The sequence below is a fragment of the Magnolia sinica genome, chromosome 11 (assembly GCF_029962835.1).
Source record: "Magnolia sinica isolate HGM2019 chromosome 11, MsV1, whole genome shotgun sequence".
In the NCBI taxonomy this organism is placed as follows: Eukaryota; Viridiplantae; Streptophyta; class Magnoliopsida; order Magnoliales; family Magnoliaceae; genus Magnolia; species Magnolia sinica.
This window is the reverse complement of record NC_080583.1, coordinates 53,707,869-54,861,301: the sequence shown is the minus strand read 5'-3', so window position 1 is coordinate 54,861,301 and position 1,153,433 is coordinate 53,707,869. Positions and strand designations below refer to the sequence as shown.

The following is a 1,153,433-nucleotide window of genomic DNA, read 5'->3' as shown; positions in this document are numbered from 1 at the left end:
CATACAAAATAATACATGATGCAGTCTTACTATATGCATGGATGCATGAATGCATCATCAACCCGGGGATGCTTATCCGTTCGGCAGTTGGGCTCGTCACCCATGCAAAGGCTGGCTATTAGCGAAGCACATCACGTGCATACATCACGTACCGCATAATGACTTCCTATTGTACATCACGTAAATCGATAGTTGATGGTCTTACAATTAGCAAAACAATATCCCAATAACTCGGAGGCACGTGCTATAGCATCCAGAAATATCCACCCGTCATCATAAATATGTCATGTATGCATGATTAGCCAAACCATTATTAGTCCATTTACAACCAGCCAGTTTAATAAAGCTCAAAGGTCACTACGGGGGGTTCATAACCCAACATAGGCCGATAGCTCGGGCATAGGTCCCATACCACCATCCCTAGCCCATGAGGCTACTACCTCAGGATATTTAATGGAAACCCATCAACTAGTGGCCAATCATTTTTTGATTTATGGGGCTTACCATCGCATGGTTGCACAAAATAATACCTCGGACCTATATAGGACAAATACCAAAACAACACCGCATATGGCAAATATCAAAAATAAGCCACATAGGCCAAATATTAAAACCAAGCCACATAAGGCAAATATCAAGACTAAGCCCCATAGGGCAAATGTCAAAACCATGCGATAAAAGACCATCCTTAAAACCATTTAGACACGGCAACCCCTGGATGACAGGTACACATCAATAATCAATTTTAACCACCATTCAATAACCACTAAGTTGAAGGTCCATTAAAATCACAATCAATCGAGTTACTTCCCAAGTATGGGTGTACATTTATAAGTGGGGGTTTCCCACTGATGTACCAGTTTAAGTTCCATAAGAAATGCATAAGTAATCCACAAGCATAAGAAAATATGCAGGATAAATATTAAGCATGTAATCTCGCAATTCAGTTCCAATAGTTAATACATGTGATTATAAAATGAAGATATCAATTATCAATCAAAATTAAAATAAAAACTATCACTTAAGCTAATGGGAAAATGGAAAGCTCAAGGGGAAGAGATCGTCACTTGATAAACCGAATCGCCTTCTAGCATCGATAAGTGTTTACACCCTTAGAATTGAATCCTACCACAAATCATGAACTTGTACAATTAGATCCAAGTTCTATGCACTACCTAGGTTTAAGATCATAGCCTAGGGTTTGAATTATTTATGTTAGGATTTTTAATGTAAAATTAGGATTTTCATCCTAGGGTTTAGTCCTAAACTTAGATTCTAGGATTTGAACACTAGTTTGTGTATTAGTTACAATTTAATCTTAATAATTACAAGATAACTATTAGCATTAGTGTTATAATTTATATTAGTTAACATATTAATAATGATGGTTCAGAAGTTCATATTTAAATATACCGACATTATCTATTATTCTTATAATGACTACTAATCTCTTAAATAATGTAAGTAATAATAATAAGATTTTTTTACTAACAATAATATAATAAGGACTAATACTAATAATCATATTAATAAGAATTATACTAATCTCATAAGGAAAATGACAATGTTTTCTAATGATAATAGTCATAACTATCCATAATGACTTTAGTAATGATAATCGATACTATGATCTACCATAAATCATGAAATTCTACAATTAGATCCAAACCTAACACACCAATTATGTTTAGGGTATTGACCTAGAGTTTAGACTACTTAGGTCTTTGGATTTCATCATAGAGTTTATATCTAGGTTCAGATTTTTTGGATTGAATTTCTAATTGATGTACAACACTAATATTATTAATAATCACAAAATCACCATTGATACTTAGCGATATATAATTATTATTAACCAATATGACCCCACTCGTTATGATAATAAATGTTACGATATACTATTAATGATAATATTTAAGAGCGGTAAGTAAAATACAACTATTTACTAATTGTAATTTCATTTATAATAACTAGTTCTAGCATAAATTATCCATTAATGGATACTCATATATAATGATTGCAATCCTAATAATAAGAGCGTAACAATGATATTAATACAATGAGACATGTCTAGTTTGGAAAGAAAACATTGACTCATTGAGTCAACTCAGTTGATTTGGATTTAGTTGGAAAGGTTACCCGACGACGATGCATAGCACTAGGACCGGGACTGGGAGCCCCAACATTGTTGATGTACTGACTGAGTATGGTCTCCGAATAGCATGGGATTCGGGTCAGCCCCGACTTGGTGAGTTGACTCTGTTTGAAATCGAGTTGACTCGATCTCCTCTCTCTCTCCTCTCTTACTTCTTCCCTTCTTTCTTCTCTTTCCTTCCCTTCTTACTAGGATGTCCACCAAGAATCTGGATTGAACCAGACCTGATGGCTCAACCAAGTCGAGTCCAATTGACTCGGCAGTGTGTAGTGCAGCCCACGCTCACACTCACTCTCTCTTTCTTCTTCTTCTTCCTATATCTTTCTTTTCTCTCACTCTCCCTCTCATTTCTCTCCTTGTTGTACCAGATGGTGTCTGGGCTCGACCAGACTGCGCCCAACTCGGTCCAGACCCAGCTCAGGCCCGAGAATAGCTTGGTGCGGCAACAGACATGAAGAGGAATGAGGACATCATTCTCAGTCTCTTTCTCTCTATCATTTTCTTCATTCTCCCTTCATTCTTCCTACTTCATATGATCTAACAGGCCGCACCTTGATCATTTCAGATTTGAAATCCGCTGCCTCACAAGCACCTATAATGGTGCAAGTTCAACTGGGAAGATAACACAACTTTAATGGCGGATCACGAATCGATGGGTTTTTCTTCGAGCTAACTGTTTTAGGTGGTGCGTATAGGCTCAGAGGAGCTTGGAGGATGATCAGAGTGGAGCTCCAACGGCGTTTTCTCGGTAGGTTCGAAGGAATGAAGAAAATGGTCGTTTCTTTCATTTCGAACTGTTGTTAGTAATGGAGAGCCCTTAGCATAAGAATACCTTCCTTTTATGGCTTACCCTAACGTTGCTAAACCGTTAGATGGTGATGAATGGTCTGAATAAGGTTTTACCATGAGCTTTGAATACTGCTAGTATAGGGAAACCAACTATCAGTTTTCTTTCTCTGGTATTGAGGGAGACCTAAACCCCGCGGAATGGAGGGCTGGGATTCGCCGAATGGATGACCAAGATGTAGGGAGAGAGAGCTCACGTGGATTGCCAAGATGGCCTCATTAAGGCAGTTTTTGTTTTTGGGAATTTTTGTGCGCAAGTCCTATTTGGGTCGAGAATTGTGTGCCCACCCGTGTAGGAAAATCCATGAGATCAGTTGGGTTTTGGTTGGGCCCACTGCCTGAATCAGATGGACAGCTTGGATTCGCCCTAAGTGACCCTCCTAGGTCACAATGGAGTGGTTTTAGGGCGGCCAGAAACACAGTTTTGCTTGTACGCCAGCCTCCTCGCGACTGATGCCATTTGTGCTCATGGGCTTTCTAGTATTTGAAAAACCTGGGTTTTGGTCAGATTTTCGTGGGCTTTATGATGGACGATTCTGATCATCCTAACTAGCCCTAATGGTGGGCCCCACCATGATTAGATGGACGGTTACTCGTGAAAAGGCCGAGCTAAGAGTCCTAGAGGGAGGGGGGTGAATAGGACTATGCCAAATTAAAAACTTAAATGCGGAATAAAGAAAGAAATAAATAAAGATAGCATTTATCAATTGGAAATAACAGAAATGAATAGCAACCTCAAATGCACAAGTATTGAGAGGTTAATACAGATGTTGTTCTAAGGACAACTTTACACTAAAAACCAATGGCATATGGTAGGATAACCTGGTTTCTAGAATGGTCTGTGTATCAAAATCCCCAACCAATAAAGAGGAATAAAGAATAAAATAGAAATAAATATCTACTGTTATTACAACATTCACCATATGTGCAGAAAATAAATTAAATCATTCACCACATGTGCAGAAAATAAATTACAACATTCACACACTTAGGCACATTCAACCATCCACCACAACTCCAACAATTATAGTGGTTCGCTTGTGTGTACACCAATTGTTAGAAAACAACCACACAACTACTCCACTCCCAATATCCTCACCCACGGGATATTAGCTTTTACTATGAAATAGGTTTTCCAAGGTTCACCTAAAACCTTCACAATTATGTTTTCAAAGGGCTACCAAAATTAAAAACCCCACTCACTGAGATTTTCTGGCTATCTCAGTCAAAACCAAAAATGAAAGATTTTATGGCAAACTTACAAACAAAATACAAAAAATTGAAATATACTTATCTGAGGATTCTTCTTTTGATGAGGCCCGGTAGAACCAATTCGATGTAGATGTTTAATGTCCAATCTCACATGTGAACGGGTTCTCAGGTCTAAATGATTTTTAGAATAAATTAACCTAGGCTAGCTTGATTTGATTTTGATCTCAAAAAGGGTAAAATCAATATTCCCTTTTCAAAAGAAATAGAATTAAATAAAGATCATAAAATCAAATGCAAAAAAGCTATTAAAAGAATCTTAAATACTAACCAATTAACTGCTCGAATATGGGGACAAGTTTTCTCAGAGTTGTGACTTGAAGATCTTGGAATGAATTGAAAAACTCTGAAAATCGTCCTCAATTTATAGGTAAAAATACTGTTCACTCGACTGGCCCAGTGGTTGGTTCGACTGGTCGAAGGACCAACAATAATTCAAAATTTCAGGCGCGTTAGTATGAGATCGTTACTCGAGTGGTCGAGTGGCCTGCTCGACTAGTCGAGCCCTGTATTCGACTGTTCGAGTGGGACCCAGAAATGTTGCTGGACTTTGAGTCGAGCCTGCTCGACTGGTCGAGCACTGTTCACTTGACTAGTCGAGCAATCTCTAGGATTGCTCGAGGGTCCAACAGAAATTCTGAAAATTCACAACAAACCTTGGACTGGTCGAGAAAAGTCTTAGACTGGTCGAGCCAATGTCTAGAGTAGTCAAACCATGACTAGGACTAGTCGAAATATGACCTATAAAATTATTAAATGACCTATGATATAAATGTAAATTGTATGACCTATCCTAAGGTCTTTTTAAGGTCAAAAAACCTTATTTGTGAGATGGAATCATCATATATTTTTCTTTTGATGTAGTTGAAGCTTGAAGACTTGAACTATTACTTGAACTTCTTGATGTAGTTGAAGCTTAAAGACTTGAACTAGTACTTGAACTTCTTGATGTTGTTCTTGAGTCTCTTGATATTGTACTTAAACTTCTTGAACTTGTATTTGAACTTCTTGAACTTGTACTTGAATGTAGGCAAGGATGAAGTTGATCTTATAGCAACAGCTACACAAGATACAGATTCCAAGAGGTTTTGGCACTACAAAAGATACAGATTCCAAGAGATTTTAGCACTATAAAATTTGACAAACCTAGGAGCTAGATAAGATAGCATTTACAATCTCCCCCTTTGTCACAAAACCAAATAAATAAAAATATGCATAATACGCACAGTAAAGAATCATGTATCATACATGCACAACAAAGAATCATGCACTAGTTAAAAACTGGTCAGCAAACTAATACTCCCCCTTAATACATTACTCCACAGAATCCAAGAGGAGAAGAAATTAAAAATATTTCTACCTACCACTTCTCCACATTATTAACATCCACTCTATAGAATCCAATATCATTATGAAATAGGCATATCAACACAAATTCTCCCCCTTTTTGTCACAATATGACAAAGGAAAGAACCTAAGAATGATGATGAAAAAAAGAGCAAGGAGTAATGAAATAACAAATAAGTTCAAGATAATGAAATTGCAGTAATGACTACTTTAGTCAAAGTGGGAATACACCAAGATGTCCTAGAGGGGCTGAATAGGACTTTTTAAAATTTTAAGATGATTTAAAACCTATCAACCCTATCCTGAATTAATATGTAGATAGCAGGATTGCTTCAATGTAACTCTAATGGCTTCCAAGCTAAATAGAGGATCTAATCATAAGACTATTCAAAACATAAACAAGATGTATAACATAGTTCATGATGGATGTGACTGTGTGTGAGATGTGATTCTTATTAGTTCTAGGTAATCATGTAAATATGCATTATGAGAACATTCAGAGAATTCACACAAGCAGTAAAGTAAATAGCAATCCTAAATACAGTCATTTTATAGTGGTTTGACTACATGTCTATTCCACTTCTGGTGGACGCACTCAACCCTTGAGTCTACCGGATCTCACTAACGGAGGTTTTAAATCAGGTTCACCTTAAACCAGTACAACCTATACAAGGCTGACTCTAGGACCTACACAAGGTACCTAACATGTCTCTATGAGACACAAGTTTATGCCCCACACATGAGCAAGGGTCAACACACAACACCCAGATTTTAGGCCACACAGGCCAAGGATCCACACAAGGAACCTAACAATTTATGCCCTACACAAGAGCAAAGGTCAACCCACAACACCTAGGTTTTAGACCACACAGGTCAAGGACCTACACAAGGACCTAAGTTTATGCTCTCCACAGAGTAAGGGTCAACACACAGCACCCCCACGTACTCTCCCATCGGAGGCCTCCTATGAGGACTTGAAAGGGGTGAGAATCACCTATGACCCAATCCTACACAACGAATGATCAGCAGAGTCTCTGGACTCTAATGACTTACAGATTAGCAGATGAGCCCCATTTAACACATTATGAAGATCTCCTCCTTTGATGATGAAGAATCTTTAGCTCCCTTGAACTGCAACACAAATGATGCTCTAATGTATAGCGATGGGTTAGGTCAAGGTTATGTTGGAATCCTACTCTATTAAATGTTTTCCTATTTTAGAAATAGAGTGATTCCAATCATCTATGCATTCAAGGTATCCCAGCTCAATGATTTGCTATTAAGGTGGTAGTTGGAGGATCCTTGAATGCGGAAGTTCATTCCCCAATCCACTCTATTGAATAGCAATGATGAGGGTGGATTGGAGGATGAACTCCCACAAGAGAAAAAGGCTTAGGGTATATGATCTGGATTAAACACTCAAAAGTTCTATCTATTTTCTCTATGAACAACCTTAGGCAAGCTCTCATTAAATAGTTAAAAAGTTCTAATGGAAATAAAACAGTCATATTTTTGACAGAGTTCGATATCATCGAGCAGGCTTTGATATCATCGAGCGTATACTCTCGATAGCATCAAATTGCCACTCGATGACACGAACTCAATCTGTCAAATGCTTTTGAACCTTTTTGCCAACTGGTCAAGGATATCGAATATTCTTCAATGTCATCGGATTTTGAACTTCGATTTCATCAACGCATAGTTCGATTCCTCAACATTTGAAAAATGTGAGACCAAACTTACATTTGAAACTTAACAGGTATTGATATGATCGAGCATCCCTCGATACCAACTGGTCAAGGATATCGAACATTCTTCAATATCATCGGATTTCGAACTTCGATTTCATCAACGCATAGTTCGATTCCTCAACATTTGAAAAATGTGAGACCAAACTTATATTTGAAACTTAACAGGTATTGATATGATCGAGCATCCCTCGATATCATCTGAATTTGAATGTCGATGATATCGATACCAGTGTCGATTCATCAATCTTTTCAAGAAATTTTCTAAAAGCTTGCTGGATAGTTTGTGTCCAATTTCGATGACACGACCTGGTCTCGATATGATCGATATTTGAATATTAATTTTATAGACTGATCGTCAATATTTGAAAGAATTTATCTGACGGCTTGCTGGCCAGATTTGTGTCCCAATCCAATATCATCGAAGGTCCGTCGATATCTTCAAGGTTTAAATTTCAAGGACTTCGAGGCTCTCTTCGAGATATCAAAAATCACATGATTTTCCTTAATTGTATATTGGACACAACTAACCAGTTATTGATTTTATCGAGACGTCTTGATGAACTCGAGATTCGAAAGTCGATGATATCGAACAGGCCATCGATTCATCGATAATTCACTTTAAGATTCTTTGTGGTTGCTGGACATCTGAAGTCCTCATTTCAATAATATCGAGTGGGTTTCGAGGACATCGATAACAGAGTTCAATTTCATTGGACCACTTATCAATAAATCAACAAAGGTAGAAAACATAGAGATTTTCCTAATTTTACAAAATAGTTATCTCACCTTAAACTTTAAGTTGTTCTATCCATTTTTTAGGGTTTTATATACCTGGTGTTTTGGGACATGGGATGTGAGGCTAGGTTTTACTTTTTACGAGATCGGGCACACATCCTATTGAGGCAGACGCTTGAATGATCTTCCTATGGAGCTTACTTATCTCGCTGACTCAACACTCACGCTAATTGACAACCAGAGCACTTTCAGATAACATAAATATTATCGAGATAACCATTCAAGCATGTCCATAATAACAAGAAAACATGTCCAAGTATATAGAGTCAGGAGAAATCCAAGAATAAAAGTTATTACAGATTAGAAATTCAACACTAATCTGAACCAGAGGAAGGAGCAGGTATGGAAGGATTGATTTGATGTAGTCCCTTGTTATTGTGCCTCAGATATTTACTCATGTATTTAAATTGAGTTTCTTGGGACATGCATACCCTCTACCTTTTCCTCAAGGGAACACAAACGTTCATCAAAATCAGACGGCTGAAAATCAGGATCAGCAATAGAGTCTGATTCAATCTCATTAAAAATATCATCCATATTGACATCATCTGGAGGCAAAGCATCCTCCTCTTCATTTACTTTAGCTGCTCCTCCAGCACTCACATCAACTTGGCCTGGAGCCAACCTCAAATTCATCTTATTTATGTTTGAGTTGTTGAATGAAAGATGGTGAATAGGAGCTTCTCCAACAGGCATAGCCACAAGACTATGGGTGGCTAAGACAGTCATAAGATAGACAAATGGTATATCACTATGAGCAGGATGGAGACAGAACTGAATCATGATATAACAGATAAGTGAAGGAGGACACACTGAGACACAAGTAACAATTGAGTGTAGAATGCAGACCATGAAAGTAGTGAGCTTAGTTTTGTTACCAGATCTAGGATAGACATTAGAAATAAAAATTCGATGAAGAACCCTATATCTGGGTAACATAAACTTAGAAGTGAGCGCATTCCCAGAACTCCATTCTGCATTAATGTTGCATAGATCTCTTATGAGCAATCTTTTCTTAGATTCAGACGGTTTTGCTACAAGGGTATTAATGAGAATACCGTCATTATTGATTGGAAGATCCATTAATCTAGAAATTAGGTGATGGTCCACATCAATTGGACTTTCTCTAGTAGTAATTGTAATCGTAAGATTCTCAGAAGAGAAGTCAGTTATGCAAGCATACATGGCCTGCGCAATGGAACGGTATGTCGGACCGCCTCAACATAAAATGTTATCCCATCCTATAGATTGAAGGAGATGAACGATTTCAAAAGGTGCCAAATGATCAGTGTTAACTGTCCGTTCAACTATCACGTTGCGTAAGCGAATATCCCGCACATACTCGGGATCTTCTTTAGGTGACCGAAGATGACGCACTATGATAGGAGCGAAACGAGAGAAAGAGGGACCATGAGATCCTTTCTTCTTATTTCTACTCTCCATTGCAACAAGAAAAACAAGGAATGCAAGAGAGGAAAGAAGGGTTTCAAGAATATCACATTTTTAGCTAGAAAACCCAACAAACTACCATAAACCTTGAAATAAACAATAAAATCAAGGAAATGGAAGATCAAAGAACTCAAATCTACAAGGAAATTGAAAATGAAGCACTAACTGAAGAGGAATCGAAGATGGTTTGACTGGTCGTGGTAGGGCTTGTTGGAGAAGAAGAACAAAGTGAAGAAAAATGTATTTTTCCCCAAATAAAAGGCAAAACCCAAGTTCCACGACTGGTCGTGTACATACTCGACCAGTCGAGCCACGACTGGTCGAGTGTGTACTCGACTGGTCTTGCACCACTGAAAATTTACAATTTTGCATCTATTTGAATTAAAAAAATTTTAAAATAATAAATATATATATTATGATACAAATAGGTATAAATCATCAATTCATATTGCACATGCCAAGATTAAATTTCAATTTTGCAAACCTTTTTTTGTCGAGCAGTTTTGTGAATATGTCTGCAAGTTGATTCTCGGTCTGAATATATTCCAATGAAATTGTCTTATTTTCCACCAATTCACAAATATAATGATATCTAATGTCAATATGCTTGGTTCGTGAATGCTGAATTATATTTTTAGAAAATTATGCTAGAATTATCACAATATAAAACCATGGATTCTTGCGCAATTCCGTAATCACTTAGCATTCTCTTCATCCACACAAGCTGAGTTCAAGCATTACCAATAGCAATATATTTAGCCTCAGCTATGGAGAGCGATACGGAACTTTGTTTCTTACTTAGCTAAGAAACTAAACAGTTTCTGACATAAAAACAACCACTGCTGGTCGATTTACGATCATCAATATTACCAGCTTAATCAGCATCCGTGTAACCAGCTAATTGTATACTAGTATCATGTGGATATCAGAGACCAAGATTAGCTTAACTAGCGACATATCGCAAAATGTGCTTAACAGCAATCAGGTGTGACTCTTTAGGGTCCAATTAATATCTAGAAAAAATTCCTACACTAAAAGCAATATTAGGTCAGCTCGTAGTTAAATAAAGTAAAGTATCTATCATATTGCAATATAACTTAGGATCCACACTCTTACCTGTTGAATCCTTAGAGAGTTTTAGAGTAGTACGCATTGGAGTATCAAAAATTTTCCCACTCTCAAATCCAAAATTTTTAACTAAGTTCAGAGCATATTTGGTTTGAGAGATAAAGAAACCATCAGGTAGCTATTTGACTTACAACCCTAGGAAATAGTTTAGTTCTCCACCATACTCATTTCAAATTTAGATTTCATAAGATCTACAAACTCAACAGACATGTTAGCACAAGTAGATCCATAGATAATGTCATCAACATAGATTTGTACTATTAGTATATGATCATTATTTTTCTTAACAAACAGTGTCTATCAGCACTCCCCATTACAAAGTTATGACTTAGTAAAAACTTAGTAAACTTTTCGTACCATGCCCTGGGAGTTTGTTTCAAACCATAAAGTGCCTTTTTCAGGTGATAGACATGATTAGCATGCTTAGGGTCTTCAAAACCCTTTGGTTGTTCAACATACACTTCTTCATGCAAATTACCATTCAAGAACACACTCTTTACATCCATTTGATATATTTTGAATTTTTTAAAGCACACAATAGATATAAATAGTCTGATGGATTTAAGACGAGCTACTAGGGCAAAGGTCTCATCATAATCAATGCCTTCAATTTGAGTGTACCCTTATACAACCAGCCTAGCCTTGTTTCTAATAATATTACCAAGTTCATCAGACTTATTTTTGAAAATCTATTTTGTTTCGATAATGTGTTTATCTTTTGGTCTTGGAACTAAGTACCAAACATCATTTCTAACAAATTGATTGAGCTCTTCTTGTATTGCTACAATCCAGTTTTCGTCAGTAAGGGCTTCTTTTACGTTAGCCGATTTTATTTGAGATGTAAAGCACACGTAGTTATACATATTCTCTAGTTGTTTACGAGTGCGCACACCAGTGAGAGGGTTTTCAAGAATTTGATCAGATAGATGGTCTTTAACCGTTCGCAGTTTAATGTTATTTTGACTAGAAGAAGAGTCTAGTTTATCAAATAAAAGGACTTCATCATTTTCTAAACTTAAGACAGGTGTATTCAAGTGATCATCTATGGACTCTTGAATTACACCAGTCCTCTTGTTAAGAACCCGATACACTCGACTATTTAGAGTATACCTTAAAAATATCCCTTCATCACTTTTGGTGTCAAATTTACCCAGATTTTCTCGGTTATGCAAGATGTAGCACTTGCTGCCGAAAACTCGAAAGTATTTGACAGGAGGCTTCTTATCAAACCACATTTCATAAGCTATTTTACTATTTGATTTTCTAGTATAAACGCGGTTAATTATATAACAAGCAGTATTTACGGCTTTAACCCAAAGATTTTTAGGAAGCTTCATACTATTTAGCATTACATTTGCCATTTCTTGAAGCACTCTATTTTTTCTTTTCACTACCCCATTTTATTGTGGTTTTATAGTACACAGAATATTCATGTGATATTCCCTGGTCACAATAAAATTTCTCAAAACTGCTATTTTCAAACTCAGAACCATGATCACTACGGATCTTAGTGACTTGTGATTCTTTTTCAGTTTGGATACGTTTAAGTACCCTTTTTTACTTTGTCGAGAGTTTCTGATTTCTCTCTTAAGAAGACTACCCAAGTATACCTGGTAAAGTCATCTATAATTACCAGAATATACTTCTTACCACCTCGACTCTCCGTTCTAGTTGGTCTAATGAGATCCATGTGGAGAAGTTCGAGTGGTTTAGATGTGGCTTTGAAGTTCACCTTTTTGTGAGCACTCCTAGTTTATTTACCAATCTGGCACTAACCACATATTTTATCCACTTTCTTTACTTTGGGTAGACCTCTTACCAATTCTCTTTTGCTCAATCTATATAAGTTGTGGTAGTGTGCATGTCATAGGCGCTTATGCCATAATTCGGTCTCATCGGTTTGGACCATGTAACACGATGCTTAGATGAGCTTGAATCACTATGTAGCAGTTCTCAGAAGTTCTGCAACCAATTAATATTACAGAACCATTCTTATTTAAAATTTCACACCTTGGTAAATTTTACACTATGATTATTATTGCATATTTGAGAGATGCTTAATAAATTATGTTTTAAACCTTCTACATATAAAACATTCTCAAATAGAGGGAGGTTAAAGAGTTGTACCATACCTTGGCTAACAATTCTGCAGCTCTACCATCATTGATTGTAACTGAACCATCAGTCATGTCTTTAAGACTGGTGAGCAGACCTTTGTCACCTGTCATATGTCTGGAGTAACCACTATCTAGGTACCACTTTGAATGGCTCAAAGCCTTGAAAGTGGTGTGGGCAACCAAACAAGCAACCTTAGGGACTCATTTCATTACAGTTTGGGTTTAGGAGTATAGTTGGTCTTCTTATGTTTATAGTTGTTATAAGTCCTACCCACTGAGTTAGATTTTAAGAGCTCCTTAAGCAAGTCAACAATTTTCTCAGCTAAAGGATAGCGATTCTAATTTTAATAGTTGATATGGTTTCTTTTAGGTTTTAAGGTCTGAAAAGTTTTAGTATTTTTAGAATTATTTTGATTCAGACTTTTCCCTTTTGAGTTAGAAGACTCCCCTTTAATAAATTTAGGTGGAGTATTCTTATATTTGGAAGGAATACTTTTATTATAGCCCAATCCAGATCGATTGCCACATTTTCTGGATCCGGATAAAAGTTTTTCTAATTTAGGATCACCTTGGGCATACCTTCATGTGTCCTTCAAACTTAAAAGCAAAGAGACTTCTAGTTTTAGCTTTTCATTTTCAGATTTTAAGTTTTCAACTTGGGACGTTTTGAAATCTAAGTCGCACTTAGTTTTTTCAAAGCAATCTGAAAAGTGTGACCAAAATTATCTTTTAGTTTTGATAACTTTTCTTTCTGAAGTTTTAACTTTACAACAATTTTGTAACTTTCCCCGTATAGGGTATCATAAGCATCTTGAAGGTCTTCTTCATTTTCATGGTCACTACCTAGTAAATAGCAATCCCAAATATAGTCATTTTTATAGTGGTTTGACTATATGTCTACTCCACTTTCGGCAGACGCACTCAACCCTTTAGTGTACCGGATCTCACTAACAGAGGTTTCAAATCAGGTTCACCTCAAACCAGTACAACCTACATAAGGCTGACTCTAGGACTTACATAAGGTACCTAACATGTCTTCATGAGACACAAGTTTATGCCCCACATAGGAGCAAGGATCAATACACAACACCCAGATTTTAGGCCACACAAGCCAAGGATCCACATAAGGAACCTAACAGTTTATGCCCTACATAAGAGTAAAGCTTAACACATAACACCTAGGTTTTAGACAACATAGGCCAACGATCCACACAAGGAACCTAGCAGTTTATGCCCTACACAAGAGCAAATGTCAACACACAACACTTAGGTTTTAGACCACACAGGTCAATGACCTATACAAGGACCTAAGTTTATACTCTCCACAGAGCAAGGGTCAACATACAACACCCCCACGTACTCTCCCGTCGGAGTCCTCCTATGAGGACTTGAAAGGGGTGAGAATCACCTATGACCCAATCCTACACAAAGGAATGATCAGCAGGGTCTTTGAACTCTAATGACTTACAAATAAGTAGATGAGCCCCTTTTAGTACGTTGATGAAGATCTCCTCCTTTGATGATGAAGAATCTTCAGCTCCCTTGATCCACAACACTTATGATGCTCCAATGTAAGGTGACGGGTTGGGTCAAGGTTATCCTGAAATCCTACTCTATTTAATGTTTTCCTATATTAGAAATAGAGTGATTCCAAGCATCTATGCATTTAAGGTATCCCAGCTCAATGATTTGCCATTAAGGTGGTAGATGGAGGATCTTTGAATGCGGAAGTTCATTCACCAATCCACTCTATTGAATATCAATGATGAGGGTGGATTGAGGAATGAACTCCCATAAGAGAAAAAGGCTTAGGGTATGTGATATGGATTAAACACTCAATAGCTCTACCTATTTTCTCTCCAAACAACCAAAGACAAGCTCTCATTAAATAGGCAAAAAGTTCCAACAAAAATAAAATAATCATATTTTTGACAGAGTTCAATATCATCGAGCAGGTTTCGATATTATCGAGCGTATACTCTCAATAACATCGAATGGCCGCTCGATGGCACGAACTTAATCTGTCAAATGCTTTTGAACCTTTTTATCAACTGGTCGAGGATATCGAACATGCTTCGATGTCATTGGATTTCAAATTCCGATTTCATTGACGCATGGTTCGATTCCTCGACATTTGAAAAACATGAGAGCAGACATGCCTTAAAAACTTAACAGGTATTGATATGATCGAGCATCCCTCGATATCATTTGATTTTGAATATTGATGATGTCGATAACAGTGTCGATTCATCGATCTTTTCGGGGAATTTTCCCAAAGCTTGTTGGACAGTTTATGTCCTATTTCGATGACATCGACCTGGTCTCGATATGATCGATATTTGAATATCGATATCATCGAGTGCTCCTCGATACTTAAATGAATTTACCTGAAAGCTTGCTGGTTAGATTTATGTCCTAATCCGATATCATCGAAGGTCCGTCGATATCATCGAGGTTTGAATTTTGAGGATATCGAGGCTCTCTTCGAGATATCAAAAATCACATGATTTTCCTTAACTGCATATTGGACACAAACTGATTAGATGTCGATTTTATTGAGCCATCACGATGAACTCGAGATTTGAAAGTTGATGATATTGAACATGCCATTGATTCATCGATAATTCAATCCAGGATTCATTGTGGTTGTTGGATATCTGAAGTTCTCATTTTGATAATATTGAGTGAGTTTCGAGGACATCAATAACAAAGTTCGATTTCATCGAACCATTTATCGATAAATCGACAAAAGGCAGAAAACTTAGAGATTTTCCTGATTTTACAAAATAGGTTTCTCACCTTAAACCCTAAGTTGTTCTATCCATTTTTAAGGGTTTTATATAGCTAGTGATTTGGGACATGGGATGTGAGGCTAAGTTTACCTTTTACGAGTTCGGGCACACATCCTGTTGAGGCAGACGCTTGAATGATCTTCCTATGGGGCTCACTTGTCTTGCTAACTCAACACTCATACTAATTGACAAACTAGGGCATAACTCTTCTGTTGGCTTTGAGATGTGCGCATCCTCTGCCTAATGATATCAATGGCCTCTGATGTCCTCTACACAAGATCGGGACCTAGGAGATGATGCTCTCTAACCTCGGTCGAGCATCTCGGATATCTGCACGGCCTGCCATATAACGCTTTGAAGGGAGCCATGCCAATAGTCGCCTGGTAGCTATTGTTATACACAAACTCAACCAAACGTAGGAGCTCATCCTAGCTACCAGAGAAATTGATCATGCAAGCCCAAAGCATATCCTCAAAGATCTAGTTGACCCTCTCGGTCTGCCCATCAATCTGTGGATGATATGCGGTGTTGAACTATAAGGCAGACCCCATCGCCTTTTGAAAGCTCCTCCAAAACTGAGACATGAACCATGGATCTCAGTCAGAAACGATCGAAAATGGAACACCGTGCAGTCTCACAATCTCATCAATGAATAACCAGCAAGATAGTCCAAAGGCCAGGTCACATGAATCGTAGGAAAGTACGCCGACTTCATCAAATGATCGATGATAACCCAGATGGCGTTATGATCGCGCTAAGTCCTCCACAAGCCCATAATAAAATCTATGGATACGTGCTTCCACTTATACAACGGGACGTTCAATGGCTGTAAGGGACTTGGGGGGTCTCAGATGATCGGCCTTGACAAGCTAGCACGTGTCACACTCGGCCACAAAACTAGCAATCTGGCGCTTCATCCCTGTCCAAAAATACTGCCTCCTCATGTTGCGATACATCTTCATGGAGCCAGGGTAGATAGTAAACCTCGATTGATGTGCCTTGGTCATCAGATCTCTGTGCAACTTTGGAACATCCAGGATGCACAATCGGCCTTTAAAACGAAGTCTACCATCGGACCCAACCTGCCAATCCGACTACTCCTCATATGCGGCCTCTGCTCGGCAATCCTGCAATGACTGATCTGACTACTAAGCCTCGATTACCCTTACGACAAGAGAGGGTTGAATTGGCAAGCTCGATAACTAAACGATGGAAAACTACAGACCAAAATCGAAGTCGTACTCAGCTATATCCTCGAGCATCCTCCACTCCTAGACCATCATATGCGCCATAAGGCCCCGTGGCTGACGGTTAAGGGCATCCGCCACCATGTTCGCCTTACCAGGGTGGTACTGAAGATCGAAATCATAGTCCTTCAAGAGCTCCATCTAGCGTCTCTGCCTCATGTTCAACTCTGACTGCGAGAAGAGATACTTCAAGCTCTTATGGTTAGAGAAGAGCTCGAGCCTAACCCCATAAAGATAATGCCTCCACACCTTCAGTGCGAAGACAAATGCAGTCAACTCTAGATCATGCATGGGGTAGTTCTGCTCATGGACCTTAAGCTTTCGAGATGCGAAGGCCATGGAGTCCTCGTGCTGCATCAAGACAGCACCCAAGCCAATATACGAACATTGGTAAAAACCATGAATCCTTCACTCCCAGAGGGAAGAGTTAGGACTGGTCCGGATGTAAGATGGTCCTTTAGCTCTGTGAATACTCAGTCACATGCGTCACTCTAAATGAACTCAGCGCCCTTCTCGGTCAACCTGGTCAATGGGGCTGCAATATAGGAGAATCCCTCAATGAAACGTCGGTAGTAGCCCACTAAACTAAGGATACTGCGAATCTCGGACATGTTCCTGGGTTGACCCTACTAACGCACGACATCAATCTTCAAAGGTCCACTGCGTCGCCCTGCTTTGTCACCATGTGACTGAGGAACTTCACCTCCTCCTGTCAGAACTCGCACTTCTCCAACTTCGCATAAAGCTAATGTATACGGAGGGTCTGCAGGGTAATCTCTAAATGTTGCTCATGCTCCTCTTGGGTCCTCGAATATACCAGGATGTCATCGATGAATACCACAACAAACTGATCAAGATACGGATGAAAGACCTCGTTCACCAACTACATAAACACTGCAGGTGTATTGGTCAGTTCGAAGGACATAACTTAAAACGCAAAATGACCGTAGCGTATCCTTAATACTGTCTTCGGGATATCCTCCTCTCGGACACAAACCTGATGATAACAGGACTACAGGTCTATCTTCGAAAAGAACTGCACCTCCTATAGCTGATCAAACAAATCATCAATCCTCGGAAGTGGGTACTTGTTCTTAATCATGACCTTGTTGATCTCGCTGTAATCCACGTAAAGACTCAATGAGCCATCCTTCTTCTTTATGAAGAGTACCGGCGCTCCCCACGGCGAATTGTTTGGACGGATAAAGCCCAACTCGCGCAACTTGTCCAACTGCTTCTGCAGTTCCCTTAACTCTAACGGTGCCATACGATACGAGACCTTAAAAATAGGTGCGGTACCGGGCACGAGATCGATCTGAAACTCAGTGTACCGGTGAGGTGGTAACCTCGAAATCTCTTGAAACACATTAGGAAAACCATAGACACCTGGTAGCTAATTGATACACAAGGAGACTAACTCCTCTACGACACAAGACATGAGGCTATTGACGGTCAAATATTGCATATTAGACCCCAGTTATTACTTGGTTTTACATACATGAGAATGATTAAACGTTCTATTTTAATCATGTTTTTATTGCAAGGTGAATTTAAGAGCTTGGACTGAAAAGAGTACTAAAAGCATAGATTTGTTGCTAAAAAATTACCAAGGCAAGGGACGGATCTTAGGAGACCGAGATCAAAGATTTCATACACCAAAGATTCAAGAAAATCAAATGATTAAAGATAAAGAAGCTTGAAAATCGTCCTGAATGCAAGATCACATGGTTCCCACCATCCGTTTAACACGAAACTTTATGCCTGGCCTGAGGATCATAAAGTAACCATACATATAAAATTTCAGCCCTCGAATCTTTGTGGAAGTGGTCCAACGGGAAAGATCAGTCACAAAATCATCGATTTGAGGCCCTCCTAATCTCTGGATATGCCTCAATTTTGGACTCAACCCTTTAAATAAGATGGAAAGGTAGATAGATGATGTGGATTCATCAGAAACATCACAGTGGGCCCCACTGGCAGTTGCCAGTGCATAGTCCACAAGTGCACTCGTGGTGCACTAGACCAGAATTCCTGGTCAAAGTCAGTTTGACTGACTAAAAGAGAAAATTTTCTCTTCTCTCTCGCCAGCATTCACATGTATGGACACTGTGGAGTGTTGTGGCCCACCACCGTTGATCAGACGAGTGATCCAAATAGTCCATTTGAACCGGACAGTGGGGCCGACCAGAACCATGATGTTCATCTACCCTCATGCATGTATTAGCAAGAATATCACTTCAAACGCAGGATGAACGACAGGAAGATTTGATCCCTTGAGCCGCACCAAACTCGAGCAAAAGCGTCCATTCCAGACTGAAATTTTGCCACGAGTCTAATGGATAGAGTGGATTTTGCTGCTAACGTCGATCAGGGGCCCCACTGACGCCACCAACCCCGAATTCGCATGAGTTACGCACGGACGTGCGTCTGGATGCTGTCGGACAACATGAGCCATTGTATGATCTCTATCTCGGTCAAATGAGTGATCCGGACCATCCAAACTCCTCCCAAGGGGCGTCCGACCAATGCCAAGAAGACTGAATGGAACAGATCCCGTGACAGGATCTTCCTCGTCCCAAAACTCATTCCAATGCAAGGAGTTCCCTTTTTCACTTCGCAAAACAGACCGACTTCACTGTTGCTGCGAAAGCTTTACGCACTCCACTCAACCGACCTCCTTGTTGTTATAAAAGGAGAGGGAGAGAGCATGGAGAGGCATCACCAGACGTGTGGAGGAAGAGAGAGAGAGAGAGAGAGAGAGAGAGAGTGTGTGTGTGTGTGTGCGTGTACGGCCGACAGAAACAAGTTCATCTTCTACTTCGTCCTTGTTTTTCCTTTGATGTTTTTCTGAGATTTTAGTTCAATCATGTCTGTGATTGGCTAAAACTCTTAGCTAGGGCTAAGAGGTGAAGCTTATAGCGTGATGGGATCATTTCTATGGCTTTGATTCATGTTAAATTGAACTCTCTTTGATTTTGGTTTGATTACAAGGAATATTCATAGTGTTTAATGGTTTGTTGTGACTTAAATTACAATAGATCTGCGATAGCTTTAAGTATGTTCTTTTCATTTTAGAGATTATGAACTTGGGAACCATGTTATTCACCATTGTCTCATGGACATGGTTGGATGATGAAATCCTTCCTAACATTCATAATTCTCTTAGATTGGTTGAGGACTGGTTAAATTTTGTTGTTTACTTTGTCTCATGGGCATGGTTTAGTGATGGAATCACTTCTAATTCTCATACCTATCATTCATTGAAAATTAGATCAAAGGAAGTTCAGAATTGAATTTTAATGAATTATCTTCCAATTGGATGAAGATGGGACTCTGATTCTAGTTGCATTCTTGAATTAAGCATAGATCTCCTTGATCTCTACAAGTAGATCCTTGAAAACCCTAGTTTTCCACCTTTGAATTCATTAGTTTTAATTACTTCAATTTCAATTACTTTCTCAAATTCTCCAGATTTAGATTACATCTTCTTCTAGTTTTAGTTCTAGTTACTTTTAGAATACGTACAAGGTTCAGTCCATGTGGATTCAACCTTGGTATAATCGAGATTATTACTACATCGCGACCCTATACATGGGGTTGTGAACAAGTTTTTAGCGTCGTTGCTGGGGATTGACGGTTGCGTTTTTCAGAGATTAACTCGTTTTAGAATTATGTTAAGATTAGGGTTTTTTAATTTTAGGTTTAGGGTTTTTCTGTTTGATTTTTAGAAACTAACCTATCTTTCCTGTTTTATAGGATTCTAATATAGACTTTCTAAATTGGTAATCTCTTTCTGATTTTTTTATTTTTTTATTTTTAGGATTAGGATTTATTTTCTGTTTTTAGAAACTTTCTAATTCTAGAATTTCTTTTATTTCTAGAAACGAGTTTACTTTCTATTTTTATTTTTAGAAACTTACTAATTTTATAATTCCTATTTTAGAAACTGACTTGTTTTGTTTTGTTTTGTAGGATTTTAATTAGGAACGTCTAATTTGGTAACTTCTCTCCAAACTCTCTCTTTCTTTCTATTTCTAAATTTCTATTTCCTTTCTTCATTTTTAAGTTTAGGTTAGTGTAAGACCCGACCCAAGTTCATATGTGTGCATGTATGCGTGTGAGTATGCATTTCGTTCACCTTGGTCCCGCAGTCCAATCGGTCGAATTCCGGCGACCCACGACTTTCGATTAGTGTTTGTGGTCTTCCTTGAGTTTGGTTAAGTTGACTCGGATCGGATCAGCCTGAGACCCATGCCATCTTGTCCGTATCCCGGCCGCATTTCCAACGCCGCGTCTTGTGCGTTAATCCGATATGTACATCTCATGTTATGAGCATCAATCGATGTAGGCCATTAATTGCATGATTGGTGTACCCCACCATGGTTTACACATTTTTACATGCACATGATGTCACCCTAGGCTGAAATTTTTAAAAGGCTACTACCCTACAACCTTGTTTGTATCTCCCTACTACAATCATCACTTTCTCTACCCTGGGTAAGAGAGGTAACGATTACTTCCCTTAAAAGCCTTTTTCCCTCTCTTTCCCTCTCATTTCTCTCTCTCCCTCTCTCTCTCTCTCTCTCTCTCTCTCTCTCTCTCTCTTCTCCTCTTCCCTAGCAACTCCGAACCATCCTACCTCCCTCCATTATTCCAGCCCCTTCTCCCTTTAATCCCCTCCTAACTAGCCCTTATCACTTCATCTCATCCATTGATTTCTCTTCCTTGGAGCTAGAGGAGTTAGAAGATATAGATTTTGTGAAGAATCCAAGGTGGGTGCTCCCCGTTTCGTGTACATTTCTTCTTTATGGTGTAGATCCCTTCTTTTCTCTCATTTGGGATGTGCAGGAGCCACCAATCAATGGTGGAGATCCTACACAACCTTCTAGATGTGGCTAATGGGCCTATCTTGTGCATGCATGTCCATGCATGGGATTCTTCCCTTGATGGACCCCTTGCATGGGGATTTCTCCTATTTCTATAGGTATGATGGGTCATCTAGAACCTTGCATATGGCTGGGATGGCATCCCAACCATTCATCTCAAAGATCTAGGCCATGCATCACAAGATCTATGTTGTACATGTGTTTATATTGTTATTTGTGGTTATGATTGTATGGGGATGGCTCAATAGTGGTGGAGCCCTCCCCTGATGGCCGGATGCTTCTCCTTTTCTTGCTGAGAGTGCTGATCATGAGTGTGTAGCCCACCTTGTGGACCAACAAGATCCCAACCATCCATAGAGAGGGGACGTTTTCACAAGTCCCTCCCATTGAACGTGTGGCCCCTAAATGCACAAAAAGGGGTGCATGCAAGCTTGTTTTTGGTGATGGAATGGTTTGGATATTTGTGGGGCTCACTTGAGTGGACCACACAATAATTTCCAGGGGTTGAATATTCATTTAATGTATGTTTGCAATTTACTTTTGTGAAGTATATGTTGTTGTCCAGTCTGTCTGGACAGATTCTGGACCATTTTGAGGCTTGATTGTTTATCTTTTGGTGGGGACTTTGACACCATCCAATACTTGATTCTTGAAGAACTATATCCCACCTATAAGCCTACCAAATTTTAGCCCCATCTGATCCTGATTGAGGTCCCAAAGGTGTGGCCCAATTGAGGTAGTTAGTCTGTAATTTCTACACTGTTCGAGCAACATATCAGTGTGGAATTCCTTAAATATAAAATAATTTTTTCATTGGTGGGCCATATCCATGGACCTCAATTTTTAATACACATATGATGGGACACAAACTATTTTTTCCCAATTTTTAGAGGCCTCTAATCCACCCCATTGGAAGCTTAAATCAGGGCCTGTCTGAAATCTGCACTAAACAGATTTTGGGGATAGTATGTCTTCTTTAAATAAATTAAAATACTTTTGATATTTCAAAAATTCTAAAATTTTACAAAGAGGTGACCCACCCATGGTAGGACCTACCTGCAAATTTTTGGGGCCAGCGGATCCTTGTGTACATTGTGACAAGGTCCGGACCGGCCCACCTGGCTGGGACACACAGGTTAAACAGATTTTCTGGATAGTCTATTTTCTTTAAATTAATTAAAATACTTTTGCTATCCTAAAAATTTTGAAATTTTACAAAGAGGTGTCCCACCCATGTTCAAACCCACCTACTAATTTTTGGGGCCAACGGACCCCTGTGCATTTGGTGGCTAGGGCTGGACCGGCCCACTAGGCTGGGCCATCCACCCCCTTTGTTAGCCCATCTTGATGTATTTGTTACCTCGCCATCCATCCATCTATGGTCCACGTGGGACGTGGCCCACCTTCTTGAGAATTTTCCATTTTTAGGACCTAGTTTAATGTGTTTTGGGGCCAATTACCCAGGCCCATAGGACCCTTCACCTTGGGACGCCCAGGCCCATTAGATTGTTGCTGGACTTCCAGTCCAGAAGCATGGTCCACTTGCTTTATGTGTGTAATCCAGTCCTCCCATCTGGTGGGACCCACAGAGTTATATGTGGGCCACCAGGGAACATATACCTAATTTATATTATTTATTGTTGGGCTCCATTAGGCCTAGAAATAAGTGGGCTAGAAATTCAGCAATGGGCCCAAACTGGTTGCTCTTAATAGCCTATTTTGGGGCAGCATGTCCCACCAGATTAAGGATGAATTATGCACATAATATTATCATTCTCTGAGATGTCTTTGGGCTTCATTTATGTTTACTTAGAGGCCCACCTCCATTGGATTTTATTTTAGATCTATGCTCATAGTTTTGGTTGGCCTTGGTAGGCCCATTCATCTTGGATCTTCTAGTTAGGTCTCTTGACCTTTGGGCCTGTATTTCACTACTTATTGTGATGGGTTTGTGGGCCATAATATGTAAGTAGTTGGGCCCTTGGTTGCCCACCAAAATAACCTTGTACTTGGGCCAAGTTGTGAGGACCTACTCAATGGATAAAGCATAGAAATTGCCCATAAGGTTGGATTACCAGGCTGCCCACTAGGCCCACCATAATATGTGGGTTTATGACCTTTATGGTTGGGCCCAAACCTTGCTTAAGGGCCAACCAGATTGCTTATGAGTTGGGCTATGTGTAATTGCCCACTAGGCCCATGATTGGTTTAGGGCCTGGTCCTTGCTCTGTATTTGGTTAGAGGCAGGCTACCTATTGGGAACTAGTTGAGGTTGAATGTCCTCCTGGGTGATCCTAGGGTAGGCTCATGGGTTTCTCTATGGGTGGTTAAAGGCCCACCATAGGCCCTAGGACATTTATTGGAGGCCCAATATGAATGTATGTTATGTGGAGCCTATTTTAACGTATGTTTGGTCCAGGCCATCCAAGCCTTGGATCGCCCAATTATGGGGACACTCTCTGTCTTAGGCTGCTGATGGACTCACAATCCAGTAGCGGACCCACTTGATCTTTTATGATGTATACACAACCTCCATCTGGTGGGGCCCCCTGTGAGTATTGTTGGCCTTCATGAGATTATTCCCACATAGTTGACTAATTTCTAGGCTTTAACAGTCCCAAGAAGTTGAGTGGACCGAAAGTTTATCAAGAGGCCTTAAATGTACATTGTTATGGCTGAAACTTTATTAGATGTGGGGCCCACCATATTGAGAACTTGTGTACGTATTGCATGCTTATATTTTATAATCTTTGGGCTTAATTAGTGCATTCTTTTGGGTCACCTTTAGTGATCATATGAGGACCCCATCTTAGATCAGATTTTTAGGACATCTAATGGACCCAGAGTGGACAAGGACGTCCCAGCTTGGCCCAACCACACATTGGGCCGACTTCCACCATTTTGATGGACTTGTGGGCTGAAATAAGGATGGTATTAGGCCCTTGGTTGCCCGCTTAAATTGCTAGTTATTGGGCTGATGTAGTGAGGCCCATTTCATTGAAATTTAAACTTATTTTTAGACCATTCATTGTGTACACAGGTTACCCACCAAGTCCAACTTAATGTATGGAATTCTATGGCCATTGGGAATTGGGCCTTGAGCCTTAATTCCCCTCTTAGGGGCCCATGTTGTTGAAGGTAGCATTAGGCCCTTTTTCTTATGGCCCATTATGAGGGATATATGTATGTGGCCACCTATTTTTATCATGATTGTAGGCCTTGGGCCTTCTATCCATATAGTTCATGGTTGATATACCTTTTGGGGAATAGTGGTTAAATGTCCCCATTATGGACCCCTCTAGGCCTGGTAATATCTAAGTATGATTGGATGCCCATCTTAGACTCTTGTTAGGGCCATTTCTGTAGTATTTAATCCTGTAGCTTATATGCTTAGTCTCGTGGACTATCCCAGGTAAATGGGCCTCCATTGGAGGTTGGTTCCTTATGGATATTGTCTAAATACCTAGTCTTGGTCCCTTCTTAGATAGGATGAGTGTACTGCATTGTATATCGCCACATAGCACGTCTAGATTCATCTTCATGGCCCATGTACATCATTGTATGCTTGATTAGCACTGTGTGTGTGGTTATGGATATGCCATTGGGCATTGCTTGTTACCTTCTCCAAGGGACGTAGTATCCCCTCTTGAGCACGTTGGATGCTTGGAATTGATGCCTGATTGATTGTGTGATTCATGCATCTGGCATTGCATAGCATGTGGATATTCACCCTTGCTTCATCAGGGTCGTAGCCTCCACAGGTATATCGTGGATGGCCATGATTGGACACCAGAAATGTTACCTGAGCATATGGGGTGCATAGGATGTCCTTGGGTGAAAACCCCAAAACTTTCATGGTACCAAGGATCTGCCCCAGCGTCGTGACCGAGTGGAACCATGAGCGCACAAGAGCCTTACACCGTTAGGTGTAGTCAGTTGGGTTGGGGTGTGGCCTTACCCGCCTGAGAGAAAGAGGGCAATAGCTAGGCTTAGTTTGACCAGCTTGTGAATGGGTCCACTATCGTTGAGCCTTGCTAGTGATTGGCTGACCACTAGCGAGTAGTGAGGTCTCTTACACTCGTTTGACTATGCGAGTCTAGAGAGCGGCAGTCATCCTGCAGTGTACTTGACCCCAGTGATTTCCTTATGATGGAAATGTACTTGATATGTGGATTGTATATGAGCACAGGCATTACTTCGTATTACATTAGCATCGGCTATATAAGCCTTATATTGCAACGCCTTGGCATGACACTCAGTACTCATTGCATTACAGTACTCATTGCATTTTATAGCCTTGGCATGGCTTCCTGCATTATTGTACGGCTTTGGTATAACTTCTTGTGCTCATGGCAGCCTTGGTAAGGCTAGTGGAGTTGGCCTTGATCATGTTTCCTTCTTGTATCCCTTATTATTCTTCTACCACTATTGTCACACACTTTCACCACCCTCTAAGCTTTTTATAAGCTTATGCACGATTGATGCGTACAGGAGATCCTAGGTCGGCATCGTAGCGGCAAAGCTTGGATAGGAGTTGAGCCGAGGTCCCAGTGTTGCAGATCTTCTTCCTTCTTCCCTTTGTCATCAGATGTATCTCCCTTTAGCAGTGTTTTAAAGCTTAAATTTATAGTGAATTTTGTGATGTGTGCCTTTGTTATTTCTGAGATGTACTTACTGTGATCTTGGGTATGCTCGTATTGGAAATCGTTATGTGTTTATGAAAATCCTCCTTGTAGGATCCAGGATCGGAACCTGCCTTAAGAGCCGAGAATGGGGTACTATAGAGGCTGTTGCGATCAAAACCGGCTATCAAGTTCCTTGTGAGTCCGGTGACTGAGTCTGGGGCGTGATAGGAGTTGGTATAAGAGCATAACAAGTAATTTTGGAATAACTTAGGATTACATCACATATCTGCTGCAAGCCTGGGACAAGTAGTGTCCCGAGGACCTTCCTTTCATTTTAGCCTGTAATATTTTAACATTATGTGTCATCATCCTTGTTTATTGTAGATGATGCCACCTAAGCGGGGCGCCCGTGGTCGTGGTGCCCCTGGTCGTGGTTCTCATTTTGCTCCAGCGACCTGAGTGACTTTTGCTCCACCATCTAAGATTCTTGTTCCTCCTCTTGAGCCTGCCAGACCTATTCCTGAGGCTCCTGCCACACCCATGCCTCCGCCAGAGGCCAGTGCCGCCCCCATTTATCTGTTGATTCCTATAGGAGCTGAGCATCTCCAGCAGTTGATGCAGGTCATCATTGCTATTCTATAGACCCGTTAGCCCATTCCTAAGATGCGTGGACAGGTGGAACAGGAGCATGCGAGCCCCCTTTTGAGAGATTCAACTCTGCAGCGAGCCCCGTTGGCGGTATTTTGACTTTAGGGAGGAGACCAGAAGAGGCAGGCCCTCTTCGGTAGCTCCCGACAGCGTCGACAGCGGCAGAGGTGTGTAGCCCATCGAGCTACCAGAGCATTAGTAGCACGTGCAGCACAACTAGTGCCATATTCTTCCCAGTTAGCTTCATCATTGGCGTAGCCAGCAGCTCCTTCTTCTAGACCATTTTTTGGTATTTTCTATGGATGTAGGTAGATAGGGCATCGGAGGTGCGAGTGCCCTTTTCTTTTTCAACAGCGACAGTGGCTTCTGCTACCAAGACCCCGACAGTAGCCAAGACAACAATATAGACTGTCATAGCAACAACAGTAGCAGTAGAGACCGCTGAGGGGACAGACATCTCCCCGGCCAGCTCAGGCTTGACTTATTTTGCGCAACTCAGTAGAACCCTTAGTTATCGTTGAGGGTATTCTCCCTATCTCCGTGTGTAAGTCTTGTGTTCTGGTGTATCACACCTTTTTGTATCCAAGGGCTTTTGTTTGATCAGATTGCTATTAGAGTCTGCCGTAAGGGATTGTCAGTATCAACACTTTTTGGGAAGACCGCTTTGTTAGAGCGATGTTGTTTATCATGTTTTGTCTTGGTTGTTGAGATGTTCCTACCCGTTGATTTGTTTGTATTGCCGACGTTGAGTTTGTTAGCTTGTTTAATTGTCAAGGCAATATTTCTGGTTAGGGATAGGTATGCCAGATTGCTAGCTTCGTGGCTGAGTGTGATACATGCCAGCGTGTCAAGGCCGATCACTAGAGACCCCCTGGTCCCTTGCAGCCGTTGAGAGTTCCAGTGTGGAAGTGGGAGCATGTGTCGACGGATTTCATCGCGGGTTTGCCGAGGACTCAGTGCAGTCACGATACTATTTGGGTTGTCGTCGATCGTCTAATGAAGTCGGTTCATTTCATTCCGATGCATGCTTCCTGGACTATGGACAGGCTTACAAAGGTATTCATTGAGGAGATAGTGAGACTGCATCACATTCCAGTTTCTATCATTTTTGACCGAGATTCTAGATTTATGTATCACTTTTGGAGAAGTTTCTAGCAGGTAATGGGGACCACTTTGCATCTTAGAACCGCTTATCATTCGTAGACAGACGGGCAGATCGAAAGGGGTCAACTAGACACTTGAGGATATGCTCAGAGCCTGTGTGATTGACTTTGCGGGTAGTTAGGACGAGCATTTATGCCTCGCCGAGTTCGCGTACAACAATAGTTGGTAGGTGACTATCGGCATAGCTCCTTTTGAGACACTTTATGGCAGATCGTGCAGATCTCATAGCTGTTGGACCGAGGTTGGAGAGCATCGTCTCTTAGGTCCCGAGCTTGTGTAGCAGACGTCGGAGGTTATTGATGTTATCAGGAAGAGGATGCGCATAGTTCAGAGCCGACAGAAGAGTTTTGCTAATTGTTGGCGTCGACCCCTCGAGTTTGCAGTTGGGGACATGGTATATCTTAAGACCTCGCCTATGAAAGGCGTGGTTCGATTTGGTATGAAGGGCAAGCTTGCCTTGAGATTCATTGGACCTTTTGAGATTACTAATCGCGTGGGCGCTGTGGCCTACAGGCTTACCTTACCTCCTAAGTTGTCCGCGATCCACGATGTGTTCCATGTTTCTATATTGCGAAAGTGTGGGTCGGATAACATTCCTGTGATTGATTGGCAGCCACTCGAGGTCCGTGAGGATGCTTCCTACATCGAGCAGCCGATCTGTATTCTTGATTGGAAGGAGCAGGTCCTTAGGACCAAGGTCATTCCCTTGGTGAAGGTGCAATGGGGTCATCATTTAGAGGTTGAGGCATCTTGGGAATGCGAGGCCGAGATTAGAGAGCACTATCCTCATTTGTTTGATGGTTGATATATGATTATTTGTATTGCATTCCTTATATGATGATTGTTATATAATGGTGGTGTTTTGCCTTTTATTTTGTCCTGGATTAGTCAATTTTAAGGATGAATTTTTTTTATTAGTGGGAGGATTGTAAGACCCGACACGAGTTCATATGTGTGCATGTGTGCGTGTGAATATGCATTTCGTTTATCTTGGTCCCATGGTCTAACCGATCGAATTTCGGTGACCCGCGACTTTCAGTTAGTATTTGCGGTCTTCCTCGAGTTCGGTCACATTGACCTAACTTAGATCAGCTCAAGACCCATGCATCTTGTCCGTATCGACGCCGCGGTTCCAACGCCGTGTCCCATGCGTTAAACCGATATGTACATCTCAAGTTATGAGCATCGATCGATATGAGCCATTGATTGCATGATTGGTGGACCCCACCATGGTTTACACATTTTTCCATGCACATGATGTCACCCTAGGCTGAAATTTCTAAAAGGCTACTACCCTACAACCTTGTTTGTATCTCCCTATTACAATCATCACTTTCTCTACCCTGGGTAAGACAGGTAATGATTACTTCCCTTAAAAGCCTTTTTCCCTCTCTTTCGCTCTCATTTCTCTCTCTCTCTCTCTCTCTCTCTCTCTCTCTCTCTCTCTCTCTTCTCTTCTTCCCTACAACTCCAAACCATCCCACCTCCCTCCATTATTCCAGCCCCTTCTCCCTCTAATCCCCTCCCATCTAGCCCTTATCACTTTATCTCATCCATTGATTTCTCTTCCTTGGAGCTAGAGGAGCTAGAAGATATAGGTTTTGTGAAGAATCTAAGGTGGGTGCTCCCCATTTCATGTACATTCCTTCTTCATGGTGTAGATCCCTTCTTTTCTCTCATTTGGGATGTGTAGGAGCCACCAATCAATGGTGGAGATCCTACACAACCTTCTAGATGTGGCCAATGGGCCCATCTTGTGCATACATGGGATTCTTCCCTTGATGGACCTCTTGCATGGGGATTTCCCCTATTTGTCTAGGTATGATGGGTCATCTAGACCCTTTCATGTGGTTGGGATGTCAGCTGGGATGGCATCCCAACCATTCATCTCAAAGATCTAGGCCATGCATCACAAGATCTATGTTCTACATGTGTTTATATTGTTGTTTGTGGTTATGATTGTGTGGGGACGGCTCAATAGTGGTGGAGCCCTCCCCTGATGGCCGGATGCTTCTCCTTTTCTTGCTGAGCGTGTTGATCATGAGTGTGTAGCCCACCTTGTGGACCAACAAGATCCCAACCATCCATAGAGAGGAGACGTTTTCACAAGTCCCTCCCATTGAACGTGTGGCCCCTAAATGCACAAAAAGGGGTGCATGTAAGCTTGTTTTTGGTGATGAGATGGTTTGGATATTTGTGGGGCCCACTTGGGTGGACCACACAATAATTTCCAGGGGTTAAATCCCCATTTAATGTATGTTTGCAATTTACTTTTGTGAAGTATATGTTGTTGTCCAGTCTGTCTGGATAGATTCTGGACCATTTTGAGGCTTGATTGTTTATCTTTTGGTGGGGACTTTGACAGCATCCAATGCTTGATTCTTAAAGACCTATGTCCCACCTATAAGCTTACCAAATTTTAGCCCCATCTGATCCTGATTGAGGTCCTAAAGGTGTGGCTCAATTGAGGTGGTTAGTCTATAATTTCTACACTGTTCGAGCAACATATCAGTGTGGAATTCCTTAAATATAAAATACATTTTCCATTGGTGGGCCATATAAATGGACCCCACTTTGTAGTACACATATGAGGGGACACAAAAACTATTTTTCCCCAATTTTTAAAGGCCACTAATCCACCCCATTAGAAGCTCAAATCAGGGCTTGTCTAAAATCTACACTAAACAGATTTTGGGCATAGTCTATTTTCTTTAAATTAATTAAAATACTTTTACTATTTCAAAAGTTCTGAAATTTTATAAAGAGGTGGGCCACCCATGGTAGGACCTACCTGCTAATTTTTAGGGCCAACGAATCCCTGTGCACACCGTGGCAAGGGTTGGACCTGCCCACCAGGCTGGGACACCCAGGTTAAACATATTTTCTGGACAGTCTATTTTCTTTAAATTAATTTAAATACTTCTCTTATTCCAAAAATTTTAACATTTTACAAGGAGGTTTCCCACCCATGGTAGGACCCACCTACTAATTTTCAGGGCCAACGGACCCCTATCTATTTGGTGGCCAGGGCTGGACCGGCCCACTAGGCTGGGACACCAAGGCTGGGACGTCCAGCCATAGATGGGCTGTCCACCCCCTTGTTGGCCCATCTTGATGTATTTGTTACCCTACCATCCATCCATCTGTGGTCCACATGGGACGTGGCCCTCCTCCCTGAGAATTTTTCATTTTTGGACCTAATTTAATGTGTTTTTGGGCCAATTGCCTAGGCCCACAGGACCCTTCACCTTGGGATGCCCTGACCCATTGGATTGTTGCTGGACTTCCAGTCCAGCAGCATGATCCACCTGTTTTATATGTGTAATCCAGTCCTCCCATCTGGTGGGACCCACAGAGTTATATGTGGGCCACCAGGGAACATATACCTAATTTACATTATTTATTGTTAGGCTCCATCAGGCCCGAAAATAGGTGGGTGAAAATTCAGCAATGGGCCCGAACTGGTTGCCCCTAATAGCCTGTTTTGGGGCAGCATGGCCCACCAGATTAAGGATGGATTATGCACATAAGATTGTCATTCTCTGAGATGTCTTTAGGCTTCATTTATGTTTACTTGGAGGCCCACCTCCATTGGATTTTATTTTGTATCCATGCTCATAGTTTTGGTTGGCCTTGGTAGGCCCATTCATCTTGGATCTTCTAGTTAGGGCCCTTGACCTTTGGGCCTATATTTCACTACTTATTGTGATGGGTTTGTGGGCCATAATGTGCAAGTAGTTGGGCCCTTGGTTGCCCACCAAAATAACCTTGTACTTGGGCCAAGTTGTGAGGACCAACTGACTTAGATAAAGCATAAAAATTGCCCATAAGGTTGGATTATGGGGCTGCCCAGTAGGCCCACCACAATATTTGGGTTTATGACCTTGATGGTTGGGCCCAAACCTTGCTTAAGGGCCCACCATATTGCTTATGAGTTAGGCTTTGTGTAATTACCCATTAGGCCCATGATTGGTTTAGGCCCTGGGCCTTGATTTGTATTTGGTTAGAGGCGAGCTACCTCTTGGGAACCAGTTGAGGTTGGATGTCCTCCTGGGTGATCCTAGGGTAGGCTCATGGGTTTCTTTATGGGTGGTTAAAGGCCCACCATAGCCCTAGGACATTTATTGGAAACCCAATATGAATGTATGTTATGTGGAGCCTATCTTAACGTATGTTTGGTCCAGACTGTCTAAGCCTTGGATCACCCGATTATGGGGACACTCTCTGTCTTGGGTTGCTGCTGGACTCACAATCTAGTAGCGGGCCCACTTCATCTTTTATGTATACATGCCCTCCATCTCGTGGGGCCCCCTGTGAGTATTATTGGCCTTCATGAGATTATTCCCACATAATTGACTAATTTCTGGGCTTTAGCAGGCCCAAGAAGTTGAGTGCGCCGAAAGTTTATCAAGGGGCCTTAAATGTACATTGTTATGACTGAAACTTTATTAGATGTGGGGCCCACCACATTGAGAACTTGTGTACGTGTTGATGCTTATATTTTATAATCCTTGGGCTTAATTAGTACATTCTTTTGGGTCACCTTTAGTGATCATATGAGGACCCCATCTTAAATCAAATTTTTGGGACATCTAGTAGGCCCAGAGTGGGCAGGGACGTCCCATCTTAGCCCAGCCATACATTGGGCCGACTTCCACTATTTTGATGGACTTATGGGTTGAGATAAGGATGGTATTGGGTCTTAAATTTCTAGTTATTGGGCTGATGTAGTGGGGCCCATTTCATCCAAACTTAAACTTATTTTTGGACCATATATTGTGTACGCAGGCTGCTCACCAAGTCCAACTTAATGTATGGAATTCTATGGCCATTGGGAATTGGGCCTTGAGCCTTAATTCCCCTCTTGGGGCCCCATGTTGTTGATGGTAGCATTAGACCCTTTTTCTTATGGCCCATTATGAGGGATATATATATGCGAACACCTATTTTTATCTTTATTGTGGGCCTTGGTCCTTCTATCCATATAGTTCATGGTTGATATGTCTTTTGGGGAATGGTGGTTAAATGTCCCCATTATGGACCCCTCTAGGCCCGGTAATATCTAAGTGTGATTGGATGCCCCTCTTAGACTCTTGTTAAGGCCAGTTCTGTAGTATTTAGTCTTGTAGCTTATATTCTTAGTCTCGTGGACTACCCCTAGTAAATGGGCCTCCACTGGAGGTTGGTTCCTTATAGATATTGTCTAAATTCTTAGTCTTGGTCCCTTCTTGGATAGGAGGAGTGTACTGCATTGTATATCATCGCATAGCGTGTTTAGATTCATCTTCATGGCCCATGTACATCATTGTATGCTTGGTTGACATTTTGTGTGTGTGGTTATGGTTATGCCATTGGGCATTACATATTACCTTCTTCGAGGGACATAGTATCCCCTCTTGAGCACGTTGGATCTTGAAATTGATGCCTGATTGATTGTGTGATTCATGCATCTGGCATTGCATAGCATGTGGATATTCGCCCTTGCTTCATCAGGGTCGTAGCCTCCACAGGTATACCGTGGATGGCCATGATTGGACACTAGAAATATTACCTAAGCATATGGGGTGCATAGGACGCCCTTGGGTGAAAACTCCAAAACTTCCATGGTACCAAGGATCTGCCCCAGTGCCGTGACCGGGTGGAACCATGAGTGTACAAGGACCTTACATCGTTAGGCCGCGACTCCCACTATCGTGTAGTCGGTTGGGTTGGGGTGTGGCCTTACCTGCATGAGAGAAAGAGGGCAATAGCTAGGCTGAGTTTGACCAGCTTGTGAATGGGTCCGCTACTGTCGAGCCTTACTGGTGATTGGCTGACCACTGGTGGATAGTGAGGTCTCTTATACTCGTTTGACTATGCAAGTCTAGAGAGCGGCAATCATCCTGCAGTGTACTTGACCCCGGTGATTTCCTTATGATGGAAATGTACTTGATATGTGAATTATATATGAGCACTGACATTACTTCGCATTATATTTGCATCGGTTGTATAAGCCTTATATTGCATCGCCTTGTCATTGCGCCTAGTATTCATTGCATTACAATACTCATTGTAATATATAGCCTTGGTATGGCTTCCTGCGTTATTGTACTGCCTTGGTATAGCTTCTTGCATTCATGGCAGCCTTGGTAAGGCTAGTAGAGTTGGCCTTGATCATGTTTCCTTCCTGTATCCCTTATTATTCTTCTGTGCACTATTGTCACACACTTTCACCACCCTCTAAGATTTCTATAAGCTTATGCATGATTGATGTGTGCTGGAGATCCTAGGTCAGCGTTGTAATAGCAGAGCTTGGATAGGAGTTGAGCAAAGGACACAGTGTTGCAGATCTTCTTCCTTCTTCCCTTTGTTATCAGATGTATTTGCCTTCAGCAGTGTATTAAAGCTCAAATTTTATAATGGATTTGTTGAAGTGTGCCTTTGTTATTTCTAAGATGTACTCGCTGTGATCTTGGGTATGTTCGTATTGAAAATGATTATATGTTTTTGAAAATCCTCTTTGTAGGATCCCAAGATCGGAACCTGCCTTAGGAGCCGAGAATGGGGTACTACGGAGGCTGTTGCGATCAGAACCGGCTATCAGGTTCCTTGTGTGTCTGGTGACCAAGTCTGGGGCGTGATAGTTAGAATCTGAGATTGAGGGCTGAGAGTGTTTCATGCCCAAGTGGGTCCGTGACAACACTCGATGTCTTTTCAGTGAGGGAGGATTGGTTGAGGGGTATCTATCTATCACAGGATTAGACACCACTCGAGATTCTCAGAGTTAATTGAAGTGATGGCTACAAATCAACCGGTCAATCAATCAGGAAGACAACCTTAACCTCGGATATGAATGAGGTGCATCAAGCACCCCCGCCTCGTACTTTGTGAGATTGTTTACAACCGACGGATGTGGCCTATACGAATTCAGATTAAACAAATTTTCAGCGTAGAATTGGTCCTGGATCATTTTTCTAGTCTCATTTGTGATCACATGGGCTCATTCCTATCAAAGGAAAAATGTAATTTGGTAGCCTTATATATGGGATTCAAAACCCACAAGGTGTCCCTCCTTAATCATGCATATACAATTGTTTACGAAGGCTCAAACATGGGTGCTTTGAAAGAGTTGTGTAGAAGAAAAAGAACAATTCAGAATTGGTTTTTGGCCATTTTTGGATGCCTCCCATGATCAAATGGAGTCATATTCCGGTGTACTGTTATGTGTATTGGTAGAATTATATATGGACTTCAAAACCCATAAGGTATGGCCTACTAAATGCATACATACAATTTTTGGCACAAGGATAAACATTGGTGCTTGGAATTTCTGCACAGAAATATCCTGCACAACTCTGCTCGTCCCATTTTAGGACCTAATTCCTAATCAAGTGGGGTCTATTTGGGTCTAAGTAACATTATTTCTCCATACATAGGTACAAGCTAGGAGTTCCCAGTGGTGGTCCCTACATATCGTGCACGTGGGACCGACCACATGCGTCCAAAGTTAGCCGAAAACTCATAAAATCAGATAGTTCTGTAATGGATAGCAAGTATAAATGAAGATGTGTACAATATGTAGATCAAGGTGGGTTCCATCTAGGTTCATGTGACCTTATGAACTAGTTAGATGGCTAACAAATATTCTAGTGGGGCCCATTATTAATGGGTCCCACACAACTTCCAAATTGTGTTGTTATTTATGTTCTTAAGCCATCTACACCATTGGATGGGTCATCATATTCACTTGGGGGTCCACTCTTTTGTGGGTCCTCACACCTACACTACATGGGAAAGAAATCAAGGAAATAAGAGAAGAGAAATGTGAGGGAGTGTACTCACCTTAATGATTAAGATAGATGGTTGAAATGGATGGAATTGGTGGCCCATCAAGATCACTCCCCTCTCTCTCTCTCTCTCTCTCTCTCTCTCTCTCTCTCTCTCTCTCTCTTAGTAGCAAAATGTTGAAAATGTTGAGGATCGAAGGGGTATTTATAGAGAATTTGCTAAATTTGTGGTTAGGTTAGATTAATGTGGTTATGATTTGCTTAGGCAAGGATTATGGAAAATAATGCATGATTAGGACTTAATAGTAGATTAAATGAGACATAGGGTGACATGGCATGATGACATCATCCATAAGGTGTTGTATAGAGAAGGGTTGACTTTGGGGTACACATGAGAGAGGGATGGTATGGGTGTGTGACATCACACACATGGGTAGAGATTCTCTCACCCATGTGTGGCATGGTGCATGTGTGCATAGCATGTGTTGTGCACATGTGTGGAATGAAATATATGGTGCCATACACACATGATACACCAACAATTCTTCGTAGCGTATCTCACCAATGGAGCGTCGTTCAAATGCATGGGTGGTACCTCCGTAATCGCGATGATGGGGCGGTCGATAGGAAATAGGTTTCGAGGCCTTGGGGTTCCGGTCAGTCGAGTGTGCACTATGCATGGCTAGATGTGTACTATGTACGGCTAGTTCAGGTCTCGCCAAGGGTGTTAATCATCGTGCACATAGGCATTGAAAATGGTACAAAATGGACGGGGTCTTACAAATGAACTTTTGAATTAAGGTATTTTCTTGATGACATCGAATCTCCTTTGATGGCATCGAACACTCATTTAAGGGTGCATGAATATGTCCAGTAATAAAATCAGATTTTTATGATTTTTGTGATGGGATCGAGGATGGCTTCAATGTCATCGACAATCACTTCGATGGCATCGAAGTGTCAATTTCTGCACTTTCAATTTTGTATAATTTTAATCTTCATTTTTCTTCTTTCCTTGCTTGATTTCCTTGTATCTTGGACTCACGAATTCTTTAATCTTAACCTCCATAGATCTAATCCTCCACTTGGTCATTTGCTGAGCATTAAATCATCGCTTTAAGCGTGCTTTTCTCCTTAGCTCTCAAAATCACCTCGCATGAGAAAACATGCGTAATTAGATCAATTAAACAAATCAATGTTCATAAAACCAAAGTATAATAAGGGAGGAATATACAATATTTCACACTCAACAGTTTAAAGATTTATATACCAGTTAAAGGCAGCTCTTGCTAAGGAATTTGTGAATAACCTGAGCTTCAAGAAGTTCTTGTGGAAGCTTCACTGCATTACATGATGAAGTGGCTTATATGTTCAATGGTGAAGGCCTCATTGTCTCTTAAAAATAAAGTAAACTCAGGGAACCTGAAACCTCTTGGGAACTCAAAATTTCAATCGATTGACTTAGGGTATGGTTTTCTATAAGTCGGTTGAGCAACTCGTTGACCGTTTGGTTGCATTCTTACTCCTGGATAAGCCTTATGACATCATCCCGGCTGAGCAGGCGTTTCTATCCTGGTGGATTTTCTTAGCCAAGGTATCTATGTGGCTGTTTAAGGTTTGGGTACCGTGTCATATAAGGAATTGTCATTGGGTAAGGTACAGCCAACAATTGCACCCCAAGCACCTCCACCCTTTGGTAGTAGTTATGGATAGGAGGTGAAGTCAATGGTTGCCCCTAGAGCGCCTTATTCTTATGTTGTCCTTGATAGTGTGGAGTCTCGGCCAGTAGTTTCCCTACTGGTGGCTCCATCCTTTAATAGTTGTCATGGTAGGGAAGTGCAGCCAGTGGGTACGCCTTAGGCGCCTTAACCTTGTGATCGTTGATATGTGGTTGATATTGCTTAGGGTTTCCCCCCAAGGTATTTGGCCCTCTGAATTCCACCATGGTTGACCAAGCCACCAAGAGGTTGTGCCTCGAGTGGTTTAGCTTTGTGGCCATAAGATATTGGTTGGGTAGTCAGCTGCCCTTGAGTTACTTGGATCGGCTGAGTATTGACTCTCGATAGGGTAATAACTCTATGATTCATGGTAATCTGGGTGGTTATAAAATTAATCATTTTGGTTATGACAAGGATGGCATTGAGGTTCGAACTGACTAGCTCTGGTTGGGGGCTTAGTAATTCGCTCTTCCTCATGTCCGCTAGGGTGAAGTAAGGGAGAGTATTTATCAATGGCCTCAAGTCTCACAAGACTTTGGCTAATTTTTTTTTCTTATCTCAAGTTGTGACTTACACAATCTAGCAACAATTTTGCATGCATCTAACAAATTGATCGAAGAAGGCAACAAAGTCACTAGAGATTTAATGGGAAGATGATCCTACTTCAATGTCGATAATGGGTCATAATGCTAGCCCAAGTCTTTTTCTTCTTCCACAATATCTGTAATGACCTGGAAAATTTTGTGCCAAGACCCGAGTACTACCTCTATTTTCCTTAGAAGTTATTTGTGGGTTATTTAGTGCTAAACTCTATTGCTTGTGAAATTAGCATCAATCACTTTAAATTTGATTTGCATGACTCAAAACCTGTAGATTAGTTAGTGCTATGTTACTCTGAAATCTGGGATTCATCGCTAAATCCAGTTGTTCTTGGGAATTTTTAGAAACTTTGGATCGGACCTGGACCGCGCGTCGAAAGTTCGATAGCGATGATCTTAGACAGTTATGGTCACCATGTTGGACTTGGCCATCACCTCAAAAATCAAGTCCAGATGATGTCCTGGGTCGATTTGATTGAGCTCGGAGTGAAGAGTGTGAGAACGGTGAGAAATTAAAAGTGATTTTATGAAATCTGAGTTGTGTCACTTGCGCGACGATTTTAAGCAATCTGACCGTTGGATTCTGACCCAATTTCACCCTCTGATCAGGGAAGATGGCCCAGGCATGTCATAGTGCTTGTGGACCTGATCGAGTTTCGGTGACCGTTGAATTGAGTGTGGTCTGCCACGTCTGATCTGTAAAGCCGATCGGTACGAAAACTCAGTCTGACCTAGATCCATGGTCAGTGAGCTTAAGTCCGACTGCACGTGGAAAAAGGCCCACCAGAAGTATTTCGTTGGATCGAGAGAGGCCTGTTTTGGTTATAACCTAAGTATACCTTGGCCCTGGGGTTATTTTCATCAATATTAGGCCTATATATAGACCTTAAAACCCTAGCTCTCTTTTCCATACGAATTTCCTAACCCTAGCTAAGAAAGAGAGGGAAAAGAGAGAGAAAGTGAGAGAGAAGTTAGTGAATCATCTTAGATTCTTTCCTGTTACTCTACATCCTTGAACCATCACTTTTGAATCGTTATTCCGACGATTCTAAGTTCATCCTTGGGTAAGTTAACCTAACCCTAATCTGTTTTGAGAGCTTAGAATAATTTATGTGTTGTTGTAGCTCATTTCTATTCTTGCCTTAGGTTATCTTGTCGCCGTTGACGAAGACATATCGTCTGAATTAGTTCGGTGCTCTATTTCTGGTTTAAGGTGCGGACTTTAATCGTATAGGTTATGGTTTTCAAGGCTGTCAATGCCAGTGAATGGTTTATTCTTGTTATGGATGAGATTTCACATGCTAAATGTTATGTTTATTTTGCATTCCTAATATGCATGTGTTATATTGAGATTTGTGTATTCTATGTATATGTAGAAAGTACCGTATACGTATAAAATATGAACATGTACTTGCCATGATTATTTGTCGTGTACTTGTGCTAATTGTATGTGTGACAACTCCTTGGCAAAAGGAATTGTTCAAAGGCATGTATTTCAACATACGTCATGTATGTTGCACTATGTAGTCTAAGTATTTGTAGAAATGTCTAAATGATCTAAAGTGTAATATATTATCCTATTTGCAGGCATTGAGGAGCGATTCTCAACACTCTTATTGATGTGTATGATTTCCCACATGCAAGTTACATTCCTTGTTGTTTAATTTCAAGTATTATTTATGTTTAAATCCATGTTAAGTTGATATTCTGCAAATGCTCACATACTACATGATTTGAATTGTTGTTCCATTACTATTCTAAATTGTTGATATGAATATCTGTTATAATGGAATATGTTTGGGACTATGAATAGTCCAGGAAATCGGTAATCGACCTTGAGTTCGTGGCTGAGGTTGCTTTCGCCACAAAGGACGTAATTTGACGAACCCGAGTCATATTAGAGTTATCGGCAGTGGTTTGGCCACACGGAGTGTTTGTGCACTCTATGTCGTTCAACCCAACGTGCACTCGTGCTAGTCGAGTTCGTCAAGTAACCCGATTGTCTGATGTATGTTCACCATGTATGGACACTATTGTTTGAATTTAGGGTATCAAACTTATCGATAAAATCCTATTAACCTTGGTACCTTGATCCGCTAAGACTCATGAGCAGGACATGGTGGTATGGGACACCGTGGTCTAGCTGTCGGCCTACGCTGGGGTGACGAGCCTCCCCGTAGTGACTAGTGAGCAACCAAACTCGTGAGCTGATTATGGTGGTATGGGACACTATATTTGTGTTGTCGGCCTACATTGATTGGTGACGAACCCTTTATAGTGACCTCGAGCATACCTGGATACCGCATTGAGGTGACGAGCCTTATTGTAGTAATGAAGGTATGATAGGCGTGCATTGATTGGTGACAAGCCCTTTGTAACTACCTAAAATCATATGATCGTATGAGATTGTCTAGGACTGACGACCCTAGAATGGATCACTATTTGGAAATTGATATGAGGAAGGTACCTTAGCTTCCCAATCCTGCTGTATGAAAAGGACTAATAATAACTTGGTAATCATGTCCATGTACCGCATTACATGTGCTTGGAATAGGTGGAGCACTTGAGGTGGTGTCATACGTAACGTAAGATGAAGACACCGAGGGTGTACGCGCGAGGGCACGCATCATTCTACATATATCCTTGCACTAACAAGAGTACTTAGGACATGTTTGATTGTTCTGCTTTATCATTACTGCTTGATTGAATTGATAACATGTTAACCTTTACTTTATTGTTCCATTGAGTTGATCACTCACTCCCACGTTCTGGGGCGGTGTTTAAACACTTACCATACTCTGTCTTAGTTGCAGATGTTGATGCGACCCCTGAGGCAGAGCAGGAGTTCGAGGATGATGAGGCTTCATTTTCTTTCACGCAGTTTTCAGGCGGGTTCTTGTGAGCCATGTACTGATGCGCTGGATATTCTGGGATTTCTTTTTGGGAATAGATGATGTCATTTGATACTTGTAATTTTGATAGTAACACTTGTAAATATGACCTGGTATGTATATGTATTTCAGGGACTTACACATGTACACTTATGTTTCTTTAAGTCTTCCGCTTGCATCTATTACTTATCCCTGAATTATGTTTGCAGTTTGGATTAATCTATTCCATGTTTTATGTACTCATACAGACAACATACATCTATCATCACATATGTTGCATAAGTGATGTTTTGAAACTCGCGAACTGAGTTATGCTCGACCCCCGAATTTCAGGGCATTACAATATCTATCAGAGATTTAGTCTTTTTTATTTAGGATGCATTTTTTCTAATAAGAAATATAAAACCTGTTGGGTCCCACTAGGCATGCCAAAAGAGTATTATTGCAAATTCAATCAAATAAAGCCATAAGTTTGAACGAGGGCTATATTCAATTTTCATTTGTGGGTATGATGCACGAGCATACCAGATTCTACTCAGCTCAAGGTTTGATTGAACTGAGGGTATTCTCTCAATGAGATGGACAAATTGGACACTGGACATAGGATCCAATTATCCTCGCAACCACCAGTTGCGCTTGATGTTCAAACAATTTGTGAAAGGGTAAGGGTTATCCCTTCTGAATGGATTCTTTTTACCTTATGACAATAGACATAAATCTACGGACTTAAGGATTTTTTCTTTCACCAATACTTTCAAGTCAATATTTCTCAAAGGAACAAGAATGTACAGATAAATAAAAGAAGGTTAAACAATGTCAATTTTATTAATATTTAAATGTATGACCCATTACAATTAATATAGTATTAAAAAACCAAAGAAATAAAAAAAAAATAATACCTGATTCTTCTATCAAAACAGACGATCGAGGTGGGTGGTTATCAAGATGTAACTTGATGAGTATGATCAGCTAAATCAAAACTTATTTAATCATGATCCTACAACTTAAGGTTGCATATATTTAATCTACTCATAAGTTATTGTAGAGGAAGACTGAAAAGGGGCGAGCTTAACAGTCTTAGAGGAGGGGGTGAATAGGACTATGCCAAATAAAAATTAAAGTTCTAAAATAATAAATAAATTTGAAAACTCAATCGTACTAGTATTGAAAAATTGATTCAAACTAGTTCGTAGGACAACCTACACCTAAAACAAGGTTTATGTAGGACAACCTTATTTCACGAACAATTATAAGAATCAAGATCTCAAACCAAGCAAGAGAAAATAAAGCTATCTATTACAAACATTCACCACTTTTGCATAAATAAAATTATAACCATTCTCCACAAATGCAAAAATGTAAACATTCACCACAACACCAAGAGTTATAGTGGTTCGGTGTGTACAACAACTGTTCTCAAATACCCACACCTACTCCACTCCCAATAATCACTATCCATGTGATATTGGCTTTTATTATAAACAAGGTTTTCACAGGGTCACCTTAAAACCTAATATAGTTGTGATTTTAAAGGGCTATCACAAACAAAAAACCCCTCACTGAGATTTTCTGGTTATCTCAGAAAAACTAACAAATGAGACTTTCTCGCTGTCTTAGTAAAACCAAAAACGAAAGATAGAATATACTTATCTTAACCTTAAAGACGTATCTGTTGATGTAGCCTGTAGAACCGCTTCTCTTGTAGTAGATTATTCAATGTTCAATCATATAAACAAGGGTTTTAGGTTCTATATTGATTTTAAATAGATTCAAACCAATGGCTACTTATTTAAATTCCTCAAGATCTCTAAGAAGAGTATTTACTCTCTTTATATAATAAGATTCATAAAATAGGAGATTAAGGAATCGAAACAAAAAAGTTATTAAAAGAATATTAAATATAACATGCAATATCTTAACAATAATGAGGACTTCTCTCTCTCTCTCTCTCTCTCTTTCTCTCTCTCCCCCTCTTAATGAAGGCTTTTATCAACTTGAAATGGTAATCTCGGATTAAAAGAAGACCTCTATTTATAGGTAGAAAAGTTGTTGCTTCGACTCGTATAAGGCATTTTTTGACTCGTCTAAGAACTAATAAATTTTTAAATTTCGAGTGCAATCAGATAAAACAGAACTTCGACTGGTCTTAGGCCCTACTCGACTGGTCGAGCATGGGCTTCGACTGGTCGAGGGTGCCAAGGTCAGTTGCTGGACTTCGAGTCGAGCAACCCTTGACTGGTTGAAGGCCTCTCTTCGACTGGTTGAGCAGTCTGTTCGACTAGTCGAAGAAGGAATGGAAAATTTCATTTTTCTGAGTTTAAATTAGGACTGGTCGAAGAATCTTTAGACTAGTTGAACTTTAGTCGAACATAAGTATAAAAACCCATTTAAGTTTATATCTTGAAAGAACCTTAGCCTAAGGTCTTTCTAGGGTCTATTATACCTGAAAAGACTGAACATTGAAGTAGATGAGAAGTTTAAAATTCATAGAACTTGTTCTTCTACTTGATTCTTCAATAGAGCTTATAGTTGAAGATGAGCTTGCTCTTTTAGTCGAAATGTAATAGAACTTGAACTCAATCATCTTAAACTTAATAAAGCATGAACTTTCCATCTTAATCCACTTCTTGACTTGAACATTAGTAGTGTCTTGAACTTAGTAGATTTTGAACTTTCTTGACTTGAAGTAAAGACTTGAAATTTTCATTTTGATCCACATTAGATGTTCACAACCCCAAGTGTAGGGTCGCGATGTAGTAATAATCTCGGTGAGACCGAGGTTGAATCCACAGGGACTAATCTTGTGAGTAATTCTGAAAGCAACTATAAGTAGAAATAAAGGAAGTAATTGTGAGAGATTTAATGAAAACTAGGGTTTCTAAGGATCCACTTGTAGTGATTAGGGAGATCTATGCTTGATTCAAGGACACAACTGGAATCAGAGTCCTATCTTATCCAATTGGAAGATATCTCAGTAAAACCAATTTAAATGTCCGTTGACCTAATTCTCAATGGATGAGAGGTGTGAGAACTGGAAGTGATTCCATAATAAAACCATGCCCAGGAGACAATGGCTCACAATAGGATATACCAATCTGATAACCAAACATAAGAGAATCATGAAGATTAGAAGGGATTCCATCATCCAACCATGCCCAAGGGATGATGGTGAACAACAAGATTTCCTAATTTCACAATCTCAATACATAAAAAGAACATACTCAGAGTTGTCGCAGATCTATTGTAATTTGAGTCACAATAAACCATTAAAAACTGAAAGTATTTCTTAAATATCAAACTGGAATCAAAGAGAGTTCAACATAAACATGAATCAAAGCAATAAAAAATATCCCATCATGCTACAAGCTTCACCTCTTAGTCCTAGCTAAGAGGTCTAGCCAACCATAGTCATGATCAGAACTAAAACCCTAGAAGAAAGGATAAAAAATAAGGAAGAAGAAGAACGCTTGACGATAGCTCTTTCCACTTTTGTTCTACTCCTCCAACCCAAGATAATGCCTAGGGATGCCTTGGGCACTCCTATTTATAGTTGTGCAACACCTCCTTTCGCACCTCTATGGAAAAATCTGAAAACTGCCTCAAATTTATGCACTCCGCGTAACTCTACGTAACTTTCTATGATCCGTTCGATGACGTCAAACAGACTTTGATGTCATCGAAGGTATCTTTTGTATGTGCTTTTTCCATGCTTTTATAAGATTTTGAAAAACCTAGAACCAAATCGCATAAGCAACCAATCAAATAAGTTTTGTCTATTAAATCGAAGCATAATTTGTATATGAAGTTTTTCAATGTGCTTAGTGAAAGTCAACTTACTTCCTGTATGAATACTATCAATTCATCATGTTAGCCATGCTCATCACTTCAAGATCAGTTTGAACCTCAAGTACTGATTCCAAACTTATCCCCTTTCCTTCTTGTTCCAGTTTTTGATTTTATATCGACGGTTAATTTTTATTCATTCTTTTTAGTTTTACATCTTTTTCTAGTCTTTTCATTCTTTTTCATGACCTCTTTATCGATTTCCTATTTTTTTAACTGGTTCTTTTCTTCTTTTAAGGTGGATAAAATTCTCCAGAGTCGATTCTCTCCATCTATCAATGATTCACGTACTAATAATCAGAAATTCTAGCACATCTTACAGAAAACAAATTGAATGTGTTTTGTAATTTAGATTAACATGATATTCAAACTACCTCTTAATCAATTGAATGCAAGAACTTAAGTGATAAATTACTTAGATGATTAACTCTAACAATCCAAAATTCAATCTCTATCTTATCATACTCAAAGCATTCTTAAGTATACTATTCATTGCTTTCCAATCAAATTTCTACTTGAATCATTGAAAATTTTTAAAATTTTGCTCAAAACTGAGAAAATACTGATTAGATTACCTAATACCCCATCCCCAACCGAAAAATCTACATTATCCTCAATGTAAAAGGATTAAGCATGTAATGCAAAAGAGGCAATGAAAAAAAGAGGGAAGTAATGGAAAGGTAATACATGAAGAAGGAATTCTGAGGCTTTTCCAATGATCTAAGTGTAAAGATGGGTTAGCATAAAACAAAACTCAACAGAATATAAGCAAACTATCCTAAAATAGCAGAAGCAAACTACCCTAGTCCTATGAAAGTGATAAACCTACCTATACCTCCATTAGACTAGGAGATCAATCCTGGTACATAGGATCAGTTAGAAGTATGGACATGTCCTCTAAATCAAATTTCTCAAAAATAGCTTTAATCAATGTCCATTCACTTTGAATTCATTGCCATTGTTTGGATTTCGAATCTCGACAGCCCCATGAGGATAAACATTAGTAATAGTGAAGGGACTGGTCCAACGAGATCGGAGCTTACCTGAAATGATATGTAACCGAGAATTGTACAAGAGGACTTTCTGACCTGGTATGAATGATTTTTGAAGAATATGTTGGTCATGAAACACCTTCAACATGTCCTTGTAAATTCTCAAGTTCTCGTACGCATCATTCCGGATTTCTTCAAGTTTATTTAACTGAAGTTTGAGTAGCTAGTCAGCATTGTCCAAGTTGAAGTTTAGATTTTTAATAGCCTAGTAAGCTCTATATTCCAACTCAACAGGCAAGTGGTAGGCCTTCCCATAAACAAGTTTAAAGTGCGACATTCCAATAGGGGTTTTGAATGCAGTACAGTAAGCCCATAAGGCATCGGTCAATTGGATTGACCAATCCTTACAGTTAGGGTTAACCATCTTTTCCAAGATATGTTTAATTTTCCTATTGGATATCTCAACTTGCCCACTTGTTTGAGGATGGTATGAAGTGATCACTTTGCGGGAGATGCCATATTTCTTCATTAAGTTCGCAAATGGCCTATTACAAAAATGTGAACGTCCATCACTAATGATGGCTCGAGGTGTTCCAAACTGGGAAAGGATGTTCTCTTTTAAGAATTTAATGACTGTTTGATGATTATTATTCCGGCATGGAATTGCTTCAACCCATTTAGTGACATAGTCTACGACAAGCAAAATATATAAATTTCCAAAAGATTTGGGGAATGACCCTATGAAATTGATGCCCCAACAATCAAATACTTCAATGATCAGAATGAGGTTCAAGGGCATCATATTTCGACGGGACAATACTCCAAATTTCTGACAATGCTTACAAGCTTTGCAAAACTCATAAGTGTCCTTGAACATAGTTGGCCAGTAAAAGCCGCACTGCAGAGTTTTAGCTATGGTTTTTTTAGCAGAAAAGTGACCACCACTGGCCTGAGAATGATAGAAGGAGATGACACTTTGCTGTTCATTATCCGATACACATCTCCTTAAGATTTGGTTTGAATAATATTTAAACAGATATGGATCATTCCATAAGAATTTGCATACTTCGGTAAAAAATTTCTTCTTATCTTCCACAGTCCAATGTGTCGGCGTGAAACCTGTAGCAAGATAATTAGTAATATCTGCAAACCAAGGTGAGTGGGAGACTTTTAACAATTGTTCATTAGGGAACATATCATTTATATGTGTCGTCTCAAGGGAATCAAAGAGATCAAAGTGAGAAAGATGGTCAGCCACTACGTTCTTTACTCCCTTTTTATCTTTTATTTCCAAATCAAATTATTAAAGTAGGAGGATTCATCTTATCAGGCGAGGCTTAGCATCATTATTAGAAAGAAGATACTTAAGTATCGCATGATCTATGAAAATGATGATCTTGGATCCGATCAAGTAGGACCTAAATTTGTCCAAAGTGAACACCACAACTAAGAGTTCCTTTTCTGTAGTAAAGTAGTTCACTTGGGTAAGATTTAGAGTTCTACTTGCGTACTGAATAACGTAGGGCTTCTTTTCTTTTCTCTATCCTAAAACCACCCCAAGAGCATAATCAGACGTGCCGCACATAAATTTAAAAGGAAGGCTCCAGTCGAGTGCCTGCATAATAGATGCAGTGGTTAACATGCCCTTGAGCTTAGTAAAAGCTTCCTGGCATTGCTCAGTCTACTCGTATAGTGCATCCTTTTGAAGTAGATTGCATAAAGGACGAGCTAGGTGATTAAAGTCCTTTATGACTTTTCTGTAAAATCCCGCGTGTCTTAAAAAGATCGCACGTCTCATATGTTCTTAGGTGAAGGTAAGTTAGAGATAAGATCAATTTTAGCCTTATCTACCTCAATTCCCTTGGACGAGATGATATGTCCAAGGACAATTCCCTTGCGAACCATTTAATAGCACTTCTCCCAATTCAGTACCAAATTTTTTTCCTCACATTGCTTCAGCACATTTTTCAAATTTTCCAAGCATTCAATGAAGGATGGATCAAAAACCAAGAAATCGTCCATGAAGACCTCTAAATATTGCCCCACCATATCAGAAAAAAATACTCAACATACATCTCTGAAAAGTGGTGGGGGCATTACACAGTCCGAATGGCATCCTTCGGTAAGCAAATGTGCCAAAGGGACATGTGAACGTGGTCTTTTCTTGGTCTTCAAGGGCTATCTCGATCTGATTGTAATTCGAATATCCATCAAGGAAACAGTAATAGGAATGACCAGCTAGCTTTTTCAAAATTTGATCGATAAAGGGCAAAGGAAAGTGGTCCTTCCTCATGATGGTATTCAACTACCTGTAGTTAATGCACATTCTCCAACTAGTAGTGATTCTAGTCGGCACGAGTTCATTGTCAGCATTGGTTATGATGGTGATTCCTGACTTCTTAGGAACCACTTGAGTTGGACTCATCCATTGACTATCGGATATAAAGTATATGATACCCACATCCAATAGCCTAAGAACCTTGGCCTTAACCACTTCCTTTATGTTTGGATTTAATCTATGTTGTGGTTGCCGAGAGGTCTTCGCATTATCCTATAGATAAATGTGGTGAGTACAAATCAAATGGTCAATTCCCTTGAGGTCCGTAATTGACCATCCTAGGGCTCCCTTATGCTCAATGAGAGTAGAGATAAGTATACTCTCTTGTTCTTGCTCAAGGTGGGAAGAAATCACCACTTTGTATGTCTCATCTTGACCTAAATAGACATATTTTAAATTAAAGGGCAAAGGTTTTAGGTCAAGCTTCGGTGCCTTGAGGTTAGACGGTAGAGGAACTACATCAGTTTGGGGTAATTCTTCAAATTGTGGACTCCACCGGTTAACTTCAAGTACCGGCACGGTATCCAGTATAGTCCCCATCTCCCTAATCATATCATCATCACAATCATGAGAGTGGGTTAGGCACGTCTCTAAAGGGTCAGAAGATAAGGTTAAAAGTGTTTTATCTTCCATGAAAGAGTCAATCATGTTAATGTCATGGGAATCGTCATCATCCTCTAACTGTTTGCCCACATTGAAAAAGATATTCAACTCTAATGTCATATTTCTAAAAGACAAACTCATGATTCCATTCCTGCAATTAATGATTGCATTTGATGTGGAAAGGAATGGGCGACCAAGAAAGACAAGAATTTGAGTGCTCAAGTCCACGGTGGGTTGAGTATCTAGGGCGATAAAATCTATCGGATAGTAGAATTTGTCAACTTGGACCAACACATCCTCAATTATCCCTCTCGGTACACAAACTGAGCGATTAGCAAGTTGTAATGTGGTTCGGGTGGGTTTCAATTCACCCAAACCTACCTGTTCATAGACTGAGTAAGAAATCAGATTTACGCTCGCTCCTACGTCAAAAAGTGCGTGTTTAATGCGGTAATTCCCAATTACACAAGCAATGGTTGGGCTACCGGGATCTTGGTATTTCTGTGTCACATCTTGCTTGAGGATGACACTCACTTTTTATGTCAAAAATTTTTCTTTTTGATACTTTGCCGCATCTTAGTCGAGCCCAAGTCTTTTAGAAATTTGACATATGAAGGTATTTGTTTAATCGCATCCAGTAAAGGAATATTGACCTTCACTTGTTTCAACACCTCTGAAATGTCTTTGGTAGTTGTTCACGGCGTTCGATTGCTCATTCAGTGCCTCTTATAAAGCAGGTATCGTTGGGCAATTTTCAGTTGTATGTATGTTGAAAGCACAAATACCGTAAACAACTTTCTTAACCTTATCCTTCTTAAGTTCCATGGCCTTGACCTTCCTTGCGAGACTGGCCACTTTAGCATTTATATTATCATCATCTTTCAGCAAGTATATCCCATCTCTCTCCCTTGCTTGAGTAAGCTTAGATGTGGTGATAGATTTAGGGGAGATGTCCCATAATTGTGCAGTTTCAGCGAGTTTGTCAAAATAGTTCCACACCTCATCGACATTTTTTTTCATGAACTCCCCATTGCACATCGTCTCGACAAATTGGCGCATGAAAGATGTCAATCCATCGTGGAAGAAAGTTGTTATGTGCCATGTTTCAAAACCGTGTTATGGGCATGAACTGACGAGATTCTTAAACCGCTCCCAACATTGGAAGAATGTTTCATCTTCCCTTTGGGCGAAGTTCATGATCGACTTTCTGATGGTGTTCGTCTTATGATATGGAAAGAATTTTTTTATGAACTCCTTCATCATGTCATTCCATGTGCCAATAGATCGTGGATGTAGTGAGTGCAACCACGTCTTATCTTTTTCTTTCAAGGAGAAAGGAAAGAGTTTCAGCTTGACCATGTCCTCAGCCATGTTAGGAAAGTATAAAGTGGCTATAACCCCGTTAAATTCATGCAAGTGTATTCAGATTCAAGTCCAAGGAACTTTGGAAGGAGTTGGATCACTCCAGGTTTGATATCCATATTTCCCGTGTTTCCTAGAAAAATCATACAAGAAGGGGTGCTCACACCCGCCAGTTGTAAGTAATCTCGTAAAGTATGAGGCTGGGGTGCATGCTGCACCTCATTCTCATCCTGAACTTCCGCAACTCGAGATTGCAGCTGATTCATCGGTTGATTTACAGGTTGATTTGCTGTCATAACCTCAATTAATTCTGAGGATCTTAAGTGGTGTCTAATCCTGTGATGGATAGATAACCCCTCAACTAGTCCTCTTTCACTAAAAAGACATCGAGTGTTGTCACAAACCCACTTGGGCATGAAACACTCTCAGCCCTCAATTTCAGAATGTACCCTTAAACCTAAAAAGTAAAAGGAAATAGAAATCTATAAATATAAAGAGAGAGAATTAGAAAGAAGTTACTAAATTAGAAGGTTCTATATTAGGATCTTGCGAAAGAAAAAGGAAAGTGAGTTTTTAAAAAGGAAATAAAGAAAGCAACCTGGTTTCTAAAAAAAAAAAAAATCAAAAAGGAAAGTTTCTAAAAACAGAAAATAGAAAGTTTCTAAAAAAAAATTAATTTCTAAAAAAAAACAAAAAAACAAAGTACGAAAGTCTCTATCTAAGAATTAGAAAGCAAAGTTAGTTTCTAAAATAATTAAGAAAACCCTAATCCTAAAAATAGAAAATAGAAAAACCCTAATCTTAAACTAATTCCAAAACTAGTCAATCTCAGAAAAATGCAACCGTTAATCCCCGACAATGGCACCAAAAACTTGTTCACAACCCCAAGTGTAGGGTCATGATGTAGTAATAATCCTGGTGAGACCGAGGTCGAATCCACAGGGACTAATCTTGTGAATAATTCTAAAAGCAACTAGAAGTAGAACTAGAAAAAGATGCAAATCTAAATATGAAAATAAATGAAGTAATTGTGAGAGATTCAATGCAAAACCTGAGAAATTAAAGGTGGGAACTAGGGTTTCCAAGGATCCACTTGTAGTGATCAGGGAGATCTATGCTTGATTCAAGGACACAACTGGAATCAGAGTCCTATCTTATCCAATTGGAAGATATCTCAATAAAACCAAATCTGAACTTCTGTTGACCTAATTCTCAATGGATGAGAAGTGTGAGAACTAGAAGTGATTCTATCACAAAACCATGCCCAGGAGACAATGGCTCACAATGGGATATACCAATCTCATAGCCAAACATAAGAGAATCATGAAGATTAGAAGAGATTCTATCATCCAACCATGCCCAAGGGACGATGGTGAACAACAGGATTTCCTAATTTCACAATCTTAATACATGAAAAAAACATGCTCAAAGCTATCGCAGATTTATTATAATTCTAGTCACAACAAACCATTAAAAACTGAAAGTATTTCTTACATATCAAACTAGAATAAAAGAGAGTTCAACATAAACATGAATCAAAGCAATAAAATATCCCATCATGCTACAAGCTTCACCTCTTAGCTCTAGCTAAGAGGTTTATCAACCGTAGTCATGATTGAAACTAAAACCCTAGAAGACAGCATGAAAAACTAAGGAAGGAAGAAGAAGAACGCTTGGTGACGGCTCTCCACGCTTGTGCTCCACTCCTCCAACCCTAGATAATGCCCGGGGATGCCCTGAGGACTCCTATTTATAGTTGTGGAACACCTCCTTTTGCACCTCTTTCAAGAAATCTGGAAACTGCCTCAAATTTACGCACTTTGCGTAACTTTGCGCGATCCGTTCGATGACATCAAACAAACTTTGATGTCATTGAATGTGTCTTTTGTATGTGCTTTTTCCGTGCTTTTATAACTTCATCTAGACTCTGCGACCTTCTATGTCATCAAACATATCTTCAATGTCATCAAAGAGGCCTTCAATGTCATCGAAGATTGTTCGAGGAATCGATAATGTGTCCAAAATAGTACAGAGAGTTATTCCAATTTCTTCAGTAAATTCGATGTCATCGAAGAGACCTTCGATGTCATTGAGGAGTTCTTTGAGTAATCGAAAATGGTGCCCAATATGTCCAGCGAGTTTTGCCGAAATTCTACAGAAAATTCGATGTCATCGAGCAGGTTTTTGATATTATCGAGTAGAGCTTCGAGTCATCGAACAAGTTCTCGAGTCATCGAAAAACGTCTTTAATTTTTCCAGCGACCAACTCGATTTTCCCTCATAAATTCGATGTCATCGACCTATGTTTGATGTCATCGAATGTGCCCTCAATGTCATCGAACGGTTACTCGATGACACATTCAATGTGTATTCTACACTTGTTCTTTCGGCTTCATTCTTTCTCCACTTGGTTTTCTTGAATTCCTCAATCTTTGTCTCCTAAGATCCATTTTTCATCTTGGTGATCTTTGGGCGTCAAATCTATGCTTTTAGCACCTTTTCTAATCCAAGCTCTCAAATTCACCTTAGAACACAACACATGAGTAAAATATGACATTAAGCAGTATTATGTTAATAACACCAAGATATAAATGGGGTCAACACATCGTAGCCTTTCATTGGTCCACATCCGGACACCAAATATGAGTGTAAACAGTGGGCATTCAATCACAATTGTTTCCTATTGTATGGTTCACGTGAGAATTAGGACGTCGAAATGGGTGTAAACAGTCGGCAGTCAATCATGACTGTTTCCTGTTGTGTGGTCCACCTGAAATTTGGTTCTGCTTCATGTTTGGGCTCATGCAGTAGAATGAGCTAACAAAACAGACGGAAATCAAGGATATACAATACACACATTAAGGTGGGGGCCATGGTTAGGGCCGGACCGTGTTGGGTAAGGCCGGACCGCACCTGATCCGCTCACAACGCTTTCAAACATTATCTGCGGCCCATCTCTCTTAGCCCATCGCCCAATCAAATCTCCTTACGTCAGAGCGTAGTCCTATTGTTTGAGGCCCTGGCCTTAATTCTTCCACTGCGAAGAAATGCCTTTCCATTTGAGGACAGGCCCAATGCAACCATTTCAACTATGAGTTCAGTGTATAAAGTGATGTCTGGGGCCACCTTAATATTTTAATTACATCCAGCCCATCCATCATGTGCCCCCCCTCCTGTTGTCCCCAGTCCCAAAACTATGGTGGGCAGCACGATATAAAATCACGCCTAAAATCTCTGAAATCACGTGTTGTGAGCAACCTGACCTTTGAATGGCCTGAATATTTTAGGCGTCCATTCATCCAGATCGCGTGCATCTTTTGAATTGATCAATGGGCATATAACAAAGATACTTTTGGCCCTCACAATTTGAAAGATTTTAATGATGATTGTCCCATCCCAACTGTTCCCTGTATTGAGGCCCACCTGAGTTTGGAATTGGCTGGATTTTTATTAGGCGGAAGAGCATCAAGGGGTGTGCTTTAATTTGAATGTCATTAAAACATCAAGGCGACCCCCAAACATTATTCCACCCATGTGGATTGCCTGAGAATGGAAGCTAGGTGGGTCCACCACGATGCTTGTGAGAAATCCACCCCATCCGTCCGTTTAGACAGATCATGTTAATACATGGGCCAAAAAATGATGCAGATCCAAATCTCAAGTAAGCTGCGCGGTAGGAAAAAGTGGGTGGGGGACATGTCTACTGTTGAAATGATCATTCCTACGACCGAAAACACAAATATTAGCCTGATTCAAAACTTCTGTGGATCAGTAAATTTTCATTGTTGGATGTTCAGCCCTTCCCGTTGGCCATGGTGCATGCCACTTAACTTTTGAATTTTCCTCATTTTTTGGCCCATGTGCAAACATGATCTAGAAAAAGCGATGGATGGAGTAAATTTCCCACAAACATCATGGTGGGCCCATCTATTTTTACAGATCATGTTAGGACATGAGCCCAAAAGTGAGGCAGATCCAAAGCTAAGTGAGCAGCACACCAGGAAAAAATGGTCGAGAAATGACCTCGGTTGAGACCTCCCTGAGTCTATGATGATGTTGATATGCCATACATATCATTTATAAGGTCATTGTTATGGGGTGAACTTGAAACACAAATTTATTAGCCTGATCCAAAACTTGTTAGGCCCCTACGAATGTTTCAACACTTGTCGTGTCATGCAACACACTTGAGTTTTCCATTTAGAATAAATTTTTACTCATACCATAAGATGGCCCAGCAAAATGGATGGACGGGGTGAATTTCTCAAAGACATTACAGGGGCCCTGCTTGACTTCCTATTGCAGGAAATTCCTAGGAAAGATTGTCATTGGCAATCCGTGTCCATATCCCACCATCTTATTCTACAACCGTTTGTATTGAATCCCGCCTTTTCCATATTGCACTATTTTCTTATATCTAATAGCCAGTTGGATCTCAGCTACGTTATTGGCACCGCTTCATTCCGTGAAAAACGTTCTTTCGCAGTGCCACGTGCTAGCCCCATTAAGACTTTATATATGAAAGCGGGGTGTCCAGAGTGGGAATCGAGGCATCTTTCCACTCAGCATCATTTCGTTGAAATTTTAAATTGCCGTACTCCTTTCTTGTAAATTACTTTTTAATTTCTTTTCAAAAGGGAGACGCGGCGGAGCCTTATCCATATGTTGAGTGGAGTTACGTGGTATCGCATGCATGCAACGGGGTCTATAAAGCTAGCGATCCCGGGTCGATAAGATGGTTTTTGGGTAAATCTCCACTTGCTCTTCCGTTGAAAATGGAATCAAATCCGAGTACAAACAAAGAATATATGAAAAAATAAAACCTTTTATCAAGCGGGTTGCAGGATGCTCGAGGACGGATCGTGACGCTTCAATTAACTTTTGAGTAGGGAATCGATGCACGGGTGTTTTTACCCAAAAAATTTTCGAGAGTATATCATATTTTCATAACATTCTTTGACTCTTTATATTTACCAAAACATTCCTATGAAAAGTCCGAATTACTCTCGTTCGGGAGATTTAATAACTCTCTGTGGGGAGCTTTATGCAAAACTGGAAGCTCCCTCTTTTCGCCCGGTACGAAGGGAATTATGCTTCCAAAATCTAGAAGCTATGTTGGCCCTTACTGTGTTTCTAAAAATACAATCCCATCGCTAGTTGAGTACCTAATTTTAAAATATGTGTAAAAAACGAACCTCATATGTGATTCAAGTAGACCATGCAACTGGAAATAATGTAAATGGTGGTGCCTACCTTCCAATCTATTTCCCTCAGTGTGACCCACCTAAATCTTGGATTATCCCAATTCTTGAGCCGTATGCCTAAATATTTTTGTGAAATCTAATGGTTGAAGTGGATTTCTTATAATCATCATGTATGGGCCTTGTAAAATATCAATGTTGGATGTCACCCCCGTTTCCTTTGGTTTGGACATTCCTAATCACAAGTCAACTCATTTTTATTTATTTATTTATTTATTTGCCGTGGTCCTAGTGTGGGATTACATAACTAATGGTTAGAGTGGATTTCACATAGACAATACAGTGTGCCCTGCTGAAAATTGGCAATAACATCCTTTGCTTGAAGAGATTAAGCTTTACTATTTAATAAAAGGAAAAATTTTAAAAAAATAAATAAATTATGAGAGGTACACCCAAGTCCCTAAAATGTATATGTGAAAGTCATTAGTTGTGTAATCCCACAATAGACCTAAGGTGGAAAAAACATGCGTGACCTATGATTTAGATGGCCCACACTTAAGGAAATAGCTGGGAGAGATGTCCAACATTAATCTTTTAAAGGGCCCACCATGATGATTATAAGAAATCCACTTTAATCATTAGATTCCTCAAATATATTTAGGCCTATGGCCAAACAATCCATGATTGAGGTGGGTCAAACCTAGGGAAATAGTTTTAAGGGTGGGCATTACCATGTACACTATTTCCAATCGCATGGTCCACTTGAATCACATATGGAGTTGGTTTTTGACATTTATACTTAAATTAGGTCATGTAACTAGCAATCAAATTGGAGTTTCGAAACACAGTATGGTAGGTCCCACACTATGTGACTGACCACTTTCACTGGGACATGGGTTGCCTGCAAAAGGCTTTTGTAGGAAGTTCCTATGTTGTGAAGCTAGGTGGGGCCCTCCGTGATGTTTGTGAGAAATGCACCCCGTCCACCCATTTTTCCAACTCATTTTAGGACGTGAGATAAAAACGAAGCAGATCTAAAGCTCAAGTGGGTCAGACAAGGAGAAAGATGAAATTGCACATGGTGGTCAGCCACAGGCTATGTGCAGAAGCTTGGCAGGGCTATGGAATGAAAGCTATGTCCTAGAGAGAGGGTGATTAGGACCAAATAAAATTTGTGTCAATTTAAACACAATTGCTTACTAAACTAATTTTTAATTAAAGCTAAGAAAATCAACTAACTTTAGGGCTTCCAAGCCACTAGAGGGTTCAATCACATAGACTACAAAAGATGTAGCAATTAAGCAACTTGTTTATAAACATGATAGTGTATATGTGTGTGTGAGATGTCTACCTATCAACTCTTAGCATTCTTCTAATCATGCATACATATAATTAAACATTCAATCACATAAGCATAATTAAACAAGTACTCAAAGACAATCTGAAATACAAGTATGTATAGTGGTTCAATTTTCTTACTCCACATCCGGCGGATGCACTCAACCCAAGAATATATTGGATTTCAATATCGTAGGCTGTATATCAGGTTCATCTCTAACCTTTATAGCCTTACACAAGAACTTTAGCATACACTCCCATAGGAGGCTCTTGCAAGAGACTTGAGTTGGTTTTCTATTGACTATCCAACAACCTCGGTCCTAATCCAAGGACCTATGTGTACTCCCGTCGGAGGTTCCTTCAAGGACTAACACGTATACACCTATGTCTGGTGGCCTACACAAGCACTTTAATTTAGGTCCTACAAAATATCCTAATTAATTTTGGTAATCAAACTTGTAAGTATTGTGCACACTTTCATTTGTCAAATTTCAATGAGACAAAACATCTTAAGTGATGGAAAGTTCACCTTCAAATGAACCTTCAAATGGACCTTCAAATGATCCTTTAAGTGAATCTTCAAGAGAAGTAAGATGGAAAGTTTACCTTCAAGAAAGATGGAAATTTCACCTTCAAGAACAAACCATGAAGTTGGATCGTACAAGCACAAGTTCAAGTCATGGAAAATTCAAGCCAAAGAGTATTCAAGTTCTACTACTTTTCTACTAGAAGATCAAGCTCCACCTTCAAGTAGAAGATTCATCTTATACACTTCAATGTCCAGTTTTCTCAAGTATAAATGACCCTAGAAAGACCTTAGACTTAGGTGCTTTCAAATGTTAAACTTATATGAGTTTTTATACTTTGGTTAAGCTTTAGTTCGACCAGTTTAAGCCTTGGTTCGACTAGTCTAAGCTATGGCTCGACCAGTCTAAGTATATCTTCAACTAGTCTAAGATTCAAACTAAAAAATGGACATTTCTGGTGGTTTCTCGACCAGTCAAGCAGGTTGCTCGACCAATCGAAAAGACACCTTCGACCAGTCGAAAGGTGCTCGACTCGAAGTCCAGCAACTAAATTTTAGCACCCTTAACCAGTCGAAGGCTGTGCTCAACTAGTTGAACAGGGCCCTCGACCAGTCGAGCAGGGCCTTCGACTAGTCGAAGAACTGTTTTTCCGATCACGCCCAAAATTTAAAATTTGGTTGGATCTTAGATGAGTCGAATGAGACTTTAGATGAGTCGAAGCAACAACATTTCAGCGTATAAATAGAGGCCTTCTCTCATTCTGAAATTACTAATTCAAGCTAAGAAAAGCCTTCATTTAGAAAGAGAGAAGTCCCCACTATCATCAAGCTATTGCATGGTATTTTATATTTCTGTTTATATAACTTTTGTTTTGATTCTTTGATATCTCGTTTATGAATCTTACTTTTTAAAAAGGAAGTAATCACTCTTCTTTTGAGATCTAAAGGATTTAAACAAGTAGCTTAAGGTTTGAATTAATTTAAAATCAAATTAGAACCTAGAACCCTTAATTGTATTACTGGACATTGAACATTCTACATCAAATGAAATGGTTCTACAAGCTACATCAAGAACGTCTTTAAGAAGAAGATAAGTATCATTCTGTACTTTTATTTTTTGGTTTCTTCGAGATATCCAAAAAATCTTATATATTGGTTTTGGCTGAGATAGCTAGAAAATCTCAACGTGGGGTTTTGTTTGTGATAGCCCATCTAAAAACATAACTGTATAGGTTTTAAGGTGAACCTATGAAAATCTTGTTTATTAGTGAACGCCAATATCATGTAGGTTATGATTATTGGGAGTGGAGTAGGTATGGCTGTTTGAAAACAATTGGTGTACACACCGAACCACTATAACTCCTAGTGATTGTGGTGAATGGTTTAAGTTGTGTATCTGTGGTGAATGATTGTAATTTATTTATGCTTATGTGGTGAATACTTGTAATAGATAGCTCTCTCTTGTCTCTTGCTTAGTTTGTGATCTTGATCCTTACTACATTCATGAAATCAGGTTGTCCTACTTAAAACTTTGTTTTTGGTGTAAGGTTGTCCTATGAACAAAGTTTGAATCAATTTCTCAATACTACTGCTATTGAGATTAGTGATTTATTTTGATTTATTTATTATTTCAGTACTTTGAAATTTTTATTTGGCATAGTCCTATTCACCCCCCCTCTCCCTTTAGGACTGTTAGCTCGCCTCTTTCAAGTGGTATCAAAGCTAAGTTGTTCATTTATGTGGATTAAGTTCCTTGAGTTTAAAGATCTAGAGCTTTCATTATGTCAAATTTCGATAGCTTATCTATTACTTGACCACCACCTTTTGATGGTTTTAACTATGCTTATTAGAAAACCAGAATGAGAATTTTCTTAAAATTCTTAGATGAAAGCGTGTGGTAAGCCACGTTAACCAAATGGAAACCACTTGAGTCTGAAGTTCTAGGAAGTGATGGAACCAAGTCCATGAAAGAAACTCCATTTTATTTATGGACTACACCTCAAAAAAATGAAAGCAATGCAAATGCTATGGCCTTAAATGCCATTACTTGTGCTCTATTACCTAATAAATTCAAAAGAATAATTTCATGTGATATAACTAAACATGCCTGGGATATTCTTGAAATGACATATGAAGGAATTACTATAGTCAAGAAATCTAAAGTTCAAATCCTCACAACAAAATTTGAGGAAATTCATATGGAAGAAAATGAAACCTTCATGGACTTCTATACAAAATTAAATGATATAGTAAATTCCATGTGGGGTCTAGGAGATGAAATCTCAGAAAGCAAGGTCTGTGTTAAAATACTGCGATCTCTTCCTGAGAGATTTAATTCCAAAGTAACTGCCATTCATAAACTGAGAGACACTAATTTAATGAAGGTTGAGGAGTTAGTTAGTTCTCTTCAAACATATGAGTTAAATTTTAAAGCTCTTAAAGGTAAGTCTATCACATCCTAAACTCGGAAACCGGGCTCACAAAATTCCCGATCGCCGAATCCAGCGCCGACAGCCTCCATAGTACCCTATTCTCGGCTTCCAGTACCCATTCGCCAAGTTGCGATCCTGGGATGCTACGAGGAGGATTTTCAACATCAGTTTAATTCGTAATAAGCATAACCAAAGGCATAACCTACAAACAACAACCAAAAACTCCATTGCATTTCCACTATGATCAAAAACTTTACAAGCACAATGAGCATAAAGGGAAATACAATGAAAATGAATAAAAAGCTCCAAGATGATCTGTAAAGCACTTCTGCCTCAGCTCTGCTGCGCTCCAACGTCACTTGCACGCAACGGTCGTGCATAAGCTTATGAAAATCTTAGAGGGTAGTGAAAGTGTGTGCAAAAGGTAGTAATATAATTATGCAGTATCAGAGTAATGCAAAATATGCTGATGAATCCATGAATACCATTAGCCGTACCAAGTCTATGCGATGCAAGACATGAATGATGTCGGCCATACCAAGGCCATGCAATGCGAGATGCAACTTAAGCATACGAATCCTCATCTAAGTCCACATATCAATACAGCTCAACTCTGGAATATCACTGGGGTCTAGTACACTCCAACCAGATTGTCTCCCCATTACGTGCAATAAGGTGAGTGGAAGAGACTTCACTATCCGCCTGCCAATATCAGGCTCGGCTCGTCAATAGCAGACACATTCCTCGAGCTGGTCAGACTCAGCCTAGCTTTGCCCCCTCCTCTCGGGCGGGTAAGGCCGCGACCCTTCCAACCGACCACGACACAGTGGAAAGCGCGACCGTCTGGTAATCGGCACTCGATGCTCACACACCCACTCGGTTTAGACGTTGGAGCAACCTCTTGGTACCATAAGGGTTCAGGGACTTTCACCCACAGATATCTATAGCACCCCATGTAGAATAATATTTTTAATATCCAATCCTGCCAACCACGATATGCCTGTGGAGGCTACGACCCTGATGTCGCTAGGGCATATAGTAACCATATCACCCAATGCAAAATGCATGAATCACGCTATCCAATCATGTGACAATCCTACACGTATCGTGTGCTCATGTAGGGCAGCACCGCCTATCTGGGAGCCCATAAACAACCTGCCCGAAGGCATATGCTATGATCAACTACTCCTCATATCCAGTATACATATGATGCGTATGAGCATGAATCATGGGACTATACTAAGCATGTTATATGGCGATGAATTCTGTTCGCAACGAAGATGGGCCTAGACAGCCTACACATTACATGTACGGGCCTATCAATGGGCCCTAGGGAGAGTCATAATGCGGACATTTAACCAACACTATACTTGCAATGTGGACGTCAAACCACCATTGCTCCTAAGGCATAGCCTGTCGTAAACATCATTACATAAACCATGTTGGGATCACACATTGCAAAGGGCCTTAGGTACATCCCATTAGGCCTTCAATACATCAAATGGGCCGTATCACATGAGCCTTACATTCATTAAATGGGCCACATTAATGGGCCTCACCAACGGGCCTTATGTACATTGCAATGGGCCATAGCCCATGGGCCTTAGAATACATCACAATGGGCCTAATCACATGGGCCTTATGTATATCAAATGGGCCACACTAATTAGGCCCCATGCACATCCAATGGGCCACACCCAACATAAGTGGTGGTGATGATTTCCACCATTAAAATTTCTAAGGCCCACCATGAAATATGTTTCCCATCCAACCCCTTTCATAATTTACATAGTGATAGATGGAGTGGGAACAATATCAACTTGATGGGAAACTACTATGGCCCTTGGAAATTTTGAACGGTGGGCGTCATTGACCACTACTTTGAATGGTGGGGTCCACTTGAATTTTAGATCTGGCTCATTCCTTAACTCCTAACATAAAATGAGCTTTTGAAATGGTTGGGTGGATGGGATGCAGCACATGCATCGTGGTGGGTCCCACTGTCATTGGACAGTGAACAGAACACATATCATGGGTTCCATCGTCCGTGGATGGTGTGCATAAAGCACATACATCGTTGTGGGATTCCACCATCCACCTGGACGGTGTGAATAAAACACATACATCAATGTGGGTCCCACATGGGGCCCACCGTAACGTTTGCTTTCCATCCAACCTGTTGTTAAGGTCGCACGGACTTGGACGGCAGGAAAAACAACCCAAAAAAAGGGTTTCAATGCTAAACGTTCAATCTCACTATTCCTACGGTGTGGGCCACCTGAGCACTAGATCAGGCTAATTTTTGGAGTGGGTCCACTTCAGGGAGTGGCCCACCTGATGAACGGTGTGGATATCAAATATACATCATGGTGGGGCCCACAGCAGGGGCCGTGGGTCCTTGTCTTTCGCCCGCCCGCCTACGGCGTAGGCACTACCTGCGCCTCTGGCAGCAGTAGCGGCTGCTGCTTGTTTTATTATTTTTTTTTAAAAAGAAAGCTATTTTTCCACGGTTTGTCACATGTAGGGCCCACATCGAATGAATCCAACCCGCCCATTGGTTCCCATATCTCAAGACAAGCCAAACAAGCCCAATATTCAATATCTTTTGGTGTATTAAAACATTAGGTGAACTTTTAACCGTAAAAACCACTATTTGCTATGTTATGGCCCACCAGACCATCGGATTGAGTCCAGTTTTCAGCTGAATGTCTAAAATGAGCTAGGGAAAGGAATGGACGGTATAGATTAAAAACATACATCGAGATGAGGCCTATATGAGTGGACTACCCCATGAGCTTGGAAACAAGCTAATATTTGTGTTTGCCCAGTGACGTCCAGCGTCCGGGGACGCTGGACGGGTCCCACAGTACATGCATGGAGGTGGGCTTTCCTCCAGTGGGCCACCTCATGATGGATGGTGTGGGTACAACACATATAAGGTGGGCCCTACTTCTAGATGTTTTGGATAAAATACATACCTCGTGGTGGGGTCCATCCGGGTGGGCCACACAACCACATCATCATCACATTAAAAAAATAGAAAAAGAGGGAGAGAGAGAGAAGGAAGGAGAGTTGGACACGCATGTGATGGAGGGACCCCGACACTACGGGCCCTCCGTTGCAATCAATCATACATCAAGTGGGTCCCATAACACATGGGCCCAACAAATCAAAGATCAACGGTGGAGATCCCTTCTCCACTAAAATAGAAGGTCTAGATGACCTCTAGCCATGTAAAGAAAATAAACATCATGATGGGGTCCATGGAGAATGGCCCCATCATGGAATGATCATGTGGATCAAGGTGGGCCATCGGCCACACCTAGGGTCCAAAGTGAGATCCATACCATCAATCGGTAGGTCTCACTTGGCCCTTCATAAAAAAAAAGAAATCTAGGCCTAATAGAAGCACCCGATCTTCTTGCTCCCTTGGTTTCCTTCGCTCCTTAGCTTTGATCCCAACGGAGGAGATGGGGTTTGGATGGTTGAGATGGGAGATGAGAGGGTAGGAAAGTGGGCCACACTTATTACTTGGGAGGGCTTGGAGAGGCTTGGATGTGTGAATTTTCTCTTGCTTGGGAAAGTGAGTTTGAGAATGAGAGAAAAAGTGTTGTAAAGAGAGGTGATGTGTGATGGAGTGATGGATGAGAGAGAGAGGGATGGGTGTATAAGGCCTTTTTTGACTTTTGTGGTTGCTTGGTGTAAGAAAGGCATAGGTGGTTTAAGAACTTTTTGACCTGGGGTTGCTTAGGGAATGGTGAGAGGTGATGGTGTCCTGGACATGATGGGATGGATTGATTGATTGTTTGAGGTGACATCTCGTAGAGATTCTCTCTTAATTCACACACGCGGCGTTTTCCTAGCACCGAACGCTGGCCCACATCTCCTGGCCAGAGTATCACTTCAGTGTGGGAGACGCGGCATCGGTATCGTGACAACGGTGCTGTCACTAGGATACAAGTCTCGGGTTGAGTCAACTCGGGTTGACGGCATGTGACTTAGGGTCACCCCTAAATACTAATTAAGGGTCGAAGGTTGTCAAAATTCGACCAGGACGACCGCGGAAGTCTACGGAATGGTACGATCTAGGATACGGGTCTTCTAGCTCTCCCCTCCAAATAAAAATTTCGTCCTCAAAATTTATACAATCATCGCAACTAGTCATAACTCAAGAGGAAGAAGAAACATAGCATCACTATATAAAATCAGAGATAATATACAAAATACAACACAATCAATCATAAAAAAGATGAGGATAACGCTCTCGAATCTCAGCCTCGCGCTCCCAAGAAGCCTCTTCGACAGAATGTTGACCCCACCGAACCTTCTCCAACGGAATGACCTTGGTCCGTAGGACCTGCTCCTTCCGATCAAGGATACGGACTAACTGCTCAACATAGGAAGCGTCCTCACGAACCTCTAACGGCTGCCAATCAATAATAGGAACGATATCTGACCTACACTTCCTTAACATGGAGACATGGAAAATGTTGTGGACGCTAGACAACTGAGATGACAAGGCAAGCTGATAGGCCACGGCGCCAACGCACCCAGTAATCTCAAAGGTCTTATGAATCTCGGGGCAAGCTTTCCCTTCATTCCAAATCAAACTACGCCCTTCATGGGCGAGACCTTAAGATACACATGGTCCCCTACATCAAACTCCAAGGGACGACGCCGACGATCAACAAAAATCTTCTGCCGGCTCTGAGCTGTGTGTATCCTTTGTCTGATGATATCAATAGCCTCTGACGTCTCCTGCACAAGCTCGGGACCTAGGAGACGGCGCTCTCCAATCTCGGTCCAACAACTCGGTGATCTGCATAGTCTGCCATATAGTACCTTAGAAGGAGTCATGCCGATGGTCGCCTGATAGCTGTTATTGTATGCGAACTCAGCCAATCGTAGATGCTCATCCCAGCTACCCCCGAAATCAATCGCGCAGGCCCGAAGCATATCCTCAAGGATCTGGTTGATCCTCTTGGTCTGGCCATCGATCTACGGATGGTACCCGGTGGTGAGCTGCAAATCAGTCCCCATCGCTCTCTGGAAGCTCCCCCAAAACTGAGACGTGAACCTCGGATCTCGGTCAGAAACGATCGAGACTAGAACACCATGTAGTCTCACAATATCCTCGATGAATAATCTCGTAAGCCGGTCCAAAGGCCAAGTCGCACGAATCGTAATAAAATGTGCCGACTTCGTCAGACGATCCACAACAACCCAGATGGCGTCATAACCGCGCTGAGTCCTCGGCAAGCCCATAATGAAATCTGTCGACACGTGCTCCCACTTCCACATCGGGACACTCAACGGCTGCAATAAACTAGGGGGTCTCTGATGATCGGCCTTGACACACTGGCATGTGTCACACTCGACCACAAAACTGGCGATCTGACACTTCATCCCCACCTAAAAATACTGTCACCTCATATCGTGGTACATCTTCATCAAGCCAGGATGGATAGAAAACCACAATCGATGTGCCTCGGTCATAAGATCTCTACGTAACTTAGGAATATTCGGGACATACAATCGGCCTCTGAAGTGAAGTCCACCGTCAGAACAAATCTGTCAATCTGCTTGACTCTCTGATGCTGCCTCTGCTCGGTAATCTTGTAATGACTCGTCTGTCTACTGAGCCTTGATTACCCTTGCGATAAGAGAGGGTTGAATCGACAGGCTCAATAACTATACGATAGAAGACTGCAGACTAAACTCAAAGTCATACTCTGCTATATCCTCGAGCATCCTCCACTCCTGAATCATCATATGCACCACCAGGCCTTGTGGCTGACGGCTGAGGGCATCCGCCACCACGTTCGCCTTACCCGGGTGGTACTGGAGATCAAAATCATAATCCTTCAGGAGCTCCATCTAGTGTCTCTGCCTCATGTTCAACTCAAACTGCGAGAAGAGGTACTTCAAGCTCTTCTAGTCAAAAAGAGCTCGAACCTAACCCCGTAGAGATAGTGTCTTCACACCTTTAGTGCGAAGATAACTGCAGCCAGCTCTAAATCATGCGTGGGGTAGTTCAGCTTATGGACCTTGAGCTGACGAGACGCGAAGGCCACTGGTCTCCCATGCTGCATCAGGATAGCACCCAAACCAATATGCGAGGCATCGGTGAATACAATAAATCCATCACTCCCAGAGGGAAGAGTGAGGATAGGAGCGGATGTGAGGCGGTCCTTCAACTCCATAAATGCTTGCTCACAGGCGTTGCTCTAAATAAACTCTGCGCCCTTCCGGGTCAACCTGGTCAACGGGGCCGCAATACGAGAGAAGCCTTCAATGAAATGCCAGTAGTAGCCCACCAAACTAAGGAAACTGCGGATCTCGGACGGAGTCGTGGGCTGGCCCCACTGACACACTGCCTCAACCTTCGAGGGGTCCACTGCAATACCCTCCTTAGTCACCTCATGACCAAGGAACTTCACCTCATCCTGCCAGAACTCACACTTCTCCAGCTTCGCATAGAGCTGATGTGCGCAGAGGGTCTACAACGTAACCTCCAGATGCTGCTCGTGCTCCTCACGGGTCCTCGAATAAATCAGAATGTTGTTGATGAAGACTACAATAAACTGATCGAGATAAGGGCGGAAGACCTCGTTCATCAACTGCATGAACACTGCGGGCGCATTGGTCAGTCCGAAGGACATGACTTGGAACTCAAAATGACCATAACGCCTCCTAAAAGCCGTCTTCGGAATGTCCTCCTCTCAGACTCGAATCTGTTGATAACCGGAACGCAAGTCAATTTCGAAAAGAACTGTGCACCCTGCAGCTGATCAAACAAATCATCAATTCTCGGCAGCGGGTACTTGTTCTTAATCGTGACCTTGTTGAGCTCGCGGTAATCTACGCAGAGCCTCAACGAGCCATCCTTCTTCTTCATGAAGAGTACCAGTGCTCTCCATGGTGAACTGCTCGGAAGGATAAAGCCCAACTTGCGCAACTCGTCCAACTGCTTCTATAGTTCCTATAACTCCAACGATGCCATACGATACGGGGCCTTCGAAATAGGTGCAGTACCGGGCACGAGATTAATCTAAAACTCGGTGAGTCGGTGAGGTGGTAATCCTAGAATCTCCTGGAACACGTCGGGAAAATTACAAACCACAGGCAACTGGTCGATACAAGCGACAATAGGCTTCTCAACGGTGCAGGACATCAAGTAAGACAATGGCTCTCCCTGGGGCTCTGCAACGAACTGAAACTGCGGTAAGCCGGGTATACAAAACGTGACTGTCCTCACGGAGCAATCCAATATGGCGTGGTACTTGACAAGCCAATTCATGTTTGGGATGACATCAAACTCGGACATCGGCAATGCGATCAGATCGATAGGCAAAAAGGTATCCCCAACCAGCACAGGGCAAGACGAACAAAATCGGCCCAATACTGCAGTCTTCCCCAAAGGAGTCGATACTAACAAACCCTCTCGAGCAGACTCTAATAGTAAACCAGTCAATCGGCAGAAACTCTCAGCCACAAAAGAATGTGATGCACCAGAATCAAACAACACACGTGCAATGCATGCAAATATTAAAAGTATACCCTCGACGACTCCTCCGGATGACTGCGGGTCCTATTGAGCCGTATAAAACCTAGCCTGAGCAAGCTGGGGAGGTGCTTGTCCCCTCTGAGCGTGTTGTTGCTGCTGCTGTCTCTGAGGCGGTCGAAACTGCTGCCTCTGCTGCTGCGATCTCGGAGGCTGGTGCTGATGCTGCTGTTGAGGTGGCCTCGATGGTGGGGGCAGCTGTCGCTACTGCTGTGGGGCTCTCTGCTACCGCTGTGGTGGACCTCTCTGCTGCTGCTACTCCTGGGGGCGAGGACACTCCCACATACGGTGCCCTGTCGCACCGCACCTAAAACAAGAGCTGGTGAACTGCCTCGGAGGTGGTGCTGGAGGTGCTACTGGCGCTCGGAAGGCTGGGTGACCTGTGAGCCTCTGCTGAGGTCGACCCTGCTAGGAATCACTGGAAGGAGCCTGCCTCTTCCGGTCTCTCCTCTGACCGTGATCAGACTGAGAACCGGCCCACTCAGCCTAAAAAATCTGGGCCTTCCGTACCACTCCCTCGAAAGTCGGGAGCTCATGCCTAATAACACGGCCTCGAAGATCGTATCGCAAGCCGTCCTCAAATCGGCGGGCTCTCCGCTCCTCATCATCCACCAAGTATGGTGCAAATTTAGACAGTGCTATAAAACGAGCCACGTACTGAGCCACTGTCATATCACCCTGCACCAAGGCCTCGAACTCCAATGCCCGCTGTCATTGGATGTGATCAGGAAAATACTGTCGGTCAAACCGATCTACAAAATCCTCCCAGGTCCATATAAAATCAGCGCCCGCTGCTCGGGAGACTAACGTCCACCAATGCTCAGCCTCACTATGGAGGAGAAATACAGCTAATTGAACTCGCCGCTCGGTTGTACATCACATCGTATCGAATATCTTCTCCACATCGGCGCGCCATCTCTCAGCTACCGTCAGGTCTGGCTCACCCTGGAAACGTGGGGGATTGAGTCGTCAAAACTCTTAAAGGAGGGCACTCGCGCGCTCCTGCTCGGCCTGGGCCGGTGAAACAACGGGGTGTCTGCTCTGCCTCTGAAGTGCGGCCGTCACAACCTGCAACATCTGCTGTAATTGGGAGGTACTCACGGATATGGTCGGATCTGCACCGGTCTCTGGTGGAGGAGCTGCATCCATAGGCTGGGAAGTAGGAATCTCTAGTGGTGGCGTGGGGATCGTAGGTGGTAGTGGGAATCCCAGGTGGTGGAGCTGGAGTCTCAGGTGATGGTGCGGGAGTCGATCGGGTTACTCTCCTGCACGGCATGTCCTACAGGAAAGAGCGAAGGCGCCTATAAACTTTGAAAACTCTCGAAGGTACGCTTGTTAGGGGCCTATAACAGAAGATCACTAAACTATTCGAACTTCGGGACTTAGTCATTCTAAACTAATAGCAGATATGTAATGTTGTTCTTGGTTATTCCTGAGTTATGCTTTGATACCAACTTCTATCACGTCTCCAAACTCAGAAACCGAGCTCGTAAAATTTCCGATCGCCGAATCCAGCGTCGACAGCCTCCGTAGTACCCCATTCTCGGCTCCCAGCGCCCATTCGCCAGGTTCCGATCCTGGAATGCTACGAGGAGGATTTTCAACATTAGTTTGATTCATAATAAGCAAAACTAAAGGCATAACCCACAAACAACAACCAAAAACTCCATTACATTTTCACTATGATAAAAAACTTTACAAGCACAATGAGCATAAAGAGAAATACAATGATAATGAATAAAAAGCTCCAAGATTATCTGCAAAGCGCTCCTACCTCAGCGCTGCTGTGCTCCAACGTCACCTGCACGCAACGGTAGTACATAAGTTTATGGAAAGCTTAGAGGGTGGTGAAAATGTGTGCGAAAAGGTAGTAATATAATTATGTAGTATCAGAGTAATGCGGAATATGCTGATGAATCCATGAATATCATTAGCCGTACCAAGGCTATGCGATGCAAAATATGAATGATGTCGGCCATACCAAGGCTATGCAATGCGAGATGCAACTCAAGCATACGAATCCTCATCTAAGTCTACATATCAATACAACTCAACTTCGGAATATCACTAGGGTCTAGTACACTCCAACCAGATTGTCGCCCCATCACGCGTAATAAGGTGAGTGGAAGAGACCTCACTATCCGCCTGCCAATATCGGGCTCTGCTCGTCAATAGTGGACACATTCCTCGAGCTGGTCAGACTCAACCTACTTTGCCCCCTCCTCTCGGGCGGGTAAGGCCGCAACCCCCTTCCAACCGACCACGACACAGTGGAAAGCATGACCGTTTGGTAATCAGCACTCGATGCTCATGCACCCACTCGGTCTAGACGTTAAAGTAACCTCTTGGTACCATAAGGGTTTAGGGACTTTCACTCAGGGATATCTATAGCACCCCATGTAGAACAAGATTTTCGGTATTCAATCTTGCCATCCATGATATGCCTGTGGAGGCTACGACCCTGATGTCGCTAGGGCATACAGTAACCATATAACCCAATGCAAAATGCATGAATCACGCTATCCAATCATGCGAGAATCCTACACGTATCGTGTGCTCATGTAGGGCAGCACCGCCTATCTGGGAGCCCATAAACAACTTGCCCGAAGGCATATGCTATGATCAATCACTCCTCATATCCAGCATACATATGATGTGTATGAACATGAATCATGGAACTATACTAAGCATGTTATATGGCGATGAATTCTGTTCGCAACGAAGATGGGCCTAGACAGCCTACACATTACATGTGGACATTTAACCAACACTATACTTGCAATGTGGACGTCAAACCACCATTGCTCCCAAGGCATAGCCTGTTATAAACATCATTACATAAACCATGTTGGGATCACACATTGCAAAGGGCCTTAGGTACATCCCATTAGGTCTTCAATACATCAAATGGGCCATATCACATGAGCCTTACATTCATCAAATGGGCCGCATTAATGGGCCTCACCAACGGGCCTTATGTACATTGCAATGGGCTATAGCCCATGGGTCTTAGAATACATCACAATGGGCCTAATCACATGGGCCTTATGTATATCAAATGGGCCACACCAATTAGGCCTTATGCACATCCAATGGGCCACACCCAACATAAGTGGTGGTGATGATTTCCACCATTAAAATTCCTAAGGCCCACCATGAGATATGTTTCCCATCCAACCCCTTTCATAATTTACATAGTGATAGATGGAGTGGGAACAATATCAACTTGATGGGAAACTGCTATAGCCCTTGGAAATTTTGAATGGTGGGCGTCATTGACCACTACTTTGAATGGTGGGGTCCACTTGAATTTTAGATCTGGCTCATTCCTTAACTCCTGACATAAAATGAGCTTTTGAAATGGTTGGGTGGATGGGATGCAGCACATGCATCATGGTGGGTCCCACTGTCATTGGACAGTGAACAAAACACATATATCTTGGGTTCCACCATCCGTGGATGGTGTGCATAAAGCACATACATCGCTGTGGGATTCCACCGTCCACCTGGACAGTGTGAATAAAACACATACATCAATGTGGGTCCCACGTGGGGCCCACTGTAACGTTTGCTTTCCATCCAACCTGTTGCTAAGGTCGCATGGACCTAGACGACAGGAAAAACAACCCAAAAAAAGGGTTTCAATGCTAAACGTTCAATCTCACTATTCCTACGGTGTGGGCCACCTGAGCACTAGATCAGGCTGATTTTTGGAGTGGGTCCACTTCAGGAAGTGGCCCACCTGATGAACGGTGTGGATATCAAATATACATCATGGTGGGGCCCACAGCAGGGGCCGTGGGTCCCTGCCTTTCACCCTCCCACCTACAGCGCAGGCCTGCGCCTCTGGCAGCAGCAGCAGCTACTGCTTGTTTTATTATTTTTTAAAAGAATGTTGTTTTTCCGTGGTTTTTCACGCGTAGGGCACGCATCGAATGAATCCAACTTGCCCATTGGTTCCTATATCTCAAGACAAGCCAAACAAGCCCAATATTCAATATCTTTTGGTGTATTAAAACATCAGGTGAACTTTTAACGGTAAAAACCACCGTTTGCTATGCTATGGCCCGCTAGACCATCGGATTGTGTCCAGTTTTCAGCTCAACGTCTAAAATGAGCTAGGGAAAGGAATGGACGGTATAGATTAAAAACATACATCGAGATGGGGCCTATATGAATGGGCTACCCCATGAGCTTGGAAACAAGCTAATATTTGTGTTCGCTTAGTGACGTCCAGCGTCCAGGAATGCTGGATGGGTCCTCACAGTACATGCATGGAGGTGGGCTTTGCTCAAGTGGGCCACCTCATGATGGATGGTGTGGGTACAACACATATAAGGTGGGCCCTACTTCTAGATGTTTTGGATAAAATACATATCTCGTGGTGGGGTTCATCCGGGTGGGCCACACAACCACATCATCATCACATTAAAAAAATAGAAAAAGAGGGAGAGAGAGAGGGAAGGAGAGTGGGACACACATGTGATGGAGGGACCCCGACACTATGGGCCCTCCGTTGCAATCAATCATACATCAAGTGGGTCTCATAACACATGGGCCCAACAAATCAAAGATCAACGGTGGAGATGCCTTCTCCACCAAAATGGAAGGTCTAGATGACCTCTAAGCATGCAAAGAAAATAAACATCATGATGGGGTCCATGGAGAATGGCCCCATCATGGAATGATCATGTGGATCAAGGTGGGCCATCAGCACACCTAGGGTCCAAAGTGAGATCCATACCATCAATCGGTAGGTCTCACTTGGCCCTTCATAAAAAAAAAAAGAAATCTAGGCCTAATAGAAGCACCCACCATTCGATCTTCTTGCTCCCTTGACTTTCTTTACTCCCTAGCTTTGATCCCAACAGAGGAGATGGGGTTTGGATGGTTGAGATGGGAGATGAGAGGTTAGGAAAGTGGGCCACACTTATTGCTTAGGAGGGCTTGGAGAGGCTTGGACGTGTGAATTTTCTCTTGCTTGGGAAAGTGAGTTTGAGAATGATAGAAAGAGTGTTGTAAAGAGAGGTGATGTGTGATGGAGTGATGGATGGGAGAGAGTGGGATGGGTGTGTAAGGCCTTTTTTGACTTTTGTGGTTGCTTGGTGTAAGAAAGGCATGAGAGGTGTAAGAACTTTTTGACTTTGGGGTTGCTTAGGGAACGGTGAGAGGTGATGGTGTACTTGACATGATGGGATGGATTGTGTAACGACCTTGGAATTTTGTGCTAATCTTTCCTTAAGTAGTTGTTTTTGGGGTAATTAGCGCTCTACTTGATTGCTTGTGAAATTCGCATCAATCACTTTAAATTGTATCTGCATGGCTCTAAACGTGCAGATTAGTGAGCGCTACGTTACTCTGAAATCTGGGATCCATCGCTAAATCCAGTCGTTCTGGGGATTTTTTGGAAGATCTGGATCGGACCTAGACCGCGCATCGAAAGTCCGATGGCGATGATCTTAGGCTGTTGCGGTCACTGAGTTGGGCTTGGTCTTCACCTCAAAAATCAAGTCGATCTGATGTTCTGGGTCGATTTGATTGAGTTCGGAGTGAAGAGTGTGAGAACGGTTGGAATTTAATAAGCTTTTTATGAAATCTGAGTCGCTCGCGCGACGATTTTAAGCTATCGACCGTTGGATTCTGACCCAATTTCACCCTATGATCAGGATGGTTGGCCCATGCATATCCTAGTGCTTGTGGACACGATCGAGTTTCCGTGACCGTTGAATTGAGTGTGGTCCGCCACGGCCGATCTGAAGAGCCGATCAGAGCGAAAACTCAGCTGACCTAGATCCATGGTCGGTGAGCTTAAGTCCGACCTTTCGTGGTTATAGGCCCACCGAAGTGCTTCGTTGGATCGAGAAAGGCGTACTTTGGTTATTACCTAAGTATACCTTGACCGGGGTTATTTCCATCATTTTAAGGCCTATATATAGTCCTTAAACCCTAGCTCTCATTTCCATACGAATTTTCTCTAACCCTAGCTTGGAGAGAGAGTGGAAAAGAGAGAGTTAGTGAGAGAGATTGGTTGGTGAATCATCTTGATTCTTCCTTGTTCTTCTTCACCTTTGAATCTTCACTTTGAATCGTTCCTCTGACGATTCTGAGTTCTTTTGGGGTAAGTTAACCTAACCCTAACCCGTGTTAGAGCTTAGATTAGACTTGGTGTTGTTGTATCTCATTTCTATCCTTATTTTAGGGTATTCTTGCGCCGTTGACGAAGACAACTCGTCTAAATCAGTTCGGCGGTTCTTTCTTTGCTTAAGGTGCGGACTTTAAGTGTATAGGTTATGGTTTTCAAGGCTTTCATCCCAATTAGTGATTTATTCTTGTTATGGATGAGATTTCACATGTCAAATGTTATGTTTACATTGCTTTCCGATATGCATGTGCTATATTGAGATTTGTGTATTCTAAGTGTATTTATAAAGTACCGTATACGTATAAAATACGCACTTGTGCTTGCCATGATTATTGGTCATGTATGTATGCTAGATGCATGTATGACAACTCCTTGGTAAAGGAATTGTCTAAGTGCATGTATTCCAACATACGTCATGTATGTTATTCCATGTATGCTAAGTGTTTGTAGAAATGCATGAATGACCTAAGTGTAACTGATTACACTAAATGCAGGCGTTGAGAAGTGATTCTCAATACTCCTATGGATGCGCATGATTTCCTTATGCATTTACATTCCAAGTTATTTAAATTCAAGCATTCCTATGCTTACATTTATGTTAAGTTGATATTCTTCGATGTGTATGCACCATGATTTGAGTGGTTGTTCCATTCTTGTTTTACATTCCATATGAATATCTCTGTAGAGTAGGATGTTTGGGACTATGCCTTAGTCCAGAAATCGGTAATTGACCCTATATTCGTGGTTGAGATTGCTTTCGCCACGTGAGACGTATTAGACGAACCCGAGTCGTATAAGAGTTGGCGCCAGTGGTATGGACACCCGCAGGCTATGCGCACTCTATGACGTTCAATTCACCGTGCGCTCGTGCTAGTCGAGTTCGTCAACACACCCGAGAGTCCAGAGTAGGATAACCATGTATGGACGCTACTGCTTGAATCTAGGGTACCGAACTTACAAGTGAAATCCTAATAACCATGGTACCTGATCCGCTAAGACTCATGAGCCGGACATGGTGGTATGGGACACAGTGGTCGAGCTGTCGGCCTACGCTGGGGTGACGAGCCTCCCGTAGTGACCAAAGGTGAGCAACTAAACTCGTGAGCCGATTATGGTGGTATGGGACACTATATTCGTCTTTGTCGGCCTACATTGATTGGTGACGAGCCCTTTGTAGTGACATCGAGCATACCTGTATACCGCAAGGAGGTGACGAGCCGATATGTGGTAGTAATGGCATGAAAGGCGTGCATTGATTGGTGACGAGCCCTTTTCTACGACCTCAACTATATGATCGTATGAGATGTCTAGGATTGACGACCCTAGTATGGATCACTGTTTGGATGGTGATATGAGGAAGGTATCTTAGCTTCCCAATCTGTGTATGAATTGGACTAATAACAACTTGGTAATCATATCCATGCACCGCATTTGCATTTGCTTTGTAGATGTGGCGCACTTTGAGGCGATGTCATGCGTAACGTAAGATGAAGTCGCTGAGGGTGTACGCGTGAGGGCACTCATCATATTGCATTCATACTTGCATTAACAAGAGTACTTAGGATTTATTTAATTGTCCTGCTTTATCATTACTGTTTGATTGAACTGATATCATGTTAACCAGTGCCTTATTGTTCCACTGAGTTGATCACTCACTCCCACGTTTCTGGGGCGGTGTTACACACCCACCAGACTCTGTCTTAGGCCCCGATGTTGCAGATGTGGATGCGACGTCCGAGGCAGAGCGGGAGCCGGATGACGACGAGGCCGCCTTCTCCTATATGCAGTTGAGACGGGTTCTAGCGAGCCTCGATCTGCGCGGGATCTATGGGATTACTATTTTGGGAACTCGAAATGATGTAACTTGTACTTATAAATTTTGATAAATAACACTTTTACACGATCCGGTTGTATATGTAATTCAGGACTTACACTTGTACACATATTTTACTATAAGTCTTCCGCTTGCTTTATTCACTTATCCCTGAATCATATCTGCGTTTTGGCTTAATCTATCCCATGTTTATGTGCTAATACGGTCAACATACATCATTCATTAATTATGTAGCATAAGTGATGTTTTGGAACTCGGGAGCAGAGTAATGCTCGACCCCCGAATTTCAGGGCGTTACAAGTTGGTATCAGAGCATGATCTGGATTAAACCGGACCTGGGTTATGGTCACACACCGCACGTTGTCACCACTATAGTGTAATTGGGTGCGGGTCTATCATCGCTTTGTGTTTGTGCTCCGTAGTTTCTATCGGCGAAAGTTTCCTGAAAACCTTTACCGAGATCGAGTCTGTACCCTTACCTGATCACACACAGCGACCCGAAACCTGTTCTAGACCCTCTATTAATGAGTGTAGATGGTCTACCCTCCCATTATTCATTTTTAAACCTTCCAGAAATCGCTGTTTGTATCAGATTTCTGTCAGAATGACCCGATAAACTTCAAATTACACAAGGGGCCAATCGGGGCATTTTCTGTGGGCCCAGGGGGGGAACAACATCATAAGGACCAAGGAGGACCAGTAGGAACTCGACAAATCGGCGAGGCATCGCCTATATGTCCAGTGACCGGCGTTGCAATGGCCGGTTCGGCGAGGATCAGCGGGCTTGGCGGGCCGGGCCGACGCCGGCCGATCGTCCATGGGGCTTGTGTGGCCCACCCCTCCACGGTTTTCATTTTAAAACCCTTCCTTTCATCTATTTCCTTCACAAAACCCTCTTCCAAGCTCTCCTTTTCTTCAACAACCTCTCCAAACTCTCTCAAATCTCTCCCAAATCTTCATCTTCCTTCCATTTTCGTGCAAACCCATCACCCCATTCTCAAATCTTCCATTCCATTGCTGATTTCTCCATCTTTCCCTCTCATTTGAGCCCTTTCATTCCCTTTTGGCTCATAGTTGTGTGGAAGCTTCACCATCTTCCTATTTCTCTCTTTCTCTCATTTCTCATGGCCCTCTTTGAGATTGTGACGGCCATCTTTTCCATTTCTTCCCTTCTTTCCTTGATGGGGAAGAAGAGAGCGCCCGTGGATGAAGCCGGGCCGAGCCGCCCAACCCGTGCACGGAGGCCGAGAGGTGCCGCCGCTAGCACGTCCGCCACGCGCGAGTTCCAGACGAAGCGGGACCTCGATCCTCGAGCTCCCGGGGACCTTGTTGGCGGAATTGTCGCATGGAGTCTATGAGGGGCGTAGAGTCCTTTTTGAGGCTCATGTTGATCCGCGGCTCTTTGGTAAGTTCCTTTTGTTGGAGCGCCTAGAAGGAGCCGGTTGGGGTCCCTTGTTCGAAGGCGAGTATCGCGCGAATGCTAGCACTATTCGGGCCTTCTATGCCAACATTCTGGAGCCTTCGCTGGATCCTCTGCAGTTCATGATTCCCTGTGGTAGCGGTCGAGTTGGTATTGTCAATGTTGCTTTGATATCCCGACTCTTGAAGGTTCCACTTGGGGAAGTGCATGCCAGCGAGAAGAATGTGGACAGTGTGCGCGAGAAGGATCGTCGCACCCGATCCTTGTGTGGTCGTCTGGTTGAATGGCAGCCGAATAAGAGTCTTTTGGCTTCTCACATGACGGACGACTTCCGTTTGCTTCACCACATCTTTACGTTCAATGTGTATCCCAGGTGGAGCAATCGCAGCGAGTGTACGCGCTGATGGTAGATTTTCTATATCGATGGGGCAGGATGCGAAGTTGTGTGTGCCGACGTACGTCCCGCGCCGATTATTCTCATCGCTCGTTCGAGTAGACGGACCGAGTCTCTTCCTTTGGCCGCCTCATTTGCAAGATTGCACATGAGTTTGGCTATAGGCTTGAGGCAGAAACCGGTCCCTGTTCGTCATCTCAACTTGAGGACCCTTAAGCTGATGGAGGTTGGTTCTGGTCGGCTTGCCTCTGAGGGTGAGGCCGGGTCTGAGAGTGATGATGAGAGTTATGCTGAAGGTGGTGCGGAGTCTGAGGAAGAAGCAGAGCAAGACGAGGAAGAGAGTGGGGCACAGGATTCGAGTGATCGCTCTCCTCCTGTGGTGCCAGAGCAGGGCGCAGAGCAGGTTGCCAGAGATGCCCGTCTTACACGGCTTGAAGAAGGGCAAGCTGCTTTACGCCAGGAGATGGTGGATCTTCGAGGCTTGGTTAAGCACAAGTTCAAGAAGATGTCCCGGACTTTGAAGTCTATCCTGTGTTGCTTGCAGGATAAGGGTGCTCCGCCTCCGTCCCCTGACTCCGACGAGTAGCATCGTCGTGGCCGTCTTTGCTTTGTTTGGTGTTTCTTTCTGTGTGTAGCCGTTGTTGGCTTGTAGTTGGAGTTGTTGTAGTGTGGTAGCTGTTAGTGGTTGTAGTAGTTGTGGTTGTTTGTAGTGTTAGATGTTGTTGTTTTCATGCTTTCCTAGTCGTGATTCATGTATTGCTGCACTACTTGTATTGCGACGATTTTGATTAATGGAATGCATGTGGTTTGTTTTGGTGTTGTGCTGTGTTGTTGTTGTTGTGTGGATGGATTATGTGACTTAGAATCGACAGGTTGCATCCTTTGATTTAATGTAGGGATGCCTCCTAAGGGTTCAAGGCTTCGGCCCGTCTTTCTCTGATTGTCGCTTGTCGGGGTTCCTCCCTCGAGCGATAGCCATACGATCCGCAAGCGGGTCCATCTCGTGCCGGTGTTGGGTCGACACCTATGGCTCCTCCATCACACCCTCGGTTCCCGAGCCGAGCCATGCACCTTCTTCTCCTTCACCCGTTGATAGGTTTGAGCAGATGATGTTGTTGATGCAGCAGCAGCCAGCAGCAGCGGCAGCAGCAGCGGCAGCAGGAGTTCCTCTCCTCCATGGCCGGCATCTTTGCTCAGCAGTCGGTAGGGGCGACTCCACCTGCTTCACCTATGCCTCCATCCGGGAGTGCCAGTGCCAGTGTTAGTGCCAGCGGCACATTCGAGCGATTCCAGCGCTTGAGACCTCCTACTTTGCGGGTTCTCATGACCCGAGGAGGCCGAGTATTGGATTGACCGCATCTCTAAGATGCCGAGGCCGCTACACGCTCTGAGGTCGAGCAGTTGAGCTTGCCACCTTCATGTTTGAGAAGGAGGCCGCTTGTGGTGGGACAAAGAAGTGTGCTTCGACCGTCGAGGAGGACTCGTGTGGTCGTGGCAGGGCGTTTGAGGCGCGCTTCCACGAGAAGTATTTCCTGATCTAACGACATGAGAAGGAGAGTGAGTTCCTTCGCCTCCGCCAGGGAGGGTTGTCGGTTACGGAGTATGAGAACCGGTTTACTGAGTTGGGGCGGTATGTTCCTTTGATCCTAGGTGATCAGCCGATGAGGATGCGGCGTTTTTCTGAGGGGCTACGACCTGAGATCCGATCAAAGATTTGCTGTGCCAGCATTTCTTCATATGCGGAGCTAGTGAGCATGTCCTTGCGAGCAGAGCAGGACGGAGATAGAGCGTCCCGCATGCGAGCACCGATGCCTCCTAGGCCGAGACCGGATTTCCAGTGGTGCACCTTTCCTTGGCAAGAGGCCGCGTGTTGATTCTCCTCCTTGGCGTTCGCCGCCCGCTCAGCAGATGAGAGCCGATCTTGAGATGTTCTTATTGTGGGAAGGTTGGGCACTTGGACCGTTTCGCTTTTCCCGTATGCGAGCAGTGTGGTTTTACTCCACCGCAGAGGGTTAGCCGTCCGATGCCTCGGTTATTTCTCCTCCTCCTCTTCGATCGGCGCCAGCTCATCCATCCTCCTGCACTTCGATTTAGGCTGCCTCAGCGGCCCATGGTTCCTCCGCAGAATCGTTAGCAGCAGCTCGTGTTCATGCGCTTTCAGCTGAGCCGATGTCTGACTTGGTGCCGAGGTCCTTTGAGGTGACAGCGCATATGGAAGGTATTCCCGTTTCTGTGCTAGTGGATACAGGGTCCACTACTTCTCTTATTTCTTATGCGGCGGTTAGGCGTTTGGGTTTGAGATCTGTTCCTATGCAAGGAGTGACGCTTACTACCGCTACGGGGATGTCCTCTGCCTTGGGCAAGCGTTGTATGGATTGTTTGGTCGATCTGGGAAGTGGATCGATCCGTGTTGATTTGCTAGTCGCACCGCTTTATCACTACGATGTTATTATGGGTATGGATTGGCTCACGAGGATGCGAGCCGAGATTGATTGTGAAGCGAGATCAGTGACGATCCATGGACCTGAGGGCGAGATTGTTACTTTCCCAGTTCATGTCAGTTACCCTATTCGTATTGATTTTTATTCTTCTCTGTTGGAGAGTTCGGCCGAGTCGGCGTTGGTTAGTACGCCGTTAGTTCAGGAGTTTGAAGATGTGTTTGAGTCGATTCCTGGATTACCTCCTCAGCGTGAGATTGATTTTGCCATTGATCTTATGCCCGGTGCGGCGCCCATTTCTTTACCCACCTATCGGATGCCTCCGAGTGAAATGGAGGAGTTGAGGAAGCAGATAGATGGTTTGCTAGAATTGGGTTTTATTCGCCCAGTGTGTCTCCTTGGGGAGCACTGTCTCTTTGTGAAGAAGAAGGATGGTTCCTTGCGATTGTGTATTGATTATCGCAGTTGAACTTCTGGTAATCGTGAAGAATAAGTACCCTTGCCCAAGATTGATGATCTGTTTGATCGGTTGAAGGGGGCACGGTACTTTTCAAGGTTGATCCGCAATGTGGTATCATCGATTGCTCGCCAAGGATGGGGACGTGCGTAAGACCGCTTCGTGAGGCCGGCCATTATGAGTTCCTTGTGATGTCGTCGGTCTACTAACGCACCGGCCGTGTTCATGGATCCGATGAACAGGGTATTTCGGCTTTCCTGTTTCGATTCGTCATTGTATTTATCGATGACATCTTGATTTATTCGGCGAGCCGGCAGAGCACGAGGAGCACTTAAGAGCGGTTTTGGGTACTCTTAGGGAGCATCGGCTTTTCGCACAAGAAGTGTGATTTCCGGAAAGAGGAAGTCAAGTTCCCGGGACATGTGGTGTCCAAGGAAGGTATAGCCGTCGACCTTGCCAAGGTAGGTGCAGTGCAGGAAGCAACCTGGTTCGGTTATCGAGGTGAGGAGTTTTCTTGGCCTTGCAGGTATTATCGACGCTTTATTCAGGACTTCTCGAAGATTGCCGGACCGTGTCGTAGGTGACACGGAAGGATTTGAAGTTTGCTTGGAGTGAGCAGCGGAGTTAGCTTTTCGGGAGTGAAGGACAAGTTGACGTCCGCCCTGTGCTAGTATTGCGAGCAAGGGGTTAAGTATATTATATATACCGACGCCTCTCGCGTTGGTCTAGGTTGTGTCTTATGCAGAATGACAGGGTGATTGCTTATGCTTCGCGCCACTTAAGGAAACACGAAGAGAATTACCCTACGCACGACTTGGAATAGCAACCGTCATCTTCGCATTAAAGCTTTGGAGACATTACCTTTATGGTGAGGAGTTCGAGCTCTTTTGCGACCACAAGAGCCTTAAGTATATTTTCACGCAGCGTGATTTGAATATGAGGCAACGCAGATGGATGGAAACATTGAAGGACTTCAAGTTCGATGTTTCTTACCATCCTGGTAAGGCGAACCTTGTGGCGGATGCGTTGAGTCGCAAGAAGGCTTTGAAGTTTGCGGCTCGCTGATGATAGCAGAGTGGGAGATGTTGGAGTTCGTGCGCGATTTTGAGCGAAGCTTACGGTGGTTGAGCCGTATGAGGTTATCGCACACATTCGTGTACGGCCGTCATCGACGAGAGGATCGTTGCCTCAGGTAGGTGATGAGCTCTTGGTGAAGATGAGGCGGCGGGTTGGTACAGATGAGAGCTCCGACCGGAGTGTTAGTTCTGATGGGGGCCTACGCTGGTGGCCGGTTATGTGTTCCTGACATCCCCGACTTGAGACGTGAGGTTCTCGAGTTAGCCCATAGTTCTAAGCTTGCGATGCATCCAGTAGCACGAAGATGTATCAGGATATGAGGAGATCATATTGGTGGGATAATATGAAGGTCCAGATTGCTTTGTTTCACGTGCCAGCAGGTCAAGGCAGAGCATCGCCGACCTCCTGGGTTGTTGCAGCCCATGCCCATAGCCGAATGGAAGTGGGATTTCATCTCTATGGATTTTATTTCTCGGGTTGCCGAGGACGAGAAAGGGATTTGACTCTATTTGGGTGATCGTCGATCGATTAACGAAGTCGGCGCATTTCTTACCGATCGAGTCACTTACTCGCAGACGAGTTGGCTAGGTTGTATATCAAGGAGATAGTGCGTCCGCATGGAGTTCCCCCGGAGATTGTGTCCGATAGAGACACGCGTTTTACATCTATCTTCCGGACTCGTATCCAGTGGAAGCGATGGGTGTGAAATCGAAGTTCAAGACCGCGTTTCATCCGCAAAGCAGATGGGCAGACGGAGCGCGTGAATCAAGTCCTGGAAGATATGTTGCGAGCTTGTGTTTTGGATTTCAAAGAGAGTTGGGATGTGTCTTCAGTATGCAGAGTTCACGTATAATAATAGTTTCCATGCGAGTATCGGTATGGCTCCCTTCGAGGCGTTGTATGGTCGCCGTGCAGAGCACCACATGTTGGGCATAAATTGGTGAGCGTAGTTTGCTTGGCCCGAAGTTGTGCAGGTGACTTGAGAGAAGGTTGACATCATTCGACGTCGACTTCTAGCAGCACAGACATAAGAGTTATGCCGATACGAGGCGTCGACCGCTTGAGTTCGTAGTGGGAGATCATGTTTTTCTCGAAGGTCTCTCCTATGAAGGGAGTTTTGCGGTTCGGTAAGAAGGGGAAGCCGACGCCGAGATTTATTGGTCCATTTCAAGTTCGGATCGAGTGGGAGCGGTAGCTTACCGCCTTGCTTTGCCCACACCTCTTGCGGGCGTGCATAACGTATTTCATATCTCTATGCTGAAGAAGTACGTTCCTGATCCTTCGCATATTATCAGTTGGGAGCAAGTGCAGTTAAGTGAGGATGCCACTTATGTACTGCGACCGACGCGTATTCTGGATAGAAAGGAGCAGGTACTGTGTAGCAAGGTTATCCCTCTCGTGAAGGTGTTATGGTCGCATCATGGCGTAGAAGAGGCTACTTGGGAGTCTGAAGCTGAGGTCAGGAAGACCTACCCTCTGATCCTTGAGGCTTATACGAAGGTATGAATTTCGAGGACGAAATTTTCTTTAAGGGGGTAGATTGTAACGACCTTGGAATTTTGTGCTAATCTTTCCTTAAGTAGTTGTTTTTGGGGTAATTAGCGCTTACTTGATTGCTTGTGAAATTCGCATCAATCACTTTAAATTGTATCTCGCATGGCTCTAAACGTGCAGATTAGTGAGCGCTACGTTACTCGAAATGGGATCCATCGCTAAATCCAGCTGTTGGGGAATTTTTGGAAGATCCGGATCGGACCTATGGACCGCGCATCGAAAGTCCGATGGCGATGATCTTAGCCTGGTCACCGAGTTGGGCTTGGTCTTCACCTCAAAATCAAGTCGATCCGATGTTCGGGTCGATTTGATTGAGTTCGGAGTGAAGAGTGTGAGAACGGTTGGAATTTAATAAGCTTTTATGAAATTGAGTCGTGTCGCTTGCGCGACGATTTTAAGCTATCTCACCGTTGGATTTCGACCCAATTTCACCCTCGAATCAGGGAGGTTGGCCCATGCATATCCTAGTGCTTGTGGACTGATCGAGTTTCCGTGACCGTTGAATTGAGTGTGGTCCGCCACTACTGATCTCAAGAGCCGGTCGGCACGAAAACTCACCTGACCTAGATCCATGGTCGGTGAGCTTACGTCCGACCTTTCGTGGTTATAGGCCCACCAAGTGCTTCGTTGGATCGAGAAAGGCGTACTTTGGTTATTACCTAAGTATACCTTGACCCCGGGGTTATTTCCATCATTTTAAGGCCTATATATAGTCCTTAAACCCTAGCTCTCATTTCCATACGAATTTTCTCTAACCCTAGCTTGGAGAGAGAGTGGAAAAGAGAGAGTTAGTGAGAGAGATTGGTTGGTGAATCATCTTGATTCTTCCTTGTTCTTCTTCACCTTTGAATCTTCACTTTGAATCGTTCCTCTGACGATTCTGAGTTCTTTTGGGGTAAGTTAACTTAACCCTAACCTGTGTTAGAGCTTAGATTAGACTTGGTGTTGTTGTATCTCATTTCTATCCTTATTTTAGGGTATTCTTGCGCCGTTGACGAAGACAACTCGTCTAAATCAGTTCGGCGGTTCTTTCTTTGCTTAAGGTGCGGACTTTAAGTGTATAGGTTATGGTTTTCAAGGCTTTCAATCCCGGTTAGTGATTTATTCTTGTTATGGATGAGATTTCACATGTCAAATGTTATGTTTACATTGCTTTCCGATATGCATGTGCTATATTGAGATTTGTGTATTCTAAGTGTATTTATAAAGTACCGTATACGTATAAAATACGCACTTGTGCTTGCCATGATTATTGGTCATGTATGTATGCTAGATGCATGTATGACAACTCCTTGGTAAAGGAATTGTCTAAGTGCATGTATTCCAACATACGTCATGTATGTTGTTCCATGTATGCTAAGTGTTTGTAGAAATGCATGAATGACCTAAGTGTAACTGATTACATGAATTGTGGGCGTTGAGAAGTGATTCTCAATACTCCTATGGATGCGCATGATTTCCTTATGCATTTACATTCCAAGTTATTTAAATTCAAGCATTCCTATGCTTACATTTATGTTAAGTTAATATTCTTCGATGTGTATGCACCATGATTTGAGTGGTTGTTCCATTCTTGTTTTACATTCCATATGAATATCTCGTCGTAGTGTAGGATGTTTGGGACTATGCCTTAGTCCAGAAATCGGTAATTGACCCTTGGTCGTGGTTGAGATTGCTTTCGCCACGTGAGACGATTAGACGAACCCGAGTCGTATTAGAGTTGGCGGCGGTGGTTTGGCCACGCGGAGTGTTTGCGCACTCTATGTCGCTCAATTCAACGTGCGCTCGTGCTAGTCGAGTTCGTCAACTAACCCGATTGTCCGGTGTATGTTAACCATGTATGGACGCTCTTGCTTGAATCTAGGGTACCGAACTTACCAGTGAAATCCTAATAACCATGGTACCGATCCGCTAAGACTCATGAGCCGGACATGGTGGTATGGGACACCGTGGTCGAGCCGTCGGCCTACGCTGGGGTGACGAGCCTCCCCGTAGTGACCGGTGAGCAACTAAACTCGTGAGCCGATTATGGTGGTATGGGACACTATATTCGTTTTTGTCGGCCTACATTGATTGGTGACGAGCCCTTTGTAGTGACCTCGAGCATACATGGAAACCGCAAGGAGGTGACGAGCCGATCGGTGGTAGTAAGGGCATGAAAGGCGTGCATTGATTGGTGACGAGCCCTTTGCTACGACCTCAACTATATGATCGTATGAGATTTCTAGGATTGACGACCCTAGTATGGATCACTGTTGGATGGTGATATGAGGAAGGTATCTTAGCTTCCCAATCTGCTGTATGAATTGGACTAATAACAACTTGGTAATCATATCCATGCACCACATTTGCATGTGCTTTGTAGATGTGGCGCACTTTGAGGCGATGTCATGCGTAACGTAAGATGAAGACGCTGAGGGTGTACGCGTGAGGGCACGCATCATATTGCATTCATACTTGCATTAACAAGAGTACTTAGGATTTATATAATTGTCCTGCTTTATCATTCTTGTTTGATTGAATCGATAGCATGTTAACCAAAGGCCTTATTGTTCCACCGAGTTGATCACTCACTCCCACGTTTCGGGCGGTGTTTCACACCCACCGGACTGCCTTAGGCCCCGATGTTGCGAGATGTGGATGTGACGTCGAGGCAGAGCGAGCCGGATGACGACGAGGCCGCTTCTCCTATATGCAGTTTTCAGACGGGTTCTAGCGAGCCTCGGTCTGTTGCGCGGGATCTATGGGATTACTATTTTTGGGAACTGAAATGATGTAACTTGTACTTATAAATTTTGATAAGTAACACTTTTACACGATCTGGTTGTATATGTAATTCAGGGACTTACACTTGTACACATATTTTACTATAAGTCTTCCGCTTGCTTTATTCACTTACCCCTGAATCATATCTGCGTTTTGGCTTAATCTATCCCGTGTTTATGTGCTAATACAGTCAACATACATCATTCATTAATTATGTTGCATAAGTGATGTTTTGGAACTCGGGAGCTGAGTTATGCTCGACCCCCGAATTTCAGGGCGTTACAGATTGATTGATTGTTTGAGGTGACATCTTGTAGAGATTCTCTCGTAATTCACACACGCGGCGTTTTCCTCGCACCAAATGCTGGCTCACATCTCCTGGCCAGAGTATCGCCTCAGCGCGCGAGACGCGGCATCGGTACCGTGGCGACGGTGTGGTCGCTAAGGTACAAGTCTTGAGTTGAGTCGACTCGGGTTGATGGCATGTGACTTAGAGTCGCGCGTAAATACTAGTTAAGGGTCGAAGGTTACCGAAATTCGACCGAGAGGACCACGAAAGTCTACGGAATGGTACGGTCTAGGATACGGGTCTTACAAAGTCCATTGCTCTTAAGTCATCCAAATCTATTTTAAAAGATAACTGTGTTAATTTTGATGTTGAGGATACAAAAGATGATATGGCTTTACTCGCTAAGAAATTTTATAGGATTTTCAAAAATAAGAAATGAATTGGTTTTCAAAAACCATCTGATAAAAGAAAAGGAAGTTCTAAAACCTGAAAATCTGTAAAAGACAGTCAATGTTTCGACTGCCATGAATACGGGCATTTGGAAAATAAATGTCCTAAAAGGGATAAATGAAAAAGAAAGGGCGTGATTGCTACTTGGGATGAATCATTCTGCTCTGAAAGTTCTTCTGAGTCAGATGATTCAGAACAATAAATTTCAAATAAAGTAAAAGCCCTGATGACTATAGCCAGAGTCACCTCCTCAGACAGCTGTAATTTATCTGATTATGATAATCTCAGGAGTGACCTTGAAGATGAAAATGAAGATGATCTTCAAGACGCCTACAATGCCCTATACAGGGAAAGTTGTAAAATTGCTGTCAAACTAAAAATTCTAAAAGAAAAATGTTTTAAGATAAAAGAAGAACTTGAAAACAATATTTTGGAACATTCTCATCCTTTTTATTGTTTTGAAAAAGCAAAACTTGATTTAAATTTCAAAACCTCTGAATTAGAAAAAATCAGAATTGAAAATGAGAATCTAAAACTCAAAGTTTCTTCTCTTTTGAGTTCTAAGGATACTTGGAGATATGCCCATGGAGATCCTAAGTTGGAAAATTTATTAATCGCATCCAGAAAATGTAGCGATAAATTGGGTCTTAGTTATATCAAAGATAGTTCAATGAAAAATAAAAATGTATCTCTTATATTTGTAAAAGGAGAATCCTCAAACTCAAAAGGTAAGAATTTGAGAAATTATAACCAAAACGATTTCAAAAATACAAAATCTTTTTAAACTTCTAAAATTAATTCTAATAACATCAGTTATAAAAATCAAAGATATAATCTTTTAACTGAAAAAATAGTGGATTTACTCAAAGAGCTTCTTAAATCTAACTTAAATGAAATCAGAGTTAATAGACAGAGAAATTCCAACTCTTATAAAAAGAGAAAAACTAATGGAACTCCTAAACTTAGAACTATAATGAAATGGGTTCCAAAAGTTACTTGTCTTGTTGCCCACAATGCCTTCAAAGCTTCTAGTTATTCAAAATGGTACCTAGACAGTGGATGTTCAAGACATATGGCAGGTGACAAAGAAATATTCACCAACTTCAAAGAAATGAATGACTGTTCGGTTACTTTTAGTGATGGAAGCAACTACAGAATTATAGGCCAAGGTACTGTTCAACTTTTTAACCTTCCTCCTTTTGAAAATGTTTTATATGTTGAGGGACTTAAACACAATCTTCTAAGTATATCTAAAATCTACGATAACAAATAAAACGTAAAACTTACTAACCACGGATGCGAGATTACAAATGAGAAAGGTTGTGTGATATTAAATGGTCGTAGGACTTCTAAAAATTGTTATATTATCAATGAGTCATGCTCTTCTAACTTTTCATGTTACATGGTCCAAATAGACGAAATGGAACTATGACATAAACATCTTAGACATGTTTGTCATGCCCCAAACCCGGAGATCGGACTCACAGGAATCCCGATAGCCAAATCCAGTGCCGACAGCCTCCATAGTACCCCATTCTCAGCTTTCGGCACTTATACGCCAGAATCCGATCCTGAGATCCTACAAGGAGGATTTTCAACATGAATTTATTTCATAAGAAGCAAAACCACAAGTTTACCCAAAACCTAAGAACAACATCATCACCACATATCCACTAATATAATCATTTGAGTACAAGACTGAAAAGAAAATACATGCATATAATAAAATCTCCAGAAGCTCTGCCGCATGCTCCTGCCCCAGTTCAACTGCGTCATATCATCACCTGCACGCATCTATCGTGCATAAGCTTATAGAAAGCTTAGAGGGTGGTGTAAGTATGTGTACAAGATAAGTGCCAAGTATTCAATGCAATACCATAATCATACACTGTCAGAAATATTGGCAAGATCATGAATCATACGATAACAGAGTAAGCGAAAATACTGACAAGCTCATAATTCATACAATATCATATACTGATGAAGTAATGTAGATCAGCTATGCAATGCGAAGACAGTAAGCTAAACATCAGATACCGATGATGCAATGCAATATGCAAATCCTGATGAGTCCATGAATACCGTCAATCGTATCTAGGCCGTATAAATGTAGAAACATAGTAACCCAAAATGCTGTATTTTGCGGATGTAATGCGATATGCGGTGCAAATGGAATGACCATGCTGGAGTGTGAAGTCAGGATGATAGTACGTAGTATCACAAGCTATAGGGCCCATCACAAGGGACTTCTATCCAAAATAGTCCCATACCTAAATTTGGATAGTCAAACTCAATATGGTAAACTCCTAATCTCAGGTTAGTCGCACGCCCCAACTGAAATCCTGGTCATTGCGAAGGTACATGTAACAAATAATTGCGCAGCACCAGCTCGAGTGGATAATGAATGAATAAATGAATGAGTATGCAACTCCTGCCCAATAAGTCCACATAACTATACTGTACATCTCTGGGATCATCACCAGGGTCTAGTACACTCCAAACTGGCTGCCGCCCCTGTAGGCTGCGTAGCCCAGCAAGTGAAAAAGACCTCACTACCCACCTGCCAGCAGTATACCAATGCCTACCCGTCTCATCGTTAGTGGACCCATTTAGGACTCAGCTTAGCTATGCCTACTCCCTTAGGCGGGTAAGGCCACACCCCCTCCTAACCGACCATGACACAATGGGAGACGCTACCTACAGGTATACGACTCTCATGCTCTCATGTATATATACATATATATATATATATATCTACTCGGTCTCGACGTTGGTGCGTCCTCTGGTACCAAGAGGGCTTAGGGATTTTCACTCAGGGCCATCTATGCAACTCGATGCTAGAACAAATTTCTGGTGTTCCATCTGGCCATCCACGATATGCCTGTGGAGGCTACGGCTCTGATGTCGCTAGGGCGTACAATAATCACAATGCAAGATGCATGAGTCATACAATCCAGTCATACATCAATCCTGCGCATACTATGCACTCATGTGAGATAACCTCTGTCTATCAAGGAGTCTCATAACAACCTGCCCAAGGACATATGCAATGATCAACCACATCTCATAACAAACATATAGATGATGCGTATGGGCATGCATCATGATGGTATGCTATCACATACTCATAATCGGTATCAATAACCGACATCAACAATCTGCCTCGACAATGTGGACATTTAACCAACATTGCCCCCAAGGGATGGCCCACATAGGGCCTAACGTATAGTGGACGCATGGCCTCACTCAAGGACCTAATATACAACACCATGGGCCTCACTCAAGAGCTTAACACATCACGATGGCCTTTTACATGGGCTTAACATACATCACAATGGACTACATCGCCTGGCCCTCAAATACATCGTAATGGGCCTCATCACGTAGGCCTCAAACACGGATGAATACACATCACAACGGGCCTTAAATACGGGCCGCATATACATCACATTGGGCCTCAAACATAGCCAAATGCACTTCACAATGGGCCTCAAATATGGGCCGCATCTATATCACATTGGGCCTCGTTAATCGGCCTTGACAATCGGAATCAGCCTTGATAATTAGCCTCGACAATCAGAATCTGAATCAATAATCGAAATCTGTATCGACAATCAGAACTGGCCTCAACAATCAGAATCGAAATCGGCCTCAACAATCGACCTTGGCAATCAGAGTCGGAATTAACAATCGAAATCGGCCTCGACAATCAGAATCAATCAATAATCGAAATCAACAAATTAGTCACGCTAATCGAAATCGGTAATCAGTCATGACAATCAGAATCGATCGATAATCAAAATTAATAAATCGATCACGTCAATGGAATCGACAATCGGTCATGATAATCGGCCTCGATCGCTAATCGACAATTGGCCACGGCAATCGGAATCGATGGATAATCAAAATCGGCAAATCAGTCACGACAATCGAAATCGATCGATAATCAAAATCGGTAAATCGGTCACGACAATCAAAATAAAAAAATTGATCATGACAATCAGAATTAATCGATAATTGAAATCAATAAATCAGTCACATCAATCAGAATCGGCAATTGGTCATAATAATCGGCCTCGATCGCTAATCGGTAATTGGCCATGGCAATTGGAATCGATCGATAATCGGAATCGACAAATCGGTCACGATAATTGGAATTGGCCTTTACAATCGGCCTCGAAAAATCAGAATCGGCCTTTATAGTCAGCCTCAACAAATCGAAATCAGCCGAATAAGGCCTAAGGGAAGGTTACAATGTGTACATTAAACCATCATTACTCATCAATGTGGACATTTAACCAACATCGCTCCCAAGCAGTGGCCCACATAGAGCCAAACATATAATGGGCCCACGGCCTCACACAAAGGTCTAATATACAACACAATGGGCCTTACTCAAGGGTCAAATATACACAACAGGTGGGCCCTGCACATGGGCCTCAGATACATTATACGGGCCACAACCCATGGGCCTCAAATATAATAAGTGGGCCGCATTAATGGGCCACATCAATGGGCCGCACTAATGGGCCACAAGTACATCACGGTAGGCCTCATGGATGAGCCATAAACACATCAAAGGTGGGCCTCATATATGCCAAGTGGCCCACATCAACTGGCCGCGCCAATGGGCCTATATACATCAAGTGGGACGTATCATGTGGGCCACACTAATGGGCCGTATATCCATCACAGGTGGGCCCTCACAGTAAATGGGCCTCACCAGATGGTCGGCGTGGATATATAATGTATACATCAAAGGTGGGTCACATGTCCCACAGACAGAGTGGATAAAACATACATCATAGTGGTTCCCCCGTCCTTAGACGGTGTGGATGAAATCATATATCAAGGTGGACCACACGTCCATCAAAATGGACAGACAGTGCGAATACAACACATCATCAAGATAGGTCCACCGTCCTGGATAGATGGACGGAGCTGATAAAATTCATAAAATATGGTGGGCCATGATGCACGGCCTGGATGATCAGATGAACGGCGCGGAGAACACATACATCACGGCTGTCCTACATAGCTAGCTGGCGTGGTGTGGTGGTAGACCATCCAATCCACTTCCATCAAGTGGGTCCTACATAGGGCCCACCAAATATTATATTAATATATTAATATTATATATATATATATATATACACATAGAGGTGGGTCACATACAATCTGGACGGCCCATATAAAGTACATAAATCATGGTAGATCCCACAAACCTTTCACTAAACGGTGGTGGATTAAAGCACATGTCAGGTGGCCCTACAGCTGCTGGACGACACTCCAGCAGCATGCACAAGTAAATGGTCATGGATAAAACATACATCAGTGGTGGGCCTGCTGTCCGCTGACCTGCACACTGGCCGTTGGTCCCAGCCCTAAAATGATTTGGAAAACTGGATGGGCGGTGTGGATGCATCCCACAATGGTGTGGGGCCCGCACACGTGGACCAGATGGCATGAATAAAACACTTACATAATGGTGGGTCCCACATCCATACCATGGACGACGAGGACAAAACAGATACATCAAGGTAGGTCCCACCGTCCTAGAATGGACGGTGGATGAAAGACATAAATCATGGTGGGTCCACGTGGAAGTGGCCCACCCAATTATATATTATATTAATAATATATATATATATATATTACATATATAATATTTATAATATAATATATAACATGTATAATATTTATAATATAATATTACACCATCCAGTCCAGCGTCCAGATCTTCTGGATGTGCTGGACTAATGGTGGATGAAGGCATGTACATTTAAGGTGGGTCCCACGCATATGTTGGCCACACGTGCCATCAAGGTCAGCCCACAGCTGCTGTGGTGCACTAGCCAATCCACTTCAGGCTGGTGGGTCCCACGTGTTGATGCAACACGTCAAGATGGTGGGCCCCAAGTTGGATCAAGCTGCAATTTGTGTTTTCTTTTCGTCCAGGGCTGCTGGATGGTACCAGCAGTGCTGGACCATCCAACCAACCACTGGACACCAGTAAGGTGGGATCCACGGGTAGATGGTCTGGATCAAATATTAGGTGGGCCATAGGCCATCACAAAAGAGAGAGATAGAGAGAGATGGAGAGAGAGAGATTGAGATCGGAGTAGCGGAGGGACCCCGCCACATTAGTCCCTCTTGATACAACACATACATCAAGATGGGTCCCACATATGTGGGTTCTTAAATCACAAATCAAGAAAATAAATCACCCACCTTTGATCTTCTTAGACCTCTTCTTCTATCAATGCATCCTAGAGCTCTGAGGGATGCATTTCAACGGTGGAGATGATCATTGGATGGTGGAGATGGGAGGTAGAAAGGTGGACTACACTAGCTCTCTCATGGGAGCCATGGATGTTGGACCCTCATGGAGTTGCTTGAAATGGAGAGAGAGAGAGGTGATGAGAGAGAGGGATGGTAAGTGATAGGAGGGTTTACTTTGTTGTAAGCAAAAGTTGACTTTAGGGATGGGTGTTGGTACTTGGGGATGGGATGTTGTACTTAACATGTGAAGTGATTGATGGGACATTAGGTAGAGATTCTCTTGAATTTTACAACGTGCGGCGTTTTCCTCGAACTGAACATGGGCCCACATCTCCTGGCCCCAGTATTGCCTCGGCACGTGAGACGCGACGTCGGAACCTTGGCAACGATGCAGTCGCAAGGGTACAAGTCTCGGGTTGAACTGACTCTGCAATGCCGATAACAGATTGTGGGTTGCCAGAATTCGACTGGGAGGACTGAGGAAGCCTACGGAACGGTACGGGCAAGGATATGGGTCTTACAATGTTAACTATCGAATTCTTTATAGACTGAGCAAAATAGATCTAATTCGAGGTCTACCCAAATTAAAAAAAGGTTGATAAAATATGTGGTGCATACCAAATTGGCAAACAAATGAGGAGTAGTCACAAGAAAGTGATCTCTTTAGCCACAACCATACCTCTTGAACTTCTCCATATGGATTTGGTTGGACCAACAAGAACAGAAAGTGGGGGTGAAAAGAAGTACTTTCTGGTTATCGTTGATGATTTTACCAGATTTACTTGCGTAGCCTTCATGAGAGAAAAATCTAAGACTCTTGATGAAGTCAAAAGAATATTTAAATGAATTCATACTGAAAAGGAAGTAAATATAATTAAGATCAGAAGTGATCATGGTACAAAATTCGAAAATAGCAATTTTGAAAAATTCTATACAGATCATGGCATATCACATGAGTTCTCTACTCCGAAAACACCTCAATAGAATGGGGTGTTGAAAGGAAGAATAGAGTGTTATAGGAGATGGCGAATGTTATGTTAAATAACATGAATTTACCAAAAAACTTATGGGCTGAAGCTGTTAATACTGCATGCTATATTATAAATTGTGTATATTAGAAAATTAAAAGATAAAACAACCTATGAGTTATGGTTCAATAAGAAACCAACTGTCAAGTACTTTCAAATTTTTAGAAGTAAGTGTTTCATATTACGTGACCTGGAAAATTTAGGAAAGTTTGAAGCTAAGAGTGATGAGGAATATTCTTGGGTTATGCTCTGAATAGTTGAGCATATCGTGTTTTTAATAAAAGAACAGGAGTGATACAGGAATCCATTAACGTTGTAATTGACGACCACCTGATCACACCCTCACCAAATCTAGATGATGATGAAGTCAACTTTATTGAGAAAACTGACTTTCTTCTAATTTAATTAATGTTGAACTGAGATTAGTCAAAGATCATCCTACTGATATGATATTAGGTAATCCTCTTACTGGTGTGCGAACAAGAAAACAGTTCGAAAATATCTGTAATTACATTTGCTTCACTTCTCAAATTGAACCAACTAATGTAAAAGAAGCACTTACTGATGAAAATTGGATAGTAGCCATGCAAGAAGAGTTAAATTAATTTATAAGAAATGATGTTTGGTATTTGGTTCCCAGACCATCTAATAAACATATAATTGCAACTAAATAGATTTTCAAGAACAAATCTGATGAAATAGAAAATATAATTAGAAATAAGGCTAGACTAGTTGTACACGGATACACTCAGATAGAAGGAATCAATTATTATGAAACCTTTACACCAGTTGCTCACCTTGAATCCATTAGATTGTTTATATCAATTGCATGCTTTAAAAAATTTAAGATATATCAAATGGATGTTAAAAGTGCATTTTTAAATGGTGATTTATATGAAGAGGTTTATATTAAACAACCTAAGGGTTTTGAGGACTCTAAACTCTCAGATCATGTATATAGTCTTAAAAAGGCACTTTATGATTTAAAACAAGCTCCCAGGGCATGGTATAAGAAATTGACTAAGTTCTTACTCAATCACAACTTTATCCTGGGAAGCGTTGATAAAACTTTATTTGTCAAAAAAATATAATGAACACATATTGATTATACAGATCTATGTTGATGATATTATCTATGGATCTACAAGCACTAACTTGTCCATTGAGTTTGCAGAGCTTATGAAATCCAAGTTCGAAATGAGTATGGTTGGAGAATTGAATTACTTTGTAGGTTTACACGTAAAATAATAGGAAGATAGTATTTTCATTTCTCAAACCAAATATGCTTTAAACTTAGTAAAGAAATTTGGATTCAAGAACGTTAAAAAGTTTGATACTCCTATGAGTACAACTCTCAAAAATTCAAAGAATGAAACAGGTAAAAGTATAGACTCTCGCTTATATTATAGTATGATTAGAAGTCGCTTATACTTATCTGCCAATAGACCTGATATTGCATTTAGTGTTGGAATCTGTGCTAAATATCAATCTGATCCAAAAGAATCTCATCTTATTGCTATTAAACGTATAGTCAGATATGTTGCAAGTACTGCTAATTTCGGTCTATGGTATCCTCATGATACAAATTTATAACTTGCTGGATATACCAATGCTGACTAGGCAGGAAGCATTGATGATAGAAAATCTATCAGCGGTGGATGTTTCTATGTTGGAAATTACTTACTTTCCTGTCACAGTAAGAAAAAGAGTTCTGTATCTTTATCTACAGCTGAAGCTGACTACATCGCAGCTGGTAATGCTTGTACCCAGCTGGTTTGGATGAAAAGAATGTTAACTGATTATGGAATTGTGAAAGATGCAATGATCATGTATTGTGATAATTCTCATGTAATCAATATTTCAAACAATCCTATTCAACATTCTCGTACAAAACATATAGACATTAGATATTATTATATTCGAGAATTGGTTGAGGATAAAAGCATTTCATTGGAATATATCCAGACTGAAAATCAACTTGCTGACATTATGATTAAACCGCTTGATACGAATAGATATTTCAAATTAAAACATGATATTGGTATGTGTATTTCTAATTAATTAAATCATGTTATATATTTATTATTTTATTGTAAATAAATAAAAATTACAAAATATTTTTGTAAAATAAAAATGAGAACTTTTTCCATTTGCTCGATGGGGCGAGTATGTCCTCGACCAGTTGACCCTCGACCAGTCGAGGACAGCACTCGACTGATCGTAGACCGCGGTCTGACCCATTAAAAGAAGGAAAAATCTCTTTTTCATGCCATTTCTTTCATCTTCCTCAACTAGTCGTGACTCCACTCGACAAAACCCATCTCCATAGAAGTAACACCCTGAAAATCAGGGGTCGAGCATAGACTCAGCTCCCGAGTTCCAATGCATCACTTATGCAACATAGATAATGATGCTTAAATGTTGTCCATATTAGTGCCTTAAACATGAATGGGGTTATACCAAAACAGCATATCATACTCCAGAGGCAATTAAAGTATGCTAGCGGAAGACTGTGATATGAATATAAACTGTACAATAGTAATAGCAAGCCCTCAGAGTATGAATGTCACTAGGTTAAATAATTACAAGTTTAATTCAAAAATGTACAAAATCAGAAAGTGTAATGTTCTCTATCCAAAACCCTGTAGCCCTGTCAACGCAACTCTAGGTCTATATAGACCCGCCAGAGAGTTGCATATAGGAGAACTCCTCGCCATCATAATAGTCTGGCTCTGTCTCATAAGCATTACCATCACTTGCAGCTAAGATAGAGTCTGGTTGGTGTTTAAAACACTGTCCCAGAATATGGGAGTGAGTGATCAACTCAGTGGAGCTATAAGGCAAAGGTTAACGTGTTAACAATTCAATCAAGCAGTAATGATAAAGCAATACAATCAAGCATCCTTAAGTACTCTAGTTAATGCAAAAATGATATGTATTAATGATGCATGCCCTCGCCTACACTCCCTCTATGATCTTCCTCTTACGGTCGCGGTATGCACCCCTTCCTCTATGCTCAACACCAACGCCAAAGGCACATGCAATGCGGTGCATAAGCATGATTACCAAGTTCTTAATTAGACATATTCATACATCAAAATTGGGAAGCTAACGCACCTCCCTTTATATCATAACCCAAACATTGATCCATCTAGGGTCGTCAATCCTAGTAGTCACATACGATAGATGGTTTCCAGGTCGCTACGGAGAGGCTCGTCACCGTCAGCGTAGGCCTAGTTTATACTCTAGTTTACTACGGAAAGGCTCATCACCTCAACATAGTTTCTAGTATATGCTTGAGGTCACTACGGGCTCGTCACCTGATCGTAGGCCGACAGCTCGAATACAGTGTCCCATATCACCATATTTGGCTCACGAGTCTGGGTTGTTCACTGGTCACTACGGGGAGGCTCGTCGCCCCAGCGTAGGCCGACAGCTTGACCACGATGTCCCATACCACCATGCCTGGCTCATGAGTCTTAGTGGATTGAGGTACCAAGGTTAAACGGGTTTGACACTGGTAAGTTGGTACCTTATATTCAAATAGTAGCGTCCATACATGATGAACATACATTGGGTCAACCGGGTTGCTTGATAAGCTCGACTGGTATGAGCATACATCAAGTCAATCGCTCTGGAGCATGTAAGCACTCCGCGTGGCCTAATTACTGCCGACAAGCAGCGTACGACTCAGATTCATCGGATGTGTCTATCGTGGTTAAGCAGTTCAACCACCGTTCACAGACAATTATCGATTGCCTGGGCTACATCGTAGCCCCAATCACATTCCAAATAATAACATTTACATATAGTAATCCAAAACAACATGTGACAGCTGAAATCAGATATAAATCCAACTTGAGCAATTTAACAAACACATACTACACACATACACAGACATTTCATCCATACAACACATAATAGTAAGATATGTTATATAAAGGATACTATAACCATAGTTAAGGGGATTGAGAATCCTATCTCAACACCTTCATTACATACATTTAAACCAGCATTTTCTCATTCAGGCATTTTATCAAACACTTAGTCTACACATATTACATACATATAATAAATCAGTTAAAACACGTGTTATAGCAAATCCTCTTACATAGGAGTTTCCACACACACAATGATCATGTATTAGCAATCGGTAATCATAGCAAGCACAAATCATAATTCCATATTCATTCAAACATTTTAACAAACACTTAGAATGCATTCGAAATAGCCTAACTTATATAAATGTGTAATATATTAAAACATCCTAACTACGCATATGTGATAGCACTCAAGTTAGTCATAAATCATTGACTGATAAGGAGTTTCGGTGTGCTCCCAAGAGCAAACGGGTTTAAAGATTGATCCTAAGTTTCTAGGTAATGTAGCGTTAACGGTTCTACTCATTTTGGGTCTTACAGAATGTATTTAAAGTAATTAGTGCTAATTTCACAGGTAACCTAGTTTGGCACTTAGTTAATTCTCATCTAATTTTTAAAGGATTTGGTCCTTAGTGATATCTGCCTGAGTTGGTACTCGGTCTTTGTACGAATTTTTTCGAGACATTACAATAGAGTCATTGTAAGTGCTTTATTTTTTATTTCTTTCTAGATTTGGGTTCTTGTATGATTGTTAATCTTCATTTTATAATTGACTTGAGATTTGCATCCTTTCCATAGAGGGTTTTTAGGCAAAAATCTGATTTAAGCCAAACCCATTATATACATCTTCTTTTGCAAACTCTACATGGAGCATCAGTCTAAGAGGATGGCTTCTCACAAGGGCCCTAATGGCTCCTCCTAGACGACTCCTGTTAGGGTGAGAACCCTGAGAGCTCTCAGAGAAGATTCGGAGCATGTAAGCGATCTCCGCACTAGAGATATAACATAGAAAAGACTGTGAATCTTGATCACATTGATCCATTCAAACTCTTGCCCATCTTGTCTACCGTCGGTTGGGAAAATATTCTAGGTTGGGGCGGAATGGCTTATCGCTCCATCGCTCAAGGAATGTATGCATAAATAGGGGAATTGTCTCTTGAAAACCTTACATTCTCTATTAATTTTAGAGAAGGGACATTTCCAGTTGACAGGCAACTGATCTCAGGATTGCTTGATGTGAATGTAAATGATGAAGGCATACCCATTCCTCCACTTGTAGATAGAATGTATGAGTCTGAGCATCGGGAGATTACCCGAAAACTATGTCGGTTTGATGATGAATGGAGTTCTGGTAATGTTCTTCATGCCACCCAGATGATTCCTAGATTCAGAGTACTTCATCATATTTTTACTTCAAATGTGTATCATCGCTTTGGGAATAAGTTTAAACTTACTCCCTTTATGTCTCGTGTTCTTTATGCCGTTGCATCTGGCGTACCTATCTGTCTTCCATCTTTAATATGTTATTTAATCATTCAATTTCATATACATCTGGGTCATGGTTCCATCCCATTTGTATATCTCATGACAACTCTTGCTATCCATTACAATGTTGTTATTCCTTCGACTAAGGCACCTGAGGCAGTTCTACCTTTTGATAACACAAATATTAACAAGATGAACGTGGAGTACCTCCTCGGTCAGCGAGATGAGGATGATATAGAAGAAGAGGAAGCACCTTTGCCTATAGACACAACTATGGATGACATATTTGCTGAGATAGAATTAGATGATGAAGCTGATCTTGATTTTTAGCCTTCTCAGGTTGATGATCGACTTCGATCCTTAGAGGAGAAGGTTGTTGAATTGAAGGTATGCCAGGACAATCTGGCTAAAAGTCATAGATCCTCAATAAAGTATATGCGTAAATACTTTCATCACATTACTAAAGGACTTCACCAGATTGACCCATCCATACCTCCTCCATCCTCCTCTAGTTTTGATTAGGTTGATATGATTTTCTTTCATGTTGGGTTGTATAACTTTTAACTATGTGTGTTTAACTTGTTAACCTCATGAGACATACTCTATCTTTTTACTCTCTTAATGCTTTACTCCTTGCTGAACTTAATTATAATGTTTATCTCGTGGTTCAGTTATGATTATCTAATTCTTATTCTGATGATTCAGACCTATATATGTTCACATTGATACTCTTTCCTTTGTCAATTTGTGACAAAAGGGGGAGAAAATAGTATTATGGTTGATCTGTTAATTAGAATAATGAATGGCCAGATACTTGTTGGAATTGTGCATTGGGAGTATATGTTATAATACAGATAATACAGGTGAAATAGAAGGGTATAAAGCAGAGAGAAGCTCGAAGCTCTGATTGAGGGGGAGTGGCAGCATAGGAAGAAATTTCAAGAAATTTCAGCTACATTATTTTGTGATTATTGTACTAAGTGTTTTGTCACGAAGATAAAGGGGGAGATTGTAAGTGTTGTGCACACTTTTGTTTGTTAAATTTCGATGAGATAAAACATCTTAAGTGATGGAAAGTTCATCTCCAAATGAACCTGCAAATAAACCTTCAAATGGACCTCAAATGATCCTTTAAGTGAATCTTCAAGAGAAGCAAGATGGAAAGTTTACCTTCAAGAAAGATCGAAAGTTCACCTTCAAGAAGAAACCATGAAGTTAGATAGTGCAAGCACAAGTTCAAGTCATGGAAAATTTAAGCCAAACAGTATTCAAGTTCTACTTCTTTTCTAGTAGAACATCAAGCTCTAGAAGATTCATCTTATACACTTTAATGTCCAGTTTTCTTAGGTATAAATGACTCTAGAAAGACCTTAGACTTAGGTGCTTACAAATGTTAAACTTATACAGATTTTTATACTTTGGTTAGGCTTTAGTTCGACTAGTCTAAGCCTTGGTTCAACTAATCTAATCTATGGCTTGACCAGTTTAAGTATATCTTCGACTAGTCCAAGATTTAAATTCAAAAAATGGATATTTCTGGTGGTTTCTCGACCAGTCAAGCAAGCTGATCGACCAGTCGAAGAGACACCTTCGACTAGTCGAAGGGTGCTCGACTCAAAGTCTAGCGACTAAATTTTAGTACCCTCGACCAGTCGAAGGCTGTGCTCGACTAGTCGAACTGGGCCCTCGACTAGTCGAGCAGGGCTTTCGATCAGTCGAAGAACTGTTTTATCCGATCGTGTCCAAAATTTAAAATTTGGTTGGATCTTAGACGAGTCGAAGGAGACCTTAGATGAGTCAAAGTAATAACATTTCAGCCTATAAATAGAGGCATTCTCTCATTCCGAAATTACCAATCCAAGCTAAGAAAAGCCTTCATTTAGAAAGATAGAAGTTCCCACTATCATCAAGCTATTGCATTGTATTTTATATCTCTGTTTATATAGCTTTTGTTTTGATTCTTTGATCTCTCATTTATGAATCTTACCTTTTAAAAAAGTGAGTAATCACTCTTCTTTTGAGATATAAAGGATTCAAACAAGTAGCCTGAGGTTTGAATTAATTTAAAATCAATTTAGAACCTAGAACCCTTGATTATATTGTTGGACATTGAATATTTTATATCAAACGAAGTAGTTCTATGGGCTACATTAAGAACGTCCTCAAGAAGAAGATAAGTATCATTCTGTACTTTTATTTTTTGGTTTCTTTGAGATATCCAGAAAATATCATGTATTAGTTTTGACTAAGATAGCCAGAAAATATCAGCGTGGGGTTTTGTTTATGATAGCCCATCTAAAAACACAACTGTATAGGTTTTAAGGTGAACCAAAACCTTGTTTATTAGTGAACGCCAATATCATGTGGGTTGTGATTATTGGGAGTGGAGTATGTGCTACTGTTTGAGAACAGTTGGTGTAAACACCGAACCACTATAACTCCTAGTGTTTATGGTGAATGGTTTAAGTTGTGTATCTGTGGTGAATGATTGTGATTTGTTTATGCTTATGTGGTGAATGCTTGTAATACATAGCTCTCTCTTGTCTCTTACTTAGTTTGTGATCTTGATCCTTACTACGTTCATGAAATCAAGTTGTCCTACTTAAAACTTTGTTTTTTGGTGTAAGGTTGTCCTATGAACAAAGTTTGAATCAATTTCTCAATACTACTGCTATTAAGATTAGTGATTTAATTTGATTTATTTATTATTTCAGTACATTGAAAATTTTATTTGGCATATTCCTATTCACCCCCCCTAGGACTGTTAGCTCTCCTCTTTCAAAACTCTTATACTTAATCATACACAAAGAATGAGCATATGTGGACTCACTAAATGATAACTCAGTTGTCGGATTGAGCCCCATTAATGCACCGTCTTAGCTTGCTTGATCAATGTTGTCTCGTGCTTCATTCATCTCCCCTTTACTCCCTCGATCATGATGTTGATCATTGCCAATGCTTCGGCTCCAAGATAAACTACCTTACATGTAATGCTCCTTTCAGTGACCAATGTGATTGGAGGTTGGTGACTTCTCTAACAACTAGTGTGATAGTTGTAATCCCAGGGGATTCACCTAGATAGGTGTAACACCCTGAACTTTTCAATACCTAAGTATTGAATGTACTTGAGTGTTACCATGAAATTTAACTTAGTATGTACATGTGTAAGATACCAATTTAGCCAATTCTAACCTTACATCTAAATGACTATTAGGAATAATATTCATTTATAGATCAAGTCATCCGACCGTTGATTTTTAGAACAAGATCATCATATATCTAAGTATTCTCATTTGTTTATCATAACCAACCATTCAATCAACTATTCACCACTAGGTAAAGATATCTAATCCACTTTGAGTTTGGACCACCCTATCATAGTAAACTAACTACCTGATATCTACATATGCTCGTACACGTATCGAATAGAGATGTTGATCCATTCATCTTGTTTACCCCTTATTAATATGCTTAACCCACCATCATAATTACAATTTAAGGAACTTATACATGTGAACAAGTCACTTGAATCTAACGGTATATATGTTCTACCTCTTGATCACTCCAAAAGCCCATTTGGTTTCATCTGTTTGCAAAACTAACCATACATCCACCTACATACATGGTCAAAGTAATAAACATAAAGTTTTCTTATTTTTAGCAAGTCATCTGACCATCCATCAAGTTTTGATCTGCCAAATGGGTCATCTAAATTTTAGGATAAATCGGTCATTATGAAGATCTTAAAGTATATGACCAAACTACTAGGTAAGGTTTCAACTAGATGTGTACAACCATTGTCCTAAAGGATGAAGTGTGTTAGCCATTAAAGGGCATCTTGGGCATCCTTGAGAGATCATGGCCCAAACTGAACCAAATGAGAGATTATGAAAAATAATGATTAGTGGTGAAGTTTCATCTCTTTTGGACGATAAAGTTGCGAATTACAGATGGCAGGAGTCCAAACAAAGGAAAAGGGTAGATTTGGAATTTTAAACCCATATAGTCATATGTACAACAACAATCTGTTATGTAAGTGGTTTTTACGGTAAAGTATCAACCACACATTGTTACAATGTGTCCACCTAAGACTTAGATTTGTCCCATATTTAGGGCCATAGATAAGCATGATCTTGCAAAGATGATGAATGGAGTGGATTGCTCAAACAAACATCATGATTGGACCCACTTGGCCGTGACAAGGCCAAAACCGGAAGCTGGTTGTTACAACCAACGTGAAAGAAAAAAAAGGAAATCCTAGATTCTTCTCCCTCCATTTTGGCCATGGATTCATCGATGAATCTAGTGAGGAAACTCCCTCCTCAATCCCAGCCAGGCAAACGATCCCAACTGTCTAATAACAGTGGGCCCTATCCGATCATAAAGACTAGCAAATAAAAATGGAAGTTCAGCCGCTACAACAACATCTGATGAATTCATGTCCATGAGAAGTTCTCTCATGGGAACTCTTTTGCTCAACTCCTCTGTTTGATCTAGACTGTCCAATCTTCAAATAAGAAAATTCCAACTCCAACTAGAATTCAAGGAAGGACAGGATAATCCCACGCCACTGGGATTTACCGACTTTCATGGACTCGAACTATAACAATGTATAGAAAATGCCGCAATAAGGATTTGAGGAACCCACAGGGAAAACTGATTTGAACCTTCAATCAGATGGCCCAACAACCATTAGAGGGTCAATCCAGATCGTCCGGAGGAGACAACATGAAGAAATATGAGCTAGAGCGAAATCTACAATTAAAATGGAAGTCATGTTACTCGAGAAAGTGTAAACTATTATCATTGAGATCAACACCATTCTAAGATCCAAGTCGTCCATCTAATGTCCCATTCAGATACACACCAATGCCTTGAAATATGGGAGATGATCTAGATTTCTAGCATAATGGACATGCACTATAAAAATTCGTGTGTGGCATAGTTCATTCTCGCATGGAACAATCTACATATGAGTTACGCAGGAAGGTTCAACAAACCCTCCACTTATAAATCCTCCTCTCCTTGATGTTGGAGGATGTACACAATAAAATGATAGAAAGAGAGAAAAAATGAGAGAGAGAGAGAGAAGAGGAGATCAAGCGCAGGAGACAACATCAGTCCCGATGGAAGTTAGGGCTTGTCGGAGTGAATCTAGTAAACCACAACAAAGGAGAGAGAGAGAGAGAGAGAGAGAGAGAGAGAGAGAGGAAGAGGAAGAGACTGAATAGTAGGATCATTGAGTCATGACTCACCAAGTCAAGGGCAACAACTAGTCCGAAATCCAAGTTTAGGACAGACTTCCCAATGCGAAAGGCTGTTCATAATCGAGTTAAGATGAGTCGCCTCAACACCGAGTGTTGCTGAAGTCCAAGCTATTGGGCTAGGAATTTTCTAAACAGGGTAAGTTATTCTAACTTTATTTGAGCTCCTAGTTAAATCACTATTTAGTATAAACCCAGATCTACAAAATCTAGTATTTAATCTTAACCGCATAATATTAAAATCTAACCATAGGAACCAAACTAAAATCCGATCCTACGCCATATGTGACGAGTACTAACAACCTCAGAAAGCAATCCCCTTCTAAAGGTGAGGGTTTCTCCTTTAAATTTTGCAATAATTTAATTTGATTATCTTATTCTTACATGTTTCAGTTTTATTATTGAGAATCATCACTTTATGAATGACTATTACACAATTTAAATTATCACATTATTACCTTGTCATGCAAGTATCGTGTTGGAAATCCCACCCTAGCAGTCCATATATCATCATGGACGTAATACGTTTCGGGTAGTGACCCTCTTGGTCGACATGTAATTTCATGGATTATGGGTAGTGGTGCATAAATCGATGCAAGTAATCCACAATGCGTGTTACTTCACTTCCAGGATTGAATGTCGTAAATAGTCACTCCATGAACAAATCATGTCACGTAATTTATTCGATTTATGTGTTATGTTGCCTTGATATATTCACAAAAATCCACGTTAATGTTGGACACGCCGACGAATCTCCGTAGTATGGGATGCGGGGTGAGCTGGGTATTTTTGATTTTTTTTCCACATTGTGATGATCCCTGAGTGTGATGGACTACACATTGTTATGCATGCATTACATGTAGAATTCGAGTATACTGATACCACTTGTATTTGTGGAGTATGAGATGTATCGGGACCCTTTTATTATTCTTATGAACCACTTGAATCATTGTAAACTTTAAAGGACAACAACCACTATGAATAGGGCATTAAACCTCTCCAACCATACAGATGTTGCAAGTAAATTATAAGTTTGATGATATGGACAACGATCGTTCTGTGGAAGATGTGTTCGAATAGAGTAGAAGAATATTGCATGATTAGTTTTATTTATTTTCCGCTGCAAACTTTGATAATGTAATAAGCTCCTACTGAGAGGGCATTTAATGATTTCTTAAACTCTTTTTACTCTAATGGAATAATAAATATAGTTGATTTTACTCTCATGAATGGTTACCTTCGTGAATGTAACTTGATGTGATCTAAACAAAAAAAAGGCGTAATTTTTTAAGCACTCACTTTTTATATTATTAACACCCTAAATTCTCGAGTATGAGTATGTACTCGGGCCGCAAAAACTTGGGGTGTTACAATAGGTCTTCTAGAGAATTTAGACAAGGGTATACTTATAGAGGTTAAGTCTAATCTCTAAAAATTATGTAGTTCAAGCACAAGTTAAACGTTTGAATCCTCACTAAAGTGTTAATCTCAAAGAAGATTACTTAGAACTCATTAGTTTTGAGGCTTAGGATGAGGAATTCATAATCTTAAGAAAGCAATAAATTTAACTACACCTTGTCAGACTAGAAGGTTAATCTTGATAAATAGGATAAATTCGAAGGATGGACTTATCCTCTAAATTAAAATTTTCAACGAATAGTTTGAGTCGATGACCGTTCACTTTAAAAACATTACCATTAATTGGATTTTCAATCTCAACAACCCCATAATAAGGATAGACCGTTTTAACTATGAAAGGGTTGGTCCAACGAGATCTCAGTTTTCTCGAAAATAAATGAAGTTTAGAATTGTACAGAAAGACTTTTTGATTTGGCTTGAATGTTTTTCAAAGAATGTTCCAATCAACTTCTTAATCTTGTCCTTGTAAATTTTAGAACTGTCGTAAGCATCGTTCTGTATTTCTTCAAGTTCACTGAGTTATAATTTGTGTAGCATGCCGACGTTGTCCAAATTGAAATTAAAATTTTTAATTGTCCATTATGCCTTATGCTCCAGCTCCACAGGCAAGTGGCAAGCCTTCCCATAGACGAGTTTAAAGGGAGACATTCCTATAAGGGTTTTATAAGTGGTACAGTATGCCCATAATGCACCGGTCAATAGAATTGACCAATATTTATGATCGAGGTTTACCGTTTTCTCCAAAATTTTCTTGAGTTCCCTATTAAAAATCTCAGCCTGACCTCTTGTCTACGGATGATAGGGGGTACTCACTTTTGCTAGATGTCGTATTTCTTCATTAATGATTCAAATGGCTTGTTACAAAAGTGGGTTCCACCATCACTGATAATGACTCGAGGTGTTCCGAACCGAGAAAGGATGTTTTCTTTTAGTAACTTAATGATCGTACGATAGTCATTATTTTGGCACGGGATCACATCAACCCATTTAGTAACATAATCTACTATAGGCAATATATAGAGATTTTCGAATGATTTGGGGAATGGTCCATGAAATCGATGCCCCAACAATCAAATGCGTCAATGGTAAGAATGGGGTTAAAGGTATCATACTTTGACGGGATAATCCTCCCAATTTTTTACAATGATCGCAAGCTTTGCAAAAATTGTTAAAGCCCTTGAACAAAGTGGGCCAATAAAAGCTACACTGCAGAATTTTTGTCGTGGTCTTCTTAGCCAAAGAATGGCCACCACAGGCTTGTGAATGACAGAAGGAGATTATGCTTTGATGTTCATCATCGAGAACGCATCTCCTTATATTTGATGTGGGCAACACTTGAATAAGTATGGCTCATCCCAAATGTACTTACGCACCTTGGTGAAGAATTTCTTTTTATCTTACGTTATCCAATATGTCGGTGTGATACATATGACAAGATAATTTGCAATGTCAGGAAACCAAGGTTGATGGGAGACTTTGCAAATTTTTTCATCAGGGAACATGTCATTGATATGAGTCGTGTCGATGGAATTGGATAGGAATAGCCCGAAAAGATGGTCAGCTATTACATTATATACTCATTTCTTGTCATGAATTTCTATGTCAAATTCCTAGAGTAGGAGGATCCATCACAACAAACGGGGCTTGTCATCCTTCTTAGAAAGAAGGTAATTCAATGTCGAGTGGTTCATAAATACTATGATCTTAGATCCGATCAAGTAGGACCTAAACTTGTCTAGTGCAAAGACTGTGGTTATGAGTTCCTATTCCATAGTGGAATAATTCATCTAGGCAGAGTTTAGAGTTCTACTTGTGTAGTAGATCACATAAGGCTTCCTCTCTTTTCTCTGGCCCAACACCACCCCAATAGCATAGTTGCTTGCATCGCACATTATTTCAAAAGGCAAACTCCAGTCAAGTGGTTGCATGATCAAAGTGCTAGTCAACCTCTCCTTAAGCTTAGAGAAAGATTTTTGGCATTCTTCATACCAGTAAAACGGAATATCCTTTTGAAGAAGATTGCAGAAAGGATGGGATATGTGACTGAAGTCCTTGATAGATCTTCTATAAAAGCCGACGTGTCCTAAAAAGGAATGCGCGCCGCGTATGCTTTGGGTGGAGGTAGGTTAGAGATAAGATCAATTTTTTCTTGGTCCACCTCAATTTTGTTGGATGATATAATATGTCCAAGCACTATTTCCTTGTAAATAATAAAGTGACACTTCTCCCAATTGAGCACAAGGTTCTTTTCATCATATCTTTTCAGTACATGTTTAAGATTTTCAATGCAATTGTTAAAAGATGAACCAAAAACAGAGAAGTCATCCATAAAGAATTTTAAAAATAGCCTTACCATGTATGAGAAGATACTCAACATGCATCGCTAGTATGTGGCAGGAGCATTACATAGCCTGAACGACATTATTCAGTATGCGAAACTATCGAAGGGACATGTGAAAGTTGTCTTTCCTTGGTCTTCAAGGGCTATATCTATTTGGTTATAGCCCGAATAACCATTTAAAAAGCAATAATAGGAATGACTAGCTAACCATTCTAAAATTTGGTCAACAAAAGGTAAATGAAAGTGGTCTTTCCTAGTGATAATATTCAATTTTCGGTAGTCAATGTACATTCTCCAGCCAGTCGTGACTCTAGTTGGCACGAGTTCATTTTTTGCATTGGTTATGATGGTGATCTCAAACTTCTTGGGAACCACCTGAGTTGGACTCACCCATTGGCTAACGGATATTGGGTATATAATACCCATATCCATCAATTTAAGCACCTCGACTTTAACCACCTCTCTCATATTTAGATTTAATCGACGTTGTGGTTATCTATAAGTTTTCACATTATCCTCAAGGTGAATGCGGTGAGTACAAATCAAAGGATCAATCCCCTTAAGGTCCTCGATGGTCCATCCAAGGGCTCCTTTGTGTTCTTTCAGAGTAGCAATGAGCATGCTCTCTTGTTCTTTATCTATGTGGGAAGAAATTACCACCGGGTATGTCTTATCTTGACCTATGTAAGCATATTTAAGATCATCTGGCAACGGTTTTAGGTCAAGCTTTGGTGTCTTGATCCTTGACGGTAGAGGGTTTATCTCATTAAGGGACAACCATTTAAATTGTGGCCTCCATCGGTCAATTTCAAGTACCGGTGCTGCATCAAGAAAGGCATCCATCTCCCTAGTCATGTCATCATCCAAATCAGGGGAGTGGGCTAAGCACGTCTCTAGAGCGTCAGAGTAAAGAGTCAAGATGGCTCTTTCTTTCACGAATAAATCAATCAAGTTAATTTCGTGGGCATCGTCAACTTCCTCGGGTTGTTTGCACATGTTAAAGATATTCAACTCTAATGTCATGTTCCCGAAAGTCAATTTCATGATTCCATTCCTGCAATTGATTATAGTGTTTGATGTAGCTAGGAATGGATGGCCTAATATAACTGGAATCTAAGTGCTTGTGTCTATGATGGGTTGTGTATCCAATACGATAAAATCTACTGGATAGTAGAATTTATCGACTTGGACTAGCATGTCCTCGATCATTCCTCTCAGTATACGAACCGAATGATTAGCGAGTTGCAGTGTAGTCCGAGTGGGTTTTAATTCACCTAGACTAAGCTGCTCGTAAACTGAATAAGGAATCAAATTTACGCTCGCTCCTAAGTCAAGAAGTGTGTGCTCAATCCGATAGTCCCCAATTACATAAGAGATAGTTGGGCTACCCGGATCCTTGTACTTTTGTGGCACATCTTCCTTTAGGATAGCACTTACTTTTTCAGTTAGAAAAATTTTCTTTTAGATACTTTATCATCTTTTGGCCATGCAAAGGTCTTTTAAGAACTTGGCATATGATGTTATTTATTTGATAACATCCAAAAGTAGAATGTTGACCTTCATCTATTTTAAGACCTCCAAAATATCCTGAGTGTTAAAGAGAGGTTTTGGTGCAATCAACCGTTAGGGGAATGACACAACCGGCTTGTATGTTTTTTCTAGTTATTTCTCTCGTGGAGTAATGCTAGGTCTATCATCTCTCTCAGCTTCTTCCGAGTCCTTAGGCTTTTTAGCCCTCGTCGGGATAGTCTTATCAATTGTCTTTCTACTTCTAAGAGTGGTGATAGACTAAGCTTGCTCCATGCCGTTCAAAGAGCTTGGGTCACTTATCTCGCGTTGTTATTTTGGGTTAGGAAGAGGTTGCACTGGAAGTGTCCCTTTCTCCCTAATGGCTAGTTGTGACTCAATTCTTTAAATGGATGATGTAAATATTCCCGAAGTTGTTTTGATATCCTGGAATGCTTGTAGTGTATTCTAGTTGAATTTCTCTTGATTTGGCATAAATTTCTGAACCGTGTTCTCTTGAGGCCTCCTCTAATTTAGGAGTTGAGAAAGGGCCTCTGGAGGGGTAGCTGTTTGTCTGTTCCTCCAATTGAAGTTCGGATGGTTCCTCCAGTTGGGAGAATATATATTTAAGATGGTCGTTGGTAGTTGTTTACGGTGTTTAATTGCTCATACAATAACTCATAAAACGGAATTGTGGGACATTCATGTGTTAAGTGTACGTTGCTAGCATAAATACCCCCAAGCAACTTCCACGGTCTCTTTGAGTTTGACCATCTCTACCTTCTTAAGTTCTATGGCCTCGACTTTCCTTGTGAGATTGGCCACCCTAGTGCTCATCTCAGCTTCTCTTAAGACATATATCCCTCCCTTCTCTCTTAATTGAGTTGGCTTGGAAGTGATGGGGTTTGAGGAGGTGTCCATGATTATGTGTTTCCAGTGAGTAGATCAAAATAATCCCACACATCATCAGCCTCCTTGTTCATGAATTCATTGTTACAATCATTTCTACGAACTAGCGCATGGGTGAAGTCAATCCATCATTTAAAAAAAAACTTATTGCTCACCATGTTTCATAGTCGTGATGTGGACACGAATTCAAGACATCCTTGAATCTCTTCCAACATTGAAAGAAAGTCTCTTCCTCCTAGGTGAAATTCATGATCGCCCTCCTTAAGGTGTTTATCTTATGAACAGGGAAGAACTTTTTAAGGAACTCCCGGATCATCTCAGCCTATGTTCCAAATGATCAGGGCCTTAATGAGTGGAGCCACAACTTAGCCTTCTCTTTCAGGAAAAAAGGAAATAATTTCAATCTTAGAGTGTCTTTAAAAATATTTTTAAACTATAGGGTAACGACAATCTCGTCAAATTCTTTTAAATGCAAGTATGGACTTTCAGAGTCTAGCCCATGAAACTTGGGAAGGAGTTGTATCACTCCTAGCTTGAAATCCATGTTTCTTGCACTGTGTGAAAACACCATGCAATAAGGTGTACTCGCCCTCTCAGGTTATAGGTATTCTTGTAGTGTTCTAGGTGAGGGAGCATGATGCACCTCATTCTCATCTTGAAGTTCCTCAGCTAGATGGTGAGGTTGATTTGTAGCCATAACTTCTACTAACTCAAAGGATCTCAGGTGATGTTTAATCTGGTGATGGAGACAACCATTTGACTGATCCTCCTTTGCTCAAAAGACGTAGTGTTATCACGTACCCACTTGGGCATGAAACACTCTAGATCCCTCTAGTTCTAAACAAACTACTCCTAAAATAAAATTTTAAAAACTAGAAAATCGGAGAAAAAGAAAAGTTAGAAGGATCTTACCAAAGAAGAATCGCTAAGTTAGATGTTACAAAGAAGAAAAATCATATTAGTAACAAAGAATGAAACAATGTTAATCTAGGAAAATCATAATTAAAATAAAAAAATGTAAAAAAATTAGTCATAATCCTAAACTAATTCTAAAACTAGAATAATCCAAGAAATACAGCATGGTCCTTGGCAATGGCGCTAAAAACTTGTTTGCTTTCCCTAAGTGCATGGGTACGAAGTAGTAATAACTTGATGAGACCAAGGTCAAACCCATAAGGACTGAATGTGTTGTGATTTTTTGAACTACTTTAGAATTAGAACTAGTTGTAATCTAAATCTAGAATTTAAGAAGAAAGTTGTAGTGAAGGAAAACTATCAATGTAATGGAAACTATAGCATCAAGGATCCACTTGCAGTAATCTTAATGCCATCTTATTTGATTCAACATAGATTACTCAACTGGAATCAAAGTCTTAATCTATCCAGTCGGATGATAGAGCGGTTAAAAAATTATAAACAATTCATAACAAATTCTGAACATTCATTGCAACAGTTAAGCATATAACAGTTTTATTGTATTGATTGTAGAAAGTTTAAAGCATGTACCATGCCCTTAGTAAATGGTAGATCAAAGTAAATTAAAAAAATACCTCTTTATTTAAGCCATAAACTATAAATTATCCAATATGAAGATCATAAACTTGAATCAAAATAAGAAAAATATTAAAACAAACTACAAGCTTCACGGCCTCTTCACTCTAGCTAAGAAATTAGCCAACTAAAAGCATGATTGAGCTAAAAATATTAAAGAAAAAACATGAAAAACTAACTAGAATGGATGGATTGAAGAAGATGGAAGACTCTTTGAAGTTCTCCAACACCTTTCTCTACTCTTCCTACCCTAATTCATGCTTAGAAATCCCTAAAAGATTCCTATTTATAGGTTTTGATCGGACCAACTTTGAAACCGCCTTAAATTTATGTAGCTTACGCAACTTCAATGGGAGCTTCAATGAGATCAAAGTCATGAAACGAGGTTTAAGTCGGGGTCCAGTGCGCATCATTCAAGTCTGTTTAAGTTCTTAATGTCATTGTCCATCCTTTGATGGCATTAAACTATCCTTCAATGGGATTGAGAATTGTAAAAAACTGTCCAGTGAACAAACTTCAAAATTCAGGATTTTTCCAATGTCATCGAATTGGCCTCGATGGCATCGAGTGCATCTTCAATGGGATCGAACCTTCCCTCAATAACATCGAAGAGGTCCCAATTTTGTCCAGCTAGCAAATTAGATTTTTAGGGTTTTTGTGATGAAATCGAGCCACCTTCGATGGCATCGAACAATTACTTTGATAACATTGAACACTTACTTCGATGGCATCAAAGGGGTCTTCAATGATATCGAAGTGACATTTTATGCACTTCCGATTTCTATACTGCGATTTCTTCAGATTTCTTCATTCTTCACTTAGTTTCCTTAGATCTTAGACTCTTGAAATCTTCATCCTTGACCACCAAAGATCCATTCCTTATCTTGGTAATCTTTTGAGTGTTAATTCTCCACGTTAAGCATCCTTTTCTCCGAAGCTCTTAAAATTACCTCGCAAGAGAAAACAAGCATAATTAGATCTTTTAACTACATTAATTCTCATAAAACCAAAGTCTTGTAAGGGAAAAATATGCAATATTTCACACTCAATAGGCAGCAATCGAGAGAGTAATTTGATGTGAGCAAATTAAAATTCGGTGCGACCAAAGCATACAGTCGGTGTGACCAAAGCATAACAAAAGTGTGTAAATTTGAACTTGGTTCAAAGTCGGTGTGGATTTTCCCTTTTTAAAGGAGTGTTTTAGACTTTCCTAGGTACAAATCAGGGTAGAAGAGATAGAATAAGGAGTTGTGGAGCTTCTAAGGAGTCATCCCATCATTCGGTTCTTCTTTAGTTATGTTAATTTTCTTTTGAGTTTTAGTTCAATCATGTTTATGATTGACTAATCTCTTAAGTAAGGCTAAGAGGTGAAGCTTGTAGTTATTCTTAATTTTTAGTTTACTTTGATTTAAGTAATTGGTTTAATGTTGAATAATTCATTGATATTTGGTTTGAATAAAGATATATTTCTAGTTTACTTTGATATATTGTCAACTCTAAGCATATTGGATGCTTAGGAAACTAATAGTAATTGCTTATCTATTTTGCAAGGGATTAATCTATGAAATTCATTCATCTATCGTAGACTAAGGGCACAATAGACGCTTTAAATTACCTGCTATCAATACTTTGATACTTAATGTGGGAGCCAATTCAATTGAAGTTTAAATTTGTTTGTTTATGAATGATAAATTAACTGCTCTATGATCCAGTTAGATAGGATAGGACTTAGATTTTAGTTGAGTTATATGATTGAATCAAGTGAATGAAATATAAAGAATGGCTATAAATGTACCCTTGGCGCTCTAGTATTTTAACTCTATTGATTTCTCTCGCAATTACATCATTATTTGTTAATTCGTATTCTATAAGTTAGCCTATATCTAGTTATAGTTCTGAATTGTTTCAAAAATCGCACAATCATAAGTCCCTGTAGGTATGACCTCGGTCTTACCAAGTTATTAATACATCATATCCTTGCACTTGGGGTTTACATCAAACAATTACACCAGTCAATGAAGTCTTTGATGATATGGGGAGCAACATACCATGGTTTCTGATTGCATTTCCCTCTTCTAACCACTAATCCAACAATGGAAATCCATAACGATGATTGATTTCATATTTCACTATCTGAAAACAGAGAGTGAAAATTGTAGGGGTGATATTGAAGAGTAGGTCGCAGACAGTTTCATGGCAAAGATGGACCAGAGAAGGCCCAATCGGAGGCAAAAACGATTTAGACCATCAAGATAATAAATCAGTTGTATCTCGCAAACCTGGATGAGTTTTTCGACATATTATATATGGTTTTAGGGTAGGATAACCTACTTTAGCCAACCAACCCTACTACGTTGTGTTCCCCATGCCGGATTTGCAAGATTCAATCAAATTGACAGTTAAAAGTCTATTTAATTTCATTTTTACTATAAATAGTAAGTTTTAGTTTGATTATAACTTTTGATCCTGTGAGTTGTAGAAGCCGTGCCCAACATGAAAAGGGCTTAGAAAAGTTAGGAGAATAACATGGTTGGGCCAAATTGAACACTTACTATTTTTGGCTGAAAACCATGAAGTCTAATGGGAATAGAGGTCGTCTATAAATAGTAAGATTTCTATTTATAGTAAGTCATGTTTTTAGGGTGTTTGATTTAAATTCTAAGTCTAAAACTTCATCATAGGTTTGGTAATTTCATTTTTAAAAAATCATGAATCAAGTTATTTCAAATTTATTAGGAATTATTTTTGCTTTTATCCCTCGTAAATTCGAGGAAGCTTTATGAGGACTCCAAAGAGCTTCATGGATTTTGAGTACTTATCCCCTGAGGAAGATGGTGATCGACCTCATCACATCCATACCTGCGCTAAGTGGTATTAAAACGAGGACTCCCTTCGGACCGATGACAACTAATGACGGAATGGACCAAAATCCTATGGATGGTGATCCAAGGATTCAGTATCTATCGGAAAGAAAAAAAGCTTTCCGCCATGAGAGTCAGTTGACCATGCAAGGACTACAGGCAACCCTTGACCGTATTATAAATGCATTAATTCTGCCCCAAGCCTAAGATGATGATCAACTGCTCGTGATCATTGTACGGCACAACCACTTTTTCGTAGAGCTTTTTCGAAGGCAAATCGTAGGGCTATCCCAAATGAGTCAAGCTCCAGCAATGAGAACGTTTGTGGCGTTGTTGCTTGATGGCTGGTCCATTGAAAAAATTAACTAGATTGTGTTGAAATAGACTATCGAGGTAAGATCGAACATCCTAGTTTTAATGGCTTATTGCGTATATAAGACTTCCTCGATTGATTAGCCAAAGAAGAGTGATATTTTAATTACATGGACGTGTTGGAAGAAAAGAAAGTGAAGTTGTGTTCAAATTTATATATGATGCTTTCGCATGATGGGAGCAATTGCAATGCTCATATGTCCGACAAAACATGGTGCCCATTCGATCATGGTCGTGGATGAGATGCCTTCTTCAATCATGATTCCTCCCCAGTGATTACGAGCAGGTGTTTTTCTAGTAATACTAAAATTAGCATTAAGGGAATCAGACCATCATAAATTACACTAAAGAATTCCAGTGCTTGGCAACACAGAATGATTTGTTAGAGATCGAATCACTGAAGGTAACACGGTTGATGACAGACAATTCAGGACCGAGTTCAGATGCACCTGGTCAGGACCATTCATGAAGCGGTTCAGTTGGTAATAGGGAGGAAACACAGCTTGCAAGAGTCCCTACTCGGCCTTATCCTTCGACTCATGCCCCCATGATGAGTCTCACACATGATTCAATGCTGACTAGAGGAAAGAAACCAGTAAGAGGGCGTCCTCAACCTCCTACAACCACAAACTATGACACAGGGAGTGGTCCATCTACGCTTTAACATACAACGGCCATAGCAGCAGGTCTGAGCAGGATTTCAAATTCTTATGGTTGACCATGGTTATTGTTATTGTTGAGGCTAAATGGGCCACTTATCAAACACCTTCCCTTAACACCCCACAACCCACTTGGCCATTAATGAAGGGGGCGCTGAATGTGAGGTAGTGGAAGATGGTCTTGGACTTGATGAGGATGAACAAACCGCTAAAGGAGCTAGTGATGAAGAATAGTTGGCTAAGGATCATGGAAAATCCTTGGTCGTGAGGCAGTTATTGTACTCTCCAAGGAAGGATGTGCACCCGCAGCGGCACAATATATTCCACATGCGATGTACCATTAATGGCAAGGTTTGTGATGTCATAATAGACAGTGGTAGTAGTGAGAATATCTTCTCAAAGGTGATGGTCGACAAGTTGCTTCTACCTATGAAAAAACGTCATTTCCCTTACTTGATTGGCTAGATAAAAAAGGTGAACGAGATCGTGGTAACTGAACAATGAAGTGTCTCCTTTTCAATTGGTAGGAATTATTTAGATCAAGTACCATGTGACGTGGTTAACATGGAAGCATGTCATATGTTTCTCGGTTGACCATGTCAATTGGACTGTGGTACGACCCACAGAGGATGAGGCAATATCTACGTCTTCATCAAGGATGATCATAAGATGATCCCTGCCCCTATAGTAGCAGAGAACCACCCCAAAGCTTCTAAAGTGGAGGGGAGCTCCCTACTGAGCATTTGAGATTTTGTGGAGGAATCAAAGAAAACCGGCGAGGTGTACACCATGGTGGTAAATGGTGAGGAACCGGAGGCCTTAAACATTCTTCCAAGTCTAAGGCTATTGTTGAACAAATGCAAAGAAATCTAGCCGAAAGAGTTACTCGATGAATTTCCCCCCATGCGGGACATTTAACATCACATAGTCCTCGCCCCTAAGGCGAGCTTGCCCAACCACCCTCATTATTGGATGTGTCCGAGAGAGTGTGAGATACTTCAAGGGAAAGTAGAGGAATTGATCCATAAGGGTCTTCTGAGAAAGCATGAGCCCATGTGTTGTGCTAGCTTTATTAACGCCAAAGAAAGATGAGTGCTAGTGCATGTGTGTCAACAGTCGGGCAATTAATAAAATTACCATTAAAAATCGTTTCTTAATACTATGGTTGGATAACATGCTTGGTATGCTAGCAGTTACCAAGGTGTTCTCTAAATTATATCTAAGGAGTGGGTACCATTAGATTCGTATCCGGCCCAGTGATGAGTGGAAACTGACATTCAAGACCAATGAAGGGTTGTATGAGTGACTGGTCATGCCCTTTTGTCTATTGAACACACCGAGTACTTTTATACATTCCATGAATCAAGTGATGAAGCCATTCATTAGTTATTTTGTGGTAGTATATTTTTATGATATCTTGATATATATCTAGAGTGAGCTGGAGCACATGGAACAATTGAAGCAGGTGTTACAGGTCCTGACAGTTAACAAGTTGTACCTTAAATTGAAGAAATGTAGTTTTTTAAAGGATAACTTATTGTTCTTAAGATTTGCTGTGATGTCCATGGGCATTTGTGTGGATGATAAAAAGGTGCGAGCCATTAAGGAATGGCCAATTCCAATGAACATTCATGAAGAAAGGAGTTTCTACAGGTTGACAATATTCTATTGTCGATTCATGTGGAATTTCAACACTATAGTCACACCCACTACATATTACATGAAAAAGGATCATTTCATTGGACCGATGAGGCTGATAAGAGCTTTGCTGAAATCAAGCATCGATTGTCTATAACACTAATCTTCATTTTTTTCTAGTTTCGACAAGCTATTTCAGGCTAAGTGTAGTGCCTCATATGTCGAAATTGGAGGAATCTTATCATAGGAAGGCAGCCCAATAGCCTTCTTCAGTGAGAAGCTCAACGAATCCTGAAAGAAATGGTCAACATGTGAACTTCAGTTATACGAAGTGGTTCAAGCATTGCGACATTAGTGGCATTATCTAATTCAAAGAGAGTTTGTTCTCTACACTGACCATTAAGCCTTAAAATTATTAATAGTGAGGCTAACATGAACCATGTGCATGCTAGATGGGTCACATTTTTACAGGAATTCACGTTCATTCTAAAGCACAAATCAGGGTAGTAGAACAAGGTGGGTGATGCACTTAGTTGTCATGCATCACTACTGGCTATGATGAGCAATGAGGTGGTTGGCTTTGACTGTCTCAAGGATCTATATGCGAAGATGAGGACTTCAAGGATGCATGGATGAGGTGCCAAGAGGGTCATTCCAATGACCTATATATGCAAGACGGTTTCCTATTCAAAGAGAATCAATTGTGCATCCTAAAAATTCCTCTGAGGGAGTAGATTATCCAAGTGTTCCATGCAAGTGGCCTTAGTGATGCACGACATGGGTAAAGTGGTGCAGCACCATCATATTTGTTAGACCTCCAAGGGGTAGTCTTAGAATACAGTTAGCCACACCTCGTTACTTGTGCTAGATGACCCTTAAGAGGACTTCTCTATGGACTTCGTACTTGGTCTCTCACAAATATATTGTGGCATGGATTCAGTGTTTGTGGTGGTAGAACATTTCTCAAAGATGGTGCATTTTATCCCCATGTAAGAAGACCCTCAATGTAACACATGTGTAAAATCTATTCTTTAGAAAGGTCATGTGGCTACACGGGATTCCGAAGACCATTATTTCTGATTGTGGCACGAAGTTTGCTGATGAAAAAATTTGGTCGTCTCGACTAGACCTTCGTGTACCTACAAAACCAAACCATAACGGGGACCCTGACTGCTGCAGGGGACCCTCCGATGCTAAAGTTAGAATAAGCACTTGAGGTCTAGTAGAACTAGTATTTTTTTTTTTTGCCTACTTTCTATCATGGGTGGGGCTCTTATTTATAACCCTGTGGTGCTAGTTGTGTATACGACAATAAATCTATTGTATAGTCACATATCATGCAAGGAATCATCCTCGGGATCCAAGGCATTATCCACGGCACGGTTCTCGGTGAAGATCTTGGAGAGGTAACCCTCTTTGTACATGATAGAGTTGACTCCTAATGGTTGGCATCTGAGGAGGTTATGGCCGGTAGCTGATGCCGACCTCTAAGTCATATTAGTCGAGGTCTTGCAGACCAAGCCTAATAGTCAATCGTTGTCAGGGTGTATTGTTAAGGTCGGGTCAGCACCTAAAGTCGTTCGTTAGTCGCGATAACAAGATGCCAAGGCCAAGATACTGCTGGCAGTCTATGTTCGAGCTATTCATGGAGGTCGTGTTCAGCAATCGGGGCGATCTCATCTCATTTTCTCAGCTTTGTGTTCTCTCTCAATTGGGTTACTTGATTAGTCCGATTTTACCCATAACAAAGTTCGTTAGCCACTTCTAGCAGACTTTGTGGAATTGGTTTAGTACGCGACTTCAGTTCAGTAGTGCCTACCACCCACAGACCAATGTGCACACTGAAGTTATAAATCACACATTGGGAAACCTCCTCCAATGTATTTTAGATACCAAGCCGAAGTAATGGGATTTGGCCTTATCTCAAGTGGTGTTTGCATTAACAATGTGGTGAACCATTTAACAGGGAAGTTCTCATTCTAGATTGTTTATGGTCGAGTGCCCTGCCAGACACTTGACTTGGTCCCTTTGCCCAAGCTCCCATGCATGAGAATTACTGCAGAACATATGGCAGACCAAATCGTGGGCATTCATACGAATGTGCAAGAAAAGTTACAAACTTTTGAACAACAAGTACAAGGAGCAAGCCGACAAACAATGGCGGTAGAAGGTGTTTGAGATGGGAGATAATGTTATGGTTCATTTACACAAAAAAAGATTTCTAATTAGAACCTACAACAAGTTGAAGAATAAAAAGATTGTACTGGTATTGATCCTCCGAAAGATCAATGACAACTCTTAAGTTATTGATCTTCTGAATGACATAGAGATCATGCATACTTTCGACGTTGCAGACATGAACAAGTATCATGAACCCAAGCTGGATGTGAACTCGAAGTCGAGTTATTTTGAGGTGGAGGGGATGGATACAGAGCGGGTTTCATGGAAAAGATGGACCAAAGAAGGCTCGATCAGAGGAAAAAATGATCCAAACCGTCAGGACCTTAAATCAGTCGTATCTTGCAAACCTGGATGTGTTTCTCGACTTATTATATTTGATTATGAGGTAGGAGAACCTACTTAATCCAGCCAACCTTGCTATGTTGGGTTGCCTATGCCGGATTTGCGAGATTCCATCAGATCGACTGTCAAAAGTCCTATTTAATTTCATTTTTACTATAAATAATAAGTTTTAGTTTGAGTATAACTTTTGATCCTTTGAGTTGTAGAAGTCATTCCCAACATGAAAAGAGCTTAGAAAAGTTAAGAGAATAACAAGGTTAGGACAAATTAGACACTTACTATTTTTGGTTGAAAACCATGAAGTCTAGTTGGAATAGAGGCAGTCTATAAATAGTATCAGGTTTCAAAGTTGTTTGAGTTAGAGTCTAAGTTTAAAACTCCATCCTATGTTTGAGTTTCTTTAAAAAAGATTTGCGATTTCATTTTTTAACATCAATCAAATTATTTATAATTTATTTAAAATTATTTTTTACTTTTCTCCCATGGATTCAAGGAAGCTCTGTAGGGAGTCCATAGAGCTCTATAGATTCGAAGTAGTTATCCCGTTAGAAAGACAGGTGGTCGACCTCATCACGTCCCTACCTACATGAGGTGAAATGGTGAAAATACTCACCATTTACATGGGTAATTAATGATTATTCATTTGCATGCAATGTAAATGTAAAACAACCAGGCCTTAATACATATAGCCAACGACCTGTTATGTATTAATTTGGATGTTCATCCGGTGGAGATAAGCACATGACAAATTGATGCTTTCATAGTGGAATTTTGTTGCTTTGTGTCGTGGTTTTTTTCCGAACGGGTTTTCCACGTTAAATCTGTGTGTTCTCTTGTGTTTGCTTGGTGCCATTGTATTTCTATCCTAGATCTAGATCTGTGTGATTTCGCAGGAAAATCCTAACAAGTGGTATCAAAGCAATCGTTGGGGCACATATCTGAATCTGAAGGATTAGCATCAATGGGAAGCACTAGGTATGAAGTTGAGAAGTACTCAAGGAAAAATAATTTTGAGTTATGAAAGATCAAGATGATGAGTTCCTTAATCAAGTAAGGCGAAGATGGTACTCTTAATGAGCGAAAGTCTACTATGATTGATGATGAATGGAATACTCTTGATAAGAAAGCTTTATCATCGATCCATTTATGTCTCACGGATGAGGTTCTCTACAACGTCATGAGGGAGAAAACTGCAGCTAAGTTATGGGCGAAATTAGAGGATGTTTATGCAAAAAAATCCTCGAAAAATTACCTACACTTGAAGCGGCAGTGGTATAACTTCAAGATGACAAAGGGTGGAGATCTAGAGGATCACATTAGCAACTTTAATAAATTATTTTGGAAATTGCTGGATATGGAGGAAGTGATGAAAAATGAAGAACAAGCATGTATGTTGTTGAATTCTCTTCTGACGTCATATGAGTCATTCAAGGACACTATGTGCAGCACGAATAAAACCCTAAGTGTCGACACTGTTGTCTCAGCCCTTCAAGGGAAGGCTATGAGAAAGTTAAACTACGACATGGGGACATCTTCTGATGCACTATTTACAGGGGGTAGTAATTCTGAACAAGGTACGGGTTCTTCAGGTTCTAGATCTAAATCCAAGGATAAGGGCAAATGAAAGGTAAAGCGCTGGAACTGTGGGAAGGAAGGACATGTGAAGAAGGATTGTGAAAATCCTAAATTGAAGAGAGAAGATTTTGAGGCTTCATATAGGGAGGTAAATGCTGCCACATCTGATGGATCGAGTGGATGTGATGGTAATGTTTTGTCTGTGTTTACTATTAGTCGGCCATACGATGATCGTAAGGACGAGTGGATGCTAGACACAGGGACATCTTTTCATATGATTACTCATCGGAGTTAGTTCACCAGTTACAGGGAGTGCGATGGTGGATAGGTATTTATGTGCAATAATATTGCCTCTAATGTTGTGGCTGTTGGTTCGGTGCGCATCAAGATGTTTGATGGGGTGGAGCGTACCTTGATTGATGTCAAGCACGTTCTTGATTTGAAGCATAATCTGATTTCTCTTGGTGTGCTTGAGGTAAAAGGATGCAAGTACACAAGTATTAATGGTGCTCTTAAGGTATCTAAGGGGGCACGGGTAATCATAAAAGTGCAATGACTCGGTAACACGTATAGGTTGATCAGGAGCACTTCAAAAGGTGGAGTTGCAGTGGATGTAGCAGATTCTACCTCTACATGTGTGCGGCATGCTGGGCGTAGCCACATGAGCGGGCAGGACAGGAAGGCTAAGACGTGCAGACAGGGATATAGAGCAGGCGGAGCAGCCACCTGTGAGAAGAATCGCGCAGCATGATCACAGGATATCGGCGAGGTACATGGACGACTCCAATATCGCAGGGGATTCATCTTCTACTCAGATGGCTCTAGGTGAGCCTGGTGCTAAGAAGTGAAAGGTGACTATATGCGATGTGATGGATTCGTTGTACCAGACCGACATATGGGAGCGGGTGGAGCTTCTAGTGGGCCGGAGAGTGGTTGGATGCAGATGGATCTTCAGGAGGATAAAGCATAGGGCGAGGTTGGTAGCGAAAGGTTATGCTCAAAGAGAAGGGATCGGCTTCTCAGTGATATTCGCGCCGACGGTATAGCAGGTGTCTATTAGATCCGTAATTGGCGCTGGTTGGCAATGTGATCTTGAGCTGGAAGGATGGATGTAGAGTTTACACTTCTACAAGGGAAAGTGAAGAGCAGATCTACATGAAGCAACCAGAGCGGTTTGAAGTTATAGGGGCTGAGAAAAGACTTTGCAGGAGGTCGTGATTCGACCTGTCGCTTAGGTAGTAGTTTGATTCCTTCATGGTGAGTCAAGAAGTGATGACATGTAGATCGCTAATTATGACATGTCTGAAATCAATGTACTGAAGACTCGGTTAATTGGGACATTCAGGTGAAAGATCAGGGGGCAGCAAAGATGGTTCTTGGCGTTGAGACTGAAAGAGAAGTAGGCTTTGGTACTCACAGGAGGAATACCTTGTGTGTAGGTATTGATAAATGATATGATGGGACAGATAAAGCCGAAGAGCGTTCCCTACGCGTCTCTCCTCAAGTTTTCCTCAGCACATGTCCCAAAATAGATGAGGAAAAGCAGAATATCTCATGAGCCTTATTCGAATGCGTTTGGCAGTGTATGTCATGGTTTGAATTAGACCGGTTATTTTACAGGCTATTAGTATTGTGAGCAAGTACCCCAGTATGCAATATTGGGTAGCAGTGAGATGGTAAGAAGACTACGTCTTTCCTTTTGAGAAGATAGGAGCAAATGTGGTTGAGCACGTGGATTTTGATCCGCCAGACATGCTCACCTAGATCATTCCTATAGAGAAGTTCAACTTCTGTGTAACTTCTATGGGCTTGACGATGGCAGAAAAGAAGGACAGAGTGTGAACGAGAAGCTATGATGTAATGTAGAGATAAGAAAATAGGCCAAGGAGCTACATGTTTGAAGATTGAAGACATAGTGGAGATTATTGTCAGAGAAGATGTCTTAAATCTTCTAGGTTGCTCAACTGGTCAAGTGGACTGCTCGACCGGTCGAGCGGGTCACTACGCTAGTCGAGGCCATCTCGATTCGAAGTCCAGTGAGCACAAATTTTTGGTGTCCGAACCGCTCGACCAGTTGAGGACTCGGCTCGACTAGTTGAGGTTACGCAGATTTGATCCGGATCTTGTGCGGACTACGGAAATCTAAGGCGGTTTCGCAATGGTGTGAAAGGGAAGTTTCCTAAACTATAAATAGGGGTCCCTAGGGTTATTCTAAATATTCTAAGGCTTCCTAAAGGTATTCTAAAGGGTTATAGGGTTATCAAAGGGTGTAGCAAGGGTGAGATTCGAGGTTGTTCAAATCGGGTAAGTCCTCTCTCTTTGTAATTGATGCTTTCATAGTGGAATTTTGTTGCTTTGTGCTGTGATTTTTTTCCAAAAGAGTTTTCTACGTTAAATGTATGTGTTCTCTTGTGTTTGCTTGGTGCCATTGTATTGCTATCCTAGATCTAGATCTGTATGATTCTGCAGCGAAATCCCAACAACTTGGTGGGCCAACCGTGGATGCATGTATCTCATCCATGCTGTCCATCTGTTTCTGCATCTCATTTTAAGGCATGACTCCAAAATTGAAGCATATCCAAAGGTAATTTGACCACATCATAGGAAATAGCTAGGATAATGATGTCCACCATTGAAACTTTGCTAGGGCCTAAAGTGATGCTTATTTGTCATCCAACCTGTGGACAAGATAAAAAAAGACATGGATGAAGGGAAAAAACAAATATCAGCTTCATTCAATACTTCTATGGTCCCTAAGAAGTTTTCAATGGTAGGTGTTCAATTCACACTGTTTCCTATGGTGTGGTCCACTTGAGATTTGGATATGATTCAATTTTGGTCTCATGCCCTAAAATGATCTGGTAAAACGAATGGATGGCATGGACAAGACATATACATCATGGTGGCCCACGGAGTTTACTCAGTATGCAAAAGCGTGCTTGGCACCCAATCTTCCGTTGGGCTAGACCTCGACAAAGACACGTGGAAGGGGATCTTCGGTAGGCAATGCGACCGATAAGTTGTCTAATCCTGCTTGGTAGGCAAACGACACAACTCATCCTCCTCTATAGAGAATATTAAGAATTTTGTTATTAAATCCTCAGTAAAGAGGAATTCTCTGCAACAGTGACTGTAACATTCACTGCAATTGCCGGTATGATAAAGGTCATCGTGGCCTATATTATATTAAAAAAAACACTATATCCACTAGTAATGGGCTGTCATGAGCCATTTTTCAAAACAGACGTTAGGGCCCACAGCGTTAACGGTGCCCACCACTGCCATTACCTAACGGCCCTTACATAATTATTTTTTTGCATACCATATGTCATGGACATGCAATTCTCATATTCGGGCACCATATATTGACCATTGATAACAGATCCAGCTACTCTACTCCTTGTCCAGGCCACACATGTACTGTGGTCAGTTGGTCTTTTTCTCTTGCCATCTAGATTTTCTGATGAAACTGTGGCCTTTCCCATAAGCAGACAACTATGTAAGCAGACAAGAACAAATTGCAGTCTTAAGTCTGGCCCAAGTGATGAATGCCTTCCATCTTTCAACTGTGTGGCAAACCGCTATGCTCATGGAGGCCAACGACAGGTGGAAGATGGTCCTGTAGGAGAAAAAATGTATAATACTTTTTAGGAACATATGTTAGGGGACGTGGAAGCACACGGAGATGAATCAAGTAAAGTAATCCAATTACACCAAGCAAGCACAACAAGAACATATCGAATTTAACATGAAAAAGATCTTTCAGATAAATGCCACGGCACAAAGCGACAAATATCACTAAGAGAGAAGAAAATTACAAGAGTTTAGAGAGTATCCGATCTGAACAAGTCTCGAATCAACCCAAGCTACACTCTTGAAACCCTATAACAAATTGGAAAAGCTGTGTAAGACCCTAGGTCCAATTACAATCTATATTTATAACCATTGGAAGAATCCAAAATAAAATCGGAAACAATTTTCCGCATATAAGCAGATCCACCTAAATTTACGACACCTTCGATAGGACTTCAATGTCATCGACAGACCATCGATGCCATCAAACCCCACTTCGATAGAATCGAACAAACACCAAAACAGTCTAGAGACAAATCGTGGAAATCCAGAAATTCTCAATTGCACTTTGATGGGTCTCAATAGCATCGAAGCTAAGCTCAATGGCATCAAGCATGCACTTAATTAGTCCAGGAACCAATTGAAGAAATTTTAGAAAATCTCGATGGGATTGAGTAACTGTTCGATTCTCGATGGCATTGAATGGTCTGTCGATGGCACCGACAGACCCTGTTTCTAAATTAATTTAAGACATAAAAAACAATAGTCTCCACTATGTCTTCAATCTTCAATCATGTAACTTCTTGTCATCTTCTCTCATCTTTGCCTTATATCATAGCTCCATCATTGCTTCTAGTGCACACTTCATCCTTCTTTTATGCCTTTGCCAAGCTTAGAGAAGTTGCACATAACCTGAACTTCTCTATAGGAACCACCTTGATGAGCATGTCTGCTGAATTCATGCTGGTGTGAATCTTCTCTAGAGTAATGTGTCATTCCTCAAGCATCTATCGGATAAAATGGTGACGAACATCAATATGTTTAGTACGTGAGTGATAAACCAAGTTTTTAGCCAAATCAATAGTGATCTCACTGTCGCAATTACCGACACGGCCTCCTACTGAAGCTCCAAAGGATTTATCATCTCTTTCAACTAAACACCCTCCTTGAACACCCCTGTCACTGACATATACTCTGCTTCGATCATGAAAAGAATTATCACAGACTGAAGCTTCGACATCCAACTGATTGCTCCACCCACTAGCACAAATGAGTAACCTGAAGTCGACTTTCTAGAATATACACTGCCTGCGTAATCTGAATCCACATACTCTACTGACTTGACCCATGTTTTCTCAAAAGTTAAGGCGTAGTCCTTCATACCTCGAATGTATTGAAGTAGCCATTTCACCGCTTCATAGTGTTGCTTTCCAAGGTTAGACACGTATCTGCTCACAACACCAACTGCCCGTGAAATATCTGGTCTAATACAGACCATGACATATATCAAATTGTCAACTACATTAGAATAAGGCACACGAGATATATCATGCTTTTCTTCATTGATTTTAGGACATTGTTCTAAAAATAGCTTGAATTGAATCGCGTTGGAAACGCCAATCGGCTTTGCCTCGTACATCTCATACTTAATCAATACATTCTCAAGATATTCTGCCTGAGATAACCAAAGCATGCTCCTCTTCCTATCTTTGTGTATATCAATGCCGAGAACCTTCTTTGCAAACCCCATATCTTTCATCTTGAATGTCCCTAATAACCGAGTTTTCAGTAAATTAATATCAGACATGCTATGACTGACGATCAACATGTCATCAACATACAACATCAGGATAATGAACTTTCCATCATTCAGTGTCTTGTAATAGACACAATGATCATATTCACTCCTAGTAAATTTTTGACTCAAAATGAAAGAATAAAACTTTTTATACCACTGCCTAGGTGACTATTTCAGGTAATACAATGACCTCTTTAACCTGCAAATCTTGCTCTTTGTCCCTCGTACTTTGTAGCCCTCTAGTTGCTTCATGTAAATTTGATCTTCAAATTTCTTGTGCAAGAATGTAGTCTTCACGTCCATCTGTTTCGGCTCGAGATCATATTGGGCAGCTAGTGCCAACATAAATCTAATATATAATCGATTTACAACCGGTACGAATATCTCTGTGAAGTCGATTCTTTCTCTCTGAGCGTAACCCTTCACTACCAACCTTGTTTTATATCTATCACGTTTCTTCTTGAAGATCCACTTACACCTAATTGCTTTTCGGCCTACCGGAAGCTCCACTAGCTCCCACGTGTCGTTCTTGTATAAGGAGTCCATCTCGTCATCCATCTATGCTTTCCACTTTCTTGCATCAGGCTCTTTAAGAACCTCCTGAAGAGTAGACAAGTTCCCCTTATCTGTAACGAGGGCATATGCGATATTTGAATCATCCATATATCTGCCGATAATCTACGATCTTGCGATGGATTCCTTCTAGTGGCTGCTCTACTTTTTCTTGTACCTCTGTCTGCACATCTGTCTCAGCCTGAGTATCACGCATGTCAACCTGAACATCCATAACCAACTTTTCTAGATCTTTTTACTCATCCTGCTCACTCTTAAGGAATAAGGACCCTTTATCGAATTTGACGTCCCTGCTAATGATGATCTTTTATGTGACTTGGTCATACAACCTGTATCCATTCATACCACCACCATACCCAACAACTATGTACTATTTGGCTATTTGGTCTAGCTTATCTCTCTTAATTGACGATACATGGGAGTAAGTTTCACAACTAAGCACACGCAATATTCCTAAGTAGTCTACTTTTTTACTACTTCATACTTCTTTTGGACTTGTGCAATCAATCGCTCTAGAATGAGACCGATTCACTAAATGGTAAGTCGTGTTAAAAACCTCATTCCATAGGTCCTTGCTCAGCCCAGCATTACTAATCATGCATTGGGCCTTTTTTAAAAAGTCTGATTCATCCGTTAGCCACACTGTTTTGTTCAGGTGTGTGGCGATGTGTTGTACCTTATGATCCCTTCATCTTTACAAAATTAATTAAATTCACCCGAAGTAAATTCATTGTCATTATCCATCCTTAATACTTTTACCTTTCACCCTAACTACTTTTCCACCATCATTTTACATTGCTTGAAATTGATGAAAACATTGGATTTAATTTTTATAAAATAAACACATGCTTTTTCAGAGTAATCGTCAATGAATGTAACAAACCATAACAACCCTCCAGCGGAAGCCATGAGCAACAGCTTCCATACATCAGAAGGCACATAATCAAGCATACCCTTATATACACATGTTTTTCAGATTTAAAAAATAACCTAGATTGTTTGCCATATATAGAATGTAAATATATTTAAATCAAAACTTTTAAAAGTTGGAATTAAACAACGATAAAAAAATACTTTCATACCCCACTTGCTCATGTGGCCTAGACATGTATGCCACATACGTACAGACGTGGAATACACTACAGCCGTTGCAGCTCCACCCATTGACGTGCTCTCGATCAATCTGTAAAGTTTTCCATGCCTAAGCGCTTTCATAACTACGAGTGCCCCCTTTGAAACCTTAAGGACACCATTAAAACCAGTGAATCTGTACCCAATCGTCTCGAGCACCAAGAGATATCACTCTCTTCTTCATATTAGGAATGTGCCTCACCTCAGTCAAGGTACGCTCTATCCCATCAAACATTTTGATGTAAATAATACCAACACCAACAACATTACAGGCATTTTCATCCCATAAATACCTAACCACCATCGCACTCTCTGTAACTAGTGAACCAATTCTAATGATGAGTTATGTGATATGAGGCCCCTATATCCAAAATCCACACATCTTTATGATCATCGTATAAGTTTCCAATCATAGACACTAACAACACATCACTTACGCTTGTTCCTTCATCAGATGTGGCAGTGTTGACCTCCATAGAAGAAGTCTCTGAGTTCTCTTTCTTAACTTTAGGATTTGTACAATCATTTTTTATGTGTCCTAACATCCCATAATTCCAGCACTTTAACTTTCCTTTGCCCTTGCCTCTGGGTTTGGATCTCGATTAAGAAAATCAACCGTCTTATTCATAATTGCGCCCCCTTGTAATCAATGCATTAATGGAGGCCCCCATGCTATCGTTTTTGACAGTATCGACACTAAAGGACGATTTACCGATGCACAACATGTCTTTAAAGGACTCATACGAAGCTGAGACTGAATTTAATAAAATGCACACTTGATCTTCATCCTTGACCACTTTTTTCACATCCAATAATTTGCATATAATCTCATTAAAGTTGCTGATGTATGTCTCAACATCTCCTCCATTTGCCATCTTAAAGTTGAACAACTACAACTTCAAGTGTAGTTGATTTTCAAGGCACTTCTTCACATAGATGTCCTCTAACTTCGCTCACAAACTTGCTCCAGTTTTCTCTCGCATGACATTGTATATGACCTCATTCGTTAAGCACAAAAGGATTGAGGTTTTTGCTTTCTTATCCTGTTTGTTCCATTCATCGTCATTGATGGATTCCAATTGTTTCTCAAGGACTTAATCATATCCTTGCTGAACTAATAGGCTAATCATCTTGACCTTCAATAATTCAAAATTATATTTTCTGGAGTACTTCTCAACATCATACTTTTGATTGACAACCATTGATACTTACTTTCATATTTAAGCCTATGCCTCAACGTTATCTCTGATACCACTTATTGGAGGACGGCAGAAGCACACAGAGATGAATCAAGTGAAGTAATCCAATCGCACCAAGCAAGCACAATAAGAACACACCGAATTTAATGTGGAAAAATCCTTTCGGGAAAAAACCATGGCACAAAGCAATAGATATCACTATGAACATGGAAAATTACAAGATTTTAGGGAATACCCGATCCGAACAAGCCTTGAATCAACCCAAAATTACTCCCTTGAAACCCTAGAAATGAATTGGAAAAGTTATGTAATACCTTAGTTCCGATTATAACCTATATTTATAACAATGGGAAGAATCCCAAACAACATCTGAAACAAATTTCCACAGATACGCATATCTGCATAAATTTGCAACACATTCGATGACACCTTTGATGGGACTTCGATGGAATTAAACAAACACCAAAAAAGTCTAGAGACAAATCGTGGAAATCCGTAAATTCTTGATTGCACTTAGATGAGTCTCGATGACATCGAACTTAAGTTTCAATGGCATCGAAACTAAGCTCGATGGCATCGAGCATGCACCCAACTAATCTAGCAACCAACTAGAGAAATTCCAGAAAATCTCGATGGCATAGAATGGTCTGTCGATGGCATCAAACAGTGCTCGATGTCATCGAATGGTCTGTGGATGACATTGATAGACCCTGTTTCTGGAATGATTTCAGACATTAAAAACAACAACATCATGCAGCCTGCTTTATGCGACTTGCATAGATGCCTCTCAAACCCATCTCAGGAATCGCTCATAAATTTTAAACTTTGAATTGAACAAACAAATATACATTAATGGGAGGATAGGGCCGGTCACTTAATCTGATTTTGTGGCCACATTGGGCTTAAAAAAAACCCAACCTGCGTACCAACTCAACCCAAATTCCAAACCGAACCCAACTTAAAATTACCCTGTCCTGGACCTAACTAGAACCAAAAACACATCGTTATCCTCAATATGACCTAATCTAATCAGAATTTACTCAACCTGGAGCCAACTCAATTTTAAATTGGGTTGGCGTTTTCCAACCGACACCCGACCTGTGGACCTGCCCAAGCCAACCCAAACTGGGATTGGCTGGTTAGGTTTGGGTTAATCCAAACTCAAGTTGTTGACATTGTGTGAGGACAGTGTCCGTGGGTAGGGTGAATGGCTGTCATACAAATCCTCTAACACTGCTGAATCTGGTGGGCTCCAAAAACCCAACTCCTAACTCCATGGGGTGCACTGCAGAAGTAAATTATGGTCCCATGAGCACGTAAAGTAATAAGAAGCCCATACAAAGACGATCACAGACGAACACGAGGGCATCTTTCCAGTGTCCCCACCACCACGACCCTTTGCCCAAGTGGCTGATTTGATGATTCGACGGGGGAAAATCAATACTTCCAGCATCACACATGGTCTGCCACAGCACCAGCATCCTGTCCCCAGGAATCATTATTAGTCTCCAACCTCGCTGTTATTATTGCGAAATGCATCCCAAAGTGCATTCCGGCGTGCGAACCTTTTTGGACGGCCACAGCTTATCCCAAGTAACGGGGATGCAGATTGCGTGGTAGTCCTGCCATCCGGTGAACTGAGGTGGAGGAAGTTGATTGGGCCTCATGTGGCTGTTAAAGATGAGCCCAGTAAATACATACTTAACCTAAAAACTTTTAAACATGCTCTGCGTGTCCACCTTGGATGCCTTCACACAGCCTAATCAAATCACGCCACATCAAGTAACTAGGGATGGGGATGTCCGTGGTTCCATCAATGAGGGTACAAGTGGGGTGGGGATTCAATCAGGTGGAAGCTTGACTAAGATTGGTGACGTTGGCCTGAGGGCCTACCTTATTGTATGTCCTGTAGAACCAGGCCGTCCATCCATTTTTCCTGCTCATTTCAGGATGTGAGATCAAAACTAAAGAACATTCAATTTTAACTGAACCGCGCCATGGAAAACAGTGGCCATTGAACTACTACCATTGAAATCTTCTAGAGGTCCAACATAATATTTATTTGACATCTAACCTGTTCATAAGGTCAAACGGACCTGGATGCATGAAAGGAAAATACAAATATCAGCTTTTATCCAAAACTTTTGTGGGCCAAAAGAAGTTTTAAATGGCCAATAACCACTGTTTCCGGTGGTGTGATTAACCGAATCTGCTTCAGTTTTGAGACCGTGTCCTAAAATGAGCTGGGAAAATAGGTGGACGGCGTAGATAGACAACAAATATACAAAGGTGGGTCCCCCGGTCACGTCCTGACCTAACTCGTATTGAATCCGCGACTGGTTTTCATTTTGCACGTGTGAACGGTGATTTCCCCAAAAGAGTGCAATCGTGCAAGGCACTAGTTCATGAAAAATCTCTAGGGAGGCTATTTATATCGAATGGGAGGAGCAGTTCTTGTGCCCTCTCCTCAGGGTTTTCCATCCTTCCATCCGTCCCTCCATATCAATAGACATGGAGAAGAGCAGATCCTTTCCCGAATATTCATCTTCTTACACGGGAGGACGATTTGATTTTGATGAGCAGCCGAACTCCTACAGTTTCAATGGGCCAATCAACAAGGGGAGCGGTTTTGCAAGCTCCAGCGATCCTGAGCTCAAAAGGAAGAAGAGGGTTGCTTCATACAATGTATTTTCCGCTGAAGGTAAGCTCAAATCATCAGTTCGGAGCAGCTTCAAATGGATCAAGACCAAGCTCACCGAAATCCGCCACGGTGCCTGAAGAACTCCAACTTCCATCATCTATACATCCTTCTCTTTCACTCAACTCTTTTTTTTTTTTTTTTTTGAAATTGTTGAGACTTGTAATAATACCCTCCTAACCTCACACCCCATCCCAGAGACAAGAAGCTTTTCTTTCCTTGTTTGGCCTAATATTTTTCTGTTTCTTCTTCTTCCTTTTTTCTCCTCTTCTTTCATTTATCGTTTGATCAACATATAACACGTACCTAAATACATATACATATTAAAGGGTAGGTAATGGTAGGAAGCTAAAAAGGTACGATGTTGCTGTTGGTGATGAGCTTATTTAAATCCAAGGTTGCAACTTGAAATATTGGGGTCCAAGATAATTATGGGACAAATCACAAGGTCCACTAATTTCACGATCCTATTAATTTCTCAAAAAAGTGTACGACTCTTATCGAAAGAAATCTCTGTGGTTTCAAATTCAATAGAAGCCCGTCAATCCAAACGATGGTTTGGATTGTTCTGTGGTTTTCGAACCATCTACTGTGGGTCCCACTTTTTCTGAAGCACGTGTGGTCTGGATCGTGTACATGACACTTCAAGCTTAGAGCTTTACTTGCCAGTAAAACTAATTACCATATACACATTTAGAAGTTAACGGGGATTCTCCATATTATTATAACACAAACACATGCAAAGGATGTTCATTTTTGGGTCATTTTGATGCAGGTACAGTCTTGAGATACACACAGTGTTTACAGTATTTGGTTCTTTTTTTGGAGTTTGGTTGTGCCCATTTTCGCAGAAAATTCATCATGCGATGTTATGGTGTTAATATCAAATCTTGGCAGATTTAATTTTTGCAATTTGATTATGATTTTAACGAAGTAAATATGTAGAAGTTGAAATTAATTTGTACCCATTTTAAAATTTTAAGCTATTTTATTAATTCATAATAATAATTTTTGGTCTTTTATTTTCAGTGAGATTTTGCGGATAATATAGCAAGAAAAAGATCCAGGTCTGAAAATCTCCCAAGATATTGTCATGCCAGAAATTGCCCGGAATGAGATTTGTCACTGTGGTTGTACCCATTTTAAAATATTAACTCTCTTTTTTTTTTGGGTTAGCTTGTTAGTAAACACCCATGTCAGTACACACCGTGTTAGCCACCCCCACTGGGGATCGGTACCAAGACCTCTGATGAAACGAGGTGTCTCCACTCAGTCTGCCAGTTGAGCTATGGATCTGGATGTCACTGTGGCTGTACCTTGACACAAGTCTTCATCTGCTTTCTAACAATTAGAGAAGCTGCACAGAAATGATTTTAAATCCCAATAGCTAATTATTATTATTATTATTTTCTTCTTTCTTTTCAAAATTGGACGCCGATTTCCTGCTAAAGCCTTTTGCAGGAAGTTGCTGCGCAAGGAATCTGGGTGGGCCCACTGCAATGTTTGTGAGAAAGGCACTCCGTCCATCCGTTTTTAGAGATCATTTTAGGACGTGCGGCAAAAAATAAGGTGTATTCAAAACTCGAATGGGCCACACGAGAGGAAATAGTGGGGATTTAGTGACCACTGTTGAAACATTTATATGGCCACAAATGTTTTGTATCGGTCTAATTTTTGATATTTTCATCCTACTGAAATTGACCTTGTAAACGGTTTGGATGGAATATAAACATCAAGGTGGAGCCTAGGAAGTTTTCAACGATAGGCATTCCTTTCCCCATTGTTTCATCTCGTATAGCCCACTTGAGTCTTGTGTCCTCCTCATTTTTACTCATATGTTCTAAAATGAGCTCAAAAAACGGATGAACGGGTTAGATTTCTCATAAACATCACGGTGGCCCCCACCTTGCATCCCAGCGCAGAAACGTCATGTAAAAGTCTTTCACAGGAAATCCTCGTCCTTCAAAATTGTATTGATTCCGTACGCATGCGCACGCGGGCAACTTTATATCATTAACTAGTCGCCCACAATATTTTACATGTAAATTCTTTCCCAATAACCAAAAAAAGGTTCTATCTAGAGGTGGGCATCGGATCGGATTGGGGCTAACCCGATTCAGTCCGAAATTTAACTTAGTTGACCCGAACTCGATCCGATCTGGGACTGGATCCGCGGCATGCGATCCGATCCGATCCAACACACAGTTAGCCTGACCCGAACCGCGACCGACCCGGTCAGGGAAACCGAGTCGGATCGGGTTGGGTGCGATTCGGATCAATTTTTTTGACGGTGAAAAATCATTATCCTCGTTATTATTTTCGGTGTGGGCCATTTGAGCTTTACATATGATCCAATTTTTTTTCCAAATGATCTACAATGATCACCAAAAATTGATAAACGGTATGGATATTCATTGTGGGGCCCATTTAACGTTGATATCATTTGAGCCGTTCGTACAACTCGAAGTTCGAGGGTTACAGCTGGAACGTTACAGTAACATGCTGTTCCAGATACAGCAGTGAACGTTACAGTAATGTGTTGTTCAAGATTTCACATTAGCAAGTTCTGCAGGTGGCTATAAATCATATCATGGGATATTTGTTATATCCAAACCGTCCATCCATTTTGCGAGCCCGTTTTAAGGCTTGAGACAAAAAATAAGATAGATCTAACTATCAAGTGGACCACACTTGAAAAATCTTTCTTAGCTGTTATTTGTGGTGTGGTCCATATGATCTTTGGATATGATTTATTTTTCAAATAATACTATATAATGATCTCTAAAACTATATGAACAGTGTAGATATAATAAATACATCACTGTGGAGCCATATAACTTTGACCTCCTTTGAACCGTTCATACAACTCAGAGCTCGAGGAGCGTCAATGCTTGACTTAGCACGACACGTGCCTAAGCTATAGGCTGGATGTGGATTGCGTACTACCTGCCCCCTTCCCTAGCTCCGAATGGGCAGTTCTGTGGGCGGGCCCATCGTGATGTATCTGTACATCCACATCGTCTATCCCTTTTCTCGTGTTATTTTAAGGCATCAAAATAAAAATGAGGCAGATCCAACGATCAAATGGACCACACTATTTTTTAAAAAATGAAGTTGTAAATACTTAAAAATGGGTAATTATTACCCTTTGTCCCTTTCACTCGTTTGAAAATGCATCAGAGCTTCTAACTTTAAAACTGGTTCAAAAGAGTCCGTTTAAAATTTTGGACTCACGCTGATGTATATGATAAATCCGTTCTGTCCAAACATTTTTTCACAACATTTTGAAACATGAACTAAAAAATGAGCCTGATCCAACATTCAAGTGGTCCACCAAAAGAAAGAGTGGCCCCAAGAAGTTTTTAATGATTAATGTTCGATTCCCTTTTTCAAGTGGCGTGGTCCATTTGAGTTTGGATAAGCCTCATTTTTTGGCTCATATCGTAAATTCACCTGCCATAATGAATGAATGGTGTGGATAAGCGACATACATCACGGTGGGACCCACAAATATCTTACAGCTTTCTTGTTTTTTGTGTCTAAAAGTACCAAATCAAGCCTAGGGAAACACGAGGTAAGAGGAAGTAATTATTACCCTTTCCCAGATATTTACAACTTCTTTGAAAAATCAAACATGCCCTTAATGCTTTGTGCATTTTAATGCAACCAAGAATATTATTTAGTGTAGTTCACTTTAGCGTTGGATATGCCTCATTTTTGTGATCAAACCTTAAAATAATATGAGAAAAGGGATGGACGGTTTGGATGTACAAATACATCACGGTGGGCCCACTCACAGAACTCAGTTTGGAGCTAGGGACTGACGGGGATAATACGCAATCTGCGTATATTGTACATACGGGGGAGGGGTATACATGCAATTCACTGGTTACTACACCCGGTCCGAATCGGATCCAAACGGATCGGTTTTCAGTTCGGTTCGATCGGTTTTGTTATGTACCCGATTCCGATTTGATTACCATTCGGATCTGGCCGATCTTACCCGAACCTGACTGATCCAGGCCATCGGTTCTGTTCGAATCAGGGTGGATCGGGTCGGATCCGCTGGATCGGGTCTATCTTGCCCACTTCTAGTTCTATGTCAACTTTTATCTGTGAAAAATTTCTATTGAAAATTTGCCAACATCCACATAATCCCTTACAAGTGATGGCGCTTCGCTACCTAAGCGAAACTCTTGGGGTTTTCTCAAGGCTTAATTCAATTCAATGCCCATGCTTATGTATATAATCACAAGAATACAAGTATCTGATTGTGCCAATACAAATATCCAAGTTCTGTTTTGAGATATCAAATCGAATTTTCTAAGCTCTTGGAGGAGGATTTGTTCGTTTGTAGGGCCATGGCACTTGGATACGGGATATATCTAGGCACAACCACCACTCCCAAGTTTAACATATCATTGATACTCTTTTGCTGAAACTGTATAAATGTCTTGTAAATGATTGTTTTCCTCTCCTGCATGTAATCAATGTCCACCAACTTAATCTTGTGGAGGTTTGAGTGGCTAGAAGCATCTTTAATCCTAATGGCATGTTTGATTAGTTGGAAAAGAAGGAAAAGAAAAGAAAATGTAATAAATATATAATAATGATTTCTTTGAGCACTGGGCAAAAGAAATTTTGTTTAAATAGTAAGTGAAAATTTCATATTTATGAGACAAGGGTCATCACGTACGTATCTTGTGCAAGAAAATTTGACTTGTGCAAAGACCTTACCCATCCACGGAATGACCAATTGTGCTCGATCATCTAATTATGGAACCACAAGCACCTATCCAAGTTTATGTAAATCCATCTCAAATCATCCACAACCCCATCTAAACCAACCCAAAGTGTAGTCTAAGCCATTTAAACCTCAAAATAATGCCGAATTGATCTCTTCGTAGTAGCAAAAATCCAAAATCTATTGGCACCTTTTTGCATTTATGTAACTACCCGAGTCTTGTTAGTCAGTCATATACATTTATAAATACAAACAACCTTTACGTGAATATAGTGAAGGCTTAGAAACACTACAAATTAAATTGTACTTGTTTCCATTCATGGTAGACGTGTTGAATTTTGAGGACGAAATTATCTTTAAGAGGGTAGATTGTAACACACCTTACTTTTCACTACTCAAGTGTTACTATGGAAACCTAACCTAGTATAAATACAAATTTAGCTTACTTGAATATTCACATTTATTCTAGCTTAAATCTAACTATTGAGAATAATCTTCATCTTTAACTCTAGCCTCCAACCACAAATTTTTAAGATAATCCCGGATACGTTATCAAGGAAACCAACCTAGTATGCGATTTAAGTCTTTACGATCGATCATCAATGAATATGATCCTTAAATCATGATCCTGATATGAAAACAAGTAGTTTGTATGATTGAAATCCAATCCTAACAGTTGGAAGTATGCCATTAAGCATTGCAGGCCTTCCACAATGTATGTGTGCAGATCTAACCATTAATCTTATGCATCATCCATACATCTATGCTTAAATGTGAAAGTGTCCTGGTTTGTCAATATACGTGAGTGTTAAGTTAGTTTGTCAAGTGAGCCACAAATTGAAGATTACAAGACCAAAAACTCAACCAACACTGAAGAAAGTTCGAGCGCTCAACATAAGTAAACAAAGCCTCATTTTCCTAACCAACCCTTGAGGTATATGTTCCCATCTGTAAGAACTTAAACTTACCCACAACTATTTTTAAAAATTCCTTGCTAAGCTTAGTTTATAACACTTTGAGTATTGGAGGAAATATGAACTATACAGGTAAAATTAATGTTCTGATGATTGCATCGATATGCAATTGAGGACAATCTCGATGGCATCGAAAACAAGCCTATATAGTCCAGTAATAAATTGAATAAATGTTGGGTATTGTCGATTACATCGAATAAAGTTCGATGACATAGAAACTTATGTTTCGATGGCATCGAACTTACTTCGATTGAATCGACCTTGGGCTTATTCCCTCCATTTATAAAAAATACTCTAAATGTTCCTCAATGTAATTGAACCTCCTTCGATAGCATCGAAAGTAAGTTATCGATGGCATCAAGTGTGTTCAATTTCATCGATATAAGGACTAGTTTGTCTAGCAAACTTTCTAGGAAAATCTGATAATTTCGATTGCATCAAAGACAGTTCGTTGACATCGAAATTCAAATTTCTATGGAATTGAAGGTCTGATCGATTACATAGAAAAATAGACAAAATTGTCCAACAACTAAAATGTATTTTTTAAAGGAATCCCGATGGCATCGAAACATCACTCGATGACATCGAAGTGCACATTGATGACATCGAAGGGTGCTAGATGAGATCGAACAGAATCTATCCTACACCCAATTGAATATCTTGCCGCAGTAAGTCGATGCAATCGGAAAAGGTTCAATGATATCGAAATTCAAAATTCGATGGCATCGAAAACCCTTTAATGACATCGACAATGTCAGATTTCTACCTGTTTTTTACTGTTGGGATTTGTCTTTATATGCAACTTGTGTTGCTTCTTAGACAAATGAGCTTAAAATTAAGAGAGTTTTGAGAGAGTAAATACCATAGTTAATACCCTCTGAAATTGCGGTGATGACCGCTTTAGTAGAAGTAGGAATAGGTCAAAGTATCCTAGAGGGGGGTGAATAGGACTTTATACAATCTTATGATGATTTAAAATCCTATTATCAGAATCCTGATTTAACATACAAATATCAAGATGACCCCAATTTAACTCTAATAGCTTCCAAGCCAAATAGAGGATCCAATCATAAGATTGTTCAGTATTTAAACGGTTTGCAATCTTAGTCTATGATCAATGAACGATGCAACTGTGTGTGTATGGGATGTTATTCTTCTCAGTTCTAAATAATCATGTTAGCATGCTTTATGAGAACATTCAAAGTAAACACAAATAGTAAGGCAAAAATATCAATCCCAAACACAGTCGTTTATAGTGGTTCGGCTACATGCCTACTCCACTTTCGGCGGACGCACTCAACCCTTGAGTGTACTGGATCTCACCAAAGGAGGTTTTAAATCAGGTTCACCTCTAACCTTCACAACTCACACAAGGTTGACTCTAGGACCTACACAAGGAACGTAACATGTCTCAATAAGACACAAGTTTATGCCCCCACACAGGAGTAAGGGTCAACACACAGCACCAGGGTTTTATGCTCTACACACGAGCAAAGGATCTACACAAGGAACTTAGGGTTTTAGGCCACACAGGCTAATGATCTACATAAGGACCCTAGAGTTTATGCCCTACACAAGAGCAAAGGTCAACACACAACACCTAAGTTTTATGCCTTACACAAGAGCAAAGGATCCACACAAGGAACCTAGATTTTAGGCCACACAGGCCAAGGACCTACCTAAGGACCTAAGTCTATGCTTTATAAGAGTAAGGGTCAACACACAGCACCCACATGTACTTTCTCGTTGGAGGCCTCCTATGAGGACTTGAAAGGGGTGAGAATCACCTGTGACCCAATCCTGCATAAAGGAATGATCAGCAGGGTCTCTGGACTTTAATGACTCATAGATAAGTAGATGAGCCCCATTAAGCACGTTGATGAAGATCTCCTCCTTTAATGACAAAGAATCTTCAGCTACCTTGAACCGCAACACTGATGATGCTCCAATGTATGGCGACGGGTTGGGTCAAGGTTATGTTGGTAATTACTCTATTAAATGATAATCATTGAAGAGACAGTAATTCCAAGATCTTAAGCATTTAAGGGATCCCAGCTCAATAATTTACCATTAAGGTGGTAGCTGGAAGATCCTTGAATGCGAAAGTTCATTCATTAATCTACTTTATTGAATGTCAATGATGAGGGTGGATTGAGGAATAAACTCGCATGAGAAAAAGGAATTTGGTTAGCTGATAGGTAGTTGCTCTCTCAAAGCTCTCTCTCTTTTTCTCAATACAACAGCCAAGAACCAGCTCTCCTTAAATAGTCAAAAAGTTCCAACGGTAATAAGGATGTCAGATTCTGACTGAGTTTGATATCATCAGGCCTGCTTCGATATCATCGATCGTATACTTTCGATGCTACTGAAGCAAGGTTCGATGATACAAACTCCACTGAAGCATATACCTGAAACTTTTTGCCTGAGGATTGATGCTATTGAGCGTGCATCGATGTCATCGGAGTTTGAATTCCGATTTCATCGACAATATGTTCGATACATCGATCATTTCCACATGATTTTCAAAAGAGCTTGTTGGACAATCTTTGATCCATTTCGATGATGTCGAGCATATATCGATTTCATCGAGATTTAAAATATGATCATATCAAGACATCATCGATTCCTCGGTCATTTCTAGAGGATTTTCATATTGAGCTTGCTGGACTAGTTTGTTCCGAAATCGATAACATTGGAGGTCCCTCGGTATCATCAGAATTTGATTTCCGATGGAATTGAGGCTCGCTTCGAGTTATCGATAAATATGAGTTTTGCCTTATCAGTACGCTGGACACAAACTAGCCAAAATTGAATTATATCGAGTTGTCTCGATGTTATCGGTATTTGAATTTCGATGATATCGAAGAGTCCATCGATTCATCTAGAATGTTGTTAAGGATCAAGTTTGTTGTTGGACATAAGATGTCCTCAATTCGATGATATCGAGTACTTTCCGAGGACATCAATAACAGATGTCTGATCACATCGATGTGATATCGATATATCGAGAAAGGTTGAAACTTAAACATTTTCTTATTTTGCAAGATAAATTTTCATAGTCAACACCTATGTTGTTCTACTCATTTTAAGGTTTTTATATACCTGGGTGTTTTTGGGACATGAGATGTGAGGCTTATTTTACCTTTGACGAGTTCATAGCACACATCAAGTTGAGGCAGACACTTGAATGATCCTCTTGTGGGGCTCACTTGACTTGCTAACTCAACACTCACGCTAATTGACAAACCAGGGCACTTTCACCCTCATGCTTGAGCTCTCTTTCCCACAGGAGTTCATCATTCAATCAATTGCTTAAGCATTCATTGATCTATTCAATAGCTTGGATCGAACTATGAACTCCATCATTCATTAATTGTTCACAACCCCAAGTGTAGGGTTACAATGTAGTAATAACTTGGTGAGACCGAGGTCGAATCCATAGGGACTAAGCTTGCACATATTCTGAAAATAAGTAGAACTATAACTAGAACTAAAAAAAGATCTAAACCTAAATCTGGAATAAAAGAGTGTAATTATGAATAATGTTGATTAAAACTATCAATTAAAAGGTAAGAACTAAGGTGCCAAGGATCCACTTGTAGATATTAGGATTATACCTCACTTTGATTCAAGAGACACAATTGTCATTAGAGTTATATCTTATCCAATTGAAAGATGAAGTAATTAAACCAAATCTGAACTTTTCATTGACCTATCTACACATGAAGGATTATTGTGATGATTGGAAGAGATTCCATCATCCTACCATGCCTAGGATACAATGGTGAACAACGGGATTTACCAATCTCACAATCTCAAAACAAGAAAAGAAGATATTCAAAGCCATCGCAACATGTATTGTAATTTGAGTCACAATAAATCATAAAAAACTGAAAATATTTCTTAAATTCAAACTAAAAATCAATGAGGTTTAAGAAAAACAAGAATCAAAGCAAGAAAATCATCCCAACACACTAAGCCGTAGCTAAGAGGTTTAGCTAACTATAAACATGATTGGATCTAAAACCTTAAAAGAAAGCATTAAAAATAAATAAGGAAGGAAGAAAAACTCTTAGGAGGTTGCTCCATCCTTTGGCTCTGCTTCTTAAAACCTAATTAATGTTTAGAACTCCTCAAAGAACCCATATTTATAGCCTTTGTCCGACTGTCTTTGAAAACTACCTTAAATTTACGTACTCTGCGTAACGCTTTTGATGTTATCGAGCATAACTTGAATTTGGAAGTTGCGCCTTTTCGCACTACGTAATGCCTTTCCCACTGCGTAACTCTTCATGACATCGAACATACCTTCGATGGCATCAAAGTGTGTTCGATCAATCGAGAATGTGTCTAGAGTGTTCCAGCGAGTTGCTCCAAAAATTCACAAAAATCTCGATGTCATCGAACTGCCTTCGATGTCATTAAGCGGGTCTTCGAGTAATCGAACAAGGCTTCGATGTCATCGAGAACTGTATCCAATTTGTCTAGCAACCAGACTCGATTTCATGTAATTCTTCAATGCATTGAACATTGTCTTCGATGTCATCGACCGGCGGTCGATGACATAGATAGTGAAGTTCAGATTCTGTGAATTTCTGCACTTTGTACTTTCGACTTCCTTAATTCTTCACTTAGTTTCCTTGAATCTTGGGGTCTTGAAATCTTCAATCTTAGTTTCCTGCGATCCATCCTTTGTCTTGGTGATTCTTGAGCATCAAATCCATGCTTTTAACATTCTTTCAATCAAAGCTCTCAGATTTACCTTGCAATATAAACATGTATAAAATATACCCATTAAGCATTATCATGTTCATAAAACTAAGAAATAAATAAGGAAAAATATGCAAGATTTGACACTCAACATTGATCTTCCATCAACACTCTTTATTATCAAATCATTGTGCTGGGATCATTGAATGTAAGCTCATGGGAATCTTCTCTAGGTATCTATTTCATATCATTCAGTAGAGAAGATTAGACCAAACCCTAAACCTCACAACCTCACATCGTTGATTGAAACATTGACAAGTGGTTGCCCTTCAAGGGAGCTGAAGACTCTTCACCAACAAAGAAGACCACCTTCAGAATGTGCTAAAATGGGGCTCACTCACTTATTTGTAAGTATACAGAGTTCATTGAGTCTGAAGCCCTTTCCTTGGGTAAGATTGAGATTCAGAGTTTGAGTTGACAAACTTGCTAAGACCTTTCATAAGCCTTCGACGGGAGAATACGTTGTGTGTCCTTGTGTAGGACTTGTTGTCCTTCTATAGGACTCATTACCTTGTGTAGGCATATGTTGCCTTGTGTAGGCTCCTAATAGTATCCTTGTGTTGGACTTGTTGCCTTATGTAGGCTCCTTAGTTAACCTTGTGTAGGTTGTGAAGGTTTATGGTTAAACTGATTTAAAATGATTGGATAGTAAAATCCAGTACACTCAAAGAGAGAGTGCGTCTGCTGAGAGTGAAGTAGGCAAGTAGTCGAACCACTATATGATTGTGTTTGAGATTGCTATTTGTATATTGATCTAGTTATGCTTATGTTTCTTAAATGATTATTTATGATGTACAATTAAATGAGTGTCGAAGCATTGATAGGAATCACATCCCACACACTCTCATACACTATCTCTATAGGCTAGTTGCTTTACAAACAAATCATGTGTAGCTTATGTGAATGGACCCTCTATTGGCTTGGAAGCCTTTGAGTTACTTTGCCTTACATAGCTTGATTGATAAATTAATTTAAGGCATTGTATGTTTTAACAAGTAAATATTTTTGAAAAGTCCTATTCACCCTCTTTTAGGACCATTAGACATATTTCCATACTTCAATAGTAGCGGTCCTACCACAATTTTACTTAGTATTAGAGCGGGTTCCTCTTGAAGGGTTTAACAACCTAGAGGGAGATCCTAATTGAAGTTGGAATTATGGTCAAGGAAGAGGGACCATCTGTCTCTCAACCACCCATCTTTGATGGTTCAAACTAAGCATATTAGAAAGCTAGGATGAATGTCTTTTTGCAGTCCTTAGACCATGATTTTGGGAAATTATTGAAAATGAATATGTGCCACCAACTAAACAAGTGGCACTTGATACTAGCACTACTATCTTTAAAACCAAACCAAAAGCCATGTGGATTGACTATGAAAAATAAATGAAAACATGTGAAGTCAAAGCAATGAATGCTATTTACTGTGCAGTTTCATAAGAAGAGTTTAATCAAAGTTGCAATTACGGAACTTCAAAAGAAGCATGGGATTTATTGGAAAATACCCATGAAAGAACAAGCACAGTAAAGAAGTCAAAGTTGTAGCTATTGAAAACTCAATTTGAACATATAAAAATGGAAGGACATGAAACATTTATGGAGTTCTTTACAAAGTTAAATTACATATGCAACTCCATGTGGGGACTTAGAGAGAAAATACAGATACCTAAAGTTTGTAGAAAAATCCTGAGATCCTTATCGGAACGATTCAACTCTAAAGTCACCACCATTGAAGAATGTAGAAACATTGATGAAATGAAAGTAGAGGAACTGGTGGGGTCTCTACAAACCTTTGAGCTACTCTTTAAAACACCCACAAAATTTAAAAACAATGTTTTCAAAGCCTTTAAAACCATAACACTCATAAAGGAAGAAGAAAGTGAGAAGGAAAATAGTGATGAGGACGTGGCTCTTTTGGTTAAACGGTTCAAAAGATTCTTTAACAACAACCGTGGAGGTGAAAAGGGCGAGCTCTAAGTTTTAGAGGGAGGGGTGAATAAGACTATGCCAAATAAAAATAAAATGTAAAAAATAAACTCAAATAACAGAAATTAATAACAACCTCAAATGCACAAGTCTTGAGAGGTTGATACAAATGTTGTTCTAAGGACAACCTAACACCAAAAACCAAGGTCTATGGTAGGAGAACATGATTTCTAGAACTTCGGTAAGTATCAAAAACTCAAACCGATACAGAGGCAAAAGAAATAAATTTGGCTATTACTATAATCACCACAAATGCATAAAATAGATACAAACATTCACACACATAAACCAGATACAACATCCACCACAACACCAAGAATTATAGTGGTTCGGTGTGTACACCAATTGTTCGTAAACAGCCACACCTACTCCACTCCCAATTTCCACAACCCATGTGGTATTGGCTTTCACTAAGAAAGAAGGTTTTCTAAGGTTTACCTTAAAACCTTTATAGATTTGTTTTTCAATTGGGCTTACACAATAAAAAACCCCATGCTGAGATTTTCCTGGCTGATCTCAGTCAAAACCATAAATGGAGAGTTTTTCTAGCTGAATCTCTCAAACCAAATACAGAAAACTGAAAACAATACTTATCTGAAGAATGTTCTTCGATGTAGCCGGTAGAACTGCTTCTTTGTAGATGAAGATGTTCAATGTTCAATCTCATAAATGAAGGGGTTTTAGGTCTAGATGTATTTTAAATTAAATCCAACCTTTAGCTAATTGGATTCAATTTCTTGGATCTTAAAAAGTGTTTTAGGAAAATCACCTTTATATCAAGTAGAATGGAATAACAAGAGATCAAGAAATTAAGAAACCAAAAAGAAATATAAAATAATTTTAAATACCTTACAATAGCTTCACAATAGTGGGGACTAATCTCTTAGAGTGGTGACTTGAATTGGCTTGGAATTGAAGATAAATTTTGAGAAATGTCCTCTATTTATAGGCTGCAATTCGGTTCCCTCGACTGGTCTAAGGTTCAGTTCGCTAGTCCTGGCAGAAGCAATTTTTAAATTTTTTTGTGCAATCGGATAAAACAGACTCTCAACTGGTCGAGTGGGTAAAAATCTCCTTGCTGGAGTTCGAGTCGAGCCAGTCTCCACGACCATTTGAGCAGGGTGCTCGACTGGTCGAGGACCTACCAGACTTATCCGAAATATGAGTTAATTTCTAAACTGGTCGAGAAAAACCCTAGATTGGTCGAGCTAGTACCTAGACTAGTCGAACAATGACTAGGACTAGTCGAAGCACAGCCTAAAATAAGTACTATGACCCAATTTAAATATGCAACATTAATGACCTAAGCCTAATGTCTTTCTAGGGTCACATATACCTTAAATGTGAGCATAGAACTTGTAACATCGGTTGCTTCAATAGATAGTTAACTTTGAAGAACATGACGCTTGACCTCGTATACTTGAACTTGAGCTTGTGTACTTGAGCCTTGAGCATGTGTACTTGAACTTGAGCTTGCGTACTTGAGACTTGAGTACTTAGGCATTTGGACTTGAAGTCATACTTGCACTAGGTGAACTTGAACTTGTTCTAGTAGTTGAACATGCACATTGACTTGAAGTTGTCATAGCTCTTGATGTTGATGTAGATGACTTGAAATGCATCTTCGAATGAAGGTGAACTTTCCATCTATCAAAACAAGTCAATCACTACAAAGTGGTTTGGCACTACAAAATTTGACAATACAGAGTGCTGGATCTACAACATAGCACTTACAATCTCCCCCTTTGTCAAATTTTTGTAACAAAACCAACTTAGAAGATTAACTTATTCATAATACACAGATTCACAAAGTTCAAAAACTTCTTCATGATGAATCCAACATTCACAAACTCCCCCTCAATCTACTCCCCCTCAAGTTGATAGAGAGACTTGTAGAGACCCATATTAACATATACATATCCAAAAAATTTCCACATACATGCCACATGATATGCATTTCCATTTCTCTACATCTACCAATCATACATAAATTAAGCATATTCACAAAATTCTCCCCCTTTTTGTCACAAAATGACAAAGGAAGAAATGATTGAAATATATGATTATGGTTATAAAAATATGTGAAGAGTATGAGAAAGAGAGTGAACTTTAGCAATTTAAAACATACGAATGTAGAGTATCAACATCACACAATTATACATGTCCAAATGTCAAAGTAGTCACTAAGTGAGAGTAAAGTTAAGCATTTATACATGACCAGAATCAAATATAAAGAAAGCTAATCAGAACTAGATAAAGAAGGAGGTGGAATGGAGGGATCAATTTGATGTAATCCCTTTGTGATGCATCTAAAATACTTATGCATATACTTCATTTGATTATCTTGGGATATTTTTAATTCATCCACCTTCTCCTTTAGGGCACAAAGGTGCTCATCAATGTCAGAAGGTCGAAATTCAGGATCAGCCCTAGCATCATCTTCTTCTAATTCATCAAAAATGTCATCCATCATAGTGTTAGTGGGTAGCGCATCTTCCTCTCCAACTTCCTCTGCTTCCCCATCCTTTTGACTAGGAGTAAGCTTCAAATTCATCTTATTGATGTTTGAATTATTGAATGAGAGAAGCATAATAGGAGCTTCACCAGGTGGCATGACCACATTGCAGTGCAAAGCAAGTGTGGTCATCAAATAAGTAAAAGGAATATAATTGACCCGGATGAAGTCTAAATTGGATGATGATATAACAAATTAAAGAGGGAAGACACACAGAATTACCAGACACTACGGAATGAAGAATACAAACCATAAAAGATGTCAACTCGGGTTTATTTCCGAATCAGGGATAAACATTGGAAATAAAGATCCAATGCAAAACTCTGTATTTAGTTAACATTTGGTTGGCCATTCCCCAAATTCCATTCCGAGTCTATGTTGCACAGTTTGCAAGTCAAAAGACTTTTTTCGATTCAGTTATTTTCTTGGCTAAAACTGGTATAGGTATACCGTCGTCATTAATATTAACATCAAGTAAGTCAACAATAATGAATCCATCTACTTTGTATAAGCTTTCTCTAAGTGTGATTATGAAGGTTAATTCCTCAATCGAGACATCACTTATACAAGCGAACATGGCCTGCGCAATGGAGTAGTATACCAGTCCGCCCCAATTCAGGATGTTTTCCCTTCCTACAGTAACAAGGAGAGGAATAATCTGAAATTGAGCAAGATGGTTTGCATTCACCAGCCGCTCAACAATGACCTCACGTTGACAGAAATCCTGCACATATTCGGAGTCATCACCGGGAGGCCGCAAGGTTCTCACCCTAACATAAGTTTTCTGAGAAGATGAAGCTCTAGTTTTCTTTGGACGGCCTTCCATAGTAAGATTAAACAAGAAAATTCAACAAAGAACGCAAGGGTTTCAAACCCAATAGATTTTTCTCAAAAAGACCCAATAAACCACAAGAAAAGATGAAATAAAAGTAAGATTCAAGCAAAGTGAGACTCAAAGAACCTAAATCCAAAAGGAAATTAAAAATGGAGCACTTGCACGAATCGAAGATGGGTTCGACGGGTCGGAGATGGGGCGAGTGAGGAAGATGAGAAATTTGGAGAAAAATGACTTTTTCCTACTAAAAAGGGGTTTTCGCCAATGCACCATGGCTGGTCGAGTACATGCACAACTAGTCGTGCTACGACTGGTCGAGTATGTGCTCGATCGGTTGTGTAAGCACAAAAATTACATAATCTATCAATTTAATTCAAAATAATTTACAGAAAAATATACAAAAATACAAGCATGTAAACATGATATCTCAGTTAGAATTACACATACCAATATCCATTTTTTAATTTAGAAAACCTATTTCTGTCAAGTGGTTTAGTAAATATGTCTGCAAGTTTATTTTCAGTCTGCACATAATCCAATGAAATAATTTTTTCTTCTACTAATTCCTAAATATAATGATATCAAATGTCAATATGTTTGGTACAAGAATGCTGGATGGGATTCTTAGAAATATTGATTGTGTTAGAGTTATCGCAATACAGAATCATTGTATCTTACGCAATACTGTAGTCATTTAGCATTCTTTTCATCCACATTAGTTGAGTACAGGCATTTTCGACTACAATATATTCAGACTCAACTATGGATAGAGACACAAAACTTTATTTCTTGCTATGCCAGGAAATCAAACAGTTCCCAACATAAAAGCATCCACCGCTAGTGGACTTTCTATCATCTATATTCCCAGCCCAGTCAGCATCCGAGTAACCGGCTAATTGAACATTAGTATCATGAGGATACCATAGGCCTAAATTAACTGAACTTGCGACATATCTAATAATTCTCTTGACAACAATCAAGTGAGATTCCTTAGGATCTAATTGATATCTAGCACAGATACCTGCGCTGAATGCTATATCAGGTTGTCTCGCAGTTAAATATAATAAACTTCCAATCATACTGCGATACAACCTAGGATCTACACTCTTACCTGATGCATCTTTAGAAAGCTTACGAGTTGTACTCATAGGAGTATCAAAGTTTTTACCACTCTTAAATCCAAACTTCTTGACCGAGTTTAAGGCATACTTGGTTTGAGAAATGAAAATACCATCTTTAAGTTGTTTCACTTGTAGACCTAGGATGTAATTCAGTTCTCCCCCCATGCTCATTTTAAACTTGGATTTCATCAATTCTGCAAACTCAGTAGATAGGTTAGAACATGTAGAGCCAAAGATAATATCATCAACATATATTTGTACTATAAGTATGTGTTCATTATTTTTCTTAACAAAAAGAGTTTTATCAACACTCCCCATAGTAAAGTCATGACTTAGTAAAAACTTAGTCAGTTTTTTGTACCATGCCCTGGGAGTTTGTTTCAAACCATAGAGTGCCTTTTTCAAGCGATGCACATGATCAGAGTATTTAGGGTCTTCAAAACCCTTAGGTTGTTTAACACAAACCTCTTCATGTAAATCACCATTCAAGAAAGCACTCTTGACATCCATTTGATAAAGTTTAAATTTTTTGAAACATGCAATGGATATGAATAATCTGATGGATTTAAGATGAGCTACTAGGGCAAAGGTTTCATCGTAATCGATTCCTTCTATCTGAGTGTACCCTTGTACAACCAGTCTTGCCTTGTTTTTTATTATATTCCCTAACTCATCAGATTTATTTTTAAAGATCCACTTGGTTCCAATGAAATTTTTATCAGATGGTCTTGGAAACAAATACCATACATCATTCTGAATGAATTGATTCAGTTCATCTTGCATGGTAACTATCCATTTTTCATCAGTAAGTGCCTCTTTTACATTGGCCGGCTCAATTTGGGAAGTAAAACACACATAATTACAAATGTTTTCTAATTATTTTCGAGTACACACACTAGTGAGAGGGTTACCTAAAATTTGATAAGTAGGATGGTCTTTAACTGATCGAAGTTCAGTGTTGATTTGAGAAGATGAGGAGTCAAGTTTTTCTATTATATTGATTTCATCATCTTCTGAACCGGTAGTTGGTGTATTTAGGTGATCATCAATAACCACATTTATGGACTCCTGAATGACACCGGTTCTCTTGTTGAGAACTCGATATGCTCAATTATTTAGATCATACCCTAGGAAGATCCCTTCGTCACTTTTAGTGTTGAACTTCCCTAAATTTTTGTGGTCATGTGAAATATAACACTTACTTCCAAAAACTTAAAAGTATTTAACTGTGGGCTTCTTGTTAAACCACAGTTCATAAGTTGTTTTATCTTTTGATTTTCTGATATAAACTTAGTTTATTATATATCATGCAGTGTTAATGGCTTCAGCCCATAGATTTTTAGGTAACTTCATGCTATTCAACATAACATTAGCCATTTCTTGAAGCACACAGTTTTTCCTTTCAACAACCCCATTTTTTTTGAGGTGTCTTAGGTGCAGAAAACTCATGCGATATTCCGTGATTGCAACAGAACTTCTCAAAATTTCTATTTTCAAACTCCGATCCATGGTCACTTTTGATCTTAGAAATATTCGTTTCTTTTTCAGTTTGGATACACTTAATTATCCTTTTCATTTCATCGAGAGTTTCAGACTTTTCTCTCATGCATGCTACCTATGTAAATCTGGTAAAATCATCCATAATTACTAAAAAATATTTCTTTCCACCTCGACTCTCTGTTCTAGTTGGTCCAACAAGAGCAAAATTTAACACTTATTGTTAAAAACTCTAAGTATTTAACTGTGGGCTTCTTGTTAAACCACAGTTCATAAGTTGTTTTATCTTTTGATTTTCTGATATAAACTTAGTTTATTATATATCATGCAGTGTTAATGGCTTCAGCCCATAGATTTTTAGGTAACTTCATGCTATTCAACATAACATTAGCCATTTCTTGAAGCACACAGTTTTTCCTTTCAACAACCCCATTTTTTTTGAGGTGTCTTAGGTGCAGAAAACTCATGCGATATTCCGTGATTGCAACAGAACTTCTCAAAATTTCTATTTTCAAACTCCGATCCATGTGGAGGAGTTCAAAGGGTTTAGATGTGGCAAAGGGGTTCACTTTGTTGTGACTACTCCTTGTTTATTTCTCGATTTGACATTCACAACAAAATTTATCCATTTTCTTCAATTTGGGTAGACCTCTTATTAGATCGGCCTTGCTCAGTCTATATAAATTCTGGTAGTTTACATGTCCACAGCGTTTGTGCCATAACTCGGTCTCATTGGTTTGGACCATGTAACAAGATAATTTAGACGAGCTAGAATTACTTACAATATAACAATTCTCAGATGTTCTTCGACCATTCAATATCACACAACCTTTCTCATTTAAGATCTCGCATCCTTGATTAGTGAATTTAACACTATGCTTATTATCATAGATTTGAGAAATACTCAAAAGATTGTGCTTAAGACCTTCTACGAATAAAACATTTTCAAAAGGAGAAAGATTGAAAAGTTGAACTGTACCTTGGCCAATTATTTTGCAGTTGCTTTCATCACCAAATGTGACTGACCCATTAGTCAATTCTTTGTAGTTGGTGAACAAATCTCTGTCACCTGTCATGTGTTTAGAGCAACCACTATCTAGGTATCACATTGATTAACTCAAAGCCTTAAAGGTAGTGTGGGCTATCAGACATGTAACCTTAGGGACCCATTTTATTATCATTTTGGGTTTTGGAGCACTGTCGATTTTCCTTCGCTTATAGTTATTATTAACTCTCACATTCGAGTTAGATTTCAGAAGCTCCTTGAGTAAGTCCACAATCTTCTTAGCTAACGAGTTATAATTTTGATTTCTAAGGCTGATATGGTTGGCATTAACTTTGAGAGCTTGAAATTTTTTAGGATTTTTAAAGCTGTTTTGATTCAAGTCCTTTCCTTTTGAGTTAGAGGATTCTCCCTTAACAAACCTAGGAGATACACTCTTATTTTTCAGAGGCATGTTTTTATCATAGCCCAGACCCGATCTATCTCCACGTTTTCTTGATGTGGTTAGTAACTTTTCAAGTTTAGGGTCTCCCTGGGCATACCTCCATGTGTCCTTTGAACTCAAGAGGAAAGAAACTTCAAGTTTTAGTTTCTCATTTTCTAATCTTAGTTTTTCAAGTTCAGATGTTTTAAAATTCAAGTCACATTTAGCCTTTTCAAAACAATTAGAAATATGCGACTTTTCTAAAAGTATGTTTTCAAAATCCTCTTTTAATTTTAGGAGTTTTTCTTTTTGAAGTTCAAGCTTAACAACAATCTTACAACTCTCCCTATATAGGGCATTGTAGGCATCCTGAAGATCATCTTCAATTTCAGGGTCACTCAGATTTTCATATTCAGATGTATCACAACTATCTGTAGAAGTGACTCTGGCTAGAGTCATTAAGGCCTTGACTTCACTTGCAGATTCGGGTTCTGAATCATCTGATTCAGAAGAGGCTTCAGAGTAGGACGATTCATCTCATGTAGCTAACATGCTTTTTCTCTTTGGCTTGTCCCTTTTAGGACACTTATTTTCCAGATGCCCATATTTATGGAAGTTGAAGCACTAACTGTCTTTTAGAGATTTTCAATTTTTAGTTTTACGCTTTTTCGTCTTAGAGGGTTTTTGAAAATCAAATATCTTTTTACTTTTAAAAGTCTTATAAAACTTTTTAGCTAATAAGGCCATATTATCCTCTGAGTTTTCACAATCAGAATTATTACTTAAAAAGGCCGAGCTAAGAGTTCTAGAGGGGGGTGAATAAGACTATGGAAAAATAAAAAAAATTAATGTGAAATAAGAAAAAAATAAATAAAGATAGCACTTATCAATTCCAAATAGTAGAAATGGATAGCAACCTCAAATGCACAAGTATTGAGAGGTTGATACAGATGTTGTTCTAAGGACAACCTTACACCAAAAACGAAAGGCTTATGGTAGGACAACCTAATTTCTAGAACGGTCTATGTATCAGTCCCAAATCAATACAAAGGAATAAAGAATAAAATTGAAATAAATATCTACTGCTATTACAACATTCACCACATGTGCAGAAAATAAATTACAATTATTCACCACATGTGTAGAAAATAAATTACAACATTCACACACTTAGGCACATTCAACCATCCACCACAATTCCATCAATTATAGTGGTTCGCTTGTGTGTACACCAACTGTTAGAAAATAGCCACACAACTACTCCACTCCTAATATCCTCACCCACGGGAAATTGGCTTTCACTATGAAATAGGTTTTCCAAGGTTTACCCATAACCATTACAATTGTGTTTTCAAAGGGCTACCACAATTAAAACCCCACTCACTGAGATTTTCTAGCTATCTCAGTCAAAACCAAAAATGAAAGATTTTCTTGCAATCTTACAAACCAGATACAGAAAATTGAAACATCCTTATCTGAGGATTCTTCTTCTGACGAAGCTCGGTAGAACCAATTCGATGTAGATGTTCAATGTATATGTTCAATGTCCAAACTCACATATGAAGGGTTCTTAGGTCTAAATGATTTTTTGATTAACCTGGGCTAACTTGATTTGATTTTGATCTCAAAAAGGGTAAAATCAATATTTCATTTTCAAAAGAAATAGAATTGAATAGAGATCACAAAATCAAATGCAAAAAAATCTATTAAAAGAATCTTAAATACTAACCAATTAACTTCTCGAATGTGGGGACACGTTTTTCTTAGAGTTGTGACTTGAATATCTTAAAGTGAATTGAAAAACTCTGAAAATCGTCCTCAATTTATAGAAAAAAATATTGTTCACTCGACTGGCCCAGTGGTCGGTTCGACTAGTCGAAGGACCAGCAACAATTCAAAATTTTAGGCGCGATAAGATAAGATCGTTACTCGACCGGTCGAGTGGCCTGCTTCACTGGTCGAGCCCTGCACTCAAATGGTCAAGTGGGACCTAGAAATGTTGCTGGAGTTTCAGTCGAGTGTCACGCCCCAGACTCGGTAACCGGACTCACGAGGAACCCGATGGCCGGTTCTGGCCACAACAACCTCCGTAGTACCCCATTTTCAGCTCCTGAGGCAGGTTTTGATCCTGAGATCCTACAAGGAGGATTTTCATAATAGTATAATCATTTCTGATGCGAGTATGCCTAAGATTTCAATAAGTACATCTGAGAATAATAAAGGCACACATCACAAAATCCACTATAAATTTAAACTTTTACAATCATCCATAAGGTCCAAAAGGACATACATGAGATAAAAAGGAAAAGAGAGAGGTCAGTAACACTGGAGTCCTCAAATGCTCAGCTCTACTCCACGCTCTGCTACTACGACGCCTGCTTAGAATCTCCTACACGCATCAATCGTGCATAAGCTTATAGAAGCTTAGAGGGTGGTGTAAGTGTCTGATAATGGTGCACAGAAGAGTAGTAGGAGATACAAGGAGAGAAGCATGATCAATGAGAATATCACTAGCCTTACCCAGGCTTACCATGAATATGATGCAATGAGTATTGGACACCATACTAAGGCAATGCATGAAGGGGCTTGTACAGCCAATGCTAATGCAATGCAAGTAATGCTAGTGCTCATATCCAAACCACAAGTCAAGTACATTTCCAATCATAAGGAAATCACCAGGGTCCATTACACTGTTGAATGACTGCTGCTCTACAGACCCCGCATAGTCAAACGAGTATAAGAGACCTCACTACCCGCTTATGGATAACCAATCACCAGCAAGGCCTGACGGTAGTGCACCCATTTACGAGCTGGTCAGACTCAGCCTAACAATGCCTCCTCACTCCAGGCAGGTAAGGTCACACTCCTATCCAACCGACCGCACGACAATGGGAGTCGCGGCCTAACGGTATAAGGCCCTCGTGCACTCATGTATTCCACCCGGTCACGGCGTTTGAGCAGATCCTTGGTACCATGGAAGTTTTGGGAATTTCACCCATGGGCATCCTATGATCCAGTATGCTCAACTAATATTTTTGGTGTCCACACATACGGCCATATACAAATATCCCCATGGAGGCAAGGCCCTGATGAAGTAAGGGCAGATATCCACATGCTATACAAATGCTGGATGCATGAATCACACAATCACCCATGCATTAATCCCAAGCATCTATCGTGCTCCAGAGAGAAAAACTCCACCCCTTGGGGAGATACCAACATGTCCTACACAATGACATAACCATGACCAATCATACCTCAACCAAGCATGCATATGATGCGTATGAGAGTGGGCCATGAAGATGATTAGGGGTGCCAATGAGGTAAAGATGAACTCTCTACCTAACTATGAAGGGTCTACCTACTTAACCAATTCCTTATAAGGAATACAACTTCTAATGGGGGCCCATTTACCTGGGGTAGCCCACAAGACTAAGGAGAACAATGGTATGAGCCTAAATAGATAAAACGGGCCTAGCAAGGGTCTATGGTGGGCCTTTAACCACTTATAGAAGCCCACGGACCTACCTTAGGGCCACTAATGTGGACATCCAACCACAATTGGTCCTCAAGAGGTAGCTCATCTCTAATTGATCACAGATCAAGGCCTAAGGCCCACGCAATATTAGAAATAAGAAATGAGTAGCCATAATCATACCACATACACTCATGTTGAGCTTTAGAAAGGTGGCCCAAAGCCTACCCAAAATAGGGGTCCAAGGGAAATACACATAACCCAACCCATATATACCACTATGGGCCCATAGGGGAAAGGTTAGGGCCCAACATAAAGGCCACTAATCCCTTATATTGTGGTGGCTTAGTGGGCAACCCATTGCTCAAACCATATATGCAAATGTCTTGCTCTTAGTCAAGTAATATTGGGCCTACAACCTGGCCCAAGTATAAAGTTGATTTGGTGGGCAACCAATGGCCCATCTGCATGTGTAATCTGGCCCACTAGCCCAACACAATAGTATGGTAAAAATGGCTCAAGAGTTCAATGGGCCTACATTTTTACAATAGTATGGTAAAAATGGCCCAAGTAATATTGGGCCTACAACTTGGCCTAAGTATAAAGTTGATTTGGTGGCCAACCAATGGCCCATCTATATGTGTAATCTGGTCCACTAGCCCAACACAATAGTATGGTAAAAATGGTCTAAGAGTTCAATGGGCCTATCCAGAGAGTTCCAGCCCAACTGGGCCTAAAAAGTTCAACAACTAACTACATTCATGGACCTAATTGAATCCAATTGTGGTGGGCCTCAAAAGTGCATTTATTAAGCCCAAAATTTAAGGGGCTAAAGGTATAAATTATTCCCTCTAAGATCCTCACAATGCGGTAGGATATACAACACATCTAGGTGGGCCTAGAAGGCAGGCTGGAGGGCTAGCCAAGGCTGGAGGCCCCAGCCTGGGAGTCTCTGCCTTGGGGGCCACTCCCAGCCACACCACGGCCAGCTCAAATGTCTGTTGGCTCTGAAATGTTTTTGAATGATACTTCCATGTGTGGGACACATCCCCATAAAATTTCAAGATTTTTGAATTTTCTTAAGTATTTTAATTCATTTAAACAAAACCGTCTGTTTAGAAAAATCGGACAGACCTGGACGTCCCAACATGGTGGGCCAGTTCGGCCCTCGCCATGGTGTGTACAGGGGTCCATTGGACCTGAAATTTGGTATATGGTCTTACCATGAGTGGAACATACTTTCAAAAAATTTCAGAATTTTTTGACATCTATAAATATTTTAATTAATTTAAATAAGACAATCTATCCAGTGTGAAGTATTGCTGGAATGTAACTGGCCTAAATTTGGGCCATCCAATGGGTGGGCTTTTGGGCCTCCAAAATTCCTGAAATTTGGACCCAAGGTCCCTCATCAAGTATAAAACAAGATGGAGTCCATAAAAGTAGCCCACCATCATCAAAATAATTTATGAATTTCAGTTTACAACAGTCTACATTGCTGGATTGCACAACAGAAAATTAAGCTGACCACCCCTCTTGGCCCACCCTTTTGGATAACTAAATGGAGTCATATGAGGCTAAAATTTGGCATGCTTATAGGTGGGGTCCACACCTTGAAGAAACATATATTACATGGGACCAGACACCAGTCCAAATGTCCACAAATCTATCCTTAAGATGACCCAAAAATCTGTCTAGACAGTTTTGGACAACAACATATAACTGAAAACAAATAAATATAAACACTATTTAAAAGGGGATTTAATCTAAGAAAATCATGGTATGGACCACTCCAGTGGGCCCCAAAAATATCAAGACCCTTCCCATTACAAAATACCCCTTGCATGTGCCCCATATAGGTGGATTAGGGGGCTCTAATGTCTAAGGGTGGACTGTCATGGACGTCCACCCTCCATGGATGGTCTGGATATTTGTGGTCCACAAAGTGGGCCACACACTCATGATAAGAAGTTTATCAACAAAGGAAAAATAAGGATTCGGCCACAAGGGAAGGGTCTCCGCCACATTGAGGCCCTTCCCCTCATCACTCATGCACACACATTCCACTATCACAAGATATACAAGACTACGTGATCATAGGATTTTTACTTGAGATCTATGGTGGAGATGCAATCTCTACCAAAGATCAAGGGTCTAGATAACCCAAAGATCCCTGATCAAAGAGAAAAAAAGCTATGTAGGGGTCCATGAAGAATGGCCCCTTGCATGGAACATGCATGCAAGTAAGATAGGCTATGATCCCCACCCATGAAATCTTGGGGGCCACCACCATTAACATGAAAGAAAAAGGGAAGAACAAGTAAAAAAATGGAAGAAATCTGAATTTGTAATTACATGCACACCTACCTACAAAGTCTTTAAGCAAACACTTCCAAGATGGTCTTCAAGCTCCAAGGAAAGAGGTTTAATGGTCAAGATGCTAGATTAAAGGCTGGATTATGAGGTAGAAGGGAGGATGAAGGGCTGAAAATGGGTGAAAAATTACTGGAGAAGAAGAGAAGAGAAGAGAGAGAGAGAGAGAGAGAGAGAGAGAGAGAGAGAGAGAGAGAGAGAGAATGAGAGGTAAAAAGAGAGAAAGGGGATTTCAAGGCAAGCAATCATCTCTCTCTTACCTTGGATAGAGAAGAGCAATCATAGAAATAAGGAGTTAGAAATAATTTTGTAGGGTTAGTAGGCTTTTTAGGTTAGTGGGTGGTGTTTTGAGGATGGGTGGTGTAGGGATAGGGCCTAGATAGTGTGTGTGTGTGTAGTGTGTGTTGGAGAGAGTGCGAAGAGATGAGACCTACCTAAAAATTCATGCACATCACCCCTAAGTGGGCCACACGATCATGATCAAGGGCTAAGAAAATGAAATGCACACAACTTATGATCTACACGCCAGATGGACGCACAAGACACGGCGTCGGAACCGGAACGATGACGCGGTCACAATGGCATAGGTCTCAACTCGATCCGAGTCGGGTCTTCATGACTGGACTTATGAATGACCACAAATACTATCCAAGGGTCATAGGTCACCGGGACTCGACCGGTAGGACCGTGGGACCAAGGTGGACAGAATGCATACTTACCCACACATGCACACATGCGAACTCGGGTCGGGTCTCACATCGAGCCTGCTCGTCTGGTCGAGCATTGTTCACTCGACTGGTTGTGCAGTCTCCAGGACTGGTCGAGGGTCCAACAAAAATTCTGAAAATTCACAACAAATCCTGGATTGGTTGAGAAAATTCTTAAACTGGTCGAGCCAGTACTTGGACTAGTCGAACCATGACTAGGACTAGTCGAAATATGACTTATAAAATTATCAAATGACCTATAATATAAATGGAAATTGTATAACCTATCCTAAGGTCAATCTAAGGTCAAACAAACCTTATTTGTGAGATGGAATCATCACATATCATTCTCTTGATGTAGTTGAAGCTTGAAGACTTGATCTAGTACATGAACTTCTTGATGTAGTTGAAGCTTGAAGACTTGATCTAGTACTTGAACTTCTTGATGTTGTTCTTGAGTCTCTTGATCTTGTACTTGAACTTCTTAAACTTGAATTTGAACTTCTTGCACTTGTATTTGAACTTCTTGATCTTGTACTTGAGTGTAGGCAAGGATGACATGAAGTTGATCTTATAGTAATAATTACACAAGATATAGATTCCAAGAGGTTTTGGCACTAAAAAATTTAACAAACCTAGGAGCTTGATAAGATAACATTTACAATCTCCCCCTTTGTCAAGTTCGTGACAAAACCAAATAAATAATATTATACATAATACGCATAGTAAAGAATCATATATCATACATGCATAATAAAGAATCATGCACCAGTTAAAAACTGGACAGCAAAAAGCAGCAAACCAATACTCCCCCTTAATACATTACTCCATAGAATCCAAGAGGAGAAGAAATTAAAAATTTGCCACCTAACCACTTCTCCACATTATTAACATCCACTCTATAGAATCCAATATCATTATGAAATATTCATATCAACACAAGGTCTCTCCATTTTTGTCACAATATGACAAAGGAAAGAACCTATAAATGATGATGGAAAAAAAGAGCAATGAGTAATGAGAGTAAGAATTAAGTTCAAGATAGCATAAATATTGTCAAGATAACCATTCAAGCATGTCCATAATAATAAGAAAACATGTCCAAACATATACAGTCAAGAGAAATCTAAGAATAAAAGTTATTACAGATCAGAAATTCAACACTAATCTGAACCAGAGGAAGGAGCAGGTATGGAAGGATCGATTTGATGTAGTCCCTTGTTAATGCGCCTCAGATATTTGCGCATGTATTTAAATTGAGTTTCTTGGGACACATACATACCCTCTACCTTTTTCTCAAGGGAACGCAAACGTTCATCAAAATTAGACGGCTAAAATCATGATCAGTTGCAGAGTCTGATTCAATCTTATCAAAAAAATCATCCATATTGACATCATCTAGAGATAAAACATCCTCCTCTTCATTTGCTTCAGGTGCTCCACCATCACCCACATCAACTTGGCCTGGAGCCAACCTTAAATTAATCTTATTAATGTTCGAGTTATTGAATGGAAAATGGTAAATGAAAGCTTCTCCAACAGGAATAGCCACATGACTATGGGTGACAAAGATAGACATAAGATAGGCAAATGGTATATCACAATGACATGGATGGAGACAGAACTGAATCATGATATAACAGATAAGTGAAGGAAGACACGCAGAGACACCAGTAACAATAGAGTGTAGAATGCGGACCATGAAAGTAGTGAGCTCAGTTTTGTTACTAGATCTAGAATAAACATTAGAAATAAAAATTCAATGAAGAACCTTGTATTTGGGTAACATAAACTTGGAAGCGAGTGCATTCCCAGAACTCCATTCCACATTCATGTTACATAGAACTCTAGTGAGCAATCTTTTCTCAGATTCAGATGGTGTTGCTATAAGAGTATTAATGGGAATACCATCATCATTAACTAGAAGGTCCATTAATTTAGAAATTAGGTGACGGTCCACATCAATTGGACCTTCTCTAGTAGTAATTGTAAACGTAAAATTCTCAGAAGAAAATTCACTTATGCAAATATACATGGCTTGCGCAATGGAATGGTATGCTGGACCACCCCAATGTAAAATGTTATCCCATCCTATAGATTGAAGGAGTAGAAGAATATAAAAAGGTGCCAAATGATCAGTGTTAACTGTCCATTCAAATATCACGTTGCGTCAGCGAATATCCCGCACATACTCGAAATCTTTTTCGGGTGACCGAAGATGGCGCACCGTGATAGGAGCAGAACGAGATGAAGAGGGACCACGAGATCTTTTCTTCTTATTTCTACTCTTCATTGCTACAGGAAAAACAAGGAATATAAGGAATGCAAGAGAGGAAAGAAGGGTTTCAAGAAAATCAAATTTTTAGCTAGAAAACCCAACAAACTACTATAAACCTTGAAATAAACAACAAAATCAAGGAAATGGAAGATCAAAGAACTCAAATCTACAAGGAAATTAAAAATGAAGCACTAACCGAAGAGGAATCGAAGATGGGTTCGACCGGTCGTGGTAAGACTTGTTGGAGAAGAAGAACTAAGTGAAGAAAAAAGTATTTTTCCCTAAATAAAAGGCAAAACTCGAATTCCACGACTGGTCGTGTACATACTCGACCGTTCGAGCCATGATTGGTCGAGTGTGTACTCGACTGGTCGTGTACTACTGAAAATTTATAATTTTGCATCTATTTGAATTTTTAAAAAAATTCAAAATAATAAATATATGCACTATGATACAAATAGGCACAAATCATCATTTCATATTACACATACCAAGATCAAATTTCAATTTTACAAACCTATTTTTATTGAGCGGTTTTATGAATATGTCTGCAAGTTGAATCTCGGTCTGAATATATTCCAATGAAATTATCTTGTCTTCCACTAGTTCATGAATATAATGATATCTAATGTCAATATGTTTGGTTTGTGAATGCTGAATTATATTTTTAGAAATATTAATTGTGCTTGAATTGTCACAATATAAAACCATGGATTCTTGCGCAATTCCGTAATCGCTTAGCATTCTCTTCATCCACGCAAGCTGAGTGCAAGCATTACCAGTAGTTATATATTCAGCCTCAGCTGTGGAGAGTAATACGGAACTTTGTTTCTTACTTAACCATGAAACTAAATAGTTCCCGACATAGAAACAACCACCGCTGGTCAATTTACGATCATCAATGTTACTAGCCCAATCAGCATCTGTGTAACCAGCTAATTGCACATTAGTATCATGTGGATACCAGAGACCAAGATTAGCTGAACTAGTGACATATCGCAAAAGTACTTAACAACAATCAAGTGGGACTCTTTAGGATCAGATTGATATCTAACACAAATTTCTACACTAAAAGTAATATCAGGTCGGCTCACAGTTAAATAAAGTAAACTACCTATCATACTCCGATACAGCTTAGGATCCACACTATTACCTGTTGAATCCCTAGGGAGTTTTAGAGTAGTACTCATTAGAGTATCAAAAATTTTCCCACTCTCAAATCAGAACTTTTTAACTAAGTTTAGTATATATTTGGTTTGAGAGACAAAGAAACCATCAGAAAGCTGTTTGACTTGCAACTATATGAAATAGTTTAGTTCTCCAACCATGCTTATTTCAAATTTAGATTTCATAAGATCTGCAAACTCAACAGTCATGTTAGCACAGGTAGATCCATAGATAATGTCATCAACATAGATTTGTACTATTAGTATATGATCATTATGTTTCTTAACAAATAATGTTTTATTTACACTCCCCATTATAAAGTTATGACTTAGCAGAAACTTAGTTAACTTTTCGTACCATGCCCTGCGAGCTTATTTCAAACCATGGAGTGCCTTTTTCAGGCAATAGACATGATTAATATGCTTAGGGTCTTCAAGACCCTTTGGTTGTTCAACATACACTTCTTCATGCAAATCGCCATTTAAGAACGCACTGTTTACATCCATTTAGTATATTTTGAATTTTTTAAAGCACGCAATGGATATAAATAGTCTGATTGATTCAAGATGAGCTACTGGGGCAAAGGTCTCATCATAATCAATGCCTTCACTCAATTTGAGTGTACCCTTGTACAACCAGCCTACCTTTGTTTCTAATAATATTACCAAGTTCATCAGGCTTATTTTTGAAAATCTATTTTATTCCGATAATGTGTTTATATTTTGATCTTGGAACTAAGTACCAAACATAATTTCTAACAAACTAATTGAGCTCTTCTTGCATTGCTACAAAGCAGTTTTCGTCAGTAAGGGCTTCTTTTACGTTAGTCGGTTCTATCTAAGATGTAAAGCACACGTAGTTACACATATCTTCTAATTGTTTACAAGTGCGCACACCAGTGAGAGGGTTTTCAAGGATTTAATTAGATGGATGATCTTTAACTATTCATAGTTCAGTATTATTTTGACTAGATGAAGAGTCTGGTTTATCAAATAAAAGGAGTTCATCATTTTCTGTACTTAAGACAGGTGTATTCAAGTGATCATCTATAACCACATATATGGACTCTTGAATTACACCAGTCCTCTTGTTAAGAACCCGATACGCTCGACTATTCAGAGCATATCCCTTCATCACTTTTGGTGTCAAATTTACCCAGATTTTCTTGATCACGCAAGATGTAGCACTCGCTGCCGAAAACTCGAAAGTATTTGACAGTAGGCTTCTTATCAAACCACATTTCATAAAGTATTTTAGTATTTGATTTTCTAGTGTAAATGCAGTTAATTATATAACAAGTAGTATTTACGGCTTCAACCCAAAGATTTTTAGGAAGCTTTATACTGTTTAGTATTACATTTGTCATTTCTTGAAGCACTCTATTTTTCCTTTCCACTACCCCATTTTGTTGTGGTATTTGAGGTGCAGAATATTCTTGTCATATTCCCAGGTCACTGCAAAATTTCTCAAAACTACTATTTTCAAACTCAGAACCATGATCACTACAGATCTTAGCGACTTATGACTCTTTTTCAGTTTGGATACGTTTAAGTACCCTTTTTACTTCATCGAGAGTTTCTGATTTCTCTCTTAAGAAGACTACCCAAGTATACCTGGTAAAGTCATCTACAATCACCAGAATATACTTTTTGCTGAAATGGCCAAGCTATATGTCCTAGAGGGGGGGTGAATAGGACTATGCCAAATTAAATTTAAATACTGCGGAATATGAAACAAAGAATAGATAGCACTATACACTAATCACAGTATAGGAATGGAAAGCAACCTAAAATAGAGAAATAGAAACAAAAATTGTTCTAAGGACAACCTTACACCAAAAACCAAAGTTTATGGTAGGACAACCTTATTTCTAGAATAAATAGAGAAACTGAAGCTCAACATAATAACGAGATAGCAAAAATATAATGCTGAAATGTAAATCTAAATTATTACAACATTCCCCACTGTGCTTGAAATGTAAAATTTACAACATTCACATCCACACAAACATTCCAGAATTCTGAATGATAAAAGATAGGAAATATAAATCACACATTCACAACACAAAGAATTATAGTGGTTCGCCTGTGTGTTCACCAACTATTAAACAACAGCCTCACAGAATGCTACTCCACTCCTAATATCCTCACACAGGGGATATTAACGTTCACTATTAAATAGGTTTTCACAGGTTTGCCCAAAACCTTCACAATTGTGTCTTTTTCAAAGGGCTTACACAATTCAAAAACCCTCACTTCTGAGTTTTCTGGCTCTCCTCAGATAACCAACAACTTTGAAATTTTTCTGGCTTAACCTCAAATAAAACTAAGCAATGTAAATTACGCAAATTGTAAAATACCTGGTTTTCTCCTTTGTTGTAGTAGCCTAGAAGAACTAAGTCAGAGTAGAGATTTGAATGTCAAAGTTCAATGTCCAATACTCACTTTAAAATGGTTCTAGGTTCTAATAGATTTTAAATTAAAACAAAAGGGCTAGGTCTAATTGATTTTGATTCCAGAAATAGGAAAACAACAATTCCTCTTTTCAGATTAGATTGGAATGCAAGAAACAAAATCAATTAACAAAGCTAAAGAAAGAGAATATTAAATATGCACACTTAGCTTAAATGGAGCACCGACTTATCTCTCAGAAGAGCGAATTAAATTAACTTGAATTGCTTTAATTTTCCGTCTATAATTCTGAGATTCATGCTCTATTTATAGGTGAGCAAATCAGGCCTTCGACTGGTCAAGGACCTCTACGATTGGTCATAAAACCAACAAATATTTGAAAGTACTGGCATGATAAGATTTGGCAGTTTCATGTCAGGTCGTAGGTTTCCTTCGACTGGTCGCGGGTCTCCTTCGACTGGTCATAGGATCCCTTTGACTGGTCATAGGTGACCGAATTTCAACGCTGTTCTTTGAGTCGTAGGTCTATGACTGGTCGAAGATGCTGTTGACACTGTTCCTACGACTGGTCGAACAGTCCCCAGGACTAGTCGAAGCCTAACAAAAAATTTTCAATTTTTGTAACAAACTTACGACTGATCCAGAAAATATTTAGACAGGTCGAAGTAGTGCTAGGACTAGTCAAATAAAGTCCAGGACTAGTCTTAGAATAGACCAAACTTACTTATATAAAACATATGAATTATGTATCGAAAATGGCCTACTCTAAAGGTCAACTTAAGGTCAGTCATACCTCATTAGTGAAGTAAGGACATTAAAACTTTAGAGACAAGTGACCTTTAAAAGTAATGAAGCTTAAAGTCTTGATGTCGTTTAAACTTGAGAGCTTTTTGAAATCTTGAGATTGAACTTGAAAGCTTCTTGAGATCTTGAGGTTAAACTTAAAAGCTTCTTGAGATTCTTGACTTGTGAATAGTGCTTGTCAACCTAAGTTGATCTTGAGTAGAGCATTGTTCTTCACAGATGCAAGCTTCATAACAGTGTCTTTGGCACCACAAATTTGACAACACAAAGGGCTATAAACTATGGCACTTACAATCTCCCCCTTTGTTAAATTAGTGACAAAACACACTTTCAAGATATGTTACATAACACAGAATATCTGATTAAAGAATCATGCACTAGTTGTTTTATCTGATTAAAGAATTATGCACCATTTGTTATCAACTGGCATCCTGCAGACTTGTAAATCAATATTCAGTCCACCTCACACCTTTGCACATACTCCCCCTAAGTAACATACTCATAAAACACCATACAAAACAATGATACTCCCTCCTCATGACAACATCCATATCCATATACATATCATATACACATCCATAACATATCCATACTCCCCCTTTTTGTCACAATAGGACAAAGGAAGCACAGAACATATGGCTGAAGAGAAATAATCAATGAGAAATATGAGAGGTAACTAGTCAAGATATGAGAACATAGCATAAGCAACACACATAATTCATAGACTGAGCTAAGTTAAAGAGAGTGACAAACTCAAAAACTAGTTAGGAGTAATAAAGTTATTACAGACCAATAAACTTAAAAATACTAATCTGACCCAGATGAAGGAGCAGGAATGGAAGGATCAAATTGATGCATGCCTTTGTTCAAGCGCCTAAGATATTTGTGCATATATTTGAACTGTAAATCATGGGCAACAGACATGTTTTTCATCTTAACATTTAAATTCTCAACTTTATCTTCCAATGCACTCAGACGTGCATCAAATGAAAAGGGCTTATAATCTGGATCATTTGTAGAATCGGACTCTAGTTCTCCGAAAATATCATTCATATTAATATCATCAGGAGGAAGATCACCAGCTTCTTCCTCATGTTCAGCTTCAGCACTGCCAACACCATCACCTTGGCTAGGAAGGAAATCCAGCTTCATCTTATTGATATTAGAATTGTTAAATATCAGATGATGGATAGGGGCCTCTCCAACCGGCATGTCGACTGACATATGTGTAGCCAACACAGTCATCAAATATCCAAATAGAATGTCACTGTGACCAGGATGGAGTCAAAACTGAATGATGAAGTGATAAATCAAGGATGGTAAACAAATGTTAACACCACTGACAACAGAATGAAGAATACGAACTATGAAGGACGTCAATTCAGATTTATTACTCGACTGAGGATACAAATTAGACACAAAGATTTTATGAAGAACTCTATATTTGGGTAACAAATATTTTGAAGGAAGTGCATTCCCTTTATACGTCCATTGTACATCCAAATTACATAAGTCCTTAGTCAGAATACGTTTTTCAGTGACAGAGGGTTTATCAGATAAAGTATGGATGGGAATACCCTCATCATTCACTAGAATATCCATAAGGGCTGAAATCAAATGGCGATCAACTTCAAATGGCCCTTCTCTTGTGGAGATAGAAAAAGTTAAATTTTCCAGTGAGAAAGTACATATGCATGCAAACATGGATTGGGCAATGGACGGGTATGCTGGCCCACCCCAAAGCAATAAGTTATTCCAACCTATAGATTGAAACATAGGAAAAATATCAAAAGAAGCAACATGATTAATATCTACTGGATTCTCAACAATAACATTACGCAATCTTATGTCATGAACATAAGATGGATCATCCTCAGGAGCCCTAAGATGACGCTTAGTGATAGGGGCTGATCTGGAAGAAGAAGACGGACCACGAGACGTTAATTTTCTTCCTTTAGAAGCCACATGCAACAAAGATTTCAAGAATATAAAGAGTTGTAAAGGATTGAGAGAAGGGTTTTCTCAAATCAGATTTTTCAAAAGAAAAACCCCAAATCTCAACTAAATTCAAAATAGATAACTCCAAGAGAGAAATTGAAGCAATCTAGACACAAATCTATGAGCATAATGCAAATAGAGTACTAACCTTAAAGATTATGGAAGATGGGTTTGACTAATTGTGTGTTGGCTCGTTGGAGAGTGAAGATGAAATGAAGAAGAAGATGATTTTCCCCAAATTTTAAGTGAATCCACGCGATTCACGACTGGTCGTGGATATACACGACCGGTCGTAGCACGACTGGTCATGGATACTCATGAATGGTCGAGTACAGGCCAAAAAATCTGATTTTTGCATATTTTTTAAGATTTGAAAATTAAAATAGCAAATATATATAATATGATACAAATAGGTATAATTAATCATTTTAAAATGCACATGCCGAGATCAAATTTCATTTTGTTAAACTTGCTTTTGTCGAGCGGTTTAGTGAAAATATCAGCACGTTGATTCTCGGTAGGGTTATATTCCAAAGATATAACCTTTTCTTCAACTAATTCCCGAATATAATGAAATCTAATATCAATGTGCTTAGTACGAGAATGCTGAATTGAATTTTTTGAAATATTTATGGCACTGGAATTATCACAATATAATAACATAGAATCCTGTTTAATTCAATAATCACTTAGCATATGTTTCATCCAAACAAGCTGTGTACACACATTACCAGCTGAGATATATTTAGCTTCAGCTGCTGAAAGTGATATAGAACTTTGCTTCTTGCTAAACCAAGAAACTAAATAGTTTTTGATATAAAAACAACCACCACTGGTTGATTTTTACCAGCCCAGTCAGCATCGGAGTACTCAGCTAATTGAACACTAGTCTCATGAGGATACCAGAGACCGAGATTAATAGTACTTGCAACATATTGTATAATCCGCTTGACAGCAGTCAAGTGCGACTCTTTAGGTTCAGACCGATATCTAGCGCAAATACCAACACATAAAGCAATATCAAGTCTACTAGCAGTTAAATACAATAGACTACCAATCATACTCTGATATAGTTTCAGATCCACATTTTTACCTTCAGAATCTTTTGAGAGTTTCAAGGTTGTACTCATAGGAGTATCAAAGTTTTTACCATTCTCAAATCCAAATCTCTTAATCAAGTTCATAGCATATTTCGATTGAGAAATGAACATTCCATCAGGTTTTTGTTTTACTTGTAACCCAAGGAAATAATTCAATTCCCCAACCAAGCTCATTTCAAACTGAGATTTCATCAAATCTGCAAACTCAATAGTCATGTCAGTATAGGTAGATCCATAAATGATATCATCAACATAGATTTGTACTAATAAGATGTGATCCTTATGTTTTTTAATAAATAGAGTTTTATCAACACATCCCATTTGAAAATTATTGCTTAATAGAAACTTTGTTAGTTTCTCATACTATGCCCTAAGAGTTTGTTTTAAACCGTAAAGTGCCTTTTTAACATGATACACATGATCAGCATTTTTGGGGTCTTCAAAACCCTTTGGTTGTTCAACATAAACTTCCTCATACAGATCGCCATTTAAAAATGCACTTTTCACATCCATTTGGTAAATCTTAAATTTTCTAAAACACGCATTGGATATAAAGAGTCTGATTGATTCAAGATGTGCTACTGGTGCAAAGGTTTCATCATAGTGAATACCTTCAATTTGAGTGTAACCTTGTACCACTAGTCTAGCCTTGTTTCTAATTATATTGCCAAGTTCGTCAGACTTATTTTTGAAAATTCATTTAGTTCCAATGATGTGTTTATCTTTAGGTTTAGGTATGAGATGCCAAACATCATTTCTCATAAATTGGTTAAGTTCTTCTTACATCGCAACAATCCAATTTTCATCAGCAAGACCTTCTTTTATGTTAGATGGTTCTATCTGGAATGTAAAACATATGTAATTGCATACATCCTCAAGTTGTCTACGGGTACGAACACCAGTGAGAGGGTTTCCAAGAATCTGTGTGATTGGATGATCTTTAACAGTCCTCAGTTCAGAATCAGTTTGATTAGATGAAATATCAGATTTATCAATCACTAGTACTTCATCATTATCTGAATTTGAGACTGGTGTGTTTAAGTGATCATCAATGACTACATTGATAGACTCTTGAATCACACTAGTCCTTTTGTTCAAAACTCTATAAGCTCGATTGTTTAAAGAGTATCCTAAAAAGATCCCTTCATCACTCTTCATATCAAACTTTTCCAGATGTTCACAATCTCGTAAAATATAGCGCTTGCTGCTAAAAACTCGAAAGTATTTGACAGTAGGCTTTTTATCGAACCATATTTCGTAAGCCGTTTTATTATTACCTTTACTAGTATAAACCCGGTTAATAATATAGCAAGCTATATTGACTGCTTCAGCCCAAAGATTCTCAGAGAGCTTCATACTATTCAACATGATATTAGCCATTTCTTGAAGCACTTTATTTTTCCTTTCAACTATACCATTTTGTTGTGGAGTTTTGGGCGCTAAAAATTCATGTAATATTCCCTGGTCACTACAGAACTTCTCAAAACCGCTATTCTCAAATTCAGATCCATGATCACTACGAATCTTACTAACTTGAGAACGTTTTCAGTTTGAATCATTTTGAGAACCTTTTTTACTTCTTCAAGGGTTTCTGATTTGTCCCTTAAGAAGACAACCCATGTATATCTAGTAAAGTCATCTACTATTACCAAAATATATCTTTTGCCACCACGACTTTCCGTCCTGGTAGGTCCTACTAGATCTATATGGAGAAGCTCGAGTGCTCTTGATGTGGTATTGGAATTCACCTTTTTATGTGAGTTCTTTGTTTGTTTGCCAGTCTGGCATTCACCACATATTTTATCTAATTTTTATAGTTTGGGTAGACCTCTTATAAGTTCCCATTTGCTCAATCTATGTAAATTTCGGTAATGTACATGTCCAAGACGTTTGTGCCACAAATCAGTCTTATCTGTTTGGACCATGTAACATGATTGATTAGATGAGCTGGATTCGCTAACAATATAGCAGTTTTCAAACGTTCTACGTCCAGTTAACATTACTGAACCCTTACTATTTAGAATCTCACAGCTTTGATTAGAAAACCGTACACTATGGTTATTATCACAAATCTGAGATATGCTTAAAAGATTATGTTTCAGAACTTCAACATACAACACATTTTTAATCAAAGGAAGGTTATAGAGTTGAACCGTACCTTGACCCATAATCTTGCAGTTGCTACCATCTCCAAATGTGACTGAGCTGTCAGTCATGTCTTTGAGATCGGTGAATAAAGCCTTGTCGCCTGTCATATGCCTGGAGCATCCACTATCTAGGTACCACTTAGAATGGCTTATTGCTTTGAAAGTGGTGTGGGCAACCAAGTAAGCAACCTTTGGAACTAATTTCATAACCATTTTGGGTTTAGGAGGATAATAGGTCTTCTTTCGATTGTAAGAGTTATAAGTATGACCTAGTGAGTTAGACTTTAGAAGCTCCTTAAGTAGATTAACTATCTTTTCTGCCAAAGGACTTTGGTTTTGCTTTTTATAGTTGATATGTCTTTTAGGTTTTTGAAAAGATTTAAAGTTTTTAGAAAACATTTGATCTTTCCCTTTTGAGTTTAAGATCTCTCCCTTTACAAACGTGAGAGAAGTATTCTTCGGTTTAGGAGGAACACTCTTGTCATAGCCCAGACCGGATTGATTGCCACATTTTCTTGATCCAAATAAGAGTTTTTCTGATTTAGGATCACCTTGGGCATATTTTCAGGTTTCCTTTAAACTCAAGAGAGAAGAGACTTCATGTTTTAGTTGTCTGTTTTCAGATTTAAGATTTTCAAGTTGGGAGGTTTTTAAATCTAAATCGCATTTTGTCTTTTCAAAACAGTCTAAAATATGAGACTTTTTTAAAACAAGAGATTCATAAATTTCTTTGAGTTTAGAAATTTTCTCTTTTTGAAGTTTCAATTTCATAGCAATTTTACAACTTTCCTTGTATTGGGCATTGTAAGCATCTTGAAGATCATCTTCATTTTCATATTCACTATTCAGATTTTCTTCATTAGTTGAGTTATCATTATCTGAAAAAGTAAATTTGGCTAGAGTCATAAGGGCCTTAACATCACACCCTGACTCAGTTTCAGAATCTTCTGATTCAGAAGAGACTTTAGAATCAGAGGACTCATCCCAAGTAGCCATCATACTTTTCTTTTTTTGACTTGCCCTTATTAGGACATTTGTTAGCCAAATGCCCATACTCATGGCAGTTGTAACATTGACTGTGTTTTAAAGATTTTCTAGTTTTAGGTTTAGGTTTCTTTTTATCAAATGCTTTTTGAAAATCAACCCTCTTTTTACTTTTAAAAGTTTTATAAAATCTCTTTGCCAAAAGAGCCATAGCATCCTTAGATTTTTCTAAATCAGAGTTTAAATCATTTTCATGAAAACCATTTTTAGAAGTTTTTAAAGCAATAGATTTACCTTTTGGAGCTTTAAAGGTTAACTAATAAGTTTGTAATGAGCCAACTAATTCCTCAACCTTCATATTGTCCGTATCACGAAGTTCCTGGATTGCGGTTACTTTAGAATTGAACCGTTCAAGAAGTGAGCGTAGTATTTTAGCACATATCTTGCTTTCAGGAATTTTATCGCCTAGACCCCACATAGAGTTTACAATATCATTTAATCTAGTATAGAAGTCTATGAACATTTCATTTTCTTTCATACGTCTTTCCTCAAATTTAGTTGTGAGGATTTGTATCTTAGATTTCTTGACAATTGAATTACCCTCATGTGTCATTTCCAATATATCCCAAGCATGTTTTGCAGAATCACAAGATATAATTCTTTTGAATTCATCCGGTGATAGTGTATAAGTAATTGCATTTAGTGCTTTAACATTTGCACTACTCTCAGTTTTCTGAAGTGTGGTCCAAGAGAAATACGGTGTAATTTTCATAGATTTTGAACCATTAATCCCGATTACTTCAATGGTAGGAGGGGTCCATTCATTCATTGTGGATAGCCACACACTTTCATCCATGGATTTGAGGAAGATCCTCATCTTAGCTTTCCAATAGGCATAGTTGGAGCCATCAAAGGGTGGAGGCCTAGTAACTGATAGGCTATCAAAATTTGACATCTTATATATAGCTTAGATTGTTAGCTTAGATTGTTAGCTCAAGAATTAAATCCAAATAAAAAGCAATAAGAGCGAGCTATTAGCTCTAATACCACTTGAAATGACCAAGTTATATGTCCTAGGGGGGTGAATAGGACTATGCCAAATTAAATTTAAATACTGCGAAATATGAAACAAAGAATAGATAGCACTATACACTAATCACAATATAGGAATGGAAAGCAACCTAAAATAGAGAAATAGAAACAAAAATTGTTCTAAGGACAACCTTACACCAAAACCAAAGTTTATGGTAGGACAACCTTATTTCTAGAACAAATAAAGAAACTGAAGCTCAACGTAATAACGAGATAACAAAAATATAATGCTAAAATGTAAATCTAAATTATTACAACATTCCCCACTGTGCTTGAAATATAAAATTTACAACATTCACATCCACACAAACATTCCACAATTCTGAATGATAAAAGATAGGAAATATAAATCACACATCCACAACACAAAGAATTATAGTGGTTCGCCTGTGTGTTCACCAACTGTTAAACAACAGCTACATAGAATGCTACTCCACTCCTAATATCCTCACACAGGGGATATTAGCGTTCACTATCAAATAGGTTTTCACAGGTTCACCCAAAACCTTCACAATTGTGTCTTTTTCAAAGGGCTTACACAATTTAAAAACCCTCACTTCTGAGTTTTCTGGCTCTCCTCAGATAACCAACAACTTTGAGATTTTTCTGGCTTAACCTCAAATAAAACCAAGCAATGTAAATTACACAAATTGTAAAATACCTGATTTTCTCCTTCGTTGCAGCAGCCCAAAAGAACTAAGTCGGAGTAGAGATTTGAATGTCAAAGTTCAATGTCCAATACTCACTTTATAATAGTTCTAGGTTCTAATAGATTTTAAATTAAAACAAAAGGGCTAGGTCTAATTGATTTTGATTCCAGAAAAAGGAAAACAATAATTCCTCTTTTCAGATTAGATTGGAATGCAAGAAACAAAATCAATTAACAAAGCTAAAGAAAGAGAATATTAAATATGCACACTTAGCTTAAATGGAGTACTGACTTATCTCTCAGAAGACCGAATTAAATTAACTTGAATTGCTTTAATTTTTCATCTATAATTCTGAGATTCGTGCTCTATTTATAGGTGAGCAAATCGCGCCTTTGACTGGTCTAAGGACCTCTACGACTGGTCATAGAACCAACAGATATTTGAAAATATGGGCGCGATAAGATTTGGCAATGTCACGACTGGTCGTAGGTTTCCTTCGACTGGTCGTGGGTCTCCTTCGACTGGTCGTAGGATCCCTTTGACTGGTTGTAGTGGCTGAATTTCAACATTGTTCTTTGAGTCATAGGTCTACGACTGGTCGAAGATGCAGTTGACACTGTTCCTACGACTGGTCGAACAGTCCCCAGGACTAGTCGAAGCCTAACAAAAAATTTCCAATTTTTGTAACAAACTTACGACTGATCCAGGAAATGTTTAGACAGGTCGAAGCAGTGCTAGGATTAGTCAAACAAAGTCCAGGACTAGTCTTAGAACAGACCAAACTTACTTATATAAAACATATGAATTATGTATCTAAAATGACCTACTCTAAAGGTCAACCTAAGGTCAGTCATACCTCAATAGTGAAGTTAGGACATTGAAACTTTAAAGACGAGTGACCTTTGAAAGTAATGGAGCTTGAAGTCTTGATGTCGTTTAAACTTGAGAGCTTTTTGAGATCTTGAGATTAAACTAAGCTTCTTGAGATCTTGAGGTTGAACTTGAAAGCTTCTTAAGATTCTTGACTTGTGAACAGTGCTTGTCAACCTAAGTTGATCTTGAGTAGAGCATTGTTCTTCACAAATGTAAGCTTCATAATAGTGTCTTTGGCACCACAAATTTGATGACACAAAGGGCTATAAACTATGGCACTTACACTTGCCACCTCGACTCTCTGTTCTAGTTGGCCCAATGAGATCCATGTGGAGAAGTTCGAGTGGTTTAGATGTAGCATTGGAGTTCAACTTTTTATGTGTACTACTGGTTTGTTTACCAATCTGGCACTCGCCACATATTTTATCCACTTTCTTTACTTTAGGTAGACCTCTTACCAATTCTCTTTTACTCAATCTATACAAGTTGCAGTAGTGTACATGTCCCAGGTGCTTATGCCACAATTCGATCTCATCGGTTTGGACCATGTAACACGATAACTTAGATGAGCTTGAATCACTAACTATGTAGCAGTTCTCAGAAGTTCTGTGACTAGTTAATATTACAGAACCATTCTTATTTAAAATTTCATACCCTTAGTTGGTAAATTTTACGCTATAATTATTATCACATATTTGAGATATGCTTAAAAGATTATGTTTTAAACCTTCTACATATAAAACATTCTCAAATAGAGGGAGATTAAAGAGTTGAACCGTACCTTGACCAACAATTCTGCAGTTCCTACCATCACTAAATGTGACTGAACCATCAGTCATGTTTTTAAGACTAGTGAACAGACCTTTGTCACCTGTCATATGTTTGGAGCAACTACTATCTAGGTACCACTTTGAATGGCTTGAAGCCTTGAAAGCGGTGTGGGCAACCAAACAAGCAACCTTAAGGACCCATTTCAATACAGTTTTAAGTTTAAGAGCATAGTTGGTCTTCTTATGTTTATAGTTGTTATAAGTCCAACCCACTGAGTTAGATTTTAAGAGTTCCTTAAGTAAGTCAACAATTTTCTCAGTTAAAGGATAACGATTCTGATTTTTATAGTTGATATGGTTGCTTTTAGGTTTTAAGGTCTAAAAAGTTTTAATGTTTTTAAAATTATTTTGATTCAGACTTTTTCTTTTTGAGTTAGAAGACTTCCCTTTAACAAATTTAGGTGGAGTATTCTTATATTTGGGAGGAATACTTTTATTATAACCCAATCCAGATCCATCGCCACATTTTTTAGATCCGGATAAAAGTTTTTCTAATTTAGGATTACCTTGGGCATACCTCTATGTGTCCTTCAAACTCAAAAGTGAAGAGACTTCTAGTTTTAGCTTTTCATTTTAAGATTTTAAGTTTTCAACTTGGGACATTTTGAAATCTAAGTCACACTTAGTTTTTTCAAAGCAATCTGAAAAGTGTGATTTTTATAAGACTAGAGTATCAAAATTCTCTTTTAGTTTGGAAAACTTTTCTTTCTGAAGTTATAACTTTACAGCAATTTTGCAACTTTCCCTGTACAGGGCATCATAAGCATCTTGAAGGTTTTCTCCATTTTCATGGTCACTACCCAGATTTTCTTCACTAGTTGAATCATTATTATCTGAGAAAGTGAACGTGGTTAGAGTCATTATGGCTTTAACATCATTAGCTGACTCGGTTTCAGAATCTTTTAACTCAGAAGAGACTTCAGAGCAGGGAGATTCATCCTATGTAGCCAACATACCTTTCTTTTTAGACTTGTCCTTCTTAGGACATTTGTTTGCTAGATGTCCATATTCATGGCAATTGTAGCATTGGCTATCTTTTAGAGATTTCCAATTTTTAGATCTTGGTCTTTTCTTTTCAATAGATTTTTACAAATCAACCCTCTTTTTACTTTTGAAAATCTTGTAAACATTTTTGCTAAAAGAGCCATATCATCTTCAAAAGTTTCTAAATTAGAATTATTACTATTTTCTTGAGAAATAATTTTAGAAGACTTGAGGGCGATTGACTTACCTTTAGGGGCCTTAAAATTTAACTCATAGGTTTGAAGAGACCCAACTAACTCTTCTACCTTCATATTATCTGTATCATGAAGTTCTTGGATCGCGGTCACTTTTGAATTGAACCGATCAGGTAACGAGTGTAGTATCTTTGCACAGAATTTACTTTTTGGGATCCTATCACTAAGACCTCACATAAAGTTGACAATGTCATTCAATCTTATATAGAAGTCCATGAAAGTTTCACTTTCTTTCATACGTATTTCCTCAAATTTGGTTGTGAGAATTTGAACTTTAAGTTTCTTGACAATTGTTGTACCCTCGTGTGTCATTTCCAAAATATCTCAGGCTTGTTTTGCAGTATCACATGATATAATTCTCTTGAATTCATTTGGTGATAGTGCACAAGTAATAATATTTAAAGCCTTTGCATTGGCACTGCTCTCACTTTTCTGAAGAGCGGTCTAAGAAAAGTAAGGTGTGACTTTTACAGTTTTAGATCCATCAGTACCAGTCACTTCAGTGGTAGGAGGGGTCCAATCAGTCATTGTGGCTTACCACACGCTCTCATCCATGGACTATAAAAAAATCCTCATTCTTGCTTTCCAATAGGCATAATTGGAGCCATCAAATGGTGGAGGGTTAGTGATTGATAGGCTATCAAAATTTGACATCTTAAAAAGCTCAGATTGATTAGCTCAGGAATTTAATCCAAATAACAAAAATAGAATGAGCAATTAGGCTCTGATACCACTTGAAAAGGCCGAGCTAAGAGTCCTTGGGGGGAGGGGGGGGGGGGGGAGGGGGATGTGAATAGGACTATGCCAAATTAAAAATTTTAAATGCGGAATAAGAAAGAAATAAATAAAGATAACACTTATCAATTCCAAATAGCAGAAATGAATAGCAACGCCCTGAAATTCGGGGGTCGAGCATAACTCGGCTCCCGAGTTCCAAAACATCACTTATGCAACATAATTAATGAATGATGTATGTTGAGTGTATTAGCACATAAACATGGGATAGATTAAGCCAAAACACGGATATGATTCAGGGATAAGTGAATAAAGCAAGCGGAAGACTTATAGTAAAATATGTGTATAAGTGTAAGTCCCCTGAATTACATATACAACCAGATCGTGTAAAAGTGTTATTTATCAAAATTATAAGTACAAGTTACATCATTTTAGATCCCAAAATAGTAATCCCATAGATCCCGCGCAATAGAAGAGCGAGGCTCGCTAGAACCCGTCAAAATGCATATAGGAGAAGGCGGCCTCGTCGTCATCCAGCTGCTCTGCCTCGGGCGTCGCATCATCATTTGCATTTAAGACAGAAGACAGTCTGGTGGGTGTGAAACACCGCCCGAAACGTGGGAGTGAGTGATCAACTCGGTGGAACAATAAGGCACTTTGGTTAACATGCTATCGATTCAATCAAACAAGAATGATAAAGCGAGACAATTAAATAAATCCTAAGTACTCTTGTTAATGCAAGTATGAATGCAATATGATGCGTGCCCTCACGCGTACACCCTCGGCGTCTTCATCTTACGTTACGCATGACATCGCCTCAAAGTGCGCCACATCTACAAAGCACATGCAAATGCGGTGCATGGATATGATTACCAAGTTGTTATTAGTCCAATTCATACATCAGATTGGGAAGCTAAGATACCTTCCTCATATCATCATCCAAACAATGATCCATACTAGGGTCGTCAATACTAGACATCTCATACGATCATATAGTTGAGGTCGTAGCAAAGGGCTCGTCACCAATCAATGCACGCCTTTCATGCCCTTACTACCACAGATCGGCTCGTCACCTCCTTGTGGTATCCAGGTATGCTCGAGGTCACTACAAAGGGCTCGTCACCAATCAATGTAGGCCGACAGCACGAATATAGTGTCCCATACCACCATAATCGGCTCACGAGTTTAGTTGCTCACCGGTCACTACGGGGAGGCTCGTCACCCCAACGTAGGCCGACGGCTCGACCACGGTGTCCCATACCACCATGTCCGGCTCATGAGTCTTAGCGGATCGGTACCATGGTTATTAGGATTCCACTGGTAAGTTCGGTACCCTAGATTCAAGCAGTAGCGTCCATACATGGTTAACATACATCGGACAATCGGGTTATTTGACGAACTCGACTAGCACGAGCGCACGTTGAATTGAACGACATAGAGTGAGCAAACACTCCGCGTGGCCAAACCCCCGCCGCAAACTCTAATACGACTCGGGTTCGTAGTCTGCGTCTCACGGGGCGAAAGCAATCTCAACCACGACCAACGGGTCACTCTCCGAGTTCCTGGACTAAGCCATAGTCCCAAACATCCTACACTACTACAGATAATCATATGGAATGTAAAACAGTAATGGACAAACCACTCAAATCATGGTACATGCACATCCGAAGAATATCAACTTAACATAAATGTAAGCATAGGAGATGCTTGAATTTAAATAACTTGGAATGTAAATGCATAAGGAAATCATGCGCATCCATAGAAGTATTGAGAATCACTTCTCAACGCCCGCATTTAGTGTAATCAGTTACACTTAGGTCATTCATGCATTTCTACAAACACTTAGCATCCATGGAACAACATACATGACGTATGTTGAAATACATGCACTTAGACAATTCCTTTTCCAAGGAGTTGTCATACATGCATCTAGCATACATACATGACAAATAATCATGGCAAACACAAGTGCGTATTTTATACGTATACGGTACTTTATAAATACACATAGAATACACAAATCTCAATATCACGCATGCATATCAAGAAAGCAATGTAAACACAACATTTGGCATGTGAAATCTCATCCATAACAAGAATAAATCACTAATCTGGGATTGAAAGCCTTGAAAACCATAACCTATACACTTAAAGTCCGCACCTTAAGCGAGAAAGAATAGCCGAATTGATTTAGACGAGTTGTCTTCGTCAACGGCGCAAGAATACCCTAAAATAAGGATAGAAATGAGATACAACAACACCAAGTCTAATCTAAGCTCTAACACGGGTTAGGGTTAGGTTAACTTACCCCAAAAGAACTCAAAATCGTCCAGGAACGATTCAAAGTGAAGGTTCAAAGGTGAAGAAGAACAAGGAAGAATCAAGATGATTCACCAACCAATCTCTCTCACTAACTCTCTCTTTTCCACTCTCTTTCCAAGCTAGGGTTAGAGAAAATTCGTATGGAAATGAGAGCTAGGGTTTAAGGACTATATATAGGCCTTAAAATGATGGAAATAACCCTAGGGTCAAGGTATACTTAGGTTATAACCAAAGTACGCCTTTCTCGATCCAACGAAGCACTTCTGGTGGGCCTATAACCACGAAAGGTCGGACTTAAGCTCACCGACCATGGATCTAGGTCAGCCTGAGTTCGCATCGACCGGCTCTTCAGATCGGTGGCGGACCACACTCAATTCAACGGTCACGGAAATCTCGATCAGTCCACAAGCACTAGGATATGCATGGGCCAACCATCCTGATCGGAGGGTGAAATTGGGTCAGAATCCAACGGTGAGATAGCTTAAAATCGTCGCGCAGGTCGACACGACTCAATTTCATAAAAAGCTTATTAAATTCCAACCGTTCTCACACTCTTCACTCCGAACTCAATCAAATCGACCCGGAACATCAGATCGACTTGATTTTCGAGGTGAAGACCAAGCCCAACTCAGTGACCGCAACAACCTAAGATCATCGCCATCGGACTTTCGATGCGCGGTCTAGGTCCGATCCAGATCTTCTAAAAATTCCCCAACAACTGGATTTAGCGATGGATCCCAGATTTCTGAGTAACGTAGCGCTCACTAATCTACACGTTTAGAGCCATGCAGATACAATTTAAAGTGATTGATGCGAATTTCACAAGCAATCAAGTAAAGCGCTAATTACCCCAAAACAACTACTTAAGGAAAGATTAGCACAAAATTTCCAAGGTCGTTACAATCTACCCCCTTAAAGAAAATTTCGTCCTCGAAATTCATACCTTCATATAATCCTCGAGGATCAGAGAGTAGGTCTTCCTGACCTCAGCTTCAGATTCCCAAGTAGCCTCTTCTACGCCATGATGCGTCCATAACACCTTCACGAGAGGGATAACCTTGCTACGCAGTACCTGCTCCTTCCTGTCGAGAATACGCGTCGGTCGCAGTACATAAGTGGCATCCTCACTTCAACTGCACCTGCTCCCAACTGATAATATGCGAAGGATCAGGAACGTACTTCTTCAGATAGAAACATGAAATACGTTATGCACGCCCGCAAGAGGTGTGGGCAAAGCAAGGCGGTATGCTACCGCTCCCACTCGATCCGAACTTGAAATGGACCAATAAATCTCGGCGTCGGCTTCCTTCTTACCGAACCGCAGAACTCCCTTCATAGGAGAGACCTTGAGAAAAACATGATCTCCCACTACGAACTCAAGCGGTCGACGCCTCGTATCGGCATAACTCTTCTGCTCTGTGCTGCTAGAAGTCGACGTCGAATGATGTCAACCTTCTCTCAAGTCACCTGCACCAACTCGGGCCAAGCAAACTACGCTCACCAATTTACGCCCAACAATGTGGTGCTCGCACGGCGACCATACAACGCCTCGAAGGGAGCCATGCCGATACTCGCCGGAAACTATTATTATACGCGAACTCTGCATATTCAAGACAACATCCCAACAGTCTTTGAAATCCAAAACACAAGCTCGCAACATATCTTCCAGGACTTGATTCACGCGCTCCGTCCGCCCATCTGGTTTGCGGATGAAACGCGGTCTGAACTTCAGTTTCACCCATCGCTTCCTGGATACGAGTCCGGAAGATAGATGTAAAACGCGTGTCTCTATCGACACAATCTCCAGGGGGAACTCCATGCGGACGCACTATCTCCTTGATATACAACCTAGCCAACTCGTCTGCAGAGTAAGTGACTCGATCGGTAAGAAATGCGCCGACTTCGTTAATCGATCGACGATCACCCAAATAGAGTCAAATCCCTTTCTCGTCCTCGCCAACCCAGAAATAAAATCCATAGAGATGAAATCCTATTTCCATTCAACTATGGGCATGGGCTGCAACCCAGAGGTCGGCGATGCTCTGCCTTGACCTGCTGGCACGTGAGACAACGAGAAACAAATTCAGAAATCTGGACCTTCATATTGTCCCACCAATAAGACCTCTTCATATCCTGATACATCTTCGTGCTACATGGATGCATCGAAAGCTTAGAACTATGGGCTAACTCGAGAACCTCACGTCTCAAGTCGGGGATGTCAGAACACATAACCGGCCACGAAAACGTAGGCCCCCATCGGAACTACACTCCAATCGGAGTTCCCATCTGTACCAACCCGCCGCCTCATCTTCACCAAAAGCTCATCATCTGCACGAGCTGCAACGATCCTCTCGTCGATAAGGGTGTACACGAATGTGTGCGATAACCTCATACGGCTCAACCACCGTAAGCTTCGCTCAAAATCGCGCACGAACTCCAACATCTCCCACTCTGCTATCATCGCGGAGCCGCAAACTCCAAAGCCTTCTTGCGACTCAACGCATCCGCCACAAGGTTCGCCTTACCAGGATGGTAAGAAACATCGAACTTGAAGTCCTTCAATGTTTCCATCCATCTGCGTTGCCTCATATTCAAATCACGCCTGCGTGAAAATATACTTAAGGCTCTTGTGGTCGCAAAGAGCTCGAACTCCTCACCATAGAGGTAATGTCTCCAAAGCTTTAATGCGAAGATGACGGTTGCTATTCCAAGTCGTGCGTAGGGTAATTCTCTTCGTGTTTCCTTAATCGACGCGAAGCATAAGCAATCACCCCGTCCTTCTGCATAAGGACAACCCAGACCAACGCGAGAGGCATTAGTATATATAATATACTTAACCCCTTGCTCTGGCAATACTAGCACAGGGGCGGACATCAACTTGTCCTTTAGCTCCTGAAAAGCTAACTTCGCCTGCTCACTCCAAGCAAACTTCAAATCCTTCCGTGTCAACTGCGACAACGGTCTGGCAATCTTCGAAAAGTCCTGAATAAAGCGTCGATAATAGCCTGCAAGACCTAGAAAACTCCTCACCTCAGTAACTGAACTAGGCTGCTTCCAGTCCTGCACTGTAGCTACCTTGGCAAGGTCGATGGCTATTCCTTCCTTGGACACCACATGTCCCAGGAACTTGACTTCCTCTTTCCAGAAATCACACTTCTTGAACTGTGCGAAAAGCTGATGCTCCCTAAGAGTATCCAAAACCGCTCTTAAGTGCTCCTCGTGCTCTGCCCGGCTCGCCGAATAAATCAAAATGTCATCAATAAAAACAATGACGAATCGAAACAGGAATGGCTGAAACACCCTGTTCATCGATCCATGAACACGGCCGGTGCGTTCGTCGACCGAACGACATCACAAGGAACTCATAATGACCGGAGCTAGTCCTGAGCGGTCTTCCGCACGTCCCCATCCTTGACGCGCAATTGATGATACCTCGATCGCAGATCAACCTTCGAAAAGTACCGTGCCCCCTTCAACCGATCAAACAGATCATCAATCCGGGCAAGGGGTACTTATTCTTCACGATTACCAGAAGTTCAACTGCGATAATCAATACACAATCGCAAGGAACCATCCTTCTTCTTCACAAAGAAAACAGGTGCTCCCCAAGGAGACACACTGGGCCGAATAAAACCCAATTCCAGCAAACCATCTATCTGCTTCCTCAACTCCTCCATTTCACTCGGAGGCATCCGATAGGTGGGTAAAGAAATGGGCGCCGCACCATGCATAAGATCGATAGCAAAATCAATCTCACGCCGAGGAGGTAATCCAGGAATCGACTCAAACACATCTTCAAACTCCTGAACTACCGGCGTACTAACCAACGCCGACTCGGCCGCACTCTCCAACAGAGAAGAATAAAAATTAATACGAATAGGGTAACTGACCTGAACTGGGAAAGTAACAGTCTCGCCCTCAAGTCCATGGATCGTCACTGATCTCGCTTCACAATCAATCTCAGCTCGCATCCTCGTGAGCCAATCCATACCCATAATAACATCGTAATGATAAAGCGGTGCGACTAGCAAATCAACACGGATCGATCCACTTCCCAGATCGACCAAACAATCCATACAACGCTTGCCCAAGGCAGAGGACATCCCCGTAGCGGTAGTAAGCGTCACTCCAGGCATAGGAACAGATCTCAAACCCAAACGCCTAACTGCCGCATAAGAAATAAGAGAAGTAGTGGACCCTGTATCCACTAGCACAAACGGGAATACCTTCAATATGCGCTGTCACCTCAAAGGACCTCGGCACCAAGTCAGACATAGCCGCTTCAGCTGAAAGCGCATGAACACGAGCCTGCTGCTGACGATTCGGCGGGGAACCATGGGCCGCTGAGGTGGCCTGAAACCAGGAACTGCAGGTCTGAAGGATGGATGAGCTGGCGCCGATCGAAGAGGAGGAGGAGAAATAACCTGAGGCATCGGACGGCTAACCCTCTGCGGTGGAGTAAAACCACCTGCTCGCATACAGGAAAAGCAGAAACGGTCCAAGTGCCCAACCTTCCCACAATAAGAACATCTCAGATCAGCTCTCATCTGCCTGAGCGGGCGGCGCTGAACGCCAAGGAGGAGAATCAACACGCGGCCTCTTGCCAAGGAAAGGTGCACCACTGGAAATCCGGTCTCGGCCTAGGAGGCATCGGTGCTCGCATGCGGGACGCTCTATCTCCGTCTTGCTTCGCTCGCAAGGACATGCTCACTAGCTCCGCATATGAAGAAATGCGCACAAAGAAATCTTCGATCGGATCTCGTGTCGCAGCCCCTCGAAAAACGCCGCATCCTCATCGGTGATCACCCAGGATCAAAGGAACATACCGCCCCAACTCAAGAAACCGGTTCTCATACTCCGTAACCGACAACCCTCCCGGCGGAGGCGAAGGAACTCACTCTCCTTCTCATGTCGATACGTAACCGGAAATACTTCTCGTGGAAGCGCGCCTCAAACGCCCGCCACGACCACACGAAGTCCTCCTCGACAGGCGAAGCACACTGTCCCACCACAAACCGGCCTCCTTCTCAAACATGAAGGTGGCAAGCTCAACCTGCTCGACCTCAGAGCAGTGCAACGGCCTCGGCATCTTAGAGATGCGGTCAATCCAATACTCGGCCTCCTCGGGTCCTATGAGAACCCGCAAAGTAGGAGGTCTCAAGCGCTGGAATCGCTCGAATGTGCCGCCGGCACTCGCCGCACTGGCACTCCCGGATGGAGGCATAGGTGAAACAGGTGGAGTCGCCCTTACCGACTGAGCAAAGATGCCGGCCATGGAGGAGAGGAACTCCTGCTGCTGCTGCTGCTGCCGCTCCTGTTGCATCAACAACATCATCTGCTCAAACCTATCAACAGTGGAGTATAAGAAGGTGCATGGCTCGGCTCAGGAACTGAGGGTGTGACTGGAGGAGCCATAGGTGTCGACCCAACACCAGCACGAGATGGACCCGCCTGTGGATCTGACTGGCTATCGCTCAAGGGAGGAACCCCAACAAGCGACTCAATCAGAGAAAGACGGGCCGAAGTCTTCGAACCCTTAGGAGGCATCCCTACATTAAATCAAAGGATGCAACCTGTCAGATTCTAAGTCACATAATCCATCTACACAACAACAACACAGCACACAACACCAAAACAAACAACATGCATTCCATTAACCAAAATCGTCGCAATACAAGTAGTGCAGCAATACATGAATCACGACTAGGAAAGCATGAAAACAACAACATCTAACACTTCAAACAACCACAACTACTACAACCACTAACAGCTACAACACTACAACAACTCCAACTACAAGCCAACAACGGCCACACACAGAAAGAAAAACACAACAAAGCAAAGACGGCCACGACGATGCTACTCGTCGGAGTCAGGAGACGGAGGCGGAGCACCCTTATCCTGCAAGCAACACAAGATAGACTTCAAAGTCCGGGACATCTTCTTGAACTTGTGCTTAACCAAGCCTCGAAGATCCAACCATCTCCTGGCGTAAAGCGGCTTGCCCTTCTTCAAGCCGTGTAAGACGGGCATCTCGGGCAACCTGCTCTGCGCTGCTCTGGCACCACAAGAGGAGAGCGATCACTCGAATCCCGTGCCTCAATCTCTTCCTCGTCTTTCTCTGCTTCTTCCTCAGACTCCGCACCACCTTCAGCATAACTCTCATCATCACTCTCCGACCCGGCCTCCCCCTCAGAGGCAAGCCGACCAGAACCAACCTCCATCAGCTTAAAGGTCCTCAAGTTGATATCGCGAACAGGGACCGGCTTCTCGGCTCCAAGCCTATAGCCAAACTCATGTGCGATCTTGCAAATGAGGCGGCCAAAGGGAAGAGACTCGGTCCTCTACTCGAACGAGCGATGAGAATAATCGGGCGAGATGTGCGTCGGCACACACAACTTCGCATCTTGCCCCATCGATATAGAAAATCTACCATCGGGCGCGTACACTCATGCGGTTGCTCCACCTTGGATATACATTGAACGTAAAGATGTGGTGAAGCAAAGCGGAAGTCGTCCGTCATGTGAGAAGCCAAAAGACTCCTATTCGGCTTCCAGAAGACCACACAAGGATCGGGTGCGACGATCCCTCTCGCGCACACCGTCCACATTCTTCTCGCCGGCATGCACTTCCCCAAGTGGCACCTTCAAGAGTCGGGATATCAAAGCAACATTGACAATTCCAACTCGACCGCTACCACAGGGAATCTTGAACTGCAGAGGATCCAGCGAAGGCTCCAGAATGTTGGCATAGAAGGCCCGAACAGTGCTAGCATTCGCGCGATACTCGCCTTCGAACAAGGGACCCCAACCAGCCCCTTCTAGGCGCTCCAACAAAAGAACTCACCAAAGAGCCGCGGATCAACATGAGCCTCAAAAAGGACTCTACGCCCCTCATAGACTCCATGCGACAATTCCGCCAACAAGGTCCTACTGACAGGAGCTCGAGGATCGAGGTCCCGCTTTGTCTGGAACTCACGCGTGGCGGACGTGCTGGCGGCGGCACCACTCGGCCTCCGTGCACGGGTTGGGCGGCTCGGCTAGGCTTCATCCACGGGCGCTCTCTTCTTCCCCATCAAGGAAAGAAGGGAAGAAATGGAAAAGATGGCCGTCACAATCTCAAAGAGGGCCATGAGAAATGAGAGAAAGAGAGAAATAGGAAGATGGTGAAGCTTCCACACAACTATGAGCCAAAAAGGGAATGAAAGGGCTCAAATGAGAGGGAAAAATGGAGAAATCAGCAATGGAATAGAAGATTTGAGAATGGGGTGATGGGTTTGCACGAAAATGGAAGGAAGATGAAGATTTGGGAGAGATTTGAGAGAGTTTGGAGAGGTTGTTGAAGAAAAGGAGAGCTTGGAAGAGGGTTTTGTGAAGGAAATAGGTAAAAGGAGTGGTTTTAAAGTGAAACCCGTGGAGGGGTGGGCCAACAAAGCCACAGGGACGATCGGCCCGCGTCGGCCCGGCCCGCCTGGCCCGCCGACCGGCGATCCCTCGCCGAACCGGCGATGGCATCGCCGGTCTCTGGACATATCGGCGATGCCTCGCCGATTTGGCGAGGTCCTCCTGGTCCTCCTTGGTCCAAATGATGTGGTTTCCCCGGGTCCCACAGAAAATGCCCCGATTGGCCCCTTGTGTAATTTGAAGCCTATCGGGTCATTCTGACAGATCAAACAGCGATTTCTGGAAGGTTTAAAAATGAATAATGGGAAGATAGACCATCTACACTCATTAATAGAGGGTCTAGAAAAGATTTCGGGTCGCTGTGTGTGATCAGGTAGGAGTACAGACTCGATCTCGGTAAAGTTTTTCAGGAAACTTTCGCCGATAGAAACTACGGAGCACAAACACAAAGCGATGATAGACCCGCACCCAATTACACTATAGTGGTGACAACGTGCGGTGTGTGACCATAACCCAGGTCCGGTTTAATCCAGATCATGCTTTGAGACCAACTTGTAACGCCCGAAATTCGGGGTCGAGCATAACTCGGCTCCCGAGTTCCAAAACATCACTTATGCAATATATTTAATGATGAATGTATGTTGGCTGTATTAGTGCATAAAACATGCAATAGATTAAGCCAAAACACATATGATTCAAGGATAAGTGAATAAAGCAAGCGGAAGACTTATAGTAAAATATGTGTACAAGTGTAAGTCCTGAATTACATATACAACCAGATCGTGTAAAAGTGTTATTTATCAAAATTATAAGTACAAGTTACATCATTTTAGATCCCAAAATAGTAATCCCATAGATCCCGCGCATGCCGAGGCTCGCTAGAACCCGTCTCAAAACCGCATATAGGAGAAGGCAGCCTCGTCGTCATCCGGCTCGCTCTGCCTCGGGCGTCGCATCCACATCTGCAACATCGGGGCCTAAGAGAGTCCGGTGGGTGTGTAACACCGCCCGAAACGTGGGAGTGAGTGATCAACTCGGTGGAACAATAAGGCACACTGGTTAACATGTTATCAGCTTAATCAAACAGTAATGATAAAGCCGGACAATTAAATAAATCCTAAGTACTCTTGTTAATGCAAGTATGAATGCAATATGATGCGTGCCCTCACGCGTACACCCTCGGCGTCTTCATCTTACGTTACGCATGACATCGCCTCAAAGTGCGCCACATCTACAAAGCACATGCAAATGCGGTGCATGGATATGATTACCAAGTTGTTATTAGTCCAATTCATACATCAAGATTGGGAAGCTAAGATACCTTCCTCATATCACCATCCAAACAGTGATCCATACTAGGGTCGTCAATCCTAGACATCTCATACGATCATATAGTTGAGGTCGTAGCAAAGGGCTCGTCACCAATCAATGCACGCCTTTCATGCCCTTACTACCACGGATCGGCTCGTCACCTCCTTGCGGTATCCGGTATGCTCGAGGTCACTACAAAGGGCTCGTCACCAATCAATGTAGGCCGACAAAGACGAATATAGTGTCCCATACCACCATAATCGGCTCACGAGTTTAGTTGCTCACTTTGGTCACTACGGGAGGCTCGTCACCCCGGCACGACGACTCGACCACGGTGTCCCATACCACCATGTCCGGCTCATGAGTCTTAGCGGATCGGTACCATGGTTATTAGGATTTCACCTGGTAAGTTCGGTACCCTAGATTCAAGCGGTAGCGTCCATACATGGTTAACATACATCGGACAATCGGGTTAGTTGACGAACTCGACTAGCACGAGCGCACGTTGAATTGAACGACATAGAGTGCGCAAACACTCCGCGTGGCCAAACCACCGCCGCCAACTCTAATACGACTCGGGTTCGTCTAATGCGTCTCACGTGGCGAAAGCAATCTCAACCACGACCAAAGGGTCAATTACCGATTTCTTGGACTAAGGCATAGTCCCAAACATCCTACACTACGACAGATATTCATATGGAAAGTAAAACAGTAATGGATCAACAACTCAAATCATGGTACATGCACATCCGAAGAATATCAACTTAACATAAATGTAAGCATAGGAGATGCTTGAATTTAAATAACTTGGAATGTAAATGCGTAAGGAAATCATGCGCATCCATAGAAGTATTGAGAATCACTTCTCAACGCCCACATTTAGTGTAATCAGTTACACTTAGATCATTCATGCATTTCTACAAACACTTAGCATCCATGGAACAACATACATGACGCATGTTGAAATACATGCACTTAGACAATTCCTTCTTCCAAGGAGTTGTCATACATGCATCTAGCATACATACATGACAAATAATCATGGCAAACACAAGTGCGTATTTTATACGTATACGGTACTTTATAAATACACATAGAATACACAAATCTCAACATATCACATGCATATCGGAAAGCAACGTAAACACAACATTTGGCATGTGAAATCTCATCCATAACAAGAATAAATCACTAATCTGGGATTGAAAGCCTTGAAAACCATAACCTATACACTTAAAGTCCGCACCTTAAGCGAGGAAAGAATAGCCGAATTGATTTAGACGAGTTGTCTTCGTCAACGCGCAAGAATACCCTAAAATAAGGATAGAAATGAGATACAACAACACCAAGTCTAATCTAAGCTCTAACACAAATTAGGGTTAGTTTAACTTACCCCAAAAGAACTCAGAATCGTCAGAGGAACGATTCAAAGGAAAGGTTCAAAGGTGAAGAAGAACAAGGAAGAATCAAGATGATTCACCAACCAATCTCTCTCACTAACTCTCTCTTTTCCACTCTCTCTCCAAGCTAGGGTTAGAGAAAATTCGTATGGAAATGAGAGCTAGGGTTTAAGGACTATATATAGGCCTTAAAATGATGGAAATAACCCTAGGGTCAAGGTATACTTAGGTTATAACCAAAGTACGCCTTTCTCGATCCAACGAAGCACTTCCGGTGGGCCTATAACCACGAAAGGTCGGACTTAAGCTCATGACCATGGATCTAGGTCGGCCGAGTGTACCGACCGGCTCTTCAGATCGCCGTGGCGGACCACACTCAATTCAACGGTCACGGAAACTCGATCGTCCACAAGCACTAGGATATGCAGGCCAACCATCCCGATCGTAGGGTGAAATTGGGTCGAATCCAACGGTCGAGAATGCTTAAAATCGTCGCAAGCGACACGACTCAATTTCATAAAAGCTTATTAAATTCCAACCGTTCTCACACTCTTCACTCCGAACTCAATCAAATCGACCCGGAACATCAGATCGACTTGATTTTCGAGGTGAAGACCAAGCCCAACTCAGTGACCGCAACAGCCTAAGATCATCGCCATCGGACTTCGATGCGCGGTCCAGTCCGATCCAGATCTTCCAAAATTTCCCCAGAACAACTGGATTTAGCGATGGATCCCAGATTTCTGAGTAACGTAGCGCTCACTAATCTACACGTTTAGAGCCATGCAGATACAATTTAAAGTGATTGATGCGAATTTCACAAGCAATCAAGTAGAGCACTAATTACCCCAAAACAACTACTTAAGGAAAGATTAGCACAAAATTTCCAAGGTCGTTACATGAATAGCAACCTCAAATGCACAAGTATTGAGAGGTTGATAGAGATGTTCTAAGGACAAACGTACACCAAAAACGAAAGGCTTATGGTAGGACAACCTGATTTCTAAAATGGTTTGTGTATCAAAGTCCCAAATCAATATAGAGGAATAAAGAATAAAACAGAAATAAATATCTACTGCTATTACAATATTCACCACATGTGTAGAAAATAAATTACAATCATTCACCACATGTACAGAAAATAAATTACAACATTCACATACTTTGGCACATTCAACCATCCACCACAACTCCAGCAATTATATTGGTTCGCTTATGTGTACACCATCTGTTAGAAAACAACCATACAACTGCACTCCCAATATCCTCACACACGGGATATTGGCTTTCACTATGAAATAGGTTTTCCAAGGTTCACCCAAAACCTTCACAATTGTGTTTTTAAAGGGCTACCATAATTAAAAACCCCACTCACTGAGATTCTGGCCATCTCAATTAAAATAAAAAATGAATTTTTTTTTGGCAATCTTACAGACCAAATATAGAAAATTGAAATGTACTTATCCGAGGATTCTTCTTCTGATGAAGCTCGGTAGAACCAATTCAATGTAGATGTTCAATGTCCAAACTCACATATGAAAGGGTTCTTAGGTCTAAATGATTTTTTGATTAACCTGGGATAGCTTGATTTGATTTTGATCTCAAAAAGGGTAAAATCAATATTCCCTTTTCAAAAGAAATAGAATTGAATAGAGATCACAAAATCAAATGCAAAAAAATATTAAAAGAATCTTAAATACTAGCCAATTAGCTTATCGAATGTGGGGACAAGTTTTCTTAAAGTTGTGACTTGAATATCTTGGAGTGAATTGAAAAACTCTAAAAATCGTTCTCAATTTATAGGCAAATATACTGTTCACTCGACTGGCCCAGTGGTCAGTTCGACTGGTCGAAGGACCAATAAAAATTTAAAATTTCAGGCACGATAAGATAAGATCGTTACTTAATTGGTCAAGTGGCTTGCTCAACCAGTCGAGTGGCCTGCTCTACTGGTCGAGCCCTGCACTCGACTGGTCGAGTGGGACCTAGAAATGTTGCTAGACTTTGAGTCGAGCCTGCTCCTCTGGTCGAGCACTGTTCACTTGACTGGTCGAGTAGTCTCCAGGACTGGTTGAGGGTCCAACAGAAATTTTAAAAATTCACAACAATCCCTGGATTGGTCGAGAAAATTCTTAGACTGGTCGAGCCAGTACTTGGACTAGTCGAACCATGACTAGGACTAGTCGAAATATGACTTATAAAATTATCAAATGACTTGTGATATAAATGTAAATTGTATGACCTATCCTAAGGTCAATCTAAGGTCAAACAAACCTTATTTGTGAGATGGAATCATCACATATCATTCTCTTGATGTAGTTGAAGCTTGAAGACTTGATGTAGTACTTGAACTTCTTGATGTAGTTGAAGCTTGAAGACTTGATCTAGTACTTGAACTTCTTGATGTTGTTCTTGAGTCTCTTGATCTTGTACTTGAACTTCTTGAACTTGAATTTGAACTTCTTGCACTTGTATTTGAACTTCTTGATCTTGTACTTGAATGTAGGCAAGGATGACATGAAGTTGATCTTATAGTAATAGCTACACAAGATACAGATTCCAAGAGGTTTTGGCACTAAAAATTTTAACAAACCTAGGAGCTAGATAGGATAGCATTTACATTACTTTCTTGAGAAATACATTTGGATGATTTAAGGGCTATAGACTTACCTTTTAGAGCTTTGAAATTTAACTCGTAGGTTTGAAGAGAACCAACAAGTTCTTCCACCTTCATATTATCAGTGTCTCTTAGTTCCTAAATGGCTGTCACCTTGGAATTAAATCTCTCAGGAAGTGATCGCAGTATTTTTACACAAACTTTGCTTTCTGGGATGCTATCTCTAAGACCCCACATTGAGTTGACTATGCCATTCAGTTTCGTATAGAATTCCATGAATGATTTATTTTCTACCATACGTATTTCCTCGAACCTAGTGGTGAGGATCTGCACTTTTGACTTTTTGACAATAGTCATACCCTCGTGTGTCATTTCTAGGATATCCTAGGCTTGTTTTGCAGTGTTACAAGATATAATTCTTTTGAACTCATCTAGTGATAGGGCACAAGTGATTGCATTTAAAGCATTGACATTTACACTGCTCTCATTTTTCTGAAGAGTAGTCCACATATAGTACGGTGTTTCTTTAAGGGGCTTAGTTCCATTAGTGCCTAGAACTTCAAACGTAGGTGGGTTCCATCTAGTCACTGTGGCTTGCCACTGTCATGCCCCAGACTTGGTGATTAGATTCACAAGGAACCTGATAGCCGGTTTAGGCCACAACAGCCTCCGTAGTATCCCATTCTCGGCTCTTGAGGCAGGATTCCGATCCTGGGATCCTACAATGAGGATTTCCATATCATAATTCCAAACCAAATCGAGTATACCCAAGATCATAGAAAGTAAATCTTAGAAACAAACCAAGGAACATACTGCAAAATCCACTATGAATTTAAACTTTATAGGTACAAGGTTCAAAAGGAAATACATAGTGTAGAAAGAGGGAAGGAAAGGTCTGCAACAGGTCCTCAGCTCGCGCCAAACCAAATCCACAGCTCCACTACTGCGCTGACCTAGGATCTCCTGCATGAATCAATGCCACTAGCCGTATTAAGGGTGGCGTAAGGTGTGTGACAATAGTGCTTAGAAGAAGGTAGGGGAGAATGCAGAAGGAATCATGAATGATACTAATGCCACTAGCCGTACTAAGGCTATGCAATGTAATACATGAGTATTGGGCACCATACCAAGGCGATGCAATATAAGGCTTATATAGCTGATGCAAATGCAATGTGAAGTAATGCCAGTCCTCATATCTAATCTACATTTCAAGTAAAGTTCCATCATAAGGAATCTATCGGGGTCAAGTACACTGCAGGGTGGCTGCTGCTCTATAAGACCCGCATAGTCAAATGAGCGTAGGAGACCTCACTATCTGCTTGTGGATAACCAATCACCAGCAAGGCTCGATGGTAGCGAACCCATTCATGAGCTGGTCAAACTCAGCCTAGCTATTGCCCTCTCTCTTAGGCGAGTAAGGCCACACCTCATCTTAACCAACTACATGACAATGGGAGACGCGGCCTAATGGTGTAAGGAACTCGGGCGCTTATGATTTCCACTCAGTCACGACGTTGAGGCCTCTTCTAGGTACCTTGAAGGTTTAGGGGCTTTCACCCAGGTGCATCCTGTGCACCCCAAATGCTCGAATAGTATTTTTGGTATCCACAAACGACCATCCACGATACACCAGTGGAGGCATCGGCCCTGATGAAGCAAGGGCAAAAATATCCATGAGATGCGATGCCAGATGCATGAATCACGCACACCAATTATGCACCAGCTCCAAGCACTCAATGTGCACAGGAGGGGAAACTCCATCCCTCTACCACATCTACCCAATGACCACACATAATGTAAATCCAACCATACAATGATGCATATGGGTCATGAGGATGAACTAGGTGTGTCATACGGCAATGATGTCATAGCATACTCCTCCTTTCCAAGGAGGGACTAAGTCTAGGTACTTAGACAAATTCTCTAAGGAGTCATCCTCTAGTGGGGGCCCAATAGTTTGGGGTAGCCCACAAGACTCAGGAGAATAATGACAAGGGCCTAAATAGATGGACGGTCCTAACAAGGGACTATGGTGGGCCTTTAACCACCCGTATAAACCCATAGGCCTACTTTAGGATCACCAATCTGGACATCTAACCACAACTCGTCCTCAAGTGGTAACCCATCTCTAATCAATCATGGATCAAGGCCCAAGGCCTATACCAACACATGGGCCTAGTGAGCAACACACATAGCCCAACCCATATGTAATATCATGGGCCCATAAGTAGGGTTTGGGCCCGATCATAAGGGTCATTAGTCCACATATTGTGGTGGGCCTAGTGGGCATCTCATTACTCAAACCACATGGGCAATTCACATGTCTAAGTTAAGTGAGTTGGGCTTACAACCCGGCCCAATCATAGAGTTGATTTGGTGGGAAACTAAGGGCCCAACCACTTGTGTAATCCGGCCCATAAACCCATCACAATGATATGGTAAAAATGGCCTAAGGGTCCAAGGGGCCTATCTAGAAAGTTCTAACCCTTTTGGGCCTAAGGAGTCCAACAACTAGTTACATTTACAGACCCATTAAAAGCTCCAACTATAGTGGGTCTGAATGATGCACTAATTAAGCCCAAGAATTAGGAGATTTAAAGCATGATTTATTCCTTCTAAGTACTCACAATGTGGTGGGCCCCATTTCTCAAAATTTTGGCCCGAAGGCCAAGTATAATTATAACACATTACTGAATTTTTAACCTAACAGGTTTATGGGCCTGTTGGAGCCTAGAAAATGATCCATTTGATTAAGACATCAGTCCAAGTAGTCCAGCCATCAAGTCAGAGGGCCCCACTACATAGGATTACATTACATTAATTGGGGAAAAATGTGGGTCACACTATAAGACCCCATTCATTCCGTACCATTTTCTATACTTCAAAACCTATATCATATCGACCGCCCCGTCGCCGCGATCGTGGAGGTACAACCCGTGTGTTTGTACGATACTCCGTTAGTGAGATACACCATGAAGAATCATTAGTGTATCATGTGCGCAAGGCGCCATGTACTCCATTCCACACATGTACACAACACATGTCATACACACATGCACATGCCACACATGAGTGAGAGAATCACTACCCATGTGTGTGATGTCACACACCCATACCTCTCCCTCTCTCATGTACACCTTAAGTTAACTCTTTTTCATGCCACACCTTAAGCATGACATCATCATACCATGCCATCCCATGCTCCTTTAATCCACCATTAATTACTAATCATGAATTAATTGTCATAATCCTAGCTTAAGCTAATATTAATCACATTAGCCTAACTTAACCAATTTTTTATCAATTTCTCTACAAATACCCCTCTATCCCTTAGCATTTCACCATTTTTTCTACACAAGAGAGAGAGAGAGGAGTGATCTTGGTGGGCCATCAACCCCATCCCTTCCATCCATCTCAACCATCCATCTAATTCATCAAGGTGAGTACACCCACTCCACTCTTGGTATGTTTTCTTTTTTATTATTTGGATGATTATAGTGGTGATGATATGATGATAATGATGTGATTAATGGTATGGATTCATGGGAGAATACATATAAAAAAGAATAATAATAATAAAAGGAAGGCTGGACGCTGCTTGCTGTAGCGTCCAGAAGCCCCCTGCCGCTGCTTGAAAGAAAAAGAAGGGAAGAGGGTGTGGGTCCACGACGGGCCCCACCCATGATGTATATATTCAATCCACGCCGTCCACTCAATTTCCTAGCTCATTTTAGGCTTTAAACCAGAAAATGAAGCCAATCCAAATCTCTAGTAGGCCACACCATAAAAAATATTATTTTAACAGTAATAATCTGTTAGGGCCCACTGTGATGTTTATATACATCAAAAAATACTGAATATTGTGCTTCTTAAATCTGTCTCGGGGGATAAAATCCAACAGATGGAGTGGATCACTAGGATATGGGCCCCACATATGAAAAACCATTAAAAAACAATAAAATAAAATAAATAAAATAAACAGCATTGGACGTTGTTGTTGTCAACATCTAACGCTGCAGCAAGCAGCGTCCTACTGCTGATGTTGGAAGGAAGTGGGCCCCACCACAGGCCCCAACTTGATGCTTGTCGAGCATCTACTTTGTGCATTTGATGGGTCCCCTTTAAAAATGGGTCACCCCCAAAAATCAACCATACATGGAATTCAGGTGGCCCACAACATAAAAAAAATAAAATAAAATTAAAAAAAGGAAGTTGCATCAATCTGATCATGACGTATGTGTTATATCCAAACCGTCCATCCATTTGGTGAGCTTGCCTTAAGGCTTGAGAAGAAAAATAAGATAGATCTAACTATCAAGTGGGCCACACTACAAAAGCAGCAGGGATCGAACATCTACCATTGGAACCCTTTTTAGGTCAAAAGTATTGGACCAATATGAAATTTTATTTTTCCCCTTAATTCAGGTCTTTGTGACCTTATGAACAGATTGGATGAAAAATAAACATTATGGTGGGCCCTGTGAATGGTTTAACGGTGAAATCATTATCCTCACTGCTAATTGAGGTGAGGTCCAGATAATCTTTGGTTATGATTCATTTTTGGATAATTTTCTAAAATGATATCTAAAAATAGATGAATGGTGTAGGTATAACAAATACATCACTTTAGGACCCATGTAACTTTGATCTCCTTGAACTGTTCATACAACTCGAAGCTCGAACATGTAAAATCACTTGTTAGGTCTGAGATTGTGGTGAAGACCGCTTTCGTTGAAGGAGTATGCCAATAGTCCTAGAGGGGGTGAATAGGACTTTTTAAATATTTTATGCTTATTAAAAATCCTATTAATCTAATCTTGAGTGAATAAGCATGAAAGGCATCAGGATATCTTCAGAGTAACTCAAATGGCTTCCAAACCAAATTGAGGATCCAATCACAAAACTATTGAATGATAAACATGAAACAATTTAGAGTTTATGATGGATGTGACTGTGTGTGAAGTGTGATCAAGTATGCAAGCATTTAAAGAAATCACACAAATAATAGGAAACAAATAACAATCACAAATACAGTCATTTTTATAGTGGTTCGACTACTTGTCTACTCCACTCCCGGCAGACGCACTCAACCCTTGAGTGTGCCGAATTTCACTAAGGAGGTTTCCCACGGTTCACCCCAAACCCAAGGTTTTAAATCAGGTTCACCTTTAACCTTTACAACCTACACCTAAGCTGATTGTTTATGCTCTCATGAGTAAGGGTCAACACATCGCACCCACTTTTACGCACACTGGCCAAAGATCTTCCATAAGACCCTAATGGAGGTTTCACACGGTTCACCTTGAACCGAAGGTTTTAAATAGGTTCACCTTTAACTGGAAGTTTATGATCTCCATAGAGCAAGGGTCAAAACTACGTACTCACTACGTACACTCCCACCGGAGGCCTCCTAGAGGACTTGCAAGGGTGAGAAACACCTTAGACCCAATCCTACAAAGGAATGATCACAAGGGTCCTCTGGACTCTAATTACTTACAGATAAGTGGATGAGTCCCATTCTAGCTCGTTGATGAAGATCTCCTCCTTTGTTTATGAAGAGTCTTCTGCTTCCTTAAATTGTAACTCAGAAGATATACCGATGCATGGCGACGGGTTGGATCAAGGTTATGATGGAATCATACTCTCAAATATTTTCCTATAAAGGAGATAGAGTGATTCCAATCATCTATGCATTCAAGGCATCCTAGCTTAATGATTCGCTATTAAGGTGGTAGCTGGAGGATCCTTGAATGCGGAAGTTCATTCCCCAATCCACTCTATTGAATTATCAATGATGAGGGTGGATTGGAGGATGAACTCCCTTGAGAGAAAGGGCTTTGGGTAAATGATCTAAGTTTAAACACTCAAAAGCTCTCTCTTCTTTCTCTCACAGCAATTAAAGACAAGCTCTCTATATATAGGCAAAAAGTTCCAACGGATATAAAATGGTCGCATGTATGACAGAGTTCGATATCATCAAGTAGGGTCGATATCATCGAGCGTATACTCTCGATAGCATCGATTGTCCGTTCGATGACACAAACTCAAATGTCATATGCTTTTGAAACTTTTTGCAACTAGTCGAGGGCATCGAAACACGTGTCAATGTCATCGAATTTTGAACTCTGATATTATTGAAACGAGGATCGATTCTTCGATATTTAAAAATTGAGAGAGACTTGCTTCAAAATTTTTCAGGCCAAAAGATGTGATTGAGGTACACTCGATATCATCGGAATTTGAATATCGATGATATTGAAGGTAGTGTCGATGCATCGATAAATCCAAAGAATTTTTCAGTAAGCTTGCTGGACATGTTTATGTCCATTCTCAATGCCAACGATCCTGCCTCGATATCATCGATATTTGAATATCGATTCTATCAAATGAACCTCAATCAGAAATAAAAATCACCTGAAAAATATTGCTAGAAAAACTGTGTCCAAGACCGATATCATCGAAGGACTTCCAATATCATCGATATTTAAATTCCGAGGATATCGAGGGTACTTTGACATATCAAAGGTCTTCATGATTTTCCTATAAAAAATAGGGACACAAATACTCTGCTGTCGATTATATCGATTCTACTTCGATAAACTCGAGATTCAAATATCGATAATATTGATAGGGGTATCGATACATCGATAATTCCATCCAGATGTATATATAGTTGCTGGACACTTTATGTCCTCATTCGATTTTATCGATTGAGCTTTCGAGGACATCGACAGCACATCTCGATTTTATTGAACCTGTTATCGATAAATCGACAAAGTAAGAAAACTTAGAGATTTTCTAATTTTGAAAAAGTTTTCTTAACTTAAAAACCTTATGATGTTCTAATTTGTTTTAAGGGTTTTATTTACCTGGTGTTTTAGGACATGGGATGTGAGGCTTAGATTTACCTGTGGCGAGCTTGTACACATTCGGTTGAGGCAGATGCTTTGAATTGATTTTCCTATGAGGCTCTGCTGTCTAGCTGACTCAACACTCATGTTAATTGATAAACCAGGGCACTTTCAAGATCCACTTGAAATTTGGATGTATCTGAAACTTGGTCTGACCCCTCAACCAAGTGGGAGACACATAATGGATGGGCTGGATTTATGAACCACATCTCTATGGGCCCAACAAATGATTATGAATATTTAATGGAGGGTAAACCTCTCAACTTGTGTGTGGTATGACCCACTTTGATGTAGGTGTTATGCCACTTAATTCACCATGGTTATGACATGATATATATTTAAAATCCTCATCGTTTATCTATTTTATCAACCCTTTTGATGATATGTTACTAAGACTTAGGCCCATCCAATGATTAGATAGTCGTACGTTCTGAAATAATGCGAATTGAACTCTCATCACTGAAAATTTATTATGGGCCATCCTAATGATGTATTAGATATTCAACCCATCTAGCCCATGTATCGGGTCCCCTTTAGGGCATTGTCTCAATGATCAGTCAATCCAATTTGAATTGGACCATACAATACAAGGCTGTGAGAATAAGTACTTAACTATTAAATCCAACCTAAGACCACCATGGTGTATCTATTTAATCCATGCAGACCATCCACTTCCTCATATCATTTTAGGATTTGGACTAAAATCAAAGCAGACCTAAGTCTTAAGTGGGTTACACACAACTCAACCTCATGGGAAATCCCCATGAGCTCCACCACATAAAACCATTGCAAATTCCATTGATGTGTGGGCCCAAGAATGTTAAGGCACATTTTGAGTGAATGCCATGTGGGCCTATCAGTGGTAGCCTTGTTTGGGCCAACCATTGGGCCTCTTCGACAAGAGTTTATAATCTCCATGTGTTGAATGTATCAAAATAGTATTGTAATTTTTGAAGTAATGATGATTAATCCCTTAAATGGGCTGATTGTGGACAACCCTTAATCACTTAGCACTTTGGTTAGAGTGCGGCCCCAAGTAATAGGATCAAGTGACTTGTGTCTAAACCGTTAAACATGTTTAATAAATATGTGACTTTAGTGGCATGAGGATGTGATATACGTGTTTGGCCCCTTAATCATGTGGGCATGTGATGTATGTATGGCCACTTAATCATATGCAATTGTGGAGTATATGTAGTCGTCTAACCATATGATTGCGAAATCCACACAAGGCCAACTAACTACATAAAATCAGGTGGCATTGGTGACCACCTAATGACATGACCACATGCTTATAGGCATAGCCATAGTCACCTAAACCATGAACAATCGGGTTGTACGTGCAGATTTTCTTAGTCATGAAAAGTATGATATGGGTTGGATTATACAACTTGATAATGGAGTACCCCTCAATTCAGTGTCATGCAATATAAATACAACCCTTACATTATGCTCATAGGTGAGGCAGATATGGGGACTACTAAACTATATCAAATGTGATGGAAGCTAGTTCTTAGCCTCTTGATCATGTGACATAGAATCTGAGTCATTCTCCGTGTGAAGTATTGGGCGGTCATAGTTCAAGAGTTAATATAACGTAGTGTAACCAAGTATGGTGGGTATGCTTGTGATTGTGCCTTGGATGCTTTGAGATGTGGTCACTAGACCATGATACTAATTATATTTCCACTCAACCAAGTGAAATTATGGCATCGACAACTTGACCATGTGGGAGCTAAATAAAGTGGTTACCCTTAGATGTATGAGTTATAGTGTAGTAAAAAAAATAAACAACTATGTGACCTTAAATCCTTTATTATGGCAAGTAGAGTAATATTTATGTGGCCACTCAACCATATGGACTTCTGAAAATGGAGTGGCCATAAGACCATGTGGGCATTTGAGAATTGTGTGATTACACAGACTCGTGGACTATGCTGATGGTGTAACCTCTTCTGTATGTGAACTTAGGGCATGTGTCAGATTGATTATGGACCCCACCTTGATGTGAGTATTGCATATTTCACCATTTATCCATTAAGCTAGCTAATTCTAGAATATGATTCCAAAATGACTTAGATCCAATTCCTAAATAAGTCAAACGATATGAAATAGTGTTAATTGAACGTATAACTTTCGAACACTTGTGAACCCACTCAATGTGCGTATTTGATCCGCATTGTTCAATTATTTTGCCAACTAGACGATTTAATGATGGAGCTTGTTGACATGTGCCTTGTGCATCTGAATTATTATTCCTTGTACTACATTAATGTATGTGAATTACCTATACTATCTACTTATTGGGACCCTCCATAATGTATGTGTGTGGACCAATCTGCTTGCGGGACCACTTGGAAGTAGGACCCACTACGCTGTATGAGACAAATGCGCGTCATCCCAACCGTGACTAACCCTTATGTGTATATTAGATACCAAGTCGTTCAACTTAGGGATCAATGTATCTTATGAGGTTTACTTGTTCCTTTCAAACCATTGTAGAATTGCTATGATAACTATTTACAAATCCAACCTACTAACAACCCACCTGAAGGTGAAGCCCATTACATTTTATGAGTTTCACTAGCACCATTCATCTTGTGGCTCATTTACTATATGTTATATCTATGCTTTTTAGCTTATAACCACTTGGTGCATGTACTTTGCATCACTGCCACTCATTAACCATAAGGCCCAGTTAGAGTATAACCATATGGTTCCAATAGAAGAAAATCATGTCGGGCCAATGCCGCTAATGGAATATCCATCTTATGAAGGATATGGTATAATTCTGAATACAATTAATGCCCGTGATTATGATAACTATGGATGATATTAGTGATGTTAGTGATTATAGTTAATAGAAGCATGTGATTTAATATCTTGATTAATGTTGTTCCACTCTCTAGCATATTAAATTCATCTACTTAACCATGTTGATATTGATCATATTCATGTACCATGGAATGATGGTGTGTGCAAGTGTACTTCATTACATTTATTCATGTTATGTCCCCTTCAGTTTAGTCACATGACCATTGATATAATTGATAGTGGCATATAATGATTATATGTCATTTTTGGCTTAAAGGTTAAGCATACCCTAAATTTATGACATTATATACATGCCACATGCACTTGAACGTATGCCTTATCATGGTTGCTTGAATTCATGTATAATCATGACATACATGATAATTGAGATACCACAATCGTGCCATATAACATGAGTTGGATCTTGAGGATGAAATGTATATCTATGATGATGACTTGAGATATCCCTGAAAATGAATGGGACATCAGAAATGTGGAAATAGTAGGGGATGATGTGCCCCTTGGGTTGAAAGTCCCTAAACCCCTATACTAGCTAAGGTTGCCTCACCGTCGGGCCGAGTAAATACATGGGTCATGGATTTGATGCCCACTAACGAGGTCAGGGTGAGAAGAGGTGGGTCCAACTTGCTTAAGGGCTGAGGTGCAAACAGGGACTGGTCTGACTCGCTGGCGAGAAGTGCGAATGAAGTCCGCTACTGGCATGCCGGGTGGAAGTCCATCGCAGGGTGGGTATGCGAGGTCGATTACTGGTGTCTGGTGCATTGGTGTCGACTACGATGTTTTCCATGATATACAGTTGGTGAAAGTCCACCACAGGGTAGGTATGCGAGGTCGATTACTAGTGTCTGATGCATGGTATCGACCACAGTGCTTCCCGAGATATACAGTTATGATATGGTATGACAATATAATGATGATGATGTGATTATGGATGAGTGTAATACATTTATGGCTGTAGTATGGGAGAAATGAAAATATGACTTGGTGATGCTGGTAGCAATGACTTGGAGTATCACTATGATGCATATGCATTGCATTGAGATTGACATCACACCTTACGTGCTACACAGCTTTCACATATATGATTTCCTTACAGCATATTTATCTGGCTTGCATGTAGGACACACTGCACACATGTGTGTACTCACTAGGCTTTTTGCCTAAGCTTCCTATTTTTCATTTTTTTTTTATGGTTGGAGTAGCTTGGAAGACTTAGCTTTCTCAATGCATTGTATCTATTTTTTAATTTGGCAATATTAACTTTATGTACCTTTTGTAAAGCATTATACTTATAACCATTAGGATTTATAATGGAGAGTGTTGCTTGGTATTTTGATCATGGATCTTTATGCTCAGCTATTTTATATATATATATATACACCTAAAAAAATTTTTAGTCAAAAATCTTCCTTGTGGTGCACCGAATTCGGGGCATCACGGAAGCTGTCCGTCCTCAGATTTGGGGCGTGACACACACTGCTGGACAAAGGTCTAGCAGGTAGTCCACATAGGGCGTCCCACATGGGCCTGGACGTCCTAATGGGCTTGACTCCCAGCCTATGTGCTAGCAAAAAGGCAGGTCCCATCACATGTACTCCACTCTCAGATGAACCACACACAAGTGGGCCACACAAAGGAAGGCCAGGGGGGAGAAAACACACTTCATGGTTGGCCACAAAAGGGGTGGACGGCCAGCCCATGCTGGACGTCCCAACCTTGGGCGTCCAGCCTAGTGGACCGGTCTAAGCCTTGCAAAAATTCCTCGATGGTCCGTTGGGCCCGAAATTTAGTAGGTGGGTCTAAAAACGGGTGGGCCATATTCAGATAAAATTTCAAAATTTTCTTAGCTAGGAAAGTATTTTTATGAATTAAAAGCAAATAGAAAATCTAAAAATCTGGTTAGTGCAGAATTTTGGCTGACCCTGTTTTGAGCACCCAATGGGGTGGGCCTAAGGTCTCCAAAAATTGGGAAAAATTAATTTTACATCCCCACATATGTACACTACAAGGTAGGGTCCACCAAAGTGGCCCACCTATTCAAAAGCTATTTTATATTTTAAGTTTTCCAGACTGTAATGTTGCTGGACAGTCCAGATAATCTAGACTGTCCACCCCCCTTGGGCCACACCTTTGGGACCTCAATCGAGGTCAGATGGGGCTGAAGTTTGGGGGACATCTAGGTGAGATCCCCACCTTCCAGAAAATTATATTTGATAGGTAAGAAAGGTCTCCCAATCAGTCCCAAAATCTGGTCAAAAAACAACCAGAAGTTGTCCAGAAATTTTCTGAACAGCAACATATACATGGAATGATCTGAGTATATGAGTCAAATAAAAAGGATATTACCTTACAAACTTGGTGCTATGGTCCACCTTAGTAGGCCCCACAAATATCCAGGCCATAACCCCTCCCAAAAATACATTGCATGCATCACATTTGGGGGAAATGGGGCACCATCTTCCTAAATATGGACAGCAAGGGGCGTCCACAATATTTGGACGGGATGGATATTGCAAGGCCTCTAAGTGGGCCACACACTCAGAGATCAGATAGTGAGGTAAGAAAAAATAAATAAAAAGAAGAAAGAAAGAAAGATCTAGCCACAAGAAAGGGTCTCCACCACCATTGAGGTCCTCCCTTCATTAAAAACATTACACCTTCCACTATGTTCATGTACAAGTTACATCATAGCCATGCATACAAGAAGATTTCAAATCTAAGGTGGGAATGTCATCCCCACCAAGGTCTAGGGTCTAGATGACCCCTCAAGATCATGGATCAAAGGAAAAAAGGCCATGATAGGGTCCATGGAGGATGGCCTCATCAATGGAACATGCATGTAAGATGGTTGGCCATAGGCCTCATCCATGGACACTTGGGGACCTCCACCATCATTTGGTGGGCCCCACAAGCTCCTCAATGTGCAAATGAAAGATCTAAGAAGGTAGAAAATAAACTTCTAACTAAAAACACCCACCTCAATAGTTCTTTACCAAACTTCTACCAATAGGCTCTCTAGGCTTCAAGCTCCAAGGATCAAGGGCGAAGATTAGAGATGGAGGGTTAGATGAGAGGGTTTTAGAGGGTGTAAGGGGCTCGATATGGGGAGAAGGGTGAGATGTCCCAAGGGTAGAGAGGGAGAAGGAGAGATGAGGAGAAGAGAGGAAATGAGAGAAAATAAAGTGAAATGGCTAGCAAGGGAGGGGTTTAGCCAAAGTGATGATTGTTTTTCTAGAAAAGGGGCTCTCTCTCTCACCATAGAGAAGAGAAATTTCAGAAAATTAGGTTTAGGGAAGAGGAAAAAGCCATTTTAGCATGGGAGAGTGAAAAAGGAGCTCTCTTGATAAGAGAACTCATGATTACTTGCTAGCTAGGTGTAGGTGGTGTAGGTAGTGTAGGTAGTATAGGTGGTGTAGGTAGTGTAAGCTAGGGAAAATGTGTAATAGAGTGGGCCACCTTGAGGAACATGCACACCTCCCTAGGTGGGCCCCACAATCATACTAAATGGTCCATCATGGTGTATGCCCCATATCTCATGATCTACAACTCAGATTGCCGCACGAGATGTGGCGTTGGAACCGTGGTGATGATGCGGTCGCTATGGCACTAAATTCGGGTCGATCCGGGTTGGGTATACGTGATCGAACTTAAGGACAACTGAAAACACTACCCGAAGGTCACGGGTCGCCAGAATTCGACTGGTAGGATTGCGTGACCTAAAGAAACGACGTGCATACTTGGGTTAGGGTCTTACAGCCACACACTTTCATCAGTGGACCTCAAAATGATCCTCATCCTGACTTTCCAATAAGCATAATTGGAGCCATCAAATGGTGGTGGCCTAGTGATAGAAATGCCATCAAAATTTGACATATTGAGAGCTCGAGCTCACTTAGCTTAGGAAATAAATCATATGGAATGAGCATTAGTCTTTAATACCACTTGAAAAGGGCAAGCTTAAGTCCTAGAGGGGGGGGGGGGGGGGGGGGGGGAATAGGACTATGCCAAATAAAAATAAAATGCAAAAAATAAACTCAAATAGCAGAAATTAATTATAACCTCAAATGCACAAGTCTTGAGAGGTTGATACAAACGTTGTTCTAAGGACAACCTTACACCAAAAACCAAGGTTTATGGTAGGACAACCTGATTTCTAGAACTTCGGTAAGTATCAAAAGCTTAAACTGATATAGAGGCAAAAGAAATAACTCTAGCTATTACAACAATCACTAAAAATGCATAAAATAGATACAAGCATTCACACACATAAACCAGATACAATATCCACCATAACACTAAGAATTATAGTGGTTCGGTGTGTACACCAACTATTTGCAAACAACCACACCTTCTCTACTCCCAATATCCACAACCCACGTTGTATTGGCTTTCACTAAGAAAGAAGGTTTTTCAAGGTTCACCTTAAAACCTTTATAAATGTGTTTTTCAATTGGGCTTACACAATAAAAAACCCCATGCTGAGATTTTCTTGGCTAATCTCAGTCAAAACCACAAATGGAGATTTTTCTGGCTGAATCTCTCATACCAAATATAGAAAACTAAAAACAATTCTTATCTAAAGAATGTTCTTCGATGTAGTCGGTGGAACTGCTTCTTTATAGATGAAGATGTTCAATGTTCAATCTCATGAATGAAGGGGTTCTAGGTCTAGATGTATTTTAAATTAAATCCAACCTTTGGCTACTTGGATTCAATTTCTTGGATAGGTTAAAGCAAAATCCCCTTTATATCAAGTAGAATGGAATAACAAGAGATCAAGAAATTAAGAAACCAAAAAGCTATATAAAATAATTTTAAATACCTTACAATAGCTTCATAATAGTGGGGAGTAATCTCTTAGAGTGGTGTTTTGAATTGGCTTGGAATTGATGATAAAATCTGAGAAATGTCCTTTATTTATAGGCTGTAATTCGGTTCCCTCGACTGGTCTAAGGTTCAGCTCGAATGGTCTTGGCAAAACCATTTTTTAAATTTTCTAGCGCGATTGGATAAAACAGACTCTCGACTGGTCGAGTGGCTTGCTGATTGGTCGAGTGGCCTGCTCGACTGGTCGAGCATAGTACTCGACTAGTCAAGTGGGTAAAAATCTCCTTGCTGGAGTTTGAGTCAAGCCCTGTTCCACTGGTCGAGTCAGTCTCCTCGACCGGTCGAGCAAGGTGCTCGACTAGTCGAAGACCTACCAGACTTATCTGAAAATATGAGTTAATTTTTGAATAGTCGAGAAATACCCTGGATTGGATGAGCCAGTGCCTAGACTAGTCAAACAATTACTAGAACTAGTCGAAGTAAAGCCTAAAATAAGTACTATGACCCAATTTAACTATGCAATATTAATGAACTAAGCCTAAGGTCTTTCTAGCGTCACATATACCTTAAATGTGAGCATAGAACTTGTAACATCGGTCGCTTCGATAGATAGTTAACTTTGAAGAACATGAAGCTTGACCTCGTATACTTAAACTTGAGCTTGTGTACTTGATCCTTGAGCTTGTGTACTTGAACTTGAGCTTGTGTGCTTGAGACTTGAGTACTTAGGCATTTGGACTTGAAGTCATACTTGTACTATGTGAACTTGAACTTGTCTTAGTAGTTGAACATACACGCTGACTTGAAGTTTTCTTAGCTCTTGATGTTGATGTAGATGACTTGAAATGCATCTTCGAATGAAGGTGAACTTTTCATCTATCAAAACAAGTCAATCACTCCAAAGTGGTTTGGTACTACAAAATTTGACAATACAGGGTGTTAGATCTACAACATAGCACTTACAGTAAGACCATACAATAACAAAGAGAAACTGTCGGACTACAAGCGCCAAATAGACAAACCTTTCAACAAGTCCAAAGAAATCCAATGTTAGAACTTATAGCCTCCACCACTACAGTCATTCCCAATCTAAAGATGAGTTAGATGAGCATAATGTTGAGAATGCCAAGTTTGAAAGAGAAGTTATTGATGATGATCTTACAATTGAAAAACTAATTAAGAAAATTGACCATCTAGAATCAGAAAATGAGAAACTGAAAAGGGAAAATAAAAAATTAAGATTAGATGTAGAAATTTCTAATCTCACAGTAGAACTTAATCATAAATTTACTCAAAGCAATGAAAAGTTAGAAAGACTTCTAGGCTTGGGTAGGAACTGTAAAAATATGAGAGGTCTAGGTTATGAAACAGATAAATCTAACTCCTTCCCTATACCACCTGTGATGATCAAAACAACTACCTTAAGTAGTAAATAGGCAAGGTCATTCTGCCATACATGCGGAGAGATGGGGCACTACAAAATTGAATGTCTTGCACTTAGACAACCCCACTCCACCTTTGGTTTGAGCCATATATGTTAATCCAATTCAATTGGAGAAATGATGTAAAAATCAAGGAATTCTCCAAAACAAGAATATCTGCATTAGTTACCTGGAGAATTCAAAGCACCTATAGATAACCACTCTAAAAAGGAAATCAAAACATCATGCTCAAAGAAAGTGGTTACTAAGTAGGTGATATCAAATAAAAACAATTGCCTTGCGAGTCATGCTAAACTTAACTCGGGCACTTGTAGTGATTGCTACAAGTGAAACAATTGGTGACCATGACCCATTTTTATGATAACTCTTAAATTTGATAATGGGTTAGTCACATCAAAAGGGAGCACCATCAAGAATAAGTGAGAAAGGAACAACTCTTGAGTCTAGATTAACTAAAGATGTTGGTCAAGGGACTAAAACACAATCTATCATCTTACTCAAGGGATTGTGCAAAATTTTAAACTACATAAGTAATTGAATATAAGATATTTGCACAAGTGATTGTCAATATGGTTGTTGATGACCAACCACATGACAAATGGTCCTTCCACTAATATGGAGATTAATGAGAATCATGTTGAGTGTCAAATATTACATATTTTCTCTCATTTATATCTTAGTGTTCACAACGCCAAGTGTAGGGTCATGATGTAGTAATAATCTCTGTAAGACTGAGGTCGAATCCACAAGGACTGAAATTTGTATGTTTCTGAAATTAACTAGAAGTAGAACTAGAAGAAGATGTGAAACTAATTCTGAAATATTTGAGAGAGTAATTGTAAATAGAGTAATTAAAACTAAGAATTTAAAGGTGGGATCTAAGGTGCCAAGGATCCACTTGTAGTGATCAGGAAGCCCTCTTGCTTGATTCAAGTAACACAATTAGAATTGGAGTCCTATCCTATCCAATTGGAAAATATATCAATAAAACCAAATCTGAACTTCTATTGACCTAATTTTTGATGAAGAAGAACTATGATAATTGGCAAGGATTCCATCACCAAACCATTCCCAGGAGACAATGGCAAACAACGGGATTTACCAATCTCATAATCTCAAAGCAAGAGAATTGTGAAGATTAGGAAGCATTCCATCACCCTACCATGACCAAGGGATGATGGTGAACAACAGGACTTACTAATTTCACAATCTTAAATCAGGAAAAGAAGACACTCAAAGCTATTGCGGATCTAATGTAATTTGAGTCACAATAAACCATTAAAAACTAAAAGTATTCCTTAAGTATCAAATTAAAATCTATAAAGTTTAACATAAACATGAATTAAAGTAATAAAAACATCCCATCATGCTACAAGCTTCACCTCTTAGCCTTAGCTAAGAGGTTTAGTCAACCATAGACATGATTAGACAAAAGTCTCTTAAGAAAAATATGAAAACAACTAAGGAAGAAGAAGAAAAGCTCTTGGTGATGGCTTCTCTACCATTTTGCTCTACTCCTTAAGCCCCAGAAGATACCTAGGAACATCCTAGGGAGTCCTATTTATAGTTGTGGAACTCCAACTTTCACACCTAGTTAGAAAACTCGAGAAATCGCCTCAAATTTACTTAGTTTGCTAAAATAGACTTCACTCTACGTAGTTTTCCAAAAAAGACTTCATTCTACCCAATTTCACAAAATGACCTAGAGTTTCAGAATATGCTTTTTTAGGACGATTTCAGGATTCCTTTTCTTCACTTCAAAATTTTGATTCTCTTCATTCTTCACTTGATTTTCTTGAATCTTTGGCATGTGAATTCTTCAATCTTGGTCTCCTAAGATCCATCCCTTACCTTGGTGATTCTTAAGCATCAAATCCTTACTTTTATCACCCTTTTCAATCCAAGCTCTTAAATTCACCTTGCAATATAAACATGAGTACAATAGAATATTAAACATTATCATGATCATAAAACCAAGATATAAATGGGGGATAATATATAATATTTAACCCTCAACACTTGGTTTTATGGACATTATACTACTTAATGGTATACTTTATATATGTTTGTGTTGTAAGGTGAATCTAAGAGCTTGGATTAAAAAGAATGTTAAGAGCATCAATTTAATGCTCAAGAATCACCAAGGCAAGGAATGGATATTTGGAGAACAAGATTAAAGATTTGAAGACCCCAAGATTCAAGAAAACCAAGTGAAGAAGGAAGGAAGTCGAAAGAACAAAGTGCTGAAATTCACTTCACTGACTGAGTCATTGACCACGGTTCGATGACATCGAACCCATTATTCGATGACATCAAATTTTTACATGAAAATCGAGTTGGTCGCTAGACATATTAGGTGTAGTTTTTGATTACTCGAAGCCTCTCGATGACATTAAAGAATTGCTCGATGACATCAAAGTCTATTCGATGGCATCGAATTTATTGAAGAATTTTGAAGCAACTCGCTGGACTGTTTTGGATACTTTTTCGATTACTCGAAGATCATTCGATGACATCAAAGGCAGTTCAATGATATAGAAACTTACATAGTGCGAAAGAAGTTACGCAGTGCGTAAAGGCACCCAACTTCTGGAATTTAACTTACGTTCGATGACATAAAAGGCTGTTCAATGTCATCGAATGCATTATGCAGAGTTATGCGGACTACGTAAATTGAGGCGATTTTGTAAAACCGACCAGACAAGGCTATAAATATAGGTTTCCAATGGACTTTTTGGGATATCTAAGGTTTCAAGGAGTAGAGCCAAAGGGTGGAGGATCCTCCCAAGAGTTTTTCTTCTTTCCTAGTTTATTTTTAATGCTTTCTTCTAAGGTTTTAGATCCAATCATATCTATGGTTAGGTAAATTTATTAGCTAGGGCTAAGGGGTGAAGCTTGTAGCATGTCTTGTTTTGATTCTTGTTCTCGTTGAACTTCTTTGATTCTAATTTGATATTTAAGGAATACTTTTAGTTTTTAATGGTTTGTTGTAACTTAAATTACAATAGATCTACAATAGCTTTGAGTATCTTCTTTGTCTTATTTAGAGATTATGGGATTGGTAAATCCTGTTGTTAGCCATTGTCTCCCGGGCATGGTTTGGTGATGGAATCCCTTCCAACATTGACAATTCTCCTTCATTGAGAATTAAGTCAATGAAAGTTTAGATTTGATTTTATTGATATATCTTCCAATTGGATAGGATATGACTCTAATTCCAATTGTGTTCCTTGAATCAAATAAGAAAACATCTTGATAGTTGTAAGTGGATCCTTTGCGCCCTAGTTCCCACCTTTAATTAATAAGTTTAATCACTTTATTCACAATTACTCCTTTATTTCCAGATTTCTAATTTAGATCTTCCTCTAGTTCTAGTTCTAGTCACTTTTAGAAGACACACAAGATTAGACTTTGTGGATTAGACCTTGGTCTCATCGAGATTATTACTACATCATGATGCTACACTTGGGGTTGTGAATAAATCACGCATTATAGGAAAATTTGATAACCATTCCATTACTCCATTTGAGTCTCATGTGTTTGGTATCATTTTTTTTTGGATAAACACCTATAAGCATTACTAGATAATTTGATACCACTTAAATAAAACTTTTGATCTTCATGAAATAACCAACACTTGATGCATATAGATCTAGAGACCTTCGATCATCTAATGGAAATATGCAATCTAATCTAGTTTGTGGTCCATTTGCACTAACTGTAATATCTGAGGATATATGGCTTCATCTTTTTTAACATATGTGTATGTATTAATTTTTTTAAATTTCTATAAATTTTGATTGGATGTTCAAATGATAATCTATTGATAAAAGTATATGTACATCTCAAAAAATATGTCAATGCATACTGAACTAGTAAATCTTATCTAAAAAGATTGTATTGATGGCATTAAATAGTTATTCAATAGCATCGAATGGTACTCGATGGCATCGAAAGTACCACAATGACATCAAAAATTCACCACACCTCACTGACCTAACTAAACACTTTTTTGATGGTATTGAAAGCGTTTTGATATCATCGAAGTCATTATTCGATGGCATCAAAGATACTTCAATGGTGTCGAAGTATCGAGGGTATATATATAACGCTGGCGGGAATTTTCATTCTCCCTCTCTAACATCCTGAATTTTCATGGCCCGATACATACTCTTGCCTGAGAATTTTAGGTGTTAATAATGTAAAAATTGGATGCTTCAAACTCGCACCTTTTTTTCTTAGATAAATCACATCCAGTTACATTTATGAAGGTAACCATTCACGAGAATAAAAACGACTGTATTTATTATTCCATTAGAGTAAAAAGTGTACAAATAATTCCTTAATACCCTCTCAATGAAAGCTTATTACATTATCAAAGTTTGTAATGGAAAATAAATAAAATAATTCGTGGAATTATCCTTCTTCTTTTCTTTTCGAAAGAATCTTTTATAGAATGATTATTGGCCATATCATCAACTTGTAATTCACTTGCAATATTTGTATGGTTGGAGAGGGTCAATGCCTTACTCATAGTAATGGTTATCCTTTAAGATTAATAATAATTCAAGAGATGTATAAGAATAATGTCAAAGTTTTGATACATCTCGTACTCCACTACTACGAGTGGCATCAGTTTGCGCAACTAATTTACATGAATGCATGCCTAGCATAGTGTGTGCGGTCCATTATATGTAATGGTCATTACAATGTGGAATATAATTCAACCCGGCTTGCCCTGCATCCCATAGTATGGAGATTCGTCGGCGTGTCCAATGTTAACATGGATTTATACGAACATCTCAAGGCGACACAACAACGTGATTGAGAGATTTACGTGACACGATGTATTCATGGTGCAACTATTTGTGACATCCAATCCCGAAAAGTGATGTAACATGCACAACGATTTACTTACATTGATTGTGTACCACTCACCAACCTACGGGATTACATGCTGACCAAGAGGGCCGTTACCCGAAACGCATTATGTCCATGATAATATATATGAACCATTATATATAAGGCTTATAACACATCACTTACATCAATAGAGAAATAAGTCGACCCATGAGGGTTTTGAAATTCTAAGACACATGCCCAAGACATAAAGAGAGGTAGTACAAGGCTGACCTAATAAAGGAGGATAGTATTAATAGGCTAACTTGAGAAAAATAAGGGGAGACGAGCAAAAGGCCAACTCAATATAGAGTGGAAGCACGCGTCGCTCTCAAAATTGGCAAAGATCAAGACTTGTATCAATCACCTCACATAAATTTATAAAAATCATGCATCATTAAAATAGTACCTTAACCATAATTCTCAAAAGGATAAATATTTGATAATGGTAAATTAATCAAGTACATGGAAAATTATAGTAATATGAAAGTATGCAAAAAGAAGATAAATAATATCAACTCAAATTAGTGTAGGCTTAAAAGAATCCCTCACTTTAGCATTAGATCTAAACCCTAAGTGGATATCCATGTGGGAAAGCTTCTATATGAATCACAACATCACTTGAGTAAGAGGGAGACATCACACATGTGAAGAAGGAAGAGGATGATGGCGTCTTGGCTTTATCTCTCTCTCTCTTTCTCTCTCTCTCTCTCTCTCTCTCTCTCTCTCTCTTTCTTTTTTGTTTTCTTTTTCTTTCCATGCACACATGCGAACTCAGGTCGGGTCTCACATGAGTGGAGAGGGGCCGCACACTCCTTTTATAAAGGGGTGGGCATATGATAGGGGTGTGTTTCATATCTCACTAGGATTTGGTTTCTCCAATTTACCCTTTTCTTACGATCTTTCTGTACATCTAATTCGTCCATTATGTCAGGGTCGTCGAATAGAGTTGGGGTATATGATTTTCTTGGTGATCTAAAATTTAGATTGGCTTATCTTGAAAATTCTCCCTATGAGTGCCAAAAAAAATTTAATTTCAATTAATGGTCTACACTTAATGATCAGGGACTAATTTTAGAAGAAACGTGTAGTCAGGATCGAAAAATAGTTGAAAAAAATTTAGTGGTTGATCGATGGTGGAAAAAACTTAAATATAAAATTTCACCTTTTGTACCAAAAGGAAGGAACTGGCTTCAACCTTCAACGGTGTAGGATTATAGATCAGGGTCTAAATTTTGTATAACCCTGTAGTCATATGAGACTAAAGTATGGACTAAATTTGAGTTGCGATAGACGGTAAGAAGTGGTTAAATTGGAAGATCCAGATTTATAAGGAGTTGGTAAGCCTTGAAACGATAACTTTGTGCCTAAGGAAAAGCATACCGAAGTGGGGTCTTAATATTTCACACTTCGTCCATATTATGGGTAATTTAAGTTATTCATATAAAGGGAAATATCTTACTATAACTACCCACGAGGTTTCTTCACTTGATGGACACCAAAATCAACGAGTTAGGGGTTGATTTGTCATTTGGGTCACTTTTACAATGATCTAATGGCTAAAATTTGACATGTATAGTTAATTTATGATACATAGGTATGGTATAAAATTTCATATCAAACGGATCATGGAAACTATATGATCTAGAATTCAAGGGTCTAAGTTAATGGCATTTTCATAATTATTTCTGATATAAGAGTTTTAAGAAATTTAATGGTTCTACATGATTATATGCACATTTCTAAGTAATTCTTACAAAAGAACTTATATCTAAATAATTATGAATAAAGAATTATCCACCAGATTAATTAAGAGAATGTACATAAATCAACCAACATAATGGATGGTTAGATGACATGTTAAAAATAGAAAAACTTGATGGTTAGTACTCTGATCATGTATGTAAGTGGGTGTATGGTCAGTTTTGTAACCGGATGATCACAAGTTAATTTTTGGAATGATCAAGAGGCAGATCATGTATACCATTAGATTCAAGTGACTTGTTCACATGTTTAAGTTTTTCAGATTGTAGTTTTGGTGGTGGGTTAAGCATATTCATAGGTGGTGAACAAGAGGAACGGATCATAATCCCAATTTGATATGTGTACGAGTGGATGTTGATATCAAGTAGTTAGTTTACTATGATCGGTTGGTCCAAACTCAAAGTGGACAGTTAGATATCTTTACCTATCGGTGGATAGTTGGCTGAACGGTTAGTTATGATAGACAAGTGGGAATACTTGGACATATGAAGATCTTATCTTAAAATCAACGGTCGGATGGCTTGATCTATGGATGAAGATCATTCTCAATAGTCAGATTCATGTTGGACAATAGATGTAAGGTTAGGATAGGCTAAATTGTTGTCATAAATATGTATATACTAAATAAAATTTCATGGTAACACTCGAGAACTTTTAATACTCGGGTATTGAAAAGTTCAAGGTGTTACACCATCATTTTCTTGCATCCGTTCGTCTCTCGACTCATTTTAGAGCTCTGGTGATAGCCTTTCACTCATTTTCTCTTCACCATTTTTGCTCTCCAAATTGGTAACACTTCCCATCTGTGTTATCCACTCTCATTCCATTGGATAGTCTTTATAGGGCTTGTTGAAGTCAATTTGGGGGTTTTTGTTGTTTTAGATGTCTTCATCCTAGTTTGTCTTACATTTCCCTCCATTTTGTCCATTTCTCCTATGTATCTCATAATGGCAAAGGACAAAGTAAAAGCATTAGAGGTAGGAGAGTCATCTAGGCCGGTTAGAAAGAAAATACGTAGTTGGCCTAGATCTAAGCAGCCTTTGGTTGATGTAATGATTTCTCCTCCAATATCCCCAGTTACATGATCAGAGAGATCACGACAGGCAGCTCCTGCTTTGGCTCTCGTTCCAACACCTGACTCGGAAACCCTGATTCCACAGGTTCCTCCTCCTAAAAACATATATGAGAAATTTTGAGGAAGGAAGTTGGTATTAGAAAAACCCGTGGACTGAGAATGTATCAAGCCCTATGGGATAGATGTTATATTGGAAAAAGGATGGAGCAAACTACTCAATTTTGGAGGTGTGATTAGAAATGATTAGGTATATCATTTCCTTTCATATTGTCACTCCCTGATCCTCGACCCTACGTCATTTGAAGTCACAATAGGTCAAACTATGACTAGAATCACCCCAGCCATCATCGCTCAACTCACTGGTGTCCTAGGCTCTTCACAGGGCTTGACTGATCATGATTTTGAGTCTATAGATGTTAGGGTCAAAGTTACACATTTCTTCTGTAATGGTGAGAATGTTCCCTGTATCAAGGAAATGCACTTCAGTCCTCCAACATGGAAAATCATTATAGAGTCCTCCATGGCATCTTTTGTTCGAATGTCTATCCACTTGGGACCAACAAGTCGGATTTGACCCCTTTTATGCTTGACATTATCTACAGTGTCTGTCATGGTATCCCCTTATGCCTACCCACCATCATAGTACATCAGATCACGTATTGTATCCAAAGCACTCGAGGCACATTCATCCCATTTACACATCTCATGTCTTGTCCCAATTTGTGGGTTTGTTGCCCACAACTGATCATCCTATGACTTCTACCAAGTTCACCAAACTAAATATCAAAAGGATGCACCTAGATGATAAGGCTGCTTCAACATCACGATCACGACCGCAAGATGAGGACCTACAAGGCAAGACTAAAGCTGAAGGGGCTAAGACTAAAGCAATTGAAACTGAGGCAGCTGACACTGATTATCCGATAGAGGATGAGCATCACGTCGCTCGCGAGCTCCCATGCACCTTGGATAGACGTACTAGACGCCGCATGCCATATCGCAATCATCGGGGTCAATCTTGCAGCGGGGTCTCTTGCGTCTGGAGTAGGCATCCGAGACCATACATAGAGGATTAGGGTGGGTGGAACGAATGATCAAGGACATTATTGCTACAATCATGTGTCATTAAGATGACACCACCCCGCATGAGGGTAGTTCATCCAGTTAGGACAGGGTCAAGAGATGCATAGTTTGGGTTTTTAGCCAACAACATTGAGTATCTTTTTGGATGTCCTGGCCCATCTGATTTCTCTATGATTGATATCAGTAGATTAGATATGTGGTAGAATTTTTTTTGGATACTGTTGTTTTGATGTTTGTGCCCCACTTGGGCTCTTGGGTTGTGAATGATGATAATTTTTTTGAGATATTTATGCCCATAAGGGCTTATGGATTATGTTTCTACCCATGCTTGGGGTAGCTCTTTTGTTGAATGAATGATGATATTCTTTTTGTTTTTACTAATAGATACTGTTACATTCTTTTTGGTATATATATCTTTGGCATTTCCCCATCACATCATGTTACTAATCTGCATTCCATTGTTGTATGAACTTATGTGAACATTATCCCTATCTTCCAATATGACTGTTAAATTCCAACCTTCAGTTCTTTTTAGCATATTTCTTATATTACTAACCCTTTGCCAATGACTTTTAAAACGGAGGAGAACTATACTCCCACCAAATTGTGTGTGATTGCTATTTACTAATCTTAAAATGCAAGAAGTTAGGGGGAGTATGTACAAAGGGGGAGCTGCAAGCAACTCAAGACAACACCACGTTTGTAATCGAGTGATTAATAGGAAATTCTATAATATCTTAAGTTGTATTAAATATCCAGGGTTTGTTAGGTGTTTTATCATATAATTGATAAAGGGAGAGATTTTAAGTGCCCTGGTTTATCAATATATGTGAGTGTTGAGTCAGTCTGTCAAGTGCGCCCCAAGCTGAAGATTACAAGACCAAAAACTCAACCAAGACTGAAGAATGTTTGAATGCTCCACGTAGGTAAACAAAGCCTCACTTCTTTAACCAAACCTTTGAGGTATATGTCCCCATCCATAAGAACTTAAACTGACCCACAGCTATTTTCGAAAATCCCTTGGTAAGCTAGTTTAGAACACTTTGAGTATTGGAGGAAATATGAACTATACAGGTAAAATCAATGTCCTGACATTGCATCGATATGCAATCGAGGACAATCACGATGGCATTGAACATGATTCGATTGCATCTAAAATAAGCCCATATAGTTCAAAAATGAACTGAACAAATGCTGGATATTGTCGATTACATCAAATGAAGTTCGATGACATTGAAACTTATGTTTCGATGGCATCGAACCCACTTTGATTGAATCGACCTTGGGCTTATTCCCTCCATTTCTAAAAAAATACTCTAAGTGTTCCTCAATTTAATTGTTGATGTTAAATATTGCATATTTTTCCCCATTTATATCTTGGTTTTATGAACATGATACTATTTAATATTGTATTTTATGCATGTTTGTGTTGCAAGGTGAATCTGAAAGCTTGGATTGAAAAGAATGCTGAATGGATTTAATGCTCAAGAATCACCAAGGCAAAGGATTGATCTTAGGAGACCAAGAATGGAGAATTCTCATGCCTAAGATCTAAGGAAACAAAGTATAAAGGATGAAGAAAAGATTGGCAAAAGCCCAAGTTGAACAACAGAAAAATAGGACAGTTCGGTGTTACTTAAGCCAACTTCGTTACCACCGAAAGTGTACAAAATAGTCCAGTAAGAAAAGAGCTTAATTTGGTGCCACCTAAACCAACTTTGGTGCCACCGAAATCGCGTAGAGTTGTAACATATGGCCGACGTGGATTGCATAATTTGAGGCGGTTTGCAGAAATTCCAAGTCAGTGCGTAAGAGGAGCATTCACAACTATAAATAGGTGTCCCTAAGACGTTCCTAGGCATCTTCTAGGGTTCAAGGAGTGGAGCAAAAGGGTGGAGTCACCGTCCAAGAGCCTTCTTCTTCATTCTTTAGTTTGTTTTATGCTTTTTTTGAGAGACTTTAATTCAATCATGTTTATGGTTAGCTAAACCTCTTAGCTAGGGCTAAGAGGTGAAGCTTGTAGCGTGATTGGGATGTTTTCTTTACTTTGATTCATGTTTATGTTTGAATTTCATTGAATTCTAGTTGATTCTAAGGAATATTTTTAGTTTTTAATAGTTTGTTGTGACTTAAATTACAATAGATCTGCAATGGCTTTAAATATCTTCTTTTCTATTTGAGATTGTAGATTTGGTAAATCTTGTTGTTTACCATTGCCTCCTGGGCATGGTTGGGTGATGGAATCCCTTCCAATTCACCACAATTCTCCTCCATTGAGACTAGATCAATGAGAAGTTCAGAGATTTGACCATCTCTTCTTCCAACTAAATAGGATAGGACTTTGATTCTAGTTGGATCTCTTTAATTAAGTAAGGTAGCATATCAGTTGCAACAAGTGGATCCTTAGCACCCTAGTTTCCGCCTTTAAATTTATAAGTTACCTTATTCAAAATTAGTCTCTCAAATACTTCAGATTTAGTTTCACATCTTCTTATAGTTCTGATTCTAATTAAATATAAAAACGTACAAGATTAGTCCCTGTGGATTCGACCTCAGTCTCACCGAGATTATTACTACTTCGTGATCCAACAGTTGGGGTTGTGAATAGTAATCGAACCCCCTTCGATAGCATCGAGAGTAAGTTATCGATGGCATCGAAGCACGTTCGATTGCATCGATATAAGGACCAGTTTGTTTAGCAAGCTTTCTAGAAAAATTTGATAATTTTGATTGCATGAAGACATTTCGATGACATCGAAATTTAAATTTCGATGGAATCGAAGGTCTGATCGGTTGCATTGAAAAAGTGACAAAACTATCTAGCAACCAAAGTGTATTTTTCAAAGGAATCCTGGTAGCATCGAAACATCTCTTGATGACATCGAAGTGCACATCGATGACATCAAAGGGTGCTTGATGAGATTGGACAGAATCTGTCTTACACCTAACGGAATATCTTGGTGTTGGAAGTCGATGCAATCATAGAAGGTTCGATGACATCGAAATTCAAAATTTAATGACATCGAAGACCAAACTCTAAACCTCATAACCTCGCATCATTGTTTGAAAAATCTATAAGTGGTTGCAGTTCAAGGGAGCTGAAGACTCTTCACCAACAAAGAAGACCATCTTCAGAATGTGTTAAAATGAGGCTCACTCACTTATTTGTAAGTATACAGAGTTCATTGTGTCTGAAGTCTTTTCCTTGTATAGGATTGGGATTCAGAGTTTGAGTTGACAAACTCACTAAGACTTTTCATAGGCCTCCAATGGGATAATACATTGTGTGTCCTTGTGTAGGACTTATTGTCCTTATGTAGGACTCATTTCCCTGTGTAGGCATAGGTTGCCTTGTGTAGGCTCCTAGTAGTGTCCTTGTGTTGGACTTGTTGCCTTATGTAGGCATCTAAGGTTGCCTTGTGTAGGCTCCTTAGTTAATCTTGTTTAGGTTGTGCATGTTCATGGTTAACCTAATTAAAAATCATTGGATAGTGAAATTTGGTACACTCTAAGAGAGAGTGCGTCTACCGGGAGCGGAGTAGGCAAGTAGCCAAGCCACTATATATGATTGTGTTTGAGAGTGGTATTTGTGCATTGATCTAGTTATGCATATGTTTCTTAAATGATTATTTATGATGCATGATTAAATGAATGTCTAAGCATTGATAGGAATCGCATCCCACACACTCTCATACACTATCTCTATAGGCTAGTTGCTTTACATACAAATCATGTATAGCCTACGTGAATGGACCCTTTATTGGCTTGGAAGCCTTAGTTACTTTGCCTTACTTAGCTTCATTGATAAACTAATTTAAGGCATTGTATGTTTTAACAAGTAAATATTTTTGAAAAGTCTTATTCATCCCCCTCTAAGATAGTTGGGGACATATTTCCATACTTCAATAGTAGCAGTCCTACCGCAATTTCAAAATGTTCTAAGAAAAATTCGTGGGACACCTAAAGTACACTTTTAGAGACAATCTAGTTATTGGGTTGTTAGGATGATCACTGAACAGGTGAGATTTGGGTTCTTAAAATGAAAATCTAAAGCATTTGACCCTTAAATGACCATCAGAACCATCCAATGTGGGCCATGGTAGGCCCTTATCTTAGATCATCTTAAAATCAGGATGCAAATCATTAGGTTCGCCATTTATCCACTCAACAATGAATCATCCATCAATACACAACGAAACTACACCGATTCAATAACTAACCTTTAAAACTCAACTGTAAAGCTTTATTTAAATAGTTACTGGGTCCTTATGTGTAACACCCCATACTTTTTAGTACTCGGGTGTTACCATGAGGACCTAACTTATTATAAATACAAACCTGATTTATGTGAACATCCACACACTCTAGCCTAAATCTAACCATTAGGGGAAATCTTCACAATAGACTAACCCATCCATTCATTAATTTTCAAGGTGGGCCATCATGTTATTCTGAAATCGAATCATACACCATCAATCTTGGGTCCTAAATTGCGAGGTCCATTGTCCACTATGTCCTTGACGACTTGATGATCCACCCACACCTAAAATTGTGTGATCCAATTGATAAATACCTGGGTGACTACCTAATTCCACCTAAGATTCCTATAGGAACCCTAGTGTCACTAATGACCAACTTAAAAATTGATCTGACCATTAGATTGACCCCTAAAGATAAGAGAGTTCAAAATTATCTAAGTGTGACCCACCTAAGCCTTAGATTTGACTCATCCTTTGGGTTGGGTCCTAATTCGAGCTGGCAGAGTGGATGGAGGAGGTGGATTAGCCGAAATAATCAATATTAGGCCCTGGATTGATAGATCCACCGTTCATCTGATCTATAGTTAATATCGAAAGATCCAACACTCTGGTCTACAATTAAATTGCCTGATCAGTAGGAGTACTGTTGAGGTTCATCTAAGCTAGACTAGGAACCCTTATAGCCATTAAGATCAAAATAGAAAGCTATTTGACCATTGGATTGATAGAAACCCATGATTGAAGGACAACATCTATATGTATGACCCAACCGAGCTCTATATCGGCCCCATTTTTGGGCTCATGGCCCTATACGTAGCAAGGGATTGAATGGTCAAAGTGGATGCATCAAAACCATTTGGCGGGCCTCACTTTAGGGGGGTCATGAGTACAAAGCATGTGTACTCCCATGCCGCACCAAAACCAAAGGCCTAGTTAAGTCGGGTTTAAACCGATCGCACCCAAAGAGGAAGTTATCTTCCTCACTTTCATTTTTTGGCCACCAACCAAGCTGCATCTAAAATTTGAATTTAGGCCCACCATTATAGCTCTCACGACTAATCCAAACTGTCTATCTGGTGCGACATCAAGTTTCAACTGAAACCTGAGTTATCTTGCATGAAGGGAGGCATGTGTGTGGGCACAAATCCAGACGCATCTGGACTATGTGCGACCATTTTTCTAAAAATGGAAAGCTCTTTTCCTCCCTCCATGCTAGCGATCTGCGTGCTTTGGCTCATACACCATCTCAGCCCTCCATTTAACAGAATCAGAGCCCTCCAAGTTAGGGCTTTCCTCGGTAGTTACTCGAGCTTTTCTCTCCACTACTGCATTTTATACTCAAGCCCATTAACTGAAAGCACTAATCACCATCCATTTGGAGGGTCCCACTATGATAAGAGGATGAATCCACACCATCCACGACTTATTGATCATTGGATCAACCATCCAATGATGACATGCCATTTATGAGGCAGTCATCTTCCTCATGAAGCTGAAAGACCCACCAGCCTTAGTGGGCCCCATCTTATGATCAAAGTGGTTCATCTAGTGGCCCATAGTGCCATAAGATGATCCATGACTATAAACTCCACCCATACAAGCCAGAATGATGGGTGTGGCTATTGAGAGTCAAATATTGTATATTTAACCCTTCAATTATATTAGCTTTCTTGGCATATTAGTGTTAATTTAATTTAATTATATGTGTTTTTATCATGCGAGGTAATTTGGAAGCTTGTGGTGAATATGCGTTTAAAAGAATGGATTTAGCGCTCAAAAGAAGATAATGTAAAATTAGAGATTTAGAAGTCTTTAATGAAGAATTTACTTGCCAAAGATCCAAGGAAACCAAGTGAGGAATGAAGAGAATCGAAGATTTAAAGTGAAGAAAAGGAATCCTGAAAATTGGCCAGAAAAATTATATTATGAAACTCCGAGTCTAAAAAGAGAATTCCTGAAATACTTTTAAAAAATATACTTCTATGACATCAAAGTCAATTCAATCGCATCAACAATTTAGGAATTTCGAGTTTAACACACTAGACGGTTTTAGACGATTTTCGATGACATCAAAGACATTTTGATGCCATCGAAGGTGCAATCGAAGTTGCCATCGAAGATGTGTAGAGTGCACCAATTTGAGGCAGTTTGCAAACTTTTCCGAGGTGGTGCGAAAGTTTAAGTTGCAAACTATTTAAAGGAGTCCCTAGGCTATTCCAAATCATCTTCTAGGGTTTGAAAAGGGAGACAAGGCCTATGTGGAGGGCCGACAACGTTCTTCCACTTAAATTTCTTCACGGGTTCTAGTTAATCTTTTTATTTTTCTTCTAGGATGTTAGTCTTCTCAGGTTAATCTCTTAACTAAAGCTAAGGGATGAAACATGTAGTTTATTTTGATGTTTAGTTTGCTTTGATTCAAGTATATGTTGAACTTTCATTAAGTTTTAGTTTAAATAAAGGTATATTTCCAGTTTTCTATCATTTATTGTGACTAAAATTATAGTAGATGTGTGAAAGCTTTTGATATGATCTTATTGGCTTTAGAATTGTGTTATTTGTAAAAGTCATTATTCATCATTGTCTATGGGCATGGTGGATGATTGAATTTCCTACGATCATTGCAATTAGACTGATATTTAGGAACTAAACTAATGAAAAGTTTAGAATTCCATTATCTTTTAATGCTCCATCATCTGATTGGATATGATAAGACTTCGATTCCAATCGAGTTATTATTGAATTAAGTAGATTAAATATTGAGATTGCTATAGGTGGATTCCTGGATCCTTAGTCTTTTGTCCTTATCAATTAAAATCTTTTTCTTCATCACTGGATTAAAAACCCATATAACCAAGTTAGATTTAGATTAGTTCTAAACCGTGTTCCCCATTCCCTGTGGATTTGACCTCGGTCTCACCGAGTTATTACTACATCGTGACCATGCACTTGGGGTTGCGAACAATGGCCGTACATCTGAACTGCTTATGGCGTGGAATAAATGGTTGTCGGGCGCAATCGAGAGCCAACCTATGTCTATAAGAGACCCCTTTTGTCTCGGGAATGCCACTGAAAGTCTAGGGAGAAAGAGAGAGAGAGAGAGAGAGAGAGAGAGAGAGAGAGAGAGGAAGGGGGGGTGAGAGTGCGAGTGTCATGCTGAACTCAGGTGTCACACTACACCGAGTTAGCTGAATCATCCAATTCTGGGTTGCGCCTAGGTGAGTCCAGCACCTCTGATAGTCAAAGAAAAAAAAGGAGAGAAGAGAGGAAAACAAATGGGAGAAAGAAGACACGAGTGAGAGGAAATAGTGGGTGTCGCACCACCTTGAGTTGGGACGAGTTCAGGTCGAGTTAGGCCCCTGCACTCCTTCGAGTCATATTGAGTCAGGGACGGGTTTTAGTGTAGATGTTGTTGGTTGGGCTAGGTGTAATAACCCATTTTCTATAGTGGGAACCAACCCCACCGTCCTCTTTCGTGAGGCCCACCTAAGTTTTGGATTGGCCTTATTTTTTTGCCTCATGTCCTTACATGGCCAGGCCAAGCTGATGGACAGAGTGGAGTATAACAACATTAGTGGGACCCACCACGTTTCAAAATAAAAATAAAAAAATTTCGCAGTGACGTACGAAAGCACGTCACGTCCAAACCCATGCCCCCAATTCTCTCTCCATTTTTCCTTCTTCTTCGGGCAGTAATGGGTACCGGACCCACCACCACCTCACAACCTCCAACATGGTGGGACCCTCCCACCAATTTGAACATTCCAATCAATGGGACTGTCCAGTCATATCCTCCCCACTCCTCTTCCATTATGTTTCTCCTTCCCTTAAAAAATAAAAATAAATAAACAAATCAAAAAAATAAAATGAGAAAAATGAGAACTCTGGAGATTGTAAAATAGATAGATTGAGATTGAATCAGGGTCGTGTCAAGTTGGATTAGCATATTATTTTTCAAAGGTAGGTGATCTTATGCAAAACTAAAATTTTTAGATTTTTTTATGCATTTAAATTCAAAATTTATGCATTTTTTTTTAAAATTAATTAATTAAATTTTATATAATAGTTTAGTTGACCTTTTTATTTTAAATAGATTATTTCGTGTGATTGGCTTGGATAGATTAGTTCAAAGAAATTATTAAATTAAATCAAGATAATAAGTTTTAATTTTTTTTGTTATAAATTATGTTCAATTTATTAATAAAAATAATTATAATTGTAATAATAAATATTTGATGTAAATTAATATAATTTTTTAATTAAATACCCCTCGCATCATTTTCTCATTTCGAAACGCCATTCGATTGACATAAAAAACCTCCAAAGACAAAATCCCCAAATTCTCTCTCTCTCTCTCTCTCTCTCTCTCTCTCTCTCTCTATATATATATATATATATATATATATATATATATATATATTTATATATATATATATATATATATAAATGTTGTTAATAGTTCTCACCTATGGAATTTAGATTTATTCAATTTACCTTATGAATATTTTTTTAATGTATTAAATTAACCTTGTCAAAAATTTAATTTTAATTTCTAACTTTAATATTAATTGAATCAGATCAATTTGTATAGTTTAATTATTATGTGGTTATAATTTTTTAAAATTAGGTATTATTGGAATTAAATTTAATTCACTAAATTTAGACCTTTACTATGGGTTAGATTAATTGATTTAAACAAACTTAGTTAGATTAATTGATTTAAATAAATTTTGTTTAGAATAAATATTAATAAGATTTTATTTATGAAATTTGGTAAAAGTTAGCTTCACTTGGTTTAATTTTCTTTTTCTTTCTTTTTGAATTAATTTAAGAACTTTAGAATTAATTAAACTAAATTACTTTATGAAAATTTAAATTTTAATATATGTTTATTATTTAGAATTATGTGATTTAACGCTTAAAACTTTAATCTTAATGGTTAAGATTAATTGGGTCGATTCTTGGTCAAACTTGGAAATTAAAATTTTAGATTTTGTAAATTTGAATATGTATGTATATATTCAATAATAAATTCTTCCAACTTAGTTTCTAAATATTAGGACAACTAATCCATATTGGATGATTTAATTTAAAATTAAATCAAGTGACTTATAAGTGGTTAAATTAAACTTAGATTTATTAATGAAATAAATTGAAAACAAATTGTTATAATTAATTAGTATAATTTAATCACATACAATAGATTATTAGTTTATAAAAATCAAGCAACTTAAGATTCATTTAGTTGAGAATTAAATCAATTTAATAGATTTATTCTTAAACTATTGAATTATTTGGTAATAAGTTTAATTTATTTTGAAATTATTATTGAATGTTATAACTAATTTAAATTTAAAGTAATAGAATTGTAAGGTTAGATATAATTTTAGAGTGATTAAATATAAATTAATAAGTTATATATTAAATTGATTAAAAGTTGTAGTCTTAAGTAACAAAAATAAATAAATAAATAAAAGGGAATAAATAAATTATTTTAAAATTTCATTTGAAATAAAAATTTTAATATTAGTATGTTTAGAGTTTTATTAGTAGATGTAAAATTTTATTTGATTATCTACTTATTAAAAGTATGGTCGTATTCATACAAAATTGGAATCTCAGGCCTGTTTAAGAATTCCATCAAAGTTAGGGGTTGTTGTCACAGACTCCCTAACTATTTCAAAATGTAGCATGTACCTTCCTGGAAATGTAATCTCAGTCTGTTACAGTTAATAACTTAATTTTTAGACAATTTCAGGGACTTATTTCTAACAGCATTAAAATTCTACAAGATTGTTTTAAAAATCATAAATTTATTATATTTTGTTTAAATGAGGTTGCTTGTTGTAAATGTATTCATTGTGCAAAATTTATCACATTTATATCATACATCATTATCATTTGATTTATGTAAAAATAAATAAAATGGAGGAATTGTATGAGCAAGTAGGGCGATTGTGTCCCTTGGGTGAAAGATTTTAAAGCTTGCGAGTAGGGCAACTATGTCCTTTGGGTGAAAGACCCTATAACCCGTTGGATCCTTCAGAGTCTCCTTTGTGTATGGTGTATGAGTACAATCGTGTGTGCGGACATACGTCAGAAGTACAACTGGAGCAGTAGTCTGACCAACTAACATATAAATGGGTCCCTCAACACGAGGTACTGGTGCGTGGGCATTAATGAAATGTGGTCATACACTGAGTACGGTGTTGTAATTAATGATGAACGTTTATTTGATTATTTATGTGGATTCATGGATAGTATCATATGCATATCATTTTTGCATTCCTTGTATTCGATGTTATCATAAACTATATTGTTACGTTTGTTTCAAATATATCACTTTACTTAAAAACATGTGAAATTTAGAACTTCAGATTTGTATATGAGATGATCCTACTGAGTTTTTATACTCATATTAATTTAAACCATACAGGTGCCAAGTTGGAATATTTCGAGCAGGCGGGCCTTTATTATTAGTTTTCATTATTATTAGGCTTAGTTTGAAAACTTCAAATGTTAATGTAATAACTTTAGTGCTTTAGTTTAATTAGCCGCTTAAGTTGTAAATGATATAGTACAATGTCATTCAATTAAGTTTGGAATTTAGTAATTATTCTCCTTTATTTTGAATGTACATAGCCTTGTGGAATTGAGTATTTACTTGTGCATTAATGATGATATATTAATTTTAGCTCACATACTTGGAATTTGGGTATTGAGTAGCCTTACTCGGGTACCCAAATTCTGGAGCGTGACATTGGGAGAAGTTTAGAAAGAAAGAAAAGAGAATAAAGAAATAGAGGAAGAAGAAACATAAAGAAAGAGAGAGTGTGGTTGTTGGTTGCTTGGTTCAATACCGAGTCAACTCTTCGAGTTTGAGCCAAGCTAGGCAGGTTAGGTTTAGTTTGGGTCAAGTCCAGGCCCCGTCTAGTCCAGTAGGAGACTGAAAGAAAGAAAGAAGAGGGAAAAGAGAAACGAGAGAGAGAGAGAGAGAGAGAGAGAGAGAGAGAGAGAGGAGGGAGGGAGGGAGGCTAAGCCTTGGTTGCTGCTGAGTCATCTCGACTGAGACTGAGTCCAACTGGTCTGATTAGACTTGGTTTGGTTTAGGTTGTCTCGAGAAAGAAAAATAGAAAGAAAATAAAAACAGGAAGGAGAAGAAAGAGAGGAGTGAGAGTGGGGTTATCATCATGTTGGCATTAAGTTGACTCAATTCAAACTTGAACTGAGTTTGGTCAAGTCTAGGTTGAATTCGATCGAGTCCAGGGTGATGGATATCACTGCTAGTGGGTTCTAGAAGTTTGAGAGAGAAGAAAGAATGAGGAAAGAGAAAGATGAAGGAAAAGAAAGGAGAGAGATTGAGTGAGGGAGAACCAGTTGTTGACCCGCCCAACATTGTTGGGTCAGCTTAATCGAGTTGAATCAAGTTGGGTCGAGTCCGGGTTGAGCCTAGGTTTGTTAGTCGCATTATAGGAGGAGGATTTGAAGATTCCATTCATGTTACCTCTAACGAGTCAGCTCAGTTGTCCTTCCACCAATTCGGGTTTTATCTGGTTGAAACACAACTGGTTGTCGAGTCAACGAGGTGGACCTAGGTTAGTTCAACTAGGTTTAATCAAGTTTAGCCGAGTTCATCCAAGATCAGTTTAGGTTTAGTTGAGTTCAACTGAGTTCAACCAATATTAGCTGAGCCTAGCCAAGTCGATCTACCAAGCTGACTAATGATTTCATCATAAGGGCACACGCACTTCCTAGCAACAGTGTAGGCAATTCAACACATAAGGTGATGACTTTTCCCCTTGAGCTTTCCTCTTCCATGTTAGCTTAAGTGAAAGTCCAATTTTAATTTCAACTAATAATTAGTATCTGTATTTCATGATTACTTGTGCTAGTTATTGAATCTATTTATCAAATTATATGCTAAACATTTATTTTGTATGAACATCTATATGGTGTACCTGTATATCTTCTTATGCTTGTGGATTGTTCATGGATTTCTTGTGGAACTTGAATTGCTACATCTATCAATGAAAAATCCCACTAATATATGTACATCCAGACTTGGAATGTAACTTGACTGATTGTGATTATAATGGACCCTCAACGCAGTAGTTGTTTGACTGATGGATTAAATAAAATATTGATGTGGTCTTACCATCCATGGATTGTTGTGCCTATGAGGCTTTTGGGGATGATCCTTTTTCGGTACTTGCCCTCTATGGCTCCGATTTGATATTTGCCCGTTGCAGACCTTATTATTGTATATTTGCCCTAATTGTTGATTTTTATTTAAGGTGTTCAACAAGTGTCTTTGGATCAACATTTCATCTCCATAAACAAAACTAGGATCCATTCATGCGTTCGAGTCAAGAATTTGACAAAAATTGGTGCCAGAATCATTCTTCGCACGTTGTCCATATCACCAAACCAAGTCTGACTCAGTTCGGTCGAGTTAAATTGATGATCTATCCAAATCTCGTTGGTGTTTCCAAAAAGAAAGAAAGAAAGAGTAGAGAGAGAGAGAGAGAGAGAGAGAGAGAGTGGGAGAGGAAGAGAGAAAGGTTGCAGAGTCGAGTTCGCGACTCACAGTTACATCTCGTTATTAAGTTGGGGCAAGCCTAGATTGGTCCAGGTCATCCCAAAGAGAGAGAGAGAGAGAGAGAGAGAGAGAGAGAGAGAGAGGAGAAAAGAGTGGGAAAGAAAATGAGAGGAGATAGAGAGGAAGGGAGATCGGGTTATCCGAGTGACTTGTTGTGTTCAGACGTGTTGAGTCGAGTTGACTATAAAGTGAGTCAGTTCAAGTCTATTGAGTCCGAGCCGAGTCTTGAGCGAGTACATATAGTGATGGGCCTGCTTAATAGTAGAAAGAAGGAAAACAATGAGAGAGAGAGACGGATGTCCTCTATGTTTGTCAAGTCACCATGTTGGGTTGAATTGAGTCTTTGCCGAGTCAAATGAATCGTCGACTCACTGATTCTTTGATTCGGTTGGGTCCAACAAGCTGTTGGTCGTAGCTTTGTTGAGGGAAGCAAGAAGGAAGAAAAGAAGGAGAATAAGATGGAGAAAGGAAAGGGTGGGCTAAATTGATAGCAGAGTTTACTCAGGCCGAGTTAGGCTTGGGTTTAAGTTGAGAAGAGTTCCAACCACACCAAGGTTGTTGTTGGATCACGGTTCTCCAACACATCAAGAAATTTTCGGGTTGACACCGAGTATGAATGAGTCGAGCCAAGATCTACCAAGTTAAGCGAGTCCAAGTTTTGTGTTTGAATTGATTCAACTCCTAGTTGAGTTGGGGAAGCTGAATTGATCATGTTAAGGTAATTGGACTGTGTTCGGAATCGGGCCTATCGAATCAAGTTTGCTTGAGGTGAGTTAAACTTTGTTGCTTTGTGAATCTTAATTCTATCTCAATTTTAGATTAATCTAATTAGTCTTCATTTTCATGTAGGAGATCAAACCCCAATTTCCACCCTAAAATTTTCACTTGTTTCTAGTCGAATTAGATGAGAAGGTGAGGTAAGTTGATCTCTTCCAGATTTCTAGTTCAATTTAAGTCTTAAATTGATCCGATTTCATATTTGATATAAAACCCAAAGATCTAATCACTTGTTCAAATCTAATTAGAACAAATAATGTAATATGTTAGTCTTAATCATACCTTTTTGTTAATCTAAGCTAGGACTTATTTCTAGGAGTCGTATTTGCATTTTAGTCACTCAAAAGGTCAATCCAAAATATAAGGTAAGGATCACCCTTCAATATTTTCTACATCATGATAGTTAGCTTCATTCATTTATCTTATTAATTGCTTAATATAGTATTCAGTGAAAATGATGATAAATATTAGTTTTTATTTGAAGAATTCTTCATAAATGATTTATGATTGGATTTAAATTTAAGTATTTGAACATGCTAGGGATCTCAAATATCTCTATTTTAGTTTAAGATGAACGGTTTATATATGTAAGTGTTATCGATATTGTAGGTGTCGCGTGTTATTACTTGATGGAATTTCTGGAGGTCCTTGAACTAGTGGCCATTTCTGTAATGGATTAAATGAAATTATGTACCTGTATGACTTTTGGGATAATCACTTTTTTTTTTTTTCACATCCTTGTATGGACTATTTGCCCTATGTGGCTTTGATAGAATATTTGCCATATGTGGCTTTGATGGACTAATTGCCCTATGTGGCTTTTATGGGCCATTTTCGTATAACTTTGTGATGGTAAGTTCCACTTACTGAACTATGATTGGCCACTAGTTGAAGATGTTACCATTAAACATCCTAGTTGTTGGAGTCTTATGAGCTAGAGGTGGTGGTATGAACATTATGCTCAACCTGTCGACTTATGCTGGGTGACGAGACCCCCATAGTGTAACACTCCAAAAATTCGACACCCAAGTTTAGGAACTCTAATCCCAAATTCGATGGTGTTAGATAAATAGTGAATGAATACTTCATAATTACACATTTTTTTTTCAAATCATAATAATGAAGGTACACATTTACGAGAATAAAACCAACCACACCTTAAATCTTATTCCATTTAAACGTAAAAATTCAACTGAATGTCAAATGCTCATCCAGGTGGGAGCTTATTACAGAAGTTCTTATTTGTTTGCATGAATCGTAATTAAAACTAAACTAAAATTTAAACATCAGTGTCATTATCCCTCATTACTCAGAATAATCCTCTATACGGAGGTCATCACTTGTATCTTCAACCTGTACGTCACCCGCATCATCTGTATGGTTGGAGAGGGTCAATGCCTTACTCATAGTGATGGTTGTCCTTTATGATTAACAATAATTCAAGTGATTCATTATAGTAACAATGTAAGGGTTCCGATACACATCTTATTCCACTATTACAAGTGGCATTGATATGCTCAACCAATCTACATGAATGCATGCCTAGCATAGTATGTGCAACTCATCATACATAGTGACCACCATATTTTGGAATATAATCCATAAAAATTCGGCTTGCTCTACATTTCATAACTATGGTGATTCTTCGGCGTTTCTAATACTACCATGGATTTATATAACACCTCGAGACGATACAACACATAGATTAGAAGAATTACGGAACATAATTTGTTCATGGAGTGACTAATTGCGACACAACTTTAAGGAAAATGATATAATATGCGCTCATGGATTACTTACATCGATGTGTGCACCACTAACTAAATCCCAGGATTTATGCATCGACCAAGAGGGTCACTACCCGGAGTGTATTACGTCCATGATAAATACATACAAATCATTAGTTTTGAGTCTTTCAACACATCACTTGTATCAATAGAGAATTAAATTGAACGGTGAGAGTTTTGGAACTCCAAGACACATGCCCAAGCAATAACATAAGAAAAGTAGTACAAAGCTAACCCAATAAAGGAAAATAGATTAGCAATATGCTAACTCCATAAAAGAAAAGAGTAGCAAATACACTAACTCAACAAAATAAGAGATGAGCAAAAGACAACTCAATCAAAGTGAAAACACACGTCGATCTCAAAATTGGCGAGGGGCAAGGCTTGTATCCATTACTCCTCATAAATTTATAAAAAGTCTAGTGGTGTTTTCATTCACTAATTAATTTAAAATTACAATAAAATAAATCCAATATGATAGAAAATAGTCCATACACTTCAACGTGAATCCATACGTACAACAGTACGATTTCGGGTCAGACGAGTCACTTGATAAGTCTAAATTACTCTAAAAGTGAGTCTTATTGCCCTAAGGTTTAAAATATATATTTTAGGCCAAATTAATATCATTAAAATCATATGGTTTAATAACATAATTATCTGGTCCATTGGATGCGCAAACTATGCACCGTTTGGGACTCGAACATATTTTCACAATTTAAGGCATCGTTTTGTGATCCAACCTACAAAATATGTCCAACATGATTAAAATCATATAATAAACATAATTCTAATATGTATCAACAATTCATAATAATCCAGCAACATATTAGCATAAAAATCATATTAAAAATAAAACTATACACAATTTTAACACGAAAATAAGAGAACTGTGTATAAATTGAACTTAAATTAGAGTAAGATTAAAAAAGTCCCTCACCTTAGCCTTAGATGTAAACCCTAAGTAGATCTTGATGTAGGAGGGCTTGTGCATGAACCACGACATTGCTCGAGCAAGAGGGAGACACCACATGTGTGGAGAAGGAAGAGAAGGGATGAGAATTTAGGATTGGATGTCTCTTTCTCTCTCTCTCTATCCCCTCTCTCTCTTTCTCTCTCTCCCTCTGTCTCTCTCTCTTCCTTGGAGGTGAGAGGGGGTATACCGCATCCCACTTGAATTGGGTTTCTCAAATCTATCTTTTTTTGGTGATGTTTCTTTAAAATCTAGTTCATCCATAGTGTCGGGGTCGTCGAATAGAGCTGGGGTACATAATTTTCTTGGTGATTTAAAATTTAGATTGGCTTATCTTGAAAATTCTCACAACGGGTGTCAAAACATGCTTGATCTCAATTAATAGTCCACACTTAATGATTAGGGCCCAATTTTAGAAAAAAATGTGTAGTCAAGATAGGAAAACGATTGGGCAAAATTTAGTGCTTAATTGATGGTGTGAAAAGCCTAAATATAAAATTTTACCTATCATGTTAAAAACTGGTTTGAAGGTGTTCATCATTCAACAGTGTAGGATCATAAATCAGGATCTAAATTTTGTATTATATCGTAGTCATATGAGAGCAAAGTGTGGTCCAAATCTGAGTTATGATGGACGACAAAAAGTGGTTAAATCGAAAGGTCCAGATTTAGAAAATTTTAATAAGCCTAAAATGACTAACTTCGCACCTAAGGAAATGCCTACCAAGGTAGGGTTCTCAGATTTAATGCTCACTCCATATGATGGACAATCCAAGTCGTTCATATGAAGGGAAATATCTTACTACGACTACCCATAGACTTTCCTTACTTGATGAACACCAAAATCTATGGTTAAGGGGTTGATTTATCCATTGCGCCACTTTTATAGTGATTTAAGGGCTAAAATTTGATGTGTATGGTTAATTTATGATACATAGGCATGGTATAAAATTTTACATCAAATAGATCATGAAAACCATGTGATCTAAAATATAAGGGTATAGGTAAATGACATTTTCGTAATTATGTTGATATGAGAATTTTAGAATTCTAATGATTCTACATGGTTATAGGCACATTTCTAAGAAGTAATTACAAAAAAACTCATATCTAAATCATTATAAATAAATATTCATTCACCAAATAAGTTAAAATTATCATTGATTAAGGGGAGATACATATATCAAAGCACAAGATGAACCTAGGCTAAAAGGGTAATATTTGAGATGTTACATATAGTGACCTTGAGCTTTCTTAAAATAATTATTGTAAATCGAACTAATAACGATTGGTCTAATCATGCATTTCATGGCATGCAGACTTTATCAGGTGGTCGATATAGGACACGTGATTTCTTAGGTCACTATGGGTTATACCATAGAGTATTCTACCGAGTGATTCTAAGTTATCATCACATGCATTTGAACCACTATGAGTTGTCCTTTTCACATAGACTTTTTCGGGTGCCTAGTTCTCATTGGACATATCCTAAAATACTTTTATGGGAGGCTTGTTCGCCTTGGGTGTCCTCGTTACATGGTCTTTTCTAGGTGGCTGGCTCTCCTTGGGCGTACCATTGAGTACTATTTCAGGTTGCTAGTTCTCCTTAGACAACCTTTTTTCCAGCTGGATGAGCATCCCCAGATTTGTGAGCATATACATGCATCTAAGTAAGAGTACCATTGTGAAATTAATGTAATGTATGCTTATCTTATGAACTCTATCTTATTACCATGATGGTCTTGGTGAATGGTTTATTATGCTCTTCCTGACAAACTATGTTTAAACTATTGTAATGGGTTGATAAATCTTGGGGATATACCTCACTTGGGATAGCCATTAACGCTATCAAACCATATTCAATGTTCAAAATACTTGGATGATTTACATGTTGATGTTGGTATGGATCATAAAGAGCTAGATGATCTTGCAGCTCTAAATTTTAATTCCTTTTATTATTTAATTGTTTTAATTTTTAGTCTTGAGACATTGGTTTGTATAAGCCTTCGGGCAACTGATTGAATATTTTGATATGTATATTTAGACCTTCCTATATGCTTGATTTGTTTCTCTTTCGCTGCAATGCTCACTCTTGAAAATTATATATATATATATATATATATATATAAAAATAGGGAAAAGGTTCTATGCAGTCGAGCTCATGGGAACTTCCCATGAGGTCGAGCTGTGTGGGCCACACCACATATAGAAGTTGAGAGGGGTTACCCTCCATTAAAACATTCATAATCATTTCTTAGGCCCATCGAGATGCGTTTCATAAATGCAGCCCATCCATTATGTGTGTCCCACTTGGATGAGAGGTCAGACCAAGTTTCGGAAGCATCTAAATTTCGGTGTGAAATTGCTATGTTGGAAACCCTAAGTTTAGTCAAATTTTAGTGTGCTAAACAAATTCGAGTTTGTGTCATGCTTATGTGTTTTATGTATCAAGCTTGTACTTGTGATTTTCTTTGAATCTTCTACGATTGTGTTGAATCAATCTTGCCGATATCTGCGACAAACTTGCCGAAACCTTCAAGCTAAAAAAAGTGTATGAGTTTCAAGTTTTGGTTGAAGACTTAACTTTCAAGAACCCAATCACAATATTGCAGTTCAAGTTTTGTAATCAGAAACATCCAAGAACTCAAGTCTTAATTGAAGACTAAGTTCGATATGTTGAGTTCAAGCTTTGAATATCGCAAGAATTAAAGCTACTGATGTGATCGATAGTTTGATGGTTCACACGTTCTATCTCATAAGTAAGGTATGAATGACCTAGATTGACCTTAAGGCATGTTACGTTCATTTAATACTTGGTATAGGTCATTTTATAGGTTAATAGGTTGTTTGGTCGACTAGCCCTAGCATTGGCTCGACTAGTCCTAGAATTTTCTCGACCATTCCAGGATTTGTTACAATTTTTCAGAAATTTTCTATTGGTCCTCGACTAGTCGAGTGAACAGTGCTTGACCGGTCGTGCAGGGTTCAACTCGAATTACAACAAGCAATCTGGTCCCACTTGACTAGTCGTGTGTAGTCCATGACCAGTCGAGTAGGCCATTCGACCAGTCGTGGGACCCCACAAGGCCAGTCGAGCACTTGCCAAATCTTATTGTGCTAGAATTTTTGAAAATCTGTTGGACTAAGGCTAGTCGAGTGAATAGATTTTTCACCTATAAATAGCACTCAAATTTCAGAGTTTTCTATTCAATTCTAATTATTTTTAAGCAATCACTCTGAGATAAGTTTGGGTTCAGTCTAAGCTATTTTGTGCATATTTTAAATTCTTTATATAACTCTTGTTATTTGATTTTAGATCTCTATTCCAATCTGATTTTGAAAAGGGACATTTGATTTACCCTTTTTTGAGATCGAAATCAAATCAAGTAAGCCCAGGTTGATTTAAATTAAAAATCATATAGACCTAGAACCCTATACACTTGTGGGACTGAACGTTGAACATCTACGTCATCATCAAGTTGGTTCTACTGGGCTACTTCAGAATCTTCATATAGATAAGTGTTTCCTTTTCTATAATTCCTTTTTGTTTGGTTTATGAGTTAAGCCTGAAAATCTCATTTGGTTTTTTTTTTTTCTGAGATCAACTAGAAAATCTCGGAGTGTGGAGTTGTGATTGTGTGAGCCCATTTATGTGAAGGTTTTAGGTGAACCTTGAAAAACTTATTTGATTACTGAATATCCCGAGGGAGTGGATATTAGGATTGGAGTAGTTACGTGGCTGTTCTCAGATAGTTGATATGCACACAAGAACCACTATAATTCTCACGTGTTTGGTGAATGTTTGATTTATTTCTTTATCATTTTATGGTTTAAGATTGTGGGATGTATTTGTGGATGTGAATGTTATATTCTCTACTTTTCAAGCATTGTGTGGTAAATGTTGTAATAGATTAGTTCTTATTTCTTTCATCTCCATTTGAGTTTGAGTTTTTGATACTCACCCATGTTCTAGTAAGGTTGTCCTACCATAAACCGTCAGTTTTTGGTGTCAAGTTGTCCTTAGAACCAAGTCTGTATCAACCTCTCAATACTTGATTTTAGAGGTTACTTTCTATTGTGCTATCATTTGTTTATTAAGTCTTTATTTCCATGCTTTATTTTTAAATTTGGCATTGTCTTATTCAACCCCCCCTCTAGGACATTTAGCTCGGCATTTTCACGGTGGGCTCCACCAAGTGCTTTTATATGTTTTAGGCATGTGTTCACATGATTTTAGATGGTATGGCCCACCTGAGTTCCGTGTACAGCTGATTTTTGGGATATCCCATAATTTAAAGGGGACCTATCAAATTCACGGTGTTGATGTTTGACACGCATCATGGTGGGGCCCACATAGCTCAACCTCATGGGAAGTTCTCATGAGCTTGACCGCATAGAACCTTTCCCATATATATATATATATATATGCGTGTGTGTGTGAAATTTGGATTATCTTTAAAGGTTAACACTCAGGATTTTGGAAAACGAGTACTAAACTCGGGTTACGAAATTCAAGGTGTTACAATCTATAAGCTACAACATGTCCTTATAATCAACAACTAATTAATCATACATTGGGAATCAAGATGAAGATGGGTAACATGAATAAATTTTAGATACCCACTTTTCTCCTTCGAAAATTGTCATGTGTCCCTACAATCAATAAGAAAGTAGTCATGCTTTGGTATTCAAGCTAGAGAGTAACAGAAATTCTACCCTAATTTTTCACTACCCCACTTTTTCATATTGAAAATGCCATTTGTCCTTATCATCAATAGAAAATCAGATATTCCCATAATTAATGGGCAATTAGTTTGATGTTTGGATTGGGTCAAAGATCACTAGCCAATATTGGATTTTCTGCTTTTGATGACAACCCAATTATGATGTCATTTACCTCGCCCCGTAGAAGATGTCACGTGTCCCAAGGGTTTCTAGTAACCAATCACAACAAGCCATGTGGTATTTTGCCCATAACTTTCATCTAAATCACAAAAATGCCATCATCGTCACCTATAAAAATCCTTCACTCTCTCATTTCAAAAGACACTAACAACAAACCTAACTGCATATTCACACTACACCAAAACTCTCTAATATTGAGCCTAAAAATCTAAAATGAAGATTTCTTTGGGATTAAGTATCGATCTACTCTCACATCTCTTGAACTACCCTCACCATCGGTTCAATGGAGAAAGTATAGACTATTAGTGCCTTAATTTGTCAATGACGTGCACTAGGGAGTCTTAAGTCAGTTGAACCCCCATTTGAAGACATTAGAGATAGAAGACTCAAATACTTAAAGCATCAAGGCTTGAAGATAGTAAAAGCAAGGTGCCTTGGTGATACTAGACATAGACCCCTTTAGTTCCCAAATAACCTACCTTAGATGACTTATTCCATATAGAAAATCCTTTAGTCATTAGTTTTGTGCCGGCTAGATCATATGCAAAGTTCTTTGAAAGAAGGAGACCTGAATTGAACAATTTTTTTTTAATGGATCTTCGATCTGATCGAATGGTCAATAGATCTTGCCTCGATTGATCAAAGGTACCCAAAAATGTCTGGCAAGCTTGCTACCTATAATCAAATTTATTTTGATCGATAAATTATCACTCGATCAATCAATACTAGCCGTTATATATCCGTTGGAGCTTTTTCTTTTCTATAAATCTACCAACCGGATCTTTGTGCATATAATGATTTTTAGTGAATTAGAAGCCCTAGTATATTCCACTCTTCCCCATTACTAATAGCCTCTATCTCAAAGAGATCCATGCCTTCTTACATTGCTTAAATCAGTATTCAAATCTTCATTTCAAGAAGAACATGGCATATTCCATTCTCTAAAGAATAGACACCAATCTTATAAGTAAACTATTTGTCTATCATCCTCTATAATACTCATCTAGGTGAATCCCAAAATTAGAACCAAGTCATTAGTTGTAGGAAATTAAACCAACCTATTTCTCCCATTACCTGGGAACTTCATAGGTACATTCTCAAGATAGTCGATCACTTAAAGCCAAAGAAGATCGATATCAAAGTTTGGGGGATTGAAAGAGAAGTCAATTCAAGTGTGAAGAAGCATCTCTACAAATTCAAATCAGAGGCACTCAATCCAAATAAGGTTTAATTAAAGTCCATTGTATACTCTTTCCTTATGTAAGATTGAGTATAGAGTTTGCAACCCAAATTCAAATAAGTTCTTATGTATGACTGTCACCATACACGGGGTGTGTGTGTGTGTGTGTGTGTGTGTGTGTGTGTGTGTGTGTGTGTGTGTGCGCTTGGTTTGCACACCTTAATGGAAATAATTGTAGTTGTGGTGGGATTTAGCTATGGATTTAGTCCGTCGGAAATTTGCGACATTTAGGTTGGTTCATCACACAATACCACCTAAGGATTTTTTGCCTTTTGCGACGGATCATGGTCCATCGTAAATCCACTTTTGCCCCAAGCCTCTATTTTTTTAATCAATAGTGGAATTTATTATTAATTTTTTGCCTTACAATTGATATTTAAATGCTTTGCAATATCACATTAAAAATCCCACTTTATATCCCTAGTATTTTATTAAAAATCGAGATTTAACGAATCTAAGTTCAGAAAAAAAAATTGAGATTTTGATAAATAATTGATATTTTGAAAAAGAAAATTGAAAAGTTTTAAAAATAATATGATTTTGAAAATAATAGTTGAGAATTAAAAAATAATAATAATTGACAATGTTAGAGAAAAATCCCAATCTACATCTTTATTATTTTGTTAGAAATCGAGATTTTAGAAAATGAAGTTTGAAAAAAATTGAGATAAAAAAATTTGAGATTTTGTTAAATAATTAACATTTTGAAAATGAAAATTGAGAAGTTAAAAAAAAATTATGATTTTGAAAAAAATAGTTGAAGAGTTAAAGAAAAAACAATTAATAATATTTGAGAAAAATTGAGATTTTGAAAAAAAAAAAACTGTTATTTAATAAAAATTTAGATTTTGAAAAAAATCAAGAAGTTTGAAAAAATTGATAAATTTGAAATAAAAATAGATTTTGAAAAAAATGATATATTTTTTTTTTAAAAATTGAATCAGAGGGACATGTGATTTAAAAAAAAAAAAAACAAACAGTGATTTTGAAAAAATAATATTTGAGAAGTTTGAAAAAAAATAAAATTTTTCAAAAAAGTGAGATTAAAAAAATTGAAATTTTAATAAGAAATTGTTATTTTGAAAAAGAAAATTGAGAAGTTTAAAAAAATTGACAATGTTTACAAAAAATTGAGATTTTGAATAAAAAAAATTGAGATTTTAAAAGGCCTTGAGCTTTTGACAAAAAATTAACATTTTGAAAAACAAAATTAAGAAGTTAAAAATTTGAGAAGTTTGAAAAAAAATAGATTTTGAAAAAAAATAAAAAAGAAATCCAGAGTTTATATTTTTTAAAAATTGAAAAGTTTGAAAAAAAAAATGTGATTTTGAATTTTTTTTTTTTTTTTTTGTAAAGTTAAAAAAATAAGCTTGACATTTTGAAGAAGATATGGAGATTTGGAGAAAAAAATTTAATAAAAAAGTGAAAATGTATTATGATATTAAAAAAAGTTGAGAAGTTTGAAAGAAATGAGAAGTCTGATTATAAAAAAAGAGTTTTTGAAAAAAATGTGATTTCAAAAAAATTGAAATCTAAAAAAAGAATGAAGAAGTTCAAAAATAATTGAGATTTTATAAAAATTAAGATTTTGATAGAAAAATGACATTTTGAAAAAGAAAATTGAAAAGTTTTCAAAATATTATGATTTTGAAAAGAAAGAAAAAAGGTTAAAAAGTTTTTAAAAAATTGACAATGTTTGAGAAAATTTGAGGTTTTGCAAAAAAATAAAAATTATAAAAATTATAATTTATTACAAATTTAGGTTTCGAATTTTGTTTTTTTGACATTTTGAAAAAAAGTTAGAAATTTTAAATAAGGTTGATAATTTTAATGAAAAATTAGATTTTGAAAATAAAAATGATATTTTGAAAAAAGATAATTGAGCGCCTCACTCCACAATCCGCGTTCCCGACTTCCTTGTCCATGTCGAGATCATTCCACTTACTGTGTAAAATCAATATATGGCATTTGCATGACTCGCACATAGATACTGAGCACATGGAACTTAAATACCTAAAACCAGCCAGTCCTCATATCCAATCCACATATCAAGTATAGTTTCATCATAAAGAATCCACCGGGGTCAAGTACACTGCTGGATGATTGCCACTCTGCCAAGACCCGTACAGTCAAACGAGGGTGGGAGACCTTACTACCCGCCTGTGGACAGCCAATCACCAACGAGGCTCGACGGTAGTAGACCTATTCACGAGCCGGTCAAACTCGACCTAGCTGTTGCCCTCTCTCTCAGGCGGGTAAGGCCACACCCCATCCCAACAGACTACGTTGTAGTGGGAGACGTGGACTCAAGGTATAAAGGCACTCGTGCACTCATGTTTTCCACTCGGTCTCAGCGTTGAGGCGTCCCCTCGGTACCGTGGAAGTTTATGGGATTTCACCCAAGGATATCCTATGCACCCCAAATGCTCAAGAATCATTTCCGGTGTCCACACATGGTCATCCACAATATATCGGTGAAGGCCACGGCCCTGATGAAGCAAGGGTGAATATCCACATGCTATGCAATGCCAGATGCATGAATCACACAATCATCCATGCATTAATCCCAAGCATCCATCATGCTCAACAAGGTAAACTCCATCCCTCGTGGAGATACCAACATGTCCTACACAATAGCACAACCATGGCCAATCATACCTCAACCAAACATGCATATGATGCATATGGGAGTGGGCCATGTAGATGAATAGAGGTGCCAATGAGGTGAAGATGAACTCTCTACTTAACCATGAAGGGTCTAGGTACTTAATCAATTCCCATAAGGAATATATAACTTCTAGTGGGGGCCCATTTACTTGGGGTAGCCCACGAGACTAAGCATACAAGCTACGGGCCTAAATAATAAAGAGATGGGCCTAGCAAGAGACTAAGGTGGGCATTCAACCACACTTAGATACAATGGGCATAGAGGGGTCCAAATGGGTACATTCAACCACCATTGCCCCAAGGCATCCAACCACAAACTATAAGCTACAAGGCCCAAGGCCCACATCCAATCCATATACATAAGTCCCATATAAAGCATTAAGAACTATGGGTCCAATCCATCCATAACAATCATGGGCCAAAGGAAGGGAATTAAAGCCCAAAGCCTAAGTTCCAATGGCCATAAAATCCATGCATTTAGATGGACTTAATGGGCAGCCCATGTATATAATTACATGGCCCAAAAACACATTTGAGTTGGGTGAAATGGGCCCCACTACATCAGCCCAATAATTAGCAATTGAAGTGGGTATTCAAGGGGCCAAATTCACCTTTCCCTCAGCCCCTAAGTCCAGCAAATAGTGGAAGGTCAGCCCAACACATGGTTGGCTAAGGTGGGACATTCTAGCCCAATCTAGTCCCACTAGAAAGTCCCAAAATCTGGTGTAAGTTTAGGTCCCACAAATGGTTATAAATGGTGGCCCAAAACATGCACCGATTGAGCCCAAAATATTCTAAAGAATAGGTGAGTAACAAGTACCTAAAACCCCTCAATGTGGTGGGCCCCCAATTCCAATAAAAATTCAGCCATATAGTGTATCTTTAAATGACTATGGCTGGACTTTTAGACCACCTAATTTCCTGGGCCTACTGAGGCCCAGAAACTTGCTAAATGAGTGGGAATTTATTTCCAAAAGGGATAGCATTTCTTATAGGGAGCCCCACCAGATGGAGGAGGGAATTAGTCACCCAAAACCAAGTGGGCCTGTTGCTGGAATGCAAGCCCAGCAGTCGCCCCAAGCATGGGCGTCCCAAGGGTGGGATGGCCCAAAGCCATGGACGGCCTGACCACATACATCAAAGGTGGGCTCCACACGTCCAATGAGGTTGGTCTAAGGCCTTCAAAATTCTTGAAATTGAGGGCTAAGGTCCTTATCATGTCTACAATAAGGCGGGACCCAGAAAGGTGGCCCACCATCAGAGAAAATATTTTTAAATTATGGTTTTATGGGACTATTGCTGGACTGCACAGCAGAAATTTCTGGTAGTCTACCATGTTGGCCTACCCTTTTGGAGGCTCAAATGGGGTCAATTGGGGCTAAAATTTGGCATGCTTATAGGTGGGATATACGCCTTCTAGAATCATATATTACATGGTACCAATCTCCCTACCAAATGCCCAAAAATCAGGCCTTAAGATGGCCCAAAAATCTGTCCAAACAGTTCTTGACAACAACATATACCTTAAATGAATAAATTATAAACATTATTTAAAACGAGATTTAATCCTAAAAAATTATGGTGTGGTCCACCCAAGTGGGTGCCACAAACATCCAAACCATCCCATCATCTAAAACCCCGTTACATGTGCCCCATTTAGGTGGAACTTGAGGCCACACATCCAAAGGATGGATTGCCATGGGCGTCCTTCCCCCATGGACGATTTAGACTTTGTTGGTCCATAAGGTGGGCCACACACTCATGATCAGAAACAATAATCCAGAAAGAAGGAAGAAAACGGACATAAGAGATGGGTCTCCACCTCATTGAGGCCCTTCCCTTCATCACACATGCATACACATTCTATAAACTCAATATGTACAAGATTTACATGATCAAGGCTATCTACTTGGAATCTATGGTAGAGATCCAATCTCCATCAAGGATCAAGGGTCTAGATGACCCAAATATCCCTGATCTAAGGAAGAAAAGAGCATGAAGGGATCCATGGAGAATGGTCCCTTGCATACACATGCATGCCATGTAGGATAGGCTACAAGCCATATCCATGGAGTCTTGAGGCCATCATCATCACTTGATGGGTCCCACAAGCTCCATCAATGGAAAAAGAATAAAGAACAAGAAGGGATGAAAAGGAATCTGAAATTTAGACATACAAGCACACCCACCTATGGATCAAGTTTGAAAGTTACACCACAACGCTTTAGAAGCTCCAAGGATCAAGGACCAAACATTGAGTTGAGTTGATGAAGGGTGGATTAGGAGGTGTTAGAGGGAGAAAGGGTGGAAATGGAGGGGAGGTGGGACGGTTTGGGGAGTTGCTAGGGAGAATGAAAAGAGAGAGAGAAATGAGAGGGAAAAAGAGGATTTTTGGGAGTTGTAGAGAAGCAATCATCACTCTCTCTCCTAGATAAGAGAAAAGTCATCATTAGCCTATGGTGATATAAATAATGTTGCTAGGGTCTAGGCTTTCTAGAAAATCCAAGCCTGGGCATGACATCATCACTAAATGGGAAAACGTGCAAGGCCCAGGGGGGGTCCACCAATCACATATCAATGGTCCAAATCTAACATTGCTTATAACTCATGATATATACGTTGGATTCACACACGGGACACGACGTTGGAACCGCGGCGCCGATACGGATAAGATGACATAGGTTTCGGGTCGATCCGAGTAGAGTCCACGTGACCGAACACAAGGACAACCACAAACACTACCCGAAGGTCGCGGGCCACAAGAATTCGATCGGTAGGACCTCGTGACCTAAAGAAACAATGTGCACACTTGGGTTAGGGCCTTACAACTCTCCCCACCAACAAAGAAATTTCGTCCCTTGTAACCGTTGAGCGTTCCAGTGTGGAAGTGGGAGTATTTGTCGATGGATTTCATCGTGAGTTTACCGAGGACTCAATGCGGTCACGATAACATCTGGGTTGTTATCAATCGTCTGACGAAGTTGGCGCATTTTATTCTAATGCGTGCTTCCTAGACTACGGATCGGTTGGTGAGGATCTTCATCAAGAAGATAGTGAGACTGCACGGCATTTCTATTTCGATCATATCTGATCGAGACCCTAGATTTATATCTTAGTTTTGGAGGAGTGTCCAGCAGGCGATGGGGTCTACTTTGCATCTAGCACCACTTATCATCCACAGATGGATGGGCAGACTGAAAGGGTCAACTAGATCCTTGAGGATATGCTCAGAGCCTGTGTGATTGACTTTGTGGGCAATTGGGATGAGCATTTACGCCTTTTCGAGTTTGTGTAAAATAATAGTTATCAAGAGACTATCGGCATGGCTCCTTTTGAGGCACTTTATGGTAGACCGTGCAGATCTCCTAGCTCTTGGACCGAGGTTGGAGACCGTCATCTCCTAGGTCCTGAGCTTGTGCAACAGATGTTAGAGATTGTAGATATTATCAGGCAGAGGATGCGCACAACTCAGAGCCGGCAGAAGAGTTTTGCTGATCATCGATGTCGACCCCTCGAGTTTACGGTTGGGGACATAATATATCTTAAGGTCTCTCTTATGAAGGGCATGGTTCGATTTGGGGTGAAGGGCAAGCTTGCCCTGAGATTCATTAGACCTTTCGAGATTACCAAGCGCCTGGGCATTGTGGCTTACAGGCTTGCCTTACCTTCAGAGTTGTCCAGGATTCACGATGTATTCCATGTGTTTATGTTGAGGAAGTGTGGGTCGAACATCATTCCAGTGATTGATTGACAGCCCCTTGAGGTCTGTGAGGATGCTTCCTATATCGAGCAACCGATTCGTATTCTTGATCAGAAGGAGCAGGTTCTTAGGACCAAGGTCATTCCATTGGTGAAGGTGCAGTGGAGTCATCATTCAGAGGCTGAGGCATCTTGGGAACGCGAGGTCGAGATTAGAGAGTGTTATCCCCATTTGTTTAGTGCTTGATTGACTATATGAATGTATGCATTGCCTTCTGTGTTGATGATTGCTATTTATGATGATGGTGTTTCTGCATTTTCATTTTGTCTTGGATTTGATAAATTTTGAGGATGAAATTTCTTTATTGGTGAGGAGAGCTGTAAGACCCTAACGTGAGTGTGCATGCCATTTCTTTAGGTCACACGGTCCTACCGGTCGAATCCTAGTGGCCCACGACCTTCGGGTAGTATTTACGGTTGTCCTTAAGTTCGGTCACGTTGTCCTGACTCAGATTGACCTAAAACTTATGCCATCTGGTTCGTATTAGTTCCGCAGTTCCAACGCTACGTCCCGTACGTGAATTCGACGTGTACATCATGAGTTATGGGCAATGTTCGATTTGGACCATTAATGTGTGATTGGTGGACCCCCACCATGGCCTTGCACATTTTCCCATATAGTGATGATGTCATGCCTAGGCTTGGATTTTCTAGAAAGCCCAGACTCTAGCAACCTTGTTTGTATCACCATAGGTCAATGATGACTTTTCTCTTATCTAGGAGAGAGAGAGTGATAATTGCACTCCTACAACTCTCACCCGCTCTCTTTCTTCTCATTTTCTCACTTTCTCTTTTCATTCTCTCCCTAGCAACTCCCCAAACCATCCTACCCTCTCCATTTTCCAGCCCCTTCTACCTCAAATCCCGTCCAATCCTACCTTCTTCAACTCATCTCAACCTTAGATTCATGATCCTTAGAACTTCTAGATCATGATGGTGTAACTTTCAAGCTTGATCCATAGGTGGGTGTGCTTGTATGTCTAAATTTCAGATTTTCTTTCATCTCTTCTTGTTCTTCATTCTTCTTCCATTGATGGAGCTTGTGGGACTCATCAAGAGATGATGGTGTCGCTAAGACTCCATAGATATGGCTTGTAGCCTATCCTACATTGCATGCATGTGCATGCAAGGGAACATTCTCCATGGATCCCTTCATGCTCTTTCCTTCCTTAGATTAAGGATCCTTGGGTCATCTAGACCCTTGATCCTTGGTGGATATTGGATCTCTACTATAGATCCCAAGTTAATAGCCTTTGATCATGTAGATTTTGTATGTATCATGTAATAATGGATAGTGTTACTTGTGTGATGAGGGAAAGGGCCTCAATGAGGCGGAGACCCTTCCCTTATGGCAGATCTTCTTCTTTTATTGTTAATAAGTCTCTGATCATGAGTGTGTGGCCCACCTTGTGGACCAACAAGATCCAAACAGTCCAAAGTGGGAGGACTTTTTGGACAGTCCATCCCTTGGACGTGTGGTTCCTAAATGCACCAAAAAAGGGTGCATACAAGGATGTTTTTGTAATGACCCGAAAAATTTCGTGCAAAGACCCGAGTACTACCTCAAATTCTTGAGAAGTTTTATTGTGGGTTAATTAGCGCTAAACTCGATTGCTTGTGAAATCAGCATCAATCACTTTAAATTTGATCTGGAGGACTCAAAACCTGTAGAATCATTAGCGCTGTGTTACTCTGAAATATGGGATTCAACGCTAAATCTAGTTGCTCTCGGAAATATTTGGAATCTTTGGATCGGACTTGGCCCGCGCGTCGAAAGTCTGATAGCGATGATCTTAGACAGTTATGGTCACCTTGTTGGGCTTGACCATTACCTTAAAAATCAACTCCAGCTGATGTCTTAGGTCGATTTGCTTAAGTCCGGAGTGAAGAGTGTGAGAAAGCTGAGAAATTAAATATGATTTTATGAAATCTGAGTTGTGTCGCTTGCGCGACGATTTTAAGCTATCTGACCGTTGGATTCTGACCCAATTTCACCCTTGGATCAGGGAAGATGGCCCAAGCATGTCGTAGTGTTTATGGACCTGATCGAGTTTCGGTGACCGTTGAATTGAGATTGGTCCGCCACGGCTGATCTGTAAATCTGATCGGTACAAAAACTCAGTCTGACCTAGATCTATGGTCAGTGAGCTTAAGTCCGACCGCACGTGGAAAGAGGACCACCGGAAGTGCTCCGTTGGATCGAGAGAGACCTGTTTTGGTTATAACCTAAGTATACCTTGGCCCTAGGGCTATTTTCATCAATGTTAGCCCTATATAAAGACCTTTAAACCCTCACTCTCTTTTCCATACGAATTTCCTAAACCCTAGCTAAGAAAGAGAGAGGAAAAGAGAGAGAAAATAGGAGAGAAGTTGGTGAATCATTTGAGATTCTTTCCTGTTACTCTGCATCCATAAACCTTCACTTCTGAATCGTTATTCCGGCGATTCTAAATTCATTCTTGGGTAAGTTAATCAAACCCTAGTCTGTTTTAGAGCTTAGAATAGTCTATATGTTGATGTAGCTCATTTCTATTCATGCCTTAGGTTATCTAGTCGCCGTTGATGAAGACATATCGTCTGAATCAGTTCTGTGCGTTCTTTCTGGTTTAAGGTGTGGACCATATTCATATAGGTTATAGTTTTCAAGGCTTTCAATGTCGGCTAATGATTTATTATTGTTGTGGGTGTAATTTCACATGCCAAATGCTATGTTTATATTGCGTTCCTGATATATATAAGATGTATTGAGATTTGTGTATGTAAAAAGTATCGTATATGTATAAAATACGAACATGTGTTTGCCATAATTAATTGTCATGTATTTGTGCTAGTTGTATGTGTGTCAACTCCTTGGCAAAAGGAATTGTCCAAATGTGTGTTATCACCAACATACGTCATGTATGTTGGAATATGTAGTCTAAGTGTTTGTAGAAATGTCTGAATGATCTAATGTGTAATATATTATCCTATATTTGGGCGTTGAGAAGAGATTATCAACTCTCCTAATGGTGTGTATGATTTCCTACATGCAATTTACATTCCTTGTTGGTTAAATTCAAGCATGTCTTAGATGTACATTCATGTTAAGTTGATATTCTTCAAACGCTCACATATTGTATGATTTGGATTGTTGTTCCATTACTGTTCTAAATTGTTAATATGAATATCTGTTATAATTGAATGTGTTTGGGACTATGAAATAGTCCAGGAAATCGGTAACAGCCCCTGAGTTCGTGGCTGAGATTATTTTCGCCACGTAGGACATGTTTGACGAACCTGAGTTGTATTAGGGTTGTCGGCAGTGGTTTGGCCACACGAAGTGTTTGCACACTCTATGTCGTTCAACTCAACGTACGCTCGTGCTATCGAGTTCGTCAAGTAACCCAATTGTCCCGATGTATGTTCACCATGTATGGACGTTATTGTTTGAATCTAGGGTACCAAACTTACCGATGAAATCCTGTTAACCGTTGTACCTTGATCCACTAAGACTCATGAGCCAGACATGGTGGTATGGGACACCGTGGTCGAGCTGTCGGCCTACGCTGGGGTGACGAATTTCCCCGTAGTGACCAGTGAGCACACCAAACTCGTGAGCCAATTATGGTGGTATGAGACACTATATTCATGCTGTCGGCCTACATTGATTGGTGACGAGCCCTTTTTAGTGACCTCGAGCATACCTTGATACTGCACTAAGGCGACGAGCCTTAGAGTAGTAACTAAGGTATGATAGGCATGCATTGATTGGTGACGAGCCCTTTGCAGTGACCTAAAACCATATGATCGTATGAGATTGCCTAGGACTGACGACCCTAGAATGGATCACTGTGTTGAAATTGATATAAGGAAGGTACCATAGCTTCCCAATCTTGCTGTATGAAAAGGACTAATAACAACTTGGCAATCATGTTCATGCACCGCATTGCATGTGCGTAGGAGTTGTTGGCACTACAGGAGGTTGTCATGCATACCGTAAGATGAAGACGCTGAGGGAGTGCAGGCGAGGGCATGCATCATTTCTATATACATCCTTGCATTAACAAGAGTACTTTAGACGTGTTTGATTGTATTGCCTTATCATTACTGCTTGATTGATTTGATATCATGTTAACTTTTACTGTGTAGTTCCACTGAGTTGATCACTCACTCCCACATTTTGGGACAGTGTTTCAACACCAACCAGACTCTGTCTTAGATGCAGATGATGACGCGACCCCTGAGGCAGAGCAGGAGTACGAGGATGATGAGGACGCGTTTTCTATTATGCAGTTCTCAGGCGGGTTCATGTGAGCCGTGTCCTGATCTACAGGGATTCTGGGTTTTCTTTTGGACTAGATAATTTCATTTTGATACTTGTATTTTGAAGATAAACACTTATAATTATGACCTGGCAGAGCATACATATTGCAGGGACTTGCACATGTACACATGTATTTCTTTAAGTCTTCCGCTTGCGACTTTCACTTATCCCTGGATTATGTCTGCAGTTTGGCTTAATCTATTCCATGTTTTATGTACTCATACAGACAACATATATCCATCATTACATATGTTGCATAAGTGATGTTTTGGAACTCAGGAGCTGAGTTATGCTCGACCCCTGAATTTCAGGGCGTTATAGTTTTGGATGGTGGGATGGCTTGGATGTTTGTGGGGCCCACTTGGGTGGACCACACCATGAATTTCTGGGGTTAAATCCCCATTTAAATAGTGTTTACAATTTATTTTTATCTGACATATGTTGCTGTCTAAAACTGTCTGGACAGATTTTTGAGCCATCCTGGGGCTTGATTTTTGGGCATTTAGTAGGGATATTGGTACCATGTAATATATGATTCTTAAAAGTGTATCTGCCACCTATAATGATGCCAAATTTCAGCCCCAATTGACAATATTTGAGCCTCTAAAAGGGTGGGCCAACATGGTAGACTACCAGAAATTCCTGATGTGTAGACCAGCAACATTATCCCATAAAACCATAATTTAAAAACAGTTTCTCTGATGGTGGGCCACTATTCTAGGTCCCACCTTGTTATAGACATGATGAGAGACCTTGGCCCTCAATTTCAAGAATTTTAGAGGCCCTAGACCCACCCCATTGGAGTGCCCAAAATCAGGACAGCAACATGTATGTTGCAGAATTTTATTTTTACCTTGCTGTCTTCTTTGTAATTGTGGAACTTATTGGGCCTAGCCCATTGGGGCTTTTATGCATGTTTATGGGGCCCACTTTGTAATGTTTCAGAGGGCCATTGAGGCCATGGTGGTGGGGCCAACTAGTTGGGCCAGCCGTCCATGATGGACGTCCAGCTGGTGGACATCCACCATGGGCTAGCCGTCCTTAGCCAGGCCCACCATGATGTATGTTTTTCATCCACGCCGTCCTTCCCCATTTGGGTGGCCCATGTGGACGTTAGGTCCACCCTGAGTGGACGTGCCATGTGGGGCCCACCTTGGACATGTGGAGCCCACCTTTGATGTATGTGGCCAGGTTGTCCCACCCTTGGGACGCCCATGCTTGGGGCTGTTGCTGGGCTTGCATTCCAGCAGTAGGCCCACTTGGTTTTGGGTGATGAATCCCCTCCTCCATCTAGTGGGGCCCCCTATAAGAAGTGCTAGCCCTTTTAGAAATAAATTCCCACTCATTTTGGTAAGTTTTTGGGCCTTAATAGGCCCAGAAAATTAGGTGGGCTGAAAGTCCAGCCATGGCCATTTAAACATACACTGTATGGCTGAATTCTCATTGGAATTGGCGGCCCACCACATTGAGGGGTTTTGGGTACTTGTTGGTCACCTATTCTTTAGAATATTTTGGGCTCAATTGGTGCATGTTTTGGGCCACCATTTATGACCATTTGTGAGACCCAAATTTATACCAGATTTTGGGACTTTCTAGTGGGCCCAGATTGGGCTAGAATATCCCACCATGGCTAACCATATATTGGACTAACCTTCCACCATTTGCTAGACTTATGGACTAAGGAAAAGGTGAATTTGGGCCCTTAAATACCCACTTAAATTGCTAATTATTGGGTTGATGTAGTGAGGCCAATTTCACCCAACTTAAATGTGTTTTTGGGCCATGTAATTCTATACATGGGCTGCCCATTAAGTCCATCTAAATGCTTGGATTTTATGGCCCTTGGGACTTGGGCTTTGGGCCTGATTTTCCCTCATTGGGCCCATGTGGTTGGAGTTTGTATTGGGCCTATCTCCTATCCCTTTTTGGGACTTATGTGCATATGGTTTGGATGTTGGGCCTTGGGCTTTGTAGCTTATGGTTTGTGGTTAGATGCCTTGGGGAAATGGTGGTTGAAAGTCCCCATTTGGACCCCTATAGGCCCATTTATATCTAAGTGTGGTTGAATGTCCACCTTAGTCTCTTGCTAGGCCCATGTCTATATTATTTAGGCCCGTAGCTTGTACGCTTAGTCTCGTGAGCTACCCCAACTAAATGGGCCCCCACTAGAGGTTGTATTCCTTAAGAGGAATTAGTTAAGTACCTTGACCCTTCATGGTTCGGTTGAGAGTACATCTTCTCATTCACCTCATTGGTACTCTTATTCATCTTCATAGCCCACTCCCATATGCATCATATGCATGCTTGGTTGAGGTATGATTGGCCATGGTTGTGCCATTATGTGTAACGACTCGAAAATCGGGGGTCGAGCAAAGCTCAACTCCCGAGTTCTAACGCATCACTTATGCAACATAGATAATGATGATTAAATGTTGTCCATGTTAGTGCATTAAACATGAGTGAGATTAATCTAAAATAACATATCATACTCCAGGTGCAATTTAATTAAGCAAGCGAAAGACTTAAGTACTTGAATTATAACATGGCAGTGTTTCACCATCCGGAGTATAAATCTGTTCTAGGCTGAATATATACAAGTGTTTGTTCCAAAATTCACAAAATAGCAAAATGTAATTGTCCAACTAGTCCATGTAACCCTGTAAACCCGACGAATTAGAACAACGTCTACAGAGACCCGCCTGATACCTGAAGATAGGAGAATCCATCCTCCCCATCCATGAAGTCCGGCTCCGTCACGTAAGCCACATCATAACCTGCATCTAAATCAGAGTCTAGTTGGTGTTTTAAAACACCGTCCTAGAGTGGGAGTGAGTGATCAACTTAGTAGTACTATAAGGCAAGGGTTAACATGTTATCAATTCAGTCAAGTAGTAATGATAAAGCAATACAACAATGATATCCTAAGTACTCTTATTAATGTAGGAATGATATGCGTAATGATGCATGCCCTCGCCTGCACTCCCTCAGCGACATCATTTCACAATCGCGCATGGCAAAATCCCTAAACGTGCGCTTCCTCGCCAAAGCACATGCAATGCGGTGCATGGTCGAGTTAGCCAAGTAATTTATTAGGCTGATTCACACAGCAGATTCAGGAAGCTAAGGTATCTCCCTTTATATCATATGCCCAAAACAATGATCCATATATGGTCGTCAATCCTAGTTAATTACATATGATAGGCAAGTTGTAGGGCATCACCCCTGATGAAAAGCAGTGGATAGGTAAGTTCACAAGTTTACACTCAAGGTCACTACGGAGAGGCTCGTCACCTCATTGTAGCCTAATTTATATTCGAGGTCACTACGGGATGCTCGTCACCTGAACGTAAGCTGATAACTCGAATACGGTGTCCCATACACCACCATAGTCGGTTCACGAGTTTGGGTTGCTCATTGGTCACTATGGGGAGGCTCGTCACCCCAGCATAGGCGACAGCTCGACCACAGTGTCCCATATACCACCATGTCCGGCTCATGAGTCTTAGAGGATCTTGGTACCATGGTTAAATGGGCTTCACATTGGTAAGTGGTACCTTAGATTTAAACAGTAGTATTCATACATGGTAAACACTCAATAGGCCAATCGGGTTTTTTGACAAGTGTGACTGGTTCGAGCGTACATTGAATTGATCGACATGGAGTGAGTAAGAATTTCGCGTGGCCTAACCACTGTCGACAATCAGCATACGACTCGGATTCATCGAACGTGTCTAATGTGGCGAAACGGATTTATCAAACACTTTCTCATTCAAACATTTTATCAAACACTTAGACTACATAATACCATATACACAAACTAAATTAGTAATAGCATATATTTTGGCAAATCCTTTCATAAAGGAGTTGTCATATACACAACACACATGTATCATAGATTAATAGTCATGGTAACCATAAATCATAATTTCACTTTCATTCAAATATTTCAACAAACAGATGGGATGTATTTTATATTCACATAGTTCACACACATGTATGATTTACGGAATACATCGTAACGAAGATCATATGGCAGCGATCAAGTCAAACATAAATCATTATTGACATTGAAAGCCTTGAAAACCATAACCTAAACATTTATAGTCCGCACCTTTCGTTGGTTTGCTCATTACGAACTCGGTTCGTACATTACGCTTCCGTCTACAGCACAACGGCTACCTAAATCACGAAATAGGTTAGCTATTTCGTCATTTCCTCTATTTGAATCCCTAAAATAGGATTAGGGTTAAGATTTCTTACCTAAATCATATTTGGAATTGACAGTGCAGTGAAACAGGAGAGATGATTCAGCCCGTGGGGTGGTGAGAGTGAATCCCAGCAATGATCCACATATCTCGCTCTCTTCTCCTCACTCTTCTCTCCTCTTTTCTCTCTTCTCTCTCCTAGGGTTAGAGAATTTGTATAGAATGAGAGAGGGGTGGTTTAAAGTCATTATATAGGCCCAGAACTAATGTCAATGGCCCCAGGGTTATGGTATACTTAGGTTATAGCCAAAGGGTGTCTGTTTCACGCAAACGGGACTCATATGAAAGCCCATTACTCACCCTCATCATGGAGTAAGTTTCCTGACCATGTATCTAAGCCAAGTTAAGGTTTTGGTCCGATTGGATTTGTAGATCGACCGTGGAGGACTTGTTTCAGTTCTATGATCATCGTTACTCGATTAGGGCCACAAGTACTGATATGTGGAGAGAAATTTCCCTGATCAATGGGTAAAGTTTGGTCAGAATTTGACCGTCCGTAGTCTTTAATTTCGCCGATAAGTGAATGGTCCAATTCACTTAAGTTTGAGTTCTTTTTCTAAGGATATTCACTTTTCTCACACTCTTTACTTATGGCTCAAGTTGTGCGTTTCTAAATACTATTTGGGCTCAATTCCTGTCATGCTCCAAACTCGGAAACCGGGCTCACAAAATTCTCGATCACCGAATCCAGCACCGACAGTCTCCATAGTACCCCATTCTTGACTCCCCGCACCCATACATTAGGTTTCGATCCTGGAAGCTAGAAAGAGGATTTCTAACATGATTTTGATTCAGTATAAGCATAACCATAAGCATAACCCACGAACAATAACCACAAGAACACCATCACAAAATCCACTATGATAAAAAACTTTTAGTACAGTGCGTATGGAGGGAAATACAAGATAATGATAATAATAAAAACTCTTAAAGCTCGACTGCACACTCCAACTGCGACGAAGCTACGGCTGCGTCTTGGTGTCACCTGCAGGCATCAATAGTGCATAAACTTATAGAAATCTTAGAGGGCAGTGTAAGTGTGTGCGCAATATGAGTGTGCTCAGAATGTAAGGTCAGAGTAATGCAGAATCATGCTGATGGATTCATGAATGCAATCACCCGTACCAAGGCTATGAGGTGCAAGATATGAATGCTATTGGCCATATCAAGATCATGCGATTCGAGATGCAACTCAAGCATACTAATCCTCATCCAAATCCACATATCAATGCAGCCCATTACTAGAGCATCAAATATCAGTACAATTCTCATTTTGGATAATCATTGGGGTTTAGTACACTCCAAATGGCACTACCCCTTTCCCACGTGCATAGTTCAAGTGAGCGTAAGAAACCTCACTATCCGCTTGCCAATAGTCGCCAATATCTATCCGGCACATCGTTAGCGGACCCATTCACGAGCTGGTCAAATTCAACCTAGTAATGCCCCCTACCCTCGAGCGAGTAAGGCCACACCCCTTTCCAACCGACCATGACATAGTGGGAGACGCGGCCTCCTAGTATTCGGCCTTCTTGCACTCATATATCCACTCGGTCTCGATGTTAGAGTCATCCTCTGGTACCATCGGGTTTAGGGATTTTCACCCAGGGACATCTATGACACCCTGATGCTTAGTAACAATATTTTCGATGTCTGATCCTACCATCCATGATCTGCATGTAGAGGTCATAGCCGTGATGTCGCTAGGGCATATAGTAATCATGCCACACAAATGCGAAGTGCATGAATCACACTATCAGTCATGTAACAATCCTGCATGTACCGCGCGCTCATGAAGGGTAACTTCGCCTATTACGGGGCCCATAAACAATCTATCCAAAGGCATATGCTATGATCAGTCACTTCTCATATCAAAGCATACACATGATGCATATGAGCATGAATCATTGAACTATATTAAACATGTTATATGCTGATAGACTCTGTTCATAACGAAGATGGGCCTCGACGGCCTACACACTACAAGTATGGGCCTATCAATAGGCCCTAAGGAGAGTCATAATGCAGATATTTAACCAACATTATCCTTACAATGTGGATGTCAAACCATCATTTCTCCCAGGGCACGATATACCACAGTGAAATCACACATTGCAATGGACCTAAAAACATGCCATTGGGCCTTAAATACATCACAATGGGCCCTCATATGGCAAGTGGGCCACATCACATGGGCCATATATACATCAAATGGGCTACACCAATGGGCCCCATGTATATCAAATGGGCCACACCCAAATATAAGTGGTGATAATGACTTCTACCATTAAAATTTCCAAGGCTCACCATAACATTTATTTCCCATCCAATCTAATCATAAGGTTACACAGACTTGAATTAAGAGGAAAAATAAATATCCTACTAATCCAAAACTTCTACATTCCCAAAGGATTTCAATGGTAGATGTTCAATCCTCACAGTGCAGTGTGGTCCACTTGATAAATAGATCTGTCTTATTTTTAGTCTCAAGCCCTAAAATTATCCTTCAAAATGGTTGGACGGCTTAGATGCAACACATGCATCATGGTGGGTCCCATGTGTGGAACACATACTCCGCCTATCACAGGGCCCATAAACAATCTGCCCGAAGACATATGCTATGATTAGTCACTTCTCATATCAAAGCATACACATGATGCGTATGAGCATGAATCATTGAACTATACTAAACATGTTATATGGTGATGGACTCTGTTCATAACGAAGATGGGCCTAGACGGCCTACACACTATAAGTATGGGCCTATCAATGGGCCCTAGGGAAGTCATAATGCAGACATTTAACAAACGTTATCCTTACAATGTGGACGTCAAACCATCATTGCTCCCAGGGCACGGCCCGTTATAAATATCATTATATATACCACGGTGAAATCACACATTGTAATGGACCTAAATACATCCCATTGGGCCTTAAATATATCACAATGGGCCCTCATATGGCAAGTGGACCACATCACATGGGCCATATATACATCAAATGGGCTACACCAATGGGCCCCATGTATATCAAATGGGCTACACCAATGGGCCCCATGTATATCAAATGGGCCACACCCAAATATAAGTGGTGATAATGATTTCTACCATTAAAATTCCCAAGGCTCACCATAACATTTATTTCCCATCCAATTTGATCATTAGGTCACACGAACCTGAATTAAGAGGAAAAATAAATTTTCTACTAATCCAAAACTTCTACATTCCCAAAGGATTTCAATGGTAGACGTTCAATCCTCACAGTGCAGTATGGTCCACTTAATAAATAGATTTGTCTTATTTTTAGTCTTAAGCACTAAAATTATCCTTCAAAATGGTTGGACGGCTTGGATGCAACACATGCATCATGGTGGGTCCCATAGGGATGGATGGCATAGATAAAGTACATAATCATGGTGGGGGCCACACTGATGGGAGGTGTGGAACACATACATCAGTGGGTCCCACGTGGGGCCCACCATAATGTTTATTTTTCACCCAATCTGTTGAAAAGGTTACACAGACCCGGATTGAAGAGGAAAAATAAATTTCATAATGATCCAAAACTTTTGTGACAAAAAGGGTTTTAATGGCAGACGCTCAATCCTCCCTGTTTCCTGCTGTGTGGGCCACTTGAGCTTCACATACGGCTGATTTTGGGGGGCCCATTGCTTAAAAAAAGGGGGGCCACCAAATGCACAGTGTTGATGTTCCCACACTTCACAGTGGGGCTGACGGCTAGGATCCGTGGTCCCTGCCTGTCCATCAAATGCAGCAGGACGCTACTTCATGGCAGCAGTAGCAGCGCCTGCTGCTTGCTTTTTTTTTGAAAAAATATTTTTTCATGGTTTTTCGTATGTGGGCCCGCATCAGGTGAATCCACTTCGCCCAATGGATTCTACAGCTCAAGATAGTCCAAATGAGCCCAATATTCAATGTGTTTTGGGGTGTAGAAACATCAGAGTGGGCCGTAACGGATTTTAATGGTAAAAATCACTATTTTCAATGCTATGGCCCACTAGAAAATCGGATTAACTTCATTTTTCGAATCAATGCCTAAAATGAGCTGGGGAATGGAATGGATGGCGTGGATTAGACCCATACTTCAAGGTAGGGACTGCATAAGCGGTCCACCCAATTACCTTAAATATATAAATATATTGTTATTATTATTATTATTTATTTTTTTAGTTTGCTTGGTTAGTCGGTCATCACCACACGATCAGTGCACACTTCACTGTGAAGCCACGTCTAGCGTCCCTGGACGCTGGACAGTCGGCATATAACACATATTGGAGGTGGGCCCCACCACAGGCGTGTTACCTAGGTGGGCCACTAAGAGGTTGGATGGTGTGGATAAGACATACATCAAGGTGGGGTCCATCTCAGTGGGCCACACAAGTACATCATCACATAAAAAGAAAAAGAGAGGGAGAGAGAGAAAGAGAGAGGGACACGTGTGATGGAGGGCTCTGCCACTACGAGCCCTCCCTTGCATTCAATCATACATCAAGCGAGTCTCAATACATGTGGGCCCGCCAAATCAAAGATCAATGGTGGAGATTCCTTCTCCACCAAAATGGAAGGTCTAGATGACCTTTATTCATGCAAGAAAAAAAATAAACATCATGATGGGGTCCATGGAGAATGGCCCCATCATGGAATGATTGTGAGAATCAAGGTGGGCCATCGACCACATATAGGGTCCAAAGTGAGATCCATACCATCAATCGGTAGACCTCACTTGACCCATCATAAAAAAAAGAAAATATAGGCCTATAAAAACACCCACCGTTCGATCTTCTTGGTCCGATGGAATGCCGATCTCTTTGTCTTCAATTTTGATGGAGGTAGATGAATGGATGGTTGAGATGGGAGATGAGAAGGTGGGAAAGTGGGCCACACTTGTTGTTTTGGAAGAGAGCTTGGGGAGGCTTGGACGTGGGATATTTTGTTGCCTGGGAGTGAAGAGAGGGAATGAGAGAGAGAGGGAAGTGATGGGTGAAAAGGGATGGGATTATGTGTGATGGGTGATGGGTGGAGTGATGGGTTTATAAGAAAAGGATGGGTGGAGAGAGAGAGAGAGAGAGAGAGAGTTGACTTTGGGAATGGGAAGGGATGGGTTGTTGTACTTGGGGTATGGAGTGTACTTGACTTGTACTTGACATTGATTGATTGATTAATGGGATAGGTCGTAAAGATTCTCTTAGAATTTACAGGCGCGGCATTTTCTCGAAATGAATGCCAGCCCATATCTTCTAGCTTAGATCTCAGATCGGTGTGTGAGTCGCGGCGACGGCCACAAGTTTCGAGTCGAGTCGACTTCGATATGCAGGACTCGTCTTAGGATCGCGCACAAACGTCATATACAGGTCAAGGGTTGTCGGAATTCGACCGGGAGGACTGTGGAAACCTACAGAATGGTACGAACTATGATACAGGCCTTACAGCTCTCCCCTCTAAATAAAAATTTCATCCTTGAAATTTACACAATCATCACAACCAGACATAATTAATGAGGAAGGAGAAACATCGCATCATTATATAAAATCGGAGATAATATACAAGATACAACATATAATCAATCATTAAAGAGATGGGGATAGCGCTCTTAAATCTCGGCCTCACGCTCCCAAGACACCTCATCAACTGAATGGTGACCCCACTGAACCTTCACCAAGGGAATGACCTCGGTCTGGAGGACCTGCTCCTTTTGATCAAGGTTACGGACTAGTTGCTCAATGTAAGAAGCGTCATCACGAACCTCCAACGGCTGCCAATTAATAATAGGAACTACATTTGACCCACACTTCCTCAATATAGAGATGTGGAAAACGTTGTGGATGCCAGAAAACTGAGATGGTAAGGCAAGCTGATAGGCCACGGTGCCAATGCACTTAATGATCTCGAAAGGTCCAATGAATCTTGAGGCAAGATTGCCCTTTGCTCCAAATCGAACTACGCCATTCATGGGGGAGACCTTGAGATACATATGGCCCACTACAACAACTCCAAGGGACGACGTCGGTGATCAGCAAAACTCTTCTGCTGCCTCTGAGTTGTGCGCATCCTCTGCCTGATGAGATGATAGCCTCTGACATCTACTGCACAAGCTTAGGACCTAGAAGACGTCGCTCTTCGACCTCAGTCCAATAACTCAGAGATCTGCACGGTTTGCCATATAATGCCTTAAAAGGAGTCATGCCAATGGTTGCCTGGTAGTTGTTGTTGTAAGCGAACTTAGTCAATCGCAGATGCTCATCCCATCTACCCCTGAAGTCAATCATGCAGGCCCGAAGCATGTCCTCAAGGATCTGATTGACACTCTTGGTTTGGCTATCGGTTTGCGGATGGTACGCAGTGCTGAGCTACAAAATCGACCCCATCGTTCTCTGAAAGCTCCTCCAAAACTGAGACATGAACATCGGGTCTCGGTTAGAAATGATCAAGATTGGAACGTCGTGCAGTCTCACAATCTCCTCAATGAATAACCTCATAAGCCGGTTCAAAGGCCAAGTTGCGTGAATTGCAAGAAAATGTGCCGACTTCATTAGACGATCAACGACGACCCAAATGGTGTCGTGACCGCGCTGAGTCCTCGGCAAACCCATGATAAAATTTGTCTACACGTGCTCCCACTTCCACGTCGGGATGTTCAACGGCTGTAATGGACAAGGGGGTCTCTGATGATTGACCTTGACATGCTGGCATGTGTCACACTCTGCCAAAAAACTAGTGATCCGGCGCTTCATCCCTTCTCAAAAATACTGTCGTCTTATATCACGGTACATCTTTGTCGAGCCAGGGTGGATAGAAAACCGTGATCGATGTGCCTTGGTCATAAGATCTCTGCGCAACTCAAGAATATCCGGGACACATAATTGGCCTCTAAAGTGATGTCACGCCTCAAACTCGAAAACCGGGCTCACAAAATTTTCGATCGCCGAATCCGGTGCCGACAGCCTCCGTAATACCCCATTCTCGACACCCAGCGTCCATACGCCAGATTCCGATCCTGGGATCCTACAAGGAGGATTTTTCAATGTACCTTTAACTCGTATTAAGCATAACCACAAGTATACCCAAATCACAAAGGCAACATCATCATCACATATCCACTAATATAAACATTTGAATACAATGCTGAAAGGAAAATACACATGTCAAAAATCAAAGCTCCACAAGTCTGCTGCACACTCCAAGCTCAATGTTGCTGTAACTTAACGCCACCTGCACGCATCTATTGTGCATAAGCTTATAGAAAGCTTAGTGGGTAGTGAAGCACAAGGTAAGTGTCAAGTAAGCAATATCAGAGTAATCAGAGTAAGCGGAAATACTGACAGACACATAAACCATACAATATCAGAATAATGCGAAAACATACTGATAGATCCATAAATACCATCAGCCTTATTCAGGATATGTGATGCAAAAATGGAATGACCAACATCATATACTGAGGAAGCAATGTGGATCAGCTATGCAATGCGAGACAGTAAGCTAAATATTATGTGTTGAGGATGTAATGCAATATGCGATGTGAATGAAATGACCAAGCTGGAGTGTGAAGTCGGGATGATAGTACGTAGTATCGCAAGCTACGGGGTCCATCACAAGGGACTTCTATCCTAACCAGTCCCATACCTCAATTTGGATAGTCAAACTCAATGTGATAAACTCCTGATCTCAAGTTAGTCGCGCGCCCAACTGAAATCCTGGCCATGCGAAGGTACACGTAACAAATAGTTACGCACCACCAGCCCGAGTGGATAGTGAATGAATGAGTATACAATTCCTACTCAATAAGTCTACAAATAAGTACGGTTCCTCTTTGGAAAATCACCAGGGTCTATTACACTCTAAACCATATTGCCGCCCCATCGCGCGTAATAAGGTGAGTGGAAGTGACCTCACTATCCGCCTGCCAATATTGGGCCCAACTCGTCGATAGCGGACCCATTCCTCGAGCTGGTCAGACTCAGCCTAGCATCGCCCCCTCCTCTAGGGCAGGTAAGGCCACACCCCCTTTCAACCAACCACGACATAGTGGGAGATAAGCCTAATGGTATACGGCCCTCATGCACTCATACATCCACTCGATCTACACGTTGGAGCAACCTCTGCAACCAAGAGGGTTTAGGGACTTTCACCCGAGGATATCTATAGTACCCCATGTAGAACAGATTTCCAGTGTCCCATCTGGCCATCCACAAAATACCTGTGGAGGCTACGGCCCTGATGTCGCTAGAGCGTATAGCAATCACAACGCACGATGCAAGATGCATGAGTCATATAATCCAGCCATACATCAATCTTGCGCATACCGTGTACTCATGTGAGACAATCTCCGCCTATCAGGGAGTCTCATAACAACATGCCCAATGACATATGCAATGGTTAACCACATCTCATAACAAACATGCAGATGATGCGTATGGGCATGTATCGTGATGTTATGTTGTCACATACTCATAATCGGCATCATCAACCGGCATCAACAATCGGCCTCAACAATGTAGACATTTAACCATCATCGCCTCCAAGGAATGGCCCACATAGAGCCAAATATATAATGGGCCCACAACCTCACACAAAGGTCTAATATACAACACAATGAACATTACTCAAAAGCCACATATACGCAATAGGTGAGCCTTGCTCATGGGCCTCAAATACATGACATGTGGGCCCTGCATATGAGTCTCGAATACATCAAATAAGCTATGCATCATGGGCCTAATACACATCACAATGGCCTTGCCCATAGGCCACGGATACATCCCAATGGGCCTTGCCCATAGGCCTTAAATACATCACAATGGGCCTTATTACATATACCTCATATTCACATTAAGCCTTGAACACGGGCTGAATACACATCACAATAGGCCTCAACTATGGGTCGCGTATATATTATATAGGTCTCGACAATCGGCCTCAACATTCGAGATCGCCCTTAACAATCGGAATGGACACTCGGAATCGGCCTCGATACTCGGCCTTATATACATCAAATGGGCTTACAACAATCAGAAATCGGTAAATCGGCCACATCAATTGAAATCGGTAATCAGTCACGACAATCGGGATTGATCGATAATTATAATCGGCAAATCGGCCATGTCAATCGGAATCAGCAATCGGCCAGGATAATTGGGATCGATCGATAATCAGAATCGGCAAATCAGTCATGACAATTGGGATAGATCAATTATTAGAATCAGCAAATCGGTCACGTCAATCGGAATCGGCAATCGGCCACGACAATCGGGATCGATTGATAATCAGAATCGGCAAATCGGTCACGACAATCGGGATAGATCGACTATCAGACTCGGCAAATCGTTCACGTTAATCGGAATCAACAATCGGCCACGACAATCGGGATCAATCGATAATCAAAATCGACAAATCGGTCACGTCAATCGGGATAGATCGATAATCAGAATCGGCAAACCGGTCACGTTAATCAGAATCGACAATCGACCACGACAATCGGGATCGATTGATAATCAAAATCGACAAATCGGTCACGTCAATTGGGATAGATCGATAATCAGAATCGACAAATCGGTCACGTCAATCGAAATCGACAATCGGCCATGACAATCGGGATCGATCGATAATCAAAATCGACAAATCGGTCACGTCAATCGGGATAGATCAATAATCAGAATCGGTAAATCGGTCACGTCAATCGGAATCGGCAATCGGCCACGACAATCGAGATCGATCGATAATCATAATTGGCAAGAATAGGCCTAATAAGGCCAAAGGGAAGGTCATAATGAGGACATCTAACCATCATTGCCCATCAATGTGGACATCTAACCGACATTGCTCTCAAGGAGTGACCCACATAAGAGATTCATACACAACGTAACGGCCACATATACATCACATTGGGCCCTATTCATGGGCCTCTCATATGTCGCGTTGGGCTTCATACAAGGGCCTCAAACGAATCACAATGGGCCATGCCCATGGGCCTTGAATACATCATAGCGGGCCTTGCCCATGACCCTCGAATGCATCGCAATGGGCCCCATTACTTAGGCCGCACCAATATGCCTCGTGGATATCAAATCGGGCCGCATCAATGGTCGACATAGATATACAATACATTCATCACGGCGAGCCACACAAATGGACGGTGTAGATATACAGTACACGCATCAATGGTAGGCCCTTGGACAGTGCAAATATAGAGTACGTACACCAAGGTGGGCCCCATCACATGGGCCTAATATATAACAGGTGGGCCCTGCATACGCAGTGAATGGCCCCCGCCAGATGGGCAGGGTGGGTACATACATTGCAATAGAGCCCACGGTACCGTCCAAACATTTTCCACGGAAATCAACACTGGCTAGACATTGCCCATGTAAAAATAGCACCTTCCATACATTGTCCAGCACCGTCTAAACAATCTGGATGGTGTGGATATGAAACATACATTGAGGTGGGGTCGATAGTACTGCCCAAACACTGTCCAGCACCGTCCAAGCATTCTGGACGCCTGGACGGTGTGGATAAAACACATACAACACAGCGGGGCTCCTTAGCACATCCAAGCATGTCCAGCACCGCCCAGATTGCCTGGACGGCGTGGACGAAACAAATACATCACGGCTGGCCCCATAGCATCAATGGATGGTACAGATACATATACCAACAAGGTGGGCTCTACCGTCAGCAAAATGGACGGACATTTTAGATATGATAAACGCATCACTGTGGTACCCACCGTACAGATGAATGGTGGGGATAAAATACATAAATCACGGTGGGGTCCACAAATCTAGTGGATGGACGGCGTGGCTGCACAGCACCCATATCATGGTGCGCCCCTTCCATAGAAAAACGGATGGACTGTGTGTATAACACATGTACTGAGGCGTGGTCCACATCCCACGTGTGGACATCACACACCAAGTGTGGTCCCACGTCCATAATTGGATAGCACGGATGAGACACGTGCATCACGGTGGATTTCCACCGTCCAGATATCTGGATGGTGTGAATACAACCTATACATTGAGGTGGGGTCCACCTTCTTGGCCAATGGAGGGTGTGGAATATAGCACACGTACATCAAGTGGGTCACACCCCACACGTGTCACACATGTGGGATAGCCCCACGCGTCCAGAAATGGACGGGCGGAGTACATATATAACACAAACATCGTACTGGCCCACAACACTTTCTGTGTTAATACGCCAGCTGTATAGGTGGATTCCACCGTCCTCAAATGGATGGTGGATGAAACACATATCAGGGTGGACTCCACGTACTGCTGAAGGGTGCAAGGATAACACGTATTTCAAGGTGGGGTCCAAAGAACCGCTGGACGGTTCGGATGACATACGTGCCGCATGTGGGTCCCATAGGACCTGATGACGTCATGACAGCAGCTATATTGCTGCTGTCAGCGCATACCATCCATTATGTTGTAAACAAGGTGGGTTCCACGTAGGGCCCACTATATATCTAATATATTGTATTATATAATTACTATTATTATTATATCATTATTATATTTATTTACTTTTATTTTACATGGACCAGCGTCCAGCCAATCACCGTCCAGAGATTGGACGGTGATGGTGTAATACACAAGGTGGGTCCCACCCATCCAAGGTGTTGAACGGCATGGATTCCACATGGTGGGGCCAGAGTTGTATGATTGGCGTGGATACAAAGTGTAAGGTGGGCCCCACCAGCAAATGGATGAACGGTTTGAACAAAATAATGCATCAGGGTGGAGTCCACCGTCCTAGTCAATGACGGCTGGATGAAGCCATACACCTTGGTGGCTACTGAAAGCTCTGCCCGTCCAGTTAAATGAATGGACGGTGTGGGAATAACATAGGCATCGTGGTGGGGTCCAGACACGTGGCCCACCAAATATATAACATATCATATTATAATATATAGATATATATAAAAAAGGGGTGTCCAGAAAACTTGCTGACGTCTCAGCATCAGCAGCTGCAGCTGCGTGTGGCGCTCTAGCCAATCCACTCCCAGGCTGGTGGGTCCTACGTGCAGATGCAGCACGTCAAGATGGTGGGCCCCATGTTGGATCAAGCTGCTATTTGTGTTTTCCTTTGTTTAGGGCTGCTGGACCATCCAACTAACCATTGGATGGTCTAGATCAAATATTAGGTGGGCCATGGGTCATCACAAGGGAGAGGGATAGAGAGAGAGAGAGACGTGATGAAAGGGAGGGACCTCGCCACTATGGGCCCTCCTTATATCATACATACATCAAGATGTGTCCCACATATGTGGGCCCTCAAATCATAAAATCAATAAATAAAACCACCCACCTTTGATCTCTTCTTCCTCCTTCCGCCAATGCATGATACGGTTCCATAGGAACAATTTCAACGGTTGAGATGAAACTTGGATGGTAGAGATGAGATGTAGGAAGGTGGGCCACCCTAGCTCTCCTCTCACATCGAAATTTTTTTGGACGTTGGGTTGCTTGGAGTTTTTTTTGGAAAAGAATGGAGAAAATGCGAGAGATAAAAGAGATGAGAGAGGGATTGTGGGTGATGGGTGATGGGTGAGTGATTTGTACTTGACATGTAAGGGATGGGTAGCTTTGACTTTGGGGTTGCTTAGGGATGGGGTGTGAAGTGATGTGTACTTGACCCTTGATTGATTGATTGATATGACATTGGGTAGAGATTCTCTTGAAATTACAAATGCGCGGCGTTTTCCTCCAATTGAACGCAGGCCCACATCTCCTGGCCTGGGTATCGGGTCGGTGCACGAGTCGCGACATTAGAATCGCGGTGACGACTCAGTCACAATGGTACATGCCTCGAATTAAACCAACTCAGATTTATAGGATACGACTTAGGGTTGCGCACAAATATCAATCATAAGTCGTGAGTTGCCGGAATTCGTCGGGAAGGATCGCGAGAGTCGACGGAACAGTATGGACTATAATACAGGTCTTACAGCTCTCCCCACCTAATAAAAATTTCGTCCTCGAAATTTAAAACACAACACAACCAATACGGAGCTCAACCAAGGGAGGGAAGTCCTATCCGAATACAACAGGCCAATATAATCAAACACCTAAGAGATGGTGACAACACCTGCAAATTTCAGCCTCCCACTCCCAAAATGCCTCATCAACACTACGATGATCCAACTGGACCTCGGATCCTGATAAAAAAAGATCGAAACTGAAATACTATGCAACCTCATAATCTCAACGGTAGGGAGCTATATTAGAAAATCTCTAAGTTATTCGAACATGGGGATCTAACCATTATAAGTTCTCAACAATCATAGAGTGAAAGGATAGCTATCAGTAGATATGTGATGTTATCTTCAGGTATTCCCAAGTTATGCTCTTATACCAACTTCTGCCACGCCCCAAACTCAGAAACCGAGCTCACAAAATTTTCGATCACCGAATCCAGTGCCGACAGCCTCCGTAGTACCCCATTCTCGGCACCCAGCGTCCATACGCCAGATTCCGATCCTAGGATCCTATAAGGAGGATTTTCCAATGTACCTTTAACTCGTATTAAGCATAACCACAAGTATACCCAAATCACAAAGGCAACATCATCATCACATATCCACTAATATAAACATTTGAATATAATGCTGAAAGGAAAATATACATGTCAAAAATCAAAGCTCCACAAGTCCGCTGCACACTCCAAGCTCAATGTTGCTGTAACCTAATGCCACCTGCATGCATCTATCGTGCATAAGCTTATAGAAAGCTTAGTGGATGGTGAAAGTGTATGCACAAGGTAAGTGTCAAGTAAACAATATCAGAGTAATCAGAGTAAGCGGAAATACTAATAGGCACATAAACCATACAATATCAGAATAATGCGAAAACATACTGATAGATCCATAAATACCATCAGCCTTATTCAAGATATGCGATGTAAAAATATAATGACCAATATCATATACTGAGGAAGTAATGTGGATCAGCTATGCAATGCGAGACAGTAAGCTAAATATTATGTGCTGAGGATGCAATGCAATATGCGATGCGAATGAAATGACCAAGCTGGAGTGTGAAGTCTGGATGATAGTACGTAATATCGTAAGCTACGGGGTCCATCACAAGGGACTTCTATCCAAACCAGTCTCATACCTAAATTTGGATAGTCAGACTCAATGTGGTCAACTCCTGATCTCAGGTTAGTTGCGCGCCTAACTGAAATCCTGGCGATGCGAAGGTACACGTAACAAATGGTTGCGCACCACCAGCCTAAGTGGATAATGAATGAATGAGTATGAAATTTCTGCTCAATAAGTCTACATATCAGTACGGTTTCTCTTTGGAAAATCACCGGGGTCTATTACACTTTAAACCATATTGCCGCCCCATCACGCGCAATAAGGCGAGTGGAAGAGACCTCACTATCCGCCTGCCAATATCGGGCCCAGCTCGTCGATAGCGGACCCATTCCTCGAGCCGGTCAGACTCAGCCTAGCATCGCCCCCTCCTCTTAGGCAGGTAAGGCCGCACCCCCTTCTAACCGACCACGACACAGTGAGAGACGCGGCCTAACGGTATACGGCCCTCATGCGCTCATACATCCACTCGGCCTAGACGTTGGAGCAACCTCTGCAACCAAGAAGGTTTAGGGACTTTCACTCAGGGATATCTATAGCACCTCATGTAGAACAGATTTTCGGTGTCCCATCTAATCATCCACGAAATACCTGTGGAGGCTATGGCCCTGATGTCGCTAGGGCGTACAGTAATCACAACACATAATACAAGATGCATGAGTCATACAATCCAGCCATACATCAATCCTGCGCATACCGTGTACTCATGTGAGACAATCTCCGCCTATCAGGGAGTCTCGTAACAACATACCTAATGACATATGCAATGGTCAACCACATCTCATAACAAACATGCAGATGATGCATATGGGCATGTATCGTGATGCCATGCTGTCACATACTCATAATCGGCATCATCAACCGGCATCAACAATCGGCCTCGACAATGTAGACATTTAACCATCATCGCCTCCAAGGAATGGCCCACATAGAGCCAAATATATAATGGGCCCACAACCTTACACAAAGGTCTAATATACAACAAAATGAGCATTACTCAAAGGCCACATATATGCAATAGGTGGGCCTTGCTCATGGGCCTCAAATACATGACATGTGAGCCCTGCATATGAGTCTCGAATACATCAAATAGGTCATGCATCATGGGCCTAATACACATCACAATGGCCTTGCCCATAGGCCACGGATACATCCCAATGGGCCTTGCCCATAGGCCTTAAATACATCACACTGGGCCTTATTACATATACCTCATATTCACATTAGGCCTTGAACACAGGCTGAATACACATCACAATAGGCCTCAACTATGGGTCACGTATATATTATATAAGTCTCGACAATCGGCCTCAACATTCGAGATCGCCCTTAACAATCGGAATGGACACTCGGAATCGGCCTCGATACTCGGCCTCATATACATCAAATGGGCTTACAACAATCGAAAATCGGTAAATCGGCCACATCAATTGAAATCGGTAATCAATCACGATAATCGGGATCGATCGATAATCATAATCGACAAATCGGTCATGTCAATCGGAATCGGCAATCGGCCAGGATAATTGGGATCGATCGATAATCAGAATCGGCAAATCGGTCACGACAATCGGGATAGATCGATTATTAGAATCAATAAATCGGTCACGTCAATCGAAATCGGTAATCGGCCACGACAATCGAGATCGATCGATAATCAGAATCGGCAAATCGGTCACGACAATCGGGATAGATCGATTATCAGACTCGGCAAATCGGTCACGTTAATCGAAATCAACAATCGGCTACGACAATCGGGATCGATCGATAATCAAAATTGGCAAATCGGTCACGTCAATCGAGAATGATCGATAATCAAAATCGGCAAATCGATCACGTTAATCGGAATTGACAATTGGCCATGATAATCGGGATCGATCGATAATCAAAATCGACAAATCGGTCACGTCAATCGGGATAGATCGATAATCAGAATCGGTAAATCGGTCACGTCAATCGGAATCGGCAATCGGCCACGACAATCGAGATCATAATTGGCAAGAATAGGCCTAATAAGGCCAAAGGAAAGGTCACAATGAGGACATCTAACCATCATTGCCCATCAATGTGGACATCTAATCGACATTGCTCTCAAGGAGTGACCCACATAAGAGATTCATACACAACGTAACGGCCACACATACATCACATCGGGCCCTATTCATGGGCCTCTCATATATCGCGTTGGGCTTCATACAAGGGCCTCAAACAAATTACAATGGGCCATGCCTATGGGCCTTGAATACATCACAGCGGGCCTTGCCCATGAGCCTCAAATACATCGCAATGGGCCCCATTACTTGGGCCGCACCAATATGCCTCGTGGATATCAAATCGGGCCGCATCAATGGTCGACATAGAAATACAATACATTCATCACGGCGAGCCGCACAAATGGACGATGTAGATATACAGTACACGCATCAACGGTAGGCCCTTGGACGGTGCGATTATAGAGTACGTACACCAAGGTGGGCCCCATCACATGGGCCTAATATATAACAGGTAGGCCCCGCATATGCAGTGAATGGCCCCCACCAGATGGGCAGGGTGGGTACATACATTGCAGTAGAGCCCACGGTACCGTCCAAACATTTTCAATGTAAATCAGCACGGGCTAGACATTGCCCATGTAAAAATAGCACCTTCCATACATTGTCCAGCACCGTCCAAACACTCTGGATGGTGTGGATATAAAACATACATTGAGGTGGGGTCGACAGTACCGCCTAAACACTGTCCAACACCGTCCAAGCATTCTGGACGGTGTGGATGAAACACATACAACACAGTGGGGCTCCTTAGCACATCCAAGCATGATGAAACAAATACATCACGGCTGGCCCCATAGCATCAATGGATGGTACAGATACAAATACCAGCAAGGTGGGCCCTACCGTCAGCAAAATGGACGGACATTTTAGATATGATAAACGCATCACTGTGGTACCCACCGTACAGATGAATGGTGGGGATAAAATACATAAATCACGGTGGGGTCCACACATCTAGTGGATGGATGGCATGGCTGCACAGCACCCATATCATGGTGCGCCCCTTCCATTGAAAAACGGATGGACAGTGTGTGTATAACACGTGTATTGAGGTGTGGTCCACGTCCCACGTGTGGACATCACACACCAGGTGTGGTCCCACGTCCGTAATTGGACAGCACGGATGAGACACGTGCATCACGGTGGATTTCCACCGCCCAGATATCTGGACGGTGTGAATACAACCTTTACATTGAGGTGGGATCCACCTTCCCGGCCAATGGAGGGTGTGGAATATAGCACACGAACATCAAGTGGGTCACACCCCACACGTGTCACACGTGTGGGATAGCCCCAGGCGTCCAGAAATGGACGGGCGGAGTACATATATAACACATACATCGTACTGGCCCACAGCACTTGCTGTGTTAATACGCTAGCTGTATAGGTGGATTCCACCGTCCTTAAATGGACGGTGAATGAAACACATACCAGGGTGGACCCCACGTACTGGTGAAGGGTGCAAGGACAACACGTATTTCAAGGTGGGGTCCAAAGAACCGCTGGATGGTTCGGATGACATACTTGCCGCATGTGGGTCCCATAGGCCCTGATGACGTCATGACAGCAGCTATATTGCTGCTGTCAGCGCATACCATCCATTACGTTGTAAACAAGGTGGGTTCCACGTAGGGCCCACCATATATCTAATATATTGTATTATATAATTACTATTATTATTATATCATTATTATATTTATTTACTTTTATTTTACATGGACCAGCGTCCAGCCAATCACCGTCCAGAGATTGGACGGTGATGGTGTAATACATAAGGTGGGTCCCACCCATCCAAGGTGTTGAACGACATGGATTCCACATGGTGGGGCCAGAGTTGTATGATTGGCGTGGATACAAAGTGTAAGGTGGCCCCACCAGCAAATGGATGAACGGTTTGAACAAAATAATGCATCAGGGTGGAGTCCACCGTCCTAGTCAATGACGGCTGGATGAAGCCATACGCCTTGGTGGCTACTGAAAGCTCTGCCCGTCCAGTTAAATGAATGGACGGTGTGGGAATAACATAGGCATCGTGGTGGGGTCCAGACACATGGCCCACCAAATATATAACATATCATATTATAATATATAGATATATATAAAAAAGGGGTGTCCATAAAACTTGCTGACGTCTCAGCATCAGCAGCTGCAGCTGCGTGTGGCGCTCTAGCCAATCCACTCCCATGCTGGTGGGTCCTACATGCAGATGCAGCACGTCAAGATGGTGGGCCCCACGTTGGATCAAGCTGCTGTTTGTGTTTTCCTTTGTTTAGGGCTGCTGGACCATCCAACTGACCACTGGATGATCTGGATCAAATTTAGGTGGGCCATGGGTCATCACAAGGGAGAGGGATAGAGAGAGAGAGAGACGTGATGGAAGGGAGGGACCTCGCCACTATGGGCCCTCCTTATATAATACATACATCAAGATGGGTCCCACATATGTGGGCCCTGAAATCATAAAATCAATAAATAAAACCACCCACCTTTGATCTCTTCTTCCTTCTTTCGCCAATGCATGATATGGCTCCATAGGAACAATTTCAACGGTTGAGATGAAACTTGGATGGTAGAGATGAGATGTAGGAAGGTGGGCCACCCTAGCTCTCCTCTCCCATGGAAAATTTTTTGGACGTTGGGTTGCTTGGAGTTTTTTTTTTGGAAAAGAATGGAGAAAATGTGAGAGATAAAAGAGATGAGAGAGGGATTGTGAGTGATGGGTGATGGGTGAGTGATGTGTACTTGACATGTAAGGGATGTGTAGCTTTGACTTTGGGGTTGCTTAGGGATGGGGTGTAAAGTGATGTGTATTTGACTCTTGATTGATTGATTGATGTGACATTGGGTAGAGATTCTCTTGAAATTACAAATGCGTGGCATTTTCCTCGAATTGAACGCAGGCCCACATTTCCTGGCCTGGGTATTGGGTCAGTGCACGAGTCGCGACATTGGAATCACGGCGACGACGCAGTCACAATGGTACACACCTCAAATTAAACCGACTCAGATTTACTGGATACGACTTAGAGTTGTGCGCAAACATCAATCATAGGTCGTGAGTTGTCGGAATTCGTCGAGAAGGATCGCGAGAGTCGACGGAACAGTATGGACTAGAATACAGGTCTTACAAGTGAAGTCTACTATCAGAACCAATCTGCCATTCTGTCTGACTCTTAGATGCTGCCTCTGCTCGGCAATCCTGTAATGACTCGTCTGCCTCGATCACCCTTGCAACAAGAGAGGGTTGAATCGACAGACTCAATAGCTGAACGATAGAAGACTACAGACTAAAATCGAAGTCATACTCTACTATATTTTCAAGCATCTTCCACTCCTGAATCATCATATGTGCCACCAGGTCTCGTGGTTGATGGCTGAGGGCATTTGCCACCACATTCACCTTGCTTGGGTGGTACTGGAGATCAAAATCATAGTTCTTCAAGAGCTCTATCCAACGCCTCTGCCTCATGTTCAGCTCAGACTAAGTGAATAGGCACTTCAAGCTCTTGTGGTCAGAGAAGAGCTCGAACCTAACCCCATAGAGATAGTGTCTCCACACCTTTAGTGTGAAGACGACTGCTGCCAGCTCCAATTCATGTGTGGGGTAGTTCAACTCATGGACCTTGAGCTAGTGAGATGCATAAGCCACTGGTCTCCCGCGTTGTATTAAGACAACACCCAAGCCAATACACGAAGCATTAGTAAATACAACAAATTCATCACTCTTAGAGGGAAGAGTGAGGACAGGAGCGGACGTGAGGCGGTCTTCTTTGCTGGATATTCGCCCTTGCTTCGTTAGGCCATAGCCTTCATAAATATATCATGGATAACCGTGTGTGGATGCCGAAAATGATTCTTAAGCATTTGGGGTGCATAGGATGTCCCTACGTGAAAGCCCCTAAACTTCCACGGTACTGAGGAAACGCCTCAACGCTGAGACCGAGTGGAAATCATGAGTGCCTTAGTGCCTTATACCGTTAGGCCGTGACTCCCACTATTACGAGGTCAGTTGGGATGGGGTTTAGTCTTACCTGCCTGAGTGAGAGGGCAATAGCTAGGCTGAGTTTGACTAGCTCGTGAATGAGTCCGCTACTGTTGAGCCTCGCTGGTGATTAACTATCCACAGGTAGGTAGTGAGGTCTCTTACCCTCATTTGACTGTTCGAGTCTTGCAAGCGGCAGTCATCCTGCAGTGTGCTTGACCCCAGTGGATTCCTTATGATGGGACTGTACTTGACATGTGGATTGGATATGAGGACTGACATTACTTCATATTGCATTGCATCAGCTGTATAAGCCTTTTATTACATCGCCTCGGTATGGCATCCAATACTCACGTATTGCATTGCATAGCCTTGGTACGGCTTACTGCATTCATAGTTTAGCCTCAGTACGGCTAGTAGCATTGGTATCATTCATGGTTCCCTCTGCATCCTCCTATTTCTTTTGAGCACCATCGTCACACACCTTACACCGCCCTCTAAGCTTTCTATAAGCTTATGCACGATTGATGCGTGTAGGTGATCTTAAGTCGGCGCAGTAGTGGTGAAGCATTAGATTGGAGCGTGCTAAGGACCTGTTGTAGACCTATCTCTTCCTTCTTACCTTATGTATTTCCTTTTAGGCCTTATGTACCTGTAAAGTTTAAATTCTTAATGGATTTTGCAATGCGTTCCTTTGGTTACTTTCTGAGATTACCATATTATGATCTTGGGTATTCTCTAACGGATTAGATTTATGCTATAGAAATCCTCATTGTGGGATCTCAGGATTGTAACCTGAGCCAGGAATTGAGAATGGGGTACTACAGAGGTTGTTGTGGCCGGAACCGGCTATCGGGTTCCTTGCGAGTCCGGTCACCGAGTCTGGGGCATGACAGGAGTTGGTATCAATGGCATCCAGTACTCATATATTGTATTGCATTTACATCGGCTATATAAGCCTTCTATTGCTTAACTCTAAACAAATGCAAACTCTCAAATTTCCTGAAGCTGTTGTTGCCTTGGCTCAAGCAGCTGCTAAGGCTAGTGGTGAGCTTGAAAATGTATGTCAAGTGTCACAAGTAGGTATTTCGGGTTGTAGCTAGCCATAGGTTGTCTTCAGATTGAAGTAGTGGGTCTATGTTATTGATTGGCTATCATTTCCTTTGTGCAGCAGGTCTCCCGGGTTGGCCCTTGTTGACCCCTCATAAGGTGCAAAAATGTGATAAGTGCTCCCGAGAATTTTGTTCATCCATTAACTATAGGTGTCACATACGTGTTCATCGATGTTCACTAAATATTGATAAGGTGTTTGTACCTTCTAATTCCATATGATCTCATATAACATTTACTTTTCACCACATATTTTATAGGAAAACGAAGCATGTCTATTTTTTTGGTAGGCTTTTTCTTTGTGGATAAGCAAGGTGTTCAATAACGCTAATGATGGCCACAACAACTTATGGGCATCATGATAGAAGCTATAACGATAAAAATTTAAAAAAAATAAAAAAAATAAAAAAAAATAAAAATTGGGGAAGAAACATTTCGTCCCTGTATCGGACCATTACGGAGTATTGGCCCATGACAAACCCCATATTGGCCCGTTGCACCCCCATATTGGCCTGTTATGGGCTCATTTCTCATAATAGGCATTACAGCCCTGCATGACCTAATGGGTCCCACCATTACTGTTATGTAACCATTTTTTAATACCATGGGAAAGCAAATGTAATTGATGGCCTTCTATAGAATGATGATTCCTTTTATATCATATGTTGAATTTTATTTTTTATTTTTCCCGAATACTAAATTAAAGAGAAGATTGTGAAAGGGTCAGGGAAACTCCCTCAATTACGGAGGGCAGGGATCACCTTTTCCTAGCAAGATCATCAGTTGCCGCTTTCACCACACCAGCCACCATATTGGCTGTTGTAGTGGAAACTATTATTGCACGACTGCAATTAGTGACTGTAATCAAATTATTGGCTCCATTATCATTTCAACCAAAGAAAATTGTTTTTTTGCCAGTTGACTCGAGCTGAAATTTTCTAGCATTTTCAGGCTTTTAGCTATACGAATGGATTAGCAACCTGCTTAGCTTTCATATTATATTAGTCATGTATAATTTGAGCCAACGGTACTAATTTGCAATTTGAACTATAGATGTGTATGTGCCTGTATTTGCAAGTTCGTAAATGTTGGTTCAGAATTCTATTCTAGTCATTTTTACTTGGACATTTTAATTTTTCACTCCTTTTTACTTCGCTAGGTGAATTCACCGACGGGACAGCTGGTTGGATAGTAGACGATCCATGGTGGGGCCTATCTAATGGTTAGTACTCATATCACCACTAGACTGTTGTTGCTGCGACATTTATCCTATGCTTATGCAGCACACAGGCTAGAAAATCTCTCTCTCTCTCTCTCTCTCTCTCTCTCTCTGTCTGGCGCTACATTTTGATACTACCCACTATCCTCTCTCTTTTCCTGCCACTACATTTTGATACTATCCACTATCCGAAAAACTTGGTCTGTTATGTATAGACTGAGATCTGTTCAGTCCACGCGGATTGTAGAGCTTGCCCATTTCTGCAGAAGCTCGTGTGCCAATTTGGCATGCATGTAATACATGTGAGCTTTCCATTTGGTGGGTCACACTGTTGAGGTCTTCTGGTCTAAAATGAAGCCATTTCTGTTGGCTTTACAAAGCCTTAGGAGATGATTCAAACACTTGTACAAGAAGGGAAGAAAAAAAAAACAAAAAAAAACTCTGAATATTAAAAAAGCTTTCTAGCTTGATTTGCTTTTTTTTTTTTTCTTTTTTTTTTTTGAACGTGCAGCACAACACCTCCTTATATAGTCACTGCTACTTATGTGAAATACCTAATATATCCTCATTAACTACATTTATTCTATCAGTTTCAAACATTTGGAAACCCATCGGCCACAACATGTGGAAAATGTGAAAATTCCAACGTTACCATCCATTTGGTTTGGACGTTCCAACACTCCCCTTCAAACCAAAACAGGCTTCATTCCAAGCATCGATCTTAGTCGTCTGAATGTATCCGTCGATAGTGCCTTGGTGAAAATGTCTGCCACCTATTCAGTAGTATGACAATACTCCAATTTCACCATTTTCTGCTTTACTTGATCTCTTAAGAAGTGATACGTAGTATCGATGTGCTTGCTCCTTCCATGCTGCACCAGATTTTTGGGTAGCTCGATTGCTAACTTGTTATCCACATATATGACTGTGGATTCTTCCTGTAGATGCTTCAACTCCTTTAGCAGGTTTCTTAACCAAATCGCCTTACAGACCGTGGATGATACTGCCACGTACTCTACTTCACATGTGGACAAAGCAACAACACTTTTCTTCTTTGAGTTCCATGTGAAAACAGTCAATCCAAGATAGAATACATAGCCAGTGGTGCTCTTTCTTTCATCTTGGTCACCTCCCCAATCACTGTTTGAGTATCCATATAGCATTACTTCATCATTGTATGGATAGAAAAGATTGAATTCCATTGTTCTTTTGACGTACCTGAAGATTCTTTTTACGACTAGCCAATGTGATTCTTTTGGTACTTCCATGTACCTACTTAGAAGCCCAACACTGTAGAAGATATTCGACCTTGTGATTGTGAGATACCTTAGGCTTCCAATCAGACTCTTGAATATAGTCGAGTCAACGCTTTTTCCTTCTCCGTCCTTTGTCAGTTTTAAGCCCGTTGCTACAGGCACATTTACGACATTACAATCAGTCATCTTGAACTTTTCAAGCAATTCCTTGGCATACTTCTTCTAAGATATATAGATGCCACCATGTTGTGCTTCACTTCAATGCCCAGAAAAAAGGACATCAGACCTCCGTCGGTCATCTCGAACTCCTTAAAAATGGCCTTCTTGAATTCATCAAACATCAGCCGGCTGTTTCCTATAAATAGCAAATCATCAACATACAGGCATGCTATAAGCATATCGCCATGAGCATTCTTCTTGATGTAAACTGCATGCTCATATGGACATTGGGCGAAGCTGTTCTCTTGAAGATAGTTGTTGATACATGTATTCCAAGCACGTGGAGCTTGTTTCAACCCATAGAGGGCTTTCTTCAGTCGATACACCTTGTGTTCCTCCCCTTGAATAACAAAACCTTCAGGCTGGTCAACATAGACCTCTTCTTCCAGAATTTCATTCAAGAATGCAGATTTCACATCCAGTTGGTAGATCATTCAACTGTGATGGGCTGTAAGGGAGAGAATCATCCTCACAGTGTTAAGGTGAGCAACAGGAGCGAAGTCTTCTTCTTACTCCACTCCGTATTTCTATTTATAGCCCTTTGCTACGAGCCTTTCCTTGTAGTGATCATTCTCACCATCAGCATTTTGCTTGATCTTGTTCACCCATTTGACATCAACAGTTCTTTGAACTTGAGGAAGTAAAGTCAGATCCCACGTATGGTTCTTCTCAATGGCCTGGATCTCCTCTTCCATAGCCGTCCTCCAATATTCTTCTTCTACAACCTCCTCAAATGTAAGAGGCTCGTGGTCCACATTCAAGCAGAACAAATTTACTTCCTCGGTTTTGACATAGATATCATTGAGGCTCCTCATTTTGATAGGAGCCAAGGGTGAAGGAGAATTAGATGATAAAGTGCTGGCTGAATTTTGATTTGATGGAATACTTCCAGAGGAGATGGAATGTATCGTTGGACTTCTGCGTGCAGATGGTTTGGCGGAAAAGGGTGTTGTAGGTGTCTACTCCTGGTTTCATGCTCCTCTTCTTCATGTTCTTCAATCTCAACTTGATTTTCTTTGGCCGAATCTTCCTCGTTCCATTTCTAGGCTTCTTCCTCGTAGAATACTACATCTCTACTCACCACCACTTTATTAGTTAGTGGGTTGTAGAGTTTGTATGCCTTTGACTCCTCACTGTAGCCGATGAAGATGCACTTCTCGCCACTATCATCAAGTTTTTTCCTTCTCGCTTCTAGAACTTGAGCATAGGCGACGCACTCAAAGATATTAAGGTGTGTCATGCTTGGCTTATATCCACTCCATGCTTCTTGTGGTGCTTTGAATCTTGCACTCTTGGTTAGACACCTATTGAGCAGATAGGCAGTACATGCAATTGCCTCTTCCCAGAAATTCTTCGGTAGACTTTTCTCCTTCAGCATAGTCCTTGTCATGTCGAGAATGCTACGGTTTTTCCGTTCCGTAACATTCTGCTGTGGCATGTAGGATGCAGTGTGTTGTTTCTTAATTCCTAGATCCCTGCAATACTCTCGAAAGGCATTTGAGGAGTACTCTCCACCTCTGTCAGATCTAAGTATTTTGATTTTCAGACCACTTTCTTTTTCAACAAGGGCCTCCAAAATTTTAAAAATAGTAAAAGTAGCAGACTTCTCTTTGATTACACACACCTACAATTTTCTACTGAAATCGTCAATGAAGGTAATAAAATATTTATTACCTCCAAGAGAGATTGGCTCAATGGTCCACAGATGTCAGTGTGAACCAACTGCAACGGTTCTCTTGCTCTTCAGGATACTTCACTCGAAAAGGAATTCCTTTTCTGTTTCTCAAGTGCGCACGCCTCACACACTTGTTCTGAAGCTTTAATGGTAGGTAAGTCATGCACCATGCTTGATGACGACAGAAGTTTTAGGCCACTGAAATTTAGATGGCCAAAACAAATATGCCATGTCTAAGAATCATTCTTTGCTTTTCCATAAAAACACTTCTCAAGTATTGTGTTTATATAGAGCGGAAACATACGATTCTTCGCCATCTGGACTTTCATAATCAAATGTCCAAGAATATCTCTTATGGAAAGAAAAGAATTCTCCATCTATATGACATACCCTTTTTCGAAGAGTTGTCCAAGACTTAGTATATTACTTTTCATATTGGGCATGTAGTATATTACTTTTCATATTGGGCATGTAGTACACATTGGAGATGTAGTTTGGAATACCATTCTTTTGAAATATTTTGATGTTGCCTTTACCTTTCACCGGTGTCTTTAATGAGTTGGCGAATGTCACATCACCATGAACTCCTTCTGTGAGTTCTTCAAATAGGCTTTTGTTTCTGCACATGCGATTGCTCACACCTGTGTCAAGATACCATACATCTGGTCGATCACATCCTTTCTCTTGTGCAAGGAGCACTGTGGAGTCTTCTTGATCATGACTCGATGCTTCAGCATAGTTGGATCGTTCATCGTGATCCACTAGCTTGCTCCAACAATCCGAAGCATAATCGTCGAATTTGTTGCAATTCAGGCACTAAATATTTCTCATATTTCCGCGACTACGTACGGATCGACATCTACCATTCCGTCTTCCATGGAAATTGGTAAATTTCTGTTGATTTTGTGGATGGTTTATATGATATCCACGTGCCCTTCCTCTTGCATTAGTGTTGGTGTCACAACCTCCATGATTTGTATGACCACTACTTTGGTCATTTAGAGTTAGCTTAGAGTCTAAGGCATGTTCTAACGTCGATGCGTTATTTTTCTGCATTCGTTGCTCATGCACTTGCAACAATCCCATCAACTCTTCGACGGACGAGTTTTCTAAGTCCTTCGATTCTTCAAGGGCCACAACCACATGTTCGAATTTGGTTGTGAGAAATCGGAGTATTTTTTCTACTACCCGAATATCTTCAAACTTTTCGCCATTTCTTTTTAAATTGTTAACTATAACAAGTAATTTTGAAAAGTAGTTTGAAATGGACTCACCTTACTTCATATGTGCAGCTTCGAACTCGGCTCTAAGGGTTTGGAGTCGAACCCTCCTGACACGATCAACACCCTTGAATATGGTGCTGAGACTCTCCCATGCTTGCTTGCATGTTGTAGCTTCAGATTCATTCAAAGGTGGAGTCATCCAACCCTTGATATATAAAAAATAAAGCCTTCTTGTCCTTTTTCCTTTGATCTTTGAGAGCCGTCTTTTGTTCGGCAGAATATGAAGCTTCTTGCTCCGTTGTGGGTTCTACATACCCATCACTGACGATATCCCATAGATCCTAAGATCCGAACAAAGCTTTCATCTGGATGCACCAGTTTTCATAGTTATCCTTAGATAACTTTGGAATCTGCGGCTAGATCGAGGATAACATCACTTCTTTACACCACGGATCAACAACGCCTTTTTTCTTGACGTAGCAGTGGCAACACCTTGATCACACGATCTGAACCTTTAAACTTTACCTGGTCCCACAGGATCGTGTCTCTCTGATACCAGTTTGTTGGCTTTACAAAGCCTTAGGAGATGATTCAAACAATTGTACAAGAAGGGAAGAAAAAAAACAAAAAAAACTCTGAATATTAAAAAAGCTTTCTAGCTTGATCTTCTTCTTTTTTTTTTTTTTTTTTTTTTTTTTTTTTAATATATATATATATATATTTATTTAAACGTGCAGCACAACACTTCCTTATATAGTCACTGCTACTTATGTGAAATACCTAATATGCCCTCATTAACTACATTTATTCTATCAGTTTTAAACGTTTGGAAACCCACCAGCCACAACATGTGGAAAATTTGAAAATTCCAACGTAACCATCCATTTGGTTTGGACGTTCCAACAATTTCACTCCTTGGGCATGCCACACTATTTAGATCTTCTGGCTAAAAATCAGGTCATTTCACTCGGGCTACATTTTTACAAAACAAATGGTTGATAGAAAAATTTGTTGTAGCTGCCCGTTTGTTTTACACAGTGTGGCCCAACTGAGTGGTAAAAGTTGAAACAACGTGATATTTTTATTCAGAAAATCTAGGCAGTGTGACCCCAACAGACAGAAAGCTTGGATCTTGCACACATGTAACATATTAGCACGTGTGCTTGCGTGTAGATGGGCAGGGCTCGGAATTCTTAAACGCCAACTCTAGTTGTTTTATAAGTTCCAGAGTCAATCTTGTTCTTGAATATGATGTGATTGAATAGAATACTTTCTGGATGTGCCTGTTTCTAAACTTTTGAAGCCTTTTAACATCATACAGGTTGAAAGGTGGATAAAGAAATTAGAGGAATTTGAAACCAAGCAAAGATTGTCAATTAAAGCTATCATCATGACACTTTCCTTATTGGTGAGCTGCGTGTTCTTATGATGGCTGAATGTGTTAACATTATCATTTTATCTCCAGTATTTGTAGATATTGTTACCTTATTCGTTGATAACATGGAATAGGCTAATCTTTCCAATTCTTGCAGACTGGTTACTTTTGGTATAAACATATTTACAAGTTTTCAATTGGGGACTTATTCATTCTTTTGAGCCCCTTAATATGTAATCAAAACATGGGTGCTCTGTTGAATTTAGAATTCTCAGCAAAACATTACCCCAGCTTCAACCCGATATATGCTTTCCTTTTATCTTCTATATTGGGCCAATGTGACTAAAGGCTTAAAATTTGTTGTCATCCCAAGTTCGTGTCTGATCATGCCATGCCCATAAATCCATATCATATTCAGGCTTCTGCCAATGCCAAGTATTTAAAGTTCCTATTATCTATTGGTTCTCTAACAATTTTTGTCATGTAGTGAGGCCAATTTCCTTAATGAGATTTTTGTTATCTACCGTCTCATAGAATTTGGCTAATGGATTCTTGCAGCTGTCCAATCATGGCTCTTCAGAACACTTGGCAATGAAGGTGGATCTTATGAGCAAAACTGTCTTGTTTGTGAAAATGAATACTCCAATCATATTGCTCACAGTTGTTATTCCTGCAAAACTGTGTTGTTATTTATTTATTTTTTTAAATAAAATAAAATTTAAATATGTATGTTTTCCACAGTTACAGGTTGACAGATCCATTGATTTAAGATCCCAGGTAAGAAGCACTTTTGGTTTTATTAATCTTAGTTGCTGATTTTCTATGTATAACATCTCATAGTAAGCAGTGTGTTTGCACTCAGGACCATACCTGCCTGCATGACTCCACACATGCATACACCTGTACATGCCCACAACCACATGCACATATGGACAGTAAGATCTATACCCCTCACTCTAGATCTGATTTAAAAACTGAAACTTTAACGAATGAGCGTTTTTTGGTTTGGTTATGGTATTATTGTTTTGATGATTAGTAGCTTAATTGAGCTTATTCGTATGAATTTTCTCTGTTTTGGAAATAAAAATGTAGCTTGGTTTTCATTTTTAAAACAAGGGCGATTTTGTGGTTTTAGATAGTTAGGTTTTTTCGGGCATTGGGTTTTAGAGGTGGGTTCTGTTTGGTATTGGTTTTGGAGTTTTCTGGGCAGGGATTGCTTTACATCTGGAGGATTTGGATTCTTCTGGGAAATAGGTTTTCTTCTTTTAATATAAGGATTCTTGTTCTCAACCAGCTACTACATTACTGTTTGATGTAGCAGGGTGCACCTATAGTTTGTTTTAAAAACTCGAATGATTGTATTTGATTGAATAAATGAATGATTATGCATATGTTTATGGATTAAAATGAATGATTTAGCCTTTAGTTGTTGAGAACTGAGGTTAAAATTTGAATTTAGCCTCAGTTGATGCTAACAAAAGTTAAATCCACCTTTAACTTCAGCTCCCTAAGTTGAGAGTACAAATCCCGTGGCTAAAGGCTTTAGCCTCCGTTGTTAAGAACCGAGGTTAAAAATGGATTTAGCTTCTATTAGAGGCAACTGAGGCTAAAATTTGGATTAAATCTCGTTCAGAAACAATGGAGGCTAAAATTTGGATTTAATCTCGTTCGGAAACAATGAAGGCTAAAATTTTGATTTGGCCTCATTTCGAGGCAACTGAAGCTAAAAAGGTTCTTTTAGCTTCACTTGAAGACCTGAGGCTATAAAAGTCTTTTTAGCCTCGGTTGTTAAAACCGAGGTTAAAGCCTTTAGCCACGGAGGTTCCAATCTCTGTTTGGATAACTGAGGCTAAAGGCTTTAGCCTCAATTTTTAACCTTTTTAGCATTACTACTTCCTAACGATTTATATCTATTTTCTTTTTATGGTTCATCTTTTCTTATAAATTTTATAGTCAACATGAATATACATCATATGGATATTTGTAGAACTTGAAAGTATTCGTGCAAATCTACACATACAGATTATGAACTTTTGTTGTTAGATGTGTAAAACAATTATTCCCTTTTATTCTTGCATTGTTGATGTTCAGGTTCCCGCACTTGGGTGTTTGGCATGAATGTACATCGTACTCAACTCTCATGTTCTAAGGAGAATCTTCTACATCTTGGCCACCTTTTCCGTGTTGAAATTGAAGCTTCCGCACCTTGACCACCTTTTCCATGTAGAAATTCAAGGGGCAAGGCTCAATATCCTTAGTAGGCATTGTAAACTATTGTTCTTGATTCACAATTGGACTTTTAAAAGTTAGATCTGACTAAATCATTTACTAGGTTGGGGCTTGGTGTGTAGGTCCTATGGCTTTGACTTAAAATCAAAAACTAATAGATGGTCCTGGTTTTGCAATGAATGCTAAGTACTAACTTTAGTCTTTGAACATTTTTTCTTCTTCTTTTTCCATGTTGTTGTAGAGTTGTGTCTACTTCTGCGAAGGTTTCATTGACTAGTGGTACCTGATTTTAGAGAGACCAAATGTAGAAATTGTTCTTAGCACAACAACTCATTTTTATCTGATCGTTAGGCCATTATATGAAGCTATTAATCCCAATAGTTGGGCTGTTAGGTCAATTACATTGAGTTCATTATGCCATGTAATCAGTTGAACCCTTGGAAGCTAAAGACCGAAGATACAAGTGAAGGTGGAGCATCAATGAGCAAAGAATAGGCATATGAGGTGCCTTGATGACCCTAACCCATGACCCAAAACAACCTAAACCTTTAGATGATTTTAAACCTAATACATAAACCTTTTATTGATCAACCTTTATGGGAATGGAGCAATTGACTTGCACTACTTTTCTGGTTCTTTCTCATGTGTAACGTTGCTAGGCTTATCATCTCTCTCAGATTCTTTTGAAATCTTAGGCTTCTTAGCCCTCATCATGATGTTTTTGTCAATTGTTTTGTCCACTTCTAAGAGTGGTGATGGATTTTGCATGCTCTACATGTTGATTCGAAGAAATCGGCTCACTTTTCACCTATTGTGGTTTTGGGTTAAGCAGAGGTTGGGTCGGAAAAGTCCATTTTTCCATAACAGTAAGTTATGACTTTATTCTTTGAATGGATGATGCGAACACTTCCAAAGACTTTTTAATATTTGGGAATGCTTGTAACATATTTTGATTGAATTGCTCTTGATTATGGATAAATTTTTGAACCGTATCCTGTAAGACCCGTATCCTAGTCCGTACCATTGCTTAGACTTCCACGGTCCTCCCCGTCGAATTCTGGCGGACCACGACCTTTAATCAACATTTGCGTGTGACCACAAGTCGCATCCTGTCAATCAGAGTCAACTCGACCCGAGACTTGTACCATTGCAACCACGTTGTCTCCGCAGTCTTGTGCACCTATGCGATACCCAGGCCAGGAGTTGTGGGCCCGCAATTATTTTGAGAAAACATCGTGCGTTGCAAATCCTAAAAAGAGAATCTCTACAATCTATCAAATCAATCCCATCAATCAATCAAGTACAACACCTATCCCTCTCTTACTAACAAGGCATGGCAACCCATATCTCTCTCATCCAAAGTCAACTCTCTCTCTCTCTCTCAACCCCTCCCTTACACCCATCACCATCCTTCTCTCCCATCCACCACTCCTCTCTCTCTCTCTCTCTCTCTCTCTCTCATTTCTCACTCCATCCCAAGCAATCCAAGGGAGGTGACCATCCAAGCTCTAAGGAGAGCAAGGAGAAGCTAGGTTTGGCCCACTCCCTACCACCCAATCTTCCATCCTAGCCATCCACCTTCATCAACCTCCATCAAAGAGAGAGCTTAGGAGTTTGGCATTCCATCGGACCAAGAAGATCCAACGGTAGGTGTTTTGGTAGGAGTAGATTTATGCTTGATGATGGGCTAAGTGGGGCCTACCGATTGATGGTATGGATCTCACTTTGGATCCTAAGTGTGGTCGATGGCCCACTATGATTCATATGATCATCCCACGATTGGGCCATTCTCCATGGACCCCATCATAATGTTTACTTTCCCATTTATGGAAAGGTCATCTAGACCTTGCATCTTTTGGTGGAAGGGATCTCCAACGTTGATTTGGGGCCCACATGATTTGGGACCCATTTTGATGTATGTATTGTATTTACATGGCCCACCTAGGGAGGGCTCATGGTGGCAAAGACCCTCCCCTCCATCGTCAACTCTCTCTCTCTCTCTCTCTCCCATGTGTTGTGGACCCCATTGTGATATATGATCCACACCATCCCATTCGTGGGCCCCACCTCACTGGCGTCCGGCGGACAGGCCACTGCCTGACGCCTGGACTAACCCGGATGAAGGAAAATACAAATATCGGCTTGATGTGAGACGTGGGCCCACCTTGATGCACGTGTGGCCCACACACACGTGGGACCCACCTGCCGTGGAAGCATGTTGGCTAGGTACCTTACAGCAGCTATATAACTGCTATATTGACGTCAGCAAGTTTTGAGGGTATGGTCATGTGGTATGTGTTATATCCAACCCGTCCATCTAAGGGACCCACCATGCATGTGAGGTCCACACACACACATCGTCCGTGGGACATCTGGGTGCCACCAGATATATCCATAGTCCACTATCTCGACGGTGGGACGTCCTTGATATATTTGTTGTATATCCACACCCTCCAGCTGGAACGGTAGGATTCAACAGTGATGTATGTATTAAATCCACACCGTCTATCCAATTTACCATCTCATTTTAGCCCTTGAGTCGAAAAATGAAGCCAATCCGGATCTTTGGCGGGGCACACCATAGAAAATAGTGATATTTACTGTTTAAATATGTTAGGGCCCACTGTAATGTTTCTGCACGCCAAAACTTATTGAATATTGGGCCCATTGAACCCGTCACGAGCCAAAGAACCCAGTAAACGGACTGAATCGTCCTCATGTGGGCCCCACCTATGGAAAACCATGGAAAAACAATATATATGCCAGACGCTGCTTGGAATGTTCAGGTCTGTGGGACCTAGCAGTAGGCCCCACCATGATGTATATCAAACATCTACACCGTGCATTTGATAGGTCCCCTTTAGAAATTGGGATACCCCAAAAATCAACCGTATACAAAACTCAGGTGGTCCACACCATCTCAAATCACGTGAAGACATGCTAAAACATATAAAAGAACTTGCTGGGGGTCCATCTGAGATTTGGATGCACCTGAAACTTGGTCTGACCCCATAACCTAGTGGGACACACATAATGGATGGGTTGGATTTGTGAACCACAGCTTGGTGGGCCCAATCAATGATTTAATGCTTTAATGGAGGGTAACCTCTCAACTTTGTGCATGGTGTGGCCCACACAAGCCAGATTGACTTGATTTTAAGTTCCAGGCCCCATCATGATGTGTGTATTATACCCATATCGTTCAACTATTTTTTTTAGGGCCATGGGCCCCATTGCATTGTATGGCCCACCTTATACGTATGTGTTTCATCCTTGCGGTGTGGACTCACCCTGATGTATGTGTTATTCAACCAAGTTGTCCATCCATTTTTTTTGGACGTGGCCCACCATGATCTGGACGTTGGGCCTTATCATGATGCATGTGTTCATCCATGCTGTCCACCATCCAGATATGGACGGTGACACCCATGCAATGTATGTGTTATATCCAAACCGTCCAGATCATGGGGCCTACCTTGATATATATATGTGTGTGTGTGTGTGTGTGTGTGTGTGTGTGGCCCTTGTTTGAGGCCAAATTTGATGTATTTAAGGCCCATTGGATGAGGCCCATTAAGATGTATTTGAGGCTAGGTATGAGGCCCATTGTGATGTATTAGTGGCCCATTTGATGAGGCCCGATGTGATGTTATTGGGGCCCAGGCATAAGGCCCATTGAGATGTATTTGAGGCCCAAGTGAGAGGCCCATTATGATGTATTTGAGGCCTAGATATAAGGCCCCAATGTGATGTATATATGGCCCATATGATGAAGCCCATTATGATGTGTATGAGGCCTTTGTGTGTGAGGCCCAATGGGATGTGTATTGGGCCCTTATGTGAGGCCATGGGCGCACTATACCTTAGGCTCTATGTGGGCCACTCCTTGTGAGCAATGTTGGTTAAATGTCCACATTGATGGGCAATGATGGTTAAATATCTATATTGTGCTCTTCCCTTAAGCCTTGTTAACTCCATTCTCATCATTCTCTAAGTGGGTTGACCCTAATCATTGGGCCCCATTTGCATGATCCATCTATTCTCATTGGGCTAACCTAAGATATTGGGCCCCCATTAGTTGTTAGTAGGGTTATTTCTTTCGCCTTGGAGCCCACCTTATGCTTATTGGACCCTTAGGAAGCCCAGATTGCCACGTAATGGAACGGACAAGGAAGCCCGCTCCTTGTTCTTATGCCCACTCTTGATATGAGTAGGCCATTTAGGCCCATCCTTGATATGAGGAGAGTACATTATCACTATAGGTGAAAATATCGGTGGTATCAGGTTTGGTATATCCACTGTTGAGGAACGATCTCCATGTTATGAATTAGATTTGTTGTCCTTCTATGAACCCCGCTATATATATAGGCCGATTATCAATTACGACTATGATTGGTATGCGCACTGAGTATGTGTTAGCATAACATTGTGATTGTATGAAGCCCATTGTAACTATGTGACGCCCATCGTGATCGTAAGGGGTCCATTATATGATTGTATGAGATCCATTGCAATTATATAAGGCCCATTGTGATTATAGGAGGCCCATTGTGATTGTACGAGGCCCATTATGATTATATGAGGCCCATTGTGATTATGTGAAGCCCCTTGTACGTGTGAGGCCTAATTGAGATGTGTGAGAAATGTATGTGATTATAATCATGCTTAGTATACTTCATGATACATGCTCATATGCATCATTCGCATGCTTGTTATGAGGAGTGATTGAGCATAGCATGTGCCGTTAGGTTGATTATTTATGGGACTCCCTGAGAGACGGAGTTGCCCCACATAAGCACGTGGTACGTGCAGGTTTGATGCATGACAGATGGTATGACTGATGCGTCTAGAATTTTGTGACATGATCATTTGGCGCCCTACGACGTCAGGGTTGTGGCCTCCACAGACATATCGTGGATGGCCAGATGGGGCACCGAAAATGCTTGGTTTGAGCATATGGGCACTTTGGATGTCCGTGAGTGAAAGTCCATTAACTCTCGTGGAAGGGGATGGTCCAATGTCTAGACCGAGTGGAAGACATGAATGTCGAGTGCCAAATACTAGGAGGCCGCGCTTCCCACTGTGTCATGGTCGGTTGGGAGGTGTGGCCTCACCCGCCTAAGGGAGTAGGCAATGTTAGGCTGAGTCTGACCAGCTTGAGAAATGGGTCCGCCATCAATGAGCTGGGCCGATATTGGTAGGCGGATAGTGATGTCTCTTCCACTTACTCAGTTATGCGCTTCATGAGGCGGCAGGTAGCGTAGAGTGTACTAGACCCCGATGATGATTACAGAGATGTACGATACTGATATGTGAACTTATTGAGCAAGAGTTGCATACTCAGCATTTTACTTATTCATTCATTCATTATCCACTTGGGCTGATGGTGCGCAACTAATTTTTTATGTGTACCTTCGCAATGGCCAAAATTTCGGTTAGGGCACTCGACCAACCTGAGATCATGAGTTTACCACATTGAGTCTGACTATCCAAATTCAGGTATGAGACTGGTTTGGATAGAAGTCCCTTGTGATGGACCCCATATCCTACGATACTACGTACTATTATCCCGACTTCACAATCTAACTTAGTCATTTCATTCACACCGCATATTGCATTGCATCCTCATCACATAGCATCTGGTTTATTATGCTTCTATTTTGCATAACCAAAATAAGGTTGATGGTATTATGGACTTGTTAAGATTTACATATTACATTACATCTGCGGCATATGGCATATGAGTCGCTATATTTTCTGCATTTATATGGCCTAGATGAGGCTGATGGTATTCGTGGCTCTTTAGAATTGCATATTGTATTACATCCTCGGTATTTGATATTTGGCTTATTATGACTCCGTATTGCATATTCTAATATTGAATGACTTATAGCCTTACCAGTATTTCACTTACTCTAATATTTGTGTGCTTGACACTTATCTTGTACACACACGTCTACCACCCTCTAAACTTTCTATAAGCTTATGCATGATAGATGCGTGTAAGTGACAATAGTACGCAGTTGAGCTGAGGCAGGAGCGTGCGACAGAGCTTCTGGAGCTTTTGACATCGACCTTGTATTTCCCTTTCATATATTATACTCAAGTTTTTTATATTAGTAGATATGTGATGATAATGTTGCCTTTGTGATTTGGGTAAACTTGTGTTTATGCTTCTTACGAGATAAACGTACGTTGGAAAATCCTCCTTGTAGGATCCCGGGATGGGAATCTGCCGTATGGGCGCTTGGAGCCAAGAATGGGATACTATGGAGGCTGTCGGCACTGGATTCGGCGATCGAGAATTTTGTGAGCCCGATTTTCAAGTTTGTAGCATGACATATCCTCCTAGGGTCTTTTTTATTATTATTTGATAATGGATTAAAGATGGAAGGAAGAGTCCCTTGAGGATTTCTGTCGGTATTGATCATTTGCCCAATTTTCTAACTGAAGTTTGGCTGGTTCTGCCAACTAGAATTGTATGTGTTTGAGATGAGAGCATTGAACAGCCTTTGATAGTTGTTCACAGCATTTGATTACTCATGTGACAACTCTTAGAACATATAAATTGTATAACAATCATGTATAAGTGTACATTACTAACACAAATACCACAAACAACTTCAATGGTTTCGTCAGGTTTGACCGTTTCTACTCTTTTTAGTTCTATGATTTTGACCTTTCTCGTAAGGTTAGCTGTCACACCCCAAACTCAGAAACCGGCCTCACAGAATTCCCGATCGCCGAATCTGGCGTCGACAGCCTTCGTAGTACCCCATTCTCGACTCCTAGCGCCCACACGCCAGATTCCGATCCTGAGATTCTAGAAAGATGATTTTGAGTATGAATTTTTTTTTTATATAAAGAAGCATAATCACAAGCGTGCCTAAATCATAAGAACAACATCAACACCACATATCCACTAATATAACATTCGAGTATAATGTTGGAAGGGAAATACATAAATAACAAAAACTCAAAAGTGATCTGCCACAAGCTCCTGCCTCAATGCTGCTGCGACCTAACGTCACCTACACGCAATGGTCATGCATAAGCTTACAAAAAGCTTAAAGGGTGGTGTATGTGTGTGCACTACATGTGCCAAGCATATCAATATCAAAGGAAGCGAAAATACTTGCAAATCCATAAATACCATTAGCCTTATCCAGACTATGCGATGCAAAGACATATGCAAATCCTAATGAGTCCATGAATACCGTCAGCCATATCTAAGTTATGCAATGCAGAAACATCGTAAACTAAATATCATATGCAGAGGATGCAATGCAGTATGCAATGCAAAAGATATGATAAAACTGGAGTGTGTGGCCAAGATGATAGCCCATGGTATTGAAAGTGCCCTGGTTTGTCAAATAGCATGAGTGTTGAGTCCGTTAGACAAAGAAGCTCCATAGGAAGATCAATCAATCGTCTGCCTCAACCGGATGTGTGCCCGAAATTGCCACAGGTAAATCTAAGCCTCACATCCCATGTCCCAAAACACCAGGTAATTAAAACCCTTAAAATTAATTAGAATATCATAGGGTTTTTGAGTTAGAAAACTTTTTTCAAAATTTTAGAAAATCTCTAAGTTTTCTACCTCCGTCAATTTATCGATAAATTGATCGATGTTATCGATAAGTGTTGTGATGTCCTCGAAGCTCACTCAATGATATCGAATGAGGACATAAGTTGTCCAGCAACCGCATATACTTCTGGACGGAATTATCGATGTATCGATAATTGTATTGATATCATCGAAATTTGAATCTCGAGTCTATCGAAGTTAACTCGATAAAATCGACAGAAGAGATCTTGTGTCCCTTTTTTTTATGAAAAATCATAAAGACCTTCGATATATCAAAGTACCCCTCGATATCCTTGGAATTCAACTATCGATGATATCAGAAGGCCTTTGATGATATCAGGCTTGGACGCTGTTAACCGGTAATATTTTCAGTTGATTTTTATCTTGGATCGAGGGTCACTCGATAGAATCAATATTTAAATTGATATCGAGGTTGGGTCAATTGCATCGAGAATGAACATAAACTGTTCAGCAAGCTTAACTGGAAAATCCTTTGGATTTATCGATGCATCGACTTGACTACCGATATCATCGACATTCAAATTTTGATGATATCGAGTGTACCTCGATCATATCCTTGACTTGAAATGTTTCTAAGGCATGTCTCTCTCACTTTCAAATGTTGAGGAATCGATCCTCGCATCGATGAAATCGGAGTTCGAAATTCGATGACATCGACACATGTTTCGATTTCCTCGACCAGTTGGAAAAATGTTTCAAAAGCATATGACATTTGAGTTTGTGTCATCGAGCGGCCAGTTGATGCAAGTATACGCTTGATGATATCGACCCTGCTCGATGATATTGAACTCTGTCATAAATGTGACCATTTTATATCCGTTGGAACTTTTTGCTTATATATAGAGAGCTTGTCATTAGTTACTGGTAGAGAAAGAAGAGAGTGCTTTTGAGTGTTTAAGCTTAGATCATATACCCAAAGCCTTTTCTCTCATGGAAGTTCATCCTCCAATCTACCCTCATCATTGATATTCAATAAAGTGGATTGGGGAATGAACTTCCACATTCAAGGATCCTCCAGTAACTACCCTAATGGCAAATCATTTAGCTGGGATGCCTTGAATGCATAGATGATTGGAATCGCTCTATCTTCCTTATAGGAAAATATTTAGGAGAGTAGGATTCCATCATAGCCTGGATCTAACCCGTCACCATGCATTGGTACATCTTCTAAGTTACGATTTAAAGGAAGCAAAAGATTCTTTGTCAACAAAGGAGGAAGATCTTCGATAATGTGCTAAATGGGGCTCATCTACTTATCTGTAAGTCAATGGAGTCCAGATGACCCTTGTGATCATTCCTTTGTAGGATTGGGTCTAAGGTGTTTCTCACCCCTTGCAAATCCTCAAGGAGGCCTCCGGCAGGAGTGTACGTAGTAGGTGCTTTGTGTTGACCCTTACTCTGTGGAGAGCATAAATAGTTAGGGCCTCGTAGGAGATCTTTGGCTAGTGTGCCTAAAAGTGAGTGTCGTGTGTTGACCCTTACTTGTGAGAGCATGAACGTGAGAGGTTCCTTGAGTGGATCCTTGGCCAGTGTGCCTAAAATCGGGTGCTATGTGTTGACCCTTGCTCGTGGGAGCATAAACTGTCATCCTAGGTATAGGTTATACTGGTTAAAGGTGAACATGATTTAAAACATTGGGTCTGAGGTAAACCGTGTGAAACCTCCTTAGTGAAATCTGGTACACTCAAGGGTTGAGTGCGGTTGCCAGGAGTGGAGTAGACAAGTAGTCGAACCACTATAAAAATGACTGTGTTTGAGATTGCTATTATCTTACATTTTCTTATGTGATTTCCTTAAATACTTTCATATTTGACTATTTGAAATCACACCTCGCACACACAGTCATATCTTTCATAAACTAACTTGCATATTGTTTATCTCTTAAATAGTTAGTGATTGGATCCTCTACCGGGCTTAGAAGCCAGTAGAGTTACTCTTGAGTAATCCTAATGTATGTTTATTGTTAGGATTAGAGTGATAGGATTTTAAATTGTTGTAGAATTTTATAAAAGTCATATTCACCCCCCCCCCTCTAGGACATATTGGCAAAATCCTACTTCAACTAAGGCGGTCATTACCGCAATTTTAGGTATCGCAAGCTGTGGGGTTCATTACAAAGGACTTCTATCCAAACTAATCCCATAACTAAATTTGGATAGCTAAGCTCAACGTGGTAAACTCCTGATCTCAGGTTGGTCGCACACCCCAACTGAAATCCTTACCATTGCGAAGGTACACATAACGAATTAGTTGCGTACCACCAGCCCGAGTGGATAGTGAATGAATTAATCAAATACTAAGTATGCAACTCCTGCTCAGTAACTCCACATCTCAGTACCCTACCTCTCTAGGATCATTACCGGGGTCTAGAACACTCTACACCAGCTTGCCACCCCATCAAGCACACAACTGGGTAAGTGAAAGAGACCTCACTATCTGCATGCCAATATCAGCCCGGCTCGTCGATAGCGGACCCATTCCTCAAGCTGGGTTAGACTCAGCCTAGTCATTGCCTACTCCCTCAGGTGGGTAAGGCCACACTCCCTTCCAACCGACCACGATACAGTGGGAAGCGTGACCTCCTCGTATTCGGCACTCGGTGCTCATGCATCCACTCGGTCTAGACGTTGGAGTGTCCATGGTACCAAGGGGTTTAGGAACTTTCACCCACAGACATATTAGATGCCCATATGCTAGAACTAAACATTTTCAGTGTCCCAATTGGCCATCCACGATACACCTGTGGATGCCAGGGCCCTGATGTCGCTAAGGCGCTCCGTGATCATATGACATAAGATGTGAGGTGCATGAGCCATATTATCCAATCATTCATCAAACCTGTGCGTACTGCGTGCTCATGTGGGGCAACTCTGCCTCTCAGGGAGTTCCATAAATAATCAGCCCAATGGCACATGCTATGATCAATCACTCATAACAAGCATACAAATGATGTGCATGTGTATGTATTATGACGTAATAAAGTACATAGGCATTATTATCTGATAAGGTAGACAACAATAATCCACAATCGACAATCACTGGCATGTCACATACTAAGAGTGTAAACTAAACGACGTGCTCCTTCTACAACTATAGGAGCCCATGCGGTATGTCTTACATTAGCCTTCTGCATGATCCAAGATGGGGACGACGAGTCTAGTCCGTATGTCGAGATAAGTTCTACATAGTGGATATACCAAACCTGATACTACGTATTCTTCCATTTACAACAAGGGAGGTGATGATGATGTACTAATGTCAAAGATAGGCCTCACACTCGTCTTAAGAAGGTAAATTGACAGTGTGGATGATACATACATAACACAAGTTCTAACAATCGATTACAAGGTAGGATACATCTCACAGGGTGAGTCAAGCGAGTATACATCAAGTGGGCTTCCTCACTCCCCTTATCACGAATAACTGGGCTTTCCTATGAGGGCCCAATACAAATACAAGGCTGTCTTGGTAGGATCCACACGTACAAGACTGTGTAAACCTACAAACGGTCCTGCTCATCATCTAATTGGGCCTCGGGTTTGGGTTACTAAGCTTGGACAAACTGTAACACCCCGTACTTTTCAGTGCTCGGGTGTTACCATATGACCAAACTTAGAATAAAAGCAAGCCTAGCTTAAGCAAATGATCACGTGCATTTCAGTCTAAATCCAACTATTGGAAGTAATCCCTATCCACATATTAAACTATCCATTTGAATGATTCTCAAAATGGTCCATCACAACCTTAGAGACACCTACTCTAGGACTTCAATCACTCGGATGGACCAATCGAACAGTTCATTTTAATACCAGGACTTACATTATCCGATCCACCGTTCCTCATGCCCATAACATCCTGTAGAGTGATCCGCCACTTGATCTCACTAACCAGACAATCTAAGTGGTAAATCAAGCATCAAATCCCCCTTCGATGGCTCATAGGACTATTAGGATAGTTGATCAGTTGTTTTAAATCAATCTGCCTGTTGGATTATAGAGTGAACATTGCAGTTGACTATAATGATACATCTTTGTTTAAAATAGCCTAATTGAATGGTTTGATCACGACATTTGTGAACTAAGCAACTTAAGAATCATGTGGGTCATTCAGATTAAAACCTTGAGCCAATCTGACCATTAAAGGGTTGGTAAATGTTATTAAAACCCTCGAAATCAAGTAGTGTAGCCCTCCTGAGTTACAAATCAACCCTTATAACATGCCGAACATTCCTTAGGATCATTAGAACCCTTTTAACCGTTGATGTTTGATTTCGAGATGATCCGACCATCAGACTAACCAGAATCTACAATTAGAGCTAAAAATAAATGAGATTGCTAAGAATGGCCACTTACAATTTAAATGATTTAATCTTTCTAAACAAAGCCCTATAGGGGCTAAATGAGTAAATAGATGGTGCTGATTAAGATAGGACCCACAACTTAGAGAAAGACAATAGTGATAATAATAAAAATGATATTTAAAAACATTATAAAGAGGGTATTTAATATTATAAATGTGTACATTAGGCCACCTGATCCACAATCTAGCCGTAAATTCTAGTTAAGTAGTCCCGTAGACCCTGCTGACCATTGGTGGTCGGACTGGAATTAATTCGACCGTTATATTGACAAAATCAACACTTAAAGACTGTTAATCAATCGGTGTGGCCCACTTAAGCTTTGTATCTGCCTCTTCTCTGGTCAGTCGACCTAGTTAGACCCCTAGAACCTGATGAACAAAGTGGATTTCCCATAAACATCACGATGGATCCCACATTAGAGTATGTGTACATTAGGGAAGGTGCGCTGGAGGTGCACTAGACCGTCAGCACGATCAAACCAGGCATTAACCCATGACTTCTGCAAGAGGAAGGATTCCTCTCCTTCACGGCTTTCTTCCAGCAGAAGGACAAACATCCGTGGCTTTCAATCATGGCTCACCATCGAAGATCACTTTGATGATGTGAACCGCCCATATTATGAAGAACCTACCTAAACTCATCTAATCCCTGACCACTGTCACCCGTTGGATCGTTCAGGTGCACACGCAAACGCATGTGCAAGGTGACTATGCGCAACCATGTTTCCAAAAATGGAAAACGTCGTACTGCTGCCACACTGGAAATCCATGTGAGTCCGTTCTCCTTCAATCTCGGCCATCCATGTGGTGATATCTAAGCCATCTAATGCATTTCACGTGGATTAGGGCTTCCTTCTTTGGTTATTGCAGCCGCACTCGAGAGAAAACATCTATTTCTTCGTAGCTCTGAACCCACCACCCAAATCGGCATGGAGCTTTGAAATCCTTCATCTAGATGCTTCCTAAGTTAGATTTGAAGCATTCAAAAGCATCAACTCAAAGAAAATCACCATCGCCTGAAGTCTGTCATGAGAGAGCGTCTTCTTCCACGCCAAGCTCCACTAGCCGCTGATATTAATTCAGTCATTAATCTCACATCCAATCTGTTCATCATGAAGCCTAAATAATCACCAATCAATCCTTAAAGTGCTACTGAGATTTGTTTGAAGAAGAACTCCGTGGAAAATTTAAAGATCGGTGTCGCACTGAGCTGTCCAAGTTCCATTCCTAGTTCAAGTCATTGAGTCTGACTTAGTTCCAGCAGTTTTGCTCCATTTCATTCAAGTCATTCTCTGTGGAAGCCAGAGGGCGAGTGAAATCAAAAAACATAGAAGAAGAAAGAAGAGAGAGGGAACAGCGAGAGGAGATGGAGGTTGAGGCCGTGATTGCTGCCGAGTCGGGTTGACTCACCCGCTCTACTTAGGGCTGAGCTATGGCCTGGTCGATGCGAACCAAGCAAAAGAATAGGAAGGAGAAGAAAGAACAAAAATGAAGAAGATGGAAAGAAGAGGAAGAAGAAGAACATGGCGAGAGGTGGTGCAAGTCGGTTACCGTATTGAGTTGATCTGACTCGGTTTGAGTCGCTGTAAGCTCGGGTCGAGTTCGGCGTCTTAGGGTGTTCCTGACTAAGAGAGGGAAGGTTGAGAAGAAAAGAAGATGGATAGGAGAGAAATTGAGAAGGAATCGAGAGAAGAGGAGATCGGCCGCCCGCTGTGCTCGTCTGAGTCACTGTTGAGTCGAGTTCTTGACTCGCTGATTTGAATTGCTGTCGTTTTCATTCATGTGAGTTGGGTTATGTTCGGTTGAGTCAGGTAGCTGTTGGGCGTTTTGGTTGGGAGAGAAGAAAGAAGAAAGGAAAGAGAGTGAGAGAAAGAAAGAAAGAGGAAAAAGGGAAATGAAAAGATGAGAAGAATTGAGTAGGGGCGTGACTACTAAGTCTAAGCGAGTCGACTTGGTGAATTACCGAGTCAGGCCACTTGGGGAATGTCTTTAGTCTAAAAGGGCCGAGTTGAGTTCAACCGAGTCAACTAGGTGAGGCTCTCTCTCAAACCTTTATTTTAGGTATCTCATTAAACCTTTAGTTGGTTAATTAAATTCTTAATCTCATTTTAAATGTAGTCTAATATCACATATTTTGTTTCATTATGTTTGATTTGGAATAGGCTCGAGTTGTGTCGGCATCAAGTTCGATTAAGATATATTTAATCCATCAATCATGGTTCAAATCTAAAATCCCAATTTCTCCTCAACCTCCTTACCTTCTAGCCAGGAAAATCGTAACTAGAGGTGAGGATCACCCTTCAAGCTTTTCTACATCTTAATAGTCAGCTTGGTTTATTTATCTTTGTACATTTATATCATTAACTACTTGCCTTTCATGGCTCTAATGTATTATTTTATACAACCTTGCGATGGTAAGTTCCATTTTTTGGGCTACGATTGGCCACTAGTTATGTAGGTTACCTTTAAACATCCTATTTAATAGTCTCATGAGCTAGGGATGGTGGAATGGGACACTATGCCTGAGCTGTCGGCCTATACTGGGTGATGAACCCCCCATAGTGACCTTTGCGCTTTCCTAAATTGATTGTTTGAAATTGGAATAATAATGGTTGGACTAATCATGCATTTTCATGGCATGCGGTCTTTTCTGGGTGACTAGTTCTCCTTGGGCGTACCTTGAGTACTTTTTCGGGTGGCTAGATCTCTTTGGGCGATCTATATATTATCATGGTCTTTTTCGGGTAGTTAGTTCTCCTTCAACATACCTTTGTGTACTTTTTTGGGTGAGTAGTCCTCCTTCGGTGATCTATATATTATTATAACTTTTCCAAGTAGTTCATCTACCACAGGCAGTTTATATGGCCCTTTGTAGGTAGTTAATCTACTGCGGGCGGTTTACATGGCCTTTTCTAGGTAGTTAATCTATCGTGGGTAGTCTACATGGCCTTTTCCAGGTAGTTAATCTACCCCGGGCAATCTATATGGCCTTTTCCATGTAGTTAATCTACCGCGGGTGGTCTGTATAGTCTTTTCCGGGTGACTAGTTCTCCTTGGGCTACTTTTTACTAGCTGGATGTGCATCCCATGTCTGTGAGCATGTGCATGCATCCATGCATTTAAACAAGATTATCTTGTGTAATTTATTTGATGAATGTGTCTCTGATGAACCTTATCTGATTCCCTTGATAATCATTGTGTAATATTGGTTATATACTGTCTCTAATAACTATGCTTAATTATCTTGATACTATAATAAATCTTGGGGTTATACCTCACTGGATAGCCATTGACGCTATCAAACCGTATTCAATGTGCAGGAGACACAGATGACATGCATGCTGGCGTTCATATGGAATGGGAGGAGCCAGATGATCTTGCGACTCCTCATTCCTAATTTCATTTATCTTTAATTTGTATTGTCATGTTTGTAAGAGTTAAGACATTGATTTGTATAAGTTTTTGGGTAACCACTTGAAGCCTCGGTTATGTATATTTGGACTCCCTCTAATATCTGATTTATTTCCATCCCGCTATATTATTAACTCTGATAAAAGAAAAAAATGTAGATGGAATTTAGTTGTTCTTAGAGGTTAATGCTCGGGTTTTTAGAAAATGAGTAATGTTCTTGGGTTCCGGGAACCGGGGTGTTACACAAACACATGCATCTAGGTGGGCCACATTCCCTATAGAAGGCCCGGTATGAACACAAGATGGGCTCCAAGGCCTGGGTGGTCCTATAGGGTATGGTGGAAAGCATCATTATCAAATGGGAGCCTAACGGTTTAGGATAGCCCAACAAGGAAAAGATAACTATTACTAACATCAATGGGGGCCCAATGGTTTAGGGTAAGCCCAATAAGAGGAGATGAGAATGGGCCTAACAATGGATCTTAGGGAGATTACAACGTAGACATTTAACCATCATTTCTCCCAAGGTAATGGGCTTAACAATGGGCCCTAGGGAGGATTTCAACGGCGGACATTTAACCACTATTGTCTGTTAGTGTACGGACCACTTGGGATTTGAATCTAACTCTCTATGGGGCCCAGGACCTTTATACAAATCGGGGAAATGGATGGACGGTGTGAATATAACACATACATCATGGTGGGCTTTACACATCACAATTGGGCCTCACATATACAATGGGTCTCACATATATAATGGGCCTTATACCATCATGATGGGCCTCACACAAGGGCCTTATGTACATCTCAATGGGCCTCATCACATGGGCCTCATATACATCACAACGTGCCTCATCACATGGGCTTATAAACATCACGATGGGCCGCATCTCATGGGCCTCATATATATCACAATGGGCCGCATCTCATGGGCCTCATGTAAATCACAATGAGCTACATCTCATGGGCCCCATATGCATCACAATGGGCCGCATCTCATGCGTCACATATATATCACATGGGCCTCACCAAATGGGCCACAAATTCATCATGTTGGGCCTCACACAAGGGCTCATGGGTTAGGCACAAGGGTTGGGTAGTGTCTGCATCACATACAACATAGTGGGCTTGATGGGGTAGCTCATATAGTCTAGAAAATTAATGGACAGCATGCACAATATACATATCAAGGTGGGCCTTGCACAAGCAGTAGGTGGGCCTGCACATTCCTAATGGACCCCACTAGATGGACAACTAGGATATACAACACATACATCATGGTGCGTCCAGCACCGCCCAAACATTTGAATGGTCTAGATGACCCACACATCATCAAGGTAGACCCCACGTGATTTGGACGATGTAGATAAAATGCATCACAGCGGGGTCCACATCTGTTGGGCAACATGGATAAAATACATCACAGTGGGCCTGCTGTCACTGGACCGCATGGATAAAACACATCGGGTGGACCCCACTGCTGTTGGCGACGTAGATAGAATACATACGTTATGGTGGGGTCTACATCCAGAAAATGGATGGACGGCGTGGCAGAAACAAGTATAGCATGGTGGGCCCACATCCAAAAAATGGACAGACTGTGGCTATAGAATACATACAATCAAGGTGGGACCCACCGTCCACCAGCTGGACGGTGTGGGTATACAACACATATATCAAGATGGGACCCGCGGCTGCTTGACAACGTGGATGAAATACATAATGGTGGGTCCCACTTGAAATTTAGATTTATCTCATTCTCTTCGTAATGCCATAAAATGATCTCTACAATTGATTGGACGGTATGGATGACCCATGCATCATGGTGGATCCCACCATCCAGATGGACGGTGAGGATAGAGCACATATATCATAGTGGGTCACACCGTCCCACATGTAGGGACGGTGTGGATATAATACATATCTCAGGTGGGTCCCACGTGCATGGATAAAACACTTACAGCAAGTGGAGCCACGTGGGTGGCCCACCAGCTGGGAGACCCAGGTACGATTGCATTCCCAAACACCCATGCCTACTAGACGGTCTGGATGAAACACATATCATTGTGGGGTCCATGTACGGACGGTATGAATACAACACTTACATCATGGTGAGGCCCACCGTCCAACCTATCTGGACGATGGATGACACGGATGAAACATATACATTAGGTGGGTCCCACAGTCCAGACCATTAGACGGTGGATGGACGGTTTGGATATAACATATACCTCATGATTAAACCCACATAACTTGCTGACGTTAATACAACAAGTATATTGCTACTATAAGGTATGCCAGCCAATCTGCTTCCACAGCAGGTAGGTCCCACGTGCTGGATGCAACACGTCATCAAGGTGGGCCCCACGTGGTATGGTGGATAAAACACCAACATCAGGTAGTTCCATGTGCTGGACGACTACACATTATGGATCAAACAAATATTTGTATTTTCAAGATGGGTCCCAAATAAGATCCATACCATCAATCAGTAGGCCTCACTTGGTCCATCACAAAAATTAAAATCTAATCCTATAAAATACCCACTGATTGCTAATCTTCTAGGCTCCTTGGAATGCTAAGCTCCTCAGCTTCAACTTTGATGGAGGATAATGGAGATTGAAGGGCTAGGAAGAGAGATGGGAGGGGGGGTAGGAAGTGGGCCACACTTGGCTCTCTTGGAAGAGCTTGGACGTCCAATCCTTGGTTGCTTGGGATGGCAGAAAGAATGAGAGGGAGAGAAGTTGTGAAGGGATGAAAAGGATGGGATGGGTGTAAGAAAGGGATGAGTGTGTGTAAGAAAGGGATAGGTGGAGAGAGAGAGAGAGTTGACTTTGGGGATGACTTGTTATAAGTGCGATGGTTTCTAGCTTCTATAATTGTCAAATTTGGTAGTGCCAAAACCTCTCTTGGAATCTGTGTCTTGTGTAGCTCTTTTACATCATGAAGACTTTACATCACTCAAGAACAAAGGTCATTACTTCAAGAAAGGCAAGATTACATGGTCTTGTTCGAGTACACCAACAAGTGAGTGTTCGATGTTCACAATTCATAATTCAAGCTCCAAGTCAAGACAAAGTCTTTGTACATTGAACCTCAAGCTCAAGATTCAAGATATTTCAAGTTTAAGCTACTTAAGGCTACAAATTCAAGTTTGAATATTCTTCAAAAGGTCTCAAGTTCAAGCTTCATCCTTTTATAAGATCTCAAGCTTTGAGAACTTCAAAGAAAGACTATCAACTAAAGAAAAAGAGATGTCAATGTTTATACATCATGGTAAGGTATGAATGACCTTAGATTGACCTTAGGGTAGGTCATTTTGAATACATAATTCAATTATATCATTATAAGTGAATGGTCTATTTCTCGACTAGTCCTGGACTCTGATCAACTAGTCCTAGCACTGGCTTGACCAGTCTTAAGTTTGTTATAGATTTTTAGAATTTTTGTTAACCCATGACCAGTCCTGGAGACTGCTCGACCGGTCATGTGAATAGTGCTCGACTCGTTCACGACCAGTCCTGCAACTATGACTCAAAGTCCAGCAACTATTCCAAGTTCCACATGACCAGTTGTGGAGGTCCCTTAACCGGTCATGGAGAGCCTACGACTAGTCGTCGAACAGCTTTATCTTATTGTGCTTAAAATTTTAAAAATTAGTTAGTCTTATGACCAGTCGTGGTGTCCTCAGGACCAGTCGTGAACGTGATTTCTTCACCTATAAATAGAGCATGAATTTTAGAGTTTTTTTATTCAATTCAAGATAAATCAATATACCACTCTAAGAGATAAGTTAGTGTTCTTTTTAAGCTATGTTGTGCTCATTTAATATTATCTTAATTTAGCTTTGTTATATTTGATTTTGTATTCTATATTCTATTCATATTTGAAGAAGGGATTGAGGATTACCCTTTCTTGGAATTAAAATCAAATAGAGCTAGCCAAACTTGGTTTAATCTAAAATCAAGTTAGAACTTATAACCATTTCATAAGTGAGTTTGCACATTGAACTTCTACTTTGAAATTCTACTCCGATTTGGTTTTACCGGGCGGCATCAAAAAAGAGAATATCTAGGTATTTTACATTATTGTAAATTTTTATTTTGGTTTTTGAGATTGTGCCAAAAAAATCTCGATTTTGGTTTGTCTGAGGTGATCCAGAAAACTCAGAGTGTGGGGTTTTTGAATTGTGTAAGCCCACTTGAAAGACATAATTGTGAGGGTTTTAGGTGAACCTGAAAAAACCTATTTTCATAGTGAACGCCAATATCCACTGTGTGAGGATATTAGGAGTGGAGTAGTTGTGTGGCTGTTTTTTAAATAGTTGGTGTACGCACAAACGAACCACTATAATTTCTAGTGTTGTTGGTTGAATGTTTATTTCTTTTTGTGGATGATTGTAATTTCCCTTATTACATTTGTGGAGAATGTTGTAATCCTTATATGGATGTGTGAGAATGTTGTAACAGCTTAGATTTCCTTTCTTATTATTTATTTTTTTATTCCTCTATAACAATTTGAGTTTTTGATACACAAACCGTTATAGTAAGGTTGTCCTGCCATAAACCCTTGGTTTTTATGGTGTAAGGTTGTCCTTAGAACAACATTTGTATCAACCTCTCAATACTTGTTCTTTTAAGGTTGTCTTTAAATTCAGCATTGTGGGATTATCTATTGCTATCTATATTTAATTTATTTAAATCCTGCTATAAAGTTTTAATTTGGTATAGTCCTATTCACTCCCCTCCTCTCCCTTTACGACATATAGCTCAGCCTTTTCAAGTGATATTAGAGCCTAATAGCTCGTTTTCAATTATTCTATTCGGATTTATTTCCTAAGCTAATCGATTTGAGCTATTTAAGATGTCAAATTTTAATAGTATTTTAGTCACTAGGCCTCCTCCATTTGATGGCTTCAATTATGCCTATTGGAAAGCCAGAATGAGGAATTTTCAAAAATCCATGGATAAGAGCATGTGGCAAGCCACATTAACTGAATGGACCCCTCCTACTGCTAAAGTAATTGGCATCGATGGATCCAAAACTATGAGATTACAACTTACTTCTCTTGGACCACTCTTCAGAAAAATGAAAGTAGTGCCAATACAATGACTTTAAACGCCATAACTTGCACACTATCACCGGATGAATTGAAAAGAATTATATCCTTTGATATTGTAAAGGAAGCCTGAGATATTTTAGAAAAGACACACGAGGGAACAACAATTGACAAGAAATCTAAAGTCGAAATCCTCACAACCAAATTTGAGGAAATACGTATGGAGGAAAGTGAAACATTCATGGACTTTTATACTAGATTAAATGACACTGTTAACTTTATGTGGGGTCTCGGTGATAAAATCCTAGAAAGCAAAGTCTATGCAAAGATACTACGCTCACTACCTGAATGGTTCAATTCAAAGGTGACTGTGATCCAGGAACTTCGTGATATGGATAATATGAGGGTAGAAGAATTAGTTGGTTCTTCATAAACATATGAGTTAACTTTTAAAGCTCCTAAAGGTAAATCCATCGCCCTTAAGTCTTCTAAATGTATTTCTCAAGAAAATAGTAATTCTGACTTAGAAAATTCTGAAGATGATATGGCCCTTTTAGATAAAAAGTTTTATTAGATTTTCAAAAGTAAAAAGAGGGTTAATTTTCAAAAATCTAATGATAAGAAAATATCTAAATCTAAAATGTGAAAATCTTTAAAATATAGTCAATGTAACAACTGCCATGAATATAGGCATTTAGCGAACAAGTGTCCTAAAAAGGACAAACTTAAAAAGAAAGGTTTGTTGGCTACTTGGGACAAATCTTCTGGCTCTGAAGCCTCTTCTGAATCAGAAGAATCTGAAACCAAGTCGGCCAATGAAGTTAAAGCCCTCATGACTCTAGCTAAGTTCACTTTTTCAGATCATGATGATTCAACTAGTGAAGAAAATCTGAATAGTGATCATGAAAATGAAGAAGATCTTCAAGATGCTTACAATGCCCTATACAAGGAAAGTTGTAAATTTACCGTAAATCTAAAACTTCATAAAGAAAAGTTTTCAAAACTTAAAGAAAATTTTGATACTCTTGTTTTAAAAAAAATCCCACATTTAAAATTCTTTTGAAAAAACTAAATGTGATTTAGATTTCAAAACATTCCTTATTAAAAATCTAAAATCTGAAAATGAAAAACTAAAACTTGAAGTCTCTTCACTTTTGCGTTTAAAGGATACATGGAGGTATGCCCAAGGAGATCCTAAGTTAGAAAAACTATTTTCCGGATCTAGAAAATGTGGCGACTGATCCGGTTTAGGCTATGACAAAAATATTTCTCCCAAACATGAGAATACTCCTCCTAAGTTTGTGAAAGGAGAATCTTCAAACTTAAAAGGGAAAAGTTCAAATCAAAATGATTCTAAAAATGCTAAAAAAATTCAATCCTGAAAACCTAAAAGCAACTATATCAACTGTAAGAATCAGAATCGTAATCCTTTAGCTGAGAAAATTGTTGATTTACTTAAGGAGCTCTTAAAATCTAACTCAATGGGTCGGTCTTATAACAACTACAATCATAAGAAGACCAACTATACTCCTAAACACAAAACAGTTATGAAATGGGTTCCTAAGGTTACTTGCATGGTTGCCCACATGGCTTTTAAAGCATCAAGCCATTCAAAGTGGCACCTAGAAGTGGATGCTCTAGGCACATGACTGGTGATAAGGGTTTGTTCACCACTCTTAAAGACATGACTGATGGATCAGTCACATTTAGTGATGGTAGCAACTGCAGGATTATTGGCCAAGGTACGGTTCAACTTTTTAGCCTCCCTTTATTTAAGAATGTTTTATATGTAGAAGGTTTAAAACACAACTTATTAAGCATTTCTCAAATATGCGATAAAAATCATAGCGTAAACTTTTCTAACCTAGAGTGTGAAAATTTAAATAAAAATGGTTCTGTAATATTACCTGGCCACGGAACTTCTGAAAACTGCTATATTGTAAGTGATTCTAGCTCATCTAATTTATCGTGTTACATGGTCCATACCGATGAGACCGAATTATGACATAAACGCCTTGGACATGTACACTACCGCAACTTTTATAGATAGAGCAAAAGAGAGTTACTAAGAGGCTTACCCAAAATACAGAAAATAGATAAAATATGTGGTGAATGCCAGATTGGCAAGCAAACTAGGAGCTCTCACAAAAAAGTGGACTCCAATGCCACATCTAAACCACTCGAACTCCTCCATATGGATCTTATTGGACCAACTAGAACGAAGAGTCGAGGTGACAAAAAATACATTCTGGTAATCGTTGATAACTTTACCAGATATACTTGGGTAGTCTTCTTAAGAGACAAATCCGAGACTCTTGATGAAGTTAAAAGGGTACTTAAATGTATCCAAGCTGAAAAAGAGACACAAGTATATAAGATCCATAGTGATCACGGATCAAAATTTAAGAATAGTAGTTTTGAGAAGTTTTGCAGTGATCAGAGAATATCACATGAATTCTCTACGCCCAAAACACCACAACAAAATGGAATAGTAGAAAGAAAAAATAGAGTGCTTCAAGAAATGGTGAATATAATATTAAATAATATGAAGCTCTCTAAAAATCTTTGGGTCAAAGCCATAAATACTACATGTTATATAATTAGTCGTGTTTACACTAGAAAATCAAACAGTAAAATAGCTTATGAAATGTGGTTTGATAAGAAGCCTACTGTCAAATACTTTTGAGTTTTTGGCAGCAAGTGTTATATTTTACGTGACTAAGAAAATCTGGAAAAATTTGACACCAAAAGTGATGAAGGGGTATTTTTAGGGTATCCTCTGAATAGTCGAGCATATCAAGTTCTTAATAAGAGGACATGTGTTATTCATGAGTCCATTAATGTGGTCATTGATGATCACTTGAATACACCTGTCTCAAGTTCAGATAAAGATGAAGTGCTTCTAATTGATAAACCAGATTTTCATCAAGTCAAAACAACTCTGAACTGAAAACTGTTAAAGATCATCCAACTAATCAAATTCTTGGAAACTCTCTCACTGGTGTACGCACTCATAGACAACTAGAAGACATGTGTAATTATGTATGCTTTACATCCCATATAGAACTAGTTAACGTAAAAGAAGTTCTTACTGACGAAAATTGGATAGTTGCGATATAAGAAGAGCTTAATCAATTTGTAAGAAATGATATTTGGTACTTAGTTCATAGGCTAAAAGATAAACATATTATCGAAACTAAGTGAATTTTCAAAAATAAGTCTGATGAACTTAGTAATATAATTCGAAACAAGGCTAGACTGGTTGTACAAGGGTACACTCAAATTGAAGATATCGATTACGATGAAACCTTTGCCCCAGTAGCTCATCTTGAATCAATTAGATTATTTATATCCATTGCTTACTTTAAAAAGTTCAAAATTTATCAAATGGATATAAGGAGTGTTTTTTTTAAAATGGTGATTTGCATGAAGAAGTATATGTTGAACAACCAATGGGTTTTGAAGACCCTAAGAATACCGATCATGCCTATCACCTAAAAAGGCTCTCTACAGTTTAAAACAAGCTCTCATGGCATGGTATGAAAAATTGACTAAGTTTTGACTAAGTCATAACTTTATAATGGGAAGTGTTGATAAGACTCTATTTGTAAAGAAACATAATGATCACATTTTAATTGTACAAATTTATGTTGATGATATTATTTATGGATCTACCTATGCTAACATGACTATTGCGTTTGCAGATTTGATGAAATTTAAGTTCGAAATGAGCATGGTTGGGGAATTGAATTATTTCCTAGGGTTGCAAGTTAAATAGTAACCTGATGGTTTCTTCATTTCTCAAACCAAAAATGCTCTGAACTTAGTTAAAAAGTTTGGATTTGAGAATGGGAAAACTTTTGATACTCCTATGAGTATGACTTTAAAACTCTTAAAGGACTCTACATGTAAGAAAGTGGATCTTAAATTATATTACAGTATGATAAGTAGTTTATTATATTTAACTGCAACCCAACTTGATATTGTATTTAGCGTAGGAATTTGCAGTAGATATCAATCTAACCCTAAAGAGTCACATCTAACTGTTGTTAAGCGGATTTTACGATATGTCGCAAGTACAGCTAATTTGGGTCTTTGGAATCCACTGATACTAGTGTTCAATTAGCTGGGTACACTGATATTGATTGGGCTGGTAATGTTGATGATAGGAAATCAACCAGTGGTGGTTGTTTCTATGTTGGGAACTGTTTAGTTTCTTGGCAGAGTAAGAAACAAAGTTCCGTATCGCTCTCTACTGTTGAGGCTGAATACATTGCTACTGGTAATGCATGCGCTCAGCTTGTATGGATGAAAAGAATGTCAAGCGATTACAGAATTGCACAGAACTCGATGGTTTTATATTGTGATAATTCTAGTGCAATTAATATAACTAAAAATCCAATCTAACATTCACGAACCAAGCACATTGACATTAGATATCATTACATTCATGAATTAGTGAAAGAAAAGACAATTTCTTTGGAATACATTTCGACCGAGACTTAACTTGCTAACATATTCATAAAATCGCTAGAAAAAAGAGAGTTTTCTAAATTAAAATTTGATCTTGGTATGTGCAATTTGAATTGATTATTCATACTTTTCTGTATTATAATGTATATACTTGTTAGTTTATATGTTTAAATTTCAAATTTTAATAAAAAATGCACATGTTTGGCTGTGCATGACCAGTTGAGTATATGCTCGACTAGTCATGTCACGACTGGTCGAGCATGTACTCAACCGGTCATGGTATCGCGGGTTTGACTTTATTTAGAGAAAAGTCCCGCTTTTCTTCATTTGGGCATCTTCTCCAATGGGTCTAAGCACGATCGGTCGAACCCATCTCCATTGATCTTCAAGGTTAGTGGTTTATTTCTATTTTCCTTATAAATTCAAGTCCGTATCACCTCTTTTTCATCTTTGAAGTGATTTATTTCTTGTTTCTTTGAGGTTTTTGGGGTTTTCTTCTCCAAAATATGATTTTGAGAAAAACCACTCTATATCTTTTGCAACCTCTTGATTTCTTGTATTCTTAGTTGCAAATGGATGTTAGAGGTAGAAAGAAAAATACTCGCTGTCCTTCATCCTCTAGATCGACACCTATCACAAGGCGTCACCTTCGGTCACCCGAAAATGATCCTCCCTATGTGCGAGATTTAAGGTTGCGCAATGTAATAGTTAAGTGACCTGTGCATGTTGAACATCTTCCTCCTTTTGAAATCCTTCCTCTTCTCCAATCTGTAAGATGGGATAACATTCTACATTGGGGTGGGCTATTGCGCAGGCTATGTTTGCATGTATTTTTGATTTTTCAACTGAAAATTTAACTTTTATTATAACAACTAGAGAAGGTCCATTTGAAGTAGACCGATATCTAATTTCTGGCTTAATAGACATACTTGTCAATGATGAAGGTATTCCAATTAGCACACTAGTAGCTAAACCTACTGAATCAGAAAAACTTATACTTACTAGAGCATTGTGTAATATAGATGCGTAATAGAGTCAAAATGGGAATGCGCTCACTTCAAAGTACTTATTACCCAGATATAGGGTCCTTCATAGGATATTTATTTCAAATCTTTATCCTCGGTCTAGTAACAAAACTAAACGCACCTCTTTCATGGTTCGGATTTTTCATTCCATCCTTTCTGGTACAAATGTTTGTCTTCCTTCTTTAATCTGTCATTCCATCATACAATTTCGTTTCCATCCTGGACACAGTGATATCCCCTTTACATATCTTATGACTATGTTGGCCACTCATATGTTAGTGGGTATGTCTGTTGGAGAGGCACTCATTCATCACCTCATCTTCAACAACTAAAATATAAACAAGATGAATTTAAGGTTAGCCAAAGGCCAGGTCAATGTGGGTGGTGGTGGAGTTGAAGTAGTAAATGAAGAAGAAGGCGATCTACCTCCTGATGATATTAACATTGACAATATCTTTAATGAGCTCGAATCAGATTCTAAGGCTGACCCTGATTATCAGCCTTCTGATTTTACTAAGAGGTTGCATTCTCTTGAGGAACAGGTGGCTCAAATTCATGTAACCCAGGATTCGCAATTTTCTTATATACGTAAATATATGACGCGCATTAATATGGGTTTACATCAGATTGATCCATCTATTCCTGCTCCCTCTTCAGGATCTAATTAGTATTTTCTAATCTTGGTTTATAATAACTTTACTACTACTTGGTTTATTTTGTCTTGTGAGGATATACTCGACTTAACTTTGTAGTACATGGTTGAACTTGGTTCCATATGTTTGACAATGACATGCTTATGGATTTCATATGATGACTTTCTTGAACATTTATTCATCAATACTCTTCTTATTCTTCTTTCGTTATATAATTCCACTTTGATCTCTTACTTCCTTTGTCATATTGTGACAAAAGGGGGGAGAATTTTAGCATGGTATGGCATGTGGATTGATTGTGAATGATTCTATTTTTGTGAAGGGCAGTTAAGTAAGGGGGAGTATTATGAAATTGATTGTTGGTGGAAGTAATGCAATGCTTGCTTTCTTTTTATAACTGGTGCATGATTCTTTATGTATATAATGCTTATGTTTATATGGAGTGTGTTTTGTGTTATGTCACAAATTTGACAAAGGAGGGGATTGTAAGTGTTATGGTTTCTAGCTCATATAATTGTCAAATTTGGTAGTGCTAAAATCTCTCTTCGAATCTGTGTCTTGTGTAGTTCTTTTACATCATGAAGACTTTGCATCACTTAAGAACAAAGGTCTTTACTTTAAGAAAGGCAAGATTAAATGGTCTTGTTCGAGTACACCATCAAGTAAGTGTTCGATGTTCAAGATTCATAATTCAAGCTCCAAGTCAAGACAAAGTCTTTGTACGTTGAACCTCAAGTTCAAGATTCAAGATATTTCAAGTTCAAGCTTCTTAAGGCTACAAATTCAAGTTTGAATATTCTTCAAAAGGCCTCAAGTTCAAGCTTCATCCTTTTACAAGACCTCAAGCTTCGTGAACTTCACAGAATGACTATCAACTGAAGAAAAAGAGATGTCAATGTTTATACATCATGGTAAGGTATGAATGACCTTAAATTGACCTTAGGGTAGGTCATTTTGAATACATAATTCAATTATATCATTTTATAAGTGAATGTTCTGTTTCTCGACTAGTTCTGGACTCTGTTCAACTAGTCCTATCACTGACTCGACCTATCTAAGAAATTCCACGACTAGTCCTAAGTTTGTCGCAGATTTTTAAAATTTTTATTAAGCCACGACCAGTCCTTGAGACTGTTCAACCGACCATGTGAACAGTGCTCGACTCGTTCACGACCAGTCCTACAGCTACGACTCAAAGTCCAACAACTATTCCAGGTTCCACACAACCAGTCGTGGACAAGTGACGACCAGTCGTGTTGGTCCCTCGACCGGTCATGGAGGGCCTATGACCAGTAGTGGAATGGCTTTATCTTATTGCACTCAAAATTTCAAAAATCAGTTAGTTCTACGACCAGTCGTGGTGTCCTCAGGACCAGTTGTGAACGTGATTTCTTCACCTATAAATAGAGCATGAATTTCAGAGTTTTTCATTCAATTCAAGATAAATCAATATGTCACTCTAAGAGATAAGTTAGTGTTCTTTTTAAGCTATATTGTGCTCATTAATATTCCCTTAATTTAGCTTTTTTATATTTGGTTTTGTATTTTATATTCCATTCATATTTGAAGAAGGGATTGAGAATTACCCTTTCTTGGAATTAAAATCAAATAGTGCTAGCCGAACTTGGTTTAATCTAAAATCAATTTAGAACTTATAACCATTTCATAAGTGAGTTTGGACATTGAACTTCTACATTGAAATTCTACTCTGATTTGGTTCTACCGGGCGGCATCAAAAAAGAAAATATCCAGGTATCTTACATTATTGTAAATTTTTGTTTTGGTTTTTGAGAATGTGCCAAAAAAATCTCTGTTTTGGTTTGTTTGAGGTGATCTAGAAAACTCAGAGTGTGGGGTTTTTGAATTGTGTAAGCCCACTTGAAAGACACAATTGTGAGGGTTTTAGGTGAACCTGAAAAAACCTATTTTCATAGTGAACGCTAATATCCACTATGTGAGGATATTAGGAGTGGAGTAGTTGTGTGGCTGTTTTTCTAAACAGTTGGTGTACACACAAACGAACCACTATAATTCTGGTATTGTGGTTTAAATGTTTATTTATTTTTGTGGATGATTGTAATTTCCCTTATTACATTTGTACAGAATGCTGTAATCCTTATGTGGATGTGTGGGAATGTTGTAATAGCTTAGATTTCCTTTCTTGCTATTTATTCTTTTATTCCTCTATAATAGTTTGAGTTTTTGATACACAAACCGTTCTAGTAAGGTTGTCCTGCCATAAACCCTTGGTTTTTATGGTGTAAGGTTGTCCTTAGAACAACATTTGTATCAACCTCTCAATACTTGTTCTTTTGAGGTTGTCTTTAAATTTAGCATTGTGGAATTATCTATTGCTATCTGTATTTAATTTATTTAAATTTTAATATTAAGTTTTAATTTGGCATAGTCCTGTTCACCCCCCCTCTAGGACATATAGCTCGACCTTTTCACTTATGTAAGAGAGGGATGGGTTGTGTATTTGACTAGTACTAGATTGATTGATGTGATGGATGGTAGAGATTCTCTTGGGATTCGTAATGCGCAGTGTTTTCCTCGAAATAAATGCGAGCCCACAACTCCTGGCTTGAGTATTGCAACGGTGCGCAAGTCATGGTGTTGGAACCACAGGGACGACACGGTCGCAATGGTACAAGTGTCGGGTCGAGTTGACCCAGATCTACGGGATTGGACTTAGGGTCACGTACAATTGTCGATTATAGGTCGCGGGTTGCTGAAATTCGACAGGGAGGGTCACGAGAGTCAATGGAACGGTACGAAGTAGGATACGGGCCTTACATTAGCCACCCTGGTATTAACATCATATTCCTCCTTTAAGACGTAAATTCCTCTATTCTCCCTCGACTTAATTGATTTGGGATTAGTGGGCTTAGATGAAATATCCCATGATTGTGCATTTTCAGCAAGTATATCAAAATAGTCCCATGCATCGTCATGATCTTTGTTCATGTATTCTGAAAGATGATATATTGATGTCCTTAGGGGGGGGGGGTAAGACTCTACAAATTCCTTATAAAAACTCGCAGAAATAATATAAAGTATTAAAACCTTGATTCCAATTAATTCGTAGGACAACCTTCACCTATTACTTTAGGCAGGACAACCTTATTTCACGGCGTTATTGAAATCAATATTTCAAAACAGTAAAGACAGAATAAAATAAATCAATCACCACAAATACATAAGGAATTATAGGGGTTCAATGTTCAATACACACCTACTCCACTCTCAGAATTACTACCCACGTAATTTTAAGTTTCCACTATATCAAGGTTTTCATAGGTTCACCTTAACAACTTCTTTATAGTTCTTTAGATTTTCACAGGCTTACCATAATAAAACGCCCTTAGTGATGAGCTAACCACTAATCAACCCAATGAGGTTTTCGGGATATCTCAGTAAACCCAAATGAAATGATAAACTGTAATAATACTTATCTTCAAATGACGAGACATTGATGTGAAGATATTTGATGAAGTCGAGGCTGCGATCAATGCAGCTATCTTCTTTCTTGGATGATGATGAAGCAGTGTATGATAAACCAGAAAGGATTTAAGGATCCAAAGTTTCTCAATAGAATAAAAACCCTCATAACTGTAGATTCAATCTTTATTCTCAAGTATAGTTTACTCTCTAATTGCATTTAAAACTAACTTGAGAAAGTGAATTGAATAAGCTAAAATAAAATAAGAATTACCACACAATTAACTTTCGGAGGACATTAGTTTATCTCTTTGCTTGAGGATGATTTATCACACATTTTCATTGTAAAAACAATGAGAGAAGGTCCCTATCTATAGCCAAAGGATTTAGAACTTCGGTCAGCCTAAAAATACCTTCGGCTGGCCGAATTTCAATAATACTGTTCCAATGACTATCAGATTTTGTGGGATAAAATAAATAAAAAATTCTACTGTCCCAAACGAAAATTCGGCTAGTTGAATATACTATTAGACTGGCTAAATTTAGGGTTTGGTTGGCCAAATCCCTTTAAAATCCAAATGTTTCCATTGTTGGAAACTTGACTTGATACACTTTCGTGCTAGTCCAAGCCAAGTTGGGTTGCCCGAACCCAGAGTTGGGTTGGCCGAACATCTGAGAATTTACATAGTAAATTTTATACATTTAAACATATAAGACCATGCTTAAAAACCTCTAACCTAAGGTCTTTTTTAGGGTCATTTTACCTGATGGTTGACATACATAATGATCTTTCATATAATTCACTTGTAACCATATTGAGTCTTCTACTCTTGTGAGTTTGAGCTTCTATTTATGAAGTGTCGAGATGACTGAAGTGTAATGAAGATCTAACTAGCATTTTTTCTGCAATTTGACAACTATATGTGTACTTTGAATACCAGCACTTACAATCTCCCCCTTTGTCAATTTTGTGACAAAGCACGCATACACATCACACCATACATAATTATATTAATTACGTGGACTCGACTATCAAATTGAAGCTTTGAATCAAGATCTTTTTGAAGATCAAGTCTGCACATTACCTGTTGCTTTCCTTGAGAAATATACTCAAGTTGTTTTCTATATACATACACAACATATATCCATGCATAAGATTTTGAAAATTTTCAATTTTTCAATTAGATAAGCATTATCACATATATGCATCTAAACATCATTAGATATCACATATATGCATCTCTTCTCCTCCTTTCTGTCACAAATTAACAAAAGGAAGATATAATCAAAGGAAGCAATTTAACATGGGCAGACGAATGAAGTATATTAAACGAAATAAACTGTTTAACCAATAAAACATCATAAGTACCAAGTTAAAGAGTTTAAGAGTATCAAGTAGTCCACCAAACCAACATAAAGTTATTACATACCATTTTTTTCAAAATCTTTTAGATTCATAGGATGATGGAGCAGGCATCTCTAGATCAATTATCTTCAAACTTCTGCTAAAGCAATGGAAGTACATTTTCATGTTCATGTTTAAATTTTTTTTTTTTTTTAAAATAATAATTTGAGCTTTTTTTAAAAATAATAATTTGAGCAAGAGTTCGTAAGACACGTGCAGAGTATTCGTCCTCTGCTCTAGAGATGATAACCTCTCATCAAAATTTAAAGGTTGGTAGCTGAAATCTTGTGCATCTGCTATTTGATTTTTCTAATTCATAAAAAATGTCATCCATATTTACGTCGCCTTTCTGCCTTTCCTCCTAAACTCCACGTTGCTCAGGTAGAGGCAATAGGTTCATCATATGAAGGTTGGAACTTGGAAGAATTAAAAGATAATTCAGACTTTAATGCCTCAATCAATGGTATTTGGTCATGGAATTGTAAAGCAAGCGAAGTCATAAGATGGGCAAAAGGAAGGGAACCATGTCTAGGATGCAAATGATACTGAATAATCGAATAGAAAATCAGAGAAGGAATACAGATTCTAACACTAGTCGCAACAACATGAAGAGTATGAACCATAAAGGGAGTAAGATTAGTGTTATTCCTTGCTTTAGGATAAACATTTGAAGTAAAGATCTGATGGAGAACGTGATATTTTGGTAATGATCTACTAATAAGTAGGGCATTACCGAATCTCCATTCTGCATTAAAACCGCATAACACGAGAAACAAAATCTTTTTCTGAATTAGATATTTTATCAGAAATAGTCACAATGGTAATCCCGTCTTCTGCCATATTAATTTTCATTAATAATGAGATGGTGGCGGATGTTATAGTCACAGTTTCTTTCTAAAATTTAAATTTAAAAAATAATTCATTGTTGGCAAAAACTTTAGAAATTAAAACATAAATCCATTGCACAATGGATCGGTAAGCTGTCTTACTCCATTGTAGAATTTTCTCCCATCCTACCTCAGCTAGGAGTTCAAAAATACCATATTTAGCAATAGGACTTAGATTTACAGAGCACTCTATTATGATACGCCTTGTTCTAAAATCCCAAACATTTTGGTGTCATCCTCCAGTGGCCGTATGGACCGCACATCACGTGGATCGGATCGGGATGAGGAACCATCTTGTACTTTGCGCACAATATGTTTGATTCTAGGTTCAATGATTTTGAATAAGAAAAAAATAATAGAGGAAGAACAACAAGATCAAAATTTTCAAGGAAAACCTACTAAAAGGGTTTCTAGATTCAAGAAAACCAACTCAAACAAGATGTAAGTGTAAATAGGAACTCAAATCTATAATAAAAATGATTAAAATGCACCTACTAAGGAGTATAGGAAGATGGGTTGGTGGAATGGAGCACTGGTGAGCCAAACGAGTAGAATTTGGGGAAAATGTGATTTTTCCTCCTTTTAAGGGAATCCACGCACTACTCAGCTAGCCGAATTGCTTGGTTAGTGATGGGTTAGCTGAAAAATCTTTTAAAAAAATCATTTTATTTTTCATTTTTCTTTTCTTTCACATATTATTTTCTTTAATCAAATAATAGAGTATTAATGCTAAAATAAAAATAAAAATGAATAATTATTATCATTTAATAACACATAATCCAATATCATACTTTAAATTTGAGAATTTAACATTGTCGAGTGGCATAGTCAGGATATCTGCAAGTTACTTTTCAATTTAAATATATTCCAACATAATAGTCTTTTCTTCAACCAATTCTCATATATAATGATATCCTATGTCAATGTATTTTCTATGAGATTGTTGAATATGAATTTTTGATATATTTATAGCGCTTGTGTTATCGAAATATAAATTCGTTGTATTTTGAACTATGCCGTAATAAACTAGCATACGTTTTATCGAAATAAGCTGAGTACAAGCATTCCCTACAGCGATGTATTTTGCTTCTGCAGTGGATAAAGAGGCAAACTTTTTCCTTTTGTTCATCCACGATACAAGGTGGTTTTCAATAGAGAAACATCCACCGATAGTGAATTTCCTATCATCAACATTTCCTGCCCAGTCTACATCAGTGTATCCTGCTACTTGACTAGGCATATCATGTGGATACCATAAACCCAGATTAGCACTACTCGTAACATATTTGATTATCCGTTTGATAACTGATAAAGGTGATTCTTTAGGGTCAGATTGATATCTAGTACAAATGCCGACACTAAATGAAATATCAAGTTTGCTGGTAGTTAAATAAAGTAAGTTACCAATCATGCTATGATAAAGACGAGAATCGACACTTTTACCTGATTCATTTTTAGATAATTTGAGTGTTCTACTCATCGGAGTATTAGAATTCTTACCATTTTCGATGTTAAACCTTTTTACGAAATTCAATGCGTGCTTGGATTGAGAGATGAAAATTCTGTCTTTAAGCTATTTAACTTGAAGTCTAAGAAAATAATTTAGTTCGCCGACCATACTTATTTCGAATTCTAATTTCATAATTTCTGCAAACATATAAAAAAAGATTAGCACAAGTAGATACATAGATAATATCATCAACATATATATATATGTACAATTAAGATATCATTATTAAATTTTTTTGATAAACAAAGTTTCGTCAACACTACTCATTTAAAAGTAATAACTAAGTAAAAATTTAGTCAATTTTTTATACCATGCTTTAGGGCCTTGTTTCAAACCATAAGGTACTTTTTAAAGATGGTATATATGATCAGGAAGTTTGGGATTTTCAAAATCCTTTGGTTATTCAACATAAACTTTCTCATTTAGGTCATCGTTTAGAAGAGCACTTTTAACATCCATTTGATATATTTTTTATTTTTTTTAAAAGCAATAGAAATAAATAACCTGATAAATTCAAGGTGAGCAATCGACACAAATGTTTCATCATAGTCAATTCCTTCTATTTGAGTGTAACCTTACACAACAAGTCGTGCCTTGTTTTTTTATAGTGTTTCCAAGTTCATCGGATTTCTTTTTGAAAATCCACTTAGTTCCAATCACATGATTATCAGAAAGTCTGGAAACATGATACCATACATCATTTCTTACTAATTGATTCAATTCATCTTGCATAGCTAAGATCCAACTTTCATTATCCAGTGCCTCATTTATATTAGTCAGTTCTATTCGGGAAGTGAAGCAAACATGATTGTAAATATTTTCTAGCAGTCTTTTGGTTTGAACACCAGTAGAGGGTTACCAAGTATTTAATCAGTCAAATGATCTTTTACTAACTTTAACTTAATAATATCTGATTTAGATGATGGTTCAGTTTGATTGATCAAAATAATATCATTATCAACATCATCGTGGTCAAGACTAGTAATGATCGGTTGATAATCAATTACAACATTTATTGATTTTTGTATAACTCTTGTCCTTTTATTTAAAACATGATATGCTCGACACTTTAAAGCATATTTGAAGATAATTTCCTTATAGCTTTCTGCATCAAACTTACCCAAATTTTCTCGGTCATGTAAAATATAACATTTGCTTCTGAAAGTACGAAAATATTTCACAGTAGGCTTTTTCTTAAACCATAATTCATAAGCTATTTTATTTTTTTCTACTTGTATGTAAACATGATTAATTATATAGCTTACAATATTTACATCTTTAACCCATAGGTATTTAGGTAATTTCATATTATTTAGTATTATGCTAGCTATTTTTTGTAGAACTCTATTTTTTCTTTCAGCAACTTCATTTTCTGAGGTGTTTTAGTAGCTGAGAACTCATGTAATATGCCATGTTCATTGCATTATTTTTTAAAATTGTTATTTTCAAATTCATTTCCATTATCATTTCTTATTCTGATTACAGATAAATCTTTTTCAGTTTGGATGCGTTTAATAAGCTTTTTGACTTCGTCAAGAGCAGCCGACTTTTCTCTTAAGAAAGCTATCCAAGAGTATCTAGTGTAGTCATCAATTACTACAAGAAAATATTTCTTTTCACTTCTACTCTCCATTTTAGTTGGTCCAACTAAATCTATGTGGAGAAGTTCAAGAGGTCTTGTAGTGGCTATGGAGTTCACTTTCTTGTGACTGCTCTTAATTTGCTTGCCTACTTAACAAGCACCAATACTTTGTTTTATTCTTTTTCAGTTTGGATAAACCATAAAAGTGATATCTTTTACTTAATTAGTATAGATCTCTATAGTTTACGTGTCCAGGACATTGGTGTCATAATTTAATCTCATCTGTTTGGACCATGTAACAAGGATGACTTATTAAGCAAGAGTCATCAATGATATATCAATTTTCAGATGTTTCCTTATAAAAACTCACGAAAATAATATTCTCAACCGTACAAAGTATTGAAACCTTGATTCCAATTAATTCGTAGGACAACCTTCACCTACTACTTTAGGCAAAACAACCTAATTTCACGATGTTCTTGAAATCAATTTTCAAAACAATAAAGACAGAATAAAATAAATCAATCACCACAAATATACAAGGAGTTATAGTGGTTAGGTGTTCAACACACACCTACTCTATTCCCAAAATTATTACCCACGTAATTTTGGCTTTTTTACTACATCATGGTTTTCATAGGTTCACCTTGATAATCTCTTTACAGTTCTTGTGATTTTCACAGGTAACCACCTATAACATCCTGAATTTTCATGGCCAGAGTTTGTACTCATGCTCGAGGAAGCCAGGTGTTAATGATGTATAAATTGGATGCTTTAGAAAATTACACCCTTTTTTTTCCATTTAGGTCACATCCAAATACATCCACGAAGGTAATATTCACAAGAATAAAATTAACTGTATTAATTATATTTCATTGAAGTAAAAAGAGTAATCAAATGCCCTCATAATGGGAGGTTTATTACAACATTAGAGTTCATAGCAGAAGTATAAAACTAATTCATAAAGCTATCTTCTCATCCTTTCAATATAATCTTCTATAAGGAAGCAGTCCTCTAAGTCTTCAATCTATACGTCACCTGCATCATCTGTACGGTTGGGAGAGGGTCAATGCCCTACTCATAGTAATGGTCATCCTTTACGAGTATAAATAATTCAAGAGATTCATAAAAGTAAAATAAGGGTATTGATATGTCTCGTAGTTCACTAATACATGAGATATCAGTATGCACAAACAACCTACATGAGATGCATGCCTAGCATAGTGTGTATGGATCATCACAATATGGAATATAATTCATAGAAAACCCGGCTCAACCCGTATCCCATAACTACGGATATTCGCCGGCATGGCCAATGCTAACGTAGATTTACGTGAACATCTCAAGGAAGCACAACATGCGATTGGGGGATTTACGTAACATGATGTGTTCATGGAGTGACTATTTGTGACATCCAATCCTGAAAAGTTGATGTAACACGTATGCCGATTTACATAAATCGATTGTGCACCACGCCAACCAACCCATGGAATTACGTGCTGACCAAGAGGGCCGCTACTCGTAACGCATTACGTCTATGATAAGATATCCGAATCACTAGTTGTACTGTAAGTGTTATGATTTCTAGCTCCTATAATTGTCAAATTTGGTAGTGCCAAAACCTCTCTTGGAATCTGTGTCTTATGTAGCTCTTTTACATCATGAAGACTTTGCATCACTCAAGAACAAAGGTCTTTACTTCAAGAAAGGCAAGATTACATGGTCTTGTTCGAGTACACCATCAAGTGAGTGTTCGATGTTCAAGATTCATAATTCAAGCTCCAAGTCAAGACAAAGTCTTTGTACTTTGAACCTCAAGCTCAAAATTCAAGATATTTCAAGTTCAAGCTTCTTAAGGCTATAAATTCGAGTTTGAATATTCTTCAAAAGGTCTCAAGTTCAAGCTTCATCCTTTAACAAGATCTCAAGCTTCGTGAACTGACTAACATCATGGTAAGGTATGAATGACCTTAAATTGACCTTAGGGTAGGTCATTTTGAATACATAATTCAATTATATCATTTTATAAGTGAATGGTCTGTTTCTCAACTAGTCGTAGACTCTGTTCAACTAGTCGTAGCACTAGCTCGACCAGTCCAAGAAATTTCACGACCAGTCCTAAGTTTGTTGCAGATTTTTAGAATTTTTTGTTAAGCTATGACCAGTCTTGGAGACTGCTCGACTGGTCGTGTGAACAGTGCTCGACTCGTTTACGACTGGTCCTGCAGATACGATTCAAAGTCCAGTAACTATTCTAGGTTCCACATGACCAGTCGTGGACAGGTCACGACCAGTCGTAGAGGTCCCTCAACCACTCGTGAAGGGCCTACAACCAGTCGTGGAACGGCTTTATCTTATCGCGCTCAAAATTTTAAAAATCAGTTAGTCCTACGACCAGTCGTGGTGTCCTCAGGACCAGTCGTGAACGTGATTTATTCACCTATAAATAGAGCACAATTTTTAAATTTTTTCATTCAATTCAAGATAAATCAATATGTCACTCTAAGAGATAAGTTAGTGTTCTTTTTAAGCTATATTGTGCTCATTTAATATTCTCTTAATTTAACTTTGTTATATTTGATTTTGTATTCTATATTCCATTCATATTTGAAGAAGGGATTGAGAATTATCCTTTCTTAGAATTAAAATCAAATAGAGCAAGCGCAACTTGGTTTAATCTAAAATCAATTTAGAACTTAGAACCATTTCATAAGTGAGTTTGGATATTGAAATTCTACTTTGATTTGGTTCTACTGGGCAGCATAAAAAAAAGAGAATATCCAGGTATTTTACATTATTGTAAATTTCTGTTTTGATTTTTGATATTATGCCAGAAAAATCTTTATTTTGGTTTGTTTGAGGTGATCCAGAAAGCTTAGAGTGTGGGATTTTTGAATTGTGCAAGCCACTTGAAAGACACAATTGTGAGGGTTTTAGGTGAACCTAAAAAAACCTATTTTCATAGTGAATGCTAATATCCACTATGTGAGGATATTAGGAGTGGAGTAGTTATGTGGCTGTTTTTCTAAATATTTGGTATACACACAAACAAACCACTATAATTTATGGTGTTGTGGGTTGAATGCTTATTTCTTTTTGTGAATGATTATAATTTCCCTTATTACATTTGTGGAGAATGTTGTAATCCTTACGTGGATGTGTGGGAATATTGTAATAATTTAGATTTCCTTTCTTGATATTTATTTGTTTATTCCTCTATAACAGTTTGAGTTTTTGATACACAAACCGTTTTAGTAAGGTTGTCCTGCCATAAACCCTTGGTTTTTATGATGTAAGGTTGTCCTTGGAACAACATTTGTATCAACCTCTCAATACTTGTTCTTTTGAGGTTGTTTTTAAATTCAGCATTGTGAGATTATCTATTGCTATCTGTATTTTATTTGTTTAAATTTCACTTTTAAGTTTTAATTTGGCATAGTCCTATTCAACCCCCCTTCCCCCCCTTTACGACATATAGCTCAGCCTTTTCAAGTGCTTTTAGAGCCTAATAGCTCGTTTTTAATTATTTTATTCAGATTTATTTCATGAGCTAATCGATCTGAGCTATTTAAGATGTCAAATTTTGATAGTCTTTCAGTCACTAGGCCTCCTCCGTTTGATGGCTCCAATTATGCCTATTGGAAAGCCAGAATGAGGATTTTTCAAAAATCCATGGATGAGAGCGTGTGGCAAGCCACAGTGACTGAATGAACCCCTCCTACCACTGAAGTAATTGACATCGATGGATCAAAAACTATGAGAATTACACCATACTTCTCTTGGACCACTCTTCAGAAAAATGAAAGTAGTGCCAATGTAAAGGCTTTAAACATTATAACCTGCGCACTATCACCGGATGAATTCAAAAGAATTATATCTTGTGATATTGTAAAATAAGCCTGTGATATTTTAGAAATGACACAAGAGGGAACAACAATTGTCAAGAAATCTAAAGTCCAAACCTCACAACCAAATTTGAGGAAATACGTATGGAGGAAAGTGAAACAGTCATGGACTTTTATACTAGATTAAATGACATTATTAACTCTATGTGGGGTCTTGGTGATAAAATCCCTAAAAGTAAAGTCTGTGCAAAGATATTATGCTCACTACTTGAACGGTTCAATTTAAAGGTGACCGCGATCCAGGAACTTCGTGATACGGATAATATGAGGGTAGAAGAATTAGTTGGTTCTTTATAAACCTATGAGTTAACTTTTAATGCTCTTAAAGGTAAATCCATCACCTTTAAGTCTTTTAAATGTATTTCTCAAGAAAATAGTAATTCTGACTTAGAAAATTCTGAAGAAGGTATGACCCTTTTAGCTAAAAAGTTTTATAAGATTTTCAAAAGTAAAAAGAGGGTTGATTTTCAAAAATCTAATGATAAGAAAAGATCTAAATCTAAAACGTGGAAATCTTTAAAAGATAGTCGATGTTATAACTACCATGAATATGGGCATTTAGCGAACAAGTGTCCTAAAAAGGACAAACCTAAAAAGAAAGGCATGTTGGCTAATTGGGATGAATCTTCGGGCTTTGAAGCCTCTTCTAAATCAGAAGAATCTGTAACCAAGTCGGCCAATGAAGTTAAAGCCCTCATGACTCTAGCCAAGTTCACTTTTTCAGATCATGATAATTCAACTAGTGAAGAAAATCTGAATAGTGATCATGAAAATGAAGAAGATCTTCAAGATGCTTACAATGCCCTATACAAGGAAAGTTGTAAAATTGCCGTAAAACTAAAACTTCATAAAGAAAAGTTTTCAAAAATTAAAAAAAAATTTGATACTCTTGTTTTAGAAAAATCCAACATTTCAGATTCTTTTAAAAAAACTAAATGCGATTTAGATTTCAAAACCTCCCTTATTGAAAATCTAAAATCTAAAATGAAAACCTAAAACTTGAAGTCTCTTCACTTTCGAGTTTAAAGGATACATGGAGGTATGCCCAAGGAGATCCTAAGTTAGAAAAACTATTATCTAAATTCAGAAAATGTGGGGACCGATCCGGTTTGGGATACGACAAAAATATCCCTCCCAAACATAAGAATACTCCTAAGTTTGTGAAATGAGAATCTTCAAACTCAAAAGGGAAAAGTTCAAATCAAAATGATTCTAAAAATGCTAAAAAATTTCAATCCTTAAAACCTAAAAGCAACCATATCAACTATAAGAAACAGAATCGTAATCCTTTATCTTAGAAAATTGTTGATTTACTTAAGGAGCTCTTAAAATCTAACTCAATGGGTCGGTCTTATAACAACTACAATAATAAGAAGACCAACTATACTCCTAAACCCAAAACAGTTATGAAAGGAGTTCCTAAGGTTGCTTGCTTGGTTGCCCACGCTGCTTTCAAAGCATCAAGCCATTCAAAGTGGTACCTAGAAAGTGGATGCTCTAGGCACATGGCTGGTGACAAAGGTCTGTTCACCACTCTTAAAGACATGACTAATGGATCAATCACATTTGGTGATGGTAGCAATTGCAGGATTATTGGCAAAGGTACAGTTCAACTTTCTAACCTTCCTTTATTTGGGAATGTTTTATATGTAGAAGGTTTAAAACACAACTTATTAAGCATTTCTCAAATATGCGATAAAAATCATAGTGTAAAATTTTCTAACGTAGGATGTGAAATTTTAAATAAAAATGGTTCTGTAATATTAACTGGTCATAGAACTTCTGAAAACTGCTATATTGTAAGTAATTCTAGCTCATCTAATTTATCGAATTACATGGGCCATACCGATGAGACCGAATTATGGCATGAATGCCTTGGACATGTACACTGCCACAACTTATATAGATCGAGCAAAAGAGAGTTAGTAAGAGGCTTAACTAAAATACAGAAAATAGATATAATATGTGGCGAATGCCAGATTGGCAAGCAAACTAGGAGCTCTCACAAAAAATTGTACTCCAATGCCACATCTAAACCACTCGAACTCCTCTATATGGATCTTATTGGACCAACTAAAACGGAGAGTCGAGGTGGCAAAAAGTACATTCTGATAATCGTTGATGACTTTACCAGATATACTTAGGTAGACTTCTTAAGAGACAAATCAGAGACTCTTGGTGATGTTAAAAGGGTACTTAAACATATCCAAACTGAAAAAGAGACACATGTTTGTAAGATCTATAGTGATCATAGATCAAAATTTTAGAATAGTGGTTTTGAGAAGTTTTGTAGTAATCAGGGAATATCACATGAATTCTATGCGCCCAAAACACCACAACAAAATGGAATAGTAGAAAGAAAAAAGTAGAGTGCTTTAAGAAATGGTGAATGTAATGTTAAATAGTATGAAGCTCCCTAAAAATCTTTGGGCCGAAGCCATAAATACTGCATGTCATATAATTAACCTGAAATGGATAACCAATATGTCTTAGAGGAGAGGAGGGGGGTGGGAGGTGGGTGTGAATAGGACAATGTCAAATTTAAACAATAATAGCAGAATATAAATGAATAAAAGATAACACTATTAATAAATCACTATATTGGAATGTAAAGCAACCTTAAAAAGAGAGATTGATATCAATGTTGTTCTAAGGACAACCTTATACCATAAAAACCAAAGGTTTATGGCAGGACAACCTTATACCATAAAAACCAAAGGTTTATAGCAGGACAACCTTATTTCTAGAACAAATTTAATATCAAAAACTCAAACAGAAAGGAAACAAATGAAATAGCAAGAAAAAATTTTAAACTATTACAACATTCCCCATAATGCTTTGAAATGTAAACATTACAACATTCACATTCACATATACATCCCACAAATCTGAATGATCAAAGATAGAAAATATAAATTATACATCCACAAAACACAAAGAGTTATAGCGGTTCGCCTGTGTGTACACCAACTGTTAAAAAATAGCCATACAGATTGCTACTCCACTCCTAATATCCTCACACAGGGGATATTAGCGTTCACTATCAAAATAGGTTTTCACAGGTTCACCCAAAACCTTCACAATTGTGTCTTTTTAGAAAAGGGCTTACACAATTCAAAAACCCTCACTTCTGAGTTTTTCGGCTCTCCTCAGATAACCAGCACAATGAGATTTTTCTGGCTTAATCTCAAATAAAACCAAAATGGAAATTTACATAAATGTAAAATACTTGGATTTCTCCTTTTGTTGCAGCCCGAAAGAACCAATCGCAGTAGAAGATCAAATGTAGAAGTTCAAAGTCCAATACTCACTTTAAAATAGTTCTAGGTTCTAATTGATTTTAAATTAAACCAGTTGGACTAGCTATATTTGATTTTGATTCGAAGAAGAAGGAATATCACAATTCCTCTTTTCAATTAAGATTGGAATGTAGAAACAAAATCAAATTAATAAAGCTAACAAAAGAGAATATAAATTATGCACAAAGTAGCTTAAAATGAACACAAACTTATCTCAGAGTGATCCCTTGATTTTACTTAAATTGAGTTATCAATCTCTAAAATTCGTGCTCTATTTATAGTTGCAGAAACTTTGCTACGACTGGTGCTAAGGACACTACGACTGGTCGTAGGAGAAATAGATTTTTGAATTTTTTAGTGCAATCGGATAAAACTATTCTATGACTGGTCGTAGGGTGTATACGACAGGTTGTAGGCCCTCTACGACTAGTCATAGCATACCCACGATTGGTCGTAGGACTCAAAGATTGGTGCTATAGTTTGAGTCGTAAAACTAGGACTGGTTGTAGGACGAGTCGACACTGTTCACATGACTGGTCGAACAGAGTCTAGGACTAGTCATGGACGAACAAAAAATTTTGAAAAATTACAACCAACTTAGGACTGGTCTTAGAATTTCTTGGACTGGTTGAGGCAGTGCTAGGACTAGTCGAACAAGGTTCAAGACTAGTCTTAGAACAGTCTAATTCTATGTAAAATGATTCGATTAAATTATGTATTCAAAATGACCTACCCTAAGGATAATCTAAGGTCAATCATACCTTGAAAGTGAGGTATGAACATTGAGACTTCATATCTTCAGATGATAGATGACCTTTGAAGATTGTGAAGTTTGAGATCTTTGAACTTGATGTAGCACTGAACATGAGATTTTCTATAGCTTGAATAACAATTCATCTTGTGTTGTACACTGACTTGAGTCATGAACAAGATCACTTCTACTATTGTAGCTTGTACTTGCATTTCTTGAAGTAGTTCTTCATTCTTGACTTGAAGTAAAGTGCTTAGAGCGGTGATGCAATGTCTTGAACATTTATAATAATGAACTACGCAAGACATGGATTGAGGCTTTGGCACCACAAAATTTGACAATCAAAGGAGCATAAAACCATGACACTTACATAACCGTGTTTACACTAGAAAATCATACAGTAAAATGGCTTATGAAATGTGATTTAATAAGAAGCTTATTGTCAAATACTTTCGAGTTTTTTATAGCAAGTGCTATATTTTACTTGACCGAGAAAATATGGAAAATTTTGATACCAAAAGTGATGAAGGGGTATTTTTAGAGTATGCTCTGAATAGTCGAGCATATCAAGTTCTTAATAAGAGGACAAGTGTTATTCAAGAGCCCATTAATGTGGTCATTAACGATCACTCGAATATACCTATCTCAAGTTCAGATAATGATGAAGTGCTTATAATTGATAAACTAGATTCTTCATCAAGTCAAACCAACGCTGAACTGAGGACTGTTAAAGATCATACAACTAATCAAATTCTTGGAAACGCTCTCACTGGTGTACGCACTCGTCGACAACTAGAAGACATGTGTAATTACGTATACTTTACATCCCAGATTGAACCGGCTAATGTAAATGAAGCTCTTGCTGATGAAAACTGGATAGTTGCGATGCAAGAAGAGCTTAATCAATTTATAAGAAATGATGTTTGGTACTTACTTCCTAGGCCAAAAGATAAATATATTATTAGAACTAAGTGGATTTTCAAAAATAAGTCTGATGAACTTGGTAATATAATTCGAAACAAGGCTAGACTGTTTGTATAAGGGTACACTCAAATTGAAGGCATCGATTACGATGAAACCTTTGCCCCAGTAACTCGTCTTGAATCAATTAGACTATTTATATCCATTGCTTGCTTTAGAAAGTTCAAAATTTATCAAATGGATGTAAAGAGTGCTTTTTTAAATAGTGATTTGCATGAAGAAGTGTATGTTGAACAACCAACGGGTTTTGAAGACCCTAAGAATACTGATCATGTCTATCGCCTAAAAAAAGCTCTTTACGATTTAAAACAAGCTCCCAGGGCATGGTATGAAAAATTAACTAAGTTTTTACTAGTCGTAACTTTATAATGGGAAGTGTTGATAAGACTCTATTTGTAAAGAAACATAATGATCACATTTTAATTGTACAAATTTATGTTGATGATATTATTTATGGATCTACCTGTGCTAACACGACTATTGAGTTTGCAGATTTGATGAAATCTAAGTTCGAAATGAGCATGGTTGGGGAATTGAATTATTTCCTAGGGTTGCAAGTGAAACAACAACCTGATAGTTTCTTCATTTCTCAAACCAAATATGCTCTGAACTTAGTTAAAAAGTTCAGATTTGAGAATGGAAAAACTTTTAATAGTCCTATGAGTACGACTTTAAAAATCTCAAAGGACTCTATAGGTAAGAAAGTGGATCCTAAATTATATCACAGTATAATAGATAGTTTATTGTATTAAACTGCGAGCTGACCTGATATTACATTTAGTATAGGAATTTATGCTAGATATCAATCTAACCCTAAAGAGTCATATTTAACTGTTGTTAAGCAGATTTTGCAATATGTCGCAAGTACAGCTAATTTGGGTCTTCGGTATCCACATGATACTAGTGTTCAATTAGCTGGGTACACTAATGCTGATTGGGCTGGTAATGTTGATGATAAGAAATCAACCAGTGGTAGTTGTTTCTATGTTGGGAACTGTTTAGTTTCTTAGCAGAGCAAGAAACAAAGTTCTGCATAGCTCTCTACTGCTGAGGCTGAATACATTGCTGTTGGTAATGCGTGCACTCAGCTTGTATGGATGAAAAGAATGTTAAGCGATTACAGAATTGCATAGAACTCTATGATTTTATATTGTGATAATTCTTGTGCAATTAATATATCTAAAAATCTAATTCAGCATTCACGAACCAAGCACATTGACATTAGATATCATTACATTCATGAATTAGTGGAATAAAAGACAATTTCTTTAGAATATATTCCGACCGAGACTCAACTTGCTGACATATTCACAAAACCGCTCGACAAAAGTAGGTTTTCTAAATTAAAATTTGATCTTGGTATGTGCAATTTGAATTGATTATTCATGCTTTTTTTGTATTATAATGTATATACTTGTTAGTTTATATGTTTAAATTTCAAAATTTAATGATAAATGCACATTTTTGGCTGTGCATGACAAGTTGAGTATATGCTCAACCAGTCGTGGTATCGCAGGTTTGACTTTATTTAAGGGAAAACCCCTCTTTTCTTCATTTAGGCTTCTTCTCCAATGGGTCTAAGCACGACCGGTCGAACCCATCTCCATTGATCTTCAATGTTAGTGGTTTATTTCTATTTTCCTTATAGATTCAAGTCCATATCACCTCTTTTTCATCCGTGAAGTGATTTATTTCTTGTTTTCTTGAGGTTTTTGGGAGTTTTCTTCTCCAAAATCTGATTTTGAGAAAACCCACTCTACATCTTTTGCAACCTCTTGATTTCTTGTATTCCTAGTTGCAAATGGATGCTAGAGGTAGAAAGAAAAATACTCATGGTCCTTCACCATCTAGATCGACACCTATCACATGGCACCACCTTCGGTCACCCCAAGATGATCCTCCCTATGTGCGAGATTTAAGGTTGCGCAATGTAATAGTTGAGTGACCTGTGCATGTTGAACATCTTGCTCCTTTTGAAACCCTTCCGCTTATCTAATTTGTAAGATGGGATAACATTCTACAGTGGGGTGGGCCAACATACAGGTCTATTGTGTAGGCTATGTTTACATGTATTTCTGATTTTTCAACTGAAAATTTAACTTTTACTATAGCAACTAGAGAAGGTCCATTTGAAGTAGACCGACATCTGATTTTTAGCTTAATGGATATACCTGTCAGTGATGAAGGTATTCTAATTAGCACTCTAGTAGCTAAATCTTCTGAATCAAAAAAACATATGCTTATTATAGCCTTGTGTAAAATAGATATGCAATGGAGTTAAAATGGAAATATGCTCGCTTCAAAGTACTTATTACCCAGATACAAGGTCCTTCATAGGATATTTATTTCAAATCTTTATCCTCAGTCCAGTAACAAAATTGAACTCACCTCTTTCATGGTTCGGATTTTGCATTCCATCATTTCTAGTATAAATGTTGTCTTCCTTATTTAATCTGTCATTCTATCATACAATTCCGTCTCCATCCTGGACACAGTGATATCCCCTTTACATATCTTATGACTATGTTGGCCACTCATATGTTAGTGGCTATGCCTGTTGGAGAGGCACCCATTCATCACCTTATCTTCAACAACTCAAATATAAATAAGATGAATTTGAGGTTAGCCGAAGTCCAGGTCAATGTGGGTGGTGGTGGAGCTAAAACAGTAAATGAAGAAAAAAGCGATCTACCTCCTGATAATATTAATATGGAGGATATCTTTAATGAGCTCAAATCAGATTCTGAGGCTGACCCTGATTATCAGCCTTCTAATTTTGCTAAGAGGTTGCATTCTCTTGAGGAACAAGTGGCTCAAATTCGTGTAACCCAGGATTCACAATTTGCTTATATGCGTAAATATATGAGGCGCATTAATAAGGGTTTACATCAGATTGATCTATCTATTCCTACTCCCTCTTCAAGATCTGGTTAGTATTTTCTAATCTTGGTTTGTAATAACTTTATTGCTACTTGATTTATTTTGTCTTGTGAGGATATACTTGACTTAACTTTGTAGTACATGGTTGAACTTGGTTCCCTATGTTTGACAATGACATGCTTATGGATTTCAAATGATGACTTTCTTGATCATTTATTCATCAATACTCTTCTTATTCTTCTTTCTTTATATAATTCCACTTTTATCTCTTGATTCCTTCCTTTGTCATATTGTGACAAAAAGGGGAAGAATTTTGGCATGATATGGCATGTGCATTGATTGTGAATGATTCTTCATTGATTGTGAATGATTCTAGATTAATTGTGAATGATTCTATTTTTGTGAAGGGGACTTAAGTAAGGGGGAATATTGTGAAATTGATTGTTGGTGGAAGTAATGTAATGCTTGCGTTCTTTTTATAACTTTTGCATGATTCTTTATGTGTATAATGCTTATGTTTATATGAAGTGTGTTTTGTGTTTTGTTACAAATTTGACAACGGGGGAGATTGTAAATGTTATGGTTTCTAGCTCCTATAATTGTCAAATCTAGTAGTGCTAAAACTTCTCTTGGAATTTGTGTCTTGTGTAGCTCTTTTACATCATGAAGACTTTGCATCACTCAAGAACAAAGGTCTTTACTTCAAGAAAGGCAAGATTACATGGTCTTGTTCGAGTACACCAAGTGAGTGTTCGATGTTCAAGATTCATAATTCAAGTTCCAAGTCAAGACAAAGTCATTGTACTTTGAACCTCAAGCTCAAGATTCAAGATATTTCAATTTCAAGCTTCTTAAGGCTACAAATTCAAGTTTGAATATTCTTTAAAAGGTCTCAAGTTCAAGCTTCATCCTTTAACAAGATCTCAAGCTTCGTGAACTTCAAAGAATGACTATCAACTGAAGAAAAAGAGATGTCAATGTTCATACATCATGGTAAGGTATGAATGACCTTAGATTGACCTTAGGGTAGGTCATTTTGAATACATAATTCAATTATATCATTTTATAAGTGAATGGTCTGTTTCTCGACTAGTCCTGGACTCTGTTCGACTAGTACCAGCATTGACTTGACCAGTCCAAGAAATTTCATGACCAGTCCTAAGTTTGTTGCTAATTTTTAGAATTGTTGAAGCCACGACTAGTCCTGGAGACTGATCGACCAGTCGTGTGAATAGTGCTCGACTCATTCACGACCAGTCCTGCAGCTACGACTGAAAGTCCAACAACTATTCTAAGTTTCACAGACTAGTCGTGGATAGGTCACATCCAGTCATGGAGGTCCCTCCATCGGTCATGGTCGGCCTACGACCAGTCATGGAATGACTTTATCTTATCGTGCTCAAAATTTCAAAAATCAGTTAGTCCTACGACCAGTCGTGGTGTCCTCAAGACCAATCGTGAACGTAATTTCTTCACCTATAATTAGAGCATGAATTTTAGAGTTTTCCATTCAATTCAAGATAAATCAATACTCCACTTTGAGAGATAAGTTAGTGTTCTTTTTAAGCTATATTGTGCTAATTTAATATTCTCTTAATTTATCTTTGTTATATTTGATTTTGTATTCTATATTCCATTCATATTTAAAGAAGGGATTGAGAATTACCCTTTCTTAGAATCAAAATCAAATAGAACTAGCCCAACTTGGTTTAATCTTAAATAAATTTAGAACTTAGAACCATTTCATAAGTGAGTTTGAACATTGAACTTCTATGTTGAAATTCTACTCCGATTTGGTTCTACTGGGCAGCATAAAAAAGAGAATATCCAGGTATTTTACATTATTGTAAATTTCTGTTTTGGTTTTTGAGATTATGCCAGAAAAATCTCTGTTTTGGTTTGTTTGAGGTGATCCAGAAAACTCAGAGTGTGGGATTTTTGAATTGTGTAAGCCCACTTGAAAGACACAATTGTGAGGGTTTTCGTGAACCTGAAAAAACCTATTTTCATAGTGAATGCTAATATCCACTGTGTGAGGATATTAGGAGTTGAGTAGTTGTGTGGCTATTTTTCTAAATAGTTAGTGTACACACAAACAAACCACTCTAATTTCTGGTGTTGTGGGTTGAATGTTTATTTCTTTTTGTGGATGATTGTAATTTCCCTTATTACATTTGTGGAGAATACTGTAATCCTTATATGGATGTGTGGGAATGTTGTAATAGCTTAGATTTCCTTTCTTGCTATTTTTTTTTTATTCCTCTATAACAGTTTGAGTTTTTGATACACAAACTGTTCTAGTACAGTTGTCCTGCCATAAACCTTTGGTTTTAATGGTGTAAGATTGTCCTTAGAACAACATTTGTATCAACCTCTCAATACTTGTTCTTTTGAGGTTGTCTTTAAATTCAACATTGTGGAATTATCTATTGCTATCTGTATTTAATTTATTTAAATTCCGTTGTTAAGTTTTTATTTGGCATAGTCCTATTCACCCCCCCTCTAGGACATATAGCTCGGCCTTTTCAGTGATACCTCTTAACACATCACTTGCATTTATAAATAATATAAACTGAATCATAAAGAATATAAACTAAATCACGGAGGTTCTGCAATAGCAAGACACATGCCCAAGCTTTAAAGATAGATGGCACAAGGCCAACATAATAATGAGAAGAGTGACAATGGTCAACTCAACAAAAGTGGCAATGGCCAACATAATAAAGAGAAGAGTGACAAGAGTCAACTCAATAATAAGGAGAGTGGCAATGACCAACTCAATAAAGAGACGAGTGGCAGAGCCAACTCAAATAAAGAAACGAGGCAGGAGCAAGCTTGTATCCATGGCCTCAAATAAATTCAGAGAAATCACTTGTATTTGATATCATGTCTTAATCCCAAAAGGGTCAATAGTTGTAATGATATTAACCAAATCAATTGATAGGATAATTCTCAGAAAACATATAAATATGAAAGTAGGATAAGTCACATACTTAAAGCCATGAAAAGGTAGGATAATTCATATTCTAAAAGGCACGAAAGAGGCCAAATGAAATAATAAGAATACAACTAGAATGAAAAATAAATAAATCAATTTAAATTATGTAAGCTTAATGGATAAAACCCTCACCTTGGACTATCTGATTATTCACTCCTAAGATTAACTGCTGAGAGGTACTTCAACCATTTTCCTAATTTTACCTGGTTAGATTTTATTAGAGGATGGATCAGATTTAATCCAGGTTTAAAGCTTATTGACAAACCGAGTTGACTCGATTCCACATGTCAGTGTTTCCTATCTCAAATGCTGGAAAAAGCAAGAAAATAGTTCTTTTAAGGGATGGAAGGAACTGCTAAAACCTGATTCATGTCTGGGACAATAGATAGATGGTGTTTCTTCGTCACTGGTGGCTATTTGGAGTAACCCCGTCAGACCAAGGACGCACAGGCTCCCTTTCTTTCCTTTCCTTCCTCCTTTCTTTCTTTCTTTCTCCTTCCTGGCCTTTTCTCCCTCGATCCTCTCTTTCTTTTATAATCGTGCGGCTAGTAAGTCGGCTGGAGAATTTTGGGCACCGACTCTGTTGCGCAGCTCGGTGTGCAGAAAAACCAGACGCAACCTTCTGGGACAGGTGCTCTGGCCGACCGTTAATCTTTCTGTTTCCGGGGTAGTTTTTATCGGTTCTTGATGTTGTCTTTGTGTGGCCACAGAATGGATGGCCCTGATTGCGCATTCCAGAATGCACGGTCAGAGAACTTACGTTCACGCAACTCTGTTGACGCAGAGACCGTTTACTGAAATGATGGGCGTGTTGGACTGCTTCGGTCAAGATTTTTCTAGAGTTGGTTTGGTGGGGGCCATTGTATCCGATGAACGGTTCAGATTCACGCTGTTCCCTTGGTAGTGGGCCCCACCGAATCCTTCATTAGAATCAATTTAAATATGCGCACGCGGGAAGAGGAGTGCGTAAATAGTGCCTAGGTGCTGGTCCGATTACGGACCAATCTGTGTGCATATGGGATGTTTCCTAGGTGTGAAACCGTCTAGGGTGGTGTCGAATCCGTCCTCTGGACGTGATAGACGGTCTGGATCATCTTGTCCGGTCACAGGGGTGGACCAAAGTAATTCCCAACGGACGCTATCCGTTTGCGTGTGGGGTGGAAATCCCACTGGTTTCGGGATCGTGCGTGTTTGAGCGTGATTCGTGTTCTAGTGTGGTATGGTGTACGGGCACCTCGTGTGCATGCAACTAGACGTGGGGTCCACAGTGATGATCTCTGACAGATCTACCCCATCCATTTGTTTCTTTCATCTATTTTAAGGGTTTTAGCCCACCTTTTGAAGCATATCCAGCGATCATGTGGCCCACATTGAATGCATATCTGTTTTAGCCGCTGATCACGCTGATCCAACGACCGACTTTTGTCATGTACGGTTCATCTATAGTGCCTGGCCTTGATATAAAGTTTCATGCCAAAAGGATCGTGGGAACCATATGATCTTGAATTCAGGGGTTTAATTTAGTGGCGTTTTTGTAATTATTGCAGATGTAAACGTTTTATGAAAACTAACGGTTCTACGTGGTTGGGGTTGTGTTTCTAAGTATTTCTTATGAACGAACTTATGTCCAAATCCTTATAGAGGAAGGGTCATACATCAATTTAGCTTAGGGGAATGTACATGTACTAATCCACATGATTAACGGCTGGATGACTTGGTTTATAGATGGCACCTATTATGGAGGGTTAGCTTCGCTAATTTTCTTAAGGGAAGTACACAAGTCTAGTCTCATGATGGACAATTAATGGTCAGATGGCTTGATCCATGGATGAAGATCATTCCCAATGGTTAGATTCGTGTTAGGGGATAGATGTAAGGTTGAGATAGTTAGATTGGTATCGTGCACACATATATATTACGTTGAATCTTATGGTAACGCTCGAGGACTTTCAATGCTTGAGTATTGAAAAGTTCGAGGCGTTACACCACCAATCAACCCAGTAAGATTTTCGGGATATCTCAACAAACCCAAATGAAATGATAAACTATAATAATACTTATCTTCAGATGACGAGATGCTGATGTGAAGATATTTGATGAAGTTAAAGCTTCGATCAATGCAGTGATCTTCTTTCTTAGATGATGATGAAATATTATATGCTCAGCCAGAAATGATCTAGGGATCTAAAGTTTCTCAATATAATACAAACCCTAACAAATGTGGATTCAATTCTCTATTCATAAGTAGAGTATAGTTTACTCTCTAATTGCATTTAAAACTAACTTGAGAAAGTAAATTGAATATACTAAAATAAAATAAGAATTACCACACAATTATATTTTGGGAGGACTTAAGTTTCTCTCTTAGCTTGAGTATAATTTATCACACTTTTCATTATAAAAACAATGAGAGAAGATCCATATTTATGGCCATAAGATTTGGAACTTCGGTCTGCCTAAAAATACCTTAGGCTGGCTGGATTTCAACGATATTGTCCCAACAACTATCAGATTTCATGGGATAAGATAAATAAAAGATTCAGCTGGCCCAAACAAAAATTCGGCTGGCCAAATATGCTATTCGGCTGGCTAAATCCTTTTAAAATTCGAGTGTTTTCATTCTGGAAACTTAGCCCGAGACACCTTCAAGCTGGCCCAAGCAGAGTTGGGCTAGCCGAACCAATGTCAGTTGGCCAAACATCAAAGAATTTACATAGTAAATTTTATATATTTAAGCATATAAGGCCATGTTTAAAAACCTCTACACTAAGGTCTTTTCTAGGGTCATTTTACCTGATGGTTGACATGTAAGACCCTAACCCGAGTATCCATTTCGTTCCGATAGGTCCTGCGGTCCTACTGGTAGAATTTCGGCGACCCACAACCTATGGATAACATTTGCGGTCATCCTTAAGTCGCGTCATGTAGACCCGACCTAGATCGACTCGAAACCTATGCCATTGCAACCACTTAGCGCCGAGGTTCTAACGTCGTGTCTCATGCATAAATCCGGTGTGTACATCTTGACTTATCAATCCAAACATTTCTTGGCCATACATCATGTGATGGGACCCACTTGCTAGGCTTGCACATTTTTTAAGGTGGACCCCACCTAGCTACATCTTCCTAGAAGCCTATCATACCTAGCCTACTCTACCTAGCTACTAATCCATCATAGCCTAGCTAGGCTACCTTTTCTACAGAGGCAATCATGTACCTTGGGCTTCACCCCCGATGCACCATCATTTGGTTGTTCTTCCCTAGCATAGAAACTCATCATGACATGGATATACACTCTCCTCTCTCTCTCTCTCTCTCTCTCTCTCTCTCTCTCTCTCTCTCTTTCTCTCTCCTTCTCATTCTTCCATTCCTCCTTTCCTCCATAGCCAAAGACATCCAAGCTTCTCTCTCTACTCCAGCCCCTTCTTCCCCATTTTCCCCTCCTTCTAGCCCTTAGAATTCCATCTACACCCATAAATCTTCTTCCCTTGAAGCCTAGATCATAGTCCTTGAAGTTTTGAAGGCATCTTTGGAGGTGGGTGCAACCTAGAAGATCATCTCTTCACCTTCTTCTTCCTTTCTTTTCCTAGCATGCATGGAAGCATGTAGGACCCACCAATCCATGATGGAGGTCCTACATGGCTCCTAGGATAAAGGCCAAGGGCCTAGATCCTACACAATCCATTCCATGTGGGCCATTCTCCATGGACCCACCATGATGCTTTCCTTTTATTTCTTGCATCTCATAGGCCATTTAGCCATTTGCATGCATGTAGAGAAGGTGTCCCTACCCTCCAACAAATTATCTTGATGCATAATAGCTTGTATGTAAGTGTATACATAGTGGATGGTGTGGATTGTGGAATGGAAAGTCCATTAGTGGCGGGACCTTCCACCAATGGTCGATCTCTCTCCTTCTCTCTCCCTTTCTCTTTATTTTCTTCTATGTATTTCCGATGATGTGTGGCCCACCAAGGAGGTCAGCAACATCTCAAACCCATAGCAAGATGGGACGTCCAAGCCCACCATTGTTGGACATCTAGGCCCACCATGCATGCATGGGTTGGGTGGCCTCCAAAATGGTTTTTGCATGGAGGATATGGTGAACTCATGGATCTGAAATTTTGTTAACCCATCAAGGTGGACCCCACATGATGGATCAGGGCAATAAACCCTTTGATTTAATTATATGGGCCAAAATATGGACAACACATGTTGCTGTCCAGATTTCAAGCCCAGTTGGAACATGACTTTTGAGTTGATGTTTAGATCTGTTTGCATGTCCTTTTCTTTCAAATTTCTTAGGAGATTTTGTAGTGTGTGGACCCCACTTTGATGTGGAATGGGGCCCACACCATTTCCCCCATGATTGAGGCCTATAAGATGGGCCAAAGTAGGCTAACTGTCTAGAAATTTCTGGACAGTTTAACAACACTGCAAGTTGGAAATGAGTACTTTTACCTCGGTTTCTGGAGTAAGTGGGCCACCCTAGTGGACACCACTTGTTGTCCATGTGTGGGACCACCCTTCCCACCAATTTTCCAAGGGTTTGGACAGGTTTAGGTCCACCCCATGTAGTGCCAAACATGGGGTTAGCAGTAATTTCTGCACAACCAGATTTTTCTGATATGTATTGCTGTCCTATTTCTTAAAAATACTTAACTTGCTTAATAATTTCTGAAATTAATTCCCTAGGTGGCCCACCCTTGCTGGGACACACCTAACTTGGTTTGGGGCCATTCAGTCCACTGGAGATTTGAGTGCAGTGGTTGGACTGGCCCACCTAGCTGGACGTCCATGGTGTTGATGTCCAGCAAGGCTAGCCATCCCACCATGATATGGCCCACCTTGGTGTAGTATTTCATACATGCATCCATCCTTTATGTGGTCCACTTGGATGTGGTCCACCTTGGTGAACGTCCATGGTGGGGCCCACCTTATGCTTTGGAATAGGGTTGGGCGTCTAGCCCATTGGATCGCCCAGGCCCATTGTGGGACGCCCAACATAGGCTGTTGCTAGACTTTGGTCCAGCATTGTGGTCCACCTAATTCTTTATGTTTGGTGCACTCCCTATGTGGTGGGACCCTCTGACCTTGTTGCTGGACCATTTGGACTTATGTCCCAATCAGAATTTAATTTACTGGGCTCCAGTAGGCTCAATCAGATAGTGGGCTAAAAAATCCAACAAGGTTTTTCATAAATATGTATTGTTTTTGGGCTGGATTTTAAGGAGTGGGACCCACCATATTGTGAGGGTTTTGTGGTGATAAATTCATGACTTTACTCCCTTGATTTTTGGGCTAAATTAATGCACTTTTGAGGCCCGCCATAGTTGGGTTATTTGGGTCCATGTATGTAACTAGATTTTTGGACTCTTTAGGCCCAAATGGGCTGGAACTTTCTAGATAGGCCCAGTGAACTCTTGGGCTGGTTTCACCATAATATTGTGTTGGGTTAGTGGGCTGGAAGGTGTGAGTAGTTGGGCCCTTGGTTGCCCACCAAATCAACTATATCCTTGGGCTAGGTTGTAGGCCCAACTTGCTTGACTAGAATATGATTACTGCCCATGTGGTTTGAGTAATGGGCTGCCCACTAGGCTCACCACAACATATGTATTGGTGACCCTTATGTTGGGCCTTAACCTTCCTTATGGGTCTATAGGTAATGCCCTGAAAATCGGGGGTCAAGCAGAAGCTCAACTCCCGAGTTCCATCGCATCACTTATGCAACATAGATAATGATGATTAAATGTCGTTTGTATTAGTGCATTAAACATGAATGAGATTTCACCAAATCAGCATATTATACTCCAGAGACAATTAGATTATGCAAACAGAAGACTGTGATAGATGTATAAACCATAGAAGTGGTTGTAAATTCCCAGATTATGAACATGTCGCCAGGTTAAGTAATTATATGTACAGTTCCAAAATTCACAAAATGATACAATGTAATGTTCAACTAATTTGTATCCTTATCATCCCATCGACCCAACTCCAGGTCTACATAGACCCGCCAGAGTGTTGTATGTAGGAGAACTCCTTCTCATCATCATAAAAGTTAGGCTCCACTTCGCAAGCATCGCCGTCATCTACAGCTAAAAAGAGTCTGGTTGGTATTTTAAAACCCCGTCCCAGAGTGGGAGTGAGTGATCAACTCAGAGGAGCTATAAGGCAAAGGTTAACGTGTTATCAATTCAGTTAAGCAGTAATGATAAAGCAGTACAGCAATCATTTCCTAAGTACTCTTGTTAATGCAGGAATGATATGCGGTAATGATGCATGCCCTCGCCTGCACTCTCTCATCAACATCATCTCACGATCGCGCATGGCAAACTCCCTAAATGTGCACTTCCTCACCAAAGAACATGCAATGCGGTGTATGGTCGTGTTAGTCAAGTAGTTTATTTAGGCTTATTCAAAAAACAAATTCAGGAAGCTAAGGTACATCCCTTTATATCATTTACCCAAACGATGATCCATCTAGGGTCGTCAATCTTAGTAAATCACATACGATAGGCAAGTTATAGGGCAACGTCACCCCTGATTTAAAAGCACTGGACAGGCAAGTTCAGGTCGCTACAGGAGGTTCATCACCTTGGTGTAGGCCTAGTTTATACTCAAGATCACTATGGGAAAGGCTTGTCTCCTTAGCGTAGGCCAACAACTCGAATACAGTGTCCCATACCACCGTATTCGGCTCACAAGTTTGGGTTGCTCACTAGTCACTACGGGGAGGCTCGTCACCCCAGCGTAGGCCGACAGCTCGACCACAGTGTCTCATACCATCATGCCAGGCTCATAAGTCTTAACGGATCGTGATAGCAAGGTTAAACGAGCTTTTTAGTGGTACGTGGTACCTTAGATTCAGACAGTAGCGCCCATACATGGTGAACATACATTAGGCCAATCAGGTTACTTGACAAGCTCGACTGATACGAGGGCATGTTGAATTAATTGACATGGAACGCATACGCACTCCTCGTGGCCTAACCACTATCGATAACCACCGTACGACTCGAATTCATCGAACATATCCATTGTAGCGTAACTAGTTCGGTCACTGATCGAAACCATTACTAATTGCCTGGATTAAGTAGTAGTCTCAATCATACTTAAACACAATAGGCATTTATAAGTGATAGTCAAATAGCATGTGGTAACCAATTCAAATATAAATCTCATTTGAGCATTTTAACAAATACATAGTACACATGTTATCATACATAAGCATTTCATCCATAAATCACGTAGTAGCAAGATAGGTTACATGAAGGAAACTGTAACTATGGATAAGGAAATTGAGAATCCTATCTCAACACTCTCATTAAATACATTTCAACAAGAATTTTCTCATTCAGGCATTTTGTCAAACACTTAGACTACACATATCAACATACATGTAATAAATTTATTATAACATATATTATTTCAAATTCTTTCACAAAGGAGTTGTCACACATACAACAATCATGTATTCTCAATCAATAATCATGTCAAACACACATCATGATTCCGTATTCATTCAAACATTTCAACAAAGACATGGAGTGCATTATATTCAACATAATTCATAAAGATGTGTAATATATGGCAAACATTGCATCTAAGCACATGTGACAGCAATCAAGTCAGTTATAAACCATTAACTAACATTCAAAGCCTTGAAAACCATAACCTAAACATTTATAGTCTGCACCTTTTGTCGGTACGCCGATTACGAATTCAGTTCGTACATTGCGCCTTTGTTTACGGTACAATGACCACGTATAGCATGAAATAAGTTAGTTATTTCACCGATCTACCTAAAACAGATTAGGGTTATGATTCCTTACCCAAAAATGAAATCAAAATCACTGGTATAGTGAAACGGAAGAGGGGATTCAACACGTGGAGTGACAAAAATGAATCCCAGCAACAAACCATAACTCTCTCTCACTTCTCCTCACCTTCTCCTTCTCTTTTCTCTCTTCTCTCTCCTAGGGTTAGGAAATTTGTATGGAATGAGAGAGGGGTGGGATTAGGGTCTTATATAGGCCCGAAACTGATGTCAATGGCCCCAGGGCCATGGTATACTTAGGTTATAGCCAAAAGTCGTCTGTTTCGGGCTAACGGATCTTATCTGGAGGTCCATTTCCCACATACGGTTCGGAGAAAGTTCCCTGATAATGGTTCCATGTCAGGTTAAGATTTCTATCTGATCGGATTTGTGGATCGACCGTGGAGGACCAGTTTCAGTTCAACGGCTATCGTCACTCGATCGGGGCCACAAGTACATTGACATGTGTTGAGAAATTTTCTTGATCCAATGGTGTAGTTGGGTCAGAATCTGAGGATCTGAAACCTTATATTTTCCTGCAAGCGAACAGCCCAATTCACTTAAGTTTGATTTCATTTTCTAAAGATATTCGCGTTTCTCACACACTTCACTCCGGGCTCAAGTTGTGTGCTTCTAGATACTATTTGGAGTTGATTCACAACATGGTTGTCAAGCCCAGTAAGGTAGTCATAACCGTATAGTTTCACGTTAATCGGACTTTTGACGCACGGTCCAGGTCCGATACGAAGTTTCAATATGCTCCCGAGAGCTACCTGGTTTTGAGATTGATCCTAGGTTTCTAGGAAATGTTAGGTTAGCGATTCTAATGGTTTTAGGTCTTGCAGTTCGTATAAAAAGTGATTCGAGCTAATTCGCTGATTAATTCAGTTTAGTACTTAATTAATTTTTGTCTAATTTCTAAAGGATTCGGTCCTTAGTGATTTCTGCCTAAGGTGGTACTCGGGACTTTATACGGATTTTTTCGAGATGTTACAATCTATTCCCCTTAAAGAAAAATTTCACCCTCAAAATTAGTACCTTTTCATACTCCTCGAGAATCTGAGGGTAGTTCTTGCGAACCTCGGCTTCTGTTTCCCAAGTAGCCTCTTCCTCAGTGTGATATGTTCACAATACCTTCATAAGCGGGATGACCTTATTGCGCAGCACCTGTTCCTTCCTGTCTAGGATACTCGTCAGTCGCAGTATATAAGTAGCATCCTCACTCAACTGTACCTTCTCTTATTTGATAACATGGGAAGGATCAGGAACGTATTTCTTCAGCATCGATACGTGAAATACGTTGTGGATGCCGGTGAGTGGTGTGGGCAAGGCAAGTTGGTATGTTACCACACCTACTCAGTCAAGTATCTAGAATGGGCTGATGAATCTCGATGTGAGTTTCCCTTTCTTGCCGAATAATGGACTCCCTTCATTGGGAAAACCTTCAGGAATACATGGTCCTCAACCTCAAACTCTAGCGATCACCACCTCATATCGGTGTAACTCTTCTGTTTGCTCTGTGCTGCAAGAAGTTGATGCTTGATAATGTCGATCTTCCTTGAGGTCGCCTACACTAACTCTGGGCCAATCAAACTCTTCTCGCCAACCTCTGCCAAGCAATACGGTGCTCTACACAGACGCTCATACAGTGCTTTATAGGGGGCCATGCCAATACTCGCTTGGAAGCTGTTGTTATAAGTGAACTCTGCATAAAGAAGACATCATCCCAACTATCTTTGAAATCAAGCACACAAGGTCGCAGCATATCTTCCAACACCTGATTCACCCGTTCCGTCTGCCCATCCGTCTGTGGGTGGAACGCAGTACTGAACTTCGGTTTCACACCCATTACTTCTTGGATACGAGTCCAGAAGATAGATGTGAATTACGTGTCTCGGTCTGAAACGATCTCCATAGGCACTCCATGCAGACGTACTATCTCCTTGATGTACAGCCTAGCCAAATCGTTTACTGAGTTTGAAACTATAATTGAGAGAAAATGAACTGATTTCGTCGACGGGTCCATAATCACCCAAATGGAGTCATGTCCCTTCCTCGTCTTTGGTAACCCTAAAATGAAATCCATAAAGAAGAAATCCCATTTCCATTTAGCTATAGGCATGGGCTAAAGTAAACCAGGAGGTTGGAGATGTTCGGCCTTGACCTGCTAGCACGTGAGACAACGGGATACATAGTCAATTATGTGGTTCTTCATGTTATCCTACTAGTATGAACGCTTCATATCTCGATACATCTTCGTACTACCAGGATGCATCGCCATCTTCGAATTGTGAGCAGCTTCAAGAACTTCCCTTCTTGAGTCATGAAGGTTTGGGACGCATAGGCGGCCATGATAATGTATACCCCCATCCGTACCAACCCTCCATTCAGATCTTCATTGTCACTAGCTCACTTTCTCAACTCAACCAACCATTCATCTTCCCCCTGAGCCACTATGATGCAGTCATCGATAAGTGGCTCTACACGAATATGTGCGACACTCTCGAACGGTTCCTCTATCGTAAGTTTCTACTCAAAGTCTTGCACAAACTCTACCATGTTCCATTCATTGATTATCAGCGGAGCTGCAAATGCTATCGTCTTCTTGTGGCTTAACGCATTTGCGACAAGGTTGGCCTTGCCAGGATGGTAGGAGACCTTGAACTTGAAGTCCTTCAAGGTTTCCATCCACCATTGCTACCTCATATTCAAGTTTCTCTATGTGAATATGTACCTGAGGCTCTTAGGGTTGTAAAAGAGCTCGAACTCCTCTCCATAGAGGTAATGTCCTCAGAGCTTTAATGCAAAGATGACGGCCGCTAACTCTAGGTCGTGCATATAGTAGTTTTTACTCTTGTTTCCTCAACTGTCACAATGCATAGGCAATCACTCTGTCTTTCTGCATCAGAACACAGCCCAAACTAACACGAGACGCGTTGGTGTATATCATATATTTGACCCCCTACTCTGGCAATACTAGCACGGGTGCGGATGTCAACTTGTCATTCAGTTCCTGAAAGGCTGCTTCTACCTTCTCATTCTAGGCAAACTTAAGATCTTTTTGAGTGAGCTAAGACAACAATCTGGCTTTCTTAGAAAAGTCCATAATGAATCGACAATAGTAACCTGCCAGGCCAAGGAAACTCCTCACTTCAGTAACTGAACCGAGCTGCTCCCAGTCCTGAACTGCGGTCACCTTAGCAAGGTCTATAGCTATTCCTTCCTTGGACACCACATGTCCCAAAAACTTGACTTCTTCTTTCTAGAAGTCATACTTCTTGAACTGAGAAAACAACTGGTTCTTCTTGAGAGTATCAAAGACTGCTCGCAGGTGTTCCTCGTGTTCTGCCCGACTCTTAGAGTATATCAGGATGTCATCTATGAATATGATGATGATTTGGTACAAGAACGATCAAAACACCCGGTTCATCAAGTCCATGAACACGGCTGGTGCATTCATGAGTCCAAATGACATCACAATGAACTCGTAGTACCCAAAGCTAGTTTTAAACCCTGTCTTCTGCACATCTTCATCCCTGACGCGCAACTGGTGATACCTTGACTGCAAGTCAATCTTTGAAAAATACTGTGCCCCTTTCAACTGATCGAACAGATCATCTATCCTGGACAAAGGATACTTTTTCTTCACCGTCACTTGGTTCTACCTGCGATAATCAATACATAATCGCAGTGACCCATCCTTCTTCTTTACGAACAACATGAGCGCTCCCCAAGGAGACACACTCGGTCGTATAAAGCCTACATCTAACAGATCATCGATTTATCTCCTCAGTTCTTCCATCTCACATGGAGGCATGCGATACGTCGGTAGAGATATAGGTGTCGCACCTGGCGCTAGGTTAATGGTAAAATCGATCTTGGGCCGAGGAGGTAGTCCAAGTATCGTCCTGAATACATCCACGAAGTCTCAGACTACAAGTGTTATCATGGCCCAAACTCAGAAAACGGGCTTACAGAATTTTCGATCGCCGAATCCGGCGCCGACAGCCTCCGTAGTGCCCCATTCTCGGATCCCAGCATTCACATGCCAGATTCCGATCCTAGGATCCTACAAGGAGGATTTTTAGTATGATTTTTTTTTGTTGTAATGGAGCATAACCACAAGCATAACCAAATCACAAAACAACCTCACCACATATCCACTATATTAAAAACTTTAAGTACAACACGGAAAGGGAAATACAGGGTGATCAAAAAGTGCCAAAATAAACCAATACGCGCTCCTGCCTCAGTGCTGCTGCGATCCACTGCCACCTGCACACAACGGTCATGCACAAGCTTACAAAAGCTTAGAGGGTGGTGTAAGTGTGTGCACAAGGCAAGCGCTAATGTACAATATCAGATAATGTAAAAATATGCGGTAAGTCATGAATGCTATCAGTTGTACCAAAGCTATATGATGTAAGATATGAATGTTATCGTCCATACTAAGACCATGCGATGCAAGGCTTATGTAGCCAAATGTCATATGCGAGATGCAAAGCAAGCATGCCAGTCCTCATCAAGTACACATATCAGTATAGTTCTTCTCTGAATATCACCAGGGTCTAATACACTTCACACTAACTGCCTCCTCCCTAGCTGCACAACCAAGCAAGTGGGAGAGACCACACTATCCACCTGACCAGTAGACTGCCAATACCTACCCGGCTCATCGATAGCGGATTCATTTGAGAGCTGGTCAAACTCAGCCTAGCCCCCTCACTCGGGCGAATAAAGCCACACCCCCTTCCAACCGACCATGACATAGTGGGAGATGCGGCCTACTGGTGTTCGGCACTTGGGCGCTCGTGTATCCACTCCGTCTAGATGTTGGAGCATCTCCTGGTACCAAAAAGGTTATGGGATTTTCACCCAAGGACATCCTAAATGCCTACAAAGCTAGAGCCAATATTTTCAATATCCGATACGACCATCCATGATGTGCCTGTGGATGCCACGACCCTGATGTCGCTAGGGCATGCAGTGATCATGACATACAATGCGAAATACATGAGTCACATCATCATTTATGCAGCAATCCTGCGCCTACCGCGCGATCATGTGGGGCACTCCGTCTTATAAGGAGTCCCGTAAGTGTCTCAGCCCAACGGCTTATGATATGATCAAACTTCCTCATATCAAGCATACATATGATGCGTATGAGCATGAATCATGGAGTTATACTAAGCATGTTATAAAGCGATGAATTATCAACAAGTATGGGCCTATCAATGGGCCCTAAGGAGAGTTACAATGAGGACATTTAACCAACATTGTATTTATAATGTGGATGTCAAACCATCATTGCTCCTAAGGCATAGCCCACCATAAAGGTCAACACATAAACCACGGTGGAATCACATTCAATGGGCCTTATGTGCATCCCATTGGGCCTTGACCTACGGGCCTCCAATACATCAAACGGGCCTCATAGCTTGGGCCTCATATATAGAAAGGTGGGCCTCAACAATAGGCCACAAATACATCAAGATGGGCCTCATACATATACCAAGGTGGGCCTCAATGGACGACCACAAATAAATCAAGATGGGCCTCATACATATACCAAGGTGGGCCTCAATGGATGGCCACAAATAAATCAAGATGGGCCTCATATATATACCAAGGTGGGCCTTAATGGACGACCACAAATAAATCATGATGGGCCTCAACATATACCAAGGTGGGGTCCACTTGAACTATAAATCTGTCTTATTTTTAGTCTCAAGCCCCTAAGACAAGCTTGCCAAATGGTTGGACGGTTTGGATGCAACACATGCATCATGGTGGGGGTCCACATGAACCATGGATCTAACTCATTCTTTAGTCCATGCCATAAAATGAGCTTTCAAAGTGGCTGGATGGTTTGGATGCAGCACGTGCATCATGGTGGGTCCCACAGACCCTACTGATGTCAACCGTAGTGGGACCCACTGTCCCTGTAGAATGGGTGGACGACATGTATAAAACACATACCTCATGGTGGGTTCCACTGTCCGTGGTAGGTGGGAATAAAACACATACATCATTATGGGTCCCACGTGGGGGTCACCATAATGCTTATTTGCCGTCCAACCTGTTGATAAGGTCATATGAACCTTAAATGAAGAGGAAAAACAAATTTCATATAATACAAAACTTCTGTGAACCTAAAAATGGGTTTCAATGGCAGACGGTTCAACCCCAATGTTTCCTATGATGTGGGCCACCTGAGCTTTAGATGGGGTTGATATCTGGAGGGCGGCCCACTGCCCTAAGTGCCCATAAAATGGACGGTGTGCATATACAAAACACATCACGGTGGGGCCTACATATAGGACTGTGGTCCCTAGCCCAGACGCAGCAGCGTCCTGCTGCAATGTCAGTAGTAGCAGGCACTGCATGCATTATTTATTTTGAAAAAAGTGGTTTTTCCATAGTTTTTCGCACGTGGAGCCCGTATTAAGTGAATCTACCCTAGCCAATGGATTCTACAGTCCATAACCCATCCATCAAGCCCAATATTGGGCATCTTTCAGCGTGTAGAAAAATTAAGGTGAATTTAAATGGTGAAAATCACTGTTTTCAAAGGTATGCCCCGCAAGAAAATTGGATTAGCTTCATTTTTTGGATCAACGCCTAAAATGAGTTGGTAAATAGGATGGATGACGTGAATTGAATCCATACATACATGTGGGGCCTATACAAGTGGCTCACCCAAATGCTTATGAATCAAGCTAATATTTGTGTTTTCCCAGTTCACGTCTAGACGCTGGACGGTTCTGGGCAAGACAAATACATTTGAAGTGGGCCCTGCATAGGTGGGCCACCACATGGCTGGGTGGTGTGGAACAACATATATACAAAGTGGGCCCCACCTACAAATGACTTAGATCAAATACATGCTTCATGGTGGGGTCCATCCGGGTGGGCCACTTGGACATATCATCACATAAAAAGAAAAAGAGAGAGACTGAGAGAGAGAGAGAGACGGGACACGTGTGATGGAGGGCTCCGCCACTCTGAGCCCTCCCTTGCATTCAATCATACATCAAGTGGGTCTCAATACATGTGGGCCTACCAAATCAAAGATCAATGGTGGAGGTTCCTTCTCCACCCAAAATGGACAGTCTAGATGACCTTTTTTTTGCAAGGAAAAATAAACATCATGATGAGGTCTATGGAGAATGGCCCCATCATGGAATGATCATGAGGATCAAGGTGGTCCATCGACCACATCAGGGGTCCAAAGTGAGATCCATACCATCAATCGGTAGGCCTCACTTGGCCTATCATCAAAACTTGAAAAATCTAGCCTAATAAGCACCTACCGTTCGATCTTCTCAATCTGATGGAAAGCCGATCTCCTTGTGGCTCACTTTGATGGAAGGTGATGAGAGTTGAAGGGCTAGGATGAAGGATTTTGAGAGAGGAAAGTGGGCCACACAACTCACTCTTTTCTCACATGGAAGAGCTTAACATGGGATTTTTCCTTGCTTAGGAATGTGGGTTTGAGAAATGAGAGAGAGAGTAGCTTAGGTAGGCCATGATTACTTGTAAGAGAGGTATGGGTGGCTATACCAATAAATGCTTGTAAGAAGGGCTAGGGGTAGGGTGGCTAGCCATAAGTGCTTGTAAGAAGGGCTAGGGGTAAGTAGGGTGGATATAGCTAAGGTAGGGTGGCTATAGCTAAGGTAGGGTGGCTATAGCTAGGGTAGGGTGGCTATAGATAGGGTGATGTCATCGCTCTCATGATTTCTTAGGGATTGGTGTCACATGGAGTAGGTGGGTCCCACAATATGTGGTCCACTACCATTATAATGCACGGTCTACATCTTATGATCTAAGCATCGGATTGGCACACAAGACGCGGCGTTGGAGCCGCGGTGATGGTGCGGTCGTAATAATATAGGTCTCGGATTAAGCTGACTCAAATCTATAAGATATGACTTCGGATCGTGCACAAACGTCGATTATAGGTCACAAGTTGCCAGAATTCGACGAGAATGATCACAGGAGTCAACAGAATAGTACGGACTAGGATACGGGTCTTCTATCTTTCCCCAACTAATAAAAAATTTTATCCTCAAAATTTATACTACCATCACAGCTAACCATAACTCATAAGGGAATAGGAAACATAACATCATATATAATTAAAACACAATACGACATGCAATCAAACATCGAAAAGATGGGGATAGCACTCTCGAATCTCCACCTCGTGCTCCCAAGATGCCTCATCCACACTATGATGGCCCCACTACACCTTCACCAAGGGAATGGCCTTGGTCCGCAGGACCTGCTCCTTCCGATTGAGGATACGAGCTAGCTGCTCAATGTAAGAAGCGTCCTCACGAACCTCTAATGACTGCCAATCAATAACAGGCACGATCTCTGACCCACACTTCCTCAACATAGAGACATGAAAAATATTGTGGATGCCAGACAACTGAGATGGCAAGGCAAGCCAATAGGCCACGACGCTAACGGGCTCGGTGATCTCGAAAGGTCTAATAAATCTCGGGGCAAGCTTGCCCTTTACTCCAAAATGAACCACACACTTCATGGGTGAGACCTTGAGATACATATGGTCCCTAATAACAAACTCCAAGGGATGACGTTAATGATCAGTAAAACTCTTTTGCCGGCTTTGGGCTGTGCGCATCCTCTACCTGATGATATCAATAGCCTCTGAAGTTTGCTGCACAAGCTCGGGACCTAGGAGACACCGCTCTCCAACCTTGGTCTAGCAACTAAGAGATCTACACGGTCTACCATATAATGTCTCAAAAGGAGCCATGCCAATGGTCGCCTGATAGCTGTTGTTGTACGCGAACTCAGCTAATCGTAGGTGCTTGTCCCAGCTACCTGAGAAATTAATCACGTAGGCCCAAAGCATTTCCTCAAGGATCTGGTTGACCCTTTCGGTCTAGCCATCGGTCTGCGGATGATACGCGGTGCTGAGCTAAAAATTAGTGCCCATCGCTCTCTGGAAGCTCCTCCAAAACTGAGACGTGAACCTCAGGTCTCGGTCCGAAACGACTGAGACAGGAACACCGTGTAGTCTCACGATCTCATCAACAAACAACTTATTGAGCCATGAATCGTAAAAAATTGAACCAATTTCGTCAGATGGTCCACAATAACCCAAATGGCGTCATGACCACACTGTGTCCTCAGTAAATCTATGATAAAATCAGTAGATATGTGCTCCCACTTCCACATTGGGATGCTCAATGGCTGTAATAGATCAGGGTCTCTGATGATTGGCCTTGATACACTGGCATGCGTCACACTCGACCATAAAATTGGCTATCTGGTGCTTCATCCCCGCCAAAAAATACTGACGCCTCATATCGCGATACATCTTTGTAAGGCCCATATCTTAGTTCGTACTGTTCCATTAACTTCCGCGGTCCTCTCGATCGAATTTTGGCAACCTTCGACTCTTAATCGGTATTTGTGCATGACCCTGAGTCACACACTGTCAACCCGAGTCGACTCAACCTGAAACTTGTACCTTAGTGACCACGCCGTCGCTTCGATTCTGATGCCGCATCTTGCGGGCCGAGTCGATGCCCAGGCCAAGAGATGTGGGCTCGCATTCAGTTCGAGGAAAACACTGTGTACAAATTCTGAGGGAATCTCCATAACTTGTCACATCCATCAACCCATCAACCAATCACCTCAACCAAGTACACCATCACCTCACACCCTTCCCTAAGCAACCCTAAAAGTCAAAAAGGTTCTTACACACCCATACTTTTCTTACACCATCTACCACAAAAGTCAAAAAAGTCTCCTACACATCCATCACCACTACATCCATCACCCATCTCTCTCTCCCTTTACAACGCTCTCTCTCTCTCTCATTCTCAAACCACTCTCCTAAGCAAGAGAAAACACCATACTTCCAAGCTCTCCTAAACCTCCCCAAGAGAGAGCTTTGTGTGTGGCCCACTTCCTACCCTCCCATCTCCCATCTCAACCATCTAAACTCCATCTCCTCCATTAGGATCGAAGCTAAGGAGCAAAGGAAGCCAAGGGATCAAGGAGTGGACGGTGGATGATCTTGGTCCCACATTTACATTTTTTTATGTGTGATTAAAGGGCCACATGTAGTGGGACCCACTTTGATGTATGCTTGTATCCATGAGGGGCCCATAGTGGTGGGGCCCCTCTGTTATCTCCAATCTTTCTTTCTCTCTTTCCACCTTCCTCTCTTCTCTCTCTTTCTCATGTATTGTGGACCCCACAATGAAGTATGATCCACACCGTCCCATCCGTATGGCCCACCTTGCTGACCACCTTTGGGTGGGCCTAAATGTAGGAGAATAGAAATATTAGATTGATCTGAATATGGTGGGCTAGGTCCAAGTTGGACCCACCATGATGCTTGTGTTGTATCCAATCCAGTGTCCAGGGAGGCCGGACGTGCATGACAGTGAGGTGTGGACTGACATTGGGTGTGCTAACAGTGAAGTGTTAATTGATAGTGGTGGTGTACTGTTAGTGGGTGTGCTAGCCATGGAGGGGTGTTGACGGTGGGGTCCATGGGACCCATCCACGCCATCCATCCTTTTAAATGGGCCACATCGTGGTGTATATGCTTTATCCAGACCGTCCACCACCCTTGGACGGTGAGACCCACGTCCGTGTGGGGCCCTCCTTGATGCGTCTGTCTACACCTAGATCCATAGCTCAACCGGCAGACTGAGTGGAAACACCTCGTTTCAACACTGGGGCCCAGACCCTTGCTCTAGTGCTAGGCGGAGTGAAAGGTACCTCATCTCAATGCTGAGGTCAGTTGGGGTCCGTGGGACCCACCATATCCCACATCGTCCACTCGTTTGGATGGGCCACACATGCTGCATGTGAGCCGTCCACCACCCCTGGACGGTGGAACTCACCCCACGTGTGGGGCCTCCATTGATGTATGTGCATGTCCAGGCCATTCAAGGCCTGGACGTTGTTTTTTAATATAATATTAATATATTATGTCATATTATACTGATATATGATATAATATATTATATATTATATTATAATATTATATAATATCTTATATTAGCTAAGAAGGGTGGGCCCTATGTGGGACCCACCTTTGCCCTCTCTTCAATGCTTAAAAGCTGCTGGCAGCAGTATATTATATATATATATATATATTATATTATATATCATATACATGACATGTGAGGGTGGGCCCTACGTGGGACCCACTTCTGCCTGCTTTAAGCAGCAATAGCTGCATGTACACAGCTACATGGCTGTTCTGTTGCCGTGAAACCAGCTGCTGTACACGATAGTAAGCTCTGTGGGTCCCACCTATTCCATCTACGTCATCCGTCTATGGGACCCATCATGATGCATGTGTCATATATGAACCGTCCAACCATTTGAAGATATCATTTTATGGCATGAACAAAAGAGTGGGTCAAATCTAAAGTTCTAGTGGGCCCCACCATTTAAATAGCGAACCGTGACATCCACCGTTCAAACTTCTAAGGGCCATGGTAGTTTCCAAATAAGCTGATGTTGTTTTCACTTCATTTATCTCTGTGCTATCTTATGAATAGGTCTGGTCTTAAAATACATAAGGGCGAGCCCAACTTGATATATATGAGGCCCATCGGTGCAACCTATTTGATATACATGAAGCCCGATGGTGCGACCCATATAATGCGGCCCATGTGATGTGGCCCACTTAACATATGAGGCCTAGTGATGAGGCCCAGGCGTGAGGCACGTTATGATATATTTGAGGCCCAGGTGCGAGGCCCACCTGTTGTGTATTCGAGGCCCGATGAGATGTATATTGGCCCATATGACAAGGCCTATGTGACGTAAATGAGGCCCATCGTGATTGTACGTAAGGCCAATGGGCCCATTATATGTTTGGCCCTATGTAGGCCACTCCTTGGGAGCAATGTTGGTTAGATGTCCACATTGAGGGGCAATGATGGTTAGACGTCCTCATTGTGACATTCCCTTTCAGCGTTGTATTCAAATGATTATATTAGTGGATATGTGGTGATGATGTTGCCTTTATGATTTGGGTATACTTGTGGTTATGCTTCTTATTAGACAACTGTACATTGAAAAATCATCCTTTTAGGATCCCAGGATCGGAACCTGGCATATGGATGCTGAGAACTAAGAACAAGGTACCGCGGAGGCTGTCAACACCGGGTTCGGTGATCCGAATTCCTGTGAATCTGATTTCTGGGTTTGGGGTGTGACAATCTTCGTCGAGCCATGGTGGATAGAGAACCGCGATCGATGTGCCTCGGTTATAAGATCTCTATGCAACTTAGGAATATCCAGGACACATAATCGGCATCTGAAACGAAGTCCACCATCAGAACCAATCTGTCAATCTGTCTAACTCTCAGATACTGCATCTTCTTGGTAATCCTGCAACGACTCGCTTATCTGCTGAGCCTCGATCACCATTGCGACAAGAGGAGGTTGAATCGACAGGCTCGATAGCTGAACGATAGATGAATGCAGACCAAACTCGAAGTCATACTTTATTATATCCTCGAGCATCCTCCACTCCTGAATCATTATATGTGCCACCAGGCCTCATGACTAACGGCTAAGGGCATCCACCACCACGTTCGCCTTGCCCGAGTGATACTGAAGATTAAAATCATAGTCCTTCAGGAGCTTCATCCAATGCCTTTGCCTCATATTTAGCTCGGACTGAGAGAACAGATACTTCAAGCTCTTGTGGTTGGAGAAGAACTCAAACCTCACCCCATAAAGATAGTGCCTCACACCTTCAAGGCATAGAAAACTGCTGCCAGCTCCAAATCATGCATGGGGTAGTTCAGCTCATGGAACTTGAGTTGGCGAGATGCATAAGCCACCGGCATCCCGTGCTGCATCAGGACAGCACCCAGGCCAACTCGTGAGGCATCGGTAAATACAACAAATCCATCACTTCCAGAGGGAAGAGTGAGGGTAGGAGCGGATGTGAGGCGGTCCTTTAGCTCCATAAATGCCTGCTCACAAGCGTCACTCCACACGAACTCGGCACCCTTTCGGGTCAACCCGGTCAACGGGGCTGTAATACGAGAGATCCCTCAATAAAACATCGGTAGTAGCCCGCCAAACCAAGAAAACTGCGGATCTCGGATGCATTTGTGGGATGGCCCCACTGACACACGGCATCAATCTTCGAGGGGTCCACTGCGACACCTTGCCTCGTCACCATATGACCGAGGAACTTCACCTCCTCCTGCCAAAACTCGCACTTCTCCAGCTTCGCGTAAAGTTGGTGTGCACGGAGGGTCTGTAATGTAATCTCTAGATACTGCTCATGCTCCTCATGGGTTCTCGAATATATCAGAATGTCATTGATGAACACCATAACAAACTGGTCGAGATACGGACGAAAGATTTAGTTCATCAACTGCATGAATATTGTGGGCGCATTGGTCAGTCCGAAGGACATGACTTGGAACTCAAAATGACCATAGTGCGTCCTGAAAGTTGTCTTCGGGATATCCTCATCTCGGACCTGAACCTGATGATAACCGGACCGCAAGTCTATCTTCGAAAAGAACTGCGCCTCTTGCAGCTAATCAAATAAATCATCAATCCTTGGAAGTGGGTACTTATTCTTGATCAAGACCTTGTTGAGCTCACGGTAATCTACGCAAAGCCTCAACGAGCCATCCTTCTTCTTCACGAAGAGTACTGGCGCTCCCCACGACGAACTGCTTGGACGAATAAAGCTAACTCGTGCAACTCGTCCAACTACTTCTGCAGTTCCCGTAACTCCAACGGTGCCATATGATACGAGGCCTTCGAAATAGGAGCGGTACCAGATACAAGATCAATCTGAAACTCGGTGTGCTGACAAGGTGGTAACCCCAGAATCTCCTGGAACACATCAGGAAAACCACAAACGACCGGCAGCTAGTCGATACTCAAAGCAGCTGGCTCCTTAATGACACACGACAATAGGCAGGAAAGCTGCTCTCCTTTAGGCTCGACAACAAACTGGAACTCTGGCACGCCAGGTGTACAGAACGTGACTGTCCTCATGGAGCAGTCTAATATGGCATGGTACTCGGTGAGCCAATCCATGCCCAGGATGACATCAAACTCAGACATCGTCAATACAAACAAATTAGCAGGCAAAAATATACCCCCAATTAGAACGAGGCAAGACGCAGAAAATTAGCTCAACACTGTAGTCTTCCCTAAGGGCGTCGATACCAACAAACCCTCACGGGCAGACTCCATCGACAAACTAGTCGATTGGCAGAAATCATCGACCACAAAGGAATGCGATGCACCAAAATCAAACAATACACGTGCAATGCTTGTAGAAACAAAGAAAGTACCCTCGACGACCCCTCCTAATGACCGAGGGTCCTGCTGGTGGCATAAAATCTGCCCTAGGCCTGCTGGGGAGGTGCAGGTCCCCTCTGAGGTCTCTGTTGATGCTGCTGCCACTGTGACACCCTGATCTTCTGCCTCTGCTACTGTGGGGGAAGCCCTGGAGGCTGGTGTTGTAGTCGTTGCTGCTGCTGTGATGGCTATCGTGGAGGCTGATGCAGTGTCCTTAGCTACTGTAGTGGATGGGGACACTCGTGCACACGATGTCCTGTCCTACCGCACCCAAAGTAAGTACTTGTAAAAGGTCCCAGAGGTGGTGGTGGGGGTACTGCTAGTGCTCGGAATGCTGGGCGGGTCGAACGATTCTACTAGTGGGAACTACTAGAGGGCGCCTTCATCTTCTGATCTCCCCTCTGGTCACGGGCTCTCTGCAAACCGGCCCAATCTGACTCTTATATCTAGGCCCTCTCCACAATCTGCTCAAAAGTCAGAAGCATGTGTCCGATCACACGGCTCCTGAGGGCAGGACGCAAGCTGTTCTCAAAACGGCAGGCCTTTCACCCCTCATCATCAACAAGATACGTTGCAAATATCGATAGTGCAATAAAACGAGCCTCATACTGGGACACAGTCATGTCCCCCTGGACCAAAGTCTCAAACTTTAATGCGCGCTACTGTCGCACATGCTTGGGAAAGAACTTTCGGTCAAATTGGTCTACAAAGTCCTCCCCGGTCCATACGAAATCGGCCGTTACCGGTCGGGCGACAGATGCCCACCAGTGCTGAGCCTCACCCTGGAGAATGAATACAACTAATGGAACTCGCTGCTGGGTCATACATCTCATGGTGTCAAATATCTTCTCCACCTCAGAGCACCATATCTTGGATGCATTAAAGTCTAGCTCACTCCAAAAATGCAGAGGATCGTGCTATTGAAAGTCCTTGAGAAGGGTGCTCGTACGCTCCTGCTCGACCACGGCTGGTGTAACAGTGGGATGCCTGCTTTGCCCCTGAAGAATAGCAGTCATCGCCTGTAACATCTACTGTAACTGAGTGGCACTCACAGGTATGGTCGGATCCGCACCGATCTCAGGTAAAGGAGTGGCATCCTCAGGCTGAAAATCAAGAATATCCGGTGGTGGAGCGGGAGTAGCAGGTGGTAGAGTGAGAGTTTTAGGTGGTGGAGCGGGAGTCGCAGGTGGTGGAGCGAGATTCGCTCAGGTCGCTCTTCTAGGCATAATGTCCTACAGGAAGGAACAAGGGCATATCAGCCTTGAGAATTCTCGAAGGCATAAACGTTAAGGGTCTATGTCAAAAAATCACAAAGTTATTCGAACTCGGAACCTATTCATTATAAATTCATAGTAGATATGTGATGTTATCTTTAAGTATTCTCAACTTATGCTCTGATACCAACTTCTGTCAAGCCCTAAACTCAGAAAACGGGCTCACAAAATTTCTAATCACCGAATCCGGTGCCGACAGCCTTCGTAGTGCCCCATTCTCGGATCCCAGCACTCACATGCCAGATTCTGATCCTGGGATCCTACAAGGAGGATTTTCAGTATGAAATTTTTTTGGTTGTAATAGAGCATAACCACAAGCATAACCAAATCACAAAATAACCTCTCCACATATCCACTATATTAAAAACTTTAAGTACAATGCGGAAAGGAAAATACAAGGCAATCAAAAAGCTCCAAAATAGACTGATATGCCCTCCTGCCTTAGTGCTGCTAGGTCCAATGCCACCTGCACGCAATGGTCGTGCATAAGCTTACAAAAGCTTAGAGGGTGGTGTAACTGTGTGCGTAAGGCAAGTGTCAAGTGTACAATATCAGAGTAATGCAAAAATATGTGGTAAGTCCATGAATGCTATTAGCTATACCAAAGCTATATGATGTAACGCATGAATGCTATCGGCCATACCAAGGCCATGCGATGCGAGGTCTATGTAGCCAAATGTCATATGCGAGATACAAAGCAAGCATGCCAGTCCTTATCAAGTACACATATTAGCACAATTCCTCTTTGGATATCACCGGGGTCTAATACACTTCACACTGATTGTCTCCTCCCTAGCTAGACAACCAAGCAAGTGAAAGAGACCATACTATTCACCTGACCAGTAGTCTACCAATACCCACCTGGCTCCTCGATAGCAGACTCATTTGTGAGCTGGTCAAACTCAGCCTAGCTTATTACCCCCTCACTCAGGCAGATAAGGTCACACCCCCTTCCAACCGACCACGACACAGTGGGAGACGCGGCCTACTGGTATTCGGCACTTGGGCTGTAATGTTTCGAAAAAATCCATACAAGGACCCAAGTACCACCTCAGGTAGAAATCACCCAGGACCAAATCCTTTAGAAATTAGGTTAATATTAGCAAGTGCTAAACTAGAGTGCTCATGAAATTAGCACTAATTACTTTAAATATGATCTGTAAGACCAAAAATGTGCAGAATTATTGATGCTACATTACCCTGAAATCTAGAATCCATCCTTAAACCCGGTTGCTCTTGGGAGCACACCGAAACTCCGTATCGGACCTTGACCGCACGTTGAAAGTCCGATTACCCCGAAACTATACAGTTATGATTGCATTACTGGACTTGACAACTCCCTTGAAAATTAAGCCTTAATTGTGTCTAGAACTGGACAACTTGAGCTCGGAGCGAAGAGTGTGAGAAACGTGAAAATATTTATAAATAAAAATCTGAATTTAAGTAATCTGAGTCATGTTGCTTGCGGGCCAAATATAAGGATTTAGACCGTCAGAATCTAACCCAAATACACCCTTGGATCAGGAGAAATGTCCTACACATGTCGATGTACTTGTGGCCTTGATCGCGTGACCGTGACCGCTAAACTGAAACTGGTCTGCCACGGCTGATCTGTAAATCCGATCGGTAAGAAAACTAAGCTTGACATAGATCCATGGCCAGGGAACTTAATTCCGATCACACGTGGAAAAGGGGCCACCAGGAGTGCTCCATTGGACCGAAACTGCCCATATTTGGATATAACTTAAGTATGCCGTGGCCCTGGGGCCATTCCTATCAAACCTGGGCCTATATAAGGACCTTAAACCCTCTCTCATTCACTCCATACGAATTTGAGAAAAGCCCTAAGAGAGAGAAGATATTAAAGAGAGAGAAAGTGAGAGAGAACTTGGGGAAGATTCCTGGTATTCTACCCTACCTCTTCCCGCGCTTATTCATCACTACCGGATCACTATTCCGGCGAATTTCATTCCACTATTGGGTAAGAAAACCTAACCCTAATCTATTTTAGGGTTTCTGATAATGTAGGTTATCAAATAGCTAACCTAATTTATCCTATAGGTTGCCAAATCTGCCGTAGGCAAAGACTTAGCTTTAAACTGAGTTCATTACAAGTCTATTGGTGAAAGGTGCGGACTATAAATGTATAGGTTATGGTTTTCAAGGCTTTCAATGTCGGTGAATGGTTTATTATTTATGTGGGTGTAATTTCACATGCAAAATGTGATGTTTGTACTGCGTTTCTGATATATATGAACTATATTAAGATTTGTGTATTCATGTATATGTAGAAAGTATCATATATGTATGAAACATGAACATGTGTTTACCATGATTAATTGTCATGTGTTTGTGCTAGTTGTATGTGTAACAACACCTTGGCAAAAGGATTTGTCCTAATATGTGCTATCACCAACATACATCATGTATATTGGAATATGTAGTCTAAGTGTTTGTAGAAATGTCTGAATGAACAAGTGTGTAATATATGGTACTCTATATGGGCATTGAGAAGAGATTCTCAACTACCTTAACGATGTATATGATTTCCTCCATGTAACTTATGTTCTTTGTCTGTTTTACTTAGACACTACTTATGTGTGAATTCATGTTTAATTTGAAATCCATCAAATGTTCACATGTTTGTATGATTGGAATTGTTGATCCATTACTGTTCTGATTTGCTTGTATGAGTATATATTATAATTGAATGTGTTTGGGACTACAGAATAGTCTAGGCAATCGGTAACAGGTTCTGATATGGTGGCTGAGGCTGTCTCGCCACATAAGATGTGTTCGATGAACATGAGTCGTACCTTGGTTGTCAGCAGTGGTTAGGCCACACGAAGTGCTTATGCACTTCATGTCGGTCAATTCAATGTGCGCTCATACCGGTCGAGCTCGTCAAGTAACCCGATTGGCCCTAATGTATGTTCACCATGTATGGACGCTGCTTCTTGAATCTAAGGTACCAAACTCACCAGTGAAAATCCTTTTAAACCTTAGTACCTCGGTCCGCTAAGACTCATGAGCTGGGCATGGTGGTTTGGGACACCGTGGTTGAGCTGTCGGCCTACACTGGGGTGATGAGCCTCCCCGTAGTGACCAGTGAGCAACCCAGACTCGTGAGCCGAATACGGTGGTATGGGACACTGTATTCGAGCTATCAGCCTATACTGATAAGGTGATGAGCCCTTTGTAGTGACCTCGAGCATACAATAAGATTGCATAGAGGTGACGAGCCCTAACGTTGCAACAAGAGTACACTAGGCCTGCACTAATAAGGTGACGAGCTCTTTACAGCGACCTAGAACCATATCATCGTATGAGATTTACTAGGATTGACGACCCTAGAATGGATCATTGTTTGGGAATTGATATAAGGGAGGTACCTTAGCTTCCCAATCCTGTTGTATGAAAAGGACTAATAATAACTTGGTAATCACGCTCATGCATCGCATTACGTGTGCGTTTGGCGTAACATGTCAAGCACTATGGCAGTGTTTCATGCGCGATCGTAAGATGAAGTCGTTGAGGGAGCACAGGCGAGGGCATGCATCATTATTCATATCATTCTTGCATTAATCACAGTACTTAGGGATGTTTGCTTGTATTGCGTTATCATTACTGCTTGACTGAATTGATAACATGTTAACCTTTGCTTTATTGTTCCACTGAGTTGACCACTCATTCCGATGTTCTGGGACGGTGTTCTGAATACCCACCAGACTCTATCTTAGTTGCAGATGATGATGCGACTCAGGAGGCGGAGCCTGATTTCTATGATGATCAGGATGAGTTCTCATATATGCAGTTCTTCGGGAGTTTCGCTTAGGCCATCCGGATCGACGGGGACACAGGGTTTATTTTTGTAGTTGAACTATTTTGAACTATTACTTGTATATGATGACTCAGTGATGTATTCATACTCTGGAGATCGATTATGATCTTTTGGTTCATACACGTTTATATACATTTTCCAATCATCCGCTTGTGTTATATGAATTGATCTGGAGTATGAATTACAGTTTTGGTATAATCCTACTCATGATTAATGCATTAACATAGACAACATTTAATCATCATTATTTATGTTGCATAAGTAATGCATTGGAACTCGTGGATTGAGTTTATGCTTGACCCCCGATTTTCAGGGCATTACAAGTTGGTATCAAAGCATAATTTGGATTAAACCAGACCTGGGTTATGGTCACACGACATATGCTGATGCTTTGCAACATAGTTGGGTGTGAGAGAAATCTAGAAACAAGCCTAGAAACAAGCCTAGGATTCCCCGATTTCGCCAATTGGTGAAAGTTACCGAAAATGATCCCCGAGATCGGGTCTGTACACGTCTGTGATTGCTTAAGGTGACCCCTGACCACTTCTAGACCATCAATCGATGGGTTTAGACCATGATTTACCCAATCCCAGCCTTCAACAATTGGCAAAATGCGTAGTTACACCAAAAATGACATAAAATGACCCGAAACGAGTCGAAACGGAGTGAGGGGCCAAACGACGCACTCTCAAGGAGACCCAAGGTGGGACCTACATATTTTTGGGACCCAGGCGGCAGGAGGACCTCACCCAAAGGGTGAGCCCTTGCCGAAACCTCCAGTGGCCGGCGAGGACCTCACCAGTTTGGTGAGGCCTCGCTGCCAAATGGGCCCCGCCGGGCAGGCCGGCCCGGGCCGATCATTCTAGGCTGCTGTGGGGCCCATGTACGCAAGGGGGGGTTGATAAAAAACCCTCCTACACTACCTCTCCTTCATAAACCACCACTCCAAGCTTTCCTTTCTTCCAAAAATTTCAAAATTTTCACTCAAATCCCTCCTTCAAGCACTCCCTTTCTCATTTTTGTACAACCCTTGCACCACCCCTTCAAAAACCCTCTACCACCATTGCCAATCCCTTCCCATTTCCTCATTTAAGCTCTTAAACCCTCCATTTGAGTCTCAAATTCATGTAAGCTCACTAACCTACTTGGTTTCACCATTTTTCCTCTTTATTTCCCTTTCATTTAAGCCTACACATCTCCCTTTTGTAGCTCAAGATTTCAAAATCCAACAATCCCTCTTCTAATCTTCCCTATTCCTTCAACTTTCTTTATTCCTTCTCTTTTTGGAGCACACAACTACCATTGTGTGCTTCAACACTCTTATGAGCCCATAACCCATCCTATTCCCACTTTTCCTTCTAGTTCAATGGCTCTTTTTGAGCTTGTGGTGACTATTTTCTCACTTTTTGCCCTTCTTTCTCTCATGAAAAAGAAAAGAGCTCCTGTGAAGGAAGCTGGGCCTAGTCGCCCTACTCGTTCGAGGAGATCAAGGGGTGCCGCCGCAAGTACGAGCGTTACTCGTGAGTTTTAGACTAAACGGGATCTTGATCCCCGGGCTCCCGTTGAAAGGACGCTGTTGGCGGAGCTGTCGCATGGAGTTTATGAGGGCCGTAGAGTCCTTTTTGAAGCTCATGTGGATGCAAGGCTATTTGGAGAATACCTCTTGCTCGAGCGCATGGAAGAGGCCGGATAGGGTCCGCTATTTGAGGGTGAGTACTGCATAAATGTGGGCACTGTCCGAGCTTTCTATGTCCACATTCGAGAGCCAACGCTGGAGCCCTTGCAATTCAAGATCCCTTGTGGAAGAGATCGGGAAGCCACCATTGACGTTGGCTTAGTATCTGGGCTTATGAATATGCCTCTTGGTGAGGTACATGCAATTGAGAAGAAACTGAGTGTGTGTGAAAGTGATTGTCGCACATGGGCCCTTTGTGGCCAATTGGTTCAGTGGCAATCCAACAATAGCCTTCTAGCGACCCATATGTCTGGTGACTTCTGTCTGCTTCACCATATCTTTACGTTCAATGTCTACCCCAAGTGGAGCAACCGCAACGAGTGCACGCGCCTGATGGTAGATTTCCTGTAACAAGTGGGGCAGGGAGAGAAGCTATGTGTGCCCACTTATGTTCTGTGATAGATAGTTCTCACCACACGCTCTAACAGAAGGTCGGATTTACTCCCATTCGGCCAACTCATATGCAAGATTGCACATGAGTTTGGCTACAGGCTAAGGGCGGAGAAGCCAATGCCGATCCACTACTTTAATGAAGTGACTCTCAATTAGATGGGAATCGAGCCACGACAATGACAAGCCCTACTTGAAGAGAGTGAGGCTGAGACAGAGAGCGAAGAGGAAGAGAGTGAGGAAGAAGAGGGAGCTAAAATAGAAGAAGAACAGAGCGAGGAAGAAGAGGAGGCCCAGGATACGGATGAGAACTCCCCTCCTACGGAACCGGAGCATGGCACTGTTCAAGCTCGCTTAGCTCAACTTGAAGAAGGTCAGGCTGTCCTACGACAGGATATAATGGACCTTCGGGGCCTCGTGAAACACAAGTTCAAGAAAGTGACTAGCACTTTGAAGTCCATCCTGTGCTGCCTACAGGATAAGGGTGCACCTCCTCCGTCACCAGACTCGGATGCCTAGTCATCCAAGTCGTTGCCCCGTAGTTGTTTCGTTGTTGTCTTAAAATGTTTGTGTTTTAATGATTAAGAGCTTAGTAGCATCGTGGGTAGATAGTGTGTTTGTGGTTGGCAGTTGCTCTATGTTGGTAGTCTTGTTTTGTAAATAGCTTTCATGCATTTCCTATTATGATTCATGTAATGTATATTTCATGTATTGTGACAATTTTAGAAAAATGAAAGGCATGCAGCCTCTTTTTGCTAAGAAGTTGTGTGGAATGCTTAAAGGATTGTGTATTGTTATGCTACCTCTTACGTAAGTGAACCCTATTTTCATATAGGGAATGCCACCTAAGGTCACGCTGAGCACGGCACACCTCACACTTATTGATTCGATGGACCAGTCACCTCCCCAGGGTGAAGGTCGTACGGACCCTAGTTTGGGCTCTGTTCGTGAGACCATGCCTGAACCTCGACCTTCTACTAGTCATACAGTTGGGCCACCACCTTACACCACCGATTCGTGTTCAAAACTATGCGTCTTCTTCAACGCAGCATGAGCCTCAGTCAGCCCCACCTATAGATAGGTTGGAGCAGTTGATGATGATGATGATGCACCAGCAACACCAGTAGCTCTTGATCACGATTGCAGGGGCCCTAGATCAGGGTGGAAGTGTGACTCCACCTTCACCATCTGTGCGCCCTGCTAGGACTGTAGGGCCTTCCACTCAGGATGAGGGTGTGCCTTCACCTGCATCTGCTATATACCCTACGGGGAACTTGGGTATGAGTGGCCTCCTCGAGCGATTCCAGCGCTTGCGGCCTCCTACATTTGCGGGTTCTTACAGACCCGAGGAGGTCGAATATTGGCTAGACTGCATCTCTAAGATGATGAGGATGCTACATTGTACAGAGCCAGAGCAGGTTGAGTTGGCCACCTTTATGTTTGAAAAGGAGGCCAGCTTGTGATGGGATAGTGTCCTGTGGACCATTGAAGTTGAGTATGTATGGACGTGGGTAGCTTTTGAGTTCCGCTTCCATGAGAAGTACTATCCCCAGATGTACCGGCATGAGAAGGAGAATGAGTTCTTGCGCCTCAGATAAGGAGGCATGTCAGTGACAGAGTACGAGCACCAGTTTACAGAGTTAGGCAGGTACGTCCTTACAGTACTTACTGACGCGCAGATGCGGATGCGGCATTTTTCAGAGGGCCTGCGACCCGATATTCACTCGAAGATGTGCTGTGCTAACATACCCTCCTATGCTGAGTTAGTACACATGTCTATGCTGGTGGAGCAGGATGGGGATCAATTGTCACATTCTAGTGGGCCTATGATCCCTAAGCCACGACCAGATATGCTGAGTAGGCCATTCCTCGGCAAGAGATCTCGTACCTACTCCCCTCCCTGGATCACGGTGCCACCAGTTTCGATGAGGTAACCTGGTGTGACATGTACGTACTCATGCTGTGAAGAGCTGTTTTGCATGCATGAGAGATAGTGGGTTCTTACTGCCACAGAGAATCGACCGCCCTCGCTCTCAGGCTTTATTAGCTCCACCTCTACGGATAGCACATGCACATCCTTCTTTCAGGCCCCCTGCACCTCGATTTAGGCCACTTCAGCGACCTATGGTGCCTCAGCCCAACTGAGCTCAGCAGGCACGCGTTCATGCACTTACAACGGAAGTGCCTGACTCTATAGCTATCGTACCTCTGGCCTTCGAGCTTACCGCCCATATTAAAGGTACCCTTATATTTTTGTTGGTGGATACGGGATCCACTATATCTGTGATATCATGTTCTGTAGTCCAGCGCTTAGGGCTGAAGACGACTCCGATGGTTGGGGTGCGAGTTATCGCAACACCAAGGACCTTTACAGATGCCACCAAATTGTGTGCGGGTTGTTTGATAGATCTAGGGAGCAGGACAATATGCATTGACTTGATTGTTACCACACTATACCATTTCGACGTCATCCTTGGTATGGATTGGTTGACTGAAGTGAGGGCCGAGATTGACTGCGAGACCCGTCTAGTGATAGCGTACGGACCTGAGGGCACGCCCTTTACGTTCCCTGTGCAGGTCAGCCGCCCTTTTCAAGTCTTTTGTTATGCTTCCTTACTGAAGAATGTTGATGGCCCGGCACTTGAAAATATGCCTGTAGTTTGGGATTTTGAGGAAGTGTTTAGTAAGATACCGGGGCTACCTCCTCGTCGTGAGATTGATTTCACCATTGATCTAGCGCCTAGTGCGAAGCCCATATCTCTTCCGACTTATCGCATGGCTCCATGTGCGATGAAGGAGCTGAGGAAACAGATCGACGATTTGTTAGATGCTAGCTTCATACGGCCGAGTGTCTCCTTGGGGAGCACCCATGTTGTTTGTAAAGAAGAAGGATGGTTCACTACGATTGTGTATTGATTATTGCAGGTTGAACCAAGTGACGGTGAAGAACAAGTATCCTTTGCCCAGGATAGATGATCTGTTCGATCAGTTGAAGGGGGCAAGGTATTTCTCGAAGATTGACTTGTAGTCAGGGTATCATCATTTGCGCGTTAGGGATGAGGACGTGCAGAAGACGACTTTCAGGACTTATTTTGGGCACTACGAATTTCTTGTGATGTCGTTCAGTCTTATGATCACTCCGGTGGTGTTCATGGACTTGATGAACAGAGTATTTCAGCCATTTCTTTACCGATTCGTCATTGTATTTATTGATGACTTCCTGATATACTCCAAGAGTCGGGAAGAGCACGAGGAACACCTGCGAGTAGTCTTGAATACTTTGATGAAGAACCAGTTGTTTGCAAGTACAAGAAGTGCGACTTCTGGAAAGAAGAAGTAGAAGTCAAGTTCCTGGGACATGTGGTGTCCAAGGAAGGGATAGCTATAGACCTTGCTAAGGTAGCCTCAGTTCAGGACTGGGAGCAGCCCGGTTCGGCTACCGAGGTGAGGAGTTTTCTTAGTCTGGCAGGTTACTTTCGGCGATTCATTTGGGATTTCTCAAAGATAGCCAGACCTTTGTCTCAGTTGACACGGAAAGATTTGAAGTTCGCTTGGAATGAAAAGGCAGAAGCAGCTTTTCAGGAGCTGAAGGACAGGTTGACGTCCACCCCTGTGCTAGTATTGCCAGAGCAAGGGGTCAAGTATGTTATATATACAAACGCATCGCGTGTCAGTTTGGGTTGTGTCCTTATGTAGAAGGACAGGGTGATTGCATATGCCTCGAGACAGCTGAGGAAACACGAGGAGAATTACCCAACGCACTACCTGGAGTTAGCAGCCGTCATCTTCGCACTGAAGCTCTGGAGACATTACCTCTACGGAGAGGAGTTCGAGCTCTTTTGTGACCACAAGAGCCTCAGATATATATTCACTCAGCGGGACCTGAATATGAGGCAGGAGCGATGGATGGAAACCTTGAAGGACTTTAAGTTCGAGGTCTCTTACCATCCTAGTAAGGCCAACCTTATAGCAGACGCACTGAGCCGCAAGAAGGCATTGGCGTTTGCGGCTCTGTTGATAGTAGCAGAGTAGGACATGATAGAGTTCGTGCGAGACTTTAAGCAGAAACTCACAGTGGAGGAGCCATATGAGGGCATCGCACATATTCGACAACAGCCCCTCATTGATGGTAGGATTATCACGGCTCAGGTAAACGATGAGCTATTGGCGAAGATGAGAGAGCAGGCTAGTAGCGATGAGGACTCAGAGTGGAGCGTTGGTACGAATGGGGACTTACGTTACCGTGGCTGCCTATGCGTCCCGAACCTTCTTGACTTGAGGAAGGAAGTTCTTGAGGCTGCTTACTATTTTAGGATGGTTATGCATCAAGGCAGTACGAAGATGTATCGTAACATGAAAAGGTCGTACTGGTGGGACAATATGAAGACTCACATAGCAGATTATGTATCCCATTGTCTCACATGTCAGTAGGTCAAGGCAAAGCATCGCCGACCTCCTGGTTTGCTTCAGCCCATGCCCATAGCTGAATGGAAATGGGACTTCATCTCTATGAATGTTATAAGTTCAAAAACATCACTTATGCAACATCCGCATAAAACATGGAATAGACCAAAACACGAGGAAGGGACAAGTAATAAAGCATTCCCTAAATTATACAACCAGATCGGTGTGTTATTTATCATGGTTACATCGGTTGACGAAATCGGCTCATTTCCTCCCTATCGAGTTGGGTCACCGAACTCGTAGACGAGTTCAGGTCAATAAGGGGTTGTTATCATCAAAGAATGATAAAGCAGATGTATATCCGCTCTTGTTAATGCAAGAGTTTCCTCACGCGTGGTCTTCAGTTATCGTGTGCGCCACATCTACAAAGCACATGAAATACGGTGCATGATATGATTACCAAGTTGTTATTAGTCCATTTCACACAACAGCTAAGATACCTTCCTCATATCACCATCCAAACAGTGATCCATACTAGGGTCATCAATCTATGTTGAGGTCGTAGCAAAGGGCTCGTCACCAATCAATGCACGCCTTTCATGCCTTTACTACCACAGGGCTCGTCACTCGCGGTATCCGGTATGCTCGAACTACAATGTCACCAATCAATGGTGTAGTGTCGACGAGTTAAGATGGTCAGTCGTCGAGGCTCGACCACGGTGTCCACCCCATGTCCGGCTCATGAGTCTTAGATCGGTACCATGGTTATTAGGATTTCGACCCTAGATTCAAGGGGGGCGTTACTTGATGAACTCGAGATTTTGAGAATAGATGCGCAAACACTGCGTGGCCAAACCACCGCCGACAACTCTAATACGCGGGCTGTCTTACGTGGCTGATTCATAGGGTCAATTACATTTCCGGACTAAGGACGATATGGAATGTACGAATAGTCTTCCCATCGAAGAATATCAACTTAACATAAATGTAAGCATAGGAGATGCTTGAATTTAAATAACTTGGAATGTAATTGCATAAAGGCATGCATTTCTACAAACACTTAACATACATGAAACAACCTACATGACGCATGTTGAAATACATGCACTTAGACAATTCCTTTTATCAAGGAGTCGTCATATCTAGCATACATACACGACAAATAATCATGGCAAACACAAGTGCGTATTTTATACGTATACGGTACTTTCAGGAAAGCAATGTAAACACAACATTTGGCATGTGAAATCTCATCCATAGCAAGAATAAATCACTAATCGGGATTGAAAGCCTTGAAAACCATAGAGAAAAGAAACACCGATCTTTAGATTGGCCCCTAGAGTTAGTTCTAGGGCGAACTCTTAGAGATTCAAAGGGAAGGTTCAACATTGATTCAGCTAGAGAGCGTATGGAAGAGAGCTACGGCCTTAAAATGATGGAAATAACCCTGGGTCAAGGTATACTTAGGTTATAACCAAAGCACGCCTTTCTCGATCCAACGAAGCACTTCAGGTGGGCCTAAAGTTCACAGACCATGGATCTAGGTCAAGCCGAGATTTCATACCGACCGATTTCAATTCCTATGAAGGGATATGCCTCCCAACCATCCCGATCGAGAGTGAAATTGGGTCAAAATCCAATGGAGACGCTTACACCTCGATTCATTGGCCCATTCCGGATACTTGATCGAGTGGGGGCGGTAGCGTAAAAAATTTTGAGGATAAACATTCAAGTCACACCATTTCTTATCGACGGGCGTGGACATAACGTAAGTTTTCATGTATCTTTGGAAGATATGTTGCTTGCGTGGTGAAAAGGAAATACGAGTTCGCCTATAATAATAGCTTCCACGCGAGTATTGGCTGGGCGTCCGTGCAGAGCACCGCATTATTGGCGAGAAAAGCTTGATTGGCCTAGAGTTAGTTCAGCAACCTTAGAGAAGATCAACATTATCAGGCGCTGAGCGAGGACGCTACATATGTAAGGTCGAAGACGATTTATCCGAAGGGAGTGCTTACACCTCGTTCATTGGCCCAATAAATACTTGACAGTGGGGCGGTAGTGTAATCTTGCTTTGCCCACACCACTTACGGGCGTGCATAACGTATTTCATGTATTGATGAAAATGCGTTCCCGATCCTTCCCACATTATCGGAAGGTCATTCCACTTGTGAAAGTGTTGTGCACGCATCACACGGAAGAAGAGGCTACTTGGGAGACAGAAGCCGAGGTTCGAAAGAACTACCCTCAGACTCTCGAGGAGTACGAGAAGGTACTAATTTCGAGGACGAATTTTTTTTTACGGGGGTAGATTGTAACGTCTCGAAAAAATTCTTACAAGGACCCGAGTACCACCTCAGGCAGAAATCACCCAAGACCAAATCCTTAAAAATTAGGTTAATATTAGCAAGTGCTAAACTAGAGTGTTCATGAAATTAGCACTAATCACTTTAAATATGATCTGCAAGACTAACAATGTGCAGAATCATTAACGATACATTACCTTGAAATCTAGAATCTATCCTTAAACCCGGTTGCTCTCGGGAGCACACCGAAACTCCGTATCGGACCTTGACTGCACGTTGAAAGTCCGATTACCCCGAAACTTTACAGTTATGACCGCATTACTGGACTTGACAACCCCCTCAGAAATCAAGCCTTAATTATGTCTAGAACTGCACAACTTGAGCCCGGAGCGAAGAGTGTGAGAAATATGAAAATATTTATAAATAAGAATCTGAATTTAAGTAATCCGAGTCATGTCACTTGCGGGCCAAATATAAGGATTCAGACCATCAGAATCTGACCCAAATACACCCTCCAATCAGGAGAAACGTCCCACACATGTCGATGTACTTGTGGCCCTGATCGAATGACCGTGATCGCTGAACTGAAACTGGTCCGCCATGGCTGATCTGTAAATCCAATCGGTACAAAAACTCAGCCTGACCTAGATCCATGGTCAGGGAGCTTAAATCCAATCGCACATGGAAAAGGGGCCACCAGGAGTGCTCCGTTGGACCGAAATGGCCCATATTTGGATATAACCTAAGTATACCTTGGCCCTGAGGCCATTCCCATCAAACCTAGGCCTATATAAGGACCTTAAACCCTCTCTCATTCACTCCATACGAATTTGAGAAAAGCCCTAGGAGAGAGAAGAGAGTAAAGAGAGAGAAAGTGAGAGAGAACTTGGGGAAGATTCCTGGTATTCTACCCTACCTCTTCCCTTGCTTATTCATCGCTACCGGATCACTATTCCGGTGAATTTTATTCCACTATTGGGTAAGAAAACCTAACCCTAATCTGTTTTAGGGTTTCTGATAATGTAGGATATCAAATAGCTAACCTAATTTATCCTATAGGTTGCCAAATCTGCCATAGGCAAAGACTTAGCTTTAAACTGAGTTCATTACAAGTCTACTGGTGAAAGGTGCGGACTATAAATGTATAGGTTATGGTTTTCAAGGCTTTCAATGTCGGTGAATGGTTTATTATTTATGTGGGTGTAATTTCACATGCAAAATGCGAGTTTGTTTTGCGTTTCTGATATATATGAACTATATTGAGATTTGTGTATTCCATGTATATGTAAAAAGTATCGTATATGTATCAAACATGAACATGTGTTTACCATGATTAATTGTCATGTGTTTGTGCTAGTTGTATGTGTAACAACTCCTTGACGAAAGGATTTGTCCTAATATGTGCTATCACCAACATACATCATGTATGTTGGAATATGTAGTCTAAGTGTTTGTAGAAATGTCTGAATGAACAAGTGTGTAATATATGGTACTCTATATGGGCGTTGAGAAGAGTTCTCAACTACCTTAACGATGTGCATGATGTCCTCCATGTAACTTATCTTCTTTGTCTGTTTTACTTAGACACTACTTATGTGTGAATTCATGTTTAAGTTGAAATCCATCAAATGTTCACATGCTTGTATGATTGGAATTGTTGATTCATTACTGTTCTGATTTGCTTGTATGAGTATCTGTTATAATTGAATGTGTTTGGGACTACAGAATAGTCTGGGCAATCGGTAACAGGTTCTGATATGGTGGCTGAGGCTGTCTCGCCACATAAGATGTGTTCGATGAACACGAGTAGTACCTTGGTTGTCGGCAGTGGTTAGGCCACATTGAGTACTTATGCACTTCATGTCGGTCAATTCAATGTGCGCTCGTACCAGTCGAGCTCGTCAAGTAACCCGATTGGCCCTAATGTATGTTCACTATGTATGGACGCCGCTTCTTGAATCTAAGGTACCAAACTCACCAATGAAAATCCTTTTAAACCTTGGTACCTCGATCCGCTAAGACTCATGAGCCGAGCATGGTGGTATGGGACACCGTGGTTGAGCTGTCGGCCTACGCTGGGGTGACGAGCCTCCCCGTAGTGACCAGTGAGCAACCCAGACTCGTGATCCAAATACAGTGGTATGAGACACTATATTCGAGCTGTCGGCCTACACTGATAAGGTGACAAGCCCTTTGTAGTGACCTCGAGCATACACTAAGACTGCGTAGAGGCGACGAGTCCTAACGTAGCAACAAGGGTACACTAGCCTGCACTGATAAGGTGACAAGCCCTTTGTAGCGACCTAAAACCATCTCATCGTATGAGATTTACTAGGATTGACGACCCTAGAATGGATCATTGTTTGAGAATTGTTATAAGGGAGGTACCGCAGCTTCCCAATCCTGCTGTATGAAAAGAACTAATAATAAGTTAGTAATCACGCTCATGCACCGCATTACGTGTGCGTTTGGCATAGCAAGTCAAGCACTGTGGCAGTGTTTCATGTCGATCGTAAGATGAAGTCGCTGAGGGAGCGTAGGCGAGGGCATGCATCATTATTCATATCATTCTTGCATTAATCGCAGTACTTAGGGATGTTTGCTTGTATTGCGTTATCATTACTGCTTGACTGAATTGATAACATGTTAACCTTTGCTTTATTATTCTACTGAGTTGATCACTCACTCCCACGTTCTAGGACGATATTCTAAACACCCACCAGACTCTGTCTTAGTTGTAAATGATGATGCGACTCAGGAGGCGGAGCCTGATTTCTATGATGATCAGGACGAGTTCTCATATATGCAGTTCTTCGGGGGTTTCGCTTAGGCCATCCGGATCGATGAGGACATAAGGTTTATTTTTGTAGTTAAACTATTTTGAACTATTACTTATATATGATGACTCAATGATGTATTCATACTCTGGAGATCGATCGTAATCTTTTGGTTCATACACGTTTATATACATTTTTCAGGCATCCACTTGCGTTATGTGAATTGATCTGGAGTATGAATTATTGTTTTGGTATAATCCCACTCATGATTAATATACTAACATAGATAGTATTTAATCATCATTATTTATGTTGTATAAGTGATGTGTTGGAACTCGTGGATTGAGTTTATGCTCGACCCCCGATTTTCAGGGCGTTACATGGGCACTCGTGTATCCACTCGGTCTAGACGTTAGAGCATCTCCTAGTACCGAAAAGGTTCTGGGATTTTTACCCAAGGACATCCTAAGTGCCCATAATGCTAGAGCCAATATTTTTGGTATCCAATACGACCATCCACGATGTGCCTGTGGAGGCCATGACCCTGATGTAGCTAGTGCGTGCAGTGATCACGACATACAATGCAAAATGCATGAGTCACACCGTCATTCATGCAGCAATCCTGCACCTACCACGTAATCATGTGGGGCACTCCATCTTATAAGGAGTCCCGTAAATATCTCACCCCAATGGCTTATGCTATGATCAAACATTCCTCATATCAAGCATACATATGATGTGTATGAGCATGAATCATGGAGTTATACTAAGCATGTTATAAAGTGATGAATTATCAACAAGTATGGGCCTATCAATGGGCCCTAAGGAGAGTTACAATGCGGACATTTAACCAACATTATACTTACAATGTGGACGTCAAACCATCATTGCTCCCAAGGCATAGCCCGCCATAAAGGTCAACACATAAACCACGGTGGAATCACATTCAATGGGCCTTATGTACATCCCATTGGGCCTTGACCCACGGGCCTCCAATACATCAAATGGGCCTCATAGCTTGGGCCTCATATATATTAAGGTGGGCCTCAACAACAGGCCACAAATACATCAAGATGGGCCTCATACATATACCAAGGTGGGTGTCAATGGACAACCACAAATAAATCAAGATGAGCTTGATACATATACCAAGGTGGGCCTCAATGGACGGCCACAAATAAATCAAGATGGGCCTCATACATATACTAAGGTGTGCCTGAATGGACGACCACAAATAAATCAAGATGGGCCTCATACATATACCAAGGTGGGGTCCACTCGAACTATAGATCTGTCTTTTTTTTAGTCTCAAGCCTGTAAGACAAGCTTGCCAAATGGTTGGACGGTTTGGATGCAACACATGCATCATGATGGGGGTCCACTTGAACCATGGATCTAACTCATTCTTTAGCCCATGCCATAAAATGATTTGACTCTACTGTCCCTGTAGAATGGGTGGACGGCATGTATAAAACACATACCCCATGGTGGGTTCCACCGTCCGTGGATGGTGGGAATAAAACACATACATCATTGTGGGTCCCACGTGGGCCCACCGTAATGCTTATTTGCCGTCCAACATGTTGATAAGGTCATACGGACCTAGAATGAAGAGGAAAAACAAATTTCATATGATCCAAAACTTCTGTGAACCCAAAAATGGGTTTTAATGGCAGACAGTTCAACCCCAATGTTTCCTATGATGTGGGCCACCTGAGCTTTAGATGGAGTTGATATTTGGAGGGTGGCCCATTGCCTTGAGGGCCTACAAAATGGATTGTGTGGATATATAAAACACATCACGGTGGGGCCCACATATGGGAACGTGGACCCTGCCCCAGACGCAGCAGCGTCAGCAACAACAGGTGTTGCTTGCATTATTTTTTTGAAAAAAGGGGTTTTTCCATGGTTTTTTGCACGTGGAGCCCGCATCAAGTGAATCTACCCCACCCAATGGATTCTACAGTCCATAACCCATCCATCAAGCCCAATATTGGGCATCTTTCGGCGTGTAGAAAATTAAGGTAAATTTAAACGGTGAAAATCACTATTTTCAAAGGTATGGCCTGCCAGAAAATTGGATCAGATCCATTTTTTAGCTCAATGCCTAAAATGAGTTGGTAAATAGGATGGACGGCATGGATTGAATCCATATATACATGTGAGGCCTATACAAGTGGCTCACCCAAATGCTTATGAATCAAGCTAATATTTGTGTTTTCCCAGTTCACATCCAGACGCTGGACGGTTCTGGGCAAGATAAATACATTTGAGGTGGGCCCCGCTTAGGTGGGCCACCACATGGCTGGGTGGTGTGGGAGAACATATATACAAAGTGGGCCCCACCTACAAATGACTTGGATCAAATACATGCTTCATGGTGGGGTCCATCCGGGTGGGCCACATGGACATATCATCACATAAAAAGAAAAAAAGAGAGATCGAGAGAGAGAGAGAGAGAGAGAGAGAGAGAGAGACAGGACACGTGTGATGGAGGGCTCCACCACCATGAGCCCTCCCTTGCATTCAATCATACATCAAGTGGGTCCTAATACATGTGGGCCTACCAAATCAAAGATTAACGGTGGAGGTTCCTTCTCCACCCAAAATGGACAGTCTAGATGACCTTTTTTTTGCATGGAAAATAAACATCATGATGCGGTCCATGGAGAATGGCCCTATCATGGAATGATCATGAGGATCAAGGTGGTCTATCGGCCACTTCAAGGGTCTAAAGTGAGATCCATACCATCAATTGGTAGGCCTCACTTGGCCCATCATCAAAACATGAAAAATCTAGCCTAATAATCACCCACCGTTAGATCTTCTCAGTCCGTTGGAAAGCCGATCTCTTTGTGTCTCACTTTGATGGAAGGTGATGAGAGTTGAAGGGCTAGGATGAAGGATTTGGGGAGAGGAAAGTGGGCCACTCAACTCACTCTTTTCTCCCATGGAAGAGCTTGGACGTGGGATTTTTTCTTACTTTGGAATGTGGGTTTGAGAAAAGAGAGAGAGAGAGAGAGAGAGAGAGAGAGAGAGAGAGTTGTAGAGAGAGAGAGAGAGTAGCTTAGGTAGGCCATGATTATTTATAAGAGAGGTATGGGTGGCTATAGCAATAAATGCTTGTAAGAAGGACTAGGGGTAGGGTGGCTAGCCATAAGTGCTTGTAAGAAGGGCTAGGGGTTGGTAAGGTAGCTATAGCTAGGGTAGGGTGGCTATAGATAGGGTGATGTCATCACTCTCATGATTTCCTAGGGATTGGTGCCACATGGAGTAGGTGGGTCCTGCAACATGTGGTCCATGGCCATTATAATGCATAGTCCACATCTTATGATCTAAGCGTCGGATTGGCGCACGAGATACAGCGTTGGAACCGCGATGACGGTGCAGTTACAATGGTATAGGTCTCGAATTAAGCTAACTCAAATCTACAAGATATGACTTAGGATCACGCGTAAACACAGATTTTAGGTCGCAGGTTGCTGAAATTCGATGGGAATGATCGCGGGAGTCAATGGAATAGTACGGACTAGGATACGGGTCTTACAAGTGTGCTCCCAAGTGTCGGACCATCAACATACTCTAACAAGGTAGCTTAACAACTAATTTGGTAGTACTAACTGACCTGAACTGGGAAAGTAAAGGTTATGCCCTCTGGTCCATGGGCTGTCACCACTCTAGTATCACAATTGATCTCTGTCTTCATCTCAGTGAACCAATCCATACTGAGAATGATGTCATAGTGACATAATGGGGCGACCTTCAGGTCAACGAGCACCGTTCTGCTCCCTAGGTCTATTGAGCAACCCTTACACATCTTGGTAGAGTTTAAGAAAGTCCTTATGGCGGTAAGGAGTCTCAAACCAACCATATGACTAGTTTTCAACCCCAATCGCTTGACTGCCGCTCATGATATGATCGAAATAGTGGACCCAGTGTCCACCAATAAGAAGATTGGTGTACCTTGGATATGTGCCATGACTTTGAAAGCTAGTGGTGCTGTAATTGCTGTCTCGGATGCCTTAGCTACAAGTGAGTGCACCCGAGCCTGTTGAGGACGATTCGATTATAGTGTCATAGGCTGTTGAGGCGGCCTGCTACGAGGTACATTCGACCTATAGAAAGGTTGTGCTAGTGGTACTAAACGTAGAGGTGGAGCTGAGATAACTTGAGGAAGCTGGCGATTGATCTTCTGAGGCTGCGAGAACCCATTATCCGTCATCTTGGTGAAACAGTAAGTATCTGTATGGCCCGACGTCTTGCAGTAGGTGCACCACAGGTCTGTTCGCCTCAACTGGGTATGTGAAGCCGTAAACTGAGGAGGCGAATCTGCACATGGCCTCTTGTTAAGGAACGGCCTGCTCGGTAAATCTGGTCAAGGCTTTGGACCCATGGGTACACGTGTAAGGGATAGCCTATCCCCATCCTACTCAGCTCGCAGGGACATGCTCACTAGATTAGCATATTTATTAATGCTACATAACATATCTTTAAGCAGATCTCAGGCCGCAAACCCTCCGAAAATCATCGCATCTTCATTAGCTCATTTGCTAGGATTAAAGGAGCGTATCTGGCCAGTTCTGTGAACCTATTCTCATATTTCGCCACAACCATTCCTCCCTGATCGAAGCGAAGGAAGTCACTCTCCTTCTCATTACGGTACATGAGGGGAGAGTACTTCCCATGGAAGTAGGTCTCAAAAGCTTCCCATGTCCATACATACATAGCAGGCACTGTCCGTAGGATGCTGTCCCACCAGAGACTGGCTCCTTCTCAAACATGTATGTGATCAACTCAACCTGCTCTGCCTTAGTGCAGTGTAGCGGCTTCAACATCTTAGAGATGTGGTCAAGCCAATATTCGGTCTCCTCTAGTCTGTGAGTACCAGCAAAAGTAGGAGGTTGGAAGCACTAGAATCACTCAAATAAGCCGTTGGCACTCATGTTTCCAGCAGGGTGCACAGGTGGTGCAGACAGGGCCACGCTCATGTTCTGTGTAAGGGCCCCTGCTATGATAGTCCAAATCTGTTACTACTACTGCATAAGAAGCATCATCTGCTCCAACCTATCAGGAGGAGAAGCCGCCTAAGGAATGTGAGGCATCGATGAAGACGCACAGTTCTACTTTGGAACTGGTAGTGCAAAAGGTGTTGGCCCGTTAGTGGGGCCAATGGTCGGCTGTAAATCAAGCATAGTATCATTATCAGGGCCCAAGCTGGGGTCCGTGTGGCTATCTCTTAGGGGATGTGCCCCATCACTTGATTCGCCAAGTGTAAGACGAGCCGTTCTCCGAGTAACCTTAGGTGGCATTCCCAATATACAACATATGGTGCAACTTGAGTAAGATTTTGCATAACAACACTCAATTTCTCAAGCATTCTACACATTTCATAGCGAAAGGAGCTGCATGCATTTCATTTAACAAAAATTTTCACAATACATGAGATATAGTTTTACATGGATCATGATAGAAGATGCATGTGAGCTAATCTAATCAAAGCTTTAAATACCAAACACACCAACAAGTCTACCCTACTACCAAGCCTATCAAGGCTGTAACATAAAAAGTAAGGAAAATAAGGAAAGAAAAGACCCAATGATGAATATAACACAGGACTCATCATCTGAATCAGGTGATGGTGGAGGAGCACCCTTGTCCTACATGTAGCACAGGAGAGCCTTCAAGGTGCGAGACACCTTCTTGAATTTCTATTTCATGAAGGTCTAACTCTCTTCAAGCTTGGCCTGGGTTTCTCTGACCTCTTGTCACAGGGCGACCTGGCCCTCCTCAATCTGAGCAAAGTGGGCTTTTAAAGTAGCCCGATCATGATGGCGCTCATGTGTAGCAGGGCGAGAGCCCCCATCAGAGTCTTAGGCCTCCTCTTCTTGCTCTTCTTGCTCTTCCTTTTCCTCGCTTCCTTCCTCTATTTCATCTTTATTCTCTTCTTCATCACTTTCTTCCTCTTCACTTCCAGTCTCATCCTCACTTTCATCGAGTCAGGCTTGATGTTGTTGTGGCCAAATGCCCATGCTGGTGAGAGTAGTGTCATTGATGAAATGGATCGGTGCAAGATTTTTTGTGCCAAGTCTATAGCCGAATTCACGAGCAAGCTTGCATATAAGTTAGCCAAATGGGAGTGAAATGTCTATCCTAGGAGAGCGTGCAGTCTAAACTATCTGTAGTAGTACATATGTAGGCAAGCATAACTTGTCTCCTTACCCAGCTCAGTATAGGAAGTCTACAATCAAACGTGTGCATTCGCTATGATTTTTTCCCTGGGATACACATTGTATGTGAAGATGTGGTGGAGCAGGCGGGAAGTCAGGAGTCATCTCGGACACCAGGAGGTAATTGTCTTAATTCAAGTGGACCAGTTGGCCACAAAGAAATCACGTGCGACGATATCTTTCACACACGCTCCTAAGATTTCTCTCGCTAGCATGTACCTCTCCACACAACATCCCCATGATTCGGGCTATCAAGTCCACATTGACAATGGCTTTTCACCTTCCCACGGGGATAGAGAACTGTAGAGGCTCTAGTAGTAGCTCTCGTATATGGGCGTAGAAGGCTTAGATAGTGCCCTCATTCACATGAGACTTGCCCTCAAATATGGGATCCCACCCGGCGTCCAACAGGAGATCCATCACCGAAAAAAGCTCAAATAGTTTCAAGTCCACGTGTGCTTAAAAAAGAACTCTACATCCTCAAAACCTTCTATGTGCCATATCCGCCAGTAAAGCTCTTTCGAGAGGAATCTGGGGATCGAGATCTTGCTTTGTCCTTAGCTCCTGATCAACGCTTGTGCTAGTTTCGACACCTTTCTACCTCATTGAACGGGTACGGCGGCTAGGCCCGGCTTCATCCGTGGAAGCCCTCTTCTTTCCCATGAGAGAAAGAAGTGTGGAAAGTGAAAATATGGCCACCACTAGCTCAAAAAGAGCCATGAGAGTAAAACAAAATGGAGGGATAGGATGGGTTGTTGGACCTTGAGATTTTTGAGACACCAAGGAGGGTTTATGTGCCCAAATGGGAGGAAATAAGGGAGATGAGGGATGGGTTTGAAAGGAATGGTGGGAGGTGTGTCTGTAGTGATGAAGAAGAAGATGATATGAGAATGGCGGGGAGGTTTGAGAGAGAAAAATGACATTTTGGGAGATTTGAAAAGCTTAAAGGGTTAGAAATGGAAGAAATGAAGCAAAAGGGGAGGTATAGGGGCCCCCACATGATTTCATAGGCCCCACATGCATGTACACTAGTCGGCCCACCCGACCCGCTACGGCTCGACTGGCCCTCTGTCCATAGACCTCGAGGCCTCGCGGTTAGGGTGATGCCATCGTGGTCCGCTAGACATGTGGGTGATGGCTCACCCTAGGGGCGATGGCATCCCCCTCCCGGGGTGGCAGAAATGAGCGGAGCCAACTTTGGGTCCCTTTATTTTATGCCGTTTAGGCCCCCACAGTCCGTTTGATGCAGTTTCGGGTCCCATCTCTCGTATATTCACGCCTTTCGGGTTATTTGAGTGTGAAATACACCGAATCATCTTCTAAACCTATCGATGGCCGGTCTAGAAAGGAATTGGGATCATCTCGCATGATCACGGATGCCTACGGGTCTGATTTCAATGGTTAGTTTTGCTCATCAACGAAACTTGAAATCCTACAACTGTTTCTATGTTTCATCGCCCCCCTCCTAAGTCAAAGTACGTCAGTGTGCATTGTGTTACCATAACCAGGTCCAGTTTAATTCAAATCATGCTCTAATACCAACTTGTAACGCCCTGAAAATTGAGAGTCGAGTAGAAGCTCAGCTCCCGAGTTCCAACGCATCACTTATGTAACATAGATAATGATGATTAAATGTTATCCGCATTAGTGCATTAAACATGAATGGGATTGCACTAAATCAGCATATCATACTCCAGAGACAATTAGATTATGCAAGCCGAAGACTGTGATAGATATATAATGCATAAAAGTGGTTGTAAGTCCCCAGAGTATGATCATGTCGCCAAGTTAAGTAATTACATATATAGTTCCAAAATGCACAAAATGATACAATGTAATGTTCAACTAATTTGCATCCCTGTAGTCCCGTCGACGGAACTCCAGGTCTACATAGACCTGTAAGAGAGTTGCATGTAGGAGAACTCCTCCTCATCATCATAAAAGTCAGGCTTCGCTTTGCAAGCATCGCCATCATCTGCAGGTAAAACAGAGTCTAGTTGGTGTTTTAAAACACCGTCCCAGAGTGGGAGTAAGTGATTAACTCAGTAGAGATATAAGGCAAAGGTTAAAATGTTATCAATTCAGTCAAGCAGTAATTATAAAGTAGTAAAGCAATCATTTCCTAAGTACTCTTGTTAATGTAGAAATGGTATGTGGTAATGATGTAGGCCCTCGCCTGCACTCCCTCAGCGACATCATCTCACGATCTCGCTTGACAAACTCTCTAAACACGCACTTCCTCGCCAAAGCACATATAATGCGGTGCATGGTCATGTTAGCCAAGTAATTTATTTAGGCTTATTCATAAAGTAAATTCAAAAAGCTAAGGTACCTCCCTTTATATCATTTACCCAAACGATGATCCATTAGGGTCGTCAATCCTAGTAAATCACATACGATAGGCAAGTTATAGGACAACGTCACCCCTGATTTAAAAGCAGTGGACAGGCAATTTCAGGTCACTATGGGAGGCTCGTCACCTCGGCATAGGCCTAGTTTATACTCAAGGTCACTACGGGAAAGACTTGTCACCTTAGCATAGGCCGACAAATCGAATACAGTGTCCCATACCACCGTATTTGGCTCACGAGTTTGGGTTGCTCACTGGTCACTCGGGGAGGCTCATCACCCTAGTATAAGCCGACAACTCGACCATGGTGTTCCATACCATCATGCCCAGCTCATGAGTCTTAGCAGATCGTGGTACTAAGGTTAAATGGGCTTTTCAATGGTAAGTGGTGCCTTAGATTCAAGCAGTAGCGTCCATACATGGTAAACATACATTAGGCCAATTTGGTTACTTAACAAGCTCGAATGGTACACACGCACGTTGAATTAATCAACATGGAGGGCATACACACTCCTCATAGCCTAACCATTGTCGATAACCACCTTACGACTTGGATTCATCGAACGTATCTGTTGTGGCGAAACTAGTTTGGCCATTGATCGAAACCATTACCGATTGCCTGGACTACATAATAGTCCCAATCATACTCAAACGCAATAGGCATTTAAGTGTGATACTCAAACAGCATGTTGCAACCAATTCAAATATAAATCTCATTTGAGCATTTTAACAAACACATAGTACATATGTTTTCATACATGGGCATTTCATCTATAAATCACGTAGTAGCAAGGTAGGTTACATGAAGGAAACTGTAACTATAAATAAGGTAATTGAGAATCCTATCTCAACGCCCTCATTAAATACATTTCAACAAGCATTTTCTCATTCAAGCATTTTGTCAAACACTTAGGCTACACATATCAACATACATGTAATAAATTTATTATAACATATGTTAGTTCAAATTCTTTCACAAAGGAGTTGTTACACATACAACAATCATGTATTCTCAATCAATAATCATGGAAAACACACATCATGATTCCATATTCATTCAAACATTTCAACAAACACATGGAATGCATTATATTCAACATAGTTCATATATATATGTAATACACGAAAAACTTTGCATCTAAGCACATGTAACGCCAATCAAGTCAGTCATAAACCATTAACTGACATTGAAAACCTTGAAAACCATACCTAAATGTTTATAGTCCGCACCTTTCGTCAGTACACCGATTACGAACTCGGTTCGTACACTACGCCTTTGTTTGGCACAACGGCTACCTATAGCATGAAATAGGTTAGCTATTTCACCGATCTACCTATTTGGATACCTAAAACAGAATAAGGTTAGGATTCCTTACCTAAAAATGGAGTCAAAATCATTGGTATAACGACACGGAAGAGGGGATTCAGTACGTGGAGTGACGGGAATGAATCCTAGCAACAAACCACAACTCTCTCTCACTTCTCCTCACCTTCTCCTTCTCTTTTCTCTCTTCTTTTTCCTAGGGTTAGGAAATTCATATAGAATAAGAGAGGGGTGGGTTTAGGGTCTTATATAGGCCCAAAACTGATGTCAATGGCCCCAAGGCCATGGTATACTTATGTCATAACCAAAAGTCATCCATTTCGGGCCAACGAATCTCTTCTGGAGGTCCATTTCCTACATACAGTCCAGAGAAAGTTCCCTGACAATGGATCCATGTCAGGTTAATATTTCAATCTGATCAGATTTATGGATCGACCGTGGAGGACCAGTTTCAGTTCAACAACTATCGTTACTCGATCAGGGCCGTAAGTAGACCGACATGTGTTAGAAAATTTTCCCGATCCAAGGGTGTAGTTGGGTCAGAAACTGACGGTCTGAAACCTTATATCTGGCCTGTAAGCGAACGGCCCAATTTACTTAAGTTCAAGTTCATTTTCTAAAGATATTCGCGTTTATCACACACTTCGTTCCGGGCTCAAGTTGTGCATTTCTGGATACTATTTCGACTTGATTCCCGAGATGGTTGTCAAGCCCAGTAAGATGGTCATAACCGTACAGTTTTGCATTAATCAAACTTTCGACGCACGGTCTAGGTCCAATACGGAGTTTCAAGATGCTCTTGAGAGCAACTGGGTTTTGAGATTGATCCTATGTTTCTAGAAAATGTTGGGTTAGCGATTCTAATGGTTTTGGGTCTTGCAGTTCCTATAGAAAGTGATTCAAGCTAATTTGCCAATCAATTCAGTTTAGTACTTAATTAATTTTTGTCTAATTTCTAAAGGATTCAATCCTTAGTGATTTCTGCCTGAGGTGGTACTCAAGACTTTATACGGATTTTTTCAAGATGTTACATTATAGTATTGTATATTGGTTGGGCTATGTGTGTTACCCTTGGACCCATGTATTGAGTGGCCTTGGACCATTTATTTGAGGCCCAACATGAATGTATGCGGTATCTTATGGCTGCCTATTTCTTATTTATGGTGATGTGTGGGCCTTGGGCCTTGATTCGTGATGGACTATCCATGCGCTACCTTTTAGGGATAATTAGTGGTTGAATGTCCACATTTGTGGCCCCAAGGTAGGCTCACTTGCTTCTATGAGTGGTCAAAGGTCCACCATAGACCCTAGCTAGGCCCGTTTCATTTACTTAGGCCCATGTCATTGTCCTTCATTAGCCTTATGGGCTACCCTAGACTATCGAGCCCCCACTAGAAGTTGATTCCTTATGGAAATTCATCTAAGTACCTAGACCCAATCCCTTCTTGGATAGGCAGAGAGTACGACATCGTACATTGCTGCATGACGCATCTTGTTCATCTTCATGACCTATATGCATCATTGTGTGCTTGGTTGGCATTGTGTGTGGTCATGGTTGTGCCATTGGGCAAGATATTATGGCTTCCTAGAGGGATGGAGTTCCCCTCTTGAGCACATAGGATGCTTGGAACTGATGCATGACTGGTATGCATGATTCATGCATCTGACATTTCATTACATGGTTTATATTCATCCTTGCTTCATTAGGATCATAGCCTCCATAGGTATATCATGGATGATCATGTTTGGACACCAGAAATGTTACTTGAGCATTTAGGGCACTTAGGATATCCTTAGGTGAAAGCCTCTAAACCTTCATGGTACTAGAAGACGCCTCAACGCGGAGAACGAGTGGAAAACATGAGCGCCTGAGTGCCTTATACTATTAAGCTACGTCTTCCACTGCCGCGAGGTCAGTTGAGATGGAATGCGGCCTTATCCGCCTGAGTGAGTGGGCATAGGTAGGCTGACTTTGACCAGCTCGTGAATGGGTCTGCTACTGTCGAGTCTTGCTAGTGATTGGTTGTCCATAGGTGGGTAGTGAGGTCTCTTATGCTTATTAGACTGTGTGGCTAGGAGAGCGGCAGTCGGCTGGTAGTGTATTTGACCCCAGTGGTTTCCCTATAGTGGAACTGTATATGATTTGTGGACTTGATATGAGGATTAACATGTATTGCATTGCATTGGCAATGGCTATATAGGCCTTTTGTGCATCGCCTCGGTATGGCTCCTAGTACTCATGTATTTCTTTGCATAGCCTTGGTATGGCTTGTTGCATTCATGATTGTCGTAGTTTAGTCTTTGTATGGCTAGTAGCATTGATAGTGTTCATGGTTCATGCCGAGCTTCTGCTTTCTCTGATATTTCTTTCCGGCATTGGTATTACACACACTTACACCGCCCTCTAAGCTTTCTATAAGCTTATGCACAATTGATGCGTGTATGTGATACTAGGCAGCCGTAGTAGCTGAGGAGCTTTTGGAGCGTGTCGTGGACCTATTGGAGTTTCCCTTATTCTGCTTATGTATTTCCCCATTGAGCCATGTACCTGTATAAAGCTTTAATTCCTAGTGTATTTTTCATGCGTTCCTATGGTTACTATCTGTGGTTACTATATTATGATCTTAGGGATGCTCGTATTAGATTCAGACATATGTTATAAATCCTCCTTGTGGGATCCCAGGATCGGAACCTGGTGAATGGGTGTTAGGAGCTGAGAATGGGGCACCACGGAGGCTGTTGCGGCCAGAACTGGCTATCCGGTTCCTTGTGAGTCCGGTCACCGAGTCTAGGGCATAACATGACTTACATAATGATCTTTCATATCTTTCACTTATAACCATACTGAGTCTTCTAGTCTTGTGATGTTGAGCTGTTATTCATGAAGTGTCATAGATGACTGAAGTGTATTGAAGATCTAACCAACATTTAGTCTACGAAATTTGATAAGTACATGTGTGCTTTGAATTCAAGCACTTACAATTTCTCTATTGTACATCATCTCTATAAATTGGTGCATTAGTGTCAATCTATCATTTAAAAAAAAGCTTATGACCCGCCAGATCTTGTAATCATTATGTGGGCAAGCATTTAGAATTTCCACGTATCTTTCACAGCATTGTTAGAAGGTTTCATATTTTGTAAAAAAAAATTATGATTGCCCTCCTTAGGGTGTTGGTTTTATGAACCATGTTTTAAGGAACTCCTGGGTCATCTCAGCCCATGTACTAATTGATCTCGGTCTCAAGGAATGAAGCCATGACTTGGCTTTCTCCTTTAAAGAGAAAGGAAACAACTTTAATCTTAAGGTGTCGTCCAACACATTATGAAAGTATAAAATCACTACAATCTCATTGAACTCTTTGAGATGTAGTTATGGACTCTCAGAATCTATTCTATTAAACTTTGAGAGTAATTGGATCACTCCCAGCTTAAAATCCACGTCTCCTTCATTATGTGGAAAGACCATGAAGGAAGGTGTACTTGTCCTCACTGGTTGCAGATAATCACATAGCGTTCTAGGAGGAGGAACATTGTGTACATCGTTCTCCTCTTATTGTTCCTTAACACAATGGTGACATTTGTTCTCAAACATATTTTTCGCCAACTCATATGATCTTAAGCGTTGTCTAATCTAGTGATGGATAGGAAAACCTTCAACTAATCCTCATTCACTTAAGACATAGAGTGTTGTCACAGACCCACTTAGGCATGAAACATGTTCAGACCTAATTCTAAACTAATCCTACTTCTGATTGATAAAACAAATTAAAATTATAGAAAATCAAAAATACTAAAGCAATAGGGTTAGAAAGAAAGTATCCGATTGATAATTATAGGTTAGGTTCTACAAATCAAAAGAAACACTATTAATATTTAAGAATTCAGAAAACCCTAATATAGAAACGTAGAGAAAAACAAACAATAATCCTACACTAATTCTAATACTAATGTATTTCAGAAAGATTCAGTCGAAGTCCCCGGCAACGGCGCCAAAAACTTGTTTGGACAACCCCAAATGTAGGGCAGTAATGTAGTAATAATTCATTGAGACCAAGGTCATACCTACGGGTACTTACAATTGTGCAATTTCTGAAATACTTTAGAATTAGAACTAGAACTAAACTAAGTAATGGAATTTGATTTAAGGAGTAATTGTGATCAAAATTATCAACAATAAAACATTAGAGCACCCATGATCCACTTATAACTATATCTTAATGTTAATTAACTTGATTCAATTAGATTACTCAACTGGAATCGAAGTCATATCCTATCCAGCTAGATAATAGAGTGGTTAAATCATCATTCATACATCAAAACAAAATTGAGCTTCAATTGAATTAGTTCCCATATTAAGCATCAATGTATTGATCATATGAAATTTAAAGCATCTATCATTCCCGTAGTCTATGATAGATCAATGGATTTTACAGATCAATCTCTTGCAAAATAGATAAGAAATTACTCTTAGTCTTCCTAAGCATCAAATGTGTTCGGAGTTGACAACGGATCAAAGTAAACTAGAAATAAATCTTCATTTAAACCAAATATCCATGAATTGTTCAACAATCAAATCAGGTACTTGAATCAAAATAAACTAAGACATTAAGAATAACTATAAGCTTCACATTTTAGTCCCAAGTAAGACATTAGCAAATCAAAGATATGATTGAAATAAAACTTAAAAAGAAAAACATAAAAACCAACTAGAATCAAAGGATTAGAGAAGGACTCCTTGGAGGCTCCACAACTCCTTGCTCTATCTCTTCTACCTTAATTCATCCTTTAAAAAACCTAAAATATTCCTTTAAATAGGAAAAATCCACACCGATTTGAAATTGACTTCGGTTTATACACTTTTATTGTGCTTTGACTGCAGTCGATTGGGACCTTTGGTCGCACCGAATGTATCATTCAGTCACACCGAATTAACTCTTCGTCGTAGACAAATTTCTCCAATTTTTATCTAAAGTCTCTATCTTCCTTAGGTTGCACCAAACATGCCTTTAGTGACACCGAACCTGGCTTTAGTTGGATCAAATGTCGAGGTGAATTATTTCTCAAAATCATAGTTTGTTGTTGGATTGTTCTGTGCACATTCAGTAAGACCTAACCAACCTTAGGTGGGATTGAACAATCTATTTGTTTTGTTGTAGCACTTTGTGATTTAGCCAGTATTTTCTCTCCTTTGCACTTGGTTTCCTTGGATCTTTGGCACTTGAATTCTTCATTAATCACCTCTAAATCTATAAATCTTCACTTGATCATTTTCGAGCTTTAAAACTTCCCTTTAATCATCCTTTTTATCTTAGCTCTCCACATCACATCGCATAGAAAAACATACGTAATTGGATCGATTAAACACATATATATGCTTATGAAACCAATGCATAACAAGGGAGAAATATAAAATATTTCACACTCAATAATTCACAACCCACTTAGGTATGAATTTCTTAGGAATTGGACTATGTTTAGGAGAGGGAATGATTTTTCTATATGCATCTCCCTTGATGAATTCTTAGTTTTAGATATATCTTTGGTAGAATATTTATTTATGCAAGTTCTACCTCGATTATCATTGCTCTTTATTATTATTTTCACCTTTTCATTAAGCTGGGAAATTAGTTTCAGCAACACCTTCATCTGATGTCTTTTTAAGAAGGGTCGAAAACTCTTTCTTCTTTTTTAACGATCCTTAAGGGATGCTTCTCCATTTGTGTGTCGATTTCTTAGTCAGGATATATTTGTCATTTTGGGTTGTGATTGAGGAGGATTGGGCCCTTTTTAAGATTGAACATTCAAATTCAAAGTGCCCAAATCTCCACAAGTATGCCATGCAAGAGAGGCTCTCGAGCTGCTTCTTCAAGAAGACAAGTCCCTTGGGGTTTTTGGAGGAGTAGAGGTAGAGGGAAAGATCTGACTATCAAGTTCAAATCCTCTATTATCCCCAATAGACTTACCCATACTGGATTTATAATTTATTCATGCTCTTCGATTCCATAGAGTCACGTCAATAACATATTGATGGGATCGAGGACCAATCGAAAACATCTATTTTAGGAATACAATTTTACAACAGCTTTGCAACTCATTTAGCCTTACTCATCATGTTTTAATTAAACTTTTAAGGCTAATGGATGATCAATAAGGTTTACCTATTAAGGTCAGGATCATCTAGTGGTTCAATGGTTGTTCTAGGTCAAGGTTAGGGCCACTAAGGCATCTCATATACCCATTCTTTGCTCCTTGTAATCCATGTCCTCTCGTGTCATCAGTCTTTAGCTTCCCATTGAGTGTGAAATATTACATATTTCCCCCTCATTATTCCTCGGTTTTATGAACATGATAGTATGTAATCGATCTATTTCTACATGCTTCTCTTATAAGGTGATTTTGAGAGCCTAATGTGAAAAGGATGCAAAAAGCATCGATTTGATGCTCAATAATTACCAAAGCAAGGATTGGAGTTTTGGAGGTAAAGATTGAAGATTGCAACAGTCCAAGATCCAAGAAAACCAAGTGAAGGAGAAAGAAATTCAAGATTGCAAAGTGTAGAATTTTGAAATTACTGAACTTGACAATTCGATGACATCGAACACAGCTTCGACGATGCCATTGAAGGAGGTTCGATCCCATCGAAAAATTAGAGAAAATCAAGTTTGGTTGTTGGAAAATTGGGTGCAATTCTCAATCGCATCGAAGACCCCTTTGATCCCATCAAAGACTAGATTAATGCCGTCAAAGTCAGTTCAATGACATCGAAATTATCATAAATTTTGGGGTGAACTCAGTGGACGGTTTTGGTCATTTCTCAATCCTATTGAGCATATGTTCGATGACATTGAAGCCAGTTCGATGCCATCAAAGGTCGGGCAATCTCATCGAAGGTTTTACATAGATTTAAAAGGCGGTTGCCGTTAGTTTCCAAATTTGAATTGAACACTTCGATGGAACTTCATTGCCATCGAAGTCCCATCAAAGTTGCGATAGCTATGTAAATTTAGTTTTGAAGTTGGTTCGAACAAAGCCTATATAAAGGAGTTTTTTAAGATCTTCTAAGCACAAATTAGGGTAGGAGTGGAGCAAGGTGTTATGGTGCTTCAAGGAGTCCCTTCTCCTCTTCAATTCCTTTGGTTCTAGTTAGTTTTTATGTTTTTCTTTGAGAATTATTAGTTTAATCATGTTTATGATTAGCTAACCTGTTAGCTAAGGCTAAGGGATGAAGCTTGTAGTTAATTTCAGTGTTTAGTTTGTTGAATTCAATGCTATTACTTTGAATGATGATAATAGATTGGTTTGGTTTGAATTTAATTTGAAAGTCTTTGAGTTGTTTATTTCTGAATTCGTTGTGCACTTTGGGTATAATGAATGCTCTGATTTAGTAATTGTTTAGCCTTGATCTAGAGAAAGAATCAATCTGTATAGTTGATTGATCCAATGATGTCTAGGGGTGCATTAGATGCTTTCGATTCCCTGTGATTGATGTCTGAGTGCTTAATGGAATAACCTGTCAATTGAAAGCATATTCATCTTAATATTTGTGAATGATTTAACCACTCTATCATCTGACTGGATAGATTAGGACTTCGATTCTAGTTGTGTCATTTTATATTGAAGCATCAAATTGATGTTAAGATTACTACAAGTGTCTTCCCCACTCCTTAGTATTTTATCATTATTATTTATTCTTTATTTCATATCACTAGATTAAAATCTATCCAACCAAGTTACACTTAGATTAGCACTAGACCATGTTCCCCATTCCCTGTGGATTCTACCTCGGTCTCATTAGGATTATTAGTACAATGTAGCCCTGTACTTGGGGTTGTGAACATTTCTAAGGGCTCAACCGACTAGATGACACATGGACTCACTTGATTGACAAACAAGGTAGACAAATCAGTGCACTAACATTCTCCCCCATTGTCAATTATATGACAAAAACCTAATCTAGACCATGTCATTATCCATATCAATGACATACTATAACAAGTATAAATATTATATGTCAAATATAAATTTACAACTTGATTACAAACATGACATGTAACACTTGCTTTGCTCCCCCATAATTGCTTCCCATATCTTCATCAATCCATGTATAGAACTACTAAATCCTACAAAACATAATTTAAAACTTTTTGTGGGACTTGATGTGTAACGCCCTGAAAATCGAGGGTCGAGCAGATGCCCAACTCCCGAGTTCCAACGCATCACTTACAACATAGATAATGATGATTAAATATTGTCCATGTTAGTGCATTAAACATGAATGAGATTGCCCTAGATTAGCATATCATGCTCCAGAGATAATTAGATTATGCAAGTAGAAGACTGTGAGAGATATATAAAACACATAAATTGTTGTAAGTCTCCAAAGTGTGAACATGTTACCAAGTTAAATAATTACATGTATAGTTTCAAAATATATAAAATGATAAAGTGTGATGTCATCTAATCATATCCCTGTAGCCTTGGTGACGCAACTCTAGGTCTACATAGACCCGCCAGAGAGTTGCAGGTAGGAGAACTCCACGTCGTCATAGAAGATTGGCTCCAACTCGTAAGACTTGTCATGATCTGAAACTACAATAGAGTCTGGTTAGTGTTTTAAAAAACCATCCTAGATTAGGAGTGAGTGATCAACTCGATGGAGCTATAAGGCAGAGATTAACATGTTATCAATTCAGTTAAGTAGTAATGATAAAGTAATACAACAAGCATTCCTAAATACTCTGGTTAATACAAGGATGATATGTATTAATGATGTATGCCCTCACCTGCACTCCCTCTGTGACATCATCTCACGGTCGCACATGTTAAACTCCCACTATACTGAACACCCACGCCAAAGGCACATGTAATGCAGTGTATGGTCGTGTTAGTCAAGTTCTTAATTAGACCTATTCATATAGTAGATTCGGAAAGCTAAGGTATCTCCCTTTATATCATTTACCCAAACAATGATCCATCTAGGGTTATCAATCCTAGTCAATCACATACGATAGGCAAGTTCGCGAGTTTACACTATAGGTTGCTACGGGAGGCTCGTCACCTCAGCATAGGCTTAATTCACACTCAAGGTCACTACGAGAGGCTCGCCACCTGATCCTAAGCATATTTTATAATCAAGGTCACTATGGGAAAGGCTTGTCACCTTAGCGTAGGTCGATAACTCGAATACAGTGTCCCATACCACCATATTCAGCTCACGAGTTTGGGTTGCTCACTGGTCACTACGGGAAGGCTTGTCACCCCAGTGTAGGTGACAGCTCGACCACGGTGTCCCATACCACCATGCCTAGCTCATGAGTCTTAGCAGATAATGGTACTAAGGTTAAAACGGGCTTTACATTGGTAAGTGGCACCTTAGAGTTAAATAGTGGCGTCCATACATGGTAAACATACATTAGGCCGATCGGGTTACTTGACAAGCTCGACTGGTATGAGCGTACATTGAATTAATTGACATAGAGTGCATGCACACTCCTTGTGGCCTAACCACTGTCGATAATCACCGTACGACTCAGATTCATCGAACGTATCCATCGTGGTGAAACTAGTTCGACCACTAATCGTAAACCATTACCGATTGCCTGGACTACATATTAGTCCCAATCATACTCAAACATAATAAGCATTCATATGTGATAGTCCAAGTAGCATGTGACAACCAATTTAAACATAAATCTCATTTGAGCATTTTAACAAACACATAGTGATCATGTTATCATACATAGGCATTTAATTCATAAATCACGTGGTAGTAAGATAGGTTACATAAAGAAAACTGTAACTATAGATAAGGGAATTAAGAATCTTATCTCAACACCTTCATTAAATAGATTTCAACAAACATTTTCTTATTCGGGCATTTTATTAAACAATTAAACTACACATATCACATACATGTAATAAATTAGTCAAAACATATATTATAGCAAATCCTCCCATATAGGAGTTGCGACACCTACATCAATCATGTATTCTCAATCAACAATCATGGCAAGACAAATCATAATTCCATACTCATACAAACATTTCAACAAACACATGGAATGCATTATTTCCAACATAGTTCATAGATATATATGTGTGTAATATGCGGAAACATCATATCTAAGCATATGTGATTGCAATTAAGTCAGTCATAAATCATTAATTGATATTAAAAGCCTTGAAAACCATAACCTAAACTTTTATAGTCCGCACCTTTCACCGATATACTCGTATCGAACTCAGTTTAATTCCTAAGTTCCCGAATACGGAACAACGGGTACCTATACATTGAGTTAGGATAGTTATTTGATAGATTCTTCTATTTGAATTCTTAAAACGAGAATAGGGTTAGGATTTCTTACCTAGAAATGGATTCGGATTCAATGGTGTAGCGATACAGGAGGGATGATTCAGCACGTGGAGTGGTGAGAACGAATCCCAGCAACTATCTCACACTTTCTTTCTCTTCTCCTCACTTTTTCCTTCTCTTTTCTCTCTTCTCTCTCCTAGGGTTTAGGAAATTCCTATGGAATGAGAGAGGGGTGGGTTAAGGTCCTTATATAGGCCCAGAATTGGTGTCAATGGCCCAGGGTCATAGTATACTTAGGTTATAGCCAAAAGTTGTCCGTTTCGGGCCAACGGAGCTCATCTGGAGGTCCATTTCTTACATACGATCTGGAGAAAGTTTCATGGCAATGGAACTATGCTAGGTTAAAGTTTCAGTCCGATCAGGTTTGTAGATAGACCGTGGAGGACTAGTTTCATTTCAACGGCCATCGTCACTCGATCAGGGTCATAAGTGCACTGACATGTGTAGGGAATTTTTCCTGATCCAAGGGTGTAGTTGGGTCAGAATCTGACAGTCTAAAACCTTAAATTTGGCCTACAAGTGAACAGCCCAAATTACTTAAGTTCGAGTTCATTTTCTAAAGATATTCGCATTTCTTACACACTTCGCTTCGGGCTCAAGTTGTGTGTTTCTGGATACTATTTGGACTTGATTTCCGAGATGATTGTTAAGCCCAGTAAGGTGGTCATAACCGTATAGTTTCGTGGTAATCAGACTTTCAATGTGTAGTCCAGGTCTGATACGGAGTTTCAAGATGCACCCGAGGGCCACTGGGTTTTGAGATTAATCCTAGGTTTCTAGGGAATGTTGGATTAGCGATTCTAATGGTTTTGGGTCTTGTAGTTCGTATAGAAAGTAATTTGAGCTAATTCGCCAATTAATTCAGTTTAGTACTTAATTAATTTTTGTCTAATTTCTACATGATTCGATCCTTGGCGATTTCTGCCTGAAATGGTACTCGGGTCTTTGTACGAATTTTTTTGAGACGTTATAATCTACCACCCTTAAAGAAAAATTTCATCCTCTACCTTTTCGTACTCCTCCAGAATCTGGGGGTAGTTCTTGTGGACCTCGGCTTTTGTTTCCCAGGTAGCCTCTTCCTCAGTGTGATGCGTCCACAACACCTTCACAAGCGGGATAACCTTGCTACGTAGCACCTGTTCCTTCCTGTCTAGGATACGTGTCGATCGCAGTATGTAAGTGACATCTTCACTCAACTGTACCTGCTCACATCTGATAATGTGGGAAGGATCAAGAATGTACTTCTTCAACATCGATACATGAAATATATTGTGCACGCCTGCGAGTGGTGTGGGCAAAGCAAGGCGGTACGCTACCACACCCACTCGATTTAGAATCTGGAATGGACCAATAAATCATGGCGTCAGCTTCTCCTTCTTACCAAACCGAAGGACACCCTTAATGGGGGGAACCCTAAGAAACACATGATCCCCAACCTTAAACCCTAGCGGTCGTTGTCTCGTATCGGTGTAACCTTCTGTCTACTCTGTCATGCAAGGAGTCGATGCCTGAAATGTCAATCTTCTCTGAGGTCACCTATACTAACTCTGGGCCAATCAAACTCTTCTCGCCAACCTCTGCCGAGCAATGCGGTGCTCTACATGGATGCCCATATAATGCTTCGAAGGGGGCCGTGCCAATACTCGCCTGAAAGCTATTGTTATAAGCGAACTCAGCATAGGGAAGATAGTCATCCCAACTGTCTTTGAAATCAAGCACATAAGCTCGCAGCATATCTTCCAACACCTAATTCACCCGTTCCATTTGCCCATCCGTCTGTGGGTGGAACGCGGTACTGAACTTCAGTTTCACACTTATTGCTTCCTAGATACGAGTTTAGAAGATAGATGTGAATTATGTGTCTCGATCTAACTAACTCGTCTGCAGAGTTTGAGACTCTAATCGGGAGGAAATGAGCCGATTTCGTCAACTGGTCCACAATCACCCAAATGGAGTCATGTCCCTTCCTCGTCTTCGTTAATCTTGAGATGAAATCCATAGAGATGAAATCCCATTTCCATTCTGCTATGGGCATGGGCTGAAGCATTCTAGGAGGTGGGCGATGTTCGGCCTTGACCTGCTGGCATATGAGACAATGGGATACATAGTCCGCTATGTAGGCCTTCATGTTGTCTCATTGAGACTAGCCTCCTTCTCGAACATGTAAGTGACCAAGTCAACTTGCTCTGCCTCAGTGCAGTGCAGTGGCTTCAACATCTTAGAGATGCGATCAAGCCAATACTCGGCCTCCTCAGGTATATGAGTACCCGTAAACGTGGGAGGCCGGAAGCACTAAAATCACTCAAATAGGCCGTTGTCACTCATATTCCCACCAAAGTGCTTAGGTGATGCAGGCGGAATGTAACGCCCCGTGTTTTCAGGACCCGTATCCTGAAAACCCAAGTGTTAACCTTAAAGGATGGTCAGGTATAATATTTTTCTTTTATCAGAGTAAGTAGATGAGCGTAGAGTGGACAAGTAGCATAAAGGGAAATTTCAAATTTCATTTAGAATATACTAGTGCTGCCCATAATGACTTATACAAACCAATGTCTCCAAAATTAACAAATACAAGAATTTCATGATCTAATACATGAGAAATAATAGAAAGCATATAAATATAAGCCACAAAATCACACAGCCCCTCCAAGTATATAGTCATGCATTCTTGGTGATTGTACCCTACTCCTTATCAAGTCTGAACATGCATATCACTTAAGCCACCTGTACTACCTGTACAGTTTTATATTTGATGGATGAGTGGCCAACTCAGTGTGAATTCCCTCAAGATTATACACCACTGCATTAGGTAAGAAATAGTATAAAACATACAGACAACCAAAACAAAGTAAATGCAGTCTTGTTAGATGCATGGATGCATGAATGTAATGATCGACCCGGGTAAAACATCTAGACGGTCTGTGCCCCGGGTAAAACATCCAGACGGGCAATGTCCCGGGAAAAACAACCAGACGGACATCGGGGTCGTCACCTAAGGATAAGACTAGTTATCAGCACAACACGCAGCGTAATCACAGGGCATGATAAACCGAGTCAATATCACAATCGAATGACTAGTCATAAGCGCAACACGCAGCATAATCGCAGGTCAGAGTGATCCAAGTCATCGAAATATGCCATGTACGTATGACTTGTCAGCCCATTATTAGTCCATTTGCAACCAGCCAATTTAAGTAAGCTCACGGTCACTATGGGGAGCACATGGCCCAGCGTAGGATGACAGCTCGGGCATAGTATCCCATGACTATCATCCCTGGCCCATGAGGCTATCACCTTAGGATGTTTAATAGAACCCCATCAACTAGTGGCTAATCATATTACAATATATGGGGCTTACCATCACATAGTTGCATGGTGTAAAACATCGGACCCATATAGGGAAAATACTAAAACAAAGCCACATAGGGCGATATCAAAGTAGGCCACATAGGGCGAGTATCAGAACCGTGCGATAAAAAACCATCCTTGAAAGCCATTAGACATAACAACCCTGGTTGGTAGGCCCACATCAATGATCCATCTAGACTATCACTCAATAACCACCAAGTCGAAGGTCCATTGCGATCACAACTAGTTAAGTTACATCCCAAGTATGGGTGTACATTCATATGTGGGAATTTCCCACTAATGTACCAGTTTAAGTTCCATAAACAATCCACAAAAAAGAAATCCACAAGTATGAACAATTATACAGGATAATTATAAAGCATGTAATACATCAATTCAATTTCCACCAGCTAACACATGTGATTATAAAGGGAGATACCAATCATGAATTTAAATAAAAACTATAACTTAAGCTAATGAGAAGATGGAAAGCTTAAGGGTAAGAATCAACACCAGATACGTTGTAGGGTGTCCTTTGGTGTGAGCCCTCTCGAGAAGCTAGCGTCTCTGCGTCACTTGAACAGATTCCTAGAGAAATCCCTTGCATTAGCCAATAAGTTCGAAGATTCCAGGATGCCATGGTTGGTCGAAAGGCCCAAATCATGATGGTTTGGTGCTTATTGAGAGGAGTACAAGCCCGAAAATACTTGTCCCAATAAGTGGGCACAATATACAGTTACCTAGTTGGTGGAGTCCATTTTAAGACGGGCAGATAAGCATTTATATCACGGAGGGGCCCCCATATGTGGCCCATCGCCATATAGATGAGCTTACCTACTATATACATCCATAGTATATCTGTGTATACATTATGTACAATATATTTGCATCATACAGTATACAGGTATACATTATGTACAATATGGGTGCGTCACACAGTATATCTATGTATAAAGCATGCATATTATATTTGTACCATATGGTATGTATGTATATATTATACACATTATAGATATATCACATAATATATCCATGTACAAAGCATGCATATTATATTTGTACCATATGGTATGTATATAAATATCGAGCGTCCTGGTGCATCACGTGCACCACGTCCAGCCCCTGGATAGTTTATATCCATAGCACAAAAGTGGGTTCCACATGTGCAGGACTCACCCTGCATGAATATATGAGACATGCTTACCTATGCATCTAAGTACGGGCGTACCTTCACACCTGTGACATGGGGGTCGAATCCGAACGGTTCATGAGGTGTGGAATCTCAAGACACCTCAGGGAGTAAATTTTCACCCTGATCGAAGATTCCGGTGGGCCATAGCAACGATAAATGCTATTTCAAGGGAAGAAACTGTTTGCCTTAATCATGGCCCGCCGAAGTTTTGGTTCAAAGTAAAAAATTGGGACCAGAGGGTTTCATGAGGTTCTGTTTCAGGTGGACCGTTCAGATTTTCGAGACTCATCAGGTATGATGAGATCTCAACTTTTTGCATGTGGTTTACATAACTGGTTGGCAGGTGAACATTATTTACTATTTACATGTCCTGGTGTGTACGTACACCACTCTTTCTTTTTCCTAGGTGGGTTCTACATGGACCTTCCACGTATACAATTCAAGGTGGGCCCTAAGTCCGAAGTTGGAACGGATGGACAGCCTGGATGTACCCCACCTACGTCCCACTGTCTGGACGATGCATGTGCACAAGCTACACACATGTAGACATGTGTCCTTACAAAAGGGGCATCCAGCACTGGACGTTATTGAGGGACATCCAGCCCATGGTCCACATCTGGACCATCATCCCTGATGGACGGTTCATACACAAATGGCCCATGGTGGCCAAGCATTAGAGCAATCCATCGGCATTTGGTGGGGTCCACGGTCAATATAGGGCTCTCAGTCAGGGTTGGCCCACTGACGTTGGGTGAGGCCCACCTGCATTTATGTAGGGCCCAAAAATGGCACAGCCCAACATCGTTTCACATGAACAGGTGCTTCTGCATACGTTTGGAGTTCTTCTCCAGAACTCGTTGCAGCGGTCTGGTTTGGGACCCCCTCACGACCCAATCCTCGATCAGTCCTTGAGGCCACACTGAAGCTGATCAAGGGCCATCTGAGAGCTCCCATCGGCATCCATTTTTAGCTCAAACAAAACCCGAAACAGGGTCATTCGGTGGCCTGATGGATGGCCTGTGTTCAGCTCCAAACAGAGCAACCGTTTAGCTCAGCTTCAACTCAAAACAGGGCCTTCTCTTAACTGTTCTCTAACCCAAGAAATGCTGCCGTTGCTGGACTGATACACCCTGAAAGTATGGCCATTAGCTGGCCAGTTTTCAAGCTCCAAAACAGAGGTTCAGCCTAACGATTTCTCAGCTCACCCTGCTGCCATTGATTGGCTCAGGTCGGGCCGAAACCGGTGTTGTAATAGGGTCGGATTCCCCACTAAAACAGAGCCATGGATCGGCTTAGTTCCATACCAAAACAGGGCCATGGGTTGGCTCCGTTCTAGCCTAAAAATAGGGACCTAGTTTCTCCTTTCTCGGTTCGCCTCACAAGCATTTATCGGCTTGTTTTTCTGAGTTGGTTCGAAGCTCTATAGAGAGCTTAAAACAACATTAAACGGGGCCTATAATGTGGTCTGAAATAGCCATTGTTTGGCTCATCTCGACGTTACTGTGGCTGGACTGAACCCAACCATTTGCTTGGCATGGTTCCAGTTCAGATAGGTATGACATGAAGCTATAAGGAAGAAGAAGAAGAAACAAAAGAACGAAAGAGAAGACGATTCTCTAGAGGTAGTTGTTGCCCGTCTTACCTATGTTTAAAACAGGGGGTGGGTTTCCTCTCTGCACTCTTTCCTTCTCACTTGGTGCGAATTCAATGGTTACAGTGTCCTCCTTTTATAGTCAGCAAGAGAGGGATGGACGGTTGTGATCGTCCTTATCGTGGACGGCCGAGCTTTGCCCTTCCCAAAGAGGAAGTCGGTTTCGCTCTCTCTCTCTCTCTCTTTCCATAGGCTCTCGGGTCGGGCTGTTTCTAGTTAAGGATGGATGGTGGCTACCCATCTTTCCCATTTGCTTATAAATGGTCACATGGCTATACGGTTTTGTTAAACCGGGCACCATGGAGAAACTGAATGGATCAGATGGTCCGAAAAATGATCATGATGGGTCCCTTAGGGGCTTGAAGAGTGTCGGTTTCAAACAGAGAGAGAAAGGCAGGAGATATTTCTTGTTTGCGAAAAGGCTTGGTCCTAGTGTGGCTTGTGTACCAGCGTCCTTAGTGCACATGCACCATGTAGGGGCCTGCTGAGATGTCAGTATAATAATCCATACCGTCCATTCGCATTGGGAACCCTTTATAGGGACCCTAGCCCATTTTAGGTCGATGGTGAGACCTGGGTGGGCCATGCCAACCAGATCTTAACCCTTAACGGATAATTATAATTGTTCTGGTGGTCAGATTTACCCCGAATCTATCGTCAACGGCTAAAGTGGCCCTATGGGTTGTCCACATCTTCAAGACTTGTTACTACCTATATAATAATAATAATTTTATTTTATTTTATTTATTTTGTTATGTGTATATATGTATTTATATCATTTTTGTATTATTATTACTATTGTCTGCACACTATATATATAATTCATGTTGTGGGCCACACTGTAGGTCATTAGGAGTTAGGACCATTATAAACCAATCCAACGATTGGATTGCCTAGTATTTCATTATTGATAACTCTAGGGGTCCTAATGAATGTTTAGGTGAAATTTGGGAGTTGAATAGGATGGATCTTTCTACGGGGCGTTGTAGACCGATGAAAGATGGACCTTGTGATTTTGATCCCTACATTGGTTTCATATGGTTTGACTGTACTAAATAGGTGTATGATGAGATGTCATCACGCTCAAGATTATAAAAAATAAGATTTTCATTTATTTAAATACAGTTCAACTTGTGATAGTCAAACGGACAGATTGATCGCAAATCTTATTATGATGTTGTGAGTTGTCATAGTATAAAATCTAAGGGTTAAGATGAATAGATTGAGGGTCGTTGGATAGTGACGTGTAAGGCAAATTATGTGGGTCAATGCATATATGTGAGCTAATTTCGATCTACGTGGTGACACCCGAGTACTGAAAGTACGAGGTGTTACACGGAACCACACTCATATTCTGGGCAAGGGCCCCTGTTATAGTGGTCCAATCTGCTGTTGCTGCTGTATAAGGAGCATCATCTACTCCAACCTATTAGGAGGAGGAGCTTGATGCATGTGGGGCGTCGACGTGGATGAACGGTTTTACTCCAAAACCGGTGGTGCAATAGGTGTTAGCCCATTAGTGGGGCCAGTGGCCGACTGAGAATCCTGGATAATCACATGATTCAGGCTTGAACTGGGGTCTGTATGGCTATCACTTAGGGGAGGTACCTCGTCAATCGAGTCGCCAAGTGGAAGACGTGTCGTACTCCATGTGGCCTTAGGTGGCATTCCCTATATACAACATAGGGTGCAACTCGTGTAAGATTTAACATAAGAATATACACTCATCCACACATCATTCACATTCCAACTCAAAGAAGCTTCATGCATTTCATTTATCAAAATTTGTCACAATACATGAGATATAGTTTTACATGAATCATGACAGAAGATGCATGTGAGCTAATTTAAACAAGCTTTAACCACTAAACATACTAACAACCAAACAAGCCTACTAAGGCTAGTACAAAGGAGGACAACAACAAAGCAAACCAAAATACAACTACACATGTGACTAGTCGTTCGAATTTGGTGATGGAGGAGGGGCGCCCTTGTCCTACATATAGCACTGGATAGCCTTCAAGGTACGAGACACCTTCTTAAATTTATGTTTCATGAAGGTCCTATTCTCTTCAAGCTTAGCCCAGGTCTCACTGACCTCCTGTCGCAGGACGACCTAGCCCTCCTCGATTTGAGTCAAGCGGGTTTCTATAGCAGTCCGATCATGGTGGTGCTCATGTGTGGCAGGAGGAGAGCCCCTATCAGAGTCTTAGGCCTCCTCTTCTTCCTCTTCCTCGCTTTCTTCCTCTATCTCATATTCGCCTTCTTCATCACTCTCTTCCTCTTCACTTCCTGTCTCATCCTCACTCTCATTGAATCGGGCTTGACGTTGTCGTGGCCCAATATTCATGTTATTGAGAGTAGTGTCGTTGATGAAATGGATCGGCGCAAGCCTTTCCGAGCCAAGCCTGTCTATATTAACAATGGCTTCCCACCTTCTCACAGGGATAAAGAACTGTAGAGGCTCCAGCAGTGGGTCTCATATATTGGTGTAGAAGGCTTGGACAATGCCCTCATTTGCACGAGACTTGCCCTCAAATATAGGACCCTACCTAGCATCCAGCAGGAGATCCATCACCAGATAAAGCCCAAATAGGTTCTTATCTACGTGCGCTTCAAAGAGGACCCTACGGCCTTGAAACCTTCCATGTGCCATATCCTCCAGTAGAGCTCTTTCAAGAGGAAGCTAGAGATCGACATCCCGCTTCATCCTTAGTTCCCAATCAATGCTTGTACTAGCCTCGGCGCCTTTCTGCCTCCTTGAACGGGAAGGGCGGCTAAGCCCGGCTTCATCCGTGGGAGCCCTCTTCTTTCCCATGAGAGAAAGAAGTGTGGAAAATGAAAATACAGCCACCACAATCTCAAAAAGAGCCATGAGAGTGAAATAACATGGAGGGATAAGATGGGTTGTTGGACCTTGAGATTTTTGGGACACAAAGGAGGGTTTGTGTGCTCAAATGAGAGGAAATGAGGGAGATAGGAGATTGTTTTGAAAGATATGATGGAGAATGAGTATGTAGTGAAGAAGAAGAAGATAGTATGAGAATGGAGGGAGGATTTGAGAGAGAAAAATGAAATTTTTAGAGGTTTGGAGAGCTTGGAGGGGTAGAAATGAAGGAAAGGGAGAAAATAGGGAGGAAAGGAGGTTCTCACATGATTTTGTCGGCCACACACATGTGTACACTGGTCAGCCCGACCGGCCCGCCATGGCTCGACAGGCCTGGACGAACCGGACTGCGAGGCCTCGCCTTTGGGGCGAAGACATCGCGGTTCACTGGGTAGGTGCGAGATGGCTACCCCAGGGGCGATGGCATCCCCCTCCCGGGGTGCCAAAAATGCATGGGGTCCACCTTGGTTCCCCCTGATTTATACCATTTAGACCACCGAGCCTGTTTGAGCCATTTTTGGAGTCCATCTCGTGTATATTCACACGTTTTGGTCATTTGAGTGTGGAATAGGCTGAATCCTCATCTAAACCCATCGATTGATGGTCTAGAAAAGAACTGGGATCATCTCGCATGATCACAGATGCATACGGGTCCCGTTTCAATGTTTAGCTTTACCCGTCGGTGAAACTTGGAATCCTACGATTGTTCCTACGTTTCATTGCCCCCTCCTAAGTCAAAGTACATCAGTGTGCATCGTGTTACCATAACCTAGGTCTAGTTTAATCCAAATCATGCTCTGATACCAACTTATAACTCCCTGAAAATCGAGGGTTGAGCAGATGCCCAACTCCCGAGTTCCAACGCATCACTTATGCGACATATATAATGATGATTAAATGTTGTCCATGTTAGTGCATTAAACATGAATGGGATTGCCTTAGATCAACATATCATACTCCAAAGATAATTAGATTACACAAGCGGAAGACTGTGAGAGATATATTAAACACATAAGTTGTTGTAAGTCTCCAGAGTGTGAACATGTTACCAAGTTAAATAATTACATGTATAGTTCCAAAACAAACAAAATGATAAAGTGTAATGTCATCTAATCCATATCCCTGTAGCCCCGATGACGTAACTCCAGGTCTACATAGACCCGCTAGAGAGTTGTAGGTAGGAGAAATCCTCTTCATTGTCGTAGAAGATCGGCTCCAACTCGTAAGCCTTGTCGTGATCTAAAACTACAACAGAGTCTGGTTGATGTTTTAAAACACCATCTCAGAGTGGGAGTGAGTCATCAACTCAGTGGAGCTATAAGGCAGAGGTTAACATGTTATCAATTCAGTCAAGCAGTAATGATAAAGTAATAAAATAAGCATTCATAAGTACTCTGGTTAATGCAAGGATGATATGTATTAATGATGTATGCCCTCGCCTACACTCCCTCTGCGACATCATCTCACGGTTACGCATGGGAAACTCCCATTGTGTTGAACACCCACACCAAAGGAACATGCAATGCAGTGCATGGTTGTGTTAGCCAAGTTCTTAATTAGACCTATTCATATAGTAGATTCGGAAGCTAAGGTACCTCCCTTTATATCATTTACCTAAACAAAGATCCATCTAGGGTCATCAATCCTAGTTAATCACATACGATAGTCAAGTTCACGAGTTTACACTATAGGTCGCTATGGGAGGCTCATCACCTCAGCGTAGGCTTAATTCACACTTGAGGTCACTATGAGAGGCTCGCCACCTGATCTTAGGCCTATTTTATAATCGAGGTCACTACAGGAAAGGCCCATCATCTTAGCATAGGCTGACAGCTCGATTAGTGTCTCATACTACCATATTCGGCTCACGAGTTTGAGTTGCTCACTAGTCACCACAGGAAGGCTCGTCACCCTAGCGTAGGCCGATAGTTCGACCATGGTGTCCCATACCACCATACCTGGCTCATGAGTCTTAGCAGATTGTGGTACCAAGGTTGAAACGGGCTTTACATTGATAAGTGGTATCTTAGATTCAAACATTTCAACAAACACATAGAATGCATTATTTCCAACATAGTTTATATATATGTGTGTGTGTGTGTAATACACAGAAACATCATATCTAAGCATATATGATAGCAATCAAGTTAGTCATTCATTAACTGAAATTAAAAGCCTTGAAAACCATAACCTAAAAGTTTATAGTCCGCACCTTTCACCGATATACTTGTATCGAACTCAGTTTGATTCCTACGTTCTCGAATACGGAAAAATGGGTACCTATACATTGAGTTAGGTTAGGTATTTCATAGATTCTTCTATTTAGATTCCTAAAACGAGATTAGGGTTAGGATTTCTTATCTAGAAATGGATTCAGATTTGATGGTGTAGTAATATACGAGGGATGATTTGACACGTGGAGTGGTGAGAACGAATCCCAACAACTATCTCACACTCTCTCTCTTCTCCTCACTTTTTTCTTCTCTTTTCTCTCTTCTCTCTCCTAGGATTTAGAAAATTCGTATGAAATGAGAGAGGGGTGGATTAAGGTCCTTATATAGGCCTAGAACTGGTGTCAATGGCCCCATAGCCATGGTATACTCAAGTTGTAGCCAAAAGTTGTTTGTTTCGGGCCAATAAAGCTCATCTGGAGGTCCATTTCCTGCATATAGTCCAGGGAAAGTTCCCTGGCAATGGATCTATGCCAGGTTAAAGTTTCTATCTGATCGGGTTTATAGATTGACCGTAGAGGACTGGTTTCAATTCAACGGCCATCGTCACTCGATCAAGGCTACAAGTGCACTAACATGTGTAGGGAATTTTCCCTGATCTAAGGGTGTAGTTGGGTCAGAATTTAACGGTCTAAAACCTTAAATTTAGCTTGTAAGCGAATGGCCCAATTTACTTAAGTTCGAGTTCATTTTCTAAAGGTATTTGCGTTTCTCACACACTTCGCTCCGGGCTCAAATTGTGTGTTTCTGAATACTGTTTGGACTTGATTTCTGAGATGGTTGTCAAGCCTAGTAAGGTGGTCATAACCGTATAGTTTCATGGTAATCGGACTTTCGAAGCGCGGTCTAGGTCCAATACGAAGTTTTAAGATGCTCCCGAGAGCCACTGGGTTTTGAGATTGATCCTAGGTTTTTAGGTATTGTTGGATTAGCGATTCTAATGGTTTTGGGTCTTGCAGTTCATAGAGAAAGTGATTCGAGCTAATTCATTGATTAATTCAATTTAGTACTTAATTAATTTTCGTCTAATTTCTACATGATTCGATCCTTGATGATTTCTGCCTGAGGTGGTACTCGAGTCTTTGTATGGATTTTTCCGAGACGTTACATGATGTTTCTCCCCATTTTTATCATTATTTGACAAAAGTTAATATTAATAAACAGATAATTTGGAAAAACTTTATAAGTCATATATGTTATTATAAGAATGTACTAATAAGGGAATATGATGCATATACACATTAAATATATGGAGCATGCTTATTATGGTAATTCAAAAGATATACCAATCGAATTAGGAGTGACCAATGATAGTTAAAGGCAAAAACATATGATACCAACATTAAGCAGCTTTAAAGCTTAAACTATCAAGATGAATAAGGCTTAATCCTCTATTTTAACTTTTAAGCATAAGATGAGGTTAAAGCCCTCCTATTTTCCTATGGTGCTCACTCATGAGGCTGAAATCCATTAATTTTGTTGTTGAGTTCAATAAATGAGGTTTAAATCCTTGGATTTAACAATAGAGCACAAGATTGAGGGGCATTGGTTAAGGTCTGAGACTCTCCGATGCCTAAGTCAGGCATATGGACTCATAGTTGGCGTAGTAGAATTGGGATAGTTGTTTGTACCTTTTACCCATGGCATGAGGTGTATTTATAGACTTTTTAGGTGGTGTGCATATCTGAGTTGGTTTGCTATATATGCTAAAGGGGACCGTATTGGAGTCGGGCTATAATTTCAACAATATATCCGACTACCTTGATATGATTCTCTATTGTTCCCAATAAATTTAACCATGTTAGATTAACAAAATTGTTAATATTCTTTAGGTAACCTTAACTTTTTCCTCATAGGAAGACATCATTCCAAGGTTCATTTGGATCATACTTCAGGTGTTTAAGTCTTTTAGTAGGAATCCACTTTGATAACAATTGAAACAAATAACACTAAGGCTTCCAAGCCAAGTGGGTCCAACCATACAGACTACTGATAGGACAAACTGTTGACGCTCAAATCTAGTCCATCCTGCCTAGCCTCCCACGAGCTGCTGAGTACCTGTAATTTAATGGAGAACAAGAGAAGACACTACGGGCATCGGTTAAGGTTGGAGACTCTCATGCCTAAGTCAGGCGTTTGGACTCACAATAGGCATAGTAAAATCAGGATAGTTGTCTGTACCTTTTACCCATGGTAAAAGGTGTATTTATACACTTTTTAGGTGGTGTGCGTATCTGAGTTGATTTGCTATATATGCTAAAGGAGTTTGTATTGGGGGGAGGGGGACTAATTAAAATGTAATTCCCTACTTGAACAATTTTCCAATTAAAACTAAGTAAAGCAAATAACATTAAGGCTTTCAAGGCAAATGGAAACCATATAAACTACTAATAGGACAAACTATTGATGCTCAAATCTAGTCGATCCTACCTCACCGCCTACGAGTTGCTGAGTACCTGCAATTTAATGGAGAACAAGAGAAGACACTAGGGCCATCGGTTAAGGTTGGAGACTCTCCGATGCCTAAGTTAGGCATATGGACTCATAGTAGGCGTAGTAGAGTTGAGATAGTTTTCTGTACCTTTTACCCATGGTAGGTGGTGTATTTATAGAATTTTTAGATGGTGTGCATATCTGAGTTGATTTGCTATATATACTAAATGGGACTGTATTGGAGTCAGACTCTAATTTCAAGAATATATCCGACTACCTCGATATGATTTTCGACTAAAACCTTATCGGATTGATCCCATCTTTATATGTTGCAAGATTCTCTTCGGATATTTCTATTCTAAGGTTAAGGTTGGTATTCGAGATCGAGGTTAGTACACGAGGTTGACGTTGAGGTCAGTACCCGAGGTCGGGTCAGGGGCTAAAGTGGCAATTGAGGTCGAGGTAGAAAGTAGCCAACTCCAAAGGTCAGGGTGATTTTTCGACCCTTAAACAATATATAAAGTCACCAAGTCTCGCTGGTTGGCTCATCTGTCTCCAAAATCACCTTACATGCAGAAAACATATATTAATATATCAATTAAGCTCTTAAATTCATTGAAAATTAATGATCACACCCCCAACAAATATTTTACTAGTTTCGAGCAAAACATGTGAAATATTTTGAATCCAAAAACATATTCTTACAAGAATCAATCCTGTAATCTCAAATAATTATCAAAACTAATCCAATCTAGAGAAAATAAAATTCTATTAATATCATACTTATCCTTCACCTAGGTTCTAGAACTTTAATGAGGATCCCAATTAAGTTCAAAATAATAATATAATGGAGTAAATCCCAACATTAAGTTTCATGAATGCACAATGTAATCTATAATTATAAAAGGAATAATCTGATCAACTAAAGCCCATAACACGAACTTGTCCTACAATTCAATGCTTCATACTTCCTGCTCTTGATTTTCCATGATGGCTTTCACTTTATTTCTCATTTTCATTTGTGTTCGTCTTCTTATTTATACCAAACAATATTTTCATGGACAATTCAATAATTAGCCCTTTTCGACAACTTTTTTTACTCGGTATTTCTCTCTCTCTCTCTCTCTCACGCCTTAGACTCGGTAACCGGACTCACGAGGAACCCGATAGCCAGTTCTGGCTGCAACAGCATCTGTAGTACCCCATTCTCGGCTCCTGAGGTGGGTTCCGATTCTGGGATCCCAGAAGGAGGATTTCCATAACCGTATAACCATTTCCAATGCGAGCATACCCAAGATCAAAACAAGTAAATTTCAGAAATAACGAGAGGACACATTACAAAAGCCACTATAAATTTGAACTTTTACAAGTACATAGCTGAAAAGAAATACATCTGATAACAAAGGAAGTAGGAAGAAGATCTGCAACACTGGGGGTCCTCAATGCAACTCTAATCCAAGCTCAGCTACTATGATGCCGACCTAAGATCCCCTACATGCATCAATCATGCATAAGCTTATAGAAGCTTAGAGGGTGGTGGAAGTGTGTGACAATGGTGCTCAAAAGAAGATGGAGAATGTAGGAGGGAGTTATAATCAATACCAATACGACTAGCCTTACCAAGGCTGTCATGAATGCAAGGAGCTATACGAAGGTAGTACAATCATACAGGAAGTCATACCAAGGCTATATAACACAATGAGTACCGTAATGCAATGAGTACTAGGCGTCATGCCAAGGCGATGCAATATAAGGCTTATAAAGCCGATGTAATTGTAATGCGAAGTAATGCAAGTGCTCATAGCCAACCCACATATCAAGTACATTCCATCATAAGGAAATCACCGGGGTCTAGTACACTATAGAATGATTACCGCTCTATAGACCCGCATAGTCAAATGAGCGTATGAGACCACACTACCTACCTATAGACAACCAATCACCAGCAAGGCCTGATGGTAGCGGACCCATTCAAGAGCTGTTCAGATTCAGCCTAGCTATTACTCTCTTTCCCTTAGATAGGTAAGGCCACACCCTAATCCAACTGACTACACGATAGTAGGAGTCGAGGCCTAAATGTAGAAGGACCTTATGCACTCATGTTTCCACCTGGTCACAGCGCTGGAGCAGATCCTTGGTACCATGAAAGTTTTGAGAATTTCACCCATGGGCATCTTATGCACCCTATATGTTCAAGTGACATTTTCGGTGTCCAAAGATGGCCATCCATGATGTATCTATGGAGGCTACAGCCCTGATGAAGCAAGGGGCGATAATGTTCATATGCTATGCCATGCCAGATGCATGAAACACACAATCAACCATACATCAACTCCAAGCATCCATTGTACTCAAGAGGGGATACTACATCCCTCGAGGAAGGTATCATGCAATGCCCAATAACACAATCATAACCACACACAGAGTGTCATTCAAGCATACAATGGTGCACATGGGTCATGAAGATGAATCTAGACGCGTTTGCAGCGATATACAATGCAGTACATTCCTCCTATCCAAGAAGGGACCAAGACTAAGTATTTAGACAATATCCGTAAGGAACCAACCTCCAGTGGAGGCCCATTTACAAGGGGTAGTCCACGAGACTAAGCATATAAGCTACAAAACTAAATAATGCAGAAATGACCCTAACAAGAGTCTAAGATGGGCATTTAATCACACCTAGATACTACCAGACCTAGGGAGGTCCATAATGGGGACGTTTAACCACCATTCTTGAAAAGGCATATCAACCATGACTATATGAATAGAAAGCCCAAGGCCCACAATTAAGATAAAAATAGGTGGCCACATACATATATCCCTCATAATGGGTCATAGAAAAAGGGTCTAATGCTACATTCAACAACATGGGCCCCAAGAGGGGAATTAAGGCCCAAGGCCTAATTCCCAATGGGCATAGATTTCCATACATTAAGTTGGATTTGGTGGGCAGCCTGCATACACAATGTATGGTCCAAAAAAATAAGTTTAGGTTTGGATGAAATTGGCCCCACTACATCAGCCCAATAACTAGCAATTTAAGCGGGTAACTAAGGGCACAATACTATCCTTATCTTAGCCCACAAGTCCATCAAAGTGGTGGAAGTCGGCCCAATGTATGGCTGGGCCAAGTTGGGACGTCCCTGCCCATTGTGGGCCCACTGAATGTCCTAAAAATTTGATCTTAAGATGGGGTCCTCATATGATCACTAAAGGTGACCTAAAAGAATGCACTAATTAAACCCAAGGATTATAAAATATATGCATGCAACACGTACATAAGTTCTCAATATGTCGAGCCCCACATCCAATAAAGTTTCAGCCATAACAATGTACATTTAAGGCTCCATGATAAACTTTCGACTCACTCAACTTCCTGGACCTATTAAAGCCTAGAAATTAGTCAAATATGTGGGAATGATCATATGAAGGCCAACAATACTCACAGGGGGGCCCCACCAGATGGAGGGCGTGTATACATCATGAAAAAGATCAAGTGGGCCTGCTACTGGACTATGAGTCCAGCAGTAACCCAAGGCAGAGAGTGCCTCCAAGATCGAGTGATCCAAGGCTTGGACGGCCTGGACCAAACATATTTTAAGGTAGGCTCCACGTACATCCACATTGAGCCTCAAATAAATGACCTATGGTCTATGGTGGGCCTTAAACCACCCATAGAGAAATCTATGGGCCTATCTTAGGATCACCCAGGAGGACATCCAACCTTAACTGGTTCTCAAGAGGTAGCCCGCTTCTAACCAAATACAGATCAAGGCCCAAGGCCTAAACCAATCATGGGCCTAGTGGGCAAACATACAAAGCCCAACTCATAAGCAATATGATGGGCCTGTAGGCAAGTTTTAGGCCCAACCATGAAGATCATAAACCCACATATTGTGGTGGGCCTAATGGGCATCCCACTATTCCAACATATGGGTAATCCTTATATTTAAAACAAGTAAGTTAGGCCTCACATCTCGGCCCAAGTATGGGTTTATTTTAATGGGCAAGTATGGGCCCCACTACTTAAGTATTTTAGCCCATAAAATCCATCACAATAGTGTATTAAATATAGGCCCAAAGTTCAGGGGCCTATCAAGAAAGTTTCAAGTCAATGGGCCTAAGAAAATGCAAACAAATAATTATGAAGACTAGTCCAATAAGATCCCAATTGGAATGGGCCTTAAATATTCACTAATTAAGCCTAAAATCTAATTAAAAATAAGACAAGATATGTGTAATAATATCTCCAAATTTGGCGGACCATGGTGCCCCAAAAATTCATTTATGGGTAGCAACTTTGGGCCCATTGCTGAAATTCTACCCCACCCACAATCTGACATTGCTAGAAATTCAGAAATTAATTAATTTATATGTTTATTTTAATTCTTGATGACCCATACATGTCACAGGGGGGTCCACCAGATGAAGGGTGTAGATTGAATACACAAATCAGATGGGCCATGCTACTAGACTGGATGTCTTGCAGCAGCCCAATGGGCTGGGCGTCCTATGGTGGGCAGTCCTCTGGGCCTGGGTATTTGGCCCAAAAACTCATCCAATGGGCTCCAATTGGATGCTACTAAAGGGAAGGATGATCAAATTCCCTATGGACCCCATATGGATGAACAATGGAATATAAAATATATTAAGGTGGGCCCACAAAGTGGCCTAGACAGTCAGCCAAGGCTGGACGCCCCAGCCTGGTGGGCCACTCCAGGCCCCACCACGGATAGTAAAGGGGCCCGATAGCCCTAAAAATTTGCAGAGTGGCACTTACATAGGTGGGCCACATATCCACAAAATTTTACAATTTTTGAATAACTATAAATATTTTAATTAATTTAAAGAAAATAGTCTGTTCAAAAAATCTGTCTAACCTAGACGTCTCAACGTGGTGGGCCGGTCCAGCCCTTGCCACAGTGTACACAGGGGTTTGTTGACCCCAAAACTTGGTAGGTGGGTCTTAATATGGGTGGACCACACCTCCAAAAAATTTTGTGATTTTAGATACTAAAAATATTTTAATTAAATTCGGAATTATAATCTGTCTAGAAATTCTGGTAAGTGCAAAATTCTGGATAGACTATGATTGAGCACCCAATGGGGTGGGCCGTGGATGTCCAAAATTTTAAAAAAATTAAATTTAAACCTTCTATCATATATATAGTACAATGTGGGGTCCACCAAAGTGGCCCACCTGATCAGAAACTATTTTACAATTCTACATTTTCAAATTGTAACCTTTGTTGGAATTACAGCAGAAAATTCAGCAAGTACCCATATTGGCCCACCCTTTTGGGAACCCAAATGAGGTCAATTAGGGCTGGAATTTGGCATGCTTAGGTGGGATACCCATCTTAAAAATTATATTTCACTTGGTATACAATTCCTCACCAAAAGCCCTAAATCCTAGCCTCAATTTGGCCCAAAATCTGTTCAGACAGATTTGGACAGCAACATGTACTTGAAAGAAATTAAATATAAACATCATTTAAGAAGAGATTTAACCCCCAAAAATCATATTGTGGACCACCCCAGTGGGCTCCACAAATATCCAGACCTTCCCCATCACCAAAAACCCCTTGCATGTGCCCCATTTAGGTAGATTTGGGGCTACATGTCTAAGGATGGACCACCATAGACGTCCAAACTCCATGGATGGTCTGGATTTTTGTTGGTGCACAAGGTGGGCCACACATACATGATCAAAATCCTAACATCAAAAAAATAAAGGAAAAAAGAGAGAGAAAGATGATCTAGCCATAAGGAAAAGGGCTTCGCCACTATTGAGCCCTCTCAAGATCAATCACACCACATATCATACATTGATTACTATTACTCGGGTCGAGTCTTACAATCTTCCCCACCAACAAAAAATTTCATCATTGAAATTGACCAATTCAGGATAAAATATAAGAAAAAACACCACCATCGTATAACAATCATCATATAAGGAAGCCAATGCAAACAATCATATATCAATCAAGCATAGGGATAATGTCCGACCCACACTTTCGCAACATAGAAACATAGACACGTCATGGATCAGGGACAACTCAAGAGGTAAGGCAAGCCTATAGGCCACAGTGCCCATGCACTCGGTAATCTCAAAAGGTCCAATAAATCTCAGGGCAAGTTTGCCCTTCACACCAAATCAAACCACGCCTTTCATAGGAGAGACCTTGAGATATACCATTTACCCAACTGCAAACTCGACGGGTCGACGTCAACGATCAGTAAAACTCTTTTACCGGCTCTGAGCTGTGCGCATCCTCAACCTGATAATATCAATAGCCTCTGACATCTGCTGCACAAGCTCGAGACCTATGAGACGACGCTCTCCAACCACGGTCCAATAGCTAAGAGATTTGCACGATCTACCATAAAGTACCTCAAAAGGAGCCACGCCAATAGTCGCCTGATAGATATTGTTGTACATGAACTCGACGAGGCACATATGCTGATCCCAACTGCCCACAAATTTAATCACACAAGCTCTGAGCATGTCCTCAAGGATCTGGTTGACCCTTTCGGTCTGCCTATCCATCTGTGGATGATAAGCGGTACTGAGATGCAAAGTGGTCCCCATCGCCTGTTGGAGACTCCTCCAAAACTGAGACATAAATCTGGTGTCTCGATTTAAAATGATTAAAACTGGAATACCATGCAGTCTCACTATATCCTCAATGAACACTTTTGTAAGCTGGTCCATAGACCAGGAAGCACGCACCGGAATGAAATGAGCCAACTTCGTCAAATGATCGATGATAACCCAAATGGTATCGTGACTGCGCTGAGTCCTCGGCAAACCAATGATGAAATCTGTCGATACATGCTCTCACTTCCACACTGAAACACTCAACAGCTGTAAGGGACTAGGGGTCTCTGGTGATCGGCCTTGTCACGCTGATAACTTTCACACTCGAGCACAAAACTAGCAATCTGGCGTATTACCCTAACTAGAAATACTACCTTGACAACAAAACAAGCCAACAAGCTCGACATTGGCAATACAATCAAATTAGTGGGTAGGAATATCTTATTAATGAAGACGGAACACGATAATATCATCGGTCTAACACAACGATCTTCCTAAAAATGTCAATACTGACGATCCCTTATGGTAGACTCTATTAGCAATCTGATCGAACAAAAGCCCTTGGATACAAATAAAAGGGTGTGATGCACCAGAACAAAACATGAGGTTTACATACAGAGAGAGGGAGAATACCCTCAATGACCCCCCTAATAACTAAGGGTCCTGCTGAGTTGCATAAAATAAATCAAGCCCGTGCTAGCCGGGGAGGTGCCTGTCCCCTCGACGGTCTCTACTACTGCTGTCTCGGCTATTGTCGTGGTGTCGGTGGCTGGAGCCACTGTTGCTACCGTAAAGGAAGAGGGCACTCGCTCCTCTAATGCCTTATCTGTCCACATCCATAACAAACGCCAGTAAATGGTCTAGAAGGTGGTGCTGAACGTGCTGTTGATGCCCTGGCAGCTCGATAGGCTATGCACCTCTGCCACTGTTGACGCTGCTGAGAGTTACCGGAGGGGCCCTACCTCTTCCGGCCTCTTCTCTGATCATGATCCCTCTGCGAACCGGTCCACTCGGCCTCACCGTGAAGTAGAAATATCTCCAACGGAGCTCGCTGCAGAGTCGAATCTCACAAAAGAGGGCTGCACGCTCCTGTTCTGCTTGTCCGGGCGTCTCAGGAATGGGTTGACGAGTATGAAGAACATCAGTGACGATCCGCATCAACTACTGGAGATGCTCAGCTCCTACAGAAATCATCATATAAGCGAAGGTGGCACTGTCCTCTAACGGAGGCATAGGTGCAGTGAGAGCCTCAAGAATAGGTACAACAGGCTCAAGAGGGGGAACAAGAATCTTAGAGGGTGGAGCAAAAGTCACTCAAATCGCTGGAGGGGAATGAGAACCACGTCCAATGGCACCGTGGCCACGTGCGTCACAATCATGGGCACCTCGACTAGACAGCATGGTCTACAAAAGGAACAAAGGTGATGGACACCTAGGGATTAGAATCCTTGAAGGCTCAAACGGAATGAGGAAAACACACTCAGTACTTGTCTTAAGTTCACAGTAGATATGTAATGTTATCCCAAGTTATTTTAAAATTACTTCTTATGCTCTGATACCAACTCCTCTCACTCCCCAAACTCGGTAACCAGACTCACAAGGAACCCGATAGCCGGTTCTGGCCGCAATAGCCTCCTTAGTACCCCATTCTCGGCTCTTGAGGTAGGTTCCGATCCTGGGATCCCACAAGGAGGATTTTTATAACCATATAACCATTTCCAATACGAGCATACCTAAGATCACAACAAGTAAATTTCAGAAATAACAAAAGGACATATTATAAAATCCACTATAAATTTGAACTTTTATAATTACATAGCTGAAAAGAAATACATCTGATAACGAAGGAAGTGGGAAGAAGTTCTGCAACACTGGGGGTCCTTGGTGCAACTCTAATCCAATCTCAGCTGCTATAATGCCGACCTAGGATCCCTTGCATGCATCAATCGTGCATAAGCTTATAGAAGCTTAGAGGGTGGTGGAAGTGTGATAATGGTGCTCAGAAGAAGATGGAGAATGCATGAAGGAGTCATAATCAATACTAATACCACTAGCCTTACCAAGGTTGTCATGAACGCAAGGAGCTATACCAAGGTAGTACAATCATGCAGGAAGTCATACCAAGGCTATATAACACAATGAGTACCATAATGCAATGAGTATTGGGCGTCATGCCAAGACGATGCAATATAAGGCTTATATAGCCGATGCAAATGTAATGCGAAGTAATGTCACTGCTCATATCCAACCCACATATCAAGTACATTTCCATCATAACGAAATCACCAGGGTTTAGTACATTGAAGAATGACTGCCACTTTACAGACCTGCACAGTCAAATGAGCATAGGAGACCTCATTACCCGCCTGTGGACAGACAATCACCAGCAAGGCCTGATGGTAGCGGACCCATTCATGAGCTGGTCAGACTCAGCCTAGCTACTGCCCTCTTTCCCTTAAATAGGTAAGGGCACACCCCAATCCATCTAACTACACGACAATGGGAGTCACGGCCTAAAGGTATAAGGCCCTCGTGCGCTCATGTTTCCACCTGGTCACGGCGTTGGAGCAAATCCTTGGTACCATGGAAGTTTTGAGAATTTCACAAATGGGCATCTTACGCATCCTATATGTTCAAGTGACATTTCCAGTGTCTAAAGATGGTCATCCACGATGTATCTGTGGAGGCTACAACCCTGATGAAGTAAGGGCGATAATGTTCATATGTTATGCAATGCCAGATGCATGAATCACACAGTCAACCATGCATCAACTCCTATCATCCAACGTGCTCAAGAGGGGATACTATGTCCCTTAGGGAAGGTATCATGCAGTGCCCAATGACACAATCATAACCACACACACAGTGTCATTCAAGCATACAATAATGCACATGGGCCATGAAGATGAATCTAGATGCATTATGTGGCGATATACAATTCAGTACATTCCTCATATCCAAGAAGGGACCAAGACTAAGTATTTAGACAATGAACCAACCTCCAGTGGAGGCCCATTTACCAGGGGTAGTCCACGAGACTAAGCATATAAGCTATAGGACTAAATAACGCAGAAATGACCCTATCAAGAGTCTAAGATGGGTATTCAATCACACTTAGATACTACAGGGGCTAGGGGGTTCATAATGGGGACGTTTAACCACCATTCCCCAAAAGGCATATCAACCATGAACTATATGCATAGAAGGCCCAAGGCCCACAATTAAGATAAAAATAAGTGGTCATATACATATATCCCTCATAATGGGTCATAAAAAAAAGGGTCTAATGCTACATTCAACAACATGGGCCCCAAGAGGGGAATTAAGGCCTAAGGCCCAATTCCCAATAGCCATAGAATTCCATACATTAAGTTAGACTTGGTGGGCAACCTGCGTACACAATGTATGGTCCAAAAAAATAAGTTTAAGTTTGGATGAAATTGGCCCCCTCTAAAAAGAAGAAACTCCATGTCTTGAACACTTCATAAAGGTTCTCAAATAGAAAAGTTGAGTCAGAAGATGATAGTGTTGAGAATGAGGAAGAGGAAATGACTAGAAAATTCAAGAAATTCCTCAAATTCAATAGAGGAAAGAGTTGTTATAAAAAGGACAAATCGGTTGAGAAGTGCAAAAGTAAAATCGTTAAACAACCTAAGCTAGTCCATTGTTACAACTATGAGAGTTATGGACATATTGCCTCTGATTGGTCTAGCAAACTAAGATCCAAAATTAAGACTATGACAATAACGTAGGATGATATGGAGGGGTTTGAATCCAATTTAGGAGACTCTTCTAGTGATGAAGACCTTAGCCACTTACATGTCTTAATGGCCTCCACTGTTGTTTCCCTCTGTCAAGACTTGGGAGATCATAACATTTGAAATATATGAACCTAAAAGGTCCATGTGGGCTTAATTAGAAAATAAAAGGACTTCAACCTCAATCTTGAGCATAGAAGTAAATTTGATGAGTTTAGCCACATTAAGTGAGCCCTATTTATAAATTTGAGAATGTTAGCCTCATTATGTGCTTAATAGTTAAACCCGATGTTTGACCTCATTCTTTCTTATAGTTTAGTATTAAAAGTTGCTTGATTTTAATATCATATGTTTAATGCTAGACTGTCATTGGTCATTGTTATTTTAAATGATATCTCTTTTAATGAAAATTTATGCATGCTCTATGTGCTTAATGATACATACTCCCTATAATCTCTTATTAGTATATGCTTATGGTAATATGTATGACTTATAAAAAATTTCTATATTATGTTTTTATTGGTATATTCATGAAATTGACTCTATGTCAAATGCTAACAAAAATGGGAGAAAGATCAAGTCCCACCACAACAAGTTGAATTCTATTTTGTAGGATTTATTTGTTGCAAGGAATTAAAGAAGACAGGGGGAGCAATGCAGAGTTACATGTTGTTGTGTATTCGAGTTGTAACTTTTTATTTCGACATGTAATATTTTTAGTTGTTTTAGTTTCTCATTGATATGGATCATGACAAGGTCTAGGTTAGGTTTTGGCCATGTAATTGACAGAGAAGGAGATTGTTAGTGCACTTAATTATGCACATGTTCATCAATCACATGCGTTTGTGTGTCAGTATGTCGGTTGAACCCTTATAAGAGGTGCAAAGTTGTTTGTCAATCATCCCTTATCCTTAAAAGCCTAATTAGAACATCATAAGGTTATAAGAGGTGTAAAGTTATTGTAAACATACCTATTAAAAAAAAAGTTTTTCGAGTGGTCCTCGATCTCATCGACAGTCTGTCGGTGGGTCTTAATGTCATCTCGATGTGATCAAAGAAATAGTCTAGCAACCATACAAAATATTTCTAAATTTTCTTGATGGTATCGATAGTGTGCTCGATCTTATCGAATGACCTCAAATTCATTGAAAGGTCTTTCGTTCTAATCAACAGATCCATTAAGTAGCCATTTTATAGTTGTTGGAACATGGTTTCTAATAAAAAAGCATTCGATTCTAAGGTAATCAGGATGGATTTTTGGTGCAATTAGAGCTTAGGTGATTCCTCACTCATATCACTCATCTTATGACTCAAAACCTATGAAATTTGATTTATCTTCTTGAGCCTTATCACTCTAATGAGGATTCCAACCTCTATGTGGAAGATGAACTCAATTTCCACCTTTAGACATTAGACACTGAGCCTATTGGTATATCTTTGTCTAAATCAGCAATTGAGCACATTTCTATTTGTACTTGTCAACTTAATTTGTTGAATTATATGTATCCATGATTAGATGAATAGTAGGTGTTGAATAGTTAGCACATCCCATAGATAAGATCACCATCTATATATACTAGTTGCTTTATTGGCATATCTCTTATAGTTTTTACGATTGGACCCACTTTTACTTGGATGCCTTAAAGTTAATTTTCCTTAATTAGTTTAATATGTAAATTGTGTTAAATAGGTAAAGAATTTTATTTGGTCCTAATCACCCCCCCTCCCCTTTAAGGGTTAGATGCAATTCTATTGCTCTACCAAGCTTTCGCATGCGCAGTGGTAGAATATCCCACGTAATTTCAGGTTGGAGATCTTTATTACCTCGAGTTGGTCTGTGGTTAACTATACTATATAAATCTCTATCTATTGGATTCTCTGAGTTAAAGAGTCGAGGATGGTCTCTTAGAAGTCTCCATCCCTAATGCAGAGATCAAAGTTGAACCGCCCGATCACAGGCCCAACAATCCAATCTAGGTGAGGATAATAAATTAGCCCAAAAAAGGGCTCTGGTTTGGTCTAAGCCTAAAGCAAGGATTCTATCTCAACCTCCTAAGACCTCCAATTGGTATTCCAAGACCTCTTCCATTTAAAGGTTCAACACCCACCTAGCCCGGAGTTCGAATAAATAAGAAAGGGTCATCTTCACTGAACCAACTAGCAATGTCATAACTTGGATGACAAGCTTAGTGCGATCTCGGTGGTATTAGGATGCTTAATAATCTATCCATCTTTCAATCAAGGTTATTCTATGTGATGTAATTAAGGGCTTATGTTAGATCATAACTTGTAATGTAAAGGAACTCAAAATCTCTACAATAAAATGTCTTCTTTTGTGTTGTCTCCTCATGTGCATGTTTATGTTTATACATGAATGCCTATGAAATTCTCTTCCCAATAAATTAGACACGTAAAACTCATTTGTGTTAACAATAGACATCAATGATCAATGGAGCAATTAAGAAGCTAATTCAAGCATGGGAGATTTAAAGAAGCATTTCAAGCAACGTGCTACAAAAGGGCTTAATACGACAAGTAATGTGATCATTTGTATAATCCATTTACACTCTTTCCTTATGTAGAACTGAGTGTAGAGTTTTTAACCCAAACTCAAATAAATTCTTGTGTAGGACCTAGTCTCTTGTGTTGAGCCAAATTCACTAGACAGTGGTGCATATGTGTTAGCCTCCATGGGAGCCTCTAGTGGGACTGTACGCAAGGCCTTAGTTTAAGTAGGCTAGATCTATGTTTACACTAAGTTATGTTTCCATAATAACACTTGTGTATTGAAAAGTACGGGGTGTTACAATCTACACCCCTTAAAGAAAATCTCGTCCTCGAGATTCGGTATTGCTCATCCTAGATTACATTATTAAAATTAAGAATCCCATCCCAATTGTGTACCTTATTTATAATCTCTCTAAATGCGAACTCACAATGTGAACTTTCATCAAGATACATCTGAATCTACTACAACTCTTAGGTCTCTAGGACAACCAAGTGTCTAAGGTATGTGGTTTCAAAATAAAAATAAAATTGGAACTCTTTTTTAGTACCTTTTAAAACTAGAGATATATTTCAATGCTAGCTACTTCACGATTTTTTTTTATTAAAAGTTTATTTTGGTAAAATCTAATAATATTATATCTTTATTTTCATTTTTCAATAATTTTCCCATTATCTAACAGTACAATACGATTCTCTGTCTACAGGGTTCACGAATAGATGGTTGTGGTAAGCTTGAGCCCGATACATTGATCCTTTTGCTTACGCAGAATAGGGGATTCATTGACATCAATTTCTAATCTTGGTAATCCCTGATCTTCTGCTTGATCAGAGCATTGAGATCCTCGGGATTTGCTAGGATTTGAATTTTTGGATCAAACCGCATATGCTTTGCTTAAGTGTGATTACATCATTTCGTGATCCTAATTAATTCTAGGCACTTGGGATTATCGGGAAATTTTCTATTTCTACAATAAGTATACATGAAATCTATGTGAAATAGACCCAGATGACCTTCGTGCTTTCACCATGCATTCAAATTACATAACACATTACTTGAGAATCTTCAGGACTGGAATTTCTACATGAAATTTGAATTTGAAATTTTGTTAGATTTATCTAGCTTTTCAAATTTTGTCCCCCATATGCCCAGTCTATGCTGAAAATTTGTCCAACATTTTATAACCCTACCTCTAATGACTTTAAGTGCTAGAATTAGTAAGAAATAATATCTCTAACTAGAAATATGTATTAGGAAAATCAAATTGTAATTCCTAGTACATTTCCCCAAGTTAAGGGAATGCTTAACTTTGATCTAATGCATGACGTAATGGGTAAAGACTTTCCTACGATGCTTAAGTTCGTTTCACTATTAGAGAGTTGTGAATATGTTATTTCAACGTAGGAAAATCATGGGAACAGTTTAGATCTTAGGTTTCCACAAATCTTCATTGGATGTCTAATTTAAGGAATGTTCTTGTTTGATCTAATTTACACCATAGTGGTTTCTTCATTCTCTCATGGTACCTAAATTTAGTTTCTAAGATTCAAATAACTACATCTAAAAATTTCAAAGGAGCCTAAAGTTTTGAGTCTCTATGCTTAAATTATTATTATTGTTTATTTATTTATTTTATTAATTTTTTAAGAGAGCTCTAAATAAATTCAAGTGACTTTTCTAAAAAACTTTCTAAGGGGACTTAGTGTTTGTTTCTGAGTTCAAGCAATTAGTAGTTCATAATGGGAATCGAAATTTAATTTCTATGTTCAAACAACTAAACTTGAACTTTCCTATGGGGCCTAAAGTTTTGCGCCTCTATGTTCACAATTTCCATAATTCCTAAGTAATTCCAATCAAGTTTGAATGTCTATCCTAATGAATTCAAGGGAACCTAAGTTTAATTTCTATGTTCAAACAACTAAAGTTGAAATTTCCTAAGATGTCCAAGTTTAGTTCATTCACTGAGTGATGTGACAATGTTATTTCAGTTAAGGAAAATTATAGAAAATGTTCAAATCCTAGACTTCTAAAAATGTTCTCAATGATCTTAATCACATCATAGTGGGAATTTGTTCTTCCACGATACCTAAGTCAAATTTCTAAATTCAATAATTATCAGGATAGTCTATAGTGGGGACTTGAATTTTGTTTTTTAGGTTCTCTAGTTATTCAAACAATTTTCTATGGAACTTAAAAATTTTGAGTCTCTAAGTTCTCCATTTTCCTAAACAATAAAGGAATTCTAGATAAATTCAAATGGTTATCCTATCCATTCTAAAAGGGAACTTAAGTTTGGATATTTACATTCCACAACTTTCCTAATTCTAAGGGAATTCCACATGCATCCAAGTGGTTAAATAATTTTAAATGGGACCTAAGTTTAGGTCTCTACATTCTCAAAATTTTTCTACATCTAGGGGAGGTTCACCTAAGTTCCATCATTTAAGTCTAACATCCTAACTTAAGATATTTAAGGTTGGTATAAGATTGTTTCCCAAAGGCAAGGTTTGTCTAGACTATCTCTCTAATACCATCTTGTAACACCCTAGTTCTCAAAACCCAAGGATGGTCGCTCCTCATTGAGAACCCGAGTATTACGTTATAAAATGGACCATCATACATCTAACTAATAGTAAATTTCATAGTATAAAGTAAAGCAATCACTACATAAGCCAGGGATATCAAGAGTAACAAAAAGGAAGTTTAATGAAATCCCATAGTAGGGGAAATATTATTACAATTCAAACAAGACAAAGTCTAAAATACAAAATATGTAATTTCTAAGATATTAATTGAGATCCAATGACTCAATCACATCAGCATAAAGGTCCTCATCGCCATTCTCCTACTCAGCCGCCCCTGGGATCCCATCATAGGGGTCTCCACCTGTCATCAAACCTACGTCTATTTAGTGCAACCACACGATTAGGTGAGTGAAAACTCAGTGGGAGTTTCCCGCAAGGATTCATGCATACCATGTCATCCCAAAATAGTTTAAACCAGACATAATCAATCATATTGAAGATAATGTGAATTTAAATGTAAATGTATGGATGTATGAATGTATGCTCAAGTCACAGATCTGGAGATGCACATCCAACTATCAAAATAAAGGGTCACCCAAGGTGAACTAGTCACCTGGAAAAGACCATGTAGGTGAGTGGGCCCAAGGATATCTCCTGAAAAAAATACACGGGGTACACCCGAGGAGTGTCTAATCCCGAAAAAGCCTCATATAAAGGAAAGCGCCCAAAGTGACCCAAATGCACAGGTTCTGTGAGTTAAACTAAAGTGTTAGAACTTTCAGTACATCGAATAGAGCGTGGCTTACATTGAGCACTTGGAAAAGCTCATATGTCATGCGTGAATGTCATGTACCATGATGCTTATGCACATTCTATAGAATTAACAAGATCTGCCCTCATAAAACTGGCTCCAGCTCATAGTCTTTTAAGAGTATAGCAATCGTCCACATTCATATACATTAACTTGATCCAAAGGAATGCTAACAGTGTAGTACATTAAGTATGATCAAGAGTGGTAAGTTTAAACTATATTTCCTTTAGTAAATAACATCCCACTCACGATCTTCATAGTGTGGAATGTAACATAGAACGAATTGAAGTTTCATTACTCTCATATCATTAATTTAAATATGCATGCAACCTAACAATTGATGAAAAGACATAGGATATATAAGATTAAATGTTGTCTATCCAATTAGGAATTTAAGTAGTAAAATAAAATACTTCTACATGTTCATCTATACATAATGGAAATGAAAGGGTTTAATCACCATCCACCTTATTTCATACGTTTTAGGTTTATACTAAATGGAGTTTATTACACATAAGGAGCAATAATACAATTTAAAAGATGTCTGGAAACAAGATTCTTTACTTCATTTTATTTAATAGGGAAGTACATATTACCAACAATTTCAAATATAGGCATGAATAGTATATTACCAAATCTTATAACATGGGATTAGAGTAACATGATGTGGGACATACATTAGAAATTTTCAATAACAATTAGACAGAAAGGGAGTGAAAACTGTAATTATTTTACTCATTACACTTAAACCAATTTAGATTATAATGGATGGAAGAAGCCAAGTGGGATATTCCTCACCTTTTAAGTCGGGTTCACTTTTCCATGCTTGTTGGAATCCACACGCACACTATAGGATCGAATCATTAGTCGACTTAGTAGCTCGACTCGGTGATTCGACTTGCCTTGAACCCAATGGAACTTGGCAAATTACTAAGTTGAGTCAGCAGTTCAACTTAGCTATCATCCTCCTACACCTCTTCTTTCCTTCTTGTTTCTTCCTTTCTGCTGGGTGTTCTTGAGACACAGGACCCAACATGCCCCTGACTCTCAGGACTCGAACTGAGTTGACTCAATGCGGCATGGATGACCAGAAGCCTCGACTCGGTCCTCTCTCTCTCTCTCTCTTATCTTCTTCCCCATTCTCCCTTTTCTGCTATAATGTTAGCTAGACCGAGTTAGACTCAAACTAATTTAGACCAGGCCCTGACTGCAAGATGATTCACTGAGTTGAATCACGATGGCTTAGTGTCAGGAAAATCAAAATCCCCTTTCTTCTCTTCCTTCTCCTCCTTCCTTCCTTTCTTTTCTTTTTTTCCTTTTCTTCTTTCTTCCAACTCTAGCCAATGGGAACTCCGAATCCAACCAGAACTCATCCTGAATCGGTGCGACTTGGCGTGGTGTGGTACAACCCGAATGAGGAAGAAACCTCGGGCGTTAATGGCAAATCTGGACCAGGTGCTTATTTCTTTAAGGCTGAGCTTCTGGATGACCTGGATGTCTCCCGTGAAGCTTAAGGAAGAAGGACAATGAAGCTCCCTTGAGGTTTAGGTGGGTTCAACCAAAAAACAACTCAGCCGATTTTCAAGTGTGGCCGCAGGAAATGGAAAGGGCAACGTTTTTGTATGATTTTTAGGGTTTCTAGCACATAAGGACATTAGAATAGATAGTCTAGATTCATTTGGGTCTTTCTCTAAAGTCCACTCAACAGAGGAGATTCATCCAAGGTGGAAATAGAGGAGATTCATTTTGAATCATCCTTAGGCGGAGTGAGATAGCGATGCTTGCCCTAAAATGGGTGGTTGGATGATTTTCATCCACTGGCCGAAGTTACCAGAGTCTCAGATTGCCAATGAAGCAAACGGAAAGGAGTAATAGAGCTTTCCGTTATCAGATATGTGTCACACGCAACTAGTTCACGTTAGAGATCGCGTGCGTGGACACGTGGTTCAACACGTGGAAATGATCAGGGTTAGGTTCAAATGGGGCTATATACATGATAGACGGTCTAGATTATCCATTCACCCTTTGATGGGGCCCACAATCAATGTCAGCGAGGAAACGGTTCCTGTTATAGAACCTTCACCGTCAATGGTTCTTACGCTGAGAGTTGTATGCCAGTGTGAATCTTTCACACCCAAAGTTACCATGGTTCTGGTCAGAGCCATCATCTGAATTAGATGGTGGCTTAGATCATTCAAAAAGGTTGTGTTGGTAGGCCACAGATCACGCCCACGAATGACATCCATTCGAATTCCGCCTGGTGGGAAAAGTGGGAGAAATCCCATCTTTTTCTGATTTTTATCGGGTCAGCCCCTGTTCTAACCAACCAATGGTCCCATGCACTACACGAGTGCATGGCTTTGTGCTCATGCATGACATCAAAGGTGGGTCCATGAATTTATCAGTGTGATCCACACCGTTCATTCACTTTGGAAGTCTCATCCAAGGCTTTTGACCAAATATGAGGCAATTCCAAAGTTCAAGTGGGCCACACTAAGTGGTTTGAGTTTTTTTCAATGGTTAAATTTGTTCTAAGTCTAATTTACACTAGAGTACCAGGCTTTTGGGATTTTTTTAAATGATAATTAGCGATGGATTCCTATATCAAGTGACGTGAGCCTAATGGTAGATGGATTTAGTGACCTATGCCACCACTTCTATGGCAATTGCCTTCACTTAGGAGTACCTATAGTACGAAATTAGGGATTCTAAATAGTGGTGTTAGGTGATCCAGTAGTTGGATGGCTTGATTATTAACAGTAGAGTTTTCTAGTATGATCTGAGTTAGAATTTGTAGCTGATCATTTGGTTTACTTAGAGTGTTCGGTGTGGATTATAAAATTTTAGTTATTGCGGCTAGATGAATGGTGGGTTTGATGATTAGGGGTTTGTTAGTGACGATGGATGGTTCATTCTACTTATCAAGGAAATCGAGGTCCTAGAAATGAATTTTCTAGATGATGTGATGGTCCTACTTAGAATTCAATGGATGAATGGATCAATTTATGGATGATGATTGTAATAGACGGTTGGATTTAGGTTAGCATGAAGTTGAATGTTTAAGTAGGCCAGATCTATGTTTACACTAAGTTATGTTTCCATAATAACACTCATGTACTAAAAAGCACAGGGTGTTACAAGGACCGAATTCACTAGATATGGGTGCATATGTGTTAGTCTCCATACGGAGCCTCCAGTGGGAGTGTACATAGGGCCTTGGATTATGACCACCAGTGCTTGTTTGTTAGCTGATAGAAAACCAACTAAAGTCTCTTATAGGAGCTACCGATATAAGTGGAAATGTGTTTCTCTGACATATGAGTGTACATGTAGGTTAGTGATTACCTAGGTGAACTATTGTAAAGGTTAAGGGTGAACCTATTGAAAACTTTTAAGATAATAAAATGTCGGTACACTCGAGGAGAGCACGTCCGTTGGAAGTGGAGTAGGTATACCGAACCACTGTACATGTTTGTGTTATTAATTTTTATTTATGCACATTTCTACTTATGCTTGTAAGTTTAATTTGTTGAATTATATGAATGCATAATTAGATGTATGCTAGGTGTTGAATAGTTAGCACATTTCATACACAAGATCATTATCTCTTATAGACTAGTTACTTAATAGTTGTATCTATTATAGTCTGCGTCGCACCCCAGACTCAGTGATCGGGCTCACAAGAACCCCAATTGCCGATTCTGGTGCCCACAGCCTCCGTAGTACCCCATTCTCAGCTCCTGGCACCCATACACCAGGTTTCGATGCTGGGATCCTATAAGGAGGATTTTTGGTTCATAAAGAGCATAGCCAAGATCATAATATCATAACCACAGGTAATAACTACAGGAATACTATTACAAAATCCACTAGGAATTTAAACTTTTACAAGATACACGGCTAAAAAGGAAAATACAAGAACTATATAAGGGCAATCTTCAAACGGTCCACGGCATGCTTCTGCCCTGCTACTACTGCTGCCTAGAATCACCTGCACGCATCAATCGTACATAAGCTTATAGAAAGCTTAGAGGGCGGTGTAAGTGTGTGTAATACCAGTGCTGGGAATGCAATATCAGAGTATGCAGAAATGTGGCAAGAACCATGAATACCATCAATGTTGTCAGCCATACCAAGGCTATGCTATACCAATCAGGAATGCTCCAAGTCGTATCAAGGCTATGCAATGCGACATATGGGTACTGGGTGCCATACCAAGGCGACGCAATAAGAGTCCTACATAGCTAATGTTTATAGGCAAGGTGCAATGCAATCATGCCAATCGTCATCGCAAATACTCATATCAATATAGTTCCACTCTAGGGAATCCACCGGGCTTAAATACACTACGTGTCGACTAGCGCTCTCCTACCCACATAGCCTAGCGAGCGTAAGAGACCTCACTACCCACCTATGGACAACCAATCACCAATAAGGTTCACTGGTAGTGAACCCATTCACGAGCTGGTCAAACTCAGCCTAGCTATTACCCCCTCACTCAGGCAGGGAAAGCCACACCCCATCTCAATGGACCACGCAACAGTGAGAGTCGCGACCTAATGGTATAAGGCACTCGGGCGCTCATGTTTTCCACTCGATCTTGACGTTGATGCATCTTTTGATACCATGAAGGTTTAGGAGCTTTCACCCAAGGACATCCTAAGTACCCTAAATGCTCAAGTAATAATTTCGGTGTCCAAATCTAGCCATCCATGATATACCTATGGAGGCTACGCCCTGATGAAGTAAGGGCGAATATTCACGTGTTATGCAATGCAAAATGCATGAATCACACAATCAGCTAGGCAACAATCCCGAGCATCCAATGCGCTCAAGAGGGGTAACTCCATCCCTCAAGGAATACCATAATATCCTGTCCAATGGCATAACCATGACCAAACATAATCTCAACCAAGCACACATATGATGCATGAATGGGTCATGAAGATAAGCAAGTATGCCATGCGGTAATGTTGTACTCTCCTCCTAACCAAGTAGGGTCTAGGAACTTAGACAAATTTCATAGGAACGTGACCTCTAGTGAGGGCCCAATAGCCTGGGGTAGCCCACAAGACTAAGATAGATAATGACATGGGCCTAGTAAGGGTCTATGGTGGACATTTAACCACCCATAGATGTAAGTGGGCTTAGCCAGGCCTAGAAGGGTACACAAATGTGGATATTTAACCACCATTTGTCCCAAAGAGGCAGCCCAATAACAATCTATCAAGAATTAAGGCCTGTGGCCTGAGCACAATCATATACAAGAAATGGGCAGCTATATATACACTACTTACATTACATGTTGGGCCTCAATAAAGTGGCCCAAGGCCTACATACCTTACATGGGTCCAAAGGGGCAATACATGGCCCAATCCACATACAATAACATGGGCCCATAGGGAAGGTTATGGCATAAGAATAAGGTCACCAAATCCATACATTATGGTGGGCCTAGTGGGTAGCCCATTATCCTAAACACATGGACAAGAATCACATCCAAGTTAAGCCAATTGGGCCTTACAACCTTAGCCAAAAAATCTAGTTGATTTGGTGGGCAACTAAGGGTCCAACCACACATACATACTTCAGCCCAACATAATGATGGACATATTCCATAAATCCACTGGGCCTAGCTAGGACATCCCAGCCCATTTGGGCCTATAAGGAGTCCTAAAAATCTGGTTGTTTAAGGGTCCTTATAACCCAATTAAAGCAGGCCCCCAAGATGCATTAATTAAGCCCAAAATTATAGAAACAAAAGCATGAAACATTCCCACAAATCCTCACAATATGGTGGGCCCCACACCCTTAAAACTTCAGCCATAAACAATGCATATTTATAAGGTACCATGCTGGATTTTCAGTCCACTAGCTATCTAGGCCTGCTGGAGCCCAGAAACTGGGAAATATAAAGTGGATTTAAATCCTAGGGTGGCCAGCAACATGCACAGGGGGCCCCACCACATAGGGAGTGCACATACAACACAAAATAAGTGGGCCTTACTACTAGACTTTCAGTCTATCAGCAGCCCAATGTAATGGGCGTCCCACAAAGGGGTGGGAGGTCTAATGGACTGGACAGTTTGGCCCACATCAAAGGTTAAAGTGGGCCCCACCATGGACATCCCACTTAGGATTGGGCCACGTCCAAGTGGGCCACACAAATGGATGGACGCATGGATGAAACATTACATTAAGGTGGGCCACATGGAGGTGGGACGGCCACCCTTGATGGATGTCAACCAGCTGGGACGTCCAGCAAGGTGGCTGTCCAGCCACTTCCACCCCAAAATTTGATGGCCCTGATGGCCTATGTTCACATAGGGTGGGTCCCAGCAAGTTAGGCCATCATAGAGATAAAATTTGGGGTCAAACACCAACCCAAACATTCACACAAAAAAATACAGCAATGTATTAACCAGAAAATTCTGCTACTGAAATTGTTGTTGTCTCCATGTTTGACACCTCATGGGGTGAGCCTAGGCCTCCTAAATCACTGGGAAAATAGGTGGGTTTGGTGCTCCCATGTATGAACAGCAAGTGGGGTCCACTGAAGTGGCCCACTTTCCCCAAATTCAAGGTATAGTAGGTCCATTTCCAACATGCAATATTGCTGGACTGTCCAGAAATTTCTGGATGTCCAACCCTCTTTGGCCCATCACATAGGTCTCAATCATGGGATAATTGATGTGGGCCCCATCCTACATCAAGGTGGGGTCCATACCCCAGAAAACCCCTAAAGAAATCGGGGATAAAAAGGCCCATAAATGGGCCTAAAATAATGTCCAAAAACAATGTAGTAAATGGGCTTGAAATTTAGTCCATAGAAAATATCTAAAGGTATTTATACCTAAATACATCAAGTGGGGTCCACCTTAAGGGATCATAAAAATTCCAGATCCATGTCCTTGAGAAAATCCCAAAGAAAATCAAGGTATGGGGGGCCATCCAACCCATGCATGTCAAAGTGAGCCTGGACGTCCAGCAGGTGGGCTTGGACGTCCCAAAATTTTGGTGGATCTAGGATTTTTCTGATCACCTTAGTGGCCCACACACATCAGCAATCAAAAGGGGAAGAAATATATATATATATATATATATATATATATATAGAGAGAGAGAGAGAGAGAGAGAGAGAGAGGGAGGGAGAGAGATCACGGTCATAGGGGAGGGTTCCATCACTATGAACCCTCCACCTTCACATCCACACCATACAATGTACATAGATCTTGCATGCATGCTATCCTGTAAATCAAAAAAGCTATTGAGGTAGGGATGTTATCCCTACCATGCATGCAAGGTCTAGATGACCAATAAAGTACTGGATCAAAGGAAAAATGCATCGTGGTCGGTCCATGGAGAATGGCCCACCATGGAAGTGAACATGCATGAAATAGGCTCTTGGCCTCTCATCTTGGAGTCATGTAGGACCTCCACCATTGATTGGTGGATTCTACATGCTTCCAAACATGCTCGGAAGGAAATGTAAGAAGAAGGAGAAGAAAGAGAGCTTCAAGCAACACCCACCTCCAAGATCTCCTCTAATCTTTGAGGTACTAGCTCCAATGGTCCAAAGGGAAGGTTTTAATGGAGGAGATGATGTTGTGATGGTGGGATTGGGAGAGAGAAGGGAGGAAAACTTGCTGGAAAATGGAAGAGCGGTGGACGTTTTCCACTATGGTAGAGGGAGAATGAGAGAAATGAGAAAGGAGAGAGAGGGAGGAGGGGTTTCTAGAAAGATAATGAGTAGTTTTGGGAGATGAGTAGCTTAGGGAAGGGTGATAACATGGATTAGGGAGAAATCAAATGATGGATTTTCTTTTTAAGAAAACCATCATTGCTAACTATAGGTTAGGCATGATGGGAAGTAGGGTGCATGGGATAGAGTGCTCTAGGTAGAGCCCACATGGGAGGAACGTGTCAATGGCCTAGGTGGGTCCCACATGCATGATGAATGGCCAAAAATGGTGCAGTCAATATCTCAAGATGTACACGTTGGATTCATGCATGAGACATGGCATTGGAACCATGACGTTGATGACGTCATAATGACATAGGTTTCGAGTCGATCCGGGTTGGGTTAGCATGACAGGATTTAAGGATGACCACGAACAAAATACACAGGTCGCGGGTCACCGGGATTTGACTGGTAGGACCACGGGACCTAATAGAACAAAACCGATACTCATGCTAGGGTCTTACACAATGTGATTAGACCCACTTGGCTTAGAAGCCTAAGTATTATTTGCATTAATTGTTTAAATTAGTAAATTAGATTACCTAAGTAAGAATTTTTAAGTGCAATAATTCTAAGCTCCACTAAGCTTCCTCATGCATTGTGGTAGACAATCCATGCAATTTTAGTTGGTATTAAAGTGAGTTACTTTCTAAGGACTTAATCATCTATAGTAATATCTGAAAAGGAGCTTTAGAATCATGTCTAACAAAAGAGGGTATTATGACATGGAGGGTATGTCACACCCCAAACTCGAAAATTGGGCTCACAAAATTCCCGATCACCGAATCTGTTGCTGACAGCCTCCATAGTACCCCATTCTTGGCTCCCAGCGCCCATACACCATATTCCAAACATGGGATCCTATGAAGAGGATTTTCAATGTAAATTTGTTTCATAAGAAGCATAACCATAAGCATAACTCATGAACAATAACAAGAACATCATCACAAAATCCACTATGATAAAAAAACTTTAAGTACAATATGCATAAAGGGAAATACAATGATAATAATAACAAAACTCAAGAAGCTCTGCCGCACGCTCCTGCCTCAGCTCAACTGCGTCTTATCGTTACCTACACGCATCTATCATGCATAAGCTTATAGAAAGCTTAGAGGGTGGTGTACGTGTGTGCGCAACGCAGGTGCCAAGTATACAATACAAGCCCATAAATCATACAACATTAGAAATACTGACAAGTTCATGGGTCAAACGATATCAGAGTAAGCAAAAATACTGATAAGTCTATGAATCATACAATGTTAGAGTAAGTAGAAATACTGATAAGTCCATGAGTCATATGATATCAGAGTAAGCAAAAATATTGGCAAGTCCATGAGTCATACGATATTAGAGTCGGTAATGTAGATCGGCTATGCAATGCATGGTCATGGTAAACCAAATGCCATGTGTTGGGGATGCAATACAATATGCGGTGCGAAAGAAATGACCAAGCTAGAGTTTGAAGTCGGGAGGATAGTATATGGTATCGAAAGTTGTGGGGTCCATCATAAGGGACTTCTATCCAAACTAGTCCCATACCTAAATTTGGATAGCCAAACCCAATGTGGTAAATTCCTGACCTCAAGTTGGGCGCGTGCCCCAACCAAAATCTTGGCTATCGTGAATGTATATATAACGATTTTGTAGCGCACCACCAGCCCGAGCTAAACGTGAATGAATGAATGAATGAGTCAAATATTGAGTATGCAATTCCTACTCAGTAAGCCCTCATGTCAGTACCGTACATCTCTTGGATCATCACCAGGGTCTAGTACACTCTACGACAGCTTGTCGCCCCATGAAGCGCACAATTGGGTAAGTGGAAGAGACCTCACTATTCGCCTACCAATATCGGTCCGACTCGGGGTGGAAGCCATGGCCCTGATGTCGTTAGAGCATATGGTGGTCATATCACAAAATGCGAGATGTACGAGTCATACCATCTAGTCATACATTAAACCTGCGCGTACCACGTGCTCATATCAGGCAACTCTTTCTCTTAAGGGGTCCCATAAACAATCGGCCCTAATGGCACATGTTATGCTCAATCACTCCTTATAACAAGCATATGGATGATGCATATGAGCATGTATCATGAAGTATACTAAGCATGATTATAATCACATACATCATAGTGGGCCGTATAAGATGGCCCGTGACCTGAATAGGTGAATGGGTGGTGTGCACATAATCACCTACACATGGTGGGCCTCACACATATAATGGGTCTCATACAATTACAACGGCCTCGTACCATTACAATGGATCTCATACAATCATAATGGGCCTCATACAATCACAATGGGCCTTATAGAATCACAATAGGCCTCACATGGTCACAATGGACCTTACATGGTCACAATGGACCTCATACAATCATAATGGGCCTCACATGATCACAATGGGCCTTATACAATCAGAATGGGCCTCACATGGTCACAATGGGCATCATACAATCACAATGGGCCTCATATAATCATATAATGGGTCTCATGCCTCATATAATCACAATAATCCTCACAATGACTTTATACAATCATAATGCTATGCTAACACATACTCAGTGCATATACTAATGTAGTTGTAATCAATAATCAACCTATATATGGTGGGGTCCATAGAAGGATAGTAGATCTAATCCATAACATGAGGATCAGTCCTTAACAGTAGATATACCAAATTTAATACCACAAATTCTTCTACCTATGGCCAGAGGTGATGATGCATCCTCCTCATAACAAGGATGGGTGTAGATGGCCTACTCATGGGCCTAAGAGTGGGCTTCTAGGTTTGGGTACCTCTACTGGCATCAATGGGGACCTAAAGAATTGGGATAGCCTAATAAGGCAAGATGGATCATACTAATAATAATGGGGGCTCATTAATTTAGGTTAGCCTACTAAGGGGGAAATGAGAATGAGCCTAATACAATCACAATGGGCCTCATACCATCTCAATGGCTTGTATCATGATGTTATACTAGCACGTACTCATAGTCGGCATCGATAATTAGCCTATACACAAGGCGAGGTCTAAAGATGGACAACAGATCCATGACATGAGGGTCAATCCTCAACTGTGAATATATCAAATTTGATAGAACGGATCCTTCCGTCTATGGTGAGGATAAACTCTCCTCATATCAAGGTTAGGCCTAGGTAGCCAACCCATAATCCTAAGAATCTGGAACAGGCTTCCTTCTCCATACTATTATATAGCCCGCTAGATTTCCCAAGGGGCCTAAATGAGTCCTAGATGGGCTCTAAGATTAAAGTAATCCTACTAACAACCAATGGGGGCCCAACATTTTGGGTTAACCCAATGTGAATAGATGGATCATGTAAATATCAATGGGGCCCAAAGATTTGGGTTAACCCACTTAGAGAAGAATGAGAATGGGCTTAAGGGAAGGTCACAATGTGGACATTTAACCATCATTGCCCATACAATGTGGACATTCAACCAACATTTCTCCCAAGGAGTGGCCCACAAAGAGCCAAACATAGAGTGGGGCCCATGGCCTCACACAAGGGCCTCATATACAACATAACAGGCCTCACACAAGGGCCTATTGCAATAGCCCATAGCCCTCAAAATGGTTGGAAATAAAATGAATTTCACACATGTTATCTCATGCATCAATATTGGGCCTCATGAGCCAGTCCATATCGCACATGTATCAAGATGGGCCACATGGGGCAACCCAAAGCCCAAAAAATGCTAAGGTATGTTATGCCTAACATATCTAACAGGGTGGGCCTCTTTGGGTAGCCCATAAGCTCTAAAAATATAGTTGGGCCAAGTGTACAATATACCCAATATAGTGGTTTACAATTCAGCCATGAAGTCAACCATAATGGATGGATAACACCTCACCAAATGGGAATTTAAGGCTCGATATTCAGCCCATCTAGCCCCTAAAACATCTAAAAAAATATGGGCAATCTGGGCCTTATAACATCAGATAAAAGGTGGGCCTAATAAGGCATCAAAGGGCCCAAAATTCCACTCAACATGGAGGTATACATCATACAAGGAAGTGGGCCTGCTGCTAGACCTTTGGGCCAACAGAAATCCAGTCAATTTGCAGGTTTAAGGGGCTGGATGGCTGAGGATAAAACATGCATCAAGGTGGGTCCCACATCCAACCTAATGGACAGTGTGAATATACAATACATCAAGGTTGGCCTATTGCATCACTAAGTGGGCCCCACCAGCCAGATATACAATACACACATCATTGTGGGGTCTGTGGGCTGGATGACACTAATAAAACACATAAGTCATGATGGGCCCACTTCCAGTCCATCTAGACAAATGGGATGGATAAAGCACATACATCGAGGGGGTCCCATGGAGGGACGGTGTGGTTGAAAACACATACATCATGTGGTGGGACCCACCATCCAGTCTCCTAGACAGACGACCTAGATATATAATACATACATCCGTCTAGTAGATAGACGGCCCAGATATAAAATACATACATTAAGGTGGGTCCACAGTGATGATAATCATTCCTGACCTTTCAAAATTTTATCCTTTAAGTTTACCTTAATTGAGTTGATGCATTTTATTTTGCTTTTTTCGTGGCCTTTTCCATGCTTTTACCTGTTCTCAAGTTACTATGATTTTCTCTATATTTTTGTTTAATTGCTCATTAATAATTATTGACCCCTCTGGGATTATGACATGATGTTAATTATAAGTGATCCTTCTGAATTTATGTGGGGCCATGAATACAAGCCTTGCCCTTGCCTTATCAAATTTATTAAGTTGGCCCTGCCACTCGTCTCTTTATTTGAGTTGGCCTTACCACTCTCCTTATTATTGAATTGGTCATTGTCGCTCTTCTATTTGTTGAGTTAGTCATTACTACTCTTCTTTTATTGAGTTGATCATTGTCACTCTTCTCTACATTGGCCTTGTGCTATTTATCTTTAAGACTTAAGCAAGAGGCTTGATATTCCAGAACCTCCGTGATTTGGTTTGTATTCTATATAAGTACAAGTGATGTGTTAAGATTATCATGTACGTAATGCATTACGGGTAGTGGCCCTCTTGGTCGGTACGTAATTCCATGGGTTGGTTGGTGTGGTGCACAATTGATATAAGTAAATTGTCATGCATGCTACATCACTTTTTTGTGATTGGATGTCGTAAATAGTGGTTCCATGAACACATCGTGTTACGTAAATCCCCCAACCGCGTGTTGTGTTGCCTTGAGATGTTCGCATAAATCCACGTTAGCTTTGGCCATGCTAGCGAATATCCATAGTTATGGGATGCGGGTCGAGCCAGGTTTTCTATAAATCATATTCCACATTGTGATGATCAATATGTATGATGAGCTACACACACTATGCTAGGCATGCATCTCATGTAGGTTGTTTGCGCATACTGATATCTCAAGTATTAGTGGAGTACGAGATGTATCAGAACCTTTACATTGCTTTTATTAATCTATTGAATTATTGTTAATCTTAAAGGATAACCATCACTATGAGTAGGGTGTTGACCCTCTCCCAACCGTACAAATGATGCAGGTGATGTACAGATTGAAGACTTAGAGGACTACTTCCTTATAGAAGATTATAAAAAAAGAATGAGAAGATAATTTTATAAAGTAGTTTTATACTTCCGTTGTGAACTCTGATATTGTAACAAGCTCTCATTGAGAGGGCATTTGATTATTCTTTTATTATAATGAAATAATCAATACAATCGATTTTATTCTCGTGAATGTTACCTTCATGAATGTATCTGGATGTGATCCAAATGAAAAAAAATAAGTTATGACTTTCAAAGCATCCAATTTATACATTATTAACATCCATTTTTCTCAGGCACGAGTATAACTCTGGCCATGAAAATTCGGGATGTTACATTGAGTCCTACCAAAATCAGTTTAATTTTATTTTGTAAAATTAGTAAGTTGCAAGAATTGATGAAGATAGGGGGAAAATTTATGGGGGAGCAGTAAATGTTACATGTCTTATTGTATTGAGTTCTAAAATCTTTTAGTTGACATGTAATATTTATAGTTGTTTTGGTATCTCAGTAGTATCGACCATGACATTATCTAGGTTAGGTTTTTATCATATAATTGACAATAAGAGAGATTGTTTGTGCATTGCTTTGTACACTTTATTTGTCAATCACATGAGTCAGTATGTCATGTAGTCAGTTGAGCCCTTAAAAGCTGAAGACTGAAAACACAAGAGACATTGAGCATCAAGGAGCAAAGAACTAGTATATGAGGTGCCTTGGTGACCTTAATATTGATCCTAAACAACCCTTAAACCTCTAGATGATCATAGCCTAATGGTAAACATTTTATTTATCACCCATTACCCTTAAGCAAATTTGGAACATGATAAAAAGGTTATAAGAGGTTCCGAGCTCCTGGAAAGCAAATTGCTAAAACCAGCAATTTTTAGTGATCCAATTGATTGAACATGACTAAAATAGTCCAGTGAGTTCACTGGACTATTTTGTCCTAGCTCGATCAATCAAGGGCCAGGCTCGATCAATCGAGCCTAGCCATTAGAGATATGTTGGATCCTTTTTGTTTTATATATATATATATATATATACATATATATATATATATATATATATATATATATATATATATATATATATATATATATATATATATATATACATATATATTGCATTTAGATATTTAGGCAAATGATAGATTTTTACATTTTAAAGACCCTAGTAAATCTCAAGTTCTATCAAACCTCTTATGCTCTATCTCAATGAGATCCATAATCTCTTCTAAGTGATTCTTCACTCTAATGAATATTCCAAGCTCATACACAAGAAGACTGTAATCTCAAGACTTCTTTAGAGTTTAAACATCGATTATATTGGCAAATCCTTGTGTTCATCAAGGAGAATCCCCTAAGAGTTCAACTTTCAATTAGTTGTAGGAAATTCTACCCAAATCTTGCACCTGGTCACCTTAATGGAGCATTGCATGTAAGGTGTTTGATCTTGGAGTTGAAGCATTAGGAAAGCATCGGTATTAACAACTAAGGGAGCAAAAGGGGAGCTGATTAAAGCACAAGAGAGCATCGATCAAGTAACTTAAGAATGCACGTCAAATGGTCTCAATTCAACAAGTGTCAATTAATGAGTCCATACTCTCTTTCCTTGTGTAGGATTAAGGATAAGATTTTGTGACCCAAACTCAATAGGTTTTTATGTAGGACTTAAGCTCTTGTGTACAGTTAAATTCACCAGACATGGATATGTAAGTGTTAATCTCCTTAGGAGCCTCTGACAGGAGTAAACATAATTTCATAGACTAGGACTGAGGTTGTTGGCTAGCCAATAGAAAAATCTACTAGGGGCTTGTTTGTTAACTCTAAAAAATATTACTTAATGTAGAATTAAGAAAACGATCTGTGTTAAGTGTTGTTTGTTAACGCCGAATTTGAAAAGCGCTATGTGATTTTTCATTGATTTTTTTTTTTGTGACAGGGGGTCTGGCTTAATGGTGAATACGGAATGTGCTCTATGAATTCTTTTATAAAAAACAATTTCTTCCAAAATTACCCCTCCTCTAGTTACTACAGAGATTTTTCTCTTCTAAATAGTTTGCGTAACACAGAACCCAACTTTTAACATGTGGAACTTCTTTAGGCCCCCACCATAATTTATGTGTTAGATCCACACCTTCCATCAACTTTTTCAGATAATTCTAGAGCATGTACCCAAAAATGGAGCACATATAAAACTCAAGTGGACCACACCATAGAAACCAACAGAAATTGAATAACTATTGTTGAAACTTTCCTAGAATCCAATGTGATGTTAATTTCCTATACAACGTCTTCATAAGGTCACACAGACCTGGATGGAAAGGTAAAAACACAAATATCAGCTTGATCAAGGCCTTTAATGGCCCTAATAAATTTTCAATGATAGGTGCCCAATTTTCACTATTTCTTGCAGCATGGCCCACTTGAGCCTTATATCTACCTCTTTTCTTTTCTTTTTCTTGTGCCCCCAAATGATATGGAAAAGTTGATGGACAGTGTGGTTAAAACATATACATCACAGGAGGTCATATAGAGCCACTATCAAGGCCGCCTTCTCCAGCCAACAAGGGATCGGATGGATGTAGATTTCCTGATAAAGCATTTCCCATGAGGTTCCTGCGCTGGGATGCAAGGTGGGGTCCAATGTGATGTCTATGAGAAATCCAACCCGGTGATCAATTTTCAAGCTTATTTTTGGACATGCGACCAAAAAATGAGGAGGATCCAAAACTCAAGTGGGCCATATGAGATGAAATAGTGGGAAAGGAATGCCTCTCATTGAAACCTTCATAGTCTCCTTCTTGGTGTTTATATGCCATCCAAACTATTTATAAGGTCATTTTCACTGAGATGAAGTGAAAACACCAAAAAATTGGACCAATACAAAACTTCTGTGGCCATATAAATATTTCAACAGTGGTCACTAAATCCCTACAGTTTCCTCTCATGTAGCTCATTTGAGTTTTGGATCCACCTTATTTTTTGTCGCATGTCCTAAAATGAACTCAAAAAATGGATGGACGGGTTTGATTTCTCACGAACATCATCGTGGGCCTCACCTAGAATCCTTGCACGGAAACTTCCTCCGAAAGCCTTTTGCATGAAATCCACCACCATATAGATTGCCCACTGATGTTACTAACGGTGAGGAGGGATTGGGAAATGTTTTTTGTGCCCCACCATAATATGTGTTTTATTTGCATCATTCATATATTTTTTTCTGATCATTTTAATGCATTGGCTTAAAAATGAGATAGATCCAAATATAATGTGGACCACACCATAAGAAAATAGTGGTGATTGAACGCACACCATTAAAAACTTCCCAACCCCACTGTAATGTTTATTTACCATCTAATTTGTTGATTAGGTCACATAGACATGGATGAAGCGAAAACACAAATATTAGGTTCATTTAGAACTATTTTTGTCCCCACAAAGCTTTTAATAGTGGGCATTTAATCACCACTATTTCATATGGTATCGTCCACATGAAATTTGGATCTTCCTCATTTTTTGGATCACTCCCTAACATGATCTGAAAAAATGGATGGACGGCATGGATAAAACATGTATATTATGGTGGGGCCACACAATACTATTTAATAGCCACCTCAATGTGGCAACGTCAATATGTAATCCCCCTCCAAATCCACTAGCTGCTGGGATGCGAGATTTCCTGCGAAAGCCTTTTGTAGGAAGTTATTGCACTGGAAATGTATGTGGGGCTCACCTTGATGTTTGTGAGAAATCCACCTTGCCATCCATTTTCTGAGTTTATTTTAGGACATGGGACCGAAGGTGAGTTGGATCCAATATTCAAGTGGGCAAAAAAATGTGAGGATTGAACATCCACATTTGAAATATTCTTGAGGCCACGAAAGTTTTGAATCAAGGTAATATTTGTGTTCTGAGTTCATCTCAGTAGGAATGACGTTATAAATGGTGTGGATGGCATTTAAACATCACTTCGACCTCATGAAAGTTTCAACTATATGAATTTCCCTACCCACCTTTTTCTTTAGTGCAGCCCACTTGAGTCTTGAATCCTGCTCACTTTTGGTCTCAAGTCCTAAAATGATCTCACAAAACTGATGGACAAGGTAGTTTTCTCATAAACATCACAGTGGACCCCACTTATGTTTCCAACACAGGAACTTCCTGCAAAAGGCTTTTTAGGAAATTCGCGCCAGCCGCTGGATCTACCCTATTAAAGACAGACAATCATGTCATGGGCTCTATGGGGGCCACTATGATCTATATATTTTATCCTCACCATTAATATACTTTGAAAGATCATTTTAGGGCATGATACTAAAAATGAAACAGATATAAGGCTCAAGTGAATCACACCATATTGTAATGTTTGGTATTCGTTGGGTGACTTTCGTAGTGGTGGGCTGCCTACTAGTAAAGAGGAGGTTTTTAATCATATGGATGCAAAGTTACAGAATGTATTTGAAAGGGCTTTTGGCATGTTGAAGGTGTGTTTCGCAATTTTGAAGCAGATGACACCATATTCCTTCCTGATGCAAAGAGACATAGTTATTGCATGCATGACACTATACAACTACATCATAAAAGAATCTATCCCCGATCCACTCTTCCAACAATTCAATGATGAAAATGTTCTTTTAAAGATAAATATTGAATCAGAGACTAATATGCCAGAAGTGGAAGGACTATTTAGAGACATTGAACAAACTATTACGTCCAATATATGAGAAGAAAGTACAGCCATACTTATACATGCAAATCATTGATTTTTTATATGTTTTTTTAATGAATAATGATCTTTTAATTTTCTATTAAGCACTTTAGTTTATTTGAATTAAATAGAATGATTTTATTTTCCTTTAATAAAAAATAATTTCTTCATAATGTAAAACATTTCCAAACATGAGATAAGGGCAAATGTGTCAAATTAACAAATTTTAGACATTTTTGACGTTTGTTAACAAACAGGTTGTTTCAAATTCAGTACTTAATTTTCTGACTTTAACAATAATTACTAAACAAGTTTTTTTTTTCTTCAAATTTAGACTTCATATTTAAATTTTAGATTTAGGCTTCTGATTTCAAATTCAGGCTTCAAACTTCAGATTTAACAAAATGGGCTTAGGTCTCATGTGAGAACCTCCGGCAGGAGTGTACGTATAGACCTTATGCAGGTTGTAAAGGTTAGAGGTAAACCTGATTTAAAACCTTTGATAGTGAATATTGGTACACTATAAGAGAGAGTGCATCCACCAAGAGTGGAGTAGCGAAACTGAACCATGATACATGCTTATGTCTGGGATTGTCAATTAAGTGTTATAACAACCCTAATTACAGGGTTGCAATGTAGTAATAAATCAATGAGACCAAGGTCCTATCTTGTCAAGCCCCAAACTTGGTAACTGGACTCACAAGGAACCCGATGGCCGGTTTTGGTTGCAACAGCCTCCGTAGTATCATATTCTCATTTCCTGAGGCAGGTTCCGATCCTGGGATCTTACAAGGAGGATTTCCATAAGAATATAATTATTTTCAATACGAGCATACCCAAAGTATAGTAAGTATATTTGAAAATAACAAGGCACACATCACAAAATCCACTAAGAATTTGAACTTTTACAAGCTTTTCATAAGGTCCAAAGGGACATACATACAATAATGGAAGAAGGAGAGAAAAGTCTATAACACTGGACTCCTCAAGCTCAACTCTACTCTAAGCTCTGTCACTACGACGCCTACTTAGGATCTCCTGCATGCATCAATCATGCATAAGCTTATAGAAGCTTAGAAGGTGGTGAAAGTGTGTGACCACAGTGCATAGAAGAATAGTATGAGGTACAGGAAGAGAAATATGCTCAATGACAATATCACTAGCCTTACTAAGGCTTATCATGAATACGATGCAATGAGTACTGAGCGTTATACCAAGGCAATGTATGAGGGGCTTATACAGTCGATGCGAATGCAATACAAAGTAATGCCAGTGCTCATAACCAATCCAATATCAAGTACAGTTCCATCAAATGGAAATCACCGGGATCCATTACATTACTGAATGACTACCGCTCTACAGACCCGCATAGTCAAATGAGCGTAAGAGACCTCACTACCTGCTTGTGGACAACCAATCACTAACAAGGCCTAACGGTAGCGGACCCATTTCACGAGCTGGTCAGACTCAGCCTAGTAATGCCCTCCCTCATAGACGGATAAGGCCACATCCCCATCCAACCGACTACACGACATTGGGAGTCGCAACTTAAAGGTGTAAGGCCCTAGTGTAGTCATTTTTCTAGTCGGTCACGTCTTTGGAGCAGATCCTTAGTACCATGGAAGTTTTAGAAATTTCACCCATGGGCATCTTATGCACCCGGTATGCTCAAGTAATATTTTTAGTGTCCACACATACGGCCATCTACGAATGTCCCTATGGAGGCAAGGCCCTGGTGAAACAAGGGTGGTATCATCATGAAATGTGATGTCAATGCATGAGTCACACATACAGATCATGCACAAGCTTCAAGCACCCAATGTGCATGAGGGGAGAAACTCCATCCCTCTATGACCACCACACAATGCAATCAATTCACACAGATGATGCATATGGGTCACAATAATGTAAGTGCGCTACCTATAGAATATATATATATTCCTCCTTCTAAAGGAGGGACAAGGTCCAGATATGTAGACAGGTAGTCTAAGGAGAAGTGAAGTTCTCTAGTGGGGGCCCAATACTTTGGGGGGGACCCACAAGCTAAGAGAGTCAGAAGGTCTTAATGGAGGAAACGGTCCTAACAAGGTCCAAGGTGTGCCTTCAACCACCTATAAGGACCCTATGGGCCTACCTTAGGCCACCAAGGAGGACATCCAACCTCAACTGAGTCCAAAAAGGTAGCCCACTATGCATATAAAGTAAGGTCCATGGCCCAAACACTCCATGGTCTAATGGGCTATACACAAAGCCCAACTCATAGGCAATATGATGGGCCCTCAATCAATGTTTGGGCCCAACCATAAAGGTTATAAACCCGCATATAGTGGTGGCCCTTATGGCCAGCCCAGCAGTTCAACTATGTGGGTAATTTCACACTTAATACAAGTGAGTTGGGCCTCACATCTTAGCCCAAGTACAGGGTTAATTTGGTGGGCAGCCCAGGGCCCAACTACTTGCATATTATGGCTCATAAGCCCATCATAATAAGTAGAAGAGTCTAGGCCCAAAGGTCAATGGGCCTATCTAGAAGGTTCTAGTCCAAAAGGCCTAAGGAACTAATAATTAACCACATACAATGATCCAATAAAAACCCAACTTGGGTGGGCCTCAGATGAGCACTAGTTACACCTAAAAATACTGAAGGAAAAGGCAAGATAACTGATTAAATCATCCTCAAATCTGGTGGGCCATGCTACCCCAAATAAACATTTATGGGCAGCAGCATTGGGCCCATTGCTGAATTTCCACCCCACCCGCTTTCTGGGTCTGTTAGAGCCCATCAAATAAATCAATTAGTAGTATATTTATTTCCTGATAACCCATACACATCAATGTGGGTCCCACCAGATGAGAAGGCAATGTACAACTCATATTTCAAGGGGGGCCACACTACCAGAATGCAGGCCCACAACAGCCCAAGGTAGGGACGTCCCAAGGGTGGGGCGGCCCAAGGCCATGGACGGCCTGGCCCCTTGCTCTAAGGTGGGCTCCTCACATCCCAAGTGGGCCCCACATGGGATGCCCACCTAGGGTGGACCATATGCACACGTGGGCCTCACAAAATAGGAGGACGGCATGGAGGAAAATCATACATCATGGTGGGCCTAACCAAGGGCGGTCAGCCCATGGTGGGCATCCACCAGCTTGACGTCCATCATGGATAGCTGGTCCAACCACATGGGCCCACAATCATGGCCCCAAGGGCCTATGTAAGATCAAAAGATGGGCCCCACACACATGCACATAGGCTCCAATGGGCTGGGCCCAATAAATTCCATAGTTGCAAAGAAGACAGCAATGTTAGAATAAAAATCTGCTACATATATGTTGCTATCCTAATTTTGGGACATCCAATGGGGTAGGTTTGGGGCCTCCAAAATTCCTGAAATTTGGACTCAAGGTCCCTCATCAAGCCTACAACAAGGTGGGACCTAGAAGATGGCCCACCATCAAAGAAAGTATTTTTAAATTTTAGTTTTTATGCGACTATGTTGGTGGAGTGCAGAGCAAAAATTTCTAGCAGTCTACTATGTTAGCCCACCCTTTTGGATGCCCAAATAGGGTCAGTTGGGGCTGAAATTTGGTATGATTGTAGGTAGGACATACCCCTACAAGAATCATATATTAGATATTATCTGTCTTCCTACCAAAAAATCAAAAATCAGGCCCCAAAGTGACCCAAAAATCTGTCCAGACAATTCTGGATAGCAACAATATATTGGAATAAAATAATTATAAACACTAATTAAAATGGGATTAAATCTCAAACATTATGGGATGGACCACCTTAGTGGGCCCCACAAATATCCACAACATCTCACCATCTAAAACACCTTTGCATGTGCCTCAATTAGTTGGGTTTTGGGGCCACATGTCATAGGGTGCAATGCCATGGCCGTCCTCCCTTTTTTTTTTAGATGGCTGGATTTTTATTGGTCCATAAGGTGGGCCACACACCTTGATTAGGAAATGAAAATAAGGGAAAGGAAAGAAAGAAGGATAATCCGGCCATAGGGAAAGGCTCCGCCACTATTAAGCCCTCCCAAGAACAACCCAACCACATATCATACATTGATATACATCTACAATATGAATCTCACACATGCATGGCTAAAAATTAAAATGGATGGTAGGGATACCATTCCCACCATAATCCTAAGGTCTAGATGACCTCATCATGCAATGAAATCAATGAATCCACGATGATGGGCTCCATAGAGGAAAGCCTTATGCATGGGACATGTATGCATAAGGTGGCCCATTTGGCCACACCTATGGGACGTGTGAGATCTCCACCATTGATTAGTGGGTCCTACACTCCCCTCATGAAGAAAAGAAGGGATATACACTATAAAAAAACATATTTACACCATAAAGAAGCACCCACCTCTTGGATCTTCAAGCTTCTACCATCACTAAGAATCTCAAGCTCTAAGGATTATGATTCTATGGCCAGGATGGGATTATGATGGTGAGATGGAGGGAAAATGGGGGAAAATGGGCTGAAAAAGAGGGAAGAAGGGGCTGGACATCCCAATATAGGAAGGAGGAAAGAAGACAAAATAAGAAAGAAGGGAGAGAGGAGGAGTTATATGGAGGTAGTGATGAGTTTGTAAGGTGTTGGGAAGAAAAACCATAATGAGTTTTCTTCTTTAGAGGAGGTAATGATGGATTTTTGGAAGAAATCTCATCATTAGTTGCTAGGCTCTATTTAGGCTAGTGGCTACGTAGGGTAGCTTTATGGGGAAAGTGCACTAGGTTGGGCCCCATGGAAAAATGTACACACCCTACAAGTGGGGTCCACAATCATGATCAAAGGCTCAAATGATGTAATGCCTACAAATTATGATCTACACATCGGATGGATGCACGGGACGTGACATCGGAGCCGCGGTGATGATGCAGACAAGATAGCATAGGCCTCAAGTTTATCCGAGTCAGATCTACGTGACCAGACTCAAGGATTATCACAAACACTACCCGAAGGTCACGGGTCGTCAAAATTTGACCGGTAGGACCGCGAGACCAATATGAACTAGATGCATACTCACATGCACACATGCATACATGTGAACTCGGGTCGGGTCTCACTATTCTCCCCACCAACAAAGAAATTTTGTCCTCGAAATTGATAAAATTTGAACAACAAAAATGCATAAACATCATATGTATATATAAATATCAATCATCAATCATAAGAGAAGGTAATACAGTCAATACAAGCAATCAATCATCGAACAAATGGGGATAACGCTCTCTAATCTCAGCCTCACGTTCCCAAGATACGTCGACCTCCAAATGATGACCCCATTGTACCTTCACTGAGGGAATGACCTTGGTCCTGAGGACTTACTACTTCCGATCAAAAATACGAATCGACTACTTAATGAAGGAAGCATCCTCGTGGTCCTCGAGTGGCTACCAATCAATCACAGGAATAATGTCCGACCCAAATTTCTACAACATAAAAACATGGAATCATCGTGGATCACGGACAACTCAAGACGTAAGGCAAGCTTATAGGCCACAGCGCCCACATGCTCGTTAATCTTAAAAGGTCAAATAAATCTTGAGGCAAGCTTGCCCTTCACACTAAAGCGAACCATGCCTTTCATAAGCGATACCTTGAGATACACCATGTCCCTAACTATGAACTCGAGGGGTCAACGCTGACGATCAATAAAACTCTTTTGCCGGCTCTAAGCTGTGCGTATCCTCTACCTGATAACATCAATAGCTTCTAACGTCTCTGCACAAGTTCGGGACCTAAGAGACGACACTCACCAACCTCAGTCCAACAACTAGGAGATTTGCACGGTCTGCCATAAAGTGCCTCAAACGGAGCCATGCCGATACTTGCCTGATAGCTGTTGTTGTACGTGAACTCGGCGAAGAGCATATGCTCACCCCAACTACCCGCAAAGTCAATCACACAAGCTCTGAGCATATACTCAAGGATCTGGTTGACCCTTTCAATCTGCCTATCCATCTGCGGATGATAAGCGGTGCTGAGACGCAAAGTGACCCCCATGCCTGCTAAAAACTCCTCTAAAACTGAGATATAAATCTAGAGTCTCAGTCTGAAACAATCAAAATTGGAATGCCGTGCATTTCACCATCTCCTCAATGAATACCTTTACAAGTCGGTCCATAGACCAGGAAGCATGCACTGGATTGAAATGAGCCGACTTTGTTAGATGATCGACAATAACCCATATGGTATTGTGACTGCGCTGAGTCCTCAGCAAACCTCCGATAAAGTCCATCGATACATTCTCTCACTTACAGTCTGGAACGCTCAGCGACTGCAAGGGACCAGGGGGTCTCTGATGATTAGCCTTAACACACTAGCATGTGTCACACTCGACCACAAAACTAGTAATTTGGCACTTTATCCCCTGCCAGAAGTACTGCCTCCTTATATCGGGATACATCTTCGTGGAGCTCGGGTGAATAGTAAGACTCGATCGGTGTGACTCGGTCATCAGATCATAATGCAACTCTATCACGTCCGGGACACACAATCAGCCTATGAAGCGTAATCCACCATCGGAACCAATTTGCCAGTTTAACTGCTCCACGAATGCAGCCTTTACTCAGTATTCATGAAGTGACTCGTCCGTCTGCTAAGCCTCAATCACCCTGGCCACCAAAGAGGGTTGAATCGACAAGCTCGAAAGTTGAACAACGGAAGACTGCAGACCGAACTGAAAGTGATACTCTAAAACATCCTCGAGCATTTACCACTCACGCACCATCATATGACCCACTAGGCCTTGTGGTTGACGGCTGAGCGCGTCCTCCACCACGTTTGCCTTGCCCGGGCGGTACTGAAGATCAAAATCATAGTCCTTTAACAGTTTCATCCATCACCTCTAACGTAGGTTCAACTCGGACTGTGAAAATAGATACTTCAAGCTCTTATGATCCAAGAAGATCTCGAACATGACCATATATAGATAATGTCTCCACAACTTCAGTGCGAAGACAACTGCTGAAAGCTCTAAATCATGGGTGCAGTAGTTCAGCTCGTGGACCTTGAGATGGCGTGAGGCATACGCAACTAGCTTCCTGTGCTACATCAATACAACACCTAAGCCGACTCTAGAGGCATCAGTGGGAAACAACAAAACCCTCACTCCTGTCAAGAAGAGTGAGAACAGGAGCGGACATCACGCGGTCCTTCAACTCCGTAAATGCCTCCTCATAAGCGTCACTCCAGACGAACTCGACGCCCTTCCGTGTCAACTGGGTTAGCCGTGCTGCAATATGAGAGAAACCCTCAATAAACCGTTGATAATATCCCTCTAGACCAAGGAAGCTATGGATCTCGGACGTGTTCAAGGGCTGGCCCCACTGACGCACTGCATCAACGTTCAAGGGGTCCATAGCGACACCCTTCCTCATCACCACATGAGTGAGGAACTTCACCTCTGCCTGCCAAAACTCGCACTTCTCCAACTTTACATACAGCTGATGGGCATAAAGGGTCTCCAACACAATCTGCAAGTACTCAACATGGTCCTCCCAGGTCCTTAAATATATAAGAATATCATCAATGAATACCACCATGAACTGATCAAGGAACGGCTGGAAGACCTCGTTCATCAACCGCATGAATACGTTATGTGAATTAGACAGTCCGAACGACATGACCAGAAACTCAAAGTGACCATAGCACGTCTAGAAAGTCGTCTTCGAAATGTCCTCCTCTATGACCCGAATCTGATGGTAACTGGAGTGCAAGTCTATCTTGGAAAAATATTGTGCACCCTACAACTGATCGAACAGATCATCAATACAGGGAAGCAGGTATCGATTCTTGATGGTGACTCTATTGAGCTCACGATAGTCCACACAGAGCCGCAACGAGCCATCCTTCTTCTTCATAAATAATACCAGGGCTCCCTAAGGCGAATTGCTGGGATGAATGAAACATAACTCTCAGAGCTCATCCAACTACTCTTGTAATTCCCTCAACTCTAACGGTGCCATCCGGTAGGGGGCCTTTGAGATAGGTATGGTACTAGGCACCGGATTAATCTAAAACTCCACCTACCGACGCAGCGACAAACCCGGTATCTCCTGGAACACATCCGGGTACTCGCAAACAACTGGTAGCTGCTCAATACACTCTACCACAGAATCATCAATGATAAAAGCCAAGAAACTAGATAACAACTCTCCCCTGAGCTTGGCGACAAATTCAAATACTGGCAAGCTTGGAATGTGAAACGTAACTGTCCTCACGACACAATCTAAGACGACACAATACTCTGTAAGCCAGTCCATGCCCAGAATAAAATCAAAGCCTATCAATGGCATCACGAGCAAATCGGCAGGAAGAAATATCTCGCCCACTAATACTAGGCAAGAAGGGCAGCGACGGGTCAACATAATAGACTTCCCTATAGGAGTCAAAACAGTCAAGGCCTCAGACACGGACTCTGATAGAATACCGGTTAATTAGCAAAACTGCTTAGCCACAAAAGAATGAGAGGCACTATAATCAAATAAAACATTAGCAACGCAAGTAGAAATAAGAAGAATACACTCGATGACTCCGCCGGTCAATGACTGTGGATCCTGGCCTGGCACCTGCTGCGTGGGATAAAATCTGCCCTGAACTGGTAGGGGAAGCAAACCGAAAGACTATGGGTCCTGAGTCTGTGCCTACTAGGCTGCAATACACACTCGACCCAAGGATTAAACATATTGATATCCCCTTTGCTGGTGCTGTCTCTGCTGGGGAGGTCTACCTGGCTGCCGCTGCTATTGAGGAGGAGCCCTAGGAGCGGTGGCTAGAAGTTGCGCTCGTTGCTGCTGCTGAGGAGGACGAGGAGGCAACTGCGGTGGTCTCTGTTACTTTATGGGGAGAGGGCAATCATATCTCTGATGCCTGGCCTGTCCACAACCAAAGTAAACACCGAAAGAGGGGCCGGAAGATAAAGTGGTCGGCGATGCTGATGATGATGAAGAAGCTACTGTTTGAGTCACGGGCTGCCGAAACTCTTCTATGCCCCTCCTTCTCTGCTAACGGTGTTGCATGGAACTGCCGGCTGGTGCTTTCCTCTTCCGGTCTCCACCAGAACTTTGTTCTCTAGATCTCTGGGTCATAGCCCATTCCTCCTCATAAACCAGTGCCCGATGAATGACCTAGTCAAATGTCTCCAGACAATGCCCTACCACACGGTTACGAAGGGAAGGACTCAAGCTAGTTACAAAATGACGGGCCCTCATCTTCTCATCGCTGGTGAGATGAGGAGCAAATCTAGATAAGGCTAAGAAACGAGCCTCATACGGAGATACTGATAAATCACCCTAAACTAGGGTCTCAAAATTGACCGCCCTCTGATCTGAACATGCTCGAGGAAGAATTTCTAGTCGAAACAGACAACGAACTCCTCCCACGTCCAAACGAAATTCGGCCCCGCCATCCTGAATACGGACGGCCACCAATGACGAACCTCACCCTGAAGAAGATAGGTTGCAAGGGATACCCTTTAATCGGCTAGACACTGCATGGTGTCAAAAATCTTTGCAATCTCAGTGCGCCATGCCTCAGCGGCAGATGGGTTTGGCTCACCCCAGAATCTCGGAGGGTCATGCTACCTAAACTCCCTGAAGATCGCGCCAGCGCATGGTAGATCACACTGATCAGAAACTAGAGAGGCTGCAGGCTAACGAGTTTGCAACGCAGTGACAATAAGCTGCATCAGCTGCTGGAAATGCTCAGCTCCCACAGGCACTGTCGAAAAAGCAGGCGCGACACTCACCCCGGGTGGAGGTACAGGTGCTGTCGATAGAACAGGAGCCTCTGTAACCAGAATAGTAAGCTGAGGAGGGGGGATCGATGGGGGAGCTGGAGCAACCAGAGGAATAGGCATTACAGGAGGAACAAGCTGCATCGGGACCTCAGCAATTGGATCCTCATCGACGAGAACAGGATGTGCTCAAGTAGAAGGGGTGTCTCGGGCGGCTCGCCCACGACCACAATGACCACGGGCGCCACGACCATGGGTGTCACGTCTAGGTGGCATCGTCTACAAAATAATGACGATGCAAGGAATCAGGACAATTACAGGCTCAATACAGAGCGAAAGGAAGGGTCTCGGGACACTACTTGTCCTATGCTCTTGGCAGACATGTGATGTTATCCTAAGTTATTCCAAAATTAATTGCTATGCTCTGATACTAACTCTTATCACACCCCAGACTCGGTAACCGGACTCACAAGGAACCCGATGACCGGTTCTGGCTGTAACATCCTCCGTAGTATCCCATTCTTGGCTCATAAGGCGAGTTCTGATCCTGGGATCCTACAATTAGGATTTTCATAAGAATATAATCATTTTCAATATGAGCATACCTAAGATCACAGCAAGTATATCTGAGAATAACAAGTCACACATCACAAAATCCACTAAGAATTTGAACTTTTACAAGCTTTCATAAGGTCCAAAGGGATATACATAAGATAATAGAAGAAGGAGAGAAAAGTCTGCAACACTGGACTCCTCAAGCTCAACTCTACTCCAAGCTCTACTGCTATAACGCCTGCCTAGGATCGCCTGCACGCATCAATCGTGCATAAGCTTATAAAAGCTTAGAGGGTGGTAAAAGTGTGTGACCATGGTGTACAGGAGAATAGTAGGTGATATAAGAAGAGAAATATACTCAATGACAATATCACTAGCCTTACCAAGGCTTATCATAAATACGATGTAATGAGTACTGGGCGTCATACTAAGGCAATTAATGAAGCGCTGATATAGTCAATGAGAATGTGATGTAAAATAATGCCAGTGCTCATAACCAATCCACATATCAAGTATATTTCCATCATAAGGAAATCATCGGGCACCATTACACTGCTGAATGACTGCCGCTCTACAGACCCGCACAGTCAAATGAGTATAAGAGACCCTGCTACCTACCTGTGGACAGTCAATCACCAACAAGGTCCGATGGTAATGGACCCATTTCACGAGCTGGTCAGACTCAGCCTAGTAATGCCCTCCCGCACAGGTGGACAAGGCCACATCCCCATCCAACTGACTACACGACAGTGGGAGTCGCGACCTAAAGATGTAAGGTCCACGTGTGCTCATTTTTTCACCCAGTCACGGCGTTGGAGTAGATCCTTAGTACCATGAAAGTTTTAAGAATTTCATCCATGGGCATCCTATGCACCAGGTATGCTCAAGTAATATTTACGGTGTCCACACATACGGTCATCCACGAACGTCCCTGTGGAGGCAAGACCTTGGTGAAACAAGGGCGGTATCATCATGAAATGTGATGTCAATGCATGAGTCATACATACAAATCATGCACAAGCTTCAGGCACCGAATGTGCACGAGGGGAGAAACTCCATCCCTTTATGACCACCACATAATGCAATCAATTCCCACAAATGATGCATATGGGTCACAATAATGTAAGTGTGTAACCTATAGATTATATATATATATATATATATATATATATATATATATATATATATTCCTCTTTCCCAAGGAGGAGCAAGGTCCAGATATATAGACAGGTATTCTAAGGAGAAGTGAAGTCCTCTAGTGGGGGCCCAATAATTTGTGGTGACCCACAAGCTAAGAGAGTCATAATGTCTTAATGGAGGAAACAGTCCTAACAAGGTCCAAGCTGGAACTTCAACCAACTATAAGCACTCTATGGGCTTACCTTAGGGCCACCAAGGAGGACATCCAACCTCAACTGGGTCCAAAAAGGGAGCCCGCTACGCATATAAAGTAAGGTCCAAGGCCCAAGCACTCCATGGCCTAATGGGCTATACAGAAAGCCCAACTCATAGGAAGTATGGTGGGCCCTCAAGCAAGGTTTGGGCCCAACCATAAAGGTCATAAACCCACATATTGTGGTGGGCCTCATGGGCAGCCTAGTAGTTCAACTATATGGGCAATTTCACACTTAATACAAATGAGTTGGGCCTCACATCTTAGCCCAAGTATAGGGTTAATTTCGTGGGTAGCCTAGGGCCCAACTACTTGCATATTATGGCCCACAAGCCCATCACAATAGGTAGAAGAGTATAGGCCCAAAGGTCAACGGGCCTATCTTGAAGGTTCTAGTCCAAAAGGCCTAAGGAACTAACAATTAACCACATACAATGATCCAATAAAAATCCAACTTGGGTGGGCCTCAGATGAGCACTAATTACACCCAAAAATACTAAAGGAAAAGGCAAGATAACTGATTAAATCATCCTAAATCTGGTGGGCCATGCTAACCCAAACAAACATTTATGGGCAGTAACATTGGGCCCATTGTTGAATTTCCAGCCCACCCGCTTTCCGGGCTTGCTGGAGTCCAGTAAATAAATTAATTCATAGTATATTTATTTCCTGATAACCCACACACATCACCGTGGGTTCCACCAGATGAGAGGGGATGTACAACTCATATTTTAAGGGGGGGAACGCCGTTGGAATGTAGGCCTACAACAGCCCAAGGTAGGGATGTCCCAAGGGTGGGGCGGCCTAAGGCCATTGATGGCCTAGCCCCTTGCTCTAAGGTGGGCTCCTCACATCTCAAGTGGGCCCCACATGGGACATCCACCTAGGGTGGACCATATGCATACGTGAGCCCCACAAAATAAGAGGATGGCATGGAGTAAAAACATACATCATGTTAGGCCTGACCAATAGCGGTCAGCCCATGGTGGGCATCCACTAGCTGGACGTCCATCATGGACAGTTGGTCCAACCACATAGGCCCACACTGAGACATTGTCATATCTTCTTGGAGTAGAGTCTGAAACTCCATAGCCCATTGATCAGGAACATGCTCGGAGGGGAGCTTGTGGTTGAAGCGGACTACGAATTCCTCCCAAGTCCAAATAAAATTGGGCCTAGCCATCCTCGATACTGATGACCACCAATGCCGTGCCTCGCCCTGCAGAAGGAAAGTGGCTAACGAGATTCTCTGCTTGCTCGGACACTACATGGTGTGGAATATCCTCTCCACCTCAGTGCGCCACAACTCAGCGACAGAGGGGTCGAGTTCACCCCTAAATCTCGGGGGATCATGCTGTTGAAACTCACGAGCTCACTCACAGCTGGTCAAACTGCTCAGAAACCTCAGCGGCAGGTTGACGGGTTTGCAGGGCAGTAGTGACAACCTGCATCAACTGTTGAAAATGCACAATCCCTACGAGAACTATCGGGAAAATAGGGGCGGTACTAGCCTCATGCAGAGGCACGGGTGTGGAAGGAGCCTCCGAAACTGGAATACCAGGCTCAGGTGGGGGAACAGGTGCCACTGGGGGTGAAATCACAGCCTCAAGTATAGGATCTAGACTGGGGTCTAGAACAGGTGGAGCAGGATGTGCTCGGGTAGATCAGGTTGCTGGAGCAGAATGAGAACCACGGCCATGGGCACCATGGTCACCGGTGCCTCGCTTAGGCGGCATCGCCTACATAAGAACAAAGGTGAAGGGCACCTTAAGATTAGAATCCTCGAAGGCTCAAACAAAAATAAGGGAAACGCACTTGGGACACGACTTGTCCTAAGCTCGCAGCAGACATTCAATGTTATCCCAAGTTATGTCCAAGATTACTTGTTATGCTTTGATACCAACTCCTGTCACTCCACGGACTCGGTGATCGGACTCATAAGGAACCCGATAGTCGGTTCTGGCCGCAACAGCCTCCGTAGTATCCCATTCTTGGCTCTTAAAATAGGTTCTGATCCTGGGATCCTACAAGGAGGATTTCTATATCATAAATCCAATTCAATCGAGCATACCTAAGATCATAGCAAGTAAATATCAGAAATGTAACCACAAGAAACACATTGTAAAATCCACTAAGAATTAAAACTTTACAGGTACATGAGGCTTAAAGGGAAATACATAATATTACAAGGGGAAAGAAAGGTCTACAACTAGTCCTTACCTCACACCAATCCAATGCCCCACCACTACTGCGCCGACCTAGGATCTCCTGCATGCATCAATCGTGCATAAGCTTATAAAAAGCTTAGAGGGTGGTGAAAGTGTGTGACAATGGTGCTCAAAAGAAGATAGGGGAGAATGCAGAAGGAAACATGAATCATACTAGCCGTACCGAGGCTAGGCTATGAACGCAGTAAGCCGTACCCAAGGCTATGCAATGCAATACATGAGTACTAGGCGCCATACCAAGGCGATGCAACATAAGGCTTATATATCCGATGCTAATGCAATGTGAAGTAATGTCAGTCCTCATATCCAATCCACACATCAAGTACAGTTCCATCAAAAGGAATCCACCGGGGTCAAAATACACTAGAGGATGACTGCCTCTCTCCAAGACCCGCACAGTCAAATGAGCGTAGGAGACCTCACTACCCGCCTGTGGACAGCCAATCACCAGCGAGGCTCGACGGTAGTGGACCCAATTACGAGTTGGTCAGACTCAGCTTAGCTATGCCCCCTCACTTAGGCGGATAAGGCTAAACCCCATCTCAACTGACTTCGCAATAGTGAGAGTTGCGACCTAACGGTATAAGGCACTTGGGCACTTATGATTTCCACTCGATCTCGGTGTTGAGGCGTCTTCTCGATACCATGAAGGCTTAGGGGCTTTCATCCAAGGACATCCTATGCGCCCCAAATGCTCAAGTATCATTTTTGATGTCAACACACGGCCATTCATGATAAACATGTGCAGGCCATGGCCCTGATGAAGTAATGACGGATACGCACATGCTACGTAATGCCAGATGCATGAATCACACAATCACCCATGTATCAATCCCAGGCATCCATCGTGCTCAAGAGGGGAAAGCTCCATCCCTCGGGGAGACACCAACATGTCCTACACAATGACACAACCATGACCAATCATACCTTAACTAAGCATGCATATGATGTACATGGGAGTGGGCCATGAAGATGAATAGGGGTGTCAATGAGGTGAAGATGAACTCTCTACCTAACCATGAAGGGTTTAGATACTTAACCAATTCCTCATAAGGAATATAACCTTTAGTGGGGGCCCATTTACCTCGGGTAGCCCACGAGACTAAGCATACAAGCTACGGGCCTAAATAATATAGAGATGAGCCCAGTAAGAAACTAAGGTGGGCATTTAACCATACTTAGAGGGGTCCATAATTGGGACATTCAACCACCATTTCCCCAGGGCATCCAACCACAACCATACATCTACGAGGCCCAAGCCCCACATCCAAACCACATACACAAGTCCTAAAAAAGGCATAAGGAAAGGGCCAATACTACCATCAATAATCATGGGCCCAAAGAGGAAAATCAAGGCCCAAGGCCCAAGTCCCAATGACCATAAGACCCATACATTTAGTTAAACTTAATGGGCAACCTATGAACACAAAAACATGGCCTAAAAATAAGTTTAAGTTGGGTGAAAAGGGCCCCACTACATCAACCCAATAACTAGCAAATTTAAGTGGGCAACCAAGGGCCCAATACCACCCTTATCTCAGCCCATAAGTCCATCAAAATGGTGGAAGTCAGCCCAACATATGGCTGGGCCAAGCTGGGACGTCCCAGCCCACACTGGGCCGACTAGGAAGTCCCAAAATCTAGTCTATACTTGGGTGCACAAAAGACCATCAAAAGGTAGCCCAACTATGCATTAATTAAGTGCAAGAAAATTCTAGATATAAGTGTACATCATGTACACCAGATTTCTCAATATGGTGGGCCCCACATCTAATACAATTTTTGTGAAAATAATGTTCATTTGGGGCTCTTGCTGGATTTTCAGCCCACCCAACTACTTGGGCTTGCTGAAGCCTAGAAACTTGTTACAATATGTGGAAATCATTATTATAAGGGCTAGCAATATTTACAAGGGGTCCCACCAGATGAAGAAAAAGGGGTTGCACACAAAATAGGTGGGCTTGCTGCTGAATTGCAGGCCCAACAACAGCCCAAAAGCCTGGGTGTCCCAAGGTCTGGGCGGTCCAAGGCTTGGACGGCATGGGCCACATACATTCAACAAGGTGGGCTCTACACGTCCCTATGGTGGGCCCCACAGGGGACGTCCACCTAGGGTGGACCCAACCTCCATGTGGGCACTCACAAATGGGGGACAACATGGATAAAACATACATCATGGTGGGCCAGCACGTTGGACAGCCAACCATGCTGGACGTCCACCAACTAGACTCTAGTAAGGTTGCTGGTCCAGTTGGTTGGCCCACAAACATGACCCAATGGGCCTCCAAATACATAAGAGGTGGGCCCCAAAAATCATGCACAAGTCCAGTGGGCTGGGCCTAAAATCTGATGCAAACACAAAGAGGATAGCAAGGTATGAAAGAAATTTCTGCAATGCATGTTGCTTCCTAAATTTGAGCACTCCATTTGAGTAGGTTCAGGGCCTCTAAAATTGAGAACCAAGGTCCCTCATCATGTATACAATAAGAGGGAGTCCATAAAGGTGGCCCACCATCAGTGGAAATATTTTTGAATTAAGGTTTTTATGAGATAATGTTGTTGGACTGTACAACAGAAAATCTGGCAATCCATCCATATTTGCCTACTCTTTTGGAGGCCCAAATGAGATCAGTTGAGGCTGAAATTTGGTATGCTTATAGGTGAGGTCCAAAAATTCAAGAAACATGTATTACATGGGACCAAACACCCCACTAAAAGTTCAAAAATCTAGCCTTAAGATGACTCAAAAATTTAACCAGACAGTTTTGGACAACAACATATAACTAAAAATAAATAAATATAAACACTATTTAAAAGGGTATTTAATTCAAGAAAATTATGTTATGAACCACCCCAGAGGGTCTCACAAACATCTAGACCCTTGCAATCATCTACACCCCTTTGCATGTGCCCCTTATAGGTGCATTTTGGGGCCACACGTCCAAGGGTGGACTATCATGGACATTCACCCTCCATGGACGGTATGGATATTTTTGGTCCACAAGGTGAGCCACACACTCATGATCAGAAAGTTATCAACAAAGGAAAATAAAGGTTCATCCACAAGGGAAGGGACTCCGCCACATTGAGGCCCTTCCCCTCATCACACATGCATACACTTTCCACTATCACAAGATATACAACATCTACATGATCATAGGATTTCTACTTGAGATCTATGGTGGAGATGCAATCTCTACCAAGGACCAAGGGTCTAGATGACCTAAAGATCCCTGATCAAAGAAAGAAGAAGCCATGAAGGGGTCCATGGAGAATGACACCTTGCATGAAACATGCATGCAAATGTAGGGGGGGTTATGAGCCACATCTATGGAGTCTTAGGGCCACCACCATCACTTGATGAGCCCCAGAAGCTCCAACATGAAAGGAAGGATGAAGAACAACTAAGATACAAGGAAATATAAAATTAAAAACTACATGCAACCCACCTTAGAGATCAAACTCCAAAGCTACACTGCCAAGATCTACAAGCTCCAAGGAAGATGATTCGAAGGGTGAGATGGGTTAAGGAAGGTTGGATTGGAGGGTATTAGGGAGAGAAATGGCTGGAAAATATGGAGGGGTGGGGATGTTGGAGGGCTTGCTAGCAAGAGGAGAGAAGAGAGAGTGAGAGAGAAATGAGAGTGAAAGAGAGGGTTTAGGGAGTTGTAGCTAGAAAAGCAATGTAAATTGTCTCTCTAACCTAGGATAGAGAAATGAATCATTAGCTAGGGAGATACAACCAAAGCTCATAGGGTAGGGTAGAGTAGGCTCTAGTTATAGGGTCGTAGGCTTTCTAGAAACCCTAGGCATAGGCATGACATCACCACACCACATGGGAAAATGTGTGGATCTAGGGTGGGGTCTACCATCGACACATCAATGGTCCATATTGAGCATGGCCCATAACTTGTGATGTACATATCATTTTCACGCATGGGACGCGGTGTTGGAACCGTAGCGCCAATATGGATGCAATGGCATAGGTTTTAGGTCGATCCGAGTTGGGTCAACGTGACCGGACTTAAGGTTGACCGCAAACACTATTCATAGGTCACGAGTTGCCTGGATTCGACCAGTAAGACCGCGAGACTTAAAGGAACGGTGTGCACACTTGGGTTAGGGTCTCACAAATGAATAGATAAATAATATTTTAATTACGCCAAATCAGACCTCACATGATCAGGGAGTGGATCATAAAATGGGGCCAAGTATAGTTGTGTAGAAAATTATGTGCAAAATATTAAAGTGCCTATGTTTGGCCCTATACCAAATATTTCGTGTGGACAACCAGTTAGTCCCAACTTATAATTTTTAAAGTGCATATATAGTACAACCAAGGGCACCTAACGGTACACTGAAAGGTGGTCCCCTGTGATCATGGGACGTACTCAAGATCGGGCCAAAACTAATTCTGCACTACATTTCTGAAAAGGCCCAGCTATATGTCCTAGAGGGGGGTGAATAGGACAATGCCAAATAAAACTTATAATAGCGGAATTAAAAAGAATATGATAGCCACAATAAATCACAATGCAAGAAAGTAAAATAACCTCAAAATTCAGATCTTGAGAGGTTGATACAAATGTTGTTCTAAGGACAACCTTACACTAAAAACCAGAGTTTATGGTAGGACAACCTTATTTCTAGAAAGATCTTTGTATCAAATCTCAAACCGAAGAGGAATACAGAAATAAATACAAACTGAATTAAAATAAATTGTAATCACAAATGTATTGTTCTAGGGACAGCCATACACCATAAAAATGGCAGGGCAACCTTGCTGGAACAACTTTTAAAGGAAATTGAATATCAAGCTGATAAAGGAATAGCAAAAAATAAATTCTAAACTATTACAAAATTCTCACAATGCTTGAATTAAATGATTACAACATTCACCACCATACATACATCCCATAAAAGAATAATTAAAGATCAGAAGTATAAATCATTCAACCACAACACAAGGGATTATAGTGGTTCGCCTATGTGTTCACTAACTGTTAAACAACAGCCACACAGAATGCTACTCCACTCCTAATATCCTCACACAGGGGATATTAGCGTTCACTAACAAAATAGGTTTTCCCAGGTTCACCCAAAACCTTTACAATTGTGTCTTTGTCTGTGGGCTTACACAATTAAAAAACCCCACTTCTGAGTTTTCCTGGCTCTCTTCAGATAACCAATACAACAAGATTTTCGACTGGTCGAAGATGCAGTGAACACTGTTCCTTCGACTGGTCGAACAGATTCCTGGACTAGTTGAAGCCTAACAGATTTTATCTGAAATTTGTAACAAACTAATGACTGATCGAGGAATTTCTTAGACTGGTCGAAGCAACTCTAGGACTAGTCGAAGAAGTCCTAGGACTAGTCGAAGAACAGACCAAACTTATGTAAAATAAACATTCGATTTATGTATCCAAAGTGACCTACTTTTAAGGTCAACCTAAGGTCAGTCAAACCTCAACCATGAAGTAAGGACATTGAAACATTAGGAACTAGTGACCTTGAAGTATGAGCCTTGAAGTCTTGATGTAGTTCAATCTTGAAATCTTGATGTAGCTCAATCTTGAAATCTTGATGTAGCTCAATCTTGAAAGTGTCTTGAGTTCTTTACAAACTGCCTTGTACTCTTCTTGAAGTCTTACAGCTTGAGTCTTGTCTTGTAAGTAGTTCTTGCATTCAAGATTGATCTTTGTACTTGTGAGCTTTGCTTTCTGTGAGCTTAGCTTGTTCATGAATGTTGATCCTTGAGAGAGCTTCACTTATGCAAGTTATATATAACAGTGATTTTGGTACCAGAAATTTGACAATAGACAAGGATATAAACTATAGCACTTACAATCTCCCCCTTTGTCAAATTAGTGACAAAACACATAACCAAGATAAACATAAAGTAAAACAACTAGTTAAAGAGTTATGAACTAGGTCATATAAACTGACTTACCTGTAAATCAATATTCAATATTCAATATTCAACATTCAACCAGTTTCATTCAACTAGTTCAAACATACTCCCCCTGAGTAACATAACCAATGCTACTCCTCTCACAATCACATCGTTAAGAACAAACCATTCTCCCCCTTTTTGTCACAATATGACAAAGGAAACAACAATAAAGGAGAACTAAATAAAGGGATATATGAGAGTAAACATGAGGAGTTATGAGAGTATAGTAAAACAGAGATAGAGATACTCAGCATAGCTTCACATAGAATAAATATCCAGCATAAAACATAGATAGTATCCAACTCAAAATCAGTCAACCAAGTGCTAAGTTATAAAGTTATTACAGACTGGAAGTCTCATATAAACTAGTCAGAACCAGAACCAGATGACAGAGCAGGAATAGAGGGATCAAGTTGGTGCATGCCTTTGTTCAATCGCCTAAGATATTTGCACATGTACTTAAATTGTAAATCATGAGCAACAGACATGTTTTCCATCTTTACATTTATATTCTCAACTTTATCCTCTAATGCACTAAGACGAGCATCAATATCAGATGGTTCAAAATTTAGATCATTTGTTGAGTCAGAATCCAGTTCCTCAAAAATGTCATCCATATTAATGTCATCACCAGCTTCTTCATGACCACCACCACCACCACCTTGTTCAGGAAGTAGATCCAGCTTCATCTTATTAATATTAGTATTGTTGAAGATCAGATGATGGATTGGTGCCTCATCAACCGGCATATCGACTAACATATGTGTAGCCAATACAGTCATTAAATAGGCAAAAGGAATGTCACTATGACCAGGATAAAGTCTAAACTGAAGAATGAAATGACAGATTAAGGATGGTAAACAAATCTGAGTACCATTGGAAATAGCATGGATAACACAAACCATAAACAAAGTCAAGTCAGTTTTATTACTTGAACGAGGATACAGATTAGACACAAAGATTTTGTGGAGAATTCTGTACTTGGGTAACAAATACCTTGCGGGAAGCGCATTCCCTTTTTATGTCCATTGAACATCCATGTTGCACAAGTCTCTAGTGAGCATGCATTTTTCAGACATTGAGGGTTTATCAGTTAAGTTATGGATAGGAATACCCTCATCATTCACAGGAATGTCCATAAGGGCTGAAATTAAATGACGATCAATGTCAAAAGGCCCTTCTCTAGTAGATATTTTAAAAGTTAAATTATCCTGTGAGAAAGCACTAATACATGTAAACATGGATTGGGCAATGGACCGGTATGCAGGCCCACCCCAATGTAATAAGTTAACCCAACCTACAGCTTCAAGCATAGGAAGGATGTCAAAAGGTGCAATATGATTAACATCAACAGGATGTTCAACAATAACATTACGTAATCTAATGTCCCTAACATATGATGGATCATCATTGGGAACAAGAAGATGACACTTAGAGATAATGGACGATTTGGAGGAAGAAGAAGGACCACGGGAAGTAGTTTTTCTACCTCTAGAAGCCATTTGCAACAAGGATATCAAGGAAATAAGAAGTTGCAAAGGATTGAGAAGTGGGTTTACACAAAACAGATTTTTCAAAATCCAAACCCCAAATCTCAATGAAATCCAAAATATCAATCTTAAAGCTTGAAAAGTAAACAATCTAGACACAAATCTACAAGAAAAATGTGATTTGGAATACTAGCCTTGAAGAACATGAAAGATGGGTTCGACAAGTTGAAGCACGGCTCCTTAGAGAAGAAAAATGAAATGAGGAAGAAAGCAAAAATCCCCAAAATTTAAGTGATTCCTGAGATCTACGACTGGTTATGGAGATCTACGACCGGTCAAAGGTTGACTGCTCGAGTATACTACGACTGGTCGAAGAATGTCCAAAAATTCATATTTCTTGCAAATTATACAAAAATTAGAATTCAATCTAGCAAATATATACACTATAATACAAGTAGGCATAAATAATCATTTTAAAATGCACATGCCAAGATCAAATTTCATCTTTTTGAACCTGCTTTTATCGAGAGGTTTTGTGAAAATGTCAGCTCGTTGATCTTCGGTAGGAATATATTCTAGAGATATAACTTTTTCTTCTACTAATTCCCTTATATAATGAAATCTAATGTCAATGTGCTTAGTACGAGAATGCTAAATAGGATTTTTTGAAATATTTATCACACTGAAATTATCACAATGTAATAACATAGAATCCTGTTTAATTCCATAATCACTTAGCATTCGTTGCATCCAAACAAGCTGTGTACATGCATTACCAGCTGTGATATACTCAGCTTCAGCTGTTGAAAGTGATATAGAATTTTGTTTCTTACTAAACCAGGAAACTAGACAATTTCCAATGTAAAAACAACCACCACTGGTTGATTTTCTATCATCTAGATTACCAGCCCAGTCAGCATCCGAGTACCCAGCTAATTGGACACTGGTCTCATGAGGATACCAGAGACCGAGATTTACAGTACTTGCGACATATCTAATAATTTGCTTGACAGCAATCAAGTGAGATTCTTTTGGATCAGATTGATATCTTGCGCAAATACCAACACTTAGAGAAATATCAGGTCTACTAGCAGTTAAATATAACAAACTACCAATCATACTCCGATAAAGTTTTGAGTCAACATTTTTACCATTAGAGTCTTTTGAGAGTTTCAGGGAAGTACTCATAGGAGTATCAAAATTCTTGCCATTCTCAAATCCAAATCTCTTGATTAGATTCAAAGCATACTTAGATTGAGAAATGAATATTCCTTTAGGTTTTTGTTTTACTTGCAATCCAAGGAAATAAGTCAATTCCCCAACCATGCTCATTTCGAACTGTGATTTCATCAAATCTGCAAACTCAGTAGCAAGTCAGTACAAGTTGATCCATAAATGATATCATCAACATAAATCTGCACCATTAAGATATGATCATTATGTTTTTTAACAAACAGAGTTTTATCAACAGATCCCATTTGAAAATTATGACTTAAAAGAAATTTCGTTAGTTTCTCATACCATGCCCTAGGTGCTTGTTTTAATCCATAAAGTGTCTTTTTAAGCCGATATACATAATCAGTATTTTTGGAATCTTCAAAACCCATTGGCTGTTCAACATAGACTTCTTCATGTAAATCGCCATTTAGAAAAGCACTTTTCACATCCATCTGATAGATCTTTATCTTTCTAAAATATGCAATGGATATAAATAGTCTGATAGATTCAAAACGTGCTACTGGTGCAAAAGTTTCATCGAAATCAATCCCTTCAATTTGAGTATAACCTTGTACCACTAGTCTAGCCTTGTTTCTAATTATATTTCTACAGTCGTCAGACTTATTTTTGAAAATCCATTTTCTTCCAATGATGTGTTTATCTTTAGGTTTTGGTACGAGATACCAAACATCATTTCTTACGAATTGATTGAGTTCTTCTTGCATTGCAACAATCCAGTTCTCATCAGCAAGAGCTTCTTTTACATTAAATGGTTCTATTTGGGATGTAAAACATACATAATTACATATATCCTCAAGTTGTCTACGGGTGCGAACACCGGTGAGAGGGTTTCTAAGAATTTGTGTGGTTGGATGATCTTTAACAGTCCTCAACTCAGAATCAGTCTGATTCGATGAAGAGTCGGGTTTATCAATGATTAGTACTTCATCATTATCTGAATTAGAAATTGACGTGTTTAAGTGATCATCAATGACAACATTAATGGATTCTTGAATCACACCAGTCCTTTTGTTCAGAACCCTATAAGCTCGACTGTTTAAGGAATATCCTAGAAAAATACCTTCATCACTCTTCGTATTGAATTTTTCCAAATTTTCACGATCACGTAAAATATATCACTTGCTACCAAAAACTTGAAAGTATTTAACAGTGGGCTTTTTATTGAACCACAATTCGTAAGCCGTTTTATTATTATCTTTGCTAGTGTAGACTCGGTTAATAATATAGCAAGCTGTGTTGACTGCTTCAGCTCAAAGATTTTTAGAGAGCTTCATGCTATTCAACATGACATTAGCCATTTCTTGAAGCACCTTATTCTTTCTTTCTACAATTCCATTTTGTTGTGGAGTTTTAGGAGCAGAGAATTCATGTAATATTCCTTGGTCGGTACAGAACTTCTCAAAATTGCTATTCTCAAATTCAGATCCATGATCACTACGAATTTTACTGATTTGAGAAGATTTTTCAGTTTGAATCCTTTTGAAAACTTTTCTTACTTCTTCAAGGGTTTCAGATTTATCCCTTAAGAAGACTACCCAAGTGAATCTGGTAAAGTCATCAACTATTACCAGGATATACTTTTTCCTACCACGACTTTCTGTTCTGGTAGGTCCTATCAGATCCATGTGGAGAAGTTCGAGTGGTCTTGATGTGGTATTTGAATTCACCTTTTTGTGTGAGTTCTTTGTTTGTTTGCCTATCTGGCACTCACCACATATTTTATCTAATTTTTGAAGTTTGGGTAAACCTCTTATAAGTTCTCGTTTGCTCAATCTATATAAATTTCGATAATGTACATGTCCAAGACGTTTGTGCCATAAATCAGTCTCGTCTGTATGGACCATGTAACATGTTTGATTAGATGAGCTGGATTCGCTAATAATATAGCAATTTTCAAATGTTCTACGTCCAGTTAATATTACAGAACCCTTATTGTTTAGTATCTCACAACTTTGATTAGAAAACCGAACATTATGGTTATTATCACATATTTGAGATATACTAAGCAAGTTATGTTTTAAGCCTTCAACATATAAAACATTTTTAAACACAGGAAGATTAAAAAGTTGAACCGTACCTTGGCCTATACTCTTGCAGTTGCTACCATCACCAAATGTGACTGAACCATCAGTCATATCTTTCAGATCCGTGAATAAAGCTTTGTCACCTATCATATGCCTGGAGCATCCATTGTCTAAGTACCACTTTGAATGACTTGTTGCTTTGAAAGCAGTGTGAGCAACCAAGCAGGTAACTTTAGGAACCCATTTCATAACTGTTTTGGGTTTAGGAACATAGTTGGTCTTCTTTTGTGTATATTTGTAGGAATGACCTATAGAGTTAGATTTTAAGAGCTCTTTGAGTAAATCAACTATTTTTTCAGCTAGTGGATTTCGTTTCTGATTAAAGTTGACATGGCTGCTTCTAGGTTTTTGAAAAGTTTTTGAATTTCTAGAAAAATCTTGATAAGTACTTTTCCCTTTTGAGTTTGAGGACTCTCCTTTAACAAACATAGAAGGAGTATACTTTTGTTTAGGAGGTAGATTTTTATCATAGCCCAACCCGGATCGATCGCCACATTTTCTTGATCCGGATAACAGTTTTTCTAACTTTGGATCACCTTGGGCATATTTCCATGTGTCCTTTAGACTCAGAAGAGAAGATACTTCAGTTTTAAGTTTCTCAATTTCAGATTTTAAATCAATAATTAGGGAGTTTTTGAATTCCAAATCGCATTTTGATTTTTCAAAACAATCTGAAATTTGTGATTTTTCTAAAACAAGTGATTAAAAACATTTTTTGAGTTTAGAAAACTTTTCTTTTTGAAGTTTAAGTTTGACAGCAATTTTACAACTTTCCTTATATAGGGCATTGTAAGCGTTTTGAAGATCATCTTCATTTTCACATTCACTACTCAGATTTTCTTCACTTGTTGAGTCATTATCTGAAAATGTGAATTTGGCTAAAGTCATAAGAGCTTTAACCTCATTACCCGACTCAGTTTTAGAATCTTCTGATTCAGAAGAACCTTCAGAATCAGATGATTCATCCCATGTAGCCAACATACCCTTCTTCTTGGGTTTGTCCCTTTTAGGACATCTATTTGCCAAGTGCCCATATTCTTGACAGTTGTAACATTGACTATCTTTCAAAGATTTTCGAGATTTGAGTCTAAACTTCTTTTTATCATTTGATTTTTGAAAATCAACTCTTTTCTTGCTTTTGAAAATCTTGTAAAATTTCTTAGCTAAAAAAGCCATATCATCTTCTGAATCTCATCTTTTGAATTACATTTAGAAGATTTTAGTGCGATAGATTTACCTTTAGGAGCTTTAAAGTTTAACTTGTAGGTTTGTAGAGAACCAACTAGTTCTTCTACCCTCATATTATCCGTATCACGAAGTTCCTAGATCGTGGTTACTTTAGAATTGAACTGTTCAGGAAGTGACCGTAATATTTTTGCACATATTTACTTTCTGAGATTTTATCGCCAAGACCCCACATTGAGTTTACAATGTCATTCAATCTAATATAAAAGTCCATAAACATTTCATTTTCCTCCATATGAATTTCTTCAAATCTAGTTGTGAGGAGTTGGACTTTAGATTTTTTGACATTGTAGTACCCTCGTGTGTCATTTCTAATATATCCCAAGCTTACTTTGCAGTATCACAGGAAATGATTCTTTTGAACTCATCCGGTGATAGTGCGCAAGTAATTACATTTAGTGCTTTAGCATTTGCACTACTCTCACTTTTCTGAAGAGTGGTCCATTGGTAATATGGTGTGACTTTCATAGATTTTGAACCATCAACCCCAGTAACTTCCATGATAGGAGGTTTCCATTCAGTTGCTGTGGCTTGCCACACACTCTCATCCATTAATTTGAGGAAGATCCTCATTCTAGCTTTCCAATAGGCATAGTTGGAGCCATCAAAGGGTGGAGGCCTAGTGACTGAAAGGCTATCAAAATTTGACATCTTAAATAGCTTAAATCGTTAGCTCAGGAATTAAATCCAATAATAAAAAAGAGCTATTAGGCTCTGATACCACTTGAAAAGGCCTAGCTATATGTCCTAGAGGGGGGTGAATAGGACAATGCCAAATAAAACTTATAACAGTGGAATTAAAAAGATTATGATAGCCAAAATAAATCACAATGCAAGAAAGTAAAATAACCTCAAAATTCAGATCTTGAGAGGTTGATACAAATGTTGTTCTAAGGACAACCTTACACCAAAAACCAGAGTTTATGGTAGGACGACCTTATTTATAGAAAGCTCTTGGTATCCAATCTCAAACCGCAGTGGAATACAGAAATAAATACAAACTGAATTAAAATAAATTGTAATCACAAATGTATTGTTCTAGGGACAGCCATACACCATAAAAATGGCAGGGCAACCTTGCTGGAACAACTTTTAAAGGAAATTGAATATCAAACTAATAAAGGAATAGCAGAAAATAAATTCTAAACTATTACAAAATTCTCACAATGCTTAAATTAAATGATTACAACATTCACCACCATACATACATCCCACAAAATAATAATTAAAGATCAGAAGTATAAATCATTCAACCACAATACAAGGGATTATAGTGGTTCGCCTGTGTGTTCACCAACTGTTAAACAACAGCCACACAGAATACTACTCCACTCCTAATATCCTCACACATGGGATATTAGCGTTCACTAACAAAATAGGTTTTCCCAGGTTCACCCAAAACCTTTACAATTGTGTCTTTGTCTGTGGGCTTACACAATTAAAAAACCCCACTTCTGAGTTTTCCTGGCTCTCCTCAAATAACCAATACAACAAGATTTTTTTGGCAAATCTTGAAAGAAACCAAAACAGAAAGGAATTTACAATTAAATGTAAAATACCTGATTATCTCCTTCGTTGTAGCAGCCCGATAGAACCAAATCAGAGTAGATGATTGAATGTCCAAGTTCAATGTCCAGTACTCAATTACAATGGTTCTAATTCTAATAGATTTTAAATTAAACCAAATAGGGCTTGCCTTAATTGATTTTGATTCCAAAGAAAGGGAATAACAATTCCTCTTATCAAATTAGAATGGAATAGAAGAAACAAAATCAATTAAATAAAGCTAAGGAAAGAGAATATTAAATAAGCACACTTAGCTTAGATGGAGCACAGAATTATCTCTCAGAAGTTCGATGAAGATTGGCTTGAATGGATTAATTAATTCGATGATTTCTTCTGAGATTCGTGCACTATTTATAGGTGAGCAGATCGCGTCTTCGACTGGTCTAGGGAGCTCTTCGACTAGTCGAAGCAATAACAGATATTTGAAAAATCAGGCGTGAAAAACATCGCTGGATTTTGAGTCGAAGATTTTCGACTAGTCGAAGATGCAGTCGACACTGTTCCTTTGACTGGTCGAACAGATTCCTGGACTAGTCGAAGCCTAATAGATTTTATCTGAAATTTGTAACAAACTCACGACTGATCGAGGAATTTCTTAGACTGGTCGGAGCAACTCTAGGACTAGTCGAAGAAGGCCTAGGACTAGTCGAAGAACAGACCAAACTTATATAAAATAAACATTCGATTTATGTATCCAAAGTGACCTACTTCTAAGGTCAACCTAAGGTCAGTCAAACCTCAACCATGAAGTAAGGACATTGAAATATTAGGAACTAGTAACCTTGAAGTATGAGCCTTGAAGTCTTGATGTAGTTCAATCTTGAAATCTTAATGTAGCTCAATCTTGAAATCTTGAGGTAGCTCAATCTTGAAAGTGTCTTGAGTTCTTTACAAACTGCCTTGTACTTTTCTTGAAGTCTTGCAGCGTAAGTCTTGTCTTGTGAGTAGTTCTTGCATTCAAGATTGATCCTTGTACTTGTGAGTTTTGCATGTTGTGAGCTTAACTTGTTCATGAATGTTGATCCTTGAGAGAGCTTCACTTACGCAAGTTATATATAACAGTGATTTTGGCACCACAAATTTGACAACAGACAGGGATATAAACTATAGCACTTACAATTTTCTGCACAGTTTCTCTAAGTACCCATGTTTAGGCCATCACTATAAATTGTACTCAACCAACCAATGAGGCCTGCCTTATAATTTGTAAATCCTATACATAAAACTACCAAGTGGTTATTTTCTTTCACCATAAGTAGGCCCCACGTGATCATGAATATAACTCTAAAATGACCCAAAACCAACCCTGCACCAAAAGTCTGTTTTATATAGAATTTATGTGGGGCCACGTCGGTAGGGTCCACCACCTTTCTAAAGCATTTAATGCAGCATCTAAACTCTAAAAAATAACTCTCAAATATTGTTGGGCTTAAAAACTTTAAGTGTATCATCTAGTATGGGGCTACCTTGGATGGGCCTTACCTTTCATGTAATGAGGTCCACCTGGCATGTTTTGTAAATGGGTGTTGTATAAATTGTAAAATGTTTAGTGGACAGATCTTGTTGTCTAAATGTTCTCTTAAGACATAGGTGGCCTTGGGGCCATCTAAATGATGCAATCTTAAGGCCCAAGCAGGCCTAACACTAAAAGAAATTGTTGGGGAGTGAGAAACCCACAATGGTAACCTTCCTTGAGCCTGTTGCGTAGGCCCATTGCCTACTAGGGTAGCGTACCTTTCATACTACCTCCAGTCTAGTGGACCACGCTTAGAGAGACCTATTTTACAATGCATAAACTGGATAATTGGGCTCTTTTCTTGGTTTGTTGTGTATGTGGCTAGTAAGCCCAATATGATATATGACATGAAAGATGTTAGCATGTTATCCTTTATGTTTGAGATTGTGCATTGTTTCTACTTGGTGGAATGTGTGGCGCCCACTTAGTTGTGAACTAGATCCACACCACTGAAAGTGTTGTCGTTGGACATTTATGCCCTTGGGTTAGCCATTGGTTCACCAAGTGGGACTCACACTCGACCTATAAGACCCCATGCCTTGCATGTAGTTCGAGTCCAGTGTGGAAGTCACACTAGGTAGGACGTACCTAGTGATGGGTGAGATGATGATACATGTATCATAACGTGATAATGATGATTATGAGTTGTTGGTTGAAATGATAGATATGATTTAATAGATGATGAATTATGGCATGTGCATTGATGATGGATGAGTAATTATTTATGTTACTTATGACATTTCTTATGTTAATCATGAAGTGAAAATGATCCTCATGGTAATGATGATAATATTATATATTTATATGCATGATGACAAAACATGCTAGTTGCCCACCATGCTTGATATCTAAGTGATAATAATGCACATATTGATTGTCTTGATGACAACGTGGATAAGAAAACCATATTTTACTTAATGCGTGGATAATGATAAATAAATGATGTTGGTGGACGTAAGGATAACCTTATGCATGATAGACAATTAATATATAGGGCATGTATAATGATAGTATTGGACAATGGCCATGATATTGATGATGCAAGTGAATCCATATATGTTATGTACTCTATGCACATGATTGCATGATACGTGTTATGAGGATAAATTTGATGTTGAATGATGCCTATAATAATGATGATACATGTCAAAACATGTGTACCACCATAACCTATGCACCTTATGTATGTGTGTGTTATAGGAGTCCTGGTGGCCATCTATTAAGTATTCACAAGAGGTATAGGGCCTTAGTGTGCTACTGAAGACACATATATATGGACCCTCACGTCACATTGGCTATTCTTGTGTTTAGGCCAATTATTGTTTATATCTGATAGTCATGCTAGTGTACCTAGTCTAGTAGGACACACTGAGACTATGCTTAGTATAGCATCATGATACTTGCCCATATACATCATTTGCATACTTGTTATGAGGAGTGATTGATCATAATATGTGCCATTAGGCTGGTTATTTATAAGCCTCCCTAAGAGACGAAGTTGCCTACATGAGTGCGCGGTACACGCAGGTTTGATGCATGACTGGATGGTTTGACTCATGCATCTCACATTTTGTGACATGATCGTTTAGCGCCCTAGCGACATCAAGGCTGTGGCATCCAATAAGCTTATCATAGATGGTCAAATTGGACACCAAAGTGCTTGGGATTCAGCATATGGGCACTTCGGATGTCTATGGGGTGAAAGACCCTAAACCCTCGTGGCCAGGGGATGCTCCAATGTCTAAACCGAGTAGATACATGAGTGCATGAGGGCCGAATATGAGTTGGTCATGTCTCTCCTAGTGTTGTGGTCAGTTGGAAGGGGTGTGGCCTTACCCGCCCGAGTGAGGGGGCAATGACTACGATGAGTCTGACCCAGCTTGAGGAATGGGTTCGCTATCGATGAGGTAGACCGGATATTGGCAAGCAGATAGTAAGGTCTCTTCTACTTACCCAGTTGTGTGCTTAGATGGGGCGACAAGCTGGTGTTAAGTGTACTAAACCTCGGTGATGATCCTAGAGATGTATGGTACTAATATGTGGATTTACTGAGCATGAGTTGTGTACTCAACATTTGACTCATTCTTTCATTCATTCATTCACTAACCACTCGGGCTGGTGGTGCATAACCAAATCATTATGTGTGTCTTCGCAATGGTCAGGATTTTGGTTGGGCGCACAACCAACCTAAGATCAAGAGTTTGCCACATTGAGTCTAACTATCTAAATTTTTGTATGGGACTAGTTTGGATAGAAGTCCCTTGTGATGAACCCCACAGCTTGTGATACCATGTACTATCATCCCGACAACATACTCCAACTTTATCATTTCCTTTGCATTGCATACTGCATGCATCCTCTATATATGACATATCATTTCTTTTGGATTACATACTGCATTGCATCCTCTGCATATACATCCTCAGTATATGAAATTTGGATACGTAGGCCTTGCATCGCATAGCCTTGGTATGGCCGACAACATTCATGTCTTGCATTGCATAGCCATGATATGGCCGACAACATTCATACCTTGTATCGCATAGCCTTTGTATGGTCGACAGCATTCATGCCTTACATCGCATAGCCTTAGTATGGCTAATAGCATTCATGGACTTACCAGCATTTTCCATTTCATGGACTTGCCAGTATTTTCGCTTACTCCGATAGTGGATGATGGGAGATTTTGTCCCACTCTTATGTGAGGATGGTGGATTACCCATATGTGGTATGTTCGTGATTCTTAGTGGAGATGTATCATGTGTTATAGAGATATACTCGCAGAAAGGAGGGATGTTTAACATTTGACTCATGCATTCATTTATCCTAACTCCACACGCCAGCTCTGCCATTGCCCTTCCATCGTATGTCATATAGTAAAAATTGAAATTTGATTATCTTATTAATGATGATTGGCTACATTAATGATTCATGGTCTCTTGTTGAGTGACATGCCTATTATTGATGTCATGTTCATGATAAACTATGTAGTTATATGACAAGCTTAATTGATAACCTGCTCACATATGATAACATGCTCGGTTGATAACATGCCTATGTTTGTTTTGGATGTCTTTACGGGAGTGCCCTGATAAGACGTGTTTTACTCCTGGCACGCAGTAGACTCACGAGCTATGGTTTGCCCATACATATGGCTTACTTTTTCAGGATGCATACAAGAGTTGTTGGAGTTTGCTATTATTTTCTTCGTTTCTATTGAGCTGGTACACCATATTATGTGTGACATGTCGAACAAGTTCGTCTCTTTGATATGTGTTGATACTATGTACAAAATGTGTAATCACCTAAACAAATTAACTATTAGAAAAATCACACTGAAAATCCTCCTTGTAGGATCTCAGGATCGGAATCTGGCATATGGGTATCGGGAGCTGAGAATGGGATACTATGGAGGTTGTCAATGCCTGATTCGACGATTGAGAATTTTATGAGACCGGTTTCCAAGTTTGGGCCGTGACAAGATTTGGTATCAGAGTAATAATCTTAGGGCAACCTATGTGTACTCTGATGTTTGAAAACGTAGGAACACTTAGTTATCCCAATATGTAAAACACATGAGTATAAATTTAGAACTCTCGTCCCTTGATTATTATACTTACTTATTTGATGTTTGATTGAGGTATTCTTGGTTGTTGTGCCCTATCTAAATGCTATGAATTAATTGTGATTATACAATGATCTTTGGGATTCAGTTGTTCATTATTTAACATGATTGAATGTGACCTTAGTTAGAATTTCAAGGATGAAATTTTTTGTAAGGTGGGTAGGATGTGGGATCTCGGTCTTTTGCAATATCGCTCATATGCACATGTGCCCCAACTTGCACCATCGATAGACCATACACTACACCCTAGTGCACCTAGAAAACTCACCCAAGTGATTTGTTCCAGATGATCTTGAAACCTCTATCATGTGGACCGCGTCGTCGTTGCAATCATAATGGTGAAAATTCCGCATCAATCCGATGCTCCGTTAGTGAGATATGACCCATTAAATGTAAGGCCCAAATTATGTATCATTAGCACAAGCAACTTTTATTATGATAGGCCCATTGGACTTGAGCCCAAGTGGGCCTAAAGCCCACTTTTAGAAGATGAAAATTACCAACAAATAGGACAATTGCTACATGACAAAAATATGAGCTAGCACATATAAGACAAGCATTATAAAACAAAATTGGATTCTATCCTAAAACCCATCATTAGCTCTCTCCCTATGCCTTAGAAACTAATCATGGCTCATGTCGACCCCATCTTATACATTCATCCAATGCATGTCTTGATTTGTGCCACATCACTTCAAACAACCAATTGCAACACTCCACTTCATCATCCACCATGCATCACCTACAACCCATAACCCTTATCTATCCATTAGTCAATGCATGTCTAAATCTCTTCTACCTTGGCCAATGCATGCTTAGCACCATCCACCTCATCCATCCACTACCCATACCATACATCACACTCCACCTCACTTTTAGCACCAATAAGATCCCATAAACTTGTTACATCATCTTGCCACCTCAACCCCCAATTTCCTAAATAAGAGTAGGAGCTTTCTTGCACTTAGGGGCCAAGGTGTGGCCCACCATTGATCAGGAGGGCGTGGACCACACATCATCATCCAACCATCCATTCATTAAGGTGAGTCTACACCCCCCCTCCATCTTCCTCATCCTCCTCTTTATTCCTCTTTTTATTTTCTTGATATGTGTGGCCCCACTAGTGTGGAGTTCTTGTGTGCATGTATTTATGTCTATGGTGGTCAGCAAAGTGGCTCATGTCAGTAGGTCCAAAATGATTAGCATCATATCCACACCCTTCATATGTAATCCTTTTTTTAAAAATTTCTTAATAGTACGTTCTAAATTTCATATAAAATAAATCGTGCTAAGAACGGAGTTGAAACTTGGGAATGATATAAACTACAATATGATCTAACTCTGGGCCAAATTTCGTATCCATCCCACGGTCCAATCACCTATAACATCAAGTTTACTTAGTTGTTATCCAGCAGCACATATAGGATTCCAATTGCCTAAAATGGACCTGTTTTTAACTCTTTTAATGAATGAATTAAAAATATACGTTCCATTGGATTCGTAAAAAATTGAACTATCTTTTCAATGGTATATAATAAGCCTTAATCGGAGTTCGGACGGCTGAGATCCTGGCATTATACGATAGATGTATTTTAGGAGCTTGTTATGACCATTCTTGTTTGGGTCATATCCGTGATTCCAACGGTCAGATGTATTTGATATTTGCTCTTAACATACTTGAGATAGTTAATAATCATATATATGGTCCCTATGGTCAGATTCTTTCATGATAAGATTTAGAAAATTCTGGACCGATAGATACCTTTGTATGGACAAATCTTGAATTTCTATGTGTGGTCCAGATGGATCCAAGACTCGAAACCTATAAATAGCTTAAATGACTTGTTCCCAAACCGTCCATTGGATCAGATCTTCCAACAGAGAATCTAATCATAGAGATTTCATCTATATATATTTCATGTGTTACTTGATGAATATGTTGGATCTATTTTATATATAACAATTATCCTCTCATTGACCCACTTGGGTGTGGGATCACTTGTGATTTATGCATTTTATTAGTTCATCCAATCTGAAAACCCATGTATATTTTTATGTATCTCTTATCTATGGTTAGCTAGCATGTGGGCCTCACTTGCCATTGGATCTATTTCATTCCCTTTACACTTTCTGTTTACTGAAAATTTTCTAAGTTCTTGACTTTATTGCATGTAAGCCTCTTTGACACCTTGTAGTGGACCCCACACTCTGCAGTTAAGGGTCTCACTTTGGGGGATGTTTAATCTTTATATAAGTGAGCTAGGATGTCTCACCTTTTTGTCAAGAACGATCCCTAAGTGTTTGGAAATTGGGCCCTAAGTTGTGACAGACCCCATTTCTAAAAACTATCTGATTATTTGTGTTTTGTTCCAACTTTAGGCCTTTGTAGTGGACCACACGTTGGAGGTTTGAGTAGGCCACCACTTAGAACCTCTAACCTATACTAATGAATAGATAAATAATATTTTAATTGGGTCAAATCAGACCTCACATGATCAGGGAGTGGATCCTAGAATGGGGCCAGGTATGGTTGTGCAAAAAATTAAACTGCCTATGTTTCGCCCTATACCAAATATTTCATGTGCTTTACCAGTTGGTCCCAACTTATAATTTTTGAAGTGCATATATAGTACAACCAAGGGCACATGATGACACACTGAAAGGTGGTCCCCTGTGATCATGAGACGTACTTAAGATCAGGCCAAAGCTAACTCTACACTATATTTCCTGCACAGTTTCTCCAAGTACCCATGTTTAGGCCATCACCATAAATTGTACTCACCCAACCAATGGGGCCTGCCTTATAATTTGTAAATCCCATACATAGAACTACTAGGTGGTTATTTTCTTTCACCATATGTAGGCCCTACATGATCATGAATCTGACTCTAAAACAACCCAGAACCAACCCTACGCCAAAAGTTTGTTTTACATAGAATTTATGTTGGGCTACGTCGGTAGGGTCCACAACCTTCCCAAAGCATTTAATGCAGCATCTAAACTCTAACAAAGTACTCTAAGATATTGTTGGGCTTAAAACCCTGTGTCATCTAGTATGGGTTCTCTTATATGGGCCTTACCTTTCATGTAATGAGGTCCAGCTGGCATTTTTTGTAAATGGGTATTGTATAACTTGTAAAATGTTTAGTGATAGATCTTGTTGTCCAAATGTTCTCTTAAGACATAGGTGGCCTTGGGCCCATCTAAATGATGCAATCCTAAGGCCTAAGAGGGCTTAACACTAAGAGAAATTGTTGGGGAGTGAGAAACCCACAATGGTAACCTTTCTTGAGCCAGTTGGGCAGCCCATTGCCTACTGGGGTAGCGTACCTTTCATACTATCTCTGTGTAACGCCCTAAAAACTGGGGGTCGAGCAAGAGCCCAACTCCTAAGTTCCAACACATCACTTATGCAACATAAATAATGATGATTAAATGTTGTCTGTATTAGTACATTAAACATGAATAAGATTACACTAAAATAGCATATCATACTCCAGAGATAGTTAATTTACGCAAGCAGAAGACTGTGATACATATATAAGGCATATAAATGGTTGTAAGCCCTCAGAGTATGAACAGATTACCAGGTTAAATAATTACACATATAGTTCCAAAATTCACAAATTGATACAATGTAATGTTCAACTAGTTTGTAACCTTATAATCCCGTTGGCGCAACTCCAGGTCTACATAGGCCCGCCAGAGAGTTACATGTAGGAGAACTCCTCCTCGTCTTCATAGAAGTCCGACTCTACTTCATAAGCATCATCGTCATCTACAACTAAAATAGTTTCTGGTTGGTGTTTTAAAACACCATCCCAGAGTGGGAGTGAGTGATCAACTCAGTGGAGCTATAAGGCAAAGGTTAACATGTCATCAATTTAGTCAACTAGTAATGATAAAGAAATATAGCAAACATTCCTAAGTACTCTGATTAATGCAAGGATGGTATGTATTAATGATGCATACCCTTGCCTACACTCCCTCTGTGACATCATCTCACGATCGCGGCATGCGCCCCTTCCTCTGTGCTCAACTCCAACGCCAAAGGCACATGCAAATGCGGTGCATGTACATGATTAGTCAAGTTCTTAATTATGCTTATTCATACAGTAGGTTTGGGAAGCTAAGGTACCTCCCTTTATATCATTATCTCAAACAATGATCCCTGTAGGGTCGTCAATCCTAGTTAATCACATACGATAGGCAAGTTATAGGGCAACATCACCCCTAATTTGAAAAGTAGTGGACAGGCAAGTTCAGGTCACTGCAAAGAGGATCGTCACCGTTAGTGTAGGCCTTAGTTTATACTCGAGGTCACTATGGGAAAGGCTCGTCACCTTAGCGTAGGCCAACAGCTCGAATACAATGTCCCATACCATCGTATTCGGCTCACGAGTTTGGGTTGCTCACTGGTCACTACGAGGAGGCTCGTTGCCCCAGCGTAGACCGACAGCTGAATCATGGTGTCCCATACCACTATGGCCGGCTCATGAGTCTTAGCGGATCGAGGTACCAAGGTTAAACGGGCTCTTCACTGGTAAGTTTGGTACCTTAGATTTAAGCAGTAGCATCCATACATGGTGAACATACATTGGGCTAATCGAATTACTTGACAAGCTTGACTAGTATAAGCGTACGTTGAATTAATCGACATGGAGCGCATAAGCACTCCTCGTGGCCTAACCACTATCGATAATCACCGTACGACTCGGATTCATTGAACGTATCCATCGTGGGTAACCAGTTCGACCACTGATCGTAAACCGTTACCGATTGCCTGGACTATGTCGTAGTCCTAATCACACTTCAAACAAATAGCATTCATAGGTGAGAGTTAAAGACACCATGTGATGACCAATTTTAGTATCAATCTCATTTAAGCATTTCAACAAACACATAGTACACGTGTTATGATACATAGGCATTTCATCCACATAACACGTAGTAGTAAGATAGGTTACATAAAGGAAACTATAACTACAGGTAAGGGGATTGGGGATCCTACCTCAACACCCTTATTAAATATAGTTCAACAAGCATTTTCTCATTCAGGCATTTTATCAAACACTTAGACTACACGTATCCATATACATGTAATACATTAGTTATAACATATATTATGACGAGTCCTTTCGCAAAGGAGTTGTCACACATACAACCATCATATGTTTACAATTAATAATCATGGCAAACACAAATCCAAATTCCATATTCATTCAGGCATTTCAACAAACACATGGAATGCATTTAAAATCAACATAGTTTACACGTATGTGTAATATATGAAAAGCATCCTATCTAAGCATATATGATAGCAATCAAGTCATACATAAATCATTGCTGACATTGAAAGCCTTGAAAACCATAACCTAAATGTTTATAGTCTGCACCTTTTGCCTGTAGACTCGTAACGAACTCAGTTTAAACACTAAGCCTTTGTCTATGACACAACGGCAACCTATTGCATGAAATAGGTTAGCTATTTCATCACTTTCTCTATTTGAATCCATAAAATAGATTAAGGTTAGGATTTCTTACATAAGAACAGAGTCGGAATCACCGGAATAGCGATATGGGAAGGCTAGTTCGACACGTGGAGCAGTGGGATCGAAGGCCAGCAACGATCTCCCACTTTCTCTCTCACTTTCGCTCTCTTTCCTTCTCTCTTTGCTTTCTTCCCTCTCCTAGGGTTTTAAATTCGTATGGAATGAAAGTGGGGTGGGTTAAGGCACTTATATAGGCCCAGAACTGGTCTCAATGGCCCCAGGGCCATGGTATACTTAGGTTATAGCTAAAGAGTGGCCGTTTCGGTCCAACAGAGCACATTTGGAGGCCCCTTTTCTGCATATGGTTCGGAGTAAATCCCCTAACGATGGATCTACGTCAGGATAAGTTTTTGGTCCAATCGGGTTCATGGATCGACCGCGGAGGATCAGTTTCAGTTCAAAGATCTCCCTTACTCGATCTGGGCCATAAGTACACTGACCTGTGTTGAAAATTTTCTATATTGACTTTGGAAATTTTGTGCTTATATTTCCCTAAGTAGTTGTTTTTGGGGTAATTAGCGCTATACTCGATTGCTTGTGAAATTCGCATCAATCACTTTAAATTCGATCTGCATGACTCAAAACTTGTAGATTAGTTAGCGCTATGTTACTCTGAAATCTGGGATCCATCGCTAAATCCAGTTGTTCTAGAGAATTTTTGGAAGTTCTGGATCGGACCTGGACCACGCGTCGAAAGTTCGATAGCGATGATCATAGGTTGTTGCGGTCACTATGCCGGGCTTGACCATCACCTCAAAAATCAAGTCCATGTGATGTTCTGGGTCGATTTGATTGAGTTCGAAGTGAAGAGTGTGAGAACGGTTGGAAATTTATTAAGCTTTTATGAAATCTGAGTCGTGTCGCTTGCGCGACGATTTTAAGCTATCTGACCATCGGATTCTGACCCAATTTCACCTTCTGATCAGGGAAGGTGGCCTAGGCATATCCTTGTACTTGTGGACCTGATCGAGATTCCGTGACCGTTAAATTGAGTGTGGTCCGCCACGACTGATCTGAAGAGCCGGTCGGTATGAAAACTCAGCCTGACCTAGATCCATGGTCAGTGAGCTTAAGTCCGACCTTTCGTGGTATTTGGCCCACTAGAAGTGCTTCGTTGGATCGAGAGAGGCTTGCTTTGGTTATAACCTAAGTATACCTTGTCCCTGGGGTTATTTTCATCAATATGAGGCCTATTTATAGTCCTTAAACCCTAACTCTCTTTTCCATACGAATTTTCTCTAACCCTAGCTTAGAAAGGGAGTGGAATAAAGAGAGAAAGTGAGAGAGAAGTTGGTGAATCATCTTGGATTCTTTCCTATTCTTCTACATCCTTGAACTTTCACTTTGAATCGTTATTCTAACGATTCTGAGTTCATCTTGGGGGTAAGTTAACCTAAGCTTAATCTGTGTTAGAGCTTAGAATAGTCTTGGTGTTGCTGTATCTCATTTCTATCCTTGTTTTAGGGTATTCTATCGCCGTTGACGAAGACAACTCGTCTAAATCAGTTCGGTGTTTCTTTTCTGGCTTAAGGTGCGGACTTTAAGTGTATAGGTTATGGTTTTCAAGGCTTTCAATGCCAGTTAATGATTTATTCTTATTATGGATGAGATTTCGCATGCTAAATGTTGTATTTACTGTGCGTTCTTGATATGTATGTGTTATATTGAGATTTGTGTATTTTGTGTGTATGTATAAAGTATCGTATACGTATAAAATATGAACTTATGTTTGCCATGATTATTTGTCATGTATGCATGCTAAATGTATGTGCGACGACTCCTTGGAAAAAGGAATTGTCCAAATGCTTGTTTTTCAACATACGTCATGTATGTTGTTTTATGTACTCTAAGTGTTACGTACTGACATGAGAAGGAGAGTGAGTTCCTTCGCCTCCGCTAGGGAGGGTTGTCGGTGACGGAGTATGAGAACCGGTTTACTGAGCTGGGTCGGTATGTTCCTTTGATCCTGGGCGATCAGCCGATGAGGATGCGGCATTTCTCTGAGGGATTGAGACCTGAGATCCGATCGAAGATTTACTGTGCTAGCATTTCTTCTTATGCGGAGCTGGTGAGCATGTCTTTGCGAGCAGAGCAGGACGGGGATAGGTCATCCCGCATGCGAGCACCGATGGTTCCTAGGCCGCGACCAGATTTTCAAGGTGCACCTTTCCTCGGCAAGAGGCCGTGAGCAGATTCTCCTCCAAGGCGTTCAGTGCCGCCCGCTCAACAGATGAGAGCTGATCTTCGATGTTCATATTGTGGGAAGACAGGGCATTTGGACCATTTTTGCTTATCCCGTATACGAGCTAGTGGATTTACTCCACCGCAGAGGATTAGCCGTCCGATGCCTCAGGTTATCTCTCCTCCACCTCTTCGATCAGCGCCAGCTCATCCATCCTTCAGGCCTGCAGTTCCTAGCTTCAGGCCACCTCAGCGGCCCATGGTTCCTCCGCTGAATCGTCAACAGCAGGCTCGAGTTCATGCGCTTTCAGCTGAAGCGCCTATGTCTGACTTGGTGTCGAGGTCCTTCGAGGTGACAACGCACATTGAAGGTATTCCCGTTTTTATGTTGGTGGATACAGGGTCCACTACTTCTCTTATATCTTATGCGGCAGTTAGGCGTTTGGGTTTGAGATCTGTTCCTATGCAAGGAGTGACGCTTACTACCGCTACGGGGATTTTATCTACTTTGGGCAAGCGTTGCTTGGATTGTTTGGTCGATCTGGGAAGTGGATCGATCCGTGTTGATTTCTTAGTCGCACCGCTTTATCATTACGATGTTATTATCGGTATGGATTGGCTCATGAGGATGCGAGATGAGATTGATTGTGAAGCTAGATAGTGACGATCCATGGACCTGAGGGCGAGACTGTTACTTTCCCAGTTCAGGTCAGTTACCCTCTTCGTATTGATTATTATTCTTCTCTGTTGGAGAGTATGGCTGAATCGGCATTAGTTAGTACGCCGGTAGTTCGAGAATTTGAAGATGTGTTTGAGTCGATTCTTGGATTACCTCCTCAGCGTGAGATTGATTTTGCTATCGATCTTATGCCTGGTGCGGCGCCCATTTCATTACCCACCTATCGTATGCCTCCAAGTGAAATGGAGGAGTTGAGGAAGCAGATAGATGGTTTGCTGGATTTGGGTTTTATTCGGCCTAGTGTGTCTCCTTGGGGAGCACTGCTTTGTGAAGAAGAAGGATGGTTCCTTACGATTGTGTATTGATTATCGCAGTTGAACTAGTATCTGTGAAGAATAAGTACCCTTTGCCCAAGATTGATGATCTGTTTGATCGATTGAAGGGGGCACGGTACTTTTCAAAGGTTATCTGCGATCGAGGTATCATCAGTTGGGCGTCAAGGATGGGGACGTGCGGAAGACTTTCAGGACTAGCTTCGGTCATTATGAGTTCCTCGTGATGTCGTTTAGCTTACGAACGCATCGGCCGTGTTCATGGATCGATGAACAGGTGTTTCGGCCATTCTGTTCCGATTCGTCATTGTCTTTATCGATGACATCTTGATTTATTTGGCAGTCGGGTAGAACACGAGGAGCACTTAAGAGCGGTTTTGGATACTCGAATCAGTTTCTCTTTGCGCAATTCAAGAAGTGTGATTTTCGAAAGAGGAAGTCAAGTTCCTGGGACATGTGGTGTCCAAGGAAGGGATAGCCGTCGATCTTGCCAAGGTAGGTGCAGTGCAGGACTGCCTGGTTCGGTTACCGAGGTAAGGAGTTTTCTCGGTCTTGGAGGCTATTATCGACGCTTCATTCAAGACTTCTCGAAGATTGCCGGACCGTTGTCGCAGTTGACATGGAAGGATTTGAAGTTTGCTTGGAATGAGCGGGCGGAGTTAGCTTTCAGGAATCGAAGGACAAGTTGACGTCCGCCCCTGTGCTAGTATTGCGAGCAAGGGGTTAAGTATATTATATATACCGACGCCTCTTGCATTGGTCTGGGTTGAAACAAATGGTTGAAGGTGATTGCTTATGCTTCGCGTCAGTTGAGAAAACACGAAGAGAATTACCCTGCGCACGACCTGGAGTTAGCAGCTGTCATCTTCGCATTAAAGCTTTGGAGACATTACCTCTATGGTGAGGAGTTCGAGCTCTTTTACGACCACAAGAGCCTTAAGTATATTTTCACGTAGCATGATTTGAATATGAGGCAGCGCCGATAGATGAAAACATTGAAGGACTTCAAGTTCAATGTTTCTTACCATCCGGGCAAGGCAAACCTTGTGGCAGATGCGTTGAGTCGCAAGAAGGCTATTGAGTTTGCGGCTTCGCTGATGATAGCAGAGTGGGATATGTTGGAGTTCATGCATAATTTTCAGCAGAAGCTTACAGTGGTTGAGCCATATGAGGTTATTGCACACATTTGTGTGCAGCCCCTTATCGACGAGAGGATCGTTGCAGCTCAAGCAGGTGATGAGCTTTTGGTGAAGATGAGGAAGCGGGTTGGTACAGATAAGAACTCCGACTAGAGTGTTAATTCTGATGGGGGCCTACGATTCCATGGCCGATTATGTGTTCCTGACATCCCTGACTTGAGACGGAAGGTTCTCGAGTTGGCCCATAGTTCTAAACTTGCGATGCATCCAGGTAGCACGAAAATGTATCAGGATATGAGGAGATCTTATTGGTGGGACAATATGAAGGTCCAAATTGCTGAATTTGTTTCTCGTTGTCTCACGTGCCAGCAGGTCAAGGAAGAGCATCGCCGACCTCCTGGGTTGCTGCAGCCCATGCCCATAGCTGAATGGAAGTGGGACTTCATCTCTATGGATTTTATTTCTGGGTTGCCGAGGACGAGAAAGGGATATGATTCTATTTGGGTGATCGTCGACCGATTAACGAAGTCGGCGCATTTCTTACCGATCAAAGTCACTTACTCTGCAGACGAGTTGGCTAGGTTGTATATTAAGGAGATAGTATGTCTGCATGGAGTTCCCCTGGAGATTGTGTCTGATAGAGACACTCGTTTTACATCTATCTTCTGGACTCGTATCCAGGAAGCGATGGGTGTGAAACTAAAGTTCAGCACCGCGTTTCATCCGCAAACAGATGGGCAGACGGAGAGCGTGAATCAGATCTTGGAAGATATGTTGCGAGTTTGTGTTTTAGATTTCAAGGACAGTTGGGATGATTGTCTTCAGTATGCAGAGTTCGCGTATAATAATAGTTTCCAGGTGAGTATCGGCATGGCTCCTTATGAGGCGTTGTATGGTCGCCCGTGCAAAGCACTACATTGTTGGGCAGAAATTGGTGAGCATAGTTTGCTTGGCCCAGAGTTGGTGCAGGTGACTTCAGAGAAGGTTGACATCATTCGACGTCGACTTTTGACAACACAGAGTAGGCAGAAGAGTTATGCTGATACGAGGCATCGACCGCTTGAGTTTGAGGTTGGAGACCATGTTTTTCTGAAGGTCTCTCCTATGAAGGTAGTTCTGCAGTTCGGTAAGAAGGGGAAGCTGACGCCGAGATTTATTGGTCCATTTCAAGTTCTGGATGGAGTGGGAGAGGTAGCATACCGCCTTGCTTTGCCCACACCTCTTGCGGGCGTGCATAACGTATTTCATGTTTCTATGCTGAAGAAGTACATTCCTGATCCTTCGCATATTATCAGGTGGGAGCAAGTGCAGTTGAGTGAGGATGCCACTTATGTAGTGCGACCGACGGGTATTCTCGACAGGAAGGAGCAGGTATTGCGTAGCAATGTTATCCCTCTTGTGAAGGTGCTATGGACACATCAAGGTGTGGAAGAGGCTACTTGGGAATCTGAAGCTGAGGTCAGAAAGACCTACCCTCTGATCCTTGAAGATTATATGAAGGTATGAATTTCGAAGATGAAATTTTCTTAAGGGGGGTAGATTGTAATGACCTCGGAAATTTTGTGCTTATCTTTCCCTAAGTAGTTGTTTTTTGGGGTAATTAGCGCTATACTCGATTTCTTGTGAAATTCGCATCAATCACTTTAAATTCGATCTGCATGACTCAAAACTTGTAGATTAGTTAGCACTATGTTACTCTGAAATCTGGGATCCATCGCTAAATCCAATTGTTCTGGAGATTTTTTGGAAGTTCTGGATCGGACCTGGACCGCGCGTCGAAAGTCCGATAGCGATGATCTTAGGCTGTTGCAGTCACTATGCTGGGCTTGACCATCACCTCAAAAATCAAGTCCATGTGATGTTCTGGGTCGATTTGATTGAGTTCGGAGTGAAGAGTGTGAGAACGGTTGGAAATTTATTAAGCTTTTATGAAATCTGAGTCGTGTCGCTTGCGCGACGATTTTAAGCTATCTGACCGTCGAATTTTGACCCAATTTCACCCTCTGATCAGGGAAGGTGGCCCAGGCATATCCTTGTGCTTGTGGACCTAATCGAGATTCCGTGACCATTGAATTAAGTGTGGTCCGCCACGGCTGATCTGAAGAGCCGGTCGGTAAGAAAACTCAGCCTGACCTAGATCCATGGTCAGTGAGCTTAAGTCCGACCTTTCGTGGTATTTGGCCCACTGGAAGTGCTTCGTTAGATCGAGAGAGGCTTACTTTGGTTATAACCTAAGTATACCTTGTCCCTGGGGTTATTTTCATCAATATGAGGCCTATTTATAGTCCTTAAACCCTAGCTCTCTTTTCCATACGAATTTTCTCTAACCCTAGCTTGGAAAGGGAGTGGAATAGAGAGAGAAAGTGAGAGAGAAGTTGGTGAATCATCTTGGATTCTTTCCTGTTCTTCTACATCCTTGAACTTTCACTTTGAATCATTATTCTGACAATAATGAGTTCATTTTGGGGTAAGTTAAACTAGCCCTAATCTGTGTTAGAGCTTAGAATAGTCTTGGTGTTTCTGTATCTCATTTCTATCCTTGTTTTAGGGTATTCTATCGCCGTTGACGAAGACAACTCGTCTAAATCAGTTCGATGTTTCTTTTCTGGCTTAAAGTACGGACTTTAAGTGTATAGGTTATGGTTTTCTAGGCTTTCAATGCCAGTTAATGATTTATTCTTGTTATGGATGAGATTTCGCATGCCAAATGTTGTATTTACTGTGCGTTCCTGATATGCATGTGTTATATTGAGATTTGTGTATTCTGTGTGTATGTATAAAGTATCGTATATGTATAAAATATGAACTTATGTTTGCCATGATTATTTGTCATGTATGCATGCTAGATGTATGTGCGACGACTCCTTGGAAAAAGGAATTGTCCAAATGCTTGTTTTTCAACATACATCATGTATGTTGTTTTATGTATTCTAAGTGTTTGTAGAAATGTCTGAATGATCTAAAGTGTAACGTATTACACTATGATTCTCAATACTCCTATTGATGTGTATGATTTCTTTCTTGCTAGTTACATTCTTTGTTATTTAAGTTCAAGCATTACTTATGCTTACATTTATGTTAAGTTGATAATCTTCAAATGCTTGAGTATTTCATGATTGAAATTGTTGTTCCATTACTGTTTTACATTCGATATGAATATCTGTTGTAGTGTAATGTGTGTGGGACTATGCTTTAGTTCAGGAAATCGGTAATTGACCATAAGGCTGTGGCTAAGATCACTTTTGCCACAAAGGACGTGATTAGACGAACCCGAGTCATATTAGAGTTGTCGGCAGTAGTTTGGCCACCCGGAGTGTTCGCGCACTTTATGTCGTTCAACCCAACGTGCGCTCGTGCTAGTCGAGTTCGTCAAGTAACCCGATTATCCGATGTATGTTCACCATGTATGGACGCTACTGCTTGAATCTAGGGTACCGAACTTGCCAGTGAAATCCTATTAACCATGGTACTTGATCCGCTAAGACTCATGAGCCAGACATGGTGGTATGGGACACCGTGGTCGAGCTGTCAGCCTACGCTGGGGTGACGAGCCTCCCCGTAGTGACCAGTGAGCAACTAAACTCGTGAGCCGATTATGGTGGTATGAGACACTATATTCGTGCTGTCGGCCTACATTGATTGGTGACGAGCCCTTTGTAGTGACCTCAAGCATACTTGGATACCGCAATGAGGTGACGAGTCAAACTGTGGTAATAAAGGTATGAAAGGCGTGCATTGATTGGTGACGAGCCCTTTGCAACGACCTACAACAATATGATCGTATGAGATGTCTAGGACTGACGACCCTGGAATGGATCACTGTTTGGATGGTGATATGAGGAAGGTATCCTAGCTTCCCAATCCTGCTGTATGAAAAGGACTAATAACAACTTGGTAATCATATTCATGTACTGCATGTACTTTGTAGATGTGGCACACTTTGAGGTGGTGTCATGCGTAACGTAAGATGAAGACGCTGAGGGTGTATGCGTGAGGGCATGCATCATTTTGCATACATTCTTGCATTAATAAGAGTACTTAGGATTTGTTTACTTGTTCTGCTTTATCATTACTGCTTGATTGAACTGATAACATGTTAACCAGTGCCTTATTGTTCCACTGAGTTGATCACTCACTCCCACGTTCTGGGGCGGTGTTAAACACCCACCAGACTCTGTCTTAGGTTCTGATGTTGCAGATGTGGATGCGACTTCTGAGGCAGAGCAGGAGATGGATGATGATGAGGCTACTTTCTCTTATATGCAGTTTTCAGACGGGTTCTAGCGAGCCTTGGTCTGATGCGCGGGATGCGGGGATTATTTTTGGGATTTAAATGATGTAACTTGATACTTGTAATTTTAATAAGTAACACTTTCATTATGACCTGGTTTGTGAATGTACTTCAGGGATTTACACTTGTACACATATATTTCTATAAGTCTTCCGCTTGCTTTCTTTACTTATCCCTGAATTATATCTGTGTTTTGACTTAATCTATTCCATGTTTTATGCACTAATACAGTCAACATACATCCATTATTAAATATGTTGCATAAGTGATGTTTTGGAACTTGGGAACTGAGTTATGCTCGACCCCCCAATTTCAGGGCATTACATTTTTCCTGATCTAAGGGTGCAGTTGGATCAGAATCTGATGGTATAAAACCTTAAATTTGGCCCGTAAGCAAACTACCCAATTCACTTAAGTTCGAGTTCGCTTTCTAAAGATATTTGTGTTTCTCACGCACTTCGCTCCGAGCCAAGTTGTGCATTTTTTGATACTATTAGGACTTGATTTTTGAGATGGTTGTCAAGCCTAGTAAGGCGGTCATAACCATATAGTTTTGCGCTAATCAGACTTTCAACGCGTGGTTTAGGTCCGATACGGAGTTTCAAGCTGTTCCCAAGAGCAACTAGGTTTTGAGATTGATCCTACATTTTTAGGTATCATAGCGTTAGCGGTTCTACTCGTTTTAGATCTTACAGTTCGTATTTAAAGTGGTATAGGCTAATCTGCCGATTAATTCAATTTAGTTCTTAATTAATTTTTGTTTAATTTCTAAAGGATTCGGTCCTTAGTGATTTCTGCCTGAGGTGGTACTCCAGTCTTTGTACATATTTTTCGAGGCATTACACTCTTGTCTAGTGGACCCCACTTAGAGAGACCTATTTTACAATGCATAAACTGGATAATTGGGCTTTTTTCTTGGTTTGTTGTGTATGTGGCTAGTAAGCCCAATATAATATATAACATGAAAGATGATAGCATGTTATCCTTTATGTTTGAGATTATGCATTGTTTCTAGTTGGTGGAATGTGTAGCGCCTACTTAGTTGTGGAACTAGATCCACACCACTGAAAGCATTGTGGTTGGACATTTATGCCCTTGGGTTGGCCTATTGGTTCACCAAGTGGGACTCACACTTGACCTATACGACCCCATGCCTTGTAAGTAGTTCAAGTCCAGTGTGGAAGTCACACTAGGTAGGATGTACCTAGTGATGGGTGAGATGATGATACATGTATTGTAACATGATAATGATGATTATGAGTGTTGGTTGAAATGATAGATATGATTTAATGGATGATGAATTATGGCATATGCATTGATGATGGATGAGTAATTATTTATGTTACTTATGACATTTCTTATGTTAATCATGAAGTGAAAATTATCCTCATGGTAATGATGATGATATTATATATTTATATACGTGATGACAAAACATGCTAGTTGACCACCATGCTTGATATCAAAGTGATAATAATGCATGTATTGATTGTCTTGATGACAATGTGGATAAGAAAACCATATTTTACTTGATGCGTGGATAATGATAAATAAATGATGTTGGTGGACGTAAGGATAACCTTATGCATGATAGACAACTAATATCTAAGGCATGTATAATGATAGTATTGGACAATGGCCATGATATTGATGATGTATGTGAATCCCTATATGCTACATACTCTATGCACATGAGTTCCTGATACATGTTATGAGAATAAATTTGATGTTGAATAATGCCTATGATAACGATGATACATGTTAGAACATGTGTACCACCATAACCTATGCACCTTATATATGTGCGTGTTATAGGAGCCCTGGTGGCCATTTGTTAAGTATTCACAAGAGGCATAGGGCCTCAATGTGCTATTGAAGACACTTATATATATGGACCCTCATGTCACATTGGTTATTCTTGTGTTTAGGTCGATTATTGTTTATATTTGATAGTCATGCTAGTGTACCTAGTCTAGTAGGACACACTGAGAATATGCTTAGTATAGCATCATGACACATGGCCATACACATCATTTACATGCTTGTTATGAGGAATGATTGATCATAACATGTGCCATTAGGCTAGTTGTTTATGGGACTCCCTGAGAGATGGAGTTGCCCACATGAGCACGCGGTACGCGCAAGTTTGATAAATGACTGGATGGTATGACTCATGCATCTCACATTTTGTGATATGATCGTTTAGCATCCTAGAGACATCAAGGTTGTGGCATCCACATGCTTATCGTGGATGGTTAAATGGGACACCAGAAGTGCTTAGGATTCAGTATATGGGCACTTTAGATGTCCGTGGGTGAAAGACCCTAAACCCCTGTGGCCAGGGGATGCTCCAATGTATAAACCAAGTGGATGCATGAGCGCATGAGGGCCGAATACCGGTTGACCGCGTCTCCCACTGTGTCATGGCCGGTTGGAAGGGGGTGTGCCCTTAACTGCCTGAGTGAGGGGACAATGACTACGCCAAGTCTGAAGCAACTTGAGGAATGGGTCCACTATTGATGAGTCGGGCCCGATATTGGCAGGTGGATAGTGAGGACTCTTCCACTTACTCGGTTGTGCTCTTAGATGGGACGGCAAGTTAGTGTTGAGTGTACTAGACCCCGATGATGATCCCAGAGATGTACGATACTGATATGTAGATTTACTGAGAAGGAGTTGCATACTCAGCATTTGACTCATTCATTCATTTATTCATTATCTACTCGGGCTAGTGGTGTGCAACTAAATCATTATGTGTACGTTCACAATGGCCAGGATTTCGGTTGGGCTCGCGACCAACCTGAGATCAGGAGTTTACCACATTGAGTCTAACTATCCAAATTTAGGTATGGAACTGGTTTGGATAGAAGTCCCTTGTGATGAACTCCACAACTTGTGATACCACGTACTGTCATCCCGACTACACACTTCAGCTTTATCATTTTGTTTCCATTGCATATTGCCTTGCATCCTCTACATATCACATATCATTTCTTTTGCATTGCATACTGCATATGCATCCTTAGTATATGAAATTTGGATATGTATGCCTTGCATCGCATAGCCTTGATATGGCTGACAGCATTCATGCCTTACATCGCATAGCCTTGGTATGGCTTACAGCATTCATACCTTACATCTCATAGCCTTGGTACGGCTCATAGCATTCATGGACTTGCCAACATTTTCTCATTCATGGACTTGCTGGTATTTCAACTTACTCTGATATTGGATGATTGGGGATTTTGTCCCACTCTTATGTGAGGATGGTGGATTACCCATATGTGGTATGTTTATGATTCTTGGTGGAGATGTACTCGCAGAAAGGAGGGATGTTCAGCATTTGACTCATGCATCGTTCATCCCGACTCTATATGCTAGCTCTGTCATTACCCTTCCATCCTATGTCATATAGTAGAAATTAGAATTTGATTATCTTGTTCATGATGATTGGCTACTTTAATGATTCATGGTCGCTTGTTGAGTGCCATGCTTATTATTGATGTCATGTTCATGATAAACTATATAGTTATACGACATGCTTAATTGATAACCTACTCACATATGATAACATGCTTGGTTGATAACTTGCCTATGGTTGTTTTGGATGTCTTTACGTGAGCGACCTGATAAGACATGTTTTACTTCTAGCACGCAGTAGACTCACGAGCTATGGTTTGCTCATACGTATGACTTACTTTTTCAGGATGCATATAAGAGTTGTTGGAGTTTGCTATTGTTTCCTCCATTACTATTGAGATGGTGCACCATATTATATGTGACATGTCGAACATGTTTGTCTCTTGGATATGTGTTCATACTATGAACAAAATGTGTAATCGCCTAAACAAATTAACCGTTAAAAAAATTACACTGAAAATCCTCCTTGTAAGATCCTAGGATCAGAATCTGGCATATGGGTGTCAGGAGCCGAGAATGGGATACTATGGAGGCTGTCAGCGCTGGATTTGATGATTTGGAATTTTGTTAGCTCGGTTTCTGAGTTTGGGGCGTGACATCTTTAGCATATAAATTTTTTATTAATGACATCCAAATCTCCAAATCTTCATTATCTTCTTTTGAGATCTAATTCCATCATTTTAAGCGCGTTTTCATCTTATACTTCTAAATCACCTCGCATGATGAAAACATACATAATTATATTGGATTAATACTTAAATACCAAGAAAACTAATGTAATTGAAGGGATAAATATGTAATATTTAGGTCTCAACAGAGTACCACTTGAGTTGGACTCACTTATTGGCTATCAGATATTGGTTATATGATGCACACATCCAATAACTTTAACACCTCATCTTTAACCACTTCTTTCATGTTTGGATTTAACTAGCGTTGTGGTTGTCTAGACATTTTTGCATTGTCATTGAGGTAAATGCAATGAGTACAAATCAAAGGATCAATTCCTTTGAGGTCTACAATCGTTCACCCAAGGGCTCCTTTATGTTCCTTGATAGTAAAAATAAGCATACTCTCTTGTTCTTCATCCAAATGGGAAGAAATCACTGCTAAATATGTTTCATCTTAACCAAAATAGGCATATTTAAGATCAGTAAGCAATGGTTTTAGGTCAAGCTTTGGTGCCTTGATACTAAACGATATTAGCTTACATCAGTTTGGGGTAATATTTCAAATTTTGGCCTCCACCAGTTAATTTCAAGTATCGGTGTCGCATCAAGAAAAACGTCCATCTCCCTAATCATGTCATCATCTAAATCAGTGGAGTGGGCCAAGCAAATCTTTAGACTGTCGGAGTACAAAGTCAAAAGTGACTTATCTTCCACGAATGAGTCGATCAAATTAACATTGTGGGCATTATCACCATCCTCTGGTTGTTTTCACATTTTAAATATGTTCAACTCAAGTGTAATGTTTCCAAAGGATAGTTTTCATAATTCTATTCCTACAATTGATTATGGCATTTGATGTAGGTAGGAATGGTTTACCAATAATGATAAGAATTTGCGTTCTCACATCAATGACGAACTATGTATCCAAAACAATGAAATCCACTGGATAATAGAATTTATTGACTTGGACAAGCATGTCCTCTTTTGTCCCTCTCGGTATACAAACTGAACGATCAATAAGTTGAAGTGTGGTCTTGATGGGTTTTAATTCACCTAGGCCAAGCTATTTGTAAACTGAGTATGTGATCAGATTCACACTCATCCCAAAATTAAGTAGTTCATGTTTAATCCAGTGATCCCCAATCACATAAGAGATGGTCGAGCTACTGGGTTCTTTATATTCCTAGGGTACATCTTGTTTAAGGATGGAACTCACTTTCTTTGTCAAAAATATTTTTTTTTGGATGTTTTGTCGTCTCTTGGTTGCACGTAAATCGTTTAGGAACTAGGCATATGACGGGATCTGATTTATAGCATCCAACAAGGGGATGTTGATTTTTACCCATTTTAGACCTCCAAGATATCATGAGTGTTTGATAGAGGTTTTGGTGAGATCAACCTTTGTGGGAATGGAGCAACTAGCTTGTACTATTTTTTCAATTCTTTCTCATAGGTAGCATTGTTAGGTCCATCATTCCTCTCAAATTCTTCCAAGTCCTTAGGCTTCTCAACCCTCGTTGTGGTGTTCTTGTCAATTATTTTACTAATACTAAGAGCGGTGATGGATTTTTCTTGCTCTACATGTTGGTTCAAAGAGCTTGGGTCGCTTATTTCATATTATGGTTTTGGGTTAGGTAGAGGTTGGACTGGAAGAGTCCCCTTTTCCCTATCAGCAAGTTGTGTCTCAATTCTTTGAATGGACGATAAAAACACTCCCAAGGATGTTTTAATATCCTAGAATGCTTGTATTGTATTTTAATTAAATTACTCTTAATTCTGGATAAATTTTTGAATTGTATCCTCTTGGGTTCTTTTCTGATTTAATGGATTGAAGATTGAAGGAAGAGTTCCTTGAGAATTTATGTTTGTATTGGTCATTTGCCCATTCCTCCAACTATAGTTTAGGTGGTTCCATCAATTAAAATATCACGTGTTCAAGATGGGAGCATTGAACGTCCTTTGATAATTGTTCACGGCATTGAATTGCTCATGTAACAACTCTTAAAATGCAAAAATTGTAGGATACTCTTCTGTCAAGTGTATGTTACTAGCACGAATACCACAAATAACTTCAACGGTCTTGTCGGGTTTGACCATTTCTACTCTTTTTAGTTCCATGGCCTCGACCTTTCTCGTAAGGTTAACCACCCTGACATTCACATCATCTTCCTCCCTTAAGATGTAATTTCCTCCATTCTCCTTGAAATCAATTGATTTGGGGTTAGTGGAGTTTGATGAAGTATCTCATGACTGTGCGTTTTTAGCAAGCATATCAAAATAGTCTCATGCATCATCAAGATCATTATTCATAAATTCCCATTGCACATCATCTCTACGAATTGGCGTATAGGCAAAGTTAGTCCATCATAGAAAAAGCTTATGACCTGTCAAATTTCGTAGCCATAATATGGGCAAGCATTTAGAATATCCTTGAATCTTTCCTGGCATTGGAAGAATGTTTTTTCCTCTTTCTGAGGGAAATTCTAATCTCTCTCCTTAGGGTGTTGGTTTTGTGAACTAGGAAGAACTTTTTTAGGAACTCCCAGGTCATCTCAGCCCATGTCCTGATCAATCTTGGTCTTAAGGAGAAGCCATGACTTGGCTTTCTCCTTTAAAGAAAAAGGGAACAATTTTAACCTTAAGGTGTCATAAGACACGTTGTGGAATTGTAGAGTTGCTACAATCTCATCGAACTCTTTGGGATGTAGATAAGGACGCTTAGAATCTAGTCCATAAAACTTCAGGAGTAGTTGGTTCACTCTTGGCTTGAAATCCACGTTTCCTGTATTATGTGGAAAGACTATGCAGGAAGGTGTACTCATCTTCAGTGGTTAGAAATAATCACGTAACATTCTCAGTTGAGAACCATTGTGCACATCGTCCTCATCTTGTTGTTCTTTAGCAGGATGATGAGGTTCATTTTCAGTCAGATTTTTTGCCAGCTCGGAAGATCTTAACGTGTGTCTAATCTGATGATGTATAGGCAAACCTTCAACTAATCCTCATTCACTTAAGAGACGTATAATGTTATTAAGGACCCACTTGGGCATGAAACAATCTTACACCTAATTCCAAACCAGACTTACTTATAGTAAAAATAGAAAAATAAAGAATCTGAAATACTTAAGCAAGAGGGTTGGAAAAATATTACCCGATTGACGATTCTATGTTAGATTCTACAAAGTAAAAGAAACAATGTTAGTATTTAAAAATATTTAGAAAACCCTAATCTAGAAATACAGGGGAAAACTAAACGTAATTCTGATACTAATGTATTTCAAAAAAATGTAGTCGAACTCCCCGACAACGGCACAAAAAATTTGTTATGACAACCCTAAGTGCAGGGTTGTGATATAGTAATAACTTAGTGAGACCGAGGTCGTACCCATAGGGACTTGCAATTGTGCAATTTTTGAAATACTATAGAATTAAAACTAGAACTAAACTTACTACTAGAATTTTATTAGAGTAATTGTGAGAGAAATTATTAAGAATAAAACAGTAAAGCGCCAAGGATCCACTTATAGCTGTATCTTAATGTTAATTTACTTTATTCAATTGAATTTCTCAACTGGAATCGAAGTCCTATCCTATCCAGCCGAATAATAAAACAATTAATTCATTATTCATAAACTAAAAACATCTTTGAACTTCAATTGAACTGGTTCCTTCAACATGCACCAAAGTATTGATCGCATAGAATTCAAAGCATATATCGTTCCTGGAGTCTACGATAAATCAATGGATTTTACAGATCAATCCCTTACAAAATAGATAAGAAACTATTCTTAGCTTTCCTAAGCATCCAATGTGCCCGAAGTCGACAATGGATCAAAGTAAACTAAAGATATATCTTCATTCAAACCAAATATCAATAAAAAAATTTCACCAATCAAATTAAATACTTGAAAAACAGTAAACTAAGAATTAAGAATAACTATAAGCTTCACTTCTTAGCTCCAGCTAAGATATTATCCAATCAAAGGCATGATTGAAATAAAACTCCAAAAGAAAAATATAAAAACTAAACAGAACCGAATGATTGCAGAAGAAAGACTCCATAGAGGCTCCATAACTCCTTGATCTACACCTTCTACCCTAATCTGTATCTAAAAAAGCTTAAAACACCCCTTGAAATAGGAAAAATCAGAACTGAATTGAAACTGACTTCAATTTATGCACTTTTTTATGCTTCGCATGCAATCGACGATATGTTTCGGTCGCACCGAACATGTCTCAGTCGTACCAATTTAACTCTAGATTGCAACTAAATTTCCTTGATTTACATCTGTAGTTCCTGTATTCCTTAGGTCGCACTGAAGGGACCTTCGGTTGCACCGAAGCTGGCTTCGATTGGACCGAATGTTAAACTGAAGTAACTCTAAAAATCATCATTTGTTACTTAACTATTTTGTGCACATTCGGTTGGACCGAACTAACCTTATGTAGGACCAAATAGTCTGTTTATTCTTTTGTATCTCTTTGTGATTCATCCAATCTTCTCTCTCCTTTGCACTTTGTTTTCTTAGATCTTTGGCACTTGAATACTTCATTAAACACCTCTAAATATCCAAATCTTCTTTTGGTCATTCTTTGAGCATTAAATCTTCTATTTAAGTGTCCTTTTCACCCTAGCTCTCCAAATCACCTCACATAAGAAAACATACGTAATTGGATTAATTAAGCACATCTATGCTTATAAAACCAATGAATAACAAGAGAAAAATATATAATATTTCACACTCAACATTAAGCATATTTCTAATTATTCTTGTGAATTAAATTTGTGAATTATATGTGTACATGATTGGATGAATTATATGTTTTGTAGTCTATGTGATTGGACACATTATTGACTTGGAAGCATTAATGGTAAAATGCCTTGCTTAGATTAATTGGCATATTAGTTTAAGTAAGTAATTGTGTGTTAAAAAGGTAAAGAAAATATTTGGTCTTAATCACCCTTGCCCCCCCCCCCCCCCTCTAAGACATATCCATTCATTTTATAACTCTGTCGTGCTTCCACCTACCGTGGTAGACTATTCCATGCAATTTTATAGAGATCTATTTGGGCTTAATAGGTAAATTTGAGGATTGAAGCCTTATTGAGTGAGCCTTATGGTTAAATCTGAGAATTTGAACCTCATTACTTGCTCAATAGGTAAATTAGAGGATTTTTTAACCTCATTTTTTGTTTGATACGTTAGGCTTTAAAGTTAATGAATTTTGGTATCACATGTTTATTGTTAAACTAGCATTAGTCATGTTGCTTGATACATTTTTTTTTTTTTTTTTTTTTTTTTTTTTTGTAATGACCATATATGCATGCTTCATGTTTTTTTTATGTTTATATGCACCCTAAATTCCCTAATCAGTATGTGCTTATTGGTAAATGTATGACTTATAGAGCTTTATTGTAATGCCCTGATTTTCAAGACCTGAGTATACAACTCGTTTCCTAAAACCTGGTGTTAACTGGTGATCAACTCAATCAAATCAAAGTACGATTAATAGAAGCAAAGCGTAGTATAGATGCATCTCAACCCAAAACAATATCCTGGGCCACTCAGCTAGGGCCCATATACAAAATTTTAAAATATAATTGTTCAAAAGCTAACACAACTAATCCTACTAATCCAAATCATAGTACGCAACCGCTTCCTGATGCGACTCCTCATCATAAAATTCCTCTTCGACTATGGCTGACTCCGGGTCTATTGGACATCCATCAGCACCTGTACCTGCCTCCTCTATACGGTTAAACATTGATGAATGAGTGGCCAGCTCAATGTGATCTCTCCTCAAGATTACACACCGCCGCCCTAGATAAGAAGTAGCATAAAATGTCCACGCAACCAAAACATAGTAAATGCAGTCTTATTATAGGCATAGATGCGTGAATGTAATCATCACCCGGGGATACTCATCCGTGTGGACATTGGGCTTGTCACCCATGCAATGTGGCCGGTCACCAACGGAAGTACGTAGTACGTGCGTAGTGCCAAACTCACCAGTATAGCCGGTCACCAGCGAAAGTACATAGCACGTGCGTAGTCCCAAACTCACCAATATAGTCGGTCCCCAGCGAAAGTACATAGTACGTGCGTAAGGCCAAACTCTCCAATACGGTCGGTATGCTATGTATGCATGATTAGCCAAACCATTATTAGTTCAGTTACAATTAACCAATTTAAATAAGCTCAAGGTCACTACGGGGCTCGTCACCAGTGTAAGCCGACAGCTCGGGCATTGGCCACATACCACCATCCCCGACTTATGAGACCACCGCTTTAGGGTGTATATAAAACACATCAACACATGGTCAATCAATTCTCAATATAAAGAAAATACCACCGTATGTTGACTATGAATGAAATATAGAAATCTTTAAATGCAACGATTAAATTAGATGGTATGTATGATTCAAATACAAGTAACAACGGTGGCAATAAATGTTGCGAGGTTCATTCGATAATCAGGTAAGTGGAATCACTCCATAAATGATAAATCCCATGAACTAAACCACCACTAACCATAACCTCCATGTTGAGGGTCTATTCTCATCATAATCAGTTCTGTTACACCCAAAGCACGGACTCTCTTTTAATAGGAGTTTTCATAGAGAGGTTTCAATCATTATGTGATTTGCAACCAATATAATCATATGATACATAAACATATAAACATGATTCAGTTCTAAACATATAACTCTAGGACAACTAATCAAATGCCTCAGTGAATCTAGGACGTACTTTTAGATAAGACAATCATGTGATTTAATGAATTTCTAAAACATGTGATAATGGTAAACTAATCAAAGGATTGGACCCATGATCGGTGATAAAAAAAGGTTAGAGATTTAATCATTTCTAAAATATTTGTTCAATAGTTAACCATCGGCTAAGTACAATTATAAGGCATGTATTTAAGCAAGCAAGTCGAATGATCATTCACTCCTAGGATATCATTTACAACTACAAAAAGAACTATCCTTGATCCAGTTTAAAGATGGAAAGCTCAAGGGAAAGAAAAATCATCACCTGGAGGGTCGTGGTATTTACTCTGATTTAACGTTTCTGTGAATATCTTACGGCCCAAGAATAGTGCATGTAGCCCCTAAAGTTCATAGCTTGTATTAGCCACATATTTCCAAGGTTTTAAATTAATTGATATTGTGTGGGTTTGTGAGGGCCCATGAACAAGGCCATTTGGGCCTGAATTTGGGGTGTCCAGGCCCACCAGATCTTGGTCCAACAAGTGGTCCAAATTGGGCCTAGGTTACATCCATAAGCAAGGCCTGGACTGGGCCTAACTGGACCCAGTCTGATAGGTCCCAAATGAACCCCACAATTTCGCTGGGCTGACAGCCCTAGGCCTACAATGGTCGGCCCATAAGCACCCATGGGCCCACATGCAAGTTGAGTGTGGCCCATCTGAACCATGCAGCGTGCGGCCCACCCTATTTGTAAGGTGCGGCCCACCTATGGTTCAAGGTGACAACCACAGTGGTGCGTAGTGCAACCCACATTGATTTAAGGTGAGGCCCACTGTTTGAAGATGGTGCAGCCCACTGAGTTTGAAACTCATGTGTGGCCCACTATCTGAGGATGGTGTGGCCCAATGAGCTTAAAACTTGGGTGCGGCCCATCCTTCAGGCTTCGTGTAGCCCACTATGAGTTAACGTGAGGCCCACTTAGTGAAATGAGGTGCGGCCTGCTTCTGGGCTGGATTCAAGGCCCTTTTAAGGGTCGTCTTAAGCCTATTTCAGGGCCTAGGTAAGAGATGTTTGCAGCCCAGTTTGAAGGCTAATGAAAGCCTGTATCCATGTTGAACCCATGGCCCAGATGGAGCCCAGTTTTAGCACAACTCCAAGCCTAGTTTCAGCTTGGGGTTGAGGCCTGTTTGAAGGCCTCCTGTAGCCCTTTTTACGGCCCAGCTTGGAGGTCCTATAAGGGCCTGCAGTCTACCAACTTTTGGTCCAGCTAAGGGCCTGATCATCTCAGTTCCATGGCCTGGAGATCTACTAGTTTTGCATGGTCTAATAAGGCCTGTTTCATCCCTATTTTAGACTAATTGACAATCCAGCAGAAGTTTTGCTTTCACCCTGGTTTGGGTCCCAATCTTGGCCCCAATTTCAGTTACCCTTGAGTTGAGTTTTCAGCTATTTCAAGTTGCAGGGTTTTAGGCTATTTTTCAAGTTGGACAATCAGCTATTTCTGGGTCGAAATCTGAGCCTTTCCCATGCTGATTTTCAACTACCTTTAGGCCAACTGTTGGCCATTTTCAAGTTGTAGCTTCCAGCTATTTTTAAGCTAGTTTTTAGTTGCATTTATACTACAGCTGAATGTTGTTTGCATGGCTTGTTTCATCCCTACTTCGGACCTTTTAACAGCCTAGCAGGAGGGCCATTTTTTAGCCTGGTGTGGGGCCTGACTTTGGTCTGAATTTGCAGCTAGGTTGGAGAGCTGTTTTGGCCTCCAACATGGCTAAAATCTACCTAAAAATATGAAAAGGGAAGGGTGGTTAGGCCGTTACCTGACCTAGTCGGTAGGGTGGCCCACGTTCCTATTCTCTCCCTCTTTCTTTTCTTTCTCACTTTCTCTCTCCCTCTCTCTTTTCTCTTTAATTTCTTTCTTTCTTTCTCTCTCCCTTTCTTTTTCTAGTGTGGAAGCAGAGGGCAGTGGTGTCTTATTTATAGGCAGGGAAAGATGCCACCAATGGTTGGAAAAGGGCTCTCCTCATGCAATGGTTGTGCTTGAAAGATGACTATGCATGGGGCCCATCCATGTTTAGGGATGGATTGCTAACATCTTAGCCTTCCCGAAAGTACATCCTTTGGGTTTGGTGGGGCCCATCTCATGACCAGACTCAGATGAGTTAATGGGGAAGATGATCCGAGCATCAATGGCAGGTCCTACGTGTATTGCCATGATCTGGTCCATTTAAGCAGACCAGATGGGTCCCCAGATCAATGTGGCGTCCACTTTTTGGGCCACCAATGTAAACCCTTGTTCATCTCATGAGAGATCCGAGTTTTCTTCTTTTTCTCATGAGATGATATAACTCACCTTCTCATCTCGTACCACCCTACTGGAAGGGCTGGGATGGCTCCACGTGGCCCCAGGGAATGGTCACAGTTATGACAGCTTCTTCTATTCATAAATGGAAAAACTCCTTTTTCTTCCTTTCTAGCTTGCCCGACCATTTTTGGTTGTGCGAGGACTTCTCTCATACTGGCAAGGGGATGGTTGTAATCCCTTGGATAAACCAGTGTTGGCTTGCCCACCAAGCCACCTGATGGTGTAAGACCCGTATCCTAGACCGTACCGTTCCATAGACTCTCGTGGTCCTCCCGGTTGATTTTCAGTGACCCACGACGCGTTGATAGCATTTATACCCTGAGTCACATCTTGTTGCTCTGAGTCGGCTTGGCCCAAGACTTGTATGCTTGTGACCACACCGTCGCCGCTGTTCCAACGCCGCATCTCACGCACCGAAGCGTTACCCTGGCCTGGAGTTGTGGGCCCACATTTTTTTTAAGAAAATGCCGCATAAGAAAATCTCTACTAAATGTCAAATCAATCCCATCAATCAATCAAAGTACACAACCCATCAAGTCAAGTACTCTATCCCATCCCCAAGTATACAACCCATCCCCAAAGTCGACTCTCTCTCTCTCTCCACCCATCCCTTCCTTACACCTATCACCCATCACTCCACCCATCATCCATCACTCCCTTCTCTCATTTCTCACTCTCCTAAGCAACTCCTAAGGAGAGGAAACGTCCAAGCTCTCCATGAGAAGAGCCATGTGTGGCCCACTCCCTACCACTCTATCTCCCATCTCCACCCTTGGATCATCATCTCCACCATTGAAGGAGCACTTTTGGAGCATTGGAAGGCTAGGGAGGAAGAAGAAGGATTAGTGGGTGATCTACCATTGATTTTTAATTTGATGGCCCACTTGTGATGGGACCCAATTTGATGTATATGTTATAATCATATGAGGGGCCCATAGTGGCGAGGTCCCTCCACAACACCGTCTCTCTCTCTCTCTCTCTCTCTCTCTCTCTCTCTCTTCTCTTTCTTTTTGTTCTTGATGATGATGATGATTATATGGCCCACTTGATCCATGCCATCCATGAGATGGACCCAACCTTGAAAGCTGATTGGCCGGTGTACCTACAATATCTATATAACTGTTGTACAGCGACAGCAAGTTCTGGTGGGCCATGCATTAGGGACCCACCTGATATGGGAAAATGGGCTGGCTGGGTACCTCACACCAGTTATATAACTGGTATATTGACACCACCAAGCTCTGTGAGACCCACTGCTATGATGTCAGTAAGGTCTGTGGGACCTAGCTGATGTATGTGTTTTATATATGTCGTCCATCCATTTTTGTAGGGACGGTGGGTCCCACTACTGTTGAAACGTCAGCAAGTTCCGTGGGCCACAACCATGGTGTATGTGATAATCCACACCTTCTAGATGTCTGGACGGTGGACTACACCATGATGTGTGGGTCAAATCCCCACCGTCCATCTATTTTTACTATCCAGATGGTGGAGCCCACCGATGTATGCTCTGTCCACGTGTGATGTCGCCCACATGATCCATATATAGATAAATATATAATATAATATAATAATATATTTAAATAATATTATGGTCGGCCATACGTGGGACCCACCTCTTTGGAAACTGATTAGCTGATGTCCCTCACAATAGCTATACAGTTGCTGTATTTACGTTCGCATGATCAGTGGGTCTGATCATGTGGTACGTGTTATATTCACACTGTGCAATCGTGGGCCACACCGTGATATATGTTGCATAGCAGCCATGGGACTCACACACGTGTGGACTCCACATGATGCATGTGTTTATCAACGTTGTCCATCTGTGGACGAGCAGCACCCTAGCTGCTATATTGATGTCAGCTTGTTCTATGGGCCACCGAGATGTTTTGTTTCATCCAGCCGTCCATTCACCAGGACGGTGGGAAGCCCACCTTGATTTATGTATTCTGCATCCCTGCTGTCCGTACGTTCTAGACGTGCTGGTGGGACCCACCTTAATGATATATGTTTTGTATCCACCGTCCACGGTGCTAGGGGCGCCCGTGATGTATGTGTTTCTCCACATCGTCCATTTAGATGTGTGGGGCACTCTGTAATGTATGAGTTGCTCCATGTTGTCCATCTGGACGTGTTGGTGGGACCCACCTTGATGCATGTTTGTGTGGGCTGACCGTGGTGTATGCATTTTATACACACCATCTGTCCATTTGTGCGGCCCGCTGTGATGCATGTATTATATATTTATGCCGTCCATTTGTGCGGCCCACCATAATGTATGTATTGTATATCTATGCGGCCGTTGATACAACCCACTTGATGTATATAAGGCCCATTGGTGCGGCTCATTGATACAGCCCAATAAGATGTATTTGTGGCCCTTGTGTGAGGCCCAACATAATGTATATTCGGCCTATTTGGTGAGGCCAAATATGATGTATTTGGGGCCCATTTGATGAGGCCCGATGTGATATAATTAGCCCATTTGGTGAGGCCTAATATGATGTATTTAGGGCCCCTTTGATGAGATCTGATGTGATATATATTGGCCCATATTTTGAGGCCCAAAATGATGTATATGAGGCCTATGAGTGAGGCCCAATGTGATGTATGTGAGGCCCATCGTGATGTGTATTAGGACCTTGTGTGAGGCCATGGGTCCACTATATGTTAGGCTCTATGTAGGCCACTCATAAGGGGCAATGTTGGTTAAATGTCCACATTGATAGGCAATGATGGTTGAATGTCCACATTGTGACCTTCCCATAGGCCTTGTTTGGCCCATTCTCACTGATTTCAATTGTCGAGGCCGATTAACAAGACCAATTCCGATTGTTGAGTCTGATTCCAATTGTCGAGGCTAATTGTCGAGGTTGATTATCGATGTTCATCATCGAGGCTTACTAATGAGGTCGATTGTCGAGGCCTATTGTCGAGGCCGAATATCAAGGCCGATTGTCGAGGCCGATTATCGATGCCGATTATGAGTATGTGACAGCATAGCATCATGATACATGCCCATACGCATCATCTACAAGTTTGTTATGAGATGTGATTGACCATTGCATATGTCATAGGGCAGGTTATTTATGGGACTCCTTGAGAGATGGAGTTGCCCCACATGAGCACATGGTACGCGTAGGTTTGATGCATGACTGGATGGTATGACTCATGCATATCACATTTTGGGATATAACTACTATACGCCCTAATGACATCAGGGTCGTAGCCTCCCCAGGCATGACATAGATGGCCAGGTGGGACATCAAAAATGTTTGATTCTAGCATACGGACACTATAAATGTCCCTGGGTGAAAATTTATAAACCTTCGTGGCTAGGAGATGCCCCAATGTCTAGACCGAGTGGATACATGAGCACCTGAGTGCCAAATACTAGTAGGCCGTATCTCCCACTATGTCGTGGTCGGTTGGGAAGGGGTTGTGGCCTTACCCGCCCGAGGGCAGTGAGCATAGTTAGGCCAAGTTTGACCACCTCGTAAATGGATCCCCTATCAATGTGCCAGGTAGATATTAGCTGACTACTGGCCAGGCGGATGGTGAAGTCCTTCCACATGCATGGTTGCACATCCAGTGGGCGGCGATTGCATGTAGAGTGTACTAGACCCCAGTAATGATCCCAGAGATGTATGGTACTGATATGTGAACTTATTGAGCAGGAGTTGCATACTCAGTATTATACTTATTCATTCATTCATTCACTATCCACTCCGGATGATGGTGCACAACTAATTGTTATGTGTAACTTCGCAATGGCCAGGATTTCGGTTGGGGCGCACGACCAACCTGAGATCAAGAGTTTACCATGTTGAGTCTATCTATCCAAATTTAGGTATGAGACTAGTTTGGATAGAAGTCCCTTGTAATGGACCCTATAGCCTGCGATACTACGTACTATCATCCTGACTTCACGCTCTAGATTAGTCATTTTATTTGCACCGCATATTGCATTGCATCCATAGTATATGACATTTGACTTGCTAGTCTCCGCATTGCATATCTAATCTACATTACTTCCTCAGTATATGATATTGGCTTATTATATTTTTACATCGCATGCCCTAGATAAGGCTGATGATATTTATGAACTTACCAGCATGTTTCTGCATTACTCTGATATTGCATTCTGAGCACGCTTACCTTGCGTACACACTTACACCATCCTCTAAGCTTTCTATAAGCTTATAGATGATAGATGCGTGCAGGTGGTGATAGGTCGCAGCAACGTTGAGCTTGGAGCGTGCAGTGGTCTTCTGGAGCTTGATTTTCGATATATGTATATTTTCTTTTCAACACTGTATTCAACTGTTTATATTAGTGGATATGTGATGATGTTGCCTCTGTGATTTGGTTAAACTTGTGGTTATGCTTCTTATGAGATAAACGTATGTTAAAAAAATCCTCCTTGTAGGATCCCAGGATCGAAATCTGGCGTATGGGCGCTGAGAGCCGAGAATGGGGTACTACAGAGGTTGTTGGCACCAGATACAGCGATTGGGAATTTCGTGAGCCCGGTTTCCGAGTTTGGGGTGTGACAGATGGTCCCTCATCTTTGATCCTAGCCATACATGAAAGGGATGGATGGTTGAGACCCAACTCCTACATTCCTATGCATGGGTCCAAACCCTTATACCATTTTGGTTAGGTGGGCCCCACAAGAAAAATGGATGGATTGGATCATCCAGAAAGTGCCCAGTGTAGTCCACTTTGGGGCTTGTAGCTCATCAGATTCAAATTCTAAAATGGCAGCAGGGATTCCTCTTGTTTTTGCATGAGTGGTCGGTCAAAAGTCATTTAACCGACGAGCTTGGTTCAGTGCACATCGTGCACGGGTATGCTAGGTGCACATGCACCCCGCGTGTGGTCCATAGTAATGTTTGTGATGAATCTATTCCATCCATTCGGTTTGGGGGCCACGCCCAGGGGTCCTAGCCTAGTTTGGGGTGCAACTGAGGCCCAGGTGGGCCGTAGTAAACTCTTCGAGGCTTTATCTAGCCCATACATCGCGATTCAATGGCCATATGGGTCCAAGATTTTGTTTTAACGGTTGAAAGGGGTTTTCAGAGGTTTCAAGTGCCTGGTTGGCCATTAATTAATCCTCGAAGGGTGATAGTAGTATACAGTATCCGTATTGGTGACCTATAACATCTTTATCTTGAAGTGATTAGTTAAACTTACCCTCTTGGCTAATGTAGGGTTCAACTCAGCTCCTACAGCCCCTAATGGATGGCTCTAAGACTACTTGGAACCTCCTAGTATGCCTTAAGTAATTGAATTTTGTAATAGCAAGGTTGGGGCCAAAATCCAAAGGTTGGGTTAATTCGTGGAATGTTGCAGATCCTGAGTTGGTGGTTCGAGAGTCAAAGTTGTTAGTGGATGTCCTGACTAGCCTCTAAACTTGTCTAGGTGTTATTGAACAACGTGAGGGATGGTCCAGGTTACTTCTATTCATTAACTAGGTTTTAAATGGTAACGCTCGAGTACTAGAAAGTACGGGGCATTACAAACTATCCCCCTTAAAGAGAATTTCGCCCCTGAAATTCAGTACCCGACTATGAATATAGACAACAATCTATCTCATGATGTCCATATGCATTCGTTCGTTCTCCGTCATAACTTTATTTGTATAAGAAAGTACCCCATGACTCACTACTAAGACAAGGGTACTTACCCTCTACCCCCCTTAAAGAAGTTTTTACCATTAGGATTTAATAATGCTCATATTGATTATTAATGTGGGAGGATTATACAAGTGGCATGTTGTTGGATAGGTGAGGGTTGGGGGACATGCTTTGCATACTTTGTCTGTTTCAACGAATTTGAAACCACGACTAGGGGGGCATGCATCGAGTTGTGTTCAATTCTAGCCTGGTTGCAATACTAGAATCTATGAAAGATAAAGTTGCGTCAGAATCAAACGAGTGGAGTATAGGCGTACCATTAATATGAGTTGTACCATGGATTGCCTGGAGAGGGTTCTCTTCAGCTCCCATAATGGCAACAACATACATCCGAGTCGGGGGAACCCTTTGTTAAGCCAGGGGTCCCAGTCTAGGCAGCCACGGCCTAGGTGCCGCTCTAGCTGCTGCTTGGTTCGGCTAGGGGCGATTCACTGGTTGTGGGACACCCTCATCGACTCTCCTCCTATAGTAATATCGGGCAATGTGGCCATTCTAGTTGCAGTACTCGCAGTACATCCTTAGGGGCGCAGGTGGGGCACATATGGGCTAGACTCCGATCCCTCCTGCTGGAATGGGCGGAGTAAGAGGAGTCTACCTCGGTCGGACTGGAGTTTCTTGGGCTGGGAGGCAGGAGCGAATGGTGTGCTCGTAGTCCTTCTCTACTCTCACTGCTTTGCATACCAATTCCGAGAAGCCCCGAAATCCCACATGCATAGACGAGACTGTATCCTGGGCTTAAGCCCTTCCTTAAACTTTTGCAACTTGTATTCTTTGTCCTCAAGGGCCGTGGGTACATACCGGGATAGTTCGTTAAATCTTGCCTCGTATTGCACGACGGTCAGGTTCCCCTACTCTAGCTTCAGGAATTGTGCGATCTTCTCATTTCGCCACGATCGCGGAAAGTATTTTTCCAAAAATTTTGTTTTGAAGCTGGCCCACGTCCAGGCGTATGTGGTCGGGATGCCTCGTTGCATACTTTGCCACTAGTTATCTGCCACTCCCTCTACAAAGTAGGTAGCCAAGGTTACCATCTGTGCATCCGAGCACTATAAAGGTCGCATCAGTTTGTTTATCCTTGCCAGCCAGTATTCTTCCTACACTGGGTATGCGTCCCTTCGAATGTTGGAGGCCAAAGCCTCTGGAATTGTTTAAAAATGTCCGCACTTCTGCCATCTCTCTCTTGAGATGCCTTTCTGTGGTCCCTACCCCGCAAGGACTCCATCATTAGCATATACATGTCCTGCTATTATCGCATGAACATATCTTGTTGCCGTTGAATGGCTGCAGCCATTTGCTCAATGGCTGCAAAAGCTGCTGCCCCGATCTGCCCTCCTACGGATGCCTTAACGGTAGGCGTCCTCTGTTCGAAATATCGCGATGGTAGACCCGATGTGAGGATCTGGGGGGAAGGAGAGTCCCCCACTGCTTCTGATTCGTGGTCTATGTTTGTAACCCCAAGTGGGAGGCCAGGCATGTACTTGTGGCTACGCTCCCTTTGACGCTCAGTTGAAGGGATGGGATGGATATCAATTGTGTTGGTTCGCTATGACCTCAACACAGGCAGCATGGCTTCCTGAAGGATCAAAGTTTGCGGTTTAGGCATTGCAAAAATGCTTTTAGTTAATAATGAAGTAATACTAAAGTTAGAGATCCCATCATCATGCCTACCGTGTGGTGTTCAAGTTTAGTCCATAAATCTACATGACATTCCTAGTTGAAATTTCAAGAGGTTAAGGTTCCCGTTCTTAAGCCCAAATGACCATCTTGACGTTCCCAAGGGTCCTAAGAGTTCAGTTTATGTTCGTATTCCCTTTTAGTTAGTACGAGAGCAGTTCTTTATCCTACTGCCATCTAAGGGACCCTAAGTATTTTAGTATCTATGTTTGCTCATCCTAACTTCTTCCTAGGGGAAACTCTTAAGTTTCTCCTAGTTATTTACTTAAGGATATTGCATATGGATCTCACAACCAGGCTATCTTAGACTCCGCTTTGATACCAACTTGTAACATCCTGGTTTTCGAGACCCAAGTATACAACTCATTTCCTGAAAACCTGGTGTTAACTGGTGATCAACTCAATCAAATCAAAGTGCGATTAATAGAAGTAAAGTGTAGAATAGGTGCATCCCAACCCAAAACAATATCCTGGGCCACTCAGCTGAGGCCCATATACAAATTTCCAAAATATAATTATTCAAAAACTAAGACAACTAATCATACTGATTCAAATCATAGTACATAGCCGCTTCCTAATGTGACTCCTCGTCATAAAATTCCTCATCAACTATGGATGACTCCGGGTCCACCGCACGTCCATCAGCACCTGTACCTACCTCCTCTGTATGGTTAAACATTAATGAATGAGTGGCCAGCTTAGTGTGATCTCCCCTCAATATTACACACCACCGACCTAGATAAGAAGTAATATAAAATGTCCAGGCAACTAAAAAATAGTAAATGTAGTCTTATTATATGCATGGATGCGTGAATGTAATCATCGCCCTAGGGATGCTCATCCGTGCAGACATTGGGCTTGTCACCCGAGCAATGTGGTCGGTCACCAGTGAAAGTACGTAATACGTGGGTAGTGCCAAACTCACCAATATAGCTGATCACTAGTGAAAGTACATAGCACATGCGTAGTCCCAAACTCACCAATATAGCCGGTCACCAGCGAAAGTACATAGTATGTGTGTAGTGCCAAACTCTCCAATACAGTGGGTATGCTATGTATGCATGATTAGCCAAACCATTATTAGTCCAGTTATAATCAGCCAATTTAAATAAGCTCAAGGTCACTACGGGGGCTCGTCACCAGCGTAAGCCGACAGCTCGGGCATAGGTCCTATACCACCATCCTCGACTCATGAGACTACTGCTTTAGGGTATGGATAGAACACATCAACACGTGGTCAGTCAATTCTCAATATAAGGGAACTACCACCATATACTGACTAGGAATGAAATGTTTAAATCTTTAAATGCAGCGACTAAATGAGACAGTATGTATGATTCAAATACGAGTAACAATGTTGGTAATAAATGTTGCGAGGTTCATTCCATAGTCACATAAGTGGAATCACTCCATAAATGGCAAATCCCATGAACTAAACCACCACTAACCATAACCTCCATGTTAAGGGTCTATTCTCATTGTAATTAGTTCTGTTACACCCTAAGCACGGAATTGCTTTTAATAGGAGTTTTTATAGAGAAGTTTCAATCATTATGTGACTTGCAACCAATATAATCATACGATACATAAATATATAAACATGATTCAGTTCTAAATATATAGTTCTAGCACAACTAATCAATGCCTTGGTGAATCAAGGGCATACTTTTAAATAAGACAATTATGTGATTCAATGAATTTTTAAAACATGTGATAATAGTAAACTAATCAAAGGATCGGACCCATAATCGGTGATAAAAAAAAAGGTTAGAGATTTAATCATTTCTCAAATATCTGTTCAATAGTTAATCATTGGCTAAGTATAATTATAAGGCATGTATTTAAGCAAGCAAGTCGAATGATCATCCACTCCTAGGATATCATTTGCAACTGCTAAAAGAACTATCCTTGATCTAGTTTAGAGATGGAAAGTTCAAGGGGAAGAAAAATCATCACCTAGAGGGTCACGGTATTTACTCCGATTCAACGTTTATGTGAATATTTTACGGCCCAAGAATAGCGCAAGTAGCCCCTAGAGTTCATAGCTTGTATTAGCCACATATTTCCAAGGTTTTAAATCAATTGATATTATGTAGGTTTGTGAGGGCCCATGAACAAGGGCATTTGGGCCTGAATTTGGGGTGTCCAGGCCCACCAGATCTTGGTCCAACAAGTGGCCCAAATTGGGCCTAGGTTACATCCATAAACAAGGCCTAGACTGGGCCTAACTGGACCCAGTCTAATAGGTACCAAACGAACTCCACAATTTCACTGGGCTGACCGCCCTAGGACTACAATGGTCGGCCCATAAGCACCTATGGGCCCACACGCAAGTTGGGTGTGGCCCATCTAAACCATGCAGCGTGCAGCCCACCCTATTTACAGGGTGCGGCCCACCTGTGGTTTAAGATGAGACCCATGATGGTGCATAGTGCAGCCGACATTGAAGATGGTGCGGCCTACTGAGTTTGAAACTCATGTGCGGCCCATTGTCTGACGATGGTGTGGCCCACTGAGCTTGAAACTCGGATGTGGCCCACCCTGTAGGCTTCGTACAACCCACTATGAGTTAACGTGAGGCCCACCTGGTGAAATTAGGTGCGGCCAGCTTCTGGGCTGGATTGAAGGCCCTTTTAAGGGTCATTTTGAGCCTATTTCATGCCCAGGTAAGAGATGTCTGTAGCCCAGTTTGAAAGCTGATGAAAACCTAGTTCCATGTTGAACCAATGCCCCAGCTGGAGCCCAGTTTTAGCACAAATCTAGGCCTGGTTTCAGCTTAGGATTGAGGCCAGTTTGAAGGCCTGCAGCAACACTTTTTACCAGCCCGTTTGGAGGTCCTGTAAGGGCATGCTCTCTTCTAACTTCCGGTCTAGTTAAGGGCCTGATCATCTCATTTCAATGGCCTGGAGATCTACTAGTTTTTCATGGTCTGATGAGGCCTGTTTCAGACTGATTGACGGTCTAGCAGAAGGTTTGCTTTCAGCCTGGTTTGGGTCCCAATCTTGGCCCCTATTTCAACTACCCTTAAGCTGAGTTTTCAACTGTTTTAGGTTACAGGTTTTTAGGCTATTTTTCAAGCTGGATAATCAGCTATTTTCGGGTCAAAATCTCAGTCGTTCCCAAGCAGATTTTCAACTGCCTTCAGCCTGACTATCAGCCATTTTCAAGTTGTAACTTCCAGCTATTTTCAAGTTACATGTTCAGCCATTTTCAAGCTGGTTTTCACCTACATTTATATAGTAGCTGAATGCTATTTTCATGGCTTGTGTGATCCCTGCTTCGGACCTTTTAACGGCCCAGCAAGAGGGCTATTTTTCAGCCTGGTGCAGGGCCTGACTTTGGTCTGAATTTGCAGCTAGGTTGGATCACTGTTTCAGCCTCCAAGGTGGCTAAAATCTACCTAAAAAGAAGGAAAAGGGACAGGTAGTTAGGCCGTTACCAGACCCAGTCAGTAGGGTGGGCCACTCTCCTATTCTCTCCCTCTTTCTTTTCTTCCTCACTTTCTCTCTCCCTCTCTTTTCTCTTTGATTTCTTTCTTCATTTCTCTCTCCCTCTCTCGTTTCTCTTTGATTTCTTTCTTTCTCTCTCTCCCTTTCTTTTCCTGGTGTGGAAGCAGGCAGGGAGAGATGCCATCAACGGTTGGAAAAAGCTCTTCTCATGCAACGATTATGATCAAAAGATGATTATGCATGTGGCCCATCCATGTTTGGGGATGGATTGCTAAAACATTGGCCTTCCCAAAAGTACATCCTTTGGGTCTGGTGGGGCCCATCTCGTGACCAGGCTCAAACAAGTTAATGGGGAAGATGATTCGAGCATCAATGGCAAATTGTTGTCCTATGTGTATTGCCATGATATGGTCCATTTGAGCAGACCAGATGGGTCCCCTGATCAGTGAGGGGCCCACTTTTTAGGCTACCAACACAAACCCTGGTTCATCTCATGAGAGATCCGATTTTTCTTCTTTTTCTCATAAGATGAGATAATGCACCTTCTCATCTCATACCACCCTACTAGAAGGGCTGGGATGGCTCCACGCAGCCCCAGGGAACGGTCATAGTTGTGACAGCTTCTTCTATCCATAAAAAGAAAAACTCCTTTTTCTTCCTTTTTAACATGCCTGGCCATTTTAGGTTGTGAGAGGACTTCTCTCAAGCAGGCAAGTGGATGGCTGTAATCCCTTGGATAAACTAGTGTTGGCTTGCCCACTAAGCCACCTAATGGTCCCTCATCTTGGATCCTAGCTATACATGAAAGGAATGGACGGTTGAGACCCAACTCCTACATTCCTATGCATGGGTCCAAACCCCTATACCGTTTTGGTTAGGCAGGCCCCACGAGAAGCTTGGATCATCCAAGAAGTACTCAGTGTGGTCGACTTTGGGGCTTGTAGCTCATCAGATTCAAATTCTAAAATGGAAGGAGGGATTCCTCTTGTTTTTGCGTGAGTGCTCGGTCAAAGGTCATTTGACCGACGAGCTTTGTTCAGTGCACATCATGCATGGGTATGCTGGGTGCACATGCACCCCGCGTGCGGTTCACAGTAATGTTTGTGATGAATCTACTCCGTCCATTCTATTTAAGGACCCCGCCCAGGGGTCCTGGCCCAGTGTGGGGTGCAACTGAGGCCTAAGTGGGCTGTACTAAACTCTTCGGGGCTTTATCTGGCCCATACATCGCGATTCAATGGTCAGAGGGGTCTGAGATTTTGTTTTAACAGTTGAAAGGGGTTTTCAGAGGTTTCAAGTGCCTGGTTGGCCATTAATTAATCCTCAAACGGTGATAGTAGTATACAGTGTCCGTATTGGTGACCTACAACATCTTTATCTTGAAGTGATTAGTTAAACTTACCCTCTTGGCTGATGTAGGGTTCAACTCAGCTCCTACAACCCCTAATGGATGGCTCTAGGACTACTTGTAACCTCCTAGTATGCCTTGAGTAATTGAATTTTGCAATAGCAGGGTTGGGGCCAAAATCCAAAGGTTGGGTTAATTCGTGGAATGTTGCAGATCCTAAGTTGGTGGTTCGAGAGTCGAAGTTGTTAGTGGACGTCCCGACTAGCCTCTAAACTCGTCCTAGTGTTATTAAACGGCTTGAGGGATGGTCCAGGTTACTTCTATTCATTAACTAGGTTTTAAATGGTAACGTTCGAGTACTGGAAAGTACAGGGTGTTACATTTATGTATTCTGAATTTATTGGTATAGGTATGGAATTAACTCTTTGTCAAATACTGATGAAAAAGGAGGAGAACAAGTCTCACCAAAATAAGTTGAATTATAGTTTACAGGTTTTATTTGTTGTTCCAGTGAATTGATAGAGATATGGAGAGAAATTTAGGGGGAGCATTGGGTTGAGTATGAAATATTACATATTTACCCTCAATTGTGTATTGGTCTTATATGCATAGGCATGCTAAATTGATCTAAATACATTTGTTTTATTATACGAGGTAATTTGGAGAATTAAGATGAAAATGACGATTAAAGCAAAGATTTAATGCTTAAAGAATGATCACAATGAGTATTAGATGTTTGGAGGACAATTTTAAAGAATTCAAGTGCCAAAGATCTAAGAAAACCAAGTGCCTAGGCTAAAAAATCACACAGTCAAATAACAAAATGTTCAGTCCAACCAAAAGTGTAAAAATTAGTCCAGCAAGAAATATTGATTTTCAGACTTAATTCAGCTTGACTGGTAGGGGCCACTGAAGCGATGTTCAGTGTGACGTAAATGAGACAGAGAGTTCAAACATATTATGAGAATATTTAGTTGCAATCGGAGGACCCTTCGACTGGTCTCAGTGTAACTAAAGGTGATCATCGGTGCCACCGAAGTGTAACAAAAATGCAAAAAATTTAAGTTGTACAAAGTTGGTACAGAATTTTCCTATTTAAAGGGGTGATTTAGGCTATTCTAGATACAAATTAGGGTTTGAGAGAGAGAGAGAGAGCAAGAGGTTAAAGAGCTTCTATGGAGTCGTTCTTCTTTTTCAATCTTTCGGTTCTAAGTTGTTTTTCATGTTTTCGTTTGAGTTTAGTTCAACTATGACAATGGTTGGCCAAATCTCTTAGCTAGGGCTAAGACGTGAAGCTTATAGTTATTTTTAATATTTTAGTTTACTTTTATTTAAGTTTATTGGTTTGAATGATGAACAATTTAGTGATTTTAGTTTGAATAAAGCTTTGGTTTTAGTTTACTTTAATCCATTATGGACTTTAGACACTTTGGATGCTTAAGAAGGCCAAGTTGTTGGCTTATCTATTCTGCATGGGATTTATCTATAAAATTCAAGGATTTATCGTAGACTATGTGCATGATAGATACTTTGAACTCCCTATGATCAATAACTTAGTGCTTCATGTGGGAACTGAATTAATTGAAGTTCAAATCTATTTTGGTTTGTAAATTTTAAATTAATAACTTTATTATCTGGCAGGATAGGAAAGGACTTTGATTCTAGATGAGTTATCTAATTGAATAAAGTGAATTAGGCATTGAGAATGGCTAGAAGTAGATCATTAGCACTCTAGTGTTTTATTTTATTAATTTTTTCTCTACATTATGTAGATTTCCATTATTATTTATTCTAATTCAAGTTTCATAATTAATTCTAGTTTCATCCTGGTTTTAAAGTATTTTTGAGAACAGACAAATATAAGTCCCTGAGGATTCAATCTCAGTCTCGCCGAGTTAAAGCTACATCAAAGCCTACATTTGGGGTTGTCATCCCTTTGGATTGATCACATTTTTATTTTTACATGTCTTATTGTATTTGAGTTATAAATCTTTATATTTGACATGTAATATTTTTAGTTGTTTTATTTTATCATTGGTATGAACCATGATAAGGTCTAGGTTAAGTTTTTATCACCTAATTGACAAAACAGGAGATTGTTAGTGCACTTATTTGTCCACTTATTTGTCAATCACATGACTACATGTGTCAATGAGTCGGTTGAGCCCTTAAAAACCGAAGACACAATAGGACATGAAGCACCAATGAGTGAAGAAGATGTAATTTGAAGTGCCTTGGTGACCTTAACCTTATATTTAAAACAATATATCCTCTAAATGATTCATTCTCAAATAGTTAAACTCTTGGTTGATCATCATATTCGGAGCTCAATTAGAATATGATAATATTGGCTAAAAGAGTTGCAAAGCTACTGTAAATCAAACAACCAAAAATAGTTGTTTTCAAATTGTTCTCAATCCTATTAATAGGCTGTCGATGGGACTCGATGGAATAGAAGGACCGCTTGATGTGATCGAAGAAACAGTCCAATAACTAAATAGAAAATTCTTAGAGTTTCTCGATGGGATCAAGGGACAACTTGATTCTATGAAGGGCCTTTCGATCCCATCAAAAGAGCCGTAATTAGCCATTTTATAGCCATTGCAACACGATTTTTATAAAATGGACATTTGATTCTTAGGCATTTTAATAGATTTTTTGTCCAATTAGAGCTTAGGTGATTCCTCATTCTTATCCCTCATCCTATGATTATAAACATACGAGATTTAAGTCATCTTTCTTCAGATTACCACTCTAATGATGATTCCAACCTCCATTATGAAGATGCACTTGATCTCCACCATTTTCTAGATATTAGAGATTAAGCCTATAGGTATATTCATCCTTGTCTACATCCTCTAGAAGACCTATCTAGGTGAATCTCTCTTAAAAACTAAATATCCATTACTTGTAAGAGATTCCACCATCCTCTCACTACATTGGTTACCTCATAAGGTGTAAGCCCTGAAATTCGGGGGTCGAGCATAACTCAGCTCCCGAGTTCCAAAACATCACTTATGCAACATATTTAATGAAGGATGTATGTTGACTGTATTAGTGCATAAAACATGGAATAGATTAAGCCAAAACACAGATATGATTCAGGGATAAGTGATTAAAGTAAGCGGAAGACTTATAGTAAAATATGTGTACAAGTGTAAACCCCTGAATTACATATACAAGCCAGATCGAATAAAAGTGTTATTTAACAAAATTATAAGTATCGAATTACATCATTTAAGATCCCAAAAATAATCCCAGAGATCCCGCGCATCAGACCGAGGCTCGCTAGAACCCGTCTGAAAACTGCATATAGGAGAAGGCAGCCTCGTCATCATCCAGCTCCCGCTCTGCCTCAGAAGTCGCATCCACATCTGCAACATCAGAGCCTAAGACAGAGTCTGGTGGGTGTTTAACACCGCCCCAGAAACGTGGGAGTGAGTGATCAACTCAGTGGAACAATAAGGCACTGGTTAACATGTTATCAGTTCAATCAAACAGTAATGATAAAGCAGAACAATTAAATAAATCCTAAGTACTCTTGTTAATGCAAGGATGTATGCAAAATGATGCGTGCCCTCACGCGTACACCCTCAGCGTTTTCATCTTACGTTACGCATGACATCGCCTCAAAGTGCGCCACATCTACAAAGCACATGCAAATGCGGTGCATGGATATGATTACCAAGTTGTTATTAGTCCATTTCACACAGCAGGATTGGGAAGCTAAGATACCTTCCTCATATCACCATCCAAACAGTAATCCATTCTAAGGTCGTCAATCCTAGACTTCTCATACGATCATATGTTTGAGGTCGTAGTAAAGGGCTCGTCACCAATCAATGAACGCCTTTCATGCCCTTCCTACCACAGTTTGGCTCATCACCTCATTGCGGTATCCAGGTATGCTCGAGGTCACTACAAAGGGCTCGTCACCAATCAATGTAGGCCGACAGCACGAATATAGTATCCCATACCACCATAATCGGCTCACGAGATTAGTTGCTCACTGGTCACTACGGGGAGGCTCGTCACCCCAGCATAGGCCGATAGCTCGACCACGGTGCCCCATACCACCATGTCCGGCTCATGAGTCTTAGCGGATCAAGTACCATAGTTAATAGGATTTCACTGGTAAGTTCGGTACCCTAGATTCAAGCAATAGCGTCCATACATGGTAAACATACATCGGATAATCGGGTTAGTTGACGAACTTGACTAACACGAGCGCACGTTGAATAGAACGACATAGAGTGCACAAACACTCCGCGTGGCCAAACCACTGTCGACAACTCTAATACGACTCGGGTTCGTCTAATACGTCCTACGTGGCGAAAGCAATCTCAATCACGAATATAGGGTCAATTATCGATTTCCTGGACTAAGGCATAGTCCCAAACACCTTACGCTACTACAGATACTCATATGGAATGTAAAACAGTAATGGAACAACAACTCAAATCATGGTACATACGCATCTGAAGAATATCAACTTAACATAAATGTAAGCATAGGAAATGCTTGAATTGAAATAACTTGGAATGTAACTTGCATAAAGGAAATCATGCGCATCAATAGGAGTATTGAGAATCACTTTCAATGCCGACAATTAGTGTAATAAGTTACACTTAGATCATTCATGCATTTCTACAAACACTTAGCATACATGGAACAACATATATGACGTATGTTGAAATACATGCACTTAGACAATTCCTTTTACCAAGGAGTTGTCATACATGCATCTAGCACACATACATGACAAATAATCATGGCAAACATAAGTGCATATTTTATACGTATACGGTACTTTATAAATACACATAGAATACACAAATCTCAATAAAGCACATGCATATCAGGAAAGCAATGTAAACACAACATTTGGCATGTGAAATCTCATCCATAACAAGAATAAATCACTAACTGGCGTTGAAAGCCTTGAAAACCATAACCTATACACTTAAAGTCCGCACCTTAAGCGAGGAAAGAACCACCGAACTGATTTAGACGAGTTGTCTTCGTCAACGGCGATAGGATACCCTAAAATAAGGATAGAAATGAGATACAACAACACCAAAACTAATCTAAGCTCTAACACAGATTAGCGTTAAGTTAACTTACCCCAAAAGGACTCAGAACCGTCAGAAGAACGATCCAAAGTGAAGGTTCAAAGATGAAGCAGAATAAGGAAGAATCCAAGATGATTCACCAACTTATCTCTCTCACTTTCTCTCTCTTTTCCACTCTCTTTCCAAGCTAGGGTTAGAGAAAATCGTATGGATAAGAGAGCTAGGGTTTAAGGACTATAAATAGGCCTATTCTTGATGAAAATAACCCCAGGGTCAAGGTATACTTAGGTTATAACCAAAGTAACCCTTTCTCGATCCAACGAAGCACTTCTGGTGGGCCTATAACCATGAAAGGTCGGACCTAAGCTCCTTGACCATGGATCTAGGTCAAGCTAAGTTTTCATACCGACCGGCTCTTCAGATCAGCCATGGCGGACCACACACAATTCAACGGTCACGGGATCTCGATCAGGTCCACAAGCACTAGGATATGCTTGGGCCAACTATCCTGATCAAAGGGTGAAATTGGGTCAAAATCCAACGGTCAGATAACTTAAAATCGTCGCGCAAGCAACGCGACTCAGATTTCAATAAAAGCTTATTAAATTCTAACCGTTCTCACACTCTTCACTCCGAGCTCAAGCAAATCGATCCAGAACATCACATGGACTTGATTTTTGAGGAGATGACCAAGCCCAACTCGGTGACCGCAACAGCCTAAGATCATCGCCATCGGACTTCCGACGCGCGGTCCAGGTCCGATCCAGATCTTCCAAAAATTTTCCAGAACAACTGGATTAAGCGATGGATCCTAGATTTCAGAGTAACGTAGCGCTCACTAATATACACGTTTAGAGCCATGCAGATACAATTTAAAGTGATTGATGCGGATTTCACAAACAATCGAGTAAAGCGCTAATTACCCCAAAACAACTACTTAAGGAAAGATTAGCATAGAAAATTCCAAGGTCATTACATAAGGGCATCATATGCAAGATAGTTGATTGTATGAGTTGAACCATCGACATCAACGATCAGGAGAGTAATTGAGAACTTGATTCAAGCACAGAAGAGCATCGAAGAAGCATCTCAAGCAAGGCGCTACAAATGGGCTCAATTCGACAAGTAAGGTTGTCATTTATAGATTACAGTCACATTCTCTCCTTATGTAGGACAGAGTGTAGATTTTGTGACTCAAACTTAAATAAGTTCTTGTATAAGATCTAGGCTCTTGGGTAGGGCTGAATTCACAAGACACGGGTGCATACGTGTTAGCCTCCAATGAGAGTATATGTAAGGATTTGGATTAGGATTGAATTCACTAGACACATGTGCATACGTGTTATTCTCGATAGGGAACCTCTAGCGGAAGTGTACGTAGGGCCTTAGATTAGGACAACTAGTAGTTGTTGGTTAGCCGATAGAAAACCAATTAAAGTCTCTTACAGGAGCCACCAACACAGGTGAAAATATGTTCCCCAACACGTGAGTGTATGTGTAGATTAGTGGTTAGCCAAGAGAAAACTATTATAAAGGTTAAGGGTGAACCTATTGAAAACTCCTACGATAGTGAAATACCAGTTCACTCGAGGAAGGTGTGTCTACTAGGAGTGGAGTAGGGAAACCAAAACACTATAAATGTTTGTGTTTTGGATTATTATTTATGTTTTACTTATGTTTGTGAGTTTAATTTGTTGAATTATATGAATGCATAATTAGATGTATGCTACATGTTGAATAGTTAGCATATCCTATACAAAAGATCACTATTTTTTATAAACTAATTACTTAATAGTTGTATCTATTATATTCTATGTGATTGGACTTACTTAGGCTCCCACAAGACTTGACTGTAATTCTATACTCTGCCAAGATTCAGCACGAGACATGGTAGACAATCCAAGCAATTTTGATGTTCACCCTCAATTGGCCCTTATGAAAGACCTAACATTGTTCATGGTCGAGACTCTATATCGAGTTGGTCTTCATTAGTTCGTGTGCCTTCCATCCCTCATCATGCTCCAGATCACTTCACCCTAAATGCCCAAGATATTACATAATTCATGTAATCAACCCAATTAGTTGGTATAAGGCTTAGATAATGATGATGATGATGACAACTTGCACCTTTCTTTATACCAAGATCCATTGTAATTTGTGAAAGTCGATGCCTTGGCATTATGTATTGATTTGTTTCAAAAGTGGATGATTATATTGTAATTGTCTGTACATATCCTATGATTTGAAAAGAATAGAAGAAAATCAAGGGTGGAGATAATCTAATCCAAGTTTTATGTGAAGGAAAAACAAGGCTAAATCAGTTTTAATCAAATCTACCAGCATCTAGTGAAAGTCTCTCTAAGACCTAGAAATTTTAAGTTTTTGATCTTAAGTTTAAGGCTTAAGGATGAATATAAAAGCCATGAAATTTTAGACCTAGTCCTCATCACGTAATTAATGATGGCCATCACGTAATTAATAATAGTGAGTTGTAGTGTAACGTCTTAAAAAAATCCGTACAAACATCCGAGTACTGCCTCAGGCAGAAATCCCTAAGGACCGTATTCTGTAGAAATTTAGGCGACAATTAATTAAGTACTAAAATAAATTTATTAGTGCATTTAGCTTGACCCAGTATTTACACAAATGGTAAGACCCAAAATCATCAAAATCGCTAACTCAACACTACTTAAAAATGTAAGAAAAATCCCATGAGACTATCGCTCTTGGGAACACATTGAAACTCAGTTTCAGACTTGGACCGCATGCCAAAAGTCTGATGACCACGAAACTATAGGGTTATATCCGTCCTACTGGACTTGACAACCATCGCGGGAATCGAGCCTAGAGTGTGTCCAGAAACACACAACTTGAGCCCTGAACAAAGTGTGTGAGAAAACGCGAATATCTTTAAAAAATGTACTGAAACTTAAGTGAATTGGGCCATTTGCTTACACGTAAAATTGAGGATTTCAGACCGTCAATTTTTTACTAAACTTCACCCATGGATAAGGGAAATTTTGCTGAACGAATTTGTATACTTGTGTCCCCAATCGAGTAAGCATGACCGTTAATCTGACAAGGGACCTCCACGGCCAATCAGCCTATCCAATCACGCCAAAATCACATCCTAGCATAGATCCATCATCAGAGAACTTGCCCTATGGCGTAGGTGAGTAATGGACCTCCCAATGAGCATCGTTTGTTAGAAACAAGCACCCTTTGGTTATAAATTAAGTATACTATGGCCTCAGGGCCATTTACATCAGTTTTAGGTCTATATAAATCCCTTAAACCACCCCATTTCTATTCCATACGAATTTTCTCCAAACCTTAGGAGAGAAAAGAGAGAAAAGAAGAGAAAAGAGTGAGGAGAGAAGAGAAGGTTTGGGAGATTGTTACAATGTCTCTCTCCCACAACTACACGCACTGAATCGCCTTTCCATTTAGCTAACTGATCTATTTCTATTACGATTTGGGTAAGAAATCCTAACCCTAATCTTGATTTAGAAATCCATATTGAGAAATCGATAAACTAGCTAACCTATTTCAGGGTTTAGGTACTCGTTGTTCTGTTTTCGAGAACATAGTGTTTGAACCGAGTCCGAATCGAGAAATCCGATGGAAGGTGTGGACTATAAACGTTTAGGTTATGGTTTTCAATGCTTTCAATTTCAGCTAATGATTTATGTCTGACTTGATTGCTGCAATATTGTGATAGAAACGACGTTTTTGATATATTATACATGTCTGATTTATGTTGACTACAAGATGCATTCCAAGTGTTTGTTGAAATGTTTGAATGAACATGCAATTGTGATTTGTACTTGCCATGACTGTTAATCTAGGATTCATGTTTGTCGTATGCATGATGATCTCCATGTATAAGGAATTACCATAATATATGTCGTAACTAATCTAGTCTATGTATTTAGTGAAGTGTAACTTAGGTGTTTGATAAAATGTCTGAATGAGAAAATGTTGTTGAAGTGTATTCATTCAGTGTATTAAGATAGGATTCTCAATTACCTTAATCATATGTATAGTTTCTTCCATGTAATCATATTTGCCACAATGCAATATATGGATAAAATGCAAGTGTTGGTGACATGTTCAATGTGTTTGATGAAATGCTCAAATGAGAGATTTGTTTAGACTGATTGTCAAATACTGGAATTATTGTCACATGTGTTTACTTGTTACATCTGAGTAGGATTGGGGCTACGTCGTAGTCCAGGCAATCGGTAATAGTCCCCATTCAGGTGCTCGAATTAATTCCGTCACCACAGATATATTCGACGAATCTGGGTCGCACAACAATTACCGACAGTGGTTAGGCCATGAGGGGTGCTTATGCACTCCATGTCCATTAAGTCAGCATGTGCTTGTACCAATCGAACTTGTCTAATAAATCGATTAGACTAATGCATGTTTACCATGTATGGACACCACTGCCTAAATCTAAGGTATGCCCCTCCGATGTAAAGGCCCACCTTAACTATGGTACTATGATCCACTAAGACTCATGAGCCAAGCATGGTGGTATGGGACACCGTGTTCGAGTTGTCAGCCTACGTCGAGGTGATCAGCCACCCCGTAGTGACTAGTGAGCAAACTCAGACTCGTGAGCTGAGCATGGAGGTATGGGACACCGTGTTTGATCTGTTGGCCTACGCCGAGGTGATTAGCCACCCCGTAGTGTCCGCGAGCACAAATTATAAACTTGCCTTTCCACTGCTTCTAATTGGGAGTGATGACCCCACAACTTGTCTATCGTATGTGCTTGACTAGGAGTGATGAAACTAGATGGATCCTTCAATTCGGGTCAATGATATAAATGGAGGTGCCCTAACTTCTCAAATCTGTTGTATGAATAAATCTAATTAATTACTAGGCTAACATGACCATGCATAGTACTGCATTAGTCAGGACCTGCTTTAAAGGCATGGAAGTCGCACAAGAGGTAGTGTTGTCATATGCGATAAGGTGTCAGCATCGTTTGTTGAGGTAGATTTTGATGTGAGGGCACGCATCATTATTTGCACTCCATTCCCGCATTAATAAGAGTAGCTAGGAAGTGATTGTTATGATGCTTTATCATTACTGCTTGATTGAATTGATAACATGTTAACCTTTGCCTTATAGTACCGCTGAGTTGTCACTCACTCCCACTCTAGGACGGTGTTTTAAAACACCAACCAGACACTGGTTTAGATGCAGCTGATGATGAGGTTTACGCAATAGAGCAGGATTTCATGGACGATGAGGAGGAGTTCTCCTACTGTCAGCTTTCTAGCGGGTCTACATAGACCTTGAGCTAAGTCGTCAGGATGTTGGGATGCTGGGATACTTGTTTAGTTGGACATCTTACATTTTTCCATTTTGCCTATTTTGAAACAAATTTTATATATATTAAACCTTGTTACACCATCATACTCTGGAAGTTGTGAATTGCTTACTTATTTTAATACATAACCTTCAGACTTTCGTATGCTTATCTCTGGAGTCTGATATGTTGCTTTAGTATAACACCACTCATGTTTAATGCATTAATATGGATGAGATCTAAACATCATTATCTGTGTTGCGTAAGTGATGTGTTGAATCTCGGAGTAGAACTTTGCTCGACCCTCAAAATTTAGGGCATTACAAGTTAGTATCAAATCATGATTTGGGTTAAACTAGACCGGGGTGATAGGTAACACGACGCACTCTAAACACACTCTGACTTACGAAGGGGGTGATGAAATCTAGAAGCCACATTAGGAACCCAAGATTTTGCCAATGGACGAGACCAAACGTTGTAGTTTAGTCCATAACACATACCTGAGGGACTGAGATCATGTGCATTGACCCAAGTCACCTTTTAAGCCGCCAATCGATGAGTTTGAACCATTAGTCGACAAATCCCAAATTTGAAATAAGCCAAAAGGCGTAAATACGCGCGTATAGAATGACAAAAATAGACCATGCGGGCCCAGGGGCCCGAATATCAAAAACTGGTGGGACCCAGGGGGTCCCCCACATGTATTTGGCACCCTAGGAGGGGGGCGGAGCCACCGCTGAACATCCCAGAGGGGCTCGACGGCACCGCCCGCCTCCACAGCAGGGTGGGGCGGTGGTGCACCACTGGTCGGTCGGCCATGTGGGGCCTATCCCAAGTGTGGTCCCCTTATTTTACCCCATTTCAGCCTCATTTCATATTTTCAACCCCCCAAATACCTCTAAACCCTCCAAAACTTCTTTTCCCTCTCAAATCTCCTCCATTCATTCAAACCTCTCATTTCTCCCACATCTTACACCCATCCACCACCATTACCCTAAAACTACCTCTTACAACTCTGCATATTCCTTATTTCCCACTCATTTGAGCACAAAACCTGAACAGGGTCATGAACTCGTTTTAGCCACCTTGTAAAGCAAGTCGTGACTGGTTCCGTATCTGAGAAAGAGAGTGAGAAGGAGAGGAAGGTTTAGAGAGCTCTGTCTACCCCAGTAGTCCGTTTCCATATCTCTACAATGTTAGGAGTACATCTATCTGTCTACACGGAGAGTTAATTTCACCTCATCCTAACTCCTCCATCAGCTAAGAGCAATCAGCACTCAGGTATAAAATCAACACCTACCCCCTAGTTTCAAATCCTTCTCAACTCAGTCCCAAGTCGACTCACTCAATCTCTTAATGGGTTGAATCTAATCTAGTTCTAACTGGACATTTGCTAGAGTTTTGAAATATCACCACAGATCCGGAACCCAGTAGTCTATTACTACAGCTAACTCAATCATGACTCACCATTATCTTGTAAACATTTATTTAAGAACTAACTAAATTCATCTACCTAGAAGGACACTCCTCCCTTCAACAAGTCTCAACAGGTGAGTGGAAGCTAAGATTTATATTAATAGTAGGCTATATATGTTAGGATTAGAACCTTCCTCTCCTTCTCACTCTCTTTCTCTATATGGACTCGCCTCCCAAGGTCATGGCTTCGCCAGCCCAGCAGCAGTAACTGGCCATTGGTGTACTTATTGTAACAAAGGGGGACACACTGACCCCTTCTATTTTACCAAGATGAAGGACAACGGTTTCATGCCACCTCAGAAGATCAACTGCCAGCCACCGCATGTTATAGCAGCTCCACCTCTATGATCTGTACCACCAGCATAGCCATTTAACCAGCTGCCTGTACCTTGAAATAGGACACCTCAACAACCTATGGCAGCTTAAGAAAATTGTCCACAACAAGCTCATGTACATGTACTTGCAGCTGAAGTATCTGAGTCAACAACTGCAGTACCATTAGCCTTTGAAGTCACTACTCACATTCAAGGTACACCTGTGTTTCTGTTGGTGGACACCGGGTCCACTATTTCGATGATATCATACTCTACAGTCAAGCGTTTAGGATTGAACACTACCCCTATGGTTGGGGTGAGAGTCATTGCGACGGCAGAAACTTTCACGGATGCCACTAAGCTGTGTAAGGGTTGTTTGATATATTTAGGGAGCAGGGTGGTGTGTATTGACCTAATTGTCACCACCCTATATCATTATGATGTCATCCTCGGTATGGATTGGCTCACCAAAATGAAGGTAGAGATTGACTGTGATACTAGATTGGTGACAGCCCATAGACCCGAGGGCACGACCTTCACTTTTCCTATTCAGGTCAGTTGGCCCTATCACATTAGCTGTTATACTTCCCTACTAGAGAATTATAATAGTCCAACCCTTGGGGACACCCTAGTAGTTTGAGATTTCATGGACGTGTTCAGAATGATCCTTGGACTACATCCTCAGCGCAAGATCGACTTCACTATCAACCTTGTGCCAAATGTAACGCCTATTTCTTTACCAACATACCGCATGCCTCTGTGTGAAATGGAGGAATTGAGGAAGTAGATAGATGATCTATTGGATGCAAGTTTTCTACGGCCTAACGTATCTCCTTGAGGAGCTCCTATATTGTTCGTGAAGAAGAAGGATGGATCGTTATGATTATAACCATGTAACAGTGAACCATGTAACAGTGGCAGTGAAGAACAAGTATCCTCTACCCAGGATAGATGACTTGTTTGATCAGTTGAAGGGAGCATAGTATTTCTCTAAGATTGACCTACAGTCCGAGTATCATCAGTTGCGCGTCAAGAATGAAGACATGCAGAAAACAGCTTTCAGAACCAGTTTTGGGCACTACGAATTCCTTGTGATGCCATTTGGACTTACAAATGCACTAGCCATATTCATGGATCTCATGAACTAGGTGTTTCGGCCGTATTTATATAGATTCGTCATCATGTTTATAGATGATATTTTGATATACTCCAAGAGTTGGAAGGATCATGAAGAATACCTGCGAGCAGTTCTTGATACTCTCAGGCAGAATCAGTTATTTGCTCAATACCGAAAATGTAACTTATGGAAGAAAGAAGTCAAGTTTCTGAGACATGTGGTTTCCAAGGAAGGAATTGTTGTGGACCTTGTCAAAGTAACCACAGTATACGACTGGGAGCAGCTCGGCTCAGTTACAAAAGTGAGGAGTTTCCTTAGACTTGCCAGCTATTATCATCGATTCATTAAAGATTTTTCCAAGATAGCCTGACCATTATCTTAACTCACTCAAAAAGATCTTAAGTTTGTTTAGAATGAGAAAGCAGAAGCAGCCTTTCAGGAATTAAAGGACAAGTTGACATCTGCGCCTGTGCTCGTATTGCCAGAGTAAGGGGTGAAATATACTATATACACGAACGCCTCTCATGTTGGTTTGGGATGTGTACTTATGCAGAAGAATAGGGTGATCGCCTATGCCTCGCCATAGTTGAGAAAATATGAAGAAAACTACCCCACGCACGACCTGGAATCGGTGGCAGTCATCTTCGCATTAAAGCTCTGGAGACATTACCTCTATGGAGAGGAGTTCGAGCTCTTTTGTGATCACAAGAGTCTCAAGTACATTTTTACACAGAGAGACCTGAATATGAGGCAATGACGTTGGATGAAGACCATGAAAGACTTCACATTTGAGGTCTCCCACCATCCTGGCAAGGCAAACCTTATGGCCGATGCATTGAGCCACAAGAAAATAATAGAATTTGTAGCTCTTTTGATAATAGAAGAGTAGAATATGGGGGAGTTTATGCGAGACTTCGAACAGAAGCTTACAGTAGAGGAGCCATTCGCACATCCACGTATAGCCTCTTATTGATGACTGAATCATTATGGCATAGAAAGAAGATGAACTATTAGTGAAGATGAGAGAGCGAGTAAGTGATAGTGAAGACTCCGAATGGAGAGTTGGCTCGGACGGAGGTTTACGTTACCGTAGCCGCCTATGCGTTCCCAATCTCCATGACTTGAGAAAGGAAGTCTTAGAAGTCGCTCACAATTCCAAGATGTTGATACATTCGAGCAGTACGAAGATGTATCGAGACATGAAGTGTTCGTACTAGTGGGACAACATGAAGGCCCAAATAGCAGATTATGTATCCTGTTGTCTCACATGCCAGCAAGTTAAGGTGGAACATTGCCGACCCCCTAGTTTACTTCAGCCTATGCCCATAGCTAAATGGAAATGGGATTTCATATCCATGAATTTCATTTTCAGGTTACTTAAGACCAGAAAGGGGCATGACTCCATTTAGGTGATTATGGACTGATTAACGAAATTGGCCTATTTCCTCTTGATTAAAGTTTCTAATTCGGTTGATGACCTGGCCAAGCTGTACATTAAAGAGATGGTGCGATTACATGGAATTCCTATGGAGATTGTGTCGAACCGAGACACACAATTCACATCTATCTTCTGGACTCGAATCCAAGAAGCAATGGGAGTGAAACTGAAGTTCAGTACCGCGTTCCACCCACAGACTGATGGGCAGACGGAACGGGTAAATCAAATACTTAAAGACATGTTGTGAGCGTGCATGCTTGATTTCAAGGACAGTTGGGATTACTGTCTCCCCTATGTCGAGTTTGTGTATAATAACAGCTTCCAGGCAATCATCGGCATGACTCCTTACGAAGCCTTGTATGGGCGCCCATGTCGACCACCGCATTGTTGGGCAGAAGTTGGCGAGAAGAGTTTGGTTGGCGCAGATTTGGTACAGGCGACCTTAAAGAAGATTGATATCATCAGGCATCAACTTCTTGCAGCCCAAAGTAGACAGAAGAGTTACGCCAATACAAGACGGCGATAGCTAGAATTTGAAGTTGGGGACGATGTATTCCTTAAGGTTTCCCCAATAAAGGGAGTCCTTCTTTTTGGCAATAAAGGAAAACTTACGTCGTGATTTATTGGTCCATTCTAGATACTAGACCGAGTGGGTGTGGTAGCGTACTACCTTGCTTTGCCCACACCACTCGCAGGCATGCACAACATATTTCACGTATCGATGTTGAAGAAATATGTTCCTGACCCTACCCACATTATCAAATAGGAGCAAGTACAGTTAAGTGAAGATGCTACCTATGTACTGCGACCAACATGTGTTCTTGATAGGAAGGAACAAGTGCTACGCAACAAGGTAATCCCACTTGTAGAGGTATTGTGGACACACCACACTGAGGAAGAGTCTAATTGGGAAACGAAAGTTGAAGTCCGTAAGAACTACCATCTGATCCTCGAGGAGTATGAAAAGGTACTAATTTCGAGGACAAAATTTTTCTTTAAGTGGGATAGATTGTAACATCTCGGAAAAAATCAGTGCAAGCACCTGACTATCGCCTAAGGTAGAAATCCCTAAGGATCGTATTCTGTAGAAATTTAGGTGAAAATTAATTAAGTACTAAACTGAATTAATTAATGAATTTAACTCGAACTACCATTTACACAAATGGCAAGACTCGAAATCATCAAAATCGCTAACTTAACACTACTTGAAAACCTATGAAAAATCCCATGAGCCTATTACTCTCGGGAGCACAGTAAAACTCCGTATCGGACCTGGACCGCACGTCAAAAGTTCGACAACCATGAAACTATAGGATTATATCCGTCCTACTGGGCTTGACAACCATCATGGAATCGAGCCCAGACTGGGTTTAGAAACGCACAACTTGAGCCCTGAACGAAGTGTGTGAGAAACGCGAATATCTTTAGAAAATGTACTGAAAGTTGAGTGAATTGGGTCATTCGCTTACACGTAAAATTGAGGATTTCAAACTATCAGTTTTTTACCAAACTTCACTCATGGATAAGGGAAATTTCGTTGCACGAATCTGTATACTTGTGGCCCCGATTGAGTAAGCATGACCGTTGATCTAACACGGGTCCTCCACGGCCGATCAGCTTATCCAATCGCATCGAAATCACATCTTAGCATAGATCCATCATCAGGAAACTTGCCCTGTTGCGTAGGTGAGTAATGGACCTCCCAATGAGCCCCGTTCATCAGAAACAGGCACCCTTTGGTTATAACTTAAGTATACCATGGCCCTGGGGCCATTTACATCAATTTTGGGCCTATATAAAGCCCTTAAACCACCTCATTTCTATTCCATACGAATTTGCTCAAAACCCTAGGAGAGAGAAGAGAGAGAAGAAGAGAAAAGAGTGAGAAGAGAAGAGAAGGTTTGGGAGATTGTTGCAGTGTCTCTCTCCCACAATTACATGCACTAAATCGCCTTTCCATTTAGCTAACCGATCTTTTTCAGTTACGATTTGGGTAAGAAATTCTAACCCTAATCTTGATTTAGAAATCCGGATTGAGAAATGAATAAAGCACTACAAGAAAAATGGGCAAAGGCTACGGCCAAAAACCGTAGCTAAAGACCTTTCGCTACGGATTTAGTCCATAGAACGTCCGTCACTATTGGTAGTGTAGCTAAAGGTCAAAAACCTATTACTACAGATTATATCTGTAGGCGTAGGTATCAGTAGCTACAAACAAAAGCCGTAGCTAAAATTTCTGTAACGAAATGTAGCTACACCTACAGATTAAATCCGTAGCAATAGATATCAGTAGCTACAGATAAAGGCCGTAGCTATACTTTTTGTAGTGAAATATACCTACGGTTACAGATTAGATCCGTAGCAATAGATATCACTAGCTACGAAAAAAAAAGAAAAAGAAGTAGCTATAATTTCTGTAGCGAAATGTACCTACTGCTACGGATAATATCAGTAGCTAAAAGTGGAATGAAATTCATAGCAACATGCTGTAGTTAGCAATAACTACAGTTTTTAGAACAATAGCTATGGCTAGAATTCATAGCTATTTTTTAAAAAATTGTAATAATGGTGTCGGTTTCTATTGCAAGAACCTGCTGTGATTGATAACTCATCTAAGCTTAATGCTAATAAGAATAGTACATAAAATGCAATCAAGAAAAAAATGATGCATTTATTACAAATAGCAATCAAATCATACAATGCATCCCACATTCACATTTCTAAATAAACAATACTTCACTTTGCTCAACCTATCATAAGAATTACAACTAAGGCATGCCCTCATGTGCAAGAAATAAATACACTCCAACACAGTAAACACCCTCCATATAATGCAATAATGCTCACGTTTTTACAGAATTTTCTTCCTTCAAACGGTCAATTTCAGCAAATGTAAAAGATATAGCTTCTTCTTTCCCTGAAACTACAGATGTAACTTCTATAGACTTTGACACAAGATCACTTTCAAGTTCTGAAACCTATATACAAACCCCTCAATCAGTATAGATGATATTAGGAAGTAATGGCATCATTTTTGTCAAATCCAGTATTCACAATCAGAATCACAATCACAATTTCAGAATCAGAATTAGTAAAAAAAATAAAAATAAAATTACAATCCTTTAAAAAATATGTTCAAACCTAGGATGGACTTTTAAACTCAAAACTCCAACTCAAACTCCCTAAAATATGTGACTTACTATAAAAAGTAAAACTTACTATTTACAGACGGTATCCATTCCTACTAGACTTCATGGTTTTCTGCCAAAAGTAGTAACAGCCCAGTTTGGCCTAACCACATTATTCTCCTAATTTTTCGGAGCCCTTTTCATGTTGGCACGACTCCTACAACTCAGAAGGATTAAAAGTTATATGTGATCTAAAACTTACCATTTATAGTAAAAATGAAAAGTGAAAGTGGATAGCTTAAAGCAATGATGTGCTCTGTGCCCACTTATTCAAGGATAACCTTTAGGCGATCCTGTTCACTCCCCAAGTATAGGGTTGTGATGTAGTAATAAACTCGGTAAGACCGAGGTCGAATCCCAAGGGACTGAAACCTGTACGTAATCTGAAACTCACTAGAACTAGAACTAGATTAAGATGAGATCTAAACAAATGATTCTGAGGAATAATAGTAAAATACTAATCTAAAACTTAAGGAATTCAGAGGAAGGAAACTAGGGATTAAGAGGATCCACTTGTAGAGATCAGGGAGATCTTATGCCTGCATCAAAAACTCAACTGAACTTAGAGTCCATCTTCATCCAGTTGAAAGGTGTAACCATGAAAATTAAACTGAACTTCCTTTGATATAGTTTTCAAGAGATGAAAGTTATATGAATTAGAATGGATTCCATCACCAAACCATTCCCAGGAGACAAAGTAAACAACATAATTAAACTAATTACCAACCAATCAATCAATGTATGAAGGTTAGGAAAGGTACTGTCATCCGACCATGCCCAAGGGACGATGGTGAACAACAGGGCTTCCTGACGTCATAAACATAAAAAGGGAAAGAACAAGCTCAAAGCTATTGCAGATCCATTGTAATTTTAGTCACAGCAGACTATTAAAAACTAAAAAAAAAAACATTCCCTTAATAATCAAACTAATATCAAATTCAGTTCATAAATTAAAATTAAATTAAAGGCATAAAATAGAGTCTCCCATCTCACTACAAGCTTCACCTCTTCGTACGCTAAGAGTTCATGTTAAAGCCAGAAAAATAATAAAAGGAAGAAGGAATCGAAGATGAGAAGCGGAGAAGAAGGATGTCGGCCCACGCTCCACTGCTTACCTCCACGGCTACCCCCCAAACACTCTCTCTCTCTTCCTCATTTTATAAAAACTGTAGTCAGTCCACTAGAGTCATGGAACCGACTCAACTTACATAGCTCCATGCATAGAAGATCCAGACGCATACCCTATTTTTGCGTATCAAGAGAACGCTGAAAAATCCTGCGTTTGGCCTGAGTTTGGAAGGCAAACCGTCCAGATTCATCAAAACTGACTTCTTGGTTGTGCTTATGGATACCTGTTTCAGCTTGTGAATGGTCCAAATCATGGATTCAGATGTCCCCTTGATCACGGAACGACCCCACAGCGCCGGTTTTCAAGGACACGCGTAAGCTTACGCACGAGGGCTGCGTTGAGCTCTCTGTGGGCCCCAAGATGATGTTTTTGATGAAATCCACCTTGTCCATTGAATTTCTGGCGAAAAATAGGTCAGGAATGTATAGTTTTGGATTGTTGTTGACGTGGTCCACTGATGTTCTTCTTCCACCGTCCATCGTGCTTTTGAACGGTGATCTGCCTTTATTTACATGAATGAACCAAAAGGAAACCTAGACGTGGGTTAGACCCGCCCTATGAATGCAATGGACGGTTTGGATCATTCGTTTGAATGATTAATGGGGCCCACTAAGCAAAATCGACGGATGTCGTTCGTCCGCTGTTTCCTTTCGTGGGAAGGAGACGAGTCTCCTTCCTTTGACCGATTGTCCCAATCCGGTGCACGTTGAGTGCACTTGTGCACTGTGTACTGGCACCGCCAGTGGGGTCCACTCATGATGTTTTTAGGAAATCTATTCTGTCCATTGGTTTTAAAACCTCATTTAAGGGGTTGAGACTAAAATTGAAATATATCCAGATTTTATGCGGGCCCCAAATCATAATTTTAGGTGCTGAATTGTCTCTCAGGCCACTTTCACAAGGATCCAATGGGTTAAATTTTATGTGCACAGTTAAATTATGCTCATCAGGCCATGTATGAAGTTTTGAGCCAAATAAATGCTGAGAACCTTATGATCTTGCATTCTGGCTGACTTTCTGGCCACTTGAGCTTTAGTTTCTCGATTTTCTCGGATCTTTGGCATGTAAATCCGTCGATCTTGGTCCCCTGGATTCCGTCCCATGCTCTGGTGAATTTTGAGCATTTTAGCACCTGTTTCAATCCAAGCTCTTAAATACACCCTGCATCACAAATACGATTAAATTAGGCCGTTAAACAGTATCATGCTCATAAAATCTGGTAATAACTGGGGTCTATATGTAATATTTGACCCTCAACACAACCCCCTACTAGCATCTTGCTAGTCCTGAGCAAAGTATGCGAAAATAAGTTGAGAAATACAGGACAATCTCTAAAAATTCGAGCGATTTTTGAAAACAATTAAGATACTAGAAATCTAAGATTCATGAATGTTGGGCAATACTGTCTCCTAGAATCAAGTGCACGGTAAACTTCATAATCAAGTTCAAAGTATTAATCCATCAATTAGAAAAATTCTTAACATTGAGTTCCATGAGTTTAAAGTGTAATCTCGACTTATCATCATTAAAATTCATCTCGCTATTTCATGATACCATTGGTAACCAACAAGAGCATTCAGGACACTTAAAAACTAAACGTGTCTCACAGATCATTCTTTCATTCTTCCAGCTTTTGATTTTTTCACTAAAAGTAACGCCAAGAAGGAGAATCAAATCCTCACCTATAGGAAGCAACCTATAGTGAAGACTGTACACCTAATCCTTTTCACATATCATCCATGGGGAATTAAATCTACACGTATAGGGAGCAAACCTATGGTGAAGATTATTCGCCCAACCCTTTCCAAAGGTATCTGTTTTTTTTTAGCTAGGTATTTTCTTTTTCTTCAATTGATCATGATGACAAATTTTCCAAGCTGGTTTCTTACATGCATAGTGATTACCAAGTTAACCCTTCAATATCAAACTGAAACCTTAATGTGAAAGCAAGATTTGACGTGTGAAATCATGACTCAATCAATGTTTATAACTTCTAATTTTAGATTGACAATTCAAACTTAACTGTGAAATCTAACAAATACTGAATCTAAGAGTCAGAAATTACCAACATCATGTATCTTGAAATTCTAAGTGTCCTAGATGGCCGTCAAAATCAATTCAAATTCACAAGAAATTTTAGAAAAATTTTAACAAATTTTCACAATTTTTGCTCAAGACCAAGAAAATACTGATTAGGAAACCTAATCTCTCACCCCCAACCTAAAATCTACATTGTCCTCAATGTAAAAGATATGAGCATGCAATGCACATGGGACAATGAAAGTAAATGAGAAGTGATGAGAAGATAGTACCTGGATAACGAATCGAGAGAGAGACTTTTCAAGAGATCGCAGCATAAAAGCCGGTTAGTATGAGAGTGAAGACACGAAAGCAAACTATCCTAAAACAACACATCAAGCAAACTAACCTAATGGCATAAAACCGTCTATCTTAGAGCAGCATAAAGCAAACTACCCTAGTCCTATGAAAGCAGGGAAAAACTACTCAATCATGCCACAAGGTTCCTCTTTTGGCCAGTATCTTGATAAGTTTCTCAGTAAGTTCCTCGACAAGATCATCCAAAAGCCCTTTTTACAATAGGCTTGGATGCCCTAGAGCATGACTTTCTAGAGAGACTTATGTATCTCATAAGAAATTTTCTGTTGAATTGCTTGAGGTATCTAGAGTATATACGATTCACCTATGACAGAAGAAGTTTCAACGTTAATATCACATGGTGAATTAGAGACTACAAGTAGATGAAATTAAAAAAAATTTATAGTAGGTGGTGTAGTCTCAACACACACTGAAGTTTCACTCTTTAGTTCAATTTTCAACTCCTCCTCCTTTAATGGTAAATATTCAGGATCTAGGGGAGGAGGTACTTCAGAATAAGGGTTCTCTCGGTCCGTGACAACTACCGAGGTATTGTCTTGCGAGGCATCCACTATTTCGTGTATCATGGGATCGTTTGAATCTGCAAAGTGTGCCAAACAATCATCCAAAGAGTCGAAACATTTAGCTGAAAGGAGTTCATTCATCCTATCGAGATCTGTAATGATATGTCCAATGACTCTTTTATCTTCTTTGAGAGTAGAAATGAGCATACCATCTTGTTTGTTTTCAAGGTGGGATGAAATCACCACTGAGTATGTCTCTTTTTGACCTAAGTAAAACTGTTCAAGATCAGTAGTCAAAAGTTTTAGGTCAAGCTTCGGTGGCTTTAGGTTAGACAGCAGAGACACTTCTTCAGTTTGGGGCAATTTTTCAAATTGTGGCCTCCACTGGTTAACTTCAAGTACCGGTGCAGTATCAAGCATGGCCTCCGTCTCCTTAATCATGTCATCATCAAAATCAGGGGAGTGGGCCATGCACGTCTCTAGAGAGTCAGAGGATAAGGTCAAAGGTGTCCTATCTTCCATGAAAGAGTCAATCATGTTAATGTCGTGGAAATCGTCATCATCCTCTAACCATCTGCCTGTATTGAAAAATATGTTTGACTCCAATGTCATATTCTCGAAAGACATAGTCATGACACCATTCCTGCAATTGATAATTGTGTTTGAAGTGGCAAGGAATGGGTGACCAAGAATGACGGGAAGCTGAGTGCTTATGTTACTCATGGGTTCGGTATCCAGGATGATAAAATCTACAAGGTAGTAAAATCTATCGACCTGGACCAACACATCCTCAATTATCCCTCTTGGTACATGAACAGAGTGATCAGCAAGTTGTAATGTGGTTAGGGTGAGTTTTAATTCACCCAAATCTAACTGTTTGTATACCGAGTAGGGAATTAGATTCACGATCGCTCCTAAGTCAAGAAGTGCGTGATCAATTCGATAATCCCTGATTACACATGATATGGTTGGGCTACCAAGATCTTTGAATTTTTGTGGCATATCTTGCTTTAGGATAGCACTCACTTTCTCATTCAAGAAGATTTTCTTTTGAATATTTTGTCGTCTTTTAGTCGTGCACAAGTCCTTCAGAAATTTGGTATATGAAAGTATTTGTTTTATAGCATCAAGTAGAGGAATGTTGACCTTCACTTGTTTCAACACCTCCAGAATATCCTGAGAGTTAGAGAGAGGTTTTGGTATAATCAACCGTTGGGGGAATGGAACAATCGGCTTCCCTTGAGGTTTCGGTTCTAATTCATGTGGAGCAATACTATGTCTAACATCATTGTCCTCTTCTGGATCCTTAGGCTTTTCAGCCCTAACCGGAATGGTTTTGTCAATGGTCTTCCCACTTCTAGGAGTGGTGATAGATTTAGGTTGCTCCATCTGATTCGAAGAGCTAGGATCACTTATCTCATATTGTGGTTTGGGATTGGGAAGAGGTTGAGCAGGAAGCATCCCCTTTCCCACAATTGCTAATTGTGTTTCTATCCTTTGGACGGAGGACACAAGCGTTCCAATTGCTGATCTGATTTCCTGGATTGCTTGTGCCGCATTCTGATTAAGTAGCTCTTGGTCTTGAATGTGTTTTAGAACCGGATCCTCTTGAGGTTTCACTTGATTTGGAATTTGGTTAAAGAAACCTTGAGGAGTAGTAGTTTGTTCATTCCTCCAACTAAAGTTTGGATGATTTCTCCAACTATGATTGTATGTATTAGAGGTGGGTCCATTGAAAGGCCTTTGGTAATTATTTATAGCATTGGATTGCTCAGTCAGTACCTCTTGAAAGGTAGATGTAGTTGAACAATTTTCAGTTGTGTGACTGTTACAACCACAAATACTGCAAACAACTTCCTTACCCTTGTCCTTCCTTGATTCCATGGCCTCAAATTTCTTTATGAGATTAGCCACTTTAGAATTGAGATCATCATCCTCTTTCAGAAGGTATACTCCACCCATTTCCTTTGATTGAGTGGGCCTAGAAGTGGTATTTGATTTTGGGTATGTGTCCCATGATTGTGTGTTTTCAGCAAGTCTATCCAAGTAATCCCACACATCATCGACATTTTTATTCATAAATTCTCCATTGCACATTGCTCAACCAGTAGGCGCATGGAAGATGTCAGTCCATCATAGAAAAAGTGTATAATGTGCCACGTTTCAAATCTGTGCTATGGGCATGAGCTGACAAGATCCTTGAACCGCTCCCAATATTGGAAGAATGTCTCATCTTCCTTTTGGGCAAAGTTCATGATTGACTTTCTAAGGGTGTTTGTTTTGTGATATGAAAAAAAATTCTTTATGAACTCCCTTGTCATGTCATTCTATGTGCCAATAGATCGGGGATGTAGTGAATGTAACCACGTCTTAGCTTTCTCTTTTAAAGAAAATGGAAAGAGTTTCAGCCTGACCATGTCCTCAGACACATTAGGAAAGTATAAAGTGACTATGATTTCATCAAACTCTTTCAAGTGTAGATATGGATTTTCAAATTCAAGCCACAAAACTTTGGAAGGATTTAGACCACCCCTGGCTTGATATTCATGTGTCTTGTATTTTCTAGAAAAACCATACATGAGGACATACTCATCCCTGCCTGTTGTAAATAATCTCATAAAGTATGAGGCAGGGGTGCTTGATGCACCTCATTCTCATCCTGGATGTCCTCCACCCTAGGTTGGAGTAAAAGAGGTTGATTTGCGGCCATAACCTCAGTTAACTCTGAGGATCTCAAATGGTGTCTAATCCTGCGATGGATAGATAACCCCTCAACCAATCCTCCTTAAGACGTAGAGTGTTGTCACGAACCCACTTGGGCATGAAACACTCGCAACCCACAATTCAAATTCTAAACCTAAACTTAAGAGAAATGAAGAAATAAAAATCTAGAAAATAAGAGAAAAGAGTTGGAAGGAAGTTACCAAATTAAAAGTCCTAAATTAAGAACCTGCAAAATAAAACAAACCAAGTTAGTTTCTACACATAAAAATCTAAAAATTGCAGGAGATCCTAAAATAAAAAGTAAACTAGTTTCTTAAAAAAGGAAAATTTTCTAAAAAGGAAATAGAAAGTTTCTAAAAACAAATTAAGAAAACTCTAAAACTAAAATAGAAAGAAAGTTAGTTTCTAAATTAGAAGAAATCTTAGAATTAGAAAGTTTCTAAAGATAAATCCTAATCTAAAGTAGAAAACAGAATGACTAGAAAATTAGAAAGATATTACCAATTTAGAATGTGTATGTAAAGGTCCTATAAAACAGGAAAACAGGTTAGTTTCTAGAAATCAGAAAAATCTAAACCTAAAGATAGAAAATCCTAATCTTAACCTAATTCTAAAACTAGTCAATTTCAGAAAAACGTAACCGTCAATCCCCGGCAATGGCACCAAAAACTTGTTTACTCCCTGAGTATAGGGTTGTGATGTAGTAATAAACTCGGTAAGACCGAGGTCGAATCCCAAGGGACTGAAACCTATAGTAATCTGAAACTCACTAGAAATAGAACTAGATTAAGATGAGATCTAAATCTAATGATTTTGAGGAATAATAGTGAAATACTAATCTAAAACTTAAGGAATTCAGAGGAAGGAAACTAGGGATTCAGAGGATGCACTTGTAGAGATCAGGGAGATCTTATGCCTGCATCAAAAACTCAACTGAACTTAGAGTCCATCTTCATCCAGTTGAAAGGTGTAACCATGAAAATTAAACTGAACTTCCTTTAATATAGTTTTCAAGAGATGAAAGGTATATGAATTAGAATGGATTCCATCACTAAACCATGCTCAGGAGACAAAGTAAACAACAGAATTAAACTAATTACCAACCAATCAATCAATGTATGAAGGTTGGGAAAGGTACCGTCATCCGACTATGCCCAAGGGATGATGGTGAACAACAGGGCTTCCTGACGTCATAAACATAAAAAGGGAAGGAACATGCTCAAAGCTATCGCAGATCCATTGTAATTTTAGTCACAACAGACCATTAAAAACTAAAAAAAAAAACATTCCCTTAATACTTAAACTAATATCAAATTCAGTTCATAAATTAAAATTAAATTAAAGGCATAAAATAGAGTCTCCCATCTCACTACAAGCTTCACCTCTTAGTCCTAGCTAAGAGGTTCAGTAAATCATAATCATGCTAAAGCCAGAAAAATAATAAAAGGAAGAAGGAACCGAAGATGAGAAGGTAGAGAAGAAGGATGCCGGCCCATGCTCCACTGCTTACCTCCACGGCTGCCCCCCAAACACACTCTCTCTCTCTTCCTCTTTTTATAAAAACTGTAGTCGGTCCACTGGAGTCATGGAACCGACTCAATTTACGCAGCTCCATGCGTAGAAGATCCGGACACATACCCTGTTTTTGCGTATCAAGAGAACGCTGAAAAATCCTGCGTTTGGCCTGAGTTTGGGAGGCTAACCGTCCAGATTCATCAAAACTGACTTCTTGGCCGTGCTTATGGATACCTGTTTCAACCTGTGAACGGTCCAGATCATGGATTCGAATGTCCCCTTGATCACAGAACGGCCCCACAGCGCCAGTTTTCACGGACGCGCGTAAGCTTACGCACGAGGGCAGCGCTGAGCTCTCGGTGGGCCCCAAGATGATGTTTTCGATGAAATCAACCCTGCCCATTGAATTTCTAGCGAAAAATAGGTTAGGAATGTATAGTTTTGGATTGTTGTTGATGCGGTCCACTGATGGTTTTCTTTCGCCGTCCATCATGCTTTTGAACGGTGATCTGCTTTTATTTACGTGAATGAACCAAAAAGAAACCTAGACGTGGGTTAGACCTGCCCTATGAATGCAATGTATGGTCTGGATCGTTCGTTTGAATGATTAATGGGGCCCATTAAGAAAAACCGACGAACGTCGTTCGTCCGCTGTTTCCTTTTGTAGGAAGGAGACGAGTCTCCTTCCTTTGACCGGTTGTCCCAGTCCGGTGCACATCGACTGCACTTGTGCACTGTGCACTGGCACTACCAGTGCGGTCCACTCATGATGTTTTTAGGAAATCTGTTCAGTCCATCTATTTTAGAACCTCATTTAAGGGGTTGAGACCAAAACTGAAGTATATCCAGATTTCATGCGGGCCCCAAATCATGATTTTAGGTGCTGAATTGTCTCTCAAGCCACTTCCACAAGGATCCAATCAGTCAAATTTTATGTGTATGGTTAAATTATGGTCATCAGGTCATATGTGAAGTTTTGAGCCGAACAGATGCTGAGAACCTTATGATCTTGCATTCTGGCGAACTTTCCGGCCACTTGAGCTTTAGTTTATCGATTTTCTCGGATCTCTGGCATGTAAATCCGTCGATCTTGGTCCCCTAGAGTCCGTCCCATGCTTTAGCGAATTTTGAGCATTAAATCTTAGCTTTTAGCACCTGTTTCAATCCAAGCTCTTAAATACACCCTGCATCACAAAAACGATTAAATCGAGCCGTTAAACAATATCATGCTCATAAAATCCGGTAATAACTAGGGTCTATATGTAATATTTGACCCTCAATAGATCCCACTGCATAACACATCTACAAAAATGGGGTTTTGGGTCTTTGTATTTGCTTGAGAAAAGGCTTAAGGAGTTGTCAAAGGGAGGGAGGGAAGGCCCATTTCAAAGCCATCAATAGCTGACTGCAAGTTTAATGAATGGAGGCCTGCATTTGCAATGGTAGCCGTTCAAGTGGCCTTCGCTATTGTGAATACACTTCTCAAGAAAGTCCTTGATCAGGCCCTCAACCATCTAGTTCTGGTCACCTACCGCCAGACAATTGCTACTGTTTTCATAGCTCCCATTGCCTTGTTTAAGGAAAGGTACACAACATTCACTTTGTTTCATGTCGTGGATGACCCATGTCTTCGCCCATGGTGTCTCATCTTTTCATTTCATAGATGATATTGGTTAGGACTTTATAATGATCATGATCCAGTGTGTTAGCCATGGTGCTCACCCCACGCCTTGGGTCATGTCGTTTTTTGTGACTTTAAATTTCCGTTGCACCCAGTGGTCCTTTCCACTCGAATTCCCACTTACATGCATACCAACATGGTACACAGGTCTGAGATCCAAGCCATCCACTAGGCAAGTCATATCATGTAAAAAATCGAGCCAACAAATCAAGTTGATCCAGTCATCAGGTGGGCCCCTAACAGAGAAACAGATGGATTGCTCCCAACTTTTCTTAAGCCATCAAATTATTTCTAAAAGCATGGCCCATGTTAGAAGGACCCAACTACAGACATCTACAAAAATAGACGAGTAGAAGACCCAAATTGGAACATGTGGTGGCATGAAATTGCAATGGCTGGTACTCATGTCGGAATAGCAAATGTCCCCATGGGTGTGTGCTCATGAACAACAGATAAAATTCCAGAAATTTACAGGAAAATCACATCACTGCCCATAAGCAACAATTCCAAGTCTAAAAACCAAAATAAGAAGCAAACAGAGAATTTTAACGAAGAGAATGAAACCAAAACCAGAAAAGGAATAGAAGAAACTGACCTAGCTAGCATCTTCAAGTCTTTTTTTTTTTACCAAATCCGTCCGATCTAATCAGATCCAAATGCGGCCCATCAGATCGAACAGATCCAAGACCAACATCCAACAATCATCAGAAATCAACAAAACACACCATCCCTGTAAACCCTAATTTCCAAGTCTCATTCAAGGAAACATTTCCACAGAAGAGTGGACTAGCTTGATTTCTGGGCCATGGAAATGTTTGCATTGACCCCTACCTAATGAATCACCCTGATATCTCACATAAATGCCATGAATCACCTCTTCAATCTCTCTTCGTATGAATTACCCAGCACTTTAAACATTGAAACATAGTACGAGAAGAAGTGGGAACAAAATTTTTCAATTTTTGCCAACTACCATGAACCAGAGGGGAAATCCTCAACAGTATACAGATTAAAAAAATAAAATAAAAAATAAAATAAAATAAAATAAATAAATAAATAAATAAGAAGAAGAAGGAAGAACAAAGTAACAAAAGTATCCTCAGGCATATAAGAAAGGATGAGAAACAATAAACTAGAGGATTGAAACACTCTCAATAGGGTAAGTTTTAACTTACACAACAATAATTACAGGATTTACACTTCTGCAACAAACGAGAAGAGGCAACTGTTGTAGCAAAGAGGTGATGGGAAATCAAATTGTCAAATAACATTAAATTCTAGTTAAGTAGTGCATTCTAATTCAGTTTAGCATGGTATACCATGCCATGAATTGTTACCAGCATGGTATACCATCTAAAAAGTTCAGTCGAATACTTACCTTAAGCCTCATGACAACATCTACAGCTAGTTCAACAAAATGCTCCTTGTCCTGGGAAAGTATTTTTGAACTCAAAGTGGTCATAGCCTATCTTCATCAAGTCTGATTTAAACTTCTCTGCATTACAGCAATGGTGGTGTGCGTTAGAGACATACCAGTCTACACCATTTTTCAAGAGTGGCCCACCTAAGGAGCTGGCCAAATAATAGACTGCAGTGCCACCTCCAATTTGACTGCGATGTTATACTATAGCAAATGGGAGCAAAAAAAGAAAAAGAAAGATTGGCCATCATCATCATCATGGTCTCATCCCAGCTATGCTAGGTACTGGTATGTGGCACCCACTTGATGTATGAAGGCCATCAACCCTATCTATCAGATGCATCACCACACATTACCTAAATCCACCTGATCCAACAGTCAAGTGGGCCACAGCACAAGAGAACAATGTGAGAGGGGATGCCTACCCTTGATTTAAATAGGGCCACATCAGAAATATGAAATGACTTGCTTTAAACGAAGTTGCAGCAACACCTACCAATTAAAAAAGAAAATTCCAAGTTACACATCAAACAAAGTTGAAAGGAGATACTAGCAATAAAAAAGCAAGTCCTAGTTTGTAGAAAGAGCATATCAAACAAAGTTCAAGGAGATCCCAGTAATTGCTATGAAGAATTCCATTACAGCATGAGTTACCTAATTGTGAGGCCCGACGTTTAGGTTATAGGTTACTGTAAATGGTACAACCCATCTTTTTTCTTTTTTTTCTTTTTTTTCTTTTTTTTTTTTTTTACACACGCACACACACCCCCATACACTCATGCTGGTGGAATTTCACCACCTATGGGTGCTCCAACCCTTAACCAGGTGTTGAAACTCTAAATGGTAGAACCCATCTAGAGTACACATAGCATGCATGCATTTCAACCAAGACCATTCAAACCTATTGGCCCATTCTTGGATGGAGAACAGCCAATTCACTGCCCTTGTGTTAGCTAATTAATTTTGTCCTTCTAGTTTGGACAATTGACCAATTTTTCATTTTTTTCACTATTCATTCACGGCCACCAATTTCTTCTGTGAGCATGATTTTTAGGGGAGTGGACTAGGTGCGCCTTCGCATCACCCAAGAAAGTGTGGCCCATACCATGGGGCCCACCATGCATATATTCTATATCTACACCAATTAATCCATTTTACTAGATCATTTTAGAACGTGAGCTCAAAAATGAAGAAAATCCAAATCTCAGGTGGACCATACTAAGAAAGCAGTGGTGAATTGAATGCCTTATCATTAAAAACTTCTTAGGGCCTACCATCATGTTTTGGTAATGTTTATTTGCCATCTAACCAGTTGATAAGGTCACACAAACCTGGACAAGGAAAAAAAAAAAAACAAATATCAACTTGATCCAAAGCTTTTGTTGCCCATTGATGGTCAATCACCACTATTTCCTACAATGCAGTCTACCTGAGAATTGGATCTGCTTCATCTGGGATCATGCTCTAAAATGATATGGTAAAACAGAGCGAGGGAATGGATACAGGATACATATATCAAGGTGGGCCCCAGGGTCAGGGCCACACCATCTTGGGTGAGGCCGGGGCACACCTAATCCACTCCCAATTTTTGTGTAAATGCTCTGCAGGTTGCTGTGCGTGTACGCACTCTGTGATGGACCTTCTTTTGATATCTGCTGATAGGATTCTCTGAAACAACCGGAAAACAAAAAAAAAAAAAAAGTGCGTTGGGTGAGAATTCTCCCGGCCCTCCCTCTGTTTTTTACACTCTCGAAAGTACTTCCTTGGAAAATAACTTTTAAGAGGAAATGTTTCTTTTAGTTTTCCAAGCTCTCAAGCAATCCTAGAGAATAAATAAATGCCACAAGAATGTCTTGAAGCAAGTTGCATTGATGATAAAGACGACTTCCATCCAAGTTGAAGATCTATTTGGAAATTTCTTCAAATGAATCTAATTGGGCAGTCATTGATCTGTGAAGATAAGTTGAAATAAACAAGGTCAACAGTCCATAATCACAACATTGGGTTTTTGAACAATGCCCCATGCTAGTAAGGCCCACCCGATCAATTTCAATCACATACCTCATCACTGAAATAAAACACTTTTGATTATCTTCAATACAAAACACGTGAAAACAATTGGAGTACAACCATCATGTTTTAAAATCCCAACTGGAGTCCAGTTTCCAGTATCCAGTTTTAGAAGCAAGAACTAGAAAATCACTCTTCATGCATGTGCATGTGTATTTTAATATTTATATGAATCCTACCATTCATCTACAAATTCCCACAATGGCATATCACAATATTCCGGATACCCAGTTAGTGGTCTGCAAATCGGGGCGCTAATATCTTGGGTAGGATCGAGTCGATGGGTGTATTAGATCCGACCTGTTTACTAATTGGATCTACAACTCAGCCCCAGGCTTGATCAATTAGTATATACATGGGTCAAGTCCAGTTATGGTCCAAATCCAAATAAATTGGAAGCAAGGAAGAAGATCCGAACCTGTCTCATTACCTGTCACTTGGTTTTGGGTCGATCTATTGTCTTCTTCTTCTTCTTCTTCTTCTTTTCTATCAGAATGTTAAATCTACAAATAACCAAACAAAAGAAATTAACTTCCATTCTCCAGATGAGCAACAGAATTCACAAGAAAAAAGTCCAAGGAATGATGCAACGAAAAAAGTATCGAGTCTTTGTGTGGTAATTTGTGTATGAAGAAATGGATGGTTAGAAAAGGATCAAACAGTCCACATTCAACTTTTAAGGATAACCAACTGTCCACATTCAAGTGATATATGTGACTACCTGATAAGTTGATCTTCCTGATTTCTGGACTCGTGCAATTCACTGTGTACTTGCCTGACAAACATCCTGGATCTTGAGCATGATCCTGAGATTGACACACATGATCATCACTCGTGCAATTCACTAAGAGCTGGTGATCTGGACATAGATTGTTGACAGTTTTCATTTAGGTGCAGCAAGCATTTGATTACATAATCTGATGCCTAAAAGCCCAGCAAAGACCATTCTCACACCCCAATGTCAACTGAGGAGAAAAAAAGAAGAAGCAAAAGCTCATCATCACACTTCGCATTTTAAACTAAGAAGATAGCTAAACATAAACGATGTTATAACTTACTTGGCAACTGAGAATCATGGCCCCAATAGTTCCACAATCAGTGCAATACATCACTACCTTCACTTAAGGGGATCCATGTTGATCGCCGTATGACCATCAGACATACTTTTGGCATAACATACAGGGACGCCCAAACACTGCCTTCCAAATTACAATCTTTTACATAGAGGCAGTCACAAGTATCTTCAGCTCACAGCCATGTGATCGCAAGGAAGAGAGAACATCAGAGTTCAACCATGCAACAACAATTCCCTATCTTGAGATGAGGCACAGGGGGTAAGCCAATCCTTAAATAACTGAACTGCAGGAGAGCAAGATAGACGTGTAGCTGAAATAATCAAACCGTAAGACAGCAATTGCTTTCTATTTTTCTATTCTAAAAAAGAAAAGGTGGGCAAATCCTTGGAATCAAGCTGTAGAAAATGGATTAAGGGCCCATCATTTCTATTTTTCTATTCTAAAATATTCTTATAAGAAAAGCTTTAGAACTTCTATCACAATAAAAGATCCCAAGAAACAAAAAATAGTATCTATGAAGTAAATGAAACAAGGTAGAAAAAAAGGTCCCAAGAAAAGCAATTGCCTATTAAAACTCATGAAAGAAATCCAAAAAAATGGTATAAAAAAAAAAAAAAAACCATAAAAAAGAATTCATTCATAGCAAAAACAGATTGTTGAGCAATGTGTTGTACCTGTCGAGCATCGTATTAATACTCAACACATGGAACTTAAGAGTATGCAAGCTGCATCCATATTTTCTTTTCATGTCTGGCAGTGTTCTGTTGATGTGTCACCCAGAGGAAGATGTAGTGGTACAACCTGAAGGAATGAGCTGGGAAAACATCATTCTGTTATTATCTAAGATGGATTCAGATTATATCTAAACAAGAAACAACTGATATGGAAATAAATACCAAGCCATGAATTTGAATAATAATCAGAACTTCAACGATGAGATACCTCACATGTGCCACAATTCAATTTCAAGCGCCCCAAATATGTTGTGTATGCCACATGTGCAACCGTCCCATACATGTGAAATGTATTAACACATGCTGATAACCATTAGTAAATGTTTCTTCATGGATTTTTTTTTTAATTTTTTTAATTTTTTATTTTTATTTTATTTTTTTATTTTTTTTTATTGTGTGTGTGTGCCAAACAACAGCTTTGAAGATAAGTTGAAAAACCAAACAACAAAACTGCATATCCTTTTCACGGCTGCTTCCTAGAAATAAAGTTTCCTGAGAAACACTATTTCGTTTCCCAAAATGGGTGAACATAGAGTCAAATCAAGTTTCTAAGTTTTTAAACTTCGGTTTATAGCATCACTCTTCTGGTGATTGCATGAAGTACATATCAGAAGCAAGAGCTTAGATACAGAAAACTGAAGGAGCTCAAATACACTGGAGATGCACACCATCAGTACAAGAATCATTTAAGTTGATGAATCACTTTCATAACAAGGTGAGTAAATGGATGGCTCCCAAACATCTCCTCTTCTAAGTAGTCTTGAGGATCGATGTCAGGTGGACCAAACGGCAGAAACACGGCCCACTGGAGGATGGAGATCTTCCATTTACATAATCGGTAATGTAAACCTTCTCCATTGTGACACCCTTGATAAGTATATGTGGAATTTTCTGCCAAAACCATGATCGCCGGCAGATCAGATTGCAGATCCACACTGTCCACCTTGTGGGTCCCATCCATGGATTATAGTCATTGACTAACTAATCTGAATTCTTCCTTTCATGTTGCAGGAGTCGAAGTTGCTCAGAGATTCACATACACTGGCATCTCAACAAATCTGATCATGTATCTAACCATTGTCTTGAACGAGTCGACTGTGTCTGCAGCTAAGAATGTGAACATTTGGAATGGTGTAGCCACCTTACTTCCGTTGCTGGGAGCATTCATCGCAGACTCCTATTTGGGCCGCTACCGGACCATAATCATTTCGTCGTTCTCCTGGTCAGCTTCTCTCTTTCTACAACATCTTTTGTTTTCTCTGTTTGTAAAAACTTGAAAACCTCAGCTCCTCTCAGATCAGATTTCTTCCATGCTCTAATAGGGGAAAAAAAAAACTCAATTTGGTCATGACCCGGTCATGAATCGTTGAAGACTCAGGTCAACTCAATTGATTCAACTCGGCCTGTCAAAACTTAACAACTCAGACTCACCAATACCCTACAACTGTTATAGTACTTTCAAACATTAAGGGCATGTTTGATTTTACATTTTTCCACTATAAATGGTGGGAAATTAGTAATTATAAATAATTATTAGTGTTTGAAAAAGAGGGAAATAACCTTTTTGAGATTTTTTTTTTCCGTAAGGCGGCCTACCTTTTTGGCTATGAATCAAAAATCTCTTACTTTTAAATTATTTATTAAAACTGGTTTATAGTTCAAACGGTTAGTCATTAAACCACCTACAAATTGGTTTTTGTATTTTGGAATGGACAAAATTGTCCTTGCTTTACAAATGATTATTACCATACCAACTCTCACCTTGACTGTATGTGGGGCCCACCTTGATGTTTGTAAGAAATCCAACATTTCCATCTGTTTTTCCAGCTCATTTGAGGGCATGGACAAAAAAATGAGGCAAATCCACTCAGATTAAATGGCCTATACGCAGCATGATAGCCATATCATGAAAACAATGGACAGCCATCCAAAAACCTCCAACTTCATGTGGTCGTCACTGGTTGTATCTTATTTTTGGGATTGTCCAACTTTCATGGTGGGCCACCCTGATGGATTGGTTGGATGTCATATAGACCCCTTAGGCCCCACGAGAAGTACTTGTAGTAAACTTAATTCTATGAGGACTTGCAGTTGCAGAGGAACCAGCCTCATTTTGAAAGCCCGTTCCAAGGACTTGAGATTCTCATCCGTTGTAATTGGCTATTCGGTGTCACGTGGGTATCAATCATTGTAAGCCTATGATACAACTGCTTGATCATGCAGTTGTAATATTTACGCAACCTGGTTAAACAGTGATTAGGATCGAAAACTCTTTCTAGACACAGAGACTTACTGGAATCCCATCAGGCATAAGGATGCTTTGTGATGTTTTTCCTGGTGATTTCCTTTTAAGGTACCGTGGAAGCACACAGAGAAACTACCAGAAAAGGGGGCGTTTCATCAAACAGTTAGCATACATGAAATCTGAAAGACAGAAAAAGAGACACAAAGAGAGGAAGATATCAAACCTATGGAGAAGAGCCTCAGATTCCTTACACCTCAAAGATATGAGAAGGGTTTCGAATGTCGTGTGTTTCTTCAGGTAGGAGCTTCACGGCTGCTGCAATAAAGAGAGATAGAAGAGACGGTGGAGATGCATTGGAGAGAGGGAGGAGAATGAGAAAGATGGAGCAGAGATCAGGAGGGAGAGAGAGGATTGGGGAATGGAGAGAGAGGATTAGCGAACAGAGAGAGAGAGAGAGAGAGAGAGAGAGAGAGAGAGAGAGAGAGAGAAATGGGGCGGTTTTGGGCGCGGCTCTGTTTTGGGCGCGCGCCCAATTTTTGGTCGTGTTTCGTGAGATGGACCATGGACGGTCCTGTCAGGAGCTCCTTGGGGCCCACCATGATGTATTTGGTTTATCCATTCTGACGATTAATTTTAATAAATTATTTTAATTCATTATCTAAAACTTAAAGTAGATTAAAGGCCCAAGTGGACCACACCATAGGAAGCAAATGTGATTTAATATCCATGTTTCCTACCGTTTGGTTCACTTGAGCCTTAGATCTAGCTGATTTTTGATTTCATGTCTTAAAACAATATTTCAAAATATATGGACGGCTTAGATAGGACACATGTATTTTTGTAAGCCCTGTAGAGCCCCTTACACCACCGTTAATTATTAATGGTGTGGCAACTCTTTAACTATGGATTAAAACCATAGTAACTATAGCTACGGTTTATATCCGTCGTAAAAAAAAAAATAACATAGTCTATATCCTTTACCCCTTTTTTTGGTAGTGAACTAGCTAACCTATTTCATGGTTTAGGTACCCGCTGTTCTGTTTTCGGGAATGTAGTGTTTGAACCAAGTCCGAATCGAGAAATCCGATGGAAAGTGCGGACTATAAACATTTAGGTTATGGTTTTCAATGCTTTCAGTGTCAGCTAATGATTTATGTCTGACTTAATTGCTTTCATATAGTGATAGAAACGACGTTTTCGATATATTATACATGTGTGATTTATGTTGAATACAAGATGCATCCCAAGTGTTTGTTGAAATGTTTGAATGAACATGCAATTGTGATTTGTGCTTACCATGACTGTTAATCTAGGATTCATGTTTGTCATATGCATGATGATCTCCTTGTGTAAGGAATTGCCATAATATATGTCATAACTAATCTAGTCTATGTATTTGGTAAAGTGTAACTTAGGTGTTTAATAAAATGTCTGAATGAGAAAATGTTGTTGAAGTGTATTCATTCAGTGTATTTGCCATATGTATAGTTTCTTCCATGTAATCATATTTGCCACAATGCAATCTATGGATAAAATACAAGTGTTGGTGACATGTTCAATGTGTTTGATGAAATGCTCAAATGAGATTTGTTTGGACTGATTGTCAAATACTGGAATTATTGTCACATGTGTTTACTTGTTACATCTGAGTAGGATTGGGGCTACGCTGTAGTCCAGGCAAACGGTAATAGTCCCCATTCAGATGGTTGAATTAATTCTGTCACCTCAGATATATTCGACAAATCCGGGTCACATGATGATTACCAATAGTGGTTGGCCATAAGGGGTGCTTATGCACTCCATGTCCATTAAGTTGGCGTGTGCTCGTACCAATCAAACTTGTCTAATAAATCGATTGGCCTAATGGGTGTTTACCATGTACGGACACCACTGCCTAAATCTAAGGTACCCCCCTCCGATGTAAAGGCCCGCCTTAACTATGGTACTACGATATACCAAGACTCATGAGTCAAGCATGGTGGTATGGGAAACCATATTCGAGTTGTCAGCCGACGCTGAGGTGATCATCCACCCCGTAGTGACCAGTATGCAAACCCAAACTCGTGAGCTAAGCATGGTGGTATGGGACACCGTGTTCAAGCTGTCGGCCTACGCCGAGGTGATTAGAGCCACCCCGTAGTGTCTGCGAGCACAAATTATGAACTTGCCTATCCACTGCTTCCAATCGGGAGTGATGACCCCACAACTTACCTATCGTATGTGCTTGACTAGGAGTGACAAACCTAGATGGATCCTTCAATTCGGGTCAATGATATAAAGGGAGGTACCTTGGCTTCTCAAATCTGTTGTATGAATAAATTTAATTAATTACTGGGCTAACATGACCATGCATAGCACTGCATTAGTTAGGACATGCTTTAAAGGCATGGAAGTCACACAGGAGGTAGTGTTGGTATATGTGATAAGGTGTCGGCATCGCTTATTGAGGGAGCTTTTGATGTGAGGGCATACATCATTATTTACACTCCATTCCTGCATTAACAAGAGTAGCTAGGAAGTGATTGTTATGATGCTTTATCATTACTACTTGATTGAATTGATAACATGTTATGCTTTACCTTATAGTACCACTGAGTTGATCACTCACTCCCACTCTGGGACGGTGTTTTAAAATACAAACTAGACACTGGTTTAGATGCAGATGATGATGAGGTTTACGCGATAGAGTAGGATTTCATGGAGGAGGAGGAGTTCTCCTACTGTCAGCTTTCTAACGGGTCTACGTAGACCTTGAGCTGACTCGTCGGAACGCTGGGATGCTAGGATACTTGTTTAGTTGGACATCTTACATTTTCTCATTTTGTCTATTTTAAAACAAATTTTGTATATATTAAACCCTGTTACACCATCATACTCTGGAAGTTGTGAATCGCTTACTTATTTTAATACATAACCTTCGGACTTCCGTATGCTTATCTTTGGAGTATGATATGTTGCTTTAGTATAATCTCACTCATGTTCAATGCATTAATATGAATGACATCTAAACATCATTATCCATGTTGAATAAGTAATGTGCTGAATCTCAAGAGTAGAACTTTGCTTAACCCTCGAAATTCGAGGCGTAACATGTTGTTTTTGTAACTAACTGTATTAAGAAATTTTCCATAGGAAGGAGGTGGAAAAAAAATAAAAATAAAAATATTGAATTTCAAAATGCAATCATACTTAATCACATTCACTCACGAAATTCAAGGTTACCGTCACTAAACTTTATTTACATTTTCACTATTTATTTAAACAAGATCCCAAAATCTTAAAAAATCATTAATGCATACCAGATATAATTTTCTTTTCTTTTTTATTTTCTTTCACACCATCCCAACAGGTTTTAATGTTATAATCGGGAAGCTATGCTGCTCTCACAGTGGAGGAGGTCTAAAGTCCAACTAGTAGGATGACGGGTTATGATTCACCCAATGGATAACTTCCAAGCTAATAGGTCCATGGGAAATCTAATTACCCGTCCAATAGGCTGGCCCCACCATGACAGACATCTCGTGTAAAAATAGCCATATCCACTCATCAAGTGGATGGCACTTGTATTCTTTATTTATCAATGGATGTTTATTGTTTTCTATGACGTGATCCGGTTAATGAGTGTATGGGACTGATTTTTACAGGACTGATTTTTTACATTAGATAATCCTCATGGTGGAGCCAACCTATTGGAAGGATTGGATGTGACAAGTACTTAACAGGTTGAAAGTTACGCACTGACCGGACGTAACCTTCAATCCAACACATTTGGCCTTAAGAATTTTATACTACAATAAATGTTTTTTGAATGGTACTATATTTTGTCGTGGGATGAGGCAATATCTGGGGTATTTACTCTGGGTGCGGATTAAGTACTACCCCCGCCTATTTCGAGCTCGGGATAGGTGGAAGCTTCGAGCGGCCACCGAGGTGCCACCATGACGTATTAATTTTATGTACACTGTCCATCCATTTTTCCATATCAATTTATGTTAATACTCAAAAAATAAGGGGATCTAAGGCTCATGTGGACCACACCACAAGAAGAAGCGGTGCTAAGGATGCCCATCATTGAAACCTTCATAGGGCCCACTGTTATGGGGAAATATGGTCTGATCGCCTTTAGGGTTGGCTCCGTTTGACCAACATATGCTCCCGTGCTATCTCATCCAAAGAAGGCATCCCCAAGTGTAGTCCTTGGCCGCACATATTTCCAAGCTCCCACATTAGCTAGCTCGGCAGCGGGCGCTTCCCATTCTCCTGACGCCCAGAACCATTTGTTCTTCCAATCCTTGTTGGAAATCGGGAGATTGGAGATAAGGCTTCAGCCTCGATTCGCCCATGCTAAGAAGTAGTACCAGCTCGGCTGCACAGGGTTGTGCTTGTTCTGGGACAAATAGACAAAATCCTCTGGGGTTAGCTCATTGTTCCTGAACTGAAACCAGAGGATGTATGTCCCCAGCAGTGCCCTCTAAGCATTTGAGATGAGCTGACAAGGAGTCAATTTCAGTCACGCCATTATAGCCCTTACAAACGGATCTATTACAAGCTAGAGTCCACACTGGAGGGTGACCATGAATATGGCTATCTCCCCTTTAGCTGGGTCCCCGGGGACTTCGTAAAGGACTACTCGGATTTGAATGAAGTCTGAAATTTGATTTTCGAACGAATCTCAACCATAATAGCCTCCTTCAAAACCAACTCCCTAGGACTGATGTCAACAGGCTGCTCAGCCGATGGTTGGGTGGTCACCTTGCTGAACCCCAACGGAATCGGAGAAGCTGGTTACGATGGGACACTGTGTTCATAACCCCAAGTGTAGGGTCGTGATGTAGTAATAATCTCAGTAAGACTGAGGTCGAATCCACAGGGACTAAACTCGTGTGTATTGTAAAAGTAACTAGAATTAAAACTAGAAGAATATCTAAATCTGAATTGAGAATCAAAGGAAGTAATTGTGAGGTATTTAATTAGAAACTTAAGAATTCAAAGGTGGGAACTAGGGTGCCCAGGGATCCACTTGCAGCTATTAAGATGTTTCCTTATTTGATTCAAGGAACTCAATTGGAATTGGAGTCCTATCTTATCCAATTGGAAGATATATCGATAAAATTAATCTGAATTTTCATTGACCTAATTCTCAACAATGAGAGTTGTGAGGATTGGAAGTGATTCCATCATCTAACCATGCCCTAGAGACAATGGAAAACAACAGAATATACCAATCCCACAACCGAACATAGAAGAATTGTGAAGGTTAGAAGAGATTCCATCACCCAACCATGCCCAAGGGACGATGGCGAATAACAGGATTTCCTATCTTCACAATCTTAAATCAAAAAAAGAAGATACTCAAAGCTACTGCAGATCTATTGTAATTTGAGTCATAACAAACCATTAAAAACTAAAAATATTCCTTAAATATCAAATTAGAATCAAAGAAGTTCAACAAGAACAAGAATCAAACAAGAAAAACATCACAATCATGCTACAAACTTCACCCCTTAGCCCTAGCTAAGGGATTTAGCCAACCATAAACATGATTGGATCTAAAACCTTTGAAGAAAGCATTAAAAACTAAGAAGAAGAGAAAAAGCAACTCTTGGATGATGGCTCCACCCCTTTGCTTTGCTCCTTAAAACCCTAGATCTCCTAAAAACACTTAGGAAACCCATATTTATAAGCTAGTTTCCGTAAAATCGTAAAACCGCCTCAAATTTACGAAGTCTGCGTAACTCTGCGTAATGCCTTGAATGTCATCGAACAGCCTTCGATGTTATTGAAGGGGTTTGAATTCGGAGGTCGCGCATTTTCTCCTTTCGCACTACGTAAGTCTCTGTGTCATCCAACCTTCCTTCAATGTCATCGAGAAGTCCTTCAATGTCATTAAAGGGTGATCAATCCATCGAAAAAGTGTCTAAAATAGTCCAATGCGTTGCTTCAATTTCTTCGATAAATTCGATGCCATCGAACGGTCTTCGATATCATCGAGCATCTTCTTCGAGTCATTGAACATGTCTTCGATTCATCAAGAATTGTATCCAATATGTCCAACAACCAACTTGATTTTCCTGTGAAAATTCGATGTCATCGACCTGTATTTGATGTCATGGAAAGATGGCTTCGATGTCATCGAACACTGGTCGATGACACAGATTGTGAAGTGAATTTTAGCACTTTGTTCTTCCAACTTCCTTCCTTCTCTACTTGGTTTTCTTAAATCTTGGGGTCTTGAAATCTTCAATCTTGGTTGCTAAAGATCCAATCTTTGCTTTAGCAATTCTTAATCCTTAAATCCATGCTTTTAGCATTCTTTTCAATCCAATCTTTTAAACTCACCTTGCAATACAAACATGTATAAAATATACCATTAAGCATTATTATGTTCATAAAACCAAGATATAAATGGGAGAAAATATGCAATATTTGAGTCTCAACACACTCCCCAACTAGCATTTTGCTAGTCCTAAGTAAAAATATGCGTAAAATAATCTTCCATCTTCAAAGTTCAAAACCTCTTTTAGAAGACAATCTTTTGTGCAATCAAGTATGAATGAGTAGTGTTAAGAAAAGAAAGTGAGATTTTAAAACCTAGAGTCGAATCACATAAGCAATCAATCAAATAGGTTCTTTATTGGTTTTAAAATCATAAACTCATGTATCAAGTTTTTTTTTTTTTCAATGTGCTTGGTGAATATCAACTTACTCCCCATGAACACACTATCAGTTCATAATGTTAGCCATGTTCATCACATCACAATTAGTTAAAAACTCAAGTACTAAACATATTCACCTTTTCCTTCTTTTTTAAGTTTTTGATCTTATATCGACGGTTACTCTTATTCATTCTTTTTCAAACATTACATCCTTTTTAGAGACCTTTTTCATTCTCCTCAAAGATGTTGTCATTCTTCATTCTTCTCATCATTCGTGGCTTTTTTGTCGATCTCCTATTTTTTAACTGGTTTTTCATCTTTTAAGGTAGATAAAATTCTCCAGACTCAATTCTCAACATCTATCAATGATTCACATGCTACTAATCAGAAATCCTAGCATATCCCAATGAAGCAAATTGAAAGTGTTTTGTGATTTAGATTAACATGATATATAGATTTCCTTCTTAATCATTCGAGAACCCTAAGTGAAAGTCTACTCGGGTGATTAAACTCCAACAATTCAAGATTCAATCTTCATCTTATTATCCTACTCAAGACATTCTTAATACACAAACTATCACTTCCAAACAATTTTCAGCTTGAAAATTTTAAAAATTTCATCATTTCTGCTCAAAACTAAACAAAATACTAATCAGTTTACCTTATCCACACCCTAACCTAAAATCTACATTGTCCTCGATGTAAAAGAAATAGGCATGTAATGCACATGAGGCAACGAAAAAGAAAGGAAGTAGTAGTGATGGAAAGATAGTACCTGGAGGAAGGAAATTTGAAGCTTTTCCATGAATTTCAGTATAAAATGGGTTAGCACAAAATAAAACTAAACAAACAAAAATAAATAAACTTCCTTAGTCCTAAATCTTATGAAAGCAATAAACCTAACTATACCTCCATCAAACTAGGATATCAATCCTGATATATAGGATCAGTCAGAGGGATCCTCTGAATCAAATTTCTCAATAAATGGCTTTAAACGATGTCCATTTACTTTAAAAGCATTGCCATTGTTCGTATTCATTATCTCGATGGCCTCATGAGGATAGACATTAGTAAGAATGAAAGGGTTGGTCCAACGCTATTGGAGTTTACCCAAAAAAAGATGTAACCGTGAATTATACAAAAGAACTCTTTGGCCGATCAACAATGATTTCTGAAGGATGTTCATATCATCGAACACCTTCATCCTGTCCTTGTAAATTCTCGAGTTATCGTATGCATCGTTCTGGATTTCCTCGAGTTCATTCAAGTGTAATTTGCGCAGCGAGCCAATATTGTCCAAATCAAAGTTCAAATTCTTAATAGCCCAGTAGGCTCTATGTTCCAATTCCACAAGTAAGTGGCAAGCTTTCCAATAGACAAGTCTAAAGGGAGACATTCCAATGGGAGTTTTAAAGGGTTTATGGTAAGCCCATAAAGCATCGGTCAATTGGATTAACCAATCCTTTCGGTCAGGGTTAACCATTTTTTCCAAAATGTGTTTAATTTTTCTGTTAGAAATCTCAGCTTGCCCACTTGTTTGTGGGTGGTATGGAGTGCTCACCTTATGCGAGATGTCGTATTTCTTCATTAAGTTTGTAAATGGCCTATTACAAAAATGTGAGCCTTCATCACTAATGATGGCTCGAGGCATTCTGAATCGGGAAAGGATGTTTTCTTACAAGAATTTTATGACCGTGTGATGGTCATTATTTCGGCATGGGATTGCTTTGACCTATTTAGTGACATAGTTTACTGCTAGCAAAATGTACAAATTCCTAAAGGATTGGGGGAATGGTCTCATGAAATCGATGCCCCAACAATTAAATGCTTCAATGATAAGAATTGGATTCAGAGGCATCATATTACGACGGGACAATGCTCCTAACTTTTGACAACACCCACAAGCTTTGCAAAACTCATGAGTAACTCTGAACATAGTGGGCTAGTAAAAGCCACATTTCAGAATTTTAGTCGTGTTCTTTTTAGCAAAAAGTGACCACCACAGGCCTGAGAGTGATAGAAGGAGATGACACTTTGGTATTCATTGTCTAGCACACATCTCCTTAGAATCTGATATAGGCAATATTTAAACAAATATGGATCATCCTAGAAGAATTTACGTACCTCAGTGAAAAATTTATTCTTATCTTGCGTAATCCAATGTGTTGGTGTGAAACCTGTGGCAAGATAATTAACAATATCAGCAAACCAAGGTGAGTGGAAAACTTTAAATAATTGTTCGTCAGGGAACATGTCGTTTATAGGTGTCGTCTCAAGGGAATCATTCGTAGAACGAAGGTACTTGAGAACCTCATGATCAGTGTAAATGATGATCTTAGATCCAATCAAATAGGATCTAAATTTGTCCAAAGTGAATACCACGGCCAAGAGTTTATTTTCCATAGTAGAGTAATTCACTTGGGCAGGATTTAGAGTCCTACTTGCATAATGAATAATGTAGGACTTCTTTTCTTTACTCTAGCCTAACACCACCCAAATAACATAGTCAGACGCATCACACGTAAGTTCAAAAGGAATGCTCCAATTGAGTAGCTGCATGATAGGTGCAGTAGTCAACATGCCCTTGAGCTTAAAAAAAGCTTCTTGGCATTACTCAGTCCTCTCATATGGTACATCCTTTTGAAGTAGATTACATAAAGGATGAGAGAGGTGACTAAAGTCCTTTATGAATCTTCTATAAAACCCGGCGTGTCCTAAGAAGGATTGCACATCTCATATGCTCTTGAGTGGAGGTAGGGTAGAGATAAGATCAATTTTCACTTTATCTACCTTAATTCCCTTAGACGATATAATATGTCCAAGAACAATTCCCTTATGAACCATGGAATCACATTTCTCCCAATTTAGCACCAAATTCTTTTCCTCACATCACTTCAACACATATTTAAAATTCTCCAAACAATCGTTAAAGGATGGACCAAAGACAGAGAAGTCATCCATGAAGACCTCTAGATATTGCTCAACCATGTCAGAAAAAATACTCATCATGCATCGCTGAAAAGTGGTGGGGACATTACACAGTCCAAATAGCATCCTTTGGTAAGTAAAGGTACAAAAAGGATGTGTGAATGTAGTCTTTTCGTGATCTTTAAGAGCTATCTCTATCTGGTTGTAGCTCGAATACCCATCAAGGAAGCAATAGCACGAGTGACCAGCTAGCCTTTCCAAAATTTGATCAATGAAGGGCAAAGGAAAGTAGTCCTTCCTCGTGATGGTATTCAATTTCCTGTAGTCAATGCACATTCTTTAACCAGTAGTAACTCTAGTTGGCACGAGTTCATTGTTGGCATTGGCTACGATGGTAATTTCGAACTTCTTAGGAACCACCTGAGTTGGACTCACCCATTAACTATCGGATATAGGGTATTTAATACTCACATTCAATAGTTTAAGTACATTAGCCTTAACCACTTCCTTCATTTTTAGATTTAATCTATGTTGTGGTTGCTGGTAGGTCTTCGCATTATCCTCTAGATAAATGCGGTGAGTACAAATCAAATGGTCAATTCCCTTGAGGTCTGCAATCGAGCATCCAAGGCTCCTTTGTGCTCAATAAGAGTAGAGATAAGCATACTCTCCTATTCTTTCTCAAGGTCGGATGAAATCACCATCGAGTATTAGGGCTGAAAGTCAGGCGGGTTGGGTCGGGTTGATACTCAACCCTAGCCCAACCCAAGGTTCCTATACCTCAACCCTAACCCAACCCAACCCAACCTCGGGTTGGGAATTCTTAACCTAAGCCCAACCCAAGCGGGCTCGTTCGGGTTGATCGGGTTGGTTGGGTGGATACATGCTAATATTTTCATTATTACATTTGTCTAATATATTTCAATACACATTTTATTTTTTGGACCTATGATTTTATTAATTATATATTAGTTATTTATGGTAAAGAACTTCATTTTTTCTAAACAAACAAGCTAAAATATAGGACTACTCATTTAAAAGTCATGTTGTGTAGTAAGCAATCTATTTGAGAGAGAAATCTAGCATATCTTATTAGCTTGAGTCATCAGAAATGGCATGGACCAATAAGACTTGAAGGCACTAGAATTTCCTATTGCCTTCAACACATATTATCTACACTCAATTATCATTTATAACTTATATAACGATGGGGTTCAGGTTGGGTCGGACAACCTGAGACCTCAACCCAAGCCCAACCCACCCTTTATTGGGTTGGTGTTTATATAGCCTAAGCTCGAGACTAAACCCAACACATCCTACCTGAGCCTAACCCAATGTCAGGTCGGTCGGGTTGAACCCACCTGACTTTCAGCCCTACCGGGTATGTCTCATCTTGACCTAAATAGACACATTTCAAATCAGAGGGTAAAGGTTTTAGGTCATGCTTTAGTGCCCTGAGGTTAAACGGTAGAGGCACTCATTATTTTGGAATAATTCTTCAAATCGTGGCCTCCACCGATTAACTTCAAGTACTGGCATGGTATCCAGCATGGTTCCCATTTCCCTAATCATATCATCATCTAAATCATGGGAGTGGGCCAGGCACGTCTCTAGAGGGTCAGAGGATAAGGTCAGAAGTGTTTTATCTTCCACAAAAGAATCAATCAACTTAATATCGTGAGCATCGTCACCATCCTCTGCCTGTTTGCTCATATTGAAAAAGATATTGAGCTTCAATGTCATATTCCCAAAAGACAAATTCATGACTCCATTCCAACAATTAATGATTAGATTTGATGTGGCAAGGAATGGGAGACCAAGAATGACTTGAATTTGAGTGCTCATGTCTACGATGGGTTGAGTATCCAGGATGATAAAATCTGCTGGGTAGTAAAATTTATCAACCTGGACCAACACATCCTCAATTATCCTTCTCGGTACACGAACTGAGCGATCGACAAGTTGTAATGTGGTCCGGGTGGGTTTTAATTCACCTAAACCCAGTTGTTCATAGACCGAGTATGGGATCAGATTTATGCTCGCTCCTAAGTCAAGAAGTGCATGCTTAATCCGGTAATTCCCAATTACACAAGCGATGGTTGGGCTACCACAATCTTTGTACTTTTGTGGCACATCTTGCTTTAAGATGGCACTCGCTTTTTCTGTTAAGAAGATTTTTTTTGAATATTTTGTCGTTTTTTAATCGTACATAAGTCTTTCAGAAATTTGGCATATGAAGGTATTTATTTAACACCATCCAGTAGAGGAATGTTGACCTTCACTTATTTCAACACCTCTAGAATGTCCTGAGAGTTAGAGAAAGGTTTTGGTACAATCAACCGTTGGAAAAAATAGAGCAATCAGCTTGCTTTGAGGTTCCAGTTCAAAAACTTGTGGAGTAGTGTTAGATCTATCATTGTTGACTTCTTCCGAGTCCTTAGGCTTTTTAGCCCTAAACAGAATAGTTTTATCAATGGTCTTCCTACTCCTAAGAGTGGTGATAGATTTAGTTTGCTCCATCTGATTTGAAGAGCTTGGGTCACTGACCTCGTATTGCTATTTTGGATTGGGAAGAGGTTGAGCTGGAAGGCTTCCTTTTTCCCCAATCGTATTTTTTGTCTCAAGCCCATATATGACCTTTGTAAGGTCATGAAAGGCTTGTAGCATACCCTGATTGAAAAGCTCTTAATTTTGAAGATGCTTTAGGACCAGATCCTCTTGAGGTTTCTCTTAATTCAGAATTTTATTAGGGAATCCTTGAGGAGTAGCAGTTTGTCTATTCCTCCAACTGAAATTTGGATGATTTCTCCAACTAAGATTGTAAGTATTAGAGGTGGGTCCTTTGAAAGGCCTCTGGTAATTGTTTACGACATTTGATTGCTCATTCAGAATTTCTTGAAAAGAAAGTATTGTTAGATAATTTTCAGTTGTATGAATATTACAAGAACAAATATCGTAAAAAGTTTCCTTAGCCTTATCCTTTTTGAGTTCCTTGGCCTCAAGTTTCCTTGTGAGATTAGCCACTTTAACATTTATATCATCTTCTTCTTTCAAAAGATATATTTTGTCTCTCTCCTTTGATTGAGTAGGCTTAGAAGTGGTGCTAGGTTTTGGGGAGATGTCCCATGATTATGCATTTTCAGCAAGTCTATCAAAATAATCCTACACATCATCGACATTTTTATTCATAAATTCCCCATTGCACATTGTCTTGACCAATTAGCGTATGGAAGATGTCAGCCCATCATAGAAGAAGTTTGTGATGCACCACGTTTCAAAACCGTGTTGTGGGCATGAACTAACAAGATCCTCGAACCGCTCCCAACATTGGAAGAATGTTTCATCTTCCTTTTGGGCAAAGTTCATAATTGACTTTCTAAGGGTGTTCGTTTTATGGTATGGAAAAGTTTTCTTTATGAACTCCCTTGTCATGTCGTTCTATCTACCAATAGATCGTGGCCATAATGAATGCAACCACATCTTAGCTTTCTCTTTCGAAGAAAAGGGAAAGAGTCTCAGCCTGACTGTGTCCTCAGTCACATTAGGAAAGTATAAAGTGGTTATGATCTCATCAAACTCTTTCAAGTGTAAATATCGATTTTCATATTCAAGTCCATGGAATTTTGGAAGAGTTGGATCACACTTGGCTTGATATCCATGTTTCTCGTGTTTTCTGAAAAATCCATGCATGAAGGTGTGCTCACCCCCGCTGGTTGTAAATAATCTCATAAAGTATGGTGGGGGTGCTTAATGCACCTCGTTTTCATCTTGAATTTCCTCAACCCTAGGTAGAGGAGGATTTGGAGGTTGATTGGCAGTCGTAACTTCAGTTAACTCTGAGGATCTCTGGTGGTTTTAATCCTATGATGGATAGATATCCCCTTAACTAATCCTCATTCACTCAAGAGACATCAAGTGTTATCCCGGACCCACTTGGGCATGAAACACTCTCAGCCCTCAAGTAACTAAGCTAACCTAAACCTAAAAGAGAAAGAGAACTAAAGCAATTAGAAATCTAGAAAAAGAAAGAGAGAAAATTAGAAAGAAGTTACCAAATTAGAAGTTTATATATTAAGATCCTACAAAACAGAAAAGCAAGTTAGTTTCTAAAAGAAAATTAAGAAAGTTCCTAACCTAGAAATAAAAAGATAAGTTAGTTTCTAAAAGTAATTCAGAGAAACCTAACCTAAAAATAGAAAGTAAATAAACTCTAATCTTAACCTAATTCCAAAGCTAGTTAACCTCAAAAAAATGAAACCATTAATCCCCAGTGACGACACCAAAAACTTATTCATAACCCCAAGTGTAGGGTCCCGATGTAGTAATAATCTCAGTAAGACCGAGGTCGAATCCATAGGGACTAAACTCGTGTGTATTCTAAAAGTAACTAGAATCAAAACTAGAAGAAGATTTAAATCTATATTGGGAATAAAAGGAAGTAATCATGAGGTATTTAATTGGAAACTTAAGAATTCAAAGGTGGGAACTAGGGTGCCTAAGGATCCACTTTGTAAGACCTATATCCTAGTTTGTACTGTTCCGTCGACTCCCACGATCCTTCCCGTCGAATTCTGGTGACTCGCAATGCGTAAACTTCATTTGTGCACAACCCTGAGTCGTGTCCCGTATTCCAGAGTTGGCTCAACCTGAGACTTGTACCATTGCGACCGCACCGTCATCGAGATTCCAATGCCACGTCTTGCATACCAATTCGATACCTGGGCCATGAGATGTGGGCTCGCGTTCAGTTCAAGGAAAACACCGTGCGTTTGCAATCCCAAGGGAATCTCTACATTATATCCCATCAATCAATCAATCAATGCTTTCTTTCTCCTTAAGTCAAGCAACCCCAAAGTCAACTATTTCTCACCCTCTCTCTTACACACCCATACATGTCAAGTACACCATCACCTCACATCCATCACTCCATCACCTATCACCTCTCTTACAACCACCCATCCACTTTCTCTTTCTCTTCACATTTTCCAAGCAACCAAGCAAAGAAAGAGTGGTGGACATCTAAGCTTTTCCATGAGAAAAGAGTGAGTGTGTGTGGCCCACTTCCCACCCCAGAATCCTTTATCCTAGCCATTCATCTCTCATCATCTTCCATTAAAGAGAAGCACAAGGAGATCAGCGTTCCATCAGACCAAGAAGATCGAACGGTGGGTGCTTCTATAGGCTTAGATTTCATTCTTTTGATGATGGGCCAAGTGGGGCCTACCGATTATGGTATGGATCTCACTATAGACCCTCGACATAGCCGATGGCCCACCTTGATTCTCATGATCATTCCATGATAAGGCCATTCTCTATGGACCCCATCATGATGTTTACTTTCTAGATTGAAAAGAGGGCATCTAGACCTTCTATTTTAATGGAGAAGGAATCTCCACCATTGATGTTAATCGGTGGGCCCACATGTAATGGGACCCACTTGATGTATATTGTAAATCATGCAAAGGAGGGCCCATAGTTTCGGGGTCCCTCCATCACACGTATGTCTCTCTCTCCCTCCCTCTCTCTTTCTTTTTTCCTATTGTATGTGATGATGTGGCCGTGTGGCCCACCCAGATGGACCCCACCATGAAACATGTATTTTATCTAAGCCATCTATAGGTGGGACCCACTTTTTATATGTGTTGTATCCACACCATCCATCATTTGGTGGCCCACCTGAGCAGGGCCCACCTTATATGGGTGGTAAGCTCAAACCGTCCAACGTCCAGGGATGCTGGACGTCAACTGAAAATACAAATATTAGCTTTGGTTCGATCTTTAGGGAAGGGCCGCTCATGTCGGCCCCACCTTGATGTATGTATTCAATCCACGTCATCTATTCCATTCCTCGACCCGTTTTAGGCGTTGAGCCAAAAAATGAAGTCAATCCAGTTTTCTGGCGGGCCATAGCATAGAAAATCATATTGTTACCGTTGAAAACCCACCTTGATGTTCTAGTCGCCGAAACATGGTGCATATTGGGCTCATTTGGACGGTCTTGAGCTATGGAATCTAATGGGTGGAGTGGATCCACCTAATGTGGGCCCCACCTGGGAAAAACCGTAAGAAATCAGTTTTCAAAAAAAAAAAAAAAAAATCATGCAGCTGCTGCTGCTGCTGGCGTCATCGTGGATGGGTGGGCAGGACAGGGGTCCCATACATGGGCCCCATCGTGATGTGTGTTAAGCATCCACGTCGTGCATTGGTGGGTCCCTTAGGGTAATGGACCCACTTCCCAAAATCAGCCATATACATGGCTTAGGTGGCCCACATCATAGGAAATAGAGGTGATTGAACGGCTACCATTGAACCCTTTTGGGGTATTACAGAAGTTTGGGTCAATATGAAATTTATTTTTCCTCTACGTCTAGGTCTGTGTGACCTTAGTAGTAGATTGGATGGAAAATTTATGTTATGGTGGGCCCCACGTGAGACCCACCATTGATGTATTATTTTATTCACACCGTCCACACCATTGGATGGTGGGACCCACCACGGTCTACGTGTTTTACCACACCATCCACTCCATTGGTTGGACGGTTAGTAGACCCCACCATGATGCATGTGTTGCATCCAAACTGTCTAACCATTTTAAAAGCTCATTTCATGGCATGAGCTAAAGAATGAGACAGATCTAGGATCAAGTGGACCACCCAGTAAAAAGGTGGTGGGGATTGAGCTTCTGCCATTGAAACTCTTTAGTTGTCACAAAAGTTTGGATCATTAGGAAATTTATTTTTCTCTTAATCTAGGTCTGTGTGACCTTATGACCAGATTGGATAGAAAATAAATGTTATGGTGGGCCTTGAGAATTTAACGGCGGAAATCATTATCACCACTGTTACTTGGTGTGTGGTCTGAATAATCTTTTAATATATATTTTTTTTTATCTTATGAAATGCTCTAAAATGATCTTTAACATATAGTTGAATGGCGTAGATGGTGAGGCCCAAGCAGTGCGGCCCACTTGTTGTATACGAGGCCCACGTATGAGGCCCATAGATGATGCATTTATGGCCCATGTGATTAGGCCCACCTTGATGTATTTATGGCCCATTGTTGAGGCCCACCTTGGTATATATATCAGGCCCATGTGATTAGGCCCATCTTGATGTATTTGTGGCCCGTGGTTGAGGCCCATCTTGATATATATAAGGCCCAGGTGTTTAAGCCCATCTTGATGTATTTGTGGCCTGTTGTTGAGGCCCACCTTGATATATATGAGGCCTATGTTATGCTGCCCATTTGATGTATCTAAGGCCCATGGGTCGAGGCCCAATGGGATGTACATAAGGCCCATTTCAATGTGTGATTGCACCATGGTTTATGTAATAATGTTTATAATGGGCTATGCCTTAGGAGTAATGATGGTTTGACACCCACATTGTAAGTACAATGTTGGTTAAATGTCTGCACTGTAACTCTCCTTAAGGCCCATTAATAGGCCCATACTTATTGTGTGTAGGCCGTTTAAGCCCGTCTGCGTTATAAGGATAGTTCATTACTTTATAACATGCTTAGTATAATTCCATGACTCATGTCATACACATCATATGTATGCTTGATATGAGAAGTGACTGATCATAGCATATGTCATTGGACAGATACTTATAGGACTCACTGATAGGAGTTACCCACATGAGCACGTGGTATGCGTAGAATTGTGGCATGACTGGACAATGTGACTCATGCATCTCGCATATGTGTTACATGATCATTATACACCCTAGTGACATCAGGGTCGTGGCCTTCACAGACACATCGTGGATGGCCAGATGGGACACCGAAAATGTTTGGTTCTAGCACTGTGGGCACGTAAGATGTCCTTGGGTGAAAGTCCCAGAACCTCCTTGGTACTAGGAGATGCTCTAACGTCTAGACCGAGTGGAATATGAATGTCAGTGCCTATACCATGAGGTCGTGTCTCCCACTGTGTCGTGGTCAGTTGGAAGGAGGTATGGCCTTATCTATCCAAGTGAGGAGGCTATAAGATAAGCTGAGTTTGACCAGCTCGCAAATGGGTCCACTATTGATGAGCCGAGTAGGTATTGGCAGACTGCTGGTCAGGCAGATAGTGTGGTCTCTTCCACTCGCTGGGCTATGTGGCTAGGGAGGCGACAGTCAGTGTGGAGTGTAATAGACCCCAGTGATATCCAAGAGAAAAACTGTATTGATATGTAGACTTGATATGAGGACTGACATAATATTATGGCACCCCATCACTGTTGCACATGTGGGCAGGCACATGTGGGCGGACGCTAATGTGGGCAGGTGTGATGTGGGTAGGGTTGAGGCTTGGGCGAGCAACCACACTGGGTGAGCTACCAGTGGTTGACAGGCTACTGTGCAGGAGTTGCGTACTCAATACTTGACTTATTCATTCATTTATCCACTATCCACTCAGGCTGGTGGTGTGCAACTATTTATTACATGTACCTTCATAATGGCCAGGATTTTAGTTGGGGCACGTGACTAACCTGAGATCAGGAGTTTACCACATTGTGTTTGACTATCCAAATTTAGGTATGGGATTGGTTTGGATAAAATTCCCTTGTGATGGACCTCGTAGCCTGCGATACTATATACTATCATCCCGACTTCACACTCCAGCTTGGTCATTTCATTTACATCGCATACTGCATTTCATCTGCGGCATACGACATTTTGGTTACTACATTTCTGCACTTATATGGCTTAGATGGACTTGGCAGGATCTGCATATTGCATTGCATTGGCAGTATATGATATTTGGATCATTATGATTTATATTGCATAGTCTGATATTATATGACTTATGGACTTATCAGTATATTTTCGCTTACTCTGATATCGTATGATTTATGATCTTATCAGCATTTTGCTTATTTCGTTGATGTATGATTTATAGGCTTTATTGAATACTTAGCACTTATCTTAGGCACACACTTTCACCACCCTCTAAGTTTTCTATAAGCTTATGCACGATAGATGCTTGCAAGTGGCGTTAAGTTGCAGCAGCGTTAAGCTTGGAGCGTGCAGCGGTCTTCTGGAGTTTTGATTTTTGACATATGTATTTCTCTTTCAACATTATATTTAAATGTTTATATTAATGGATATGGATGATGATGTTGCCTTTATGATTTGGGTATAGTTGTGGTTATGCTTCTTATGAGACAAATGTACATTGGATAATCCTCCTTGTAGGATCCCAGGATCAGAACCTGGCGTATGGACGCTAGGAGCCGAGAATGGGGTACTACGGAGGCTATCAGCATTGGATTCGGCAATCGAGAATTTTGTGAGCCCGATTTCCACGTTTGGGGCGTGACACACTTGCAGCTATTAAGATGTTTCCTTATTTGATTGAAGGAATTCAATTAGAATTAGAGTGTTATCCTATCCCATTGGAACATATATCAATAAAATAAATCTCAACTTTCATTGACCCAATTCTCAATGGATGAGAGTTGTGAGGATTGGAAGTAATTCCATCATCTAACCATGCCCTAGAGACAATGGCAAACAATAGGATATGCCAATCCCACCACCGAACATAGAAGAATTGTGAAGGTTAGAAGAGATTCCATCACCCAACCATGCCCAAGGGACGATGGCGAACAACAGGATTTACTATCTTCACAATCTTAAATTAGAAAAAGAAGATACTCAAAGCTACTGCAGATCTATTATAATTTGATTCATAACAAACCATTAAAAATGAAAGTATTCCTTAAATATCAAATTAGAATCAAAGAAGTTCAACAAGAACAAAAATCAAACAAGAAAAACATCTCAATCATGCTATAAGCTTCACCCCTTAGCCCAAGCTAAGGGATTTAGCCAACCATAGACATGATTGGATCTAAAACCTTAAAAGAAAACATTAAAAACTAAGAAGCGAAGAAGAAACTCTTGGATGACAGCTCCACTATAAGACCTGACCTGAGTGCGTGTGTGTGCATGTGTGTGTATGAGTGTGCATTTCATTTCTCTTATTCCTACGGTCCTACCAGTCGAATCTCGGTGACCCACGACCCCCGGATAGTATTTGCGGTCATCCTTAAGTCCAGTCATGTTGACCCGACTCGGATCAAGCCGAAACCTATGCCATCTTATTTGCATCGTCGTTGCAGTTTCGACGCTGAATCTTTTACGTCTATCCGATGTGTGGATCATAAGTTGTGTACATCTCATTTTCTAGCCCTTGATCATGATCATGTGGCCCACCTAGGAGTGGTGTACACATTTTTCCATGATGGCTCATTCCTTGGTGCAAGTTCCAACACACACCAACCATACACCACCTAAAGTTCCATATCCTACACTGCCCACTACCCAAACACCACCCATCGTTACCCTATAGCCATCATATAGCTCTTCTTTTGCTAGCCTATGATGAGTTTCTCTACCCCATGCAACTCTTCCCTAGAGAGAAATGATGGAATTCTCTTATCTAGGTGGTCTCTTTTAGAGAGACCATCATTGCTTTTCCTACAAGCTTTTCCTCTCTCTTCTCTCCCTCATTTCTCCCTTCTCATTTCATTCTCCCAAGCTAGAGAGAGCTTGGACGTCCCACCATTCCAGCCCCTTTTCTTCCCTTTCTTCTCCAATCTCTCTTAATCCATCCATCCTAATCCCATCAATCTTGATTACTTGGAGCATTTAAAGCTTGGTGATCTAAATTTTAGTGAAGATCTTTAGGTGAGTGCTCCTCTAAATGTACACATTCCTTTTCCATAGCTTAGATCTTCTCTTTTCTTCTTTTGAGAAGTGTAGGACCCACCAATCAATGGTGGAGATCCTACACAATCCCTTAGATGTGGCCAAATGGCTTATCTTATGTATGCATGACCCATGCATGGGGCTTTCCTCTATGGACCCCATTATGGTGGTTTCCTTTGATTTCATAGCATGATAGGTCATCTAGACCCTTGCATCATGGTTGGGATGGCATCCCAACCATTCATCTTAAATATAGATCATGCATGATGAAGATCCATGGTGTGATATGAATGTGAATGAAATGTGTGGGTGTGATTGTGTTGGGGAATGCTCAATAGTAGCAGAGCCTTCTCCCTATGGCCGGGATGTTCTTCCTTTTCCCTCTTCTTTCTTCCATTTCTAATGATGATGAGTGTGGCCCACTTGGTGGGCCTGCATAGTCCAGAAAGTTCAGCTAGGGTGGGACGCCCATACCCACCTACACTATGTTTTGGGTGTCCCATTTGCTAACTTTTATTGATGCATGCAAGTGTGGTAAATTTAGGATTTGATTTGGACATTTGTGGGGCCCACTAGGGTGGGCCATAGCACCGAGTTTTTTGGGTAATCCCCTTTTTAATTAACTCATACATTTAATTTAATCCAAGTGTATGTTGCTGTCCAGAATTCTCTAGACAGTTTCTGGTTGATTTGGGACTAGATTTTCAGACTGTTTAGGGGACTTTTATTACTCATCAAATATACTTTTTTGAAAGGTGGGGATTCCACTTGATGTCCCCCAAATTTCAGCCCCATCTGACCTTAATTGAGGTCCCAAAGGTGTGGCCCAAGTGAGGTGGACAGTCTGGATTTTTTGGACTGTTCCAGCAACATGTCAGTTTGAAAATCTTTAATTATAAAATAACTTTTGCATTGGTAGGCTACTTCTATGGACCCCACCCTATGGTATACATATGAGGGGATGTAAACCATTTTTCCCCAATTTTTGGAGGCCTTTAATTCACACCATTGGAAGCTCAGATCAGGGTCAATCTAAATTCTGCTCTAACCAGATTTTTAGGCAAGCAGTTTTCTTTTAATTCAAATAAATACTTTCCTAATTCAATAAAATCTAAAAGTTTGCCAGCGGGTGGCCCACCCATGATAGGACCCACTTACCAAATTTCGGGGCCACGGACCCCTAAGCGGTCTTTAGCGAGGGCTGGACTGGCCCACCAGGCTGGACGCCCAAGGCTGGGACGTCCAGCATGGGCTAGCAGCCCACCATGTTTTGGCCCACCTTGATGCATGTTATATCCACGCCATCCCTCCATAGTATGGTCCACATGGGACATGGCCCACCTCCCTATGGGACGTCCACATGTGGGGCCCACTTTGATGTGTTTTGGGGGCTCCCATCCAGGCCCCCTTGACCGTCCACCAAGGACGCTCAAGCCTATTAGGCTGCTGCTGGACGTCCAATCCAGCAGCATGGCCCACTTGATGTTTGTGTTTTATGCACTCCATTCATCTGGTGGGGCCCACAATGATGTGTGTGGATCACCAGTAAATTATAAAGTTTAAATTAATTTTTATTGCTGGACTCTAGCAGGCCCAGAAAATAGGTGGGCTGGAATAACAGCAATAGGCCCAAACTGGCCGCCCTTAATAGCATGTTTTAGGCAGCATGGCACATTAGATTTAAGGATGTTATATACACATATCTTGTCATTTTCCTAATGTGCCTTTGGGCTTAATTAGTGCACACTTGAGGCCCACCCCAGTTGGGTTTTTATTGGATCAATGTTCATAGCTATTTGTTAGATTTTCTAGGCCCATTTGTTCTAGAACTTTCTAGATAAGCCTCTTGACCTTCGGGCCTATATTTTTCTACTTATTGTGATGGGTTTGTGGGCTATAATACGCAAGTAGTTGGGCCCTTGGTTGCCCATCAAAAATAACCTTGTACTTGGGCCAAGTTGTGAGGCCCAACTTGAGACAAATCCGTACAAAGACCCGAGTACCACCTCAGGCAGAAATCAATAAGGACCGAATTCTCTAGAAATTTGGTGAAAAATGAATTAAGTACTAAACTAAATTAATTAGTAGATTAGCTCGAACCACTTTCTATACGAACTGCAAGACCTAAAACCAGTAGAATCACTAACTCTACATCACCTTAAACCCTAGGATTAATCTCAAAACCCAGTTGCTCTCATGAGCACATTGAAACTCTGTATCGGACCTGGACTGCACGTCAAAAGTATGATTGCCATGAAACTTTACAGTTATGACCGCCTTATTGGGCTTGCGAACCCAAATAGTATCTAAAATGCACAACTAGAGCCTTGAGTGAAGTGTGTGAGAAATGCAAATATCTTTAGAAAATGAACTCAAACTTAAGTGATTTGGGCCGTTTGCTTGTAGGCCAAATTTAAGGTTTCAGACCATCAGATTCTGACCCAACTACACCCTTGGATCAGGAAAATTTTCCTACACCTGTTAGTGTACTTATGGCCCTGATCGAGTAACGATCACCGTTGAACTGAAACAAGTCCACCGCAGTTGCTCCGCAAATCCGATCGGACCAAAATCTTAAACTGACATAGATTCATTATCAAGGAACTTTCCCAGACTGTATGCGGACAATGGACCTCCAGATGAGCTCTTTTGGCCCGAAACAGACATCTTTGGCCATATCTTAAGTATACCAAGGCCATGGGGCCATTGACTTCACTTCTGGGCCTATATAAGACCCTAAACCTACCCCTCTCTCATTCCATACGAATTTCCTAAACCCCAGGAGAGAGAAGAGAGAAAAGAAAAGGAGAAGGTGAGGAGAAGTGAGAGAGAGTTGTGGTTTATTGCTGGGATTCATTCCTGCCACTCCACGTGCAAAATCTCGTCCTCCGTGTCGCTATACTAGCAATTTTGACTCCATTTTTTAGGTAAGGAATCCTAACTCTAATTTGTTTTAGGTATCCAAATAGGTAGATCGGTGAAATAACTAACACATTTCATGCTATAAGTAGTCGTTGTGCCGTAAACAAAGGTGTATTGTACGAGCCGAGTTCGTAATCGGTGTACCGATGAAAGGTGCGGACTATAAATGTTTAGGTTATGGCTTTCAAGGCTTTCAATGTCAATTAATGATTTATGACTGACTTGATTGCTATCACATGTGTTTAGATATGATGTTTTCATGTATTATATATATTGAATATAATGCATTCCATGTGTTTATTGAAATGTCTGAATGAATATGGAATTATGATTTGTGCTTGTAATTGTTATTAATTGAGAATGCGTGATTGTTGAATGTGTGATAGCTCCTTTGTGAAGGGATTCGTCATAATATCTGCTGTGACTAATTTATTACATGTATGTTGAAATGTGTAGCCTAAGTGTTTAATAAAATATCTGAATGAGTAAGTGTTTGATAAATTGTAATTTATAAGGGTGTTGAGATAAGATTTTCAACTACCTTAGCTACAGGTATAAATTCCTTCATGTAACCTAAATCCAATTACGTGATTTATGTATGAAATGCATGTGTATGATGTCATGTTCAATATATGTTATATAAAGTGCTCAAATGGTTGCAATGCTTGAATTGTTTGTTCAATACTGTTATGACTACCATATGTGAATGCTATTGCTTTGGAGTGTGATTAGGACTACAATGTAGTCCAGGCAATCGGTAACGACTTCCGATTGAGTGGCAGAATCAGTTTTACCACCACTGACACGTTCGATGAATTCGAGTCGCATGGTGATTATCGACAGTGGTTAGGCCACGAGGAGTGCGTATGCGCTCCATGTCAATTAATGCAACGTGCACTTGTACCAGTCGAGCTTGTCAAATAACCCAATTGGCCTAATGTATGTTCACCATGTATGGACGCTACTGCTTGAATCTAAGGTACCACTTACCAGTGAAAAGTCTATTTAACCTTGGTACCATGATCCACTAAGACTCATGAGCCGAGCATGGTGGTATGGGATACCGTGGTCGAGCTATCGACCTACGCTGGGGTGACGAGCCTCCCCGTAGTGACCAGTGAGCAACTCAAACTCGTAAGCCGAATACAGTGGTATGGGATATTGTATTCGAACTGTTGGTCTACGCTAAGGTGATGAGCCTTTACCGTAATGACCTCGAGTATAAACTAGGCCTATGCCGTGGTGACAAGCCTCCTGTAGCAACCTGAACTTGCCTATCCACTGCTTTCAGATCAGGTGTGATGTTACCCTATAATTTGCCTATCGTATGGGATTAGCTAGGATTAACGACCCTAGATGGATCATTGTTTGGGTAAATGATATAAAGGGAGGTTCCTTAGCTTCCTGAATCTGTTATATGAATAGGTCTAATTAAGAACTTGGCTAATATGACCATGCACCACATTGCACGTGCCTTTGACGTGAGAGTTGAGCACAGTGGGAGTTTAGCATGCGCAACCGTGAGATGATGTCACTGAGGGAGTGCAGGCGAGGGCATGCATCATTAATACATATCATCCTTGTATTAACGAGAGTACTTAGGAATGCTTGTTGTATTGCTTTATCATTACTGCTTGACTGAATTGATAACATGTTAACCTTTGCCTTATAGCACTACTGAGTTGATCACTCACTCCCACTCTGGGATGGTGTTTTAAAACAACCAGACTCTATTGCAGTTGCAGATGATGATGTGGCTTACGAGATGGAGCCTATCTTTTATGATAATGAGGAGGAGTTCTCCTACAAACAACTCTCTGACAGGTCTACGTAGACCTAGAGTTGCATCGCAGGGTGTCACGCCCCAAACCCAGAAATCGGATTCACAGGAATCTCGATTGCCGAACCCGGTGCCAACAGCCTCCGTAGTACCCCATTCTCGGCTCCCAACATCCATATGCCAGGTTCTGATCCTGGGATCCTACAAGGAGGATTTTCCAACGTACATTTGTCTCATAAGAAGCATAACCACAAGTATACCCAAATCATAAAGGCAACATCATCATCACATATCCACTAATATAATTATTTGAATACAATGCTGAAAGGAAAATACATATATCGAAATCAAAGCTCCAGATAGCTACACACTCCAAGCTCAACGCTGTTATAACCTAACGCCACCTACACGCATCTATCATGCATAAGCTTATAGAAAGCTTAGAGGGTGGTGAAAGTGTGTGTAAGGTAAGTGCCAAGTATACAATAAAGCCCATAAATTATACATCATCGGGATAAGCGGAAATACTGACAAGATCATGAATCATACGATATCAGAGTAAGCGGAAATATACTGGTAAGTCTATGAGTCATATAATATCAGAGTATGCAATGTGGATTGGTTATATAAATGAGGAGTCATAGAGAGCCAAATATCAGATGCCAAGCGTACAATGCAATATGTAAATCCTGCTAAGTCCGACTAGGACATATAAGTATAGAAAACATAATGACCCAAAATGTCATATGATTGCGGATACAATATGCGATGCGAATGATATGACTAAGCTAGAATGTGAAGTCAGGATGATGGTACGTAGTATCGCAGGCGGTGGGGTCCACCAGAAGGGACTTCTATCCAAACCGGTCCCATACCTAAATTTAGATAGTTAGACACAATGTGGTAAACTCCTGATCTCTGGTTAGTCGCACGCCCTAACCGAAATACTGGCCATTGCGAAGGTACACGTAATAAATAGTTACGCACGACCAGCCCGAGTGGGTAGTGAACGAATAAATGAATGAATATGCAATTCCTGCTCAATAAATCCACATATCAGTACGGTTCCTCTCTGGGATCATCATCGGGGTCTAGTACACTCTACGCCACCTACCGCCCCATCAAGTGTACAACTGGGTAAGTGGAAGAGACCTCATTATCCTCCTAGCCAGTAGTCTGTCAATACCTACCCGGCCTGTCGATAGTGGACCCATTCCTCAAGCTGGTCAAACTCAGCCTAGCTATGCCTACTATCTCGGGTGGATAAGGCCACACCCCCTCCCAACCGACCACGACACAGTGGAAGACGTGGCCTCCTGGTATTCGGCAATCGAGCGCTCATGTATATCCACTCGGTCTAGACATTGAGGCGTCCTCTGGTACCAAGAGGGTTTTAGAAATTTTCACCCAGGGCTATCTATGGCAGCCCGATGCTAGAACAAATTTTCAGTGTCCCGTCTGGCCATCCACTATATGCCTGTGGAGGCTACGGCCCTAATGTCGCTAGGGCGTATAGTAATCATAACTCACAATGCAAGATACATGAGTCATATAATCCAGTCATGCATCAATCCTGTGCATACCGTGCGCTCACATGAGATAACCTCCGCCTATCAGGGAGTCTCATAACAATCTACCCAATAACATATGCAATAGTTAACCACACATCATAACAAACATGCAAATGATGCATGGGCATGTATCATGATGCTATGCTGTCACATACTCATAATTGGTATCAATAATCAGTATTGATAACCAGCACTGATAATCGGCCTCACCAATCGGCCTCGACAAGCAGAATCGGTAATCAGCCTAACAAAGGGCCAAAGAGAAGGTCACAACGAGGACATTTAACCATCATTGCCCATTAATGTGGACATTCAACTAACATTGCTCCCAAGGAGTGGCCATCGTAGGGCCAAATTTATAGTGGGCCTAATCACATGGGCCTCATATATATATATATATATATATATATATCGAATAGGCCGCACCAATTGGGCCTTACATACATTGCAATGGACTATAACCCATGAGCCTTGCATTCATCACAATGGGCCTCATAACATGGCCTTATATATATATATATATATATATATATATTAAGGTGGGCCTCAACAACGGGCCTCGTACACATCAAGGTGAGCCTCAACAACAGGCCTCATACACATCAAGGTGGGCCTCAACAACGGGCCATAAATATGGCAAGTGGGCAACATCACATGGGCCATATGTTTATCAAATGGGCTGGAAATATATCACAATGGGCCACGTCCCATGGGCCTCAAATATATCACAATGGGCCTTATGTACATCCCGTTGGGCCTCGACACATGGGCCTCCAATACATCAAATGGGTCGTATCACATGGGCCTTACTCATGGGCTTCATGTACATCAAAGTGTGCTGCATGACATGGACAGCTCAGATCAAACACGTACATCACGTGGGGGCCACATGCATGGACTATGTGAATATATAACATATATATCATGGTGGGTCATACGTCTTGATGGACGGTGGGAGCTTGGATTACATCTAAAATCATTTCGATAGTGGCAGGTGCAACATGTGTATCACTGTACACTATCATAGGGTTACATGGCTCACTAATGTGATCAGCACTGTCTAAACATTGTCCATGTACCTCAACATTGTCTAAACATTGTCCAGCACTATCCAGACATGATCCAGCACTGTCCAACAATATCTGGATGGTGTGGATTAAATTATACATCATGGTGTGGCTCACATGGCAAAACAGGTGGACGGCTTGGATAAAAACATGTCAAAGGTGGGTCCACCACATAAATCATCCAGATGGATGGCTGAACACATAAATCAAGGTGGGACCGCACATGTGTGGATGCAAGGCATCCACCAAGGTGGGCCCCATGTCCATGTATGTAGACGGACAGTTAGATCTAATACATACATCTTGATGGGCCCACAGAACTTGGGATGGCATGGGACGTCAGTGCAATAGCTATATATGAGTGATTGCCTGCACCAGCCAATCCACTATCCCATCCCATCAGGTGGGTCCCACGTGGGACCCACCACAATGTTCATCTCCCATCCAACTATTGATAAGGTCACACAAACCTGGATAAAGAAAAAAAACAAACTTCATAATTATCCAAAACTTCTGTCAACCCAAAAAGGGTTTCAATGGCAGACATTCAATCACACTGCTCCCTATGATGTGGGCCACTTGAGCACCACATACCACTGATTGTTGGGGGGGCCCACTGTCCCAAAGGGGACCCAACAAATGCATGGTGTAGATGTTCTACACACATCAAGGTGAGGTCCATGGCTGGGACCCACAGTGTAATGACCTTGGAAATTTTTGTGCTAATCTTTCCTTAGTAGTTGTTTTTGGGGTAATTAGTGTTATACTCGATTTCTTGTGAAATCTGAATCAATCACTTTAAATTGTATCTGCATGACTCAAAACTTGTAGATTAGTTAGCGCTATGTTACTCTGAAATCTGGGATCCATCGCTAAATCCAGTTGTTCTTGAGAATTTTTAGAAGTTCTGGATCGGACCTGGACCGCACGTCGAAAGTCCGATAGCGATGATCTTAGGCTGTTGCGGTCACTATGTTGGGCTTGACCATCACCTCGAAAATCAAGTCCATGTGATGTTCTGGGTCGATTTGTTTGAGTCTGGAGTGAAGAGTGTGAGAACGGTTGGAAATTTATTAAGCTTTTATGAAATCTGAGTCGTGTCGCTTGCGTGACAATTTTAAGCAATCTGACCGTTGGATTCTGACCCAATTCACCCTCTGATCAGGGAAGGTGGCCCAGGTATGTCCTTGTGCTTGTGGACCTGATCGAGATTCAGTGACCGTTGAATTGAGTGTGGTCTGCCACGGCTGATCTGAAGAGTCGGTCGGTACGAAAACTCAGCTTGACCTAGATCCATGGTCAGTGAGCTTAAGTCCGACCTTTCGTGGTTATAGGCCCACCAGAAGTGCTTCGTTGGATCGTGAGAGGCTGGTTTTGGTTATACCCTAAGTATACCTTGGCCATGGGGTTATTTTCATCAATATTAGGCCTATTTATAGTTCTTAAACCCTAGCTCTCTTTTCCATACGAATTTTCTCTAACCCTAGCTTAGAAAGAGAGTGGAAAAGAGAGAGAAAGTGAGAGAGAAGTTGGTGAATCATCTTGGATTCTTTCATGTTCTTCTACATCCTTGAACCTTCACTTTGAATCGTTATTCTGACAATTCTGAGTTCATCTTTGGATAAGTTAACCTAACCCTAATCTATGTTAGAGCTTAGATTAGTCTTGGTGTTGTTGTATCTCATTTCTATTCTTGCCTTAGGTTATTCTGTCGCCATTGACGAAGACAACTCGTCTGAAATCAATTCGGTGTTCTTTTCTGGCTTAAGGTGCGGAATTTAAGTGTATAGGTTATGGTTTTCAAGGCTTTCAATGCCAGTGAATGATTTATTCTTGCTATGGATGAGATTTTACATGCCAAATGTTGTGTTTACTTTGCGTTCCTGATATGCATGTGTTATATTGAGATTTGCGTATTCTATGCGTATGTATAAAGTACCGTATGCGTATAAAATATGCACTTCTGTTTGCCATGATTATTTGTCATGTATGTATGCTAGATGTATGTATGACAACTCCTTGGTAAAAAGAATTGTCCAAATGTGTGTATTTCAATATACGTCATATATGTTGTATCATGTATTCTAAGTGTTTGTAGAAATGTTTGAATGATCTAAAGTGTGTTGTTTCAACCTAGTATGGGCGTTGAGAAGCGATTCTCAACTCTCCCACTAGTGTGTATGATTTCCTTCATGCAAGTTACATTCCTTGTTGTTTAAATTCAAGCATTACTTATGCTTACATTCATGTTAAGTTGATATTCTTCAAATGCTTATGTACTATGATTTGAGTTTTTGTTCCTTTACTGTTCTACATTCAATACGAATATCTATTGTAGTGTAATGTGTGTGGGACTATGCATTAGTCCAGGAAATCGGTAATCGACTTTAAGATCGTGGCTGAGGTTACTTTCGCCATGTAGGACGTATTAGACGAACCTGAGCCGTATTAGAATTGGCGGCAGTGGTTTGGCCACGCGGAGTGTTTGCGCACTCTATGTCGTTCAACCCAATGTACGCTCGTGCTAGTCGAGTTCGTCAAGTAACTCGATTGTCCAATGTATGTTCACCATAGATGGACGCTACTGCTTGAATCTAGGGTACCGAACTTACCAATGAAATTCTATTAACCATGCTACCTTAATCCGCTAAGACTCATGAGCCGGACAAGGTGGTATGGGACACCGTGGTCGAGCTGTCGGCCTACACTGGAGTGACGAACCTCCCCGTAGTGACCAGTGAACAACTAAACTCGTGAGCCGATTATGGTGGTATGGGACACTATATTCTTACTATTGGCCTACATTGATTGGTGACGAGCCCTTTGTAGTGACCTCGAGCATACCTGGATATCGCATTGAGGTGACGAGCCGAACTGTGGTAATAAAGGTGTGATAGGCATGCATTGATTGGTGACGAGCCCTTTGCAACGACCTAAAACCATATGATCGTATAAGATGTCTAGGACTGACGACCTTAGAATGGATCATTGTTTGGATGGTGATATGAGGAAGGTATCTTAGCTTCCCAATCCTGCTGTATGAAAGGGACTAATATCAACTTGGTAATCATATCCATGCACCGCATTTGCATGTGCTTTGTAGATGTGGCGCACTTTGAGCTGGTGTCATGCGTAACGTAAGATGAAGACGCTGAGGGTGTACGCGTGACGGCACGCATCATTTTGCATACATCCTTGCATTAACAAGAGTACTTAGGACTTATTTAATTGTTCTGCTTTATCATTACTGCTTGATTGAACTAATAACATGTTAACCAGTGCCTTATTGTTCCACTGAGTTGATCACTCACTCCCACGTTCTGGGATGGTGTTAAACACCCACCAGACTCTGTCTTAGGTTCTGATGTTGTAGATGTAGATGCGACTTCTGAGGCAGAGCAGGAGATGGATGATGATGAGGCTGCTTTCTCTTATATGCAGTTTTCAGACGGGTTCTAGTGAGCCTCGTTCTGATGCGCGGGATGCTGGGATTTCTTTTGAGAAATTAAATGATGTAATCTAATACTTGTAATTTTGATAGTAACACTTGTCAGAATGACCTGGTATGTATATGTACTTCAGGGATTTGCACTTATACACATATATTTCTATAAGTCTTTCGCTTGCTTTCTTCACTTATCCCTGAATTATATTTGCTATTTGGCTTAATGTATTCCATGTTTTATGCACTAATACAGACAACATACATCCATCATTAAATATGTTGCATAAGTGATGTTTTGGAACTCAGGAGCTGAGTTATGCTCGACCCCCAAATTTCAGGGCGTTACACAAATAAATGTCATGGAGCACAGACAACAAAGATTTGGAGGAAGGATCTTTGAAACCATATTTAATTTTGGGTTTTTCAAAGGTTTTTCACATGTGGGGCCCGTATCAGGAAAATCCACCCCAACCATTGGATTTTACGGCTCGAGACAGACCAAACAAGCCCAATATTCAATATATTTTGGTGTGTGAAAACATCATGTGAATTTTAACGGTAAAAACCACTGTTTTCTATGTTATGTCCCGCCAGAAAGTCGGATTGGCCCCAATTTTCAGCTCAACGCCTAAAATGAGCTGAGGAATGGAATGGATGACGTAAATTTGATTTATACATCAAGGTGGGGCCTACATGAGCGGCCCACCCCAAGTTTGGAATTAAAATGATATTTTTGTTTCTGCTGCTGGACGGCATACCACACGTTAGTTCATGCTTCACTACACAGCCACGTCCAACATCCCTGGATGCTGGACAGTTTGAATGCAACACATTCTCAAGGTAGGCCCCACTTATAGACGTGTTGCAGGTGGGCCACCAAATGGTTGGATGGTGGGGATAATACATGCATCAAGGTGGGGTCCATCCAATTGGGCCACACCGCCACATCATCATTAAAAAAATGAAAAAAGAGAGGGAGGGAGAGAGAGAAAAAGTGAGGGACACGTGTGATGGAGGGCTTCGCCACTATGACCCCTCCTTTGCATTCAATCATACATCAAGTGGGTCCCAATACATGTGGGCCCACTAAATCAAAGATCAACGGTGGAGATTTCTTCTCCACCAAAATGGAAGGTCTAGATGACTTCTATTCATGCAAGGAAAAATAAACATCACAATGGGGTCCATGGAGAATGGCCCCATCATGGAATGATCATGAGAACCAAGGTGGGCCATCGGCCACACCTAGGGTCCAAAATGAGAACCATACCATCAATCGGTAGGCCTCACTTAGCCCATCATTAAAACAAGAAATCTAGGCCTATAGAAACACCCACCGTTCGATCTCCTTGGTCCGATGGAACGCCGATCTCCTTGTGTCTCAATTTGATGAAGAGGATGAGAAATGAAGGGATAGGATGATGAATTTTTGAAATGGAAAGTGGGCCACACAACACTCTTTTTTCTCTTGGAATAGCTTGGACGTCCACCACATTTGCTAGCTTTGAATTGTGATGAGAAATGAGATAGAGAGAGAGAGAGAGAGGGTTGTAAGGAGAGAGAGAGATGGGTGATGGATGTGAGGTGAGTGACTTATTAACTTTTGGGGTAAGTTGCTTGACTTATGGAGAAAGAAAGTATGGGTTGCTCTTGTACTTATAATGAGGTGATTAATTGATTGATTTAAGTGATTGATTGATGAGACATGTTGTAGAGATTCTCTTGGGATTGCAAACGCACGATGTTTTTCTCAAACTGAACGCGGGCCCACATTTCCTGGCCAGGGTATCGGATCGGTATGCAAGACGCGATATTGGAACCACGATGATGGTGTGGTCACAATGGTACAAGTCTCGGATTAAGCCAACTCAAATCTATAGGATATGACTTAGGGTCGTGCACAAACATTGATTATAGGTCGCAGGTTGCCACAATTCGACGGGAAGTATCGCGGGAGTTGACGGAACAGTACAGACTAGGATACAGGCCTTACATAGGGATCATAGGGATACGGACTAGTTAATCATTACGCCTTATTATTTTATAAATTTTGGAATTATACATGTAATTACTTAACTTGGTGACATGATCATACTCTGGGGTTCATATCCACTTATACACCTTACATATTTATCACAGTCTTCTGCTTGCTAAATTTAATCATCTCTAGAGTATGATATGCTGATTTAGTATAATCTCATTCATGTTTAATGTACTAATACGGACAACATGTAATCATCATTTTCTATATTATATAAATTCGAGGCGTTACAAGTTGGTATCATAGCATGATTTGGATTAAACTGGACCTGGGTCATGGTAACACGATGCACACTAATATACTTAGACTTAGGAGAGGGCGATGAAATGTAGAAACAATTGTAGGATTCCAAGTTTCGCCTATGGGTGAAACTGACCATTGAAATCAGACCCATAGGCATCTGTGATCATGTGAGATGGTCTCAATTCTTTTCTAGACCATCCATCGCCAGGTTTAGATGGTGATTCGGCATATTCCACACTCAAATAACCTGAAAAGCATGAATATACGCGAGATGGAACCCGAAACTGCACCAAACGGGCTCAGGGGCCTAAACCACATAAAACAGTGGGACTCGAGGTGGGTCTTGCACATTTCCGGCACCTCGGGAGCTGGATGCCATCGCCCCTGGGGTGATCCATTACCCAGAGGTCCAGCAGACTGCGATGGCATCACCCCTACTGCGATGTATTGCGTCCATAATCAATGGGCCAGTCGGGCTGCAGCGGGCTGGGCGGGCCGATCAGTGTACACGTGTGTGAGGCCCATAAAATCATGTGGGACCCCTCATATCTTTCCCATTTGCTTCATTTCTTCCATTCCCACCCCTCTAAGCTCTCTAAACTTCTAAAAATCTCATTTTTCTCTCTCCAATCCCCCCTCCAATCTCATTTTCCTCCTTTTCTTACACCCACCTTTACCATTCTCTTAAACCCATCTTCTACAACCACCTATCTCCCTTATTTCCTCCCATTTGAGCACACAAACCCTCCTTTATGTCTCAAAAAATCTCAAGTCCACCAATCCATCCTACCCCTCTATCTTGTTTCACTCTCATGGCTCTTTTCGATCTCGTGGCTGTTATTTTCTCTCTCTCCACACTTCTTTCCCTCATGGGAAAGAAGAGGGCTTCCACAAATGAAGCTGGGCCTAGCCTCCCTAACCGTTCAAGAAAGTAGAAATCGGGCACCAAAGTAAGTACAAGCGCCACACGAGAGCTAAGGATGAAGCAGGATCTTGATCCCCAAATTCTGTTAGAAAGGGCCCTACAGCCGGATATGGCACATAATAGGTTCCAGGGTCATAGAGTTCTCTATGAAGCACACGTGGAAGAAAATCTATTTAGGCTTTATCCAGTGATAGACCTCCTGGTGGACGCCAGATGGGGTCCCATATTTGAGGGCAAGTCACGTGCTTGTGAGAGCACTGTCCGAGCCTTCTACGCCTATATACGGGACCCATCGCTGGAGCCTCTACAGTTCATTATTCCCGTGGGAAGGCGGGAAGCCAAAATTGATGTTGGTGTGATAGCTTGAATCATGGGGATGGAGTGCGGTGAGGTTCATGCTAGCGAGAAGAACCTTAGGAGTGCGCGTGAAAGAGATCGTCGCACCCGATTTCTTTACGGCCGACTGATCCATTGGAGTCGAGGCAACTGCCTCCCAGCAAAAAAGATGACTCCTAACTTCTATCTACTCCACCACATATTCACATACAATGTGTATCATAGGTGGAACAATCGCACCGAATGCACTTGGTTGATGGTGGACTTCTTATACCGAGCTGGGCAGAGAGACAAGTTGTGCCTGCCTACTTTTGTCCTACTACAGATAGTCCAGACCCCACGCTCTCCTAGGACTGACATTTCACTCCCATTCGGCCGACTTATATACAAGCTTGCTCGAGAGTTCGGCTACCGACTTGGCATGGAGCTTGTGCTGATTCACTTTATTAATAACTCTACGCTCAACAACATGGGTATTAGGCCACGACCATGCCAAGCCTGTCGTGATGAATATGGTGATGAGATAGAGGAAGAAAGTGAAGAGGAAGAGGGAAGCGAGGATGATGAAGGTGAGGAAGGAAGCGATGAAGAGGAAGAGCAGGAAGAGGAAGAAGAGGAGGCCTAAGACTTTGATGAGGGCTCTCCACCTGCTACACATGAGCGCCACAATGATCGAACTACTATAGAAGCCCGCTTGGCTCAGATCGAGGAGGGCCAAGTCACCCTGCGACAAGAGGTCAGAGAGACCCAGGCCGAACTTGAAGAGAATAGGGCATTCATGAAATAAAAATTTAAGAAGGTGTCTCACACCTTGAAGGCTCTCCTATGCTGTCTGTAGGACAAGGGTGCTCCTCCTTCATCACCAGATTCGGACGACTAGTCTTATGTGTAGTCATCTTTTAGTTTGCTTAGTTGTTAGTCTCCTTTTGTACTAACCTTTGTAGGCATGGTTGATTGCTGGCATGTTTTAGTGTTCAAAAGCTTTGTTAGATTAGCTCACATGCATCTTCTGTCATGATTCATGTAAAACTACATCTCATGTATTGTGACAATTTTGGTTAAATGAAATACATGCAGCTCCTTTCGCTATGAAATGTGTAGAATGCTTGAGAAATTGAGTGCTATTGTGCTACCTTGCTAGAGAATGTTGGTAGTCCAATACTTGGGAGCACGTCAGTAGTTCAGGATTTTGCAGACGTATTCAAGAAGATACCTGGATTACCTCCTCAGCGTGAGAACGATTTTACCATTAATCTAGTGCCTGGTGCGACACTTATATCTCTACCAACGTATTGCATGCCTCCATGTGAGATACAGGAACTGAGGAGACAGATCAATGATCTGTTAGATGCAGGCTTCATATGACCGAGTGTATCTCCTTCGGGAGCACCCGTGTTGTTTATAAAGAATGATAGATCACTGTGGCTGTATATTGATTATCGCAGGTTGAATCAAGTGATAGTAAAGAACAAGTATCCTTTATCCAGGATAGATGATCTATTCGATCAGTTGAAAGGGGCACAATACTTCACTAAGATCGACTTACAGTTAGGGTATCACCAGTTTTGTGTCAGGGATGAGGACTTACAGAAACCAGCATTTAGAACTAGCTTTGGGCACTACGAGTTCCTTGTGATGTCATTTGGATTCACAAAAGCACCCGCCGTGTTCATGGACCTGATGAACCAGGTCTTTCAGCCATATCTGTACCAATTCGTCATCATATTTATAGATGACATCCTGATATACTCCAAGAGTCGGAAAGAACATGAGGAGCACCTGCGATCAGTCTTTAATACTCTAAAGAAGAACCAGTTGTTTGCTCAGTACGAGAAGTGTGACTTCTGGAAAGAAGTCAAGTTCCTGGGACATGTGGTGTCCAAGGAAGGAATAGAGATGGACCTTGCTAAGGTGATCGTAGTTCAAGACTGGGAGCAGCCCGGTTCAGTTACTAAAGTGAGGAGCTTCCTTAGCCTGGTAGGTTACTATCGTCGATTCAATAAGGACTTTTCCAAGATAGTCAGGCCATTGTCTCAGCTCACCCGGAAAGACCTTAAGTTTACCTGGAATGAGAAGGCAGAAGCAGCCTTTCAGGATTTGAAGGACAAGCTGATGTCCGCCCCTGTGCTAGTATTTTCAGAGCAAGGGGTCAGGTATACAATATACACCGATGCGTCTCGTGTTGGTTTGGGTTGTGTTTTGATGCAGAAGGACAGGGTTATTACCTATGCATTGCGACAGTTGAGGAAACACGAGGAAAACTACCCTACGCACAACCTAGAGTTAGTGGTTGTCATATTTGCATTGAAGCTCTGGAGACATTACCTCTATGGAGAGGAGTTTAAGCTCTTTTGCGACCACAAGAGCCTCAAGTATATATTTACGCAGAGGGACCTAAATATGAGGCAGCGACGATAGATGGAAACCTTGAAAGACTTCAAGTTCGAGGTCTCCTACCATCCTGGCAAGGCTAACCTTGTGGCAGATGCATTGAGCCACAAGAAGAAGATAGCATTTGCAGCTCTGTTAATGATAGATGAGTGGAACATAATAGAATTTATGTGAGACTTCGAGCAGAAGCTTACGGTAGAGGAGCCGTTTGAGAGCATCACACACGTTCGTGTGCAGCCACTCATTAATGACAAGATTATTGCGGCTTAGAAAGACGATAAACTATTGGTAAAGATGAGAGAGCTGGTGAGCAACAGTGAAGACTCAGAATGGAGAGTTGGTACAGATGGGGGTTTACGTTATCGTGGCCGCCTATGTGTCCCAAACCTTTATGACTTGAGAAGGGAAGTTCTCGAAGCTGCTCACAATTCGAAGATGGCAATGCATCCTGGTAGTACGAAGATGTATCAAGATGTGAAGCGTTTGTACTAGTGGGACAACATGAAAGCCCACATAGTAGATTTTGTGTCCCGTTGTCTTACGTGCCAGCATGTTAAGGCCGGATATCGCCGACCTTCTGGTTTACTTCAGCCCATGCCCGTGGCTGAATGGAAATGAGATTTCATTTCTATGGATTTCATCTCAGGGTTACCGAAGATGAGGAAGGGGCAAGACTCCATTTGGGTGATTGTGAACCGATTGATGAAATCAGCTCATTTCCTCCCGATTAGAATCTCAAACTCAACAGACGATTTGGCCAGGTTATACATCAAGGAGACCATACGTCTACATGGAGTGCCTATGGAGATCATGTTAGACCTAGACACGTGATTCACATCTATCTTCTGGACTCGTATCCAGGAAACGATAGGTGTAAAACTAAAGTTCAGTACCGCGTTCTACCCACAGACTGACGGGCAGATGGAACAGGTGAATCAGGTGTTAAAGGATATGTTGTGAGCTTGTGTGCTTGATTTCAAGGATAGTTAGGATGATTGTCTTCCTTATGCTGAGTTCGCTTATAACAACAGCTTTTAGGAAAGTATTGGCATGGCCCCCTACAAAGCACTGTATGGGCGTCCATGTAAAGCACTTCATTGCTGGGTAAAGGTTGAGGAGAAGAGTTTGATTGGGCCAAATCTGGTGCAGGCGACCTCAGAGAAGATCAACATTATTAGGCGTCGACTTCTTGCAGCATAGAGTAGACAGAAGATTTACGCAAATACGAGACAGTGACAGTTAGAGTTTGAAGTCGAGGACCATGTGTTTCTTAAGGTTTTCCCCATGAAAGGAGTCCTTTGATTTGGCAAGAAGGGAAAACTCATGCCTCGATTTATTGGTCCATTCCAAATTCTGAACTGAGTGGGTGTGGTAGCATACCGCCTTGTTTTGCCCACACTACTCGCAGGCATGCACAACGTGTTTCATGTATCAATGCTGAAGAAATACGTTCCTAATCCTTCCCACATCATCAAATGGGAGTAGGTACAGTTGAGTGAAGGTGCTACTTATGTACTGTGACCGACGCGTATTATAGACAATAAGGAGTAGGTGCTGCGTAGTAAGGTTATCCCACTTGTGAAGGTACTATGGACACACCACACTGAGGAAGAGGCTACTTGGGAAACAAAAGTCGAGGTCCATAAGAACTACCCTCAGATTCTCAAGGAGTATCAAAAGGTACTAATTTCAAGGATAAAATTTTTCTTTAAGGGGGTAGATTGTAACATCTCAGAAAAATCCGTACAAAGATTCGAGTACCACCTCAAGCAAAAATCACTAAGGACCAAATTCTTTGGAAATTAGGCGAAAAAGTAATTAAGTACTAAACTAAATTAATTAGTAGATTAGCTCGAACCACTTTCTATACGAACTGCAAGACCCAAAACTAGTAGAATCACTAACTATACATCACCTAAAAACCTATGATTAATCTCAAAACCCAGTTGCTCTCAGGAGCACATTGAAACTCCATATCAGACCTGGACTACGCGTCGAAAGTCCAATTGCTATGAAACTATATGATTATGACCACCTTATTGGGCTTGACAACCATCACGGGAATCGAACCCAAATAATATTCAAAAATACACAACTAGAACCTTGAGCGAAGTGTGTGAGAAACACGAATATCTTAAGAAAATGAACTCAAACTTAAGTGATTTGGGCCGTTCGCTTGCAGGTCAAATTTTAGGTTTTAGACCATCAGATTCTGACCCAACTACACCCTTAGATTAGGGAAATTTTCCTACACCTATCAGTGTACTTGTGGCCCTGATCGAGTAACGATGACCGTTGAACTAAAATAGGTCCACCTCAGTCAATCTGCAAATTCGATCAGACCAAAATCTTAACTTCACATAGATCCATTGTCAGGGAACTTTCTCCAGATCATATGCCGACAATAGACCTCCAGATGAGCTCCGTTGGCCCGAAACAGACGTCTTTTGGCCATATCCTAAGTATACCATGGCCCTAGGGCCATTGACTTCACTTCTGGGCCTATATAAGACCCTAAACCCACCCCTCTTTCATTCCATACGAATTTCCTAAACCCTAGGAGAGAGAAGAGAGAAAAGAGAAGGAGAAGGTGAGGAGAAGTGAGCGAGAGTTGTGGTTTGTTGCTGAGATTCATTCCAACCACTCCACGTGCTGAATCCCCTCCTCCATGTCGTTATACCGGCAATTTCAACTCCATTTTTTAGGTAAGGAATCCTAACCCTAATCTTTTTTAGGTATCCAAATAGGTAGATCGGTGAAATAGTTAACCTATTTCTTGCTATAGGTAGTCGTTGTCCCATAAACAAAGGCATAGTGTACGAGCCGAGTTCATAATTGGCGTATCGATGAAAGGTGCGGATTATAAATGTTTAAGTTATGGTTTTCTAGGCTTTCAATGTCAGTTAATGATTTATGACTGACTTGATTACTGTCACATATGTCTAGATACGATGTTTCCATGTATTATACATATATACGAACTATGTTGAATATAATGCATTCCATGTGTTTGTTGAAATGTCTGAATGAATATGGAATTATGATTTGTGCTTACCATGCTTATTAATTGAGAATGTGTGATTGTTGAATGTGTGACAACTCCTTTATGAAGGGATTTGTCATAATATATGTTGTGACTAATTTATTGTAATTTATAAGGGTATTGAGATAAGATTCTCAACTACCTTAGCTACAGGTATAGATTCCTTCATGTAACCTAAATCCAATTACGTGATTTATGTATGAAATGCATGTGTATGATGTCATGTTCACTATATGTTATATAAAGTGCTCAAATGATTGCAATGCTTGAATTGTTTGTTCAATACTGTTATGACTACTATATGTGAATGTTATTGCTTTGGAGTGTGATTGGGACTATGACGTAGTCCCGGCAATCGGTAACGACTTCCGATTGAGTGGCTAAATCAATTTCGCCACCACGGACACCTTAGATGAATCCGAGTCGCATGGTGATTATCGACAGTGGTTAGGCTACGAGGAGTATGTATGCACTCCATGTCGATTAATGTAATGTGCACTCATACTAGTCGAGCTTGTCAAATAACCTAATTGGCCTAATGTATGTTCACCATGTATGGATGCTACTGCTTGAATCTAAGGTACTACTTACCAGTGAAAGGCCCGTTTAACCTTGGTACCATGATCCGCTAAGACTCATGAGCCGGGCACGGTGGTATGGGACACTGTGGTCGAGCTGTCAACCTACGATGGGGTTACGAGCCTCCCCATAGTGACCAGTGAGCAACCCAAACTTGTGAGCCGAATACGGTGGTATGGGACATTGTATTTGAACTATCGGCTTATGCTAAGGTGACAAGTCTTTCCCGTAGTGACCTCGAGTATAAATAGGCCTACGCCGAGGTGACGAACCTCCCGTAGTGACCTGAACTTGCCTATCTACTGCTTTCAGATCAGGTGTGATGTTGCCCTATAACTTGCCTATCGTATGCGATTAGCTAGGATTGACGACCCTAGATGGATCATTGTTTGGGTAAATGATATAAAGGGAGGTACCATAGCTTTTTGAATCTGCTGCATGAATAGGTTTAATTAAGAACTTGGCTAACATGACCATGCACTGCATTGCACGTGCCTTTAACGTGGGAATTGAGCACAGTGGGAGTTTAGCATTCGCGACCGTGAGATGATGTCGTTAAGGGAGTGCAGGCGAGGGCATGGATCATTAATACATATCATCCTTGCATTAACCAAAGTACTTAGGAATGCTGGTTATATTGCTTTCTCATTACTGCTTGACTGAATTGATAACATGTTGACCTTTGCCTTATAGCTCCACTGAGTTGATCACTCACTCCCACTCTGGGACGGTGTTTTAAAACACCAACCAGACTCTGTTGTAGTTACGGATGATGATGCGACTTACGAGATGGAGCCTGTCTTTTATGACGATGAGGAAGAGTTCTCCTGCATCCAACTCTCTGGTGGGTCTATTTAGACCTAGAGTTACGTCGCAAGGATCGCAGGGATACGGACTAGTTGAACATTACGCCTATCATTTTGTAAATTTTGGAATTATACATGTAATTATATAACCTGGTGAGATGATCATACTCTGGGGTTTATATCCACTTATACACCTTATATATTTATCACAATCTTCCGCTTGCTAAATTTAATCATCTCTGGAGTATGATATGTTGATTTAGTATAATCCCCTTCATGTTTAATGCACTAATATGGACAACATGTAATCATCATTTTCTATGTTGCATAAGTGATGCGACGGATCTTGGGAGTTGAGCCTTTGCTCGACCCTCAAAATTCGGGGCATTATAATAAGGATTGCCCTTACGGTTGGATTACAGGGCTGGCCATTAGGCCCACGATAATATGTGGGTTCATGACCTTTATGGTTGGGCCCAAACCTCGCTTGAGGGCCCACCATATTGCCTATGTGTTGGGCTTGGTGTATAGCCCACTAGGTCATGGATTTTCTTAGGCCTTGTTTCATATTCGAGTAGTGGTGGGCTACCGTTTTGGACCGAGTTGAGGTTAGATGTCCTCCTTGGTGGCCCTAAGGTATGCCCATGAGTTGTTATGGGTGGTTTAAGGACCACCATAGGCCCTCGTTAGGACCGCTTATTCCTTTAGGCTTATGTATTGCCCTCCTTAGCTTTGTGGGCTAACCCAAAGTATTGGGCCCCCACTAGAGGATTGTTCTTTAGATTAATTGTCTAAGTACCTAAACTTGATTCCCTCATAGGGAAGGAGGAGTATGTTCTAAGTCACCATCATCATATGGCGCACCCTCATGACCCATATGCATCATGGTGTATTTAGATTTCATTTGTGCGTGGTCATTGAGTTCGTATGATAAAGGAATGTAGTTCCCCTCTTATGCACATTGAGTGCTTGGAGATGGTGCATCTGGCATCGCATCCCATGGACATTATTGCCCTTGCTTCATCAGGGCTATAGCCTCCACAGATACATCATGGATGTAAGGCCCGTATCCTAGTCCGTACCGTTCCGTTGGCTTCTACTATCCTTCCGGTTGAATTCCGGCAATCCTCGACCCATATCCGACGTTTGCGCGTGATCCTAAGCAAAGTCCCACATACCAACGTCGGCTCGATTCAAAACTTGTACCTTAGCGACTACACCGTCGCCGCAGTTCTAACGCCGTGACTTGCGCACCGAACCGATACCCTAGTTAGAAGATCTGAGTCTTTGTTCAATTAGAAGAAAACGCCGCGCGTTGCAAATTTCGAGAAAATTTCTACAACATGTCTCATCAATCAATCAATCACTCATGTTAAGTACAAGTCAAGTACAAGCCTTACACAAGTACAAGCAACCCATCTCTCCCATTCCCAAAGTTAACTCTCTCTCTCTCTCTCTCCATCCATTCCTTTCTTACAACACATCACTCCACCCATCGCTTTCTTACAACCCATCACTCAACCCATCACCCATCCTTATCACTCCATCACTTCTCTCTCTCCCTCATTTCTCAAAAAAATCTCCATCTCCCAAGGAACATCCCACGTTCAAGCTCCCTCCCTCCCAAACAACAAGTGTGGCCCACTTTCCCTACCCTCTCATCTCACATCTCAACCGTTCATTCATTATCTACCACCATCAAACTTGAAGGCAAGGAGCTAAGGAAGTTAGGGGAGCAAGGAGAAGGCCTAGGGGTGAGTGGTATTTGAGTTTCTACCATTGATTTCATTATTTGAGGGCCCACTTGTTGATGGGACCCATTTTGATGTAAGTGTTGTATCAATGGAGGGCCCATAGTGGCGGGGTCCCTCCTCTCCATCACCGTCTCTCTCTATTACTCTCTCTCTCTCTCACTTTCATTGTTGATGGCCCACACGATGATATATATATGTTGTATCCATGCTGTCCAATTAGTGGACCACACTACAACCCACTGGTGGAGCCCACCTTGCTGCCCAAGCATGGATGAAGGAAAAATACAAACATCAGTTGATCTAAACCTTGGTGGGCCACCACGTGGACCCCACCATGGTAGTGCGTGGAGCCCACCATGATGCTTGTTTTATACCTATGCAGTCCAGCGTCTCTGGACGTTGGATGGGAGTGGTTAACATGGGGTGCGTGTACTGACAGGGGTGTGTGCTTACAAGCTATATAAAAAAAGGGAGGGTGCTTTTGGGGTGGGCCACCCATGTATGCCCCACCTTGATGCTTGTATATAATCCATGCCGTCTATTCCATTCCTCAGCCTATTTTAGGCATTGAGTCACAAAATGGAGCCAATCCAATAAACAAGCGGGCCATACCATAGGAAATAGTAGTGCTTACTGTTGAAACCCACCTTGATGTCTCTGCCTACCAAAAAAATATTGCATATTGGACTCGTTTGATCCAGTATGGACCATAGAATCCAATGGGTAGAGCAGATTCTCAAGACGCGGGCCCCACGTGTGAAAAACCTCGAGAAAACAAAATATATATATATATAAGGCATGCTGCTACAACATGCGGTGCTGCTATCAGCAGCGTGCGCAAGCACTGCTACGTGCGGACGGACTGGCAGGGACCCACGGTCCCAGTTGTGGGCCCCACCATGATGGGTGTGGATCATCCACTCCATGTATTGGGTAGGTCCCTTTTGGGACAATGGTCCACCCATTGAGGCCCACCTTGACGTGTATGAGGTATGTTGTTGAGGCCCACTTTGATATATATGAGGCTCATGTGATTAGAGGCCCATCTTGATGTATTTGTGGCCCGATGTTGAGGCCCACTTGATATATATGAGGCCCATTTGATGTATCGAATGCCCTTGGTCAAGGCCCAACAGGATGTACATAAGGCCCATTGAAATGTGTGATTCATGCAGGTTGTGCCTTGGGAGCGATGTTGGTTTGACGTCCACATTGTAAGGATGATGTTGGTTAAATGTTCACATTGTCACTCTCTCTAAGGCCCATCGATAGGCCCATACTTGTAGAGTGTAGGCCGTCTAGGCCCATCTTCGCTATGAACAGAGTCCATTACTATATAACATGCTTAGTATAGATCCATGATTCATGATCATACGCATCATATGTATGCTTGATATGAGGAGTGACTGATCATAGCATGTGTCTATAGGCGAATTGTTTATGGACTCCCTGATAGGTGGAGTTACCCTACATGAGCATGTGGTACGCGCATGATTATTGCATGTCTGATAGGGTGATTCATGCATTAGCATTTATGTGATTGTGATTATTGTATGCCCTAGCGACATCAGGGCCATAGCCTCCATAGACACATCGTGGGTGGTTGGATTGGATACCGAAAATACTGTTTCTAGCATCGGGGCACTATAGATGTCCCTGGGTGAAAATCTCTAAACTTAATGGTACTAGAGGATGACTCCAACATCGAGACCAAGTGGATACATGAGCGTGCGAGGGCCGTAGACCAGTAGGTCGTGTCTCCCACTGTGTCATGGTCGGTTGGAAAGGGGTGTGACCATACTCGCCTAAGTGAGGGGGCAATTTCTTGGTTGAGTTTGACCCGCTTGAGGAATGGGTCCGCTATCGACGAGCCGGGCCCAATATTGGTAGGCGGATAGTGAGGTCTCTTCCACTCTCCCAGTTATGCATTCGGATAGGGGCGGTAAGCTGGCGTAGAGTGTACTAGAAGCTAGTGATTATCCAAAATAAGAACTGTACTGATATTTAATATTGTGGATAAGGATTGGCATGCTTGAGTTGCATCTCGCATCGCATGGCCGTGTTATGGCCGATGGTATTCATATCTTGTATCGCATAGCCTTGGTACGGCTGATTGTATTCATGTATCCATCAGTATGATTCCGCATTACTCTGACCATGCATTCTTAGCACGCTTATACTGCGCACACACTTACACCACCCTCTAAGCTTTCTATAAGCTTATGCACAATTGATGCGTGCAGGTGATGCCAGGACGCAGCTATAGCATAGTAACAGTAGGAGCATGCAGACGAGCTTTTGGAGTTTCTATCTTTTGCATTATCTTGTATTCCCTTCAGATGCATTGTACTTAAATTTTTTTTATCATGGTGGATTTTGCAATGGTATTCTTGTGGTTATTGTTCGTGGGTTATATTTATGGTTACGCTTAGTACGAGTCAGACTGATGATTATAAATCCTCCTTATAGCATCCAAGGATCGGAACCTAGTGTATGGGTGCTGGGAGCTGAGAATGGGGTACTACGGAGGCTGTCGGCGCTGGATTTGGCGATCGAGAATTTTGTGAACCTAGTTTCTGAGTTCGGGGAGTGACAGAAGTTAGTATCAGAGCATAACTTAGGAATAATCGAGAACAACATCACATTTTCGCTATGAGTTTAGGTTTCAAGTGTGTAACCTTCCGATTGAATTCCCTAACGTTCGATTCTCAAGGTTGATTGGCGTCCTTATTCTTCCTATAGGACATGCCGCGTAAGCGAGTGACCCGATCGACTCCTGCTCCACCACCTGAGGCTCCAGCTTTACCACTTGCGCCTTTTGTTCCACCGCCAGAGATCCCTGCTCCACAACCTGAGGATGTCGTTCCTCCACCTGATGCTGGTGCGGATTCGACTGTGCCTGTGAGTGCCTCGCAGTTACAGCAGATGTTGCAGGTTGTGACTGCTATGCTTCAGGGGCAGGGCAGGCGCCTGGTTGTTTCTCCAGCCCAGGCCGAGTAGGAGCACGTGAGTACCCTTCTTCGTGAGTTCTGACAGCTCGATCCTCCGTGTTTCCATGGTGAGCCAGATCCGATAACAGCTGAGGGATGGTGCTCTGATGTGGAGAAGATTTTTGATACCATGTCATGTATGACTGAGCAGTGAGTCCGGTTGGCAGTATTTCTTTTCTAGGGCGAGGCTAAGCACTAGTGGACCTTTGTTACCCATGTCACAGGACCTGATTATGTTTGGACATGGGAGGACTTTATCGACCGATTTAAGGAGCAGTACTTCCCTGACCACATTTGACGTTAGAGAGCACTGGCGTTCGAGACTTTGGTGGAGGGGGACATGACCGTGGCGTAGTACGCGACCCATTTTGTGGCGCTATTGAGGTTCGCGCCATATATGGTTGATAATGAGGGGCTGAAGGCCCGCCGTTTTGAGAACGGCTCACGTTACGGTCTTCGAGGCCGTGTTATTGGACATGAGCTTCCAACTTTTCAGGCGGTAGTGTGGAGGGCTCAGATTTTTGAGGCCGAGTGGGCCGGCACATAGGCCGATCGAGATCAGAGGAGGGGACGGAAGAGGCAGGCTCCCTCCAGTAGCTCCCAGCAGCATTAACGCCTACAAAGATACAGGAGCCACCCATCCACCAGAGCACCAGTAGCACCGTTGGCACCTCCAGCAGCACCACCTCAGAGGCAGCTTTCTGATACCTGCTATGGATGCAGTGGGATTAGACACTGTAGGTGAGAATGTCCCCGACCTCAGAGCAGCAGCCAAGAGCACCTCAGCAGCCTCCACAACAGCTGAGAGCACTGCAGAAGCCTCCGCAGCAGCAGTGACAGCAGATTCCACTACCGAGGCCCCCATAGCAGCAGCATCAGCACCAACCTCTAAGACTGCAGTAGCAGAGGCGGAGTTTCGAGCACCTCAGCGACATCAGCAGCAGTAGCACCCTCCGAGGGGATAGGCTCCTCCCTAGCCAGCCTAGGCTAGATTTTACGTGGCTCAGTAAGACCTGCAGTCATCCGGAGGAGTCTTTGAGGGTATACTTTCAGTCTCTGCATGCATCACCCGAGTACTATTTGATTCCGGTGCTTCGCACTCATTCATATTTGAGGACTTTTACCGATCGACTGCATTGCCGACAGAGTCTACGAGCGAGGGATTGACTGTATCGACGCCCTCGGGGAAGACTACAATATTGGGCCATTTCTGTTCGTCTTGCCCTATTATGGTCGGTGATATCTTTTTGTTCGCTGACTTATTTGTGCTGCCGATGAAAGATTTTGACATTATCTTGGGCATGGATTGGCTTGCTGAGTACCACACCATCTTGGACTGTTCCGCGAGGATAGTCACGTTCTGCATACCAGGCTTGCTGCAGTTTCAGTTTGTCATTGAGCCTAGAGGAGAGCCATTCTCTTGTTTGATGTCCTGCGCAGTCGAGGAGCCCGTTGCCTTGTGTATCGATTAGTTGTCGATGGTCTGTGATTTCCCCGACGTGTTTCAGGAGATTCTGGGATTGCCGCCGCGCCGTCATATTGAGTTCCAGATTGATCTTGTGCTCGGTACCGCGCCTATCTCAAAGGCCCCATACCGTATGGCACCGATGGAGTTGCGTGAGCAGCAGCGACAGTTGGACGAGTTACGTGAGTTGGGATTCATTCATCTGACCAGTTCACCTTGGGGAGCGCTGGTACTCTTTGTTAGGAAGATGGATGGCTCATGAGGCTCTGCTTGAACTACCGCGAGCTCAACCGAGTCACGATCAAGAACAAGTACCTGCTCCCGAGGATAGATGACTTATTTGATCAGTTGAAGGGTGCATAGTTCTTTTCAAAGATTGACCTACGTTTAAGTTATCATCAGATTTGAGTTCGAGAGGAGGACATCCCGAAGACGGCTTTCAGGATGCATTACGGTCATTTTAAGTTTCAGGTCATGTCCTTCGGACTGACCAATGCACCCGCGGTCTTCATGCAGTTGATGAATGAGGTCTTCTATCTATATCTTGATCAGTTTGTTGTGGTCTTCATCGACGACATTCTGATATATTCGAGGACCCGTGAGGACCATATGCAGCATCTGGAGATTGCGTTGTAGACCCTCCGTACCCACCAGCTGTATGCAAAGCTGGAGAAGTGCGAGTTCTAGCAGGAGGAGGTGAGATTCCTCGGTCACGTGGTGACGAGGGAGGGTGTCACAGTGGACTCCTCGAAGGTTGAGGCAGTGCGTCAGTGGGATCAGCCCACTACTGTGTCCGAGATCAGCAGTTTCCTTGATTTAGCAAGATACTATCGACGTTTCATTGAGGGTTTCTCCCGTATTGCAGTCCCATTGATCAGGTTGACTTAGAAGGGTGAAGATTTTGTTTAGACTAACGTATGTGAGCAGGCATTCGTGGAGCTAAAGGACCGTCTGACGTCCGCTCCTATCCTCACTCTTCCCTCTGGGAGTGATGGATTTGTTGTATTTACCGATGCCTCACGTATTGGTTTAGGTGTTGTCCTAAGCAGCACGGCAGGCCTGTAGCCTTCGCATCTCGTCAGCTCAAGGTCCATGAGCTGAACTACCCCACGCATGATTTGGAGTTGGCAGCAGTTGTCTTTGCACTGAAGGTGTGAAGACACTATTTCTATGGGGTTAGGTTCGAGCTCTTCTCCGACCACAAGAGCTTGAAGTATCTATTCTCTCAGTTCAAGCTGAGCATGAGACAGAGACGCTAGATGGAGCTTCTGAAGGACTATAACTTTGACCTCCAGTACCACTCAGGTAAGGCGAATGTGGTGGCAGATGCCCTCAGCCGTCAGCCATGAGGCCTGGTGGCACATATGATGATTCAGGAGTGGAGGATGCTCAAGGATATAGTAGAGTACGACTTTGAGTTTAGTCTACAATCTTCTATTGTTCAGCTATTAAACCTGTCGATTCAACCCTCTCTTATCGTAAGGGTGATCGAGGCTCAGCAGACAGATGAGTCGTTACAGGATTATCGAACATAGGCAGTATCTGAGAGTCAGACAGATTGGCAGATTGGTTCTGATGGAGGGCTTCACTTCAGAGGTCGATCGTGTGTCCCGGATATTCCTGAGTTGCGCAGAGATCTTATGACCGAGGCACATCGATCGTGGTTTTCTATCCACCTTGACTCGATGAAGATGTATCATGATATGAGGAGATAGTATTATTGGGTGGGGATGAAGCGCCAGATCACCAGTTTTGTGGCCGAGTGTGACACATGCCAGCATGTCAAGGCCGATCATCAGAGACCCCCTGGTCTATTGCATCCGTTGAGCATCCCAATGTGGAAGTGGAAGCACGTATCTACAAACTTTATTATAGGTTTACCAAAGACTCAGCGTAGTTATGATGTCATCTGGGTTTTCGTGGATCATCTGACGAAGTCAGCACATTTTCTTACGATCCGTGCGACTTGGCCTTTGGACCAGCTTGCGAGGTTATTCATCGAGGAGATTGTGAGACTGCATGGCATTCCAGTATTGATCGTTTCTGACCGAGACCCAAGGTTCACGTCTCAGTTCTGGAGGAGCTTTCAAAGAGCTATGGGCACTGATTTGCAGCTCAGCACCGCGTACCATCAGCAGACCGATGGCCAGACCGAGAGGGTCAACCAGATCTTTGAGGATATGCTTCGGGCCTGCGTGATTGACTTCGAGGGTAGCTGGGATGAGCATCTGCGATTGGCTGAGTTCGCATACAACAACAGCTATCAAGCGACTATTGGCATGGCTCCTTTTGAGGCATTATATGACAGACCGTGCAGATCTCCGAGTTGTTGGACTGAGGTCGGAGAGCGGCGTCCCCTAGGTCCTAAGCTTGTGCAGCAGACGTCAGAAGTTATCGATATCATCAAGCAGAGGATGCGCACAGCTCAGAGCTGGCAGAAGAGTTTTGCTGATCACCAACTTCATCCCTTGGAGTTTGATGTAGGGGACCACGTGTATCTCAAGGTCTAGCCCATGAAGGGCATAGTTCAATTGGAGCGAAGGGCAAGCTTGCCCCTAAATTCATAGGACCTTTCGAGATCACTGAGCGCATTGGCGTCGTAGTCTATCAACTTACCTTACCATTCAGTTGTCTGGCGTTCACAACATTTTCTACGTATCTATGTTGAGGAAGTGTGGGTCAGACATCGTTCCTGTTATTGATTGGCAGCCGTTGGAGGTTCGTGAGATGTTTCTTACATTGAGCAACCAATTCGTGTCTTTGATTGAAAGGAACAGGTCCACCGGACCAAGGTCATTCCCTTGGTGAAGGTTCAATGGGGTCACCATTCTGTTGATGAGGCATCTTGAGAGTGCAAGGCCGAAATTCGAGAACGCTATCCTCATCTCTTTGATGATTGATGATATGTTATATCTTGTATGTTGTCTCCGATTTTATATGATGATACCATATTTCTCTTTCTTTTTGAGTTATGTTTTCTTCAATAATTGTGTAAATTTTGAGGAAAAATTTTTTATTTGGAGGGGAGAGTTGTAAGGCCCGTATCCTAGTCTGTACCATTCCGTTGGCTTCCGCGGTCCTTCCGGTCGAATTTCAGCAATCCTCGACCCATATCCAACGTTTACGTGCGATCCTAAATTAGGTCCCACATACCAACGTCGGCTCGATTCGAAACTTGTACCTTAGCGACTGCGCCGTCGCCACAGTTCTAACGCCGTGACTTGCGCACCGAACTGATACCCAGGTCAGAAGATGTGAGTCTGCATTCAATTAGAAGAAAACGCCGCCCGTTGTAAATTTCGAGAAAATTTCTACAACATGTCCCATCAATCAATCAATCACTCATATCAAGTACAAGTCAAGTACAAGCAACCCATCTCTCCCATTGCCAAAGTCAACTCTCTCTCTCTCTCTCTCCACCCATTCCTTTCTTTCAACACATCACTCCACCCATCCCTTTCTTACAACCCATCACTCAACCCATCACCCATCCTTATCACCCTATCACTTCTCTCTCTCCCTCATTTCTCAAAAAAATCGCCCAAGCAACATCCCACGTCCAAGCTCTCTCCCTCCCAAACAACAAGTTTGGCCCACTTTCCCTACCCTCTCATCTCACATCTTAACCATTCATTCATCATCTACCACCATCAAGCTTGAAGGCAAGGAGCTAAGGAAGTTAGGGGAGCAAGGAGAAGGCCGAGAGGTGGGTGATCTTTGAGTTTCTACAGTTGATTTCATGATTTAAGGGCCCACTTGTTGATGAGACCCATTTTGATGTAAGTGTTGTATCAATGGAGGGCCCATAGTGGCGGGGTCCCTCCTCTCCATCACTGTCTCTCTCTATTACTCTCTCTCTCTCTCTCTCACTTTCATTGTTGATGGCCCACCCGATGATATATATATTCTATCCATGTTGTCCATTTAGTGGACCACACTACAACCCACTAGTGGAGCCCACCTTGCTGCCTAAGCATGGATGAAGGAAAAATACAAACAGTAGTTGTTCCAAACCTTGGTGGCCCACCACGTGGACCCCACCATGGTAGTGCGTGGAGCCTACCATGATGCTTGTTTTATACCCATGCAGTCCAGCATCTCTAGACGCTAGACGGGTGTGGTTAACATGGGGTGCGTGTACTGACAAGGGTGTGTACTTACAAGCTATATAAAAAAAGGGGGTGCTTTTGGGGTGGGCCACCCATGTAGGCCCCACCTTGATGCTTATATATAATCCATGCCGTCTATTCCGTTCCTCAGCCTATTTTAGGCGTTGAGTCACAAAATGGAGCCAATCCAATAATCAAGCAGGCCATACCATAGGAAATAGTAGTGCTTACCGTTGAAACCCACCATATGTCTCTACCCGTCAAAAAAATATTGCATATTGGACTCGTTTGATCCGACATGGGCCATAGAATCCAATGGATGGAGGGGATTCTCAAGACGCGGGCCCCACATGTGAAAAACCTCGAGAAAACAAATATATATAAGGCATGCTGCTATCAGCAGCGTGCGCAGGCGCTACTGCGTGCGGACAGACTGGCAAGGACCCATGATCCCATGCGTGGGCCCCACCATGATGGGTGTGGATCATCCACTCCATGTATTGGGTAGGTCCCTTCTGGGACAGTGGTCCGCCCATTGAGGCCCACCTTGACGTGTATGAGGTATGTTGTTGAGGCCCACTTTGATATATATGAGGCCCATGTGATTAGAGGCCCATCTTGATGTATTTGTGGCCCGATGTTGAGGCCCACTTAATATATATGAGGCCCATTTGATTTATCGGAGGCCCTTGGGTCAAGGCCCAATAGGATGTACATAAGGCCCATTGAAATGTGTGATTCATGGTAGGCTGTGTGAGCGATGTTGGTTTGACGTCCACATTGTAAGGATGATGTTGGTTAAATGTCCGCATTGTCACTCTCTCTAAGGCCCGTCGATAGGCCCATACTTATAGAGTGTAGGCCGTCTAAGCCTATCTTCGCTATGAGTAGAGTCCATTACTATATAACATGCTTAGTATTGATCCATGATTCGTGATCATACGCATCATATGTATGCTTGATATGAGGAGTGACTGATCATAGATATGCCTATAGGCGGATTGTTTATGGGCTCCCTGATAGGCGGAGTTGCCCTACATGAGCGCGTGGTACGCACGTGATTGTTGCATGTCTGGTAGGGTGATTCATGCTCTAGCATTCATGTGATTATGATTATTGTATGCCTAGCGACATCAGGGCCATAGCCTCCATAGACACATCGTGGGTTGTTGGATTGGATACCAGATGTAAAACCCCATCAATTTCGTACCATTTTCCATGTATATGTGCATGATGATAAATGCCCTTAGCTAGACATGGGTTGGCCATTCATGGTACATACCCGACTGACCAGAATCCCAAGACCTTGAAACCTATCTCATATTGACCGCCCCGTCACCGCGATCGTGAAGGTACCACCCGTGCGTCGGCATGATACTCCGTTAGTGAGATACGCCATGAAGAATAATAAGTGTATCATGTGCGCATGACACCTGTATTTCATTCCACATATGTGTACAACACATGTCATGCACACATGTACATGCCACGCATGGGTGAGAAAATCTCTACGCATGTGTGTGATGTCACACACCCATACCTCTTCTCTCTCATATGCATGAAAAGTCAACTCTCTTCCATGTTACTCCTCATGTATGACATCATCATACCATGCCATCTCATGTCCCTTTAATCCACCATTAATTACAAAGCATATATTAATTACCATGATCCTAGCCTAAGCTAACTTAACTAAAAATTTATCTATTTCTTTACAAATACCCCTCTATCCCTTAACATTTCACCATTTTCCATGGAGAGAGAGAGAGAGAGAGAGAGAGAGATAGAGATAGAGAGAGAGGAGTGATTTTAGTGGGCCATCAACACCATCAATTCCATCCCTTCCATCCATCTCAACCATCAATTCCATCCCTTCCATCCATCTCAACAATCCATGTAATTCATCAAGGTGAGTACACCCCCTCCACTCTTATGGTTTGTTCCCTTTTCAATTTTTTTTGATGATTAATAGTGGTTATGATTTGATGATAATGATGTGATCAACGGTGTGGATGCATAGGTGAATACATATAAAAAGATGATTTAATAGTTATGATGATATGATGATAATAATGTAATCAATGGTGTGGATGCATAGAAGAAAATATATATGTGTGTGTGTGTGTGTGTATCAAATAAAATTATTCTAGAATTCTTGTGGACCCATTAATAGTGGGCCTCACCAAAATATTTGTATGTCATCCTATGTAAGAATAACCCTTTTGGGCTGGTTAAACTCTCACACACTCACACCTTGCACACATGTGCACACCACACCATAAAAAAATAATAATAAATGATAATAATAATATAAATAAATAAATTAAATGAAATGAAATGGGGAGTGGACACTGCTGCCAACGTCGAGAAGACGCTGCAGCAAGCAGCATCATTCTACTCAAGTGTAAAGGGGTTGGGACTGTGGGCCCACAACAGGCCCCACCCATGATGTACATGTTTAATCCACGCCGTCCATTCAATTTTTCAGATCATTTTAGGCGTTGAGCTGAAAAATCAGAGTAATCCAAATCTCTAGTAGGCCACACCATAAAAAGGATTATTTTTAATAATGATAGACTGTTAGGGCCCACTATGATATTTCTGTGTGTCAAAGCATATTGAATATAGGCTTATTCGACCCGTCACGAGCCAAGGAACCCGGCAGACGGAATGGATCGTCTTGATGTGGGCCCCACCTAAAAAAATAAAAAATAAAAAATAAAAAAACAAACAAACAAACAGCCTAGACGCTGTTGCTGTCAGCGTCTGATGCTGTAGCAAGCAGCTTCTGCTGTTGATGCTAGAAGAAAGTGGGCCCCACCACAGGCCCCACCTTGATGCATGTCGAACATCAGCACCATGCATTTGATAAGTCTCCTTTAAAAATGGGCTACCCCCAAATTTTAGCCATACACGGAACTCAGGTGGCTCACAGCATAAAAAATCATGTAAAGACATGCTAAGACATATAGAAGTACTTTCTGGGGCTCACCTGAAACTTTGATGCATCTGAAACTTGGACTGACCCCTCCATCAAGTGGGACACACACAATGGATGGACTGGATCTCTCAAGTGACTACCTTGATGAGAAAATATACAAATAATAATAATAATATATCAAAATAAAATAATAGTGTGAGGAAGTGACGTCCTCACTGGACGTCCACATTTGGGGTAAAATTTTGTGGGCCGATCATGGCCACACTATGATGTATGTGCTAAATCCACACTATTGATCCATCTTACTAGCACCATTTATTATATGGTCCCAAAAATCAGGCCGATTAGAAGTTCATGTAAGCCATGCCACTTGGACAGTGGAAATTGTACACAAAATACTTAGATTTTTCTAGGGCCCACCTTGGTGATGAAAGGTATATCTGGGCCATTCATTCACTCCTTCAGACCATTTTAACTCATGAGTAAAGGAATGAGGCAGATCCACAACTTAGGTGGACCACACTATAAGAAACAGTGGGAATAAAATTTCCTACTATTAAATCATTTAAGTTCTACTGTGATGTGTGACTGCCACCAAAGTTGGGTCAGCCATTAGATCGTGAAGCCAACTCGTTACATGTATTTTACATCCTAGTCGTCCATCATTTAGACCATCCATGTGTTATAAGTCCCACTATCCATGTCATTCATCTAGTGGGTGATATCAGCTATGATGTTGCTTGTTATATGAATTGTTCATGGGGTGAACCCCACCATGTCAATAGGACCCACAATTATACAAAATATAATAATAATAAGGAAAGGGAATTGCATGTGTACCAATGAAAGCTTCCCTGGACATAATGCGATGCATGTGAAGCCCACCTAGGTGCATGTGTTGTATACCCACACCGCCTATATATTTTTCAGTCACTTGGGAAGTGAGCCCACCTCCTGCTCGTGGACACAAGATGAAGTAAAACTCAATTTTAGGTGGGTCAGGCCATCCTACAAGTAGAAACAGTGTAATAACCATTGGAAATTCTTAGGCTCTAGTGTGCCCTTATATGCTGATATGCTTCCTTAACCATGGACTCCACTTGTAGTATGATGTAGATCTATGCCTTTCATCGGTTTATTCTCATCATTTTAGGGTATGGTTCCATAAACTAGTCAGATCCAAATCTCATGCCACGGGAGTAATATTGATCACTTGTCCACCGTTAAATATTTCTTAGAGTTGCAGTAATGTTTGTGAGAAATCTATCCATCTATTCCTTTTAACCGATCATGGACCACCTAATATACATGTTTTACCAACCATTCATCTATTTTGATTAGATTATTTTAGAGTGTGAGGCTTCCTATATATTTACTACAATCTAAGTTGTTTTCATTGTGCCTATTGTAATAATTATTCCTCATTTAGTCCGCCAGTTGGTAAGAATCATGTGGATCACTATACTATAGGAATTTGGGATCTTGGGTGGCCCAACTAGTAGTGTCGGTTGGTGGAAGTTGTGTGCACCACCACATGTGAGTGCTGATTTTTATAGCCCACCTAACTGTATGAAAACTGGGGCAATCGTGTGACTACTTGTCTAAGTAGATTTATGATTGTTGTGGCCATTAACCATATGATCACTGACAAGATGAATGATAACTAGACTTGACATGATGGTGCTGAATATGTAGCTCATAAATCTTGTGATCATGCGTGATGTGGATAACTGTAAATCATGTGAGTATGTGGGAAAGGTGTAGCCCAACCATATGATCAAGTAGTGCTTTGGTGACTACTAAACTATGTGAAATTGTGGTACTGGCCGCCCGGCTACGTGAAAATTTAGTAAAGCGGTTGCCCTATTATACGAAATATGGTATAATAATAATAATAAGTAACCATCTCACCTTAAGTCCCTTATTATGACAAGTAGAGTGACATTTGTGTGGCCACTCAACCATATGGACTTCTGATAATGGAGTGGCCATAAGACCATGTGGGCATATGAGAAATTGTGTGATTACTCAGACTTATGGACTATGCTGATGGTGTAACTTCCTGGGTACATGAACTTAGGACTTGTGACAGGTTGATCATAGGCCCATTGAGATATATTTTTGGCCCATATGATGAGGCTCATTGTGATGTATTTCCTACCCATGTGATGTAGCCGATAGTGATGTGTATTAGGCCAAGGTATGTGGCCTACTTGTGAAATAGATTTAAGGCCACTTGCAATGTATTCGAGGCCCATGGGTGAGGCCCAATGTGATGTATTTGAGACCCATGGGCATGGCTCATTGAGATGTATTTTAGGCCCATGGGTTGTGGCTCATTGTGATGTATTTAGGCCCATGTGTAGGGCCCACCTATTGTGTATTTGAAGCCCATGGGTCGTGAAGCCTGATGTAGTGTATTCATGGCCCATGTGTCGAGGCCCATTGCGATGTGTAAGGCCCATATGATACGGCCCAACGTGATGTATATGCGGCCCATGAGTGAGGCCCAATGCGATGAATGTGTGGCCCTTGTGAGAGACCCAAAGCGATGTATATGAGGACCGATGTGATGTGTGATTTCGCCATGATGTATGAATTGATATTTATGTATGTCACTCCTTAGGAGCAATGTTGGTTAAATGTCCACATTGATGGGCAATGATGGTTGAATGTCCACATTGTGACCTTCCCTTAGGCCTTGTTAGGCCCATTCTCACCAAATCCGATTGACGATGCCGATTATGAGTACATGATAGCATAACATCTATATGCCCATACGCATCATCTGCATGTTTGTTATGAGATGTGATTGATCATTGCATATGTCATTCAGCATGTTGCTATGAGACTCCCTGATAAGCAGAGGTTATCTCACGTGAGCGCACGGTATGCGCAGGATTGATGCATGACTGGATTGTATGACTCATGCATCTTGCAATATGATTACTGTACGCCCTAGCGACATCAAGGCCATAGCCTCCATAGGCATATCGTGGATGGCCAGACGAGACACCGAAAATTTGTTCTAGCATTGGGCTGCCATAGATGGCCCTGGGTGAAAATTCTTAAACCCTCTTGGTACCAGAGGACGCCCCAACGTCGAGACCGAGTGGATACATGATCGCCCGAGTGCCGAATTCCAGGAGGCCGTGTTTCTCAATGTGTCGTGGTCGGTTGGGAGGGGGTGTGGCCTTATCTGCTCGAGAGTAGGGGGCATTACTAGGCTAAGTTTGACCAACTCGTGAATGGGTCCGCTATTGACGTGTCGGATAGGTATTAGCAGACTATTGGCCAGGCGGATAGTGAGGTTTCTTATGCTCACTTGGACTGTGCTGCTATGAGATAAACAGTGCCATTTGGAGTATACTAAACCCTGGTGATGATCCCAAAGATGAACTTTACTGATATGTGGACTTATTGAGCAGGAGTTGCATACTCATTCATTCACTATCCACTTGGGCTGGTGGTGCACAATTATTTGTTATGTGTACCTTCGCAATGGCGAGAATTTCGGTTGGGGCGGGCGACTAACCTGAGATCAGGAGTTTACCACATTGAGTCTGACTATCCAAATTAGGTATGGGACTAGTTTGGATAGAAGTCCTTTATGATAGAGCCCATGGTCTGCAATACTACGTACTATCATCCCGACTTCACTTTAGCATAGTCATTTCATTCGCACCACATATTGCATTGCATTAGTAACATTTAACATTTTAGGTTACTATGTTTCAGTATTTAGATATGGCTGACGATATTCGTGAACTCATCCGGAACTGTATATTGCATTGCATCCTCGACATCTGATATTTGGCTCTTTATAACTCTTCATTTGCATAGCTGATTTATATTGCGTACTCTGATATTGTATGACTCATGGACTTGTCAGTATTTTCGATATTGTATAATTATGGCATGACAATATGATGATGATGATGTGATTACGGATGCATGTAATATAGTTATGGTTGTGGTATGATTTTCTTGTAGCATATTTATCTTGCTTGCATGTATGACACACCGCACACACATGTGTACTCACTAGGCTCTTTGCCTAAGCCTCCTATTTCCCATTTTTTTCAGGGCTGGAGTAGCTTGGAAGACTTTGCTTTCTCGATGCATTGCATCTATTTTTCGATTTGGCAATGTTGACGTTGTGTACCTTTGGAAAGCATTGTACTTGTAACAATCAAGATTTCTATTGGAGAGTGTTGCTTGGTAATTTGATCATGGATCTTTATGTTCAGGTATTATTATGTATATAAAAAAAATTCAGTAAAAAAAAAATCTTCCTTGTGGTGCGCCTAACTCAGAACTTTATGAATGGAAGTCGAGTGTCAAATTCGGGGCATCACAGAAGCTGTCCATCCTTGGGTTCGGGGCATGACAACGGAAATACTGTTTCTAGTATCAGGGCGCCATAGATGTCCCTGGGTGAAAATCCCAATGTCGAGACCGAGTGGATACATGAGCACACGAGGGCCGTATACCGGTAGGCCATGTCTCCCACTATGTCATGGTCTATTAGAAAGGGGTGTGACCTTACCCGCCTGAGTGAGGGGACAATTTCTAGGTTGAGTTTGACCAGCTTGAGGAATGGGTCCGCTATCAACGAGCCGTGCCCGATATTGGCAAGCGGATAGTGAGGTACTTCCACTCTCCCAGTTGTGCGTTCGGATAGGGGCGGCAAGCTGACATAGAATGTACTAGACCCGGTGATTATCCAAAATGAGAACTATACTGATATTTGATATTGTGGATGAGGATTGGCATGCTTAAGTTGCATCTCGCATCGCATGGCCGTGCTATGGCCGATAACATTCATATCTTGCACCGCATAGCCTTGGTACAGCTGATTGCATTCATGTATCCATCAGCATAATTCCGCATTACTCTGACATTGCATTCTGAGCATGCTTATACTGCGCACGCACTTACACCACCCTCTAAGCTTTCTATAAGCTTATGCACAATTGATGCGTGCAGGTGACGCCAGGACGCAACCGTAGCATAGTAGCAGTAGGAGCGTGCAGACGAGCTTTTGGAGTTTCTATCTTTTGCATTATCTTGTATTCTCTTCAGATGCATTGTACTTAAAAGTTTTTTATCATAGTCAATTTTGTGATGGTGTTCTTATGGTTATTGTTCGTGAGTTATGCTTATGGTTACGCTCACTACGAATCAGACTGATGATTATAAATCCTCCTTGTAGCATCGCAGGATCAGAACTTGGTAGTGATGAGGGTCGAATATTGCATATCACCCCCAGTTATTACCTGATTTTACGTTCATGATAATGTTTAATGTCATATTTTAATTGTGTTTTTATTGCAAGGAGTAATTAGGAGTGTGGACTAAAAAAGAGTACTACAAGCATGGAATTAATACTACGAAGTCACCAAAGCAAGGGACGGACTCCAGAGGACCAAGATTGACTGATTTACTGCCAAGGATTCGAGGAAATCAAGCCGTTCACATTAAAGAGGCCCGAAAATGGTCCAGAATGCAAGATCACATGGTTCAAACCATCCATTTGGCCCGAAACTTCATACATGGCCTGGGGGCCATAAATTAACCGTACATGTCAAATTTCATCCATTGGATCCTTGCGTAAGTTGCCCAACGAACAAATCAGCTTATAAACTGATGATTTCAGGCCCACCTGATAACTGGATATATTTCAATTATGGTATTAACCGTTTAAATAGGGAGAAAAAATGAATGGATGGATTGGAATGCTCATAAACGTCACAGAGGACCCCACCTTGCATGATGTGTGCACCGTGTACAAGTGCTCTCATATGCACTGCATCTCAAGTCCGGTCAAACCGACCTTTAACCCGTATCCTCTTCAAAAACGGCAACTGTCGTTCTCTATTGCTGCGAACGGACAAGTATGTGATCTTTGTGGGTCCACACCGTCCATCAAACCAACAATCCGGACCGTCCATTAGAGTCCCTGGGTCCCTCTCATCCAAGCCTAGGTGACAAAATTGAAAAAGATAATGAAGATTAGTTTTTCAATCGTTCAAAAAGGAATGGATGGCAAGAAGCAGAAATCACGTGGGCCGCATCAACAGACAGTAAAAACCGTCCATGCTCGACCGGAATTTCGTCCTACATCCAATGGACGGCTTGGATTTATCAAGATAGCAACGAGGTGGGCCCCACCAATGTTGCAGCGCGATTAGTGCACAATCCCTGTTTTCGCGTCCGAACGCAGACCGGCTCTTGCGGGCTATTTTGTGATCTCAATGACGACCAGATGCATGATCCAGACCATTCAGAAGATTCATCAGGAGACCAGTACCGTATTCTAGGTGTCCGAATCAAGTTCGGAACGTGCACCATCTCGAAAACTCATTTCAAACGTAAACGAAAACCTTTCGCACACTATTGAGGAAGATCTTCCACTGTTGCTGCGTAAACAGCTGTCCAGTTCTCCACCGATTTTTATTTTCATCAACAGCTCTCCACTGCCCCTGGCATCTCTAAAAGGGCCTGAGACGTCCAAAGCAAGGGGGGGAGTAGCAGAAGGGAGAACGAGATCCAGGGAGAACTCAATTTGGAGAGAAGAAAGAGAAGAGAAAGAGAGAGAGGAAGAAAGAAGAGAGAGAGAAGGATGTTCTCCTTTTATCAATTTTATTTTTCTTTCTTTTTATTTGAATTCATGGATTACTAATCTTTTAGCTAGGACTGAGATGAAGCCCCTAATTTGAATAACTCTTGTTACGTGTTAATTTCATCTGATTTGATTGATTTGTTTCTTTCTCTAGTGTGCTTAACTGAAAACTCCGTGCTTCTCCATTCTATGAGCTTAACCAAAGTCTAGATGTGGATGGTGTTTGGAATCTTATTCTAGGTGCTTGTGTCTGACCATGAACAGGTTTCCTATAGAGAAAGAAATAGGAATCTACATCGCTTCATGCCTGACCATGGATGGAAAGATGCGATCCTTATGCTTTAAGGGATTATACATTCTGTGTGCCCGACCAAGGACATAGAGTGTGCTTTATTTATTTATATCAATCTAAATTAGGGTAAATCAACAGGTAAAACAAGGGTTAGGATAATTAGGGGTGGATTCGAAAGTCCTAGTCTTTTCCTTGATTGAATTTTTCTTATTGCTCTCAGTTATTTTCTATAGATTTGTGTTAGTTTACTTAATAGTTCGCTAAACTATTTGTTGGATTAGTTAAGAAGAATCGTAAATTTCGAATTTATGACAACTAGTCCTCGTGGGAACGATCTCGTAATACGTACCATATCTACATCTGATTCGTATACGTATATGTTTAAAATCATTTAAATCAAATTGGTTTAAATAAAACATCATGTAGTCCGTGGCCGTGCATGTTTCCCAGCTCCCACCTATGTATCTCACAAGGATTGATCAGCTCGGTGAAGTTGAGGAAGAGCTCATCAGGAACAGATGGGACCGACAAGAAGATAGGTCCAACCCTCCACTCAGAAAAGCCAATAGCCCAGACGACCAACGCAGAAATTCTGAGCTCCTCATAACAATCCCTGGCCGGTCAATTGATTGGTTAGCTTGGCTTTAACACAAATAACTGAAGACTCAGTTTGGGTCGGCTCCAACAATCTATGATGGTTGAGCTAGGGGGATGATAGCGTGCTAAACACTCGTCGGATGATGTTTGGGAGTTCAAGGACGCTCGCCCATGTATGCTAAACAAAACAACGATCATCTAGAAGGTCTTTGTGATGACCAATTTTTGTATCCTTTAACTTCTTCATGAGTCCTGATAGCATCCTCAAATCACTCATACATGGGTCCACATCGAGCGAAATAAGAAGTCTAGACCGTGCCTAGATTGCTCCGCGCTGACCTACGATGCTCCGATCAAGGTTGCGCCGACCTGACCTACGATGCTTCGATAAGGGTCGCGTCGACCTGATCTATAATGCTCTAATCAAAGCAGTGCCAACTTACCTCGGGTATATGCAACTCCAGAGTAACCGTTGGCATCCATCACCTGCATGTAACCATCCACCTCGTAATTCCAGGATAACTGCCAACATTCATCACTCGCGCGCATCTCGTCTAATGGCTAGGATTGTGCATAAGATTACGGACTACCCTGTCCTACATACACTATAAATAAAAGATCTACTTACACTAAAAAGGTACGCAAAATCTTTCACCCTAAACCCCTCAACACAACGAGATCCAGATTCCTAGCCTGACTTTGGCGTCGGAGGGTCCCTGCACTAGCCAGGGTCCCATTTGCTCCTCTTGTGCAAGTGCTCGGAGGTCTGAAGAGGGTGGTCCAGATTCCTGCATCAACACCCACCATGTTATTTATTTTTCATCCAACTTGTTAATATGGTCTAATACACATGAATGAAGTGAAAAAATTAATATCATCTTAATCCAATACTTCTATTGTCCCTAATAATTTTTCAATGGTAAGAATTTAATCCCTTATGTGTGGTCCGCCTGGATCGTTGGATTTTCTTATTTTTGGATCATATACTTATAATCATTTGGAAAAATGGATGGACGGTGTGAATGGAATCCATACATCACGCCGAACCCTCGAAGCCCAGCCTGTCCCGAGCTAGGAACAGGCAGGGATTGTACCAAATCCGCGCCCATTTACAGGCGAAAGTGGAAATCTTCCGTGTAATTCTCAGACGTCTCCCCAGCAGACAATGTGGCGGTACTCAAATGGGAAGTTGCTTCCTATTGGTTTAGGATTGAGACGTTTTCAATACTCGATTCAAAAACTGACACAGCGATAAATGCATCTGTCCCATGCGTGGGATCCTTGACCCATGCACAAGGTAGGTCCTACTATGCCACTGACCGACCAAACACGATGGCTTGGTTGGAAAGCAACGGACGTTTTAGCCAATAGTTCACATTACGGCATGTTTGGATTGCCCTTTTCCCGTAGAAAAGCAAATTTTTAATTATTAAATGTTACACGTGTTTGAATATGTCGCGGAAAAATAATATAAAAAAAGGGTAGGAAGATGAATCCCAGCTCACACTTGCAGAATACGTTCAGACTGGTTGGGGCCGTCCACGTACAGGCGTTGGGGTATGCCCACCTTTGATGTGGATCATCCATCAAGTCAGGCCCACCAAACGTATTGCATGCTTTGATACAGCTCAATCTTGTAATTATCCCATCAGAGGAAAGCCTATGTGCCTCTGCCCGAAAGTGGATTGACTGGTGTACCATGCACCACCGACTGGTGCGGGTACGTGTCGTGCAAAGACGAGCACTGCCTCTCCTCGCGCTCGAGTTGTACAAACGGTTCAGTTTAAAGGATATCAAAGTGACATTGCCCTCAAAATGATGTATTTATTATGTCCACATCGTTCATCCGGATCATTTTAGAGCATGAATCCAAAAAATGATTCATATCCAAAGCTTATGTGGACCACACGAATAGAAGTGGGACAATGATTCTCACCATTAAAGCATTCATAGGGCCCACCATAACATTTATTTTCCATCCTATCTGTTCATAAGGTCACACTTACTTAGATGAAGGGGAAAAACAAATGTCATATTGATCCAAAACTCCTATGACCCCAACAAGGTTTCAATGGTAGAATTTCAATCCCCCATTTCTTTTTGCAGTGTAGTTCACTTGATCTTTGGATTTGTCTTATTTTCCAGGTCAAGTCTTACAACAAACTCACCAAATGAAAGGACAGTTGGGATATAACACATACCTTGTGGTGGGATCCACAAAACTTGTTTATGTCAGCACACCAGCAAGGTCAATGGTGTATGGTACACCAGCCACTCCGTTTTCCCGTGGATTAGGTAATACCCGGCTGCTCTCAACTCGGACAGCTGGAGGCTCTGGGGCCGCTAAGGGCCAACATGATGTATGAATTTTATCCTCACGGTCCTTTCATTCATACGTATCTTTTATATCATGGCTCCAAAAATAAGAAATATCAAGGCTCAAATGGACCAGGAAGTTGAAAAATTCTTAAAAGCACATAAGTTTTGGATCAAGATGATATTTGTTTTTTCACTTCATGCATATGTATATCACTGTATATACATGTTGGATGGAAAATAAAAAATACAGTAGGCATCCCTAGCACCGCTGCTTCATGTGGTGTGGTCCACTTGAGAATTGGATTAGCCTTATTTTTTTATCATGTACTCTATAATGATATGAAAAAAAAAAAATGGATGGACGGTGTGAATAAAATTCATACAATCACAGTGGCCTCTCAGCAGCCCTCAAAACCTCCGTCTATCATGAGCTCTTAACAGGCAGGGGTAGTACTTAATCCACTTGATGTTATCCGCATGAGAGGACCCACCTTAGGCGGGTGGGACTACCATGAGGCCCACCTCAATATCCGTTGCATATCTACTATGTCCATCCATTTTGCCAACTCATTTGACGGCATGAGCAAAGAAAAAAAGAAAAAAGAAAAAGCAAATACAAATTGCAGGTAGACCACGCCCTCGGAAACAGTAGTCATTGAACACTGAATATTAAAAACTTCGTAGGCCCATTGTAACATTTATTTGCCATCAACCAATCAACCAATTGATAAGGTCATTCACCACTATTTCCTGTGATGTGGTCCACTTAGATTAATACCTGCTTTATTTTTAGAATCATGCCATAAAATGAGTTGGCCAAGCCTAGATATATAAATCCAGATGAGCCCCACGGTCATGGGCAGCTCTGGGTCCGTGCAATGCACGCCCCATCTTATGCACGGTAACATAGCCGACATAAATGCCATGTCTTCGTGGAAAAAGCAGCACGTGGCTACAGACCAAAATAAGAAACTAGTTTTCAGCGATAAGAGAGACATCTCTCGGAGCACGTACTGAAAAAAGAACAAATAATTAAATAAATAAAAATAATCTTATTTCTAGGCTAAAAACAATACATGAGTTTAAACAAGATGAATCCACATAAAATTCTATTCCAGGAAGAATGTGAATGAACACGGGGAAACTATTATGTATACAAATCCCCTGCATTCGGGTGGGTAGGAATCTCAAAACAAGCATATCAAAATTCAAACTTTGAAATGGCCGGAGACAATGTCCGCAACAAACTCAATCTGCTGCTCTCTCCGACGGCGTCCAACACAAGTATAAACTATGAACATGTTAACCTTCTTCTTACTAATCATAACAGTCATAGGCACTGTAAATTGCTTTTCTCACAATAAATCCTTATCAGAACTCCTAGCACCTGCTTCATGTCTGGTCGACCCTGCGGTGCCTCTGCCGTGCACCAAAGTCCAAGCCTCAGAAGCTCACACATCTCCCTCAGCCCCTCTTCTATATCCGTACGCAAAATCATCACTGGAACCACAGCTCCCCTGAGCCCCTCGTATCCTTCACCTGACACTCGTTTAACCCAATCCAACAAACACTCTTCCCCATTGTCGACAGCCCGTCTACCCGTCGCCAATTCCATAGCTAGGATCCCAAAGCTGTAAACATCGCCCTTAGTCGTAGCCCGCCATGTTTGCCCGTACTCAGGAGCCACATACCCAATCGTCCCTGCTACAATTGTGCTTACATGGCTGTCGCCGGGCCCTACAAGCCTCGCTAGGCCGAAATCTGTAACCCTTGCTTTCCCTTCCTTATCCAACAATACATTGCTTGCTTTAATATCACGGTGCACAACTGCTGGGAAGCATTCGTGGTGTAGAAATAACAATGCACGGGCCACGTCAATAGCCACCTCGATCCGCCTACGCCATTGAAGCCTCCTCCAATCCGACACGAAATCCTCCAAGCTTCCTCCTTCTATGTACTCATAAACCAACATCTTCTCAGCTCCAAACAGGCACCACCCGAAAAGCGCTACAAGGTTCGGGTGGGGCCACCCAATACGGCCACCGCCACAGCTCAGCACCTCCATTTCAGCTTGAAACTCTCTCTCCCCTTCAAGGCCTTCTCTTTGCAGCTTCTTGACAGCCACTTTCCTACCATCTGGCAGCACTCCCCGATAAACCGTTCCAAAACCTCCCTTCCCGACGACCATCTTCTCTGAAAAACGCCCTGTCGCGTTTAAAATGTCGTCATAGGTAAATGGCATCTTGCCCAAATGGATCACCTGAATGGCATTTGACATCTCTGATGATCCACCAGAGCTGGAGGCCATGTCATGTGGATGCTTGGACTCCTCCAATAGCAGCCCTGCAGAATTTGATGGATTTCTGACTAGAAGGCAGAGAATTAAGGACAGGATACCGCAGACGAGGAATACAATGGTCAATGCAAGGAAAACAAAGTACGCAGCCTTTCTTCCCGGTGATTTCTTTGATTTCTGGTGCCAAGTCCTAGTTCTGTTCGAGTCGCTGCCCAACTTAACTGTGCTTACATTAAGGTTCGGATCACCGAAGAATGAGTCCTCATCAAAAGTCGACAGTTGCCCAGTAGTCGGAACGGAGCCATGGATGAACGGATTATAAGAGACATTGAATTTGTTCAAATCGGTGAGTCGACCCAGACTTTCAGGGAACTTCCCAGAAAAATTATTCCTCGACAGATCAAGATTCTGCAAGCATTTGATGTCGCCAAGCTCAGATGGAATTTCTCCTGAAAATCGATTGTTGGAGACATTGAGGACTACAAGTGGTAGCTGTCCGATCGTAGTTGGGAGCCTTCCAGAGAATTGGTTAAAGCCCACCTGCATAAGGCTGAAATTCTGCATTTCTCCAATCTCCTTTGGAATCTCACCAGAGAAGTTATTCCCACTCAGCTGTAGATAGCCAGATATTTCCAACCGTTGAACAGCTGAATTGCCACGGCAAATCGGAAAAAGTCCCTGGCCTGTGAGCAAACGCACCCAGATGCTTTTGCAGCTCTTCCTGCTGAGAAGAGTGTAGATAAAGCTGAATGGTGGGTAGGTCGCTGGAATCCATCGCCTCATGATGATGCATTCGCCGGATGCAGTCACGACCCGGTCATCCCGTTGATTCGATTCAAACGTTGGGTATGGGTTGCTGCCAATTCTCGACAGTTGGGCGGGGATCTTTCCAGAGAAATGATTGTCTGCAAGGTTCAACCATAAAAGACTGCTGCAGTTGCCAATCTCTGGTGGGATTTCACCTGTTAGCCCGTTGTTTGCGAGCATCAACCAGAGGAGTGATGTCATGTTCCCAATCGAGGGTGGAATTGCCCCAGATAATCTGTTGAATGACAGATCAAGCGCTTGTAGGCCTGAGAGCTCACCAAATTGTGGCGGTATGCTTCCATTGAATGAATTGTTTGCGAGGATCAAGAATTTCAGAGATTTCATTTTGAAGAAATCGACTGGAAGTTCACCTGAGAAGTTATTAAAGCTGAGATCTAAGCGGATGAGTTTTGGCAATTTCAGAATTCCAGATAAACTTATACCTCCTGTGTACAAGTTCCCATGGAGGACCAAGAATTCCACCTGCAGAAACCGGCCCAAGATACCTTGAATGTCACCGCCGAATTTCATCTTGCTCAGGTCTAAGAATGTAAGTTTACTGCAATTAAGAAGTGATTCGGGTATCTCTCTCCATAAGTCGTTATTTCCCAAGTTGAGAGCTTCAAGGCCCAAAATTGTCCCGATCTCGGGTGGTATCTTTCCCTGGAACTGATTCCCCCAAAGATTCAAATGTACCAGTGCATTGCAGTTGGAGACCTCCTTCGGAACTTGTCCAATGAACTGATTTACTGAAAGATCGAGAATCTTCAGGCTGCAATTTGTTGTGAAGAATGGCGGGGATATTTCTCCAGTGAGGTTGTTTTCAGACACTGAGAACTCCTGTAGCCTCGCAAAGCCTGGCCATATGCGTCCTGTGAATTTGTTCGAGCTGAGGTCGAGATATTGAAGCTTCTGGCATTCATTGAAGCAGTTGAAGATGCCTCCACTGAAATTGTTCGACGAGAGATTAAGGGTTATCAATTGGTTGCACATTCCCGGGAAATTCGATTCTATATGACCATGTAGGCGGTTGAGGGTGAGATCGAGCGTCTCTAATCTGCTCAGGCCAGTCAAGTTGAGCTCGGAATCAAGGATGTTGTGAGATAGGTTGAGGTATCGGAGATTCTTGCATTCACCAAGATTCGGAGGAATCGTACCGCTGATCGTGTTCTTAGAGAGATCAAGTTTGGAGAGTTGGGTGAGGGCAGAGAAGTTATGGAAGAACTCACCAGATATATTTGAACCTGAGAGATCAATTCCGATAACACGACTGCTGTCATTGCTGCAAGATATTCCAGTCCAATTGCATGGAGAGAGCTCCGATTCATTCCATTCGATGTATCGGCCTCGGTTTACCCTATTGTTCTTCTCAAGAAAGGATTTCAGTTGGAGCAGGACTTGTCTGTCTGTTTCTAGGGAGATTCCGGCAACGAAATGACCTGTGGTGGAAATACAAAATATATAGAAGAGGAGTTTAGCAATGGAAGGAAGAGAAGCCCAAAATTGAGAAGAGAGAGATGGGTTCTATTTCTTTTCTGCAGGAGAAGCTGAGAAACTCGGAAAGTGAAACCAGGAAAAGCGGAGAAGAAGAATCCAGCGGAAGAAGCTTTGTCAAAATTCGATCCCAAATGAGAGATTTCATTCTTTCAAAGGGAAAAAGATTAAAATAGGAAGATTGGAAACATTTGAAAACATAAGAGAAATTTTAAAAGATTTTGGTCATACTGAGGGCCTGTTTGGATTGAACGTGAACTAGGAACTTACTTTCTTGGCCATTTGGCCAAGATCAAGTGCAGTATCTGTTCTTATCAGTGTACTATCTGATAAGTGGGCCATCGGCTCACATCATATAAAATTAATTTCTTGTGGGGGAGGGCCCACCACAGTAGCTTGCTAGTGAGGCCCTCGAGCGTCGTCCTTGCATTGTAATGCTGCATGGGCCTGGCGCACCCCTCTTTAAGAAAAAAAAAAAAAAATCTAAAATTCTTTAATTTACAAAATGACTTTGTTTTTCTAAGGGTGCATTTGGTTTCACCAAATATTATGAAATTTCATGACATTTCATGGTTAACCATCTCAAACCAAAGTAGGCTGATTAATCATGAAATCCGATGATATTAGGTGCAACTAAACGACCCTGAAAGAGAAATGTGTGGTCGAAGAGAATTTACACAGGTTTGAAATTAGATAGAGGATTCAATTTTTGAAGGACAAATCCAAACCAGAACATTGAATACCCGAAGAAGTGTTTGAATTTGGAAAAAAAAAAAAAAAAGAAAAAAGAAAAAAAGAAAAGAGAGAGACATTCTCAGAAGTAATCTCTGGTAGTTGTCTTCCATCGAATAGGAACCTTTGAGAACATGGAGAAAGAGCTGAAAACGTAGTGAATTCAGCTAAAGAAAGATTCTCATTTTCTGAAAAGAATATCAGCAAAGAAACATTGGTCTTAATCAGAAGAGGCCCCAAATAATTGGACTGAGAGACATAACACAGCTTAATCTGAGAGAGAGAGAGAGAGAGAGAGAGAGAGAGAGAGAGAGAGAGAGAGATGGTTTGGAGTTAGTACCTGTAAAAAAGAAGAATAAGAAGATGATAAAAATAATCCGGCACGATAACCAATTGAAGACAGTTTCTTCCTCTGCCATCATGCTTCTATCTTCTATCTTGCTATAGCCTCATAATCGACGAGAATTTCACAACTTAATCGGCAATGGATTTGGATTGTCTAGATACTGAGAGAGAGAGAGAGAGAGAGAGAGAGAGAGAGAGAGAGAGAGAGAAGCAGAAGCAGAAGAAGAGGAGGAGGTGGTTGTAAGGATGTTTCATGTTTCTAACTTGGAAGGTCACCTTGGTCGTATTAGTTTTCTTCCCTGTTGAAATTAGATTTTACTAGTAATTTGTACAATTTCATGTGATTGTCGTGGGTGACGGTCGGACCACCTCTCCCACAGTACACGTGCCACCTTAATGTCGCAATCAAGACTGTCCATCTAACGCCCTTCCCGATGCATGGTCTCTATTCAAAAACACTACAGTTATCCGATGATCGCATCCATCACTTCTCTTCACTCTCCACTGCCTAGTTGTCTATCATATCTTCGCTAGCTTTCATACAGCTACAGTCATCCGATCTGTGTGTATCTTAAACCATCTGCTACTCCTAGTAGGACCCACTAGATGGACGGTCCCGATTGACACATCACCTTGCCACGTGGATTGTAGAGACATAGCTGTACCATATTTGTGTTCGTCCCGCCGTGCCGTGTCATCTCTCCAAATTTCATTACTCGTGTTGCATTTGAGCAGCGATTTGGTGGGCGGTCAAAGCATGAGATTGTAGTCGGCGATATTGCACACGTATTCCTGTAATTAAATCCAAGCCGCCCAAATAGTGTGACCACATGAACTTTATGTTATATCCTTGAAATAAGAGTTGATTAGACAATCTTTGACCGTCTACATTTCTTGTTTGAAGTTTGACTTTGACTACTTGCAATTTTAACCGTCCATCTGATGTCCACCAATCAACCGATTAGGATCGCACGTTCGGCATGTATCTGGAAATGAACTTTCTATTCGATGGCCACAATTATTCGAGATGTATATGGGTGCCAAGTGTACAACTGCGATGTGCACGTGTATAGACGTCTAGGTTCTGTTGTGCTGGTGTGCACAGCAGTTGGATCCAAACCGTTAATTTTGACCCAAGGTGCCAAAATAACCAGATACTTCCTGTTCGGATGTATACGACTATATTTCGAGAAGATCGGTCATACGTATTCAGTCACTTACGGAAGTTCATAACCAATCAGGTGATGATCAGAAAATTCGGTTCTTCCTTCCAAAATTAGTTACTTTGTGCCTGATATGATAAAGGATTTTCATTGAACTTGTGCAGATCAAGTGAAAGGTAAAAGACTTACAATCGGTCATGGGGGAACTATAATAACGCATATATTAAAAAAATAATTTGATATTTGATAAAGAACAAATCCACCGTAGTAGTGTAGACTTGGATTACAACTAAAGATTATGGTTAAGAATTACGGCTATTTATAAGATAAGATACGATAAAAGATAAATTGATAAATTTAATTGATTATTATTTGTTGGTTGTTTTTTTAATATTGGATTTTGAATTTTTTTTTTATTATTATTATTTTCGTTCTTTATCACATTCCTCTATTATTTATGAATTTCTATTGTAGCTTATTCTTCTATATCTTTCTTTCATTACTGCAATGGTTACATCTGTACAAAAGCCTTTCTATATTATTCTCTTATTTAGATCCTAATTTTAGTACATTTCTCTTTTCGACGGTTCCTCTTCTTATAGTACGATTTCTCTTTGCCGAGCTTTGCATCTTTTCATGTTAACCACTTGACCGCGCTTATTGTATATCAACCACAATACATCATCGACCAACTACTGACATGTAGAATTGGCCTTACCTCAGCTATAATCCACAAAAAAGCACTCTAAATCTTTGAAGATCTTTTTTACCCACTTCATATTCCTCATGCAATACCATACGTCGTCCCCCTATTGGCTTTATCAGAATAGATAAAAATATGGTACAATGTTGCCCCCCATGCCGCTTTGCCTTTAAGAAAAATGTAACAGCGACGTTATTCTGTTACTCAACATTATAAATGCAATCAGCCATTAATCCACGTGTTTTTTTCCCATTGATTCTACTCGATCGATGTCGTATCAAAAGATATCATGTCTCACGCTTATAGGCTGTCTATGTGACACGTCACATAAACTCATATCGTACGATGAGTCATGATAACCTCTTCATTAATGTGCACCTATCACGACCGATACATAAGAAACCCTTAAGTTGGTGTTTCTTCCCTTTCACTCTTCTTCTCTCTTACATCAGACTCTTCTTGATTTTTTTTCTCCTAAACTCACCATGGCTGCATCTTATTCTTCTTTTGCTCCACCTTGAAATTCTTCATCAAAGGCATTGATATCTTATCATCTGTAGTAATTAATGATCTTCTATTCAACACTCCAACCGAACCAGACACTGCATTGTTAACGCACGGTCTTGCTTTCCATCTGATAGTTACCTATGAACAACTTCGTAAAATCGAACCCAACTTCTTGAAATGCCCTAATGAAGTTTTTCTTGTCGAATTAAACAATCTCTCGAACCGCTCCAATGCATTCAAGTATCCATGGTCATGGCCGAAACTAATGAACAATTGGGCTAAGTGATATGCTCACATTGAAGCACAACATGGAGATACATGGAAGTGAGTAAGAATTTATGAATGCATCAAATTTTCTTTACATGAATATCTAGCCAATTCCTCTATTCTTGCATCATCATCGAATCTATATAGTTAATCAAAAAATATATTCCATTTTGAATGTGGCCTCATGGGTCTATTGATCAGAGATGTATATACATTCACTCACCTTCTACCCTTTGGGTAACCTGTTTGCCCGAGCTTCACTATAAAAAATCCGCATCCATTCACTCTCCCAAACAGGACCAGTAACGCATATTATACATTCATAGGTCTTCAACGCAAATCTTAGGATGAGGTTGATGAACAAGAACACATGACATTCTTGCTAATGTAGATATGTCAATTTTGTTGTGCGAGTGCTCTGCGAATTACTAAGGAATACATGCATTTAGTCGAGGTGCTCGCTTAAAGACGTCAGCTTGCCCTTACCCCTTTCATGCTCGGCCACCTTTTACCTCAGCATGTATGAAGCAACTACAAAGGGTTTTACCACTCTTGTGGGCTTATCTGGCTTGTCCAAATGTGGTTTTAGGAATATTTTTGAGCTAAATTCATGAAACTCGCTCAATCACAGATAAAATTCACTTCATTCGGCTATCACAACATTCTCTACTCCAAGACTTATTATTCGCTTTTCGAATGTATGAACTTCTTTCTTTCTTTCACTTTCAACAAGTCAAGACATACTTTTTGCCCCTTCAAGGATAAAAAAATTTGGTCTGCCATGGTTCACTGAAGAATATGAATCAACCGACGCAGAATCAACAAACCTCAGGGATGTGACTTAGAAACACAATCTACTCTATAGAGACCTACCATATGACTTCACCATAAACACGGGCATTAATGCCAAGGCCAACATTGAATAATATTTTCCCAATCTTCTTATGTGCCAATTTGGTTTGGCTCAATGTATCCATCTTCCTTTCATTCATGGGACTTGTAACCAACTTCCGACTCATTAACTAGTCACAGACTAGGTCACCATTTTTTAGACTCTCCATAAAAGGTTTAAGTCCATCAGCTCATCTTTCACGTTCCCTCTCTTCACCAATAACCCACAACAGCTAGAATTGTTTTCACTCTTAGTGGAAGAATTACTATGGGACTTTGATCAACAGGTTTCATGAATTAATCATCAACCAGCATTTTTCTTTTCTCAAAGGTAAAAAACATGTAGCCGAGAAAAAGAAAACAAATAAAGAAAGCATCAAGAAGTCAGTTACTCTTGAATCGATCATACCTCTTATTCAGAGAAAGATACGATCGAGGAAGGAATCCTCGACTATATCGACCATCCCATCTCCATCATCAATAAAGACATTCGACTCTTCTTTTTCTTAAATAAAAATAGTTGAACCGATTTAACATGAACCGAAGCGTCAGAAGACCACAATGGTAAATTCAACTAAAATGGTTTCAACTACTGCTTTAATCACAGTGCTTACAATTCCTTCAAGTATTTCAAAGATATCTGACATTGGACCTCTTGTATCACCTCACCCTGCTCTGCCTACATGATCTAGTTAAACTGCTTAAGGTATTCCCTCTTTGGCCAAAGCTATTCAGACTTTGAGAAGTATTAGAAAACTAAAGATGCTCACTTTAATAGAGTCTTTAATAAATGGAAACCTAAAAAAGAAATATTAAATGATCAAATCTTTCTTTTGATTGATATCTCAAGCCATATCATCCTAATCCTCATTCTTTTCCTCACTTCAACCGAGCTCTGGCTTTGGTCGTCGATCCTACCAAAATTTCACTAGAGGACAATTGATTCGTTACCATCGTTGTTTGGTTAGATTTAGGTGGATGTCATTCTAACATTATACCCTTTTTTTTGTAATAATTATGTAGTTCCCTTTACTCTCTTTATTTTTTTCAGTAACTAGGGAACTCTCGGTCGCTAAAAAGTTAATTGTTGCATTAACTCTTCAAGCCAAAGTGTTTATTTCAGACATTTTTGTTGACGTTGCTTGGTCCTAAGATGAAACACTTGAAGTTTCTAATTCAGAAAAGACTACGAGTGATATTCATCAATCAACAAATCAAATTGAAGGCTAAGAGGAGGTATATTATTATATCATCCTGTGGAGTCCTTCAGTCTTCTTTTACAATCAATAACTGCATCAGTTACACTTGATCAGGATTAAGAAATTACAAAGTCAATCATGTTAATAACCATGTTTCCCATTTATCTTGCTTCTTCTTTAAAATCGACTGATCATATAATCGCTCTAGTCAATGAACGTGGGATTGTTCTTCTATATGAAGTAGAAACACAAGAGATATCTCAACCAGTTGAAATTGCTCCTGGTTGAAGTACAAAAATTTCATTGGCTAACATCTCCACTCCTCTGGTCGATGATTCTCATGCCTTGTCTTCTTTTTCGAAAGAACCGCTTCCTGTAGAAGACATTATCTTCCTTCGATAAAGCCTTGCCATGTGACATCTTGGTGGTTGAGTCTCTTACACCTTCATTAGAAATTCAACAACTACAGGAAGAATTATGAATCCTCATTCGTTCTAGTGTTGCTGACATAATTTCATCAAGATCATTCGACAGACTTAACTTCCTCATTTACTGATAACAAACTCCCACTCGATCGGATGAATCCTTGTTGGCCAAGGTACCCACACTTAATGAATTTCTGATTTAGGAACACCATGATACAATCGTTGTAGTTGACAACCTTCAAGCTGAGCATTTGGCCGTCTCCCTCAAGATGACTATGATCAAGGCTACTAGGGAGCAATTTACCACGGCATATAGTAACCTGAAAGAATCAGGTGCATCCTTGATTGATCTAAAGGCTAAAATCTTGGTCATGGAAGAGAAACTAAGATTATTAAAGGAAGAACAAAAATCTTTGACCAAGTGCAGATAAGATTAGGAGGCTGAAATCAATTGACGGGTGCCTTCATGCAAGAGCATACTCCATTGATTGGTGAGATTGCATGCTCAGAAGTCAAAACCAAAGCTGTTTTCTATCAGCAGGAAGTCGAAGCTTAAAGAAGAAATTTCATCTTCTTATCTTTCAATTTTTGATTGCCTTCTACGTGTCCGTTATCGATCTTATAATTATTTTATTTTTAATACAATCAACCAAAAAACTTGCACCTAAATCTATATTGTTTTTTCTTCAGTACTTAGCCCTTTTTCTCATATGCGTATAACTATATTAATAACAATCTATTTATGAGAAGTCGTGTACCCGTTTGTTTACTTTCCCTAGGAAACGTTTCATACAATTTATGAGGCACTTTAACCAACGCAATACCTCGTCTTTGGTTGTGATTGTTCGTCCTAAATGCCTATTTAAAGGAATTGTTGTTGTTTATTCCTCTACACACCCAAATTTCATTTCTTCACATCTTTAAGTATTTTTTCTTTCTCCAATGGCTGATGACCCCATACCTGCTGTGATCGGGCTTAGAGGTTTCTGAGAGAAATTCTTACCATGGTTATCGAAACTTTTTCTCATTCTAGCATTTAATATGACATTTATTCATTCATTCCTCACCTTCATTTTACTGTTGGGGATAATGCTTCCTTGACTGAACTTCTAGATGCTTTGACAAAATTTCATAGCATCAATACGCATACTTCACTATCAAGAAATATCTGGAAGAAGTTAATGCTCATGTGAATGAGTATGTTGCCATTAACAGGGAGACAAACATGCTTTCCGATCAATACAATTAGGCTTGGTACAACCACATGTATTGTACTCGACAACATCACTTTAATAAAGTAATGCTGAGAACTCTATAAGTTCAACGCAAAGAAATCAGTAACAATCTCCAGGAGACCGAGTGAATATATCCGGGAAGATCTTTGAACTACTCTCAGACCCTCCTGAACTTTATCAATTCTTAGGTCGACCTCTACCAAGCTCGGTCGCGTGAGAGCAGCTAACAGAAGAGAGAAGTAGAGCACAAGGTCAATGTCATCGATTATCGCATCAACTAAGTTTTATGCTTTCTTAACCGAAGTCTGAAAGGTGGAGAATCCTAGAATGCTCAAAGACAAATAACTGAACTCATCATATAACACACTATTAAAAAATCTGATGATATAAAGGCCGCGAATGCTTAATTTATAGTCTGGTCGAGTCTTCATTTCCCTTTTTCGCTCCCTTTTTAAAAATAATAATGTAAGTAGCCAAACATCTATGTTTTGCTAGCCTCAGTCATTAATATAATATTTATATTTATACTTACTCCTGTTTCTCAACCGATATCGGTCTTTAGTTGCCATGTGTGATTATTCTAACCATTTTTTGGCCTATTCTTTCCATATTTCATATAAGCTGAGATGATAAGCTTTTAAAAATCAACCATTGATTGAATTTTTTACCATATTTCTATCCATATCATGAAGAATATAAGCTCCCCCATAAAGAATTTTTACTGCTATATATGGTTCATACCATTTAAGTGATCATTTACGGAATGCAACATCTTTAGTCCTGATAGAAAATATTACTTTTCAAACCATATTGCCCCCATCGAAAGTTTTTTTCCACATTTTTTGTTGTTGCTCGAGCAACTCTAGCCTTGTTTATCATAATAGAATCCAAAGCCTTTAGCCAAATTTCATATAAGCCCTCGAGTTCAACTAGCATGGCTTCCGAGGTTAAATTAGCTTGATATGCTACCCGTAAAGATGTACAGTCACTTCTAATGGTAACACAATATCATGTCCATACACCAATCTAAATTGACTCATCCCCGTATCTGTATAAAATGAATTATGGTACACTCAAAGAGCCTATGACAACTTAATATGCCACTATTTAGAATTCTTGACAATCAATTTTCATAAAAGATTTTTAATACCCTTATATTAACCTCAGCTTGGCTGTTAGCCTGAGCATGATAAGGCGATGAATGCATCAACTTGATCTTATACTCATCGGCCATTGCTTTGACCCGCTTGGATGGAAATGTTGGTTCACAATACATCATGATTAATTCAGGAATTCCAAATTGATGAATTATATGAGTCTGAATGAACTCAATAATTTCTTAATGATTTGTTCCTGACATCAGCTTTGCTTCTACCCATTTAGTGAAATAACTAGTTGCCATAATAATGAAATTGTGTCCCTTAGATGACAGAGGGTAAATCTTCCCTATCAAATCAATACCCATCCTCAAAATGGCCAAGGTTTGATATCATAATGCAACTCAATTGTGGGCATATATTGTATCGGCCCATGTTTCTGACATACTTCATGCCCTTTAGCATATTGGTTACAATTGACATACATGCTTGGTCAGAAATACCAATAGCATCGAAATGTAAGTCTCATTTTTCTTCTGACATGATGTATTTTACAAATTCTTTCATGTACTTCACCCATGGCTAGCATAGACTATTTTTTTTACTCAAACATCGTAATAACATGTTGTCGATCCGTTTTCGTTATAACTCCTTGTCGATCAACACATAGTTTATAGCCATCCTCCTAATATCTCAATCAAATTTCATTTGTGAAGATCGAAGATATTCTATAATTGGAACTCTTTAATCATCGTCCCTCACCTAGACCAGGTAAATTTCGTTGGCCAGTTCCCTTTTCAAAACTAAGCGTAATGACTTCCGCTGAATAGTCACAATTTTTTCTTCAGATCATTTGGCGATTTGAAGCCCTAATGCTAATTATGACATTTTATTAGCATCAATATTGTTAACTTGAGTTATTTGTTTTAACTCAACCATATCAGATCTACTTAACAACTGTATCATCAATAGATAATATGACTATAAAGATGTACTTGTACAATTAAACAAACCAATGAGCTGATTTATTACTAATAGAGAATCACGCATAATCAATACTTCTTTTGCTCCTAAATCGGTCAACAATTCTAGAATGATTATCAAAGTTTTGTATTCAACTTAATTATTAGTACAATCAAACTCAAGTTGTAATGTAAACTCTTGTTTTCTACCAACTGGATAAATTAGAACGATCCCTTCTCTTGATCCTTTGTTGGTCCTTAAACAATAAAAAATCAGCTTCCAAGGTGGCCGATATACCACATACAAATCTAAGGCTTCAAAAGGAAATTGACCTTTTATATTTGAAGGATGATTGATCGAAAATTCTGTTAAGGCATGTCCTTGTACATCTCTTCGTGGCACATAGACTAAATCAAACTCGAATCAAGAATCCATTTGCTAATTTATCCATTCAAAATTGGCCGATTTAACATATATTTTATTAGATCATTTATTGCAATTACATTAACTATTTCAACTATTAAATAATGTCAGAATGTTGTACTCGCAAAGTATAATAATAAACATAACTTTTCCATAGTAGAATGACACTTCTCGGTATTTAACAATGTTTGAATAAGATATTAGACCACATGCTCTTTTCGGTCATCACCGTCTTGTGCTAACAAAGCTCTAATCGACTCTAAGGAAGTTGAGATATACAATTTGAACAGTTGTCCCTTTACTGGTGGCTTGGATAAATATTCTTTAATATCGTTAAAAGCCCATTGATAATTTGTCTCCCATTTGAACTCATCCCCTTGTTTCAATGTTCTTCTAAATATCTGGTACTATGTTCTAAATCCATTGGCATATTTGATAGGTTTAATGAAATTTGTTTTCAAAAGTTGCTCAATTTTCTCTTTGATCTTTTGCATTACTTCAGTCATCATTTGCCTAGGTATTTACTTATGTGGTATATATTCCTTCTTTATGGGTAATTTGTGTTCAACTAGATGTCAGTGTAATTCAGACAACTTATGATAATCCCAAGCAAAGCAATCAGTAAACTTTTTAAGTAAATTAAGGAGTTCAGCCTGGGTTTGAGAATCTATCAATCTACTAATAAAAATATGTCTGGGACGTTGTTCGGTCCCCAAATTTACTTCTAATAGAGAATCTTGAACCTAAACCTGAGAATCCTCCAATTTCTTTGGAGGCTTTAAATCCTTTATTACAATACCATCTTAAGTTTCTTGATCAGCCAATAGAGCTATGTTGGCCATATCAACAAAATACCCATTATCATAACTTTGCAAACTCTCCTCGAGTTGCACACTCTAGCTGTGAACTTGTCCTTAACCGACGATTGTTTCATAATGGTATTTCTTCAATTATAAACCTTCTATTACCATAGAAAGGAATTATAGCCTTCGACAACTCCATGTTTACTCGAATCATGGTAAAAATACCTTGTATAATATTATCAGGGTAGAGTCTAACTTTATTATTAGTTGGTTTATCATTCTTGTCTCATCATGTTTATCATTATTGTCTCGCCTTGCAATGATGATGGGATGCATGAGAATGAATGAATCCAATCTCATCCAAGTATAGCATTGTAATTTGATGAAGTATCAACTATAAAGAAAGTGGTAGCACCTTCTTGGTTTCAACCATTATTTCACGTTATTTTTTCAAAAAAATTACTTATTGTGACCTCGGACAGGATAAGTTCATCTTAAGTATTTTCCAAGTTATCCATTATTCTAGGTGGTAGAATATTAAAGTAGCTCCATTGTCGACCAGAACCCGAGTGGTCAGATATCCTTCCAAGCAGAGGAGATATACAACGACTTCAAATGTTGGGTCATTGTAAGAGTCAGTTTTTCAATAATGATTTTTTCATAAGGGGACCCTGGTTCGAACATCGTGGTCGATACCTTTTTTGTTTCCTCAGAGTCAAAAGATCAATGTTGTATAATTATCGACAAGCCTAATTCTTCTACATCTCCTTCTGTCATACTCAGTTGAGATATTTTAGCCTGAAAACTTAATGGCAGAGTCAATACCATATTACAATCTAAGATAATCGGTGGAAATGAATCAAATTTTATGACCAAATTCGGACACTAGCCCTAGGTGTTTTTGAATTTAGTTGAGTATCAACTTCATGTGCAGCTTTGTTTATGCTTCCTCTATTCAGTTTAGAAGAAGATGATTCTAATACTGTTGCTGCAGCAAGCAACTCTTCAATCAGAAGATCATCTGAGAATTCCTCATCGCTGAAGTATTTAATCCATCCTTCCATGCTCATTCATGTCTTATCATATTTAGGATCTTCAACCGAGTCATGATCCTCACGAGATTCAGTCAATTCTCTCATATCAGCCATTATAGTTGTTCTCCTTTTGACTTTGGCACTACGAACCTTAGTTGAGTTGGTTGATACTTTTGGGATTGATCCAAATAAACAACTAGCTGTCTTCTCTTTATTACCTATTGTCTTTTTCAACACAGCTTCTGAGTACGAGTCATCTTATTGGGTATTGGTAGAAATTTTGGATGATTCGACCTTTTCTAAACACCTTCTCAACCAGGTCAAGGCTTAACTATCTTTAGCCCTTAAATAATCCGAGAGTAATTGCTACCATGCCTGTCCTTTTGAGGATAAATGACACCTTTTTCCTCAAAATTCTGATTGACCTATTATCTTAATAGATATTTCGATTGATAAGATTCCCATTTGATCGAATCAGCTTCCCATATTTCTCATAGAGGTGCTAATAATTTGACATTATTTTTCCTGAATATGCTTCAGCCTGGTCGACCACAGTCTTAAGCCTCACACCCTTCATGCCATTTTTCTCCTTGGGTTGATTTTGAACTCCAAGATCGATATTTTATTATGGCTGAACCAGTCTTTGAGGATAAATTGTGGCCATATTGATCTCTATATTAGATGGAAATTGATCAATATCGATCAGCATTACTTCTTTTCTTTTTAAAAAAATTTTAGCAACAATTTGTCAATATTATCCTGAATAACATTCTTTAAAATAACATATTTATTAATGAAATGAGACCGAGTTAAATGTTATTTACAATAATTAATTTTCTTCAATTCTTTGGTTGTCAAAATCTTATGATTAACCAGAACTTTGATAAATTTGCTAGCTAACATAATATCAAAGATTTCATCAGCATGAGAAAATATGAAAGATGTAAGATCTTTGAACTTTCTAATTAGAGGATATCACTCTCTCTGTTTTAACTAAGGTTTAACATATGAATGGTTGTTTAGCCACTATTTCAACTACAACAATATCATAATTATGATCATAATAATGTCCCTATCGATGAATTCTTTTGCCTCATTTACTTTTGAAGCAGTGCCCCATATCGAGACACCTTTTTGGTCAAATCATAAAGATCTATAAATTTGGTTCCGATAAACTTCTCTCGAAGCTTGAATTCCAATCTATCTTGAGCCAATTGAATAAATTATGCTTTCATTGTAACTATCGTGCATCGACTTTTTGGTCTTTTAAGCCAAGTAATACAATTCTCGGCCATTTTCCCTCATAATTGTAAAAAATGAGAAAGATCGGCATGAAAATTTCTTTGTCCTTATAAAAGAATTAAGCATGAAAATTTTCTTCAATTTCTTACCGATTTTGTATGGAATTTAGTAGAAAATTGGAATACTAAGTAAAGGTTACCCAATGAGTGAATGACTAAATAACTACAATTTATAATACTTATTATTAGCCAATTCTCCACATTGTCTAGTAAATCGACTTATGTGTTCTATGGTTGATTAACCTATATCACATGTAAATAATGTGAAGTCAGGTCGATAGTTTCTCAGCGATGGATATTGGTGGTCAATTCAGTCAGGATATAGCTTATGATAAAATAGAGTAATAGTTCGGCTAAGAACTTGACCTGTTACTTCCTGAATCAGTTGAACAATTTAGTTAAGCTCCCAGTATTATTGTGCAGCAACTGGATATACTTTAGGGCCATCTTGGTAGTGTTCTTCATTATACGGTTTATTTCTAAGGGTTGCCTCACAGGCATCCCTTAATTCCTAGCTTCATAAATTATGTTATTATTTTCACGCTCAAGATGTCTAAAATCTACCAGTGGCGATGAAATTTACATGTCCTGTGTAGGAATACATTCAAGACATCTAAAATCTTTCAGTATCGGTGAATTTCGCACATCCTGGATTGAACCAAGGATAGGAACAGGTGGTGTGTTTCATTGTAATGGAAGTGTCTGTGGCATCAGCTAGACTAGTGATATAGGTGCTCAATTTCCAATAGAACTTATATTGGCTTGGCTTGTTGCTGAGTTGCAATAAGTGCTCTATTAACGAATAAAGCCACCAACCAATTCATGCTCTCGGTGAGGCCAATCATCCACCTATTGAAATCCTCAGTTTAAACTCATGAGTGCTCTGCCTAAACTCGTGATAGTTCTATTGAAACAGCCAGCCCCAACAGTATAATATTGTTCGCTTTGCCTGAGGGCACACAACTTTGTTCTCAGGCTTTGCCCAAGGCTCACCCCAAAACACGTTATACCATTGAAGGCCGAACCCTACATATAGTCAGGGCTTCGAACGACTGCCCAAGCGATGTGGGACAAGTTTCGTCGAAAGTCACCAGCTACAGTAGCTCGCCCCAGGCACCTAACTCCGCCCATATTGTAACGGTGACCAGGTTGTCACATTCTCTCACCGTCGAAACAGAGTCGTCCTCGGCTCTGATACCAATTGAAACGGCCAGCCCCAACAGTATAATATTGTCTGCTTTGCCCGAGGGCGCACGACTTTGATTTCAGGGTTCGCCCAAGGCTCACCCCAAAACGCATTATACCATTAAAAGCCGAACCCCACATATAGCCAGGACTTCGAACGACTGCCCAAGTGATGTGGGACAAGTTCCGTCCATAGTCACCAGCTACAGTAGCTCGCTCGGTAGCTTGCCCAGGCACCTAGCCCCGCCCACATCGTGCCTACCCACATTGTAACGATGACCGGGTTGTCACATCTGTGATGTGCTGAATCCCCATTTGCATATCAACCATCCCGGCTGATATATTAATCCCAAGAGGTTCAACCTAAGATGCCAATAGTCTATCTGGATTTGGAGGAATAAGCATCAGACCAGTTGGTTGATTTCCTCGCTCAGACACTTGTCAGACTTGCAACTCCTCATTATTGGACTTACAACTCCTCATTATTAGGAGACTCATTAGCCATACCACGGCTGTTGAAGTATTATGACCACCCCTTCGAGTCATAATTCCAAATAATTACTACAGCAACAAATATACTTATGTCAACCAAATAATTTGTAGTCCACTCGAGTATGCCAAAAAATATTTGACACTCGTCAAAATTGTTACACGGTCGATGCACAATGAATATTCGTGGTAACCAAGTAGTTTGTAGTTACATTAGGCGTGTTAAAAAATGTTGGTCTCTTGGTTTATTTTCTGTTGCGCGGGCGTGCCAAAATCAATATGGCGGCTCGATCCAAATTGATTAACTTTGATCCCAAGCGACAAAATAAGCAGATATATTTAACATGAATGTATATGACCAGATTGTGAGAAAATCGATCACTTACTCAGTCACTTGCAGAAGTTTATAACGATTAGGCGATAATTGAAGGGTATGGTTCTTCCTATAAAGATGGGTTACTTTGTGCCTTCCATAAGAAAGGACTTTCGGAATACCAGTGCAAATCAAACAAAAGGAAATAAAAAAAAACTCACAATCAGTCATTAAGAGAAATTGCAAGAATGCGTCTTTTGAAAGAATTGCTTGATATTGGATAAAGAACAAATCTAGCGTATGAGCGTAAACTTAGATTACAACTAAAGATTATGACTAAGAATTGCCGCAATTCTTAGGATAAGCTGAGATAAAAGATAAATTGATAGATTTAATTGATTGTTGTTGGTGGGTTATTTTTAAATATTGAATATTGAATTTTGGATTTTCAATTTTCAATTTTTTTTTTCTCTGTCACATTTCTCCATTGGTTATAGATTTTTGTTGTAGCTAATTCTTCCAAATCATTCTTTCATTGTTGCAATGGTTACACCAGTTCAAAAGCTACTTTAGATCCTTTTCTTCTCTACCTCGTTCTTTTAGTATAACTCTGTTTACAACGGTTCCTCTTTTGTCAACCAATGTTTTGTTGCCTTCAAATGCCTTTTATATCGTAAACAGGTTGATCGCGCTCTACATCTTTCCGCTCGACCATGGTTCTCACAATACTTCATCAACCAACTAAAATTAGTTTTACACCAACTGTAATCGAAAAAAAGTACTCCAAATATTTAAAGATCTTTTTACCCATTTCCTTTTTCACACGTTGCACTCCTATTGGCTATCTCATTATAGCCATAATTAGGTACATCAACAGGTAATCACTAATCCTTGATGAGGGTATAAAAGAAATTAGGCGGGTCCAAGCTAACGGACGCGAGTAGGTGCGACCAGGATCCGGCCTGGTGGGTGCAGCCCTTACCATGGGCCCACCTCGATGTGTGTTTTGTACAATCATGCCGTCCATTAGTTTTGGCCGCTCATTTTAAGGTATGGTTTATTATTTTTTTTTAAAAAAAGCAAATACAAATCTCACGTGGACAACAAAGTAGGGATTGATTTCCAATATTAAAAATTTATTGGGGCCCACAAAAGTTTTCAATCAAGCTTCCGTTTGCGTTTCCATGTTGTATATAAAGATTACGTTAGACTCTAGGATGTTTTTTATGGTGAGCGTTCAGCGAACACTGTTTCCTGTGGTGTGGTCCACCTGAAACTTGTATCTGCTACAGTTTTTAGACCATCCCTTAAAATGAGGTGGAAAAATGGATGCACGGCATAGATATACATTGACGTGGGCCCCATGGTCAGGGCCACACCCACCTGGTTGGATCCGGAGTCGCACCTAATCCGCGTTCACGTTAGAGAAAGTAAGGCCGAGAGAGCCGCCGATGTTGACCGGTCGTCGTCGTGGCGTGGGGAAGAAAGGAAAAGGGGTTGGCGTTGCTGGTCAGCTTCCAGAGAGACGAAATGTAACATGTTCTCTACATGTTTTTATTCTATTTTTGCGGTCACAAAAGAAGAATTCCATGACTCAAAGTTAAATCAGGTGTTACCCAGGTAACACCGCAACGAGTGTTTCCCTGACCATGAGGCTCACCTTGATGCATATGTTGTATATATCCACGCCGTCCATCAGTTTTTCCACCTCATTTTAGGGCATCATTTTAAAAATGAAGTAGATCCAAATCTCAACTGGACCATACGACAGGAAATAGTGATCACAGACCATTAAAAAACTTGTTGTGCGCCACATAAGTTTTGAATCAAGCTGATATTTATCTTTTCCCTTCATCCAGGTCTGTATGACCTTATCAACAGGTTGGATGGAAAATGAACATTTTGGTGAGCCTTAGGAAGTTTTTAACGGAGGAAATTCAATGAACACTGTTTCTTGAAATGATATGAAAAATTGATGGACGATGTGATATACAACACATATGTTATGGTGGGCCCCTGGTCAAGGAAACACCCAGTGTTACCCGGTAACACCTGATCCACTCCATATTGAAGCATCTAATGGATCGAGGGGACGTTTAGTTGACCACTCCATCCCAATGTTTGCGAAGGTAAATGAAATCCGTGGATGGAATAGCTAGAAGCAGCCAATGGCTGTCATCTTTTCCCATTATCCTATTCATGAGGTGGTCTTTCAAGCGCTCGGTCTGATAATTTGACATGTATTTGTCTTCGGGCCTATTTGAATGACGGGCTATGTAGTAAAATAATAGAAAAGTGTGATGATTATAAATCTGTCTCTTAAAAACATTGAACTTTTTTATTACTTTAACGTCAATTCATCAAATTTATTTATGGATCAAAGATTTTCAATGTAATGTAATTGAAAAGTACAATATTCATTAAAATTTTTATTAGAGCGTTAGTTGTCACGTTTGATTTTCACGGTGGTAAAATCATAATGAAGACATTTTTCTATCACACCATTAAAATCATATAAATAACAAGATTGATAACATAGTTTTTAAGCCCATAAACTCTTAACCGACTGGATTTTTGGCTTTGTTCGGTAGACTCGAGTCCTCTGATTCAACGTGATTTGGTTTTTGATAATTAAAATAATAATATTTTAAGAAGCTTTAAATGTTTAAAATATTTATTAAACATTAAAAGAATATATAAAATTTCTGAAATTTTCATAACCAGCACTCATGGGATGTTGGTTAAAGGTGTTGTTTCACTTCTTGCAAGTTGTTTTGTTTCACCTCTTGAAAATTGTGGCTCAGCAAGACTGGATCCATTGGAACGGTCAACAAAATACCTTCCAAGGAACCTAAAATTATCTCATTCCAAGATCATATGAACAGTCTTAGGCTGAATCTCATTCCAAGATCTATTTTCTGCAGCAGCTAGTGACAGAAGACATACTAAAGTAGGAGGAGATGGAGTAGTAAGGGCTGCCGGCTCGAGCTAAGCAATCGCAAGTGTACCTGCCGGTTGTCTGGGCCATTCTTCACGGAGTTCAGGTGAGTCGTCCTAGATGCCGTTTAACCAGAGCATGCATGTTGCATGTACCAGACGTCGTTTAACTAGAGCATGCATGTTGCGTGTCCTCGAACTAGCACATGCATGTTATTCCGAAGTTCTCGTCAACTCGGATTGCTGTGCATGGCAGGTTTGCACGATCCAGGCTGATAGTAGGAGCAGCCCAGTCACATGCGAGAGTCGTGTTTGGGGATAGCTTCCCGAGAGTCACAGTTTACGCCAAAATTAGACGCCAAATCGATAATCAGGGTGAGCCCGTCCCAAAATTTTACTATTTGAAACTTAATTGAAATTAACATAGGTTTAATTGAATTAAATTAGAATCATTTTATAGGTATTGAAATTCCCCCAAAATCTTACGCATAGGGTGCATTTGAATGGAGGAAATCCCAACCTTAAGGTGAGAATTTCCCCTCAATCATTTGCCGACATTTTTAGTTGATGTTAGTTCCGTATATGAACTATTTAGTTAACTAGAATTATTAAATCATGTGGTATTTCTCAAATTCCCTGCCTACAAGCATTAATGATATGTGTAGACTATTTATTTAGACGTTAGTTCTTTTGTTAGAATTATTCACATATGCGCACTCATATAAACACTCCAAATCACATGGATATAACTTTGATTTTATATGAATAGCTTGAATATGGATTCTACTATGCTTTGGTGTAAATAACATGCGTTAATATGTTTAGATTCACGAAATTGTGGATTTGAATGATTGTGGACACTTGTTGCAACAATCCCAAGTCCAGGACTGCGCTGTAATAATAACTCAATCAGATAGAGATCGTTCCATAGGGATTTTTGGTTAAGAATATAATTAAAACTAATTGGGTTTTCTGGGTTTCTAATCCAGGGGAAGAAAAAGAGGATTTAAATAATATTTAAAAATACTAAGGATTCCAGAATCCCTACTTAACAAATTTTGAAACTCAATTCTTCTTCTTCAAGTTAATAACTCAATTAAAATTGGATTTGAATCTGTTCTAATCAGAAGATAAAGCTATAAATCTAATCATAAACATCCAAACTAGATATATGAATCGAGATATGTCGAACTCTCATGAAGATCTAGGCAATTGATGCAAGGAATCAAAAGCATCTATTGTACCTAGAGTTAACAATAGATCAATTAAATTTATAGATCAATTCCTTCTCCAATATAGGAATTCAATAAAAAAAAAAAAATCAAAATTTAATATTCAAAATTAATAACTTAAATTAAAAATGAATTAAATAGCAAATTTCATCAAGAGGCTCATCTCTTAGCCTTAGTTAAGAGATTAGCCTAGCATGACTAACATTTCAAAAAAATAAAAAATAAAAATAAAAATAAAAATAGGAAGGACTGATCGAAGAAGAATGATACCGTAAGAGTTTCGCCTTCACTTCTTATCACCCCAAAAACCTTAAATTGATTGATTAGAAACATCCTAGAGGTCTTTATTTATAGAATTGAAAGATTTAATTTCGCATCTCCTCAGAAATTTTGCAAACTTACGCACTTTCATGCACCTTCGATAGGATCGAAACCCATAAAGAACATGTTAATATTATCAAAGGAGCACTCAATGGCATCGAAGAATGTATAAAACTATCCAGCAATTAACTTTCAAAATTTTTGATTTTCTCGATAGGATTGAAGAAAATCTCCAACAAGCAGTCTAGAAATTCTGGATTGTCTCGATATGAAGCTCGATCGCATCGAGTCCTACGATGGCCTATCGATAGGATAGAAAACCTATTGATGGAATCGACAAGTGTTGATTTTCTTCCATTCTTCTTTGATGCATTCAATCTTCAATTCCTCACTTTGGTACTTTGTTTCCTTGAATATTTGATCTTCAAATCTTCATATTTTATCTCTAAATTCTTCAATTCTTCAAGTGTCTTTAATTCCACGTTTTAAGCACAGATTTACTTAAGAATTCGAAATCATCTTACATGTTGAAAAAATATCTAATTTGATCAAATTAGTACTTGAATGCAAGGGAATAAAAGAGGATAAATATGCAATAATTAGGCATTAACATTCTCCCCCCAACCATCATTTTACTAGTCCCGAGCAAAACATGTGAAAATTTTAAAAATCAAAGCAGAATTTTTCCAAAAGAGTTCAATATGTAAATTCCAGTATTCTTCAATTCATTCTAATAATATAGTTCCAAGGCACACAAGATTTAAAATCATTAACAACCTAGATGCTAGCATTTACGAAATAAATGAATTGAATGCAAATTATTAATCATTCAATCGAAACATCCCAAACATTGAGTTCATTGTGAATGGTGAAATCTAACTTATCACATCTTAAAAATTAAGTTTCTATAATAATGTAAATTCATGATTACCCAAAAGTGGACAAATAAACCAAAGCTCACGAATCAACCATTCCTACAAAATTTACCAGTTTTTGATTTTTTTTCATCGACGACTTTCATGCTATTATTTTTTCTTCTTTTCATTTGCCACATATTTCATTTTTTTTTTCTGAACAAAGTTTTATTTTTCACTTCAATAGGTAGCCCTTTTTTATATACATTTTTTAATTGTTTTTTCAACAAAAAATTATTTTAAAACACACAGTCAAGGTTCATCATGCTTGGTTCCTAATACTTTAAGTAAATATGAAGAAAATATCACCATATCAACTTAATCTCTAAAAGTGAAAGCTAGATGTGACAAACGAATTATATGACTCATCAGTGTTTAAAATTTTCCAACTAAAAATTAACAAGAAGAACTTCATTTTTTTAAATCAACAATATAACCAGAATCTAGGCTAGGCTTCAAAAATTCTCAAAACCTTGCACCTTTTCATTCTACATTCATATTTTAATTCAAAAATCACTTGAATCCAAGGAATTTATCTTCTAAAAAAATATATTTATTCTTTTTAGTACTTGTGAACACTTTTGAAGATTTTTTGCAAGGAAACCTCACCCCCAATCTAAATGATACATTGTCCTTAATATTAAAAAGATATGTAATGAAAGTAACATGGGAGCAATAGCAATTGTAACAATTAGATGGTAGACAGTACCTAAGAGACGACAATTCACACAAATGCAAACTTCTTGGATGGTTCTTTAATCACTAAAATTAAACAAAACAAAGCATCTTATTCTACTAAATAAAACTAAATCCTAAGAAAGCAATAGAAAAGATCTCTATCAAACTAGGAGATCAATCCTAATACACAGGATCATCTAGAGGTATGGACAGATCCTCTGAAGAAAAATTCTCAACAAATGACTTAAAATTTTGTCCATTCACTTTAAAACTGTTGCCATTTACTGGATTCTCTATCTTGACAACCCCATAAGGATAAACAGATTTAATAATAAAATGATTAGTCCATCTAGATCTTAACTTACCTAGAAACAAATGTAATCTTAAATTATATAAAAGAACCTTTTAATTTGGTTCAAAGGATTTTTGAAAAATGTGTTTATCATGAAAAACCTTCATTCGTTCTTTGTATATCCAAGAATTTTCATATGCATCATTCCAGATTTCTTCTAATTCATTCAAATGAAATTTTAGCAACGATCTTGCCTTGTCAAGGTTAAAGTTGAACTTCTATATAGCCCAATAAACCTTATGCTCCAACTCCATAGAAAAATGACAGGCTTACCCATAATGAGTCTATAGGGAGACATTCTAATAGGGTCGTACAAGTTGTACAATAAGCCCACAATGATCTGTCAGTTGAAGAGATCAATCCTTGCGATCTAGATTTACTATTTTCTCTAAAATGTGTTTAATGTCCTTGTTTAAAATCTCAGCTTGGCTGCTTGTTTGTGGGTGATAGGGGTGCTCACCTTATGTGTAATGTCGTATTTCTTCATTAAAGCTTCAAAAGGTCTATTACAAAAGTGAGAGCCTCCATCACTAATAATGGCTCGAGGTGTTGCAAATCTAGATAAGATGTTTTCCTTTAAGAATCATAAAATCATTTGGTGATCATTAGTTATACAGGGAACTGCCTCTACCCTGGAAACATAATTGATGACTAAAAGGATATATAGATGTCTAGACGATGAGGGGAATGGCCCCATGAAATCGATGCCCCAACAATATAAAAAAAAACTTCGATGATCAGAATAGGGTTCAGAGGAAACATGTTTCTTTGAGATATTCTACCTAGATTCTAAAATCACTCACATGATTTATAAAATATATGAGTATCTTTCAACATGGTCGACCAATAAAAACCACACTGCAGAATTTTTGCAATGATTTTCTTTGCCGAAAAGTGTCCACCACATGCGTAGGAGTGACAAAAGGAGATGACAATAGATTGTTCATGATCAGGAACACATCTCCTAATAATTTGATCTGGGCAATATTTATGTAAGATCTCTATCTTTTGCAACATCACTCATATGCACATGTGTCCCAACTCGCATCATTGATAGATCATACACTGCACCCTAGTGCACCTAGAATACTCACTCAAGTGATTTATTCTGGATGACCTTAAGACCTCTATCATGTGGATCATGTTGTCATTGCAGTCGTAACGATGAAAACCGTGTGTCAATCCGACGCTCCGTTGTGAGATATGACCTGTTGAATCCACAAATTACGTATCCTGTAACACAAGCAACCTTTATTATGCTAGGCCCATTGGACTTAGGCCCATGTGGGTATAAAGCCCACTTTTAAAACATGGAAATTGCCACAAAATAGGAAAATTGCTACATGACAAAATATGAGCTAGCATATGTAAGACACGCACTATAAGACAAAATTGGATTCTACCCTAAAATCTATCATTAGCTTTCTCCCCATGCCTTAGAAACTAATCATGGCTCATGTCCACCTCATCCTATACATGGATCCAATGCATGCCTTGCTTTGTGCCATATCACTTTAAATAACCAATTGCAATATTTCACTTCATCGTCCACTATGCATCACCTACAACCTACAACCCTTATCTATCCATTAGCCAATGCATGTCTAGATTTCCTACATTTTGGCCAATGCATGCTTAGCACCATCCACCTCATCCATCCACTACCCATATCATACACCACCTTCCACCTCACTTTTAGCACTAATAAGACCTCATAAACTTGCCACAACATCTTGCCACCTCAACCCCCAATTCTCTATATAAGAGTAGGATCTCTCTTGCACTTATTCTTTTCCTACAGTTAGAAAAATTCTGAGATTTTAAGAGAGAGTGAGAGAGAGTGGGGCCAAGGTGTGGCCCATTATCAGACCTAGAGGGGGTGGACCACACATCATCATCCAACCATCCATTCATTTTAGGTGAGTTTACTACCCTCCTTCCATCTTCTTCATCCTCCTCTTTCTTCTCCTTTTTTATTTTCTTGATATGTGTAGGTCCCATTGGTGTGGAGTTCTTGTGTGCATATATTTATGGCTATGGTGGTTAGCAAGGTGGCCCATGTCAATATGGCCCACCAGGATGAACATTATATCCATACCCTTCACATGTAATTTTGTTTTTGTATCTGGCTAGTAAATTGTTAAATTTGTATAAAATAAAATACGCTAAGATCGGAGTTGAAACTTGGATATAATATTAAACATAATATGAGTTAACTCTGGTCCAAATCTCGTAGCCATCCAACGGTCCAATCATCATTGGCATCAACTTTACTTGGCTGCTGTCTAGCAGCACATGCAGGATTCCAATTTTTCAAAAACGGACCCACTTTTAATCCCTTTAATGAATACATTAGATATATATATTCCATTGGATTCTTAGGAAATTGAACTAGCTTTCTAATGGTATAAATAAGCCTCATTTAGAGTTTGGACGGCTAAGATCTTGACATTATACGAAAAATGTATTTGGGAGCTTATTATGACCATTCTTGTGTGGGCCATATCCATGATTCCAACAGTCAGATATACTTAATATTTGTTCTTAACTTGATTGAGATAGTTAATGATTATATTGATGGTCCCCATCGTTAGATTCTTTCATGATAGAATTTAAGAATTTCTGGACCGATGGATACTTCCGTAACGATAAGCCTTAAATTGTTTTGTATGGTCCGGATGCATCTAAGGCCCTATATGGTTGGGATCTTATATAAAACATAAATGACTTATTCCCAAACCATCCATGGGATGAGATTTTCCAATTGAGAATTTGATCATAGAGATTTGATCAATTTATTTCATGTATTACTTGATGTGTATGTTGGATCTATGTTGTACATAACATTCATCCTCTTATTGACCCACTTGGGTGTGGGATCACTTATGATTTATGCATTTTATTAGCTCATCCAATCTGAAAAACCATGTATATTTTTGTGTGTCTCTTATCTATGTTTTGCTAGCATGTGGGCCCCACTTGCCATCAGATCTATTTCATTTCCTTTGCACGTTCTGTTTGCTGAAATTTTCTAGGTACTTGACTGTAGTGCATGTAGGCCTCTTTAACACCTTGTAATGGGCCCACACTCTGTAGTTAAGGGTCCCACTTTGGGTAATGTTTAATCCTTATATAAGTGAGCTTAGAGGTCTCACATTTTTGTCAGGAGTGATCCCCTAGTATTTGGAAATTGGGCCCTAAGTTGTGACAGACCCCATTGCTGAAAATTGTCTGATTATTTATGTTTTGTACCGACTTTAGGCCTCTGTGGTGGACCACACGCTGAGGTTTGAGTAGGCCACCACTTGGAACCTCTAACCTACACTAATGAAAAGATAAATAAAATTATAATTGGGCCAAATCAGACCTCACATGATCAGGGAGTGGATCCCAAAATGGGGCCAAGTATGGTTGTGCAGAAATTATGTGCAGAAAATTAAAGTGCCTATGTTTGGCCCTATATGAAATATTACGTGAGTACAACTAGTTAGTCCCAGCTTATGATTTTTGAAGTACATGTATAGTACTACCAAGGGCACCTAACGAGATACTGAAAGGTGGTCCCCTGTGATCATGGGAGATACTCAAAATTGGGCCAAAACTAATTCTGCACTATACTTCTGCACAGTTGCTCCAAATGCCTATGTTTAGGCCATCACTGTAAAATATACTTACCTAACCAATGAGCCCCACTTTATAATTTGTAAATCCCATACATAGAGCCACCAGGTGGCTATTTTCTTTCGCCATATGTAGGCCCCACGTGATCATGAATCTGACTCTAAAATGACCCAGAACCAACTTTGCACCAAAAGTCTGTTTGCTATAGAATTCATCTGGGCCACATTAATGGGGTTCACCACCTTCCCCAGCCATTTAATGCAACATCTAAACTATAAAAAAGAAACCATTGGTGCTAGGTGAGCCCATAACCTTAAGTGGGCCATCCAGTATGGGTTGTCTTGTATGTGTCATTCCCTTCATCTGATGAGGCCCACTTGGCATGTTTTAAAAATAGGTGTTATATAACTTGTAAAATATGTAGTGGACTGATCTTGCTGCTCAGTTGTTGTCTTAAGATATGGATGACCTTGGGCCCATATAAATGAGGCAATCTTAAGGCCCAAGTGGTTCTACCTTGTATAAGCCGCACCCTTGCCAGATAAGGCCCACTTTGTATATCATGTAATTTATTCTTTTACCTTATGGAGCATGTGATGGACATCCTTGCCGCCCAATTTCTTTCCCTAGGTCATATGTGGCACCGGGCCAAAACAAATGAATTAAAACTAAGGCCCAGTGGGCCCAATCCTAAGAGAGACACATGGGAGTATAAAGCTCGTCATGGTAAATATTCTTAGGCCCATTAGGTAGGCCAATTGCCTAGTAGGCAGCATGCCTTGCACACTACCACTAGTCAGTTAGGCCACACTTAAAGGGGCTCCATTTGGATTATATAAGTTATAATAGACAAGCCTTAATATTTACTTGTGAATGAGGTACATGGGCCCAACAAAATGTGGAGTATGTGCAATGTTGGCATGTGAGTCTTATGTTTAGGATTGTAATTTTATCTCTTATTTGATGTTGGAGTTTTAGGTCCTAGTTGTATTATGGGATCCACCTTAGAGGCATGTATCCATCTACACTTCCCTTAGTGTGGGACCGTCGTCCACTAATAAACCAAACCTAGACCCAAGTGGGCCATACCACAAGAATGTTAAATCTAAAAAAAAATAAAATAAAATCCCATTAACCATACTTGTGGTAAAATGTGGGGCACAACCATGTGTTGAACTTACACCTTTAGCTAGTGGGACCCACTTAGTTGTGGAACTAAATCCACACCATTGAAAGCATTGTGGTTAGACATTTATGCCCTTGGGTGGGCTTATTGATTCACCAAGTGGGACTCACACTTGACCTATACGACCCCTTGCCTTGCATGTAGTTCAAGTCCAGTGTGGAAGTCACACTAGGTAGGACACACCTAGTGATGTCGGAAACCGGGCTCACAAAATTCCCGATCGCCGAATCCGGCGCCGACAGCCTCCGTAGAACCCCATTTTCGGATCCCGGCACCCATTCACCAGGTTCCGATCCTGGAATACTACAAGGAGGATTTCAAGTCATCAGTCTGATTCATAATGAGCATAACAAAAGCATAACCCACAAACAATAACCACAAGAACACCACCAGAAAATCCACTATGATAAAAAACTTTTTAGTACAATGCGACAAAAAGGGAAAATACAATGTAACAAAAGAAGCAAACTCCAGAAGCTCCGCTGCACGCTCCAACTACAGCGAGACTATGGCTGCGACTACGTCCTGGCGTCACCTGCACGCATCAATCGTGCATAAGCTTATGGAAAGCTTAGAGGGTGGTGCAAGTGTGTGCGCAATATGAGCGTGATCAGAATGCAAGGTCAGAGTAATGCGGAATCATGTTGATGAGTACATGAATGCAATCGGCCGTACCAAGGCTATACGGTGCAAGATATGAATGCTATCGGCCATAACACGGCCATGCGATGCGAGATGCAACTCAAGTATGCCAATCCTCATCATGTATCAGTACAGTTCTTATTCTGGATAATCACTGGGGTTCAATACACTCCAAATGGCACTGTCACTCTCCTAGCCGCATAGTCCAAGTGAGCGTAAGAAGCCTCACTATCCGCCTGGCCAATGGTCTGCCAATACCTATCCGGCCGATAGCGGACCCATTCACGAGCTGGTCAAACTCAGCCTAGTAATGCCCCTTACCCTCGGTTGAGTAAGGCCACACCTTTTCCAACCGACCACGACATAGTGGGAGACGCGACCTCCTGGTATTCGGCCCTCGTACGCTCATAAATTCACTCGGTCTCGACATTGGAGTCATCCTTTGGTACCATCGAGTTTAGGAATTTTCACCCAGGGACATCTATGGCGCCCCGATGCTAGAATCAAATATTTACGGTCCAATCCCGCCATCCACGATGTGTGTGGAGGCTATGGCCCCGATGTCGCTAGGGCATATAGTAACTATAATCACACAAATGCAAGTGCATGAGTCACATTATCAGTCATGCAACTGTCTGTATGTACCATGCTCTTTTATGGTGCAACTCCTCCTATCAGGGAGCCCATAAACAGTTTGCCCAAAGGCATATGCTATGATCGGTCACTCCTCACGTGCATACATATGATGCGAATGATCATGAACCATGGATCTATACTAAACATGCATATAGGGATGGGCTCTGCGTATCACGGAAATGGGCCTAGACGGACTGCAGAGTATAAGTATGAACCTATCAGTGGCCTTAAGGAGTGTGACAATGCGGACATTTAACCAACATTGTCCTTACAATGTGGACGTCAAACCAACATTGTTCCCAAGGCATAGCCCGCCATAAAGTACCATTATACAAACCATAGGAAATCACACATTGCAATGGACTAATATACATCTCATTGGGCCTCGACCCATAGTGCTCAGATACATCAATGGGCCATCTCATATGGGCCTTATATAAGTCAAGTGGGCCGCATTAGTGGGCCTTATGTACATTGCAATGGGCCATAACCCATGAGCCTTTGAAAACATCACAATGGGTCTCGTAACATGGCCCTTATATATATCAGAGTGGGCCTCGACATCGGGCCACCAATACGTCGAATGGGCCTAACCTCATGGGCCTTATATATATATCAAGGTGGGCCTCCCCAATGGCCAGAAATACATCAATATGGCTCCACCACACGGGCCAGGGCCCACCATAATATTTATTTGAAATCCAACCTATTCATAAGGTCACTTGGACCTTGGGTAAGGCCCACTGAAATGTTCATTTGAAATCCAACTTATTCATAAGGTCACTTGGACCTTGGGTAAGGCCCACTGAAATGTTCATTTGAAATCCAACTTATTCATAAGGTCACACGGGCAAGGGAGGAGGGGAACAACAATTTTCAGCTTGATCTGAAACTTCTGTGGACCCAGAAAGGGTTTCAATGGTAGAGTTCAATTCACACTGTTTCTTGTGATGTGGGCCGCCCGAGCGCTGGATTGGCCTGATTTTCGAGGGGGGTCCATATCAAATAATGGCCCACCAAATGGATGGTGTGGATACAAAATATACATCATGGTGGGGCCCACGGATGGAGCCGTGGGTCCCTGCCTCTTGGCCGCCCGTCACGGCAGCAGCAGCAGCAGTGCTGCTGCTTTAAAACTTTTTTTTTTTTTTTTTTTTTTGGGGCCCACCAAGATGTGATTCACAATCCAGCCCATTCATTGCGTGTGTCCCAAAATTTTAAGGGTCCAAGTCAAGTTTCATTTGCATCCAAAACTCAGGTAGGCCCCACCAACGATTTTTATATGTTTTAGACATGTCTTCACATGATTTTAGATGGTATGGCCCGCCTGAGTTCCGTTTTCAGATGAGTTTTTGGATGGACGGTTAGTCCTGGGGGACCCATCAAATTCATGGTTTGGATGGTTGAAAGGCGTCAAGATGGGGCCCACAGGAGGGCCGTGACCCATGCACGTCCGCCCGTCCATGTCTAGCGCAGGCAGCGCCTGCGTACCGCTGACAACAGCAGCAGTAGCTCTGCTGCTTTCAATTTTTTTTTTGAAAAAAAATCATTTTTTTACGGTTTTTCCTAGGTGGGGCCCGCTTCAGTACGATCCACACCAGCCATTAGTCCCTGTGGCTCGATACAAACCCATAGAGTCTAATATTGGGCTGTTTCAGATATACAGGAGCATTAGGGAGTAAATCAAAGGTAGGAACTCGTTTGCTATGCTATGGCCCACCATAAGTTCAGATTGAGATCATTTTTTGGCTCAACGCCTAAAATGATCTGAAAAATAGGGTGGTCGGCTTGGATTGCGTAAAAGCATCAAGGTGGGGCCTGCATGAGTGGCCCACCTCTCCCTACTCTCTTTTTTTTTTTTTAACACAAAGGGGGGTTGCCCGTCCAGCGTCCAGTGACGCTGGACGGCGTGGATAAACACATATCTTGTGGTGGGTCCCACATGGACGTGGCCCACCAAATATATATATATATATATATATATACATATAATATATATATCATATTATATATATAATACATATTAAGTTATATATATTATATATATTATATAAAATATAACATATAAGTATATATATACCAAAAAAAGTGCATTGGGCCCATCCAAACAGTGGATGGTGTGGATCATCACCTGTGATAGAGTGGGCCACGCCGTCTGGTGTAGATGGACGGGGTAGACGTAGCACATATTGGTGGGATCCACACCATTACAAAGAGAGAGAAAGAGAGAGATAAAGGGAGATATACGGTGAGATAGAGGAACCCCGCCACTATGGGCCCTCTTGATTAGATCACATACATCCAAATGGGTCCCACCAACAAGTGGGCCCTGAAATTCAAAATAATGACAAAGCACCCACCTTATCTTCCTTCTTCTTGGTCTCTTAGACTCCAATGCCCCTCAGCTTCAACTTTGATGGAGGATGATGGACTCTTGATGGTGAGGATGAGAGATGGGAGGGTGTAGATGGATGATGGAAGGTGGACCACACTTGAGAGGGAGAGGAGGCTTGGACGTTTGGGGCTTGGGGTTGCTTGGAGAGATATGAGAAAATGAGAGAGAAAATGAGAGGATGGGAGTGATATGAGGTGATGGAGTGATGGGTGTAATTAATGGGGCATGGGTTTGTTTGAAAAGTGAGTAAAGGAGGGATGGGTGAAGAGAGAGAGAATTGACTTTGTGAAGAAAGAGGTATGGGTTGTTGTACTTGAGATAAGGTTGCATTTAATGATGATTGATGGGACTAATTGTGTAGAGATTCCCTCGAAATCCGCAACGCGCGGTGTTTCTTCGGAATAAACGCTGATCGGCATCTTCTTACCTGGGTATCGGTTCGGTGCACAAGTCACGGCGTTGGAACCGCGGCGACGACGCGATCACCAAGACATAAGTTTCGGATCGAGCCGACGTCGGTGTGCGGGACCTGGCTTAAGATCGTGCGCAAACACCGAATACGGTGCGAAGGTTGCCGAAATTTGACCGGAAGGACCGCGAAAGCTAATGAAATGGTACGGATTAGGACACGGGTCTTACAGCTCTCCCCACCAAATAAAAATTTCATCCTCGAAATTTAAACAATCATCACAAGAAAACATAAATCATAATAGAAGAGAAAGTAAGGCATCGTTATATAAATATCAGAGACAACATACAACATACAACATACAATCAATCATCAAAGAGATGAGGATAGCGCTCTCGAATCTCAGCCTCGCGCTCCCAAGATGCCTCATCCACAGAATGGTGGCCCCACTGAACCTTCACCAAGGGAATGACCTTGGTTCGGAGGACCTGCTCCTTCCGATCAAGGATACGAACTGGCTGCTCGATGTAGGAAGCATCCTCACGAACCTCCAACGGCTGCCAATCGATAACAGGAACGATGTCTGACCCACACTTCCTCAACATAGAGACATGGAAAATGTTGTGGACGCCAGACAACTGAGATGGTAAGGCAAGCCGATAGGCCACAGCGCCAATGCGCTAAGTGATCTCGAAAGGTCCTATGAATCTCGGGGCAAGCTTGCCCTTCGTTCCAAATCTTACTACGCCCTTCATGGGCGAGACCTTGAGATACACATGGTCCCCTACATCAAATTCTAAGGGACGACGCCGGCGATCAGCAAAACTCTTCTGCCGGCTCTGAGCTGTGCTCATCCTCTACCTGATGATATCAATAACCTCTGATGTCTCCCACACAAGCTCGGGACCTAAGAGACGCCGCTCTCCAACCTCGGTCCAATAACTCGGAGATCTGCACGGTCTGCCATATAATGCCTCAAAAGGGGTCATGCCAATGGTCGCTTGTTGTTGTTGTATGCGAACTCAGCCAATCGCAGATGCTCGTCCCAGCTACCACCGAAGTCAATCAGGCAGGCCCGAAGCATATCCTCAAGGATCTGGTTGACCCTCTCGGTCTGGCCATCAGTCTGCGGATGATACGCGTGATCGAGCCGCAAATCGGTGCCCATAGCTCTCTGAAAACTCCTCCAAAATCGAGACGTAAACCTCGGGTCTCGGTCGAAACGATCGAGACCGGTACGCCGTGCGCCTCACAATCTCCTCAAGGAATAACCTCGCAAGCCGGTCCCAAGGCCAAGTCGCACGAATCGCAAGAAAATGTGCCGACTTCGTCGAGACGGTCCACGACAACCCAGATAACGTCATGACCGCGCCGAGTCCTCGGCAAACCCATAATAAAATCTGTAGATACGTGCTCCCACTTCCACATCGGACACTCAATGGCTGCAAGACCAGGGGGTCTCCGATGATCGGCCTTGACACGCTGGCATGTGTCACAGTCGGCCACAAAACTAGCAATCTGGCGCTTCATCCCTGCCCAATAATACTGTCGCCTCATATCACGGTACATCTTCGTCGAGCCAGGGTGGATAGAAAATCGCGATCGATGTGCCTCGGTCATAAGATCTCTGCGCAACTCAGGAATATCCGGGACACACAATCGGCCTCTAAAGCGAAGTCCACCATCAGCACCAATCTGCCAATCTGTCTGACTCTCAGATGCCGCCTCTGCTCGGTAATCCTGCAACGACTCATCTGTCTGCTGAGCCTCGATCACCCTTGCGACAAGAGAGGGTTGAATCGACAGGCTCGATAACTGAACGATAGAAGACTGCACCAAAATCAAAGTCGTACTCTGCTATATCCTCGAGCATCTTCCACTCCGAATCATCATATGTGCCACTGGGCCTCGTGGCTGACGGCTAAGGGCATCCGCCACTACATTCGCCTTGCCCGGGTGGTAGCTGGAGGTCAAAATCATAATCCTTCAAGATCCATCTGGCGTCTCTGTCTCATGTTCAGCGAATGAGAAAATAGATACTTCAAGCTCTTGTGGTCGAGAAGAGCTCGAACCTAACCCCATAGAGATAGTGTCTCCACACCTTCGGTGCGAAGACCTGCTGCCAACTCTAAGTCATGCGTGGGGTAGGTCAGCCCATGACCCTTGAGCTGACGAGACACAAATGCTACAGGTCTACCGTCCGCATCGGGACAGCACCCAATCCAATACGCGAAGCATCGGTAAATACCACGAATCCATCACTCCCGGAGGGAAGAGTGAGGACAGGAGCGGACGTCGGACGGTCCTTCAACTCCATAAATGCTCTCTCACATACGTCAGTCCAAACAAAATCTACGCCCTTCCGAGTTAACCTGGTCAACGGGGCTGCAATTTAGGAGAATCCCTCAATGAAACGCCGATAGTATCCAGCTAAACCAAGGAAACTACAGATCTCGGACGCAGTAGTGGGTTGGCCCCACTGACGCACTGCCTTAACCTTCGAGGGATCCATGCGACACCCTCCCTCATCACCACGTGACTAAGGAATCTCGCCTCCTCCCGCCAGACTTCTCTAGCTTCGTATACAACTGGTGGGCACAGCGGGTCTGCAATGCAATCTCCAGATGCTGCATATGGTCCTCACGGGTCCTCGAATATATCAGAATGTCGTCGATGAAGACCACAATAAACTGATCGAGATATAGACGGAAGACCTCGTTCATCAATTGCATGAAGACCGCGGGTGCATTGGTCAATCCAAAGGACATGACTTGAAACTCAAAATGACCATAACGCGTCTTGAAAGCCGTCTTCGGTATGTCCTCCTCTCGGACATGAATCTGATGATACCTAGAACGCAGGTCAATCTTTGAAAAGAACTGTGTACCCTATCACTGATTAAACAAGTCATCTATCCTCGAGAGTGGGTACTTGTTCTTAATCGTGACCCGGTTGAGCTCGCGGTAGTCCTCACAGAGCCTCAACGAGACATTCTTCTTCCTGACGAAGAGTACCGGCGCTCCCCAAGGTGAACTGCTCGAACGAATAAATCTTAACTCACGCAACTCGTCCAACTATCACTGCAGCTCATGTAACTCCATCGGTGCCATACGGTATAGGGCCTTCGAAATAGGCGCGGTACCAGGCATGAGATCAATCTGGAACTCAATATGATGGCGAGGAGGCAATCCCGGAATCTCCTGGAATACGTCGGGAAAGTCGCAACAACCGGCAACCGATCAATACAAATGGCCATAGGCTCCTCGACCGCACAGGACATCAAGCAAGACATCGGCTCTCCTCAGGCTCGGCGATGAATCGAATGCGGCAAGCTGGTATGCGAGAATGTGACTGCCTCGCGAATCCCAAGATAGCGTGATACTCGCAAGCCAATCCATGCCCAAGATAACGTCGAAATCTGCCATCGGCAACACAAACAAGTTAGCGGGCAAAAAGATATCACCGACAAGAACCGGGCAAGATGGATAGAAACGCCCAATACTGCGGTCCTCCCCAAGGGCGTCGATACGATTAATCCCTCACTAGTAGACTCGGTCGGCAATCGTCGATCGGCCGAAATCCTCGGACATGAATGAGTGAGAAGCGCCGAGAATCAAATAATACTTGAGCGATGCATGAAGAGACGGGAAGTATACCCTCGACTACTCCTCCGGATGATCGGGTCTGCCGAGCCGCGTAGAACCTAACTGAGCCGGGGGGAGGTACTGTCCTCTCTGAGGTCCCCAGTGCTGCCTCTGCGGCGGCCTATCCTGCTGCTCTGCTGCTGCTGGGGCCTCGGTGGCCGAGGTGGCTGCGGTTGCTACTGATGGGGTCAGGTCGCTGCTGTGCTGGAGGCTACCGTGGTGCTCTCGGCGGATGTAGGTGAGGCTGCTGTGATCCTCTCGATTGCTGCAGATGAGGCGAGGGCACTCAGACAGGATGCCCTGACCCACCACATCCAAAACAAGTCCTCGCAAACGGCTTGGGGTGGCTGGACGTCTTCTGGGGTGCTCTAGCAGGGGTGGCTCCTATACCTCGTGGTCGTCGGCTGCTGGGAGCTACCGGAGGGGTATGCCTCTTCGACCCCTCTTCGATCTCTGTCGGCTGCGCGCCACCCACTCGATCTCGTAGATCCGAGCCCTCCGCACTACACTGAAAGGTCGGAAGCTCGTGCCCAATCACACGGCCTCGAAGACCGTAACGTAAGCCGCTCTCGAAACGACGGGCCTTCCGCCCCTCATCATCAACCATATATGGCGCGAACCTCGATAACGCCACGAAACGAGCCGCGTACTGAGCCACAGTCATGTCTCCGTGCACCAAAGTCTCGAACTCTAGTGCCCTCTGGCGTCGAATGTGTCAGGAAGTACTGCTCCTCGAATCGGTCTATAAAATCATCCCATGTCCGGACATAGTCGGGTTGCGACGCGGGTAACCGAGGTCCACCGGTGCTCGGCCTCGCCCCTGAAAAAGAAACACCGCTAACCGAACTCGCTGCTCGGCCGTACATGACATGGTATCAAAATCTTCTCCACATCGGAGCGCCACCTCTCAGTTGTCTGGCTCGCCATGGAATCGTGGAGGATCAAACTGTCGGAACTCTCGAAGTAGGGCACTCGCGCGCTCTTGCTCTGCCTGGGCCGGTGGAACAACCGGGTGCTGCTCGCCCACGAGTGCGGCCGTCACGGCTGCGGCATCTGCTGCAATCGAGATGCACTCACGGATACGGTCGGGTCCGCACTGGTCTCTGGTGGAGGTGCAGCATCCTCGGGATGGGCGGTATGAATCTCGGTAAAGGGGCGACATCCTCAGGCCTGAGCGGTAGGAATCTCTGGTGGCGGAGCAGTGTCGTAGGTGGTAGTGCGGGAGCCGCAGTTGGTGGAGGTCTCAGGGGGTGGTGCGGGAGTCGATCGGGTCACTCTCCTGCGCGCCATGTCCTACGAGGAAAGAGCGAAGGTGCCTATCAACTTAAAGGCTCGCGAAGGCACACACGTTAAGGTCTGGAATAAAAGATCGCTAGGCTATCCGAACTTAGGACTTAATCGTTCATAGCGGACATGTAATGTTGTTCTTGGTTATTCCCGAGTTATGCTCTGATACCAACTTCTGTCACGCCCTGAACTCGGAAACCGGGCCCACAAAATTCCCGATCGCCGAATCCGGCGCCGACAGCCTCCGTAGAACCCCATTCTCGAATCCCGCACCTATTCACCAGGTTCCGATCCTGGGATACTACAAGGAGGGTTTTAAATCATCAGTCTGATTCATAATGAGCATAACAAAAGCATAACCTACAAACAATAACCACAAGAACACCACCAGAAAATCCACTATGATAAAAAACTTTTTAGTACAATGCGTCTAAAAGGGAAAATACAATGTAACGAAAGAAACAAACTCCAGAAGCTCGGCTGCACGCTCCAACTACAGCGAGACTATGGCTGCGACTACGTCCTGGCGTCACCTGCACGCATCAATCATACATAAGCTTATAGAAAGCTTAGAGGGTGATGTAAGTGTGTGCATAATATGAGCATGCTCAGGATGCAGGGTCAGAGTAATGCGGAATTATGGTGATGAGTACATGAATGCAATCAGCCGTACCAAGGCTATGCAGTGCAAGATATGAATGTCATCAGCCATAACACGGCCATGCGATGCGAGATGCAACTCAAGCATGCCAATCCTCAACATGTATCAGTACAGTTCTCATTCTGGATAATCACCGGGGTTCAATACACTCCAAATGGCACTGTCGCTCTCCTAGCCGCACAGTCCAAATGAGCGTAAGAAACCTCACTATCCGCCTGACCAATAGTCTGCCAATACCTATCCGGCACGTCGATAGCGGACCCATTCGCGAGCTGGTCAAACTCAGCCTAGTATTGCCCCCTACCCTCGGGCGAGTAAGGCCACACTCCTTTCCAACCGACCACGACACAGTGGGAGACGCGGCCTCCTGGTATTCGGCCCTCGTGCGCTCATATATCCACCCGGTCTCGACATTGGAGTCATCCTCTGGTACCATCGGGTTTAGGGATTTTCACCCAGGGACATCTATGGTGCCCGTATGCTAGAATCAAATATTTTCGGTCTCCAATCCTGCCATCCACGATGTATCTGTGGAGGCTATGGCCCTGATGTCGCTAGGGCATATAGTAACTATAATCACACAAATGCAAGTGCATGAGTCACATTATCAGTCATGCAACAGTCTGTATGTACCATGCACTTATATGGGGCAACTCCGCCTATCAGGGAGCCCATAAACAGTCTGCCCAAAGGCATATGCTATGATCGGTCACTCCTCACGTCAGGCATACATATGATGCGAATGATCATGAACCATGGATCTATACTAAACATGCATATAGGGATGGGCTCTGCGTATCACAGAAATGGGCCTAGACGGCCTGCAGAGTATAAGTATGAACCTATCAGTGGCCTTAAGGAGTGTGACAATGCGGACATTTAACCAACATTGTCCTTACAATGTGGACGTCAAACCAACATTGTTCCCAAGGCATAGCCCGCCATAAAGTACCATTATACAAACCATAGGAAATCACACATTGCAATGGACTAATATACATCTCATTGGGCCTCGACCCATAGTGCTCAGATACATCAATGGGCCATCTCATATGGGCCTTATATAAGTCAAGTGGGCCGCATTAGTGGGCCTTATGTACATTGCAATGGGCCATAACGCATGAGCGTTTGAAAACATCACAATGGGTCTCATAAGTTGGCCCTTATATATATCGTAGTGGGCCTCGACATCGGGCCACCAATACGTCGATTGGGCCTAACCTCATGGGCCTTATATATATATCAAGGTGGGCCTCCCCAACGGCCAAAAATACATCAATATGGCTCCACCACATGGGCCTAAGGCCCACCATAATATTTATTTGAAATCCAACCTATTCATAAGGTCACTTGGACCTTGGGTAAGGCCCACTGAAATGTTCATTTGAAATCCAACTTATTCATAAGGTCACTTGGACCTTGGGTAAGGCCCACTGAAATGTTCATTTGAAATCCGACTTATTCATAAGGTCACACGGGCAAGGGAGGAGGGGAACAACAATTTTCAGCTTGATCTGAAACTTCTGTGGACCCTGAAAGGGTTTCAATGGTAGAGTTCAATTCACACTGTTTCTTGTGATGTGGGCCGCCCGAGCGCTGGATTAGCCTGATTTTCGAGGGGGGGTCCATATCAAATAATGGCCCACCAAATGGACGATGTGGATACAAAATATACATCATGGTGGGGCCCACGGATGGAGCCGTGGGTCCCTGCCTCTTGGCCGCCCGTCACGGCAGCAGCAGCAGCGCTGCTGCTGCTGTTTTACCCTCTTTTTTATTGTTTTGGGGCCCACCAAGATGTGATTCACAATCCAGCCCATTCATTGCGTGTGTCCCAAAATTTTAAGGGTCCAAGTCAAGTTTCATTTGCATCCAAAACTCAGGTAGGCCCCACCAACGATTTTTATATGTTTTAGACATGTCTTCACATGATTTTAGATGGTATGGCCCGCCTGAGTTCCGTTTTCAGATGATTTTTTGGATGGACGGTTAGTCCTGGGGGACCCATCAAATTCATGGTTTGGATGGTTGAAAGGCGTCAAGATGGGGCCCACAGGAGGGCCGTGACCCATGCACGTCCGCCCGTCCATGTCTAGCGCAGGCAGCGCCTGCGTACCGCTGACAACAGCAGCAGTAGCTCTGCTGCTTTCAATTTTTTTTTTGAAAAAAAATCATTTTTTTACGGTTTTTCCTAGGTGGGGCCCGCTTCAGTACGATCTACACCAGCCATTAGTCCCTGTGGCTCGATACAAACCCATAGAGTCTAATATTGGGCTGTTTCAGATATACAGGAGCATTAGGGAGTAAATCAAAGGTAGGAACTCGTTTGCTATGCTATGGCCCACCATAAGTTCGATTGAGATCATTTTTCGGCTCAACGCCTAAAATGATCTGAAAAATAGGGTGGTCGGCTTGGATTGCGTAAAAGCATCAAGGTGGGGCCTCTGCATGAGTGGCCCACCTCTCCCTAATCTCTTATTTTTTTTTGTAACACAAAGGGGGTTGCTCGTCCAGCGTCCAGTGACGCTGGACGGCGTGGATAAACACATGTCTTGTGGTGGGTCCCACATGGACGTGGCCCACCAAAATATATATGTATATATATATATATATACATATAATATATATATCATATTATATATATAATACATATTAAGTTATATATATTATATATATTATATAAAATATAACATATAAGTATATATATATACAAAAAAGGTGCATTGGGCCCATCCAAACAGTGGATGGTGTGGATCATCACCTGTGATAGAGTGGGCCACGCCGTCTGGTGTAGATGGACGGGGTAGACGTAGCACATATTGGTGGGATCCACACCATTACAAAGAGAGAGAAAGAGAGAGATAAAGGGAGATATACGGTGAGATAGAGGAACCCCGCCACTATGGGCCCTCTTGATTAGATCACATACATCCAAATGGGTCCCACCAACAAGTGGGCCCTGAAATTCAAAATAATGACAAAGCACCCACCTTATCTTCCTTCTTCTTGGTCTCTTAGACTCCAATGCCCCTCAGCTTCAACTTTGATGGAGGATGATGGACTCTTGATGGTGAGGATGAGAGATGGGAGGGTGTAGATGGATGATGGAAGGTGGACCACACTTGAGAGGGAGAGGAGGCTTGGACGTTTGGGGCTTGGGGTTGCTTGGAGAGATATGAGAAAATGAGAGAGAAAATGAGAGGATGGGAGTGATATGAGGTGATGGAGTGATGGGTGTAATTAATGGGGCATGGGTTTGTTTGAAAAGTGAGTAAAGGAGGGATGGGTGAAGAGAGAGAGAATTGACTTTGTGAAGAAAGAGGTATGGGTTGTTGTACTTGAGATAAGGTTGCATTTAATGATGATTGATGGGACTAATTGTGTAGAGATTCCCTCGAAATCCTCAACGCGCGGTGTTTCTCAGAATAAACGCAGATCGGCATCTTCTTGCCTGGGTATCGGTTCGGTGCGCAAGTCACGGCGTTGGAACCGCGACGACGACGCGGTCGCTATGATACAACTTTTGGATCAAGCCGATATCGGTGCGCGGGACCTGGCTTAGGATCGTGCGCAAACACCGAATACGGTGCGAAGGTTGCCAGAATTTGACCGGAAGGACCGCGAAAGCTAATGAAATGGTACGGATTAGGACACGGGTCTTACAACACACCTAGTGATGGGTGAGATGATGAAACATGTATGGTAACGTGATAATGATGATTATGAGTTGTTGGTTGAAATGATAAATATGATTTAATGGATGGTGAATTATAACATACGCATTGATGATGGATGAGTAATTATTTATAGTCCTTATGACATTGTTTATGTTAATCATGAAGTGAAAATGATCCTTGTTGGGGAAAAATAGTATAGGTCTAAAGACTCAGATATGGAATGGACCAACTCTGCTGATACAACCCTAGCTCCCGAGGAAATAAACCTGACTGAGGCACGCATGCCCAAAACCTAAAGGAGAGACTTAGCTCGGATTTTAAGGAACTAATCCTGATCGAGGCTTATAGAGTCCTAACCCATAAGGCAATGAATCTTTGAGATGCACGAAGTTGGCTCGATAAATGAGGCATCAACATCCAAATAGGCCGACTAAGGCCCAATGCTCGGAAGCCACATGACCAGCTATAAAACCGACCTATCCTTGGGTCGGTTACAGAGTCGACTATCGGATTAGGAAGGCGCGCTGATTATGGATCGGTCTCGTCTCATCCGACAGAAGGCAAATAGCTCAACCTTCCATAGCCAGCCAAGACTCGCTTATCAATAGAGTCAGCCAGGCTTGATTTAATAGGTAAAATCTACCGAGAAAGGAAGAAACTGTGTAAAGTGAAACACCTTCACGAAAATCCAAGAAGAAGATCCCCGATCCCGAGGATTTTGAGATCGGCTAGAGTCCAAAATTGGATTGGCATTGAATCTTCAAAATATTAGGAAAGAATCCTAGCATGATGGGATCCTCCCCCTCCTATAAATATAAGAGACTTCAAGGGTGAAAGGTACGCAAAAAAAAAACTCTCTCTCAAACCTTTCAATACGATCCTAGCCCTGACTTTGGCATCAGAGGGTCCTCGACTCTAACCAGCGTCGCCATTGTCTTCTTCCTGTGCAGGTAAAGGATCTAAGGAGGGCGCACAAGATTTTTGCATTAACAGTTTGGCGCCATCTGTGGGAAGCGATACGAAAAGTCATTTTCCCAGCTCTATCAAAAAGCTTCAAATAAACCATCATGACAAGAACACCAAGAACCGCTCAAGAGGAACCTGATGAAGTTCCAGTTATGGGACCCCAGATGACCAATGGAACCCAAAGACGGCCAGAACAACAGGAGAATCGCCAGGGCTCCGTATCCCGCCAAGCGACCTCTGGCTCGTCCCGGCACTCCCAGAGGAACCGAGAGAACGGAAGACTGGAAAGAGAGGTTCAAGAGATCTAGAATGATATGAGCTATTTAAAGTAAATGCTAGAATAATTGCAACCCCATCCAGCGCAAGCCCCTAATTAGGAAAATGATTGGCAACATGTTACCCGACAACCGATCAACCCTCAACCAACCATTTTGACGGTTGCTCCTCAGCCAACTCAGCATGAGGCACCAGCTGAACCCGCTCCATCTCATGTCTCAGTAGCAGTCCAGCTACCAGCCTCAGATCTACGACACGAAATAGATCATAGAAGGCGGGACAAACCTCTGGTCGAGGGAACAACCGACAGTCAAGAACCTCGGAAAGCTGAGATCCAAGATCTGTAGAAGCAATTCTCAGATTTTAAGCAGAGTTGCCCAGCCGGCCAGACGGGACCTAAGGAAAAGGAATCTCCGTTCGTACATTCAATAATGCAGGCGTGACTGCCCGAGTGATTCTGCCTTCCTCAGATCACGCCATATACCGAAAAGGCTGACCCAACTGAGCATATTGAGTCCTTCCAGAATTACATGGAATTACAAGATGCTTCAGATGCTGTTATGTGCCGAGCATTCTCCCTTACACTGATGGATGTTGCCTGGCTTTGGTTCAAACTACTAAAACCAAGGTCTATTAGCTCGTTCACTGAGCTTAGTGATGCCTTCATTGCCAATTTCATCAGAGGAAAGAAAAGACTCAAGGTGTCAGCACAACTGGACAACATAGTCCAAAAGGAGGGAGAGCTCCTCAAAGACTATCTTAAGCGGTTCAATCTTGAAGAACTATAGGTTCAGAAACATTCCGATGAAACAACCCCTAATTCCATCATGCAGGGGGTAAGAGACAGACCATTCCTTTTATCTCTCTATAAAATCCTCCATCTACCCTGGCCAAGTTTATGGCTTGGTCGGAGAAGTATGTTAATGCTGAAGAAACCCAAATCCTGCGAGAAGCCACTCAGAACGCCAAAAACCTGGTGAAACAGTCAGCTAAAAAGGAAACTGACTCGGCTAGTGGTAAGAAGAGAAAAGATGAACTCCCCCGGGACGATCGCAAGAAAAGCAAGCGGCCTGATAATAGGTTCTCGACTTACACTCCGCTCAATAAATTGCGAGAGCAAGTCCTTATGGAAATAAAGAACGAAAGGTTCATAAACTGGCCTGACAAGCTCTGTGGTAACTCCAACCGTCGGAACAAAGACAAGTACTGCCATTATCATCGCGATCATGGGCATAATAAGAGTGATTGCTATAACTTGAAACAGGAAATTGAGAGGCTCATCTGAGAAGTTCATCATAGAGAGCATGTCGACCAAAGAACCGGGACGATAGAAGAACGCTTAGGTGACAACTGACCTACGGAAGAAATCCGAACTATTTTCGGTGGTCCCAAAGGTGGAGGTGACTCGAACAATGCTTAGAAAAATCACGAAAGGAGCATCAGTTGGCATAAGTCCGAGATCCTAATTTTAGCTCTGCCTTCAAAAGAAAGAAAAGAGGAAAAGTACTGCATATTGTTTACCAATGAAGACACTCGGGGTATTCATCATCCTCATGATGATGCCTTAGTCGTCACCCTCACTATAGCTAACTGTAAAGTGTTCCGTATTCTCATTAATACAGGATCATCCGCAGATGTACTGTTCACTCAAGCATTCGACAAAATAGGCATCGAACGGTTGACATTACGGCCAAACCCCATTGATCGGATTCTTGGGTGGATAAACCCTTCCTGATGGAGTTATCTCACTCCCACTCATGGTTATGGTCGACTTTCTTGTAGTTGACCAGTCACAAGTCTATAAAGCTCTCCTTATAAGATGCAAGGCGTTGCTATACGACGACTGTAAAATCTCCAGTCGAGGTAACCACGATCGAATCATTGGACCCTCGAGCCGAGACTCTCGAGCGAGGTCAACCGGTAGAGGACCTCATTCCAATACATTTGGTCAAGAAAGACGTGTTCAAAAATGTTCGAATTGGCTCTTCTCTGCGGTTGCCCCTGAAAGATAAGTTGGTATCTCTACTCCAACGATACGCCAACGTATTTGTGTGGAGCCATGAAGATATGCCTGGGATCGATCCCTTAGTAATGACTCATCGCCTCAATATTGACCTGACCTACCGACCGATCTGACACAAGTGACAACCACTCGGCCCTGAAAGGCATGCCATCATCGAAGAAGAGGTTAGCAATCTCCTCAAGGCTAAATTCATCGACCAGATATACTATTTGGAATGGATTAACATGCTCACATATTTGGATGGAAGAGTGCAAAGCAGCATTCCAGTAGTTGAAGTCATATCTCGGATCTCCACCTCTCCTATCAAAGCCCGAGCCTGGGGAAGCCTTACTGTTGTATTTGGTGATCTCCAATGCAGCCGTAAGCTCAACCTTGATACGTGAGCATGAAGGGAAATAATTACTAGTGTATTATGTCAGCAAAGCACTACTCCCAGCAGAGACCCGATATCCACCTTTGGAGAAAGTGGCCCTAGTATTAGTTGTGTCTTCACGATGACTATGGCCATACTTTCAAGCGCACTCCATCATCGTCGTGACTAACCTCCCACTGCGTCAAATTCTCCAAAAACCGGAAGCTTTCGGCCACCTAACGGAGTGGGCAATTAAGCTCAGTGAATTTGATATTCAATATAAGCTGATGGTAGCAATTAAAGAACAGGCTGTGGCTGACTTCATAGATGAAGTTACCCCACAAACAGATCCACCTATCAAGCTTGTAAATGAGCTAACCAATCAGCCGATAACTGCAGCTCACGAGACATCACTCGACCCACCCCACTGGCAGCTTTATGTGAATGGCTCATCCAACTATAAGGCAAACGTGGCAGGAGTCATCCTGGAAACTCTCAATCAAACTTACATGCAATATGCCTTAAGACTTGGATTTCTAGCCTCGAAGAATACAACAGAATACGAAGCCCTATTACTCGGCCTTCGGCTAGCAGCTAGTCTGGGTGTTAGTCATCTCAATGTATTCAATGACTCATAGTTGATCGTCAATCAGGTTACTAGCGTGTATCAAACACATAAAGAGCAGTTGGAAGCGTATATGAAGAAAGCCAAAGAGTTGATCGACGATTTTGAAAAGGCCAAGCTATATGTCCTAGAGGGGGAGGGGGGGGGGTGGGTGAATAGGACTATGCTAAATTTAGATTATATCAGCGGAATAAAATAAAATGATAACCAGAATGATAACCAAATAAAATAAATCAATTCACAATGCTTAAAATGAAAACCAGCCTCAATAATCAAGTATTAAGAGATTGAAACAAATTCAGTTCTAAGGACAACCTTACACCATAAAAACCAAGGGTTTATTGCAGGACAATCTTATTTCTAGAACGTTCTTTGTATCAAAAACTTAAACTAAAGAGGAATAAATAAATAGTAAAGAATTAAAAATTTGCAAGAATTTAAATCTAAATTATTACAACATTCCCCACTGTGCTTGAAATGTAAATATTACAACATTCACATCCACACATACATTCCACAACTTGAATGATAAAAGATAGAAAATTAAGCAAACATTCAAACTATAATACATAAGGAGTTATAGTGGTTCGCCTGTGTGTTCACCAACTATTAAACAATAGCCACACAGAATGCTACTCCACTCCTAATATCCTCACACAGGGGATATTAGCATTCACTATCAAAATAGGTTTCACAGGTTCACCTAAAACCTTTACAATTGTGTCTTTTTAACTTGGCCTTACACAATCTAAAAACCTACACTTTCTGAGTTTTCTGGCTCTCCTTAGATAACCAAATATAATAAGATTTTTCTGGCTTATCTCAAAAGAAACCAAAAATAGAATGTAAATTACAATATTGTAAAATACCTGGATTTCTCCTTTGTAGCAGCCCGTAAGAACCAAGTCGGAGTAGAGGTTCGAATGTCAAAGTTCAATGTCCAATGCTCACTTTATAATGGTTCTAAGTTGATTTTAAATTAAACCAAAATGGGCTAGCTTTAATTGATTTTGATTCCAGAAAAAGGAAAATAACACTTCCTCTTTTCAGATCAGATTGGAATACAAGAAACAAGATCAATTTAAAAAGATACAAAAAGAGAATATTAAATATGCACACTTAGCTTAAAATGGAGCACAGACTTATCTCTCAGAAGGCCGGATTACAATTACTTCAGATGTCCTTCATATTCAGAGATTCATGCTCTATTTATATGTGAGTAAATCACATCTTCGACTGGTCCAGAAATTACTACGACTGGTCTTAGAACCAATAGATATTTGAAACTTTGAGCGCAATAAGATAAGGCAGTTTCACGAATGGTCATAGGTAGTCTATGACTGGTCGAAGGACACCTTCGACTGGTCTTAGGTTGATCATGACTAGTTGAAGCCAAGCAAAATACATCGCTGTAGTTTGAGTCACAGGTTCACGACTGGTCGAAGGAACAGTCGACACTATTTATACGATTGGTCGAACAGACCCCAAGACTAGTCGAAGCTTAACAAACAATTCTGAATTTTTGCAACAAACTTATGACTGGTCCAGGAAAATCTTAGACAGGTCAAAGCAGTGCTAGAACTAGTTGAGAAAGATCCAGGACTAATCTTAGAGCAGACCAGATTTCCAAATATAAAACATTTGCATTATATATCCGAAATGACCTACTCTAAAGGTCAGCCTAAGGTCAAACATACCTTAATAGTGAAGTAAGGACATTGAACCCTAAAGATATGTAACCTTTAAAGAAAGTGAATCTTGAAATCTTGATGTAGCTTTTCTTTAAAAGCTTTAATTACTCAATCTTGAATCTTGACTTGTACCTTGTAAATTCAGTTGAACATTCTCGAGTCTTGACTTGTAAACATGTCTGGTCTTTCAAAGTCGATCTTGTGAGACAATGTCGTGGCTTAACATATCTTGAGTTGAGCATTGTGCTTCACTAATGTAGTCAACATCCATACATTGAGACTTGCTTCAACCATACATGCTTCATCCATACTGTGTCTCGAACATTTACAATTATGCAATCTCACAAGGTACAAGCAGTGTTTTTGGCACCACAAATTTGACAACATAAACGGGTTTTCAACCATAGCACTTACAATCTCCCCCTTTGTCAAATTAGTGACAAAACACACTTTCAAGATATATATGGTTAAAGAGTCAAGCACCAGTTATTATTAACTGGCCCACATTCATAATCAAGTCAACATATAGTAGTCCACCTCTGCACATACCTGCACATACTCCCCCTGAGTAGCATACATCACATAAATCCAATACCATAGACATCCATTAGACATCCATTCTCCCCTTGTCACAATAGGACAAAGGAAGTAATGATCAAATGGCGGAGGAGTTAAAATGAAAGAGAGTAAAAAAAATAATAATCCAGAAATAAAGATAAGTCAAAAGTAGTAACAATCTCACAAACAGAGAGAGCAGAAGAGTAATAATGTTATTACAGTCCAGTAGAATAAAAAGAACTAATCTAAGCCAGATGAAGGAGTAGAGATGGAAGGATCAAGTTGATGCATGCCCTTGTTCAAACGCCTAAGATATTTGCGCATATATTTGAACTGCGTGACATTAGAAACATGCATATTCTCGACCTTCTCCTCCAATGCATGTAAACACGCATCAAACTCAGAAGGCTCATAATCTGGATCATTAGCAGAACCAGATTCAAGTTCTTCAAAAATATCATCCATGTTAATGTCATCATGAGGAAGATCACCAGCGTCCTCCTCATTTTCAGCTTCAGGACCACCATTACTATCACCTTGGCTAGGAAGCAAATCCAGCTTCATCTCAGTAAGGTTAGAATTGTTAAATATCAAATGATGAATCGGGGCTTCTCCAACAGGCATGTCGACCAACATATGTGTAGCCAACACAGTCATCAAATAAGCAAAAGGGATGTCACTGTGACCTGGATGGAGTCAAAATTGAAAAATGGAGTGTCAAATCAAGGATGGTAAACAAACATGAACACCTCTGGCAAAGAATGAAGAACACGAACCATGAAGGATGTCAATTTGGATTTATTACCCGATCAAGGATACAAGTTAGACACAAAGATCTGCGAAGAACTCTGTATTTGGGTAACAAAAACTTTGAGGGGAGCGCATTCCCTTTATGCATCCAATGTACGTCTAAATTGTATAAGGCTCTAGTGAGCATACGTTTTTCAGTTTCTGAGGGTTTTTCAGATAAGATATGGATGGGAATGCCTTCATCATTCATAGGAATTTCCATAAGAGCTGAAATCAAATGACGATCAACGTCAAATGGTCCTTCTCTTGTGGCTATTTTAAAAGTTAAATTTTCCAATGAAAACTCACTTATGCAAGCGAACATGGACTAGGCAATGGACCGGTATGCTGGCCCACCCTAATGCAATAACTTATCCCAACCTACAGTTTGAAAAATAGGAAGGATATTATACGGTGCAACATGATTTACAGAAACAGGACGTTCTACAATAACATTCCTTAATCAAATGTCCCGTACATAAGATGGATCTTCTTCGTAGAACCGAAGATGATGCTTGGTAATAGGAGTAGATTTGGAAGAAAATGGACCACGGGATGTTGTCCTTCTACCTCTAGATGCCATATGCAACAAGGATATGAAGGAAACAAAGTATTGCAATGGATTGAGAAATGGATTTTCTCAAATTAGATTTGGGTGAAGAAAAACTCCAAATCTCAACAAAACTAGAAATAAACAACCTCAAGTAAGAGATAGAAGCAAACTTGGCACAAATCCACAAGAAATAAGCAAATGGAATATTAACCTCGACGGATTTGGAAGGTGGGTTCGACTGGTCGGGCGTCGGCTTGTTGGAGAAGGAAGTTAAAATAAGGAAGAAATGAAAATTTTCCCAATTTAAGTCAATCAACACGATTTACAACTGGTCGTGGGTTTTCTACAACCGGTTGTGATAAGACAGGTCGAGGAAATCCTCGACTGGTCGACTACCATAAACAAAATTGATTTCATGCATTTTTCACAAAAATTGAAATCTAAACTATCAAATATATACAATATGATACAAATAGGCATAAATAATCATTTTAGAATGCACATGCCAAGATCAAATTTTATTTTGTTAAACCTGCTATTGTTAAGCGGTTTAGTGAAAATGTCAGCACGTTGATTCTCGATAGGAATATATTCCAAAGATATAACCTTTTCTTCTACTAATTCATGAATATAATGAAATCTAATGTCAATGTGCTTAGTACGAGAATGCTGAATTGGATTTTTAAAAATATTTATGGCACTGGAATTATCACAATATAATAACATAGAATCCTGTTAAATTCCATAATCACTTAGCATATGTTTCATCCAAATAAGCTGCGTACATGCATTACTAGCTGCGATATATTCAGCTTCAGTAGTTGAAAGTGATATAGAACTTTGTTTCTTACTAAACCAAGAAACTAAACAATTTTTGATATAAAAGCAACCACCACTGGTTGATTTTCTATCATCAAGATTACCAGCCCAGTCAGCATCCGAGTACCCCACTAATTGAACACTAGTCTCATGTGGAGACCGAGATTAACAGTACTGGTGACATATCTCATAATTCTCTTGATAGCAATCAAGTGTGATTCTTTAGGATCAGATTGATATCTAGCACAAATACCAACACTTAGAGTGATATTAGGTCTACTAGCAGTTAAATACAGTAAAATAGCAATCATACTCCGATATAATTTCGGATCCACATTTTTACCTGCAGAATCTTTTGAGAGTTTCAAAGTTGTACTCATAGGAGTATCAAAATTTTTACCATTCTTAAATCCGAACCTTTTAATCAGGTTCAAGGCATAATTGGTTTGAGAAATAAAAATGCCATCAGATGGTTGTTTTACTTGTAAACCTAGGAAATAATTTAATTCCCCAACCATGCTCATTTCAAATTTAGATTTCATTAAATTTGCAAACTCAACAGTCATGTTAGTACATGTTGATCCATAAATAATATCATCAACATAGATTTGAACCATTAAGATATCATCGTTATGTTTCTTAACAAAGAGCGTCTTATCGACACTACCCATTTGAAAATTATGACTTAGTAAAAAAATGGTCAATTTTTCGTACCATGCCCTGGGAGCTTGTTTTACACCATATAGATCCTTTTTAAGACGGTATACATGATCAGTAAGCTTAGGGTCTTCAAACCCTATAGGTTGTTTAACATATACTTCTTCATGTAAATCGTCATTCAAAAAGGCACTCTTTACATCCATTTGATAAATTTTAAATTTTTTAAAGCATGCAATGGATATGAAAAGTCTGATTGATTCAAGGGGAGCAATTGGGGCAAAGGTTTCATCGTAATTAATGCCTTCTATTTGAGTGTACCCTTAAACAACCAGTCTTGCCTTATTTCAAATAATATTACCAAATTCGTCAGACTTATTTTTGAAAATCTACTTTGTTCCAATAATATGTTTATCTTTAGGTCTAGGAACAAGATACCAGACATCATTTCAAACAAATTGATTAAGTTCTTCCTGAATAGTTACTATCCAGTTTTCATCAGAAAGTGCTTCTTTTACATTTACCAGTTCAATCTGGGATGTAAAACACACGTAGTTACATATGTCTTCCAATTGTCTACGAGTCCGCACACTAGTGAGAGGGTTTCTAAGTATCTGATTGGTTGGATGATCTTTGACAGTCCCTAGTTCAGAATTAACTTGATTTGATGAAGTATCTGGTTTGTCAATCAAAAGAACTTCATCATTATCTGAACTTGGGGCAGGTGTATTCAAGTGATCATCAATGACTACATTGATAGACTCTTGAATCACACCAGTCCTATTGTTCAGAACACAATATGTTAGACTGTTTAAAGAGTATCCTAAGATGATCCCTTCATCACTTTTTGTATCAAACTTTTCGAGATTTTCACAGTTATGTAAAATATAGCACTTGCTGCCAAAAACTCGAAAGTATTTGACAGTAGGCTTCTTATCAAACCAAAGTTCATAAGCAGTTTTATTATCAGACTTACACGTATACACTCGGTTGATAATACAGCATGCAGTATTTACGGCTTCAGCTCAAAGATTTCTAGGGAGCTTCATACTATTTAACATTACGTTTCCCATTTCTTGAAGCACTCTATTTTTTCTTTTTACAATTCCATTTTGTTGTGGTGTTTTGGACGCAGAGAATTCATTTGATATTTCCTGATCATTACAGAATTTTTCAAAACTACTATTCTCGAACTCAGATCCATGATCACTATGGATCTTACAAACTTGAGAGCCCTTTTTAGTTTGCATCCGTTTGAGAATCTTTTTTACTTCATCAAGGGTTTTTGATTTATCCCTTAAGAAGGCTACCCAAGTGAATCTAGTAAAATCATCCACGATTACCAGTATGTATTTTTTGCCTCCTCAACTCTCCATCTTGGTAGGTCCTATAAGGTCCATATGGAGAAGCTCGAGTGGTCTTGATGTGGCATTAGAGTTCACATTTTTATGAGAGCTCCTTGTTTGCTTGCCATACTGGCATTCACCACATATTTTGTCTACTTTTGGTAGACCTCTTATTAGTTCTCTCTTGCTCAATCTGTATAAATTACAGTAGTGTACATGTCCAAGGCATTTGTGCCATAATTCAGTCTCATTAGTATGGACCATGTAACACAATTGTTTAGATGAGCTATCATCGCTTACAATATAGCAGTTTTCAGAAGACTTGCGACTAGTTAATATTACAGAACCCTTTTTGTTTAAAATTTCACAACCTTTATTAGAAAATTTCACACTATGATTGTTATCACATATTTGAGATATGCTTAACAGGTTGTGTTTTAGTCCCTCAACATATAAAATATTTTTAAATAAGGGGAGGTTATAGAGTTGAACCGTACCTTGACCAATAATCTTGCAGTTGCTACCATCACCAAATGTGACTGATCCATCAGTCATATCTTTAAGATCGGTGAGTAAAGCCTTGTCGCCTGTCATATGAGTGGAGCATCCACTATCAAGCTACCACTTTGAATGACTTGTAGCTTTGAAAGTGGTGTGGGCAACCAAGCAAGTAACCTTAGGAACCCATTTCATAATTGCTTTGGGTTTAGAAGTATAGTTAGTCTTCTTATTTTTGTAATGACCCACTGAGTTAGATTTTAAGAGCTCCTTAAGCAAATCAACTATCTTTTCAGCTAAAGGATTTCAGTTCGGATTTTTATAGTTAACATAGTTGCTTTTAGATTTTTGAAAAGATTTAGAGTTTTTAGAAAAACTTTGATTAGTACTTTTCCCTTTTGAGTTTAAGGTCTCTCCCTTTACAAACTTGGGAGAAGTATTCTTCGGTTTAGGAGGAACACTTTTGTCATAGCCCAGACCGGATCGATCGCACATTTTCTCGATCCTGATAAGAGTTTTTCTAATTTAGGATCACCTTGGGCATATTTTCAGGTTTCCTTTAAATCAAGAGTGAAGAGACTTAAGAGACTTAAAATTTTCTTTAATTTTTAAAAACTTTTCTTTTTGAGGTTTTAGTTTTACGACAATTTTACAACTCTCCTTGATAGGGCATTGTAAGCATCTTGAAGATCTTCATTTTCATGTTCACTATTCAGATTTTCTTCACTAGTTGAATTATCATGATCTGAAAAAGTGAACTTGGCTAGAGTCATAAGAGCTTTAACTTCATTGCCCGACTCGGTTTCAGAATCTTCTGATTCAGAAGAGGCTTCAGAATTAGACGATTCATCCCAAGTAGCTAACATTCCCTTCTTTTTGGGTTTTTCCTTTTTAGGACATTTGTTTGCTAAATGCCCATATTCTTGGCAGTTGTAACATTAACTATCTTTCAAATATTTTCAAGTTTTTGATTTAGATTTAAGTCATTTCTTATCATTTGATTTTTGAAAATCAACTCTCTTTTTACTTTTGAAGATCTTGTAAAACTTTTTTGCTAAAAGCGCAATATCATCTTCAAAATTTTCTAAATCAGAATTTTCTTAAGTAATACATTTAAACGATTTAAGAGCGATAGATTTTCCTTTAGGAGCTTTAAAATTTAATTCATAGGTTTGTAAAGACCCAACTAGTTCTTCTACCCTCATATTGTCTGTATCACGAAGTTCCTGGATCGCAGTTACCTTAGAGTTGAACTGTTCAGGAAGTGAGTGTAGTATCTTTGCACACACTTTACTTTCTGAGATTTTATCGCCAAGACCCCACATAGAGTTTACAATGTCATTTAATCTTATATAAAAGTCCATAAACATTTCATTTTCCTCCATATGAATTTCTTCAAATTTGGTTGTGAGGAGTTGGACTTTAGATTTCTTGACAATTGAAGTATCCTCGAGTGTCATTTCTAAAATATCCCAAGCTTGCTTTGCAGTATCACAGGATATAATTCTTTTGAATTCATCCGATGATAGTGTGCAAGTGATTGCATTTAGTGCTTTTGCATTGGCACTACTTTCATTTTTTTGAAGAGTGGTCCATGAGAAATACGGTGTTACTCTCATTGATTTTGAACCATCGATTCCAGTCACTTCAGTGGTAGGTGGGTTCCATTCAGTCACTGTGGCTTGCCACACACTCTCATCCATTAATTTGAGGAAAATCCTCATCCTGGTTTTCTAGTAAGCATAGTTGGAGCCATCAAATGGTGGAGGCCTAGTGACTGAAAGGTTATCAAAATTTGACATCTTAAATATATAGCTTAGATCGTTAGCACAAGAAATGAATCCAATAATAAAGAATTAAAAACAAGTTATTTGGCTTTGATACCACTTGAAAAGGCCAAGCTATATCTCCTAAGGGGGGGGTGTAGGATTATGTCAAATTTAGACTATAACAGTGGAATAAAATAAAATGATAACCAGAATGATAACCAAATAAAATAAATCAATTCACAATGCTAAAAATGAAAAGCAGCCTCAATAATCAAATATTTAGAGATTGAAACAAATGCAGTTCTAAGGACAACCTTACACTATAAAAACCAAGGGTTTATGGCAGGACAACCTTATTTCTAGAATGTTCTTTATATTAAAAACTCAAACTAAAGAGGAATAAATAAATAGCAAAGAATTGAAATTTTGCAAGAATTTAAATCTAAATTATTACAACATTCCCCACTGTGCTTGAAATGTAAATATTACAACATTCACATCCACACATACATTCCAGAACTTGAATGATAAAAGATAGGAAATTAAGCAAACATTCAAACTACAATACACAAGGAGTTATAGTGGTTCGCCTGTGTGTTCACCAACTGTTAAACAACAACCACACAGACTGCTACTCCACTCCTAATATCCTCACACAGGATATTAGCGTTCACTATCAAAATAGGTTTCACAGGTTCACCTAAAACCTTCACAATTGTGTCTTTTTAACTTGGGCTTACACAATCCAAAAACCCACACTTTCTGAGTTTTTTGGCTTTCCTCAGATAACCAAATACAATGAGATTTTTCTGGCTTAATCTCAAAAGAAACCAAAAATAGAATGTAAATTACAATAATGTAAAATACCTGGATTTCTCCTTTGTAGCAGCACGTAAGAACCAAGTCGGAGTAGAGGTTCGAATGTCAAAGTTCAATTTCCAATACTCACTTTATAATGGTTCTAGGTTCTAATAGATTTTAAATTAAACCAAAATGGGCTAGCTTTAATTGATTTTGATTCCAGAAAAAGGAAAATAACACTTCCTCTTTTCAGATCAGATTGGAATTTAAGAAGCAAAATCAATTTAAAAAGCTAAAAAAGAGAATATTAAATATGCATACTTCGCTTAAAATGGAGCACAGACTTATCTCTTAGAAGGCCGGATCACAATTACTTCAGATGTCATTTATATTCAGAGATTCGTGCTCTATTTATAGGTGAGCAAATTGCATCTTCGACTGGTCCAGAGATTGCTACGACTGGTTCAAGAACCAACAGATATTTGAAAATTTAAGCGCGATAAGATAAGATATTTTCACTCTGATCGTAGGTAGTCTACGACTGGTCGAAGGACACCTTCGACTGGTCTTAAGTTGATTACGACTAGTCGAAGCCAAGCAAAATACATCGCTGTAGTTTGTGTCACAGGTTCACGACTGGTCGAAGGAACAGTCGACACTGTTTATACGACTGGTCGAACAGACCCTAGGACTGGTCGAAGCTTAACAAACAATTCTGAATTTTTGCAACAAACTTATGAATGGTCTAGAAAAATCTTAAACAGGTTGAAGCAGTGCTAGGACTAGTCGAGAAAGATCTAGGACTAATCTTAGAGTAGACCAGATTCCCAAATATAAAAAATTTACATTATGTATCCGAAATGACCTACTCTAAAGGTTTTCCTACGGTCAAACATACCTTAATAGTGAAGTAAGGACATTGAACCCTTAAGATATGTAACCTTTAAAGAAAGTGAAGCTTGAAATCTTGATGTAGCTTTTCCTTAAAAGCTTCAATTACTCAACCTTGAATCTTGACTTGTAACTTGTAAATTCAGTTGAACATTCTAGAGTCCTGACTTATAAACATGTCTTGTCTTTCGAAGTCGATCTTGCGAGACAATGTCATGGTTTGACATATCTTGAGTTGAGCATTGTGCTTCACTAATGTAGTCAACATCCATACACTGAGACTCGCTTCATCCTTGCATGCTTCATCCATACTATGTCTCGAACATTTACAATTATGCAATTTCACAAGGTACAAGCAGTGTTTTTGGCACCACAAATTTGACAACATAAAGGGCTTTTCAACCATAACACTTACAAATTTTCAGCGATGTATTGTCATTCGGATCTCCCAAACATAAAATCCTAAAGCCAACCAATTGGCAAAACTTGCATCTGCCGATGAAGACAATATTCCTAGGTCCATTCCCATTGTGTACGTTGCTAAGCGAAGCAACGACGACCCACTTAGCTCGACCGTACACTCGATCGATCTAGAACCTACTTGGCTTAACCCGATCGTCCAATATTTCGACAATGAAAAGTTGCCTGAGGATTGCGCCAAGGCTCGATGGCTGAAAATCTAACCCTCCCGATATACTATACTCAACGGTGTACTATATAAGAAAGGGTTTTTCGCTCATTTGCTACGCTGCTAAGGCACGACGAGGCTAACTATGTACTATAGGAAATTTATGAATGGATTTATGGAAATCACTCGGGAGGATGATCGCTTGTGCACAAGGTCTTGCAGCAAGGGTATTACTGGCCGACCATTCAGCATAATGCTCGCAAGCTCGTCCAAAGTTGTGATAAATGCCAATGATTTGGGGTCATTCCAAGACAGCCACCAGAGGAACTGACCCCTATGGCCGGTCCTTGGCCCTTCGCGTAGTGAGGGATGGACATCATCGGACCATTCCCTTTGGGCAAAGGGTAGACCAAATTTGTTGTTGTTGCGGTGGATTACTTCACTAAGTGGGCTGAAGCCGAACCATTGGCTAGGATAACCAAATAAAAGATTATAGATTTTATCTGGAAAAATATCATCTGCTGATTTGGGATACCTCGGACCATTATTACTGACAATGGGAAGCAGTTCGACAACAAGCAATATCAAGGGATGTGCGACAATATTGGAATAAGGAATGTCTACTCGTCTCCCCATCATCCTCAGACAAATGGACAAGTCAAGGTAGTCAACAAGATCATCAAACAACATCTTCGAACCAAACTCGACTGAGCTAAGGGAGCATGGGCTGAAGAACTTCCTAAAATACTATAGACTTACCGAACTGTAACGCCCTGAAATTCAGGGGTCGATCATAACTCAGCTCTCAAGTTTCAAAACATCACTTATGCAACATATGTAATGATGAATGTATGTTGTCTGTATTAGTGCATAAAACAGGAAGTAGATTGAGCCGAACTACAAACATAATCCAAGGACAGGTGAAATATGCAAGCGGAAGACTGAAGAAATATATACATATATATATAAGTCCCTGAGATATCTATGCTCTGCCAGGTCATAATTACAAGTGTTTGTTTCAAAATACAAGTATCAAAATGAAATATACCACTACAACAATAACCCTGAATCCCCATAGCTCAGGACACGGCTCACATGAACCCGCCTGAGAACTGCATAAAGGAGAATGCCTCCTCGTCATCCTCATACTCCTGCTCTACCTCATGGGTTGCATCATCATCTGCATCTAAGATAGAGTCTGGTTGGTGTTTAAACACCGTCCCAGAACGTGGGAGTGAGTGATCAACTCAGTGGAACTATACAGTAAAAGTTAACATGTTAACAATTCAGTCAAGCAGTAATGATAAAGCAATATAATCAAACATATCCTAAGTACTCTTGTTAATTCAAGGATGTATGTAAAAATGATGCATGCCCTCGCCTGCACTCCCTCAGCGTCTTCATCTTACGGTACGCATGACAACCTCCCTCAGTGCTCCACAACGCCAAGGCATATGCATTGCGGCACATGAACATGATTACGAAGTTGTTATTAGTCCTTTTCATACAGCAGGATTGGGAAGCTAAGGTACCTTCCTTATATTAATTTCCAAACGGTGATCCATTCTAGGGTCGTCAGTCCTAGACAATCTCAAACGATATTATGGTTCTAGGTTGCTGCAAAGGGCTCGTCACCAATTAATGCATGCCTAATCATACCTTAGTTGCTATAATAAGGCTCGTCGCCTTGATGCATTATCAAGGTATACTCGAGGTCACTACAAAGGGCTCGTCACCAATTAATGTAGGCCGACAGCACGAATATAGTGTCCCATACCACCATAATCGTCTCATGAGTCTGGATTGCTCACTGGTCACTACGGGGAGGCTCATCACCCCAGCGTAGGCCGACAGCTCGACCACGGTGTCCCATACCACCATGCCCGGCTCATGAGTCTTAGCGGATCGAGGTACCATGATTAACGGGATTACACTGGTAAGTTTAGTACCTTAGATTCAAACAGTAGCGTCCATATATGGTGAACATCCACCGGGACAATCGGGTTACTTGACGAGCTTAACTAGCACGAGCACACGTTGAGTTGATTGACATGAAGTGCGCAAACACTCCGTGTGGCCAAACCACTGCCGACAACCCTAATACGACTCGGGTTCGTCAAACACGTCCTACGTGACGAAAGCGACCTCAACCACGAACTCAAAGCTTGTTACCGATGGCCTGGACCATAACGTGGCCCAATACACATTCAACCATAATAGCAAACATATTACAAATGCAAGATAACGAGAATCCATTCATAAGTAAGGCGGTAAAATTAACAACTTGCATGAAGGAAATCAAACACATAGTTAACATGGATGGTTAGACTAAGAAATTCATGGAGAAAATAGTACATATATAGAAGTAGTTGGGATTTTATATCTCAACTCCCTCATAATTCACACCTTACTAAATACGAACTTATTCAAGCATTTTCACAAGCACTTAGACTACACTTGGCAACATACATCACATATGTCAGCCATATTACATAGTAGGGCAAATCCTTTTGACAAGGAGTTGTCGTATAAATAACAATCATATTCCTACGACAATTAATCATTGCAATCACAACACCAAATTCTAAATGCATATAAACATTTCAACAAATACATGAATCACACTACTTACAACATAGATTATCTATATATGTAAAACAAAACAGATATCACATTTGGCATGTGAAATGGCACCCATGTCAGTAATAAATCATTAACTGACATTGAAAGCTTTGAAAACCATAACCTATACGAATATAGTCCGCACCCTAAACCAGAAATTATGCAACGGATTCGATTTAGACGATAAGTCTTTGTCAACGGTGAATAGGTAACCTAAGGCATGAATTAGATTAACTACATCAACACTTAAACTATTCTAAGTTCCAAAACAGGTTAGAGTTTAATTGACTTACCCAAAAATGAGATTAGAATCGCCGAAATAATGATTCAGATGCAATGGATTAGGTATGCAGGGTAACTGGAAAAAATATTCCAAGATGATTCACCAACTTCTCTCTCACTTTCCCTCTCTTTTCCTCTCTCTCTCTCTCTTAGCTAGGATTTGGAAAATTTGTATGAAATTTGAGAGTGAGGGTTTAAGGTCTTTATATAGGCCTAAAATTGATGGAATCAGCCCCAGGGCCAATGTATACTTAGGTTATAACCAAATCGGGTCTATTTCGATTCAATGAAGCGTTTCTGGAGGTCCTTTTTCTAAATGCGGTCGGACTTAAGCTCACTAATATTGGATCTTAAGCAAGTTAAGTTTTCAGTCCGATCGGGTTTCCAGATCGCTCATGGCGGACCAATTTCAATTCAACGGTCACTGAAACTCGATCAGGGCCACAAACACTTTGACATGTGTGGGCCATCTTCCTTGATCCGAGGGTGAATTTAGGTCAGAATCCAATGGTCAGAATGCTTATAATCGACACACAAGCGACACGACTCAGATTACTTAAATTCATATTTAATTTCTAAATACATTCACCTTTCTCACACTCTTCATTCCGGACTCAAGCAAATCATCTCAGGACATCATTTGGACTTGATTTTCGAGGTGATTGTCAAGCCCAACAAGATGGTCATAATTGTCTAAGTTTATCACTATCGGACTTTCGACGTCCGGTCCAGGTCTGATACAAAGTTTCCAAGTACTCTTGAGAGCAACTGGGTTTAGTGTTGAATCCAAGATTTCAGGGTAACGTAGCACTAACGATTCTACAGGTTTTGGGTCTCACAGATTGTATTTAACGTGGTTTGTACTAATTTTTGCAAGTGATCGAGTTTAGCACTAGTTAATTCACGTTTAATTTCTAAAGGATTTAGTCCTAAGAGAATTCTAGTTGAGGTGGTGCTCGGGTCTTTGTACGAAATTTTTCGGGATGTTACACGATCTACCACTCGAGCGGCTATGGGAGAGACTCCTTTCTCCCTTGCGTATGGATCAGAAGTCATCACTCCAGTCAAGATTGGAATGCCTTCTGCTCGAGTCAGTTCGTTTAACGAACGAGACAACGAAGAACTGCTGGCTCTCAGACTCGACCTCGTGGAAGAATAAAGAGAAAGGGCTCGGCTACGAATGGTAGTTCAGCAACAACAAGTATCTCGGTTCTACAATACCTGAGTCAAGGTTAGACGATTTCAAGTTGGGGACATGGTCCTCTGAAAAATGTTTCTGAACACAAAGGAAGTTTGTGTGGGCACACTGGGACCCAATTGGGAAGGACCCTATGTTATCTTGAGCACCATCCGACCTGGAATATTTCGGTTGGAAGATCTAATGGGCTAATTACTCCCCCATCCATGGAATGCCAAGCATCTAAAAATCTACTATCCCTAGGTCGGCCGGTGAGCGATTGGTTAAATTCTGTTATCAGACGAGCAAAGAATGGAAAGCATGTAAATTGAGTCAAATGAATGTAAAAAATCAAATATATTCATTCATCAGTACGAGTTTTACATTGGATTACATTAGTTCCTACTTTAGAATTACATTGAAAAAGTGACAAGGAAAAATGTAGAAAAGAGTCAGCCGAGTGCGGTGGCCCCCCCGGTTGTAGATGCTCTCGAGCCCATCTTGAAGCCTGATGTGCTTGAAGTGCTTGATGCTTTGCAATCCAAAATTTACTTCAAGATTCACCAGGAGCTAACTCAAGAGGTGGCCGGGATTCAGCTGTTGTTGCCACTCAGAGTAACCATTGGCGCCGCCTCAGGAGCAGCCTTAGAAGTAATCTTAAGATCAGCCACCACCATACCAGAAGACTTGGCTACCCCGACATCCAAATCGTCAGACGCAGAGCCACTCTCGTCAAATCTCGAGAGATCAAGTTCGGGGAAGGACAACTTCATCAGGTCCATGCACTTGGCATAGCCATCCTAATATAAGCGGTCCTGCTCATCCAAATACTCACGGGATTTAAGATAGGCCTCTACGGCCTAGATCTTGGCATGAGTAAGGGCAGCCTTAGTCTCAGTCCTAAGTCGAGCCAACTTCTCTTCAGAGGAGATATAAGCTTGGTGATTCCGCCGACTCTCCTCTTAGGCTTCTTTTAATTGCGAGGCCAAATGAGCACTCTTGGCGATGGCCCCCTCGAGGACCTGCCCGGCTGTCCCGGCATCTGAGCCATCAGACCTAGAGCCACTCTCGTCGAATCCCGAGATATTAAGTTTGGGGAAGGACAACTTCATCAGGTCCATGCACTTGGCATAACCATCCTGATACAAGCGGTCCCGCTCATCTAAATACTCACGGGATTCAAGATCGGCATCTATGGCCTGGACCTTGGCATGGGCAAGGGCAACCTTAGTCTTGGTCCTAAGCTAAGCCAACTTCTCCTTGGAGGAGACATAAGCCTGGTGATTCCGCCGGCTCTCCTCCTGGGCCTCGTTTAATTGCGAGGCCAAACAGGCACTCTCGGTGGTGGCCCTCTCGAGGGCCTGCCTGACAATACCTAAGTCGCCAGTCATTATGTTGAGTCGAGCCATAGCAGCAGCCAACTGTGCTTCCGCCTCCTTAGCCCGTTTCTGAGCATCAGCCAGATCCGAGCAAGCCCTAAGCATACAAGGGGAAAACTGTAAAAAGGAAGACAAAAGGTTAGTCAAGCCTGAGGAAACTGACAAAGCGAGCGCAAAGTTCAGCTCTTACCTTGAGAAGCGTTTTCACCATATGAGAGAGAGTTGGCCTTGGGAGAGCTTTAAAGAGGGCAGTGAAGTCCTTTTTGCTCTCATGGGAGATTGCTCAAGGGAGCATATCCTTATTGTCTCGTTAGAAGATCGACTTCTCCTGTTGTGTCGTCTCCCTTCCTGAAGGCTCCTCCCTTCTCTGCTCCTCCCTCTGTTCCGGAGTTGGCTCCACATCAGGTCCTGGCTCAGCAGCCCCTCGGGACTCAGGAGCCATCGCGTCCCCCACTCCCGCCCCTTCCCCAAGTCAGGAACAATTATGGTCGGGATGGCCGGGGTAGTTTGCCCCTTAGTCTTTGAAACCGTTTTCAGCCTCTTCGGAGGCCGAGGCTCTGACCTTGGAGGGGTCTTCATTTTGGAAGGCAGACGAAGGAAGGGACGAGCCTCAGCCATCTCTATATTAACCACAAGACGAGTCAAACAAGAATAAAAGGGAATAAAGAAGGGCAGCCAGAAAGTACCTGTTAAGGCTGAGTCCAAACCCGATTCAAAAAGATGCTTCGGCTGGAGAAGCCTCTTCCAAGACCTTTACTTCGGACTCATTGCCTTCAGATCTTTGATCCGAGTTAGAGTGCCGACTCCAAGACTAGGCCTTCGCCTGGGAATATCTACGAAACATACATAGTCAAACTCAAAGACTTAAAATTATGGGAAGATGGAGAAAAGAGTGTACGCCGAGTCACCTGCTTAGGAGAAAACCCGAGGAACGCGAGAATCGATAAGCCCAGGCTCGGCAGTCTGCCAGCGACCACACGTCCAGAACCACTTATCTCTTCAATGTTATTGAAAGTAGGAAGGTCGGTTATCAAAGATTCACCCTTATTCCACCAAGCATAGAAAAATACCAGCCGGGCTGCTGCGGGTTTGGCCGTACTTGGTACAGATAGAGAAACTCGTCGATGGTCAGTGAGGGCTACTCCATCTCATTCTATAATATCGCGCATTCGAACAAGTCCCTCCACCCAATAGGAAGTATCTACCTAAGCGCTATTCGAAGTCAGGAAAGCAAATCCCAAGCTATCCCCTGAAGAGGTAGATGCAAGCCGCACTGCATAGTGACCTGGAAAATCGCAACCATCCCGGTAGGAGGACAGACGGGTAGTTCATTTGGGAGAGGGAGGCAGAGAATGACCGAGTCTAGAACATGGTACCCGGCCCTGATTTTGTCCAATTCAGCCTCGATTAGAATTGAGGGAACTGGACCCTTCCATTCATCCTTAGCCTCCTCTCCCTCAGCCGCTAATTCAACAGCACTTGTTGATTTCCAGGCACCGACCGACTCACTAACTCCTTCAGCCGTCTCATCCTCTTCCTCCTCAGGAGGATTGGGTCTGCCAGGGGCAGTCATCATTAACACGCCTCTGCGAGATGAACACATTAGAACTAGGCGTTCCGCTGAAGGTCCTGCCATCCTTTCAGAGTGTTGGAAAGCAACATTGGCATCTACAACCATCTCCGGCAACAACGAAGGTGATTCCAAAACGTCCCAAAGATATCTCGCTTCACCTTCGTCACCGGAAGCTCCCTCCTTTGGGCTAAGGGTCCTTGCATTGCCATTACAACTGAAAGCAAAAGGGAGGGAGAGAGTTAAAAACTCACCGGAGACAGCAGGAGTGGCTGAAGAAAAGACGGAACGTGGGAGCAGGAATCAAAAATGGAAGGGCGAAAATGGAGGAAACGATGGAAAATGCACGGAAATGGGAGCCCAGCATCCCCCTCCCCCTTTTAAGTCTTGCCATGTGGTAAGGGCATTTAAGGAGGAGTCGAATCGATGTCTACTTCGACTCCCTCGCCCGACACGTGCCATGTTTCGGGCGACGCGAGTACTTTTCACCACGTGTTTAGCTCTTATAAGATGAAAAGACGTATTGGCGTCTTCCTGCTCGTGCAACCTCTATTGACGAATCAGCGCATGTTCTGGATGATATAGGATGCCTTGACATCTACGCTGGCCACCAAGCAAACAATAAATGCGCCATCATAAAGTCGATCTCAGCTCAAGCCAACTCAATAACTCCTTTACGTCAACAAAGTTGATGCAAGGAGTAGGGAGCTTACTGTTGTGGAAAAATAGTACAAGTCTAAAGACTTGGATATGGAATGGATCAACTCTACTGACACGGCCCGGGCTCCCGAGGAAATAAACCTGACCGAGGCATGCATGCCCAAAGCCTAAAGGAGTGACTTAGCTCTGATTTCAAGGAACCAATACAGACCGAGGCTTATAGAGTCCTGAGCCATAAGGCAATGAATCTTTGAGATGCACGAAGTTAGCTTGACAAATGAGGCAACAACATCCAAATAGGCTGACTAAGGCCCAATGCTCAGAAGCCACACGATCGGCCATAAAACTGACCTATCCTTGGGTCGGTTACAGAGTCGACTATCGGATTTGGAAGGCGCGTTGATTATGGATCGGTCTCGTCTCATCTGACAGAAGGAAACTATCTCAACCTTCCATAACCAACTGAGACTCGCTTATCAATAGAGTCGGCCATGCCCAATTCAATTGGTAAAATCTACCGAGGAAGGAAAAAATGGTGTAAAGTGAAACACCTTCACGAAAATCCAGGAAGAAGATCCTCGATCTCAAGGATTTCGGGATTGGCTAGAGTCCAAAATTAGATTGGCATTGAATCTCCAAAATATTAGGAAAGAATCCTGGCATGATGGGATCCTCCCCCTCCTATAAAAATAAGAGACTTTAAGGGTGAAAGGTATGCAAAAAAAAATAAAATCTCTCTCAAACCCTTCAATACGATCCTATCCTTGACTTTGGCATCGGAAGGTCCCCGGATCTAGCCAGAGTCTCCATTGTCTTCTTCCTGTGCAGGTAAAGGATCCAAGGAGGGTGCACCAGATTTTTGCATCAACAATCCTCATGGTAATGATGATGATTACACACACACACACACACACACGCGCGCGCACACACACACACACATATATATATATGAGAAATGCTCACACACAACTAGTTGGACATTGCATTTTCATCCAACTAGTTGATTAATTCAAGGACCAATTAATGCTATTTAATACCAAGAAGGAAAACTTATTCTAAGAGGAAAAGTAGCCATCGGTGGTGGCCCTACTATAGTGTTAAAGTGAAATCCACCCCAACCATCAGGTGAGTCACCCTGTATTAGAACCGTGGATTAAAAAATTAGCATCATCTATGGTTCAAGTGGACTACATGATTGAAAACAATGTACAAGGAACACTCACTCTCCAAACTATTTTCATTGGTTTGGCCCATTTAAATCACGTATGCCCCTGATTTTTGGACATTAGGCATAGATTTTTAGTGTGTCATCTTAATAGTTGGAGTGGATTTCACATGCTTGTCATGTTGAGCATAGTATAAATCAAGGGTGGACGTCTCTCCCAATGTTTCCATTGCGGTGGCTGAATTCAATCAAAGGTTAGCATGATTTTTTTTTTTATTTTTTTTGGCTCCAGACCCATAATGGAATTACACATAATTATTGGAGTGAATCTTACTTATACATCATGGTGGGCCTATAAAAATAGAAGGGTGGTTGTCAGCGCTGCAGCACCACTCGATTACATAGATGAATACCACCAGAGATGAGTGATTTCAAGTCACACTGGTTGGTCATTCAAATGGGCCTGCTATGGTATTAATTTGAAATCCACTTCCACCGTCAAGTGGATCACCCAATGTTAGATCAAGGGACTTAAAATCAGTCCCAACATGATTTATACATTTTATCCATGCCGTCCATACATATTTTCAAATCATTTTAGTGTATGATCCCAAAAATGAGGCAGATCCAACGTTCAAGTGTACCACACCATAAGAAAAAGTGGAGATTGAAGGCCTACCTTCAAAAACTTCTTGGGTTTCACAGAAGTTTTGGATCAAGCTTATATTTGTATTTTCCCTTCTTCATCCAGGTCTATATGACTTTATGAATAGGTTGGATGGAAAATAAACATCATGGTGGGCCCTAGGAAGATGTCAACACCGAGCATCATTGTTCCCATTGTTTCTTTTGGTGGGGTTCACTTGTGCTTTGGATCAGCCTCGGTTTTGGGGCCATGCCTTCAAGTAATATCAGAAAATGGATGGACAGTGTGGAGAAAATAAATACACCATGGTGAGGTGACGCAAACATATCTTTGCAATCTATAGATGCCCATGTTGTGTGGTTTGCTCCATAAGATGTTGATCTTTCCTTGGAACTTGACTATTTAATGGGAACCGGTGCGGGAGGGACGCCAGCAGTGATATTTTACAGGGCCATACGTTGATGTGTATGTGAGATCAAATCTGACCATTATATGTGTAATCAAATCCGACCATTAGATGTGTAATCCCATGATAGGATAGTAGCCAAAACATCAAGATGATATGTTATTAATTTGAGGCACACAAAGGAAAATAGTTGGGAGAGACGTCCACCCTCCATTTTTATAGGGCCCACTATAATGTTTACATAAAATCCATTACACTCATTAGATGTGAAACCAAAAGATTGGCTTAAAGGCTAAAAACTCAAGCTTAAATGTGATTCAAGTGGGTCACATTTAGGGAATAGTGTAGAGGGTCAGATTTTCCAATAAATGTGGCCCAACTGAAATAAAATGGGCAGGTTTTTGGCCCTGGGTCAAACAGAGGGTGACTCACCTGATGGTTGGGGTGGATTTCACTTTAACACCACAGTGAGGCCTACCCAAGCTGGGTACTCCTTTTGCGAAGTAACCTCGAGCAGCTTCTCTCCATATGAGAGCATTTATTAACATTAGTTGATATGTAAATTAGGCAATGGATTTCAATAGAAAATGGGATGAATTAGGAAGCTGCACACATGAAAGATATTTATGCATGCAGTAAATGTATATGAAATCTAGTCCATTAATTAGGTAGGATTTCTTTTAAACATGTGAAGGACATAAATTATTATTTGTAATGATTAATGGTATGATATCTATTTACAAAAAAGGAGCTATTAGAAATTCATTTTAGCCATACGTATTTAACTTGCATGTGTGGCTTCATTGATGATGATTGATTATTAAATTTTAGCAAATAAAATATAATTAATAGGCCTTATTTAATGGACACGCCGGATCTTTGACATATAATTTCTAACATACTTATGTAAAACTTGATATTACTCACATGTTGTATATTACTTGGGATAGAAAACTAATTTTTTGCTATTAAATACGTAACTAGTTGGACCAATTTGATTTGTCCAACTAGTTGTGTGTGAGCATTACTCTCTCTCTCTCTCTCTCTCTATATATATATATATATATATATATGCATGATGACAAAACATACTAGTTGATCACAATGCTTGATATCCAAGTGATAATAATGCACGTATTGATTGTCTTGATGATAATGTGGATAAGATAACCATATTTTACTCGATGCTTGAATAATGATAAATAAATGATGTTAGTAGACGTAAGGATAACCTTATGCATGATAGATAAATAATATGCCTAGGGCATGTATAATGATAGTATTGGACAATGGCCATGATATTGATGATGCATGTGAATCCATATATGCTATGTACTCTATGCAAATGATTGCATGATACGTGTTATGAGGATAAATTTGATGTTGAATGATGTCTATGATAATGATGATACATGTTAAAACTTGTGTACCACCATAATCTATGCACTTTATATATGTGCGTGTTATAGGAGCCCTGATAGCCATTTGTTAAGTATTACAAGAAGTATAGGGCCTCAGTGTGCTATTGAAGACACTTAAATGTATTGTAATGTTTCGAAAAAATTTGTACAAAGATCGAGTACAACCTCAGGCAAAATAACCCAAGGACCACGTCCGGTTATATAACTTAGATGGAATTTAGTTAAGTAATTGGTGGATTAAGCTTGGGCCACCATTTTCACAAATGAGAAGGCCAAAAATCATGGGTACCACTGGACCAATGCTATTTGAAAATGTAGGAGAAATCCCAAGGGCTTGTCGCTCTCGGGAGTACATTGAAACTCGATAACGGACCTAGACCGCACGTCAAGGGTCCGATGACCACGAAACTATAGGACAATGTCCGTCCTATTGGGCTTGATATCCATAGTGGGAATCAAGCCCAGATAGTGTCCAGAAACGCCCAACTTGAGCCATGAGTGAAGTACGTGAGAAACACGAATATCTTTAGAAAATGAACTGAAACTTAAGTGAATTGGGCCATTCACTCTCACATAAAGTTAAAGAACTAGGACCGTTAGTTTGTGACCAAACTTCACCCATGGGGAAAGGAAGTTTTCCTGCACATATCCATATAACTGTGGCCCCAATTGAACGCGTACGACCGTTTATCTGACATAGGCTCTCCATGGTCGATTGGCTTATCCGAATGCACCAAAATCGTGTCCTAGCATGGATCCATTGTCAGGGAGCGTACCCTATGACGTAGATGAGTCGTGGGCCTCCTTATGAGCCTTGTTCGTCAGAAATAGCCGCCCACGGGGTATAAACCATGTATAAAGTGGCCCTGGGGCCATTTACATCACATCTGAGGCTATAAATAGTCTTCATTTCACCCCCTCTCTCCCATATCCGAATTTCACAAACCCTAGAGGGAGAGAGAAGAGAAAAGAGGAAAGAAAGAGGAAGAACTTGGGAGGATCGCTTCAACTATGGGAAACCTTCTCCCACGCACCCACACGCCAAATCATCACCTCTCTTACACTACCAAATCACTTTCGACTATGATTTTGGGTAAGAAACACTAACTGTAGTATCGTTATAGAGCTCCAGGATAGTTGTTCGTCAACCTAGCTAACCAGTTTTGTCATTTACGTGCTCGGCGTTCCATTTTGGAAATGTAGAATTTAGACCGAGTTCGAATCGAGCATCCTGACGAAAGGTGTAGACTATAAACGCTTAGGTTGCGGTCTATCAATGCTTTCATGTCAGCCAATGATTTATGTTTGCATTGATTGCTACCGTATTGCCTTAGATACGCTGATTTCCATATGAAATACACCTATAAACTGTAATATGTAAATGATGCAATCTATGTGTTTGTTGAAATGTTTAAATGAACAATTGAAAATGATTTGTCCATGCCATGATTTCTAATCTAGGATTCAACATTGTTATGTGCATATGGATTTCTCTATCTAAAGAATTAATAAAACATGTGTTGTAACTAATGTAGTCTATGTGTTTGTTAAATTGTTTAAATGAGAAATTGCTGATGATTTGTATTTACTATAAGTATTAAGGTAGGATTCCTTGTTGTCTTATGCATATATATGTTTTCCTCTATGAAATCAATTAATGAAAGCATGTTGTAATGGCATACTCTATGTGTTCGATGAAATGGCCAAATGAGAAATCCACTTGAATTGTTTTGCTGAATGCTGGGATGGATATCACATGTGGTAGTAGCAACAGTTTGAGTAGGATTGAGACTAGAAATGTAGCCCAGGCAATCGGTAAAAGTCCTTGTTCGGGTGGCTGAATTTGTCTTGCCACCTTGGGTAAACTCGATGAATCCGAGTTGCAAGATGATTATCGATAGTGGCTAGGCCACAAGGGGTGCTCACGCGCTCCATGTCGATTAAGTCATTATGCGCCTGTACAAATCGAGTTTGCCTAATGAACCGATTGACCTATTGTCGGTTCACCATGTATGGACGTGACTGCTTGAATCTAAGGTACCCCTCGCCAATGTAAAGACCCACATTAACCATGGTACCATGATCCGCTATGACTCATGAGCTGGGCATGGTGCTATGGGACACCGTGTTCGAGCTATCGGCTACACTGGGGTGACGAGCCTCCTCGTAGTGACCAGTGAGCAACTAAGACTCATGAGGCAGGCATGCTGGTATGAGACATTGTGTTCGAGCTGTCAGCCTACGATGGGGTGACGAGCCACCCGTAGTGACCGCGAACACAACTTCTTGCAACTTGCCTATCGTATGTGTTCAATTAGGAGTGACAAACCTAGATGGATCCAGAACATAGGAGTAGGACCACTACAGTTGTCCAATGTCGAATGTTTGATTTGGGTCAAAGATATAAAGGGAGGTACTCTAGCTTCTCAAACTTACTGTATGAATAAGCTTAATTAATTACTCGGCTAACACGACCATATATTGCACTGCATTAATTAGGTTGTGCTTAAAAGGCGTTGGAGTTACACCGTTTTGAGGCAGTGTTGTCATATGTGAAATAGGTTGTCGGAGTCGCTTGTGAGGGAGCTTTGATGTGAGGGCATGCATCATTACTTGCATACCATTTCTGCATTAAAAAGAGTAGTTAGGAAGTGATCTTTTATGATTGCTTTATCATTACTGCTTGATTGACTTAATAACATGTATAACTTTTTCCTTATAGAACCACTGAGTTAATCACTCACTCCCACTCTGGGATGGTGTTTTAAAATACCAACCAGACTCTGATTTAGATGCAGGTGCAGATGATTCTATGCTTTGGAGCAGGACTTTTTAGATGAGGAGGAGGATTCTGCTACTTCCAACTCTCGGGCGGGTCGATGTAGACCTCGTGCCGATACGCAGGGACTATTGGGACATCTGGGCTTATTCGAACAATTTTACATATTCATTTTGTTCATTTTGAAACAATACATGTATATATTGAACCCGGTTAGGTACTCATACTCTGGAGGTTTTGTGAAACACCTGTATACTTAAATAAATATGTTTTAGACTTCGGTTTGCTTAACTTAATTATATCCAGAGTATGACATGTTGTTTAGTATAATCCCACGCATTCTTAACTCATTAACATGAAAGAAATCTGAATATCACCATCTTACTACATGAGTGATGTTCTGAATATCGGTAGTAGAGCCTTGCTCGACCCTCAAAATTTGGGGCGTTACAAGTTGGTATCAGAACATGAATTGGATTAGAATGGACCTATGGTAATAGGCTAACATGATGGACTCTGACGCACTCTGACTTAAAAAGGAGGCGATGGAATTTAGAGATGACACTAGAGTCCCAAGGTTTTGCGAAAGACAAGACCAAACATTGTAGTTTAGTCAATAACCTTTAACTGAGGGACTTAGATCATGTGCAATGACCTAAGTCACCTCTGGGCCGTCAGTCGATGGGCTGGAGTCATCAGTTAAATTTTAACCTTGAGACGGATCCAGGTGGCGCGAATAAACGCCTATTGGACCATGATAAGTGGACCTGACCTGATTAAAAACTCAAACCAATGAGTTCAGTGGGGCCCAGGGTGGCCCACCACATGTAACAACCACCAGAGGTGGGGTGGCCACCGCCGGACTAGCCAGCAGGCCATGGTGGCACCGTTTGATCTGCGGCGCACCGCCGACCTTTCAAGCGGGGTGTGGCAGCGCATCGCCGCTGGTTTAATTGTGTGGGCCCCTCCCACATATGGGGGTCCACTTATATGACCCTACCTCCCCTCCCATGCTCATTTCTATCCACTTCAAACCCATCTCCTTAAAAAATCTCACCTTCCACCACTTTATTTTTCAAATCGTTCTAAGTGCTTTCATATTTTACACAAATCCTAAAGCTCAAAGGACGAAGAACTATAATGAAACAAAAATTTACTATAAATAGTAAAAATATAAATAAAATGGACTTTTGACTATTAATATTATGGAATTTCATAAAATAACTAGGTTAAGTGGATAGATCAGCTTCTCTTACCCCAAAATCATATATGGCACGTTGAGTAACTCATTTTGGATTGAGAAATACACTGGTTTCAAAAATTGAGTGGTAGAACCACCATCAGGACCACCAGAGGGCCGCGATGGCACCGCCGGATCAGCAGCGCACCGCCTCTGGCTCCAGTGAGTGGCGGTGCACAGCCGGATTTCTACGATTTTTTGTATTTTTTGACCAATTTCAAAAAGTCATATCTCCCTCAATATAACTCCGATTTAGGTGATTTAAAAGTAAGATTGAAGCTTGATAAGTCTAGTTTCATATGAAAATAAGTAAAAAATAAAATAAAAATTTTAATATAGTTAAATCTAGGACACTTTGACAACTATCTAACTTGTAGAATTTTAATAATTTTTCTACAACTCCAAAAGAACTGAAAGTTTGTGGGATGACTTTAAACTTAATGATAAACCACCATAAAAATTTTAAAAATATTTTACTAGCTAAAATTATAGAAAATATTATAAGGAATAAAGACATTATGGAATCATATAGAAAGTCGTTGGTCTTGGACAACTAGTACTTCCCAAATTTTTATAATTTTTACGGAACTTTGAATGAAACGAAATTTTGTAAAATAAAAGTAAGCTTAACAATGGGTTACTATAAAAATTATAAAAATAATATGGGAACTAAAGGTGACAAATATATTATAAGTAATAGAAGGGTTGAAACCCAAAATTTCTATAACTTCGAATTACCAATAGACTAGTCATATCTTTTCATATTAAAGTTTAGTATTTGGTATCTATTTAGAAATTATTTATAATCATACTAGGAATCATCCTGTAATTAAATTTGATTATACAAGAAGAAAGGATCGCTGCAGATGTGTATAGATTATCGCAGACTAAATCACATCACGGTAAAGAACAAGTATCCTCTGCCCAGGATAGACGATTTGTTCGACCAATTGAAGGGGGCTCAATAATTTTTAAGATAGACTTACAGTCTAGGTATCATCAGTTTAGCGTCAGGAATGAAGACGTGTAGAAAACAGCTTTCAAGACCAACTTCGGGCACTATGAATTTCTTATGATGTCGTTTGGACTTACAATGCACCAGCCATATTCATGGATCTCATGAACAGGGTGTTTCAGCCATACCTTTACTGATTCATCATCGTATTTATCGATGACATTCTGATATACTCAAAGAGTCGAAAAGATCACGAAGAACACATGCGAGCAGTCCTTGATACTCTTAGGCAGAATCAGTTATTTGCACAGTACTGAAAATGTGACTTCTGGAAGGAAGAAGTCAAGTTCTTAGGACACGTGATTTCCAAGGAAGGAATCACCGGGGACCTTGCTAAGGTGACCATGATACAAGACTGGGAGCAGCCTGGCTCAGTTACAGAAGTGAGGAGTTTCCTCAGACTTACCAGCTATTATCGCCGATTCATTAAAGATTTCTCCAAGATAGCCCGACCGTTGTCTCAACTTACTCGGAAAGATCTTAAATTTGCTTGGAATGAGAAAGCAGAGGTAGTCTTTCAAGAATTAAAGGACATGATGACGTCTGCACTGGTATTAGTGCTGTCAGAGCAAGGAGTTAAATATACTATTTACACCGACGCCTCTTATGTCGGTTTGGGTTGTGTGCTTATGCAGAAGGATAGGGTGATCGCCTATGCCTCTCGACAGTTGAGGAAATATGAAGAAAATTACCCCACTCATGATTTAGAGTTGGCGGCGGTCATTTTCACATTAAAGCTTTGGAGACACTACCTCTATGGCGAGGAGTTTGAACTCTTTTATAACCATAAGAGACTCAAGTACATCTTTATGCAGAGGGAATTGAACATGAGGCAGTGCTGCTAGATGGAGACATTAAAGGACTTCAAGTTTGAAGTCTCCTACCATCTTAGCAAGGACAACCTTGTGGGCGATGCATTGAGCTACAAGAAAACCATAGAATTTGCAGCCCCGCTAATGGTAAGAGAGTGGAATATGGTGGAGTTCGTGCGAGACTTCGAACAGAGGCTAACAGTGGAAGAGCCATTCGTGAGCGTCGCACACCTCCATGTACAACCACTTATTAACGACCAAATCATTGTGGCTCAGAAAGAAGATGAACTATTGTTGAAGATGAGAGAGCGTGCAAGCGACAAGGAAGAATTAGAATGGAAAATCGGCCTGGATGGAGATTTGAGGTATCGTGGCCATCTATGGGTCTCGAACCTTCACGACTTGAGGAGAAAAGTTCTAGAGGTTGCACACAGTTCAAAGTTGGCAATGCATTTGGGTAGTACAAAAATGTATCAGGACGTGAAGCGTTCGTACTGGTGGGACAACATGAAGGCCCAAATAGCAGACTTTGTGTCCCGATGCCTCACGTGCCAACAAGTCAAGGCTGAGCACCGCCGACCCCCTTGTTTACTTCAGCCCATGCCAATAGCCAAGTGGAAGTGGGATTTCATTTTTGGGTTACCAAAGATGAGGAAAGGCCATGACTCCATTTGGGTAATTGTGGATTGGTTGACAAAGTTGACCCATTTTCGCCCGATTTGAGTTTCTAATTCGGCAGATGACCTGACCAAGTTGTACATTAAGGAGATAGTATGGTTGCATGGGGTTCCTCTAGAAATCATGTCTGATCGAGACACTCGATTCACATCTATTTTCTGGACTCGAATGCAAGAGGTGATAGGTGTGAAATTGAAATTCAATACCAAGTTCCACCCTTAGACTGATTGGCAGACGAAGCGAGTAAATCAAATACTTGAGTACATGTTACGAGCATGCGTACTTGACTTCAAGGACAGCTTGGACAACTGTCTCCCTTATGCTAAGTTTTCTTATAACAACAGCTTCCAAGCAAGCATTGGCATGGCTCCTTATGAAGCCTTGTATGGACACCCATGTCAAGCTCCGCATTGTTGGGCAGAAGTTGGCGACAAGAGCTTGGTTGGCCCAGATCTAGTTCAGGCGACTTCAAAGAAGATCGATATTACCAGGCGTCGACTCCTTACGGCCCAGAGTAGGCAGAAGAGTTACGCTGATACAAGATGGAGACAGTTAGAATTTAAAGTTGGGAACCATGTCTTCCTTAAAGTTTCTCCAATGAAGGGAGTACTCCATTTTGGCAGGAAAGGGAAACTTACACCGAGGTTAATTAGGCCATTCAAGATTTTAGACCGAGTGGGTGTGGTGGCATACTGTCTCACCTTGCCCACACCACTCGCAGGCGTACACAACGTGTTTCATTTGTCGATGTTGAAGAAATATGTTCCTGACCCCACTCATATTATCAGGTGGGAGCAAGTGCAGCTAAGGGAAGACATTACCTATGTTTTAGGACCAATACGTATTCTAAATAGGAAGGAACAAGTGTTGCACTGCAAGGTCATCCCACTCGTGAAAGTGTTATGGACACACCACACCGAGGAGGAGGCTACTTGGGAGATGGAAGCTGAAGTCCATAAGAACTACCCATAAATTCTCGGGGAGTACGAAAAGGTACAAATTTCGGGGATGAAATTTTTTCTTTAAGGGGGGTAGATTGTAACGTCTCGAAAAAATCTGTACAAGGATTGAGTACAACCTCAGGTAGAACAACCTAAGGACTGCGTCCAGTTATATAACTTAGTTGGAATTTAGTTAAGTAAATGGTGGATTAAGCTTGGGCCACCATTTTCACAAATGAGAAGGCCAAAAATCATGGGTACCACTGGACTAATGCTATTTGAAAACGTAGGAGAAATCCCAAGGGCCTGTCGCTCTCGGGAGTACATTGAAACTCGGAACGGACCTAAACCAGACGTCGGGGGTCCGATGACCGTGAAACTATAGGACGATGTCCGTTCTGCTGGGCTGGACAACCATCGCGGGAATCAAGCCTAGATAGTGTCCAAAAATGCCCAACTTGAGACATGAGTGAAGTGCATGAGAAACACGAATATCTTTAGAAAATGAACTGAAACTTAAGTGAATTGGGCTATTAACTCTCATACAAAGTAGAAGAATTCGGATCTTTAGTTTGTGACCAAACTTCACCCATGGGGAAAGAAAATTTTCCTGCACATATCCGTATAATTGTGGCCCCGATTGAACATGTACGACCATTGATCTGACACAGGCTCCCCACGGTCGATCGACTTATCCGATCGCACCAAATTCATGTCCTAGCATGGATCCATTGTCAGGGAGTGTACCCTAAGATGTGGATGAGTCGTGGGCCTCCCTATGAGACCCATTTGTCAGAAACAGCCGCCCACAGGGTATAAACCATGTATAAAGCGTCCCTAGGGCCATTCGCATCACATCTGAGGCTATAAATAGCCTTCATTTCATCCCCTCTATCCCATATCTGAATTTCACAAACCCTAGAGGGAGAGAGAAGAGAAAAGAGGAAAGGGAGAGGAAGAACTTGGGAGGATCGCTTCAATTGTGGGAAACCTTCTCCCACACACCCACATGCCAAATCACCGCCTCTCTTACGCTACCAAATGACTTTTCGCTACGATTTTGGGTAAGAAACACTAACCCTAATATCATTGTAGAGCTCCAGGATAGTTGTTTGTCAACCTAGCTAACCAGTTTCGTCATTTAGGTGCCTGATATTCCATTTTGGAAATGTTGAATTTGTACCGAGTCCGAATCGAGCATCCTGATGAAAGGTGCAGACTATAAATGCTTAGGTTGCGGTCTATCAATGCTTTCATGTCAACCAATGATTTATGTTTGCCTTGATTGCTACCATATTGCCTTAGATATGGTGATTTCCGTATGAAATACACCCATGAACTGTAATGTGTAAATGATGCAATCTATGTGTTTGTTGAAATGTTTAAATGAACAATTGAAAATGATTTGTGCTTGCCATGATTTCTAATCTAGGATTCGGCATTGTTATGTGCATATGGATTTCTCTGTCTAAAGAATTAATAAAACATGTGTTGTAACTAATGTAGTCTATGTGTTTGTTAAATTGTCTACGTGTTTGTTAAATTATTTAAATGAGAAATTGCTGATGATTTGTATTTAGTATAAGTATTAAGGTAGGATTCCTTGTTGTCTTATGCATTTGTATGTTTTCCTGTATGAAATCAATTAATGAAAGCATGGTGTATTGGCATACTCTATGTGTTCGATGAAATGGCCAAATGAGAAATCCACTTGAATTGTTTTGCTGAACGCTAGGATGGATATCACATGTGGTAGGAGCAGCAATTTGAGTAGGATTGCGACTACAAACGTAGCCCAGGAAATCGGTAAAAGTCCTCATTCGGGTGGCCGAATTTATCTCGCCACCTTAGGTAAACTCGATGAATCCGAGTTGCATGATGATTATCGACAGTGGCTAGGCCACGAGGGGTGCTCACATACTCCATGTCGATTAAGTCAGCGTGTGCCTATACAAATCAAGCTTCCCTAATGAACCGATTGACCTATTGTGTGTTCACCATGTATGGACGCGATTGCTTGAATCTAAGGTACCTCTCACCAATGTAAAGACCCACATTAACCATGGTACCACGATCTGCTAAGACTCATGAGCCGGGCATGGTAGTATGAGACACCGTGTTTGAGCTGTCGGCCTACGCTGGGGTGACCAGCCTTCCCATAGTGATCAGTGAGAAACTAAGACTCGTGAGCTAGGCATGGTGGTATGGGACGTCGTGTTCGAGCTGTCGGCCTACGATGGGGTGATGAGCCTCCCGTAGTGACCGCAAGCACAACTTCTTACAACTTGCCTATTGTATATATTTGACTAGGAATGACGAACCTACAACTTGCTTATCATACGTGTTCAACTAGGAGTGATGAACCTAGATGAATTCAGAACAGAGGAGTAGGACTACTACGGTTGTCCGATGCCGAATGTTCATTTTGGGTCAATGATATAGATGGAGGTACCCCAGCTTCCCAAACTTACTGTTGAAAGTGCCTTGTTAATTAGCGTATGCGTTGAGTCAGCTAGACAGAGGAGCCCTATAGGAAGATTGATCAAGCATCTGCCTCAATTAGATGTGTGTCAAAACTCATCACAGGTAAATCTTAGCCTCACATCCCATGTCCCAAAACACCAGGTAAATAAAACTCTTTAAATTGGATAGAACACCTTAAGGGATTATGGTTAGAAAACTTTTTTCAAACTTTTTTCACATCCCATCTCTAAGTTTTCTACCTTTGTCGATTTATCGATAAGAAGTTCGATGAAATCGAACACTGTTGTCGATGTCCTCAAAGCTTACTCGATCTTATCAAAATGAGGACATAAGATGTCCAGCAACTACAAAAAGATTTGGACAAAATTATTGATGTATCGATAAATGGTTCGATATCATCGAAATTTGAATCTCGAGTCCATCGAAGTAGACTCGATAAAATTGACATCAGGTCTGTTGTGTCCAAAGTTATGTTAAGGGAAATTATGTAATCTTCGAAATATCAAAGAGCTCCTCGATATCCTCAGAATTCAAATCTCGATGATATCAGAAGCCCTTCGATGATATTAGATTAGGACATTTTTATATCCAACAAGTTTTTCAAGTTATTTTTCTCGGATCGAGGGTCACTCGATAAAATCGATATTCAAATGTTGATCATATCGAGGCATGGTCGATGTCATCGAATGAGTACAGAAATTGTCCAGCAAGCTTATAGGAAAATTCCTTGGAATTATCGATGAATCGACACTGCCCCCGATATCATCGATATTCAAATTTTGATGATATCAAGTGTTCCTCGATCCTATCATTTACCCAAAAATCTTCAAAGGCTAGTCTCTCACATTTTTCAAATATCGAGGAATCGAACCTTGTATTGATGAAATCGAAGTTTGAAATCCGATGACATCGATGCACGTTCAATTTCCTTGACCAGCTGGCAAAAGGTTTCAAAAACATTTGACATTTGAGTTCGTGTCATCGAGTGGCCAATCGATGCTATCGAGAGTATACGCTCAATGATATCGACCATGCTCCATGATATCGAACTCTGTCAAAAATGTGACCGTTTTATATCCATTGGAACCTTTTGCCTATTTAATGAGAGTTTGTCCTTGGTTATTGGATAGAGAAAATAGAGAGTGCTTTTGAGTGTTTAACCTTACATCATATACCCTAAGCCTTTTCTCTCATGAAAGTTCATCCTCCAATCCACACTCATCATTGACATTCAATAGAGTGGATTAGGGAATGAACTTCTGCATTCAAGGATCCTGCAGCTACCACCTTAATGGAAAATCATTAAGCTGGGATGCCTTGAATGCATAGATGATTAGAATCGCTCTATCTCCCTTATAGGAAAATATTTAATAGAGTAGGATTCCATCATATCCTTGACCCAACCCGTCGCCATATATTGGTACATCTTCTGAGTTGCGGATCAAGGAAGCTAATGATTCTTCATCATCAAAGGAGGAGATCTTCTACAATGCGCTGAATGGGGTTCATCTGCTTATCTGTAAGTCATTATAGTCCAGAGGACCATTGTGGTCATTCCTTCTGTAGGATTGGGTCTAAGGTGTTTCTCACCCCTTGCAAGTCCTCATAGGAGGCCTCCGGCGGGAGTGTACGTGGAGGTGCTTTGTGTTGACCCTTACTCTGTTGAGAGCATAAATTGGTTAGAGGTGAACCTGTTTAAAACCACCGGTTAGAGGTGAACCTATTGTGAAACCTCCGTTAGGTTCCTTGTGTGGATCCTTGGCTAGTGGGGCCTAAAAGTTGGGTGCTATATGTTGACCCTTGCTCATGGGAGCATAAACTGTGTCATGTAGTCATGTCAGCTTAAGTGTAGGTTGTACTGGTTAAAGGTAAACCTAATTTAAAACCTTTGGTTTAAGGTGAACCTGTTGTGAAACCTCCGTTAGTGAAATTTAGTATACTCAAGGGTTGAGTGCGTCCGCCGGAAGTAGAGTAGACAAGTAGTCGAACCACTATAAAAATAACTGTATTTGTGATTACTATTGCCGTCATTTACTTATGTGATTTCCTTACATACTTTCATATTTAATTATCTGAGATCACACCTCACACATAGTCACATCCATCATAAACTATGATTTGCATCTTGTTTAGTTTACAATTAGTTTTATGATTAGATCCTCTATTTGGCTTGGAAGCCATTAGAGTTACTCTGAAGAAATCTTGATGCATGCGCATTTATTCAGGATTAGATTGATAGGATTTCAAATTGTTATAAAATACTAAAAAGTCTATTCACCCCCCTCTAGGACATATTGGCATATTCTTACTTCAACTAAGGCAGTCATTACCATAATTTCAACTGTATGAATAAGCTTAATTAATTACTCGGCTAACATGACCATGCATTGCACTGCATTAATTAGGTTGTGCCTAAAAGGCATTGGAGTTGCACCGTTTTGAGGAAGTGTTGTCATATGCGAAATAGGTTGTCGGAGTCGCTTGTGAGGGAGCTTTGATGTGAGGGCATGCATCATTACTTGTACACCATTTCTACATTAGAAAGAGTCGTTAGGAAGTGATTATTTATGATTGCTTTATCATTATTGTTGATTGACTTGATACCATGTATAACTTTTGCCTTATAGAACCACTGAGTTGATTACTGACTCCCACTCTGGGACGGTGTTTTAAAACACCAACCAGACTTTGATTTAGATGTAGGTGCAGATGACGTCTATGCTATGGAGTATGACTTCTTGGATGAGGGGGAGGAATTCTCCTACTTCTAACTCTCGGGCAGGTCAGTGTAGACCTCGTGCTGATACGCAGGGACTATTGGGACATCTGGGCTTAGTGGAACATTTTTACATATTCATTTTGTTCATTTTAAAACAATACATGTATATATTGAACCTGGTTATGTACTCATACTCTGGAGGTTTTGTGAAACACCTGTATACTTAAATAAATATGTTTTAGACTTCGCTTGCTTAACTTAATTATATCCGGAGTATGATGTGTTGTTTAGTATAATCCCACACATGCTTAACTCATTAACATGGAAGAAATCTGAATATCATCATCCATACTGCATAAGTGATGTTCTGAATCTCGGGAGTAGAGCCTTGCCCAACCCTCGAAATTCAGGGTGTTACATGTATGGACCTTTGTGTCACATTGGCTATTATTGTGTTTATGCCGATTATTGTTTATATCTGATAGTCATGCTAGTGTACCTAGTCTGGTAAGACACTGAGAATATGCTTAATATAACATCATGTTACATGCCCATGCGCATCATTTGTATGCTTGTTATAAGGAGTGACTGATCATAGCATATGCCATTGAGCGAATTGTTTATGGGACTCCTTGATAGACGAAGTTACCCCACATAAGTATACGGTACGTGCATGATTGATGTATGATTAGATAGTGTGATTCATGCACCTCGTATGGTATGATTCAATTGCTATACGCCCTAGAGACATTAGGGTCATAGCCTCTATAGGCATAGCGTGGATGGCAGGATTAGACAACGAAAATACTTGTTCCAGCACAAGGGCACCATAGATGTCCCAGGGTGAAAGTCTTTAAACCTTCTTGGTACTAGAGGATGCTCCAACGATGAGACTGAGTGGATACATGAGTGCACGAGGGCCGTATACCAGCAGGCCATGTCTCCCACTGTGTTGTGGTCGGTTGGAAGGGAGTGTGGCCTTACCCGCCCGAGTGAGGGGGCAATGACTGGGTTGAGTCTCACCCAGCTTGAGGAATGGGTCCGCTATCGATGAGCCGAGCCCGATATTGGCAGGTGGATAGTGATGTCTCTTTCACTTACCCAATTGTGTGCTTAGATGGGGCGGCAAGCTGATGTTGAGTGTACTAGACCCTGGTGATTATCTAGAGAGGAACTATACTGATTTGTGGATTCAGATGAGGACTTGTATGCTTGAGCTGCATCCTGCATTAGACATTTGGCCAGGTAGGCCTTGCATCTCATAACCTTGGCACGACTGATAGTATTCATGTACGGTACTGACATTGTGACGCCCCATCACTGTTGCACATGTGGGCGGGCACACGTTGGGGGACGCTGATGTGGGCGGGGCCTAAGGGCCTGGTCGATCTACCAGTGGTTGGCAGGCTACTGTGCATACAGTGAAGCGGAACCTTGTCCCACATTAGGAGTGCTATGGTGGTTATATGTGGATTTGCTGAGCAGGAGTTGCGTACTCAGCATTTGACTCATCCATTCATTCATTCACTATCCACTCGGGATGGTGTACCTTTGTAATGGCTAGGATTTTGGTTGGGCACGCGACCAACTTGAGATCAGGAGTTTACCACATTGAATCTAGCTATCTAAATTTAGGTATGGGAATGGTTTGGATAGAAGTTCCATGTGATGAACCCCGCGGCTTGCGATACCACATACTATCATCCTGACTACACGCATCAGCTTTGTCATTTCTTTTACATTGTATACTCTGTAGTGGAACACGAAATTGATTATCTTGTATAGGATGATTGATTATTTTCATGATTTATGATCATTAGTCTGAATTGTATGGCTAAAATTGATCATGATTTATGATAACATGATGAACGTTAATATTATGCTTGGCTGGTAACATGCTCACCTATAATAACATGCTTGGTTGATAATATGCATGTGGTTGTTTTGGATGTCTTTATCGGAGTGCCCCGATAAGTCGTGTTTTACTCCCATCATGTAGTAGATTCACGAGTTGTGGTTTGCTCATACAGATTATTTATACTTTTTTCAAGATATGTTTAGTAGCATGGTGCATACAAGAGTTATAGGGGATTTGTTATCTCTTCTCCCTCATTGTTGAGCTGGTGCACCATCATATGTGCGATATGTTAATCAGGTTCGTTTCTTGGATATGCATCGATACCATGTATAAAAGGTGTAACCGCCTAATCAGATTAACCATTTCAAAAAAAAATTATACTGAAAATCTTCCTTGTAGGATCGCAGGATCGAAATCTGGTATATGGGTTTCGAGAGTCGAGAATGGGATACTACGGAGGCTATCAGCGCCGGATTCGGTGATCGAAAATTTTGTGAGCCCGGTTTTCGAGTTTGGGACGTGACAGGTATTGGTATGAGAGCAATAATCCTTGGGAGACATGTATGTTCCCTGATGTTTGAGATCCTAAGAATACTTACTTATCCCAATTTGAAGAAAATAGGAATATGAATGTAGGCCTCCCATTCCTTGATTATTATTCTTACTTGTTTGATGCTTGACTTAGGTGTTCTTGGCTATTGTGCCTTTCATGAATGTTATGATTGAATTGTGATTCTACAATGCTCCTTGGAATTTTGTTATTCATTTGTGTGATATGATTGGATATGAACGTAGAAATTTCAAGGACGAAATTTTTTGTAAGGTGGGTGGAATGTAAGGTATCTGTCTTTTATAACATCACTCGTATGCACATGTGTCCCAACTCGCAACATTGATAGACCATACACTGCACCCTAGTCCACCTAGAATACTCACCCAAGTGATTTGTTTTGGATGACCTTAAGACCTCTATCATGTGGACCGCATCATCATTGCGGTCACATTGGTGAAAACTGTGAGGCCCATATCCTAGACCGTAACTTTTCATAGGCTTCGGCGGTCTTCCCAGTCGAATTCTGGCAACCCACGACGAGTACATAGCATTTGCACGTGACCCTGAGTCCTATCCCGTATTCCAGAGTCAGCTCGACCAGAGACTTGTATTCTTACAACCGTGCCATCGCCGCGGTTCCGACATCATGTCTCGCACGCTGAGGCGATACCTGGGCCAGGAGATGTGGGCACGTGTTTAGTTCAAGGAAAACACCAAGCGTTGCAATCCCAAGAGAATGTCCCATCAATCACATCAAATGTTAAGTATCCATCCCATCATGTCAAGTACAACACCCATCCCCAAGCAACCCTTGAATTCAACTCTCTCTCTCTCTCCACCCATCAAGTACACCCATTCATCACTCACCATCCCTCTGTCCCATCACTTCTCTCCCGTCATCTCTCTCTCTCATTCTCTCTCTCCATTTTCAAGCAACTCCCACTGGAGAAAACGTCATAGCTCCCCAAGAGAAAAGCTAGGTGTGGCCCACTTTCTACCGCCCAATCCAACCCTTCAAAGCCGATCTCAACCATTCGATCAACCCCCATGGAGCTCTAAAACCTTTTGACGGAAGGAGGAAGGAATTTGAGGTGGGTGATTTTATTATTTGATTTGTGATTTGAGGACCCGCATATGTGGGACCCACCTTGATGTATGTGTTGTATCAAAGAGGGACCCATAGTGGCGGGGTCCCTCCACCAACCGATTTTCTCTCTCTCTCTCTATCTCTCTTGTTGTAAGCCCCACCATGATAGTGCGTTCCATCTGGACCGTCCAGATTGCCCAGACCATCCAGATGGTCTAGATTATCCAGATAATCCAGACCGTCCAGACGGTTCAGACTGTCCAGACTACCCAGACGGTGCTAATCCACCATGATATATGTGTTTCTTTCATTCTGTGGGCCCCACGTGATGTACGTGTGGGAGCCACGTGATGTGTGTATCTCCACCTTCCAGTCCCTGGACGGTGGGATCCATTGTGATATACGTGTGGATGGGACTCACCAAGTTGTATTTATTTTATATCCACCATCCGTCCATTTGGACGGTGGACCCTACTTGGATGTAAGTGTTTTATGCAGACTATCCATCCATGTGGGTCCCACTTTGATGTGTCTGCTGTACACGTGGACCCCACGTGAGGTATATATATTTTATATCCCCACCGTCCACTCTCTAGACGGTGGAGACCCACCTTGATTTGTTGTATATCGACATTGTCCATGTGCATGGGATGGTGGGTCCTGATGCATGTAGGGTTACCTTGATGTATTTGTTGTACCCTCACCGTCCATCTGGGATGGTGGGATCCACCATGATTTATGGGTTATATCTATATCGTCCCTGCAGTGGACCCCACTTGATATAAGTGCTTTATGCCAGCCGTCCAGGAGGTCTGGATGGTGGATACCCACTAGTGATGTATGTATTTTACCTCCACGCCATCCATCTGTGGCCCCACCAGCAGTAGTTAGCTGCTGGTCTTAACGTCAGCAAGTTCTATGGGTCTCGCTGATGTATTTACGTCCACCTGGATAGTGGGTCCCACGTTGCTTAATGTCAGCAAGTTATGTGGGTCTGATCAGAGATATGTGTTATATCCAAATCGTCCATCCAATTGGCAAGCTCGTCTTTAGGCTTGAGACAAAGAAATGAGGTAGAACTATTAGGTGGACCACACTATAGAAATAAGTGGAGTTTGAACGTCCACCTTTAAAACCCTTTTTGGGTCACAAAAGTTTTAGATCTAAGTGATATTTGTTTTTCCTCTCCAACCAGGTCCCTGTGACCATATGGATAGATTGGATGGGAAATAAATGTTATGGTGGGGCCCACCTTGCTGTATGTATTTTGTATCCCCTCCATCCATATCTGGATGGTGCTAGTGAGGCCCTATCATGATATATGTGTTTACCTGTGCCGTCCAGACGTGACCCACCTTGATGTAAGTATTTAACCACGTGGTTTAGCTAGACGTGGAACCCTTGATGCATGTATTCTATCCACACACACTGTCCATTTATTTTTTGGGCCATAGGCCTCATTACCCTGAGAGGCCCACTTGATGTGTATGAGGTCCACTAGTGCGGCTCATTGATGTAGCCCACTTGATATGTATGAGGCCCATGTGTAGGGCCCACCTATTGTGTATTTGAAGCCCATGGGTTGTGGCCCATTGTGATGTATTCGGGGCCATGGGCAAGGCTTAATGTGATGTATTTATGGCCTATGTGATGTGGCCCATAACGGTGAGTGTTAGGCCCATGTGATGCGGCCCATAGTGATGTGTATTAGGCCCATGTGAGTGGCCCATAGTGATGTGTATTAGGCCCATGTGATAAGGCCCATAATGATGTGTATTAGGCCCATGTGATGCGGCCCATAGTGATGTTTATTAGGCCCGTGTGAGTGGCTCACAGTGATGAGTGTTAGGCCCATGTGAACGGCCCACAGTGATGTGTGTTAGGCCCATGTGAGTGGCCCACAGTGATGTGTGCTAGGCCCGTGTGAGTGACCCAAGTGATCAGTGTTAGGCCCATGTGAGCAGCCCATAGTGATGTGTGTTAGGCCCGTGTGAGTGGCCCAATGTGATGTGTATTAGGCCCGTGTGAGTGGCCGATAGTGATGAGTGTTAGGCCCATGTGAGCGGCCCATAGTGATGTGTGTTAGGCCCATGTAAGTGACCCATAGTGATGAGTGTTAAGCTCATGTGAGCAGCCCATAGTGATGTGTGTTAGGCCCGTGTTAGTGGCCCATAGTGATGTGTATTATGCCCATGTGATGCCGCTCATATAGTGTGTGTTTAGGCCCATGTGATGTGGCCCATAATTGTCATGCCCCAAACTAGGAAAACGGGCTCACAAAATTTTTGATCGCCGAATCCGGCGCCGACAGCCTCTGTAGTGCCCCATTCTTGGCTCTCGGCACTTATACGCTAGATTCCGATCCTGGGATCCTATAAGGAGGATTTTTAGTTCAAAATTTTGTTGTAATGGAGCATAACCACAAGCATAACCAAGTCATAAAACAACATCACCACATTTCCACTATATCAAAACTTTAAGTACAAAGCGGAAAGGGAAATATAAGGTGATTAAAAAGCTCAAAAATAATCTGATACGCACTCCTGCCTTAGCCCTGCTGCGATCCAACGACACCTACACGCAATGGTCGTGCATAAGCTTACAAAAGCTTAGAGGGTGGTGTAAGTGTGTACGCAAGGCAAGTGCCAAGTATACAATATTAGAGTAATGCAGAAAATGCGGGTAAGTCCATGAATACTATCAGCTGTACCAAGGCTATGCGATACGAGACATGAATGCTATCGGCCATACCAAGGCCATGCGATGCGAGACCTACGTAGCCGAATGTCATATGCGAGATGCAATGCAAGCATGCTAGTCCTCATCAAGTACATATAGCAGTACGGTTCTCCTCTGGGATATCACCAGGGTCTAGTACACTCCACACTGACTGCTGTCTCCCTAGCCGCGCAACCTAGGGAGTGAAAGAGACCACACTATCCGCCTGAGCAGTAGTCTGTTAATACCTACCTGGCTTGTCGATAGCAGACTCATTTGCGAGCTGGTCGAACTTAGCCTAGCTTACAACCCCCTCACTCGGGCAGATAAGGCCACACCCCCTTCCAACTGAGCACGACACAGTGGGAGATGCGGCCTACTAGTATTCGGTACTCGGGCGCTATGTATCCACTTGGTCTAGACATTGAAGCATCTCCTGGTACCAAAAAGGTTCTGAGACTTTCACCCAAGGACATCTTAAGTGCCCACAGTGCTAGAACTAATTATTTTCGGTATCTAATACGGCCATCCACGATGTGCCTGTGGAGCCACGACCTTGATGTCACTAGGGTGTATAATGATCATGACACGCAAGTGCGACATGCATGAATCACACCGTCAGTCATGCAACAATCTTGCACATACCACGCGCTCATGTGGGTAGCTCCTATCAGTGAGTCACATAAATAATCTGTCCAATGACATATGCTATGATCAGTCACTACTCATATCAAGCATGCATATGATGTGTACGACATGATTCATGGAATTATACTAAGCATGTTATAAAGTGATGAACTATCCTTACAATGAAGATGAGCCTAGACGGCCTACACATAACAAGTATAGGCCTATCAATGGGCCCTAGGGAGAGTTATAATGTAGACATTTAACCAACATTATTCTTACAATGTGGACGTTAAACCATCATTTCTCCCAAGGCATGGCCCACCATAAACATCATTACATAAACCATGGTGGAATCACACATTGCAATGGGCCTTATGTACATCCCATTGGGCCTCGACCCAAGGGCCTCAAATACATCAAATGGGCCGCATCACATGGGCCTCATATATATTAAGGTGGGCCTCAACAACAGGCTGAATCAATGGGTTGAATCAAATGGGCCAAGTCAAATTGGCCTATTCAAATTCATCTATTTTTAGAAATTAATACAGAGTATTATAAAAATAAATCATATCAAAAGATCAACTAGACCATACCATATTTTACCGTGGTGGTAATGATTTCCACGGTTAAATTCCAGTGGGCCCCATCATAGGGTTTATTTCCCATCCAGCCTATTCATAAGGTCACAAAAGACCTAGACTTAGAGGAAAAACATATATCATATAGGTCCAAACTTTGAAGCCCAAGGGTTTAATGGTGGACGTTCAAACCCACTATTTCTCTAAATATGGTCCACCTGATCCTAGATTTGTCTCATTTTTAGTCTCAAGTTGTAAGACGAGCTTGCCAAAGGGTTGGATGGTTTGGATGCAACACATGCATCATGGTGGGTCTCATAGATGGACGGTGTGGATGAAATAGGTGGGGTCCACAGAACTTGGTGACGCCACTACATCAGCTATGTAGTTGGAGTGAGGTACACTAGCCATCCCACTCCCCTATGTGGGGATGGTGTGGGTTACACACAACATCAGTGGGTCCCACATGGGGCCCACCATAACGTTTATCTTCCATCCAATCTGTCAATATGGTCACACGGACCCGGGTAAAGTGGAAAAAAAATTCATAACGGTCCAAAACTTCTGGAATCCAAGGGAGTTTCAAGGGCAGATGTTCAATCCCACTGTTTCCTGTAATGTGGGCCACCTGAGCTTCCTTACACGGCTAATCGTGGGGGGCCCACTGCCCTAAAAGGGGGCCACCAAATGCACAGTGTTGATGTCCACACACATCACAGGGGGGCCCACGGTCGGGGCCTACGTCCCTGCCTCCAGAGTCAAACGCAGCAGCAGGATGCTGCTGTAGTGTCCTCTAGATGCCCAGCAGCAGCAGGCGTTGCATGTTATTTTTTTGAAAAAAATAGTTTTTGAAGGTTTTTCCTAGGTGGGGCCCGCATCAGGGGAATTTACTCCACCCATTAGATTCTACGGCTCATGACCAACCAAATGAGCCCAATATGTGATGTGTTTTGTTGTATGGTAACATCAGAGTGGGCCCTAATGGATTTTAATGGCAAAAACCACTATTTTCTATGACATGGCCCGCTAGATATTCGGATTGGCCTCATTTTTCGACTCAACATCTAAAATGAGCTGGAGAATGGAATGGACGGCATGGATTAGTTCCATACATCAAGGTGGGGCCTGCATGAGTAGCCCTCCCCAAAAGCTTAAACCAAGTAATTTTTTTTTTTTTGCTTTTAGTACATCCACTGTCTGTTCACACTTCACAACGTCCACATCCAACGTCCAGGGACGCTGGACATGCTGTGTGCATATATTAATCAAGGTGGGTCCCACATAGACGTGGCCCACTTGATTTGGATCAATCTGATACTTCTGTTTTCCCATCACCCTAAGGTAAGGCCCACATGGCTTGGATGGTGTAGATCTAACATGTTCATCAAGTGAGTCCCACGAAGGTGGATGACTTGGATAAAATGCACACATCATGGGCCATCAATAAGGGGGAGAGAGAGAGAGAGAGAGAGAGAGAGAGAGAGAGAGAGATCGAGTGATAGAGGGACCCTGGCACTATGGCCCCTCCCTTCCGTACATCACAACTTACATCAAGTGGGTCCCATTACATGGGCGCCCACCAATTCAAAATCAATGGTGGAGATTCCTTCTCCACCAAAATAGAAGGTCTAGATGACCCTATTCAAGTAAGGAAAATAAACATCATAATGGGGTCCATAGAGAATGGCCCCATCATGGAATGATCATGAGAATCAAGGTGGGCTGTTGGCCACACCTAGGGTCCAAAGTGAGATCCATACCCTCAATCGGTAGGCCTCACTTGGCCCATTATCAAAAAAATGAAATCTAGGCCTATAGAAACACACACCATTCAATATTCTTGGTCCAATGGAACGGCGATCTCCTTGTTTCTCACTTTGATGGAAGATGATGAGAAATGAAGGGCTAGGATGATGGATCTTAGGATGGAAAGTGGGCCACACAACAAGTGCTTGGACGTGCACTATTTTTGTGTCCTTTATTGCTTGGAAAATGTGAAGATAATGAGAGAGAGAGAAGAGGTGGTTGTAAGAGAGAGAGGTGATGGTTATGAGTGATGGATTGATGGGGAGTGAGTGATAGGTGATGGGCATGTACTTGACATGTATGGGTGTGTAAGAGAGAGAGGGAGAGAGTTAACTTTAGGGTTGCTCTTGTACTTGACGTGAGGTGATTGATTGATTGATTGATGGGACATGTTGTAGAGATTCTCTTGGGATTGCAAACACGTGATGTTTTCTCTAACTGAATGAGGGCCCACATCTCCTGGCCAGGGTATCAGATCATTATGCAAGACACGACTTTGGAACCACAGTGATGGTGCGGTCGCAATGGTATAAGTCTTAGATCGAGCCAACTCAGATCTATGAGATACGACTGAGGGTCACGCGCAAACGTCGATTATAGGTCGCGGATTACCAAAATTTGACGAGAAGGATCGCGGGAGTCGACAGAACAGTACGAACTAGGATACGGGCCTTACAATATCAGTGAGTGTTAGGCCCATGTGATGCGGCCCATAGTGATGTGTATTAGGTCTGTGTGAGTGGCCCATAGTGATGTGTATTAAGCCCATGAGATACGGCCCTTAGTGATGTCTATTAGGCCCATGTGATGCGGCCCATAGTGATGTGTGTTAAGATCGTGTGAGTGGCCCATAGTGATGAGTGTTAGGCCCATGTGAGTGACCCATAGTGATGTGTGTTAGGCTCGTGTGAGCGGCCCATAGTGATGTATAAGGCTCATCCGATGTGGCCCACTTGATGTATGAGACCTTATGTAAGGCCCATTGAGATTGTATGTGGCCCATTATGATTGTATGTGGCCCATTGACTTTATATGTGGCCCATTATGATTGTATGTGGCCCATTGTGATTATAGGTGCCCCCATTGAGACTTGTATGTGGTCCATTATGATTGTGTGTGGCCCATTGCGATTTTATGTGGCCCATTGAGATTGTATGGGGCCTGTTGTGATGTAATTGTGGCCATGGATGAGGCCCGATGTGATGTATTTATAGCCCAGTGTGATGTATATTAGGCCCTTGTGTGAGGCCATGGGCCCACTATATGTTTGGCTCTATGTGGGCCACTCCTTGGGAGAAATGTTGGTTAAATGTCCACAATGATGGGCAATGATGGTTAAATGTCCTCATTGTGACCTTCCCTTAGGCCCTTTGATAAGCCAATTATCGATGCCGGTTAGCGATACCGAATATGCGTATGTGACAGCATAGTGTCATGATACATACCCATACGCATCAGTTACATGTTTGTTATAAGATGTGGATGACCATTGCATATGCCATAGGGCAGGTTGTTCATGGAACTCCGTGATAGGCAGAGTTGTCCTATATGATCACACAGTATGCGCAGGTTTAATGATGATTGAACTGTGTGACTCATGCATCTCGCATTGTGTGATTATGATTACGGTATGCCCTAGCGACATCAAGGCCATAGAACCCTCTTGGTACTAGAGGTTGCTCTAACTCCTAAACTGAGTGAATGCATGAGTGCATGAGGGCCATATACCGTTAGGCTTTCGTCTCCCAGTGTGTCGTGGTCTGTTGGAAGGGGATGCGGCCTTACCTACCCGAGAGGAGGGGGCAAAGCTAGGCTGAGTTTGACCAGCTTGAGAAATGGGTCCGCTATCGACGAGCCGGGCCCGATATTATCAGGTGAATAGTGAGGTCTCTTCCACTCACCGTGTTGCACGCGATGGGGCGATAATCTATTTCCAGTGTACTAGACCCCGGTGATTTCCTAGAGAGGAACCGTATTTATATATGGACTTATTGAGTAGGAGTTGCATACTCATTCATTCATTCATTCACTATCCACTCGGGGTAGTAGTGCGCAACTAATTATTGTGTACCTGCGTAATGACAAGAATTTTCGTTGGGGTGTGCAACTAACCTGAGATCAGGAGTCTACTACATTGAGTCTGGCTATCCAAATTTAGGTATGTGACTAGTTTGGATAGAAGTCCCTTGTGATGGACCCCATAGCCTGCGATACTATGTACTATCATCCCGACTTCACTCTAGCTTGGTTATTTCATTCACATCACATATTGTATTGCATCCTCAGCATTTAACATTTTGGGTTGCTATGTTTCTGCATTGATATGGCCGTTAGCATTCAAGTCATACATTGCATAGCCTTGATAAGGCTGATGACACTCATGGACTTGTCAGTATTTTCACTTACTCTGATATTATATGATTCATGGACTTGTCAGTATTTCTGCTTACTCTGATATCTTATGATTCATGATCTTGTCAGTATTTTTGCTTATTCTGATATTGTATGATTTATGGCATTGTATTGCATAGTTGGCACTTATCTTGTGCACACATTTTCACCACCCTCTAAGCTTTCTATAAGCTTATGTGCGATAGATGCATGCAGTTGGCGTTAAGTCACAGTAGCGTTGAGCTTGGAGCATGTAACGGACTTTTGGAGCTTTGATTTTTGACATATGTATTTCCCTTTCAGCACTGTATTCAATATTTATATTAGTGGATATGTGATGATGATGTTGCTTTTATAAATCGGGTAAACTTTGGTTATGCTTTTTACGAGATAAATGTTAGGATCCCAGGATCGGAATCTAGCGTATGTGTGCTGGGAGCCGAGAATGGGGTACTACGGAGGCTGTCGGCACTGGATTCGATGATCGAAAATTTTATGAGCCCGGTTTCTGCGTTTGGGGCGTGAAAGAAGTTGGTATCAGAGCATAACTTGGGAATACCTGAGGATAACATCACATATCTACTAATAGCTACCTTATGCTGTATGATTGTTACGAACTTAGAATTATAAGATCCCTGAATTCGAATAACTTAGAAACTTTCTGATATAACTCCCTATCATGTGTGCAATCGAGAGTGCCCAAGGATGATAGGCCTTGTTCCTTCCTGTATGACATGGCACCCAAGCGAGTGACCCGAACGACTTCTGATTCCCAGTTTGAGATTCATGTTCCCCCACCTAAGACTTCTGCACCCCCATCTGAGTCTAGCGCAACACCGACCATGTCTGTAAGTGCGGCCAGCTGTAGCAGATGTTGCAAGCAATGAACATCATTCTTCAGAGAGGAGGCTGGAAGAGGAGAACCCCCTCTGGCGTTCCCAACAGGTGCTTGCTTTGGGTACGGTGGGATAGGGCATTGGAGGAACGAGTGTCCCCATCCTTAGCAGCAGCAGCGATGACTGTATTTGCCGCCCGGACCCCAGCAACAGCAGCAAGATCCTCTGACATTAGGAGTCGTCGACAATTCGTGTGACTTGGCTCCGACACTGTCTCGATAGATCGCTCATGAATGAGGCGTCTTGGGAGTTAAAGCTTGAGATTCATGGGTGTTATCCCCATCTCTTAGGTGTTTGATTATGTTGGTACATTGTGTTATGATTATATATATATATGTTTATATATTGGTGTGGTTTACCTCCCGTGGTGAGCTCTGTATCGGCTATGCTGTCGTTTAAATTTGGAGGATGAAATTTTTATTAGGAGGAGAGAGCTGTGAGGCCGTATCCTAGACCGTACCATCATGTAGGCTTTCGTAGTCCTCCCGGTCAAATTCTAGCCACCCGCGATGCTTACATAGCATTTGCACCTGACCCTGAGTCGTATCCTGTATTCTCGAGTCGGCTCAACCCGAGACTTGTATCTTTGCAACCACGCCGTCGCCGCGTCTCGCGCGCTGAGGCTATACCCGGGCCAGGAGATATGGGCCCGTGTTTAGTTTGAGGAAAATGCTGCATGTTGCAATCGTAAGAGAATGTCCCATCAATCGCATCAAATGTCAAGTACTCCATCCCATCATGTCAAGTACAACACCCATCCCCAAGAAACCCCTAAAGTCAACTCTCTCTCTCTCCACCCATTAAGTACACCCATCCATCACTCACCATCCCTCTCGCCCATCACTTCTCTCCCATCATCTCTCTCTCTCTCTCTCTCTCTCTCTCCATTTTCAAGCAACTCCCATGGGAGAAACCGTCCAAGCTCCCCAAGAGAAAAGCTAGGTGTGGCCCACTTCCTACCACTCAATCCAACCCTTCAAAGCCGATCTCAACCATTCGATTGACCCCCTTGGAGCTCTAAAGCCTATTGGTGGAATGAGGAAGGAAGGAATTTAAGGTGGGTGAATTTATTATTTGATTTGTGATTTGAATGCCCACATATGTGGGACCCATCTTGATGTATGTGTTGTATTAAAGAGGGACCCATGGTGGCGGGGTCCCTCCACCAACCGATTCTCTTTCTCTCTCTATCTCTCTCTCTCTCTCCTGTTGTTAGCCCCACCATGATAGTGCGTTCCATCTGGACCGTCCAGACTGCCCAGACCATCTAGACAGTCCAGATCATCCAGATCATCCAGATCATCCAGACCGTCCAGACGGTTCAGACTGTGCCGACCACCTAGATGGTGCTGATCCACCATGATATATGTGTTGCTATCATGCTGTGGGCCCCACGTGATGTATGTGTGGGAGCCACGTGATGTGTGTATCTCCACCGTCCGTCCATCTGGACGGTGGAGCCTACTTGGATGTAAGTGTTTTATGCAGACCGTCCATCCATGTGGGTCCCACTTTGATGTGCATGCTGTACATGTGGACCCCACGTGAGGTATATATATTTTATATCCCCACCGTCCACTGTCTCGATGGTGGAGACCCACCTTGATCTGTTGTATATCCACACTATCCGTGTGCATGGGACGGTGGGACTTGATGCATGTAGGGCTACCTTGATGTATTTTTTGAACCTTCACCGTCCATCAAGGACGGTGGGATCCACCATGATTTATGGGTTTTATCTGTACCGTCCCTACAGTGGACCCCACTTGATATGAGTGTTTTATCCCAGCAGTCCAGCAGGTCTGAACGTTGGATACCCACCAGTGATGTATGTATTTTACCTCCACGCTATCCATCTGTGGCCCCACTAGCAGCAGTTAGCTGTTGGTATTGACGTCAACAAGTTCTGTGGGTCCCACTAGTGTATATACCATCCACCTGGACAGTGGGTCTCACATTGCTTGATGTCAGCAAATTATGTGGGTCTGATCAGAGATATGTGTTATATCCAAATCATCTATCTAATTGGCATGCTCGTCTTTAGGCTTGAGACAAAGAAATGAGATAGATCTATTAGGTGGACCACACTACAGAAATCAGTGGAGATTGCATGTCCACCTTTAAAACCCTTTTCGGGTCACAAAAGTTTTGGATCTAAGTGATATTTGTTTTTCCTCTCCAACCAGGTCCTTGTCACTGTATGGACAGATTGGATGGGAAATAAATGTTATAGTGTGGCCCACCTTGCCGTATGTATTCTGTATCCCCACCGTCCATGTCTGGGCGGTGTTAGTGAGGCCCTACCATGATATATGTCTTTATCTGTGCCGTCTAGACGTGACTCACCTTGATTTAAGTATTTTAACCACGTGGTTCAGCTGGACGTGGAACCCTTGATGCATGTATTCTATCGACACACACTATCCATTTATTTTTGGGCCATAGGCCTCATTACCTTGAGAAGCCCACTTGAGTGTATGAGGCCCATTAGTGCGGCCCATTGATGCCGCCCACTTGATATGTATGAGGCCCATGTGTAGGGCTCACCTATTGTGTATTTGAAGCCCATGGGTTGTGGCCCATTATGAAGTATTCGAGGCCATGAGCAAGGCTTGATGTGATGTATTTATGGCCCATGTGATGTGGCCCATAATGGTGAGTGTTAGGCCCATGTGATGCAGCCCATAGTGATGTGAATTAGGCCCGTGTGAGTGGCCCATAGTGATGTGTATTAGGCCCATGTGATATGGCCCATAGGCCCATGTGAGAGGCCCATAGTGATGAGTGTTAGACCCGTGTGATATGGCCCATAATGATGTGTATTAGGCCCATGTGATGCGGCCCATAGCAACGTGTATTAGGCCCGTGTGAGTGGCCCATAGTGATGAGTGTTAGGCCTATGTGAGCGGCCCATAGTGATGTGTGTTAGGCCAGTGTAAGTGGCCCATTGTGATGTATAACGCCCATGCGATGCAGCCCGCTTGATGTATGAGACCCTTGTGTAAGGCCCATTGAGATTGTATGTAGCCCATTATGATTGTATGTGGCCCATTGAGATTGTATGTGGCCCATTATGATTGTATGTGGCCCATTATGATTGTAGGTGGCCCATTGAGACTTGTATGTGGCCCATTATGATTGTAGGTGGCCCATTGAGACTTGTATGTGGCCCATTGTGATTATATGTGGTTCATTGCGATTGTATGTGGCCCATTGAGATTGTATAAGGCTCGTTGTGATGTAATTTTGGCTATGGATGAGGCCCAATGTGATGTATTTATGGCCCAATGTGATGTATATTAGGCCCTTCTATGAGGCCATGGGCCCACTATATGTTTGGCTCTATATGGGCCACTTCTTAGGAGCAATGTTGGTTAAATGTCCACATTGATGGGCAATGATGGTTAAATGTCCTCATTGTGACCTTCCCTTAGGCCCTTTGATAAGTCAATTATCGATGCCGGTTATTAATACTGAATATGGGTATGTGACAACGTAGCATCATGATACATACCCATGCGCATCATCTGCATGTTTGTTATGAGATGTGGATAGCCATTGCATATGCCATAGGGCAGGTTGTCATGGTACTCCCTGATAAGTAGAGTTGCCAAGATTGATGCATGATTGGACTGTGTGACTCATGCATCTCGCATTGTGTGATTATGATTACTGTACACCCTAGCGACATCAGGGTCGTAGCCTCTACTGGCATATCGTGGATGACCAGATGGGACACCGAAAATTTGTTCTACATAGGGTGATATAGATATCCTTGGGTGAAAGTCCCAGAACCCTATTGGTACCAGAGGTAGCTCCAATACCTAGACCAAGTGGATGCATGAGCACATGAGGGCCGTATACCGTTAGGCTCTCATCTCCTACTGTATCGTACTCGGTTGAAAAGGCATGCGGCCTTACCTAACCCAGAGGAGGGGGCAAAGCTTGACTGAGTTTGACCAGCTCTAGGAATGGGTCCCCTATCGATGAGCCGGGTCTGATATTGGCGGGTGGATAGTGATGTCTCTTCCACTCACCTTGTTGCGCGCGATGGGGTGACAATCTGCTTCGGAGTGTACTAGACCCCGGTGATTTCACAGAGAGGAACCCTACTGATATGTGGACTTATTGAGTAGGAGTTGCATACTCATTCATTCATTCATTCACTTCCACTTGGGTTGATGGTGCGCAAGTAATTGTTATGTACCTTCATAATGACAAGGATTCCTGTTGGGGCGTGTGACTAACCTTAGATCAGGAGTCTACTACATTGAGTCTGACTATCCAAATTTAAGTATGAGACTGGTTTGGATAGAAGTCCCTTATGACGGACCCCATAGCCTACGATACTATGTACTATCATCTCGACTTCACCCCAACTTGGTCATTTCATTCGCACCGCATATTGCATTGCATCCGTAGCATTTAACATTTTGGGTTGCTATGTTTCTACATTGATATGGCCGTTAGCATTCATGCCTTACATCGCATAGCCTTGGTACGACTAATGGCACTCATGGACTTGTCAGTATTTTTGCTTACTTTGATATCGTATGATTCATGGACTTGTCAGTATTTCCGCTTGCTTTGATATCGTATGATTCATGATCTTGGCAGTATTTTTGCTTATTCCAATATTGTATGATTTATGGAATTGTATTGCATACTTGGCACTTACCTTGTGCACACATTTTCACCACCTTCTAAGCTTTCTATAAGCTTATATATGATAGATGCGTGTAGGTGGCATTTGGTCACAGCAGCGTTGAGCTTGGAGCGTGTAGCGGACTTTTTGAGCTTTGATTTTTTACAAATGTATTTCCCTTTCAGCATTGTATTTTATATTTATATTAGTGGATATGTGATGATGATGTTGCCTTTATGAATCGGGTAAACTTTGGTTATGCTTCTTATGAGATAAATGTACGTTGGAAAATCCTCCTTGTAGGATCTCAGGATTGGAATCTGGTGTATGCGTGCTGAGAACCGAGAATGGGGTACTATAGAGGCTGTTGGCATCGGATTCAACAATCAGGAATTTTGTGAGCTCGGTTTTCGAGTTTATGGCATGACAGAAGTTGTTATTAGAGCATTACTTGGGATTACCTGAGGAAACATCATATATCTATTGATAGCTACCTTATGCTATATGATTGTTGCGAACTTAGAATGATTAGATCCCCGAATTTGAATAACTTAGAAACTTTCTGATATAGCTCCTTATCGTATTTGCAATTGAGAGTGTCCAATGATGATAGGCCCTTGTTCCTTCTTGTAGGACATGACACCTAAGCAAGTGACCCGAGCGACTTCTGCTTCCCTGCCTGAGATTCATGTTCCCCCACCTGAGACTTCTGCACCCCCATCTGAGTCTAGTGCCGCACTGACCTGCGGACCAGCTGTAGCAAATGTTACAAGCAATGACCGTCATTCTTCAGAGAGGAGGCCAGAAGAGGCGGGCCCCCTCTGGTAGTTCCCAGCAGCATCAGCGTCCACATCGGCACAGGAACCGTCCGTCCTTCCGAGCATTTGCACCACCTATACGTCAGTCCTCGAGTGTATATTTCAGATGTGGTGAGGCAGGGCACCACTTATGGGAGTGTCCCCACCCTCGGCAGCTCCAACCACCTAGACCGTTCTCAGGTGCTTACTTTGGGTGAGGTGGGATAGGACATCGGAGGAGCGAGTGTCCTGGCCCTCAGCAGCAGCAGTGATGGCAGTATTTGTCACCAAGACCCCAGCAACAACAATAGTAGGATCCTCTGACATTAGGAGGAGTCATCGATGATTCGTGTGACTTGGCCCTTGCACCTATTAAGACATAAAAAGAGAGGAAGGTAGCAGAAAAGGAAGCACTGTACGCAAATCATTGCGTGGAATTAAGTGTTGTGCGCAAAACGTTATGCGAAAATACACCTTGTAATGTAGATATTCGCACATTGCTTTCGCACAATGGATTTTGTACAAATTATACTGCACAACTGATTTCGCACAAAGTTAAAGTATCCCACATAACAGATTCCGCACAAAGTATACTGCGCAACAGATTCTGCAAAAAGTTAAAGTATCCCGCACAATTGATTCCGCATAAAGTTAAAGTATCCCGCATAAAGGAAGCTCACACAAAGAGGACCGCACAACGACGACGTGGCATGTTCGCATGTGTGAGAGGGCTATAAATACCCCTTGACCCCTCTAAGGGGGTCATTAGCAGCCAATCGCAGAGAGAGAAGAAATTACAGAAGAAGAAAGGTAGAGTTCGCAACCGTTGTACAGAATAGGTGTTGTGTAAAGCACAACACTGCTGGCGCACAACAAGAGTTGGCGCACAACAGATGCCAGTGCACAATAGAAGCCAATGCACAATGGTTTCCTCTAGTGTACAATGATTTCCTCCAATGTACAACGGCTTTTGTCAGTGCACAGTGGCTTTTGACAATGCACAATGACTTCCAGTACAACATTCAACATTATGTTTTAACGTTTTATACATTTATGCATAATTTGGGTGCTAAATACTGATTATGTACTATAATTCATAAATATTCTATTTGGAATCAAAGGAGAAAGGGATGTGAAGAACTTAGGATATATAAATAAAGTGATTATCTTTCTTGTCTTCTTCTGGTAATCAATCAAATGAATGAAATTTCCCAAATGAAATGCATTTGTTTCTTGTTCGAAACAAAATGGTGACTCTGCTGGGGAATCATTTTCATATTCATTTGAATATTAACCTAAGAATTACAAGGGAGATAATCACAACTGCTTGACATCTTCAAGGTGCCAAAATGGCGACTCTCAATGGGAACATCCTACCTTTCATCTCCAAAATAGAATACGATTTAATATAAGTACTAATTTTCTTTTACTTCATGATTATGAATGACAGGAGAAGAAGAACATTACAACCAACCAATCAATGACAATCATTCAAGGAAATACGATTTTCTACTTCACTACGATAGGATTTGTTGTGGAGTATGCTGATAAATGAATTTGACTTAGTGAAGGTAAAGCGGTAGCAAACAAGCAATCAGAATCACGGGTAGTTGTTACAGTCGTGACTGCTTTGCCAATAACACAAGGAGAAAGAGATGAATGGATCGTCGTCACTCGCAGAAGGACAAAGATTCAAAATGTAACTGCAACAACAATAAGTTCGCCGTTGAGAAGAGTTAGGGGACCGATAACACAAAATGCCGCTAGAAGAAATCCTGAACTTGGCCCTCCTGCAATATACCCCAAGCGAACAGTTCCACAACTGAGGTCACGTGATTTCTTGGCTTTGATGACCTAGAGAGCCAGATGGATGAAATAACAAAAGTGCAAAGCACTGTTAGTAAGTTCACCGATGTCTATTTTGCCCCGATTAATCAATGGCAATGGGGGCATAGAGAAGATGAATGAAACCCCATCCTCTCCTCTCTTCGTGAGCCCCATTACGTCAATGTATTCTTATCCCACTCTGACTACAGCTTCATCAAAGAGTGGAGAAGCCATGGTGCACATGGCCGGAATAAATCAGGAACATACGCCAACTATAGAGGATCGTGTAAATGAAATGGTGGAAGCATAAAGAGACTAATGGAAGAATGCAGAAATCTCACAGAAGCCTTAACAAATCTTACATACAGTGTTGCCCGAATGACAGCACCCCTAGTGATTGATAATGTGAATGAAAGAGAGCAACACCCCAAAGGCTCGCAACTGCCTAGAACCAGGTTGCATAGATCTATTCCCACGACAAGAATAGTGACACAGGAAGAAGTACGACAGGTCATTGAAGAAGCGGTTAGGTCAGAGAGAGAACGTGAGGGGACAGGAAGATTTAGATATTGTACACCATACCCAAGAGAAGTGGAGGATATCCCTTTCTTGAACAATTTTAAACATCCAGACTTTCAGAAATTCAACAGGGATGGATTGCCAGAAGAACACCTGATGTACTTCATCACCAGTATGGGGAATTGCTCCATAGTACCCCGATACTGTCTCCGATTATTTAGGTCCTCTCTAACGAATAAAGCATTCAGGTGGTATACTAGCTTAACGCCTAGGTCGATAAGAACATGGGTACAGATGTAAGACGCGTTCATGTCAAATTTCTTCTAATCAAAACATGATGTCAGTATCACGGAACTAGCTTTAGTGCGATAGAGAGAAGGAGAGCCAGTGGAAAAATTTATAGACAGATGGAAGACCTTGGGAGCTTCTTACAGGGAATTACCAGAAGAAAAAGAATAGGTGAAAATGTGCCTGAACTCTATGGAAACCGGAATAGCATTTGGTCTCACCAGTGCAGACATCAGAACCTTTCGCGACTTGGCTACAAAAGCGCATGCTCTAGAATTAATGACTCAAAAGATGCCGGCGTTCAATTATGAAATGGTTAGAAAAGGATCTTAGAAGTTGATCACAAATGTGGTTGATCACGAAAAAAGAAATCAGGAAGTAAGAGAAGTGAAAGGCAAAAGGACGGAAAGGAGAGAAGAGCCGAGTTGCCCCAGAGGGAGGTTTTACGACAAAAGACCCCGATTGTTAATTCTCATGAGGGTTTCACGTTTGAAAAAGTGGATGTACTTGTAAGTGTTATGGTTTTATGCTCCTTTGGTTGTCAAATTTTGTAGTGCCAAAACCTCAATCTATGTCTTGCGTAGTTCATTGTTATAAATGTTCAAGACATTGCATCACCGCTCTAAGAACTTTACTTCAAGTCAAGAACGAAGAACTACTTCAAACTACTTCAAGAAATGCAAGTACAAGCTATTAAAGTAGAATGCAAGTATAAGCTACAATAGTAGAAGTGATCTTGTTCAAGGCTCAAGTCAGTGTACAACAAAAGATGAATTGTTATTCAAGCTATAGAAGATCTCATGTTCAGTACTATATCAAGTTCAAATATCTCAAGCTTCACAATCTTCAAAGGTCATCTATCATCTGAAGATATGAAGTCTCGATGTTCATACCTCACTTTCAAGGTATGATTGACCTTAGATTGTCCTTAGGGTAGGTTATTTTGAATACATAATTCAATTGAATCATTTTACATGGAATTGGACTGTTCTAAGACTAGTCCTGAATCTTGTTTGACTAGTCCTAGTACTGCCTCGACCAGTCCAAGAAATTCCAAGACCAGTCCTAAGTTAGTTGCAATTTTTTAGAATTTTCTGTTTGTCCACGACCAGTCCTGGACTCTGTTCGACTGGTCGTGTGAACAATGTCAACTCGTCTTACGACTAGTCCTGGTTCTACGACTCAAACTACAACAACCAATCTTTGAGTCCTACGACCAGTCGTGGGTATGCTACGACCTGTCGTAGAGGGCATACGACCAGTCGTAGACACCCTACGACCAGTCGTAGAACAATTTTATCCGATCGCGCTCAAAAATTCAAAAATTTGTTTCTCCTACGACCAGTCGTAGTGTCCTTAGGACCAATCATAGCCGAGTTTCTACAACTATAAATAGAGTACAAATTTCAGAGTTTCATAACTCAATTCAAGTAAAATTAAGGGATCACTTTGAGATAAGTTTGTGTTCATTTTAAGCTACTTTGTGCATAATTTATATTATCTTTTGTTAGCTTTATTAATTTAATTTTGTTTCTACATTCCAATCTTAATTGAAAAGAGGAATTGTGATATTCCTTCTTCTTAGAATCAAAATCAAATATAGCTAGCCAACTAGTTTAATTTAAAATCAATTAGAACTTAGAACCATTTCAAAGTGAGTATTGGACTTTGAATTTCTACATTCAATCTTCTACTCTGATTAGTTCTTCCGGGCTGCAACAAAAGGAGAAATCTAGGTATTTTATATTTATATAAATTTTTATTTTGGTTTTATTTGAGATTAAGCCAGAAAAATCTCATTGTGTTGGTTATCTGAGGAGAGCCAGAAAACTCAGAAGTGAGGGTTTTTGAATTGTGTAAGCCCTTTTTTAAAAAGATACAATTGTGAAGGTTTTGGGTGAACTTGTGAAAACCTATTTTGATAGTGAACGCTAATATCCCCTGTGTGAGGATATTAGCAGTGGAGTAGTAATTTGTGTGGCTGTTTTTTAACAGTTGGTGAACACACAGGCGAACCACTATAACTCTTTATGTTTTGTGGATGTGTGATTTATATTTTCTATCTTTGATCATTTAGATTTGTAGGATGTATATGTGAATGTGAATGTTATAATATTTACATTTCAAGCATTATGGGGAATGTTGTAATAGTTTAGAATTTATTTCTTGCTATTTCATTTGTTTCCTTTTTGTTTGAGTTTTTGATATTTAATTTGTTCTAGAAATAAGGTTGTCCTACGATAAACCTTTGGTTTTTATGGTGTAAGGTTGTCCTCAGAACAACATTGATATCAATCTCTCTTTTTGAGGTTGATTTACATTCCAATATAGTGATTTATTAATAGTGTTATCTTTTATTCATTTATATTCCGTTATTATTGTTTAAATTTGACATTATCCTAGTCACCCCCCCCCCCCCCCCCCTTCTAGGACATATAGCTTGGCCATTTCAAGTGGTATCAGAGCTTAATAGCTCATTTTAATTCTTGTTATTTGGATTTATTTCCTGAGCTAACCGATCTAAGCTATATATATGATGCCAAATTTTGATAGCCTTTCAGTCACTAGGCCTTCACCTTTTGATGGCACCAATTATGCCTATTGGAAAGCCAGGATGAGGATCTTCCTTAAATCCATGGATGAAGGTGTGTGGTTAGCCGCAGTGAATGAATGGACCCCTCCTACCACTAAAGTAACTGGGATTGATGGTTCAAAATCAATGAGAGTAACACGTTATTTCTCATGGACCACACTTCAGAAAAGTGAGAGTAGAGCAAATGCAAAAGCACTAAATGCAATCACTTGCGCACTATCATCGGATGAATTCAAAAGAATTATATGCTATGATTCTACAAAGCAAGCTTGAGATATTTTAGAAATAACACACGAGGGATTGTCAAGAAATCTAAAGTCCAATTCCTCACAACCAAATTTGAGGAAATACATATGGAAGAAAATGAAATGTTTATGGGCTTCTACACTAGATTAAATGACATTGTGAATTTTATGTAGGGTCTTAGAGATAAAATCCTAGAAAGTAAAGTGTGTGCAAAAATATTATGCTCACTTCCTGAACGGTTTAAGTCTAAGGTAATTGCGATCCAGGAACTTCGTGATACGGATACTATGAGGGTAGAAGAATTAGTTGGGTCTTTACAAACCTACGAGTTAAATTTTAAAGCTCCTAAAAGAAATCTATTGCCCTTAAATCTTTTAAAAATGTTTCTTAAGAAAACAATTCTGATTTAGAAAATTCTGAAGACGATATGGTCCTTTTAGCGAAAAAGTTTTACAAAATTTTCAAAAGTAAAAAGAGGGTTGATTTTCAAAAAGCAAATGATAAGAAAAGATCTAAATCTAAATCTAAGACTTGGAAATCTTTAAAAGATAGTCAATGTTACAACTGCCAAGAATATGGGCATTTAGTAAACAAGTGTCCTAAAAAGGACAAACCCAAAAAGAAGAGTATGTTGGCTACTTGGGATGAATCCTCTGATTCTGAAGCCTCTTCTGATTCAGAAGATTCTAAAACCGAGTCGGGCAGTGAAGTTAAAGCCCTTATGACTCTAGCCAAATTCACATATTCAGATAATGATTTAACAAGTGAAGAAAATTTGAACAGTGAATGTGAAAATGAAGATGATCTTCAAGATGCTTACAATGCTCTATACAAGGAAAGTTGTAAAATTGCTGTGAAACTTAAAACTTTAAAAAGAAAAATTTTCAAAGCTTAAAGAAAATTTTGAGTCTCTTGTTTTAGAAAAATCCCATATTTCATATTGTTTTGAAAAACACAAATGCGATTTGGAATTCAAAACCTCTCAGATTGAAAATCTGAAATCTGAAAATGAAAAATTTAAACTTGAAGTCTCTTCTCTTTTGAGTTTAAAGGATACATGGAGATATGCCCAAGGTGATCCAAAGTTAGAAAAACTTTTATCCAGATCAAGAAAATGTGGTGACTGATCCGGTTTGGGCTACGATAAGAATATTCCTCCTAAACAGAAGAACACTCCTCCCAAGTTTGTGAGAGGAGAAACTTCGAACTCAAAAGGGAAAAGTAATCAAATTTTTTCTAAAAATTCTAAAACTTTTCAAAAACCTAAAAATAACTATATCAACTATAAAAATCAGAACCGAAACCCTTTAGCTGAGAAAATAGTTGATCTTCTTAAGGAGCTCTTAAAATCTATCTCAGTTGGTCACTCTAATAATAACTACAATCAAAAGAAGACCCACTATACTCTTAAACCCAAAATAGTTTTAAAATTGGTTCCTAAGGTTACCTGCTTGGTTGCCCACACTGCTTTTAAAGCTACAAGTCATTCAAAGTGGTACCTAGACAGTGGATGTTCAAGGCATATGACTGGTGATGAAGGTTTATTCACCGATCTTAAAGACATGACTGATGGTTCAGTCACATTCGGCGATGGCTGCAATTGTAAGATTATTAGCCAAGGTACGGTTCAACTCTATAACCTCCCTTTGTTTAAAAACGTTTTATACGTTGAAGGGTTAAAACACAATTTATTAAGCATATCTCAAATATGCGATAATAATCATAGTGTAAGATTTTCTAACCAAGGTTGTGAAATTCTAAATAATAAGGGTTCGGTAATATTAACTAGTTGCAGAACTTTTGAAAACTGCTATATTGTTAGTGAATCCAGCTCATCTAGTCAAACGTGTTACATGGTCCATACCGATGAGACTGATTTATGGCAAAAACGTCTTGGACATGTACATTACCGTAATTTATATAGACTGAGCAAAAGAGAACTAATAAGAGGTCTACCTAAATTACAAAAGATAGACAAAATATGTGGCGAATGCCAAATAAGCAAGCAATCAAGGAGCTCTCACAAGAAGGTGAACTCCAATGCCACATCAAGACCACTCGAGCTTCTCCATATGGATCTTATAGGACCTACCAGGACAGAAAGTCGAGGTGGCAAAAAATACATTTTGGTAATAGTGGACGATTTTACCAGATTCACTTGGGTAGCACTCTTAAAAGATAAGTCAGAAACCCTTGATGAAATAAAAAGAGTTTTCAAACGGATTTAAACGAAAAAATGTTCTCAAGTCTGTAAGATCCATAGTGATCATGGATCTGAATTTGTGAATAGCAGTTTTGAGAAATTTTGTAGTAATAAAGGAATATCACATGAACTCTCTGCGCCTAAAACTCCTCAACAAAATGGAATTGTAAAAAGGAAAAATAGAGTGCTTCAAGAAATAGCTAATGTAATGTTGAATAGTATGAAGCTATCTAAAAGTCTTTGGATTGAAACTGTTAATACTACTTATTATATAATTAGCCGGGTTTATACGAGTAAATCTAATAATAAAACGGCTTATGAAATGTGGTTCGAAATAAGCCTACTATCAAATGCTTTCGAGTTTTTGGCAGTAAGTGCTATATTTTACATGACCGTGAAAATCTGGGAAAGTTTGATACTAAAAGTGATGAAGGGATTTGTTTAGGATATTCTTTAAACAGTCATACATATCAAGTACTGAACAAAAGGACAGGTGTTATTCAAGAATCTTTAAATGTGGTCATAGACGATCACTTGAATACACCTACCCCAAGTTCAGATAATGATGAAGTTCTTTTAATTGACAAACCAGATACTTCATCAATTCTATCTAGTTCTGAATTGAGAACTGTTAACGATCATCCAACCACTCAGATTCTTGGAAACCCTCTCACTGGTGTGCGCACTCGTAGACAACTTAAAGACATATGTAATTACGTATGTTTCACATCCCAGATAGAACCAGCTAACGTAAAAGAAGCTATTACTGACAAAAACTCGATAGTTTCGATGTAAGAAGAGCTTAACCAATTTGTGAGAAATGATGTTTGGTACCTTGTTCCTAGACCTAAAGATAAACATATTATTGGTACTAAGTGGATTTTCAAAAATAAGTCTGATGAACTTGGTAATATAATTCGAAACAAGGCTAGACTGGTTGTACAAGGGTATACTCAAATTGAGGGAATTGATTATGAAAACCTTTGCTCCAGTAGCTTGTCTTGGGAAGACCGTGGATGCATTAGTATGACATCATACCTTCTACCCTGCACCAGTGTTTCAAGTACTGTAAAGACGGGGTACAACATAAAGTGTTAGCCGATGAAAGATCGTATACAGAAGCTGAAGCTTTCTTCGCAGATGCGAGTTATAATGATACATTTTCCAGCAAGGAAGAGAAAGAGAACGATGAGAACATAAACTAAGAAAATGCTTACATGGAAATAGTGAAAGAAAAAGGAATGAAGTTGCCTGTAATAGAGAAAGTGAAGAAGAAGTTCTATTTTGTCCCGAAGCATTTGCGACAGCCAGGGCAACCACCATTAATGTTGCTATCGCCTGAACAATTGGAGATTTTATAGTCAAATTATACGGTACTGCTCTCATATGCTAAGAGGAATAGGCCGTTTCCCCTCATTCTGAAGAGGTTCTGTGTTAAACCCAGCGCAAGGTATCCAGAGTCGATTAAATTTTGTGCTCCTTTAGAAATAAAACAAGATGAAGCAGTCAGCAGTGGTGCGAAAAATAATGAAGAAAATGGAAGCTTAATGCCCAAAGAGCTAGAGAGATATAGCTTGAAAAGTCAAAAATCATGAAGAAAATGGGCTTTGACCACGAAGAACCTGTTGGTTTGAATTATGAGAAAGGAATTCATATTCCAATCGGGGCCAATCAAAAGAAGCGAGAAAAATTCCGAGGACTGGGGGCTGAATCTTCAGTGAATATGGTAACGGCCGACCAAATTGTAGAAACAGACCTTGATATAATCAGCAAGCTCGAGACAACTCCAAAGTAAATGGAGGATGGGGGGCAACCAATGATTGACAACTTAAAAGAGATAAATTTGAGAATAGAGGAAGAACCATTGAATACTTTCATAAGTGTTAGTCTATCAGAAAAAGAGGCTGATCAATTTGTTAGTCTCTTAAAGGAAAATAAAGATGTCTTTGCTTGGACGTATGTGAAAATGCCAGGTCTAGAGTCGACAGTAGTGATATATTGGCTAAATATCTCTAACGACAAAAGACCCATTAAGCAAACATAGAGGCAGTTGCATTTAGACTTGGTTCCCAAGATAGAAGAAGAAATAGGCAAGCAGATAAAGGTTGGATTCATTAGAGAAGTTAAATATCCCAAGTAGATATCAAATATAGTTCCATTAAAGAAGAAGAATGGGCAGATCAGGGTTTGTGTTGACTTCAGAGATTTGAACGAAGCATGTCCAAAAGATGATTTTCCACTGCCGATAACAGAAATGTTAATTGACAGTACTATGTAGTGTGCTATCATGTCCCTTATGGACAGCTACGCCGGCTACAATCAAATACGAATGGTGCCTGAAGACGAGGAGGCGACGACTTTCAGAACTCTGTTAGGGATATATTGTTATAAGGTCATGCTATTCGGGCTTAAGAATGCAGGAGCAACGTATCAGAGGGCGATGCAGAACATATTTCAAGACATGATGCATAAGCATGTTGAGTGTTACGTGGATGACTTGGTGGTCAGGTCAAATCATCATGAAGAGCATCGTAAACATTTGGCATTGGTCTTCCGCCGAATCAGAAAGAAACAGTTGAAGATGAACCCAACTAAATGTGTGTTTGGAGTGTCATCAGGAAAATTCCTTGGTTTCATGGTGAGACACAAGGGTATCAAAATAGATCCAGAGAAAGTTAGAGCTATACGGGATATGCCTCCTCCGAGAATGTTGAAAGAACTAAAAAGCTTGCAGGCAAGTTAGCATATATTCGCCGCTTTATCCCAAACCTAGCGGGAAGATGCTAGCCATTTTCTCATCTGAAAAAGAAAGGAACAAAATTCATATGCGATAAACCCTACTAAAATGCCTTCGATTCGATAAAAGAATTGTTGAAACAACCTCCAGTATTAACAGGCCTCGTGAAAGGATGGCCCCTCATTTTGTATATATCAACAACTGAGAATTCACTAGGATCCCTGCGGCGCAAGTGAATGAAAATGGAAAAGAAGCAGCACTTTATTATTTAAGTCAAACATTGATCGGTGCAGAATGCAATTATACGCCTATCAAAAAAATATGTCTATTGCTGGTGTTAGCAGTTTAGAAATTAAGGTATTGTTTTTCCCATGACATAACTCTGATATCTCGAGCAGATCCCATTAAGTTTTTGATTACAAGGCCGATGTTGTCAGGAAAGTTGGCAAAGTGGATGTTACTGTTGTCAGAGTATGCGATCACGTATGAATCGGCGAAAGCAGTAAAAGGACAAGTAGTGGCAGATTTTTTAGCGGCTCATCTTGTGACAGATTGTGAAGTTATTCTCGATGACTTTCTAGATGAACAAGTCATGATGACAGAATTACCTAAAGTGTAGCAAATGTTCTTTGATGGCGTGGCTCGGGCAACGGGGGCAGGTGCTGGAGTAATATTCATTACCCTACAGGGCGATTTGTTGCCTTATTCTTTCACGTTAGGTACGGTGTGTATGAATAACGAAGCTGAATATAACGCCCTCATCATCGGGATGGAGATAGCTAGTGAACTGGGAATAAAACACTTGCAGATTTACGGGGATTCTAAGCTGGTCATAAATCAAGTGGCGATGGAATTTAAGACAAGGAAATCAGAACTTCTGCCGTATTATAAAAAAACTCAACATTTATTGGAGAAATTTTAAATGTTGAAGTTAAGCATATACCATGATATGAGAATGCGAAGGCCGATGCTCTGGCCAGTCTAGCAGCAGCGCTATCTTGCCCAGATCGAAGCCCCCTGCAAGTAACAATCGAAGAAAGGAGATTCCTGCCTTTGGCAGAGATAGTTGGTGAAACAATGGAAGCCCTACTCATATCATGCTTAGAAGTGACAATAGATGATTGGCATAAGCCTTTCATTGATTATCTCAAGTACGATATCTTGCTCGACGATCCAGGAGTGAAATCACAAATTAAGCAGAAAGTAAAAAGATTCATTTTGTGTAATGAGGAATTATACAAAATATCCTATAATGAAATGTTATTGCGATGTCTAAATAAAGAAGAGGCACGTCAAATGCTACAAGAGGCACATTCTGGGGAATGCAGGCGCATCAAGCCAGGATAAATTTGTTCCACCGAGTGCATCGAATGGGATATTACTGGCTGACAATGTTTAAATACATAATAAATTATGCGAAGTGGTGCTATGATTGTCAATTCCATGGAGACATCATACATGTCTCTCCTGAAGACCTTCATCAGTCAGCTACTTCTTGGCCTTTTGTCGTGTGGGGACTTGATGTCATTGGCCCCATAAATCCACTGTGGCCTAGAGGAAAATAGTATATATTAGCAGCAACGGACCAGTTTTCAAAATGGATGGAAGTGATTGCACTGCGAAGCATTAAAGAGAAAGATGTGGTTAGTTTCATTCGGCATGCGATAATATATTACCATGGTATCCCAAAGAAAATCATTACAGATAACGGTACTGTTTTCAAAAATAAGGGAATTGAGAAGCTATGTCAGGAATTCAAGATTCATCAATCATTCTCAACACCCTATTATCCTCCAGCCAATGGGCTGGCTGAAGCATTCAATAAGACAATTGTAAAAATAATGAAGAAAACAGTGAGTGGGAATAAGCATGACTGGGATGAAAAACTGCAGGAAGCTCTATGGGCTTATAGAACAACGCATCGTACAGCAACACAGGCTACCCCATATTCGTTAGTTTACGATGTGGAAGCTGTCATGCCGATCGAGATACAGGTTGCTTCCCTAAGGATAGCAGTGCATCAATCAATTACAGATGACGAAAATGCAAAAATACAACTGAAAGAATTAGATTTGCTTGATGAAAAAAGGCTGGCAACTCAGCAACGCTTACAATTATATCAAGTGAGAGTTTCTACTGCTTTCGATAAAAAGGTTAAACATCGATCTTTCAGGAAAGGGGATTTGGTTTTGATATTGAAGAGACCAATAGTAGTCACTCGGAGAACAGGGGGCAAGTTTGACCCAAAATGGGATGGACTGTATGTAATAACTGAAGTTTACTCCAATGCAGGGTATATAGTATCGGATCAAGATGGACGAGGCATCAATATACCAATCAGTGCTCGCTTTCTCAAGAAATATTACTCCTGACAGTAGGAGAAATTTTGCTTTAGAAGATTATCAAGATAATTCTTCTATATCAAAAGGGGGCAATCACGGATAAAAAGATGAAGTGATGAAATAGCCTTTATAGACATAGCCTTATATTCTATCTTCATGAGCAAAAGAGCTGCGAAGGACAAAGTCATGTACTCCCTTTCATTAGAATGAATAAAATGTGCAAAATTTACTGCTGAAGCATTGATGATTGCTACCAAGCATTGATTATTGCCAAACGTAAATGATTATCGCCAAATTCGCCGAATGTCAATGATTATCACCAAGATTAACAATTGTCGCTGTCATCATCAATCGCTCATATATGCTTATTTTATCAAAATTGCCATCATTGCTAAGCTGATACACTATGTTAAACATAATACGAATGTTCTTAGGACATTGTTAGCGACGGCGAAATATCAATTATTGATTTACCAATAGTGGAACAAATTACATAGCCAACCACATATAACGTTGATGACAGCGATGATAGCTTACTTCTTAAGGCAGCCTAGCCAAGCCTTACATGGCCAACTACGTATAAGACCTATCGCTTTCGCCATTCGGGCAGTAGTTAGAAGCCAGTGGCCCTAAAAAGTCCGTGAAGGCCATCATGTGCATACCCATGCGGGCAGCGGACAGAGCCAGCGACTAAAAGCTTTAAAAGGCTAAAAAGTTATAAAACGGCCAGTCATGCGTGATACCATTATTGTTTATGAGCTCTCCGACATCGTCATGGATGAGGACGAAAATACCCTCCCAGGAATGGGTCTGAACTCACAGACGAAGAAAACCCAAATCCCCGGTTTGATTTCGGTATTAACTCATGAGGAAGGGCATAAACCTACTCATTGATGGACCTATGAGCTTAGATTTGGTACCTAAGGTAGCCTAGTAAAGCCCCGCGAACTCTAGAGAGTTACTGTGGCCATCCCTGTCCATAAATCCCACTCATGGCCATGATTGCTCCAACTACTCAAGAGCTTAAACTGTGTATGGCTATCTAACTAAACTGAAATCTAGCACTGCCTATCAAAACATAAATCACATAGGGGAATCCCATATTAACAATCATAATATATGGTGATTTTGTTAATAGTGCTTAGTTGAGATGTCATGTTGAGACTATTGCATAGGTGAACATGCTAGGTGAACATGCCCAAAATGATTCATGATGTAGATTGATGAAAGAGAAAAATAGCTTGAAGTATCTCTAAGAAATTTTACAAGCTGTTTATATATCATGATATAAAGGGAATATTTACATGAAACGTCTACAGATCTTCAGTAATGTTCAATATCTTTAAGTAATGTTGTAACTCTTCTTTCAATTGGGACTGTACTATAGCGGTTGTGCGCTCAGCTGCAAGGATCATGTTGGCCTGGTCAGGAACACCGATCAATTCAGATTCTAACGAAGCGGCAGCTTCCCCATTCCTCATCCGTTCAGTTTGTACGGTACTAATTAATTGATTATTTGTTTCAAGCTTCGCTTTAATCTGGCAAATAGTTGCATCTTCCACTTTGCACTGACTCTTGAGTAATAAAATCTCCTTCTCAAGAAAAGCAATTTGATCACTAATGTTTGCCTTATTTCTATCGAAAACCTTCAATTTCTCATGGAGAGATTAACTAACAGCATTATAGTTAGCAAGAACATCTTCTGCCTGAGAGATTTTCTCCTTAAGAAGCACTAATTCCTTCTGACGATTTAGAATTTCAGGAGTAATGACCATACTCCGCGCTGCTTCTAAGTTCTTCGTGGAGTCATAAAATTGTGATAAGGAAGTGTAGAGAGGTTGAATATCCACATGTGTCAGGCGAGCTGAATGAGCAAGAACTGATAGAGCACTATCTAGAAGGAGCTATTGAGTTGGATCTTTAAAAGCACCGACGATGACATAAATCACATTTTTGAAGAGCCCCAACATAAGAGGCGGCACCTTTTCTGGAGAGAACTTGTCGAAAGCCACAGTCACTGAGTTAGATCCTTCAGATCCACTGGGGGTTAGCACAACTGAAACTAAATGATAAAAAGGGAATATAAGTTCAAAAGAAAACCTATGTATATTCAATGTTGGTATGAAATACACACACACACACACACACACACACACATATACACCTAAAGTAGGAGCAACAGCAGGGGCAATTGGGATAGAATGAGTTATAGGAGCTGTAGAGCTGGGGACTTCCATAGTCATAATAGCATTGAAAGAAAGCTCCTTACCTCCTACAAGGCTTGAGTTAAGAGTGCTTGGAGTAGGGACATCAATTGGATCAGAAAGAAACTCCAAACTTCGGGCCACTGGCTGAATAAGAGAAGGACTTGTAGTAGGGGACTTGCTAGTCTGAGCGGGGGCATCAGATGTTTGAGGGACTGATGGCAAAGTTTCTTCTAGACCGGGAAGAAGAAGTACGTTCCCCATCATTGCCTAAATATCAGAGGGTTGAGCCTCTGCATCCCATGAAGTTGATGTTCCACGAGCAGCCACCTCAGTAACATCCACGAGACAAGGGGAATACGAAGCATCAAAAGAAAGGAAGATATTTCTATAGGAGTACCACCATATTCCCCATAGTCAAGTTACTCTTCATTATCCAGAGAAGTCTTCGGAATGGGATGGAAAGTGTCAGGATGAGTGGTCGAAGCATCAGGAAGAGAAGACCTAACTTCAGCATTGCTCTCTTCTCCAACATTTATCTCAGCATCAGTATCTGCATTTAGCAAAACATCTCCTTCATCAGTGAGACTTGTGGGAGAAGACATGTCTTAGCTTTTAGTGTTTGCAAAATATTCTGACGAGCTGTCTTCCTCCAATATGGTTTGTTTTCCTTTATAAGTAGTCTTCATAGGAAGAAGATGTGCACCTCGGGAGGGAGAAGGAATTGGTTGTGATAAAACCTCAGGAGAAATGACTTAGCATGAGAGTAGGTCATGGGAGAAGTAGCAATGACATTTTAACGTATAGCCGGAGAAGTTGTGGCAATGGCACGATTAGCTGTAGTTTCTGTAAGATCCATAATAGGAGCAATCGTGGCAGCTACATGTTTGACAGGTTGGGAAGTTACAGGAGGGACAGGTTTTGTAGCCAGAGGAATAACAGGAGCAGGATTTGCAGGTTGATTTTCTCCTACGGGAGTAGGGGAAGGCAGAATACCCCCTATAATTTCAAATTCATTATGAGGACTAGCCGATCTTTCTCTTCAGTTTATTGGATCCAAAGGGGAACCGAAAGCAATTCAGCCTTCAAGAGTGTTTGAGGGCATTATCTCTCTAATAGGCTCTTCCACAGAAGTTTTTTGACGAAGTTGCCCTGGGACGGTGGCTTGATCTTTCTCGTAAAAGTATCTGATCCCTTGTTCCGGTCTGTGATTCCTCAAGCGTGGGGGAGGAACTCATATAGGGTGATCCACTGAGAAGCAATTGCATACTAAATAGTAATGATGACTCCACCATCACATCCAGGAGCATGAAGCTGTTACTCTGTGATTATACCATGAGAGGACGAATCAAGAGCCAAAATTTCTAGTCAGGAGCTGCTTCCATATCAGAGTCCAGTTGTAAGGACCAACTCTGTAGCTCCTCATTGTTCTGGTGACTTCTTCACTTACTTGGGGCATAGCTTGATCATACCCAAACTGTCGGGTGAATCGATTCGGGTAATATGGTTCTCGTCAGAACTCGAGTCATTCCCGTAATGGAAGACTGCCAGAACGAATGCAGAGAAAGAAAGTCCTTTTAATAGGGTCCAGGTCCTGGTTGTCCTCAACATCTCTATCCTTGGCCTGATAATCTAAGTAAAAAGGAAAGAAGTCGATGGATTTTGTGTTGTCAATTTTATCTACTATCCATTCATATCCCTTCGTTATCATTTTTCACTTCAGAAAATGCCACAAGGGCAGATGGTCAGGATGGACATAAGCCTTCTCCAGATCATTGTATGTCCAGGGGAAATAAATGTCAAGCCATCCGGAGAAATAATGCCATGGAGCAAAAGCAGATGAAACTCCTAGCGCTGGGCTTAAACAATGTGCCGTAGTATGACCGAAAGCTCGATATAATGAACATAAGATAGGAGGGGCCAAGGAATATCTTTTCTGCCTTTTGCCATTGCACTCGCTGCTACAAATAGAGTTGGCCGAATAGAGTCTGAACTCTTTGAACTAGGAAGCACAACTAAGCTTAACCAGTAAGCTAGGAAAGCGGCTAGTTCAGTTTTGGCAGTGAAGTTGGCCGCACCTCTTATTTTCTTGCAAGCGGCTTCTAATTCAGCACAATGGTTGCCAGGGAACCTAAAAAGAGAAAAAAAAGGGAGAAGACCAATGAGTAATTCATGCTTATGGTAAGTGTTGATTGAAAAGGAAGGAAAAGGTTAAAATACTTACACCAAGTATCGAGAAAAGTGCGCCAACCATTGAAGAGGAGAAATCTTGTGGACATCATCAAAATAAGATGTCTCACGAAAAAGTTCAATGGTTGTTGCTGTAATTTTGGGCACCCTGTTGGGTGCGACAAAGGCAAACTCTTTGTTTGAAGGAACATACTGATCAAGAAAGGACCCGGAGATAGGTAGACCCACCATCCTATAAAGATCCCATAGGGTAATACTTACTTATCCTACTGGAAGATGGAAAGAATTCGTAGTAGAAGACCAATATTTTAGAAAACCTTTATAGATCATCGTATCTTTTTGAAAAAAATTCGAAGTAACTTCTATGGCATAATAAATTCTTGCCCTAATAAGGACATCTTGATGTTTCTCCAAATTTGCTTTGGTCCAAGCACTGTAGTATGGATGAACTGTCCAGAGACCTCGCGTTCTAAATTCATCTTTACCCCAGAAAGAGTCACGATGACGGAAACGTTGTTGAATCGTCTCGAAGAAATGAGTATGATATAGGGAATGAGGGTCATGACATGGCGTGAGAAAGCGCATGTATCTTATTTGCCTAGTCTTTTGAGTTAAGCCTTTATCTATGATATAACCCTCAAGAATTTGTGGCTCTTTTATCACCCAATTAGACACAAATAAGAGCGTGTCCTGTGTCATGTAGTCTGCTGGTTCGCTTTGGAGGATGGAGAGGTGGTGCTGAAGTTGCAGGGGTAGGGTAATGGTCTCATCTCTATACGGGTTCCGGAATTTAATTGTTTCAGTAGTCAGCTTGACTAAATCCCAAGCATTTTGGAAATGTCTTCGATTATGTTCTCGAATCTTCTCCTACAAATTTTCATCTTGACTCTTTTCTCTTGCTCGTTTTGGGATTGATGGGGCAGGAGAAGCCTCTGCAGCAGAAGGACGATTATCATCAGTGCGAAAGTTGGTTGTGCATTTTAACGAATCTTCCTAATCAGATTCTTGTCCTAAAAGGGCGGGTCCCTCTATCTCCTTCATTATTATGGCCATGCGAATATGCTCGGATAAGCGTTGAATATGATATGCAAAGTTGATGATAATTGGAGCTAATTCTTTGAAAAAGGAACTATAATTCTCGCTAAAGTGAAGTCTTTTCTGATTATGGGTTTCTGCAGATTGTGGGTCAGATGGCCCCACAGTACTTGGGGAAGCGAGAGGTCTTTTCAAGCTAGCCATTTGAAACCCACACAGGAGGAAGAAAATTCATTAAGCTGAAATGAAAGTATCGTAAAGTGCTGAGAAGGAAGAATAAATAAATTTAAAGTCCGAATCTATAAGCATAAGTCACTGTGCGCAAAGTTTGTGTGCAAGGTATTGTGCGTAGGGCTGTTATGCGGAACAACTATTGTGCGTAAAATGAAGTGCACAAAGTGTTGTGCGTAAGGTATTGTGCGAAGGGCTGTTGTGCAGAACGGCTGTTGTGTGCAAAGTGTTGAGTGCAGGGCTATTTTGCAGAACGTCTGGTGTGCGCAGAATGAAGTATGAAAAGTGTTGTGCGGAAGGTCATTGAGCACTACCTGAAGTGCGCCGAATTTTGACCAAGTACAAGAGGGGTGTTGCGTGCTAAGTCTTATTGTGCGGAATAAGCTATTGTGCGTAAAGGGCTTTGTGTGGTATAATGAGGTTAACGCACAAATATAGAAAATGAATGCAAAGACATGTGGATCAGAGGGGAAAGATGGCGAAAATGAAGACAAGTCCTAAATTTATAGGCAGAATCCTGGTTGTTGTGCGCTAACGATTGTGTGTAAATCGTTGTGCGACATTCATTATGCGCAGATCAGTCAGTGCACAATAAAGAAAATAAGCGCACAATAAAGAAAATAAGCCCACAAGAAAGAAAATAAACGCATAATGAGGTAGATAAAAAATAGTGTTTAGAAAAAGTTGTTATTGATCCTACATATTTATTTTTGTAGGTGTAAAAAAACAAAAATGCAGGAATAAGGGGGCATTTGTTAAGGCATAAAAAGAGAGGAAGGTAGCAGAAAAGGAAGCATTGTGCACAGATCGTTGTGTGCAAATCATTGCATAGAATTAAGTGTTGTGCGCATATTGTTGTGCGCAAAACGCTATGTGGAAATACACCTTGTAATGTAGATATTCGCACAATGCTTCCACACAATGGATTCCGCATAAACTATACTGCACAACAGATTCCGCACAAAGTTAAAGTATCCCGCATAATGGATTCCGCACAAAGTATACTATACAATGGATTCGGCACAAAGTTAAAGTATCCCGCACAATGGATTCCGCACAAAGTTAAAGATCCTACACAATGGAATCCGCACAAAGGAGGCTCGCGCAAAGAGGACTGCACAACGACGACGTGGCATGTTCGCATGTGTGAGAGGGCTATAAATACCCCTTGACCCCTCAAAGGGCGTCATTAGCAGCCAATCGCAGATAGAAAAGAAATTGTAGAAGAAGAAAGGTAGAGTCAGCAACCGTTGTAGAGAACAGGTGTTGTGCACAACACTGCTGGTGCACAACAAGAGCTGGCGCACAACAAGAGTTGGCACACAACAAAAGCCAGGGCACAATAGAAGCCAACGCATAATGGTTTCCTCCAGCACACAACGATTTCCTCCAGTGCACAACGGCTTCTGTTAGCGCACAACGGCTTTTGACAGTGCACAATGACTTCCAGCATAGCATTCAACATTATGTTTTAACATTTTATACATTTATGCATAATTTAGGTGCTAAATACTGATTGTGTACTATAATTCATAAGTATTCTATTTGGAATCAAAGGAGAAAGGGATGTGAAGAACTTAGGATATATAAATAAAGTGATTGTCTTTCTTGTCTTCTTTTGGTAATTAATCAAATGATTGGAATTTCCCAAATGAAATGCATTTGTTTCTTATTTGAAACAACACTGTCTTGCTAGATTGCTCATGAATGAGGCGTCTTGAGAGTTAGAGCTTGAGATTCATGGGCGTTATCCCCATCTCTTAGTTGTTTGATTATGTTGGTATGTTGTGTTATGATTATATCTATATATATATATATTGGTGTAGTTTTCCTCCCTTGGTGAGATCTGTATTGGTTATGTTGTGGTTTAAATTTTGAGGATAAAATTTTTATTAGGAGGGGAGAGTTGTGAGGCTTGTATCCTAGACTGTATCGTTCCTTAGGCTTCCACAGTCCTCTCGGTCGAATTTCAGCAACTCGTGATGTGTACATAACATTTGCACATGACCCTCAGTCGTATCGCATATTCCAAAGTCTGCTCGACCCGAGACTTCTATCCTTGCGACCGCGCTGTCGCCGCGGTTCCGATGCTGCGTCTTGCTCGCCGAGGGGATACCCGAGCCAGGAGATGAGGGCCTGCGTTCAGTTCCAGGAAAATGTCGTGCGTTGCAATCCTAATAGAATGTCCCATCAATCACATCAAATGTCAAGTACTCCATCTCATCATGTCAAGTACAACACCCATCCCCAAGCAACCCCTAAAGTTAACTCTCTCTCTCTCCACCCATCAAGTACACTTGTCCATCACTCACCATCCTTCTCTTCCATCACTTCTCTCCCATCATCTCTCTCTCTCTCTCTCTATTTTTAAGCAACTCCCGTGGGAGGAATTGTCCATGCTCCCTAAGAGAAAAGCTAGGTGTGGCCCACTTCCTACGACCTAATCCAGCCCTTCAAAGCCGATCTTAACCTTCGATCCACCCCCTTAGAGCTCTAAAGCCTATTGGTGGAAGGAGGAAGGAAGGAATTTGTGGTAGGTGATTTTATTATTTGATTTGTTATTTGAGGCCCCACATATGTGGGACCCATCTTGATGTATGTGTTATATCAAAGACGGACCCATAGTGGCGGGGTCCCTCCACAAACCGATTCTCTCTCTCTTTCTCTTTCTCTCCTGTTGTAAGCCCCACCATGATAGTGTGTTCCATCTGGACTGTCTAGACTGCCCAGACCATCCAGACGGTCTAGATCATCCAGACCGTCCAAATGGTTTAGATTGCCCAAACTGCCCAGACGGTGCTGATCCACCATGATATGTGTGTTGATTTCTTGCTATGGGCCCCACGTGATGTACGTGTGGGAGCCACGTGATGTGTATATCTCCATCATCCAGTCCCTGGACGGTGGGATCCACTATGATATACATGTGGATGGGACCCACCAAGGTGTAATTATTCTATATCCATCATCTATCCATTTGGACAGTGGACCCTGCTTGGATGTAAGTGTTTTATGCAGACCGTCCATCCGTGTGGGTCCCACTTTAATGTGTCTACTATACCCGTGGACCCCACGTGAGGTATATATATTTTATATCCCCACTGTCCACTATCTAGATGGTGGAGACCCACCTTGATCTGCTGTATATCCACACTGTCCATGTGCATGGGACGGTGGGCCCTGATGTACGTAGGGTTACCTTGATGTATTTGTTGTACCCTCACCGTCCATTAAGGACTGTGAGATCTACAGTGATTTATGGGTTTTATCTGTATCATCCCTACAGTGGACCCCACTTGATATGAGTGTTTTATCCTAGCCGTCCAATAGGTCTGGACGGTGGATACCCACTAGTGATGTATGCATTTTACCTCTAAGCCATCCATCTATGGCCCCACCTGTAGTATTTAGCTGCTGGTCTTGACATCAACAAGTTTTGTGGGTCCCGCTGGTGTATGTACCGTCCACGTGGACAGTGGGTCCCACGTTGCTTGATGTTAGTAAGTTATGTGGGTCTGATCAGAGATATGTGTTATATCCAAATCGTCCATCCAATTGGCAAGCTCGTCTTTAGGCTTAAGACAAAGAAATGAGGCAGATCTATTAGGTGGACCACACTACAGAAATCAGTGGAGATTGAATGTCCACCTTTAAAACCCTTTTCGGGTCATAGAAGTTTTGGATCTAAGTGATATTTATTTTTCCTCTCCAACCAAGTCCTTGTGATCGCATGGACAGATTAGATGGGAAATAAACGTTGTGGTGGGGCCCACCTTACCGTATATATTCTATATCCCCACCGTCCATATCTGGATAGTGCTAGTGAGGCCCTACCATGATATATGTGTTTATCTGTGCTGTCCAGACGTGACCCACCTTGATGTAAGTATTTTAACCCCGTGATTTAGTTGGACGTGGAACCCTTGATGCATGTATTCTATCCACACACACTGTCCATTTATTTTTGGGTCGTAGGCCTCATTACCTTGAGAGTCTCACTTGATGTGTATGAGGCCCATTAGTGCGGCCCATTGATGTAACCCACTTGATATGTATGAGGCCCATGTGTAGGGCCCACTTTTGTGTATTTGAAAGCCCATGGGTTATGGCCCATTGTGATGTATTCGAGGCCATGGGCAAGGCCTGATGTGATGTATTTATGGGCCATGTGATGTGGCCCATATCGGTGAGTGTTAGGCCCATAGTGATGTGTATTAGGCCCGTGTGAGTGGCCCATAATGATGTGTATTGGGCCCATGTGATATGGCCCATAGTGATGTGTATTATGCCCATGTGATACGGCCTATAGTGATGTGTATTAGGCATGTGTGAGTGGCCCATAGTGATGAGTGTTAGGCCCCTGTGAGTGGCCCATAGTGATGTGTGTTAGGCCCGTGTGAGTGGCCCATAGTGATGAGTGTTCGGCCCATGTGACCAGCCCATAGTGATGTGTGTTAGGCTCGTGTGAGTGGCCCATAGTGATGTGTGTTAGGCACGTGTGACTGGCCCATAGTGATGTGTATTAGGCCCACGTGAGTGGCCCATAGTGATGAGTGTTAGGCCCATCTGAGTGGCCCGTAGTGATAAGTGTTAGGCCCATGTGAGTGGCCAATAGTGATGTGTGTTAAGCTCATGTGAGTGGCCCATAGTGATGTGTATTAGGCCCATGTGATGCGGCTCATAGTAGTGGGTGTTTAGGCCCATGTGATGTGGCCCATAGTGGTGAGTGTTAGGCTCATGTGATGCGGCCCATAACAATGTGTATTAGGCCCGTGTGAGTGGCCCATAGTATTGTGTATTAAGCCCATGTGATATGGCCCATAATGATGTGTATTGGCCCTATGTGGTGCGGCCCATAGTGATGTGTATTAGGCCCGTGTGAGTGGCCTATAGTGGTGAGTGTTAGGCCCCTGTGAGCGGCCTATAGTGATGTATGTTAGGCCCGTGTGAGTGGCCCATAGTGATGTATAAGGCCTATGTGATGCAGCCCGCTTGATGTATGAGACCCTTGTGTAAGGCCCATTGAGATTGAATGTGGCCCATTATGATTGTATGTGGCCCATTGAGATTGTATGTGGCCCATTATGATTGTATGTGGCCCATTGAGACTTGTATGTGGTCTATTGTGATTGTATGTGGCCCATTGCGATTGTATGTGGCCCATTAAGATTGTATGGGGCCCATTGTGATGTAATTGTGGCCATGGATGAGGCCCAATGTGATATATTTATGGCCTAGTGTGATGTAGATTAAGCCCTTGTGTGAGGCCATGGGCCCACTATATGTTTGGCTCTATGTGAGCCACTCCTTGGGAGCAATGTCGGTTAAATGTCCACATTAATGGACAATGATGGTTAAACATCCTCATTATGACCTTCCCTTAGGCCCTTTGATAAGCCAATTATCGATGCCGATTATCGATATCGAATATGAGTATGTGACAGCATAGCATCATGATACATACCCATATGCATCATCTACTTGTTTGTTATGAGATGTGGATGACCATTGCATATGTCATAGGGCAGGTTGTTCATGGGACTCCCTAATAGGCAGAGTTGCCCCACATGGGCACATGGTATGCGCAGGATTGATGCATGATTAGACTGTGTGACTCATGCATCTCGCATTATGTGATTATGATTACGGTATGCCCTAGCGACATCAAGGCCATAGTCTCCACAGGCATATCGCGGATAGCCTGATGGGACATCGAAAATCTGTTCTATATGGGTTGCTATAGATATCCTTGGGTGAAAGTCCCAGAACCCTCTTGGTACTAGAGGTTTCTCCAATAATTAGACCGAGTGGATGCATAAGCGCATGAGAGTCATATACCGTTAGGCTCTTATCTCCCACTGTGTCATGGTTGGTTGGAAGGGGGTGCGGCCTTACATGCCCGAGAGGAGGGGGCAAAGCTAGGCTGAGTTTGACCAGCTTGAGGAATGGGTCCGCTATCAACGAGCCGGGCCCGATATTAGCAGGCGGATAGTGAGGTCTCTTCCACTTACCTTATTACTCACAATGGGGCGGCAATCTGTTTCAGAGTGTACTAGACCCTGGTGATTTTCCAGAGATGAACCATACTGATATGTGGACTTATTGAGTAGGAGTTGCATACTCATTCATTCATTTATTCACTATCCACTGGGGCTGGTGGTGCTTAACTAATTGTTGTGTATCTTCATAATGGCACGAATTTCGGTTGGGGCATGGGACTAACCTAAGATCAGGAGTCTACTACATTTAGTCTGACCATCCAAATATAGGTATGAGATTGGTTTGGATAGAAGTACTATGTGATGGACCCCATAGCCTGTGATACTACGCATTATCATCCCGACTTCACTCCAGCTTAGTCATTTCATTTGCACCACATATTACATTGCATCTGCAACATTTAGCATTTTGGGTTGCCATGTTTTTGCATTGATATGGTCGTTAGCATTCATGCCTTGCATCTCATAGCCTTGGTACGACTGATATCACTCATGGACTTGTCAGTATTTTCGCTTACTCTGATATCGTATGATTCATGAACTTGTCAGTATTTCCGCTTACTCTGATATCGTATGATTCATGATCTTGTTAGTATTTTCGCTCATTCCGATATTGTATGATTTATGCCATTGTATTGTATACTTGGCACTTACCTTGTCTACACACTTTCACCACCATCTAAGCTTTCTATTAGCTTATGCATGATAGATGTGTGCAAGTGGTGTTTGGTCACAACAGCGTTGAGCTTGGAGGGTGGAGCGGACTCTTGGAGCTTTAATTTTTGACATATGTATTTCCCTTTCAGCACTGTATTCAATATTTATATTAGCGGATATGTGATGATGACGTTGCCTTTGTGAATCTGGTAAACTTTGGTTATGCTTCTTACGAGATAAATATACGTTGGAAAATCCTCCTTGTAGGATCCCAGGATCGAAATCTGGCATATGCGCGCTGGGAGCCGAGAATGGGGTACTAGGAGGCTGTCGGCACCGGATTCAGTGATTGAAAAATTTGTGTGCCCTGTTTTTGAGTTTGGGGCGTGAAAAAAACCGTGTGTTAATCCGACTCTCCACTAGTTAGATATGACCTATCGAATACACGGCCCAAATTACATATCATGTAACATAAGCAACCTTTATTATGCTAGGCCCATTGGACTTAGGCCCATGTATGCCTAAAGCTCACTTTTAGAACATGGAAATTGCCATAAAATAGGACAATTGCTACATGACAAAATATGAGCTTGCACATATATGACAAACACTATAAGACAAAATTGGATTTAACCCCAAAACTCATCATTAGCTTTCTCCCCATGCCTTAGAAACTAATCATGACTCATGTCCACCTCATCCTATACATGCATCCAATGCATGTCTTGCTTTGTGTCACATCACTTCAAATAAACAATTGCAACATTCCACTTCATCGTCCACCATGCATCACCTACAACCCGCAACCCTTATCCATCCATTAGCCAATGCATGTCAAGATTTCCTACACTTTGGCCAATACATGCTTAGCACCATCCAACTCATCCATCCACTACCCATACCATACACAACCTTCCACCTCACTTGTAGCACCAACGAGATCTCATAAACTTGTCATATCATCTTGCCACCTGAACCCCCAATTCTCTATATAAGAGTAGGATCTCTCTTGCACTTATTCTTTTCCTACACTTAGAAAAATTCTAAGATTTTAAGAGAGAGTGAGAGAGAGTGGGGCCAAGGCGTGCCCATCATCAGACCTAGAGGGAGTGGACCACACATCATCATCCAACCATCCATCCATTTGAGGTGAGTTTACTCCCTCCTTCCATCTTCTTCATCCTCCTCTTTCTTCCTCTTTTTTATTTTCTTGATATGTGTGGGCCCCATTGGTGTGGAGTTCTTGTGTGCATGTATTTATGGCTATGGTGGTTAGCAAGGTGGCCCACGTCAATATGGCCCACCAGGATGAACATTATTCTATACCCTTCACATGTAATTATGTTTTTGTATCTGGACAGAAACTTGTAAATTTTGTATAAAATTAAAGATGCTAAGATCAGAGTTGAAACTTGGATATAATATTAAACAAAATATGAGCTAACTTTGGTCCTACTTTCATACCATCTAACAGTCCAATCATCATTGGCATCAACTTTACTTGGCTGCTATCCAACAACACATGCAAGATTCCAATTTTCCAAAAAATGGACCCACTTTTAATCCCTTTAATAAATACATTAGATATATATGTTCCATTGGATTTGTAGGAAATCAAACTAGCTTTCCAATGGTATATAATAAGCCTCAATCGGAGTTCGGACGGCTGAGATCTTAGCCTTATACGAAAGATGTATTTGAGAGCTTATTATGACTATTCTTATGTGTGCCATATTCGTGATTCCAACAGTCAGATATACTTGATATTTGTTCTTAAATTGATTGAGATAGTTAATGATCATATTGATGGTCCCCATCGTCAGATTCTTTCATGATAGAATTTAGGAAATTCTGGGCTGATGGGTACTTCCGTAAGTATAAACTTAAATTGTTTTCTATGGTCCAAATGCATCCAAGGCTCTGTATGATTGGGATCTTATATAAAGCATAAATGACTTATTCCCAAACCATCCATGGGATGGGATTTTCCAATTGAGGATTTGATCAATTCATTTCATGTACTGCTTGATGTGTATGTTGGATCTATGTTGTGCATAACATTCATCCTCTTATTGACCTACTTGGGTGTGGGATCACTTGTGATTTATGCATTTTATTAGCTCATCCAATCTGGAAACCCATGTATATTTTTGTGTGTCTCTTATCTATGGTTTTCTAGCATGTGGGCCCCACTTGCCATCGGATCTATTTCATTTCCTTTGCACTTTCTGTTTGCTGAAATTTTCTAAGTACTTGACTGTAGTGCATGTAGGCCTCTTTGACACCTTGTAGTGGGCCCCACATGCTGGAGTTAAGGGTCCCACTTTGGATAATGTTTAATCCTTATATAAGTGAGCTTGGATGTCTCACATTTTTGTCAGGAATGATCCCCTAGTGTTTGGAAATTGGGCCCTATGTTGTGACTGACCCCATTGCTGAAAATTGTCTGATTATTTGTGTTTTGTACCAAATTTAAGCCTCTGTGGTGGACCACACGCTGGAGGTTTGAGTAGGCCACCACTTGTAACCTCTAACTTACACTAATGAAAAGATAAATAACATTTTAACTGGGCCAAATCAGACCTCACATGCTCAGGGAGTGGATCCCAAAATGGGGCCAGGTATGGTTGTGCAGAAAATTAAAGTGCCTATGTTTGGCCCTATATCAAATATTACGTGACCACAACCGGTTGGTCCCAGCTTATGATTTTTGAGGTACATATATAGTACTACCAAGGGCACCTAATGATATACTGAAAGGTGGTCACCTGTGATCATGTGAGATACTCAAAATTGGGCCAAAACTAATTCTGCACTATACTTCTTGCATAGTTTCTCAAAATACCTATGTTTAAGCCATCATGTAAAATATACTCACCTAACCAATGAGCCCCACCATATAATTTGTAAAGTTCATACATAGAGCCACCAAGTGGCTATTTTCTTTCACCATACGTAGGCCCCACGTGATCGTGAATCTGACTCTAAAATGACCTAGAACCAACGTTGCACCAAAAGTCTGTTTGATATAGAATTCATCTGGGCCACATTAATGGGGTTCACCACCTTCCCCATGCATTTAATGCAACATCAAAACTATAGAAAATAAGTCGTTGGTGTTGGTGAGCCCACAACCTTAAGTGGACCATCTAATATGGGTTGTCTTGTATGTGTCATTCCCCTCATCTGATGAGGCCCACCTAGCATGTTTTATAAACGGGTGTTATATAACTTGTAAAATATGTAGTCTAATCTTGCTGCTCAGTTGTTGTCTTAAGATATGGATGACCTTGGGCCCATATAAATGAGGCAATCCTAAGGCCCAAGTGGTTCTACCTTGTATGAGCCGCACCTTTGCCAGATAAGGCCCACTTCGTATATCATGTAATTTATTCTTTTACGTTATGGAGCATGTGATGGACAGCCTTGCGGCCCAATTTATTTCCCTAGGTCATATGTGGCACCGGGCCAAACCAAATGAATTAAAACTAAGGCCCAATGGGCCCAATCCTAAGAGACACATGGGAGTATAAAGCCCATCATGGTAAATATTCTTAGGCCCGTTAGGTGGGCCAATTGCCTAGTAGGCAGCATGCCTTGCACACTACCACTAGTCAGTTAGGCCACACTTAAAGGGGCTCTATTTGAATTATATAAGTTATAATAGACAAGCCTTAATATTTACTTGTGAATGAGGTACATGGGCCGAACACAATGTGCAGTCTGTGCAATGTTGGCATGTGAGTCTTATGTTTGGGATTGTAATTTTATCTCTTATTTGATGTTGGATTATTGGATCCTATTTGTATTATGGGATCCCCCTTAGAGGCATGTATCCATGTACACTTCCCTTGGTGTGGGACAATCGTCCATTAATAAACCAAACCTAGACCTAAGTGGGCCATACCACAAGAATGTTAAATAAAAAAAAATCCTATTAACCATACTTGTGGTAAAATGTGGGGCACAACCATGTGTTAAACATACACCTTTAGCTAGTGGGACCCACTTAGTTGTGGAACTAGATCCACACCAATGAAAGCATTGTGGTTGGACATTTATGCCCTTGGGTTGGCTTATTGATTCACCAAGTAGGATTCACACTTGACCTATACGACCCCATGCCTTGCATGTAGTTCAAGTCCAGTGTGGAAGTCACATTAGGTAGGACGAACCTAGTGATGGGTGAGATGATGATACATGTTGAAAGTGCCTTGGTTTGTCAATTAGCATAAGCGTTGAGTCAACAAGACAAGTGAGCCCCATAAGAAGATTGTTCAAGCGTTTGCCTCAACAGGATGTTTACCCAAACTCGTCAAAGGTAAACTTAGCCTCACATCCCATGTCCCAAAACACCAGGTATATAAAACCCTTAAAAATGGATAGAACATCTTACAGTTTAAGGTGAGAAAACTATTTTACAAAATTAAGGAAATCTCTAACTTTTCTGCCTTTGTCGATTTATCAATACATGGTTCGATGAAATTGAACCCTGTTATCGATATCCTTGAAACTCACTCGATATTATCGAATTAAGGACTTTAGATGTCCAGCAACTATAAAGAATTCTGGACTAAATTATCGATGAATCGATGAACTGTTCGATATCATCAAATTTTGAATCTCGAGTTCATCAAGACGGCTCGATAAAATCGACATCTAGTCAATTGTGTCCAATATGCTGTTAAGGAAAATCATGTGATTCTCGATATATCGAAGAGAGCCTCGATATCCTCAAAATTTTTAATCTTGATGATATCGACAAGCCTTTAATGATATCAGATTAGGACACAAAACTAGCCAGCAAGCTTACATGTAAAATATTTCATGTATCGAGGATCACTCGTTAAAATCAATATTCAAATATCAATCATATCGAGACTAGGTCGATGTCATCGAAGTAGGACACAAACTGTCCAGTAAGCTTATAGGAAAATTTCTTGAAAATATCGATGAATCGATACAGTTATCGATATCATCGATATTCAAATTTTGATGATATCAAGAGATGCTCGATCATATCAAATAGCTGGTAAGTTTAAAAGGCAACTGTTCTCTTATTTTTATATGCCGAGGAATCGAACCTTGTTTCGATGAAATTGGAGTTCGAAATTCGATGACATCGAAGAGTATTTGATTTCCTCGACCATTTGGCAAAGTGGTTCAAAAGCATTTGACAGATTGAGTTCGTGTCATTGAGTGGCCATTCGATGCTATTGAGAGTATACGCTCAATGATATTGAAATCTGTAAAAAATATGACTATTTTATTTCTGTTGAAACTTTTTGCCTATTTAATGAGAGCATGCCTTTGGTTGTTTATAGAGAAAATAGATAGAGCTTTTGAGTGTTTAAATCCAAATCATATACCCTAAGCCTTTTTCTCTCATGAGAGTTCTTCCACCAATCCACCTTCATCATTGATATTCAATAGAGTGGATTGGGGAATGAACTTCCGCATTCAAGGATCATGCAACTACCATCTTAATTGCAAATCATTGAGTTGGGATACCTTGAATGCATAGATGATTGGAATCACTCTATTTCTTAAATAGGAAAATATTTAATAGAGCTAGATTTCAACATAACTTTGACCCAACTTGTCGCCTTACGTTGAAGCATCATCTGTGTTGCGGTTCAAGGGAGTTGAAGAATCTTTGTCATCAAAGGAGGAGATCATCATCAACATACTAAATGGGGCTCATCTACTTATTTGTAAGTCATTAGAGTCCAGAGACCCTTTCGATCATTCCTTTTGTAGGATTGGGTCAAAGGTGCTTCTCACCCCTTTCAACTCCTCATAGGAGGCCTCTGATGGGAGTGTACATGGGGGTGTTCTGTGTTGACCCTTGCTCTGTGGAGAGCATAAACTTAGGTCCTTGACCTGTGTGGTCTAAAACTTGGGTGCTGTGTGTTGACCCTTGCTCATGGGAGCATAAACTGTTAGGTTCCTTGTGTGGATCCTTGGCCTGTGTGGCCTAAAATCTGGGTGTTGTGTGTTGACCCTTGCTCCTGTGTGAGGCATAAACTTGTGTCATGGAGACACATTAGAGTTATGTTTCTTATCTTATTTATGTTTTGAATAGTCCCATCCATCATGAATTATGTTTCTTATCTTATTTATGTTTTGAATAGTTTTGTAATTGGATCCTCTATTTGGCTTGGAAGCCATTTGAGTTACATTGACGAAATCCTAATACTTGCATATTTATTTAGGATAGGGTGATAGGTTTTTAAATTATTGTAAACTATTAAAAAGTCTTATTCACCCCCCTCTAGGACATCTTAGCATATTCCCACTTCAACTAAAGTGGTCATTACCGCAATTTCAATTGGTACCAGAGTGGGTCTTTTTTAAGGGCTTCACCACCTAGAGAGTAATCTTGACTGAAGTTGGTAATATGGCCAAAGGAGAGGGCTCATCTATAAGTAGACCTCCGGTATTTGATGGATCAAACTATGCTTACTGGAAGGCTAGGATGCACTACTTTTTGAGATCCTTGGATCATGATGTTTGGGATATTGTTGAAAACAGATATGTATCACCAATCGAACAAATAGTACTTGAAAATGGCACAACTATCACCAAACCAAAATCCAAAGAAATGTGGACAACATTCGATAAAGAAAACCAAATGTTTGAAGCTAAAGCAATGAATGTTGTTTACAGTGCTATGTCCCAAGAAGTCTTCAATCAAATCAATATGTGTGGAACATCTAAAGAAGCATGGGACTTATTGGAAACAACTCATGAGGGAACCACCATAGTAAAAAGATCCAAGCTGCAACTTCTAAGATCACAGTTTGAAAGTTGCAAAATGGAAGAGTATGAGACCTTCATGGATTTTTCACAAAACTAAATATAATCTGCAACTCTATGGGTGGATTAGGAGAAAAGGTTCCAATTCCAAAACTCTATAGGAAAATTCTAAGATCCTTACCGGAACGATTCAACTTGAAAGTTACAACTATTGAAGAATGTAGAAACATGGATGAAATGAAAGTAAAAGAACTCGTAGGTTCCCTACAAACATTTGAACTACACTTCAAGCAAACTCCTAAATAAAAAATATTGTCCTTAAAACTTCAAAGAACACTACAAATGAGGAAGATGAAAGTGAAAGGGAGAATGAAGATGAGGAAGTAGCTCTGTTGGCTCAATGGTTCAGAAAATTCTTCCATAAAAACCTTGGCCAACCATTTAAAGGAAGACAGTTGGACAACAAACATTTTACAGGTAAATCTGGTTAAAAGTCCAAGCAGCCACAATGCTACACTTGCCGAAAGTTTGGACATTTGTCCACTAAATGCCCGAATAGGAAAACTAAAGGAAAGGCAATGGAAGCCACATGGGATGATACTGAAGAGTCAAATTCAGAATGTAGTGACTCCGAGAGCGATGGAGACCGAAAATTCCTGAAAATTCTTATGGTCTCTACAACCTCCAACATTCTCATAGAAACTGAGAACATCAAAGAACCTCAAGCCACTGAATCATTTCCATTTAATGATGAGGAAACAGAGAAGGAAGAAGAAGAAAGGATAAATTGCAGAATGCTTATAATCAACTTTATATCCATAGCATCAATATCCTTAAAAGACTTGGGATAAATGAAAACAAAAATAAATTGTTGCAAAAAGATCTAGACAAAACATTGGAAATCAATACGCACTTGATTAATGATCTACAACAATACCACTCTGAAAATGATAGGCTCGAAGGAATCAAAACCTTTCTTAAATCTGAGTCTGAAAAACTAAACAAACAGATTAAACTATTGAAAGATAAAAACATGCATCTTCAGAATGAAAATCACACACTTATGTTTGATGTAGAGAAATCCAGAAAATCAGTTGAAATGAATTATAAATTTTCCCAGAGTAGTGAAAAATTAGAAAAACTCTTAAGGATGGGAAGCCTAGGAAAGATAAGAGTGGATTAAGATATGACAAATTCAAATCAAAATCCAAAAATGCAACACCAATGTTTGAGAAATCAGTTGCATCAGGAAGTAAAACAATAGCTACTTCTATTTGTCATTCGTGTGGAGACTCTGGCTATTTCAAATTTGAATGTATTGCTCCAAGGTGGACTCAATCTAATTTTGGTCTGAATCATACTGGTAAATACAGACAAACTGGAAAATCAATACAGAATCCACTAAACAATATGGAAAAAGGAACATATCCATCTCCACCTAGAATAACCAAGACAATGAAGGAGCTATTGAATCAAGTGGGTGAACTAAATCAGAAAACAAATGATCTAATGAAACAAGGAAAACTAATTCAGTTACCAAATGTACCTAGATATGTTTTTGACAAATCCTCAAAGAAGCCTCTGTCACAACATGGGTAGTAAAAGAAAACAAAATTTGTCTTATTACTCACTCAAATCATTCAACAAGCAATAGTACTAAATGGTACCTAGATAGTGGGTGCTCAAGACATGTCACAAGTGACAAATCCCTTCTCTCAAATTACTTAGATCTTGATAATGGGATAGTCACTTATGGTGATGGAAGCACTGTTATGGTAGTAGGGTGTGGAACAATAGAAGGAATAGAGATGCTCAAAAATGAAAATGCATTTTACATAAAAGGATTAACTCATAATCTGATGACCATCTCTCAAATATGTGACAACAAACATGTGGTTACCTTTGATAAATAAAAGTGCAAGATTCTGGATCTATCAGGAAAATCAATTATGGAGGGTCTTCGCATTAGTGACCACTATTATGTCATCAATGGCAATGGAAAGGTTGATCCATATGCTTAGTAACAATTGAGCATGGAAAACATGTCCAGGTCACGCATCTAAATTTGTATGGTTGTTGAAATGATGCTATTTTGATGATTATCATGATATATCCGAGGTTTCTATACCTCAGGAACTTTTTGTGCATAAACATTACTGTTGTTTATAATTTTGAATGGTACAATGTTTGTACAAATTTTGATGTGTATACAGACTGATATGAAAATATATTGAGTTATACATATATGGAAGATTATCAAAAACTGGAGATAACTTGTCCCATCCTTCTCCTCGATAAGTGAATCGTTGAATCAATCAAGTCGTCGATCTCATCAGAACAGAATCGATCCCATTGATGACCTCTCAAGAATCTTAAACGTCAGGTTAATTGGTCTACCCTTAAACTCATCATTGATAACATCGATTAGGGTATATCGATATAATCGAAACCATGCTCAATGATATCGAAGTTAACCGCCTGATAAAAGGCGGACGAGTGGGAAAATTTTCATTTCGTTACTCGAAGCTTGTTCTTCTCTCTGCTGCTCATCCTTCTCGGCCGTTTTACATGTTTTTCCATCTGTTAGTCCTCAAGATCACCAAAATTCGGTAATTCCTTGTTTATTCCCTTAATCTCTCAAGATTGCATCTTATGTCTTCGGGTATTTCTAGATTATAGAGAGAAGTGTCGTGAAAAGATCATCAATTCATTTTCAAAATCCTTCAATTGTTTATCAAATCCCACTCTCAGTCATCCCATTCTAAGTGGTAACTGTTCAATGGGGAAGGACAAAGGAAAAACTTCTATTTTTAGGGAATCCTCAAGATCCTTTAGACATAAAGTCCTTGCACCTAAAGAAAGGGCAAAGGCGACTAATCAAGGGACCCCAACAAGCCAGTGAAGTACCAGAAAAAAATTGCGTGGTGGGTCTTAACATGACGCACTTGTCTCTCCTCCTGCTAGGGTAGATCCTATTCTGGCTAAATATACTAGAAGGAAGTTGGTCCATGAACAAAAAATTGACAGGGATTGCCTAAAACTCTACAATCTGGAACCTCTGTTGGCTGCAATAGATTGGTTGCCTCTTCTTGATTTTGGCGGTCCATGTCATTATGAAAGAACCTATAGCTTCTTTGCTTCCAGCCATTCTCCTGTTGTAGAACCTCCTTCCATCACTGTCTCTATTGGGGATATCGATGAAGAAATTACCCCTGAATCTATTGCAAGCATCTTTGGTCTCACTCTGCCTCCAGTTGGTCTCTCTGATATGGATCTTGAAAATTCAATGACTCGATCTAAGATCACGACATTTCTTTACCATGGTAGGGATATTCCTTGGCACCAGGGTAATGCGTTAAAGGAAGAATTTATGGAACTTAAGTATCGAGTTCTGCATGGCACCTTCGCCACAAATGCGTATCCTAGGGGTACAAACCGAGCTGACCTTACAGGATTTATGGTCATGATAGTGTATTATGTGGCAACTGAGATCAAGATATGTCTTCCCACTCTGATAGTTCACCAGTTGGTGTATGCAATTCACAATTCTAGAGATGTCCATCTACCCTTCCCTCGGATTATTCACGTGCTATGTGATAAGATCGGTCTTCCATTGACAAATGATCGTGAACTACCTCTCCAACATTTCAACAAAATCAACATTACAAAGATGGATTTGAAGTTTCATCGATATCCAGAAGATTAACCCGAGGAGGGGGTTCATGGAGAAGGAGAAATTGGTGAAGGAGCAGCACTTGCCAGAGGAGACCCACTCGAATCACAGCAAGCTCCACCTCCATCTGACCCTGTGCAGGCTAAAAGATTTAAACTACATCAAGATCGGATAGGGACGACATTACGAGAAGTCACTCAGATGAAGGAAACAATGAATGAACAATTCACTATATTGGAAAGATTGGTGGTTGGGGTGCAGCAGTCGGTGCAGCAACTAGTTGATCTGATAACATGCCGATGAGATGATATAGCCCCATCTTTATCAGCCCCTCCACCATAGTATTGATAGTCTTCATGCCATCACATACAGCAGATACTTATCTCAGCGTATGGGCATGGATATCTTTTTGAATGCCTTGCGATCTTAAGAGTGTATGTGATGGCTACATAACATGAAAGGTCTAACGTTTTTTTTTTTGGAACAATCTATGGATATCCTCTGCATGAGGAATATACTGTTAAGCCCATGGTTGGGCTAGATATTTTGTTAGAATGGTTTGGGATGGATGATGTAAGACTGCCAAGCTCGGGTAGTTTTTATTTTGGATATTTTTGTTGATGGCTGATCTATAATTCATATATCTTTGTTGTCATATCTCTCTGCTCTCAATTACACGTGAAATTCTGTGACATATTGGTATAAATTGTGATTGTCTTCTTCTGCATATTCCTTAACAATTGAGAATTGGTTTTGTGATTTATGTCATTTAAAGCTACACTACTATTTTCTATTAAAATCACAGCTCTCCTATTTGACCTAGTATGCATAAATGGTTTCCATGCAAATAGAGATGTCATTATCTTTTACATCTGTCTCTTACTGATTATGCATTTTAGAGATGTATCCGGTATGTATGGTAATCTCTGGGTCTCTATTAATTCTCCCATATCTTTATGCTTCAACTTCAGTCAACTAGTATTACTATATTGCCCTTTGCCAATGACTGATAAAAAGAGGGAGAACAAATCCCACCATAGCAGAAATTTATGTGTATCTATTTATTAATAGTGGTACAGGTGTTAGGGGAGCAGCTGCAAGAAGACAGGGGGAGTAACTAATACTAAATGATACAATCGTGTGTGTGAACTCAATAGCATTGTAAAATTGTGTAAAGTTCATGTACGCACAACTTAAGGTGTTGGTCTAGATGCTGTTCTAGGACTTTAGGTGTTTTGTCACGTAATTAACAAAGGGGGAGATTGAAAGTGCCCTGGTTTATCAATTAGTATGAGTGTTGAGTCAGCAAGACAAGTGAGCCCCATAAGAAGATTGTTTAAGCGTCCGCCTCAACAGGATGTGAGCCCAAACTTGACAAAGATAAACTTAGCCTCACATCTCATGTCCCAAAACACCAAGTATATAAAACCCTTAAAAATGGATAGAACATCTTAGGGTTTAAGGTAAGAAAACTATTTTACAAAATCAGGAAAATCTCTAAGTTTTCTGCCTTTGTTGATTTATTGATACGTGATTCAATGAAATCGAACCCTGTTATCGATGTCCTCGAAACTCACTCGATATTATCGAATTGAGGACTTCAGATATCCAGCAACTATAAAGAATTCTGGACTGAATTATCGATGAATCGGTGGACTGTTTGATATCATCGAATTTTAAATCTCGAGTTTAGTAAGACGGCTCGATAAAATCGACATCTGGTCAGTTGTGTCCAATATGTTGTTAAGGCAAATCATGTGATTCTCGATATATTGAAGAGAGCCTTAATATCCTTGAAATTCGAATCTCGATGATATCGACAGACCTTCAATGATATCAGATTGGGACACAAAACTATCCAGCAAGCTTACAGGTAAAATATTTCACGTATTGATGATCACTCATTAAAATTGATATTCAAATATCGATCATATCGAGACCAGGTCAATGTCATCGAAATAAGACACAAACTGTCTAGCAAGCTTATAGGAAAATTCCTTGAAAATATCGATGAATTGACGTTATTATCGATATTCAAATTTTGATGATATCAAGGGATGCTCGATCATATCAAATACCTGTTAAGTTTTAAAGGCAACTTCTCTCTAATTTTCAAATGTTGAGGAATCGAACCTTGTTTTGATGAAATCAGAGTTCGAAATTCGATGACATCGAAGAGTGTTCAATTTTCTCAACAGTTAGTAAAAATGTTTAAAAGCGTTTGATAGATTGAGTACATGTCATCGAGCGGCTATTCGATGTTATCGAGAGTATACGCTCAATGATATCGAACCCTGCTCGATGATATCGACTCTGTCAAAAATATGACTGTTTTATTTCCGTTGGAACTTTTTGCCCATTTAATGAGAGTTTGCCTTTGGTTGTTTGTAGAGAAAATAGATAGTGCTTTTGAGTGTTTAAATCCAGATCATATGCGCTAAATCATTTTCTCTAATGGGAGTTCATCCTCCAATCCACCCTCATCATTGATATTCAATAGAGTGGATTAGGGAATGAACTTCTGCATCTAAGGATACTATAGCTACCATCTTAATGACAAATCATTGAGCTGGGATACCTTGAATGCATTGATGATTAGAATCACTCTGTCTCTCAAATAGGAAAATATTTAATAGAGTTAGATTCTAACATAACCTTGACCCAACCTGTTGCCTTACATTAGAGCATCATCTGTGTTGTGGTTCAAGAGAGTTGAAGATTCTTCATCATCAAAGGAGGAGATCTTCATCAACGTGCTAAATGGGGCTCAGCTACTTATCTGTAAGTCATTAGAGTCCAGAGATCCTTTCGATCATTCCTTTTGTAGGACTGGGTCAAAGGTGCTTCTCACCCCTTTCCAGTCCTCATAGGAGGCCTCCGATGGGAGTGTATGTGGAGGTGTTGTGTGTTGACCCTTGCTCTGTGGAGAGCATAAACCTAGGTCCTTGTGTAAGTCCTTGACCTGTGTGGTCTAAAACTTGGGTGCTGTGTGTTGAACCTTGCTCATGGGAGTATAAACTCTTAGGTTCCTCGTGTGGATCCTTGACCTGTGTGGTCTAAAACCTGGGTGTTGTGTGTTGACCCTTTCTCATGAGAGCATAAACTGTTAGGTTCTTTTCGTGGATCCTTGGCCTATGTGTCCTAAAATTTGGGTGTTGTGTGTTGACCCTTGCTCTTGTGTGGGGCATAAACTTATGTCGTGGAGACACGTTAGAGTCAGCCTGGTGTAGGTTATACTGGTTTGAGGTGAACCTGATTTGAAGCCTCTGTTAGTGAGATCCGGTACACACGAGGGTTGAGTGTGTCCGCTGGAAGTGGAGTAGACACGTAGTCGAACCACTATAAAAATGACTGTGTTTGAAATTTCTATTTACTTCTACTACTGTGTGATTTCTCTGAATGTTCTCATATTGCATGTGTACATGATTACCTGGAACTAAGTAGAATCACACCTCACACACAATCACATCCATCATGAACTATGTTTCTTATCTTATTTATGTTTTGAATAGTTTTGTGATTGGATCCTCTATTTGGCTTGGAAGCCATTAGAGTTACATTGACAAAATCCTAATACTTGCATATTTATTCAGGATAGGGTGATAGGTTTTTAAATTATCGTAAACTATTAAAAAGGTCCTATTCACCCCCCTCTAGGACATCATGGCATATTTCCACTTCAACTAAAGTGGTCATTACCACAATTTCACATGTATGGTAACATGATAATGATGATTATGAGTTGTTTGAAATGATAGATATGATTTAATGGATGTTGAATTATAGCATATGCATTGATGATGGATGAGTAATTATTTACAGTACTTATGACATTGTTTATGTTAATCTTGAAGTGAAAATGAACCTCATGGTAATGATGATGATATTATACACACACACACACATACACACACATATACATGATAAGAAAACATATTAGTTGACCACAATGCTTGATATCCAAGTGATAATAATACACGTATTGATTGTCGTGATGATAATGTAGATAAGATAACCATATTTTACTCGATGCATGGATAATGATAAATAAATGATGTTAGTAGACGTAAGGATAACCTTATGCATGATAGATAACTAATATGCCTAGGGCATATATAATGATAGTATTGGACAATGGCCATGATATTAATGATGCATGTGAATTCCTATATGCTATGTACTCTATGCAAATGATTGCATGATACGTGTTATGAGGATAAATTTGATGTTGAATGATGTCTATGATAATGATGATACATGTTAAAACTTGTGTACCACCATAACCTATGCACTTTATGTATGCGCGTGTTGTAGGAGCCCTGGTGGCCATTTGTTAAGTATTCACAAGAGGTATAGGGCCTCAGTGTGCTACTGAAGACACTTAAATGTATGGACCTTTGCGTCACATTGGTTATTCTTGTGTTTATGCCGATTATTGTTTATATCTGATAGTCATGCTAGTGCACCTAGTCTGGTAGGACACTGAGAATATGCTTAATATAGCATCATGTTACATGCCCATGTCATCATTTGTATGCTTATTATGAGGAGTGGCTGATCATAGCATATGCCATTGGGCGGATTGTTTATGGGACTCCTTGATAGACAAAGTTACCCCACATGAGCACACGGTACACACATGATTAATGTATGATTGGATATTGTGATTCATGCACCTTGCATGGTATGATTTGATTGTTGTACGCCCTAGCGACATTAGGGTCGTAGCCTTCGTGGGCATAGCATGGATGACAGGATCGGACACCGAAAGTACTTGTTCTAGCACAGGGGCACCATAGATGTCCCAGGGTGAAAGTCCCCAAACCTTCTTATTACTAGAGGATGCTCCAATGTCGAGACTGAGTGGATACATGAGCGCACGAGGGCCGTATACCAGTAGGCCGCGTCTCCCACTGTGTCGTGGTCGGTTGGAAGGGGGTAAGGCCTTACCCGCCCGAGTGAGGGGGCAATGACTAGGCTGAGTCTGACCCACCTTGAGGAATGGGTTAGCTATCGACGAGTCAGGCCCGATATTGGCAGGCAGATAGTGAGGTCTCTTCCACTTACCCAGTTGTGAGTTTAGATAGGGCGACAAGCTGGTGTTGAGTGTACTAGACCCCGGTGATTATCCAGAGAGGAACTGTACTAATATGTGGATTCAGATGAGGACTTGCATGCTTGAGCTGCATCTTGTATATGACATTTGGCCAAGTAGGTCTTGCATTTCATAACCTTGACACGACTGATAGTATTCATTTACAGTACCAACATTATGACTCTCTTTCACTGTTACACACATGGGCGGGCACACGTGGGCGGATGCTGGTGTGGGCGGGGCCTAAGGGCCTGGTCGAGCTACCAGTAGTTGGGAGGCTACTGTACTGGCAGGCTACTGTGCATACAGTGAAGTAGAACCTTATCGCACATCGGGAGTGCTATGGTCGTTATATGTGGATTTACTAAGTAGGAGTTGCGTACTTAGTATTTAACTCATCCATTCATTCATTCACTATCCACTTGGGCTGGTGGTTCGCAACCAAATTATTATGTGTACCTTCGCAAGGGCTAAGATTTCAATTGGGCGCGCGACCAACCTGAGATCAGGAGTTTACCACATTGAATCTACTTATACGAATTTTGGTATGAGATTGGTTTGGATAGAAGTTCCATGTGATGAACCCCGCGGCTTGCGATACCACATACTATCATCCCGACTACATGTATCAGCTTTGTCATTTCTTTTACATCATATGCTTTGTAGTGGAACATGAAATTGATTATCTTGTACATGATGATTAACTATTTTCATGATTTACGATCGTTAGTCCTAACAGTATGCCTAAAATTGATCATGATTTATGTTAACATGACGAACTTTAATATTATGCTTGGTTGGTAACATGCTCACCTATGATAACATGCTTCGTTGACAATATGCATGTGGATGTTTTGGATGTCTTTACAGGAGCGCCCCAATAAATTGTGTTTTACTCCCGGCACGCAATAGACTCACGAGCTGTGGTTTGCTCATACAAATTATTTATACTTTTTTCAAGATATGTTTAGTAGCATGGTGCGTGCAAGAGTTATAGGGGATTTGTTATCTCTTCTCCCTCATTGTTAAGCTGGTGCACCATCATATGTGTGATATATTGACCAGGTTCATTTCTTGGATATGCATCAATTCCATGTATAAAAGGTATAACCACCTAATCAAATTAACCATTCCATTAACCATTTCAAAAAAGAAAATTATACTGAAAATCCTCCTTGTAGGATCCCAAGATCGGAATCTGGCATATGGTTATCGGGAGGAGAGAATGGGATACTACGGAGGTTGTCAACGTCGGATTCGGTGATCGGGAATTTTGTGAGCCTGGTTTCTGAGTTTGGGGTGTGACAATTTAAACAAGTATGGTGTTGAACAATCCCAAGTGCATGACTGTGCAGTAGAATAACTCGGTGAGATCGAGCTCAATCCATAAGGATTTAGGTTGAGAATACTAATAGAACTAAATAGTTAGTCTGGGTTTTAATCCAGTAGGAGGAAAAAGGGTTTAAACAATCAATTAAAAGCAACTAAGGATCCAAGAATCCTCATTTAATAAATTTTGAATTCAATTCGTCTTCTTAAGTTGATAGCTCAACTAGAAATAGATTGTAATCCATTCTAATTGGAAGATAATTCAGTAAAACCAATTAACAATTATCCATAAGATAAGAATCGAGATAGGTTGATGTCTCATGAAGATCCAGGTAATCAATCACAAGGAATCAAAAGCATATATTCTATCTGTTGATTTTTTTCCGTTCTTCACTCTTTAATCTCCAGTTGCTTTCTCCACCTTGACACATGATTTCCATGGATCTTTGGGTATTCATATTTTCATCTTCACAATCCAAATATTCAATTCTTCAATTGATTCCTTTTTAGCCTCAATTAAACAATTTAATAACATATTCGTCTTTGGGTTCAAAATCACCTTGCATATACAAAACATATCTAAGTAGATCAATTTAGTACTTAAATACATGAAAGAAATTCTCAGAAGAGTTATTTCTGTAAACTCAATAAATCCTTAAAGATGATCTAAATCATAGATTTCCAAGGCACACTAATTTTAAAAACTATTAGCATCTTAGATCTTAGTACTTGGTAAATATCCACATTCAGTTCAATTCATTAATCATTTATTCAAAACCTTTCCAAACATTGAGTTCCATGTTGTATAGTGAAATCTATACTTATCACTAGTATAGATTTAGCTCTCCACATTCATGTTATCATTGATAATCAAATGGAATGGTCAAATCAACCGAAGCCTAAACCAAAACTTGCCTTATTGTTAAGCAATTTACTTTTAGCTTTTGATTTTTTTTTCATTATTATATATAAATATATATATAATTAAATTCCCCCTTTTCAATTTCCTCTTTTTCATCCATTCAATAGGTAGCCCTTTTCGATGTTCACTATTTTTTAAACTGGATCTTTCAAAACTTCTTCATTTTTTTTCTTTTTCTTTTTGTTTCCTTGAAAATGATGGACAAGTTCCCAAGGCTTGGTTCCTAGCATTTCTGATAATCAAGAAGTTACACTACATTATCAAACTTTAGTCCTAGTAATGTAAGTTAGATGTGAAATTTGAAAATTCATGACTTGATCAATGTTTGCAAAATTCTAAGTGAAGAATAATAAATTAAACTTTAATTTTAAATTTTACCAAAAGCTAAAGTTTAAGTTTCAACAATTTTCAAAACTAGTGCCTTTTCATTCTAATCATTAGACTATTTTAAAAAGTCGCCTAAATTCATCGATCAACTTCTAAAATTTTCAAGAATACAAAAATTCAACCCAAATTTATGCACAATTGATGAAATTTCCAAGGGAACCCCTGCCTCCAACCTAAATTCTACATTGTTCACAATGTTAAAAAGATATGCAATATAACTAACATGAGATCAATGAAAATAAAGAGTGGGTGAGAAATTACCTGAGAGGCAACAATTACGTAAATGCGAACTTCTTCGATCAGTGCTTCAACAAGCTAAAAACTAAAAATTAAACAAAATAACATATCCTATAAAAGAAACTAATTCCTATGAAAGAAAGAAAATGGATCTTCATCAGACTAGGAGATCAATCCTGAAACGCAGGATCTTCCAGATGTATAGACACATTTTTTGGAGAGAATTTTTCAATAAATGGCTTTAATCTTTGCCCATTTACTTTTAATGTATTACCATTCATTGGATTTTCAATTTCCACCGCCCCATGAGGATAAATAGGTGTCATAAGGAAAGAGCCAGTCCATCTAAATCTCAACTTACCTAGAAAAAGATGTAATCTTGAATTATGCAAGAAAATTTTTTTGTTTAGTTTTAAAAATCAAAGGATATTCTTGTCATGGAATACCTTCATCTGTCCTTATATATATGCAGAAATTCTCACATGCTTTGTTCCGAATCTCCTCCAACTCATTCGGTTGGTGTTTGCGCAATGAACTAGATTTTTCTATATTGAAGTCGAATGTCTTAATAGCATAATATGTTCTATGTTCCAACACCTCATGCAAATGGAAAACCTTCTCATAGACAAGTCTATAATGGGACATACCAATAAGGGATTTATAGGTTGTACGATGAGCCCATAATGCATTGATCAATCGAAGAGACCAATCCTTGCGATTAGGATTTACTATTTTCTCCAAGATGTGTTGAATTTCCCTATTCGATATCTCAGCTTGACCACTTGTTTGTGGGTGATAGGGGGTACTCTTTTGGTGTGTAATACCATATTTCTTCATTAAGGCTTCAAAAGGTCCATTACGAAAGTGAGAGCCCCTATCGCTAATGATGGCTCTGGGCGTCCCAAATCTAGACAAAATATTTCTTTCGAAAATTGTAAAATTGTTTAGTGATCACTGGTTCTACATGGGATAGCCTCTACCCATTTGGTAACATAATCAATAACAAAACGGATGTAGAGGTGTCAAAAGGATGAGGGAAATGGTCCCATAAAATTGATGCCCCAACAATCAAATACTTCAATGATCAGAATTTGGTTCAAAGGCATCATATTTCTACGAGACCTTGTTCTTACCTTCTGGCATCACTCACATTATTTAAAAAATACATGGGTGCCTTTGAACATGGTTGGCCTATAGAAAACACACTACACAATTTTTATGGTAGTTTACCTTGTAAAAAAATATCCACCACATGTATAGGAGTGACAAAAGGAGATTACTCTAGATTTTTCATTATCAGGAATACACTTGCTAATGATTTGATCTAGGTAATATTTTAAAAAATAAGGATCATCCCAGAAAAAGTTACGTACCTTAGTGAAAAACTTCATTTTATCTTACAGAATTCAATGAGTAGGAATAGCACTTGTGGTAAGATAATTTGCAATATCAACATACTAAGGTAGACAAGAGATTAAAAACAATTGTTCATCTAGAAATATGTTCTTAATGGGTGTCGCCTCCATGAAATCAAAGAGAACAAGGTGAGAGAGACAGTTAGCCACTCATTCTCTACTCCTATCTTGTCTTGTATTTATAGATCAAACTCTTGGAGTAAAAGAATCCATCTAAGTAGATAGGGCTTAGCACCCTTCTAAGAAAGAAGGTACTTGAGTGCCACATGGTCAGTGAAAATAATGATTTTGGATCCAATCATGTAGGGCCTAAACTTGTCCAAGGCAAACACTATGGCTAGAAGTTCCTTTTCTGTAGTAGAGTAATTTACTTGGGCAGTGCTTAGCGTTCTACTTACATAATAAATCACATATGGCTTCTTTTCTTTCCTTTGGCACACCACCCCAACAACATAGTCACTCGCATCATACATGATTTCAAAAGGAATAGACCAATCTGGTGGCTGCATGATAGGTTCACTTGTTAACATGCCTTTAAGCTTAGTAAAAGCTTCTTAACAATCCTCACCCCACTTGAATTGTGTTTCCTTTTGAAGTAGATTATATCGAGGATGAGAGATATGACTAAAGTCCTTTATAAACCTCCTATAAAATCCTACGTGTCCTAAAAAAGATCACATATCGTGTATGCTTTTGGGTGATCGTACATTGACAATTAGATCAATTTTGGTATTATTTACTTCAATTCCTTTGGATGAGATGATATGTCAAAGGATAATTTCCTTTTGAACCATGAAATGCCATTTCTCCCAATTGAGCACAAGGTTCTTTTCTTCACATTGGGTCAAAACTAGTTTTAAGTGATATAAGCAGTCATTGAACGTACAACCAAAAACAGAAAAATCATTCATAACAACTTCAAGAAAATTCCCTACCATGTCAGGAAATATGTTAAGCATGCATCTTTGGAATGTGGCGAGGGCATCAGATAGACCGAATGACATCCTTTTGTGAGCAAATGTGCCAAATGGGGCATGTAAAAGTTGTCTTCTCTTGGTCCTCAAGGGTAATCTCTCTGTCGTTATATCGAGAATAGACATCAAGGAAGCAATAGTATGAATGACCCATCAACCTCTCTAAAATTTGATCAATGAATAGTAGAGGGAAGAGGTCTTTCATAGTCATAGTGTTTAACTTCCTATAATCAATGTGCATCCTCCAACGAGTTGTAACTTTGGTTGGGATTAGTTCATTGTTTGTATTAGGAACATTGATGATTCCAGATTTCTTAGAAAATATTTGAGTCAGACTCACCCATTGACTATCAAAATTTGGGTAAATGATACCCACGTCCAATAGTTTCAACACTTCGGCTCTAACCACTTCCTTCGTATTTGGATTTAAATGGCATTGTGGTTGCTCGGTGTATTTGGCATTCTCATTAAGGTGTATGCATTGAGTACAAATCAAGGGGTCTATTCCTTTGAGATCCACAATCATCCATTCGATAGCTCCTTTATGTTCTTATTAGAAAATCCTAAGTGTAGGATTGCGAAGCAATATATTCTTGATGAGACCGAGTCGATCCACAGGGAATGTGAGAACACAACTAGAACTAGTCTAAACTTAACTCTATGATTTAAGAAATCTAGCGAATTGAGATAGTGTAAAAATAATAATTAAAATGCACTAAGGATCCAGGGGTCTATTCTAGAAATCACAATGTATAATTCATCGATTCATCTTCTATTACCCAACTAGCACCAAATTCCAATATGTTCTAATCGGAAGATCAAATAGTTAAATTAATCGAAAGCATCCAACAAGGCATGATTTCAATTGAACGATTCTCTCTTGAAGTACTCAGATATCAATCGTAGGGAATTCAAAGCATCTATTGTGCCTGGAGTCTATAGTAGATCAAGAAATTTTATAGATTGATTATTTCTCTAAACAAGCTAAGAAATTACTCTTAAAAACATTCAATATACCTGAAGTTCACGATAGGTTTCAAAACAAACAATTTAAAGGCTTTAAAGTAAATTCAAATCTAATTTAATTAATATATCATCAAAAAATCCAATGTATGAATCAAAATGAACTAAAATATTGTAATAAACTAGAAGTTTCACCCCTTAGCCTTAGTTAAGAGATTAGTTAAACATAGCTAACTCTAAAACAAAAGAAAAATAAACGATCTACTAGAACCTGGAAGGAAAATAAAGCGGAAGGACTCTGTCAGCACTCCACCTGAACCTTCTCTTTGTCTCTCCAAACCCTAGAAGATGCCTAAGAACATTTAAAATTACTCCTTATATAGATAGGAGGCTTAGAATTTCACACAAACTTAAAAATTCTGCAAAACTTATGAAATCACCGCCTTCTTCGATAGGTGCGTCAATAAGATCAAGACCTATCAAACGTCTGTTGATGGTATCAAAGATCCACTTGATAGATCGAGCAAAAAAATGAAATTTATTTAGCAACTCACTTTCAACATCCCAGAGTTGTTCTATAGGATCGAAGTAATAGTCCAGCAACCAATCTGAAAATCCTGAAATTTCTTGATTTGAGTTGAAACACATCGGGGTCCCATCAAAGGTTTGTCTATGGGATCGAAGACCCATCAACAAGTGTTGAACTTCTTCAGTTTTCAACTTCACTTTTCATCCTTTGGTACTTTGTTTCCTTATATCTTTAGTACTTGAAATCTTCAACTTTTATCTTCAATTCTCCAATTTTCATCATGATTTTTTAGCATAAAATCGTCTCTTTAAGTACAAATTCAACTTTAGATCTAAAATCACCTCACGTGTAGAAAACGTATCTAATTAGATTGATTGAGCACTTAGATGTACGAAAAACTAATGTTTATGAGAGGGTAAATATGCAATATTTGAGTCTCGACACACACCCCAACCAGCATTTTGCTAGTCCCGAGCAAAACATGAGAAATATATTTCATATCCAAATCAAATTTCTATTAGAAAAGTTCATTTTGTAAATTCCTATAATTTTTAAGGCAATCCAAACAATAAAGTTCCATGGCAAACAAGTTTTTGAATCCATTATCCACCTAAAGTCTAGCACTTAGCAAATAACCTAATTGAGTCCAAATCATTAATTCTTCAACTGAAAAATCCCAAACATTGAGTTCCAAGGGCATAATGAAATCCATACTTAACATAACTAGAAGTTCAGTTATCTACATTCATGTTAACACTAACAATCAAAGGAATGATCAGATCAACCAAAGCTTAAACCAAAACTTGCCTTACAATTCAATGAGAACTTTTCAATTTTCAATTTTTTCATCAATTGGTTTCACCTTATTTCCTTCATTTTCTTCTTTTATATTTCTACCAAAATCATAAAAAATAAGCACAATTGAAGATTTTTTTTTCCAAAGGAAACCTCACCCCAACCTAAATGACACGATGTCCTCAATGTTAGAAATGTATGCAATAAAATAACATGAGAGTAATTAAATTATAATCAAGTAGAGGGTGGAGAGTACCTAAAACAGTGAGTATGCACAAGTTTTTAATTTTCAAAAGTTAACAAGAAAGCAAACTCCTAAGCTACGTAAGCAAACTAATCCTAAGAAAGTAAGTAAACTACCCTACGAAAGCAAAGGAAAAAACTACTCATTCTTGATAAATATTTGCCCCCTTTGGCCAATATCGAAATAAATTTCTTAGAAAGCTTCTCAACAAGATCATCTAATGGCCCATTTTTCAGTAGGCTTGGACATCCTAGAGCATGAACATCTAGACAAATTTATAAACCTTGGTAAAAAAATCTTTGTTTATTGCCCTGAGGTATCCAAAGTGTATAAATTTTACCTGTGGTAGAAAAATTTTCATTGTGTAACATGGTGAATAACAGACTACAATGAATTGAAATCCATAAAAAAAATTATCGGTGTAATCTCAATAAATTTCGAAGTTTCAAACTTCAGTTCAAATTCCAGTTTCTCCACTCTTAATGGTAAACATTCAGGATTGGTGGAAGGAAGCACTTCAAAATAAGAAATTTCTTGGTTAGTGTTAGGTACTTGGATAGAGTATTGCAAGGCATTCACTATTTCCCTAATCATGACATCGTTAGAATCCTCAAAGTGTGCAACGTAAACTTTTAGATAGTCAGAATATTCAAGTAAAGGGGACTCATTCTCCATAATGAGTCAAGCATGTTAATTTGGTGGATTGTATCAATATCACTTTATTTGAAAATTTTCAATGTAACTTAATCACTAAATGGAGGCTTAGATGAGATCAACCCTTAGAAAATTGGACCACAAGCTTATAATCATTCTCCGGCTCTTTATCATATTGAACCTTACTAATCTCATCATCACCCTTAGATTTTATAAATTCCTTGGGTTTTTCAACCTTCTTTGGAATCTCTTCTTTGATCACCTTATCACTTATAAGCGTGGTAGTAGATTCATTGTGCTCAACAAGTGTGTTGGGAGAATTGAGATTCCTTACCTTGCACCATTGTTAGGCAACCCCAAGTGCAGGACTGCATTGTAGTAATAAACTTGGGAGTCTGAGGTCGATCCACATGGAGTGAAAACACAAATAGAACTAGTCTAAAGGTAAATGGATTATCTAGGTCTTTAATCCAACGAATAGGTTAAGGAAAAAAATAATAAAAATAAAGCACTAAGGATCCAGGGATTCACTTCTAATTATCACAATATTTTGATCATTGATTCATCTTCTATAACTCAGCTAGACCCGAATTCCAAATCGTTCTAATCGAAAAATCAAATAGTTAAAGCAATCTTAACATCCAACAAGGTATGATTTCAATTAAACAATTCTTTCATAAAGCTCTCGGACATCAATCACAAGTAATTTTAAGCATCTATTATGCCCAGAGTCTACAATAGATTAATGAATTTTAAAATTTGATTCTTTCTTTAAACAAGCATTATAATTGCACTTATAAGCATCCAAAGTAACTGGAGTCGACAATGAATAAAAGATAAAACAATATAAATCTTTAAAGTAAATTCAATTCTATTTCAATTAATTGTCATCATTTAAATACAAACGTATGAATCCATAAACTAGAAGCTTCACCCCTGGGCTTAGCTAAGAGATTAACTAGACATAGCTAACTCTAAAACAAAATAAAACCAAAGATCTACTACAGCCTGTGAAGAAATTAAAGTGGAAAAATGTTGTTGGCACTCCACCTAAGAAGTTTCTCCATCTTCAAACCCTAAAAGATACCTAGACTCGTTCTACAGACTCCTATTTATCGTTTTGGATCGCTAAGTTTCACACTGCCTCAGAAAATCACAAACTGACTTTAAATTTATGCATCCACGTGTAACGTCGATGGCATCGAGTTTCCATCAAACCTCTTTTGTCAATGGCTTAAAGCTTCTTTGATCGCATCGAAGAATTTGTCCATCAACTAACTTAGAAAAATCATGAATTTTTCAATGGTATCAAAGCCATCTTCGATGGGATCAAAGTTATCTTCGAGGTCATCAAATTTTTTCTCGATGGGATCGGAGGGTCATTTATACAACTTTCAGGATTTTCTTTCTAACCCTGGAAGTGAAAGATTTGATTTTCCCTAGCCCTGAATTTTCATGACTCCTTTTCCCTGGTTTCTTCACTTATTTTCAAGCATCATTCGACCTTCTCTTGATCTTCTTTGGTTCACATATTTGAATATGCTTGACATTTTGAGTACATATGCTTGATGTTTTGGTTCATCCCATGATTTCTCAAATATTCAAATGCTTCACTCTTGATCACCTTTGGGTTTTAATTCGACGTTTTGAGTGTATATTCTTCTTTGGTTCTAAAATCACCTCACATGTAGAAACCATATCATATTAGCTCAATTTAACACTTGAATGTATGGGAAAAACAATGTAAATGAGAGGATAAATAAGTAATATTTGAGTCTCAACAACTGTGCATTGGGGATTGGCTAAGGTTGAGCTAGAAAGGTCTCTTCCTCACTAATGATGAGGCTGGATTCAATTTTCTCAATTGACATTATCAGCTCTTATATGGCCTACAAGATACTTTAATTAATTTGCAATTGCCCTCGTATAAACACTTACAATGTATCCTCAAGGGTCTTTGTTGGTGGCATCACAAATGTAGAGGACCCTTGGGGATAGTTGTTAACATTCATGGTTGGTCCATTTCTCTAACTAAAATTCTATTGGTTCCTTCAATTACGATCATATGTATTCTATGTAGAAACACTCAATAGTTGTTGACATGAATAATCACGCATCGTCCTAACTGTTGGAACATCATATATCTCATTCTCATCATAAATATGTTGATTCTTAGTCATAGTTCCAATTAATTTACAAGACATGGGGCATTTCATGACACAGTGATTTGACAGCCCTTCAACTAATATCCCATCCTTAAAAGTTGTTTAGAGCTATGTCATGTCCATTCAGGCATGAACATGACAAAACCCTTATTTCCAAAATGGAAATCCAAAAAGTAATTTAAAAAAAAAAAGTTAGAATAATAGTACCCGAGCTAAAGAACTAGGTTAGAAAAATCTACAAAAACATTAAGTAATATATTCTTATTGAGACTGAGGTCGATCCACAAGGAGTGTGAGAATACAACTAGAACTAGTCTAACGTTGTGCATTGAGGTAGGGTAAAAACAATAATTAAAAAGCACGAAGGATCTAAGGGTCCACTTCTAGCAATCACAATGTATACTTCATCGATTCATCTTCTATAACTCAACTAGAATTGGATTCCAATCCATTATAATCAGAAGACTAAATAGTTAAATTAATTACAAGCATCTAACAAGTTATGATTTCAATTGAACAATTCTCTCATGAAGCACTCAAACATCAATCGCTGAGAATTCAAAGTATCTATTGTGCGCGAAGTCTACGATAGATCAAGGAACTTCACAAATTGATTCCTTCTTTAAACAAGCTAAGAAATTGCACTTCAAAGCATTCAATGTACCTGGAGTTAACAACGGATCCAAAAATAAACAATTTAATGGCTTTAAAGTAAATTCAAACCTAATTCAATTAATATATCATCATGAAATCCAATGTATGAATCAAAAAGAGAAAAAATATTGTAATAAACTTTAAGGATAGCTTCATGACTCCATTCTAATAATTAATTAATGCATTTGAAGTGGCTAGGAATGGATGTTCCAAAATAACAGGAATTCGAGTGCTAGAGTTCATAATTGGTTATGTGTTAAGGATGATAAAAAATCTATTGGATTATAGAATTTGTCAACTTGGACTAACACATCCTGCACTACCCTTATTGGTATTTGAACAGAGCAATTAGTGGGTTCTAATGTTATCTTAGTGTGTTTTGATTCGCGAATACCTAGTTGTTCATACACCAAGTAGTGTATGGGGTTCACACTTGCCCCTAAACTTAGTAATGCTTGTTTAATAAAGAAATTCCCAATAATGCATGAGATGGTACGGCTAATCGGATCTTTGTATTTAGTGGAGTTTTTTGACTTAGGATGGCACTCACCTATTCATTCAAGAAGATATTCCTGTATATGTTCTATTTGTGCTTGAGCGTACATAAATCTTTTAGAAATTTGAGGTAGGAGGGAATTTTCTTAATTGTGTCCAACAGGGGAATGTTGACTTTCACTCATTTAAAAACCACTAAAATGTCATGGTTATCGATTGGCCACTTTAGTGAAAGAAGATGTTGGGGAAACGAGTCCACTGGCTTGTACTCATGCTCTGACCCTTTGTCATGTGGAGCAAGACTAGGTCCATCATCATCCTTACATTTTTTTAAGTCCTTAGGCATTTCGACCTTTGTCGAAATAGTCTTATACATCTCTTTCCCACTTTTAAGAGTGGTGATGGATGTAGCTTGTTTAACATGTGAGTTGGAAGGATTAGAATCACCCACTTCAAATTGCCCTTTTAGGTTAGGTTGAGGTTGGCATGGAAAGGTCCATTTCTCCCTAACACTCAAGTTTGATTCAATCCTAGAAACCGACACTTTTATATTATTATTATCATTTAAGGCATGTATGGTGGTTTGATTAAATTGCATTTGTTCTTAAATAAATGTTTGCAATGTGTCCTCAACGGTCCTCTTCTATGGTGCTACTAACGATGTGCTTTGAGGCGCAGGAGGAGGTCCTTGGGAAGAAGAGCTGGCATTTGTGGTTGGTTCATTTCTCCAACTGAAGTCGGGATGGTTCCGCTAACTTGGATTGTGCATGTTAGAATTGGGTGCACTGAATGGGCATTGATAAGCGTTCATGTTATTCACTTGAGCTTACAACACGTCTTAAAAAGTCGAGATTATAGGACAATCATTTATTAGGTGTGCATTGATTTCACATATGATATAAGCATTTTTAACAGCCACTTTGGTTTGTTGGAGCGTGAAATTGTACGTGATAGGCCCACAGGCTTTATATGTGTAGAAGCTTGGCAAAGCTATAGAATGATGGTTATGTCCTAAAGGAGGGGGTAATTAGGACCAAATAAAATTTTAAGACTTTTAAATACACAATTACTTAAACTAATATGCAAATTAAACTAAGTAAAAAAATTTAACACTAATGCTTCCAAACCAATAGTAGGTCCAGTCACAAATACTATAAATCATATTCATATGAAGCAACTAGTGTATAAACATTATAATATACATGTGTGTGTGGGATGTGCTAACTATCAAATCCTAATTATGCATCATATAATTTATCAATTAATCACATAAGCATAATTATATAAGTGCTTAAAAAATAATCCCAAACAAAAGTATGTACAGTGGTTCGATTTCCCTACTCCACTCCAGACAGACGCACTCAACCCATGAGTGTACAAGATTTCACTATCAAATGTTTTAAATTAGGTTCACTTTTAACCTTTACAGCCCTACAAAAGGACCGCTGTCTTACATAAGGACTTACCTAGTGTTTACTCCCACTAAAGTATCCCATAAGTGACTTGAGTTGGTTTTCCATTTGCTAATAAACAACCTCAGTCCTAGTACAAGGACCTACATTTACTCCCACCGAATGTAACATGCTAAAATTTTCGTGGCCCAAGCACATACTCGTGCCCAAGAATTCTGGGTGTTAATAATGTAAAAATTGGATGCTTCAAAATCATACCTTATTTTTTTAGATAAATCACATCTAGTTACATTCACGAAGGTAACCATTCACGAGAATAAAATCAACTGTATTTATAATTTCATTAGAGTAAAAAAGCGTACAAATAATTCTTTAATGTCCTCTCAATGGGAACTTATTACATTATCAAGGTTTGTAGTGGAAAATAAATAAAACACTTCATGGTGTTATTCTTCTTCTTTTATTTTTAAAAGAATCTTTAATAGAATGATTTTCGGCCATATCATCAACCTGTAATTCACCTGCAATATCTGTATAGTTGGAGAGGGTCAATGCCCTACTCATAGTGATGGTTATACTTTAAGATTAACAATAATTCAAGAGATTCATAAGAGTAATGTAAGGGTTCCGATACGTCTCGTACTCTACCACTACGAGTGGTATCGGTATGCGTAACCAATATATATGAATGCATGCCTAGCAAAGTGTGTGTGACTCATCATACGTAGTGATCATCATAATGTGGAATATAATTCATAGACAACCCGTCTCGCCCTATATCCCATAACTACGGAGATTTGATGTCGTATCCAACACTACCGTAGATTTGCATGAACACCTCAAGACGGCAAAACACATGGATCATATGAATTTTATGACATGATTTATTCATGGAGCGACTATTTGTAACATTCAATCCCAAAAGTAATGTAACACGTATTACGAATTACTTACATCCATTTGTACACCACTACCCAAAATTCATGGAATTATGCGTCGACCAAGAGGGTCACTACTTAGAGTTACGTCCACAATAAAATATATGAATCATTAGATGTGAGACCTCTAACACATCACTTGCATCAATAGGGAAATAAATTAAATCATGGGAGTTTTATAAATCAAAGACACATGTCAAAGCCATAAAAGGAGGTAGCACAAAGCTAACTTAATAAAGAAGAAAAGTAGCATTAAGTTATCTTAATAAAAGAGAAGAGTAACAAATAGGCTAACTCAATAAAAATAAGAGGAGATGAGCAAAAGGCCAACTCAATATAGAGTGAAGGCACGCGTCGCTCTTAAAATTGGCAAAGGGCAAGGCTTATATCCATCACCCCACATAAATTCAAAAAAATTACGTATAATTAAAATCATACCTTAACCCAAAATTTCAAAAGGATAAATAATTGATTACGATAAATCAATCAATTGGATCAAAAATCACAGTAATATGAAAGTATGCAAAAACAAGATAAATCATATCAATTCGAATTAGTATAAGCTTAAAGGAATCCCTCACCTTAGCCTTAGATCTAATCCCTAGGTAGATATCCATGTTCAAAAGCTTCTACATGAATCATGACATCGCTTGAGTAAGAGGGTGACACTACACATGTGAAGAAGGAAGAGGTTGATGGGCGTCTAGTCTTCTCCTTCTCTTTCTCTTTCTCTTTCTCTTTCTTTATCTCTCTCTCATCCTTGGACATTGGGAGTGTTGGCATGTGAGTGGAGAAGGGCACGCACTCCTTTTATAAAGGAGTGGGCGTGTGAGAGGGGGTGTGTTTTACATCCAACTTGGATTGAGACTCTCAAATTTAACCTTTTCTAATGATATTTCTTTGAATACAATTCATCCAGTGTGTCAGGGTTGTCAAATAGGGACGGGCTATATGATTTTCTTGGCGATTCGAAATTTAGATTAACCTATCATGAAAATTCTTTTAACGGGTACCAAAACGAACTTGATCACAATTAACGGTCTACATTTAATGATCAGGACTCAATTTTGGAAGAAATTTGTATTCAGGGTAGGCAAACAGTTGGACAAAATTTGGTGGTTGATCGATAGTGGGAAAAACTAAAATTTAAAATTTCACCTTTTGTACCAAAAGGAAGGAACTGGCTTCAGCATTCAACCATGTAGGATCATAGATCAGCATTTGTATAACCTCATAGTCATATGAGACCAAAGTGTGGTCCAAATTTGAGTTGTGATGGATGGCAGGAAGTGGTTAAATCGGAAGATCCAAATTTATAAGGAGTTGGTAAGCCTCGGAAGGAACTTCGAACTTAAGAAAAATCCTACCAAAGTGGGTGTAAGACCCGACCCAAGTTTCTGCATGTGCCTATGTATGTGTGAGTATACATTTCATTTCCTGAAGTCTCGCGGTCCTACCGGTCGAATTCTGGTGACCCGCGACCCTCGGATAGTGTTTGTGGTCATCCTTGAGTCTGGTCTTGTAGACCTGACTTAGATCGACCCGAAACCTATGCCATCTTGTTGGCATCATCGTTGCGGTTCCAACGACATGTCTTGTGCATCCATTCGACTTATGGATCAAAAGTTATGAGCATTACATAATATGGCCCTTGATCATGTGGCCCACTTTTGTGCAAATGCATGTGGGTCACCTCCATGGCACAATTCCCCATGCACACCGCATACACACACTACACAATCCCATGGAATAACACCACCCACTCAAGTCACTACCCAAGCCTAGTCTAAAACCTACAAACAAAATAATCTCCTCCCATAACCATCATTACTTTCTTACAAACTCATGATGGCTTTTCTCTCTCTCCTTATCTTTCCTTCCCTCTCATTTTCTTCCCTTAAGCTAGAAATTCATCTCCCTCCAACGTCCATATTTTTCTCTCTTCTCTAGCCCCCTAACCCCCATCATACTCCTAATCCCTCCATTAGAACTAGATCTCCACCATTGAAATCCATTCTTTGCTCCAAGAGTTTCATGGAGTAGAAGTTTGGGAGTAAGACCGCAAGTGGGTAACTATAATCTTACTGATCTAATTTTTTACCTTTAAATCTTCTTATTTGTTCTTGTGTGGATCATATGGGACCCACCAGTCCATGGTGGGGATCCCATTTGACCCCATGGATGTGGGCCTTTGGCCCATCCTACATGCATATCATGATACATGATGGGGCCATTCTCCATGGACCCCATCATGATGTATTGTATCATCCACTTCATTTCAAGGGCATCTAGACCCTAGAAGTTATTTTGGGATGGCATCCCAACCACCCATTCTATTCATAGATCATGCATGCATTAGTTTAATGTTGCATGTTCAATTAACATAGTTGTATGGTTGAGATTGATTCTTGAGAGGGCCCATTAGTGGCGAGGCCCTACCCCATGGCCGGATTGTCATTTTCTTCTTCTCTTTTTTCTGATGTGTGGATGATGATGTGTGTGTGGCCCACTTGGTGTGCCTAGGATTTAAATAAAAAAAAAACCAGCAAGGTGGGACGCCCCTACCACTCAACTCCATGATCGTTGGACACCTTAATCAATGCATGCAAGTGTCCTAGTATTAGTCCATGATTTGGACATATGTGGGGCCCACTAAGGAAGGCCACACACCCTTTTTATTACTGAGATTATTGAGATATATGCTGATATGTCCAGCCATGTATTGTTGTCTAAAAATCTGGACTGTTGCATGGATTGTCATGTTCAATGTTTGGCATGATTCTTGGATCATGATTTCTACTATTTTCCTTGTGATTATGGGGTGTAATGAGAAGGTGTGGACCCCACCTTGAGGTGTGGTGGGTCACACCTCAAATGGCCCATGAAATGGTATCCAAAAAGGGAGGCCCATAGGGGTGGGCGATCCACCTTGTTGGGCTGTCCAGCCCACATGTATGGAGGAAAAAACACAAACTTTAGCTTAGTTTATTTGAGGGGTGGGCCACGTTTGTAGACCCCACCGTACTGTATTTTATTAAAAAATACTAAACATCCATTTTCCCCCTCCTAGATGAAGTTTGGGCCCACCTTATTGGATAAACAATGCATGGACAACAACATTTCACCTTGGACAGATTGTGATTCCGAATTTAATTAAAATACTTTTGAGTATAAAAAAATTATGAAAATTTACAGGGAGGTAGTCCACCCATGGTGGGACCCACCTACCAAATTTTAGGGTCAATGGACCCCTATGTATACCGTGGCAAGGGTTGGACCAGCCCAACATGTTGGGACGTCCATATTAACCAGATTTTTTGGACAGTCTGTTTTATTTAAATTAATTAAAATACTTCTGACCATCCAAATATCATGAAATTTTGTAGAGGTATAGTCATCTATGGAAGGAGCATCCAGCAAAGTTTCAAGCCCATCGGGCCCCCGTATTGATTGTGGTGTGGCCTGCAAATTTGGGTCAGTTTGGGGCCAAATACCCAGGCCCGTAGGACTACCCACCATGGGACGCCCCTACCTTGGGCTATTGCTGGGCCTGTATTCCAGCAGTATGGCCCACTTGTAATATGTGTTGTGCATTCCCCTCTCATTTGGTGGGGCCCATAGTGATGTGTGTGGGCCTTCAGAAAATAAATATACCATAAACTAATTAAATTGTTGAACTCCAACAACCCAGAAAGCGGGTGGGCTAGAAATTTAGCAATGGGCCCAATGTTGCTACCCATAAATGTTGTTTTTAGGGCAGGATGGCCCATCAGATTTTGAGGATGATTTGATCAGTTATCTTGCCTTTTTCTTTCAGTATTTTTCGGTGTAATTAGTGTTCATTTGAGGCCCACCCAAGTTGGGTTTTTATTGGATCATTATATGTGGTTAGTTGCTAGTTTTTTAGGCCTTTTAGACAGAAACTTTTTAGATAGGCCCATTTACTTTTGGGCCTATACTCTTTCACCTATTGTGATGGGTTTATGGGCTATAATATGTAAGCAGTTGGGCCCTTGACTGTCCACCAAAATTAACCCTGTACTTGGGCTAAGAAGTGAGGCTCAACTTACTAGTATTAAATGTGAAATTGCCCACATAGTTGAACTACTGGGCTGCCCATGAGGCCCACCACAGTATGTGGGTTTTTGACTTTCATGGTTGGCCCCAAACCTTGCTTGAGGGCCCACCATATTACCTATGAGTTGGGCTTTGTGTATAGCCCATTAGGCCATGGATTACTTGGGCCTTGGACCTTACTTTTTATGCGTAGCGGGCTACCTTTTGGGATCCAGTTGAGGTTAAATGTCCTCCTTGGTAGCCCTAAGGTAGGCCCATAGGGTCCTTATAGGTGGTTGAAGGCCCACCTTAGACCTGGTTAGGACCGTTCCTCCATTAAGACTTTATAACTCTCTTACCTTGTGGGCCATCCCAAGGTATTAGACCCCCACTAGAGGACTTCACTTCTCCTTAGAGTATCTGTTTATGTATCTAGACCCTGTCTCTCCATGGAAAGGAGGAATGTATTCTACAAGTAGCACATTTCTATCATTATGATCATATGCATCATCTCTATGAATTGATTGCATTGTATGGTGGTCTTGAGGGATGAAGTTTCTCCCCTCATGCACATTGAGTGCTTAAAGCTTGTGCATGATCTGTATGTGTGACTCATGCATTGGCATCGCATTTTCAAGATGATATTGTCCTTGCTTTATCAGGGATTCACCTCCATTGGGATATTCATGGATAGATGATGTGTGGACACTGAAAATGATACTTAAGCATACCAGGTGCATAGGATTCCCATGGGTGAAATTCTTAAAACTTCCATGGTACCAAGGGATTGCCCCAACACCGTGACTTAGTGAAAACTATGAGCGCATGAGGGCCTTATACCATTAGGTCGCGACTCCTGCAGTCATGTAGTCAGTTGGGTAGGGATGTGGCCTTATCCTCCTGTGAGTGAGGGCATTATTAGGCTGAGTCTGACCAGCTCATGAAATGGATCCGCTGCCGTTGAGCTTTGTTGGTGATTGGCTGTCCATAGGCAGGTAGCGAGGTCTCTTATGCTCATTTGATTGTACGGGGTCTATAGAGCGGCAGTCATCCAGCAGTGTAATAGACCCCGGTGATTTCCTTATGATTGGAAATATACTTGATATATGGATTGATTATGAGCACTGGCATTATTTTGCATCCCATTCACATCAGCTGTATAAGCCCCTTCATGCATTGCCTTGGTATGGTGCCCAGTACTCATTGCATCATATTCATGATAAGCCTTGTTAAAGCTTGTAATATTATCATTGAGAATGTTTCTCTTCCTATACCTCCTACTATTCTTCTGTGCACCATTGTCACATACTTGCACTGCCCTCTAAGCTTCTATAAGCTTATGCACGATTGATGCGTGTAGGAGATCCTAGGTAGGCGACGTAATGGCAGAGCTTGGAGTAGAGTTGAGCTTGAGGACAGTATTACTGACTTTTCTCTCGTTCTTCTATTATTTTATGTATGTCCTTTTAGACCTTATGGATACTTGTAAAAGTTTAAATTCATAGTGGATTTTGTGATGTGTGCCTTTGTTATTCTCAGATATACTTGCTGTGATCTTGGGTATACTCGTATTGGAAATAATTATATTGTTATGAAAATCCTTCTTGTAGGATCTCAGGATTGGAGCTTGCCTCAGGAGCTAAGAATGGAGTATCACGGAGGCTGTTATGGCCAGAACCGGCCATCAAGTTCCTTATGAGTCCGGTTACTAAGTCTGGGGCATGACAGTGGGGTCTTCATATTTCACACTTGGTCCATATTATGGGCAATCCAAGTTGTTCATATGAAAGAAAATATCCTACTATAACTATTCACGAGGTTTCTTCACTCGATGGGCACCAAAATCAACGGTTAAGGGACTGATTTGTCAATTGGGTCACTTTTATAATGGTCTAAGGGTTGAAATTTGACATGTATGGTTAATTTATGATACATAGGCATAGTATAAGATTTCACATCAAACGGAGAGTGAAAACCATGTGATCTAAAATTCAAGGGTCTAGGTTAATGACATTTTCATAATTATTGCTGATATGAGAGCTTTGGGAAATGTAATGGTTCTACATGATTATATGCACATTTCTAAGTAATTCTTACAAAAGAATTTATATCTAAATCATTATGAATAAAGAATTATTTACTAAATTAATTAAGAGAATGTACATATATCAACCAATATAATAGATCGTCAGATGACATGTTAAAAATATAAAAACTTGATGGTTAGTACTCTGATCATGTATGTAAGTGGGTGTATAGTCAGTTTTGTAAATAGATGATCACAAGTTGGTTTTTAGAGTGATTAAGAGGTAAAACATGTATATCGTTAAATTCAAGTGAATTTTTCACATGTGTAAGTTTCTCATATTGCAGTTTTGATGTGGGTTAAGCGTATTCATATATAGTGAATAAGATGAATGGATCAAAATCTCAATTTCATGTGTGTACGAGTAGATGCAGATATTAGTTAGTTTTTTTTTACTATGATCTGGTTGTCCAAACTCAAAGTGGACGGTCAGATATCTTTACCTATCAGTGGATAGTTGGCTGAATGGTTGGTTATGATGGACAAGTGAGAATACTTGGACATATGATGATCTTGTTTTAAAATCAACGGTCAGATGGCTTGATCTATTGATGAAGATCATTCTCAATGGTCAGATTCATGTTGGAGAATAAATGTAAGGTTAGGATAGCTAGATTGGTATCTTATACATTTACATATTAAGTTAAATTTCATGCTAACACTCTATGACTTTTAATATTCAGGTATTGAAAAGCTAGGGATGTTACACCGAAGGCTTCCATAGAGACTAACACACATACATTCGTTTCCAGTGAATTTCGCTCTATACAGGAGCCTAGGTCCTACACAAGAACCTATTTAAGTTTGGATTATAAACTCTTACCCTCAATTCTACATAAGGAAAGAGAGTATGGATTCACTAAATGATAACACACTTGTCAGATTGTGTCAGGCCTATGTCCTAGTTACCATTTCATTTCTTAGGATCTCACGATCCACCTCGTCAAATTCTGGCAACCCGCGACCTATAGAAGTATTTGCGTGCAACCCCAAGTCACATCCTATAAACCCAAGTCGATTCAACTAGAGACCTATGCCATTGCAACCGCTTCATCGTCGTGGTTCCAACGCCGCATCTTGTGCGTCAATTTGACGTCTAGATAGTGAGATCCGGCCCTCTCATTATCCCGACCATTGATCATACATTGTGGGACCCTTGGTGTCCACGCCCATTTTCCCCTAGATGTGGTCTTTGGCCCATCTTGTTGCATGCATGAGCCATGCTAGGATCATTCTTCATGGACCCCACTATGATGGGTTTACTTCAATCCATACCTTTTAAGGGTCATCTAGACCCCTGATTTGCATGGTGGGGATGGTATCCCCACCTCAGATTTTTTTTCTTTTTAATGTTATGTTGGGGCCATGCATGCATAGGACCCATATGTGATTGTATGGTGTAGATCATGTGAGGGACTCATAGTGGCAGAGTCTCTCCTCTATTGGCCAATTCTTTTTTTTCTCTCTCTCCCTACATCTCCTATTTTTTCTAATGATCATGGCCCATCTGATGTGCTTAACACATCTAGACCGTCCAACACGGTGGGATGCCCCTACTGTCCCATTTTCTAGACGCAGGTTGGCCCACTTTACTGCCCTGTCTTGCATGCAAAGGTCTGATGCATGTGGACCTTGATCTGAGTGTGTGGGGCCCATCTAGGTGGTCCAATCTTGATGTGCATAGTGTTATTTATTTATTTTCAGCAAGCTTTTGGCCTGGAATTGGACAGCAACATGTTGCTGTCCAGATTTTTCTCTAGGCCCATTTGATGTTTGTAGAGGGGTTTTACCTTGAGTTTACCTAGGATTTATGTGTTAGGAGGATGCATGTGGATCCCACCTTGATGATCATCAGCACTAGGCCCCCCTGATCTATATATCTTATGTCCTAGCCGTCCATTTATGGGCCCAACCATGCTGACCCTCCAGCAGGGTTGTCCCACCTAGACGGTCGGTTTTGGGCAAGGAAAACATAAATATTGACTTGATTGGATGGTGGGCCATGCATGTGTGGACCCCACCTGATGTATGTGCCTTCCATACTACTCGTCTAGCCAGCCCAGCAAGGCCAGTGGCCCATATGGATCACCGTCTAGACCCTTGGATGGTGGGGCCCTACCATAATTAAGGGTTGTATCCACGTCGTCCATCCCTTGGACGTGAGGCCCACCTTGTTGTGTTGTCTACGCCGTCCAGCCCCCTGGACATGGGACTCATTTGATACATGTTTTATCGTCAACCTTCCAACCCTTGAACGTCCAGATTGACCGGACTGCTGCTGTCACACCCTGAAATCCGATACCTTGGTATATCCGATCCTGATTCCGTATCTGAAGGCATGACTTATATTTTGTATATTTACATTTCATAATCCACGCATATATTGACAAAATGATTCTCATTCATAAAATATAACAATCCAAAAATTAAATAATCAAACATTTATTTTAAGAAGAATAAAATGTCCATGTTCCAACTATTTAAGATTATCATCAAACACATGTCATTGTCATGGTATCATACTATACTTAATATTCATTACACTTATTTAGAAAATGGTAAAGAAATAAAAATAAATAAAAGAAAATCTCTTTAAGCTCCTCCATGAGATCCCGATCCTGAAATTTTAAAATCCCAATAGGGAAGTTGCGAAGCCTAGTGAATAATCTCAACACAGGTATTAAAATAACCTCATATAACATGAATAAAAATGTATTAAAAGATACAATTCCTATTTAGGTAAAACAATAAATGAGGAGATTTAATAAATAAAATTTTTCAATGTAAATTCAAAGAAAAATGAATGAATAAAATCAACATATGCTATACTCCATATTAACATGTGTGAATTATTCTTTTTGACACCAGAGCCAGTTTACACCGTTGGCCAACACCTGTGCCAATACAACACCTAGCCTGGAAATGGGAACCTCTCGCATGGCATGCTCACCCATCCAAAGGGCACTTGGTGAGGGACCCATTTGTGCGTTAGTTGGTCAGACTACTACCTTACCGAACCTGACAGTGGGAACCTTTTGCAATCTTGACATACTCACCTATTAAAAGGGTACGGTGGAGGTTCCAAAAGGTACCGGTTGGATTTTTAGGACTTTCAACCCAAGAGTCTTGATCGCCCTACCTATTTACGCTTAAGGGATTTTCAACCTAGAGGACTTGATCGCCCCACCTATTTTCTGGTGTTCTAAAAACTGTTTGGAGGATATATATAACTTTAATATTTTGTGACAAAAATATTTTTAAGGACAAATTATTTCTAATTATTGTAGACTATTCGTACATGATTTAAAATATATTTATGCAACGCAATCCTTCAAATCCTATCCGATAGTCTAGAAAAGTATATTGAACTTGAAGTTCTAAAAAAAGATGTTATAAATTCTGATTTTCTTCAAATTACTTAAAAATAATAATAAAAGAATTATTAATGCATGCGTTTAAAGTTGAATCAACGCTTGGTAATTAAGATAAAGAGAACTACAAAAAAATCATGTTAAATAAACACAACAAACTATGAATCAAATGAATAAATCAATAAGCGAAAAATGCACAATTATTGAATTATTTACATAACAATAAAAATAAAAGGAAAACATGTGGAATCTATTATAAGTTAAAAATAATAAAGAAAAATTATCAAGTGAGAGAAACTCACTTTTTCTTAAAAAAGTATTTACTTCTCTTTTCTTTTCCTAATCTTTTCTTTTCTTCCTCTCTTCCTTTTTCTCCCTCCTCCTTTTCTTTCTTACTTTTTCTCTCTTATTTCTCTCCCTCTTTCCAATGTAAATAACCAGCAGCTCTCCTTTTTAAAAAAAATAAAATAAAATAAAAAATCTATCTTTCTCTCTTCTCTCTCTCTCTCTCTCTCTCTCTCTCTCTCTCTCTCTTCTCTATCTCTCCTCACGCTTCTCACGTCATAGCATACCTGACCTTCCTTTGCTTCCTTATTTGTAACGAACACAACATCAAGTGTGATGTTTTAATGTTAGAAATTTTCTTTTAAATTTTAGTTTTTCCTTTTTAAAGCATTGTATGTCACAGTTTTTTTTCTTTGTTTTGATTTACACCGCATGCACTAATCTAGTGTAAGGTCGTGCACACATGCCATGTGTGTGGTACGTGTATGTGAGGTTATGGTAGGTGTGCATAGTGTATGGTTGTTGATGCATGTGTGGGCTACTTGTGTGTGCATGAGAGGTATGTATGTGATGTGTTTGGTGCATGTGTGTGGTTATGATGTATTCAATGGTGCATAAGTGTATGATGTAGATGGATGGACGGATCAATGTATGCATAGATGGGCAGATAGATATATGGTTAGATGATTTGTTGTATGATCGATGGTTAGACTCTGAGATGTACCTATGGATGGACGGGTAGGATTATGGGTGGCCACATGACTAATATGATGGATGGTCAGTTTAGATGGATGGACAAGCATTCTGATGATTTCAGCATATGGATGGTTTGATGGTTGTATCATTGGATGGATGGTTAAATGTATGGTTGGATTTATTAGTTAACGAATAGTAGGATTGGATATATCCAAATCAATGGTTGAGATTGAACCAGTTGATCTTATAGATCGATGGTCATATTGAACTAATTGGGTACGTCGATCAATGGTTAAAAATAGGTGGTCAAGATTAATTTGGGTTATTACAGCTGCTAGCCCAAAAGTTCGGCAATAGGCCCACCTACTTGTATGATATACACCACCATGTTGAACAGAATTTGGGCCCCTTAGATGCATGCCTTGTTAGGCCCACCTTTCATCTGATTGTAAAGGGCCAGATTGCCCAGATTTTATGGATGTATAATGGGCCAGATGGGCTGAATATCTAGCCTTAGAATTCCTATAGTGAGGTGTTATCCATCCATTATGGTGGACTAGACTACATGGGCTGAATTGTGAACTACTACGTTGAGTATACTGTACACTTGGCCCAGCTATATTTTTGGAGCCTATGGGCTGCCCAAAGAGACCCACCATGTTGGATGTGCTAGACATAGCCTACCTCAGTATTTTTTGGGGCATTGGGTTGCCCCATGTGGCCCACCTTGATATATGTAGGCTATAAGCTAACCTAAGAGGCCCAATATTGATGTATGAAATAATATGAGTGAAGCCCATTTATTTTCTAGTGATTATGAGGGCTATGGGATTTTTCATTCGGCCCTTGTGCGAGGCCCATCATAATGTATATTAGGCCCTTGTGTGAGGCCCATTATGTTGTATATGAGGCCCTTGTGTGAGGGCATGGGCCCTACTATTTGTTTGGCTTTATGTGGGCCACTCATTGGGAGAAATTTTTGTTAAATGTCCACATTGTATGGGCAATGATGGTTAAATGTCCATATTGTGACCTTCCCTTAGGCCAATTGTTAGGCCCATTCTCATCCTTCTCTAAATGGGTTGGCCTAAATCATTGGGCCCCGTTGATATTTGCATGATCCATCTATTCATATTGGGTTAACCCAAAATGTTGGGCCCCCATTGGTTGCTAGTAGGATTATTTTAATATTGGAGTCCATCTAAGACTTATTTGGGCCCCCTAGGGAATCTAGCGGGCTATATGATAGTATGAAAAAGGAAGCCCGTTCCGGATCCTTAGGAATATAGGTAAGCCACCTAGGCCTAACCTTGATATGAGGAGAGTACAACATCATCATACGAGTATGCTTAGTATAGCTTCATGATACATGCCCATGTGCATCATCTGTGTGCATGTTATGAGATGTGGTTAACCATTACATATGCCATTGGGTAGGTTGTTTATGGGACTCCCTGATAGGTGGAGTTGTCCCACATGAGCGCACGGTACGCGTATGATTAATGCATGAATGAATTGTGTGACTCATACATCTTGCATTGTGTGTTATGATTACTGTACGCCCTAGCGACATCAGGGATGTAGCCTCCGTAGGTATAGTGTGGATGGCAGGATTGGTGTAACGCCCCGAGTTTTCAGGACCCGAGTATACGACCCGTTTCCCAAAAACTCGAGTGTTAACTTATAAAGAGCCAAAATCCACGTATATATATTTTTTACTTTCATCAGAGTAAGCAGACGAGCATTGTATGGACAAATCAACATAAAAGAAAATTTTATTTACATTTGGAATGTACAAGAAGCTACCCATAATAACTTATATAAACCAATGTCCCACTCTTACACTACAAAATGAAATAATATTACATGTGAAATAAAGTAAATTACAACAATCTTGGGATGTGAAATCCTGTAGCAACCCTGTGAATAGCATCAACTTGCTCTATACCTGCATTAACTGTTACGGTTTGATAGCATCAATGGCTATCGCAGTGAGGTGCACCCTCTAAGATTGCACATTCATCATTCATAATCCAATACAGCTCGCAAGTCATGAAAATGGGTTCTTAAACAGGACATTTTATAATCATGATCATACACTCAAAAAAATCAAGTTAGTCAACAGAATCTCATCATAAGCAAACATAATAGAAATCGTAATATAAGGATATATGTTCGAGTAATGAAATAATCAACCATACAACTTTCTATTACACCCAAAAATCACATTGTACATGAACACCATAAGATGGCTAGGAAATCGCTGAGCGAACACCCGCTCCACCCGGAAGTCATGGTACAAGTGAAATCCATAAGGTGAATAGAAAATCAACCTTTAAACCTCTACTTCACTTGGGAATCATATCGTACGTGAACTCCGCAAGATGGCTAAGAAATCGCTAAGCGAACACCCGCTCCACAGGAAAATCATGGTATGATTTAACTCCACAAATGAAGGGAGAACAACATACAACGTCTACTTCACCCGGAAGTCATATCATACGTGAACACCGCAAGATGGCTAGGAAATTGCTAAGCGAACACCCGCTCCACCCGAAAATCATGGTACGATAGAACACCGCAAGATGAAGAGACAAACAACACACAAACTCTAGACCACTCGGAAATCATATCGTACGTGAACACCGCAAGATGGCTAGGAACTCGCTAAGTGAACACCCGCTCCACCTGGAAATCATGGTACAACTGAATACCGCAAGATGGCTAGGAATCTAATAAAATATGTGAATATAACTATCAAGCCACAAAAGGGCACAAACGACCCATCAAGGCCACGAAGGACAAATGAACGATCCAAGCCACGTAGGGCGAGTATGCAGTCCAAGCCATGTAAGGTAAAGTGTGATATATGGACTGCAAGCTGGTGAGTTTGGGACAGGTTCATTCATTTCATCACTCAATTACAACCGACCAACATATAGTTAATTAACAATGTACGACTAAGGATAGCATATTATCACCAATCATTTATGCATATTATAATTAAAGAGATACATTCATTATCTACCATAGGAATCAGGTGCACAACACGTTATCATATTCACATAATAAGTTAAGTAACAAAATCAAGTAACTTAGGAGATACCGAATGGAAGGGATTAAGGCAACATCTATGATTGATTAATGAATTTAAGTGGGAAGCTCAAAGGGTGAGTCCTCACCTTGGGTGGATGTTTCCCCTAGCTTGGAGTCCTTATAAGATCAGTCCAAGAGTCCTAGAATTTAGATAAGTATAATGTTAGGTTCCTAGTTAGAAGTTGTACAAGAGCCATTAATCAATAACTTTAATGAATCACTTACTTGTCCTTGGAAGTGATTGAAGGGAAGTGTCCTTCAAGGTGAACAGTTGGAAATAGCACCTGAGTGGGACATTATAAGATCTCAGTGAGTCACTACTCAGTTGACCCGGTTGGGATTCTCAACTAACCTACTAGTTGAATATATGGTTTAAGGAAACCACCAATTGTATGTCGGTCCCTAGATTGGTGAGGCTTCTCAGCTCTCCTGAGGTGATATCCGCCATTAAATTGTTTTAAATCCGATTCAGTTGGGAATCTAGATGAGTCAACTAATGATTGAGTTGGGAAAATTTCTAATTGAAGCTAGTAGGTTTTCTTTTTTCCCAGCTCCACACCTAAGTGGAAGTTATCTTTATTAATAGTAAGATAGAGACCTGAGTCCTTCCTCATTTAACGGCTGACTGAGTTCACAATCTGGGTTTGTAAACAGTCCCTAAGTCAACCTGTTAACAAGCCATTTGATGTGGAGTCTATGGGGACGGTTTAGATGTCATGCCTGTTTAGGGAACGGTCCTATATGATGGTGTAGGGAGGTCAGAGTGAATCCCACAACGTGCCTGACTAAATCAGCACACTGATCTCAGGAACGCGACCTGGCTCGTGAACTCGTCTAGATTTTCAGTGATTTAGGTTTGGTTGATCGGCCTAGAGCGAGCTCGAGTCGATCTGACTCGATCCTGGCACCATATTGGTAGAACGATAGTTGCAGAGATGCCAGACTCATCTCCCAACTCGGTCAAGACTCTGTGCAAAGCCCAGCCCGAACTCAGCTACTGGATCAGCCGAGTTATGCAGCAGCAGTAGCAGCGCACTCCGAAGCCACTCCCTCTTCTCTCTGCTCTTTCTCGATCTCTTTCTTTTCTCTCTTTTTCTTTTATTTTTTCCCTTCTTCCTTTCTTCCATGCTGGAAATCTAGTAGCTATACCCGAATAAACGAGCTCGACTCAGTCAGCGGAAGAGGGGTGCGGCACTCGTCAGCTCTGTGCGATGTAACAACGCCAACTCTCCCTCCTTCTTCTTCTTTCTTCTTCCTCCCTTTATCTACTCCTTCCTTCTTCTTTTCTTTCTATTTTTCTTCCACTCGCTTGATACAATGTTCTAGAGGGCCCAACCGAACCCAGACTCGGCTTAGACTCGGACTGAGTCAGCACAGTCAGGTGGAGAAGATGGGTCAACCGTTAATGACAGATCCAAATCTGATGCTCCTTCCTTCATTCTGCTTCATAGGACCTGTTTTACTAGATCCCAACATGCTTCCTAACCATTGGTTTCGAAGCTTGAAACCTGTTTGGCTGGTGGGTTTGAGTTTTGAAAGGGGCGACCGAGTTTTCGTTAGAGGGTCGAGAGCAATCAGATAAAACGAACTGCTGCCTGATGCTCTCTCCTTTGGAGTTGCCCTACACTCTCCCAGATCCGTTAGATCAAAATCAGACAACCCGGATTCATTTCGTGGCAGAGAAGAAACTGTTGGCGCATAAAACCGGCGGCGATTTGGTTTTTAGGAGCCGATTTTCCATCGAAAACCCAAATTCGCGTGATTAGAAATGGATGGTTGAGATTGCTTGCACTGGACGGTCGGGGTTGGAGGAGGAAATCTCACACGGATTGCCAGCATGGAGACTTTCCACTAGCTATCTTGTGTTGGCATTTGTGCATACGTGCTCGTGATCCATCGGGTGGGCCAACTATGGCTTTGGTCATACCCCTGCTGCGCACCAGATGGACGGATCTGATCAACCATTTGGATCGAGATGGTGGGCTACGATTGAAACAAAGAGACTAGTATCCGTCCGCTGTTTGAAATGAGAAAACTGAGGGAAATCCCTCTATTTGAAGGAGTTTCGGGTCAGCGCCAGCTGACCGAGTCAACCGGCTCGGTGCTCATCATGTGTACATGCCGGTTTACACACGCGGTGTTAGGTGGGGTCCACAAGAACTGATTTTCCTGATCCACACCGTCCATTCATTCCTAGGAGTTCACTTAGGGCCTTTGGCCAAACACCAGGTAGGTCTAAAGTTTCAGGTGGGCCCCACAGATGGATTCGGTTCCTATTTGCTGATTCCCATCAATCTAATGGTCAGATGATTCCGAAACTAAACGCCAATGGGTAAAAAGGTCTAAGGGATCCTTTGTAAGGCCTTTTATAATATATTTCAATCCAAATACTAATTATTAATATTAATTTTTACATTATTACTCTATCATGAACTATTTACTATTATTACCATTTTATTATTATTATTATTTACTTTGTCATGTTGTGGGTCCCACCATGATCCTTCTGATGGATCCATCCCATTGACTAGTCTCTATTAGTCCTAATAGGCCATTAATCCAAAGTTTGGGCAGATCCGAAATTCTGGTGGACCATACTTTTATAATTCAGGGTCCTTAGTTATAGGTTTTATTAATCAGATGGTTAGATTATATCTGAATGGGGTCATCAATAGTTACAAAGGTCTATAGTTCAATTTAGAGGGAATTTGTCAAATACATCTATGGTTCATCAATCCTATATCTCAATTGGGCACACAATAATGAACTTAAATGGTTGGATTGCTTCAACACCGATAGATAGTGGTCCACCAAGATGTCTACTCAAAGTCTAGCCCGATCATCCAACTTCATAGGTCCAGGTACAACACCTTACCAAAGGTTAGGTAGATCCATAGTTTAGGTGGGCCATATCTACCCGTTCACATGTCCATGTGGTCATCTTAAATGATTTAACGGTCGGATCGTTATTAAGTGTGACTAAACCCAACCCTGAAGGGTCCTATGGATTGTTGAACTAGAATCTGCTGGTTAGATGTATACACAGATGTTCCAATGGTGTATTCTATTGGTTGACTTGCCTAATCAAATTACCTAGACTTGATGATTAGTACATCTATTGATTTGGGCCCTGAAACTACTATGTATGCTTTGATATGTTGGTTCACATTCTTCAAGTGGTCAGACTTAAACTGGATCGTGTGGTTTTAGGTGTGGATTGGTCGCTAGGTCATCAAGGATGCAGTAGACGGTAGATCTTGAATCTAGTAGTTGCTCCACCATCTTGATGATTGGATTTAGGCCAGAGTGTGAATGCTTACATATATCAGGATTGTATCTATACTAACTCAGGTTCTCATGGTAACACCCGAGTATTGAAAAGTACGAGGTGCTATAATTGGACACCGAAAATACTTGTTAAAGCACGGGGTTGCCATAGATGTCCTAAGGTGAAAGTCCCCAAACCCTTATGGTACTAAGAGGATGCTCCAACGTCGAGATCAAGTGGATGTATGAGCGCACGAGTACCGAATACCATTAGGCAGTATCTCTCACTATGTCGTGGTCGGTTGGGAGGGGGTGTGGTGTTACCAGCCCGAGGGTAGGGGCAATGCTAGGCTGAGTCTGAGCAGCTCGTAAATGGGTCCGCTACCAATGTGTTGTATAGATATTGATAGACTACTAGTTGTAAGTGCTATATTATAAATCTAACACCCTGTATTGTCAAATTTTGTTGTGCCATGACACTTTGGAATGTTTGACTTGTTTTGATAGATGGAAATTTCACCTTCAAGTTCAAATAGACGGAAAGTTCACCTTTATTCGAAGATGAGCTTCATGTTAGCTACATCAACATTAAGTGTTCTACAATTATGCATGTTCAACTGCGAGAACAAGTTGAAGTTCACCAAGTCCAAGTACTCAAGTCCAAGTACACTATCTCAAGCTCAAGTTCGACTACATCACATGCTCAAGCTTAAGTTCATGCTCAAGTTCAAGCTTAAAGCTTAAGTTCAAGTGGTATCAAAGCCTTATAGCTCATTCCATTGGATTAATTTCCTAAGCTAAGCGATCTTGAGCTCCTACTGTGTCAAATTTTGATAGCCTCTCTATTAGTATGCCACCAGCATTTGATGGCTCCAATATGCCTATTGGAAAGCCAGGATGAGGATATTTTTGAGGTCCATCGATAAGAGCGCGTGGCAAGCCACAGTGACTAGTTGGAACCCACCTACGTCTGAAGTTCTAGGCATCGATGGAACTAAGTTCGTTAAAGAAACACCATATTATATGTGGACTACTCTTCAAAAAAATGAGAGCAATGCTAATGCCAAAGCTTTAAATGCAATCACTTGTGCACTATCACCAGATGAGTTCAAAATAATTATATCTTGTGATATGCAAAACAAGCTTGGGATATCTTAGAAATGACATATCTTAGAAATGACACATGGGGGTATGACTAATGTCAAAAAGTCAAAACTTCAAATCCTCACCACTAGGTTTGAGGAAATTTGTATGGAAGAAAGTGAATTATTCACGGACTTCTATATTAAACTGAATGACATAGTCAACTCAATGTGGGGTCTTGAGATAGCATCCCAGAAAGTAAAGTTTGTGCAAAGATACTGCTCACTTCATGAGTGATTCAATTCCAAGGTGACAATCATTCAGGAACTTCGAGACATAGATAATATGAGGGTGGAAGAGCTTGTTGGTTCCCTACAAACCTACGAGTTAAATTTCAAGGCTCCTAAAGGTAAGTCTATAGTGCTTAAATCATCTAAATGTATTTCTCAAGATAATAATACTAATTCTGATTGTGAAACTTCAGAGGATAATATGGCCTTATTAGCTAGGAAGTTTTATAAGATTTTTAAAAGCAAAAAGAGATTTGATTTCAAAAAACCTCTGAGAAGAAAAAGGGTAAAACTAAAAATTGAAAATCACTAAAAGACAACCAATGCTTCAACTGCCATTAATACGGGCATCTGGCAAACAAGTGTCCAAAAAGGGACAAATCAAAGAAGAAAGGCATGTTGGCCACATGGGATGAATCATCCTGCTTTGATGTCTGTTCTGAGTCGGATGATTCAAAACTTGAATCTACTAGTGAGGTCAAGGCCTTAATGACTCTATCCAAAGTCACTTCCACAAATAGTTGTGATACATCAGAATATGAAAATTTGAGGAGTGACCTTGAAAATGAAGATGATCTTCAGGATGCCTACAATGCCCTATTCAGGGAGAGTTGTAAAATTACTGTCAAACTTAAACTTCAAAAAGAAAAGTTTTCTAAATTAAAAACGGAGATTGGTATGTGTAATTCTATCTGAAAATTTTATGATTACATGCTTGTATTTTCACATATTTTTCTATAATTTATTTTTATTTTTAAAGTATAAAAATATTCAATTTTTTATGGTCTCACAACTAGTTGAGCACATACTCGACCAGTCATGGTGGGCGGGCCTACACCCTTTTTTATGTGAAAAGTCATTTTTTCTCCAAAATCTCATCTTCTTCTTTCAGCCCTTCTCCGACCCGTCGAACCCACCTTCAATTACTATTTTGTATTTGCATCATTTTCATTTTTATTTCGGATTTGCATTTTTTTATTGTAAACTAGCTTGATTCTTGTCTTTATTTCAAGTTTCCTTGTGATTTTCTTGGAAAATTAGGGAAATTTTTGTTGGGTTTGAAACCCTTAAGTCCTTTCTTGCATTTTTCTTGTTTACTCTTGCAATAGAAGGCAGGCCGAAGAAGAAACCTACTAGAGCATCTTCTTCTCATTCCATTTCAGTGCGTACTCTTCGACCACCTGAAGAGGACCCGAAATATGTGTGGGATATCCATCACCGCAACATAATTGTTGAGCGGACCGTCATTGCAAACCATCTTATTCAATTCAACATTATTCCCCTCCTTGTTGCTGTGAGATGGGATAACATTCTGAATTGAGGCAGACCGACATACCGCTCCATTGCGCAAGCAATGTATACATGCATAGGTGATGTATCTATTGAAGATTTGACCTTCACTATCATGTTTAGAGAAGGTTCATATAAAGTAGATCGCCACTTAATTTCTGGGTTGATGGACATTCAAGTGAATGATGAAGGCATTCCTATTCCGACATTGGCTGAAAGATTAAATGAGTCAGAAAAACACTTATTAACAGTAAATTTATGCAACATGGACTTAGAATGGAGTTCTGGGAATGTGCTCCGGGCCTACCAGATGTTGCCCAGATACAGAGTATTACATCATAGCTTTATTTCCTATGTTTACCCTAGATCTGGTAACAAGGCCGAACTAACCACCTTTATGGTACATATTCTTCATTTTGTTATGTCTGGCATTCATGTGTGTCTTCCTTCTTTAATCTGTTATTTCATTACTCAATTTTTACTTCATCCGGGGCATAGTGATATTTCATTTGCTTATTTAATGACCACCCTTACTTTACACTATTCTGTGGTCATGCCTCCTGAAGAAGCTCCTACTTCTCATCTTCCATTCAATAATTCAAATATTAAAAAGATGAATTTGAAGTTACCACCTGGTCAGATAAATAAGGATGCTAGTGAAGCTAGAGAAGATGTTCGAGAGGAAGATACGCTGCCAACTGAAGTTGATATGGAAGATATTTTTAATGAATTGGAATCTGATGACGTTGAGGCTGATCCTGATTTTTAGCCTTCTGATTTTAATGAGTACCTTCACTCACTAGAAGAGAAAGTGGATGGACTGACAATATCTCATGCAAATCAAATGAAATATATGCATAAGTATTTTAGACGCATAAATAAGGGATTACACCAGATTGATCCATCCACTCCACCTCCCTCTTCATCTAGTTCTGATTAGATCTCTTTCTTTTAGTGGACTTGTATTAACTTCTTAACTTTACTCTTCTTGGTGACTCTTATATTTGGACTTGTTTAACTGTGTGTGATGTGGATACTCTATTTCATTATGTTTTAATTTACTAACTTTCACACTCTTTCTTACTCTCTTCTCGTTTTTAGATACCACATATTTTTCATTTTTTTTTCTTCCTTTGTCATTTTGTGACAAAAAGCGGGAGAAATTGGGTATATATGATTGTTTTTTTTTAAAAATCCATTTTTATGATGATGTGGTGAGATGTAGAGATGTGAATATATGCATGTTTTTTTTTTGGATATGTATATGTATATCTTAATACAGGTCCCTACTGAGTTCAAGTTGAGGGGGAGTTGATTGAGAGGTAGTTGTGTTTGTTGGATTTTATATGAAGGATTTTTTAACTGAGTGAATCTATGTATTATAATAGGTTACTCTTCTGTAAGTTGGTTTTGTCACAAATTTGATAAAAGGGGAGATTGCAAGTGTTATGTTGTAAATCTAACACCTTGTATTGTTAAATTTTGTTGTGCCAAAACACTTTGGAATCTTTCACTTGTTTTGATAGATGGAAAGTTCACCTTCAAGTTCAATTAGATGGAAAGTTCACCTTCATTCGAAGATAAGATTTTTGTTATCTACATCGACATTAAGTGTGATACAATTATTCATGTTCAACTGCGAGAACAAGTTGAATTTCCTTAAGTCTAAGTACTCAAGTCCAAGTGCATTATCTCAAGCTCAAGTTCAACTGCATCACATGCTTAAGCTTAAGTTCAAGCTCAAGCTTCAAGCTTCAACCTCAAGTTCAAGTGGCATCAAAGCCTAATAGCTCATTCCATTGGATTAATTTCTTGAGCTAAGCAATCTCGAGCTCCTAATATGTCAAATTTTGATAACCTCTCTATTACTAGGCCACCACCATTTGATGGCTCCAATTATGCTTATTGGAAAGCTAAGATGAAGATCTTTTTGAGGTCCATCGATGAGAGCGTGTGGCAAGCCACAATGACTAGATGGAACCTCCTTATGTCTGAAGTTCTAGGCACCGATGGAACTAAGTCCGTTAAAGAAACACCACATTATATGTGGACTACACTTCAGAAAAATGAGAACAATGTCAATGCCAAAGCTTTAAATGCAATCACTTGTGCACTATCATCAGATGAGTTCAAAAAAATTATATCTTATGATACTGCAAAACAAGCCTATTGTATCTTAGAAATGAGACACGAGGGTACGACTAATGTCAAAAAGTCAAAACTTCAAATCCTCACCACTAGGTTTGAGGAAATTCATATGGAATAAAGTGAATCATTCATGGACTTCTATACTAAACTGAATGACATAATCAACTCAATGTGGGGTCTTGGAGATAACATCCCAGAAAGTAAAGTTTGTGCAAAGATACTGTGCTCACTTCCTGAGAGATTCAATTCCAAGGTGACAACCATTCAGGAACTTTGAGACACAGATAATATGAGGGTAGAAGATCTTGTTGGTTCCCTACAGACCTACGAGTTAAAATTTAAGGCTCCTAAAGGTAAGTCTATAGCCCTTACATCATCTAAATGTATTTCTCAAGATAATAGTAGTAATTCTGATTATGAAAATTTAGAGGAAGATATGACCTTATTAACTAAGAAGTTTTATAAGATTTTTAAAAGCAAAAAGAGAGTTGATTTTTAAAAATCCTTTGAGAAGAAAAAGGGTAAAATTAAAAATTGAAAATCACTAAAAGACAGTCAATGCTTTAACTGCCATGAATATGGGCATCTGGCAAACAAGTGTCCAAAAAGGGACAAATCAAAGAAGAAAGTCATTTTGGCCACATGGGATGAATTGTCCTGCTCTGAAGGCATGTTGGTCACATGGGATGAATCTACTAATGAGGTCAAGGCCTTAATGACTCTAGCCAGAGTCACTTCCATAGATAGTTGTGATGCATCAGAATATGAAAATTTGAGGAGTGACCCTGAAAACGAAGACGATCTTCAGGATGCCTACAATGCCCTATTCAGGGAGAGTTATAAGATTGTTGTCAAACTTAAACTTCAAAAATAAAAGTTTTCTAAATTAAAAATGGATATTGGTATGTGTAATTCAATCTAAAAATTTTATGATTGCATGCTTGTATTTTTATATATTTTTCTGTAATTTATTTTTATTTTAAAAGTATAAAAATATGCACTTCCTTTTTATGCTCTCAGGACCAGTCAAGCACATACTCGACCAGTCATGGCACGACCGGTCGAGCATGTACTCGACTAGTCATGGTGGGCAGGCCTACACCCTTTTTTTTAGTTGAAAAGTCATCTTTTCTCTAAAATCTCATCTTCCTCTTTCAGCCCTTCTCCGACCCGTCGAACCCACCTTCAAATACTATTTGGTATGTGCATCATTTTCATTTTTGTTTCAGATTTGGATTATTTTTTTTATTGTAATTTAGCTTGATTCTTGTCTTTATTTCAAGTTTCATTATGATTTTCTTGGAATATTAGGAAAAATTTTGTTTAGTTTGAAACCCCTAAATCCTTTCTTGCATTTTTCTTGTTTACTCTTGCAATGGAAGGTAGACCGAAGAAGAAACCTACTAGAGCATCTTCTTCTCATTCCATTTCGGTGCTTACTCTTCGACCACCCGAAGAGGACCCAAAATATGTGCGGGATATCCATCACCGCAATAAAGTTGTTGAGCATACCGTCAATGCAAACCATCTTATTCAATTCAACATTATTCCCCTCTTTGTTGTTGTAAGATGGGATAACATTTTGAATTGGGGTGGACCGGCATACCGCTCCATTGCAAAAGTAATGTATGTGTGCATAGGTGATGTATCTATTGAAGATTTGACCTTCACTATCATGTTTAGAGAAGGTCCATATAAAGTATATCGCCACTTAATTTCTAGGTTAATGGACATTCAAGTGAATGATGAAGGCATTCCTATTCCAACATTTGCTGAAAGATTGAATGAGTCAGAAAAATGCTTATTAACAAGAAATTTATGTAACATGGACTTGGAATGGAGTTCCGGGAATGCACTCCGGGCCAACTAGATGTTGCCCAGATATAGAGTATTACATCACATCTTTATTTCCTATGTTTACCCTAGATCTAGTAACAAGGCTGAACTAACCACCTTTATGGTGCGTATTCTTCATTCTGTTCTGTTTGGGATTCATGTGTGACTTACTTCTTTAATCTATTATTTCATTATCCAATTTTGACTTCATCCAGGGCATAGTGATATTTCATTCGCTTATTTAATGACCACCCTTACTTTACACTGATCTGTGGTCATGCCTCCAGGAGAAGCTCCTACTTCTCATCTTCTATTCAACAATTCAAATATCAACAAGATGAATTTGAAGTTACCACCTAGTTAGATAGATAAGGATGCTGGTGAAGTTAGAGAAGATGTTGGAGAGGAAGATACGCTACCAACTGAAGCTGAAATGGAAGATATTTTTAATGAATTGGAATCTGATGATGTTGAGGCTGATCCTGATTTTCAGCCTTCTGGTTTTTATAAGCACCTTTGCTCACTGGAAGAGAAGGTGGATGGATTGACAATATCCCATGCAAATCAAATGAAATATATGCGTAAGTATTTTAAACACATAAATAAGGGAATACACCAGATTGATCCATCCATTCCACCTCCCTCTTCATCTGGTTCTGATTAGATCTCGTTCATTTGGTGTACTTGTATTAACTTCTTAACTTTACTCTTCTTGGTGACTCTTATATTTGGACTTGTTTAACTGTGTGTGATGTCGATACTCTATTTCATTACGTTTTAATTTGCTAACTTTCACACTCTTTCTTACTCTCTTCTTGTTTTTAAATACCACATTCACATATTTTTCATTTTTTTTCTTCCTTTGTCATTTTGTGACAAAAGGGGGGAGAAATTGGGTATATATGATTTTTTTTAAAATCTATTTTATGATGATGTGGTGAGATGTAGAGATGTGGATATATGTATGTTTTTTTTTTGGATATGTATATGTACATCTTAATACAGGTCTCTACTGAGTTCAAGTTGAGGGGGAGTTGATTGAGGGGCAGTTGTCTTTGTTGGATTTTATATGAAGGATTTTCGAACTGAGTGAATCTGTGTATTATAATAGGTTAATCTTCTGTAAGTTGGTTTTGCCACAAATTTGACAAAAGGGGGAGATTGTAAGTGTTATGTTGTAAATCTAATACCCTGTATTGTCAAATTTTGTTGCGCCAAAACACTTTGGAATGTTTGACTTGTTTTAATAGACAGAAAGTTCACCTTCAAGTTCAAATAGATGGAAAGTTCACCTTCATTCGAAGATGAGCTTCGTGTTATCTACATCAACATTAAGTGTCCAATAATTATGCATGTTCAACTACGAGAACAAGTTGAAGTTCACCAAGTCCAAGCACTCAAGTCCAAGTGCACTATCTCAAGCTCAAGTTCGATTGCATCACATGCTCAAGCTTAAGTTCAAGCTCAAGTTCAAGCTTAAAGCTCAAGTTCAAGTGGTATCAAAGCCTAATAGGTCATTCCATTGGATTAATTTCCTGAGCTAAGTGATCTCGAGCTCCTAATATGTCAAATTTTGATAGCCTCTATATTACTAGGCTACCACCATTTGATGGCTCCAATTATGCTTATTGGAAAGCGAGGATGAGGATCTTTTTGAGGTCCATCGATGAGAGCGCGTAGCAAGCCACAGTGGCTAGATGGAACCCACCTACGTTTGAAGTTCTAGGCACCAATGGGACTAAGTCCATTAAAGAAACACTATATTATATATGGACTACTCTTTAGAAAAATGAGAGCAGTGCCAATGTCAAAGCTTTAAATGCAATCACTTTGCACTATCTCCAGATGAGTTCAAAAGAATTATATCTTGTGATACTACAAAACAAGACTGAGATGTCTTAGAAATGACACACGAGAGTATGACTATTGTCAAAAAGTCAAAACTTCTAATCCTCACCACTAGGTTTTAGGAAATTCGTGTGGAAGAATGTGAATCATTCATGGACTTCTATACTAAATTGAATGACATAGTCAACTCAATGTGGGGTCTTAGAGATAACATCCCAGAAAGTAAAGTTTGTGCAAAGATACTGCGCTCACTTCCTGAGAGATTCAATTTTAAGGTGACAGCCATTCATGAACTTTGAGACGCAGATAATATGAGGGTGGAAGAGCTTATTGGTTCCCTACAAACCTACGAGTTAAATTTCAAGGCTCCTAAAGGTAAGTCTATAGCCCTTAAATCATTTAAATGTATTTCTCAAGATAATAGTAGTAATTCTGATTGTGAAAATTCAGAGGATAATATGGCCTTATTAGCTAAGAAGTTTTATGATATTTTTAAAAGCAAAAAGTGAGTTGATTTTCAAAAACCCTCTGAGAAGAAAAAGGGTAAAACTAAAAATTGGAAATCACTAACAAACAACCAATGCTTCAATTGCCATGAATACGGGCATCTGGCAAACAAGTGTCCAAAAAGGAACAAATCAAAGAAGAAAGACATGTTGGCCATATGGGATGAATCGTCTTGCTTTGAATTCTCTTCTGAGTTGGATGATTCAGAACTTGAATCTACTAGTGAGGTTAAGGCCTTAATGACTCTATCCAGAGTCACTTCCATAGATAGTTGTGATACATCAGAATATGAAAATCTGAGGAGTAACCCTGAAAATGAAGACGATCTTCATGATGCCTACAATGCCCTATACATGGAGAGTTGTAAGATTGTTGTCAAACTTAAACTTCAAAAAGAAAAGTTTCTAAAATTAAAAGAGGATTTTGAAAATTAGTTTTAGAAAAATCGCATATTTCTGATTGTCTTGAAAAAACTAAATGTGATTTAGACTTCAAAACATCTTAACTTGAAAACCTAAAATCAGAAAATGAGAAACTAAAACTGGAAGTCTCTTCCCTCTCGAGTTCAAAGGATGCTTAGAGGTATGCCCAGGGAGACCCTAAACTAGAAAATTTACTAATCGAATCAGGAAAGTGTGGAGGTACATCAGGTCTGAGCTATGATAAAAAAATGCCTCTAAAAATTAAGATTACAACTCCTAAAATTGTTAATGGGGAGTCCTCTAACTCAAAAGGGAAAAGCTTGAATCAAAATAGTTTTAAAAATCCTAAAAATTTTCAAGCTACCAAACTTAATATCAACCATATCAATCTTAGAAATCAAAATTATAACCCCTTAGTAGAGAAGATTGTCGATTTACTTAAGGAGCTTTTGAAATCTAACTTGAATGTGAGAGTTAATAACAATTTTAAGTGAAGGAAAACCAATAGTGCTCCAAAACCCAAAATGATAATGGAATGGGTCCCTAAGGTTACATGTTTGATTGCCCACACCGCCTTCGAGGCTTCGAGTCAATGAAAGTGGTACCTAGACAGTGGTTACTCTAAACACATGACAGGTGATAGATATTTATTCACCAACTTCAAAGAAATGACTGATGGATCAGTCACATTTGGTGATGTGAGCAATTGCAAAATAATTGGCCAAGGTACGGTTCAACTTTTCACTCTTCCTCCTTTTGAAAATGTTTTATTCGTGGAAGGTCGCAAGCATAATCTTTTAAGTATTTCACAAATCTGCGATAATAAACGTAGTGTCAAATTCATTAATCAAGGATGTGAGATCTCTAATGAGAAAGGTTGTGTGATATTAAATGGTCGCAGAACATCTAAGAATTGCTATATTGTAAGTGATTCTATCTCATCTAAAGTATCTTATTACATGGTCCAAACCAATGAGACCGAATTATGGCATAAACGGCTTGGACATGTAAACTACTGAAATTTACATAGACTGAGCAAGGCCGATCTAATAAGAGGTCTACCCAAATTGAAGAAAATGGATAAAATTTATGGCGCATGTCAAATCAAAAAATAAACAAGGAGTAGTCACAAGAAATTGAACTCATTTGCCACATCTAAACCCCTTGAACTCCTCCACATGGATCTAGTTAGACCGACTAGAACGGAGAGTCAAGGTGGAAAGAAATACTGTCTGGTAATTGTGGATGACTTTACCTGATATACATAGGTAGCTTTCATGAGAGAGAAGTCTTAAACTCTTGATGAAGTGAAAAGGATACTTAAGTGCATCCAATCTGAAAAGGAAATGAATATTTATAAAATCTAAAGTGACCATGGATTAAAATTTGAGAATAGAAATTTTGAGAAGTTCTGTAGTGATCACGGAATATCACATGAATTTTCTGCACCTAAGAGGCCTTAACAAAATGGGGTTGTTGAATGGAAAATTTGTGTGCTTCAAGAAATGGCTAATGTAATGTTGAATAACATGATATTACCTAAAAATTTATGGGCTAAAGCTGTGTACACTGCATGCTATATAATAAACCGTGTTTATATCAAAAAATTAAAAGATAAAACAACTTATGAACTATGGTTTAATAAGAAGCCCACAGTTAAATACTTTCGAGTTTTTGGTAGTAAGTGTTATATTTTGCATGACCGTGAAAATTTAGGGAAGTTCGACACTAAAAGTGACAAATGGATTTTCCCAGGGTATGCTCTAAATAGTAGAGTATATCGAGTTCTCAATAAGAGAACATGTGTTACTCAGGAGTCCATAAATGTGGTTATTGATGATCACCTAAATACACCAACCGCAAGTTCAGAAGATGATGAAGTTAATATAATTGACAAACCTGACTCCTCATCTACTCAAATCATCACTGAACTTAGATCAGTTAAAGGTCACCCTACTGATCAAATGCTAGGTAACCCTCTCACTGGTGTGCGTACATGAAAACAATTAGAAAAGATATGTAATTGTGTGTGTTTTACTTCCTAAATTAAGCCGACTAATGTAAAAGAGGCACTTGTTGATGAAAACTGGATAGTATCCGTGCAAGATGAACTGAATCAATTCATTAGAAATGATGTGTGGTATTTGGTACCTAGACCAACTGATAAACATATCATTGAAACCAAGTGAATCTTTAAAAATAAATCTGATGAATTAGGGAATATTATAAGAAACAAGACAAGACTAGTTGTGTAAGGGTACACTCAGATAGAAGGGATCGATTATGATGAAGCCTTTACCCTAGTAGCTCGTCTCGAATTAATCAGATTATTCATATCCATTGCATGTTTTAAAAAGTTTAAAATTTATTAAATGGATGTTAAGAGTGCTTTTTTGAATGGTGATTTACATGAAGGAGTTTATGTAGAACAACCAAAGGGTTTTGAAGACCCTAAACACACTGATCATGTGTATCGCCTAAAAAAGGGACTCTATGGTTTAAAATAAGCTCCCAGGGCATGGTACGAGAAACTGACTAAGTTTTTACTAAGTCATAACTTCGTTATGGGGAGTGTTGATAAAACTTTGTTTGTTACGAAAAATAATGAACACATACTTATAGTGCAGATATATATTGATGACATTATCTATGGCTCTACTTGTTCTAACCTGTCTACTGAGTTTGCAGAGTTGACGAAGTCCAAGTTCAAAATGAGCATGGTTGGAGAACTGAATTACTTCTTATGTCTACAAGTGAAACAACTTAAAGACGGTATTTTCATTTCTCAAACCAAGTATGCACTAAACTTGGTTAAGAAATTTGGATTTGAGAGTGGTAAGAAATTTGATACTCCTATGAGTACAACTCTTAAGCTTTCTAAAGATGCATTAGGTAAGAGCATAGATTCTCGGTTGTATCGCAGTATGATTGGTAGTCTGTTATATTTAACTACGAGTCGACCAAATATTGCATTCAGCATAGGTATCTGTGCAAGATATCAATCAGATCCTAAGGAATCACACCTGATTTCTGTCAAGAGGATTTTAGGTATGTTGCAAGTACACTTAATTTAGGTCTATGGTATCCACATGACACTAATGTTCAATTAGCTGGATACTCGGATGCTGACTGGGCTGGGAATGTAGACGATAGAAAATCCACTAGCAGTGGTTGTTTTTTATTGTGAACTATTTGGTTTCTTGGCATAGCAAGAAACGAAGTTTCGTATCTCTATCCACAACTGAGGCTGAATATATCGTAACCGAAAATGCCTGTACTTAGCTTGTGATGAAAAGAATGTTATATGATTACGGCATTGCACAAGAAACTATGATTCTATATTGTGATAACTCCAGTGCAATCAATATCTCTAAGAATCCCATCCAGCATTCCCGTATCAAACATATTCACATTAGGTATCACTATATTCGAGAATTAGTGGAAGAAAAAGTTATTTCATTAGAATATGTGCAGACTGAAAATCAACTTGCTGACATATTCACTAAACCACTTGACAGAAATAGGTTGTCCTGCTATAAGCCATAAGCCATTAGTTTTTGGTGTAAGGTTGTCCTTAGAACAATGTTTGTGTCAACCTCTCAATACTTGTGCATTTGAGGTTGTTTTAAATTTCTATTATCTGTGTTATCTTTTTGCATTTTATTTTTTATTTGGCATAGTCCTATTCACCCCCTAGGACTTGCGGCTCGCCCTTTTCACTAGTCAGGCGAATAGTGAGGTCCCTTCCGCTTGCATGGTTGCACGTTCAGTGTGGGGCTGCAATCTGGTGTATAGTGTACTAGACCTCGGTGATTATCCAGAGAGAAATATACTGATATATGATGCTCCAGAGATGAGTTGGATTGATATGTGGATTCAGATGAGGATTGGTATGCTTGAGCTGCATCTTACATATGACATTGGCTATGTAGGCCATACATCGCATGGCCTTGGTGTGGCCGATAACATTCATGCCTTGCATCGCATAGCCTTGGTATGACAGATAGCATTCATGCCTTGCATTGCATTGCCTTGGTACGGCTGATAGCATTCATGGACTTGCCATCATGATTCCGCATTACTTTGATATTATATACTTGGTACTTACCTTGTGCACACACTTACACCACCCTCTAAGCTTTCTATAAGCTTATGCATGATTGTTGCGTGCAGGCGATGCTAGGCTGTATCTGAGTAGGAGCAGGAGCATGTCGCAAAGCTTCTGGAGTTTTTGTTATTATTATCATTGTATTTCCTTTTTCGCTTTGTAGTCAAGTTTTCATTCATAGTGTATATGTGGTGATATTTTAGGTTATTGTTTGTGGGTTATGCTTGTTACGAAATGAACTTATGTTGAAATCCTCCTTGTGGTATCTCAGGATCGGAACCTGGTATATGGGTAATAGGAACTGAGAACGGGGTACTACGGAGGCTGTCGGCTCAGGATTCGGTGATCAGGAATTTTGTGAACCCGGTTTTTGAGTTTGGGGCATGACAGATTGAGCGGCAATGATGTGTCAATATTGAGTCACTTCTTTAAAGCTCTCTCATACTTGAATTCGCTCCTTAAATGCTTCCCCAATCATTGATGTAAATGAGTTGCCAATGCTTCAACTCCAAGATCAAATACATTACATGCGATGCTCCAATATGGTGACCAAGGTGATGGGATATTGGGTGAATCTCATACAACTCATGGAAATGTTGTAATGCTATGGGATTCACCTAGAAGGGTCTTTTAGAGTATTTGAACTAAGGATATACCAATAAGGTTAGGTCTAATGTCTATAAAATAGATTGAGTTCATCTTCAACATTGAAGTTGGAATCCTCATTAGAGTGGAAAAGCTTAAGAAGATGAATAAAATCTCATGGGATTAGAGCCTTGGGGTGTGGGACATGAGCGTGGATTCACTTAAACTCCTATAATACCTAAAACCATTAAAATGCCTAAAAATTGGATGTTTTATATAAAGGAATCGAGTTCTAATGGTCACAAAATGGGCAAAAATGACTAGTCTTCAGTCACACCGAATTAGACAAGAGAGTCGTTGTATAGATTTTGACACTTTTGGTCATAGAGAATGTGGTCTTCGGTCGGAACGAATGTGGCATTCGAATGTAGCCAAATTACCTGATTTTTTTGCAAGCACGCGGACGTATTTTAGCTGATTTCAGTCAGACTGAAGGTGCGTTCGGTGGGACTGAAGGTTGTTGAAATTGTGCAAGTTTTCTAGTAACTCAGGACCTCTAAAGCTAATTTTAGTATGTCCAAATGAGGCTTTTAAGGCTTAAGGGATGATCAATAAAGTGTTTACATATTAGGCTTAAGATTATCTAGAGGTAGGTTATTTTGGGTTTAAGGTTAGGGTCACTAAGGCATATCATATACACGTTCTTTGCTCCTTGATGCTCGATCTCCACTCATGTCTTCGGTCTTTGGTTTTCGAGAGCTCAACAGACTCCCTAACACAATGACTCATATGATTGATAAATAAGGTACACTAACAATCTCGCCTAACCTAAACGATATCATGGTTAATCCAATGACATAACAAAAGAACACAAAATATTACAGGACTTGATACATGTGACACTAGCAATGCTCCCCCATAATTGCTCCCCCTATTTTCATCAATCCCTGCATAGAACAAATAAATCCTGCAAAACAAAATTCATTGTTTTGGGGGGGCTTGATCTTTCTTCCCCTTTTTGTTAGTATTTGATAAAGAGTAGTTCATAAATATACCAATTAAGACATAATCTGGAAAAACTCTATAAGTCATGGATTTATCAATTATAAGGGACATACCAACAGGGAAATAATGTGTATATTAGCATTAAAACATGCAGTGTGCTAATTATGGGCATTCAAAGATATATTAATCGAATTAAGAATGACCAATGATAGTCAAAACTGAAAACATATGATATCAAAATTCAGCAACTTTAAAGTTAAAACTATCATAAACAAATGAGGCTATAATCCTCTAATTTTCCAATAAAGTAGAGGATGAGACTAGAATCTTCATATTTTCCTAAGCACTCATTCATGAGGATTGAATCCTCAAATTTAATTATAGAGCACACATATGAGGCTAAAATCCTTTGATTTAACTATAAGCTCACAATGAGGTTATAATCCTCAAATTTAACTCTGAGCTTAAGATGAGGTTGAAATCCTCATATATAACAATTAGCTCAACAAATGAGACTTAATGTTTCTCCCTTAGATCTCACTCCAGGTGGTTAAGCCTCCCAGGCGGAACCAATTTTGATACCAATTAAAATTACACATGGTAGGCCCAAGGGCTTTAAGCATGTCGAAGGTTGGAAGAGCTATAAAATGATGGCTATCTCCTACAGGTAGGGGAGTGATTGGGACCAAATAAATTTTTAAACCTTTTAAGCACACAATGGCTTACTTAAGCTAAGTAAAGTAATTTAACTCTAAGGCTTCCACTCCAATAGGGTGTCCAATCACAAAGACTACAAATCATGCTTAAAGATGATAGTGTACATGTGTGTGGGATGTGCTAATTATGATCCTAACATTCATCTAATCATGCATATATATATAATTCATCAATTACTCACTTAAATGATAATGTCTAAATATTGCATATTTATCATCTCAATTGCATTAGCTTTCCTTGTATTTAAGTTTTAATAAGATTTAATAAGATATGTTGTTTTTTTAACATACAAAGTGATTTTGGATCTAAAGATGAAATCATGCTTAAAGAATGTTTTAAAGCTTAAAAAAGTTATCAAGCTAAAGGTGATGAGGAATTGGATATTTAGAAGATAATATTGAAAAATTCAAGTGCCAAAGATCCAAGAAAATTAAGTGCAAAAGATGGAGAAAAGTCTAAAAAATCACACAGCCTAATAACAGAAATAACAGATTATTCAGTCTTACCTGAGGTTGGTTCGATCTGACCGAAAGTGCCCAAAGTAGTTCAATGAGAAAAAGTAATTTTCATAGTTGGTGCCAGTGAAGGAGGGTTCGGTGCGACCTGAAGGAAACAGAGACTTCAGATATATTTTGAAGAAATTTAGCTGCAACCGAGTGACCACTTCAATGCGATCAAAGGCTATTTTCAGTGTGACTGAAGCATAATAAAAGCATGGAATTTTAAAGTTGGACTAAAGTCGATGTGGATTTCCCTATTTAAAGGGGTGTTTTAAGCTATTTTAGATACGAACTAGGGCTTGAGAAAGAAACCTAGGGGTTACAGAGCTTCCACGGAGCCCTCCTTCATCTTCAATCCTTTGATTATAATTTATCATTTTTAGTTTTCTTTTGTCTTTATTCCAGGATGTTAGCTATGTTAGGCTAATCTCTTAACTAAGGCTAAGGGATGAAGCTTGTAGTTAATTACAATATTTAGTTTACTTGATTCAATAACAATGGTTTGAATGATGATAATAGATTGAATTGGTTTGAATTTACTTTATGCAAGTTCTAAGTTGTTTATTTCCATGATTCATTATGAACTACGATTACAACGGATGTTTTGAATGAGCAATTGTGAAGCTTGATTAGAGAAGGAATCAATCTGTTTAATTGATTGATCTATTATCACCTAAGCATGCTTTAAATGCTCTTGATTCCTTGTGATTAAGATCCGAATGATTCATGAGAGAATCATTCAATTGAAATCATATTTTATTAGTGTTGATGATTGGTTTAATAGAATTTTTCTAATTGGATAGGATAAGACTTTGATTCTAAGTGATTTATAAGAATTGAATCAGTGAATGAGATATTGTGATTGCTATGAGTGGATTTCTAGATCCTTTATCTTTTATTATTTATTTTAAAACCCTTTAACCTATTCCATAGATTAAAAACCCAGACAAACCATTTTCCTTTATATTAGTTTTAAGTTGTGTTTTTGATCTAGACAAACCCCAAGTACATGGTTACAATGTATTAATAACTTGATGAGATCGAGGTCGAATCCATAGGGACTTGTATTTGTACGATTTCTAGAATGCTTTAAAACTAGAACTACATCTAAACTGACATATAGAAATTGAATTAAGAAATAAGGATGTAATAGAGTAAGAAATCAATAAAGATAAAGCACTAAAGCGTCAATGATTCACTTATAGCCATCCTTAATATTTAATTCACTTAATTCAATCATATTACCAAACTAGATTCAAAGTCCTAAACTATCCAGCTAGATAATAGATTGGTTAAAACATCATTCATAATCCCAAATAAATTTGAACTTTGGTTGAATTACTTCTCACATAAAGCATCAAAGTATTAAAAATCATTAATTGCACCAATGATAACATTCAGTCACATCGAAGTTGAGCCGAGTCCAGCTGAATATTCTTTTGGTTGTAGACAAATTTCATCAAAATATGTATGAAATTTTTGTCTCCTTTAGGTGGCACCAAACCCTCCTTTGGTGGCACTAAACATAACTTCGATGGGACCTAATAGTCAAACTGAATTAAATTTAAAAATCATTATTTCTTACGGGACTATTTTTGGCACTTTTAGTAGAACCGAACTAACCTTCACTTAGATTGAACAGTCTATTATTTCTGTGATTAAACTGTGTGATTTTACAGACTTTTCTTCTTCTTTGGTACTTGGTTTTCTTTGATCTTTGGCACTTGAAATCTTCAATACTATCCTTCAAATCTCTAATTCTTCACTTGATCATTCTTTTTTTTTTCTTTTTTTTAGCTTTAATTTTTCCTTCTTAAGCATGATTTCATCTTTGTCTTTTGAATTACCTTGCATGTAGAAAGCATATGTTATTAGATCAATTTAGCACTTGAATGCAATCGAAATGAGTGTAATTGAGAGGATAATTATGTAATATTTAGTCATTATCATACCCCCAACCAGCATTTTGTATGTCCCAAGCAAAACATGAGAAAGATATTTCAAAACCAAATGAATAAATTCACCTAAACTTAAATAATTCTAAACACAATTCAAATTATAAAAATCTAAATTACATTAATGGAGAACACAACTTTCACCTAAATCTAGCACTTGGTAAATACCCTAATTAAGTTCAAAGCGTTAATTCAAAACTTTAATCCTATAATTGGAAAAATTCTAAACATTGAGTTCTATGGGTGCATAGTGAAATCTAGACTTTGCACAACCAAAGGTTTAGCTCTCTACTTTCATGATAACATTGATAATCAAAAGAGTATTCGAGATAAGTAAAGCCTAAACCAAAAATTGTCTTACAGTTCAACACTTTACTTTTCCAACTTTTGATTTTTCCATTGTCAACTTTCACACTATTTTCAATGTTTTCTTCTTTTCTATCCATTTAAATATATATATTTTTCTTTTTCTTTTCATGGACTTTAATAAGTAACCATTTTTTATGACAACTATTTTTTTAGTTGAGTATTATAATTTTCTTCTTCTTTTTTTCTTTTCATTGGAAATGATGGACAAATTCCCCAGGTTTAGTTCTTATCATTCTCAATAATCATTAAGTTAACAATTCAATATAAAACTTATACTTTAAAAAAGTAAGCTAGTTCTAACATCTGAATTACATGAATCAATCAATGTTTAAACTTCCCAATAAAAATTAATAACTTTGAACTCAACTTCGAAATCTATTAAATAACTAAAATTCAGGCTTTAAAAATCCTTAACATTAGTATTTTATCATTCTAATATCTGGATTATCATTAAAATCACTTAAATTCTTAGGAAATTTTTAAAAAAGTTTTAGCCTAAATTTTAAAAAATTCAACACAAATTGAAGAATTTTCTAAAGAAAAACCCTACCCCCTAACCTAAATTCTACATTGTCCTTGTTCTATAAACATATGCAATAAGAAAAATATGAGAACAACAAAAAGAAAAATGAGTAGATGAGAAGCACTTGAAAGGTGACAACATATAAGTGTTAGTGAAAACAATCAGTTGATGTTTCAACAACAAAACTAAACTAACAAAGCAAACTAATATTGAGAGAGCAATAAAAATCTTAACATAAGAAAATAAGCTTGATTTTGTGGTGGGGATGGTATCCCTACCTTGATTTCCTTATTTGAGGGCCGACATGTTTTGGGACCCATCTTGATGTATGTATTATAGCTCAAAGGGAGCTCATAGTGGTGGAGCTTCCTTCCACCACGCGTCTCTCTCTCTCTATCTCTCTTTTTCCCTGTTGATGGCCCACCTTGATGATGTATGTATTTTACCCACACTGTCCCATTTATGGGACGCTCCTGCTGTCAAAACTGGGGCCCACCTTGCTGCCACAGCTTGGCAGTCCACCCTGCTGTTCGTTGCAAGCAGCCGATCTGGAGGAAAAACACAAATATCATCTTGACTGGAAGTGGAGTAGCCCACTCACATGGGACCCCACCATGATGTGTATCCTATCCACACCGTCCATCCAGTGAGCAGGGCTCACCTTGCTACCATTCTTGGGGCCTGCATGACCAGTCGGTCATGCAGGCCTAGTTAAAAGGAAAGGAAAATACCAATATCATCTCGATCATGGAGCTGGTGGGCCACGCACACGTGGACCCACCCTGACGTATGCATTATATCCTCACTATCCATTTGTGGGACACCCGAATAGAGCCAGCAGCCAGCAAGGCTAACCATCTAGCAGGCAGGCCCACTTGCTGACTGTAGTGGGCTGGTGCCCATCGTTGAAACCTCCATAGGCCCGCTGTGAAGTTTGTGGCTGGACACATCAAGTGGGACCCACCATGTATATGTGTTTTATCTAGGCTATCCATTGCCTAGACGCCCAGCAGGCCAGCCCATTGGTGGGCTGGCCATTCACTAGAATGCCCACTTGATGCATGTAGTTTATATTTACGCTGTCCATCCGGTGGGGCCCATTTGAAATGTGTCGGCCCACCATGAGGTGTGTGTTTTATCCAGGCCGTCCATCAGTGGGATGTCCAATAGGTAGCCCACCATGTTGTATGTATTGTACATTCATGTTGCCCAGCATGTGTGGGGCCCATTAGTGCCTTGCCCCCCCCCCCCCCAACACCATGATGTGTATGTTATATACACACTATCCCTTCATTTATATGGACCATGGGCTGCTTTATGTAGGCCCACCATGATGTATGAGTTATACGCCCATTATGGGGCTGCCTTGTGGGGCCCACCATGTATGAGTGCTGTGCACATGCGGTCCATCAATCCTTCTAGAGATTTTAAGGGCCGAGGCCCCCGTTGTGATGCAGATTCTAATCCCAAATGGACCGCACCTTAGGACAATGGTGGTTAGATGTCCACCGTTATAAACCTCCCTAAGACCCATTTTTAAGCCCATATCCACCCTTACCCCTTTAGGCTAACCCAAACCGTTAGGTCCCCACTGATGTTAGTGATACCGATTGGGCTAATGTCAGGCCTATGTCCTAGTAGCATTTCATTCCTTATAATCCCGCAGTCCTCTCGGTCGAATTTCAGTGACCCGTGACCTGTAGTTAGCATTTACGAACAACCCTAAGTCGCACCCTGTCAACCTAAACCGACTCAACCTAAGACCTATGCCATTGCGACTGTATCGTCGCCACGGTTCCAACGCTGTGTATCGTGTGCCAATGCAACGCATAGATTGAGAGATCTAGCCCACACATTATCCCGACTGTTAATCGCATATTGTGGGGCCTGAGGTGTTAGGTAGAGAAATATCTATACAAGTAATCATGATGGTGACATCACCTTAGCCTATAGGGTAGGATGATGTCACCCTAGCCCCATGTCTCTTACATGTAATGATGGCAAGCTAGCCATGCCTTCTTACACCCATCATCATTACCTTACAAGCAATGATTACATCTCTCTTCCCCTCCCTTTCTTCTTCATTTCTCATCTTTCCTTGGCAAGAGAAAGAGCTTGGACGTCCCACCATTAGAGAGAAAATCCAACCACTTTCACCTTAGATCCCTCTCAATCCAACCATCCCAAGCCCATCTCAAGCATTAAATCAACCCTCTTGGAGTTATAGAACCTATAGGTGGAAGAAGAAGGAGAAGATCATAGGTGGGTGCTTCTTAGCACTTGTTTCTTTTATATCATTGCATGGATCTTCATCCTTTTTAGCATGGGGCAAGTGGGACCCACCAATCAATGGTGGAGATCCCATCTTGGTACCTAAGTGTGGCCAATGCCCCACCATATCTTGCATGTATGTATCCATGGTAGGACCATTCTCCATGGATCCCTCCATGAAGTTTCTATGTTATGCAACTTGTTATGGCCACCTAGTCCCTAATTTATGTGGTGGAAATGAGATTTCCCCACTAGAATTTCTGATGTATGACCCATCTATGTGAGGCCCGCTTAACATACATGTGCATGCATGAGAGGATCTCATAGTGGCAGAGCTCCTCCCACCACCACCGTTTTCTCTCTCTCTCTCTCTCTCTCCCTTCCTTTCATGGTGATGTGCGGCCCACCTGATGATGCATGTATGGGACATCCACCATCTAGAATTTTCTCCACGTCCAGCAAGATTCAGATGCCCTGGATGTCCAGTTGGTGGAGCCCACCTTGCTGTCCATTTCAGGCCAGCCTGGATGTGGGAAAACATAAATAATGGCTGATCTCAGGGCCGTGTGGCCGACCCTAATGGACCTTACTGTGATGTATGTATTATATCCATGTTGTACACCTATAGGGCCCACCTTGTTGACGTCCAGCGGCAAGCCCACCCGCCTATCCGTCTAGACAGGTCCAGATGAAGAGAAAATACAAATATTAGCTTTATCCAAAGCTAGTGGGCCACACGTGTGGACCCACATGATGTAGATGTTTCATCCATGCCATCCACCATCCAGATAGGCTAGACGATGGAGCCTACCATGATGTAAGTATTTTTATCCACACCATCCAATCCCTGGATGATGGGAGCCACCCCGCACGTGTAGGTGGTGGGGCCTGCCATGATGTAAGTATTTTATCAGCACCGTCCAACATTCTGGATGACGGGACCCACCTATGCGTGTGCTGTCCACACTGTCCAGCGTGGGATGATGCTGAACGCACCATGATGTAAGTGTTTTATCCTCGCTGTCTAGATGTGGGACCCACCTGATTTATGTGTAGAGGTCCACCAGATGTATTTGATCGATGCCATCCAGCGGCTGTGGACCCCACTATGATGTATTTGATCCACACCATCCAGCAGCTTGGGACGGTGGGATCCACCATAATGTATGCATTGTATATCCCCGCTGGCCATCAATTGGTGGGGGCCCATTGGTCATGTGTGTGAGGCCCACCATATGTATGTGTCTCATCCAAACCGTCCATCCGTTTAACGTCCAATAGGGCCAGCAGTTGTGGGCTGACCATTCAGCCAGACGGCCCACATTGTTGTCCTCCCTGTTCAAATAATGGGGCTCATTTTATGATGTATAAGGCCCACCTTGATGTGTGTGTTGTAAGCACTACTATCCACCTCTTTTCTGGATCACGAGTTGCCCCATAAGGCCCACTACGATGTATATGTTACACACCCCATCCTTCCATTATGCCTAGATCATGGGTTGTTTCATGAGGCCCAATGTGATGTATGTGAGGCCCATGTGATGAGGCCCAATATGATGTATGTGAGGCCCATGTGATAAGGCCCAATGTGATGTATATGAGGCCCTTGTATGAGGCCTAATATGATGTGTGTGAGGCCCTTGTGTGAGGTCCAATGTGATGCATATGAGGCCCTTGTATGAGGTCCAATATGATGTGTGTGAGGCCCTTGTGTGAGGCCCAATGTGATATATATGATGAAAGTGCCTCAATTTGTCAATTAGGGTGAGTGTTGAGTCAGCTAGACAAGTGAGCCCCATAGGAAGATCATTCAAGCGTCTGCCTCAACAGGATGTGCGCTCGAAATCGTAGAAGGTAAACTTAGCCTCACATCTCATGTCCTAAAAACCAGGTATATAAAACCCTTAAAAATGGATAGAACAAATTAAGGTTTAAGATGAGAAAACTATTTTGCAAAATCAGGAAAATCTCTAAGTTTTCTACCTTTGTCGATTTATCGAAAGTGGTTAGATGAAATCGAACACTGTTATCGATATCTTCGAAACTCACTCGATGTTATCGAAATGAGGACTTTAGATGTCCGCAACCACAATGAATCCTGGACTGAATTATCAATGAATCGATGACAGGTTCGATATCATCAAATTTCAAATCTCAAGTTCATCGAGATGCTCAATAAAATCAACATCTGGTCGGTCTGTGTCCAAAATGCAGTTAAGGAAAAACATTTGATTTTTGCTATCTTGAAGAGAGCCTCGATATCCTCAAAATTCAAACCTCGATGATATTGACGAACCTTTGATGATATCGGATTGGGACATAAATCTGACCAGCAAGCTTTCAGGTACATTCATTTAAGTATCGAGGATAACTTGATGATATCGATATTCAAACATCATTATATCGAGACCGGGTTGATGTCATCGAAATAGGACACAAACTGTCCAGCAAGTTTTGAGGAAAATTCCTTAAAAATATTGATGAATCGAAACTTTTATCGATATCATCGACATTCAAAATTAGACGATATCGAGGGATGCTTGATCATACTAATACCTGTTAAGTTTCAAAGGCAAGATTGCTCTCACATTTTTTAAATGTCGAGGAATCAAACCATGCATCGATGAAATCGGAGTTCGAAATTTGATGATGTCGAAGCATGTTCGATATCCTCGACCAGTTGACAAAAAGGTTCAAAAGTGTTTGACAAATTGAGTTTGTGTCATCGAGCGGTCATTCGATGTTATCAAGAGTATATGCTCGATGATATCGAAACCTGCTCGATGATATCGAACATTATAAAAAATATAATTGTTTTATTTTCATTGGAACTTTTTGCCTATTTAATGAGAGCTTTCCTTTGGTTATTTGCAGAGAAAATAGATAGAGCTTTTGAGTGTTTAATTCAGATCACCTACCCTAAGCCTTTTTTCTCTTGTGGGAGTTCATCCTCCAATCCACCCTCATTATTGATATTCAATAGAGTGGATTGGGAAATGAACTTTCGCATTCAAGGATCCTCCAGCTACCACCTTAATGGCAAATCATTGAGCTGGGATACCTTGAATGCATATATGCTTGGAATCACTTCGTCTCTAAAATAGGAAAACATTTAATAGAGTAGGATTCCAACATAACCTTGACCCAACCCGTCGCTATACATTGGAGCATCATTTCTGTTGTGGTTCAAGGGAGCTAAAGATTCTTCATCATCAAAGGAGGAGATTGTAATGACCTGAAAAATTTCGTGCAAAGACCTGAGTACTACCTCAAATTCTTTAAAAGTTAATGTGGGTTAACTAGCGCTAAACTCGATTGCTTGTGAAATTAGCACCAATCACTTTAAATTTGATCTGCACGACTCTAAACCTGTAGAATCGTTAGCGCTATGTTACCCTAAAATCTAGGATTCAATGATAAATCCAATTGCTCTCAGGAGTACTTGGAAACTTTGTATCGGACCTGGACCGCGCGTCGAAAGTCCGATAGTGTTGATCTTAGACAATTATGATCACCTTATTGGGCTTGACAATCACCTCAAAAATCAAGTCCAGATGATGTTCTGAGTCGATTTACTTGAGTCTGGAGCAAAGAGTGTGAGAAAGGTGAGAAATTAAATATGAATTTATAAAATCTGAGTCGTGTCGCTTGCGCACCGATTTTAAGCAATCTGACCATTGGATTCTGACCCAAATTTACCCTCGGATCAGGGAAATTGGCCCAGGCATGTCAAAGTGCTGGTGGACCTGACCGAGTTTCGGTGACTGTTGAATTGGGACTGGTCCGCCACGGCTGATTTGTAAATCTAATCGGTACAAAAACTCAGCCTGACCTAGATCCATGGTCAGTGAGCTTAAGTTCGACCGTACGTGGAAAAGGGACCACCAGAAGTGCTCCGTTGGATCGAAATAGACCCGATTTGGTTATAACCTAAGTATACCTTGGCCCTGGGGCTCTTTTCATCAATTTTAGGCCTATATAAAGACCTTAAACCCTCACTCTCAAATTCCATATGAATTTCCTAAACCCTAGCTAAAAGAGAGAGAGGAAAAGAGAGAGAAAGTGAGAGAGAAGTTGGTGAATCATCTTGAGATTCTTCCCTGTTTTTCTGCGTCCCTAAACCATCACTTCTGAATCGTTATTTCGGCGATTCTAAGTTCATTCTTGGGTAAGTCAATCAAACCCTAACCTGTTTTGGAGCTTAGAATAGTCTAAGTGTTGATGTAGCTCTTTTCATTCATGCCTTAGGTTATTTAGTCACCGTTGACGAAGACTTATCGTCTGAATCTGATCTGTTGTGCACTTCCTGGTTTAAGGTGCGGACTATATTCGTATAGGTTATGGTTTTCAAGGCTTCCAATGTCGGTTAATGGTTTATTATCGCTGTAGGTGCAATTTCACATGCCAAATGTGATGTTTATATTACGTTCTTGATATATATGAGCTATATTGAGATTTGTGTATTCCTTGTATATGTAGAAAGTATTGTATACGTATGAAATACAAACATGTGTTTGCCATGATTTATTGTCATGTATTCGTGCTAGTTGTATGTGTGTCAACTCCTTGGCGAAAGGAATTGTTCAAATGTGTGTTATCACCAACATACGTCATGTATGTTAGAATATGTAGTCTAAGTGTTTGTAGAAATGTTTGAATGATCAAGTATGTGATATATTATCCTATTTATGGGCGTTGAGAAGAGATTCTCAACTATCTTATTGATGTGTATGATTTCTTACATGCAATTTACATTTTTTGTTGTTTAAATTTAGGCACTACTTATGTGTAAATCTATGTTAAGTTGATATTCATCAAATGCTCACATATTGTATGATTAGAATTGTTGATCCATTACCATTTAAATTGCTAGTATGAATATCTATTATACCTAAATGTGTTTGGGACTATGAAATAGTCCAGGGAATCGGTAACAAACCTTGAGTTCGTGGCCGAGGTTGTTTTCACCACGTAGGACGTGTTTGACGAACCCGAGTCGTATTAGGGTTATCGGCAGTGGTTTGGTCACATGGAGTGTTTGCGCACTCTATGTCGTTCAACTCAACGTGCGCTCGTGCTAGTCGAGCTCGTCAAGTAATCTGATTGTCACGGTGGATGTGCACCATGTATGGATGCTATTGTTTGAATTTAGGGTACCAAACTTACCAATGCAATTCCGTTAACCATTGTACCTTGATCCGCTAAGACTCATGAGCTGGGCATAGTGGTATGGGACACCGTGGTCAAGCTGTTGGCCTACGCTGGGGTGACGAGCCTCCCCGTAGTGACCAGTGAGCACACCAGACTCGTGAGCCGATTATGGTGGTATAGGACACTATATTCGTGCTATCGGCTTACATTGATTAGTGACAAGCCCTTTGTAGTGACCTCGAGCATACCTTGATACTGCATTGAGGCGACGAGCCTTAGGGTAGTAACTTCGGTATGATAGGCATGCATTGATTGGTAACGAGCCCTTTGCAGCGACCTAGAACCATATGATCGTATGAGATTGTCTAGGACTGACGACCCTAGAATGGATCACATCTTAAAAATTAATATGAGGAAGGTACCTTAGCTTCCCAATCCTGCTATATGAAAAGGACTAATAACAACTTGGTAATCATGTTCATGCACCGCATTGCATGTGCTTTGGCGTCGTGGGCACTACGGGAGGTTGTCATGCGTATCGTAAGATAAAGACGCTGAGGGAGTGCAGGCGAAAGCATGCATCATTTCTACATACATCCTTGCATTAACAAGAGTAATTAGGACGTGTTTGATTGTATTGTCATATCATTACTGGTTGATTGAATTGATAACATGTTAACTCTTACTGTATAGTTCCATTAAGTTGATCACTCATTCCCACATTCTGGGACGGTGTTTCAACACCAACCAGACTCTGTCTTAGATGCAGATGATGATGCGACCCTCGAGGCAGAGCAAGAGTATGAGGATGATAAGGACGCATTTTCTTTTATGCAGTTCTTAGGCGGGTTCACATGAGCTGTGTCCTGATCTACGGGGATTCTGAGTTTTCTTTGTAATAGATGATTTCATTTTGATACTTATATTTTGAAAACAAACACTTGTAATTATGACCTGACAGAGCATATATATCTCAGGGACTTACATAGATATGCATGTATATTTCTTTAAGTCTTTTGCTTGCGTCTTTCACTTATCCCTGGATTATGTTTGCAGTTTGGCTTAATCTACTCCATGTTTTATGCACTCATACAGACAACATACATCCATCATTACATATGTTGCATAAGTGATGTTTTGAAGCTTATGAGCTGAGTTATGCTCGACCCCCGAATTTCAGGGCGTTACAGAGATCTTCATCAACGTGATAAATGGGGCTCATCTACTTATTTGTAAGTCATTAGAGTCCAGAGACCCTGCTAATCATTTCTTTGTGTAGGATTGGGTCACAGGTGATTCTCACCCCTTTCAAGTCCTCATAGGAAGCCTCCGACGGGAGAGTACGTGGGGGTACTGTGTGTTGACACTTGCTCTATGGAGAGAATAAACTTAGGTCATTTGTGTAAGTCCTTAACCTATGTAGTGTAAAACCTAGGTGATGTGTGTTGACGTTTGCTCTTGTGTAGGGCATAAATTGTTGGGTTCCTTGTATGGGTCCTTGACCTGTGTGGTGTAAAACTTAGGTGATGTGTGTTAACCCTTGCTCCTGTGTGGGGCATAAACTTTTGTCTCGTGGAGACATGCTAGGTACCTTGTGTATGTCCTAAAGTCAGCCTTGTGTGAGTTGTAGTGGTTTGAGGTGAACCTAATTTGAAACCTCCGTTAGTGAGATCCGGTACACTCAAGGGTTGAGTACGTCCGCCAGAAGTGGAGTAAACACGTAGCTGAACCACTATAAAAATGACTGTGCTTGGGATTGCTATTTACTTTTACTTCTTGTGTGATTTCTTTGAATGTTCTCATAATGCATGTTTAGATAATTACTAGAACAAATTAGAATCACATCTTACACACAATCACATTCATCATGAACTATGTTATACATCTTGTTTATGTTTTGAATAGTCGTATGATTGGATCCTCTATTTAGCTTGGAAGCCATTAGAGTTACATTAAAGAAATCTTGCTATTTGCATATCAGTTCAGGATAAGGTTAATAGGTTTTAAATCATCATAAAATTCTAAAAAGTCCTATTCAGCCCCCACTAAGACATCTTGGCATATTCTCACTTCAACTAAAGCGGTCATTATCGCAATTTCAATTGGTATCAGAGCGGGTCTCTCTTAAGGGCTTCACTGCCAAGAGAGTGATCTTGACTGAAGTTGGTAATATGGCCAAAGGAGAGGGCTCATCTGTAATTAGACCTCCTGTATTTGATGGATCAAATTATGCGTACTGGAAGGCTAGAATGCACTACTTTCTGAGATCTTTGGATCATGATGTTTGGGATATTGTTGAAAAAGGATATGTGCCACCAATTGAACAAATAGTACTTGAAAATGGCACAACTATCACCAAACCAAAATTCAAAGAAATGTGGACAACATTCGATAAAGAAAAACAAACGTTTGAAGCTAAATCAATGAAGGTTATCTACTATGCTGTGTCCTAAGAAGTCTTAAATCAAATCAGTATGTGTGGAACAGTTAAAGAAGCATGGGACTTATTGGAAACAACTCATGAGGGAACCATCACAGTAAAAAGATCCAAACTGCAACTCCTAATATCACAGTTTTAAAGTCTCAGAATGGAAGAACATGAGACCATTATGGAGTTCTTCATAAAACCGAATATCATCTGTAACTCCATGGGTGGATTAGGAGAAAATGTTCCGGTTCCAAAAATCTGTGGGAAAATTCTAAGATCTCTACCGGAACGGTTCAATTCAAAAGTTACAACTATTGAAGAATGTAGAAACATGGATGAAATGAAAGTAGAAGAACTTGTAGGTTCCCTACAAACATTTGAACTACACTTCAAGCAAACTCCTAAACTCAAAAATACTGTCCTCAAAACTTCAAAGAACACTACTAACGAGGAAGATGGAAGTGAAAGGGAAAATGAAGATGAAGAAGTGGCCCTGTTGGCTCAATGGTTCAGAAAATTCTTCCATAAAAACCATGGCCGACCATTTAAAGGAAGACAGTTGGACAACAAACATTTTACAGGTAAATCTTGTAAAAAGTCCAAAGAACCATAGTTCTACACTTGTCGAAAGTTTAGGCACTTGTCCACTGAATGCCCAAATAGAAAAACCAAAGGAAAGGCGATGACAGCCTCATGGGATGATACTAAAGAGTTAAATTCAGAAGATAGTGACTCATAGAGTGATGGAGACCAAAAATCCCTGAAAATTCTTATGGTCTCTACAACCTCCAACATTCCCATAGAAACTGACAAAATTAAAGAACCCCAAGTCAATGAATCATTTCCATTTGATGATGAGGAAATAGAGAAAGAAGAAGAAGAAGAAGAAGAAGAGAAGGACAAACTGCAAGATGCCTATAATCAACTATATATCCATATCATCAATATCCTCAAAAGACTTAGAATAAATGAAAACAAAAATAAATTGCTGCAAATGGATCTAGACAAAACATTGGAAATCAATACACACTTGATTAATGATCTACAATAATACCACTTAGAAAATGATAGGCTCGAAAGAATCAATACTTTTCTCAAATCAGAGCTTGAAAAATTGAACAAATAGATTGAATTATTAAAAGATAAAAACATGTATCTTCAGAATGAAAATCACACACTTATGGTTGATGTAGAGAAATCCAGAAAATTTGTTGAACTAAATTATAAATTCTCCCAGAGTAGTGAAAAATTGGAAAAACTCTTAGGGATGGGAAGACCTAGGAAAGACAAGAGTGGATTAGGATACGACAAAATTAAATCAAAATCTAAAAATGCTGCACCAATGTTTGAGAAATCTACTGCATCAGGAAGTAAAACAAAAGCTACCTTTATCTGTCATTCATGTAGAGACTCTGGCCATTTCAAATTTGAATGTGTTGCTCCAAAGTGGACTCAATCTAATTTCAGTCTAAATCATACTTGTAAATGATTCGAACTCGGTAACCAGACTCACAAGGAACCCGATAGCGGGTTCTGGCCACAACAGCCTCCGTAATACCCCATTCTCGGCTCCTGAGGCAGGTTTCGATCCTGAGATCCTATGAGGAGGATTTTCATAACCGTATATCCATTCCAATAAGAGCATACCTAAGATCACAGTAAGTACATCTCAGAAATAACAAAGGCACACATTGCAAAATCCACTTTGAATTTGAACTTTTCAAGTACAAGGCCGAAAGGAAATACATAAGGTAACAGAAGAAAGAAGGAAAGATCTGCAACACTGGGTCCTCGACTCAACTCCTGTCCAAGATCCACTGCTACGATGCTAACCTAGGATCAATTGCACGCATCAATCGTGCATAAGCATATAGAAGCTTAGAGGGTGGTGAAAGTGTGTGACAATGGTGCGCAGAAGAATAATAGGAGATACAGAAGGGAAACAAGATCGATGCCAATGCCACAAGCCTAACCAAGGTTCTACAATGCAATGAGTACTGTGCGTTATATCAAGGCGATGTAATATAAAGCTTATACAGCTGATGCAAATGTAATGCGAAGTGATGTCAGTCCTCATTTCTAATCCACATATCAATATAGTTCCATCATAAGGAATCTACAGGAGTCAAATACACTATAGGATGACTACCGCTCTTCAGACTCGCACAGTCAAACAATCGTAAGAGACCTCACTACCCGCCTGTGGACAAGCAATCACCAGCCAGCCTCGACGGTAGCGAACCCATCCACGAACTAGTCAAACTCAGCCTAACTATTGCCCCACCTAACATGCAGGTAAGGCCACACCCCATCTCAACCGACTACACGACAGTGGGAGTCACAGCCTAACGGTGTAAGGCCCTCGTGTCATGGTTTCCACTCGGTCACGACGCTGGGGCAGATCCTTGGTAGCATGGAAGTTTTTGAATTTTCACCCAAGGACATCCTATGCACCCCATATGCTCAGGTAACATTTTTGGTGTCCAATCATGGCCATCCACGATGTATCTGTGGAGGCAAGGCCCTAGTGAAGTAAGGGCGATAATGTCCATGAGATGCGATGCCAGATGCATGGGGCACGCACACTACAATATGCACCATCTCCAAGCACTCAATGTGCACAAGAGGGGAACTCCATCCCTTTATCATATCAACTTAATGACCACACATAATGCAATCCAATCACACCATGATGCATATGGGTCATGAGGATAAAATAGATGCGCCACACGGTGAAGATGACGTGGAATATACTCCTGCCTAAGGAGGGACTAAGTCTAGGTATATAGACAAATACTCTAAGGAACAATCCTCTAGTGGGGACCCAATACTTTGGGGTAGCCCACAAAGCAAAGGAGGGCAATATATAAGCCTAAAGGAATAAGCAATCATAATGAGGGCCTATGATGGGCCTTAAACGACCCATAGAAACCCATGGGCCTACCTTAGGGCCACCAAGGAGGACATCCAACCTCAACTAAGTCCCAAAAGGTAGCCCGCCACTACTCGAATAAGAAACAAGGCCCAAGGCCTAAACAATCCATGTCCTAGTAGGCTATACACTAAGCCCAACATATAGGCAATATGGTGGGCCCTCAATCAAGGTTTGGGCCCAACCATAAAGGTCATAAACCCACATATTGTGGTGGGCCTAATGGGCAGCCCGGTAATCCAACCATAAGGGCAATCCTTATACTTATATTAAGTGAGTTGGGCCTCAAACCTTGACCCAAGTACAATGGTCATTTTGGTGGGCATCCAAGGGCCCAACTACTTGCATATTATGGCCCACAAACCCATCACAATAAGTAGTAAATATAGGCTTAAAGGTCAAGGGGCCTATTTAGAAAGTTCCAGGACAAATGGGCCTAGAAAATCCAATAAATAGCTATGAACATTGTTCCAATAAAAACCCAACTGGGGTGGGCCTCAAATGTTCACTAATTAAGCCCAAAGGCACATCAGAAAATGGCAAGATTATGTGCATGAACATCCTTAAATCTGGTGGGCCATGCTACCCTAAAACATGTCATTAAGGGCAGCCAGTTTGGGCTTATTACTGGAATTCTAGCCGAACCTATTTTCTGGGCTTGCTGGAGTCCAACAATAATTACTTTATTTTAGTATATTGTTCACTGGTGACCCACACATATCTCTGTGGGTCCCACCAGATGAGAGGAGTGGTTGATACACATATAGCAAGGGAACCATGCTGCTGGACTGGACGTCCAGTAGTAGCCAAGTGGGCCTGGTCGTCCTAAGGTGGACGGTCAAGGGGCCTGGGCAACACCCCCTGATGGACATCAGAGTGGGCCCCACATGTGGACATTTCATAAGGAAGTAGGCTACGTCCTATGTGGACTATAATGGATGTACGGGTGGATATAAAACACATCAAGGTGGGCCGTGTGGAGGGTGGACGGCCAACCCATGCTGGACATCCTAACTTTAGGTGTCCAGCCTGGTGGGCCGGTCCAATCCTCGCCGAAGATTGCTCAGGGGTCCTTTAGCCCCGAAATTTGGTAGGTGGGTCCTATCATGGGTGGAACACCTCCTTACAAAATTTTAGTTTTTATTGAATTATGAAAATATTTATTTAAACTACAAGAAGATTGCATGCCCAAAAATCTGGTTAGAGCAGATGAGGAAAAATAGTTTTTACATCCCCTCATATGTATACCACAAGGTGGGGTCCACAGAAGTGGCCCACCAATGCAAAAGTTATTTTATAATCAAAGATTTTTAAATTAACATGTTGCTGGAACAGTTCAGAAAATCCAAATTGTCCACCTCACTTGGGCCACACCTTTGGGACCGCAATCAAGGTCAGATGGGGCTGAAATTTGGGGGACATCAAGATGAGATCCCCACCTTTCAGAAAAGTATATTTGATGGGTATGAATAGTCCCCCAAATAGTCCCAAAATTTTGTCCAAAATCAACCAGAAATTGTCCAGAAAATTCTGGATAGCAACATACACTTGGATTAAATTAATTGTATGAGTTAATTAAAAAGGGAATTACCCTGAAAACTAGGTGCTATGGACCACCCTAGTGAGCTCCACAAATGTCCAAATCAAATCCCAAAGTTACCACACTTGCATGCATCATTAATAGTCAGCAAATGGGACACCCAAAACCATAGAGTAGGTGGGTATGGGCGTCCCACCCTAGCTGAACTTTCTGGACTATCCAGGCTCACCAAGTGAACCACACTCATCATCATCAAAAATAGAAGAAAATAGATAGGATAGGAAGAACATCTCGGCCATAAGGAGAAGGCTCCGCCACTATTGAGCCTTCCCCAACACAATCACACCCACACATTTCATTAGTTCATAGATACAATCATAGATCCTCATCATGCATGATCTACATTTAAGATGAATGGTTGGGATGTCATCCCAACTATGATGCAAGGGTCTAGATGACCCATCATGCTATAGAATTAGGAGAAACCTCTATGATGGGGTCCATCAAAGAGAAACCCCATGCATGGGACATGCATGCATAAGATGGGTCATTTGGCCACATCCAAGAGATTGTGTAGGATCTGTACCATTGATTGATGGGTCCTACACTTTCCAAATGCGAGAAGAAGAAGATCTACACTATGAAATGGAGATTGCATGAAATAGGGAGCACTCACCTAAAGATCTTCACCAAAACTTAGATCACCAAGCTCCAAATGCTCCAAGGAATCACGATTGATGGATGAGATGGGTTTTCAATTGAGGGATTGAGAGGAAAAAGGAGGATAAGGGGCTGGAATGGTGGGGACGTCCCACCCTCTTGCAAGGGAAAGAAAGAAAATAGGAAAGGGAGAAATGAGAGGGAGAAAAGAGAGAGGGAGAGTTGTAGAAATCTCATCATAGGTAGGTGGCTTGGGAAGAGAGGCCCATGATTTCTTTTCTAGAAAAGAGATGTATGGGATAAAGAAACAATCATGGTCTAGCAAAAGAAGGCCTAAAAGGTGCCTATAGCATAGGGTTGGGTAGTGTTAGGGGGATGGGTGGTGTAGGAGATGGGGTTTTGGGTAGTGTATGGGTGGTGTGTGTTGGATTTTGCACAAAAGAGGATGGCCACCTTAAAAAAAATGTGCCCTCACACTAGATGGGCCACATGATCATGATCAAGGGCTAGAAAATGATATGCATACAACTTATGATCTACGCATCGGATGAACGCATGAGACGCGGTGTCGGAACCGCAATGATGATGTGAACAAGATGGCATAGGTTTCGGCTAGATCCGGGTCGGGTCAAAATGACCGAACTTAAGGATGACCATAAACACTATCCGAGGATCACGGATTGCCGTGATTTAAACGGTAGGACCGCGGGACCAATAGAAATGAAATGCACACTCATACACACATATGCACACACATGCACTCGGGTCGAGTCTTACACGCTCGATGATATCGAAACCTTCTCGATGATATCAAACTCTGTCAAAAATATGACTTTTTTATTTCTGTTAAAACTTTTTACCTATTTAATGAGAGCTTGCCTTTGGTTGTTTGTAGAGAAAATTGAGAGCTTTTGAGTGTTTAATTTAGATCACCTACCCTAAGACTTTTTTCTCTCATGGGAGTTCATCCTCTAATCCACCCTCATCATTGATATTCAATAGAGTGGATTGGGGAATGAACTCCCGCATTCAAGGATCCTTCAGCTACCACCTTAATGAAAAATCATTGAACTGGGATACCTTGAATGCATAGATGCTTGGAATCACTCTGTCTCTAAAATAGGAAAACATTTAATAGAGTAGGATTCCAACATAACCTTGACCCAACCCGAGCATCATTTGTGTTGCAGTTCAAGGGAGCTTAGGATTCTTCATCGTCAAAGGAGGAGATCTTCATCAACGTGTTAAATGGGGCCATCTACTTATCTGTAAGTCATTAGAGTCGAGAGACCCTGCTGATCATTCCTTTGTGTAGGATTGGGTCACAGGTGATTCTCACCCCTTTCAAGTCCTCATAGGAGGCCTCCGATGAGAGAGTACGTGGGGGGTGTTGTGTGTTGACACTTGTTCTGTAGAGAGTATAAAATTAGGTCCTTTGTGTAGGTCCTTGACCTGCGTGGTCTAAAACTTAGGTATTGTGTGTTGACCTTTTCTCTTATGTAGGACATAAACTGTTAGGTTCCTTGTGTGGATCCTTGGCCTGTGTGGCCTAAAATATGGGTGCAATATATTGACCCTTGCTCCTATGTGGGACATAAACTTGTGTCTCGTGGAGACATGTTAGGTATAGTATGTAGGTCCTAGAGTTAGCCTTGTGTAGGTTGTACTGGTTTGAGGTGAACCTGATTTGAAACCTTTGTTAGTGAGATCCGGTACACTTAAGGGTTGAGTGCGTCCACCAGAAGTAGAGTAGACACGTGGTCGAACCACTATAAAAATGACTATGTTTGATTGCTATTTACTTTTACTGCTTATGTGATTTCTCTGAATGTTCTCATAATGCATGTTTACATTATTACCTAGAACAAATTAGAATCACATCTTACACACAGTCACATTCATCATGAACTATGGTATACATCTTATTTATGTTTTGAATAGTCTTATGATTGAATCTCCTATTCGGCTTAAAAGCCATTAGAGTTACATTAAAGAAATCCTGCTATTTACACATCATTTCAGGATAGGGTTGATAGGTTTTAAATCATTATAAAATTCTAAAAAGTCTTATTCACCCCCTATATGACATCTTGTCATATTCCCACTTCAATTAAAGTGGCCATTACCACAATTTCAATTGGTATCAGAGCGGGTCTCTCTTAAGGACTTCACTACCTAGAGAGTAATCTTGACTAAAGTTGGTAATATGGCCAAAGGAGAGGGTTCATCTGTAACTAGACCTCTTGTATCTGATGGATCAAATTATGTATCTGGAAGGCTAGAATGTACTACTTTCTGGGATCTTTGGATCATGATGTTTAGGACATTGTTGAAAAAGGATATGTGCCACCAACTGAACAAATAGTACTTGAAAATGACACAACTATCGCCAAACCAAAATCCAAAGAAATGTGGAAGCATTCCATAAGGAAAAATAAACATCTGAAGCTAAAGTAATGAATGCTATCTACTGTGATGTATCCCAAGAAGTCTGCAATCAAATAAGTATGTGTGGAACAGCTAAAGAAGCATAGGACTTATTAGAAACAACTCATGAGGGAACCAACATAGTAAAAAGATCCAAACTGCAATTCCTAACATCATAGTTTGAAAGTCTTAGAATAGAAGAGTATGAGACCTTCATGGAGTTCTTCACAAAATTGAATATCACCTGTAACTCCATGGGTGGATTAGGAGAAAACATTCCTGTTCCAAAAATCTGTAAGAAAATTCTAAGGTCCCTACCAGAACAGTTCAATTCAAAAGTTACAACTATTAAAGAATGTACAAACATGGATGAAATGAAAGTAGAAGAACTCGTAGGTTCCCTTGAAATGGCCAAGCTATATGTCCTAGAGGGGGGGTGAATAGGACTATGCCAAATTTTAAGATAAATACAGCGAAAATATAGAAAGATAGAACTGAATAAATAAATCAATTCACACTGCTGAATGCTAGCTCAAAATATTGATAGTTCTAAGGACAACCATGCACCATAAAAATGGCAGGGCAACCTTACTAGAACAAATAGAGAAACTGAAGCTCAAACTAATAAAGAGATAGCAAAAATATAATGCTGAAATGTAAATCTAAATTATTACAATATTCCCCACTGTGCTTGAAATGTAAAATTTACAATATTCACATCCACACATACATTCCACCATTCTGAATGATAAAAGATAAGTAATATAAATCACACATCCACAACACAAAGAATTATAGTGGTTCGCCGTGTGTTCACCAACTATTAAACAACAGCCACACAGAATGCTACTCCACTCCTAATATCCTCACACAGGGGATATTAGCGTTCACTATCAAATAGGTTTTCACAAGTTCACCCAAAACCTTCACAATTGTGTCTTTTTCAAAGGGCTTACACAATTCAAAAACCCTAACTTCTGAGTTTTTGTCACTCCTCAGATAACCAACAACTTTGAGATTTTTTTGGCTTAACCTTAAATAAAACTAAACCATATAAATTACAAAAATTGTAAAATACCTGATTTTCTCCTTCGTTGTACCAGGCCAAAAGAACCAAGTCAGAGTAGAGATTTGAATGTCAAAGTTCGATGTCCAATACTCACTTTATAATGGTTTTAGGTTCTAATAGATTTTAAATTAAAACAAAAGGGCTAGCTCTAATTGATTTTGATTCCAGAAAAAAGGAAAACAACAATTCCTCTTTTCAATTGGATTGAAATACAAGAAACAAAATCAATTAAGAAAGCTAAAGAAAGAGAATATTAAATATGCACACTTAGCTTATATGGAGCACCAACTTATCTCTCAGAAGGCCAAATTAATTTAGCTTGAAGTTCTTATTTTATTCTGAGATTCGTGCTCTACATATAGGTAAGCAAATCACGCCTTCGACTGGTCTAAGGACCTCTACGACTGGTCGTAGAACCAACAGATATTTGAAAATTCGAGCGCGATAAGATTTGGCAGTTTCACGACTTATCGTAGGTCTCCTTCAACTGGTTGTAGGTCTCCTTCGACTGGTCTTAGGATCCATTTGACTGGTTGTAGGTGGCCAAATTTCAACGCTATTCTTTGAGTCGTAGGTCTACGACTGGTTGAAGATGCAGTCGACACTGTTCCTACGACTGGTCGAACAGTCCCCAGGACTAGTCGAAGCCTAACAGAAAATTTTTGATTTTTGTAACAAACTTATGACTGATTAAGGAAATGTTTAGACAGGTCGAAGCTGTGCTAGGACTAGTTGAACAAAGTGCAGGACTAGTATTAGAACAGAGCAAACTCACTTATATAAAACATATGAATTATGTATCCAAAATTGCTTACTCTAAAGGTTAACCTAAGGTCAGTCATACCTCAATAGTGAAGTAAGGACATTGAAACTTTAGAGATGAGTGACCTTTGAAAGTAATGGAGCTTGAAGTCTTGATGCCGTTTAAAGTTGAGAGCTTTTTGAGATCTTGAGATTGAACTTGAAAGCTTCTTAAGATCTTGAGGTTGAACTTGAAAGCTTCTTGAGATTCTTGACTTGTGAATAGTGCTTGTCAACCTAAGTTGATCTTGAGTAGAGCATTGTTCTTCATAGATGCAAGCTTTATAACAATGTCTTTGGCACCACAAATTTAACAACAAACAGGGCTATAAACTATAGCACTTACAATCTCCCCCTTTGTTAAATTAGTGACAAAACACACTTTCAAGATATGTTACATAACACAAAATATCTGATTAAAGAATCATGCACCAGTTGTTATCGACCGGCATCCTGCAGACTTGTAAATGACTTGTAAATCAATATTATTCAACATACAGTCCACCTCTGCACACCTCTGCACACACCTCTGCACATACTCCCCCTGAGTAACATATTCATAAAACACCATATAATACATTGTTACTCCCTCCTCATGACAACATCCATATCCATATACATATCCATAACATATCCATACTCCCCCTTTTTGTCACAATAGGATAAAGGAAGCACAGAACAGATGGCTGAGGAGAAATAATCAATGAGAAATATGAGAGGTAACTAGTCAAGATATGAGAACATATCATAAGCAACACACATAATTCATAGACTGAGCTAAGTTAAAGAGAGTGACAAACTCAAAACTAGTTAGGAGTAATAAAGTTATTACAGACCAGTAATCTTAAAAATACTAATCTGACTCAGATGAAGGAGCAGGAATGGAAGGATCAAGTTGATGCATGCCTTTGTTCAAGCACCTAAGATATTTGCGCATATATTTGAGCTGTAAATCATGGGCAACAGACATGTTTTCCATCTTAACATTTAGAATCTCAACTTTATCTTCCAATGCACTCAGACATGCATCAAATGAAGAAGGCTCATAATCTGGATCATTTGTAGAATCGGACTTAAGTTCTTCAAAAATATCATCCATGTTAATATCATCAAGAGGAAGATCACCAGCTTCTTCCTCATATTCAGCTTCAGCACTGCCAACACCATCACCTTGGCCAGGAAGGAAATCTAGCTTCATTTTATTGATATTGGAATTATTAAATATCAGATGATGGATAGGGGCCTCTCCAACTGGCATGTCGACTGACATATGTGTAGCCAACACAGTCATTAAATATCCAAAAGGAATGTCACTGTGACCAGGATGGAATCGAAACTAAATGATGAAGTGAAAAGTCAAGGATGGTAAATAAATGTTAACACCTCTGACAACAGAATGAAGAATACGAACCATGAAGGACATCAATTCAGATTTATTACCCGACCGAGGATACAAATTAGACACAAAGATTTTGTGAAGAACTCTATATTTGGGTAACAAATACCTTGAGGGAAGCGCATTCCCTTTATGCGTCCATTGTACATCCAAATTGCATAAGTCCTTAGTCAGCATACATTTTTCAGCGACAGAGGGTTTATCAGATAAAGTATGGATGGGAATACCCTCATCATTCACTGGAATATCCATAAGGGCTGAAATCAAATGATGACCAACTTCAAATGACCCTTCTCTTGTGGAGATAGAAAAAGTTAAATTTTTTCAGTGAAAAAGAACATATGCATGCAAACATGAATTGGGCAATGGACCGGTATGCTGGCCCACCCTAAAGTAATAAGTTATTCCAACCTACAGATTGGAGCATAGGAAAAATATTAAAAGGAGCAATATGATTAATATCAACTAGATGCTCAACAATAACATTACGCAATCTGATGTCCCGAACATAAGATGGATCATCCTCAAGAGCCCTAAGATGACGCGTAGTGATAGGGGCCGATCTGGAAGAAGAAGACGGACCATGGGATGTTGATTTTCTTCCTCTAGAAGCCATATGCAATAAGGATTTCAAGAATATAAAGAGTTGCAAAGGATTGAGAAAAGGGTTTTCTCAAATCAGATTTTTCAAAAGAAAAACCCCAAATCTTAACTAAATTTGAAATAGACAACTCCAAGAGAGAAGTAGATGCAATCTAGACACAAACTTATAAGCAAAATGTAAATAGAGCACTAACATTGAAGATATTGGAAGATGGGTTCGACTAGTCGTGTGTCGGTTCGTTAGAGAGCAAAGTTAAAATGAAGAAGAAGATGATTTTCCCCAAATTTTAAGTAAATTCACGCGATTCACGACTGGTCGTGGATATACACGACCGGTCATAGCACGACTAGTCGTGGATACTCACGACTAGTCGAGTATAGGCTAAAAAATCTGATTTTTGCATATTTTTCAAGATTTGAAAACTAAATTAGCAAATATATACAATGTGATACAAATAGGCATAATTAATCATTTTAAAATGCACATGCCGAGATCAAATTTCATTTTGTTAAACCTGCTTTTGTCGAGCGGTTTAGTGAAAATATCAGCACGTTGAATCTCGGTAGGGATATATTCCAAAGATATAACCTTTTCTTCAACTAATTTCTAAATATAATGAAATCTAATATTAATGTGCTTAGTACGAGAATGCTGAATTGGATTTTTTAAAATATTTATGGCACTAGAATTATCACAATATAATAACATAGAATCCTGTTTAATTCCATAATCACTTAGCATACGTTTCATCCAAACAAGCTGTGTACACGCATTACCAGCTGTGATATATTCAGCTTCAGCTGTTGAAAGTGATATAGAACTTTGTTTCTTGCTAAACCAAGAAACTAAATAGTTTCTGATATAAAAACAACCACCACTAGTTGATTTTCGATCATCAAGATTACCAGCCCAGTTAGCATCCAAGTACCCGGCTAATTGAACAGTAGTCTCATAAGGAACCAGAGACCGAGATTAACAGTACTTGCGACATATCGTATAATCCGCCTGACAGCAGTCAAGTGCGACTCTTTAGGTTTAGACTGATATCTAGCGCAAATACCAACACTTAGAGCGATATCGGGTCTACTAGTAGTTAAATACAATAGACTACCAATCCTACTCTGATATAATTTCGAATCCACATTTTTACCTGCAGAATCTTTTTAGAGTTTCAAGGTTGTACTCATAGGAGTATCAAAGTTCTTACCATTCTCAAATCCAAATCTCTTAATCAAGTTCATAGCATATTTAGATTGAGAAATGAACATTCCATCAGGTTTTTGTTTTACTTCTAACCCGAGGAAATAATTCAATTCCCCAACCAAGCTCATTTCAAACTGATATTTCATCAAATCTGCAAACTCAATAGTCATGTCAGTACAGGTAGATCCATAAATGATATCATCAAAATAGATTTGTACTAATAAAATGTGATCCTTATGTTTTTTAATAAACAGAGTTTTATCAATACATCCCATTTGAAAATTATGGCTTAATAGAAACTTTGTTAATTTCTCGTACCATGCCCTAGGAGCTTGTTTTAAACCGTAAAGTACCTTTTTAAGATGATACACATGATCAGTATTTTTGGGGTCTTCAAAACCCATTGGTTGTTCAACATAAACTTCCTCATGTAGATCGCCATTTAAAAATACACTTTTCACATCCATTTGGTAAATCCTAAACTTTTTAAAACACGCAATGGATATAAAGAGTCTGATTGATTCAAGACGTGCTATTGGTGCAAAGGTTTCATCATAGTCAATACCTTCAATTTGAGTGTAACCTTATATCACTAGTCTAGCCTTATTTCTAATTATATTACCAAGTTCATCAGACTTATTTTTAAAAATTCATTTGGTTCCAATGATGTGTTTATCTTTAGGTCTAGGTACGAGATACCAAACATCATTTCTCACAAATTGGTTAAGTTCTTCTTGCATCGCAACAATCCAATTTTCATCAGTAAGAGCTTCTTTTATGTTAGACGGTTCTATTTGGGATGTAAAACATACGTAATTACATATATCCTCAAGTTGTCTATGGGTATGAACACCAGTGAGAGGGTTTCCAAGAATCTGTGTGGTTGGATGATCTTTAACAGTCCTCAGTTCAGAATCAGTCTGATTAGATGAAATATCAGATTTATCAATTACTAGTACTTCATCATTATCTGAATTTGAGATTGGTGTGTTTAAATGATCATCAATGACCACATTGATAGATTCTTGAATCACACCAGTCCTTTTGTTCAGAACCCTATAAGCTCGACTATTTAAAGAGTATCTTAAAAAGATCCCTTCATCACTCTTCATATCAAACTTTCCCAGATGTTCATGATCTTGTAAAATATAGCACTTACTGCCAAAAACTCAGAAGTATTTGACAGTAGGCTTTTTATCGAACCACATTTCGTAAGCCGTTTTATTATTACCTTTACTAGTGTAAACCCAGTTAATAATATAGCAAGCTATATTGACTACTTCAGCTCAAAGATTCTTAGAGAGCTTTATACTATTCAACATCACATTAGCCATTTCTTGAAGCACTCTATTTTTCCTTTCAACTATATCATTTTGTTGTGGAGTTTTGGGCGCTGAGAATTCATATTATATTTCCCTGGTTGCTACAAAACTTCTCAAAACCGCTATTCTCAAATTCAGATCCATGATCACTACGAATCTTACTGACTTGAGAACCTTTTTCAGTTTGAATCCTTTTGAGAACCTTTTTTACTTCTTCAAGGGTTTCTGATTTGTCCCTTAAGAAGACAACCCATGTATATCTGGTAAAGTCATCTACTATTACTAAAATATATCTTTTGCCACCTCGACTTTCCGTCCTGGTAGGTCCTACTAGATCTATATAGAGAAGCTCGAGTGGTCTTGATGTGGTATTGGAATTCACCTTTTTGTATGAGTTCCTTGTTTGTTTGCAAATCTGACATTCACCACATACTTTATCTAATTTTTGTAGTTTGGGTAGATCTCTTATAAGTTCTCATTTGCTCAATCTATGTAAATTTCGGTAGTGTACATGTCCAAGACATTTGTGCTGCAAATCAGTCTCATCTGTTTGGACCATGCAACATGATTGATTAGATGAGCTAGATTCACTAACAATATAGTTGTTTTCAGACGTTCTACATCCAATTAGTATTATTGAACCCTTGTTATTTAGAATCTCACAGCTTTTATTAGAAAACCGTACACTGTGGTTATTATCACAAATCTGAGATATGCTTAGAAGATTATGTTTCATTCCTTCAATAAACAACACATTTTTAATCAAAGGAAGGTTATAGAGTTGAACCATACCTTGGCCCATAATCTTGCAGTTGCTGCCATCTCCAAATGTGATTGAACCATCAGTCATGTCTTTGAAATCGGTGAATAAAGCCCTGTCGCCTGTCATATCTAGGTACCACTTAGAATGGCTTGTTGCTTTAAAAGCAGTGTGGCCAACCAAGCAAGTGACCTTTGGAACCCATTTCATAACCATTTTAGTTTTAGGAGGATAGCAGGTCTTCTTTCGATTATAAGAGTTATAAGTATGACCTAGTGAGTTAGACTTTAGAAGCTCCTTAAGTAAATCAACTATCTTTTTTACCAAAGGACTTTGGTTTTGCTTTTTATAGTTGATATATCTTTTACGTTTTTGAAAAGATTTAAAGTTTTTAGAAAACATTTGATCTTTCCCTTTTGATTTTAAGATCTTTCCCTTTACAAACGTGGGAGAAGTATTCTTCGGTTTAGGAGGAACACTCTTGTCATAGCCCAAATCGGATCGATCGCCACATTTTCTCGATCCAGATAAGAGTTTTTCTAATTTAGGATCACCTTGGGCATATTTCTAGGTTTCCTTTAAACTCAAGAGAGAAGAGACTTCATGTTTTAGTTGTTCAATTTCAGATTTAAGATTTTCAAACTGGGAGGTTTTAAAATCTAAATCGCATTTTGTCTTTTCAAAACAGTCTGAAATATGAGACTTTTCTAAAACAAGAGATTCATAAATGTCTTTAAGTTTAGAAAATTTCTCTTTTTGAAGTTTTACTTTCACAGCAATTTTACAACTTTCCTTATATAGGGCATTGTAAGCATCTTGAATATCATCTTCATTTTCATATTCACTATTCAGATTTTCTTCATTAGTCGAGTCATCATTATTTGAAAAAGTGAATTTGACTAGAGTCATAAGGGCCTTAACATCACACCCTGACTCAGTTTCAGAATCTTCTAATTCAGAAGAGACTTCAGAATCAGAGGACTCATCCTAAGTAGCCATCATACTTTTCTTTTTTAACTTGCCCTTATTAGGATATTTGTTAGCTAAATGCCCATACTCATGGCAATTGTAACATTGACTGTCTTTTAATGATTATCTAGTTTTAGGTTTAGGTTTATTTTTATCAAATGATTTTTAAAAATCAACCATCTTTTACTTTTAAAATTTTTATAAAATCTCTTTGCCAAAAGAGCCATATCATCCTCAGAGTTTTCTAAATCAGAGTTTAAATCATTTCCATGAAAACCATTTTTAGAAGTTTTTAAAGCAATAGTTTACCTTTTAGAGCTTTAAAGGTTAACTCATAAGTCTATAATGAGCCAACTAATTCCTCAACCCTCATATTGTCCGTATCACGAAGTTCCTGGATTGCGGTTACTTTAGAATTGAACCGTTCAGGAAATGAGTATTTTAGCACATATCTTGCTTTCAGGAATTTTATCGCCTAGACCCCACATAGAGTTTACAATGTCATTTAATCTGGTATAGAAGTCCATGAACATTTCATTTTCTTCCATACGTATTTCCTTAAATTTAGTTGTACCCTCATGTGTCATTTTCAATATATCCCAAGCATGTTTTGTAGAATCACAAGATATAATTCTTTTAAATTCATCCAGTGATAGTGCACAAGTAATTGCATTTAGTGCTTTAACATTTGCACCACTCTTAGTTTTCTAAAGTGTGGTCCAAGAGAAATACAGTGTAATTTTCATAGATTTTGAACCATCAATCCCAGTTACTTCAGTGGTAGGAGGGGTCCATTCATTCACTGTGGATAGCCACACACTTTCATCCATGGATTTGAGGAAGATCCTCATCCTGGCTTTCCAATAGGCATAGTTGGAGCCATCAAAGGGTGGAGGCCTAGTGACTGATAGGCTATCAAAATTTGACATTTCTTATATAGCTGAGATTGTTAACTCAGGAATTAAATCCAAATAAAAAGCAATAAGAGCGAGCTATTAGGCTCTGATACCACTTGAAATGGCCAAGCTATATGTCTTGGGGGGGTGAATAGGACTATGCCAAATTTTAAGATAAATACAGTGAAAATATAGAAAGATAGAACTGAATAAATAAATCAATTCACACTGCTGAATGCTAGCTCAAAATATTGATAGTTCTAAGGACAACCATGTACCATAAAAATGGCGGGGCAACCTTACTAGAACAAATAGAGAAACTGAAGCTCAAAGTAATAAAGAGATAGAAAAAATATAATGTTGAAATGTAAATCTAAATTATTACAACATTCCCCACTGTGTTTGAAATGTAAAATTTATAAGATTCACATCCACACATACATTCCACAATTCTGAATGATAAAAGATAGGTAATATAAATCACACATCCATAACACAAAGAATTATAGTGGTTCGCCTGTGTGTTCACCAACTATTAAACAACAGCCACACAGAATGCTACTCCACTCCTAGTATCCTCACACAGGGAATATAGCATTCACTATTAAATAGGTTTTCACAGGTTCACCTAAAACCTTCACAATTGTGTCTTTTTCAAAGGGCTTACACATTCAAAAACCCTCACTTCTAAGTTTTTTGGCACTCCTCAGATAACTAACAACTTTGAAATATTTCTGGCTTAACCTCAAATAAAACTAAATAATATAAATTACACAAATTGTAAAATACCTGATTTTCTCCTTCGTTGTAGCAGCCCAGAAGAACCAAGTCGGAGTAGAGATTTGAATGTCAAAGTTCAATGTCCAATACTCACTTTATAATGGTTCTAGGTTTTAATAGATTTTAAATTAAAACAAAAGGGCTAGCTCTAATTGATTTTGATTCCAGAAAAAGGAAAACAACAATTCCTCTTTTCAGAATAGATTGGAATACAAGAAACAAAATCAATTAAGAAACCTAAAGAAAGAGAATATTAAATATGCACACTTAGCTTATATGGAGCACCGACTTATCTCTTAGGAGGCCAAATTAATTTAGCTTGAAGTTCTTATTTTATTCTAAGATTTGTGCTCTATTTATAGGTGAGCAAATCACGCCTTCGACTGGTCTAAGGACCTCTACGACTGGTCATAGAACCAATAGATATTTGAAAATTTGGGCGTAATAAGATTTGACAGTTTCACGACTAGTCGTAGGTTTCCTTCGACTGGTCGTAGGTGGCCGAATTTCAACGTTGCTCTTTGAGTCGTAGGTCTATGATTGGTCGAAGATGCAGTCGACACTGTTGTAATGACTCAGAAAATTTTGTGCTAAGACCCGAGTACCACCTCTACTTAGTAGTTAATTGGGGTAATTAGCGCTAAACTCGATTGCTTGTGAAATTTGCATCAATCACTTTAAATCTGATCTGCATGACTCAAAACCTGTAGAATCATTAGCGCTAGGTTACTCTAAAATCTGGGATTCATCGCTAAATCAAGTTGCTCTTGGAAATTTTTAAAAACTTTGGATCGGACCTGGACCGCGCGTCGTAAGTCCAATAGTGATGATCTTAGGCTGTATTGGTCACCATGTTGGACTTGGCCATCACCTCAAAAATCAAGTCCAGATGATGTTCTGGGTCGATTTGATTGAGTCCGGAATGAAGCGTGTGAGAACGGTGAGAAATTAAATATGCTTTTATGAAATCTGAGTCGTGTCTCTTGCGCAACGATTTTAAGCAATCTGATCGTTGGATTCTGACCCAATTTCACCCTCTGATCAGGGAAGATGGCCCAGGCAGGTCATAGTGCTTGTGGTCCTGATCGAGTTTTGGTGACCGTTGAATTGAGTGTGGTCCGCCACGACTGATCTGAAGATCCGGTCGGTATGAAAACTTAGCTTGACTTAGATCCAGGGACAGTGAGCTTAAGTTTGACCTCTCATGAAAAAAGGCCCATCGGAAGTGCTCCGTTGGATCGAGAGAAGCCTGTTTTGGTTATAACCTAAGTATACCTTGGCCCTGGGGTTATTTTCATCAATGTTAGGCCTATATATAGACCTTAAAACCCTAACTCTCTTTTCCATACGAATTTCCCAACCCTAGCTAAGAAAGAGAGAGGAAAAGAGAGAGAAAGTGAGAGAGAAGTTGGTAAATCATCTTAGATTCTTTCCTGTTCTTCTTCATCCTTAAACCATCACTTTAGAATCGTTATTTCGGCGATTCTAAATTCCTTCTTTGGGTAAGTTAGCTTAACCCTAATCTATTTTAGAGCTTAGAATAGTTTATGTGTTGTTGTAGCTCATTTCTATTCTTGTATTAGGTTATCTAGTCGCCGTTGATGAAGACATATCGTCTGAATCAGTTCGGTGTTCTATTTCTGGTTTAAGGTGTAGACTTTAATTGTATAGGTTATGGTTTTCAAGGCTTTCAATGTTAGCTAATGGTTTATTCTTGTTATGGATGAGATTTCACATGTCAAATGCTATGTTTATCTTGTGTTCCTGATATGCATGTGTTATATTACGATTTGGGTATTCTATGTATATGTAGGAAGTACCGTATACGTATAAAATATGAACTTGTGTTTACCATGATTAATCGTCGTATACTTGTGCTAATTGTATGTGTGATGACTCCTTGGAAAAAGGAATTGTCTAAATGCATGTATTTCCAACATACATCATGTATGTTGACCTATGTATTCTAAGTGTTTGTAGAAATGTCTGAATGATCTGATGTGTAATATATCAACCTGGTATGGGCGTTGCGAAGCAATTCTCAACTCTCCTATTAGTGTGTATGATTTCCTATTCTTCAATTGCTTACGTACCATATGATTTGAGTTGTTGTTCCATTACTATGCTAAATTGTTGATATGAATATCTGTTATAGTGGAATGTGTTTGGGACTATGGAATAGTCCAGAAAATCGATAATCGGCCTTGAGATTGTGGCTGAGGTTGCTTTCACCACATAGGACATGATTTGACAAACCCGAGTTGTATTAGAGTTGTCGGCAGTGGTTTGGCCACGCAGAGTGTTTGCGCACTCTATGTCGTTCAACCCAACGTGCGCTCGTGCTAGTCGAGTTCGTCAAGTAACCCGATTGTCCGATGTATGTTCACCATGTATGGACACTATTGTTTGAATCTAGGGTACCAAACTTACCGATGAAATCCTATTAACCATTGTACCTTGATCTGCTAAGACTCATCAGCCGGACATGGTGGTATGGGACACTGTGGTCGAGCTATCAGCCTACGCTGGGGTGACGAGCCTCCCCGTAGTGACCAGTGAGCAAACAAACTCATGAGCCGATTATGGTGGTATGGGACACTATATTCGTGCTGTCGGCCTATATTGATTGGTGACGAGCCCTTTGTAGTGACCTCGAGCATGCCTGGATACCGCATTGAGGTGACGAGCCTTATTGTAGTAACGAAGGTATGATAGGCGTGCATTGATTGGTGACGAGCCCTTTGCAACGACCTAAAACCATATGATCGTATGAGATGATTTAGGACTGACAACCCTAAAATGGATCACTGTTTGGACATTGATATGAGGAAGGTACCTTAGCTTCCCAATCCTGCTGAATGAAAAGGACTAATAACAACTTGGTAATCATGTTCATGCACCGCATTTGCATGTGCCTGGAAGACGTGGCGCACTTTGAGGCGATGTCATGCATAACATAAGATGAAGACGCTGAGGGTGTACACGCGAGGGCACGCATCATTCTACATACATCCTTGCATTAACAAGAGTACTTAGGACATGTTTGATTGTTTTGCTTTATCATTACTGCTTGATTGAATTGACAACATGTTAACCTTTGCTTTATTGCTCCACTGAGTTGATCACTCACTCCCACATTCTGGGGCGGTGTTCAACACCCACCAGACTCTGTCTTAGTTGCAGATGTTGATGAGACCTCTGAGGCAGAGCAGGAGATCGAGGATAATGAGGCTGCATTTTCTTTCATGCAGTTTTCAGGCGGGTTCTAGTGAGCCTTGTTCTGATGCATGGGATTCTGGGATTTCTTTTGGGATTAAATGATGTAATTTGATACTTGTAATTTTGATAACAACACTTGTAATATGACCTGGTATGTATATGTATTTCAGGGATCTGCACATGTACACTTATATTTCTTTAAGTCTTTCGCTTGCATTCTTCACTTATCCCTGAATTATATTTGCATTTTGGCTTAATCCATTCCATGTTTTATGCACTCATACAGAAACATACATCCATCATTCAATATGTTGCATAAGTGATGTTTTGAAACTCGGGAGCTAAGTTATGCTCGACCCCCGAATTTCAGGGCGTTACAACTGTTCCTACAACTAGTCGAACAGTCCCTAGGACTAGTTGAAGCCTAAGAGAAAATTTGTGATTTTTGTAACAAACTTATGACTAATCCAGGAAATGTTTAGATAGGTCGAAGCAGTGCTAGGACTAGTCGAACAAAGTCTAGGACTAGTCATAGAACAGAGCAAACCCACTTATATAAAACATATGAATTATGTATCCAAAATGGCCTACTCTAAAGGTCAACCTAAGGTCAGTCATACCTCAATAGTGAAGTAAAGACATTGAAACTTTAGAGATGAGTGACCTTTGAAAGTAATAGAGCTTGAAGTCTTGATGTCGTTTAAACTTGAGAGCTTTTTGAGATCTTGAGATTGAACTTGAAAGCTTCTTGAGATTTTGAGGTTGAACTTGAAAGCTTCTTGAGATTCTTAACTTGTGAACAGTGCCTGTCAACCTAAGTTGATCTTGAGTAGAGCATTGTTCTTCACAGATGCAAGCTTCATAACAATGTCTTTGGCACCACAAATTTGACAACAAACAGGGCTATAAACTATAGCACTTACATCCCTACAAACATTTGAACTACACTTCAAGAAAACTCCTAAACACAAAAATATTATCCTCAAAACTTCAAAGAACACTACTAACGGGGAAGATGGAAGTGAAAGGGAAAATGAAGATGAAGAAGTGGCCTTATTGGCTCAATGGTTCAAAAAATTCTTTCATAAAAATCATGGTTGACCATTTAAATGAAGGCAGTTGGACAACAAACATTGTACAAGTAAATATGGTATAAAGTCCAAAGAACCACAATGCTACACTTGTCGAAAGTTTGGGCACCTGTCCATCGAATGCCCAAATAGGAAAACCAAAAGAAAGGCGTTGGCAGCGACATGGGATGTTACTGAAGAGTCAAATTCAAAAGAACCCTAAGTCACTGAATCATTTTCATCTGATGATGAGGAAACATAGAAAGAAGAAAAAGAAGAAGAGAAGGACAAACTGCAGGATGCATACAATCAACTTTATATCCATAACATCTATATCCTCAAAAGGCTTGGGATAAATGAAAACAAAAATAAGTTGCTACAAATGGATCTAGACAAAACATTGGAAATCAATGCACACTTGATCAATGATCTACAGCAATACCACTCAAAAAATGATAGGCTCGAAAGAATCACTACTTTTCTCAAATTTGAGTCTGAAAAACTGAACAAACAGATTGAATTATTGAAAGATAAAAATATGCATCTTCAGAATAAAAATCACACACTTATGATTGATGTAGAGAAATCCAGAAAATCTGTTGAACTAAATTATAAATTCTCCCAGAGTAGTGAAAAATTAGAAAAACTCTTAGGGATGGGAAGACTTAGGAAAGACAAGACTGGATTAGGATATGACAAAATTAAATCAAAATCGAAAAATGTAGCACCAATGTTTGAAAAAGCTATTGCATCAGGAAGTAAAACAAAATCTACCTCTATTTGTCATCCATGTGGAGACTCTGACCATTTCAAATTTGAATGTGTTGCTCCAAGGTGGACTCAATCTAATTTCGGTCCGAATCATACTAGTAAATACATGAAGTTGCTATGTTATGCAACTTGTTATGGCCACCTAGGCAATGAAGTTTCTATGTTATGAAACTTGTTATGGCCACCTAGGCCCTGATTTATGTGGTGGAAATGGGATTTCCCCACCAGAATTTCTGATGTATGGCCCATCTATGTGAGGCCCGCTTAATGTACATGTGCATGCATGAGAGGATCTCATAATGGCGGAGCTCCTCCCACCACCACCATTTTCTCTCTCTCTCTCTCTCTCTCTCTCTCTCTCTCTCTCTCTCTCCCTCCATTCATGGTGACGTGTGGCCCACCTGATGATGCATGTATGGGACATCCACCGAACAGAATTTTCTCGACGTCCAGCAAGTTTCAAATGGATTGGAGGTCCAGTTGGTGGAGCCCACTTTGTTGTCCATTTCGAGCCAGCCTGGATGGGGGAAAACACAAATAATGGCTTGATCCTAGGGCCGTGTGGCCCACCCTAATGGACCCCACTGTGATGTATGTATTATATCCATGTCGTCCACTCGTGGGGCCCACCTTGCTGACGTCCAGCGGCAGGCCCACCTGCCTGTTCGTCTGGACAGGCCCAGATGAAGAGAAAATAAAAATATCAGCTTTATCCAAAGCTGGTGGGCCACACATGTGGACCCACCTGATGTATATGTTTCATCCATGCCGCCCACCATCTAGATAGGTTGGACGGTGGTGCCTACCATAATGTAAGTGTTTTCGTCCATATTGACCAATCCCTGGATGGTGGGACCCACCCTGCATGTGTTGCACGTGTAGGCGGTGGGGCCTGCCATGATGTAAGTATTTTATCAGCACTGTCCAGCATTCTAGATGATGGGACCCACCTGTGCGTGTGTTGTCCACACCGTCCAACATGGGACGACGCTGGACGCACCATGATGTAAGTGTTTTTTCCTCGCTGTCTGGATGTGGGACCCACCTGTTATACGTGTGGGGGTCCACCATGATGTATTTTATCTAAGCTGTCCAGTGGCTTTGGACCCCACCGTGATGTATTTGATTCACATCATCTAGCAGCCTGGGATGGTGGGATCCACCATAATGTATGCGTTGTATATCCCTGCTGGCCATCAATTGGTGGGGTCCATTGGTGATGTGTGTGAGGCCCACCATATGTATGTGTCTCATCCAGACCATCCATCCGTTTAATGCCCAATAGGGCCAGTAGCCATGGGTTGACCATTCAGCAAGACGGCCCACATTGTTATCCTCCCTGTCTAGATAATGAGACGTATTTTATGATGCATAAGGCCCACCTTGATGTGTGTGTTGCAAGCACATTGTCCACCTCTTTTCTGGATCATGGGCTGCCCCATAAGGCCCACTATGATGTATGTGTTACACATCCCATCCTTCCATTTGCCTAGATCATGGGCTGTTTCATGAGGCCCAATGTGATGTATGTGGGCCCATGTGATGAGGCCTAATATGACGTATGTGAGGCCCATGTGATAAGGCCTAATGTGATGTATATGATGTCCTTGTGTGAGGCCCAATATGATGTGTGTGAGGCCCAATGTGATGTATATAAGGCCCTTGTGTGAGGCCCAATATGATGTGTGTGAGGCCCTTGTGTGAGGCCCAATGTGATGCATATGAGGCCCTTGTGTGAGGCCCAATCTGATGTGTGTGAGGCCCTTGTGTAAGGCCCTTGTGTGAGGCCCAATGTGATGTATATGAGGCCCTTGTGTGAGGCCCATTGTGATGTATATGAGGCCCTTGTGTGAGGCCCATTGTGGTGCATACGAGGCCGATGTGATGAGGCCTAATTGTGATGTGTGATTCCACCATAATGTATGTGATAATGATTATGATGCCCATCAATCTCCTAACGAGAATAAGGCCCATAGGCCCCCATTATAGGATAGGTTCTAATTGGGCCATGCCTTGGGAGCAATGATGGTTAAATGTCCACATTGTAAGGGCAATGGTGGTTAAATGTCCACATTGTAATCTCCCTAAGGCCCATTGTTAGGCCCATTCTCATCTTCTCTTAGTGGGCTAACCCAAACCGTTAGGCCCCATTGATGCTAGAAGGATTGACCAGACCTTGAAGCCCACCTTGATGGGTGTATCATATGCATGTAGTTCATCCATTTTAGACCATGGGGCTGCCCTATGCGGCCCACCATATTTTGTATATATGTGCTCTATTTATCCATTTTTTAGGCTTTGGGCTGCCCACCTTGACATATGTGTTCTACACAGGCTAACTATCCACCTTCCCAGCTAGCCTCAGGGTCAGGGGCCCCATCATGAGTCAGATGTAATCCCAAGTGGACCACACTATTAAGTCTCCCTAGGGCCCATTGTAACTCCATTCCTCGTTCTTCCTCACTTCACTCAAATCCTACATTAGTGGTAGATATACCTTACCATGATTAGGCTATCCCAAACCGTTGAGCTCTTATGATACCCACCCTCCCTTGTTGGGCTACCCTAAACCACTAGGCCCCATTGATAATGATGCCTCTCACATCTTGTAGGACTACCCAAGTATTGGAGCCCTCTTTGTGTTCGTACCGGACCTTCCATGGTAAATGTGGACCACCTAGATACATGTGTTTGTCTAAGTTTAGTGACCCCAAACCCGAGGCCCACTTAGATGATGAGCGAGCTACCCCCATCCGTTTGTAAAGACACACAGTCTTAGATGCGTGAATCATATCAAGGCCCGCCTTGTATTCATATCGGGCCCCATAGAAAAGCTCGATCGTTGTATGATAAAGATATTGAGAATGACCACTTGTTGTGTACTAGCTTGACTTACCCCATAGGATGTATCTTACCTCTGTGATCGACTGCTAGGACCATGTGTTATGTATGTATCATCCACATAGTCCGCCTTCTTTGGATGAGTGTAAGGCCCATCCTTGACATTAGTACATCATCCTCACCTCCTTGCTGTAGATGGAAGAATATGTGATATCAAGTGTATAGAACTTATCTCGGCGTATGGGCTGGACCCACCGTCCCTGTCTTGGATTATGTAAAGCCTTGGAAGGCTAATGTTAAACATGCCGCATAGACCCCTATAGTTGTAAAGGGAGTATGTCGCTTGGTTTATACTTTTCATATGTGATATGCCGGAGAAGGTCGATTGTGGATTATTGTTCTCTGCCTTGTCAGATAATCATGCTTATGTACTTTATTGCATCATGATACATGCCCATACGCATCATATGTATGCTTGTTGTGAGGAGTGATTGACCATAGCATATGTCATTGGGCTAGTTGGTTATAGGACTCCTTGTGAGATGGAGTTGCCCTACATGATCGCATGTTATGTGTGGATTTGATGCATGCTTGGATGGTATGATTCATGTATCTCACTTTGTGTGGTATGATCACTACTCGCCCTAGCGACATCAGGGCTGCAGCCTCCATAGGCATATCGTGGATGGTCAGATGGGACATCAAAAATATTTGGTTCTAGCATATGGGCATGTTCGATGTCCGTGGGTGAAAGTCCTCAAACCCTCGAGGCCAGAGGATGCTCTAATGTCTAGACCGAGTGGATGCATAAGCACATAAGGGCCGAATACCAGTTCGTTGCATCTCCCACTGTGTCGGGGTCGGTTAGAAGGGGGTGTGGCCTTACCCGCCTAAGTGAGGGGGGTAATGACTAGGCTGAGTTTGACCACCTTGAAGAATGGGTCCGCTATCGACGAGACGGGCTGATATTAGCAGGAAGCTAGTAAGGTCTCTTCCACTCTCCCAGTCGTGCACTTAGATGGGGCGGTAAGCTGGCGTAGAGTGTACTAGACCCTGGTGATGATCCCAGAGATGTACAGTACTGATATTGTGATGCCCCGTCACGGTTGCACATGTGGAGGGGCACACGTGGGTGGACACTAATGTGGGCGAGGCCTAAGTGCCTGAACGAGCTACCAGTAGTTGGTAGGCTACTATGCTGGCAGGCTACTATGCATACAGTGGGGCAGAACCTTGACTCATTCATTCATTCATTCACTATCCACTCGGGCTAGTGGTGCACAACCAAATCATTATGTGGACCTTCATAATGGCCAGGATTTTGGTTGGGCGCACGACCAGCCTAAGATTAGGAGTTTACCACATTGAGTCTAGCCATCGAAATTTAGGTATGAGATTGGTTTGGATAGAAGTCCCTTGTAATGAACCCCACAGCTTGTAATACCACGCACTATCATCCTGACTACACACTCCAACTTTGTCATTTCTTTTACATTGTATATTGCATTGCACCCTCAGCATAAGACATTTATTTTATTATGTTTCTATATTGCATGACTTAGATATGGCTGACATATTCATGGAACTGTATTGTGTCTTTGCATTGCATGCGTTGTATATGACATTGGCTTATTATGTCTTTGCATCACATAGCTTGTATAAGGCTGATAGTATTCATGGACTTGCCAGTATTTTTACTTACTCTGATATTGTATGACTCATGGACTTGCCAGTATTTCTACTTACTCTGATATCATATGACTCATGGACTTGCCAATATTTCCGACATTATGGACTTGTATTGTATACGCACCTGTATTACACACACACTTACACCACTCTCTAAGCTTCTTGTAAGCTTATGCATGATAGATGCATGCAGGTGATGATAGGACGTAGCCAAGCTGAGGCAGGAGCGTGTGGCTGAGCTTCTGGAGTTTTGATATCTAACTTGTATTTCCTCTTTACGTATTGTACTCTAAAAGTTTTTGATATTAGTGGATATGTGGTGATGTTTCTTGTTGTTATTATGGGTTATACTTATGGTTATGCATCTTTTAAAATAAATTTATGTTAAAAATTTTCCTTGTAGGATCCCAGGATCGGAACCTGGTGTATGGGTGCTAAGAGCCGATAATGGGGTACTACGGAGGCCGTCGGCCCCGGATTCGGCGAATGGAAATTTTGTGAGCCCATTTTCCAAGTTTGGGGATTAACAGCTAACCCAAACCGTTGGGCTCCCCATTGATGATGGTGCTTTCCACCATGCCTTATAGGAACTATCCAAACCTTGGAGCCCACCTTGTGTACGGATCGGGCCCCATAGGAAGGCCTAGTTACTGCATAATAATAGGGGGTGAGGATGCCCACTTGTTGTACATAGTTTCATTAGACTCACCCATAAGACCCATTCTTGATGTAAGTATGATGCTTAGGCCATCCACAGTTTAGTAAACCATCACCCCTTACCGTAGATGGAAGAATATGTGGTATCGGGTTTGTATATCCACTATTTAGTACATCATGACCCCTTGGAAGAATATGTCGTATCAGATTTGGTATATCCACTGTTTAGAGCCTATCTGGATATTTGGGCTAAATCCGCCGTCCCTCTGTGGACCCACCAAGTATTTGTGTCAATTGTTGTTTATATCTGATAATCATGCTAGTGTACTTAATCTAGTAGGACACACTGAGAACATCCTTAGTATTACATCATGATACATGCCCATACGCATCATTTGTATGCCTGTTGTAAGGAATGATTAATTATAACATTTATCGTTGGACTAAGTTATTTAGCGGACTCCTTGTGAGATGGAGTTTCCTCACATAATCGCGTGGTACACGCAGTTTTGATGCATGACTGGATAGTATGACTCATGCATCTCGCATTTTGTGTGACATGATCACTTAGCGCCCTAGCGATATCAGGGCTATGGCCTCCATAGGCATATCATGGTGATCAGATTGGACACCAAAAACATTTGGTTCTAGTACTGTGGGAGCTTAGGATGTCCTTGGGTGAAAGTCCCAGAACCCTTTTGGTACCAGGAGATGCTCCAATGTCTAGACGGAGTGGATATATGAGCGCACGAGTGCCGAATACCAGTAGGCCGCGTCTCTCACTGTGTCATGGTCAGTTGTGAAGGGGGTGTGGCCTTATCTGCATAAGTGAGGGGGTTGTAAGCTAGGCTGAGTCTGACCAGCTCGTAAATGGGTCTGCTATCGATGAGCGGGTAGGTATTGACAGATTACTTTCTAGGCAGATAGTGAGGTCTTTCCACTTGCTGGTTACGTGGCTAGGTAGGCGGCAGCCAGTGTGGAGTGTGCTAGACCTCAGTGATGTTTCAGAGATGAATTGTATTGACATATGAACTCGATGAGGACTGACATGCATGCATTATATCTTACATATGAGATTTGGTTACGTAGGCCTTGCATCGCATAGCCTTGGTATAGCTGATAGCTTGTATGGACTTGCCAGTATTTTTCACTTATTCTGATATCGCATACTTTGTACATGCATTGTGCATACACGCACACACTCTCTAAGCTTTGTTGTGAGCTTATGCACAACTGTTGCGTGCAGGTGACGTTAGGTCATAGCAGTGTTGAGGCAGGAGTTTGTGGCAGATCATTTTGGAGATTTTTTTATTTATGTATTTTCCTTTCAGCTCTATAATCTAATGATTTATTATAGTGGATATGTAGTGGTGTGTTTTAAAAAAAAAAGGCCGAGCTAAAAATCCTGGAGGGGGGGGGGGTGAAATAGGACTATGTCGAATTAAAATAAATGTGGAATACAAAGATAGATAGCACAATCAAATAATGAAATAACACAAGTAAATAGCAACCTCAAATATACTAGTTTTGAGAGGTTGATACAAACTTAGTTCTAAGGACAACCTAACACTAAAAACCAAAGGCTTATGGTAGGACAACCTTACTAGAACATTTATAAGTATCAAAAACCTAAACTAATAAAGAGGCAAAGGAAATAAACTAAGTTATTACAACATTCATCACAAGTGCATAAAGTAAATTACACCACTCACCACAAATGTATAAAGTAAATTACAACATTCACAGACATAAGCAAATTCAATCATCCACCACAACTCCAGGAATTATAGTGGTTCGTTTGTGTGTACACCAACTGTTTGAAAAATAGCCACACAACTACTTCACTCCCAATATCCACACCCATGAGATATTGGCTTTCACTGTGAAAAATGTTTTCCAAGGTTCACCTTAAAACCTTCACAATTGTGTCTTTAGATGGGCTTACGCAATTACAAAACCCCACACTTTGAGATTTTCTGAATTACCTCAGACAATACCAAAATGAGATTTTCTGGCATATCCTCACAAACCACAAAAGATACACAAAGAATAAATTGGTACTTATCTGTAAAATTCTCCTTCTGAAGAAGCTCGGTAGAACCAATCCGATGTAGACGAAAATGTTCAATGTCCAGTCTCACAAATGAAAGGTTCTATATTTAAATGATTTTTAGATTAATTCAGCCTGGGCTAGCTTGATTTGATTTTGATCTCAAAGATGGTAAAATCACAATTCCCTTCTTTAATGAAATTGAGTTGAATGAAGATCACAAAATCAAATGTAAAAAGCTATTTAAGAGAATTTAAAATGAACACAATATATCTTAAGAAGTGCAGGAACTTATCTCTCAGAGTGATGGTTTGATATCGCTTAGAATGAATGAAAAACTCTAAGATTCGACCTCTATTTATAGGTGAAAATACTGTTCACTCGACTAGTCGAAGGACTAACCAAATTTTAAAAATTCTGGTGTGATAAGATAAGGTTGTTACTCGACTGGTCGAGTAATACACTCGACTAGTCAAGTGGGACCAAAAAACCTTGCTGGACTTTGAGTCGAGCCTGCACGACTAGTCGAGCACTGTTCACTCAACTGGTCGAGCAGTCCCCACAACTAGTCGAGGTCCAAAAGAAAATTCTAAAAATTTAAAATAAATCTTGGACTGGTCAAGACAAAGCTTAAACTAGTCGAACATAGACTAGGACTAGTCGAGGAAATGACCTATAAACATATGAAATGACCCAAATATAATGCAATAAATATGACCTAACCTATGGTCAATCTAGGGTCATCCATACCTTATTTGTGAATTTGAACAATTGAAACATCGTTTGCTCTGCCAATTCATACACTTGAAATACTTTAAGCTTGTTTTCAAATCTTGAACTTCAGCTTAAGTAAAGACTTCAGTTCTTGAGTCTTGAAAGTACTGAACTTAAAGATTAAACTTGAACTTGAGCCTAAAATCTTAAACTTCGACAACGGTTTTCCAACTTGAATACCAGAGAAGTTCGATGGAGACTTGGACAATCTTTAAAAGACACGAAGTTGATCTATACTACTCATCAATACATGATATAAATTCTAAATGATTTACCACAAGGAATTTTGACAACTTTGGGTGCTAGATTTACAATATAGCATTTACAGTTTTGTGACTTGGTTATGCTTGTGGTTATACTCCTTTACAAAAAAAAAATCATATTGAAAATCCTCCTTGTAGGATCTCAGGATCGGAATCTGGCATAGGGGTGCCGGGAGCCGAGAATGGGGTACTACAGAGGCTGTCGGCACCGAATTCAGCAATTGAGAATTCTGTAAGCCCAGTTTTTGAGTTAGGGGTGTGACAGAAGTTGGTATCAAAGCATAACATGGGAATACCTGAAGATAACATCACATATCTACTATGAACTTAGAATGATTAGGTCCCTTGTTCCTTCCTTTAGGACATGACACCTAAGAGGGCGACCAAAGGAGCTCCCACCTCCGAGACGAGTGTGGCCCCGACTGTATCTTTAGCATGTCCTTGAGAGGGGGGGGAGGGGGGAGGGAAGCGGTGAATAGGACTATGCCAATTAAAAAAAAAATGTAGAATTGAAGGAAAGATACTACAATTAAATAATAAAGAAGCACAAGTAAATAGCAACCTCAAAAGTGCTAGTCTTGAGAGGTTGATACAAACTTAGTTCTAAGGACAACCTAACACTAAAAACTAAAGGTTTATGGCAGGACAACCTTACTAGAACGTTTATAAGTATAAAAAACTTAAACCAATAAAGATGTAAAGAAAATAAACTAAATTATTACAACATTCCCACAAGAGCATAAATAAATTACACCATTCACCACAAATGCTCAAAATAACTTACAACATTCACACACATAAGCACATTCAATCAATCACCACAACTCGAGGAATTATAGTGGTTCGCTTATGTGTACACCAACTGTTAGAAAATAGCCACACAACTACTCCGCTCCTAATATCCACTCCCTCAGGATATTAGCGTTCACTATGAAAAAGGTTTTCCAAGGTTCACCTTAAAACCTTCACAATTGTGTCTTTAGTTGGGCTTACACAATTACAAAAACTCCACACTCTAAGGTTTTTTAGATTACCTTAGACAAAACCAAAATGACATTTTCTGGCATAACCTTAGGTGTGGAATGAGAAGAGGATGCTCCAGAAGGTTTCCTCTTCGTTCTTCCTTCCATTGTAAGGATAAACAAAGAAATGCAACAAAGAAATCAAGGGTTTCAAACCCAACAAATTTTATGCAAATACAACCTAAAAATCACTAGGAAAGATGAAATAAATGCAAGAATCCAACAATGTGAGACTCAAGGAACCCAAATACGAAAGCAAATCGAAAATGGAGCACTTACCAAGTAGTAATCGAAGGTGGGTTCGACCGGTCGGAGAAGGGGCAAGAGAGGAAGATGAAAGAAATAGAGAAAAAAGTGTTTTTTTTCACACTTAAAGGCCCTCCAACCGCACTCCTCGACTAGTCGAGTACTTACTTGACCAGTTGAGCAAGCACAAAAAAATGTACATTTTATTATTTTTTAGTTCCAAATAATTTGCATAAAAATATACAAAAATAAAGCGTGCAAACATGATAAACTTAGTTTGAATTACACATACCAATATCCATTTTTAACTTAGAAAACCTATTTCTATCAAGTGGTTTAGTAAATATATCCACAAGCTATTTTTTAGTTTGTACATATTCCAATGCAATGATTTTATCTTCCACTAATTCCCGAATGTAATGATACCTAATGTCAATATATTTGGTATGGGAATGTTGGATGGGATTCTTAGAAATAATAATTTCACTAGAATTATCACAATACAATGACTTCAGCATCTTCTGAACTAGATATTGGTATGTTCAGGTGATCGTTAATAACCACATTAATGGACTCCTGAATAACACCAGTTCTCTTGTTAAGAACCTGGTATGCTCGACTATTCAAAGCATAACCTAGAAAAATCCCTTTGTCACTTTTAGTGTCGAACATCCCTAAATTTTTCCGGTCACGTAAAATATAACACTTACTTCCAAAAATTCAAAAGTATTTAACTGTGGGTTTCTTATTAAACCACAATTCATCAGCAGTTTTATCTTTTAATTTTCTGATATAAATACGATTTATTATATAACAAGCAGTATTAACAGCTTTCGCCCATAAGTTCTTAGGTAACTTCATGCTATTTAACATTACATTGGCCATCTCTTGTAGCACTCTGTTCTTCCTTTCAACAACCCCATTTTGTTGAGGCAATTCAGGAGCAAAAAACTCGTATGACATACCATGATCGCTACAGAACTTCTCAAAATTACTATTTTTGAATTACGATCCATGATTGCTTTGGATCATAACTACATTCATTTCTTTTTCCATTTGAATATGCTTAAGTATTCTTTTGACTTCATTGAGAGTTTCAGTTTTTTCTCTCATGAATGTAACCTAAGTAAATCTGGTAAAGTCATCTATAATTACCAAAAAATGCTTCTTACCACCTCTAATCTCTATTCTAGTTGGTCCTACTAGATCCATGTGGAGAAGTTCAAGAGGTTTAGTTGTGGCGGTGGAGTTCACTTTCTTGTGACTACTCCTTGTTTGTTTTTCAATTTGACATTTGCCACATATTTTGTCCATTTTCTTTAATTTAGGTAGACCTCTAATAAGATCGGCTTTGCTCAATCTATACAAATTTCGGTAGTTTACATGTCTAAGGCACTTGTGCCATAATTCGCTATCATTGGTTTGGACCATGTAACAAGATACTTTAGATGAGCAAGATTCACTTATGATATAACAATTCACAGACATCATACAACCATTTAATATCACACAACCTTTCTGATTTGAGATCTCGCATCCTTGATTAGTGAATTTTACACTATGCTTATTATCACAAATTTGGGAAATACTCAAAAGATTGTGCTTAAGCCCTTCTACGAATATTTTTTTTTTCAAAAGGATGGAGGTTAGAGATATGAACTATACCTTGGCTAATAATTTTACAGTTGCTTCCATCACCAAAAGTGACTGAACCATTAGTCATATCTTTGTAGTTGGTGAACAAATCTCTGTCACCTGTCATGCGCCTTGAGCAACCACTATCTAGGTACCACTTTAATTGACTCAAAGCCTTGAAGGCAGAGTGCGCAACCAAACAAGTAACCTTAGGAACCCATTTCATAGTAGTTTTGGGTTTTGGAACATTGTTGGTTTTTCTTCGCTTATTATAATTATTAACTCTCACATTAGAGTTAGATTTGAGGAGCGCCTTGAGTAAATCCATAATTTTTTCAGCTAAAGGATTATAGGAATGTTTTCTAAAGCTGACATGTGCTTGAAAATTCATTCTATTTCTAGAGTTGTTTTGGTTATTAAATTTCAAGCCTTTTCCTTTTGAGTTAGAGGATTCTCCTTTGACAAATATAGGAGCTATACTCTTATTTTTCAGAGGCATGTATTTATCATAGCCCAGACCCGATCTATCTCCACATGTTCTTGATGCGGTTAATAACTTTTCAAGTTTAGGGTCTCCCTAGGCATACTTCCATGTATCCTTTGAACTCAATAGGGAAGAAACTTCACATTTTAGTTTCTCATTTTCTATTCTTAATTTTTCCAATTAGGATGTTTTGAAATTCAAATCACATTTAGCTTTCTCAAAACAATCATAAATATGAGATTTTTCTAAAACAGTATTTTCAAAATCCTCTTTTAATTTCATAAATTTCTCTTTTTGAAGTTTAAGTTTGACAGCAATCTTACAACTCTCCCTGTATAGGGCATTATAGGCATCTTGAAGATCATCTTCATTATCATTCTCAGGGTCATTCCACAGATTATCATATCCGGTTGAATCACAGTCATTAAAGCCTTGACTTCATTTGAAGTTTCAGGTTCTGATTCATCCAACTCAAAAGAAGCTTCAGAGCTGGATGATTCATCCCATGTGGCTAACATGCCTTTTCTCTTTGGCTTGTCCCTCTTTGGACACTTATTTGCTAAATGCCCGTATTCATGGCGATTAAAACATTGGCTATCTTTTAGAGATTTTCATGTTTTAAATTTACCTTCTTTTTTTTTTCTAAGAGGGTTTTTAAAAATCAACTCTCTTTTTACTTTTGAAAATTTTATAAAATTTTTTCGCAAGTAAACCCATATCATCCTCTAAGTTTTTACAATGAGAATTATCATTGATATCATGTGAAGTTGATTTGGATGATTTAAGAGAGATAAACTTACCTTTTGGAGCTTTAAAATTTAACTCGTATGTTTGAAGAGAACCAACAAGTTCCTCAACCTTTATGTTATCTGTGTCTCTAAGTTCCTGAATGGCAGTAACCTTGGAATTGAATCTCTCAGGAAGTGATCGCAGAATTTTTGCACAGACTTTGCTTTCTGGGATGCTATCTCTAAGACCCCACATAGAGTTCACTATGTCATTTAGTTTTGTATAGAAGTCCATGAATGACTCATTTTCTTCCATATGTATTTCCCTCGTGTGTAATTTTTTGAACTTTTGAGTTTTTGACAATAGATGTACCCTCGTGTGTAATTTCAAGAATGTCTCAGGCTTGTTTAGCAGTATCGCAAGATATAATTCTTTTAAATTCATCAAGTGATAGTGCACAAGTGATTACATTTAAAGCCTTTGCATTTGCACTGCTCTCATTTTTCTGAAGAGTAGTCCAACTATAAAATGGTGTTTCTCTCATGGACTTGGTTCCATCACTGCTTAGAACTTCAGACATTGGTGGTTTCCATCTAGTCACTGTGGCTTGCCACATGCTTTCATCAATGGACCTTAAAAAGATCCTCTTTGGGCTTTCCAATATGCATAGTTGGTGCCATCAAATGGTGGTGGCCTAGTAATAGATAGGCTATCAAAATTTAACATCCTGAAAAGCTCTGGATCGATAACAGGAAATGAATCCAAAAAATATAAGCCACTCATCTTTAATACCACTTGAAAAGGGTGAGCCATCAGTCCTAGAGGGGGGGGGGGGGGGGTTGAATAGGACTATGCCAAATAAAAAATAAAAGTGGAATATAAATACAGATAAGTGAAATAAATAGCAACCTTAAATGCACTAGTCTTGAGAGGTTGATACAAACTTCATTCAAAGGACAACCTTACACCAAAAATTAAGGTTTATGGTAGGACAACCTGATGTCTTGAACTTAGTAAGGAACAAAAACTCAAACTAATACAAAGGATAAATGAATTAAATCTAGCTATTACAACATTCACCACATGTACACGAAAATAAAATACAACATTCACCACATCACATACATCATCATCATCATCATCATCCAAACTCCAAGAATTATAGTGGTTCGATGTGTACACCAACTATTCTCAAATAGTAACACCAACTCCACTCCCAATATCCACAACCCGTAGGATATTGGCTTTCACTATGAAAGAAGGTTTTTCAAGCTTCACCTTAAAACATTTATAAATGTGTTTTCAATGGTCTACCACAATTAAAAACCCCACACACTAAGATTTTCTGCCTATTTCAGTCAAAACCACAAAGGAGATTTTCTGGTAATCTCACAGACCAAAATATAATAATTGAAATGATAGTACTTATATGAAGATTCTTCTTTTTAGATGTAGCCTAGTAGAATTGTCTTTTTGAAGATGTAGATGTTCATTATTCAATCTCACAAATGACGGGGTTTTAGGTCTAAATGAATTTTAATTTAAATCCAACCTTGGGCTACTTTGATTCAATTTCTTGGATCTTAAAAGGGTAAAATAGAATTCCCTTTTTAACGGGTAAGATTGAATAGCAAGAGATCAAGAAATTCAACATCAAAAAGGTATAAAAGAATCTTAAATTACTGTACAATAGCTTCATAATAGCGAAGACTTAGTTCTCAGAGAGGAGGCTTGAATTAGCTTGGAATGAGTATGAAATGGTGAGAAAAGTTCTCTATTTATAGGGTGAAATTCGCTTCACTCACTAGCCTAAGGACTACCTTGACTGGTCCTGACAGTAACCAATTTTTAAAAATTCTGGCGCAATCGGGTAAACCTGAGACTTGATTAGTCAAGTGGCCTGCTCGATTAGTCAAGCAAGGCACTCGATTGGTCGAGTGGGGCTCAAAAACCTTGCTAGACTTTGAGTCAAGACCTGCTCAAACTCGACTGGTCGAGCCAGTCTCCACGACCGGTCGCGCAGGGTGCTCGACTGGTTGAAGACCTACCAGACATATCCAAAATTTTGAGTTAATTTCTGGACTGGTCAAGAAAAATCCTGGACTGGTCGAGCCAGTGTCTGGACTAGTCAAAGTATGACTAGGGCTAGTCGAAGCAAAGCTTAAAATAAGTACAATGATCCAAATTCAATATGCAATATGAATGACCTAACCCTAAGGTCTTTCTAGGGTCACATATACCTTAAATGTGGGTATTGAACTTGTAAACTTTGGTCGCTTTGGTAGATAGTATTCTTGAAGTACTTGAAGCTTGATCTTGTACCCTTTAAAACTTAAAACTTGGACTTGTTGTTGAGGGTCAAATATTGCATATTGGACCTCATTTATTACTGGCTTTTATGAACATGATAATGCTTAATGTTTTATTTTACTCATGTTTATGTTACAAGGTGAATCTAAGAGCTAGGATTGAAAAGGGTGCTAAAGCATGGATTTGATGCTCAAGAATCACCAAGGCAAGGGATGGATCTTAGAAGGCTAAGATTAAAGAATTGACGTCCTAAAAATCCAAGAAAACCAAGTGAGGACTGAAGAGAATCAAATATTTGAAGTGAAGAAAAGGAATCCTGAAATTGTCCTGAAAATAAACATATTCCTGAAAGTGTCCTGAAGAAGCATATTCTGAAACTCTGGGTCATTCTGTGAAATTGTGCAGAGTGAAGCCTATTTTGAAAAAGTGCGCAAATTTGAGGCGATTTTTAGAGTTTTCCAACTAGGTGCGAAAGTTGGAGTTCCACAACTATAAATAGGACTCCCTATGATGTTCTTGGGCATCTTTTAGGGTTTGTGGAGTGGAGCAAATGCGTAGAGAAGTCGTCGCTAAGAGTTTTTCTTCCCCTTAGTTGTTTTTATGCTTTTCTTAAGAGATTCTAGTTCAATCGTGTCTATGGTTGGCTAAACCTCTTAGCTAGGGCTAAGAGGTGAAGCTTGTAGCATGATGAGATATTTTTTTTATTTCTTTGATTCATGTTTAAGTTGAACTAACTTTGATTCTAGTTTGATTATAAGAAATACTTTTAGTTTTTAATGGTTTATTGTGACTTAAATTACAATACATCTGCGATAGCTTTGAGTATGTTCTTTTCATGTATTAAGATTGTGAAATTAGGAAATCCCGTTGTTCACCATCGTCCCATGGGCATGGTTAGGTGATGGAATCCTTCTAATCTTCATGATTCTCTTATGATTGGTTGTGGGATTGGTAAATCATGTTGTTTGCCTTGTCTCATGGGCATGATTTTGTGATGGAATCACTTACAGTTCTCACACCTCTCATCCATTGAGAATTAGGTCAAAGAAAGTTCAAATTTGGTTTTACTGAGATATCTTCCAATTAGATAAGATGAGACTCTGATTCCAGTTATGTCATTGAATCAAGCATAGATCTCCCTGATCTCTACAAGTGGATCCTTAGAAACCCTAGTTTCTCACCTTTAAATTTCTTAAGTTTTTCATTAAATCTCTCACAATTACTCTCTATACTTCTAGACTTAGGTTTTCATCTTCTTCTAGTTCTAGTTCTAGTTGCTTTCAGAAAACATACTAGATTAGTCCCTGTGGGTTCGACCTTGGTCTCACCGAGATTATTACTACATCGCACCCTTACACTTGGGATTGTGAACACTTGTATACTTGAACTTGATCATGTAATGCATTTGGAGTTGAACTAGTATTTTGAAATCGCACTTGCACTCGGTCTTGTGTATGAACTTGATCTTGTATTTGCAGTTGAACATGCACTTTGATTTGAAGTTGTAGTAACATTTGATGTTGATGTACATGACTTGAAACTCATCTTCATATGAAGGTGAACTTTTCATCTATTGATCTTGAAGGTGAACTTTCCATCTATCAAACAAGTCAATCACTCCAAATTGGTTTGTCACTACAAAATTTGATAATATAGGGTGTTAGATCTAAACTATAGCACTTACAAGTTCTTCCCGACCACGTCCGTCAGTAGCGTGCTCTTAAGTTCGATACTCTTGTGCAGGGGGACATGTCGGTGTCCCAGTATGAGGCCTATTTAGTCGCACTATCGAGATCTACAACTTATCTTGTTTGATGATGAGGGGAGGAAGGCTCACTGTTTTGAGAACGGCTTGCGTTTTAGCCTCCGAAGCCATGTAATTAGACAGATGCTCACAACATTTGAGCAGGTCGTGCAGCGAGCCCAGATATATGAGGCGGATTGGGTCAATTCGTAGAGGGTCTGTGAGCAGAGAGGAGATCGGAAGAGGAAGGCCCCCTCTAATAGCTCCCAACAGCAGCAGCACCAACCACAACAGAGGCACGTGGCCTACATAGCTTTCCGAGCACTGGCAGCACCTCCAACACCACTGCCGGGATAGTTCCCACGTACTTGCTTTGGATGTGGTATGACAGGACATTGTAGGCACGAGTGTCCCCATCCGCAGCAGTAGCAACAGTAAAACTTGTCGCCAAGGCCCCAGCAGCAGCAGCCACAATAGCCAGCGAGACCTCCACCGCAGTAGCAGAGGTAGCAGTTCAGGCCACCACAACAGCAATAGCAGTAGGGGTGACCATAGAGGGGACATACACCTCCCCAGCAGGCTCAAGGAAAATTTTGAAATTAAGGTAATGACCGCTTTATTCGAAGTGGGAATACGCCAAGGTGTCCGAGAGGGGGTGAATAGGACCTTTTAAAGTTTTATGAGGATTTAAAACCTATCAACACTATCCTGAACTAATATATAGATAATAGGATTGCTTCAATGTAACTCTAATGGCTTCCAAGCCAAATAGAGGATCTAATCATAAGACTATTCAAAACATAAACAAGATGTATAGCAAAATTCATGATAGATGTGACTGTGTGTGAGATGTGATTCTAATTAGTTATAGGTAATCATGTACACATGCATTCTAAGAACATTCATAGAATTCACACTAGTAGTAAAGTAAAGAGCAATCCCAAACGCAGTCATTTTTATAGCGATTTGACTACGTGTCTACTCCACCGCTGGCGGACACACTCAACCCTTGAGTGTACCGAAGCTCACTAGCAGAGGTTTCAAATCAGGTTCACCTCAAACCAGTTTGACCTAAACAAGGCTGACTCTAGGACCTATGTAAGGTACCTAACATGTCTCCACGAGACACAAGTTTATACCCCCACATAGGAGCAAGGGTCAACACACAACACCTAGAGTTTAGGCCACACAGGCTAAGGATCCACACAAGGAACCTAACTGTTTATGCCCTGCACAAGAGAAAAGGTCAACACATAAAACCTAGGTTTTAGACCACACAGGTCAAGGACCTACACAAAGGACCTAAGTTTATACTCTCCATAGAGGAAGGGTCAACACAGCACCCCCACGTACTCTCCCGTCAGAGGCCTCCTATGAGGACTTGAAAGGGGTGAGAATCACTTATGACTCAATCCTACACAAAGGAATGATCAGTAGGGTCTTTGGACTCCAATGACTTACAAATAAGCAGATAAGCCCAATTTAGTACATTGATGAAGATCTCCTCCTTTGATGATGAAGAATCTTCAACTCCCTTGATCCGCAACATAAATGATGCTCCAATGTATAACGACAAGTTGGGTTAAGGTTATGTTGGAATCCTACTCTATTAATTATTTTCCTATTTTAGAAACAGAGTGATTCCAATCATCTATGGATTCAAGGTATCACAGCTTAATGATTTGCCATTAAGGTGGTAGCTGGAGGATCCTTGAATTCAAAAGTTCATTCCCTAATCCACTCTATTGAATATCAATGATGAGGGTGGATTGGAGGATGAACTCCCAAGAGAGAAAAAGGCTTAGGGTATATGATCTGGATTAAACACTCAAAAGCTCTATCTATTTTCTCTACGAATAAGCTCAGGCAAGCTCTCATTAAATAGGCAAAAATTTCCACTGGAAATAAAATAGTCATATTTTTTACAGAGTTCGATATCATCGAGCAGGCTTCAATATCATCGAGTGTATACTCTTGATAGCATCGAATTGCCGCTCGATGACACGAACTCAATCTGTGAAACGCTTTTGAACCTTTTTGCCAACTAGTCGAGGAAATCGAACATTCTTCGTTGTCATCGGATTTCAAACTCTGATGCCATCGACACATGGTTTGATTCCTCAACATTTGAAAAATGTGAGAGCAAACTTGCCTTTGAAACTTAACAGGTATTGATATGATCAAGTATCCCTCGATATCATCTAAATTTGAATGTCAATGATATCGACACCAGTGTCGATTTATCGATATTTTTCAAGAAATTTTCCTATAAGCTTGTTGGACAGTTTATGTCCTATTTCGATGAATTCGACTTGGCCTCGATATTTGAATACCGATATCCTCGAGGTCTCCTCGATACTTAAATCAATTTACCTGAAAGCTTGCTGGTCAGATTTTTGTCTAAATCCGAGATCATAGAGGTTTTAATTTTGATGGTATTGAGGATCTCTTCGAGTATTCAAAAATCACATGATTTTCCTTAACTGCTTTCTGGACGCAACTGACCAGATGTCAATTTTATCGAGCATTTTCGATGAACTCGAGATTTAAAAGTCGATGATATCATACATTCCATCGATTTATTGATAATTAAGTCCAGGATTCATTGTGGTTACTGGACATCTGAAGTCCTCAATTCGATAATATCGAGTGAGTTTTGAGGACATCGATAACAGGGTTCGATTTCATCGAACCACTTATTGATAAATCGACAAAGGCAGAAAACTTAGAGATTTTCTTGATTTTACAAAATAGTTTTTCTCACCTTGAACCCTAAGTTGTTTTATCCATTTTTAAGGGTTTTATATACCTGGTGTTTTTCGGAGATGGGATGTGAGGCTAAGTTTACCTTTTCTGAGTTTGGGCACACATCCTGTTGAGATAGACACTTAAATGATCTTCCTATGGGGCTCACTTGTCTTGTTGACTCAACACTCACTCTAATTGACAAACTAGGGCACTTTCAGATTTTATGCAGCCCAGTGGGACCCTCAGTCATCAGGAGGGGTTGTCGAGGGTACACTCCTCATTTCATCATGCATAACTCATGTATTGTTTGATTCTGGTGCATCGCATTCCTTTGTGGCCGAGGATTTTCGCCAATTGATCGGTTTTCCATTGGAGTCTGCTTGTGAGGATTTGTCAGTATCAATGCCCTTGGGGAAGACCGCAGTGTTAGGCCAGTTTTGTTCGTCTTGCCCCTTTCTTGTAGGGGAGACCTTTTTTCCTACTGATCTATTTGTTTTGCCGATGTCTGAGTTTGATATCATCTTGGGTATGGATTAGCTCATCGAGTATCACGCCATATTCGACTGCTCCGTGAGGACAGTCACATTTTGTATACTCGACATGCCGCAGTTCCAGTTCATAGTTGAGCCTAGAGGAGAGCATCTTTCTTGCCTCTGTTCAAAACTCTAAGTGTAAGGTCGCGATGTTACGCCCCAGATTCGGTGACCGGAACTCACAAGACTCCTGATAGTCGATTTCGGCTGCAATAGCCTCCATAGTACCCCATTCTCGGCTCCTGACACTCATTCATCAGGTTCCGATCGTGGGATCCTACAAGAAAATTTTCATAACATAGAGAGCATACCCAAGATCATAACAATGTGACCACAGAAAAGAACTACAGGAAGACATTCCAAAATCCACTAAGAATTAAAAACTTTTACAAGATATAAGGCGCAAAGGGAAATATAAGTCTATATAAAGGAAATCTCCAAAAAGGTCCTCAACACACTCCAATGCTCCTCCTTAGTTACGGCTACTGACTAGAATCTCCTGCACGCATCAATCGTACATAAGCTTATAGAAAGCTTAGAGGGCGGTGTAAGTGTGTGTAATACCAGTGCCGGGAAAGCAATATCAGAGAATGCGGAAATGCGACATGAACCATGAATACCATCAATGCCAACAGCCATACCAAGGTCATGTTATACTAAGCATGAATGCAGTAAGCCGTAACAAGGTTATGCTATGCAACATGTGAGTATTATGTGCCATACTAAGGTGATGCACACGAGGCCTACATAGCTAATGCCATATGCAAGTGCAAATGCGATCATACTAGTCCTCATATCCAGTCCACATATCCATACAGTTTCACTATAGGGAAACTATCGGGGTCAAATACACTACCAGCCAACTGCCGCTCTCCTAGCCACATAGTCTAACGAGCGTAAGAGACCTCACTACCTGTCTGTGGACAACTAATCACTAGCAAGGCTTGACGGTAGCGGACCCATTCACGAGCTAGTCAAACTCAGCCTAGCTATTGCCCCCTCACTCAAGTGGGTAAGGCCACACCTCATCTCAACCGACCGCGTAACAGTGGGAGATGTGGCCTAATGGTATAAGGCACTTGGGCGCTCGTGTTTTCCACTCGGTCTCGGAGTTGAGGTGTCTCCTGGTACCATGAAGGTTTAGGGGCTTTCACCCAAGGACATCATATGTGCCCTAAATGCTCAAGTAACATTTTCGGTGTCCAAATCCAGTCATCTATGATATACCTGTGGAGGCTATGGCCCTAATGATGCAAGGGCGAATGTCAATCATGCTATGCAATACCAGATGCATGAATCACACATATCAACCATGCATCAATCCCAAGCATCCAACGTGCTCAAGAGGGGAAACTCCATCCCACACAATATCCTGCCCAATGGCATAACTATGACCAATCACATCTCAACCAAGCATGCATATGATGCGTATGGGAGTGGGTCATGAAGATAAACAAAGATGCCAATGCGGTGAAGATGTATCCTCTTCCTAACTAGCAGGGTCTAGGTGCTTAGATAGTTTTCCAAAAGGAATACAACCTCTAGTGGGGGCCCAATAGCTTGGGGTAGCCCATAAGTCTAAGATAGACAATGACATGGGCCTAAATGATAAGAACGGGCCTAACAAGAGTCTATGGTGGACCTTTAACCACTCATAGATGGGAGTGGGCCTACCATGGGGCCACAAATGTGGACATTCAACCACCATTTATCCCAAGAAGGTAGCCGAGTAACATTTTACCAAGAACCAAGGCCTGTGACTCGAGTACAATCACACAAAGGAAATGGGCAGCTACATACATACCACAAACATCACATGTTGGACCTCAAATAAATGGCCCAAGGCCTACATACATAATAAGGGTCAAAAGGGCAATACATGGCCTAATCCATGCCCAATATCATGGGCCCAAAGGGAAGGTTATGGCCCAAGAATAAGTCACCAAGTCCATATAATATGGTGGGCCTAGTGGGCAGCCCATTATCCCAAACACATGGGCAAGAATCACATTTAAGTTAAGCCAATTGGGCCTTACAACCTTAGCCCAAAAATCTAGTTGATTTGGTGGACAACCAAGGGATCAACCACTCATACATTCCAGCCCACTAGCCCAACACAATATCATGGAGAATACAACCCAAGAATCCATTGGGCCTATCTAGAAAGTTCCAGCACATTTGGGCCCACAAGGAGTCCAAAAATCTAGTAACATATAAGTGCCCATATAGCCCAACCAAAGTGGGCCTCAATGATGCATTAATTAAGCTCAAAATTAAGGGAGTAAAGGCATGAATTATCCCTATAAAATCCTCACAATATGGTGGGCCCCACATCCTTGCACTCCAGCCACAAAACAATGTATATTTATAAATACCTTGTTGGATTTTGTCCACCAGCCATTCTAGGCCTGCTAGAGCCCAGTAAAAATAAACTCTGACTGGGACATAAGTTCAGATGGTTCAACACCATGTACAAGGGGTCCTACCACATAGGGATCCTATATAAAACACATAAATTAGGTGGTCCATACCGCTGGACCGGAAGTCCAGTGGCAGCCCATCATTGGGCATCCCACATATGGGGTGGGCGATCCATGGGCCTGACGCCCAGCCCACTCAAAAGCTCAAAGTGGGCCACACCCTAGATGTTCCACACCAAGGTGGGCCACGTCCAAGTGGGCCACTAGATGGATGGACACATGGATGAAATACTACATCATGGTGGGCCTTGTAAGGGTGGGACGGCTAGCCTTGCTGGGCGTCAACCACTTGGGACGTCCAGCAAGGTGGCAGGTCCAGCCACTTGCCCCAAAATTTCAATGGCCCAATTGGCCTAAATTCAAACTAGGTGGGTCCCAGCAAGGGTGGGCCACCATAGGAATAAATTTCAAAATTTATAACACATGTTAAGCATTTTAAAAGAATATGGGCAGCAATACATCCAAAAATTTGCTGGTGCAAAAAATTCCGTTGTCCCCATGTTTGACACCACATGGGGTGGGCCTAAGCTTGTCCAAACCTCTAGAAAATAAGTGGGAAGGTTGGTCCCACATATGGACAACAAGTGGGATCCACTGGGGTGGCCCACTTACTCCATAAATCAAGGTGAAAGTGCTCATTTCTAACATGCAATGTTGTTGAACTGTCAAGAAATTTCTAGACAATTAGCCTACTTTGGCCCATCTCATGGGCCTCAATCATGGGGGAAAATGATGTGGACCCCATTCCACATCAAAGTGGGGTCCACACTCTAGAAAATCCCCAACGAAATTTTGGAAAAAGAGGCATATAAACTATCCCAAACATTAGCTCAAAATCATGTTCTAGATGGACCTGAAATCTAGACAACACATATTTTAGTCCATATAAATTATTCAAAGGGTTTTATGCCCTGATCCATCAAGTGGGGTCCACCTAAATGGGTTATCAACATTTAAGATCCATTAGTACACCGAAAACCTCAAGAAAAACCATGTTTAGAGGCCACCCAAGCCATGCATGTCATGGTTGGCCTGGACGTCGAGCTAGGTGGGCCTGTACGTCCCATCTCCCTGATGGATCTGAGATGTTGCTGACCATCTCAATGGGCCACAATATCTCCAGCAACAATGGAAAGAAAATAGGGAGAGAGAGAGAGAGAGAGAGAGAGAGAGAGAGAGGAAGAGAGATTCGGCCATTGGTGGAAGGTTCCGCCACTAATGAACCTTCCACCTTCAATCCACACCGTGCAACACATTTGTAGCATACATGCAAGCTATGGTCTAAGAGATACCATCCCTACCATTGCATGCAAAGGTCTAAGTGACATATGATAGGTTAGATCTAAGAGAAATGCCTCATGGTGGGTCCATGGAAAATGGCCCACCATGGAAGATGAAATGCATGCATCTAGGCCCATGGCCTTAATCCTATGAGTCATGTAGGACCTCCACCATGGATTGGTGGGTCCAACATGCTTCCATTCATGCAAGAAAGAGAAGGAAAGAAGGTGGAGAGAAGGATCTTGATGGAGCATCTACCTCCAAGGAAAGCTTCAAACCTCCAAGACTATCACCTAGGCTTCAAGGGAAGATGTTTAGATGGTGGAGATAGAGGTTAGAAGGTGGGATAGGGAGAGAGAAGAGGGAGAATTTTCTGGATTTTGGATGGAGGGGTGGACATTCCACATAGTAAGGAAAGGAGAAAGAGAGAAATGAGAGAGAAGAGAAGAGAGAGGAGAGTTTCTAGCAATGAAATGATGAGTTTGAGAGATGGTGCTAGCTAAGGAAGAGGAACTCATCATGGCACATGGGAGAAGCAACCAAGATCTCATGATTGCTCTCAAGAAAAGAGAGCCAATCATAGCTAAGCTATAGGTAGCTTGCATGGGAGATAGTGCACTAGGGAGGGGCCCATATGGGGAAACGTGCAAGGGTCTAGGTGGGTCCCACAAGCATGATCAATGGCCTATATAATGCATGACCCATAACTTAAGATGTACATATCAGATAGATGCACGAGACGTGGCATTGGAACCATAGCGTCGATGCGGTCACAATGGCATAGGTTTCAAGTTGATCCGGGTCGGGTCTACGTGACCGGACTTAAGGATGACCGCAAACGAAATCCACAGATCACGGGTCACAGGGATTCGACCAATAGGACCGCGGGACCTAAAGGAATGAAATGTATACTCAGGTAGGGTCTTACACCCGATGTAGTAATAATCTTGGTAAGACCGAGGTCGAATCCACAAGGACTGAACCTTGTACGTATTCTGAAAGTAACTAGAACTAGAATTAGAAGAAGATGTAATCTAAGTCTGGAGAATTTGAGAAAGTAATTAAAACTAATGAATTTAATGGTGGGAAACTAGGGTTTCTAAGGATCCACTTGTAGAGATCAGGGAGATCTATGCTTGATTCAAGAACGTAACTGGAATCAGAGTCCCATCTTCATCCAATTGGAAGATAATTCATTAAAATTCAATTCTGAACTTCCTTTGATCTGATTTTCAATGAATGATAGGTATGAGAACTAGAAGTGACTCCATCACTAAACTATGCCCATGAGACAAAGTAAACAACAGAATTTCACCAATCCTCAACCAATCTAAGAGAATTATGAATGCTAAGAAGGATTCCATCATCCAACCATGTCCATGAGACGATGGTGAACAACAGGGTTCCCAAGTTCCTAATCTCTAAAATCAAAAGAACATACTTAAAGCTATTGCAGATCTATTGTAATTTAAGTCACAACAAACCATTAAAAACTAAGAATATTCCTTATATTCAAACCAAAATCAAAGAGAGTTCAATTTAACATGAATCAAGGCCATAGAAACAATCCCATCATGCTACAAGCTTCAACTCTTAGCCCTAGCTAAGAGGTTTAGCCAATCACAAACATGATTGAACTAAAATCTCAGAAAAACATCAAAGGAAAAATAAGGAAGAAGGAGAAGATGAACTTGTTACCGCCAGTTGTCCATGCTCTCTCTCTCTCTCTCTTTCTCTCTCTCTCTCTCTCTCTCTCTTTCTCTCTTCCTCCACACGTCTGATGATGCCTCTCCACGCTATCTTCCTCTCCTTTTTACCAGCAAGGAGGTCAATCGAGTGGAGTGCGTAAATCTTTTGTAGCAACAGTGAAGTCGGGCCGCTTTGCACAGTGGAAAAGGGAACACCTTGCGTTGGAACGAGTTTTGTGATGAGGAAGATCCTGTTATGGGATCTGTTCCATTCAGTCTTCTTGGCATTGGTCAGACGCCACTTGGGAGTAGTTTGGACGGTCTTAATCACTCATCCGACTAAGATAGAGATCATACAATAGCCCACCTTGGCCAGCAGCGTCCGGACACACGTCTATGCATAACTCATGCGGATTTGGAGTCGGAGGCGTCAGTGGGGCCCCTGATCGACGTCAGCAGCAAAATCCACTCCATCCATTAGACTCATGGTGGAATTTTAGTTAGGAATAGACACTTTTGCTCGAGTTTGGTATTGCCCAAGGGATCAAATCTTCCTATCGTTCATCGTGCGTTTGAAGTGGTATTCTTACGAGCATGTGCATGGGGGTAGATGGACATCATTGTTCTGGTCGGCCCCGCTGTCTAGTTCAAAAGGATGGTTCGGATCACTTATCTGATCAACAGTGGTGGGCCACAATACGTGCAGATGCTAGCGAAAGAGAAGAGAAAATTTTCTCTTTTAGTTGGTCAAACCGACTTTGACCAGGAATTTTGGTCTGGTGCACCGCGAGTGCACTTGTGCATTGTGCACTAGCAACTGCCAGTGGGGCCCACTGTGATGCTTCTGATGAATCCACACCGTCCATCTGCCTTCCCATCTTATTTAAAGGGTTGAGTCTAAAATTGAGGCATATCCAGAGATCAGGTGGGCCCCAAATTGGTGATTTTATTTCTGCTCTTTCCCATTAAACCACTTTCACAAAGATCCGAGGGCTAAAATTTTATGTGTATAGTTACTTTATGATCCTCAGGCTAGGCATGAAGTTTCGTACTAAACGGATGGTGGAAACCCTGTGATCTTGCTTTCAGGATGATTTTCAGGCTTCTTTATCTTCAGTCATTTGATTTTCTCAAATCTTTGGAGTGTAAATTCTTCGATCTCGATCTCCTAAGATCTGTCCCTTGCCTTGGTGATTTTTGAGCATCAAATCCATGCTTTTAGTACTCTTTTCAGTCTAAGCTCTTAAATTCACCTTGCAACAAGAACATGATTAAAATAGAACATTTAAGCATTATCATGTACGTAAAACTAAGTAATAATTGGGGTCTAATATACAATATTTGACCCTCAACACAATCCCCAGCTAGCATTTTGCTAGTTCCGAGCAAAGTATGCGAAAAATATTTCGAGAATTATAGGACAATTTTTTATAAGTTCACGTGATTTTTGAACATCGATCCAAAAATTAGAATTGTAAGATACATTAATGTTGAGTCTTATTTGCTCCCAAACTCGAGTGCTCAGTAAATTTCATGGTCAAGTTCAAAGTATTAATCCATCAATTAGAACAATTTTAAATATTGAGTTCCATGGGTGCATAGTGCAATCTTGACTTATCACAATTAAAGGTTCAATCATCAATTTTCATGATAACATTGATAATTTAAAAAAAAAGAGCATTCTGGATAACCAGACCTGAACCGAAACTTGCCTTACAGTTCAACCTTTTTATTTTTTCTAGCTTTTAATTTTTCCATCTGTGGCTTCACATTGTGTCAACCTTTTTAAAGATCCTTAACAGGTAGCCATTTTTTATGATAACTGTTTTTGAGTTGGATATTCTTCTCATTTTTTTTCAAAGAACATGATGGACAAATTCCTCTAGCTGGTTCCTTCCATGCTTAGTGATTACCAGGTTAACCCTTCAATATCGAACTGAAACCTTAATGTGTAAGCTAGATGTGACATGTGAAATCATGACTCAATCAATGTTTAAAAGTTCTAATCATGGATTAATAATTTGAACTTAACTGTGAAATCTAACAGGTAACTGAATCCAAGAGTCGTCAATCACCACAATTAAGTACCTTATACTTTTTAAATCAAGACTATCTCTTCAAAATCACTCGAATTCACAAGAATTTCCAGAAAAAAGTTGAAAATTTTTTCACAATTTTTGCTCAAGACTAAGAAAATACTGATTAGGTAACCTAATCTCCCATCCCCAACCTAAAATCTACATTGTCCTCAATGTAAAAGATATAAGTATGTAATGCACATGAGACAACGAAAGTAAAGGAGAAGTGATGGAAAGGTAGTACATGAGGAAGGAATCAAGAGGCTTTTCCCAAAGGATCTCAGCATGAAAGTGGTTTAGCACAAGATTTTATCAACCTAAAACAAACTATCTTAACATAGCAGAAAACAACCTACCCTAAACAACATAAAGCTGACTATCCTAAAATGGCATAAAGCAAACTATCCTAGAACAGAAAATAGAAAACCTAATTACACCTCCGTCAGACTAGTAGATCAATCCTGATAAACAGGATCATTCAGAGGCATGAACATGTCTTCTGAATCAAATTTCTCAACCAATGGCTTTAATCGATGTCCATTCACTTTAAATTCATTGCCATTGTTTGGATTCCGAATCTCGACAGCTCCATAAAGATAAACATTGATAACAGTGAAAGGGCTGGTCCAACGAGATCAGAGTTTGCCCGAAAAGAGATATAATTGAGAATTATACAAGAGGAGCTTTTAACCTGGCATGAATGATTTTTTAAGAATATGTTGGTCATGAAACGCCTTCATCCTGTCCTTGTAAATTCTCGAGTTATCATACGCATCATTCCGGATTTCTTTGAGTTCATTCAACTAAAGTTTGCGTAGCGAGCCAGCATTGTCCAAATTAAATTTCAGATTTTTAATTGCCCAGTAGGCTCTATGCTCCAACTCTAAAGGTAAGTGGCAAGCTTTCCCATAGACAAGTCTAAAGGGTGACATTCCAATAGGGGTCTTGAATGTAGTACGGTAAGCCGATGAGGCATTAGTCAATCGGATTGACCAATCCTTATGGTCAGGGTTAACCATTTTCTCCAAAATGTGTTTGATCTCCTTATTGGAAATCTCAGCTTACCCACTTGTTTGTATGTGGTATGGAGTGCTCACCTTATGAGAGACGCCATATTTCTTCATTAAATTTGTGAATGGCCTATTACAAAAATGTGAGCCCCCATCACTAATGATGGCTCAAGGCGTTCTGAACTGGGAAAGGATGTTCTCTTTTTAGCATTTAATAACCGTTTGATGGTCATTATTCCGGTATGGAATCGCTTCGACCCATTTAGTAACATAGTCTACTATGAGCAAAATATATAAATGTCTAAAGGATAGGGGGAATGGTCCCATGAAATCGATGCCCCAACAATCAAATGCTTCTATGATAAGGATGGGGTTCAATGGCATCATATTTTGACGGGACAATGCTCCCAATTTCTGACAATGCTCACAAGCCTTGCAAAACTCATGAGTGTCCTTAAACATAGTGGGCTACTAAAACCCACACTGCAGAATCTTGATCATTGTCTTTTTAGCAGAAAAGTGACCACCACAGGCCTGAGAGTGACAGAAGGAGATGACACTTTGATGTTCATTATCTGGAACACATCTCCTTAAGATTTGGTCAGGGCAATATTTAAACAAATATGGATTATCCCAAAAGAATTTGCACACCTTAGTAAAAAATTTCTTCTTATTTTGAGTGTCCTTAAACATAGTGGGCTAGTAAAACCTACACTGCAGAATCTTGGTCATGGTCTTTTTAGCAGAAAAGTGACCACCATATGCCTGAGAGTGACAGGAGGAGATGACACTTTGATGTTCATTATCTGGAACACATCTCCTTAAGATTTGGTTTGGGCAATATTTAAACAAATATGGATCATCCCAAAAGAATTTGCACACCTTAGTAAAAAATTTCTTCTTATTTTGCACAGTCCAATGTGTCGATGTGAAACCTGTAGCAAGATAATTAGCAATATCAGCAAACCATGTTGAATGGGAGACTTTGAACAATAATTCATCAAGGAACATGTCAATTATGTGTGTCATCTCAAGGGAATCAGAGAGATCAATGCGAGAAAGATGGTCAACCACTATGTTCTCTACTCCCTTTTTATCTTTTATTTCTAAATCGAATTCTTAGAGTAGGAGGATCCATCTTATCAGGTGGGGCTTAACATCATTCTTAGAAAGAAGATACTTGAGCACCGCATGATCTGTGTAAACGATGATCTTGGATTCGATCAAGTAGGACCTAAATTTGTCCAAAGCAAACACTATGGCTAAGAGTTCTTTTTTTGTAGTCGAGTAGTTCACTTAGGCAGGATTTAGAGTTCTACTTGTGTAATGAATAACATAAGGCTTCTTTTCTTTTCTTTGGCCTAAAACTGCCCCAAGAGCATAGTCAGACGCGTCGCATATAAGTTCAATAGGAAAGCTCCAGTCGGGTGGCTGTATTATAAGTGTAGTGGTTAACATGCCCTTAAGCTTAGTGAAAGCTTCTTGGCATTGCTCAGTCTACTCATATGGTGCATCCTTTTGAAGTAGATTACATAGAGGATGAGAGAGGAGACTAAAGTCCTTTATGAATTTTCTGAAAAAATCGGTGTCCTAAGAAGGATCACACGTCTCGTTTGTTCTTAGGTGGAGGTAGGTTAGAGATAAGATCAATTTTTACCTTATCTACCTCGATTCCTTGAGATGAGATGATATGTCCAAGGACAATTCCCTTACGAACCATGAAATGACACTTCTCCCAATTGAGTACCAAATTCTTTTCTTCATATCTTTTTAGCACACATTTAAGATTCTTTAACTAATCGCTAAAAGATGGACCAAAGACAGAGAAGTCATCCATGAAGACATTTAGATATTGCCCCACCATATCAGAAAAATACTCATTATACATCGCTGAAAAGTGGTAGGGGCATTACATAGTCCTAATGGCATCCGTCGGTAAGCAAAGGTGTTGTAGGGACATGTAAACGTGGTCTTTTCCTGATCTTCAACGGCTATCTCTAACTGGTAGTAGCCCGAATACTCGTCAAGGAAACAGTAATAGGAATGACCAGGTAGCCTTTCCAAAATTTGATCGATGAAGGGGAAAGGAAAGTGGTCCTTCCTCGTGACAGTATTCAACTTCTTGTAGTCATTGCACATTCTCCAACCAATAGTAACTCTACTTGGCATGAGTTCATTGTTGGCATTGGCTACGATGGTGATTCTAGACTTCTTAGGCACCTGAGTTGGACTTACCCATTGGCTATCGGATATACGTATATGATACCCACATCCAACAGCTTAAGAACCTTGGCCTTATCCACTTCTTTCATGTTTGGATTTAGTCTACGTTTTGATTGCTGAGAGGCCTTCAGATTATCCTGAAGATAAATGTGGTGAATACGAATCGAAGGGTCAATTCCCTTGAGGTTCGCAATCAACCATCCAAGGGCTCCCTTATGCTCAATGAGAGAAGAGATGAGTATACTCGCCTGTTCTTGCTCAAGTTGGGACGAAATCACCACCGAATATGTCTCATCTTAACCAAAATAGACATATTTCAAATCTACGGGCAAAGGTTTTAGGTCAAGCTCCGGCACCTCGAGGCTAGATGGTAGAGGCACTACTTTGGTTTGGGGCAATTCTTCAAATTGTGGCCTCTATCAGTTAACTTCAAGTACCGGCACAATATCAAGCATAACACCCATCTCCCTAATCATATCATCATCTAAATCATGGGAGTGGGCCAAACGTGTCTTTAGAGAGTTAAAAGATAATGTCAAAAGTGTTCTATCTTCAATGAAAGAGTCAATCATGTTAATGTTGTAGAAATTGTCATCATCCTCTATCCGTTTACCTGTGTTGAAAAAGATATTTAACTCCAATATCATATTTCTAAAAGACATACTCATGACTCCATTCCTGCAATTAATGATTGCATTTGAAGTAGCAAGGAATGGGCGACCGATAATGATGGGAATTTGAGTGCTCATGTTACTGATGGATTCCGTATCTAGGATGGTAGAATCTATCAACCTAGACCAACACATCCTCAATTATCCCTCTCGGTACACAAACTGAGCGATCGACAAATTGTAATGTGGTTAGGTTGGGTTTCAATTCATCCAAACCTAACTGTTTGTAAACCGAGTAAGGAATCAGATTTAGGCTCGCTCCTAAATCAAGAAGTGCATGCTTAATGTCGTAATTCCCAATTACACAAGTGATGGTTGGGCTACCGGGATCTTTGAATTTCTATGGCACATCTTACTTTAGAATAACACTCACTTTTTCAGTTAAAAAGATTTTCTTTTAAATATTTTTCCGTCTTTTGGTCGTACACAAGTCTTTCAGAAATTTAGCATATGAAGGTATTTTTTTTATGGCATCAAATAGAGGAATATTGACCTTCACTTGTTTCAAGTCCTCTAGAATGTCCTTAGAGTTAGAGAGAGGTTTTGGTGCAACTAACTGTTGGGGGAATGGGGCAATTGGCTTGCCTTAAAGTTGTGATTCCAATTCATGTGGAGCAGTGTTAGGTCTATCATCGTTGTCCTCTTCCGGGTCCATAGACTTTTCAGCCCTAACCGGAATAGTTTTGTCAATGGTCTTCACACTCCTAAGAGTGGTGATAGATTTGGCTTGCTTCATCTAATTTGAAGAGCTTGGATCACTTATCTTATATTGCAGTTTAGGATCAGGGAGAGGTTGAGTAGGAAGCATCCCCCTTTCTATAATTATAACACGTGAATCCATCTTTTATATATATTTCATAAGTTCTCGTATTGCTTGAGTAAGCTCTTCAGTTTGTGTGGAATTTTGAACCAGTTCTTCTTGAGGTTTCACTTGATTCCCAAATTGAACCAGCCAACGTAAATGAAGCACTGGCTGATGAAAGTTGGATTTTGGCTATGCAAGATGAACTAAATCAATTTTTAAGAAATGATATTTGGTATCTTATTCCTAAAATATCTGATAAATATGTTATTAGAACCAATTGGATTTTTAAAAATAAATCTTCTTTGGATGATGGTTCATTTTGATTAATCATAATAATGTCACCATCACCATCATCTTAGTGATGACTGGGATTAATCGATTTATCATCAATTACAACATTTATCGATTCTTGAATTACCTTAGTTCTTTTGTTTAAAACACGATATGCACAACTATTTAATGTATATCACAAAAATATTCTATTATCACTTTTTACATCAAAATTTCTCAAATTTTTACAGTCACGTAAAATGTAACACTTGCCTCTAACGGCACGAAAATATTTTACATTGGGTTTTTTCTCAAACCACATTTCAAATATTGTTTTATTTTTTCCAGCTCTAATGTAAATACAATTAGTTATATAGCAGACAGTATTCACAGCTTCAACCCATAAATATTTAGGCAATTTCATATTGTTCAGCATTACACTTACCATTTGCTGTAACACTTTATTCTTCCTTTTAACAACTCCATTTTGTTGAGGTATTTTAGGAGCTGAAAATTCATATAATATGCCATGATCATTGCAGTAATTATCAATTTTTCTATTTTCAAATTCTATTCCATGATCACTTCTTATTTTAACTACAAACAGTTCTTTTTCAGTTTGGATGCGTTTAATAAGCTTTTTGACATTATTAAAAGCATTCGACTTTTCTCTCAAGAATGCTACCCAAGAGTATCTAGTGTAGTCATCAACTATGACTAGGAAGTATTTCTTTCCTTCTCTACTCTCCGTTCTTGTTGGTCCAACTAAGTCCATGTGGAGAAGTTCAAGAGGTCTAGTCGTGGCTAGGGAGTTCACTTTCTTATGAAAACTCCTAATTTGCTTGCCAATCTGACAAGAACCATATACTTTATTTTCTTTCTTTCTCAGCTTGGGTAAGCCTCGCAAGTTCTTTTGCTCAATTTGTAAAGATCTCTATAGTTTATATGTCCAAGACGTTGGTGTCATAATTTAGTCTCGTCTATTTGGACCATGTAACAGGAATGATTTGTTGAGTAAGTGTCATCAATGATACAACAATTTTTAGAAGTTTTGTGACCATTTAATATTAGATGTCCTTCTTTATTTATTATCTCATATCCATGATTTTTTAAAAAAATTACACTATAATTATTATCACAAATTTGAGATATACTAAAAAGGTTATGTTTTAATCCTTCAATGTACAATACATTTTCAAACATAGGTAAGTTTGGAAGATGTACATTACCTTTACTGATGATCTTGTAGCTGCTATGATTTTCAAATGTAACTAAGCTGCCATCAATTTGGTTGGTATTTGAAAGAATGGTTTTATCACCTGTCATATCTCTAGAACATCTGCTGTCTAAGTACCATCTTGGATAGTTACTTTAAAATCTTTGTGGATAACAAGACACTTTACCTTTAGAACCCACTTCATGGCAGTTTTAAGCTTTTGATGGTCTCTTTCCTTTTTTTGTTTTTGGGAGTTACAATTTCTCATATTCTTGTTTACTCCTCTCTTACCTGAGTTGGATTTCAATATCTCTTTAAGTAAGTCCAAATTTTTATCAGTAAGATGAGGATTTTTATTTCTTTCCTTTTGATATTTGTGGTTGTTGGAAAATGTTTTTTCTTAAGAAAATTTTTGAAAGGATTTTGAATTTTTGAAAATATTCTTTTTGCAATTAAACTCATTTAGAGTTTCTACTGTAGAGTCCGATGATTCTCCTTTCACAAAGGTAGGAGTACAATTCTTATATTTTAGACTGATATCTCTAATATAGCTAAGTCTAGACAAGTTGTAAGGCCCGTATCCTAGACCGTACTGTTCTGTAGACTCCCTCGACCTGTAATCGGCATTTGCATATGACCCTAAGTCACATCCCATATATCAGAGTCAACTTGACTTGAGTCTTTTACCATTGCGACCACGCCTTCGTCGTGGTTCCAATGCCGCATCTTACGCACAGATGCAATACCCATGCTAGGAGTTGTGGGCCCACATCTATTTTGAGGAAAATGCCGCACATTACGAATCTCGAGAGAATCTCTACCCAAACATCACATCAATCAATCAATCACTAGTCAAGTACACAACCCATCATTCCACCAATCACACCGATCCCTCTCTAACATAAGCCATCCCCAAAGTTAACTTTTCCTTACGACAACCCATCCCTCTCTCCTTACATCTCATCTCTCTCTCTCATTTTCTCCACCATTTTCTAAGCACCAAAGAGAGTGGACGTCCAAGCTTCCCAAGAAGAGAGCCAAGTGTGGCCCACTTCCTACCCCATCATCTCTCATCCCAACCCTTCAATCTTCGTCATCCTCTATTTAAGTTGAAGCCAAGGAGCTAAGGAAGCCATAGAACCAAGAAGATTAGCAATCAGTGGGTGTTTTGTAAGATTAGATGGTAATTTTAGTGATGGGCCAAGTGGGGCATACTGATTGATGGTATGGATCCTACTTTGAACCTTAGGTGTGGCCGATGGCCCACCATGATTCATATGTTCATCTCATATGGGGCCATTCTCCATGGACCCCATCATGATATTTATTTTTCCATTTATGGAAAGGTCATCTAGACCTTGCATCTTTTGGTGAAAAGGGATCTCCACCATTGATTTTTATGATTTAGGGCCCACATGATTTGGGACCCATTTTAATGTATGTAATGTATATACATGTCCCACTTAGGGAGGGCTGATAGTGGCAGAGCCCCTCCTCTCCATCGCACGTTTCTCTCTCTCTCTCTCTCTCTCTCTCTCTCTCTCTCTCCCCTAATGGTATGGCGCACCCATGATGCAAGTATTTTAACCACCGTCCGATCGTGAGGCCCACCTTACTGCTACCCTTTTGTTTGACAGGCCATGGGTGAGGGAAATCACAAATATCAGGTTGATCCAATGCGTGTGGCCCAACCACGTGGGACCCACACATGATGCATGTGTGTTACATTCACACCATCCGTGGAATCTTGGACGGTGGGGCCTGTTGCATGTGTGGCAGTCCACACCATCTAGTCCACTGGACAGTGGTTGCTGGACTATGGCAGCCATAAAAAAATAATAACAATAAATCAATAAAATATACAATATATAATAATATATAATATAATATATACATAACATATGTATATATGTGTGTGTGTGTCTTCGTGTGCGTGTGTATTTAGTGGGCCCCATGTGGGACCCACCTTTATAGAAGAGGATTGGCTAGTGTACGCTTACACTAGCTATATAGATGCTGCATTAACGTCAGCAAATTCTGTGGGTCTGATCGTGAGGTATGTGTATATTCACACCATCCATTGATGGTGGGGCCCACCTTTGGTGTATGTGTTATATCCACCGTCCATCTTTGGATGGTGGGGACCACCATTATATATGTGTTTTATCCCTGCCGTCCAGAGGTTTGACATGGTAGGGCCTGATGGTTGTGTGTCTGTCCATGCTGTCTACACATGGACAGTGGGACCCACATGATGTAGGTGTTGTATCCACACTGTCCACCTTATTTCCAAATTATTTCGAGGCCCACCATGATATGTATGTTTTATCCTTGTCGTCCATCATTGTTCAGGCCCACTTGCTGATTGGCGTGGCCTAAATGTGATGTATTTGAGGCCCAAATGTGATGCATTTAAGGCCCATGTTTGAGACCCAAATGTGATGTATTTGAGGCCCATGTTTGAGGCCCAAATGTGATGTATTTGAGGCCTAGATATGAGGCCCATTGTGATGTATTTGAGGCCCATGGATGTGGCCCATTGTGATGTACTTGAGGCCCATGAGATATGGCCCAATGTGATGTACATGTGTGGCCCATTGCGATGTGTATGAGGCCCTTTAGTGAGGCCCATTAAGATGTATGTGAGGCCCTTGTATGAGGCCCAATGTGATGTATATGAGGTCCAATTGTGATATGTGATTCCACCATGATGTTTTTTATGCCCATTCATCTGCTTGGTTGGTATTGTAATGGGCCATGCCTTGGGAGCAATGATGGTTAAAAGTCCACATTGTAAGGGTAATGGTAGTTAAATGTCTACATTGTAATCCTCCCTAAGGCCTGTTGTTAAGCCCCTTCTCATCTTCCCTTAGTGGGCTAACCCAAATCATAGGGCCTCCATAATTACTAGGCTCATTCTTGATATGAGTAGGCCGTCTAGGCCCATCCTTGTTATAAGGAGAGTTCATCATTGTATAATATGCTTAGTATGACTTCATGATACATGCCCATATGCATCATATGTATAATTGATACACGGAGTGACTGATCATAGTATATGTCATTGGGCAGATTGTTTATGAGACTCCCTGATAGGCGAAGTTGCCCCACATAAGCGCGCGATATGCGTAGGATTACTGCATGACTAGATAGTGTGATTCATGCATCTTGCATTATGTGACATGACTATTGTACGCCCTAGCGACATCAGGGCCGTAGCCTCCACAGGCATATCGTGGATGGCAGGATTGGACACCGAAAATCTTTTCTCTACATGGGATGCGATGGATGTCCCTGGGTGAAATTTTTTAAACCCTTATAGTACTAGGAGGTTGCTCCAATGTCAAGATCGAGTGGATACATGAGTGTCATGTGCCAAATACCAAGAGGCAGCGCTTCCTAATGTGTCGTGTTTGGTTAGAAGGGGGTGCAGCCTTACCCGCCTGAGAGGAGGGGGCAAAGCTAGGCTGAGTTTGACCAACTAGAAGAATGGGTCCGCTATCAACTTACTGAGTAGGTATTGGTAGACTATTGGCGAGGCAGATAGTGAAGTCTCTTCCACTCACCTTGTTCCCCGCGATGGGGCGGTAGTCTGGTTTAGAGTGTATTAGACCCCGGTGATATCTCAAAGATGAGCTATATTAATATGTGGATTTAGATGAGGACTGGCATGCTTGCGTTACATCTCGCATATGACATTTAGCTACGTAGGCCTTGCATTGCATGGCCTTGGTATGGCCGATAGCATTCATGCCTTGCATCACATAATCTTGGTATGGCTGATAACATTCATGGACTTACCAGCATATTTTCGCATTACTCTGATATTGCATACTTGGCACTTGCCTTACGCAGACACTTACACCACCCTCTAAGATTTCTATAAGCTTATGCATGACCGTTGCGTATAAGTGACGTTGGATCGCAACAGTGTTGAGACAGGAGCGTGTGACAGATCATCTTGGGGCTTTTGTCTGTCTCTGTATTTCCCTTTCCACATTATACTCAAATGATTTATTATAGTGGATATGTGGTGATGTTGTTTTGTAACTTGGTTATGATTGTTGTTATGCTCCATTACAAAAATAAATCATATTGAAAATCCTCCTTATAGGGTCCCAAGATTGGAATCTGGCATATGGGTACCGAGAGTCAAGAATGGGGCACTACGGAGGCTATCGACGCCGAATTCAGCGATTGAAAATTCTGTGAGCCCGGTTTTCAAGTTTGGGGCGTGACAGAAGTTGGTATCAGAGCATAACTTGGGAATACCTGAGGATCACATCACATATCTGCTATGAACTTAGAATGAATAGGTCTCGAGGCCGAATAACGTAGCAATTTTCTGATATAGACCCTTAACGTATATGCCTTCGAGAGTTCTCAAGGCTGATAGGCACCTTTGTTCTTTTTTATAGACCATGCCGCTTAGCCGAGGCTCCCGAGCAACCTGAGCAGCCCCCGCTCTACTGCCGGAGATTCCCACTCCACCACCTGTAGTTCCCACTCCACCACCTGTACTTCCCATTCCACCACCTGTAACTCTTGTAGATCCTATGCCCCCGTCTAAGACCAGCGTAACCCCTACTGTACTAGTTAGTGTTGATCAGTTGTAGCAGATGCTCCAGGCTATGATGATCACCCTCCATGGGCAGGGCAGGCGGCCCGCTGAAACCCAAGATTAAGCAAAGTAAAAGTGCACGGTGCCCTATTGTGAGATTTTCTTTGGTTTAATCCCCCGCGATTTCAGGGAGAGCCCAATCCGACCGTAGCAGAGAGGTAGCGATCCCAAGTGGAGAAGACGTTCGAGACCATGAGATGTATGACCCAACAGTGAGTCCCATTGGCAGTGTATATACTCGAGGCTAAGGCCAAGCATTGGTGGACCTCCTTCGCCCGTGTTATAGGGCCTGATTTCGTCCAGACATGGCCGAATTTCATGGACTGGTTTCACCGGTAGTATTTCCCTGACCACATTCAACGGCGGCGTGTGCTAGAGTTCGAGACTCTGGTGCAGGGGGATGTGACAGTGGCTCAGTATGTGGCTCATTTTGTTGTACTGTCTAGATTTACGTCGTACTTGATAAATGATGAGGGGAGGAAGGCCTGCCGTTTTGAGAACGGCCTATGTTATGGTCTCCGAGGCCGTGTTGTTGGGCATGAGCTCCCGATTTTCGAGGAGTTAGTACGAAGGGCCCAGATCTACTTGGATGAGTGGGCCCAGCTTATGGAGTGACCATGATCAGAGGAGAGACCGGAAGAGACAGGCCCCCTCCGGTGGCTCCCAATAGTGTCGACCATAGTAGAGACTCACAGGCTGCCTAGCCTTGCAAGCACTAGCAGCACCTCCAACACCACCTCTGAGGCAGTTCACCAGTGTCTGTTTTGAGTGTGGTGAGATGGGGCACCATATCTGAGAGTGTCCCCGTCCTCAGTAACATAACCGAGAGCACCATAACAGCCTCCATTGCATCAGCAATGACCGCAGCCACTTCAGATACCAAGGCCCCAGTAGCAACCGAGGCAACAGTATAGGCACCACAATGGCAGCAACAACATCAGTAACAAAGACCTCAGAGGGGACAGGCACCTCCCAGCCAACTCGGGCCAGATTCTATGGGACTTAGCAGGACCCGCAGTCATCCGGAGTAGTTGTCGAGGGTACCCTCCCTATTTCTGCATGCATAGCACGTGTATTGTTTGATTCTGGTGCATCACATTCCTTTGTGGCCGAGGATTTCTGTTGATTGACCGATTTGCTATTAGAGTCTCCTCGTAAGGGTTTGTCAGTATTGACGTACTTAGGGAAGACTGCAGTGTTGGGCCAATTTTGCTCATCTTGCCCTATTCTGGTTAGGGATATCTTTTTGTCTGCTGATCAATTCGTGTTGCAGATGTCTGAGTTTGATATCATCCTGGGCATGGATTGGCTTGTCAAGTATCACGCCATATTAGAGTGCTCCACGAGGACAGTCATGTTTTGTATACTCGGCGTGCGCAGTTCTAGTTTGTAACAGAACCCAGAGGAGAGCAGCTTTCTTATATTATGTCATGTGTCGTTGAGGAGCCCATTGCCTTATCTATTGAACAACTACCGGTCATTTGTGGTTTTCCTGATGTGTTCTAGGAGATTTCGGGATTATAGCCTAGCCAGCACATTGAGTTTTAGATTGATCTTGTGCCCAGTACCATGCCTATTTTGAAGGCCCCATATCGTATGGCACCGTTAGAGTTGCAGGAACTACAGAAACAATTAGATGAGTTGCGTGAGTTAGGCTTTATCTGTCCGAACAGTTCACCATGGGGAGAGCATGTACTCTTTGTGAAGAAGAATGATGGCTCGTTGAGGCTCTCCATGGATTTCCGCGAGCTCAACAAGGTCATACTCAAGAACAAGTACCCACTCCTAAGGATAGATGATTTATTTGATCAGCTACAAGATGCATAATTCTTTTCGAAGATTGACTTGTGGTCTGACTATCATCAGATTTAGGTTTGAGAGGAAGACATCCCGAAGAGAGCATTCATGACTCACTATGGTCATTTTAAGTTCCAAGTCATGTCCTTTGGACTGACCAATGTACCCGCAATATTTATGCAGTTGATGAACGAGGTCATTCGTCCGTATCTCAATCAGTTTGTTGCTGTATTCATCGATGACATTCTGATATATTCGAGGACCCGTGAGGAGCATGAGCAGCATCTGGAGATTACTTTGCAAACCCTCCGCGCACATCACCTTTATACTAAGCTAGAAAAGTGCAAGTTCTGGCAGGAGGATGTGAAGTTCTTCGGTCACTTGGTGATGAGGGAGGGCGTCATAGTGGACCCCTCGAAAATAGATGCAGTGCGTCAGTGGGGCCAGCCCACGAGCACATCCGAAATCCGTAGTTTTCATGGTTTGGGGGGCTATTATCGACGCTTTATCAAGGGCTTCTCCCGTATTACAGCCTCGTTAACTAGGTTGACCCGGAAGGGCGCTGAGTTTGTGTGGAGTGATGCATGTGAGTAGGCATTCATAGAGTTGAAGGACCGTTTGACATCCGCAGCTATCTTCACTCTTCCCTCTGGGAGTGACGGATTTGTGGTTTTTACCAATGCCTCGCATATTGGTTTGGGTGTTGTCCTGATGCAGCATGGGAAACCAATGGCCTTCACATCTCGCTAGCTCAAGGTCCATGAGTAGAACTACCCTATGCATGATTTAGAGTTGGTTGTCGTTATCTTTGCACTGAAAGTGTGGAGGCACAATGTCTATGGGGTTAGGTTCGAGCCTTGAAATATCTCTTCTCATAGTTCAAGTTAAATATGAGGTAGAGACACTGGATGAAGCTCTTGAAGGACTGCGATTTCGATCTTCAGTACCACCCTGGCAAGGCTAACGTGGTGGCGGATGCTCTTAGCCATCAGCCATGGGGCCTGGTGGCACTATGATAGTCCAAGAGTGGAGGACGGTCGAGGATATAGCAGAGTATGACTTCGAGTTTGGTCTGCAGTCTACTATAGTTTAGCTATCGAGCCTGTCGATTCAACCCTCTCTTGTCACAAGGGTGATCGAGGCTCAACAGACAGACAGTCGTTATAGGGTTACTGAGCAAAGGCCACATCTGAGGGGCAGTCGGATTGGCAAATTGGTTCTGATGGTGGACTTCGTTTTAGAGGCCAATTGTGTGTCCCGGATGTTCCAGAGTTACGCAAAGATCTGATGGCCGAGCCACACCGATCGAGGTTTACTATCCACCCAGGCTCCATGAAGATGTACCACGACATGAGGAGGTAATATTTTTAGGGGGGATGTGGCGTCAGATTGCCAGTTTTGTAGCCAAGTGTGACACGTACCAGCGTGTCATGGCCGATCATCAGAGAATCCCAGGTCCATTGCAGTCGTTGAGCGTCCCGACGCGGAAGTGAGAGCACGTATCTACAAATTTGATTATGGGTTTGCCGAGGACTCAGCGTGGTTATGATGCCATCTGAGTTGTCTTTGTTCGTCTGATGAAGTCGGCACATTTTCTTGTGATTCGTGCAACCTGGCCTTTCGATCGGCTTGTCAGATTATTCATTGAGGAGATTGTGAGATTGCACAGTGTTCCAGTTTCGATCATTTCTGACCGAGACCCAAGGTTCATGTCTCAGTTTTGGAGGAGCTTTCAGAAGGCGATGGGGTCTGTTTTACAACTCAACACTGCGTATAATCCGCAGACCAATGGGCATACTGAGAGGGTCAACTAGATCCTTGAGGATATGGTTAGAGCTTACGGGATTAATTTCTCGAGGAGCTGGAATGGGCTTCTACAATTGGCTAAGTTCGCATATAACAACAACCATTAAGTGACCATTGGCATGACTCCTATTGATGCACTATATCGCACACCGTGCAGATCTCTGAGTTGTTGGACCGAGGTTGGGGAGCAGCGTCTCCTAGGTCCCTAGGTTATGCAGCAGACGTCAGAGGCTATCCGTAAGGCCCGTAGCCTAGACCGTACCATTTTGTCAGTTTCCACGGTCCTCCTGGTCAAATTTTGGTGACCCGCGACTGGTAGATAGCATTTACGCGCGACCCTAAGTCACATACCATATATCAGAGTCAGTTCGACTCGAGACTTGTACCCTAACGACCACGCCGTCACCGCGATTCCATGCCGCGTCTCACACACCGATGCGATACCCATGCCGAGAGTTGTGGGCACGCATTCATTTCATGAAAAATGTCGTGTGTTGTGAATTCTGATAGAATATTTACAACTAATCACATTAATTAATCAATCACAAGTTAAGTACACAACCCATCTCTCTCTTACCAATAAGGCATGGCTCCCATCTCTCTCCCATTCCCAAAGTCAACTCTCTCTCTCTCTCTCCACCCATCCCTTTCATACAACATCCATTCCTCCCATTCTATCTCTTTTAAAACACCCTCTCCTGTCTCATTCTCTCCACCATTTCCAAGCCTCTATGAGAGAAAAATTCTAAGGAGAGAAAGCCTAGTGTGTGGCCCACTCCCTACCCCTAAATCCTCATCTCCACCCTTCAATCTTCATCATCTTCCATTAAAGAAGGAGCTTAGGAGATTAGCATTCCACGGAGCTAAAGAAGAAGGTCAATCGGTAGGTGATCGTATTATAGGATATTATTTTTTTATGCAAGGCCCACTTATGATGGGTGAAATTACAGTAATGACTACTTTAATTGAAGTAGGAATATGCCAATTTGTCCTAGAGGGGGGTGAATAGGACTTTTATAAAATTTTATAACAATTTAAAATCCTATTACTCTAATCATAACAACAAGCATACATTAGGATTACTCAAAAGTAACTCTACTGGCTTCCAAGCCCGGTAGAGGATCCAATCACAAACTATTAGAGAAATAAACAATGTGCAAATTAGGTTATGATGGATATGACTATGTGTGTGTGAGGTGTGATCTCAAATAATCAAATATGAAAGTACCTAAATAAATCACATAAGTAATGGAAGACAATAGCAATCTCAAACACCATCATTTTTATAGTGGTTCGACTACTTGTCTACTCCACTCCTGGCAACCGCACTCAACCCTTGAGTGTACCAGATTTCACTAAGGAGGTTTCACACGGTTTACCTCAAACCCAAGGTTTTAAATCAGGTTCACCTTTAACCAATACCTACACCTAGGCTGACAATTTATGCTCCCACGAGCAAGGGTCAACACATAGCACTCGATTTTAGGCACACTGGCCAAGGATCCACATTAGGAACCTAACTGTTTATGCTCTCTACGGAGCAAGGGTCAACACAATGCACCCACCATGTACACTCCCACCAGAGGCCTCCTAGAGGACTTGTAAGGGGTGAGAAACACCTTAGACCCAATCCTATAAAGGAATGATCACAAGGGTCCTCTGGACTTTAGTAACTTACATATAAGCAGATGAGTCCCTTTCAACACATTGTCAAAGATCTTCCTCCTTTGTTGATGAAGAATCTCCTGCTTCCTTGAACCACAACTCAGAAGATGTACCAATATATGGCGACAGGTTGGGTCAAGGTTATAAAGGAATCCTACTCTATTGAAGGTTTTCCTATTAGGGAAATAGAGCGATTCCAATCATTCATGCATTCAAGGCATCCCAGCTCAATGATTTTCCATTAAGATGGTAGCTAGAGGATCCTTGAATGCAGAAGTTCATTCCCCAATCCACTCTATTGAATGTCAATGATGAGGGTGGATTGGAGGATGAACTTCCATGAGAGAAAGGGTTATGGGTATATGATCTAAGGTTAGACACTCAAAAGCACTCTCTTCTTTTTCTACCAGCAGGTAAGGCCAAGCTCTCTATAAATAGGCAAAAGGTTCGAACGGATATAAAATAGTCATATTTATGACAGAGTTCGATATCATCGAACAGTGTCAATATCATCAAGCGTATACTCTCGATTGCATCGACTGGCCGCTCGATGACACAAACTCAAATGTCATATGCTTTTGAAATATTTTGCCAGCTGATTGAGGGAATCGAAACACATGTCGATGTCCTCGAATTTTGAACTCCGATTTCCTCGATACAAGGATCGATTTATCGACACTTGAAAATGAGAGGGACTTGTCTTAGAAATATTTCAGGTCAAGGATATGATTAAGGTACACTTGATATCATCAGAATTTGAATGTCAATGATATCGGTAGTTGGGTCGATACATCGATAAATCCAAAGGATTTTCCAGTTAAGCTTGCTGGATAGTTTATGTCATTCTTGATGCAATCGATCCAACCTTGATACCATCGATACTTGAATATCGATTCTATCGAGTGACCCTTGATCCAAGATAAAAACCACCTGAAAATATTGTTGGTAAACTGTATCTAAGACCGATATCATCGAAAGTTGAATTTCAAGGATATCGAGGGTTACTTCAATATATCGAAGGTCTTTATGATTTTCCATAGAAAAACAGGGACATAAAATCTCTGCTGTCAATTTTATCGAGTCAACTTTGATAAACTCGAGATTTAAGTTTCGATGATATCGATACTGCTATAGATACATCGATAATTCCATCCAGAAGTATATGCAGTTGCTAGACAACATATGTCCTCATTTGATAATATCGAGCAAGTTCCGAGGACATCAACAACACTTTCTCAGTTATATCGATCAGACTATCGATAAATCAACAAAGGTAGAAAACTTTGAGATTTTTCTGAATTTTGAAAAAAGTTTTCTAACTCAAAAACCCTATGATATTCTAATTAGTTTTAAGAGTTTTATTTACCTGGTGTTTTAGGACATGGGATGTGAGGCTTAGATTTACCTGTGGCAAGTTCAGGCCCACATCCGATTGAGGCAAACGATTGATTGATCTTCCTATAGAGCTTCTCTGTCTAGCCGACTCAACACTCATGCTAATTGACAAACCAGGGCACTCTCAATCTCCCCCTTTGTCAATTACATGACAAAATACCAAAACACCCTAGAATAGCATCTCGACAAACACATCTTAAATTGTGTGTACATGTATTTTACACAATTTTACAATGTCTAGTGAAACTATACACACAATCGGTAGCTGCTTCCCCCAACAACATTCTCCACCTATCTTGGTGCAGCTGCTCCCTCTAACACTTGCATCACCATTAAAGTAGATATACAATTTTCCAATTCCTTTCGAGGTGTTTGAATGGTTCTCCCCCTTTTTGTCGGTCATTAACAATGGTAAATATAGTAGTTGATATTGACTGAAGTTTAGATAATATGGGAGGACCATCATTCAGAGAACATACATATAATAGATAAATAACATTTCCTTTCAGAAATATGTATGCATTGGGAAATCAAGGAGAGAAGAATGTCAAGCAGCTAATATAAAGATTAAGCACACCATGTATCACACACCATTTGCAAAGATAACAAGATAAAATAGGACAGTAAAGAGGTGAGATTATAATCAGCCAAAGCCCCTAATATCCAAATATATATATATATATATATATATATATATATATATACCACCCAAGATTGATAGTAATATAACAGTCGTCCAAAAACCAAGCCCATGCATGGGCACCCCAAAAAAATTTTATCATAAAAAAGAAATGATCAGAAACCAAAGTATGCCAGTTTAAAGAAACGTGAGGACATTTCAAAAAGTAATTACAGTGTCCACACTTTATCCGCTAATACTGCCTCCTTCTAAAGCATACTAGATCATGAAAGTGCCTTGGTTTGTCAATTAGTGTGAATGTTGAGTCGGCTAGACAGAGAAGCCCCATAGGAAGATCAATCAACCATCTACCTCAACCGGATGTGGGCCCGAACTCGTCATAGGTAAATCTAAGCCTCACATCCCATTTCTCAAAACACCAGGTGATTAAAACCCTTAAAACTTATTAGAATATCATAAGGTTTTTGAGTTAGAAAACTTTTTTCAAAATACAAAAAATCTCTAAGTTTTCTACCTCTGTCGATTTATCGATAGACTGATCGATATTATCGAGAAGTGCTATCGATGTCCTCGATGCTCAATTCATACTATCGAAATGAGGACAAAAGATGTCTAGCAACCACATATTCTTCTGGATGAAATTATCAATTTATCGATAGTACTATCGATATCATCAAAATTTGAAACTCGAGTCTATCGAAGTTGACTCGATAAAATCAACATCAGAGAGTTTGTCTCCCTATTTTTCTAAAGAAAATCATGAAGACCTTCGATATATCAAAATACTCCTCGATATCCTCGGAATTCAAAAACTAATGATATTAGAAGGCCTTCGATGATATCGATCTTGGACACTGTTTACCACAATATTTTTAGGTGATTTTTATCTTGGATCGAGGGTCACTCGATAGAATCAATATTCAAATATCGATGATATCGAGGCCGTGTTAATTACATCGAGAATGAACATAAACTGTCCAGCAAGCTTAACTGAAAAATCCTTTTGATTTATCGATGCATCGACATGACTATCGATATCATTGACATTCAAATTCCGATGATATCGAGTGTACCTCGATCATATCCTTGTCCTGAAATATTTTTAAGGCTTGTCTCTCTCATTTTCAAATGTCGAGGAATCGATCCTCGTATCGATGAAATTGGAGTTCGAAATTCGATGACATCGACACGTGTTTCGATTCCCTCGACTAGTTGGCAAAATATTTCAAAAGCGTATGACATCTGAGTTTGTGTCATCGAGTGGCCAGTCGATACAATCGAAAGTATACGCTCGATGATATCGACCCTGCTCGATGACATCGAACTCTATCATAAATGTGACCATTTTATATCCGTTAAAACTTTTTACCTATATATATATAGAGAGAACTTGTCTTTAGTTGCTGGTAGAGAAAGAAGAGAGTGCTTTTGAGTGTCTAACCTTAGATCATATACCCAAGGCCCTTTCTCTCATGGAAGTTCATCCTCCAATCCACCCTCATCATTGACATTCAATATAGTGGATTGGGGAATGAACTTCCGCATTCAAGGATCCTCCAGCCACCATCTTAATGGAAAATCATTGAGCTGGGATGCCTTGAATGCATAAATGATTGGAATCACTCTATCTCCCTTATAGGAAAACATTTAGGAGAGTAGGAATCCATCATAACCTTGACCCAACCCGTCGCCATATATTAGTATATCTTCTGAGTTGTGGATCAAGGAAGCTGAAGTTCTTCATCAAAGGAAGAGATCTTCAATAATGCGCTTAAAGGGACTCATCTGCTTATCTGTAAGTTATTAGAGTCCAGAGGACCCTTGTGATCATTCCTTTGTAGGATTGGGTCTAAGGTGTTTCTCACCCTTTGCAAGACCTTTAGGAGGCCTCCTACGGGAGTGTACGTGGTGGGTGCGTTATGTTGACCCTTGCTTTATGGAGAGCATAAATAGTTAGGGTCTTGTAGAAGATCCTTAGCCAGTGTGCCTAAAAGTGGGTGCCGTGTGTTGACCCTTGCTCGTGAGAGCATAAACAAGAGAGGTTTCTTGTGTGGATGCTTGGCCAGTGTGCCTAAAATTAGGTGCTATGTGTTAACCCTTACTCATTGGAGCATAAACTGATAGCCTAGATGTAGGTTGTAATGGTTAAAGGTGAACCTAATTTAAAACCTTGGGTTTGAGGTGAACCATGTGAAACCTCCTTAGTGAAATTCGGGACACTCAAGGGTTGAGTGCGTCTGCCGGGAGTGGAGTAAGTAGTCAAACCACTATAAAAATGACTATATTTGAGGTTGCTATTGTCTTAAATTTGCTTATGTGATTTCCTTAAATACTTTCATATTTGACTATTTGAGATTGAAAAGGCCAAGCTATATGTCCTAGAGGGGGGGGGGGGGGTGAATAGGACGATGCCAAATAAAACTTATAACAGCGGAATTTAAAAGAAAATGATAGCCAAAGTAAATCACAATGCAGGAAAGTAAAATAACCTCAAAATTCAGATCTTGAGAGGTTGATACAAATGTTATTCTAAGGACAACCTTACACCAAAAACCAGAGTTTATGGTAGGACAACCTTATTTCTAGAAAGGTCCTTGTATCAAATCTCAAATCGAAGAGGAATACAGAATTAAATACAAACTGAATTGAAATGAATTGTAATAAAAAATGTATTGTTCTAGGGATAGCCATACACCATAAAAATGGCAGGGCAACCTTGCTGGAACCACTTTCAAATGAAATTGAAAATCAAGCTGATAAAGGAATAACTGAAAATAAATTCTAAACTATTACAACATTCTCACAATGCTTGAATTAAATGATTACAACATTCACCACCATACATACATCCCACAAAAGAATAATTAAAAATTAGAAGAATAAATCAATTAAACACAAGGGTTTATAGTGGTTCGCTTGTGTGTTCACCAACTGTTAAACAACAGCCACACAAAGAGCTACTCCACTCCTAATATCCTCACACAGGGGATATTAGCGTTCACTAAAAATAGGTTTTCCCAGGTTCACCCAAAACCTTTACAATTGTGTCTTTATATGTGGGCTTACACAATTAAAAAAACCCCACTTCTGAGTTTTCCTGGCTCTCCTCAGATAACCAATACAACAAGATTTTTTTGGCAAATCTTGAAAGAAACCAAAATAGAAAGGGATTTATAGTTAAATGTAAAATACCTGATTATCTCCTTCGTTGTAGCAGCCCGGTAGAACCAAATCAGAGTAGATGATTGAATGTCCAAGTTCAATGTCCAGTACTCAATTACAATGGTTCTAATTCTAATAGATTTTAAATTAAACCGAATAGGGCTTGCCTTAATTGATTTTGATTCCAAAGAAAGGGAATAACGATTCCTCTTATCAAATCAGATTAGAATAGCAGAAACAAAATCAATTAAAATAAAGCTAAGGAAAGAGAATATTAAATAAGCACACTTAGCTTAGATGGAGCACAGAATTATCTCTCAGAAGTTCGACGAAGATTGGCTTGAATAGATTAATTAATTCGATAATTTCTTCTAAGATTCGTGCACTATTTATAGGTGAGAAGATCGGGTCTTCGACTGGTCTAGAGTGCTCTTCGACTAGTTAAAGCAACAATAGATATTTGAAAAATCCGGCGAGATATGCTCTGACCGTTTTACGACTGGTCGAAGCTTTCCTACGACTGGTCGTAGGTCACCTACGACTGGTCGTAGGACCTAAAAAACTTCGCTGGAATTCGAGTCGAAGATGTTCGACTGGTCGAAGATGCAGTCGACACTGTTCCTACGACTGGTCGAACAAATTCCTAGACTGGTCGAAGCCTAACAGATTTCATCCGGAATTTGTAACAAACTCACGACTGATCGAGGAATTTCTTAGACTGGTCGAAGCAAGTCTAGGACTAGTCGAAGAAGACCTAGGACTAGTCGAAGAACAGACCAATCACATGAAAAATAAACATTCGGTTTATGTATCCGAAATGACCTACTTCTAAGGTCAACCTATGGTCAATCAAACCTCAATCATCGAGTATGGACATTGAAACATTAGGAACAAGTGACCTTGAAGTATCAGTCTTGAAGTCTTGATGTAGATTAACCTTGATGTAGCTTAATCTTGAAAGGGTCTTGAGATCTTTACCAACTGCTTTGTACTATTCTTGAAGTCTTGTAGCTTAAGTCTTGTCATGTGAGCTTTGCTTGTTGTGAGCTTAGCTTGTTCATGAATGTTGATCCTTGAGAGAGCTTTACTTATGCAAGTTATATATAACATAACAGTGATTTTGGCACCACAAATTTGACAACAGAGAGGGATAAAAACTATAGCACTTACAATCTCCCCCTTTGTCAAATTAGTGACAAAACACATAACCAAGATAAACAAAAGTAAAACAACTGGTTAATACCTGCAAATCAATATTCAATATTCAACATTCAACCAGTTTCAACAGTCAACCATTTTCATTCAACAAGATCAAACATATACTCCCCCTGACTCCCCCTGAGTAACATAACCAATGCTACTCCTCTCACAATCACATTAAGCACAAACCATTCTCCCCCTTTTTGTCACAATATAACAAAGGAGAACTAAATAAAGGAAGTCATGAGAGGAAACATGAGGAAGTAAGAGAGTATAGCAAAAGAGTCATAGAGATACTTAAGATAGCATCACATATATCCAGCATAAATATTACATCAAGAACACATATCCAGCATAAAACATAAATAAAATCCAACTCAAAATCAAGCAAACAAGTGCTAAGTAATAAAGTTATTACAGACCAAAAGTCTCATAAAAACTACTCAGAACTAGAACTTGATGAAGGAGCAGGAATAGAGGGATCAAGTTGGTGCATGCCTTTGTTCAAGCGCCTAAGATATTTGCGCATGTACTTGAATTGCAAATCATGAGCAACAGACATGCTTTCCAACTTAACATTTATATTCTCAACTTTATCCTCTAATGCACTCAGACGTGATCAACATCAGATGGTATAAAATCTGGATCATTTGCTGAGTCAGAATCCAGTTCCTCAAAAATGTCATCCATATTAATGTCAACACCAGCTTCTTTAGGACCACCACCACCACCACCACCTTGTTCAGGAAGCAGATCCAACTTCATCTTATTAATATTTGTATTGTTGAAGATCAGATGATGGATAGGTGCCTCATCAACCGGCATATTGACTAACATATGTGTAGCCAATACAGTCATTAAATAGGCAAAAGGAATGTCACTATGACCAGGATGGAGTCGAAACTAAATAATGAAATGACAGATTAAGGAAGGCAAACAAATCTGAGTACCATTGTAAATAGCATGGATAACACGAACCATAAACGAAGTCAAGTCAGATTTATTACCCGAACGAGGAAACAGATTAGACACAAAGATTCTGTGGAGAATTCTGTATTTGGGTAACAAATACCTTGCAGGGTGCGCATTCCCTTTTTGAGTCCATTGAACATCCATGTTGCACAAGTCTCTAGTGAGCATGCGTTTTTCAGCCATTGAGGGTTTATCAGTTAAATTATGGATAGGAATACCCTCATCATTCACAGGAATTTTCATAAGGGCTGAAATTAAATGACGATCAACGTCAAAAGGCCCTTCTCTAGTAGAAATTTGAAAAGTTAAATTATCCTATGAAAAAGCATTAATACATGTAAACATGGATTGGGCAATGGACCGGTATGCAAGCCCACCCCAATGCAATAAGTTAACCTAACCTACAGCTTCAAGCATAGGAAGGATGTCAAAAGGTGCAATATGATTGACATCAACAGGATGTTCAACGATAACATTACGTGATCTAATGTCCCTAACATATGATGGATCATCATTGGGAACAAGAAGATGACGTTTAGAGATAGCGGTCGATCTGGAGGAAGAAGAAGGACCACGCGAAGTAGTTTTTCTACCTCTAGAAGCCATTTGCAACAAGGATTTCAAAGAATAAGGAAGTTGCAAAGGATTGAGAATTGGGTTTAATCAAAAAAGATTTTTCACAATCCAAACCCCAAATCTCAATGATTTTCAAAATAGAAAGCTACAAGAGAGAAAAGGAAACAATCTAGACACAAATATGCAAGAAAAATGGGATTTGGATCACTAACCTTGAAGAACTTGAAGGATGGGTTCGACAAGTCGAAGTTCGGCTCCAAGGAGAAGAAAGAAGAAATGAGGAAGAAAGTGAAAAATCCCCAATTTGAAGTAAAACCCGTGCTCCACGACTGGTCGTGGGTATCTACGACCGGTCGTAGGACGACTGGTCGTGTATACTCACGACTGGTCGTATAAACCCCAAAAATTCAAATTACTTGCAAATTATACAAAATATGGAATTTAATCTAGCAAATATATACACTATAATATAAGAAGGCATAAATAATCAATTTAAAATGCACATGCCAAGATCAAATTTTATCTTTTTGAACCTGCTTTTATCGAGAGGTTTTGTAAAAATGTCAGCACGTTGATCTTCAGTAGGAATATATTCTAGAGATATAACTTTTTCTTCTACTAATTCCCTTATATAATGAAATCTAATGCCAATGTGCTTAGTACGAGAATGCTGAATAGGATTTTTTGAAATATTTATCGCACTGGAATTATCACAATGTAATAACATAGAATCCTGTTTAATTCCATAATCACTTAGCATTCGTTGCATCCAAACAAGCTGTGTACATGCATTACCAGCTGCGATATACTCAGCTTCAGCTGTTGAAAGTGATATAGAATTTTGTTTCTTACTAAACCAGGAAACTAGACAATTTCTAATGTAAAAACAACCACCACTGGTTGATTTTCTATCATCTAGATTACCAGCCCAGTCAGCATCCGAGTACCCAGCTAATTGGACATTAGTTTTATGAGGATACCAGAGACCAAGATTTACAGTACTTGTGACATATCTAATAATTCGCTTGACAGCAGTCAAGTGAGATTCTTTTGGATCAGATTGATATCTTGCGCAAATACCAACACTTAGAGAAATATCAGGTCTACTAGCAGTTAAATATAACAAACTACCAATCATACTCCGATAAAGTTTTGAGTCAACATTTTTACCATTAGAGTCCTTTGATAGTTTCAGGGTAGTACTCATAGGAGTATCAAAATTCTTGCCATTTTCAAATCCAAATCTCTTGATTAGATTCAAAGCATACTTAGATTGAGAAATGAATACTCCTTCAGATTGTTGCTTTACTTGCAATCCAAGGAAATAAGTCAATTCCCCAACCATGCTCATTTCGAACTGTGATTTCATCAAATCTGCAAACTCAGTAGTCAAGTCAGTACAAGTTAATCCATAAATGATATCATCAACATAAATCCGTACCATTAAGATATGATCATTATGTTTTTTAACAAACAGAGTTTTATCAACAGATCCCATTTGAAAATTATGACTTAGAAGAAATTTCGTTAGTTTCTCATACCATGCCCTAGGTGCTTGTTTTAATCCATAAAGTGCCTTTTTAAGCTGATATACATGATTAGTATTTTTGGAATCTTCAAATCCCATTGGTTGTTCAACATAGACTTCTTCATGTAAATCACCATTTAGAAAAGCACTTTTCACATCCATCTGATAGATCTTTATCTTTTTAAAACATGCAATGGATATAAATAGTCTGATAGATTCAAGGCGTGCTACTGGTGCAAAGGTTTCATCAAAATCAATCCCTTCAATTTGAGTATAACCTTGTACCACTAGTCTAGCCTTGTTTCTAATTATATTTCTACACTCGTCAGACTTATTTTTGAAAATCCATTTTGTTCCAATGATGTGTTTATCTTTAGGTCTTGGTATGAGATACCAAACATCATTTCTTACGAATTGGTTGAGTTCATTTTGCATCGCAACAATCCAGTTCTCATCAGCCAGAGCTTCTTTTACGTTAGAAGGTTCAATTTGGGATGTAAAACATACATAATTACATATATCCTCAAGTTGTCTATGGGTGCAAACACCGGTGAGAGGGTTTTCAAGAATTTGAGTGGTTGGATGATCTTTAACAGTCCTCAACTCAGAATCAATCTGATTCGATGAAGTATCGGGTTTATCAATGATTAGTACTTCATCATTATCTGAATTAGAAATTGGTGTGTTTAAGTGATCATCAATGACAACATTAATGGATTCTTGAATCACACCAGTCCTTTTGTTCAGAACCCTATAAGCTTGACTGTTTAAAGAATATCCTAGAAAAATACCTTCATCACTCTTCGTATCGAACTTTCCCAAATTTTCACGATCACGTAAAATATAGCACTTGCTGCCAAAAACTCGAAAGTATTTAACAGTAGGCTTTTTATTGAACCACAATTCATAAGCCGTTTTATTATTATGTTTTCTAGTGTAGACTCGGTTAATAATATAGCAAGCTGTGTTGACTGCTTCAGCCCAAAGATTTTTAGAGAGCTTCATGCTATTCAACATGACATTAGCCATTTCTTGAAGCACCCTATTCTTTCTTTCAATAATTCCATTTTGTTATGGAGTTTTGGGAGCAGAAAATTCATGTAATATTCCTTGGTCGGTACAGAACTTCTCAAAATTGCCATTCTCAAATTCAGATCCATGATCACTACGAATTTTACTGATTTGAGAAGATTTTTTAGTTTGAATCCTTTTGAGAACTTTTCTTACTTCTTTAAGAGTTTCAGATTTGTCCCTTAAGAAGACTACCCACGTATATCTGGTAAAGTTATCAACTATTAGCAGGATATACTTTTTCCCACCACGACTTTCCATTCTGGTAGGTCCTATCAGATCCATGTGGAGAAGTTCGAGTGGTCTTGATGTAGTATTTGAATTCACCTTTTTGTGTGAGTTCTTTGTTTGTTTGCCTATCTGGCACTCACCACATATTTTATCTAATTTCTGAAGTTTGGGTAAACCTCTTATAAGTTCTTGTTTGCTCAATCGATATAATTTTCGATAATGTACATGTCCAAGACGTTTGTGCCATAAATCAGTCTCGTCTATATGGACCATGTAACATGTTTGATTAGATGAGCTGGATTCACTAATAATATAGTAATTTTCAGACGTTCTACGTCCAGTTAATATTACAGAACCCTTATTGTTTAGAATCTCACATCTTTGATTAGAAAACTGAATATTATGGTTATTATCACATATTTGTGATATACTAAGCAAGTTGTGCTTTAGGCCTTCAACGTATAAAACATTTTTAAACACCGGAAGATTAAAAAGTTGAACCGTACCTTGGCCTATAATCTTGCAGTTGCTACCATCACCAAATGTGACTGAACCATCAGTCATATCTTTCAGATCGGTGAATAAAGCTTTGTCACCTGTCATATGCCTAGAGCATCCACTGTGTAGGTACCACTTTGAATGACTTGTTGCTTTGAAAGCAGTGTGAGCAACTAAGCAGGTGACTTTAGGAACCCATTTCATAACTGTTTTGGGTTTAGGAACATAGTTGGTCTTCTTTTGTGTACATTTGTAGGAATGACCTATAGAGTTAGATTTTAAGAGCTCCTTGAGTAAATCAACTATCTTTTCAGCTAGAGGATTTCGTTTCTGATTAAAGTTGACATGGCTGCTTCTAGTTTTTTGAAAAGTTTTTGAATTTCTAGAAAAATCTTGATAAGTACTTTTCCCTTTTGAGTTTGAGGACTCTCCTTTAACAAACATAGGAGGAGTATACATTTGTTTAGGAGATAAATTTTTATCATAGCCCAACCCGGATCGATCGCCACATTTTCTAGATCCGGATAACAGTTTTTCTAACTTTGGATCACCTTGGGCATATTTCCATGTGTCCTTTAGACTCAGAAGAGAAGATACTTCAATTTTAAGTTTGTCAATTTCAGATTTTAAATCAACAATTAGTGATTTTTTGAATTCCAAATCGCATTTTGATTTTTCAAAACAGTCTGAAATTTATGATTTTTCTAAGACAAGTGATTCAAAACAATTTTTGAGTTTAGAAAACTTTTCTTTTTGAAGTTTAAGTTTGACAGCAATTTTACAACTTTCCTTATATAGGGCATTGTAAGCGTCTTGAAGATCATCTTCATTTTCACATTCACTATTCAGATTTTCTTCACTTGTTGAGTCATTATCTGAAAATGTGAATTTGGTTAGAGTCATAAGAGCTTTAACCTCATTGCCCGACTCAGTTTGAGAATCTTCTGATTCAGAAGAACCTTCAGAATCAGATGATTCATCCCATGTAGCCAACATACCCTTCTTCTTGGGTTTGTCCCTTTTAGGACATTTATTTGCTAAGTGCCCATATTCTTGACAGTTGTAAGATTGATTATCTTTCAAAGATTTTTGAGATTTGGGTCTAAACTTCTTTTTATCATTTGATTTTTGAAAATCAACCCTTTTCTTGCTTTTGAAAATCTTGTAAAATTTTTTAGCTAAAAGAGCCATATCATCTTCTGAATCAGAATTTTCTTCTGAATTACATTTAGAAGATTTTGGTGCGATAGATTTTCCTTTAGGAGCTTTAAAGTTTAACTCGTAGGTTTGTAGTGAACCAACTAGTTCTTCTACCCTCATATTATCCGTATCACGAAGTTCCTGGATCGCGGTTACTTTAGAATTGAACCGTTCAGGAAGTGAGCGTAATATTTTTGCACACACTTTACTTTCTGGGATTTTATCGCCAAGACCCCACATTGAGTTTACAATGTTATTCAATCTAGTGTAAAAGTCCATAAACATTTCATTTTCCTCCATATGAATTTCTTCAAATCTGGTTGTGAGGAGTTGGACTTTAGATTTTTTGACAATTGTAGTACCCTCGTGTGTCATTTCTAATATATCCCAAGCTTGCTTTGCAGTATCACAGGAAATGATTCTTTTGAACTCATCCGGTGATAGTGCGCAAGTAATTGCATTTAGTGCTTTAGCATTTGCACTACTCTCACTTTTTTGAAGAGTGGTCCATTGGTAATATGGTGTGACTTTCATAGATTTTGAACCATCAACCCCAGTAACTTCCATGACAAGAGGTTTCCATTCAGTCACTGTGGCTTGCCACACATTTTCATCCATTGATTTGAGGAAGATCCTCATTCTAGCTTTCCAATAGGCATAGTTGGAGCCATCAAAGGGTGGAGGCCTAGTGACTGAAAGGCTATCAAAATTTGGCATCTTAAATAGCTTAAATCGTTAGCTCAGGAATTAAATCCAAGAATAAAAAGAGCTATTAGGCTCTGATACCACTTGAAAAGGCCAAGCTATATATCCTAGAGGGGGGGGGGGGGGGGTGAATAGGACGATGCCAAATAAAACTTATAATAGCGAAATTTAAAAGAAAATGATAGCCAAAGTAAATCACAATGCAGGAAAGTAAAATAACCTCAAAATTCAGATCTTGAGAGGTTGATACAAATGTTATTCTAAGGACAACCTTACACCAAAAACCAGAGTTTATGGTAGGACAACCTTATTTCTAGAAAGGTCTTTGTATCAAATCTCAAATCGAAGAGGAATACAGAATTAAATACAAACTGAATTGAAATGAATTGTAATAAAAAATGTATTGTTCTAGGGACAGCCATACACCATAAAAATGGCAGGGCAACCTTACTGGAACAACTTTCAAATGAAATTGAAAATCAAGCTGATAAAGGAATAACTGAAAATAAATTCTAAACTATTACAACATTCTCACACTGCTTGAATTAAATGATTACAACATTCACCACCATACATACATCCCACAAAAGAATAATTAAAAATTAGAAGAATAAATCAATCAAACACAAGGGTTTATACTGGTTCGCCTGTGTGTTCACCAACTGTTAAACAACAGCCACACAAAGAGCTACTCCACTCCTAATATCCTCACACAGGGGATATTAGCGTTCACTAAAATAGGTTTTCCCAGATTCACCCAAAACCTTTACAATTGTGTCTTTGTATGTGGGCTTACACAATTAAAAAAACCCCACTTCTGAGTTTTCCTGGCTCTCCTCAGATAACCAATACAACAAGATTTTTCTAGCAAATCTTGAAAGAAACCAAAATAGAAAGGGATTTACAGTTAAATATAAAATACCTGATTATCTCCTTCGTTGTAGTAGCCCGGTAGAACTAAATCAGAGTAGATGATTGAATGTCCAAGTTCAATGTCCAGTACTCAATTACAATGGTTCTAATTCTAATAGATTTTAAATTAAACCGAATAGGGCTTGCCTTAATTGATTTTGATTCTAAAGAAAGGGAATAACGATTCCTCTTATCAAATCAGATTGGAATAGCAGAAACAAAATTAATTAAAATAAAGCTAAGGAAAGAGAATATTAAATAAGCACACTTAGCTTAGATGGAGCACAGAATTATCTCTTAGAAGTTCGACGAAGATTGGCTTGAATAGATTAATTAATTCGATAATTTCTTCTGAGATTCGTGCAATATTTATAGGTGAGAAGATCGGGTCTTCGACTGGTCTAGAGTGCTCTTCGACTAGTTGAAGCAACAATAGATATTTGAAAAATCCGGCGGGATATGCTCTGACCGTTCTACGACTGGTCGAAGCTTTCCTACGACTGGTCGTAGGTCACCTACGACTGGTCGTAGGACCTGAAAAACTTCGCTGGAATTCGAGTCGAAGATGTTCGACTGGTCGAAGATGCAGTCGACACTGTTCCTATGACTGGTCGAACAAATTCTTAGACTGGTCAAAGCCTAATAGATTTCATCCAGAATTTGTAACAAACTCACGACTGATCGAGGAATTTCTTAGACTGGTTGAAGCAAGTCTAGGACTAGTCGAAGAAGACCTAGGACTAGTCGAAGAACAGACCAATCACATGAAAAATAAACATTCGGTTTATGTATCCGAAATGACCTACTTCTAAGGTCAACCTATGGTCAATCAAACCTCAATCATGAAGTATGGACATTGAAACATTAGGAACAAGTGACCTTGAAGTATCAGTCTTGAAGTCTTGATGTAGATCAACCTTGATGTAGCTTAATCTTGAAAGGGTCTTGAGATCTTTACCAACTGCTTTGTACTATTCTTGAAGTGTTGCAGCTTGAGTCTTGTCATGTGAGCTTTGCTTGTTGTGAGCTTAGCTTGTTCATGAATGTTGATCCTTGAGAGAGCTTCACTTATGCAAGTTATATATAACATAACAGTGATTTTGTCACCACAAATTTGACAACAGAGAGGGATAAAAACTATAGCACTTACAGAGATCACACCTCACACACAAAGAGTCATATCCATCATAAACTAGTTTGTATACTGTTCATCTCTCAAATAGTTTGTGATTGGATACTCTACCAGGCTTGGAAGCCAGTAGAGTTACTCTTGAGTAATCCTAATTTATGCTTGCTGTTAGGATTAGAGTGATAGGATTTCAAATTGTTATAAATTTATTAAAAAGTCCTATTCACCCCCCTCTAGGACATATTGGCATATTCCTACTTCAACTTAAGCAGTCATTACCACAATTTTAGATCTGTCAGTTGTTAGTAGGTCAAGAATCTGTTACACAAAGGGTTGGAGAGCTTTTATCTTGTCCTCTATCCCTGACAATCATCGATCGCAGTTATGGAGCCGCTCGTCAATTCCAGCTAGAGTGTTCAGCAGGTGACGTTCAAGTACATGACGTCGACGATTTGCGACAGATGCAGGACTATCGAGGGGTGTCCAATTAGATCCCTAAGGAGTTTCTTCATCTGGCTACTGGCTGCTTACACCAATGGGTGGAGGACTCTTTGCATGAGAAGAGGCTAAGACATACACCTGTTGAACTGCATCATGATTAAACCACACTTCAGGATATACTTTGTCTGATGTTGCTGGCAGTCCTACCCAGTGTGCGAGTTTGTAGATAAGGGACGGAAATGGAACGGTATCAAGATGGTCCCCCTTGACTACCTGAATTAGTTGTTCTATAATAAGAGTTAGCAAATACACAGGAACTTCTTGATATACATCATATAAGAAATTGAGTATAAAGGGATTCAAGCCGGTGTCTTTGGCATCACATGGATATACATTCGTACTGAAGATATTGTGGAGGATTTTAAACAAGGTTCCTAGATGTTTTATAGGAAGTATATTGTCATCGTTTCTAGGAATTATAGCACCCTGGCATAGTGCTCGAGTGATTTTCCCCCACCTTCCTAATTCATTTAGACTTTTACCAGTGATTGGGATCTGAGTCACACCAATGTCTAGAATACGGCTAAGAACCATTAGGGTAATCAGTTTGGAGTGTTGCATAAATTCTAGATGAATACATGGTGGATAAACCCGCACAGCGTAGCAACAATTGAAAAATTGTTGAATCATGTCAAACTAGTACAGACCACCCATATTAAGCACATTCTTCCAGCCAACAGTCTCTAATAGGAGATCTACCTCATAGGGCTCAATGGCACTATTGAGAACAATATGATCGACAATCGTAAGTTATTCCCAATCGGATTGGTTTTAAGGTGATCTAACATTTCTCCCTTTCTTAGCCTTAGAAGATTTTGAGGACAAGAGGTCCTTACCTTTCCCTTTAACCATCTTCTTTGCTCCACTTGATGTTTGGGAGCCAACAAGGTAATGGAGGAAACTAGAGGGAAGGAAGCCAAGTGAATCTCTTTCTCGTTGTTGGTTGGCTTTTATAACAAGTTTGTCGATATTATCGATATAGTTTTGATGATATCAGACAAACGCTCATAAATGTGTTGAAGACCATGTCAATGACTATTGGGAAGAACCAGCAGTAACTTGAAAATTCCAATGAACACAAGCTTACCTTTCTGAGAGCCGTTGACCACATCGATACTGAATATCGATATCATCGAACTTTGAATATCGATGATATCGACATGGTCTAGATTTCATCGATAATGTCATAATCTAGCATCCTGAAACTAACATGGTTAATTTATGAGGTTTAGATTTACGGCTGAAACTTAACCATGAATGTCCCAATGTGAAGATTTACCTATGAGGATCATGATCACTGGGATATCATAAATGAGTGCATACTCCAATGGATTTTTGAAGATCACTAAACCTATTTGAATCAAGAGGTTTAGTGAGGATGTCTGCGAGTTGCCTTTCTGTGGATACAGAATCTAACACAATAATCTTGTCTACAACAAGTTCTCGGATAAAATGATGACGGATGTCAATATGCTTGGTGCGAGAATGTTGAATAAGATTTTTTGAAATGTTGATAGAGCTTGTGTTATCACAGAAAAGGCTCATTGTGGGTTGTTCAATCCTGTAGTCCAACAACATCTGTTTCATCTAAAGGAGTTGTGCACAGCAACTTCTAGAGGCAATGTATTCAGCCTTGGTAGTAGATAATGATATTGAGTTTTGCTTCTTACTCTGCTAGGAGACTAGACAGTTTCCAACATAAAAGCATCTTCTACTTGTTGATTTTCGATCATCCAAATTTCCTACCCAATCAGCATTAGAATATCTAGCAATGATGGTAGATGTTTCAAAAGGATACCACAGTCCAAAAGAGGTAGTTCCTACTGTGTATTTAATGATCCTCTTAACTACCGCCAGGTAAGATTCCTTAGGATCTGCCTGATACCGAGCGCACACTCCCACACTAAAAGATAAATCAGGACAACTGGTTGTGAGATATAGTAGGCTTCCTATCATACTCCGATAGAGATGTTGATCCATACTCTTACCATTAACATCTTTAAAAAGTTTGAGTGTAGTGCTCATGGGAGTATGATAAGTACAACTAAATTCAAGACCAAACCCTTTCACCAAATCGTTTGCATACTTGGTTTGACAATTGAAGATTCCATCATTTAGCTGCTTGACTTATAATCCTAGGAAGAAGTTTAATTCGCCAACCATACTCATTTCAAATTCGGATTTCATGAGGTTGGAAAATTTGTAAGTAGCATTTCACATGTTGAACCAAAGACTATATCATCCACATAAATTTGTGCAATAAGTAGTGAGTCCTTTGTTGTTTGAGTAAACAATGTTTTATCTACACTTCCTCTATAGAATTTATGGTCTAAAAGAAATTTTGACAATCGTTCATACCAAGCACGTGGTGCTTATTTGAGACCATAAAGAGCTTTGTTCAGACAATAAACATAACGGGGATACTTAAGATCTGAGAATCCCTTCGGTTGTTCCACATAAACTTCTTCAGCAAGATCCCCATTAAGAAAAGCACCTTTTACGTCCATTTGAAATAATTTAAACTTTAATGCACATACCACGGACATAAGAATTCTAATAGACTCAAGGCGAGCTATAGGGGCAAATGTCTCATCAAAATCAATGCCTTCTATTTGTGAGTACCCTTGAGCTACAAGTCTTGCTTTGTTCCTAATCACATTTCCTGATTCATCGAATTTATTCTAGAAGTCCCATTTAGTTCCAATGATATTAATATCGAGTGGCCTGGAAACCAATTGTTATACCTCATTTCTCTGAAATTGTTGAAGTTCTTCTTGCATAGCATTAATCCAGTGTTCATCTTAAAGAGCTTCTACAATATTCTTAGGTTCAATCTTTGAGGTAAAGCAGAAGTGACTATATATATTTTTTTATCTGTCGTCGAGTTCTTACACCATCATTATGATCCCCAATAATTTGTTCTCGATGGTGATCCTTGATGATGGGTATGTTAGATGATGGTTGGGGTTCATTGGATGATGGAGATTTGTTATCAGATTTATCTAGTATGCATGAATCTACATCATCTTCTAATTCATTCACAGGGGTATCTTCTTCATGAGGTTGGTCATCGACTACCACATTGACTGATTCTTGAATGGTGAGGGTCCTTAGATTGTACACTCTATAAGCACAACTATTCAAGGCATACCCCATAAAGATACCTTCATCACTTTTAGACTCAAATTTCCCTAGGTGATCTCTGTCTCTTAGGATATAACATTTACTTCCAAAAATCAGAAAATATTTCACACTAGGTTGTTTCCCATAGCATAGTTTGTATGGAGTTTTGTTCAAACCTGCTCTAAGATATACTCTATTTATTATGTAACAGGTAGTATTGACAGCTTCCACCTAGAAACTTTTTGTTATATCTTTCCCATTCAGCATCACTGACCACATTTCCTGCAATACTTGATTTTTTCTCTCAACAACTCCATTTTGTTGTGGGGTTTTTGGGGCTAAGAATTCATAACGAATTCCTTTCTCATTACAATATTTTTCAAATCGCTCATTTTCAAAATCCCCACCATGATCACTTCTAATGCGATTGATGCAATATCCTTTTTCATTTTGAAGTCACTTTGCCAAAATCACAAATTCCTCAAAGGCATCCGATTTCTCTTGAAGAAATGCGACCCAAGTAAATCTAGTGTAGTCATCTACTACAACCAGGAAGTATCTTTTCTTACCGTGGCTTTCCACTTTGGTTGGGCCAACTAGATCCATATGCAGCAGATCTAAAGATTTTGTTGTTGATATGGTGGTTGTCTTTTTGTGACCTACTTTTATCTATTTTCCTTTAAGACATTCTCCATAGACAACTTTTTCTTCTTTTCTAATTTTGGGTAGTCCTCTAACCAAATTTTTAGAACTGAGATTAGCTAAGTTTCGATAGTGAACATGTCCCAACCTTTGATGCCACAATTTGGATTCATCCTTTACAACCATATTACATTTTTTGGATAACACACTCTCATTTGTACTTTCAATAACGTAACAGTTATTACTAGTATGTAAACCTTTTATGAGAGATTTACCTGTATGATCTAAGATCCTACACACATCCTTTGAGAAAGTGACCAGATGTTCTTTATCACAGATTTGGGAGATACTAAGGAGATTATGTTTCAGAACTTCTACGCAAAGAACATGTTTGATTTTTGGAAGGCCTGGTATAGCTATCGTTCCTTATCCAATAATTCTGGCAGAGCTACCATCTCCAAATGTGACTGATCCACCATCAAAGTCTGAATATTCACAAAAGTGAGTTTGATCACCAGTCATGTGTCTGGGGCATCCACTATCAAGGTACCATTTTGAACTATTGCCAACTTTTAGAGCAGTATGGATTACTAGGCAGTTGTTCCGCTCTGTCACATCCTCTGAGACATTTTTGGTCATGATTCCAACTTCAGTCAAGATCACTCTCTATGCAGTGAAGCCCTTAAGAGAGACTTGTCTTTAATACCAATTGAAATTGTGGTAATGACCACTTTAGTTGAAGTAGGAATATGCCAATATGTCTTAGAGGAGGTGAATAGGACTTTTACAAAATTTTATAACAATTTAAAATCCTATTACTCTAATCCTAATAGCAAGCATACATTAGGATTACTCAAAAGTAACTCTACTGGCTTCCAAGCCCGATACAAGATCCAATCACAAACTATTAGAGAAATGAACAATGTACAAATTAGTTTATGATGGATATGATTGTGTGTGTGTGTGAGGTGTGATCTCAAATAATCAAATATGAAAGTACTTAAGGAAATCACATAAGTAATGGAAGACAATAGCAATCTCAAACACAATAATTTTTATAGTGGTTCAGCTAGTCTACTCCACTCATGGCAACCGCACTCAATCCTTGAGTGTACCAGATTTCACTAAGGAAGTTTCACATGGTTTACCTCAAACCCAAAGTTTTAAATCAGGTTCACCTTTAACCAATACAACCTACACCTAGGCTAACAGTTTATGCTCCCACGAGCAAGGGTTAACACATAGCACCCGATTTTAGGCACATTGGGGAAGGATCCACACTAGGAACCTAACTGTTTAGGCTCTCCAAGGAGCAAGGGTCAATACAACACACCCACCATGTACACTCCCGCCGGAGGCCTCCTAAAGGACTTACAAGGGGTAAAAAACACCTTAGACTCAATCCTACAAAGGAATGATCATAAGGGTCCTCTAGACTCTAGTAACTTATAGATAAGCAGATGAGTCCCTTTCAGCACATTGTCGAAGATCTTCCTCCTTTCTTGACGAAGAAACTTCTGCTTCCTTGAACCACAACTCAGAAGATGTACCAATGCATGATGACAAGTTAGGTCATGGTTGTAATGGAATCCTACTCTATTGAAGGTTTTCCTATTAGGGAAATAGAGCGATTCCAATCATTCATGCATTCAAGGCATCCCAGCTCAATTATTTACCATTAAGATGGTAGCTGGAGGATACTTGAATGTGGAAGTTCATTCCCCAATCCACTTTATTGAATGTCAATGATGAGGGTGGATTGGAGGATGAACTTCTATGAGAGAAAGAGCTTTGGGTATATGATATAAGGTTAAACACTCAAAAGCACTCTCTTCTTTCTCTACCGGCTGTTAAGGCCAAGCTCTTAATAAATAAGCAAAAGGTTCCAACGGATATAAAACGGTCACATTTATGACAGAGTTTGATATCATCAAGCAGTGTCGATATCATCGAGCGTATACTCTCGATTGCATCGACTGGCTGCACGATGACACAAACTCAAATGTCATATGCTTTTGAAATATTTTGTTAGCTGGTCGAGGAAATCGAAACATGCATTGATTTCCTCAGATTTCGAACTCTGATTTCATCGATACGAGGATCGATTTCTCGACACTTGAAAATGAGAGAGACTTTCCTTAAAAATATTTCAGGTCAAGGATATAATCGAGGTACACTCGATTTCATCGGAATTTGAATTCGATGATATCGGTGGTTGGGTTGATGCATCGATAAATCCAAAAGGATTTTTCAGTTAAGCTTGTTGGACAGTTTATGTCCATTCTCGATGCAATTGATCCAGCCTTGATACCATCGATACTTGAATATCAATTCTATCGAGTGACCCTCGATCTAAGATAAAAACCACCTGGAAATATTACTGGTAAACTGTGTCCAAGACCGATATCATCGAAGGCCTTCCAATATCATCGAAAGTTGAATTCTGAGGATATCGAGGGATACTTCGATATATCAAAGGTCTTTATGATTTTTCATAGAAAAATAGGGACACAAAATCTTTGCTGTCGATTTTATCGAGTCAACTTCGATAGACTCGAGATTCAAGTTTCAATGATTATCGATACTGCTATCGATACATCAATAATTTCGTCAAGAAGTATATGCGGTTGCTGGACAACATATGTCCTCATTCAATTATATTGAGTGAGTTTCGAGGACATCGATAACATTTCTCGATTATATCGTTCAGACTATCGATAAATCGACAAAAGTAAAAAACTTAGAGATTTTTCTGAATTTTGAAAAAAGTTTTCTAACGCAAAAACCCTATGATATTCTAATCAGTTTTAAGGGTTTTATTTACTTGGTATTTTGGGACATGGGATGTAAGGGTTAGATTTACCTGTGGTGAGTTCGGGCCCACATCCGGTTGAGGCAGACGATTAATTGATCTTCCTATGGAGCTTCTCTGTTTAGCCAACTCAACACTCACACTAATTGACAAACCAAGGCACTTTCAATGGGACCCACTTCGATGTATGTGTTGTGATCAAAGAGGGGCCCATAGTGGTGGGGTCCCTCCACTACACCGATCTCTCTCTCTCTTTCTCTCTATCTCTCTCTCTATCTATCTCCTTCATCGTTGACAGCCCACCTAATGATTTACATATTTTATCCATGTTGTCCATTTAGTGGACCACACCACAGTCCACTTGTGGGGCCCACCTTGCTGCCTGTCCATTTAAACAGACCTTAATGTAGGAAAAACCACAAATATCAGTTTATATGCAAGCTGGGATCCACCTTGATGTATTATCCACGCCGTCCGTCCAGCAGGCGGGGCCCGCCTTGATACTGCACAGATCTTCCAGCGGGCAGGCCTGTTGCCTAGATCGGCCTGACATGGACGAAGGGAAACTACAAATATCAGCTTGGTCCTAAAACAGGTGGGCTACACTAACGTGGCACCAACCTAATGTATGTGTTTTGCCTCACTGTCCATCAGGGACGGTGGGACCACTCCGTGATGAATGTGTACATCCAGCCATCCGTCCAGGTCTGGACACTGGACGCTGGTGTACTTCAATGTATATAATAATAATAATAATAATAATAATAATAATAATAATTTAATAATATAATATACATTAATAAAATAATAATACATATATATTATATAATACTATGGTGGGCCCTACGTGGGACCCAGCTGCTGGAAAGCAGATTGGTTGGTGTATCTCACACTAGCTATATAGATGATGTGTGATGTCAACAAGTTCCGTGACCCCAAATCAATGTATGTATAATATCCATACCGTCTTAGACGGTGTAGACAGGCCACACGTGTGGGATCCACACCGTCCAGACCTTGGATGGTGGGACCCACTATGATGGATGTGTTGTATCCACACTATCCAAATCCTGGACAGTGGAAGCGGAATGGCTGGTCTACCGTACACCATCTATATAGCTGCTTTATGACATCAACGACTCTGTGGGTCCCGCATAATAATGTGTTTCATTCTATACCGTCCATCTATTTCACCCCTCCCGTCCATATGTGTAGGCCCCACTAGCAAGTTTTGTGGCCCCGATCATGTGGGATGTTTTATATCCAAACCGACTATCAAGTGGACCACACTGCAAAACCAGTGAGGGATTGAACTTCTACGACTAAAATCCCATTTGGAACCTCAGAAGTTTTGCACCAATATGGAATTTGTTTTCCTCTTAATTTAGGTATTTGTAACCATATGAGCAGATTGTATGGAAAATATGAAATTGCAGTGAAGACCGCCTTAGTTGAAGTAGGAATATGCCAATATGTCCTAGATGGGGGTGAATAAGACTTTTTAAATGTTTTATGGTTTATTTAAAATCCTATCACTCTAATCCTAACAGTAAGCATATTTTAGGATTACTCAAAATTAACCCTACCGGCTTCTAAGCCCAGTAGAGGATCCAATCACAAACTTAAGAGATGAATAATATGTAAGGTAGTTTATGATGGTTATAACTGTATGTGTGAGGTGTGATCTCAGATAATCAAATATAAAGAGTATTTAAGGAAATCACACAAGCAAATAAAGCACAATAGCAATCCTAAACATAGTCATTTTTATAGTGGTTCGACTACTTGTCTACTCCACTCTCGGTAACAGCACTTAACCCTTGAGTGTGATGGATTTCACTAAGGAGGTTTCACACGGTTCACCCCAAACCCAAGGTTTTAAATTAGGTTCACCTTTAACCTTTACAACGTACACCTAGGCTGACTGTTTATGCTCCCTGAGCAAGGGTCAACACATACCATCCGGTTTTAGGCACACTGGTAAAGGATCCACATAAGGAACCTAACTGTTTATGCTCTCACAAGCAAGGGTCAACACAACGCACCCACTTTTAGGCACACTGGCCTAGGATCTTCCACAAGACACTAACTGTTTATGCTCTCACGAGTAAGGGTCAACACAATGCACCCACTTTTAGGCACAGTGGCCAAGGATCTTCTACAAGACCCTAACTATTTATGCTCTCAATAGAGCAAGGGTCAACACAATGCACCCACTTTTAGGCACACTGGCCAAGGATCTTCCACAAGACCCTAACTGTTTATGCTCTCCATAGTGCAAGGGTTAACACAATACACCCACTACATACACACTCGGTGGAGGCCTCCTAGAGGACTTGCAAGGGGTGAGAAACACCTTAGACCCAATCCTATAAAGGAATGATCACAAGGGTCTTTTAGACTCTAATAACTTACAGATAAGCAGATGAGTCCCTCTTAACACATTGACGAAGATCTCCTCCTTTATTAACAAAGAATCTTCTTCTTCCTTGATTCGTAACTTAGATGATGTACCAATAGATGTCGACGGGTTGGGTCAAGGTTAAGTTGGAATCCTACTCTATTAAATATTTTCTTATAAGGAAGATAGAGTGATTTCAGTCATCTATGCATTTAAGGCATTCCAGCTTAATGATTTGCCATTAAGGTGGTAACTGGAGCATCCTTGAATGCGAAAGTTCATTCCCCAATCCACTCTATTGAATATCAATGATAAGGGTGGATTGGAGGATGAACTCCTTTGAGAGAAAGGGCTTTGGGAAAATGATCTAAGGTTAAACACCCAAAAGCACTCTCTTCTTTCTCTACTAGCAACCAAAGACAAGTTCTCTATATATAGGTAAAAAGTTCTAACGGATATAAAACGGTCGCATTTATGACAGAGTTCGATATCATTGAGCAAGTCGATATCATCGAGGGTATACTCTCGATTGCATCGACTGGCCGCTTAATGACACAAACTCAAATGTCCTACACTTTTGAAACTTTCTGCCAGCTGGTCGAGGAAATCGAAACACGCGTCGATGCCATCGGATTTCGAACTCCAATTTTATTGAGATGAGGATCGACTCCTCGACATTTGAAAATGAGAGAGACTTGCTTTGAAATATTTAAGGTTTACAAGAATGATCGAGGGACCTTCGATATCATCAAAATTTGAATGTCGATGATATCGATAGCTGTGTCGAGGCATCGATAAATCCAAGGAATTTTCATTTAAGCTCGCTAGACAGTTTCTATCCTTATTTGTTGCCATCGAAACCATGCTGATATCATCGATATTTGAATATCGATTCTATCGAGTGACCCTCGATCATAGATAAACTATCCTAAAATATTTTGCTAGAAATCTTCTTGCCCATGACCGATAACATCGAGAGCCTTCTAATGTCATCGAGATTTGAACTTTAATAGTATCGAGGAGGGCTTTGATATATTGATGCACATATGATATTCTTAAGTGAAAATAGGGGCACCGGAGATCTGCCTATCGATATTATCGAGTCACCTTTAATGGACTCGAGATTCAAATATCGATGATATTGATAGGTATATCGATACATCGATAAATTCGTCCAGAGATATATGTGGTTGTTGGACATATTTTGTCCTCATATTGATGATATCGTTTAGGCATCGAGGACATCGACAGCACAGGTCGATCATATCGAGTAGTTTATCAATAAAATCGATAAAGCAAGAAGACTTAGAGATTTTCTGATTTCGAAAAAGTTTTCTTAACTTAAAAACCCTATGATGTTCTAACTTGTTTTAAGGGTTTAAATATCTGGTGTTATGGGACATGGGATGTGAGGCTTAGATTTACCTATGACGAGCTTGTGTATACATCCGGATGAGGCAGACAGTTTGAATTAATCTTCCTATGAGGCTCTGCAGTCTAGCTGGCTCAACAGTCAAGCTAATTGACAAATCAGGGCACTTTCAATCTCTCCCTTTGTCAATTACGTGACAACATACCAAAACACCCTAGAAACAGCTTCTATACTAACATCCTAAATTGTGTACATGTTCTTTACACTATTGTATAATGATAACAATGTCATATACACAACACATTCAGAAGTTGCTCCCCCTATCTACAAACTCCCCCTATCTTGGTGCAGCTGCTCCCCCTAACACCTGCAACATCATACACAAGCAAGGACACATTTCCTATCGAGGTGTTTGAATCGTTCTCCCCCTTTTTGTCAGTCATTTGACAAGGGATAGCATAAGAGTAGATATTAAGTAAAGATTGAAGCTTTAGGGAGAACCACTATTCAGAAAGCATACATAACAAAAATAGATGCATAACGATTAAGACAGAAAATTTAGACATCTCATATTTGGATCCAATATATGTAGAGCAGACCAAGTAAGGTAGTGAGATCAACACAACATCAAATGCATCATATACCTTTTGCAAAGATCATGAGATAAAATAGGGCAGTCAAGATGTGAGAATTATAATTAGCCACGGCCCACAATATAAAAAAAAAATATTGCCCAAGGTTGGCAGTAGTATAATGTCAAAATCAAAAGAAAACAAGTCCACATCATGGTAACAACAAAAAAAAAACTATCAGATTTGTCAGTTGAATAGCCATCTCATACACACATAAAAATGTAGGGCAATCAAAAAGATATCCATGCCCAATGTTGCGCTGAGAATCAGTGGGTTAAGATGGCATGAAGACCATTGATACTACGGGGCTGATGATGAGGGTGCTGCATCATCTTTGCGACAGGTAAACAAGTCGATCAATTGCTAGACAGATTGTTGGACGTTATACATCATCTTTTCAAGTGCGAAAAATCTCACATCATGTCCCCTTAACTTGTCTCCTATCTGAGCTAAACCACGGTGCATCGCACCAACTTTGTCTTGGTGGAACTTGACATGTTGATTTAGAACCGAACCACTTGGTTCAGGAGCATACTGTGGCTTTACCGGATCTACACCAGTTGGAGCAGTGCCTTCCCCCATTTCTTCATCTTCATGAATAGCCTCCTCAGAATCCTCATCCTTATACTCGTGAAACTTAAGGTCCGATTTTCGTATATTGACCTTATTAAAGTGTTGAAGAGGACGTATAGGATCACTAGTTTGAGAGATACCAATTTTATCATAGATTTCATGGATGATGTGAGGAAACGGTAAGTATACTGCTCTGGACTGATGAATGACGCTTGCTATTTGGTGGAGTATCAAGGTAGGCAGACAAAGTTTGACTTCAGTGGCGACACAGTATATGATCATGGTCAAGATTGGAGCGATTTGGTCCACAAGGATAAGCATTTGAACGACGTATCTTATGCAAGATGTGGTATTGAGGGTGCGAATATTTTGCTTTTAGGGCATTTCCCTGATACCATGGGATATCTCGACCTTGACACAGGAATTTAGTAATTGAAGACCGAGTGATAGGATTTTCGAGATTAAGGTCAAACAATCCAATTGGAGACAAGGTTAATTCAAGAATGCAAGCAATGGATTCTACAGTAATCTCAACACTGTCATCTCCAATTGTGATAGTAAACGTGGTAATTCTAGTGTTGGAGAATGACAATATGCAAAGAACCGATAAGTCCGCTCGTTGTGGCATGCTCCCCCAAAATCAAGAAGAGGAAGCCAGTCGATTGCCTCTAACAGAGCTTCTATGTTGTTGGGTTTTATACAGTTCCTGTCAACCCTACACCCACACACTAGACGCCTCCCAGAATATTTTTCAAGAATGTGTGGAGGAGGATTTACAACAGTTTCTGGCGATGCTGGCGCTGTGGCAGGAGCTTCTTTATGTTGAGACTGCGTCCTGCCCTTTCCTTTTGATGCCACGATCTTCCTTCTACTAGGCCGAGATGATTCTCCAATGGCTGGAGACTTCCCTTTTTCCTTACTCATTTGGTACACCACAGACAGCGTTTGAGATCTTACCAACGAGGCTTCGAGCAGGCGAAACCTAGAAAAATGAGCAAGGAAAAGAACAGGAACAATCACAAGTAATTTTTCCCGCTCGTCCACCTTTTGTCGGACGGCAATCTTCGATATCTTTGACCAGTGTTTCAATGATATCGAGATAACCTGATCGATATTATCGGGCCTATCCTCAATATCATTCTCGATCATAAGACTCTTCACATTCCAAAGAGGCGTCGATGATATCGACCCATTATCGATTAATCGAGAATCCACATGATCTATTGACAGACATATCAAAGGTGAGCATTTCAACAGAATTTCATGTATTGAATAGTATATCTTTAAATCACCAGTATACATAGTAAAATTTTGTACAAGTATTGTATAACCAAAAATTATAAACATCAAGATGTTTATATACAAAAGATTGAGGTGAGAGACCTCAGATGTATCATTAATAGCTTACCAAAAATCACATCATTTCAGCAAATATCCAGATCTCGATGCATGACCTGGACATGCTCTTTTATGCTCAACATTTCTAAGCATATGAATCATCCTTTCCTTTCCTTTTAATGACATAACATTGGTTATTTTTGCGAGAACCCTTCATTACTGATTTTCCTGAGAGGTCTAAGATTTCACATTTTTCTTTGTTGAATGTAACTACATGCTCATTGTCACATATTTGAGAAATGCTTAGAAGATTGTGAGTTAATCCTTTTATGCAAAAAGGATTCTCATTTTTAAGCAAGTCTATTCCTTTAATAATGCCCTGTCCAATTACCTTAGCGGTGCTTCTGTCACCATAGGTGACTATCCCATCATTAAGATCTAAATAATTTATAAGGAGAGATTTGTCACCTGTGACATGTCTTGAACATCCGCTATCCAGGTACCACTTAGTTTCGTTGCCTGGTATATTGTTTGAATGAGTAACCAGACAATTCTTCTTTTCTTTTGGGACCCATTTTCTGACAGGATTTTTTACTTTGGTAGATTCAGTTTTCTTGTTTAATTCAACCGCTTGATTTATTAACTACTTGTTGGTCATTTTAGGTGGTGAATCTCTTTTATCCATACTCCTAGGTTGACTCCAGACATTTTGCATTTCTCTGGTTGGTTTGAGTTTTCCAATATGATTCTGACTAGAGTTATGATGAGTCTTCCCAGTAGACATGCATTTGAATTTATAGTGACTTGAATCACCACATAAATGACAAACTAGATTAGCTTTAGTATTACTTCCTGAAGCAGCAGATTTTTCAATCTTTTGTGCTGTTTGGCCAGATTTTGTTTTAGATTTTTCATATCTTAAGCCGCTCTTGTCCTTTTCAGGTCTCCCCATACCTAAGAGTTTTTCTAGCTTCTCACCACTCTGAAAAACTTATAGTTTAGCTTAGCTATTTTTCTGGATTCTTCTAGATCAAACAGGAGTGTGTGATTTTCATTTTGGAGAAGCATATTTTTATCTTTTAATTGCTCAACCTATTTGTTTAGTTTTTCAGACTCAGATTTAAAGAAGGTATTAATTCATTCAAGTCTATCATTATTTGAATAATATTGTTGCAAATCATTGATTAGATGTGTATGAATTTCCAGAGTTTTATCCAAATCTTTTTGCAACAATTCTCTTTTGTTTTCAGATATTCCAAGTCTTCTAACAATGTTGATGCTATGGATGTAAAGTTGATTGTAAGCATCTTGTAGTTTATTCCGTTCTTCTTCTTCTTCCTTTTCAGTTTCTTCATTGTCTGATGGAAATGATTCAATGCTTACGGTTCAAACTCGTTCTCAGTTTCGGTGAGAATAATTGAGGTTGTGGAGACCATAAGAATTTTTAAGGATTTCTGTTCTCCATCGCTCTAAGAGTCGCTAGATTCTGAGTTTGACTCTTCCGTATCATCCCATCTGGCAGCCATTGCCTTGCCTTAGTTTTTCTGTTTGGGCATTCAGTAGATAGGTGTCCAAACTTCTGTCAGGCATAACATTGTGGTTCTTTGGTCTTTTTACCAAATTTACCTGTAGACTATCTATTACCCATCTTTCTTCCTTTAAGCGAATGACCACGATTTTTCTGAAAGAACTTTTTGAATCGTTGAGCCAACAAAGCCACTTCCTCATCTTTATCTTCTCTTTCACTTTCAATGTCCTCATATGCTGCTTTCTTTGAAGTTTTGAGGGCAGTAGTTTTGGATTTAGGGGTTTGTCTGAAGTGTAGTTCAAATGTTTGTAGGGAACCTACCAGTTCTTCTACTTTCATTTCGTTTATGTTTCTACATTCTTCAATGGTTGTTACTTTAGGATTGAACCGTTCTGGTAGGGATTTTAGAATTTTCCTACAGATTTTTAGTACCAGAACTTTCTCTCCTAATCCACCCATGGAGTTGCAAATGATATTCAACTTTGTGAAAAACTCCATAAAGGTCTCATGCTCTTCCATTCTGAGACTTTTGAACTATGAGGTCAGTAGTTGTAGTTTGGATCTCTTCATAGTGCTTATGCCTTCATGGGTTGTTTTCAATAGATCCCATGCTTCTTTAGATGTCCCACACATACTTATTTGATTAAAAATGTCTTGGGACACGGCACAGTAGATGGCGTTCATAGCTTTAGCTTTAGCAGTTCATTTTTCTTTATAGAACGTCGTCCACTTCTCTTTGGGTTTGGGTTTTGTGATGGTTGTGCCATTATCAAGTACAATTTGTTCAGATGGTGGCACATATCCACTTTCAACTATATCCCAAACATCATGATCTAGAGATCTTAGAAAGTAGTGCATTCTAGCCTTCCAGTATGCGTAATTTGAGCCATCAAATACTAGAGGCCTAGTGACCGATGTGCCCTCTCCTTTGGCCATATTCACAACATTAGTCAAGATCACTCTCTAGGTGGTGAAGCCCTTAAAGAGAGACTCGCTCTGATACCAATTGAAATTGTGGTGAAGACCGCCTTAGTTGAAGTAGGAATATGCCAATATGTCTTAGAAGGGGGTGAATAAGACTTTTTAAATGTTTTATGGTTGATTTAAAATCCTATCACTCTAATCCTAACAACAAGCATATATTAGGACTACTCAAAATTAACCATACCGGCTTCCAAGCCCAGTAGAGGATCCAATTACAAACTTACTTAAGAGATGAATAATATGTAAGCTAGTTTATGATAATTATGACTGGGTGTGTGAGGTGTGATCTCAGATAATCAAATATGAAGAGTATTTAAGGAAATCACACATGTATATATAACATAATAGCAATCCCAAATATAGTCATTTTTATAGTGGTTCGACTACTTGTCTACTCCACTCACAGTAACCGCACTCAACCCTTGAGTGTACCGGATTTCACTAAGGAGGTTTCACACGGTTCACCCCAAACCCAAGGTTTTAAATTAGGTTCACCTTTAACCTTTACAACCTACACCTAGGCTGACTGTTTATGCTCCCTGAGCAAGGGTCAATACATAGCACCCGATTGTAGGCACACTCGCCAAGGATCTTCTATAAGACCCCAACTGTTTATGCTCTCACGAGCAAGGATCAACATAATGCACCCACTTTTAGGCACACTGGTCAAGGATCTTCCATAAGACCCTAACTATTTATGCTCTCCATAGAGCAAGGGTCATCACAATGCACCCACTTTTAGGCACAGTGGCCAAGGATCTTCCGCAAGACCTTAACTGTTTATGCTCTCCACAGAGCAAGGGTCAACACAACACACCCACTACGTACACCCCCGCCGGAGGCCTCCTAGAGGACTTACAAGGGGCGAGAAACACCTTAGACCTAAGCTTACAAAGGAATGATCACAAGGGTCCTCTGGACTGTAATAACATACAGATAAGCAGATGAGTCCCTTTCAGCGCATTGACGAAGATCTCTTCCTTTATTGATGAAGAATCTTCTACTTCCTTAATCTGCAACTCAGTTGATGTACCAATACATGGCGACAGGTTGGGTCAAGGTTAAGACAGAATCCTACTTTATTAAATATTTTCCTATAAGGAAGATAGAGTGATTCCAGTCATCTATGCATTCAAGGCATCTCAGCTTAATGATTTGCCATTAAGGTGGTAGCTGGAGGATCCTTGAATGTGAAAGTTCATTCCCCAATCCACTCTATTGAATATCAATGATGAGGTGGATTAGAGGATGAACTCCCTTGAGAGAAAGGACAGGTAAATGATCTAAGGTTAATCACTCAAAAGCATTTTCTTCTTTCTCTACCAGCAACTAAAGACAAGCTCTCTATATATAGGCCAAAAGTTCCAACGGATATAAAATGGTCGCATTTATGATAGAGTTCGATATCATCGAGCAGGGTCGATATCATCGAGGGTATGCTCTCAATTGCATCGACTGGCCATTTGATGACATAAACTCAAATGCCATACGCTTTTGAAACTTTCTGCCAGCTAGTCGAGGAAATCGAAACACACGTCAATGCCATCGAATTTTGAACTCTGATTTTATCGAGACGAGGATCGATTCATAGACATTTAAAAATGAGAGAGACTTATTTTAAAATATTTTAGGTTTACAAGAATGATCGAGGGACCTTCGATATCATCGAAATTTGAATGTCGATGATATCGATAGCTGTGTCGAGGCATCGATAAATCCAAGGGATTTTTGTTTAAGCTTGCTGCACAGTTTCTGTCCTTGTTCGATGCCATCGAAATTGTTCTGATATTATCAATATTTGAATATAGATTCTATCGAGTGACCCTCAATCATAGATAAACTATCCTAAAATATTTTGCTAGAAATCTTCATGCCCATGACCGATAACATCGAGAGCCTTCCAATGTCATCGAGATTTGAACTTCGATGGTATCGAGGAGGGATTTGATATATCGATGCACATATGATATTTTTAAGTGAAAACAAGGGCACCGGAGATCTGCCTGTTGATATTTTCGAGTCACCTTTAATGGACTCAAGATTCAAATATCAATGATATCGATAGGTATATTGATACATCAAAAAATCCATCCAGAGATATATGTGGTTGCTGGACATATTTTGTCCTCATATTAATGATATCGTTTAGGCATCGAGGACATCGACAGCACATGTCGATCATATCGAGCAGTGTATCGATAAAATTGATAAAGCAAGAAAACTTAGAGATTTTCTTATTTTGAAAAAATTTTCTTAACTTAAAAACCCTATGATATTCTAACTTATTTTAAGGATTTAAATACCTAGTGTTATGGGACATGGGATGTGAGGCTTATATATACCTGTGGCGAGCTTATGTACACATCTAGATGAGGTAGACGCTTTGAATTGATCTTCCTATGAGCTCTGTAGTCTAGCTAACTCAACACTCATGCTAATTGGCAAACTAGGGCACTTTCAAAATAAACGTTATGGTGGGCCTTGGTAATTTTAAGGGTGGAAATCATTATCTCCACTATTATTTGTGGTATGGTGCAGATGATCTTCCAATCATCATCTCCGCTGCTATTTGGAGTATGGTCCAAATGATCCGTCGACATGATTTTTTTTTTTTTTGGAAATGCTCTAACATGATCTTAGTCCAGATGATCTTCCAATCATCATCTCCACCGCTATTTGGAGTATGGTCCAGATGATCCGTTGATATGATTCTTTTTTAGAAATGCTCTAAGATGATCTTTAAAATAGATGAATAGTGTAGATGATGTGGCCCACTTGAAGTATTTGAGGCCCAGATATGAGTCTCATTGTGATATGTTGGAGGCCCATTGTCGAGGCCCGTGCATTGTGGCCCATTTGATATATATAAGGCCCATATATTACTGCCCACTTGATGTATACGAGGTCCATGTGATGCGGCCCACTTGATGTATATGAGGCCCATTGTTGCGGCCCATGTGATGTGGCCCACTTAATGTATAAGTGGCCTATTGTTCTGGCCCATTATGATGTATATAAGGCCCATGAGATGTGGCCCATTGTGATGTATATGCGGCTCATACTTGAGGCTCATTGTGATGTAAATGTGGCCCATATTTGAAGCCCATTATGATGTATATACGGCCTGTGTAATAAGGCCCAACGTGATGTATTCAAGGCCCATGAGTGTGGCCCAATGCGATGTATATGAGGTCCTTGTATGGGGCCCATTGTGATATGTATTAGGCCCATGTGATGCAGCCTATTATGATGTATTTGAGGCCCATGAGAGGCCCATTATGATGTGTATAGGCCCTTATGTGAGGCCATGGACCCATTATACATTAGGCTCCATGTGGGCCACTCCTTGGGAGCAATGTTGGTTAAATGTCCACATTGATGGGCAATGATGGTTAAATGTCTACATTGTGACCTTCCCTTAGGCCTTTGTTAGGCCTATTCCCAACATTCTCTAAGTGGGTTGACCCTAATCATTCGATCTCATTGATGTTTGCATGACCCACCTATTTATATTGGGTTAACCCATAACGTTGGGCCCATATTGGTTGCTCATAGGATTATTTCCTTTTAATCTTGGAGTCCATCCAAGACTTATTTGGGCCCCCTACGGCATCTAGTGGCCATATGATAGTATGACAAAAGAAGCCCACTACGGATCCTTAGGGATATAGGTAGGCCACTTAGGCCCAACCTTGATACGAGGAGAGTATAACATCACCGTAGACGGAGGGATCCATGTTATCTGATTTGGCATATTCACTGTCGAGGACCGATCCTCATATTATGGATTAGATTTGTTATCCTTCTATGGACCCAGCCATATATATAGGCAGATCATCGATTACGACTATGTAGGTATACGCACTAAGTATGTGTTAGTATAACATTGTGATTATATGAGGCCCATCGTGACCATGTGAGGCCCATTATTATTACCTAAGGCCCATTGTAACCGTGTGAGGCCCATTGTGATTATATGAAGCCCATCGTGACCATGTAAGGACCATTCTGATGGTATGAGGCCTATTGCGTATGTATGAGGCCCATTATGATGTGTGAGAACCATTGTGTTATGATGGTATGAGGCTTATTATGAATGTATAAGGCACATTGCGATGTGAGAGGCCCATTATGATTGTGTGAGATTAAACATTATTATGTTCGATAATCATACATAGCATCATGTTACATGCCCATACGTATCATCTGCATGCTTGATATGAGATGTGGTTGACCATTGCATATATCATTAGGCAGGTTATTTATGGGACTCCTTGATAGGTGGAGTTACTTGATGCATGACTGGATGGTATGACTCATACATCTTACATTTTGTGATATGACCACCATATGGCCTAGCGACATCAGGGTCGTTACCTCCACAGGCATATCATGGATGGCTAGATGGGACCCTAAAAATCTTTTCTACATGGGGTGTCATAGATGTCCCTGAGTGAAAGTCCCTAAACCCTTTTGGTACCAGAGAACGCCCTAACATCTAGATTGAGTTAATATATATGAGTGCATGAGGGCCGTATACTAGTAGGCCGCATCTCCCACTTTGTCGTGGTTGGTTAAGAGGGGGTGTGGCCTTACCCACCTAAAGGAGTAGGTAATGTTAGGCTGAGTCTGACCAGCTCATAAATGGGTCCACTATTAACGAGCTGGGCCTGATATTGGTAGGCAGATAGTGAGGACTCTTCCACTTACCCATTTGTGCACTTGATGGGGTGGCAGGTGGCATAGAGTGTACTAGACCCCTGTGATGATACCAAAGATGTACGGTACTGACATGTGGATTTATTGAGTGGGAGTTACATACTCAACATTTTACTCATTCAATCATTCATTCACTATCCACTCGAGCTGGTGGTGCATAATTAAATTGATGTGTACCTTCAAAATTGCCAGGATTTCAGTTAGGCGCGCGACTAACCTGAGATTAAGAGCTTACCACAGTGAGTCTAGCTATCCAAATTTAGGTATAAGACTGGTTTGGATAGATGTCCCTTGTGATGGACCCCACGGCTTGCGATACTATGTACTATCATCCCGACTTCACGCTCTAGCTTGGTCATTTCATTCGCACCGCATATTGCATTGCATTCTCACCACATAGTATTTAGTTTACTATGCTCATGTATTACATATTTTGAATGAGGTTGATGGTATTATGGACTCTCCAGGATCTGCATATTGCAATACATCCACGGTAGATGGCATTTGGGTCACTATGCTTCTGAATTTATATTGCCTAGATGGGACTGGTAGTATTCATGGACTCATCAGGATTTGCATATTTTATTGCATTCTCAATATATGATATTTGGCTTACTATGTCTCCACATTGCATAGTCGATCTACATTGCTTCCTTAGTATATGATATTGACTTATTATATTTTTTCATCACATGGCCTGGATAAGGTTGATAGTACTTATGGACTTAACGGCATGTTTCCACATTATTTTGATATTGAATGACTTATAGCCTTACAAGTATTCCGCTTTACGCTGATATTTGTATGCTTGGCACTTATCTTACACACACATGTACACCACCCTCTAAGCTTTCTATAAGCTTATGCATGATAGATGTGTGCAGGTGACGATAAGACGTGATCGAGCTAAGCCAGGAGCGTGCAGCAGAGCTTCTGGAGCTTTTAACATTTACCTTGTATTTCCCTTTCAGTATTGTATTCAACTGTTTATATTAGTGGATATGTTATGATGATGTTGCCTTTGTGATTTAGGTAAACTTGTGGTTATACTTCTTACTTGATAAATGTACATTGGAAAATCCTCCTTATAGGATCCCAGGATCAGAATCTGGCGTATAGGAGCTGGGAGCCGAGAATGGGGTACTACGGAGGCTATCGGCATCGGTTTCAGCGATTGAAAATTTTAGGAGACCATTTTTCGAGTTTGGGGCGTGACAGAAGTTGGTATCAGAGCATAACTTGGGAATACCCGAGGATAACATCACATATCTGCTGATAGCTACCCTACACTCTATGATTGTTGAGAACTTAGAATGATTAGGTCCCCGAGTTTGAATAACTTAGAGCTCACTATCCTATGTATATTTGAGTGTTTAAGGATAATAGGTGCCTTTGTTCCATCCTATAGGACATGCCACCCAGGAGAGCGACTCGAGCTATTCCCGCTCCACCACCTGAGACTCCCGCTCCACCACCTGAGACTCCCGCTCTACCACCTAAGACTCCCACTCCACCACTAGAGATCCCTGTTCCCCAGCCTGAGGATATTGTTCCTCTACCCGAGACCGATGCGGATCTAACCATACCCATGAGTGCCTCTCAGTTACAGCAGATGTTGTAGACTGTGACGGCCGCACTCTAAGGGCAGGGCAGGCGTCCCGCTATTACGCCAGCCCAAGTAGAGCATGAGTACATGAGCGCCCTTCTTTGAGAGTTCTGATGGCCCGATCCCCCGTGTTTTTAGGGTGAGCCAGACCCGACAGCAGTCAAGAGATGACGCTTCAAGTTGGAGAAGATTTTTTATACGATGACATGTACGACCCAGTAGCGAGTTCGGTTACCCATATTTCTTCTCCAGGATGAGGCCGAGCACTGGTGGACCTCCTTTACCCGTGTTGCAGGGCCTGATTTCGTCTAGACATAGGAGGATTTCATTGACCAATTCGACTAGCTGTAAGACCCGTATCCTAGCCTATACTGTTCCGTAGGTTTTTGCGATCCTTCCCGATGAATTTCGGTAACCTACAACCTATAATCGACATTTGTGTGTGATCCTAAGTCATATCCTATAGATTTGAGTCGGCTTAATCCGAGACTTGTACCATTGTGACCGCACCGTCGCCGCGGTTTTAACGCCACATCTTGCATATCGATCCGATACCCTGGCTAGGAGATGTGGGCCCACATTTATTTCGAATAAAACGCCGCACGTTTGCAATCCCAAGTGAATCTCTACAATATGTCCCATCAATCAATCACTCAATCAATCAATCAATCACCTCATGTCAAGTACAAGAGCAACTCATGCTTTCTTTCTCCACGAGTCAAGCAATCTACTCCAAAAGTCAACAAATCACTCACCTCACATCCATCACCCATCACTCTCTCTCCTTACAACCCTCTCTCTCTCATTTCTCAAACATAAAAAAATCTAAAGCAAAAAGTGGTGGATGTCCAACCATCCTAAGAGAGAAAAGTGCATGTGTGTAGCCCACTTCTCACCCCAAAATCCTTCATCCTAGCCATTCATCTCTCATCATCTTCCATCAAAGTGAAGCACAAGGAGATCGGCATTCCATCAGACCAAGAAGATCGAATGGTGGGTGTTTTATAGGCATAGATTTCATGTTTTTATGATGAGCCAAGTGGAGCCTACCGATTGATGGTATGGATCTCACTTTGGACCCTGGATGTGACTGATAGCCCACCTTGATTATCATGATCATTCCATGATGGGGCCATTCTCCATGGACCCCATCATGATGTTTACTTTTTTAGATTTAAAGAGGTCATCTAGACCTTTCATTTTGGTGTAGAAGTAATCTCCACCGTTGATTTTTGATTTGGTGGGCCCACATGTAATGAGACCCACCTGATTTATGTTGTGATGTATGGAAGGGAGGGCCCATAGTGCCGAGGTCCCTCCATCACACGTGTCCATCTCTCTTTCTCTCTCTCTCTCTTTATCTTTTTATGTGATGATGTAGTTGTGTGGCCCACTCGGATGGACCCCACCTTGATGTGTGTCTTATCTACACCATCCAGCCATTTGGTGACCCATCTGTAGCACGTCTGTAGGTGGGGCCCACCTTGGAAATGTGTTGTATTCAAACCGTTCAGCGTCTAGGGACGCTGAACGTGGTCTGTGAAGTGTGAACAGATGCTGGATGTGCTGAATAAAATAAAAATATATCAGTTTGATTTAAGCCTTGGGGTGGGCCACTTATGTAAGCCCCACCTTGATGTATGAACCCAATCCACACCATCCATTCCATTGCCTAGCTCGTTTTAGACGTTGAGCTAAAAAATGGACCCAATCGATTAGCATAGAAAATATTGATGTTTACTGTTAAAATCGACTAGGACCCACCTTGCGCCAAAACATACTACATATTGGGCTTGTTTGGTCTGTCTTGAGCCATGGAATGCAACGGTTGGAGTGGATTCTTCCGATGCAGGCCCCACCTGCGAAAAACCATGAAATTTAAGATTTTTCAAAAAAAATACAAGCCACGGCAGCCGGCATTGCTAAGGACGAGCAGCAGTGTCCTGCGCTGTGGGTGGACGGGCAGGGACCACGGTCCCAACCGTGGGCCCCGCCATGATATGTGTTGATCATCAACACCGTGCATTTGTTGGGTCCCCTCTGACTAGTGGGCCACCCTAAAAATCAACCATATACGAAACTCAGGTGGCCCACATCACAGCAAACAATGTAATATTAAACATCTGCCTTTGAAACCCATTTGGGTTTTTCTCAGAGGTTTCGGATTATTATGATTTTTTTCCCCTTAATTCAGGTCTTTGTGACCCTATGAACGGATTGGATGGAGAATAAACGTTATAGTGGGCCCCACGTTGGACTCACCTCTATGAAGTGGATTGGCTGGAGTATTGTACAACAGCTATATAGCTGTTGTATTTACGCTAGCAAGTTCAGTGGGTCATCGGACCGTCCAGATAATGGGTCCCACATGGGACTCCATGATGTATGAGTTCCATCTATGTTGTCCATCCATGTGCACGGACGTGGGGCCCAACTTGATGGATTCCTTGCATCCACACGTGTGAGGCCCCACCTTGATTTATGTATTTAGTCATCCATCTGGACGATTCGTGTGGTGAACCCACCTTTGATGTGTTTTGACCTAAGCCGTCCACCCGTTGGCGGGCTCTTCTTTAGGCTTGAGACAAAATGAAGCAGAATCAATTCTCTGGTGGGCCACGTGAGTGGACCCTACCCTGATGTAAGTGCTTTATTCACGTCATTCGTGGACCACACCATGATGTAAGTGTTGTATCCTCATCGCCCAGTGCAAGGACGGTGGGATTCCACTATGATGTATGTGTTTCTCCACCCCGACCATTCATTGGACGTGGCCCCACCATAGCATCATGTGCGGCCTACCTTGATTTAATATATTACATCCGCACTGTCCAATCCATGGACGATGGATGCGGATTGACTGGAGTACCTCACACCAGCTGGATAGCTGAGGTTTTGATGCCAGCCAGTTTCGTGGGGCCCACTTGATTTATGTCGTGTATTCCACCCCGCTCACCTGTTTTTCATCCATGACCGTCCATTTGTGCGGCCCACTGTGATAAATGTATTGTATATCTATGTCGTCCATTGATGTGGCCCATTTGATATATACATGAGGCCCATGTGATTAGGCCCAACTTGATATATATGAGGCCCGTTGTTGAGGCCCACCTTGATGTGTATAAGGCTTGTTGTTGAGGCCCACCTTGATATATATAAGGCCCACTATTAAGGCCCATCTGGATGTATTTATGGCCCATTCGTTGAGGCCCATCTTGATATACATGAGGCCCACGTTATGCGGCCCATTTTGATGTATCTTTGGCCCATGAGCAGGGCCCACCTGTTGCGTGTTTATAGCCCATTAATATGGCCCATTTGATGTATTCGAAGCTTAGATATGTAGCCCATTTGATGCATATGGGACCCATGTGCAGGGCCTGCCTGTTGTGTATGAGGCCCATTATGATGTATGAGAGGCCCATTTGGCGAGGCCCCCCTGTGATGTATTTGAGGCCCATTTGGTAAGGCCCGATGTAGCGTTATGGGGCTCATTTCATGAGGCCTGAGGTAATGTATTTAGCGCCCATGTGTTAAGGCCCATTGTGATGCATTTGGACCTCATGGGTAGAGGCCCATTGTGATATATTTGAGGCTTATGGGATGTGGCTCATTGTGATATATTTCTAGCACATTTGATTAGGCCCATTGTGATATATTCTGGCCCATTTGGCAAGGCCCATTGTAATGTATTTAAGGCCCATGGTTGAGGCCCAATGTGATGTATATATGACCTGTTAAGTTGTGTATGAATTCCTTATATGGGCCACTCCTTGGGAGCAATGTTGGTTAAATGGCCACATTATTGGGCAATGATGGTTTAATGTCCACATTGTGACCTTCCCTTAGGCCTTGTTTGGCCAATTCTGATTTGTCAAGGCCGATTGTATAGGCCGATTCTAATTTGTTGAGGCCGATTATATAGACCAATTCCTATTTGTCGAGGCTGATTGTATAGGTCGATTCTGATTGTCGAGGCCAATTCAGATTGTCGAGCCCGAGTATCGAGACTGATTCCAATTATCGAAGCCGATTGTATAGGCCGATTCCGATTGTCGAGGCCGAGTATCGGTGCCAATTCCAATTTGTCGAGGCTGATTATATAGGCTGATTTTAATTTGTCAAGGCCGAGTATCGAGGCCGATTCTGATTTGTCGAGGCCGATTGTATAGGCCGATTCCTATTGTCGATTCTGATTGTTGAGGCTAATTTTGATTGCCGAGGCCGATTGTCGAGACCTATATGATGCATATATGCCGCTTATACTTGAGGCCCATCATGGTGTGTATTAGGCCCTTGTGTGAGGTCATGTGTCCACTATATGTTAGGCTCTATGTGGGCCACTCCTTAGGGGTAATGTTGGTTAAATGTTCACATTGTCAAGGTTGATTGTCGATGTTGATTGTCGATGCCAGTTATTGATACCGATTATGAGTATGTGACAACATAGCATCATGATACATGCCCATATTCATCATCTGCATGTTTGTTATGAGATGAGGTTGACCATTGCATATGTCATTGGGCATGTTGTTATGAGACTCCCTGATAGGCGGAGATTGTCTCACATGAGTACACGGTATGCGCAGGATTGATGCATGACTGGATTGTATGACTCACGCATCTTACATTGTGTGTTGTGATTACTGTATGCCCTAGCGACATCAGGGTCGTAGCCTCCACAGGTATTTCATGGATGGCCAGATGGGACACCGAAAATCTATTCTACATGGGGTGCTATAGATACCATGGGTGAAAGTCCCTAAACCCTCTTAGTTCTAGAGGTTGCTCCAACATTTAGACTGAGTGGATGCATATGCGCATGAGGGTTGTATACCGTTAGGCCACATATCCCACTGTATCGTGGTCGGTTGGAAGGGGGTACGACCTTACCTGCCCTAGAGGAGGGGGCAATGCTAGCCTGAGTTTGACCAGATCCAGGAATGGGTCCGCGATTGATGAGCCAAGCCCGATATTGGTAGGCAGATAGTGAGGTTTCTTCCACTCATCTTATTACTCATGATGGAGCGACAATCTAGTTTGAAGTGTAATAGACCCCAGTGATTTCCCAGAGAGGAACCGTACTGATATGTGACTTATTTAGTAGGAGTTGCATACTCATGCATTCATTTCATTCACTATCCACTTAGGCTGGTGGTGTGTAATTAATTATTGTGTACCTTCGCATGGCCAGGATTTCGGTTGGGCGTGCGACTAACCTGAGATCAGGAGTTTACCACATTGAGTCTGACTATCCAAATTTAGGTATGGGACTAGTTTGGATAGAAGTCCCTCGTGGTGGACCTCGTAGCCTGCGATACTATATACTATCATCCTAACTTCACACTCCAGCTTGGTCATTTCATTGAAGTAGGAATATGCCAATACGTACTATCATCCCGACTTCACACTCCAGCTTGGCAGGCGTAAAGACCGCTTTAGTTGAAGTAGGAATATGCCAATATGTCTTATAGGGGGTGAATAGGACTTTTAATAATTTTATGATATTTTAAAATCCTATCAAACTAATCTTAACAACAAGCATATATTAGGATTACTCAAGAGTAACTCTACTGGCTTCCCAGCTTGGTAGAGGATCCAATCACAAACTATTTGAGAGATGAACAAAATGCAAACTAGTCTATGATGGATATGACTGTGAGTGTGTGAGGTGTGATCTCAGATAATTAGGTATGAAAGTAATTAAGAAAATCACATAGTCAAATGAAAGACAACAACAATCTCAAACACAGTCATTTTTATAGTGGTTTGACTACTTGTCTACTTCACTCCCAGTAACCGCACTCAACCCTTGAGTGTACTGGATTTGACTAAGGAGGTTTCACAACGGTTCACCACAAACCTAAGGTTTTAAATCAGGTTCACCTTCAACCTTTACAACCTACACCTAGGTTGACTGTTTATGCTCCCTAAGCAAGGGTCAACACATAGCACCCAATTTTAGGCACACTGGCCAAAGATCCACACAAAGAAACTCACCGTTTATGCTCTCATGAGCAAGGGTCAACACAACGCACCCACTTTTAGGCACACTGGCCAAGGATCTTCCACAAGACCCTAACTATTTATGCTCTCCACAAAACAAGGGTCAACACAACACACCCACTACATACACTCCTATCGGAGGCCTCCTACAAGGGCTGGAAGGGGTGATAAACACCTTAGATCCAATCTTAAAAAGGAATGATCACAAGTGTCCTCGGGACTCTAATAACTTACAGATAAGTGGATGAGTCCCATTTAGCATGTTGTCGAAGATCTCCTCCTTTGTTGACGAAGAATCTTCTGCTTCCTTGATCCGCAACACAGATGATGCACCAATACAAGGCTTCGGATTGGGTTAAGGTGAAGACGGAATCCTACTTTATAAAATATTTTCCTATAAGGAAAATAGAGTGATTCCAGTCATCTATGCATTCAAGGCATCCTCGCTTAATGATTTGCCATTAAGGTAGTAGCTGGAGGATCCTTGAATGCGGAAGTTCATTCCCCAATTAACTCTATTGAATATCAATGATGAGGGTGGATTGGAGGATGAACTCCCGAGAGAAAGAGCTTTGGGTAAATGATCTAAGGTTAAATAGTCAAAAGTACTCTCTTCTTTCTTTGTTAGCAACTAAAGACAAGCTCTCTATATATAGGCAAAAAGTTCCAACGGATAAAAAACATTCACATTTATGACAGAGCTCGATACATCGAGCAAGGTCGATATCATCGAGCATATTCTCTCAATTGTATCGACTTGCCACTCAATGACACAAACTCAAATGTCATACGTTATTGAAATTTTTTGCCAACTAATCGAGGGCATCGAAACACTTGTCGATATCATCGGATTTTGAATTCCGATTTTATCGATACGAGGATTAATTCCTTGATATTTAAAAAATGAGAGAGACTGGCTTCGAAATTTTTCAGGCCAAAAGATACGATTAAGGTACACTCGATATCATCAGAATTTGAATACCGATGATATCGAAGGTAGTGTCGATGCATTGATAAATCTAATGGATTTTCCAGTGAGCTTGTTGGACAGGTTTATGTCTACTCTCGATGCCATCGATCCTGCCTTGATATCATCAATATTTGAATATCGATTCTATCGAGTGACCCTCAATTAGAAATAAAAACCACCTGAAAAATGTTTCTGAAAAGACTGTGTCCAAGATTGATATCATCGAAGGCATTCTGATATCATCGGTATTTAAATTTCGGGGATATCAAGTGTACTTCGATATATCGAAGGTCTTCATGATTTTCCTATAAAAAATAGGGACACAAATACTCTGCTGTCGATTATATTGAGTCTACTTCGATAAACTTGAGATTCAAATATCAATGATATCGATATGGGAATCAATACATCGATAATTCCATCCAGATGTATATGCAGTTATTGGACACTTTATGTCCTCATTCGATTTTATCGATTAAGTTTTCGAGGACATCGACAGCACATCTCGATTTTATCGAACCTGATATCGATAAATTGACAGAGCTAGAAAACTTAGAGATTTTCGAATTTTGTAAAAAAAACTTTTCTAACCTTAAAAACCCTATGATGTTCTAATTTGTTTTAAGGATTTTTATATACCTAGTGTTTTGGACATGGGATGTGAGGCTTAGATTTACTTATGACTAGTTCGTGCACACATCCGGTTGAGGCAGTCACTTTGATTAATCTTCTTATAAGGCTCTGCTATCTAGCTAACTCAACATTCACGCTAATTGACAAACCAGGGCACTTTCATGCTCCATTACAAAAAAAAAATCATACTAAAAATTCTCCTTGTAGGATCCCGGGATCGGAATCTGGTGCATGCATGCTGAGAGCTGAGAATGGGGTACTACGGAAGCTATCGGCACCAGATTCAGCGATTGAGAATTTTGTGAGCTCGGTTTCTGAATTTGGGGCATGACACCAGCAGTACTTCCCTGACCACATTCATCGGTACTAAGCATTAGAGTTCGAGACCTTAGTGAAGGTGGACATATCTGTGGCACGGTATGTAGCTCATTTCGTGGCGCTATCATGGTTCGCGCTGCATTTAGTTATGATGAGGAGCGGAAGGCCCGCTATTTCAAGAACAACTTGTGTTATGGTCTTCGAGGCCATGTTGTTGGGTATGAGCTCCTGATTTTTCAGGTGGTAGAATGGAGGGCTCAGATTTATGAGACCGAGTGGGCCGGCACACAGAGCGATCGAGACTAGAGAAGAGAACGGAAGAGGTAGGCCCCTTCTTGTAATTCCCAGCAGCAGCAACGTCGACAGCCGTAGAGGTATAAGAACCGTCCAACCATCTGAGCTTTAATAGCACCCCTAGTACCACCTCTAAGGCAGTTCACCGGTGTCTGTCATGGGTGCGGTGGGATGAGACACTATTGGCAGGAGTGTCCCCACCTTCAGCACTAGCAGCAGCACAATAGCTCCAACACCGATCTCTCTCTCTTTCTCTCTAACTCTCTCTCTCTCTCTGTCTATCTATCTCTCCTTCACCGTTGACGGCCCACCTGATGATTTACATATTTTATCCATGTTGTCCAACCTTGCTGCTAGTCCATTTGGACAGACCTTGATGTAGGAAAAACCACAAATATCAGTTTAAATGCAAGCTGGTGGGCCACCACGTGGATCCACCTCGATGTATTATCCACACCGTCCGTCTAGCAGGCGGGGCCCGCCTTGTTGCCTGACAGATCTTCTAGCGGGCAAGCCCCCTGCCTGGATCGGCCTGACATGGACGAAGAGAATCTACAAATATTAGCGTGGTCCTAAAACAGGTGGGCCACACTGACGTGGCACCAACCTGATGTATGTGTTTTGCCTCACCATCCATCAGGGACGGTGAGACCACTTCGTGATGAATGTGTACATCCAGCCGTCTGTCCAGGTCTGGACGTTGGACACTGGTGTACTTCAATGTATATAAAATAATAATAATATAATATACACTAATAATATAATAATACATATATATTATATAATACTATGGTGGGCCCCACGTGGGACCCACCTGCTGGAAAGCAGATTGGTTGGTGTATCTCACACTAGCTATATAGTTGATGTGTGATGTCAATAAGTTCCGTGGACCCCAAATCAATGTATATATTATATCCATAACATCCTAGACGGTGTACACAGGCCACAAGTGTGGGATCCACACCATCCAGACCTTAGATGGTGGGACCCACCTCAATGGATGTGTTGTATTCACACCATCCAATCCCTAGATGGTGGGAGCAAACTGGCTGGTCTACTGCATGCCAGCTATATAGCTGTTGTATGACGTCAGTAGCTCCGTGGGTCCCACATGATATATGTGTTTCATTCCATACCGTCCATCTATTTCACCATTGCTGTCCATTTGTGTGGGCCCCACCAACAAGTTCTGTGGCCTTAATCATGTGGGATGTGTTATATCCAAACCAACTACCAAGTGGACCACACTGCAAAACCAGTGAGGGATTGAACGTCTACCATGACCTCAGAAGTTTTGGACCAATATGGAATTTATTTTCCTCTTCATTTAGGTATTTGTGACCATATGAATAGATTGGATGGAAAATAAACGTTATGGTGGGCCTTGGTAATTTTAAGGGTGGAAATCATTATCTCCACTGTTATTTGTGGTATGGTCCAGATGATCTTCCAATCATCATCTCTGCCGCTATTTAGAGTATGGTCCAGATGATCCAGCGATATGATTTTTTTTCTTCAAAATGCTCTAAGATGATCTTGGTCCAGATGATCTTCCAACCATCATCTCCGTCGTTATTTGGAGTATAGTCTAGATGATCCGTCGATATGATTCTTTTTTTGAAAATGCTCTAAGATGATCTTTAAAATAGATGAATGGTGTAGATGGTGCGGCCCACTTAATGTGTACGAGGTCCACGTGATGTATTTGAGGCCCAGATATGAGGCCCATTGTGATATGTTGGAGGCCCATTGTTGAGGCCCATGTATTACGACCCATTTGATATGTATGAGGCCCATATATTATGGCCCACTTGATGTATACGAGGCCCATGTGATGTGGCCCACTTCATGTATGTGAGGCCCATTGTTGCAGCCCATGTGATGTGGCCCACTTGATGTATAAGAGGCCCATTGTTCTGGTCCATTGTGATGTACATAAGGCGCATGAGATGTGGCCCATTGTGATATATATGTGACCCATACTTGAGTCTCATTATGATGTATATGCAGCCCATATTTGAAGCCCATTATGATGTAGATACAGCCCATGTAATGAGGCCCATCGTGATGTATTAGAGGCTCATGAGTGTGGCCCAATGTGATGTACATGAGGTCCTTGTATGAGGCCCATTGTGATATGTATTAGGCCCATGTGATGCAGCCCATTGTGATGTATTTGAGGCCCATGAGAGGCCCATTATAATGTGTATTGGGCCCTTATATGAGGCCATGGACCCATTATACGTTATGCTCCATGTGGGCCACTCCTTGGGAGCAATGTTGGTTAAATGTCCACATTGATGGGCAATGATGGTTAAATGTCAACATTGTGACCTTCCCTTAGGCCTTTGTTAGGCCTACTCCCATCATTCTCTAAGTGGGTTGACCCTAATCATTGAGCCCCATTGATGTTTGCATGACCCACCTATTCGCATTAGGTTAACCCATAACGTTGGGCACACATTGGTTGCTCGTAAGATTATTTCCATTTAATCTTAGAATCCATCTAGGACTTATTTGGGCCCCCTAGGGCATTTAGTGGTCATATGATAGTATGACGGAAGAAGCCCACTTCGGATCCTTAGGGATATAGGTAGGCCACCTCGGCCCAACCTTGATTGAGGAGAGTACAACATCACTGTAGATGGAGGGATTCGTGTTATCTAATTTAGTATATTCACTGTCGAGGACCGATCCTCATATTATGGTTTAGATCTATTGTCCTTCTATGGACCCTGCCATATATATAGGCCGATCATCGATACGACTATGTTGGTATACGCACTGAGTATGTGTTAGCACAACATTGTGATTATATGAGGCCCATCGTGACCATGTGAGGCCCATTGCGATTACATAAGGCCCATTTTAACCATGTGAGGCCCATTGTGATTGTATGAAGCCCATCGTGACTATATAAGGCCCAATGTGATGGTATGAGGCCTACTGTGTATGTACGAGGCCCATTATGATGTCTGAGGACCATTGTGTTGTGATGGTATGTAGCTTATTATGAATGTATGAGGCCCATTGCGATGTGAGAGGCCCGTTGTGATTATGTGAGATCAATCATTATTATGTTAGATAATCATATATATCATTATGTTACATGCCCATACGCATCATCTGCATGTTTGATATGAGATGCGGTTGACTATTGCATATGCCATTAGGCAGGTTATTTATGAGACTCCCTGATAGGTGGAGTTGCGCCATATGAGTGTGCGGTTGCACAAGTTTGATGCATGACTAGATGGTATGACTCATACATCTCACATTTTGTGATATGACCACCATACGCCCTAGCGACATCAGGGCCGTAGCCTCCATAGGCATATCATGGATGGCCAGATGGGACATCGAAAATCTTTTCTACATGGGGTGTCATAGATGTCCCTGTGTGAAAGTCCCTAAACCTTCTTGGTCCCAGAGGACGCCCCAACGTATAGACCGAGTGGATATATATAAGCACATGAAGGCCGTATACTAGTAGGCCGCATCTTCCACTGTGTCATAGTCGGTTGGGAGTGGGTGTAGCCTTACCCGCCTGAGGGAGTAGGTAATGTTAGGCTAAGTCTGACTAGCTCATAAATGGGTCTACTATCGATGAGTCGAGCTCGATATTGGTCGGTGGATAGTGAGGTCTCTTTCACTTACTCCTTTGGGCGCTTGATTGGGCGGTAGGTTGCGTAGAGTATACTAGACCCCGGTGATGATCCCAGAGATGTACGGTACTGATATGTGGACTTATTGAATAGGAATTGCGTACTCAGAATTTTACTCATTCATTCACTATCTACTCGGGCCGGTGGTGCACAACTAATCTGAAATGTGCTGGTGGTGCACAACTAATTTGAAATGTGTACCTTCGAAATGTCTAGGATTTTGGTTAGGCGCGCGACTAGCCTGAGATCAGGAGTTTACCACATTGAGTCTACCTATTTAAATTTAGGTATGAGACTAGTTTGGATAGAAGTCCCTTATGATGGACCCCACGGCTTGCGATACTACATATTATCATCCCGACTTCACGCTTTAGCTTGGTCATTTCATTCGCACCGCATATTGCAATGCATTCTCAGCACATAGCAGTTGGTTTACTATGCTCATGTATTGCATATTCTGAATGAGGTTGATGGTATTATGGACTCGCTAACATCAACATATTGCATTACATATGCGGCATATGGCATTTGGGTCGCTATGTTTCTGCATTAAATGGCCAAGATAAGACTGATAGTATTCATGGACTCGTTAGGATTTGCATATTGCATTGCATTCTCAGTATATGATATTTGGCTTACTATGTCTCCGCATTGCATAACTGATCTACATTACTTCCTCAGTATATGATATTGGCTTATTATGTTTTTGCATCGCATAGCCTGGATAAGGCTGATAGTACTATGGACTTATCGGCATGTTTCTGTATTACTTTGATATTAAATGACTTATAGCCTTGCCAGTATTCCACTTATGCTGATATTTGTGTGCTTGACACTTATCTTGTGCACACACGTACAACACCCTCTAAGCTTTCTATAAGCTTATGCATAATGGATGCATGCAGGTAATGAGAAGACGTAATCGAGCTGAGGCAGGAGTGTGCAGCAGAGCTTCTGGAGCTTTTGACATTTACCTTGTGTTTCCCTTTCAGCACTGTATTCAACTGTTTATATTAGTTGATATGTGATGATAATGTTGCCTTTGTGATTTGGGTAAACTTGTGGTTATGTACGTTGAAAAATCCTCCTTGTAGGATCCCAGGATCGGAATTTAGTGTATAGGCACAGAGAGCTGAGAATGGGGTACTACGGAGGTTGTCGACACCGATTTCAGTGATCGGGAATTCTATGAGCCCGATTTTTGAGTTTGGGGTGTGACAGTATCGATATCATCAGGTAGAGGATGCCCACAGCTCAGAGCTGGCAGAAGAGTTTTGCTGATCGTCAGCGTTGTCCCTTGGAGTTTACCGTTAGGGACCATGTGTACCTCAAGGTCTCACCCATGAAGGGTGTGGTTCAGTTTGGAGGAAAGGGCAAGCTTGCCCTGAGATTCATAAGACCTTTCGAGATCACTGGGTGCATTGGCGCCATGACCTATAAGCTTGCCTTCCCATTTCAGTTGTCTAACGTCCACAACGTTTTCAATGTCTCTATGTTAAGGAAGTGTATGTCAGACATCATTCCTTTATTGATTGGCAACCATTGGAGGTTCGTGAGGACGCTTCTTACATTGAGCAACCAGTTCGTATCATTGATTAGAAGGAGCAGGTCCTCTGAACCCTGTTAATTCCCTTAATGAAGGTTCAGTGGGGTCATCATAATGTGGACAAGGCGTCTTGGGAGCGCAAGGCTGAGATTTATAAGCACTATCCCTATCTCTTCGAGGTTTGATTGTATGTTGTATTATGTTTTGATTATATATGATGCAATAATTTCTCTCCTTATGTGAGTTATGTTTAGTTGCGATGATAGTATAAATTTCGAGGATAAAATTTTTATTTAGAGGGGAGAGCAGTAAAGCCCATATCCTAGACCGTACTATTCCATAGACTCCCGCAATCCTCCCTGTCGAATTCTGGCAACCCACAACTTGTAATCAGTATTTACGCATGACCCTTAGTCGTATCCTATATATATGAGTCAACTCGACCCGAGACTTGTATCATTGCGACTGCGCCGTCGCCGCGGTTCCAATGCCGCATCTTGAGCACCGATGCGATACTCAGGCCAGGAGTTGTGGGCCCACGTCTATTTTTAAGAAAACGTTGCGTAGTGCGAATCCTGAGAGAATCTCTACCCAAACATCACATCAATCAATTAATCACTAGTCAAGCACACAACCCATCACTCCACCCATCACACCCATCCCTCTCTTACACAAGCCATCCCCAAAGTCAACTCTTCCTTACAAAAACCCATCCCTCTCTCCTTACATCTCATCTCTCTCTCATTTTCTCCACTATTTTCCAAGCACCAAAGAGAGTGGATGTCCAAGCTTTCCAAGAAGAGAGCCAAGTGTGGCCCACTTCCTACCCCCTCATCTCTCATCCCAACCCTTCAATCTTCATCATCCTCCGTTTAAGTTGAAGCTAAGGAGCTATGGAAGAAATATAACCAAGAAGATTAGCAATCGGTGGGTGTTTTGTAGGATTAGATAGTAATTTTAGTGATGGGGCAAGTGGGCTTACCGATTGATGATATGGATCCTACCTTGGACCCTAGGTGTAGCCGATGGCCCACCATGATTCATATGTTCATCCCATGATGGGGCCATTCTCCATAGACCCCATCATGATGTTTATTTTCCCATTTATGGAAAGGTCATCTAGACCTTGCATCTTTTGGTGGAAAGGGATCTCCACCATTGATTTTTATGATTTAGGGCCCCCATGATTTAGGACCCATTTTGATGTATGTATTGTATGTACATAGCCCACCTAGGGAGAGCTCATAGTGGCGAAGCCCCTCCCCTCCATCCCACGTCTCTCTCTCTCTCTCCCTCTCTCTCTCTCTCTCTTGATGGTATGGCCCACCCATGATGCAAGTATTTTAACCACCGTCCGATCGTGAGGCCCACCTTGCTGCTGCCCTGGGTGAGGGAAATCACAAGTATCAGGTTGATCCAATGCGTGTGGCCCAACCACATGGGACCCACACATGATGCATGTGTCTTACATCCACACCATTCGTGGAATCGTGGACGGTGGGCCTGCTGCACGTGTGGTAGTCCACACCGTCCAGTCCACTGGATGGTGGTTACTGGACTATGGCAGTCATAAAAATAATAATAATAATAAATAAATAAATATATAATATATAATAATATATACATAACACACACACACATATGTGTGTGTGTGTATCTAGTGGGTCCCACGTGGGACCCACCTCTGTCGATGTAGAAGAGGTTTGGCTGGAGTACGCTTACACCAGATATATAGCTGCTATATTAACATCAGCAAGCTCTGTGGGTCTGATCATGAGGTAGTGTATATCCACATCATCCATTGACGGTGGGACCCACTTTTGGTGTATGTGTTATATCCACCATCCATCTCTAGACGGTGGGGACCACCGTTATATATGTGTTTTATCCCTTCCGTCCAGAGGTTTGAGATAGTAGGGCCTGATGGTGGTGTATCTGTCCACACCTTCTACACGTGGATAGTGGGACCCACATGATGTAGGCGTTATATCCACACCGTCCACCCTATTTCCAGATCATTTCAAGGCCCACCATGATATGTAAGTTTTATCCTTACCGTCCATCAATGTTCAGGCCCACTTGCTGATTGGTGTGGCCCAAATGTGATGTATTTGAGGCCCAAATGTGATGCATTTGAGACCCATGTTTGAGGCCCAAATGTGATGTAATTGAGGCTCAGATATAAGGCCCATTGTGATTTATTTAAGGCCCATGGATGTGGCCCATTGTGATGTACTTGAGGCCCATAAGATATGGCCCAATGTGATGTATATGTGAGGCCCATTTTGATGTGTATGAGGCCCTTGAACAAGGCCCATTGAGATGTATGTAAGGCCCTTGTGTGAGGCCCAATATGATGTATATGAGGCCCAATTGTGATATGTGATTCCACCATGATGTTTATGATGCCCATTCATCTTCCAGGTTGGTATTATAATGGGCCATACCTTGGGAGCAATGATGGTTAAAAGTCCACATTGTAAGGGTAATGGTGGTCAAATGTCCACATTGTAACCCTCCCTAAGGCCCGTTGTTAGGCCCATTCTCATCTTCCCTTAGTGGACTAACCCAAATCATAGGGCTCCCATAATTGTTAGGCTCATTCTTAATATGTGTAAGATGTCTAGGCCTATCCTTGTTTTAAGGAGTGTTCATCATAGTATAATATGCTTAGTATGACTTCATGATACATGCCCATACGCATCATATGTATGCTTGATATGGGCGTGACTGATCATAGCATATGCAATTGGGCAGATTGTTTATGGGACTTCCTTATAGGCGGAGTTGCCCCACATGAGCGCACGGTACTTGCATGATCGCTGCATGACTGGATAGTGTGATTCATACATCTCACATTGTGTTGCATGACTATTGTACGCACTAGCGACATCAAGGCCATAGCCTCCACTGGCATATCATGGATGGCAGGATTGGACACCAAAAATCTTTTCTCTAAATGGGGTGCGATAGATGTCCCTGGGTGAAATTTCCTAAACCCTTATGTACAAGGAGGTTGCTCTAATGTCTAGACCGAGTGGATACATGAGCGTCAAGTGCCAAATACCAGGAGGCAACGCTTCCCATAGTGTCATGGTCTATTGGAAGGGGGTGCAACCTTACCCGCCCGAGTGGATACAAGCATATTGTGGATGGCAGGATTGGATACCGGAAATACTTCTAACCACTAGGGCGCAATGATGTCCTTGGGTGAAAGTCCCTGAACTCTTATGGTACTAGGAAGATGCTCCAACGTTGAGACCGAATGGATGTATGAGCGCACCAGGGCCATATACTAGTAGGCCACATCTCCCATTGTGTCGTGATCGGCTAGAAGGGGGTGTGACGTTACCCGCTTGAGTGAGGGGGCAATGTCTAGGTTGAGTTTGACCAGCTTGAGGAATGGGTTCGCTATTGATAAATTGAGCTCGATATTGGCATGAGGATAGTGATGTCTCTTCCACTTATCCAATTCTGCGCTCGGATATGGGCGGCAAGCTGGCATAGAGTGTACTAGACCCTGATGATATTATCCAGAGTAACAACTATATTGATATTTGATACTCCAGTGATGAGCTGTATTGTTATATGGATTTAGATGAGGATTGGTATGCTTGCATTGCATATTGCATATGACATTAGCCATTTAGGCATTGCATCGCATCATAGCCTTGATATGGCCGATAACATTCATGCCTTGCATCGCATAGCCTTGGTACAACTGATAGCATTCACGAACTTACCAACATAACTTTCGCATTACTTTGATATTGCATACTTGCATTTCTACCTTGCGCACACACTTACACAACCCTCTAAGCTTTCTATAAGCTTATGCATGACCGTTACATGCAGGTGACGCTAGAAATTAGCTGAATAGGAGCAGGAGCATGCAACTGAGCTTCCAGAGCCTTTTGTTATCCATTATATTTCCCTTTATGCATTGTACTCAAAGTTTTTTTTTATCATAGTGGAATTTGTGATGATGTTGTTGGTTGTTGTTTGTGGGTTATGCTTATGGTTATGCTTATTATGAAATAAATTCATGTTGTAAATCCTCCTTGTAGGATCCCAGGATCGGAACATGGTATGTGGGTGCCAGGAGCCAAGAATGGGGTATTATGGAGGCTATTGGGGCCAGATTCGGCGATCGAAAATTTTATGAGCTCGGTTTTCGAGTTTGGGGTTTGACATGGGGTGATATTGGCCTTATTCAGCAGAATGTTGGGTTGGGTTAATAATGAATCTGATGTAAGGCTGTGACAGGGGTTATTTCAGTTTCGATACCTGACTGAGCTGAGGATTTGAGCACGACGAGCTGGGCCTGTGATGGCCGGTTCCTGGAAACTCATCCGGCAGCTCCTTCTCTCTCTTTCTTCCTTCTTCTTTCTCTCTCACTATCTTCTTCCTCTCTCTCAATCTTCTTTCTCTTTCTCTATCTTCTTCAGGGCATGCAACTCACTCTAACGGCACCCAATCTCTCTCACTCTCTCTCTTACTATTTCTTTCCTTTTTTTCTTGGGATTTGCCCTAACAGAATGGCTATTTATAGCCTCTTCATTTCTGGATGGTTCTACAGCTACTAACGAAGATTAGCGGGTTAGTTAACACAGCAACCGAGAATGATCGTCATTAGGGTCTCCCCTTGCATCTGATCTTGTGCATGGGCCTCAAATCTAAATTATCATGGATATTAGATGGGGTGGGCCACACGATGGACGTTTTAGATTAGCGTTAGGATTGCTATCACAGAAAGTGGGTCTCATAGCTATTTTGGAGAAGATCGTCATTTAATCATGACATTTTCGAATGGGTTGGCTGATCTGATGATCTAATGCATTTAGACGGTCTAGATGTTGTCCAGAAGGCTCGTGGGTCCCATTCTACGAAGAAACAGGGACCGTTAAACATACACTCATTCAAATGGCAATAACTCGCACTGCAGCGAAGTTCTCGCTAAAATATCGTTGTGCTTATGATATTTTCGAGTCGCCCTAATTCCTATGATCCAGATCGCTCGTAGGAGGCTTCTAGAAGAGGGAGAATGGCTTGAATGATCAGTTTCCTAAAACGGTAAGATTCTCTCTACCTTTTGTCGGGCAGAGAGCTATAATCGAAAATGGTAGGGGTGATGAGGTTGCTACTGCATGCGTGGTAGTTGTCCGACGCTTTCCTACGACTGGATTTGTCAACACACCTGCAGATGTGGATCTTCTCTCCTCATCAGCGCTCTCCCTTTGCAACGTCTGATCGGTCACTGACCGGGCTTGTGCGGTTGACTTCCGACAGTGGATCTCGCCATGGTTAGGGTCGGTGGGACCCTATCTGGAAAATGGACGGTTTGGATTTCAATGATGAGATTAGATGCATGATCACTTGCATCATCAGATGGTGTAGTTTATTCAAACTTGAGACGGGCGGGAAATATTTGGCTGAAATCGTGGAAATTTCAAACTTTTATCGAGTCAAAGCTCATTTGACCAAATCTACAGATCGATGCACAGCGTGTGCACCCACTGGTGTACACTCACTCAATGAGTGTGGGCTCCACTGTTAGGTGTTGTGAGATCTATATGGTCTGATGGTTCCTACTAGTCTTATTAGCTCTCCAGACCATAGATGAGGAAAATTTCTAGATTAGGTGGGCCATACTTCTAGCTTTTAACTCTAATTGTGGATTTCTGTTGGTCTGATGGTCGGATCATACCCAATTTGTATATCAACGGTTAAAAAGGGTCTAAGGGAACACTTAACTAGTAATCAACTACTGGATTAGGGATTAGATGACTCAATACATATTTATAATATTAATTACCATTACCATTATTATTATTATTATTATTATTATTATTATTAGTGTTAATAGTATGTTCAATTTCTTATACTTTTCTCTAATTGTTTATGTGGGTCACAATACAAGGGTCTCAACTTACGATTATCGATTTATTTTAAATTAGCGATTAAATTTGTGAATTTGATATTCTAACTGTCAAGTTTTAATGGTGGGTTGTGAGTATTATGACTTATTAAATAATGGTTAATAACTTAAGTTTTGTGTACCCTCATACAAATATACAATTATAGTTTATAATGGTAACACCCGAATACGCAAAAGTATGGGGTGTTACATTATATCATTGTTTTCTAAAGCTGACATTATTAGTATTCACTTTAGATGCTTGAAAAATTTTTACATTTTTAAAGTTGTTTTGATTATTATATTTCAAGCCTTTTCCTTTTGAGTTAGAGGATTCTCCTTTGATAAATGTCGGAGATACACTCTTCTTTCTTTTTTTTTCCTGATGTATGTCTTTGACATAACCCAGACCTGATCTATCTCCACATTTTCTAGATGTGGTTAACAACTTTTCAAGTTTAAGGTCTTCATGGGCATACCTCCATGTATCCTTTGAACTCGATAGGGAAGAAACTTCAAGTTTTAGTTTCTCATTTTCTGTTCTTAATTTTTCAAGTTCAGAAGTTTCGAAACTCAAATCGTATTTTGCTTTTTCAAAACAATTAGAAATTTGAGATTTTTCTAAAACAGAATTTTCAAATTCCTCTTTTAATTTCAGAAAATTTTCTTTTTGAAGATTTAGCTTGATAGAAATCTTACACATTCCCTGTATAAGGCATTATAGGTATCCTAAAGATCATCTTTATTTTCAAGGTCACTTAGATTTTCATATTCAATTGAATCACAACAATCTGTGGAAGTGACTCTGGATAGAGGTATTAAAGCCTTGACTTCATTTGAAGTTTCAGGTTCTGATTCATCCGACTTAGAAGAAGCTTCGAAGCTGGATGATTCATCCCATGTGGCTAACATGCCTTTTCTCTTTGGCTTGTCTCTTTTTGGATACTTATTTGCCAAATGCCCATATTCATGGTAGTTGAAACACTGACTATCTTTTAGATATTTTCAGTTTTTAGATTTACCCTTTTTTCTTCTCAAAGGGTTTTTGAAAATCTACTCTTTTCTTACTTTTAAAAATCTTATAAAACTTTTTAGCAAGGGAGTTTGGATGCAGGGCATCCATTCACGTACCAAAGGATGAGAGGTCCAAGCTCGATATGAAGCAGTGTGTGTTCTTGGGGTACGGTGATGAAAAGTTCAGTTATAAATTGTGAGATCTGACCGAGAAGAAGCTTGTCGGGAGCAGAAATGTGGTATTCTTTGAAGATCAATGTATAGAAGACATTCGTAAGCTAGAGAAGAACCAACCTAGTTCAAGAGAGCTAGAGGAGATGGATCCAATTACTCCTCCTGTGGTGCCTGATGACGAGGGAGTACAGTAAGGTGCAGAGGACGAGAGAGTTCCTACAGAAGATGGATTAGGGGAGCAGCCCCCACTTGATCCACTTGTTGAGCCATAGGTGAGAAGGTCATCTAGGGATAGACACCCTTCCAAGAGGTACTCGCCGCATGAGTACATTATGCTCATTGATGGGGGAGAGCCAGAAGATTATTCTGAGGCCCTAGCCGACGAGCATAAGGGGGGTGGTTGAAAGCTATGCAAGAGGAGATGAAATCCTTACAAAAGAACCACACCTATGATATGGTGAAATTGCCTAAGGGCAAGAAAGTTCTAAGCAACAAGTGGGTGTTTAGAAAGAAAATTGAGCAGAAGAATTCACAAACAAGGTTCAAGGCCAGACTTGTAGTGAAAGGGTTCGGTCAGAGGAAAGGTATAGACTTTGAGGAGATATTTTCACCAGTGGTGAAGATGACATCTAAACGGGTGTTGCTTGAGTTGGTGGCTAGTATGGATCTGGAGATAGAGCAGTTAGATGTTAAAACTGCCTTTCTCCATGGTGACCTGGAAGAAGAGATTTATATGCATCAACTATAGGGGTTCAAAGTCAAGGGCAAAGAGCATATAGTGTGTAGGCTGAGGAAGAGCTTGTCTAAGATGAAACAAGCTTCAAGGTAATGGTATAAGAAGTTTAACTCATTCATATTAAAGCATGGGTATGACAGAACAGAGTTGGACCACTGTGTGTTCATGCGCAAGTTCTCAGATGGTGATTTCTTAGTTCTGCTGTTACATGTTGATGACATGCTCATCATGGGAAAAGGCATCAAGAAGATTGATAGGCTGAAACATGAGTTGGACAAGTCGTTCGTGATGAAAGACTTGGGCCCAACTAAGCAGATCCTAGGAATGGAGATAACCCATGACAAAAGTAACAGGAAGCTTTGGTTGTCACAAGAGCGGTAAATTGAGAAAGTCCTAGAGCGGTTCAATATGAATGCAATGAAGTCAGTCAGTACTCCACTAGATAGTCACTTCAAATTGAGCGGTAGGCAGTGTCCCAAGACGAAGGCAGAGGTAGATGAGATGTAGAAGATACCTTACGCGTCAGCAGTAGGAAGTTTTATCTATGCTATGGTGTGTACATGCCCAGACATAGCATATGCAGTTGGTGTTGTCAGCTGGTATCTTACCAATCCCTGCAAAGAACATTGGGCAGCGATGAAATGGATACTGCGGTATCTAAGAGGCTCATCCAGGTTGAGCCTATGCTATGGTGAAAGAAAACCTCTGTTAAAGGGCTTACATAAATGCAGATGTGGCAGGTGACATAGACTCCAGGAAGTATACATTAGGGTTCATGTTCACGTTTGTAAGGGGAGCAGTCTCCTAGCAGAGCAAGTTATAGAAGGTCATAGCATTGTCTATGACAGAGGCCAAGTACATTGTGGTCACAGAGGCATGTAAAGAGATGTTTTGGATGAAGAGGTTCCTATATGAACTTAACCTGAAGCAGGAGCAGCACATAGTCTATTGCGATAGTCAAAGTGTTATACACTTGAGCAAGATCCAAGTCAGAACTCCAAGTTGAAGCACATAGAGATTCGGTACCACTAGATCAGGGATACTTTGGAACAGAAGGTGTTATAGCTTGAGAAGGTCCACACGGACGATAATATGTCAGATATGATGACTAAGGCTTTTCTCAACGGCAAGTTTGAGGGTTGTAGAAACCATGCTTGCTTGAAGAAGGTGAATTCCTCCTGAGTCGAAAAGGGGGAGATTTGATGGAGATTTTCTCCTCGTCACCGACCGGTCGAGTGCCTTGCTCGACCGGTCGAGGGTGGTGCTCGACTATTCGAGTGACACTCGACTCAAAGTCCAGCGACCGATTATATTAAAAATTTCAAGGTGCTTGACCGGTCAAGTGGGCCGCTCGACCAGTCGAGGTTATGCAGATTTGAGTCCGGATTTTGTACGAAGTGCGAAATTTTGAGGTAGTTTCGCAAGAGGTGCGAAAGGGAATTGCATAAAATATAAATAGGGGTTCTTAGGGCTTTTCTAGGAAATGCAATGGAGTTTCTTAAAGATTTACAAGGGTTTGGTAAAGGGTTTAGGGCTATCAAAGGGGTGAGAGAGTGAAAGAAAGAGTGAGAGGAAGCTTGTGGATGAGAAGTTCTGTTCGTAGAGGTGATCTACTGTGCACTCAACATCTCAGCACTTTTACGTCCTCGTGATTAGTGAGATCTCTCCATTTTTTTATTCTCTTATTATTTATCCACTCCTGCATGAGTGAAGAAGGTTTGATCTAAGCAGTGTGTGCTTGTGATCGGTTGTAACGTTCTACTTCATCGTGTATTGTTGCTCTGGACTAGGTCTCGTGGTTTTTACCTCTTTGAGGGTTTTCCACATAAAAATCTCTTGTGTCGTGTGGTTTGTGCTTTGATTTATTTTATTGCTTTATTATCCCATAATTCTGGTTTTTTTTGGGAGGCTAGATCCTAAGGTTTTGTGCAACGACCCCCAACTCATCCAACATTCTATCCTACTGAGCATGGTTGGTTTAATGTTTATCCTATAAATCTACCTATATATATACATATACATATACATATACATATATATATATATATATATATATATATTATTAAAACCATTCCTTATTCCATTTATACATTCCTAAAGTGCACCTATACTTCCAAATATTAAGTAGAGGAATATGAATGACAAAATACAAAAGAAACCTATGAAGCCAGAAAATTTGTATGGTAAAGCAAGATATTTTTACTTCTTGGATTACCATAAAATAGAGAATTAAGAAGAAAATCAGTATATAATAATTAACACTACAAGAAAGTAGTGATTAGCCGTCAGTTGGGGGAACCCTTTGCCTGTGCGAAGTAAAACCGACCGTCGGCAAAGGGTGCTTATAAAAGCAAAAATAAAAATCCCTAATCTGCTCGATCCCATTTTGCCATTTCCCTCCCCCCACCATGCATCGACTCTCTCTCTCTCTCTCTCTCTCTCTCTCTCTCTCTCTCTCTCTCCCCCCCCCCCCTCCCCCCTTCTCCCTCTCTCTCTCTCTCTCTCTTAAAACACTAGCCCTCTGTCACTCTCACTTGATTCCCCTCTAATTGCCCATCTTATTCAATCCTTATCATCAATTATCATAGCCTTGTCACTACTATTTATGGTCGATTTTACAAATCATGTTAAGCCAATTTGAAATAGAAATATTCGCGATTGCTTGGCAAAAGTTCATTGATGCTCAATACAAGGTGTGATGCTTTGTATTTGATTTGTTTGATGCTAATCTTGATGCAATCTGCACATAAGGTAAGATCTAAATTTGTAAATATTGTCGTATTGTCGTTTATATGTTATCATATAATCATCCTTTAAAAAGAAAAAAAAAATGTTATCATATAATTGATGTTGGGATCGTGGACTGATCATGACCATCCAATGGTTATTAGCCATAAGTTATTCCTTGGAAGGCATCTCATTAAATTCTGCATCACCACCGAAATGCTTCTCTATTTTCCTTTTTTTCCCCTTTTAATTTGTTAAATACATGTATTTGGTTTTTGCAGGCTCGAATCTCATTAAATTATGCATTCTCTCCAGAACTCTCATCTATTTTGTATAACAAGATTTGACATCCTGTAATTGAAATTGGGACAGTAGCTTCAAACCTATTGTATTGACTTATGAAAGGAAGATATAAACCCAATTGAAAAGTATTACCATTATACGACAAAAGTTTCCATATTTTAATTTGCATGTTTTTTCGGCATCAATTGCATGGTTTGGTTCAACACTCCTTTCAAGTGACAGTATCTGAGCTATTCTACTCCAACTGCTCATATTTTGAGAAATCCATTGTACTGATATAGGTAGAAGTCATGTTTCTTAGGAACCATGGACACTGATATGGGAATTTCAAGCACAGAGTAGTTGCTTAACATGTGACTTTTGCTCATAAATTGTGTCATCACAATTTTGAACATTCCTCATAAAATTCAACTATTAAATTGGTAGCTCCTAAGCTCTAAGAAAGTGTTCATCAAATGCTAATAAAAAAAACCTTCTTTTGTTGTTTTGAGTACTGGTTTTGATGTTGGGGTTCTTACTTATATTGATAAGATGCCTATGGATGTTTTGGAGATAATACAAAACTATTTTCTTTCCCCTACATTTCCTCTCTCTCTCTCTCTCTCTCTCTCTATATATATATATATATATATATATATATATATATATATTCCTTCTTTTTACTTTTTCATCAGTGATAAAACTTCTTTTCAAAACCCCAATGGACGAAGGAAACTACAATCCACCAAGGCAATTAATAAGAGTTCCCTGTAAAAGAGATCTATGGGTAGAGTCCCCTGCATTTCTTTAATTGGGATTTGTTCCACATCTCATTTTCTCTTGTTGCCACTTTCTGATTTATTACCGGCATGCTCATCTTTGCATTTTTGTTATTGTAAATGTCTTTAGATTGTGTTCACACATGCTAATTGAGTGCCTCTTTAAATTAAATCCAAACATTTGGAGATCTGGAGATGACAGATGTTAACTTATGGCTAAAGTGTATACTGACCTCATAGTACATAGTCATTTATGCAGGATTATACATGAATGCATTGGTGTTCAAAGATTCTACTTGATAGTTTCCCCTAAAATGATTGACATTCAGGCAAACATGGCTACCTTGAAAATTTCCAAGTTAAAGATGAAGAACTTTTTTTTTTCTGAAAATTAATCAGGTCTATATATATATATATATATATATATATATCGGCCATTTATAGGAGAGTGTATGTTTTGTTCGAGATTCTGTATTAGTACATGTGGGATCCCAGTCTTTTACAACATCACTCGTGTGCACATGTGTCCCAACTCGCACCATTGATAGACCACACATTGCACCCTAGTGCACCTAAAAAATTCAGCCAAGTGATTTTTTCTGGATAATCTTGAGACCTCTATCATGTGGACCGCGTCGTCGCTGCGATCGCAATGGTGAAAACCGCGCATCAATCCAACACTCCGTTAGTGAGATATGACCCATTGAATATAAGGCCCAAATTATATATCCAGTAACACAAGTAACCTTTATTATGCTAGGCCCATTGGACTTGAGCACATGTGGGTCTAAAGCCCACCTTTAGAACATGGAAATTACAAACAAATAGGACAATTGCTACATGACAAAATAAGAAGCCAGCACATATAAGACAAACACTATAAGACAAAATTGGATTCTATCCCAAAACTCATCATTAGCTCTCCCCATGCCTTAGAAACTAATCATGGCTCATGTCCATCTCATCCTATATATGCATCCAATGTATGTCTTGATTTGTGCCACATCACTTCAAACAACCAATTAAGACGCTCCACTTCATCATCCACTATGCATCACCTATAACCCATAACCCTTATCCATTCATTACCCAATGCATGTTTAGATTTCTTCTACTTTGGTTAATGCATGCTTAGGATAATCCACCTCATCCATCCACTACCCATACCATATATCACCTTCCACCTCACTTTTAGCACCAATAAAATCCCATAAACTTGTCACATCATCTTGCCACCTTAACCCCCAATTCCCTATATAAGAGTAGGAGCTCTCTTGCACTTATTCTTTTCATATACTTTGAAAAATTTTAGGATTTTAAGAGAGAGTGGGGCCAAGGTGTGGCCCATAATCAAACCAATAGGGAGTGGACCACACATCATCATCCAACTATCCATCCCTTGAGGTAAGTCTACACCCCTCCTACCATCCTCCTCATCCTCTTCTTGCTTCCTCTTTTTATTTTCTTGATATGTGTGGGCCCCAATAGTGTGGAGTTCTTTTGTGCATGTATTTATGGCTATGATGGTCAGCAAAGTGACCTATGTCAGTATGGTCCACCATGATGAACTTCATATCCACACCCTTCTCATGTAATCCTGTTTTTGTATCTAGATAGAAAGCTTTAAAAATCATATAAAATCAATCGTGACAAGATTGGAGTTGAAACTTGGGAATAATATGAACCACAATATGAACTAACTCTTGACCAAATTTCGTAGCCATTCAACAGTCCAATCATTCGTAACATCAAGTTTACTTGACTGCTATCCAGCAGCACATGCAGGATTCCAATTTTCCTAAAACAAACCCATTTTTAACTCTTTTAATGAATGTATTAAAATATCTGTTCTGTTGGATTCATAGAAAATCAAACTAGCTTTCCAATGGTATGTAATAAGCCTCAATCGAAGTTTGGACGACTGAGATCTTGCCCTTATATGAATGCCTTATACGAAAGATATACTTGTTATAACCATTCTTGTGTGGGCCATATCCATAATTCCAACGCTCAGATGTATTTGATGTTTGCTCTTAACTTACTTAAGATAATTATTGATCATATGTACGATCCCTATGATTAGATTCTTTCATGATAGAATTTAGAAAATTCTAAACCGGTAGATTCTTTCGTAAGGATAAATCTTAAATTATTTTGTATGGTCTAGATGGATCTAAGGCTCTGTATGGTTGGAAACCTATATACAGCTAAATGATGTATTACTAAACCATCCATTGGATCAGATTTTCCAATAGAGAATCTGATCATAGAGATTTGATCAATATATTTCATGTGCTACTAAATGTGTATGTTGGATATATGTTGCATATAACATTCATCCTCTTATTGAGCCACTTGGGTGTGGGATCACTTGTGATTTATGCATTTTATGAGTTCATCCAATCTGAAAACCCATGCATATTTTTGTGTGGGATCTATTTCATTTCCTTTGCACTTTCTGTTTGCTGAAATTTTCCAAGTACTTGACTGTATTGCATGTAGGCCTCTTTGACACCTTGTGGTGGGCTCCACACTCTATAGTTAAGGGTACCACTACGAGGGATGTTTAATTCTTCTATAAGTGTTTGGAAATTGGGCCCTAAGTTGTGACAGACCCCATTTCTAAAAATTGTCTAATTATTTGTGTTTTGTACCAACTTTGGGTCTTTATAGTGGACCATACGCTGGAGATATGAGTAGGCCACCACTTAGAACCTTTAACATATACCAATGAATAGATAAATAATATTTTAATCAGGCTAAATCAGACTTCACATGATTAGGGAGTGGATCCCAAAACGTGGTAAAGCATGGTTGTGCAGAAAATTATGTGCATAAAATCAAAGTACCTATGTTTGGCCCTATACCAAATATTACATGTGCACAACCAGTTGGACCCAGATTATAGTTTTTAAAGTAAATATATAGTACAACCAAGGGCACCTAATGAGACACTAAATGGTGGTCCCCTGTGATCATGGGACGTACTCAAGATTGGGCCAAAACTAATTCTGCACTACAGTTTCTACATAGTTTCTCCAAGAACCCATGTTTAGGCCATCACCGTAAATTGTACTCACCCAACCAATGAGGCCTGCCTTGTAATTTGTAAAGCCCATACATAGAGCTACTAGGTGGTTATTTTCTTTCACCATATGTAGGCCCCACGTGATCATGAATCTGACTCTAAAATAACTCAGAACTAACCCTGCATCAAAAGTCTGTTTTACATCGAATTTATGGGGGGTCGCATAAGTGGGGTCCACCACCACCCAAAGCATTTAATGCAACATTTAAACTCTGAAAAATAACTCTCAGATATTTTTGGGCTTAAACCTTAAGTGGGTCATCTAGTATGGGCTATCTTGTATGTTCCTTACCTTTTATGTAATGAGGTCCGCCTGGCATGTTTTGTAAATGGGTGTTGTATAACTTGTAAAATATTTAGTGGACAGATCTTGCTATCCAAATGTTCTCTTAAGACATAAGAGGCCTTGGGTGTGGGATCCCGGTCTTTTGCAATATCACTTGTGTGCACGTGTCCCAACTCGCACCATTTATAGACTATACACTGCACCCTAGTGCACCTAGAAAACTCACCAAAGTGATTTATTCTGAATGACCTTGAGACCTCTATCATGTGGACCGCGTCGTCGTTGCGATCACAATGGTGAAAACCGTGTGTTAATCCACGCTCCGTTAGTGAAATATGACCCATCGAATTTATGACCCAAATTATGTATCCAGTGACACAAGCAACCTTTATTATGTTTGGCCCATTGGACTTGAACCCATGTGGGCTTAAATTCCACTTTTATAACATGAAAATTACCAATAAATAGAACAATTGCTACATGACAAAATAAGAGCCTAGCACATATAAGACAAGCACTATAAGACAAAATTAGATTCTATCCAAAAACTCATCATTAGCTCTCTTCCCATGTATTAGAAACTAATCATGGCTCCTGTCCACCTCAACTTATACATGCAACTAATGCATGTCTTGATTTGTGTCACATTGCAACACTCCACTTCATCATCCACTATGCATCACCTACAACCCATAACCCTTATCCATCCATTAGCCAATGCATGTTTATATTTCTTCCACCTCGGCCAATGTATACTTAGCACCATCCACCTTATTCATCCACTACATATACCATACATCACATTCCACCTTACTTTCAGCACTAATGAGATCCCATGAACTTGCCACATCATTTTGCCACCTCAAGCCCCAATTACCTATATAAGAGTAGGAGCTCTCTTATACTTATTCTTTTCCTATACTTATAAAAATTCTAAAATTTTAACAGACATTAAAGAGAGTGGAGCCAAGGTGTGTCCCACCATTGATCAAGAGGGAGTGGACCACATATCATCATCCAACTATCTATCCATTGAAGTGAGTCGACACCCCTCCTTCCATCTTCCTCAACCTCCTCTGTCTTCCCCTTTTTATTTTCTTGATATGTGTGGGCCCCACTAGTGTGGAGTTCTTGTGTATATGTATTTATATCTATGGTAGTTAACAAAGTGGCCCATGTCAGTATGGTCCACCAAGATGAACATCATATCTACACCCATCATTTGTAATCCCATTTTTGTTTCTGGACAATAAGTTCTAAAAAACATAAAAAACCAATCATGCTAAGATCAGAGTTGAAACTTTGGGGTATTATGAATCACAATATGAACTAACTTTGGACCAAATTTCGTTGTCATCCAACGATTCCATCATCCGTAACATCAAGTTTACTTGGCTACTGTCCAGCAGCACATGTAGGATTCCGATTTGCCTAAATGGACCCATTTTTAACTCTTTTAGTGAATGCATTAAAAATATATGTTCCATTGGATGCATAGAAAATTGAACTAGATTTTTAACAGTATATAATAATCCTCAATTGGAGTTCAGACGGTTGAGATCTTGGCCTTATACGAATGATGTATTTAGGAGCTTATTGTGACCATTTTTGTTTGGGCCATATCCGTGATTCCAACATTCAGATGTATTTGATATTTGCTCTTAACTTACGTGAGAGAGTTAATAATCATATTTATGGTCCCTATGGTCACATTTTTCATGATAAATTTAGAAAATTCTGGACCAATAGTTACTTATGTAAGGACAAATCTTGAATTTCTGTGTGGTTCAGATGGATCCAAGGCTCTGTATGGTTGGAAACCTATAAACGGCCTGAATGACTTGTTCCCAAACCATCCATTGGATCAGATCTTTCAATAGAGAATCTGATCATAGAGATTTCATCAATATATATTTCATGTGTTACTTGATGAATATGTTGGATCTATGTTCTACATAACAATTATCCTCTCATTGACCCACTTGGGTGTGGGATCACTTCTGATATATGCATTTTATTAGTTCATCCAATCTGAGAACCCATGTATATTTTTGTGTGTCTCTTATCTATGGTTTGCTAGTATGTGGGCTCCACTTACCATTAGATCTATTTCATTCCCTTTACACTTTCTGCTTGTTGAAAATTTTCTAAGTACTTAACTGTATTGCATGTAGGCCTCTTTGACACCTTGTAGTGGGCGCCACACTTTGCAGTTAAGGGTCCCACTTTCGGGGATGTTTAATCCTTATATAAGTGAGCTGGGATGTCCCACCTCTTTGTTAGGAATGATCCCTAAGTGTTTGAAAATTGGGCCCTAAGTTGTGACAGACCCCATTTCTGAAAACTGTCTGATTATTTGTGTTTTGTACCAACTTTGGGCCTCTATAGTGGACCACACGTTGGAGGTTTGAGTAGGCCACCACTTGGAACCTCTAACCTACACTAATGAATAGATAAATAATATTTTAATTGGGCCAAATCAGACCCCACATGATCAGGGAGTGGATCCCAAAATGTGGTCAGGCATGGTTGTGCAGAAAAATTATATGCAGAAAATCAAAGTGCTTATGTTTGGCCCTATACCAACTATTACATGTGCACAACCAGTTGGTCCCAACTTATAATTTTTAAAGTGCATATATAGTACAACCAAGGTCACCTAATGACACACTAAAATGTGGTCCCTTGTGATCATGGGATATACTTAAAATTGGGCCAAAACTAATTCTGCACTATATTTCCTACACAGTTTCTCCAAGTACCCATATTCGGGCCATCACCGTAAATTGTACTCACCCAACTAATGAGGCTTGCCTTATAATTTGTAAATCCCATGCATAGAGCTACTAGGTGGTTATTCTCTTTCACCATATGTAGGCCCCGCGTGATCATGAATCTGACTCTAAAATGGCCCAAAACCAACATTGCACAAAAATCTATTTGATGTAAAATTTATATGGGGCCACGTCAGTGGGGTCCACCACCTTCCCAAAGCATTTCATGCAATATCTAAATTTGGACAAATAGCTGTCAGGTGTTGTTGGGCTCAAAACCTTAAGTTGGCCATCTAGTATGGGCTATCTTGTATGGGTCTTACCTTCCATGTGATGAGGCCCAATGAGATGTATGTGAGGCCCTTGTATGAGGCCTACTGTGATGCATATAAGTTTCATGTAATGAGGCCCAATGTGATGTATATGAGGCCCTTGTATGAGGCCCATTGTGATGTGTATAAGGCCTATGTGGTGAGGGCCATTGCGATGTATATAAGTCCCCTGTGATGAGACCCATTGTAATGTATATGAGGCCTATGTGATGAGGTCCATTATGATGTATATAAGGCTTATATGATGAGGCCCATTGTGATGTATATGAGGCTCATTATGATGTGATGAGGCCCATGTGATGAGGCCCATTGTGATGTATGTGAGGTCCATGTGATGAGACCCATTGTAATATATGAGACCCTTGTGCAAGGCCCAATTATGATGTTGATTCCACCATGATGTATATGATAATGTTTATGATGCCCATCCATTTTTATAGCTAGTTTAAGGGTCATGGGCCCCATTGTGAGATAGTCTCTATAGCGGGTTGCATTCTAGGAGATAATGGTGGTTAAATGTCCACATTAAAAACTCTCTAGGGCCTATTGCTAAGCCCATTCCCCATTGTAAGTTAGAATCTAAGGCAGGCCGCACTTTAGGAGCAATGATGGTTAAATGTCCATGTTGTAAACTCTCTAGAGCCCATTATTAAGCCATTTCTATTTTCCCCTTATTAGGCCCTCATTGAGAATAATGCTTTCCACCATACCCTGTAGTACTACTCAAACCATGGAACCCATCTCGTGGCCATGAATGTAGGATCGTTGTGATATGTAGGCCTGTTGTGATATATAGGACTGTTGTGATATGTAGGTCTGTTGTGATATGTAGGACCGTTGTGATATGTAGGCTGATTATGATTGTCTGAGGGCCATTGTGCTAGGCCCATTGTGATTGTATGAGGCCCATTGTGATTGTATAAGGCCCATTATGATTGTAGGAGGCCAATTGTGATGGTATGAGGCCCATTGTGATTGTATGAGGCCCATTGTGCGAGGCCCGTTTTGATTGTAGGAGGCCTATTATGATGGTATGAGGCCCATTATGATTGTATGAGGCCCATTGTGCGAGGCCCATTATCACGCCCTAAACTCGAAAACTGGGCTCATAAAATTTTCGATCGCTAAATCTGGCACCGACAGCCTCCGTAGTACCCCATTCTAAGCTCCCAGCACCCATTCAACAGGTTCCGATCCTGAGATGCTACGAGGAAGATTTTCAACATCATTTTGATTCGTAATAAGCATAACCAAAGGCATAACCCACAAACAATAACCAAGAACTCCATCAAATCTCCACTATGATAAAAAACTTTATAAGTACAATAAGTATAAAGGGAAATACAATGATAATGGATAAAAAGCTCCAAGATGATCTGCTATGTGCTCCTACCTCAGCGCTGCTACGGTCCAACGTCACCTGCACGCAACGATCGTACATAAGCTTATAGAAAGCTTAGAGGGCGGTGAAAGTGTGTGCGCAAGGTAGTAATACAGATATGCAGTATTAGAGTAATGTGGAAAATGCTAATGAACCCATGAATACCATTAGCTCTACCAAGGCTATGCGATGCAAGGCATGAATGATGTCGGCCGTAGCAAGGCCATGCGATGTGAGATGTAATTCATGCATACGAATCCTCATCTAAGTCCACATACCAATATAGCTCAACTCTGGAATATCACCGAGGTCTAGTACACTCCAAACTAGATTGCTACCCCATCGCGCGTAATAAGGCGAGTGGAAGAGACCTCACTATCTGCCTACCAATATCGGGCTCGGCTCGTCAATAGCTGACCCATTCATTGAGCTAGTCAAACTCAGCCTAGCTTTGCCCCCTCCTCTCGGGCGGGTAAGGTCACACCCCCTTCCAACTGACCATGACATGGTGGATAGCGCGGCCTTCTGGTAATCAGCACTCGGCACTCATGCACCCACTCAGTTTAGACGTTGGAGCAACCTCTTGGTACCATAAGAGTTGAAGGACTTTCACCTAGGGATATCTATAGTATCCCATGTAGAACAAGATTTTCAGTATCCAATCCTGAAAACCACGATATGCCTGTGGAGGCTATGGCCTTGATGTCGCTAGGGCATACAGTATACATGGCATATAAATACGAGATGCATGAGTCACGCAATCCAGTCACACAACAATCATGCGCGTACTATGCGCTCATGTTGGCATCTCCACTTTTTAGAGAGTCCCATAATAATCTACCCAATGGCATATTATTTAATCAATCACTCATCTCATCACAAGCATGCAGATGATGCATATGGGCATGCATTATAATGTTATGTTGTCACATACTCATAATCGATATCAATAACCGACGTCGGCCTCGATAATCGGCACCGATAGTCAGCAATGATAATCAGGGTCGATAATCGGTGTCGGCCTCGACAATCGGCACTGATAATCAGCATCGATAATCGGCATCGATAATCAGTAGATAAACAAGCGGGATCCATAGATGATCAACTAATCAACCATAGAATAAGGATCGACACTCAACCGTGGTTATATCAAATCCGACAGCACGGAGTCATTCATCCACGGTGAATGGGGCCCACTTATTTGGGTTAACCCACTAAGGGAATGATGAGAATGGGCCTAACAAGGCCTAAGGGAAGGTCACAATGTGGACATCCAACCATCATTGCCCATCAATATGGACATTTAACCAACATTGCTCCCAAGGAGTGGCCTACATAGGGCCAAACATATAGTGGGCCTGTGGCCTCATGTATAATCATGATGGGCCTCATTTACATTACATATGCCTCATCATACGAGCCAACATACATCACATCGGGCCTCGAATGCACACAACAAGTTGGCCTCGCACCAGGGCCTCGAATACATCTCAATGGGCCTCTTATGTCAAGCAGGCCACATCACATGGGCCTCATTATATGGGCCGCACCAACGGGCTTCATGTACATCAAAAAGGCCACACAGATGGGCCTCATGTGTATCCAATTGGGACCACCCTTATGTATATTTGAGAGCCGACCTATTCATAAGTTAACATAGAGATAAATGAAGTGAAAATAATATCAGCTTAATTGGAGACTACCATGGCCCTTAGAAGTTTGAACGGTGGATGTCACGGTCCACTATTTAAATGGTGGGGTCCACTTAAACTTTAGATCTAACCCATTCTTTTGCTCACGCCATAAAATGATATCTCAAATGGTTAGATGGTTTGTATACAACACATGCCTCATGGTGGGTCCCATAGATAGAAGGCGTGGATAGAACAGATGGGACCCATGAAACTTGATGCTGTGTTCAGCAGCTGGCGGTGGGGTCCACTTGTTGCTGTACACAGCAACAATAGGGCAGCTGCTACTACCTAAAAAAGGTAGAGGTGGGTCCCATGTAGGGCCCATCGTTATATATACATACAGTATATAATATATATATATATATATTATATTATATAACAGCTGCTACTGTGCAGCTTTTAGGCATTAAAGGGAGAGGTGGGTCCCACGTAGGGCCCACCACAATATTTAAATTGTAAAGTAATATATAATATATTATATTATATGTTAATATAATATAATATAATATAATATATTGATATTATATACAATATATCAGCCCATCCAGGCCCTGGACGGCCTGGACATTCATACATCACATGTGGGTGGGTCCCACGTAGGGCCCACCACCTCATATATATATGATATAAAATATATAATATATATAATATATAAAATATATACTATATATGGTGCTGACGTTCAAGCCGTTGGATGGCCTAGACAGTCACATACATCAAGGAGGGCCCCACACGTGGGGTGGGTCCCACCGTCCAAGGACGGTGGACATTACACATACATGATGGTGTGGCCCACCCCAAAGGATGGACTGTGTGGATGGGTCCCATGGACCTCCACCGCTGGCCCACACTACACTATCAGTTACACTTCACCGTTAGCCACTCCCAATAGGGAATCCATGCCAAGACCTCAACATTGAAAGGATGTATCTTTCATCTAGTCTACCTCTTGAGGTATGGATCTGGGTCTCACTGTCCCTGATGGACAGTGATGATAAAACCCATACATCACGTGGGTCCGTGGGGTGGCCCAGGGTCCCATGGCCCAAGCTGATATTTGTGTTTCTCCTACATCCAGGCCCACCCAAAGACGATCAGTAAGGTGGGTCCTACGGATGGGACGATGTGGACCATACATCATAGTGGGGTCCATAATACATGAGAAGGAGAGAGAGAGAAAGAGAGAGGGAAGAGAGATCAGAGATAACGGAGGGGCCCCGCCACTAAGGGCCCCTCTTGGATACAAGCATACATCAAAGTGGGTCCCACCATATGTGGGCCCTTAGATCTCAAAAAGACAATTTACAAAAGAAGAAAAATGTGGGTCCAAGATCACCCACAATCCACTCTTCTTGCTCCCTTGGCTTCCTTTGCTCTTTAGCTTCGATCCTAACGGAAGAGATGGAGTTTTGATGGTTGAGATGGGAGATGAGGGGTAGGAAGTGGGCCACACACAAAGCTCTCACTCATGGAGGTTTGGGAGAGCTTTGGACGTGTGATTTTTCTTGCTTGGGAAAGGTGAGTTTGAGAAATTCGAGTCAACTCAGGTTACAAGTCTCACGATCGCTAGGTTACAAGTCTCGGGTCGAGTCAACTCAGGTTGACGACGTGCATCTTAAGGTCATGCACAAATGTCGGATAAAGGTCGATGGTTGCCGAAATTCGACCGGGAAGACCGCGGAAGCCTATGGAATGGTACGGACTAAGATACGGGTCTCACACTTGTTGTGATTGTATGAGGCCTATTATGACTGTATGAGGCCCATTGCGATTGTGTGAGGCCCATTGTGATTGTGTGAGGCCGATCATTATTATGATTGATAATCATGCATGACATACACCATAATTCATGCCCATACGCATCATTTGCATGCTTGTTATGAGGAGTGATTGGCCATAACATATGTCATTGGGCTGGTTGTTTTTGGAACTCCCTGAGAGACGAGTTGCCCTACATGAGCGCAGGATTGATGCATGACTGGATTGTAAGACTCGTGCATCTTGCAATTGTGCGATATGATTTCTGATCACCCTAGTGACATCAGGACTGAGGGCTCCACAGGCGTATCATGGATGAAAGGATTGGACACCGAAAATGTTTTGGGTCTACATGGGGCGCCATAGATGTCCCTGGGTGAAAGTCCTTAAACCCTTATGGTACGAAGAGGATGCTTCAACGTCGAGACTAAGTGGATGTATGAGCGCACGAGTGCCAACCACCATTAGGCTGCGTCTCCCACTGTGTCGTGCTCGGTTGCATGGGGGTGTGGCCTTACCTGCTGAGGGTAGGTGTCACGCCCCAAACTCGGAAACCAGGCTCACAGAATTCCCGAACGCCGAATCTGGTGTCGACAGCCTCTGTAGTACTGTAAGTGTTATGGTTTTATACTCTTTTGGTTGTCAAATTTTGTAGTGCCAAAACATCAATCTATGTCTTGTATAATTTAAGTCTTGTGTAGCTCATTGGTATATATGATCAAGACATTGCATCACCTCTCTAAACACGTTGCTTCAAGTCAGGAATGAAGATTTACTTCAAACCATTTCAAGAAATGTAAGTACAAGCTACAATGAAAGAAGTGATCTTGTTCAAAGACTCAAGTTCGTGTATAACTTGAAATGAAGTATAATTCAAGCTCTATAAGATCTCAAGTTCAATGATACATCAAGTATAGAGATCCCAAGTTTTACAATCTTCAAAGGTCAACTATCTCATGAAGATTCAATGTCCATTCTTCACATTTAAGGGATAAATGACCTTATATTGACCTTAGGGTAGGTCATTTTATATACATAATTCAAATTAAATCTTTTTATAAGTGTTTGGACTGTTCTAAGACTAGTCCTGAACCCTATTCGACTAGTCCTAGCACTAGTTCGACCAGTCCAAGAAATTCCAAGACCAGTCATAAGTTGTTGCAATTTTTCAGAATTTTTTGGTTGAGCTACGACCAGTCCTGGAGTCTTCTCGACTGGTCGTGTGAACAGTACACGACTCGTCCTACGACCAGTCCTAGTTCTATGACTCAAACTCCAGCAACCATTCGTGGTTTCTCACGACCAGTCGTGGGTATGTCACGACCAGTCGTGGAGGGCTCACGACTAGTCATGGACACCCTACGACCAGTTGTGGAATGGTCTGATCCAATCGCACTCAAAATTTTAAAATGTTGTTGGTCCTACAACCAGTCGTAGTGTCCACAGGACCAGTCGTAGATGCAATTTCTGAAACCATAAATAGACGACGAATTTCAAAGTTTGATAACCCAATTCAAGTAAAATCTAGGCATTACTCTGAGATAAGTTTGTGTTCATTTTTAAGCTAATTTGTGCATATTTAATATTCTCTTTTGTTAGCTTTATTGACCTGATTTTGTTTCTATATTCCAATCTGAATTGAAAAGAGGAATTGTGATATTCCTTCTTCTTGGAATCAAAATCAAATATAACTAGCCCAAGTAGTTTAATTTAAAATCAATCTAGAACCTAGAACCATTTCTTAAGTGAGTATTGGACATTAAACTTCTATTCGAACTTCTACTCCGATTTGGTTCTTCCGGGCTACAACAAAAGGAGAAATTCAGGTATTTTACTTTATTGTAAATTTCATTCGTTTAGTTTTATTTGAGATTAAGCCAAAAAATCTCAATCTGTTGGTTATCTGAGGAGAGCTAGAAAACTTGAACGTGGGGTTTTTTGAATTGTGTAAGCCAATTTGAAAGACACAATTGTGAAGGTTTTAGGTGAACTTGAGAAACCTATTTTCATAGTGAACACTGATATCCACTGAGTAAGGATATTAGGAGTGGAGTAGCAAGCTGTGTGGCTATTGTTTAACAGTTGGTGAATACACTGGCGAACCACTATAACTCTTTGTGTTTTGTAGATGTGTGATTTATTTTCTATCTTTTATCATTCAAAGTTTGTGGGATGTATGTGTGGATGTGAATGTTGTAATATTTACATTTCAAGTATTATGCGGAATGTTGTAATAGTTTAATATTTCTATTCATTGTTATTTATTTATTCCTCTTTAGTTTGAGTTTTTGATATAAAGAACTTTCTAGAAATAAGGTTGTCCTGCCATAAACCCTTGGTTTTTATGGTGTAAGGTTGTCCTTAGAACAACATTTGCATCAATCTCTCGATACTTGATTATTGGGGTTGCTTTTCATTTCTACTTTGTGAATTAATTTCCTTTATTTGGCTATCATATTCTTTTATTTCGCTGTAAAGCTTAAATTTGGCATAGTCCTATTCACCCTCCCCCCCCTCCCCCCCCCCCCCCCCCAAGGACATATAGCTTGGCCTTTTCAAGTGACATTAGAGCCTAATGACTCATTTTATGTCTTGTTATTTGGATTTATTTCCTGAGCTAATCCATCTAAGCTATTTATAAGATGTCAAATTTTGATAGCCTTTCAGTCACTAGGCCTCCACCATTTGATGGCTCCAATTATGCCTATTGGAAAGCCAGGATGAGGATTTTCCTTAAATCCATGGATGAAAGCATGTGGCAAGCCATAGTGATTGAATGGACCCCTCCTACCACTGAAGTAACTGGTATTGATGGATCCAAATCTATGAAAATCTTACCTTATTTTTCTTGGACCACACTTCAGAAAGGTGAGAGTAGTGCCAATGCAAAAGCACTAAATGCAATCACTTGTGCACTATCACCAGATGAATTCAAAATAATTATATCTTGCGATACTGCAAAGCAAGCTTGGGATTTATTAGAAATGACACACGAGGGTACAACAATTGTCAAGAAATCTAAAGTCCAAATCCTCACAACCAAAATTGAGGAAATACATATGAAAGAAAATGACATTGTGAACTCTATGTGGGGTCTTGGTGACAAAATCTCTAAAAGTAAAGTTTGTGCAAAGATACTGCGCTCACTCCCGGAACAGTTCAATTCTAAGGTAACTGCGATCCAAGAACTTCGTGATACGGATACTATGAGGGTTGAAGAATCAGTTGGGTCTTTACAAACATACGAGTTAAATTTTAAAACTCTTAAAGGTAAATCTATTGCCCTTAAGTCTTATAAGAATGTTTCACAAGAAAATTCTGATTTAGAAAATTCTGAAGACGATATGACTCTTTTAGAAAAAAAGTTTTACAAGATTTTCAAAAGTAAAAAGAGGGTTGATTTTCAAAAATCAAATGATAAGAAGAGATATAAATCTAAATCTAAAACTTGGAAATCTTTGAAAGATAGTCGATGTTCAACTGCCAAGAATATGGGCATTTAGCAAACAAGTGTCCTAAAAAAGACAAACCTAGTATGTTGGCTACTTGGGATGAATCTTCTGATTCTGAAGCCTCTTCTAAATCAGAAGACTCTGAAACCGAGTCGGGTAATGAAGTTAAAGCCCTTATGACTCTAGCCAAGTTCAGTTTTTTCAGATCATGATGATTTAACTAGTGAAGAAAATTTGAATAGTGATCACGAAAATGAAGAAGATCTTCAAGATGCTTACAATGCCCTATGCAAGGAAAGTTGTAAAATTGACGTAAAACTAAAACTTCAAAAAGAAAAGTATTTAAAACTTAAAGAAAACTTTGATTATCTTGTCTTAGAAAAATTCCACATTTCAGATTGTATTGAAAAATCAAAATGCGATTTAGAATACAAAACTTCCCAAATTGAAAATCTTAAATCTAAAATTGATAAACTTAAACTTGAAGTTTCTTCTCTTTTGAGTTTAAAGGATACATGGAGATATGCCCAAGGTGATCCAAAGTTAGAAAAACTTTTATCTAGATTAAGAAAATATGGCGATCGATCCGGTTTGGGCTACGATAAAAATATTCCTCCTAAACAAAAGAATACTCCTCCCAAGTTTGTGAAAGGAGAGACTTCAAACTCAAAAGGGACAAGTACTAATCAAAATTTTTCTAAAAATACTAAAACTTTTAAAAACCTAAGAACATCTATATCAACTATAAAAATTAGAATCAAAACCCTTTAGCTGAAAAAATAGTTGATCTGCTTAAGGAGCTTTTAAAATCTAACTTAGTGGGTCACTCTTACAATAACTACAAACAAAAGAAGACCCACTATACTCCTAAACCCAAAACAGTTATAAAATGGGTTCCTAAGATTACCTACATGGTTGCTCATACTACTTTCAAAGTTACAAGCCATTCAAAGTGGTACCTAGACAGTGGATGCTCAAGGCATATGACTGGTGATAAAGGTCTATTCACCAATCTTAAAGACATGGCTGATGGGTCAGTCACATTCGGTGATGGAAGCAATTGCAAGATTATTGGCCAAGGTGCGGTTCAACTCTATGACCTCCCTTTGTTTAAAATTGTCTTATAAGTTGAAGGGTTAAAACACATTCTGTTAAGCATATCTCAAATATGCAATAACAATCATAGTGTAAAAATTTCTAAACAAGGTTGTGAAATTCTAAATAATAAGAGTTCAGTAATATTAACTGGTCGCAAAACTTTTGAAAACTGATATATTGTTAGTGAATCCAGCTCATCTAGTCAAGTGTGTTACATCGTCCATACAAATGAGACTGATTTGTGGCATAAACGTCTTGGACATGTACACTACCGTAATTTGTATAGACTGAGCAAAAGAGAACTAATAAGAGGTCTACCTAAATTACAAAAATAGACAAAATATGTGGTGAATGCCAGATTGACAAGCAATTAAGGAGCTCTCACAAGAAGGTGAACTCCAATGCCACATTAAGACCACTCGAGCTTCTCCATATGGATCTTATAGGACCTACCAGGACGGAGAGTTGAGGTGGCAAAAAATACATTTTGGTAATTATGGATGATTTTACCAGATTCACTTAGGTAGCTTTCTTAAGGAATAAATCAGAAACCCTTGATGAAGTAAAAAGAGTTCTCAAACGGATTCAAATGGAAAAATGTTCTCAAGTCTGTAAGATTCGTAGTGATCATAGATCTGAATTTGAGAAAGCAGTTTTGAGAAATTCTGTAGCAATCAGGGAATATCACATGAATTTTCTGTACCCAAAACACCATAACAAAATAGAACTGTAGAAAGGAAAAATATAGTGCTTTAAGAAATGGCTAATGTAATGTTAAATAATATGAAGCTATCTAAAAATCTTTGGGCTGAAGACGTAAATACTGCCTATTATATAATCAACCAGGTTTATACGAGAAAATCTAATAATAAAACTGCTTATGAAATGTGGTTTGATAAAAAACCTACTGTCAAATACTTTATATTTTTTGGCAATAAGTGTTATATTTTACGTGACCGTGAAAATTTGGAAAAGTTTGACACTAAAAGCGATGAAGGAATCTTTTTAGGATATTCTTTAAACAGTCGCGTATATCGTGTACCGAACAAAAGGACCAGTGTTATTTAAGAATATATTAATGTGGTCATAGACAGTCACTTGAATACACCTACACCAAGTTCAGATAATGATGAAGTTCTTTTAATTGACAAACTAGATACTTCATCAAGTCAAAACAATTCAGAACTGAGGACTGTTAAAGATCATCCAACCACTCAGATTCTTGGAAACCCTCTCACTGGTGTTTACACTCGTAAACAACTTGAAGACATATTTAATTACCTATATTTTGCATCCCAGATTGTATTGACAAACATAAAAGAAGCTCTTACTGACAAAAACTAGATTGTTGCGATACAAGAAGAGTTTAACCAATTTGTGAGAAATGATGTTTGGTATCCTGTTCCTAGACCTAAAGATAAACATATTATTGGAACGAAGTGGATTTTCAAAAATAAGTCTGATGAACTTGGTAATATAATTCGAAACAAGGCTAGACTGGTTGTACAAGGGTACACTCAAATTGAGGGTATTGATTATGATGAAATCTTTGCCCCAGTAGCTTGTCTTGAGTCAATCAGACTATTTATATCCATTGCTTGCTTTAGAAAATTCAAAATTTATCAAATGCATGTGAAGAGTGCCTTCTTAAATAGTGATCTGTATGAAGAAGTATATGTTGAACAACCAATGGGTTTTGAAGACCCTAAGAACACTAATCATGTCTATCGCCTTAAAAAGGCTCTCTACAGCTAAAAACAAGCTCCCAGAGCATGGTACGAGAAATTGACTAAGTTTTTACTAAGTCATGATTTTCAAATGGGAAGTGTAGATAAGACTCTCTTTGATAAGAAACTTTATGATTACATCTTAATAGTGCAGATCTATGTTGATGATATTATTTATGAATCTACCTGTACTAACTATTCAGTTTGCAGATTTAATGAAATCTAAGTTTGAAATGAGCATGGTTAGGGAATTAAATTGTTTCCTAGGATTGCAAGTGAAACAACAATCTGATGACATTTTTATTTCTCAAACCAAATATGCTCTGAACTTCATCAAAAAGTTTAGATTTGAGAACGGTAAGAATTTTGATACTCCTATGAGTACAACTTTAAGACTCTCAAAGGACTCTACTGGTAAAAATGTGAATCCTAAATTATATCGTTGTATGATTGGAAGTTTATTTTATTTAACTGCTAGTAGACCTAATGTTTCTTTAAGTATTGGTATTTGCGCTAGATATCAATCTGATCCTAAAGAGTCACATTTAACTATTGTTAAGATGATTATGCGATATGTCGCAAAACTGCTAAATTGGGTCTCTGGTATCCATATGATACTAGTGTTCAACTGGCTGAGTACTCAGATGCTGATTGGGCTGGTAATATTGATGATAGGAAATCAACCAGTGGTGGTTGTTTCTACATTGGAAATTTTTAGTTTCTTGGTTTAACAAGAAGAAAAGTTCTATATCGCTCTCAACTGCTGAGGCTGAATACATTGCAGCAGGAAATGCATGTACTTAGTTTATTTGGATGAAACATATGTTAAGCAATTATGGAATTGCACAGGAATCAATGATATTATATTGTGATAATTGTAGTGCTATAAATATTTCAAAAAATTCAATCCAGCATTCACTACCAAGCACATTGACATTAGGTATCATTACATTCGTGAATTAGTGGAAGAAAAACTGATATCTTCGGAATACATTTCTACCGAGACTCAACTTACTGACATTTTCTCTAAACCGCTCGACAAAAGTAGGTTTAATAAATTAAAATTTGATCTTGGTATATGCATTTTAAATTGATTATTCATGCATAGTTGTATCATAATGTATATATATTTGATAAATTATTGATTTAAATTTCAAATTTGTATGCAAAATGCATGTTTATGCTGGTACACGACCAGTCGAGGATGTGCTTGACCGGTCGTGGTATGACTGGTTGAGGATGGCCGAAGATAGGTCGTGTAGCGCTGGTCTCTTTAAATTGAGAAAAATCATCATCTTCCTCATTTCTTCTTTTCCCTCCAATAAGTCGTGGCATGACTAGTCGAACCCCTACTATTTGATTCGTCAAGGTTAGTGCATTTTTTCAATTTTTTTTTTGAAGATTCATGGTCTATTTTCTTCAATTTCTTCATTGGAGTGCTTGATTTCAAGCTTTGTTGAGTTATTTGGGGTTTTCTTCTCAAATTTCTATTTTTGAGAAAACTCATTCCTCATCTTTTGCAACTCCTAAGTACATTGATTTTCTTGTTGCTAATGGATGCTAGAGGGAAAAAGAAAGCTTCCCGTGGTCCATCTTCTTCTAGATCTACTCCAATAGTACGGCGTCACCTTCGATCACCTGAAGATGATCCCTCATATGTGCAGGATTTGTGTTTGCGCAATGTTATTGTTGAGCGATCTGTCGATCTTGAACACATTGCTCCTTTTGGTATTCTCCCACTTCTTCAAGCTGTAGGATGGGCTAAAATCTTACATTGGGGTGGGCCTGCATAACAGTCTATTACTTAGTCCATGTTTGCATGTATCTCTAAGTTTTTAACTGAGAATTTAACGTTTAAAATTGATGCTAGAGAAGGTCCATTTGAAATAGACCGCTATCTGATTTCAGGGCTAATAGACATACCTGTTAATGACAAGGGTATTCCTATTCATACTCTAGCTGAGAAACCCTCAGAATCAGAAAAACGCATGCTCACTAGAGATCTATGTAATATGAATGTGCAATGGACCCATAAAGGGCATGCACTCGCCTCAAAGTACTTGTTACCCAGATACAGGGTTCTCCACAGAATCTTTATTTCAAATCTGTATCCGCGTTCTGGTAATAAAATAGAGCTTACATCCTTTATGGTTCAGGTTTTACACTTTATCATCTCTAGTACTAAAGTTTGTCTTCCTTCTTTGATATGCCATCCATCATTCAGTTTCATCTCCATCCAAGTCATAGTGATATTCCGTTTGCCTATCTTATGACTATTTTATCTACTCACATGCTAGTTGTTATGCCTATTCGAGAGGCTCCTATCCATCATCATATTTTTAACAATTCAAATATTAACAAGATGAAATTAGAATTGGTTCCTGGCCAAGTGGATGTGGGTGGTGGTGGACCAGAAGTAGGGAATGAAGAAGAAGCTGGTGATCTTCCTCCTGATGATATAAATATGGATGATATTTTTAATAAAATTGATTCTGATTCTGCTAATGATCCTGACTATGAGCCATCTGATTTTGATGCTCATCTTTGTGCTCTAGAGGAGAAGGTAGAGAATATGAATGTTGCCCATGATTTACGGTTTACATATATGCGCAAATATCTTAGGCACTTAAACAAGGGGCTTCATCAACTTGATCCTACCATTCTTATGCCTTCTTCAGGATCTGATTAAGTGCTTTACTCTTTGGTATGTAATAACTTTAAGTCTACTTGTGTTGGTTTGTGCACTTTATTTTGTTTACTGACTTTTGTTTAAACAAGTTAATGGTATGTGGACGTTGATTTGCTTATATCTTGTCTAGTTAATCCTTTATTACTCACGTTTCTTATCCTATTCCATTTTTTCTTCTTCTTCCTGTGTTATATTGTACCAAAAAGGGAGAGAAATATTTGGATTGATTGCTTATGGCATGGATATTGTGGGTAGCATATAATTTTTTTTTGGATATCTATGTGTGCTACTAAGGGGGAGTATGTGAGGAGATGTTTTGCCTATGTTGTGCCTAGTTCATAATGTTATGTGCTGGTTGATGGTAACTGGTGCATGATTCTTTAACCAGGTTATAACTGGTTTTCTCTTATAACTAGTGCATACATGATTCTTTAAATGTGTATTGGTGATATTATTGTTTGAGTATGTTTTGTCACAAATTTGACAAAGGGGGAGATTTTAAGTGTTATGGTTTTATGCTCCTTTGGTTGTTAAATTTTATTGTGTCAAAACATCAATCTATGTCTTGTGTAATCTATGTCTTGTGTAGCTCATTGTTATATATGATCAAGACATTGCATCACCTCTCTAAACACGTTGCTTCAAGTCAAGAATGAAGATTTACGTCAAACCATTTCAAGAAATGCAAGTACAAGCTACAACGAAAGAAGTGATCTTGTTCAAAGACTCAAGTTCGTGTACAACTCTAAATAAAGTGTAATTCAAGCTCTAGAAGATCTCAAGTTCAATGCTACATCAAGTATAGAAATCCCAAGTTTTATAATCTTCAAAGGTCAACTATCTCATGAAGATTCAATGTCCATTCTTCACATTTAAGGTATGAATGACCTTAGATTGACCTTAGGGTAGGTCATTTTGTATACATAATTCCAATTGAATCTTTTTATAAGTGTTTGGACTGTTCTAAGATAGTCCTGAACCCTATTCGACTAGTCTTAGCACTGGTTCGACCAGTCTAAGAAATTCCAAGACAAGTCATAAGTTGTTACAAATTTTCAGAATTTTTTGGTTGAGCTACGACTAGTCCTGAAGTCTTCTCGATTGGTCGTGTGAATAGTACACGACTCGTCCTACGACCAGTCTTAGTTTTACGACTCAAACTCCAGCAACCATTCCTGGTTTCTCACAACCAGTCGTGGGTATGTCACGACCAGTCGTGGAGGGCTCACGACCAGTCGTGGAATGGTTCGATTCGATTGTGCTCAAAATTTCAAAATGTTGTTGGTCCTACGACCAGTCGTAGTGTCCACAGGACTACTCATAGATGCAATTTCTAAAATTATAAATAGATGACAAATTTCAGAGTTTAATAACCCAATTCAAGTAAAATCAAGGCATCACTCTAAGATAAGTTTGTGTTCATTTTTAAGCTAATTTGTGTGTATTTAATATTCTCTTTTGTTGGCTTTATTAATTTGATTTTGTTTCCATATTCCAATCTGAATTGAAAAGAGGAATTATGATATTCCTTCTTCTTGGAATCAAAATCAAATATAGCTAGCCCAACTAGTTTAATTTAAAATCAATCTAGAACTTAGAACCATTTATTAAGTGAGTATTGGACATTGAAATTTTATTCGAACTTCTACTCCCATTTGGTTCTTCCGGGCTACAACAAAAGGAGAAATTCAGGTATTTTACTTTATTGTAAATTTCATTCTTTTAGTTTTATTTGAGATTAAACCAGAAAAATCTCAATCTATTGGTTATCTGAGGAGAGCCAGAAAACTCAGAAGTGGGGTTTTTTGAATTGTGTATGCCCATTTGAAAGGCACGATTGTGAAGGTTTTAGGTGAACCTGAGAAACCTATTTTCATAGTGAACGCTGATATCCACTGAGTGAGGATATTAAGAGTGGAGTAGCAAGCTGTGTGGCTGTTATTTAACAGTTGGTGAACACACAGGTGAACCACTATAACTCTTTGTGTTTTGTGGATGTGTGTTTTATTTTCTATCTTTTATCGTTCAAAGTTTGTGGGATGTATGTTTGAATGTGAATGTTGTAATATTTACATTTCAAGCATTGTGGGGAATGTTGTAATAGTTTAATATTTATATTCCTTGCTATTTATTTATTCCTCTTCAGTTTGAGTTTTTGATACAAAAAACTTTTTAGAAATAAGGTTGTCTTGCCACAAACCCTTGGTTTTTATGGTGTAAGGTTGTCCTTAGAACAACATTTGTATCAATCTCTCAATACTTGATTATTGAGGCTGCTTTTCATTTATGCTTGTGAATTGATTTCCTTTATTTGACTATCATATTTTTTTATTCCGCTGTTAAAGTTTAAATTTAACATAGTCTTATTCAACCCCCCCCCCCCCCCCCCCGCCCCGTCCTTTAGGACATATCACTTGGCCTTTTCAAGTACCCCATTCTCGGCTCCCAGCAACCATACGCCAGATTCCGATCCTGGTTTCCTATAAGGAGGATTTTGCAATGTACATTTATCTCATAAGAAGCATAACCACGAGTTTACCCAAATCACAAGGCAACATCATCGTCACATGTTCACTAATATAAACAGTTGAATATTGCGCTGAAAGGGAAATACATATATAAAAAATCGAAGATCCAAAAGACGGTTGCATACTCCAAGCTCAACGCTGCTGCGACCTAATGCCACCTGCATGCATCTATCATGCATAAGCTTATAAAAAGCTCAAAGGGTGGTGTAAGTGTGTGCTCAAGGTAAATGCCAAGTATGCAATATTAGAGGAATGAGGAAACATGCTGGTAAGTCCATAAATACAATCAACCTTATCTAGGCTATGCGATATATAATAATCCAATATCATATACTAAGGAAACAATATAGATCAGTTATGCAATGCGGAGACATAATAAGCCAAAAATCACATACTTGAGGATACAATGCAATATGCAAATCCTAACGAGTCCACGAACACCGTCAACCTCATTTAGGCCATATAAATGCAAAAACATAGCAACTCAAAATGTCATATCCTATAGATGTAATGCAATATGCAGTGCAAATGAAATGACCAAGCTAGAGTGTGAAGTCGAGATGATAATACGTAGTATCGCAGGCTATGGGGTCCATCACAAGAGACTTCTATCCAAACTAGTCTCATACCTGAATTAGGATAGCCAGACTCAATGTGTTAAACTCCTGATCTTAGGTTAGTCACACGCCCCAAATGAAATCATGGCCATTTCGAAGGCACACATAACAATTAGTTACGCACTACCAGCCCAAGTAGATAGTGATTGAATCAAATGATGAGTATACAACTCCTGCTTAATAAGTTCATATATTAATACCATACATCTCTGGGATCATCACCGGGGTCTAGTACACTCTACGCCACTTGTCGCCCCATCAAGTGTACAACTGGGTAAGTGGAAGAGACTTCACTATCCGCCTGGCCAGTATTCAGCTAATATCTACACGGCACATCAATAGCGGACCCATTTATGAGTTGTGTCAAACTCAGCCTAGCTATGCCTACTCCCTCAAGTAAGTAAGGCCACATCCCCTTCCAATCGACAATAACACAGTAGGAGAGGCGACTTACTGGTATTCGGCACTCAGGCACTCATGTATATCCAATCGGTTTAGACGTTAGAGCATCCTCTGGTACCTAGAGGGTTTAGGGACTTTAACCCAGGAATATCTATAACACCTCATGCAGAAAAAGGTTTTCGGTGTCCCATCTAGTCATCCATGATATGCCTGTGGAGACTATGGCCCTAATGTCGCTAGGGAGTATGGTGGTCATATCACAAAATGCGAGATGCATGAGTCATACCATCCAGTCATGCATCAAGCCTACGCGTACAGAACGCTCATGTGGGATAACTTTGCCTATCAGGGAGCCCCATAACAAGCTACCCAATGGCATATGCAATGGTCAACCACATCTCATATCAAACATGCAGATGATACATATGGGCGTATGTTATGATGCTATATTATCACATACTCACAATCGGTATTAATAATCGGCCTAACAAAGGGCCTAAGGGAAGGTCACAATGTGGACATTTAACCATCATTACCCATTAATGTGGACATTTAACCAACATTACTTCCAAGGAGTGGCCCTCATACGGCCAAACATATAGTGGGGCCCATGGCCTCACATACATCACTTTGGGCCATACACAAGGGCCTCACATCACATTGGGCCACATTGTATAGACCAATATACATCACATCGGGCCTCATACAATCACAACGGCCACATACAATCACAATGGGCCACATACAATCTCAATGGGCCTTATTCAATCCAATGGGCCTTATACAAGGGTTTCATACATCACAATGGGCCTTATACAAGGGTTTCATACATCACAATGGGCCTCACTCATGGGCCTCAAATAAATCACAATGGGCCATATACTTGGGCCTTATATACATCATAATGGGCTCACCATATGACCTCAAATACATCACATGGGCCACATCAATTGGGCCTAATACACATCACAATGGGCCGCATCGCTTGACCCTCAAATGCATCACAATGGGCCTCATTACATGGGCCACATATACATCGAATTGGCCCTCAAAAAATGGCTACATATATATCAAGGTAAGCTTCATGATCTGGACAGTTTGGATATAACACATTCATTGCATGGGTCCCACCGTCCATATCTGGACGGTGGACAGCGTGGATGAACACATTCATCATGATAGGGCCCACTGTCCAGATCATGGTAGGCACATCAAAAAAAATGGATGGAGGACTTGGAATAAAACACATATATTATGGTTGGCCTCAACGTCTAGCCCCTGGACAGATGGTCTGGATATACAAAATATACATCAAGGTGGGCCAAATACACCGTAGTGGGGTCCACATCTGCTGGACGGCATGGATCAGATACATCATGGTGGACCCCCCCCTTCTGCAAGGCCCGTCAAGAAGGATGGTGAGCATACAAACACATATATCAGGGTGCGCCCCACTCAACGGACAGTGTGGGTACAAAATACATGAATCAAGGTGGGTCCCACCTGCCCACACGTGTCACACATGTGGGGTGGGCCCACCCTTAAAACAGATGGGGGTATGGAGAAACACATGCATCTTGGTGTGGCCCACGTCCTCAAATGGACGGACGGTGAGGATTAAATCCATACATCACAATGCGCCCCACACCTGCACCGTCTAGATGGACGGTGTGGGGACTGAATACATACATCAAGGTGGGTCCCACGTCCACACGTGCAACATGTGTGGAGTGGGTCCCATGTCTTGGACGATCAGTTTGGATATAACACTACCCCGTAATCAGACCTTTAGAACTTGCTGGCATCAATGGGCAGCAACAGCTACTGCGTAGGGGTACTCCAGCCAATCCACATCCACCGTCCATGGATTGGACGGTGTGGATGCAGCACATGAAGTTAAGGTGGGCTCTGCACATTGCCATGGTGAGGTCCACGACCAATGGATGGATGGTGTGGATACACAACATATGGGCCCCACATCCCCAAAACTCCCAGCCCTTGACGGCTTAGAGATGCACATACATCATGGTGCCCACAGAGCTTACTGATGTCTCTGCAGCAACTATATAGTTAGGTGTGGAGCTCCGGCCAATCCACTTCTATGTGAGTCCACACGTGCTGATGCAGCACGTCATCATGGTGGGCCCCACGCTGGATCAAGCTGCTATTTGTGTTTTCCTCTCCATTCAGGTCTACTGGGTGGCGCCAGTAGCACTGGATCGTCCAGCCACCTGCTGGACATCGGCAAGGTGGGCCCACTTGGACAGCGATGTGACCCACAAAATGAATAGTGTGGATCATCCATCAAGGTGGGCCATCATTCATGGAAAAAGAGAAAGAAAGAGAGATCGGTAAGATGGAGGGACCCCACCACTAAGGCCCCCTCTAGGTTACAAAACATATATCAAAGGGGGTCCCAAATAGGATCCACACCATCAATCTGTAGACCCCACTTGGTCCATCACAAAAAGCACAACTTAAACTTATAAACACCCACCATTGGATCTTCTTCTTTAGCTCCTTGGAATCCTTAGCTCCTAGGCTTTTCCCTTTAATGGTGGAAGATGAAGATTGAAGGGTGGAGATGGGAGATTAAGGGGTAGGAAGTGGTCCACACCTAGCTTAACCTCCCTTGGAATGCTTGAACGGTCACCTCCCTTGGGTTGCTTGGGAGTGAAGAGAGAAATGAGACAGAGAGAGAGTGATGGATGGGAGAATGGTTGTGTAAGGAGAGATGTGATGAGAGGTATGGTTTTTAGTTGACTTTTGGGGGGTGACATGGCATGGGGTATGGGTTGTTAGACTTTATTGGTAAGAAAGGGATGGGAGAGGCATGGGTTGTACTTTGATTGATTATTGTGATTAATTTAATAAATTGTAGAGATTCTCTTCTTGAGATTTGTAACACGTAGCATTTTTCCAAAATATGTGCAGGCCCACAACTCTTGGCCTGGGTATCACATCGGTGCATGAGACACGGCGTTGGAACCATAGCGATGGCGCAGTTGCAATGGTACAGGTCTCGGGTTGAGTCGACTCAAATATATGGGATGCAACTTAGGGTCGCACGCAAACACTGACTATAAGTCGCGGGTGGCCAGAATTCGATGGGGACGGTTGCGAAAGTCTAAGGAATGGTACGGACCAGGATACGGGCCTTAAGCTCTCCTCTCCCAATAAAAATTTCACCCTCAAAATTTACACTATCACACAACTAACTGGAGCTCATAAAAGAGGGAAACCATTTCACTATGCAAAATTAAAAGCACAATACGCACATGAAATCACGTATCAACAAGGGGATGGGGATAGCATTCACGAATCTCAGCATCTCGCTCCCAAAATGCCTCATTCATGAGCAATCTAGCAAGACAATGCAGGGGCCAAGTCACAAAAATCATCGATGACTCCTCCTGATGCATGAGGATCCTGCTGCTGTTGTTATCAATGCCGCTGCTGGGGTCTCGGTGGTAGATACTGTCATCGTTGCTGCTGCTGAGGACAGGGAACTCGCTCCTACGATGCCCTATCCCACCGCATCCAAACCAAGCACCTGTGAACTGATTTAGAGGAGAGTTGGAGGTACTACTGGTTCTCTCAGCTGCTACTACTACTGCGATCGGGGACACTCTCACCTACGGTGTCTTATCCAACTGCATCCATAACAGGCACTGGGAAGCTGCCTCTGAGGTGGTGCTGAGGGGGGCTGCTGGTTTTACTGGTGCTCTAGCGGATGGGTGGCTCCTGCGTCTCTACGGCCATCGATGCTGCTGGGAGATACCGGAGGGGGCCCACCTCTTCCGGCCTTTTCTCTGAAGAATGGCGGTCATCGCTTGTAACATCTACTATAGCTAGTCCGCACTTACTGACATGGTCGGTGCTGCGCTAGACTCAGACAGGGGTGCAGAAGTCTTAGGTGGGGGAACAGGAATCTCAGGCGGGGAAGTGGAAGTCACTCGGGTCACTCGCTTAGGTGTCATGTCCTGCAAGAAGGAACAGGGGCCTATTATTCTGAGCACTCTCGAATACACACACGATGGGGAGCTATATTAGGAAGTTTTTAAGTTATTCGAACTTGTGGACCTAATCATTCTAAGTTCTCAACAATCATAGAGTATAGGGTAGCTATTAGTAGATATGTGATGTTATCCTCAGGTATTCCCAAGTTATGCTCTGATACTAACTTCTATCACGCCCCAAACTTAGAAACTAAGTTCACAGAATTCTCGATAGCCGAATCTGGTGCCGACAGCCTCCATAGTACCCCATTCTCGGCTCCCAGCACCCATACACCAAATTCTGATCCTGGGATCCTACAAGGAAGATTTTTCAATGTACATTTATCTCGTAAGAAACATAACCACAAGTTTACCCCAATCACAAGGAAACATCATCATCACATGCCCACTAATATAAACAGTTAAATACAGTGCTGAAAGGGAAATACATATATCAAAAATCGAAGCTCCAAAAAATAGTTGCATGCTCCAAGCTCAACACTACTGTGACCTAACGCCACCTGCATGCATCTATCATGCATAAGCTTATAAAAAGCTTAGAGGGTGGTGTAAGTGTGTGCTCAAGGTAAATGTCAAGTAAGCAATATCAGAGCAATGCAGAAACATGCTGGTAAGTATATAAATACCATCACCCGTATACAAGCTATGCGATGCAAAAATATAATAAACCAATATCATATACTGAGGGAGCAATATAGATCAGCTATGCAATGCAGAGACGTAATAAGCTAAAAATCACATACTCGAGGATACAGTGCAATATGCAAATCCTAACGAGTCCACAAACACCGTCAGCCTCATCTAGGCCATATAAATGCATAAACATAGCAACTCAAAATGCCATATGCTGCAGATGTAATGCAATATGCAGCGCGAATGAAGTGACCAAGTTAGAGTGTGAAATCGGGATGATAATATGTAGTATCATAGGCTATGGGGTCCATCACAAGAGACTTCTATCCAAACTAGTCTCATACCTAAATTTGGATAGCCAGAATTAATGTGCTAAACTCTTGATCTCAGGTTGGTCGTGCGCCCCAACCGAAATCTAGGCCATTTCGAAGGTACACATAACAATTAGTTGCGCACCACCAACACGATTGGATAGTAAATGAATGAATGAATGAATGAGTAAAATGATGAGTATACAACTCCTACTCAATAAGTCCACATATCAGTACCTTACATCTCTGAGATCATCACTGAGGTTTAGTACACTCTATGCCACCTACCTCCCTAGCAAGCGCACAACTATGTAAGTGGAAGAGACCTCACTATCCGCCTGGTCAGTAGTCAGCCAATATCTACCTGACACATCGATAGCGGACCTATTTATGAGCTGGTCAAACTTAGCCTAGCTATGACTACTCCCTTGGGTGGGTAAGGCCACACCCCCTTCCAACCGATAACAACACAGTGGGAGATGCGGCCTACTACTATTTGGCAATCAGGCGCTCATGTATATTCACTCGGTCTAGACGTTGGAGCATCCTCTGGTACCTAGAGGCTTTAGGGACTTTCACCCAGGGATATCTATGGCACCTCATGTAGAACAAGGTTTTCGGTGTCCCATCTAGTCATCCACGATATGCCTATGGAGGCTATGGCTCGGATGTCGCTAGGGAGTATGGTGGTCATACCATAAAATATGAGATACATGAGTCATACCATCTAATCATGCATCAAACCTGCGCGTACCCAGTGCTCATGTGGGACAACTCCGCCTATCAGGGAGCCCCATAACAACCTGTCCAATGGCATATGCAATGGTCAACCACATCTCATATCAAGCATGCGTATGGCGTGTGTCATGATGCTATACTATCACGTACTCACAATCGGTATTGATAATCAGTCTAATAAAGAGCTTAAGGGAAGGTCACAATGTGGACATTTAACCATCATTGCCCATCAATGTGGACATTCAACCAACATTGCTCCCAAGGAGTGGCCCTCATAGGGCCAAACATATAGTGGCGCCCATGGCCTCACATACATCACTTTAGGCCATACACAAGGGCCTCACATACACCACATTGGGCCACATTGTATGGACCAATATACATCACATTGGGCCTCATAAAATCACAACGGCCACATACAATCACAATGGGCCACATACAATCACAATGGGACTTATTCAATCACAATGGGCCTCATACAAGGGTTTCATACATCAAAATGGGCCTTATACAAGGGTTTCATATATCACAATGGGCCTCACTCATGGGCCTCAAATAAATCACAGTGGGCCTCATATTTGGGCCTTACATACATCATAATGGGACTGACCATTTGGCCTCAAATACATCACATGGGCCTAATGCACATCATAATGGGCCGTATCACCTGGCCCCTAAATGCATCACAATGGGCCTCATTACATGGGCCATATATACATCGAATTGGGCCTCAAACAATGGCCACTTATATATCAAGGTAAGCCTTATCATCTGGACGGTTTGGATATAACACACTCATTACATGGGTCCCACCGTCCATATCTAGATGGTAGACGGCGTGGATGAACACATTCATCCTGATAGGGCCCATCATCCAGATCATGGTGGGCCACGTCCATAAAAAAAGGATGGATGGCTTAGAATAAAACACATATATTATGGTTGGCCTCAACGTCCAGCTCCTGGACGGATGGTTTGAATATACAAAATATACATCAAGGTGGGCCAAATACACCACAGTGGGGTCCACAGCCGCTAGACAGTATGGATCATATAAATCATGGTGGACTCCCCCCCCCCCCCCCACACACACACACACGGCCCATTCAGAAGGACGGTGAGCATACAAACACATATATCAGGGCGCGCCCCACTCAACACATTGTCCAGATGGACAGTGTGGGTACAAAATACATAAATCTAGGTGGGTCTCGCCTGCCCACGCATATCACACATGTGGGGTGGGCCCACCCTTATAACTGATGTATGGTATGGAGAAACACATGCATCTTGGTGTAGCCCACATCCTCAAGCGGACGGACGGTGGGGATTAAACCCATACATCACGGTGCACCCCACACCTGCACCATCCAGATGGATGGTGTGGGCACTGAATACATACATCAAGGTGGGTCCCACCTCCACACATGTTGCCTCCACACGTGTAACACATGTTGAGTGGGTCTCATGTCCTGGACAGACGGTTCGGATATAACACTACCTCGTGATCAAACCCCTGGAACTTGCTGGCGTAAGTGGGCAGCAGTAGCTGCTGCGTGGGGGTACTCCAGCCAATCCACATCCACTGTCCATAAATTGGACAGTGTGGATGTAACACAAGAAGTCAAGGTGGGCCCCACACACTGTCATGGTGGGGTCCACACCCAATGGATGGACGGTGTGGATACACAACATATAGGCCCCACGTCCCCTAAAATCCTAGCCCTGGACGGCTTGGAGATGCACATACATCATGGTGCCCACAGAGCTTGCTGATGTCTATGCAATAACTATATAGCTGGGTGTTCTTTGATTGATTGATGTAATTGATTTGATATATTGTAGAGATTATCTTCTCGGGATTTGTAATGCATTACATTTTTCAAAATATACACAGGCCCACAACTCCTGGCCTGGGTATCGCTTCAACGCGCGAGACACGACATTGGAACTGTGGCAACGGCGCGGTCACAATGGTACAAGTCTCGAATTGAGTTGACTTAGATATACGAGATGTGACTTAGGGTCACACGTAAACACTGACTATAGGTCGCGGGTCACCGTAATTCTATGAGGAGGATCATGGAAGTCTAAGGAATGGTACAGACCAGGATATGTGCCTTACAGTTGGGGGTAATGCTAGGCTGATTCTGACCAACTCGTAAATGGGTCCATTATCGATGTGCTAGATAAGTATTGGCAGACTATTAGTCAGGCAAATAGTGAGGTCTCTTACGCTCACTTGGATTACGCGCTTGGGAGAGGGATAGTGCCATTTGCAGCGTACTATACCCTGATGATTGTTCAGAGAGGAACTGTATTGATATGTGGATTCAGATGAGGACTGGCATGACTTATGATTGCACCTTATATTTTACATTGGCCACATAGGCCTTGCATCGCGTAGCCTTAGTATGGCTGACAGCATTGTACTAAACCCTGGTGATAATGCTAGAGATGTACGGTACTGATATGTGGATTACTGAGTAGGAGTTGCAAACTGAGCATTTGACTCATTTATTCATTTATTCACTATCCACTCGAGCTGGTGGTGTGTAACCAAATCATTATGTATACCTTCACAATGGCTAGGATTTCGGTTAGGGCGCGCGACCAACCTAAGATCAGGAGTTTACCACATTGAGTTGAGCTATCTAAATTTAGGTATGGGACTGATTTGGATAGAAGTCCCTTGTGATGAACCTCACAGCTTGCGATACCACGTACTATCATCCCAACTACATATTCCAGCCTTGTCATTTTTTTTACATTGCATACTACATTACATCCTCTGCATATGACATATTGTGACGCCCTATCACTGTGGTCACATTTGGGCGGGCACACGTAGGCAGATGCCGATGTGGGTTGGGCTTAACGGGTTAGGGCGAGCTACATGTGGTTGGCAGGATATTGTGCACACAGTGTAGGCAGGACCTTGTCCCACATATTCATGGATTCGTCAAGATTTACATATTGTATTTCATCCTCAGCATATAACATTTGGTTTATTATGTCCTCGTACTCGAACGATTACACGTCAGCCTTGTCATTACCTTTCCATTATATGTCATATAGTAAAAAATAGAATTTGATTATCTTGTTCATGATGATTGGCTATTTTAATGATTCATGGTCGCTTGTTTAGTGACATGCCTATTATTGATGTCATGTTCATGATAACCTATATAGTTGTATGACATAATTGATTGATAACCTACTCACCTATGATAAAATGACTGGTTGATAACATGCCTATGGTTGTTTTAAATGTCTTCACGGGAGTGCCCTGATAAGACAGGTTTTATCCCGGCATGCAGTAGACTCACAAGCTGTAGTTTGCTCATACATATGACTTACACTTTTTCAAGATGTATAGAAGAGCTGTTGGAGTTTGCTATTGTTTCCTCCATTATTGTTGAGCCGTGCACCATATTATGTGTGACATGTCGAACAGGTTCATCTCTTTGATATGCGTTGATACCATGTACAAAATGTGTTATTGCCTAAATAGATTAATTGTTTAAAAAAATCACACTAAAAAATCTTCCTTGTAGGATCCCAGGATCGGAATCTGGCATATGGGTGTTGGGAGCCGAGAATGGGATACTACGGAGGCTGTCAGCGTTGAATTCGGTGACTGGGAATTTTGTGAGCTTGATTTTCGAGTTTGGGGCGTGACATTGGGCCCATCTAAATGATGCAATCCTAAGGCCCAAGCGGGCCCAACACTAAGAGAAATCGTTAGAGAATGAGAAACCCACAATGGTAACCTTCCTTGAGCCTGTTGGGCAGGCCCATTGCCTACTGGGGTAACGTGTCTTTCATACTGCCTCTAGTCAAGTGGACCATGCTCAGAGAGACCTATTTTACAATGCATAAACTAGATAATTGGGCTTTTCTTAGTTTGTTCTGTACGTGGCTAGTGGGCCCGATATGATATATGACATGAAAGATGTTAGCATGATATCCTTTATGTTTGGGATTTTGCATTATTTCTAGTTGGTGGAATATGTGTGGTGCTCACTTAGTTGTGGAGTTAAATCCATACCATTGAAAGCGTTGTGGTTAGACATTTATGCCCTTGGGTTGGCTTATTGATTCAGTAAGTGGGACTCACACTCGACCTATACGACCCCATGCATTGCATGTAGTTCAAGTCTAGTGAGGAAGTCACACTAGGTAGGATGCACCTAGTGATGGGTGAGATGATGATACATGTATAGTAACATGATAATGATGATTATGAGTTGTTGGTTGAAATAATAGATATGATTTAATGGATGGTGAATTATAACATATGCATTGATGAGGATGAGTAATTATTTATAGTACTTATGACATTGTTTATGTTAATCATGAAGTAAAAATGATCCTCATGGTAATGATGATGATTATATATATATATATATGCATGATGACAAAACATGCTAGTTGACTACCATGCTTGATATCAAGTGATAATAATGCACGTATTGACTGTCGTGATGATATTGTGAATAAGATAACCATGTTTTGCTTGATGTATGGATGATGATAAATATATGATGTTGGTGAACGTAAGGATAACCTCATGCATGACAGGCAACTAATGCCTAGGGCATGTATGATAGTGATGGATAATGGCCATGATATTGACGATGCATGTGAATCCCTATATGTTATGTACTTTATGCACATGATTGCATGATACATGTTATGAGGATAAATCTGATGTCGAATGATGTCTATGATAATGATGATACATGTTAGAACTTGTGTACCACCATAACCTATGTACCTTATGTATGTGCATGTTATAGGAGCCCCAGTAGCCATTTGTTAAGTATTCACAAGAGGTATAGGGCCTCAGTGTTCTATTGAAGACACTTAAATATATGGACCCTCACGTCACATTGGTTATTCTTGTGTTTAGGTTGATTATTGTTTATATCTGATAGTCATGTAGTGTACCTAGTCTAGTAGGACACACTGAGAATATGCTTAGTATAGCATCATGATACATACTCATACGTATTATTTGCATGCTTTTTATGAGGAGTGATAAATCATAACATGTCATTGGGCTGGTTGTTTTTGGGACTCCTTGAGAGATGGAGTTGTCCCACATGAGCACGTGGTATGCGCAAGATTGCTACATGACTTGATAGTGTGGCTCATGCATCTCGCATTTGTGTGACATGATTACTATACACCCTAGCGACATCAGAGTTGTAGTGGACGGCAGGATTGGACACTGAAAATACTTGTTTTAGCACGGGGGTGCCATAGATGTCCTAGGGCGAAAGTCCTCGAACCTTCTTGGCACCAAAGGATGCTCTAATGTCGAGACCGAATGGATACACGAGCGCTCGTGTGCCGAATACGAGGAGGCCGCATCTCCCACTATGTCATGGTCAGTTAGAAGGGGGTATAGTTAGGTTGAGTTTGACTAGCTCGTAAATGGGTCCGCTATCGATGTGCCAGGTAGATATTGGCAGACTACTGGCCAAGCAGGTAGTGAGGTCTCTTCCACTTGCATGGTTGCACGTCCAGTTGGGGCGACAATCTGGTGTAGAGTTTATTAAACCCTGATGATATTCCAAAGATGAATTGTACTAATATGTGGATCTTGATGAGGACTGGCATGCTTGTATTGCATCTTGCATATGACATCGGCCACATAGGACTTATATCGCATAGCCTTGGTATGGCTGACAGTATTATACTAGACCCTGGTGATATCCCTGAGATGTACAGTACTGATATTGTGACGCCCCATCACTATTGCAACGTTGGCGGGCACACCTGGGCGGAGGCTAATGTGGGCGAGGCCTAAGGGCCTTAGTAAGCTACCAATGGTTGGCAGCCTACTATGCATATAGTGGGACGGAACCTTGTCCCACATCGGAAGCGTTGTGGTGGTTATATGTGGACTTACTAAGTAAGAGTTGCGTACTCAGCATCTGATTCATTCACTATCCACTCAGGCTGCTGGTGCACAACTAAATCATTATGTGAACCTTTGTTATGGTTATGATTTCGGTTGGGTACACGACCAACCTGAGATCAGGAGTTTACCACAGTGAGTCTAGCTATCCAAATTTAGGTATGGACCTGGTTTGGATAGAAGTCCCTTATGATGGGCACCACAGCTTGCAATACCACGTACTATCATCTTGACTCCACACGCTAGTTCTACCATTGCCCTTCCATCATATGTCATATAGTAGAAAATGGAATTTGATTATCTTGTTCATGATGATTGGCTATTTTAATGATTCATGGTCGTTTGTTTAGTGACATGCCTATTATTGATGTCATGTTCATGATAACCTGTGTAGTTGTATGACATGATTGATTGATAACCTACTCACCTATGATAACATGGCTCGTTGATAACATGCCTATGGTTGTTTTGGATGTCTCTACGGGAGTGCCCTGATAAGATGGGTTTTACTCCCGGCACGTAGTATACTCCCAAGCTTTGGTTTGCTCATATGTATGGCTTACACCTTTTTAGGATGCATACAAGAGTTGTTGGAGTTTGCTATTGTTTCCTTCATTACTGTTGAGTTGTGCATCATATTATGTGTGATATGTCAAACAGGGTCGTCTCTTCGATATGCGTTGATACCATGTACAAAATGTGTAACCACCTAAAAAGATTAACTGTTCAAAAAATTCACAATAAAAATCCTCCTTGTAGGACCTCAGGATCAAAATCTGGCATAAGGGTGTCGGGAGCTGAGAATGGGATACTACGGAGGCTGTCAGCACTAGATTCGGCGATCGAGAATTTTATGAGCCCGGTTTTTGAGTTTGGGGAGTGACAGGAGTACAGGATCAAAATGAAGTTCATTGGATTTATTCTGATAGACTTATTAGTGTAGTTGGTTTGACTAACCAAAGCAATCCTAATGGAGTAAATTAATCCAACAAAGTGAACAAGGAAATGTCCATGCAGGCAAAACCCAATCCTGTGTGATTGTGGTGTTCCTTTTACAAAGAATTTTTGCAGACAATATTTCTTCCATTTTCACCAATTCGACAACTATCTTTATCATTATAAATGGAAATAACCTATGCTGCTAAAGGCTGATTTTTTGTTAGTTAGGCTCTGACTTGCAGAAATTTATTTTTATATCTTTGATTAAGCACCAAGGAACTGCATTTGTTGTATAAAAGACCATACAAACATTTGGCTTCTTTATTACTTACATATGCAATTTCTTATTTTCATTTTTTTGATAAGTATTATTGTTTAACATGGTTTTTTGAATCATCTTCTCCACCAAAATTTCCTTTAATTGAGTACTAATCCCCCACCAAACTTTCCTTTATGTTCCTATCTCAGGCTAAAAGAAAAGAATGACCAATTGAGAAGCTGAGGAAGTTTGAGGTCCCCAAAGCTCCAAAATATATTTTCCTATCATTTGTCTAATGGGACATGCACTAATACACTCCGCCAGCACTCTTATGTTACATGTCTTGCTGCAGCAGAAGAATATGTAATTTCTTTCTCAAAATCTTCATGCAAGTTTCATTTATTTTTATATTAGTTTCATTTGATAGCATACAAAACACACATCTCTTCAATTTATACATTTTCTTATGGATGGTCTTTTCAATTTATACATTTACTTGATACATTAGTCTGGGTATCAACCTTGCCATTGCAAATGTTGTCATTCTTTATGAAAGTGATTGGTACATTTACCATTCTGCTTTGCTAGTAGCATTTTAAGTTGGTGTTTTTTATTGTCTGGCTTCATCTCTCTTATGTATATGCTAGCTTTCTAGGTTAAGAGAAAAATCAATTCAGTTTATGGTGGTGGAAGGAAGTGTAGGCCAATGGGTGTAATTTCTCATACAGTTTTTAATGGTGGATGCCATGCTCTTGGGTATGTATGTTTTTCATTGATTTCCTTTAATGTAGAAAAATAATGCCACCTAGATGCCTAGCGGTGTTGATAGCAATCAGGTTGTAGACCTTTATCCTATATATGCATTGACAGATGCAGCTGAAAAGTTTGGAGCTCTATTATGAGCATCATTTCTTTGATTTCTATTTTCTTTCTAGAATTTTCATGGGGCTTGTGTTGGTATTGTCAGGGCTCAAAGGAGAATCTATATTCCTTACAACAATAAAACAAGGAAACTTGCAAAAGTTATGCCAAGAAAATATGGTAACATCCATAGATAGTTGTTCTTTTCATAATGGGCCTTTGAGGAATTCCATCCATTTGAACTGGAGAAATGCAATCTCTCTTTTCATAATAGGCTTGTTTCAAATTGCTTAAGATGAAACCCTTTAAGAAGCTCTAATTTCATTCTAGTTTTTCCTTTTCGTTTTATTAACTTGGTCTTATTTTGATGAAAATGTAAGGCTCCATAAGAACTTTATGGCATTGGGTTTGGATTACAAAACTGATAATTCTGCCCCCATTTTTAAATGCACTAGGATGACTTCACTCAAGAGGAGCTTCATACTTGGAGTGTGTTTTAAGAAACATGGCTAGGAAAATCATTAAAGTACGGTTTGTTTATTGTTTGAAATGTCGGAAGCTTCTAGCAGAGTTGAGCAAACATCTAGTGAGCAAAGGTCATTTCCAAAATTCAACATGATACTTGTTTTTTAGTCTAATTTTTAACACATTGCCCTTCTATGATACTCCTGAGTTAAAGGAGACTATTTCAGTGGCAAACAATGCATGTTGGGCAATTAGAGAATTGGCAATTAACATCAGTTATCTTGCGCTATGAAATTTCCAGTTAACTATTAATAAACTCTCTTGTAAATGCTATAACTCTTATCTACCTTCAGTTTTTGGTGGTACCAAGTTCTATTTGTAGAGTTAAGTATGCTTTGGCATATCATACTATTATATTGGAACTTGAAATGGATATGATCCTTAGTTGGAGGAATTTTCCACACACTGTGCTGCTTCTGCTCCTGCTCTCATTTCTGATTCTTGGTGTTGACACTAGCAAACATTTTGAACTAGATTTTTTTTTGCCACTTTCACTGTTAAATTTGCTAGTACATGATCATTTTAAGAATGGTTAGATTTATGTGCTTCTTGATTGTAATCAAAACCCAAATTTTTTGGATGGTTACTTTCAGGGTAAGTTGATGAATGGTTAGGAAATAGCAGGGAAAGGGATTTCCAAGAATTTTGGGCAAGGGAATGAAGAATTCAAAATTGAGGTTTTGTTGATTGCAAAACTTCAACACATGAATCTTGTTAGGATTATCAAATTGGCAGTTATCTGCCAATTGTTTTCTTTAGTGTAGGCCACATGGTGAGTGGATGAGCCTAATTTTTATGTTGAGCATTCTTCGTGGTGGGGGCCAAACCTTTTGGAATAGTGGGATGATGTACACACTTGACACTTTGGAATTTATGCTCAAGGTGGACGGTAAATTATTTTCTAACTAGTCGTGTGAGGCTACCTCTTTAAATTATTATATTTTAGATGTTAGATATTACTGAAGCTTAGCATTCAAGACTCAAACCTTTTGTCATTGTAGATTCTTTTCAAATATCCTCCTAGGAAGAGCTTTGCCATTTGGTTGAAGAATTTAACTGCATTTTGTCTTCCAGGAGGATTAAGGTCTGGTGTAACTGATTTGCTTCATATATCAAACTATGTTGTGAATTTGCTTCATCCAATCATAAAAGTTTTCCTTATATCATTGGCTTGTGAAATCTATTGGCGTATACATTGCTGTTTTGGTTTCATGAGTAATAAAATTTAATTTTCAGGGTGGTAACTATAAAGGGATAGATAAGGCCCCGTCTAGTTGACAACTTTATGAAAATTTCATTTTATGGCCATGCAGTTTTCAAAGACTCATTTTATCTCAAATGTTATTTTGATGACAGTTTATAATTCTTATTTTTTCTTATAGCACTATTTGGACATCCTGCACAAAATGCAATTTATCCTGCATGTGCCTAACTATGAGGAAAGTGGATGTGGGGATGAGACCATCCATATAAATCTCGTGTTATAGGGGATGGCCTATCTGACGAGTGGACTGGCATGATTTTTTAATCAATTTTCTATACTGAATGGTTTATCTATTTTTGTTGAAGGGTGGTCTCCCTAATGAGTGGACTCCCTGATAGTCTAGCAAGCTTTCACTGCCATTTTGAAAATGGTGGTGTCCCACCATACACATGCTTAATTTATGTTAATCTAGACCTTCTAAATTGCTGTCTCATTTGTGGATGGAGCATACACAAAAAAATTATCCTAAAATTTCTCTATGATTTGAGCCACTTACCATTTCAAGTTATGCGCTTTATCCAAAATGTGCACTACAATTTGTATGGTTTGAATAGCCATACATGAATACTGCATGGAGGAGAGTGGATACCATTTTTCAAGGTGTTTCCATTGATAACATATCTGCTCAACCGTCTCCTTGGGCATCTACCTTGTTTGACTCTGCACAGTTATCTCAGATTGAGATGGAGAAACTTCTAGCCCAGTTGGTATAGAATGAGATGAACAAGAGATTGAGAGAAGGGATGTACAAAGGAAAGTGCTATCTGCCACTTCTTTGGCTATCAGGCCCAGGATTCTTTAGCATCAAAGTTTGACTGTGACTATGCCTATGTTCTTAGGCAAATCTGCTATCACATTCTATCTACCGGTTTGAATGGATACATGGCAACCGCGACCAACCTGAAAAATCCTATGAATAAGTGGTGATGTAGTGCTGCTCCAATTACAACAACGATGACTGTAAAGTGATGGTTGTGGGGTCCTAAGGCCATCTCAATAAGCAAACCTGCTGCTCACCCTGCTACTATTGACTTGAAAGCCAAAGCATATGAGATGCTAAGACAAAATGCCGAAAACTTTTAATGTATGACATCTACTGAAACCTAGGGCCTCTTCAATTTGATGGCCCAGGTGAAAAGACCTTGACCCTGTGTGTTGAAGATCAGGACTACATGGGATGGATCAAGAAGCTCCACGAGTACCTTGACAAGGTGAAATGCATTGTGAAACCAGGTTGTTCACAAGATGTACTGAAAGTAGCCCTTTGTGCCATGGCTTCTGTTACAGACATTCTTATTGTAATGACTTCACCTTCCAGTGTCCAGACTCCCTTCTAAGTAAAATGAAACTTGTCATATCCTTAAGAGTCTAAGCAAGAGCAACAAGCACAAGGCCTGAACCCTTTCATATTTGTTTTCTTCATATTTTTATTCTTTGTGATATCATTAGGGAATTAGGATGCTTTTTGCATTGATTTTAACACCATCTCTAGCCCGTTGTACTAAGCATTTTGTAGCCTGCTTTAGGCCTGAAACATGGATATGATAGTAACCATGAGTCTTGTTAATGTATTATTTTTGGGAATGCGATACAAGCATTCGGTCCTCCTGTAGAAGAAAATTTTGAACTCTCTAAGTGGACAAATACTCCTACTGAAATGTAAGTTGTTTGCAAAACAAAACAAAAAAAAAAAAAAAAAAAAAAAAAAAACTGAAATAGGCAGTGGCTGCGATTATTGACCGTGACCCTTTATCTTGCAATCGTAGATATTTCTAACTTCAAAAGTAATGGCTACAGTACTAATGGCTATGATCTTGACCTTTAGCTACGACTTTTATTCATAGCCTTTGAACCTGTAGGGACATCCAGCTCAACTACCGGTAAAGGTCCCTAACCACCGGTAATGCCTTTACTGACACCACCTTTACCAGCTCTTACCTGACCGCCGATAAAGCCATTACCGGCAATTTTTTGAGTAGCCAGTTTTCTTGTATTGTGATAATTTGTAATACAATTATCTAGGCAAAGTATAAGGAATTACAAACAATTGCAGCATTGACACTTGATTTTACTTCAATCACATAGGCATAAACAGTTGTTACGAGGTTACCTTTTGTTTTTTGTAAAAGGTTTTCTCTCTTCCTATAATTTTTCCCCAATGTTCTTTGCTTCTACAATAAGAAATTAAGTTGTGACAAATGAGAAAATCATGTCCGCGCTCTAAAATGGCATGCATTCAACTTTGAAAGCAATCATAATTATCTACAAAACTGCAATATGTGCTCTAATTTGCATTTAAAACCACAATATCTCTAAAAGGCAATGTTTGGAGCGCAAAATCACTGAGTCTGAACTATAATAAAATTTAAAATTTTAAAAATTTAAAAACTATGAAAAACCCAAAACTTGCATGAATTTAACTTTGAAAGCAATCTCGGTTGCCTACAAAAATGCAATATGTATTCTAATTTGTATCCAAACCCACAATTTTTATGGAAAACCAAAATTTGAAGTCCATCCAAACCATAAAAAGGTACAAAAAAAGGAAGCAAATCTCAAATTTGGTGGAAGAAATAGAGCATAATCAAATACAAGATTACAACTATCTTTGAAACGAGAGGTGGAATGAGATCAAATCTTTTCTTTGTCGATTCCGAGAGTTGTAGATTTTGAAACATGAAAATCTCCTCCCTCTTTAAAGAAATGAGAAGATAAAGGAAGAGAAGAAAACTGAGAGAGACATGAGGGAAGATATATATATATATATATATATATATATATATATATATATAGAGAGAGAGAGAGAGAGAGAGAGAGAGAGAGGGATGAGAGAGATGGAAGAAAAGGAGGGAAAGAAATAGCACGAATAAACCCTAATAAATGAGAAGAAAAGGGAATAGAAGAAAAACGTTTGCCCTAAGCCGTTCCCTTGTTTGGTTTAGGAACGGTTTAAAACCATTTAAATTAAGAATGGCCTAAAGCCGTTCCTAAACCAAAGACATGGTCGTTCATCAACAAATTTGGTATAGTGTCAAGGGCTGGGATCATTCTAATTACACAAAATGGGAACATATAAGAATTCATGTTCCAGTTGGAATTCGAATGCAACAACAATCAGGCCAAGTATAAGGTTGTTATAATGGATCTAGAATTACTAATGAAATTTAGTGCGTGAAATGTGATAGTGATGGGTGATTCACAATTAATGATAAATCAGATGGTAGGATTGTTCAAATGCACAGCCTAACACTGTTAGCTTACTATGCCTTGACATCCCAGATGTTGGATAGCTTCGATGATGTAGAATTAATGCATATAACCTGAGATCACAACATAGACGCCAATTAAATGGCACATCTAGTCGTATGGTTGGATATCCTGAAAGGATTGGCTGAAAGGATGGTCACTATGCAAAGGAGGTCTTTACCCTTAGTCTTTGAGAGAGAAGTAATCCTAAAAATATGTCAAGTTAGAGGGGGACGACTAATGAGCTTCCCTCATAGATTATCTTCAAAGCTCACGGATCAAAACTAGCTATGATCTGAGGAGATTGGGCATCAATTATGTCATGATTAACAACGAGTTATATCGAAAAGGGGCTGATGGTATGCTGCTGAGGTGCTTAGCTAAAAGAGAAGCTATGTCAGCAATGGGTGAGGTTCACGAAGGGTTATGTGAAGCTCATCAGGCTGAGAGGAAACTGAGGCTTACACTCAGATGTTATGGATATTTCTGACCAACAATGATGGTCGATTGCATTCGTCTTGCTAAAGGATGTGAAGCATGCCAGAAAAATGGGCCAATACAACATTTTCTTATGGCCAAGATTCGTCCAATTATCAAGCCATGTCCTTTTTGGGGATGAACGATCAATTTAATAGGCCAAATTCATTCACCCCCATTGCGCATAGATTCTTTCATCATTGTGGCCACTAATTATTTCGCCAAGTGGGTGGAGGCAAGGCTTATGAAAGGAGTCGGGTACAAGGATATTATCGATTTCTTTGAAACTCATATCATCCCAAATCGAATATTATGGATTAAGGCACAACATTCTTAACAAAAGATGTTAAAGCCATGACCGACTGATACAAAATTAAGATTTTGCACTTAATGCCATACTATGTGCAAGCCAAGGCCATCAACAAATTAATAAAGAACATATTAAGAAAAATGATTGAAGAGAATTCCCGCGAGTAGCATACAAAATTGTCTGAGGCACTTTGAACATATAGGAATTTATCCTGCACTAGTACTAGAATGAGTTCGTTTGCATTAACATAAGGACATGATGCAGTAATAATGCCTTTAAAAATCATTGTGTGATTATGAAGGATCACGCATCAAGCTGAACTACCCCCTCCTAAGTTCACAAAAGCCATACTAGTCAAGTTTAAAAGGTTCGGCGAAACCCGGATGAGGGCCTTAAATTCTATAATCACTAATAAGTCCATTATTGCTTAGGCATATAAGAATAGGGTGAAAGGAAAATCCTTCAGAGAAGGAGATAAGGTTTGGGAAGCAATCCTACCGATAGGGCGCAGGGACCAAGCCTTGGGCAAGAAATGGTCGCCCACTTGGGATGGGCCCTATATTGTAGTCCAAGTCCTTAAAGGTAAAGCCAATCTCTTGTGCGATAAAGAAAGAAAGATTACGAAAGCTCCAATTAAAGACCAATTTGTAAAGGCCTACTATCCTTCCTTATGGGAGATAGTGTAGTGTCAAGCCGAGTAACATAAAGGGAATTGATGAGCTCCCTACCGTTGATCTTAAAAAGAAAGATTTTATTATTGTAGGAAGCGACTTAGGCCATCATCCAGTATGAAAAATACATCTACAAAAAAATGTGTATAATAAAGAGGCGTAATCCGTTGATCAAGCAGTTTAGACATAGGCCACTTGGATCTCTTCGAACTCCTTGAGTGCCTTCTCGGTCAGTGCCTGCTTACTCCTCCGTACCAATCGCTCGACCATAATCTCGTCGAGGAAGCTTATCACTTCATTAATGCAGTGACTAACTACGACAACATTGTTGTTGGCTTCTTCCTTATAAGCGTCACTCTCTTGTGATCCAGCCAAGTAAAGGCTTATCTAAGATTCAATGAAGGCCATGAACTCTTAAGAGTCAAGTTGATCCCTCTCTGGATGGAGACATTCAGTCTCAGAGAGATCTTCGGCCCTATCTTTACATTAGGCTTCGAGCTTTTGCAGCATGGCCTCGTTGAAATGGTGTTGACGGGTCCAGTGCAAATGATAGCTCCATGAAGCATCATAACAAACCAAGAGAGCTTTAGATTCTGCATGAATGGCAGACCGTTTCCTCATCATGCCAACATATTTTTGTATCTCCACACCGGCTTTGGAGTAAGCATCTCCGAGGCGTTGTAGCTTCATCGGGACCTCCAAAAGTTCTTTGAGAGGTTCATTAGTCTAAGATGCTTCTGTAGCATCTCTAACGAAAGGGAAAATGTTATTAAGGAGAGGGGATTGGGAGAAATACTCAATCCTAGCGGTGAGAATCTCCTTTAAGAGGGCCAGTGATTGCGAATAGAAGATTGAAGAAGACATGAAGGCTCGAAGTCTGTCAACAGAAGTAGAGGCAGAGAAGATGTAGGTTGAAGAATACAAGAGAGTGATGTTTTTATAAACATCATCAGAGGAATTTGATGGTCACGTGTGATGAGATGTGGCAGTTGGGATAACTAAAGTAAGGATTGCGATGCCGATTCATATTCCAAGGAAGTTGAAACAGGCCACCATAATAAATGTCGGTTCCTTGGAAAATGACACATATGTCTCCCTACTTTCACACGCTCCGTCAAGTAGGCAGTTATTACACAAATAAAAAATGCTAAGTGTTGACCGTGGTCGAGCTTAGAAGATGGCATCGGTCAATGTGATTGAGTGGGAATCATTAACGACTCAATCGACAGAATTCCTTTGCATATGGTCAGCCACTGAGCTAAGTCTCAATAAATACAATGATCTGGGTTATTTTCCTTTACATTTAATTGTGCATGCGACCAAACGATCCTCATTGACCAAGTATCTCATGTTGAATATATCTAATTGCAGTGTTAATACCATTATTTGATGTCTTATGTTCTTAAATAATGATATCCTAATGGGAATGATGTTGTTCAATGTTGAGGACAACACAATTAAATAGTAATATGTGAGTGGTGTGAGAAGCATAATGAAAAACAAGTTTATTGAAAAGTAATGTGGGCTATTGACGAATTTACACGAAATAAGAAAGGAGATAAATGGCCATCGGCCGAGAGAGGCAATTTAGTCATAGGCTGCCTTTATTTCCTCAAAATCTTAGATGATGTGTGGCTTCTTGGCCTCCATGGCCTACTTCTGCAGTTTCCAATCAAACCCCTCCTCCATGAACATGGGTAGTAAGTGCAAGAGTTGATCGATGCGAATGCCGGTTGAGGAGACTCTGCCCTCAGCCTCCCTCTTAATAGCAAGGCTCACCCGGGATTGAGCCTGGTAATCAGCAATCTGTGAATCTGAAAAGGAGAGGAGATCCTCTAGAGCAGTAGGATCCTTCGCAGCATAAACACGTTCCTTTTCTTTGAAGTCCTCCATAAGATCAGGGCATTGTGCTTAAAGGACTTGAATTAAGGTGTGGTTGAATGGATGCACCATTTTTCATCGAAGACAATCATTCCACACTATGTCATACACATTGCCCATGGGATGAGACTCTTCCTGAGAAGTGTCTTGCTATCTCAGGTATTCAGCAATTCTCTGGAACTCGAATTCAAGTTAAAAGTATCAGTCCCTGAGGTAGTGAAGTTTTCTTAGCACTTCTAGAATATCCCTTAGAGAAGCGTCAAATTCAGTAGTGTTAGAAGCATCCTTGATGAAGAGGTTTATGTCAAATAGTAGGGAGCATTGACCATAATCGACAAGGTCATAGTCAAAGATATCCTTTAAGTAAGCCTTGGCTTGATTGAGGGAAAAGGAAGTTATGGCCGTGAGTTAAAAATAGGTGAAATTGATGGAGAAGTGTATAGTTTTGGTAAGTTGCAGTGGTAGGTGGAGCGTTATTTATATAGGCAATTACACCTCCCCCACGTTTGGTGGATCATAGGTAGTTATGGCACAGTGATGCTTTATGTTCCTGAAGAATAGGGACATGTAACCATAATGAAGTTTATGTCAACTGAAACAACATGCAATTCCTCATTTTTTGTGTGCCACATCACCGAGGTAATTATAAATTATGAAATTAAAGGAAAAGGTAAGTAAAAGGTGGCTGAGAAAGTAAGACGGAAAAGTGGCTCAAAGGCCAATTCCATTGATCAATTTAGAATTCAAAGGAAGAGAATCTTACGAATGCGCCTTTTACTTTCTCCTGTTGATCATTTCCCTTGGCTAGAGTTACCTGATGTTTCAAGGTCATGCGTCTAATTTGGCTTATTGTTTTCATTTTTTATCGAGTAAAATCAGCCAGTTCCTTTATGGTTTTTCTCTTCTGATCTCTTGCTTCGATCATCTCATTGAAAGACCTTTCAGTATCTCTAAGTGAGCTTCTAAAGTAACAATTTGTACACTTGAATCCTTTAGCTAGCCTCTAATTTCTTTAGTTCTTCATGCTCAGCAATTAGCTTCTTTACAGTGTCACTAACTATAGCCACTTGAGAAGTTGCACTTGCTTGCTTGGACTCAAGGTGCTCAATCATCATGTGAAGCTCGCAATGCTCTTTCATGAGAGAAAAAAAATTCTCCAAGTGGTGGCATTTTAGCCATGAGACCTTCGTTAGAGAGAGGATTTGGAAGTGGTCGATAAGTTTGGAAAGCCTCTCAATCAGCTCGGACAACATAGCTTCTTGTACCCCCAAGTGTACGAGTGTGTGGATTTCATCTTGAAGTTGGTGTATCTTGATGAAGGGCATAAGAGACTCGGCTATGGAGATATTGCTGCTAAGAGCTTGCAACAGGTAAAAGAGATGCCTTTAATATTATCAAGAGATGTTGGATTATCAAGATCAATTACAGCGCTTGATCAGGCATTGGTTCCAATTAAGAAACAAATACATTAGCCGCCTGAATTTCTATTGTCTCAGTCTGACTAGAGATGGTAACCTGCATACTGCACTCAGTCGGAGTGGTTCTTCGTCATCAGGAAGAGGTTCCATGATAAGAGAGATTTTGAGCAGATTTTGGAGTGGATCATGAAGATAATTCTGTTAGTGTACTTATTTTTGCACCCTAGCTTGTCAATCACGTGAGTCGTTGTGTTCGTAGTCGATTGAATCTTTGAAAAGTGAAGACCGAAAACACAAGTGACGCTGGAGCATCAAGGAGCTACAACAGGTAAAAGAGATGCCTTGGTGACCCTATCCCTTGACTCAAAACAACCTTATAACCTTTGGATGAGGAATATAAAATTAATCATCCCTCGGCCTTAAGAGACCAAGAAAAACATAATAAAGAAGGCTAGAAGAGGTGCAAATCTATTGTGTAGAAGATAGCCCAAAACAACAGATTTCAGGCCACATTCGATGACATCGAGCTGCCATCGAACAGTCTTCGATATCATCGAAGACTTGGCCGATGACACCGATTGAGAGTTAGGAATGTCCAACAACCAAATTGGATTTTTTGCTGGAATTCTCAATGGCATCAAGGTCCATTCAATGGCATTAAAACTTAAGTTCTGGTGGCATTAAAGTTACCTCAATGGCATTGACTTGAGATCCAAATTGTCCAACAAGGTTTTAGGATTTTTTCCCTGATTCTCTCGAAAGTCGAAAGTCATGTCATGTTAATGCAATCAAAATGGATCTAGATTTGTCCAGCAAGTAAAATCATTTTTATTTAGAAATCTTGATGCATCAGGGAGCCCTTCGATTACTTCGAAAGAATTCTCGATGGCATCGAACACTCATTCGAAGGCATTGACAGAGCCATTTTTTGCGCCCATTTTTTAACCGTTGGAGCTCGAACTTTTTATAAACGATAATTGGCTTAAACCTCATCCTAAACCTCTATTCCATTTTAATGGATTTTTAGAGCAATAGAAGGTATGGTGATTTCATATGCAAACCCCTCATCCTAAACCTCTATTCTATTGAGTTCTAAGCCATCTCCTTTGAGATTCCAACCTCAATATTAAGATGTACTTAAACTCCTCCATTTCCTAGAGATTGGACTTGAACAATCTTAGTAGACCTTTGTCCAAATTTTCTAAGAGACCCATTTAGTTGAATCCCCTATGATAAACAACTACCCATTAGTTATAGGAGATTCAACTCACTCCCATCACCTTGTTCATCTTGAAAAAGCATCAAATGTAAGGACATTAATCATGGAGTTGAAGCCTTGGCGAAGCTGCAGCAATATGATCAGGGGATTATCCAAGAGCTGATTAAAGCATGGGAGAGCGAAGATCAAGCAACCCAAGAGGAGCATCAAAATGGACTCAATCCGACAAGTAAGTGTCATGTGTGGGAGTCCATATTTGTCTCCTTCCTTGTATAGGTTGGAGTGCAAGAGTTTGTGTTTATAGGACCTTGGCTCTTCCGTAGGGCTTAAATTTCATGATTCTTGTTGTCACACCCCAAACTCGGAAAACAGGCTCACAAAATTCCCAATTGCCAAATCTGACACCGAAAACCTCTGTAGTACCCCATTCTCAGCTCCCGACACCTATATACCAAGTTTCGATCTTAGGATCCTACAAGAAGGATTTTTCAACATGAATTTGATTTGCAATAAGCATAACCATAAGCATAACCCACAAATAACAATCAACAACATCATCACAAATCCACTAAGATAAATTTTTTTGAGTATAATACGAAAGGGAAATACAATATCGATAATAAAAAGCTCCAGAAGTCGATTGTACGCTTTAAGCTCAATGATGCTGCGGCGTCCTGGCATCACCTGCACGCATCAATCATGCATAAGCTTATAGAGAGCTTAAAGGGTGGTGAAGGTGTGTGCATTCGGTAGAAATGCAAGTACGTAATATCAGAGTAATGCGAAAAAGCTGGTAAGTCCATGAATGTGATTAGTCATACCAAGGCTATACGATGCAAGGCATGACTACTATCGGCTATACCAAGGCCATGCGATGCGAGGCCTACAGGGCTAATGTCATATGTGAGGTGCAACTCAAGCATACAAAATCTCATCTGAATCCTCATATCAATACAGTTTATCTCTAGAATATATATATATATATATATATCACCGAGGTCTAGTACACTATACACCATATCGCCGCCCACTGGACGCACAACCATGTAAGTGGAAGAGACCTCACTATCCGCCTACCAATATCGACCCGGCCCTGAAATGGCCAAGCTATATGTCTTAGAGGGGGGTGAATAGGACTATGCCAAATTAAAAATAAATACGGTGGAATATAAAATAAAGAATAGATAACAATCACAGAATAGGAATGGAAAGCAACCTAAAATAGAGAAATAGAAACACAAATAGTTCCAAGGACAACCTTACACTAAAAACCAAAGTTTATGGTAGGACAACCTAATTTCTAGAACAAATAGAGAAACTGAAGCTCAATGTAATAATAAAGAGATAGCAAACATATAATGCTGAAATGTAAATCTAAATTATTACAACATTCCCCACTATGCTTGAAATGTAAAATTTACAACATTCACACCCACACATACATTCCACAATTCTGAATGATAAAAGATAGGAAATATAAATCACACATCCACAACATAAAGAATTATAGTGGTTCGCCTGTGTGTTCACCAACTGTTAAACAACTGCCACACAGAATGCTACTCCACTCTTAATATCCTCACACAGGGGATATTAGCGTTCACTATCAAATAGGTTTTCACAAGTTCACCCAAAACCTTCACAATTGTGTCTTTTTCAAAGGGCTTACACAATTCAAAAACCCTCACTTTTGAGTTTTCTGGCTCTCCTCAGATAACCAACAACTTTGAGATTTTTTTGGCTCAACCTCAAACAAAACCAAACAATGTAAATTACACAAATTGTAAAATATCTGATTTTCTCCTTTGTTGTAGCAACCCAGAAGAACCAAGTGGGAGTAGAGATTTGAATGTCAAAGTTCAATGTCCAATACTCACTTTATAATGACTTTAGGTTCTAATAGATTTTAAATTAAAACAAAAGGGCTAGCTCCAATTGATTTTGATTTCAGAAAAAAAAAAATAACAATTCCTCTTTTCAGATCAGATTGGAATGCAAGAAATAAAATCAATTAACAAAGCTAAAGAAAGAGAATATTAAATATGCATACTTAGCTAATATGGAGCACCAACTTATCTCTTAGAAGACTGAATTAATTTAGCTTAAAGTCCATATTTTATTCTGAGATTCGTGCTCTATTTATAGGTGAGCAAATCACACCTTCGACTGGTCTAAAGGCCTTTACGACTGATCGTAGAACCAACAGATATTTGAAAAATTCAGGCGCGATAAGATTTGGCAGTTTTACGACTGGTCGTAGGTGGTCTACGACTAGTCGTGGGTCTCCTACGACAGGTCATAGATTCACACGATTGGTCGAAGCACGTCAATTTTTAGCGCTGTACATTGAGTCGTAGCTCTATGACAGATCGAAGATGTAGTCGACACTGTTCCTACGACTGGTTGAACAGTCCCCAGGACTAGTCGAAGCCTAACAAAAAATTTCTAATTTTTGTAACAAACTTATGACTGATCCAGGAATTTCTTAGATAGGTCCAAGCAGTGCTAGGACTAGTCGAATAAAGTCCAAGATTAGTCTTAGAACAAACCAAACTCACTTATAGAAAACATATGAATTATGTATCCAAAATGACCTACTCTAAAGGTCAACCTAAGGTCAGTCATACCTCAATAGTGAAGTAAGGACATTGAAACTTTAGAGACGAGTGACCTTTGAAAGTAATGGAGTTTGAAGTCTTGATGGAGCTTAATCTTGAAAGCTTCTTGAGATCTTGAGCTAGAACTTGAATGCATCTTGAGATCTTGATAACAATCTCACTTTCTCGAGTCTTGACTTGTGAACAGTGATTGTTAATCGAAATTGATCTTGATAGAGCATTGTTCTTCATATATGCAAGCTTCATAGTAGTGTCTTTGGCACCACAAATTAGACAACACACAGGGCTATAAACTATGGCACTTACAATCTCCCCCTTTGTCAAATTAGTGACAAAACACACTTTCAAGATATGTTTCATAACACAAAATATCTAATTAAAGAATCATGCACCAGTTATTATCAACCAGTATCCTGTAGACTTGTAAATCAATATTCAGTCCACCTCTGCACACTAATGCACATACTCCCCCTGAGTAACATACTCATAAAACATCATATAAAACAATGCTACTCCCTCCTCATGACAACATCCATATATACATGTCTATAACATATCCATACTCCCCCTTTTTGTCACAATAGGACAAAAGAAGCACAAAATAGATGGCTGAGGAGAAATAATCAATGAGAAATATGAGAGTTAACATAGCATAAGCAACACACATAATTCATAGACTGAGTTAAGTTAAAGAGAGTGACAGACGCAAAAATAGTTAGGAGTAATAACGTTATTACAGACCGGTAATCATAAAAATACTAATCTGACCCAGATGAAGGAGCAGGAATGGAAGGATCAAGTTGATGCATGCCTTTGTTCAAGCGCCTAAGATATTTGCGCATATATTTGAACTGTAAATCATGGACAACAGACATGTTTTCCATTTTAGCATTTAGACCCTCAACTTTATCTTTCAATGCACTTAGACGTGCATCAAATGAAGAAGGCTCATAATCTGGATCATTTATAGAATCAGACTCAAGCCCTTCAAAAATATCATCTATGTTAATATCATCAGGAGGAAGATCACCAGCTTCTTCCTCATGTATAGCTTCTGCACCGCCAACACCATCACCTTGGCCAGGAAGGTAATCCAGTTTCATCTTATTAATATTGGAATTGTTAAATATCAAATGATGGATAGGGGCATCTCCAACCGGCATGTCGACTAACATATGTGTAGCTAACACAGTCATCAAATATACAAAAGGAATGTCACTATGACCAGGATGGAGACGAAACTGAATGACGAAATGACAAATCAATGATGGTAAACAAATGTTAACACCTCTAACAACAGAATAAAGAATACGAACCATGAAGGATGTCAATTCAGATTTGTTACCCGACCAAGGATACAAATCAGACACAAAGATTTTGTGAAGAATTCTATATTTGGGTAACAAATACCTTGAGGGAAGCGCATTCCCTTTATGCGTCCATTGTACATCCAAATTGCATAAGTCCTTAGTCAGCATACGTTTTTCAGTGATAGAGGGTTTATCATATAAAGTATAGATAAGAATACCCTCATCATTCATTGGAATATCCATAAGGGCTGAAATCAAATGACGATCAATTTCAAATGGCCCTTCTCTTGTGGAGATAGAAAAAGTTAAATTTTTCAGAGAGAAAGCACATATGCATGCAAACATGGATTGGACAATGGACCGGTATGCAGGCCCACCCCAAAGCAATAAGTTATTCCAACCTACAGATTGGAGCATAGAAAAAATATCAAAAGGAGCAACATAATTAATATCAACTGGATGCTCAACAATAACATTACGCAATCGGATATCCCGAACATAAGATGGATCCTCCTCAGGAGCCCTAAGATGACGCTCAGTGATAGGGGCTGACCTAGAAGAAGAAGACGGACCACGGGACATAGATTTTCTTCCTTTAGAAGCCATATGCAACAAAGATTTCAAAAATATAAAGAGTTACAAAGAATTGAGAAATGGGTTTTCTCAAGTAAGATTTTTCAAAAGAAATTTCCAAATCTCAACTAAATTTGAAATAGACAACTCCAAGAGAGAAATAGAAGCAATCTAGACATAAATCTGCAAGTAAAATACAAATACCGTGAAGATTTTGGAAGATGGGTTCGACTAGTCGTGTGTCGGCTCGTTGGAGAGAGAAGTTGAATGAAGAAGAAGATGTTTTCCCCAAATTTTAAGTGAATCCACGCGATTCATGACTGGTCATGGATATACACGACCGGTCATATCACGACTGGTCGTGGATACTCACGGCTAGTCGAGTACAGGCTAAAAAATCTGATTTTTGCATATTTTTCAAGATTTGAAAACTAAACTAGCAAATATATATACTAAGAAACAAATAGGCATAATTAATCATTTTAAAATGCACATGCCGAGATCAAATTTTATTTTGTTAAACCTGCTTTTGTCGAGTGGTTTAGTGAAAATATCAGCACATTGATTCTCGATAGGGATATATTCCAAAGATATAACTTTTTCTTCTACTAATTCCTGAATATAATGAAATCTAATGTCAATGTGCTTAGTACGAGAATGCTGAATTGGATTCTTTGAAATATTTATGGCACTGGAATTATCACAATATAATAACATAGAATCCTGTTTAATTCTATAATCACTTAACATACATTTCATCTAAACAAGCTATGTACACGCATTACTAGCTGCGATATATTCAGCTTCAGCTATTGAAAGTGATATAAAACTTTGTTTCTTGCTAAACCAAGAAACTAAATAGTTTCCGATATAAAAACAACCATCACTGGTTGATTTTCAATCATTAAGATTACCAGCCCAGTCAGCATCCGAGTACCCAGCTAATTGAACACTAGTTTCATGAGGATACCAGAGACCGAGATTAACAGTACTTACGACATATCATATAATCCGCTTGACAATAGTTAAGTGCGACTCTTTCGGTTCAGATTGATATCTAGTGCAAATACTAACACTTAGAGTGATATCTGGTCTACTAACAATTAAATATAATAGACTACCAATCATACTCTGATATAATTTGAGACCACATTTTTACCTGCAGAATCTTTTGAGAGTTTCAAGGTTGAACTCATAGGAGTATCAAAGTTCTTACCATTCTCAAATCCAAATCTCTTAATCAAATTCATAGCATATTTAGATTGAGAAATGAACATTCCATTAGGTTTTTGTTTTACTTGCAACCCGAGGAAATAATTCAATTCCCCAACCAAGCTCATTTCAAACTGAGATTTCATCAAATCTGCAAGCTCAATAGTCATGTCAGTACAGGTAGATCCATAAATAATATCATCAACATAGATTTGTACTAATAAGATGTGATCCTTATGTTTTTTAATAAACAGAGTTTTATCATCACATCCCATTTGAAAATTATGGCTTAATAGAAACTTTGTTAGTTTCTCGTACCATGCCTCAGGAGCTTGTTTTAAACCGTAAAGTGCTTTTTTAAGACGATATACATGATCAGCATTTTTGGGGTCTTCAAAACCCATTGGTTGTTCAACATAAACTTCCTCATGCAGATCGCCATTTAAAAATGCACTTTTCACATCCATTTTGTAAATCTTAAACTTTCTAAAACATGCAATGGATATAAAGAGTCTGATTGATTCAAGACGTGCTACTGGTGCAAAGGTTTCATCATAATCAATACCTTCAATTTGAGTGTAACCTTGTACCACTAGCCTAGCCTTGTTTCTAATTATATTGCCAAGTTCGTCAGACTTATTTTTGAAAATCCATTTGGTTCCAATGATGTGTTTGTCTTTAGGTCTAGGTACAAGATACCAACATCATTTCTCACAAATTGGTTAAGTTCTTCTTGCATCGCAACAATCCAATTTTCATCAACAAGAGCCTCTTTTACGTTAAATGGTTCTATCTGGGATGTAAAACATACATAATTACATATATCCTCAAGTTGTCTACGGGTACGAACACCAGTGAGAGGGTTTTCAAGAATCTGTGTGGTTGGATGATCTTTAATAATCATTAGTTCAAAATCAGTCTGATTAGATGAAGTATCAGGTTTATCAATTATAAGAACTTCATCATTATCTGAACTTGAGACAGGCGTGCTTAAGTGATCATCAATGACCACATTGATGGACTCTTGTATCACACTGGTCCTTTTGTTCAGAACCCTATAAGCTCGACTGTTTACAGAATATCTTAGAAAGATCCCTTCATCACTCTTCATAACAAACTTTCCCAGATTTTCACTATCTTGTAAAATATAGCACTTGCTGCCAAAAACTCGAAAGTATTTGACATTAGACTTTTTATCGAACCACATTTCGTAAGCCGTTTTATTATTACCTTTACTAGTGTAAACCCGGTTAATAATATAGCAAGCTGTATTGACTGCTTCAGCCCAAAGATTCTTAGAGAGCTTCATACTATTCAACATGACATTAGCCATTTCTTAAAGCACTCTATTTTTCCTTTCAACTATACTATTTTGTTGTGGAGTTTTGGGCGCCGAGAATTCATTTAATATTCCCTAGTTGCTACAGAACTTCTCAAAATCGCTATTCTCGAATTCAGATCCATGATCACTACGAATCTTACTGACTTTAGAACCTTTTTCAGTTTGAATCCTTTTGAGAACTTTTTTTACTTCTTCAAGGGTTTCTAATTTGTCCCTTAAGAAGACAACCCATGTATATCTGGTAAAGTTAACTACTATTACCAAAATATATCTTTTGCCACCTTGACTTTACGTCCTGGTAGGTCCTACTAGATCCATATGGAGAAGCTCGAGTGGTCTTGATGTGGTATTGAAATTCACCTTTTTGTGTGAGATCCTTGTTTGTTTGCCAATCTGGCATTCACCACATATTTTATCTAATTTTTGTAGTTTGGGTAGACCTCTTATAAGTTCCCATTTGCTCAATCTATATAGATTTCGGTAGTGTACATGTCCAAGATGTTTGTGCCATAAGTCAGTCTTGTCTGTATGGACCATGTAACACAATTGATTAGATGAGCTGGATTCGCTAACAATATAGCAGTTTTCAGACGTTCTACGTCCAGTTAGTATTACTGAACCCTTGTTGTTTAGAATCTCACAGCTTTGATTAGAAAACCATACACTATGGTTATTGTCGCATAATTGAGATATGCTAAGCAAGTTATGTTTTAGACCTTCAACATATAAAACATTTTTAAACAAAGGAAGGTTATAGAGTTGAATAGTACCTTGGCCCATAATCCTGCAGTTGTTGCCATCACCAAATGTGACTGAACCATCAGTCATGTCTTTGAGATCGGTGAATAAACCTTTATCACCAGTCATATGCCTTGAGCATCCACTATCTAAGTACCACTTTGAATGGCTTGTTGTTTTGAAAGCGGTGTGAGCAACTAAGCAGGCAACTTTAGGAACCCATTTTAGAACTGTTTTGGGTTTAAGAGTATAGTTGGCTTCTTCTGACTGATGTTGTAAGAAAGACCTACTGAGTTGGATTTTAAGAGCTCCTTGAGTAAATTTACTATCTTTTCAACAAGAGGGTTTCGGTTCTGATTTTTAAAGTTAAAATGGATGCTTTTAGGTTTTTGAAAAGTTTTTATATTTTTAGAAAAACTTTGATAAGTACTTTTCCCTCTTGAGTTTGAGGACTCTCCTTTCACAAACTTGGGAGGAGTATACTTTTGATTAGGAGTTGTATTCTTATCATAGCCCAATCTGGATCAATCGCCACTTTTTCTTGATCCAGATAATAGTTTTTTAACTTTGTATCTCCTTGGGCATACCTCCATGTATCCTTTAAACTCAGAAGAGAAGATACTTCATTTTTAAGTATCTCATTTTCAGATTTCAGATTTTCAATCAGCGAGGTTTTGAATTCTAAATCGCATTTTGATTTTTCAAAACAATCTAAAATTTAGGATTTTTCTAAAACAAGTGATTCAAAACATTCTTTGAGTTTAAAAAACTTTTCTTTATGAAGTTTAAGTTTGACAGCAATTTTACAACTTTCCTTGTATAGGGCATTGTAAGCATCTTGAAGATCATCTTCATTTTCATAATCACTGTTCAGATTTTCTTCGCCAGTCGAATCATCATGATCTGAAAAAGTGAATTTGGCTAGAGTCATAAGGGCTTTAACTTCACTGCCCGACTCGGTCTCAGAATCTTCTGATTCAGAAGAAGCTTCAGAATCAGATGATTCATCCCAAGTAGCCAACATACCGTTTCTTTTTGTTTTGTCCTTTTTAGGACATTTGTTTGCTAAGTGCCCATACCCTTGGCAGTTGTAACATTGACTATCTTTCAAAGACTTCCAACTTTTAGATCTAGGTTTAGATCTTTTCTTATCATTTGATTTTTGAAAATCTTGTAAAATTTCTTCGTTAAAAGAGCCATATCGTCTTCAAAATTATCTAAATCCAAGTTTTCGTGAGAAATAACTTTAGAAGATTTGAGAGCAATGGATTTACTTTTAGGATCTTTAAATTTTAACTCATAGGTTTGTAAAGAACCAACTAGTTCTTCTACCCTCATATTATCCGTATCACGAAGTTCCTGGATTGTGGTTACCTTAGAGTTGAACCGTTCAGGAAGTGAGCGTAGTATCTTTGCACACACTTTATTGTCTAGGATTTTATTGCCAAGACCCCACAATGAGTTTACAATGTCATTTAATCTTGTGTAAAAGTCCATAAACATTTCATTTTCCTTCATATGAATTTCTTCAAATTTAGTTGTGAGGAGTTGGACCTTAGATTTTTTGACAATTGTAGTACCCTCATGTGTTATTTCTAATATATCCCAGGCTTGCTTTGCAGTATTATAGGATATGATTCTTTTGAACTCAGCCGATGATAGTGCGCAAGTGATTACATTTAGTGCTTTTGCATTGGCACTACTTTCATTTTTCTGAAGGGTGGTCCATGAGAAATATGGTGTTACTTTCATTGATTTTAAACCATCAATACCAGTCACTTCAGTGGTAGGTGGGTTCCATTCAGTCATTGTGGCTTACCACACACTCTCATCCATTGATTTGCAGAAGATCCTTATCTTGGCTTTCCAATAGGCATAATTGGAGCCATCAAAGGGTGGAGGCCTAGTGACTGATAGGCTATCAAAATTTGACATCTTATATATAGCTTAGATCGTTAGCTCAGGAATTAAATCCAAATAAAAAGCAATAAGAGCAAGCTATTAGACTCTGATACCACTTGAAATGGCCAAGCGATATGTCCTAGAGGGGGGGTGAATAGGACTATGCCAAATTAAAAATAAATACAGCGGAATACGAAATAAAGAATAAATAGCAATCACATAATAGGAATGGAAAGCAACCTAAAATAGAGAAATAGAAACACAAACTGTTCTAAGGACAACCTTACACCAAAAACCAAAGTTTATGGTAGGACAACCTTATTTTTAGAACAAATAGAGAAACTGAAGCTCAATGTAATAATAAAGAGATAGCAAAAATATAATGCTGAAATGTAAATCTAAATTATTACAATGTTCCCCATTGTGCTTGAAATGTAAAATTTACAACATTCACACCCACACATACATTTCACAATTATGAATGATAAAAGATAGGAAATATAAATCACACATCTACAACACAAAGAATTATAGTGGTTCGCCTATGTGTTCACTAACTGTTAAACAACTGCCACACAGAATGCTACTCCACTCCTAATATCCTCACACAGGGGATATTAGCATTCACTATCAAATAGGTTTTCACAGGTTCACCCAAAACCTTCACAATTGTGTCTTTTTCAAAGGGCTTACACAATTCAAAAACCCTCACTTCTGAGTTTTCTGGCTCTCCTCAGATAACTAACAACTTTGAGATTTTTTTGGCTCAACCTCAAACAAAACCAAATAATGTAAATTACACAAATTATAAAATATCTGATTTTCTCCTTTGTTGTAGCAGCCCAGAAGAACCAAGTGGGAGTAGAGATTTGAATGTCAAAGTTCAATGTCCAATACTCACTTTATAATGATTCTAGGTTCTAATAGATTTTAAATTAAAACAAAAGGGCTAGCTCCAATTGATTTTGATTTCAGAATAAGAAAAATAACAATTCCTCTTTTCAGATTAGATTGGAATGCAAGAAACAAAATCAATTAATAAAGCTAAAGAAAGAGAATATTAAATATGCACACTTAGCTTATATGGAGCACCAACTTATCTCTCAGAAGACCGAATTAATTTAGCTTAAAGTTCAGGTTTTATTTTGAGATTCGTGCTCTATTTATAGGTGAGCAAATCACACCTTTGACTAGTCTAAGAACCTCTACGACTGATTGTAGAACCAACAGATATTTGAAAAATTCGGGCGCGATAAGATTTGGCAGTTTTACGACTGGTCATACGTGGTCTACGACTGGTTGTGGGTCTCCTACGACAGGTCGTAGATTCACACGACTGGTCGAAGCAGATCGATTTTCAACGCTGTACATTGAGTCGTAGCTCTATGACAGATTGAAGATGCAGTGGACACTGTTCCTATGACTGGCCGAACAATCTCCAGGACTAGTCGAAGCCTAATAGAAAGTTTCTGATTTTTGTAACAAACTTACGACTGATCCAGGAATTTCTTAGACAAGTCGAAGCAGTGCTAGGACTAGTCCAACAAAGTCCAAGACAAGTCTTAGAACAGATCAAACTCACTTATGGAAAACATATGAATTATGTATCCAAAATGACCTACTCTAAAGGTTAACCTAAGGTCAGTCATACCTCAAGAGTGAAGTAAGGACATTGAAACTTTAGAGACGAGTGACCTTTGAAAGTAATGGAGTTTGAAGTCTTGATGGAGCTCAATCTTGAAAGCTTCTTGAGATCTTGAGGTAGAACTTGAATGCATCTTGAGGTCTTGATAACAATCTCACTTTCTAGAGTCTTGACTTGTGAACAGTGATTGTTAATCGAAATTGATCTTGATAGAGCATTGTTCTTCATATTTGGAAGCTTCATAGTAGTGTCTTTGGTATCACAAATTTGATAACACACAGGGTTATAAACTATGGCACTTACAGGCCCATCGTTAGCGGACCCATTTACGAGCTAGTCAGACTCAGCCTACATTGCACCCTACCCTCTAGCGGATAAGGCCACACCCCCTTCCAACCGACCACAACACAGTGGGAGATGGGGCCTACTGGTATACGGCCCCCGTGCCCTCATATATTCACTCAGTCTCGACGTTGGAGTTATCCTCTGGTACCATCGAGTTTATAAATTTTCACCCAGGGACATCTATGGCACCTCAATGTTAGTAACAGTATTTTCGGTTTCAAATCCTATCATCCACAATATGCTTGTGGAGGCTATGGCCCAGATGTCGCTAGGGCGTACAAAAGTCATATCACACAAATGCGCGATTCATGAATCATACTATCCGGTCATGCAGTAATCCTACAATACCGCGCACTCATGTAGATAACTCCTCCTATCACGTAGTCCCATAATAATCTGCCCAATGGCATGTGCTATGATCAATCACTCCTTAAATCAAGTATACATGTGATGCGCATGGGCATGGATCGTGAAGCTATACTAAATATGTTATACAATGATGATGTACTCTCCTCATATCAAGGATGGGCCTAAATGGTCTACTCATATCAATAATGGGCCTAACGATCATGGGGGCCTAACGGTTTGGGTTAGCCCACTAAGGCGAGGTGACAATGGGCCTAACAATGGGCCCTATGGAGAGTTACAATGCGGACATTTAACCATCATTGCTCTTACAACGTGGACATCAAACCATCATTACTCCCAAGGCATGACCTATCATAAACATTATTATATACATCATGGTGGAATCACACATCACATCAGTCCTCAAATACATCGCTTTGGGCCTCACACAAGGGCCTCACATACATCGCATTGGGCCTCAGTCATGGGCCTCACATGCATCACATTGGGCCTCATACAAGGGCCTCATATATATCACATTGAGCCTTGCTATCTAGGCCTCAAATACATCATAATGGGCCACAACCCATGGGCCTCCAACACATCACAATGGGCCTCATATACATTACATCAAGGTGGGACCCACACACTATATTTTTATTTTATTATATCTACACCATACATCTATTTTTAGAGCTTATTATAAAGCATTACCCACAAATGAATTAGATTGAAAGATCATCTGGACCATAGCACAAATAATAGTGGAGATAATGATTTTCATTGTTAAACAAGTCACAGGGCCCACCATAACATTTATTTCCCATCCAACCTAATCATAAGGTCACAAAGACCTGGATTAAGAGGAAAAAAAATTCCATATTGATCCAGAACTTATGTGACCCAAAACGGGTTTCAATGATAGACGTTCAATCCCTCCACTATTTTTATAGTGCGGTCCACTTGATAGACGATGGGGATATAAAACATATGCATCAGCGGTGGGTCTCACTGTCCAGCCATCTGGATGGTATGGATAAGACCCATACACCATGTTGGCCCCACAGATGGACGGTGGGATATAACACATACCTCATGATCAGTCCACAGATGGACGGTTTAGATACAACAGATACATCACGGTGGATTCCCATTGTGGGATGGCTTGGATAAAACCCATACCTCATGGTGGGGTCCACACGTGTGGCCCACCAGAAAAATGGACAGACGGTATGGATATAACCGTACCTCATGGTGGGACCACTGCATTTGCTCATGTCAACAGCAACTAAGTGCTGCTGGTTTGGGGTATTCCAACCAATACGCTTCCCAGCAGGTGGGTCCTACGTGGGGCCCACCATAGTATTAATATATATAATAAAAGTATTATATATATATGAAGAATTCTAGCGTCTAGGCCCTGGACGGCTTGGATGAAAAACACATAAATCATGGTGGTCCCCACTGTCCAGACCACTTGACGGTGTGGATTGCATCATGTGTGGGTCCCACATGGATGAACAGTTTAGGTATAAAACATACCTCATGATCAGGGCCCACAGAACTTGTTAACATCAATATAGTAGCTATCTAGTTGTTGGACTGCTAGCCCAGATGTAATACACATCTCATGGTCGGATCCACTGCTGACATCAATACATCAGCTAGTAGCTGGAGTGGGGGGCCACGTCTAGATGAATGGATGGTTAGGATAGAATACATACATTTAAGGTGGCCCACCATCTAAGCAATGGACGGTGGTTTCGATCTTGGCAGTCAGCCAGGCCCATTGTAATGTATCTGCTTATCTACACCGCCCGAAAGTGATATCTCCGGATGAACAATGTGGAAACAGTATATGCACATCAAGTTGGGGTCCACGCATGTGGGCCACCCCACTAAGGATCAAACGGATGTTTGTGTTTTTCACCAATCAGGCCCGTCTAAATGGATTGCCAAGTGGGCCCACTCGGTGGATGGCTTGGATAAATTACATTCATCATGGTGGGATCCATCCGGGTGGGCCACACGGCCACATCATCACCAAAAGAAAAGGAAGAGAGAGAGAGAGAGAGAGAGAGAGAGACGGTGTAGTGGAGGGACTCCGCCACTATAGAGCCCTCTTTGTTACAACACATACATCAAAATGGGTCCCATCACAAGTGGGCCTTACATCAAAAATCAAGATCTAATGCTATGAACACCCACCAATTTCGCTCCTTCTTGGCTCCTTGAAAAGAGAAGCTCCTAAGCTCTCTCTTTGATGGTAGACGATGAAAATTGAAAGGTCGGATGGTGAGATGTGGGGTAGGAAGTGGGCCTTGATCTCTTTTCTCTCCTTAGAATTGCTTGGATGTCCACTCCCTTAAGTTACTTGGAAATGGAAGAGAGAATGAGAGGGAGAGAGAGATGATGGGATGAAAAGGGATGTGTGAGTGATGTGTGAGTGATGGGTGGAGCGGTGTAGTGTAAGAGGTGGGATGGAAGGTATGGGTGGAGAGAGAGAGAGTTGACTTTGGGGATGGGTTGAGTACTTGCTTATACTTGATTGATTAATGTGATGAGTTGTAAAGATTCTCTTGCGATTTGCAACACGTGGTGTTTTCCTCGAAATAAATACGGGCCCATAACTCCTGGCCTGGGTATCACATTGGAGTGTGAGATGCAATGTTAAAACTGCATCAATGACGCGGTCACTAGAGTACAAGTTTCGAGTCGAGTCGGCATAGATCTACAGGATGTGACTTAGGGTCACGTATAAATGCCGATTACAGGTCACGGGTAGCAAAAATTCGACCGGGAGAATAGCGGGATCCTAAGGAATGGTATGGACTAGGTTACGGGCCTTACAGGTCTCCCTCCTAACAAAATTTTCATCCTCGAAATTTACACTAATAACATAATTAGACAAGACTCATAAGGAAAATGAAAACATAGCATCATCATATAAAATCAGAGACATCATATAAGATACAACATATAATCAATCATCAAAGAGATGGAGATAGTGCTCTCGAATCTCAGCCTCGCACTTCCAAGGCACCTCATCAATAGAATGGTGACCCCACCACTCCTTCACCAAGGGAATGACCTTGGTCTGGAGGACTAGTTCCTTCCGATCAAGGATACGAACTGGCTGCTCAATATAGGAAGCATCCTCATGGACCTCTAGCGGCTACCAATCAATAACAGAAACGATGTTTGACCCCATACTTCCCTAACATAGAGACATGGAAAATGTTATGGACGCCAGACAGCTGAGATGGCAAGGCAAGCCAATAAGACATGGTGCCAACGTGCTCATTGATCTCGAAAGGTCCAATGAATCTCAGGGCAAGCTTGCCCTTCTCTCCAAAATGAACCACACCCTTCATGGGCGAGACCTTGAGATCCACTTTGTCCCTAACAACGAATTCTAAGGGACGATGCCAGCGATCAATAAAACTCTTCTGTCGGCTCTGCGTTGTGCACATCCTCTGCCTGATGACATCGACGACCTCTGATGTCTCCTACACAAGCTCGGGACGTAGGAGAAGCCGCTCTCTAACCTCAGTCTAACAACTCAAAGATCTGCATGGTCTGCCATATAATGCCTCAAAAGGAGTCATGCCAATGGTCGCCTGATAGCTTTTGCTGTATGTGAACTCAGCCAATCACAGATGTTCATCCCAGCTACCCCCGAAGTCAATCACGCAAGCCTGAAGCATATCCTCAAGGATCTAGTTGACCCTCTCGGTCTGCCCATTGGTTTGCGGATGATACGCGGTGCTAATCTGCAAAACAGTCTCCATCGCTCTCTGCAAGCTCCTCTAAAACTGAGGCAAGAACCTCAGGTCTCAGTAAGAAACGATAGAGACTGGAATGTCATGCAGTCTCACAATCTCCTTGATGAACAATCTGGCAAGCCGGTCCAAAGGCTAGGCCACACGAATCGCAAGAAAATGTATCGACTTCTTCAGACGATTAACGACAACCCAGAATGCATCATGATCGTGCTGAGTCTTCCGCAAACCCATGATAAAATTGGTGGATAAGTACTCCCACTTCCACAGAGAGATGCTCAACGGCTGTAATGGACAAGGGGGTCTCTAATGATTGCCTTGACACGCTGGCATGTGTCGCACTCAGCCACAAAACTGGTGATTTGGTGCTTTATCTCCACCCAAAAATATCGTCGCCTCATATCATGGTACATCTTCGTCAAGTTAGGGTGGATAGAAAACTGTGATCGATGTGCCTCGATCATAAGATCTTTACGCAACTCAAGAATATCTAGGACACATAATCGGCCTCTGAAGCAAAGTCCACCATCAGAACCAATTTGCCAATCTGAATGACTCTCAAATGTCGCCTCTGCTCTATAACTCCGCAATGACTCATATGTCTGCTGAGCCTCGATCACCCTTGCGGCAAGAGAAGGTTGAATCGATAAGCTTGATAACTGCATGATAGAAGACTATAAACTGATCTCGAAGTCATATGTTGCTACATCTTCAAGCATCTTTCACTCCTGAATCATCATATGCACCACCAGGCCCCGTGGCTGATAGCTGAAAGCATCCGCCACTACGTCTGCCTTACCTGGGTGGTACTGGAGATTAAAATCATAGTCCTTCAGGAGCTCTAACCAATGTCACTGCCTAATGTTCAGCTTGGACTAAGAGAATAAATACTTCAAGCTCTTGTGGTCGGAGAAGAGCTCGAACCTGACTCCATAGAGATAGTGCCTCCACACCTTCAATACGAAGATGACTGCTACTAGTTCCAAATCATGCGTGGGGTAGTTCAACTCATGGCCCTTAAGCTGGCAAGACGGATAAACCATGGCCTCCCATGCTGCATCAGGACAGCACCCAAACCCACATGTGAAGTATCGGTAAATATAACAAATCCTTCACTCCCAGAGGGAAGAGTGAGACAGGAGCGGATATAAGGCAATCCTTCAGCTCCACAAATGCTCGCTCATAGGCGTCACTCCACATAAAATCTGTGCCCTTCCTAGTCAACCTGGTCAGCGGTGCTACGATACAAGAGAATCCCTTGATAAATCGTTGATAATATCCTGCCAACCTAAGAAAAGTGCAGATCTCAGACGTATTCATGGGCTGACCCCACTAATGCACTGCATCTATCTTTGAGTGGTCTACTACGACACCCTTCCTCGTCACCACATGACTGAGGAACTTCACTTCTTCCTGCCAAAACTCACACTTCTCTAACTTCGCATACAGCTAGTGGAAACAAAGGGTTTGTATTACAATCTTCAGATGCTGCACATGCTCCTCATGGGTCCTCGAATATATTAGAATGTCGTCGATGAAGACCACAACAAACTAATCAAGATACGGATGAAAGACCTCGTTTATCAACTGCATGAAGACAGGGGTGCATTGGTCGGTCCGAAGGGCATGACCTGAAACTCAAATTGACCATAGCGCGTCCTGAAAGCCGTCTTTGGGATGTCCTCCTCTTGGACATGAATCTGATGATAACCAAAATGCAGGTCAATCTTTGAAAAGAACTGTACACCTTGTAACTGTTCAAATAAATTATCTATCCTCGGGAGAGGATACTTGTTCTTGATCGTGACCCGGTTGAGCTCGCGGTAATCCATGCAGAGCCTCAACGAGCCATCCTTCTTCCTGACGAAGAGTACTAGTGCTCCCATGGTGAACTACTCGGATGGATGAATCCCAACTCACATAACTGGTCCAACTACTGCTGTAGGTCTTACAACTCCATCGGTGTCATACGATACTGGGCCTTCAAGATAGGCGTGGTACCAAGCAAAATATCAATCTTACACTTAATATACCGGTGCGGCGGCAACCCCAGAATCTACTGAAACACATCGAGAAAATCACAAATGACCAGTAGCAGGTCGATACACAAGGTAACGAGCTAATCAACTACGCAAGATATCAAATAAGACAATGACTCTCCTCTAGGCTCGATAATTAACTGGAACTGTAGCAAACGTGGTATACAAAACGTGAATGTCCTTGTGGAGCAGTCCAAGACGGTGTGGTACTTGGCAAGCTAATCCATGCCCAGGATAATGTCAAAATCTGACATCAGCAGCACAAACAAGTTGGCAGGCAAGAAAATCTCTCCCACCAACACGGGGTAAGATGAACAGAAGCAGCCTAACACAATAATCTTCCCCAAGGGTGTCGATATGGTCAACCCCTCATTAGTAGACTCTACCGGCAATCCAGACAATCGGTAAAAATCCTCAGATATAAAGGGGCGCAAAGCACCGGAATGAAATAAAACTTGAGCGATGTATGCAGAGACTAGAAGTATACCCTCAATGACTTGTCCAGAGGACTACAGGTCCTGCTGAGCCACATAGAACCTAGCCTGAGGTGGCTAGGGAGGTGCCTGTCCCCTCTGAGGGTGCTGCTGCTGTTATCGCTACTATGGCGGCCCATACTGCTGTCTCGGCTACGGTTAAGGCCTCTGTGACAGAAGTGGCTATAGTCATTGATGCTGCTATGAAGGCTGCTGAGGTACTCTCAACTGCTATTGCTGAGGATGGGGGTAGTAATGCCTGTGGTGCCCTGTCCCACCACATCTAAAACAGGTCCCTATAAATGGCCTCTGGGGTGGCGCCAGAGGTGCCGCTATTGCTGCTGGTGCTATGGTGGATGGGTGGCTCTTGTGCCTCTCCAGCCACCGATGCTACAGGGAGTTATGAGAGGGGGCTTGCTTCTTCCAGTCTCTCCTCTGATCTCGATTGCTTTGCGTGCTAGCTCACTCAGCCTCATAAATCTGGGCCCTCCATACTACCGCCTCGAAAGTCAGAAGCTCATGCCTAACAACACGACCTCGGAGACCGTAACGTAATCCGTTCTCGAAATAAAATGCCTTTCGCTCCTCCTCATCAATCAGGTCAGCGTAAATCTGGACAGCGCTACAAAACGAGCCGCATACTGGGCCACCGTCATATCCCCCCGCACAAAGTCTCGAACTCTAGTGCATGCTATCGTCGAATGTGGTCAGGAAAATACTACTGGTCAAATTGGTCTATGAAATCCTCCCATGTACAGATGAAATCAGGCCCTGCAGCACAGGTAACGGAGGTCCACCAGTGCTCGGCCTCACCCTTGAGAAGAAATACATCTAATCGAACCCGCTGTTGGGTCTTACATCCCATCGTGTCAAAAATCTTCTCCACATCGGAGCACGATCTCTCTCCTACAGATAGGTCTAGCTCACCTTGGAAGCACGGGGGATTGAGCTGTTGGAAGTCTCAAAGAAGGGTGCTCGGGTGCTCCTGCTCTGCCTGGGTTGGCGTAATAGTGGGGTGCCTACAGGCCTGCCCATGGAGGGTGGCTGTCATAGCCTACAACATCTGTTGTAACTGAGAGGCACTCACGAGTACAGACAGATCTGCACTAGTCTCGAGTAGAGGAGTGACATCCTCAGGCTGGGAAGTAGGAATCTCCGGTGTTGGAGGGGGAGTCGCAGGTGGTAGAGGGGGAGTCGTTTGGGTCGCTCTCCTAAGCAGCATATCCTATAAAGAAGAACAAAGGTGCCTATCAACCTTAAAACTCTCAAAGGCATGCACGTTTAATGGTCTATAATAGAAGATCTATAAGCTATCTGAACTCGGGACCTAATCATTCTAAACTCATAGCAGACATGTGATGTTGTTCTTAGTTATTCCCAAATTATGCTTTGATACCAACTTTTTTCATGCCCTAAACTCAAAAACCGGGCTCACAAAATTCTTGATCATCGAATTCAGCGACGACAGCCTCCGTAGTACCCCATTCTCGGCTCCTTGCACCCATATACCGAGTTTCGATCCTGGGATCCAACAAGGAGGATTTTCAACATGAATTTGATTCATAATAAGCATAACCCACAAACAACAACCAACAACATCATCACAAATCCACTAAGATCAAAAACTTTGAGTACAATGCAAAAGGAAAATACAATATCGATAATCAAAACTTCCATAAGTCGGCTATACGCTCAATGCTGCTGTAACGTCCTGGTGTCACCTGTATGCATCAATCGTGTATGAGCTTATAGAAAGCTTAGAGGGTGGTGAAGGTGTGTACGCTTGGTAGAAATGTAAGTATGCAATATCAGAGTAATGTGGAAATGTTGGTAAGTCCATGAATGCGATCAATTGTACCAAGGCTATGCGAGGCAAGGCATAAATACTATCGGCCATACCAAGGCCATGTGATGCGAGGCCTACAGGGCCAATGTCATATGTGAGTGCAACTCAAGCATATAAAATCTTATCTGAATTTCATATCAATGCAGTTTATCTCTGGAATATATATATATATATATATATATATATATATATATATATCACCAGGGTCGAATAAAGTATACGCCATATTGCCGCCCACTAGACGCGCAACCATAAAAGTGGAAAAGACCTCACTATCTGCCTACCAAAATCAGTCCGGCCCATCGATAGTGGACCCATTTACGAGCTGGTCAAACTTAGCCTAGCATTGTCCTCTACCCTCAGGCGGATAAGGCCACACCCCCTTCCAACCGACCACAACACATTGAGAGACACGGCCTACTAGTATATGGCCCTCGTGCACTCATTTATCCACTCGGTCTCGATGTTGGAGTCATCCTTTAGTACCATAAGATTTAGGGATTTTCACCCAGGGACATCTATGGTGCCCCGATGTTAGTAACAGTATTTTTGGTGTCCAATTCTATCATCCACGATATGCTTGTAGAGGTTATGGCCCTGATGTCGCTAGGGCATATAGAAATCATATCACACAAATGCGAGATGCATAAATCATACTATCCAGTCATGCAGCAATCCTACGCGTACCGCGTGCTCATGTGGGCAACTCCACCTATCACGAAGTCCTATAATAATCTGCCCAATGGCATGTGCTATGATCAATCACTTCTCAAATCAAGCATACATATGATGCGCATGGGCATGGATCGTGAAGCTATACTAAGTATATTATATGATAATGATGTGCTCTCCTCATATTAAGGATGGGCCTAGACGGCCTACTCATATCAATAATGGGCCTAACAATCATGGGGCCCCAATCGTTTGGGTCAGTCTACTAAGGGGAGGTGAGAATGGGCCTAACAATGGGCCCTAGGGAGAGTTACAATGTGGACATTTAACCATCATTGCTCTTACATTGTGGACGTCAAACCATCATTGCTCCCAAGGCATGTCCTATCATAAATATTATTACATACATCATGGTGGAATCACACATCACATCAGTCTTCATACACATCGCTTTGGGCCTCACATAGGACCTCACATACATTGTATTGGGCCTCAGTCATGGGCCTCACATGCATCACATTGGGCCTCATATAAGGGCCTCATATATATCACATTGGGCCTCGCTATCTAGGCCTCAAATACATCACAATGGGCCACAACCCATGGGTCTCCAACACATCACAACGAGCCTCATATACATTACATTAAGGTGGGACCCACACACTATATTTTTATTTTATTATATCTACACCATACATCTATTTTTAGAGATTATTATAGAGCATTACCCAAAAATGAATTATATTAAAAGATCATTTAGACCATAGCACAAATAACAGTGGAGATAATGATTTTCACTGTTAAACAAGTCACAGGGCCCACCATAACGTTTATTTCCCATCCAATCTGATCATAAGGTCACAAGGACCTAGATTAAGAGGAAAAATAAATTCCATATTGATCCAGAACTTCTGTGACCCAAAATGGGTTTCAATGATAGATGTTTAATCCTCCACTATTTTTATAGTGCAGACCACTTGATAGACAATGTGGATATAAAACATATACATCAGCGGTGGGTCCCACTATCCAGCCATCTGGATGGTGTGGATACGACCCATACACCACGTTGGCCCCATAGATGAACAGTGGGATATAACACATGCCTCATGATCAGTCCATAGATGGACGGTTTGGATACAACAAATACATTACGGTAGAGTCTCGTAGTGGAATGGCTTGGATAAAACCCATACCTCATGGTGGGGTCCACACATGTGGCCCACCAGCAAAATGGACAGATGGTATGGATATAACCATAACTCATGATGGGACCACAACACTTGCTGACGTCAACAACAGCCAAGTGGTGCTTGTTTGGGGTATTCCAGCCAACACGCTTCCTAGTAGGTGGGTCCCACGTTAGGCCCACCATAGTATTATATATATAATATATAAGTATTATTATTATTATTATTATATATATATATATATATATATATATTGGCGAATTCCAGCATCTAGGCCTTGGACAGCCTGGATGAAAAACACATAAAATTTATGGTGGTCCCCGAATTCCAGCATCTAGGCCTTGGATAGCCTGGATGAAAAACACATAAAATTTATGGTGGTCCCCACCATCTAGACCACTGGACGGTGTGGATATGCATCACGTGTGGGTCCCACACGAATGAACAGTTTGGGTATAAAACATACCTCGTGATTAGGGCCCACAACACTTGTTAACATTAATATAGTAGTTGTCTAGCTGCTAGACTGCTGGGCTGCTGGCCCAACGTCCAGCAGATGGACAGCCCAGATGTAGTACACATCTCATGGTCGGACCCACTGTTGACGTCAATACATCAGCTAGTAGCTGGAGTGGGGGGCCACGTCCAGATGAATGGATGGTTAGGATAGAATACATACATTTAAGGTGGCCCTCCATCCAAGCATTGGATGGTGGTTTGTATCTGTTTATCTGCACCGTCCTAAAGTGATATCTCCAGATGGATGGTGTGGAAACAGTATATGCACATCAAGGTGGGGTCCACGCATGTGGGCCACCCGACTAAGGATCAAACTGATGTTTGTGTTTTTCACCAATCAGGCCCGTCCAAACAGACTACCAGGTGGGCCCACTAAGTGGATGACGTGGATCAATGACATTCATCATGGTGGGATCCATCCGGGTGGGCCACATTGCCACATCATCACCAAAAGAAAAGGGAGAGAGAGAGAGTGTGTGTGTGTATGTGTAGTGGAGGGACCCCGCCACTATGGGCCCCTCTTTGTTACAACACATACATCAAAATGGGTCTCATCACAAGTGGGCCTTACATTAAAAAACAAGATCTAATGCTATGAACACCCACCGATTTAGCTCCTTCTTAGCTCCTTGGAATGCTAAACTCCTTAGCTCTCTCTTTGATGGTGGATGATGAAAATTGAAGGGTTGGATGGTGAGATGTGGGGTAGGAGTGGGCCTTGATCTCTTTTCTCTCCTTAGAATTGCTTGGATGTCGACTCCCTTAGGTTGCTTAGAAATGGAAGAGAGAATGAGAAGGAGAGAGAGAGAGATGATGGGATGAAAAGGGATGGGTGAGTGATGTGTGAGTGATGGGTAGAGTGGTGTCGTGTAAGAGGTGGGATGGAAAGGTATGGGTGAAGAGAGAGAGAGAGAGAGTTGACTTTGCGGATGGGTTGAGTACTTGCTTGCACTTGATTGATTGATGTGATGAGTTGTAGAGATTCTCTTAGAATTTGTAAATCGTGCTATTTTTTTCGAAATAAATGTGGGCCCGTATCGCATTAGAGTGTGAGATGCGGCATTAGAACCGCGTCAACGACGCGGTCGCTGGAGTACAAGTTTCGAGTCAAGTCGACATAGATCTACAAGATGCGACTTAGGGTCACGTGCAAACATTGATTACAGGTCACAAGTCGCTGAAATTCGACCGGGAGGGTCGCGGTATCCTAATGAACAATACGGACTAGGTTACAGCCCTTACATTTGTGTAGGACCTAGGTTGTTGGTTAACCGAAGGAAAAACCAACTGAAGTCCTTGTGTAGGCCTCCAACAGGAGAGTACGTGTCGGGTTCGGGATTAGGACCCTTACACTTGTGTAAGGCATAAATCGTAGGTTTGGGAGTAGGACCTTGGCTCTTGTATAGGGCTTAAATTGTCGAGTTTGGGAGTACGACCCTTCTTCTTGTGTAAGACATAAAGTTTAGAGTCCATGTGTAGGGCTGTAAAGGTTTGAGGTGAACCTAATTTAAAACCTCCGATAGTAAAATTTGGTACACTCATGAGTTGAGTGTGTCTGTCGGGAGTGGAGTAGGCAGGTAGCCAAACTACTATACATGCTTGTGTTTGGAATTGTCATTTGTGCATCTTGTTTAATTATGCTAATGTGTTGAATGCTTAATTATGTATGCATGATTAGATAAAATCTTAAGCTGATAGGTAGCACATCCCACACATACATGTTCACTATCTCTTTATAGGCTAGTTGCTTAGTTTGCACATCTTTTGTAGCCTATGTGATTGAACCCTCTATTGGCATGGAAGCCTTAGAGTTACATTGCCTCACTTAGTTTAAGTTAGGCATTGTCATTTTTTAATAGGAATATAATTTTTAATTGGTCATAATCACCACTACCATACTTCCACATTAAACTCATATCATTCCATAAACTGTAATTTCAGATTCTCTTCTAGAACTCTGGGGAGTCACAGTCAGAGGGCATTCATTTTCTTCATCTTCTTAGAGGATAACAATGGTCGACATATGAGGATGATTGACTATGTATGCAAGTTTTGTGTCGATGATTGCGGTCTCCAAGCCAAGATGAAGGGGTTCATTGCTTATTGTCCCTTCGAAATCGATGGCTTACACCTATGTTGCCTCGATGATGTCGGTTGTTTATTCGACTTACTAAAACATTAGTTCTTAAACAACTTGCTTCTCTATGGTCAACACCTCCTAAGTAACTACAATAAGAGTGGAGTTAGAAAGAAAATAATAAGAAAGACGTGAATGGGTAAGAAAATGAAATAACATCCACCCTAAATCAAAATGGACAGCAACAGTGATGAATCGATTGTCTAAGGATTGGAAATTTCTTTAAAATGTTGCCATCACTCGAGTAGAAGTAGGGAATGGTGGTAGATTTTGGTAATATGGAGTAAGATATTTGTCATTAAAAGGAAGATTATGATCATTCAATCTCTTCTGACCCTACCATCATTTATTCCAACATTGATTATAATGAGTGTCTTTATAAAGTTTGAGGCCTTCCTCAATTTTCTTAGCATAGTCTTCAATTGAGAGCCCTAGCCAGTATTTGGTTTTGAAATATGTTTCAAAAGAAACCACGACGTCAGCCAAGGAAGTACCTGATTGCTTTCACCCACATGTTGTGATTGACATTGGTTGACTCGTTGATGTTGATTGAGTAGAGCCAATCACTACACCAAAATTTCTGTTTAGGAACCGCTACTCCTTTGGTTCAAGAATGGATTTAGGCTGTTTATAATTTGGAGCGATTTTCAGCCATTCTAAAACTTTGATTTCCCATTGTTTTAATGAATGAATCCCACAAACCCAAACCCTAACGTAAATATTCTTTTTACAACCCTTCCTCTCAAAATCGTCTCTTCTCTTATACAGAAATTTCAATGCTAAAATCTCTCCTTCTTCCTCTCCGTCCGCATCTAACTGATGGAAGTGTCAGACCCCTCACATTAGACACAACGCATCGTCTTCCTCATCGATATCCATCCTCTCCTCCACCTTCAAAACCCTAACCCTTACATCTCCTCCATTCTCTCCTGCTCCAAAACCCTACTCTCCTTCTCTCCTCTCTCCTCCTCTCTCTTTGCTTTCAAGTTCTTCTTCTCTTCTCTCTCTCCTCTCCTTTCCACATCCAAAATCCACCACGTTCTCGGCAAATCTGTTGCTTTCATCTCCTTCGATTCCCCATCCTAAACACTAATCTCTCTTTCCCAGGCACTGATCTCTCTCTCTCTCTCTCTCTCTCTCTCTCTCTCTCTCTCTCTCTCTCTCTCTCTCCCCTATCTCTTCCCTTGCCCCAACGTCGCCGACGATCGCCTCTCTCCGTCCCATGCGTCATTCACCGCTGGATCGCTACGCCAGATCACCCATGACTATGCCTGGGAGCCTTGGATTTGAGATCCGAAAGGTACATCTCGTCTAGAGGTCTTTGTCATTCGTTCGAATCTGGTCATTCTCTTTTCGCTGCTCGCCTGGTCTTTGGAATGCGTGTCTGAGTTTATGGGTGTGGAATTGGCAACGCGGATGTGTTCTGTCAGGATTTCTTTCGGGTTTTTAGGGCTGTGAAAGAGGTATTTGTCAGTAGGGATATCCATTTATGTTGGGTGGATGTTATTTTCCATGAAGATTGTGTGGGAGGGTGTGGGTTTCTTGAAAGGGGAATTAAGGACCTGGGCTGGGTGTTTTGTTCTACGGATGCCATCATTTTGGGTTGTGCTCTCCTTCCTTTTGGATTGATTTATCCCAAAATTGAGAGTTCGACAGCCTCCAATAATTATCGGAAAGTTGGCTGTTCTGAATTGAGTCTTCAGATCTCAGATGTGAATGGGAGACCCTTAAGTGCAAGTGTTGTGATCTTGAATTGTTTGATTTGAAGCTTCCAAGCGGAAGATCTGCCGATCTTTCTCGTATTTTGGAAGGCACAAACTCATGTGCTGAAGGTTGTGATGAAAGGAAGCTCTTTTAGAGAGATGGGGTTGATGGTCTCACGGTGATCCGTGCTAAGGATGTGTGGAAAGGGGATGTTGAGGTGGCAAAGATTGACAATGGTGTGTCTGACATTGTTCTTCTACATGGGTCCTCCAGAGAATGTGGTAAGGATCAAAAGATAGATATATCGAGTAGATTTTTTGCTGACAAGGTGCTTGAAATTCTTCAGACAGAGGCAAGTGAATTTACAGCAAGGAAGCCTGCTTGGTAGCTTCTTCTGAATTTTGTGTATAGAGAAAGGTATTGGGGACTCGTGTCTATTTCCAGTGGCGGTGGCAGCAGGGATTCCGTCTTGGGAATCCTAAGGCCCTTGACGATGCACTCTGCTGTTCTCTATATAATAGATGTAGGAGTTGGCTATGATTCCAATGCCATTTTCTCTTTTGATTTTTGCAAGTCTGTTAATAAGACAAATGATGACTTGTCTGAAGCTAATGGGAATTTGAACCGATCAGACGTGTTTATTAATTCTCAAGGTGTGGGTTCTAGCTATAGCGAGGGCCCTAGACCTGCTGATTGTAAGAGAAGAAGACATAAAAAAGCAATCTAATTTGCTTCTAGACTTCACGCGGAGCTTCTTCTGTGAAGCAGTCCTTATCCCCTCCAATAAGGGGACAACTAATGATATTGGCTCTGAAATGAATTTGGATGAGGTGTACTTTGCTAGGGAAAGTAATAATTTGAAGAAGTTGCGGTTTTTGAAATGTTGGATGAAACAGATGAAGAGATCAAGTTCTCGCCGAAGAATCAAACCTGATGACCCAAGGCACGGCTGGATGTTAAAGAAGAAGTGGAAGAAAATGCCATTGGTTCACAGCAAGAAAGTGAACTGCCCATTTCATCCTCACCTTCAGTTGGGGATACTTCTCTCAGTGGATCTACAAACAGTGAGGCTCCAACAGTTTCTTGCTAGGAAACTTCAGAATCTTTCCTTCGAAGTATATCGCAAAAGATTCAGCTGAGTCTTAATTCTGAAGAAGTTGACTCGGGGATTGTAGCAGAACGCCTTGTCAATTTGTGTATTCATTGGTTCCATGTGAAACTCGAAAGGAATGCTACTGAAAATCTCTTCCCTGAGAAACCGGGAGATACTTATGATGAGGAAACCTCTGAAGTGGAAAAACTTCTCCTGAGGAAACCAGGGATTTGGCAGCAAAATACAAAGCTTGCAAATCTTCGTCCTCCCTTGCATCAGATTCAAGCTCTATAATTAACGTTTCAGAAAATAAAGTTCAAGAACATGAACTGCAGATATTGTTTCGAATGGGGCTGTCAATGGCTACCCAATGGACCCGACCGATTGCAATGGGTCCAGGTCCAATTTTTTTGGACCCGTTTAGATATCAGGTTGGGTCTATACCATCTTGAGCCCGGTTAAAATCAGGTCAGTTCTAGCTAATTTTACAATTGATGTAGGTTATCAATGGGTGTAGGTTCTCATTTTCCATGGGTGTAGGTTATCATTTGGTTTTCCTTTTTCAATATTCTCCATTTTAACGACCTTATGTGAAGTCATGTGCTTCAAGAATCTGGCTGTTGTATTTTGTTATTACTTTCTTTATATCTCCTTTTTCCCATATGATAATCACATGCAATGGCACTTCATTTTAAGAGAATTGTGTGTCAGGCATAGAGGTGTGCAAAATGGACTTGATCCGGCGGATCCGACCCGATCCACCCCGATTTGAACAGAACCGATGGCCTGGATCAGTTAGGTTCGGGTATGACCGGGCAGATCCGAACAGTATTCAGATCGGATTCGGGGAAACAACAAATCCGACCGAACCGAACCGAAATCCGAACCGAACAAATCCGATCCGGACCTATCCGGACTAATCTGGAGTGATTTTTATGCATCTTTAACACATATATTTATCTTATACTTTTTGCTGTGGTATGGTCTACTTGAGCTTTAGATATCCATCAATTTTGAGTTCAACCACTAAAATGATATGAAAAAACGAATGGACTGCGTTGATAAACAACATGCATTCATGGTGGCCCCTAATAGAATTTACTCAGTACGATAACTCGATAAGATATACCGTAGTTTGGAAGCAGATTGCGTACTGAGTAACTGAATACTCTGAGCGTACTGAGTAAACACTGTGGGGTCCACCATAATTTATATATTTTATCCACTCCTTCCATTCATTTTATAAGATAATTTTAGGGCTTAAGCCCAAAAATGAAGCATATCCACATCTTAAATGAACCACACCGTGGGAAACAATGTGAATTGAAATTCTACCATTGAAAAATTCTAGGGGGCCATAGAAGTTTTGGATCAAGCTAATATTTTTATTTTCCCATCATCCATGTCGGTATGATCTTATGAACAGGTTAAATTTCAAATAAAAATCACTGTGGGGCCTAGCAGGGTTTAAACAGTGGAAATCATTATTCCCATTGTTTCTTATTCTATGATACACTTGAGTCTTTTATATGTTTCAATTTTGGGCCCAACCCCTAAAATGAGGTGTAAAAACAGATGGACGGTGTGGATAGACCACATACATTCAATGTGACCCAACTGAGTTTACTCGGTACGATATGTATCTACATTCATGGACTACGGTATGTAGATACAACTGTAGTCTGTCGTGCTGTGCACAGTATGTCAATAGATAACACAGGAGGCTACTCCGCCTGACACCATGGTTGGTGGTCAGTGCTCTATGGACCCCACCATGATGTATGTGTTTCATCCATGCCGTCCATCTATTTTTACAGATAATTTTACAGTGTGAGACCAAAAATGAGATATATCCTAATCTCAAATGAACCACATTATAGGAAACAATGTTGAATGAGCGTCGACCATTAAAAACATTTTGGTGGCCATAAAAGTTTTGGATCAAGCTAATTTTCGTTTTTTCCCTTCATTTGGGCCTGTATGACCTAATCAACAGATTGGATGTCAAATAATTAAAGAAATAGTACAATCAGCCTTGGGAGGATTTAAATGGTGAATTTCCAGTCACTATTGTTTTCATGTAGTGTGGACCACCTGAGATTTTTATACCTCTAATTTTTGGGATAAAGCCCTAAAGTGATGTTTAAAAATGGATGAACGGAATGGACAAAACACATACATCATGGTAAGGCCCAGAGAGCACCGACCATCAACCGCGGGGTTAGTGGCGGGGGAGTAGTGAGTAGCCAATCTGTTTCCTAACACAGCACTTGCAACTATAGATATGTGTTGTGCAAAGAGGAGTGGAGACGCGCCTCGAGCTCCGAGTTCTACGAACGGCTCAAATGAGATCAAGATTATATGGGCCCCACAATAATGTATTTATTATATCCACACCGTTTATCCATTTTTCCCGAACATTTTAGAGCATCTGAAGAAAAATGACCCACAAATTCAATTCAACCCGAACTATACTTAATCCGATCCGACTCAGTTTCCCTGACTGAGTCGGACTCGATTCGGGTCAAGCCAACCACACATCGGATCGGTTCGGGTCAGATGGCCTAGACCCAGTCCCGGATCGGATCGAGTTCGGATAAAACCATATATATTTCGGACCGAATCGAGTTGGACCTAATCCGATCTGACTCGGTCTGATGCCCAGCTCTAGTCAGGCATGGTTACCTAACATGCATGTTCGGTTGCTTAATTGGGGAAAACCCAATTAGGCAATGCAAAGATTTATTCATTAACATGGTAAGTTATAAAGAAACTGATAGTTTTTTTCCCTCCACTTGCTTGATTGTATTAGGCTTCTTTTTAGCTTATTATAGTTGTTGCATTTGCCTCTATTCCAAAAACTGTTGAATACTATGTGAATTTAGTTATTTGGAAAACTCTTACGTACCTTGGTTGGGTGGGTAATGCCTAAACATGGGGAAATGACCTACCTTACAGGAAACTCATACTGTCCATCCGATACATGTCCCATTGCTTGGCTTTTTATCCCAAAATTCAGGATGATTCAACACTCAGGTGGGTCAAAACCCCATAAATTATACATAAAAAGTCAATTGACCAGACCCGTCTTTATAGACCATTGTATAAAGGGAAATTGACCATACTCCCTCGAAGTTTGGGCAAATTACCTCGAACGCTATGACACTCCATATATTCCCTAAAGGGCCTTCTGACAGCTTTTGGACTTTGTTTTGGACAAAAATGCCCTTGACCTTAGTTCAGGACTTGTACGGTCCTGGAGTGAAGCAGAAGTCACCCGCTGTTACAACCCCCGAGAAACGGACGGATCGGCTACTCCCCTGGACACCGGCCAATGGCTGGTGCTCGGCGCTCTATGGGCCCCACCACCATGTACGTGTTTCTTCCATGCCGTCCATATATTTCTCCAGATCATTTTATGGTAGGAGATGAAAAATGAGCATAATCCAATCACGGTGGGCTCTAGGAGGATTTTAATGGTGGATATCCAATAATTATAATTTCCCCGCAGTGTGGTCCACCGGAGAGTTATATCACTCTCATTTTTCGATTCAAGCCATAAAATGATATTTTAAACTAGATGAACGGCCTGGACGAAGCACATACATCATGGTGGGGCCCACAGAGCACCGATCACCTGCAATACGAGCTTCGGAAGGGGCAAATGTCACACTTATGTACATTTGAAAGACCCTCTCCTTCCTCTTCTTTTGTTTTCCTACAAAGCCAAGATCCAGGGACTAACAGCCAGAGAGTGACGTTGTTTCTCCTCGTCATTTCGCTTGTCTGAAAGCCTCTTCCACTATGAGATTTGTATTTTATTTTGTTTCAACTGTATGTAGGCATTTGCCAAGGTAAAGGAAGGACAGAGTCGAGAAGCCGAGGTACTTTGGTGGTCACGTGAAAGGGAGTGTAACGTAGGGCACACCTTAATCAAACCTCCACCATTAGATGGTAGACAACCACCGCATCATGTTTGTGACGGTATTTGGATCGTGGCTGCCACTTGTCACTACCGCGATTGTAATGTTATATGGATCGTGATCGTCAAGGATATGGCACTAAATATAACTATGACCCAGTTTTCTTCATCCAACGTGTATGAGAACCATGATCCAGTGTGCTTCATTATCATAAGATTACGACCCAGTGTGCTTCATTACCATAAGATTACGAAGACTGCATCGGTTGAATTCGATTTGATAATTAAAGTTGAGTACGGTGATGCAACTCGAAAGTACGAAAGACACAATGTGTTGCAATTTCAGTGGATGAGTTGCAAGTCACCACACACGGGGAATGACCGCTGTAGTGAATCTAAGAGAAATGAAGTGTATGTGCGATCAGTTTATACAGTGCTTGGGAAGACATAAAGGGACATTTCAACCGAAGTGAAGGTTTTATTTGAGAATATGAGCCTCCAGAAAGTAGAAGATCTGATGGGAGAACCAAAAAGGTTTTTATTACATCTCAACGAGAAGATAGGCCAACACCCAGATGCTAGAGATGCAAACGAATAGGTGACAACTGGCCTCGATGCACTTTCGTCCCTGCTGGCCGAGGAGGAGGCAGAGGCTGATGATGACTTATTGTTTTTATTGCTTGTGATAAATTAATGTGAACTATGATATACTTATTGACTCATGAACTTTGCCGCATGTTAACCACTTTCCAATGTGATGCTAACCACGATCCATTGTACGTTTGAACCATGACCCATATAGGAAAACGTGAACTTAACAATAGGTCGTGGCTATCATGACAAAAGGATCATGATTGAAATATTATATGGGTTGTGTTTTTCATTAGGGTCGTGGTTGTCAACGCCAGATCAACAAGGACGACAACCACGATCCATTAGAACTGTGACCACGACCTATTTAACATTACAGCCACAACCCATATCAACTGCGACCAATGATTAATGTATACCATGACCCATATAACATGACAATAGCGGCCCACATATCATCCAGGGTCCATGTATCATGACAACCATGACCTACACAACCTCACAACCTTGACCCATATATAATGACAGTGGTGACCCATGTATCATGACAAACACGACCCAATGCGGACGATAATCAAGAGCCTTTATGCATATGAACCACAAACCCAAAGATCGGAATAGTGTACATAATATAGGTCATGCTTTTCGTGATATATGGATCGTGGTTGTCATGTTAATTGGTCATGGTTTACTCGGTGTCGTGGTTGTTAACATCGATCTAGTACAGATGATAACCACGATCCATTACAAATATGACAACCACGATGCATGTGAATCATCAACCACGTTCCATGCAACACGATAACCATGACCCGTATAACATGACATACAAGATCTATATTTCATGACAATTATGACCTTTAGAACATTACAACCACGATCCATATTCCAAGCTGATGTGAAATGGCCTATTCTGGCTTCCAGGCAAATGAACTCGATATATTGTAAAATAACAACAACGATCCATGCAACACGACATCCCTGATCCATAATACATGAAATCCACGATCCATATGACATGACAACAATGATCCACATAATACGACAACAACGATCTATAAAACATGAACATCACGACCCATAGAAACCGACACCACGACCCATGTAACTTTGACAACCATGATCCATATATCATAACAACCACAATCCATTTTACATGAAAACCACTAAAAAAATAAAAAATAAAAACAGACAGTCAACAATGATCTATTGCTAACATGAAGGATCATGCTTGTCATCTACGAAGGGTCGTGTTTGTCATTATGCAAGGTAGAGATGACTTTGATAAAGTTGTGACAACGAAAGCCCTCACCATATCCAGTTTGAAGCCCAAGTCTCTGGCCCACAACTCTGTATCGTGGTTATTATGTTATATCGGTTGTGATGTTAATGTTCGATGGGTTGTAGTTGAGATGACGATATATATCATGGTTTTTATTGTATATATCACGTAGTTAATCACACCGAAATAAACAGTTAGAAGGTGTTGAGAACTATGTGGGCCGTACATCCACCCAATAAAACTTACTTTTATGATATGCCTTTATACACGTACATTACACACGATGGTTACTTTAGATGACATTTGTATTACTGTGGACCCCATATATCTTAGTTTGCACTGAATTAATATGTCGCGTGTACATACACTAAAGATGGTGTGCTAAAGGCGGGAAGTTCACTTACGATTCCAAACGCAGAATATCAATCGTCAATCATTTGGTTCAAGTCTATGGCCCATCATAAACCAAATCTAATCAATTTGAATTATTCATGGATGATGAATTTCTTCAAAAAAAAATTTAGTGACACGTATAGAGCCATCAGTGGCCCACATCACGTAAAGATGACAAATTATGGGCTTTTATGGAAACTATTAGTTGAACTATTGTAGTCTATTGGATTCGAATATTTTGTTCATTATTTGGGTTTCTAGATGTTACAAATAAATGGACAGTGCAGATCAGAGAATATCCACAGTTCGATGTGACTTACGGAACACTGACTATATCTTGGACGCTTACGGATGCTTTTACGGATGCTTATGATTCTAATCGCAGAACAGCAACGCACGCTTTTACGGACACTTACGATTCTAAACACAGAACATCAACAGAAGCTTTTATTGACGCTTACGATTCCAATCGCAGAACATCAATGAATGCTTTACGGACACTTATGATTCCAAACGTAAAACATCAATGGATGCTTTTACGGATGCTTACCATTCCAGACACAAAACATTAACCACTTGTGCTCGTACGGAATGCCGACTATATATTGGAGCTTCTTCTCTGGGACCCCTTCACTTTTTATCCCTAATCCTATTCTTTTTACGAGTTTTCAATCTTCTTCACTGGGCCCCTCCATCGCCACTCAATGAGTACATCTATAAGTTCAGTTTAGTGCAACTCAGTCAATATAAATGACAAAGTAAGGTAATGGTTGACAAGGACAATGTATGGTGGTTATTATGTTATGTGGGTCATGGCTGTGAACCATGACCCAATATATATGACTATAATGATATGTATAGCATGACAATCATGAACATTGTTGTGATCAGTGTCGATATGCCGAATGGATAGTGGTTGATAGGGCCAGTGTATCATGGCCCACCTGTTATGTGGGTGTAGCATGATAGCCACGTTCCTTTAGAAGTCATGATGAGCACGACCCTTTGTGGATTACAACCCCGATCCACTGTGTATTACAATTACGACCCATGTTAGATTTTACAAGACCATCTTATTATTAATTAACAATCCACGACCATATTGGAATGTAGGTCGAAAGAAGCCAATCATGATTACATGCTTAGACTTTGAAAAGGTACATGTCTCTCCCAAGTGCTCTGTCATTTTTCTAAAAGTCTTGGTTGACGACATGGAGAAGAAACTTGATAGAAAGAAACTATTTAAAGACACTTGTTTTGGATTTTTGCTTGACTAGCTAGTGGCCGAGTGGACGACACAGTCTCAGATCATGCATTGCCTGATGCAAAGGCATGTTGGTGATCTGAAATTCGATGTTCAGGGTACTAAGATAAAATTTATAAATCTCAATTTTGCGTTAATAATGGGTCTTAAGTTTGGACCACTTTGGATAGATGGCGGCGGTCGTGCCGAGGCCAGAAGAGCAGAGACAGGAAAAAGCATTGGGGAGACCTACTTTAGAGCAGGGGGTGTTAGTAAACAAAACCTAAAAGAAGCCTATTTGTCACTCACCGTTATAGACGAACATATGGACATGGTGAAGCTGGCTCTATTAATTTCTATTGAGAGTCTATTAGTTGGATCTCCATAAAAGAATAACTGTGTTGAGAAGTTTATCGACATGGTCGATGACGTGGATTATTTTAATAACTACCCTTGGGGCAGTGTGGGGTATGATTATTTGAAGAAAGGGGTTAACGTTACGTCAAGCATTATTCGGAGGGAAAGGGCGTCTGACCAGTACCCAAAATCATACAACATATGGGGATGCGCATTTGCCCTACAAGTATGTTATTCTAGTCCTGATTCATACTTTGAGTTCGAATTTTTTCCTTTTTCCTCCATAAATGTCAACCAATATGTAATATATTATAATTGTTCTTAAATAGATTTGGGCCTACGAACGGTTCCCTCAACTCACCGGTGACCGTAGGTGGGCCATTAAAAGACTGCTTACAAGGATTCCTCGAATACTAAATTGGGATAACAAGAAAAAAGGCAGATATGAAACCATATCCGTCATCTTCACAGCTATGCCGGTAAGGTTTATTCAGTTAGTAGTGTAATTTGAACATGCAGTATGTTTATAATTAATATATCAATTTTCCTCCTACAGGTGGTGGTAGCTCCACAGCTTCAACCAACAGTCGAAGAAGCAGAGACTGAGGCTGTCAGGAGTATAACTGACGACAAATTTCATGTGAAGGACAAGGCTCTGTGATCAGCACCCATGACAGAGACAACGGAGGATGATGGAAGAAATAACATTGAGGTTGATCTTATAGCCTCTCTCTTGGAAATGAAAATGTAACGCCCTGAAATTCGGGGGTCGAGCATAACTCAGCTCCCGAGTTCCAAAACATCACTTATGCAACATAATTAATGAATGATGTATGTTGACTGTATTAGCACATAAACATGGGATAGATTAAGCCAAAACGCAGATATGATTCAGGGGTAAGTGAATAAAGCAAGCGGAAGACTTATAGTAAAATATGTGTACAAGTGTAAGTCCCTGAATTACATATACAACCAGATCGTGTAAAAGTGTTATTTATCAAAATTATAAGTACAAGTTACATCATTTCAGTTCCCAAAATAATCATCCCATAGATCCCGCGCAACAGACCGAGGCTCGCTAGAACCCGTCTGAAAACTGCATATAGGAGAAGGCAGCCTCGTCGTCATCCAGCTCCCGCTCTGCCTCAGACGTCGCATCCACATCTGCAACATCAGGGCCTAAGACAGAGTCTGGTGGGTGTGAAACACCGCCCCAGAAACGTGGGAGTGAGTGATCAACTCAGTGGAACAATAAGGCACTGGTTAACATGCTATCAGTTCAATCAAACAGTAATGATAAAGCAGGACAATTAAATAAATCCTAAGTACTCTTGTTAATGCAGGTATGAATGCAATATGATGCGTGCCCTCACGCGTACACCCTCAGCGTCTTCATCTTACGTTACGCATGACATCGCCTCAAAGTGCGCCACATCTACAAAGCACATGCAAATGCGGTGCATGGATATGATTACCAAGTTGTTATTAGTCCAATTCATACAGCAGGATTGGGAAGCTAAGATACCTTCCTCATATCACCATCCAACAGTGATCCATACTAGGGTCGTCAATCCTAGACATCTCATACGATCATATAGTTGAGGTCGTAGCAAAGGGCTCGTCACCAATCAATGCACGCCTTTCATGCCTTTACTACCACAGATCGGCTCGTCACCTCCTTGCGGTATCCAGGTATGCTCGAGGTCACTACAAAGGGCTCGTCACCAATCAATGTAGGCCGACAGCACGAATATAGTGTCCCATACCACCATAATCGGCTCACGAGTTTAGTTGCTCACCTGTCACTACGGAGAGGCTCGTCACCCCAGCGTAGGCCAACAGCTCGACCACGGTGTCCCATACCACCATGTCCGGCTCATGAGTCTTAGCGGATCAGGTACCATGGTTATTAGGATTTCACTGGTAAGTTCGGTACCCTAGATTCAAGCAGTAGCGTCCATACATGGTTAACATACACTGGACAATCGGGTTAGTTGACGAACTCGACTAGCACGAGCGCACGTCGAAATGAACGACATGGAGTGCGCAAACACTCCGCGTGGCCAAACCACTGCCGCCAACTCTAATACGACTCGGGTTCGTCTAATGCGTCTCACGTGGCGAAAGCAATCTCAACCACGACCAAAGGGTCAATTACCGATTTCCTGGACTAAGGCATAGTCCCAAACATCCTACATACGACAGATATTCATATGGAATATAAAACAGTAATGGAACAACCACTCAAATCATGGTGCATACACATCTGAAGAATATCAATTTAACATAAATGTAAGCATAGGAATGCTTGAATTTAAATAACTTGGAATGTAAATGCATAAGGAAATCATGCGCATCCATAGGAGTATTGAGAATCACTTCTCAACGCCCACATTTAGTGTAATCAGTTACACGTAGATCATTCATGCATTTCTACAAACACTTAGCATCCATGGAACAACATACATGACGCATGTTGAAATACGTGCACTTAGACAATTCCTTCTTCCAAAGAGTTGTCATACATGCATCTAGCATACATACATGACCAAAAATCATGGCAAACATAGGTGCGTATTTTATACGTATACGGTACTTTATAAATACACTTAGAATACACAAATCTCAATATAGCACATGCATATCAGGAAAGCAATGTAAACATAACATTTGACATGTGAAATCTCATCCATAACAAGAATAAATCACTAACTGGGATTGAAAGCCTTGAAAACCATAACCTATACACTTAAAGTCCGCACCTTAAGCGAAGAAAGAATAGCCGAACTGATTTAGACGAGTTGTCTTCGTCAACGGCGCAAGAATACCGTAAAATAAGGATAGAAATGAGATACAACAACACCAAGTCTAATCTAAGCTCTAACACAGGTTAGGGTTGGGTTAACTTACCCTAAAAGAACTCAGAATCGTCAGAGGAACGATTCAAAGTAAAGGTTCAAAGGTGAAGAAGAACAAGGAAGAATCAAGATGATTCACCAACCAATCTCTCTCACTAACTCTCTCTTTTCCACTCTCTTTCCAAGCTAGGGTTAGAGAAAATTCGTATGGAAATGAGAGCTAGGGTTTAAGGACTATATATAGGCCTTAAAATGATGGAAATAACCCCAGGGTCAAGGTATACTTAGGTTATAACCAAAGTACGCCTTTCTCGATCCAACGAAGCACTTCTGGTGGGCCTATAACCACGAAAGGTCGGACTTAAGCTCACTGACCATGGATCTAGGTCAGGCTGAGTTTTCGTACCGACCGGCTCTTGAGATCACCGTGGCGGACCACACTCAATTCAACGGTCACGGAAACTCGATCGAGTCCACAAGCACTAGGATATGCCTGGGCCAACCATCCCGATCGGAGGGTGAAATTGGGTCAGAATCCAACGGTGAGAATGCTTAAAATCGTCGCGCAAGCGGCCACGACTCAATTTCATAAAAGCTTATTAAATTCCAACCGTTCTCACACTCTTCACTCGAACTCAACCAAATCGACCTAGAATCAGATCGACTTGATTTTGAGGTGAAGACCAAGCCCAACTCGGTGGCCGCCCTAAGATCATCGCCATCGGACTTTCGACGCGCGGTCAGTCCGATCCAGATCTTCCAAAATTCCCCGAACAACCGGATTTAGCGATGGATCCCAGATTTCGCAGTAACGTAGCGCTCACTAATCTACACGTTTAGAGCCATGCAGATACAATTTAAAGTGATTGATGCGAATTTCACAAGCAATCGAGTAAAGCGCTAATTACCCCAAAACAACTACTTAAGGAAAGATTAGCACAAAATTCCAAGGTCGTTACAATCTACCCCCTTAAAGAAAATTTCGTCCTCGAAATTCATACCTTCATATAATCCTCGAGGATCGGAGGGTAGGTCTTCCTGACCTCAGTCAGATTCCCAAGTAGCCTCTTCTACGCCATGATGCGACCATAACACCTTCACGAGAGGGATAACCTTGCTACGCAGTACCTGCTCCTTCCTATCCGAGAATACGCGTCGGTCGCAGTACATAAGTGGCATCCTCACTTAACTGCACTTGCTCCCAACTAATAATATGCGAAGGATCAGGAACGTACTTCTTCAGCATAGAAACGTGAAATACGTTATGCACGCCCGCAAGAGGTGTGGGCAAAGCAAGGCGGTATGCTACCGCTCCCACTCGATCGAACTTGAAATGGACCAATAAATCTCGGCGTCGGCTTCCCCTTCTTACCGAACCGCAAAACTCCCTTCATAGGAGAGACCTTCGAGAAAAACATGATCTCCCACTACGAACTCAAGCGGTCGACGCCTCGTATCGGCATAACTCTTCTGCTGCTGTGCTGCTAGAAGTCGACGTCGAATGATGTCAACCTTCTCTCAAGTCACCTGCCCAACTTCGGGCCAAGCAAACTACGCTCACCAATTTACGCCCAACAATGTGGTGCTCGCACGGCGACCATACAACGCCTCGAAGGGAGCCATGCCGATACTCGCCCGAAACTATTATTATACGCGAACTCTGCATCAGGGAGACAAATCCCAACTGTCTTTGAAATCCAAAACACAAGCTCGCAACATATCCTCCAGGACTTGATTCACGCGCTCCGTCTGCCCATCTGTTTGCGGATGAAACGCAGTGCTGAACTTCAGTTTCACACCCATTGCTTCCTGGATACGAGTCCGGAAGATAGATGTAAAACGCGTGTCTCTATCGGACACAATCTCCAGGGGAACTCCATGCAGACGCACTATCTCCTTGATATACAACCTAGCCAACTCGTCTGCAGAGTAAGTGACTCGATCGGTAAGAAATGCGCCGACTTCGTTAATCGATCGACGATCACCCAAATAGAGTCAAATCCCTTTCTCGTCCTCGGCAACCCGAAATAAAATCCATAGAGATGAAATCCCACTTCCATTCGGCTATGGGCATGGGCTGCAACAACCCAGGAGGTCGGCGATGCTCTGCCTTGACCTGGCACGTGAGACAACGAGAAACAAATTCAGCAATCTGGACCTTCATATTGTCCCACCAATAAGACCTCTTCATATCCTCTGATACATCTTCGTGCTACTGGATGCATCGCAAGCTTAGAACTATGGGCTAACTCGAGAACCTCACGTCTCAAGTCAGGGGTGTCAGGAAGACATAACCGGCCACGAAAACGTAGGCCCCCATCGAACTAACACTCCGGTCGGAGTTCCCATCTGTACCAACCCGCCGCCTCATCTTCACCAAAAGCTCATCATCTGCAGCCGCAACGATCCTCTCGTCGATAGCGGGCCGTACACGAATGTGTGCGATAACCTCATACGGCTCAACCACCGTAAGCTTCTCGCTCAAAATCGCGCACGAACTCCAACATCTCCCACTCTGCTATCATCGGAGGAGCGCAAACTTCAAAGCCTTCTTGCGACTCAACGCATACCGCCACAAGGTTCGCCTTACCGGGATGGTAAGAAACATCGAACTTGAAGTCCTTCAATGTTTCCATCCATCTGCGCTGCTCATATTCAAATCACGCTGCGTGAAAATATACTTAAGGCTCTTATGGTCGCAAAAGAGCTCGAACTCCTCACCATAGAGGTAATGTCTCCAAAGCTTTAATGCGAAGATGACATGTGTTTCAAGTCGTGCGTAGGGTAATTCTCTTCGTGTTTCCTTAAGCGACGCGAAGCATAAGCAATCACCCTGTCATTTACATAAGGACACAACCTGGACCAACGCGAGAGGCGTCGGTATAAATAATATACTTAACCCCTTGCTCGGCAATACTAGCACAGGGGCGGACGTCAACTTGTCCTTGAGCCTGAAAAGCTAACTCCGCTGCTCACTCCAAGCAAACTTCAAATCCTTCCGTGTCAGTTGCGACAACGGTCCGGCAATCTTCGAGAAGTCTGAATAAAGCGTCGATAATATCCTGCAAGGCCAAGAAAACTCCTCACCTCGAAAATCGAACCGTCCTGCTCTGCAGCTACCTTGGCAAGGTCGACGGATATACCGACATTGGACACCACATGTCCCAGGAACTTGACTTCCTCTTTCCAGAAATCACACTTCTTGAACTGTGAGAAAAGCTGATGCTCCCTAAGAGTACCCAAAACCGCTCAAAAGTGCTCCACGTGCTCTGCCCGTCTCAGAATAAATCAAGATGTCATCAATAAATACAATGACGAATCGGAACAGAAATGGCCGAAACACCCTGTTCATCGATCCATGAACACGGCCGGTGCGTTCGTCAGGACCAACGACATCACAAGGAACTCATAATGACCGGAGCTGGTCCTAAGCGGTCTTCCGCACGTCCCCATCCTTGACGCGCAGCTGATGATACCCTGATCGCAGATCAATCCTTTGAAAAGTACCGTGCCCCCTTCAAGATCAAACAGATCATCAATCACGGGCAAGGGGTACTTATTCTTCACGATTACCAGAAGTTCAACTGCGATAATCAATACACAATCGCAAGGAACCATCCTTCTTCTTCACAAACAAAACAGGTGCTCCCCAAGGAGACACACTGGGCCGAATAAAACCCAATTCTAGCAAACCATCTATCTGCTTCCTCAACTCCTCCATTTCACTCGGAGGCATCAGATAGGTGGGTAAAGAAATGGGCGCCGCACCGAGCATAAGATCGATAGCAAAATCAATCTCACGCCGAGGAGGTAATCCAGAATCGACTCAAACACATCTTCAAACTCCTGAACTACGGCGTACTAACCAACGCCGACTCGGCCGAACTCTCCAACGAGAGAAGAATAAAAATCAATACGAATAGGGTGACTGGCTGAACTGGGAAAGTAACAATCTCGCCCTCAGGTCCATGGATCATCACTGATCTCGCTTCACAATCAATCTCAGCTCGCATCCTCGTGAGCCAATCCATACCCATAATAACATCGTAGTGATAAAGCGGTGCGACTAGCAAATCAACACGGATCGATCCACTTCCATGATCAATCACAGCACAACACCAAAAACAAACAACATGCATTCCATTAACCAAACTCGTCACAATACAAGTAGTGCAGCAATACATGAATCACGACTAGGAAAGCATGAAAACAACAACATCTAACACTACAAACAACCACAACTACTACAACCACTAACAGCTACCACACTACAACAACTCCAACTACAAGCCAACAACGGCTACACACAGAAAGAAACACCAAACAAAGCAAAGACGGCCACGACGATGCTACTCGTCGGAGTCAGGAGACGGAGGCGGAGCACCCTTATCCTGCAAGCAACACAGGATAGACTTCAAAGTCCGGGACATCTTCTTGAACTTGTGCTTAACCAAGCCTCGAAGATCCACCATCTCCTGGCGTAAAGCAGCTTGCCCTTCTTCAAGCCGTGTAAGACGGGCATCTCTGGCAACTTGCTCTGCGCCCTGCTCTGGCACCACAGGAGGAGAGCGATCACTCGAATCCTGTGCCCCAAACTCTTCCTCGTCTTGCTCTGCTTCTTCCTCAGACTCCGCACCACCTTCAGCATAACTCTCATCATCACTCTCAGACCCGGCCTCACCCTCAGAGGCAAGCCGACCAGAACCAACCTCCATCAGCTTAAGGGTCCTCAAGTTGATATAGCGAACAGGGACCGGCTTCTCAGCTCCAAGCCTATAGCCAAACTCATGTGCGATCTTGCAAACGAGGCGGCCAAAGGGAAGAGACTCGGTCCGTTTACTCGAACGAGCGATGAGAATAATCTGACGCAGGACGTACGTCGGCATACACAACTTCGCATCCTGCCCCACCTGATATAGAAAATCTACCATCAGGCGCGTACACTCGCTGCGGTTGCTCCACCTGGGATACACATTGAACGTAAAGATGTGGTGAAGCAAACGGAAGTCGTCCGTCATGTGAGAAGCCAAAAGACTCCTATTCGGCTGCCATTCGACCAGACGACCACACAAGGATCGGGTGCGACGATCCCTCTCCCGCACACTGTCCACATTCCTCTCGCTGGCATGCACTTCCCCAAGTGGCACCTTCAAGAGTCGGGATATCAAAGCAACATTGATAATTCCAACTCGACCGCTACCACAGGGAATCTTGAACTGCAGAGGATCCAGCGAAGGCTCCAGAATGTTGGCATAGAAGGCCCGAACAGTGCTAGCATTCGCGCGATACTCGCCTTCGAACAAGGGACCCCAACCAGCCCCTTCTAGGCGCTCCAACAAAAAGAACTCACCAAAGAGCCGCGGATCAACATGAGCCTCAAAAAGGACTCTACGCCCCTCATAGACTCCATGCGATAATTTCGCCAACAAGGTCCTACTGACAGGAGCTCGAGGATCGAGGTCCCGCTTTGTCTGGAACTCGCGCGTGGCGGACGTGCTAGCAGCGGCACCTCTCGGCCTCCGTGCACGGGTTGGGCGGCTCGGCCCGGCTTCATCCACGGGCGCTCTCTTCTTCCCCATCAAGGAAAGAAGGGAAGAAATGGAAAAGATGGCCGTCACAATCTCAAAGAGGGCCATGAGAAATGAGAGAAAGAGAGAAATAGGAAGATGGTGAAGCTTCCACACAACTATGAGCCAAAAAGGGAATGAAATGGCTCAAATGAGAGGGAAAGATGGAGAAATCAGCGATGGAATGGAAGATTTGAGAATGGGGTGATGGGTTTGCACGAAAATGGAAGGAAGATGAAGATTTGGGAGAGATTTGAGAGAGTTTGGAGAGGTTGTTGAAGAAAAGGAGAGCTTGGAAGAGGGTTTTGTAAAGGAAATAGGTAAAAGGAGTGGTTTTAAAGTGAAAACCGTGGAGGGGTGGGCCACACAAGCCTCATGGACGATCGGCCCGCGTCGGCCCGGCCCGCCTGGCCCGGCGACCGGCGATCCCTCGCCGAACCGGCGATGGCATCGCCGGTCTCTGGACATATCGGCGATGCCTCGCCGATTTGGCGAGGTCCTCCTGGTCCTCCTTGGTCCAAATGATGTGGTTCCCCCCCTGGGTCCCACAGAAAATGCCCCGATTGGCCCCTTGTGTAGTTTGAAGCCTATCGGGTCATTCTGACAGAAATCTGGTTCAACCGGCGATTTCTGGAAGGTTTAAAGATGAATAATGGGAAGATAGACCATCTACACTCATTAATAGAGGGTCTAGAACAGGTTTCAGGTCGCTGTGTGTGATCAGGTAAGGGTACAGACTCGATCTCGGCAAAGGTTTTCAGGAAACTTTCGCCGATAGAAACTACGGAGCACAAACACAAAGCGATGATAGACCCGCACCCAATTACACTATAGTGGTGACAACGTGCGGTGTGTGACCATAACCCAGGTCCGGTTTAATCCAGATCATGCTTTGATACCAACTTGTAACGCCCTGAAATTCGGGGGTCGAGCATAACTCAGCTCCCGAGTTCCAAAACATCACTTATGCAACATAATTAATGAATGATGTATGTTGACTGTATTAGCACATAAACATGGGATAGATTAAGCCAAAACGCAGATATGATTCAGGGTAAGTGAATAAAGCAAGCGGAAGACTTATAGTAAAATATGTGTACAAGTGTAAGTCCATGAATTACATATACAACCAGATCGTGTAAAAGTGTTATTTATCAAAATTATAAGTACAAGTTACATCATTTCAGTTCCCAAAATAATCATCCCATAGATCCCGCACTGACCGAGGCTCGCTAGAACCCGTCTCAAACTGCATATAGGAGAAGGCGGCCTCGTCGTCATCCGGCTCCCGCCGCCTCAGACGTCGCATCCACATCCGCAACATCAGGGCCTAAGACAGTCTGGTGGGTGTGAAACACCGCCCGAAGCGTGGGAGTGAGTGATCAACTCGGTGGAACAATAAGGCCGGTTAACATGCTTATCGTTCAATCAAACAAGAATGATAAAGCGGGACAATTAAATAAATCCTAAGTACTCTTGTTAATGCGGTATGAATGCAATATGATGCGTGCCCTCACGCGTACACCCTCGGCGTCTTCATCTTACGTTACGCATGACATCGCCTCAAAGTGCGCCACATCTACAAAGCACATGCAAATGCGGTGCATGGATATGATTACCAAGTTGTTATTAGTCCAATTCATACGGATTGGGAAGCTAAGATACCTTCCTCATATCACCATCCAACAGTGATCCATACTAGGGTCGTCATTCCTAGACATCTCATACGATCATATAGTTGAGGTCGTAGCAAAGGGCTCGTCACCAATCAATGCACGCCTTTCATGCCTTTACTACCACAGATCGGCTCGTCACCTCCTTGCGGTATCCGGTATGCTCGAGGTCACTACAAAGGGCTCGTCACCAATCAATGTAGGCCGACAAAGACGAATATAGTGTCCCATACCACCATAATCGGCTCACGAGTTTAGTTGCTCACTTTGGTCACTACGGGAGGCTCGTCACCCAGCGTAGGCCGGCGGCTCGACCACGGTGTCCCATACCACCATGTCCGGCTCATGAGTCTTAGCGGATCGTACCATGGTTATTAGGATTTCACTGGTAAGTTCGGTACCCTAGATTCAAGCGAGCGTCCATACATGGTTAACATACACTGGACAATCGGGTTAGTTGACGAACTCGACTAGCACGAGCGCACGTCGAAATGAACGACATGGAGTGCGCAAACACTCCGCGTGGCCAAACCACTGCCGCCAACTCTAATACGACTCGGGTTCGTCTAATGCGTCTCACGTGGCGAAAGCACTCTCAACCACGACCAAAGGGTCAATTACCGATTTCTTGGACTAAGGCATAGTCCCAAACATCCTACACTACGACAGATATTCATATGGAATGTAAAACAGGAATGGAACAACCACTCAAATCATGGTGCATACACATCTGAAGAATATCAATTTAACATAAATGTAAGCATAGGAATGCTTGAATTTAAATAACTTGGAATGTAAATGCATAAGGAAATCATGCGCATCCATAGAAGTATTGAGAATCACTTCTCAACGCCCGCATTTAGTGTAATCAATTACACGTAGATCATTCATGCATTTCTACAAACACTTAGCATCCATGGAACAACATACATGATGCATGTTGAAATACGTGCACTTAGACAATTCCTTCTTCCAAGGAGTTGTCATACATGCATCTAGCATACATACATGACCAAAAATCATGGCAAACATAGGTGCGTATTTTATACGTATACGGTACTTTATAAATACACTTAGAATACACAAATCTCAATATAGCACATGCATATCGGAAAGCAATGTAAACATAACATTTGACATGTGAAATCTCATCCATAACAAGAATAAATCACTAACTGGGATTGAAAGCCTTGAAAACCATAACCTATACACTTAAAGTCCGCACCTTAAGCGAAGAAAGAATAGCCGAACTGATTTAGACGAGTTGTCTTCGTCAACGGCGCAAGAATACCCTAAAATAAGGATAGAAATGAGATACAACAACACCAAGTCTAATCTAAGCTCTAACACGGGTTAGGGTTAGGTTAACTTACCCCAAAAGAACTCAGAATCGTCAGAGGAACGATTCGAAGTAAAGGTTCAAAGGTGAAGAAGAACAAGGAAGAATCAAGATGATTCACCAACCAATCTCTCTCACTAACTCTCTCTTTTCCACTCTCTTTCCAAGCTAGGGTTAGAGAAAATTCGTATGGAAATGAGAGCTAGGGTTTAAGGACTATATATAGGCCTTAAAATGATGGAAATAACCCCGGTCAAGGTATACTTAGATTATAACCAAAGTACGCCTTTCTCGATCCAACGAAGCACTTGGTGGGCCTATAACCACGAAAGGTCGGACTTAAGCTCACCGACCATGGATCTAGGTCAGTGTAACGCCCGGTTTACAGATCAGCCACGGCGGACCACACTCAATTCAGCGGTCACGGAAACTCGATCGAGTCCACAAGCACTAGGATATGCAGGCCAACCATCCTGATCGGAGGGTGAAATTGGGTCGAATCCAACGGTCGAATGCTTAAAATCGTCGCGCAAGCGCCACGACTCAATTTCATAAAAGCTTATTAAATTCCAACCGTTCTCACACTCTTCACTCCGAACTCAACCAAATCGACCCAGAACATCAGATCGACTTGATTTTTGAGGTGAAGACCAAGCCCAACTCAGTGACCGCAACAGCCTAAGATCATCGCCATCGGACTTTCGACGCGCGGTCTAGGTCCGATCCAGATCTTCCAAAAATTCCCCAGAACAACTGGATTTAGCGATGGATCCCAGATTTCAGAGTAACGTAGCGCTCACTAATCTACACGTTTAGAGCCATGCAGATACAATTTAAAGTGATTGATGTGAATTTCACAAGCAATCGAGTAAAGCGCTAATTACCCCAAAACAACTACTTAAGGAAAGATTAGCACAAAAATTCCAAGGTCGTTACAGAAAAATACAATTGAGCTTGATGGGAAATCTGCCCATCTTGGGAATGTATTGAAAGATAATAAAAAAATAAGATTCGTAATAAGGAAATTTAATAAGCGAAATGATTTACTCGCCACTGAATTGCAAGGAATAAAGGGTGAATTGAAGTGGATTGATGAGTTTGGAGTAGAAATAAAGCACCTTAAGGAGGATTATGCTTCTTTATGAGAAGTGACATCGATGAGAGATAATATTAATACAAACTAGGTACGTGAAATCGCCTTGTTTTATCTAACATATTTATTAATAGTTCACTATGAAGGAAAAAGGAAAATGGATCGTGGTTATCGTCCACACAGGATCATTGTTACCATACAGGAAGGGTTGTCCTTTTAATGCACCTAGGGTCCACGACCCAATATTGATGGCCTGGGGTCGTGGTTTCCATGTAACGTGGTTCGTGGTATAAATGAAATATGGATCGTTGTTATCATACATAGTCGATTGTGGTGGTTTTCATCCACGATGGTTCGTGTGGATGAACCACGACTTAACATGGACGACAAGAACGCCCCATTGGTCGTAATAACCACGACCCTAATCTTGATCATAGCTGTCACCCACCTCTATTTCAACCACGACCCAATACAGTCGAGAAACACGATCCACTGTTTGTAATGGCCACGACACTTAGTTCATCGTTGTTGTCATCCACAGTGTGTCGTGGTTCACATACACGATATCGTTGTTGGGTTCCTTGTAGAAAGACATATTGAAATACATAATAATAGTGATTTTATTACAGGACATTTTCTCTTCAATCAGGTCTCTAAATCAACTCAGAGAGGATATCAATGCTTCACTGCAGGAGTAGGTGTGGCAACTCAGAGAGGAGATCAATTCTTCACTGTAGGAGCAGGTGATGCAACTCAGAGAGGAGATTTAGGTAATGAAGGTATACGAAGTTGAATCTATCCTGAATCATTGTTATTGTACACCAGGGATTGTGGTTGACATGCACATTGGATCGTGAATGAGTCGCGATCTATCGACACAAGTGACATGGTTTCTACAAAATGTGGATCGTGATTATCATTCAGTGTGGATTGTTATTATCATCCGTCGTGATCATTAATCTCATCCAATGTGGATTGTGATTATCATACATAGTGGATCATTGTTGACATCCACGAACCTCCATGGATGTGAACCACGACCCACTATGGATGACAACCAGGCTCCAGTGGCCGTAATAACCATTTTTGATATACAATTTCATTATAGGATAATGTTCCTTGGATCAGCCCTCTGATCGTAGAGAATGCTTCACTGTTGGACCAGATGAGGCAGCTTGGGGAGGAAATACAAGGAATTAATGTATATAAAATTGAATGTTTCCCTTGTCATATTTGGTCATTGTTGTGTTCCTTTTTTTGTCCTGGTTATGATCCAGTGAGGGTCGCTGTTACATGCCCTTGCCCATTTAACGAGTCCTCTCAGGCATGAGAATGCTTACTTGAATGAGGAGATGACGCATCTTAGAGAGGAGGTAGAAACAATAAATGTATATGAAATGGAAATTTGGTTGTTGTTATGTTCCACCTTGGACAACGGTTAATGTCAATGCTGAATCGTTGTTATCATGTGTGCTTGGTTGTGGTTATCATCCACCATGGGTCGAGTTAACGTACGACCCAATGTGGACGAGATAGGATATACATACAAAATATGTGTGTGTTTGTCTTTGGTTTAATAGCTAACAAGTCATTATGTATGTAATGTCTTCTAATACGATTTTATATCAGGTCAACAGTTCCAGTTTCGAGGCTGGGATCAACCAGCTCTCTAGTTTTGAAGCTGGGATGACCCATCTTAAATATGAGAATGTTGTTCTACGAGCGTAAATGAAGCAGGAGATGAACCTGCTAAAGGATGAAGTTAATAAGACAATTGTATGTGAAATTACATTTGGGTCGTGGTTTAAATCGGACATTATATTATGATCTTCATAGATAATATGTCATTTTATTACAGCTCAACATCGTTGCCCCGCAACTGAGTGGGGAAGGGAGATCACGTCGCGATACAAAAGATCCCAACAGAGCTCTAAATGTAAAAGAGCCTCGTTAGGGGCTCAATGAACTCCACAGAGCTCTAACCGATGCCGAAAAGGATGAGTTAAGAGTTGTTAGAGAGTCAGGTTCACTCATCTGGTTGAAAAGCGTTTATGACCTAAATTCATCGGTCGACTTTGAGGTAAGTTTCTACCCTTTCTCCTTCATTGTTTCATATTAAAGTATGAATATTATAGTTACATCACACATTTTCCTCGTTACATAGGCCATAGACCTATACCTAAGATACCTATCAGCGCGTCAGGATGATCGACCACGAGGTAAATAGGACTGCGCATTCGTCTTGTCGCTATTTTCGGTAATGTGAATTTGAGGACCATAGTTATCTTTAAAAGGTCATTAATCATTTCTATTTCTAACAATATTCAATATATCAATAGCAATGCATGTAACAATAACTTAACTTACTGCGAACTTATGGCGCTGGGAACCATAAGGATCGTGGGACCATGAAGTCTGAAACGTTGTGTGAAGTGCTTATAGAAATAGTCGAATGTAAACAAAAACCTCTATGGAAGTATGATATGGTAAAATCTTAGTTTCTTGTACATGTACATAGACTTAAATGATTAGATCCATTTTTGGAAGGGCAATGCTTTAACTATTATCGTATTTCTTGTGCTTCATAGTTGTACATCCAACTTCATGCGAGGGGGCAATACTGGCTGATGGTTGCTGTTTATCCGAGTAAGAAAGAGGTCACTTTGTACGACAACTTGAGTACCAAATTGGAAGAGAAAAATGAGCTGGTCGTCACGCAGGTAATGGACGGACTGAGGTGGTTATTCCATGTTCTTGATGATGGATTAGTTAGGTGGGAGAATCCATGAATTTTGAAGTCATCCACTGACAGGCCTACACATCAGAACTCAGACGATTGTGGCGTATTCATGCTAAAATATATAGACTTCTTATAGAGTATAAGTGCAATTGACTTTACGCATATAAGTATATATTTATTTGTCTGCATTCAATCTTGATTTCTTTATACCTTGTATTAATATTAGTTTATTCTGATTTTGTAGGAAGAAATTCTAAAACTTAGAAAGACGATTGCATATGACTGTCTGCTGCAAACAAGAGCAGATGGTGCTATGTTCCCAAAAAAACAAGGAGAAGAGGTGTCAGTAGACCAGTGAAGAAAGCCAAACACTGATTTGATGTTGAATGATGAATGGATTGGTGTATTTGATGTTTCTTCTTCTTAATGATATCTATGATGGGTTGGTGAATGAGATGGGTTGTAATTGTCCATGAACAATTCGAAGTTGTATTACACTTTGGCTGTCAACCACGTTAGTTGACCTGCACAATGGATCGTTGTTGTATATGTGTGGTTGAATGTGCATGCCAAACACGATCCATATCATCTTATAACCACAATCCGTCCAACACCATAACCATGACCCTTCTAAAACAATAACCATGGTCCAAAGAACAACGACACAGTCTCTATGACAACCCCAAAACTGTTATGTGATATGATCCCGTGGTTCACACGCATGTTAGATCATGATTATTATCCACGTTAGATCATGGTTGTCATGCATATTGGTTCATGGTTCACAACCACGACCCTAATCTGATCCCCTGAAAAGCCTGCATGATATATGTACATTATGGGAAGTCATAGAAGTGAGTGCAGTACCACGAACCCTAAGCATGAAAACCACGACTCATATAACACGAGAACGACAATCCATAACAGCCTTCAAGCCATGATCCATATACCATCACAACCATCTCATATATTACCTGACAACCATAGATTATGTACACGACCCATAGCAACCGACACCACGACCCATGTAACTTTGACACCCACGATCCATATATCATAACAACCATGGATAAAATTACATGAATCCTTCCGTCTTATCTTTGTTGAGTTCTAGGCTGATGTAAAATCCCTTTAGAAGAAATTGATATTTTATGGATGAGCAGCTACTCGAAGTTAGCGGACCTGGTGTGTAATGGCTTCTTCAGGATTCTAGGCTGATATAACTTGGCTTCTTCCGGGTTCTAGGCTGACGTTAAAGATCTACAAAAGAACTCGTTATTTTGTAGCATGACAACAACGCACCATATAATATGACAACAACGATCCATAAAACATGAAAACCACGACCCATAGCAACCAACACCATGATCCATGTAACTTTGACAACCACGTTCCATATATTATAACAACCACGGTTAAATTTACATGAAAGCCATAATAAAGGAAAATTGCCAACAACGATCCTTTGTCTGGGTCGTTTGTTAACAACGTGAAGGATCGTGGTTGTCATATACAAGGGGTCGTGTTTATCGTCGTGGAAGGTTGAGATGACTTTGATCAAGGTGTGCCCTACAGTAAGCTCCCTTCACTTGACCGCGACAGCCCTCACCATACTATGTTTGATCTTTACGATCCGTAGCAAGTGTCTACAAGAAAGTCGGATAAATAGATACACCCTTGTATAGGGAAATGGTCCTTTTCCACTGGTAAATCCATTACATTTACATTCTCTGTATGGGGAACAGTAGTTTTCCTTTTCCCAGAACATTCCAGGTATGGGGAAATGGTCATTTTACGATAATGTTTGGGTTGTGGTTGTCATGTTAATGGGTTCGTGGTTGTCATGATAATGGGTCTTGGTTGTCATTTAATGGGTTCGTGGTTGTTACACAACCCATGTCATCTTACAATCATGACCCTTCTAACATGGAAACCACGACACATATAACATGACATGAACGAGCGATATCTACTAGAACCCACAAACCATATTCAATCACAACCATGACCCATGTTCAAGGGGCCGTGTTAAAGCCCAATTCTTCGACCCACAACTTTGTATTGTGGTTGTTATGATATATGGTCGTGGTGTTAATGTTCGATGGGTCGTAGTTGACATGACCATTTATATATATATATATATATATATATATATATATTTATTTATTTATTTATTGGTCGTTTGAGAAATTTGCAGAAGGAACAAATGGATCGCTAGTCATGTTAATATTGGTTGTCGTTGTCATGTTAATATTTTCGTGGTTCATACATGTAATCGTTCGTGGTTATCATCCATGTTGGATCGTCGTTGACAACCACGAAACTAAGAGAAACACGATCCATATGTCATGGAAACCACGATCAATACGTCATGGCAACTATGATCCCCATGTCATGGAAACCACGACCCATTAAAGTGGTTACAAGGGCCGCATTTTCTTGTTATATTGTAAACTTAAGTGGAAGAAACTAGCAAAGTCTTGTGCATAACTGAGCTTCACTTTTGGTAGTTACTGTGTTATATGGGTCGTGGTTGTAATGTTATAAGGGTCAATGCTTTCATGTTATACTGCCGTGATTGTAATGTTATGCATTGTAGTTGCCATGTTATACGGATCGTGGTTGTCATGTTGCCTTGATCGTGGTTGTGGTGTGCAAGATTCTTTATTTTATATGGGTCGTGGTTCTCATGACACCTGGAGTGGTTTCCATGTTGTATGGGTCGTGTTCCTCATAAGGTCGTGGTTGTTGAGTATGATCCAATAAGGATGAGAACCACGATCCACGACAACTGTGAGGCATGACAAATTTAACAAGTATATTGTTATTCAAGGTGTTATAATAGGTATATGGATCGTGGTTCTCATGTTTTTATTCACGTTCTAATGTGGATTGTAACCACGATCCACTGTGCATGTTAACCACGATCACACGACAATGTTGTGGTTATCATACACACTGGGTCATGTTATATGGGTCCTCCTATCCATGACCCTTCCCGTCGGAATCAGAGCGACCCGTCGTAACTAGTGCCGCACTCTTTTTCAGGAAATCGTATTACACTACTTCCCCGTAATCCCTTCGGAATCAGCACAACCCTTTGGGATGTTTGAGTAGCCTATAAAAGTGGTACTTGGGTTTGAAATTATTTTCACAAGACAATCTGAAGCAAAATCCTATTGCAACACCTTAAGCATTGATGGATTTCTTTACTCTTTCAGTTAAAGTAATGGAGCAGATACTCGAAGGAGCCATCGAGTTCTTCTCCCGTTCTTCCTTTATGGGTGATCCCTTCCCTTTCCTCAGGGATGTTGACGATCTTCCTCAAGATCAATGGCCTCCACAGCAAATTCTGAAGACACCTTCTCAACCAAGTTTTTCAGCTCGCTGGGTGCCCGTTGAAGAGAACTGTTCTTCATACTGTATTGTAATTATGGTCATGTTTATCAGCAGCTTTAGCTTCTCTTCTGGCAGTGAAATAAGTGAGAGTGCAACTTTAGCTTCTCTTCTGGCAGTGAAAGAAGTGAGAGTGCAACTTTAACTTCTCTACTGGCAGTGACTACGTTATATGGGTTGTGGTTTAAATGGGTCGTAGCTTTCATGTTTCATGGGTCGTGGTTGTTACGATATATGGCCGTGTTTGTTAGCAGCTTCAACTTTTTCTTCTGGCAATGACAAAAGTGAGATTACAACATTAGCTTCTCATCTGGCACTGACTGTGTTTTATGGGTCATGGTTTGCATGGGTCGTAGTTGTCATGTTATATCAATTGTTGTTGTTACGTTATATGGTCATGGTTGTAATGGGTCGTGGTTGTCATGTAATATGTGTCATTGTTGTAATGTAATATTGGTCGCGGTTGTTGCATATTCACCATGACCCATACTGTACTGTAATTATGGTAATGGAGGACAACTCCGTATTTCTCATTGAAGTACTCAATGAAATTTATGATACATGGTGAAAATATGATTCCTTGTCAGATGGATGGAATGGATCCTACACCCTCATTATCTTCTGCTTAATTTCAAGTGTCCTTCTTACAATCACTATCCATGTAACACAATCACGACCTAACGTTCAAGCAAACCACGATCACATGAAACGATCGTTGTTGTGATACACATTGGGTTGTGATTTCCAACCACTATCAATGTGGAAGACAACCACGACCCTTTGTTCGTACCGTCCACGACCATTCCCTTGGAATTCAATTCGACCCTCCAGAAACAGCGCCACATTCTTCTTCTTCACGTAATCACACCAAAGTCGCTACTTCCCCGTAATCCATTGGGCACTGAACGCGACCTTCGTTATCCGTGCGACCGTACCGAATCAGCGCGACCCTTCGGAATCGGTGCCTTGACCATTGAATGGCCAGCCTATAAGAGTGGTACTTTAGTGATACTTCCACAAGGCAATTCATGCATTTCTTTGCTACCTCATTCAAAATAATGGAGTAGATATTCGAAGAAATAATAGAGCCCCTATCGCGTTCTTCCTTTATTCGTGATCCCTTCTCCTTCCTCAGGAACATTCACGATCTGCCTGAAGCTCAACGGCCTCCACTCGAAGTTCTAAAGACAACTTCTGAACTCCGCCAACTCGACAATTTCAACGGGCACCCAACCAGGGGAAAAAGGTTAGGACGTGGCATATGTGGATATCGAAAATCCCATGTATATATATAGCTGTGCATAAATTTAGTTTTAAAAACGACAAGCAAGTAATTATGTAATTTGTTATGTGTCTTTAACAGAGGACAACTTATTCAAATTTAATAGAAAAAAATAGAGGAGAGAAGAGAAAAGAAAAAAACTCATGGTGAACCTTTCCTTGCCTTATAGGTTTTTGAAGAGATGTTCATTAGCCATGCATCAATTGGGATCAAAAGAATGGGGGAACTCAATGTAAAACCATTCAAGGTGGCATAAAACTCAGGTGGGCCACATAAAATGAAATACTTGGAATAGAAACATCCACCGTTGAAAGCTTCTTAAAGCTGACAATGATGTTTATAGGAAATCTGAACCGTTCATAAGGTTATTCCGATCAAATAAATGGTAGACATGTCTTTCAAACTGACTGAACGGAGTGGATTTATCATTACAAGGGGCAGTAATCTAATAGGAAATCGGGCAATTGCTGGGAGGGCTATGAAAGAAAGCTATGGTGCAGCTAAGCACAACACACTTTCACTGTAAGACTGATTGCACTGAGCCAAAGATATTGTCTTAAACCCATATTCATTTAGTTATCATTGTTTCTGTGATTGAGAAGGTAGAAATAATGTGAAGCAAAGGAGTCAAGACACTGCCACCATTATTTCCTTTAATCATGAAGGGTCGTAACCTCTACAGATTAAAGACCTTCCAATAGGTAAGAATTGGTCATTTTCAGATAAGCCAGCAGTTTTGGCCTAGGCCTTATTATATGTCCTTGTGCTCTGATCTTTTGGCATGTCAGCATTGGAATGATGAAGCAGAGAGATTAGTTTTGGCTGAGAAGCACAAAAGAGAAGCATCATCAAGGCGAATCAAAGCAATATCTATAAACGGAGGTTTGACGCAAGATTGCTGGCGGAAGGGAGATCTTCTTCTTACTGTAAATCTCATCATGGGCATAGTTGTCATGTTAAATTAGTCGTGGCTTTTATTCATATAGTAGAAATTAGAACAATGGAGTTATGTTCTCTATTGAATGTTAAATGGGTCGTGGCTTGCATGCTACATGTGACGCTTATTCTGGACGCTCACTCTGAATCTGAAGGAAGGGTCGCAGTTTTTAACCATTAAAGATGAGAGCGATTTTCAGTTAAATCAGTCGTGGCTGTTACAATGTTCGTAGTTGTCAGGTTAAACAGGTCGTGGTTATTACATTATATGGTCGTGTCTGTCAGCAGCTGCCATGTCTCTTCTGGCAATGACAGAAGTGGGAGTGCAACTTCATGTTCATAGGTCGTGGTTGTAATGGGTCATGGTTGTCATGTAATTTGTGTCGTTCTTGTAATGTAATATGGGTCACGGTTGTTGCGTGTTCACCACGACCCATATTGTATTGTAATTATTGTCGTGGAGGGCAACTCTGTACTTCTCTCTGAAGTACTCAATGAAATTTATGATACATGGTGAAAATATGATTCCTTATCAGATGGATGGAATGGATCCTACATAAACATGTTCCCTCATTATCTTCCACTTAATTCTAGGTGTCCTTCTTACAATCACTCTCCATGTAACACAATCATGACCTAATGTTCAAGCAAGCCACGATCACACGGAATGATCGTTGTTTTCATACACATTGGGTTGTGATTTCCAACCACTATCAATGTGGAAGACAACCACGACCCTTTGTTCGTACCATCTATAACCATTCCCTTGGAATTCAACGTGACCCTCCGGAAACAATGCCACATTCTTCTTCTTCATGCAATCACAACAAAGTCGCTACTTCTCCATAATCCATTGAGCACCGAGCACGACCCTTCGTTATCCGTGCGACTACACTGAATTAGCAAGACCCTTTGGAATCAGTGCCTTGACCATTGAATGGCCAGCCTATAAGAGTGGTACTTTGGTGATACTTCCATAAGGCAAATCATGCATTTCTTTACTACCTCATTCAAAATAATGGAGTAGATATTCGAAGAAACCATATAGCCTTTATCACTGATATTCGAAGGAACAATCACGACCCATGTTAACATGAAACATGGGTCGTGACTGTCATTAGATAGGTCCTGTTTGTCATGATACATAGACCCTGAATGGATTGATACATAGGTCATTGTTGTCATTTTATTTTGGTCGTGATTTACATGAAGCATTGGTCGTAGTTGATCTGGGCCGTGGTTATCATTTTAAATTGGTCGTGGTTCACAGTTGTAATAGTTCATGGTTTCCTTCCATGTTGGATCATTGCAAACAACCACGATACAATGAAAAATATGACCCATACAACATATCAACCACGGTCCACCTAACACGAGTGTCACGACTCGTTCTTAAGCTCACCATTTCCTCTATGGGTCGTGGTTCAAATGCACAAGAATTCATGGATCGTGGTTAACATGCACAAAGGTTCATGAATCAATAAGTATATATATTGTGTGCCACGACCGGTTACATTCGCCATTTCCTCTATGGGTTGTGGTTCAAAAGCACAAGAATTCGTGGTTATTCTCCACATTGGATCATGGTTAACATGCACCAAGGTTCATGAATCAAATTAAATTATAGCAGACCAACATATTAAGCCTCAATGTATTATAATTATGGTCGTGGATGACAACTTTGTACTTCTCTTTGAAGTACTCAATGAAATTTATGATACATGGTGAAAATATGATTCCTTGCCAGATGGATGCAATGGATCCTGTATAAACATGTTCCCTCATTATCTTTCTCTTAATTCCAGTTGTTCGTCTTACAATCACGATCCATGTAACATAATCATAACCTAATGTGCAAGAGAACCACGATCACATTGGAACGATCGTTGTTGTCGTACGCATTGGGTTGTGATTCCTAACCACTATCAATGTGGAAGACAACCACCACCCTTTATTCGTCCCATCCACGACCATTCCCTTAGAATTCGACGCAACCCTCTGAAAACAATGCCACATACTTCTTCTTCACGAAATCACAGTAAAGTCGCTACTTCCTCGTAATCCATTGGGCACCGTGAGCCAGCCTTCGTTATCCGTGCAAACGCACCGAATCAGAGTGACCTTTTGGAATCGGCGGCTTGACCATGGAATAGCCAGCTTATGAGAGTGGTATTTTGGTGATACTTTCACAATCAAATTCATGCATTTCTTTGCCCTTTCATTCAAAATCATGGAGCAGATATCCGAAGAAACGATAGAGCCCTTATCGCATTCTTCCTTTATTCGTGATCCCTTCTCTTTCCTGAGGGATGTTCATAATCTTCCTGAAGCTCTAAGGCCTCCACTGGAAGTTCTGAAGACAACTTTCGAAGTTCGGCAAGTTAACAATTTCAACGGGCACCCAGCCAGCAGAAAAATGTTAGCTACTTCAATTTCCTTCTGACTCGTCTTTGGTAGCTCTTGTTTTTCTTTCAAATCATCGCGTGACTCCTATCATGCCCCATACAGCATGACAACCACGACCCCGTGACATGACCATAAGACCATGACCATTCTCTTCAACGGGACCCAAGGAGATCTGCTAAAGAACACTTATGAGTATGTCTTGTTTAAGCCTGACCTTCTCAATATAGTTTTCTTTGGGCAAAACAAGTCATTGTCTACAGAGTTTTTCTGCATTGCTAGTTGCCACTGAATAGAGATCTTCTTCCTACTGTAAATGTCATCATGGTCCCAGTTGTCATGGTAAATCGGTCGTGGCTTTTGTTTATATAACATAAATTAGAACAATAGAGTGTTTGTTTATATAGTAGAAATAAGAACAGTGGAGTTATGTTCTCTATTGTATGTTAAATGGGTTGTGGCTTGCATGCTACATGTGGCGCTCATTCCGGACGCTCGCTCTTAATCTGAAGGAAAGGGTCGTAGTTTTTAACCACCGAAGATGAGAGTGATTTTTAGTTAAATCGGTCGTGGCTGTCTTATAATGCTCGTAGTTGTCATGTTAAATCGGTTGTGGCTGTCTTACAATGGATCATGATTTTCAGTTTATATGCAACATATGCAATGATGGATGTATGTTGTCTGTATGAGTGCATAAAACATGGAATAGATTAAGGTAAACTGCAAACATTATTCAGGGATAAGTGAAAGTCACAAGCGGAAGACTTAAAGAAATATATGTGTACATGTGCAAGTCCTTGTGATATGTATGTTTTGCCAGGTCATAATTACAAGTGTTTGTCTTCAAAATACAAGTATCGAAATGAAATTATCTATCACAAAGGAAACCCAGAATCCCCGTAGATCAGGACACGGCTCACATGAACTCGCCTGAGAACTGCATGAAAGAAAATGCGTCCTCGTCATCCTCATACTCCTGCTCTACCTCAGAGGTCGCATCATCATCTGCATCTAAGACAAAGTCTGGTTGGTGTTGAAACATCGTCCCAAAATGTGGGAGTGAGTGATCAACTTAGTGGAACTATAGAGTAAAAGTTAACATGTTATCAAATCAATCAAGCAGTAATGATAAGACAATACAATCAAACACGTCCTAATTACTCTTGTTAATGCAAGGATATATGTAGAAATGATGCATGCTCTCGCCTGCACTCCCTCAACGTATTTATCTTACGGTACGCATAACAGCCTCCCGCAGTGCCAATGACACCAACGCACATGCAATGCGGTGTATGAATATGATTATCAAGTTATTATTAGTCCTTTTCATACAGCAGGATTGGGAAGCTAAGGTACCTTCCTCATATCAACTCCCATACAGTGATCCATTTTAGGGTCGTCATTCCTAGACAATCTCATACGATCATATGGTTCTAGGTCGCTGCAAAAGGCTCGTCACCAATCAATGCATGCCTATCATACCTTAGTTACTACCCTAAGGCTCGTCGCCTCAATGTAGTATCAAGGTATGCTCGAGGTCACTACAGAGGGCTCGTCACCAATCAATGTAGGCCGACAACATGAATATAGTGTCCCATACCACCATAATCGGCTCACGAGTCTGGTGTGCTCATTGGTCACTACGGGGAGGTTTGTCACTCCAGTGTAGGCCGACAGCTTGACCACGGTGTCCCATACCACCATGCCCGACTCATGAGTCTTAGCGGATCAAGGTACAATGGTTAACGGGAATACATTGGTAAGTTTGGTACCCTAGATTCAAATAAAAGCGTCCATACATGGTGCACATCCACCGGGACAATCGGATTACTTGACGAATTCGACTAGCACGAGCGCACATTAAGTTGAACGACATAGAGTGCGCAAACACTCCGTGTGGCCAAACCACTGCTGTCAACCTTAATACGACTCGGGTTCATCAAACACGTCCTTCATGGTGAAAACAACCTCGGCCACGACCTCAAGGTTTGTTACCGATTCCCTGGACTATTTCATAGTCCCAAACATCTTCAATCATAACAGATATTCATACTAATAATTTAAAACAGTAATGGATCAACAATTCTAATCATACAGTATGTAAGCATTTAATGAATATCAACTTAACATGGATTTACACATAAGTAGTGCTTGAATTTAAACAACAAAGAATGTAAATTGCATGTAGAAAATCATACACACCAATAGGATAGTTGAGAATCTCTTCTCAACGTCCGTAAATAGGATAATATATTACACACTTGATCATTCAGACATTTCTACAAATACTTAGACTACATATTCCAACATACATGACGTCTGTTGGTGATAACACACATTTGGACAATTCCTTTTGCCAAGGAGTTGACACACATACAACTAGCACAAATACACGACAATGAATCATGGCAAATACATGTTCATATTTCATACATATACGATACTTTCTAAATATACATAGAATACACAAATCTCAATATAGCTCATATATATCAGGAACGTAAAACGAACATCGCATTTGGCATGTGAAATTACACCCACAACAATAATAAACCATTATCTGACATTGAAAGCCTTGAAAACCATAACCTATATGAATATAGTCCGCACCTTAAACCAGAAAAAACGCAACAGATCTGATTCAGACGATAAGCCTTCGTCAATGGTGACTAGAAAACCTAAGGCATGAATAAAATGAACTACATCAACACTTGGACTATTCTAAGCTCCAAAACAGACTAGGGTTTGATTAAATTACCCAAGAATGAACTTAGAATCGCCGGAATAACGATTCAGAAGTGATGGTTTAGAGACGCAGAGTGGTAGGGAAGAATCTCAAGATAATTCACCAACTTCTCTCTCACTTTCTCTCTTTTCCTCTCTCTCTTTTAGCTAGGGTTAGAAAATTCGTATGGAATTGAGAGTGAGGGTTTTAAGGTCTTTATATAGCCCTAAAATTGATGAAAATAGCCCCAGGGCCAAGGTATACTTAGGTTACAACCAAATCAGGTTTATATCGGTCCAACGAAGCACTTCTAGTGGTCCCTTTTCCACGTGCGGTCCGACTTAAGCTCACTAACTATGGATCTAGGTCAGGCTGAGTTTTTCTACCAATCAGATTTACAGATCAGCCATGGCAGACCAATCTCAATTCAACGGTCACCGAAACTCGATCAGGTCCACCGGCACTATGACATGCCTGGGCCATCTTCCCTGATCCGAGGGTAAATTTGGGTCAGAATCTAACGGTCAAATTGCTTAAAATCGTCGCACAAGCGACACGACTAAGATTTCATAAATTCACATTTAATTTCTCACCTTTCTCACCCTCTTTACTCCGGACTCGAGCAAATCGACTCAGGACATCATCTGGACTTGATTTTTGAGGTGATGGTCAAGCCCAACAAGGTGATCATAATTGCCTAAGATCATCGCTATCGGACTTTCGACGCGCGATCCAGGTCCGATACAAAGTTTTCAGGTACTCCCGAGAGCAATTGGATTTAGTGTTGAATCCTAGATTTCAGGGCAACATAGTGTTAATGATTCTATAGGTTTTGAGTCTTGCAGATCAAATTTAAAGTGATTGGTGCTAATTTCACAAACAATCGAGTTTAGAGCTAATTAACCCACATTTAACTTCTAAGGAATTTGAGGTAGTACTCGGGTCTTTGCACGAAATTTTTCGGGTCATTACATCATGAGTGCCACCACCCGTTGTTAAGCTCACCATGTCCTCTATGAGTCGTGGTTAAAATGCTCAAGAATTTGTGGATCGTGGTTAACATGCACTAAGGTTCATGAATCAATAGGTATATATATTACAGTGCCATGATCAATTACGTTCACCATTTCCTCTATGGGTCGTAGTTTAAAAGCACAATAATTCGTGGTTATTCTCCACATTGGATCATGGTTAACATGCACTAGGATTCATGAATCAATAAGTATATATATAACAAGTCAAATTATATTATCGTGGGCAATAAATTTTTAAAATAAACCAACACATTAAGCCTCGGCCTCAGTCAGCAGGGACGAAAGTGCATCGATGCCAATTGTGACCTATTTGCTTGCATCTAGAGCATCTTGGTGCTGTCCTATCTTCTCCCTGGGATGTAATGTGAACCTTTTTTAGTCTCCCAGCAGATATTCTCGTTTCTAGAGGCTTCATATTCTGGCATAAAACCTTCACTTCCTCCGGAGTGTTCCATTGTGTTCTGTCAAGCACTGGGTAAAATGACTCTTGGTATGTTTTACGATATATTTCATTGAAGTAGAATGGAGAGCAGTATTTATACATATCAAGCTGATACTTATCACATAACGCTATCACATGAACACAAGGCAGCAACATTTTTCAAACTTATTGCACGTACACTTCATTTCTCTTAGATTCACTACATCAGTCATTCCCTGTGTGGTCACTTGGAACTCATCCACTGAAATCGCAATGCATTGTGTCTTTCGCACGACCGATTGATAAAGTTCGGATAATCTTTTTAATGCCCAAGAAGTCAAAATTTCGTTATAAGCCAAGGCCTCATCCCATCGGCGGAGGAAGAAGTATTGGATTTTACTCCTTATTGATTCAAGAAGTTTAGTGATAGGGTACTCTTATGCATATACGAACAATGCATTCATGCTTTCTATGATGTTGGTGGTGACGATGTTATATCGCATGCTAGGAAAGAAAGTGGCTGCCCATCTTTCTTTTTCTATACCATTGAGGAACTGATATGTCATGGGATTCAACATTTGAATGCATCACATCATCTCCCAAAATGTTGATGTCCGGTATGTCTTAACAGCACCCCATAAGTATTCCCTCATAGAATCATCCCAACATGCCTTCTTCATGTTTCCAAGTATATGATGAGCACAATATCCATGGATCACATGCAGGAACATGTTAGGTACTTCACTAACCAACCCTTTGTGAGGATCTGACACTATCACTAGTCCTGGAAGATTCCTAATTGACTTAGATAAAATCCCAAGGAACCACCTACAGCTACTATTGTTCTCAGATTCTCCGATCCCATACGCCACAGGGAGGATGTGATTGTTTTCATCCAATGTAGTAGCCATGAAGAGTACGCCCTTGTACCTTCCTGTTAAATGTGAAGCATCAACACACAACACCCTCCGAACATGTAAAATTAGGCTTCTGATGCACTGTCCAATCGCAATAAAGCATCATTCGTAACTATTTGTCCCCTCATTCACCTACAACTCCATCACAGTCCCTGAATTGGCCTTTTTCAACTCGTGAAGGTACGTCGGGAGCTCATTATAAGAACCCTTGTAGGATCCCATGACTTGTTTGGTTGCCATCTCTTTACCCTTCCACACTTTCTTGTAACTAATCTTAACACCGTACATCTCACTCATACGATATTGAATTTCCTTTGCCGTGCAGGTCAGCCCCGAACTCATATGACCGATGCTAAATTCACTACTTATCAAACTGGTGGCTTGGCGATGATCTCTCCCCTTCCTCCTCAAGCTCACTATATTAGTTTGGTCATCTGTGATCGTGGTCTCAGATTGACGTATCGCCTCAAACGACATGGTACAGGTATGCTTCGAGTTGTAAGTGTTGATCTTGAACATCCTTGTGCCGTTAAGTTTTGAAGCATGCATCCTCCAACTATAATTTTCTACAATGCAGCCAATCATATATATCAGCTTGTTAGACTTCAAGACCTTATACTGGAACTTGCGGTGCATCACATATTTACATAGACAATATTGTATTCGACCTTTGTCCTTGAACACTTGCCCGACTGATATTTCGTTTGGATCATCCACAAAATTCGGGTATCCTTGACGATCTAAATTGACAAAAGCATAATCAGATGGATCAACTGACGTATTATTAATGGGTGGGGTTTGCAGATCGCACTGGTCAGCTATTCCTCAGTCATTATATCTATCACTAGTTGATGGGCCAGGTATGTCGCAGTCATCATTTCCCAAATCATGATGTGTATCATTGGCTGAAGGGCCACCTATATCACGGTCGTCGAGGATCCTATCATGATATCTATCACTACTGGATGGGCTAGGTATGTCACAATCATCATTCCCTAAACCATGTTGTGTATCGTTGGCTGAAGGGCCACCTATATTGCAATCGTCGAGTTCCCGATAGTGATATCTATTACTACTTGATGGGCCAGGTATATTGCAGTCGTAATCATTCCCCAAATCATGATGTATATCATTATACGAAGGGCCGCTTATATCGCAGTCGTTGACTCCTTGGTCTTGATATCTAACAGAAGGGTCAGGTATATCGGAATCATCGATTATCTGATCATTGCCTGAAGGTTGCGAATGAAGGGACGATGGGTTCAAATGTAAGGTATAATCTCTATTGTAATCCTCAACGACAAGACAACGCCTCACTTTCTCCACATACAATGGTATTTGTGTTGAAATAGTCTGTCCACAGAATAACATGTATGCTTCAAGATCTTCATCGTCTTTGATTGTATGTGGGCGTAGGAATCCACGAATTGCATCACCGTACACAACGTTAATTATCAAATCGAATTCATCCGACGTAGTCTTCATAATCTGATGCATTTTATTAAGAAACTATCGATAAGTGATATCATCACTCACAATAAATCCCTTTGAGTCTCCACAATCGTAGGTAAACATTCCCTTGTCAGACACACTCTCTCCATCATAATAGCATAAAATAGCCCAGTGACCCATACTCACTCCAATATTGGTTATTCTGTTAAAAAAATGAATGGGTCCAACTTATGAGTAATGCAGGATACTGGTTGTCAATTAAATGGGTCGTGGTTATCATCCACATTGGTTCGTACTTGTAATCCACAATGGGTCGTGGTTGACGACAATGGCCCACTGTGAATGATAACAATGAACCACTTGAAGGGTCATGGTTTTGACCCAATGACAACAACAAACCACTCGAGGGGTCGTGGTTTTGACCCACAATGGGTCGAGGTTGTGTTTTTATAAGGATCGTCCCATTCACTAGACTATGCAATGCCCAAATTGTTGGGGCGTGGTCGTCATGTTATATGGCTCACGATTTTTAAGCTAGAGGGGTCGTGGTTGTCAGCTGATGAGGATCGTGATTCTCACGTTACATGGATCGTGGCTATCACGGTATATGGATCGTGGTTGTCAACCACTTTCAACGCCCCATTACAACATCTTAATCATTCATAGATTTCGTTGCTCTTATAGTCAAAATAATGGGGAAGATATTCGATGAAGGGTTCGAGTCCTCCCCGTGTTCTTCCTTTATAGCAACTACATTTAATGACCGATATACAACTACAATCCATTGTTTATCATAATCACAATCCTCATTTGATAGCAACAATGGTTAATTGTGTATGTGAACCACGATCACAAGTTAGAGGGGTCGTGGTTCTTATGTTACATCGGTCGTAGTTTTCACAGATGTTATATGGGTCGAGGTTGACATGTTATATGGGCCGTGGTTCACAGTTATATAGGTTTCGTGATTTACACTTAGGAATCACTCAAAGAGTTGTGGTTTTCAACCAAAATGGGTCGTGGCTCACAGGGCAGTGAAAAGCACGACCCTTATAACATGATGACCACCACCCACCTGACATGACAACCACGACCCATAATATTTACCAACCACAACCCATGTATCATGATCTAATGTGCATGGGAATCCAATCTTTACCGCGTGACAACCAAGATCACTGTAACGTGACAACCAAGATCTAATGTGCATGGGAATCCGGTACCACGATCCTTCGCATGTGAACCTTCTCGACTCTACCTTGACCATAGCAAACTGACCTCCTAGTGGAAGAGGATTACATATAAGGACAAACAACGTGCCTCTCTGTTAATTGGGACCCATGGATCTCCTCATTTCTTCTTCTTCTATAAAAAAACATGAAAGAAGAAGAGGGTCTGTAAAAGTTACATGTGAAATGCTATATTTGGCCCTTCCAATGCTCATATATTCTTCCGTTTAGTCCGCGGGATAACAGATTGGCTACTCTCCTGTCACCGGCCATGGGCCCAACCATGACGCCTATGTTACATCCATTCCGTTCATCTGCATCTACAGTGAAAGCCACGATTGTAAGTGCTATGGTCTTATGCTCCTTTAATTGTCAAATTTTGTTGTGTCAAAACCTTTATATGTGTCTTGTGTAGTTTGTTGTTATATGAATGTTCAAGACACTGCATCAATGCTTCAAGTCAAGTACGGTGATCTACTTCAAGAAATGCAAGGTCATGTACTTAGTCCTCTTCTGTAAGCTTCAATATTCAGAACTACATCGATAAGAAGAGTGCTTGTTCAAGTCTAAAGTGGATGTTCAACTCAAACTGAAGTACAACCTAAGAAGATAAATCCAAGCTTTAGAAGATCTCAAGATCAAGCTACATCAAGTAAAGATCTCAAGCTTCGTAAGGTTTAAAGGTCAACCATCTTCTGATTGAATGTAGTTTCAATATTCATACTTCATGTCCCAGGTATGATAGACCTTAGTTTGATCTTAGGGTAGGACATTTTGTATACATAATTCAAGTTGAATCTTTTTATATAATTTTGGTTTGTTCTAAGACTAGTCCTAGACCTTGTTCGACTATTCCTAGCACTGGTTCGACCAGTCCAAGAAATTCCACGACCAGTCCTAAGTTGTTGCAAATTTTTAAAATTTTTTAGTTATGATACGACCTGTCCTGAGACCTGGTCGACCAGTCATGTGAACAGTGCACGACCCATCCCATGACCAATCTTGGTTCTACGACTTGAACTACAGCAACTAATCTTAGTTTCCGACGACTAGTCGTGGTTCTGCTACTGCTGGTAGTGGATGGTCTAAGACCAGTCGTAGACATCCTAAGACTAGTCGTAGAACGGTTTTTTCAGATAGCACTCCAATTTTCAAAATGTCATTGGTTCTATAAGCAGTCGAAGTGTTTTCAAGACCAGTCGCAGATGAGGTTTTTGCATCTATAAATAGAGCACGAATTTCAGAGATTGATAACTCAATTCAAGAAAATTCAAGGCTTCACTCTAAGATAAGTTTGTTTTCATTTTAAGCTACTTTGTACATATTTAATATTCTTTTTTTGTTAGCTTATGCGTTTGATTTTGTTTCTACATTCCAATATGATTTGAAAGAGGAATTTCTGTATTTCGTCTTCTTGGAATCAAAATCAAATAAAGCTAAGCCCAACTAGTTTAATTTAAAATCAATTAGAACCTAGAACCATTTTAAAGTGAGTATTAGACATTGAACTTCTATATTCGAACTTCTGCTTCGATTGGTTCTTCCGGGCTACTTCAAAGAAAAGGAGAAATCCAGGTATTTTACATTATTGTAATTTACATTCTTTTTGGTTTCTTTTGGGATTCGCCAGAAAAAATCTCATTGTAATGGTTATTTGAGGAAGGCTAGAAAACTCAGAAAGAGGGGTTTTTTAATTTTGTAAGCCCATTTAAAAGACACAATTGTGAATGTTTTAGGTGAACCTATGAAACCTATTTTGATAGTGAACGCTAATATCCCCTATGTGAGGATATTAGGAGTGGAGTAGCTGTGTCGCTGTTGTTTAATAGTTGGTGTACACACAGGCGAACCATTATAATTTCTTATGTCGTGTGATTTGAATGTTTGTTTAATTTCTATATCTTTTATCATTCAGATTTGGGGGATGTATGTGTGGATGTGAATGTTGTAATATTTACATTTCTAACAATGTGGGAATGTTATAATAGTTTAGAATTTATTTCTTGCTATTTCTTTTATTTCCTTTTCAGTTTGAGTTTTTGATATAAAGAACATTCTAGAAATAAGGTTGTCCTACCATAAACCGTTAGTTTTTATGGTGTAAGGTTGTCCTTAGAACAACATTTGTATCAATGTTTCAATACTTGATTATTAAGGCTACTTTTTATTTCAGCATTGTGAATTGATTTCCTTTATTTAGCTATCATACTCTTTTACTCTGCTGTCATTATTTTAACTTGGCATAGTCCTATTCACCATCCCCCCCCCCCCCCCCCCCTCTAGGACATATAGCTAGGCCGTTTCAAGTGGTATCAGAGCCTAATAGCTCTTTTTTAATTCTTTATTCTTGGATTCATTTCCTGAGCTAACGATCTAAGCTATATATAAGGTGTCAAATTTTGATAGCCTTTCAATCACTAGGCCTCCACCATTTGATGGCTCCAACTATGCCTATTGGAAAGCCAGGATGAGGATTTTCCTCAAATCAATGGATGAGAGTGTGTGACAAGCCATAGTGACTGAATGGATCCCACCTACCATTGAAGTGACTGGTATCGATGGTTCAAAATCGATGAGAGTAACACCGTATTTCTCATGGACCACTCTTCAGAAAAATGAGAGTAGTGCCAATGCAGAAGCACTAAATGCAATCACTTGCGCACTATCACCGGATGAGTTCAAAAGAACTATATCCTGTGATACTGCAAAGCAAGCTTGGGATATTTTAGAAATAACACATGAGGGTACATCAATTGTCAAGAAATCTAAAGTCCAACTCCTCACAACCAAATTTGAGGAAATTCATATGGAAAAAAAATGAAATGTTTGTGGACTTGATACAAGATTGAATGACATTGTAAACTCTATGTGGGGTCTTGGCAATAAAATCCTAGAAAGTAAAGTGTGTACAAAGATACTATGCTCACTTCCTGAACAATTCACTCTAAGGTAACCGCGATCCAAAAACTTCATGATACCGACAATATGAGGGTAGAAGAACTAGTTGGTTCTTTACAAACCTATGAGTTAAACTTTAAAGCTCATAAAGGTAAATCTATCACTCTTAAATCTTTTAAATATATTTCTTAAGAAAATTCTAATTTAGAAAATTCTAAAGACGATATGACTCTTTTAGCAAAAAACTTTTACAAGATTTTCAAAAGTAAGAAGAGGGTTGATTTTCAAAAATCAAATGATAAGAAAAGATCTAAACCTAAATCTAAAACTTGGAAATCTTTGAAACATAGTCAATGTTACAACTGCTAAGAATATGGGCATTTAACAAACAAATGTCATAAAAAGGATAAATCTAAAAAGAAATGAATGTTGGCTACATGGGATGAATCTTCTAGCACTGAAGCCTCTTCTGAATCAGAAGATTCTGGAACTGAGTTGGGCAATGAAGTTAAAGCTCTTATGACTCTACCTGAGTTCACTTTTTCAGATCATGATGATTTAACTAGTGAAGAAGATTTGAATAGTGATCATGAAAATGAAGAAGATCTACAAGATGCTTATAATGCCCTATACAAGGAAAGTTGTAAAATTGCCGTAAAACTAAAACTTCAAAAAGAAAAGTTTTTAAAACTTAAAGAAGATTTTGAGTATCTTGTTTTAGAAAAATCCCATATTTCAGATTGTTTTAAAAAGACTAAAAGTGATTTAGAATTTAAAACCTCCCTAATTAAAAAACTTAAATCTGAAAATGATAAACTTAAGCTTGAAAACTCTTTACTTTTGAGTTTAAAGGATACATGGAGGTATGCCCAAGGAGATCCAAAGTTTAAAAAACTTCTATTCGAATCTAGAAAATGTGGCGACAGATTCAGGTTGGGTTATGATAAGAATATACCTTCTAAATAGAAAAATTCTCCTCCTAAGTTTATGAAAGGAGAAACCTCTAACTCAAAAGGGAAAAGTATTAATCAAAGTTTTTCTAAAAATACTAAAACTTTTCAAAAACCTAAAAGCAATTATGTTAACTATAAAACTCAAAACCAAAACCCTTTAGCTGAAAAAATAGTTGATTTGTTTAAGGAGCTCTTAAAATCTAACTCAGTAGGTCATTCATACAACAACAGAAAAAGACCAAGTATACTTCTAAACCCAAAACAGTTATGAAATGGGTTCTTATGGTTACTTGCTTGGTTGCCCACATTGCTTTCAAAGCTACAAGCCATTCAAAGTGGTACCTTGATATTGGGTGTTTCAGGCATATGACAGGCGACAAGGCTTTATTCACCGATCTTAAGATATGAATGATGGGTCAATCACATTTGGTGATGGTAGCAACTGCAAGATTATTGGCCAAGGTACGGTTCAACTCTATAATATCCCCTTATTTAGGAATGTTTTATATGTTGATGGGCTAAAACACAACCTGTTAAGCATATCTCAAATATGTGATAACAATCATAGCGTGAAATTTTCTAATAAAGGTTATGAAATATTAAACAAAAAGGGTTCTGTAATATTAACTGGTCACAGGACTTCTGAAAACTTCTATATTGTAAGCGATGGTAGCTCATCTAATCAATCATGCTACATAGTCCATACTGATGAAACAGAATTATAACATAAACGCTTTGGACATGTACACTACCGTAATTTGTACAGACTGAGCAAGAGAGGACTAATAAGAGATCTACCTAAATTACAAAAAGTAGACAAAATATGTGGTGAATGCCAGTATGACAAGCAAACAAGGAGCTCTCACAAAAAGGTGAACTCCAATGCTACATCCAGACCACTCGAGCTTCTCCATATGGACCTTATAGGACCTACCAGGATGGAGAGTCGAGGTGGCAAAAAATATAAACTGGTAATCGTGGATGATTTTACCAGATTCACTTGGGTAGCCTTTTTAAGGGATAAATCAGAAACCTTTGATGAAGTAAAAAGGATTCTCAAAGGGATCCAAACTGAAAAAGGTTCTCAAGTTTGTAAGATCCGTAGTGATCATGGATCTGAGTTCGAGAAAAGCAGTTTTGAGAAATTCTATAACGATCAGGGAATATCGCATGAATTCTTTGCGCCCAAAACACCACAACAAAATGGAATTATGGAGAGGAAAAATAGAGTGCTTCAAGAAATGGGAAATGTAATGTTAAATAGTATGAAGCTCCCTAGAAATCTTTGGGCTAAATCCGTAAATACTGTGTGCTATATTATCAACCGAGATTATACATGTAAATCTAATAATAAAACTTCTTATGAACTTTAGTTTGATGAGAAGCCTACTGTCAAATGCTTTCGAGTTTTTGACAGCAAGTGCTATATTTTGCGTGACCATGAAAATTTAGAAAAGTTTGACATAAAAAGTGATGATGGGATCTTTTTAGGATATTCTTTAAAGAGTCGTGCATATCATGTTCTGAACAATGGACTGGTGTGATTCAAGAGTCCATTAGTGTGGTCATTGATGATCACTTGAATACACCTGCCCCTAGTTCAGATAATGATGAAGTTCTTTTGATTGACAAACCAGATACTTCATCAAGTCAAAATAATTCTGAATTAAGGACTGTCAAAGATCATCCAACCACTCAAATTCTTGAAAACCCTCTCACTGGTGTGTGCACTCGTAGACAATTAGAAGACATATGTAACTACGTATGTTTTACATCCTAGATTGAACCAGTAAACGTAAAAGAAGCTCTTTTTGACGAAAAATGGATAGTAGCTATACAGGAAGAACTTAATCAGTTTGTTCAAAATGATGTCTGGTACCTTGTTCCTAGACCTGTAGAAAAACATATTATTGAATAAAGTGGATTTTCAAAAATAAGTCTGATGAACTTGGGAATATTATTCGAAACAAGGGAAGACTGGTTGTACAAGGATACACTCAAATAGAAGTGATTGATTACGATGAAACCTTTGCCCCAGCTGCTCGCCTTGAATCAATTAGACTTTTTATATCCATTGCATGCTTTAGAAAGTTTAAAATTTATCAAATGGATGTAAAGAGTGCCTTTTTGAATGACGATTTACATGAAGAAGTATATGTTGAACAACCTACAGGGTTTGAAGACCCTAAGTTTACTGATTATGTATACCGTCTTTAAAAAAACTCTATATGGTCTAAAACAAGCTCCCAGGGCATGGTACGAAAAATTGACTAAGTTTTTACTAAGTCATAATTTTCAAATGGGTAGTATTGATAAGACGCTCTTTGTTAAGAAACATAACGATGATATCTTAATGGTTCAGATCTATGTTGATGATATTATTTATAGATCAACATGTACTAACATGACTATTGAGTTTGCAGATTTAATGAAATCTAAGTTCAAAATGAGCATGGTTGGGGAATTAAATTATTTTCTAGGGTTGCAAGTAAAACAACAACCTGATGGTATTTTTATTTCTCAAACCAAATATGCCTTGAACTTGATTAAAAAGTTTAGATTTGAGAATGTAAGAATTTTGATATTTCTATGAGTACAACTCTAAGGCTCTCAAAGGACTTTACAGTTAAAGATGTGGATCCTAAATTGTATAGAAGTATTATTGGTAGTTTACTTTATTTAACAATTAGTAGACCTGATATTGCTTTAAGTGTTGGTATTTGTGCTAGATATCAGTCTAACCTTAAAGAGTCACATCTAACTACGGTTAAGTGGATTATTCGATATGTCGCAAATTCTATAAATTTGGGTCTTTGGTATCTATATGATACTAGTGTTCAGTTGGCTGGGTACACTGATGCTGATTAGGTTGGGGATATCGATGATAGGAAATCAACCAGTGATGGTTGTTTTTATATGGAAAATTGTTTAGTCTCTTGGTTTAGCAAGAAGCAAAGTTCCGTATCACTCTCAACTGCTGAGGCTAAATACATTGCAGCTGGAAATGCATGTACTCAGCTTGTGTGGATGAAACGTATGTTAAGTGATTACGGAATAGCACAAGATTCTATGGTCATATATTGTGATAATTCCAGTGCAATAAATATTTCTAAAAATTCAATCTAGCATTCACGTACCAAGCACATTGACATTAGGTATCATTACATTCATGAATTAGTGGAAGATAAAATAATATCTTTGGAATACATTCAGACCGAGACTCAACTTACTGACATTTTCACCAAACCGCTCGACAAAAGCAGGTTTAGTAAATTAAAATTTGATCTTGGTATGTGCAATTAAAATTGAATATTCTTGCACACGTGTATCATAGTGTGTGTGTGTGTGTATATATGATAATTTAATTGCTTAAATTTTAAATTTTTATGAAAAATGCTTATTTTTGTCGGTACAAGACCAGTCGTGTGTGTACTCGACCAGCTGTATCATGACTGGTCGAGCACATCCACGACCCATTGTAAAACTCAGTGGATCTTTTAAATTTGGGAAAAACCTTTTCTTCTTCATTTCCATTTTTCTCTCTAACAAGCCGACGCCCGACCAGTCATACCCACCTTCTTTGTTCTTCAAGGTTAGTGGGTTTTATGCATTTTTCTTATAGATTCTAGTTAATATTACTTCATTTTCACTCTTGGAGTAATCTATTTGATCTTTCATTACAATTTTGGGGTTTTCTTTTGAAAAATCTAATCTATTAAAACCCCACTTCAAATCTTTTGTATCTATTTATTTCTTTGAGTCTTGTATTGCAAATGGATGCTAGGGGGAAAAAGAAAACTTCCCGTGGTCCATCATCTTCTAGATCAACTTCTATCACTCAACGCCATCTTCGGTCACCCGAAAATGATCCCTCTGATGTATGGGATTTGCGTATGCGTAAAGTCATTGTTGAACGTCCTGTTGATCTTAACCATATTGCTCATTTTAGTATCCTACCTCTACTCCAATCTGTAGGATGGGATAACATCTTACATTGGGGTGGGCCTGCATACCAATTTATTGCTCAATCCATGTTTGCATGCATTTCTTATTTTTCTAGTGAGAATTTATCATTTAAAATTGATGTTAGAGAAGGTCCATTTGATGTAGATCGTCATCTAATTGCTGACCTTACGGACATTCCTGCTAATGATGAGGGTATTCCCATTCATACTTTAGCTGAAAAACCCTCAGAATCAGAAAAGTGCATGCTCACTAGAGAACTGTGTAATATGGATGTGCAATGGACTCATAAAGGGAATGCGCACCCCTCAAAGTATTTGTTACCCAGATATAAGGTTCTTCACATAATCTTTATTTCAAATCTATACCCACATTCTGGTAACAAAATAGAACTAACTGCTTTTATGGTTTGTGTTTTGCATTCTGTCATCTCTGGTGTAAACATCTGTCTGCCTTCTTTAATCTATCATTCCATCATTCAGTTTTGTCTTCATCCAGGTCATAGTGATATTCCATTTGCCTATCTTATAACTGTTTTAGCCACTCACATGCTTGTGGCTACGCCTGTTGGAGAGGCACCTATCCATCATCTTATATTCAACAATATAAATATTAACAAGATGAAACTGAAATTGGCTCCTGGCCAAGTGGATGTTGGTGGTAGTGGTGCTGAAGCAGGGAATGAAGCAGAAGTTAGGAATCTTCCTCCTGACGATGTTGATATGAATGATATTTTTGATGAATTGGGATCAGACTCTAGAAATGATCTGGATTTTTAGTCTTCTGATGTTGATGAGAGGTTAAATTCTCTTAAGGAAGAGATAGCTCAATTACATGTAACACAATCATCTCAATTTGCTTATCTGCGTAGGTATATGAGGCGCGTTATTAAGGGTTTATACAAAATTGATCCATCTATTCATGTTCCCTCTTCTTGATCTGACTAAATGTTTTATTCTGATGGTCTGTAATAACTTTAATACTTCTTTGCTCTCTCTCAGTTTGTAAGACTGTTTTTATCTATCTCTAGATTGAACTGGATTATGATATGTGGATTTTACTTGTGCTTATCTTTTTCTTATATCTTGCCTAGTTATTTCATCTATTACTCTCCTATTTATTATTCTTGTCCATTTATTCTGCCTTTGTCATTTTGTGACAAAAAGGGGGAGAAACTTTTAGTTTGATTGCTTATGGTTATGAAATGGAGATGGATATGGATTAGTAGCAGCATGGATTAGTAATAGCATTAGCAGATTTATAATTTTTTATGTATGCTACTCAGGGGGGAGTAAGTATAGAGGAGTGCCTCTAGATGAATGTTGTGTGTTAGTTTATGACAATTGGTGCATGATTCTTTAACCAGGCTGTAACTAGTTTTCTGCTATAACTGGTGTATGATTCTTTGTTAAGTATGTGTTGTGCTTCTCTTATTTTTATTTGAGTGTGTTTTGTCACAAATTTGACAAAGGTGGAGATTGTAAGTGTTATGGTCTCATGCTCCTTTGGTTGTTAAATTCTATTATGCTAAAACCTCTATATGTGTCTTGTGTAGTTTGTTGTTATATGAATGTTCAAGACACTACATCAATGCTTCAAGTCAAGTACGGTGATCTACTTTAAGAAATGCAAGGTCATGTACTTGGTCCTCTTCTGTAAGCTTCAATATTCAGAACTACATCGATAAGAAGAGTGTATGTTCAAGTTTAAAGAGGATGTTCAACTCAAAATGAAGTACAACCTAAGAAGTAAATCCAAGCTTTAGAAGATCTCAAGATCAAGCTACATCAAGTAAAGATCTCAAGCTTTATAAGGTTCAAAGGTCAACCATCTTCTGATTGAATGAAGTTTCAATGTTCATACTTCATGTCCCATGTATGATAGACCTTAGTTTGACCTTAGGGTAGGCCATTTTGTATACATAATTCAAGTTGAATCTTTTTATATAATTTTGGTCTGTTCTGAGACTAGTCTTGGACCTTGTTCGACTAGTCCTAGCACTGGTTCGACCAGTCCAAGAAATACCACGACTAGTCCTAAGTTGTTGTAATTTTTTGGAATTTTTTGGTTATGCTATGACCTGTCCTGAGACCTGGTCAACCGGTCGTGTGAACAGTGCACGACTCGTCCCACGACCAGTCCTGGTTCTATGACTTGAACTACAGCAACCAATCTTGGTTTCCTACGACCAGTCCTGAGTCTGCTACGACCGGTTATAGATGGTCTAAGACCAGTCGTGGACATCTTAAGACTAGTTGTAGAACGGTTTTTTCAAATAGCGCTCAAAATTTCAAATTGTCGTTAGATTTACGACCAGTCGAAGTGTTTTCAATACCAGTCGTAAACGAGGTTTTTGCATCTATAAATAGAGAACGAATTTCAGAGATTAATAACTCAATTCAAGAAAATTCAAGGCTTCACTCTAATATAAGTTTGTGTTCATTTTAAGCTACTTTGTGCATATTTAATATTCTCTTTTTGTTAGCTTATGCATTTGATTTTGTTTCTACATTCCAATATGATTTGAAAGAGGAATTTCTGTATTCCTTCTTCTTGGAATCAAAATCAAATAAAGCTAAGCCCAACTAGTTTAATTTAAAATCAATTAGAACCTAGAACTATTTTAAAGTGAGTATTGGACATTGAACTTCTATATTCGAACTTCTACTCCGATTGGTTCTTCCGGGCTGCTTCAAAGAAAAGGAGAAATCCAAGTATTTTACATTATTATAATTTACATTCTTTTTGGTTTCTTTTGGGATTCGCCAGAAAAATCTCATTGTACTAGTTATTTGAGGAAGGCCAGAAAACTTAGAAAGAGGGGTTTTTGAATTGTGTAAGCCCATTTAAAAGACATAATTGTGAAGGTTTTGGGTGAACCTGTGAAACCTATTTGATGGTGAATGCTAATATCCCCTGTGTGAGGATATTAGGAGTGGAGTAGCTATGTGGCTGTTGTTTAACAGTTGGTGTACATACAGGCGAACCATTATAATTTCTTATGTCGTATGATTTGAATGTTTGTTTAATTTCTATATCTTTTATCATTCAGATTTGGGGGATGTATGTGTGGATGTGAATGTTGTAATATTTTCATTTCTAGCATTGTGGGAATGTTGTAATAGTTTAGAATTTATTTCTAGCTATTTCTTTTATTTCCTTTTCAGTTTGAGTTTTTGATACAAAGAACGTTCTAGAAATAAGGTTGTCCTGCCATAAACCTTAATTTTTATGGTGTAAGGTTGTCCTTAGAACAACATTTGTATTAACGTCTCAATACATGATTATTAAGGCTGCTTTTTATTTCAGCATTGTGAATTGATTTCCTTCATTTGGCTATCATACTCTTTTAATCCGCTGCTATTATTTTAACTTGGCATAGTCCTATTCACCCCCCGTACCCCCCCCCCCCCCCTCCAAGGACATTTAGCTAGGCCATTTCAACGATCGTTCGTCAGCTTTTACAAATCATTTGTGGGCTTGATCCCAAAAATGAGAGGGATCATTTTAATGGTCTAGGAAGGTCAATCATCATTGTTCCATGTAATGTCCACAGCCTGTGATTGGAGTATCGTTCATTTTTGGACTCCTACCAATAAATCATTTGGAGAAACATATGGACGGCATGGATGAAACACATACATGGTGGTGGGGCCCACAGAGCGCCAAGCACCAGCCATTGGTCGGTGTCCCAGGGACTAGTCAATCCGTCCGTTTCTCAGGGGTTGCAACAGTAGGTGACCTCTGCTTCATTCCAGGTCCATACATCTCCTAAACTAAGGTCAGGGGCATTTTCGTCCGAACCAATCATAGTATGGTGTCAGGAGGCCTTCATGTATGGATGTGGATTGTGTACTACTCCCATAAGACCCTAGCTCCGAACAGGCAGTTTTGTAGGCGGGCCCACCGTGATGTATCTGTACATCCAAGCCATCTATACCTTTTCTCAGATTATTTTAAGGTATCAAAATGAAAATGGAGTAGATCCAACGGTCAACTGGATCACACCATAGATGACTCTTACAATTAATACAACTGACATTTAATGCTTTGTGCATTTTAAAGCAATCAAGCTTATTATTTGGTGTGGTCCACTTGAGCATTGGATCTGCCGCATTTTTGTTCTCATTCCTTGTCCATCATGTATGTATTTCATCCACGTCGTCCATATATATTTCAAGATCATTTTATAGTAACCTTAAAAATGAGTTATATCCCAATAGAAAGTGGACCAAATCACAGGAAACAGTGGTGAATGAGCGTCGTCGATGATCCCTCTTACTTTTTGGATCAAGCCCTAAAATGTTCTGTCAGAATAAATGAATGATCGTGCCTGATGAAAATGCCCCTGACCTCGGTTTAGGAGATGCACGGACCTGGAGTGAAGCAAAGGTCACCTGCTGTTGTAGCCTTTGAGCCACGGACAGATCGACTACTCTCTGGGATACCCGCCAATGGCTGGTGCTCGGCGCTGTGGGCCCACCACCACGTATGTGTTTCATCCATGCCGTCCATACGTTTCTCCAGATGATTTAATGGTAGGAGTCCAAAAATGAACGATACTCTAATCACAGGCGGTGGACATTACATGAAACAGTGATGATTGACCGTCGTAGACCATTAAAATGATCCCTCTCATTTTTTGGATCAAGCCCACAAATGATGTGTAAAAGCTGACGAACGATCATGTCTTTCAGTGTAGATGCAGATGAATAGAATGGATGTAACACAGACGTCATGGTTGGGCCGGTGGCTAGTGACAGGGGCCATAATAGAAAACAATGGGGACAATGGAACCCACTGTTAGAAGTGGACATGTAACAACCGTGAACCATATAAAATGACAACCATGACCCATATGGGCCCGGATTGAAGTATGATTAGTGTCCATGTCGCCCATATATTTGTCTTGTGATTTTAGGGCTACGACCCATTTCACATTAGAACCACGATCCATTTAACATGACAATCACGATCCATATTACATGAAAACCACGATGCATATTGCATTACGATCACGACCCATATTACATTGACAACAATGATGCATGTTAAATTACTGCCATGACCAATATTACATGATAACAACGACCCATACTACATTATAACCACGACCGATGTTCACCACGACCCAAATAACGTGATAACTACGACCAATAAGCACCATGAAAAACAATTGCATGTTCACCACGACCCATAACATGGGATTTTTGATATCTCAAATGCCATGTCCTAACTTTGATGGGTAGATTACCATTCTTTTCAACGAGAACAGATCAAGATATTTGGATGGGTAGATTTCCATGCACTTATAGCTTATAACATCATTTCTTAGCCACACCTCTCCTATATAAACAAGACGGCGGGAAGAAAACTCTCTACCCCTTTAGAGGGAGAGGGAGAGTAACCTTGCTATGTTTTTCATGGTGCTCCATCCTCAGCTGTCAGTGTGATCAACTCGTTGACCATTGAATGACTGGAGCGTTGAATGACCACTGAAACACCACAACCCATATTTCATGATAACTATGACCCATAAAACATGACAACCATGACCGTAATTAAAATACAATGTGAAGAACAGTTCTCTTTGACCAGCCACCCAGCAAGCTGCAAAGCACTTTTGGGAGTGTCTTGTTTAAGCCTCACCTTCTGAATAGAGTTATTGGTCAGGCTAAAAAAAGACACTCCCAAAAGAGTTTTTCATCTCGCTGGGTGCCCTTTGAAGAGAACAGTTCTTCACATTGTATTTTAATTATGGTTGTGCTTGTCATGTTTTATGGGTCATGGTTATCATGAAATATGGGTCGTGGTGTTTCAATGGTCATTCAACGCTCTGGTCATTCAATAGTCAACGAGTTGATCACACAGACGGCTGAGGATGGAGCACCATGAAAAACATAGCAAGGTTACTCTCCCTCTCTCTCTCTCTGAAGGGGTAGAGAGTTTTCTTCCCACCGTCGTGTTTATATAGGAGAGGTGTGGTCAAGAAATGATCTTATCAGTTATAAGTGTCAGGACGTCTACCCATCCACATATTTTGATCTGTTCTCATTAAAAAGAATGGAAATGGGAAAAGAATGGAAATCTGCCCATCAAAGATAGGACATGGCATATGTAGATATTGAAAATCCCATGTTATGGGTTGTGGTGAACATGCAATAAAGGAAACCCATGTAACATGACAACCACGACCATATTACATGATAAGCACAACCCATGTTACACGACAACCACAACCCATGACAACTGCACTCTCACTTCTTTGGTCAGAAAGTTGGATCATGAACTTATTGTTGCCGTGAGAATAGAGTTTGAGAGATCTCCAAAAAGAACCCGGAATTAAGCGGGAGATAGTATGGGAGGGAGACGTTTATCTCAAAAATCGCTGACGACAACTATAAGCCACGATTATGAAGAACAGTTCTCTTCAAATGAGACCCAGGGAGCCAAAGACATTTGTTGAGAAGGAGTCGTTGATCTTCCACAGGCACCGAACGGTCTTCGGAATTTCATGTAGAGGCCATTGATCTTCAGGAAGATCGTCAACATTCTTGAAGAAAGGGATGGGATCACCCATGAAGGAAGAACGCAAGAAGGACTTGTGGTTCGGATTGGATTCTGAACAAATATAACCAAAGTACCATTTTTATAGGTTGTTCAACCAGTGGTTAATGTGGGGGTGGTGGTTCCAAAGGGTCACTTTGACTCTGACGAATTCCGAGTAGGTATCGGCATTAATGCGATTTCCTGCATTTGAATGTGGCACTGATTCCGAAGGAAAGGGTCGTTGATAGAACGAACATTGGGTCGTGGATGTGAACCACAACTCAGCATAGATAACAACAATGATCTCTATAGCATGACAACCATGTTCATGGTTGACAGCATGGAAACTCGTGGATCAGATAATGGATGGTCTTGATTTTTGACTTCGACCCAGCATAGTCGACAACAACGAACCATGTAGCATGACAACCATGACCCTATAGAACTCGTTATAACCTCGACCCTTTGTCGGTTACATTAGCAATCAACTATGTAGTACAATCATGATCATGTTAGATTTTGTAAGAAATTCTTATTATTAATTAACAATCCACAACCATTTATATTGTCATTCAACACATTGGTCATTGAATGGTCGGCTGAGGATGGAGCACCATGAAAAACATAACAAGGTTACTCTCCCTCTCCCTCTGAAGGGGTGGATAGTTTTCTACCACTGTCGTGTTTATTTATAGAGAGGTATGGTTGAGAGAAATAATCTAATGGGCTAGAATTGTATGGAAATGTGCCCATCCACGTATTTTGATCTGTTCTCGTTGAAGTGTATGGAAAACTGCCCATCAAAGTTAGGACATGGCATACATAAATATCGAATATCCCATGTATATATATGTGTGGTAGTTATGAACATGTGGAGAACATGTTCGTTGGTGAATTTATTGTTGCCGCGAGAGTAGTTTTTGAGATATTTGTAAAAAGAACAACTTGATCATTGGTCGTGTTAATATATGTCAGTGTTGTGTGTTAATATTTTCGTGGTTCATATATGTAATAGATTGTGGTTGTCATCCATGCTCGATCATTGGTCCCAAGCCCGGGTAAAGGAGGAGGGAGAAGGCTTTAGAATGAATCGTCAACTATGGAGGAGATCTTGAAAATGCAGTGAGTATCTCTGGTTTTATAGTTTTACTTGTACATTCCTATATTGATTACTCAAGCATGACGGTTATGTGCATTCTTTCAGGTGGATGTTGCATGTGGGAGGGTTGGAGCTGCATATTTCAGATTCAAGCATCTGGTATGTCTCTTGTCAAGAATGCACATGTGTAGTTCATTAAACAATACATTATGTGATATCGTGTGCATGATATCTATGTTGTAATTTCCCTCATGTATTTTGCTCAAAATCCATGTTTATGCATGATTCTCATGCATTGACATGGATTTGGGCTAAAAAAGATCGAAATGGAAAATTTGAGAAAACAGGAGAGATTTTCTTTTATAAAGTAAGTATTTGGAACCAAGTGGTTATGTATTTGCTCTATTAAATTTGCTTAAAATTAATGGAGCAGACCCAGATGTGCGTCGGAGCTATCCGGATGAGTGGGGGTCCCTGGAAGGTGGGAACCACTGTTATGACCATGATGAAGTTGTCCATTTCCTATGGATAGCATTGGAGGGGCCTGACCATTTGGACATGCCGTATTTATGTATTTGATCAAAATTAATGGAGTAGACCCGAATGTGCGTTGGAGCTATTCGGAAGAGCGAGGTTCCCTGGAAAGAGGGAACCGCTATTATGACCATGATGAAGCTGTCCATTTTTTATGGACAGCATTGGAAGGGCCTGGCATTTGTGTCGGATGGCCGTGTTTATATCTGTATTTGCAGGGACCATACCCTTAACCTAAACCAAAACCTATGACCTAAAACCTTAACCTATAACTTAAACCTCAACCTTAACCTAAACCTAAACCTTAACTTAAAACCTAAAACCTAAACCTAAACCCAAAACCTAAACCTAAACCTTAACCTATTCTCAATTCCCTAAACCTATATCTTATAACCTAAACCTAAACCTAAACCTAAACCTTAACCTATACCTATAACCTTAACCTAAACCAAAACCTATGACCTAAAACCTTAACCTATAACCTAAACCTCAACCTTAACTTAAACCTAAACCTCAACCTAAACATATAACCTTAACCTAAAACCTAATACCTAAACTTAAACCTATAATGTAAATTTATTCTCAAATCCCTAAACCTAAACCTACACCTAATCCTAATCTTAACTCCCTAACCTAAACCTATACCTAAACTTGAAAACCCAAACATAAACCCGATCCCGAACCCAAACCCGATTTCCTAAACCTAAACCTTAACCTATTCTCAATTCCCTAAACCTATATCGTATAACCTAAACCTAAACCTTAACCTATACCTATAACCTTAACCAAAACCAAAACCTATGACCTAAAACCTTAACCTATAACCTAAACCTCAACCTTAACTTAAACCTAAACCTTAACCTAAACATATAACCTTAACCTAAAACCTAAAACCTAAACCTAAACCAATAACCTAAATGTATTCTCAAATCCCTAAACCTAAACCTACACCTAATCCTAATCTTAACTCCCTAACCTAAACCTATACCTAAACTTGAAAACCGAAACATAAACCCGATCTCGAAGCCGAACCCAATTTCCTAAACCTAAACCGTGTAACCTATTCTCAATTCCCTAAACCTATATCTTATAACCTAAACCTAAACCTTAACCTAAACCAAAACCTATGACCTAAAACCTTAACCTATAACCTAAACCTCAACCTAGACCTAAACCTAAACCTATAGCCTAAACTCAAATCCCTAAACCTTAACCTATAACCTAACCTAAACCTATACTTATAACCTAAAACTATTCCCAAATCCCAAAACCTATAACCTAAACCTAACCTTTCCCTAAACCCATAACCTAAACTCAATTCCCTAAACCTAAACCTACACCTAATCTTAATCTTAACTCTCTAACCTAAACCTAAACCTAAACTTGAAAACCCAAACTTAAACCCAATCCCGAACCTGAACCCAATTTCCTAAACCTAAACCATAACCCATTCTCAAATCCAAAAACCTATAACCTAAACCTATAACCTATAACCTAAACCTTAACATAAACCTATAACCTATAACCAAAACATATAACCTAAACCCGAACCCATTCTCATATCCCTAAACCTATAACCTAAACCTAAACCTAAACCTAAACCTAAACCTTAACCTATAAGCAAAACCTATAACCTAAACCTGAACCCATTCTCAAATCCCAAAACCTATTACCTAAACCTAAACCTAAACCCAAACCTTAACCTAAACCCATAACCTATAACCTAAATCAAAACCAAAACCTAAACCTATAACCTAAAACCTAAATCAAAATCTATTACGTTTCCCTAAACCTTAACCTAAACCTATAAACTATAACCTAAATCAAAACCAAAACCAAAACCTAAAACCTAAACCTATAACCTATAACCTATAACCTAAATCAAAACATATAACCTAAACCAAAACCAAAACCTATATCCTAAACCCGAACCCATTCTCAAATCCTATAACCTAAACCTAAACCTAAACCTAAAACCTATAACCTAAACCAAACCTATAACCTAAACTAAAGCCAAAACCTATAGCCTAAACCCAAACCCATTCTCAAATCCAAAAACCTATAACCTAAACCTAAACCTATAACCTAAACTAAAACCAAAACCTATAACCTAAACCCGAACCCATTCTCAAATCCCAAAACCCAAACCTAAACCTAAACCTAAACATAAAACCTAAACTTAAACATATAATCTAAACTCAAATCCCTAAACCTAAACCTAAAGCTAATCCTATAACCTAAACTCAAATCCCTAAATCTTAACTTAAAACTTAACCAAAACCTATACTTATAACCTAAAACTATTCTCAAATCCCAAAACCTATAACCTAAATCTAACCTTTCCATAAATCTATAACCTAAAATCAATTCCCTAAACCTAAACCTAGACCTAATCCTAAACCTATAGCCTAAACTCAAATCCCTAAACCTTAACCTATAACCTAACCTAAACCTATACTTATAACCTAAAACTATTCCCAAATCCAAAAACCTATTACCTAAACGTAACCTTTCCCTAAACCTATAACCTAAACTCAATTCCCTAAACCAAAACTTACAACTAATCCTAATCTCAACTCCCTAACCTAAACCCAAACCTAAACTTGAAAACCCAAACTTAAACCCAATCCCGAACCTGAACCCGATTTCCTAAACCTAAACCATAACCCATCCTCAAATCCAAAAACATATAACCTAAACCTAAACCAAAACCAAAACTTATAACCTAAACCCGAACCCATTCTCAAATCCCGAAACTTATAACCTAAACCAAAATCAAAACCTATAACCTAAGCCCGAACCCATTCTCAAATCCCAAAACTTATAACCTAAACCTAAACCTAAACCTAAACCTATAACCTATAACATAAATCAAAACCTAAACCTAAACCTAAAGCCTAAACCTATAACCTATAACCTAAATCAAAACCTATTACCTTTCCCTAAAACCTTAACCTAAACCTATAACCCATAACCTAAATCAAAACCACAACCAAAACCTAAAACCTAAACCTATAACCTATAACCTAAATCAAAACATATAACCTACAACCAAAACCAAAACCTATAACCTAAACCAAAACTAAAACCTATAGCCTAAACCCGAACCCATTCTCAAATCCAAAAAACCTATAACCTAAACCTAAACCGAAACCAAAACCTATAACTTAAACCCGAACCCATTCTCAAATCCCTAAACCCAAACCTAAACCTAAACCTAAACATAAAACCTAAAACTAAACCTATAACCTAAACTCAAATCCCTAAACCTATGACCTAAAACCTAAACCTATAACCTAAACCTAACTTTTCCATAAACCTATAACCTAAACTCAATTCCCTAAACCTAAACCTATAGCCTAAACTCAAATCCCTAAACCTTAACCTATAACCTAACCTAAACCTATACTTATAACCTAAAACTATTCCCAAATCCCAAAACCTATTACCTAAACCTAACCTTTCCCTAAACCTATAACCTAAACTCAATTCCCTAAACCTAAACCTACACCTAATCTTAATCTTAACTCCCTAACCTAAACCTAAACCTAAACTTGAAAACCCAAACTTAAACCCAATCCCGAACCTGAACCCAATTTCCTAAACCTAAACCATAACCCATTCTCAAATCCAAAAACCTATAAACTAAACCTAAACCAAAACCAAAACTTATAACCTAAACCCGAACCCATTCTCAAATCCCAAAACCTATAACTAAAACCAAAACCAAAACCTATAACCTAAGCCCGAACCCCTTCTCAAATCCCAAAACCTATAACCTAAACCTAAACATATAACCTAAACCAAAACCTATAACCTAAACCCGAACCCATTCTCAAATCCTAAAACTTATAACCTAAGCCTAAACCTAAACCTAAACCTATAACCTATAACATAAATCAAAACCTAAACCTAAACCTAAAACCTAAACCTATAACCTATAACCTATAACCTAAATCAAAACCTATTACCTTTCCCTAAAACCTTAACCTAAACCTATAACCTATAACCTAAATCAAAACCACAACCAAAACCTAAAACCTAAACCTATAACCTATAACCTAAATTAACAAAACTAAAACCAAAACCTATAACCTAAACCAAAACCAAAACCTATAGCCTAAACCCCAACCCATTCTCAAATCCAAAAAACATATAACCTAAATCAAAACCTATAACCTAAACCAAAACCAAAACCTATAACCTAAACCCGAACCCATTCTCAAATCCCAAAACCCAAACCTAACCTAAACCTAAACCTATAAACTAAACTCAAATCCCTAAACCTAAACCTAAACCTAATCCTATAACCTACACTCAAATCCCTAAACCTTAACTTATAACCTAACCTAAACCAATACTTATAACCTAAAACTATTCTCAAATCCCAAAACCTATAACCTAAACCTAATCTTTCCCTAAACCTATAACCTAAACTCAATTCCCTAAACCTAAACCTAGATCTAAACCTAAACCTATAGCCCAAACTCAAATCCCTAAACCTTAACCTATAACCTAACCTAAACCTATACTTATAACCTAAAACTATTCCCAAATCCCAAAACCTATTACCTAAACCTAACTTTTCCCTAAACCTATAACCTAAACTCAATTCCCTAAAGCAAAACCTACACCTAATCCTAATCTCAACTCCCTAACCTAAACCTAAACTTGAAAACCCAAACCCAAACCTGAACCCGATTTCCTAAACCTAAACCATATCCCATCCTCAAATCTAAAACCATATAACCAAAACCTAAACCAAAACCAAAACTTATAACCTAAACCCGAACCCATTCTCAAATCCTAAAACCTATAACCTAAACTAAAACCAAAACCTATAACCTAAACCCCTAAACCAAAACCAAAACCTATAACCTAAACCCGAACCCATTCTCAAATCCCAAAGCCTATAACCTAAACCTAAACCTTAACCTAAACCTATAACCTATAACCTAAATCAAAACCTATAACCTAAACCAAAACCAAAACCTATAACCCAAGCCCGAACCCATTCTCAAATCCCAAAACCTATAACCTAAACCAAAACCTATAACCTAAACCAAAACCAAAACCTATAACCTACTTGAACTCATTCTCAAATCCCAAAACCTTTAACCTAAACCTAAACCAAAACCTATAACCTAAACTCGAACCCATTCTCAAATTCAAAAAGCTATAACCTAAACCAACACCTATAACCAAAACCAAAAGCAAAACCTATAACCTTAACTCGAACCTATTCTCAAATCCCAAAACCTATAACCTAAACCTAAACCGTAACCTAATCCTATAACCTAAACTCAAATCCTTAAACCTTAACCTATAACCTAACATAAACCTATCCTTATAGCCTAAAACTATTCCCAAATCCCAAAACCTATAACCTAAACCTAACCTTTCTCTAAACCTATAACCTAAACTCAATTCCCTATAGTAAAACCTACACCTAATCCTAATCTCAACTCCCTAACCTAAACCTAAACCTAAACTTGAAAACCCAAACTTAAACCCAATCCCGAACCTGAACCCGATTTCCTAAACCTAAACCATAACCCATCCTCAAATCTAAAAACATATAACCTAAACCTAAACCAAAACTAAAACTTATAACCTAAACCCGAACCCATTCTCAAATCCCAAAACCTATAACCAAAATCAAAACCAAAACCTATAGCCTAAACCCAAACCCATTCTCAAATCCCAAAACCTACACCTAATCCTATAACCTAAACTAAAATCCCTAAACCTTAACCTATAACCTAACCTAATCCTATACTTATAACCTAAAACTATTACCAAATCCCAAAACCTATAACTTAAACCAAAACCTATAACTTAAACCAAAACCAAAGCCTATAACCTAAACTTGAACTCACTCTCAAATCTCAAAACCTTTAACCTAAACCTAAACCTTAACATAAACCTATAACTTATAACCTAAATCAAAACCTATAACCTAAACCAAAACCAAAACCTATAACCTAAACTTGAACCCATTCTCAAATTCAAAAACCTATAACCTAAACCAAAACCAAAACCTATAACCTAAACCCGAACCTATTCTCAAATCCCAAAACCTATAACCTAAACCTAAACCGTAACCTAATCCTATAACCTAAACTCAAATCCCTAAACCTTAACCTATAACCTAACCTAAACTTATACTTATAACCTAAAACTATTCCCAAATCCCAAAACCTATAACCTAAACTTGAACTCATTCTCAAATCCTAAAACCTTTAACTTAAACCTAAACCTTAACATAAACCTATAACCTATAACCTAAATCAAAACCTATAACCTAAACCAAAACCAAAACCTATAACCTAAACTCGAACCCATTCTCAAATTCAAAAACATATAACATAAACCAAAACCTATAACCAAAACCAAAACAAAAACCTATAACCTAAACCCGAACCCATTCTCAAATCCCCAAACCTATAACCTAAACCTAAACCGTAACCTAAACTCAAATCCTTAAACCTTAACCTATAACCTAACCTAAACCTATACTTATAACCTAAAACTATTCCCAAATCCCAAAACCTATAACCTAAACCAAAACCAAAACCTACAACCTAAACTTGAACTCATTCTCAAATCCCAAAACCTTTAACCTAAACCTAAACCTTAACATAAACCTATAACCTATAACCTAAATCAAAACCTATAACCTAAACCAAAACCAAAACCTATAACCTAAACTCGAACCCATTCTCTTATTCAAAAACCTATAACCTAAACCAAAACCTATAACCAAAACCAAAACCAAAACCTATAACCTAAACCCGAACCCATTCTCAAATCCCAAAACCTATAACCTAAACCTAAACCGTAACCTAATCCTGTAACCTAAACTCAAGTCCCTAAACCTTAACCTATAACCTAACCTAAACCTATACTTATAACCTAAAACTATTCCTAAATCCCAAAACCCATTACCTAAACCTATAACATAAACTTAATTCCCTAAACCTAAACCTACACCTAATCCTAATCTCAACTCCCTAACCTAAACCTAAACCTAAACTTGAAAACCCAAACTTAAACCCAATCCCGAAGTTGAACCCGATTTCCTAAACCTAAACCATAACCCATTCTCAATTCCCTAAAGCTATAACCTATAACTTAAACCTAACCCTAAACCTAAAACCCAAACCTATAACCTATAACCTAAATCAAAACCTATTACCTTTCCCTAAACCTTAACCTAAACCTATATCCTATAACCTAAATCAAAACCAAAACCAAAACCTAAAACCTAAACCTATAACCTATAACCTAAATCAAAACATATAATCAAAACCAAAACCAAAACCTATAACCTAAACCAAAACCAAAACCTATAGCATAAACCCGAACCCATTCTCAAATCCAAAAAACCTATAACCTAAACCTAAACCTTAAACTAAACCATTAACCTATAACCTAAATCAAAACCTATAACCTAAACCAAAACCAAAACGTATAACCTATAACCTAAACTGCACCCATTATCAAATCCTAAAACCTATAACCTAAACCGAAACCTAAACCTGAACCCATTCTCAAATCCCAAAACCCAAACCTAAACCTATAACCTAAACTCAAATCCCTAAACCTAAACCTAAACCTAATCCTATAACCTAAACTCAAATCCCTAAACCTTAACTTATAACCTAACCTAAACCTATACTTATAACCTATAACTATTCTTAAATCCCAAAACCTATAACCTAAACCTAACCTTTCCCTAAACCTATAACCTAAACTCAAATCCCTAAACCTAAACCTAGACATAAACCTAAACCTATAGCCTGAACTCAAATCCCTAAACCTTAACCTATAACCTAACCTAAACCTATATTTATAACCTAAAACTATTCCCAAATCTCAAAACCTATTACCTAAACCTAACCTTTCCATAAACCATAACCCATTATGAATTCCCTAAAGCTATAACCTATAACCTAAACCTAAACCTAAACCTAAACCTAACCTAAACTTATAACCTTTCCTTAAACCTTTAACTTAAACCTAAACTTAAAACCTAAATGTATTCTCAAATCCTTAAACCCAAACCTACACCTAATCCTAATCTCAACTCCCTAACCTAAACCTAAACTTGAAAACCCAAACCTAAACCCGATCCCGAACCCGAACCTGATTTCATAAACCTAAACCTTAACCTATAATCAAGTTCCCAAAAGCTATAACCTATAACCTAAACCTAAACCAAAACCTATAACATAAACCTTAACCTATAACCTAAACTTAATTATAACCTATAGCCTAACCTTAACCTAAACCTATAACCTAAACATAAACCAAATCCTAAACGTATAATCATATGGTGAGACCATTTCTTTTGTATCAATTTCATTCCTCTTTGAGTTTTTTTAATTCATTAAGAAAAAAAAGTGGTTATACGTGATGCACTTCATTCACTGTCTTTCTTTTCCCCAATGGGCATTCTAATTTATGAATGACATGATTGTTTGTAGAATGATGGAATATACGAAGCTGTTGAAATTTTAGGGTGAAGTCGAGCACATTTCTCTAATGAAGCCAAAGATTTGTATTTTCAGCATTATTGTAATTGTAACTGTAATTGATTGTAATTGTAATTAATTGAATGAAGGATTGTAATTGTAATTAAATGAATGAATGATTGTAATTGAATGAATGAATAATTGTATAGGTGGTAATTGAATGAACAGGTGGTAATTGAATGAACAAATGATTTAATTTTTCATTGTATAAAATAGCTACGGATATTCACCGTAGCCAGTAGTTAGACAGGTGTAGCCTTTTTAATTTTGGCATATTGCTATGGACCTTCAGCTACAAATAATATCCATAGCTGTTTGAAGTTTTTACTACAGATATAATTGCTATGGATTATATCTATAGCTATTTAACATATAGCTACGGATTAAATCCGTAGCCACTAATCAAACTGGTGTAGCCTTTTAAATTTTGGCCTATTGTTATGGACTTTCAGCTACAAATAATATCCGTAGCTGTTTTAAGTTTTTGCTACAGATCTAATTGCTACGGATTATATTTGTAGCTATTGAACCTATAGCTACGGATTAAATCCGTAGCCATAGGTTCCAGACCTATCGTTATGGCAGCTACGGACTAAATCCGTAGGCATAGGTCTATGGCTACAGATTTTATCCGTAGCCTTTGCCCTTTTTTTTGGTAGTGTTCGGTGAATTCATAGCGAAATGGGTTATGATGACCCATTCGCACGTTTGACGGATGCTGTGAAATGGCAGCCGGATGGAAAATGTGAAATCCCAACTGCAGAGGAGATTTCCAAGGGAAATCTATGGGGATCTCTGTGTACGGCTGGAAGACTAGACAAGATTGATGTAGCTCTCGGTAGTCCACGAAAGTATTTGATGGAGTACACCACCTTCTATATAGCATTATTGAAAAAGTGAATCATATCCTTAAATCATCTGGACCACACCATAAATAGTTGCGGTGATATTGATTTTCACTGGGGAAAAGTTTGTAGGGCCCACCATAACATTCAATCCCCCACTGGCTTTTGTAGTGTGGTCGACTTGATAGGTAGATCTCTCTAATTTTTCATCTCAAGCCTATGATGCGCTCGGCAAATGAATGGACAATTTGGATATAACACATATCTCGTGATCAGACCCACAGAATTTGCTGACGTCAATGAATGGACGGTACACCACCAGAATTTCATCTATCTGTTAATTTCCACCCGTGCATTTTCTGTCATTTCCAAAAATAGGAATAACATCTTCTCTACTTTTTGCAAAATATTCAAATGAGTGACATTGGCTATGATAACTTCTGACACTTCACTACATTTCCCTGAGCAAGTAATAAATGCTCAGGGAAAATGCATTTACTAACAAATTCAAAAAACAAACAGGCCCTAAGGGCCACTATGATGTTTTTTTACCATCAAACATATTAATAAGGTCATGCAGACGTGGATGAAGTGAAAACACAAATATCAGCTTGATCCAAAACTTCTCCATATCCCAAGAAGCTTTTAACGGTGAACGTCAAATCCCCACTTTGTGGTCCATTTAAGCCCTGGACCTACCTCATTTTTTGTATCTCACCTTATAATGGTCTAAAAAATGATTAATGGAGTTGCTAAAACACTCACGTCATGGTGGGCGCCACAAATCCCTGCCCGGACGGATTACCGTCTGGGCGGGGGTAGGATGCAATCTACGTCCGGGATGATCGGGACATAATTAATGCGATTTGCTTCTCTGACCTCTTGTGCGGTGCAACGGCTGAATCCCTTCGACTTCCATGCTCTCGGGAAAGGACACATGGCGACGGTTACGCTTTACAGATGGCAGGACGAAGGAATGACACCACGTGTAGCAGAGGATCGAAGAGACCCCGACGCTTTTAAATGGCATTAAATGCTAGGAAGATTCTGACCATGAAGCATGGGCTCGGGTATATTGCACCATTCCACGTGACACGTGGCGCTGATGCTTCTTTTTTATAGGGATGGTGGCAGGTAGCTCAAAAAGGAGGTGGCCTCTGCACCCTCGGATGGACGTCGTCCTCTCCTCTGAACCAAGGATGACAATGCCGTCGAAGAAGAGGAAGGCATCTGAGGAAGAGGTCGAGGCCGCTCTAGTTGTAGACCTGGCTAGGAACGTGCCTGTTACAACCCTTCTAGAGGTTGCTCCTACTACTACTCAGACCCCTGTTCCTGATGCTTTAGAGGTTGGAGCTCCTGCCTAAGTCAAGGAGGTTGGAGCTCCTGCCCAAGTGGAGGCCATCACCATTTCATCACATTCTACGGAGGAGCAAGCCCCTAAGGCGGGTCCTTCTAGGTTGTGAAGGAAGGTAGTCGAGGAGACCCTCAGCGCAGTAGCCTCTTCACGATCTGTGAGTCCCTATGCTAATGCTGAGCCCATGGTCGGCCATACAGATGCACCTGAGGCAGCTGTCCATGCTTCTACAACTAGCGGGATCAGAGGCGCTTCCACATCCTCTCCAAGGGGGGAAGCTTCCGCATCCTCTCTAAATGGGGGAGCTTTCGCACCCTCTTTAATGGTCCTACCACTCAGTTTTCACATGGCTCAGCTGAATCCTTGGGCAGCTAAGCACGCACCGGAGGCGCAGATTGCGGACACCCTTTCCCGCCGCCATGTTAGCTTCATGGATGATTTTGCAGCTATATGTTACAAGTCGCTGCCGAAGATGTTGGAGGTGAAGGAGAGGCTAAAGGAGATGGATCAGCTCAAAGCTGAGCAGGTTAAATTTGTGGCCAAAAAGGCTAAGCAATACGTAGCACGGGCTAAGTTTGTGGTGAAGAAGGCCGAGCAAGACGCTCAATGAGTCAAGCTCGAGAAGAGGCTGGAGGAGCTTAGGAAGGCTGTTGTGGAAGGCCGAGTGAGAGAGCTTATGCTCCAAGGTGAAGTCAACCAACTTTAAGCTCTCTTGGACGTGGCTGAGCTCGAAGTCAAGACTTTGCGCTGGGCTAACGAGGACCCGGAGTTCAAGGCCTTGGAAGCCGAGTTGGGGATAGAAGCAGCAAAAGAGGAGCTCGATTCGGAGTGACTGATGGCAGCAAACCGTCTATTCCAATAGCGAAAGATCCTTGAGTCTGCTGCGTCCATGGAGAATGCTTCCTTATAAGCAAAGCTCGAGGCTCAAGTTGTCTCACAGGTGGTCGAGGCAGTGGAGGAATACAATGACTCTACTGAGAGGGCTAAGGAGCTGGATAAATTATACTATTTTAGCTATGACACTGGCTTCGATGCTTGCCCGGTCAAAGTTAGGAAGCTTTACCCAACCCTCAACTTCGACGCCCTCACGGTAAACACCGCCGGTGACGCCGAGCCTATCATGGCAAATGTGCTCGAGAGCGCCCTTCCTGCTATGGAGATTGCCCAAGATGCCCTTGTCGCCGAGGCTATCATCGATGCTCAGCCCCGCAGTTCAGTAGCCGGTCCATCTGCTCGGAGGGGATAATAAGTTTATGTTATTTTTTTAATTTTTAATTTTTTATTGATTTTTTATTTTTGATGTAAATGGACCTCTTTTATGTCAATGATGATTGTTTGCATGATCGTGGTTGTCCTGTTGTATGGATCATTGCTGACAACCACGATCTTATAATAAACATGACCCAAACAATGACAATGACGACACATTCTAAATGTTAACTACGACCCATGCAACAAGACAACCACAATCCGTATAACATGACAACCATATCGAATGACATCTGTGATCAATGCGTCACATCAACCACAAACCATATGACACGACAACTACAATTTTTATTAGGTGACAACCACGACCCATTTCTCATTACATTCATGATCCATAATTCATAACAACCACAACCTATATAAAATTATTACCATGACCCATATTCAATGATAGTTGTGACCCATATATTGTGTTTTGAGTGCGATCATAGAGCTTGTCTTTGTCCGAGCCTGACCTTATAATCTGAATCGTTCCCTCTCCGCTTTTCTGAGTTCCAGGCTGATGTAAAAGTCCTATAAAAGATGTTAAAATTTTATTGATGAGCACCTACTCACAGTTGGGGGACCCGGTGTGTAATGGCTTCTTCGATATTCGAGGCTGATGTAACCTGGCTTCTTTCGAGTTCCAAGCTGACATCAAAGCTCTACAAAAGAACTCGTTATTTTATAGCAATCCAACAACGATCCGTACAATACCATAACAACGATCCATAAAACATGAAAACCATGACCCTTAGCAACCGACTCCACTACCCATGTTACTTTGAAAACCACGATCCATATATCATAACAACCACCATTAAATTTACATGAAAAGCATGATAAATAAAAACTGTACAAACAATTCTTTGCCTTTGTATGAGTCGTGTTTTACCAAAGTGAAGGATCGTTGTAGTGATATACGAAGGGTCGTGTTTATCAGCGTGGAAGGTTGAGATGACTTTGATCAAGGGGAGCCCTACAGTAAGCTCCCTTCACTTGACCACGAAAGCCCTCACCATACCATGTTTGATCTTCGCGATCTATATCAAGTATCTGCAAGAAGGTCCGATAAATAGATACACCCCTGTATAGGGAAACGGTCCTTTTCCACTGGTAAATCCACTACATTACATTCCCTGTATGGGGAACGGTAGTTTTCCTTTTCCCAGAACATTCCAGGTATGGGGAAACGGTCGTTGTATGATGGAGTTTGGGTCATGGTTGTCATGTGAATGGATTCATGGTTGTCGTGTTAATGGGTCGTGGTTATTATGTTAATGGGTTCGTGGTTGTCTTGATAATGGGTCATGGTTGTCATCTCACAATCATGACCCTTCCAACATGCAAACCATGACTCATATAACATGATATGAATGAGCCATATCTACTAGAACCCACAAACCATATTCCGTCATAACAACGACCCATGTTCAGGGGGGTGTGCTGAAGCCCAATTCTTTGGCCCACAACTTTATAACTATGTTATATGTTCGTGGTGTTAATGTTCGATGGGTCGTAGTTGACATGACGATTTATATCATGTTTTCATTGTATATGGCTCGTTGTAGTCATGATATATGGATCATGTATTCGAATTTTACGGACCAATACGCCGTTGACATGCAAAATGATGTAATGATGAAAATGTAAGGTCGGTGCAAGCGCGCTTTCCCTGCGAATGCCTTTAATAGGAAGTTCCTTCGCTGGAATCCCGAGTGGGCCCCACCCCGATGTTTGTGAGAAATCTATCCTGTTCATCCATTTTTTGAGATCAATTTAGGGCATGAGACAGAAAGTGAGCAGGATCCATGGCTCAGGTGGACAACATTAAAGGAAAATGTGAGTAGGGAAATTCTAACCGTTGAAACTTGCCTGGGGTAGACAGTTATGTTTACATGTCATCCATACCGTTCATAATGTATTTCCTAATGGGATGAATTGAAAACAGAAATATTGTCCTGACTCAACACTTCGGCTGCCCCATAAATATTTCAACCGTGGAAGTTCAATCCTCACGTTTTCAGCACATTTGAGTCTTAGATTCGGTTTATTTATGGTTCAAAGCCCTAAACTGAGCTTAAGAAGCGGATGGATGGAGTTGATTTCTAACAAACATCATGGTGGGCCACAATCCACAATCTTACTTTATACTGAAAAAATATGTCGCATGTACATACATTACATTAAAATGGCATGTAAAAGGTGTCAGGTTCAGTTACAATTCCCAATGCATAACATCAATTGTCAATCATCTTGGTCAAGTGCATGGGCTCATCATAAATTGGATCTAATCAGTTGGAATAGTTCATGGCTGATGGATTCCTTCGATAAGTTTACTAGCGACACATATCGAGCCATCATGGCCCACACTGCGTAAAGATAACAAATTATGGGATTTTACGGAACCTGTTGGTTTGAGCTGTTGTGGTCTATTGGATTTAAATATTCTGATCATTCATTGGGTAATTCTGTTTCTTATTGTTACAAATAGAATGGTCAGTGCGGATAAGAGAAAAGGTAGTTCGGTGTGACTTAGAAACGACCGAGCTTGGAATGTGTATGGTGAAAGCAACCGCTTCTCCCTATATGGAACACCGATTTTTTATATTTTCTTTATATAATTATATATTTAGAGCTTTTTCTCTAGGACCCATTCACTTCTTATTCCTACCCTTTTATTTTTTACTGGTTTTGAATCTTCTTCACTGGGCCCCTCCATCGCCACTCAGCGAGTACATCTATACAATTTGAGTGTAACTTAGTTCTTATAAATGGCAAAGTAAGGTAATGGTTAGCAGGGACAGTATGTCATTGTTCACATGTTACTTGCGCAGTGTTGTCAACCATGACCCAGTGTATATGACTGCAACGATTTGTATAGCATGACAACAATGATCGTGGTTGTGATCGCAGTTGATATGCCAAATGGATCGTGGTTGACAAGCATAGTGAATCGTTGCACACATGTTATTTGGGTCGGGGCTATGATTCATGGTAGTCATGCTATATGGGTAGTGGTTATGCCCACTTAGATGACAACAACGAACCCTATAGCATGACAACCACGATCGTGGTTGTGATTCATTGTAAATGACAACAACGATCTGTATAGCCTGACAAGCATGATCGTGGTTGTGATCGTTGTTGATGTACCTAGTGGATCGTGGCTCACATGTTATGTGGGTCACAGATGTGAACCACAACTCAATGGATCGTGGTTAACAAGCATAGTGGATCATTGCTCACATGTTATTTGGGTCGGGGCAGTGGGTCATGGTAATCATGCTATATGGGTAGTGGTTATGCCCACATAGATGACAACAATGAACCGTATAACATGACAACCATGATCGTGGTTGCGATTCATTGTAAACAACAACATCGATCTGTATACCATGACAATCACGATCGTGGTTGTGATCGTTGTTGATGTGCCCAGTAGATCATGGCTCAAATGTTATGTGCGTCGTAGATGTGAACCACAACTCAATGGATCGTGGTTGATAGGGACAGTTTATGTCTGAAGTGGATGTGAACCACGACCTATTGTATATGACTACAACGATATGTATAGCATAACAATCACGATCATGGTGAGTTGTGATCGTGGTTAATATGCCCAATGGATTGTGTTGACACGATGGTGGGTGGGTGGTTAGTTTGCCTATTGGATTGTGGTTGACAGCACGGTGGATCGTGGATCACATTGTGGGTGGGTAGTCTTGACCGTCGACCTCGACCAAGAGTAGATGAAAACAACAAACCGTGCTGCATGATAACCCCGATCCTTTAGAACACGTGATAACCATGACCATTTGTTGGTCACATCAGCGATCAACTATGTAGTTCATTTACGATCGTGTTAGATTTTGTAGGACCTTATTATTGATTGATTAATAGTCAATGACCATATTGGAATGCAGGTCGAGGGAAACCAATGATGACTACATGCTTAGACTTCGAAGAGGCACAGGTCTCTACCAAGTGCTCTGTCAATTTTTTGAAGCATATGATTGTAGATATGGAGAAAAATCCTGATAGACACAATATAGTTAGGGACAACTGTTTTGGATTTCTTCTTCACTTTCCATTAACCGGATTTAGGGCACACTCCCAGATCTTGTATTGCCTAATGCAAAGGCATGTTGGTGATCTAAAATTCGATGTTCAAGGCACCAAGATAAAATTTACTAAGCTCGACTTTGCTTTAATAATGGGTCTTAAGTTTAGACTAGTTAGGATATATGGTGACGGCCGTGCCGAGGCCGGAAGAGTAGAGGGAGGAAGAGGTGTTAGGGAGACCTACCTGAGAGCAGGTAGTGTTAGTAAAAAATGACTGAAACAAGCCTATCTGTCACTCGCCAAGAAAGACGAACATATGGATGCGGCTGGCTCTAATAATTTCCATTGAGAATCTATTAGTTGGATCTCTGCAAAAGAATAACTGTGTTGATACGTTTATCGACATGGTCGATGACTTAGATTATTTTAATAACTAACCCTGGGGTAGTGTGGGGTATGATTATTTGAAGAAATGGATTAACGTTGCGTCTGGCATTATTCGGGTGATTGGCTAGTACCCCAAATCATATAAGATATGAGGATGCGCGTTTGCCCTGCAAGTACATTATTCTTCTCCTAGTTCATAATCTAAGTTTGAATTTTTACTCCATATATGTCAATCAATATGTAATGCATGTTAATTGATCTTAAGTAGATCTGGGCCTATGAACGATTCCTAAAACTCACTGGTGACAATGGGTGGGCAGATGGAAGACTGCCTACAATGATTCCTCAAATCCTAAACTAGAATCTGAAGAAATCAGGCAGATACCACCCCATATCCGCCATCTTCACAACTGTACCGGTAAGAGTTATTTAAATAGTAGTGTATTTTAATTATGTAGTGTGTTTATAATTAATAAATAAATCAATTTTACCCATGCAGGTGATGCTAGCTTCGGAGCTTCAACCGACGGTCGAAGAAGCAGAGACCGAGGTTGTCAGGAGTATAACCAACGAGACTCATATGAATGACAAGGCTCGGTGGGAAGCACCCACGGTAGTGACAACGATGGTAGAGGAGGATGAAATAAGAAATAAAGTGAAGGCTGATCTTACAGCCTCCCTCTTGGAAATGAGAAATGAATTTGGGGCTAAGGTTAGAACTTCCATCCATGAAGATATTAGCAACATATTGAGAGATAATAAAAAATCAAGATCCACAATAAAGAAATTTAATAAGCAGATTAAGTTCCTTATCACTGAAGTGGAAGGAATAAAAGAAGAGTTCGATGGAGAAATACAGAACCTCAAGGCAGATAATACTTCTTTATGTGAAGAAGTGGAATGAATAAAGGAAGAGTTTGGCGAAGAAATAAAGAACCTCAAGGTGGATAATGCTTCTTTGTGCGAAGAAGTGAAGTCATTGAGAGACGATATTAATAAAAAATACATACATGAAATTGCCCTATTTTACTATTCGTTAATAGGTCTCTGTGAATGTACTGTCTTATATAATGATTTTAATATAGGTCAACAACACAACAACAACAACAATTGTTGATGATTGGATGGACCATCTCAAACATTTTGAAGATTGGATGAACCATCTCAAAGATGACATTACTTCACCGCGGGGGTAGATGAATCAGCTAATAGTTGAGTTTCAGTCAACGTAGGTAAACAAAAAATGGATTATGGTTATCATCCACATATGATCATTGTTACCATCTAGTAAAGGTCATGGCTACCATGCACATCGGGTTGTGGTTGATACACAACCCAACATTGGTGGCAACCACAATTCAACCGAGAGTCGTGGTTTCATGTAAAATGGGTCGTGGTTTCTATGAACTATGGGTCGTGGTTATTATTCATGGGAAATACACAATAATATAGTACTCCATCACAGGAATTTGTTGCTTCGATCAGCCCTCTCGTGGGAGAGTGCTTCACTATAGGAGCACGTGAAGCAACTTAGAAAGGAGATCTAGGCATTGAGGGTACATGAAATTGAATTTATCAATTTATCCTAAATCTGATTTGGTCATTGTTATGTCCCATTTTGGCTCATTTCTGGTGTATGATTTTATTACAGGACAATGTCCCTTCAACCAGCCCTCCGATCGTGTAGAATGCTTCGCTGCTAGAGCAGATGAAGCAGTTTGAAACGGAGATGCACGGGATGAAGGTACATGAAGTTGAATTTTTCCTAAATCTTAGTGGTCGTTGTTATGTCCCTCTTTGAGTCGTGGTTATGATAAAGTGCGGGTCATTGTGACAGGCTTATGTCCATTCAGTGGGCGATCTCATGGGGGAGAATGCGTATATAAATGAGCAGATGAAGCATAGATACAAGCAATAAAGGTATATGAAATTGAATTTTGGTTGTAGTTGTGTTCCATGTTTGATCGTGATCATTATGAAGGTCAGATCATTGTTACCATGTGTGATTGGTCGTGTTTACCATCCATATGGGTCATGGTTGACGTTACAACCCAATGTTGACGATGTAGGATAATATGTATGTGGTTTGCCTTTGGATTATTAATATTTAACAGGTCACTATAAGTCTAATGTCTTATACTATACAGGTTTATAACAGCTCAACAACTCCACTGTTGAGGCTAGGATGAGCCAGCTCAGTAGTAGACCGTGGTTTCTAGCCACAGTGGGTCGTGGGTGGTTGGTGCACGACCCAATTTGGATGACAAACACAATCCAATGAGGATCGTTTTGTTATGGCCACATTTTGGGTCGTTGTTATCATCTATTGGTCATGGTTATCGTGTAATAATTAGTTGTGGATATCGCCCAGTGTAGATCGTGTATGAACAGTGACACAGTATGGATGACAGACACGATTCACAAACCAGGTTAAATGTGAAGCTCGACCTTACGTGGACAACAACCACGATCCACATCATTGCATGGATGATAGCATGACTTTACTACATGACATGTTGAAATACGTAAAAATCAAATAATATGCATGTGTTATAAGAGAAAATCACTTCGGTGTAAAGCAATGAAGAAGAAATTCTAAATCCGAAGGAGCTCCATGTTGCGCTGAGCCAGGGTATGAATCTACTAAAAGATAAAGCTAATAAGACAACTGTACGTGAAATTGCATTTGGATCATGGTTTTCAATGGGCATTATGTTGTGAATTGTATAGATAATATATCATTTTATTATAGCTCAACATCGGTACTTCACAAGTGTGTGAGGAAGGGAGACCACACCGCGATACAGCAGAACCCCACCGAGTTCTACCTGTAAAGGAGAGTCGTCAGGGGTACGTAGATCTACATTGATCTCTAACTAAAGCTGAAGACAATGAGTTGAGAGTTGTCAGGGTATCATCAGATTCACCTGTTTCGCTGAAGAGCATCTATGACCTAAAATCATGGGTCAACTCTGAGGTAAGTTTCTAAATATTGACATTCTTTATTTATTTATTTAATATCAATGTATGAAAATTATATCACACGACTTCCTCATTATGTAGGCCATCAATAATTACCTACGCTACCTATCAGTGCGTCAGGAAAAGAGACCACGAGGTATACAGGATTGTGCATTCATCCCATCGATATTTACGGTAATGTGAATTTGAGGACCATATTTATCTTTAAAACATCATTAATAATTTATATCTGATCCTTTACAATATATCAGCAACAAATCATGGAAGTCCAACTTAGTGATTTGGAAACTTATGGAGCTAGCAAACAACCATAAGGATCGATAGACCATCATCAAGAGTGGCAAATTAAATGAAATGCTTATAGAAATAGTCGACAGTCGAGGTAGATCGAAGCCCCTATGGAGGTATGAAGTGGTAAGAGCTTATTTACTTGCACATATACATAAACTTAAATGATATTATTCATTTTCGAAAGGCAAGTCTTTTAACTATTGTCATATTTCTTGTGTTTGACAGTTATACATCCCACTCAACGCGAGGGCCCAGCACTGGTTCTTGGCTATTGTTAATCCGAAGAAGAGAGATGTCACTTTGTACGACAGCCTGAGTACCGAGTTGAAAGAGAACAACGAGTTGATTGTCGAGCAGGTAACGGACAGACTGAGATGGCTATTCGATATTCTTGATAATGGATCTAAGAACTAGGAGAAGCCATGGAGTTTGAAGACAATCAGTGATAGACCTGGGCAAGACAACTCAGATGATTGTGGCATATTCATACTGAAATATATAGACTTCTTGAGCAGCATTCGCAAAATTGACTTCACGAATGTTAGTGTATATTTATATATTCATCTACATTAAATCTTGATTGCTCTATCATTTGATTTAATATTACTTCACTCTTTTTCCGTAAGAGGACATTACTAAATTTCGAAAGACAATTGCATACAACTGTCTGTAGCTCAAGAAGTCAGAAGATGATGCTACTAACCTAAAAAATAGGATGAGAAGATGTGTAGACCACCGAAGAGGGTTAAATATTAATTAGTAATTAAATGTTGAATGGATTGGTGTACTTGATGTTTATTCTACATATTTTCTATTATGGTTTAGTAAATAAGATGGGTCGTGGATATGACGACCAATGTATCGTGATTAACATCTACAATGGATCATGATTGGAAACCATCACCAAGTTTGTATGACAATAACGACCTCGTGTTGTGATCGTGACTCAGATGAATAATGGATCGTGCTTGTCAGCCAGGTTGGTTGACATCCATAATGGATCGGTGTTGTATATGGGTGGTTGAACGTGGATGCAAGCACAATCCATATATCGTGACAGCCACGACCCACGTAGCATTAGAACCGCGACCCATCCCAACCACGACAAACTCGAACGTTCGTGGATGTGACGAACATTGGATGGTGATGTAATGCATGATGGATAGTTGTTGGAATACACAATCCATTGTGTATGTCAACCATGACCCTTTCATTGGATCGCGTGGTAGACAAGAACAATTACGACCATGTAGTCGGATCTCGTGGTTGACGAGCACAATGGATCGTTGTTGTGAATATATATGGGAAGTAGTTATTATCACGTGGCGAGCTACCAAATAGAAGGTAGATAGTCTTATTCTTCAGCAACCTTTTTCTGTTGGCTGGGTGCCAGTTGAAATTGTAGTGTTGCCGAAGCTCAGAATTTATCTTCAGAACTTCCTATGGAGGCAGTTGATCTTCTTGGATATCGTTACCGAAAGGGAAGGGATCACCCGTGAAGGAAGAAAGCCAGATGGACTCGTTGCCTTCTTTGAATATCGAGCAAAGCAGTCCGAAAAAATTGCGTTAGGTATTGCAATAAGATAAGGTTTTAATAGTGGTTTTATACATAGTGGATCGTGGTTTTATCCAGTTGGATCGTGGTTGTCATCCAACACAGGATTGTGGATCTGAGTAAAGAGGCAAGGCAACCACGATGCATATAAGACGAGAACCACGACCCATTTAAATGGGTCATATTTACTAAGTTATATGGGTTGTTTTCTAGTGTTATATGGTAGATGTTGTCATGTTATGTGGGTGGTGGTTGTTACATTACATTTCCTTGGTTGTCGGCAGATTTCCTGTGGTTTGACTAGCATATAAGGTGTAACACACCAAATTGAAATCAGCAAACAACGACGACCCATGTAGGGTAACAAACCCGACCCACATAACATGATAAGCATGACCAATATAACACATCAACCACGACCCATATAGGTTAGTCGCACCACACGAAATAAGTAGACAACCACGACCCATGTCATCTTCACGACACTTCTGTCATTCAAACCATGACCAATATCGATTGACAACCACGATCCTTACAATTTCATAACATTGTTAGTGTATACTGCCATCTAAAGTTACAAACAAGGACCAATATAACATGAAAATCACGGCTAGTATAGCATTAAAACAACAATCCATGACAAGTACAATCCATATAACACGGTTACTACCAGAAAAGGAGCTTAGTGATGTATAAGACTCTTCCACTTAACCTTGCAAATGGGGATATTATCATCCTCCTCACTCTCATCATCACTAGTTAATAACTACGACCTTCCCTTCGGATTCAGCGTAACCACTCCCTTCGTATTCACTACGACCCTTCGCAATAAACGCCACATGTAACATGCAAGCCACGACCCATTTAACATGATAACCATGGTAAATGAATCATCGGACTACTTCCTTTCTAGTATGACAACCACGACAGATTTAACATGACAACCATGATCATATTCACAGTGACAATCCGAAGAGCAAATCTCTTTAATGGGTACTCAGCCAGAAGAAAAAACTCTGTCAAGAATGTCTTGTTTTATCCTGATATAAAACTCTGTTAAGAAGGTTAGTCTTAAATAAGACATTATCACCAGTGTTTTTCCAGCTTGCTGGGTCCCGTTGAAGAGACTCTCCTTCTTATTGTGTTGTGATTATGGTCCTGATTGTCATGTTATAGCGGTCATGGTTGTCATGTTATAAGGGAAGCACTTATTATCATGGGGCGCACTGATTACTAAGAGCTGCGAAGATCATTTTCAGAACTTCCTGTGAAGGTGGTTGAGCTGTAGGAAAATCATCAAATCCCTGTAGAAAGAGACGAAATCACCATTAAAGGAAGGAGGCGATAGGGAATTGATGGCTTCTTCAACTTTCTCCTCTATTATTTTGAATGAAAGAGAGAAGAAAATATATTAATGAGAAAGGTGTTGCAATAGGGTTCGGATTGTTTTGTGAATGAAGTACTGCTCTTATAGGTTGGTCATTCAATGGTCAAGGCACTAATTCTAAAGGGTTGTGTTAATTCTGAATGGTCGCGCGGATTCTAAAGGATTGCGCTTAGTGCCCAACAGATTACAGAGAAGTAGCGAGTCATTCAATGGTCAAGGCACCGAATCTGAAGGGTCGGCTGATTTTGAACGGTCACGCGAATTCAGAAGGATCGCGCTCGTTGCCCAATGGATTGCGAGGAAGTAGTGAGTCATTCAATGGTCAAGGCACCGATTCCAAAGGGTCACGGTGATTCTGAACGGTGCACGGATTCTGAAGGATTGCGCTTGGTGCCCAACGGATTGCGGAGAAGTAGCGAGTCATTTAATGGTCAAGGCAACAATTCCTAAGGGTCACGCTGATTCTGAACGGTTGCACGGATTCCAAAGGATCACGCTCGGTGCCTAATGGATTACGGGGAGGTAACAAGTCATTCAATGGTCAAGGCGCTGATTCCTAAGGGTCGCGCTAATTTTGAATGTTCGCGTGGATTTGGAAGGCTCGCGCTCGTTCTCCAACAAATTGTGGGGAAGTAGCGAGTTAATGTCGTCTCCTGAAAAGGTAGAATGTGGCGCTGTTTGTGGAGGATCATGCTCAATCTGAAGGGAATGGTCGGGGATGTGACTAAAAATTGGTCGTGGTTATCTTCTATGATGGATCGTGATTCACATGTACGTGGGATCATGTTTTTTATCCACGTTGGATCGTGGTTGTCATCCAACACTCGGTTGTGGATCGTTAAAAAAGGAATGGCAATAACGACCCATATGATATTCTAACCACAACCAATATAACACGAGAACCACGAACCATGTTATATGGGTCATGGTTATTACTTTATATGTGTCGTGGTTTTATGTTATGACATCCTCACGCAATCCGTTGATAACACAATGCGACCATTCGGAATGGCCGACCGTTCAGATTCAACGCGACCCTTCGAAATCAGAGATTTGACTATTGAATGACCAGCCTATAAAAGTGGTACTTGGGCTTCATATTACTTCCACAAGCCAATCTGAACCAGAATCCTTATTTATTGCATCACCTTACACGTTCATGAATTTCTTTACTCTTTCATTCAAAATAATGGAGGAGGACCATTGAATGACCAGCCTATAAAAGTGGTACTTGGGCTTCATATTACTTCTACAAGCCAATCCGAACCAGAATCCTTATAGATTGCATCACCTTACGCGTTCATGGATTTCTTTGCTCTTTCATTCAAAATAATGGAGGAGGACCATTGAATGACCAGCCTATAAAAGTGGTACTTGGGCTTCATATTACTTTCACAAGCCAATCCGAATCAGAATCCTTATTTATTGCATCACCTTACGCATTCATGGATTTCTTTGCTCTTTTATTCAAAATAATGGAAGAGATATTTGAAGAAGCCATTGAGTCCCGCTCTCGTTCTTCGTTTATTAGTGATCCCATCTCTTTCCTCAAGGATGTTGACGATCTTCCAGAAGCTCAACAGCCTTCACAGACAGCTCCAAAGAAAATTTCAGAACTCCGGCTACTCAACAATTTTAATGGGCACCTAGCCAGCGAAAAAACATTTTTGAAGAATAGTTCTCTGCAATGACATGGAACTACTTACCTTTCTTCTACTTACCTTCAGCGTGGCAGCAGCACTACACTTTAGAATTAGCACGCCACATGATAAATTTTTTCATGGTGCCCTGAACATTGAGAAGGTCGTCGCTTGCATGCTTCATGTGGCGCCGATTTCGAAGGGTCGCACTGAATTCGAAGCGGAAGGAATAAAATATGATAATATCCCCATTTGCAAACTTAAGTGGAAGAAACTTGCAGAGTCTTGCGCATCACTGAGCTTCGCTTCTGGCAGTTACTGTGTTAAATAGGTCGTGGTTGCAATTCTATAAGGGTCATTGTTTTCATGTTATATGAGTTGTGATTGTAATGCTATATGGTTTATAATTGCCATGTTATATGGATCGTGGTTGAAATGTTTTATTGATCATGGTTGTGGTTTTTAATGTGTTCTCTTCCTTTTTCTATTAAACCATTCGTACCGATTCATCCACCTTGTGGTTTTTAATGTTGTGTTCGCTCAATCTACACATTGGATCATGTTTCACATACATAATGGATCACGGTTTTTATGTGCTTTACGTCGTGGTTGTCATCCACCGGTAGATCATGGACCGTTGGAAAGAGGACTGGCAACCATGACCCATATAACATTCTAACAGTGATCAATATAACACAATAACCACAAACCATGTTATATGGACCTTCTCAGCAGTGTTTGTCAGCTCCCTGGGTTCCCATTGAAGCGACCCATTATTCATATGTATTGTAATAATGGTCATGGTCGTCATGTTATATGGGGCATGATTTTTACTTCATGTGTGTCGTGGGTTTATGTTATGACACTATCGACCCATATGGCGTAAGAACCGCGATCCATATAACAAAAAAAACCATGACCCCTGTAACATGACAACCACACCCGCCAAAGTCTTCTTAGGAAATCGCATTAATGTCTCTTCTTCCACGCAATCCGTTGGGAACCAGCGACCGTTCAGAATCATGCGCAACCCTTAAACCATTGAACGACAAGACATAGATGTGGTAATTAGGTTTCAAGTCATTTCGAACTAAAAACCGTACCGATCGTGGTTCACATGCACACCGGATCATTTTTTTATCCACGTTACATTGATGCCCAAGGGATTACTAGAAGTAGTGAGTTTTAATGTCCTCTCCTAATAAAGTAAAGTGTTTAGCACTATTGCCAGAGGATCACGCTCAATCTTAAGGGATGGGTCATGGATATGAATGAGAATTTGTCGTGGTTACATAGTGGAACATGGTTCACATGCACACTGGATCATGATTTTTATCCATGTTGCATCGTTGTTGTGATCCAACACAAGATCATGGACCGTTGGGAGAAGTTGTGGCAACCATGACCCATATAACATTCTAACAATGACCAATATAACACGAGAACCACGACCCTTGTTATATGGACCTTCTCAACAGTGTTTGTCAGCTCGATGCGTTCCCATTGAAGCGACCCATTATTCATATTATATCGTAATAATGGACATGGTTGTCATGTTATATGGGTAGTGGTTGTTATTTTATATGTATCATGGTTTTATGTTATGACACAATCGACCCATATAGTGTAACAACTGCGATTCATATAACATAACAACCACAACCCCTACAATGCAACAGCCACAACTGTCACAGTTTTTTCAAGAAATTGTATTGATGTTGCTTTCTCCACGCAATCCGTTGGGAACCAGTGATCGTTTAGAATCATGTGCAACCCTTTGGAATCAGAGCCTTGACCATTGAATGACAAGACATAGATGTGGTAATTGGGTTTTGAGCCAATTCGGACCAAAAACAGAACCGATCGAGGTTCACATGCACACTAGATCGTGGTTTTTATCCATGTTGCATCATCGTTGTCTTCCAACGCTTGATCATGGATCGTTGAAAAGAGAATGTCAACTACAACCCATATAACATTATAACAATAACCAATATAACACGAGAACCATGAACCATGTTTTATGGATCATGGTTGTTACTTTATATGTATCGTGTTTTATGTTATGACATCCCTAACTCATATAACGTAACAACCCCGATCCATATAACATAACAACAATGACCTTGTAACAAAGTAGCCACAAGCGCCAAAGTCATTTCAGGAAGTCGTATTAATGTCGCTTCCTCCACGCAATTCATTGGGAACTGAGCGCGACCCTTCGGAATCCCTATGACCGTTTAGAAAATGTGCGACCCTTCGGAATCGGCATGTTGATTCATCTATCTGATCATCCTATAAAAGTGGTACTTGGTTTTCAAGAATCTTTTAAAAAAACATGAAAGAGATATTCAAAGAACGCATCTAGTCTTTCTGATGTTCTTCATTTACATGTGATCCCTTCCCTTTCTTCAAGGATGTTTACGATCTTCTTGACACTTAACGGCCTCGACAAGAAGTTCTAAAGACATCTTCCAAACTCCAGCATCTCAACAATATCAACGGGCACCCTGCCAGCAAAAAAGAAACCATTTCCTTTGGAGATATGCGAAGAAGGAAAAGAAAGCTTCACTGTATAAAAATTGACATTGGATTTAAAAAGTGAGCAACTAAAAGTGGAGCTTTCATACACTTCTTGCTCTTGAGATAATTTCTCAGCCAAGCTTTCTGTAAATACAAGTCGGGGGAGGAAATTGTACCAGAAATGGACATTGGATTTGGAAAGTGAGCGAGGCAACCTAGAACGTATGGGTCGTGGTTTCATGTTGTATGTGGTGTAGTTCTCATGTATCGTGGTTATCATGTTATAGGGGTTGTGGTTCTCACCTGATTTCCTACATTACTATCCTATGAATGAGTAGTGTAATATATACTAAATTTACCTCTGTTACTGTCGTATGTATGTGCAAGTTACATTTGCTGATTTGTATAGTATGGTTCCCGGGGGGGGGGGGGGGTAACGTGAAGCATTGGTCGTGGTCAATATGGGTTGTGGTTATCATGGTAAAATTGTCGTAGTTCATAGTTGTAATGGATTGTGGTTGTCATCCATGTTGGGTCGTTGTTGACAACCACAACCTTAAGAGAAGCAACCACTATCATGGTCGTCATGCTATATGGTTCGTTATTTTGATATACGTTTGTATAACCACGACCCATATAGCATTACTACCATGATTCACAGCCACGACCCATGTGAGATGTGAGCAATGATATACTGTGCATGTTAACCCTGAACCATATTTGCATAACTACCACGAACCATATTTGCATAAATACCACAATCATGACTTAATATGTTAGTTTATATTTTTATTATCTGCGATAATGTAATTTGAACTGTAATATATATACTTATTGATTCACGAACCTTACTGCATGTTAACCATGATCCACGAACTCTTGTGCATTTGAACCATGACCAATAGAGGAAATAGTGAGCTTAAGAACGGGTCGTGACGCTCATGACAGGTGGACCATGGTTGTCATTTTCTATGGGTCGTGTTTCTCATAAGATCATGGTTGTTTGCGACGATCTAACATGGACAGCTACCACGAACAATTACAACTACGAACCACGACCGATTTAACATGACAACCATGATCCAGATAAACTACGACCATTACTTCACGTATAACACGACTAAAATAAAACGACAACAGCGACCTATGTATCAATCCATTTCAGGATCCATGTATCATGAAAACCAAAACCTGTCCACTAACAGTCACGACCCATGTTTTCTGTCAACCACGACCCAACGTGGATGATAATCATGGGCCTTTATGCATCTGAGCCACGAACAGAACGATGAAAATAGTGTACACAGTCATGGTTTTCATGATATAATGATCATGGTTGTAAATGGGTAGTGCAAAAAATCAGTGCAAGAAACTAAGATCTTACCATATCAAATGACAACTACAAACAATGCTTCACATCAATTACGAAATATATTACACGAAAACCACGATTGGAATAAGAAGACAACCACGACCCTCTGATACTTTCATTTAGGATCCAAATTTCATCAGAACCAAGAAATATACAATGTTACAACGACTCATATCAAACTATACCACGACCCATGAAACTTTGATAAATAGTGGGTCGTGATTGTCCCTTATGTTGTGTCATGGTTATGATGAATAGTGGATCGCTGTTGTCAAATGAGAACGACGACCCATTTGCCTTAATAGTCACGACCCACTATTTATGTGAAACATGACCCATGTCATCTTCACGACCAATCTGTCATGCAAACCACGACCAAACCTCACTGGATGCCCGTTGAAGAGAATTGTTTATGGTAAGACAGTCACAACCGATCTAACACGACAAATACATCCCATATTACATGACAAACTACGAACCATATAAACTGAAAATCACAATCCATTGTAAGATAGCCACGACCAATTTCGCTGACAATCACTCCCATCTTTGGTGGTTAAAAACTACGACCCTTTCATTCAGATTCAGAGCGAGCGTCCGAAGTAAGCACCACATATAGCATGCAAGCCACGAGCCATTTAACATACAATGGGGAACATAACGCAACTGTTCTAATTTCTACTACATGAACAAAAGCCACGAACTAGTTAATGTTTTTCTGTTGGCTGGGTGCCAGTTGAAATTGTTGAGTTGGCGGAGTTCTGAAATTGTCTTTAGAACTTCCTGTGGAGGGCGTTGAGCTTCAGGAAGATCATGAACGTCCCTGAGGAAGGAGAATGGATCACGAATAAAGGAAGAATGCAATAGGGGCTCTATTGTTTCTCTGAATATCTACTCCATTTTTTTGAATGAGAGGGTGAAGAAATGCATGAATTGGCTTGTGAAAGTATCACCAAAGTAACACTCTTATAGGCTTGCCATTCAATGGTCAAGGCGCCAATTCCGAAGGGTCCCTGTGATTTGGTACGATCGCACAGATAACGAAGGGTCGCGCTTAGTGCCCAATAGATTATAGAGATGTAGCGACTTTAGTGTGATTTTGTGAAGAAAAAGAATGTGGCACTGTTTTCGGAGGGTCGCGCTTAATTCCAACGGAATGGTCGTGGATGGGACGAACAAAGAGTCGTGGTTGTCTTCCACATCGATAGTGGTTAGGAATCACAACCAAATGTGTATGACAATGATTGTTCCATGTGATTGTGATTGTGTGACATGGATCATGATTGTAAGAAGAACACTTGTCACTAAGAGGTGGGTCGTGGGTTTTATGTTATATGCCTCGTGATTTTCCATGTTATATGGGTCGTGGGTTGTTTGGGTCATAGTCCCATGTTGCATGGAATGTGTTTATCATATTATATGGGTCATGATTGTAATGTTCTATAGATTATGTACGTCATAGACAAAACATATAAGCACGATCCATATGAGACATGTCATGTACACATATCATGCAGGCTCTCAGGGGACCGGATTAGGGTCGTGGTTGTGAACCAAGAACCTACGTGGACAATAACCATGATCTAACATGCACGCGAACCACGGGATCAGATCACATGACAGTTTCGTGGTTGTCATATAGATTGTGACATTGTTGTTATGGACCGTGGTTTTTGTCTCAGCCGGGTCGTGGTTATGATGTTCGATGGATCATGGTTGTAAGAGATATATATTGTTGCTATCATGTTACAGGGGTCGTGGTTGTCACTATATATCAATCATGTTTTCCATCCACGTTCAACTACACATATACAACAACGATCCATTGTGCATGTCAACAAACGTGGTTGACAGCCACGAGCCTTGGAAAACCAATAGTTGCATGACATCCTACTCACATTAACCCTCGTTCACAAGCCTGTAAAAGTGGTACTTATGTTCAATTACTTTCTTTAATGTCGTTACTTCCCCTTAATCCCTTTGGAATCAGCACGACTCTTTGGAATGTTTGACCAACCTATAAAAGTGGTACTTGGGTTTCAAATTTTCACAAGACAATCCGTACTAGAATCCTTATTGCAACACCTTAAGCATTCATGGATTTCGTTGCTCTTTCAATCAAAATAGTGGAGGAGATATTCGAAGAAGGCATCGAGTCCTTCTCACGTTCATCCTTTATAAGGGATCCCTTCCGTTTCCTCAGGGACGTTCACGATCTTCCTGGAGATCAACGACCTCCACAGTAAATTGTGAAGACAATTTCAGAACTCTGGCAACTCGCAGAGAATTTTTTTACGGTGGACATAGAAATCGAGCGGTGTCATTTTGCTTGGTCTCGCGATCAGGACTTTAACAAGAAAAGGCTGCACTCGATCGAGAGGTATGACGCGGCATAGAAAGTGAAAGCTAGGGCCGCTATAAGATTTGAAGAGCTCAAATTGGCCCACCTGTAGCTCCCATCCAATCACTATTCTTCTTCCTTGTCCTGTTATTCTTGTAATTAAATAAAAGTTCACTAGTTGAATTTATAGTCATCTTGCGGAGTTCACGAATAATGTGACTTTGGGGTGCAATAGAATGTCATGTATGGACAACAAAGATCCATAAGGGTCGCGGTTTTCAGGTTATATGGATCGTGATTGTAATGCTATGTGTTTTGTAGTTGCAATGTTAAAAATGGTATTTCTAACATTGAAAAACCAATAGTCACATGACATCTTACTGACATTAACCACTCGATTATCAAATTCGAAGTTGAACAAAGCGATAATATATATATATATATAATGCATAATTTATTATTAAAAAACCTCCATAATTACATATTTACATTGTTCAAAATGACAATTTACAACTAATAACCTCCATAGGAGGAGTGCTTCCTGTATTGTCATCTGATCCATCAGAACTGCTATTTATTTTCTCATTTACATATTGGTTCACTTCCTCTAACTCAGAAGGTGAAGAGATATTTCCTTCGTGCTCTTTTACACTTTAAACTAGATTTTTCAAACTTTCTTTATGTGAAGAATTGTATGTACTACCCAATGCCCTATAAAATTCACCGAGACGGGTCAGGAATTTGAATTTGTTACTCTTTTTCTTCTTCTTATTCGTCGCACTCAATCCAGCTTCAATATCGTGTTGTCTTTTACTCGAATATCGCTGAGGTCTAGAAACTTCTTCCATACTACATTTTAAGGAGAGTTGGAATTGTTATTCCTCCAAAGCTTTTAATTTGGCATCCTCCTCTACATCTTTTGTGGATGTCATTCGTGTACTAGATCCAGAAGCACATGGTTTGGATGGAGTAGAAGGTTTTCTATTCGAATCTAACAAGGCTTGAAAAAGATTTTGGACATCGTTGGGGGCATTGGGGCATGGTTTTACATCACCACCTCGACATGATAAGTGTAATCGAAACCAATTAGTATTATTTACAAACTTTCCGCCACACAAACCACACTTAATCTTTATTTTTTCAGACCTTTGTGGGGATTCAACAAGGGAAGCGTAGTCCCAAATGTCTGACGATGGGTGAGATGACAACATATTACACTCAGTTTTTAACAGTAAAAAAATTAGAATATTGATAAATAATTATAGCAATGATATTGTGGTTGTTATTGTGATCTATGTTAGCATAACTATGACCCATATAGCACTACTACCATGATTCACAACCACGCCCCACAGAAGATGGGACAACACCTAAATGCTCTAGATGCAAATGAATAGGTCACAACCGGCGTTGATGATGTTTCGTCCCTGCTGGCTGATTTCGAGGCTGATGATGACTTAATATGTTGGTTTATATTTTGAATTGTTTGCGATAATGTCATTTGAACTGTAATATATATACTTTATGGTACATGAACCTTAGAGCGTGTTAACCACGATCCATGAATTATTGTGCATTTGAACCACGACCAAAAAAGGAAACATGGATTGCTTGGGTTGTAGTCCCATGTTGCATGAAACGTGTTTGTCATGTTATGTGGGTCGTGATTGTAATGTTACATGGGTTGTATTTGCCATGTTATACGAATCGTGTTTGTCATGTTGCCTGGATTACTATTGCTATTTCAACATGTACGGTAGGGCATCAATTATGTACGTCATGGGCAAAACAGATAAGCACCGAGCTGTCCATGAGCCATGTCATGACACATATTATGCAGGCTTTTCAAGGGATCGAACTAGGGCCATAGTTGTGAACCAATAACCAATGTGGACAATATCCATGATCCAATGTGGATAATAACCACGATCTAACATGCATGTGAACGACGGGATCAAATCACGTGACAATTTCGTAGTTGTCATACAAACAGTGCCGTTATTGTTATGGACCGTGGTTTTCGTTTTAGACGGGTCGTAGTTATGATGTTAGACGGATTGTTGTTGTAAGATGATATGTGTCATGGTTCTGATGTTACAGGGATTGTGGTTGTCATGATATATGGATCTTGTTTGACATCCACGTTCAACCACCCATATACAACAATGATCCATTGTGAATGTCAACCAACTTCGAATTGTTCACGAACAATTACGACCCATCTCATTCACCAACCAATTATAGATGATAATAAGCAGAAGAAACATCGAATGCACCAATCCATTCATCATTCAATGTCAAATCAGTTTTATCTTTCTTCGCTGGTGTACCTGATGCCTCTTTTGTCAACCACAATCCATTATGTAACAAACCATGATCATGACCATGATTGTGGTTATTAGACCATACATATCGTTGACATCATCTACATAAGGCGTGATTCATAGCCACGACCTATATAACATGTGGGCCACGACACACTGACCACTGACCATGTCAACCACGATCCATTGGGTGTTGATTGACATGCTATACATTTCGTTATAATCATATGCATTGGGTCGGGTTCACAGTCACAACCCACATAACATAATAACTACCATATACCGACCCTGTCAACCATTACCTTGCTTTGCACTGAGATGCACTGAACTTGTAGATGTGCTCGCTGAGTGGCGATGGAGGGGCCCAGCGAAGAAGATTCAAAACTAGTAAAAACAGAAAACAAGGACTAGGGGTAAAAACTGAATGGGGTAAAGTGAAGGGGTCCAAGAGAAGAAGCTCCAAGATATAATCGGTGATCCATATGGGGACAGCTTGCTGATGTTTTATGTTTGGAAACATAAGTGTCTATAAAAGTGTCCGTAAGCGTCCAAGATATAGTCGGTGTTCCGTAAGTCACATCAAACTATAGATATTCTCTGATCTGTACCATCCATTTAATTTATAACATCAAGAAACTCAAACAATGGATAAAATATTTGAATCCAATGGACCGCAACAGTTTAAGCAATAGTTTCCAATAATTTGTCATCTTTACGGAGTGTGGGCCACTGATGGCTCGATACATGTCACTAAAAAAATTTCTAAAAAAATCCATCATCCATGAACAATTTCAACGGATTAGATTTGATTTATGATGGGCCCATAGACTTGAACCAGATGATCGACGATTGATCTTCTGCATTTCGAACCGTAAGCAAACTTCCCGCCTTTAGCACGCATAACGTATGTACATGCGACATATTCGGTATGAACTAAGATATATGGGGTCCACAGTGATATATATGTCATCTAAACTGACCATCGTATGTAATGAACGTGTATAATGGCATAACATAAAAATAAGTTTGATCAGGCGGATGTACGGCCATGTAGTTCTCAACGCCTTATAACCGTTTATTTCGGTGTGATCAACTACGCCTATAAGGTTTGATAAAGATTAGTACATACTCTAACAACTAACAATCAGTGTAGATTGAAAATTTACATAAGATCTGTCCCACAGCCGAGAGATAACCAAAATCTTATGAGACATACAAGCACAACACAAATACGGCGCCGATCTCACCTTTCATCGTTACCTCTGTTTATGTGTCGAGGACATATTGGTCCATAAAATTTAAATACAACGATCCATATACAATGAAAATCATGATATATATCATCATGTCAACTAAGACACATCGAACATTAACACAACAACCTGTATAACATAATAACCATGATACAGAGATGTGGGCCAAGGACTTGGGCTTCAAACAGGATATGGTGAGGGCTTTAGTTGTAACAACATTCTCAAAGTCATCTCTACCTTATACAATGACAAACATGACCCTTGGTAGATGACAACCACCATCCTTCACGTGGGCAAGAAACGACCCAAGCACAGGATCGTTGTTGACTCTCTATTTTTTTATCGTGTTTTTCATGTAAAATGGATTGTGGTTGTTATGATATATGGATCGTGGTTGTCAACGTTACATATGTCATGGTGTTAGTTGTTATGGGTCGTGATTTTCATGTTTTATGGATAGTTGTTCTAGTATTATACGGATCGTTGTTGTCACGCTACAAAATAATGAGTTCTTTTGTAGAGCTTTCACTTTAGGCTGGAACCCGGCAGAAGACAGATTACATTAGCCTGGAATCCCAAAGAAGCCATTACACACTAGGTCCGCCAACTCTGAGTAAGTGCTCATCGACAAAATATCAAGTTCTTTTGTAGGGCCTTTAAATTAGCATGGAACTTAGAAAAGCTGGGATGGAAGGATTCAGATTATAAGGTTGTGCTCAGATAGAGACTAGCCCTATGATCGCGCTCGCGAGGTGATACATGGGTCGTGACTGTTATTGTATATGGATTGTGGTTGTAATGTTGCATAGGTCGTGGTTGTCATGAAATATGGATCCTGAATGTAATGATATATGGGTCGGGATTGTTATCTAATAAAATTCGTGGTTGATGTCTTATATGGTTTGTGGTTGACGTAGCATTGGTCGTAGTTGTCTTTCGATATGGGTTCGTGGTTGTCATGTTATATGGGTCGTGGTTGTCGCGATGATTGGGTCGTGATTTATTTTTTTTAATGTTTGAGATAATGTAATTTGAACTGTAATATATATACTTATTGATTCATGAACCTTGGTGCGTGTTTACCACGATGCCATGTGGATGATAACCACAAATTCTTGTGCATTTGAACCATGACCCATAAAGGAAATGATGAGCTTAGCGACTAGTCGTGGCACCTATGACAGGTGGATCGTGGATCTCATATTGCCTGGGTCGTGTTTCTCATAAGATCATCATGTTTGCTACAACCACGAATGATTATAACTATTAAGCATGACCATTTTAACACGACAAACACGACCCAGATCAACTACAACCAATGTTTCACGTATATTTTAAAATGACAACAACGACCTACGTATCAATCCATTGCCGGTTCCATGTATCATGACAACCAATACCTATCCAATATCATTCATGACCCATGTTTCATGATAATCGTGACCCAAGGTAGATGATAAGAACAAGCCTTTATGCATCAAAGTCACGAACATAGATGGCAATCGTGTACATACAATAGATCATGGTTTTCATGATATAATGATCGCGGTTGTCATGTAAATGACTAGTGCAAAAAAATAGTGCCGTGGTTGTCAACAACGACACATGAAACAAGGCAACAATGACCATGCAAAACGATTAACACGAACCCATTTCATAATGACAACTATGATCAATGCTTCACATCAACTACGAACCATGTTTCATGAAAATCACGATCCATATAACAGGATAACAACGAACCTTTAATAATTACATGAAGGATCCAAATTTCTTCACAGCCAAGACCTATACAACATTACAACCACGACCTATATCAAAGGATACAACGACCCATGAAACATTGATCAATAGTGGGTGGTGATTATGCATTGCATTGTGTCATGGTTATTATGAATAGTGGATCGTTGATGTTAAATTACAACCACAACCCATATGCCATGACATACATGACCCATTGTTCATGTGAACCACGACCCATGTCATCTTTACAACCAACCTGCCATGCAAACCACAACCAAACCTTGCTGGGGCCCGTTCAAGAATATTGTTGTTATTCATATGACATGACAAATACATCCCATATTACGTTACAAACCACGACCCCCCTTGGGATCGGAGATACTCTCACTCGGCTATCATATGTCTCTCCTAGTTGACTAGGCGGCAAATCAATCGCCAATACTCTTACTTGCCTTCCCGAGTCGTTCATCAACGACTACGGCTCGGTCTGTTATGTGGTAAGCTCTCAAGCTTACTCGATTTATTGGCTCTAATTGTCGATTTATACTTTCTAACTCTTTTCTTTCTCAGGCGTAGCCGATGTTTCTGTTGATTCGAGAGAGGCTAAAGGTGATGACTAAGATTGAAAGGAGAAGGCCAGGCTGGAAGAGCTCCTGAAGAATTCTAACGAGGAACAGGAGAAGCTAAAGGGTCTGGTAGGAGAAGGCCAACTAAGGGATATGATGCTCCAGGAGAATGCCAATTCAGTCTCGTTTGGACTCGGCTGAGCCCGAACTAACAACCACAAAGGCTCATCTTGAATAGGCGGAGGAGGAAAATACGTGGGCGGCTAAACTGGGGCAAGCTACGCTTGACCCATATAACCTGAACATCACGATCCATTGTAAAGTTAAACAAATGATCCATGACAACTACAATCTATACAACATGACAACCACAACCCATATAATACAGTGACTTTCAAAAGAGAAGCTCGGCATGCAAGCCAAGACTCTACAAGTTTTCTCCACCTAAGTTTGCAAATCGGGATATTATCATCCTCCTCACTCTCATCTTCAATGGTTAAAAACTATGACCCTTTCCTTCGGATTCAGAGCGACCATACGGAATAAGCGTCACATGCAGTATGCAAGCCACAACCCATTTAACATGATAAATACCATAAATGCATCTTGGCCTCCTTTCCAGCAAGACAGCCACGACTGATTTAACATGACAACTATGACCATAATGACATTTACAGTAGGAAGAAGATCTCCCTTCAACCGGTAACCGACGATGGTTAAAGCGACTATTCTTCCTATTGTGTTGTGATTATGGTATTGGATGTCATGTTACAGCAGTCACGGTTGTCATGTTGTATGGGAAGTATTGCAGCTCAACAACGATAATTCTGAAGAAATACAAGAGCTACGAAGGACAGGGCAGAAGAAAATGGAAGTAGCTAATGTTTTTCCACTGGCTGGGCGCCCGTTGAAATTGTCGATTTGGCGAACTTAGGAAGTTGTCTTCAGAACTTCTAGTGGAGGCCGTTGAGCTTCAGGAAGATCGTGAACATCTTTGAGTAAATAGAAGGGATCACGAATAATGGAAGAATGTGATAGGGGCTCTATGGTTTCTTCGAATATCTACTCTATTATTTTGAATGAAAGAGCAAATAAATGCATGAATGCAGGTTAGCTTGTTTCACGTGACCACCAAAGTACCTCGGCTTCTTGACAATGTCCTTCCTTTACCTTGGCAAATGCCTAGCTACAGTTGAAACAAAATAAAATACAAACCTCGTAGTGGAAGAGGCTTTTAGACGAGCAAAACGACAAGGAGAAACAATGTCACTCTCTGGCTGTTGGTCCCTGGATCTTGGCTTTTGTAGGAAAACAAAAGAAGAGGAAGGATAGGGTCTTTCAAATGTACATAAGTGCGACATTTGCCCCTTCCGAAGCTCGTGGTGCAGGTGATCGATGGTCTGTGGGCCCCACCATGATGTATGTGCTTCGTCCAGGCCATTCATCAAGTTTAAAATATCATTTTATGGCTTGAACTGAAAAATGAGAGTGATATAACTCTCCAGTGGACCACACTGCATGGAAATTATAATTATTGGATATCCACCATTAAAATCCTCCTAGAGCCCACCGTGATTGGATTATGCTCGTTTTTCATCTCTACCATAAAATGATCTAGAGAAATATATGGACGGCATGGATGAAACACGTACGTGGTGGTGGGGCCCATAGATCGCCGAGCACCAGCCATTGGCTGGTGTCCCGAGGAGTAGCTGATTCGTCCGTTTCTCGGGGGTTGCAACAGTAAGTGATTTCTGCTTCACTCCAGGACAGTACAAGTCCTGAACTAAGGTCAGGGGCATTTTCATCCAAAACAAAGTCCAAAAGCTGTCAGAAGGCCCTTTAGGGAATATATGGAGTGTCGTAGCGTTCGAGGTAATTTGCCCAAACTTCGAGGCGAGTACAGTCAATTTCCCTTTATACAATGGTCTATAAAGAAAGGTCAGGTCAATAGACTTTTTGGGTATAATTTATGGGGTTTTGACCCACCTGAGTGTTGAATCATCCTTAATTTTGAGATAAAAAGCCAAGCAATGGGACATGTACATGATGGACAGTATCGGTTTCCTGCAAGGTAGGTCATTTCCCCATGTTTAGGCATTACCCACCCAAACAAGGTACATAAGAGTTTTCCAAATAACTAAATTCAAATAGTATTCAACAGTTTTTGGAATAGAGGCAAATGCAACAACTATAATTAGCTAAAAAGAAGCATAATACAATCCAGCAAGTGGAGAGAAAAAACTGTCAGTTTCTTTATAACTTACCATGTTAATGAATAAATCTTTGCATTACCTAATTAGGTTTTCCCCAATTAAGCAACTGAACATGCATGTCAGGTAACCATGCCTGACTAGAGCAAGGCATCAGACCGAGTTAGACCGGATTGGGTCCAACTCGATTCGGTTTGAAATATATATGGGCTTATTCGAACTCGATCCGATCCGGGACTAGGTCTAGGCCATCTGACCCGAACCGATCCGATGTGCAGTTGGCTTGACCCGAATCGAGTCCGACTTGGTCAAGAAAACTGAGTTGGATCGGATTAGGTATAGTTCGAGTTGAATTGAATTTATGGGTCATTTTTTTTAGATGCTCTAAAATGTTCGCAAAAAATGGATAAATGGTGTGGATATAATAAGTACATTATTGTAGGGCCCATATAATCTTGACCTCATTTGAGCCATTCGTACAACTCGGAACTTGAGGTGCATCTCTACTCCTCTTTGCTGACATGTATCTACAGCTGTAAGTGCTGTGTTGGGAAACGGATTGGCTACTCGCTACTCCCCCACCATCAACCCCGTGACCGATGGTCAGTGCTCTGTGGGCCCTACCATGATGTATGTGTTTTATCCATTCCGTTCATCTATTTTTAAACATCACTTTAGGGCTTTATCCCAAAAATTAGAGGTATAAAAATCTCAGGTGGTCCACACTACATGAACATAATAGTGATTGGAAATTCACCATTAAAATCCTCCCAAGGCCCACTGTACTGTTTATTTAATTATTTGACATCCAATCTGTTGAATAGGTCATACAGGCCCAAATGAAGGGGAAAAATAAAAATCAGCTTGATCCAAAACTTTTATGGCCACCAAAATGTTTTTAATGGTCGACGCTTATTCAACACTGTTTCCTGGAATGTGGTTCATTTGAGATTAGGGTATATCTCATTTTTGGTCTCACACTGTAAAATTATTTGTAAAAATAGATGGATGGCATGGATGAAACACATACATCATGGTGGGGTCCATAGAGCACTGACCACCAGCCATGGTGTCAAGCGGAGTAGCCCGCTGTGTTATCTATTGACGTACCGTGCACGACAGACTACAGCTATATCTACACACTGTGGTCCATGACTGTAGATACATATCATACCAAGTAAACTCAGTTCGGCCGCATTGAATGTATGTGGTCTATCCACGCCATCTATCCGTTTTTACACCTCATTTAAGGGGTTGGGCCCAAAATTGAAACATATAAAAGGCTCAAGTGTATCATAGCACAAGAAACAATGGGAATAATGATTTCCACCGTTGAAACCCTGCTAGGCCCCATAGTGATTTTTATTTGAAATCTAACCTGTTCATAAGATCATACCGACATGGATGATGAGAAAATAAAAATATAAGCTTGATCCAAAACTTCTATGGCCCCCAAGAAATTTTCAATGGTAGAATTTCAATTCACACTGTTTCCCATGGTGTGGTTCATTTAAGATTTGGATATGCTTCATTTTTGGGCTTAAGCCTTAAAATTATCTTATAAAATGAATGGAAGGAGTAGATAAAATATATAAATCACGGTGGACTCCATAGTGTTTACTTAGTACGCTCAGCGTATTCAGTTACTCAATACGCAATCCGCTTCCAAACTACGGTATATCTTATCGAGTTATCGTACTGAGTAAATTCTGTTAGGGCCCACCATAAATGCATGTGGTTTATCCACGCCGTCCATTCATTTTTTTCATATCATTTTAGTGGTTGAACTCAAAATTGATGGCTATCCAAAGCTCAAGTAGACCATACCACAACAAAAAGTATAAGATAAATATATGTGTTAAAGATGCATAACAATCACTCCAGATCAGTCCGGATAGGTCCGAATCAGATTCGTTCGGTTTAGTTCAATCGAATTTGCTGTTTCCTTGAATCTGATCCCAATACCGTTTGGATCTGCCTGGTCATACCCGAACCTAACCGATCCAGGCCATCGGTTCTGTTCGAATCTGAGCAGATCGGGTCGGATCGGGTCGGATCCGCCGTATTGGGTCCATTTTACACACCTCTATGGCTGACACACTTCTCTTAAAATGAAGTGCCATTGCATGTGATTATCATATGGGAAAAAGGAGATATAAAGAAAGTAATAACAAAGTACAACAGCCAGATTCTTGAAGCACATGATTTCACAAAAGGTCATTAAAATGGAGAATGTTGAAAAAGGAAAACCAAATGATAACCTACACCCATTGATAACCTACATCAATTGTAAAATTAGCTAGAACTGACCTGATTTTAACCGGACTCAAGATGGTAGACCCAACCTGATATCGGTGGTCTATGGGCCCCACCATGATGTATGTGTTTCATTCAAGCCATTCATCTAGTTTAAAATATCATTTTATGGCTTGAACCAAAAAATGAGAGTGATATAACTCTCTGGTGGATCACACTGTGGGGAAATTATAATTATTGGATATCCACCATTAAAATCCTCCTAGAGCTCACCATGATTGGATTATGCTCATTTACCGTCTCCTACCATAAATGATCTGGAGAAATATATGGACGGCAGGGATGAAACACATATGTGGTGGTGGGGCCCATAGAGCATCGAGCACCAACCATTTGCCGATGTCCCAGGGAGTAGTCGATCCGTCCATTTCTCGGGGGTTATAACAGCGGGTGACTTCTACTTCACTCCAGCACCATACAATTCCTGCACCAAGGTTAGGGGCATTTTCATCTGAAACAAAGTCCAAAAGCTGTCAGAAGGCCCTTTAGGGAATATATGGAGTGTCGTAGCATTTGAGGTAATTTGCCCAAACTTCGAGGTGAGTATGGTCAATTTCCCTTGTATAAATTCATGTTGATTTGACAAATCCAAATGTTTGATCAGCGACTTTTCCTTGTTAAATGTGGAGTGTAGGTTTTCTTTTCAAGGCCATTGATCATATGGTCCTTATCATCTTGTCAATTTGAATTTAGAGGCAGTGGTCATTTATAGTAGGGTTGGTGAAAGGACTGTTTGGATGATCCAAATATGCAAGCATGTGGGGCTCATCCATTCATAGGCCAATCAAAGGACCTCGAGTACTTTACTAGAACAAAACTTTCTATATAGCTTCTTCTACCAGATGTCTCCCGGGCTTCTAGGGAGGTCATTGTCACGCCCCAAACTCAAAAACTGGGCTCACAAAATTATCGATTGCCGAATCTAGTGCCAACAGCCTCTGTAGTACCCCCATTATCGGCTCCCAGCACCCATACGCCAGATTCCGATCCTAGGATCCTATAAGGAGGATTTTCCAATGTACATTTATCTCATAAGAAGCATAACCACAAGTTTACCCAAATCATTAAGGCAACATCATCATCACATATCCACTAATATAAACATTTGAATACAATGCTAAAAGAGAAATACATATATCGAAAATTAAAGCTCCAAAAGATAGCTGCACGCTCCAAGCTCAACACTACTGTGACCTAACGCCACCTGCACACATCTATCATGCATAAGCTTATAAAAAGCTTAAAGGGTGGTGAAAGTATGTGCGCAAGGTAAGTGCCAAGTATGCAATATCAGAGTAAGTAGAAATACTGGCAAATCAATAAGTCATATAATATCAGAGCATGAGGAAACATGCTAGTAAGTCCATAAATGCCATCAACCTTATCCAGGCTATGTGATGTAAAAGCATAATAAGACAATACATATACTGAGGAAGCAATGAAGATTAGCTATGCAATGCGGAGACATAGTAAGCCAAACGAGGATTCAATGCAATATAGAAATCCTTACGAGTCCATGAATACCGTCAACCTCATTAAGGCCATATAAATGTAGAAACATAATAACCTAAAATGTCATATGCCATAAATGCAATGTAATATGTGGTGAGAATGAAATGACCAAGCTGTAGTGTGAAGTCAGGATGATAACACATAGTATCGCAAGCTGTGGGGTTCATCACAAGGGACTTCTATCCAAACCAGTCTCATACCTAAATTTAGATAGCTAGACTCAATGTGGTAAACTCCTGATCTCAGGTTAGTCGCGCGCCCCAACTAAAATCTTGGCCATTGCGAAGGTACACATAACAATTAGTGAATGAATGAATGAATGAGTGAAATGCTGAGTGCGCAACTCCTGCTCAGTAAGTCCACATATCAGTATTGTACATCTCTGAGATCATCACTGGGGTCTAGTACACTCTAAGCCAGCTTGTCACCCCTATCTAAGCGTGCAACTGGGTAAGTGTAAGAGACCTCACATCCGCTTACCAATATCGGGCCTGGCTCGTCGATAGCGGACCTATTCCTCAAGCTAGTTAGACTCAGCCTAACATTGCCTACTCCCTTAGGCAGACAAGGCCACACCCCCTCCCAACCGATCATGACACAGTGGGAAGCACAGACTCCTGGTCTAAACGTTGGAGCATCCCCTAGCCACGAGAGTTTAGGGACTTTGACCCACATACATCCAAAGTGCCCATATGCTCAAACCAAACATTTCTGATGTCCCATCTGGTCATCCATGATATGCCTGTGGAGGCCGCAGACCAGATTTTGCTAGGGCGCCAAATGATTATGTCACAAAATGTGAGACGCATGAGCCATACCATCCAGTCATGTATCAAACCTACACGTACCACTCACTCATGTGGGGCAACTCGTCTTTCATGGAGTCCCATAATAATTCACCTAATGGCATGTGCAATGGTCAACCACATCTTATAACAAACATACAAATAATGTGTATGGGCATGTATCATGATGCTATGCTGTCACATACTCATAATCGGTATCGATAACTGGCATCGATAATCGGCCTAACAAAGGGCCTAAGGGAAGGTCACAATGTGGACATTTCACCATCACTGCCCATCAATGTGGACATTTAACCAACATTGCTCCTGAGCAGTGGCCTACATAAAGCCTAAAATATGGTGGGGCCCATGGCCTCACACAAGGGCCTAATATATGTCACATTGGGCCGTATCACATGGGCCTCAAATACATCACAATGGACCGCATCACATGGGCCTAATACATATCACAATGGGCCTCATATACACCAATGGGCCACATCGCATGGGCCTCATATACATCATAATGGGCCTCAGCACATGGGCCATAAATACATCACATGGGCCGTATCATATGGGCCTTACACATGGGCCACATATACATTACTTGGGCCTCACCACCTGGGCCTCAAATACATCAAATGGGGCACAACACATGGGCTGCAATAATGTGCCTCCAACATATCACAATGGACCTCATATCTGGGTCTTAAATACATCAAATGGGCCACAATACATGGACCTCGTCTACATCAAATGGGCCGCAATTATGGGCCTCATCACTTGGGCTTCAAATACATCACAATGGGCCACATCCCATGGGCCTCAAATGTATCACAATGGGCCTCGAATACATCACATTTGGGCCACACCAATTAGCAAGTGGGCCTAAAAACTAATAGACGACAAGGATAAAACATACATATCATAGTGGGCCTTGAAATGATCTGGAAATAGGGTGGATGGTGTGGATACAATACCTACATCATGTAAGTCCCACTATCGACATGTGGACAGTGTGGACAGACACACATACATCAGGCCCCACCATCCCAAACCTCTGGACGGTCTAGATATACAATATATACATCGAGTGTGGGCCCCACATCACGTGTGGACAGTGTGGGTGAAGCATATACATTCAAGGTGGGGGTCATACTTGTCTAGCAAAATGAATAGCATGGATGGAGTGGATATAGAAAAAATACATCAAGGTGGGTCCCGCCCATCCAGAATGGACAGACGGCTATGATAAAACCCATATCACCTCCACACATGTGGCCCACCAGTTTAGTAGAATGAACGGACGATGGATATTTCATACATCATGGTGGGTCCCACCATCCAAGGTCTGGACGGTGAGGACACCACAATCATCATGGCAGGCCTCATACACCGTCCATTGAGATGGTGTGAATATAGACTACATGCATCAAGGAGGGTCCCACCCACACATGTGGGTGGGCCACATCCTGGATGGACATTTGGGATATACACATACCTCGTGTTGGGACCATAGAACTTGCTAACATCAATGGGTAGCTAAGGCTGTTGGGACCCACCATCCGACCCAACGGATGGACGGTGTGGATGTACGCATCATCAAGTGGGCCCCACATGCTAGAGGTAGCATAGATAGTGTGAGTATACATCATATACATTAGGGCCCATAGAACTTTTCAACGTCATATACAATAGTTGTTCTGTTGTTGGGGCCACAGATGGACGGTGTTAATAAAACACCAACATCATGGTGTAACCCATCGTCTAGCAACTGGATGGTGGTGATATAATAAATAAATCATGGTGGGTCCACGTCAACATGGCCCACTATTAGATTAAACTGATATTTGTTTTCCCCTCCATTAGCGCCTGTTGCTGGACAGCAGCAGGCCAGTGAAGATGGGCCACTCGGCCCATGGTCTGGATGAGCAGGTGATGGACGGGGTGGATATATAATGCTTACATCATGGTAGGGTCCACACAGGTGGGCCACGTGGCTAAAAATCATGTTGATACGGGTACTTTACCCTTCGATAGAACTTGTGTGACCGGCAGGTCACACAAGACCAAAACGGGCAGCCGGTGGCCTTGTTTGCTTGACAGTGGGCGTTCCACTATATGGTTAGCATGTGGCCCCACTGGATGAATGGTTGGATGTCACATACACGCATCAAGTGGGCCATCAATCGAGGAAGAAAGAGATAGAGAGAAGGAGAGAAAAATGATGATGGAGGGGAGGGGCTCTACCACTATGAGCCCTCTCTAAGTGGGCCATGCAAATACATACATCAAAATGGGTCCTAAAAATCGTGTGGACCCTAAATCAAAATCAAAATCTAGCGTTATGATTACCCACCGATTACTTTCTTCTTTAGCTTGTTGGACTTCTAAGCTCTTAGGCTTCGATTTTGATGGAGGATGATGAAGATTAAAGGGTTAGGATGAAAGATGAGGGGGGTGGGAAGGTGGGCCACACTCTTAGCTCTCTCTTGGGAAGCTTGGACTTCCACACACCCATTGGTTGCTTAGAGAAATGGTAGAGGGTATGAGAGAGAGAGAGAGGAGATGTAAGGAGAGTGAGATGGCTGTGATGGGTGGAGTGATGGGTGATGGGTGGTATGGGTTGTGTTGACTTTGGGTGAGAGAGGGATGGGTATGATGGGATATGTACTTGACTTGTACATTGATTAATTGATTTGATATTTGGTAGAGATTCACTTCTCAAGATTACAATGTGTGGTGTTTTCTCGAAATATGCGTGGTCCCACAACTCCTGGCCCAGGTATCATATCGGCATGTGAGGCGCAGCGTTGGAACCGTGGCAACGGCGCAGTCGCTAGGGTACAAGTCTCGGGTCAAGTTGACTCAGATATATAGGATGTAACTTAAGGTCGAGCGCAAACGCCGATTACGGGTCACACCTTGTCAAAATTCAACTAGGAGGATCGCGGAAGTCTACGGAATGGTACAGACTAGGATACGAACCTTACAGTCTGTTGGAGCTTAAAAATATTGAAGAAAGATTGAAATGGTAAATGATCAAAAGGGAATAGAAGAAATGAGAAAGAAAGAAGAAAATCAAGTACTATATTCAGTGGTTACGTGGGTTGCGCAACCAGTAATTGGTTATGCCGGCCACGCAATCGATTTCCTCCATTACGCGGGTCACGCAACCAAGATCAGGGACAGATTGTTATGGATAGTCAGATCTGGTGGAAAGTGGGTCCCATGGCTCAAAGATCAAGGGTTCACATGTGTGAAGGCCTATAAATACCCCACTCCCCCTCTCATTTGAGAGAAAAGAATTTCGGAAGAAGAGCGGAGCTCTGGAGGAAGACTGAAGGTGAGAGGAAGAGCAGTGTGATTGGTTGCGCAGGCTGCACAACCAGGCTGTTGTATGGTCAGTAATGAAAGGAGCCAAAGTGCTGCCGAAATCGCCAAGTTCGATCTTCGTCGCTCCAAGCTCTCCATTTGCATAAGGGACAAGCTCGAAAAGGGAAAAGATCGAATGATCAAACTCACACAACATTCCTCCTAAGGAGATGACCGAAGCACAAGTCGAAATGCTGCCAACTTCAAGATTTGACATTCAAACTTTGTCAATTTGTATATTTCAAATAATCTATCTTAGAATCAAGGGATATTAGAGGATGTAAATGAACTCAATATTATTAATACAATGATTGTTCTGTGTATTCTCTCTTTATTATGTTCTAATAAGATAATTCCCCAAAGCAAATGCATCTGTTTCTTGTTCAAAACAAAATGGCGACTCTGCTGGGGATCGAACCCATAATCTCTTATTAGAACATAATAAAGAGAGAATACATAGAATAATCATAAAATACTTGTATAACTTACAATTCCAAGAGTATTGTAATAACAATAAAAAATGTCAAAGTTTTATATCTCATATTTCTTGTAAGGCCCATATCCTAAACTATACCGTTCCGTGAACTCCCGCGGTCCTCTCAGTCGAATTTTGGTGACCCGTGACCTGTAATCGATGTTTGTGCATGACCCTAATTCGCATCCCGAAGATCTATATCAGCTCGACTCGAAACTTATATCCTAGCGACTACGCCGTCATCGCGGTTCCAATGCCGCGTCTCACGCGCCGATGTGATATCCAGGCCAGAAGATGTGGGCTCGCAATCATTTCGAGGAAAATGCCATGTGTACAAATTCAGAGAAAATCTGTACAACCTATCCCATCAATCCATCAATCAATTAATCAAGTCAAGTACACACCTTATCACAATTACAAGCAACCCATCCCCTCGTTCCCTAAGTCAACTCTCATGTCACTCACACCCATCCCTCTCTCCTTACATCACCCATCACCCATCACTCCATCTCTTTTCATCCCATCACTTCTCTCTCTCTCATTTCTCTCTTCACTCTCAAGCTCCCAAGGAGAGCATCCAACGTCCAAGCTTCCCAAGCCAAACCCAAGTGTGGCCCACTTCCCTACCCCAATCTCTCAACTTAGTCATCCAATCTTCATCATCCTCCATTAAGATCGAAACTAAGGAGCTTGGGAGTTTAAGGAACTAAAGAAGAAGGTCGATTGGTGGGTGATCCACCATTGATTTCCGTTTAAGGGCCCACTTATGTTGGGACCCATTTTGATGTATGTACGTGATCAAAGAGGGGCCCATAGTGGTGGGGTCCCTCCGCTACACCGTCTCTCTCTCCCTCTCTCTCTTTTTCTTTTAGGTGGTGATGATGATGTGAGTGGCCCACCTATAGTGTATGTATTATATCCATATTATCCACTTTAAGATGTATGGACCCCACCATGATGAATGGACTAGATCCACACCGTCCATCAGTGGGCCACATGTACATGGGGCCACCTCGGTGTATGTGGCTGGTGGGCCACGTGTACGTGGACCCCACATTGATAAATGTATTACACCCATACATGGGACGTGTTAGACTGTGTAAAGAGAAAACACAACAGTCATTTTTAAAAAAAGAGTATATATCATATATATACTATAATATATATAATAATATAATGTATGTGATATATATATCATATATATGTGATGGTGGGCCCCACGTGGGATCCCACCCACTGGAGAAGTTAATTGGCTGGTCTACCACACTAGCTGTATAGCTAGTGTATTGACATCACCAACCTCTGAGTCCATCTGGATGGTGGCCTAGCCACACACCAGCTATATAGCTGGTGATGTTAGCTAGCCCTGTGGGCCCCTCGTGATGTATATGTTGTATCCCAGCTGTCCATCATTTAGATGGTGGGCCCCAGCAGCGTAGCTGCTATGCTGGAAAGATGTCAGCAAGTTCTCAGGTCCAACATGATGTATGTGTTACATCCAAATCGTCCATCCAATTGGTGAGCCCTTCTTAAGGCTTGAGATTAAAAATAAGACAGATCTATCAGGGGGACCACGCTGAAGAAAACAGCGGAGGAGTGAACGCCTACATTGAAACCCTTTTCGGAGCACAGAGGTTTTGGATCAGTATGAAATTTGTTTTTCCTCTCAATTCAGGTCTTTGTGACCTTATGAACAGATTGGATGGAAAATAAATGTTATGGTGGCCCTGTGAGGTTTAAACAGTGGAAATCATTGTCTCCACTGTTATTTGTGGTATGGTCCAGATGATCGTCCAATTTGATCCATTTTTTTTGCTTAATGCACTAAAATGATCTTTAAAAATAGATGAATGGTGTAGATGATGTGGCGCATGTGATGCGGCCCAGTTGATGTATATTGGCCCACTGGTGCAGCCCATATAATGTGGCCCATTTGATGTATATTGGCCCATTAGTGCAGCCCATATGATGTGGCCCACTTGATGTATATTGACCTATTGGAGCGGCTCACTTAATGTATGTTGGCCCATTGGTGTGGCCCATATAATGCAACCAACTTGATGTATATTGGCCCATTGGTGTAGCTCATATAATGCGGCCCACTTGATGCATATTAGTCCATTGGTGCAGCCCATATAATGCGGCCCACTTCATGTATATTGGCCCATTGGTGCGGCCCGTGGATGCGGCCCACATAATGTATGTGAGGCCCATTGGTGTCGGCCATGTGATGTGGCCCACTTGATGTATATGAGGCCCATTAAGATGTATCTGAGGCCCATGGGTTGAGGACCAATGTAATGTATATAAGGATCATGAGTGAGGCCTGATAAAACGTATGTGAGGCCTTTGTGTGGGGGCGAATGTGTTGTATATGAGGCCCATTGCGATGTGAGATTCCACCATGAAGTATGTAATGATGTTTATGATAGCCATGTCTTTGGAGCAATGATGGTTTGACGTCCACATGTAAGGGTAATGATGGTTAAATGTTTGCTTTGTAACTCTCCCTAAGGCCCATTGTTAGGTCCATACTTGTTGTATATAGGCCGTCTAGGCTTACCTTCGTTATGAAGATAGTTCATTACTATATAACATGCTTAGTATAACTCCATGATTCATGCTCATATGCATCATATGTATGCTCAAAATGAGTGACTGATCATAGCATATGCCTTCGGGCAGATTGCTTATGGGGCTCCCTGATAGGCGGAGTTGCCCCGCATAAGAGCGCGGTATGTGCAGGATTACTACATGATTGATAGTGTGATTCATACACCTCGCATTTGCATGACAAGATTGCTATACGCCCTAGCAACATTAGGGCTGTGGCCTCTATAGGCATATCATGGATGGCAGGATCGGACACTAGAAATACCGTTACTAGTATCGAGGCGCCATAAATGTCTTTGGGTGAAAATCTCTAAACTTAATGGTACCAGAGGATGACTCTAATGTCGAGACTAAGTGGATACATGAGTGCACGAGGGTCAAATATTAGGAAGCTGTGTCTCCCACCGTGTCATGGTCGATTGGAAGGGGTCTGGCCTTACCCGCCTGAGGGTAAGGGCATTACTAGGCTGAGTATGACTAGCTCGTAAATGGGTCCGCTATCGACATGCCGAATAGGTATTAGTAGGCTATTGGCTAGGTGGATAATGAGGTTTCTTTCGCTCACTTGGACTGCGTGCATGAGAAAGGGGCAGTGTCATTTGGAGTGTACTAAACCCTGATGATTATCTAAAGTAAGAACTGTACTGATATTTGATGTTTTAATGATGAGCTGCATTGATTTGTGGATTCGAATGAAGATTGGCATGCTTGAATTGCATCTCACATTGCATGGTCATTATATGACCGATAGCATTCATGTCTTGCACCACATAGCCTTAGTATGGCTGATCACATTCATGTACTTATCAGCATGATTCTGCATTGCTCTAATATTGCATTCTGAGCACGCTCAGATTGTGCACACACTTACACCACCCTCTAAGCTTTCTATAAGCTTATGCATGATTGATGTGTGCAGGTGACGCTAGGACGCCGCAGCAGCATTGAGATTGGGGCCTGCAACAGACTTCTGGAGCTTCCGATTCTGTTATTGTATTTCCCTTTATACGTGTTGTACTTAAAGTTCTTTTATCATAGTAGATTTGTGATGATGTTGTCGATTGTTGTTTATGGGTTATGCTTATGGTTATGCTTACTGCGAATCAAATTTATGTTGAAAATCCTCCTTGTAGGATCCCAGGATAGGAACCTGATGTATGAGTGTCGGGAGCTAAAAATGGGGTACTACGGAGGCTGTCGGTACTATGGAGGCTGGGGCATGACAGTTTTCCTGTCATGCTTAATGCTGCTAAGTATTGTTGCAAATTTTCTTGAAGATTAACTTGAGTAACTGCGTGTTCCAATCTGGCATTTGAAATAATTCTGGTAGGATCCGAGATACCCGTTAGCTTTTCTTCTAAGGAGGCAATTAATTCTTCATTCTTAGCCAATTCAGATCTTTTGGCGTCCATGGAATGAAGGATACATTATATCTTTTCCTGTACTCTTCTAATGTTCAGATCTTCTGCCAGATCCTGCTTCTCCAGCTGAGCGATTTCTTTCTTCAAAAGGGCAATACGATTCTAAATAGTCATCTTGTTATCAGTAAAAGTCTTTAGTTGCTCTTGCAAAGATAGCTATTCTTGGTCGGGACGAGAAATGATGGGAGCAATCTAAGAAACCTTCACCCTAGAGTATGCAAGTTGCTTCTTATACTCCAAAATCTCAGGCGGGATAATCGCAGTTTTAGCTGATGTCAGAGCAATTATTGAATTATGAAATCTTAGGAGAGCATCACGTATGAAAGAAACATTGACTTTAGCCATCCGTGCAGCACTGTCCAGAATATCTAAAGCAACAGCCAGATTTGGCCATTGATCAGGATCTTTAAACATCTCGATAATAGCTAGTATTATAACACCCCGTACTTTTCAGCACTCGGGGGCTACTATAAATATATAAATCTCACACACGTGAATTACCTTACACATCATCATCTAGTGACCCACAATCTATCTATCTCGGTCGTCTAGTATAATCTCCATCGATCTATTAAGTCATCTAACCATTGGGGGTAAAATTCACCCATAAATCGAGATTTCCATTCGATGGATCCTTGAGATGGACCATCACATGATTTCAAGAAGTTACTTTAGGACACCAGTGCCCTTGATAGTTAAAATCCAACCATCCATCTTAGACTTTGAAGCCTGAACCACGAGACCTACCATTCAGTAAATCCACAATGTGTCGTCAATCACTCCAACACGTAATTTCCCTAATCCAACCACCGGGTTATAAAATGAACTTATATTATCTTGTATTGAATCCCACACTGCTAGGTCCTTCGCGGCACGTCACTTAATGTTGAAATCCACGACACAATTAGACAATCCACCCTTTTGATGGTAGTAGAGACCATTAGATTCCTTCTAGGTCTAACTATGAGCCACAAGAAACCCTGAGGGTCTGACCTGAAGATGATCTGACCGTCAAATTAGTGGGAATCATTAGTTGTCCGTGAGATCACAAGTATGGCCCACTTATGATGATCAAAGCCCTTCAGGGCTGAGTAAGTAAATAGATGGTGTTGATTAAGATGTGACCCACATAAACAACTTAAGGAAGAGCAGAATAAAAATCTACAAGGACGGTAATAATAATGATGATAATAATAATAATAATAATAATAGTAATAATAATTATTATAATATAATAATACTGTAAAATCATGAGATAGGTAGTCCTAACAACCTATAAAGTAGGACCCATAACATGATTAACAGTGCACACACATGGAAATAATAATAATAATGATAATAGAAAATATTAAAACTTATTCTAATAATAACAATTAACATCTTAAGATCAAAATATAGGTGGACCCAAGATCGACGAGAATCCACCAATATGACACAAATCATGTTGTGAGCCCCACCTAGACCATAGATCAGCCCAATCAATGGCCTAAAATCCTTTGGTAGAACTCCCTATAAGAATTGACGGAGTGGATTTCCCACAAACGTCACGATGGACCCCATACAAATGTTGCATGTGCACCAGGAATGGTGAACTCACTGTACACCAGTCCAAGAAGGCTCAGTCAGATGCCTATGACTGCATCTCTCTAACAAAAGGAGATATTCTCTCTCTCTCTCTCTCTCTCTCTCTCTCTCTCTCTCTCTCTCTCTCCCTCTCTCTTCGGAATGGCAGCGGATGAGCAGACATCCTCCATTTTTTATCCATGGCCCACCATCATCAACTACCTGGATGATCAGAGCCATCCATTGGGTGAGCCACTTAGTTTTGACCAAACCCCGAGTGGTTTCACCTATTAAAATGCACCTGCGTGCACACAATCATTACGGAGAATAGGCCCTACAAACACAAACATTCCAAAAATGGAACCTGTTCTTGCTGCCAAGCTGGCGATCCATGTAGGCTCCTCTTCTTGCATCTCCACTGTTCAAACCGGAGAGATCCTAGCCGTCCTAGCTAGGTCTTTATAAAAGAAAAGGGGCTGAGAGAGACAGAACCGGCCGTTTTCCTCTTTCTCTGAAATCACGAACTAAACCCACTTCAAGCACCGATTTCTCCATTCCAAAAGCTTCTTGGAGCTAATCCAAACTGTCTAGGGAAACCGGATTAGAGAGAAACCCCACTGCTTGGAAACCGCCATTAACGGCGGAGCTTCTTCCTCGTTTGAGCCACACCAAACCAAGTCAATTCGGGTCGAACCAGGGTCCAGTGATTCCATTGGACCTGCAGTATGTGAAAGAAAAGAAGAAAGGAAAAAAGAAAGAAAGAAGAAAGAATTAAAGAGAGGGAGAACATTAGCCAGCTGCAACAGTAACTCGAACTGAGCCTGTCCGAGCTCAACGTCCACTGCTAAACGTTCCAGCATGTGAAGAGAAGGAGGAGAATGGGAGCAGGAAGAAAAGGAAAAAAAAAGGAGAAGAAATAAGAGAGAAGAAGAGAGGGAGAGAGGGAAGAGAGAGCTTGGGCGTGAGTCATGGGTTGACTCAATAACTTACTAATTTGACTGAGTTTTGGTCCATTGCCGAGTCGGGCTGAGTTGGGCGGCCACAGCAACAACAAAAGAAGAAAAAAGGCGCCGGGGGGGGGGGGGGGGAAGAGGGAGAGGAAGAGAAGAGGAGAGACAGTGGAAGCAAGTTGTGGTTATCACTGAGTCAACTTGGTCGAAAATCGAGTCTGGCTAGGTCAGGTTGAACTTGGGCTGGTCCAGGTATGGATGGATATTCCAGCAATAGAAGAAAGAAAATGGAGGGAGAAAGAAAGAAGAGGAGAGGAAGTTGAGTCCCGAGTCAATACCGAGTTGACTCGGTTGGGACCGAGTCCAGTTGGGCTTAGTCTCGTCCAGGTGTGGCTAGACCTTCCAGCAAAATAAAGAGAAAAGAAAGGAAATAAAGAAAAGAAAGGGAGAAAGAAAAAAGAAAGAAGATAGTGGTGAACCGAATCAACAAGGTAAGTCTACCTTCTCCTTCCTGATTTGGATTCATTTCGAATTCTATTATCAATGCTAGCCGAATTATCATCATTAGTATCATCAATACTAAACATGGTTAACCATGAGCAAATTACCTACACTAATGTCAGTTATTACATACAAATTACAACTGTTAAACACAAGTGTTTAGTCCTCACCATTAAAAATTATCATTAATAACTATGATCATCATCATTAAATAATATTATCATGGGGTTTGTATAATTCAGTTAATATGATTATTAAGTGTTAGTTGTTATTATATTATGGTTAGTAAGAAAAATCTTATAATTATTACTTGAATTATTTATGAGATTGTAAGTCACAATAAGAGTATTTAATACTAGCTATTTAATACTTCCATTATGACTTTTAGTACATTCATGGTACAAAGATAAACAATAATAATTATAATCAGAGTATGAATCATAAAATACAAGCCTAGCACTAAACCCTAAGATGAAAACCCTAATTCTACACTAAAACCCTAAAGGATAGCCCTAAGCTATGATCTTAAACCCTAGGTAGTGCTTAGAACCTGGATCTAATTATACATGTTCATGATTTGTGATAGGATACAGTCCCAAGGGTGCAAGCACTTAGTGACACTAAAAGGTGATTCAGTTCATCAAGTGAGGAGTCACCCTTTGAGTTTCCCACTTAAATTCATCGATTTAATCATAGATGTTTGCCTTAATCCTTTCCATCTAGTATCTCTAAAGTTACTTGATTGAGTTGCTTAACTTATTATGTGAATATGTGAATATGTTAATTGTTGCACACCTGATTCTTGTGTTAGATAATGAATATATCTCTTTAATTACAACAAGCATAGATGATTGATGATAACATGTTCTCTTAAGCTGTTTATTGTTAATTAACTACATGGTTGCCGTTTGTGATTGAGTGATGTAATAAATGAAACCTGTCATAACCTCACCACCTTGTGGTCCATATTTGACTTACGCGACTTGGATTGCACATATGCCTTACATGGCTTAGACCGCATATTTACCCTACGTGGCTTAGTTCATTTATTTACCCTCCATAGTTTTGATAGTCTATTAGTTCCCTTTTGTGGCTTATTGGTTATGTTCGTATGCCCTGTTGTTTCCTAGCCATCTTACAGTGTTCAGTCGTGCCATGATTTCTAGGTGGAGCTGAAGTTTGCTTATCGATTTTCTTACGGTGTTCATGTACAATATGATTTTCAGGTGGTCTAGAGTTGTATGTTTGTTTCCTAGCCATCTTACGGTGTTTAGTCATACCATGATTTCTGGGTGGAGCTGAAGTTCGCTTATCGATTTTCTAGCCATCTTGTGGTGTTCACGTACGATATAATTTTCGGGTGGTCTAGAGTTTGTATGTTGATTGTCTCTTTATATGCAGAATTCAGTCGTAACATGATTTTCGAGTGGAGCTGAAGTTTGCTTATTAATTTTCTTGCCATCTTGCTGAGTTCATGTACTATATGATTCCCAGGTGAAGTAGAGGTTTAAAGGTTGATTTTCTATTCACCTTATGGATTTTACTTGTACCATGATTTTCGAGTGGAGCTGAAGTTCACTTATCGATTTTCTAGCCATCTTATAGAGTTCACGTACAATGTGATTTTCGGGTGTAATAGAAAGTCGTATGGTTGATTATTTGATTACCTGAACATATTTCCATATATTGCAATTGCTATTATATTTTGTTTATGATGAGATTCTATTGATTAGCTTGATTTTTGAGTATATGATCATGATTATGAAATGCCCTGTTTAATATATCCAATTTCATGACTTGCGAGCTGTATTGGATTATGAATGATGAGTGTGCAATCTTAGATGGTGCTCCTCACTGCGATAGCCATTGACGCTACCAATCCGTAACAGTTGATGCAGGTGTAGAGCAAGTCGATGCTGTTCATAGGGTTGCTACAGGATTTCACATCCCAAGATTGTTGTAATTTACCTTATTTCACATGTATTATTATTTCATTTTGTAATTGTAAGAATGGGGGCATTGGTTTGTATAAGTCACTATGGACAACTTTTTGTATATTCCAAATGAAAATGAAATTTTCCTTTATGCTGATTTGTCCACTCTACGCTCATTTGCTTACTCTGAATGGATGAAAAAAAATGTGTACTCGAATTTGACCATCCTTTAAGGTTAACACTCGGATTTTTGGGAATCGGGTCATATACTCGGGTCCTGAAAAGTTGGGGCATTACAGTTGGTATCAGAGCATAGTTTGGACAAACTTGGCCTTGGGAAATGATCTTATACAAGCCTTAAATGTCACAGTTAGGATATTTGAAATTAGAAACTTGAACTTAGGTAAATCTCCCTTAGACTTAGGAGAATGAATGAGAATGTAGAAACCCAAACTTAGGTTCCCTTATAAGTTATTTGGATGGCAATCCAAACTTACATGATATCCATCTGAACTAGGGACAATTTGAGAACATAGAAACTTCAACTGTAGGCTCCCTTGAAAGCTTTGGTTAGACCTTGGACTTCAACTTACGAGGAAATCACTTAGAATGGGGAGGAAATGAGGATATAAAAATTCAAATATTAGGTCCCTATGAGAGGTGTTTGGATAACCTTAGAAATTATGGACCAACTTAAATCCTTTGAACCTTGTAAGTTTAGACATTTGAACTTAGAAACAAGGCTTTAGTCCTCTTCTAAACTACCAGGGTAGTCGTTTGGACTTAGGAATTAAAGGTGTACCGAATACCCATTGTGATGTACGTAAGGATTCCCTTAAGAATTCTAAGTTAGACCCTGGACCTTAGACTCATGTAGAAATTCCTTAGAGATGATTAGGATGGCCATTTGAAATCAGATGCATTTACCTTAGAATTTAAGAAAGTTAAAAATATAGATACCCAATATTTTAGGTTCCCTAGCACATTGTTTGGATAACCTTAGGACTTAGAAATATAACTTTAGTACCCTTGAAAACTACCAGAATTGTTGTTTGAACTTAGAAATTAAATTCATGTACCGTGGAAGAACAAATACCCACTATGACGTATTTGAGGTCGAATAAAAACATTCCTTAGACGTGACTCTCAAAGAACATTTTAGGAATTTAGGATTCAAACTCTTGCTATAATTTTCCTTGGTTAGAGATAACATTATCACAACACTTCATGAATGAAATGAACTTACGCTTCGTAGGAACTCCCTTGAGCACTAGATTGTGCATTTGAATAGACACAAGTGCTCTCCAAACTTAAGAATCGCACTAGAAATTATAGTTGAAATCCTCTAATACACATCCTTAGATATAACATTCCCATAAGTTTCAGTACCTAAAGAATAATTAGAGGTGAACTTATAAAATCTTAGGTAAATTTTCAACCATAGTCTGAGCATGTCGAGACTAGATTTGAAACCCTAGGTGAATTCGACAAATTTCAAACTCAAAATTTTCATGTAGAAATTTTGGTCATGAAACTCTTTGGTAGTACACTAGGTGACTAGGGTGCGCACTGAAAGTGTGATGGTCGTCCGTGTCTATTCATGTAAATTTTGGGCGCTCTCATTGAAAAATTTGAAGATCACATGATATTTCCCATGAGTCTAGAATAATCGGGATCACGAGTTGAGGGAACCATACTTAAGCGACGTTGCGCTATTTGACTCAAATTCTAAGTCCTAACAAATCTCAACGATCTTGATGCCCTGATCAAGTAAAGGATCGAGATCTAATAGGACTATCAATGGATACCAAAATCCTCTGTCCTGCACAAACAGATGATTGAAGTATCGGGCTCAAACTTACTACAACCATCTAACCGTGTTAGCTCGAACGTTGAAAATGAAAAATTATACCGTACCATAGACAACAGGGAACTATCATTAAGGTAAGGGAAGAGAAGGATGTGATATTATTATTAACCACAAAAATGAACTTCTAATCCTAGTAAACACGATAACGTTAGTAGTTGTGTGTACATCATCACATCTCAAGGGTAAAATTTTTCTTTAAGGGGGGTAGATTGTAGTAACCCCAATTTTTATAATTAGTTGTATAAAATTGTACAAACACACATTCTTTAAGGGAAAATAGTGAATTCTTAGAAGCATTGTAAATTAGATTGTCATCGTTCCTATCCACAGTACAAGTACTGAATTTCAGGGACGAAATTCTCTTTAAGGGGGGTAGATTGTAACACCCCATACTTTTCAATACTCGGGTGCTACTATAAATATCTAAATCCAACACACATGACTTACCTTACACATCATCATCTAGTGACCCACAATCTATCCATCTCGGCCGTTTAGTATAATCTTCATCGATATATTAAGTCATCTGACCGTTGGGGGTAGAATTCACCCGTAAATCGAGCTTTTCGTTCGATGGATCCTTGAGATGGACCATCATGTGATTTCAAGAACTTACTTTAGGACAATAGTGCCCTTAATAGTTAAAATCCAACCTTCCATCTTAGAATTTGAAGCCTGAACCACGAGACCTACCATTTAGTAGATCCATAATGTGTTGTCAATCACTCCAACACGTAATTTCCCTAATCCAACCATCGGGTTATAAAATGAACTTATATTATCTTGTATTGAATCTCAGACTGCTAGGTCCTCCATGTCACGTCACTTAATGTTGAAACCCATGACACAATTAGGCAATCCAACAATTTGATGGTAGTAGAGACCATTAGATTCCTTTTAGGTCCAACTAAGAGCCACTAGAAACCCTGAGGGTCAGACCTGAAGATGATCTGACCATCGGATTAGCGGGAATCATTAGTTGTCTGTGAGATCACAAGAATGGCCCACTTATGATGATCAAAGCCCTACAAGGCTGAGTGAGTAAATAGATGGTGCTGATTAAGATAGGACCCACGTAAACAACTTAAGGAAGAGCATAACAAAAATCTACAAGGATGGTAATAAAAATGATAATAATAATAATAATTATTATTATTATTATTATTATAATTATAATGTAAAATCATGAGATAGGTAGTCCTAACAACCTATGGAGCAAGATCCACAACATGATTAACAGTGCACACGCATGGAAATAATAATAATAAAAATAATAATAATAATGATAATAGAAAATATTAAAACTTATTCTAAAAAAACATTTAATATCTAAAGATCAAAATATAGGTGGACCCAATCGTCTGATAAATTTCGGGGACCATTTTAGCTGTTGACGTTCAATTTCGAGTTGTGGGCCCCACCTAGACCTTAGGTCAGTCCGATCAATGGCCTAAAATCCTTTGGTAGAGCTCCCTAGAAGAATTGGAGTGGATTTCCCATAAAAGTCACGATGGACCCCACACATATGTTGCATGTGCACCAAGAATGGTGCACTCATTGTGCACCAATCCAAGGAGGCTCGGTCAAATGCCTCTGACCACGTCACTCTAAAAAAAGAGAGATTTCTCTCTCTCTCTCTCTCTCTCTCTCTCTCTCTCTCTCTTCGGAATGGCAGCGGACGAGCAGGCGTCCTCCATTTTTTATCCATGGCCCACCATCATCAGCTACCTGGATGATCAGAGCCATCCATCGGGTCATCCACTTAGTTCTGACCAAACCCTGGGTGGTTTCACCGGTTGAAATGCACCTGCATGCACACAATCATTGCGGAGAATAGGCCCTACAAACACAAACATTATGAAAATGGAACCTGTTCTTGCTGCCAAGCTGGTGATCCATGGAGGCTCCTCTTCTTGCATCTCCACCGTTCAAATCGAAGAGATCCTAGCCGGCCTAGCTAGGTCTTTAGAAAAGAAAAGGGACTGAGAGAGACAGAATAGGCCGTTTTCATCTTTCTCTAAAACCACGAAATAAACCCACTTCAAGCACTAATTTCTCCATTCCAGAAGCTTCTAGGAGCTAATCCAGACTATCCAGGGAAACCGGATTGGAGAGAAACCCCACCGCTTGAAAATCGCCATTAACGGTGGAGCTTCTTCCTCATTTGAGCCACACCAAACCGAGTCGATTCGGGTCGAATCCAGGGTCCAGTGATTCCACTAGACCTACAGCAGGTGAAAGAAAAGATGAAAGGAAAAAGAAAGAAAGAAGAAAGAATCAGAGAGAGGGAGAACGTCATCCAACTGCTGCAACAGCTCGAACCGAGCCTGTCTGAGCTCAACGTCCACTGCTGGACGTTCCAGCATGTGAAGAGAAGGAGAAGAATGGGAGCAGGAAGAAAAGGAAAAAAAAGGAGAAGAAATAAGAGAGAAGAAGAGAGGGAGAGAGGGAAGTACGAGATTGGGCGTGAGTAACTCAGCGACTCTCTGATTTGACTGAGTTTTGGTCCACTGCTGAGTCGGGCCGAGTTGGACGGCCATGGCTGGACATTTCCAACAACAACAAAAGAAAAAAAAGGGGGGGGGGAATAGGGAGAGGAAGACAAAAGGAGAGAGAGTGGAAGCCGGCTGTGGTTATCGCCGAGAAGAGAAAAGGAGAGAGAGTGGAAGCCAACTGTGGTTATCATCGAGTCAACTTGCTGGAAAAATGAGTCTAGGTAGGTTAGGTTGAACTTGGGCTGGTCCAGGTATGGCTAGATATTCCATCAATAGAAGAAAGAAAATGGAGGGAGAAAGAAAGAGGGGAGAAAGAAAGAAGAGGAGAGGAAGATGAGTCCCGAGTCGCTACCGAGTCAACTCGGCTGGGACCGAGTCCAGCTAGGCTTGGGTCTGGTCTAAGTGTGGTTGGACCTTCTAGCAAAATAAAGAGAAAAAGAAAGGAAAGAAAGAAACAAGAAAGATAAAAGAAGATAGTGGTGAACCGAATCAACAAGGTAAGTCCACCTTCTCCTTCCTGATTGGGATTTGTTTCGAATTCTATTATTAATGCTAGCCTAATTATCATCATTAGTATCGTTAATACCCAACATGGTTAACCATGTGCAAATTACCTACACTAATGTTAGTTATTACATACAAATTACAACTGTTAAACACAAGTGTTTAGTCCTCACCCTTAAAAATTATCATTGATAACTATGATCATCATCATTAAATAATATTATCATGGGGTTTGTATAATTCGGTTAATATGATTATTGAGTGTTAGTTGTTATTATATTATGGTTAGTAAGAAAAATTTTATTATTATTACTTGAATTATTTAAGAGATTATAAGTCACTATAAGAGTATTAGGTAATGTCGGTATAATTGTTAATACCGGCTATTTAGTACTCCCATTATTACTATTACTACATTCATCGTACAAAGATAAACAATAATAATTATAATCAGAGTACGAATCCTAAAATACAAGCCTGGCACTAAACCCTAAGATGAAAACTCTAATTCTATACTAAAACCCTAAAGGATAGCCCTAGGCTATGATCTTAAACCCTAGGTAGTGCTTAGAACCTGGATCTAATTGTACAAGTTCATGATTTGCGGTAAGATACAATCCTAAGGGTGCAAGCAGTTAGTGACACTAGAAGATGATTCGGTTCATCAGGTGAGGACTCACCCTTTGAGCTTCTCACTTAAATTTATCAATTTAATCATAGATGTTGCCTTAATCCTTTCCATCTAGTATCTCTTAAGTTACTTATTTGAGCTGCTTAACTTATTATGTGAATATGTGAATATGTTAATATGTTGCACACCTGATTCCTGTGTTAGATAATGAATATATCTCTTTAATTACAACAAGCATAGATGATTAATGATAACATGTTCTCTTGAGCTGTATATTGTTAATTAAATGTATGGTTGCCGTTTGTGATTGAGTGATGTAATGAATGAAACCTGTCATAAACTCACCACATCGTGGTCCATATTTGAGTTACGCGACTTGGATCGCACATATACCTTACATGGCTTAGACCGCATATTTACCCTATGTGGCTTAGTTCATTTATTTACCCTTCATGGCTGTGATAATCTATTGGTTCCCTTTTGTGTCTTGTTGGTTATGTTTGTATAACCTGTTGGTTCCTAGCCATCTTAGAGTGTTCAGTCGTACCATGATTTCTGGGTGGAGCTGAAGTTCGCTTATCGATTTTCTAGTCATCTTGCGTTGTTCATGTACAATATGATTCTCGGGTGGTCTAGAGTTGTATGTTTGTTTCCCAGCCATCTTGCGGTGTTCAGTCATACCATGATTTTTGGGTGGAGCTGAAGTTCGCTTATCGATTTTCTAGCCATCTTGCGGTATTCACGTACGATATGATTTTCGAGTGGTCTAAAGTTTGTATGTTGATTCTCTTCATATGTGGAGTTCAGTCGTACCATGATTTTTGAGTGGAGCTGAAGTTTGCTTATTAATTTTCTATCCATCTTGCTGGGTTCATGTACTATGTGATTCCCGGGTGAAGTAAAGGTTTAAAGGTTAATTTTCTATTCACCTTACAGATTTTACTTGTATCATGATTTTTGGGTGGAGCTGAAGTTCACTTATCGATTTTCTAGCCATTTTGTAGAGTTCACGTGCAATGTGATTTTCGAGTGTAATAGAAAGTCGTATGGTTGATTATTTGATTACCTGAACATATTTCCTTATATTGCGATTACTATTATGTTTTGCTTATGATGAGATTCTATTGACTGGCTTGATTTTTGAGTATATGATCACGATTATGAAATACCTTGTTTAATATATTCATTTTCATGACTTGCGAGCTGTATTGGATTATGAATGATGAGTGTGCAATCTTAGAGGGTGCTCCTCACTGCGATAGCCATTGACGCTACCAATCCGTAACAGTTGATGTAGGTGTAGAGCAAGCCGATTGTATTCACAGCGTTGCTACAGGATTTCACATCCCAAGATTATTGTAATTTACCTTATTTCGCATGTAATATTATTTCATTTTGTAATTGTAAGAATGGGGGCATTAGTTTATATAAGTCATTATGGACAACTTTTTGTATATTCCAAATGTAAATGAAATTTTCCTTTATGCTGATTTGTCCACTCTACACTCATCTGCTTACTCTGAATGGATGAAAAAAAATGTGTACTCCAATTTGACCATCCTTTAAGGTTAACACTCAGGTTTTTGGAAATCGGGTCATATACTCGGGTCCTGAAAAGTCGGGGCGTTATAAATATGGAGTTCCTAATCAAAGCTATTTTGTACACAAAAATCTTCTCGAAAGATAGCACATTTGATGAAGTCTCAATAGAACCAGAACTCGCCGTGCCACTTTAGGGTAGTTCCCTATTAAGAAATAGAAGATATAAAGTAATAGCAAAACTATAAGTGCAGATAATATGGAAAGTGTAAATGAGGAAAAGGATGTACCTTCTGCTGGTACCGAAACAGTGGGAGGTTACATCTCTCTAATAAGAAGGGGATCAGGTCTCACCATCTCAACAAAAGATGGAGCCTTAGCTTTAGTACTAGAATCAATGGTGGTGGGAGTTGGTAGATCAGTTGATTCTACCAGAAAAATAATTTCGCGTGCCACTACCCATGGGGGCAGAGAGAATCTCTGTGAAGCCGCTAGTATGACAGGAAGTAAATCTATGGGGAAATATTATCTGCCCCAATATTAACAACATAATCACCTAAAATAAAAATACGTAAGATAAGGAAGGAGAAAAGATTGAAAGTAAACAAAATAGCAAGATTTTCTTACATGGTGAATAACCATATTCCCCACAGTCTAGGGGTTCATCTTCTTCTTCCCCCACTATGGGTGAAGTTTTTGCAGGAACAGCCTCAGAGGTCGGAAGGAAATGTTCTTCATCAGCAGGAACATCTTCTACAATAATGTTTTCTTCGCCACTAATATCAACTTCCCCCTCCTCATAGTCATCATCTTGATCTTTTCTTTCCACCTCATATTCATTAGAAATAGTATTTCCAAACGAGGGAGTTGAACTTTCACTCTCTGAATCTCTTTCACTGACTTCTTCAATTACAACCTGTTTCCCTTTAGAAGGAAGAGATCGGCTACTTCCCGGTTAAGAATCTGCGCCAACTAAAGCTGGAGAAACAGAAGCAATGGTCCCTTCTTGAGGTGAAAGGGGAGAAGCTTGGGTATGCATTTGAGTTCTTGTCATTGGTGAAGAAGGACTAGGGTGGACAGTCCTGGGGGCAGGAGAAGAGATCGACTGATGTTGAAGATGAGTAGAAGAGGTTGGCTGGTCTTGAAGATTGGCAATGTTCTCTGGCATAGGGGAAGTAGCCTCTGTGATTTCCTCTTTTTTCGAGCGGTATTGGGGAACTTTTTTAAATTCCTAAATGACACAGTAAGCTATCCACCCTTCTAGGGTATTGTCAAGCTTCTTCTCATGAATAGGTTCATTTACGGATATTTTGATGCAAAGATGACCGGCAAAAGGAACGTGACTGGTCTCCGCTATGAAGCTTACTCCTTCTTCAATTGTGCGACCCCTAAGCCTTAGTGGTGGAAGCCAGATGGGCTTAGCTACTAGCAGACCTTTCCTTACCAGATAATACTAATGAACCCACCATCTCATGTGATTATATGAAGCCCAAGGAATATGGTCGCAGCCCGGGATAATGAAGGAAGAATTAGCTCGGCCTAGTAATTGTTTCCATACCATCGCCTAGTTAAATGGACCGATATCGTAACTTGACATCTTTCAGGTCTCTAGTCCACAATCTTCGAGAACTGCCTGATCAAAGCGGAATTGATGAGCAAAACGACTGGGATAGTACGGTTCTCTCCAGAATTTTGTTCCCTCCCTCAACGGGAGACTGCACGATCTAATTGACAAAAAAAATGCCCTTTCTCCCAGAGTAAGTGATTCTGTGTCTGACTTGTCTGTCTGTTGTGTAACGGGGTAAGTAGAAATGAAAATAATTAATCTTGGCATCGGAGGAGATGACATCTTTCACTCAGTCATAGGACCTCTTTGGCATGACTCTCTTTTAAAAGAACTAGAGGGGAATATGAGAAGGATGAACATAAGCTTTCTCTGGAACTTTGAAGGTCCAAGGGAAATATACGCGAGCTAGCCGATGAAGTAGTGCCATGGCATGTAGGAAGAAGCAGAGCCGACAGAGGGACTTTTTTTATGAGAAGCGATATCTCCAAAAGCTCTATAAATTGAACATAAAGCAGAAGGAGCAAGGGAGTATTTGACCCCTTCGGCCATAGCACCGGCTACGACAAACAGTGAGGGGCTGATGGCATCTGCTGACTTGGAGCTAGGAAAAACCACTATGCTTAGCCACTAAGCAATAAATGCTGCGAGCTCCCTATAAAGTGTAATGCCCTGAAATTCGAGGGTCGAGCATAACTCAGCTCCCGAGTTCCAAAGCATCACTTATGCAACATATGCAATGATAGATGTATGTTGTTTGTATGAGTGCATAAAACATGGAATAGATTAAGCCAAACTGTAACATAATTCAGGGATAAGTGAAAGTCGCAAGCGGAAGACTTAAAGAAATATATGTGTACATGTGCAAGTCCCTGTAATATGTATACTCTGCCAGGTTGTAATTACAAGTGTTGTTTTTAAAATATAAGTATCCAATAAAATAAACCATTACAAAATAAACCTTATATCGCCGTAGATCAGGACACGGCTCACATGAACCCGCCTGAGAACTGCATAAAAGAAAATGCGTCCTTATCATCCTCATACTCCTGCTCTGCCTCAGGAGTCGCGTCATCATCTGCATCTAAGACAGAGTCTGGTTGGTGTTGAAACACCGTCCCAGAATGTGGGAGTGAGTGATCAACTCAGTAGAACTATACAGTAAAAGTTAACATGTTATCAAATCAATCAAGCAGTAATGATAAGGAAATACAATCAAACATGTCCTAATTACTCTTATTAATGCAAGGATGTATGTAGAAATGATGCATGCCCTCGCCTGCACTCCCTCAGCGTCTTCATCTTACGGTACGCATGACAAACTCCCGCAGTGCCAACGACGCCAACGCACATGCAATGCGGTGCATGAACATGATTATCAAGTTGTTATAATCATTTTCATACAGCAGGATTGGGAAGCTAAGGTACCTTCCTCATATCAACTCTCATACAGTGATCCATTCTAGGGTCGTCAGTCCTAGACAATCTCATATGATCATATGCTTCTAGGTCGCTGCAAAGGGCTCGTCACCAATCAATGCATGCCTATCATACCTTAGTTACTACCCTAAGGTTCGTCGCCTCAATGTAGTATCAAAGTATACTCGAGGTCACTACAAAGGGCTCGTCACCAATCAATGTAGGCCGATAGCACGAATATAGTGTCTCATACCACCATAATCAGCTCACGAGTCTGGTATGCTCACTGGTCACTGCGGGGAGGCTCGTCACCCCAGCGTAGGCCGACAGCTCGACCATGGTGTCCCATACTACCATGCCTGGCTCATGAGTCTTAGCAGATCAAGGTATAATGGTTAACGGGATTGCATTCATAAGTTTCGTATCCTAGATTCAAACAATAGCGTCCATACATGGTGTACATCCACCGGGACAATCGGGTTACTTGACGAACTCGACTAGCATGAGCGCACGTTGAGTTGAATGACATAGAGTACGCAAACACTCCGTGTGGCCAAACCACTACCGACAATCCTAATACGACTCGGGTTTGTCAAACACGTCCTACATGGCGAAAATAACCTCGGCCACGAATTCAAGGTTCGTTACCGATTTCCTGGACTATTTCATAGTCCCAAACACATTCAGGTATAACAGATATTCATACTAGCAATTCAAACGGTAATGAATCAACAATTCTAATCATACAGTATATGAGCATTTGATGAATATCAACTTAACATAGATTTACACATAAGTAGAGTCTGAAGTTAAACAACAAAGAATGTAAATTGCATGTAGGAAATCATACACATCAATAAGATAGTTGAGAATCTCTCCTCAACGCCCGTAAATAGGATAATATATTACACATTAGATCATTTAGACATTTCTACAAACACTTAGACTACATATTCCAACATACATGATGTATGTTGGTGATAACACACATTTGGACAATTCCTTTCGCCAAGGAGTTGACACACATACAACTATCACAAATACACGACAATTAATCATGGCAAACACATGTTCGTATTTCATACATATACGATACTTTCTACATATACTAGGAATACACACATCTCAATATATCTCATATATATCAGGAATGCAATATAAACATCACATTTGGCATATGAAATTACATCCACAACAATAATAAATCATTAACCAACGTTGAAAGCCTTAAAAACCATAACCTATATGAATATAGTCCGCACCTTAAACCAGAAAATGTGCACAGATCTGATTCAGACGATAAGTCTTCGTCAACGGTGACTAGATAACCTAAGACATGAATAGAAATGAGCTACATCAACACTTATACTATTCTAAGCTCCAAAACAGACTAGGGTTTGATTGACTTACCCAAGAATGAACTTAGAATCGCCGGAATAACGATTCAGAAGTGACAGTTTAGGGATGCAGAGTAACAAGGAAGAATCTCAAGATGATTCACCAACTTCTCTCTCACTTTCTCTCTCTTTTCCTCTCTCTCTCTTATCTAGGGTTAGAAAATTTGTATGGAATTGAGAGTGAGGGTTTTAAGGTCTTTATATAGGCCAAATATGGATGAAAATAGCCCCAGGGCCAAGGTATACTTAGGTTATAACCAAATCAGGTCTATATTGATCCAATGGAGCACTTCTAGTGGTCCTTTTTTCACGTGCAGTCGGACTTAAGCTCACTGACCACAGATCTAGGTCAGTCTAAGTTTTCATACCGATCAGATTTACAGATCAGCCGTGGCGGACCAATCTCAATTCAAAGGTCACCGAAACTCGATCAGGTCCATCGGCAGTATGATATGTCAGGGCCATCTTCCTTGATCCGAGGGTGAAATTGGGTCAGATTCCAATGGTCAGAAAGCTTAGAATCGGCGCGTAAGCGACACGACTCAGATTTCATAAATTCATATTTAATTTCTCAGCTTTCTCACACTCTTTATTCCGGACTCAAGCAAATCGACCTAGGACATCATTTGGACTTGATTTTTCAGGTAATGGTCAAGCCCAACCAGGAGATCATAATTGTCTAAGATCATCGCTATCGGACTTTCGACGCGCTGTCCAGGTCCGATACAAAGTTTCCAAGTACTCCCGAAAGTAACTGGATTTAGCGTTGAATCCCAGATTTCAGGGTAACATAGCGCTAATGATTCTACAGGTTTTGAGTCCTACAGATCAAATTTAAAGTGATTAATGCTAATTTCATAAGTAATCAAGTTTAACGCTAAATAACCCACATTAAACCTCTAAAGAATTTGAGGTAGTACTCGGGTCTTTGCACGAAATTTTCTGGGTCATTACATAAAGAGAATATTTGGCGCACTCTTTTATGTTCTTACGAAGGCCTTCCAACTCTCGCGAGTGGTTACCATTAAACCTGGAAGTAAAAGGAGAAGTAGGTGAAATCAAGATTAATATGTATTACGATGCAATAAAAATGCTAATTTGAAAAGAAGAAAAGTTACCGAAGAGCTCTGCTAAAATGGGCTAGCCATTACATAGGGTGAATTTTGTGGATATTTGGAAACTTGGACATCTCTTTGAAGAGTTCAGTGGTTGTTTCTGAAATAGAGGCGATACGGTCAGGCGAAGAGACAAAGGCTAATTCATCGTTGGTGGGGACAAATTCATCGAAGAATTTTTCGGTTATCGACAGACCGGTATTCCTATGAATATCCCAGAGCGTAATGCTCATTTCGCCTTCAGGTAGATGGAAAGAATTGGTGGAAGAGCACCAATAATTGAGAAAGGCCTTTAGAACAAAAGACTCCTTATAGAAAGGATATAATGTTGCTTCAATCGCGGTATAGATATCTATCTTGGATAAGATCTTCACATTCTTCGCCAGAACTGTCATGGCCTATTCAGAATAATAATTGCGGGGAGTCAAGAGGCCTCTTGTTCTGACTTCTTCAGGAATCCGGATGAGTCAATGTTCACTAAAACGCTATTGGAGCATCTCGTAAAAACAAGTTGGATACAGGTTGTGGGGTCGTAAGATGGGGTGAGAAAGATCATAGAATGAATATTGCTGATTTTATATCTCGATTTCGTCAGCTACAGAATGTCTTCCAGTAATCTTGATTCTCTGAACGACCAAGACTCTGTATAAGCTAGCCTTTCTCCATCTACATGATCACTAGGCTCATAGTTCAAAATGGACTAGTGACGATGAAGGCTGATCGGAATCACCACGATACCTTGCTTATAAGGATTATCAAATTTTATGACACCCTCGATCTCGCGAATTGACTCCCAAGAGTTCTGCAGCTTCTTCCGGTTATGCTCCTTAATTTTCTCTTGGAATTCTTGAGCCTTATTCCAGCGAGTCTTCCTCGGTCGGGAAGGGGGTGAAGTGTCTTCCCTAGAAGCAAGTTTCTGGCTATTGGTCAGATCGTGCACTGTTTATTTTAACCATTGTTCCCAATCATATTCACGACCATGTTTGGGAGGTCTTTCAAGATCGCCCATGGTGATGGCTCTATAGATGGGGGATGGAAGCATGTTGATGCATTCGGTGAAGTTAAAAGTAGGGATCACTGGCTCCTTGATGTAGGCAGGACACTTAGCGGTTGTCTTAAAGCACTTGCGTGAAGGCTGGACAGGGGACGATGGAGATTATGAGGCTTGAAAAGGTGTAGGGTTTGGCAATTCCTAGTGAGAAGGATGTTCAGTGGGAGGATCAACGGGAATGTAGGTTCTTTTCGTGCGGACCATAGTGGAAAAAATGCAAGAGTCTGGAAACTTGGCTAAGTTTGGAAAACTAGCTAAGTCTGGACAGGATCAGTTGCATAGTTTATGCAATCAATATCCCGTTGCACAGACAGCACAATGTGATTATGGGTTGCACGAACAGGTGGTCGTTGCGTGGGTCACGCAACCGATGTTCGTTGCACGAGGAGGAAAAAGCAAAACAGAGCTGCGCTGTAGGGAATGGAAGTGAAGAAATGAGTTGGGACCGGCTATTAATAGGAAATTGGGCCGAGTACGGTGCTCGGGTGGCCGTTGTGCGGGTCGCGCAATGCGTTCAGGGATCAAAAATTAAAAATGATTGATCCTAATTCTTTGATTCCAATAAATAAAGAAAGGATTAAGGGAGCATCTGTTGGAGCATAAAAATAATGAATAAAAATTGAAATGGCAAAAGATCAAAAGGGAATTGAAGAAATGAGAAAGAAAGAAGAAAATCAAGTATTATGTTCAGTGGTTGCATGGGTCGCGCAACCAGTAATTGGTTGCGTGGGCCGCGCAATCGATTTCCTTCATTCCGCAGGTCGCGCAACCAAGATCAAGGGCAGATTGTTATGGATAGTCAGATCTGGTGCAAGGTGGGTCCTGTGGCTCAAAGATCGATGGTTCACACGTGTGAAGGCGTATGAATACCCTACTCCCCCTCTCATTTGAGAGAGAAGAATTTCGAAAGAAGAGCAGAGCTGTGGAGGAAGACTGAAGGTGAGAGGGAGAACAATGTGATTGGTTGTGCGGGCCGCACAACCAGGCTGTTGTATGGTCAATAATGAAATGGGCCAAGGTGCTGCCGAAATCGCCAAGTTTGATCTTTTTAGCTCCAAGCTCTCCTTTCGCATAAGGGACAAACTCGACAAGGGGAAAGATTGAATGATCAAACCCACACAACACTCCTAAGGAGATGACCGAAGCACAAGTTGAAATCAAGATTCGACATTCAAACTTTGTCAATTTGTGTATTTCAAATAATCTATCTTAGAATAAAGGGATATTAGATTATGCAAATGAACTAAATATTGTTAATACAATGATTGTTCTATGTATTCTCTCTTTATTATGTTCTAATAAGATAATTTTCCAAATCAAATGCATTTATTTCTTATTCGAAACATAGTCATGGCCTAAATCTGGTCTATTTTGAGAGATCGGTATGTCAGTATATCAGTTTGTCTCTATTTTTCAAGTTTTCATCTTCTTCTACTTTAGCGATTATATGATAGGTGAGGCCCTTTTCCTTTTGTACGATTCACCTGAATCCATGTATAAATCTTTCTATATCAACAAAGTTACAGGTGGTATGCTTGCACCTTTCTCCAAAAAAAAAAAAAAAAAAAAAAAAAAAAAAAAATCTTATTTGAAACGGAATAAGGATGTAGAAGCAACCGAATTTCTTTTACTATCACAACTAAGCTTTGCTTTCCATTGACCTTTTTTTTTCCTTGATAAAAGAAACAGAACAATGTTATCATGGGTAAGACCTCTGCAACAAAAAGGAGAGGAGGAGCCAGCCTATCTTAACCTCAGAATCTTTCTCTAGATTGAGTTGATTACGTCTCCCTTAGCATTCGTAGCCCCGCTTGTTCTGGAACGAGCTCCCTCGGGTTAGGAGTGTATCGAGCATATCCAAAAACCAGGTGAGTCAACTAACAATACTGTCTCCCATATGTATGTTCAATTATCAAAATGTTTTATTTTTTTGGAAAAAAATTAAACCGTTGCTACTTTCTGTATAGGGCAGAAGCCGCCTTACGCTTCATTTTTAAAAAAATTAAAAATTAAAAATTAAACCATGCCGAATGTGCAACTGTTTTAAACCGTTTCAGAACCAATACAAATCCCTAATTCCAGCCCCAATCAAAGGTGGAACTTGGTGACTGGACTTGAAACTCAGCTGACTCCTAGTCATTGGTAACTCATTTCTTGAGTGTGACTTGGTCCAGAGTCCATAATACTCATTAAGTCGGTTTATTGACTCACTTGAACTGAGTAACTTGCTGTCCATAGCATAGCCCAAAAGGGAATTTTGATTTGGCCTGATCAAACTATTGTATTTGACTCTACAGGGAATGTAACTGCTTTTGGCGAGAAGTTTTTAAAAGAGAAACTGAAGGTTCACCGAACTCGACATATTACATTCTCTTGGATTGATTTGGCTTTATCACGCATATGCTTTAATACTGTCTTATTTGTTTGGTAGTAGGGAAAGGAGTTGTCGATATAGTTCTAAGACGGCTTCACTTTGGTATGCATCCATTCTTTATTTCTAATTAGTTGTCATTCATATACATTTGTCTTGTATTTGTATACTGGGATGTAAATCTGTTGGTGCATCTGTCATGAATATATTTGGGCAAGCCCACTCACGGGCAATAGGACGGTTGGTCCTAAATAACATGTTTTAGCTTTCGCTGTCTTTGAAGTAGAAATTGCCACTAAATCATGTAATGGTTACAGATTTGGGCGGGCCCACTCACGGGAAATTGGACGGTTGCCCTCTTAGTGAATCGGAGTTTCCATGTTGCACGTGTTACAGCTTATTGGGATGACATAGCTCTCGCTGCGAATACAGTGGTCCAAGCAAGGGATCTTTGGCAGGTAACTTTGTATATTTGTACATGCATACATACATGTGGAATGATACGTTAGAGCTATTTGGGGCCCACTGTGATGTGTGTAGGTGTCAAAATCCAGCTTGGTCCATAACTCAGGTAGGACACACCAAAGGAAACAATGGCGAAATTGGCAGGTAGAAGCTGATCGTAGAAACTTCCAGATGGAACATGGATTCCAACGGGTTGTATATTTGTCATCCAAACCATTCATCAGGTGAGCCACATCATGCTGAAAGGACACAACAAGAAGCATGCCATTCAAAAACCTAGGTGGGCCACAACAATTGAATGTATATAGGTCTTAGGCATAATGTTATATAGCTCCCTTGTGGTGTGTGTCTAATGCGATTTTTGATCGGAATGATTCATTGTATATATTGAGGATGCAATGCACGATTTGGATTCTACATATACATCATGGGTGGGCCCCATCACATGTGTCACAAGAAAGACAAGATTTTTGGCTAAAAATTAATCTGGTCTGCCCAGCAGGTGGGTGGTTAGAAAATTTCACTCTAGTTCTCCACAGCAGTTCATTTGTTTTCTAAACTGTGGCCCACCTGAATAGTAGACCGCCCGTTCTCAACATGTGGGGTCCATGGTTCAGGACCATTGTTGTGAAAAATAGTGAATCTATTGGTGCATCTGTCATGAATATTTTCTTGTCTGTTATGGGTTTTACTGTTGTATCTGTTACGAGAATCTGTCTGCAGTTCCGCACAGCAAGTCGGTAATATTCTAGGGACTCTTTCTAGCTCTCTGGAATTCATTGGTCCTTTGTTAAATGTCAGTGGATGAGCTGGAGGGGCTGGCTACCAGTAGCCATTGCTTTGTCTTGGCAGACAATAAATGGATGCACAGGGTTTAGAATTCAACAATTTTTTTTTTTATTCAGTTCCTTCATTACTTTGGCATGTTCATTTATTCAGTACATTCTTTTTCCTCATTTTGTTTTTCCTTGAGTAAAACCTTGCATGGATAGACTCAGACCTTATTTACTGATATCTTGTGAGTGTTATACTCTGATTAATGCATTATTTTGTAATTAATTCATACATGCATACATATTTGTAGTTTATGCAGTTATTATTTTTTGGAGCATAGACTGCATCTTTTACGCCAGTTTGTGCTGAATTTAGAAAACTAGGACCATATTGTGGCTTATTCTCACCAGGGAAGAAGCTTTAGAATTGGCTACTGATGTTCTAGTTTAGAATATCATATCTTACATCTTTTTCTCATCTTCCTCAAGAGTTCCTTGTTCTATTATATCCTATTATTTCATTATTTTGAAGTTCCTTTTGTTGTTTCTATAATCATGTATAGGTTTTTTCATTTAAAACCGTTCTTTACTAAGAAAAAAATACCATTCCCAAAAATTAAGTAGGATTTGAGTAGGGCTTGAAATTGAAATTTTGTGACGGTTTTCAACCGTCCCTAAGTTTTTTGCGATGCCCTAATTTAGCAATGGTTTAGAACCATTCCAAAATTGAAAATTTAGGAATGTTTTTAAACTGTCCCTAATTTTTTCCGACACCCTATTTAGAAGGGATTTTGGGGTAGTGAATTCAAGCAATGACTAGAGTAAGAGGTTATGGACATGGATTGAGAGGAGTTCCCAAATTGAGAATCCCTTTCAAGGGCAGTTGAAGATGGCTGAGTTAGAGGATTTTGGAGAATAGGTCCTTTCACTATAACTTTTTGGCGTTTTGGTTTTGGACCTGTCTCAATCGAAGGAGTTGTTGTAGTAGTTGCATCAGTTGGTATATTCTTTGGTTTATTTACTTTTTAGGTAGAAGTTGTGGCTGATTGGGATGCCACTCTCTTCTTTCCTTGCAACTGCATTGAGGAATAGAACTTAGCAGTGATGAGCTTAGGAGATTTATTAGCTAATTGCTTGTAATGGCTTCCCACCAGTCAGAGAAAGTATCCATTATTTGGGGTTGGTTTGTGAAGCTGGGAAGCTCAAAAGGCATAATAGTAGACTGGAAAGCATAATGAATGGAGCGATAAATATTGATTTGATCAACACTTGACCAAGAGTAAGGGGGCTTATTGCAATTTTGTTGAATGAATGGGCAATGAATGCATTGGACGAGACCGAATTGTCAACCAAGAAAATTTGGATAATACTGCTCGATTCCAACCTTGGCATTTTTTATAGTATCTATAGTACCTCCATAAGTAAGATCCCTGCAGTTAAGGTAACTTTCATAAGTGAGAAGCATCTGAGACATTGATTGTCCATCATTATCTTCATAATGGCTTGTGAACAAAGTTGGGTCGAATTCTTTAAGGTAGAAATGGATAAAAGTTCGATTACGTTTACCTTTAATGAGAGGAAAGAATAAGGAGTCCATATAACCATAGAATGTGCGAATCTCCTAAGGAAAATGAATAGCATGGTGACCATAAGAAGTATAAATAATGTCTAAGGGGATATAAGAATGTATAAGAGTAGAGTGAAAATATTCATAAATCCACATCTAGAAGACATAGTGGTTCTCCACCGAGGCACTCATATGTTAGATTAATTTCGATTATTGAGGAATGTTCTCAATCTAAATAGGCGATCTGCAGTTGTTCTTTGTGGCCAACTATAAGAATTTCCTTTTCGTTTTGTCTGTATTAAAGAGAAAAAGTCATTTCTTATGAAAGGAGAAGGTGTGACCCATTTTCAGAAGACAAAACCCATCTTCTGACTATCACTTGATCATCTTAAGCAATCTTGTATAAGTGGTTGAATAGGATCTGGTCATATATGGTTGATTTTCGACATATTTGCTTGTCTTAGTGCTTGGGATCATATCTGTTTGGTTTGAATTGAGCCGCACATTCAATTCTAGCACGCCCGCACTAATCAGGTGACCAATTTTGAAATCAAACCACAACAAATATATGTCATATCTACAGTTTCCTAATAGCTGCCTATCAATAGGGTTGTCAATGAGTTAGGCTTGGGATGGTCTTGGCCCTGATTTTGAATTGTACGGGCTGGGCCATCAGGCTTGCCCTATTTAAAATTCTAATTTTACAGGCCCCATCCTCGCCCATTGACGCCCCTACCTATCAAGGGATGCATATTGCATACTCTCGCTCTAGGAGGGGATTAGATGTTACCTAGGTAACACCCACTAAGGTGTAAGTGTTGAGTATCAAATATTTCATATTTTCCCTTGTTATTCATTAGTTTAGGAAACATAAATATGCTTAATTGATCTATTTCCACATGTTTTCTCTTGCGAGGTGATTTTGAGAGCTAAGGAGAAAAGAACACTTAAAGAGAAGATTTATGCTCAAAATATTAGTAAATGAAGATTTGGAGATTTGGAAGTCACTAATGAAGAATTCTCATGTCAAATATCCAAGGAAACCAAACGAGGAATGAAGAGAATTGAAGATTTGAAGTGAAGAAAAGGAATATTGAAAATTAGCTAGAAAAATCATTGTATATCCACACTGCCCATCAGTTCTTGCAGTTAATTTTAGGCTAGGAACCAAAAATTTAAGTAGATCCAAATATCCGGTGTACCACACTACTAGAAAAAGTGGTAAATGAGCATTAAAAAGTTTTTGTAGGCCACAGAAGTTTGGATCAAGTTGATCTTTCCGTTCTTCTTTCATCCATGTCTGGTTGAACTTATCAACGGGTTGGATGGAAAAAAAAAAAACATTATGAATCTACTTATCATGGGCTTTGGGAAGTTTTTAATGGTCAGCGTTCAATCAGCATTGTTTCATGTAGTGTGATCCGTATGAGAGTTGGATCTACTTAAGTTTTAGGACCACGTCCTACAATGAGTTGGAAAAATGAATAGAAGGCGTGGATATACAACGAATCATCAAGGTGGCCACCACGGTAAGGGTAACACCGGGTAACACTCATCCACTCTCCCATACTCAACCTACCAGTACATAAGTGTCTACTTGTCAGTACTCCGTGGCCCACCATGATGTATATTTTATATATTCCATCCATTCATTTCTTTCAAATCATTTTAGGTCATGAGCCACACGGCCCACACCAAAGGAGAGTGTTGTTTATTGAATCCCACCATTAAAAACTTCCTAAGCAAGAGGTCTACTGAAATGTTTATTTGAACCCGACTTACTAATAACTTTTCACATACATAAATGAAGGGAACAATAAATATAAGCTCAATATAAAACGTTTGTAGCCCCTAAGAAGTTTTTAAAGATGGCCATTCAATCACCATTGTTTCATGTGGTGTGGTCCACCTAAGATTCAGATGTGCCCAAATTTTTGGGTTATACTCTAAAATGATATGAAAAAGTGGATGGACAGCATGAATAGAGGAAGCGGATTGGCTAATGCACCACACACCACCAATCTAGGTGGTGTGTTGACGTCAATAAGTTGTGGGTCCCATCACAAGGTATGTGTTCCCAACCGTCCTCTCATTTAGCGAGCTTGTCGTAAGGCTTGGGCTAAAAAAAAGACATATCCAAAGATCAACTAGACCACACTACAGAAAGCAATGGGGGATTGAACGTCTACCATTGAAACACTTTTTGGGGGTCACATAAGTTTTAAATTAAAATGAAAAACTCATTTTTCTATAATTGCTATTTCATTTTTAGTTTATCTTTTATAGTTTAGACATATAAAGCTTAATATTTTACTGAAAGTTTTTAAAATCCCATTTGAAAGTGTACAACCCAGCAAAGTAGAAATCGTGTTTCACGCGAGTGATAAAAGGGTATTTAATCTCTTTCTTTTTCCATAACTAAAGGCCTTACCCAGAATCCATGATGTAGATCAAAACAGGAGTCACTCGAGCAAAAAATTCTTTAATTTTTTCAATCTCTAAGCAATTTCACAGATTTTAGACAACTGTGGATTTTAGAGCTATTTTCAGCTAATGGCGACTTTACAACAGTGCTTAGTTGAGTTATTCTATCAATCTTGTGAACGGTAGCATATAACGCAGAACCATAGTGGGTTATTGCAAACCAAGTGCACATTCCATTGGGGCTCAACATCCGATGATATAAGTATGTTCCATGACGTATTATGAATTATAAAAGTATAATTATTGTCATCTTTTCTCAACCCCTCTGCAAAGTTTAGGTATGGAGGTCTTAGTTATGGGTTTCACTAGGCCTATATAGAATTCGTGTCTAGGTCTTCAAA

The 1,153,433-nt window shown here is 40.4% G+C and overlaps 2 protein-coding genes, 1 long non-coding RNA gene, 3 other non-coding genes and 1 pseudogene across 7 annotated transcripts; 5 read left to right on the top strand and 2 right to left on the bottom strand.

Annotated features, from left to right (window-relative positions):
• The first annotated feature begins 132,205 nt into the window (after positions 1-132,205).
• LOC131219155 (uncharacterized) lies at positions 132,206-132,711 on the top strand. Its single transcript, XM_058214163.1, has one exon. The coding sequence runs from the start codon at positions 132,293-132,295 to the stop codon at positions 132,557-132,559; it is 267 nt and encodes an 88-aa protein (XP_058070146.1). The 5' UTR covers positions 132,206-132,292; the 3' UTR covers positions 132,560-132,711.
• A 406,043-nt stretch (positions 132,712-538,754) lies between these two features.
• On the top strand, positions 538,755-538,861 carry LOC131219718 (small nucleolar RNA R71). Its single transcript, XR_009158363.1, has one exon. It is a non-coding gene; the product is annotated as a small nucleolar RNA R71 (small nucleolar RNA).
• An 8,120-nt stretch (positions 538,862-546,981) lies between these two features.
• On the bottom strand, positions 546,982-548,096 carry LOC131219153 (uncharacterized). 2 transcript variants are annotated; one of them, XR_009158019.1, is made up of 3 exons: positions 548,017-548,096; positions 547,749-547,888; positions 546,982-547,384 (listed from the first exon to the last, which is right to left on the bottom strand). It is a non-coding gene; the product is annotated as an uncharacterized LOC131219153 (long non-coding RNA). The 2 variants fall into 2 exon arrangements; XR_009158018.1 differs by having other exon boundaries at positions 546,982-547,357.
• A 14,818-nt stretch (positions 548,097-562,914) lies between these two features.
• LOC131219751 (small nucleolar RNA R71) lies at positions 562,915-563,021 on the top strand. Its single transcript, XR_009158396.1, has one exon. It is a non-coding gene; the product is annotated as a small nucleolar RNA R71 (small nucleolar RNA).
• A 52,590-nt stretch (positions 563,022-615,611) lies between these two features.
• Positions 615,612-620,543, bottom strand: LOC131219152 (probable LRR receptor-like serine/threonine-protein kinase At1g74360). The gene is made up of 2 exons (XM_058214161.1): positions 620,249-620,543; positions 615,612-619,121 (listed from the first exon to the last, which is right to left on the bottom strand). The coding sequence occupies exons 1-2, from the start codon at positions 620,328-620,330 to the stop codon at positions 615,910-615,912; spliced, it is 3,294 nt and encodes a 1,097-aa protein (XP_058070144.1). The 5' UTR covers positions 620,331-620,543; the 3' UTR covers positions 615,612-615,909.
• LOC131219858 (U2 spliceosomal RNA) lies at positions 619,443-619,637 on the top strand. The gene has a single exon (XR_009158499.1). It is a non-coding gene; the product is annotated as a U2 spliceosomal RNA (small nuclear RNA).
• A 364,234-nt stretch (positions 620,544-984,777) lies between the features above and the next one.
• On the top strand, positions 984,778-985,725 carry LOC131218113 (pyrophosphate--fructose 6-phosphate 1-phosphotransferase subunit alpha-like; annotated as a pseudogene).
• The last annotated feature ends 167,708 nt before the right edge of the window (positions 985,726-1,153,433 follow it).

Excerpts from the sequence above, each read along its gene's own strand:
- LOC131219152 (XM_058214161.1), bottom strand. The coding sequence starts at position 620,330 with ATGATGGCAGAGGAAGAAACTGTCTTCAATTGGTTATCGTGCCGGATT. Across the intron at positions 619,122-620,248 it reads CTTATTCTTCTTTTTTACAG|GTCATTTCGTTGCCGGAATC; the intron begins GTACTAACTCCA and ends TTTCCACCACAG.
- LOC131219155 (XM_058214163.1), top strand. The coding sequence starts at position 132,293 with ATGGAGAAGAGCAGATCCTTTCCCGAATATTCATCTTCTTACACGGGA.